Source organism: Pipistrellus kuhlii, unplaced genomic scaffold, assembly GCF_014108245.1.
Source record: "Pipistrellus kuhlii isolate mPipKuh1 unplaced genomic scaffold, mPipKuh1.p scaffold_m20_p_11, whole genome shotgun sequence".
Taxonomy (NCBI): domain Eukaryota; kingdom Metazoa; phylum Chordata; class Mammalia; order Chiroptera; family Vespertilionidae; genus Pipistrellus; species Pipistrellus kuhlii.
This window is the reverse complement of record NW_023425416.1, coordinates 36,813,699-37,967,131: the sequence shown is the minus strand read 5'-3', so window position 1 is coordinate 37,967,131 and position 1,153,433 is coordinate 36,813,699. Positions and strand designations below refer to the sequence as shown.

The 1,153,433-nt window shown below is 39.0% G+C and overlaps 4 protein-coding genes, 1 long non-coding RNA gene and 1 other non-coding gene across 18 annotated transcripts; 3 read left to right on the top strand and 3 right to left on the bottom strand.

The window, feature by feature from the left end:
- The first annotated feature begins 230,187 nt into the window (after window positions 1-230,187).
- LOC118715835 lies at window positions 230,188-230,294 on the top strand. Its single transcript, XR_004986979.1, has one exon. It is a non-coding gene; the product is annotated as a U6 spliceosomal RNA (small nuclear RNA).
- A 124,385-nt stretch (window positions 230,295-354,679) lies between these two features.
- LOC123652061 lies at window positions 354,680-358,823 on the bottom strand. The gene is made up of 2 exons (XR_006741143.1): window positions 356,849-358,823; window positions 354,680-356,766 (listed from the first exon to the last, which is right to left on the bottom strand). It is a non-coding gene; the product is annotated as an uncharacterized LOC123652061 (long non-coding RNA).
- A 6,988-nt stretch (window positions 358,824-365,811) lies between these two features.
- Window positions 365,812-374,810, bottom strand: OXSM (3-oxoacyl-ACP synthase, mitochondrial). 2 transcript variants are annotated; one of them, XM_036431637.1, is made up of 3 exons: window positions 374,706-374,810; window positions 366,849-367,962; window positions 365,812-366,318 (listed from the first exon to the last, which is right to left on the bottom strand). In XM_036431637.1, the coding sequence occupies exons 2-3, from the start codon at window positions 367,829-367,831 to the stop codon at window positions 365,916-365,918; spliced, it is 1,386 nt and encodes a 461-aa protein (XP_036287530.1). In that variant the 5' UTR covers window positions 367,832-367,962; window positions 374,706-374,810; the 3' UTR covers window positions 365,812-365,915. The 2 variants fall into 2 exon arrangements, with proteins under 2 accessions (XP_036287530.1, XP_036287529.1); XM_036431636.2 differs by lacking the exon at window positions 374,706-374,810 and adding an exon at window positions 368,744-369,129.
- NGLY1 (N-glycanase 1) lies at window positions 374,553-417,193 on the top strand. Of its 2 annotated transcripts, XM_036431634.2 has the most exons (12): window positions 374,553-374,726; window positions 384,138-384,252; window positions 387,963-388,205; window positions 391,919-392,084; window positions 396,841-397,063; window positions 397,383-397,504; window positions 398,426-398,571; window positions 402,038-402,148; window positions 403,605-403,769; window positions 406,661-406,849; window positions 415,639-415,816; window positions 416,178-417,193. In XM_036431634.2, exons 1-12 carry the CDS (start codon window positions 374,596-374,598, stop codon window positions 416,351-416,353), a joined length of 1,965 nt encoding a protein of 654 aa, XP_036287527.1. In that variant the 5' UTR covers window positions 374,553-374,595; the 3' UTR covers window positions 416,354-417,193. The 2 variants fall into 2 exon arrangements, with proteins under 2 accessions (XP_036287527.1, XP_036287528.1); XM_036431635.2 differs by lacking the exon at window positions 415,639-415,816 and having other exon boundaries at window positions 416,178-416,243.
- A 33,919-nt stretch (window positions 417,194-451,112) lies between these two features.
- On the top strand, window positions 451,113-507,809 carry TOP2B (DNA topoisomerase II beta). 5 transcript variants are annotated; one of them, XM_036431623.2, is made up of 36 exons: window positions 451,114-451,831; window positions 464,867-465,022; window positions 465,895-465,985; window positions 467,517-467,580; window positions 470,336-470,481; window positions 471,311-471,408; window positions 472,261-472,473; window positions 475,422-475,595; window positions 477,009-477,110; window positions 477,197-477,334; window positions 478,957-479,095; window positions 479,424-479,581; window positions 479,686-479,811; window positions 480,585-480,695; window positions 480,787-480,892; window positions 481,519-481,628; window positions 481,959-482,051; window positions 482,144-482,258; window positions 483,642-483,763; window positions 483,970-484,118; window positions 484,688-484,919; window positions 486,584-486,718; window positions 487,570-487,770; window positions 488,835-489,030; window positions 489,175-489,266; window positions 492,348-492,503; window positions 492,656-492,739; window positions 495,011-495,205; window positions 497,477-497,621; window positions 497,850-498,017; window positions 499,610-499,811; window positions 500,515-500,594; window positions 501,702-501,812; window positions 504,332-504,454; window positions 506,362-506,456; window positions 507,320-507,809. In XM_036431623.2, exons 1-36 carry the CDS (start codon window positions 451,778-451,780, stop codon window positions 507,485-507,487), a joined length of 4,848 nt encoding a protein of 1,615 aa, XP_036287516.1. In that variant the 5' UTR covers window positions 451,114-451,777; the 3' UTR covers window positions 507,488-507,809. The 5 variants fall into 5 exon arrangements, with proteins under 5 accessions (XP_036287517.1, XP_036287518.1, XP_036287520.1 ...); XM_036431622.2 differs by having other exon boundaries at window positions 464,852-465,022; XM_036431624.2 differs by lacking the exon at window positions 504,332-504,454 and having other exon boundaries at window positions 451,113-451,831; window positions 464,852-465,022.
- A 51-nt stretch (window positions 507,810-507,860) lies between these two features.
- RARB (retinoic acid receptor beta) lies at window positions 507,861-1,125,654 on the bottom strand. Of its 7 annotated transcripts, XM_036431628.2 has the most exons (11): window positions 1,125,580-1,125,654; window positions 1,094,007-1,094,085; window positions 932,563-932,614; window positions 842,455-842,902; window positions 614,421-614,569; window positions 576,075-576,216; window positions 523,067-523,227; window positions 516,045-516,221; window positions 512,255-512,459; window positions 511,077-511,235; window positions 507,861-509,361 (listed from the first exon to the last, which is right to left on the bottom strand). In XM_036431628.2, exons 4-11 carry the CDS (start codon window positions 842,630-842,632, stop codon window positions 509,165-509,167), a joined length of 1,368 nt encoding a protein of 455 aa, XP_036287521.1. In that variant the 5' UTR covers window positions 842,633-842,902; window positions 932,563-932,614; window positions 1,094,007-1,094,085; window positions 1,125,580-1,125,654; the 3' UTR covers window positions 507,861-509,164. The 7 variants fall into 7 exon arrangements, with proteins under 7 accessions (XP_036287521.1, XP_036287523.1, XP_045435281.1 ...); XM_036431630.2 differs by lacking the exons at window positions 842,455-842,902; window positions 932,563-932,614; window positions 1,094,007-1,094,085; window positions 1,125,580-1,125,654 and adding an exon at window positions 645,436-645,454; XM_045579325.1 differs by lacking the exons at window positions 842,455-842,902; window positions 932,563-932,614; window positions 1,094,007-1,094,085; window positions 1,125,580-1,125,654 and adding an exon at window positions 645,290-645,375.
- Between the last annotated feature and the right edge of the window lie 27,779 nt (window positions 1,125,655-1,153,433).

Genomic DNA, 1,153,433 nt, shown 5'->3' with positions numbered 1-1,153,433 from the left:
AAAATTTTCAGCAGTTCATACTAAAATCTTAATTCCATTATACAGCCTACAGTCTAATTATAATCTTTGGACTATTTTAATAGCACTAACCTCTGCCACTTCTGCTTCTTCTAGGATTCAGCAAGTGAAGCTGCTCAGTCCCCCCAAATTCACCACACTCATGTGCCTCTTGCTGAGGTACTGTCCAGCATCTTAACCTCATGAAGCCAGTTTCTCCACAGCTTTTAAGTGTTTCCCACTATATCATCCCCAAATTACATTTCCGAATCCTCCAGGAAGACCTCAAGACTATGACCTCCTCATCCCAAATGTTCTATGTACATACTATCCATAAGGCAATAATCAAACTACCATGGTCAATGTGAACTCAAGTCTGATCATTTAATGGCTGGGACCTAGAGTTGGATTTTCAACTCTACCACCAAACCAGATAAGAGGTGCTCAACAAACGTTTAAGGAAGAGAATGGAAAGAGCATTGACTAAGCACTTATTAATATATGTCAGGATCCATGCTTGTTATTTTGGGAGGTGGTAGACAGGTGGGGAAAGCAAGCAGTCTCTGACCTATATCTGACAGAATGATAAAAGTAATATAGTAGTAAAAAAATAATGCATAGTGAAAATTCAGTAAGTCAGAAAGTCCTCTAGGGTAGAACATAGTAAATCATGGATATGAAAGCATACTGAAGTTAATATTAAGGAAATAAGAACTTGGACTCCTAACAGCTTCCAGTCTCAGTGAGTGGAAAGGCCCAAGAGACCTCAGTGTGAAATCCTCCTGGGATATTTGAGGATGACCTTGATGATTAAGCATCTAAGATGTGAAGTAGATCAGAAAATATAGATGTTCTAAATCAGGGGAATCCCAGTAATCACTTTTCGTGATTTGTGGAGATATTGAAAGAAATTCTTAAGTAGATGACTTTATACACAGAATTTAATCATCAGTCCTAGGAAAATTACTCTCTTATTTTGTTTTAAATCAGTGACTTTGACTTTTGGTAGGGAGTGTTGGATGGTGAGGCTGGATAAGTAGCAGAGAAGAAATTATAATGAGACTTGATGACTTTACTATGGAGTTAATATTTTATCATGAAGGGTATTGGGACCAAAAAAAGAATTTTGTACACACTATATCATAGTCACATTTTCAGGCTAGAAGTCTCTGACTGCTGTATGCAAGATGGACGAGAGGTGTACATACAGGGGCACAATGAGAGTATTTAGCATTCTATTACAATACTCCAGGTGAGAAATGTTAGTGTTCTGACTCAATACCATAGGAGGGGTGATGGCAAGTCATGAACCAATAGAGGGAGATGGAGATGAGGCAAATTAAGGCATCTGGCACGATCTAAATACCCACACTATGACAGATTCCAACCATCCCTTCCATGTACTAATGCAGTGGGGTATGACTAGCACTTCAAGATGTTCAGGGCCAACAGAACTCCAGCTTCCCATGGAAGATATCACTGGAATCTAACTAAATCACCATTCTCCTCCCCAATATTTTTTCAACAGAGCCCATATATCACTATAGAGGTTGAAAACTTGCTTTCCCAGAAGCCCTTGCAATGAAGTATGGGCATCAAGTGTGATTCTGATCAATGGAAACAAAGGGAGAAGCTTGCTGCTAGTACATTTTTAGTAAGGGCCTTTTCCCTTTAATAAGAATTTTGAGAGAGAAAAAAACAAAAAACAAAAAACAACAACACACTTCTCTTTTACTAGTCATGTACTTTTCCATTCCTGTGCATGATGCCTAGAACTATGGTGGTCATTTTTTGAGACCATGAGGGAAAAATCCTGAAGACAGTAGCCATCATGTTGAGAAGAGAAAGACTAGAAAGACCCTGGGTGCTTATTGATGTCATAATGAGCCCTGTAACCACTTATCTCTAAACTTTTGTTATGAGAAAATACAACACCTTGTTTTATAAGTTTTTGCTACTCAAAAGGGTGGTCGGTGGACCAACTGTATTAAAATATTCTAGAAGGTGTGAAGACTGCAAAATCTTGGATATTATCCCTAAAATACTGAATCAGAATCTGCTTTTTTTTTTTTTACAAGATTCCCCAGTTCTAATTTAAGCCACTTTTTATTAGGTATTCTGTTACTTGCAGTTGGAAGCATCCTAATTAATATACTTGCTATCTAGAGCCTTTATAAGTGAATTAATTGTACTTTCTTCTGTTACTCTATAATATTCGACCACTTCTCTATCACAGTATTTATTTTGCCATGATTATGTAGTACAGTTGGGAATATCTATGAGAGTCTGACCTATATGACTTCATACATTTCTTGAGTAGGCCTTGTGTCATATTGACCTTTGTATTCCCTTTTCTGCCTCGAATTAAACTATGGGAAAATAAATATTCAAATATCCATGGAACAAAAATAAATAAATAAATAAATAAATAAATAAATAAATAAATAAATAAATAAAGGGAATAATAAGTTCTTTGCAATTCCTCTGGCCAATGAAAATTTAGAACCTCTTATAAATAGCCATATGGATCCTAAGGTATGCTAGTGATATGCCTTAGGCTATAAATGTACTGTTTTCTTATTCCACCACTTTTCCAGGGAGAGCCCTGTTTCACAGAGCTCTTCAGGGTCGAGATGTCCATAAATCCTGGGCTTTTAAAAAATATATATTTTTTATTGATTTCAGAGAGGAAGGGATAGGATGAGAGATAGAAACATCAATGATGAGAGAGAATCACTGATGGGCTGTCTCCTATTGGGGGCTGCAAACCAGGCATATGTCTTGACCAGGAATACAACTGTGACCTCCTGGTTCATAGGTTGACACTCAAGTACTAAGCCACACTGGCCAGGTAATCTTGGGCCTTTTACATGGTGGGCCACATCACTGCCATCTTCCCAAAGCTTAACTGCCTTACTGTTATTAGAATACTGAAAGTCATCTCAAGGTTCTCCTCTTAAAGCCACCAGAGCTAGTCCTCGTGGGATCGCTCTCTCCCTATATATATATATGGTGCTTAATTTAGAGTAATCAATACCACAAATCAATTTACTATTGAGAATCCAGCATTGATCACTGAATATGGCCAGGAAGGAAATCCCTGGCCATCTAGAATTCAGGAAAAAAACAAAAAGGGGCCTGGCTCATTCAGCTGACTCTGCTTTTGTTAAAAGGCATTGGCAGTGGCCAAGCTTAGTGTAGCTAGAATGCTGGGATAAATATAGAAAATTGATTTATCTTTCTCATTTAATAAAAAGCATCCACAGATTTTATAAAGTAGAAACCCCACATATAGGTCATCCAAATAGAGGACACACACCACACACACAATAGCTTTTTGCCATTTTATAACACAAAACACTAATATATAGCAATAAAGTTTGACTTACTATTTTATCCATGATTTTGTAAATAAACCTTCATAACCAACAACAGATTTATGTGCTGGCCTACTTGTTCAATATCTAGCAAACAGCAAGCATTGTAGATGTGGTGAGCATAGTCTAAGATCTAAGATGAAGAGACCTAGACTCTGGTCCCAAGTCTGCTCTGATTAGAGACTAGAGGTGAGAGGTGAGAGGTGAAAGGTGAGCCTATGTCATGTCAACCTCAGTTTATTCAGATAAGAACCATCCTTTTAATTATGCACACCCCTCAATTTCCCATTATTTAGAGTAGGAGTGGGGAACCTTTTTTCTGCTAAGGGATATATATATATATATATATATATATATATATATATATATATATATATAAAACATCATTTGAGGGGCATACAAAACTATCAACTTAAAATATAGCTTGATATATTTGGTCAAAGATTTAATTAACTCACCCCTAATACCTTGTTAGGACCAGATTAAATGATTTCATGGGCCTTATAGGGCCCAAGGGCTGGATGTCCCTCGCTCCTGATTTAGAGGAAATAGTTTCACAAAAATCTTGGGAGATTTTATTATTACAAGGTAATTTAGAAGAGGTTGCTACATTTTTTTTTCTGTTTCAACATTTGTTTGTGGACAGCTCTAATTGGGCAAAGGAGCATATGCAATATAGCAAAATAATCCCCACTAATTCCTGCCATAATTCAATATTGTCAACCAAAAGCTAGACTTTATTGAACCAAATTGCCCAATAAGGCACATAGAAAACCATACACAGACAGCTGTCTCAATTGTCCTTTGCAAACAGGAAAGTTGCAGGAGCTATTTTGGAATCTGGGAATGCCTATTAGCAAAATTTCCCTGCTAGCTATAATTGGTGAGGCATTTTTTCTCTTTCAGAAGGAAAACTCTTTTTATGTTTATATTGGAGAGATATTTTAGAGACTCTATTCATTTGAAATTCAGGGAAAGTTAATTCCTCAATGAAGTGAACTTAGTTAACTAATAATTTAGAGAGTTTTCAACTTGAGTTTACAGATATCCTACTTATATGTATGATAAACATATTGGGGGGGGGGGGGAGGGGGAAGAGCCCTGGGAGGTTTGATGACTTGCCCAAGGACACTCAGAGGCAGAAACAGGACTATAGCCTCACTATCACTATTGCTTAAAGCAGTGATTCTTAACTGGTGACAATTTTACCCCTTCCCTTCCCAGGGACATTGGACAATGTCTTGGTTGTCACACGAGGAGTAAGGTACTATTTGCATATACTGCTGGGATAAAGGCCAGAGGGATACTGCTAAATGAGCTACAATTCACAGAACAGCTCCCCAACAAAACAGTGTCAAGACTAAAAATCTAGGGATAGAAGTAATATCCAAATATGAAGGCTTGGATCACACACACACACACACACACACACACACACACACACACGAAATGCAACAATTACCAGAAAAGGATAAAATAGCTGACTACATTATTTCTAGCATTTGCTTATAAGCAGAAGAACAATAATAGCAAACCTTAGAATTCCCATGAGTCTCTTTTACTCCACTTCTAACAATAGCACATCTAGCCAACACCACTTTCAAACTATATTCCCAAATCAACTGCTTCTTACCACCTCCTCTGACATTTCCTAGCTCTGGCATCATTATCTCTCACCTGGACCACCACAATAGCATTATAAGTGGTGCATCTTCTTCATTCTACACTCATTCAATCTGCTTTGTACTTAGCAGCCACAGTGACCTTAGCAATATAAACCTGACTGTGTCACTTCCTTGTTATAAAGCTTAGTCCTCCAGGGGAACTAATTCTGTATTCCAGTGTGCTCTTGGAAATGAGTAGGACATATGTTTGGCTGTATAATAAATTGGGTGTTACTAGCCTTTGGTAACTGGGGGCAGAGGAAGCCAATTGTCCTGTAATAGGAGGGATTGTGAAGAACTGACTTACTAAAACTGTTCAGCATCTCTGGTAAGATGCAATAGCCTCATTACTCACCCCACTCGTCACCTTGCTCTCTGTGCTCCTGCTAGTGACCTTGACATTCCTTGAACCTGTCAATCATGTTGCAGTCTCAGGGATTTGGCAGTAGTTGCTACCTGCTTAAAAGCTCTTCCCCAAATATCCCTATGCACTGGTCCTGTTACACTATGTCATAATCTTATCTAAATTAGTATCCCTTTCATTAAGGTGAGGTGTTACTCTGCTAAAGGTTTCTTCCTTTCATTTATCAATGTACTAGAGGCCTGGTGCACAAATTCATGCATGGGTGGAGTCCAGTCGGCCTGCCCCAATCTGAGGAAGGGGAGAGGGATGGTTGGGGGGAGGGGCCACAGCCTGCTGGGATCTGGGGGGGGGGGGGAGTGTCACGGGCAGTTGGCTGGCTGCCCCCCCCAGTCAAACTCCCAGTTAAACTAGTAGAGGGGACAATATGCATATTAGCCTTTTTATTATATAGGATGATATAATAACACATTTATCAGTATATTCATGTTCTTATTTATCCCCATTATAATGTAAGCTCAAAGAAGGAAGGGATTTTGTCTGTTTTTCTCATCTTTGTATCTTCAGTGGCTAAAATAACACCTGGCACATGGAAGATATTAAACAAATACACGTGGAATTAATACTTGGACAAGGTTCCCTCTGAAATGTGTGGCCAGAGGAGAGAAAACTCATAAATTTCCTTTTAACTTCATGACTGTGTGTTTAAAAATGCCTACAATTTCCTGGAGAAAAATCCTATATTCACCAAGGACTGCTTAGAAAATTATATTTAAGAAATAGTCTTAATTGTTATTTTAATTACCTGCTGACCAAAATCTGTGTTGGTGGACTGGGTAGTAGAAATAGGTGAAGGTATGTCTCAAGAACTTTAGAAACCATGGAATAAAAAGAACAGAAAATAATCAATAAAGTAAAATAATCTTAAGGGATGCAAAGTTTCATGGACTATTTTGTGCTGACAATCTTAAATGTGTAAATTCAATAAAAAACGATGAAGTAAGGTAAATTTCTCTCCATCAGCTCTGATGGGAACTGGGAATGTGGCAGATCTGCAATTGCCTGGAGGCCTGGTTTTAGGCCAAGGGCACAAACTGCTCCTCTCAGGGAAAAGCTTGAGTTTGGGAAGACAAGCTCCCAGCAGTCTTTGGGTCAGCAGATAGGACTTGGCACCTCTCTGACCACACCTTTCTGAACTCTGATCACCCCTCCTGCATCTCCTTTACCCCTTGGCTAAGGAACTATAGAGATGTACTGGGGTCAAGGAGAACGTTACTGTGGAGGCTTCTCATGGTCCTTTGGATGTGTTGAGCCCATGTGTCTTGGGTGCTTTTCCATAGACCCAGAGCCCCGGTAGGCATTTTTGTGAAAGTGATTGATTGGGGCTACTCTCAGGAAAAGAGAAGTATAGGAAGTCGAACAGAGCAAGGGAAGAAATCAAAGCAAGAAGTCAGTCTTAGTTGAAGTCTAGCTCCAGCCTGATCCCATGGGGAGCTCCGGAATATGAAGTGTACCACGGAGCTGGTCCTCCTTAAGGCAAGAGGAATCAGCCTTTCATATCTGTTTGTTGTAAGTCTGGAGGTTTTGTTGTCAGGATGGAGCCCAAGATCCTGGGGGCAGCTGTGTACCCTCAGCAGCAACGATCACAGAAGCTGGGAGTAGGGTACCCCTATTCTGTAGAGGAGATTTGGATGAAGCATCAACAGTATTTGCTTCATGTCTGCCAGTCCCAAGGAGACATGAATCACAGTCTTAAAAAAAATCAACAAACATACCCAAGATCATGTAGTCTTAGTATCACTGCTTGGCACAGCCTTAGTCAGAGTGGCCTTGGAAATCAAGTCTGGCCTCTAGAGTTTATTCTGAGGGAATTCTGCTAATGTTGGGCAATGTCAACACTGGTATTTGCAACACCAAAAAGAGCATTCCCTTTTCTCCTTGAAATGTTCCACACATTTTTACCAACAACCATTTATAGTCTGAGAGCAGTGGAAGTGGTGAGAAATAGATGTCAAAGTAACTAAAAGATTTAAAAAGGAGTCCATTTTACCAACTATGTTGACTGAAACCATTTCAGCAAGTCCCTTAGAAATCCTATTTGCATACGTTTTCTTGCCGTTTATTTAAATCTCTGAAGCAGGATGATACAACCCAGAGTCCTCATCCTCAGCATTACATCCATTTTGGGACAAAAATTTGGGGTCTATTTACCAGCATCTTGGCCTCTCTACCTACGATACATGTTAGTGGCACCCATGCCCTTCCTCTCCCCCATCCCATTGCCAAAGATCCCATAAAGGGCAAAACTGCCCTTGGTTGATAAAGCAAAAGAAACCCAGGATAATCAGAGTCCTGGCAGGGCCATTGAACAAACAGAAAAGTTATTTCAAGCTTTGGTTTTCTTATAGGTGAAATGCAAATAATATCAACCAGATAGAACTGCTGTGATTTAAACAGAGAACACTGGGGCAGCATAGAAGCCAGCAAATAAGTCTGTGTGTGTGTGTGTGTGTGTGTGTGTGTGTGTGTGTGTGTGTGTGTTCTTTTCTTTCTGGACTAAAAGCCTTCCAAAAGTGGTTTGTCTTCTTATTCTTATGGGTAGAAAAGTGATTAAAAGACCATTTGATACAAATTAGGACATGAAGCCTGGTTTTACTTCATGAACGCAGGTATCACACTGGTGCACAAAGTCACCTAAGCGAGGTGCTCATAGCCTGTTTGGGGGGTTGTTGGATGGCAGTAAAAGAGGAGGTTTTAAAAATTTATAACACAACATCCTTATAAGAGAGAAAAGAAGCCATTCAAGTCTATCTGAACAATAGGACATCTCCCCAGAGTATGGGCCATCATATAAAAAATGTCCAGGTCCTTTAATTAAGAAAAGAAACCAAAAATCCTCTCTGTGGGGATTTATATTAATATGCAAATGAGTCAGACCATTGGCACCATTCCGGGCATCTAACATTTTCCCTGTTTCCCACCCATGTCATCTTTACTGCTCATTGTGTGCTTACTAGTACGTGTTTTCTCTGTTTTCATTAGAAACTAGTTGTACATCAAATGCAGATGAAATAGGTATTTTATAAAATATATAGATATATACTAAATGTTTCTTTAAATTAAGAACTAGACCTGGCTGGTGTGTTCAGCGGTTAGAGAATCAGTCTGCACACTGAAGGGTGTTGGGTTCAATCCCTGGTAAAGGGCACTTACCTGGATTGTGGGTTTGCTCCCCAACCCTGGTCAGGGCAAGAGCAGGAGGCAGCTGGTCAACGTGTCCCTCTCACATTGATATCTCTCCCTTTCTCTCTCTTCCCCGCTTCCTCCCTTCCTTACATGCTCTCTAAAAAAGCAATGGAAAAAAATATCCTCAGGTGAAGATAAACAAAACAAAACAAAACAAAACAAAACAAAAAAACCCAAACTAATGAACACTGACCTATCACTAATACTGGGAAATCCCAATATTAAGTGTTTACATGCCTTTTATTCCAGTTAGTCATGTCCATTTAAGGTATGAAATGTAGTTGACACTTTTTAGATGAAAAACAGGGGTTTACAGAGGTCACAGAGCTAGAAAGCACCAGTGTAGTCTGTTTGATTTGAACTCTCCAGTATACCTGCAAAACTGTACTAGTTAAATATTTCTGTACAATTACCTAAATCTTAGCAGTTTAAAATAACCAGTATTGATGATCTCACCTGTCTGAGGTCCAGGAATCAGGGGGCATCTCAGATGGAAGGTTCCAATTGAAGGAGTCTCTTAAAGTTGCAGTCAAGATGTTTCCTGGGTCTGTGGTCATCCCAGTGCTTTACTGGCTTAGAGATCTAAAGCCACTCACATGCATGTTGGCAGGAAGCTTAAACTCCTCACCTTGTAGGCTGGTCCATAGGGCTGTTCACAATATGAGAGCTGGCTTCCCCAGAGTAAATGAGCTGAGAGGGAGAGAGAGAGAGAACTATATCAAGATACAAGTTCTAGGAGGTGTTTAACTTAATCTCAGAAGTGATAAGTTAGCACAATTGTCATAAAATGCTGTTGGTCATGGAGGTCAGTCCTAATGGAATATGGAGGGCCCTCCAGAAGGGTGTGACTCCCAGAGGCAGGGCCTCCCCTGGGCCATGCTGGAGGTTGCACATTATCACCTGCAGAGTTGAAGTTACCACATGAAAGGGACCCAACAGACCCCTTGGTTTGAGGTCTCCCTACCAGCTAGCTATCTATTGGCATGGAGAATGTAGAGAAAGGCTTATCTAGGCATAGTTTTCTTTTTTTTGCATAAATAATTTATTGCATGTTATTTAAAATAGGTATGGTTTTTCTTGATAGAAGACCAGGAAAAAGGGAAAGAGAGGAGCTATATAAATTAGTTATTTTTGTATTCTTCACAGTGCCTTGGAGACCACTGATAGAGTGTGATATGTTGAGGGTAGAAAACCTTCTCAATATGTGCACACCCATTTTTTTTGTGTGTGTGTGTGTGTGTGTGTGTGTGTGTGTGTGTGTATGTATGTGTGTGTAAGAGAGAGAGAGAGAGAGAGAGAGAGAGAGAGAGAGAGAGAGAGAGAGGGGGGGGGGAGAGAGAGAGAGAGAGAGAGAGAGAGAGAGAGAGAGAGAGAGAGAGTGAGTTTCCAGGTTTCTAGACTCCCTGGGTGCAGATTCATCATCAGGTTTAGTGCTGTTTTTCTCATATCATGGCAGGACATAATCTTGCCCAGGAACTGAGAAAACCTGATGGGGTGAGAAGGGGAGAAATGAACCATAAATGTTAGAATTATTCTACAGCACCAACAAATGATAAACTCCTGCTGTTCCTCTCATAGATCTGTAACCACAATTGCACTTGTCCCTTTTAAAAATAGCAATTGGAGTCAAGAGTATTTCTAAGATAGTAGAGTGCCATCTTCATTTTTAAACATGAATAAGCTCCACAGAAGCCTGTGAGGCTAAAGCATTAGACAAAAGAGACTCAGAGCAGAGAGAGGGGCAGAGGCCGATTTTATCGGGGGTCCCAGAAAAGAGCCGTTTATTCATCCACTCCTTCAACTAGCATTTAGGCAGCCTTTATTATGAGATGGCTCCTAAGCATTGGAGGGCAAATGAAAATGTACAAAATACAGACTCTGCTTTCCAGAAGTGGAATATTACTGATTGATTCCCATAGATTTTACACACAGACACAGCCTCAACCACTTATTCATTCAGTCATCAAATTTTGCTGTGTCAGGCATTGTGCTAGACACTGATGTGGCAAAGATAAATAAAACGTCAGCTTTCCAGAGCCCACAGTCTAGTGAAGGGTCACAAGTCACAAATGAGGTAGATCTAGAATGATAAGAGAGGAAAGAAAGAAAGAAAGAAAGAAAGAAAGAAAGAAAGAAAGAAAGAAAGAAAGAAAGAAAGAATCTAATTCAGTTTGGGGGACAGGATGGGCAGGTGTTAGGAGAAGTGTAAGGGGAAGTGGTACTGCAGCTGAGTATCAAAGGGAAAACTAAATCAATCTTTAGATCCACATCTGTATGACTTTCTATCTGCCTGCCCATTAAGGGGTTGTGGCTTAGAGATATAGTCTTAGCTCTGGTTTGACTCCCAGCTCTGACATTTACTATCTGTTCAATGTCAGGTAAATGCACCTCTTAATGCCTTAGTTTCCTCATGTGTAAAATGAGGATAATAATAGAAATTACTTCCTATGATCGTTATGAGAACTAAATGAGTTAATGTCTTGCAAAGTGGTCTGAAGAATACCTAACTCAAATAAGCCCTAAGAGAGAGAGAGAGAGAGAGAGAGAGAGAGAGAGAGAGAGAGAGAGGGAGAATCTCCCACTGGGAATTAAAACGAGGGCTTATAAAAGAGAAAGCCAAAGTGGAATTTTGAGAGGGGTTCCAAGACATAAGGTAAGGAGTTTATATGGTTGCTGCCCACCAGGAAAGTCAGAGTTTCAAAATTTTGGGTAGGCAGCACTAGAGCCAGGCATCTCAGATTCTTTACAGTATCAGAGGACTTGAGGAAGAAGCTGACAAATCCATGGATATTCTTGGTAATATGACTACAATCTGGAGAAGCAGGAGTGCTTTGGTGTGTCCACAGCAGCTTTATGCTGGGAAAAAGATGGCAAAAAACAAACAAACAAAAAACAAAACAAAACAGAAACTTCTGCTGACTTCAATCTCCATGTCTCATCATTTCTAGCCTTTCTCACTTTCTCTTTTTGGGTGGACCAAAGACTAAATCCACTGGGGAAATGCTGGCTGCAGTAAATGACACCCATCTAAGTAACTGCCCTACAAAACATAGGGTGGGAAATTTTATTGGTAGCTAAAGAAATAAAATTAAATGTTACAGTATTTGGTTAACATGGTGGCGCATGATATATATGTGTAGTTATAAGTCATTTAGCTCCAAACTAGCTTCCTAAGGAAACTATTATTATTATTTCCATTTTAGAATGAGGAAATATTCAGAGCAATTAATAACTTTTCAAATGTAGTATTAGCAATTAGGAGAACTGTTTTTTGTTTTGTTTTGTTTTTTGTTTGTTTGTGTGTGTGTGTGTGTGTGTGTGTGTGTGTGTGTGTGTTTAATTAATGAAGCACTGGTAACCTGTGCTACATCTTTTTAAAAATATATATATTTTATTGATTTTCCACAGAGAGGAAGGAAGAGGGATAGAGAGCTAGATACGTCAATGAGAGAGAAACATCGACCAGCTGCCTCCTGCACACCCCCTACCAAGGATGTGCCCACAACCAATGTACATGCCCTTGACGGGAATCGAACCTGGGACCTTTCAGTCCACAGACAGACGCTCTATTCACTGAGCCAAACTGGTTTAAGTGAGAACTGGGTTTTGATTTTAGATCTGTATGATTCTAAAACAACTGTTTGTAACTTCTGTGATATGTGGCATCAGAAGTAAGGAGTAATGGAGTTCCAGAGAAGGATAGATGATGAAATGATGAAGGTGGCATTTGAGTTGAGAATTAAGGATGAGCAGAGTTTATATGTAGAAAAGATAAAGCACATTATTCTCAACTAAGAAATGCTAAAGGTAATAAGGACCTGAGAGACATGAACTTCCAGCGGGATGGGGAAGAGTGTGGTATGGCTAAAGCATGGGCATGTGGTGAGAGACAAAGCTGAACAGGGCCAGGTTCATGAAGGGTCATTTGTTCCCTCAACCTGATGGGAATGCAAGGCCAATGAGAGAGGGAGGTGGTGGGCAGGGAGAAGGAGGGAGTGCCCAGTGTGGGATGATGCACCACACTCAGGCAATTCTATCTCCCAGCCTTTTCCCCATGGTGGATGCTCAGTTTCTGCATCACTGTCTGAAGACAGTGGCACAGAGCCCAGCTGCTGGGACTCTAGACACTGTGAGTGTCCTAGACGTCTGGACTGGACTTGATGATGGGAAATGAGCAGCAGAAGAGAGACCAGTAAGAACTGAACTTCAGACCGGAACCTGAAGGGTCATGAAGCACAGAGGGTGCCTGGCTATGCAGGAAGAAATCCTTTCTATCTCCTCTAGACAATGATGATGTCCCACAGCGTTGCCAAACCAGCTAGGGCAGCACCCCGTTATTTGAAAGCAGTGAGTATTGAGACTGCATGAGAGATGAAAGTCATTTTAGAATCTGAGGGAAATGTAATCTGCTTCTACAATCATGATCCCTAAGGTGTCCAAGTAACATCCACAGGTCCAGTTACATTTAAATGTGCCTTGAACCAATAGCACAGGTCCAAAAATTCTCCCTCTCCACTGCCACCCTGGCGTGACTAGTTACTATGTTTGTACTTCTGCGGCCTTGAGAAAGTTATTTATGTCTCAGTTTTCTCAGACTGTAGTATTATTGTGAAGAATACTTAAGATACTACATATAAGGAGAGTATTTGGCATATACTATGCACTCAATAAATATTAAGTACTGTTAGAATTGTGATCACTACACCCCATTGCAATCCTATCATTCCTTTACATGGGGGTGGGGGTCTCAGCCCCACTAGACCACATGTCCATGGGAACTTGGTTGGAGGAGGGGGGTCTAATATATAGAACATAAAGAATAAATAAATCCAGAAAGGCCAGCTATCCCACTGGACAGGAGTGGGGAGAGAGCTTGGCAGGAGAAGTCCTTGGAAGAGCAGAAAATGAGGTGAGCTTGGAAGAACACAGAAGTCATTGCCAGGTGAGCAGGAGCAGCCAGAGCACTCACTCTAGGGAGGGGTCCAGTGACTGACAGGAGGGCAGGGCTCCAGCCTAGGTGACAAAGTGACAAGACGCAGTGAGGGCCTAATGAATGAGGCTGGCAAGGGAGGTGGGAACTGGTACTGGAGGCCTTGAGTGGCATGATCTAATAATTGTTTTCCAAACTCCAGTAAGTTTCGCCTTCCCAATTTTTGCCAGATGTGAGTCATGAATTTCCTCTTACCCTCTTAGTTAATATTTTCTTTAAATTGATTTACCTTTTACTGTTATAAATAACCCATAAAACTTTGCCATAAACATAAGCTACGGGTGAGACAAGTAGTAAAGTAAAAGCAAACTGTATCGGTAAACTCTTGCGGATGGTTTTTCCTGCAAAGGCTCTGTCTGTCTCTTGTCTAAAAATGGAAATCCGTAGGTTTTTGAGAGTGTGAAAGCCATCGAGCCCATATGGCAAGCTTTCCATTTAGAAGGATGGAGACGAGCTGGCAAGGGAGTGGGCTTGCCACTGTGGGACCCGATGTAAGGTACGATATCACCAATGACCTCTAAGAGCATCTTCAGAGCTGTCAGTGGCAACACTCCCACAATTAGGGAAACCCTCCTGGGGTGACAGGAACATCTCTGAGGGATTTTAGGCAGGAAATCTATCTGTTTAGAGCATCTTTCTGGCTATATTGTTGGTGTGGATTTATGGAAACTGTGACTGGGAGCTGGGACATCAGGTTAATGAAAACGGCCATACCCAGGTGAGAGGTGATAAATGTCTGACAGAGAAGTGCTGTTGAGCTGGGGAAGAGAGAAGTTACTGATGGAATGTTCAGAAACAGTGGTTGTGCTTGGAGAACCAAAGAAAGAATCTATGATCACTTCCAAGGGGTCACCTTGTGTGAGTGAGGGAAATGATGGTGCCACGGTGAGGCAGAGAATTCTGCAGGTGATGTTCCCACTTCTCTCTCTTGAACTTGTCTGGTCATTTTCTCCCAGGCTCCAGCATCTTTCTGTTGATTTCCAGATGCTCAGACCTCAGGATGACCCCAGTCTGACCTGGGGAAGAGGTCACTTTCCAAACCCATCACCCTGCCTAGGACCATCCACAGGGGGCAGGCTGAAGACCAATCACTCAATATCTCACCATCCCCACTTCTCTTCTACCCTATAGTTAAGAACTGGTTAAAAGGAAACCAAGCACAGGGGGAAAGGTTCTACAAAAAATTCTCCGAGAGGATCCCACAAATCCAGGTGTGGATTAAGGAGCTGACCAGTTTTCAGTTTCCAGTTAAGTGGGTAAGTGGGATAGAGAAACTTAGAGGCTGAGTGCATGTGTTTGCATCTCAGATAATTTATTTCTGCTGGAGGAACACTTTCCTTGGCCCCTGGCTGTCCTGCTTCACTGCTCAGACAGATATGTGTAATTGCTACAGTGGAATTAATGCCCTTTCCTCTGAGGGGATAGAGGTCATCACATCAATTTGGTACATCCTGGAAATGATACTATCTGTCTTATTCTCTTGATCCAAATGAAAACAGCAGCTAGTAGTCACTAGCTAACAAACTAGCTCACACTACGGTATAAATGACTGTGAACACATGAACTATCTAACATTTAGCAACAAATTAATCCAAAGCAATGGCTATCTCATGTGCAAGACCTTCAGATCCTTGGGGCTTTATTTGAAGTGGAAAATAAATCTTTTCCTTCCTGTGAGGCAAACTTAAATTAACAGCCACAGGGCATTAAAATTCCATTGATTTGGCAGGGTGGTCTATAAAAGACACAAGAGTGTATTTTCAGACTTTCAAATCTAGTTGTAGAGTCAACTAAGTTCTGAAATAAACTCCTTCTCCTATTTATAAGGATGATCACATCTATTTCAAAGTGAAAACTCATTTGGTGATGCTTTAAGTGGAAAGCACAGTAAAGGTAGTGAAAAAATGCATAAATGCTCTCTGTGGAAGATCTGAATGTTTCCATTTAACAACTTGATTAGTGAATGGAATAGTGATGTAATATTATATTTCATATGAAAATTCAAACATATTAGTATCTGAATTAATAAATGAAAGGGAAACAAGGGAAAGTGATAAACATTCTAGGAATGAAAGGAAAGTAGTGGTTCTCTTTCTCTTATTTATAAATATGTCAATTTCCTTGAACTGGTCAGCCATTGAATTCGTTCTTGTTGACAAATATCCTACTTGAACCTTTACTACTTATTGACTTGATTTTGAACTTTTCCTACTTGAAAAGATTCAAGAAGATGTTTCAAATTAGGTCTAAAATACACTTTAGTCCTGGATGAGAGGTCAATACGTATTGCAAATTGTGGCCATTTAGAATCCATAAGGTCAATGTTAGCCAACAGGTCTATTTCCTTTAACCTTTGGAAGGAGATTGCTATGAGGGAGAATCAGAATTAATGATATGATCTATAGAACATATTTTTTTACTCTACTGAGCCATTTTTTTTCTAACCCAGTAGTGCCTTCTGTGATATAGTACTTGATTTATTCAGTAAAATTATAGACTCCTTAGATAGAAAGGAACTTAAAATGTACATTTACCCTATGCTGCTACATCTAAAATAATGGTTCCCATCCCTGTATGATCAGAATTCCCTGGGGAGCTTTCTGAAACATGCACATGCCTGAATCCCACTTCTGAGCTACCTGGTGGCCCAGGCATTGATATTTTTGAAAGTCACCTTTCACCTCCCTGGCCCTAATAAACAACTAGAGTTGAGAAGCACTCACTTGGAAATTGAACTCACTTTTCTCTCCTTTTCAGAACTTGCTTCTAAGTGGTCAAATTCAAGCAACACTGGACTCATGTAAAATGAGCCCTAATGCAATGTTTCATTTGCTTTTCTCTTTCAAGGTACAACATGAATTTTCTCTTTCTTCCATCATCAAGAGAAGAGAGTTTGAGCAAGGATGAGATTGGAAGCACGGTTCTTTCCACAACTACCTCTTGGAGAAAATAGCAAGTTTCGCTCTCTTTTTCAAAGTTCCACCAGCAGCATCCAATGAAGCCTTCTGGGGGATGAGCAGAGAGCATGGAGCCAAATAGACCCTGTGTCAACTCAGTGTGGCCTACACTTGGTGCTCTCTGGCTGCCACAGCCTTGGCTTGCACAACAATGCATTTCTGCCTGGGGAGTGGGCCACAGGGATCCCTCACAGCAATAAGCCCAGCGACAGTGTATCAGCTATGATAGTCATAAGAGCCACAGCACAAAGCAAAAGCACATTCATGTAAATTAAAACATATTCTAGTTTTAGGATATTGGTATAATGGGTTCATTTATTGGCGCCTATACCCCCTACTCTCAAAAATAAGGTTTTAGCCTTTAAACTGAACAAGTCAGTGGATAATTGTTGACCTTTTACTATGATTAACATTGTACCCAGGCAATTTAGTGACCAGAGTATAGGAACTAAATCCTGCCTTCAGCATCTATTTTGTGCACCTGAAAAAAAACTGTGAGTTGATAGACCAGTCATCTCTGGGCCTTTGAACACTGACCAAAATAGAAGGAATGAAAAATAATAAAGTTTTACCAAAGTGGGGACATATCAAGAAGAGTCCTGAGAATCCAACAGAGGAAATTACACCCAGTAAAGGGAATCACTAGGGAATTTGGTGGCAAGAAATGCCCTGGAGGTGCTTTGAGGAGCAGTACAAGCAGAGAAGGGGGTGAGCTGCGTGGAATGAGGGAAGCTGTTGGGATAACTCAGGCATATGTGATTGCATGACTTTGTGGCAATGGGACCCCATTTTTGAATGGGAAAATGATAAGAATTCATCTTTGGTTATGGAGAACAAAGAAGAAGGATGGGTCAAATAATATGAATGATACCTAGGGGGAAAATGAGAATACACACTTAGTGAGTGATGTTGGAAAGAAACATAAACATGTGTCTGGAACACTGAGTTTACAACCATTCTAGGACAGACAGCTAAATAAAAATCCCCAGTTAGTCATGGAAGATGAGAGATTGGAGCCAGAATAAAAATGGATCTTGAGTTTTTAGATTTAAAAAATGATCCACAAAGAGGGTAGATGAAATGATGGGAATGATGGATCTTCAACCCTGGCAATCAATGGGGTGACAGATGTTGCAGCCAGATCGCCCTCACATACCAGACTTTGTAAGATTGAGAATGTATGAGGGGAAAAAGCAAGAGCCACACAGAGTCTGGGAAACAGTCTCAAGAGAAGAGGTCAATAGCTAGCTCTCATGTGTGAGAGATATGCTTGTGTAGTACTGTATTTATATGTGTAAATACCTCTGATGTAGTTTTATTTAGATTTTTTTCCAAAGCAACTCCATCTTATACTATCAACTCACAAATCATTCATATAGAATGAAATTCCTTTGGCACATCTCGGAGAGGAGGAGAATTCCCCCCTTCTATTCTTTAGTTCTTGCAGCTGGACTAGTAATAAAATCATAAAATTGACCCAAGACTAGATGAACAGGAGAGACACTAATTTAATATGTAAGCACACAAAAACCATAGTACAATGCTCAGAACACAAAACAAAGCTCAAAGAAATTATCAAATACTTTTTAGGCAAATAAAAATGAATTTATGAGAAATTGACAGGACAAAGAAAGTTAGTGCTTATAGAAAGGAGTCTAAGCCAGCTTTGAGTTTGGGTATAATATCAGAAAGACATTACAAAGTTGGTTTATGCAGGTTTTAGGACTCAGGATAGTTTAACTCTTGTGACAAGGTTGTCTCTCAGCTCTCAGGAGCACAGAGGGCACCTGTCATAGGACAGTCACTTTCTGCATTCAGAGAGGCAGCTCCCACCACTCCTGCTGCTTCTCACATTATTTTATTTCAAATAATCAATAGGCTCTGGGGTGAATCTTGAGGCAGCCTGCCCTGGGATGCACTCACACTGACCAATTAGCTGTAACGGGACATTTTGTCAGATAGGAAAAAAAGTTTCTAAAAAAGGGAAAGACCATTACCTTTTAAAAACATGACCTTTCATTTTTCATATTTTATTCATTGTTTCTTACAGGAAAGGTTGAACTCACTGTTACTTAAGCTGCATATCCAATGATCCATTGAATTCACGGGGAAATTATGAAACTTGATGGTATTAAGGATTTTAGCCATTTTATTTCTGTTAAACTTACTATTTTTTTTCCCAATGTCAATCAATCATATTCCAGACTGTGAAATATAAAACCATGCAGGGGTACTTAGCAGAGAATTAGTATATAATGAGATTCAACAGGAAATTATACAAAATAATCATTATATTTCTCTGAGTCTCTGAATAATATAACTAACTACCTGGGTCAATTTAACTATATACAATGGGCCTGATGTGAACTGACTTGCTCATCTAATAGGTTTTTCTATGAACACTAAAACTAAAAAATATATAAAGCAACATATGAAAGAACTCTCTAAGCATTTAAGCCTGTAGTCATGAATGTTATCACTGTTGTAAATATGATGATCACCATGAAGCTCATCCTTTCTCAGCATTATGGTAGGTAGGCAAAGGAGCATTTAGTGGGCAGATCACCAAGCAACTCCCAGGGATGCAGAATGTGGGTGTGTATGAGATTTCTTTGTTTGAGCATCCTCCAAAAGGAGGCACTAAGGCAAGGGATTTTTTTATGTTATTTATTTGAAAGGGCTATGAGGGGATGTGAAAGGGGGATAGGGAGGAAGGACAGTGAAAAAGGATGCACAAATAAGTACTGTACCACTGTGGGCACTAGGGGCTACTGGGGATCCTTTGAAGGTCTCAGTATAGCACTCCTCAGAATTGTACATTGGAGGGAGGAAGTTCAGGTACTCAGTCACCAATTCCCACCCCATCCAGGAAGGTAACTCCTGAAGCCTTAACTCCCAACACTCCCAGGCTTTGACAGGTAGGAGCTGAAGCAAACCACAATATATCACCCCAAAATATATTTCTTTGACATAAAAAATCACTTTGACTTGAAAGCAGGAAAAGCTCTCTCCATCCCCCCACCTCCTCACCTCGCCTTTTTCTGTCTAAAGGCAGGATATAAATTCTCCTACTGGTGAGGACACCAGAGGGATCTACAAACAAACTTGACTCCATTAGTTTCCTCCCATATATTTACCTTCTCAGTCTGTCACCATTGGAAGCCAAGAACACCTTTCCTTTACTCTGCCATTTCTCTACAAGTTTATTGCTCTTTGTTGAAGATCTTATGTAACACAGATTTCTGAGCTATCTATTTGAGTTATTCATTTTCGAGTACTCCCATATGTTATATTTGTGATACACATGTTAATAAGCTTGTTTGGTGTTCTCTTGTTAATTTGTCCTTTGCTATAGGGACTTCAGTCGAGATTCTAAGAGAGGTAGAGGAAAAAAATTTTCTCCCCTGCAGAGCTAAGCACACTCACTGTGGCTAGAGAGCACCTTCAGACAGAGTTGCAAGAAAACATGTGGATGTACAGGAAAAAAAGTAGGTGGCATACAGGGTGGCCCAGGGTCATAGGGGAGGGGCCCTGAGTATCTGCTTTGTAGCCAGAGATACTTGGTTTTGAATCCAGGGTCTGCTCCCCATAAACAGTCCTACCTCAGCTCTTTACTCAGCTTTCCTGGCTTCATTTCCCCAGCTATAAAAGGACAACAATAGTTACCTTGCAGAATAGTAACTAAATTAATATGTATCCTTTTTATGGTGTATATAATAGCCAATGTTATTAAAAAAAATAAATGTCCTGGGGAAAGCTCATGCTATAGAGTTAAATGAATATAGGAAATCATGTATATTTGTAGTATGAGTTTAATTTTGTAACATAAGGAAAATAAATGGGACAAAATATACTTAAAGATTAAGGGTGGGGGTTATTAAGATTGATTATGGTTAATTCTAGGTGGTGAAATAATAGGTAATTCTATTTTTTATGTATAATTTTATTCATTTTTAAAATTTTCTACAAAGTATGTATTATTCCATCATCAGAAAAAGGCCAATTTGATAGAACCCATTTTTCAGGCTCCCGTGAGGATAAAAGATAATTGTACAAAAAAGGTACTTGATTATAGTGCATCACACAGAATATGTGCTAAATATATGACATTTTAAATATACTACTAATAAATATTACTAAATGTTCACTATGCATCAGACACTGTGCATAACACTTTACATTTATTTTCTTTTTTAATTCTTATAAGGTACTGGCCTTACCACTATCGTAGAGATGATGCTTATTAAAGAAACATTTTGTATGCCTCAAAACCCCTCAGAATGGCTTGGGCACTTTTAAAACAAACCATTCAGAATAATATTCATTCCTTTACATGTTTTAAACGTTGGAGACTGAATATGGTTTTAATAATTGCTACTTCAGATGAACAATGGTTAAGTTTAAATGTCAAAGAGTAGCCCGTAGCCAGAGCAGGATCTGAGAAGACTATGTGGTTATAAGAAATGGACCAGCTGCTCAGCCTGCAAAGTAATATTTCTCTGCATCTCTGAAGCATAGTTATCTTTTCTATCAACAACAACAAAATGCTGGAGACAGCATTTCAGCCTGTAAAGATCCCATGTTCCAAAGATGAGAACAAAGAGGCAGCTTTAGGGGCAGCTCTGTAGCAGGATACATAATCAAAAAACCCACCCAGGACATACCCGTTATGAGCACAGAATGAGAAATAAAAGAAGGAAAATTCCTACTGGACAGACTGGTGTTACTTTACTTTATCTATTTTGCTGGCAGTAAAACCGAGGCCCTTCGCTTTGTCGTTGGTGGTATGCTACGTTCTTTTGAAGCATTTAGGATTTAATTAAAATAGTTTAAACAGCCATAGTCTGTGAAGCTTATAATTCCCCTTCAAACCTTTCTGTTCTCAACTTAGTGAATTTCATTATAAGAGAATCAAAGAGATAGGCTCTGGAAATGGTGGCCAGGAAAATAAATGAGAAGAGGGGTGGTGGGGAGAGAGGTGGAAGTGCCTGCGTTTGTTTGAATAACAGCAAAGCCATTTCTATTTTTCAGCTTAATTCACTTCAGATGACAAAGGGCTGCAGCTGCTGTTTGTCAGAGGTGTGGCCTTTGAAAATACAGAAGGAGTGCTAAGTCCATTTATCCTCCCAGCACCTCTCTGACACCGTTTCTTGGATTGGGAACGAAAGGCAGAGCAGCAGCTTTGCTTATTATGGCTGTTTTGATTTGAGCTGGCAGGAAAGCCGGGGAAGTCTTTGAACATGTGCTCCCTTTAATTGGAAGGAGGGTCCCGTGTGAATGAGCAAAAGACTTCATGTCCCCGAGAGAGAACAGATGCCGATATCTAGGGGACACGGAGACCAGACTCCCACTAGTGGGTTCATAATTGTATTCATCCCTTGTGGTGTCAAGAAAACTTAGAATTAAAATGGCCTGCTGCATTGATTTTAACATCATTCCTAGCTTCATTTTGTGACACTTTTCCTAGATTTTACTTGCATTTCCCCTCACCGTTTTCTAATGTCTATTCTCTTGTATTTTATACATTGTTGTGAGCTACCTGAAGTTGTTTTTGGAAGAGAGAGATGTCAAAAAACATTATAAAAATTTTTTGTAGGCAACAGTAAGGAAGCTACTCAATACTTGGAAGAAAGGTTGTCCCCCAAGAGTGAAAATCAAGGGAGCCCACAGCATAGAGCGGATGCTGTGTAGATGACTGTTTCATCTAAAGAAAGAATGTTTCAGTTGAAAGGAGTAATGGATAGAAAATTGGGCTGAAAGATGCCAATGTGATAGTCCACCGTTGTTGTAGAGAGAGTCCCTAATCCTATCTGGTGGTCACAACAATTCTAGCCATTAGTTAAGGGAACTGTTATTGGAGGAGGTCCATCAGACCTCACTCTAGCCTGGACGAAAAGCTTCACATCATCCACTTCCTTTGGTTCTACATCATTGCCATCCTAGCATTTTCTTATTCCCATCATCCATCCATCCATCCATCCATCCCATCCCATCCATCCCATCCATCCCATCCATCCATCCATGGAATGGTCACCATGTACCAGGAAATGTGCTTGGCACTAGAGATTCACTGTCACAGTCCTCTGGGTGCTCCATCTATAGGCTACTGTTTCTCTAAAAATTCTTGGCTTTGCCTCAGATTTATCAGCTACCATACACATAGAAAATGCAAAGCTGCAGGTTGGAAAAGCTATTTGTATACCTAGCTAAATCCCTGAGCAAACAAGGAAAATGTTAAAATGAAGGCAGACTCTCTAACTAAGAGCACAGAGACACAGCATTTAACCAAAAGCCAGTGAACCTGTCTCAAACTGAGGTCTTGCACTGACCTAATGGTGCTAGCAAAAAAGTAAGTCATTGCCATACCTCTAGTGCCGAATGTTTTCTTGAAAAGACCACTCAGTTTTAACTTTATACATGTTCTCAGAAACAATACATCCCCAGAGGTTGTGAATAATTGTGTACTGTGCTCAACATGCTCTTCACTCAGGGCACGTAATGCCTTTAATTTATATGAAGATGATTATCATAGTCATCAGACCCAAGAGTAATATTCTCAAAACTCAAGAGCATAGTCAGAGCTGAGAATTTGGAGGCTTTGCTATTAATTTCCCCAGACTATGTTGTCCTCCCTGAATTCAGGATTATTAGTGAAGCCATTATAAAACTAACACACACACACACACCTAATCTGTCTAGTGTCCTTCCCCTGACATCCTCACTCCCAGTTTATATACTTCTTTCATTTCTCACTTTGGGGAATGTAATATTAGAATTGAGCTCAAGTATCATGCCACTTTTTTTTTCTTTAAATTACCGGTCTTTCTCTTTATTCTGATTTCTTTTAACTGCATTTTTCTATCCCAATACCCTTTTATTTTAGATGATACTGATGGGTACACACTCATTTATGTAATGTGCATGGTTTTCTGAAAAAGATCAATAAATACCACCTAGTTGACATTTTAACAGTTTTTCTATGCCACTATGCTAATATTTTATGCCATTTTTATATACTCTTAAAGGTATATTTGACATATACTAGCTGAAAACATTTAAAGTAAAATTGACTCTTTAACAACACAGGGGTTAGGGATGCCAAGCCCCATGCAGTAGAAAATCCACATAAAACTTTTGTCTCTCCAAAACTTAATTACTATACAGTTTGATGTTTGACTTATATATACAACTGGAAATAATCACTCTAACAAATATAATGAACATTATCTTCTACATCCAAAAGCTTCCTTTATAATTCTTCCCTTTGCTTCTCTCCACCAACCTATGCCCTATCTGCCAGCAACAACTCATTTACTTTCTAGTACTATAGACGGCATTTTCTACATAAATAGAACCATACACTAAGTACTCTCTTGATCTGGCTTCTTTCACTCATCATAATTCTATAATATCTGGACATGTGTACATGAACTGTGTTTTATCCTTGTTATAGGTAACATTTTCCTGCTTCTTTGCATAGCTAGTAAATTTTTATTAGATACTAGACACTATAAATGATATTCTGCTAATGAATTTGTTGCCTTCCTTCACAGAGTATTATTATTTTATAAAGCATATATTGTGTTTTTTAAAGATTTTTAAAAATGGAATTTTAGAGAGAAAGGAAGGGAAAGAGAGAGAGTGTAACATTAATGGGCTGGCTCCTGCATGCCTCCTACGGGGGATCTAGCCCACAAACTGGTCATGTGCTCTGTCTGGGAATCAAACCAGCAACCTTTTGGCGCATAGGACAATGCCAACCAACTGAGCCACACTGGCCCGGGAGATTTTTTAATTTTTTTAAGCAGGAAGTTAAGTTACTTAGGGAGCAGTCTGAATCTCTAATGCTTGTTTTTAAACTTTGTTATGGAAGCCTCTTCTCTAGAGCTAATTTACCCCTATTACTAAAATGTGATCCTATTGTTGTCTCTACTATGTGTCTCAGGCATTTAATGAGCTCTCACCTCTCTGAACAGCCCTGTGTAAATTCTGGAAATTGTTCAGTTTGCAGTGTCTGGTAAATGTTCTTTTCTAAAAGTTGTTCTTTAATCAATGGCAGAGAGAGGGGTGGATAGAAGAAGGGGGATATATGTAATACTTTCAACAATAAAGATATATTTGGGAGGGAAAAAGTTGTTCTTTATCTAGTAGTTGTTCTGGCCTCATGTGATTTTATCCAACATAAAGACTTGAGGGGACCCAATTTCAGATTTCTGGGGCTCTTTATCTATACAGATCCTTTCTCTCTGGTTCTCTGCTTATGCAAGTTCTATTCATCCCAAACTCCCTGAATTCTGATGTCTGCCTCCAAAACTCTAACGGACTTCTGTGCTCTGCTTGTGTTTCCTCTTCTCCCAAATGCCAGGGCAACAAAGGGTCTCAGCGCCTCTACTTCTCTTCTCATAAGGATCACTTTCTCTTGCTTCCTGTCATCTAATAGAGTCATTTTATTTATTTTTCTATAGTCAATGGGCAGTGCTTATAGTTTGCTAGCTTTGCCATAACATAATAACAGCCTGGGTGGCCTAAAGTTTTAAGTTTGAGGTAAAGGTTTGGCAGGTTGGTTTCTCCCGAGGTCTCACTTCTTGGTTTGTAGGTGACCTTCTTCTCATGTCTTCACATGGTCTTCCCTCTCTGTGTCCATGTCCTAGCTCCAACTTCCCTTCTTATAAGAACACCAGTCATACTGGACCACAGCTTATTCTAATAACTCATTTTAACTGAATTATTTGAAAGAAGCTATCACCAAATGTAGTCATATTCTGAAGTATTGAAAGTTAGGATTGCAGGTATGAAATGGGGGGCGGGTGAAGGGGGGGGGGTCACAATTCACCCATAAGGCAATCTAATAATGGCTACTTTTCATGCCAGATGAATTTTGGAATACTTGCTATTTGCCATTCATTTTATAAGCAGACAACTCATTTAATTATCCCAATATTTCTATCATATAGGTATTATGAATTCTATTTTAAATCTAAGGACGCTAAAGCTCAGAAAGTTAAGTAATTTACCTAAGGTTCTGTAGTGAAAAGCCTGGATTTGAATCTGTGTATTACTCCAAAGCCCTGTTTCTTAACCACTATGCTTTGCTTTTTTTTTTAGGACACGCATGAAAGGCAGGGATAATGTCTCAGAATTATTCTCCTGGAACTGTGGACAGATATTTCTGGAATACCTAGACTTTGAAGCTTGACTGGATACAGAGTTTCATTTCTTAGCAAGCAAGACACAAATTTCCCCATGTCAGAAAACAGAAATACTAGCTACACCCCATCACTCAAATGTCAAACATCTTTCATTTTGTTCCTCTCTCTCACCCAACCTCTTACTTCATCTATGCTTATATAACTTTCCTTATAATAATTTTTAAATAAGAAAAATGTTGGATTTTTATATAAATGACATGTCAAATACCAAATGATCCAGCATAACCTGAATAAGGTCTGTTTTCTATCTAACTTACCAGTTCTATACAGCTAGCTGATAAAGTAACTCATCAATTTGGGGGATAACAATATATTCATCAAACGTAAGAGTTCATTTAGTCATGCAGAGAAGAAATTGGACATTGTTTAATATTCTTCTAAGAGCCCATTTCAGTCAAGGATAACCAATGATCATCATAAATGTATTATGACATAATTGTTTTTTTTTAATTCTAAATACTAGATTAGATTAACACTTGGAAATTGAATAATTAAAACATTAGAAATTGAGTAATTTCAGTTTTAAGTTGTATTTGAAGACAGTAGGAAACTTTGGGGGAAAATAGTTAATATATGAGGCAGAAATAGTAGTATGTAATAAGAATTCCAATGTCAACATGTGAATTTGGGCACTGCAATGTGATTTCTAAGCAGTAAGCTTTCATGTGTATCCATGTGATTGATTGCCAAATGATAATGAGCTCCAAAGGATCCTATTTGGTTGGAGTGTCTCTTATAAACTGGTCCTGATTTTAAATACAAATATTTGTTCCTTATTTTCCTTGCTCAAGTAATTTTTTAACCCGTGACTAGAATGCCAAAATTCTATTTACTGACATTTTATTTTTGGGAAATTTTCATTAACTTTTTCATATAATTTTAAGTTATTTCAAAAAGTTAAAGAAAAAATTACCAAAACATTTTTCAGGCATCAATCTTTGAAAGAACCCTCCATGAAACAAAGCTCTTTGCTCAACTTATTGTATAGACCCACTCATCATATAGCTGTTGAACTTGTTTAGTGCTTGAAAGTACAGACTCTCATGTGGCAATGATGAGAACTGGGTCTTGAGATAAGGACTAAGATGTACTTAGCTGTATTGGGAAGGTAATTCCTGGAAGCAAGGATGGGGAATTGGAAAGAGGGAGAGAAGTTATCAAAGGCAATCAAAGTGTATAAATTATTTGCTTACAGTGTACACTGGGACTCAGTCTTGCCACAGAACCGCTAAGGCATCACATAGAATGTGCCTTAGAATTTTCCTTCTGAATGTAGGTAGCATTTTCTGTCATCTCTCATTCTCTATTCATTGATGGTTGCCTGAAGGAACATTACGGTAAATACCTTTCACTATGGTCTATGACTGGTCACTGGCCATGGGGACTTCCTAGCATTTAGAGAAAGCTCAGAGACAGGAAACCAGAAGCAACCTGGAGGGGGGGTGGCATCCATGTCTCTGCACGGGGCTATCTGCCATGGTCACTTTGAGATCAGTGTGGGATGTGACATGGGACATTTAAAGCATCTTCCACAAATAAGGTGTTTGCTTTATTTTTTAAAAGTAGGATCCCTTTCTAAGGGTGAACTTTTTCCTGATGAGCATGTTTCCTTCCAGTGAGGCACAGAACACCTCTGAGCAGGAGCATTTGTCCAGTCTTCTAAAGACAGATGAGAGTGAAACTCCACACAAAGTGCCATCTGGACCTGGGTTTAATGACCTAAAGATGAGATCTTTAAAGCATTAATCCCAATGCAATGGCAAAGGCACCGATATAAACATGTGTGCAAATTCGGGGCTAAAGAGTCTTTAATGATATTCCTTTTAGAAGAGATCTGCAGGGAGTATATTAAATGTGACCTTGTGAACAGATAAAATAGGTGGCCATTTACAACTTATGTTTTGAGACCTGCCATACCTGGGAGAGAGAGGCTCTACTGGCATTTTTCCCATCCTTAAATCAGGGGTGAATCCATCATAATGACCTTTTAATGGCTTTAGTGACACACAATAAACTACATATGTTTATACTGTACAGTTTAATCAGTTTTGACATGTGAATGCCCTTGGAACCCATCACTAAGAGGAAGAGAGTAAACAGATCCATCACCTCCCAAAATGACCTTATGCCTTTGGGAATTCCTTTCCCATACCATCCTCTCCCCAGGCAACCACTATCACTTTCTAACACTATACATCAGTTTGCATTTGATACAATTGTATAAATAGACTCCTCTAGTAGGTGTTCTTGTTTTGTCTGGCTCATTATACTCAGAATAATTATTCTGAGATTAACTCTGTGGTTAAAAAAAACCACAGAGCTATTATCTGTGGTTTATCCTCTTTTTAGGCCTGAGTATTCCCCATTGTATTGATGGGCTACAATTGGTTTACCCACTCACCTACTGATGGACATTTCAGACTCTGGCAATTACAAATAAACTGCCCTGGACATTCAAGTAGAAGTCTTGGTATGGACATATGATTTTCTTTCTTTTGGGTAAGAGATAAATGGCGGGATCATATGGTATGAGTATATTTAACTTAAGAAACTGTCAGATTGTTTTCCAAAGTGGCCGTGTCCTTTGACATTCTCAGCAGCAGTGTATGAGAGTTCCAGATGTTCCACATCATTGCCAGTGCTTGGGGTGGTCAATGATGTTACTGTGAGTGGGTATGCGTGGTATCTGTGGTTTTAATTTGCAATTCCCTATAGAGTAACGATGTTGAGTATATTTTCATGTGCTTATTTGCTATCTATGTATCATTTTGGTTTTGTTTTATGTCCATTCAAATATTTTGCCTGTTGTTTTATTGTTTATTTTCTCATTATTGAGTTTTTGAGTATTCTTTATGTTTTGTAGATATAAGTCCTTTATAAAAATACCTGATTTGCAAACATTTTCTTCTTAAATGTGGTTTATATTTTCATTCTCTTAATAGTGACTTATGAAAAGCAGTTCAAAGATAATGAAGTTCAACTTTTTTTTTTTCTTTTGTGGGTCTGTACTTTGCCTAACTCCATATCACAAAGAGTTTTTTCTATGTTTTTAGCTAGGATTATTATTTTTAGGTATATGATGAATTTTGAATTAATTTTTATGTTGTGTAAATTATGGATCAATGCTACTTTTTTGCCTATGCATTTTCATTTGCTTAATCACAATGTAATAGTGATAGCAGAATAGGCACTTGCAGTTGTTTGCCAATGAACCTTGGGACTTTGAAAAGTGGAAGGCTGAAGCATCTATCCGCTACAGTCAGGCAGTCTGCCAGATGCCCAATCTCATGAACTTAGATAGGGAAAAAAGTTTCCATATCTTTATTTTCACTTACTTCTAAATGATATATTTAGTATTTCCTTTGTGAATATAGATTAAAAAAAAAAACAACCACAGAGCTATTAGCAGTACTGTAACTGTCACAAATTGAAAACACACATTTTCACATTTTCAAATTATAATTTTTACAGCAGCATGAGATATTGTTATCACTTATCACCCTTTGAAATTCTAATAATTGCCAGACCTTGCTGGATCTTGTTATTTAGTTATTAATAAGGATAAAACATCCTATCATGATTTTTAATATTTTGGTGACTATATTTTAATGTAATTACTAGTTTCTTGGCAATTATATGTAGTTTATCTTATGGGTTGGAATACATTATTTCAAGATGACAACCACTGGTTTCACCAGATGATCACAGGTGTCTGTCTCAAAAAAAGGTAAAAACTCATGTTTAACCACTAGGCTATGCTGCTTCTGGTAGACTTCCTAGTACAAAAATTTCTTGGTTGATGCAGAGATATATTTTTATTTCATTTAGAGGTTGTACAAAAACAATGTGAAATCTAGTAAACGTCTAAGCCCCCAACTCAGAGGCAGATTCCCTCAATGTATCATTTATGTGGTGGGGTCAGTCCTGGTGAGTGTTTATCAGCGTGTGGGTTAATGTTCCTCCATCAGGGTAGGGTTAAAATGGATATTCTGGGCATTTTGAAGCTGGTTCAGAAATAAATACTCTTCAGGAAGAGGATCTCTTAGGCTTAGAATCTAATTAAATGATGCAAAATGTTGGCAAATTAACCTATAATAACATTGTACTGCTAAATAAATCTTCCCATTAAAAGGATTCCTGTGCCTTTTTATAAATTCCCTCCAAAGCAGTTTCAAATTGTTTTATTTTTCCACTTGTTTGTTTTTAAGGAGTAGAAAAGCAGAGAAAAATCTTTAGTAATGACCTCACCTCTTCAAATCGAAGTTTAGATGAATACAAGGTTTGGGTAGAGACCTGACCCAGCAGTTGTATTTGCCCATCAAACTTGAGCTTGTTATGTGATTAGGTAGACAGATCAGCAAAGCCTTGTGGTTAAACTTATTGTTTATTGGTTATATATAATCAGGATAAATAGTAAAAATAGATCAAACTGTATTACTTAGGGGAAGACTTTAAAATAAAAATTTTATAGATAAGAAAATATTTGGGTTTTACTCAGTGTGAAGAGAAAATTGTCAGTTCTTTAACCATAAACAGATGATGACTCAGGATTGTCACTGCCACAAACTGTGTAGGATAATGTTATGGTAGTTATAACCTACTCATAACTTTATATTTCTAAGCTGCCTACAAACAGACTTCTTTGTCACCACTGTTATTCATGCTGGGAGGAGGAAGAGTAGGTAGACAACAGTACACTCCGGGTGATCTAAACCAGTAACAGGCAAAGGGAGATCTCGGGCTGTATTAGTTAGAATATTTTGGCTTACAACTAATAAAGCACAGTATCTAAACTGGTAGAAGACAGCCGAGACCGGTTTGGCTCAGTGGATAGGGCATCGGCCTGCGGACTGAAGGGTCCCAGGTTCGATTCTGGTCAAGGGCATGTACCTTGGTTGCCGGCATATCCCCAGTAGGAGGTGTGCAAGAGGCAGCTGATCGATGACTCTCTCTCATCGATGTTTCTTTATCTCTCTCCCTTCCTCTCTATAAAAAAATCAATAAAATATATTAAAAGAAATAAAAATAAACTGGTAGAAGATGGTTATCTTGTTTGTTTTGCTTCAATATTATCTTCTATAACTAAAAATGATAAAATGGGTTGGAAGCCTCGCCTTAGGTGGCATCCAAACAATGTAAAATAGGACACAGTTCCCTTCTTTTCCGTAAAGGATTCTTCATCAATGATCCTTTCCTCCTGTGGCCATGTAATGACTACAGGCATTAGCAGGCTACAAGCTTCTTTCATGGTCATGTGTTGTTTTCACATTTCTTGACTTTCTCCACAATCATTATTACTATTTTATACCTCTGAAGCTATTCTATACTTTACTTTTTGAAGATCAGAATCGTCTTTAATTCACTACATTTTCAGTTTGCTTAATTATGCTTTCTTAGGGACAAGTTTTCATCAGAGCCTGGCCCTACCTGCAATGGACTCCCCTGTTTGCTTTCTTGCTCACTTTCCCTGTGGCCCGTCACCACGATTAGTTAGTGCTCTAGTCCAGTGCTTCTGAATCCTGTGCCGTAATCACTCAGAGAGCTGGAAAAAATTCCATGGTGCACGGCGCCACTTCAGAGAGTCTCATTCAGGCCGTCTGGATTGGGGTTGGATAATTAGCATTTCTAATAAGCTTCCAGATGTTGATGCTGCGGAACCACAGTCACACTTTTGCACTATTCTCTCCCTGTTGTATTATCCAACTTTCCCCCAACACGTAAGCATGTTCTATTCCATCTGCCAGGAATGTCTGTCCCTAACTTCTTCTTTTGGCAAATTTCTACTCATCTTTTGAGCCAAAATTCAGTGTTATCTCCTCTGTAATGCTTCTTCTCCTGCCAAAACTGGTTTGGCTCAGTGGATAGAGCTTCAGTCTGCAGACTGATAGGTCCCAGGTTCGATTCTGGTCAAGGGCATGTACCTTGGTTGCAGGCACATCCCCAGAAGGGGGTGTGCAAGAGGCAGCTGATCAATGATTCTCTCTCATCAAAGTTTCTAACTCTCTATCCCTCTCTCTTCCTCTCTGTAAAATAATAATAATAATAATAATAATAATAAAATAATAAAATATAGTTTAAAAAAATAAATCTTAAGGTGAAATACTTGATTTAACTTCTAAAAAAAAAAAAAAAGAAGAAGAAGAAGAAGAAGAAGAAGAAGAAGAAGAAGAAGAAGAAGAAGAATCAGTCCTTCCTCATTAGCTTTGTCCCTAGCAGTTACCCCACTGGGTTACAGTTTGCCTTCATGCATCTGTTTTCCCTATTAGATTGAGAGTTCACCAAGATCAGAGACTACTATTGCTTTTCCATGGCTGTGCACATCATTCTCACTAGTAGACTTTAGATACAAAGGCATTTATTCCATATTTGCTCTTGATTAAATTGTCACTCTGATTCTTCCTTTCTTAGGTTAAACTGTAATCACATTACAACTTCATACTATGGGTTTTGTTAATTTTTCCTTTTATAAACATTACATCTACACCAGATGGCAAAGGAATGCTTTAGTTTAAGTCTCTAGGTACATTGGGGATATTAGGTGACTGCTGTACACAACAAAGATCTCGTGGAGCATTAGCACAGTTTAATAATTAAAATCCCCTCTACAACCATTATTGTCCTCAGAGACTCCCAGCAGGCCAGAGTCATTAGCGACAAAACATCATCAACACACTTTCCAAATCAGAAGGATGTAGCCTGTGTGCAATGGACGAAAATTGGACCTGCGAGATTGCTCACCTGGCCTACCTAGGCTTCAAATTGGGACCAATCAGAGCCAGCAAATTAGCAAATTAGCTTGAGGTTCATGGGGAGTTAAAAATCTATCTATCTATCTATTTATCTATCTATCTATCTATCTATCTATCTATCTATCTATCTATCTTCAGGGTAATAAAAGTATATGATTTGCTACTTGCGCTTCCTTAAGCTATTCCATAAAAGAGGTTGGGAAAATCACGATAAAGAAGAAAGATGATTCCCTCAAAAGGTTTCATTTGTCTGGCTGAAATGTCTCACTGAAGCATTAGCATTTCCACACGGAAACAGAGATGGCTTATAGGGAGCTGGGGGATAATCATGTATATTAGTTTTACATAATCGTTTATCCTTTCTTACAAAGGATGAGCCATAATATCCTGTAAGCCTGTGCTTCTGTGAGGACACCTGCCTGAGACTAATGACTTAACATTTACCAGCAAGGATCCATTGAACTGTTTACTGTCACATAATTATTCCCACATCCACGTACTCTTCTAGTCTCTCTGCCTGAGCAACTCTGTCCTACAGAATTGAGAAAGCAGTTTTAGTACCAATGGTTTAGTCAACTTCTAGAGTGATGGGCTAATGGTTTAGCAGAGTCTATGTGCAAAGGACATCAGTCTTAGGGAGACCAATATTTACTTGGAGAGAAAATAAAGAGTTCATTATGAAGGCAAATTGTCCATTAAAGCCTCATAATATTCTTACTTGATTTTGGCAAGTGCAGTGGAATCATGAATATTTATTTTATACTCTAAATTATAATCAAATATGCACTTTTTTTTTTGCTCAAACTGTTGCAAGTTTGGCCTTTAGGAGTACTTTCCATGGGCTCCATTCATGTACTACTATAATTGTTGATTATTTTGTGTTGTTTTATCACTTCCTTGTTTGCTGGGACTACAAGATTCTCCAGTTCTAGAATCAGCCATTTCTCCAAGAAACCTAACTCCTTTTTGGAGAATGATATTTTAAATTAAGATCTGGGTGCTAGGTGTACTTGTTGCAACTGGGGTCTTATTTGTTCATACACATACCTATAAGTATTTCTCTAAGTAGTTGTATGTATCTTTATTAAACTAAACATGAGTTCATGCTGATGCCTCCAATTCTATCCCACTACTACGTGGATCATTTTAGCCTCTTTCTCTTGCCTATCTGTAAACTCATACTCTAATAGTGAGAAATCTGGCTCCTGCCATCTTCCATTAATTTATTTAGTCAGTCAATTCAAGTGTACATGTATAGCAGTTTTGTAAGTTTTTAATCCATACATTCATGGGAAACTTCATCAATTAGAGTGTATTTTTATATGTAGTTCCTTCTGCATTTAGTCTTATAGATTCTACTTGCTTCCCAACTGACTTGGTTGACCATCATCCCCCATCACCTTGTTCAGTGAGGTTGTCTCAGATAGATTATTTTATTAAAAATCTGCACTTTGAATACCCCAACTTCCTAAATTGCTATTTTTCATTTCATACGTTAATATTCATTCTTTGCACCATAAAGTTCTACGAATATTGACAAATACAATGTTACATCTACTATTACAGAATGATAAAAATTAGTTTTACTTCTCTACAACAAATCCATATGCTACACCTATTCAATCCCTTCCCTGCCCAGATTCCCTATAAATCACTGATCTTTTCAGCTTGTAAATAATTTTGCTTTTTCTAGAATGTTGTATAATTAAAATCATACAGTGTGTTGCCTTTTCAGATTGGTTAACTTAGCAATATGATTTTCAAATCATCAGATACAAATATGATTGCTGGGTCATACAATGAGACTGCATTTAGCATTGTAAGAAACTGCCAAGCTATCTTCCAAAATGACTGTAACATCTTGCATTCCCACCAGCAATGAATGAAGAGTCACTATTCTTATACATAGTTTCCAGAACTGGAGTTGTCAGTATTTTTTTTTTTAAATTAGCCATTCTCCTAAATAGGTAGTGATAAATCTCTTGTATTTTAAAAGGTAGATAAATGCTTATGGTTAGATTTTTTAAAAAAAACACGATATTTAAAGGTTCATCTGAATTTCTTTAAATAAGAGGTCTGTTAAGTGTATATTTCCCTGTTTATATAAAGAAATCATTAATTGCTTGATGAAGAAGGGCATAAAAAATTTTTAGTCAAGCTTTGATCCCTGTACCACTATCTTAGTCATCACCTGGAAGCCTGTTAGAAATGCAAAATCTTGGGCCCTCACCCAGCCCTACTAAACTAGCATCTGCAGTATAACAAGACTCCCAATGAATCATGCAGGTTAAATTTAAGAAGCATTGTTCTAGAACTGTAACATTATAGATATACAGAGGTGGAATGGACCTGATCACTTGGCAAATGAGGAAGGACTCTCTCCTAGAGCTCTGTGTGTTGTGTGCATGCAATAGTGTTGCTAATCCTCTTGAGGATTCTTTCATTATTTCTCAAGGAAGGCGATGATTTGCTCAAGAGTACATAATTACATAAAAAGAACAAAATAAGCTACGGCTCATTGCCATTATACGGTAATAAAAAATCAGATCAATATGAAATCATGGTAAGTCACTGAAAAAATTACACTTACATTACATAAACATAATCTACAAATCCCATTAGTTGTGTAAGTGAGGCAAGCCTGTAGTCACTGAATACTCAGAACTGTATGCTGCCACTCACATCACTATGAAGCGCTTGGTTACTATTTGGCCTCCAGGAAAAGCTAAACATAATGATCAGGAATCTTTTATATACCAGTACAGGCATGCAGCTGTGAACTCTTAATCTTGTAATAGAACTTAATCACCAGCCCAATAAAACATAAATAACCCTGGAGCCAGGAATTGATATGAACATCCTAATGTCTGATATATTATTAGTATAAATATCTTCAGAAAGATAATCTGAAAATAATTTCTAAAGGTCTCCATCAATATTTCTAATCAATGGGAAGGAGGATATACTTCTCATGACAGTCTCCTTAGATTGGAATTTTACTACCTTGTGAAATTCACACGTTAGCTCTGAGTTCCTTTTTCCTGCTTCTTCCTTAATGAGAGCAGTTTTAAAAATACCCCACAGGGAAGTGTTGAGATTTCTTTTTAAACTCTTTTGTGTTCGATTTTAGTGAAAAGGAGGCATTCACACACAAAACAATACAAGACATTTTCATTCATCGCACATTTTAGAAAATCCATTTTGAACTCCTTTCTCTTTTGGCAACATCTCCTAAGGTAAATTTATCCTCTGTGCTCTTTGGTCTGAAATAGCTCATCCTTTTTAAACATCTGCCAATATTCAAATTCCTGCTGAGAGAGACCATTTTAGAAGCAGGTAACGGATACTCATCTTCTCTGTGAGGGTCTTACTTAAAATTCATTTATTCTTTTCTTTGGAATCCATGCGTCCTACATGTAGATTCAGGATCCCAGTTCTAACTGGTGTTTCAGAAGAAGTTGTGGGAAGAAGCCACTGCAGATAGGCTTGGGTTTGTAGAACTGAGGTTAGAGAGCACATCTCATAGATAAGCCAGCTGCTAGTTAGTTTTCAAGGAACCACATCAAAATAAGCACTTTAAATCCATGCTTTCAGTATTCTGAATGCTTCTCTTAACAGCTGATTTCCACCTTCATTATGTTGGGTGCTACTGAGAGACCATAAAACAAAAAGCAAAAAACAAAAACAAAAATAAACACCCCAAAATACTAAAAGAGAAAAAAGAAATACTTTATAAAACTTCAAGCTCCATTTGAATTTCTCACTAGATCTTAGTTAGTCAATGTGCTTCAGGGTAGCTACCTAATCACTCCAAGGAAAGGTGTCATATCAGCTGTCTGGTGTTGGTTTGTGTATCTGGAAAACTGAGAAGTCAATACTAGCCTCAGCCAGGTTAACGTCTTTGCCCAGCTCTTAGGAGAGGATTCTCTTTGTTCTGAGCTGTGCCTCAGCCTCTAATCCAGCTCCCTGACAATTACATGCCTCTCTTGATAATCTGCCTGCCTCTCCCTTGAAGGTGCTGCCTTTCTCTCTACTTCTTTCAAGTACTCATGTTCTTTCTTTGAGTCTCATGCCCAAAGTTTGGGTTTCTGTGTCTCCACTTATGTGGTCTGGCAACCATCCTGGCTGAAAAGCTCTCCAGATACTGAGATACTGCTAACTTCTAGACATGCTTAATCAAGTGCTTCACACACTCGTGAGGCACCCCTTGATAAAACCATGGCAATGTTGGCTACATTAATTCGGAGTCTTCTAAATGCAAGAAATATAGATATAACCCAAACTAGCTAATGAAAAAAGTAGGGGTCAGCAGAGTCAAATCATGCAAAGAGTGTGTGTATGGGGGGGTATTCTTGGCTCAGGAAAAATGAGAACAAGATTATCAAATGCCCCTCATGGTTCCCTTTGCCCCTCGACTATTTCTAGTAGCTTAATCATCTCATGCTAATTTTCTCTCTTTAGTAGGACGTGTGTCTGCTGAAAGATTCAGACTTACTATACTTATGGCTAAGCCATTAGGTGGGAAAGAGATATTCTCTTACTATACTCCAATCTGAAAAATGCTAGTGAAGGGTTTTGGTTGGTCTTGCGTAGGTTATATATCTAACCCTTGGATGGTTCTCCATTCCATGGGATAAAACTCTAAGGATAGCATGAATGGGTCATTTGTTCTCCTTTATGGCAGAAGAAGTTAGAACTAGTAGAAGGAAAAGAAGGGATAGTACAGATGTTGCAACTGGGGAAATGGCTTTAAGCAGAGTAGTCATTTGATTTGTGTCTCTCTTGGTGCTCACTTGCTTTCCTAAATGACAACATTTCACATAATGTGCTCTCATTGTATTGCCACTCTGTAATCTTACTTCACTTGAACAAGCACTAATTAAGGCTAACTATTTCAAGTGATTGGGGTGGGAAACTGGGGATGTGAAGATAAATGATTCATGTACCCTACCCTTAAGGAGCTTGCCATCTACGGTGGGTGGGGATCAGCTATTCACTGCTGTATTCTGGAACTCTTCTGAATCTGAACCCAGTAACAAAGCCTTAGACTTTCCATATGCAGTTGAACTCATGTTAACTGGATTTCATTTTTAATAGGGATTTGATTTAGTGCTGCATTGCCTTTTAGCATTAAAGCACTGCCTTATTTAGGAATAGTAAATAGTTTTTATGATACAGGTCAGTTCTAATCAGTGGCTGCTTGGTGAGTTTATGGATTAAGAATTCCAAGTCTGTGTCTGTGCTCGGTGAGAGAGGGCCAGAAACATGATGAATTTAGAGATGTGAAAATCAGATTACCACTGATTTGTCATTCCTGGCCTGATATTTAGTGCTTGGCAATGCTGCTAATTGATATGTTACTGTCTAATTGTCAGTATGCACTTAAAAGAGAAAAGAGCAGGACTTTGGTGGTGGTTATCAATAAATACTCACATAAGTGCCTAATATATAATGCGTTTGTATTCACATATATAATTGTATTTACATAGCTGTAATAACAAAGAACGTTTTCCTCCCCCTCCTTTAATACAGACAGAGGCAACAGATTTAAAACATCATCTGAAATTAGGGAGCACTTTGAATGCACAACATATTAAAAGGAGGGAAATAACCAAATACATAGAAGAGAAACAGCAATTCAGTACTTAATGGAAGAGTTAGGTCAAGTTTAGGGGAAACATCTAACCTTTGATTCAGGGAATCAAACAATCTCTCCACATAGGACTAATTTGTAACATTGTCCAAGGGATTAAACAAATCTGTCTTTTGTATAGGGATGGGGAAATAACATTTGTTTCATGATATCACGTTCCTTCCTCTACAGCTTTATTCTGCCAAGGGCTATTCAGATATTTTATTCGTGGGCCATACAAAATTATCAGCTTAGAAAATTAGCCTGATATATTTCATCAAACATTTAATGAACTCACCCCTAATGCCTTGCCAGGGCCAGACCAAACGAGTTGGCCTGCCTTTTATGGCCCACGTGCCAAGTGTTCCCCACCCCTGCCCTATACTCTACTGTAGATAAATGCAACTGACCACATTATATGTTTTCATCAATATGAATGGGAGCTCTCCCCTTTCAGTCTCAGAAAAATTCTGCTGGGCCAATGATAGACGTGCAGAGCAATCATTAGGCAAACTAAAAAAATTCTGTTTTTTATTAGAAAATAAACCCCCCAAACATTTAAGATATCCACATAATTCTTAGGTATCCTCCACTCTCTGATAATTGCATTATTAAAAACTCTGTTCCTGGCTATTAAACACAGGGATAAAAAGAAAGGCTTGGAAAAAAAAGAGGCCATTTTCTTGGCTATTTATGGCCATCTAAGAGAGGAGAGAAAGATTGGTGAGAAGGTGAGAAGTCAGAAAAGAAAGCTGCTGAGGAAAAAAAAAGAGAAAGAGAGAGAGAGATAAGGAGAAAAATAACTCCTCTCAGTCCCTTCCCAGTTTGCAGACTTCTCGGGCAATATTTTGCATCAAGGAAAAAAATCATCTTGCCTTTACACCAGCAGTCACTTTTCATTGTGATGCAGTTGCCATGGGGATGATGTGCCGAGTGTACCACTTTATCATCTCTCTCTCACATGTTCTATTATGAAGTGAGTACTTGGGACTCTAGACCATAAATATGCATTGACAAAATGTTAATCTGTAAACTAACCTGCCAGCCAACTTCAGAGCAGTAATCGTTTCTCTGGCTGGCAGAATCGCTTTCCCCATTTTTGAAAGCCACATAGGCAGGGAAGTGATGGGACAGGTGCAGGCATCTGCAATCAGAGAAACTATTTCCTTTCCAGTCATTGTGGCCAATTGTGCCAAAGGCAGAAAGTGAATAAAAGGATATAAATTGTGCTTGATAAGAATGAAATTTACGCCAAGACCGGTTTGGCTCAATGGATAGAGCGTCGGCTTGGGGACTGAGGGACCCGGGTTCGATTCCGGTCAAGGGCATGTACCTTGGCTGCGGGCATATCCCCAGTAGGGGGTGTGCAAGAGGCAGCTGATCGATGACTCTCTCTCATCGATGTTTCTAGCTCTCTATCTCTCTCCCTTCCTCTCTGGACAAAATCAATAAAATATATTAAAAAAAAAAATGAAATTTACAATGATCTCCCGTATTTCCAGATTAGATGCACCATTTCTATCTATTTTTTTGAAAATATTTTCTAAAGCCAATCAGATTCTTTTTCAAACCTGAGGAAGAGAACTATCTTAGGTAGATAAATTCCAAAATAATGGCCTGCTCTACGTCTTTAAGAACAGAGCGTGATGTGCCTCAGCAAAGTTCAGCTCAATTGCTGGTGACATGCTTCAGATGTACCGACCCTTTCTGAAGCCACCATGCGACATATGGAATATTTCTTCGGAGCTTCTGTGTGCTTCGTACGCAACTGGGATGGAATTCACCGAAGTCAGAATTGCACAAAGGCAACTGAAAAATAAAAAACTACTTGTCCATATTCTCTGCTCTACCCTGGTTGCAGATCTGTCCCTTCAAGACAATTTATTTTTAGGACACGAACTATAGTTTTGGGCTTAACATATCTTTTTTCAATTTTTTATTAACTTCAACAAAATGATTATATTTAAGGGCATTTAGCAATTGTTTCTATCTATCTAGTTTAATAGACCTATTTTATTATGGTTATGTATTAACATCCTCTTTTAAGAAGTAACTAAGTCCTGTGAATTCTTTTTGAAGAACATCTGGAACAGTATCAGGTAAAAACCAATGTTGATAATTCTTATAAAAGAAAATTTTCTGCAATCTTAGAGTAATTGAGAATAAGTAAAACCAATAATAATGGACTATTAGCCACATAGGCAACTTTTTCATGATAAAATTATGCTATTCCTCAAAGTATTCATTGCTTCTCTCTGTGGAAGGATTACACATCCTTGCCTCTTGGTATCAGCTTGGTCGATAAATTGCTTTGGCCAATGAAGTGCGAGCAGAAGTGATTTGTGCCATTTCCATTTGAAGCCTTAAGAGCCACATGAGCTTCTGCCATGCTCTCTTTTCCCTCTTGCACAAGCTAGCAATATCTCAGAGTTCCTGGGCCTCCAGGCTGGGCTCCAGAATGATGACAATTTATAACAGAGCTTTCACCTTCACCGGAGAGAGATTGTAAAGTGTGGAGATTATCTGATACAACAGCATCATCTAACCTGCATGGATACCCCCTTATTTGGCAAAGGTATTCATTCTCTCAACACCCATCCATTGAATGCTTACAGTATGCCGGACACAGCACTAGGTAATGGAGATGAGGAAGACCCAATTATTGACCCTGAAATGTTCATTGTGTACATTCCATTCAATGTGGCAAGTAAGCAATTTCTGTAAAATAAATTCTACTTTGTTTTCTTTCAAAATACCTAGTAAGGTCCTTCAACAGACAGAATTTAACCTTTGGTATACTGGATTACAGATGGTAATAAATTCTTTCTCACTTCCCCTATCGGAGTGTAGGGCATTATTTCTCCAACCCCTTACGTTGAAATAGAATATGGGGAGAGTGATATTGTATCAGTTCGGGGACTAATCTTTAAGTGGCAGTTTTGCCTCCTGCACTTGGTGGCCCTATCCACCCTTTCCATACTTGCTGGGGTCCCAGCTTTTCAGTCTGTTCTGGCTAGAGGCCCAGTTATATGAATGAAGGAAGGATATTGCATATCAAACCCCAGCATACATCACATAGAAGAAGGATAAGCGATTCCTGCTGTGTTCTGTCCGAATGTCTGCCTCATTCAGAGCATGCAAAATAGTTGTTGTTCAATGCACAGAAGTTATTGGGCAGCTTGTTAGGTCTGATAGATTACCAAGGGATGTAATGATTGCCAGACCCCTTTCTAGGGTATGCTCCGAAACCTTTTTCCTACTGATTTCATTCTCTAATCTCAGGAACTTCACTTGTTTTTAGGATTCCCTGACTCCAGGTATTTTCTGTAGTTTCCAACAACAATCTTTGCAACATTGTCCATTGTTTTGAATATGTAAAATGTCTATTATCCTCAAATATTGCACTTTTCCTGAAGGCATCACTGTCACATTCTAGCATAATACACCCCATTCTAAAGTTGCCTTCAATTTGAACTTAAGGACTTAAGGAAATAGGGCATGGGAAAACTGAAAGGCAATAAGATGAAATTTTGAAGATGGAAAATATAATGAGAAGTCTCTGTTAAGAAATTGCTGTTTGAGACGATTCCATAAATGTAGGTAGTTGGGTGATTGGCATTCCTTTAACCCAGAGGGTCCTAACTTTAGAATGCATCAGAGACAGCTATGGGCCCAACCCCAGTGGTTCTGGGTCAGTTGGCCTGGGTGGGGCCTGAGAGTTTGAATTTCTAAGAAACTCTCAGGTGCTACGTTGCTGTTCCAGAGGCCACACTCTGAGAACCACTGTAGGGATCCTTGGCAGTTGTGTTTCCACATTGTCATCTTACACAGTAATTAATCATTGGACTTTTCCTGGAGTCTTGGTTGGAGCTAGTACATCAGTCAGACAATATCAACTGATGTTAATTGAAACTTGAGAGAAAACCTCTCATTATGGTAATATAACTCTAGAAATTAGTTTACTTCATTAACAGATTGTTAATGTTTAACTTGCTCTTAACACAATGTTGAAGTTCCATAAATATGTTTGATCAATTTTTGCTCAGAATATGAGAGCATCAAATTTATGTCTCTCCTCCCTATAAGACTGCGTAGGAAATGTTTAGGCAACATATATATACTAAGAAATTAGCATTCTATGTTTGATGTAATAATTGGCCAAGTCAAAGCAATAACAAAAGATAGATACAAGGTTTTCCCCCTCAAAGTTATATTGAGTGAGAACCAGTAAGTACTAGACATGATCATGACCTGCCCCTCCCCACAATCAGCAACCAAAATTGAGTTTTATGTCAGCAGTGGCTAGGACCATTTGGGTGATGTTGCATGCAGTTATAAGTAGCCTACTTGGGTTTGTTCTCTGGCCCTCCTGTGGGTTGAAAACAGTGAAAAGAAAATCTGATAGTAATTTATATAAGTCTAAGTAACCAAAAAGGAGACTCATCTTTGAGATCAGAGAGTAGAGGTAATCTTGGAAATAAAGAACAATATTAAAAAATCTTTTGATAGGTAATTACTCAATTAATAAGTGAATAAATCCTTGAATTTCATGGGTGAGGAAAAGTGAAGGGACAAATTAAAAAAGAATTTTCCACTACACTATTTATCCATCATGTCCAATCAAAAGCAGGCTAAGAAAAGGAGTGCTTTCCCCATGTTGAACTACCTCCTTTGTTATGTAGATTCAGAGCTCAATGCCTGGCTGTTTTTCCTTGGGGGATTTTTAAGTTGACATTTATCATCATTGAAGACTAGACAAATGGATACTTGTCAATTCTCAAGAAGATCCTTGGAACAGACAGCCAAATTTTGTCTTCGCTCACATTTTAATCATGACAAGCAATGACACTGAGATGACTCACCAAGTGCTCCCAGGCTGGAGGAGCACCTGGGTAGCACTCTGGAGGCAGCAGCTTACTCTGTGAGGGGAAGGAGAGTCCTTACGAACTGTGCTAAGTGATGGTCACAGGGAGTGACGCAGGTCCTTGGGTCCACTCTTCAGCATAAATACTTGAGAGACACAGTTCAGCCCACAAAAGTATGTATAAATAGAATTGTTCACGTTGAATTTTATGGTAAAAATGGGGAACATGCAATTCTTTATCAAGACTTTCTATTGCTAATTTCTTGAGTTTTATATTAAATTTTATATACAGTAGAATTTTATATTTTATGTTGAAGAGAAAATGTATTTGCACAAATAAGTGATAGAAAAACAAAATCCCTTTTAACCACTCAATGTTGACAATGGTTGACAATATATTGACATAATAAGCTTTGGATAATGATAATGCAAATGCTTTTGGACACTGATGAAAACTTTTTATATCAAATTTCTCGAAATAATGAGGGTTTAAGTACAAACACTGATACAGTAGTCACTTGGTAGCTAGCTTGGACTCTGCTAAATGCATCCACCACACCAAATTGACAGAAGAATCAAAAACAAAGATTCAGGGCTGCTGCCTGGCACTGGGTCCATCAGAAGCCCGCATCTGGGCTCTTCTGCTCATCACCACCACTCCCTCCCCCTTCCCTGGCTCTGGAATGCCCACTGCTTTGCTTAGACACCTAAAAAAGGAACTCATTTGACCATACCATGGATCCCTTGTCCATGGGCAGCAGCATGCTTTGCTGATGGCAGGTCATTTCCTTGATGGCATTCAGCACATAACAGCCAAATAGCATGATCCAGAAGTCACTCATCATGCCCATTGGCTACAGAACTGTGGGGTCTGCCATTAGACACCACTCAGAGGCTGCTCAGAATCTAAGCTGATCAACCTGAAAGCCACAAGTGGCTGCCCCGAGGCTGATGGAAAGAATCCTTCTTCACATACCTAAAACCCAATCTCATCCTGCCTCTGAAGCTCTGCTGTGGAACATGCAAAACAAAAAACAAACAAACAAACAAAACACACACACACACACACACACACACACACACACATACACACACACACACAAAGAAAACCCTAGTTTTTCCCAACTTCATCTTTACCTTGATGTGAAAATCTGTAAGAAGGTTTTCTGTTTTAAATGTAGGCAATAATATGATATGACAACTTAGCTGAGGGATTCAAAGATTAAAGATGAACTACAAATGCATCAATTATTATTATTATTTTACTTTCAGCCCACCATTTCTAAATATACTTTCACCTCACAGCACACCGATGGAAAATGAATGACTGTAATAGTTCTTGGTTTATGCATAAGTGGAAAAGCCTCTGTAGACCTCAATGCATGTAGCAGGGTACTCTGGGAGGTTAGTTCTCCACAGTTCAATTGAAATAGAAAGACATGGGCATGCTTCAATTTGTAATGACATGCCTGCAAGAGATTCTGAGCTGAGCTGTCAGAGCTCACAGGTAAAAGATTTGTGAGCCAAGGCAATACAAGTTGATGTTTACATTTCATATGAAAATTACTAGGCCTTGCTAAGAATTAGGCTAATGTTGTCCTTATTTAGTCCATAAAGAGGCTTCTACTTGCAAATAATAATTTTTGTTCTTTTTTTTCTATTTTTTTCATCCTTGAAAACAAATGACAATTTTATAGTCTTTGAACCTGCCATGTTAACCCTCCCTTGAGTTTCCGTTGGGCACTCTCAAAGGGATATAATACCATTATTATTGGGGAGGTGTAAAAACCTTCTAATCTGGGAGATGTTAAATTCTTGAAAAATCAACTTAAATTCTTAAACACCAAATTTTCTTTCCTCTCAATGAATGACATTACCATCACCTCGACATTTCAGCCAGAAACATAAAAGTGCTTTTTATCTCTCTCCTCATTCTCACCTCTCCCTCTGTCTCACTCTGCATTTAATACTTTTATATCAACTTTGAAATCATTTGTCAAATTAACCCTTTCCTTGGCAACTCCATTGCTACTACCCTATAAATCAAGCCACCACCATATTCCTATAGAAGCTTCCTCTCTGGTCTCCCAGTTTTCATTCTTGTACCCTTCACCCCTCACCCCTTTTCCTATCTGTAGCCAGAGTGATCATGACAAATGCGATAGAATAGTGCAGTAAGTGGCACTGGGTTAATTAGACATCATGGGGGAAAGGTAAATTTGGACCTCCTACTTTACATCCTTTAAAAAGACCAGATATATTTAAGATCTAAATGTGAAGTCAAACAACAAATTCTTGAAACAAAACACAAATGCACATTTTTATAATATGATTGGGATAAGCAAATATTTCTTAAAACACAAAATATTAACTATAAAGAAAAATTAATAAATTAGACTTTTTAAAATTATAAGCTTCTATTCACCAAAAGAATATAAAGAACAAGTCACAGACTGAGCTTAGAGACTTGAGATAATATGAAAAAGACTTGTTTCCAGAATTTATAAAAAGCTCCAACACGTCAATAAGAAACCTAAAAAAATGATCAAAAGATTTCAATGCTAACTTATAAAAAATAATTTCTAAGCAGTCACTAAGCTATAAAAATTCTATTCTCATGTAAAATACAAATACTATTAATAAAAGTGTGGAGAAAAACAAGTAAGAAATGCTATCTCCATCATAAGAATGGAATATTTTTCAAAATTATCCTGATGCAGCTATTCTTTTAAAAGGGATAAAAAACCCAGTCAAGATATGATAAATATTATTTCATCTTTTATTTTAGTTCTATAGGGAGGGTTCAGGAAGTAAGTTCTATCTGGAATCCATAATTTTACCCAAATCACTTTTCAAAGTCTCATTTAATTGTGGGTTGCTATTGTGTTTGTTTTTTTGTTTTTTTGTTTTTAGTTAGGCTAAAAAAAAACCAAACCCAAAAAACCCTTATGATTTATATTAAAAATTAATCAATCCTTGATGACATTAATCATTTTGAACCTTCTTTCCAAAATTTAGCTTGAGATTTGATGCATCACTATAATCACCTTGTAAATGCTCTAAAAATTGTATTTGGAGGACACTTTGTAAAAATTCCCTTAATGCTGGCTTTCTTCACTATTAGAGTCTGATTATTGATAATACATGAACGATGAATGGTAGGACCAGCATTTAAGTGAGTGATGAAGTCTAACTTTTCAATAGCTTTGCATCTTTTATAAGAATGCAAACCAAAGTCTTTGAATGACTCAAACTCAGGAAAGCAATGATTTAACAATCTATTATTCACACAGAATTTATATTCTAGCAAGTATTGTATGCTAAGACAGAATATTTTCATCTTTATTGGAAGCTCCCTTTCCAGGAAGTGAAAATGTAAAAAAATTAAAAGCAACAGTATGTTAAAGGAAGAGTGCTCAAATGGGTCTCTGGCCCCTGGAACTGAAGTTAATTTATTTTATTTAAAATATATTTGTATTGATTTCAGAGAAGAAGAGAGGGTAAAAAGAGATAGAAACATCAATGATGAGAGATAATCATTGATCAGCTGCCTCCTGCACACCCCACAATGTGGATTGAGCCTGCAACCTGGGCACGTACCAGGGAATTGAACTGTGACCTCCTGGTTCAAAGGTAGATACTCAACCACTAAGCCATGCTGTCTGGGTTGGAACTGAAGTTAATTTAAAAACAAAGTGCTTTCTACTTTGGTATCTTTTCCTAAAATTAATACCATATATCTTTTTTATAATGAAACATTGTCAATAATTCTCCGATTTATACTGCTAGCTCTATCTCTGTTTCACTCTTGCCATGAAACCACCCATTTAAGAAATGAACTCTCACAATGCAAAAAGAGAAGGCTAATTTTAATAATAAAGTTCTGTTGGTAAAATAGCTAGAATTAGTAATTGGAACACATGGGAAAGGGATAATATTTATTGAGTGCTCATTAAGTCTAGCAGAACGCAAACATGTTAATCCATTTTAATCATAACAAAGCCACCTAGTAGGTACAGCCATTCTAATTTTACATAGGAAGGGCCAAAAGCACAGGAGGACCAAGTCGCCTGGTGAAGATAATGCAGTCCTTACATTGAAGAGTGAGAAATGGATACAGATGTGTTTCATTTCAGGGCCCTAGCACTTTCCATTCCACCACAGGGCCCTTCAGCATCATATGAGAAGTTTGTCAGAGGAGTCTAGATCTTCCTAACGCTCTCCATCACAGTCAGTAGCTTTCCTGTTTCTTGCCAATTCAATGACGTTCTGAGAACTCACAGAGCAAAAAATTACCTTATTCTATGTCTGTGACACCACCACCAACAACAAAAGATTCTTTAGTTTGACACGAAACTCCCACAAATTCATAAATTATTGTATATCTGTCCTTGTTTCCTGTTAACTTCACCAAGTTTTTCAATTTCTCTCTCTCTCTTTTTTAAATTGGGTAAAAAAATAACAGAATACAACAAAGTCATAAAATATGTGCACACATAAACATAAATTTACTGATTTGCAACCGATAATGAAAATTAGCTGTCATTTATGGGCTTCTATCACTAACCTTTTACCCATTATAAATTTTCTCAAGAGTACCTAGTACTTTTTCTCTTACTAATGGATTAGGGAAGGTTAAATTCGACAAGCGAAATACTAAAACTGTAAGAAAACAATGTGATAGCACAAGATGGAAACTTATGTACTCTTTCAGCATCTTTTTTTGAGTTGATGGTTTTCAGAATTATGTTTTTAAAGCAGCATCAAATTACAGACTGTCTTGTCATGCACACTATCAGTTCTAAAAGGTACAAGGGTGATGCTTAGAATCCATTCTTCGAGTATGCAAGATTAATTTCTGATAAAATTATTTTTAAATCTAAAGTACACAGTAAACTTTGATATCATGTAAATGCAAAAGTAAAAACCTTAAAATTGTTTTCTGTCAAATATTACAGCATTTATACACACAATTGTGTGACACGTATGCCATTTCTCAATAGTACCCATTTAGCAAACAAGCAAAAGGAAAACTCACTTAATGCTAATGTGGCATCATAATGTGGCTTATCCGGAGGAAATGAGGGGAGTCGTGCTTCAGAAGGAACTTTCTGCAAATGGTTTTTCACATGAAATTTCTGCCTTGTAGTCAGTATAATCACTGAAGTCTATCAATGAGCACTGTCATTCATGAAAGGTGAGTAGAAAACTCCATTTTAAAGCACCTTTCAAGCTTCTCCATATAATAAAAATCTGAACTCGGAATCTACTGATTTATGCCTCTTTGGTACGGCCATGCATAAAAATTTCTCACCATCAATTCTGAACCAAAGCTAAGAGCCCAAAATGTTATGTATGATGAAAAATATCTACTGCACCATCAAGTTACTGCTCTTTTCCTCAAATGTCCTTGTCATTCACGTTATAGTTTATCTTTCTTTTTCTCAACAATTGCTCCAAGTAAAAACATCAGCTATGAGAGCTCACAAGAACAAATTCTTGGAACATGAAATATATGAACTAGAAGAACATTAGGTATTACATACCTCTTCATTCCAGTGAGTTAAACTGGATGGCCTTGTTTTTCAAACCTGCATACATAACCAATCTACATTATACAACCAGTAGTACTCTTAACCAGATTACCCAGTACTTAGTTTTCAGCATGACCATATTTCCATTGAATTTTTAGCAATTGCTGTGGGAGAGTCAGATATGGCACATCTTGCCCCAAATCTAGTGCTGATGTTAAACACCTATTGACTGTGGATAATCGTGAGAGAAAACATTCCCATTCAATACTAAAATAAAGTCACGAAGCATTGCTCTTAGAAATGCAATACTCATGTAGAAGAAAATGTTCCATGAAGAAAAACAAACAAAAGCACAAAGATGTGCTAGTAAGAGAGAATAACACAGAATTATGCCTTACTTTCATAAGTTGTCAAGTTCAGGCTCAAGTTAAGACTTAAAAGTGTAAAAGTATTGAAATGTGACACCTTTTTCTTTTCAAAAACATGTGAATTACCCACTTGAACATACATTGCAGGCTGGGCTTTAGAAAAATAACAACCAACAAAAAATACTGACACTGGAAGTTTAGTGATTTAAGCATGAGTATGAAACAGCTCATTATTCATTTGTAGCCATAAGATTAAACTATTTCATTTTCCCCTTATAAAAAATAAGAGCTAAAAGAATTAACTTTATTGGATTTAAAATAAAAGGTTCCAATATTTCCTCAACAATGTGGCCAGTAAATGATTAGATTAAGGGTGAGTGATGATATTGCTGGATGGTTACTAAAAAGGAAAACCCTAACTGCTCTATATATTTCTGTGATTTCTTTAACTCTTTGACAATACTTTTTTTTATCACTGAAATTATTCTACTACAATAGTGTAGCTCTTAGACTGGAATGCACCTCAAGAAATTATCTAACCAAGTTCTCTGCCCTCTGGCAGAGAACACAATTCAAGAAATTGTTATTGAAAGCCTGCCCCTTAGTGTCAAAGGCCTACATCCTGAGGCAGATTCCAAAAACATGGCTCTTGGTCTTCAGAAATTCACATTCTTCTCAAGTAAGAGATTGGAGAACTGAGCCCCAGGAAAGAACTGAGGCCACACAGCACAGTGATCTCTAAGAAACATATTATCTTCAATGTACTCATATTCCCCTCAGAGTTCGAAAATCTTATCCCATTATCAATAATGTAATAAAAACAGACTATGTGCTGTTAAGAGAATAATTTTTCCTTGCTTCATATTTTTAAAAATACTATAACAATCACATCAAAAGGGGGAAAGAGAAAGCCGAAACACACAAATTAGGAGTTGGGATATAACCATAGATGGAGGAAGTTATTAAAACACTACACCAAATTCTCCTTGACAAAAATAATTTTCCAAGAAAATATGAATGATGAGTAGAAAACTGGAATATACTAATATTTAAATGGAAGAAATGTGAAAGGTTCTCAGAAGCTACACACACTCGGGCTCCGCTCCCTGAAAATGGGCCAGGATAATTCTTTCAAACTTTCAAGGGACGGACTCCACTGTAAGTTCCTCCTAAAGAGGCGCCATGTCTTATTACTTATGTGTATGTCTCCAATACCCAGGACAGTACCTGGCACATGATGTCATTAATACAGGTATTTATTATTGGAAGAAAATAGAAATGGCATTTACTATTGAAAATTCACAAAAGGTTTTAAAATAGAATGGAGACTGAAATATTTATTCTACTAAACTGACATAACTAATAGAAAAACCTCAGAGGATTACCAAGCAAGAAAATTGTGGACCTGCAATCTTACTTCTAAATATAAAGTCTAAAAATGTCAATCAAACATTGGCAAATCAATGTCAGGGTCCGTGAAAAGAAAATACTCCATAACAATGCAGATATACTTTGAATGCAAGAGTTGTTCAGTATTTGGAGCTATATTTATACAAATCTGCTTACCATTTGTTTAAAGATTCATGACCATCTCAAGATATATTAATATGTTTTTTATTCCATTTGCATCAGATAAAAAAAAAAGTAAAAAGTAATCAACAGTAATAGAAGTCAGAATAACAGGGTCTTAGTAATCTTAGTAATAGAGTTATTTCTTTAGAGCCAGAAATACCTTGATCTGGGTGGAGGTCATATGAGTGTGTATACACACAAACACACACACACACACACACACATATATATATATAAATATAAACATTTACTGATATATATATATATAAACATTTACATATATATATATGTGTGTGTGTGTGTGTAAATTGTAAATTTAACTTATATAAAAGTTAAATTTTCAAAAAATTAACAAAGTAAAAGCCAATCTTTTCATAAAGAACAAAAAAATCAGGTTAGCACACAGAGCAAATGCTCTTAAAGGGTGTTACATAGTACATTTTTAGGCGATGGGAAGATTATTATATCATCTGAATATACCTAATTACAACTGGTCAGCAGTCATTTATAGAAATTGTTCATAAATATTTAAACACACTGCCTGGAGACATTTCCAAAGAGCTTTTAATACTTTTCAGTTGAGGTACATTGGTGTCATTTTCCAAGATCACGCTCTTGACAATGAAATAATTGAAAAATCCCGTGCTGATTGACTAATTCTAGTTACAAAGAAACGTTGCTTTTTTGCCTTTTGTATTAGTTTATATTTCTTTATTTAAGGCATAGCATATTCGTGCAGCTTAAATGAATCTTCAAACTTTTGAAATTCCTGCCTGACTTCCCAATTTGCCCACCATTTCAATATTGCCAAACTCCCTCCATCCCAGGGCTCTGAGTTCAGCAAATCTGTTGAATAGTTTATCTCTCAGAATGGAGGAGAGTTTCCCAAGGGCAAACCCATAAAAACATCATGCACTTCTTTTTTTCACAATTTTAAGATCCCTTTGAAATTATTTAATTCCATTTTTCTCTGCTGACATATGTTGATTTCAAAGTAGGATTCTGGGTAGCAAAAGCAATGTAAGCACTGTACCATGACATTGCACAAGTATTTAGCACAGTAGCATATGGATGCATCTTGCTTTCAGGCAGTTTACTGTCTAACATTCCCTACATTTCCTTAAGTGGCCTATTCCCCCAGGAACAGGAATACCTCAGACCTGCCAATTAATGATGTTCTAGATTTTTCCAATTCAATACTTTCCTTTCAGTATAAACATTCTTTCACTGAAAATTGAATCCTGTAGCAGGTCATTGATATTTAGCTAGGTTATTCTTGTTAGAGATAATGTTCACTGAGGATCTCATTCTAGTTCTTTCATTGAGGGACTGGTGGCCAAATGGCTCAAGTTACAGAGCACAATGCATATTATAAAGTAGAAAGCAAACCTATCCCTAGTGCTAAGACAGTACTGAAATTACTTAATTAAACATTATGGAACCCAAAGTCCCTCTATCCTGCAATCATTTTCAAATATGCACTCTCCTGCCAATAGCTATATTTTTCCAGGTTGTGGAGACAAAGCAAGTTGGCAAGACAAGGAGAAACCTGTAATTGGCAGCAGCAAAAATCTTGCTGCTGCCAATTTCATGGGCAGGTGCCTGGGATTTGATAAGATGTGAGAGGAAAATTTGTTGCTATGATTCTGAACTTTATAGAAAGCCACTTCCTGCTATTTTTAATGTTCCTAATCCCAAATCTATGCTGGTGAACTTTTTAGGTAGTTTGCTACCTCAATTGGCCTACCACCATACGATAACGCTCTAACTTTGGAAAATAAATATGGTATTTAAACAGGTATAAAGTTCAGACAGCAAATCCGATTCCATAGAAGCAAGTAGTCTAGGTTTTTTGTGTCAATTACATTGAATTTATTTCCTGTTTGTGGAGCTCACAAGAAACTGTTTTATTTGATGTCTCGGCATTAATTCCTCTGAATTTCTTGAACCACCTTTAAAGACATTCAATGTTTAAATCATATCAAAGGTATAATGAATGGTTGGGGCATTTGCCATGGGCATGAGCCAGGGGTTGAAGTGCATACACTAACCCCTTTCAGACAGAGAAGCATTTGTTTACTTTTGCTTTTGGCTTTACAACACGTAATTTCTATTAGTATGACCACAAAGGAAACTTTCACATTTACAAAAAAGGAAAGGCAGTATCATTGTGCATTATTCACTGGCTTAATTTGGAGGTCTGATTCAGAACACTATCTCTGTTCAGTGAGGCTCATCTCCTCTGTAAAACTCACCAAAAGAATGGGCATCTGGCCCTGACCAGTTTGGCCCTCTGGAAAGAGCATCAGGCTGCGGACTGAAAGGTCCTGTGTTCGATTCCGATCAAGGGCATTTACCTTGGTTGCATGTTTGATTCCCAGTGGGGGTCGTGCAGGAGGCAGCAGATCGATGTTTTTCTATCATTGATGTTTCTCTCTATCTCCTCTCTTCCTTTCTGTAAAAAGTCAATAAAAATATTTAAAAAAAGAAAGAGAGAAAAGAAAAGAAAAGAAAAGAAAAGAAAAGAAAAGAAAAGAAAAGAAAAGAAAAGAAAAAAGAAAAGAAAAAAAAGAAAAGAAAAGAAAGGGCATCTGGCTTTCCGGAAGTGAATCCTGCTACTCCCATTTTACCTAATCCATTTTTGGGGGGCATGATTTTATACTTTCTTTCTCATGAGGAAGGGTCATTAATGGAAAGTTATTCAGAAGTGAAAACGCTATTTTCAGGGTACTCTACATGGAATAATCTTTGTTTTTTAAATCAGCCTGATGCAATGGAAATATACAAACCAAGAGATGAGAAAAACTGAGTTCATCTTTCAGGTTCTAATATTGCATATCCTGGGAGCAGATAAATATTCTACCCTGGATTTCTTTTATAAAATAGAAAGAGGTCTATGCTTCCTTCTCATATTGTTAACAATATGAAGGTTCATGTTAAAATGCTGTAGGGTCCTTGGGTGATTATACCCCCTCTCTAAGCTGAACAGCACCACCCCACTTTGTTTCAGCCCAGCAGAGAATCTAGCAAGATGCCCACAAGTGTAAGTGTGTGTGTGTGTGTGTGTGTGTGTGTGTGTGTGTGTGTGCACGCATGCATGCACACACACACACACATGCGTGTATAAGGATACATTACAGGAGCTACTTCTAAGACTTATTTCTAAAACTTTTACAGGGTCTACTTATTGGGAAGCTCACTAAACTCCCAACATATTTGTCCCTAAAGATTCCCTACATCCTTTGGGCTCCTCCATGAAAGAGATTGGCTACAAGAATGAAAGTATTTGGCTCTGTGTATCTTATAATAAAGAATGAGTAGATCTCTTCCCTCCTTGTCTTCTGGATTTTCGTCCTCAATGTGTTATCTGGAGATGAGGTAAAATTACCTTACTATGTACAAGATCTTCTCACTGTTTCTTACAGGTTTGTGCTTATATGTTTTTGTGTTTTTTTTGGCCCCTCAGGAAGTCCCTTTCCTCTACCTTCATCACATACTGCATTTTAGAATTTGTATTGGCTCCTAAACCTATACATTTCCAAGAGACAGATCAAGGCTTCCAGGAAGATTAAAAGCCAATCAAGACACAGACCTGGAGATGTTTTCCAAGGTAGTGAGTGTGTTTGGATTCCTTTGTACTCTAATTCAGGAAAAGAGAAACCATCGTTTCTACACATGGTTTATTTCTACAAATTGGCAGAAGTCCAGTAGTGAGCAATCAATCACAATATATTAACTTGTCATCTCTTGCTGAGCAAAATCCCTAAAACAAGACTCACATGAAGCTTCAGTTATACCTATAATAACCCTCTCCTAGTTGAAACTAATTTTAATGCTTCCACATAACATGCCAGGAAAGGAATTATACGAACAAAGCAGCTTTTAATTAAGAGAAAAAGAACCTATGTTTACTTGGCTGCTTGACGTTCTCTTGTTTTCCGAAATGAAGAACATGGCATAGCAGCATTTAAATGGCTTCTGATTAATCAGTACTTGTTTCAAAGCTACAGAAACGGAAATAAGAGAAACACATATTAACAGAGTGTGAACAATAATAAAAGGAAATAAGTGTCACTGGCTTAAAATGCATATTGTAAGTGATTCTAAATGCATAAAAATGTGGTTAATAAACCCGCGTGGAGGTCCTGGGGCCTGTTTCCTTGAAGTAATTAAACGCTCTCATCATGTTTATGGCTCCTTGAGTCATTTTTAGGCTGCTAAAAACTGGAGGGGGAATGTTCATTGGGGCTTGAGAGACAGCTTGACTACTTGATATCAGTGGACACAGTGGCTGAGTGTGGAAGGCCATTTGCTACAGAAGTTTATCACATTTGGGGGTTTAAGTGGGAAGAAGGTTCAAACAGAAAGCATTACAGTCAATGTTTTCTTCAAATTGCCATGTAATTATAGTCAATAACAGGACAATAACAACGATAATAGTGAAACCTATAGAGCACCCAGAATATGATGGGCACTATTCTAGGCAGTTAATAGGTATTAAATCATTTGAATTTGACACAAAGACATTGGATGGGAAACATTCTTTGTATGCTGACCATTATCACACTCCTCTCTGATCCTCCATGTCAAAGGAGCTCTCTTATCTCTTGGCATTTCATGAACACGACCTGGATTTCTCTGATCTTACCAGACATCTTTATTTCTGTTTACTACGCTCTAGCCTTCTCACTACTAAATAGAAGTTGAATGAGACCAGAGACTGTATTTTACTAATCATTGTATTTTCAGAGTTATCACAGATTCCCCCTTCATAATTTTCAGAATAAGAGATCTGAGTAGCCGGGACCGGTTTGGCTCAATGGATAGAGCGTCGGCTTGGGGACTGAAAGGTCCCGGGTTCGATTCCGGTCAAGGGCATGTACCTTGGTTATGGGCATATCCCCAGTAGGGGGTGTGCAAGAGGCAGCTGATTGATGACTCTCTCTCATCGATGTTTCTAACTCTCTATCTCTCTCCCTTCCTCTCTGTATAAAATCAATAAAATATATATTTTTAAAAAAGAGAGAGATCTGAGTAAATTAAAAAAGACTATGTAGTTTTATTTTTCTCTCAAAGAATATTTCAGGATATTTTTAAAAAATACATTTTTATTGGTTTCAGAGAAAGGAAGGAAGAGGGAGACAGAAATATCTATTGGCTGTCTCCTGCAATCCCCCTATTGGGGATCGAGCCTATAACCGGAGCATGTGCTCTGACCGGGAATCTAACCAGCTGCCTCCTGATGGCATAGGATGATGCTTAACCAACTAAGCCATACTTGCCAGGCCAGGACGTGTTTTAAATACTCGTAGCTTATTTTTTTTTAAAATATATATATATTTTATTGATTTCTTATAGAGAGGAAGGGAGAGGGATAGAGAGATAGAAACATTGATAAGAGAGAAATATCAATCAGCCGCCTCCTGCACAACCCTCACTGGGGATGTGTCCGCCACAAAGGTACATGCCCTTGATGGGAATCAAACCTGGGACCCTTTAGTCCACAGGCCAATGCTCTATCCACTGAGGCAAACTGGTTAGGGCAATAGTCATAGCATCTTGATTTAAAAGTCAAAAAGTCTAGTCATAGAGCAGAATGTAAAATAAAAATCTAGTTATAAAGCAGTATGTGAAATTTGATTCCAATTTGCAAAAATAATATGTATAAAGACAGATTAAAATACATAAAATATGAAAAGTGATTATCTCTGAACAGGAAGGTAATGGGTAATCTTGCCTTTCTATTTGCTAAAACAAAGATGTTATAAGACTATAGTAAATGTTGACTGTTAAAATATTTATTAATTTGAATAAAATCATGGTTTTTGTGCAATTACTTCTGCTGGATATTTAATGGTATGAAGAATAGCGGGGGGAAGAATACAAATGTCCAATAAGTTTTCATAGAAATTTCTAAGTGAGGATTTTATCTGTCCTTTGGGGGAGGTGTGTGTGTGGGGGCATCCCAGATTGCCTGAATAAAAGCTGAGTAAGGTATTATTAGCTTTCCCTATTTTTGTTTTCCACAAAAGTTTAATCCATTATATGTTCCAAAGGCTAAGCTGTGGGAACATGAGAATTCTTTGTCCATCCACATATAGAAACTTGCTTAGAGATACCAGGCTTGGGGCGAACCCCCACGTACCCTGAAGAATACTGTAAAATTGTGGCACTTTGCTTTGAACAATTGTAGTCATGGTCCTTTAAAATCAGGGGGAAAGGAGACATATGTAAAACTTCAGACAATAAAACAAAATTCATATTTGTCAAGTTTCTGATTGATTCAAAGACTTTCCTCCCCTTCAAAGCTATATGGCTGCTAAGAAAAAATTTCTGAGACCTTAGATAAGATTTTCATGGGATTATTTAAGGATCAGCTAATGCCACCAAGTTTACAGCAAGTTTTAAACCTATGGAAATTAGAAGAAATTTCTATCTTGCTGCTATGGCTAAGAAAAACTCATGTTCTTTCTACTTTTGGGTTGCAGTGATGATTCTGTGTTTAGTTACTTCATATAAAGTTTCCACTGGCTATGCAACAGGATATGATGAGCATGGGAGAATCTAATCTAAGAAGCAAAAGCATTCTGCCTTAATACATTTTTATTTTATTTTATGAAACTAGCCAGCTATGGCCTGGATTAAATCACCTTCCACAGGTACTTGGACAATTCTGACTTCATCATTGGACCCTTTGACCTTTCCAATCTACCCACTGTTTTATTTAATACTTATATTATTCACTAAGAGTCTTGCCATTTTACTTATTCTACTTGATCATAAATTGTCAAAACTCTGTCAATGGAATTGCAAAGTAGAAAGTGCTTTAATATTTTTTCTTTTAAAAAATAAAAACTAAAGTTGTAGTATCCAGGGCTTCTTCAAGTAGTCTGTAAATGCTAAAAGAATGAAGACAAATATGTATATAATATTAAAAAAAATTTACTCCAAATTGGGGATTGAGTCTGCAACCTGGGCATGTACCTGGCCAGGAATTAAACTGTGGCTCCTGAATCATAGGTCAATGTTCAAACACTGACCCATGCCCACTGGGCCAGCCTTGAGATTCTTGATGAATATTCTGAGTAATGTCATTTGGCCAGGAGAGTGGACACTCATACGTACCATAGTACTTCATGACATGGAATAGTTTTCTTTCCTAGGACAATAAATTACTCTCACAGCACCTGGGATCTCTGGTGCTTTTAAGGGTCATGTGTTCACCAAAATATATCCTTGGCATCCCACTCCCTCTACTCCTGTGATGACCATCAGCAAAAATAGTGCACATATTCTGAGAATGTAAATGGTACTTGCCTATTTTTTTATTATTATTTTTTGTAGGGCAAAGGGGCCAGAGAGCCTTTGAAGAGCCCACTGAAAGCTGTGGGTCTCAATGTGAATACTCACTCAGACACACAGAGAAAATGTTTTGCACAGACTACCATCTGATATTCACCTAGGGGCCCCTGCAGAACTTAGACTTTTTTACTTTACAATGACATGATTTCTAATACTTACTCAAGGGCCTAAGAAGCAATAAGAAGGGACCACATTCACCAGAAGATCCCTAGTCTGGTTCTGAATGCTGGACTGTGGTATGAACCGATCACTCATGACTTTGCCTACAGAATGCCCTCCTGAGTCAAAAAGCTTCTGAAGACCAGAACAGACAGCTGGCCCAATTATGTTGTTCCAGGAGAGCTGACCACAGGCTTTGCGGATTCACCTGTGTGTAATAAAAAGCCTACCCTGTCCAAGATTATTTATCATTTCCATCACCCAGAGGGAAGCCAGACTTCCTCCTGATGCAAGTGATAAGTGCCTCCTTGAACGGAGCACATCATTCTTCATGAAGCATCGACTTGATCAGTGAGAAAACTGATGTGCTCTCTCTCTGGATCAACACAACCCACGTCCTTGCATTCTCTTTCATTCTTTCTCTAACTCTTAGCACTTAATCAGTATACATCCTGATTATATCCCAAACAGTAAGGGATGACTTCAAATTCGTATGTATTTGCTGATCACTTAGTGATTAAAATAAAATCATTGTAAGCAGGTTGTAGGTTTCCCAGACAATGTAGTATTTTATAATGGAAGCTAAAACAGATCAGGAGGAAAAAAGTACACAAACGTACATAAACACACACATATGCATACACACACACACACATTTGCTGGCGGTCTTTGCTGGTCTTTGGCTTATAGAAACATCTGTACCTTTGGGTGCTTGTCTCTGTGTTCAAATTTCCTCTCTTTATAAGGACACCAGTTATATTAGATTAGAGTCCACCCTACTGATCTCATCTTAATGTAACTAATTACATTTACAATGACACTATTTTAAAGTGAGGTCACATTTTGAGGTACTAGGGATGATAATTTGAATATATGAATTTTGAGAGTGATAATGAATAGACACATATAGGAGAAAGAGAGAGAGAGAGAGAGAGAGAGAGAGAGAGAGAGAGAGAGAGAGAGAGAGAGAGAGAGAGAGAGAGATCCCGATCCCTCATTAAAGTGTAGTTTGTGGTAAAGGAGCTCACCTTCAGTCCTGGGGCTATCTGGGAATGCCCTAAAGCTGTGGGATGAATTTGAGAAGAAGCAACTTTCTTTGATGCCATAGGTTCAAGACAGAAAGAATTATTTACCACCCCACACCCTTTCTCCTCCCATCCCAGGACTCCTGAGTATTTGAGGAGGAGTATCACCTGCACTTGCTCCCGCTCCCCTTTGCAGCTCCCTGAAGCCCTGGATCTATCAGACTGAATTATCTCTTGCCCATGACCAGCCTCAACTCTAAATAGACCCCAACCTTCTAGGCAGTCGAGGAACCCCTCATATGCTATGTTCTACACATCCTAAAAGTGTGGAATCTGCCTAGGAATATGAAATACAGATTCTAGGCTCGTCTTCCCCATGGGAGTAAAAGGTCCTGCAGTAAACAGGAAATATAAGATGTTAGAGTCAAACAGGTATATATTCAAAATCTGACCTCAGTACTTACTAGTTGTGTGACCTTGGACAAGTTATTTAACCTCTCTGAAATATAATGTGTTTGCTTCTGAAAAGGTGTGGAAATACCCCTGCACAAAGCAATTTCAGTATCTAAAAAAGTCATAGAAGTGAAAGTTCACAGGGAATGTCATTAGCACACGTTTAGTATATGTAGGTTTCTCTTCTCATTCCATTGTGATTATGATTCTGAGCTAGATAAATAAATAACTAGTAGGTAATTAAAAAGGCTAATGATCCTTCAGTCCCTGGACCTTCGCAGCTATGCCAAAACATTACTACTTTAATGAGATGTAGGTTAAACCTATAGCATTAGGGATCAATATGTAGCAACCCAGATGGTTTGCATCTAGAAAGTTTTTTTTAAAAAGTATATCTTCTGAACTTTTAAGGCTGGAGGCAACAAACAATTCTATATGCTTACTCACTAAATGTTTCATTTAATTAACATTCTGGAAAATAGGAATCTTGATATATCCTTATCTATATACTAGAGGCCTGGTGCATGAAAATTCATGCACTGGGTGGGAGTTCCTCAGCCTGGCCGGCCCCCACTCACAGTCCAAGAGCCCTCAGGGGCAGGAGGTGACCTGGCACTCTGGGTAAGGTGATGCCCCCATCACACCTCTGCTATTACTACCAACAGTACAAGCTTCAGCTGGGCCTAGTTACTTGAGCCTCAAGTGGCCCTTAGTGGCTGGGCAGCACCATCCAAGGATTGCCTGAGACTTGGGCCTTGACTGGGCAGCCACCATCTGAGGCTTGCCTGCACTTTGGGCCAGCCCTGGGCAGCTGGAGAGCTGAGGGCGGGTCCGGCTGCATTGTGTGCCTGCCACCTCCTGCCCCTGGTGGGGCTGAAATGGCTGGAGACTTCGGTGGGGCTGAGGGAACTGGGTGACACCATCTTGTGGCTATGTGCACCATCTTTGTGATAGATAGAGTGATGGTCAATTTGCATGTTCCCTCTTTATTAGATGGGATAAAAAAGCCTAAGTGACCATTCTGACCAGACAACTGGATGGACTGACCACCAGGGGGTAAACGCTCAACACAAGAGTTGACCCTAGTGGTCAGTGCATTCCCACAGCCAACATCCTGCAACCAGCCAACTTCCCATGGTCCCTCCCCTCCAGTTGGCTGGCCAACTTCTCATGATCCCTCCTTTCCATCGGCCTCAATTGGGGACTGGACGAGACAGCCCCAATTGCTGGCCAGGCTGAGGGACTCCATCCATGCACGAATTCATGGAACGGGCCTTTAGTAATCACTATAATTTAGAGGCAATGCAAGGTTTTAAAGCAGTTTCAGAATTTTAAGAGATAAACTAATATTGATTTCATTATTTGTGTTGACCATATCATATTATGGTCATGAAAATGTCATCCATCTAAGATGTCCCTTATATGATAAGCCATCATCTTCAGTTGACAGTGTTCTCCTGAGACTAGCGTTAAGAGTAACTTATGTAAACACTATAAGAGTATTACTTATGTAGCCATTGTCTTATTTAGAGCCCTCTGCAAGTCCAATTTCTAGATATGTCTAACACCTATCCAGTTGCTATTTTCATTCTGCTGACCTTCAATTGCTTTGTGGTTTGAGGAATTGTTTGGAAACAGATGTACTTTCATTTCACAGAATCTGTTGAAGTGCAAAGAATGTGTCAAACTCATTTCCTTCAAAAATCAACCTGTGTTTCTTCTTTCCTTATGTCCTGGCATATTTCTGCCTGAAAAGTTCAATTATTTGTTTCCTTAAAAAATAGCCCACGAAAGATAGAGCACACACTGCCTGTCCAACCCTTTACAATCTCACACCAGTAAATGTCCAGGAAGCAGCAAATGAAAAGTAGAGATGCTCATTTTCTGACATTCATACATTTTGCTCTCCCAGGAGAGATAGAAAATTGCTTTTCCTCCTGATAGCCATAAAGGTGTTCTTCATGCTCTTCCTAATAATACTCTCTCTATTAGGTCCCCTGTTCCCTCCATGGAGAACTCTCATTTTTAGGGGAAAGAAATACAGATGAATGGCATTACTTGACAGGTGACTGCTTTTGGAATTTGGGTGACATAAATTGCCTTTTGAAGATAAGATCATGGATATATTTTTAACTAATTTGCCTTCCAAAATTGCCCTAAATCTTGAGATCAAAAGAAGCTTTTTTGTATCATTCTCTGTCTAGACTGGATCACAAAAATGTAATAATAAAATTAAAATAGCAACTATGTTAAGAACCGCATGAAGTAAAAAACATCTATTCAAGTTTTGCAAGACATAACTTGTATTGGAATAAAAATTCTATAGTCACCACTACAACCATGTTGGAAAAAGAGGATGTTTTATGACAGTTCTTTATTATATTTCTAACCAAGTATTTAAAGTATTTTCCCAAACAATGATCCATTAGTTGACAATATTTCAGTTTTTCTGTCACAACTCTCCATTACTATTTTATTCTGTTTTAATAAGAAAAATCTTAACTTATTACCCTTCTTACCCTTTTATACAGACATTAATATAATTCCATTTTATCCTTTATTAAAAATAATTTAAGTAACATTTACAATAAGCTTTGAAACTTTTTCACAAGGTTCAGTAAACCTTTGGAATTTAATTCTGTTTATTTTTACATTTCAATGTAGAATCATTAAGTTTTATCTAAATTTAAATGAACTGGAGCAATGATTTATCTCATAGAAAATCCTCAAGTCATAATTAGTGATTAAAGCAAGAAATATTTTCCTTCATTTTAAAATCACTTATTATTTTAAAATTATAAAAATAATATAGTCATATCAAGTTAATTTGGAAAAGAGAACTTTTAGTTAAACCTACAATTATGGTCAATGATATTTATATTCTATTACTCTAAATACATTAAAAGGACAGAAAAAAATAGAGGAGAAATTTCTATAGCACAAGATACTAAATCAACTCTCAAACTCAAGCCACATTTAAAGATTATATCCAATTATAGTAAAATTGGAAGCACAATGAAGCATGATGACAAAACCTGACACTTGACCTTCGAAAAATTATCATGTACTCATTATGTACAAAAACTTCTGACTAATTTGAGCACCACTATAACATATTTAAAAAATTAAGTGGGTTTCTGTTATATTCTCCAGCTGTCATAACTGTTTCTTATTTACCTTTCTTCATCTCCCTTTTTCCATTTTAGAAAGATGATGGAAAAAAATAAAACCCAATGGGAAAGGAAATATTCCAAAGTGGCATTTTAATTGCTTGGGACATTTTAAGTGCTCTATATATTTGGCACCTGAGGGGGGGAAAAAAAAAGAAGTTGGTAATGCCCAAAAGAACATTATCATGGATTGTTTTAGAGGCTTAATTGTAGATTTATGCTTCAGAGGGGTATGATATTCTACAAAACAAACCAAACAATGTTACCTTGACTACCAGAAACTATTGAGTTGAGTTCAAGTAATCTCAATTTCCCTTTTAAATAACTGAAAAGTAAGCAAGTCACAGCTTTGTTTTGGCTTATTGCAGGTAGGATTGAGCTAGCTGCCCCAGAGACATATGCAAATGCAAGTATCGCTCCCAGCAGGTTATTACATATTCCTGTGGTTCCCTAACCCTGACAACCCACCAGCCTATAGCCCTGCCTCCCTCCTGGCACACCTCAGCCTTTTTGTAAGCAGCATGCTTCTAGGTATAAAGTGAGTCAGCAAAAAGGTTATTGTTCTTACCCATTCTAGGTCATAAGCTACTCTCTAAAATTTTAGATTCTTCTTGACCACAGCATCAGGGAAAATGTTCTGTTTTCTTTAATGTTTGAACTTTGTAAGACAATTTGTGCCTAGAAATAAAAAAGTCCAAAAATGGACAAAAACATTTTGGGGGATTTTCCTAAAATTATAGTTAATCTAGGAGCCTTGATTTGCTTTCCTACTATTTAGACTAAAATTTGAGAACTTAAAGATTGCAGGCCAGGTGGCAAAATCTTAGACACTCCTTCCATTAGGCTAGGGTCTATGTCCCTTCCTCCTTGAATCTGACTGCCCTGTGACTCTTGCCACCAGTAGAGTTTAACAAAATTGATGTATGTGACTTCTAAGGTGAGATCGTGCGAAGCAATGAAGCTTGTGCCTTGTTTGCAGGGACATCACCTTTTGGGACCCTGAGCTTCTGTGTCAAACTCCAACTCCCAAGAAGTTGCCACACTGAGAGAAAGCTCGGGTCACATGCATGCACCTGCTCTGGGGTGACCAGGCCAACAGGTGGGCAGTTAGAAGTGATCAAGCAGGCAGGTGATCAATTAGGAGCCAACGGTCCCGGATTGTGAGAGGGATGTCCAACCAGGTTGGACATCCCCGAGGGGTCCCGGATTGGAGAAAGTACATACAGGCTGGGCTGAGAGGACCACCACCCCCATGCACTAATTTTATGCAGTGGGCCTCTAGTACATTATATTAATAATAAAAATAGCCATTTTTCCTAGATAGTAAAATTGTGTGTGGTTAATGTTTTTTATATCCAGTTGTATTTTTTAATCTACCAATGTGCATGTATTACTGTTATACTTTCTTAATGAATTATCTCTTTGCCCAGCTGGTATGGCTCAGTGGTTGGGCATTGACCCATGAACTAAGAACTCAGGGGATGGATTACAGTCAGGCACATGCCAGAGTTGTGGGTTCAATCTCCAATAGGGAGCATGCAGGAAGCAGCCAGTCAATGTTTCTATCCTCTCTATCCCTTCCCCTTCCTCTCTCTCTTAAATCAATAACATTTTTAAAAAGCTCTTTAACTGATTTAAAGTAATATGCCCATAAATATTGTCTCTTGCTCCCCCTGCACCCACTATCATCCAATGTCGTTTTTCTGGCTACAAACTACCACCTGCCAAACCTCATCAATCTACCCAAAGCTGAATGAATTAAATTAGAGCATTATTCTAGATTATGGGGTCATGACCATGTCACATTTTTATGGAAGAGACATCTGAGTGACCCAGACATTACCCTCGCTCAGACTTGTAGACCTTTGATTGTGTGACTCACTGTATGTGCATCTCCTGAGATCTAAATGGAACTTTAGGATGCTAAGACATGTCCAACCTGCTTAGGAAATGCAACCTACCTAGTACCTATGGATAATGCAGTACACTTGGAAACTGTCCCTTCCATGGAATGCCCTGGCACTGAGACTCAGCATTGTCCTATAGTTTTAAGGTACATATAAATCTATTATTTTGCTGTGAAGAAATTTAATTACCAATCAGACCCATTGTTATAACTTAGATTCCAGACTCTGGTCAATGTCAATCTATTCCATTTGGTTTCTTACTCATACATAGTAAGTAAGTTTGGTTGTGATTTACAGAGACCCAGAGATGTTCATTTCCCAAATAATTCCACCATTATCTAATTAACAGTCACTAAAATTCATCCAAAATAATTGATAATTTTATATTAAGGTTTTTTTTGTTATTCTCATTTGTTTTATTGTATTATGTTTTATAATTTTGTTCAAACATTTATTAGAAATGAACTTATTATTTACCCAACACTGTTTTTATTAATTTTTTTTTTTCTGATCAGTTTTTCACTGGGAAAAGGGGATATAGGCAGCATATATGCTTTGGGTAGTTGGAAGTAGCACTGTCAATAAAGCTATTATTAAAAGAGAAGAAAAATAAAATCTCAGGATTAGATATAGAACACAGGAGGCCATCTTTGCCTGCTCAGCAAGTTGCTTCCTGGCTCCAACTTCCAAATCAGGATTCTATCTGTTACTGTTGTGCAGATTACCTTTGGAGCAGAAGGTCTATCTTCTAACATAAAAATGCATAGACTAATTTGAATAAACTAGTGTTTTTATAGTTCCAAATCAAGCATAGGACCAAAGTGCTTGGGCATTATCTGTTGTCGCTGTTGCTGTTTTTCAGTTAAGAACTGCTGCTTGAAAGTGGGAAACTCTTGGCTGCCAATGGAGATTGACAGACCAAGCAAAGAACAGAATGTTTTCATTAGAACATCCTAAGTTAATGTGGCTTCCTAAGCCTGTTCACAACAAACTGTCTAGACAATTAGTCTCTAAGCGAATGCCACTGTAAAAACATAAAAATATAAAATAGTCACTGTCCTGGAGGAGTTAAAGAGTTACAATATGCACATTAAAGTAGTCAATATGCTGATGGATGAGAACTTTAAAATCGGTCAAATTTGCGGATTAGGAATAATCAGAATGTGATCATAAAAAATATCGCATAGTTTCTAATTTTCATAACTCTATCCAATTCAGACATAGCAGGAAGACAGAATTCCACAGTGGCCATCTACTGGGAGGTGGTTCCACGGGATGTTAGGCCCATGGTGGTTGGCTCTGTTTCCTGACAGTACCCAGGATGGAAATACGATAATTTACAGTCCTTCAGTACATGGTATGTTCCTCATGCTTGATTTCAATTCTATTAAATCTACTCATGTGATGGTTATCATTTTATCAGTTTGAATTTTGAAAGTTATTATTGAATTTTGAAAGCTAGAATTTACTTGATATCATAATGACCACAAACCATGCATATTTGCAACATTTTTTTTCTAATTGGAGCATCAAAGATTCAGCAAATTAAGTTAGAAAACATTTCCCCAGGAACTTGTAGTATAAAAATTGAATAACTCTTCTTTAAATGTAAATTTTAACTCATATAATATGCTTACGGAGATGATACACAATTTAGGCAGTCAATTAGAGCAGGGGTTGAGAAATATTTCCTGTAATGAGTCAGACAGGAGATATTTTAGGCTTTGCAGGCAATATGGTCTCTATTGCAAATACTCACCTCTGCTGTGGTAACTCAAAGAGCCATATGCAATTCATAGGCAAGTTAGTGTAGCTGTTTTAATAAAACTTTATTTACCAAAATAAACAGTGGGCTAAATTTGGTGTGTGGACCACAGTTTGCCAACATCTGATTTAAAGAGATATAGCCTTTATTTAGGAACTTAGTACCTATGTTTGACTCCTTGAGTCTAAGTCCTTTCACAGTCACTACTATATTAAGGAAAGAATGCTGTGGAAAGCCAGGCAAATGAGGAATCAGAGCCTAAGATTTTATGTGACCATGAGAAGTCACATATCCTCTATGTGCTTCATTTTTCTATGCATTGCATGACAACTGCTTTCCCTGTTTCCAGGCCTAGTCTAAGGTTCCAATGAGATAAAGTTACAGTTCAAAGTATAAAGTATTAAGTAAGCCGCAGTTAGCATTGATACGTAACACAATGTCTTAGCATAGTGGGTACCAATAACAACTCAGTAGATAATAGTACTTTAAGAGGGACAGGTTCCTATTGATGCTTTATGCTAATTGCTTACAAGGTCTTGGGAATATTCCTCTGTAGTTTGTGTCTTATGACACTTTCCCTACATCAAGCATGTCAAACTCAAAGGCTAACATGGGCCAAATGAATGAGGCATGCAGCCCGTGGGTCGTGGGTTTGACATGCTTGCTTACATGATCTAGAGCAGAAACGAGATATATATTATAACAATTGCCAGTGTCATTTTCTTCTAACTATTCTTTCATTAGGAGAAATTTTTTCTCCACTTGACCAGTTCGCTAAATTTCAACTCCATATCTTTGGAAGCTAAACTTTGGCAATTATAATTTACACAGAAGGTGTAAACTTACCCATTTCTCTTATCATGTTGGCTCACAAGTAGTCATAAGGTACTACTATTCTAGGCTGGGCATTTCAGAACAGTTACAAGGACTGAGTCTTGTCCTTTTTCATAGAATGACCTCTCTATGCTCACTAGTGTCTCACCACAGGATTCCATAGAAAGGCCCTTTCCAATGTCTCACATTTCATTTTTATTTTCCCACCACACAACTTTGTTAGGTAGTTTTTATTACTGATGAACCAAATTTATAGTATTAATGTCTATTAAGTTCAGATCTTAAATAGTTGTCAGTTTTTCCTTAGAAAGGCAAAGCCAAATGCCCTTAGTACTTTTAATGGACATTCTGCTGCTATAATACATAGAGTCCACATTCCTACTACAAATACATCAGTCATCAAATTATTTAGTCTTATATTCTTCTCTCTCACATCAGTGTTTTTCTCTTCTCTTCTCTTCTCTTCTCTTCTCTCTCTCTCTCTCTCTCTCTCTCTCTCTCTCTCTCTCTCTCTCTCCCTCTTTCTCTCTCTCTCTCTTTCTCTCTCAAAATAAATAAATGGAAATGTCCTCAGGTGAGCATTAAAAAAAGGAATAACATTACATCTGAGTTGAAAACAAGAGTTGCTGTTTGGTACAAAAATAATTGATAAAATTTTAACCAGGTTTTACAGAACTCTAAACAAAAAGGGTCTATTTATAAGTATTGTCTAAACCTCTATTCCTCTCCTTAGATGTTCTCCTAACAGACCATTCATGGATTGGAAACCTGCCAGCTGTCCTGAAGTCATGGCAACACTGAGAAAAACACAGGTGCCAGGTGATGACATTTACATTTTACTGGAAACAAGAAGAAAAACAAAGGCAAAAGAGTGGTATGGATGTAAAACTTAAAAAAAGAAGAGAATAACAAAATGCATGGGTAGACTAGAACCAATAAAAATATATTTTATGTACTCGCTAGCCTTTGTTGTAGTCTATTATCAAGTACAATAATGAAAGCAGAGGCAGAGTAGGTGTTTTTAAAGAGAAAAGAAACACAAAAAGTGTAATTTACCTTCATATATCTTTATTCAGTACTCTGACACACTAAGCCAAAATTATAGAGCTGAAAGAATTTTAAACTTTTCAAAGCATTTTCTGAGAATGAAAACAAAGTGGCTCAAATAGAAATAATGAAGGTACATCTCAAAGAGTGATTTAAACTCTGTAAGAATACTGCCTCTCTTTTAGCAATTAGACTAAGGAGAATGAGGATGGGGATTTACTGCAGGCAAAGGAAACAATTTGAAATAGATCTAAAGATAGACCATCTTTTGGAAAAAGGAAACTATTTGTGCACTCAATGGTCATGACTTTGATCTTGACCAAGTTGCGTTTCGGGCAATAAAAAGAAGTTGTGTTCCATTAGTGGATTATGAACTTACACAGTCACCATACTCAATAGCTAATGATGAATGTATATTTAAATACACTTAAAAAAAGGATTACAGACTTCACAAAGATAATGTAGATAGAGGTTATTAAAGGAACTGGAATATTTAAGGCTTAAATAACTTGGAGATTGACAAATACAAATACAATAGCACACAAGCCTGCTCCTAAAGTGTATGTTTCTTGATGCGATTTCAGATGCTGAATGTAACAGTGTGATACTAAGAGAGTGTGACATTTATTAGAGGTTGATGTTCTGATTCTTTTCAAACAGACCACGGTACACTTCAATAGGACACTGGCAATATTGCTTATAGTAGAAACAATAATAAGAGTGGAATAGACGCATTGCATTGGATGATGATACTTATACACAAGATGGGTTTCACTTAGTAAATTCAGAGCACTTGGATGGAATTTGAGTGGCCAGCCAGCCTGTGCACAAAGACATGCCCTTCAAGTTGCCCACTAAAGGGAAGCACTGCCACTGCGAAGCTGGGTCTCCCCACTTAACAAAGATGAAAGAAACCTAAGAGCTGTTTAGATGCCTCTTGGACAGTTATTACCAGACTCTGGCTAACGCACAGGCAGAATCTCAGGACTGGAAAATTTACTGAGGGATAACAAAGATTCCCTCCTCAACCAAAGTCTACTCAAGCTCTTCTGAGGCCTCTTCTTGACCAGGCCTCAACCTTGGCCTACAGAGACTTGAACAAAACACCATCCTCATTTCTAACAGCTCAAGGCCACATGCCTAAGATGATTCTCATCTCCCTTAAAGTACCTGCCTGAGAAAACTCAAGATTACTCCCTCTCCCTCAAAAAAAAAAAAATTAGTTTGTTTCAGACTGCTATCTCCTGGTCTTCGAGAGGATAGAATCCTAACTTTGGTTATTGCCTGCCTGCAGATACAACCGACCTCTAAGCATATATATATGTGATAATATTGATTATTTTTTACTTTGCCCTTTTTCACTTCCATGACTCTACTGAGCTCTGGCTGGGCCCCTTTCCTACTATTTTATTCTCTCTTTAAAGTGCCAATTCACTTCAGAGCAAACAGAGGTCAAGTTCAATTCATGCAGACTCCTTCCTGTTCTGATAGTTGTCCTGAAGCTACAGAAGAAAAGGTATAAGAAGCCAAGATGCTTGATCTACAGCAGTTAGTATCTCCCAATAAAACATTCCTAAGGTAAAGCACCCCTCATATCAGGGAACTGAAGACCACTTGCATACCCTTTAACAAATTGCTTCACACACACACACACACACACACACACACACACACACAGCTTTCTAATATCTTGGAGGAAGATTCATTTATCTCAGCTTGTGGACTTTGTGCCTTTTGGCTCATCCTAACACCAAACTACATTAATGACCAAAAGTGAGAGAAAAGGGTGGGTTCCCAAGGAAGCACTGCATTTTCCCACAGAAAAAGCAGGAGAAGGAGGAGGAAGAAGAGGAGGAAGAGGAGGAGGAAGAGGAGGAGGAGGAGGAGGAGGAGGAGGAAGATGAGGAGGAGGAGGAGGAAGATGAGGAGGAGGAGAAAGAGGAGGAGGAGGAGGAGGAGGAGGAGGAGGAGGAGGAGGAGGAGGAGGAGGAAGAGGAAGAGGAGGAGAACAGATGTAGAACAGAATAGGAGAAGGAGGAGGAAGAGGCAGAGGGAAAGGATGGGGAAGTGGGGGAAGAAGCAGGAGAGGGAAAGGCTAGAAGAAATATCTTTAAGTGAGAAGTGACTTTGAAGTAGCTCTTCAAACACAAAACCAGAGATGATGTGTCCCCTGTTCATTTTGTTCCCTTTCATTCTTATGGCCATGTTTCCATTCGGGAGAACTATTATCACTAGGTGATGATTTAAAGAAAACAGGATCTCAAAGATTCTTAGAACCAGTCTAGCATTTTCTTCAGTAATCGCTTCACTGTCTGACAAGGAAGAAAGAAGACTTTTAAGTAGAAATCATTTGTCCCTTCATCATCCTCCTATTCATAAATTCTCATTATGGAAACCTTGTTAAGAAGAAATCATTACCAAGGCTATTCAATTATATTAGAAAACTGTTCCTATCTTGACACCAGCTCCTTGATGTATCTTGTTCTTTTTTTCAAACAAAGACAGTAAGAAAGGAAAAGCAGACATTCTGATCCTTTCTCTAATGTAAGTGAAGCTAATAATGTTCAGAGATGTAAGTACACATTACCAAAAGTAGATACTATGTTTAACAAGTGATAAAACAGCACTATGGGAGAAAACTTGGAGAAAAGCTATAGTCCTCCACAGACCATTGGAAAATAACACCATATGCAATGGCTTCTTAATTTCAAAAGTAATAATACTTTCCTTACCTAGTGGTAAGGTTTATCTGAAAAAACTGTACATTAATCAACATTTGTAACCCAAATCATAAGTCATTGAAAATGTACTCTATGATTTCAGACATTGTTCTGTGCCACTTCTTAATCAAAGAGCTAATGATCTATATACAATAAATAAAAATTTAAATGCAGTAGGCAAAACTCTCTAGTTATGGGAATATTTTTGTGCTCAGAATCAATTTTGCAAAATGTGACACTCACCTTTATTTGAGCTGAATTGAGCAAGTTCTGAAGGCCTAGGGTCATGGTCAGCAAACTGCAGCTCGAGAGCCACATGTGGCTCTTTGGCTCCTTGAGTGGGGCTCTTCCATAAAATGCCACAAGCAGGTGTACATGTACAGTGTGATTGAAACTTTGTGGCCCATGCGCAGAAGTTGTTTTCGGCTCTCAAAAGAAATTTCAAATGTTGTACTGTTGATATTTGGCTCTATTGACTAATGAGTTTGCCGACCACAGGCCTAGGGCATATGCTACAGCTTGTTTAAAGAGAGGTTTTAGGAATGAGCCACATATTGGGGAAAAAGTAGTTTAAAACTGATCATTAAGAATATGAGCAGAAGCCTGGCTGGCATGACTCAGTGGTTGAACATTGACCTATCAACCCTGGGGGTCATGGTTCCATTCCCTGTCGGGGTACATGCCTGAGTTGCAGGCTTGATCCCCAATGTGAGGCATGCAAAAGGCAGGCAATTGATGACTCTCTCTCCCTCTCCCTTCCTCTCTGAAATCAATAAACATTTTTTTTTCAAAAAATAATATAAGAAGCAATATATAGGAAATAAAATATACATGGTGGAAAACGACCGGAAGACAAAAAAATGTTGCCAAACTTTTTTTTTCTTTTTTTACAGTATGTTCACTTTCTCCCATTTTCAAAGTGTGACTCTTCTGGATAATTCCAGCCATCTGTATAGTCAGTATAAATAGATTAGCAGAAGCTATGGACGTGAACTATGACCCATTGGAAGTGGGGAAGTCCTTAGTTTTAAAACCTGGTTGGGAGTGATGGCAGTACAGGAGGCTTCTGGACAGCAGCACAAGCTGGAAGCCACCAGGATGCAGAGCGTGGAAAAATAACATAAAAGAAGAAAAATGTTGTAAAAGCAAGAAAGGAGAGGGGGTGTATGTGTGACCAAGGCCACGCTGCATCTTATCTCTAAACCACTGCAGGTGGATGACTGTCAACCCTGACCATGGAGAAATTTCAGGAAACTGTTTATTTTTAAAAGAAGGTCTGATAATCATAATCACTTACATTTTCTTTCCAACATGTGTTTTTGTTGGGGAAACTGGTTCAGTTACAAGCAGCATACTGGCAACAGCAGATAGCTTAGCCATCATCTTTCAATTGAAAGTGTTGAGAATGCTATCTAGAGTATATACCAATCTGACCTCAAGTTTTCACCGAATTAAACTGGGTTAACACTAATTGGCTTATCAATATCTGTCATACATACCAATAAAATTGACTCAAGTAAAAAAAGTCATAGGAGTAAGAGTCTGAGGTCCTGCTAGTATTTCTTTCTTGCTGTCTCCCTGAAGCAGCAAAAACCAGCAGCAATAAGCACAGCCACCACAAAACTGCTGGCCATATTGTAGAAATAATACACAATAAAATGTACAAAGCATGTATCACAGAAATGTACTCTTGAAATCCATATAATCCTATTAACCAAGGTCACCCTAATAAATTTAATAATAAAGAAAAATAAATGAATTAAATATAAATAAAAAGTAATAACATGCAACAGTTACTTCTGAATCCTTGAGACACAACACCTTCGTGCTCTAAGATCCAAATCAGAGCTGACTTCCAGGCTCATTGTCATTACCAAGGAGTCTTACAAATGCTGAATATCTGCTATACCAAGAACATCAACCTGAAAAAAAAAAAAAAGCTGCCAGGGGAATGCCTTATGGGTAAATGTCATGCTTACTGTGGATTTCATGGTCATAATTTTAACCACCTTTGCCACAGTTGAAAAGAGCCAGAGCCACGTTGCTACCTAAGAGAGAGACAATTGCTTATGAGTTGGCTGGTGGCCTAGCATGAGTATTCTTTCCCAGGAAATAGTGTACACTTGATACTGGCAAATATAACTGTGGTGTCAGTTATAATTATGGAGTCAATAAACCATGCCCCTTAATATATGTGCAATGTCCACCCATTGAATCTGGGCTGGGCCTGCTGACGGGCTTTAATAAACAGAAGGCAGCTGAGAAGCTCTGGGATTTGGGGTCTAGGGCCTAAAATATCTGGCAGTGAATTCTACAAAACACTCAGCACATTACAGCTCCATCTCAACCCCTGTCTTATGAGACTTGACCAAACTCTAGTCTGGCTTCCAGCAGCCATGTTCCTAGAATGACCTCTACCCCTATTCCTTCAAATGCCAGCCCAAGAACACTCCACATGCCAGGAGAACTTAGTGTCTGTTCCAGCCAAACCTGATAATAGACAGGTCTCTGAACTGCCTCTTGGAAAAATGACTTTGGAAAGCTTGCAATGATAATCCTTTCTCTGCCTTTTGAGATGTAAATTTACTCCCCAGAACTTTTCTTCAGGGGTAAGAGCTGTCTCTATGGAATGCAAACATTCCCGAGAGATAACTGTTACCTCTGCTCCCAGTTCCTGGGGAAAGATAAGGGCCTCCTTTGGCAGAGGCCTTGCTTTAACTTGCACCACTGCCTCCTGTCATAGAGATGCCAGTGTGTTTCTCCTCCAGATAAGTGCCAATTAGCAAACCCAGAGGCCTAGCTGAGTCACATGGACTAATCCCTTTTTACCCATCAGTACCTCTCCCCCAGCACACCCCTCCCTTTACGTAGTGTCTCCTGTCTTTGGATTCAGTGAAGGTGAGTTCAGTTCATGTGGGCCTTTCTTTAATATCGCAATAGTTACTACTGAGTAAATCTATTCTTATCACATTAATAATGTCTGGCTTTGCTTATCTGAGAACAGCTTCTGCTTTTGATCTGGTGGCACTGAGCCTGACATAAGAAGTCCAGATACTCAGCTGCAGAGACGAGGAGAAAAGCCACAGGAAGGGTGAGATCCTGAGACTGCTTAGAGAGAAACACAGACAACAGGGGAACTGAGTCCCTATACATATGACTCCATGTAGGCTGTCCCAGTGAGCCCCAGCCTCATTAGAGATCACGTGTGAGTAAAGAAGCCACCTGACATAATCCCATGCCAATGAACATCAGGGGACACACAGAACCCTATCTGCTGACCCTGTGCAAAGTTCTGACCCACAAATAAAATAGTTGTGGGTTTTAAGTAATAGATAACCAAACAGCAACCAATTGGCTCTTTTCTTGTGCAGTCAGCAAAATCCACAAGTCGATGGAAGCCAAACTTCAGCTGAAACAATAAGTAAAAAGGAGAGAAGAGAAAGGACTTCCAGTAGTAGCAGGGTATATTGATAAAATAAACTGAAGGGGAGGCTAACTCATGAAAAGAATGGAATGCCAGATGCCAGGGAGCTCTGAGCATGCTATCCCTAATCTTCAGCCATGCTTCAGTTCTCTACCACTTTGGACCTGTAGGAAACCCGTCCTGAGATTTCCTGAGTACTCTATTTCCTGCAATCGGCAAAAGCATATCTAATCCACTATTTGAATCCTTTTATGATATCCAAATTTGCAAAGGATAAGTACTGAAATGCCCTTGGCATGTGTCATTCAACAGAAGAAAAGTGAAAATTAAGAGGGAAGGTAAATTCTTAACATTCCTATTTCCATTCTCAAATTCTTTGGGAAACTGTTTTCTCTTTCCTATGAATTTCTGGCATGAATGAATGGCATTTATTTACTACTAACTGGAATATTCTCTTGTCTGGCTGTCCTGTTATTTTTCTCTTTAATTATAACTTGAATTTTTATGCATGTATGTGAGGTTAAAACTGACTCAGGCTGATCAACCTGTAATTTCCTGGAAGGTGGAGAACAAGGCTTAGAAGATTTTCTACAATCAAGAAAAATTTTGCTGAACAGACACAGATATCGAATTTCCAAACTTCTAATCTTCACCGAGGGAGCTACAGAAGCCAAATATAACTTGTGTGTGACTGGCCCAGTTCAAGGGCACCCAAATCTGGTAACTTTGGCTCCAGAAAATCAGACATCAGTCAACGTGACTAAATGCAAATTCTCAAACAGTAAGAAGTTAGCTTTTAAAGCTTTCTCTCAGCCCTAAGGAGACTAGGAACTCGGAGGAAAAAAGGATTGGAAACTAAATCCTTGAGAAACATGGAAATGATTTAAGTCAAAGATGAGAAGCAGGAATGTACCCAGGACACTAGGATTCTTCCTCCAGAACTTGATGAATGAAGCCGTCAAAGCAACCAGGGTTTCCTTTTAACAGTATTCATGAGCCTGGGCCCCACTGAGCATTATCGCTAATATTATTCATGCATCTTTCATCTCTTACAGTGATCTATAGTTGCTGAGTGAAGCTGCATGTTCGTTCCAGGGAGCGGAGGGGTATAACTTAGAAGTGCAGCCTGAATCAGAAGGCACTATTCCCACGCTAGCTTCCTTGCTTCTCTTTCCCACGCCTCTCACCAAACACTATGCACATTCCTTGTTTTGTTTTTTTTTTCTTTTTCCTTCCAAAGCAGATGAGATTATATTAAAGGGTAAAATGATAGCTTCCCACCCATTTCCATCTCATGCATGGCTTGGAGTGAGACAGACCCTTGGTCAGTCACTGGTACATTAGGTGTTTTCATCAGCAAATCCTTAAGGAGAAGGGAGAAGTTATTTCCTGGCATAGGCATGTATTATATGCTTGGACCAGTTCAGTTAGACGGATGCTGCTGATTGTTGAAGTCAGGATGGGGGTAGGGTTTCATGCTATCTATAGAGGAGGTCTCTCTTAGTTGGGCAGATTAATTGCCAGCCACTTAGAAACGCATGCCAGGCCCTGTCAATAATCACACAGCCTTTGCCCAAACCAAGTTGGCTGATTTCCCCTCTGAAGCAGCAACCCTGACCCCATAAAGCTCCCAGGATGCTCCAGGGAATCAACCTTCTCATCTTGCACTTTCCAAGAAATTTTGTGAGAAGTGAGCCAGTTGTCCTGACAGAAGAAATCCATCTGCCAATAATGCCATGAGAGTTAAATAACCTTCATGGATACAGTGTGCACATTTCATATCTGGGCCAATTATTCCTACCCACCTCGCAGTCCTCTATTTAGTCAGCACCAGGCTGGGGAGACAACAGACATCCCTTGGAGCCCAACTTATCTGATAGAACAACATAACCTTTAGGTCTGCTAATCGTGCCAAATATTGAATACTTAAAAGCAAATGTTATTCTAATTAACTGCATTCACAAATGACAGCAGCTTTGCCTTCTAAAGCTGGCTGGGAGACTTTCCCTTAAGACTGAAAGCAGAAGCAGAGCCAAAAAATAACATGTGAGCACAAAGCCAGTTTGCCCTAGATAATAGGAAGCTATCGGCGACCTTCAAAGGTTGGCAGGTGTGGGAGTCTCGTGTAGTTTGCAGAGCACGAGTAGAGCATGTCAACAGGGAATACGCTACCCACACAGCCAACAGCCACCACGAAGCTGGCTGGTTGGTGTCACAGGATAGGGTTCTGAGAAGGTGGGGACAGAGAAATAGCTGAACTAACTCGTCCACTGCAAATGAGCTTCTGTTCTTCCTGAAATGGCTGTCTGGGACTCAGTGTCTTGGTGAATTCCCCATAGGTATGCTATTTATTCTCCCTTTAAATAATAAATGGAGATAAATTGTTTATATGCTTATTGCATAAACAAGATGTTTGTTGCAGATAAATTAGGAAATACTGATGAAAAGAAACATAGTTTAAACCACAAACATACATACACAAATCCTACTACTCCCAAACAATGTTACTATCTTCATATTTATGTTTCCGATTTTTTCTTATGATGTATGACTAATCACTCAGTTTAATATGCTACACCTTTATAATATCTTTTTAGAAAGCAATGTATCACTCTGGCTGGTTTGGCTCAGTGGTCTATGGAGTGAAGGGTCCCAGGTTCAATTCCAGTCAAGGGCACATGTGTGGGTTGTGGGCTCGATCCCCATTAGGGGTGTGCAGGAGGTAGCCAATCAATGATTCTCTCTCATCAATGATGTTTCTCTTTCTCTCCCTCTCCCTTCCTCTCAGAAATCAATAAAAATATATATTTTTAAAAAGCAATGTATCATGTTTCCATACCACTGAATAGGTGTCTGCTGCCCTGGTATATGGGCCTGTATTATTTACAAATAACATAGAAAAATTCCTCATTTGTTTCCCACACTCTGCCTCAATCCATTCCCCATGTTATTCTAATGATGAAATATCATGCCTCTCCCCTTTTCATCCTGCCTTCCGAACACACCAAACCATGCAAAATTCCACAGAATAACCTGCTATTCTTTCTTCTGTAATTTGTTCATAAAAGGACTGGAAATGACTTATAAAGTATACAGAATTTTTAAAAAATGGCAAAAGAGAAAAGAAGAAATGGTAAGCCAAAAGGAAATATTAAATCAGAGGTAAATATATTGTTTGTGGGGGCCCCAAATCTACAAAGGAGATAACCTAATTGGTTATAAGCTTCATCACATCTGTAAGATAAAAACAAATTAGTTGTGCTTGGCTGATATGGCTCAGGGGTTGAGCATCATTGACCCATGAACCACTAGATCATGGTTTGATTCCTGGTCAGGGCACATGCCCCAATTGCAGGGGGTGTGTAGGAGACAGCCTATCAATGATTCTCTATCATCATTGATGTTTCTATCTCCCTTCCTCTCTCTGAAATCAGTAAAAACATATTTTTCAAAATCAGTTGCTGGGTGTGAGACGTGAAAGAGGTATTTTCAAATCCTACTGACCATTCAATATTGAGGTCAAGCTTTCTTTGAAAGGACCAAGTGCTCCCTTCAGCAGCACCTATACTAAAATTGAAGGGACCAAAATGTTGCCCTCCTATACCTGCTTTTTGGAATACAGATTTGAAGCTGTTTATTAAGAAATAAGACTTGGAAAGAACCTTTGACTCTTTCCCGCTTCCTGGCCAAAGCATTCAGATAGAGAAACTTATTTCAAGAAGGATATTTTAGGATGCTTAATTTGAATTAGATATGCTTAATAAATTGGCTTCAGGCCCATGGTCTCTGATTAAGCCTAGCTAGGATTTGCCTGTCTCATATGTTTCTGCTCTTCCTCAACTATTTGTAAATCACCCATTCTCACTTCTGAAATCTAATACCCTCCCCTCTCTTCTCCTTTGTCCAAAAATGTCTTGTACACACAATGTTGTCTGTCTTTGGACTTTTCATGCCTGTGTGAATTCCTCAAGCACACGTATTAAACCTTTGATTTTCTTCTGTTAATTTCAATAGTAGCCCAACCAGAAGAATTTAGAAGGTGGAAGGAAAAGTATTAATTCATTTATTAGTTCCCTAAATCTTGTTGTGGAGTCTTCCCTGATCCCTCCTCTATACCCACACAACAGAGTTAATAATTCACTCTTCCTCTTCACCTAGAAACCTTGGACTACATGGCTTGTTTGCGGTAATTGTGTGTCTTGAGAATTCCTTCCATCACCCTACACTATGATCTTATTAAGGGAATTGGTTCTGTCAAGGTCATCTTTGTACCCCCATCAATATTGGGAGTAGTGGGGGAAAATGCCTTAATGCTTTACAATTGTACTTGATGGATAAAGGATTTGTGCGTTTTAGTATTCCTTTGTAATGCAAATAGGACTAAGTCCAAGACTGGCTTTTTGTGAGCTAATTTTAACAATTTACATTACTTTAGCATTTCCCTGCCAATTTTGAGCTTCAACTGAATTCAGCTTTCTTTAAAACCAGACATGTACATTATAAAAGAAGCTTAGTTGTGAGGTGTGTGGGCAAAGGGGATAAGATAGAAATAGGGATATCCAGTCCTCTTTCCAATACTTTACCTCCTGGTAAGCTGGGCATGGCTGCCATTGGAACTCCTACCCTCTCATGCCCAAGGGTGTCAGACAAGTAGGGCTGGAATCTCAGAATGACCCAACAATTTAATTAGTTAACCACCTTTCAACTAAAGAGATCTTTATTCCTAGCACAGCTCTCAAGCCCCTATGGTTTTGAATACTTAAGAACCTCACTGTAAGGTAGGGATCCTCAGAATTGAACACATATGCAGTGTTACAATGACGGTAACACTGACTGAAAAGCTTTGTCTGTCAGCTGAGCCCATACCTACTCATGCTTTCCCCCCACTATTCCATGTCAAGAATGTAATAGCAGAAAGGAACTTACTTTTCATTGGCTAATTTCTTAGCAGAAGTGGGGGAGATGTGGAAGATATTACCTCCCAGATAGTTGGAGTTCTCCTCCCTTCCCGGGATACATTACACTTCTCCTTCCTTCTTTGCAGGAACTTGGCCCAATCCCAATTAACAGTGGATGGAGAGTGACCATAGGCACATGCTGAGATTATTTCCATATTCCCAGAAAAGGACAAAATCCACATTTGATCCCCAATCCTTGAAGTAAGGATTATTTTGTCAGGAATGGCCAAATGTAAGTAGAAATTAGTGGGTAATATGGGGACATAATCAAAGATCTGAGTAATATGGGGTAATGGTTCACATACATGCTTATTTAATGCACTAGTAGAAAGTCTAAGAAATAGATTCTCAATATTTTCTCTTTTGTCTTATCATATTCCAAAAGTTTACTTTATTTGTTAGCTATATTTGTTAGCATCTGAGTGTTTTTCTTTTTCTCTACACTTTTAAAATAGTCCATGTTTCAAATTTCTCCATACTCTGAAAATAACAGAACAACATATTTTTAAGAAGACACTAAGAGATTTGAAACTTATCAAATTTGTAATACTGAGGGAAAAAAATACCAAATGAAAAAGTATAAAAACAGAATCAAATCATAGTATGCTACTCAGCTAAGCAATACATAGTTACAATTATATAATAACAACTATTGTTTTTATGCTAAAACTAGAGGCCCATGTAACAATGGGTCTTCCTTCCCCTGGCTGCTGGCACCACCTTTGCTCTGGCAGGAGGGCCACCTTTCTACCTTCCCATGTTGCCCAGAGGCCCAGAGCTGCTGAGGTGATGCGGAATGCTTGCCCCCAGCCACTTGGCTACTGTGTATGCAAATTAACCTTCCATCTTTCTTAGGTTAATTTGCATATTCACTCCTGATTGGCTGGTGGGCATTGCAAAGGTACGGTCAATTAGCATGTTACTCTTTTATTAGTGTAAATATGTTAGAATATAATGGAAATTCTCCAGGGAGGAGAAAAGAGTGTAGCTGGAAAATAGCTATGTTGCAGATAAAAAAAAATGAAGCACAGGGAGATTAACTGCTCAAAGTTTTACAGCTAAAAAAAAGTTTAGTCAGACTTCTGCCCTAATCTGCTCTTCTCTGATATTGAACAGACACAGATGACATTGTATACAAATACATGAAAATATTTGTTCTTCCACACATCCCTAGGAAATCTGGAAAGAAGTCAGATTTAAGATTTTGTATAGATGGCTAACAGTTTGAATGCTAAGTTACTAATAAATATTTCTTCTTGGAATATTACTTTCAGTTCTTGTGGATTATTTCAAGAAGAATGGAATAAAGTTATTATTATCAATTATATTAATACTATAATGGTATGGCAGGGATGCTCTGATAAAAGATAACCCTTGTGTTCTTCATCTCTACAACCTCTGCCCTTATCAATTATACTATAATGTGGAAGTATAACATGGAAGTTATTGCAGACATTTTTTATAATTTGTTTTGTTTTAGTTTCTTATTTTAGTTTTTAGTTTTAATTTTTGCCCTAGTAGACTAGTTCTCTTCAGCAATCCTATTTTAGAATTCCTTGGAACACTAGAGACATTTTAAATGAAATTTGATATGATTGCATTTAGAAGAGGAAACCTACACTTGCAAAGACAAGAACTGAAATGAGGGAAATTGCTTGTTTTACAGTGAACAAATTCAGATTATGGTTTGTTGTCCCTAATTATAATTATATTTTCTCACTCTAACTTTCACAGAGATTGACAAATGTATCAAAACCAAGGGCTTAGGTCAATGCACAAACTCGTTACAAAAGGTGAGAATGGAAATAAAGCAACTATTTCATTGGCAGGAAAACAAAATGCCAGCAAGTCCTTGGTAACTGAAACTTATCACTAGCACAAAAAAAGGGCAATTTTATCTTCTTTTTGGTAAAGACATAATTTTAGACACTGAAGATGCTCTGATAAAAGATAACCCTTGTGTTCTTCATCTCTACAACCTCTGCCCTTATCATTTCTTCCTTTCCTGACTTCCTCCACTCCAATAATTTTAAGGGAATTGGGAGGGAAGAAACAAAATAATAAGAACATAAGTAATATTCCCAAACTTTCTCTCCAAACCAATGAAGAAGTAAAGAGAAGATAGAAAAGGATCCAAAACTGGATCAATTTGCTTTAAAAAAAATCGTTCTATATTTTCATTTTCTTTGCTCAGTTTGAATCCTCAACTGTACCTAATCTAATCTCATCAAGATAATCTGCTTGTTCTTTAATTTATTATTACATGATCTACATAGACACAATATCCTTTTGGTCTTTTCTCTTTTGGTTTCCAGAAGCAACTCTAATGGTATGGCAGGGATCATAAATAAACCCATAACTCTAGAGAAAAACCAGATAATGGAAATGAGCAAAGTAGACTTGGAAATAGAAAAAACAACAGTAAAGGTGTGATGGTAAATAGCACTGGATTGTGGAGACTGGCTATAATGTTTGGACAGGTTCAAGCCTTGGACTAATGAGAGGACATAGTCCTCTCATGGTCATGTGCAAGTCCCAGCTTGGAGGGCAGAGCCCTCCCAACACAATTATAGCAAACAGCTATAGTTGTAATCTTGAACCTATTATATGATTCCAAGTGGGACCATGTGCCAGAGTGATGTGGGCTTGATAGAGTTCAGGTGACGTAATTGAGTAGGATAGAAACCCAAGAGAATGTTGTAAACATGTTGACCATGCCCTTACTTTGCCTCCTGGAATCTGACTACAAAATAAAGACATGGCTTGTAGTCTGTGGCGCTGTTGCTAGCTCTCCATCAGAGAGGACATCATCCCACAGAGACCCAGCTTTCATTCTCATCTATCTTTTCTCAGTCCTTCACAGCCCCCACTCAGGTTCCCCTTGGCTATGCTGGCATCACATTTGACCTTTGACCTTGGTGTTCAAGAACTCAGTGGGGAGCGAGGGCACATCATCCAGAGTGACAAGGCCAACCGGGGAGGGCAGTTAGAATAATCAGGCTGGCAGGGGAGCTGTTAGGCTTCGATCAGGCTGGCAAGAGAAGTGGTTAGGGGCAATCAGGCAGGCAGGTGAGCAGTTGGGAGCCAGCAGTCCCAGATTAGAAAGGGTGCAGACTGGACTGAGGGACACACCACCCTGCCACCCTCACCCCTGTATGAATTTTTTGCCCTGGGCCTCTAGTGAGTATATAATTACGCATCTGCACTTAAGTACAAGTATATACAAGTGTGGATACTACTATAATGAAATTTTTTTAAAAAATTAAAAATTATATGTAATAAGTTAAGTCCTTCATTCAACAAACATATTTGAAATCTGGGGAGTGATACACTGGTAAGGACAATTGTTGTCTTTGTTCTAATTTTCTCATCGTTTTCAATCTGCAATGTCAAAAATTTATACTGGAATTGCTACTACTCTCATAAGTATATTCTTCTGCCTTTGAGCTCTCCTTTCTTTCTTGTATGCATGTGCTTCAGGGGTTTCTCCTTGCTTGGAATATGTTCAGTTTGCATGCCTGCTTGATCTGAATTTGTGGGTCATTCCAGGCATCTGTCCCTATCCCTGTTACTCTCACCCCCTGAGAATTCTCTGTTCCTTACTCAAGAGTCTCTAGCATACTATGATGGTGCAAGAGCAATTTTTATTGTGCTTGCATATTTTTTCAGGAATTCTGGTAATTATATTCAAAATTGGGTTCATGCTGAACAATACAAAATTTGCCAGAGACTCTACAGTTTCTGTGTAATTTCATTAACCTCCCACCCCTGAGCCTATAATAATCTATAAAGCTAGAGTCTTATGGCATATTTGTTGTGGGTTTCATACAAACCGATCCTATTCCCTGCCTCTCTGGCAATGACTACATTTGTTAATGTATATATAGCCAGTAAGATCCACCATATTTTCACAGGAAGTCACAGTACTATGAAATGATTTCTTTATCCATGCAGAATATAGGTGAAAATAAAAGGGTATTTTTCTCTCCAAGATTATAGAGAAAAGAAGAAACACTGAGACGTGGTCCATTATAAAGAAAAATCTCTCTCTAGGACCCTTTAAATAAAGATGAAAATATTCCTCAAGTTTGGTGGCTGGCATTTGCTCAGCTCTGCACAGAAAGAAGAAAAATTTTCTTTTATATACATAGATAGCAAGGTTTTTCTTTTCAAAGTGAAGATATACTTAACATTCAAATATATCAGTTATAGAGTATTATGGGACAATACATGTCTAATTTTTCATTCAAGTGAGTAATACAAATTCTCATCTGTCAGGCAAAATTATTTTTATAAATTTTCATTGTTAGCTAAGATGAGTGACAGGGTGTTCTCATAAAATGATAATAAAACTGTATATCATTGTAAGCTTTCTGGAGGATAATTCTGTAATACGTCTCCAGAGCCTTAAACTGTCCATAGCCTTTGACCAATTCATTAAACATTTATATATTTTTACTAAGGAATATTTCAAGGATGATCATAAAGATTTATGTTTAAAGTTGTTTATGAATAATTGAACCAGATATCTAATCATGGGGAAACGATTAAATAAAATATAGTATAACCATGGATGTAAATGTACAACCATTAAGATTTCATATCAGAAAATTGAGTACAGTTAAGACAAATACTTATGAATAATATTAATTGGAAAAATCAGGATGAAAAATGATGTGCAAAATTAAACTAATGCTGTTTGTGAAATCAATCAAGCTATCCAATTTACCAAATAATATAAATACATAACTAAATAATACACTTTTAGGAAAAATAGAAGGAAATATATAAATAACAATTGTCTGTGAATATAGCAATTTTTAAAGAGTATTTTTATCTTTTTCCTTTTTTTTCTAATTCTAAAAATTCTGCTTTAAAAGCTGACTTTTTGAAAAAGCAACCAGGTAAGAATAAAAATGTGATGAAGGAAAAACTGCCACCCAGAGTAGAAGAAAAAATAAACAATGCAAATATATAACAAAATATTTAGAACCAGAATATTTTAAGAGTTCTTCCTAATTTGTAAGAAAATGTCAAATCATTGAAGAGAAAAAAATGGGTAAAAAACTTAAACTGTCCCTCTGCAAAGAGGATGTACAATCAGCCTCTAATTATATAAAGAGGTGTTCTACATCATTGGTAATCAAGAAATACAATCAACAGATTGCTTAACATGAAAAGACAGAGAATGTCAAGTGGTAGCAAATGTGTGGATCAAGTGGAACTTCCTTTTAGTGCTGAGATGAGTGTAAATTGGTACCACCACTTTAGAAAACTGTCAAGTAGAATCTACTAAAGTTGAACATATTTACAACTGTGACATAACATTTTCACTCTTACACATACAACCAACAGAAAGTCATGAGCATGTTCACTAAAAACATGCACCAAAATATTGCCAGCAGCACTACTTACAACAGCCACAAGGCGGCAACAACAACAACAGCAATAATAATACTGAAAACAATCCAAATGCCTATCAAAAACAGACTTGATAATTAAACTGTACTTTAGTCAGACACATAATGCCATATGGCAATGTGGACCAGTCAATCAGTGTTATTGGGTAATGAATAACTCTCACAGATAAAATTTTAAACAAAATTAACCAGGCAAAAGAGGATATATCATAAGATTCTTTTTAAGTAAAAACTTTAAAGCAAAACTGATGTATGGAGTTAGAGTTCAGGAGAGTGGTCACCTTTTGGAAGTTAGGAACCTGAAGGCACATAAAGAGGCTTATGGAATGGCACCAGTTTTCTATTTTCTGATCTGTGATATGTGTGATGGTTGCTTGCTTGTGTTCACTTTGTGAAAGTTATTCAATTATGCACTTAGGAATTACACAAAATTCTAAATGTATGTTGTACCTCAATGAAATTTTAACTAAAATCAATGTGAAAGGCAAAGCCCCTTTGTTATTCATAATCATAGACACTAAGATGAACATTCTAGATGGGGCCTAAGGGGCCTACGAAAGATAGCAAATAAATGAGTAGAGAAATAGAGTACAGGTGAACATGGTGGGCAGAAAGTGCCAACATTGAAAACAGATTCAAATCTTCCTCTTTCCTGGACTTTCTTAACAGACTTAACTTTCAATATAACACGAATTATGAGGGGAATTGTCTGTGTAGTTGTAAATACTATCTATACTCAGTTCAACAGCTCTTTGGACAACCTTCTGCCCAATATTTTATGAGCTGAAGAAAAATGAAAGAATCTCTAGAAACTTCCACGTAGAATAAGAACTATATTTAACTATTTACATAATTCAGGGTAGCAGATGCTAAAAACACTGAGAATAAATGATGTTTGCAAAATATTAAGATGTGTATTTGTATTTTGAGGAAATGTAGTTACAGGAATCTCATAACTTTCAGTCAGTAGAGTGATTTTTCACAAAATATTTTCATCACTAGATAAATTAAGTCACTAAACCTATTTAGTGTTCATATGCCCTATGAACAAAATAACATTTATTAATTTTTTTACAGAAAGAAATTACTGGGGAAATTTTAAAATATATTTTCTTTCCATACATTAGGCATTTGCTTCTCCAAAGCAAACTAATGTTTACAGACATTTTGACAGACTAATGAATAGACGGATTCATTTTTATGGTAGGACAAGTTCTAGTTTCATGATAAAAGAGCAATGCAAGATGATAAAACATTCAAGCAAGACAAATATGTCATAGAGATTCTAATTATGCCATCTGATTGTCAGGAAAAAAAATGGAGAAGGCACCAAATAGGCACCCTGCTAACCAATAGCCTTCAAGCATTCCCTTACAGATTACTTAAGCCTTTTGAATTTTGCTGCCTATTACAGTAATTACTAAACATACATTGTATCTTAGAATTTGACTTCAAAGCAGTAACTTAATTTTGCTTGTATCTTAGAAAATTCCATATTAGAAAAACCTAGGGATTAAGCAAAGAAGACTGACCATTTTGCACTTTGCTACATGGACAACTGGTTAGCTTTTTTGTATATAATATTTATAACTTTAGTAACAAAAATATGCTCCAGAAAAAGTTCACAGGATTTCAGTTTCCTAAAAGTACACAAGGAAAGGAAGACATAGTTCTTTGACTGTTAAGCTAATGTGGAGAAAAACCTCACAACCATTGAATATTAAATATTTGCTTCTCACAATGATCCTCTGAGATCACCATTATTATCCCATTTGACAAACGTTAGAAATGATGCTTTACAAAGCAAACACTATGCAAAATTATACTGTCACCAAATGCCAGATCTTGGAGGAACATTTCTCCCCCATTTTCTGCACAGTTCTCAGGCCATCCTCCTGACTCTGCATTAAATGGATGTCAAACTCACTAGCAAAACAAGGACAGCTTTGAGAACCACTGTAGCAGGATGAAGAGTTTTTATGCCCAAATCAAAGAACAGCAAAGAATTATCTTAAAAACAGTTTTATTTCCTTGCACCATAACCTCAATACAATTATGGTCTCTTTCTTTGTGGACATGTGTTGGGTTTAACACTGAACTGAGGAAAGGGGAAAAGATTCTTAATTGGGAAAACAACATTGTTTTTTTCTTAGTGTTTTTACAAAGCATTGCTCCTGAGAAAAAGCATCCTCACTCGCTTTCTCTCTGTGCTTCTTTAGAAGTGGAGGAGAATGGGAAGTTCATGATCCACATTCATCTAGAAAGTTTTAAAAAATTATTGCTGATAATAATTTTCTTTACCTCTGGCCTTCATTTATGAGTAAAAATATCAAATTGTATGATTAAGAAAAACACAGAGAGAGAAAGACATCCACTGCCTCCTCCTAATTAGTGAACTTCAATGTGTTTTTAACCCAGGATTCCACGTTTTAAAAGATGGTCCTGAGTGAGCTTCAATGATTGATCGTTTACTATAATCTTCTCTGTGCTAATTAATGAAGCACAGAGACCATTACTGCAGTGTCAATACAACTTGATCCAGTAGAGATAAATTTCATTTAACTCATATTCCACTAGTCAGAGCTGATTAGTGATTTAGTAGAGATTGGCATTTTTCAGAAATAATTTCCTAATATCCATAAATATATTCTAGCTTCTAGGCATCTATATCCAAATGCCATTTTTTATTGGTGATGATAACACTACTATATGACTTGTTCACTGAAGAAACCTCTGTACTCCCCTCTATATTTTCCTTCATGGGGAAAAGAAATATATATATATATATATATATATATATATATATATATATATATATATATATATATATATACACACACACACACACACACACACACACACACTGTATTTTCCAGCGTATAAGACGACTTTTGAAACAAAAAAAAGTCAAATGAAAATCGGGGGCAAAAGACCAAAATTGCACAAAAATTACCTGCAGATCTTGACAGCAAAGTAAGTCTTTTCTTTGAAGTGGGGGGTAGTCTTATACAGCGAATATAGGCCTAAACCTATGTTTTAACTGTAAAATTAGGGGGTCATCTTATACACCAGAAAATACCGTGTGTGTCTGTGTGTGTGTGTGCGCGTGTGTGTGTGTGTATGTATGTATATCACTGAATAGTTGTATAAATATATATATATTTTTAAAGATATGAAATATATTTGTGCACTAATCTTAAGTATACAGCTTAATGATGTTTTTCGCAGAAATAACACTTGAGTATCCACCACCACACCAAGATATAGAAGGTTTTCAGAACCTCATGCCTAAGTCAACATACAAGTCAATATCCACAACTCCCACTCTCCACCCAGGTAACCACTGATGCATCACTATCCATTACTTTTGCCCATATGTACTCTCTTGTGTCTGATTTCTCTCACACAGCTTAATGTCTATGAGACTGATCACATCATTTCGTGTATCATTAGTGTGTTTCTTTTTTATTACTATTTTGTATTAAGATATCTCTAATTTTCTGTCCATTCCTATGTTGATAGACACTGGGGTTGTTTCCAGTTGTGGGCTTTTGAGATCATGTTGCTACAAATGTTCCTGTACTTATTACTGGAGCACCTTTAAGGTTCTCCACCTGAAGACACTGGTCAATGACTTGTTCAGAAGACCTTCCATATTTCCTAGTTTTTATCAAGCCTGCAAGTGTTTGTGACATGATGTTTGTTTACATGTATACATAACAAAGATTTGGGGGGGGGGTTTGAAAGGAAAGTGGGATTATCCATGAGACTACCATCAGTATGTCCCATTTAAATGCCTACAACTACTCTAGACTGAGACTGTCTGGAGCAGTTTCATGGTAAAATAATCTGAGCATCATAGGAGATGTCAAAAAATCCAGCCCAGCCCAGTATCTTCAAGCAGGTATGACATTATATTTACAATTAAGAGCCAGAGAGGTTTAGTAACTTTTTCAAAGACACAGTTAATAAGAGACCTTTGCAGTGACCCTAGGCAGGGGTCTTCAAACTTCTCTCATTATGAGAATCACCTGGTGGAGGTGTTAAAACACAGATTCCTGATAGCACTTCTTATAGTTGGGATCCAGGAATCTGTGTTTTAACAACTCCACCAGGTGATTCTCATAATGAGAGAAGTTTGAAGACCCCTGCCCTAGAGTTTAGCAGGATTGGAATTACAAGTCATCTTTGCGTTGTTCAGGTCACTGTGCACTAAGGTGCCTGGCCAAGGGGGTGAGAGTGAGGTGGGAATTAACCACTTATTGCAAATTAAATCCTAATTGGGGAATTCGGGCAGCTCATTTTGCAATGACTGCTATTCACACTGTTGGACATAGTTGGTTACTCCTGGGTGACATTTTGACAGGAGAGCATTATCCAGCTCTTCATAATTGATGGTGGAGGCCGAACCCCTTTCTGGGTAAAGCAACCCAAGGAATTTCCAGATGCAGAAAGAAGCAGCGAACTTCCTTCAGTGTCAGACTTCTCTCTTCCTTTCTACCCAGCACTGTGAGAGCAGGGTTTTCAGGGAAAGAGAGCAGATAAATTAGCTGGTGTCTAAAAGGGCCTGAGACTGATGTGTTTACATAATCAGCCCACTGTAGCACCACCACTTCCAATTAAACCCAATCCCTCCCTCCAGGCACTTTCTGAGGCTGCCTATTACCCTGTGTGAGTTACTTTCCACTCCAGTCTGTCCTTGATCCTCACTGTCACTGGCACAAACAAATTCACGACAGGTGAGGAAGCAGGAACACAGTGTCATTGTACTTCTCCCACCTGCCATGGTGCGGTTGTGGGGGTTGAGAAGGGATTAGGAAGGGTTGTTTTGGGCCTTATTGGGAACAATAATTCAGCTTTTATTACGTTAATCCCTCCTGTCTTCCTGTTGATAGATTCTCATGCCAGATTCTTCAACAGAGACTAGAAATAAGCCAAGTCAGAGAGAAAACAGAAGGACCAGCTGAAATGAACTCAGCTCATCTAAATTCCGTAATTAAGTCACAAGTCTCTCCTTTTAATTTTAACAGAATTAATTCAGCAAGTGTTTTCTGGATACCCAGTAGGTTCCATGGTTACAAAAATAAGCCACAATCGCTGTCACCAAGAAAGCTTCTACTTAGAAGGATAATTGGGACAAAAGCAGCTTTCCTTTCTTTCTTCATTCATTTAATAATAGATACGGAGTTTCTACACTATTCTGAACACTCTAAAGTGCTTAGTTAAGTCAATGGACTTTAATAAGCATAGATGACAGGCATGAGCAGGGAAGAGTTGAGCACAGAAGTGAGGGAAAGTTGTTCAGGGGAGAAGAAAAAGCATGAGCAAAGCACTGACTGTGTATCAGGATGGTCTGCATATGTGGTGTGTGTGTGTTGCATATATTGGAGGCATAATATTAAAAGCACAATGTTTCTAGAGAGGAAATTCTGAGATGGGGATTTGTTGAGTTTGGGTAGATGATTAGTATCAGTTTAGAACTGCCTGCTAAGAAATTTAACTTTATTCTCCGCATTGCTCCCCAAAGCTATGAAACTACATAGAAGGATTTTAAGGATAGATGGATAGATAGATTGATTGATTTGGGAGTTATATATTTAAAAGGAAACTCAGAAGAACTTGAGTTGCAGATTGGACCTAAAGAGTGAAGGAAGTAGTAGAAAGAATCAGGTAAACTCGACTATAGTTATTGATAGCTCATTTGGAGCCAAACCAAGAGCTTCCAATAGTCAACCATGATACAAATTGACCATGGTACCACTAACCCTTCTTCCTCTGGCCTAAAACCATCTCAATTAGAAGCACTGCTTTGGATACAAGAATAGGAGGCTATTGTTAAAATGATTGTATTATTTCTGGGGCAACAGTGAGCTGGCTTTGAAAAGAACCAGTCCTGTAAACATGGCAGTGACTGTAGACAAATATGGATATCCCAGCTGACACAACACCCTTCCCTGCTGCTGACAGTACCAGGAAAATGATACTGATGGAACAACAGAAAAGATTCTCCTCTACCACCCTCTTTTGTAACGTTCTGGTGCAAATTCATCTGATTATTAGGCTTATGTTGCATGTCTGATCACTTCCTAAAAGATTGTGACTAGGATCTCCAATTTTATGTTTCTATAGTGAGAAGTAGGCTCTGGAATCTTCCAATTATAGGAAGGAGAATAAGACACAGTTAGTATAAAAGAAGGAGAGAGAAGAAGATGGGGAGGGAGAGGGAGAAGGAAACAAGAAAAAAAAGAGAAAAAGACAAATGCCCACTGTTGTTCGTTCTTTGTTCTTTCTCTTTCTTTCTTTCTTTCTTTCTTTCTTTCTTTCTTTCTTTCTTTCTTTCTCTCTCTCTCTCTCTCTCTCTCTCTCTCTCTCTCTCTCTCTCTCTCTCTCTCTCTCATCTCTCTCTCTCTCTCTCTCTCTCTCTCTTCTCTCTCTCTCTCTCTCTCTCTCTCTCTCTCTCTCTCTCTCTCTCTCTCTCTCTCTCTCCTCTCCTCTCCTCTCCTCTCCTCTCCTCTCCTCTCCTCTCCTCTCCTTTTCTTTCTTCCTTCCTTCCTTCCTTCCTTCCTTCCTTCCTTCCTTCCTTCCTTCCTTCCTTCCTTCCTCTCTCTCTCTCTCTCTCTCTCTCTCTCTCTCTCTCTCTCTCTCTCTCTCTCTCTCTCTTTCTTTCTTTCTTTCTTTCTTCTCCTTTCTTAAGGTATTACATATGTCCATTGGTTAGGCTTATATGCATGCATACAAATCCTTTGGTTGATCTCTCCTCCTTAACCCCACCCTCCCCTACCTTTCCTCTGAGGTTTGACAATCTGATTGATGCTTCTCCATCTCTGGATCTGTTTTTGTTCATCAATTTATGTTGTTAATTATATTCCACAAATGTGTGAGATCATGTGATATTTATCTTTCTCTAGTCAGATTTCACTTAGCATAATGCTCTCTAGGACTATCCATGCTTTGCAAATGGTAGTAGTTCCTTCCTTTTTATAGAAGCATAGTATTCCATTGTGTAGATGTACCACAGTTTTCAAATCCACTCATCTGATGATGGACACTTAGGCTGTTTCCAAATCTTAGCTATTGTAAATGGTGTAACTATGAACATAGGGGTGTATATATCCTTTTTGATTTGTTATTTCTAGTTTTATGGGATATATTCTTAGAAGTGGGATCACTGGGTCAAATGAGAGTTCCATTTTTAGTTTTTTGAGGAAACTTCATACTGTTCTCCACAGTGGCTGCACCAGTCTGCATTCCCACCAGCAGTGCACGAGGGTTCCTTTTTCTCTGTATCCTTGCCAGTATTTGTCATTTGTTGATTTGCTGATAATAGCCATTCTGATACATTGTCATTTTGATTTGCATCTCACAGATGACTAGTGACTTTGAGCATGTTTTCCCACTGGATTTTTTTATTTTTATTACCAGAAACAATAAATTATTAATCCTCTGGAGACTGGAAGAAGGTAATAAATAACTTTTTACAAAAAGCAAATTATAGATTTTCTAATGCCTACTCAGATAAATATAGAAGCTCACTCAAAAAAGCTAAGAGGACTATTATACCATAATTTTGGAATACTGTGTGTTTTGTTCCTGATACCTGTAGAGTCTGCAAGAGACAGGGGGAAAGGCCATTGCTTACCTGCAGAGTGCGCTCACTGGGAAGCTCTCTGTGTGAGAGGACAAAGGGTGAGCAATGGTAGGTAAGACTGTCAGAGGACCTTGCAGACCCTCCAGTATCCCCTGAAGCCTCCACTCCTGCCATTCAAGACAACATCTTCCTGTCCCTCCACCTCTTCCTTGTAGTACTGCCAGGCACGTTCACTTGTCTAAGTGCTGTTAAAACAGTATGACTACATTTCAGACACACATGATGAATATCCAACAGTCTTCAAAGGAATGTAGATTTTCCTTTCATCTTCATGTTCCAGGAAGACGTTTACAGCCCGATTTTCTATCCTTTTCAAGGGACAGAACCAAGACCCGGAGAACTAAAACCTTGTCCACTGTGACCTACGAGATGAAGGCTTGTCCAAAAGGAATACATCAAAAGACACACCTCCTATATCTGCCTAAGTTCTGAAACAATGCATTGGCTTTATCATCAGAGCTTTCAAGTAGTTGCATCTTGAATTATGCAGCGAGAAAAAAGACCTGACCTTGCAAAAGTCCTTTACTTTTAGCTAAGTTTCTCTCCTCACCTCTCTCCTTGGTTTCTGCTGTACAGATTGTGTCTACCTGTGGCTGGTGATTCAAAGACAGACCTGAACTGTGAAATCACTCATAAAGCGTTGTTAGTGTTTCCTTTCTTCTGATCACTGATGAAGGAGATTTTCCTTCCTATGACAACCAGAAAGGTCCTTTTTATCAATACTTATTCCATTGAGTATGTCCCCTAAAAAGGTGTGGTTGATCCTCAGTTTAGCTGCCCCAAAAGCAGTTGCTGCCTATTATAAGAAAGAAATTAGGAGAGGAATAATGAAGATAATGGATCATCTCAAAATAGCAAAGGACTAATCTACCCGTAAGCTGCAGGAAATAGAGGCGTGTTTCTTCTCCCCTGTAACAAAGAAATCAATATATATTTGGTTTAAACAACAAAGCTACCTGCAATTTTTTTCCAAATGGTTTTTCTTTGAGTTTAAATCAATTCTCTGAAAAAATTAAGAAGAGAAAGAGAGAGAAGTGCCTTATAATACAGATTTGGTTTTACCTCTTGGAAACAATGAGCTATCTAATTAAAAATTTCAATTACTTTTCTTCCAGGTAGGTTTAAGGACCAAATATATTAGAGAGATTATTTAGGATGCTTTTAGTAGCAAGTAATAGAAACTCTATCTCACACTGCTTTAAATGCTAAAAACTTTATCTAACATAAAGAGAAATTCCCAAGGTAGTATGGGCCTCAGAGTTTTTTGATTTAGAAAGCCAAGGACCCAGGGTTTTGTTGATTGGAAAAAAATCTCAACATTAGTATCAACTGAATAAAGGCTTAGTATGAGTTAACATCTGTGTAAGATGTTCAAATTTTATTTCATTTGTTCTTCACAATCAGTTAATAGAATAAAAGAAAATAGTGCTGTGCTGATGCTGGACCCAGGCCTTAACTGGAATACTCAAACTTTTTCTTTCCTGGAATATGCACTCTTAGAATGTTTCTCCTTGGAACTTAAATGCCATGTGAAGGAGAACCAAGGTCCCCAGTCAGCACAACATGGAGGTACCAGTCTAGCCACCAGATGATCCTAACCTTTCTTGTACCCAAGCTGATAGATACCACATGAAGCAAAAGAACCACCTATCTTTCCACAGTATCATGTAATAAATTGTTTTTAACCACTAAGTATGGGGTGATTTGTTTCATAGCAATCAATAACTCAATAGTTACTACAAATAGACTCATTTTATTGATACAAAAACTGAGGCTTGAGAGTTTCATTAATTGAAGACCACATATCAAGGAAATGATAGAGTAAATATCTGAAGGGAATCCTGTTATATTCTAGAGTCTACACTTGAATGCACAACCTCAAACCTTGTCTTAATTATAGTAAGTTATCAGCCCTATCTTTCTGTAGAATTTGAATTTGGGCACCATTTTCTCTTGTAAAGAAAGCTGCTAAGCTTATAGGAATATTACAAAAATCTGTTCTCTTCTATTAATTCTACAATTCCTAAAAGCATTTGACAAATAATGTGAACTAAATGTACTCTGAGAAGCTTCACATAAATTTCATATGAAAAGCCAGAATCCTGGAGAAACTTCTTCTCTCGCTGGAGTTCTTTAATTTCCTACAGCCTCAGGCGGTTAACAGGCAGCCTTTCCATTCCCTGTCCATCCTGCCAGCGGTGCCTTCAACACCTGTGCTTTCAATTACTGCGAGACAGCTTTCAATGTGCACTTAGCATTTCCCAGTTTTTATCATCTAGAAAAAGGCACCAAGTTCCAGGCAGATGGTGCCAAATTCTATTTACCTGATATTTCTTTTTTTATGAAGCTAAAGCAAGATTTGTTCAGCAAATGCAGCCATCAGAATATGACTGGAGGGGAAAAAGCAAAAGCAAATGAGCTGACTCAGCAAAAAATGAAAATTCTATGGATTTTACATTGAAACAAGCCAAGACAGTGATTGAAAGGGACTAATAGGGCCTTCTCCTTGGTGTTGCTCTCTTGCATTCAAACCACGTAAAGTTCCTGGGGCTCGTAGGATACAGTTTACATGAATAAGCAATGGTCTTAATTCTGTGGATGACAGCTAAAGAGTAGGGTGAATGAAAATGTGCTACAGTGTGGGGTACGGGTGGGGAAATCTATATGGTCTCATGTAAACAAGTCACAATTTTTAAGGAAATCAGTCAAAGTTACTATAAGGGCATAGTATGCTCATTTAATATATTATAATTAGGGTATTCCTAGCCCTCTAACTTAAAGATAAGAAAATGAAAAAGTAATAATACCATAATAGAATATATCCATGCAGTGTTTTATGATTTAAAGGCACTGTTATATATGACATTTGATTTGATTTGATCTTTATAATACCTCCAGACTAGGTACTATTCTATGTAAGATCATAAAGTTGAATAAAAAATCAGGAGTCAATTCAAGACTAAAATATCACAGCTTTAGCTGAAATGTTTGATTTCAAGAGCTTTATTTAGAAAAAGAGTTAGTATTTTTTTAAGTTTAATTGATTTTTATGACATACATCTGTTCCAATCTGATATTCTTAATGGTATACAAGTTCTAAAAAAAGAAGGATTAAATATTTATAATTCATACAATGTTTCTTATAGATCAGTAGGGGCCCTGGCAATGCATAGCTTTGTGGATGGAGTCTGAGAAAAATCTCAAGGTCTCAGAAGCCTCTCTATCCAAGCAAAATACAGATGACGAGAGAATGAATTGACTTGGGGTGGTGAGCACACACTAAAATATATAGATGATGTATTGTTGAATTGTACCCCTGAAACCTATAAAATTTTATTAACCAACTCTGGGTCCAATGCATGAAAATTTGTGCAAGAGTAGGCCTTCCTTCCCCCGGCTGCCAGCCCCGGCTTCCCTCCGGCACCCGAGACCCAGGCTGCAGGCACTTGGGACCCGTGCTGGCTTCCCTCCAGCCCTGGCTGCATTAGGAAGGACATCCAGAATGACATCCGGTATACATCTTGTCTAATTAGCATATTACCCTTTTATTATTAGAGATATCATCCCAATAAATTCAATCAAAGATGACTTTAAATGTCCTCCATATAGCCAGTGACAATTAGCCAACAAATTATATTTTCTAATATCTGCCCACTAAGAAAACTCCCCAGCACTTGTTTCAATGGAGTCCAGTGTTACCAAAGAAAGTAAATGTGGTCTTGGGGACAGGGCCAATAGTGCGATCATAGCCATCTCTGACATCTTCACTACAGCCATTGCTCCAGTCCTTGTTAGAGCTTCACTGTTTTAGTTCAGTTCATTCTTTTTCATTCAGGTACAATTTAGATACAATAAAATTCATAGATTCTAAATGTATAGCACTCCATTTATGCATCACGATTTCTTTATCCATTCGCCTGTTGATGGACATTTGGATTGTTTGTATTTTTGTACAGCTTCATTTGTAAGCACCATATTTTTAGTGCTGAGTCTTCTCAGTCCTGAATTTTCTTACTTAAATTTTGATTGTTTAAAATTGGTCCATGAAAGAAATCTGTCAGAAAATGCATACTTCTCTCTTTCTCTTTCTTTTTTTTTTTTTTTAATATATTTTATTGATTTTTTACAGAGAGGAAGGGAGAGAGATAGAGAGCTAGAAACATCAATGAAAGAAACATCGACCAGCTGCCTCTTGCACACCCCCCACCGGGGATGTGCCCGCAACCAAGGTACATGCCCCTGACAGAATTGAACCTGGGACCTTTCAGTCACCAGGCCAAAGCTCTACCACTGAGCCAAACCGGTTTCGGCTTCTCTCTCTCTCTCTCTCTCTCTCTCTCTCTCTCTCTCTCTCTCTCTCTCTCTCCCTCCCTCCCTCCCTCCCTCCCTCCCTCCCTCCCTCTCTCTCTATCTCTCTCACTGTGTGTGTGTGTGTGTGTGTGTGTGTGTGTGTGTGTGTGTAAGAATTCCATGGTAGGTAGAATCCTCACAAGAAATAGATGTACAGCCAGCTCAGACATTGCAGGGCGCTAGCTCTATGCACAGCATTTGGCTGTTAAAATGCTCCTGTAATATACACCAGCGAAATCCTGGCATCGGGTGTGTAAACAGATCAGCGGTTCTGATCATTTAAAATCCTGGTTTCCACTGCCTCTCTCCTTTCTCTAAAGCACTTAGACTCATCACAGTTTGCTAATTAAAAGCAGGGGACTAAAGCATCTCAGCTTTGTGTGTGCAGCTAATTCCACCTTCAGGAATGCAGCAAACGAGTCAGTTAACATGCACTAGCATGCATTTATCTAGCACCTGCTGTGTGCCAAACACTGCACAGTGCTAGCTGCGCTTCCTCCCAGGTCGCGGGGAGGAAGTGGGCTGCTGTGAAGAACACTGGGGTTGGTGTCAGAAAGCTTGAGTCTGAAAGCTTTTTCCTCTTACGGATTTCTGAGTCTTGGGGCAATTCACTTCAACCTGGAACCTCAGTTATTGATTCATATACAGGAGGTCCTAATTTTTCAGGTCACACACTACACTGTAAACAAATATACATAAATAGATAGATATATATTTTCTACCAACCAATGACTTTGGGCTATTCCTCTGAATGGTAGAAATTTAACCTCAATGAGTTTAGGTAAGCAATTAAATAATACTCTGCCAAATAGCAAAGCATTAAAATAACAAAGCATTTGATGTAGCCCAGCCAACAAAGTACAGTGATTGAATGTTGACCTATGCACTTTAGGAGGCTATGGTTCCACTCCCGGTCAGGGCAGGTTGTGGGCTTGATTTTCAGTGGGGGACATGGAGGAGGCAGCTGGTTAACAATTCCCTCTCATCATTGATGTTTCTACCTCTCTCTCACTCTCCCTTCCTCTTTGAAATCAATTAAAAAAATATTTTTAAAAATATTCAATATAACTTCAATTTTCTTTAATATTCTCTTACCTGTCCCTTATTTCTTCCTTAAGTGAGTGAAGGAGGAATTATGCACCCAGTTAAATCATTCCAATTTGCAAAAGTCCAAAAGATTTAACTATTCCTGCACCTCTTTTTGTCATCCCACCAGTCCTTCACATAACAATGGGGGAAAAAGGCAAAACTGCATAACAACTACCTTTGAAAGCTATAGCTTAATCCCAAAGCAATAATTCTAATTATATAGGGTCTTGTTTTATGCAAATTATCTTTAAAAACAAATGCAATTCAATAAATCAAAATGAACTGAAAGCTATTTGGGTCGGCAACTACGTAATTGCGGATTTCTTAAAGAAAATCAAAGACAATTTTTTCATGGAACTAAATAACTTTATTCTGTAATGTATTGCCCATTTTGATCAATGACCTTTTGCCATCTTTCAGGCAGCATCACAATCCCACGTTCAAAAAACTTCTGGTTTTTATTAGCAAAAAACTGAATCAGGTACAATTTGACATCATCATCATTATTGAAATTTTTACCGTTCAAGGAGTTTTGTAAAGATCGAAACAAAAAGTAATCAGATGGTGCAAGGTCAGGACTATATGGTGGATGTGGCAAAACATCCCAACCAAGCTCCATTAATTTTTGCCGAGTGACCAAAGATGTGTGTGGCCTTGCATTGTCATGATGGAATACAACACCTTTCCGATTTGTCAATTCGGGCCACTTTTCTTCAACTGCATTGTTTAATTTCGTTAGTTGTTCAATGTAGACATCAGAATTGATCGTTCGGTTGGGTGGTAAGAGTTCAAAGTAGACAATTCCTTTGTAATCCCACCAAACTGATAACAAAACCTTCTTTTGATGAATATCAGCTTTTGATGTTGTTTGAGTTGGTTCAACTGGCCTGCTCCACGATCTTTTCCGCTTGATATTGTTGTAAACAACCCATTTTTCATCACCAGTTATCAGTCGTTTTAAAAATGGATCATTTTCATTACGTTTCTTTAGCAAATCGCAGCTGCTAATGCGTTGCATTAACTGTGATTCTTTCAGTTCGTGAGGAACCCATGTATCGAGTTTTTGAACATAGCCAAGTTGTTTTAAGTGATTTTCAATGCATGTATGTGATACATGAAGCTTCTCTGTAATCTCACGTGTTGTACTGTGACAGTCCGAATTGATTATTGCTTTGATTAGGGCGTCATCAACTTCAACTGGACGACCAGAGCGTTTTTCATCTTTGAGTGAAAAATCACCAGAACGAAATTTGGCAAACCAATTTTGACACTGTCGTTCTTTTAAGGCACATGTGTCAAACACAAGGCCTGCGGGCCAAATCCGTCCCGCCAGGCCTTGCAATGTGGCCCGCACCGCGCTGTCATCACTGCACTCCACTGCGTTTCCATCACAATGACAGTTTATGACTGTTCAGTAAACCATTCGGACCGCGATTTAGGCTGGATTTTAGATTTTGGCCCCTTCTCTGATTGAGTTCGACACCCCTATTTTAAGGCTTCGTCACCATAAACAGCACATAACTTTTTGAGCTTGCGATGCGTTTTTCCCTTTGCAGAAATAAAAAAGCAAAATATGACGAAAATGTTCCTTTTGATTTTCCATTTTTCAACGAACGCCAAACGAAAACTACAAAACAGATCAAAAAACTTTTTTTACTAATTAACAGCTGAATAGCCAGCTATCAAATAACAAAATGTGTTTTACATTTGTACTACGTCTGCAAACCTAAAAATTCAACTGAAGCCATGTGTGAAACCAGCAATTACTTAGTTGCCAACCCAATATTAGAACTGCTGTAAACAAATGCAGTAAATAACTGTAGCAAAGACACGGAAAGCACAATTTTCATCGTGTGGGGAAAAAAGAGGCCATTGAGGGTAGTAAGATTATCCTCTAAGTATGTGATATACTTTTAATTATTACTCCATACATAGAGATGCCATGTTTTATTTGTTTGCTACTACTCTATACTTAGCCTAGAATTTAAAAAATCATTTACCGAGCAAATACTTTTTAGACATAAAACAAACCAGTTAAATAAAGGGATTACTCAGTCTTGTCATTAAATTGTTCTATATATTTGGATTTGAGTAATATTTTATTATTTTCCAAGATAATCCATTTTTGAAAGACATCCTTTGCTGGGAGGTGGCATATCTCATTTTTTTTAATGTTACCCAAAACTAAGGAAAAATTCATTAGGCCTAATTCCAGAATTGAGCCATGTTTAGAACTTAACTGGCTCTCTGACAACAGAAATGCTTTTTCTTCTCAGGTTTTTTAATGAAAAGGAGAGAGAGAAGGAGAGGAAGAAAGACTATGATGACTATTACAGATAGATAGTCAAAAGAATGGTAATTTGGCTGAAATGAATTTAAAAATGGTGTTTTGGTTTTGTTTTTTATAGGACCAGCTCTAGGAAGAGGGTAGGCAAAATCCTCAGGAAAAAATGACTGACAAAAATCTTAAAGACCAAAATGAATAAAGTTAGGAAAAATCACAAAGAAATTACATACATCCTAAGATATGAGGTCAAGAATAAGAGAAGGCAATGGTCGTCAAAATGTTGAGATTCTGTTTTTTGTTTTTCTTTTTAGCATATGTAAATTATAATATGCTTTATATGCATTACATAATACTTTAGTTTGATATGTTAACTTCATTTTTGAAAAGTTGTAAGGACATGCATGTGGGAGAGAACAGTACCACTTCAGTGTGGTAACAAGTTCTGCACTCTAAGATTATGATCCAGTGTCTTGAGGGTGGTTGCAAGCAATGGGAATGGCATTTTACTCTACACAAGTACAGGTTCACAACAAGTTTCCTAATACAAAGTCAATTAAGACTTTTGATACTTTAAAGGAGTGTATAAAATTTCATAAAGTGGGGGTTTCAGAATGATTTCAGCATGGGCATCATTACTATTGAATATAATAACTATAGCACCACCCAAGATTAAGGGTGAAGGTTAAAATACTCACTTGGATTTAAAAGTTATATATATGCTATCTAAAATAAACTGATGAACCGAGTGGATCCAGAGATATTACAGCATGGAATATAGAGGGTGGGTGAGTGGGAGATAATCAACCAAAGAGCTTGTATGTATATAAACATAACCCATGGACACAGACAATAGCATGCTGAGGCCTGGGGGTAAGGGGGCAAAGGAGCTTGAGGGGGTTAATGGGGAAAAAGGGGAACATATGTAGTACTTTCCACAATAAAAAATTGTCAAAAAAAGGTTTTATGTTATCTGATCATTTAAAAATAGATTATTTTCTCTCATACTTCACACTAGGTGCTATATAATTGGTGAGTAAAGGGAGTTGAGGATAATGAAGGGGAAAAGAAGTTAGGGAAAAAATACAGTTCATCAGGCCATACCCTTGGAAGTTTACCATATACTTTTAGGGATTTCAGATGTGAAAATAGAGCATCCATTTAACAAGAGAAGAAGAGAGAGATGGAGATGAATGGGAATGGGGATAAGGATAGTGATAGGGATGGTGCTGGGGGTAGAGGTGGGAGTGGAGGTGGGGAAGGGGGTGTGGGTAGGGGTGGGGGTGAGGATGGAAGGAGGGAGAGTGAGAGAGAGAAGGAGGAGAAGGAGAGGAAGAAGAAGGGGAAGAATTAAGAAGGAAAAATAAGGTGAAGGAGGAGGAGAAGGAGGAAGAGGAGGAAGAAAGCAGGGGAAGGAGAGGGGAAGAGGAGAAGAGGGAAGCAAATTATATTGCTTGCAAACTGATTTTCCTTTTAAGAGTCTGTACTTTAGTAGCTGTGTACTTTAACCTTAAAGCACATCCCATCATCCTTACTGCTCTTTCATTGGAACCTGTCAAATTCCATAGTGATAAGAATAGAAAAGAAAGTGGAAAAAACAAGGCTTGCCAGATTTGGAGGTACTCCAAGAATCTCTTTTCTTCTTCTTCTTCTTAATAATTTATGGAAATAGAAAGGCAATCTCCACTGTTTACCAAAAAGTTACTTGAATCACCTATTTTATTTTCATAATTATATGTTTCTTAACTTCTTACCACAATGTATGTAATTTCATAAGGACTGGCCGACCAAGAAACTGTAAGGGGGAAAAAGGCAATCCAACTGGTGGCTGAGTGTTCAGGGCCTCCAGAAATTACTTTTGTGTTAACGGGATCACACATCTATTCTAAACTCACAACAGGACTTATTTTTGTTACATGATCTTGAAACAGCAAATGAAGCCCTTTTTATGAGTAGAATTACTTTGCTTCTTTGATCCTATGATCTCTTGTTCCCTCCAGACTGAGTGATCCCCTTCAGCCTCTTTCAGCCTTAATGAGTAAATTAAAGAGTAAATTGAGTGGCTGTCTTATTTGATTTCCTTAGGAATTAGTGTAATGACAGACCGGCTACCTAAATGTGCAAATAGCTTCAAAGGAAAGAGATTTGTTTTGCCAAGGGCTCTCTGTTCTCTGGCTCATTCCTTCCAATAGCTCAGGGCTCTTGAACAATCACACTTTGTGGGTGACTGGTTATAGGCCCAGCTGAAAAGTGTTTGAAAAGAAATCACCTGAGACCCACCAATAACTCCCTTCACTTCAATGTCTATTTTGTATCTGTCTTAGGTCACATTGCATTTCCCCTGGATAGGAAGAAGCTATTTGAAAGGATAGTTTTACTTTCAGGCAACTGCTTTTTCCTTTCTTTCTCCCAATACCTTCCCATCCATAGCAGCTAATATAGTAAAAAAATGTTATTCCTTAGCATGTTAACAACCAGAATCACGCTGGATAATACTAAAAATTGAAAAGCACATGGAAAGGTTTTATACAAAGAAAGGGAGAGAATGTAGTAAAAAAAACCACATAATGGGAAATAAAGCAAAATCTAAGGAACACAAATGTCTCTCTGTGACCTTCACTCCTTCCTTTCAAAAAAATTTTTGTTTCTTTTTGCAAACATATTTTAACTAACATTTAAAAAAATATATTTTTATTGATTTTAGAGAGAAAAAGAGAATGGGGGAAAACATTAATGATGAGAGAAAATCATTGACTGACTGCTTCCTGCACACCCAGGGAACAAGCCCACAACCTAGGCATGTGCCCTGACTGGGAATCAAACCATGACCTCCATGTTCATAGGTCAATGTTCAGTCACTGAGCTACCATGGCCAGGCTTAACTGACATTTATCTCCAGGGATCTTTAAGTCACTGAGAGACACAAAATAAACAATAGTGATTAATAAACATGACTTTCAACTCAAATCTGTATTTTCCACCAGTTCTTTGAAAGCAAAGGCTACTGAAATATCCAGGGGACAATGAAGCTCACTTTATGGGATTGTGTGTCACCAGCACTGCTATCACAGAGGAGAAAATAAAACCGAAATTACACACTGTAGTTTTTAGATGGTGATCTGCACCAAGTTTTCTAAAGACACCTAAAGTAAAAACCCAGGATCTTCTTAGACAATAGTAAGATTACTTCTTTACTCAAAAGTTGGACTAATTTCTATCTCACAAAATTATGAAAACTGTGCCCGGTCAAAAGCTCCATTAAAATAAAAAGAAAAGGTACTATACATAAAACATTCAATGTTGTCCGTAATGGAAACATGTTGGACAGATCACTATATTGCCCAAATAACCACAATTTCAAATTTTAGAGAAAATAATGATAATTGAAGCTGTTATATATCAGTATCTATGGAATATGCTTATATCCTTGTTCCAATAAAAATCCATAGTCTAAGTATTTATATTAATTACTAAGAAACAGTGAGAATAAATTAATATTTAATTAAAACAATTATGAAAAACAAGTAGGTAAAACTAAGGCAAATTAATTGATTTCACAAAACTAAAAATCAGCAATAAGTTAGAAAAAAAAACAGATAATAAATGAATCAAAGACTGGTATTTGGAAAATAAATATTTACATGACTATTAAACTATAAAAGGAAGTACAAGTATAAATAGTGAAAAAAAAGACAACAGGAAAATAACTGCAGATAAAAATAAAGGTGAAAGAATTGTATGATGTTTATTTAATTCTGGCTATATTAATTAAAATCTATAAAAATAATTTTAATATAATTATATTCATTAAAATTTATCTTAGATATTATGGTAAAAAAAAAAAGTGTATTTCAGCTTGGAATTTACTTGAAAGTCACCTAGAATGTTTTTAAAAGATGATGACCCCATTAAACTAAATCAGAACTTATACATTTACCTATGGTGAAGGGGCATATGTTCCCATCAAGATTAGAGAAATCATAATACAACATAAAGTCTACCTCTTTGAAGTAATTGTGGTGCATCACAGGCAGCCTGGCCTCAAAGGTCAGGTCAGAGAAGGAAACCCCAAAATGTAAGCTCACATTGTGCCCTTTGGGGCACATGCTGACTCGTGGAGCAGGAGCAAAAGGGCCAGAACAGAAGCAAATAAATACTGGAACCAGGCAGAAAAATCAGCCTTAGAATTCAGGGCTTGTAAGGCAATTAAAACTAAAATAGTCAAGATCCCAGAGAAAGGTCATGCAGAAAAAAAGGAAAGAAGTGACAACTTACTGGTCTCCTCAAAAGGCATTTACTAAATTCTCAAGTTGTCAGGGCTAAGAGGCTGAAAATTCATGCAGAAAGCTTAAGAAATTCAGAGAAGAATTTTTGAGAATCTCACAGTGCTGGCCAAATGAAAATTGGAATTTGGAAGGCAATTTACCTCTCTCCATCCTCAGAATCCTATGATCCCCATTGAAATCAGGAAACCTCTCTCTATATAAAAGCCTAATATGCAAAGTTATCCCTCTGGAGTTCCACAGACTGGGAGTTTGATTGCTTGCTATGACATGCACTGACCACCAAGGGGAAGCACGGAACAAAGGAAGGCCCCAGCCAACTGGCAGCCAGCAGCCAGCACTTGCTAGAAACACTAGCTATGCACAAATTTCACGCACTGGTTCTCTACTATTTCAATAACAATATAACTCATCTTCATATCTATCAAATGTGGCAGACAAAAGCTCTGATATTTAGTTTTGCAGATTCCTAGGTGGCACCAGTAAAATCCAGAATCTCCTTCAGGCCTTTGAAGAAGATCAGAAGGCAGCAAAGTTAAAAGCTTTGGGACTTACCATGGTGAAAAATGAGATGCCCTAAAAAGCTGGGGGGTGAATACAGCACAGACTTGGGAGCCAGTGCAAGTCAAAGGATGACCCAATCATGAGGACAGAGTTACCAAGCTGGTAACATAAATCTTAAGTTCTGGTATCAGACTTCAGTAGAAAACGCCATCAGGATGAACAGGAGGCAGACGTAACAGAAATATCACCTTTGAGAATCAACTAGCCCTAGGAAACACATTTGAGGATCCTGACCATTCATGGGTCATATAACCTTCGCTTTCCCCATGGCAATAGGCCCAGATGTCACTTTAGAAAGAAGCCAGGATAGAGAGATATGCAAATAGACAGCAACATTTAAAAGGACTATTTAACTAATATGACAGACACAATTTTTTTAATTTAAAAGATTAAAAGTTATTTTTCCCTATGACAAGTAAGCAAGTCTGGGCTTTGGGGCAAGATTAAATTAGTTACAGTAATAATTATTTTAAATTTACATATGTACGGGTAAACTTACCTATAAAATCTGTTAATATGCTACATTTTAACAAGAAATTTTAAAATAAGTAAGAAATGATCCCATTTAGAGTATCATAAAAAATCTATCATGTCTAATTAGCTGTCCATCTAGCCAACCAACCATGTAATTACCTTAGGATTAAACATAACAGTATATGAGCAGAAATTATATAAAAATGTCCTTGATTGAGAATTTGAGAAGTATCTGTTAAAAGATGTCCAAAATTTTTGCATGTAAACAATATAACTATAGTCACCAGACACTTAAAAGTCCACAAAAAATTTCAAAAAGTAATACCATGGAAATCTCATAATCTAATAAATATATTTGCTATCAATTCCAGATCTAGTAAAGGTGCCCTATTTCTCATTGTTCTCTTTCCTATGCCATTAACCAGGCCAGAAATTTCCTGAAGTATATCTAATTAGCTCATTCGGGATGAGTACCTAAAAAGAAAGTTTGTCTCTATCCAACATTCACAGTTCCTAATTTTGCCCTGCAGCTTAAAAATCTAGCGGTAACATAAATTAGACACTATATTTAGAACAACTTGATGAGTTATTGGGTCTGATAATTCCTTTTAGGAAATGAACTCTAATGTGTTACATATTTTAATACCCTCTCTCATTCCAACTCTGCTCTAACCTACTTCAAGATCATAGTCTGACTTTTCTAGGCATACCAAATATAATTTTCATGGTCATATAAGTCATGAATATTGAACTTAATAGTTCATGCTATTGAGAAAGGTGTAGCAATTTGTGTTAATAAAATGTGAAATTTCTGACCAAGTATGGAACATAACTAGTCACAGAGCAACAGTATAAGCTCACTTCCATTGTCATGATGACAATAGGAAGTTGAGAATTAAAAAAAAATGAATGCTCTTAATTGTAATGTAGACTTTAAGATTAAATTCAGCCTCTGTAAGACAGGAATCAGCATTCAGAAGATGAAAGCATTTATTCCTCACTATTCAAAAGCACCAGAAAATAATAAATTCACTCAAAAGACATTTTACTAAAAATCTGCCAAGTAGATAATTGACAGTGTACATCATCTAGGGGAAGATTTAGAAATAGAACCTTAAATGTAGTATATGTTGTTAGATAAATTGATAAATAGATGATAGATAGATAGATGATAGATAATAGATAGATGATAGATAGATAGATAGATAGATAGATAGATAGATAGATGATAGATAGATAGATAGATAGATTGATTGATTCATAGCTAATGCTAGAAAAGTAAGGAGCTTAGAACACCTAATTTTGCCTGGAGGATTCAGGGAAATCTTTACAAATAAATACTTAAGCAGTATTTCAAAGTTCAGCAGGATAAAAGATTAATGGAAATATACCAAGTAGAAAAAAGAGATATGAGCAGGCATCCCAGGAAAAAAGAACAGCAAGTACAAAATCAGGAAGGATGAGGAGAAGGGAGTGCAGGCCATGCCTTTGGAAAGATAGGAGACAAAGTTAGAGAGGCAGGCTGGGCTCGATCTACTGAAATGCTTCCTAAATCATGATAAGAGGTTTGGACGTTTCCTTATAGACCAGTGATTTTCAACTGGTGCACCACACTGGTATACCACAAGAATCATTAAAACATGCAACACCGACTCGTCAGTTGGGGGCACTGACCTCTTTTCCCTTAGATTGTCAAATAAAAAAATGACAATAGCCACACAACAATAGCCATCTGGTGTGAATGAACCAAAATTATACTTTTTTTTTTTGTCAGGCAAAAATATGTATTTTTGGTGGGCCTCAGAATTGTAGCAATTAATTTATGTGTGCCATGAGATGAAAAAAAAGGTTGAAAATGGATGTTATAGACTAGGGGTGTCGAACTCAATCAGAGAAGGGGCCAAAATCTAAAATCCAGCCTAAATTGTGGACCGAATGGTTTACTGAACAGTCATAAACTGTCATTGTGATGGAAACGCAGCGGGGTGCAGTGATGACAGCGCGGTGCGGGCCACATTGCAAGGCCTGGCGGGACGGATTTGGCCCGCAGGCCTTGTGTTTGACACATGTGTTATAGACAATAAGAAGGGCCCTGGAGGTTTTTAACTGAGGAAATAAAGTGATTATATTTGATTCCTTGGAAAAATAATGTTAGAGATAAAATGAAGAATGAAATGATATTATGCCAAGTGAACTAAGCCAGAGAGAGAAAGACAAATACAACGAGATTTCACTTATACTGGTATGTGGAATCCAAAGCAAAATAAATGAACAAAGAAAAATAGAAACAGACTCATAGACACAGAGAACAGACTGATGGTTGACAGAGGGACAGGGGGTTTGGTGGTTGGGGGAAAAAAAGTGACAGGATTAAGAAGTACAAATTGGCAGTTACAAAATTTGGGATGTAAAGTACTGCATAGGGAATATAGTCAATAATATTGTAATAACTATATCCGGTGCCAAGTGGGTACTTGAAATATCAGGGAATCATCTTCTAAATTATATGACTGTCTAACCACTACGCTGTACACTTGAAACTAAAGCAGAATAATATTGTAAGCCAGCTGTTAAAAAAAAGAAGAAAAAAAAAAAGAATGAATGGCATGGGAGGAGAGGAAGGCCTGAAGAGGAGTTAAGGGTTAGAGCCACAGGTACTCAAGAAACCAGGAAGGACTGAAGAAAGACACCAGGAAGGAAGTTCAGAAGCTGTCCAGATGCCATACTGATGACACTGGGTGACTGGCCATGTGGTGTCCGAGGAGAAATTCATTGTGGATAATTCTCAGATCTCTATCTTGGGCAGAAAAGAAAAGACGTAGGCCAGAAATAATGACTTTGGTTTCAGTTGCTGGGAATTTGAAGATGTAATAGAAGTAATGTGCTCAGAGGCATGTTTGGCTCACAGGACATGCTCAGTAAACATTAGGTCCCATAACCGTGCAGGAGAGGGGGAGAGGCACAGGAGGCCGTGTGGAAGGCATGGAGAGGATAAAGGTGGCTCTAGAAAACAGAGTGCCTGCTGATTAGAGGAAAATAGAAACCTGTGAGAATACGCCCACGCTACCTCAGTGAATCACAACCATTTTGTTCTATAAACATGTGCTTTGCTCTTTTCTTGTCACTTCAGGATACTCAGAGACATCTTCCTTTTCACAACAAATTACTCTACTTACATATATATAAACACAACAAAGACACCTCTACTTTCTGGCTTTCTGTAACCTCGTTGCTCCCCAATCCATTCAATTTCATTAAAAAAAAAAATAGAGTACTTTTTCCCCCCCAGATTTTTTATCAAGTCAGGTCTTTTATTTCTCCCTGCTCTCTTTTCACTTTTAAGTTTGGTGAATCAAAGTGGTAACTTAAATTACTTCCTTCAGTTCAAAAAGTAATCAAATTATGAGGGAAGGAGGGAAGGAGGGAAGGAGGGAGGGAGGGAGGGAGGGAGAGGGGGGAAGAGAGAGAGAGAGAGAGAGAGAGAGAGAGAGAGAGAGAGAGAGAGAGAGAGAGAGAGAGAGAGAGATTGTCAACCTAGAGAAGCCCTGGTATTCATTTTCCTGGGAATGAGGGAATGATGATGTGGGGGAAGGGGAATGAGCATAGGGAGTAAGGCCATTTTTCCCCTGAATCTGGCTGTTCCCTAAAGAGAGCTATGTTCATGTTACCAAAATGTGCTCTTATATTCTCTTTATTGGTAAGAACATACCCTGGCCACCAAATTCACTCCATGTAAATAACCGCAGTTCTAATGGTTATCGATTGGGGAATCCCAGCCTTTCACTTAGCTGCCAGCTCCCTCTGGTAAGTTAGAAATAATCAATAGCAAAGTGGAGGCAGTTGCAAAACAGAGTGTCTCCAATGAACTGAGGTGGTGGGGAGGGTGGCCCCTGGATTTGTGGAAGGAATCCCGATTGATGGCAGCTTTTGGAACACAGTATAATTTCCAGAAACTTGTGGAACAGTCTCAGAGAGAATATCTATCCAACATAGACAGAACAGCATCTCAAGAAGTGTGCGGAGTAGCAAAGTGTCCATGAGTAGTAGTCCTTTGTCACGTGGCAGAACAGGCTCCCATGTTCTGGCTTTCTCGGGAAAAAGCTAGTCTTTGAAATGGCATGTCAGTTCAAACGGGCAGACAATGAAGTATAATGGCTGCACCCACACTTTAGAGTAGGGGTGTCGAACTCAATCAGAGAAGGGGCCAAAATCTAAAATCCAGCCTAAATCGCGGGCCGAATGGTTTACTGAACAGTCATAAACTGTCATTGTGATGGAAACGCAGCAGAGTGCAGTGATGACAGCGCGGTGCGGGCCACATTGCAAGGTCTGGCGGGTCGGATTTGGCCCGCGGGCCTTGTGTTTGACACATGTGCAAGTTTAGAGGATCAGACACCCTGAGCTGGACTCTCAGCAATGTGAACCATGGATTGGGGGACCTTGGGCAGGTTGCTCACTATGCCTCAGTTTTGTCCCGAAGACTGCTGGAGAGGTTGCAGTTTCAACAAGGAATTTAGCAATTGCTTATGATGCTTTGGCTTAAAACAGACCACCAATCAATGGTACTGAGTGACAACTACCCTGCAACTCAGCAGCTTATATCAAGGAGCAGTTATTTCTTGTTCATGGGTCTGCAGGTGAGTGTGGTTTGGCTGATCCAAGCTGGACAGTGCTGGGTTGTTTTGCATGAGGCTTCAGGTAAGATGCCCCTTACTCCAGCTAAAGGTCTGGTTCAGATCTGGTTCACATGTCTTTTGTTCTTGGTCCACCGTCACCGCCACCCCTGTTCATGGGAGACTCAGCCCCTGTGGTAACAACTGCCTGCACTTTGCTATTGATTATTTCTAACTTACCAGGGGGAGCTGGCAGCTAGATGAAAAGCTGGGACTCCCCAATCAATAGTCATTAGAACTGCAGTTATTTACATGGAGTAACTTTGGGGCCAGGGTATACCATTAGCAATAAAGAGAAAATAGGAGCTTATTTGGTAACATGCACATGGCTCTCTTTGGGAAGCAGCCAGATTTAGCCAAAACAAATGCATTTGCAAATGTCCTCTTTTTTTTTTTTCCTTTAGGCATCATCACTGCCTCACATATCAGTATTTCCCAGAAAATATAAATGCCAGGACTTCTCTATGAGGGATGGAGAGTTGGGCAGAGTCCGTGTCTCTCTCTCTCTCTCTCTCTCTCTCTCTCTCTCTCTCTCTCTCTCTCTCTCTCTCTCTCTCTCTCATTTTGTTTGTTTTTGAACTGAAAGGAGTAATTTAAGTCGCCAATTTGAGTCACCAAACCTGAAAGTGAAAAAGAAGCAGGGAGAAATAAAAGACCTGACTTGATTTTTAAAATGTGGGGGGAAACTACAGTCCATCTTTTTTAATGAAAGTAGAGCAAAAGGTTAGAGAAAGCCAGAAAATGACAGATTTTTCCCACCCCTCCAGAATCAGAGTAAGAATCAACACGTGGTGATCAGTAGTAGAGCAGTTTGTTGTGAAAAGGAAGATGTCCTTGAGCAAGTGTGGCCCTGCTGAGTATCCTGAAAGGAGAACAGAAGAGAACACGCTTGTATAGAACAAAATGACCGTGATTCATGAGGTAGCATGGGTGTGTTCTCACAAGTTTACACTTTCCCTCTTCCTATTGTCAACAGGCACTCAATTTCCCAGCCCTACCTTTTGGGCTCTTGTGGGGAGCAGGCTTTCCTACGTTTGTTTGGTTAATACATTTTCTGAAATAAAATAAAGTGCCTTTAAGAGAAAGAAGGCCTCTGGTTTCCTGAAAGGTGCTTTTTTAGGTATGAATGGGCTAGCCTTGTACTTCCTATCCCTCCTGCCAACCTGGCCAGTAACCATACCATGGGAATTTAGTGACTTAGCTTAACATAGCATCTTCTAGCTCAGGGGTTGCACAATAGACTCCTCCCCAACCCCTGGGATTTGGATTTAATTGGTTACCAATGGGTCTAGGCATCAGTACTCTTCAAAATTTCCCTCAGTAGAACCGATATGCAGCCCAAATGGAGAATGATTGACTAATAGGGTGAGATATGGAGCCTGAGCTGTGTTTCTGGAAGGAATAAGCTACGAAAACACGATAGGATAATCTATCATCAGACCACATGGAGGCCTGGCCAGTAGACCTGCAGGAGCCTGCCAAATTGGGTTTTCATTACAGTAACAGCAACAATCAAATCTCATTGCTTCACTGTGGCTCACTCAGTAGGGACCAAATAAGATCGGAGGCCCTGGGGCCAGTGACATCTGTAGATGTTGAGGTGTTGAGCAACTGCCTTGATTTCCCTAAAGGCAGATCGGTAGCAGTAACAATGGTGATGTGAATGGATGAAGAGACCCTTTAGGCCAGGAAGTCTTTGTAAAGAATGCACATGGGAATGCCTATTTAATTATGCTGCCTCCAACTTTATAACCTGAGGGATTTTTATTTCCTTTTTAAATAAGCAACCCTGTTAACAAGGTTTTTCCTACCCATGTCAAACTCCTCTGGGCACACTTAGACTCATGCTTTCGGGTTCTGAGTAACCACTCTGCTCATATGATGTTGCTTAGAAATTTATAAAATCTGACATTAAGCTTTGACATAAGGGGGATGATCTACAGAGGAAAGAATCACTAAGAAAATTGATTCGAAGAGAGAAAGATCCTGGTTCAGACCTAGATCTGCTGTTTATGAGCTGAGGGACCTGGGGCCAATTAGTCTCTGCCTCCATTTCTTCATATCCATAAAACTAAGTGCAGATTATTTTTCGTCAGAACTCTAGGTTGAGAAAAGGATGCTAACCTAAGAGAGGTTAGGTGACAGGCAGCTGAAGGAAGAATGAAATGGCACTATGGAAGGACAGGGGAAATAAGCAAGAAAAATGGCATAATCGTGAGGGGCCCTGGGAGCAGAGGATACATAGGGGCAGAGGGGTGCTGTCAGTTTTCTGCTGTGGGAGGAAATTTAGAGAGAGGGAGGGGCATCAAGGGAGAGTTTGCAGAAAGTTGGCTGATGTTGTCAGCACAAAGCTCATTTCCGTCCCTTTTAAGAATGCCTGAGCATCTACATACTTGTCACAGATCCAAATTTGGATTTGAAAGCGTAGTAGAAAGAGGCCTTAAGATATAGGGTTGTTGTGAGGATATAGGGTTGTTGTGAGGATAAATAAGTGGGAATATGTAGGAAAGCATTTGTTTCAGCACATAGGAAGTGTTAGACAAATGGGCAATAACGAATCTAATTATTATTATCAGGACTATTACTATAAATTTTCCTTGTCTTTAAATACAGCAAATATGCATCCATTTATTTAAAAATGTTCATTATAAAAGCCCATGCTACTGCATGACACATCAGGAAATGTAACCTGCAAAATAAAAAAAGCAAGTGAAGAAAGGAGGCAATTTCTAGAGACTTCAGCATCCAACTATATACCATTAACTCAGTTGTTTGGCTACTTCAGGCCAAAGCAAAGGTGGACTAAGTGAAGTTTCAGGATATTAAGAGAATGTAATCCACAGGCGAGGACACACATGTCATAGGTAGAACTCAAAGCCAAATGACAGGGGCAAATCTGTTTGCTGCTTGAGTTTCCAAAACTGTTCATGACAATTAGTTTAGTAAATGGGGGAGAAAAGCTGAAGGGTGAACTGAAATGAGATCAAATAAAAGATCTATATAGTCTTTCAAATCCCAATGCAACAATAAGGACAGAATCCTCACATGCTTAACTGCTTACCCACAATGCTCAAAGGGGGGGAGCTGGTGTTCAAACGTTGGCTTTACTGAAACAAAGTCAGGGGGGAGCTGGTGTTCAAACGTTGGCTTCAAACCTACACTGAGCAAGAACCTCCATCTGGATGGAGGTTTCCAGTTGTGAATCTCTGCTTCAAGCACTCTCTGTAAATCTGCAACCTTTTTTTTTTCTCCTTTTTCTCTTAAAACATCCTAAGGATATGTGTCCATTGAGACTTTGGAGAAGAGGAAGGGGGAGAGAGAGAAAAAAAAAACACATCAATATGATATGCAACTCAACTGGGGATGGAAGCCACAAACTAGCCATGAGGCCCAACTGGAATCAAACCTGAACCATTTTGATGCACAGAATTATGCTTCAACCTACTGAGCCAGGAAAGCCTTTTTTGTCTGAATGAAAGACTATCAGCATTAACTAAAGCTTTAGCTCAAAAGTGAGAAAGAATCATGCCAAACATATAATAGCTTAAAGGAAAGACAATTGTGTACCTAAGATGACGCTTCTTTTTGTAAACATGAATTTTCACTTCCATGAATACTACTGCATGTGTCCTATGGCTGGTAGACTTATGATCTATCTATCTTATCTCCAGCTAATTCCATCAGTAAGAAAGAAAGCAGGAAGCTCAAAATGTGTGCTTCTGTTTATAATTCAAATTTCTTTTTTCATACTGTATTCATGTAGAGACTTTGATTCAGTAAAGCTGTAAGCATTTAAGAAAGCATTGGCCAGGCTAACTACCCTGGGATGAAATATAGGAAATATATACAATCTATTCATGCAGGAACATTCTAATGTATAATCCTTTCATCTCAAAAAGGCTGTAATAAAGACAGAATCCTCACATACTTAACTGTGGGAATAAAAGTGAAGGATCAGCATGTTGGTTAATGTGTTTTTGTTTCCCAAAATAAGATAATTTTAACCACAGTTTGATCCCAACAGTGGAATAGGCATTTTTTTCTTATTCTAATATGGAGACCTTTAAATTATGATTTTCATTTCTCTCTCTCTCTCTCTCTCTCTCTCTCTCTCTCTCTCTCTCTCTCTGAATCTCTCCATATAAAAGGTCTTACAAACTCATGACATTTCATTAAAGAATAACATTTCATGAACTTGGGACAATCCCAGAACAAAATCATTGAAAAAAAAAATATGGACCTGTCATGAAGATAGTGTGGACTATCTCACTTGTGAAGTGATATTTCTTAACTGTACTGACTTCAGTGTTTATTAGCCATTGAGAATGTTTGACAATGTTATAGCTCAATGTTCCATAACCCAGAAAGAATGCTGCCCCCTGTGAAACATTTGACAATCCTAGAAACATTTATGTCACAAACTGGGAGGGAGGATATGGAGGGCCACCGGAATCTATTGAGTAAAGGCCAGGGATGCTGCCAAAATCTGACAGTCACCCACAAAAAAGAATTCTCTGGCTCAAAATGTCAATAGTGTCATTGTTAAGAAAACAACAACAAAACCCTATCCCTATAGTCCTCAGGAATGGCAATAGATGTAATGAGAAATAAGAAACATGATCCAAGAGCTGAAGACAAGGGGTTAAAAAATGGTGTAGCCATGTTGGATTTTGAGGAATGTGGCCAAGGCAGAAAGAAAAAAGGACAGTGAAGAGGAAAAAGTAGTAAAAGATATGCTGATCTACACCCAACATACAACTTATAACCTGGCTTATATTTTTCTTTGAAAGATTTAAAGAATAAAATTTAAATCTGTTAACAGTATTGGGGAATAAAAGGAACATATTCTATTAATGGAACAAAAACATGAGAAATTCTACAAAATAAGAAGCATATGAACTACAATTGACAGAGAAAACTACAATCCCAAGTAGGATAGGATAGCACCTTAAGAAAACTTTTCAAACAGGACAGACCAATATAGGAGGTATAGTGCAGTGGTTTTTAAACTTGGCTGCACATTTAATGTGAGCATCTTTTAAAGGTTCTGGTGCCCAAGCCACACTCCAGATCAATTAAATCGCAATCTCTAGGATGGAAGCAACATTAACATTTTAGAAGACCTCCCCTAATGCTTCCAATGTAAATACAAGTTTGGGAACTCTGGCATAAAAATAACCAAAGGCTAATTAATGACAACTGAACCAGTGCCTCTCAGACATATGACTCACTACAGTGTCACCCTAAATGCAGATTCTAATTCAGTAGCTCTGGGTTGAGCCTGATATTCTGTATTTCTAATTCGCTCCCATGGAATGTCACTGTTACTGGCCCATTAATTGCTCTTAGAAGAACAAGAAATTAAAGAGAAACAGATCATTTTCATCCCCCTGCCCCCATGCCCCTCCAGTTCCCATAAATACAGAATCTGCCTCTAGTATCAATTATCTGTTTAAAAGCACGGAGACCAATTCTCTAAACTAAGTAGAGAATAAACCTGGCAGAGTCTAGGAATAAAAAACTAAGGCCCCAAGGTTACCCCTGCCCTATGCAATAGACAGTGAGAAACAAGAAAGTAAAGGCTGCTAAACCCAGAAGTTGAAGATATTTGGGGCATAATTTTCATCTACAAGAAAGTACAACAAAACAAGGATCTAGGTTACAATGAAAAATATTTTGGCAATGGCCTTAATTACCAATTATAGTGAAATCCTACAACAAAATGTTAAACAGCTACTAAACATTATATATAAAATGGAAGAATAAAGATCTGGAAAGAGGTTCATGATATAGCTTTAGTTTTAAAAATCTAATTGAAGTGATGCAACTGAAAGTGATTTTTATTTTTCTCTTAATAAAAACAAGATAATAGGCTTCCTATGCATATTATGGGGAGGTAGGTCTGCTGCCTTTGATTGACCTTGGTCCTCATACCTTCCAAAAAGAAACAAGATTTCAATAAGCTCTGTGAGCTGAAGTCTACAGCTCAGCAGATTCTGAACCAGATTTTGGCCCCTAAGCCCTAATCAACCTCTCCAATCTTTCATCCAAAAAACCAAAACCAGCCAGCACCCTTCCACAAGGCTCCATGGCCAACAGCACTACAATGGTAATGATACCAGGCACTCCTGGGTGTCTCCGCCCTGAAAACAATCAGGTCTTGACCATGAAGAAATTACAAGACGTAGTAAGAGAAGTGAATCCCAATGAGCAACTGGATGAAGGCGTGCAAGAGATACTGCTGCAACACAATGGATATTAAAGGCATAACTATTCCAGTTGGTAAAAATGATGTTCTGAAGTAGAAGGAGAAATATCCTGCGAACTCCACCACAACCTATACGATTTATTCTATAGAGCTAGAGTCTCTTCCAACTTCCTTCTCACCAAGTAACCTCCTAATTGCTAAACTCTAAACTCACTTTCAGAGGTGGAATGTAGTAAAAGATATTTGAATGCTCCAGTTATTAGAATGTTGTATGCCCATTTGTTAACTAGCACTTTGGCATTTAGTTTCACAAATAAATCTCCTACGAGGTAGGCTATATTGACATATTTCTCAAGGCCTTATAAGTCCTCAATGAATTTAAAGCCTTGGATTTCTAAAAGCTAAACTCTACCACGTACCAACCAAGGGGCACATACACATAACCAAACTGTTCCTATTTCAAAGCAATGATGAATTCTAGACATTAGGGGCCTGGGCCAACAGCCAAGATGAAGAAGAAAGCTGCTCAATGACCAGATATGCTTCAACTGGAAAAAAACAGGACTTTAATGGGGGTAAAGCTGGATTTTAGACCCCCCCCAACTCTATAGTATTGTACATATTGCTAAAACTCTTGCTTGTTAAGTTCACTTCAAAAATAAAATAAATACATTGGCTATATCTATTTTTCAGGGATGGAGTTTGAGAATAAGAAAAATATCACTATTATATGGTACACATAGACAGTTAAAAATCAAGGAGAAAGTATTTTCTGCCAGGGTTTTTTGTTAAGTAAAACTCAGTACATCTCAAAATAGAAAGGTATGTCCTGTTCCCTATGTCTGAAATCTTGCCTTATCTTCCCAACTAATCTATTATATTCAATGGTGCGTGTCATTGTTCTTCAATCTAATAGGCACAGATTCTGAAAGGTGTCGTCTATCCTTCCTTCTCCTTTATACACCAAATCAATTTATTATGAAATCTTATCAATTATTAAAAATAATTCATCTTTATCCTTCCCTTCCTATTTCCTCTAAGGCTTCATCAAGATATACCTGAGCATAGAACATAACTAATAATAGATCACATAACATACAGGTTTTATTTGTTAATGTAAAGTAAATGCTCCAATTTATGATTTTACATTTCTTTGTCTTGTTTTCTCCACTGGAAAATCTATTTGTTTGGGATTGAGACCTGGTCATCATGAATCAGAACACTTAAGTAAGTTCAAATAGAATGTGATTATATTTAGATAATATTTTTTGGACTTACTATTGAATCTACCTTTCTAAATCAAAAGTCATATATCTGCAAAGTATACATATACATATGCACATACATATACATATACATATACATATACATATACATATACATATACAATTTCTTCCTGTTTTCAAACATTGCATTAGTTATCAAGTACTTCAAAATCCTAGAGATGGGTGGACCCACTTGCGAGATAATTCACTGTCACATGGCTGTTGGCAAGAGGCCTCAATTATACTGCTGGCTTCACAGAGTAATTCCCACTTAAGGTGGAAAAGGATTACACAATAATGGGAATAGCAGAAGGCAAGGATTATAGGATTATCGAAGGCCATCTTGGAGGATGGATACAAAAATCAATAACTTTCACGTGTGTGTGTGTGTGTGTGTGTGTGTGTGTGTGTGTGTGTTGTCATCAAACACTTCCGTGGGTCACTGTTTTATCCTACAATTTATAATATACAAATGCATCCTTGGTAACAAGAGTAACTTTTTGATTGGAATTTAGGAAAACATTAACCTAAAACTATGTACATAGAAATATAGCAATAAAAATGGAAAAAATTGCTCACATTAAGATAATTCTAAACATCTGATTTGAATAAAGGTTATAACAATTTTTTTCCCTGGTCTTACATGTTTATTTATTTATATAGCCTCTCATTTTTTCTTATATGGGGAGGGGGAATTAGGGATTTGTAATAATGGGTTCTGGTTTCTATCTGCCATTTGAGTTTGAGACCTTATCGCAGATTCCACTCAAACTTTTTAATAACCTCATCTTTGGCATTCAAAGTGTAGTCCAAAGACCAACAGCAGCAGCATCACCTGGGAGTTTATTAAAATTGCACATTAGTGAACTCACATTAGACCCACTAAATCAGAATCTGTATTTTTAAAAAGATGCTAGGTGAGTTGTATAGAGTGTTTATCTAGAAATTACTTCACAAACTGTGAAAGTTGCTATGTCAAATTTTTCAGCTCTGTAAAGATAAACATCTATCAGCATTCTCTACACAGCAGATGTCTCAGAACACTGTTGATTGAGTGACATCATTATGACCTCCCTGCTGGACAGCCTTCCTCTGTTTTTCCCAGGGAAAAGCAGGACTCCTTGCCAGTTACCTCCATAAAATGTAAATGTGCACATAAACAGAGTAGAATGTGGGAAACATTTTTATACTTTGGTTTTCTTTCTTCCTATATAAGTACAAAGATATTATGTAGGATCATAACGAATTGTCTGGTGAATATCTCCCCACTTTTTAAAAGATGAAATGTGCAGTTCTCATTGAATAATAAAGATTTCCCAACTCCCACAATGAACATAAGCAAATTATCACTTCATTTCTTCAGTACCAGTTGTCTCAAGAGTAAAATATAGGTCATAAGAGCAGCTCATAAAGTTTTTCTTTTAACATTTTTTATATTTACAGTCAGTAAAATGTACAGATTTTAAGTGAACAGCATAATGAATTTTAACAAACATACACACCTGTGTAACCAACACACCATTTAATATACAGAATATGTCCATCACCCACAAAGTTTTCTTGGCCCATTCAGTCAATCCTACTCCTTAGAAAGAATGGATGGAGAGGTTTGTAGATAATATTCATGAAATTAGAGCTGAAGGAAGGATTTCATTTTAGAGATAAAAGAGCTGACATTTACCTAAAGCCTCATAGCTAGTGAGTGGCAAAGCTGAAAACTGACTCAAGGATAGTGAGTCTCACATAGTTCTCTCTTCTGTGAGGTGAGAAATAATTGGAAGACTATACAATATGACTTTCATCACCGTAAATTATTTTTGCCTGTTGTCATATAGATGGAATCATTCTATTGGTGCCCTTTGACTCTGGATTCCTGTATGCAACATAATGATTACGAGACCCCTGCATGTTGTTGCATGTGTGAATAGTTCTCACGTGGTTGTGTTGAAACTTAAATAAAACGTATGTACTAAAAAAAGTAGATTTCCCACAAATACTTTTCAAATAAGAAAGTCAAATGAGGGGATTTGGAGATCCTAAGATTTCCATCTCTCTCCCAGATACTACAGAGTTAGGAGGGAAAACCTCTCCCCCTACCCAACCCCCCATTGGATGACTAATTTCACTGCCTGTACTTAGATTTGCTGATAGTTCTTGAGATTTCTATTGCAAATAAAATGGACTGAGCTCTCCTCCAATCAGAACATGCTAACTGATAATATGACACGTTTTCTTTTGACCTGCGGCAAGCTGTTAGGCATTGACAATGATCAGATCTGATGGGAATTTTCCTGAAAAGCAATAAGTACCTAAAAAAATTCCCTCTATCTGCCCATATTCACTGTGGCAACATGTAATTATAAGAGCCCTAAATTAGAACTCTCTATATACAACAATACAGCTGCACTACTTTGAGACACAAAAATGATGTCTCAGCCACAATAATAATGAAAGCACATTACAAGAGTCTTACCAACACTTTCGCATTGAGATGAGGTTTTGACTGAGGTCACTAAACTGTGATCCAGCAGAAAATAAGGACAAATGGTCTGACCAAGATTCTATGGCCAATGTAAAGCAGGTCACTGAGGCAATTATTTGGCAAATTTAAGACAACATGTGTACTAAAAGTTAACAGCATTGTTCAATGTGAATGGTGCTCTCATGTAGGATAACCATAACTACATGTCACTATAGCAACAATGCTTAAATACCTTTCTCCCACTGGTCTTAATTCAGCTCTTTATGAGAAAATTTATATTCTGATATTTTTCAACATTGAGTAGGCACTTTAAGTTCAGTTCAAAATGATTTTAGGTATGCAAAGATGTAAACCCAGTATCTTTATCATATATACTTTTTAAAACTTCTGGTGGAATTTAAAAAACATCGGCAAAGTGTTATTTTTTACGCAGAGGCTAAGGAAACTCAGGATCAGAAGAAAGTATAGCTTATTCTCCTGGTGTGGAGATGTGTTCTTAATATGGGAACTGTTGACCTAGAAGTTCTTCTAGGCTTAGGTTCCTTTCAAGGGTCCATTCAAAGGGACAGAAGAGTCGAAAGCAATAATATGGGCAACAGGACAAGAAGTCATACAAATGTCCGGTATGCCCAAATACTAAGCTTCAGTAGTATTTAGAGACTTACATACTTGACCAACATTGAATTATTACATCTTGTTATTTAACTAACTAAATGTGAAATAATGATATTATTTTGGTTACACTGGAAAAATGGAAATTTCATTTATATTGCTGATGAGGTTGAAGAACATTCATTCATTCATTATAAAGAACCATTTTGGCATTAGCTATTAGATTAACAACGTGCACCCCTATGACCAACCCATTGTGTGCCTCAATATCTAGCCAGAGAAACCTGTGCACAAGTTTCCAAAAAAGGGTTACATAAGGTTTGTTGCAAGAGACTACTATAACAATGGCTATCAACAAAAGTATATGGTAGCAACCTAAGTGGTATCCAAAAGAAGAATAGTTAAAAAAAATATATGGTATTTCTGTACTCTGGAATGCTAGAAACACTGTTAAAAAAGAATGTTTATATAGATTCACATACAAAGATTTCCAAGACATAACAAAGTATCAAGTTAAGTTGAAGAGTCTATATGCTATTTAATAAAAGAGTAATATGCAAATTGACCATCACTCCAACACATAAGATGGCTGCCCCTATGTGGATACAAGATGGCCACCACAAGACCTTTTACTGTTGTTAACTCTGGAGGAGAAGCATGGCCAGCAGATGATGGTATAAACGTTTTAATCATATGTTATGTATTATTTGATTTTGCTAACAAAAAGACACAAACAACAAAAACTAAAATAACCTGGAGGAGAAATAATTATATAAACCTAATGTGTTACTTTGTACTTTTCTACGTGAAACTTCAGTAGAAACTACTATCTCTCCCTGAAACTGACCTTTATACTTAGTGTGAAGAATACAGTTGCAAAGTTATCATCGTTTTATGGGATGTTGTCTGAGTTTTCCAACTGGAAAGATGCTTTAATATCTTTAAACATAAATATGAAAATTTTTGAAATGTGTTTCACCATAAAAATCCTTGGCATTTGCTAAATGCCTTACTATCAGTTATTGGTTATTTTCTTCCAAGAAAAGATCATTAAAACACTTTGTAAAATGAATAAGACTAACTTTTCTCTGTGATAAAATCTCAGAGATTTTTAACGTTTCCCAGAAAACATAACATTGGCATAAGTTGCCATACAACATTATCTTGTTAAGAATGTTTGTTTCTACTCATTGCTGCCATCACAGCATCTACCTTCTACCTATACTTGGACAGACATGATCTACCTTCCCTCTTGTTTTTTCACACTTAACCTTGCTTAATTCTACTGCAATTCTATGTAGGACCTATTATCACTCCCATTTAAAAATAAGAAACAGAGACCCAGCAGGTTTAATTACTTGCCCCACCCTGGGTTTGTAAACCAAATATCCCAAACAGATCAGTTTTGCCAATTTACATTCCCACCACCAGTTTGAGAGTTTCACTTGTTCTATATCCTTTGCCAAGACTTGTGTATTTGTTTTTGTTTTTAAACTAGGGACCTGTTGCAGGAATATTCCTGCAAGACTTCCAGCGGGCTTCTCTCCCCACCACGGCCACTTTTCCCGCCCCCTCATCTTCCCCCGTCCCCTCATCTCCCCCTGCCCCCACCTTTCCCGCTGTGGCAACATTAGCAACAATCTTTCATTGATTAATTATCTACCACTAAGGATCTAAAAGGTGTCTGAGCCATCTACAAGAAGGCTTGAACTCTGCTCACTGATAGAATTCAGACATTCAAACCTCTGAGAATTTGAAGTGGTCACATGGAAGGCAGACTATAAAAAGGGACAAAGAGACTCTATGATAAAAATTGCTTTCAAATATCTGGCACAATGGGAAAGACTCATGGAGAGCGATGAAGAATACCAGGGGAATATGAATATTTATCTTAATAGAACCACACTTGCAATCATTGGCTTGCAAAGTCTGCTTGCATGAGGTCATATGTCACATATCATCCCTCCTACTCTAGGATAAATTAAGGGAAGAAACTTGAAATAGTGTAAAAAAAGCATAGGATTTGCAGCCAAAGAGATCTGAAGCACAATAACTGATTGGGGGCAAATTTTTAATCTTCTGAATCTCTGCCTCTTATATATACATGGGTTCAATAATAGTTATATGACAGAGTTGCAGTGAGAAGTAAGGTAATGTGTGCAAAGCCATAAGCACAATGCCTGGAAAAGAAGTGAGCAATCAACTGCAGTGCAATTATTTTTCTAGTATTACCTTTATTAAAACATTTTGAAGGTGGAGTCTTAATTCATTTTTTTTCATGTTGGGTTAAGAATAGCTCTAGCTGAAACCGGTTTGGCTCAGTGGTAGAGTGTCGGTCTGCGGATTGAAAGGTCCCAGGTTCGATTCAGGTCAAGGGCATATATTAAGTCTAGTAATACTTAATGTCGTTTTCTAATTTTTTTTAAATCAAATTTATTTAAACAATACAACAAAATTTAATCAACAATATAGTTGCCGTTGTTTTCTACTACTTGTGCCCAACGCTCAGGAAGCATTTTAATCCCTCTGTTGCAAAATTCTTGTGATTTTGATGCAAAAAATTCGGTCAATGCATTTTTGAGGCATTCTTCATTATTAAATTTTTTTCCAAGAAGAAAGTTTTGCAAAGAACGAAACAAATGGTAATCGGAAGGGGCAATATCAGGAGAATATGCAGGTTGAGGGAGAACTCCCCATTCCAACTGGCACAGTTTTTCAGCAGTGATTCTTGCAGTATGCGGTCGTGCGTTATCGTGGTGAAGAATTATGCCCTTCTGATTAATCAGCTCGGGTTCTTTTTCTCTTAAAGCTTGGGCTAACCTTTCCAATTGGGCACTATACACTGCACTTGTAATGGTTTGGTTAGATGGTAAAAGTTCATAATGAAGAATTCCTTTAAAATTCCACCAAACACACAACATCACTTTTTTCGCATGCAAGTCAGGTTTTGGCGTGGGCTGCGGAGCCTCATTTTTGTTCAACCATTGAGGCCGCCTTTTCAAATTAACATACAGCACCCATTTTTCATCTCCAGTAACAATTTGCTCTAAAAACGGCAAACGGTTTTGACGAGAGAGGAGCGAACTGCAAATTGTGACTCTTTGATTACGGTTGTTGTCGGTCAACTCATGAGGAACCCATTTTCCAAGCTTTTGGACTTTGCCAAGTGCACGGAATTGATTGGAAATTGTTTTTTGTGAACAATTTAAAGTTGTTGCAAGCTCTTGTTGGGTAATTTGAGGATTTTACACCAAAAGAGCTTGAAGAGCTTCTTGATCAAAATTGGACACAGGGCCTCGACCACTCTTGTCATCTAACGAAAAATTTCCCTCGCGAAATTTCTCAAACCAACGCTGGCATTTTCTGGCACTAACTGCATCTTGACCAAGAGCACTACAGATGTTTTTTGCAGCCTCACTTGCTTTTCTTCCTATAATAATTGGAACTCGTAAAGCATGCAGTGCCGAATATGCTCTTCATTCGCCATCTTCTTAGCCCTAGTTTTGCAACAAAAACCAAACCAAACACAAACTTTTTCAAGCAAAACTTGTTAATTGCACTTCACACGTTCTGTAGATACCACGTATTTGAAGGTTATGTCAATACAAGTCAACGCCAAGCAAGATTTTAAACTAGGGGTGTCGAACTCAATCAGAGAAGGGGCCAAAATCTAAAATCCAGCCTAAATCGCGGGCCGAATGGTTTACTGAACAGTCATAAACTGTCATTGTGATGGAAACGCAGCGGAGTGCAGTGATGACAGTGCGGTGCGGGCCACATTGCAAGGCCTGGCGGGACGGATTTGGCCCGCGGGCCTTGTGTTTGACACATGTGTTTTAAACGAATGTTTACAAACGACATTAATTATTACTAGACCCGATACATTGGTTACAGCACATCCCCGGTAGGGGGTGTGCAAGAGGCAGCTGGCCGATGTTTCTCTCTCATCGATGTTTCTGGCTCTCTCTCTATCTCTCTCCCTTCCTCTCTGTAAAAAATCAATAAAATATATATATTAAAAAAAGAAGAATAGCTCTAATAACATTGACCACATGGATAGAGGAATAAAGGAATCCACAAGAATCTACATATTAAAAAGTCAAGTAGATCAATTGCACACTTGTATCACAACATGATGAAAATGAGAATCTGGTTTTATGTGTATTTGTGTTTGCTGAAACCCATGTTAACATGTGCTCCAATCATAATTTTTTCCATTCTCTCAGTGAGGCCTCATATGACAGTCTCAAGAAGAAATGAAGTTGAAGGATGATGAAATAATTACTCTGCTCAGAGAATCGATGTGGCTCGCATAACTTTTCTCATCTTCCCTGTGCTTTGAAACCAGTGGTTTTGGCTAAGTGGCACTTGATTCATTTTTGTGCACATTAGTGACCAGCAAATCAGCTTCTACAATTTGCATTTTTCTTGTATTTGAAACCAGTGCTGGGTTCAGAGTAGGCTGAGGATCATTTATAGAAATGCTGTGACTGATCTCGCACTCACTGGTGATGGCCTCGTGTGGACAAGCCTTTGAGACAGAGCAGTAGAAATTAAGCAATTTTGGTAACTTACACAAGAAGTATACTTGGAGTCTGATCATATGATGTCACTGAAACTCTTTGTGTGGCTTTAAACATAGAGCCATTTACAAAAGCAAACAAGTTTTAGGAGAATGAAGAAAAGCAAAATATTGTCATCCCTCAATCTTTCTGATTCACTATAAAAGAGAGAGGGAGGGAGAGAGACCCTAGGTTATGTTAGTCTGGAATAAAAATAATGCCTAAAAAATGTAATCAACATATCTCATAACAATTCTATATTAATATCTTAGATTTAGTGTTAACTAAATAGAAGCAGATAATGGGACCAAAAAGCAAATGTTTTCAAATGTATTTCCTCTCCCTTATTCTCTAGATGCCAAGTAAAATCCTGCCTTGCTAAATGGTGGGTCACTATTGCCCTTGGAGGATTATTTTTGGAATATTTTCATCTCATTATTCATCTTACACCCTTTCTTATAATCCTGTCATTGGAATGTCTGATTCCATTTTTTGTTATATTACATCTAGTTAATTTGGGATCTTTAAAGTATTATGTTGTAGAATACTTGGGAGTCTGGATTGCTGAGAAATTATGACTTCAGAATATTAAAGTTAAGAATCATATAATTCCCACACATAAAACAAAACAAAATCAAAACCTTCTCTATTGTTGTTTTTTATTTTATTTTTTTAAATATATATATTTTATTGATTTTTTTACAGAGAGGGAGAGAGAGGGATAAAGAGCTAGAAACATCGATGAGAGAGAATCATCAATCAGCTGCCTCCTGCACACTCCCCACCGGGGATGTGCCCACAATGAAGGTACATGCCCTTGATGGGAATCGAACCTGGGACCTTTCGGTCCACAGGCCGACACTCTATCCACAGAGCCAAAAGGGCTTCGGCTATAGTTGTTTTTTAATTGAGGATTGTGGGTTGTATGGTAATGGGGTTGTGGGGTCTGGAAGAGATGGGGAATATAGAACTATAAAACATTAGAGAAGATTTGCTTCTTAGAAAAGAGCCTGAGACTTTGCACCACTCATAGACCTGGTGTTGTTGTAGCATTAGGAATTCAATACAATTCCCTAAGATTCTATAAATGAGAAAGTTATTTTTCTCCGAGGACAACAGAGTAAAAGTACCAAGGGCAAGAGTGATCCACCATATGAATTTCAGACCATTTAGCACGGCAAGATTCTGCTTGGGATCTAGAGAATAAGGGAGAGGACATTAATTTGTTCTCATTTTCTATTTCTATTTATATAGTTAACAACTAAATCTAAGATATTAATATAGAATTGTTATTAGATATGTTGGTTACATTATTTATTTCTGTTTATTTTTTTGGGCTCTTTGGGAGAAGAGACTTGGTTTTGTTTTGTTTTTGTTTTTAATCTGAAATTCCCAGATAATTTAATTAGCTCTTGTTGGATTTCATATATAAAAGTCTGTCCTTCCAGAAGCATAGAAAGAGTGGTTTTGAGAAACTTAAAAAACAGCTCTTACCCACTGATAAGGTCATTTTTCCATATCTTATTTTTTAAATATACAATATATTTTTTATTAATTTCAGAGAGGAAGGGAAAGGAAGAGATAGAAATATCAATGATGAGAGACAATCATTGATTGGCTACTTCCTGTACATCCCCTACTGGGGATTGAGCCCACAATCTGGGCATGTGTCCTGACCTGGAATTGAACCATGACCTCCTGGTTCATAGGTCAATGCTGAACCACTGAGCCATGCTGGCCGGGCTCATATTTTATTTTTATATGAAGATATAATATCACGTAATAGAGAGTTGTAAATACTTGGATTCCAAATGACCCAAACTAAAAGAAGAAACCTAATTATACTGAATTAGAAACCCATCATTTTTCTAGAAAGCAAATTATTCAACCTGATTTCAGTTTCCCGGGATACTATAACAACTTTCGAGTCTCTAGAGAAAATATGAGCTGAAAACCAAGGCGATTAAGCCAGACCTAGATGTTTTTATGGCTAAATTTCCAATTCCAAGGGTGAAGTCCAAGAATAGAGACATGTCTGGTGTGTTCTGTTTGATCTTCATCAGTTTGTTTGATGGAGCATAACTTTGACAAGCCTAACAGAGGGATCACCTCTCAGCTAGAAATTGAAGATAATTTATATCAGGGAATGAACTCTGAAAAGGCATTTCATTTTTCTGGACTTTAATTTCAGCTTCTACAATATTAAGCCTCTGAACTCTGTAATTGCTATCATCCTTTCTAGCCCTGATTTTTTGACAACCCTTAAAACTCTTTTTAAGCTCAAATAATTCACCTTTTACTACTGATTCCACAAGAAACCAGTCAATAGCATCATAAATAATGGAACCAAATCAAAATGGTAAGCAATCATGATAATAAATATTGTAAATTGAATTCAGGCTGTTCAGTTTACAAAGAGCTTTCCTGCTTACCATTTCAGTATCATTTCTAGTTTCCTAAGATTTCATTGTTGCCAATAATAGGTCAAGAAAAAATTATTTTATTTAGGAAACTGGGTGTAATCTATGATAATTCACTATATTTGTAGTCCCTTTGAAGGAGTGTATAGAATTGGCTGGCAATGTCAAACTTTGGCATGGAAGTGAGCTTTTTTTTTATACTAATATCTCATTCCTTGCCTCCTGCTCACATGATAATAACACACAGGAGGGCAGGTATTAAAGTTCAATAATATATATTTTTTACAATTATAATTGAATAAACACTCAGCCTTCTCGCTCTTTTCTTGGACTGAGAGGAAGAACCAAATGGTATGATCAGCAGACATTGGGCTCTAGAAACAGACATGTTTCAAATCAACTATTTGCTACCAACATGGCTCACATGGTAACACGGGCCCTCTGTAAAGAACACAATAAACTGCCTTAAAAGCACTGACCAAATGTGTATGAGAATTTGTGTGCATATCAGTGCTTGTATTTATTAAACCCTTGTGATATGTTGGTTTTCTGCCCTCTTTCTAGGAAATCTCATAGATTGTCAACATGTAAAATGCCCCAAATCACTTAGAGGAAGGAACACATAAACCTGAGGCTAAACCCAGGACCAGGACTAATTCACTAACAAGATGATCTTAGGGAAGTTATTTAAGCCTCGGTTCCCTCACTTACATAAAATGGGGGGAGTGACCTTTGGCCTTGCCAAAATAGCTCTCTAAAGCATAACTAGGGGCCATATTTCATCAAAAGAACATAACTAGCACAGTGTCTTAAAAATAGTAGGTGCTCAGTGAATATGAACTAATTCTGTATTTCCTGCCACAGGATCAAAACAATGCAAAAAGAATGCTGGTTTCCCTCAAAACAAAAGCAAAGAGAAATTAAAAACAGAGGTTACCTGTCCATTTCATGTCCTGTAGAATATAAAACCCACATCTCATTTGGGTCTTTACAGAGTACATTGAAGCATATTTTTCTCTGAACATGTCTCCAAAGTGTCAGGGACTGGACACTCTAAATTTTTAAAGAGTGACTATTTTTACATTCTTTCTTTCTTCCTCTCCACATAGTGCTATTCACTTTGTTAAGTAATTTTCTTAATAAATGTCCCTAAATTCCCATGCAACAAAGAAATGACAGTGAGTAGGGAGATTATGTCTGCCCACTGTATTCTTAGCCACAGAATACCCACAGACTTATTAGTGAGAAGGAGACCAGAATGAAAATTAAATGCCCTAATGCACATGTGGGTTTCATGCATTCATTCAATAAATGTTTATTGTGGACCTATTATGTGCTTGGCACTGGAGAAATAATAGAAATAATAGAAAAATTAGATGTGATCCCTATTTTCATGAAGATCACTGCTTAATAGAAAGACTGATATTTTTTAAGTAATCACATGAAAGGATAAACTACGTGTACCAGTTAATATTGCAGATTTCTTTCAATAGATGGAGTTACACATATGTTGATATATGTGCGATTTGATATGGATGCTATTTTGTTGTATTGACAAGCTTCAAAAATTCATGTCAAATATGCTGAAGGTGTTAACATCATATTTTTACACTTAAAATGTCAAATTTCGTGCCAGAAAAAGAGCATTTGTGGGAAGTTTTAATTCATTACTTTATTTTGAAGAAAAAGTTATCACATACTTCAGGAAGCTTATGGTGAATATGCTCCATTCAACATACTTGTAAATGCTGGCTTAAATGCTTTAAAAATGACTATTTCTATGTGAAAGACAAAGAACGTCCAGGTCAACTGAAAAAGTTTAAGACCGAAAATTACAAGCATTATTGGATGTAGATGACTGTCAAACTCAAAAACAACTTGCAGAAAGATTAAATGTTGCTCAGCAAACAATTTCAAGGAAAGTAATTGGTGCCACATCCACCGAACAAAAGACAAATGGAAAACTGAAAAGTCATCAATAAAATATTGCTTAAATGGCATGAAAGTCTTTTTGCATTGAATTGTGACTGGCGATGAAAAATGGTTTATTTTGAGAACCCCAAATGCACAAAATCATGGGTTGATGCAGATCAACCATCAATATCGACTGCAAGGCCAAATGGATCAGAAAGAAGACAATGCTCTGTGTGGGATTAGGAAAGTGTGGTATTAATGAGCTTTCCTAATGGGATTAGGAAAGTGTGGTATTAATGAGCTTCTAAAACCAGGTGAAAACTGATTGCTATCGACAACAAATGATCAATTTGAACCACACTTTGATTGTAAAACCAGCAGAATGGGCCAGAAGATACGGCAAAGTAATTTTGCTTCATGATGACGCACCAGCACAAACTTCAAAATCAGTTAAGATTTTGCCTGGGAAGTATGAACCAACCTACCATATTTACCAGACCTTGTTCCTTCAGATTACCACTTGTTCTGATCAATGGTACATGCACTTTCTGAGCAGCACTTTAAAACATATGAAGAAGTAAAAATCTTGGGTCTCTGAATGGTCTGCCTCAAAACAAAACAAAAAAAGTTCTATTGGGGCAGTAATCACAAATTACCTGAAAGATAGGGAAATGTGTAGCTAGTGATGGACATTACTTTGAATAAAGCACTTTTGATGTTTCTCTTGAAATTATCGTGTTTTCTTTTATTACAAAATCCAAATTGTTAACCAGTACACCTAGTATAAACTAAGACAAATGCAAAGAAATAAATGGAATAAAGTTCTATCAGAGTGTATAATAAAGGGATCTGATCAAGATCAGAAGAGAAGCAAAATGTATTGTCCTGAAAAAGTAACTTGTGCTGAGATCTATTGGGTGGGTAGGAATTATCCAGTCAAGATGGAGAGAAGTGACTGATTATACAAAGGCTATGAGGTAGAAAGCATGCACGGTTTCATAGATCATATTAAAATTTCAGGCCTTGTTTTCAGATTAGGGGTGAAAATTATAATGCTTTGAAGAATGGGAGAAAACTCAGCATTAATACCAAAGTTAATACAAAAAGCCTGGATTGTTGACTAATACTGTAATCTAAGTGAGAAATGATGGTAGCTTTCTTAGAATAGTGGCAATGCACATAAAGAGATTCCTTGGATGTAAAAATCTGCAGTGCATGAAGGAAGATTGGTTGTATTGGGAAATGAAGATCATGGAGGTAGAAAAAGATGTCAATGAGTTTTCTGAGGTAGTCAGCCTAGCCAGTGAATTCTAGACAATAACTAGGTCTGAGGAATGAATGTACAAAAGAGAGAAGGAATGATCAGTGATATCTGGTTCCTAAGAAGGGAAAGAGGAAGAGATGCAAAGTACAGGTGGAGAGACTGGATTTAGACAGGATTAGGGCCCCTTTCTGTGGTGAAAATTAGGACAGAATGAGCACAGGTGTATGCAAGCTTGCAGATGTGACATCTAGAAGACATATTTGCCCTCAAAATGGCTTCAAATTCCTAAGACTATAGGAAGTTGATTTTCCCATTGAGAATTGTGCATAGAAATGAGAAAGGTGACTATTTGACAATAGGTTAAACCTTTAGATACATTCAGGCTGAGTTGGTTAAAAAAACGCTAGGTAGTGTTGAAAGCACATCTGATGTTGATCATGAATTGTCAATGACATCAATCTGCCCTATTCTGTGGCTTCCCCAGTAGCAATTGGTTGCTCTGAATCATGTTCAAACATGGTGCATTGAACCGTTTCTCTTTGTGAGACTTTGCCAGACTGATGCTACATAAAGACAGAGACAAGGGACATTAAAGCGGTAGCAAGGCAATGGTTTACATGATTACCTTTGGTATCCACGCTGATTTTTTTTTCTTTAGTTTTCTCTCACCATATGATCAGGCTTAGCATTTAAGCAATAATGTGAGCAAACCCCCTCCAGCCTACCCCTGTACAGTTTCAATGGGTCGAATAAGTGAATGACTGAGGTTTTACTTTATCTCTGTTGAGATTCCACTACAAGAACTAAACTCGGTTCTTATCAGATTTTTGTAACTCACTTCAATCTCACTTCAATCAGTACCTTTTGTGAACTCTGACACTTCCATGTATGGGCATAAGAGGTGATTTTGATGGGACACACACACACACACACACACATACACACACACACATCTATATAACTCTAAAAACACACTCTTTCTCATCTGCTGTAGCCGATACTTATTCAATAGCTCCCAAGGGGGGGGGAAAGTGCCAATAATTTTACCTGAATTATTTCACCCCCATTTTACAGATGCAGAAATTGAGTTTCAAAATGATTAAGCAATTTGATTAAGAAATACACAATAAGTAAATGTCAGCTCATGACTAGTAACCAGGAGTCCATATCTTGTCTCCATGACTAAACATTTTCAGATAAAATAAAGTCTAATTGGACAAGCTCAGTATATGCTTCTGCTCTCTGATGCAATGTTTGAATGTGCTACGTAGAGTCTTCCTCTTGGATATAGAAGACTACTATTGAAATGATGGCCACTTAATTCAGTGCTCTCCACGGTTTGATTCAAAGACTGCAGTGGGATCATGGGGATTAAAGATGAGATTACCTGGCCTTAAAGCTTCTCTCCAATCCCTGTTCTACAGCCACTTCCTATCAAAATTCAAGTTCAGCAGACTGACGTAGAACCTGGTCACTTGTAGTTTTAATAAGCTTTCACATGTTAAGTTTTCTTCTGCACACTGAAGTTAATATTTTCTTTGCACACCAAAATTTAAAAACCATTGACTTAGCAGGAACCAATTAATTCTTTTCAAACTGACCTGAAAGAGTTCTGCATTTGGGTACATCTACTAGTAAAGATTAATTTATTTTATTTCGAAAACCACCGATCTGAATACATAGAACACAAACCCATTAAAAATTGGCAGGGCAAGGGAGCTCAGAGGTTCCTATTTAAGAAGGATGGTTGAGTGTTTTTATGTGAAATGGCAGAAAAAACAAGTTTTGCCTCTTCATGATTTTATCTATTCACTCCCCTGCCCCCCACCAGCCATTTCTTTAAAAAGGGGAGATTGAACCACCTGCACCTCCTGGGAAACTGCTTCTGCCACTTGATGGAAAGCCCCCCTAGAAGTCAGAGGATGGAAAATGGCCTCTACAAATGATTACAGATTGCTATGATTCCGTTCGGAGGGTAGATGCCAAGAATCGTGACTGAAAGCAACATTCTTAGCCACAGGACATTCCTCCTGCTGTGCTCATGTATATTTCCCAAAGTGTATCATTATGTCTCCAGTGTAGCCACAAATGCAGAACCGGAGACAGATTCTGCTCCCTGGCCATACCTATCTTTCTTACCTGGCCTTTGCCGCATCAAGCTACACTGTTTACTTGAAATTTCTCCAGTTACTTCTTCCTTTTAAAGCATCTATGAAATACTTTGTAAGGGTATGAAAGGATGTATGTTTTCACAGTCTGTGAAACAGATGGTATAGTGAAGCCAGAGGGGCAGGAGGAGACACAAACAAAAGCAACCCAATGGGCTGGCCAGTGTTGCTCAGTGGTTGAGTATCAACCTACAAACCAGGATATCATGGCTAAGTTCCTGGTGAGAGCACATGCCTGGGTTTCAGACTCAATTCCCAATGTGGGATGTGCAGGAGGCAGCTGATCAATGATTCTCTTTCATCATAGATGTTTCTCTCCCCTTCCCTCCCTCTCTGAAATCATTATTAAAAAAAAAAAAAAAAAAAAAAAAAAGCAACCCCACGGGGCCAGCCCTTCTTTTTAAGGTGCCCATGTACAAACCTGGGCTTTACCAGACACTTGGAAAAGCTTTGGCATCATCATCCACCTGTTTTGATGCAGTTGTCCAAAAAGCTTGACCTCCATCTAGAGTAGGGGAGTCGAACTCAATCAGAGAAGGGGCAAAATCTAAAATCCAGCCTAAATCGCGGGCCGAATGGTTTACTGAACAGTCATAAACTGTCATTGTGATGGAAACGCAGCGGAGTGCAGTGATGACAGCGCGGTGCGGGCCACATTGCAAGGCCTGGCGGGACGGATTTGGCCCGCGGGCCTTGTGTTTGACACATGTGATCTAGAGAATAACTTAGGCTTGGTATTTAAGTATCACCCCTAGGGCTTCTTCCCCTCCAAAGGCACACTCTTGGCCCTATATGAAGTGGATCTTCCATCCTAATGATTGGCAGGGTCCAAAGTGCTCAGCAGCAGCACTGACCCATGTAGACCTTGTCATTTACGTTAGGCTTGTGGTCCTAGGGACGTCTGGGTAGGGAGAGGGGAGGAGAAGCAGCTTAATCTTGATCTGACCAGCACTGCTGTGCTCTGTTTATATGCTTTTGTAGCATATTAACTGAGAAAAGTCCTACTTGCCAACTGTCTCATGAGTGAATGTGACATGTTTTGGTACATAAATGGATCCTTTTTCATTTGAGACTTTGCATTTTAATAGAGTTGATTACTCTTCAGAGCCAAAGTGTTCAGATCAGACTTCCCTGCCAATGTATTAAGTTAAATTGAATGCCACAAAAACATATTAATTACTATGGCCAGACACTTAGGGTTATTCTGATTCTCAAAGTACATACTATGTGACTCAGAATCACCTGGAAGGTTTGTTAAAACAGAGGATGCTGGGCTCCAACCCCGTAGTCTGATTGGTTGGTCTGGGATAAGCCCCAGAAATAGCATTTTTTACAAGTTTCTAGTGACTGTCAATGCTACTGGTCTAGGAACCATAGTTTAAGAACTATTGCCATAGATGGATGTTTGAAAGGTTTAGTATAAGACACAAGTATTTTATGTATTGTGCCTAGTATATAATAGGTCTTCAATAAATGGTTGTTGGATGAATAAATAAATGAATAAAATATAGAATGAATGCAGTGTGTGAGAACATGGAACTGGTTACATAGTTTGCCATTTGGAGAAGCATTAAGAGAGAAGGAAGGGCATTGTGTTTGAAAAGTCAAGTAGGATTTGTATAAAGAAATGACTGGCAGGAGGAGTTTCCAGGCTAAGAAAACAACATGGCAAAGGCACAGAGGAGGAAAGGAGACATCAAGGTAGGGAGTGTGGACAATCCAGGTGGGTAGGTATGGTATTACATGTGACCAGGACTGAGCCTTGCCTCTCCAGCAGACACCATTTTGCTACTGGTCCTCCATCCTCCACCTTCCTGGAGAGTATCTACTTCTTTTACTACTTAATTCCTCCTCTTCCCTCACTGTCCTTCCCTCTTTGGGAAATCTGAAGAGCCTTTGGGACTGTGGCAAATGATTTTGGGGCCACTATCACATCCACTCAGCCACTTCTTATTTCTGAGCAGCTATACTAGAGGGTTCCATGCACATGACTGAAACATACATCAACTACGTTATTTAGCTTCTCTATCTGTGTGTTTTTTCTGTCTCAGAGCTTCCTCCAGAGTTCAAAAACTGCATATGTTCATATGAAGGGAAACCAGAGGGCTGGGAAGGTTTTACTCCTGAGAGGCACCATTAAACAGTGGGGGAGAAGATTCAGTGCATGCTTGACCAGCGTCTTTTTCTGTGGAGGTGGGTCGCTCCGAGGAAGTGCTGTAGGATTAAACCCAAATGCTACAGTGATCACCGTGTCAGTAACACACCTGTGATTTATTACTGTTGCTGTGATTGGTTTATCTTTCCCTGATCTTGTACTCCACCTCTACCTCAGCTCGTTTCCTGGGAGAGTCTCCCAAATAGACCATCTGCATCTGTATACTTATCTCAGAAACCCAACTGATATGTGGCCGCCACAGCCAATGCGCAGCACAGTTCCAGCTATGCTTTTCTTGAATGCCTATTTGAGGTGGCAGATGAAATTTCAAGAGCAATGGCCTTCAAACACAATGGACGTACAGACAGCAGAACATGGACTGACCAGTATCCCTTAAGATGGTAATGGCCTTCACAGCACTAAAGATAAAACAGGTGGTTTTCAATTTGAGTGACAAATTTACTTACTTAAAGTTGACCAATGATTTTTGTGACTTTGGTCTTGTAATTTTAAATGAGAGTCACCTTCAGGATAATCCAGAAATCTAAATGGCTATCCCTCAAGGACATCCAAGATGGTGCCAAAGTTGTGATATTAAAATGCATGCTGTTATAGATATAAAATATCTGCATTGCACTTGTGCTGGCAAACTTATTGACCAGATAGACAGAAACACATCTCCTTCCACAGTAAAGCTCAAGCAACAGAGAGTCAACCATGTCCTCAGCTGGAGGAGTTGGAAACAACAAAGGGAAGGCTCTCACAATTTTACCAGGACCCACTCAAAGTACCTGGTTCAAATTGAAAGACAGACTCTGTAAACTCATTTGCTTTTTGCTTTTCACAAAAGCAGATGCATATTTAGCAGCAAGCAAATTCTGTAATTCCTTTTTAGGAGGAGGATAGCACAGGCTCTTAGTGAAGAGAAAAGGAATGGTCACCAGCATGAATATTTCATCATTCACTCCCCAGGCAACAGGAAAACAGCATATACAAATTACACTGATGTGCTGCCAAGAGGAGGCTGCCCAGGGTTTTCAAGGTAGGAGGTTCCACAAAAGCACTTGAAATTCCAGCCACCACATGATATGATTGGGAGACAGTTGGAAACCTCCACAGGCATTTGAGGGTCTAAAATGCAGACTGAATTTCAGGTGTCTAGTTTTTGCTAAAATCAGTGAAGATGCTGGCTGTGGAATGATTATACTCTTTCAGGCAGCATTCTGATCTGAGTCTATGATCTCAGTGAAAGCCTACATTCCTCCCTAGGTTAATACTCTCAGAACATCCCCCTACCTCAAAGGAAATCCATTACTTATTGGTTCATAGGAATAAAGGGCAAGAAATTATAAGTCAAATACTGAAAACTATAATAGAATGAATAGAAAAGGAGGTGTATGGGAAAAGTCACAAAATATCTTCTTTTATTTTAAACTAGAAGCCCAGGGTACAGGATTTGTGCACTGGTGGGGAACGTGGCCTGCAGGGATCGGCCCACTGTGTGAGTGCCTCAGTCAGCCAAGCGGCTGTGGACTCTCCCTCTGAGCAGCTGCTTCTGCTGTGGGAAGTGCCACTCATCCCAGTCACCTGAGTGGCATTCCCACTGTGGAGTGCACTGACCACCAGGAGAAATTCCTGCATTGAGTGTCTGCCCCATGGTGTTCAGTGCATGTCACGGTGACTGGTCTAGTCAGTGAGCATGATAATGACTGATCAACCTATCATTCTGCTCATTCCGCTGTTTGGTTGCTGGGTTTTTATTATATAGGATAGAGAGCTCAGTACTTTCAATACAAATAGTTTAAGCCTCAAGTCCCTTTAAATCTAATATTTGTAGGGAGCTTTCTATTTCATACTATGTTGTCATAGACACAATATAAATTGATTCCAATATCTACCTACTAAAAATGTGCAGGACAGGCATTCAAAGCTATTTTAGGTAAAGGGGAACTGTGTTTCAAGTCCTAAGGCTGATTAGTGATTTGGGGCTCTTGATCTAGGGCTTTCACTGCTATGATGCTTTTTCCAAGCCAATGACAGATGGACCCTTACTTGGATAGTTTCTTTAGCAAGTGGTCCTTGTTCATGGGTAAGAAACAAGTGGTTCTCAGAGAGGGTTCTGTACTCTGTTGTATGTTTATCTGGCCTTGAGGACCAGCTCCTGTTCAGACTGCCTAGATTTGAATTCTGGGTCCTCAATTTGCTAACTGTATGGCTTTCGAAAAGTTTCTGTCACGAAATCATTATTTTTCTATCTATAAAACAGGAATAAATATAATTATTTCCTGGTAAGATGGAAGAATCAAATAAAAATGCAAGTAAGTCATCTTAACAGAGCTTTAAATTGAGTTGGTACCCAGAACAATGAGCTTCTATGATAATGATGAGGAGAAGGCAGAGGAAAAGGATAATAAAGGTGATGTTGATTATTATCATAAAACCCAACAGGGGTCAGCAGCCCAAGGCTAACATTTATGTTGGCAATATATGCCTGTCTCCCAGTTATGTTACCTTTTACATAAACACATTTATTCAAGCTTTATGTGATCCAAGTTTAGCCACATTAGTAGAGTTTAAATTCCAGAGCCATAATATTTAGTTGTAGAATACTACACACAGTGTGATTTCTTTGTTTTTAAGTTTTTAAATGATATTTAAGTATATAAAGAAATATATGTGTGTCAGAATCATTTTTTTCAAACACTGGAAATAATAAACAGAAAACCAAAACAGTAATTATCTCTAGGAGGAATGTAAGGAAGTATCATGAAGAAAAAATATATAGGTAGGTAGATTAAGTGGTTAATGAATTACTTTTGGGTTCAGTGTCAGTCTTGTACATGGTTACCAGGTATACCTGTTAATAATGTAGATTATTTTCAATAGATAGAATTACAAATATGTTGGTATATATGCAATTTAATATGTATGTTATTTTGTTGTATTGACAACAAGCTTCAAAACTTCATATGTCAAATTTGCTGAAGGTGTTAACATCATAGATATTTTTATGCTTAAAATTTGCCCATGTAGGAAGAAACGATTATGTGAATTCTGAGATTCAAAATTCTCATTTCTAAAATTCCAGAGACACTATATTTACTCTTTGGGCATAGCATTTTTTAGCTTAGGTTCTCTTAATTTTAGAGGTTTTATAAGTTAGATCCACCATAAAGCAGCTGCCGAAACAGAAATCTGTGAGTTAATATTTGTCAAGTGCTTAGAAGTATGCCTGACAAATAGTAAATGCTATATATGTGCTTGTTAAATAAATAAATCTCTTAGGAAATTATGACTGCCTTTCCAGCAAACTGCTATTCAACTCTTCAAAATTCTATGATTTATTTGCCCTGAGAACAATTTGCCAAAGGAAAATGAGGACAGCTTCTATCCTGCACTTTGTTGAGCAAGTTAGCAATAGTTTTATGACCCCTTGCATTTTCATGTCCAATATGTCATATCAATGACAAGGTTCCACCTTATAAAGTCCTAATAAATCCAACAAATTAGTTAGAAGAGGTGAAGATAGAGGATGTGGGAAACTATGCTCTTCCCATCCCTGATGCAAACATAGAAGTACATATTCTGAGTTCTTGCTGATGACCATCAGGGACCCAATACTCTGGGAGAGTAAAGCAAAGAGAATTGTAGCATAAGGATTCTAGACCACTTTTTAACTATGCCCAAAGACTGCTCCACAAACCTTATTTGTTAGTTAGTTTGAACTGAAAGCATTTTAGCATTCAAATTTTTAACAATAGGTATGTGCAACTGGCTGAACTGGGGTAATAAATGTCAATGATGATTGCTCTTCTATTCATGACCGGGAATTGGTAATCCTTTTTTTTAAGTTATCTTTATTATTGAAAGTATTATAGATGTCCCCTTTCTCCCCCATTAACTCACTCCACCCCTCTCCAGCCCCTTTTCCAAGCCTTCTTATTTAGATGCTTCTAAAAGTAAATGTCATAAGTAATCAAAGGAATAAGGTATACAAAGCAATATTAACCATGTTTCTAGAGATTTTCTTCATTGCATCATTCAATGATTCTGACTTTCTAAAATGAGAAAAGATAAAATAGTAGATATTCATCAGTAAAATCTTCTAACACCCGTTTTATGTCAGTAAAATCTTTATAATACCTCTCTTTTCTTGCTGAAAGGAAATACATATTTATTACTATCAAAAGAATAGGTTTCTTTGATTTATGTATGCCAGCTAATTTTTTAAAAATATATTTTATTAATATTTTACAGAGAGAAAGGGAGAGAGATAGAGAGCTAGAAACGTCGATGAGTGAGAAACATCGACAAGCTGCCCCTTGCACACCCCCCACAGGGGACATGCCCGCAACCAATGTACATGCCCTTGACTGGAATCGAACCCGAATCCTTCAGTCCGCAGACCCATGCTCTACCACTGAGCCAAACTGGTTTCAGCGCCAGTTAATTATTTTAAAAACTAGAGCCCCTAGTGGCGGCTGGCTGCCAGCCAGGGCCTCCTTCCCTTTCCCCAGCCACAGGTTGCCACTGCCAGCCAGGGCCTTTCTCCCTTCCCTCAGCCGGCCCCACCCCCTGGTTTAACTCCAGACAACTCTCAGTCAAGGGGGCAATTTGCCTACTCCTCTTTCATTATATAGGATTTTATTCCAATACCAGTTTGGTGATATTCCCACATCACAGATATTCTAAACTTAATAGAGCAATATTTTTGCCCCTGCCTCTGTGAAACTGTTCCACTAATGAGGATACACTGAAATTCAAAGAGCTAAATAACTTGCATAAAACCACCATGGAAGTGGCAGAGCTATGATAAAAGTCAAAACTCTAGCCGAAACTGGTTTGGTTCAGTGGTAGAGCATCTGTCTGCAGACTGAAAGGTCCCAGGTTCGATTCTGGTCAAGGGCATGTACCTTGGTTGCGGGCACATCCCCGGAAAGGGGTGTGCAAGAGGCAGCTGGTCGATGTTTCTCTCTCATCAAGGTTTCTAGCTCTCTCTCTCCCTTCCTCTCTATGAAAAATCAATTATATATAGTCAAAACTCTAGTTCCTTTATCCAGTACTTATCTGCGTACACCATGAAAATTGATTAGAACAGCATCGTATCAGTCAGCAATTGCTGTGTAACAAACTATCCCAAAATCCAGTCTTAAAAACAGTAGCTTAAAACCCAAATCTATGGGTTTACTTCACTTGGCTCTCATCCTCCTTGGATCATAGGCTCACCAGAAAATGTTCTGATTGAGATGGCAAAACAGGTCACCCGACTGCACAGGCATATTTAAATCTCTCCCTGGTGTTACAATGTGATAACTTCCCATTGGCCAAGAGAAGTCACATGGCTACATCCAAAGTCAAGGAAAGGGAATGGCAAAGTTACTAGCAAAGGGTAAAACATTAGAACCAATACTTTAATCTACTACAAATGTAAACAGACTGAGACACATTAAGTAAAAATTGTAATTCCTAAAGTAAAATCAACAAGACACAAATGAGGTTTGTTATGAAGAGGAAAGCATTCCTTATAACTGCAATGCCTTAGGTTAGGGGTGTCGAACTCAATCAGAGAAGGGGCCAAAATCTAAAATCCAGCCTAAATCGCGGGCCGAATGGTTTACTGAACAGTCATAAACTGTCATTGTGATGGAAACGCAGCAGAGTGCAGTGATGACAGCGCGGTGCGGGCCACATTGCAAGGCCTGGCGGGACGGATTTGGCCCACGGGCCTTGTGTTTGACACATGTGCCTTAGGTAATGAGCTCAAAGTGAATGCTTCATCTGAATCAAGTTCATTGAGATGAGGATTAATGCTATAAATTTCTCATTAAATATTAAATCACAGCTTTCTCATCTGGATAAATTAGCCTAGATATTACTTATTCAAGGAAACTCCATCCAGGCTCTAATTTGAAAGGTACAGATTTCAGTACAAAGTTGTCTATAAATGAAAAGATTTTTTAAGGACAAGCAAAAGATCCTTTTCTCCAAACTTCAGTCATATTGCAGGTGAATTTCAAGATCACCTTTCAGCTCCATTGAATTTACTTTGGGCCAGAAATAAAATTGTACTTGTTTTGCACATTCTAAAGTGCAACCAATTTCTGATACACTCAGTAGTATTGGTGTTCAGGAAGCAATGCGTTTGTGAAAGCAGGAGTGGCAGGTATGTATGTTAAGGTCATATGAAATACAGAAAGCCACATCTGAATCTGGAAGCAGAAGGAGGAATGGACAGACCAGCAGTAGGGTGGTATCCTGAATGGATCACCACCACAGCAGCAGATTCTAAAAGTGGTACCTGTTGCCACTGATCAATGGAAACTCCCACCAGTAGTCAATATGGAAGGAAAGAATGATCATTTCTTGTCTTCTCGCCATGGATAAGTAGAATATATTGCAAATTATATAGAAAAACTAGAGGCCCGGTGCACGAAATTTGTGGGGGAGAGGAGTAGTGTTCCTCAGTTCAGCCTGCACCCTCTACAATCTAAGACCTCTTCAGGGATGTCTGACCACCAGTTTAGGCCCGATTCCACCAGGCAGTTGGATATCCCTTTCACAATCCAGGACTGCTGCCTCCCAACTGCTCCCTGTCTCTCTCTGATTGCCCCTAACCACTTCTGCCTGCCAACCTGATCATCCCCTAACCACTCCACTGCCCTCCCCTGCTGGCCTGGTCACACCTAACTGCCCTCCCCTGCAGGCCTGGTCCCCCAACTATTGTATTTCACTAGCTGTGAGGATTTTTGCAAATCACATTGATTAACCTATATTAGCCTCAGTTTCCTCATTTGTAAAATGGGAAACTTTAGTAATATCTATTCCTTAGTTTGACTGAGACTACCAAATGGAGATAATGTATGTTGAGCAATTGACATAATGTTTAGCAAATGGCAGAAGTTCATAAATAGCAGCTACATTTATTTTATATGCTTTTATAGGCTTTTACCACACTAGGGTGAATAAAAAATACTTTTTGACAAATTGGTGAATTATCTTTCCTCTTATTCTGCAAGACCTTCCAAGGGCTGTGACAATATGTACCAAACCTTTCAACAGTAAGTAATGATTTTATAAGAATGCACTAAAAAACATTTTAAATATACAAACAATGATTGCAATCTTCATTTGGTAGTCTGTTTGTATTTAGGTCATTGAAAATAAAGATTCCCAAATATCTGATTCAGTTACTTGGGGGGAATCTGTATTTTTTAACTTCTCTTGGTTCTTCTGGGGCTAATACATTTTCTGGATTATTCTGAGGCTAATAGAATACATTCTGAGAAATATAGTGAGAGTATACACCATTCTCTGCTCTAAATGTTTTACTCCATTCTTCGAAAGAACTGGTATCACATTTTAATCCCCCGTTTCATTAGTTCTATCTTATCTTTCAAACTAGACATGGAAACTGTCTTCAGCTGAATTGCACACATCATAATCTTGCCACTTTTGTCATGGTTCCTGGTCCTGTCAGTCCCTGTCCTCTCTTCCTCTGCTCCTCTAAGCTTGTCTAGGATGGAATTGGGATCCATTTCTCTTAAATGTTTCCACTACCACTACCACTTATTTTGAGTTTGTTTCACAGTTTTTTAAAATTTATTCTTAGTTTTTTTCAATTGCAGTTTAATGTCAATATTATTTGGTATTCATTGCAGGTGCACAGAATAGTGATTATACTTTACAAAGTGTCTGTTTCACATTTTTGAAGCAATTTCAACACAAAAATACAGTTCAGTACAAAGCAAAAGACCTCCTAATGCTACACCTCATTGTGCACAATACTTGTCCCTATCTGTAGCCCAACAGGCCCCTTTCAGTTACAACACCCTGTGATGTCATGGATGCTACAGCAGTGATATTACGGATAACATGCAGCAAAAGAGACTTGCTGTGTGTGAACAGTAGTTACGTTCCAACACAAGCAGAACTGCACAAAGGGTGAGGTTTAGGAGCAACACGGTTTCAGATTTCCCATCCGTAAGTAACTACATGACACTGCAATCAGCAATCGAAAGATAGTCATGAAGTTCTGTGTCCTCAACATTTGGACAAAACTCCCATCTCTACTGTGGCTTCTAGGTGAATTAGAGAAAGATGGGCAAATGCCCGGGGTCCCAAGCAGTTTCCTCTATTCCCCTCAAATGGATGGGAGCCAATAGTACTTGCCTTGCAGAGCATTTATCACTGTGACTAAGACTTTACTGAACCTTCTCCTCTCCTTCAGATTGTGGGGGTGAGGGTGGTGAGGTGCCCTTGACGAAACACATCAGAACAAACCCATGCAAATGAATGCACTTCCTCAAAGGGCAGGCATGCCCTTTTTTTTTTTTTAGCAATGCCAGCTCCTCTGAAGTATTCTTTGGGATACACTTCCAAAGCCAATTTATTAACTATATTAAAAATATTTTTATCACTTTATACTGTATTTTTGAAAAAAAATTTTGATTACCCAGCTTAATGAGCTATTTAGGTTTAGCAGGTTTCACCACGAAACACTTTGGGATTTTTCCAAAACCAAATGACTCACAAAGCCTTACAACCATGGGAAACGTTTGCAGACTGTGCCACAAGCTTAGGAGGATATTCTTAAAGGAGAAGTTTCAAAGATGTTTTCACTAGTGACAACATAAATTACTACGACAAGTTTGTAGTTGAACATTTTAAAGGTGTCGATACTCAGAAAGTATAACTTTTGGCTTGTATAGTATGCTTATTTATTATTTTTATTTAGCCATTGTTCACATTATTTACTCATCTCTATCTCACTTTTCTTCAAAAAGGCCACCAAAGGGTTTATAAGGAGACATCAAATACAAGAAATGGCAGAAATTAAAAGTGAAGTGAAAGATCTAAAAAGAAAAACTCATGAGAGATATAAACAAAGAACAGAAATGGGGTTTAAAGTGCACATCGATTGTCGAGTGAACATGTGGCCCACAAGGTGGCCGGCAGCCAATGGAAAAGGGAAAGCCAGGCCAGCTACACAATTCACAATGCCCACAAGAGAGGAAACAAAGGAACTGCTCAGAAAGAATTGTGTAACTTACAGTGCTTCCTTTTCCCAGTAGCCCATAGGCAGGGCCAGTCAACCTCAGAAAATTGTTCTGAATCAATGCTGTCACAGGTGACTAAGAGAATAAGGCTCCAAATTCTGATCCATGTTGAATTACTCTATGGAATATGGCAGTAATACTCACAGTTTTAAAAATGTTGAGGCATGTATATAACAAGACATTTGCCTTTATCAAAGTAAGATTACCTTTATCAACATAAAATAAAAAAAACCTAATATAGAATAATATTAATTCCTCCAAGAAAAAACAGTACTTGCCATTGCTTCCTAAAATTATTTCATTAGGTCATTGTTGGATGGGATGAGAATGTAATATATAATTAAAATTTAAGGAGCCAAAAATATCTACCATAGAATCATTGATTCAGCTCTTCTTTAAGGAATATATTTTGATTTTTTTAGTGGTTACACTACTTACCACATTTCTCTGAAGATATTTATTATATTTACACCTATGTTCAAACAAGCTTGTTTATAGGCCATCTTTTCACTTGCATATAATAATGGAAAATTGAAAGTATTTAAATGTCCTCAACAAGGTCATGGTTAGGATATGGCCCACCCTGAAACACTACATGTGTGTTAAAAAGCATATGATACAGTTAAATTCACCCATGAGAAGATTCTAAAACATATTTGCTTTATTTTTCCTTTTGCTCTATTGATTCTAATTGTTTGTCTTCATCCCTCTTATGATTGATTCTAGTGGCTTTCTCTCACAATGTTACTTCTACTGATCCTGGTAGTGTGTGCATTTTGACTTTGAGATTCTCTATTGGTCTGCCTGTGAATACTGTGCTTGTCATCATTCATTGTGGAGAGAGGAGAATGTGCAATCTGGCAAGGCAGGCAAGTAGCTTGTCTTATCATGCTTGTACTCTCCCCTCCATGTGATGTCAGTAGCTACTGGAGCATTGTCCTTTCTCTCAGGCCCAAGAGACACCATTCATTGCTTCTGCAGGGTGCAGGGGAATACGGGAGGAGAGAACAGTCAGTTATTTCTTCTGTGAACTGCTTGGCACAATTTAGAGATGGGAATATTACAGAGCCTCCTGGCTTCTCTTTGTGTGGCACTAAGCTCCATCATGCTAAAGCTGTCCCACTGCCTCTTCATCTATCTGCCTATCCTGACTTTGAACCTGTCCTGAGACTGTAACTGATATTTTTTGAAGAAAAATGACATTATAGGCTGCAGGTTTCCCATTTCCAGCCAATCTGAACTGTTTCAGGGATTTTTCATAACATATATCCACCTAGAGGATCCCTTCTGGCTTTCCATCACTGCTATAGATTTGTTTTTAAATCATGTGCTTTGTATCATTTCTTGGAGTTTGGAGTGGGAATGGTGTGTGTGCCGAGCTCATTCTTATGATCCAGTCTCTACAGGTACATTGTGGAAACACTGTGTTCAGTCCTGCCCTGAATTCTCTTCCTCCACAAAAATACTGTTGGGACTCCATGGGGATTAGGTGTGCAGAATAGGTTTCATTAAGCAGAATTTATTTCCTTACAATAATGACTTTTCCAATATGTGGACAAACCTTTCTTTCTTTTCATATATTTTCTTTATAGAATGGCACACTTCTGTTCACACAGATCTTAGACACCTTTTATCATTTATCCCTAGGTAGTTTATGCTTCTGATGCTATTGTCAATGGGATCTCTTTTCTCATTAAAATTTCTAAGCGATTCCTGCTGGCATGTTAGGTAAGCTATTGATTTTGATATATTCATTTTGTAACTTACCACCTTGCTCAGCGCTTTTTTTTTCTAATAGCTTTTCAATTGATTCCCCCATGCTTGCCAAGATAGTCAGAGGACAATGTGTGATATGTGTAGCAGTGTTTTCATTTCAATATTAGAAAATAACATGAATCTTCATCAACAGGAAAATAAGGAATAGGTTGAATAAGTTATGATGCATTCTGATGAAAAAGCACACACAGACTTTTAAAATAAACAAATGTGGAAATAAGTCCATAAATAAAAAGGAAAAACAATATAAGATATCATAAATACTCTTATCTAATTTCCTCATTCTTACAAAAACTAAGAATGTGTGTATGTTATTTCTATATTTATGCAGAGAGAAAGAGGGGAAAGAGGGACAGGGGGAGGTGGAGGGAGAGATCAAGATGAGATAGAGATGGATAGATGGATGGATGGATGGATGGATGGATGAATAGATGATAGATGATAGATAGATAAATAGATAAATAGAGAATAGTTTTAACAGTTATACAAACAAAAGCTAAAAATTGATTATGGCTATTTTTTATCCCCTTTTTAAAGAGACTAACAATGATAAAGTACTATTTTGTAATAAAAATTCTTTGCAAATGCACATTATGATGGCTTGTTAACATCCACAGCCACTATTCTGAGAGGCATGTCTATGTAGACCAGAATGGTGTGGCATCTTGGGCTACACAATGTTGGCCTTAGGGTGAGATGAGTTGCTAAGCTAGTCAAGTGGGACTCTTCCATTGGCGTGGAGAAGATAAAAGAGAATGATAAAGGGGGACTCCCAGGAACTATACTAAAAAGAAGAGCTGGATGGAATGTAGGGTGAGGAATCCGTTTATAGATCCTTACCATGAAGTCATATCGAATATAGGATAAGTCTGGCCTTGCTGATTGTCCCAAGGGCATCTCAAACATTTAAACTGCTTGAACTAATAAGTACCAGTGTATATTGTATCAATTATTTATGCCATGTTGACATAACCTGGTGCAAGTCTTTAAACTTTGATGGAAAAAGATCACTAATTCTTAACTCTAGGATATCAGCATCCACAAAAACCCTCTGCTTTTAGAAATGAACCAGATGATATGAATAGACCTAATCTGGATATTAATCTTTATGGCAAAAAGTCTATATATAAATATGAAAAGATCTCAGACAATAGACTACATACCTTAATTACAGCTAAATGTAAATGATCACAAAATGGTAGAATTTCATGATTGGAAAGTGTTTCACCGCTTATTGAGTATTGCTGAAACTAAGTGAAATTAGTATTTTTCCATACTATCATTATATATCAGGCGTCTTCAAACTGTGGCCCGCAGAGGAGTCTGATCCGGCCCGCCAGGTTTTTTGGGCAGTGAGCGCAGCCGAGGTGTTACAGTAGGAATTAGTAGTTCATATAGTCCAGCCCTCCAGCTCTCTGAGGGACCGTGATCTGGCCCCCACTTTAAAAAGTTTGAGGACCCCTGTTATATATGGTCAATTAGAAAAAAATAAAAGCCATTGCCATGGAAGGAAAAAGCACATTTTTTGTCCATCAAAGGGATGTCAACAAGCATGCTATAGGAAAAAGGAGACATTTGTTGAATGCACTGTTCTAGAGGCTTTATGTACAACACTTCACTGCCTCTTTACAACAGACCTCCAAGGTATTTCCATTATCTCTGCCAGTAGTAGGTAAAGAAAAATTGGCATTGAGAAAGAACAGAGCCTGGGGATTTAAAAAAATTTGTCTCGTTATTTGATTCTGCTTCTGCTGCATCTGACATATAGGCATCCCTTTGTGTTTCTTAGCCAGTGAGAAATGAAGACCCATTTGTGTTTACTGTATCACAACCTCTGAACAAAGAATAGTTTGTTGCCTCTCAAGATGGTTTACCATTTGTTGGGTATTTAATTCTTCTTCACAATGTTTTTGGTTTCAAGTAACCAAGTTCTCACTGAAAGGACCTTAAATAATAGGAAGAAAAATATCTTATGAAACATGAAATCCAGAGATACGGCAGGCTCTGGTTTCATTCTCATAATGGACTGAATCTCATGTAAGACCAAAGTTCTTTACTTCTCTTCCCAGATGCCATATCTGCTGTCTTTTGTCTTTTTTGCCCTAGTCTGGCTTCCCTCACAGCTCCAGGATAAGAAAAGTCAATCCACGCATCCACACCCAGTCTTGACAACATTGATACTCATAGTTCTTTTTAAAAAATAAAGGGACTCTCTCAGAAGCCCTCAGCATATTTCCCATTGAGCATAACTTGGTTACATGCTCATCTCTTAACAAGTCACCAGCAAGAAACATGAGATCTCCTTGATTGATTGGGAATACTCACTAGTCAGTCCTCAGTGCTGGGGTTGAGATGAATAAGAAAACTGTGCCACTGGAGAAGGATTAGCACACTATCTCCCATGGGCCAAATCTGGCCCACTCCCAGTTTTTGTACAGCCCATGAACATACAAAATGGCTTCTACAGATGAGCCTTTGCAATCAAAATGATGATGAGGAACACTAACTTTGAATTAAGTGAGATGTTATCCCCCCAACAAAACAACAAATTCCATTCCAATTAGATCTACATTACAAAAATATGTACTCATTATTAATATATTTTAAATCAATTGTATAAAAATTGATTTTCAATTCTATAAAAATTTATGAATATGTATTTTTCCCTTGTTTTATAAATACCTACACAAAATCCTCAATTTTGCCTTTGGGGTTACAAAGCCAAAAGTATTTACCATGTCTCACCTTTTGTAAAGAAAATCTACCAATCTCTGCACTGGAATCATCCAACCCAAAAGCAGCCAGAAAAAATGTCCTTTTGAATATCCTGATTATAAATATAAGGAAACAGCTGAAATTGGTTTGGCTCAGTGGACAGAGCACTGGCCTGCGGACTGAAAGGTCCCAGGTTTGATTCTGATCAAAGGCATGTACCTTGGTTAAGGGCACATCCCCAGTAGGGAGTGTGCAAGAGGGAGCTGATCAATGATTCTCTCTCATCTATGTTTCTAACTCTCTATCCCTCTCCCTTCCTCTCTGTAAAAAAATCAATAAAATATATATTTTAAAAAGATTTAAATAAATAAATAAATAAATAAATAAATAAATAAATAAAAACCAATGTCTCCAGAAGAAGGGCCTGCCTTCCCATTTCCCAGCAGCATTAGGAGTGCCCCTTCCTCCCCCTCACCAGACTCTGAGTTCTGCCATCCTCTTTCCCAAGTCACAGTTCAACGGGTATTTGTTAAGTAACTAAAAAGAAGCGGAATTTCTCAGGGAACATGGAAATCAGACAGCATGCCTAATCTCCACCAAATGTTCCTATCCACTTCTGCGTTTTGGCCCTTCTTAAATGTAATAGAAATCTAATGCTTGGATGAAATTTGAACCTCCCTCTGTCTCTACCAAGTGCTTAAGGATGTTATGCGAGAAGTAGCTATGAAGAGGGAGCATAGTCAGTGAAACATGAACAAAGTGGAAAGCCTAAAAAGAATTCTATGGCTTAATGATGATTCGTTAAAAAGCCCTGGCAAAGCAGACCAGATTGGCAGTAAGCTGGCACCTTAGGGTCCTTAAGAAGCAGCTCAGTAATGCCAATCTGCCTCTACCTGGAGACCCACCATTTCACACAGCTGAACTTTTTACCAGGGGCACGGTGTTTACTTTGGATCTTGATTTTTCATATTTACAAAAAGGTCAGACACGACTGAACAACTTGCCTGGAGATTTTATTTAAATGTGCTGTATTTTTAAAAAGGCTTAAAAAAAAAAAAAAAGCATTCAAAAGGCTTTAAAAAAAAGCATTCAACTTGTGCTTGGAATGAAGGAGCCATTTGATTTGTGTTTCAAAGGTCAGCAGGGACTGGGAAGGGTTGAGAACTGACAGCTACTGGAGCAGTTTTTCCTCTGTGTTCATGAAACCTTATTCAAAAGTGCATTGATTATAAATACCTTCAGAATATCTGCTCTTCTAGTAGTTGTGCTTGGAGAAATTAGAATCCCAAATAAAGTGTCATAATCAGTTAAAGTCCATAGAAATTAAGTATACAATAGACAAAGATACATAGATAGGTAGATGATAGATAGCTAGATAGCTAGATAGCTAGATAGCTAGATAGCTAGATAGCTAGATAGCTAGATAGATAGATAGATAGATAGATGATAGATAGATAAACAGATAGATACATAGATAATAGTATTGCCATGGCTGAAAAACATGATTCTCTGAAAATTGTTTGATGTTGCAGATCAAGTAAAGCTTCAGAGAAAGGATGTTTGACCAGGCACGCTGTGCTTAATTTGCAGAAGAATTTACACTAAGAATGTTCACATTATGGTGGTGGTTGGCTGAGGGTATTTTTATACATATTTCTAACTCATTTATGTCACATGCAACCTGTTGTGGATTATCACCTACAACATGATGCTTGTGAGAACAAAGACATGGCGGTCATGCCTATCGGGACTATTGAAAGAGTATCTTTCCTTCCAATCCATTCAGGTAAGTTCTGCACAAATAAATAAAGCTCTCAGCAGACCACAAAAAATAGTGTTAGTGTTAATTTGGAAGAAAAAAATCCAGGAAAGTTTTGACAGTTTAAGCAATAAAGAAATCCTACCTTAAGAAGGAAAGAAAAGTGCTTCACTGATGTGTCAGAGAGAGAATGAAGAACCTGCAGACACAGGTCTGAGGAGGTGGTGATAAGAGAGGAAAAGCAAGAGGCATCTCATACAGTTGGCATTTTCCACTTTTCTCAGGATACATTTCTTTGTGTACCTTAGGCCCTAACAGCCTTTGTTTGCCAAATAGCACAGTGAAAAGCAAAATATGCATCTATCAAATCAATGGAGAGAACCGAGTCATTTGTTCGTCATGAGAACTAAGTGAGATAATCTGTGGAAACTGCTCACCAAGGTGCCTGAGTTTGATAGAATCTGTACAAAATGTAAGGAGACGGAGAGCAAGTGCAAGTTCACAGAGGTGCTGTCAAGACCTTCCCCACATGGACCTTATCTTCACTCAGAATCAGGAAACGGAAGAGGAAGTTTAGGGGCTCTGTGGTTCTCAAATTTGACTGCATATTGGATTCATCTGAGGAAATTTCTGTTTAAAAAAAATATAGATTCTTGAGCCCTTCCCCACATCTGTTCAATTTGAATCTCTGAGATGGATTCCTGACATTAGTAGGTTTAAAAAAATAGCTTCCATTTATTCTAGTAACAAGCAGGTGTGAAACCTTTTGATTTAATTCACACTCTATCAAATAAATCCCTTCTTCCCCATCCTAGTTCCAACCTCTTTGGGGCATATAAACGTTTTCAGACAGGATTTTCTGTTGTTTGAGAATGCTTTTTCTATGGGGTCCAAAAATCTCATTTTCATACCCCCTATCTTGTTAGTATGGAACAACCCTTCTTAAGCAATAACTTTTCCAAAATCTTAAGGAGGCTATTCATCAAGACTACTGTACTTTTTATTCCTTCTCAAGTTCCCTCAAATATTTCTCCTAGGACATGGTTTCTAAACTAACTCACTATTATCTTCCTTCTCATCTCAACACTAGGTCAATTATACTGCTCCTTAAAAGATCAGAAGAGAGCACAATAGAATTCTCAGTGTGGCCTGATTTGCACAATCGTTTTCATAATCTCCTGCTAAGCAGTCTAATGTTTTATTAGTTGGTTTCTATCTTTTGACAGCTATCTCATATTGCTCAAGTTATGGTTCATTGCAAACACAGATGTTCTTAAGAAACTGCTTCCAAACCAAATCTTCCTTATTATTATATCCAGTTTTAACTTTTGAAGCAAATTAAGAGGCATATATTCACTACTCTTACATTTCCTTTTGGAGATTGTGAAATCATCCTTCTAATTTGTTGATGTAATAAAGTTTTTTATTTTATTTTAACCAATATATGCATATTCCTTCTTCGCTTTGCATCATCTCATTCAGCTGTTGGCTAAAAAAAATAGAGATGAAGGATTAAAGTCTGTGGAACTCCACTAGAAATCTCCACTTGAATGGATATAGATTTGCACAGCCAGCTGCAGGTATGATATTATAGAATGCTTGGCTGCCAATACCAGGAACCTACCTTGAAAGATCTAGAAAACCAAGTCTATAGTTCTTAAAAAACTCTCTCTCAAATCTGACATCTCCCCTATATCACTTGCAAGCCTGACATTTTTTAACCCACCAAAGAAAAAGCTGAACATCTTCTGCCCCAGAGCTTCCCAGATTGTAAGGTTAAGGTGAAAACAGTGAAACCATGAGACAATACTCTGAAGTTCTCGGTGCTTGTAATTCTAACACCCACAGTGATTCTGAGTATGGAAGAAAACCATCAGTTTGCCTTGGGCTATTCCTTGCAAACACTTTCTATGAAATACTGATTTATACCAGAGGTAATCTTTTATCCCTCATGGTTACTAGTATTTCTAGCTACTTTTCTAACAAAGCCATGCCTCCTTCACCCTCCACCCCCAACTAGCACATCCTTGTAATCCAGTCAACTGAACAAAACCCAGAAGGGAGGAATTCTTTCAAATATCGTTTGTGATGGAGAAAAAAAAATCCTACAAAAGGAAGGCAACACTGTTCTTTTGGAAAGAACCTGCTGTGGCAAAAAAAAAAAAACCAACTAAAAATGACAATTTTGTGATCCAAAGGAATGCAAAAGTTAGAGTTCCTACCAACAGAGGACACAGGTGCAAACACTGGGAAGGGAAGGTTGCCAGGTCCTCTAAGCACAAATAGCTTTGTGTCTCACCGTGCTCAGTAAGACAAGCTATGGGCATCTTGCATCTATTTCCCACTAAATATCTTCCTTCTTCTTAGTGGTGCCATGACCCCCATTTTGTAAAAGTTCCAACACAAATTCTTTCCCAGAGATTCTTGGGAAGCTTCCTGTGTCCCTCCCTGCTCCCATCCCAGAGTGTGTTAACACTTGCCAGAGCCACTGGTCTAATGCTTTCCAAACTTTAATGGGCTGAGAATCATTGGGAAAGCTTATTCCGAATGTAGCATCCTGAGACCATCTAGGTCTTTTACCAGCTGACTTTCATTTCTCTATGATGTGTGGGATAGAGCCTAGGAATTTTTTCTTTTTTCTTTTTCTTTTTTTTCAATAATGAACACAAGTGACTTTGATGCCTGATTGAGACACATCATCCCACCATCACAGGATAAAAATGGGAATAGCCCAATACTGGAGCCTGGTCACGTGGACACAGAATTTGTATTATCATGGTATGCAGTACTTCTCTCCCCAGTGTCCAAATCAGCAGGTTCTGATTTTAGGGTCACCAAAGCTTGTATACAGACCATTCCAGAAAAAGAAGAAACCTATAAAATGACTGTGGCTCACCAAAAATATGGGTTCAGCAAAAATATGCTGTTAGACTAGTAAGCTTTAGTTTCTGTACATAATAAGATTTCTTTTTTAAAAAAAATACCATAGGCCATAAATATAAATGCTGTCTCGCCTAATAAACCACGAGATTACAGTATCTGAATATACATGATAACACCTTGCCAACATTCCCCACAAATGCTCTCACCATCTGTGAGCTCAGTGAGGCAGCAGGGCATTTGCAGACTGAGCCAGGAGCTGACCACTACACCAGTGACTGTATTCACAGCAGATGAAGGAGAGTTGCTTGCCACTTCTGCGCAAGCCTCTGTTCTGTCTAGGCAAGACAAATTCTAGGTCTTTTACCAGCTGACTTTCATTTCTCTATAAACCTTGCTTCTAAAAGTCCCAACTCAAACCCACACAAGCAGAATTCCTCTTTTCCAAGGAATATGAGGTCACGATGTCTCTATTTGAACCTGAATTGACATGCTTTTACTCTTATTCTACAAAACAAAGTAAGAGAATACAAGTAAGAAATATTTTATTAATAAATAACATACAGAAACAAAAGGGCACAGGTTATAAGTGCTCAGCTGGAGGGATTTTCACAAGGTTGAACACACCTCTCTACCATCCTCCAGATCAAGACACAAATATCAAAGTGTCCAGAAACCTCCTCCTACATGCAGCCTGTCACTGCACCTCCAAGAGTATGGCATGGTTTTGCTTACTTAATGCCCTTATTAAGTGACATAATAGGATATGGGATTTTTTTTTCTGGTATCTTTCAAAACAATTACTTTTAATGCATGAATGCCCAGCATCTAGTGCCCTCTGTTCTCCCAACATTAAACATCTATAAGGATCCTTAAAAAGTATTCGGAAGCACAAAGCAGTTGATATACCTTCTGAGAACATTCCTTATATTTTAGCAGCAACCTATAGCCTGAAATTGGCAGACACACACCATAGAAACCATTACTGCCTTTCTATCATATAATAAATTCACATCAATGCCTACTGTGTGCTCCCAACTGGGCTGTCAGCTCTGCATTAGTATTATGGGGTAGAAAAGGCATGTCTCACAATCACAAAGCACTCAGAATGTATCTGGAGAGATCAGTGTACACACACACACACACACACACACACACACACACACACAAGAAAGAAAGAAAACTCAAGACGTGTTGTCTATACTGACAGTACTACACTGTGTGGTCTACTAGACAATTAGAGAAAAGAACAATAAGGTGCTACTTGAATTACAGATAATAATTGCTTAAGTTACAGACACTAATTACAAAGTGAGTTATGGAGGAAGTACCCCAATTTATGCTTGTTGCCAAGGGAAGGATTCACAAGGAAGATGACGTTATAGCCTGCTCATTGCAGCCATTGCTGCAAAAGTTGTCTTATTCATGGCATTAGAGTAGGAGCAGGCAGCTCTGCAGGGAGATCAGAAACAGGCAAGCCTAGGGGAGCAAAGAAACAGGTGACCTACAAGTAGGAGCCTATTGACAAAACAACAACCACAACAGAGATGTCAACATTTGAGAGTTAGTAGTGGTTTAGTTCTGAGATTTTTTTTTCCTCAGGGAAATTCAGTACCTTCTTATTCAATTCATTTATTTGAGCCAATGATAGAGGCTCCAAAATTGAATATTATGTTTTGGAAACAGTAGTCACTGCCAAAAAGAGAGTATTCTGCATAGCATGGAAGAGTTACTTTATATTTGGCAAAAGTAAAAAAATAAAATACTAAAAAACAGTATTAATTGGGTTTCAGGAACTCTTCCAGGAATTTATATATGTTAGCTATAATCCTCATCATGTTGTAAAAGACAAATATGTGAAAACTAATACTCTGAGAGCTGTAATACCTTTCTTGGAGTTAAATAACCTGTAAGTGTGATAGCCTAGATGTGAGCCCAGGTCCATATATAAAAATCACCTAGATAGCAAAGGGTGATCCCTTGTAGATGGGTGTGCTGATATGTTGATTACAATGGTCCAGTGTTAGAAGTAATTACATGGTTCTATTCTATGCTATAAATTCTTTATTTTGTATTGCTCTTAACAGTCCCACAAATAGGTGCATTTGATCATGCTATGTAAGCAAAACAAGTCACAGACCACAGATCAGAGGAAATCACCTCGTTTGTCAGTGGGAGGCCACAGAGGAAGGCCAGATCTTCTGATTTCACCATCGGTACTATTTTCAGTGAAAAAAGCACAACTGTAACACTGCTGTGTGGATGTGGAAGATCAACCATAATACGGTCCTTAAGTCGTGGTTGAGACAAAAATCCAAGATAGTTTCACTGATGAAATATCTATATAATACTGTTGCTCAAAATGCCCTTCTTAAAAGAGACCAGGGTGGTAAGACTCAAACAGTCCTAACAATTATTTATTTCATCAAAATGCCAGCCTTGTGCAGCAGCATGGAAATTTCAAATGCCGTTGCCTGCATCTGTCTGAGAATAAGAGAAGCAGAGGAAGGTTAAACATGCAAATGATGCTGCAAAATTTATGTCTGTGGATGCATCTGAATTCCCAGCCCGCAACCCGGGTTAAAGGAAAGCAAGCATGAAAGGCAACTGGCAGGCTGTCCCAGAAAACATACCACCCTTGAGCACCCTGCCTGAAGAATCAGGCAACATGGCTAGATGATTTAAATGCTTAGCTGCTAACCTCAGCCTGAAGGAGCCTTGTGTTGGCAGCCCTGGCTAAGATTCTTGGGCTTATCAAACAAACCAGCACCCCATGTCACTCAAGAGCCTCAGAAAAAGAGCATCTTAGGATAGTTCTGGACCAGACAGCCGGCTCCTCTTCAGAGATTCAGGAACAGTTTCCAAGAACAGATTGGGTGAGATGTCATCAAAGTCAACCTCCAGGAGTCTCACCCACCCTCCTTGTCAGCTGGCTTTATCTACTTGTTTAAAGTCTCCCTGTTGACGAAACTGGTTTGGCTCATTGGCCTGTGGATGAAAGGTCCTGGGTTTGATTCCGATCAAGGGCATGTACCAATAGGGGATGTGCAGGAGGCAGCTGATCGATGTTTCTTTCTCATTGATGTTTCCAACTATCCCTCTTTGTAAAATCAATAAAATATTTAAGTCTCCCTGTTATATTAGGCAATGCCAGGGTTCCACTCCAACTCCCTGGAATATATTTTGAGATGTTTGTGCATACTCTTCATCCCTGTGGTGTGCTTTACATTCCGACAGTCAGCAAGTTTTTCAACTCCTTCAGGCCACTGGAAGGGAGAGCCTGAAGCACCTGAAAATGCATGTGTCCCCTTGAGGAGCCCTTAACCAGTGATTGACAGGTGTCAGCTTAGGGAAGACGCACCTCCTTTGTCCAGGTGCCCAAACAATTCTGTTTGTGCCTAGAATTCCACGGAGATTTTCATTAACCAGTTCTTTCAGCCTTTTTTTAAGCAAGAGGAGTCAAATCCAGTTCAATAAGCCAGCTGAAGACAAGAGAAAATGCCATTCTTCATGGGATACTCCTTCCCTTTGAGAAGCCAACCTACAATAAATTTCACTCCCATCCCTCATCTTCAGTTACAAAAAGCAGAAGTCTCCATACACACCAATGTACAGAAAGAGGTACTAGGGAAGGTACAGGAACTGTGTTCGGTGCCAGCAATGCCTAAGGTATAGACTGGTCTGTCAAAAGGCTCTACTACAGAACAAGTATTTGGAGGGAATTAAAACTTGAAGCTGCAATGATCATTTGTGTGTGTGGGTTTGAAGCATGGAATTAGATGGAAAGGTCAGGACAGTCCTGTTTCTCCTTTAGCAGTGGTTCCTAAAGTGTGGTCACTGAGCCAGCAGCATTAGCCCACCCCAGAACTCCTAAGGTGCAGGCCCAGCAATCTGAATTTTAGCAAGCCCTCCAGGTGATCTCGAAATGTTGAAGTTTGTGAGTAACTATTTAAGGTATAACTCATAAACTCTGCCACCACCAAGTGAGTGGCGGTTGCCATTCCCTAAATACTGGATGCCATAGGGATAACGGTTTAGACTTACTAAGCCATTACAAGATCTGGTAACACATGATATACAAAAGTTTTATCACTATAGCATTAAGGCCTTAAAAAAGGTCAAAATCCCCACCTATGGACACATCACTGCCTCATGTGTGGATAAGGGTCATGTGATCCCAGTCTTTGCCCTTTCCTGAGCGGCGGTTCGCTGGGGTTTGCTCTCCTGTCAACACTTTGTCACACTATGTGGGAAAGTCTTCCCAAGATAACATGTTTCCTATTTAGAACAGAGGCCTCTTCCTCTAGGTCCAGCTTCTGCCCTTGCTTGTTAACTGGCCTCTTAGATGTTGTCAGGAGGTGCGATCAGGGTAATAAGAGCATAACAGGAAGAAATGCAAAGTCATGGGCACAGGCTAGTGGAGAATCTTTGCCAACTTTAGAGACAGGAGTGAGACAGCAGCCACCAGCAAGAAGTTCATTCATTCAGAATACCTGGACTGCACATGCCCTGGTTGGGACCTGCAAAAATTGCAGCAAATCCAAACAGTAGGAACCAATGTCTGTGAAGTTTCAATACGCTCCTACCAAACTAGCATGGGAAGCATACAAGTTGATGTGAAATAAACTGAAATGAGAAAGATAAACAGAAATACCAAGAGTCGAGAGTGATGTCCTCCAAGTGGAAGTGCTGTGAGATCTCAGGTACAGGAGTAGCCTCTCTAGATTTCTTTTTATTCTTCTTTAAAATTAGCAAGTCGACTGGACGACCGCCAATGCCAGCTCCAGCTCTAAAACTCTGTAAATCTCTGGCTACAGTCTGTCCCTTTCCTCTCTTAGCTGTGCTAAGTCCCTGTGGGCTTAATCACCACTTTTTAAATTTCTGGGTACATTTTTCCTGTTGACTTTTCAAAGGGAAAACTTCTAAGGATTAAAGATGTTATTTCGGAGTCTCTACTTTTGAACGGGGTGTGCAGTTGGTGCCTACAAGGAAAGTTATCGGGGTAAGCATATTTGAGAAAAATGCATTTCAGCATTTCAAAAGAAAGAGATTTAATAAACATTAAGACCAAAAAATGGAATTTAATAAATAGTAAGAGGAAAAAGTCTCTCTTCTTCTCTTAATATGTATTATACCCTTTATTATTTTTTCATACCTGGCTCTCTTTTCTCATACTGCTTATTAAACTCTTATTTCATTCTTTGCACCATTCTTTATATGCATAAATAAATCCTCAAACCAACCATATAAGGTAGGTACCATTATTATCTCTACTTTACAGTAAGGAACCTGAAGTTTGTTGTGTTTTTTGTTTTGTTTTGTTTTGTTTTCTTGCTTGAGCCTTCAATAGAAAGGACCCCAGGACTCTTGGAAAAAAACTCATTTCTACTCTGTTTCCTTCTTCACTTTTCCAGAAACAAAGTTTAGAACAAAGGAAATCAATATTCATCTTTCTTTACAGTGATCATTTCTACTAGCTCTCTCTAGCTGCTTGCATTTCCAATATTTGTTGTTTTAATTTTTTTGTGTGTGTGTAGACAGTGAAATACAGATTAAAATGAGAGGCACAGAGGCAAATCTCAGATGAGAACTTAGCAAAAAAATTACGGTGCTGGTGCACCCACTAGGAATAAATATTAAACCCAGAATATGTAAAATTACATCTGTGCTGTAATGAATCTATCTCTTCCCAGTCCCTAGCACACAGATTCCAGTTAATTTTAGTTATCAAGTATGTCAGGATTAATGAGCCTTTAGAAGAGTAATGATCTTACCCAAATAACTAAGTGAATCTCCCTCGCAGGGAATTGTGAGTCCTGTAGCTAAATCATGGTCTTAGGAATCATGAAGTTTCTTTCCTGTTCCATGATTCCTAAGACCACAATTCTTAATGTCTAGATTGAACAGAGTTTAGAATAAAGAACACAATGTGATCTTTACCTAAAACATACAGTAGATTCATTAGTCTTTTTTAGTACTGCAATACTTATTTTAGTAGGCTAATTCAGAAAAATCATTCACTTATATTTTTCAAAGGGAAAGAGTAACAGAAGTGATTTTGACTATTACATGATTAATATTATTTGAACCCTAAGTGAAATTTGTAAGTTAACTCATTAGGAATATTTTTTAAAGCCATGAACTTAATACCTTGAAGAAAAAATGGCTGAAGTGTGTGTATTTCTAAATTAAGTGTACAGCTAACATGGACAAGCAACAGCATTCAGAGCAACTAATTCAAACTGCTGGAAAGATACTAAAATAACTCTACACATTAAAAGATAACATTCTAAGATTAATTAATTTTTTAAAATATATTTTATTGATTTTTTTTTCAGAGAGGAAGGGAGAGAGATAGAGTTAGAAACATCCATGAGAGAAAGTCATCAATCAGCTGCCTCTTGCACGCTGCCTACTGGGGATGTGCGCACAACCAAGGTACATGCCCTTGACCGGAATCGAACCTGGGACCTTTCAGTCCCCAAGCCGACGCTCTATCCATTGAGCCAAACCGGTCTTGGCGGGACATAGATTTAAGAGACACTGTATGAGTGGGAAAAGCTCTGGAATGTCACTCAAGGACATGATATGACAGTATAGCCTCTATATGGAAAGCTGCCAGTCATCATGGTAAAAAGAGTGTGGTGAAAGGGAGCTACGTGGCAACACTCAAATTCCAGAGGAGAGTGTTCATGAATTGAACAGGTAAAGAAGCCCAGACCAGGAGCCAGAGCCTCAGGTGCTTATTATCAGGCTCAAGTCTGAAAGCAACTCCCAGGCACTCTGAGTCTCAGTCTTCTTAAGGGTCAAATGGTAACAATAATCTTAAGTTATAGATTGTTGTAGAAATAAAATAAGTTACAAGAAAGTAATTCTAAAAAAAAATAAATATTATACATATAAAATATTATTAGTAGAAAGATAATCTGATAAATAATTCTGCCCTGGGGTGGCTCAATTGGTTGAAGTATGGTCCTGTGAACCGAAAGGTTGCCAGGTTGCCAATTCAATTCCCAATTAGGTTGCAGATTCATTCCATTACTAGTGGGGGTGTGTACAGGAGAAAAAAGATAGATGTTTCTCTCATATGTTCTTGTTTTCCTTGTCTCACTCTCATTCTGCTCCCTCCTCCCCACTTCCTCTCTATCTCAATCAGTAAAATATATCCTTGTGAGCATATTTTTTTAAAAAAAAGAAAAAAGAATGTCTACTATGATAAGATAGAGCTGGAAAAAATAAAACAAGCAGGAAAATCTGAAAGGACAGACAGCTAAAAAAATTGATGCCTAGTAGGTAGTTTATGGAGGAATTACCTGCTTCAAATTTTTTTCTGAAATAACAAAGATAGACCCATTGGCAAGGCTTGTTTTACTCTCCCAGCGTACCCTATTAGTGAGAGCTTACCAAGCCATCTCCTCAGCACTCCTCTTTTCTAAATAAATCTACCTCCTTAACCCTCTCCTCCTAAGACCCTCTAATGCATTCCAAGAAACAGTGACACCACAAATCATGTTAAACCTTATTCATTTACTTGATAAGGGACAATAATTACACGTACCTTCTAGACTATATATTGTGAAATTCCTAAAATAATTTTGTTTATTTTGCGGGGTGTCAATGTGAAGTCAGAATTTGGAAATTATTTTGCTTTTATTGGGTTAAGTGGACGAGAGAGGTCAATGTGGAATAAAAGTGAAAGCACAGCTGAATACGGGAAGAGCAACTGATGATAATTGGAGAAAATGTCAGTGCCAACTAAAAATTTCCATTAAAACATCTCCCATTACAGTTTGTCATGTGATTGCTATGGCCTAAAGTGCCTGGGTCACTAATTTGAACCTTTTCCATTAATTAAGATTTTCCCCCATTGTGTCAATCAGGGTAAAACCAATTGCTCATAAGTTTTCACATCCACAACATGTCGAAATTAATGACATAATGCTGTTTTTTCAAAGTCTGCTGTGTGCAAAGCAAAACCGAGGTAGCAGATGGATGTTTTCTGGTGCTAAGAGAGCTCTGTATTTGTTATATAATAAGAATTCTGTTGCTTAAAAAATAGCTCACTTTACACTTCATTTACAATTTTTAAGAAAAGACATTCAACCTCTGTTACATACACGAATATTATCTTAGTTGGCATAAATAATAGAAAAATAAGAAAGGAAAAAACCAACACAGGAAAAGTCCACAGTGTTCCATTTTTGTTGGGTAAATTAACCACTTTTATTTTGTTGGAAAAAATTATTTTAAAGCAGAGTTAGTTTCCTAGGACACCAAATAGTGTTCAGGAGACTATGTCACATTTCCAACAGATTTTACTCTTATCTTAAGCAAAACACACTGAAGAAGGTCAAATTGTTTTATTTTGCAAATCAAATGTGTGATTATTTTATCCCAACATTAAACTGTATTCTGTTTCTCTTCCCAGTAGGCCTGGGTCACTATAATTTATTCCTTCCCAGTTTCAACCAGAATTCCTGGTCTTCAAAAAAATTTTTTTTAATTTCCTTTTGTTTTGTCAAACTTTGAAAGCCATTTTAGCCTTGGTTGTAAATACTTCTCTCAATTGGTCAGTCATAAAAAGGACACATTCCCTGGCTGGTGTGGCTCAGTGGCAGAATGTTTCCCACACATCAAAGGGTTGTGGGTTCAATTTCCAGTCAAGGGCAGGTACCTGGGTTGCAGGTTTGACCCCATGCCTCAGTCAGGGAGTATTCAGCAAGCAACAAATCCATATGTCTCTCTCACTTTGATATCTCTTTTTTTCTCTCTTTCCCTCTTTCCTTTCCTCCCTCTCTCCCACTCCAGGGGAGACAGGAAAAAACAAAGCAGGGAAACTTCTGGGATTGGATTTCAGAACATCCTTTGTGGTCGCTTTAGGTCTCTGAGTTTGCAAGGCTGCCATGCAGGCCTCCCCTGAGCCAGTCAGGTTAGCATGTGGCCCCTTTTCATCTGCAAGGGGTAGCATGAAATTCACCAATTCTGTCCCCATGTCTATGCAGTGTTACAGAACCACAGCTCAGTTTCCCAAGTGGACATTAGCAAGAGCCTGATAATGATCAAGAGGGTAATATTGCTCCAAGGAATATTTTATGTCTGGCACATGAGTCCCTGTTGTTGTTCCTCTGTGTATGTATGTACTCTGCAGTCTGCCTTTGGTGTCCTGGTACTTGTTTCTTTGGGTAAAAAGAGATCATTGAAGAAGGCCCTCTTGTACTTTTTTCTTCTGTCATTTCCTCCCCTACTCCTCTACTATCCCCTTCTGTAACTAATCCAACTTTCAAATGGGAACATTGCATTTCCTACATTGTATTCATGTTTCTAGCTCTATAAGACTGGTTTTAAAAAAAGAAAGATTAAATCATCACTTTCACTTATGTGATTTTAAAGTATTTCTTTCCCAAAGGCCCTTAATACAAGGGAAAAAAGTGGGGGGAAAGCTCCTCTCTGTGCTGAAGGGCTCTGCAGGAGAGAATGTAATCAGCTACATTTAGTGCCTTGAGGGAGGGAAAGATCTGGCAGGCATCGCGTACCCCTGACTAGGAGAATCTGGAAAATGAGGTCCATTTACACATATCCTGCTAATTAAAAAGTTAGTGTTGTATTTCACTGTCTCTATAGGACTATTTCTTTTGTTTTTTCCCCCTCTATATTTTGAATATAGGTTCTTGTACTGAATTTTTGTAATTCAATGTTTTAGGAAAAGCAATAGCATAGTTTTAAATATCTCTTAAACATCTCCAACTCCAAAGCTTAATGCCATTTCGCCTTGTGAAGTAAGACTGTAAAAATGTGTAATTCAGGTTTTACAAGGCCTTTTGTCACTAGAGAGACAATATAAGTCAACTCGTTACAATGAAGTGTGTTCTACATTACAACTTTTCATTATCGACACTGACTCCAACTATGACTCATCATTCCTTTGAATTTTAAGATAAGAAAGTAAGGAAGCCAAGGAGAAGAATTTCATAATCAGTATTTGGCAATAGTGAATTGGGCCAGTCTACCAGGGGTGGAGAAAAGACTGAAGACTTTTTTTGCCTTCCTTTACAGGAGATAATAAATTGTCTTTTTGTCTAAGCCAGTTCAAGTATGGGATTCCAATAGTAGGTCAATATATAGTATAGTTATTTATTTTCGCTAATATTAGTTAAAACCAAAAGAATCCAACTCTGAAACACTTAACCAAAAGGAGTTATAGTGGGTCCCTGAGGGATCCCAGGACTGATTAGAGTCTGAGAGATAGAGCTTGGAAACTACAGAACCTTGGAAGCTAGAGAGAGCCATGGTTTAGAAAACCACAGTGTCACAGTGTTATCATCTCAATTAAGTGATTCCTTTCTCATGCTTGTGTTTTTTTACTCAAGATTCAACATCTTATTGGCCATGCTTAGACCACGTTCTATCACTGCAGTGTGCAAAGACCAGGAAGAAATATAAAGTTTGGCTCTTTTCATTTTCATACTAGGAAATGAGCAGCCTCACTCCAAGAAGATGTAAAACAAGCAAACTCCCAAAGGAACTGGGACATTAAGAGAAATCGGGAGAGGATTCTAGGAAAATTACAATGACAGGTGATCTAGTAAGGGAGCAAGGGTTCTGAAGTTAGATTCCACTTACTAGGTGTGTGACCTTGAACAAATTACTTCCTCTCTTAGAATTTCAGTTTTTAAGTGTGTAAAATTATAACAATTATAATGATGGAAATAACAACTTCTTTGTAGACTTCTTCCAAAGCTCATATAAAATAGTGTGTACAGAAAATTTTACCCCAGAGACCACAACAAAGTGACTGTGGACTATCAGCAGCAGCAGCCTGGTTCTCAGCATTTCCAGAAGAGATAGCAGAAATAACTTCTTGTCTAATTATAAGATTGCTCTTTTAAAACTCATGACTTCAATAGCAACATCCTGAAGAATGCTCTGGGCAAAATAATAATAATAGCACAAGTCAGGAACCCTTTAAGAGCTTTACTCCAATATTGGTTTTAAGAAGCCAAAATTCCCTTGTGCTTGGGAATCAGGTATCAACTATCCTCTGGGTATCTCCCTACCTAAGTGAAGGACCTTCTGTATGTTGGCCCTCAAGGAAAGATAGAGGTACTACTAGTAAGCCTGGACAATGTCTTATACCTCAGATTCAATCATTTCAACTCTTAAGAGGGACTCCATATTCTTTGATAGGAGATCCGGAACCCTCAGAGATGTGACAATTTTACTTACACGGTAGTAGCTTCCTCCATTGTTTTCTCCATTGAAGGGCTCTGGGCAGGACTGCTAAGCATTCACTGGCACTGCTCAGTGGCTAGCGGAAATGGGCCACTCAAAAGGCACTGGAACCCACCTTGACTTTCTAATGACTTAGAGGTTCTTTGTTGAAAATCATTATCCATTTGTATACTTAGGTGTTTTTTTAACTCCAAAAAGCATGATAGTTAAAAGCCTAGATTTCAGAGTCAGAGAGACCTGGATTCTGATTTAACTTTATTCTTCTAACTATAAATATACTAGTAAAAGGCTAAGTGACCTTCCGTCCGACCATCCAATTGGCCGGTACATATGACACATGCTGACCACCAGGGGGAAGATGCTCAATGCAGGAACTGCTGAGCTGTGGGGACTTAACAGCAGTGGTTCTCAGGTGACACACCCCAGAACCAGAGAAGAGGGAGACCAATTTCTCATAGAGCCATGCAATTCTATCTTAGGCTATGGGTTATGTTGTTGCTGGGGCACTGTCAGCCACGAATCTGGTTTACTGCTGAGTTGCTGTGACTTGGCAGCGGTGGTTCTTGGGTGATGCACACTGGAATCTGAGAGAAGAGAGCCTGACTTCTCATGGGGCCATGCAATTCCACCTTTGGCTGTGGGTGCATCTGAACGTTATACATTTTCTAATAAAATTTGGGTGGCCATACTTCATTTAACATGTTTTGCTCAATGTCTGTAAAAACATTTAACAAAATCTTCTTCCAAATGTTGAGATAATCTTAGGTTCATTCAAGACCAGTGACAGACCAAGCCTTGTTTGTACACTATGCTTTCTCTCCTCTCTTCTGAAAGATGAGGCAGCAGCATTCATCTTTACTGAGGTGTCTGGTGTGATTAGGTTTAAGGACGGGGATTGCTTTTTATTGTTTTCAGGGTACAGACAGCAGCTGGCTCTTAGTTGAGGTTCTAGCAATAATCAAATCATCAGTCTCAAGGAATTGGTGCTGACATTAACTGATTTAGTAGCAGGGCTTATCTTTTGTGTCTTGAATTGAAAAAAAGCAAGCAAACAAAAAAACACTAAAATTGTGTTGTGATGATTGATTTTTGAAAACCACTACCACCACATCAAAAACCTGTTAGCTGAGTCTTGGGATTCACTATGCTACAAGAAATATGTGACATTCATGACAAACGGTTGATAAACTGAGTCTCTGCCATAACATTTTAGAGATGTGTTTCCTCTGCCTTGAACTCAAATTTAAATATTTATTGATCAAAAGGGAAAACAGCTTAAACATCTTCAAACTCTTCACACTCCTGGGTTCTGGGGTTTATCTTCCAACCTTTGTTGTAAAAACACATCTATAGTTTCTCATGACTTAGTACAGTTGAAAAATTCAAGTGGGAGAATAAAACAGATTCTGAAAATGGAATTAGGAAAATAGTCTTGAGAAGGTTGACTTTACATTCCTAACTTTTTTTAGCTGTCATAGAAGGAGGAAAATTTTGTCTATTCTGTCTTGATTCGTTGGGGGAAGAAACAAGAGAAAAAGGGAGTGCCTTGTATTCCAATTTTTCTTCTCCTTGCCTTTGAATTTATAGTTTCTACTTATTTGCTAGCAATCGCACAGTCATGACCAGTGTGTTTGGGGTGTATCAGAAAGTGGTTTCAGTATCATAGTTAAATAATTTGCTTGACCTCTCATCTACCCTAAGCTTTATCAGGTGAAAAACAAAAAAATAGGCCAGGTGCTCAGCTCTTATTCTGAGAGTAACTGGTAACTCATTTGAAATATATTAAGTGAGGGAGTGACATGATCTATTTTATTTTTGTTGCTTTTTAAATATATTTTTATTGATTTCAGAGAGGAAGAGAGAGATAGAAATGTCAATGAAGAGAATCATTCATAGGCTGCCTCCTGCATGTCCCATGCTGAGTATCAAGCCTTCAATCCAGGCATGTGCCCTTGGCTGGAATCAAACCTGAGACCCTTCAGTCCTCAGGTAAACACTCTATCCACTGAGCCAAACCAGCTAGGGCAGACATGATCTATTTTAGATTTTAAAGATCACTGCTACACAGAAAACTGATTGTGGGAAAATAAGAACAGCCCTAGGGAAACCAGTCAGGAGGCTATTGTTGTAACTGAGACAATAGACAATAGAGGCTATTAATAAAGTGGTAGCTGTGGAAATTAAGAGAAATTAGTGAATTTCAATATGCTTTGGAGGTAGAGGCAAAAGAAACTATTGATATTTAGAATTGGTTTGTTATTTGATAAATTGAATAATAAGGAATTACTCCTAGGTTTTTGGCTGCAGAACACAGGTAGATAGTGATACTTTCCACCAAGTCAGAGGACCAGAGAGATGAAAAGAAATAAACTCATCTGGAGTGTGACTTAATTATGTTACATTTTAAGAGCTTCTTAGTAAATGAAGATATACAATAGGTAGTTGATATATGAATCTAGAACCCAAGAGAAAGGTTAGGCCAGATGTATATACTAGTAATTTTAAAGTTATGAGACATGATGAGGTTGGCTAAAAATAGAGACAGAAAATAAAACTAAAACTACTGTGTGACAGATCAAAAGAAAATAATAAAAGGAGATAAAGACAGAAAACTCAACATGGAGTCCAGAGGAATAGAAAAATTATCAAGTGTATGGTGTCAAATAAACCAAGAGGACCACGTGTCCACATGTGTCAGAAAGGCCGGCATAGACAGCTGTGTCCAAATCCACTAAAAGGTTGAGAAAGATCAGAACAGCAAATGACCACTAGACTTGTCACTATAGAGATCACTCATGACTGTCACCTTCTTTCCTATCAGAAGACTGATAGGAAAAGGTGATCGATGCATTCAAGTTAAGGAGGGTGGGTGGGAAGAAAATAAAACATTGATAATATTTAACTGAATGTAATTTTCTGTGAAAAAGAGCACAAAAAGGGAGAAGTGTGTAGAGGAGGCCCATAGTCTACAGGTGTTTTTGTTACTATTTGAGAGCATGTTTGCATATCTATAGGAAGAATTCCAAAGAGCAGAAAACACTACAGATGAAGGGGATAGGAGGACATAGATGAGGAAGTGACTCAAAGTATGTGAGAAAGAAAGAAATTAGACTTGTGGTTCCCAGAGGCAAAGTGCAAGGGGAGGTAAATTGTATGATGGTGGTCAAAAGGTACAAACTTCAAATTATAAGATAAATAAGTACTAAGGAGATAATGCACAAGATGACTATAGCTAAAACTGCTATATGATATATAATAAAGTGTTGAGAGTGAATCCTGAGTTTTCATCACTAGGGAATTTTCTTTTACATTTTTTCCTTTTTACTGTATCTGTATGAGAAGATGGATGTAAGCTGAACCTATTGTAATAATTTCACAAGATAAATAAATCAAATCATCATGCTGCACATCTTAAACTTATACAGTGATATGTGTCAATGTTTCAATTATTTCTCTTTAAAACCGGGGGGGGGGGGGGGGCGCGGCAGAAGTGGGGGCTGACGTGGGAGAGAATGTGAGAGAGATGGAACCTGGAGCACAGTGGAAGAGTTGCCCTTTGAGAGGATCAGGGATGTTTATTTTCTACAACAGAAAGAAAAGAAATGGCTACAATTCCAGGAAGGTAGAGTACCAACAATGACTCAATCTTTAAAACAGGATACTCTGGGATATTACTGTGGGGTCTCAAAGACTTCAGTGCTGGAGATCAGAGACTTAGCTCTATCTTGAGCAAGACTTGACTTCCATGCCCTATTTCTCATCATTCCTATCCTTCTTCCTTAACAGTTTTCACTCTCTCTTCAGCCCGATCTCATCATTTTTAAAAGTGTAATTCAACACTCCCTTCAAGAAGTTGCTTCAGCCCATGGTAATTTTTCCTTTCTCTGAAGTCCAAATGTCTCATGCAGTGTACATGTGGCACGTTATTACGTACTACGTAGTTCTCTAAGTTTCTTACCTTAGATCTTACTTGCATGATGGGATCAGAGCTCCCTGAGACATTGAACATGTTCTTTTAACATCTGGACTCTTGTTGTGCCTAAATGCTAATGAGGATGCTGTCCTGACTCAGAAACTACCTGATTGCCTATGCATTGTAGCAAAGGTAAATAGAAGGGACCAGGATAGGATTACAGAACAGACTTTCCAGTAAATATCTATTATCACCTCATCATTAACACTAAACTCTAGTTAATTTAGGGTAAATTAAATTATTAGGGGAATTATGGTATAAGCAATAGGATGCCACAATCTTTCCCACCTCCAGCTCATAGAAAATATCTGGCCAGGGTCAGTTGTGCCTGAGAACCCCTGATATGAGAATGTGTGTTCTAAAATCAATAGTAATGGTATTTCCCATGTTTATTGAGGAAATATTATAACACTCATCATTAAAGGGCATGATCATTAACTTAATTTTTATAGTAGGATCTATCCCTATTATTCATCCCATATAATAGGATAAACTAGTACAAACCTGTACACATCTCATAGTTACTACAGTACAATTAAAGAGTTCTGTGACTAATAAAAATAACAACAAACCTGAGTACATGTCATTGTCATTTCCAATGAAAGAAATAGAATTTATTTTCTCAGTACCCCCACCTTTATTATTATTAAATTATGAATGTTCTCTTAATAATTTATATCTTCATGAATTTGGGATGTACTGAAACTACTGCTCATACAGCCTTCCCTGACTCCTATGTTATCTTGAAGCTCTTCTTCATGATGGGCAATTTTCCCATTGGATATAAAGCATGTCAGTTTCTCCTGGATCTATGATGGTGTGAGAGATGATCTGCTCTAGCAATTGATTCTGTTCTCATTTGGTGATGGCTTCTGGCCTCCTTCACTGGTGGGCTTTTCAGTAATAACAGAGTACTCAAGAACAATGAAAGGGGTCAATTCTCATTAGCCAGTTCTAAGTTTGTTATCTGCCCACCCCCCTACACCCAAACAAAAACAACAATGCAAAATAAGCAAAAAAGTAATTTATCAATGAATTAACAGCTGGATACATTTTGTTGATTATCATATAATCATATTGATTATATGTCTGCCAGAGTTCTAATCCCTTGTCCCTTCATTTGCATGTGCTCCTTTCTCTGAAATGTGCTGGTTGGACTCTTCTAGTTGTTTTCACTTAAAGATCAAACTCTCCAAGTGAAGGCTGCCAACCAATATATGCCAGATGCTTTTGGCCCATCCACAGGATGGGTTGGGACAAGAAAATGGTAGGAAGGGCTGGCAAGGGGGCAGAGTGATATGGCAGTCATTTAGAAGTCATTAACTCCAGTATAGAAAAGGCAAAGGTTATCACACAGAACATTTTGCAGAATATAAAGGTAAGAGGGGAAATGCTATTGTTTCTTGTAGTAATCTGTGGTGTTTTACTAGATGATTTTCACCACTGAAGGGTGTTACTTCACATGAAAGAAATACAATGGTGTTTTAAGTCCTGCTAAAGAAGGTTTATTTCATGCTCTTGAAATTACCTTAGTTGAAAATGTCTTCTTGGTTTTTCCTAAGTTAATTTGTACCCCCCTCTTAACTTTCCTCCTACTCCCTAACCACAGTTCTATACAATCCCTCTCGAATCAACTGTGTGTGTGTGGGGGGGGGGGGGGGGGGGAGATCAGTAATTTCTTCTTTGAGGAAATTTACTCTGTGAGAGAAATGATAAAATTTGGTGCCATTTGGAGTTTACAACTAATTATTTTGTTGTCTAAAAACAGATTGGAGCTGTCTGAAGAGTCTATCTAGGAAAGGGGTTTTTCCCTTTCTTTAAATTTCTTTTTAAATATGATTGTGAGAAAGGTTACCTTTAATGCAATTTGGAAGCAGTCATTTCAACAAAGGTGCAGGAGTGCATTTTAAATTGGTCTAGGATCATTGCGTCTTATAGCGGCTCTAATTCCCTGAGAGACACCATTTCCAATTAACCTTGAAAGGCTTGACAAATAGAAAAAAGGACTATTCATTCTTAGAAAAGGAACATTCTTTCTCATGGTGAGAAAAATCTTTTCAGCACTGATTCCCTCTCTGCCCTGGTCCATCTGTCCATGTGGCTTTGGGTCAGGCTTCCTGGGAAACCTCTCCATACCCACTCATGCAGAGGAAATTACCCTCTCTATTGTGCCATTGGTGGGCTGGCTACACACCTGCATGAGCTGCCTTTACCACCTGCAATGCCATTATTACTCTCCTACCACATGTGTTTATTAAATGTCTGATGAATGAAAGACTCTCTTTTCCCTTATTTACTAGCTATGTGATCCTGGATGAGTTAAATAGTCGCCCTATGCCTCAATTTCCTCAGATGTAGATAATAATATAATCCTTGTTGGATTATGGAAAGAATTAAAATGCTTATAAAATAAAAAGAAAAAGAAAAATAAAACCTGGCCAGTGTGGCTCAGAGGGTGAGCATCCACCTATGATCCAGGAGGTAGGTCATAGTTCGATTTCAGGTCACATGCCTGGGTTGTAGGCTCGATCCCCTATTGTAAGCCACTGTATTGTTACTTGAAATGCAAAAAAAAAAAAAAAAAAAAAAAAAAAAAAAAAAAAAAAAAAAAAAAACCTCCTAAATAATGGAATGCCTAACAAATGCCAGGTATTTATTATTATTAATTGTTTCTGCCAGAACTAATGCACTCTGGCCAATCTCTGTTACCACAGGAAGTAGGCTCTTGCTAAACATTATTCCATACTTTTCCTGGTGTTGATTACAAAATAAAATTTCCATAAGCCAAAACTTTTTTTCTATTTAGAAAATAGCAATAAAGGTACTAGGTACCTACTGCCTCCACTCACTTCCTTACAATTTCCCTAAAATCCATGGAAACATAATACAAAGATCAGTCTGGTGTGTAAAATTTCTCAATGTACAATTAATTTTATGAGACATGTTAGAAAATGGAAGCAGGTTATGACCTGTGTCAAGTCCAACTCAGAGAGGTTGACTCTGACTGAGTCAACTCAATCAGCAAACTCTTCATGCTCTTTTCCACTGAGCTTCACCCAAACCCCTCCCCGCATTTACCCTACATCTCAACTTATATCTCATTGTAAGCAGTTTGTAGATCAGCAATAGAGGAGGTTGGGTGGGTTGATGCCTGCCTTCTAGGAGAATGTGTTCAAATTCTCATATTTTTCTTTAGATTTATTGGCATTTCCTATTTCCTATAATACTCCAAAGTGACATACACATAACACAGGTGTGTGCGTGTGTGTGTGTGTGTGTGTGTGTGTGTGTGTGTGCGTGTTGGGTAAAATGGGAATGGTGTCCCCCACTACATACCTACCCCGAAGATCAATCAAATCCTAACAGAAAATAAATGGCATGCTCAGAACTGGACATAAAATAATTTGTGGAAAATTCATAAGAGGCTGTCACAAAGCTGTAGGGTAATAGCTCTGAAAATGCATATCCCAGGTCCAAAGTAGAGTTATTGTGAGAAGAAAGATACTGGGTCAGAGCTTTTGATTTTCTAAAAAGTCTAATGGAGAGTATGAGAAAAAGGGAAAGCAGAATCAAAACCTTTTAACTTTTTCATACATTTGCTTGAATATCAGATCTCCATATTTCATCCCAATTATTAGACCTATCAGTGTTTTAAAGAAATTTGGATTTGTGAGAGAGGTGCTGAGAAAGACACAATTGGAGGGAGAAAAAGTGAAGGATAATGGGAAGCCATCTTCTCTCTCTATGACAGACAGCTGTAGTACCTTTTATTTTATTTTAATTCTCACCTAAGGATATTTTTCAATCAATTTTTTTGAGAGTAGAAGAAAGAGGGAAGACAGAGAGGAATATTGAGGTGAGAGAAACACATGGATTGTTTGCCTCCTGTATGCACCCTGACTAGGACTCGGGACAGAGCCAAACCAGCTAGGGCTGCAGTACCTTTTCCTTTTCTTTTCTTTTTTCTTTTTCTTTTTTGACTGCCTGAAAAAGATGTACCTAATTCTAAGCTGTGGAAACATTTTAAATCACTCTGTCTTAATTTATCATAAGCTGTATTGACTTCCTGTTTACAAAGCAATGCACATCACTTTATAGAAAATCCGCTCCTATGTGTTTGTGAAGAGGGCATTGTTCATGTCTCTCTCCATATATTTATCTACCTATCTATATATATTTTTAGAAACTCCTTAACAACAAAGAAAGACATTTTGTTTTCCCCAGCATATGCCATTGGGTATAAATGTTTTTTAACACTCGAATTGTTCAAATGTATTTTGTATGTTCTTAATGTTAAACTTTTCATAGTAAAATCTTACATTCTTTTCAAAGTAACTGAGATATGACATCTAAGGCCCCTACCCCATTGAACAATTCCAATCTTCCTTCTTTCACCAAATGTCCAAGTTTGTGGCAGACTTTCTTCCAGAACTGTATGTTAATAAACCACTGATTTTATGATCATTCAAAGTCTGTATAAATTTCTTTAGTACACCCTGTATTTACAAAGAGAAATTGCATGAAAATTATGTAGTATTACATAAATGGTGCTCTGCAGTACATATTATTCTGAAACTTTTTCCTAAATAATCTACATTGGAAATATCTTGATGCTACTTTATACAGATTTAATGAATTCATTTTAGTTTTAATATGCATTTGCTACAGTTTACTTATGCCGCTACCTACTGACCAGTATTTAAGTTAATTTGGGGAGTGAACATAAACAATGTTACAATAAATATGTTTCTACATGTCTTCTTGAGTAAAAGTACATTCATTTTTTCCCAAGTACTTCATTGTTATTGGACAATTAGACAGACATGGAATTGCCCATTCATATAAGTGGTTAATAGTCTCTGAAGACGGCTACCACCAATTCCTCACTTCCCTGTAAACTCATGCTGTTTCTCACTTCGCTAGGTAGATACAATTCTCCTTGAAAATGAGCTGGCCTTACTTACTTAATTGACAATAGAATGCACTGGAAATTGTGTTCTTAAACTTCTGATGCCAAGTCATGAGAAACCTTGCCATTTCCACCTGGGAAAGCTGTCATTATCTCAAAAGTGTGCCTACCTTGATACTTCCATGCTGTGAGGAAGCCCAAGCTAACCATTTGGAAATGTCATGAGGGTAGACAGAGATATTTAAACTGAGTCACCATACATGCTATGAGTGAATGGGGAGGGTAAGAAAAGGGAAAGCAGAATCTTCCTTGGGTGTCCAGCCCACTTGAGTCCAGCCCTAACTGCTATCTACTTGCAACTACATGAAAGACTCCAATAAGAACCATCCATATCTGCCCAGTCAACCCAGAGAGCCATTAAAAAATAAAATTAAATTTTAACCACTAAGTTTTGAGTTTTTAAATGTAGCAATATATATATCTGAAACAATAAACTCTGCTAATTTTCATATCAACATTTCCCAATTGAGCTCCAAGAGGACTATACCACTTATCACACTCCTAGCACTAATATATGAAATTTCCTGGTTCCTACTATGCATTTTTTTAATACTAAGAAAACTTAAAGGGCATTTTTTTCTAGATGACCATTTTGTGATGATTCTAAAGCCAAAAAAAAAAAACACCTTTCATAACTTCTTTTGTAATGAAGTGTTGCTATTCTCTTGTACTCAACACACAGAAAGAGAGAGTCAGTAGACTGTCCTTTCTGTGTAAACAAAGAGAGACTTTTTATACCCAGAACTGTAAAAATAGCTCATTGTAGTTGTAATGTCTGGTTACCTAGGAATCAAATTTGCAGACAATGATATTGATAAGCAATGTTTAAAAAATGACTCCGGGTCATTTCCCAGTGGTCAGTCTGAGAATGATCCCAGGTCCACACATGCTGGGAGAAAGCTCATCTTAAAGTAGACATAGCTCTAAATATATACCTCCACTCCATTCATCCTCCAATACAATCAAATACAAGCAAGCCAACCACTGTCAGAAAATGACTATAGAGAATTAGGTCAACGCCCCTCTGGGAGAGTTTCTTCTCAGCCAATCAGAGGGTCAGTCCAATTATTTTCAGTGATTTGGAGGGTGACAGAAAGTGTATTCTCCGATGCTATCACTTAATTGCCATCAGCAAGACAGTCCCAATGCTAAGTCCATAGAATACAGTGTTCAGAGCATGAACAAAGTGTGTATCTTACAGAGATCCTGGCCAAAAAACCCTGCCCTTTCTATGCCACTCTTGCACCTAGAGAAATCCATCACATGGTTGCTGAAGTCTTTTCTATAAAATAGCCCCCAAATGCCTTTATTTTACTACTAGTGTAATACATGTGTATTTTATAAAGTTATACAAGGAAGAATTATGTATTCCTCAAGTATTTCCCTCTTGATTCCCCCTTCCCCAATTACAGTATTTTTTTATAGTAGGTGAATTTTTCTTTCTGACACATACCTATGCATTGCTGCATTGTTATTTCTATGTGTTATGGCATAAACATGGGGTCAAAATACTACATTTCAACCATCATTTTCTACTTAATCATGTGTCATGGACTCTTGCCATAGGTATAAATATTTCCACCTTGTTTGTCCTTTCTAAACAATTGCATGGGTTTCTACTGTTTCATTCCTTTCTGATGGAAATTATAGAGAACTAGAGGCCCGATACACAAAAAACATGCAAGGGGCTTGGCCCTCACAGCTGCGGCTTTATCCAGAAGGTCATCCAGAAGGACATCCAGAAAGTCTTTCGGCTGTCCAGTCTAATTAGCATAGTATGCTTTTATTATTATAGATTACTGGAGAAAAGTAGGCTCTTACCTTTCCATTCCAATATCTCAGCCCAGAATGGAACCAGTAAAAGCTGAAAAGCAAAGTAGGGCAACAAATAGTTTGGAAATGGGAAAAAATATAGACAATGGCACAACAATGGGGTGGGGCATGGACTCTATGTAAATCCTGTGGTTCCTGATTCAGATCAGGGAGAAAAAAGAATGAATGACACTATACAGTGGCAATCTCATGTCAGCAGCAGCATGTTTTAAGTTAGAGCTTGACAACACTGATGTGAACATCTTTTCCCTAAGACTATGGCAGTGTTGTTATTTAAATAAATATGGTGGGACCACATTAAACACAAGAATTATTATAAATTCTCTTGCATTGAGAATCTCTATGCATTGAATTGTTTTCTATAAAGTGGGAACTAAATACAGGCAAATCCTTGCTATGAGGAGACTGCCAGCAAGATATTTATTAGACTTCCCTGACATCACCATTATTTAAAATCCTAATAATAGGCAAATCCACCTCACAGCATTATAAAGTCGTAATAAATGTCTTTACCATTATAAAGTCGTAATAAATGTCTTTAGTGTAGCTGGTATTAACAACAAAACAATGAAATAGCCCATAGATTTGGACTGAAACTCTTTGGAATTTTTGGGTTATCATGAAAGAAACAATAAATTATAACCACCAATTATCTAAGAAGCTTCTTGTGAGTAAATTTGAGACCCATTCATAAATCAGATTGACTACTTCTATAAACCAGAAATAATTTAGTGACTCTGAAAAAAAAACAAACCTGTGTCTTCAAGACAAATAAATTTCAATCAAAAGGAAGCAGAAAAATCATGGAAGCTGCAATATTCCTGACTATGTGTTTCTCACAAAAATAACCATAGCAAAAGCTGACCTCAGGTACTCAGATAGTAACCTCCACTGCCCAAAAGAGATACAAAAACCAAAAAATAAATGAAACTCCGAGTAACCAAAAGAGCTGCCATAAAATCAAAACATTAAATATTCTGCAATTTATTCAGGGGAGATTAAGGTCTTCAAGTAGAATTGTGTGGTTTGGAGCCAATGTTTCAAAGTTTGCTTATCTGGTTTCTCAATTACTAACATATTAGAAATGGCAACTAAGGGAATTAAAAAAGACTGGCTGCTATTGACAGACAAACTGGCATGAGCAAGAAGTAAAAGAAAGAAACAGAGCATGAAGAAGATATACCAATTCTGAATCCTAGCAGTTTGTTCATATTTCTCTTCACCATACTTTGAGTATGAAGGCAGAAATCTACAGAACTTCCCATTAAATATGAAACATATATGCTTGATTGTTAAGTTTTCAGAAAACTTTATTAAGGTTTTACTCTATGTGATGTTTCATGAGGTGTTAACTTTCCATATCTCAGTTATTTGAAATAAGAATGAAGTAACTTTTCACACTGAGAGGTAAATTACTGCTGTCTTCTTTTTTTCAAAGCACTCTATTAGCCTATTGCATAAATTACTTGTTTATATACCATAGTGTCTCTCTTTGTCAAATAAGGACCGTGCCCACTCACTCCATTAATATGTGTTTAGAGACCTGAGTGAATCCATCAACAGCAGACCTTGCTCACAAACATTAACTGATGTGACAAAAAGCTCAGATAAACTAAAATATACGCAATCATGCACTGCTGAACTCTGGGATACATTCTTAGAAAGGCATCATTAGGCAATTTCATCATTGTGCAAACATCATAGAGTGCACTTGCACAAACCTAGATGGTATAGCCTACTATACACCTAAGCTACATGGGATAGCCTATTGTTCCTAAGCTACAACACTGAATAGCATGTTATTGTACTGAAAACTATAGTCAATCATACATTTTGGTACATATAAATAAAAAGGTACAGTAAAATATTTTTAAATACTTTTTTTTAAATGGCTCACCTGTATAGGTACCTGAACAGAGCTGGCAAGACTTGAAGTTGCTCTGGGTGATCAGTGAGTGAGTGGTGAACGAATGTGAATGTCTAGGACATTACGGTCCATGACCAGAGACTTTATGAACACTGTACTCTTAAGCAATACTAAATTTATAAAACAACATGAAGTTGAGTCAAGCACAAGAGAAAATGATGCAATCGGGAGAGAAGGTAAACATGAGCTGTCTGAGGCCACTGCTGGTGTAAGCATGGTGTTATTTACCAATCTCATTTAATTTTTTACTTTACACATTTGATATTATCTATTTACATCTGATGCGTTTTTCATAAACTTACTTATGAAAATAAGTTTGTTTTACGGCAAACTGATTTTCCTAAGTAGAAAAAGTATACTCTCATATAATAATAAAAGATAGGGTATAGTAAAAACATAAACTAATAACAGTTGTTTCTTATCATTATCAAGTATGATGTACTGTACATAACAGGATGTGCTATACTAATAGCAGCACAGTAGGTGTGTTTACACCAGCATCTCCACAAAAACATAAATAATGCATTATACTACAACGTTAAGATGTCTACAATGTCACTAAGCAATAGGAATTCTTGACACCACCGTTATATATGTGGTTCATTGTTGACGGAAAAGTCGTTATGCGGTCATGACTGCACTGCATTTATAGAAGGCTAGATCCTGGAAAGTGGAGGAAAGTGAGGTTTAGAAAGCTTCTAGTTCAAGGGTTTCCATAATGTGTCCCAAAGTGCCCTTAATTCAGAAGAGGTGCTTCAGGAGCCACGTTAGGGAATAAGGGGGGGAAAGCAGATTGAGTGAAGCTTCAGACACCCACACACCCTCTCTAGCCAAGTAGCCCACATTCATGTGTCTGTCATGTCGAATGGTCTTTAGAATTTTATTCTAACAGAGACTTCTACAGACAAAAACAAAAATTTTAAACCCTCTAATTAGAAACTATAATATGCATCAGATGTAAATAGATATCAAATGTCTAAAGTAAAAAAATAAATGAGATTGGTAAATAACACCATGCCTACACATTTAAAACACATGTACTCAGAAAGTCTGCATATTTAATAAGAATACATGCATATTTAAGGGTAATTTAAGGACATCTGAGTGAGTTCTAATTTAAGAGAATTAAATGGAGATGGGGATTGGCAAAAAACAAAACAAAAGGCCAAATGAAATAAAATAAAATTAGAGGGAAAAGGACTCTTGAGTGGATGATAATGACCCAATGCTATGACTTAAGGAGCTCATGTGAGCTCTGAAGCTGAGATCCAAAGAACAGTAACAATAAAATAAATTACTGATCTAGTGAAAACATCCTGATAGCAAAACATCTTTAACTAAACACAGCTTCCGTGTGGTTATGCAGCCACTTCTTGAGTACCTTTAGTGGCAATGACCCTCAAGGGCCAGAGTTGTGACCTGCAACAATTTCAACCTTAGTTTCTCCATATTCCAATGCTTTGCACGTGAGCTCACTGGTAAGAGTTTTGAGGTCTGAAGTAATATTTATGAAAGCATCATTCCCAAGAGAACACTATCTTAGGTTAAAGCAAAATGTATTATTAAGCAAAATGTTGTACTTAAGTTTAAGAAGAAATCAACTCGGTAAACAGATGTGCAAAACCATTTTTTGACTCACAGTTTGCTGATAGCCATTCAGTGGTGATACACATGTGATTTTTGTCAGGGAGACATGGTTATCTTGCGTCTTGAAAACACGTGAACTGTGAATATAAAGCGAAAATTATGCTTAAAGAGCATAAAAACAATGAAAGGTGTACAAAAACTTCCGAAAACTTCAGAACACCAGGGAACATTCTAGGCTTTGTAAGGCAAGGAGAGAGCAAACATAGAAAAGCAGCAAATTATATCAGCCAAAAAAGTTTTACTTACCTATGCCTTAGGTAGAACCATCTGCTTTTTGTAAATATACATGCATGTATTATTTATGATATATATTATTAAATGCTGCCTTGTGCTTTGAGAAACTGTTCTCTAAATAACCAACTTTTCTAACTTTCCAGCGAATTAAATCAAGAGAAATAACAATCCTACCTTAATATTCTGTCTTCTTTAGTTTAATTATCCATTAAAATTTTAGATATAAAATGTTGGAACTGAAAAACACTCATCAATTGTCTTCATTCTCATATATTTTTAAAGATTACCTTGAATAGGAGGTATGAGTAATAAACATAATAAACATGTCATTCTGCCCAGAAAATTTTCTCATTAAGTCCCTATGTATGTAAATAAATCATCATCATTGCTTCTTTTCTTAGCATCTTAGGTGTTTCATATTTCCTATTTTCCTGGACCTGAGTTTACTATTAGATTAGCGAAAAGAAAATATTGATCATTTATATCCCTAATTGAATTTTTATCTTTTACTTGGGAGATTTTTCTCCTTTCTTTTCCAGTCAATTATTTGTTACAAATGAAAGTATAAAATATCCCTATTCATCTCCAACATTTCCTGCTCATGTTCTTGGAGAGTTTGATAACTAAAGAAATTATAACCCAGAGACCACTGTGTTTATACTTTCTTTAAGATGTTTTCTTAGCCCTAACTGGTTTGGCTCAGTGGATAAAGAGTCAGCCTGCAGACTGAAGGGTCCCATGTTCAATTCCAGTCAAGGGCATGTACCTTGGTTGCGGGCACATCCCCAGAAGGAGGTGTGCAGGAGGCAGCTGATCAATGATTCTCTCTCAACAATGTTTCCAACTTTCTATCCCTCTCCCTTCTCTCTGTAAAAAAAAAAAATCAATAAAATATATTTTTAAAAGATATTTTCTTAAATGTAAATATATTTTTAAGCTTTAAGATCAAGATAAAATTGCACATTTCACAGTGCAGAATAGAACCTAATACCTATCAAAGTCTGGGGATTTCAGTTTTCTTAATCAAAGGACTTTTCAGAGCTGAGACACAATCCAAGTTGAATCCATTCAAATATATTGGGGACTAAAGCTAAAAGTTATGGCATTTGCATTGCTTTTGCTGTTCAGTGTATAAATCCATAGCTGTGCCCTCATTCCAGTTACTCATATCTTTTTGCCTAATTTGTGTTTCCTTTCATTAAGCAAATCTTATTTAACACTTGAAATTAGAATATAAGAAGATATTGTATGCATTTTTCTTTCAATAATCCTTTCCATAGACAGCCACAGATTTGACTTTGAGAGGCTGTCGGGCTCTCTCATTCCTGCGATATTTTTGAATATTTCCATTTATTATAAAAGTTAGGCCAGATTTTTTTTAATTATAAATAATGTACTGAGCTGTGCTTATTCATTAAATTTCCAGGTTTTTACCTAATTGTGAAAGAAGTTTATGAGAGAACAGTTTTGAGAATTGGGTAGATTAACAGCAGCCCATAATTGAGCCCATAGGAGAAATATGGATAGTAAAGGTATGTTTAAAAAGATAAGTTTATAAAGCACAAACTAGTTTATTTAGTTACTGCATCCCCAGAATCAAATACAGTGGCCAGCACACAGTAGATGCTAAGTAAGCGCTGAATACGTGTATGGGCTATAAATAGAGTGAATGGCATTCTGTTCAGAAGAGTGAAAGGTGAACATTATTTCTATCCTACCAAAAAGGAGCTTAGTATACCCCAGGATAACAATAACTGGTGGCTAATTAGGTAGAAAATTAGGGGCAAAGACAGAACTAATCAAAGTTTGAGAAGAAAACATACCACTGGGAGAGAGTGTGCTATTGAAGGGGCGGGGAGGAAGGGGAGAAAGAGAGACACGGCAATGCCTTTCTGAATCTTTGAAAGAGTAATGGGTGGAAATGCAAACATTCAGAATCAGGAAAGAATATAGCGCACCAGGAGGACAGGATATTAGCCCAGAGAGAGATAGAGGGTGCACACTGGACAGTGAGAGAGAGAGAGAGAGAGAGAGAGAGAGAGAGAGAGAGAGAGAGAGGGGGGGGGGGGAGAGAGAGAGAGAGAGAGAGTATGTGCACGCACACACTTGCACATTTGTGGAAGGGGGGAAGGCTTGACTGGCATTCTAGAGAGTTCAGCTTGGCTTTAACCGTAAGACCTGAGTGCATTTGTGAGATTTCCAAGCAGGAAATGACAGATGCAGATAAGGTTTAAGCAAGATCAACCTAATTGCTTGAAGTTTTTTTTAAGCAATGGTTGATTAAATTATGAAAAATTATACTGCCACTAAAAATAACAGAAATATATACATTGAAAAGGAAAAATGTTCACGGTATATAAAGTAAAAAAGCAAATGTACAAACAATATGCATGATCCAAAAATAAACATTATAATGTCCACTTTCTGCAACAAAAATCAATGCTGCTTCTATCTAATTAATGTGATTAGATGTAAATATTCTTTTTTTCTTCTACTGTTTATTTTCTGACATTTATACATGAACAAATTACAATTGAAATTAGTTGTTTTTGCAAAATAATAATCTATTATATAAAAGCCCAGCAACCATTACAGCAGAACAACCAAAATGACTGGTCACTATGATGCACACTGACCACCAGGGGGCAGACGCTCAATGCAGGAGCTACTCTTGGTGGTCAGTGCTCTCCCACAGTGGGAGCATCTCTCAGCCAGAAGCCAGGCTCACAACTGGCAAGCTCAGCAGCTGTGGTGGGAACCTCTCCAGCCTCTGAGGCAGCACTAAGGATCAGTGAACATGGAAGGCGGTAAGGAGTGAGCAGGTGGCCTGTTAGGAGCAAGGGATTCCAAATTGTGAGAGGGCACAGACCAGGCTGAGGGATTCCCCCACCTGCACCCTCAAATTTCATGTATTGGGCCTCTAGTCATTATATAAAATTCTAAAGTTGGGTGCTAGGTGAGTAGAAGTCAGAATGAAAGTTAAGTGCTCCATATTAGTTATTATATGTTTTTACTTGTTTTCCATGGAGATGGGTGGTCAGCAGGGGAGAAACTGTGCTGGCTTTGGTAGCAAGCTCAAATCCAAATCTGAGTGACATCTGTATAGATAGATGTTTTTGTTCTAAGAAATAGGAGAGAAAATAAATGGATAATTAAAGATGCCCAAGGTTATAGAAAAAAAAGAAAGAAAAGAAAAGCTGAATGCAGTAGGAAAAAGCATATGCATCTTGAGGGTAGGATGGTGGGAGAGGTCCTGAGAGATACAAGGATTCAAGAAACAATAGACAGTAGAGCCAATACAATAGGGAGATGTATGTGAACTAAGGAAAAGTGTCTAGATTTGAAAAGTCGTCAATCTTTTATAAGATCCAGGGATCTTCAAGAGTATAATTTTTATGAAGCTGGGAAAAGACAGTAATTTCAGGAATTTCAACAAAATTTAGTGGTAAAAATTTAAAAAAATACAATGAAACAGAGTAGAATTTTTACTCAAAAAGTTTGTCATTCACACATCTGTTCATCCAAATCACAAACATAAGAGAGAAAAATAAAAAAACATTAGAAACCCCAAGAGAGTAGGGACAAATGAAGAAAATGGCCCTAGCAAGTATGAAGTGGCATCTGGTATGTATAGTCTTGATACTGCTGAACATCCTATGATACGCAGCACAGCTTCCCAGGGAAAAATAATTACCCCAACTCAAAGTATCAGCAGTAACAAGATTGAGAAACTATTTCAGAATATATATGACCATCTATAATAAAAATTTGGTTTCTAATTTTACTAAAAATTAATTGTGAGGCTGACCTAAAGCTAGTTTGACCTTAACATTAGCTCATAATTTTAATATACTTATTTTTTTCAAAATCTTATTTTGTCTAGAGTGAAGTCTGTGGAGAAAGACAAGCTTCCCAGTAAAGTAGGTATTACTTGAATAAATGCCCCAGGAGTTTGGCTTATACATAAAAAATTGCACACCACTGAAAATTGAGATTTACCAAGGACAAAAGTCATTGCACAAGTCAATAATCCCCTGGGGTAAAAAATGCTCAGCTCTGCATGGTTATTCTATTTTTCCCTGAAGATTCATAATTGTTTGCTATATTGGTGATCCCTATAGAAAAGAAACGAGGGGAGGGAGATTATTGTGTCAAAAGGAGTCAGAGTTCTCTGGCTGACTTGAACAACATTGAGATGAAAGTAGCTGTAAGACAATTTTATAGATGGAGATGAAGGACAGAAGATTACAAAGGATGTGTCATCAGCAATCAAAGTCTAGGTTTGTTAGACTTCAAGCTGCTTTCTTAAAAACTTCTTTCTGTTGTTCTTAATGCCCATTATTATTCTCAGCTTGTCATTATAAATCTCAGCTTGCCAGGGAGAATTTTATTTTTTCTCTCTACATTCTGTCCTCATTTTTAGTTATAAGAAAATACATTGTTTATCCTGATAGAAGTATAACTTTAAATAGCACATTGGGTTTATGGACATTTATATTCACACTGAATATACATGTATGTAAACAAAGAGATGAATTGAATGCCCTGCACTATGTTAGTAGCAACATATCACTCTTTCCTGGTAATAACTTCAGAAGAGATCCTAACATTTATTAAATGTTCTGATTTTGGCTCTATAGACGTGTATTAGAAATTGTAATTATATTTCACTCAGCTTGCTGAATGCTTTCTTAAAATATACACTTTATCTCTAGGTTCATCCTTTATTACATTAGCCATTGGTCGGCAAACTGAGGTTCTCGAGCCACATGCAGCTCTTTGGCCCCTTAAGTTTGGCTCTTCCACAAAATACCACGGCCTGGGCGAGTCTATTTTGAATAAGTGGCATTAGAAGTTTAAGTTTAAAAATCTTAGCTCTCAAAAGAAATTTCAATTGTTGTACTGTTGATATTTAGCTCTGTGAACTGAGTTTGCCATCCACTGGGTTAGACCATGAGTCATACCCGAAATACTTTTACTAAGGTAAACGGTATAAACTGTTTTTATAAGGTCACTAAAACAACCAATTGTTTGAACAATATTATAAGTTGATGAGGATCTGAAGAAATATTTTTAGCCCACTCAGTAGAGAAGAGAGAGAGTGAAAGGTGAACATTATTTCAGAATGAAAACTCAGTGGAAACTTCCCTAATTCTGATTTTAAAGGGGGGTGGGGCAGGAGAACTCATCAGCAGATGTGCAAGGGACTTGGGTGAATGAGTCATTTTTGGATGAAAATGTTAGTATAAAGAAATAATTTGAGTTCTTCAATTTTTTTCATTTTCAAATTTTTAAATCAGTTTATTACTTATAAATTATATAAAGCTGTATTTAGGAATTATATATATATATGATTAAATTTTGTGCATAACTGGACAATATCTTAATGATTGCTTTGAGTTATTTCCAAAAATTGATTTCACCTAAATTATTCAAGCAGCTGTGCAGCAGTCAAAACTCAGAATCTGTCACCATGGTCACTTGGTAGCATTCTTAGTTAAACTTTAATAATCAGACCATGTTAAATTTATTAAAATATAAATTATTAGTACTTGCGGTGGGTTTCACTCACAGATCTAAGTCAGGAATTAAAAATGAATGATGATTTAACTATGAAAATTAACAGTTCTTTTTATTTATATATATATTTTATTGAATTTTTTACAGAGAAGAACGGAGAGCTAGAAACATCGATGAGAGAGAAACATGACCAGCTGCCTCTTGCATACCCCCTACTGGGGATGTGCCCACAACCAATGTACATGCCCTTGACCGGAATCGAACCCGGGACCTTTCAGTCTGCAGACCGACGCTCTATCCACTGAGCCAAACCGGTTTTGGCTTCTTTTTATTTCTTTAGCCACTTTGAAATTACAGTCAAACTCAGTGCCCAGTTTAGATAATCATCCTCCCATAGTGTCTGTTAACATTTACTACTCTGTTTCCTTGAGTTTTCCTAGGCTTTCTTTTAATTACTATACTTAAAAACATAAACTGCCTCATGTACAAAATGAATGAAATAAATACTATGTTCTCTGTTTTTAAGGAAGCAACTGCATTCAGATAGTGATCCATAAGTGATGAATAATTCAGAAACAATCAGTATTCCTATTAATATTAATGCAAATTAGTCATGCAGATTAATAAATCCTACAGGTTCGATATCCAAAAATAATTGGTTACACCTAGAGTAAATTACATTCTGAAAATAAAGGAATATCAGTAGTAATCCAAATTATGACTCAAAGCAATAATATTATAATTCCCTAAGCTCTTAATATTCAGTTCTACAGATAAGCCATAACTAGCATAAACTAGGTAAACTAAAAAACTGAGTGAAAAAAATCAGACAATGGATTTAGATGATTTTTTGCAAATTTATACATGTTTACATGTAGTAGTCAAATCTCACAAATTCAACTACATGTGTGCAGAAGACCTACCTCAACTGCAAAAACACATACGTTATAAAGATATTTAAATAGGTGTACTCAAGTATGTGTAGTAACTGCAAGAACAATGAGCTGCCTTTCAGAAGTCCCAAAGGAGATGCATATTTTTATTTATTTTCTAAGAGATGCATATTTTTAATGAAGACAAAGAAAGACTTGCAATAAGCATAGTCATTATTTGTATGTAAATTGATGCTTCTAAAAGCTGCTTAAAGATGTTAAAAAAACAATTTGTTTTTTTAAGCAGTTTAAACATTCTCCTTACAATCGTGTTTACCTGTTTAATTTGCTGAACAATGTTTTTCTTTAGAGGACAGGGGGGAAAGAAAGATGAAGAGTGTCTGTCTCTGATGCCATCTCTCCTCTGGTGAGATCCTTATGCATAAAGTGAGAGCAGAGGCCATGGTTCAATGTTAATATCATGGTGACTTTCTATGTCCTTAAAGAGCTGAAGCAATTTTTGGTTTGGGCAGGGATATATATTTCATGGTAACGATTGTCTTTCTACACAGCGTTATGTCTTCTCCAGTCATGGGTCCTCTAGTAAAGCTCAGTTAAAAGGTAGAAAATGGAAGACAAAATAAGGTGTGTGTTTTTTCTCCGTGAAAATCACTGATAAACCATCATCTATGACCTTCATCCTGGCACCCCATCAGCTTGTCTCAAATGGATGCTGTGGGAAGCCTGAAGGACTTGAGGTCTATTCCCTACTCCAGAATTTATTCTGAAGGAAACATGAATGAGAGTTTTAAACAGAAAGCCAAGCTAAAACCCCCCCCCCCCCCCCGCTCTATATTTGCTCTAAGATCCCTCATTATTTCCTGCATTCCTATTCCTACCGGGAACCCAGGGCAAACCATCCTTTCTGCTGGCCCCTGTTTGCCCATAAAAATAACCCAGCCTTACATCTTGTTCAGGACACTGATTTACATCCTTTACCCTTCCCTCCACAACTATGTCACATTCCCTTTGATGTAGATCAGGCCTTTCCAAGGTTGTGTGCACTTGAATCACGCAAAGGGCCTTGTGAAAATGCATATTCTGAATCAGAAAAATGGGTTGGGCCTGAGATTCTGCATTTCTAACAAGCTCCCAGGAGAGGCTGCTGGCCCACAGGCCACACTTGACTAGCAATGGAACTGACAATTAGGGGATAAACAGCATGGGAGCCCTTGAAGTTGGTAAGGCAGAGTTAGAATAGCAAAGTTAAAAACAGAGGATGGTTTAATTAAAAGAATTTAGCAGCAGCAGAAACAATAAAGGTTGTTTTAGCACTTTGTATATAGTGCCTATCTTTTTCAATCACCTCTTGAGCAAGTACATGTATTAAAACTCATTACTTTTCAAGTAATACAAAAGAATGCTCAGAGAGGTTAAATAATTTACCCCAAAGGAGTAAGCCAAGGTTGAGATCAGACACAAGGGCTCTGATTTGCAAACAAAGCTCTCACATGCCTTGATATGCTGGCCTCTTAGAACCTGGCATATGGTGAGAGAAAAGTGAATGTTGGCCAAATCATTTATAAGTCAATTAAAAGGTGATGCCAAATTCAAATGTGGTCAAAAATAATAAATTAGATACTAAAAGCTAATCCAAAATCATAGATGATGCGATTTAAGGAAAGAGTGAGGTAAATAGTAAACCAAAAGCCCAAGCAAATGTCCTTGGGTTAACATTCTCTGATAGGGTCCCTTCAGATCTGAGGTGTTAACCCTGAGAATGTATTTGAAATGATCTCCAAGGCTGATTATTCCCACTCCAACATCTGATAAATCCACAATTTCTCACCACTGATGCTTCACCTTATGATACTGCCACTGAGTTTAGTCACAAAGTACTATCAGCACTGAAGTAGCCAGCACTTTTCCCACGATCGTGTCACTTAAAGCAAAGACAGTGGGGTACAAATGGACTTTTCTGTTGGAGTGAAAAATGAGGTCTCCTGACAAACTCTACAACTGCCTTTAAAACCTGTACCAATCATAAGTCTATAAAAATGATTTGGGGGGAGGGATGAATTCCTCACCCTAACTGTGACACAGCATTTGGAGGCCTGAGTGCTTTTCTACATAGTTTGGATAATGCACTTCTCCATGAATTTGGAAAATAAATATAACTCTGAATCATCTAGGGCACTTTCTCTAGCAATTTTAATGTATATACACTTCCCTGATACTTTTTTTAATTGTACAGATGCTATGAATAATTGTCTGGAATCTCAGACAAGTTTTATATTATTTGGAACAATTCGATTATCTTGGAAAGGGTGACTAAGAGTAAAATTCACTGAGAAATTAAAAAAAAAATTTGTAAAGTTTCAACATGAGTGCCACCCCTCAGTACCACTGAATGATCCAGTCAACAGCATTTAACACAGAATAGTCAGTCTAGCCAAGCCCTGCCCACATTCTTGACCCAGAGATCCTAAAATAATTTGGGGAAGTATGTCATATAGTAGTAGTAGTAGTAGTAGTAGTAGTAGTAGTAGTAGTAGAAGTAGTAGCAGTAGTAGTAATAGTACTAGTAGTAGTAACTGGAACACCTTTTAACCACATAGTTGCTACCTAGGATCCAGGGGTTGGGTGGAGGTTGGTAAAGAAGGAGGGGAGTTATAGGGACATCTGTAATAGTGTGAAAATAAAAATTAAGCAAGAAGAAGAAAGAAGGATGAGGAGAAAAAGGAAGAGGAGGAGAAGAGAAGGAGGAAGGAAAAAAAGAGGAGGAAGAGGAGGGAGAGGAGGGAGATGAGGGAAAGGAGGAGAAGAAGGAGAAAGAGGTATACACAAAACAACCTGACTGTGGTATCTGCTCATTATGTGTGTTTCTTTCTCCCCTCTGTTAGAACCTATAATACTATCTACAAGCCATGGCCATAAACGATCCTCACAAAATGGAAGTCTCCACTGTTTACTTATATCTACTGCTTCCTAATAGCTGAATCATTTCTACTTCCTTCTTCCTTTTTTTTTTTTTTTTTTTTTTTAACCCCACTTCGTTTTCTCCATATCTCCGTTAACATCTGGGATGCTGAGAAACTTCCCTTCATCTTTCACTACAAATCAGCTCACACAAACACATTCATTGCCACCGAATGTTGTCAGTACTCTTGGGTCAGTGGGAAAAAAGTAATAGTCAAGAGCTTACATACAGAATGAGGAATCTATTTATCCCCTGACAGTTAGCAAAATTTCATATCAGTTCCTCTCTAACTCATCACAAATTCTAAATATATGGGTGTATATTCCAAAAGTATACATAATTATTCATTGTTTTTCAGTATGTAGTAAAGGACAAATATCACTTTTCATAATGAATGTAATTATAAAATTGTAAGTTTTTGTGTATAATTTCAAGTCCAGGCCTTAAAAGGCATGAACAGTAAACTTCTTAGGGTAGATTTATAAAGATTTTATAAAAACTAGAGGCCTGGTGCATGAAATCCATGCATGGGGGGGGGGGGGGGTGTCCCTCAGCCCAGCCTGCACCCTCTCCAATCTGGGACTCCTTGAGGGATGTCCGACAGTTGGACATCCCTCCCACAATCCAGACTGCTGGCTCCCAATTGCTCACTTATCTGTCTTCCTGATTGCCCCTAACCACTTCTTCCTGCCAGCCTGATTGATGTCTAACTGCTCCCCTGCCAACCTATTTGCCCCAACTTCCCTCTTCTGCCAGCCTAGTCACCTCTAACTGCCTTCCCTTGCAGGCCTATGCCTCCCAACTGCCCTCCCTTACAGGCTTGGCCCCTCTCAACTTCCCTCCTCTGCTGACCATCTTGTGTGCACATGAAGGCAGGATCTTTGACCACATGGGGGCAGCCATCTTGTGAGTGAGTGATGGTCAATTTGCAGATTGCTTTTTTATTAGGTAGGATAGCAGCATCCTCATTTATTTCTATTACATATCATTTTTTTCTTCCTTCCATCTTACCTTCTTTCCTTGTTTTATTCCTTTCTTTCACTCTTCATGCCTATGACAATATGCCTTATTGTCAATGATCTATTTATATTCACTTGTTCTCTGAAGCATATAAAATTGTGATGAAATACAAAATCTGAGCCAACCCAACATAGGCTAACCCCAGACTACTTTTTCTGTTATTTGAATAAATACAGCAAGAAGCAGTTGTGGGAGTAGGTTTCCTGTAACCTGGCTCTTTAGATGTTCTGTAACACAGCAGGAACTCAGAGTGAAATGATGCTGATCGATACAACTGTCCGCGAGGAGAGTGTTGTGATATTTTCTTGCTGTTACCCATGAAACAAGCTTAAATTTATTGATGACTCTTTTTGCTGGAGGCACGAAGCCACATTCAGTTACTTTGAAAAAAACAACAAACAAACAAACACAGAGAAAACTGACTAAGTGATTCTAGATAGCTTGAGCCTTATTCTTCACAAAACAGCATGGGCTCTAAATATCAATCAGATCCACAAATAACTTCACCACAGGGGGTCTTGAGCCCAGAAATGTTCAATGTGATCAAGGCCATTACTTAGCAGTGTCCTCCGTGCCACATGCCATGAACAGCTGTGTAAACATAGACAGTCTCTGCCATCTTTGTGTTTTTCTTCTAAGAAAAGCAAAGATAACCACACTTGTTCCAATGGCTTATTTGCATCTCATTCCTTCAAAGGGTATTGGCAATCCTGTTTAAGCAGACATGCTGTGGCCTCAGACAGACCAAAAATAATTGGAAGCTAATTTACCATGGAAACCTCAATGACATTTGAAATCAAGGCTGAGTGCTTTAGGGAGATAACAGGAGAAATATTCAAATCAGGCAAGTAGGCATATCACCTGTCACAATCATCTTGCTGTCCTCGCGAGCTGCAACTAGCCCCCACTAACACTCCTCATCAGGTCAAGGTCCTGTGCACAAATTTTTTCAAAAATGATTGATGCTTTTTGTTCACTCAGTTCATTTTTATTGCACCTGTATATAGAAAAGAAATGATGAAGTATTAGACAGCAGCTATACTTCTGTTCCCTTTAAACTTCTGTTCATCAGGCTTGGTCTTTGGTCATGCCTTGACCTAGAAGTGGGTTCAAATGCTTGTCCTTTGCTGCTTTTAAATTTTATAATCTCACAGGCTTAGAAGGACCTCAAGAACTAGGCTGGTCCAGATACGAGCTTCTTGCAGCTTAGCTGTTTTGCTTATCCCAAGCTAACAGCATGAAAACAGAGGCAAGTCTTGAATTGCTCAAGGCTTACTGGTGAGTAACAGAATGGAAACCAGATCCAAGGCCTCCTCTTTCCTTTCACTCCGTGGGCATTCTCCATCAGAATCACTCCACATTTGATGTGTTTACTCAGAAACTCACAACCATCTTTTTCATCCAAGTTTGCTTAAGTTCCATATGTCAGCATAGGAGGAAGGAAAAATAAAGCCAATATTCAGTGTTGCATATCATAATTCTTTTCAGTAGCCTTTTTAGAACACTTCTCTCCTTGTTTGTACATTTCTTACCCCATTAAAAACTGAACTAGAAACAGAGGCTCCCCTTTATCAAGTCTGCCTTCCTTCCTCTTGGACCTACTGAAGGAGGTCCAGATGTGAGTTCGTAGGAGATTTTATGTGATATGAGAGCTACTTTTTCATTAAGCAGAAGTGAAGATGATAAATAAGTACGAACTGTTAATATGATAGGGTTTGCTCAATATTGTCAAGTTGTTAATATTGTTAGCCTGCCTGGGTTCAAATCTGGGTCCTCCTGTTTCCTAGCAACTGACAAGTTATTTCATCTCTTTTGTCTTAGTTTCATCATATGTAACATGGGGATAATAGTATGTCTTGTGGGTTTATCGAGAGCAGTGAATGAGAATGCTTAGAAAATCTTGTCAGAGTACTTAGTATGTGCCCAATACTTTTTTTATTATTATTATGAAGTGGGTTCACAGTGCATTTTGTGGGTGGTGACAAATACATGTGAATAGTATGTAGGATTTGAAAACAGAAAACAAGGCTACTCAGTCACCAAATACTAAGAAAAGGCATGTGTTGGGACTGGAAGGGCAGGAGAGTGAATGCAAAAGTAAGACCTGCTCTCCAATGAGCTCGACCAGATACATCATGGGCCTCAGACATCACCCCAGTGTCCCCTGAAGAAAGTATTACACCCAAATGCACATCTTCAAAGGATCAGAGCTAAATCATTTGGGACACAGTCTACTATCGGGAAGTTCTGCCCAGTCATAGACTTTCAAAAAGGGATGTTCAATGCAACATTTGGTTTTATCTCCTATCGAGATTAAACAGAGTGTCTTGGAACTAGCAATAACTTTCTGAAAAGCATTTGAGAATCCATATTTCATGTACTCCCACCCATGAATCCATTCTTCCAAGTGTGACATTGAAAGAGAAGGTAGAGAAGAAGCAATTTCTCCTGGACTTCCCTAATGGGAGAAAGATCAATTTTGCCTTAACATTATAAGTAAAACAAACTTATAAAAGACTATCAGGGAAAATTGCTATGGAATGATGCAATATTATGAGTCACACTTAAGTTCCTTTGCTACTTCCACTAAACCATAAAAAAAGGACATAAAAATAACCCTTAACTTAGCTCCTTATCTAGGCAGCTGAAGGGTACAAGAACTCCCATAAAAGTGGTCTTAGTTTTTGCCCCATTTATAAACAAGTGATTCATTTTTATATTTTTCTCTTCTTATGGAGACACAATGACATTATCAAGCCATGCCTACTGGAATATATGAGTTCAAACATTTATAATATTAAAGCCAGCTAATAGTCACAGCAGAAAAAATGAAAAGACAAATTCTTTATTTGCACTTCTTATATTTTTATTTCTAAAGATAATGTTTAAACATACAAAGCTACCTTTATCACAAGCCTTTTGAATATGAAAAATTATATTCTCCAATATTACACTATAACTCTGTAAACCAAGATGATTAATTATTTCTAAGTGGTAATAATATTGCTGATAATACACTTTAACTTGACAAACATAATTAGTTTGCATCCAGAAATGAATAATACAGCACCACCCTCTAAGGCAAAATTACCTTTATTTTTTTTTCCACAAATCACTAATTTTATTATTCCTTTAAGAGAAGGAGTCTCAATTATTGAAAAGCTCTTGAGCTAAGACTTGGTCTACTTTACTGATGACTCAAAGTTGAATATATTTTCCAGAATTGTAAAGTTGAGAGTTTTAAAGACCAACCCCCTTTATACCTTTGAGTATTCATGATCTGACCTCTGCTTACCTTTCTAGCCTCTTATCTTATATTTGTGCCCCTTTTATTTTCTGCTTTTTTTTCTTTTTCCCCATCCTTCCCTAATAGCTTAGATTCAGCTAAGCTATTAGGGAAGGATGGGGAAGGAGGATTCCTAGAACAAGACGCTTCCTTTTGGTGTGAGGACTGTACACACATCTATTCCCTCTTCTAAATCACTTGCTTTTACCATAAGCCCCTCATTGATGTTGATGAGTCTCCCTTAGCCACTAGACCAGTTGTCCTGGTTTTATACCTTTACATGACTTTATATGTCTCCTTATAGAAATCTTTATTTGTTTAATTATTTTATTATCTATCTCTTCCATTAGTTTGAAATTTTTTCGAGAAAATAGAGCTTGTCTGTTTGGCTAGTATTGTACATGCAGCATCTAACATGGCACTAGACACACATAATAGAAACTCAGTAAATACTTGAATGAATAAATGTTTTTCTTTCTTTTCTTTTTTTTTTAAGTCATCAATAGTCTGGCATTTTCCCAGGAAGTAAACCAATATCACTCTAGCTATACCAGCCTTAGAAAAAAAATTACGGGCTATAAATTAATATCTATTAATCTATTAATATCTGTGAAGTAATATATCACGTACCCCCTACTTTATCTCCTTTGCTAAATGTATCTATTGTTTAATGATGTGAATTTGGTGAGGTCATAGGGTCAGAATTCTAAGTAGCCTATTTCAAGTGGCACATTAATAGAATTAGCTAATCTCTACGTAGTTAACTTCTGTAGTAATGTCAACCATAAGACATAAAATAACACTGAGATGGGGAGAGAAGAATTATGCACTATATTTACTCTGAAGAAACCATAGTGCAAAATCCAACAGAAGGCCTAGAAGGACATATTGTCCCCTGAACAATCTGTTCAACCCTGTGGCTCCTGAAGCCTCTTCCAAAAGTATTAAGAGTTGTCAACCCACAATCCACCATATTTGATAGCCTTGCCTCCTCAAGCAATAGCAGAATTAGGGAAAAAACCTTCATTAAGCTCCCTCCCCCCACTGCCCAGACACACAAAATTTTCTCCTTGTCTTAAAATAGCTGGCAAACTCCTCTGTACCCTTTTCTTCTACCACAAAATAAGACTAACATCCATTAACCTTAAATGAGTATTTCTAAAGTGCAAGAGAGCTGGGAAGTTGCATATACTTGTTATTATAGAAATGTCTAAAATGATTAAGAAGGAATTTCTTTCAGCCCCACAAATCTTTGTAGCTTTCCAACATCATGAAAAAGTTAGCAGAAATAAAATACTCCATGACATTTCTCAACATATAAAAGAGAAGAATATAAATTTCAAAGAAATAAGTAAGTGTCAACAAGAAAAATCTAGAGCAAAAGATTTAAAATGGAACTTCTGAAACTTAACAACAAACCCTTTGTATGCCTTGGTAACAGTAATAATGATATTCAGAATGACTAATAATAGAGTCAATACTTAAAAAAATGTGAATACCAAGCAAGGTGCTCAAGGATCGTGTCACACAATAATGGAGACAAACTTAATCTGGAATAGAATGCTTCTTTTTCAAAAGGAAGACTTATGGTATAATCAATTTCAGGTCTTATCAAGACAATTGTTCTCTCCTCTTTTCAAACTTAGCTTTGTTTGATGTAAACAATGAAAAAAAATAAAGCAGAACTCTATTAAATTTTGTTTTTTTTGTTTGTTTGTTTTGTTTTATTTGCTGAATGTGTTGTCTCCTCCTGGTTAATACATAATTTAGTTCAAAACTTCATAAAGACATAATTTTAAAGGATGCTTTTCCAAATACACATTTTTGGTTCTGTGGATAACTGACTTAAATACTTTGACAACATTCTTGGGAAATTTAATCATGGGTTTAAGATTCTGACCTATAGTACAGATTGAGATAGTAAAGCATGGCTCTCTGCCCATATTTACCTAATAAGACAGTATCATCATCAATCACAGAGAATTCTTTGTTTTCTTACAATAAGTTATGTAAGACTATCCCCATTTTGCATGTGACTAGATTCACAATAAATTTAGTATTCTCAAACCTAGAATATAAGTTGTTCACATTCCTATTTTGTAACTTGAATTAAACTTTCTCCCACCTGGTCATAATCAAGCTCCCCCTAAACATGAGGAGAGACCCTGATTTCCAGGCTAAGAGCTAGCCTATCTTCTTGGCCAAGTATCTTTATACCTATGGAGGACATATTGATGAGCTCACTCATCTATTTGGAGTTCTTGAGAAGAAGAAAAACCTTTAAAAGGTTAAAATAAATTTTACAAATTCTGGAATGTAATGACACAAGATTGTAACTCAAATTGACCAATTAAATGAAGAACAGAAATGGAAAATACGTGGGTAAATATAAAACAGTCTAATAGCATATTTTTCCATTTATCCTTTAATGTCTTTAAAAGATATAAGGTTGTTTAAAGCAATAATTATGACACTGTCTGGTTAGATTAACAACAAATGTAATATATATCTAATAATAAAGCACAAAGAAGAGGAAACTAGAGCTGTATTGGAAGAAATTTTCCATATGTTACTAAAATTCAGTTAGTTATAATCTCTAGGAAAGTAATAAATTAAGATGCATTTTATAATTCCTAGAGAAACCATTGAGAGAATAAAAAAAAAGTTTAAAGAAACTAAAAGCTTTAAAATGATTCACTAAAAATATTTTCTTAACAAAAAAAGAAAGCAGTAAAAGAACAGAGAAATAAAGAAATAGCATTTAATAGTGATTATTTGGAGATTTCAATACCTGAGGTTAAAAACTGATAGGGCTACTTTATTTAAAAAAAAAAAAAAATCAGCAAGGACATAGAAGACTTTAACAACACTATCAACTGACTCAAGTTAATTGACTTATGTAGACTATTCCACTCAGTGAATGTAGTTGTGGGATAGAGGATTATCTGAAAATAGGCAGAAGACATTTTGGGGTCTTGGAAATGTTCTAAAACTGGGTTGTGGTGATGTTTACACAACTATAAACTCACACAAAAAAATGACTTGAATTGCAATAGGGAAAATTTTATGATGTGTAAATTATACCTCAATAAAGTTGTGGTTTTTTAATGACTAATAAATCATGTGGAAAAAAATAATGACTGTTTGAATGAAAATGCCTGATTTCTTCTTTAAACCTCAGTAAAATTGTGGGTTTTTAATGACTCATAAATCATGTGAAAAAAAAATGACTGTTTGGGTGAAAATGCCTGATTTCTTTATAAAGAGCAAATGCAAAGTAAAAGTATAATGAGATACAGTTTTTGCAAGTCAGATTGACCAAGATGAAAAAGTTTGTAACATACCCAATTGTTTGAGCTATGAACAATAAGCATCCTTATTTTTGCTGGAAGAAATATTGATTTGGAACCTCTTCTATGGGAGGCAATTTTATTTTATCTATCAAAATTTAAAATTACATCTTCCTTGGCTCAGTAATTACATTCCTACTCCCACTGATACCAAGTGATGAATTTATGTTATAGTCCCTACATATAAAAGATTGTATACAATCCAAAAGTCCATCAACAGAAGACTAAGATGAATTATGATAAAGCCAATGAGTAGAATCTAATGCATTTGTAAAATTATATAGCTCTGTTTGAACTATTAGGAAAAGATACTCAAGCCAAGTGCTAAAAAGCAAAAGCAAGACAATGTGTATGTTATTTTATTACTTGTGAAGTATGAGTTAATATGGTAAAAGCATTATACATATGCTCTATACTTGCCTTCAGGGAATAGATATGAGTTCCTTAAAAAACAGGTGAGAGATGAAACTTTCTTTTCATTGTCTACTCCTCTGTGCGCTTTAAATTTTTCATCATATACAAAAATTCTAAAACAATAACACTATGGTATATTATCTTTAAAGGGGACTTTGAATAAGTTTAATGGGGATATGGAGAGACAGAGTACTAGGTCCATGCTAAATGGAACAAATTCAAATTATAAATCTAACATATTAAGATATCCATTAATATCTTGGTTTGAAAGTTCTTGCTTGCCACTATAGTAAAACCTACAAATTTGACTTTAAAATACTTTTATTTGGAAGAAATTTCTATTTAATTACCGGGAAAGTTACTTCATTTGAAGGTGATTCTTTGCAAAGTAGAAAATAAAGCATGGCAATGTAAAGTAAGTATGTTGTTTTTTGTTAAGTTGAGGGTTTATTTTCCTATTGTCTATGGTTTTAAAATATCAGTTAATTCAAAATATTATTTGAGAATGCTGGAAATTTAGAGAATAACTATACTAAAATTGAAAAAAATAGTTTTTGACACACTTTGAGAGCAGAAATCATTTTTTTCTGCTCCAATAGAATGAACAGCGTAATTGGAGCCAAAATTCCTCCCTGGATAATCTCACACAGCCACATGTTATGTTCCCTTTCAAACCTCATTACACGTGAGTATTTTTAGGTCTCTAACTGTTTTTGTTACCTTTTGTTTCCTGCCAAAGATTTTTTACTTTAGTATCAGTGCTGTCCCTTCTATCAACTTCATTATGACTCCTTAACACTTGAAAATTTCTGAATAACAACAGAGAATCCAAAGTTGCATGTTCTAAAAAATGTAAAAGGAAAGAAAATGTAAAAATTCACAGAGCAGCCCAGCCGGCATGGCTCAGTGGTTGAGAGTCAACCTATAAACCAGTAGGTTGGGGTTCGATTCCCAGGCAAGGTACATGCCTGGGTTGTGGCCTTAATCCCCAGTGGGGGGCATGCAGGAGACAGCCAGTCAATGATTCTCTCTCATCATTGATGTTTCTATCTCTCCCTCTTCCCTCCTCTCTAAAATCAATAAAAATATAATACAAAAAAATTGACAGAGCAGACAGGAAGAAAAGTTGGTATCACCATCTCTCTAAGTGGTCTTCTCTTCCACAAACACTCCCCACTGCCTCCTAAAGATCTAACACTGACCACTGACTCACAGTCCAAAATGTTTTCTCTTTTACATACAGTCAAGTTAGAATGTTTCACTGTGCCTTTTAGTAAACATAGTCAAGGGTCTATGTGTCAGAGAAAGTCTGCCTAGCAGTCAAGATGGGAAAACAAATAAGTCCCAGCCCTGACCCATCAGGAACTCAGAATCCAGCAGGGAAGATAAACACATCCACACATAATTATGATGAAGCACTATTTGGGCAGTGATAGAAGTGTGTACAAGGTGAAGGGCATTGGAAATAGATGATGATTCTGGAAGGAGACAGGGGGTGGTTGCATAGGAGTGGATTTGTGTGGATAGTTTTTTAAAGATGAGTAGACATTTGTTAGGTGCCCAATGCAGAAAAACATTCCTGGCAGCAAGCAGGGAGCTGGGAACCAGCATGTCATGTCATGTTGAGGAAAATGCCAAGCAGTGATGCACTGATAAAAAATAAACATGAGAGGTGGAGGACACAAGGGCAGGGATGGGAGTCAGAAGGTTAAACCCGCCCCCAAATAGGTCTACCCCCTCCTTCCTCCACATTTACCTATGAGGCTGTGTTAGAGAGCCAGGAGAATTTTACAGTACTTGGGGAATTCAGATGTCATATTTATATGCAGCTTGTAGACTAAATTGATATACAAATGTTCCTTGAAGTGTTGTTTGCAGGGGCAAAAGTGTGGAAACAACCTAAATGTTTACTATTTGGGTCTGATTGACTAAATCATGATAGCTCTGTAAAATGTAATAGTATAAAATTATTTTTTTTTTAAAAAGGCAGTGCTACATGTATTAAAATGGGTCTCACTCCAGGATATACTATGAAATGAAAACAGCAAGGGGCTAATCATGTGTTCACTGCCTTTGTGGGGGATTTTTAAGTTATATATACATTACTTGGTTATGATCTGTTAAGTACCTAATGGTTATCAGTTTTTAAAAGATGCACAGCTCAGACACTGATTCTCTTTCCTCATTGACTTGCTTTCATCTGTGAAAATGAGTAAGATAATACTAACTAGGACAGTGGGAAGACAAGAGACAGCATTTAAAATAAGAATTCATGTTCAATTATAGATTTTCTTACAGAAATTAAAACCTACTTTTGCTCTACTCTATAATACTTTAATTAGAATTCTTTACCAGCACATTTTTCTTTTGATCAACAAATAAAATTTCTTCTGAGAATATGGGTGATAGTCATGGCATTTGGACAAGGGGCAGAGGCGCCCAGCCAGTGTTGCTCAGTGGTTGAGTGTTGATCTATTAACCAGGCAGTCATGGTTCAATTCCTGGTCAGGGCACAGGCCTGGGTTATGAGCTGGATCCCTGATGTGGGGCATGTAGAAGCCAGCCAATCAATAATTCTCTCTTATGTTTCTCTCTCTCTCCCCTCTCTCTCTTCCTCTCTGAAATCAATAAAAAATGTTTTTTAAAATGAGGCAGTGACATGGGGACTGTGAAGCTATAAGATTGTCGGTGAAACATAAAGACTGTCTTCTATGTGTACCTGACATCAGGGCAGAAAGTAGTTCTATTCAACAACAGCCTGATGCCTAAAAAGGACAAAATGGACAGTGTCATGTACTTATAGATGCTACAAGAGGCTATTGTACTGTAGATGTAATTAAATTACAATAATTTCTGTCTAAAGCTATTGCCATTTTGAATTTTAAGATTACAAAACATCCTAATATTTGGTATCTGCACCAAAAAGGTTGAGCCCTCTGTTTAAAACTATCATCTGAGCCCTCAACATTCACACTGTTAGACATTTGACCTATCCTAAATTAATCAAATACATGTAAGTATTCAAGGAAATAAGCCAAATTTAAAGAGAGAATAAAAGAAACTATGTTATGGGCACAAGAGGTGGACATGATCACATAATACAGCTGTAATTTACAACTGTAATGCCCCAAGTTCAAGGTCTAGAGCTCTTTATTCTGCTCTGAAAGAACCAAGAAAATAAACATACTATGTTCATCCCACTGTAATGCATCTCATAAAGCACTTAATAAATCTCATAAATGCTATTAAGAGTTATAACCTGGCAGGCCCCACCCATGAGCCTTTGAGGTTGGAGAGCAAGGCTTTGTAGACACGCAGGGGAGGGGCAATGATTGAGGACTCTGCGTCTGTCTTGATCTGACAGGGCTCTTCTGAGGTTGTCAGTGTGCCAGCTGTAATGGTTTGGCTGTCAGCAGTAAGTTTTGGGTAAAGTTCATTCTATAGAAATCCTAGGTGCTAATGAGCTCATTCTTTTTTCTTAGCTTCTTCCCCCATCCCCAGGTTTCAGGGAACATACACAATATTTCTTGCTTCTACTCCTTTAAATATCAGTGCTTGCCCCCTTTTCCCCCCCAGGTCATCTATACGCCAGTCATTTGTCTATTTGTCTCTTCCTTCCTCCTTCTAATCAATTGCTCATTATAGACCTCAGTTCACCTTCTGAACCAATTTCTGTTTGTCACCTTGGCTTGAAGTTCCAAAGTTCCAATTGGCTGCCTGTCTGAGCTCCAGTTAGGTGAGATTTAACCTAGGCAATGTTAGGGCCTTTGTCTGCATGTCCTCAGGCCACACCCACTTGAGTTTTCCTATACAGGACAATCCTTTTGTACTTGTTCAGCACTGTAGGCCATATAAGGACATTAAAGGCCCTTACATTTTGAGTTTCCATGTGGCTCTTTAATCTTGAAACTGGTCTGATCATCCTCATCATTCACCTCAAACTGCTCAGAAAGGCAAAGTTCAAACACAAAATGGGGTTCTCCATTCTTTGGCTGGGTTCCCTGGAAAGCCATCTTTGAGACAACGTGGCTCTGTTGGATTCAGCAAGGTAACAGTCAAGAAGCCAGAGATTCATTACCATTGTTAAGACTTAACTGCACAAGCAGGATGCGGAACTACCCATATTAAAATGTAATAGGCTGAGGTGTTTTGTATAACATCTAACTTCAAAAGCAACAAGAGCATTGTATTATAAAAGCAAGTGCAAATGTTAATAACCATGATGATAATTTTAAATTATTCTTAAAAGTCCACTATTTTTAGTTGTGCTTTTTAACAGAGGATGGAAGCAGGGTATTTCAGAAAGTCCTTCTTTGAAGGGATTAAAATAAAATAAAATTTAGAACGAGAGATGATCCTTAAGGGACAATTGAAAAATTGGATTCGGAGCAGAGGTCAGATAAATAAAGTATTCCTAGGAGTGAACTGAAATGTGTGTGAATTGCTGGCTAGACAAAGGCCTAGTGCTACCATAGGAGACTGACTCTGAAGCCAGAAAAGGTATGGAGCCCAATCCTACTGCAGTAAGGTGAAAGGGAGCTCACAGGTAACTAACTGGACTTTGAGCTCTATTCAAAAATGCTCCTTCTCAGTAACACAGGAGCATCTACACAGCCCTGTGGTTGACCAGGTGCTGACAAAGAAGAGATGAGAAACAGATGGTCATGCATTTACTGAACAGAAATGGGCAGCCACATTCAGAGTATAAAGCAGGCTTCTCAAACTACCTGAAATGTTGGTGGAAAAGGGTGTGATCGGGAATGAGGGAGTCCTCCCACTTACAAATACCACTCTTCATGCCCAAATTTACTCTCTGCTCAGATGCTTTTCTATTCCACTGGGGCCATGGCTCTACCCAGGGATGGTGCCTTTCCCACCTCACACAAGGAGAATGGCCTGAAAGAGTAGGGTTTCTGTGCTTCCACAAAGACACTACTAGAGTTGCTTTAATCTGCATTGGTTTTCCAGTGCTAGGAGATGCCTCTCCAGAGGATGTGTTTACACTGTGAGTTGTAAAAGTAGATAATCTTATGTTGGGCTATGAGATGGTATTATATACAGCGACAGAAAATGAATGACAATGGTCACATGCAGCAAGATAGATGAATCTCTTAGACATAAAACTGATAGAATATGCCAGATATTTACATAGAGTTAAAAAAAAAAAACAGGTGAAATTAGTTTATGGTAGTAGAGGTCCAGATAATGGTTATTTGGGGAAAGAGGATGTGAGGAAGGTTTTTGGGGCTCTCATTCTTCACCCGAGTAGTGATTAAATTGTGTTCAATTTGTGCACTGATGAGGTTTCAATAAAAATTTGACAACCAAAAAATTTTTAAGTGTGACTAATGTGTCAGCTAGAAAGTGCTGGGATTGGGATTTGAACCAGGTCTGCAGGACCTTCAAATCCTCCGGGAGTGTACAGGGCCTCTGCATCTTGGTGGGCAGTGAGCTCTAGTACTTGTATCACAGCCTAGGGAAATCTCTGGAAGTTCTTAGCCTCTCAAACTCTCCTCACTCCTGTAGGTGCTATTTGTGTCAAGGGGAAAGGAAGGTATCAATTTGGGAGTACAGGTCCCTGTACCTCCTTTCAATTCTCTAAGAAAGATTTCTCTAAGAAAGAGCTGACTTAATTGCTGTCTCTCTCTTTTTTTAGTCCCAACTGATTATTTGAACAATATTTTATCTGCAATAAGGTATTCTATCATCACAAGAAGGGAGAAACTTGCTTCATCTCTCTTACCTGGAGTTATCTCATCATTTATTTTATAAAGTATTCAGTAAATATTAAGTAGACATATGCCACATTCCAGGCACTATTCTATGATAGATACAATGAATGGTGAAGAAGGCCAAAAGACAACTCTTAATGGTGTTTGCATCGATAAAATTAAAATAACTGCACCTCCTTCATTGAGATTAAATTAGATAATGAATGTAGCATGCACAGCACAATGCTTGGGGCATACATAGTACGTGTGAAATACATTTCAGTTATTATCTGTGCCTTCCCTATCTTAGACATCTTCTGTCTATTAGCACTAAATAAAAGGAAAGAAAAAAAAGAGGAAGATATTTTTAATCTGGCAGCATTTCCAGTTCATAAATGATCAAAGCAATAAGACATATCTGGATTCAACTCATAACAAATGATCAGCTGTAAGACCTCTTGTCCTACCTCCCCCAACTCTGCAGAAAAATGCGGAAGGTTGAACCATGTCTCTGATTTCACTGGGCATGGGGCTATTGAATGATGACAAATTAAGAAACGGAAACAGAATGGGGTCATTCTTCTGGCCCCTCCAACGGGAAGTTATCAACACGTTCCTCTGATGTTCTGATTTGCCTTTTAGATCCCAGGCTTCTCTCCTTCATCACCTCAGCTCCCACTGCTTGGACCTTCCTAGCAGCCAGCCTGACCCCTGGGCACCTCTGCTTGATGTTAGAATACAACTGCCAGGCAGAAGCCTGCGGCCCTGCGAACTCTAGGATCATCACGGATGCAATTCAGAAGGGCTTTCCTCGCCTGCCTGAGCTGGGGCTTCCCTCTCCCAGCAGCCGCAGCGGTCGGGTCCCCGGGAGGAAACGTGTCAGCACAGAGGTTCTGCAAGGCTAAAAATACATGACCAGGTTTCCAAAATAGCTGTCATAAAGCATTCCGCGGCAACCTGTTTTGTCCTTGGGAACCACCTAGGAGCAAAACATACACTCCTGTCATTCTTTTCTTGCCTCCTGTTCGCACACAGAAATCAAATCCTTTGAATCGCATTCTTGAGCTCTGAAATACACTGCTAGCATAACAATGTGAAAGGGACACCTTGAGAGGTTATCCACCAGACATTAGCAAGCCATTTTCCAAAATTACACACCACGGATCCTCTATAGACAGGACATCACATTGGTATTCACTTCCCCTACATCTGTAAATGGTCTCCTTTCAACCAGCATCTATTACTCACCCCATCATGGGGCAAAAAAAGACATAATTACAGTCTGCTGCTTCTCCAGAGAAAGGTTCCCAGGAAAGCAAAAATAAAACGAGGAAGCTCAAATTCTTTTAGACCACACAAAATCTGAGGACATGCTCCCCTGCCGTTACAAGTGACACACTCCTGGGCTCAAAATATCTATTTGGGACGACGAATGTTACTACTCATGATCTGGTTCAAAAAGCAACAGAATGAACCCTGTTCAGGATGGCCAACACCCAGAGACTAGACAGACAGGGTCCAGGGGTAGATCTGGGGCTCAGGGAGGTAAGAGGAGGCAAGCAGTTAGAGGACAAGGCCAGTGGAGTCAAATATTCTAAGTTCCCTGACAGCAAGGACTGTGCCCTGGCCGTGCCACCTCCCTGACATTAGTACAATGCTTAGGGCTGGGCCCCTAATATACAGTTGTTGCATGAAAAACAAATGGTGGCAAGTACCAATGCCTGGGAGATGAGTGGATTATAATAGCTAAAGCAAGAGTTTCTCAAGAGGGCAATGTGAATAAAAACATTGTTACTTCTGTTACATTGGACACAATATTCTCTGAATATTATAACACTTCTGACGCCACTGATGTAAAGGAACAGAGTAGAAAATGTAGGGAGATCCTAAAAATTAAGGAGGGATGATGGCAGGTCCAGGCAGGGTAGCTAAGGTTTAGGGACAAGTCCTAGTCTCTAGGAAAAAAATAACTTGAAAAGCATGTCCATCAGTTGCCAGTAACGTAACCCAAAGTGGCTTAAGCAATGAAAGACAATATATTTTAAAAAATACCTGAAGCCCAGAAATATTAGCTTCAGGTAAGGCGGGATGTAGGAGCTCAAACAATGCTATGGAGACTCAGTTTCTCTCTGTTGCTGGACTCTGCTTTCCCACATGATGGCTCCTCCTCATGGAGGCCAAGTTTTCACAGCTCCAGTTCTGCATCCTACCAGCTCAGAAACCAGCCCTGACAGGAAGAGAGCATTTCCTCAATAATTCTAGAGGAGAAAAAAAATATTCTCACAATTCAGTCTCTTCCAAGCAGGTCAAATTCGTGTCCTGTGGGCTGCATGGCTAATTTAACATGTGAGCTTGATATGCTTGCGAGCAACTTGGGTCATGTGTCCATCTCTGACAATAAGAGTTAGGGAGTTAATCAATTGTAGAACACACCAAGTGGTCAGATCTGAGTCACATGTCTACTGCTAATCTGGGAGCAAGGAATAGACCAGTTCCATGCAAAATATATGACTTAACCTTGCAGGGTAGGGGGAGATAGAATGGCCACCTAAAGAAATGTAGGATGATCATGCCAGAAAAAAGAGGCAGTAAGGACAAAAAAAAAAAAGTATATGTATATGTATATGTATATGTATATGTATATGTATGTATATAGGCAGTCCAAACTGGAAAAACTAAGATACTGACACAGAAACCAAATCAAGGGCTCCTGCACCAGCATAAATACGTACATAGACCCCAATGCCGGCCTCAGGGTTCAAGTTGCTCACATGGGATCCTATTATATTTTATAACTATTTCTCTGCGACTTTCTCTCCCAGTTCTGCAAGTACTTATTAAACATGAAGAGGTTTATGCATTCAAATAGCAACATTTAATATTTCCCCCTGCCTAGCTCTGTTTGCATACCTTTGCTTCCAGGCTGCCCTTTCTGGAGGTCCCCCTGGGTCAATTCAGATTTGGAGCAGCTCCTCCAAGCTTGATTACAGACTCTGCTTTCTGTTGCTCACAGACACTGACCTGTGGGTCACAGAGCTCCATCTGCTAACTGCCAACACGGGGCAGAGGGGAGAAAGTGGGGACTTGAAATGCCTTGTTTTGGAGGTGGGGAGGAACACTTCTTCCTGACTTACCTAGTGAGGGATGAGTCCAGAAACAGAAGGATGAGTCCCCTAATAGTGTTTACAAATTGTGGACTCCTTGATGCAACCATGAGGGCTATTTCCCTGTGTCTAAATGCTGGTCCCTTTAACAAATCTTACTGAACATCTCTCTACAGACTAATCTTGTCACCTCAGTCTAAAAGGCATGTGATGTGGGACATGAGAAGACCAGCAACGTGTCCCTTACACACTTGCAGCCATTTAATCTCTTTGTGTGACAACCTGCAGGCGTCCATGTGGAAATGCAGACGTTTAAGGTTATTTACAGAGTAGCAGTTCCCCGAGGACAACTGCTTCTGTATGGTTAAGGCAATGGCTGCCTATAGAGGGACAGGCCTGCTAACAGTCTGGATTAGGGTCTGTTCTGGACACCAGATTCTTGGATCCCCAAAGTCTCGTAAGATCAATCAATATCTGTGATAAGATCTGAAAGAGATTTTTTAAATGTATGTCTTCTTTTTAATTATATTTTCATTAATTTTAAAGAGGAAGGGAGAGGGAGAAAAGAGATAGAAACATCAATGATGAGCAAGAATCATTGATTGGCTTCCTTCTGCTCATGCCACACTGAGGATCAAGCCCGCAACCCAGGTATGTGCCCTAACTGGGAATTGAACCATGACCTCCTGGTTCATAGGTCAATACTCAATCACTGAGCCATGCTGGCCAGGCAAATGTATGTATTCTTAAATGATAAAAATGAGTTATTAATTTACAAATATATGAGCAGTCAGTGGATTCAGATACCAGTCCAGGTTGTTCCTTTAATAGGAAACTGATGACAACTTGGACCTTTTGTGGTGATCACTTTCTGGTTTGGGTTCCTCTTCTGTTTTGCAAGCCTGCAGACCCCCTTCAGCATATGCACTGTGACCTCGTCCTGCTTTGCTCTGCACTAGTCACTGCATGGCGATGCACTGCAAAGAGTCCAGATCTGTGGAGGCTTGAAAACTCATTTTGCATCTTTGGTCTGCCTCTTTCAAGTTTGCAATCTGGAGCTCATTTCACAGCTATTTTCTAGTCACTGCAATGTGGACACACTTATTTCACAGTTTTGTGCTGAGGTTTACCTATGAGGCAACTGATTGATTTAACAAACATATATTGAGCACTTCCTATCGACTCTATGCTAAGAGATGAACACACATGTGTAAACAATCCATTTCCGGAACACAACACAGAATGCGGTGGCTGACATAATAAATGCATGAAAGCATGAAAACAGCACCTCTAATCAGAAACCACACTCAGTGGGCCCTTCATTTCTGCACTGATGCTAATTTGGCCACAGGTAGGTAAATGCAAGAGTGGAGGGAGGTAACCTTAGATGCCATGCTCCAGACAGACTGACCTCACAGGCACAGGACTCCACTTGTGCCCAGAGAACTGGCTAATAATATGAGCTATACGTTTTTTGGGATTCAGCTAGTAAATGAATCAGGAAAAAAATCATCACACAAGGGTCAAAGGATTGATTACATATTTCTTTGTTCATCTAGATCTTAGTTTCAAGGTTGTCACAAATGATTCTTCACATATGAAAGGGATTTATAACTACTGCATTCATGATTCTCTGAAAGACAGGAGATAGGGACTGAGCTGTGAATATAACCTCACTTTGTCCTTTATCAGCCATTACCTTCCTGCTCTTGGATTTCACACCATGACCATCTTTGATATTGTAATGGTTATGCTTATTATTATCCTTGTCGCTTAGTTTATTTTCTTAAGGAATAAGAATTCATCTTTTGCTTTCTTGCCTTGAAATAACAACTCTATCCATGTGTTTAATAAGCACTAAATTAAACTTACGGAAGGATTAAGACAAAAAGCATTTTTTTTGGGGGGGGGGAGAATTACATATTTAAGAATCCTTAGGTAAACTCAGATTATAAGAAACTCTGAGGCTAATCCACATAAAGCTAAATCCTTAAATTAACCACAGCTGAACTTCCAGTAGAATGGCTTTTATAAGCAGTACGAATCTCAGATCACTACAATTAAGAATTCAAAGCTGTTTGTTTAGTGTGTTAGATGAAGCATGCAAGCTTCCGGTTCCTACCAGAAATTGAGAAACAGGTATAACAAGATCTGTCTTTTTTATGTCTAGTTCTGAATGGAAATAAGTGTGACATCACTCTATTCACCTATTATTCACTTTACTTACTTATATTCAACTCCAGTACACTGTATATACCATCCATCCACCTCAAACATTGCTACTCTGTCAACTAAAGTCCAAATGGTGAGTTTTAAACATGTCAGAAAACCATCAAAAATCTTTATTAATAGTCATTAATTTTGTTTGGGTTCCCCCAGAAACAAAATATTTTTTGTTTGGGTCCTCTGAGACAAGGACTCAATTGTAGGAAGTTTATTTAGGACATGAAGGAAATACCACACAGAGAACAGGGAAGCTATGAGGTGAGGGGAAGGCAGTCAATAAAAGCATGATAGTAGCAGCTACCACAAGGGGCAACAGAGTGGAGAAGTTCTGGGAAATGGCATAAAATTCATAACAAAGAATTTTCCCCCCTAAGTGCTGTGGGTTGAATTATGTCCCTCAAAAAGATGCACTGAAGTCCCATTTCCCAGTACCTGAGACTGTGACCTTATTTGGAAATAGGGTCATTGAAGGTATAAATAGTTAAGCAAAGATGTGGTCACCCTGGAGTGGTGTGGGCCCTCAATTCATTATGATTGGTATCATTCTAAGAAGACTATGTGAAAATCTGAAGAAAGGAACACCAAGGATTGATGAAACGAGCAGAATCTAGAAGAGGAAGGAGTGATGCTACTCATAGATGCAGAGGGACCATAACTCTGCTAACATCTGATGTTTAACTTCTAGTCTTCAGAACTATAAAAGAATAAAATTCTAGCCCTGACTGGTTTGGCTCAGCAGATAGAGCACTGGCCTGCAGACTGAAGGATCCCAGGCTCGATTCCAGAAAAGGGCATGTGCCTCAGTTGCAGGTTCGATCCCTAACCCCAGGTCTCTGCATGTGTGGCAGGAGACAAACCAATCCATATATCTCTCTCACATCAATGTTTCTCTCTTTCCTTCTCCCTCTCTCTCTCCCTTCCATTCTCTCTAAAAACCAATGGGAAAAATATCCTCTGGTGAGGATTAACAACAAAATAAAATTCTGCTGTTGCTATGGAAGTCCTAGGAAACACACTAAGTGAAGGATCTGGATTGAGCATTTGTATAATACTCTATGTCATTGGAAGGATCTGGGGTATTTAAATATTATTTGCCCAACCAGTGACTGATGAGAATTAAGTCCACAGTATTTCTTGAATTTCATGTACAGGCAGAAACACCTTTCAAAGTCTCAGAAAAGTCTTCAGGTACAGAGATACAGATATTGGTAGTTGAAAGTCTACCGAGCATACTGAAATGGTCTAAGTTATATGGGCAGTGTCCCACTCCCTCATCATCTGTAAGATGAAGTCCAACTTTCTAGACTGGTGGCAAGAGAAGAGGACAGAAGGACTCGGTGCACTCCTGCTGGTTTGAAGATTGCCTCCAGAAGCAGGGAGTGGCTCCTGACATGCCTTCCTCCAGCAAGGAAACAGATTCTGCCAACAATCAGAATGGGTTTACAACTACATTCTTTCCCCAAGCCTACAGGCAAGTGCCAGCTAGCCAGCACCTTGACTTTGGCCTTTTGAGGCCTATTAATTGGCTGTTGAATTTCAGTGTGGTTTCTAATACACTCTAGATAATTTAAACAGGCCTTTATGCCCTTTGTTTAAAAGTGAAGTGTTTCCCCAGATTAGGCATGCTGTATACATTATCTTTAATCCAACAACAACCTTGAAAAGTGAGTCTAACTTCCATACATACCCCATGGATATAGGCAATAGGGTAGTGAGGATAGGGCTGTGGGTGGGGTTAAGGAGATGGGAGAAGGAAGAAAGAGGGATGGAAGATATATGTAATACTACCAACAATAAATAACTTTTTAAAAAGTGAGACTTGTATAATTATCCCCACTTTACAGATAAGGAAACTGAGTTTTACAGTGATTGAGTAATCCATATGTATTTACCACTAATAGCCCTATTATTTCTACTCCTGCCTTTTAATGACAAAACAACACTCAAATTTTTGCTTTTATAGGAGCATTTCCCAACTTGTGCCAGGTGAAGAAATTCGTGGGAAACCACTGACATGGGCTCAGTTTCTTTCCAACATGGGAAGGCAGTGTCACTGCTATAGGGTTTGGATAGGCATATGCCCAACAGCATCCTGACACCTCTCCAGGAAATCAGTGGGGAGCAGATGCCCTATAGGGGAGCAAGGGTCCCCAACTGTTCACCATATGTCAAGTGGTGACAGGTCAGCATTTGTCTAAGAGGTAAGCACTCTCAGATTGTCACCTGCGAGCATATGGCCATTATGATAGAAGAAAATGCCCACTAACATGTCAGGTGTTAAATGCCAGTTGCCAAAACTATATATTGCTTATGACATCTTGTAATCTCTGGAGGAAGGTGAAGAGGCATCTTTTCCCCTAGGCCCATGGTCAGCAAACTGTGGCTCACGAGCCACATGCAGCTCTTTGGCCCCTTGAGTTTGGCTCTTCCACAAAATATCATGGCCTGGGCACGTCTATTTTGAAGAAGTGGTGTTAGAAGAAGTTTATGTTTAAAAAATTTGGCTCTCAAAAGAAATTTCAATCATTGTACTGTTGATATTTGGCTCTGTTGACTAATGAGTTTGCTGACCACTGCCCTAGGCAACTGGTAGGTCTACTCAGTCACACTCAACAAGCTGCAACAACTATATACAGGCAAAATGCCTAGCCCTATAGAACTGAGATTATCCCATGCTTTTAAAACTATGGCTCCAAATTATAATTAAGGCAATAAAATACTATCTTCCAGACAACTGAATAGAAAAATGGGCAAAGAATTATAACACACACTTCACCAAAACAGATATTGAAGTGCTCGATTTCATTAGACATCAGGGAAATGCAAGTTGAAACTCCAATGAGATTATACTGACAAGTCACTGAAATGGTTAAAATGAAAAAGATCAACCATATCATTTGTTGACAAACATGGGAATTGACTGGAATTTCAAATCCTGTTGCTGGAAAAAGTATAAATTGGTCATTTAAGAAAATCTTGATCAGTATTTACTGGAGTTGAATATATCTTTACACATATGACCTACTGATTCCAAGGTCAGGTATACCCAATAGAAATTTGTGCATATGTTCCCCAAAAGCTTTGTGAAGGAGTGTCCCTATATACATGGGTTTTAATGTGATGCTTGAAAATCAATACTACACATAGGAGACCAAATCCCTAGCTTCCAGGTAGTCGTTACACTGTAACACATTCTCTGTAGTGTGGTATACTGAGTGCTCCAGATTTAAGTTAGGCAGATCAGGATTAGAATCTGGGCTCATTATGCTGATAAGGAGACTAAAATGGCAGTATTCAGGATCAACATGTCACCCTCTGATTAGGATGAAAGAATCTTAGCAGGGATGCCCTTTGTTGTTACAAGACTCAAGTTGCAAGAAATCTCATGAATGAGAATCAGAAACAAGTTTTAAGTATTAGTTACATGGAGGGGGGAGGGTGCACAGAAAAAAGACTTGTAAAAAATGAGAAAAATATATACACAGAAGTAAATAATTATAAGCATTGCGGTTAGTTCCCAATAACTGTTCTAAACCCCAATCCCAACTCCAGTGCAGTATCTGATGGGGCAAATCAGTAACAGAAATTCCAAAGCTTTTCAAAGGTAATTTACCTAGTAAACCAAATAAATAAATAAATAAATAAATAAATAAATAAATAAATATATATGTTTTGTTTTTTTTTAATTTCGGCTTCAGTGAGGTATAGTTGACAAAACTGAAAGGTATTTAAAGTGGTGATTTGATATATGTCACCTCACATATTTCTCTCTCTCTCTCTCTCTCTTCCTATTTTTTTTGGTGAGAACATTTATGCTCCATCCTCTTACCAAATTTCAATTATACAATACAGTACAATCTAGTATAGCCACCATGTTTTACATTTGTCTCATAGCTAAGGGGTGGACACTTTGCCAACCTCTTCCTATTTTCCCAATACCCTAGCCCCTGGAAAACCACTTTTCTACTCTCTTTCTATGAGTTTGATATTTTTTTAAGATTCCATATGGAAGTGATACCATGCAGTATTTATCTTTCTTTGTCTTATTTTCTTAACATCCTCAAATTTCATTGATTTTGTTGTAAATGAAACTATTTTCTTCTTTCTCGTGGCTGAATAACATTCCAGTGTAGGTATACACCACATTTTCTTTATTCATCCTTTGATGGGCACTTAAGTTATTTTCATATCTTTCCTATTGCCTATTTAGTATTTATTTATCTTAGACACAAAGATTTCCTTGGGGGCAGTCTAGTCTGCATAGTACTCAGCAATTTTGCTCATGGAAAACTACACTTTCCCGGCTGCTATCTTGTGACTGTGAAGGGTCAGAAAGTTAACAAACTGTAGAGAAAACACAAAGAAAGAAAGCAGAACCCTGAATAAATCATGCCTGAGACCTGCCTCATTTCTGGACTTTTCGGTAATGTGACCCAATAAATCCCTTCTATTGTTGAAGCCATGTGACTGCCATTTCTTTCACTTACAACCAAAGCTTCTAAGTGACATGGTATCAAATGGACTGAATGCAAAGGGTTAGGGAATTTTCGAGCACCCAGACAGGATTGGATGCATCTGAAAATAATCCAATTTAAAGAGTCCAGAAGACAAAGAAAAAATTCCGTGCTGGAAACTGGAAGATAATTGCTTAATTACAGTTTGGGGACAGCACTTGTAAAGGGGAACATTTCACCCCAATGGGACTGCCAAAAAGAAAATTAATTACTTATTGTTCTCGAATTGGTAAAAGCTGAAATTCCTTATCTAAGGTTCTCTGTGGTAGCTCCATAATATTCTCTCTGTGTGTGTGTGTGTGTGTACACACACACACACACACACACACACACACACACACACACACATATATATATTTTAAGGCAGGGGTTTTTCTAGGAGCCTAGGAGGAAATGAATAAGGATAAGATGAAAAGTTGATAGTTTAATGAAAAACAAAAACAAAACCATGTATTGTATTTCATACACATTCTGGATATGGCAGAATCTCATAATTACAACACTTTCTAAAATTTATCTCTATTGTTGAAAGTATTTTTTAATGTTAATGCCTGAACTTCTAGATAAAATTATACAACACAAATTGCTAAACAGAGCTCTCCACTTCAGCCTTCTTTCTTCCTATTTAGAACCTGGGTGGATCTTTGCCCTTTTTTCTTCCCTCAGCCATAGTTCTCTCTCATATGACACCAATTAGGATCCCACTTGCTTGCACAGATTAAATTATTTGGTGGTAAGAGGACTTTTTGATTTGTGAATTAAAATTACTCAGGTTGCTTTTAATTTGCAATTCAATACTAAATTATTTATTTCCCCTTGCTTGGGTTCCTGAGTTAATGACTGCATAAAGAAAACAGCTCTTAAATTCACACAAATATGCTTGTTCAGAACTCACTAGATATTTAGTGTTTAGGAAAAACCAGATTCTAGAGCAGTGGTTCCCAACCTTTTTTTGGCCATGCCCCACCTAAGCATCTCTAAAATCCTGATGACCCACGCCTCCCCATGACATAGGATTCTTACTATTCAAAAAGTGAACTCCTATTCACATGGAAGACTAAGAGACCATTAATTTGACAAGCTTCCAAAACACATGGCATTCATGAAAGGGAAAAATAAAAGAATAAAAGGACAGTTGAAGTACTGAGGAAGAAATCACTAGGAAATTGTTTTAAAAAATAATAATATGAAGTGAAATTTAAAAATAGCAAATAAAGTTTCAAAATATATCAGAGAGCTGAAATGCATAAATACATCACAATATATTATTTATATACTATATATGAGGCCCCTAGAACTGTAAGAAATGCAAAAAATGCACTGTTAAGAACTCACTCTCGAATTGCCCCTCCTCCCCCAACTTAAAAATCAAACTGTCCCCTTGTGGAGCATGTGCCCCACGTTGGAAATTATAATAGTTCTAGAGTGGATAGTACTGCCATGAAATTGTGATACATGAAAGGTAAAAACACTGAAGGAATTGCTGCATTTCATTAATTCAAAGATGCACATTTTTTCCTCATTATAGATCTCAGAAATTGAGCTGCATCTTACAATCACCTGCTAAGCTACTCTTATGAGATAGCTCTGATTGCTTGCAGAGGTGTGAACCTCAATATAGACCATTAGTATGTCATTGGTACTTCGGCAGGTTCTGTGAATTGTTGGTCCTTCATATGTTGGGTGGCTTAAACAACAGAAGTTTATTTTCTCACAGTTTTGAAGTCTAGAAGTCCAAGATCAAGGTACCAGCACAGATGGTTTCTTCAGACACCTCTCTCATTGGCTTGCAGATGGCCATCTACTCTCTGGGTCCTTACATGGTCTTCTTCTGTACAAGCACCTAAATGTGTCTCTCAATCTCCAAATTTCCTCTTCTTATAAAGCTATGTCGGATTATGGCCCACCCTAATGGCCTTAGTGTATGTTAATCATCCCTTAAAGAGCCTATTTCCAAATATAGTCACATTCTGAGGTACTGAGGGTTTGGTTTTCAACATAAGAGGTTGGGGTAGGAGACACACAATTCAGCCCATAACACTGGCTTTTGTCTGAAAACCTTCAGTAGACCAACTGTAATTAATATAAATGGGAAAAGTCCAGTCAGAAGGCTGAATGGGGCTTTTGATATTCAGAAGGCTGAATGTCTGCATTGTTATTGCCTGCTGCTGACTCAATGGCCTAAGGCAACCCCCAAACTTGGTGATCTCTTTACTGTTTACTAAACATCACCTTTTTCTGTTTGCATTCCTCAAAGGCAATTGTGTATTCTAGTAAATAAAAGGCAGATGGGAATGGAGACTCAATAGAACTTGGTCCCTTGTACCAAGCTCACAACTGGCTTCCCCCATAATTTCCAAATTTGTATTTCTTGTCTTGTGTGTTAATTTTCACGTTAGTCCTTTCTCCAAGTCTTTGAACCCAGGCCACATGGGCAGTGGCCTCAAACAGTAAGACTAAAAAAGAGTGGGCATCAAAGCTTACAGAATGGATGTCTGCAACTGAGGGGGGGAAATCCAAGAGACAATAAATGCTGCTTTGCAACAATAGATGGCATAGAGGGCAATAATCTGGGAAAATTCTAAGGTGTTAAAGCTTTGTGCTGTGGTTATCAGTTTTTCTTTCTTGGGGATACAAAGAGCTATCTTTCAATCAGTGGCATCTATGCAGATGATCGGCCTATTCTTCTCAGCATCTTATACTCACTCTTATACTATCTGATGCCTGAGGTAGATAGAGCATAGGAATCACAGATCCCACACTCCCGATCCATGATTTCCTGGAAGGTTCTGCCAATGGCAACCTGACAGGGAGACTGGGAGCTGGGAAGAGAGGAGAAATAATTTATCTTTACAATAACTATCAGCATTGCTCTAATGACAGAGGACAGTGTAGCTTCAGCCACCAGATTCTTTTGGCAGCTCCAGAACCAGCCATCAAGCAGCCCCCTAAAGTGACCAGCCATGTCCACATCAGCCACTCTGTAGCCCCTCAGAGGGTTAAGCACCAGCCACACAGGGCCAAGCTCTTGGGTTGGTGAACCTATCTTTTTATATTTCCTACTGTGGTAGCCCCTTACTGCAATTGCAATCTCTAGGTAACTTCAGCATCCACTTCTTACACTTTTAGCCATCTACTCCTGCAGAGCCAGTTCCTGTAGTAATTGCCTCCATTAAAAATTCATAGTTAAGTTTCATCTTTCCCTATATTGGCCCTCACTAATGTAATGCCTTACATTAGGTGAAATAAAGTACTATGAAACACTTAAGTACATCTAAATATTCTGTTTATCTTTATGTATAGGGTTTATATAAACGCTGTGCCTCAATTATCCACTTCTTCTATTTGGAGTTTATTTTCTGTCTATTCTCTTCAGTCTACAGTTTCACAATATCAGATTAACTGGCTTTATCGCTTCTGACACCGCATGCACTCACATTGATGTGAAAGGGAATTCAGGTTACCTGAATCATCTAGATTGGAATTTAGTTTAACTGAAGTAACACCCCCTACTTAATCTTTATATGCAGTCTCTCATAATGCCATTTCCATTAAGTGGCCTGTAGCTGGTTTTTCCTTTTTTTTCTTTTTCTTTTTTTTTTTTAATTTATATATCTTCTGAGAAGATTTATATCACCCATTATTTAGTTTTTATCAGTTTCTAGAAGATATGTTAATTTTATTCATTAAACTTGGATAACAAATAATTACTTTAAAATGCAACCATTTTTTTCCTAGTTCAATTAATTCAGTTTCTTATTTTATGATATACCCCAGATTAAAAAGTAAATTGTGCGTAAAACAACACTTCTAATTTTACCACTGTCATCTTAGGTTTATGGTTCTGACTTACAAAGAAAAATAATATTTTGGAATACTGTTATTTATTAGGAATAGTATAACTAGCTTGTATCTTAAGGCAGATTATAAAAAGAAACCATAAAAGAGAAATGACTTTGGAAGTTTCAGAAAAAGAAAATACAAACTTTCAGAGACACTTCAAATTATTTCGTGAAGGTGAAATTTGTTAGAATATGGAAATTTTTAAAAATCTCATCATGCTGCCTCACTTATTTTCTTCCTTGAAATTGGAATACTGCTGCGGCTCAAATAAATTGTCACTCTTTTCAAATATTTCTCTATGAACAAAAAGCTATTTCTTTTCCCATTGTCCTAAACAAGTAATCTTTTCCTTAGTAATCCTTCTCAGAGAAATCTATTTTATTCAATTTCACAGATACCATTCTAATCTAGGCCCTTCGCTCCTGATCTATGAATGAACATAATCATCTCCACACTAGGCTCCCTGCTCCCACTCTCCTCCTGAATCCAGTCCAATACTACGGTGGGCAGTGGTCAAGAGCACAGACTGTCTGGGTTCAAGTCCTGGTTCCAGCTGGGTGATCCACAGGCATGTTACTGCACCCTTCTATTCCTCAGTTTTAAACATTCAAGATAGGACCTGGTGAAACCCTGAGGGATCCTATACCTCAGAGTGTTATTGGGAGATTTAAATGAGTTAATATATAAAAACACTTAGAACAGTACTTGGAACTTGATACATATTCGTGAATATTAAACATTATTATATGTGGTTGTTCCTCTAAGTAACAAACAATCCCCTTAGCTTTACTCTTTTGTGAATACAGTTGAATTCACGTTAATATTAATATTTAAATCCTACAAGTGTAGTTACTTCACCTGTGGGACTCAGAACCCCCAAAAGATCCTCCTCTGTGAAATTTCTACAGCCCTTAATCTTAGACAAGTTTGTAAAATTCATAATTCATAATTTGGCACAATACCTGACATCTATATTGGATTAGCTCTCCAGGGCTGTCATAACAAAGAACGACAAATTAAGTGCCTCAAAACAACAGAAATGGATGCCCTCACAGTTCTAGAAGCTGAGAGTCTAAAATAAGGTGACCAGATCATCCTGCTTTTGGCGGGACAGTCTGATTTTCTAACAATTCTTCCCGAGTACCATGGTGTTTTAAAAAAGTCCCGATTTTTGGAAAGATTGGAAGAATTGTTAGAAATCAGGACTGTCCCGCCAAAAGTGGGATGATCTGGTCACCTTAAAAAATCAAGTTGTCAGCAGGGCCATGTTCCCTCTCAAGGCTCTAGGGAAGAGCCTTTGCTTGCCCCGTCCTATCTGCCAGTAGTCACTGGCAATCTTTAGTGGCAATCCTTAGTGCCCATGGGTCTGCAAGTTACATCACTCCAACTTCTGCCTTCATCACAAGGCCTTCTTCCCATCTTTGTCTCCAAAACTCCCTCTACTTACAAGGACACCAGTCATTGAATTAGGGCCTACATAATCTTAACCTGATTATATCTGCAATAAATTCTTTCAAAATAAGGTCACATTCAAAGGTACCTGGTTAGGACTCCAACATATCTTTTTGGAGAATACAATTTGACTCAAAACATATTTTTTGCTTTAGGCATACAACTTACCAGTGTGATGCTAGTTAATCATCATAAAATGCAGACGCTAAAATTAAATTTACTAAGGGGTCTATCCAAAGTGCAACACACAGGTAATATTTAAAAAATATGAACTCAGGTTTTCTGAATCCCAGACCACTTCTCTTTATACCATTGAAATCTTGAATTCAGTGAGAATACTGAGCTTAGTACTTAAGGAGGGTTAAGTTCTTGAATATTCTACCAAACCCTATACTGCATTTTCAGATTCAATCAAGCATCCAAATGAAGGTCTAGAATAGGGGTGTCGAACTCAATCAGAGAAGGGGCCAAAATCTAAAATCCAGCCTAAATCGCGGGCCAAATGGTTTACTGAACAGTCATAAACTGTCATTGTGATGGAAACGCAGCGGAGTGCAGTGATGACAGCGCGGTTCGGGCCACATTGCAAGGCCTGGCGGGACGGATTTGGCCCGTGGGCCTTGTGTTTGACACATGTGGTCTAGAAGGTCAACGTATCTGGTCTGAGTTAGCTGTGGTTGCATAGCAACCATAACCTCAATAACATACAATAGGAATTTATTGTTCATTCATCTGGAGCCACCTGGGAGTTATCTATGCAGATTTGCCGACTATGGGTAGATCACTCACATGGGTTTAACTGGCTCTTGGCTGATCTAGGTTAGATTCAACTGATTGAGAACATCACTACTCCACAATACCCTTCATCCTTCCCCAGAGACAAGCAAGCTATCCTGGACTTGTTTTCAGGGTGATAGCAGAATTTCAAAAGAGAAGATAAGCCCCAATGTGTAAGCCCCAGCCAAGTCTCTTCTGCTTGCACTGGTGCTAATATCACAGTGACTAAAGCAAGTTCTCAGTTATCAAGGGTCAGGATTGGTCAGTAGCCCACACTGGGAGGGAATCCCAAACAGCATGACCAAGGACATGGATGGAGGAAAAGTGTGAAGAATTGGAGACCTTCAATGCAATTTACTTTGCTACCTTAGGATGTCTGGGGTGAACAGTTTCCTTTTCCCAACAAGCATCACTACCATAGAACCACGAAATACCTGAAGTTCATTGCTTCACCTCTTCACCCAGTAAGTGTTCTTCCTGCAGTCCCTCAATAAATTTTGAGACTTCTTGCAATTCTGTGGCTGGCTTTCACATATGGCTTGAGCATATTCAAAATGAAAGGGTCATCATTTTAGAAATATGGAAGTACTTGTAGAATAGAGAAACACATAAAATTGTTTACTGCAGCAGACAGAATCATTTACATTGAATCGGATTTCTCCCTCCTGCAATTCCAATATTCTTCTTCATATTTCAGCAGAAGGTTAAATTTTTCATTTTGACACTATAATTCAACCTCCTCTTCAATAGCTTTTTATCAAAACAGAGCATATTTTTAAAACCTCAGTAACAGATTCTTTTGTTCTTTACTGACAAAAATATCAGACATTAACTGTACTCCAATGAGTGCATTCATATGCTGTTTTTCTCAGTAAACATTTTTTCTAGATTTCTCTCCTTTGAATTTAGATGCACAATTACATTCATAAGTTCTGTAATATAGTTGGTCTTTAATAAGTGTTTGTCAAATAAATAAATGAATAAGTTGCATAAGCCTAAGCATCCATTAATTCTCAACCTATAGAGGAAAGGTGATGTTGGTCATGAAATTTGTACAAAATTATTTCCACCCCACCTGTAGCAACCTGAAGAAACACATGGTTTAATGATACTAAACTGGACTTTTCATCTCATCTTTATTTGGCTCAATAAAATAATAAGACTTAGCTCTGCTCCCCACCAGTCTCTTCCACTAACACAGTATGGCAAGGAACACATACATGGACCAGAGCTACAGCTAATAAGACTAGTAAAAATATTTAAATTACATTTTTTTAAAAGACTAGTATGACAAGACAAGCAGTCATATTTTCAGAGTACCCTTGACAGTACGGTCTTACTTCTAATACTCATCTAATTATACCCTCCATTAACAAATATTTGTGGCATTTTAATATCTGCCAAGCAGTATACTAGGCACCACATCTAAAATGGTAAGAAAAAATTGTGTTAAAAAAAAAAGGGAAAAGTTAGGAAAAAAGAAGAATGAAAAGCAGTCTTTACCCTCTGTTTTCTTATGTATAAGGTGGGACTCCAAGATTTCCTTGACTCTTGAGTTGTGGAGGGTCCATGAAGCATGTGATGCTTTTAGCATGTGGTAAAATAGACATTCAATAAGATATATTGTAAAATAAATGGAATGATTAGATCAAAGAATGAATGAATGAGCTAAAACCCATTTGACTTACCTGTTTTCATTAGCTAGAAATGCTACTTTGCCTGGATCTCTCATTTTCTGAAACTTCCCTCAATGTCTATTTGTTAGCATGACCTGAGGAGACATCGTTGGTGACTGTAAATATCTGTCTTGTACATTTAATGCTCTTTATCTGAAGGACTGGAGTATGGATCCCACACAAAAGGAAAGCATTATTAAATGAGATCCAATAAGATGTTCATAGGCATAAATAGTACAAACTGGCATGTCTAACCCTTGCTCAGTGACAGAAACACTCTCAAGAAAATCCCAAAGCTAGACCAGCTCTGATCTCACCCATTTGTAATGTTATTTGGTATCTAGAAAGGGCCTTTGAGCATTAGCAGCCTTTTCATAACAACCCATGCAAACCTCTCGGAGTGAGGTAAGTCCCTGTGTTTTATTATGCGCTTGGTCATAAAAATGACTAATTCCAGTCCCAAGAAAGTCTGTTTCTATGGCAGGGTTTGGTCATTCCTAAAGTTTCCTTTGACTTTTTTTAGAAGTAGACAACCTATTCTGAAAGGTCTTACATTTAATTCATGTAATAAAGAAACTGCATCCCATTCATTCATTTTTGTCATATAAAGTGAGCTAGGTTATAATTCCATTCTTCAGGTGGGAGAATTTAGAAATCGTCTCAAGGCGAAATCCTCTTAGAGTCTGCAGCCTCATATCTTAGGTCCCTGAACCATCTGTGTGGATGTGTATAGGTTAAATTTCCAATTTCATAAGTGTTAGGGTTTTGTTTGTTTTTATTTTTGAAGAAAATTGACAACTTTATGTTTCAGCCTGTAGATTAATGTAGAATGTGCTGGCTGAGAGCCTGGGCTTTAGCCTTTGATGACCCGAGTGTACATGTCTGTCTGCCAATTAGTTGTTGTGTGATATTGAGTTAATTCACCTCTTGTGCCTCAGTTCTCTGAACTGTAAAATGGAGATAATAATAGTACCTACTTCACAGGGTTATTGAGGCCATTAATGAATTGATGCCCTTTGGTACCACATAGAGTAAGTATACTAGTTAGTGTTAGTTATCATCATCATCATCATCATATCCCCAGCAGCAGCAGCAGCAGCCTCTTTAGATATAGAAACTTTTACACTCTTGGAAATTGTTTTTAACTCAATAGGCCACTACTGTGATATTTAATAAACTATTGCTTCAATGAACCTTTGTTTAAAAAATTTCCCCCAAAAAACATCTAAATTATAGTTGCAGATTACCCACAGAGAGGATCTACTCGATTATTTATAAACTCCAGAGCAATTCAGAACATTTTTTACACAGCTGTCCCCTCCATCCAGATCTCAGACTGCCAGAAAACAGAGTGTATTTGGAGCAACACAAAACAAAACAAAGATATTTCAACAACTGCCACGATTGCTTAGTGGTATCGTGGAGAAACTAGAAAAACCTTTTGTTTGGTTAAGGCTTTTGGGATCAAAGCTGATCTGTGGCTTTCTGAATTTTTCGATCATAATCCCAGGGCTAATGAAAGCACTGCTCTCTGTGGGGATGCTGCCTTAAGCAAGGATCTACAAGGAGCCGGGAGTTGCAGGGCTCCTGTCTCACCAGGCTCCACCTAAGCTTTGCCCTTTACTAACCGATTTCATTTTTGATAAGCAGGAAAAGGGATGCAAAATCCATGCTTTTTTTGAAAAGCTAAGCCAGCATCTGGGCCAAAGTGTTCTCTTCACATGAGATGATCTCATCGGTTCTTTCCATCGCTTGATATGTAAGGTGCTGTGCGTTTGAAAGGAGGGGCAGGGAGCTGAGCAGACTGAAAGGAGCATGGCTTCGATGGCGGGTCCCCAGAGGAATTATCCAGCATCTCTTGCTCGATGGTCCAGCTCTGCCCTGGGTTCCCTCTTCTTAACCCAGAGTTACCAGCTCTGTCTTCAATTCAGTGAGGGCCCTATGCATCTTTCCAGTCCATTCCTCTTCTTTTCTTAAGTTAAACAATGTACATTTCTGCAAAAACGTCATCTTAAATGTATTCATTGAGTGCTTAGTGTAAGTCTCATACTGGGCCACATGCTTTTAACTGCTCATCTCCACAACCTCGTACTGTTATTATCAAATTATACTTTACAGATGGGAAAACTGAAGCAGAGAGAGATGATGTTACTTTCCTAAAGTCTCACAGCTAGCTGCTGGAAAAGTTGTGATTTGAATTCAAGTAGACTAGCTCTCCTGTGAACTCAATGAACCCCTATGCTGCGCCCCTTTACAGTTTCAGCTGTTGTTAGGCCTAGAGAGCAGGCGATATCACAACAATTGAGATGAGAACAATGTGCCCCCTTTTTCCAAGCAGAACTAAAAAGATGTTATTTCTACCCATGGGCACAGACAATAGTGTGGTGAAGGCCAAAGTGGGGCCTGGCAGAGGTGGGCAAAGGTGGTGAGGGGGCAGGGGATGGGAGACATCTGCAATAAGGTCAATGAAAAAAATTTTAAATTAAAAAAATGTTAAAAACAAGGTAAGTGAAAATGCCCATGTCCACAAACCTAACTCAGGCAGAAATAAAAAGCAGCCAGTTTTGCATGAGCAGAACCATAGAGAGTGTATCAGAAGTCACAAGAAGATCAAAATTCCAATTAGGACAGCAAGAACCAATAGGAATCTACCTCAGCTGCCTCTTAACCTCCACCTCCACTCTCTGCTCACCGTTCCCTCCCAGAGGACACCTCCGGCTTCCTCACAGCTCTCTGCCAGTTTCCTCAATGCTCTTGAGGTCCTGACTCATTTCTACTTTTTTCCATTTCTGAGTCTGTCTCTTCTTAATGAATCTCCAGGCTGCCAGGTTACCTCTGAAGAAGGAATGTGACCTCGGAGGATCTTGGAATGGAATCACCCCAGGGCAGGGCTTGTTAGCAGAGAGAGTAAAAAGCATTCATCGTGATCAGAACCATCATTTTTTGTGTCTCCCATGTGTGGGGCACTGTGCCAAGCTCATTACCATGCCATCTCATTTCGTCCACGCCCTACCCTGTCAGGTAGGCATTATTTCTTCCTGACATTTTAAAAAATGCAGAAGCAAAGAATAAGAGAGATCTAAGTAGCTGACCCAAAGGTGTATCTGCCAGGATTTCTTTGATTGCAGCTTACAGAAACCTACTCTGGCAAAAAGAAGTAGAAAGGGATTTGCTGGTAGTATGTGGATAGCTCCCTGCATTCATAGAAAACCAGAAAACCAGACAAAAACAGGACAACTCCCAGCACCAGGAATTACTCACACATCTTGTCTGATGTTTCTGTTGGGATAAATGGGCTGGACCAGACATTTCTGTCAGACTTTACTCCTTTCTCAAGACTCAAATCCTAGGAGAGTCATGGTCCTGGCTTGGCTAGGAAAGGACAGTAGACCTACATTTGTATTCTTATCAAGAGACATCAAACGGGGGGTGGAAGGGGGATTTCCGCTAACCCAAGGGAACCCATGTGCTGGTAAAGAGGAGGATGGGGAACTAATACAATCTATATTCTTGATATTTCAAAATGGCAGAAACTGAATTTGAACCCAGGTCCTTCTGACAGCAAAGCCAAAGCACTTTTCTGGATGTTTGTGGAGGGGTAAGACGTAGGTTAGGAGAGCTGATAAGAGTTTCTAGGGGTTCAATGTTTTTAACTAAACTAACAAGAACAGAACACAGTGCTGGGCATAGAGGAAGAGCTTGATAAGTTCTTATTGCAAGAGCAAGTCAGAAAGATGCATAAGAAAGCCAGGAAAGCTGGCATTCTGATTCTCATTCTCCTTCCTCCTACCCTGTTTGTCATCCTTAAAGCTTATCTGTCTGAACCATGCATTGCTTGAGAGTCTGAGTGGAATTAAAAACCTGAGCTCTTCTTTTCTTTCTGAAAGCAGAAATCATCAGCATGGCTCCCATGGAACTGAACAGCAAGCAGACTATCTGTTCTACCTGGGTCTAGGTCAGTGGTCGGCAAACTGCAGCTCGCAAGCCACATGTAGCTCTTTGGCCCCTTGAGTGTGGCTCTTCCACAAAATGCCATGGCCTGGGTGAGTCTATTTTGCAGAAGTGGCATTAGAAGAAGTTTAAATTTAAGAAATTTGGCTTTCAAAAGAAATTTCAATCATTGTACTGTTGATCTTTGGCTCTGTTGACTAATGAGTTTGCTGACCACTGGCCTAGACAGACACACCATCTCTGTGTATGAGTGATGGGGAGAAGGAAAACCACATTGTCCACATACTGCCACCCTACTTGCAGAAGCAACCTGGATGACTCTTACAAGGAAGTGCTGTGGACCTGGTATCCTATCCTCTCTCCCCAGTTCAGAACCTCAACCTCCTGCAAGAAGCAGTACAAAAGGTTGTCCTGTTCTGGTGAAACAGAGAGGAAGGGTCATATGATTGGGATCAGAAGGAGAGTGCCATTCTCCTATCAGATTTCTCTGTTGGAGCTGCCTTGGCTCTGAAAATGTAAGAAGGGACTTTTTATTTTCAAAGCACCACTTGTGCTTAATGTAAAAAATAAACGCTGGAGGCGCCATACCTTTTCTATTGACCCCCATTGATCCGGTGACCAGTGGCATTCACAGGGTCGTACATCATTGGAGTTGGAACAATTTAATGTTCATTTAGGTTCAAATGAGACTTCAGCTGTGAGATTAAGAGGCTCCGAAAACCACTAAGTTCATTTTTGTGATTTGCAAGGTCAAGCTCCAGCCGTAATAGCTCCAAGTAGTTCACTGCTGAAGTAATCAAGAAGCTGCTAAGAACAAAGATGAGGGAGATCCCAGAAAACAACAGCCCTTCAAAGAAGCTGAATGCAGTGATGACAGCGCGGTGCGGGCCACATTGCAAGGCCTGGCGGGACGGATTTGGCCCGCGGGCCTTGTGTTTGACACATGTGCTCTAGGAGAAGACATAATTTTTTTAAAGACCAGTCATATTCTTCTAAGAAACTCAACGTGGAACGACCATTCAGACCCTGACATGCTTTTTTGTGTCCCTAGTACGGGGCTTGGGAAAAACAAGCTAGACTTCCTCTCTCTTATGAATTAAAAAGTATATTAAGTGTGCTCACAGGAGAGAAAAAGGGCAATAGTGCTCTACAACCTTGACCTAGAGTTTCCTTCTACCTCAAAGACATCACCAGTTCCACAGTTCTTTTTTTTTTTTTTTTTTTTTTTTTAACAATGAGAACAGAACTACAAGCAGGGAGGATCTATAACTTGGATAATTCAAAGATCATTACTATTTTTTCAGTATTGTATTTAAACCAAGATCACAGCACAAGGGGTATGCGATAGACATAATAATTACGCTCCATTAGGAAAGTCCAATTGGAGAAAACTGGAGAATTTCTCATTGTCTCATAGCTCATGAGATGCTCAACTTCCTACCCTTTTTCACTACATAGTAGAAAGAGACAATATCTCAACTCAAAGTAATTCAAAGCACAACTTTTGGCAGAAATGTCCTCTCTTATGCGCTTATAGTATTATCATTGTTTCTCTGAATGTTTGAAAAGACAGGAATGGCAAGGAGTAGTTTTCATTTGAAAGGAAGCTGGGTTTTTATATGCCTGCCTATAATTACCCTCGGAGCTTAGAAAGCAGTAACTTCTTCCTAAATTTTCTTTGAAGAAGGGAACATAAAATAATTTTGAACAACAATGAAGAAGAAAAAAAAACCAAGCCATACTTAAGAACTGTCTTAACTAATATAACAGTAATTCATTTAATCATTGTGATGGTTAAAATAAAAAACTACTTAGCTACACAAGATCCTGTCATCCATTAATTGAATAGACACTTGGTGAGCATGTACTATGAACCAGACCTCTCCTTCCAGGCACTGAGGATACAATAACAAAGCAGAGTGTCTCTGCCTTCATGAGCTTACACCCAGGAGGGAAAACAGACAACAGACATGTTACCAACCAGTTAATGCCACCTTTTATATCTTGAAAAGAACACTAAAGAAAACAAAACAGATCAATGTAGTAAAGCATATGAATCTCTTATACTTTGATAAAATGAATCTTAATTTTATTTTTCATGTTTTTACCTATTATTATTTCCCTTTCTTGTCATTTGAGTTACTCATTTTGCTTTTCTGGCCTAAATAAACATTCAAAATTGTTGGAAGCTGTCCATTGCCTTCACTAGCAGAAAGAGGTGGACAAGGAGTCCGGAAGGCTGGTTAACTTGGAAGCTCTGGCAAGGGTCAGAGCCATAGGCCCACTGTCTAGTTGAAACAAAAAGAGCTGAAGCAACTTCCACCTTTTAGTCTTATGTAAACCCTTGCAGATAGGCTATCACTGAGCTATTATTGGAATTGCCTGCCTCACTGCTGTTTGTGTATCCCAAACCTGAATAAAAGAGGATGACAAAGGCCTTGGGCTTCTGCCTGGCCCCCAATTTCCAAATTATTATTTCTTGTCTTGTCCCTTTCATTTGCATGTGGCCTCCTCCAGAGCCCAAACCCGAACCCTGAACTCTGAACCTGAACCATGTGGGATGTGGGACACTAGCATACAATGATGTATGTCCGCTTGGATGGACTGTATGAGTATAAATTAATCTCTGAGTACTTTAGTACTTTTTATTGAACTCATGCCTCAGCAAACTAAGGGTTTTAAAGTTAATGAGTTAATGGTGCAGAAGCCTGGTAGCAAACTTTGCTTTCACAAATCACACATACAACAACAAAAAAACACCCATTTTTACTATAATAGTATACCCAAGAAAACAGAAATATGTTTTTAATAATTCTAATAGATGTTGGATATAATGCTTAAAGCATATATACACAGTCACAATGTCATGAATGTGAATAAGCAAAGTAGTGTCAGAGAAATGAGTTACAACCCTAACTAAAGAACTGGAGTTAGCTTTGGGCAAATGAAGTGGGAAGGGTGACTGAAACATGACAGACACCAGTTCTATCCCGTTAGTGGCAGCATTAACTCTTGATTAACAGCTCCTATAAAAAGTATGTTTTATGCTGATACAAACTCCTTAAATTGCATTTATTAATTTAAAAGCAATTCACTAATAGGAACAAAGAGATTCTGGAAAAGGAAAATTCAGCCATAATCCACAAATTTAAATTTTGCTTGAGACTCATTCACTACCAACTCTGACCAGAATTGCCAACAAAATAAGGGAATTTGTACCCAGTTTCCTTTCCTTTGATTTTCACCCTCATGAAAATACTTGTCACTGAAATGGACAGGAAGCCAACAGGAGAAAAGTAGAGAAGCAAAATCTCTGCTTAAACCACTGGTTGACTAAACAACCCCCATATTAGAGTTGATTTTATTGTCACAGGCTTCAGGACTATTATTTTACAGGGAGGTAAAAACCACCACCATCACCAGAAGTCTCATAAAAGTGAAGAGAATGCTTACAATCTTCCTAAAATTCCCATCTCTAAATGTAACGACTTAGTCACATTTCCATAGCATTAATGTTAAGAGAGGGAGAGAGAGAGAATCAAAGCTAAAGCTAAGAAAACCTAGAAAAACAAATCTCACAGCTGAGTAGAAAAGGCTAATTTCTGCAAGAAAGTATCCTAATGGCATTAGCAGCACTCAATTCTTCAACAGAAAGTGATATTCTCCACTATGATAGAAATAGAAAAGAAGGCCTGGTCTTCTCTCTTTTGGGGAAGCTGAATATGAACGTGTAATAAGTGACACTAGGGAATCACTATTGATTTCCTAGATGTTATCATTGCACGACGGTTACCAGATATATTTGTCCTTATTTTAAGAGCTGTGTGCTGCAATGTTAGCGACAAAGTGTCATGATGTCTGACACATTTAAATGACTCAGTGGAAATAAAATACACATCACATAAAGTAGATGTGACAACATGGAAACAAATGAATGAAAGTGGTGGCTTTGTGGGTTGCATTTCTTGTTCTATTCCTTCAGCTTGAAAATTCTCATAGTACTCAAAACTGGAAAACCACAGTACAAAAAAAATAACAACGACACTGTGGCATCCAATGAAGTAAGAAAGACAAATATACAACTAATTATAGAATGCTATAAGATAGAGGAAATACATGCCACAATTTAACTTCAGCTTTTTGGTGGGGTTTTTTGTTTGTTTGTTTGTTTTTTGTGGGTGTTTTTTTTTTGCTTGTTTATTTAAGCATTATCAGGAATGAAGAGGACAGTAATTGCCTCTACCTTTGGGAAAACAGATGATTTCACAAAGGGAGTGTTACATAAATGCTTAAAAATGAAAAGATTTAAACAGGCAGAGAAGGTGAGAAGCACTCGCCTACAGAAGGGCAACATCAGGAAAGGCAGAAAGAGGTTAACAGGTACAATGTGTTTGGGAATGACAGTGAACAGAAATCTAGTGTGAAGTCTAGACAATGTGAAGGTAGAGATGAGCCAGACACTGAGTTGAGGCCAGGCTGTGAAGGGCTTCGAATGACCTAATCACGACTTTGAACTTTACATGCTAGGTGAAAGGAAAAACTTGTGAGGTTTGTTCATTTTACTCCCTGATTTTAGCAGAAGAGTGAGATCATTATTGACATGTTTCCTCCACATTTATGTTTAAAATGTTCCAAGGATAAGTTATCACCTCATCTATATGCAGTTCTACGTGTGATTTTTGCATTCACTCACTCCATTATTGCCACTTCCCAATGAGGTCAGTACTGTTATCACTGATCCCATTTTATAGAAGAGGCAACAGAATCAAAGATCCCAATTGAACTGTGGCAGAGTGAGGATTAAAACCTAGCAGATGGATTCTTTATAAGAGAAAATGGGATATAGAGGTAGAATTCAGTTCTTAAAACGACACTTTGAGAAACTCTTATCCAAGGAATGTTATTGAGGCTAAACTATGTAGACATATAATTTTAATTGTTCACTCTATAGAAGTATAGAAACTATTGTGTTTATTTATAACAATATAAATTATATCATAGAAGTATATATAACATGCGCATAGAGAGAGTTATAAATATCTCATCACTATGGAAGTGGAATATGATTATAATTTCCATCCCAATATCAAAGTGGACAAAAGGAAGCTAAGGCAAAAGGAATAGAATTTGAATCTGATAGTTATGAAAATTTAAATAAAATCACATAAAATTATCCCCTCAGGCATAACTGCTAAATTACCCAGCTTTAGGAATTCCAGGCAATTGAAAATGCCAGCCCCCTCCATCCCGCCTCCCCTCTTTGACAGAGTGAAGCATGCAATTCTCTGCAGATGTGAATCTATACTTATAAACATTTCCTTTGGCCTCAAGAAGACATGGCTATTGATAAAATATTCCTGGTATGATGGACAACAACTCAGTCCAGTCATTGTTTATGGGTTGGTGGTAGGGAGAACCACCCCCTGAGAGAGCAAATCTCAGATTCTCCTTTGGAAGGACTGATTTTTTGAAATATTAATATTTGTGTCTTCCCTTGTATCACTCCCTGTCACTTTTCCAAGTCAACAGGCAGTTGGAAAAAGAGAGATTGTGCAACCCACTTCCTGCCTTCGCTTTTGGTTTCAAAAGTCTAAATTGGTTTAGGAGATACAACAATGTATCCGAAGACCTTGGAACCTTAGTGTGACCCTAGGGAAGGAGGAGTCTCAAGAAGAGGCTGAATTTTCTGCCAGCCCGGAAGATGGCCCTCACTGGCCGAATTGTGCTGATTGAAAGGAAAGAAATGCTTTGGTGCCTCCTTCAAGTTGTGAACTGAGGGTCATACTGTTACAACTATAATCTTTTTGAATGCAAATGTTTTCAAAGCCTCAGAAGAGTCGATGAGAAAAGTAATACCAGAAAGTCTTAATGTCTTCATTTTTTTTTTCTTCCCAATGTACTTGGTCCAAAAAAGAAAAAGAAAAAGAGAGAGAGAGAGAGGGGGGGGGGGGGGGGGGGGGGAGAAAGAGAAAATAGGCAGAAAAACAAACATTAAAGTCAAAACCAACTTAGTAGCAGCTGCCTGTAGATTGCAATTTGCAGAAGACCGGAAAAATACTACAAACTGTTCTATTTTTGCCTAAAATTGCATTATTAACAAATATGCCAGATTCTTCCAAATTTGTGCGTTTCTTTAAACATGTACTAAATATTCTTGAGGACAGTCTAGAAAACATTCTCTCTTCTCTATGACAACTGGGTTGAATCTTCATAAAATAAGAGGCTGGTGTTTAGGGCCCCTGAAACAGGTAAACACAGAACAGAACAAGGAATAAAACTGGGCATGTTAAACACCCATTGAAATCTGATGACTAGTGCTCGCTTCAGCAGCACATAAACTAAAATTGGAATGATACAGAGAAGATTAGCGTGGCCCCTGCGCAAGGATGACAGGCAAATTTGTGAAGCATTCCATATTTTTAAAGATAAAAAATATATATGATGACTATATTGTGATTTTGAATTAAGCCCTCACCAACATTAAATTTATAATATTTCTCAAAAAAACATAATATTAATAAACTTAGTATATATTTAAAAATCATTTTTAATTTCTTACATGAACACAGTCAGGTATGCTTTCTTGGGAAAAACTGCAATTTAAAAAAACTGCAATTTTAGCTGAAACCGGTTTGGCTCAGTGGATAGAGCGTCGGCCTGCGGACAGAAGGGTCCCGGGTTCGATTCCGTTCAAGGGCATGTACCTTAGCTGCGGGCAGATCCCCCGGTAGGGGGTGTGCAAGAGGCAGTGGGTCGATGTTTCTCTCTGATCGATGTTTCTGGTTCTCTGTCCCTCTTCCTTCTTCTCTGTGAAAAATCAATAAAATATATATATTTTTTTAAAAAAACTGCAATTTTAATGACCAACTTCTCGTTTAAACTCAATGATCACTAAAGTCCCTGCCAACACTGATTCTAGTTAAGTGGTTTGGAAAATGTTTGATTACCAATAAGTTGGATGATTGTTAGGTTCAAGGAAAGTGTTGACACCCTAGCCAGTTTGCCTTAGTGGATAGAGCATTGGCCCACAGATTGAAGGGTCCTGGGTTCAATTCCAGGCTAGAACATGTCCCTGGTTGCAGGCTCAATCCCTGGCTCTGGTTAGAATGTGCAGAAGGCAACCAATCAATGTGTCTCTCTCACATTTATGTTTCTCTCTGTCTCTCCCCCTCCCTTCCATTCTCTTTAAAAATCAATGGGAAAATATCTTGGGTGAGAATTAACAAAAAAAGAGTTGACAGCAGAGTGTCCTATTGAAAGGAGAACTAACACCTTTATTATTGTGCCTGAGTCAGGAAAATACTTAAATGCTGTTAAAGGTATCTCCATGTCCTTTCATCGCCTAGTAAATTCTACTAGAGAGCTGGAGTAATGACTCAGCCAGCAGGCCACTTAAAACACAAAGCAAAATAAAATACCATCAATACTAATCTAAGCAAAGCATCAGCCCCCGCTTGCTCAGCCCTTGCCCTCTTTCCCATAACTGTTTGGCCTTAAGCACCCCCAGTCCAGCTCTGGCCTGGCCTCAGAGAGTACGTATGTCTCTACTGCTTCTGTATCTAATAGGCCCCTAGATCCCCCAGACCCTGAGGCAACCATGAAACATATGACCTAAGCATCCTAACTGTCCCTTCATATATGTGCCCTGCCCCCAGCTGGTTTTCTGTCCTCTATCACATTCTCACTCCAGTTCTCTGAAGAAGGGGGCCTGAGTCTTGGGCTTGGAGCAGGCTTGGCATAGCTCCCCAACCATGACCAGATGAAACTTTATGAATTTTGAGGGAAAGGTGAGTAAGTGGAAGGAATGTGTATTGTGTGGCCAGATGGCAGACTGTGGAAAATTGTATTTTATACAAATAGCTGGCTGCAACAATGTTTTGGATTCCAAATGTTCTTCCATTACCTTACTACGGAGAGGGGAAAATGCATTATTCTCCCCTTGAAACTCAGCGAGCCTTTGTCACTGCCTCAATGAATAGAATGCTGTGGAAAGGAAACTGCATAGTCAACTTCAGAGGGTAGGTTTGAAAATGAAACATAGTCCCGCCTGGCTCTCTGTTTTAGGATGCTCACCCTTGGAACATGGCCACTGTGTGGAATGAATGCCAAGACTACATGAGGACAGAATGTGTGTATGCCCAGTCCCCAGCTCCCAGAGTTGAAGATATCCAAATAGCCTGAATCAACCACCGAGCATGTGATTGACAAACAGAACCTTTAGATGGATGACTCTAGCCCCCCCGTTATCAATCACCTCCATTTCTTGAGTTTCCATCTGAAGTCCCGGGTACCGTGAAGTAAAGGCAAACTACCTCTGCTGTTTCCTGGCTGAATTCCCCACCCACAGAATCCCTGAGCATAATCAATGGGGGCTCCATGCCAGTATGATTTGGGATCATTTGCTACACAATAATAGACAATCAGACCATCGATAAGGGATATGTGTGCCCAAGGTGTAACCCTTCTTAAAATTCTAACATCCTTTTGGAAATGTTTTCAAATGAATACCAAGAGCTAAGTTCACGGGTGAAAGCTGCATCAGATGAGCATCCAGATGGATGAGCACATTTCTAAGAGCAGGCTGAATGCTTGGTTCTGAGCCTCTGCTTTCTTAGCACCAGATGTGATGGTCAGAAGAACCACCTCTTTTCTCCCTTTCCCAAAGATGAGAGGGACAATGCCAGGACCACATCCCACTGTCCACCCTCAGAAGTAGCTCTTCACAAATCCAAGCATGGGCTGAAAACTGCTCTCCAAGAACACCAAGAACTTCTTTTCATACCCACAATATTGTGTGTCATGTGACCTCTGCCAGCACTCCCATATGCAAGACAAATTATAAATGGTGCCATTATCCCATTAAAGACCTTTGTCTGCTTGCCAAGCATCCATTCCCCTTCTTGATAACATGACTCCATATTCTCTTTAGAGAATGACCTTGGTGGTGGTTTGAATCCACACCCTTTGTCTTATGATTTTATTATTCCTCCCGCTAGAGGCAAAAAATATTTCCCAGCCTCAAGGGTTTTGGGCTTGGCACTGTGATTTGCTCTGGCAAATGAATGCCAGTGAAAGTAACACTGTGCTGGTCTGAACTGGTTTTAAGAAGCAGCAGGTGTCCACTTAGCTTGTATCTCTATCATCACTATCAGTCACCTAACAACAGAAGACCCTGATACCCTATCTGTGGTACCTAAAAAGAATGCTTGTTTTCACTATTGAGATTCCCAGAAAACCTCTGGTTTCTGGCACCTGGTTATTCTTCCTTCCTTTAATTCAACCAAGCACTCTGTATCCTTTCAATAGATTCCCTTTTTGCTCAGGTTAATCAGAACGCATGTCTATTGCTGGCAATGAAAGTCCAGTTGCTTATATAACGAAAGAAACATGAGTAGGGATGTTTGGAACAAGTCTGTCTATTGAAAGAAATCTATATCTAATCCTCCATAAGCAAAAAAGCCCGCTTCAGAAGGAGGCAGCTCTGGGAAGAAGAAGAAAAAAGAACTGGATGTTAAAAATTCAAGCTTTCTAAAGCATCCTTGGAGATGAGGGTGAGACTATAGAATGTAAAAGGAACAAAATTTGAACTTACCCAAAAGAGCCTTACTGATTGATGTTTATGCAAAAGCCTCTATATTCACAAAATGGGATTTGTATCACAGCTGGTCAATTAAGAAAAAGAAATACTCTGGTCATCAGTTACAAGCTTTAGTCCTGCTTGCCAACCCAAGTAGCTAAATCCCTATCAGTATGCATAGAGTGCACATACATACAAAACACACATATATACATACATACACAGGCAAACACACACATACACACACACACAGTAAAACTTCCTAGCAAATGCTGTCAAGAGAACAAAGTAATCAGAAACACCTGAGATATTTCACGCAATGTGACCTGAGCTCAACACTGTGATTATTCCTGGGGCTGTTATATCTTATGTTATTTTTACACTAGTTTCAACAAGCCCCGTTGTGTTTCCCAAGTGTAATCAATCACCTTTCATTATTTTCAGGTTTCTCTCAGCTGTTACCCTTGGCATTGGGGTAACGGTGTGGAATTTCACAGCCTAAGCCGACACGTGGGCTGGCGTGGCATTTCCATTTCTCAGTCTCGACAGGATGTGGAAAACAGGGCTCACCGGCTGCCTTCAGCCATTCATCCTGCAGGAACAGCATCCTTCATCTGTTGCTTGCATTCCCTTTGCTGCAGAAAGCTTCCCTTTTATGTTTCTGTACTTTATAGGACATGAGATTTTATTGAATTTTAATGTTAATACAAAGCACTGAAGTTTGACCTCATTATTCTCATTTTTCATTTCATGGAAAACAAAGCAAAAGCAGCAGAAAGTAAATTTTTATGAGCTTCACCTTAAAGTACCTTCAGTTCTGGGTTTCAGAATCCTAAAATACATTAAATACCCAAAGCTACCAAGGGGAAAGAATCCCAAATCTAACCCCATAATGGGAAACGCATTTTAATATTGTTTTATAAGACACTGTCCTTAAGCATTTTCTTCCCCACCAGAGAGTATACTATGATATGAAGAGCAAGCCCTATTTTTAATGGTAAAGATAAAATTTGGAAATTTCAAACATGATTTTGTTAGTATAGAAATCCAGAATATATGTGAACCTGAAAAAAATTATAGACTTAGTAAAAATGAGTATGAAATATTTCCCTAAGTTGTAGACTTCCTGTCTAGAAGGGTGGCGCCATTCCTGCACTAAGGGTGCATCACCAAGTACAAAATATTGGTGGAAGGACCATAATTGGGAAGTTTATATACATTTACATTATCTGTGTCCATGTTTGCTCTTCCCCATTACTGGATCCTAATTATTAGAGATATATAATGCAAGGTTACCGCTATCTAGTTCATTTAGAAATGTACCTGCTAAAACATACCTAATGTATGCAAAGCAATCTTCCAATTTCTGGCCAACTTTGAAACTTATAGAGGTCAGCAGAATGCAGTTTCAGTTTTCAAGGAGTTGTATAGTGAAGTGAAAATCAATATAGCAGTCACCCCATTACAGAGCAGTTAAGAACCACAGAGCAAGACAGACAAAGGGCTTTGTGGTGTCAGAGGAAGAAGGGTCCATGCTGAGGGAGAATCAGAGACAGCTTCCCAAGTGCCTGAATTCTGAGCTGCCTGTGGAATCCTGCTGGCTGAATGGGGCCCAAGCATGGGTTTTGTTCAGCTCAGATGATATTTTTTTAAAAATATTTTCTGTAAATGTTTTGCCAACATCAAAAGTTTGGAATATTTATAAATGATTTGAATTCTGTATTTCTTTGCAAAATCAGATCTGAAAATTCTGGGTTCACCTTCCAGTTGGGCAACTACCTAGAATGGAAGACTGGCTCTTTCTCTTTTTTTAAATATATTTTTATTGATTTCAAAGGAAAAGAGAGATAGAAACATCATTGATGAGAGAAATCGTTGATGGGCTGCCTCCTGCACACCCCACTCTGGGGATTGTCCCCGCAACCCAGGCATATACTCTTGGCCTGAATCGAACCAAGGACCCTTCAATCCAAAGGCCAACGCTCTACCCACTGAGCCAAATCAGCTAGGGCCTGGCCGTATCTTTAAACCAACACAGGCCCTCCAGTTGGCTAGAATCCCTGATACTGGCCGGTTTCATTGCTTCTTTTGTCTACCTGCTCCTATATGCAGTTGAGTCTGTATACAGGACAGATAGGATGTCAACACACAGAGCTGGAAAGATCGGAGCAAAGGTGCAGAGGCAGAAATGTGCAGGTTATGCTCAGGAAAATATGAATAATATACTTGAGCTCAAGAATGAGATAAATTTAAAAGTAGACAAATGGTGACTGGGATAAAAGATGGTGGAGTCCACAGATTCCTTCTAATGCAAGGATAAAGCAAACTGACTTAATCTGGTCAAAATGTGAAGTCAATAAAGAATGTTAGATCCCGGGATGGCCCCTATCTATGGAAGCTTTCAGAATAATTAAAACAGATTATCAGACAGAAGTTCAGATAATTATGTGGCAGAGAAATGGGAAGAATGGCACAGACTTGGTGAACCTGGGAACTGCTTAGATAGGGTGATAGGGAAGTACATCACTAACTTGGGTAGGTAGCGAGAAAGAAAAATTGAAAATATCTCTAAGGCTAGAATCTCAAGCTCAAATAGCTTCAGATGGAGACATGCAACAGAAATATGCTAAGTAGCAGGTATAACATTTTAAGGATTGATGGAGAGATTGATGAACTGGGAAATATATGTTAAATATCAATTTAGAAAATCAAACAAAAGTGAGCCCATCAAGCAAAACATGTTCATGTGACAGAATCAGCCAGCTACCTGCCACCAGCCTTGAAACTGGTAAACAAATGAAAAGGCATGTTTTTGCATCGTGCTGATAGAAATGTCTATCAGGCCAGGGTAAACACATGTATGAAGCTCAGGAGAGAGAGAAAGACATTGAGTTTTGGTTTGGGAATTAAAGGATAAACAATAGAATCTTGGGACTGAGGATCATGGCGTTTAGGGGCTCAGCCATGTGCTGGTGATAGTTGAGGCAAGGAAGGAAGTGAGGAAGGAAGTGAGAACCAAGGGTAGAGGGGAGTAGAGGCAGCTCATGGAGGAGCCTCAGGGGACACCTGTTCCCTGGGGATAGGAAAAGAAAAAAAAATGCTGAGAAGCGAATGGAGAAAGAGGCAGCAAAGTGAGATCACAGTGTCATGAAAAAATATAGGAGGGAAATGTTCAAGGAAGTGGAAATAATCTTCAATATGAAATGTCAGTATAAAATACTGCCCCCTTCTCAAAGACTCATTTATTTAAAGTGTCTCTCTCCCCAAAGTGAACATTTCTGCAGCAGCTTTCTACGGTGTCAAGTAAAAAGAATTTCATCTATTCCTAGATCTTTCGTTGCCTTCCCCTTTGCCTCAGGGCAAGTTCTCAGACCTACATTATTGTGAATAAGCAAAATTATGTTTCTAACTGCCAATGTGCCCCCGATGTGAGCAGATGCAGGTGAGACAGTGTGTTCTACCTGATCTCTCAGAATCCTATCTGCTGTCTTGTTGGTGGCATGTGGAACTGCCCAGAGGAACTGCTTGTTCAAGGGCATTACTCACCTCTCCCTGGGAAGCTGGGAAGCAAGTACAATAGTAACAGTAGCAAGATGCCAAAGTAAGCAGAAAAAGCTTCCTTGCGTGCAGAGATAGAGGAGAAATCAGGATAGGTGATAGACTATGTGGACCTCCCTCTCAACGCTATAAATCTAGAATCAAATCTACTTTATTGAGTTCCACCTCATCACTAAAGACAACACTCAACCACTTATCCACACTGGCCCAGTTAGCTAGTTATTAAAAACTAGGGGCCCAGTGCATGAATTCATGTACCTTGAAAGGAATTGTGGGCCACAAGACTGCAGTGGGTACACAGGCGGGTCTCAGCCCATCCTCTGCAATCCGACTCAGCCCCTCCTGCTTCAATCCCTGGTCCCACCTGCTGGCAGCCCTGCTCCTGTCCTCACGGCTCCCATGTGCTGATGACACCTGCCCCATTCATACCCATTGATGGCACAGAGTAATTAGGGCTGGTGCCATACAATTGGGGGCAGCACCAGCAGAAGGTATGCGTGGCATTTGTTGCCCATATCACCCCTCAGGAGCAGGGGAGGTGGAGAAGACCTGAGGGGCAATTGGGGCTGGAAACTGTCATTCACACCTGCTGACAGCACTGAGCGATCAGAGCCAGTACCGGGTACCAACAACAGGTGCGAGTGGCAGCTCCAGTGCTGGCAGTGGGTGCGAGCAGGGCCAGCTCTGGCAGTAGGTGCAAGCACCTGGCCAGACCAGGGCACACAAGAGTAAAGAATGTTCACTAACCACCAGAGGCTTGCCCCAATGACAGCAACCAATGCTCACCATGTTCCACACTCTGCCACCACTGCCAACGCCCACCATGTTCTGCACGTGCTCCCTAGTGGACAGCGCACCTCATAGTGACCAGATGTTTGGTTGGTTGGTTATTCGGTTGTCCCACCATGCAGACTATTTGCATATTAGAGTTTTATAGAAAGAGATAGGAAAGGAGTAAAGGGAAGGACAGACATTATAAGCATGGCCATCTGGGCAGCTCCACTAGGAAGCTGCAGCTTCACACTTCTCAGGGAACTGGTCCATTCTCTGTAGATTACCAGGGGAAGGAACTAGACAAGGGGAAGATGGGCGCATACACAGCAAGGTGATGTGACATTGGGAAGGTGCCTGTCAGTCAAACCTAGGACCAGAGATCATTGCCTAGAGCTGGTAGGGCCACTGCAAGCCCAAGGAAATTTGAGGATACATAATCCCCCAAAGGAGTCCACTCTCTTGCCTCTTAGCTCTGGCCTCTTGTGTCTCTCTTGCATTTGCTCATGTTCCCTCCATACCATGTGGCCCTGCAGACCCCACATGAAATGGGCTGATGAACTGCAGAGGGCAGCACAAACTAAGCTAGCCTGGTGCTGGAATGGATGGTGTCCTAACATGGAATGAAAACTCTGGGCAACAGCTTTGTTCCTAGCTCTGCTGAAGCCACAGCTACACTTCCAAGGCAGGACCGAGGGAAATGGGACCTTGGAAACTCAGGGGTATAATTCCACAGAAATAAAGCTTTCTACAATATCTTTCAAGTCTCAGAAAATTCTTCCTGGGACATCCCATGAGCTCCCCACTGATGACATCTTCATTATAGTCTATCAAAATATTTTCTCTACCTGGAACCCAATAGCCTTTGAGGAGAGTAAGAGACTAAACAACAAAGAGAAATAAATTTGTCTTCTTCAAAGTAAAGAAGAGATGAGTTTCTCAAGTGGGCTCAACTAACTCTTCTGGAGCTGGAGTTGACATTGCACAGTTTTACAGATTTTGTTGGTGGAAATGCGTTTGCTGCTTAGTTTCATTTTGCTATCTTGTTCCACAGTAAGAAAAGTCACACCACTGGAAAAACTATTAGAATCCTGGGGTGTTTGACTGCTTTGATATCCACACAGTGGAGTAGACATGAAATGAAGAATAATTCTGTAAACAGCAAATGTGAAACACTTGCAAAAATTCACAGCTGGAGATGGCACCACCTAGGCCTTGAGAAAAGGGTCTCCCAGCATCCTCCTTCCCAAACAAAGGTAAAGTTTGGTTTTTATCTAAAAAGTATTGCATCTGGGGTTGAGGTCGTAATTGTGGATGGGAACTGGCAATGCAATTAAGAAAACTGCTGTGAAAAAATGCCAAAAGATTTTTATATTCATCTTAATGATTCCAGTTTACTTCAAAGAGGCTTTGAATCATCATGTGGTTTTAAAATGCCAAGTAGGATGGCTTGGCAATTGAGCTGAAAGTAAAAAAGGCTGTACTAAGTCAATAAATGTGTTTGTTATTCAATTCTTTGTAAGGCATCTTTGCCAATATTCCTAACAGGCACACTCGAGAAACCTAATGCAAAAATCACAGAGGTGCAAAAATCATACCAGAAATCAATTAGAGAAATGGGCTTTGGGAAAAGTGAATTGGAGCAGATGAAAAAATTAGATAGACATTCCCAGAAATACTAGAGACAACTACAGATCCCAGCCAAAGAGAGAAGCCAATGGATAAACAACAAATTAAATGAAGTAAAAGAAACATATTCTTAAAATAACATATTTCCTTTTTTATTAAAAAATAAAAACTCTCTAGCATGAGTCTGTTCAAACGTATCTCAAAGTAAGACACTGGCTGAGAGAATGTCACTAATGAACATTCTGGTTTCACAATGACACTCGTCTGTTCCACTGGGTTACAAAGTCTGCAAGGAGAGAAACATACGCTTATGAATGACAAATAGATATTGTGTGAAGAGGAAAACTGCCTTTTCTTATACTTCCCTTTGTAACTGGACAATCGTGTGTCTGGGCTGCCTGTCATTACTTGAGCCAATTACACAGAGACAGGGTTGAATCACATATGAGCGTTTATTCCAATAATGCCTGCAGTATGGGAGAGCAGCAGGTCATCTACAAAAATCTACTCATCCCCTTCCCACTCCCCCCACCACCACCTCCACCTTAAGCCAGATGCTTATATTAGGTAGAAAGACAAAGATTACATAGGGAAATAGGCAAAAGGGATAAGAATGGATATGCAAAATGGGGCGGTTTAGAGGTAATGTGGGCTGGGGCTTTGCAAAGGCCTTGGAGTATGCAGAGAGCTGGGGTTTTTTCCAAAGGGCTGGTACCTTTGGTTTCTGAAACCAAGTTGTTAAACTTTCCATGATAACAGGCAACTCTGGAATGTAGAGGATGGGTCCCATTTGCAGGTAAGCTCCCAGGTCCCAGGTACAACTCCCTAGCCAAGTTGGAATGTGCTTTCTTTAATCAGAGCAAAACAATCAGGGTTAATAGAACACAATTAATATCTAAAATAATGAAAGCATAATATGCAAATCGACCGGACAACCAAACAGCAGAACGATGGTCTGGATGACCTTCTGAGCGATCTTTTGGACAACCATGCTATGACACACACTGGCACCAGGCCAGCCAAGGCAGATGTGATGTGATTGGGGGGCAGGAGGGCCTTCCCTGCCATCACCCCATGATTGATCACCCAGCAGAGGGAGGACCAGGCCACACAGCAGGCCGCCACAGAGGGAGACCCAGGCCAGCCAAGCATTTGTACCCCAGGCCAGTCACCCACAGAGGGAGGTGACTAGTGGCGGGGAAAGAGGGAGCAGCATCACACAGATGGCAAGCAGTGGAAGTCGCAGGGGCAGGCCAGCTGCTGGCCCCCAGAGGAAGGAAAGCCCAGATAGGCTCTGATTACCAGGCAGACCGAGGGACCCTACACCCAAGGGGTCCTGGATTGCTAGAGGACACAGGCCGGGCTAATTTTGTGCACTGGGGCCTCTTGTTTCTTATCATTATTGTTAGCCCCCAATATTCTATTTTTGCCCCTAAGATTCTGATTGAGTATTTCAACCTTAAAATGTAAGATTGGTAGACCTTTCCAAGATATTGCTTGAGCCAGTCAGATTCGGAAGAGGAAGGCTGGCTCAAGCAATATCTGTCTTAATTCTTGTTACTATAGATCCTAATGACTCCCTTCTAAGCCCATTAACAAATGTGCTCATTAACAAAACTGACAAAGCTTGTAAGTTCTCCTACATTATTTTAAATAAAATAACAGTAACAGATGAATAAATTGTCTTGGCTAAAAAATTAAATCATTACATAAATGTCTCAAGTTCTCTTTGATCCTTAGCCCCAAATGTGGCTCCTCCTACCCCTACTTGTTTGTCAGGGGTTTTCTAATCCCTTGTCTCTAGAATGTACACATTAGGACACATATATTGTGTAGTATTTGTGTTTCATAAATGGAATCACATTGCACGTACCTTTCTGAATATTTTCCTTGTTCTGGGATGTTCACTGACCCAGAACTTTCTATGCTAGTACAAAAACCTGCTTCAATTGTTTTGTTCAGCTGCAGAGTATTTTAGTATATACTTTGCCATTCTCTATTGATAGATACATAGGTTTTTAATTATTTCCTTTTGTAAAAACTCTTCAATGAGTATGTTTTCACCTAACTCCTGGGGCACTCCTTAAAAGGTTTTTCAGAGTGCAAATATATGAGAAATGTTTTAAGCTTTTTAAGCCCTGCACTAAAATAGTAAAGAATAAAGAATAGCATAAAATAAAGCTATCAGAATTTTTAAAAATACAAATTTCCCCAAAATAACCAGAAAGCTATAGCCTGTTCGTTTGGAGCAGATTCTTAAAAGCCAAGAAATTCCTGGGTTAGAATCCCACTTTCAGTTTTCTTGTTAGGTGGGTGATAAGTTAGGACAGTCTCTTCCAACTCTGATCCTACACCAGTCTCATAGACATCTGTCATGCACAGAGGGTGCCCTGCCCAATGCTATAATGCCATTTACATGGTTGTCTTTAATACTATTGACATGGATTATCTGGCTTCACACACTCATGACTCCCAATCAGAGGCACTTCCACCTTCTGCCCTGGTCCCACCAGAACGATAAGATTCGGCCAGCCGTCACAGGGAGAAAATCAAATCTGATTCACAGAGGTAGAGAGCTGAGCCAGTGAGAACAAAAAGCAACTCGTGGCCTAAAGGTTATGGGCAGCTGGCTATTTCTGAGATGTGACTTAAGATCTAATTTCAGAATCAAAGATTTAAAAGCTGCCTTTGGATTGCCACTTCTCAAATATAGCCATATATCAACATTTCACTAACTCAGAAATAGTACCACTTATCAGTTTTGATTTTTCTTGCTTCAAATCTTCTATCTTCCCATGATTAAAATTTATGAATTCGACTGAATTATGCCTGTGACTCCACCTAGATTTATTTCCCTCTCTTCTTTCCTCCAAAACACTGCTCTTTTGAAGTAAGTTAAGTCCATGTATTTAGGCTTCTGATTTATATGTGAATTGTATGAACAAGATATAGTTTGGGGAGATTATTTTAATTTTATATAATTAATATTATAAAGTATCATTCCATACCTTGCTCTTTTTATCCAAAGTTTTTTTAGAATTTACCCATTAAATTCAGATTCTTTACCAATTTTATTTGTTTTTTATTGCTATTAAAGTTACTTTATACATTCCAGAAATGTTTACTTTTTCAGATATATATTATCTTCTTAGTCCATACTTGATTTTAAATTGTATATATTATCTCTTGTTATACATACCTTTTAAAGTTTTAATTTAGTTAATTGTATCAATCTTTTTCTTCTAATTTCTGCAATTTAAATTCTGGTGAAATATTATTCCTACCACTGCAGTCATAACAATATTCTCCTTTTTTTACCCCAAAAAGTTTTATTTTTCATATTTAGGAATCTTTTTTCTCATATATTTCATTTCTTGCTAATGATGTGTCATGGCTTCTCTCTCATCATAAAGTTCCCATGTACAGATGGATGTTTTCCTGGCATCTTTAGTCAGTTCCTTTGAGCTATTTCAGTAACACATCACTAATAATATCACATTGTCTTAGTTGCAAAATCTTTTTTAAACCTATAATTTAATATATCAAGATGCATCTCATTTTTTTCTTCAAAGTTATGTAAGTTATTCTTGGCCTTTTACTCCATGCATATGAATGACAAGGACTACTTATCAAGTTCCATACACAAACATATATACATATATGAACACATTTGCACACACACTCACAAAAACCTATTTTAACTTTTACTAAAATTGTTTTGAACTTATAAGCATTGACTCTTTCCATCTAAGAATATGTTATATTTTTTCATGTATTCAGGACTTGTTTATGTTCTTCAATAAATTTTATAATTTTCTCCAAAAAGATTTTGCCCAATGTTGCTAAAAATATTATTAGTTTTCTTTCACGTATGATTAGGGTTATTTTTAAATTGTATTATATTTCAAAATGGTTGTTCCTGGAGTATAGCAAATCTGTTGATTTTAAAATATTGATCTGAATTCAAAAAATTTGTTAAACTTTTTTAAAATTTTTTAAAAATATGTTTTATTGATTTTTTTAAAGAGAAGAAGAGGGAGAGGGATAGAGAGTTAGAAACATCGATCAGCTGCCTCCTGCACACACATACACGCACTCCACCACCACCACCACCACCACCACCAGGAATGTGCCTGCAACCAAGGTACATGCCCTTGACCAGAATCAAACCTGGGAACCTTTTAGTCCACAGGCCAATGCTCTATCCGCTGAGCCAAATCAGTTAGGGCTTGTTAAACATTTTTAACACATTGTCAATACATCCTGCTAGATTTTCTAACTAAACAATTTCATTAACTTTTACATATGGCATTTACTATTTTCTCTCTTCCTTTCTAAACCTTATACTTTCAATTTTTTTTCTTACTCTATTCATTTGGTAGGACTTCCAGAACACCAATAGTAGTAATAATAGAGGCATCTTTAGTCTTAATTATAATATAAGTTATTTTAAATTGCCTGCATTATGGTGTTCTTACATGTTTCAGTTGCTTGATAATCTTTTTTCAAGTAGAAGAAGTATTGTTTAGCTGCCTAGAATTTTTTATCCTGAATATTTATAAATTTTGTCAGGGACTTTAAAGACTTGAATATACATTTTTCTTCTTCAGTGTGTTATTGAGATTTGTAACATTAATGGATTTGCCACAGTAAGCTATCCTGCATTTATGGGATAAAATGTATTTAGTTAGGATATGTCTCATGTACCCCTCAATTTGATTTATTGACTTATTTAAAAAATTTTCATTTCTGAGTAATAGTTTGTCTTTTGTACAGTCTGTTCAATACTGTCAAGTTTATATGAGCTTAAAATGAGTTTGAACATTTCTCTCTGGAACAATTGATATTGAAAGAAGATTATTCTTGATAAAATAAAACCCTCTGTGATTGGTACGTCGGAAGGAGAAGGGATGTAGACTCTGATTCAGTCTCTTTAATGGTTATTGATTAATCCAACTTTATTCCCTGTCAGTCAATCTTGGCAACATCTTTTTCAAAAACTTTATATATTGACTTTCAGTTGTTAAAAATGCTGGAACAAAATGATGAATCTGTACCTAGTTTTTTATATAAGTACTTTTTCTGTAGCTATGCTCTTTTTTATTTCTAAATTTGTTTATGCTTTATATATCAATTGCATGAATATTCCAAATATTCTGTTTTAAGTTTTGTAATTATCTTAATCATTTCTTTAACTGCATCCCACACATTTTAAAATGCAATTATTTTTATTTACTTTAAATATTTGAAATTTTCACTTACTTTTCTAAACATATGATTATTTACAAGTGCTGGTTAGTGCTCAAAAATATGGATTTCTATTATCTTTCTATTATTCATTTCTAATCTTGTTACTTTGTGTTCAGAGAACATTTATGTTTATGATACAGATCCTTAGAGTGTCATTGAGATTCCACTGTAGCCAATTTTTATGAGTGCACTCTGTGTGTTTAAAAAACATATATGTTAGAAATATAACTTATACATATCTATTAGTTTAAGTCTGGTACTACAATAAAATATTCATCACAATTTCTGCCATCATGAATTGTAACTTTTAGAAATGGTTGCATTATATCCTTCCTCTGTGCAACAGATTTTTAAATTTCTCCTTGTAATTAGGTTGACAATTACTTTGTATATTTGGAGTCTATGTTGCATAGTGCATACAAACTCATGAAGGGTATAGCTTCTTCAGTCAATTGTTTGTTATATCTCTATAATTACTAGCATTTGCTGTTAAATTCTACTTCATATGATATAAAAACTGTCAAAGCAGGCTTTTAAAGATAATATTAGCCCAGTATAAAACGTTCAATCCTTTTATTTTCAAATGTTCTGAATTAAATGTTATTTTAAATACTTATAAGATTTTCCATTCATAGGCAAAAGAACAGAGCTGGGATAACTAATCCTATTATCCCTTCATCTAAATTCAATGATTAGCAAGATTCTGCCCATACTTGCCTCTCTATTTCTTTTTGCTGAAGTATTTTATAACAAATCCCACAGGTCATGTCACTTTACCCTTGCTTACTTTCAAGGCATCTCCAAAAACACAAATATTTTCTTATATATCTACCATTATATTTGCACTTACAAAAAATTAATTTCTTGGTACTATCCCTGATTCCAGTTTACATTCCAATTTCCCTATTAACTTTAAAATGCCTTTTCACAATCAGTTTGATCAAATGAGGACCTAAACATATTATACTGTGGTGGTCCTTTTTAATCTAGAGTAATTTCTCTCCCTTGTTTTTCCATCTTTCTCTAAGATCTAAGGTCAGTTTTCCCATGGAATGCTTTACATTGTGTCTGCTACCTATTTATGTCATTTAACTAGTTTCTCTACCTCAGTTATTTCTTACAAATTGGAAATTATTTCTAAGACATAATTGCACTGCAAGTCAACACTTTTGGGCCATATTACTTGATAAATGAGAATTATTTCATTGCTTCATACAAGTGTACTTCTGTGTACTTTACTTCTAGAGGCATATGTCTGCTTGTCCAACTGTAAATTATGTGTTTCTGTCCTACCATCTATTTCTTTTTTGGTTTTTCTAATAGTTAAGAATTTATGCATTCTATTTCTACCCTTTCAGTGACTACTCTTAATTTTTCAATATGCACATCTACATATGTTTTAAATTCATGTTTTTATTCTCTTCCCAAACAAAATAAGAAAATTAAAAAACTGTAACTGAATTCCTGCCTTTTGCCATCTACGCTGTTGCCTAGGAGTCTGAGTCGCCCTTAATTTCAAATGTTTCTCCCAAATCAACATTATTATTTTTAGGGCTAATATTTGTTTAGTTTACGAAAGTCTGTTTCATTCTTGCTTTCTGCATCAGATACCTTCTTCTAGGTTTAATTTTCTACCTAATACAATACAGCCATTGCTAGTTTTTATTATTTTTTGTTTGTGTTTTGAGTTAGGAATGTTCTGTAAATCTTGCCAATCTTTATAGTTTGAAAATATCATTTGAACCTTACTGTTAAATGACAGTCTAATTTGGTTTAGAGTTCTAGCTACACATTCTTCTTTTTTATAACTCAGAATTTATCTCATGTTCTTATAGAATACATTCTTGATGATGAGTAGTTTATTTTCAGTATGATTATTGAGATTTCATAAGTAATTTGTCTTTATGAGAGTTTAAGTTCTGTCTTTGAAGTTTTCCATTATTATTATGATATATCTGTGTGTGAGATTTGGCTTTCTTATTCAAGAATTGTTATGCTACTTTGATATCAAGACTTATTGAATTTTTCTCAATTTTGAGAAGTTCTCTACCATTTTGCCTTTAAATATTGCCTAATATTTTTTTCTTTTCTGTCCTGTGTAGTTATCATACCGAGCTGTCTCAACTTTAATATCTAAAAGCTTCTCCTTCATATTTTTCATTCCTTTGCTCCCAGTGCTATCTTCTGAGTGATTGCCAAGATACATCTTCTAATCCCAGTTTCAGCTCTTTCTAGTCCTCTGTGTAAATATCCATAGAATTTATTTCAGAATGTATATTTTTCATTTCTAACATTTTTTATTTGTCTTTTCCTAAATTTTCTTTCCCCCCCCCCCCCCATAAGAGTATACTTAGCAAATACTCTCCTCTTCATTTTTTGGCAGAGGATTGGGAATTTCTTCTTTATTATTCTATCATTTTTAAGATGTGAGTTTTGTAATTTATCTAATTTGCTGATTCTCATCCTTTTAATTTCCAAACATGAAAATAGAATTTGCTTCCCAAGGGGTCCCCACATGATCTGGGCTGAGGAGTTACCTTGTGTCAGTTCTGTTTGTGTCTACCATTTTCCAAGGGGTTTCCCAATGTCTGATTACTTTATGAGCAAATCTTTCATCTAGGAGTTTCCATGCCACACAGAGAAGGGAAATCGGGACTCCACATCCAGAAGTGGTGAAGATTTCCTCTTCTATTTTCCCACATGCCCAGATGCTGGCCAGCTCCCATCTTACCTCTCTCAAACTGGCCATGGAGTGAAAAATGGTCTAAACTATTTCTTGTGAGGAGCCTTAAAAGATCAACTTAGCAAATACTCTCCTCTTGATATAAGACCAAATGCCTCATGGGACAAGAACTGCATTGAGATTTCAGAAGATAATTATTATTTGGAAGAAACAGCAAAAACACTAATCAGCTTATAGATACCAAAGAAACCTCAACAGCCCAGGAATGTGTGATGGCCAAAATGCAATAAACTGTATGTCTTCCACTGAAAACCATCTAGAAGCTAATCTATAAGAGCTTAACTTGGAGACAGCTTTCCTTCCCCTAATTCAGCAACCAAATGCATTAGTCAGCAAAGGAAAGCCTCCTAAGGTGAAACATCTCATGTTTCGCTTCAAGGATATTAACAAAACATTTCAAGATGATTTTTAAAATAATAAGATGCATCCCTTTGGAAGAAAAGCCGATTAGGGCTTCCAGCAAGTCCATTGCTAAAGTTATTTACTGAAATCTAATATCTTAAAAGCATTTTCCTTCCTAACCTGGAAGGATCTTATAAAGACTTTTCAGGTAAACATCCCTGTTTGGAGCTACAGACAGGCCCTGGCCCACATGAGAGCCAACTCTCCTTTTCAGTGAATAAAAGGAGTCTATCAATATCCAATGGCTGAATCATAAATTTGCCAGGGATAAAGACATAATGTGAAATGAACAATTTGGGCAGTCTCTCGATATTTTGACAATCACTCCTGCTACTAGCTGGGATTTCAGCTCCAGATGTTGTTATTTAATGGTACCATCTGCCTCAAGTGTTGAGGCCTTGCTTATTTTCTGTAACTAGGACAATTTTCCAGATGTTTCCTCCTCCTTAAAAGTTAGCAGGTGGGGGAGATGAATACAACCTGTCACCAAGAAGATTGCTGGCCCAGCACAGCTGCAGCAGCAGAGCCTGACCTTCTAGAACTCAGATGCCTTACTTTCTTCCTTGTCCAGTAAAGGAGGGGCAAGCCTGTCAGTCAAAAGAATGCTATTCTGAGTCACAAGGAGACAGAGTGGGTGCCTCTCAGGGAATTCACATTCTAGTGGGAGAAAGATAGACAAAGAGCAGGTAAACAAATAAAGTGTGTCACAGTAATAAGTGCTAGGAAAAAAATAAAATAGAGCAATGAGACAGGGTAATTAAGGGATGAAGGTGGGTGGCTATTTTAGATATTTTAAATCAAGAAAATCTTGAGAGAGGTGACATCTTAGATGAAATCTGAAAGATAAGTAGTCAAGCTACTTTGAACATTCTAGGATGCTCTTATACTTTTTAAAAATAATGAACTTATATATTTTACAATGTTATTTATTCAATCTGTTACTAAAGTGTTTCTAATTTTAACTACTCTTTTCCAGCATAGTTTTAACATTTGATTGTCAGAGAAATAAATACAACCAAGAAATTAAATAGCACTTATAATCCTACCACTTAAACACAATGATACAATCATGTTAAAGTTCTCCATTTTTCTGCTTCATCCCTCCTTCCAATCTCTATGTCCCCGTTGCTAATCCTCACTGCTGAACCAAAAAGAATCACTGCTAACAATGTGATTGATGACTGGATTACTGACTGGCACTTTATATCCTCATTCTAATATTTCATTCAAGTGTGGTGGTTAATTTGCAAAGCCTTAGAAATTCTCTCGTGGTTCCTTTGCCTGGAGATCATTTTTCCTTGCCAGTGGAAAAGCAGTACAAGTATCCATGGCGCAAACCCCCTCATGTCCCTTTTTTACTGTGTGAGGGTGCTGCAAGCACCAAACAGCAGCTCCACAAACCAGCAATGGTAGCAAAGAGTGAGCTGAGCTATGTGCCCAGCAGCCAGCTGAAGAGTCTACATATATAATTTAATCCTTGCACAATCTATTGTACTCTGTAATGTTGATGAAACTGTTCCCCATTTTAGAAGCAAAGCTCAGAGAGATTGAATACATTCCCCAACATCACATAGTAAGTGGCAAGAAAGGTTTATGTGCAGACCTGGCTGATTCCATCAGCCCCCCTCTAGGTCAAGGGTTGGCAAACTACAGCTCAAAACAGCTTGCCACTTGCTTTTGTACAGCCCATGAGATTAAAAGTAGCTTCTATAACTTTTAAATGGTAGATTTTTTTTTAAGGAACGGTCTTTCATGACACTTAAAATTATTTGAAATTCAAATTTCAGAGTCCATAAAAAAAGTTTTATTGGACCATAGCCACACTCACTCATTTGGTATTTTTGATAGATGTTTTTGGGCTGTAACGGTAGAGTTGAATAGTTGCAACAGAGACCAAATGGCCCATAAAGGCTAAAATATATATTGTCTTCATTTAAGAAGAAGTTCCCAACCTCTCCTGTAGATAACCTAGCAACACCTAGGCAATAAATTAGTAATATACTATATCATTTTGAAGAGAGCTACTATAATCTACACTAATAAAAGAGAAAGATGCAAATTGACTGTACCTTTGCAAAGCCCACCAGCCAATCAGGAGTGGGTATGCAAATTAACCCACCAAAGATGGCGTTCCGCACTGCCCCAGCCACTCTGGGCCTCTGTGCAGCATGGGAAGGCAGAAAGGCAGGTCCAGGCCAGAGCAAACTCGGTACTGGCAGCCAGGGGAAGGAAGACCCATTCTTGCATGAATCTTCATGCATCAAGCCTTTAGTATTATAATAGAGGGCTTGATGTAGAAATCAAGGCTTAGAAGAATGTGGAAGGACCCAGAAGAGCAAAGATCTGGAGGGTACCTTTAGAGAATTAAGGAAACTTCTATTTTACTGAAGCTTGAAGCACCAAGGGCTTAGAGAAGCAGAGCTCATGGGTATTCACTGCTTCAACACCTCAAAAAGGAATCTGGTGGAAAGGTCTGCAAAGCCCCCACATCTGAGAGCAATGTCTCCTAAGAACAATGCCTTCTCCTATACTTTTCCTTTCCAATCTCTTTAAGTTCCTCCCAGCAGTAAACTCTAACCCATACCTATATAGGAAGAGGGACTCTGGAAAACACAGACTCCAGTCATAGAAGGAAGTAGTGATTATGCAGAGCTCAAAACATGATCCAGCAAAAGAATCAACCAGTGCTTGGCAATACCATAGACAATGCTCCCCATTGGTAATTGTACCTGCAAAGAGCCTCCCGTTTTGACTTTGGTGATGGGGATGTAGATTGAGGCACTAGGGCAGTGGTCAGTAAACGGCAGCTCTCAAGCCACATGCAGCTCTTTGGCTCCTTGAGTGTGGCTCTTCCACAAAATACCACCTTACAGTGTGATTGAAACTTCGTGGCCCATGTGCAAAAGTTGGTTTTGGGCTCTCAAAAGAAATTTCAATCATTATACTGTTGATATTTATATAGCTCTGCTGACTATTGAGTTTGCTGACCACTGCACTATGGAACCTAAGAAAGGTAGGATGCAGTCTCGCTCACCCATGCCCTCCAGATGTAGCAAGATCTCTTGCCTGGCCTTCTTCCATACCTCTTATGCACAGGACCTACACTGCTTCTCCTTTGGGATTAAGATCAAGTTTGAAATCTAAACCATATTTTATCATGTTCATCATCATTGCCATTATTGTCACCTCTCGTTTAAAAGCAACTTGCTCAATTTCATAGTATAAGTGGTGAAACCAAAACTTAAGTCTCTGTTCTGTGTAACTCCCAAACCCAGCACACTGAACCACCATGCCATCTGCCAAAGTCAAGTTCTTCACAGACACTGTTATGGGACCCTTCCTTTCACTCTGTTTTTAGGTTGAACAACCTTTGTTTGCTGGTAAATCTGATTATCCACAACCATCTTCCCATTCTCCCTTCCTCAAGTTAGATCCTTGGAAAATTCCATATTCAACTAGGTTTCACTAAACTGTCTTGATCATATCAGCTGCTGGTTTCATCCAAGCTGGAGATGAAGATCAGATATATTGTCCTGTATTTTCAAATGCTGCACAGCATAGCATCAGTCACCTTATCTACTCCACTAGGAGCTCTCAACATACAGCTTGATCCAGAGTGTTGACTATGACAACAAAAAGCAACTTTAACAAGTAATTTCCTCTCTTAACACAATATAGGATAAGAGTTCAAGAATGGGCTCTAGTATAAGGTCACCTATTTTAATCCAGGCTCTCCCATTTACCACCTATCCATGACCTAACCACTGAGCCTCAGTTTCCTCATCTATAAAATAGAAATAGTATACATATCTACTTTATAAAGGGGTATGAAGACTAAATAAATTAAGACATGCAAATAACTCACTGTAATGGGCAGTAATATAACTGTTGTGAGGATTACATAAATTAAGATATGCAAATAACTTACTGCAATGGGCTACTTACTATAAACACACACCGTTGGTTATAATAATGATTACCTTCATAAATCAAAGACATCAGAAAATGCTTGCTTTCCAAATGATGCACAATGCACTTTCTATTGAAGAAAGATAACTGGAACAATTACTTCTGGTATGATGAAAGAATTTCTCATTATAATGATGATAAAAAATAATTAATATTAGCCAGTATGGTGCCTTGTGACTTGGAAATAGCTTTCCCATTAATCATGAGAATGTACAATCATTTCTGTTCATGGACTAAATCTTCAGTTAATAGATTCTGAACTGGGCTGTGTCAGAGCAGCCAGAAGGTATGTGAATTTGTGATGAAGCAGAGAAGGGCTCAGAAAGCTGCTGTTCAATTGCTAATGTGGCAGGACCCCAAGCAGCTGATCTGCATGCTAACTGCCCTGCTGGAAACTAGATGCTGCAGGGCAGACACAAATAGTGTTAGAGACTTTCTCCTTCTTCCTTTTCCCCTTTCTCCTGGCCTCCCTTCTTATCTCCACCAGTCACTCTCCTTGTCATAAAAACAACAACAAAACAACAACAAGACAACACCCTGTCTCCAAAATGAAGTAAGGAATCTGGAAATAGACTTTTATGGAGTCCCACAGCTGGAGAGCAATTGTCAAAATGACCCTTGGGATTCAGGCACATTAAATGGCTTTAAACATGAGAGTGGCATGGCCATATATGGGTTATAAAAAGATCCACCTGGTACTAGCTGGTTTGGCTCAGTAAATATTATAGAATGCAGGCCTGCAGACCAAAAGTCTCCTGGGGGTTCGATTCTGATCAAGGGCATGTATCTCTGTTGCAGGCTCCTCCTAGGCCAGGGCCCTAGTGGGGGCTTGTGCAGGAAGCAACTAATTGATATGCTTCTCTCCCATTGATATTTCTCTCTGTCTTTCCTTCTCTCTCTAAAAATCAATGGGAAAATATCCCCAAGTGAAGATTAAAAAAAAAAAAAAAAAGATCCACTTTGAAACATGGAAAAAAGGGATTAAAGAAAAACTAGCCAGGAAGCCAAAAGTATCCTATCTAATAAAAGAGTGATATGCAAATTAACCACCACTTCAGTACATCCACAAGCCACGCCCATAAGCCAATCAGAAGAGAGTATGCAAATTAACCCAACCAAGATGGCTGTGGCCACAGAGAGAGCAGGAGGGAGGCTTGGGTTTCCCCAGCAATGGAGGAAGCCAAGCTTTCCACACACCCTGGTCAGCCCAGGCCTCCACTTAAGGCTACAAAGTTTCAATTATAGAAGATAAATAAATCCTAACAAAAATGGCTGCTGCCAAAGAGCAAGCAAAAGGCTTGGCTCCACTCCAGGCTACAAAGTTTCAATTGTAGAAGATAAATAAACCCCAGATACCAGAGCCTCTACTTGGGTCCCTGGGATCGTGGCCAGCCTGCAAACCACCACAGACCCCTCGTCCAGGCTGCCCCATGCCCCAAGGGAACCCCCACCCTGATCCAGGAAACCCTTCTAAGCAAACCAGCTGGGCCCTCACCCATGCACCAGGCCTCTATCCTACCTAGTAAAAGAGTATTATGCAGATTGGCCATCACTACAACACACAAGATGGCTGCCCCCATGTGGTCAAAGATCCTGCCCCCATGTGGACACAACATGGCCACCACAAGATAGCCAGCAGGGGAGAGCAGTTGGGAGGTACCAGGCCTGCAAGAGAGGGCAGTTGTGGGCAATCAAGCCTGCAGGAGAGGGCAATTAGGGGTGACCAGGCCAGCAGAGGAGGGAAGTTGGGGGTCAAATAGGATGGCAGTGGAGCAGTTAGACATCAATCAGGCTGGCATGGGAGTGGTTAGGGGATGATCAGGCTCACAGGCAGAAGCAGTTAGGGGCAATCAGGAAGGCAGGCAAGCAAGCAGTTGGGGGCCAGCAATCCTGGGTTGTGAGGGATGTCCAACTGCCCAGTGGGATTGGGTCTAAATGGGCAGTCGGACATCCCTCAAGGGGTCCCAGATTAGAAAGTGTGCAGGCTGGGCTGAGGGAGACACACACACACACACACCATGCACAAATTTTGAGCCTCTAGTCTGTTTCGTGCCTCTAGTCTGTTATAATAATTCAGGGTGACATGTTCAGGGTGGTCTGAACAAAACTCTGTAAATGGAGAGAAATAGATTTGAGAGACAACTCAATTGGCCAAGGATCTGAGGGAAATGGAGGAATTAAGGATGACCCCCAAGTTTCTGCCATGGTTATTGGATCCCCTGGGCCTAGAGATAATTAGTAATTCAAATTATCATTTGATTAAATGGCCTTACACACCAATTCAATAGGTCAATATATTAATGTTGAGACTTTACCCTTCCGACCCTGAAATGAGAGAATTGTTGACAGGGGTATTTAGGAAACAATCACATACTTATATGTGCTGTGCCAGGTACCAGAAAGGATATAGAGATAATAAGACATGTAATACAACATTTGCCAAGCAAAGTTGATACATATTATAATAAAGTAAAAAAACAAAACAAAACAAAAAACAAAAAACAACTGATTATGGAAATATAGGGGAACAGGATATTAATCCTGGTGGCTTCAGGAAAAAAAAAAAAAAGTGGCATTTAAACAGGTCCTTGAAGAATGAGCAGAATTTCAACAGGCATAGATGTGAAGGAGACATTGCAAACTGATAAAATAGTTTGAGTAAAACCTCACAGATATATGAATGTACTTGCCATACACCAGGAGGGCTATTACCTCTCTGAGAGCTTTTAATATTGGACGCATTATCGACATAATAGTAAGTAGAGGAAACTTTAACTGTACATATTTTAAAATGCATCTCACTTTAAGTAGATAAAGGGGAAATATAAATTGCATCATGGGATCAAGGAGAGTCAAATATGACAGGAAGCATATTGTGCAGGGGGAGTGAAAGCAAGAGAGCTACATCCAGCAGCAGGAGTTCACAAAGTGGGGATAATGGTGAAGCATTCAGAAGTTTCTGAGGAAAAAAAAATGATGCTATTCAGAGCTGTATTTCAGTGCAAAACATCAAGAAAAAGAAAATACATAAAAATCAGCAAGGAAGGGAGGAAAATTATCTCTATTTGCAGATTACATGAAATTTTTATATAATAACTCCTAAAGAATCTATAAAAAACTAATAGAATACATGAATTGATCAATGCCACAGCATATATATGTATATACATGTATGTATGTGTGTATACACATATATCCTATCATCAAAATTGGAAAATAGTTTTTCTACAATATCAACAAAAAATGTAATATACTTAGGAATAAACTTAGCAAATTAATATTTATATTCCAGCAGCAAAAATTAGAAAATAATTTTTAACGGTTCTTTCTGTAATACCAACAAAAAACATAATTTAGGAATAAATTTAGTAAGTGACATGTAAGACCTCTACACTAAAACTGGAAAACTTTGCTAAGAAAAATTGAAGAAAACCTAAACACAGTGAATCACATACCATGTTGATAGAATGGAAGTAAATACAGTTAAAATGTCAGTCCCCTTCCTCAAATTAATCTTTGTTTTCAATACAGTCCAAATTATAATGGCAGCAGGATTTTTGTAGAAATTGACAAGCTGACTCTAAAATTTATATGGAATTGAAAATAACTGAGGATATCTAAAATGATTTGAAAAGGAAAACCACATATACTAACTTCTTTTAAGGAGGAAAGTATCTGTATTTGCAATGTGCCACTTAGAGAAGTAGGAATGACCAAATGGCATGAATGCTCACTGGGTAGAGTAGCGGAACTACTACATATGAGATAAGAAGAAACTGGGTGCTTCTGTGTGGATGGACGGCAAAAGAAATGGGCGGAAGGAGTAAGAGGAGGATGGAGTAGGGGTGGGGAGGAGAAAAGTTAATGTGTAATGTTCAATTTGAAGTCATATTGCTGAAATATAAATCTCATTTCTGAATCCCTAAGACCATTCCCAGTCCCAAATCTTCCCTTAAGTCTATGAGGCACAGAAATCACCGTGGGAAAGAAGCTGTTGGGAAAACCAAGGAAAGCACAGACTTATGTCTATGCCCACATGGGAGAGAACAAGGACAGCTCCTGTTGGGCTGGGCACCAGAGACTTACAGAATGAAAGACATGTGGACATTTTCAGGAATCTTGTAAACCACCACAGGATAAGATATTTGAGGTCTGAACCAATCTTTCCAAGTCTGAAGAAGGAAGATCCAGTTGCTATCTGATTGCTGCACACGTGATCCTCCTAGTCAATAGAAGTGAAGGACCCTTTGAGAGCTGCCTAAGCTTGGTGATAACGTTTTGAATCTGGTGTGAATTATTGATATTGGGCTATCTGAAGGTGGAACTATAAAAATATTCATAATAAATATGCTGGCTACTCCACTACCCAAAAGTCTACTGCTTGACTTTTTAACAAATTATGTGAAGGGGAATCAACCTGGTGGGAAGGCATCAATTTATAGAATGAGATTCTAAAAATAAATACAGTTTCAAAGATTTACAGAATAATAGAAGAAAGGGAAAGGCAAAATAGCCCTTCTATTCCTTTGAGTTGAGCACTTCGGTCCCCCATGGTGTCTGTTCCTTTTAAGTACGATTTTTGGACAGCCCTTAGCTACAACTATTTTAAACTGGCATATTTCATGATGGGTGAGGGGCGCCATCCTAATACAGGGCACATGCCTGCTGCAGTTTCCTACCAAAATCTTTGAACTCAAAGAGTTCAGTCAACTGTGGCTTTTCACAAGGGAAAACACGTAAAGGTCATGGATATTAAATTCAGTTGAATAATGGTTAGAAAAGCAAGCATGCTGATCAATCCACTTTAATCAATGTTTCAAACTCTGACAATGTTTAATTATGTGAAAATTTTGCCACAGATCCATATTCCTTCTGATACTATTCTAGAGTTGGAAAAGAGCCAGCATAAGTCAGTATAAAAAAATAAAAAAAAATAAAAACCCCACAGACTTAAACATAGTTATAAGTACTTGAAAAGTTTTGCGCAAAAACGTCCCACTTACAGGCCCATGTGAAATCACTAGGCCCTTAAAAAGTCCTACAATCCCAGGGTAGCGTTTGCCATAAATTCCCCTCCCAGAAAACCTGTCTAAACAACAAAAGAACAAATGACCTTATCACTGGCCTTTAGAAAAGATAAAATTGCAGCCTGGTTTTTCACCACACAATCAGAGGTCTGTGCTCAAGGTCAAGCATTTCCTTCTGCATTTGATGAGTTTGTTGTAATCACAATTGGTACCACAAAAGCAGGTGCCCCCGGAGCCCCATTGTTTGTCAGCCAGAAGGGGGAAAAGGCTGAGTGAAGCTGCTGCTTGTGTGACAGTTTTCCGAGTTTAAATTTAAAGGTTTATTTAGTTTCTCAAGAGGAAGGCCATCGGTAGGAAAAAAAAAGAAAAAAAAGAATACTCCTCCAAAATATTCATGATTCATCACACCTTAGCCAAAGTGGTTTCTCTGTATGCTACACTTGCACTCAAAAGCCTTAACTGGCTCTCTGGAAACATGAGAAATAAAGGGTGTAGTGTGGTAACAGAATGACAGCCAGCGAACACGGGACTTAGAGCAGAAATGGGCTCCCTCCACAGACTCTGTAAAAAAAATTCTGTACCACCTCCTTAACTGTTTTGAGTAAAATATCATGACAAAAAAACCTTAAAATCATAGTAGCATACCATTTACTATTATGTCAGGTACAATTTGGCAGGCTAAAATTTTTTGAGAAGATTTATTAATATCCCACCACCTCCTCCCAATCTTCCAACTCTCCTCCCTGCCATCACTTTTATCTGATTCACCAACTTGAAGTACAATTAGGACAATAGCTTTTGCTTCTTCAAATAATCAATCAAACCCCTATCTCTCTTATTATCAGGAAATGCTAACTCCCTTAAGGCCCCCCAGAAGTACCCTGAATTGTCTTAGTTCCCAAAAGAGATTGGTTCCCCCTCTCCACCCCTTACAATGCCATAAACAGAAAGAAAAAAAATTTACTCAATCAATTTTGACATAAATGGTGGTTCCACGTCCTTGTCAACACTTGCTATTGTCCATCTTTTTTATTATAGCCATCCTAGTGAATGTAAGCAGTATCTCATTTGTTTTTTATTTGTAGTATTTCTCCAATGATGAATGATGTTGAGCATTTCTTCATATACTTAATGGCTACTTGAATATATTTTTAGATTAAATCTTTGCCCAAATTTTAATTGGATTCTTTGACTATTGTTAAACTGTAAAAGTTACTTATATATTCAGAATGTTAATCCTTTCTAGATATTTAATTTACAGATTTTTCCCATTCTGTGGGCTGTTTTTACATTTTCTTAATTGTGTCCTTTAAAGCACACAAAAAAATTTAATTAAGATGAAGTCAAATTAATATATCTTTCTTTAGTTGCACGTGTCCTTGATATCATATCTAAGAAACCATGGATGTAATTCAAGGATGTAAAGATTTATGCCTATGTTTCTTTCACAATTTTTAGTTTTAACTTTTACATTTAAGTCTTTTATCCATTTTGAGCTATTTTTTGTACATAGTGTTATATAATGTCCAACATCATTATGTCACTTGTGAATATTCAATTGTCACAGCACTGTTTATTGAAGAGACTATTCACACACACACACACACACACAAATTGTCTTATCATCATTGCCAAAAATAAATTGACCATAAATGTAAAGGTTTATTTATGAACTTTCAATTCTATTCCAGTGAAATATATGTTTATCTTTATGCCAATGCTACACACTATTTATACTGTAGCTTTATAGTAAGTCTTGAAAGTGGGAATTTGTAAGTGTTCCAACTTTTTTTTTATTTTTATGTCTATTCTTAGTCCCATGTGTTTCCTTATGAATTTCAGGACAGCTTGCCATTTTCGGTGGGGGGGGGGGGGTTGTGGGGGGCAGCCAAGATTTTAAAAGTACTGCACTGAATTCAGAAACCAGTTTGGGGAGTTATTTCTACCTTAACAATATTAAGGCTTACAACCTCCCCACCCCCCAGACCCCCCAAAAATTATGTATTTCCATTTATTTAGGTCTTTTTGACATTTTTATAGCTTTTGATGTATGACTTAGATTTCTAAGTATCTCATTTTTTTATGCTATTTCACGTGAAATTTATTTTCATAATTATATTTTTAGATTGTTCATTGTGATTGTGCAGAAATACAACTTATTTTTATCTATTGATCCTGCAATTTTACTGTGTGTTTTTTTTTTGTGTGTGTGTGTAGATTAATAAGGATTTTCTATATGCAAGATTAAGTCTTCTGTGAATATAGACAGTTTTAATTCTTTTTGATCTGGAGGCCTTTTATTTCATTTTCTTGCCCAACTGCACTGATTAAAGCCTCCAGTGCAATACTGACCACAAGGGGTAAGAGCAGACATCCTTGCCCTATTCCTGATCTTAGGAGAAAAGCTTACAATCTTTCACCATTAAGTATAATGTTAGCTGGGAGTTTTTCATTGATGCTCTTCATCAGACAAAATATCCCCTTTTATTATTATTTAGCTGAGTGCTTTTATCATGAAGGAGTTTTGGATTTTGTTACATAATTTCTCTGAATCAGTTGAGATGATCATGTGAGTTTGATTATCTATTCTGACAATATGGTGTGTTAAATTGACTGATTTTCAAATCTTGAAACAACCTTGCATTCTTGGAAAAATCCACTTGGTTAATGTGTATGATCCTTTTTGTACCTTACTGTATTCAGTTTGCTGGTACTGTGTTGAAGCTGCTTGCTTCTACATTCATAAGAAACACTGGTCTGTGGTTTTATGGTTGTTGTTGTTTGGGGTTTTTTGTTAGTTTTGTGATATCTTTGGTTTTGGTGTAAGAGTTTTACTGACCTCACAGAAATGAATTGGGAAGTGTTTTCTTCTTTTTTTTTTTTTTTAAGTTTGTGAAACACAGGTGTTAATTCTTCTTTAAACATTTGGTAGTATTTACTAGTAACTCTACCATCTGGTGCAGTCCTTTTCTTTGTGGGAGTTTTTTTATTATTATTACTAATTCAATTCCTTTACTTGTTATAGGTCTATATGGATTTTCTGTCTTCTTGAGTCAGTTTTGATAGGTTTGACTTTCTATGAATTTATCTAATTCGCTGGTATACAATTGTTCACAGTATTCATTTAGAGGTCTTCTTATTTCTGAAGATCAATAGTGATGTTGCTTCTTTTACTCCTGACTTTCCTAATTTGAGTCTTCTCTTTTATTTTAATTCATCAGTCTAGCTAAAGTTTTGACAATTGTATTGACACTTTCAAAGAATCAACTTTTGGTTTTGTTGATTTTCTCTATTTTTTTATTACCTATATTATTTATTTGTGTTCTAATATACATTATTTTCTTTTCTTCTGCTTGCTTTAGATTTAGTTTGCTTTTCATTTTCTAGTTTCTTAAAATTAAAGTTTACATTATTGAGTTGAGAACTTTCTTCTTTTTTGTTAATCCTCACCTGAAGATATTTTTTCTATTGATAATTAGAGAAAGTGGAAGGGAGGGGGAGAGACAGAGAGAGAGAGACAGAGAGAGAAACATTGATATGAGACACCTTGATTGTTTGCCTCCTGCATGTGCCTAGACCAGGGCTAGGGATTGAGACTGCAACCTAGATACCTGTCCTTGACAGGAATGGAACTGGGACCCTTCAATCACAGGCCAACACTCTATCCACTGAGCCAAACCAGCTATGGACTTCTTTTGTTAATACAACATTTACAGCTATAAATTTTAGGTGAAAAATGGACATTTTTAAATAATATAATGTGTTACTTCAGTGTGTTCATTTAGTACTAGAGGCCTGATGCACGAATCTGTGCACCAGTGGGGTCCCTCGGCCAGGCCTGCAGGATCGGGCCAAAACCAGCTCTATGACTTCCTCCAAAGGGTCCCAGATTGTGAGAGGGTGAAGGCCAGGCTGAGGGACCCCACAGATGCACGATCAGGGGCAGGGAGGGATTCAGGAGGTTGGCCAGCCTAGGAGGGACCGCAGGAGGGCTCCAGGGCATATCTGGCCCATCTCACTCAGTCCCGATCAGCCAAACCCCAGCCTGGTGGTCAGTGCATGTCATTGGACTAAATGATCAATCAATTGTCTTCCCCCTGTTGGTCAGTGCACATCATAGAGAGCGGTTGAGCGGCCCTAGCATATTATTAGCATAGTATGCTTTGATTGACTGAATGGACAACTGGACACTTAGCATATTTGGCTTTTATTATATAGGATTATTGTATGTGGCCACTGGAGTCTCTACCCAGCTGAGTTTATGGTTATCTCATGATTGAACAAATATTTCCTTAATACCTGGCCTCTGCTGAAGGCCTCTGTGTGTATGCTCAGGCACATCCTAAATGCACAGGCAGGAAATTTACAACTTCATCTTAGCCTTTAAGTCTTGCTTGCACTGAGTCTTCGGATCAGCTGGAGATGACAGCTTGAAACCTGCTTAGGTCTTCCCTGGACATATGTGTGTGACTTCCCATATTTCTATAAATATGTTGAAGCCTTTCAAATCTCTCAATGTATATTGTCACTCCCCAGCTTTTTCTTTTGTTTTTTTGTTCAGCTTATTGTTTGTCCCAACTGTTACTACCACCTCAGGCAACTGCAACTCTTAATTAATTGCCACCGATTGTTCTAAACAAATGCTCCTGGGGAAAATGCTGTGTGCAATGGGCCAGCTATGAGTCAGGTCATGTGAAGACAAGCCTTGTGAATGGGATTTTCTGAAAGATTGCCAAACAGGTCAAATAATGACATTTATATGGGATTTGGGCTCAGAGGAGCTCCCTCTTCACTGTGCTTTTCAGAGTGTTAGGCTACCATTATTCACCAAAAGTGTGAGGCTATTAGTCTCCAAAGCTACCACTGTGCTTATATGAAAAAAGATAGGACTAAAATACAACAAAGCTTGCTATTTTTTCCAAGATTCAAATTTTCATGACTGCATACCCTTCAGATTGTTATAATCACTTGGTTAATTGTCAGAAGTTTGAAAAAGTTGATTTTAGCGTGTTTTCTTTTTTCACTGTTTTCATTGTTTTTGTGGCAAAGAGAATTTTTGAAGGCCCTTATTCCATCATTCCTGCCCACATCACTTCCTCCCATAATTTTAAAATAGCTTCTTAGTGGATTTATTATCTAAAAGTCTATAAGAATCAATAAAAAATAGAAAAATAAAATAAAAATAAAATAAAAGTCTATAAGAATCAAATGGAAAAGGATAAAAGGCTCCATATAAATCAATAAAAGAATATATCTGATCACTGCTGTCCACTCTGTAGAGAAGATGACAATCTGTCATGCTTCACTAAGACAGACAGTAAGTGGACACACAGCCAAGTGACTTCTTCCAGGCTTTCCTGGTTTATCCATTTCTCTCTTTTCACTGCTTGGTTCTTTTTTTTTTTTTATCAATTTTAACTTTTTATCAAATTAAAGCATTCATAAAATTAAATACTCCCCCCCCACACACACACACACACAGATATTCTTCAGAGTGAATCATTTTCAATAATTTATGTTTTGAGTTCTTCAAAGAATTATTTCCACATCTATATATAAAAGCCTAAACGACTGAACAACCAAACGACCAGTCACTATGACGTGCACTGACCACCAGGGGCCAGATGCTCCATGCAGGAGCTGCCCCCTGGTGGTCAGTGCATTCCCACAGCAGGAGCGTTACTCAACTGACCAACTCATCCCTGTGGTTCACCATCCCAGCAGCAGCCACTTACTCCCTCAGTAGTCCTGCAGGTTCAACCTCTGAAGAACAGACCACACACCAACAGGCCAGCAGCACCAGACAATGCTGCCAGCTTCCTGGAAGTCAGCCTCAGGCACCGTGGCTATTTACCCTCCCTAGACATTCCACAAGGAAGAAACAATATAAAAGTCGCCACCAGTTGACTCCCGAGAACCTGCATAAATGTCAGTGGTATGGGTCTGGATCCCGGACCAGCCACGCATCCTATCACCCACTTGGAAGACTGATTATGTCACCCCTTCTCCCCTCAGAGTGGATGCCATACATAGGGCTCACAGCTGGCAAGTGCTGCTGCAGTGGTGCAAGCCTCTCCCGATCAGGACTAACTGGGCACTAGCAGCAGTAAGGCCAAGATGAGCGGGACCGCAGGCAGGAGTGGCAGGCAGCATTGGACTGCCAGTTTGGGCTCAATCCCCACAGGCCATGCCGAGAAATCCCACCCATGCACATATTCATGCACTAGGCCTCTAGTTTTAAACAACAGGCATAAGTCACTAATTCTTTATTATCAAATCTAGACATCATTATTTCCTCACTGCAATGATAGATGGGGATTTATTTGTTCCCAAATCTCAAAACTGTTGATACTTAGTCTTATTTTTAGTTTTTCCATTGATTACTTTTGTAAGCTTAGATCATTAATGCAATAGAGTTCTTTTCCACCAACTAAAGATGGAATCTCTTTAATCTCAGCATTTGTAAGATATGGATCTTAGCAACCTTATCTTTCCTTCACATTTCCTCTTTTTCTCAATGTCAATTAGGATTATTATAACTTTCCATAGTCAAAAGTGATTATATTTATATTCTCTTCTGAAACATTTATATTTGTTGGCACTTAGTTAACATTTGGTTAACTCTAAATGTTGAAAACAAGCAAACAATATTTCCATTATTACAACTCTATAGTTTACAGCATAGCTAAATTGTAAGCTATAGTAAAATTTCCTTCCCTAAGATTGCAATATAATTATCTCTGTGCCACTAAAAAGAGCAATGTTCCTAATGACAAGGTCAAATGAATTTACTGTTCTTCTACCTCCCTTGCTCCCACTAATTGATTAAACTCTGATAGATTCCATTTTACTACTTCCGTAACCATAAATTTCTTTTTTAAAAGTTAATTTTGTCTTTCAAGATTCCAATGGACTTACTTGAACCATAATCCCCATAGTAAGTTCTTAGTAAATATTTATTGAAATTAAATTATTTGAATTACAAGCCTGTTCTCAGTAGCATATGAAATGTTAAAATATTGCTATTTTCCACGGATTTTTGTATGTGATTACTGTCAAAAGAAATGAAAAACTATTCACTATGTCACTTTAGGATAAATTTCAACCCAATTTTTAACAGAAACAAGTTTTGTCAAAATGTTTGTGGGCAACATTGGTATTATTCCACCAGCATGACTTCCAGAAATCACAATGACTCTTCTGTATTTAATATTATCTAGCCAAGGGGAAATAAACATTTCCATGATTGAACTAAAATTGTTTTATCTGTCAGATTCTAAATTAAAGGCATCTGGCTCAATTTAAAGAGTTTACCTAAGGTGATTGGCTCCCAAAGAATGTACACATGATGAAGAATTACAATAATCAAATCCAGAGAAGGAAAAGAAGGACTCATGAGCAAAACATTGACAGTGATTAAAAGTCATGCAATTGAGAGAATAAATAGCTTAATTGTCAAAGGAGTGAATACTTTCTAGCTTCCTTCCAAACTTTATAAAGTCACCTACAACATTTCTCATTCAAATAGGTACCCCTGCCCAACCTCCTGAAGCCTGGACTTTTATTAGGGTCTAGTATACAGAATGAGAGAGCAGCCTTATCTAAGCAGTGCATTCTGCGTCACAGGGAAATAGATGTGGAGAAAATCTAGGACTATATGTGTAAATAGGTGCTGGATCAAAAAAAGACCTAATCTAAAGAACCTGAATCTTATCCTGAATGTTATAGGAACAATGAAGAATCGAAATAGAATAAAAATTTGAAGATGCTACAATAGAATAGTAATCTAGGCATGAATTTATTAGGGCCTGAATGGATGTTTTTTTAAATTGTATTACTGAATCTACTAGACCAGTGGCTGAAAAAACTCATTAGTCAACAGAGCCAAATATCAACAATACGACGATTGAAATTTTTTTTGAGAGCCAAATTTTTTTAACTTAAACTTCTAACACCACTTCAAAATAGACTCGCCCAGGCTGTGGTATTTTGTGGAAGAGCCACATTCAAGGGGCCAAAGAGCCACATGTGGCTTATGAGCCACAGTTTGCAGAACACGGGAATAGACTGTTTAAAGTCAGGGTTTGCAGTTTCATCATCTCTATATATACCTATTCCCAGCCCAAGGCTTTTACATAGTAGAGACTCCATCAATGGAAGAGTAATTGAGTGCGTTAGGCAGCTTCTGAAATGGTTCGCAATGAGCCCTGCCCTCTTGGTCTTCATGCCCTTGTATAATTTCCTCCCCTTGAGCATGGCTGAACCCAGTGACTTCCCTCAAACCAACAGAACACAGCACAGGACATCACTTCTGAGATTATATTACAGAAGACTGTGATTTCCATCTCACTTTTCTCTCTCTCTTGCTGAAATTCACTCTTCCCCTTTTACTTGCTTGCTATAACGTTCTATGGAGAGGCCTACATGGCAAGAAACTGAGAGAAACCTCCAGTCAACAACTCATGAGGAATCAAAGCTTCAGCTTAACAGACCACAGAACTAAATCCTGCCAATGACAACGAGAGCAAGCTTGGGAGTGGATTCTTCCCAAACCAAGATATGACTGCCACCTTGTCAATTACAAGTTCAAGAAGTCTTGCATGATTTCAATCAGATTTCCTTGCAATTATGCAACTGCCGTAAGAAGAAAGTGCTAAACTAGCTCCTTATTTCAAAAGGAAGATGAGAGACAAGTGGAGCTGAGCCAAAAGGTCTAGACTGACTCCCAGACTATCCACCACATCATGAGCTTACTAGATTTTGTGATTATTTGTTGTTGTTACATCATTGTGCCCATAGTTGATTGGTACATGCTGTGGTCAAGAAAGGGGGGTGGGAAACTTCCTACTGAAGAACTAGTCTAATTAAGTAAGCCTTGGGTCTGAACACTACTTCAAATAAAGAAAATGTAAATAGTAATATGAAGTAATTTGACCAATTTTTCTAAATCCTAAAATTTCTAGATCCTGTTATCAGTGACTTGGTAACACCTTCAACAAGTTATGAGAGAATAAGTGGATCCGAGCTTACCACTTACCTTAATGAGTTATAGAAACAAATAAAGCTATTTAAAAGAAAATCTTCTCTAAAATAAAATTAGCTTTCCCGAGGTTTCTATTGGTCTGGTTAGTAAAAAAGCAGTAAGAGAAACACTTTACTTAGTTCTCCTTTTCCTATTATCATGGTTTATACGTTTGATGCTTTTGAGGAACTCATTAGCTCTTTGTAATCACAATTAACTGGGGGTCATGAAAGCATAGAGTGGCTCTCATGTGTTAGCTAAGTTTTTGTTAGTTTTAGTGTATGAGTGAGTGTGTGTGTGTGTGTGTGTGTGTGTGTGTTTCCATTACATTTGTGTACATAGTGAGAAGAATAGGAGCACTTGAAGGGAAATTTAGTCCATGATTTAAAACATATAGTCTAAGAAAATTCATCCTTTAAAAGACTAAAGTATATGGAAACCATAAACTTATATCATGCTTCATTGCCTTCATTTGAAAGAAATTACTATGGCTCGAATGTACAAATGTTTTTACCAGTTTTTATCTATCATGGTTATTTAGGGTTTTTTTTTTAACTGACCTTCTTATTGCATTGCTCAAATTGCCAAATCTCTTTCCTAAGACAGCTGACTTGTCCTATAACAGTTTATACAGTAAACCAGAGCCTTTATGGTCATTAGAGTTTTGGCCAAATGCATGACCCTAAGCTATAAGTTTTTTAGCTTTCTGTAGCACTGATAGAATGTTTTGAAGCTGAGAATATTGAAGTGTTTACCACTCAAAACACATGTCAAATTGAGCCAGTTTTAACAATGATGCAGACATTATGCTCCCTTGAAATAAGAGTCTAGGCTTTAATTGCTGTAATTATTCCTCAGCAGGGGGATGGCATAGATTTCCCAGCTGCACCAGCTGCATGGCATGCTGGGACTAAGAGGAGGGACAAACTGAGGACCTCATGCAGGTTCTGGAATAAACAAAAATGCAGCTTCAAGAAGAAAATGGTCAAAAAAGTCTAAATTTGAACAGAGACATAGCAAAATCAAAGTAGATTTATCACCGAATGTAAGTAGGAATGGAATATGCCCTTTGGGAGTGCAGAATAGAAATCTTATCAATGCCAGTTGCCAGGTTGGGTCTTTCCAAGAGCTCTATTAACATAGGACACAGAAAAGCAAGTGGGAGCCAGACTCCAGCTGTTATAAGATATTATGATGAATTAGCTCATATGTCTCATATAATTTGCACCTTTTAGGATTGACCTTACCATGCTCCTTTTACTCCCCAGAAATAATAATTTCTCAAACTAAGCCAGATAGCAATACACCAATGCTTTGTCTTTACGTATTTAAAGCCATACAAGACCAAAATGAATGTCATAGTTATGTAATCAGACAAAATGGGTCCTTGCCCCCAATTATTGGAGCTGTGAACCATAAAAAGAGAAGACAAAGTTCATTTGTTGGCCCAGCTGTGTGTCACAGCCACTCTCCCCAGGTCCTAGAGATGGTAGGAGCAAAAGGTCAAGGAGTCTCCTAGAAAGGACTCACAGACACCTAAATAAACATACAGGTGATAATCCTTTTTAGTGACCAGAGGAGAAAATGGTAGCCTGAACTGAAGTGTAACCTGTAAGGATGGAGAGACACAGACCAACCTCAGATATCTAGGACAGTGGTCTGCAAACTCGTTAGTCAACAGAGCCAAATATCATCAGTACAATGATTGAAATTTCTTTTGAGAGCCAAATTTTTTAAACTTAGACTTCTAATGCCACTTTTTCAAAATGGACTCATCCAGGCTGTGGTATTTTGTGGAAGAGCCACACTCAAGGGGCCAAAGAGCCACATGTGGCTCGTGAGCAGCAGTTTGCCAACCACAGATCTAAGAGATGGTGTAGGTGACTTTGAGATTACATCATCATAGGGAGAAGAGCACAAAGCGAGGGGCCAGGAGCGGTCACATGTTCAGTGTACTTTTTCCTCTTTCTGCTTTTCAGTAGAGCTGTAAGTCATCAGATGTTTTTGTTACCAAAGAAAGTGACCAGAGGGAAAAAACATCATATAATAAACAGTATGACATACATTTGAATTTTAATTGTTGCTAAAGTGGACCCATTTTTATTTTAGCTTTCATTTTAATTTTACACTAATCTCTTGGGAGTGTTGCAAGATGGAATAACTTGTGACATGTGTCTATCACTGAGATTTTATTTAATGAAGCATTTTATTCTAAACATTATAATGTGGGCGAGGTGAGAAGAAAAATGTTTTCCCAGAGCCATATGGATATGGCTTTGGTTGATTAGCCCTGAAAACTGCCCCCCCCCCCCAAAATTAGAACTAAATAAAAGCCAGAGAGCCAGATGCCGGGTTTAACGGGAGCCACAAAGTAGCATCACTACAGTGACACAAAAGAGCTGAAGTGGCCTGCGAATCGAAGGTTGCACTTGCTGATACAAATGGACATTGTCAGAGATGCAGACACCTGCTTTATTGAGAGTAAACATTTCTAAGGCTTATAATCATGGAATATGGTCTTCCAAAGAGTTCTTAGAGCTTTCAAATGCATAAATTCCAGTTTAAAAACCAGAAGCAGTTATTTTGCTTGGTCTCCATAATTACATTCTCCAGTGGGAATTTCAAATGTCAGTCTGGAAGAAAAGAATGCCAGTTTTCCATGCCCATAACCAAAGCCCCATTAATGTCAAGAACAGGACATAAGAGATGATAGCATGACCGGTGAGAATGCGAAGGGGGAGGATGTGCTGCTCTACGTAGGTACTTGGAAGGAGGTGGAGAGAAGGGCAAGATTCTCTCTGCAAGGAAACCTCATGCACTCCATTTGTCGCCAAAAAATAATGAAGCAGTGCTCTGTGAATTATACCAACCATCAAGAGTGAGTCTCTAGCAGAGCCTGCTGCTTGCTCACTCACTCGCTCATAAAATGAATTGCGATCAAACACTTAACAACTGACATTATAGATGCTGTGTTCCTCTGAGAGATATGAAGACGCAAAGATGGATAAGATTATGTCTACCCTCCTGAACTGAGGTAAGAATGACAGCAGTCTCCATGGAGAGTTGCCAATGGTGCAGGCATTTTGCATATTTTATTTATTCCTCAAAGTAAGCCTAAAATGTAGGCACTGCTATCACTATTAAAATGATAAAGTGGGGTTCAGAAGGGACAAGTGATGTATCCAAGTTCATGCATCTGGAAAACTTGGTCAACCAAAATTTGATTTTCTTCTATTCTGAGCCCAAATCCTTTAATATGGATAAGATGTAATGATCCTTATAATGTTTTCCACATATCCAATATTGTTCTAAACACTTCATGTGTTTGAATTCATTTAATCCCCACAGCAATGTTGCAATGCAGATATTAGCCTTATCTCCATTTAGGGATAGGGAAACTGAGGCACAGAGAGATTCTCCCCCCCTCCCAGAAGCCATATAGTCAATAAACAACAATGCTGGGATTTTAATCCAGGTAGACTGGCTCTAAGAATCCACATTATCCACATCATACCATGCTATACTTTTACTCTCAAAGGAAAATCACAGATTCCAGGCTAGAGGAGGGAGTGGTTTCTTGAAGCTAATGAGTAGAATAGTAGGTGGAAGAAAATATATTAAGTATTTGGGGAAAGATGAAGCTTTTGAACTGGGTTTTGGAAAACAGGTGAACATGTGGAAGGATGAGGTTGAGATGGGAGAAATTCTACCTAAATATATTCCTCTCCACCATCCTTTCTTTATTCTCCATCTTTGGCATTGTTTCCTTCATAGACCTTTCTGGTTAGTAAATGCATATGAACTTCCTTACAAAAAAATAAAAATAAAAATGAAGGAACTAGAAGCTCTTTATCACTGTATGCCCATTGCCAGGCACACAGAAGATGTGCAACCGTCATCTATGAAATGGAGGAAGGAAAAGAAAAAGAATTAACAAAGTTAGGAAATGGGTAAAAAGCTGATAAGTTCTGTAGGCATACAGGAAATCTACCCAAGATTAGTCAAGGAGTGCTTCATGTAATAGGTGGAATTTGAGCCAAGCACAGTTTTTAAATATACTGTAGTACATTGGTTCTAAGATTTACATAGTTTCACATTTTGGAATGTACTTTTTTACAGGGAAGGAGAGGGATAGAAATCTAGAAACATCGATGAAAGAGAAACATTGATCGGCTGCCTCCTGCACAACCCCCACCAGGGATGTGCCTGCAACCAAGATATATGCCCTTGACTGGAATCAAACCTGGGACCTTTCAGTCCACAGGCCAATGCTCTATCCACTGAGCCAAACTGGTTTCGGCTGGAATGTACTTTAAAATCAATGATGTCCTTTAGCTTAACTGGCATAATTTTCTAAAATGTAGTAGACATGCTAATGGTAATAAATTAAAATGACAGGCCATTTTTTAATTGGTAGCATCTTAGCTTCAATGGAATAAAGTACGGATATAGAAAGGACTTTCCTGTTGCCTATAGATGATGCTTGTTAGATGAATGGGGAGGACAAACGAAGACTGCAGAGGTCCTGGGAACCAGGCATATTCTAGACTTGATCCGAGAAACAACAGGAAGCCATCGTGAGTTCCTGAGCAGAGGAGTAACCTCACCAAAATAATGCTTAAGAAAAAAATTATTTTGTAATCTGTGCAAATCTCAAATCATTATGTCTATTATATCTCAATTTTAAAAGGTGACTGCACTCAGCATGAAGAAAAGTGGTTAATCTGGGTACGTATGTGGCAGCAGTGCCCTGTTGAGGACTGAAGACACAAACATGAACCTGAAGGATGGACACAAAAAGCATTGTGAAGGAAGTCTTCTGAGCAAAGGTGTGGAGGCTGGGGAAAGGATGGAACTGAAGCCTCCGCAGGGTGGCTGACGATGAGGACAATGATGCAGAAAGGCAGACTGGATCAGGCTCAGCAGAGCCTTGGGAGCCATGTTGACAAGTGTGGACCTTATTCCAGGAACAAAGGGAAGCACTGAAGACTTCATGAGCAAGCAGACCTATCATAACGAAACATACACTTAAGTAAGATGGTCATTTTGTCTGATTTGCAGAGAGAAGATATGGGAGGCATAAACCCAGCAAAAAACTCATCTGCTATGGGATCTAATTGAGAGAAAAATGAAAGCTTAAATTAGAGAGAGAGTCATAAAGAGAAAGAGAACTAGACAGGTTTCACCACATGATGTAATAGTGAAAGATAAAAATAAAAATAATAACTGTAATAGTAGTTGTTTTAGTGTGCTAGGACTGCTATAACAAAGTATAGCATGTTGTTCACTGTCTCCTAGAAGTCCCCAGTTGAGCGGAGCCCTAGTATCCCAAAGTGATAACCTGCTTGATACCACATCCTTTATTGGATTCCTTTCCTTCCTCATTTCACTTCCCACCTTCCGACTTGTGCTTCCTAAATAAACTTATCTCAGGCCTGCTTTGGGGATAATTCAACCAAAAACACCTCCCAGAATCTTCTTCACTAATTTTCTCTACATGATAAAAATAGACATTTTTTAAAGGAATGGCCTGTATCTCTGAGCTAAATTGCCTCCCTTTCATTGCAATTTGTACTATTTCCCCCCACTGATTCAGTTCTTTGAAGTCATAAATGACCTTGGCACATGCTAATTGCCCTCCCCATAAGGTGCAGACTGTCCACGGGAAGGGCTGGTTCCTCCAGCACGATGTTTATTATCAGAAAGACCCACCCATTCAACAAGAATAAGTCCTCACTGCTCTTCAACTTAATCAAAATCATATCTGTGAAGTACATTCCTCAATCATAAACCCAGCAGACAAAACCAATCTTCCCTGAATGCTTATGTCTGCACCTGCCTACAGCAGCTCATTGATTGCTTGAGTGCCCACATCTGTATTCAGCAGCAGCTGTCCAGGGAGCCATTCTCCACATCCCACAGAGCACCTGTGGTTGGCCTAGTCATTGGAAGATACAATCAGAAGACAGCCTCTCAGGGCATGGGATGACAGATGGGCCAAAGACCTCAGTGTCTGGTTGCTATGGCAGGAGTGGAAGTCCATTTACACTTTTAACCAAAAGCAGCTTTTCTTTACCTGTGAAGGTGGGCCTAGTCGACATCTACATGTGGTAAGAGGGGTGTTTGTTTTTGCTCTTCCTTACTCCTTTTAACCTGTAGCCCTTGACCATTTGGATCCATTTCAATTGTCAAGAAAAAAAATAGAGAAATGGAAAATCCTTGGCTTTTAAGTTCAAAAGTAATGTTCCATCTGTTATAGGAAAATGTCAAGGAATACATGCAAAGATAATTTTTCCCACCTAGTGGAGAGACTGTTCCTGTTCTCAGGCAATGACTTGAGTGCAGGTGGTTTATTTATGAAGTAATTTCAGAAACCACTGTGGATTCCTTCCAGAAGAGAAGGCAGGAAAAGCTGCCAATCAATGGTGTGCTAATGAGCTGGTTACCACTGTGGGCAGCTAGGGCTAAAACTTATTGGGGACCCTCAGAAAACTGTGCAGTCCCCTCAGAACTTTTGCGCCAAGGGACAAGGAGACTGGGGCATTTATCCACCAAATCCCATCACCTGCTGGCCAACAGCTGCCCATGGAGATGAAAATACTGTGTAATTACGGGCTATACTTGCAGAGCCAAGCAAGCCCCCATGATACCAGAGAAATCCCTCAAGCAGAGAAATAAAAAGTGACAGCTGCAGGCACTTTAGGTGGGAAACTGGCAGTTAGGAAGTGTCTACAGCTGCAGCTCAGGTGGGTGAGGAAATGAGAGAACTCAGGGCAGAGCACTGACCGTGCTCTGTGTCAGGTGGGTGAGGGTTTATAAGAAGGCAATACGGAGCAGAGGCAGAGGGGAAGGAAGGCCAAAAGCTGAGTTACCATGTGACTCTTTGAAAGGGGGATCTGCCCCTCTATCTTTGGCTCTCCAGTCCTCAAGTCCAGTGTGGGGGAAATTATTGAACTCTCATTTAAGTTATGAACATTCTCTTCAATAGAAAGGACCTGCATTCAAGTTCCTGGTAGGTTCCTTAAAAGCAAGCAAAGTCCTTGAGTTCCTCCACACCTTGCTCGCTTGAAACAGTAACACTAGAAGAAGAAGAAAATGATACCAGGGAGGATGATATCAGGTAACTAAAAATACAAGAAGGCTAAAAGAAGTGGATAAGAAAAGGTTCAAGGTCATGATGAGAAAAAGCAGAGTTCACAAACTGATAGATCAGTGGGAATAGAACATTTCAGCAGAAGTCAGAATGGAAGGGTAGTGATGATGGAGAAGAACGCAGCTGAGACCATTGCAGAGGATGCTAGCAAAATATCAGATGCCAAAATTTTCCAGATTCCTCCCCTAAAGCCATGGCTCTCCATAAATTCCCTGAAAGCCTAAAGCACATGTGTCAACCACAAGGCCCGCGGGCCAAATCCGTCCCGCCAGGCCTTGCAATGTGGCCCGCACCGCGCTGTCATCACTGCACTCTGCTGCGTTTCCATCACAATGACAGTTTATGACTGTTCTGTAAACCAGTGTTTTTCAACCTTTTTTGGGCAAAGGCACACTTGTTTCATGAAAAAAATCATGAGGCACACCACCATTAGAAAATGTTAAAAATTTAACTCTGTGCCTATATTGACTATATATAAAGTAATTCTCTTGAATAGGAATCAAATAAACACAAAGAAAGTATTTTATAATTACTTTATTATGAAATATTAAGTAAACAAAATAGTGAAAAATTATAAAATTCTTGTCTTGTCTGCACCTACGGCACACCAGGCAACATCTCGAGGCACACTAGTGTGCCGCAGAACAGCGGTTGAAAAACGCTGCAGTAAACCATTCGGCCCGCGATTTAGGCTGGATTTTAGATTTTGGCCCCTTCTGATTGAGTTCGACACCCCTAGCCTAAAGGTTTGTTCGGGGAGGAAGCAGAGAGGGGAAATGTCCAAATTGGCCAAGGTTAAGTAAAAAATGACTATGTGCCTTAGTATGGGTTTCCCTAAAAGGATAGCTTGAAACAGGGATTTGCATGTGGGCATTTATTTGGGAGGTGATTCCAGAGAGCAGAAGTGAGGAACTAGAAGAGTAAAACAGGGAAGGAGGCAAAGCCAAAGTAAGGGAGTGTTGTTAAGGGAGCTATGTGGCAAGAGGAACTCAGTTCCTCTGGGACCTCCTGAGACTCATAGAGAATTGTCCCAAAGGCCGGCCGAGACATTTACCCATTATTTCCCATTCCACAGTGGCCAGGGGATGCCCTCTGGATTAAGGCTCTCCAGAAAAAGCAGAACCAATTGTGTGTGGAATGAAATTATACTAAACTAAGTCACATGACTATGGAGCCTGGCAAATCCTAAGAGCTGCTGAGTGAGCTGGCAGGCTGGAGACCCAGGAGGAGCCAATGTTTTCACTCCATTCTGAAGGGCAGGAAAAGACAATGCACAAAGTTTAGAGACCTTCGGGTCAGAAGAGTTCTGACTCACGTGGGGGAAGGTGGGCCTTTTTATCCTATTCAGGCCTTCAACTGTTTGGATGGGGCCTATCCCCATTGTGGAGGGCCATTTTCTTTGTCCAGTCTATCAATTTAAAGATTAATCTTATCCCAAAAATCCCTCACAGAAATACCCAGAATCATGGCTACTCATTGGGCAACCTGTGGCCTGGACCAGTTGACACATAAAAGTAACCATCACACCCTCAGAAGTGTTCCTTCTCCTGCACTTCCAAGCTACCTGTGCACTACAAGGCACGTGAATGCCTCCAATGTTTGTGAATTTAAAGGAATATCTGGGCAAAAACAAAAAAACACACACAAACAGATTCAGACCATAGACCTCAGATTAGTGGCTGACAGTTTGAGGTAAGTCAAAGCCCGTATGAAACTGTGCACCCAGCCGAGGGCTTAAATCAGAAATGACACAAAGATGTGATTTGGGGCATAAAAGCATCTTATACATAAGGTTTCCCTGAGTTTATTGAGATTTTTATCTTCCTGTCGAAACCGGTTTGGCTCAGTGGATAGAGCGTTGGCCTGCAGACTAGAAGATCCCGGGTTCGATTCTGGTCAAGGGCATGTACTTCGGTTGCGGGCACATCTCCAGGAGGGGGTGTGCAGGAGGCAGCTGATCGATGATTCTCTCTCATCGATGTTTCTAACTCTCTGTCCCTCTCTCTTCCTCTCTGTGAAAAATCAATTAAAAAAATATTTTAAAAAAAGATTTTTATCTTCCGACCATCGACAAAACAGAGATTCATAAAAGAGATTAGATTGAGTTAAAGAAGCATTTAGAAAGCTACACTTTCTGCACACCTGGCTTTGTAGTCTGGAACATTCCCTCCCCTACCCACCTTGCACATATGAAAAATCTAAAGCTAGATCTGCTTAATCAGATCTTGGCAATCAATGGGTTGCTGCCAATTACCTCCTACCCAATGTGCCTGTAATTTATTTTTCCATGTTAATTCATCCATGGAATATGTATTGAGTATATAAACCATTATGACAGCTAGGAGTATAAAAGGTAGAGAAGATGAATTTTCCGTTCTCTCATAGCTTCCTCATTACTTGCCTTCAAAGACATAAGGTTGATTTTGTGAATATTGGCACTTGTAGTAAGACCTCAGCTTTATTTGAGGACACTGTCTCTGGACAGAGATTAGAAGTGGAAACATATTAACCCAAAAGTTGGAAGTTACAGAAGTTCCCTTCAGAGGCAAATTGACCTCAAAAGTCTAGGCATGCCTACATGTAAGTTTAGTTTTTTATTAGTGAAACACTACCTATGAATTTAGGTTATTTAAGTCACGCATTATTAAAGTAAATGTGGTAAAATTACTAAGTTACATTTCAGTTTACGGGGTGTTTGTATAAAATTAAAAATTATATACATAGGTTTAAATTAATCTCATAAACATGTAACTGTAATAGCAAGTAAATCACTATTTTTCCATTTTTGTTTCTCTTCAATTTTTATTACAAAACCTTTTTCAGCTGAAATGTGAGTCTAGAGATTGGGTCCATATAGTTTCTCCCCAGCCTATATAAGCCGCAATCAAAAATGTATGAGCACCACTTAACTTGAGATCACTGCACGTATTCAGAGGGTGTACATTCAGGTGATTAAGGACTCAATCTCCAGAATCAGACACACTTATTTATGAAGCCGCAGATCAGCAACTACTAGTTAGGTGAACTAGTTAGGTGATGTAACCTGTCAGCATCTCCACTTCCTTATCTGAAAAATGCAGCTAATATTACCGTGTTTCCTCGAAAATAAGACATCCTCCGAAAATAAGACCTAGCACATGGAAAGATAAGGCATCCCCTGAAAATAAGACCTAGTGCAACTTTGGGAGAAAAAAGTAATATAACACATTGTCTTATTTTCAGGGAAACAGGGTAGTACTTACCTCACAGAGCTACTGAGACAAGTGACTGAAATAAAGCAAAATAAGCACTTAGCACAGAACCAGGCATGGTACATGGTGTGTGCTCAACAAATAGTTACTACTCAGTTATTATAATTTTAACAAGATAAATACAAGAGAGCCATAGCATTGACAATGAACCACCTCACTCAGAAGAGCTAGTATTCTGTAAGCTACCGAATCCAGGTTATGTCTACAGGGACAACATTCTCCACATATGGGTTTCATGGGTTTTAAATGGGAAGACAAAAAAAGCACAAGTTCATTTCAAGAAATTTTCCCCCAAGTCAAAATTAATTTTGCTTTGGGCTTTGCAAATCCCTCCTTTAATTGTCTAACAATCTCTAATTGAGAAAGGAATGAACCATATATGTAAGTTTACTTCCTCTAGGGGAGAAAAGAAAAAAGAATTTGAAGACACCAAAATCATTCGCTTTTGCGTAATATAAAGACTTAAAAGAGGAAACTAAATCTTCAGAGGTATTACAGGCAATCACTTCACCAGCCGTGATGGCCTTAAGATATATATTAATTTCCTAAACTGAAAGAAAGAAAATTAGATCTCGTTTATTCTACCTTTAATTTTTTTTTCTTATCTCTTAAAGTTAGAATTTTAAATGGGCTACAGAATCAATGAACAGTAGACACATAATGTAGATGGGATTTAAAATTTAATATTTCTTGGTTTCATGAGTACATAAGTTTTAAGAACGAATTTTAGGCTAACGCCTTCCATTTATTCTATTACGATCAATTGATGTTCTCAAAAACAACTTCCAGCTGAGGAGGCAATGGCATCTAGTGCAGGTAAAGGGGGGAGGGGCACGCATTCTTTGCTATCCTTCCTATGAAGAGGTGGAGCCCATGTCCCCTTCCTTTAAAAAGGTGGGCTCAGAGAACATGGCAGAATGTTCTGAGCCCAGGCCCCAAGAGACTGGCTGCTCCCACCTCCTTTTTCTTGGAATACTTCTTCCCCAAAAAGCTGTGGGTTTGACATCTCTCTGAAAATGGCCCTGAACACGAAAAGGAAGGACAGACCAGAGAAAGAGGCAGCCCACTCCAGATGGGCAGGGGGCAGTTAAAACAAACAAAATGACTTACCTGCAAAGCTGGTCTCCAGAGGCCGAGAGCCCAGTCAAGCTCCTCACCTGCTTGCCAGGAGATCAAACGTTTACACAGCGGCCTTAGCTGGGTTCAGCCCTGTATCAAATCCAGAGGGTGTCAACAAGGCCTTACTCCCAAGGCTGCATCCTGGGAAATGGCTCCCAGTGTGGGAACGGTGGGCGGGAGGCAAATTATAAGGAAGGGGGAGGAGTGAGAAGCCTCCAATTGCCCGGATGGAGCTCTGAGGTCAATCAGAGGTCACATTGCCTTGATGAGCTCCACCAACAGAACCCAGGCTCTGAGCAAGAGATCCGGCCCAGCTGCGGAAGCTGGATGGTTGAGCGTGGACTTATGAGGTCATGATTTGATTCAAGTCAGGGCACGTGTGGGCTACATCCCCAGTGTGGTGCATGCAGGAGGCAGCCAATCAATGATTATCTCTGACGTTTCTACCTGTCTCTCCCTCCCCCTTCCTCACTGAAGTCAATAAAAATATAATTTTAAAAAATAAAATAAAGGATCCAGCTCCCTGTGAGATCTTCATGCAATGAAGAAGCTCAAGATAGCCATATGGACAGGCCACCAGAAGAGACAGACACACAACCAATCAGCATTCAGCAACTGCAGCCATCTAGCCCAGGTACCGGATAAGTGAGTGATGCCTCCAGCCTCAGCCACTATCTGCCTGCAATCATGGCAGGATCCTAAGCAAGAATCACCTGTCTGAACCCTTCAACCTCCAGATTCTTGAGCATTTATTATTACACACCAGATAACCTAATTGGTAGAAGGAGTTAATTGCAAACTAAAATGAGCTTTCTTTCCTACTCCTGTTTTACATTCCATATAGAAATGGACCTAGAATGGGGGTTCCAGTTCTACTAGCTTTACTCCATTATTTTCTTTTAAAATAATCACAATATCTACTTTCTTTTTCTTTTTCTTTTTTCTTTTTCTTTTTTCTTTTTCTTTTTTCTTTTTTTTTACTATCGTCCAATTTCTTCATGCAGAAATACCGGTAGCTAAATCTTCCAGAGCAGTTCTACTTATTAGTTATTAAAAGTATTGGTAAAATATGTTTAAATGATATTGTTAGTAAGCAATGGGTCACATCAAGCCCTTTCTAAGTTGTAAACTTTCTGTTTACAAAACTTTCTGTTTATGCAAAATTCTAGAATAGGGGTGTCGAACTCAATCAGAGAAGGGGCCCAAATCTAAAATCCAGCCTAAATCGCGGGCCGAATGGTTTACTGAACAGTCATAAACTGTCATTGTGATGGAAACGCAGCGGAGTGCAGTGATGACAGCGTGGTGCGGGCCACATTGCAAGGCCTGGCGGGACGGATTTGGCCCGCGGGCCTTGTGTTTGACACATGTGTTCTAGAAGATGAAAATGAACATTGTCTAGAAGGCTGACCTGACGATATGCTGGGATGAGGGTTGGACATCAGTGAAATGGTAATCCTTATTTTAAAAAAGGACTTGTGCCTTGGCTGTGTGGCTCAGTTGGTTGGAATATTGTCCCATGCCTCCAAAGGTTGCGGGTTCGATCCCCGGTTCAATCCTCTCTGAAAATATATAAAACCATATCCTCAGATGGGGATTAACAAAAAAAACCGAAGTTTTCTATATTTAACCACAGTTTTTCAGCAGTGATTCATCAAAGAAGATAGACATATTTAAATAGCTTTAATTAGACTTATGGACTTGTATGCAAGCATATAAGCATAACCAATGGGCGCCGACACCTGGGAGGTGATGGCATGAATGTGTGTGTGTGTGTGGGGAGGGGGTTAATGGGAAGGTAAGGACACATATGTAATACCTTAATCCAGTGTTCAGCAAACTCATTAGTCAACAGAGCCAAATATCAACAGTACAACGATTAAAATTTCTTTTGAGAGCCAAATTTTTTAAACTTAAACTTCTTATAACACCACTTCTTCAAAATAGACTCGCTCAGGCTGTGGTATTTTGTGGAAGAGCCACACTCAAGGGGCCAAAGACTGCATGGGGCTCGAGAGCCACAGTTTGCCGACCGCGGCCTTAATCAATAAAGAAAGAAAATAAAAATAAATAAAAATTTTAAAAATGAAGTATTGGAAGAACAACAGCGTCTAAAATCTGTTTTTATTTATTTATTTTTAAAAAATATATTTTATTGATTTTGTACAGAGAGGAAGGGAGAGAGATAGAGAGCTAGAAACATCGATGAGAGAGTCATCGATCAGCTGCCTCTTGCACACCCCCTACCGGGGATATGCCCGCAACCAAGGTACATGCCCTTGACCGGAATCGAACCTAGAACCCCTCAGTCTGAAGGCCGACGCTCTATCCACTGAGCCAAACCGGTCTCGGCTGTTTCTATTTTTGAATGAAGCATTTCAAATTTGTGGTCCACTTTTCTCATTCACTACACACATTAGGAACTTAATCTTTTCTCAAGCAATAGCTCACTTATTCATTCACTCAACAAATTGGGTGCTACTATTTGTCAGGCACCATGTTAGTTCCTAGCAATACTAAGATAAATGAGACAGACTTGGCCACTACCATGGAGTCCATATTCTAACAAAGAAGCAGGCGTTAAACCAGCAGTAAGTTGTTAAGAGCTAAAAAGGAAGAAGTACAAAGAGCTTTGCAATCACACAGGAGCACTATCTGTCTCAGTGTAGGTCTTAGAAGGCTTCTCGTACATCGAGCATGTCAAAACTCAAATAAACAAGGTTTAAGTTTGTGTGTGTCGCAAAAAAACAAATGCTTTAATTTTCATACAAATGTAGGTTTATTTCGATAGAGACATGCTGAACACAAAGGGCTGAATATAAATGAGTAATCGTTAACATGAAATAATAGAACATTTTAATAAAAATTAATATTTTTTCTTGAACATTAATTAACCAAACATTGAATGACTGCACAAATTAATAAGCCTAACACAAATAAACTGATTTTTCTTGTTCTCTGAAAGCAAAATAATTCCTGTTGTGCACACCAAACAAGTCAGTCCAAGACTAATGACCTGGCAATCAGCCGCTACAATATTTGCTGCTAGTATTAGTGGAAAGAAATGGTGCACCTGCACATAAGGGAAATGAATGCAACACAATTATAGTAATCAGTCATTAGCAAGTGTTATAGTTTGTTATTAGTAATTATGTATAACAGGATATTGTAAAAATTAAGTTAGTACTAAATTTTTATTAAAATGTTTCTTCCACGCCATTATATTGGCTGGGCTGCAGAGATATTTGTTGTGGGCCACATGCAGCACGTGTGCCACGAGTTTGACATGCTTGTCTTACATCCTGGAATTTGATCCCAATAAATAGTACTATATTGCCCCAGCTTTTGTACAGTTTAAGGTATAAAGCAATGAAGTGGCACAGGAAGCAAAAAATACCATCTTTTTATTGATAGAAACTGAATTAGAGGACACAACTTAGCATGAAAGCCAAAGAGACCTGAATTAAACATGATTATGCACCCAACCAGCTGGTGCTGGATCAGGTTAAGAAAGGGCAGAGCTGAGCTAGGCATACCCAGTAATTATTTCCAATTTTACCAAACAAGCAAATCACTGTGAACAACAGCTAAAAGGCAGACGGGGGTCAGAAGTTCTGTATCAGTAGAATTTCTTCCACTTGGAAGAAGCCATCCTGAGTGGGTAAGAAACAAGGATTTTATTGACACAAAGGAAAGCCATTACCTTTTCTTCTGACCAGTTTCTTCTTCTCTTGCTGTTCTCTTGAACAACAAAAGAAAAATCACTCTGAAAGTCACCTCCAACTTTCTGATGGTTTCTATTACAGCAAAACCCAATGCACAAATAGTTCAAAATTGAATACATACCCATGGTGTATAAAATGATCTTTTGGCTAATTCATCAATAAGAGTGAGAATGAAATCTGATCAGATTGGACATTTAAAATGCTCTCTATTACTACAGCATGTTTTCCCAAGAGGGAAGCTGAGTGTCTAAGTCATGCCACTTAAAATAAATGCTCACTGAAAAGCTTCCAGCAAGTTTCCTGTTAATTTTTCTCTCTTCTATTTCCTGAAGAATATAAGAATAGTTTTGTTTTTAAAAACTCACAAAAAAATGGTCAATGAAAATTAAGCATGGGTATTTCCAGATACCTCATTTTAAAAAATATTTTTAATTTATTTCAGAGAGGAAAGGAGAGGGAGGGAGAGATATTTACATCAATAATGAGAGAGAATCATTGATCAGCTGCCTCCTGCATGCCCCACACTGGGGATCAAGCCCTTAACCTGGGCACGTGCCCTGACCAAAAATCGATATTTTCACTCCCTGCCCTTACACCAAACTCGGTATTTCATTTTGTCCACCCCCTTCAGATCCATTCTCCATTCTTCCCACCCTGCTCTGTGTCTGGGGGGCTGACCTCTATGGGCTGCATCAGCATGGGCTGACCTCTATGGGCTGCATTGTTGCTCCTGGATCCTGGTTGATTGAGCCAAGGAAAAGATTGGAGGATTGAGGGTGGGAAGAGTGGGAGGTGCGGGGCTTTATTCCCTTGGTTCACATCCTTTTGGTCTGTGGATTGAGAGCCACTGCATTTCTTTTATGAAGGTCCCAGCTCCTGTTTTGCAGCCCTCTCCTATAGTTGTAGCATTGCTCTACCTCCACTGGCTTCCAATGACAGTCCTTCCACTTTATTTTTATTTTATATTTACTTGTAATATCCTCTACCCTGTTCATCAGCAAATCCTGTTAGCTACACCTTCAGAATGAATCCAAAATCTTACCACTCCTCACCATCTCCATCATTACCACTCTTGCCTGATTACTATTTACAGCCTCCTAACTGGTCGTCCCCTCCCCACCCCCGTTCAGTTGAGACTTCCCCTGGCATACTTAGCTATGATAGAGCAATTTCTCTATTCTCCTTACTCAGCTGTATTTCTCAAATAGCACTTATCACCATCTGACATAATCTATATTCGCATATTCTATCATCCCTCAGATTACATGGCAGTAAAGATCTCTGTTTTTGTTCATGGCTATATTCCCAGTGCTTGGAAGAATATGTAATACACAATACATGTTGGTCAAATAGTTGAATAATTATTAAAGTAACCTATAATAATTTCATGATCTAAATTAATTGTATGACTAAAATGGGAGACCCACGTGTTTAGGATAGCATAGCATGTGGGGCCATTATTAAATACTCATTTATTCTATGCCCACCTTAAGCCTTGTAAAATATCAGTCAGTGAACAGTTTTATATTGCTTCTGCAAGCTTAATATTTAATACACTAGAGGCCCAATGCATGGAATTTGTGCACTTGAGTTGGAAAGGAAGAGAAGGTGAGAAGAGGCTACTGGATAGTATAATGACTGCTAGTGGAAATGAAGCAGCAGGTGGAACCAAATTCTAAATCTTTAATTCTAAAACTTTAAGCGTAAAGTTCCAGAATTATAATTACATGAACAGAAATGAGTTGTGGGTGAAGTTTGGCAAAGTTATAGGATCAATTTGGAATGACAGTGAATCAATGGATGAGCCATTGTCCAAGGACTCCCAGCTTGACTTTTCATAGAACAGGAATGCTCAAGGAACTTCTAAAAAATTGTCAAAAAATACTGACTCTTATGTTTTAGCCCGCAGCTACTGTGTCAGAATCTCTAGGAGTGGTGCATATTCAGTATGTGTGTATTTTGTAGATATATACTTGTATGTTTATGCAATATGGGTGTGTGTATGTGTGTGTGTGTGTGTGTGTATTTGTTTGTACCATTATTTCTTAGGTGGTTCTGATACAGCCAGTTTATGGAACATTATTTGTAATCCTTGCTATTGACAGATGAAATATGTAACTGAAAAGAAGATGAGGGTTCATCATTGAAATTTTAATTTTTTAAAGCAATGATGACCTAATTTGGATACCAAAGATTGGCACCTCTGAGGATGGGGAAAAAAATCTGGATGATGTATAGCTTCACAAGAGTAGAGTTAGATTGACATTCAGGAGACCAAAAGAAGGCACAATAAACATTCTGAAGAGAGACTAAAAATAGTTCTTAGGGGGAAAATAATGAACTGTAGCAACTCAGTAAGCAAGAAGGTATTTCTTATGCATATAATAAAATATGGAGTCACTTCTCAGGTATACCCATGCCTCACAGTTGGGTTCCCCCCCCCCCAATTTTTAGTACTTTGAAACTTAGTGATGTAGTGTGGCAGAGTAATTACTAATTTCCTTCTCTAAATATTTTTGAAAAAAGAGAATTGCTGTCTTAAAATAATGAGTACTGAATTGAATGTTGCAGAACAGATGCAGTGCCCAAAAAGACAGGTCTTGCTAATTAACTCAGTACAGTACTCATTAAAGATGAACAACTCTTGAAGCTAAAACATAATTGTGCTCTGGTTTTAAATGTATAATTATTAGGTAAGAGAACGTATTTTTAAAATAAAATAAATTACTAATGCAATGGTTAGTCTGTGGCCTACCTGGGAAAGTATAGCTTTAACTTGAACCATGATCCACCTAATTTTGTATTCAAGTGTTTAACCAACACTCACATGGCATTTACCATATGCCAGGCACACTTCCGAGCTCATTACAAATTTTAACTCATTTACTGTTCTTAGCACACTTTAAGATATAGTATATCATTTATCTCAGATAGGAAACTAAGACACAGTGAAGCTAAGATGGTTGACCAAGGAACACAACTAAAAAAGATTCAAGCCCAAACCATCCAACTCCAGGAGCCATATTAAGGCAGAGCAGTTGCCATAACAATATGAATGTTTTTAATAATTTTGATTAAATTTAGTTTGTAGCTAAAAATAAATAACAGCAGTTAATTTGTGTTATTTCACTGCTTTGGCTAATGAACATATTAAAAGAAAGCTATTTGGAAGATGAGCTGACTGAAATAACCAGAGTTACTCATACATGTGATGTTTAAATGCCCTTTCTTTTGAGATGGGTTCCCCCAGAAGATGCTGAGACAAAGAATCTGAGAGCATGTAGTTTGACTGGAAATTGGTCCCAAGTAGCATTGGGAGAAAAATAAGTATATGCAACAAAAAAGGGAAAGAAGGTAATAAAGGACATTTTTTAGCATGTGACTACTATGGGCAATGGTGGCTCAATCCCACTGGGGAATTCTGGGAAGCAATGTGAAACATGCACCTCAAGGGCATGAGAAAGCTGGAGTATTTAACCACAAATTATGTCATTGGCAAAGAGTATCAGGTGTTCTTAATTGGAAACCATGGGGTCAGCAGTCAAATCAATGCAGAGTGCTCAGAGGTTAAGGCCCTGACATCAGCAGCATCTCTTGCAGGCCGTGATGTACCTCTCACTTAAAAAACGAAATAGTCTCCCATAGTTGTATAAAGTTATATTTTTTCTTGTTAATACTATATCCTACTTGTTTACATCATGCAAACTCAGATATCAAGGCTCTTATGAGAATATATTGGCATAGGCAAGTACACAGTATTCCAGACATTATATTGCAGTGGTGAAATTTTATCAAGAGTGGAGTAATGATAGCAGTAAAGTGAGTTTCTGTTTCAGTTCACAGCTTTACATAGAGGGAAAAAAAATGAGAGTAGTAACATTCTAAACCCAGTTGTATTGAGTGTGTGATCTAGGACACGTGGTTTATCCTCTCGCATCTATTGCATTACATGGGGGAAAGAAATAACATTTGCCTCATGAAGGTGGAAGTAGGTGCCTATTCTTCGTCTTTGAAGTATTTCTTTCTCTGAAAAATCCCCCACCTTATCTGTCCATGGAGAAGCTGTCTACCATGATGGTAGGTCACCCCTGAACAGGGATAGGCAAGTGACCCAAGCAGGAGCAAACAGATGTTTCCTAAGGTCAAAATGGGAACAATTCTGGAAGGAGAATTTTCTCATCCACTCCTTTGCTAAAATGGCAGGATGAAGGTATGAGCAAGCCATCTTAGCAGACTGAATGAGAGAGCAGGTGATTTGAAGAGCATGGTTATTGAAGCTGGGGACAATAGAACAAAGGAAAGACTTAGGGTAGAAGAAGCAACAGGAGTGAGCCTGGGCAGTGCTCTGGTTTGGCTCCCTAGAAACATTATAGGAAAGAAGTGAGCCAAAGCAGGACTGCTGTTAGCTTACTGGGAAATCCAAGAAAAGGGGCCTTGGAGACAGGACTAGGAGGTAAGCCTGGGTCAAGTTGCCACCCCCCACTGCTCCCCTGGCTGCAAGTCTCTTGAGGACCCTTAGAGTTTAGGAGGAAGCACAAGTTCATTCTGGGGAAAGGGCATGGGTGTGCTCTAGAGCAAGCCACAGAGTCTGTTCTGAGGGCTTACTTTTTTCTTTTGCAGCCAGAATCTTAGGGGAGGGTTTCAAGAGAATATTCATCAGCTTTCCAGGTGCCGTTTTAATATGCTGATGCATCACAATGAGCGTATAGAGGAGTTTTTGATTATTCTTTGATCTGTTTTACCGTTTTATTTTTATCTTGGCTATGTCTGGCTCTAATGGGGTTTTCATTATTTGTTCCCCTGACTTCATCTGTCCTTGGTTTTAGCTGGCACAAATGGCATTAATTGGGTCTCTGTCCTCTCTCTCTGACCAGGGTGATTTAAGCTGTGTTCTCAGGTTAGGGAGGAGAGGTATAAACCATTTGCTCTCAAGTGGCCTTGGTTGGGCCAGATAAGGTCTTGTTCCCACGCTGGCTGTAAGTTGTCCAAATTATTCATCCTTGTTTAATTTTCTTGTCTCAGTTTCCCTATTCAACTTGCCCAGGAATTTTCCTAGCTTCTTACTAATCTGCCACAATTTTACCCTGTATATCTAAAACAGTATTCACGAGGAATTTAATAATAAATGAGGTGTCTCCATAGGAAACAGTAGTAATAATCTTTCAATAATTTACTGAGGGGAAAGTAGGTGAGAAGGAAATAAATCTGATTTTAACACTTTAATAATGACTTAAAATAGTAAAAGTATGAGAGAAGCATGAAAAATAGATGTGCTATTATTCAAACGAGTAATATTTTTTGAGAGTGAAAAATCTACATATGGAGGTAAAGGTTTATTGTTCCAGGCTGAGAATTTTTATGTTTACCAAATAACTTCTAAATAGTATGTAGAAATAAGATATGCTAGATATTTTCATGCATACTGTGTAATATTTTATACACCACCAGTTAGTGCTACAGAAATAGGTGCTGATTGAATAATTTATCAGAAAGAAATTATACATTATTTTAGGAACATTAATCTATAATTTCTTCAACCTCATTAAAGTGCTAACTATCTTTGGAATGAATTCAGGATGACACTATGGCAGCAACAGCATGACCAATAATGTAAGGATTGAAGAGAGAACAATAAATCTGTGTTTTGCTCTAAGAAACCCATATGATTTTAGGTAGGTATATGGCCTTGTTAAAATTATTCAAGGCCTCCTCAGCTACATTCTAGTAACTATCAGTTAAGTGGATAATGATCACTGTGATCTGGTTGGGAAAACAAGAGGCATGTATAGGAAATCATAGAAAATCAAGTTATTCAATTGAATGGCAGAAGGAAAATTGGTCAATGTCTTAAATGTTTTATCAAAGGGTAAAATTAAACCAAAGTTTTGAGTGCAAGTAGTTTATTGTAATTCTAAGGAGCACATTAGGTTAATAAGGAGGTAATTCGTGTAAGAACAGAAAAGTGTTATCAGCTTACCATTGTGGGAACTGACTTGCTCCTTCCTGCTTGGAACTCTGGAAAACATTTAAAAAAACAAATGAATGAACAACATGATGTCACTCAATACCCATCCATCTTTGGGTAAGGGAGTGGAAGGTGTTAATTCCAACACATACACACATACACACACACACACACACACACACACACACACACACACACACTTCCAGCCTACCTTGTACATGGGTGAGAAGAAGCCTTGGACAGGAGGATGCCATCAGCAGGAACTAGAGAGGTGCATTGGAGAGGGACACAGGCAGAGCTGACACTGACAGTGAGTAAAGACTTTGGGAGAGCTAGCATTCTGAGTACACAGTACTATTGGTGGATAATATACTGTGGTTTGGTAGAAAAGAATAGAGGTTCCAAGAACATGCAAAGAAAAAGAGTGTGAGCATGCTTAGGAGGGAAATGGGAGAGGATGACAATGAAGATCTTAGGAAATGGTCTTCTCCATGTTGTCTGTTATTTAAGAAGAAAGGTGTTACTTTAATCCTAGGATCTTTGAATTTGCAGGTATTAATCACCTCATTGGACACAGATCTGATAAAAACTCTCACTGGAAAATGAACAGTTCTTAGCTTAGAAAAAAAAAATCAGATGATTTGGGAAGTTAGAGGAAAATCCTAAATAAAATTAATGTGCTAGGAAGAAAAAATAACTTAAGGAAAGGCTAACATTTAAAATTGTTATAATATAGCAAAGGAATGAATAATTCTGGCCTTTAAGTCAAATTCCTACCAAGTACAAGGAATATAAAGCTTAATCCAAGGCTATATTTGCAAGGTGTCTCAGACATTGGTCTTCAGAGGGGTTTGTATATTAAGAATCACCTTTGGCATTTGTTTAAAAACACAGATGCCTGAGCCAAATATCCAGATTTATTTTTAGAATCTCCTGGGGTATTATACAAAGGTATAACCTTTGTACCTGCATTTAAAAGATTCATCAGTAATGCTAATATGCACCTTAGGTCACAAACCACTGGTGGTGAACAGAATGAACAATGAGTCCTGTATTTATGTAAGCAGACTATGGGAAATAGCTGGGGAAAGAGGAGGGTGATGGGAATGCATCTGGCCAGAGATAACCAGAGGGAAAAAGAAAAGAATGTGAGAACACAAAGAGAAAAGAAAACTCCCACCCCACTCCCATGATGCCACAAGGAAGCTTGGCATAAGTTCTGCCAGTTCTGTACAGGAGGCCTGGCTCTATGACTGAATCAGCAGTCAAGTTAGAAATGCCCCATAGAGCCAAGACCGGTTTGGCTCAGTAGATAGAGTGTCAGCCTACAGATTGAAAGGTCCCAGGTTCGATTCCAGTCAAGGGCATGTACCTTGGTTGCAGGCACATCCCCAGTAGGGGGTGTGCAAAAGGCAGCTGATCGGTAATCCTCTCTCATCAATGTTTTTAACTCTCTATCTCTCTCCCTTCCTCTGTAAAAAATCAATAAAATATATATATATATATATATATATATATATATATATATATATATATATATATATATATTTTTTTTTTTTTAAATGCCCATAGAATCCAAGAAAATGGGCCAACTACAGCATAAATATCAACAAAGCAAGTCAGAGAGACTTAGTGGGAAAATTTCCCTTTTTTTTTCCAGCCATCCTAAGTAGAAGAAATATAATCAGAAAGCAACACCTGGTGGTACACAGGATGGAGGAAGATTTAACATCATGTACCAGCCACTGACTGAATGTCAAGTATTGAGAGCTTTGTTAATTAAATTGATTATTATAATTTTTGTACTGGTAATACTCCTAAGAAATACATTTAGAAAAGAGCAGCACTTCATTTAGTGGATTCCAGCTTTAAAGCAAATGCTAAACAAAGAGGATTTATAGAAATCCAAATCCTTTAGGCCAACAACATTGCTGTGCAGTGGCAATGTTTACATGCTCCAAGAATATATATGGTTGTTATATGAAAAAGGGTGGTCTAGGGGCTTTCTCTTATCTCTTAAAAACATCAAAACATAAGAAATATCTTGTGATAAAAGCCTAAATGGTTTTAGTTTAATTGTGCACAATTGTGCACAGGTACTTAGGTATTAAACATCAAAATGAATTAAAAGCTATTATGTGAAGATCTCTATAATTCTCCTCTCTCTGGAATTTTGCAAGTGATTTATAGATTTTTTTCCTACTCATGGTTTTCCAAATAAAAAGTAGAAAAGGGTATCAAATTTTATGCAACTATTTTTTGAGCGTCTACTAAGTGTTAGCACTGTGCTAGGTGTTGAGGGGGTGGGGCATAAAGGTGGCAAACCATTTGACCTTTGTCCTCAATAACTTAATGTTCTAATAAAGAAGATGAGAATAATACATCATACATACTTGCAACAAGTGAAAAATGGGTATGTTGTGTTTCTTACATTCTAAGATATGGCTAATTATGGCTCATATCAATTTCTTAGGAACCAGTGTTTGCCCTTCAATATCTGGTTTACATTAAGGATTTTTCATCTCACACAATGGTTGTGGCCTGGAACTTTACTTACCAATTTACATGAAACCCTGGCTCTTCAGGTAGATTGTAAACTTCCAAGGATAGTACAGATGCTCCTCAACTTATAAAAGTTGAAAATATCAAAAGTCAAAAATGCATTTAATACCTAACCCACCAGACATCATAGGTTGGCCTAGCCTACCTCAACTGTACTCAGAACACTTACATCAGTCTACAATCGGGCAATTATATGGAGTTACAAAACACCCATCTCAAATATGAGTGTTTTGAACAACATGATGGAATGCAAAAAAATACAAAACACAATATTAAAAAATGCTGGCAACACAGTACACTATAGAATATTAGTTGTTTACTCTCATGATCAAGTGGCTGACCAGGAGCTGCAGGTCACTGCCATTGCCCAGCTTCACATGAGGATCACACTGCATAGCACTGGCCCAGGTAAAAATCAAAATTTATCATTTGAAATACATTTTTACTGAATGCCTAACACTTTTATACCATCATAAAGTCAAGAAGTTGTAAGTTGAACCGTCATAAAATGGGGGCCATCTATAAAGTTATTTCATACTAATGGTTTTCAAATTTTGCAGCAACTGAGACTCCCTAGGGAGTATTCAGAATTTAAATTCCCAGAACATACTACAATATTCTGAACATTCCTGCATGTACATGACATATAGAGTCTGAAGAAAGAATGTGGAGGGTTTTCTGCTCCAGAATAAGCAAGGTAAAGGTCCCTGTTCAGAGTATTTAAGCAGCAAGAACTGCCTCCTTAGCAGTGGTCCTCAAAAAACTGTGATTTTGCTCCTTCTGAGACATTTGTTAATCAGCTTAACAACGTTAATCAGCTTAACAATAACCCACAACCTTCTGACCAACTCTGAAACATTTGTTAATCTCTGGAGACATTTTGGGTTGTCACAAATGGGGGTGGAAAGAGGAGCAGGGCCTACTCATGTAGACGGTAAAGTCCAGAGATGCTGGTGAAAATGATAAAGTTCACACGACAGCCCCCTACACACCCCAATAAAGAATTGTCTGGCCCCAAATGTCAATAATGCTAGTGTTGAAAATCTTACACTATAGTTTGACCTATAAACCCAAGAAATGGCCCAAAAGAAATATGGAGATTCAAAGTTATGGAAAAAACAATTACCACTAAAATGAAAGGAGCTATGCTATTGGCAGAGAGCCCAAATGAATAAAAGGGCAGGACTGCACCTGCCTTCATTTCTTTCAGCCCCCACACTCTAACAACACTCTTTCCCATATGTTCCCAGAGGCTCTCCAGATCCTGAAGGGAGTGGTACATAGAAGCCAGATGGCCTTGCCTCACACCTTCTGCTTTGTCCACTCCTTGCTGGACTCTTTGACTCAACACAAATAATCCTAATTACCATTGTGCTTTTCAGCTTGAGGACAGATATTATTTCATGGATAGGGCATTCTTATCACACAAATAAGGGAGGGAGGGAAGGAGGGAAGAAGAATGTTGAAATATCCCCAAGCATTAAATCTTTAGCACTGAGTGCTTCAATTTCATGTCGGGGAGTCTGAACTTGGCCTGAAGGGAAAAGTATCAGAGCGTGCCATCAAAATAACTAGGTCAATTTTCAGCTTCTTCTTGGAAGGCTTTCTGCTCCTTCTCTCCCTTCCCTGCTGGGCCCTCAGCCTGTCCATGCCAGCCGCCTACATTTCAGATAACTGGCTCTCTCAGCCTCCACCTCCAGGTCCAAAGGCCCCTGGGATTGAACAAATTGCCCACCCACTTTGAACCAAAGAATACAGTCCTGCTCCTCCCAGTTGGGCATCTGGAATTAGTGACACCTACCGTGTGCAAGCACTAAACCACCTGGCGAAGAATACAATTTTATGTGATACCTGCTGGCATCCTGGGCTTGGTCCACTGGCTCCATGAGAGCATGCCTTGGATCTAAGAATTGTTATATTTTATGCTGTACCTAGGGACATAGTTTCAGGCTTATGTCAGTGGAAAAAGACCTGATTTATCAGGCTTGTAAAAATAAAAGCAAACAATAAAACCAAAAGTGAGCCCAAAATATCAGGTTTAAGAAACCCAAGAGCCCTAAAAAAATAATAATAATAAAAAGTAAAAAAAAAAAAAAAGAAGCAAACTGATGTCAGGAAAGATTTTTTTCAACTACACCTTCCCAGAAAATGGCATCCAGCTTTTAGATAAGACTGTTATGAGTAAAGACATCTAATAGACATGTTCTCGTAGTTCTTTGACTATTTGTTTGCACATCTCTTTTTTACCTCTAAACACCAACCTGTCCAAGAGATAGAGCTTGTTTTACTCATGTTATAGACTCAAGATGCAGCAGAATGCTCCACACGTAGTCTGTGCTTAGTAAGTTGATTGATTTTTCAAGCTTTTCTTGCACACAATTTCCTAAGTCTACCCTCAAAGTCTCCCATCGGTCTGACCCTATGACCTGTGCAAGTACACACACACCCAGAGCATAAGAGTTGGCTCTTCCCCGACCTGGGAACTTTTTCTTCTATGTCAACTGACTAACACTCAAATGATCAGTTGGCTAGTATTAGAAACCATGTAGGAACTGCGTCCTAATAAATAAAGTTAAAACCCTCGTTCACTTTTAACTATGACTTTTTGAAGACAATATCTATCCTTATTATCTTACTCACTGGCTGGCATTACAAGCTGCTGAATTCAGCTCTTTCTACCATAGTGTCCTATATATAATAGAGGCTTAAAAACACTTGCTAAACAAATCCTGGTTTCACTAAAGGGACAACACACTTCCAATATCAATGAAAGAATTTGTTAATTGTATCTTTGTGTTATATTTACATATCAAACAAGCACATGATGATTCCCACACAAATTCTTCCCGATGAAAAATAAATAAGTAAGGACAAATAAGGGGTAAAATCACATTGAAAATAATATCTCCAACATCAACAACTTCCCCCAAAATGGGTATTTCTGGACTATAGTAAAATAAACATTTACTCCTAGTTGAAGGACTTGGGTATAAATTTCTCACAATAAGAAGAATTCTAACCTGACATATAGTATGTCAGGAAAGACTTCTTGAATCATTGAGATTTTGGGATCTCTTTGTTAGAAGCCAAAGTTTCAAAGGCCTTTAGGATAAGGGAATGGCTGGGAGTCAAACTGAGCCATTGGGAAGAAAGAAAGAAAAAAGTAATAAAGGCTAGATAGAGCAGTGAGTAGAAAGAGAACAAAGGCAAGGTCAGACAGAGGAAGCTAGAGCATCATGAGCAATGTCTACAAAATGGAAAAATTAGGTGAGGTGGCTTCCAATATTCTCTCATCGCACAAACGTGGCCACACTGCTGCTGGCATGTGCTCTATGCTCTTCTACCAAGACACGCATCTCCTTTTGTTTGCTCTGGAAACATCTGCCACAAAGTCAAGCCACGACAGAGTAGACTATGATAGTGACGCAAGGCAATCCTTTTGAAGTAAATCTAAACTTTTCAGAATATGTAAAATTATTATAAATGGCACCTAGGAACCTACACAAAAAGCTTTTAGACCAAATTTTTTAAAGATATATGATTCTGAGGGGGGGGGAAATATAGAAATGATGAAAGCATCCTTTTTCTCAAGGCGGCCCTATCTAACAGGATTTTTATGACTATATGGTGCTAAGTAATAACAAAGGGAAATGGAATCAGCATTTATCGCCTTGTAAGCCATCTCACACAACTACTATCCAAATCATTACTGTCTTCTATTTTGCCCTTACTTATAGGCATATTAGTCTGTAGCAAGTATATCTGGGGGAAAATGTGCTAATAATTTTTCTGGAGGTTTTATAAGAATATTTAATCTTCCTGAGATAAATATTACCTTCCCTAGTTTACTGCTGAAGACATTTCTCAAAGTATATGGCAGTACTAGCATTTGAACTCTGATTCTCATAATCCCAAACTCTCATGTGTAATACTAAGTCAGTAGGTCCCAGGTTTAGAAATTCCACAGGCCAGAAAAATTTCAAAAATATTTTGGAGGTCAACATAAGATTGCCAACTTTTCATTGTTCTAAGTCAGGACACTGAACACACACACAGAACTGTCACCATTATAAACCAGCATTTTAACCCCAAAAAGAGTGAATAAAGCGAGTTTTAGAAATAACTTGCTACATGTCCTTACCTTTGATTACATTGCCTCACATGGGGAAATTTTAATCAGAAGCTGAAAATTTCAGCTCAGCACTGAACTTCTAAGGACTTGGACTTGGGAGCCACTGCAGAAAACCAGGGAGCCTGTTCATGGTATGAGAACAAAGTCCTTCTGCTTAGGAGGCAATAGGATCTACCTTTGAAAACCTAAAGCTATCAGGACCTGCTATTTTTACTTCTAGGCTCCCACATGGGTCAAGATGAATAGGAGAACTTGAGGAAAATGTACTAGTAAATTGTGTGGAGGATAGGAGTATAACTTAAACCAACATGCACGGTTATTTGGGACAACCTTGAGGAACAGATATTACTGTTAGCCAATGTTCTCTATCAATTGTTACTCTGGTGAAAGACTTTTCTATATGGTCATTAAAAATTTCCTAAAGCTAGGGACAAATTAGGAATCTTCCATGACCTGTTTGGAATTAGGTGTTTACATTAAACTGTAACTTTTGCATTAAATTTGCACTAATTGAGGGGGCACATGATTTAGTAGAAAAATTACAGTCAGGGACCCTCCATCTCTCTCTCATCCGCTCACTTCTGCCTTCAATGAACCGCTAAATGTTTCTTGGACTTAATTCCTCATGTGTAAAAGGACTGGACTAGAATATCATTCTCCACAGCATCTGAGCTAATAGCTTATTTATGATGGACTTAATTTTTCTCTTATTACTTTATTTTTTCCTTTCCAATTCCATTAGTATGTTCTTTTTAAAAATGTATATATATTATTTATTTTTTTACAGAGAGGAAAGGAGAGGGATAGAGAGAAACACTGATGAGAGAGAAACATTGATCAGCTGCCTCCTGCACACCTCCTACTGGGGATGTGCCCGCAACCAAGAATTTGTGCCCACAACCAAGGATGTGCCTTTGACCAGAATCGAACCTGGGACCTTTCAGTCCATACGCTGATGCTCTATCCACTGAGCCAAACTGGTTAGGGCTCCATTAGCATGTTCTGAGTACTGCAGAAAAGTTAGAAAAACAAAGTTTGAAGAATAAAATCAAATAATATTTCTATCACCCAGAAATAAGAATGCTAGCATTATTAATATTTTTCCAAGTACCTTTTTACATGGTTGTTAAATTTTGTATATAAAATGTTGTATCTGTTTTCTCTTGATATTAAGATTATTTCACCATTTAATCAAACATTTTCAGAAACATACCTATTAAAATACATGTTTTTATTGATTTTTAAAATTACATATGATTTTTATAGGTGTTTAGAAATTATCAGAAAAACATAAAGAATAACACTTTATATTTCCAAAGGGTTAAGACCTTTTAATAGTTAAATGTAAGTGTTTCAGATATATATTATAAAACTTTTCCATAGGACTTGTTTTACATCATGTAATGGCTGTGCAGTACTTGATCATAGGAAACTACCAAATATATTTATGCAATCCTTACTATTGTTACACGCTTAGGTTTTTATAATCTACTCTGATATTTTAAAATGCTACTATTGCTCTTTTAATAATAATTCTAGTTTTAACAATGTACATTTTAAATTTTCTGATGTAATGCTGCTATTTGGCTATAATAATTATAGTGAATTTAACAGAGCTACTTGTACCAGGCATTGTCCCAAATATTTCAAAGTATTATTTAATTTAATCCTCATGACAATCCTATAAGATCAGTACTATTCCCCCCCCCCCCCCCCCGATTTTACAGACAAGTGAACTAAGGCTTGGAGAGCTCAGTGACTTGCCTTAAGGTTGGTAAATAAGATTGGTAAGTTAGAACCTAGCAGACATCAGAATCCAGGCTATAAATCTAGAGACTGTGCCCTTTCCTCAGCATGGGAAACAGTGGATAATATTAATTTGTTTATGTAAGTCTCACTTCACCTTCTGAACAACCTGAGAAGTAGGTCTTATTATTCCCTTTTAGCTGAATAGTGGAGTTCAATAATGATCCTAAGAAACTGAAGCTAGCAAGTGACAGAAACAGGACAGAATCCCATGATAATGACTCAACACCTATATTTTCTAACCATTTCACAGAAATTTCAGAACACTTCATTTGTTGGTATAACATAACTGATACATTTAATTTATTTTGTTCATGTCTTTTGTTTAATGTTTTTAAGCTTTCTTGTTTCCTTTTCTCTTGTTTATGTGTTTTGCTTTTTTGCTTTTTCATACTCAAGTATATAAAAGGCATACTCCTTTTAAAAATTTTGTTAATAGCTATCTTAAAATTTCTTTTTATGCAAAATTATCCTTGGACCTACAGTCTTCAACTTCTCAGAATCAAGAGCGAAGGGTATCTTTTTAATCTCCTCTTTTATGAAGACCCTCTTTTATTCCTCACCAACTACCTGCTACCTCAGTTCTCAATGTTTATTATAATAATCTGATAATACACTCACATCTATGTTGTTATTATATTTTTTAGTGTGTGGTTAAGTGCATTACTTATAAATAATAAATATATAAAGCATTAAGTTTATTAAAATACATTGTTGTTTTTGCACTAGATATCTTTTTTAAAAACATTTAACACAAGTACTCAGTTGTGTAAAGTATTACAAGAATTATTTATATATGTCTCATTAAGCTAGTTTCAGTTACACAATAGATATCTTTTATATAACATCCTCATCCTGAGTTCTAAGAATAATTTTTGAGCAATTATATTGCAAGGCTAGTTCCAGAGCCATCTGATTTTTATACCCTTGCAGATTTATTTCCTCCCTGCCAGATGTTTATAAGATTGTTTTCCTTGTCATTTAGTTCAGTATTTTTTGTCTGGATAAGTTTGAATATGGATCTCTTTTTAATTATTTTACCAAGATCATAATGTAATCTTCCAGTATGCCTAAACTAGTCTTTAAAATTCATCTATAACATTACATTTATTTCTTTTGTTCAGTATTCCTCTCACGAACACAAAATATCATTTATTGAATCTTCATTCCCTGTCTTCCATTTTATTATCTTCGTTCTTATCATTTTTATCAAATTTTCTTTTTATTTCTACATTCTGGAAAAATGTACCTTCATTGATTTGATTTTCTATAATGCTAAATCATCACTTTTTTGTCTCCAATGTCAACTTTAATTCTACTATTTAATTTTTAATGTACCTGCAATTCTTTTTAATATTAGCCCTCTCTCTTTTCATTTCATCCTCTTGTTTTTTACTCCTTTATAATTTTGGCTGCTATTCCATAGAGGCCAGGGCTCCCTGTATCCTTTTAAGAATGTCTGTTTCTGCCGGGACCGGTTAAGCTCAATGGATAGAGCGTCGGCTTGGGGACTGAAGGGTCCCGGGTTCGATTTCGGTCAAGGGCATGTACCTTGGTTGCGGGCACATCCCCAGTGGGGGGTGTGCAAGGGGCAGCTGATCGATGACTCTCTCTCTCATCGATGTTTCTAACTCTCTATCTCTTTCCCTTCCTCTCTGTACAAAATCAATAAAATATATTAAAAAAAAAAAGAATGTCTGTTTCTTCATAGTTTATTCTAAATCTCACAATAGATCATTTTCAGAGGTGTGATTTTCCTCAAAGACTTCATGACTCTATTCCCTTTCCTTATTCTAGGTCCTTTTCCAATTCCCTCCGTGTTGTTTGTGGGTTTTATTCTCACTCTTCATCGTTGGTGAGGAAATATTGCTTGCCCTTGGCCAAATTCTTTGAAGACAAAAGCAGTTGTCAAATTCCAGTCCAATTGCAAGTTTCTTACTGCTGCTCACCTGGAGCAGTGCTCTCTGTTCTACTGAGGCAATGTTATCTATCTTCCTGGTCCTCTGATTCTCTAAATCAATGAAGGTAAGTTACCATTTATAGAATGCACTGCCACGTCCTTTCTCCTTTCTGTCATCTTTAGCACTTTCTTCCTGGAGACCATGTCTCTGAGCATTGTCTTTGGCCATTCCCAGATACCCTGAACTTCTTTCCTTTAGTTTCTAAGAGTGGCTCCTCCTGACCTTTCAAATAAAGTTGATAAGGGAAGGAGAAGGGAAAGAGTGATCTGGCTGCCTCAAAAATCAGCACCCAGGCAGTAGAGCAATGGTTCTGAATTTTAGCTACCTCAGAATCACCTCTAGGTTAAATTCATATCATCAGAGAGGAATGGTGGTTGGTAGGGACTGGAGGGAAAGGGAAATCATAAAGTCTCAGTTAAGCAAGATGAATAAGCACTAGAGGTCTGCTCTATAGCAGTGTCCCTGTAGTCAATAATAATGTAGTGAACACTTAAAATTTTGTTAAGAGAGTATATCTCCTGTTAAGTGTCCTTATCATAATAAAATAAAATTTAGTAAAAAAAATTTTTTTAAAGGAAGAAAAGGTAGGTTTCTGGGATAGAGATAGGGAAGCAAAACAAATAAAGCAACAAGATTATTTAAAGAAACCAAGGAGCAGGAAAAAAGAAGAAGAACCTAAAGAGGACCAGAAATTTACAAGATTCTTAGTTGACTTTAAAAAGGTGGACAGCAGCCGGGCTGGAGTGGTTCAGTGGTTAAGCATTAACCCATGAACCAAGGTCGCTGGTTCGATTCTTGGTTGGAAGGTGTGGGTTGCAGGCTCAATCCCCATGCAGGAGGCAGCTGATCTCTCATTGATATTTCTATCTCTCCCTTCTTCTTTCACTAAAAATCAATAGAAACATATTTTTTAAATGGAAGAAAAAAAAAAGAAAAGATAGACAGCAGAGTGCCTTTTAGAGGAGCCAGGGAGTGAAGCAAATAGGTTTTAGACTCTGTCAGAACTCCTTCCCCAAAACACACCATTTATCCCATTGAATATCATAGCACACTGGTTCTCAATCTGGAATCAATTAGAATTACCTAGGGTATTTTTAAAAAACATATGCCTGATTTCCAGGACCACAATTTGGCACCAATATTGTTTAGAAATTCCTTAAGTGATTTTAATGTGAAGCCATGGTTTAGAACTAGTGATGAGAAATTTGGGGAAATGCATTCAAATTCAAAGTCAAAGTCTATTTGATTATTCTTCTGTATGTTTAAGTCCCTGATCAGAGAATGGAAAGTTCCTTTGGGAATAAACTGTACCATTGCCTTCCACAATAAAACTTATAGTGTTGGCTTAGGTAGTTAGCTAGAACGTTTCTCCACAGGCCATTTCTCAGGCATTTGGATAGTGGATCCATATCTGTAAAGCAGGGTAGTCACTGCTTACTCTCTGAGTTCACCATCTGAGATCTCATGCCTGCTTATTTATTAAGAACTATGTAGTATGACTTCTGGACAAGTTCTAAATAGAGTAACATTGTCTCTCTTGTTCTACCACATGCTAGAGTGTACATGCAATGGTGAGTAAACAGAGCAACTGACATGTAAATGTTAATTTACAGAAGCAAAAGTCCTTGTTTTCCTCTTCTCGGCACTTACACTTGCATGTCTATAATAATAGCAAAGCTTATGATAATGGATTGGAGAATACATGCTGTACTAATAAGCTATTTTGCTATTTTAAGTTTGAAACAATTGTGGTTGCAGAATACTAGAAGGACTGTCTAAAGGACCCCTAAAATCTCCTAAAGCTATGAAAGAACATACATGTAGATATATAAATCATTTCTTTAAATCAATAAGAAAAAAGAGAAAACTCAATAGAAAAAAAAAATGTGCAAGTGATTCAAACACATACTTCAAAGAAATGGTTATCCAAATAACATAGGAATAGATACTCAACTTCACTAGCCAGTAGTGAAATGAAAAATCAAAACACCATGAGACACCTGCTATACATATCAACAAGAATGATGACAATTAAATATACAAAAAATATCAAATGTTGGCAACTTACTCTCATGCACTGCTAGTGGGGGTGCAAACTGGTACAACTACTTTGCAAAACTGTTAGAAAACTGAACTTACATGCCTTCTATGCTCCAGGAATACAGGCATCCTGTGACACAGCAACATGTAATCTCTCTGACCTAACAATTTTACTCCTAAGAATTTCTCTAACAGAAATTTTTGTCCAGACATGAACAAGAATGTTCATTGCCATACTAGTCATAAGAGCAAAAATCTTGAAGTGATCCAAATATCTGTAAAAAGTAGGATAACTCTAGCTGGTTTGGCTCAGTGGATAGAGTATCTGCTTGCAGACTGGAGGGTCCCAGTTTCTATTCCAGTCAAGGGCACATGCTTGGGGTTGTGGGCTCGATCCCCAGTAGGGGCTTGCAGGAGACAGCGGATCAATAATTCTCTCTCATCATTAATGTTTCTATCTCTATCTCCCTCTTCCTTCCTTTCTGAAATCAATAAAAATATTTTTAAAAAGAGTAGGATGGATGAATATATTATGCATATAATATTGCATAGACCAGGGGTCGGCAAACTCATTAGTCAACAGGGCCAAATATCAACAGCACAACGATTGAAATTTCTTTTGAGAGCCAAATTTTTTAAGCTTAAACTTCTTCTAACACCACTTCTTGAAAATAGACTCGCCCAGGCCATGGTATTTTGTGGAAGAGCCACACTCAAGGTGCCAAAGAGCCACTGTTTGTTGACCACTGGCATAGACATGTGTAAATAAATGGGCATAATTGTGCTCTAATAAATCTTTATTACAAAAACTTGTAGAGGCCCATATTTGATTCATAAGTTTTAGTTTGCTGAGCTCTGATTTAAATGACAAAGCCAAAAGTAAAATGATTTTTATAAAAGAATGATAATAAAATATAGGGTAATCAGACATAATGTAGTTTATATTACAATCTATATTAATAAAAAGCCCCTGGCCATCACACCGGACGCTGTCACGACCAAACAAGCAGTGGCTCTCGAGGTGGGCAGGACAGGGCATAAGCTACTAGCTGCAGAGAGCTAGAGCCAGCTGCAGAGGGCAGGTCAGCTACAAGTGGCAATGGGCGGGGTTGGCCAGCTGAGGCAAGCAGAAGTGAACTACTCACGCCCAATTTCGTGCATGATGGCCACTAGTAAATAATAATCTCTGAGCTTTTGGGGGCTTGTTTTAAATGATCTGAAAATATATCCAGACAATTTAATTCAAACCAACTGAGGACTCACTTGTTGGAAGGTCTTTCTTCCAGCCCTGGACTCATTAAGGATTTGTTTCTCTTTAACCTAAACTCAAGACAACTCCACAAGGATGAGGCACCATATTTCCATTAATCTAATTTTATCACAGCTGTGCCATTCTTGTCAGCAAAACTCCAGGGCTGTCAGCATTTTCATTATAATGCTGGAATCTCAGGAGGTTATAACTCTGCCCAAGATAGCCGGAGCTGAAACTTGGCATGACAGCTTCTACACCAAGAATTTTCTCAAGGATGAACAAGCTGGCTCAACAAAAAAATAAGTTCATATTGAAAGCTAGGTCAAGAATAATCTTTGTAAAGTTCAGAACAAGTTCTGGTGGTGAAGATTCTCCACAACTCAATTTAACAAGCATTTATTGTGTTCCTACCTTAAGCACCCACTGTCATTTTATCTGCCCCACTTTAAGTATTTCCCTGGGGAACTGCAACTCCCTTAATACAAGACTGCCTCTAATGGAGCTGTCAATCAAGGAGATGTGCCCTACCTCCCCTGAGGGAAGTTCACATGACTCAAGTGAGCCAATTAGCTTACTCCACCTTCCTAGGCACAGAATTGATCCAAAGACAGTTTGGGACTGTTTCCTCTTTCAAGATTGTGGGAACAAGAGACTCAATCTTTTTTGTCATTTGTAAAATGGCCAAAGGAACCCTGAGTTTCTGTGTGTGGTGAATTTGAGAGACTGTGGGGTAACCCATTGGTGATATTTACTAGGCAGTTGGATCTAGGATGAAGCTATGGACTTGGGAGTCATCAATGTGCTTCAAAAACCAGTATGAAGCAACTTCTGGGATCCTCCAGTTCTCTGAAGCATAGTTTAAAAGTACTAAGTACACAACTAGAAAGTAAAAGATAAAAATAACAACTATATAGTCCCCCTACTATTTGCTTCATTCTGGGCTAGTTGCAAGGGATGTAAATATGAGTGAGAGTGATGTAGAGTACTGACAAGGGGATACAAACTCTATGCACTTATCCACTGAGGACTCCAATCCCTTAAGATTCAGATAATATGACATACAGTCCCTATACCATGACCCATAGAAGTCTAAAGCCTTCCTGAAATTTTCTGTGGAGTCCCAGAGCCTAACATTCTCTTTCAATATAGCAAACTTCTTCTGATCACAACTGCCAGTCTCATACATTTCTATATCCTGAGCATTGAGCACTGTAAATGTCATTTTATTAACTGAATTATCTTCTGTGATCCCAGTTATTCTAACCTAAAAAAAATACAGCACACACATTTAGCCAACCAATATTTATCAAGAGCCTACTATGGGAAATATATTGGAGATAATGAGGGTGAAAGAAAATATATTTGCAGATCACCAAGGTTTTACTGTTTAGGATGGGAGACAGGATATAAACATGTATTTATAGCCAACTATTCTAACAGAGCTCTATAAAGGTCTTCATAAGACAAAAAAAGAGGAGAGAGAGAGAGAGAGAGAGAGAGAGAGAGAGAGAGAGAGAGAGAGAGAGAGAGAGAGAGAGAGAGAGAGAGAGAGAGAACTGAACTCTGCTTGACAATGTCAGGGAAGTTTTATTCACTGGCACTTAATGAGTTCCCAGTCTGTACTCAGTGTTATGATGGGCAGAGTGAAGGCTACAAAAGAATAATATGTTCTATCCTTGTTCTTGATGAGCATCTCATCCCCATCCATAGCGCAATAACATTCTCTTCAAGGCTGTAGAGAGTGGTGCAGCTCAATGAAAAAGGATATTAATGATGCCAAAGATGAGGTAAGCTTCCTGGGGGAGGAGAAGTCTTCAGGTGGATCTTGAAAGTTTGTTTTGATTTGGATAGGAGTTGAATGTGAAACAACTGGCTTCTCAGACAAAGGAAGGAAGGAAATTGAGTAAGATAGAACAGAAAAAAAAATATAGCCACTGTATTTCTGAAACAGTAAAGAAATTAATCTTTCTGGAGTGAAAAGAATCAATAAGACAATAATGAAGAAGCAAGTGAGAGTGGCTAGCTGGAGTCAGACCTTGTGAGCTGGGCAGATGAGATAAGATTTGATGCATACAAATGTATAAGTACAACAACATACCTCAGGGGAGAATTCTGTAATTGCGAATTGAGATAAACTTTGATGTAATGCATTGGTATTAAGTGAATGTAGCACGTTCTCAGGTGGCAGAGCATCAGAAATTGCTGTTTTTCAGTTACTGGGAGACACAAATAGTACAATGCTGTTCTTCTTTCTCTAATAAAAGCAGGTCATTTGTACATGTTAATATGTATTTTAAATAACTTTGGAAAACATTTTATCTTTCCTCTAAAATATTAAAGATCAGAATCCTAGAATCCTGAAAGGTATATTAGATTCACATTTATTAGTTAACCCCTTATACACTTAAAATCACCCTTTTGAATCCTAAAATCTTCAGGGACCTTCTTTCAATTAGTTGGCACCCCAAGATTTAGAATTTTATATGGCATAGAATCTTTCTTATTTTTAATTCTATATTGTAGTTTTTGAAATATATTGTTCAGACTTTAAAATCAAATGAATTAGCCCAGCTGGTGTTGCTCAGTGGTTTAACATCAACCTACAAAGCAGGAGGTCATGGTTCAATTCCTGGTCAGGGCACATGCAATTCTTGATCTCCAATAGGGAGGATGCAAGAGGCAGCTGATCAATAAATCTCTCATATCATTAATGTTTCTATTTTTATCCCTCTCCCTTTCTCTCTGAAATCAATAAAAATATTTTTAAATCAAATTAATTAAATAAAATCTGATGCAAATGAATTAAATAAAATCTGATGCAACAGTACAAAAAAATAATATATATAAATTAGGAGACCATTGGAGCTTTATGAACCTCTGCATGTTCTTTACTTTTAAGAGTTAGGAAGCATTAGGGTTGCCATGTCATTCTGTATTTAATGGTACAGTTTTGAGACTTTGGGGTCCTGAAGTCAATATGTAAATAAAAATCCATTGGGGATATCCTAAGAATGATATAAATAAAATCTCCCCAACATTATGATTCTTTTTTCTAAGTTCTTTAATTGGATTTTCATGTGGGAATCCATTACAGTTCTCCAGAAATCACCGTATGTCATATTTCCCCTTACTGTTCTCATACAAACAAGCTTGCTAAATCCTTTTTTAAAGAAAATTTGATTGGGTTTCATTTTGTTTCAAAAGTTGTGAAGCTTTTACTCCAAATCTGATCATCTTCTAGGAGGATGCATATTCATTTTTCTGTCCTCTTTAACTTTTACTGCTGGCCATGACAAGTTGACATCTCCAGATATATCCAGTTGGCATCTCCATTACTTTCACATGATCTACAATAATTAAGACTCTAAATGATCTGTTCAAAATTTAGATTTTTTCTTCTTCACAAGCAAAACTTTTCATATAGCCTGGAGCCCAAATAAACAAATCCCTCTGGAATGCTGTTTTTCCTATTAGTCCTATCATTTAAGACAATTCAACTGATATGCCTATAAAAATAAACCAGGTGCCATGAACAAATGAAAGATTTTCATATTGCAAAAGTAATAATGCAAGCAATGAAAAATGGCATATTACAGGGTAAGAGGGATGGGTGAAAAATGAGAAATAATGAGGCCTATGGCAAAATCAATTCTTCTGCCCCAACTTAATGGAACAGCTGCTACTGAGAGCTGGCTTATGGTTTTTGTGCCAGCATGTCCAGAATTTCCAGATTTTCTCATTTTTCCAAAGGTGATGCAATTCAGAGATTTACATAAAATCTCTCAATTTTTATTTTATTTTGCCAACCGTATCAGAGACATAATTGTTGCCGCCCAGTAGCCATTCCAGACATATTTACCTAGCTCCCACTTCCCTTTGCAAAGGCTAACAAAGCAAGATACTCACTTTCTCAGACTCCCTGCTGCAAGGAATGGCCATGTGACCCAGTTCTGGATTTTGAGATATAAAGAAAAGTTTTCTGAAAGATTTTTCTTCCCTGATAAAACAAGAGGAGAATGTGAAGAGAAATCATATTGACTGCTCTGGCTATCACCCAGATTTTTGCCCTTAGTCACAGTCACTTATGTGATATGATGCCAAGAGATGTGGCAGCCATTTTACAACCCTAAGGAACAGGACAAAAGAACCACAGAGATGCCAACCTAGAGCTCTATATCACTCTACTCAGACTTCCGTATTGAGTGAAGAGGGATAACTTAACAGAAATCTACTTCTCACAGTTCTGGAGGTTAGGAGGCCCAAGAACAAGGTGCTAGCAAGGTAGGTTTCATTCTGAGGCCTCTTCCCTTAGCTTGCAGGTGACTATCATCTTGCTGGGTGCCCACACGACCTCTTCTGAATGCACATGCCAGAGAGAGAGAGAATAGCTCTGTGGTATCTCTTTTTATAAGAGCATGAATCCATTAGGAGGGCCCCAACCCCATGACCTCATCTAAGCTTAATTACTCCCAAACATCCCCTGACCAATTACCATCATGTTGGGGTTCAGGACTTCATCATATAAATTTGAGGAAGAGATATTCAGTCCTTAACAAGATCTGACACTCTTGAGCCACTGATAGAACTCTGGAAACATCTACCTCCACTGTTTATGTGCATTTGTTATTTAAGCTACTATTAAATAGTTGGTAAACACAAACGAAAAAATATTCCTATTTGATATTTTCATTTAGTTATCTTTGTTGTTGACAGTATTACAGATGTCCCCTTTTCCAAACCTCCATTGACCCCTTCATCCAACTCCAGCCCCCAACTATTGTCTGCGTCCATGAGTTATATACATTCCTTGGTTAATTTCTTCCCATCCGCCCCTTCACTACTGATATTAAAATTTTCAATTAAACAGGACTTTTTATGTCCACCCTTCTATTATACTTAAGGTCAGCACCATCTGCTTAGAGCTTTTTAGTAATTGTGTAATGGGTGGTAATTATAAGCTGTTAGACTGAGTTCCTTTATGCCAATTCCTTTTGAAGGAGCCATGAGTCACAATGAGCAAAGAATCTTTAATTGCAATGTCCAGTTTAAGGGATGATGCTCTAAATTTGTGGGAGCAAGATGCATCCCTGAAAGAATCAAATGAGAGGCTTAGTGTTTTCCATTAGAAAAATGCTCTTACATGCCTCAACACACTGAGTTCTGAATATAATTCTTTGAGTTTCACAGACCCCCTAAATCATTCCTTGGATGCCCAAGTTAAGACCCAATGACTTCAAGGCTGATTTAGAAAATAATTTATTGAAGTCAGACCTGAAACACTGTGATTGGGGACTGACAGCAGAATCAGAAATAACTGGCTTGGGAATGTAAGATAACAGTCCTCTGTAAAGAAAGGGCCCTTTGGCCATTTGAAATGAACCCCATGCAAGTGCTGCTTGCTCAGTGTCTGGGAGCAACATATCTTCCAGGAGGACCTGTTATCTGTCTTTGGATACAAATACAGCCTCCAAAAGCAAACCTTACATTACTCAACTCTCTCTACCTAGATTATAAGTGTAATATACAGCACAACAAATTCTTGACATATAATGATCACTGGGCAATGTTTCTATATACCTCTATTTGGAAGATAATTTTTTAAATAAAGTTTCAATGTTACCAATTCATCAGAACTAGTTTTTTCTCTGATTCTCTAGGACTAAAATGTGTGCTTTTATGTTGATTTATGTCTTAAGTAAATAGCAAGAATTTTATTCTGCATTGGTACAAGCAAGACTCTGCTCATTGAAGCCAAGGAATCTGATAGGCAAAGTCCCAAACTCATCTTGGCACAGCTGACCTGCCAAACAGTATGCAATTCGGTGATAATTTGAACATTTTCCTTTTTGAAAGTATGTGATTCATAATAGTGCTTTTCTTTATCTAGTTTTTATCTTGAATCTCAAATATCTTTTCAAAGTAAGGAATGTTTTGCAGTCCTATTAAAAACTGGGAAAGCTGGTCACCTTAGATAATATATATTAGTCCTAAAATTTCCGGAAGGAAAAACATAAATGCAGAAATGTCTTCAAATATCTGGATACCACTTCTGCTTGAGTTTACCAAATTTTACTCTTAGTATTTTGAGTTTGGCTAGTGATAAGAAATTGCCTCCTTCAGATAAAGCCAATAAAATCTGCATATTGTCACCCAATGAAAGAAATAGCTTTAGTGAAATGTTTTAGGAGAGCTTTAGTCACAGCGTTCACTTTCTGTGGATTTTACTGAAAAAAGAAATTTCAGGAATGAAATTACTACATTAAACTGGTTTAAGTTATTTTTGCACTTAGTGATAAAGACCTTTCAGTGTCATGCATGGGCCAATGAGCACACGATAAAATGCTGAGTGACCAAGAGCTAAACTATGCATTTTTATCTTTTTTTTTTTAAATATATTTTATTGATTTTGTACAGAGAGGAAGGGAGAGAGATAGAAAGCCAGAAACATCGATGAGAGAGAGTCATCTATCAGCTGCCTCTTGCACACCCCCTACTGGGGATATGCCCGCAACCAAGGTACATGCCCTTGACTGGAATCAAACCCGGGTCCCTTCAGTCCCCAAGCCGACGCTCTATCCATTGAGCCAAACCGATCTTGGCTGCATTTTTATCTTTTACTTATATCTTTCAATCATTTGGAAATTTAAAAAAAAAATTAAAAATTTTCTGAAAAATAATTTAGTAAAGCCATACAACTTAATGTGATATATAAGATATAGCACAGAATGTTTCCAATAAATTTTTCATGAACTGTGGGTATCCAACAGCAGTGCCTTAAGACAAGGCCAATCTTCATCTGATTTGTCCTGTTTTCCCAGCTCTCATAAAACCCCAGAGCACACAGAAGCCCTAAAAAAGAAGAGCGGAAGCCAAGGGCTTGAGACCGCCTCAGTTGGAAGAAGAGGTGATGACATTCTGCAAGCTTTTTACTATGAAAACCAGTAACATCTGTGAATCCTCAGATGTACCTGCCAATGGGTTCAAGTAAAAAATAAATAAATAAATAAATAAATAAATAAATAAATAAGGAATCCACATGGACATTCTGCCCTTTATTCTCATCTCTGCTCTGCTAGTCGTGATTGTCCATGCTTGTCATTGTGTCCCTATAGTCCAGTGGTCGGCATACTGCGGCTCGTGAGCCTCGGTTTGCCGCTCTGTTGACTAATGAGTTTGCCTATTACTGGGATAGGGGCTTAATCACAAGGAACAACAACAGCCTGTAATTATTGGAATGGAGAGTCTAGGTCAGTGGTCGGCAAACTCATTAATCAACAGAGCCAAATATCAACAGTACAATGATTGAAATTACTTTTGAGAGCCAAATTTTTTAAACTTAAACTTCTTCTAATGCCACTTCAAAATAGACTTGCCCAGGCCATGGTATTTTGTGGAAGAGCCACACTCCAGGGGCCAAAGAGCCACATGTGGCTCGAGAGCCGCAGTTTGCCAACCATGGGTCTAAACAATCATTTTAACATAATATGTACTGGCGCGTTTATAAAACCTAAAACTCTTACATGTGGCTACTTAACAAATCGACAAAATATAGTGGTATAAAAAACCCCTTTAGTATGACTCACTAGTCTACAGTCATCTAGATGGTTCTACTGATCTGAGCCAGGCTTGCCTGGTCTTGGCTCAGCTCCTTCACATATCTGAGGCTTAGCCTGGGAAACTGGAATGACTCCGCATAGAATCTCATCCTACATCTGGCTGTCCACACTTGTTCCCATGGTGGCTGGCAGTGCTCCAAGAGAAAGAGTAAAAGCACATAAGGTCTCCTGAGGTCCGGCTCTTAACTCACATCTAGTTACTTGGCTGTATTCTATTTGCCAAGGAAAGTCACAAGCCCAGCCCAGGTTCAGTTTGAAGAAATGGACTTTGCCTCTTTATGGATGAATCTGCAAAGTCTCGCATTGCGAAAGGGAGGCACATAGGGAGAGGTGACGAATATGACTATTTTTGCAGTCTGCCTTGGAATGAGAAGAATTCCTTCCAATCCCAAAGGGTCCTCACAAATCTAAGCACATTACCTAGATAAGGCTAGGCTTTCAGTCTACCTAGATAACTGGCTTTTCCCTCTGAGTTCTATTGCCAGACACTCCTACTCTTATCAAACAATCTTCAGTTCGCACCTAGGAAGGAGAGTTTGGAGGACAGTGTTTGTTGGGAAGTAATTTAGGCAGCCTCTGGCCTGGAATGCACCCACTGAGCTAGAAGATCCAGGAGCTACAAAAATAAAACGCTTGATGGACAAATGAATGCTTGGCTCCTTCTAATGGTGGAGGCTGGAGAGCAGAAGAACTGGCAGAAAAGGTCAGTACAAGAACAAAAGCACCAAAAACTGTTTCCCCAAGTACCGCCCACACCACAGAGGGCTCACAAGATACAGTACTGCTAACTCTCAGAAGGCTCAACGAACGCCCTAGGGCCAAAGGAGGGGGAGAGGGAAGGCTTCTGACAGAAGTAAGCAGAATACCAGTAAAAAAAAAAAAAAAAAAAAAAAAAAAAAACACAACTAAGACAGAGAAATGAGAAAAACAAATCAAAACAAAAAGCCGAGAGGCAAAAGCAATCTGGACAACCCAAAATAAAATGCCCTGAGTTTTATATAACAAAGTTCAAAGATATTAGTCTATCTGGAAAATGAATGACTAGGATGTATACCAATTTCCCTGATGGCATGTCTATAATATATGGATATACAGCAATAAATATGAATAGATCCTTGATGTCTGAAGGGCTTATTTCCAAGCTATGGATTATCTAGTCCTCTTATGTTTTTCTCTATTTCCGTTAGCATATGATACTTTTTCAGGTAAATGGAGATTTACAAAACCATACTAATGGAAGATGATAGGGATGATAAATATTATTGACTGTTGTATAATGAAAACTTTTTATTATATATTAAATGTTAGCATCCTAACAAACCAGAGAGGAAGGTATTATTATAGGCCTTTGACAAATTCAGAACTTGGATCAGAACAGTAAACTAAGTTTCACAAGGTCTCGCATCTTAAATGCACTGAATTGGCATCCACTTCTGCCTAATTTCAAAGGCCAGTCCCTTAACATGGTTCCTGAGAACTCTGTGACCAATTAGAGGTCTTCGTTTGAGTGTTGGGCACCTCAGACAGGCGTGATCAGTTGAGTTGCCAAAATTAACTTATGTCCTGGGTTAATAACAGATCCTAGGTTTAAAACAGTTCTGCTACCTCTTGTTCCAGGACTATCCCTCATAGCACAGTCCAAAGGGGAAAAATCCAATCAGCTCATTTACTTATTCATTCCCATATTGCTTATTGAGCAGCTGCTATGTTCCACGTTGTGTGCAGGGAACACAACCTAAATAATACACATTGTTCTCAGCCCTGATGGAACTTACGGGCGGAGCTGTCACAAGATAAAGGCTGCATTGGGAGGAAGCCTGAAACATAAGGCAAAGGAAATTTGGGGGTTCAATTATTCATATTATTCTTGCTCTTCCTTCTCTCTCATTCCTTTGATGTTTTGCTCTTCCATTTTCAGAGCTTTATAACCACAGCACTTTGTCCAGTAATATTTAATGACCCAAAAAGAACCGATTAAGCTTCTGCTCCCCACATTTGCAACTTTGTTCTATAAATTAAGGTATTGAAGAACACTGAGGACAACAGCTTTGAAGCTTTAGAAATCCTGAGTACATTGACTATCATCTATCCCCTAATCCCTTCAGTATGGTAGTAAAACTTACTGCCAGGAATTTTCTCAACAGGGTGCTTATCTCCTTTTGCAGTAGCTTAAAGTCTGTTTTCCTTTAGCACTATGCTAAAATATCCATGGGAAATTAGGCTAGGGTAGCACCTCCAGAAAGCAAAGTTGAGACAAGGGCGAGGTACAGATGGTTTTATGGAAGGTGATCCCAGAAAGCAGAAGTGAGAGAGTGGGGAAAGCAAGACTGAGAATGAGAAGAAACAATACAATAGCATGTTCGTGTACTGGTTACATCTGTGGACAACTATAGCTCACAGCTGCTAAGGAGCCTGTGCAGAACCATGGGGACTAGACTGGTGTCAGCAGGGGACAGGAAACCTAGGACATGTACTGACTCCCGTCAGCCTTTGCAGCAAGACTACTACCATTGGATATTAACTTCCCCACACCTCCAGGCCATATCTGTGTGTAGCTGATCAGCTGTCTGTGGCCTCAGAAAAAGTCCTCTAAAGCAGCAAAGGAGAGAGATGCCACTCCAACACTTGATGAGGGATGTTGGTAACTCACATGGAGCTGTGCAGGGAATACAACCTAAATAATATTCCCTCAGCGGCACTAAAGCCTGGTGGGCTAACAGGATGTAAGGCAGTGCATCATAAGCATTTGCTGGAAGCAATGTTGCTGTATTGAAAGAGAAATGATTATAGATACTATTAGGCACCTCATAATTTACAAAGTGCTCTTCACATACGTAAGTTTATTTCCTTCTCATAGTAGCCATACTATGAAATTGCAATGTTATCATCATAACATTATCCTCATGAAGTTCTGATAAGAAAAGTTGACCTTGATGAGACTGTCCCATCTTACTGAAAGTTCTAGTCTGCTTCTCCAGGTAGAATTAACTTAATCAGAACATCTCCATTTGAATAATCAATACACCCTACACCTTCTGACTTGGAAATGCTAAACAGAATTTTTAATTTTCAAACTGTTTCAGAACTACAAATGCCAGGCCTAATAATTTATATTTTTCTTATCATCTAATACATAAACCAGAACTGTAAAGTCCAAGAAATAATTAGCAAGTTGCAGTTTATCTTAAAATAGCCCCCAATATAAGTCAGATGGCAATTTCAGCGATGTGAATGTTTAGCATTCATGCCAAAAATCCTCCATAGAAATCTGTTGCTGAAAACATTATGTGGCCACATTCCCATCTGTGGAGATGCTTGTTTTTCTCTGTTTCATGCCAGAATACTTAATCCAGTCATCATAATAAATTGCTGTTTTCTCTGCCCTCTTCATACAATTGTTCGTGTATGTATCTAAAAAAAATCTTCAGATCTTGAGAATAAACTCTAGCAGAGACAGTAATAGAATCACTCCCACCTTCCTCTCTTCTGATCTTTGCTGTTTCAAAAAGTAGACAGCTAACTATATTTTTTATAAAATGCCACTGCACATTTAAAAAAATTTCAAATGGTATTTATTCATATCCCTTATCCTATCTGCAGCCAAGTCTTACTCAGCAAATTTTGTATTTGATAATGCAAACAAACATAATTTCATTTGCTTTTCTACTGACAAATAGATGCACATGCTCATAATATCATTCTATGACACTGTGACACCTATAGTCACTGCAAATAGAGCAGATAAATTAACTAACCTATAGAATTTGAGATTATTGCAAAGAAGAGTAAAATTTCAATTAAGTTGCTGGGGTAAAAAGAAGACAGGTATGGTCTTTAGGCCTGCCTACTTACCATAAAATTAAAATAAAATTATTCCTAGCCGGAACTGACTTGGCTCAGTGGATAGAGTGTCGGCCAGCAGACTGAAGGGTCCAGGTTTGATTCCGGTCAAGGGCATGTACCTTGGTTGCAGGCACATCCCTGGTAGGGGGTGTGCAAGAGGCAGCTGATCAATGTTTCTCTCTCATCGATGTTTCTAATTCTCTATCTCTCTCCCTTCCTCTCTGTAAAAAATCAATAAAATATATTTTAAAAATTATTCCTAGTTCTTCTTAATACAAAATTCTATTGATTACTTTTCCCAACCATCATTATCAAATATGTGATGGTTTAAGATTCCCACCAGAAGAGAAATATAACCATGTCACAATTTTCAATTTCTTGTTTATAATTATTACTTCCTACTGCTCTCCTTTGATGTGTTTTACAAACCACATCAGGGCCAAAGAGCCTCCTACCAACTTCCTCTCAGAGTTTATAGAAGGGTTTACTGTCTCTCTTTTCATCCCTTAATATCAGAAAGGTTCAGTCTACAAAACCAGGATTAAAGGGCCACTTATTAAGAAATATTCATAACCTGGTTCTAGTAAAGTCAACACACCAAGTTTGACAGATATGTACTTGCCTCTAATGTATTTGCTCAACTGCCGAAAGTTATTCCACCAAGCAAACAAGAAAATGACTTATCAAGATGTTCAAAAGACTAACTGGTTTTTATTTTCAACTAATGAGAAAGTTGTTTTTCCTAAAATATGCACAAAAACTTCAAATATCACTTGAAAGAAATAAAAACAGATTTGGAACTTCTGGTCTACCTCAAGTCTTTCTGGAATAAAGAAGCTTCCAATATTGTTGCTAAGCATCCAATTTTTTTTCACAACAAAAGTATGAAACAAAAGTTATTTCTCAATCATTGCAAAACAAGGACTGAAATTACAGCAACGAGTTCACCATCCTGCATTCTTCATGTGATCATAAGATAGTCTTCTCGAAACTACCTATTCCAGTTGGAAATTATATTTTGTACAATCATATTTATAATACTTTCTAAGAAATAAATTTTCTGGCAAGAAAAACAAGTACAGAGTTCCATTAGTAGTCAAAAAATGTCCTTATTGAAAAGCTCTAGGAAGAAGATGGGCAACCATTTCAAGAATTAAAGGTGGTGTTGCAGGTTGAGTTTTCTGAAAGCAGGTACTGAGACAGAGTTTAGCTTGTAAAGTGTTTATGAAGGATTAATATCTGGGAAGAGAAGAAAGAGAGATGAAGCACAAATGCATAGAGGGAGGAACTAAGCTAAGATAAAAGCCCAACAAAGCCTAGGCCAAGTGGGTATGGAGCTCCAGGGCAAGATAGCCCTTCAGAGTTGTGCTGCTTCAAGCAGAAATTGTCAAGCCTTCTCCACTTCACTCAGCACTGGGCCGAGGCCTCCAGGGGAAGGGGGTGACCTGGGTGAATGGAAGGTGGTGGCAGGAGTTGCAATTCTCTGAAGCTGAGGCAGAGCCTGAGGTGCCAAGAGCTGACTATTCTGTAGTGAATCACATTCTTCCTTGAAGGGGGATCAAGGCATATCTCCATGTCTACCATGGGTGGAAAGTGATCTGAGCAGATTTGCTTTATAAGGATTACTCCAAGAGGGAGGGTCTGTTGCAGTAGTGTAGGTGAGAGCTGATAAGTTTTGCTATTCCTTTTTTCCTTCTCCATAGTTTTACTTTTTAGTATTTGAAATTGGAGAACCCTGGGCAGAGGAGCATGCTAGTAGAATGGAGACATGATGTGCCAACTTTGCTTTCAATGTTTTTCTCCTGCACACCCACACAGCTCTTATTAAAATGCACTTGAATCATTTTCTATGGTTCATCTGGCACTGTCACATACACCTTCGCATTTGTTTGATCCTCACATAACTCGATTGTAACAGAAACGAGCCTGATTGCATTAGCTTGCTGCTCCTACCTGCAAAATGCAAGACCCCAGAGCACTGTCCAGTTTGCACTCACTCAGGGTCCCTAAGAGTAGCCTCATGTGTCCTCAGAAACAAACTCCTCCAACTCTCACCTCCCTAACCAGGCACCACTCCCCTTGTTGATGATCACTCCTCTCTTGTCTTTTTTCTCCTTTAAACTCCCAATTTCTATAGAATCAGATTTAAAGCAGGGAAGTGGCCAACTCCATTTTCCTTCTTGTAAGTTCTTTCTTTTGTTTCTCCTCCGTGGTCTCTTTCTAATACTAGAAAGGAAAATTAATGACACTGTAGGAATTGCTTGGACTGGCTAGATCTCTTCTAATATGGAACCACCATGAACCTCTTACCACCAGACAAGAGTGCCCCCAAAGGGGTACCCTCTGCTTGTGAGGTTGTTGTCCCCAGCTACACCTTGCATCTTTGAAAGGGATGGTCCAGGAGACATCACTGGTAGCTACATATAAGTTGACCTTCCCTGAGAAGAAACTAAATGGACCTCCTTTAACTGGTGGTTGTCAGTGGATCTGACATGTTGAGGCCTTAGCAAATTGTTATTGTGTTGAGGCATAATGCCATCATAAAAAGTGACACATTAGTTTCCTAAGAGTTTACACAACATCTTTTCAAATTATTGCCATCTTGTAGAATGTAGAAGAGATGTGTTTTATAAAATGTCAGTAGCATGAACCTCCTAAGAAACCCAAAGGAAGTGATGAAGAGAAGCTAAAAACAAACTTGACAAAAATGCACAGGAGTCCCTCGCTATGGGAGGCTTCACTGGATGGTTTGCTGATTGATGAATCTAATGGATCCCCAGGTAGACCTGACTATCCAAACTATAATCACTACTTTCCCAGCACTCTCACGACCAATCCATTCCCATTCTCATACCTCACTCAGAACTTCTGTTTATTTTAAGGTAAAAAAAAAAAAAGTGTATGTATTAATGGAGTCAACTTAATCATAAATATAGGTTCACAAGGTGCTTTTATGGTATGGTTAGGAAGTGGTTCCATTAGTTTCTGAAAGTACACTGGAAAATATTGCATTTGTATCAGCAGGATTTTGGATATCACTTACTTTTTAAATTGGCAAACTTTTACCTTAGGGATGCAAGAAGAAAAATTTTAAACACATTGTTGTTAACTTGAAAACTATAGAAATTATAGCATTTAATTTCCACTTCTCAAGCAGTTTTCTTTTTAAATTCAGAACAAGGTAAACACATAGATCTATAGTTCACTGTGTCATTGATTGCTAGAATTCAACGAGATCTTTTACTTAATCATAATACAGATGAGCCTGGATGTTTTAAATTCCAACTATGATTATTTTTCATTCAGAAACCTAATATGGAATTAAAACACTTCTGAGAAAAGCTCTCTCTGGATGTGGTATATTTTAACTTTACCATTTTAAAATAGTTGGTTTACCTAGCAAAATATAAGGTGATTTATCTAGGTTACAAAACAGCTAAATTATTGAATGATTTGGGATTTTAAAAAAAAATCCAATGCCTATTAAATTATGGAGGAAGCTAAGTGGAGTGCAATAATTATTAACAGTTCTGTTTCCTCTACCTTCTAACTGGTTTAAGAAAAAAAAATCTATAATTGCTTTTTGTGTATTGTGTTGCAAAAAAAGTTTCATCCCCAGATCATACTGCTTAGCTCTAGGCTAGAGTTAATTGGCAGTGAATGCAGGCATATTATTTGCTGAAAATTAACTCTCATTTAGATGTTTCTCTGACTGTTCCATGACTTTGGAGATTAAAGGAACTTTCAAATAGGCCTTCCAGAATCTTTAATATTCAAGGGGATTATTTAAAAGAGTCTACCTGCTTATATAGTCCAGTGAGAGAAAGTCAGAATTTCACTGTTTGTCTTTGGTGCCACGGGGTTTCATAAACAGAAGGAAGGGGGGAAAAAAGGAAGGAAGGAAGGAAAGAAGGGAGGAAAGGAGGAAGGAAGAGAGGAAGAAAAGAAGGGTCTACAATATTCTGAAGAATCTACTGGACTGTCTTCAAAGTGTTACCTTTATGCTCCAGTGTCCCATTATCACTGGCAAGCACTTAAGCTATAGATGACATGAGCTGAAATACTATCATCAGTTTGTCCCTTTGCCTCACTTGGGGTCATGTCTTCTTTTAGTATTCTATGTAGTTCAAACAGACCTGAGCCAGTTTATCTGCTCAACAATTGTGTGACACTTTGCATGTAAATCACCAATAGTTTCCACTTCTTAAAGAGAAGTAAAGACTTCTTGTTTGCTTTCCCCCATTCTCTCTACCAAGTGGTAGCTGTCAATGGAAGTAAGTCTCAGGCTAGATCTGTCACTCATACAAACATTGGTGAACAAAGTACAACAACAAACAAATGCAAGCAACTATGGTAGTCATATTAAAGTTACCCAAATGTTTTTAACTAATTGATGCCTTCAGATTAGAGAGAATCCTGGAATCTGCAATCTTAATAAGCTCTAGATTTGCTCATCTGAGCTGATCAAGAGGGATCTCCCTTTTTCCTTCTGACAATGAACAATGTTCCAGTTAATGGCTGCTCTATCAGACAGGGTCTCAGAATGGTAACATACAGAGCAGACCCTCAGTGGACATACAGAATAAGTAAGAAATAAACCTTGTTGTTTTAAGCTACTGAGATTCTAGGGGTTATTTGTTACTGCTTTATAGAGCTAAACAATCTTTTTTATTCTTCAGACCAGGCTCCAATAACCTCAGTGAAGCACATTTCCCAGGTTAAGAGGCCCCCTGGGGAAACAATATGTCCTGTAGGCTCAAGATACAGGCTTTTAATCTCCATGACACTGTTTTCATCTTCTGAAGTTCTTTCATGGTTTCTGATCATAGGATCTACCACAAATCAGTGCTTTATGAGACCTGAAAGCAATTCTTGTACTTTTATGAAGCTCTCATTAGTGCCTAAAATAGTGATTCCATTTTTTAAGACTTGATATTTGTTGTTATTGTAGCAGAGATAGAAATCTTATTGTAATCATGTCTCATTAGAGCTAAATTAATATATAAAATTCCAGGTTTACAACAAATAAAATTAGTAGGCAATTTTATGTCTACATAGATAGTTATTTAGATGGCAATTTTCTCTACCATATTTAAGATATGATTCTGGTAAGAAAGCATGCAATTATGTGTGAACATATCAATTATACCAAGCAGTGATGCTGATTTATGTTGATTGTTTCAAAACTATTGTTAATAAGACAGAACCATATCTAATAACTGAGCCTTCTATCAGAACTAAAATATAAATATCAAAATTTTTTCAAGTTTTAGATGAAAAATTAAACTTATTTAATTCAATATTATTATTTCTACATGCATTGCATCATTTGGTCAGGAAGATAATCCTATAGATAAAGGAATCCCATATTATAGTCCAAATCAAGTTATGAATTTATTAAAAATTTTCCATTTTGTGTCCATACTTCCCAAAGCAATTTATAGGTTCAAAGCACTCACCATTAAAATTCCAACAGCATATTTCACTGACCTAGAAAGAACTCTCCAAAAATTCATTTGGAACAATAAAATACCACGAATAGCCACAGCAATCCTGAGAAAGAAGAGTAAAGTAGAAGGGATCTCAATACCAGATTTCAAGCTGTATTACAAAGCCACTGTTCTCAAAACAGCCTGGTATTGGCACAAGAAGAGACATAGATCAATGGAATAGAATAGAGAATCCAGATATCGACCCAAATCACTATGCTCAATTAATATTTGACAAAGGAGGCACGAGCATACAATAGAGTCAAGACAGTTTCTTCAATAAATGGTGTTGGGAAAATTGTACAGATACATGCAAAATAATGAAACTAGATCACCAACTTATACCTTACACAAAAATAAACTCAAATTGGATACAGGACTTAAACATAAGACAGGAAACCATAAAAATATTAGAGACATCCACAAGCTACAAAATATCAGACATATGCCAAAAGAACTTCTTCACTGATACTGCCCCTAGGGCAATGGAAGCCAAAGAGAAAATAAACAAATGGGACTACATCAAAATAAAACGCTTTTATACAGCAAAAGAAACCATCAACAAAACAACAAGAAAGCCCACTGTATGGAAGAACATATTTGCAAATGTTATTACTGATAAAGGGTTAATCTCCAACATCTACAGACAGCTTATACAACTTAATAAAAGGAAAATGAATGACCCAATTAAAAAATGGGCAATGGATCGAAATAGAATCTTCTCAAAAGAAGACAGAAGAAAGGCCAAGAGGCACATGAAAACATGCTCAAAGTCAGTAATTATCTGAGAGATGCAAATCAAAACAACAGTGCGGTACCATCTCACATCTGTTAGAATGGCCAATATCAACAAATCAACAAACGACAAATGTTGGCGAGGTTGCGGAGAAAAAGGAACCCTGCCCTGGTGCACTGCTGGTGGGAATGTAGACTGGTGCAACCACTGTGGAAAACAGTATGGAGCTTCCTAAAAAAAACTGAAAATGGAACTCCCATTTGACCCAGTAATCCCACTCCTAGGAATAAACCCCAAGAAGCTAGAAACACCAATCAGAAAGGATATATGCATCCCTATGTTCATAGCAGCACAATTTACAATAGCTAGGATATGGAAACAGCCTAGGTGTCCATCAGCAGATGATTGAATCCAAAAACTATGGTACATCTACACAATGGAATATTATGCTGCCATAAAAAAGAAGGAATTCTCATCATTTGCAGCAACCTGGATGGAATTGGAGAACATCATGCTGAGTGAAATAAGCCAGTCAATGAAAAAAAAACACCACGTGATCTCACTCATTTATGGATAATAAGGAACATTATAAACTGATGAACCAAAAGATAGATATAGAGACAGTAAAGCAACAAGCAGACTGTCAAATTACAGCAGGGAGGGTAGGGAGATCTGAGGAAGTAAGAGATCAACTGAAGGACTTGTATACATGCATATAAGTACAACCAATGGACACAAAACTCTGGGGAGGATGGGCATATATGGAAGGGGGGATAATGGTACATGTACAGAGATAATAATTTAATTAAAAATTAAAAAATAATAATAAAGTAAATAAATAAATAAATAAAAATAAAAATAAAAGGAAAAAAAATTTTTTCCATTTTGGCTGCAACTGGTTTGGCTCAGTGTATAGAGCGTCAGCCTACAGACTGAGGGACCCAGGGTTCGATTCCGGTCAAGGGCACATCCCCAGTAGGTGGTATGCAGGAGGCAGCTGATCAATCTTTCTCTCTCAGATGTTTCTAACTCTCTATATCTCTCCCTTCCTCTCTGTAAGAAATCAATAAAAAATACATATTAAAAAAAGATGAATAAATTGTTTAAAAATTGCCCATTTTGAACTTGAATAGGTATTTATCCAACAAAGATATATACACAGACAATAAGTACATAAAGAGATGCTCAACATCATTAGACATTAGAGAAATGAAATTAAAACCACAATGAGATACTACTTCATATCCATTTGGAAAAGAAAACGTGTGGTTAAAGAGAATAACAAGCGTGGATAAATGAAACCTTTGTGCATTGCTAGCGGGAATGTACAGGTGCTGAGGAAAACAGTTTGACAGTCCCTCAAAAAGTTAAAGATAGAATTAGCATATGATATGGCATGCCACTTCTAGATGTATACACAAAAGAATTGAAAGCAGAGATTGAAACAGGTATGTCCAACATTGTTCATGGCAGCATTAGTCACAACACACAAAAGGTGGAAAAAATTGTGCCCATCAACAGATGAACAAATAAACAAAATATGGAATATACATACAATAGAATATTTCTCAGCTTTAAACAGGAATAAATTCTGACACATGCTACACTATGGGTGAATTTGAAAACATTATGCTAAGTGCAGTAAGCCAGACACAGAAGAACACATATTGTGTGATTCCACTTATAGGTGTATCTAAGTCAGTTTGGGCTGCTTTAACAAAATAGGATAGACTGGGTGGCTTAAACAACACATATTTTTTTCTCCTAGTTCCAAAAGCTGAGAAGTCTGAGATCATGGTGCCAGGACAATTGGATTCTATCACAGGAGCTCCTGTATTGACTTCAAGAACAGCATGTTCTCCTGGCTGGTGTGGCTCAGAGGTTGAGCATCAACCTATGAACCAGGAGGTCATGGTTCAATTCCCTGTGAGGGCACATGCCTGGGTTGTGGACTCAATCCCCAGTGTGGGGCATGCAGAAGACAGCCATCCAATGATTCTCTCTTATCATTGAACTTTCTATCTCTCTCTCCTCCTCTCTCTCTTTTCCTCTCTGCAATCAATAAAAATATGTATTTAAAAAAAAAAGACAGAAAGTTCTAATAAGGTTCTAGAAAGCTCTACCTGAATTGTGCTGGGTTTTAAAAAAACAACAGTGCTTAGGCCAAGATCACATTTTCTTTGGGTTTCTTTGAGTCACAATTTAGTTCAGCAGCTTAACCAGTTAACTGCCACATGTCCAAAATGGAAACCATCCCCACAGGCCACAATATTTTGAATTTAATTTAAAAAATAAATTTACAATGAATATTATTAAAAAAATATATTACTCACAATTCGGGTATTCTTGAATATTTTCAGCTGAAAATTCTCACAAAAAAATTATTTTATAGTTGGTCAGGGCTACCACTTAGGGAAAACATTATTTTTTTAGACGCCCGTTTCATATTGGGAAGGTCCGCTGCTTGTGTCTACAGATGCTTATGGAGTACAATGGGTTAAATTCTGATGAGAGTAACCAATTACTTGATTACCCTGATCAATCAAAACCGATTTAGGTAACCAATGCTCAACCTCCAAGTTCTCTCACAGTTCTAGCATTTTTCAGTTCTATAATTGTAACTTGCTGAAATATCCAGCTTTTCTGATCTCAAGGCTATTAATTTGAGAACTATGAGTACCTACAGTTTTAAGTTTATGATGATTGTCTATCTCACTGGTTAATAAGACATTAACAATTGTCAATTAAGCTTTAATAATAGTATTAAAATGCAGGCCAGGATAATTCAGGTACTTGGCTATGGCTTGGAAACAGAACTTTTGTTCAACAGAACAAAATCTATTAAAACAATCTTCAAGCATAAATTGACGACAGAACAAAATCCATTAACACAGTCTATATCTGAATCAAAATAGAATAATTTGCATGGACTGATAATAATTAACTTACGCTTGCATAAGGCATTAAAATTTACAACGTGTTTTCACATATCTCTTCATTTAATCCTCACAAATGTGTTGTTTTATGAGCTGTAATCTGAATATTCAAATTTCCCATTATACAATCTAAAACAAAACCATAATGCAAATTGTTGTGGCTCTAAGAGTGAGCTGAGAACTACCTTCCATTTACAAAAGAATCCATCTTACAATTTTTTTTCTTGGAAAAAAAACAAAAAAAAAACAGCAACAATTGCCTGAGCCTTGATGTTTGAACCATTCATCAGCATTACATTATGTGGGTAAGCAAAGTTCAAGCACAAAGTTAAAAAGGAGTAGTAGCTATAAGACTAATCAGCTATTATCACGAAAGACAAACAAAAAACGTTGAAAATCTGCTCTTCCAAATAAGTATGAGCTAACCTTAAACTGTTTTTAGAAGGATTTTAGTTCCTAAATGAGTGTGCTTATTTTGAGGACTGTGTTTTACTAACATATAAAAAATGATAAATATAATATTTTGAAAGAATATTGAAAATATGATACATTCAACATTGAGATAAGTCCAAGGAACAAGTGGAAACATCCAGTAACGAATAGGACATCAGAAGGGGCTGTGGTTCTCTGCATCTGTAAGGAGCCAGAAGATTCTGGGAATTTTGCTCCTAGTTGGAGACTTTTGTATCTTCAGCCTCTGGTTGGGGTCCTATTTCAAACTGGATAAACCTTCCAGGAAAAAAAGCTTCCCAACTGACCTGGTTTTTTCACTGTCCAAAGTTTTCTAGATCTAAGATTTTCTAGGACCAAAAAATGCAAAGCAGACATGCATTGGCCACCTCTGGCCACTGAAAGTCAGATTGTGGGCCACTTCACTCGAGATCAACTCTATTTCCACACTAGCTCACCTAGACTTAGGCTTTCTCCTTTTCCCACTTTCTACCCTCTTCCACTAGCCTAGATTCCCAACATTCTTCAAGTTCAAACCATACATGGCATATCACATCAAGATTCCAGCAAGCCAACACTGTCACTATTCCTTGTCTCTAACTGGAATTCCTGAAGCTTTCTACCACAAATGTACTGTGAACATACTTTCCAGTTTAAGTTAGACAATAGGCCTAGAATGGCACAGAAAGTTTCAGTAGTCAGTGTTGCCTACAGAATAATATAGACACTCTCAATTAAGACATTCAAAGTCATTCCCAGTGGCTCAAACCTACTTCGCTAGTCTTATAGTCCATTATTTTTCTAAATATAATTTATCCTGTCATTTCTCTAAAAACACTTGCATGAAGCTGCCTCTATAGCTTTATTCAAAGCTCTTTCCATTTATGTGGCCTTTAAAAAAAGAAGAAAAAAAAAAAATATATATATATATTATCAATTTTTTTACAGAGAGGAAGGGAAAAGAAGAGGGAGAGGAATAGAGAATTAAAAACACCAGAGAGAGAGAAGCATTGATCAGCTGCCTCCCACCCTACTAGGGATGTACCCACAACCAAGGTACATGCCCCTGACCAGAATCAAACCTGGGGCCCTTCAGTCCACAGGCCAATGATCCATCCACCGAGCCATACTGGCCAGGGATATGTGGCCTTCTTTATTTCCCATTTACTCCTCAGAAATTACAGCCCAATTTTAGGGGCACGTCTCCAATGGTACCCAACAAAAATTATAGTTCTCAATTACAAACACCATCAATGCTGTTTGGAGTGAGCATGGTATATCTTCTATTAAATTCTAAATCATTGAAAGCAAGGCTTATTTATCTTAATGATGTCCCTCACCCACACATACCCACAGTTGCCTAAACCATGATAGATCATCTACAAAAAAATATATATTCTAATTTAATTAAGGAGTTACAATAAGGTCAATAAAACTGTTACCAATAAATTTAGAATGCTTCCAGTTTTCCCAAATCAGAAAAGACATATTCTGTCTAATACATTTTATATTCTATACAATATTCTCTAGCTACACAAAGCAGAGACTTTAAATGATGTTTGTGCAAGGACATTTAATAAGATACCACCAAAAGGAAAATCCATGAGGGGGGAAAAACCAAGTCTCCGATTACCAATGGATTTTAACTATCATTTCATCTGAAGTTTGGAGACCCATGAGGAGTTAGTACAGGTTACAGATTCTGACAGTTTATATAATTATGTTTCATTAGCAAGAGTTATTTTCAATCCATTAAAATACTGACTCAAACCCCTGGGATTTCCCCTACCACCCTTCCTAAAAGTATTTCCTTCAATATCTTAAATGAGTAACAGAAATTGTTGCTGAATCATTGCTGAAGCACACTGAATGACTGAGACTTGAGGCAATATATCTCCTGGATCATGAAAGTACAGGGATATCAAAAATCTAGAGAGAACAGCAGCCTAATAATATAGGATGTTTGGAAACCTGAAGACATTAGAAAGCCTTAAGGCTCAGACACTAATGGTTTATGGCAAAGAATCTTTGTTTTCAACTAAAGGGGAAATTTTAGATTGTAGACATAAATGTATCTCCAACCTGGTAGAAGCAGATACCAAGGGGACCAGGTTAATAACTTAAAATCTGAAGAGAACTTGGAAGGAGTCAGGCTGAGATAAGAAAGCTGAAGATTAAGGTTGCTACCACATTAGAAGCAGTTATCTGTAAGCCAAGAAGTAAAGAAAATGCTACAGAAACTATGCTAGCAGTTGTCAGCCATTATCCAAAGGTCTGGAAGCCAAACTTCACAGACAGAAGTGGTAAGTATCAGAGATCAGAAGCAAGTGAAGCATTGGAAATGTAAAAAGGTCAAAGCAGAGGGAAGAAAGACAACAGGATTTCAATGGTCAAGGTGGATATAATTATAGAATTCTGAATGTCATGTCAGTCAAGACAGTGGCACCAAGTATAAGAATGCAAGAGTTTGATTTGTGAAATAAACAGAACACATATCTGAAATTGATATTCTCTGACATCCTCGATGCACTTTACTTATTATAAATTATTCTGAGTTCACAAGCAATTAAACTAGCTAGAGCCAGGGCCATTCCAGATTCAGGTGAGTTCTGTTGGCAGCAGAAAGAGGGGTAGATGAACTGGGTTTGGCAGATTATATTTTCCAAAGATGGTCAACACAATATCTCCCATCGAATATGCTGTGACCTTATATAATTATGTTCCATTAGCAAGAGTTATTTTCAAGCCATTTCCCATCAAGAAGTGAAGTCTCATTATCCTACCTGGACTTGGCCTCAGTGGCTTGCTTGACCTACAGAAGGTGGCAGAGTGATACTCTGGGACATTTGAAACAGAATCATATGCCTTAGCGCTTCTCCCTGGACCTCTGAACATATGCCTTTGGGCTTCTCCCTCTGCAAACTGCTGCTATGCTTAGGGCTCTCAGTCACATGGAAAGGCCATGGGTAGGCACTCAGGAGGGCAGCCCCAGCAATGTTCTCAGCAGTCAGCATCAACTGCCAGCCGTGTGACATCCCAACTCAACTAAACCTTCAGATAAATGCAGCTGCAGCCTCTGTTGGACTTCAATTGTATGAGAGATCTCAAGCTGAGTCCAGTCAACCCACTAACCTGTGAGAGAGAATAATAAATTGTTGTTTTAAGCCTTATGTTTTGAGGTAGCTTGTTATGTAGCAATAGATAATAAGTACCTGGAGTTACAGGGATGATTTTGAAAATTACTTCTATCTATAGCTATCATATTGGGGCTATGTCAGTTATAATCACCACCGCTAGCAGACTCAGAAATCCATTTAGATCCCCACACTCTTCTTTTTTTTTTTTTTTTAATGTTCAATACAAAGTTCAGTGGGGGAAGAATTTCAAAGTTAAAATGAGATTTGGAGATATCGAAGGAGCTTGATTTGTTGTGTCCCCATAATGCTTATTACTTGTAACAGATTTGGCAAGAACTTGGAACAATTGAAAACATGATTGAGTTATATTAAAAGGCCAGGATGGAGCCCTGGCCAGTGTGTTCAGTGGTTTGGAGCATCATCCCATACACCGAAAGATAGCGCTTCCATTCCTAGTCAGAACACATACCCAGGTTGCAGGTTTGATGCCCCATCAGGGTACTTATGGGGGAAAAATTATAGGGGGGGGGGAGAAAGTCCAGGATGGAGAGTGAGCACTGGTGAAAATTGAGTGATTACTGAACACCTTAAAGCATCCACACTCAGGTTATAATTGGCACTTGCAGGGAGGATTTTTCCAGAAAGATAAATCAAAACTTTCTCAAATTAATACCAGTGATCGTGTTGCATATTATGCTGTTGCATTTCCTCCTGAGATATTTCCTCCTGCCAAGCTACTTCACTTACCTATAATCCTTCACTTGTTCAGCCCTGTTAATGCGGAGACATCATGCAGAACAAAGTAATTCTCAGTTTACAGCCAATTTTTAATTATCCAAAGCTTATGAAATTACAGTTCAATCCAATACAGCTCTGCTTAAATATTGGCTTCATTGATACTTGAGTATATCTGGAAATTCAATCAGCTTAATTATAATTTTGCTAACATCACAACTAGTGTTTTGAAATCTAAATATTGAATCAGAATCACCTGTCTTGAAGGTCTGGGTTAAATGAGAGGAGGGAGAAAAGAAACATTTATAGATTGTCTTTTGTGTGTACTTTGCTTGAAACACATTATCTACTTAATCCCTGCAGAAACTCTATGATGTTTTCTTATCTTTATTCTATGAAAAAAGAAATTGAGGCTGGGAAGATATCTTGGGTTTTGCTCCCTTTCCCTATTTTGCTGCTTAACATTAGAACTGGGAGTGTAGATTTTAGACTCAAACAGGTTGGAATAAATCCTCTGTTTTTCATCATATATTTCTATGAGAATTGATTTTTTTAATGTAGAGTTCATCTCTGTTTTTAGGTAAAGCAGTTTCTCTGTAATTTAGCTTTCTGAAAGGTTATATTTTTCTTAAATGACCTAGTTTCTAATTCATTTAACTCACAACTTCATTTATCTGCTAAACTCCTAGCCTTAGAGGTAAAACATGCAACCATTTAACTCAAAGAGTAGCAGCAGCATGACTAAAACAGAATGGGAAGAGGAAAGAAACAGCAGTCATTTTATTATTTTTTAAAATATACTTTTATTTATTTCAGAGAGGAAGAGATAGAAACATCAATGATGAGCAAGAACCATTGATCCGCTGCCTTCTGCATGCCCTGAGCCCACAACCCAGACATGTGCCCTGACCAGAATCGAACTATGATCTCCTGGATCATAGGTTAATGCTCAACCACTGAGCCATGCTAGCCAGGCAAGAACACAATTTTCTTCTTCTTCTCAAAACTGCAATTCTGTCTGTCAGAGTGTCTTGAATTTTGTTTAGAAAACATGGCTACCCTCTGTGTAAAGGGGAAAAGTGGTCCTAAGAATAAAAGTACTGATTATTTGGGGCCTTTTATGGCACTGACTGAAGTGTACATGCCATCAGTACAGGCAGATATGGGCCTTCAATAGAGATACCAGATCCCTGCCAATTTTGCTTCATATTTCACATGCAACACAGGATGGAGATGTGAATTGTTTGCACTGCAACTTGTAATTTCTACCTATTAAAAACCTGTGTGGTGATGAGTTACCCATTCACTAAGAGACCTTGATTCCAGGCAAATGGTTCTAATTCTCTTTCAGTGGTATGTGGTCTGCCTGGTTGCCGACTGGCAGCTGGAGTGAAACAAAGAATTAAGTTTCATTCTACAGTATGGCAATCTTATGGGAACACTAAGAGGTAAATAAAAAATTAGTCTGCATCTCTCATATAATGAAATCCTAAAAGCATTTGCAGGCATCACGTAAGATGCAACAACAGAAGGCAGTGTTGTAAATCAGAGAGCACACAGACTATGCGGAAGATTAAGTAATGACAATGCACAAATTGACTTCAACAGTCATCCTTGAGGAATACATTTTTACTGTGGCGATATCAATCTCAGCACAGGCAAGCAGGATGGGAAGGAAAAAGAACAGCAAAGATCAAAAGAGAATCTCTAGCAAATAAATTTCTAAAATGTAAGGTAAAGAAACATACTAGCAAACCTATCCTCTTTCAATCTGAATGAAATTTAGGTTAATAGAAATTGCATCCATCTTTAGCTACTAATTAGTTGGCAAGAATTGTTGTCAACCCCCAAAGACAAAATACACACACACACACACACACACACACACACACAGAAGTAAAGATAGCATATTATTTGATGTTAGGAATTAAATGAACATGGGTGGGGGGAGGGAGTAAGATGTTTGAAAAACTGGGAAAAAGCCATTTAGAAAACAATATCTATTGAAGAAAATTATGAAGGACATGTCTAGCTAGATACATGGTAGATTGAGCTGATATGGCCACCTTCTCATCAAAAACTATACAAGTTCCAAACATGAGTGAAAAGGGTTAGCTCTACCTGAAACTCCAGAAGCCTGGAGTGGTATTGGACCCAAATATAGGCTCTGGGGGATGACAAGCCTAAACAAGGTTCAGAATGGGGAGACTGATATTAAACCAGGACCCTTGCAGAGAACCAGAAACTCATCCCAGGCATCCAGTCTATGAAACAGAAACTAGATAGGCTATTCTCATGGAAGGTGAAGCATCAAGGAAACTTGTCTTCTGGGTGTGAAAAAGAAAGCCTCTTGAAAGAAATGTAAAATCCCCAGCTTGCCCTACATGCAAAGATAGAGTTAAGAGGTAATCCTATATAATAATCCTACTTAATAAAAGGGTAATATGCAAATTGTCCCCTTGACCAGGAGTTCAACCCGAGTTCAACCAGGGGGTGGGGCCAGCCCACCAACCGCCCGTGGCCCCTCCGCTGAGCAGGCCCCGCCCCTGATTGTCCCCCTCACCCCGATCAGGGCCGGCCACCAGACCCCACCTGTGCACAAATTCGGGCTTCAGGCTTCTAGTAATTTATGAGACACAATAATAAATTGTTGTTTTAGCCTGTGTTGGGACAGCTTGTTATGTAGCAATAAATAATCAATACCATGAATTACGTTAGAATTCTTTCATGGGGCAGGCATTTCAAGCAAAGAAATTAACATAAGAAAACTGGTCTGCATGAAAGACTTCAGGGACTGACAGAAACAAACAAAGTCACTTTGAAGGGATACTTCCTATACACACTGCACTCAAACACTGGCAACAACAGTTAAAGTTAAGTTCAGAATTTTTAAAAATGCAAATCACATAAGGAAATGAACAAACATGAGTTAGAAAAGGCTATAAACTCAGATGTGACCTAAGGTGCTCATGAATAACAAAGATATGTTTATCCCTTAGGAAATCCCAAGAGTTTTTAAAGCAATGTGCCAGAACCTAGGACAAAGACCGAACAAATTCCTTATTATACAGCATAACTCATCTCTCTGCTTCTCTCTGAGCAGTCCTTTTTAATATTCTCTCTCTGCACATAGGCATTCCTAGCTTCAAGATGCTGGCAGACCACAGCTGTCCCAGCTGCAGAGCTCCAGCTTGATATGACTGTGGAGGAAAGGCTGTTCCCTGATGTAACCACTGTCAGACCCCCATGCTAGATCTAGCTAGACCCAGGGCAGAACAGATTGCTTCACAGAAATACCCTCCCAAATTATGTGATCTACCCCTCCCTCACAACATGCTTTGTGCTGGTTTCTGGAATAGTCTATTACCCTGCCCCAGACAAGCATGATAGAAGGCTTTCCCTTATCTGGGGCACATGACACCCCAGTATCCATATCTCCTGCCCTGTCCTATATAATTCTTAGTGGCAGCCTCTCATTATTTGGCATCTCGCTACAGCTGAAGTACACCTCATTTGTAGGTTTTCTTTAATAAACTCTTAATGTAATGATAGCATTGGTAGCCTTTTTCTCTGGTCTCTTAGCCTGTGAAATATGTAACATGACCATACGGGTTTAACACCCAATTGCAACTATGAACTATCATTTCTGAGTTACCATTTTAAAACTCTGGGAGAAGAAATCCAAAGGCTCCCCAACTGAGTCAAAAGTCCATTTGTTTAAAAGCTGAGATCAGAGGGGAAAATCATGGGATGCTTCAAAAGGGGCCTGATGCTTCTCCAAGAATAGAAGATGGACTTGGCAGTCATCAGACAAGTTCTATGATTAAGAAAAGTGTGCAAAGCGAGGGCCTAGGAAATGTGAACAAAGATCCGCACAAAGAGAACCAAATTTAATTCAAATTTAATTCAAGCTCCATTGCCTCCCTTCCCATACTCTTTTATAAAACAGGTATAGAAATAGTTCCGTTCAACTGGATACTAACAGGATGGGAGGCAAACCCAAGATGGACATGTTCTTTCTTGTGTACAAACAGCTTTATTTGTTTTTAGAAAATCATTGTAAATGGAGAGAGAAATTTGTAGGGAGTGGGAGAAAGATAGATTCCCTTTGGGAGTACTTTCTGGAATCAAAATATAAAGAGCTAATAGAAGACTTCAATAAAGGCTTACCAAATAAAAGATATCTGAGCTACAGGATAATGATAAAGGTCTCTTTAGCTAGATGTGAGGGAAGCTCATTAAAGCTAGATTAAGACAAATGAGAATGTGTCATAATGATGAAGTGATAACTCACAAACTCCAAGTGCAAAAATGCAATCTGGTCTCTAGAAGGGACTGAGACCAGAACCTCAAAGTCCTCCCACTCAGCTTCTCTCTCTCTCTCTCCCTCTCTCTCTCTCTCTCTCTCTCTCTCTCTCTCTCTCTCTCTCTCTCTCTCTCTCTCTCTCATTCCCATTTTGCTGTTTCTCAGGCCACACAACTGTGTGTGCTGGCCAATTCTCTTCCATCTGAAGGGCCAGATCAGAGAAAGCTAAAATCCCTTAGTTCCCTGTACTTTAGCTCCAGGAGACATTATCTGGTTGACCCTAGTGCCATCAGTGATGACCCAGAGGTCAGGGATCATGTAGCACAAACAAGGTGTTGGGCCAATCTGTATGGGTAAAGAGCAGTTAGGGAGACATTTGGTTGTTGAGAAAATGCTCCAGAAAGTGACTCTGATACGACTCCATTTATGTGGACTAGAGAAAAACAATAATGGTATGATAGTTTCAGAATGTAAAACTTTTACAAATTATGTAAAGTGTAAACGCTCAAAAAAAAAAAAAACCCTCATATTTGCAGGTAAACCAAGATCTTTGGAGTATACATATACATTTTAGGAATAAAATGAGAACATATGGTCATCAGTGAGTATAAGGGAAAGATTGGAAATTCAAATTATCTAAATTTGGGGAGGGGAGGGGAGGGGAAGAAAGGGGAGGGGAAAGGAGGGGAGGGAAGGGAAGAGGAGGGGAGAGGAAAGGCAGAAGGAAAGAAAGAGAAAAGGCAGGAAAAGAAAAAAGAAAAAAAAAGCGTAATATGTCATAGGCACCTCATGAGGCAAGTATTATCAAGCTCATTTTTCAGATAAAGAAACTGTGACTAAAGATAATGTAAATTACTAATTAGTAAGTAGAAAAATTGAGATTCCAGTTCAGGTATGTCTACTTGACCCCAAAGTATAGGTTCTCTCCACCACAGTTTTGAAACTTCTTAGAAAAGTCATTAGAGAGCATTAAAATACCTTACTAAGGTATCATGGGGTACAGAATTTTTTAATACTACATAAAAGCCTGAAAATGAAACAATAACCTATTTGAAGCCAGAGTATGATACCAAAAAAGGTAAACGCAAGTTGCCCACTACATTTGTACCCCCAAAAAGCTGTCCTGGGGCCTAAAATTTCCAAGAGGAATACTTTGGTCTCAGATTAAATGAAAATAATCAAACCTAAATACAAAGAAGAAAAAAAATGATATATCACACTATGGAAAAATTAAAAGCTACTTATCAGCAAATAATAAAGTTAAACTAGAAATCTTGTTTGTAATATATATGACAGTTATTATTCCTACAAAGAACTCATAAGAAAAAATTTACAGTAGAAAAAAATTAAATGCCTCAATAAAAAAGGGAAAAGGACAACAAAATAAGTGCCTTTGGTATGAAAATATATGAAAAATGCCCATCCTTATGAGTAACTTGACTGTCTATCCAACTACAAGTCTTCTCTCTCTTTTTTTAATGACCAGGTTTGTGAAATACATTGTGAAGTTTGTTTTCTTAAATATTGCAAGTGAGTGAATAGAATGTTATGCATTTTCTTTACCATAATTGGTCAACAGCATAAAAAAATTCTAACCCAGTATTTGCACTTTTAGAAATGTATTTTGCACTTGCACTTTCAGGAATGTATTTTAAGGCAAAAACATAATAACAAATAATGTGTTTATATTTTTTTTAAAAGTATGTAAAACAACCTAATGTCCAAAAATAGAAATTGCTTAAAAAAAGTTGATCCATCCACATGTTAAAATTCTTTGCAACCACTAGAAAGTATGTTATAACAGAATGGTAATATTCTGAAAAATTAAGTGAAAAGGGAAAATTATGAGACTATCTATAGTCCTCTATATAATTTTACATACACAAATATATACATATATATTATGTACAACATAATATATAACTTTTATCTATAAATTATAAATATATGTATATTTATAATTTATAGATACATTTTAAAATATTCATCAGATATATACCAAAATCTTAATAGTGGCTTTTTTTGGGTAGTAGAGGTAGAGAAGATTTTTACTTTGTTTATTTTGTATATTTTGTTCTCTATTTTTCAGTGTCCATAATAAATTAAGTTGCATTTTCATAATCAGAAAACAATTATTTTTAAATTAAAATGCAATTTCTTCCTTAAGGAAGGCATTCTCTCTATCTTGACCATGTGAAGGATAATTCAAACACAACAAAACACAACAGCACATTTCTAAAAAGAGCAATTTACTTTTGATGATGAGTTTCTATCAAAATAATTAAGGTACTATTCAGAATCTTCAAAAGCAAAAATACAAATAATAACAGCATAATACATACAATAACAAGGATAAAATATAAAATCAAAACAAAAGCCATCTCATCAAAACCAAGGGATTACTGTAGACAATGTCTAGGCTCTCAGTAAAGGCATTTATTTTCTTTAATAACAGTTTTGATTTGGAAATGCTAATGCCAGAATGACTTGATTTTCCTCTTTAATAGTACTTACTGTCATGACCATGTTTGGATAACTCTGAGAGTGCTGGGGGCAGAGGGGTGGGTATCTGCTAAGAAGAGTGTGATTGATGAGAGAGAAACTATATTATTCGCAATAATCAAAAGAAACAAAACAAAATAGACTGTGTGTTTATAATTAACTAGAGGCCCGGTGCACAGAATTCATGCATGGGAGAAAGGGTGTGTCTCTCAACCCAGCCTGCACCCTCTCCAATCCAGGACTGTTGGCTCCCAACTGCCCACCTGCCTGCCTTCCTGATTGCCCCTAACTTTGTAGCCTGGAGTGGATCCAAGCCTTATGCTTGCTCCATGGCAGCAGCCATTTCTGTTAGGATTTATTTATCTTCTATAATTGAAACTTTGTAGCCTTGAGCAGAGGCCAGGGCTGGCCAGAGAGGGCAGGAAGCTTGGCTTCCTCCATTGCTGGGGAAACCCAAGCCTCCTGCTTGCTCCAGCCCCATGGCCACCACCATATTTATTGGGTTAATTTGCATACTCACTTGTGATTGGCTGGTGGGTGTGGCTGGTGGGTGGAGTGGAGGTACCATCTATTTGCATGTTTCTCTTTTTTAGATAGGATAAAAATGTACTTTATTCTCAATTTCCTACAGTCATGGTATAAGCCAAGTTAGGTATAAGCAACTCAGGCCTTCTCTTCCTGCTCTTTTCTCCTTCTCAAATATTTCTCCCACTGCATGCCAAAGTGGACAAAATACACCCTGGAGTCTTGAAGGCATTTACCTCATGAAGAGGCTTTCATTTGTTAAAAGCAAACACTCCTCGAGCTCAATTCAGTTCAGTCTTTGATTACCTGTAGTCATCTGAGAGTAAGAAATGACCAGCAAGAACATCCCAGGTGAGGGAATTGTTTGCCAAGGACATATGGGAAGACATATGGAAAACAAAACAGATGCTGGATATAATCATCAAATTCCAGGGGGCGGGGAAATGATGTACTTTTAAAATCAAGGAAGCATCCCCTTCATCTCAGTCTGTTAAGTTAAGGAATAGGAAGCAAACCACTCAACCCCCAGAGGAGCTGTTTCTTCTTCTAACCACAAGGTGGGGCTCTCTTTAGGATCTCCAAACTGAGATGCCATACTCAGAGCTGAAACAGTGGGGACTTTGCATTAGAAACATTATTATAAACAAGCCATGTTCCTCCAGGCAACTCGGTTTTAAATAGAACTCACTGCTATGCGCCACTCTACTCAAGTATAGAGACTTCTGTCCAAGGAGAACTCTTCATTACTGATGTGACATCGATATGGGCAAAGGCCCTGATCCCTTGGCTCAAATCTGCTCACCATGCTCTTTCTTTCTCATTTCAAAAGCATGTTCACATTATTCCTTTTGCAGTATTCCCACATGAAAATAAACAATAAGCAGTTTCTGCAGTCAGTTGTTTCTCCAGTAAGATCATTTTGACATTTTTTCCTTCTATATCTCATATCCAAAGAAGAGAAACATTTGACACATGGGATGTGGAGCTGTATAAATATATAGCATATTACTATCAAAATCTTCAGTTTCAGAGGAGCTGAGAGATAAATGGCATATTTATAATTATCCCTCCACTATATCAATAAGCTTCAAATTACTATCTGTTCTCAAAGGTAGAAAAAATATAAAGGTATTTTTTATTAAATTTCAGAAGTTGCATATGCAGAAATTCGCTGTCTCGTGGAGTGCTTGATGTAGACTGTGTCTTAAGATTCTATTTATATAAAGGAAGGGTTTTCTGATGGACAAGGGTTACTGGAGAAACTTTGCTGACCACCCTTAGTGGTAAGGTATAAAAAATTTCCTATGTGGGGGGAGCAATGGTAAGATATGTACACATATAATACCTTAATAAAAAAAAAAATTCCTACATGCAGAGGCAAGAGTTTTTTTTTTAATGGTAATCAAGATGCCATTCTGTACTCAGAGACTGGGGAGTGCAGGAGCTATAGTTCTTTTTATTTTGTAGTTTATTGCCTGAATTCACACATTAGATTTCACACAAAAATGCATATTTTCTATTATCTCTTAAAAATATGAAAACTCTGGTGACACATAGCTGGAGTCTGATTGTCACTGCTCCTCCCATCAGCCAGGGCCAGCACTCCGCAGCTTGCTGTTGTGCTTAACACAGTTTCTTTACCACCTCAGGTGGGTTCTTGACCTGTCTGGGCCTGGGAGATATTCATGTTTTGATTCCTGGACTTAAACTTGTCCCAGAGCCAGGAAGATTATAAAAGAAGCAGAAACGCTCATGCTGGCCATGAAGAACCACCAACTATTAAAATGGCACAAGTCACTGAAGAAGTACAGAGCTGGAAAGGGCTTCAAGAATTATTCAGTCGGCCTCATTATTACAGACTAGAGGTCCAGTGCACAAAATAGATGTACTCGGGGGAGAAGGGGGGTCCCCTCATCCCAGCCTGTGCCCTCTGACAGTCTAAAAACCCTCAGGTGATATCCGACTGATAGCTTAGTGGTAATCAGACATCCTTAGCACTGCCACAGAGGCAGGAGAAACTCCCATCACCGCTGCTGCGCTCACCAGTCATGAGCCTAGCTTCTGGCTGAGCGGTGCTCCTCCTGTGCTGAGCGTCTGCCCCCTGGTGGTCAGTGCACATCATAGCGACTGGTCAGTTTGCTATTTGATTGATTTGCATATTAGCCTTTTATTATATAGGATGAGGGAACAAGGGGGAAGTGAGTCAAACACTGAGCAGAATAAAGACTGGATCTTTTGATGCCTGACGTGGGTCTTGTACTTCCCACTGAGTGGCTATCAGAACCTGTATTTGCAGGTTAGCAAACGTCACCATGAAACCCTGTTCAGTGTCACGGCCACTTAATGGCCCCCATGTCTAATGTTTTGAAAACATTTTCAAGCCTAAATATTAAGAAAATTTAGTATTTCTAACTATTTAAGGGCAATTAAGAAAAATCCATGGAATAAAATTCTCAGGAGGCAAGGACAGGATCTGGAGAATTGAAGCTGACCTGGATCAGGGATTGAGAAAATTCTGATAAAAGTCCAGAGAGTAAATATTTTAAGTTTTGTGGGCCATATGGTTACTATGGCAACAAGTCAACACCACTGTTGTGGGAGAAAAGCAGCCATAGACAGCATATAAATAAATATATATACTACTGTGTTCCAATAAATCTTTATTTATGGACATGGAAAGTTGAATTTCATATAATTTTTATGTTATAGAATAATATGCTTCTTTGAATTTTTTTTTTTTTTTGAGCCACTTAAAAATGTGAAGAGCATGCTTAGCTCCCACATCATAGAAAAACAGGCAGAGAGGCAGGATGTGGCTTGTGGGCCAGAGTTTGCCCAATGCTGGCCTAGATCATGAAGATGGATAGCAGAAGTAGCCAAACCTGTTGTCCTGGAATGCAAAACCTCTTCTTCCAGCCAGAAAGGTCTAGTATTTTAACAGTAACAATTGAATAATTGTTTCACAGTTTATTAAGATTCTTCCATTTACTTATATTCTCTTGTTTTATCTTCATAATGATACTATGAAGTACTTTTTTATAATCTGTACTCAAAAAAAATGAACAAATTTGAAAATGCAATATACATTTTTGTACAGATGATAATGACAATAACAGAAGGAAAATCCACCCAAAATATCCACCTCAGGAAAAGAATATTTGACATTTGCTTTCTATTCCTCTGACTTTTTTTCATATGCATGCAAAATTTTACTGAATTGGCATCATAATGTGGATAAAAAGGTATATTTCAGTTTTTTGCATAACAGATCTCTGCATTATACTGTTTTACCAAATAAACCTCCTGGAGAATATTTAAGATTCTGTATGTCATTATTCATTTAATTTTTCCTCATTTATTTGACATGAAGTTACCAATTATTTACCATGACAAATAATACTGTAATGACTGTCCTTATTCACTTTAATTTTATAAGAGAATTTACTTATGGTATTTCCAAAAGTGAAATAACCAGATAAAAAGAATTTTTTTATTTGAGTGTTAATATGAACATTATTTGAGTATTAATATGATTTAAATTTTTCTTTCAAAAAGGTTTTACCAAAGCTACCAGTAATGCATGGATATACCAAAGCTGAGTTTTCATTAGCACAGAGTTTTAAAAAATGGGCCAAAGAGCAACCCAGCTCCGCCAATGGCTCCTGTGCGAACTTGGGAAAATCACTTCTCCTTTAAGTTTCAATGTTCTCAGCCAAAAAAAGCAAATAATCTATGCTTTCTCTAGAGATTAAAAGGAATAATCTATGTAAAGGTGTCCTATAATAAGCAATTTCAAAACACTAGTGAAGATGCCATGATAATAAAAATATTGATAAGAATGATGACAATGAAGATGGTAATGATGATATGCTGAGCTCCAGTTTATTTACAAAGAACAGGGGTTCAGATTTAAATGTCTTGCCCAATGCCACACAATTGGGAAATAGTGCTCTAGATACTATTAGGTCTAGTAATAATTAATGTCGTTTTCTAATACTTTTTTAAATCAAATTTATGTAAACAATACAACAAAATTTAATCAACAATATAGTTGCCATTGTTTTCTACTACTTGTGCCCAATGCTCAGGAAGCATTTTAATCCCTCTGTTGTAAAATTCTTGTGATTTTGATGCAAAAAATTCGGTCAATGCTTTGAGGCATTCTTCATTATTAAATTTTTTTCCAAGAAGAAAGTTTTGCAAAGAACAAAACAAATGGTAATCAGAAGGGGCAATATCAGGAGAATATGCAGGTTGGGGGAGAACTTCCCATTCCAACTGGCGCAGTTTTTCAGCAGTGATTCTTGCAGTATGCGGTCGTGCGTTATCGTGGTGAAGAATTACGCCCTTCCGATTAATCAGCTCGGGTTCTTTTTCTCTTAAAGCTTGGGCTAACCTTTCCAATTGGGCACTATACACTGCACTTGTAATGGTTTGGTTAGATGGTAAAAGTTCATAATGAAGAATTCCTTTAAAATTCCACCAAACACACAACATCACTTTTTTCGCATGCAAGTCAGGTTTTGGCGTGGGCTGCGGAGCCTCATTTTTGTCCAACCATTGAGGCCGCCTTTTCAAATTAACATACAGCACCCATTTTTCATCTCCAGTAACAATTTGCTCTAAAAACGGCAAACGGTTTTGACGAGAGAGGAGCGAACTGCAAATTGTGACTCTTTGATTATGGTTGTTGTCGGTCAACTCATGAGGAACCCATTTTCCAAACTTTTGGACTTTGCCAAGTGCACACAATTGATTGGAAATTGTTTTTTGTGAACAATTTAAAGTTGTCACAAGCTCTTGTTGGGTAATTTGAGGATTTTGCACCAAAAGAGCTTGAAGAGCTTCTTGATCAAAATTGGACACACGGCCTCGACCACTCTTGTCATCTAACAAAAAATTTCCCTCGCGAAATTTCTCAAACCAACGCTGGCATTTTCTGGTGCTAACTGCATCTTGACCAAGAGCACTACAGATGTTTTTTGCAGCCTCACTTGCTTTTCTTCCTATAATAATTGGAACTCGTAAAGCATGCAGTGCCAAATATGCTCTTCATCCGCCATCTTCTTAGCCCTAGTTTTGCAACAAAAACCAAACCAAACACAAACTTTTTCAAGCAAAACTTGTTAATTGCACTTCACATGTTCTGTAGATACCACGTGTTTGAAGGTTATGTCAATACAAGTCAACGCCAAACAAGATTTTAAACGAATGTTTAAAAACGACATTAATTATTACTAGTCCCGATAATTCATGTTTTTCTTGTTTCTCTTTGATGGCACCCAAGGATCTCCTGGGCCTTTGAATACGAAAATGGTTTTGATTTGTTGCTCACTCTCAGGGGCATCTGAGATGTCAGCCAATCTGTTCCTAATGGATCTGAGGGCCATATTGGTTCATCTCTAACCTGCTACACAAACCCAGAGTGGACACTTATTTTCTCCATATATTTTCAAATTAAGCAAGTAACAAATGAGTGTTATGTGACATAATATTGGGCTTCAGGCCCTCATCTTAACCTTGTCACCAAACTTGCCACAATAGCCCTTTCCCTTCTGACAGCATTTCGATTGCTATTTAAAGTAGATGTCAACATGAGTTCATTTATATTCATAATCTTTTATCCACACTCTGATATTTCAAGGTTAATGAAATCATTACTCCTGAAACTGAGACTTAATATCCAAGAAGAATTCACATATGAAAATATGTATTACTTCCTCCTCTTCATTTCCTCTTTTACAAAATCAATATCCTTAAGAGGGGTCAAAACTATAGAGTCAATAGTAATCATGAGAACTTTGATGAAACCTGTCATCTTTGCCTATATTCTCTAATCTTATTCTGAATGTAATGCAAAAGACAGACTCTAAAAACTTTCTTGGCAGCTTTCCTCAGTGCTTAACCACTCCTCCAAGATAGTTTTCTATATGCTTATTCATTGACAGAGTGTGTTTCTATGTGTTGTTACACTTCATAGCAGCTTTGATTTAAAGTATTAAAGGCAAATCTAGTTCTAGGAATGAATGACATGTGTCAAACAGTAAAGATTTTAGACTTTTCAGTCCAAAGGTCTCTGTTGCAACTACTTCTCTGCCATTATAGCACAAAAGCAGCCGTAGATGATATGTAAGTGAGTAGGTGTGGTTGTATTCCAATAAAACTTTGTTTACCAAAGCAGATGGTAGGTCTGCAAACCACAACTGGCTGACCTCTGGACTAGAAGCTAAAATAGCGCCAAGATACTTTTAGGTGTCAGTGGCATTAGCAGTATCATGGTCCTTTGTGGCACTTGATAACACTTCAATGGCACCGGTGATTCTAGGTTCTGGTGTTTTATGGTACTTTGTGGAACCAGCACATGGTGAAGGCTTCTTAGGATGCAGTGCACTTAGGTTTCTAGACCTTGACAGAACTTGAGGTTTTACACTTGGTGCTCCTTGGTTGAGTGCTGGGGGCATTTACATTCCTAGGTCATTGTTTAATGGCATTAAGGGTCACGTGCTAATCAGAAAATCATGGCCCCACACCCATGGTAGACACTCAAAGAATTTTTGTTGAATGAGTAAAGGACCCCTTCTCGGTTCTCCAATGCGTGCTAAAAATTATATCTCTAATATTCACAAATTTCTGTACACCATGCTTTGTATTCAACCAAAACTGGCTACTTAATTTGGAAAAAGTGACACTCTTTGGCCAATAGGTTTGGGTTTTCATTAATTCACACTTGCAGTCACTGTGTCAGCAAATATTAAGAATCTACTAATTATAAAGTATAGAACTTCTAGCTAATCACTGCAAATATTGTATCAAGGCATTATAATTAACCTCTTCCTGAAGTCTGGTATATCTTCCAAAGTACTACAAAGAAATGCCAAAGGAATGGGAAAGCGATTATATACAGATCCTACTGGTTTCATCCTTAAGTAAATAAATATAGGATTGAATTTCTCTTCTGCACCATTCTGAGAATGTGCCACACTGGGTTTAAAAAACTAATTCTACAAGTATAAAATAATGAGAACTATGGTTTGCCTATTGACTTAAGAACATGATTAGAAATAAGTCATTACTTTAAAAGCACAATCATTTTTTCATTTATGTTCAATAAATTTCTTTGTTACAATAAAATAACTTAGCCATGGTGGCAACATTTCTGTCAGAGAAGGAATTTGCAACAGTTCTGAAAAGCCATATAAACTACCAAGCTTTTGGCACCATCATGTGGCCATTCAGATTTATCCACTAAAAACTCAGGATCTACATAGTCCCAAAACCCCACAAAAATCACAAGTAATACTTAAAACTAAAGGGAAATACTTCAAAACAGTGTTTCAATCAAACTTGTTCTTTGCCTGACAGAGGACAAAAAAATTTATTATAACTAAAAATATTATCTGACTTATAAAGTCAGCCTGCCTACTTGAATCCTATTATTATTATTATTATTATCAGAATTTACTGTAGAATTTATTGGCTAACTGTGTCTTTATAATTTTCTGTCTTTCCCCACTGCCAATACCTTCACCCAGGCAGTTATGTCTGACTCTCAGCCCATATTTCTCAGAGTCTCCTAAACCAAATTCCCTGCATATACTATCGATCCCTCCCCCAATTCATTCTCTACTCTGCTATCGATACCATTTGTGTTAACGTAAAACTGATCATGTCATTCCTAAACCCTACCTAAAACCCTTCAATAATGTCCCACTTCTAAGAAAAATGTCCCGATGCTAACATAGCACGCCACCTAGCACTGTCCAGGACGGTAGTCTCCAGTCAGAGGTGACTGTTGAATGTGGCTCGTGCAAATGAAATGTGCTGTTGGTGTAAAATGCACCCCAGACTTTGAAGCCTTCACACATAGAAAAGAGTGTAAATTACCTCAAGAATAATTTTTATGGTCATTACATGTTGAAATGATAACACTTTGGATATAATGAGTTCAACAGAGTGTATTATTAAACTTATTTTCACCTGTTTCTTTTTACTTCTATAATGTGAACATTGAACCTGGATATACAAACAATCAAATGGAGCTTACAATCTCTGGGGATAATATACGAGATAAACAACATACATCAAATAGAGTATGTAAGATAGTGACACATTCAAGGGGAAGAAACAGATATGAAGTAACAGGACAGAGGGACTGGATTTCAGGGAAGCAATATGAGGCGAGGCATGGGAAAGTGATGGAAGACACCCAGAGGAAAATACAGGCGGAGAAAATAGCAGATGTTTAAATTACAGGCAGAGGCAGGAGCAGCCCTTGCTTGTTTAAGAAACAGCGAAGAGGTCAATGTGGCTTCAGCTCTGTGAATGGGGCAGAAGGGGTGAGGTGGAGGTCAGGGAAAGGACAAGAGGCAGATCAGACTCTGACAGCATTCAGTGAGGTCTTGAGCGGAGGGAGACAGGAAACCACCGGAGACGTTAAATACCACATCGATGCTGATTCAGAAACTTTTATCTCCAGCCCCAACTCTTTCCCTGACTCAAACCTGTATATGCAACCACTCCCTATCTTCCCTGGGTTGTCTAAATGTTCTTTCAGACATTACATATTTAAAACTGACTCCTGCCCTGGCCGGTGTGGCTCAGTTGGTTTGGTGACTGGATCAATTCCTGGTCAGGGCACACGCCCAGGTTTCCAGCTAGATGCCTGGTGGGAGGGAGAGGAAAAAAGGGGTGCAGGAGACAGCCAATCCATGTTTCCCTCTCACTTATGATTCTCTCTCTCTCTCTCTCTCTCTCTCTCTCTCTCTCTCTCTCTCTCTCTCTCTCTCTCTCCCTCCCTCCCTCCCTCCCTCCCTCCCTCTCCCTCCCTCCCTCTCCCTCTCCCTCTCCCTCTCCCTCTCCCTCTCCCTCTCCCTCTCTCTCTCCCTCTCTCTCTCCCCCGCTTCCTCATTCTCTAAAAATCAATTTAAAAAATTTTTTTAACTAATTTCTTATATGGCACCCCTTATATGAGAAGCAGGATTTCTTGTTTTACTTAATTACAGCCACATAAACTTATTCAGCACTTAAATAAAAGTAATTTTCAGTAAAAGGCTTCTGATTTCAGCTTCGATGTGTAAAATGACTGAAGTTATCACTTCCACCTTAAGGCAAAAAAAAAAAAAAAAAAAAGTCTGAACAAACTGAAAATCAATTACTTTTCTTGGACCCATTAGAGGACTGAGGTAGCAGGGCTAATAGCACCCTAAAATCTAGAGAGGCAGATGTATTTGTAGACAAAGCCACAGTCTGCCTAGCTGGAGTAGAAGCCACTGGAGTCAAAAACCGATCATGTTGCACATGGTGACTAGAATCAGATCAAGAATTTGACTCCCAGGCACCTGGCAGGTGTCAAATGTTTTTCTAAGTGAGAAATGAAACCCAGGAGCAAAACATTTACAGAAGCCTTGAAACCTAAAGGACAGGTTTGACTACATAGACATGAAGAACTTCTATTCAATAAAAGGAGAAAAAAATGTTAAAAGACAACTAGGAAATTAGAGGAAATTATTAATATTTGCAGAATAGGTAACAAAAGGCCCAATATCCCACAAATCATTTTTAAGACAACCCAGTGTATTAAAGTGTAAGCAGGTATGTTAAAAGAAATATATGTATTATATTGGGGAAAGCCTGGTAGACTAAGACAAAAATTGTTAAGACATGGGTAACATTCAGTATTAACAGGGATATAAAGAAAAAGGCACTACAAAACAGCATCTGTAGGTGTGTATATTTCTTGGAAGTCAATTTGATATTATTTGCCAACATTTTAAATATGTAGTCTTTTTGAGCCAGGAATTACACTTCTAGAACTGTGTTTAGTGGATATATAGAAATAAATTCAATCAGGTTCTATGCAACTGATAAAAGCATTGTTGTAACTCATTTACTCTCCTATAAGAGGCTCTATGATGTGTATCTAAATGACAAAAGCATGATGAATATTGAGAGTCTTATCTGAAAACAAAATATTTAATTTATTTATTCAAGACTTTTTTTAAAGCCCTACAATGGAGTTCTACAGTTTTCTTCCAAATGGTTTTTTACCTTTTTTGTTAAGATTTTTATGGATATTTTACGGGTTTTGATAGGAATAAGAACAAATATATTCTTTCATTATATTTTCTATAAATTTCTAATAGTGTTTTTACATAAGAAATAACAATGTTTCTATATAAGAAATCTTCTGGGGTTTATATATTAATTAATAATTGAACATCTTAATTTTATAGTAGTTTGATAACTGGACCTACCCATCTATTTCTTACTTTCCCTTTTCTAGACTCCAAGAGAAGCTGTTAAATATGACTTCAGTTCAGGGGGATTTTATTGCTACATGCCTGGGGAAAGAGAGGAGGAAACTATAAATTACAGATGTTTGGAAATAAAAAGTTTTTTAAAAGCAAGTAAGTAACTATGTTGTCCCTGAACTAAGGGTGTAAAGTCATTCTTCGTCAAGGAAGTGGTGTTACACATTTTTTAAGGCAAGTAGCTCTTTTTCCAAATGACACTTAGGGCAGAAGCACAAAATCTAAAACTGAGTTTGTCTGATTGATGCTGCATGGCAGTGGCTGGGGGCAGGGGGCCCATAGCATCCTGAGTAAAAGAGAACCCCTCCTTCAAACGCTTGAAAGACTTTCTCAGAAGAACGCACTGAGCACAGTCTGAAAACCCCGGGGCTTCCTGCTCTTCTCCCCTTTCATTCCTGAGAAGTGTGCCCAACATGATCTTCTTACATCGTCCCATACTATTCTCAAAATGTGTATTTCTCTTCTGCCATAAAAAATAAACTTTTTCAATGCATGGGGCCCCAAGACAATTTTTGTACACAAATATGGAACATTTCTCACAGTCCCAAAAGAATGTTCATGATCATCTTTTTTTCTGGAATTGGATTTGGCTTCAAGGAACCAGAAAACAACTAATGCACATGGTGACTCCTCGCTTTAAAAGTTATTTAACCAATTCTTGATGATTCCTACCTGTTGGCCTTAAAAATATAGCACAGTGGTTAAAATGCCATTGTTTCTGCCAATTCTTTATGAAGGCTATAAACTTTAAAAAGGTCATACTCTGGTCTGGCCAGTGTTGCTCAGTTGAGTGTTGACCTATGAACCAGAAAGTCACAGTTCAATTTCAGGTCAGGGCATAAGCCTAGGTTGTAGGCTCAATCCCCAGTGTGGGGCATGCATGAGGCAGCCGATCAATGATTCTCCAATGATTCTCTCATCATTGATATTTCTCTTTCCCTCTCCCTTCTTCTCTGAAATCAATATATATACACACTCACATACACTCACACACACACACACACACACACACACACACACACTAGAGGTCCAGTGCATGGATTTGTGCACCAGTGGGGTCCCTCGGCCTGGCCTGCAGGGATTGGGCCAAAACTGGCTCTCTGACAACCCCCTAGGGGTTCTGGATTGTGAGAGGGTACAGGCCAGGCCAAGGGGCCCCACCAGTACACAATCAGGGCCGGGGAGGGACCATGTGAGAGCTTCAGGGCCTGCCCAGCCCATCTCACCCACTCTCAATTGGCTGGATCCCAGCAGCAAGCTAACCTGCCAGTCAGAGCAACTGCCCTCTGGTGATCAGTGCGCATCATAGCAACTGGTTGAACAGTCGAATAAACGGTCAGATACTTAGCATATTGTGTATGTGTGTGTGTGTGTGTGTGTGTGTGTGTGTATATATATATATATATATATATATATATATATATATATATATATATATATATATATTTAAAGGTCATTCTCTGTGCTAGGGGTGTCGAACTCAATCAGAGAAGGGGCCAAAATCTAAAATCCAGCCTAAATCGCGGGCCGAATGGTTTACTGAACAGTCATAAACTGTCATTGTGATGGAAACGCAGCGGAGTGCAGTGATGACAGCGCGGTGTGGGCCCACAGTTGCTTGACAAGAGAGAGCCTCTGCCCAAGTCAGGAAAATCCTATCAAATCAGAACTGGAAAGGAAACCAGAAACTTTTCAAACAGCCCTAGACCCAGGACAGGGCTCTACAGCAGCCGGGCTTCCACCGGAAACTCTGTGCCTGGTACAAATCATTCTTCCAGCTCAATTTACATAATTGGCTAAACTGAGAGGCCTGCTGTTGGGCAAGCACTCACTCACAAACTTGGTTCTTCTGGTCCTATGTCAGGCAGAGCTGACAGCTGTGCTTTGAAACTCCCCTGATTACCCAGCCTGTCTCTCGGTGTGCTTGCATAAAGTTCCATCTGGTGGTAAAGGGGGTGGATTTCATTGCAAGACCCCATTTGGTAAGTAGATAAGAAAATGCATCAGAAGTTTTCCACATGACGCAGTTGCATCTCCTGACATTATACTTTTTGATGAACTGACAAGGCCTTAGCAAAAGCCTTTCTTTTGAAATGATGTCTTACTGTAGAAGGAGCTGTCACGCTCTGGGCAATCACACTGGCCAGAAGGCTTTCTTGAACATAAGCCCTGGCAGCTGTCAGAAGCTCTATAGAAAGTAAGTGCCGCACAGGGGTTAAATGAGTCTATCTGAAAACTGCTCTGCCGCAATTGGTGCAAAGAGAATAAACACACAGCTGATGAAACGTACAGTTACCCAGGCTCCCATTACTTAATTAGCTTAGCCAATCTAATCGTTTCCTCTTTAACATGCCTGGCTTTCACGTCTCTTTCCTACAAATTTTTGTCCTTCCATCCCCAGGCTTAGGCTGAGCTCTCGTTTTCTGTCTAGGTTCAGGCCTAGCCTTAGAGGCTGCAGGGTGCATCATAGCCAAATGGTGCCTATGGAAGTTGCATTGGTATCCATGTCTCTGTTCTCAGAACTCTCCTGTTGATTCTGAATATACTGCACGTTTGTTTCATGCATCAAGTGTTACTGATGAAAGGTATGACATCAGCCTGATTCTCTTTCCTTTGTAGGCAATCTGTTTTTTGTCACTGGTAGCCCTTAGGACTTTCTTTTTTATCCCTAGAGTTCTGGGGTTTACTACAATGTGTAACATCTGCTGTCTGGTTCATTTTTTTTTACATATGCTATTCCAATTGTTCAGCACCATTCGTTGAAAAGATGATCCTTTCTCTATTGAATTGCCTTTGCTCCATTGTCAAAAATCTGAGGGTCTACTTCTGAGTTCCCTGTTCTACTCATTACTTTCAGGGGTCCTCAAACTTTTTAAAGTGGGGGCCAGATCACGGTCCCTCAGAGAGCTGGAGGGCCAGACTATATGAACTACTAATTCCTACTGTAACACCTCGGCTGCGCTCACTGCCCAAAAAACCTGGCGGGCCGGATCAGACTCCTCTGCGGGCCGCATGTGGCCCGCGGGCCGTAGTTTGAAGACGCCTGCGATGTGTCCTCACTACCAGTTTGCCCTGAAAGAAAGCTTTACCAGTATACACTCCCCAGCAGCATTGTTTTACATTTGCCCTAACTAGTTTGGCTCAGTGGATAGAGCTTCAGCCTGCGGACTGAAGGGTCCCAGGTTCAATTCCAGTCAAGGGCATGTATCTTGGTTTCCGGCACATCCCCAGTAGTGGGTGTGCGGGAGGCAGCTGATCAATGTTTCTCTTTCATCGATATTTCTAGCTCTCTCTTTCTCTCTGTAAAAATCATAAAATATATACTTTTTAAAAACACATTGTTTTACATTTACCTTTTCTCCACTTCCTCATAAATACTGAATGTTATCTGCCCTTTTAAATTTTTTCTACTGAACTTTCCCCTCCTCCCACAAATTTATTTCTGTTGATGAAATGCCTCTTAGCCTTTAATATAACTGGTTGAATTTTTTAATGATTTTTCGGTTCTGTTTACATACTAAAGACCTTGACCTTTTGTTACTGATGTTGCAGATAATTCCCTTCCATTTCCTAGTCATCTTTAATTTTTGTTATACAGGATTTCTTCATTTTTATGTAGTCAAACCTGTCTTTTAAGTTTTGTGGCTTGTGTAAACATTTCACTTCTGGGTTTCATTTCTAACTTAGAAGAAAAAAGTTTTTGACATCTGCCAGGTGCTTAGGAGTCAAATTCTCAATTTAACTCTAACAACCATATAAAACCTGTGGTTTACATATTTTTGTTTGAAAGTTTTGCTTTCTCATGTCAACATTCTAATTTTCTTAATATTATCTGATACCCAGATTAGCTAGCCTATTTAATTCTACCTCAATAAAAGTCTGTGTTTTACAGGACATATATTCCAGCAATGAAAAATAAATGGGTAGAAATAAATGTACATTCCACTCTCGAGTATATATACAAAAGAATTGAAACCAGGTGTTCAAACACAAACTTGTACACAAATGTTCACAGCAGCACTATTCATGAGAGCAAAAGGTGGAAATAACCCAAATGTTCAGGAAATGATGACTGGATAAACAAAGTGTGGCATATCATATAGGGGAATAGTAGTCAATTGTTACTAGGAATGAAATGCTAAACATGCTACAACCTAATGAACCTTGAAAAACTTTATGCTAAGTAAAAGAAGCCAGACACAAAAGTTCACATATTTTTGGCTTTCATTTACATGAAATATTGAGCAGAAACAAACCTATAGAGACAGAAAGTAGATTGGTGTTTGCCAGGAACTGTTGGGAGAGTAATGCAGATTGACCTTTTATAGGAGTATGGGGTTTCCTTATGAGATAATCAAAATGTTTTGGAACTAGATAGAAGCCACAGTTGCACAACATTTGTGAATATATTAAATGCCACTGAATTGTGTACTTTAAATGGCTAAATTCATATTGTGTAAATGTCAACTTTTTTTAAAGTACAAATATGTCAATAAACATTTCTTTCTACGGTGGGGATCTTAATCCCTAACTACAGCAAATGGCTGTGATAGTATTAAGATGCTATGCAGCAAGTGAAAGCATCATATAAATATATCATGATCAAATATATCATAATCATAATTATTTTCCTTTCTGGGACAGATTTTGCCTTCCTTTCAAAGCCTCTCAAGCTGTAGTGTGTCATTTGTAAATCTGTTAGGCCAACAAACAGATTGGTTTTCACCACTGCTCTGCTTGAATTTCAACCTAAAGAAGGTCATGGTTCAAATTCTAGCCCATCTCTGTCCTTGCTCCTATTAGGACGAGGCAGCTGGTGTCCCTGCTGAGTGGGTTACAAACTACATGGATCCAAGAAAGCACAACAGTGAGCCCCTTTCTCAAGGGCAGAATTCACTTCAGTGTTCCCACCAGGAAGTGTTGCTCTTTCATTATTCCAAAACTAACATTTCTGAGCACTAACTACATGCTGGTCACTATTTCAGGTACTTGGGATACATTCACCAGCTAACCACTCAAAGATGCCAGCCCTGTGAAAGTTGCATTCTGTAATGGCAGAGGAAAAAGAAATAATAAACCTACTAAAAAAATGTATTAAAACCTTAGGAAGTAAATTTTATAGAAAATTAGAAGAATTTGATAAAATGCTATATATAATAGGAAAGATAAGAAGCTGGAAGAGTATAAGAAGGTGACTTTTAAAAAAATATATGTATTTTTATTGATTTCAGAGAGTAAGGGAGAGGGAGAGAGAGAGAGAAACATCAATGATGTGAGAGAATCATTGAACGGCTATCTCCTGCACGCTCCCAACTAGGGATTAAGCCCACAACTCTGGCATGTGCCCTACCCAGGAATCAAAGCATGACCGCCTGGTTCATAGGTTTGAGGCCCACCACTGAGCCAAGCTGGCCAGGCAAGAGGGTGATATTTTTATTTATTTATTTATTTATTTATTTATTTACTTATTTATTTATTTATAAGTATATTTTATTGATTTTTCACAGAGAGGAAGGGAGAGGGACAGAGGGCCAGAAACATAGATGAGAGAGATACATCGACCAGCTGCCTCCTGCACAACCCCCAATGGGAATGAGCCCACAACCAAGGTACATGCCCTTGACCGGAGTCGAACCTGGGACCCTTGAGTCCGCAGGCTGACGCTCTGTCCACTGAGCCAAACCGGTTTTGGCAAGAAGGTGACATTTTTAATGGGTGATCCATTTAAGCCCCTTTGGAAGAGCAGCTTGAGAACAAAGATGTTAAGGAAGAAAGAATTAAGCCTCTAAGAATCTAACAGTCATCATGAAAGGGTGCTTCAGGCAGAGCCTAGGCATATGGGTCTAAGTCAGGAGCATGTTAGAACCTCAGCAAGGAGACCAGTGTAGTGGAAAGGAGTGAGTGACAGAAGAGAAGATGAAAAAGAAAGGTAGAGGGGAGAAGAGATTACAGTGTGTCTTTTGGGGCAATTGTAGAGACTTTGATTCCTACAATGAGGGCAATGAGGAGCTATAGCAAGGTTCTGAGCAGAGGCCTTGACTGTGTCCCTCTAGACTTCTCATGGTCTCAGGTGAGCTGAAGGAACCTTCAGTGATTTCTCATGGTCTTGGGTGAGCTGAAGGAACCTTTAGTGACTCAGGCTCAGCTTGCACCTTCATGTGCACATTTCAGAATCTTCTTAACCCACCTCTTACATTAGTCACTGCTGCTGTTGCTAGTTCTATGAAGGCTTTGACCTCCTTTGTGCTGAGGCAAATGAACCACAACTTCTTTAAACTGCACTATATTGCTCTTGATGTTTCTCACTCACATAGGTCTCTCTCTCTCTCTCTCTCTCTCTCTCTCTCTCTCTCTCTCTGAATCGAATTTTTAAAAAGGTTCATCTTACTCCTTTATTACAATTCTGAATGAAAGGCTTGTTATTTATACATGGATACTAATCACTCAAATGAGATTTAGGGATTATCTGTGGATTTCAAGGATAATTGGACTGAATATGCAATGAAATTCAATCTTGCTTAACTTAGGGGAACTAATTATCTCATTTCAAAGTCTAAACTAAGAATGGACAAAAACTTTCTTTTAGCTTAGCATAAATATTAATATGAGCTCATGGGTGCAGAGATAGAAAAATGAAGTCAGATTGTCATGGCTTTAAATTTATATAGAATAATGTTCACTATTGTCAGAAATTAAATTGCCCAGCATTCTAAGGGTTGGTAAGACTGATTAAAATAAAGAAAATTAACAATCTTATAAGCCAACTTTAAAAATAAATTTGGTTTATCAGTTTGGCCATTTTCCCTTGTTCTTAGTAATTTAGCTTTTCCATTTTCTTTCTATAAGTGAACAAGTAATTATCTTCCTTTTTTACCTCTGAAAATATTTTCATCTATATGAAAAATAAATAGCCAAGTTAATTAAAAAGGTCAAGATAGGAATGATGTCTAGAAACAACTAAGGAGATTTTTGTTTATTTGTTTGTTTTGTTATTTTTACTTTTATCTAATTACTAGAAGCCAATGCAATGCAAGAAGATTCATGCTAGAATGGGCCTTCCTTTCCCTGGCTGGCACCACCTTTCCCCTCTGGCCCTGCCCCGGAGCCATCTCTTTCTGCTCCAGCTCTGCCTTCCCACACTGCCCAGAGGCCCTGAGAGACCAGGGGTGGGATGGAATGCCTTGGTCATCACCATGGCGACACTACAAGTGTCCTGGCTGCCCCTATGTATGTAAATTAACCACCATCTTTGTTGGGTTAATTTGCTTATCACTCCTGATTGGCTGGTGGGTGTAGCGGATGTATGGTCAATTTTGTCTACTATTAGGTAAAATAATGGATGTACATTATCACTTAAGCTAAAGTGCATGTATTATCATAAAAAAATCCCAAAAATATGTCAATGTTTTTAAAATTACAAATAAATACATGTACCATTAAAAAATATATAGCTAAATCACAATGTATGAGTTTTCTGTTGCCACATTAACCTGTTAACCGAGCGGGACCTATAAATACGTCAAACATAAACACTATCGGGAATGGGTAGGACATATGAATACATTCTTGAAATATAGGTACCGTATTTTTCGGACCATAAGACGCACTTTTTTTCCCCCAGAAGTGGGGGGAAAAAGTCCCTGCATCTTATGGTCCAAATATAGCCTACACATATACTTTAAAAAAAAGTTTTTTTACTTGCCCGGCTCTGTGTGGTCTCTGTATGCTTGCACGGCTCTAAAATGGTTCTAAATGCTGCTGTTTACTTTACAGGGTTGATTACATGTGTTTATGACTGTGATGTTGGGTTTTAATGCACATAAAATATTTTAGGACACTATTTGTTTCAGAATCTTTTTTTCTTCATTTCCCTTCTCTAAAAACTGGTGCGTCTTATGGTCCGGAGTGTCTTATGGTCCAAAAAATATGGTATGTTGCGCCCTGAGAGGGACGGTATATATTTTTTGGAAGCTTTATTTTTTTTTTAAATATACTTTATTGATTTTCTTACAGAGAGGAAGGGAGAGAGATAGAGAGATAGAAACATCGATGAGAGAGAAACATCGACCAGCTACCTCTTGCACACCCCCTACCGGGGATGTGCCTGCAATGCATGTACATGCTCTTGGCCGGAATCGAACCTGGGACCTTTCAGTCCACAGATCGACGCTGTACCGCTGAGCCAAACTGGCTTTGGCTGTAATCTTTATAATTGTTTGTAAAATTTATAATTTTTTAATTCGATGTTTCCATTTTTTTGTTGGTATTCTTTTCTATTTGTTTGTAATTTTGTATTTTCCTTTGTGCTTTATATATAAATAAACAAAAAAATATATATTTCATTTATTTTAATTAGGTATAAATAAAAATAATAATAATATAAAATTACGTCCACTGGGTGTGACATACTGACACGTCCTAGTGAAAGAGTATGCGCCTGTTGTATGTTGCGTAATTAAAAAGGGAACTCCCCGGTTAACAGGTTAATGCTGGGTAGCAGCAGCTACAAGTTCTCATTGTCACACAAAAAACAAGCATTAATTGTTCACATGTCCATGGGTTGGCTGTGGGGTTCTGCTGATCTTGCTGGCATCATTCAAGTGTCTATGGGTTGGGCAGCTCTGATTTATCAGAGCTGTATTAAATCAGCTTAACTGGGTAGTACCTTTTTTATTTTATTTTTTTAATATGTATTTTATTGATTTTTTTTTAAAGAGATAGAGAGTTAGAAACATCAATCAGCTGCCTCCTACACATCCCCCACTGGGAATATGCCTGCAACCAAGGTACATGCCCTTGACCAGAATTGAACCTGGAGCCTTTCAGTCCACAGGCTGATGCTCTATCCACTGAGCCAAACCAGTTTCGGTGTTCATTTTTAAAAAAATATGTTTGTATTGATTTCTGAGAAAGAAAGGGGGAGGGAAGGAGGGAGGGAGGGAGGGAGGGAGGGAGGGAGGGAGGGAGGGAGAGAGAGAGAGAGAGAGAGAGAGAGAGAGAGAGAGAGAGAGAGAGAGAGAGAGAGAAACATCAATGATGATTGGCTGCCTCCTGCACACCACACACTGCAAATGGTAACTTCCTGACTCATGGATCATCACTCAACCACTGAGCCACATTGTCCAAGCTTACCTGGGCTTTTCTGCTTTCATTGTCCTTCCAGAACAAGCAGGCTAGCTAGAAATTCCATTCCCAGAACAATTATCAGAAGCTCAAATGGAAAAACATTTTTCAAGATTCTACTTGTACATTTCTCACATCCCATTGACTGAAACAAATCATCTTAGCGTGCAGGGGGTGGGACATTACATTCTGCCCACAGTGGGACAGTGCTGAAAAGTTACATGTTACAGAGCACAGAAGAACAATTAGGACTGAGGAGGCCATTGGTAAAATCTACTATATCTAATTCTAACAATTTATTCAAGGAAATATTTTAACATAATAAAAACATAAGAATATTACCCGGCCAGTTCCATTCCCTGTCAGGGCACATGTGGTTAGCTCCTTGAACTAACCTAGAACCACTTGCTTTCAGTATTATATATATATATATATATATATATATATATATATATATATATATATATATATATATTAGTGATTTTTTTACAGAGAGGAAGAGAGAGGGATAGAGAGTTAGAAACATCGATGAGAGAGAATCATCGATCAGCTACCTCTTGCACATCCCCTACTGAAGATGTGCCCGCAATCAAGGTACATGCCCTTGACCAGAATAGAACTGGGACATTTCAATTCATAGGCTGACTCTCTATCCACTGAGCCAAACAGGTTTTTGCTCTTTCAGTCTTCTTTATATGCAAGATTATTAAATATATTTTTTGGTTTAAACCACTATTAGTCAGATAGCCTGTCAAACATAGCCAAAAGCATCCTATTTAATATAGAAGACTTATGTTTAAGTCCCACACTTGCCACTTGTTCTCTATATGACCTGAGAAAAACTTCTTAATATCTCTGCTTCTCCACTCCTCTATCATGACCTTCCTCACAGGGATGGTGTAATGAATGAGGAAACATTGAGAATAAAAAATAGCTATGAAAAGTAATTTAATTACAAGCTGAAGCTAGAGATAGCTTCACATTTTTTATTGTCGTTGACAGATCATGTTCTTAAATCCCAAAATCAACAAGGTAAAAAGCATACATGCTATAAAAACAAATTTAAGACCTGCTGATTACTAAAAGCAATTAAATTACTAGTGTCTCTAAATTATCTTCCTTTCAAAGAGAACTCTCACAGCCTCATTTGACCAGTTCCAAGAATTCATTTTCTCATGCAATGTAATAACAATTTTAAATAATACGAATTTTAGTCTTCTTAAATTTCTTGAAAGTTGGCCAAGAAACATTTTTCTAGAACATTGTTGTAGCAAATCTAGATTAATTATAGGATAAATCCAAAGGCTGTTTCCCTATAACAGGTTTTACCCTAACTTCCTGTGGGTAATGGCTCAGTCACTTACACCGCATATAATTACACTGCATTTACAGCTAAGTGCTTTCTATGCCTTTGCCAAATGAAACCATGCAAATACCATAGAATAGACTTTAAGCAGAACAAATGATTCAGGAAAAGCAAAGGTATTTTACTTTCCAATTGCCTAATCTACAACAGAGGATAATTTGGACTTCTAGGTTGCTCACATTTGTGTGGGTGAACTCTAGCCTATTTAAATTCAAACAAGCAGAGGAAAAGCTCAATTTGCCCCTCAAATAAGAGGCATAGGCTTGACTTTGTTGATCATAGTAGACTATAGTTAACTACTCGTGCCCGCGTAGCCTGCACACTTTTCTCTCCCCTCTCTTCTAGGAACAAACTCTCCCTACCAGTCCCCGGCTTGGGCATATGACCCACACTGAGTCCGTCAAGTGCAACATCCTCCTGACCCAGTAACAAATTGCTTCAGGAATGTGCATGTGATGAACACAGGCAGGCCCAATCAGAATCCTGCTTTAGGCTTACTGTATGAGTGTTTTCAAAAGTCTATTTCCAATATGAGAGAATCAACTGAGCACCGAGAAAGAACAGCTTCTGTGTAACTGGCAGGTTGCCAACCCAAACGATTATGGCAAATATTCACTGTTTAATCTAAGGATGTGATTCAATTCTCCTAAGGAAGAGGTAACTGTTCAGGGTTTCTTCAGCTGGTGTGTGAGTGAACCTACATCTCTTGGTCTCTTCAAATTTCCTTTCACTCATTAAAAAGGTCCTATTGTGTCAAGTACTGTTTTAGATGCTGGAGAGAGAGCAATGAACAATACACAAAACTTGCTGCACTCACATTCTTAAGAGAAAAACATTTATTTTCTCCCCTTAATGAGTCATTTAAAAACAGATTGTTATGCAAGTCAAGTCCTTTTGTGATCAACTCCCTGTCAAGCTCCAGGGCTCAGGAAGAATTCCAAAACAACACATGAAATACTTTAAGGCAGAGGCTTTATAGAGGAGAAACTTACAAGAAAGGGTCAGAAGGCAAAGAAGGTGTGGCTCCTTCATGTTCCTATTGTCCCTACAAAGAGGCTTCCTGGAAGCTGACCAACCCCTTTGTAGCCCCAAAATGCCTGATGCATTTATTCAGTGCATGTACATACCCAAACATCACATCTACACTAATAAAAGAGAAAAATGCAAATTAATCACACCTCTGAGACATCTATAAGCCAATCAGGAGTGTACAGGCAAAATTACCCAACAAAGATGTTGGGTTAATTTGCATACGCAGGTGTGGAGCAGCCAGGTGGGGCAGAATGCTTGCTATGCGGGGGAAGGGAAGGAGGAGGATCAGGGTGGAGGGAGCTACAGGAGGACTTGCAGGCTCCCGGATGGCCAGGAGGGAAACCAGGGGAAGGAAGGCCTATTCTTGCACAAATCTTCGTGCAGCAGGCCTCTAGTAGAATAATAACATCTGTGCCCTCCAGTCAGGGACATGAGGTTGAGTGAATGGAACAATGCAAATACACCCCCACATCTGAAAAACTTTTTCCAAGTAGATAAATAAGTTCATCAGTACACGTAAAAATACTATGAAACATTGCCTTACATCTTTTATACAGATTTCACTTGTGACAAATTCCACATTGCTTTGGTAGTCTAGTTTAAAACCAGTACAAAAGTTCAACTACCACAGTACACCATAAAAAATAAAGTAGTGGCACATGCCCACAAATGTGAAAATGAGTCCATTAGAGTTCAGTGATGAGCAGGAAAATATTGATAACAAAACACTAAACCACAGAAAATTTACAGTGGGATTGTAGATTTAATGGCAAAAAGAGAGCATTCCCCTGATATTTTCATAAATGGCTATTTTCCTGAATCCCCAAAGATCATGCCCTGAAATATGTTTGATAATGTAAAATTTTAAACTGTAAGCCACCACACCTATCTCTTTACATTTCACTTTTTATATTACATTTTAGTGCTGGGAAAACAGGAGAGAAAAAAGTAGATCTTTGATATCAGGCCTCTTACCTTTTTATCTGACTTCAATCCCATTGTCACAGAAATGTACAGTAGTGCCTAATAGCTTTCTCTTAGGTTGATTTTCCCATATAATAGCTGTCATTGTAAAATGATTGTGCCTCCTGGAGACTAAAATTCCAGACAATGGTTACTGACAAATTTTCTCTATCGTTCACTGATTCCTCAAAGAAAATGGATTTTCTATCCAGCTAAAATTAATTACCATTGTTACAGAAATTAGAATGCATCTGACAGCTTGAACACAAAGCCATTGTGTGCTTTGCTTTGCTTTTTATAGTCTCAGTAATCACATTCTCCAAAATCAATTTGTGTTCTATACTCTTTCTAAATAAATAGCCACCCACTATAAATGCTTACTCAGAAAGAGTCACAAAAATCTCAAGAACTGTGAGGATGTGGCTTTGGGGAATATGGAAGGTACCAGGGGATAGTTTATCACCTCTAGCCTGCCCCCAAAATATGCAGGATTGGAAAAGGGATACTATGGTACAAAGCAACCAAGATGAGGAGCTCCAAGGTATTTAAATTAGTACTTCTGCCTAACAAGCCATCCAAAACTTAGTGGCTCAAAACAGATGTATTATTTCTCATACACATATGGGTCAGCCAGGCAGCTTGTTGATCTGAGACCTCTTCGTGTCCTGCAGTGAGCTGGTCACCAGTGTCTTCTTCAGCAGGGACAACTTAGAGGTCTCAACTCATCCCTAAATGGTCTTCTCACCTTTTAGCAAGTTAGCCTGGGCTTATGCTCATGACGGTAAGCAAGGAGAGAAAGCTCCTGGATGACTAGGCTTGAAATTGGCATCCCATAAGGTCCACTACATGCCATGAGCCGAAGCAAGTCACCAGTAAGCCCAGATTCGAGAGGCAGGGAAATGAATGCTAACTTTTTTTTTTATTAAATTATTGTCTGTGTACATATACCATTGCCCCCCTCCCATACATGCCCTTCCTCCCCAGAATTCTACCTCTTGATGAGATCTTCAAAATCACATTGCAAGAGGCTTAACTACAGGGGTAGAATATTACTAGAGTGTTTTAGCCATAAATCTAACATTCATAGGAAATCCCCGGATAGCCTCCTTGGGTATTACATCCTTGGGGATCATGGTCTTGCTAAGACTCTATCTTACTGTGGCCCGATCTTGCCAATATTGTTACACTCTAACAGGCAAGTCAGAGAAGAGATGGGGCAAAGGAAAAGAGGAAGATGCTGCTTGTGTCTGCAGGACTTGATTATCTCTCAACTCCCACAATAATATGCCCAAAACCCTTGCGATGGTCCACCAGTGGGAGGAGGAAGCTGCCCTGCACCTTGACTTTGGGAGAGCCAATGAGCCAGGCCACTTGCAAAGATTTAAAATGTACTTATGCATTAAGCTTATCCTATTGCCCAAAGGTCTTTGCCTTAAGCATACCCGAGGTAAAACACTACCTCCTCAGCATGGAGCTAACCAGCCTAGACAACCCATGGGTGCATGGGCCAACAATAAATGCTTACAGTTGCATGCAACAGAAACAGTGTAATTGCTACACAGCAAACATCGACTGACTTATTGATCAACTAAATTAAAAGAATAGAAGAAGATAAGGAGGAGAATGGGAATTTATTAAAATATATTTTTTATTTATTTCAGAGAGGAAGGGAGAGGGAGAGAGAGATAGAAACATCAATGATGAGAAAGAATCATCAATCAGTTGCCTCCTATACACCCCATATGGGGGAACGAGCCCACAACCCAGGCATGTGGCCTAGACTGGAATCAAACCAGGGACCCTTTATTCCACAGGTTGATGCTCTATCTACTGAGCCAAACCAGCAAGGGCAGAAGAATGGGAATTTTGAAGGCAGGAAGCAAGCAGAGAAGTGACAAAATCACCATCTTTAGACCCGGTTCATTCAACACATGACTTTTCTGAAGAGAAATCATGCAGGGAGTCTATTTCTTTGCTGAGCATTAGAAGCATTGATCTAAGAGCATCTTTTCAACCATGCATGTACATGTTGATGTTTTTGTGTATAAATACATTTATTTAATAGTAGGAGCTGGTCGTGGGCAACCATTAGGATAGAAATTTGCATTATTTTTGTAAGGATAACAGAATACATTGGTGTTTGCTCAATAACTATCCCACATTCCCCCAACTGTGAAATGGAAATTAACATTCTGAGATGCCTCAAAGGGCTTGTTTTCTGGTTCTTTAGTGTCATTGTGGGGTTTTGTTTTTTGGGGTTTTTTTTTTCAAAGAAAAAAATAATTGAAAGTACTTAAGAAGCACAAAGTGATATAAACACTAACTAATAATTACTTGTGATAATTGAAATAGGAATTGCTTTGCTAAGAATCTTGAGTTGGATTATAGCCCATTATTTGTGAAGAACAACTAATGAGAATCTTCATTAAAATTTCTAATTTTCCACTGACTGACTCTTTACCAGATCAAAATTGTTAGTGAACCTCTATCAACCATCGTGAAAAAGAATGGTATTCAGGGAAAACAGCTTCATTTTGTTCTGGGACACAGTTGACCAGGATTGTCAGAAGTCACACATGTGTTGCAGAAAGACATGGTACTTCCAGTTAGAGGGTGGAAAACAACCCTTTTCCCTGGCACATAAAGCTTCACAAAGATACTAGGCGGGGGGCTCCAGTTACTTAGTTAGAAGGCTAACTGATATATCTGTACTACCATCATTCCAAAAGTCTACTTATGCACATATAATAATAGCAATAATAATAGCTCTGGCCTATTGAACAACTACTGTGCACCAGGCACTTTCTATATAAGGTATTTCTAGGACCCAGTGCATGAAGTCTTGCACCTTGAAAGGAACTGTGGGCTGTGAGGCTGTGGTGAGCACAGGGGCGGATCCAGCCCATCCTCTGCTCCTCTGCCTGGCCCCTCCCACCATGGCCCCTAGCCCCCTCTGCTGGCAGTCCCACTCCTGCCACTACCACTCCCACTCACTGAAGGTGCTGGTCCCACTCACACCCGCTGATGGCACTGAGTGATTGGGGTTGGCACCAGCAGCACGTACAAGCAGTGGCTACTGCCCCAATCACCCCTCAGGAGCAGAAGGAGGTGGAGAAGCCTTCAGGGGTGATCAGGGCCAGCAGCCATCCCTCACACCCACTGATGGCACCGAGTGATCAGGACAGGCACCTGCAGTGGGTGTGAGCAGCAGCTCTGGCGCTGGCAGCAGGTGTGATTACCAGGTAGGACCACAGCGCTCAAGAGCAAAGAATTTTCAGTAACCCTGATGACAGGGACCGGCATCCCACCTTGGTCTAGCGCCCCTGCTCACCTATTCCACCATCCCACCACAGACAACACCTGCACACGCCCCCTGGTGGTCAGTGCACATCATAGTGACCAGTTGTTCAGTTGTACTGGTTGTTCCAACATTTGGTCTATTTGCATATTAGTCTTTTATTATATAGGATCTTATCCCCAATATCTATTAGATACAGTGCTTTATACATTTTAGCTGCCAATAAATGTTTAATAAATAAAAACTTATAAGGTAAGTATTGTTAACTTCTTACAGATAAGACTAATGGGACTCAGAGAGTTTAAATAACTTGGGTAGTAGATGAAAAAGCCAGAATTTAAAAGGGTTATTCTGGCTACTGAGTTGAGAACAGGTGTAGAGAAGCAAGTACAAAGGCACAGAGACCTATTAAGAGGTTAGTGTAGTGATGTAGGGAGGAGATGACAGCAACATGGACCAAAGTAGCAGAAATCTGAGATATGGTTAAGTGAGTAGATCCTGGATTTATAAGGTGATTCAAATAAGGAGCAATCCAGGGTTTGCACCAGTGAAGTTCTGCTAATCACCATCTATTTATAGTTGCTGTGATGCCCAATCAATTAGAATAAATTTAAATAATTCCACAATATTGTTCTGTGTATACCTTTCTCCTGTACAAAGTACCACTTCCACTGCTGATTCTTATTCAAAATTAGCAAATTATAATACTCGGCTTATCTGCTAACATTAAACCCAATAGTTGTTATGTGTTACGCATGGAGGTACATACTACCCTTGAAGAGTACATGTTCTTTGAACTTGGATCAAGTCAATTCCCCAGTTTTAACCACCAATTTCTAGGCAACACAAAGGACAGAGGAACACGTTAAATGACACCATAGGTTTGTAGCCAGCAAAATACAGGTGTGGAAAATTGTATGGGACAAATGACTTGTTTCTTTAACAGATAAATTGCAAGAGTTAAAGAAAGGAAAGAGGACTGATTGCTTCAGATTAAAAATAACTTCAGATCTCTAACCGGTTTGGCTCAGTGGATAGAGCATTGATCTGCAGACTAAAAGGTCCCAGGTTTGATTCAGGACAAGGGCATGTACCTTGGTTGCATGCATATCCCCAGTAGGGGGTGTGCAGGAGGCAGCTTATTGATATTTCTAACTCTCTATCCCTCTCCCTTCCTCTCTGTAAAAAAAATCAACAAAACATATTTTTAAAAATAAAAAATAAATAAAAAGAACTTCAGAGCTATACCTGCCAAATGTATTTACCTCATTTATATCCTGTTTTAAATAAATCAATTTTTTAAATGTCTGAGATATTTGGGAAAATTTAAACATCAATTGGATACTTAATATTAACACATTTTTAGGTGTGAAGATTGATTTTGGTATTGTTTTGTTTTTATAAATGTTGTTGTCAATCTTCAGTGGATGATATTTTTTCTTTGATTTTTTTTTAAGAGTGGAAAGGAGGGAGAGAGGGAAAGGAGAGAGCGAGAGAAAAACAGAGAGAGAGAGAAACATCGATGTGAGACACATGATCAGTTGCCTCCCAAATGCAGCCCAACAAACTGGGGCAGGAATTCAGTTATTGGGGGCCTGTGAATTAAACTAAAAACAGATGAAGAAGAAAAAGGACAGATTTCTATTCATGTACATACGTGAGAGTTCACAGAAAAAGATCATCTCAGGTGATTGGGGAGGCTGAGCCACTGGGCCCTATATAACACTTACTATACAAGGCTACTCCATTAACTCAAGGAGACTTAACAGCTACCCAATATGTAGAAACAAACATAGGGAAGCAGCCAAAATGCAGAGATAAAGAAACACATCACAAATGAAAGAAACCGAAGAAAGCAAACTATTGGATATAGAGTTCAACACCACAGTTATAAAATTATTCAAGAATATTCTAGAAACCTCTGAGGAACTTAGTGAGACCTTCAAGAATCTTAGTGAGAATGTAAAAAAAAAAAAAAAAAAAAAAAAAAAAAAAAAAAAAAAAAAAAAAAGAAAAAAAAAGGACCAGTCAAAAATTAAGCACACACTGACTGAAATAAAGAATAATATACAGGGATTCAAAAGTAGACTAGGTGATCCCAAAAATCAAGTCAATGATTTGAAATATGAAGAATCAAAAAACACCCAACAAGAAGAGCTAAAAGAAAAAATCATCGAAAATACGAAGACAGCGTAAGGAGCCTCTGGGACAACTTCAAGTGTACCAACATCCAAATTATGGGGTGCCAGAAGAAGAGAGAAAGCAAGAAATTGAAAACCTATTTGAAGAAATGATGACAGAAAACTTCCCCTACCTGATGAAAGAAATAGATTTACAAGTCCAGGAAGCACACAGAACCTCAAACATGAGGAATTGAAAGAGGACCACACAACGACGACACATCATAACTAAAATGCCAAGGGCAAAAGACAAAGAGAGAATCTGAAAAGAAGCAAGAGAAAAACAGTTAGATACTTACAAGGGAGTGCCCATTCGATTTTCAGCTGATTTCTCAACAGAAACTATGCAGGCCAGATGGGAGTGGCAAGAAATATTCAAAGTGATGAATAGTAAGAACCTACAACCAAGATTACTCTACCTACCCATCAAAGTTATCAATTAGAATTGAAGGTCAGATAAAGAGCTTCAAAGACAAGAAAAAGCTAAAGGAGTTCATCACCACCAAACCAGTATTATAGGAAATGCTGAAGGGTATTCTTTAAAAAGAGGAAGAAGAAGAAAAAGGTAAAGATAAAAAATCATCAACAACAAAGTGACAACAAATAAATATCTATCAATAAACGAATCTAAAAATCAAATGAATTAAAAAAAAAAAAAAAAAGCAACTGATGACCAAAATAAACTGGTTAATGGAATAGAATCAGGGACAAGGAAATGGAACAGACTGACGATTCTCAGAGGAAAGGCAGTGTAGGGGGGTGCAGGAAGAGAATATACAAAAGATCTTATATGCATGTTTGTATTACCTATGGACACAGACAAGAAGGTGAAGAGGGCATGGGATGTGGTGGGAACTGAGTGGAAGGGAGCTATGGGAGGAAAAAAGAGGGGAATCAGTAATAATCACAACAATAAAGATTGGGAAAAAAAATACTATACAAGCTACTTATTATATACCAGATGCTTATGTATTTGGGGAATTATCTGTTCTCTGCTAAGAATGACTTTTCTAGTTAATATGCTGCTCCAGTAATGTCCTATCTCAGGGATTACCTCCTGGATCTTAGCATTCTACCTTATTATTCATTCATCTTTCTGAACTGCAATATGATAACCAAGCTTAGTTATTAAAATAATCTAAATCCTTCTGTATCTGAATGCATTTTTAAATCAACCTTCTCCCTCTTGCTTCAGTCTAAAATACAGTTTTAAAAAAATTCTTGAGGAGAAAAAAGACCCAATGGTCTGTATAAAACATGAGCATTTGAGTCCTGTTAATCTCAAGCATATAATTATAACCAGGCAGGCAGAGATTTGGGTCAGGAGCCGGTATTTTCAACCATCACTGTGTACAAAGGATTTTACATCAGCAGTATTATTGCAATCTTTAAATAGACTTAAAAAAAAATACCACAGACTACAAGGAACCTTGAGAGGTCATTTCACCCCTTCCACCCCCCAGTCCCTGCTGCTGGGAAGGGTTGGGCCTGAGTTAGCCAAGAGAGGCAGCTTTCTAACCTTTCATCTCTTTCATTTCATAAGCTTCTTTGTTAATGTTTCTATGCTTCACACCACTTATTTTAGGGGAAATTTCTAAAGTCTAATGCTTTTACTTTGGCAAAGCTTTTTACCATTTAATAACAGGTTACAAGGATGACACAATAGTAATATTAATAATAGTCATAATACATCAGTAGAGTTATAAAAACAATAAGATCCTAAACTGATCAAGTTTTTCCAGATTTAGCAACCAAGCTCCTAGATAACTTATTAATATGGAAAAGACCACACTCATCTCTTAATAGCCACTCTATACAAAGAATTACACTTAGGGTGTTGATCAACCTTGAGGCTGAAAACCATTTTTTCCATAAGTAATGCTACTGACTTCATTTACATGTGAGAAAACTGAGGCCCGATGAGTGTGACTTAAATTGAGGTCTATTGAGTCCAAATCTCCCATTCTTTCCACCAAATCACTCTGGAAAACAAGGAGATCTTCAGGTGGGTTATTTACCACCAGGCCATCTTGAATAGGGTTTGTCTAGGTGTAATTAACCAGTGACACAAAAAAGGAAATCTTCATATGTTAGTTGCTAAAGTTAGGACAGATCAAAATGGCAATACACATTTCAGATACTTTGAGGTTATAAAATGTTATTAGCCAGTGTAAGGGGAGAGGAGAATAGGTGACTTACATTCTTCTGCACTGCCTTCATTGTTTAAAATGAGCATGTATCATATACCATCTGATGATAAATGAAAAATATACCATCAGTGTTTTTACCTATAAATTAATAGGTCCTTTCTTTAAGATATGATGAATTTTTTAAATTACAAAAAAGTATGAATAGTAAGCCTGGAAAGAGTACATTATTTATATTTAGAGAAGGATCATTTTGATTTTCAAGTTGGGGTTTGGTTATCAGACTTTATACATTATAATATAATATGTCAGTACCTGCATAAACAAAACAAGTTACATCTTTATTCTTTTTCAAACAAAAGGAGGGGTGAAAGGAGATGCATTCCTTTTCCCAACTCAGAAATGAGTCAGCTCTGCTCCTCCCCAGAGGATCTCCCTCGGTAGGGAGCCTCAACCCTTACTCTTGAGTAGCTGGCATGTTTAGGAGGTTAAGAGCCTGCTCTCTGGAATCAGAGGACACTCTTGAGTCTTTGTTTGCCACTGTTTGACTGTGTAACTTAGGACTAGCTTTTTAACGTCATTAAATTTCAAATACCCTATCCATAAAATTGAATACCATTATTACTAAATTACAGTTGTTGTGAGAAATGAAATGATAATAAGAAATGTACTTGCAACAATGCCTGGAATGTAGGTACAATACAAACATTAAGGATTGTTATTATAATTACTATAGGCCCAGTGCACGAAATTCGTGCAAGGGGCTCGGTCCTTGCCTCTCTGGCTACCTCAGCCAGCCCTCACAGCCTTGGCCAGCCCTGGCAGGCTCAGCCTCTTCCAGGTCATTCAGACGGTTGTTCTGCTAATTGGTCTAATTAGCATAGCAGCTCTTTGTTATATAGATATTTATTCCAGTACTGAAATCCAGTTTTCCAATCTTACATGGCAAGATTTCTGGATACCCCACTGACACAGAAAATTAGCTAGCTAAATCTTTTAATGTGCTTCCTTGGAGTTAGAACAGTTTTCAAACTACAGCCTATTGGCCAAATCTGCTCCTCCCCTCCCTGCAAGCAAAACCCTGGCACACCCATTCATTTGCATAGGACCTGGGGCTGCCTTTGCACTACCAGGGCAGAGCTGAGAAGCTGCAACTGAGATTTGAGACATTTATCCACCAACTCTTATCCTTCAGAAGCTGGTTGATCCTCGTCTAGGGAATTTTCACCCTTTCCCATCCCAACACCTCCAGCCAATGGAGATGAATGAGATCTGTTGGCTTTAGAGAAAACCTCAAGGTGGAAAAGTAGAATGTACCACCAGCACTTAGGGTGAAATGTTGGAAGTAAACACAAAAATTTCCTATTATAGCTGCAGGTGGAATAAGGTGGCGTGGCTTATATCACCAAGTTCTGTTCTACTTCCTAAGAACTCTTATATCCATTAATCACTAGGTACCGCCATCAATACAAAAATAAGAAATGCCAAACCAATTTCACTTCCTTCTTTCAGGATTTTAGTGTAGAATATATGAAGGGAGCTACATAGGTAAAGAGTAAATAGATCATTGCTAGCTGACTGCTATATTCAAAGAATGTTGATCAATCATACAAATTTCATTATATATGTACTAGAGGCCCAGTACACAAAATTTGTACATGTGGGAGAGGGGGTTCCTCAGCTTGGCTTGCATGCTCTCCAATCAGGGAGGAATAACCAGTAATCGGACAACCATCTCAAAATCTGGGACCACTGGCTCCTAACCACTCACTTACCTGCCTACCTGATCACCCCACAACTGCCCCCCTGCCAGCCTGCCTGGTCACCCCACTACTAACCCCCTGCAGGCCTGCCTGGTCACCCCCCAATTGCCCGCCTGCTGGCCTGGTCACCCCTCAACTGTCCAGAAGGAAGTCAGGCATCCAGAAGATGTCCAGTCACCTGGTCTAATTAGCATATTACCCTTTTATTAATATAGGTTCCTTTCCTATATATTACATGGAAATGGTGTGTCTGGAGTTGTAGCGTACAGCAACTTACCTAGCATAGAGCAGCTAATGACCAAATGTTTAGGAAAGAGACAAGAGCAAGTGAAATATCATGAAGAGCTGTTTGATCTAAATAAAGTAATAGAAAAACTTAGATCAGTCCTTTGCACATGGGGATTGTTTTGCCTCTCAGGACACATTTGGCAATGTCTAGAGACATCTTTGGTTGGGTAGATTGTAACAGCATCCTACAATGTAAAGGACAACTCCCCTCTCCCCAACAAAGAATTATCCAGCCTCAAATATCAGTATTGGCAAAACTGAAAAACACTGACACAGATATAAAAGTATATATATGCATTTATAGAAACATAGTATTTCTCCACTTCATAAAGTTTGTTTATAACATTAAAAATCAATGTTTAATCACAAATGATTTATCTGTCCTACATGCCAGCAATGCAAAGTGTTGCATTAGTACCACCAAAACCAAAGGAATTGGTGAGTCCAATACGTCTTTTCTCAGTTTTCCATTCCTGTGCCTTCAGTGGAACATAATTGAGATCAAATTCTGGTTCTGTATAATCCAGGTTTAAAGTAGGTGGTAGTTGTCGGTAATAACACGCCAGAGCAGTAAACGCTGCCTCAACCGCCCCTGCAGCGCCCAGCAGATGTCCCGTGGCTCCCTTCGTGGACGAGACGGCGAGGGCATGAGCATGGTCTTTGAAAAGATGCTTGATAGCTTTGTTTTCAGCAGCGTCTCCTAGTGGCGTGGAAGTAGCATGTGCATTGACATAAGATATCTCTTCCGGCTGTACATTTGCATTCTTTACAGCAGCAACCATACATCTAGTAAAATAACACAAGAAATTTATCAGAACTAAGTTTAATTTCAACATGCGGTTCATTATCTATATGGCTTAAATGAAAGAAACACCCAAGTACACTGAATGAAAATAATCCTTTCTGTCTAATAACAGAATGCCATGTTAGATTACCATGTGAGTTAGCAGGCCATCTGCATAGAAATAATGAGTCACCCCCAGTACCTAGGACTGATTCATCACCAAGAGATAAACATATAAGCCTATCAATTATATAATCGCTAACAAAATATATTTCCATTTATCTGAATTACTATTATCCTTTGAGGAAAAAAACAACACACTGATTCCAATTTTTGCAAGGATTTTCAAATACTTTCAAATACTTGAAACATATTAAAGCAAAAAACACTTTGTTTAGTCTAAAAATGAAACAACAGAGATACCATATACTAAGGCCAGACAGTACAATTTCCCCTCACTTAACACTCCAATAAAATGTCTTATTTGAATACATATTTTAAATAAAAAGAAGGAGGGAAAAAAAGTCTTTACCTTAAGGCACCTTCTCCTTCGGAGTCGGGGGCAGTAATGTGACCAGCATCACCTGAGAGTCCATAGCCCAAAATTTCTGCATAGATCCGGGCTCCTCTTTGAACAGCATGCTCATGTTCTTCCAGCACCAGCACAGCTGCACCTTCTCCCATGACAAAACCATCTCTCTTTGGATGAAATGGTCGACATGCCAACTTAGGATCAGGGTTTGTGCTCAGAGCACGGGCTCTGGCAAACCCAGCAAGAGATAAAGGGCTAATGCAGGAATCTGTACCTCCAGCCACCATCACATCAGCATCACCATGGGCTATAAATCTAAAAGAGTCTCCCACAGCATGAGCTCCTGTGGTACAGGCTGTAGATACTGCATGATTAGGGCCCTTGAGTTTATAGCGAATGCTGACCTGGCCTGCTGCCATGTTGACCAGAATCTTAGGGACAAAGAATGGGCTGACTTTATTGTAACCTTTTGTCTGAAACATCAAAGCGGTTTCAGAAACAACTTCCAGAGGAACCATTCCCATGCCAATTGCAACACCCGTAGCCACTTGATCAGCTTCTGACTGAGGATGCCAGCCAGAGTCTTTCAGGGCTAACTCTGCGGCCCCAATGGCCATGATGGTGGGGGAAGACATGGACTTGATATCTGATTTGGAGACAAAGTTTTGTTCATTGAACTGACCTTCATCACAACCTCTTGGCACAAAAGCAGCAACACTGCAAGGGATACTCTTATATTCCTCACCAACCAGTGAAATAATCCCACTCTCTCCTCGGATCAGCCGGTCCCACACCAGTTGAGTTCCAACACCAAGAGGAGTCACTAAACCAATGCCAGTAATGACAACCCGCCTGTGCAATCTGGATGTTGGCACAGTTCCAAAACACCTCCTTTTATTTCTTATTAATCGGTGGCATAATCCTGAATGTAGAAGGTGAGCGTCTGTAATTTTTATGATATTCTGCAAGCAGTTTGAAAACATGGTTGAGATTCAGATGATCAGAAACACATTCCAGTAACAGAGCCAAACAAGCCCAGGAGGTACTATTGTTTTAATAGCTTAAAGGCCAAAGAAACAATATCCACGGTGTTCTTTCAGGTGCTTGGTGTGAGCTGTTAATGAGCACAGGGAAAATAATATTACATCATTTTAACTTTTTAAAAATTGTTAAATATATTTCTTTAAAATTTCAGAGAGGAAGGGAGGAGAGAGAATCATTGATCATCTGCCTCCTGCACGCCCCCTACTGGGGATCCGAGCTCACAACCCAGGCATGTGCCCTTGGCCGGAATGAACCTGGGACCCTGAGACCCTTCAGTCTTCAGGCTGACGCTTTACCCACTGAGACAAGCTGGCCAGGGCTACATCATCTTAATTTATACCTATCACCAGACCACCTGTTTTGAATTAACTTTCTTTTTGGTCTATAAGTATCCCCAGAGATTACAAGGCAAAGAGGTGAAGTGATGATTCATTCAATCCTCCTAAGTAGAATCATACACTGAAAACCATAAAGATACCCTGAGCCTGATATGGGCTGCAGGAAGCATAGTTTTGTTTTGTTTTTAGGATTACCCAGCCTTATTCTAAATAGCATTTCTGGTGTCAGTGGCACCAAACACACTTCAGGGCCTCTTCTTTGAGGTGGGAATAAGTGGACTTTATTGATCTTCAAAACGTGGAGATAGTAAACAGAGTTTCTGGGACCGCGAAGGCTATGGGCGGGGAGTAAAGGGGTGTAGCCAATCCTCCGCACCGCGTCCCAAGCACCGCACACGCCGGAAGAAAGCAGGAGAGGGGAAAAGAAGTAATTAGACTCCCCTCTCACGATCCGATCCCGAACCGATTTGGTGGGGAGCGGGCGAAATAACAGGAGAACCCAGCAGCCAATACCTTCCACTAGTCTTCTGGCGACTCGCGCAGCCGACGTCCTGGGCGACTATGCGCGCGTGCGCACGCGCGTTCACGTAAATCCGCGCACGCGCGTTCACGTAAGCCCGAGCATGCGCGTGAAGATGCAGGCCTTTGTCCGAGTCCGCTCGGTGGGCGTCCTTCCCCCGCGTCACCTCGGCGGAGGTCAGACTGCGTGCGGGAGGCTCCGGGGGAGGGTGCCCTTGCGGGATCTCCTCTCCTGCAAGCTCAGGGATTCGCGGTAAATCTAGAACTCGCCTCTAACGTGATTCTGGCCGTCACAACGGGATTTCCTCTGTTATCTTTGTAATGATAATGCTCACATAATCCCCTGTTGGAGAAGGACCACCACCCTACTCTACTGGGATCCTAGAGAAAAAGGAAATTACTGTAGCCTTAAAAGTATTAATGTGCCTCCCAGAGTTACTTATAATAGGGAAGTAAAACTAACCAAAATGCCCAGTACTAGGAAATGGGTTGTGTATTTTGTAGGTACATCTTAAGTGCTGTGCAGCTATTTAAAATAATTTTATAAATGAATATTAACACGGAAAGATACTAAAACTATGTTAGGAGATACAAGTTACAAAAAAAAAGTGTACCCATTTTTTTCAAGTTTTTTTTTTTTTAAAGATATACAAGGGTGTACAATGATTGTGATACTATTCCCCGTACTTTTATTTTTGTTGAGTCTTTTTTACTATGTTTTCCACAATAAACCATGCAGTTGTGATAATGCAGTTATTTTTACGTTTGGGGAAAAATTGTTGCTCGATGTAGAGCAGTGCTAAAATATCACACCCAATATCTGCCAAAGCAAGCAAACAAACAAACAAAAAACAGAGGCAACAGAAGAATGTATACGTTTATTTCTAAGTGTCTGAAAAATGCAATATCTTTATTTGCTCAGAACTGGCTATGAATCTGTGAATAGAAAATATAATTTGTAAATATTTTAAAAGGGAAGAAATCATCAAAGTAGCATTTAAATAACCATCTCTATTGCTCACATGCTTTCACAAACCTCTTTAGATAAAGGATTGACTATATAATCTGCATCTGAACCTCCCAACAATCTTGTGGTTTTTTTTGTTTTTTTTTTCCTGGGCTGTTTCTTTTTATAATCCTCACCTAAGGATATGGTTTTATTGGTTTTAGTGAGAAATATCGATTGATTGCCCCACATATGTGCCCAAACCAGGGATTGAACCCAAAACCTAGGTATATGCCCTGGCCTGGAATCAAACCCGAAACCATTTAGTGAATGGGACCATGTTCCAACTAACTGAGTCACCCAGCCAGGGTTGGGCAATGTCTCTCAAAGTGATTGCTTCCAACTAGAGAATTGTTCACTGAAACCCAGGATGGCCTTAAGTCATACTTGATCCAGTGCCCCTTCAGTCACTTACTAGTCACTTTATTCAATGACAACACAGTTACTTTAAGAGTAGTTATAAAATAACTTAAAACTTGATGATAATAAGTACCCACACTTCCTCTCTTTTCATTATAGTATATTTTAAAGTCATTGTGAAAAGACCTTCAATATTTTCTTTAAAGCCAAAGTTATATGAAACAGTTTTAATATGCTTTTATTTATTTTTATAATATCACAAAATCATCTTGGATAAAAAGTGACAAATCAATTAATATCATTGGGGGGAGGAAGTAAAACATACACACACACACACATACACACAAAGTAAAACCACAAAATGTCATTTCATTTTTAATTCTACCTCTGATCTCCTTTCCTTTCGTTTGAATAAGGGTGGAAAATTTATTATATTCCTCACTATATAACACCAAGGTGTTTTCTTGCATCAAAATCTTCAAAAGTGCTCCACTTACCATGGTCTCCAGGTTCAGATTTCTTAGATTTACTTAAACATTTTGTAATCTTAATTCAAACTGTCTTCCAGATATAGGTCCCATTATCTATTAAATAAGATTTCCATCCAGCAAAACTGATCTCACTATCCTTGGGTTTACTTTAACTTTTCTTTTCTCATCTTCGTACTTTGTTCTTACTTTCGAGAAGTTGATAGTCAAGAGGGAGACAGCCATAGAAGCATGTGTGTAAACGACTGAAACAGGTGCTATCATAGAAGAATGGAATTATTATAATAACACAAAGGGGACAGGTGCATCAATGCTACCTCCCAAGTTCAGGAAAGGCTTCAAAAAAGTCATCCTTGAGCTGCATCTTGAAAACGAGTAAATGTTTGACTAGTAAATTGTGTGGGAAACAGCATCCTGATAGGTGGAGTAGAACCAAGGCATGGAGACATGGTTATCTGCCACAAACTACTAGTAGTTCAATTTGGCCAATACGGGATTTGGGATATGGGCCAAAACAACAGTATAGCAAAGGAGAAGTAAATGAGGGGCCAATCAAAACGTCTCAGGTGTCTTGCTGAAAATTCTGGATTACAGCCTGAAAGTCAGAGATGACAGACTGGCAGTTCGGGGCTAATTTGTACTGCACTCAGTTATTGAATCTAAATTTCTCTAGGAAAGATGCCATGAACTTACTCCCTTCACCAGGGTCTCTGTTACTCTTTTTTGTCTTGAACAAAGCCACTTCGTACATGCCAATTCTTCAAATGCTTCAACTCTTCTCTTGCTGATGGTCTTTATTGAGTTCAGCATTTTCTTTTTTATGACAAAACCAATCATGGGGGGAAAGTAATGGTGTGGGTTTTGGGGTGTTTTCTTTCTTTTTTGTCTATTCCATTTAAGAATAGTGCCACCATGTGTCAATTCTAAAGATGGTGCTTTAAAGCTAGAATCCAGGGGAAAATTCATTATTTCTGAGGAAAAGAAAACCAAGTAAAAGAATGGAAGATCAAAGCTGAATTAATATTAGAACATCCTTTAGTTGTTTGAAGCAATGGTGGGTATAAAGAGATTAAGGGTAGCTTCAAATTTTCGATTTTAGTTCTGAAGGAAACTAAAAATATCAAGGTATTTTCCACTTGACTTAAGTGGAAGAAGCAGACAGGGAAAAAGAATGAGTCCAAGAACTTTGTAATAAATTACCTTAATACCTTTCTAAATGGTGGTGTCCAAGAGAGACTGTAATTACTCAAGAATTTTAACAGAAGTGTTGGTAAAGAGTAATTTGAAGGATTCAAATTTGAGGCGATTTAAAATAAACAATAAATTACATAATTACCCTTGAAATGATCATTTTTATGATTTTGTAGACTGTATGTTATTATCACTGTATTAAGTCCATGGCATTGTTTTTCACACTGCGGTTGCATGTTCCCCACAAAAGTACTGCACAGCCATGATGGCATTCTGTCCCTCATATACAACACACATACACACAGACACACACACACCCCACTCCTTCAATTCCAGAGCACACCACTTTGGTGTTTTGTATATACTGGGTTTCCTCCTAAGATTTTTTTTTTTAAAGTGTCTTCCTTTAAAAAAAAATCATAAATATTATATAGTACTTAATAACCTTATGCAATTATTATACAACTTCTCTTAAGAAAAATTAAGAGGAATATAATTTGTGGTAGAAACAGCTAGTTATAACCCAGTCCCTCAAACTTCCATCTTTATTATTGAGTGCTGGGCAGTACCTGTCCCAGACAGGGACTACATTTCCCAGCCTGCCCTCCTTTTATCTAGATGGAGCTTCATTTTTGCCAACAACAGGCTAGACAAAAGCTGTGTGTCATTTCTGAGCCCATGTAGTTAAGCAGGTAGACCTTTTTTCTGCCCCCCTATTAACTAAATGCAGAAGTCTCTGCATTAGCAAACAACAGGTCAAATCCGGCAAGCTACCTGTTTGTATAAAATAGAGTTTCATTGGAAACAGCCAAGCCCATACATTTTAAAGCAATGTCTATGGGAACTACAACTGCAAAGATAGAGTGACATAGTTGAAACAGAGACTATGGCCACAAAGTCTTAAACATTGACTATCTGGCCCTTTACAAAAAAATATTTGTTGACCTCCAATTTATGGGATGGAAAGAGCCTGGGTCCCTGAAACATTATATGGAAGAAAGCTGCTTTCCCACCCCATCACCAGACTAATGACATGTGTATTATTAAACAGTTATGTGAGCAAAACATTTCTCTTGTGTTAAATCACTGAAAATTTTAGTTATAGCAGCTAGCAAGATACTACTAGTTAAACACACTATTTTTGGAAACTGGTCCAAACCACATATTAAAAACTTCTTACAAATATCTGGCAGGTGAAGGGTTAATTGAAGTAGATGGCATAACCTGGGCCTTGCTCATAGATACTGGAAGAAATTTTGAAATTTTAAAAGCAAACAAAAGATAAGCATTAAAAACATTTAAAGAAGTTACTTAGGCAAGTAGCTGCTCTTAAAAACCTAAGGTCAAGACAAATATTTGTTGAGGTTAGGAGAGGAATTTCTGCAAAGAAGGAAAAACATTTTTAAGAACATGAGCAAGGCAGAGAGAGAATGGATTATAGAGGTTAGGATTCATCTTCTGAAAGAACTAATGGCTACAGATCACATGACCAACCTGCAAAACGAAGTCATAAAATAATACCTTTCCTATGTGGGATGTGTATTTTTATTGTCTTTCCTCTCCCCATTTCTATTCTATTGTGTGTTTTTTTGCTGGTCAAAGCAGCGGTAAATTGAGCCTACAAAAACACTATATTGCGACCTGAGGTCTGAAAAGCACTTGTTTAAAAAGCCATCATATTATTTGCGCTTAGGGACTTAGGTAAGACATTTCAATCATTGATCTAATTCTAGAAATAACTGCTATACCAGAAAGAGTTTTAAAGCTACTGGGTTGCTTTTGAATGTTTGTTCCCCTGGTGTCTCACCGCAGCTGTCCAGGAAGGCAGGGCAATCTTTGAGAAGGAAGCTGTAAGACTGTTTTATTGGGGGGACTGCGGTGGTTGGAGGTACAGGGCGTTCCCCCACTTCCCGGTTGGATCGATTTAAGTTGAGCACCACCTGGCACGCGGTCAGTCCTCCCAAGCCCCGGTCCCTCACCCTTCGGCACTGACTGACCAGCAAGCACCCTTGTTGTGATTTAGCACCCTTTCTGGGCCACAGTCAGGCCCCTGCCCTCCTGGTCAAAACCCGGGGCCCCTGGGAACATCCCCCACCCCACCAAGCCAAGCACCCCGCCCCTTGAGACTCGGAGCCCCAAACCCGTCCCTCCCATCCCAAGATCCCCTGGTCTCCCTCCCAGCCAAGCCCCGTCCGCTGCCCCTCCCGACCAAGACCCGCCCCTCTTGGCGGAACCCCCAGTCTCTACCGAACAGCCCCCCGCTTTGCCCACCGATCCACCACCCTCCGACCAGGCCTCGGCCCCCCCCCCCCCCCCCCCCCCCGCACAGGTCAGGCCCAGGCACCTCTCCCAACCGAGACTCGCCCTTCCCATCAGGCCCTCCCCCTCCCCCTTCAGGAGATCCCTCCTCCCCTCTCATCAGGCCCTTCCCCTCCCCTTCCCTTCCAGGCGGACCCCCCCTCTCCCTGCCCTTTCCATCGGCCCTTCCCCTTCCCCTCCAGGCACCCCCCCTCCTCTTATCAGGCCCTCCTCCCCCTTCCCTCCAGGGGACCCCCCCTCTCCCCACCCCTCCCATCAGGCTCTCGCCCTCCCCCTCCGGATCCAGGGGAGTCCTCCGCCCCTTCCATCAGGCCCCGCGCCCCCAGCTCCCGCCAGCAGCCCCCCTCGCAGCCGCAGGGGGCCGGGGCGGCCGCGCTCCTCGGCGCCTGCTCAGTGCGGGGTCGGCGCGTGCTCAGTGCGGGGTCGGCGCGTGCTCAGTGCGGCCGCGGCGCGCAGGGGGCGGTGACGCCGGGCGCTCAAGCATGGCGGCGGCGGCGCTCGGCAGCTCCGCGGCCTCCGCGTCCCCGGCGGTGGCCGAGCTCTGCCAGAACCCCCCGGAGACCTTCCTGGAGGCCTCCAAACTGCTGCTCACCTACGCGGACAACATCCTCAGGTGTGGCCACAGCGGCGGGGCCTCATAGGGGCGGCGGGGGCGGGAGGGGCGCGGCGCCCGCTGGGCCTGGGGGTGGGGGCGCCCATCCCGGAGGACGGGAGGCCCAGGGGCGGGGGTCTGGCTCCGGGTCCGGGGCGCAGCCCGAGGGGCAGGGCCGTGGAGATCCGGCCAGGCCCCACCCCCGCCCGGGGAGGGGAAGTTTCTTTGCACTTGGAACTTGGCATGAAGTCAGGGTGCTCGGGGTGAGCTGGAGGTCCCGCGGGCAGGAAGGGCGAGGGAGTGGGGAAGGGGGACCCCCAGACACCTGCCTCGGACCTGATGTGTTTCACATGACAGGACAGAAAGCTAACATTCCACTGCCTGCATTCCCACCCAGCCGGATTCCTTCCATTTCCAGATGCTTATCACATGCTAGTCGCTGGCAAAACGTTTTCCTCCTAACATTTTGTGATTCTATTAAGCGCACAATACTGAATTAGTGGGGCTTTTAAAACCCTTCTAGGTGTGTGTGGGGTTTTTTTTGTGTGTGTGTGTGTGTGTCTGTTTTTTTCTTGCCCACTTTTGTTGAGTGAACCATCATTCGCCTCGTTATTTTAAAGTTTCCATTTTCATGTTAGCATCTGGGTTCCACTTTCACAATGACTCTTTCAATACCAGTTTGCGAAGACCATCACCCCCGGATAAGAGTTAACTTGTTTCATTCTCCTCTGTGAGTAAAAAGCATAGCTCCAGGTCTCCAAAGGAGTCTTGCAGATTGGGGGAACAGGGAGGCAAGTTTGATTACTCATTTGGCATCATTAGCTCTTGGATCAGATGCTGTGTCCTCAGCAGGGACCTGGTGTGCAGGGGAGGGAGAGGGCACTGGCTTAGAGGAGTGCCAGGTACCAGGGGCCTCCGGGTGTTGCCTCATTTATCAGGTCAGGATTGGTTAGCTAGGTTCTCAGTGCCCCCCTCGGCCCCTGGAGCACCTGATCTTCTAAGTCACATGTGTCAAACACAAGGCCCGCGGGCCAAATCCGTCCCGCCAGGCCTTGCAATGTGGCCCGCACCGCGCTGTCATCACTGCACTCCGCTGCGTTTCCATCACAATGACAGTTTATGACTGTTCAGTAAACCATTCGGCCCGCGATTTAGGCTGGATTTTAGATTTTGGCCCCTTCTCTGATTGAGTTCGACACCCCTATTCTAAGTGGTGGGTATCTTGGCATGAAGTCTAAAACAAAATCCCTGTTCATTTCAGGTTTATAGAGGTCCTGTGCCATAAGCTACAAGTGCAGCGTTTTAACCCGTGGCAGTTAACAATAGTGGTCCTATCGGTAACACTAATGACTCAAAAGTAAAAGAAAGGAAAAACATAGTGAGCCCTTACTATGTGCCAGATGGGACATGGGCTGCAGCCTGTGCACCGTGCACAGCTACACAATAGCGACCTATGTGGGGACCACCTTCCCCCTCCTCTGTAACCCCTTTCTCAACTCATCTTCACCCCAAGGGGCCTAACAGCTCTTCAGAGCGCCAGGATGCCAGTGGACTCGGCATGAATGAACTCATAGGTGGACTTCTCCAGAGCCCCATCAGCTGGGACCTCCCCTGTGGGAAGCCACCAAACTATTTAAACGCCTCTATTCAGAAAAGGGGAGTGGCCCTGTGATGAGGATTTACTTCCGCTTTCAATGCTATGAAACCCCAAAATTCTAAGGTTAAGGTAGTTTTGAGGAGGGAAATCCTTTGCATGCAAATGTCTTGGCATCATAATCATCATTATGAATGTTTACCAGACTCACAGAAGACACTGGCAATGCTGTCAGTTCATGTTACGACCTTTCACTGGCTTGTGTTTCTGACCTTAAAAAGTGTCTATCTGAAAAGGGAATTAGGAGTTTGGAACTAGTATAACAGGTGATGGCATGAAAAACTACCCATTTTCGTTGGTCTTAAGTAATAGTATGAGTGTCTGCCCTCATATTCTTAGAATTTAAACTATTTCAGGTATGGGTGTGGCGGGGTGGGAACTATTCTTTATCTTTCAAGTCCAGTGACCTGCTAACCTCTTTATTTTTATTTATTTATTTATTTGTTTTACATATGGTTTTATTGATTTCGGAGAGGAAAGAAGAGGGAAAGACAGAAACTTCAATGATGAGAATGATTCCCCAACTGCCTCCTGCAGCCCCCTTACTGGGGTCTGAGCCCTACAACCCAGGAATGTGACCTGACCAAGACCCCAATCATGACCTCCTGGTCCAAAGGTCAATGCTCAGCCACTGAGCCACACCAGCCAAGCTGTATGCAAATTATTTCCTGCTAACCTCTTTAGAAAGCTTTGGATGTATTCTGTATTTCTAGCCACACTACCTTACAGATTTGCTCATCTCACTTATTTGAGGGTTGAGAACACCAAGGTTTTCTGTTCTTGTTGCTGTTGGGGAAAGGAAACCTATTAACGTGAGGGGTAAGGCATTGTGTAAGCATTGTCTTGATATCCCTTGCTCCTACCCCAGGGTCTGATACAGTATTTTATATTTTTAGAATGAGAGCTGAAATGAAAATTTCATTAGGAGAATTTTTTTGTTTTGTTTTGTTTTGACGATACTTGTCACTATACACAAGTGAAAATAATATTTTTGGTTAAGTTTTAAATTTCTGTTTTGGATGGTGTTTTTCCTATTTCCCAGCTGAGTCATAAAGCTAATGAAATTGCAGAATAGAATCATGCTAATTTGCAAGCACACTAGGCCATGGATTTGAACCTTTTACCTTTTTTCACTTCACTAACTTATAGATAAAGATGATCTGTGTTCAGTGATACCTACTTTTTAAAAAACCATTATAGTTTCACGGGCATTCCACATGGTTTTCTAAGATAATTTGTTGTTTTTAAAAATTTAGATTTTCCACTAATTTTCTTATCAAACTTTACATAGTTATTGCTTAGGAAAGCACCTATATGATTGGGAAACAAGAATGGGAAGTGGTTTTTTTTTTTTCTTTCAAATAAAATAAATACATTTGGGAGAAAGACAAGTTATGGAAAATAGCCACAGCCTAAAATCTAGAGGAAAAATTTCTATGACAATGCTTCTCACTTACATGTTTATGTGAGGAGACAGCAGAGGGACCTAACACAGAACAGTTTTGAGAACAGAATTTTGATAAGAGATAAGATGAGTCCAATTGATGGAGCAGCAGAGAACTTGTATTTGGCATGATAAACAAGACAAAGTGATTAGTTTCTAAACTGAAAGAGGAGCATATGAAGGAGTTTTGACAAAGCTATTGCAGTAATCAAAAGGGTAAACGTGGATTGAATGCAGAGAGAAGTTTTATAAGCAAGGATGGCCAATTTTGGATGATTGCATGAACTGGCAATGGGAGGAGACATCAAAATAACCTCAGATTTGTAATTTAGGTTACTCTCAACACCTTGAGAGAAGGTAGTTAAATGAGGATTGGAAAGTTTGTTGGCATCTTATGTGGTAGAAAATATGTAAGGTTTGTGATCAGGCTGTTTAAGTGATCTACAAAGCAACTTCTGTGATTAGTAATGACTAAGTTTCTATTTATGTGAACCCTTCCTGGTATTTTGCATTTCAAAGAGGAAGAGGGCTGGTAAATGACCAGATATATTTAATTCTCAGTGTTTCTGAAATCGAGAAAAACAGCCAAAGCCGGTTTGGCTCAGTGGTAGAGCTTCGGTCTATGGACTGAAAGGTCCCAGGTTCGATTCTGGTCAAGGGCATGTACCTTGGTTGCGGGCATATCCCCAGTAGGGAGTGTGCAAGAGGCAGCTGGTCGATGTTTCTCTCTCATCGACATTTCTAGATCTCTATCTCTCTTCCTTCCTCTCTGTAAAAAATCAATAAAATATATTAAAAAATAAAAAAGAAATAGAGAAAAACATTTTTTCTCTTTTTCTTAGTTATGCTTACTTCAGTGTGAAGCCTATTGTTAACATTTCTTAAAATCTTAAAATATAGTAGACTAATGGTTCAGTACACGAATTCATGCACATTGAAAGGAAATGAATTAGAAGAAGAAAAAAAAGACATTTTAATATTGCTATTCGCCCTTTCTCTATAATAGAAGTATCAACCAAATTAATGATTGATAATGACAGATGGAAACACGCAAGCGGTTGGTGCCAGCAAGATCTTTATATGTACTGGGCATGCATGAGTAAACTTAGCCTTTTATATATATAGAATAAACTTGCTTAATTAGACCTGCTTTCTGACTTAGCTAAGCTATTTCCAGCCTAGTGAAACACCCTAACTTATCTTTTAGGTAATTGTGAGCAACATAGCAGTAAATATCAACACAAAGCAGATTATTATTGTAGATCATACAGGGAGAACAAAGGGTAAAATATTTAACTGCAGCAGTGTTTGACTATATTCTGCGCAGTAAGAAAACCTGAAGTCATTTCTAAGGTCCACCATTTCTACTTTTCAGTCGGGTCACGTTTCTAAGCTTTCTAAATCTGTTTTCTGGCTAATGAAAATAGGATTCCACCGAGTCTTCTATCTCCCTACTGCAGGACTTATGTGAGGATCAAATGAGATGAGGCATGGGAAAATGCTTCACAGACATTTGGTTAAAGTGTGAAATGTTTCCACTTGGCTATAAAGCAAGTTGTGTTCCTGGACTGAAGAAACTCCAAGAAGGCTAGTTGCTAGGGAGAGAAAGCCAGATGTTGCTACATGACATCATTATCCAGACTGTTGGACACTTAGCATATTAGCCTTTTATATGTGAGGAGAAAAGCATGACTTCCCTGCTATTGCAATAGTAAAAACAAAGACCCTTTCCCCCCATAAATTAAACAATTTGGTAGATATTGGGGGTGAGACAACTTGGAAAACATCAAAATATGTTCAAAGTTGTGGTTGAGTGAGGTACCAGAAATTTTGCTCCCTTTCAGGACCCAATTCATTTACCGTCGTCATCCTATAACACCCACCCCTAAAAAAAACTCGTAAAGATGCAAAATAGTTGATAACGAGCAAAATAAATATTACAACTTGCAGAGATAGTCAGTGGTCAACAGAGATTTAAAAAAAAAAGAAGAAAGAAATCTGAGAAAAGTCTCCAGAGGAAATTAAGTTAATGGAAGAAGATCAAACAAAAATAAAGACGATTCTTAGGGATACTTTAGACTAGGGGTGTCGAACTCAATCAGAGAAGGGGCCAAAATCTAAAATCCAGCCTAAATTGCGGGCCGAATGGTTTACTGAACAGTCATAAACTGTCATTGTGATGGAAACGCAGCGGAGTGCAGTGATGACAGCGCGGTGCGGGCTACATTGCAAGGCCTGGCGGGACGAATTTGGCCCGCGGGCCTTGTGTTTGACACATGTGCTTTAGACACTACAGGATTAGGAGACTAGTAATGAGGTCAAGAATAGTAGACAAGCCCTAGCTGGTTTGGCTCAGTGGATAGAGTGTCAGCCTGCAGACTGAAAGGTCCTGGGTTCAATTCTGGTGAAGGGTTCATGCCTGGGTTGCTGGCTTGATCCCCAGTATGGGGCACGCCGGAGGCAGCTGATCAGTGATTCTCTCTCATCACTGATGTTTCTGTCTCTCTCTCCTTCTCCCTTCCTCTCTGAACTCAATAATATTAATATATAGTTCAAGGGGGGAAATTGAATTTGATGGATATGAGGTCTGGTGATGTCCATATAACCAAGTTCTCTCAGCCTTTGAGTGCTTCCGGGGACTTTTGGCATTAGTCTAGGCTCAAAACCATGGTTGGTCTGCTCAACATTTAAAAAGAGGAAGATGTGATTTGGGTAGCTGGACATTATACTGTAATTTTTTTGTTGTTGTTTGCAATTTGCTTTTAGTGGGAAAAACAGATAAATGATATGATAAGTCTATCCATGTTATACATATAGAAAATTGCTCACTGGAAACTAAAGAGGAAAAATCTAAACTATACAAAGCCTGTAGCTGAGAAGCTTTATATCAACAGTTAGTTTGAAACATGTATAAAAATAAGCTATATCAGAACAGTGGTGAAAGTGGAAAGAAAAAATATTGGGTCGGCAGCTAAGTAATTGCGGGTTTCACACATATATGGCTTCAGTTGAATTTTTAGGTTTGCAGACGTAGTACAAATGTAAAACACATTTTGTTATTTGATAGTTGGCTATTCAGCTGTTAATCAGTAAAAAAAGTTTTTTGATCTGTTTTGTAGTTTTTGTTTGGCGTTCGTTGAAAAATGGAAAATCAAAAGGAACATTTTTGTCATATTTTGCTTTTTTATTTCCACAAAGGGAAAAACGTATCCCAAGCTCATAAAAAGTTATGTGCTGTTTATGGTGACGAAGCCTTAAAAGAACGGCAGTGTCAAAATTGGTTTGCCAAATTTCGTTCTGGTGATTTTTCACTCAAAGATGAAAAACGCTCTCGTCCTCCAGTTGAAGTTGATGACGCCCTAATCAAAGCAATAATCAATTCGGACTGTCACAGTACAACACGTGAGATTGCAGAGAAGCTTCATGTATCACATACATGCATTGAAAATCACTTAAAACAACTTGGCTATGTTCAAAAACTCGATACATGGGTTCCTCACGAACTGAAAGAATCACAGTTAACGCAACGCATTAGCAGCTGCGATTTGCTAAAGAAACGTAATGAAAATGATCCATTTTTAAAACGACTGATAACTGGCGATGAAAAATGGGTTGTTTACAACAATATCAAGCGGAAAAGATTGTGGAGCAGGCCAGGTGAACCAACTCAAACAACATCAAAAGCTGATATTCATCAAAAGAAGGTTTTGTTATCAGTTTGGTGGGATTACAAAGGAATTGTCTACTTTGAACTCTTACCACCCAACCGAACGATCAATTCTGATGTCTACATTGAACAACTAATGAAATTAAACAATGCAGTTGAAGAAAAGCGGCCCGAATTGACAAATCGAAAAGGTGTTGTATTCCATCATGACAATGCAAGGCCACACACATCTTTGGTCACTCGGCAAAAATTAATGGAGCTTGGTTGGGATGTTTTGACACATCCACCATATAGTCCTGACCTTGCACCATCTGATTACTTTTTGTTTCAATCTTTACAAAACTCCTTGAATGGTAAAAATTTCAATAATGATGATGATGTCAAATCGTACCTGATTCAGTTTTTTGCTAATAAAAACCAGTCGTTTTTTGAACGTGGGATTATGATGCTGCCTGAAAGATGGCAAAAGGTCATTGATCAAAATGGGCAATACATTAAAGAATAAAGTTATTTAGTTCCATAAAAAAATTGTCTTTGATTTTCTTTAAAAAATCCGCAATTACTTAGCTGCCGACCCAATAGAAAATGAAGCCCAGTGAAGGACATTGATCATGAGAAATCTGGAAGCTATTGAGAAAAGGTAGACTGAAATAGCTCAAGCAGTTTTGCAGCAGTAGAATATATCATCCTGGAGGTATTGATGTGTTTATTACATCCTGTTGAAAGTGTTGAAAATCATGGAAGGATGTATAATTCATCTGTAACTAGCTTTGATAATGGAGGGTTATTTTTCAGTTTAGTGTTTTTTGTTTACATGGTAAGAAAGAGAGGCACACTTGTGATATAGTGTAGCATAGAAGCCAAGGATGCTAAACCCGTGCTGTGCCCAAAACAACCTCTCAACATAAAGGCCTCAAATGTCAGTAATGCCTAGATTAAGAAACCTTTTACTAAAACACAGAATGAAAGAATAGAATAGAATAGAATAGAATAGAATAGAATAGAATATAGCTTTTTCTTTGAGGTTCTCAACTATGATTCTCAGGTGAACGGTAGTGAATAACCATTACTGTTTTTTGAATTTCCAACCTTGTGAAGCTAACATTTTTATAAAATACAATGAAAATTTCATGGCAACATCAAATTGTTACAAAAATTGCAGAATATTCTCAATTATTTTACTTCTACTGAATGGGTTGCAAAGCGTTTGTAGGTGTGCACCAATCTGTGTGGACATTTTGAGAATTGTAGAGATTTTGCCTGTGAATATTCTGTAATTTGTGTAATTTTTGAAATTAAGGAAAAGAGGTTTAAAAACGATTCATAAAATATTTACAATAATTGGGCAGTGTGGAATTGCTTGATGCAAAAGGAACATGAAATTTATCAAGACTTCCACAATTAAAAATTCTTTTGGAGGGTGTTTTTATATCATAATATTCAGAAAGCATGCTTAGGGCAAAGACAGTAAATCAGTTGCTAGCATCCCCCCTCACCACCAGTTTCATACCCCCTCTGCAGAAGGCCTCAAAACTTTTTCCTAGGGATCTCTGACATAGCACCACAATCCTTAATATAATCCTAATGGAAGCCACCACCATTTATAAAGAGTTGGTATCAGATGTAAAACCTACTTATCCTAAATTATGTTCTAAAGATATTTAGAGTATAATAGTGTGATTACCTTAATTTTGTATTTTTTTTAATAATCTTTCTGATTTATCAAGTTTCTTAACAAACTCAAAGCTTTTCATATGCCAGTCTGATCACATGTATACTATTCAAAGTCTTAATCATGGTCAAAGAAATTCATATCTTCATTTTACCACCATATTTGCTGTGACAAAAATAAATCTTAAGCGGAAGCAGAACTTACAGTAAATACAGCCAGTCATTGTTTAGGAAAGAAAGAAAATCAGGTAACTAAAAGTATACCTAGGTTCATGTTTGTCAGAAGTAAAGTCTTTGGGGAACTGTGATCCATTTTATAGCTTCTTAGTTTCTTTTACTCATTTATTTCATAAATGTTTATTAAGCACCATCTATGCGTCATACCCCATTCTTTTTTTAAAATATATATTTTTATTTATTTCAGAAAGGAAGGGAGACGGGGAGGGAGAAAGAAACATCAATGATGGGAGAGAATCTGGCTGCCTCCTGCATGCCCCCTAATGGGGATGGAGCCCGCAACCCAGGCATATGCCCTGACAAGATTGAACCATGACCTCCTGGTTCATGGACCATTACACTCCTTTCTTAATGATTGAGATTCATCAAAACAAAATAGGCAGAGCCTTCTGCTGTCTCTCTGGAGCTAGCTGACAAGGATTTTTTTCCTAGCAACCTAAAAACTCATAAAGTTTTCTAGCTTTAATAGCACAGGATTAAAATATCACATGGATTTCCTATGGCAGCATTAATATTTTCAGCTGTGAAATTAAACAGTGAGGTTGTTGAAATGTATGGTGAGGAAAGAATCACAAAATCAGGCACTTGTCCAGACTGTGCTCCCCGTTTCTTTTAAAGTTGGGATTTAGCCTACCTTGAAGGAATATAGCTAATATAAAATGTGAAAAGGAATGCAAAAAAAAAAAAAAAAAAGAAAAGTATTAACTATTACATATAGCATGTAATCAGACTTTTTTTTTTTTTTTTTTTTTTAATCAGAAACCCTAATGATGAAAAATATAGATCTATCCGGATTGGAAATGCAACTTTTTCTACTAGACTCTTGCCCGTCAGAGGAGCCGTTGAATGTTTATTTGAAATGGGCTTTGAGGAGGTAAGTCTGTTCAAGGATTTCTTCTCCTTAGTTCATGTATGAAGCATGAATTATTGTGTTGATGGATAATGATCTAAGTTAGATTAATATTTTTAAAATTGATCATTGGGGAAATCTGTGGGACTAGTTATTTTTTCACCTATTAGACAATTAAAAGTCACAATAAGTATATTGTAAAATCACAGTAAAATGTAACAAATCTCCCACAGGGAAAAGTCTCAATCTGAATTGTGAGGTCAGACGTGCAGCTCAAGGAAAGACCAAATTCTAGCTAGCTCACTTTTGTCTTTTAGCAAAAAACCTGTGATTTGTGAGCACATATGAATACAAATAGGGTATAACCACCTGACTCAATAAGAAGTGAAAGATTAAAACAGCTCTAACCGGTTTAGCTCAGTGGATAGAGCGTCGGCCTTCAGACTGAAAAGTTCCAGGTTCAATTCCGATCAAAGGCATGTACCTTGGTTTTGGGCACATCCCCAGTAGGAGGTGTGCAGGAAGCAGCTGATGAATGTGTTTCTCTCATCGATGTTTTAACTCTATCCTTCTCCCTTCCTCTTGTAAAAAAATAATAAAATATACTTTAAAAAAGAAAAGATTAAAACAGAAAAGCTGAGTTTAGTTGCCAAACATAAGTTTTGTAACAGGAGAAAATCTGTTTTTTTTGTTTGTTTTTAGGTCGAGAGAAATGTATGATGTTTCTGTCTTCTATCATTTGTGGCATAGTTTAATTTTATGACACAGTGAAAGTAGTAATCAAGATTGTGAATTTTCTTTATGTGTATATGCTCAACTATTTATAGTTTGTGGAATACTGAAAAAAGTTGAACCAGGTTATGGAGACTCAGTTGTCAGTAGCAGTCAGAATTGACCAGGCTGAAAAATTGTTAAGGTGCTAAGTTGCTATAAGATATACTTTCCTTTCTGCCTCACTGCTTGCCTCCCCAGATTCTATTTCAGACCTTAGGGATGTATTGGTGAACTAGGTAGATCTACATCTTTTCTTACATGAATCTTGCATTCTAGTAGGTTAGATGGATAGTAGACATGAGAAGTTAGAGGGGACATTTTGGGTTGTCTTGGTGACTGAAAGATATTACCAGCATTTAGTGGGCAGGGATCAGGTTTGTTTAACATCTGACAACAAGAATTATCTCAGTGAAAATGCATTGAGAAACAAGTTTGTTAAATACTAGAATTCTCATTGATACCTTAAAATATTATTGGACCTAGGACATTAGCCTATAATTTTTTCCTTTAATGAAAATATAGTGCTGTTGATTAAACTTGCTTGGTTCAGACACTAATCATGTTCTGTTGGAATTGCTCCTAAAAAGAATGAAGGGAAGGGAGACTAGGCATGAGCAGCATCTCTGTCTTATCAGGGTCAGTCTTCTCAGGGGCTCTCTGACCTGTGGACTGAGACCTAGTCCCAGATACTTGCCCTGCTATTTTCCATTGTTGTCCATGGTGTCAGCTATTTCTCTCAGTGCTCCTTCACTGACAACAGTAGGAGATCTGAAGCCTCCATGTTTGGATTTAAGCCAGACGTCTGGTTTCTCTTCCCAAACTTCATCAGAGATGTGAAGTAGTTCCTTCTAATGTTGGAAAAATTGTGTTCCAATTTGTGATATTCATCATGTAGATATTCATTACAACTGTAGAAATATTCTCTATTTGCTCATCCCTTCCAACTGTACAAATGTGGTTTTTTGTCTCTGTTCAGTCTACGTTAGAGTCTGTAATAGCCTAATGATAAAAATCATGCAGTTTGAATTCTTGTTCTGACAGTTCTGTAGCATCAGGCAGGAATTTAACTTCTCTAAGCCTTCATATCCTATATAATAAGAAAGGAATATGCTAATTATCCATTAAGCTGTGAGGCATAACTGACCACATAATGACCGGATCATGGATCTGCAAGAGGGTGGGGCAGCGAACTACAAATGGGCGGCAGAGAACTACAACCAGGGCAGCAAGCAAGTGGGAGGTGGAGAGCCACAAGAGTGGGCAGGGCAGCGAGCTATTGGGGGGGAGAAACAGGAGGGTGGGGCAGTAGGCAGAGAGCTAGAAGAAGGTGGCAGTGACCTACTGGCACACGGATTTGTGTGCAGGGATACTAGTTTTCATATAAAAGTGGAGATTAACCTAATGCCTATTTCAGGGTCTATCAGGCTAGTTGTGAGAATTACTTTAACATGTGTAAAATGCTTAGCACAAGGCTAGAACACATTCTATATAATAAAAGCCTAATATGCTAAGTGTCCTGTTGTCCATTCAACCAGTTAAAGCGTAATATGCTAATGATATGCCAAAGCTGCTCAACTGCTCACTATAGTATGCACTGCCCACTAGGGGGCAGTCAGTCGACCAGTGAACCAGTTGCTATGACATGCACTGGCCACCAGGAGCAGACACTCTGATTGATAGGTTAACTTGCTGCTGGGGTCTGACCAATTGGGACTGAGTGAGATGGGCTCAACATACCCTGGAGCCCTCTTGCTGGCCTCCCCAGCTGGCCAACCTCCCATGTCCGTCCTAGCCCCAATCATGCCCTCTCATAATCCGGGACCCCTCGGGCCACGCCAGGCCGAGGACCTCTAGGAAACACAATAAGTGGAAATAGTCTTTTTACAGCTATTATGAGCAATGTATGGAGCTTGCTGGCCTCTTTCAGTTTTTCTTAATTGATTTTCATGTCATTGAGTAATGTTTTGGTCAGTTAATTCCTCCAGGTCTGCCATCACCAGGAAAATAAGGTTATTCTCAATTGTGGAGTTAATTTAAATGCTTACAGTTTTCAAGTCCATCTATTGCACTTTGTAACAACTGTTTTATCTCATTTGCAATTGGTAGAATTGTTGTTGTAACACTGCTTGCTGCTTCTCTACACCTTGAAAATTGAATCTATTTTCATTTCATCTTCTTGTTTTGTAATTTGCTATTTTACATTGTGAGCTTTGTTATAATGTTTATTATATCTCAAGCATTCTGCTAATATTACGGATATTTATTAAATGAATCACTACATAAATAATTGGATTTTTATTTTTTAATATTTTGTTTTATTTGGACCAGACATATGCTCTTAGTAGGCTAGTGTATATCAACTTTTATTTTTCTAATCCTTTGGACGAGTATTATTGTTAACAATCCATGATTTTGAATTGACCATTAGGGTGTACTTTGTGTTATTTTGGTGGCATTAATGAAGTCTATATACAGACTTCTAATCATGTAGCTATTCTCTAAAGACTTGGTTTTAGAAGATTAAAAAGTTATGTTAACTTCTTGTCTATCTTATGTGACCAGTGATCATTTGGTATGGCTGTATCTCTAGTATCATTATTCATGGGGAATGTCATAGAGAACAGTAATTATCATATGCTATTGCAGGGAAGATAGGAATATGCATATGTGCAACTCTTATGAGGCTTTCTGACTTAGTATTCCTAAAAGATAAACACTTTCCTAAAGGTTCTTTGAACTAATAAAATAGGCTTAGCATTATATGCTAACAAGAAGACAAATTTCCTTGTTTATGTTAGGCATTACTTTTGTATATTTAAAAAGTGCCATATAATAAGAAAACAATGATTATTAAAATACGATATTTTCTATAGTATTGGCTTCATTTATCCATATATGTATAAGAATGACTATTAGTATTAAGCAAAGATTAAAATTTTTCCTAATTTTATAAATTCCAGGGAGAAACACATCTCATCTTTCCTAAAAAAGCTTCAGTGGAACAGCTGCAAAAAATACGTGACCTGATTGCCACAGAGAGAAGTAGCAGATTGGATGAAGCATATAAGAGCCACATGGGATTATCTCAGCAACCTGCAGCCAGTATCCAGCTTCCTGCAGCACAGTCTTCAGATCCTAATGGGTTAACTCAGAATGTAGGGGACAGTGCAGGGCAGCCATCAAATCCACCATTTGCTCCAATGGTAATGTTAGAATTAAACTTTTCCTAACTGTTGTTTATAAAGTTGAAACAGCAAAAGCTCTGAAATATTTTATGACTTATTCCTGAGTTTGTGTCTCAGCTCTTCTAATACATCCAAATTTTCCCAGCTCTAAAATATTCTCAAATTTGTAACAAAAGTGTGGAAAATGGATGTCTGTTATTTATTCTTTTAAATCTTAACTTGTGTTTTACTGCTTCTTAGGGTAAGTTTTGTTTATTAATATAAATGTACCTGTACAGAAATGCCTTGGTACTTAAATCAATTACACAAATTAGCATATAACCTAAAACAAAGTAATGAACTTATTAGACGGTGGTATGGCTGTCAAATATTTCCTCTACTGCATTATACTTCTGATCTAAAATTTACCTGCTGCCATTCACCATAGAAATTATTAATTCCAGCAACCTAACCATTATCATTGTCTCAGTTCAATAAAAAAAAAAAAATTCAGCTTTTTTAGTTTTAAGGTAAATAATGCATTAATTTACTGGTAGTGGTACCAGCAAATTAGTGATGTTTAGTTATTAGCATATACAGATATACAGTTCTGAAGAACTGAAATCAAACTACTGTTGTTTTATTTAATAGGAAATTGTCCTGTTTACAAAAGTCCCTTTGATATAGGTCCTTAAGTATTTTCACTATAGTAGCTTATCAATAGCCAATTTATACTCATATTCTCTTATTTTAATTTTTTGAAAATATATTTTTATTGATTTCAGAGAGGAAAGGAGAGGGAAAGAGAGTCATTGACCAGCTGCCTCCTGCACACCCCCTACTGGGGATCGAGCCTTCAACTTAGGCATGTGCCCTTTGACTGGAACCAAACCCAGGACCCTTCAGTCCTCAGACCAACACTCTATCCACTTAGCCAAACCAGCCAGGCTCAAAGCTTGTTTTTAAAAAATAAAGAATAAAAGTGGTAGAAACTGGAGGAAGAGACCATTACAGTTCTATTTTATAATTCTTGTTGAGTGGTTATATCATGTGATTTGACAAAATACACACTTTTTTTTTCTTCGAGGTTCACTCTTGTGCCTCAGTTGACTTATATTAACCTTTAAGTTTTTAAAATATTTTCTACTCATTAACATCACAGCTAATTTTTAAAAATATATATATTTTATTGATTTTATACAGAGAGGAAGAGAGAGGGATAGAGAGAAACATCGATGAGAGAGAATCATCTATCAGCTGCCTCTTGCACACCCCCTACGGGGGAAGTGCCCGCAACCAAGGTACATGCCCTTGACTGGAATCAAACCCAGGACCTTTCAGTCCCCAAGCTGACACTCTATCCACTGAGCCAAACCGGTTTCAGTACAGCTAATTTTTTAAATAATAATAACTGTAGCTGGTGTTTCTGAACACTTCTAGGAAGCTATTAGTTGATAGTATTGGATAAACTAGTACTGATGCTAAGTGACTGTAGGCATCAGATAAGATAGCATATGTGAAAAGATAGCTTTGTGAACTATAAAGGATTTTAAAGGTTTGACCGGGAATTAAACCTGTGACCCTTCAGTGCATGGTCCAGTGCTCTAACCACTGGGCAACACCAGGCAGGGCTCCAGTGGACCATTTTGTCCAGCTCCCTTGGTGCGCTTAGGCTGCTTTGGGGTACCACTTACACCAGTAAGTCTCTTACAACTTGTTTTCCTTATTAACACTACTATCGAACCTCTTATTAAGATAACAATCTTCATGCTGCAAAATTTAAGGGATTTATTCACTTTATTTTTATCTGACCATACATAGTTTTTAGCTCAATTAATCATTTTCTGGTTTTCTTTCCTTCTGTAACCAGTTCAACTATTGACACCATTGCTCATATTAGAAAATCTGTGGATCATGCCTATGTGTTTTTCTACTTTTCTAACTCCTCTGGCCCCACAGTTCAGTCACCAAGATTTGTTGATTCTACTTCCTAAGTTCTTTTTATATTCATTCACTTTTCTACCACTACTATAACCACCTTAGTTTAAGCCACCAGTTCTCTCAAGAATTCTGCATTTGTCCCCCATTGGGTCTTTCATACCTGCTTTTTCTACACTACCGCTAGATTGATAATCTGATAATACAAATTTGATCATTTTATTATCTTGCTTAAGTCTCTTTCATAATATTCCATTACAACAGGACGAGGTATGAAAGATCCAGCTACTTACCAACGAGACTTTATTTTCAGCCTTTTCTCTACGATTTTCTTTTCTCTGATTCTTCACTTTATACTGAGCATAATCCCAATTCACATGCTCTACCTACCTACACGCTGTTCTTTGATAAGAATGGTCTTTTCCTTTCTCTGTTTATGAGCTGCTACTCATTATTCATATTTTACCGCAAATGTCATATTCAGGGAATTGTAGGGTCAGAATCCTGTTGAAAAGTCTCACTATCCTTATTCTTTGCTTTATAACTCTTACCATATCTATGAATAAATTGTCTAACTTACCATTATATCCCCAGTACCTAGCAAATAATAAAAGGTCGTTAAATATTTGAATAAATGAAAATCGTTTTTGTCAGTGTTTTTGTATCCATAGGCTACTTAATCTGAGAGGCTAATGTCCTTGTCTATTATGGACTCCATTATTTTTTTATTGATTTCAGAAAGGAAGGTAGAGGGAGAGAGAAAAACATTAGTTATGAGAGAGAATCATGGATCAGCTGCTTCCTGTAGGCCCCACAATGGGCATTAAGCCCGCAACCCGGTATCAAACTAATGTCTCAGTCCTGATTGAATATCGAACCATGACCTCCTAGTTCATAGATCAATCCTAGTTGGTTTGGCTCCGAAGTATTTGGCAATTGTTTTTATTTCTTTAAATTAATCTGTCTTTACCTTTTAATGCACTTCCTATAATTAATAACATATTTGAACTTATTTCTGACATTTTATATTTTCTATGTTCTTTTTTGGCTCTTTAAACCTTTTTTAATATCTTTTTCCTATTTTTGTTTTGTTTAAGTGGGTTCTGCCAAAAGTAATTGTTCTTAGGTTGGACACACCTCTTTCCTTTTAGGAATCTAAGCATCCGCCGGCACTGTTCAGAGGCACATTCTTTGTTGACAAGAAGTGATGGGGTGAGAGGGGCAAAATGTCTAAATGTTCCTCCTGCAGGGCCTCTGCAGCCTCCCTAATGCTTGCTCCAAGGTCTCTTCCTGCTCTGTGCATTCTGTAGCTCCTCTGCCTTTGGGATTATTTTGAGAACTTTTTTTAGTTTTTGTAACCATTCTCTCTAGAGGACATATTACTGTGGTTTCTTCCTTTGCTATTAATAGTAATTCATTTGTATCTGCCTTTCCTCTTTAAAAGTACTTATCCTTTGCTAATGCTGAATAAAGTTTTAAAAAATTATATTACTTACAGGAATTTGATGTGGAAAGGGCTGTTACTTGCATTGAACAGAGTATTGTCATGGTCCAAGCTTGTGGTCAAGAATTCATCACACCCCTGTTTCAGTATATCCTCAGTAATATAATATACTAAGAGGGAAAAATATATGTCTTAGATTATGACACAGATATGGCTATTTCCTATTAATTTTGTAAAGGTTTTGAATATAATTACTTCAGTAAATTAATGTGTTCCTCTTTATGAAATATAACTAGTGTTTTTTATGTTATTTTTATAGAATATGGAGAAAAACTAATTTCTGGTGTGTGTGTATGTGTTTTTTTATTAGGTTACTGCTGACTCAATCATTCTGAAAGTTCTTCAGGCTAACCTGCAGCATGTGCTGGTCTATGAAAATCTTGCTCTCCAGCAGAAAGCATTGGCTTGTATTCCTGTCCAACAACTGAAAAAAAGAGCTCAAGAAAAGTTATCTAGAGCTAAAAAATTGGATAAAGGTAGTGGCTTTACATCACCATTCATTGCTAAAAAAGCATCATCTATACTTATAATAGGGTAATATGCAAATTGGTCGGGATACCACCACATAACAGCTGAACAGCAGGAGGGCAGGGCAGCAAGCTACCTGCAGCAGAGAGCTGCAGAGGGGCGGGGCAGTGGGCGGAGAGCTACCTGAGGGTGGGACACAAGCTAAGTGAGGTGGAGAGCTACAAGCAACACTGAGTGGGTTGAGGCAAGTGGTAGAGAGCTACTGGCATATGCATTTGTGCTCAGGGCCACTAGTTGCTAAATAAACAAACACTAAATGGTGTCTTTTGCTGTATACATCATAAATATCTAATCTATTCCTATGTGGGTTTTTAAAGAATACAATAACAGCATAACTTTATTGCATATAACTAATGAACACATCTGTTAATATTTGGGGGGGGGGAGAAACCCACAAATTTTTACCACTACTGGAGTGGCTCAGTGGTTGAGTGTCAACCTTTGAACCACGGGGTCATGGTTCAATTCCCAGTCAGGGCACATGCCTAGGTTGTGAGCTTGATCACCAGTGAGGGGCATGTAGGAGATAGCCAATTGATGATTATCTCTCATCATTGATGTTTCTATTTCTTTCTCTCCCACTCCTTCTCTGAAATAAATAAAAAATATATTTAAAACAAAACAAAAAACACTTTTTTACGCAAAAATGTATTTGCAGTTTAATCATAATCATTGTTATGTGAATTTTTTTTTATGTTTAGTAAGACTTAAGTCCATGGAATATATGATGGCATTAAAAAAAATCTTAATGTGAATCTAATAGAAACTGTATTCACAATTAATTCATATGATTAGACCATTGATTCACTTTGGTTTGAAGAGAGATTATTTACTAATTAAAAATGTAGATTTTGAAGCCAACTGCCTGGGTATAATTTTAGCTCTGCCACTTACTGTGCATTTCTGAGCAAATAATTTAATTTCTATGCCTCAATTTCTTTATTTGAAATAGGAATGATAATTTTCAAAAATAAATGATATTACTTGTAAAAGACTCTGAATAATTCCTGCCACATTCATCTACCAATAACTATATGTCATTATTATCATTAATGGTCTTAGGGTTTTAGTTGTTAAACTATTCCAACTTCAACATTTTTCTATGAATTTCTGTGTAATTGTTTCTTTTCTGACTGTTGTAGGAAATCTAAGAGAGATGATGGCAGTGCTGTATTTCTAAAAGTTTATTTTTAATCTAACATTTATGAATACCTTTTTGATTAGAAAACTTTAATATTATACAGGAAAAGCTAAATTCTCCTTGCCAATCAGTCCTACTCCTTTTCTATAGGTACCTAACTTGTTATTTCATGATGTGTTCCTTTTCATATCTTTTTCTGGGTATTTACACTCATTTACAGTTATCTGTAAAAATAAATATATTTAAGTTGTGTGGGTTTACATAAAGTTTATCTCATATATCTATAGCTCTTTAATGTGTTAAATTTACTATCATGTCTTAGAAACCTTTTTAACTTTCCTTGGTGTTGTGTAGTATGCATATACTATTATTTGTACCATTTCCAAGGTACTTGAGATGTTTTTTTAACATCTATCTATTCTAAATGCTGCAGCAGTGAAGCATGCTTCCTAGTATACATGCATGCATGTGTGATATGTTTGTTATCATAGATCCTGCCAAACAAATGAAATTATTGAACTTCTTTTATGAACTTTTTAAAAATTTTTGATAGGTTTGTTGGTATTATTACTTATTTGTATTATTACTTATTTGTAGAAGTTTCTTATGTATTTTGAGTACTTATTTTTTCTTTGTTAGTTTTGTTACTTCCCCCCTTCCCCAGTGTTCTTTGTTTAATTTCACTTAGTATATATTTTGATGTACACTATAAGAAAATTGTTATTTTTCATTATTTTATAATTTTTGTCTTGGTTAAGGCCCTAAACATATTCATGAACAAAAGTCATAAACATTCTCTTGTAACTTCTATTACTTTTATGGCATTTTTTTTCTCTCTCTCTCTGTGAATATACATAATATTATACTATAACTATATATTTAAGAATAAATGAAGTACAGTAAGAATCTGCTATTTTGATAGCTACCTGTCCCAATATTGTTTATTGAACAGTCCTTCCTCTTAGAACTACTTTGAAAGACTAACTCTATTAAATATGATTTATTGCACTATAATCTCAGACATTTCTCATAGCAATATTTTTTTTTTCTGAATATTTCCTTGGGCAAGGAAAACAAAAGAAAATATGAACAAATAGGACTACATCAAAGTAAAACATTTTTGCACAGCAAAGGAAACCATCAACAAAATGAAAAGACGACCCAGTAAATGGGAGACCATATTTGCCAATGATAATGGATTGATATCCAAAATTTATAAAGAACTTAAAAATTCAACATCAAAAAAACAAACAATCCAATTTAAAAAATTGGGCATAGGACCTGAATAAACACTTCTGTAAAGAGGACATACAGATGACCAACAAGCATTTGAAAGATGCTCAACGTCACTAATCACCAGAGAAATGCAAATAAAAACCACAGTGAGGTATTACCTCACACCTGTCAATGGCTATCATCAATAAAGCAACAAACAAGTGTTGGCAAGGATTGGAGAAAAGGGAACTGTTCTGTTGGTGGAATGCAGATTGCACAAGCATTGTGGAAAGCAGTACGGAGTTACCTCAAAAAATTAAAAATGGAACTGCCTTATGACTCAGTGGTTTCACTTCTGGAAATATGTACCAAAAAAAACTCTAAGCACTAATTAGAAAGAATATGTGCAACCTTATGTTCGTTACAGCCTTGTTTACAATAGCCAAGATTTGGAAACAGCCCATGTGCTTATCATTGCATGAATGGATAAAAAAGCTGTGGTGCACTTACACAAGGGAATACTACTCAGCTTTAAAAAAGTAGGAAAGCTTACCCTTTGAGACAGCATGGATATACCAAAGAGCATTATGCTAAGTCAGTGGTTGGCAAACTCAGTCAACAACCAAATATTAACAGTAGAGATTGAAATTTCTTTTGAGAGCCCAAATTTTTTTAAACTTAAACTTCTTCTAATGCCACTTCTTCAAAATAGACTCGCCCAGGCCGTGGTATTTTGTGGAAGAGCCACACTCCAGGGGCCAAGAAGCCGCATGTGGCTCGCAAACCGTGGTTTGCCGACCACTGTGCTAAGTGAAATAAGCCAGTCAGAGAGAGACAGGTACTATATGATTTCACTCATATGTGGAATCTAATGAACAAAATGATATGAAGCAAAATATAGACAAAACCATAGAAAGAGCGGGCTGACACCTGTCAGTGGAGTGGGGGACTGGGAGTGGAAGGATTGAGAAAAAAATTTAAAAACTCATGGACACAGAAAACTGTGGGGATTGCTGGGGCAGAGGTGGCATGGAGGGAGGTGGAGGAGGGGGTAAATGGTGATGGAAGGAGACTTGACTTGGGTGGTGTAGTGTACATCTGGACAATATAGTGTACAGATGATGTGTTGTGGAATTGTACACCTGAAACTTGTAAAATTTTCTTAGCCAGTGTCACCCCAATAAATTAAATAAAAAATGAAAACAAAAATCTGTCTTTCAGGTCTCTTGCTTTATTGATTTGTTATCTATTCTTTCCCAATATCACAATATTTTAATCATTAGAATTCTGTATTTGTTTTGATATGAGGTAGGCAAGTTTATCTCATGGTTCTTATTCAAAGTTATGTTTGCTATTTTGTGCATTTTTAAATTTTGACATGAACTTTGCAGTAATCTGAAAATATTTCATATTTTATAATTTTATTTGGATTACATTACAGATTATTTTGTGGAGAACTTGAGTTTTCTAACAGGAAAAATAATATGTTTCTGGCCTTTTTATATTCTATGTAGTTTCTTAACTTTGAAATATATCAAATAAACATAAGAATAGAGTATAATATAGCAAACACCCATGGCCAGCATCAAACTTTATTAGACCTTAATGTTATGCTATACATTTCCTTTATCATTTTTTAAATAATAAAACATTAAATAGAGGAGAGCTCCCTGTATAGGTCTCCTAGATTTTCCCCCTTTCTGCTTTCCTTCATTCCAGAGATACCATAGCCTTAAATATGGCCAAGAAAGGTATTTTTATTTGATAAAGGGGATATATTATTATGTGCCATGCTTACTTGCTAGGGTCATTATATACAGTGTAGACATGCTCATGTTTTTGTTTTAAAGAGAGTATCCATGGATGGATTATGTTGTAAGTTGAAACCCTGATAGAAAAGCCAATAGGTTGGTTTTTAAGTGTCTGGAATTTTGTGATTTCTGTGATTTTATGATTGTTTCAGATTTCCTTGTATAACTGATGATAACTTTAATACAGTAATTTTAAAGTGTTTTTCCAAATCAGACTTTTTTCTTACTTCCCATATGTTTCAGGTTCAATTCCAAACTGACCATAGTTCCCTGAGAGATTGTTGTGTTCAGCTCACATATTAATGCATAATGTCTGCCTACTGTTCTAAATGTGCAGTGTACTGTTACCATATTTCAGCCTCATTCACAATCTACTGATGTTCTTTACAAACCTTTTAGATAATCTTATATTTGTGCAAACCTTTTAGATCATCTTATATTTTCATATATTTCAGCTCTTATCTGAGAATAAAATATGTGGATATTTTTAGTTTTTGTCAGCTTTAGCTCTTACTTGGTTCTGTTTTAATTTCTTAGGTACTAATTTCAGTGAAGAGGATTTTCTTTTGCTGGAGCTTCTACACTGGTTTAAGGAAGAATTTTTTCAGTGGGTGAATGACATTTCGTGCAGCAAATGTGGTGGCAAGACGAAGTCTAGAGGTGAAGGATTATTTCCCACTGAAGATGAGTTGAAGTGGGGTGCAAACAGAGTGGAAGATCATTATTGTGAGGTGTGCCAGTTCAGCAATCGGTTCCCAAGGTGGGTATCCATTGGACAGGCAAGTCTTAATGGAATGGGTAGAAGAGAATTTTTATTTTTTCATCTTCATTTTAATTATTAGGACAAGGAACAACAAGGTATGATTGGCAGGCTAAGCCCACATCCTATTTTTGTAAACAAAGATTTTTTTGGAACACACCCATGCTGATTCTTACACTTCCTCCTATATTCTAGGCTCTCTGATCATTACGAATTTAAAATTAGGAATGTTACTGTTTAGCACAGAGATAATATAAATTCTTTAAAATTCTTAGTTTTGATACTGAATCAAAGCTTTTTTTGTTGGTATTTAAAACAGGTATAATAACCCTGAGAAACTTTTGGAAACGAAATGTGGACGGTGTGGCGAGTGGGCCAATTGTTTTACACTGTGCTGCCGAGCCTTAGGGTTTGAAGCTCGCTACATTTGGGATTACACAGGTACAGAACCGATATGAACAGAGAGTAGTAGGGCTTTGCAGAATTAAGGATTTTACAGTCTGGGCTTGTCATGTTCTGTCTTGTACTTTCTGGCCTTCTGAGTCTGAGCTTCCATTTGCCTTTTGTAAAATAATAATACCAACCTCACGGATTTTTTTAGGGGATCACAAAGTTTTTGTGGTGCCCCTAGTATTTTGCATAGTACTCTGCACTATAAACATTCTTTTATTAATAATTTATCATGCCATTTTTAGTAATGGTGTTTCTATACGGATACATGTGTAATAATATGCTATAGAAATCTTTGCTTTTGTAGAGATTAGTTTAAAACTTCAGTAATCTTAAACCTTAATATACAAAAAATAAAAGCTATGTGAAATTTATTTTGTTCTTATTTAGAAATGACATATGTCATCTACATGTCAAAAAGTTGTTTTCCTTTTTCTCAGTGTTTAACTTGTGTTTCATTTTTATCATTTTCTTACAATGTAGAACATCAATAATCATAAACCCTCTTTAGTCTTCCTTTTGGTTCTGGGTCTTAAAAATTGAGATAGACTGCATTTTCAAAAGTGACATTAACTTTTTCACATTAGCAAACTGATCCCTGTTTTCGATGCTATTGTTCAATATGTTCACCCTTTTTAAAGTTACAGCTCACATTATTTTTAATTAAGCTTGAAACTGACTGCATTAAAGGAGGTATTCCACAAACATTTTTAAGGATTTCAAAGGGACAGAGAAAACAAGTGTACTAGAGTCTTGTGTGCCACAAAATGTTTAGTCTTAACTAAGGTTTAGAATGTTACACTTAACTTGATTGTGTGGTTCTAATCTTAGGAGTTTGTATATAGTTACTGGAAGTCATTCTGGGTTTGTAAACTTTTTTTCTTTTTGTTGCTCTCTGCTGTACCTGAGCAGACCACGTCTGGACAGAAGTCTATTCTCCCTCCCAGCAGCGGTGGCTGCACTGTGACTCCTGTGAAGATGCCTGTGACAAACCGCTCCTCTATGAAGTAGGGTGGGGCAAGAAACTCTCCTATGTCCTAGCATTTTCTAAAGATGAGGTAGGCATAAGAGAAAATGTTTTATTCCTAAGAATAAAATATAGTTTTGACAAATTTTGAAAGTGTAATTGACAAACAAAATGTGGCATATATTTAAAGTATACAAGTTAATTTTGTCATTTATATACACTTATGAAATTACCTTTACAAAGCCAAGATAGTGAACATATCCACTATCCTGGGAAGTTTCCACATGTCCCTTTGTTATCCTACTTGTCCCTATATGATCAGGGTAACCACAGATCTACAGTTTTATGTAAATGGAATCATATAGTGTACAGATGGTCCTACTTATGACTGTCGATGGTTTTTCAGCTTTATGATGGTGTAAAAAGCAAAAGCAATTCAAATTCCCTAGACACTGTATATCAAATTCTAAATTTTGATCTTTTTCCTGGGCTAGTGATATGCTCTCATGTACCATATTCTCATGAAGCTGGGCAGCGGCAGTGATCTGCAACTCCCAGTACATCATTCAATCACAGGGTAAATAACCAATCACAGGGTAAATAACTCTGTGGTGTGCTGCTATTAAGAGCATTTTCAACTTATGATATTCTCAACTTATGATGGATTTATTCGGATGTAATCCATCTTAAGTCAGGGAGCATCTATATCCTCTTTTTGTGGGGTGAGGATGGTAGAGTTTAGTTTCTTTTACTCTATATAATTACTTTGAGATTCATCTATGTGTATCAATGGTTATTTTTATTGCTGAAGTATTCCTTTGGATGTACCATAGTTTATTCATTCATCTGTTGATGGACATTATTTATATTTTAGTTTAATAAAATTTGTGGTTTGTTTTGTTTTGTTTTGTTTTGTTTTTTTATACTGTTGACACTAGTATAGATGCCCCTTGTTTTCTCTACTGTACCTCTACCTAGCTTTCATCCCATGGCCATCACCACACTTGTCTGTGTTTGTGGATCATGCATATATATTCTTTGGCTTTTCACCTTCTTTTATCTAATTCCCTGCCCCCCTTCCCTCTGAGATCTGTCAGTCTTTTCCATGTATCCATACAGTACTAAGCATCTTTTTATATGTTTACTAGAGGTCTGTTGCACAAAATTCATGCACTCGTGGGGGAAGGTCTCTCAACCCAATCTGCACCTTCTCAGCGTAGTCCAGAAGCCCTCAGGGGATGTCCAACTGACAGCTTAGGCCCCCTCCCCTAAGCCAGCAGTCAGACATCCTTTGCATTGCCATGGAGGAGGGAGAGGCTCCTGCTACCGCCACTGCACTCGCCAGCTGTGAGCTTGACTTCTGGCTGAGCGGCACTTATGCTATGGGAGTGTACTGACCACCAGAGGGCAGTTTCTGCGTTGTGTGGGATCAGGCCAAAATTGGTTCTCTGACATTCTCCGAGGGGTCACAGATTGCAAGAGGGTACAGGCCAGGCTGAGAGAACCCACTGGTGCACAGTCAGGACTGGAGAGGGACATGGGAGGTTAGCCAGCCTGGGAGGGACCACAGGAGAACTCTAGGGGGTGTCCAGCCTTTCTCCCTCAGTCCTGACCAGCTGGACCCCAGCAGCAAGCTAACCTACTGGTCAGTGTCTGCCCCCTGGTGGTCAGTGCACATCATAGCAACTGGTCGACCAGGTCAGTTGCCTGTCCCCTGGGGGCCAGTGTACATCATAGTGAGCAGCTGAGCAGCCTTAGCATATCATTAGCATATTCTTCTTTGATTGATTGAACAGATGCCTGCAAGGTTGGACACTTAGCATATTAGGCTTTTATTGTATTATATGGTATTTGCCATCCACATGTCCACTTTGCCCACTTTTTTATTATTTTTTTTTTTTTGTCATTGAGTTTGAGAGTTCCTTATACGTTCTGAATGCAAGTCTCTTATTAGATGCTAGAGGACCAGTGCATGAATTCATGCATGGGTGGGGTCTGGTCGGCTGCCCTGATCAAGGCCTATCGGCTGGGCCTGCTGGGGGGAGGGGCCACAGGCAGTTGGCTGGCTGGCCCTACACCCTGGTCGAATTCCTGGTTGAACTCCTGGTTGAGGGGAATAATTTGCATATTGGCCTATTATTATATAGGATATGCTTTGCAAAAAAAATTTCTCCTTATCTGAAGCTTATCTTTTCATTTTTTGAAAAGAATAAATTGATGAAGTACATTTTATCAATTTGTTCTTTCATGGATTATGCTTTTTGATAGTGTATCTAAGAAGACTTTGCCTAACACAAGACACAATGATTTTCTCCTTTGTTTTCTTTTAGAAGTTTATACTTCAAGTTTTACACTTAGGTGTGTAATCTATTTTGAGTTAATTGTGTATACACTCCGGGGTGTGGATTGAAATTCATTGTTTTGCATATGGATAAGGAACTTTCTAGCACCTTTTGTTGGAAAGATTATCTTTTCTCCATTGAATTGTTTTTGCAAAAATCAGTCCTATAATATACATTTCATACAGTAAAAATGGAAAAAGTTTTTTATATGTTGTATTTTGGAAATCAGTTTTAAAAAAACCTAAATGTTCTGAAAACTTCTTGTCAATAATCTTTCTTGGAAGTGTGCTCGAACAAAATGAATAAACAGCACATTCTCTGTTTTTGTTCCACAGATTTTTGAACTTGAAAAAGAATAGCATTTAAAATTTTATTATGATTCTTTTTTTTAAAATATATTTTATTGATTTTGTACAGAGAGGAAGGGAGAGAGATAGAGAGTTAGAAACATCGATGAGAGAGAGTCATCAATCAGCTGCCTCTTGCACACCCCCTACTGGGGATATGCCCGCAACCAAGGTACATGCCCTTGACTGGAATCGAACCTGGGACCTTTCTGTCCCCAAGCCGACGCTCTATCCATTGAGCCAAATTGGTTTAGACTTATTATGATTCTTAATTACATTCTAGCCCTAACCGGTTTGGCCCAGGGGATAGAGCATCGGCCTGTGGACTGAAGGGTGCCAGGTTCGATTCTGATCAGAGGCATGTACCTTGATGGTGGGCACATCGCCAGTAGGGGGTGTGCAGGAGGCAGTTGATCGATGTTCCTCTTTCATTGTTTTTTCTTTGTTTTGTTTTGTTTTAAATATATTTTATTTTTTCACAGAGAGGAAGAGAGAGGGATAGAGAGTTAGAAACGTCGATGAGAGAGAATCATCGACCAGCTGCCTCTTGCACACCCTCTACTGGGGATGTGCCCGCAACCAAGGTACATGCCCTTGACTGGAATCGAACCCGGGACCTTTCAGTCCACAGACCGACACTCTACCACTGAGCCAAACCGGTGCCAGCAAGATGTTCCTCTTTCATTGATGTTTCTGATTCTCTATCCCTCTCCCTTTCTCTCTGTAAAAAAAAAAAAAAAAAAAAATTTTAAAGAAAGTAGTAAGGAGCTTTCAAGTTTAAAAAAAATTTTAAAAAAACAAATTACATTCTAGGTATTTAAGGTTGATGGTTGTAATCTTGTTATATATTTGTATTCTGTAATTTAAGGTGGTTGATGTCACTTGGCGATATTCTTGTAAACACGAAGAGGTAATCTCCAGAAGAACTCAGATTAAAGAAGAATTACTTCGAGAAACTATTAATGGACTTAATAAACAGGTAGTTAATGGGCATTTGTCATTTTTGAGAGGATATTTGAAAATTATAATATAATCAAGAGCTGGTTTTTAAAGTTGTAGCATTATTTTGTAAGCAACAATATTTTAATGTTAAATGTCTTTTAATTCAAATTTCTGATGACTTATTTTAAATATTGTACTTTTTTACATTAAATTGTTATGTCTCAAAGAACAGTGAAACAAAATTTCAGTATATATAATATTTGGCAAAAGTATGTTGTTTTATTTATCCAAGTAATTGTGTCTTGAATGTAATTACATACACACACTTGTTCATGTATGGAAATTTCTAAAACAAGTCACAGAAAATTGTTAACAATGACTGGTTCCGAGAAGACCTGGTGGTTCAAGAAGGGAGCTTAAGTTTTTACTTTATACCCTTTTTGTAGTTTTGAGATGTTTTTAACTTATATATTTGTATGATTTTTTAATTTTTTTGCGCTTTTGGAAGGAAATTAGAATAGGAGTGGATCATCTTAATGCAGTCATGATTGACATTTAAGTGAGCTTTTCAATCTCTGTAGAATTTCACCTTTAGTATGCAGTCCTTCAGGAATGCCAAGTTGAAAACCTGTAGTATTTACTAGATCCCTTCACCTTGGAAGGCTCTGAACTCCAATTATTTACTTATCAGCACTTTGTTTCTGCTAAAAAATCTTTATTTTTCAGTGCTTTAGCCTTCTTTTTATGCTTGGTTTGTTGGCCCCTCCTTCTCGTTTTTAGTTAATAATTAGCAAATTCCTAGAAGGGAAAAGTAACAGTATTTTTAAATTTTTTTTATTGATTTCAAAGGAAAGGAGAGGGAGAGAGAGATAGAAACATCAATGATGAGAGAGAATCATTGATTGGCTACTTTCGCCTCATCCCTCACTGGGGATTGAGCCCGAAACCCAGGCATGTGCCCTGACCGAGAATTGAACCCTCACCTCTTGGGTCATAGGTCGATGCTCAACCACTGAGTCACACTGGCTAGGCAAGTGGCGCAGTATTGGTTCCCCTCAATTTACTTCTCTTGAGATCTTAACATTTCCAGTCTGGCTACTTTGGTAGTTTTCTCTTACATTCAAACAGGTTTTGTATGTGTCTGTGTGTATGTGTTCACCCTTTTCTAACTTTTCTCAGTGGGACAGTTGATCTGATTCAAGTAATTTACTGTGGCCAAAATCAAAGATTGCTATCTTCATTTTAAATCTAGGATATTAAAGGTCATGCATCACTGGATGTGGATATAAAAAGATCTTTTTAACCACGTTTTTAAAAATTACTTTGAATATTCTAATGTCCATTTTATTTTCCAAATAATTACACATATGAAAATAAAGTTTGTTACTTTGTTTATGATTGCCTTAAAATACATGTCTTAAGTATATTCTTGCTTACAGTTGGACTTGCACATTTTTCTAATCTTAATGATTTTTAAAAAACATGTATTGCAGAGGCAAATGTCTTTGTCAGAAAACAGAAGAAAAGAACTTCTCCAGAGGATAATTGTGGAGCTTGTGGAATTTATTTCTCCCAAGACCCCTAAACCTGGAGAACTTGGTGGAAGAATATCTGGGTCAGTGGCTTGGAGAGTAGCCCGAGGTGAAATGGGTCTAGAGGTATTTAATTCATTATAGCATAATCATCTCATTTTCCTGTTGCTTATACTGTGCTCTTTATTTACTGAAAAAATATATTGGCCATGACCTTTCAATTTTCAGCTTAATTATTAAAAACTATAAAACCAATGATTGATTGTCATAGTCTAGTCACATACAGGAGAGTTAGCAAAACATTTTAAAATAGGATTTTTTATAAATTTTGAGTATAGTATAACTTTTACTGAAGTATATATAGAAAAACGCACAAATTATAAGTGTACAGCTGAACAGTTTTTTACAAATTGAGCATCCATGTTATCATCAACCAGAATAAGAAATAGACTTGCATACATCCAGTATTGGCTAGAAATTATTGCTGCTGGTGTAATTACTGTTATATTGTCAGACTTATTTTAAGATGTCTCTTGATTAATCTCCCAAAATTAAATAACGAACAATGGAAATAAAATGTCTATAATTAGAGGCTAGGTGAAAGCTCTGTAATAAACATGAAGAAAGTACAATAGCCTGTCCCTTTCCCTTAGGGAGTTTAAAGTTGACTCACTATAAAATATTTTATTTTATTTACTTTTTAATAAATATATTCGTATAAAGTAGTATTCAAAATGAAGGTCTAAGGCCGTGGTGGGCAAACTGCAGCTCAAAAGCCACATGCGGCTCTTTGGCCCCTTGAATGCGGCTCTTCTACAAAATTCCACGGCCTGGACAAGTCTATTTTGAAGAAGTGGCATTAGAAGAAGTTTAAGTTTAAAAAATTTGGCTCTCAAAAGAAATTTCAATCATTGTACTGTTAATATTTGCCTCTGTTGACTAATGAGTTTGCCGACCATTACAAGGTGATAATGTATTGAAAAGAGCTTGAAAGGAAAATAACCCATCATGGTATCAATATCAACAGTTCTAAACTAATTAAAGTTTTATATCTACTTTTCCTAAATTTGCAACTCATTTCTCCAATAAAGAAATATGTCTAAAAGGAGTGAATTATCCTTAGTAGCTTTGTTTGCTTGTTAATTTATCCAGAATCTTTAGCAGGCAGTTGGAAGTGTTGGTTCAGTCAGAAAATTACAAGATCTAAATTCAACAAATCATTCAAATCACTGCTGATGCAATGCAAGTTATAAGTATAAATGTAAATGAAGCCAGTTTAAAAGAGCTAATTTAATTCACAGCTGTTCTCAATTTAAAACATTGATATTATTTAAGTCTTTTTTTTTTTCTTTTTATGGATGGGTGTGCTTCCTCTTGTATGACATATAAGTTGATTAAACTTTAAAAATATGAATTGGGTCATATGCTCAGATTGTTTCCCATTTTTAAATTTAAAAAAAATTTTTTTTCTCTTATTACTGAAGACCATATTAGAGCCATGGATTTAAAATGTCATTTTCCTCTTTAGAAATAGATGTTTATTTTAAAAGAAAATTGAAAAATGTCAGTCCTAAAATTTATGGAACTATACCTCAAAATGAGTTGGTGATATCCTGTGATTTCTGGAAAGAATAGTTTCATCTTAATCTTAGATTTCGTGAAATATTAATGTCATTCTTACTCCAGATTGTTCAGTTGCATACATGGTATGTTCAGTAACATACATTTTTCTTTTCCCTTTTGCGGTTAGTTATCTTTGTAAAATATAGATACTGCTACTTTAAGTTTTACTTCCATTTGGCTATGTTGATTCTGAAATATCTTTGCTGTTACATGCTTGTTTTGAAGTAAATACACTAACTTATAATACCAATATCTAAAAAGAATAAACTGCTTTTATTTTACTTTTTTTACAGTAATAAGTCATAGGTTCTACTATGGAATTATCTTCTTATTTATACATCCAGTGTTACTGTTTTGTAATTCTTACAGTGATTACAAATACACATATGTAATTATTTTTTTCTTTCCTTCTCTAAGATACATATTTTTAGAGATTTTCTGCATTCAAAGTTTTTATATTGTTTAATACCTAATATCCAATGCTGAACAGAAAAAAGCATTGTCTACTCTCCTGAATGATTAGTAAATATTGTATCAAGACATTAACACAGACTAGAACAGTGGTCTGCATTGATTGTTTCAGAATCTTCAGACCCTCTCCTATCTTAGGGTTACCAGGAAAGGACACTCTGATGAAATGGTTTTAGGTTTAGGCTTAAAGGATGAGAGAGAATCAAAGATATGGGAAGTAGTAAGAACAGCATTCCAAACAGTGGAAACAGCATGTGTCAAGGCACTGGGGCAGAAACGGATTGGATCTTTTTGAGGAACTAAAGGAAAAGTAATATGGTGAGAGCATAGAGACAAAGGGCAGAGTGACATGAGATCTGGTTGGAGAAGTAGGCAGGGGACAGATCATGCAGGGTCCTATAACCCTTGGTAAAGGTTTAGTGTTTCAGTACAGTGGAAATCAGTGGAGTGAGTTAAGCAAGGAAATACAATAACATCACAATTTCCAGCTTTAAAAAAATCACTTTCATTACTTTGTGAAGCTTGAACAGAAGAAATAAAACTTGAAAGCTGGGAGTTAATTTCAAGAGACAGTTATACTAGTTCAGTTAGAAAACGAGTATGGTGGAAATGAAGAAAAATAAATGAATTTAGGTGAACTTACAAAATCACAAAAATATAAGCCAGAGCTATTATACTTCTCGTTTTCTGTCCTGTAGCAGTTGTGCTATATCAACATTATACTGATCATGTTTAACCTATAAGATATTTTCTGAATTTCTAATGGCACCAGTCTTTCATTTTCATGTTGAAGGAATCTCTTAACACTATACATAGCGATCTTCTCCCTCTTTCCCTTCCTGTCTCTCTCACTCCCCATATAAATATATACAATCTATAGTCTTTCATTACCTTGAAAAACTAATTCTGTTTTCCTTTTTAAGAAAAAGGAAGCCATGTTGTTCATCCCCTCTGAAAATGAGAAGATTTCTAAACAGCTTCACCTTTGTTATAATATTGTCAAAGATCATTATGTTCGAGTTTCAAATAATAATCAAATCACTTCTGGATGGGAAAATGGTGTATGGAAAATGGAATCCATATTCAGAAAAGTTGAAACAGACTGGAACATGGTAACTTAATGCAGGAAATTGTTTAAAACCTTTGTTGTTGTTTAAACATATGATTGGTTTCATTTTTCAGTTGTGCATGATGCGAAAACTGATATGTCAAAATTACTTTTAGTATTCCTTAAACCTGTAAAAGAAAATTGTATTCCCAACATTTAATCAAGAGATCATAGAGATTTGTGGATTTATAACAAGTAATTTCATTAGAGGTTGAATTTAATGCTTTCACTGGGAAAAATAATCAAGTGTATAACCAATCCATGTGACTAATCTTTGCATAAATATACAAGGTATTGTTATTTAACTTATTCACAAGTATGTATTGGTAGCCTACTAAGGTGGACTATAATGAAATATAGCATGTAGTTCAAAGTCCCAAGAGCTAACTATTTAAAACATTTTCATTGCATAACAATATGAATGGTTGAGAAGTAATATTAGTTATTTTTACTCTGTCTTAAAGAATAAAGAAATGGATTGCTAGGACTATAGCAGTTCCCATATGCCAACTTGTATATTGTTGTCCCATTATCTAACATAGATGAGGTCCCTGTAAGAAGAGGCTTTGTTTTTAGTCTGCCCTACCCCTTAGACAAGCACCAAAAATAAACTCAGTTATTCAAATGACCTCATTAGATCTAACCATGTTACTGATATATTTTCATAGGAGTTAATGAACTTAATAGAGAGTCTTTAAAGTTAACTTGACAAATGTTGGAATGGAAAGGGAATTGTTCACTTGTAAGACCTTGGATAGATTAAAGAGTAACAGCATCTACTATATGCTTATTATTATTCTAGGCCAGTGGTCAGCAAACTCATTAGTAACAGAGCCAAATATCAACAGTACAACGATTGAAATTTCTTTTGAGAGCCAAATTTTTTAAACTTAAACTTCTTCTAACGCCACTTCTTCAAAATAGACTTGCCCAGGCCGTGGTATTTTGTGGAAGAGCCGCATTCAAGGGCCAAAGAGCAGCATGTGGCTTTCGAGCCGCAGTTTGCCGACCACGGTTCTAGGCAGTAATCAGAGTATAGAAGGCATGTAGAGATGAGGCCCTGGCTTTTTTTTCTAATCATAAGTTTATATTTTAAAACTTATCTTGGTGATTTTTTTGTATTAAACAAAGAATAGCTTATAGCATTATTAAAATTATAGATTTAGGAACTTCCTTTTTTAGTCAAAGAAAGGCATATAAAATGAAATATAAAATTTAAAATTTCAAGATATGAATCTGTATTTGAATATGAACCTATAATCAATTATATAATTGATGAGAGCACTGAACAACTTCTTAGAGACTATCCTTAGCCAAAAATATTTTCTGAACAGAAAGCAGGATAGAACAGATATGTTTTTATTCAAGAACTAAACTAGTCTAGCATGCCATTCTTCCTAACCAGCAGTGTGAATGGAGAAAGTAATGGGAGAGGAAACAATGCTGTGTTGCGGAAGATGTGACGTGCTGAGAAACTGTCTGTTGTGTGGCATATTTCTTCTTTAGTTACTCCTTGGTTCATCAGCAAACATTTGCTGAGTGCTGTGTTGTGCTAGGCATTGTTGTCAGCTACACGGAAAAAAAGATGGGAGGTACAGTGTCTTCTCTCACAGTCTAACGGGAAACCGAAGCATTAACAGCCATCTTAACCACGATGAAGAGTGCTATAATAAGGATATCAACACATTGCCATGGAGACACTGAGGGAGTAATTAGCTCTGGCTGTGGGAATTGGGCAAAGCTCCACAGAGCAGGCAGCATTTGAGCTGGACGCTGAAGGATGAGTAGGTGTTTGTAAGGCAAGGGAAGAGCATGTGGTTAGAGAGGCTGTATTGTATAAAAAGATTTAAGTCATGTAAATGAGATGCAAATACCATTACATGAAAAACAGGCTCCTACTCAAGTAAAGTTTATGCCTTGATATGCCTTTAAGAAGGGCATCTTTTTAGAAGTTGAATGAGTCAGTTCTCAGTGACAGTATTTAGTGCCCAATGAAGAAAAATATTAGAATCTTAACTATATTGTAGAGACTAATAACTCAGAAGTGATATATTTCCACTAAAACTTGAATTTCCTTCTAAATTAGCACTTTTAGTTCGGTACTAGCAAGTCCCCAGTTAGGGATTCTCTAGCTCCACTAATTAGAAGAATTCTATTTCTTTTGTTTTTTTAATTTTATATGCCAATTATAGTTGACATTCAATATTATTTTATACTAGAGGCCAGGTGCACAAATCCGTGCATGGGTGGGGTCCCTTGGCCTGGTAGGCAATCAAGGCCCATCAGGGTCAGCCGCCTGGGGGAGGGACCACGGGAGATTGGCCAGCTGCAGAAGGTTGGCCTTGCGAGTCCACTGACCACCAGTATCACTAATCCTACTAATCTAAACAGTTGGCCCATATATCTTTCTCCTGCACTAGTCTATGCTCCCCCTTGACACTTGCCTCTTAATATTATATCCCAAGTGCTAAGTGCAATGTCTGACAATGTGCCTGTTTGCTGAATGATTAAATGAATTAATTCTTAACATAATGCCATACATCAAAAAGTGCTCTAGCAACAAAGAGTGAAAAATTGCTCGAAAATGCAAGGTATCTGCCCTAACTGGTTTGGCTCAGTGAATAGAGTGTCGGCCTGTAGATTGAAGGGTCCTAGGTTCGATTCTGGTCAAGATCATGTACCTTGGTTGTGGGCACATCCCTGGTGTGAGGTGTGCAGGAGGCAGCTGATTTGTTTCTCTCTCATCGATGTTTCTAACTCTCTATACCTCTCCCTTCCTCTCTGTAAAAAAATTAATAAAAAATATATTCTAAAAAAAATGCAAAGTATCAAAGAATAGCCAAGGGACACAGTCTGAATGAAGACAGGGTTTTTTGTGGTGGTCTCTACAGCCCTAAGGTGATATAAAATGTATTCCATATACACTCATTCTTTCTTACATTCACCAAACTTTTCTATAAACATTTTTTTATATATAAGATACTATGATAAATATATGAATACTAAGAGTAGTACAAAAGTAAGTAAAATAAGACAAGGCCTCTGCCCAAGTAATATTTATAATCTAGTAGGCGAGAGACATAATCTCTTCTCTCACATATTTGTTGAAAAAATTCATGAAGAGGTACACAGTGTAGTAAGTCAATAAAGGGAGAAATGAATCCAAATAGGTGGGACTGGAGGGAGTAAGGCTTAAACAAAGTTCTAAGGACAATAATAAGTTAATCTAACAGAAAGGAAAGGTAAGAAAGTTCTGTGGAGAAGGCAGAGGGCAGGGCAACTACAAGCAGAGAGCAGCTGGGCAGCACAGTACATGGCAAGGCCAGAGAGAAAGACACTTGAGCTATTTCTTGTCCTGAGAGCATTTAGTAATGATCAGGGTTTTTAAAAAGTATTTATGGCAACCACACAGAGAACATTTTTAAAAATATACATATTTTATTGATTTTTTACAGAGAGGAAGGGAGAGGGATAGAGAGTTAGAAACATCGATGAGAGAGAAACATTGATTCGGCTGCCTCCTACACACTCTCTACTGAGGATGTGCCTGCAACCAAGGTACATGCCCTTGACTGGAATCAAACCTGGGACCTTCATTCCACAGACCCAAGCTCTGTCCACTGAGCCAAATGATTAGGGCAAGAACATTTTTGAAGTGACCAAGGCAGATGCAGGAAGACTAGTTTGGGAATCTATTAATATCACTTGCCTCCTAAAAAGTGTCCCTGACTTAGCTTTTTATATTCCTTTCAAATTCACACATCACTGAAAAACGTGCTTGCTAAGTAGTACAATGCAGTAAGTCCCTGTGCTCATGGAAGGCTATCTCTTTAAGAGAATAATAAATCTGTCCCTGTGCTCATGGAAGGCTAACTCTTTAAGAGAATAATAAATCTGTTCTAAATATACAAAAGCAGGCTGCATGTGATCTGTCTAGATTCCAGGATGGAGATTACGAAGGAAAGGTGTGGTAAGGAATAGGCTTGAGAAATAGTCAAAGGGAAGGTACTATACAAATTGATAGTTTCAAAATAGTCACAGGGATGTAAAGTACAGCCTAGGAAATATAGTCAATAACATTGTATTAACTAAGTATGGTTTCAGGTGGGTAATAAATTTTTTGGGACGGTCACTTTGTAAATTACACAAATATCTGATCACTATGCTGTACACCTGAAACCCAGTCTATATATATATGCCTAAGTGACCATTACAACCGGTCGACTGAATGACCACCCAACTGGTCGATATGATGCTCACTGACCACCAGGAGGCAGACATTCAAAGCAAAAGCTGCCCCCTGGTGGTCAGTGCGCTCCCACGGCCAACATCCTGCAGCCAACCTTCCACAGTCCCTCCCTCAACTGACTGGCTCCAGGGCCGAAAGAGAGTTTCTGGTGTAAGGACAGGATGTGGAAGGGGCGGGTGTTTGGGGACATGAGAAAGAGCATGTGCAAAAGCACTGAGGAGAGTCGCTCTAGTCCACATGTGTCAAACACAAGGCCCTCGGACCAAATCCGTCCCGCCAGGCCTTGCAATGTGGCCCGCACCGGGCTGTCATCACTGCACTCCGCTGCGTTTCCATCACAATGACAGTTTATGACTGTTCAGTAAACCATTCGGCCCGCAATTTAGGCTGGATTTTAGATTTTGGCCCCTTCTCTGATTGAGTTCGACACCCCTACTCTAGTCGGTTTGGCTCTGGATAGTGTCAGCCTGCAGACTGAAGGGTCCCAGGTTTGATTCTGGCTAGGGGCACATGCCTGGAATGTGGGCTCGATCCCCATGAGGGAATGTGCAGGAAGCAGCCTACCAATGATTCTCATCATTGATGTTTCTCTCTCTCTCTTTCTCCCTTCCTCTCTGAAATCAATAAAGAACTATATATATATTTTTTAAAGCACTGAGGAGAGAAACACCTGATATCTAGGGAAGAATAAGTAGTAGGGAATATGGAACAGAACAGTGAGAACTAAGAATAGAGAGGTAAACAGTTGTCAGGGCCCAGGGACTTTGATTACCTTGCTATGATGCAATAAGAATCCATGACAGTTCAGGCAAGGAAAGGATGTGATCACACTAGTGATCCAGAGGAAATTCCAGAGGCTCCAAATGGAAAAAATCAGAAGCATAGTATAGAGAGATGACAGTGGAGACTGGTCGTGACTCATGTTTGATTTCTGGGATGAAATGGAGTAACCCAATATAAGGCTCATGAACAATACCAATTTACCAGCATTAAACTAAAATCTCTTGAAATACAATTTCTCTGCAGGATATCTGCTGAACAGTGAGCTTAATTAGAGTTAATCCTAGCAGCCTAAGCAGAAGAATGACTTTAAGAGCACACTCGAGAACTACTTCAAATAGTGTAGTACAAACCAATCCTCCAGGAATCCATAGTAACCAGTAGACCAGCCTGGCATGTAGTAATTCAAAAATCTCTAAGGGAAGATCTTCTGTAGAATGTGAACTACCTAAAAAAGCTGACATGCAAATTGCTTTCAGTCTTGAAATTAGTGGTTACAGACACAACCCAAAGAGCAAAGTTTCATTTGTGATGTGCCTGCATGTCCTTACAGATGCCAAAGAGCGGCTAGGGTGGGTCACTTTGGGGTTCTAGATAGATTTCAGTCTATAGGGGGAAACTCCATGAGGTCTGTAATAACACTGCTGCTAAAATAAGGATAGCAGCACTCACCTCTTAGTAGTTCCATAAGTTGCACAAACAAGCATATAGAACTATACATAATAAAGACACCTATGAATTTAAAAAGAAAACAGGCAAAAAGTATCTAAAATAACTTCAAGAAGTTAGGAACACCCAGCAGTTACTATATATATATATTTATACACACATATATATATACACACACACATATATACACACACGTGTGTGTGTGTGTGTGTGTGTGTGTGTGTGTGTATGCTTTGCGGGGGGGGACTTGGAGGGTCTCAACCAAAAAAAAATGAATATTTGAAAGTATATTGTTCTAAATAAATTTAAATTATTCATTCTGTTGGTATTAACACATAGGACCATATTTGGAAGTTTATGTAAATCCTATTGTTTTGGTGCATTTCAAATTACCAAACTAAGTATACATATTCTTGATAACTTCCTAGCACCTCTAAAAATGCTGAGTTAAAATAAATTGGCTAAAATGCTCCAGACAGACTGTATTATGTGAAAAAGATAATACAATTTTCAGTATAAATAGGGTCTGTTTTATCTGCATATACTGGTTTTTTTAGCCTGAGACCTTTTATTTGCTCGCAATGTGTTTGACTGTTTAAGCATTTAAGAATTCAATGATGATCCATTTTATCCTTTAACTGTTTAGAATTAGACTCTTAAAAGATGATGCCCTCAGGGTTAAAAAATGTAGGTCTTAGAACAGGCAGCCCTCTCACATATGTTCAACAACTATAAACCTCCTGTGACAGTTAAAACCACAATTCTGTTTCAGAGCCACATGGTATAATGAAGACAGTTCTTGGGATAAGCTAGAAATTTGAAATTAGGCTGACTTCAGCCTGTCATATTTTATACCCACACTTTAAAGGGGACATTTAAAACTACTGAGCCCTGAAAATCTATTACATGGAAGTATTTACCAAGATATGAATTTGAATGTATTTCTGTATTAATACTTTCCCCCAGTTCTTTAGTTCTTTACAACCCCCTTTCTTGTAACCCTGTTGTTTGGCTTATCTTTTCCAGATAATGTCATTACAGCAATTTCTTTGAAGGAGTAATTAAGCTATGGAGAGCCAGTAGTTTAGAAGAGGTGAAATTAATGACTCCCAGGAAGCATGGGTGCAATCCTGAGCCCCGGGTTCTCCTTACAAATAGCTGTGAGAGGGGCATGCTGTAGGAACACGTGAGCATTAGAGGATGTTACAGTGAGGTGGCCCTGTACCTCAGTGAAGCAGTTGACAATTACATACATCTAGGTTTGCCATCCAGAACAATTGTTGATTATACACATACTACAGGCCTGGTGCACCAAATTCGTGCATAGGTACGGTCCCTAGGCCTGGCCTGTGATCAGAGCCATCTTCCCTGGCTGCCTGCAACTGGCCACAACACCTCCCTCTCACCCTGGTTCCCTGTTCACCATCAGATGATAGGAGCCTGCCAATTGTGGGGAGAGAAACCAAGAGGTTGGCCATTCCTACCTGCTTGCTGGCCCTGCCTTCCACCACAGGTCGCCCTCTGTGTGTGGGGCAACTGGCAGGGTGGGGGCCTTGGCCTGACACCACACTGCCACCCATCCCTGGTTTCCCGTTTCCCATCAGACAATCCGAGCCTGCGGCTGGGGGAAGGGAATTGAGAGGTTGGCCTGCAGCTGCCTGTGGTGGTCAGTGTGAATCATAGCAACTGGTCATTCTGTCGATTTGCATATTACTCTTTCATTATATAGGATAGTCTGAGGAGTTCAAATCATTTTCCTTGAGGGAGAGGGGTGACTATTTAGTTGTTTTGTAATCTCCAGCTCATTGATTTAAAAAACTTTAAAATTAAATTAACTGATATATTTAATTTGGAAGAAAAGTACCCATAAGTTGTCAAATTGAATAGAATATCAATAGAATGCTAGCAGTGATTTTTCACTTGACGACTAAAGACATGGAGTAGGATTTTCATGCAGATGTGTTTTATATGGTACTTTCAACTACTGGCCCCTGAGAAGTAGATTTGACATTTTTACAAGAATATGTTTGTGTTTATAATTTTTTATTGCTTAAATACTATTTCTGAAATCCTTTAAATTCAGAACCTGTGTCCCCAGAGAGCTATGATTTGGTTAAGTTAGGTCATACAAGTATACCAAAAATAGAATAGTTACATTTTGAGTAAGAGAATATTGGTAGTTCAAGGTGAGATAAAATTTGGGAAGACTCTGAAAGCTAAGAGTTTGGATTTAATCCAAGAGCTGGGTGCTGCCATGAAAATGAGTTGTAAAGTCATGACTAGTGGTAAATGCAGTATAAATGGAGAAGGTTTCCCCCACCCCTACCCCATATTCATTTTTTAAAAAATGCATAGATCATTTTGGGGCCTCTTTAGTCATAATGATTAAAGAGTTAGATCCTTGGTTTGAGCCTGGGTGAATGCAATTATCTGTTAAAGACCTTGGCTGTGGAAGTCAGGTTTTATGTCATCATTTTGAAGAGTTAGATGAAACTGTAACAGGAGATAAGCTGCAAGCAGCCACTAATCTTGCATGTCTTAACTAGTATAGATTTAAAGTGGTAAGGGGCATTGATGGTGAAGGAATGGGGAGCGTACTATTTAGGAGGCAAGGATGGGTATTACCTTTTGTTAAAACATTACTTAGTAGTGGCTGAGGTATTTTTATTTATTTATAAGATATGGCCCATCTCACTTAGGAAAGCTTATCTGAAAATCCAGGCTTTGAAAAGAAGACAATTTAAGAAATAATTGCATTTAAAATGATTCTTCATTTTCAGCATAAATTTATATACATCATAAAATTTATTTTAAATAGCTGAACTTAATAATTTAAAAAAGTATATATGAGTTACCAAAATTTGATTAGCATGCAGCCTTTTAGGGCTATACTTGTTGGGCTACTTGTATTCAAATAATATGTTTCAAAGATACTATAGGAAAAACTGCTAATAAAACTTTTTAAATGTTAGTAGTAAAAGTGTTTTCAGTGGGAAAAATTAGGTTTTTTTAATAACCATTTGTACATACAAGACTTTGTATGTAAAAAGTTGTCATTTTTTCTGACAATTCCTTTTCCCCCTCTTACTTTGTAGGTATATTTAGCTCGAAAGGAAGGATCATCTCATGCTCAAATTTCCTGGAAGTTTGAGTGTGGGTCAGTTGGCCTAAAACTAGATAGTATTACCGTTAGAACAAGTAGTCAAACCTTTCAGACTGGAACAATACAGTGGAAACTGCGATCTGATACAGCACAAGTAGAACTGTCTGGCGGTAAGCATTTGACCAGCGAATTAATCATGAAGTGTGTATTTAACACTCTAGTAATTGTACTTACTTGAGATGTAGTTTTGAGTTTTTTATACCCAAGAGTTATTCATACTATTGTAGAAAAAAAATTTAATTAAGACATATAACCTCATTCTAATAGAAAGGCTTGTTTTATTTATTTATTTATTTTGAAATGGAAGAATAATAACCATTTGTTTCAAAGGACACATTTCCTCCATAAAGAATAGTATGTCTTTATTTTTTAAGGATTGATTTTTACCTACTTATAAGTGTATACAATGCATCCCAAAACTCTTCTTAATGTTATTTAAGTTTCCAAAGTGTTATTTTTTTCCTCCAACAGATAAAATTCTTCGCTCCTATCATGATTTTTCTGGTGCCACAGAAGTTATTTTGGAAGCAGAATTAAGCAGAGGAGATGGTGATGTTGCTTGGCAACATACTCAACTATTTAGACAAAGCTTAAAGGACCAAGAAGAAAATTGTTTGGAGATAATTATAAAATTCAGTGACCTTTGAGAACCTGAATATTATAGAAAAGCTGGCAATAATCAAGGACTTACCATGTTTTAGATTAGTCTGCTGGATCAGTGCATGCTTAGTGGGCAATTTACTCTGCTAGCATATTTCTTTGCTGGTTATCCATCATGTAACCCTCATGGAAATATATCTTTGTACTATGGGCCATAATTAAACCTTGAATTAAAAGCTCCCTTCCATATGTGACTGTAATTTGGAGTAAAGTCTCATTGCCCCAATATGAGATTTTAATCTAAAAAGTATAAGCATAGTTTAAAAGTAAAATGAAGGTATTCATGATTAAACGCTGTTCATGATTATGATAAAAGTTTATGCTAGTAATAGTAACATGGTATTTTATGATCAGCTATTAATTTCTTCATAAGTTAATTGAATCAGGTTTCCGAAGATTTTTTAATTTTTAATAACTGTGAAAGTGTAGTATCTCATAAGTTATAATGCATGAAAATTTTTATGATTGTAAATATGTAGGCATTTAAGAAATAAATTGAATTATTTTGCTTTATATCTTTTTAGTGGTTAACTTTGCCTAAATAAAAATCTTTAATAAGTACGCGAACCATTGAAAACTGCTTGAATAGACAAGAGTTATGAAAACATTGACTGCATAAATTTATATACATTATAAATCCACAATATGTAGACTCATCAGAAAATGTTTTACTTTTGATTTTTCTTTTGACTATTTTTATCTACCTCATTTAATAAACTATCTTGACTTTGAAACAATGTAACTGAATTATACAGTATTTATATGCTATATCAAGTTGTTTGTAAGTGTTCCATATGACCTCTCCAATTAAATTTAGTGTACATTTATTAGCATGTGTGTGCAAAAGCATTGTGATTGCATTTTGAAGGAGACAGTGTAAAAAAGCCCCTGTCCTCTAAATGCCTTTGTGATGTTCTGCAAAGTTCTCAACTTTTCATACCAGAAAAGAGCATCCTCAGAGATTCTCATCCTGTGCAATTCAGTAAGCTTGTAGATGCATTATAAAATACATATTATCATTCTGGAACAGAGGTTTTCTATTTCCTCTTTAATTGTAGTCAAACTCAGTTGAAGATCACTTTCTTGATAAGTTTCATTTCAAGAAAAGTAGTTTGTGCATCTAGAGTTATTAATGTGGTTTAATATTAGAAAGTTTTCAGGAATTCTTGGACTCCTGAGTTAATCATAGCATTGTATGGTGGCCAAATACATGAAATTGGAGATTTGATTCTTATCTGTCTTAAGGTGTCTTGTATTAGCACATGAGTATGTTGATGATCAGGTGAATAAACCCACTTAACCCCTTCAGAGAACCAGGAAGATCAACGAGCAGTTTTATTAATCTATACATATAAAAGCCTAAGTGGCTGGCCAACCAGCTGACCGGTAGCTATGACATGCACTGACCACCAGGGGAAAGACACTCAGTGCAGGAGCGGAAACCATAGGCATGGAAACGTGGAACAGATTAATGAATCTCAGAGGGGAGGGAGGAGGCTGGGAAGAGATTAATTAAAGATCTTACATGCATTCTATAGGCTTAGTACACAGATTCATGCACCAGTGGGGTCCCTCTACCTGGCCTCTGCCCTCTCGCAATCTGGGTTCCTTTGGAGGATGTTGGAGAGCAGGTCATGCCGAGAGACCCATAAGTGCACAAATACATGCACTGGGCTTCTAGTATAATAAAAAAATGTGGGAATTCAACTGATTATACTTCCATCTGTGAAAAGGATACATCCTTATTGTGGCTTTAAGCAGGAAAAAGATGTGCTATACGTTATAGAGTTGAACTGAGTTTCAACTCCAATTCATGTTATTACATATTTTATTATACAGAAAAGATTGGAAATAGTACAGAAGGTATGGAACAAAACAGTTCTCAATAATGTGTCAAGCTAAGGGACAGTAGTCTGGTCAGGCAACAGTAACTTAGCAAAGAAGGACCTTGGTGCCAACATACTCAATAAACAGGCACTAATACAAGGGTTCACTTTTTAAAACAATCATTCAGTCTGTTGTGACTAAAGAGTAGATGTGAAGCACTGAGGAAATAACTGCACCACGTTCCTGAAACGTGATTGATTAGCCTTCTGCTGCCATTGCTCATTTTTTTTTTTAAAAGAATTTATGCCTTGGATTCAGGTCCGATCCCGTCATGATGAATTTTACAGAGTCTGTTTTTTGTTACAGTGGTGTGTGTGTGTGTGTGTGTGTTTTAAATAAGTCCTATGCTGGAAATCACATTCTCAAGGGACAATATCTGATGCTTTGATCAGTTTACAAGGAGAGAAAGTGCCCTGGATTAAAGGAGGGCAAGGAAACCCCTTGCCATGGACTTTTGGGATAGGAAGGGTTATTGGAGATCATTTCACCCAGGCTCCTCACTCTTCACTGCGAAAACTCAAACCCAAAGAAGTTTCATGACCAAGTCCGTCCACACAATTCAATGGATTCGTGACATAGACAAGATTCACTTATACATCTCAGCTTTCCCTTCTGCTAAGCTTCAGGGTTATAGAATGATGGTCCTATTGTATGGGTGGTTGTTTTAATAGGTGTTTGTATAGGTGGTTGTTTTAAAGCCTCTACTATTATTGACCTGTCTCATTCTCCTTTTCATGACCATAGGCCTTTTGATAGGTACATTCTGTTTGAGGAGGCATTGAAATTGATATTAAAACCAATGATTTTTCTAGCTATAGTTAAACTGTTGTGGAAAACACTGTAATTTGACAATAGATATGTATGCTTTGTATTTGTGTAATATATTTTTAAATATTTTTTTTATTGTTGATATTATTATAGCTATCTCCCCTATGGATCTTCTTTCAGTCCCATTACCCCTTTTTTTATCTTCCCCAGGGACAAATATAGTCAGGAATTTAGAGTTTATTTTATTTTTTATATTTTGAACTTTTACTATATACATACATTTAATAAGTGATATTGACTTGTATAGTTTTAAATATACCCAACTAGTATTATAAATAGTACATAATGTTCTACAATTTGCTTTTTTAGTCATTTTCTAATCTTATGTCAATATAGACTTACCTATCTTAACTCCTGCATAGATTTCATCATTGAACAGTACCATAATTTTTCCCCCCTTACCAACCTGATGGCTCTCTGCTTTTTCTCAGTGTTTATTACAAGCAGGTATTATTACTTTTACAATCAATGTTGTCTGTATTCTCCAGTGAGTAAAGGCAGATTCTCTAGGATATATTCCTAGAAATAGAATTGCTGAGTCGGGCTATGTCCTTTTCAAAGGTATTGCCAATTGTTCTCCAAGAGGTTTAATGCCAACTTATAGTGTTATTTGGCAGCTCACTCAAATTTCTACTTCTCTATATCCTGGCCTAAACAAAATCTATTGAACCTTTATATTTGTTGCCATTATGATCTGAGTTAAATAGTATTGTGTTGCTTTACTTTGTATTTTCCTGATTACTGATGTGCTTGAGTATCCTTTCACATTTGTTAATCATTTGGGATATCTATTGTGTGATTGTCCATTCCAGTATTTTGCCCTCTTTTCTATTGGGTTCTTTTTCCTTTCTCACTGATCTTTATGTCTTCATATATTTGGAAGAGCAATTTGCTTCATATATTTCTCTGCATATATGATCTACTTGGTAATATCTTGATGATCCTTTCTTTGTCACACAGAAATAACACAAAACAGCAAAAAGCCATCTCCCATGCAAGGTCTACTGAGGAAAATAACATTTGACTTATAATCCCTAAAGCCAGTCTTTGTGGGAAGAAAAGGGACAAAGCTGTATCTGGTGCCAATAAAGAGCAGTGTGTTCCCTTCCTGGTGTTCTGGAAGTATAACTGAATGAAATTCCACGTGTGATGGCAGCATGATTATAATTTGGAGATGTTTCAGCTTAGAGAGAAATAAGTGCTTGAAAATGAAGGCATTCTCAGGCTGAATTCTTTGGTGGAAAGAAATACTGTCATCTGAAATGTTATGTCATCCCTTGCAGATGTAAAAAGACTGCAAAAAAGGCAAAGAGAGCCTTTGATCTTCACTTAATAAATATGGAACCATCAAAGCGCTGGTACTTCTTGTAAACTTAAATTTGAAACAGATTACACGCTCAGGGAGAAAGATGGCAGGAGAACTTTGTAAAATGAATCACGGAAGTAGTCGCATTTCAAAAAAAAACACTCATGCTTGAAAAACATGAGAGCTATCATTTCCGTTGGATTCAACTCATCTGACAAATGAATGTAAGCACTGAATGGTCGGGCCCTCAAGTCATGCATCATGGTCACAAAGGGAAAATATGATATTTTTATTAATAAAATACGATTAGCCTGAAAATGCCATATGGCAGAGGAGTTACCCAAAAGATAGAGTGCAGTTTTTCCTTCTCCAGATGTCTACCCTGGGCTGTCAAAGGTTCCTGTCCCAAGGGTGCTTCACCTCCTGCTCTCCCTCCACGTCTCTGTACAATCATTCGTAACAGTCCCTTGATATGTGCAGGAGCAGCAAGAATGCCTGCTCACAGGCCAAAACTGGTTTGGCTCAGTGGAAAGAGCATTGGCCTATGGACTGAAGGGTCCCAGGATTGATTCTGGTCAAGGGCATATACCTTGGTTGCGGGCACATCCCCAGTGGCGGGTGTGTAGGAGGGGGCTGATCGATGTTTCTAATTCTCTATCTCTCCCTTCCTCTCTGTAAAAAATCAATATTTTTTTTAAAAATGCCTGCTCACAAATATGCATGCTTATTAACTAATTACTACTTCGAAAGCATTTTTCAGTGGGAGAATGGAAATATCCTACATTTGATTTCTCAAACTCTACACTCCACATCATAAATCATGATTTTTGGGGAGGAAACTTTTCATTTTGCTTTGTGAGCGCATGTTAATTATTTTTCTTAGTTTGAATGTCGTGTTGTGTCTAAGCCCCATTTTTGGTAAATGTGTTCATTTTGATTTCACTCACTGCAGAAGGAATTGCATGCAGATGAAATTATACTTCTCTTTATGAAATAATTCCCACTTGCAAACATAGTAGACTAAAGAGAAACAGGAAGAAGAAATGTCAAGCTATGTATTTAATATTACTGCTATTTCCCTTTAAATGGTGATTCCTCAGCACACAGAATCTTTCAGGCATTGTTCCCTGGAGGACTGTATTAGACCATCTTAGGGCTCCGCTAGAATGCAGATTCCTGGACCCCTGGCAGATCTTTAAGTCAAAATTCTTAGGTTGAGGCTAGAGAACTTAGTTTATTAACAGTTCCCTGATTCTTAAATGGGCAAACAGTTGTGAACTGTTTTAACCTGATGCTCTCATTTTTATGAGGAGGAAATTGAAGGTCAGAGGGGAGAAAACATTGGCTAAAATTCACACAAGTTAGCGATTCCTTACCCAGTGCCTAGTATTTGGAAGCCTCTACTATTGTTAACCTATCTCATTCTCCTTTTTCACCAAGTTTTGACTAACATGGGTTCTTTGGTTCTAACCCTTCCATCATTATGCCCTAGCTGCTTTTTCTTTAATTCAATGCAAAAGGACAATCTAGAATTTTCTTTCTGGTTTTCTTCTTTCAACTTCTAGAGCAGACCAAAGTTACTCCCAGAGGAAGAAGGTGGAAAGGGAGAGAGAGAAAAAATAAGGTGAACTGAGCCCATCTCTGCATTGTATTTCACTTTGAACCCACTGCAATTTTTTTTTTTTTTTTTTTTTTTTTTTTTTGCCTGAAAACACAAGATGGCATTTTAATGGCTTCCCATTCAAGCCAGGAACTATGTCCTGCTCTTTTTGTTGCCTCTCACATACCTAGCATAGCACCCAGAAAGAATATAGTAAGAGGCAACAAAGGATAAAGGGATAAACTGCAGAATAAAAGGAACCCATAGTGGGTTCACTGCCTCTTCAGGGAACTACTATTCTTTGGAGTTATATTTTGCAGTTTTGCCCCAGGATACATTTTAAAAATTTTGTACCATGGATTCTTATATAAACTTGTGAAATGTCATTGAAGATCTGCTTCTCAACTCTTCTTTATCTTTACCATTAGGTAGCAATCCTATGTAATAAAAGCCTAATATGCTAAGTGTCTGACCATCCATTCAACCAATCAAAGCATAATATGCTAATGATAGACTAAGGCAGCTCAACTGCTTGCTATGATGTGCATTGACCACCAAGGGGCAGTTACTCTGGTAGGTTAGCTTGCTGCTGGGGTCTGGCCAATAGGGGCTGAGTGAGATGGGCCAGACATGCTCTGGAGCCTTCCTGCAGTCCCTCTCTGGCTGGCCAACATCCCACGTCCTTCCCCAGCCCTGATCATGCAGTAGTGGGGTCCCTCAACCTTGCCTACACTCTCTCGCAATCTGGGACTCCTCAGAGGATGTCGGACAGCTGGTTTCAGCCCGGTCCCACAGGCCAGGGGAGGGACCCCACTGGTGCACAAATTCATGCACCAGGCCTCTAGTCTCAGATAAATGGATATCTTTTCATTCTTCCTTAGTCACAGATACTTGCTCTCTCAACCCACATTCTGGTTTCTTTTCTGACTGTATCTATCAGCATAATCCAAATTGACTTTCCTTTACCTTAATTATTGCGTTAAATAAGTCCTTATATTTAAAATAATCATCTCTAAAGCAAACCTATGGTTGAAATAATCATTGGGACACTTGGACAGCTAGTAGCACATACCACATCTTTCATAAAACTATTTTGTCATGGCCAATTATTACTTATCTGTCAGTTTTCCTTTTCTGAAGCTCCACGTTGAGTTTTCTTTCTAATTTTGTAACCATTATTTTGACATTGTTTCTGTAAATGCTGACCTGACCAATATGTAGCTTATAGATAAAGAGCATGTTTGTATAAGAATCCTAAGAACTAACTTCAGAAGATACACTGGCCTTCAGCCATCCCAGCTCTAGGAGAATTGCTGACCTTCAACAGTAAAAACAGGATGACACACACCAAACCATCTTTTGATCAGTTCCAAGGTCCTTATTGAAATGGACTGCGCCTGCATGCAGAGAACTTTTCAATGCCCTTCCCTTAGTCTCTTCATTCTGCTTTCCCTCTCCCTCCTCATAGAAACTTCTGCCTGCACTGAAATGTGGAGATGGGCTTTGCAACAGAGACCCCTGTCTTCTCAGGTGGTCAACACTTGAATAAACCCCTTTTCTTTTCCACCAGTTCCTGTCTTGCCGGCTTTCATCATGGTAGGCAGCCAAACCTGGATTTTGGTTACAGTTTCACTATTTCTCTAATAGAACTGAATGTATCTCATAGTTTCCCTGATCTATACAGACATCGATGACTCCCATAGTTGGATCTTGTGCTGACATTTCAGACATGCCTGAGTTCCGTGTCCGTAGCCATGTGAGGTCAGGTTCCATGCAATTATTCCCTTGCCATTCTCAAACGCAGCCCAGTCTCTAGAATGGCAACCTTCTTGCTAACAAATCAATCTCTTGCTGAGTTTTTAGTGTTTTGACTAGTTTTGTTGTTTTGATTTGGTTTTTGCCAAGTTTTTTAGAGGGTAAATGATAAGAAAAAGCAGCTCTTAGCAAATATTTTTTTTAAAAAAATCAAAGTACCCATAACATGTCCTGAGATAATATAGATTCATTCCAGTTTCTGATACTTTGCTTAGTCACATTTTAATGATGTCACCAATTCATTAAGACCGTTATCGAGATACTTGATTCCTTCCTTCCTCCTCTGTCATTGCTGGATACTTCTTAGATGCTAAGTACTATAGTGGGAAGTGGGGAACCAGCCCAGCCTATGAAGAGCTATTTAACTAACTACTCAGCATAGGACTAATATTTTTTTGGGAGTAAATATTTAAGCAAAGGTTTTAATAAGACATTTTTTGTTTAATATAAATAAAATCAGCCAGATTTTGTGGTCCATATAGAATTAGTACTGAGATATTCTTTAAATTTGAATCTCAAATTTATTAACTAGTCTAAATATATAGAACATCAAAGATATCATTACTCATCCTTTTTTCCTTCTACTTATATGCTAAAAAAACAAAAAACAAAACACAATCTCAGTGCTTATTCCCATGCAAAATAAAGATTAAGTGACTATCATAAGAATTGGGAAGGACTTCTGACATGTGTGGCAAATGTGTTTGGCATTGCAGGATAACAGTATTTTAAAGAGGACATGAGATTAAAATAGAACCTGGTGGCTGAGCACAGGCCCATGGCCCTGGAGCTGCATGAGTCTAGTTACAAGAAAGCAGAGATGAGGAGATTCCAAATCCTAGAATTCAGAGATAAATATTAACCTGAATACAATGGCCTCTGTGGGCTGTTTCAAAGATAATGGTAGATGGTGACTAACTCAGTATTAAGTAAAACAGGTGTAGCTCCCAACCCCCTGACAAGTTGCCAACATAGGTAAAGTTTGAACCTGTTGACTGGTAAGATGCAGACAATATTTATTGTATAAGAAAGTAAGGTTTCACCCTAGCCAGTTTAGCTCAGTGGATGGAGCTTCAGCCTGCAAACTGAAAAGTCCCAGATTCTATTCCATTCAAGGGCACATGCCCAGGTTGTGGGCTCGATCCCCAGTGCGGGACTTGCAGGAGGCAGCCAATCCATGATTCTCTCTCATCATGGATGTTTCTCTCCCTCTTCCTTCCTCTTTGAAATCAATAAAATATATATATATATATATTTTTTAAGTAAGGTTTCAAATATACAGTTAAACCTCAGCTTTCTGCAGTAGATGTTATACCTATTGTTAATAGAAGGTAAATGTGTAAGAGTATAACTATAATCAATTGCTTCTTTCAAAACTAATCACTACATAGATTACGGGTATCATTGTGAAGAAATTACACGCACTTTGGATTCTGATAGTTAATTAATTGACCCAACAACCATTAAATTATTGTAGCTATTGTCATCTTAAAGGGAAGGTATATCCAACCAAAAATCTAACTCCTCATCTCCAAGTGACTCCCTTTTCTATCTTTTCTATTTCTATCTATATTGCCATCTTATGTCATGAAACATATTAGTCAAGTCCTTGCTGATTATTCCTTTAGAATATTTATATCTTCCACCTAATCCCACATGATCCAAGCCTTCACCCTTCCTCACTGGTTTCTCTGCCTCTGGTAGCTTGGTTTGTACCAAAAACCAAGCTTATTTTCTAAAATATTCTAGAAATCACTGCTAACCTGATACATGATCTTTCTAAAATATTTATTTCCCCAGATCAATTGCCAGTTCTAACTTGTCCTTGATTCCCTACAAGCTTACTTCTTTGAACATAGGTTTAAAAAAAATGTTGAATGCTTGATGAACTAATTCATGAACTATCTTCCAAAATGTGAAGTTTTGCTTTTGTTTTAGCTTAAACATGTGAGCCACCAAAGTTGAACTTGTAAGTGTGGCACTATAATTCTTTCAGGTTATTTTCACTTACAATTATTAAATGCATGGTGGCATTGGAAAATGATTGTTGACAGTGGAATCAACTAAAGAGATTACATCTTTAAATATACTTCTATCTTGTGAAATAATTTGGAGTCACAATCTAGCTTGTGCTTCATTAAAACTTAAATCATTCACAATGCGTGTCTTTAAGGTGAAGAAACTGATTTCCATAATCCTCACTTGCAAAACAGCCTCATTATTTTCTACCTCCTTGGGTATGCTCAACCCTTCTCCCCATTCTTTTATATTTAGACCCAGCCAACCTGTCAATCATCTGTCTGTGAGCTGCTTGTGAGCAAGACCATCCCTAAACAAGACTGTAACGTTAGGGTTTTCGGCTACCACATTATGTTTGTAAATCAATTGAATACATTGAGCTTGTGGAGTTTGTTTAATCATCACATATTGAAGAAAAGTTTTACATAAAACATTAAATGCTTGCAAGGCTTAAGATCTTTAGATTAATTGCGTAGAGCAGCTCAAAATGACACATGAATAAACAAAATGCACCAATTGAACAAAGCCTGGGAGTTATTTGAAACAGTTCTGAAGCTGATTCTAATGTATTCTCTCTCCTCCACAATCCTAACTGATAACCATTGCAAGTCTTTACTACACTTAGGTTTTCAGAACCCTAGATATTCACTGACAGGAACGTTTTCTTTTTCTCTCGGCTTAATTTCTCTAAGTAAGTGTATAACCTCTGCTCTGTGACTGCAAATGAGGGAAATAAAGTAGATTAGCCAGATCTAATATTGGATGATTCGGAACCATTAACTCCTGAATAATTGACTAGAAAAATGTATGTCTTTGGTTCATAGTCATAGCTCTTCTAGCTCTTCTATTTGAACACTCTAAACTTTCTAATTGTAGTTGCCCATGTTCCAAGCAGACTGGGGAGAAATGTGGGAAATTCGCTTATGTTTCAAAGTTATTTAAAACATCAACAGCTCTCTTAAGCTGCGGTAGACTCTTCTTGCCAATAAGCTAAGTTTAACATCTCTCTCAATGTGCCGGCACGATGTTGCTGCTGCAAATTGTTATGGTGTCAGTTGGAACTTTAAAGAGTAGTTATATGTTCAAAGGACTTCAAGCCAAGTGCTACTACATGTCTCTCGACAACCTTGCCTCCAGCCAGTGTGATAATACTACAAGTTACTCCTTCAGCACAAGACAACAGCTGTAGCAGAATCTGAAAACACCTGACAGTGACCTCTGAACTAGTCACTTCCTGCTGAAGTGGAAATCAGCAGGAACATATGATGTGAATCATGAAAGGTGCAGGGACGTCCTTCCTATCTTTCAGTGGGGATTACCTTGAATATCTTTTAAGAATTATTTTTACAGGGGAGCATTACCTTTATCAGAGGCCTTTTCTAGTTTACTTTAGTATTATCAAAGCTGTTTTGTTATGTGAATTAATTAGAAAATGCCAAAAGAATGTGTATTGATTTGATTCTGTTTGTACTAAAAACCAAACTCATTAAGGCAATAATTTGAGGCATGTTTTGCAGACAGATTTTTGGAAGAGTTATATATTATCAGTTTTTTCTTTTCTGTTTTTAGTAAATTATAGTTCTCCTATTCATAAACTCGGGCTCTAGTTTACAAAGGCTGTGTTCTTTGAAAAAAAAAAAAAAAATATATATATATATATATATATATTTTTTTTTTTTTTTTTTTAACAGAGAGGAAGGGAGAGAAGTAGAATTAGAAACATTGATCAGCTGCCTTCTGCACACCCCCTACTGGGGATGTGTCCCCAACAAAAGTACATGCTCTTGACCGGAATCAAACCTGGGACCTTTTAGTCCGCAGGCTGACGCTCTATCCACTGAGCCTAACCGGTTTCAGTTAGGCTGTGTTCTATAGTCAGTTTCAAAGTATATTAGTTGACAGAGTGGAAAGACTAAGGGCTACTAAGTAAGCCAGACCTGTTCAAATCTTGGTTCTGTTGTTTTTTAATTGGATGAGATCCCTTAGCTTTTCAGGACCTCTTTTCACCTGTGTGGAAAAGGAATAATATCTTCCTTACTGAGTTGCTAGATAGCTTAAAGAGAATCTATTATATATAAAATGCAAAGCATAGGGTTTGGGACATAGGTAAGTATTTAATAATAACCACAATAGATTAGACATAGATGTCGATACAGTTGTCAGAACTTAGAAATGACACCATTCATACAGGTGCATGGAAATGAGTTTTTGTGGGGCAGCCTGGAAATCCCATCTTATTTAAACACAAGGTGAAGACGATTAATAAACAAAACAAACACTTTTCCATTTGTAAGGGCACTAATCCCCATCAGGAGGGCTCCGCCCTCATGATTAAGGACCTCCCGAAGGCTCCACCTCCTAAAACCACCACAGCCTGCATTAGCTTTTCAATATATGGATTTGGTGGGGAGGGGAGAGTTGGAGAAACGGAGGGGGATGCAGACCTACAGCAACCCCTACCAGTGCACATGTGTTCTGGAAGGTCTCAGAACTAGAGAGACCTCTTATTACACGGAAGCAGAGTGGTGGTGGAAAATTCCAGAAAGTCTGGAATTTTGGTTATTAACGACATACTAGTTGACCACTGACAAAACTATAGGTCGGGTACCTCTCAAAGCACCAGGAGTCAATGTACCTTATTTTCCTAAAATTCAGCAACATTCTATGATGATCATTCTCTTTTAAAAAAGTTTTTGAGAGGTGTTTTAAAAGTTAAACAAACACCCAAACATGAAAGACATTGCATTTTAGTTCTGAGGAGCTCCAGCACAAGGCTGAAATACATACAGGCAAATGTCTAGGGTCGACGGTTTAGTTTTTTAAGAGCAGGAAGCATGGTTTTACTCCCCCTCCCCCACCTTTTGCATTGTTCCCCCTCCTTTTGCATTAATAACAGAGTCTATGACTAAATAAATTGGGGTTTGGAGGTTTTCAGGATTCAGATCATGAGTTGGTTTTATTACTTTTCTCCAAAGCATAATATATGGCTGGGTTTCTTTCCCCAAATCCAAACAGCTAATAGGTTTGTAGAACTGCTCTCTCCTCCCCAAAAAGGAGATTCTAATTAACTCAAGCACTCCGATTCAACCGCTGAGCAATTTAAAGATGGGGGATGGTGCTACATTTGGTCTTAGTTTCTGCTAACGTCCTTTGTTAGCCTCATAAAAACTCCTATGGATATGAATCTTAATAGATTTCAGTTCTGTTCTATTTTCACATTCCTGCTTGTCCTGAGGGAGCAGTATAGTTTGGTTATTGTTGGTCTGGCATGCAGCTGGAAGAAGAATGCGGAGTTTATGGGAGTAGGGGGCCTCTCTGCTTGTTGTTGCTGCCAGAAATGTGTGTCTTGCAACTCCTAGGTTTGTGCAAGACCTGGTATGAAAGGAGCCATGCACTCTGATGGGTATATGTGAGCCGGTTTAGGTTGGAAATAACTTGTGGGTAACTTAGTCAATGGGGAGATGGAAAGATTACCCATATTCTGGAATATTTTCTCCTCCCTGCTCTCCTCTCACTCTTTTTAAATGACTTTCCATTCTTAGAGTTACTTGCTTGGGTTAAGACGCTGTGTTCTGAGGAGTCCTCTTAACATGTCATCTGAGATAGCAGAGGCTAGAACCTTGACACAGTTGAGCATGGAATGGGCCCATTTTGAGCGGAATGTTAAGTAATTGGTTCAAGGTCAGCTAGTAAGTGTTACGGCTACAACTATTCTTGGACTTCTTTCTTTTCTCTGTGTCTCTCAACCTGCCTATAGTTTTGCTTTTTTCCCCACCAGACTCTGGTTGAATTATTTCAGCTTCTGTCTCACACACTCTACCAACCCCCCTCTCTCCTCCAGTCTGCTTCTCCCGGAAGTTCTGGGATTTGTCAGGCTGCTGGTGAAACGCATTGCCTTACAGCCTCTTCCCACTTTGTGTGTTCTTCCTGGGCCAGTGTACCTACCTTCACTGCTTCACCTAGTAAACCTGTGCTGGCATGTTGCAGATGTTTATCTACATCTCAGCTTCTATCCTGAGACCCATCTCCTCCCAGTAGAGACAGGTACTTAACATCCAGATAGACCCTAGGGGGAGCATACAATGGAGTAAAGACAGTCTCTTCAATAAATGGTGTTGGGGAAATTGGACAGGTACATGCAAAAAAAAAAATTAATAAATGAAACTAGACCCCCAATGTACATCCTATACAGGAATAAACTCAACATGGATAAAAGACTTAAATGTAAGTTGTGAAATCGTAAAAATCCTAGAAGAAAACATAGACTGAAAAATCTCAGACATCTCACATAGCACTGCGTTTGCAGATAAATCTCTGAGGGCAAGGGAAACAAAGGAAAAAATAAACAAATGGGACGAGACCCAACTAAAAGAAGCCATCAACAAAATTAAAAGGGAACCCACTGTAGGGGAGAACATATCTGCCAATGACCCATCTGATAAGGGGTTCATATCCAAAATACACAAAGAACTCATACAATTCAACACCAGGAAGACAAACAATCCAATTAAAAAGTGGGCAAAGGATCTGAATAGATACTTCTCCAAAGAGGACATATAGATGGCCAATAGACATGAAAAAATGCTCAACATTACTAATTATCAAAGAGATGCAAATTAAAACTTCAGTGAGGGGCAGAGCTCTTAGTGGTTTCCCGGATCTATCTCTTTGTGTTTGGGAGGAACAGACCCAGGGACACCCCGTCTTCCAGCCTCCGACCGCCTTCCAACCTCTTTTCCAGTCACCACCTTCAGAACCACCTCAGCCAGCCTTAGCCTCCAAGACCAGCCAACACCATTTCTTTTACCTTCACTCCTTATTGCCAAACAACCACGAGCTCTCAAATTCATCAGAATTATTCCACCAAGATGGAGGCTGCCGTCAACCTGCACCTGCGGGTCTCGCACACCTACCTCTCTCTGGGCTTCTATCTTGACCTCAGTGACGTGGCTCTGGAGGGTGTGGGCTGCTTCTTCCTTGAGTCGGCCGAGAAGAAGTGCAAGGGCACTAAGCATCTCTGAGAGATGCAAAACCAGCATGGTAGTCGAGTTCTCTTCCAGGATATGCTGAGACCTTCCCAGGGTCCGTTTTGCCCACGCAGCCACTTAACTTCCTGTTGCAGCACTTTCTGGATGAGAAGGTGAAGCTCATCAAGAAGATGGGCAACACCTGGCTCACCTCCGCAGGCTGGCCGGCCCCCAGGCTGGGCTGGGCGAGTATCCCTTCAAAAGGCTCACCCTCAAGCACCACTAGAAGCCTTTGGAGCCCAGAAGCCTTTGAGGGCCCCTCTGCATTCTCCTGATGTCTGGTTTCTGCCTGAGCTTCTCCCTGAAATCCTAGGCCTATAACACCCTGGAGCCCTCTCCCTTGCATTGGGCCAAATGGAAACAATAAGCTTTTTGCAGCAAAAACAAAACAAAATAAAACAATAAAACGTCAATGAGGTATCTTCAATAAGGTATCGCCTCACACCTGTCACATCAATCAATCAACCGTCAACAAGTACTGGTGAGGATGTGGAGAAAAGGGAACCCTGGTACTCTGTTGGTGGGAATGCAGACTGGTGCAGCCATTATGGAAAATAGTATGGAGTTTCCTGAATAAATTAAATATGGACCTGCCATTTGACTCAGAAATCTCAATTCTGGGGATATATCCTAAGAATACCAGTCAGAAAGAATATATGCACCCCTATGTTCATAGCAGCATTATTTACAACTTGAGGCCAGTTGCTTAGGCTTTTATATATATACAAGTATATAGATAGCTAAGATGTGGAAACCTGAGTGCCCATCAGTAGATGAGTGGATAGAAAAGCTGTAATACAATTACCCAATGGAATACTATGCAGCTGTAAAAAAAAGAAAAACTCTTAGCCTTTACAACAGCATGGATGGACCTTGAGATTATTAAGCTAAATGAAATAAGCCAGTCAGAGAAAGATAAGTATCACATGATGTCCCTCATATATGGAATCTAATGGACAAAATAAGCTAACAAATAAATAGGTCTATCTAAAGACATAGAAGCATGGAACAGACTGACAGATCTCAGGGGAAGGAAAGGGAGGTGGAGGGAACAGGAAGAGATTAGTCAAAGAACATATATGCATAACTCATAGACACAGACAATAATGTGGTGAGGGTCTGGGGGGGGGCAGGGGCAGGGAGGAAGGGAAAAGGGGAGAGGGAGGAGGGACACCAGTAATAGTGTCAACAATAATGACTAAATAAACAAATAAACAAGCCAATTCTGGGAGGTGCGGGAAAGCCAAGAAAATCAAGAGCCAGGAACCTGAGTCCTTTGCCTCTTCTTCTCATCCGAAACTAATTAGAGTCTAGTGCATTGAGAATTAGGTTGACATTGTCTCATGCTTTCATCAGTACCATTATGATCTAAGTCACTGTGCACAGAAGTTCAAAGTTTCAGGACGGGACATGTCCACTCATTTATTAGGTATCATTAATGATGCCAGATTTGGGCCCGGGATAAGGAGAGGTATTTAGACAGATAATGCCTGGGTGTGCTGCGTTATTTATATGCATTGGGGTATGTTAAACATTTCTTGAATAACCAGTCTCCCGAGGATGTGCACACTCCTGGACAACATTGCCCTCCCATCGTGGGAGTCATTTGTGAACAACATTACACCGCTCACCCTCACCCTCCCATTGTGGGAGTCATTTGTGTGTAGAACATTACTTTTGGAAAAAGAGGCCACAGAGAAAAAGCATCCATTTCCTTTGGATTGATATAAAATAAATGCCACATGGCATGGGGAAAATGCATGTGCTTTAGCCAGCAAAGAACTCTAAGATCTGGTGTGAGTCAGCCTTGCCTGAAGGGCTGAGCTAGATGAGAAAGTTGTGAGCGGTGGGGCAGGCTCCGTGTTGGGACTTGACTACCACAACTTCATAGACTCACACACTTGTCCGAGCGCAATTCCAACGGCCTCCTAGCATGCCTCGATCTTGCCTCTGCAATGAACATGTCTTGCCATCGCTTCTAAAAAAGAACACCACGGTGACTTGGTTTTCACTTCCTCACCAGAGACTGCCAGGAAGTAAAGGTGCACCTGCTGAGGTTTGGCTTTTGGGGCAAGGATATGTTGAAGTGGAAAAAGCCAGGAGCCAGGAGCCAGTTGCCGTTCCTGTGAGCGATGTGATCTGAGCCAGGTCACTCCACTTTGGTTTCCTCTTCTGTTGAACGATGACTTCAGTGCTTTATGGTATAATCCTCTCAGGGCTCAAACAGAGCATTCAGGAACTCACTGCTGTGCGATAAATATGTTTTCCCGATACAGAAAGACCGGCTTTCTTACTTTTTAAATCCTCAGTTATTTTGACTCTAAGCTAATACCTGCATTTTCCTAAAAAACAAAACAAAACAGCCTGAACCAGTTTGGCTCAGTGGATGGAGCGTTGGCCTTCAGACACAAGGGTCCCAGGTTCGATTCTGGTCAAGGGCATGTACATTGGTTGCGGGCTCATCCCCAGTGGGGGGTGTGCAGGAGGCAGCTGATTGATGTCTCTCTCATCAATGTTTCTAACTCTCTATCCCTCTCTTTTCCTCTCTGTAAAAAAAATCAATAAAATATATTTAAAAACAAAACAAAAACAAACTATAATAACAGTTGTTAGATTTGAAGTACTTTTATTACTTGTTGGATTTGGAAAATTAGTGTTAAAACTCTGGTTATGGCAGTAAGGCTGTGAGCAATTAGCCACCAGGACCCCTGTGCAGACTCTGATATATTTTAAACTGGGGTATTTTATTGGGGTGGGGGTGGCAATGGGAACTGAAAGAGGATGGTGGGAGGGACTCTCACTGAGACGGAGAATGGCCTTTTATAGGGAAGAGCAGGCTGGGGCGGGTGGAGTCTTGGCGGATATGAATCAGGTTGGAACATGTTACTCTCCTCCTTTAACTTCTAGGGGCTCCCCCTTCACTAAGTACAGAGCTGCACTCCTTTCCACAGCCTCCTGGACCCTGTTACCACCTGGTCTCTGCTGCTTCTCCGCCCTCGACTCCCACCTCCCTCCCTCTCCTCCTGTGGCTCCAGCCTGGCCATTCCTGGGACGGACACACCAACACTCTGCTGCCTCCAGGCATTTGTACTTAGTCCCTCATCCTGGAGTTCTCCCCCTCTTCTTCCCCATCCCCCCGCCCCCCTCAGTGGGCATCTTGGAACGTTTCCTCTGTGGATAAGGGGAGACTGCTATGTCAAGTTTGAAATCACAGCTCTGGGGACTGGGGTGACTTGCTGTCTGGGACAATCTGCCTAGGGCAGTGGTCGGCAAGAGGCTCACTAGCCACACGTGGTTCTTTGGCTCCTTGAATGTGGCTCTTCCACAAAATACCACGTGCAGGCACGCACGTACAGAGCGATTGGAACTTCGTGGCCCATGCGCAGAAGTCGGTTTTAGGCCTGGGCGAGTCTATTTTGAAGAAGTAGTTCTAACCACACTCAAGGGGCCAAAGAGCCACATGTGGCTCGCGAGCTGCAGTTTGCTAATCAATGACCTAGGGAGTGCAGAGATGGCCGAAGCAGCTGTGACTGGAGGCCGTGATTCCTGTCGCTGCACCAGTGTTTTGCGTTGATGCCTTCCAATTTTCCTGTGCATGGAAATCACTAGAAATCTTGTAAAAGTGCAGATTCTGATGCAGCGGACCTGGGGCGGGGCTGAGCTCTTGCACTTCCCACCAGCTCCCAGTTGCTGCTGGGGCTGCGGCTCTTTGAGCAGACAGGTGGTTCTGCATACAATAGCCCTGGGGTCAGAGAGAAGCGGGTGGAAAGTGGGAGCCAGGACTGAGCGCTGCCAGGTGGCTTCACTAGAAGGAACACGGGGACAGGGAAGGTGAGGAGGTTAAAAGGGGCGATGAAGCAAGGAGGGAGCTGTTGGCCTGGTGAGGGTGGAGAAGGACTTGAAGACCAAAGCGGCATCTGATGGCGTGGAAGTAAAGAAGGTAGGTCTGAGTTATCAGACATGCTTGGCAAGACATCCAAAACAACTGGTGCAGTTTCCAGAGGCCGAGACAGAAATGCAGCTACAATTATACCTAAAACACTGAAGGAAAGATACTGCCCACAATCGGTTTATAGTACTTTCTAAACACACAAAAGTTAAGCTGAGTGCATTAGAATTCCTATCCTCTCTCATTTTAATTTTAAATCCCCCCTCTGCCCCCCCTGCTATCTTTGCTCTGGATTTTAAATTTCAACTGGGCAGAGATTTTACTTTGAGATTAGCATTTATACAGTCCTACATTGCACAGGGGGCTTGGCTGATTAATATATTCAGGCACTTTTCTTCTGGGCACGGATATGGACTTAAATGATCCGTGAATCTAATAATTCTCTATCAGGGAAACCTCTGACCATCATCTTTCTCAGTACAATAGGGTAATTCTATTATTTCAAAGTTTATTTTTCTTTCGAATAAGGCATCACCCACTTTCTTAGAAACACCATTCTGATCAGTAAAAGACTGAACTAATGTGGCAAGCCCACAGTCTTAGGTGTTACACTGTCCAATTCTACTGTTTTTATAATAAGAATCTTTTGTATTTGAATAAATCATTATTAGCAATCATTAGGGCAAGGTATTATGTTGCATGACAGGAATACAAAGAGGAATGGGCATGTAGGGTCCCTTCTCTATGCTCAATTTAGAGACCAAGATACATATGTGTAGAAGTCATACAAACATCACCAGGCAGTATGGTCATTAAGGACTGGAATGAATGAAATAGAGTTCACACTAAAGGCACCTTGAAAGGAAAAGTAAATGCAGGTAATTAAAAGCAGAAAGTAGTTACCAGGCAGGAGGGTGAGGCTTAGTTGGTGTCTTTCTGGGCACCAAGAGGTTGCCAGTTGGATTCCTGGTCAGGGCACATGCCTGAGTTTTGGACTTGATCCCTAGTAGAAGGTGTGCAGGAAGCAGCCAATCAGTGTTTCTATCTCTCTTTCTCTCCTTCTCCCTTCTTCTCTCTCTTAAAAATAAATGAAAACATATTTTAAAATAAAGTAGTTACCAGATATTTTGGCCTTAGGATTAATTTGAAGGCAGACTTTCCAATTACTATTAGTCCTACCTCAGCCTTGAGTGCTATTGTTTTTTTTCCAAAACCTGAAATCAATAATATTAGCAGTTGTTAGTTACCAACCACACTACAAGTGAACAATTTAATCGCTGCTTCAGAATCATTTCTCATAAGCTATTCAGACATACAAAAAGGCATAAAGAATAATAAAACTAATACAAAATAATGATTCTTTCATAAGCAGTCTTCAGCCTCAGTAAATGTTTGTTAAATGAATAAATGATTCTCATTTATTATTAAATGCCTTGTCTCTCCATATTTATAGTACCCGTGGGACCAAGGACAATGTTTTAAATTTGTCTTCCTCTCCATGGTGCCTAAATAATGATGGTTATGTGATTGGCGATTTGATAGATACTTGGCCTAGTCTCCCTATGTTTCTAGCTATCTTTAAACTTTAACCCTAACCCATAGGTGTCTTTACCCTAACCACGTGGTCGGCAAACTTCTGCTCGAGAGCCACATTCGGCTCTTTGGCCCCTTGAGTGTAGCTCTTCCATAAAATACCATGGCCTGGGCAAGTCTATTTTGAAGAAGTGGTGTTAGAAGAAGTTTAAGTTTAAAAATTTTGGCTCTCAAAAGAAATTTCAATCGTTGTTCTGTTGATATTTGGCTTTGTTGACTAATGAGTTTGTCGATCACTGCCCTAACCCAATACATAGCCTCATTGAAATTATTTTAATTGCGACACATTGATGAAAGCACAGCTCTGCAGCACTAAATTGAGAGAGGCAGAAAATCATTTAAACTATAGCTTTTACTTAACCTTATTACAACCATAACTCATTTTATTTCACTTCCCTTTATTGTGCTTCACAGATGTTGTGTTTTTTACAAATGGAAGGCAACGACTCTTCATCAACAAAAGAATTTCAACTCACTCTATTGTGGCGGTCTGGGGCCGAACCCACAGTATCTTCAAGGTATGGCTGTACATCCTAACATTCTTTATTACACATTCTATTTTTCATGTCTGGGTTAAAAATAGAGACTTGTGGTAAAGCCTAATTTCCAATTAAACTGAGAATTAGTCCAAAACTGATATAGCAAAAATGGTTTAGCATAGATTTTTTTCTTATAAAAACTGAGCTTCAATTTTAAGTCCTTCTGTGACTACCGGAAATTTCACAAAATCTCAGAAATTATTTCTACGGCAACATGTGCATTTATTTTCTGTTTCTTCCTCTGGTTTACAGGTTCAATGTGGAGTTAAAGGAACACTTGCATTGGAATTGTTTGGGGTGCTTGTAGATTGCTGACCCTTGCGCCTCAGGTCTTGTATACCAACCAGGGAAGTGGGAGTGGCAGTTTGGCACCCATATTTTTCAGCTCTCCAGAAGCTTCTTAACCCCGTGGGGTGCTCCAGGCATGCTCCTGCTCCCGTTCTGTGTGGATTGTGTGCGCCCTCCGGTTGTAGTTGAGCCTTGGCTGTTGTTTGGAAAATCAATGGGAGATGATTGACTCTCCGGCTGATTGGTGGGAAGGACAGGATGTAAGTACAAGGGAGGAGCTGCTGTTCATAGGCCCGACCCCACAGTGTCTGCCCCTGGGGTGGTGCTCTGGTGTGGTCTGGAGGAAATGGACATATTCCTAGAAAAATACAAACTTCCAAAACTCAATCAGGAAGAATCTAAAAATCTCAATAGACCAGTGACTTGGGAAGAAATTGAAACAGTCATCAAAAAGCTTCCAGCAAACAAAAGCCCAGGGCCAGATGGCTTCACAGGAGAGTTTTACCAAACATTCAAGGAAGAACTAAAACCTATCCTCCTCAGACTATTCCAAAAAATCCAAGAGGAAGGAACACTTTCAAACTCCTTCTATGAAGCCAGCATCACTCTAATACCAAAACCAGATAAAGACAACTCAATGAAAGAGAATGACAGGCCAATATCCCTCATGAACATAGATGCCAAAATCCTCAGCATGAGCTACAAATCTATCCACAGTTGCCTGCTACTTGTGTTTTAGACTCTTCTTAAAGAAGCTAAGTTTGAATAATTGTTACTGCTGTTGTCTTATCTCTGGTTCTCTTGTTTCACTTTCCCTCTCACATTATTTTTATATTTCTGTTCCTATTTTTCTGTCTTCCAGTGATCCCTTCCATATCCTAGCCCTGCTCCCAACTCTGCACTTCCCTAAAAGGTCTTTTCTCTCCTTCATTCCCTCATGATCTATCGGCTAGTCCGGAAACGGAGTAGACAGATGAAAAATGTCAGTAGAATTTAGGCCCAACAATAAAGCACAACAATGTGGCTGCTAGCTTTGTTGTTACAATCTCCAAGAGGTTTTTTTTGTACTATAGATAACAACTCTCCAAAGATATTCATTGACTTGAAAATAGAATTATAGCAAGTTCCTGGAGGCGATGGCATTGATTTTTTTTTTTTTTTTACTCTCGATTTTCTTACAATTTAAGTTTATTGGTAAACAATGTTGTGCCTTGTTTTAAGCTGATGATTAAAATGTAACATAAAAATCAGTCAAGGGGTAAAATGGGGAGTTTCAGAGATGAAAGCATATCCGTACAATAAGTGTTCATCCGGCCCATGTGGAGGTCTTTAGGGAATAGGGAAAATCTAGACGGCTCTTCCTCTGAAGTGAAATGAATGATTAGCTCACTCGGGGCCCGAACCGCCCTCAGCACTGAGGTATTTCTTTTGTGGGGACTCCGGGCTCAGCTCTCTCCAGTGCAAAGGGAAGTTGAATGATGAAATTCATTTCCCAGAAGCATGACTTTTCCCCACCATGACCTTTGATGAGGACACTCTAATAAAAGAGCAAGATACCAAAATAGTTTTGGGATTTTTATTTATTTATTTTTTTTATTACAGCAAAAGTCATTTCTGACATTACCAAAACCATCCACAAAATGCATCTAGCCACATGTCTCTCTCTCCTAATTTTAAGCTGGAATATTGGATTGTTGAGTCTTACTGGTAAACAATAGGGCTCTCACTCAGTGCTGCTGACGGAAGCCTGGCTGCGTTCATTCTTTCAAAAGCCAACAGTATGGGCAAAATATGAAACGTTTGGTATCAAGCGACAGCAAAGAAGGCTCCCTGAATCTGTGAAGGGGAGAAGGCAACTCATTCCTCGTGTCCTCAAATTATGACTCTTCCATTTGAATGATAGGAAGAGTTTTTTAAAAAAATAAATCATAGAACTATTTAGCTAGAAGGGAGTATGGAATCTAAATTCCTTATATTTTAAGATGAAGTAGTAACTAGAGACCCAGAGAAATTATACTTTGAAACGAACGTTTTTATAAAGAAAAGCTGTAGAATGGAGGCCGGGGAGTGAAAAACAGCTGTGAGAAAAACATTGGAGGTTAGCTCCTGCAGACAGTTGAACAAACAAGAAATATAATGTGAAAAAGTGAAGGTGGAGGATGGTGCAGTATATACATTTCCTGAGAGAAATTCATGACCAAGGTAATGGCAAAACACTCCTCGATTTTACCACTTTTTATTAGCACGTGGCCAAAATCAGGTGAGGCAATCATTGTGTGGCTGTTAGAGACTCTCTGGGATGGGTCAGCTCAGCTATTATGGAGATTACTTCCCCGCCAGTAATATAAGAAAGCAGTGAATTTATGGATGATGTGTTCAGGGAGACAGATTTTTAAATGACAGCCTATAAATGGTGGTTGCCTGGGCTGAATATTAGAATCACTGGGAATTTTTTGTTCTTAGAACTCTATTAGCAATCACTCTTTATTCATCCTATTATTCCTCATCAGCATATTCATCAGAAGGAATAGTCTCATTTTACAGGTCTGAGAATTAAAGAACAAAATAGAAGCAGAGACTCAATGGTAACATATCCTATGTTAAGCTTCCCAGGCCTCAGCTCATTGTTTAACCAGAGGTCCCATAATCCCCAATAAATTTAAGGCTAATACTGTAAAGGAGCTATTACTTGTTAGTAAGAGGGAGGCAATAATAACCCTGACTGTCTTTATTTCATTTCCTAGTAGTGAAATAATTTATTGTAATGAGCAAGTGAGTTTAATGTCGAAGACTTGGTCTCTGATTTCCTTTTCTGTGAGAATGAGATAATAGTAATAGGAGAGCAAATAAAATAGGAAACTCCAAATGTAATCATGACGCTTCACTGCTTAAAAATCCTTCATTGGTTTTTCCACGGGCTTTTAAGGACCAAAGATAAAAGTTCCTGCCGAAACTGGTTTGGCTCAGTGGATAGAGCGTCGGCCTGTGGACTGAAGGGCCCCAGGTTCGATTCCAGTCAAGGGCATGTACCTTGGTTGTGGGCACATCCCCAGTGAGGGGTGTGCAAGAGGCAGCTGATCGATGGCTCTCTATCCCTCTCTCTGTAAAAAACCAATAAAATATATTTTAAAAAATAAATAAAAGTTCCTAATGTGACCCAATATGCCTTGCTTGACCACAGTTGTCTTTTCTCACTTCCCATGATCCATCCTGCCTGGGTGTTTCATGCAATTATTGCTAGTCTTGAAAGTTAATTCATATTCCACCTCAGAGCTCAAGGAAAGCTTTCCCCTAAGACCTTACCTCATTTTGTTTTATCCCGACTAATCACAGTTACTTAAATGACTAGTTATTTAATGTTTTTCACAAACTTTCCTAGAGGCATGTTCTGTGCCTCTAGTTTATACCTGTATCTGTTGCACCTGGTGTACCATCTGCGTATACTAAGTGCTTAAATATTTGTGGGACAAAATAACAGCTGATTTAAATACTTGGTACAGAGTTGAGTAATCAGTTTTGATAGCTAAGTTCATTTTGAATTTGCTTCACTTTCCCTCTGTTGCTTGATTTGCCTGATCATCAATTGTTCGGGTTATAAGATGCGTGCCCAGCACTGGGGAAGAAATCTGGAGTATGGAGGACTGGTAGTGTGCTACACTGTAAGCAACAGGAGCTTGATACATATCTGTAATCTTTACTAATGACGATAGCAAAGCTGCTTGGCCCATAAAGGTCTAGAACCCTGACCATGGACCTATTACTAATGTAAACTAGGCTAGCTCTCAGGGCACTTCATCATAGCTAAATCCATTAGCTGTGGTGATACTACATCAGCTATCTGTTTTAGAAATTCATAAAATTTTGTTTAAATGTTTATCGTCAACGACGTGTTCTGCTACAGACATCTTTAGAAAGCTAAACATTTCACTCCTGGTTCTGTCAGAAGAAGCTGAAGGATGTTTGTCAGAGCTAAGACAGCTTTAATCATATTTATTAATTTTACCCTCAACCCGTAGTGATGTTCACTGTTCTGACTGTCTCCCTTGGAGTGGTCTCTAAAACAACTTGCTAGGTAGTAAAATTAGAGAATTAGAAAGGAGATTAAGATGTCAGACTCTGGAGGTAAAAACACTGGGTTCACACCTCACTTTTGCTACCTATAGCAATGGGCCTGTAGGCAGATCAACCATTTTGACCTCAGCTTTCTCTTCTAGAAAATGCAGTTTAAAATTAATAACACCACGTGGTTCAGTGAATCCCTTTTGCATTACTGAAAAGAACAACATAAATATCTTTCTCTAGTAGGGTTCTTGATTGTGGTGGGAGGGAAGGATTTTGTCTTTCTAGGAACAAAATGTCTGGACACATATTTGTCACAGTAGGAGTGGGTAGGTGAGTGGGTGGGGAGAGGTGGTAGGCAAATGGTTTCTCGTCGAGAGGGCCAGGAATGCTGCTAAACATCCCACAATGCACAGGACAGGTCCTTAAACAATTACCCAGCCCAAAAAGTCAATAGTGTTTCTGGTTGAGTGCCTATTTACTGGTAGAGTAGCATATAGTTAAACCATCGCTGCAATCATTAAATGAATGAGATGTATCTATGGACAGACCCAGAAAGATTTCCAGGAGATAGAGTTAAAGTAAAGCAACTCAGAGTGACCTCTCGTGTGTGTTGTGTGTGTGTGTGTGTGTGTGTGTGTGTGTGTGTGTTCCCACATACATATAAAAGGTCTAGAAGAACAAATACCAACTTGTTAATCAGGGACATTTATGGGAAAAAGACATGTTAAAGACTGTTTGCATTTCTTACTAGACACACTTTTTATTGGGTTTTTACAACCCGAAGGTAGTATTACATTTAAAGTTTAGAAAACTTCTGCTAATAAATTCTTAACTCACAGAGTTCTTATGAGTATTAAAGTAAACAATGCAAGCAAGGTGTTAGCACAGTGCCAATATGTAGTAAATGATGCTAAAAAAAAAAAAGTTATAGCTATTGCTTGTTATTAGGAAAATTTCATGTTTTTTCTTCTTGAAAGTTGAGGAAGTTAGTTCGGGAAATGAAGGTATGCAGGTAAATGGAGTAATTAAAAGTTTTCATTAATGATTTTGCAGAGGTTCAGCATGACAGCATTCTTTTTTTTTAATCACTTAAGTTTCATGTTGTGCTTTTCATGTACTTTCATCCTCATTTCTGTCAAGTGCTACTAACACAAAATTTTTAAAAGTAAGCTTTTAAATTGAAACATAATATTCATGTGGAAAAGTGTAAAAATTCAAAAGGAGAGAGCTGGATGAAGTTTCAAAACAAATATAACTGTGTATTCACCACCTAGTTCAAAAAAATAGAAATTATCAGCACCCAGAATCTTCTTCCTAACCACATCCTAACTCCTAGCTTCATACACTAGTTCTGCCTATTTCTAAATTGTACATAAAGGGAATCATGCAGATATTCTTTTCTGTTGGACTTTTCATCTTAACATTATATTTGTGAAATTCATACATGCTGGGTGTAACAGAACATTCATTTTTTGTTGCTGAACAGTGTTCCACTCTTTGCATATACAGTACATTCTATCACTGATGGGCCTTTGGGTTGTCTGTGGCCAGGCTATGACAATAGTGCTGCCATGTGCATGCTAGTGCATAGTCCTTGATACATGACACTTTGTTTTCTGTATTGTATTCTGATTTTGATGAGGTGTGATAACTCTTGAAGTAGTAAATTATTCATTCATCTCAACATCTTGTTTGAGACCCTGAGTGTAGGAGATAAATATATGAGTGACCATGTCTCTTTTATGACAGCTTGTATTCTAACAGAAGGGGGTGATACATTTCTCCAACTGAGAAATATACATTGTCACGTCTTAATCATTCAAATCCATAGTTTACATTACAATTCACTCTTTTAAAAAATATATATATTTTTATTATTGATTTCAGAGAGGAAGGGAGAGAGAAACATCAATGATGAGAGAGAATCATTGATCAGCTGCCTCCTGCATGCCCCACACCAGGGATTGAACCCATAACCTTGGCATGTGCCCTGACCGGGAATCAAACCATGATTTCCTGGTTCATGGGTCCCTGCTCAACCACTGAGCTACACCGGCGGGCTATTGTTTCCTTTAAAAAAAAATATCTGTTTTTGCATATTTACTAAAAGAATAGAAAGATGTTCACCAAATTGTTAATAGTGAATTACCTGAGTGGTGAAATTGTGGGTCATTTTGTTCTTTGCATTATATTTATGTATACTTTCTAAACTTGTAAAATAAGCCTGCTGTAATAACAGAAATAATACAAAAAGTAACAGTATCTCTCAAAGTCTTTACATTAAATTATAAAGACATTAATAGATATTTCTGAAAATAGTTTATAAAATATCACAAATTTGACTTGTTTATTGAAGGATTGCTCAAAGACTTCAAAATGCTAATGTGTTTTATGAACCTTTTATGCATGGGCACTATGCAATAGTTTACATGGCTTCTCAAATTTATAATTTCCAAAATACCCATCTATACCTCAAGAAATTAGTATATTAAGAGACATCATCTGCAAAATGATGAGATGAGAGATGCCAAAATGTAAGACATAAAAATAAATCACAAAAAGGCAAATAATCCTTATAATATTGTAGTTATCTATGAACAAGTCCTACGGAAGTGAAAACTTTTTGTGCTGCTTTAAGTATCTTCTGTGAATTTTTAGTTCCCCAAAATGTGACTCCAAAAGCCCAGTCCTATGATACTTCGGTGTTTTTCCTCTTACATTTGAAAGTTGGCTGAGAGTCTTCTATCATTACAGCACTGCTGGTTTAGGGTGTAAGGCTTATAAGCATTTGGTTAGAGAGATGTCACAGGACCCACAGGATTTTCTTGGTGGGGTTTTATTGAAGATCCTTTGTCCCCTAAAAACAACCTCTTTTTTTCATTTATTTATTTACTTATATATTTTTATGGCTTTTTTTTTTTTTTTACAGAGAGGAAGGGAGAGAGATAGAGAGTTAGAAACATCGATGAGAGAGAGTCATCAATCAGCTGCCTCTTGCACACCCCCTCCTGGGGACTTGCCTGCAACCAAGGTACATGCCCTTGACCGGAATTGAACCCAGGACCCTTCAGTCGCAGGCCGACGCTCTATCCACTGAGCCAAACCAGTTTCGGCAACCTCTTTCTTAATGAGGTCAGACAAAGCAGATTCAGTTTGGCTTCAAAGAGAACTTCTTGTTAGTCATACAAATCGTGGATGCATGTCATCATAGTTCAACAATAAAATTTAACCACCAAAGGTTTTTGCTGAGGCCCAGAATCATTCACCATATTTCCAAGTTCCTAGCACATTGCCAAATATGCTATATTGCCAAGTATGTTAGCCAGCTTGTCAGGGTGACAAATGCATGAGGTTTGGAGTAAGAGAAACTTAGGTTTGAATTTCAATTCCACCAAGCACTGAGATTGCGACTTTTGGAGTTTTCATTCCTTCACTGTGAAACAGGAATGATAATCTCTCACGTAGGGTTTTTGACAGTTAATTAAGCTAATAGGTATGAAAGTGCCTGCCTGGTAACTGTCACAAACAGGTAGCAGGGTTCTCAGTAAATGAGGATTTTCTCCTTTATGCAGTAAAGAGTAAGCATTGGGAAGGCTACAGCTGATCTACTTCCATCACAGAATGTGTTTACTTTCTCCACTCAAGTTTCACAGGCTTGGATGCATTCCTTATCTCAGCCTATACTTCCCTCCATTCTTTCTCTTGGTACCACAATCTCTCTTCTTTCCATCCTTATAACTTCTTGCTTTTCAGTCCTAAAGAGAAAGAGTGCTTCAGTCAATTCTTGAAAATCTGTAAACTGATAAAGAATAAGGTACTTGCTGAAACCGGTTTGGCTCAGTGGATAGAGCATTGGCCTGCGGACTGAAAGGTCCCAGGTTAGATTCCAGTCAAGGGCATGTACCTTGGTTGTGGGCACATCCCCAATAGGGGGTGTGCAGGAGGCAGCTGATTGATGTTTCTCTCTCATTGATGTTTCTAACTCTCTATCCCTCTCTCTTCCTCTCTATAAAAAATCAATAAAATATTAAAAAAAGGAAAAGAAAAGAATAAGGTACTTGCTGCTCTCTGGTATTCAACCAAGAACACTTGGAAAAACAAAGTGTCAGTACCATCATGGGTGGTGGGTGAGATGTTTCACTGTGAGGAACTTCTTGATATGCCTCAAATTCATCCCATGAGCAATTAGTTATTGAACTCCTACATGGCAGGTGCTTTCTAGGATCAGTTAACACTATATGATGCACCACTTACTGAACAGTCTGATAATTTTTTAAAATATATTTTATTGATTTCTTACAGAAAGAAAGGGAGGGGGATAAAGAGTTAGAAACTTCGATAGGAGATAAACATCTATCAGCTGCCTCCTGTACTCCCTCCACCAGGGATGTGCCTGCAACCAAGGTACATGCCCTTGACCGGAATTGAACCTGGAATCCTTTAGTTTGCAGATCGATGCTCTACCCACATGAGCCAAACCAGTCAGGATTGAACAGGCTTTTACTTTTCTCAAACACCATTTAAAGTGGAGCTAATGTTCCTTGAAGAGTTAGCATTCTTGGACCTGCTTCTGGATCTTTTCAGATAGCTCTTTCAAAGAAAAGGAGAAAGATTATAGACAAAGATCTTGGCTAGTATTATGTAAGATACCTGGGCTAATCTGGGAATAATTATTCCGAAAATAGGAACAGTTGCATTTTTGTTGCTGTTAGTTGACAACAGTAGAAGATGGTATCTTTTCAAAGTTCTATTTTTTAATTATCAGCTTAGATAACTTGCAGGTACCTTTTTGGTTCTGTTCCAGAAACTGCTCTGATCTGAAGGCTTTACATCTTAGATGATTCTTTTAGTAAATATTTTCACACTTCCTTGGCTTCCTCTAGCCCTATTAAAATTTCTAATATGCTGCAGAATGAAAATAACTTGGCAACTCTATCTTTAGAGTTCTCAGCTCTTCTGAAACGAAACAGTTTAGTTAGGAGAGTAACCACTATCTTATTTCTTCAGATCTGAGTCTTATAAACCTACTGAGTAACTGAATCAGATCTGGACAACTGGAAACTTCAAATACCATTTAGCAATCCACATGCTAGAACCTACTGGTGAAGGTTAGGTGAATGATGGCATCTAATGTCCCCCAAAGTTGGGTTTTCTTTTAACAAAATGCTTCTTCAAAAGAATAATATTTGGCCCTTCCAAAGGTCAAGAATAGCCTTTTAAACTAAGGCATATGCTAATTATATTCTCCAGAAAGTGTAATTCAGTATAGGTAAAAGCCCTCACAGAGAGCATCCTAGCCCTCTGTCTACCATGTGAGGATACAGTAAGAAGTAGGCAGTCTGCAACCTAAAAGAGGGCCCTCACCAGACCTCAGACACGCTGGCACCCTGATGTCAGATGGTGGCCTCTAGAATCATGAGAAATAAATTTCTGTTGTTTATTTTTTAAAAAGAGCCCTGAGCTATTGGTGATCTATATAATCTAAAATAAGTGAAATATCCCTTCTATTGGGACAAGTCATTAGAGACATTACCGGAGGCTCATCATAGCTTACCTGGCCATAGCCAATCAAAACAAACTTCTCTAAAACAAAAAAGGTAAAACAAAACATCCCATCCTATCTAATAAAAGAATAATATGCAAATTGACCATCACTCCAATACACAAGATGGTTGCCCCCATGTGGTCAAAGATCCTGCCTCTATGTGGACATAAGATGGCTGCCACAAGATGGCCAGCAGAGGATGGCAGTTAGGACGCACCAGGTCTGCAAGGGAGGGCAGTTAGGGGCAATCAAGTCTGCACGGGAGGGCAGTTGGAGGGGACCAAGGCCTGCAGGGGAGAGTAGTTAGGAGCAAGCAGGCTGGCAGGGGAGCAGTTGGGCATCAATCAGGCTGGAAGGGGAGTGGTTAGGGGGTGATCAGGCTGGAAGGTAGAAGCCATTAGGGGCAATCAGGAAGGCAGGCAGGCATGCAGTTGGGAGCCAGCAGTCCTGTATTGTGAGAGGGATGACTGACTGCCCATTTAGGCCCAATACTATGACCCACAGGTTGAGAACCACTGCTGAAGAGCCCAAAACCATCGGAAAAACAGATATTTACATTAAAATTCATTAACAGTAGCAAAATTAGTTATGAAATAGCAACAAAAATAATTTTATGGTTGGGGGTCACCACAACATGAGGAACTGTATTAAAGGGTCGAGGCATTAGAAAGGTTGAGAACCACTGATTTAGATCCTTTGCCCATTTTTTGATTGGATCATTTATCACTTCCTTTTGTTAAATTGTATGAGTTCTCTGTAAATTTTGGAGATTAATCTGAAATAACATTGGCAAATATGTTCTCCCATGCCATAGGTTTTCTTGTTGTTTTGTTGGTTTCTTTTGCTGTGCAGAAGGTTTTTGTTTTGATATAGTCCCATTTGTTCATTTTTTCCTTAGTCTCCATTGCCCTAGGAGCTGTGTCTATAAAGATATTACTATGACATATGTCTGCTATTTTGCTGCTTATGGAGTCTTGTAGGATTTTTATGATTTCCCATCTTACATTCAAGTCCTTTAGCCATTTTGAGTTTGTTTTTGTGTATGGTATAAGTTGGTGATCTAGTTTCTTTTTTTTTTCTTTTTTTTTTTTCCTTTTTTTTTTTTTTGCTTGTATCTGTCCAAATTTCCCAGCACTATTTATTAAAGAGACTGTTTTGACTCCATTGTATGCTCTTGCCTCCTCTGTCAAATATGAATTGAGCATAATGGCTTGGGTCTATTTCTGGGTTCTCTGTTTTGTCCCCTTGGTCTACACAGGCATTGAATTTTATATTCAAGTGGTATTTTATTTTTAAATGCTCACTAAAGTAAAGATTAGTTCCCTAGGCCCCAAGTGATTCTCAGTGTTGGAACAAAACCATTACTTGACTGAAAACTCTATTGAAACTTTGCTAGGTACCTAGAAGTACAGTTTTGAGATACACTTGTTAGATAATTTCCTTTTATTGATTAAATTACCTACTTTGTATAAAGTACAATGATAGGAGTGACTCACCAGATAAACTATTTATTAAATAGCAAATGAATAAATATAAATTTGCTTTTTGGCTTAAAAGATTGGCTCAAAACTATGTAAGTCAAGGTGTGAAGTTAAGGCAGAAACCTAATTTTATCACTTTTTAAAATTCCTAGATCTGAGTACTCAACACATAGTAGCACAATAAGTAGTTTGTGTTTATTTTAATTTTTTATTGTTAAAATAAGGAAAAGTAAAATCTAAAAAATAAAAATTCTAAAGTACAATAGTTAGGATAAGTTCCCATGAAAGCTACTCAAAAAGCTTAATTAAATTAAGGCCTTTATTTTTACAGTTCATAGAATTGATTTTGAGTTTTGCAATCTTCATTTTGGCTGGTGTTGGTGTGGGGTGAAAATTATCTTTAAATATAGTATACACCTATGAATATAGTATTCCAAACAAGACAAACCGGATATAGAAGCTTTTTAATGTGGCAATTATTGCTATAATTACTGTGTAAATGAAAATTATTTGACAAAACCTCAGAAGGGAAAGTTGTGCTTAAGACGAGTACAACCAATTTTATCATATACTAGTGTATGTTCAGTTTGCTGCATACAGTTGAAAACACTAGCATTTCTTCAGAAACAGATACTCTTTTTGGTGGGAATATAATATTTATAGGGGTGATCAAAACTAGGTTCACAGTTGTAATACAAATAATTAATGCCATATTTACTAGTAACACAAGAATAAACTCTGTGTTTCAGGTATTCACAACTGTAAACTCTCTTTTGCCCACCCCTGTATTAGTTACAAAGAAAAATAATAAGAAACCTGGGAAATTTCACCTTAAGAGTTAGTTTTGATCTAGATTCCTTCTTCCCTTTGGCACACATCTCTACTTTAAACTGGTGATCTGTATACACATATAGTCAACAACTTTTATTTGGGACTCTTTAAGTCAATATTTTAATAAGAATAAAACTAGGTACATTTTACTAGCAAGTCTTCTATTTAGAAAGCGAATATGCTCAATGCCTCACCTATGAGGCAAGTGAAAAGATAACCCTGATTTTCATTAATTAACCTTTTGACTTTGAATATTTTTTATTCATTTCAAAACCTGAGGCTGAAGAGCTTAGAAAAACAAAGTTTATAAAAATGAGACAGCTATATATTTTATAGCTTAGCTTTCACTGAAGGCATATATATTAAAAAACTCACAGCCTTTAAAATTACATACCCCTTCTCAAACTTATAAAATATGTGTACTTTGAAGATCTAAAGTCACAGTACGTATAAGAGCAAAAATCCTCCTTTTAACAAGGCTCAAACAGAGGCTCAGGGAAGTTAAATAACAGGCGCAGATATTTAGCTGGTCAGGTTCAGAGCCCTGGTGTGTCTTGATTTACAAGCTTGCACCTCAAGTTCAAGGCAAAGAAAGGTCTCACTGTTCTGAACCAAAGTTCCAAATATGCCAAAATTACATGGCCACTAGAGAGCTAATTAGGAAAAACGGTGTTTAAATTATTCCCATGTTTTAGAGTTCCCCACTCGTCTGGACTCAGAAGGCAGTTGAAAGATGTGACCCCGAGACATTTTTGTTTTCCCTTGAGAGGAAACACACAGTTGGAAGAGAAATTTGCAGAAACACCTTTTCACAAAGCAGCAGCATGATTTTCATCATTTTTTTTTTTTAAAGCTCTCTTGTCACAACTAGTTGGTGGCTCTTCATGCCCTCAAGGTCTCATTTTGGTGACCGTTCCATCCAACAGGTCAGATTAAAAATCATTTGCAACCAGGGGCTGCAATCAGAAACCGATGCTGCTTTTATTTTGAACCCATCGCAGAGCCTGGCACAGGGTGACAGAGTGTGCGCCCAATAAATACTTGCTGAAGGGAATTGCAAGGAGGAGCAAGATGAGGCAAAAAGCCACCTTCCATCTGCCAAAGACTTTGGCGCGGCGGCATGGGCGATTTTGGTTCTTAGAAAGCTTTCGTGTGAATGAAAGGAAACCTTCGTGTGCATTTAAAATTCCCCCGAAAGGAATTTTAACATAGCAGTGACCCTGCCTCCTAGGAGGCGGCGGCAGGCACAGTGTGCACAGAGGAGAACCAAGTGACAGTGACATTTCCGCATTGTTTCAGAGTAGAGAGAAAGGTCAACAAAGGGTAAAAGCAGAACCCCTCAACGCCACCTGCATTTTTCCCCTGGCACGTTCTCTGTGTGTCTTTTTTTTTTTTTTTTTTAATCTTGGAAGTTCTTTAAAAAAAGCAGTTTTCTTGAAACGACCCTATCCCTTTTGGGGATGATGGCGAGGAAGGAGATGGGAGGAGAAGGTCTGAGCAAAGCCTCTAGGCAGCAGCGTTCCCTTGGGGCCTTGGGGAGACTGGGGTCACAAGGCCGGGCCTCCCGGTACCAGGGATCTACAACGTCTCGCTTGTGGTTTTACAACTGCTCTTTACAAATACTTTCCCTTTGGGACAGCCCGGGCTTCTTCCTGCCCCCTCCCCATCCCCCCCACCTCCAGTGGCCCGAAGCAAAGACATGCATGCCCCTGGCTGCACAGCTCAGAGGAGGATTACAATCGACCCGACCCGGGGGGAATTCGACCCTTTCCCTTGGCCGCCCTCAAATGACCCTTTGACAGCAGCCCCCGATCGCCCTTCAAATGGAAAACCTACACACATACCCACACACACAGACACAAACAAAAAAACCCCAAGTCTTCCCTTCGGTTGCTACCCGCAATGACGTTTCCCCCTCGGGTCCCGCCCCTCGGGGGGCTTGGAATTTTTGGATTGGCCGAGAGGCCGGGCCGCGCGGCCCCGATTGGGCGGCGGGGCGCTGATTGACAGCGGGGGCACCCGCCGCGCCCTCCCTCCCCGGTGTGCAAGTCTGTGTGTGCGCGCGCGGTGTTATGCCGGACAAGAGGGAGGCGACCGCGGCGGCGGCGGCTGTGTTTATTGTCCCTCTTGGCGGCGTGTGGATGTGAAGACTTGGGGGGCTGCAGCGCGGGGCCAGGAAGCCGGCCTTGGAGGCAGCAGCTCCGGCGGTGACTCCGGCGCCCGACCGAGCAGCAGCCGGCCTTCGCGGAGCGGGAGGAAGGACAAGGCGCCTCAGCGTCCCCGCCACGTCCGTCCGGACGCCCCGAGCTCCCGGCCTGCACCGCCGCCGGCACCGGCACCGCGAGACCTCGCACCCCGCCTGCGGAGGCGCCCGCGGGAGGACGCGGAGGTGCCGCTGCCCCTCAGCCACCGCCGCCGCCGCCGGTTCCTCCCGCTTCCTCCTCTGCCTTTCTCCTCAGCGGCGCTAGGCCCGGGCCAGGCGGACGCCGCGCCTCGAGTTTGAGGGCGGCGGGCGGCGCGGCCTCCTCGCCGGGCTCGGCCGGGCGTGCTCCCAGGTCTGGGCGATGGGGCGCTGGGGGCGCCGCCGCTAGGAGCCGGGCGAGCGGAGCGGTCGGTGCGGGGCAGCGGGGCCGGGCGGCCCGCGGGGAGGCGGGAGCAGCGGCGGCGGCGGGGTCCGGGGCCTGCGAGCGGAGGACCCGCCATGGCCAAGGCGGGCGGCGCGGGAGCCGGCGGCAACGGGGCGCTGACCTGGGTGGTGAGTGAGTGGCGGGCGCTGGGGCGGGAGGGAGGGAAGGAGGGGGGCGGCCCCGGCATTGTCCCCGGCCCGCAGGGGGCAGGATTCCGCCGGGCGGGCGCCCGGGGAGGGGAGCGGAGGGGCGGGGGCCTGGGAGAGGGAAATCCGGTCCTCGGAACGCGCCCCGGCTTCTTCCCTCCGAACCCTCAGCTCCCCGCCCCCTTTCTTTCTTCTCTTTCCCTCCCGGAGGCTCTGGGCTTGCGGGAGCGTCCTGTGCACTTGAAACTTTGGGGGACAACCCTGGAACGGGACGCGGGGCCCCGCTTCATCCTTTTCCCCACTTCCCTATACTCTGATCTTGGGATTGAGGTCATGGATATGCTGGTGTGTCTGTGTGGGTCAGCACTTTCCTCCGAATGCGGCTGCAGAAAATCCAGAAGAACGTGTGTGTGTGTGTGTGTGTGTGTGTGTGTGTGTGTGTGTGTGAATGCAACCATTTCGGATGCTTTGAACATCCCAAGAAGAATGGACTTGGCGGGGAATCCGTCCACAGCCATTTGCACTTTAAATGCCGAGGCTGATGCGGTGGAAAGCGCCTCGGGATGGCCGTCTGGCTGCAGGGACTGTGCCGCCGGCCGTCCTCCATCTGTCAGGGCGGGACTGTGCAGAGAGGCGCTCACCTGCCTCAGCCTCGCAGGGGGACCCCGGCGGGGACTGAATGGAGAGGGTTGGGGGAGGAAGACCCCAAGCGATTTGTCCAGGAGTTAGAAAAGGATTTCGGCGCTTGCTCGGTTCCTGCCGCGAAGTCCTAGCGGAGGGAAGACCCAGAGCTGCAATTCCCACGGCGGATCGATAACTCACTGCGGGCGGCGTTTCACTTGCTCAGCAGCGAGTTCACAGCGGGGTCATTTCCTACACGGAATGGTCCAGCTCAGCCCACTGACTAGGTCCCCAGGAGAACAAGAAAAAAGCGTTACAACCCCCGCCCCCCCCCCGGGACTTTTCAGGGACCCTGCCTTTTTTTCAAAGCACTTGTAAGGCAACTTTCATACTGGCCTTTTTATTAGTTAATTCTTCTTTATTTTTCTCTTTGCTTGAGTGAGGTTTAGGTGAGTTGAGTGGCTGTATTGACAAGTACTCCCTGTACAAAGCATGCTGCTGTTTGCAGGGAAACGTGTTTTTTTGTTTGTTTGTTTGTTTGTTAATATTTTATTGATTTTTATTTTATTTTATTTTATTTTTACAGAGAGGAAGGGAAAGGGAGAGAGAGTCAGAAACATGGATGAGAGAGAAAAACATCGATCAGCTGCCCCCTACTTATCTCCCCACTGGGGATATGCCTGCAACCAAGGTACAAACTCTGGACCGGAATCGAACCTGGGACCCTTGAGTCTACAGGCCGATGCTCTATCCACTGAGCCAAACCGATCAGGGCAGCGAAACGTTTTAATCATTGGTGTTTGTGTGCCAAGGTGCTTTGCAAAATAAGTTGTCGGGCCCTTATTGTTGAATCCCTCCGAAATTTGTAAATCAGTAGTGTAATATGAATAGACTAGAGGCCAGAGACATAAAATGTCATCTGATATAAGATAATGGCCCATGTGGACACTGGGGGGAGGGGGAAGAGGGAATGTATAAACCACCCAAAAAAATGTTTTTTTAAATTGATGGCCTTCACTCCTGTAACTAAAATCAAACAACTAAAAATGGCCCTAGTTTGTCAGATGGTTCTCATTCACGATTTGGAAGTGTTGAGACCTGATCAGTGTTTTCTCTGCGACCTCTGAGAAATGGTAAACATGTTGCTCCAAGATTGGATTTGTTGGCTTTCACATTTGACTAATATTTTAATTTATTGCTATTTAGCTTTGAAGGTATTTAAATAACCACCTTTTCTTTCAAACTCAGTAAGAAGCTTTCCTTTGTATAATATTGGACTCATTCAATATCAGAAAAGTTCATTTGAAACTAAAATTTATTTTTAAAAGATTTTTTTCATTATAAAACAACTAGAGGCCTGGTGCATGAATTTGTGTACTAATGGGATCCCTCCGTCTGGCCTGTGGGATCTGGTGGGAATTGGCTTTCCAACATCCGCTGAGGGGTCCTGCATTGTGAGAGGGCAAAGGTCAGGCCAAGGGCCCCCACCGGTGCACCATCAGGGCAGGGGAGGGATGCGGGAGGTTGGCCAGCCGGAGAGGGACCACAGGAGGGCTCCATGGCTTGCCTGGCCTGTCTCCTTCGACAGGATCAGCCTGACCTCAACAGCAAGCTAACCTACCAGTCTGAGTGTCTGCCCCCTGGTGGTCAGTGCACATCATAGCAACTGGTAGACTGTCCCCTGATGGTCAGTGCATGCTATAGCGAGTGATTGAGTGGCCTTAGCATATCATTAGTTTTGATTGGTTGAAAGGGTGATTGGATATTTAGCATATTAGCCTTTTATTATGTAGAATTAATATAGTAAAATAAGGAAAAGAAAAATAAGTCTTTTATTTATAGATTATATCCTTTTTGTTGAATTTATTTATTAAAAAGATAATTATCCCATATGTCTACTTTAAGATTTGATGCATGCTTTAGATTTAAGTCAGATTATATTATACCTTTATGTCTATACCATTAAGATAGACTTGTTTAATTTTGTGGGAAATGATAGCGTGAGGTGCTTAGGAGCAGGGACATTGAGGTCAGATTGATGTAGATTCAGATCTTGTCTCCAACGCATAGTCAGTGTGACTTTGCACCAGGAACTTAATCTTTCTAAGCTTCTTTTCTCATCTGTAAAATTGAGATAACATATGTAGCACAGTGCTGGGTGTAATAAATGTTTGTTTTTATTGGTGAAGTTCAAGAAATGCACAATCAGAATGATAGTTATCTTTCATAAAATATCTTTACTCCAGAATGAAACCAAATAGTTTCTTTGCAAGAGTTCAGGGGTTTGATGCAGTGGTCATCTGCTTCTGAAGGAGGATAATTTGCTTTGTTGAAACTAGTGTTATGTTACCACCTGCTTGTGGGTAATAATAGGAAGAAGTAAAATGGAATTAGTCCCTGACATCAGTATTTTGGGGATGGGTGGGTAATGCCATGTGTTCCTGGTATTGACTTCCGTTAAGAGGCATGTCGATATGTAGTGTTAACATTGTCACTGCATGGCCGGGACCGGTTTGGCTCAATGGATAGAGCGTCGGCTTGGGGACTGAAGGGTCCCGGGTTCGATTCCGGTCAAGGGCATGTACCTTGGTTGCGGGCACATCCCCAGTAGGGGGTGTGCAAGAGGCAGCTGATCGATGACTCTCTCTCATCGATGTTTCTAACTCTCTATCTCTCTCCCTTCCTCTCTGTACAAAAATCAATAAAATATATTTAAAAAAAAACAAAAAAACAAAAAAACATTGTCACTGCATGAAAGTTTATGTTACAATATCTGAAACCACAAAGCAAAGTGGCTTAAGATTGAGATAAACTTCTTAATAATGTTATTTGCTTTGTGTTAAATTTGCCAATATCTAAAATTTAAAATATTGAAAATATACAACAAAACTATTTTGAATTAAAATAGCTATGAAGATTTTGAAACAGCAGTTTCTTTTTTTTTTTTTTTTAATTTACTTTTATTGTTTGAAAGTATTACAGGTGTCCTCTCTTCCTCTCCCACTGACACAAGCAGAGTTTTTTAAATTCAATTTTAGCCGAAACCGGTTTGGCTCAGTGGTAGAGCGTCGGTCTGTGGACTGAAAGGTCCTGGGTTCGATTCCGGTCAGGGGCATGTACGTTGGTTGCAGGCACATCCCTGGTGGGGGGTGTGCAAGAGGCAGCTGGTCGATGTTTCTCTCTCATCGACATTTCTAGCTCTCTATCCCTCTCCCTTGCTCTCTGTAAAAAAATCAATAAAATATATTTTTTAAAAATTAAATTCAATTTTAGTTTGTAAAGTTTTAATTAGGAGACCCTAAAGTCTATTTCATGCCAGTCTTTTATTTATTTTTATTTTTTAAATTACTTTATTGATTAAGGTATCACATATTTGTCCTCATCCCTCCCATTCCCATCCCAAACCCCTCCCCATCATGCCAGTCTTTTATCATCTTTAAGTGCTTGTAAAAAATAGTTGTGGAAATATTAGAATATAATTAATCACTATGTGAATATTGATCTTTCTTCCCCTCTCCCCTCCAGTAATACTCAAATTTGGTAGGTTAAAAATATTGTAAAAGAAAATATTAAGCAATCGTGTGGTGAAGTCCTGGGAGGGATGGGTACAGGATGGAGCGGTCAATGGGGAAAAACAAAACAAAACAAACCAAAAAAACAAAAAAAACTACAACAAAAATAAAAAACAAAGGAAATATCTGTAATACTTTCAACAATAAAGGTAAATTTTTAAAAATAAATAAGAAAATAGTAAGCATTATAAAAAAGCAATTATTAGTTCAAGGTTACCCACCTTTTCCCTTCTCATTATTTTGAAACCTAGAATTATATCAACTGTTGGTAAATATTTCAGTGTTCATTTCTAAAAGTATATCTTTTTTTAAAAAAATACTAAACCACAGTTAACACTGTAGCATTTTTGAAGTAAAATTTAATGAAATATAAAACAATTTTTTTAATTGTATTTCTTATTCAAGATTTGTTTTAAAGAACATTGCTTTAGCCTAAGCTGGTTTGCCTCAGTGGGTAGAGCGCGGCCTGCAGACTGATGGTCCCGGGTTCCTTTCCAATCAAGGGCACATGCTTGGGTTGTGAGTACAATCACAGTAGGTGGCATGCAGGAGGCAGCCAATTATTCCCTCTCATCATTGTTGTTTTTCTCTCTCTTTCCCTTCCTCTCTGAAATCAATAATATATATATTATATTATTTTATTTTAAAGAACATTGCTTTAGTGGCTCATTATCACAAGTTTAATCTGCTAAAATAGATTTTCAAAGCCAATTCTTTTATAAATATGTGCCCTTCAAAATGAAATATATTTCAGATAGTTCTCATAGTTAGATTTATCTTGCATGTCATGTTTATTTTGGTCATTTTGCCTTTTCATGTTACCTTATATCAGGAATGCCTCTCCTTTTTATCAGTCTAAATATTAATTACTCTTTAAGGCCACTTGAGAGTTTTACCAATCTTTTATCCTCCAATTTATACTCATCTTTTTCTCTTACTCTTATGGATCATAAAATGTAAATGTCTTTTTTATGGAGCTTTCATGTGTGATACTTTTGTCTTAACAATCCTATATAATAAAAGCCTAATATGCAAATTGACTGAACAGCATAATGACTAGTCCTTGCACCTGTCCCTCCCAGGACTTCACCACAGGATTGCTTAATATTTTCATCACCGGTCCCTATGATGCGCACTGACCACGAGGGGGCAGATGCCCAATGCAGGAGCTGCCCCAGACTGCAGGCCCCAGGCCATCCTAGGTGGATGCCAGTGGGAGCCCCTAGATCACCCCGCCGGTTGCCCTGTGGAGGGAGGAAACCAGCGGCAGGGATGGGGTGATCGGGAGGCAGGGCCGGCCGGTGAGTGGGCAACACTGCCTCATGCTACTGCCAATGCTGGTCGCCTCCCCTGGCAGTGGGATGATTGGGGGCGGGGCCAGCGAGCAGGCAGCGCCAGGCTGGCCAAGGCAGGCGCCAGCAGGGGTCCCCTGATCTCCCTCCTGCTCATCCCACAGATAGACCCTGATCACCAGCCAGGCCTAGGGACCCTATCCATGCATGAATTTCGTGCACTGGGCCTCTAGTTAGATTATAAACTGAAGTCAGAGACCATGTATTTTACTAGTTTATATCCATGTAGTGTTTAGTAGCAAAGAGCTGAATCCAACCTCAGTTATTGTTACAAATTGGAAAATTAATATGCTTAACTTTCTGAAAATTCTTCTGTCATTATAAGAACAAGTGGTCAAGTAGCAGTATTTTTTAGATACGTTCTCAAATAATATAATACCATTATTTAGTAACATTTTTTATAAACTGCTAGCTTTTCTGAATAGAAGTGAGTGTGTTTACCTGTATGGTTTCCAATCTGTTCAATACTTGGGTGGTAGCAGCAGTTGCACTTTTCTAAGTATTTTTTTTTTAATAAGCCAATTTTTAAAATACAAATATGACCCAGTTTTTAAAAAATATATTTTTATTGATTTTAGAGAGGAAGGAAGAGAGAGATAGAAACATCAAGGAGAGAGAATCATGGATTGGCTGCCTCCTGCATGCCCCACACTGGGTATTGAGCCTGCAACCAAGGCATGTACCCTGACCTGGAATTGAACTGTGACCCCCTGGTTCATAGGTCAGCACTCAATCACTGAGCCATGCAGGCCTATTAAGGTGATTTTTATTTAAAGAAAAGGTATAATTCTATTTTCAGAGAAGGAAACAGGCCTAGAGATTAGGTAACAAACTATTAGGGTGTGGCTAAGGCAAAAGTGGGATTTAAACCAGGTTAATGTTCTTAACCAGTATTTACTCTGCCCCTTCCATATGAAAACATTAAGAACAAAACAAGTCATCTTTTATACCCTGATGTGATAGGATAAACAAAGCCTTCTGGGATATATCTATAACTTTTTTCTACTAACGTTTTTCTTTCACACAAAAAGTTAGGAAGTACATTTCCCTTACAGGGTATATAACTTCTGTATAGCATAATACTCTTTTAAGAGTATGGGCTATGAAATCACACTATCTGGTTTCATAATTCAGCTTCAAGTACTAGCTTTGTTAGTTTTGGGAAAACATATAAGTTCTTCAGATCTTAGTTTCCTCATCTATAAAAAGAGCATCATACTAAGTGTTGACTTTATGGAGCTCTTATAAGAAAAATTTGAGGATGAATTGAAATTATTCATATAATTCCCATAATGCTTGGCACATAGTAAGCTCCCCAGTGGGTTTTTCTCTTTTTTAAATCCAGAGATAAGTTTTTTCATTTATTTTATCTCAGAGAAAGTGTATTTTTTAATATTAAGCAATAATCACTACAATAACTCTAGGCATATTTCATGTACATAACAGCATCAAGGTTCTTGTTTAACATCCAGCACCACAGATACTGTGTTTCCCCCGAAAATAAGACCTAGTGCATGGAAAGATAAGACATCCCCTGAAAATAAGACCTAGCACAACTTTGGGAGAAAAAATTAATATAAGACACTGTCTTATTTTCGGGGAAACAGGGTAGTTACAGGTTTTTGTTTTTCTTTTTAAATAATGGGAACTTTTAAAATCTACTCTCAGCAACTTTCAGGTATACAATGAAGTATTATTAACTATAGTTGCCATACTATACATTATACTTCCAGGAGTTATTTTGACCACCTTTACTCTCCTTCCCTCCACTCCTACCTCTGGCAACCACTAATCTGTGCTCAGTATTTATGTTTGCTTTTTATTTGTTTTGTTTTAGATTCTTCATAATTGAAATCATATCTGCCTTTCTCAGACTTATCTCACTTAACCTAATGACTTCCCAAGTTTATTAATATTGTCACAAATGGGAAGATTTCATTTTTTATGGCTGAATAATATTTAAGTGTGTGTATGCCACATATTCTTTATACATTCATCCATTGATAAACACTTTAGGTTGCTTCTATATCTTGGCTATTGTAACTAATGCTGTAGTGAACATAGGGGTGCATATATCTTTTTTGTGTCAGTGTTTTCATTTTTTTTCAGATAAAATACCCAGAAGTGAAATTGCTGGATCATATGATAGTTGTATTTTTAATTTTTAGGAGTCACTCTATACTGTTTTTTATAGTGGCTATACCAACTTACATTTCCACCAGCAGTGCATAAGAATTCCATTTTCTCCACATCTTTGCCAACAATTTATATTTCATATGTTTTTGGTAATAGCTTTTTAACAGCTGTGAGATAATATTATGGACTTGATTTGCATTTCTCTGAAGCTTAGTGATACTGAGCACATTTTCATGTACCTGTTGGCCATCTGTATGTCTTTGGAAAATAACTACTCAGATTCTCTGCCCATTTTTAAAATCAGATTGCTTAGGGGTTTTTTTGTTTTGTTTTGTTTTGTTTACTTGTATGTGGGTTTTTTTGTTTTTGTTCTTTGTTTTTGCTATTGAGTTGTATTGGGTCTTTATATGTTTTAGATATTAGTCCCTTATTAGGTATATGATTTGCAAATATTTTTCCCATTTAGTAGGTTGCCTTTCATTTTGTTAATGGTTTCCTTTGCTGTGTAGGAAGAAACTTTTTAGCTCAATGTATTCCCATTTGTTTGTTTTTGCTTTTGTTGCCTTTGCTTTTGGTCTGAGATCCTAAAAATCATCACCAATACTGATCTCAGAGAGCCTACCATCTGTGTTCTAGGAATTTTATGGTTTCAGGTCTTACATTCAAAGTATTTATTCCATTTTGAGTTGATTTTTGTTTGATTGCTGTTGGAATTTTAATAGGGATTGCATTGAATCTGTAGTTTGCTTTGGGTAGTATGGGCATTATAACAACATTACCGTATTTTTCGGACCATAAGACGCACTTTTTTCCCCCCAGAAGTGGGGGGAAAAAGTCCCTGCGTCTTATGGTCCAAATATAGCCTACACATATACTTTTAAAAAAAAGTTTTTTTACTTGCCCGGCTCTGTGTGGTCTCTGTGTGCTTGCCCGGCTCTAAAATGGTTCTAAATGCTGCTGTTTACTTTACAGGGTTGATTACATGTGTTTATGACTGTGATGTTGGGTTTTAATGCACATAAAATATTTTAGGACACTATTTGTTTTAGAATCTTTTTTTCTTCATTTCCCTTCTCTAAAAACTGGTGCGTCTTATGGTCCGGAGCGTCTTATGGTCCGAAAAATACGGTAATTCTTCCAATCCATGAGCACAGAATATCTTCCCATTAATTTGTGTCTTCAGTTTTCTTTATTTTTTATTATTATTATTTTTTATCAGTGTCTCAATTTTTAGTGCACAGGTCTTCACCTCCTTGGATAAATTTATTCCTAGGTAGTTTATTCTTTTTTGATGTAGTTGTAAATTGGGTTGTTTTCTTACTTTTTTTCTGATAGTTTGTTATCAGTGTATAGAAACACAACAGAGTTTAGTATATTGTTTTTTGTATCCTGCAACTTAACTGAATTAGTTCTAATAGTTTTTTTTATTAGTTCTAATAGTTTTTTGGTGAAGTCTTTAGGGATATATATATATCATATATATATAGCAAATTGTGATAAGCTTTACTTTGTCCTTTCAGATTGGGATGCCTTTTACAGAAAATGTATTTTTATTTTATTTTATGTTCACAGAATTTAGCATTTCTTATGATCTCAAGTATCCCTCATCTTCCACATTTCTCCTTGTCCCTGTCTTTGTAAGGATTTCTGGAAGAGCATAGATGGAAGACAAATAGATAGTTTTTGTCTTCATTAACGCTGAATAGATAACATGACCCTTGCTGTTGTTATGTAGGTGATATGGCTAAAACAGACATTAAGCATGGAGCTTTGAGGGAGAAAAGGAAAGAAGATGATACAAAAAGGTAGTGGAAGTCTTCAGGAGCCTATAGAACAGGGGAGCAGAACCTTTTTTTTTTTTTTTTTTTTGCCAAGGGCCATTTGGATATTTAAACATAATTTGCTTAATATAATTCACTTAATATAAATGTATGTTGCTATGAAAAAGCTCCAAGATTTATTGAATTTCTAGTCCCACCTGCAGTTGCCCTGGAAGGGCCAGACCAAACGATGTCAGGGGCCTTTTAGTACCCCTGGGCTAAGATACAAGAGACTTGTTGCTAAAGCTTTTGCTGGTCCCACTCCTGTGTTCTTGGGGATGGTGAGATTTCTGTTCCGATTATGAGAATGAGCGACTCAGTTTCTTTTTAGCACCGACTGGCAGGCCATCTGCATCTCCTTTCACCTCTTTGGCAGCAATTTATCTCCTTAGAAAAATAGGAACTGTGGGTGATTGCCCCAAATTGCTATATTTTGGGTGACAACTCTGTGCAAGAAAAATCTTTTTTCAAAAATGATCTTGGTATATATTCATTCTAAAATAAGAAGTTAGTTTTATTGGAATGTTTTTTTCTGGTGGCTGAGAAGTATTTCTAAAAAAGGTTGATTTGGGTATATATGAAACCTATATTCTTTTACTAGGAGTTAGTAGTATTGCAAAAGTTCTATAAAATAGATTAATATTTTAAAAAAGATTTAATGTATTATTTTGATGCTTCTGTTATAATTTAAAAGTCCCTGATAGCTGCAACCGGTTTGGCTCAGTGGATAGAGCGTCAGCCTGCGGACTGAAAGGTCCCGGGTTCGATTCCGGTCAGGGGCACCTACCTTGGTTGTGGGCACAACCCCAGTTGGGGGTATGCAAGAGGCAGCTGGTTGATGTTTCTCTCTCATCGATGTTTCTAACTCTCTATCCCTCTCAATTCTTCTCTGTGTAAAATCAATAAAATATATTAAAAAAACAAACAAACAAAAAAAACCCAAACAAGTCCCTGATAATGTATTTGTTTGCAGCCAGTTTTTTTAAACTTTAGAAAAAGTCAATTATGGTATCGTCATAAGTGTAAATCACAAAGAGTAGAATTAAAACAACTATTTTAACTCTCTAAAGGATATTGATCCTATATTAAGATTGCTTAATATTTGGTTGTCTTTAATTTACCTGGGAATGAAAATGTGACCCTAATTTCTTAGATTTCAGTGTAATTGGTGCTGGTATTGTTTATTACTATAAACAGTTTGGTAATTTAACCACCCAACAAGTAAAATAAATTATAAATAAACTTAAATAATGTTATCTTTGATGAAAGATTATTTGTAATGCTCTTGGTAATTGATTATTTTAAAAGACATATTGGTAATTTTTAGTCAAGGTGGAATACTTAAGTGTAATTATGATAGTACAATACATCATTACTATGAATGCATCAAAAAAAGAAAAGGTTAAATTATTTTGAATCTAAAAATCCTTTTCAATATTTAAAGCGAGTATAATTCTTTTAGTTTACAGTATCAAATATATTACTCTCCTTTATCATCTGTGGGATTGACCATGCTTTTTATAAACATGTACATAAGAGTTTGCTGGTCTCTTTTTGTTCAGATTAATTTCTTGATATCCCCCCCCCCCCTCCCTGGAATATTATCAGTAACAGTGTTAAAATTGAAAAGCTACTCAGGAGGGTGACCTTTCCTTTTTCTTTTTTTAAAGATAAAGATAGTAATAATTACATCTGGTGGTGAACATATTTTTTCTCATTTAATTTCTCTGATTTTAGGCTGATATTTGTATTCATATATGTTCTAGGGATGGGACCTCCCACTGAATGGGGAGGGAGAGGGAAATTGCCCTCTCTTGCTTTATCCTCAGACTTTGATTTTTAATGGCCAGCCCACTTACTTAGGAGGCACTTTGCTAATAAACAGGAGCGGAAAGAAACCATTATTCTAGGTTTCTGTAAGAAAAACATATAGATTTCTCAGGAGAAAACCTTTTTTTATTGCTCATAAGCCAGTGAGCATTGCAAACTACCATTTGTTGAGAGTGTGAAAGTAAGACAAATTTGACGGCACTGTTAATTTCTGCTTTCTACTCTGTCAAGGCTGCCAATCTTGGGTTTCATTTACTTTTTGCCTAGATTTTAATTCTAGTTGGAAAGTTGGGACAGCAGAAGTAATAAGAAGGTATAAATAGTGCCATGGGAAAAAAGAAACCTTCAGTTTTATTTTAGTTTAATTACGTTTTTACATAGATAGGTCAATAAGATTTAAAATATGTCTATGTGTATTCATTGTAGAAAATGAGAAAATGTGTATCAGAAGATGAAAATGGCCTATACTTCTATTTCTCACAGATAATTTTTATTTATATTCTGTGGATATATTGTATTTTATATATTTTCCTATGCATGTACATAATGTAATTTTTTTCCTGATGAATATGGATTCATTTTAATATACATTTTTGTAACTTTGTCCACTAAACAGTATCGTTTTAATAGACTATAATTTAAAAATACTTGTCATATAATTTTTAACAAAAATTTTATAGCAATAGAAGCTTATAATTAACAGATATTTTTTGGTATGGATAACTAAAAATATTTACTCAATTAAATATCGAGGGTAAAGATTTATATGAAGTTCAAGAAATTATTTAACATCTTGTTTTCTGATGCTGTTAGGGAGATAAGGAAATTTATAGACGTAGGGAATTTGAGTTTGGGGTCCTTGTCTCCTATAATGATTAGAATTAGGCTCACCAAACTTTGCCTTCTTGGAACCAAAGAAAAACTGGAATCATAGGGTGCCTTAGTAATTGAAATTACTAAGCACCTATCATTGAAATTTAAGGAATATGGCATGACCTACAAAAGTGAGGAATTTTAACATTTTGTAAACCATGTGTAGTATTTATTCTCAGCTATATCAGTGTATACTAAATACATAGGTTACTATTTTATGTAAGTTTCTTTTGCCCACTCTTTACCATAATCTTCAGTAGGCTAATGGCAAGGAACTTAATTTGAAAGTTTTTGGGACCTTTGGCAGCTAGCCAGGTTCAGTCATTGTAAATTTGTAACCTGATCAAAATTCATATTTCTTGGGTAGTTTTGAGAACTACAAAAATTATGTTGATTAACTTACAGAATTAGGAGATATTTATATTTCTGGATTGAATGTATGCAGACTGTCCTAGCTATTCTGGTGAATATGTATACCTACTTTTTGGGCTCAGTCAAAACTGCAGTTTCATATTATCCTATATAATAAAGAGCTAATATGCTAATTAGGCTGAACAGCAAAACGACCTTCTGGTCGACCTTCTGGACGAAGCCCCTTGCACAAATTTCGTGCTTCAGGCCTCTAGTTATAAAAAGAACTAGACTGTCAGCAAATACGCTGTACTCTTAGGACTTAAAAATCAGTGAGCATGGAAAGATAGGTTTTCTTTTCAACAGCAAAATTATGTCATGTGTCCATATACATTTTAGTTTACCCCTTGGTAGGTTATTTAAATTTGATTTTTTGGTTAATTTTAGACTCTTTTTGATCAGAACAATGCTGCAAAAAAAGAAGAGTCAGAAACTGCAAACAGAAATGATTCTTCAAAGAAGTTGTCTGTTGAGAGAGTGTATCAGAAAAAGACACAACTTGAACACATTCTCCTTCGTCCTGATACATACATTGGGTCAGTGGAACCGTTGACACAGGTAATTATTTTTAAATTTTATTGGAATTAGGAGATGTGTATTTATATCTACTCTAATAAAATGTTTATGATTATATACTTTCTTGTTTCTGTGCCATAAGCAAAATAAGGAGAGGGATTTAAGAGAGGTAGAAATGTCCTCATTTCTGGCTAGAGATTAAAAAAGAAAACTAGGAGATAAAAACTATCAGAGGTAGAAGTATAGAGTAAAATGGTACTATATGAACTTTAAAGAAATGTTTAAGTTCACGCATGCTGCAGTTTACAGATACTTTAAGTTCAAGAATTTATACATGCACACTAATGACTTAATGCTTACTATGGACTTGGTTTACACATTATCTTGTTTGATTTGAACAATTTTGGGAAGGAGGTACTGTTATATCTATTTTATAGATGAGGACACTGAAGGGTAAATAAAGTACCTTTCTCAGATCTACAACTAGTAAAAGCTAGGATTCAAAGCTGGATCTCTTTGATATCAAAGTCATGCTGTGTTCAAATTATTTTACTATGGGCTCCTTTTACAATAGAAAAATATATAGCTTGAAGTAAAAGTGTAAATATATTTTCATTTTCTTTCTATTTTATTTAAATACTATTTATAATAATTTGTGGTGCCTAATATTAAAGTTAAATTTTATGGATAAGATACATATACTACAAAATGAATAATTTTTCAATGTTGAGATTTTTAAATTGATTGTAAATAGAGTGACATTATAACTGAAGTATATGTTATTTTGTTGTTTTTGATATTTACTTTGAAGGTCTACCTTTTACAATATAAATGACAAATGTGGGTTTATGCTATAAAATTGATGGTAAACACTTTTTTACTTCATAAGTCCTTCTGAATTTTTCTCAACACAGTTAATGTGGGTGTATGATGAAGATGTAGGAATGAATTGCAGAGAAGTTACCTTTGTGCCAGGTTTATACAAGATCTTTGATGAAATCTTGGGTGAGTTCATGCTTAAGATTTGGTGCAGCTGTTTTTACTAATGTCATTATAATGTCCCTATATAAGGACAGACATATAGTATAAATTTTAAAGGCAAATCTTTTTTTATGCTGAATATAAATATTCTTCAGAAAATTTAAATAACTTGCTGTAATATCTGCTTATCGTATCTTTTGTGTTTTAATTGTTCATTTATAAAATAGATGTGTTATATTTAATTAGTAATGCCAAAGTTGGTCTGTGGTTCTGTATCTGTAATAATCTGGGAGTTGCTTAAATCCCAGTCATCTGGGGGCATATTAAAAATAGAGATTATGAGGTTGAGGTGAAAAGTTTTTCACCAACAAATGCAGTATTTCTGTTGGGCAGTAAAGTTTAACAACCTTTGTTCTGAATTATCTCTTTTCTTTCCAAATCACGTCATTAATTAAATCACAGTGAAGTGCGTAGTCTAATTGACTCCTGGGGATGCTTGTACTTGGGATATGTTTTTAGGCAAGGACTTTGTAGAGACCGTGCTTTGCCTCCTTATCAGTGCCACTTGAAATTTCCTAGACAGCAGAGTTGCCTGGGTCTGAGCTTCTTCCAGAGGGTCTTTGGGAAAAGGATAGGAGAGTAAAACTGGTTACTTAGTAAGTTTTGTTTCTTTTACTATTGCCTCCCAATTCCTACACCCAGTTTTACTTTTAGGTATTTATTGGGAACACTAGAGGCCTGATGCACGAAGATTTGTGCAAGAATGGGCCTTCCTTCCCCTGGCTGCCGGCACCACTTTTGCTTCAGCCAGAACTGCCTTTCTGCCTTCCCATGAATGCCTGCATTGTCACCATGGTGACAGTGCAAGTTTCCCACCCACCCCTGGTCTCTGGTGCCTGTGTATGCAAATTAACCTGCCATCTTTGTTGGGTTAATTTGCATCCACACAGTCAATTTGCATATCACTATTTTATTAGTGTGGATATTCCTTCTATAATTGAAGTCTAATTTGACAGCCAGCTTGTGTTCAAATTTACTGAAGCAGTGGTTAATGTATAGAAGTATATTATTACTAATTACAGTGCATAGGATTTAGAGATTTCTGAGGATGCTAAAGAGTTTGCCCTTGTAATCAGAAAACAACTGATTAATTTTAGCTCAATCTGTCTATAAAATCACTAGTTTATTGAAGATTAAGAGAAAGCAGTTATTTGTTACCAATATAAAATATAATTAAATCCAATTTTATGCTGTTAGATCTGGAGTAGGGGATTGTAAATTGCAGATGTTTGCCCTTATTTAATTTGTTTTTATATATTACAAAATTGTCCCCCTTGTTTTATGATAGAAGACATGACAGTAATTTTGGTATGCTATAAATTTAACAATATTGTTTAGAAAATAAGGTTTTGTATTAGATATTATCAGTAATTATTTTAATTAAATATTGCCATATGTAAATGTTTATATTAAGTTCTGATGCACATGCAGTTGTGTCCATGTATTTATTTGTATACTGTATATTTCATTACTCATTGAATATTTAATTTTGTAGTTAATGCAGCTGACAATAAACAGAGGGATAAGAACATGACCTGTATTAAAGTTTCTATTGATCCGTAAGTATATTTCAAGTTTAATTTTTTATGCTAAGTTGTTTTATTCAGATAGTCCCCAACTTACTATGTATTAATGTTCCTCAAGGAATAATGTATGCAATTAGTATTCCTTAGTTTCCCTATTGCTTGAGACCTTGCTAATTTTTCTTTTTCTTTTTAGCTAGAATGTTTTACTCTTATAGTTTCTTCTCTCATTTATGATTTTTTTCTCCCAAAGCACTTTCTTATGTGAGCTCTTGGAGACCATTTTTCATCTTCCTTGATGCTGTGGTTGCTGTTTCAGCTGCTGGAATAATTACTCTTTTCTTAACTTTGCTTTGGGACTCAATGCTTGGGCTATTGCCAGTATTATTCCAGTTATAGTATAAATTAAATTTACTTTTTATGACCTGCATTTGGATTTTTTTTATTATTATTTATAATATCATTTGTAAATTAGGAACTGCTGGTATTATAAAATATATGCCAGTTGTTCAGCTAATTAGATCTCACCATGGTGGTATTGTTTCTGAGGACTGAGGGAGAGTGAAAATAAAATTTTTTGAGATTCTATATTTTTAAAAAATCCTCACGAGAGCGTATATGTTTTTTAAATTTTAGAGAGAGGAGGAGGAAGAGAAAGAGAAACATTGCGGTGAGAAACAGAAATTGGTTGCTTTCCTTTTTCTTTTTTTAATGTGTTTATTGATTTCAGAGAGAAGGGGAGAGGAAGAGAGAAATAGAAACATCAATGATGAGAGAGAATCACTTCTCAGCTGCCTTCTGCACGCCCCCTTGGGGATTGAGCCCGAAACCTGGACATGTGCCCTGACTGGGTATTAAACCCAGGACCCTTCAGTCTGTAGGCTGATACTTTAGTCACTGAGCCATACCAGCCAGGGTTTGGTTGCTTTTCATAAGTACCCTGACTGGGGATCAAACTACAACCCAGTTATGTGCCTTCACCGGGAATCAAATTGGCAATCTTTTGGTGCATGTGATGGTGCTCTAACCAACTAAATGAGTGACTCTGTCAGGCTTTTTAAAAAATTTATTTTCTCTGCTCTTAATTAAAATATACACTGAATGGCCAGATTATGATGATCTCTGAATGTATAATAACCTTGCCACTCAGAGTGTATCCTATATAGTAAAAGGCTAATATGCAAATTGTCCCCTCGACCAGGAGTTCGACCAGCAGGCAGGCTGGCAACTGCCCATGTCCCCTCCCCTGGCCAGGCTGGCCGGATCTCATCTATGCATGAATTCATGCACCGGGCCTCTAAAACACACACACACACACACACACACACACACACACACACACACTGAGTGGCCAGATTATTGTGCGTTCAGAGATCATAATAATCTGGCCACTTAGATATATATATATACACATATTTAAAGTTAATGGTAGACAAGCATTTTGGGAACATTTCTGATCCTTATATTTCATTATTTTTATTTCATTTTGTGAATTTTAATTCTTTTGTGAATTTTATTCTACAAAGGCATTCCTTATTTATTACAACATTAATCTTATTATTAAAATGAATTTTACTTAAGAGATAATTTTTGATTTAATTAAATTTCTAATTTAAGAAGTCATTTTAAAGCAGAACTGGAATTGGGAAATAAACTGTTACTCTGTTTATTCCACTGACACAGTTTTCTCTGCTGTCCTTTTTTGACATCCTTTCACTTCTATTCTTTTTTAACTTTTTTGTATAGAAGATTTTAATTTTTCTTTGTGCATGTGTATACATGAATTCTTTGTAAAGGAGAGGTGACTTTTGGTAGTTAAAGGTTAAATGTAGAGAATATACAGCACAGTTTAGCTCTTATTCCTTTCTTATAGTACTCAGTGATATGGACATACAATTTAAGTAAATAGCCATGGTTTTAAAAGGCATAGAAATACAAAAGGAATAGCAAGAGATGTTTGGAATTTAGACAGGTCTTTTAGAAAGCTAGAGAATTTGAAGCAACTTCATACATGAGTTCCTTAAAAGTTATTAAATAATATAACATAATGGTTAGTATTGTGACAACTTATTTGCTGGCATCTATCTAATTAAAAGCAAATATGGAAAGCACATGAACCAGAGTTCTACCTATTCCTCTAGCTTAAGTATTCTTTTTTATTTAGAGTTGAAACTCTTAAAAACTGTTGCTTTTAAAAAAAACAACAACACACATACTAACTTTTTATTGTAAGGGCTTTACTGCTTTTATTATTTTCTGGGAAGTTGAGAAGAGCTTCTTTTCCTGAGAAATTTTGCACTTTTACTTGCATATCTTAGTGATCCTAATTAAAGTTATAACTTCAGGGATACAAATGTGTGTCCTCAGTAAGTATTTTCTGGAAAGATGAGTGAGTGTCCTTCAATTAGTAATGACTGATGTTTTGCTCATAATCAGATTTATTCTGTATTACTTTTTTTTTTCCTTTTTTTTTTTTTGTTAGTCTCATTTGAGGATATTTTTCCATTGATTTTTACAGAGAGGGGAAATGAAGGGGAGAGATAGAGAGAAATTCGATGTGAGAGAGAGACATCAATCAGTTGCCTTCTGGGGCCTTGACCAGGGCCTGGGATCTATCCTGCAACAGAGGTATGTGCCCTTGATTGCAATCGAACCTGGGACTCTTCAGTCTATGGCCGATGCCCTATCCACTGAGCCAAACTGGCTAGGGCTATTCAGTATTACTTTACTTTTGATGGAAATAAATGTCTTTAAACTACTTAAGCCCTAAACTCTGCTTGTTTATTTACAGTGAATCTAACATTATAAGCATTTGGAATAATGGGAAAGGCATTCCAGTAGTAGAACATAAAGTAGAGAAGGTTTATGTGCCTGCATTAATTTTTGGACAGCTTTTAACATCCAGTAACTATGACGATGATGAGAAAAAAGTAACAGGTAAAGAAAGTCTAAATGGTTGGTTAGATCATTTATTAAAAAATATTGCTTTCAACATAAAACTCTTATTATTTCTATACAAAATATTACAGAAGAGGAAACCTGTGTAATTTTATTGTGAGAAAAATTCTTTTCAGAATTAATATCTATGAAAAACTATCCTGTATAAGTACAGTCTTGATTATACCTTACAGATATTTTAAAAGCTTGATTTATGTACATTGATTTATGTTAGAACTCCTGGAACTCTAACCAGGATGACAGATTGAGTTTTGAATTACTGATGAAAGTAAAATGTGTGATTCCTATATATTTGAGCTTGGTATTTCATAAACACTATGTCTTTTGATATCAGTTAAATTATTTTTAAACTGTTGTCTTTAAGGAAGTTAAGATTGAAAATCTAGACTCTGTCAATAGAGTTTGCTTTGATCAACCAAATGTTGTCTTATTATGTTAACCAAGTAGGTAGATAGTGTTTTCTTTTGTGTTTTTAAAAACCAAAGATAAAAATTTGTAATAGAGAAGTGACTTCGATAGAAAGTTTAAATTTCATACTTGTATATTTACTGGATTATAGGAGATACCAAGCTTAATTTAAACAAGAATGATGAAGATAATGAATGTAAAAAATATATATTTTAATTATATATACGCTAAATTTTACTTGTAATTTTCTTCAAATGAAAAAGTTTGTATTCTGAAATATTCAGTTGATGATAGTTAAGGTAGTGCAGTAATTAAAACTTACTACAACAGACCTGTTGTATGGTAGGTAAGTTAAAGTTCTTCAACATCATTTTCTTTAACCTTTCAATTGTTCTTACAGGTGGTCGAAATGGTTATGGTGCAAAACTTTGTAATATTTTCAGTACAAAGTTTACAGTAGAAACTGCTTGCAAAGAATATAAACATAGTTTTAAACAGGTATGATAAATATGTATCTAATTGCTTTTTAAAAATAATCATGCTCTGTTGGTTTGCCAAGATAATACCTTAGCTAAATTGCAATCTCTCTCTCAGTGTTAAGCATGTCATCATAATATAAAAAACTTTAGAATGTCAGGGGGATTTTAGATAAGCCTGTCTTTCTCCTATTCCCTTAAAATAAAATGCTTTAACAGACTTTTCTTTGAACCTCATTAATAGCTTTAGTGAAAATACTCTGAACCTCAAAGATAATTGAAATGTATCCACTTTGGATGTTTGAAAACTCCCTCATCTATAATAATAAAAGCATAATATGCTAATTAAACTGGATTTCCTTCCGGATGAAGCTGGGGCTGAGAGGGAAGCCCGGGTCCTGGGTGCCGGAGGGAAGCTGGTGCAGGCAGCGGGGAAAGGAAAGCCTACTCTTGCACGGATTTTGTGCATTGGGCCTCTAATTGATTCATGAAATTCATATTTTAAAACTTTATTTTATTTTACTCTTGTATGCCTTGAAAATAGAGTGAAATTTTACATAAGGTGAAATAATTTTCTCAGTGAAGCATAATACCTACTTATTTTTGTAAAATTCTATATAATCATGATGGAAACTTAGGATATTTTGTTAACAATGTATCATGTTGTACAATTTATTTTCTAATTTTCAACATGAGATTGTTGAAATAATATTTAAAAATTTTTAATATTTAATACCAGGCTCAAGGATTTGTTAGGTTTGTTGTTTGGCTGAAAAATGTATATAGTTGTGGAAAATGTATTTCATGAGCTGTCTTTATGTATTATAAAATATAGAAGCATTATAGAAATATCTGAATATATTTTCTTTTAAAGACATGGATGAATAATATGATGAAGACTTCTGAAGCCAAAATTAAACATTTTGATGGTGAAGATTACACATGCATAACATTCCAACCAGATCTGTCCAAATTTAAGATGGAAAAACTTGACAAGGATATTGTGGCCCTCATGACCAGAAGAGCTTATGATTTGGCTGGTTCATGCAAAGGGGTCAAGGTCATGTTTAATGGAAAGAAATTGCCTGTAAGTATCTTCTAAAATAGTTAATGCTTTGCTATTTTGTAGGCATTGTTAGATGTTTTAAAATCTAATATCATGACCTTTTTCTTTTAATGTATATTTCAGTGATTCAGTTTAAAGTGATTATTGATATATTTGGATTAAAACATCTTGCTAGCCGTTTTCTAGTCATTGTATTTTTTCTTTGTTTCTTATTTCCTTTTACTCAACTTTCACTGGTTTTAATTGAGCATTTTTTAATGATTCCATTTTATCACCACTGTTTAGTTACTCCTCTTTTTAAAACTTTTTTAGTGTTTGCCCTAGGTTTTATAATTTCATTTGTAAATACTTTGAATCTACCCTCAAATAATTGATCACTTAATGTGTAGTGAAAGGACTTTATAACAGTCTATCTTCAGAATCTTCCATTACTTGTGTCATTATCATCATGCATTTTATTTTTACACATGCTATAAACACCAGAAGCAGAATGACAATGAGGCAGAAGAAAAATTTTAGGAAATAATTGCAGAAATTTTTCATAGTGGCATTGTTGTTAATGCTTTAAGCATTCAGTTATCTCTTAGAGAAATTAAAAATATAATACTTACATTCACTCCATTTCCAATGCTCTTAATTTCTTGATGTAGATTTAAGTTTCTTATTTTAATCACATTCCTTTTGTCTGGAGATCTTCCTTTAACATTTTTGTAGGGCATTTTTGCTGGTAATAAATTCTCTCAGTTTGTTTGTCTGAGAGTCTTTGTTTCCCTTCACTTTCAAAGACAATAGAAATTTCACTGGATACAGAATTTTGGGTTGACATTTCTTTTTCTTTCAATACTTAAAGATGTCACTGTTGTCTTCTTGCTTGCATGGTTTCTGATGAGAAGTCTGCTGTAGTTCATATCCTTCTTCCTCTGTTGGTAAGGTGTTTCATTTTCCTCTGGCTGCCTTGAAGATTTTCTCTTTGTTTTCTTTGAGTATGATATGCTTAGGTGTGTTTATGGGTTTTTGTGTGTGTGTATGTGTTTGCACTTATTCCGTTTGGTGTTTATTGTCTGTTACTGATTTTGGAAAATTTTGGCCATTATTTCTTCCAATATTTCTTTTGTGCTGTTTTTTTCTTTTTCTTTTGTTATTTCATTTATGCAAATGTTATACTATTTGGTATTGTTCTAAGCTCTTGGATGTTTTGCTATGCTTTCTTCATTCTTTTTCTTTGTGTTCCAGTTTGTTTAAGTTATATTGCCTATTTTTTTTTTTTTAGATGAAATGGTATTTTAGTTATTTTTTGCCCTACTTTTAATTTTAATGATTTTTTGCCTTTATCGTGTCAAGTTTATGACGAGCCTGCTGAAGGCATTCTTTATGTCTTCTGTTTTTGATTCCTGGCTTTTCCATTTGATACTTTCTTACAGTATCCATCTTTCTGCTAAAGTTGCATGTTGCCTACCTTCTCCATTAGAGCTTTTAACGTATGAATCCATAGTTATTTTAAATGCTCTATCAGGTATTCTGTGATATAATCTGAGTTTGATTCTGGTGATTGCTTTATCTTTTCAGACTATTTTTTTCTTGCCTTTTGTCATGCCTTGTAAGTTTTTGCAGAAAAACAGCTATGTTGTATAGTGTAGTAGATATGGAGTAAATAAGTTTTATATGAGGATTTATGTTAATTTATACAGGAAGTGGGATGTGTTCGCAGTTTGTTGTTGTAGTTACTGGTGTTGAGATTTGTTGCTATGAGCAACAGAGACTTCAAATTCTTCCTTGTTCTTGTCTTTTCTATTTGATTTGGGCCTTCCCTTTGAGCTGCCCCTCAAAGAGGCTATGTCTCTTGTAGCTCTTCCAGCCGAAATCCACTATTATTATTAGAGGCCTGTTAGCAGGGTAGTAGGTTATGTCTGATAAAGTTTCAGACTTTGAAGTACACAATGGGCTTGTGTTTAGTCTTTACAAATATTTCTATTCCTCTTCTAGAGGCAGAGATTTTTCCTTTGCCCTCTGTTCTTTTCCCTAGTTGCAGAAGGTATCTGCCAGTATTCTCATTCAGTACTCTTGAGACTTCCTGCCCTGCAGAATGCCTTTAAAAAATACTTAAATGATTTAGGGGTGGGATGGAGCAAGGCAGGGTAGAATGACTTCATTCCAGCTACAGTGATACTTGCCAAAGCTCTCTAGCAATATCCTTCCCCTGGCAAATTAAGGTTTTTATTGGTAAGGGAAATGGTCTGGGTGGAATTCCCAGTGGCTCCTGCTTTCCTCTCCTAGCTAGCACCATTGGGGGAACTTTCTTTTTAGATTCTCTCTTCCCTGTGAGAATTTGTGGGGGTTCCTGGAGGAAAAGCCTGCAAAAGAATAGGAACCCCTTGTAACTATAGCCCTCAGGAGATTCACACATACATACTAGTCCACACTTGTCCTATAGCAATTTGTCAAAATTTCTTGTTTAATGTTCCTGGCTTATATGACATTAGGCGGCATCTGCCCCAGTTCTTAGGTTCTATATCTATAGACTCCTGACTCTCTCCAAGCTCAGGATGGCTAGATGGTCTGTGATCTCAATTTTTTGAGGGTTCATAAAATACCAATTTGTTTGACCAACTCTTTATAAGGGTGGAAGCTTATTTTTTTCTTTTTTCCAGCCCTCTTCCATGTCTGAACTCTAAGTGGAAGTCTACTTTGCTGTTTTAAAAAACTTAAACTTTTGAAAGATTTTATAATAATTTACCAGTTCAGCTATCTACTCATAACCTTTCTTTATCAAGTACCTACATAGGGCATCAACTGCTTTTTTAGAGGGTAGAGATTAAGGAATAGAATAGGGGAAAGTCATGAAAGTTTGGATCTGCCAAATAAACTGTTGTGAATTAAGGGAAATGAAAGTTTGAGAGTACCTGATGACATTCACCTAGCTGAGCTGCCAATATTAGATTGTTTATTGTTATTGTTTTTCAAATTAATAGGTAAATGGATTTCGCAGTTATGTAGATCTTTATGTGAAAGACAAATTGGATGAAACTGGAGTGGCCTTGAAAGTTATTCATGAACTTGCAAATGAAAGATGGGATGTTTGTCTTACATTGAGTGAAAAAGGATTCCAGCAAATAAGCTTTGTAAATAGCATTGCAACAACAAAAGTAAGTATGTTAATTATCTTTTATTTCTAAGTAAGTAGTAGATCAATGCTTCATTAAAAACAACAAGATCAACAACAACAACAACAGCAAAAAACCACCCCGAATCTGCTTTGGTGAAATAAAAATTGACTTACGAAAATGTAAGTTTATTTTCTGCAAAATCGCTGCCTTATAATTTAACATCCATTGAGAAATAAGTTTATACTATTAATGTTTAAAGTTGACTACATTTATATTTTATGAAATTTACAATGATAAATCCTTATTCTGTGTTCTGAGTTTAAAATATAGGAGAAAGACAAATAGATGAATATGTTTAGGATGGTTATTCTATGGAGTGTAAACGCTCTTTAGTTTTTTGTTTTTTTTTTAACTTCAGAAATCAATGAAATTCTTCCCCTTTAAAAGCATTTATCCATGGCCATAATAAAATATTATTATGCAATATAAGTAAGCCTGTATCCCTAGAATAATCTAAAGCACTATTTTATCACTTTGTTACTCTTCTTCAAGTTTTAACATTTTTAATATTCAATTTTTTTAATAATCTAGTATCACTTTCTCTAGTCAACAGAAATCCTGCATCCATTATGATTGCATTTTATTGCATGTAATAGAAACCTAATGTAAACATGTAAAAGTTTTATTTTTCCTCTCATATCTAAGAACGAGGGGTAGGCAGTCTTAGTTCAGTACTGTGCCTCTATAGTGTCATTAGGTACCTGTGCTCTCCCTAGCTTTCTTTCCTGCCACCTTTAGCATATGGCCTTTATTCTCATGCCTTTTAAGCTGACTGCTACACTTCTATGCATTTCTAAGTTTTAGTGAGAGAGAATTGGGTTGGGAAAATGCATATACCTACTAAATTTCTTCCTTTTTATTAGAGATACAATAGTTTTTCTGGAAGCCCCATCCAGTAGACCTCTCCTAACATCTTTGGCTAGAACCGTGTCATGTGGGTACTTCTAGCTGCAAGGGAGTCCAGATTGGAGAATCTTTGTAATTGGGCATGTTGCCAGTTAAAAACAAATTTGGATTTGTCAATAAAGTAAAAGGGGAGAATGGATATTCCATGAACAACTGGTAATGCTTGCCACAGCCCCTAAGTTTAACTATTGTGTCATTTATCACCCCCATGCCAGTATTCATTCTCACTTCCATGTCAGTTTTTTATTTTTTTTATTTTTGCTTTGTATAAAATAGGCTAATTGATTCTATGGCCAAAGAGATCTTATTTTTTAAATCCCAACTCTGCTATTCTGATACTCATATTACTCCTCTAGAAAAATGGTTTAGTAATACTGACTTCACAAAGTTGTTATAAAGATTAAACTCTCATTTTAGGAAAAAATGAATACATATGTATTTTGCTACCTTACTATAGAAGATTTTGTATTTTTATTTTCTTTTTAGGGTGGACGGCATGTGGATTATGTAGTAGATCAAGTTGTTGGTAAACTGATTGAAGTAGTCAAGAAAAAGAACAAAGCTGGTGTATCAGTGAAACCATTTCAAGTAAGTGATGCTGTAGTATTCTCTTGAATTATTAAATAGTACCAGATCTGATGTTGACTTTTTTTTTTTGGATTTTTTTTCAACAGGTAAAAAACCACATATGGGTTTTTATTAATTGCCTTATCGAGAACCCAACTTTTGATTCTCAAACTAAGGAAAACATGACTTTGCAACCCAAAAGTTTTGGATCCAAATGCCAACTATCAGAAAAATTTTTCAAAGCAGTGAGTAAAACTTTATTATTTTTCAGTGTGTTTTTTTGAAAGTTAAGTGGTTTTCTTTATTCTAATTGTGATTAGTTTCTTAAATTAAGTAGGTATAGGCATATTTATACTATAAACTAATCCACTTAATTCTGCAAACTTCAAAGGGTAAACTTTATTTTGTTAAACAATTGATTATTTTGCCAAGAATTAAATAGGTAATTTTGTAACTAATTGTATTTATAGCTTTGTTTTGGTCATTATGAAGCTAGATATTGCCCCAACAGGTGTTCAGGTCCTGTTAGGACTTTTGATTTCAACCTTTTTATTCAACTTTATGTTTAGATATTTGCCATTGTGTAGTTTTTTTTTGTTGTTGTTTTTTAATTATGGTAACACATGTATAATAGAATTTTTTATATTCTACATATTTTAAAATTTTACTTTATTTTGCACATAATTATTTAGGCTGCTTTAACCTTTCTGATACAAGGTGAGAATATAAATAAGTAATGAATCTTAGATTTATAACCAAGATTTGCAACTGCTAATAGCTTCTTATAATCTTTTGATTATATGTAAGATTTGCCTCAGTTCCCTTATTCAAAAACATATTAATGAACATATATAAAGGACTGCACTAAAAATGTAAAGATGAATAAATGCTAGCCCCTCTTTGGAAATTCATAATTTGGTGTAGGAATAAGTGTGATAGTGGTAACATACTTGTCAAATTCCATTATCAGAATTTTAAAGGTAGGGTCTCACAAATAAAAACAAATTTAGGTTGTAGCTTAAAGCCTATGAAAATAGCACTTTTAATTCTGTTCAGCATCGACCCAGAATACAAATGACCTTATGTTAATGTTTTCCCAAATTTACGCTCTCATAAGAGTTCTCATTATGAACTGATTTGATTTTAGATTTTCTACTTTTTCATTTTTGGAAGATTAAGTTTAAATTTGGCAATATACTTCACCTCTTTTATATTTCAAACATTCCAAAAAACTCTTCTGTACTCCTAAAATTAAACTATCAGGGTGATGAAAAATAAATAACTCCACTTGGAGCTTCTTCACTTAATTTTCTTTTTGGTAAACATGTGGTCACATGTTGATTAACTGCTGAGTGACACACTACTAACAATGTTGAAATGCTCATTATCAAACTTTTTAAAGAATAAGAACTATTCATAGGTTCTTGAATTTATCCTGATGTTTTCTTCATGTTAGTATTTTTTTATTTGTCATAGTGAATTCAAGATTCACATTTTTGTATTGACAGATATCAGAAATGTCAGTGAATAGAATTTACAAGCTGGTAAATTCCAAGGGGAATCAGCTTAACTGTGTTAATTTTAGCAAAATTAACTTGTGAGAAAAGCTACATATATTTCTCATGGAGTTTATTAGACTATAATTTTTTCATATCTGGTAAAATCTTTTCTTCATGTTTTTATATTTCAATATAGTAACTATCAGAGTTTTACTGCAATTAGAATAAAATTTACTAGTGAATATTATTGTCATAATTGTTATTGTTTTGCCCTATACCTGCATAGGTAACAAGTATTACGTTCATTTTAGGTAAGTGTATGAACTTCTGGCTTGTTTGTATATCATTCATTATTCTTTCATTTTTAGGCCTCTAATTGTGGTATTGTAGAAAGTATCCTGAACTGGGTGAAATTTAAGGCTCAGACTCAGCTGAACAAGAAGTGTTCATCAGTAAAATATAGTAAAATCAAAGGTATTCCTAAACTGGATGATGCAAACGATGCTGGTAAGAATTAGACTTTTTAAAAAATATTTAAGTTTTTACTTAAACAGTTATAGAATTTTTTCATTTTCCACATACAGTTAGACAATAGGATTTTATGTTCAGAGTATAATTTCACTTTATTAAAATTGCTACATGCACCACATATTACTAATTTTCAGGGGATAGGAATTCAGTAAAGTCTACAATATTTTAATTATTCTAAACATAACATAAGATGATTGTTACAGTCTTTCACTATCATCATGCTATTATTAATTTTTCTGGCTTAATTTTTCTCATTGGTAAAGATGAGGAATGTGGAGTATATGTCTTTCTAAATATCTCTCAGGTGGCAAACATTCCCTGGAGTGCACACTGATACTAACAGAAGGAGACTCAGCGAAATCACTGGCTGTGTCTGGACTAGGTGTGATTGGACGAGACAGATATGGAGTCTTTCCACTCAGGGGAAAAATTCTTAACGTACGAGAAGCTTCTCATAAACAGGTATATGTTTGCATATACTTACAAACACATATATGACATTTTCATACTTAACTAAAATTGTTGAATTTTTAAATGTAAAATATTTTCAACCCCTTTCTGTATAGATCATGGAAAATGCGGAAATAAACAATATTATTAAAATAGTTGGTCTACAATACAAGAAAAGTTATGATGATGCAGAATCTCTGAAAACTTTACGCTATGGAAAGATTATGATTATGACTGATCAGGTTAGTTTAAAATTTGCTATATATTTAAAACTCCAATTTTTTTCAGATTGTCCTTTCAATATTTGTTTTATGAGACTTGCTCAAGATAGTACAAGTGAAAGTGATTGTACATCAACTGGGAAGAAAACATTGTTTAATGTCACTGTTTGTATGAAGCACATTTTACATTGTCTAATTTATGGGAAACCATTTTTTTTAGTTATTATAAAAATGTTGTAAAATATAATAAATGTGAGAAGAGTAGAACACACTGTAGTATTTAGGGATTGAAGCATACTTGTTAAGTAGGAAGGAAATAAAATAAAGGTTAATCACTAGGATAATGGTTAATATTTTTATTAACCATTATCCTAGTGATGCCTAATTTTTGATGCACAAACACTAGGATGATTGATAGTAAAATGGCAGTAGTTGGGGAAGAACTAGAAAATTGAAAAAGTATGAAATTTATATGCATCCACCTGCTTTTCTCTTAATATCCTCTAATGAAAAGGATTTGTAGAGAAAAATCTTTAACTAAAAAAGCTGCTTATAGTGTTAAGTAGTTATTATGTCAAAAGAAGACATGTTCTCCATGGACATTGCCTAGTTAAGTTGCATTATAACCATGTTGATTGTATTTCCATTCTTAAGTCAGTCTTGTAGTGAAATCTGGTTAAACTATTTCAATAGAATTTTGCCTCTTTGCTACATTCAGACATTTTAAACTTTGATAATATAAGTAATTATATTTCATAAAACTATTATAGCTTCCTTTACTAATATTTATTTAGGATCAAGATGGTTCTCACATAAAAGGCCTGCTTATTAATTTCATCCACCACAATTGGCCATCACTTCTGAAGCACGGTTTTCTTGAAGAGTTCATTACTCCAATTGTAAAGGTACTATTTACAGTAATATGTTTTTATACTGTTAGCTTAAAGGGTAGCAGAAAAACTAATTTATTATTATTTTTTTTTTTATTAATTTAAGGCAAGCAAAAATAAGCAAGAACTTTCCTTCTACAGTATTCCTGAATTTGATGAGTGGAAAAAACACATAGAAAACCAGAAAGCCTGGAAAATAAAATACTACAAAGGTTTGTATTTTAAAATATTTAAATAAAAAAAAAATAACTAGTGATATAAATATATATTACTAAAGTATTACAAAATATTTTGAAAGTTTGTCTTCTTTAGACTTTAAAAATACCTGTTGCTGATTTTTAAATAATTATTATGGAAAATTTTATAAAGTATAAAGTACATTTAACATCTACTCTCAGCAGTTTTCAAGTATACAGTATAGCACTATACTATATAATAAAAGGCTAATATGCAGACTGTCCTCCTGGGAGTTTGGGAATTTGACCGCTTGCTATGATGTATGCTGACCATCGGGGTGGCGCGGACCGAAGGAAGGCCCGGTCAGTCCTGATTGCCTGCCAGGCTTAGGGACCCTTCCCATGTATAAATTTCATGCACCACGCCTTTAGTTAATAATAGGCACCATGATGTTCATTAGGTCCCCAGAACTTAACATCTTATAACTGCAAGTTTGTATTCTTTGATAGACATTTCACTTTTCCCCACTTCCCAAGCCTCTGGCAACCACCATCTCTTCCCTCTTTGAATTCAACTTTTTTTGGTTTGCACATTTAAGTGATATTATGCAGTATTTGTCTTTGTCTCTCTTATTTTCATTTTCATTTTTTAAATTGTGCAGGGTTGGGTACCAGTACAGCTAAAGAAGCAAAGGAATATTTTGCTGATATGGAAAGGCATCGTATCTTGTTTAGATATGCTGGGCCTGAGGATGATGCTGCCATTACATTGGTAATAAAGCAAATTTTAAAAAGTCTGCTCTCATATCTATTCCACTACCTCCTATACCTTTCTTCCCAGTCTGGATTTTCTACAATAAGTCTCTTGAATTCTAATGCCCAAACTTGTCAATTTTAGTGTTTCTCTTGCACCCATGCCCCTGATTATGCTCTGTTTTCAGAGTTCTTTCATTGAAAAAGCCATGTTCAAGTATATTTTTTATTAAAAGCATATTGGAAAAACCAAATTTCTCAGAAATTAATGTTTTTTTTCCTTTATAACTTTTAATTTTATAATGAAATTATTTTGTAACATGTGAAATAATTTCCTGGAATCTTTCAGGCATTCAGTAAAAAGAAGATTGATGACAGAAAAGAATGGTTAACAAATTTTATGGAAGATCGGAGACAGCGTAGGTTACATGGATTACCAGAGGTTAGTCATATAGAGTGGTGATCTGGGGGAAGAAAGAGACTAAAACTGATATAGTTATAATGATAATATTGCTATATAACTTTTTTCCTTAGCAATTTTTATATGGCACAGCAACAAAGCATTTGACATATAATGATTTCATCAACAAGGAATTGATTCTTTTCTCAAACTCAGACAATGAAAGGTCTATACCATCTCTTGTTGATGGTAAGTAGCTGTCATTTCAATTTTTTTTCTCATTTTTATATATCATTGAGTATAGCTTACTTTCATATGCTTTAAGTCATCCCAATAATAAATCTTAAAATCTATAAATTGTTTTAGAAGTATTTTCATAGGACTGAAATATTTTATATTTCTTAATTTGAATCTTTTAAAATCCCTTTTGAATTTTTCAGGAAAATTAACTTAGAGCAAATTTTAAAAGCCCTTGACCCAAGTTGATTGCAGGCTTCCTAAAATAAATAGTAAAATGGGATTTTGATAAGTTCTAAAATATTTATCAAAGACTGAATTTTAAAAACCCTTTAGAGTTCAAAACTTTAACTTATTTTACTTAATAAAAGTTTATAAAATACCTTGTGATCAGAGCACATTTTGGTCTTCTATCTAGCACTTTAAATTTTTCATTTTATGACTTTTAGCAAATTCATTTATCTTTGTGTTCCTTGGTTTTTCAGCTAATAGCAGATGATTGTATCCATTCATCAAGTTTTAGCTTTAAGTTATATCCCTTCTATGAAGTCTTCCTTAACAATTTTAGTGTAAATTAGTCTCAGATACCTAAACTTTGTTAGTAATTGTGTGCCTATTATTTTATTTGTGTTACTTTTGCCTTCTCAATTAGATTATAAAATTCTGAAGGAAAGGGGCCATGTTTATCATCCTCTTGTTTCAACAATGCTTTGGGCCCACGATGATGATGATGCTAGCTAGCATATACTGAAAATTTATTACTGTGCTCATTGGTCTAGAACAAGAAGAATGATAAGGAAGCAGAGTGCTTTGCTTGCATTATCTCAATGTAATCCTTATGATCACCCTATTAGGAAGGTAATTATTTCTAATACACTGATGAGGACACTGAGCTTACTGGTTTAGTAATTTGTGCAAATGCACATGATAAATGGCCTAGTTAAGAAGAGTATCCAGATTAGTAAGATTCTAAGCCCTACATTCTTAACTACCACATACATCTCTCATTTGTAAGGGCTATCCTGATTTGGGATACTTGAATAATAGATTCAGACTTATTGATGGTTTTCTGCTCTTTTAATTACAACTGCCATTTTGGACATGTGAGTGTTTGGCATTTTCTATGAAAGAAGCTTGGTGATATTGAGCAGTTTAAGACCAAAAGATGGTCTTTCAATTGATACCTCATTTTTGGAATATATTGAAATATTAAAACATGTTAGTTTATACTCACTTTGTTATAGAATCTCAGTTATTTTCAGTCAGTAATTTTTCAAAAACAAACTATCTTTCCTTTTCTTTCTTGAATATTAGGACATTTTTGTCACTAAAAGAAATATTACATCTATATTTTTGGTAATATTTTTAAAAGAGAATTATTCTTTTTTAAAATAGGCTTTAAACCAGGCCAACGAAAAGTTTTATTTACCTGTTTCAAAAGGAATGACAAACGTGAAGTAAAAGTTGCCCAGTTGGCTGGATCTGTTGCTGAGATGTCTGCTTATCATCATGGAGAAGTAAGAATTAAGTTTGGAACTATGCTTACAGATTGAGAACTATGCTTATAGATGTGAAGAGTGACAAGCATAATGAAATATTTTTTTCTTTTATAAGGTCTTTGAAAATGTAAAAGAATTGAGTGTGGATTTTAATAAAATTAGGGAATGCCTACAGATAATCAAAGATTAGAATATTAATATTATATTCTGTTTCTATTCTATAGCAAGCATTGATGATGACTATTGTGAATTTGGCTCAGAACTTTGTGGGAAGTAACAACATTAACTTGCTTCAGCCTATTGGTCAGTTTGGAACTCGGCTACATGGTGGCAAAGATGCTGCAAGCCCTCGCTACATTTTCACAATGTTAAGGTAACAGTTTGCTGATGTAATGGTATCAAGTTCTATTTAAAGTTTATTGGAACTAACTAAATGGTTAATAGAATTGTAATTATGGAGAAGTATCATTGGGGATTCTGTTGAGGATAAATATTTTAAATTATTTGATAGTCAATAGAATGAAGTTTGTTGATATAAATTTTTATGAATTATTGGTGAAACCAGTCCTAATGAATGTAAGGATTTTTCAGACCCAATTTAACTTTTTAGGCTGAAGATGGGTTTTTGTGATTTAGACAGAGTAAGAGGAAATACTTAAAAAGTTATTTATCAATATTAAGAATTTAGGTAAGTATGAAAGTAAAATTGGGTTATCTTATTCTGGCTTTATGAGATTAAGAAATATGTTTGGTAATATATTTCTCAGAGAAATATATTTGGTAATAAGGCTAGGTCAGTTTTACTATGAAGCACATGTAATCAAAATTTTAAAAATGCATTCTTTTAAAAATATTTTATGAAATGTAGTTTTTAATTATGCATAAAATTTTATTTCCAAAAACCATGACATTTTTTTCCATATATCTTTTCCCTTTTATTAGCTCTTTAGCAAGACGGCTTTTCCCTATTGTAGATGACAACCTGCTTAAATTCCTTTATGATGACAATCAACGGGTAGAGCCTGAGTGGTATATTCCTATAATCCCTATGGTTTTAATAAATGGTGCTGAGGGCATTGGTACTGGATGGGCTTGTAAATTACCCAACTACGATGCGAGGGAAATTGTAAACAATGTTAGAAGAATGCTTGATGGCTTGGATCCTCATCCCATGGTAATTATTTAGAATTTGTTGCTTATATTGTTTATTTAAAAAACAACAAAGTGTAAACTGTAAAGTACTGTCATTTTAAAATAATGGAACCATTTTTATTTTAGAACATATTATAGACAATAACTACTTTATTAGTATTCAATTTGATATGTACTTATTGTAAAAGATACAAACTTTGGGAAAAGCCTGGTCCTAGAGATAAGATAAGGTTTCTGGGGAAACACTATTGAAATATATAAATATTCATTATTCCAGGTTTTCATATCTAAAGTATATAGAGAATAATGTTTTTATGACAAAGTTATGTAACATGTTTCCAAACTACATGTTTCCAAACTACTGACCCATGCTTAATAACACCTGATACTTTTTAATTTTGCCCTTTTCTTATACCATTCACTGTGTTTAGTTCTTCCCCACAATGCCACTCAAGAGAAACTTCTCAAGAAAATGTCTATCACTTTTCCACATGATTTAAAATCATCTGGAAATTTTCTATTTTTTTTTTTTTTTTTTACAAAATGGTAGTGCTCATTGTAGAAAATATAAATCATCAAAGAGGAAAATGTACTTAATAAATCCACCATGTAGAAACAAACTTAATATTTTAATGTATTTCTTGCCAAGTTTTATTTCATTTTTATATTTTAAAACAAAATTAGAGTATGTATATGATTTACTCATGTCTACTCAAAATGTTTTCCCCCTTAAATACTTTATATTACCAAAAATATTTATAACAGAAGCCATCAAACTATTTTATGATTATAGTGTTTATTTTCATCCTTTCAGATACATTTTAAAGTATTTTAGTCTATTTATTTGACCAGTGCTTCTTGTGTATCTAATATATCTATTTATTTACCAATCTGTTTTTATCTATACACCAACTTATCTGTCTTTGAGACAGCGTGCTAAGTATTGAGAGAAAAAATTATGATCTCTGTCTTCAAAAAGATCTGTTATCAAGACAAGACATTGAGGCATGAAGTTTGCAGGGACAGAAGATAGTTGCTCAGTGTGCCAGAAGAAATGTCCTGTGCTGCATGCCCAACTTCTTAGTGATATAACAAATATCAGTTTTAAAAAGGGAGAGAGAGCACTTGTAATTAGGCTGAGAAAGATGAGTAACATATAAAATAAATGAATGGGGTGTGTGGAGCTGAAATGTGTTAGGGCTGCTGGAAAGAATGAGTGAAAGTAAATATTCAAATATTCAAGCAAAATATGGAAGAAGAGTAGTTGTCTGGAAGGCAAATCATTGGAGAAAAGGTATAGTGCTAGATTGGGTCAAGACTGTGGAAGGCTTTCAAATTAATGTCCAAGCAGTTGGAAATGAAAGGGTTATTAATCTAGGAGAAAAGGAGGTGTGAAGACAATAAGCTGGAGGATAAAAAGTACTATTCGAGGAAGACTAAGAAAGATGATTTTAAGTTTTGCAACTCAAGGATAGATTATTTTAACAGAAGCTGTGAATTCAAGACTGAGTGATTTTTTATGTTTTATTTTTTAATTTGAAGAGGGACTTTGGAGGATGAGGAATTGAGTTTCAGTCATGCTCATCTATCAGTAGCAGTAGACCACAGACTTAGAGGCATTTAAATGAGGTATTGGCACATAGGACAGAAGTCAGAGCTTTAAGTTATTTTTATGTTTTTCTGCAGCTTCCAAACTACAAAAACTTTAAAGGAACCATCCAAGAACTTGGTCAGAACCAATACGCAGTCAGTGGTGAAATTTTTGTGGTGGATAGAAACACAGTAGAGATTACAGAGCTTCCAGTTAGGACTTGGACACAGGTTAGTATAAGTATGTGAGCTGCCTGTGAAGAGGGATTGCATTAAATAGTTCTTTCTTGTAAGATATGCATGATTCATCTTTGTTTGCCCTAAGTCTGTATAGTGTTTTAAAATTCCTGTATACATTTTGACCTCTTCTATTGAACTTGTGCTTTGAAAATTTAAATGTAGTTTAAAAGTTTTTTTTAACTTAGCTTAAGTTATACAACATTTAAATATTTTTTAAAATATATTTTTATGGATTTCAGAGAGGAAGGGAGAGGGAGAAAGAGAGAGAAACATCAATGATGAGAGAGTCATTGATTGGCTGCCTCCTGCATACCCCACAATGGGGATCAAGCCTGCAACTCAGGCATATGCCCTGACCCGGGAATTGAACTGCGACCTCCTGGTTCATAGGTCCAAGCTCAACCACTAGGAAAGCCAGGCTTAAGCTACCTTTTAAAGAGACCATTTGTCTCTCTTGAAATGCGTAGAAGAGTACGTAAGAAATAGTTGTGAACCCTTATAAATATAGCCAATAAATTCATGTCAATATCAATTAGTATAAATCTAAAGGTATGCATGTCATCTCTTGTCAGTTCTAGTTGATGATATTGTCTTTATACCCTCAGCATTTTCCTTGCCCTGTGGGGTATTAGCAGATCAGAACCATTACCTTGCATATCTTCTTTCACTATTGATATTCCCATATACTATCTTCTATAGTGACTGGGCATTAGATGACAGTGATGGAGGTTCCCCCCCTCCACCCCCGACAAGAACTGAGAACTTTTTAAAAATTGCATGTCTTGGGGTTTGAGAACATGAGTATGTCAAGAAATCATTACTTATTGTTAAATCTTTTATAGGTATACAAAGAACAGGTTTTAGAACCTATGCTAAATGGAACAGATAAAACACCAGCATTAATTTCTGATTATAAAGAATATCATACTGATACAACTGTGAAATTTGTGGTGAAAATGACTGAAGAGAAACTAGCACAAGCAGAAGCTGCTGGACTGCACAAAGTTTTTAAACTCCAAACTACTCTTACTTGTAATTCCATGGTAACTATTATGATGTACTATTAATTTAAATTTTCTTACATGCTATACATTGCATTTTTGTAATTGGTTTCATCATGTGAGTGCTATAGTTAACTCTGAATACAGTTCCCTCCTCTCCCCCATACATTTGCTGAACATTTATTTCTTTTTCTCTGTTATCTACTATTAATCCCAACTGTGCATTTGTGCATTTGGGCTTGAACATTCAGGATGCACATACTGACTAAAAGTTAGTTATGGGAATGATTGTTGCAGGCTTTTCCTCTGCCTTTTGCCTGTCTCCATTAGCATTTTAATTATGAAGTTTTTATCTCCTCATAACTCCAATCTGCCCTATTAAACTTGTGTATTTGTGTTTTTATATAGTTGTAGAGAAAGATAGGAAGTTAATATGTATGATTACCCTTGTTCCATCTCCATCCATTCCAATTAGCTTTTAGATTTAAAGAAGAGTAAAAGAAAAAATCCAGCAATTGTACAGTGTTTGAGAAAGAGTACCATAAAAAATGTCAAGAAAAGCTGACAGAAAAAAGAAGAAAAAGGATAGAGAAGAAATAAAATTTCAAAAAAAAAATTGAGGAAGTTTGGGTAAATTATATCACAATTATAAAAACAAAGAGAGAGGCAAATGCACATCCATTGAGTATATAGGAGAGAGAAGTTTAGATTTAAACATTTTAAATTTAGACATAGAATATGTTTATTTTTAGTTGGAAAAAAATTAACAAATTTAAACTTAGAGATAGAATATGTTTACTTTTAATTGGAAAAATGTTTTTCTTAGGTGGGTTTATAGACACATTAAGTAAGACCTTTTTTAAAGAACCTATCTTTCAAAATTATTTCTATTTAAAATATTTTCACAGTTTTGAGAATTGAGTTCACCCGTTTCTTAGAGTCACTAAAGGAATATTTACAGAAATGTACTTAATAGTTTTGGCTTTTAGGGGTGGTGTGTGTTTAAATAAGTGTTTTATGATTTTAAATACTGTAGATGTCACATAAGTTAAAAATACCAATACAGATTTATGTAATCCTCAAAAACTTTGTGCTTTGCTTATTAGGTACTCTTTGATCATATGGGATGTCTGAAGAAATATGAAACTGTGCAAGACATTTTGAAAGAATTCTTTGATTTACGATTAAGTTATTATGGTTTACGTAAGGAGTGGCTTGTAGGGATGTTGGGAGCAGAATCTACAAAGCTTAACAATCAAGCTCGTTTCATTTTAGAGAAGATACAAGGGAAAATTACTATAGGTAAGACACAACTTTTAAAAATTTGAACATTAGTTAAAATGGAAAAATTCTTTGTTAAATAGAAGACATTTTTATCAGTAGAATATAAACAAATACAAATTGAATCTCTTTTCTTGATCCTAACTTTATTTTTCCCTCACATAGAGAATAGGTCAAAGAAAGATTTGATTCAAATGTTAGTCCAGAGAGGTTATGAATCTGACCCAGTGAAAGCCTGGAAAGAAGCACAAGAAAAGGTAATCATTTGCAGAACAAGACATTCAGAGAAGCTTTTAAAAGCAACTTCCAAAACAAACAAAAAACCCAACCCTTAACATTTAAATTTAGTACTGCTTAAGGTGTTAAGTTGTCTGTTTGGAGACTGAAGTCTTCTGTTTATCCACAGAACAGATACAGTACAGGAATTTGCAGTGCACACCCACCACAAAGCACTTTGCCAGTGTGACTCAACCAGGGCCTGGAGAAATGACTCCAGGTGTGAGAAGGTAGCTCAGTCTCCTTGGCCTTTTTTCTGAGCCTGCCATTAAAGGGTGTCAGTTATGGTGGTGGTTTTTGTGAGCTGCATGCATATTATCTGGGAAATATACTGATAGCACATAAATAAGTTTGCACTGGTCATTCTCTGGTCACAGCATCGCTATCCAGTCACCATTCACTTGATCTGGTTTCAATTTTTTCTGGGAAGGGTAGAGACAAAATGTTCGATATTATAGTATTTATCGAGCACCATCTGTATTCTGTCCTGTGCTTAGATCTTTGGCTAGAGATTTAAACCCTGGAACTTGAGATTAAAAGTCTGATGTTTTAATTAAATTGTCCATTTCAGATCTTAAAGTACTAATATTAGTTCATTGAATGGAATATTGAACTTTGAGATTCCCCTCAAGAATTAGTTTCTTGCTGTCTTGCATAATTAAAGGAATATTTTAGAAAGGCAATACAGCATTGTTGTTGAGAACACAAATGTACAAAAGGAAGAAAATTGGAAATGATTAATTTTTTATACTTATGTAGACTATTGTGTACATATGATACTGATGTTAGCGTCTTTACAACACAGTTATGATTATGTGACATAACTGGAACTGAAACTAAACTTCCCTATACTTATGAGTTCTCAACCATAATGCTTTTTAGATTTTTTATCAAACTGTCTTGAAATGCTGCTTTCATTTTCACTATTACAGCTTTTTTCAATTTTGAAAAGATAATAGAATGCTATATATTAGAATGAGAAAATTTTATGTTATATATTTTGCAAATCATCATATTAAGATAATAGGCTTATTCATAATTTGAGGAAAGAGGGATAGGTTAAGATGGGGAGCATTCATAATTAAGAAAACCCAACAAGCATTTTGCTTTCCTTTCAGTGTGTTTTTACTGCATTCGTAACCCCCAAATTATAGTTTATATACTAATTTGTCCTTCTATGTCACTGTTAGTTTGTGTCATAAAAAAAAAATCAACTAGTGAGCTAATGAATTTAATGCTTAGTTTTTAAAGATATGTTAGAGTTTGAAAATGCCATTCTATTGGCAATAGACTTCATAGATAAAACCTAATACTAGGTTTTAATAATTCATCGCCACCATAAGAATTTGCTCAGCATCTTGGTCATGGGTTCATTTTGTGGGTTCCATTTGTGGGTTCAGGTTACAAAAGGACAGGCTTGTAAAAGTGCTATGTAGAATTTGGATGAGAGAGAATTATAAAACAGATAATTAGAAGATTATAGTAATTTTTTTTCAAAATCATAGTACAATTTGGTCATTGAAACTTGAAAAGTTTATTTATATTTTAATTTCTGAAAGTATCCTTAGTCACATTCATGTTAACAATGATAGATAAACATATTTTAGAGTGCTTGCTAACAATACTCCAGTGTCATCAAAACCTAGAGCAAATATACTATGTAAAGTATGGGTCTAAACAGGATTTTATGACACTCTGGTAGTATTTTTTAGTAGTGTAACCTAAATATTCCATAGCAGCACACTGTTTCATGATGAATTTTTTTAAAACTTATCACAAATTATCTAGGTACCCATTAATGATCTATCAGCTGAACAACAGTATTCCTTATTTGGCTGCTATTGTTTAATTTTACGTTTTGTTTATTTAATGCGGCATCTTGCTTTGCAATTTTTTTTACTTTTATACTTTTGTTTTTAAAGTATATTTACTTAAACTTGACTTTGTTTATATGTATTATTTTACTGAACATTTTAAATTAAATTGTAAAACTTTTTTCTCTATTGGTTACCAAAAGTGAACTTTTTGTTTAATGGAGTGTCATGGTTAATTCAGCCATTTTTATCTTTTTACTTTTAAAATATATCTTGTTGATTTTTTACAGAGAGGAAGGGAGAGGGATAGAGAGTTAGAAACATCAATGAGAGAGACATCCATTAGCTGGCTCCTGCACACCCCGCACTGGGGATGCGCCCCCAAATCAGGCACATGCTTTTGACTAGAATCGACTCGGGACCCTTCAGTCCGCAGGTCAACGCCCATCCACTGAGCCAAACCAGTTAAGGCAACTCATTCATTTTTAATTATCTGAGTGCCTTAAACAATTTAGATATAGTTTTATGTAATGGCTGTTATTAAGAAGATTTAAAGATAATGTCATCCATAATTTCTATTAAATTCATTGGATTTTGAAATTTGGTATTAACATGAGGATTTTTTTTTTATTGCAATCCTTTCTTGTGAGGAAGACCTTATGAGTCAAACTTTAGGATAGCCCTCATAATTCAGACTCTCACTCAACAGCTCTTAAATTCTTAAGTGAATTTTCTTAAGCCTTCCATGACTAGTCTTGCTTTAGAAAATTTTTTATAAAGAATTCATCCTTAGAGGGTTGACTGTACCTTAGCATATTTAGTATAATTGTAAAACATTTTTCACAAGTGATATTTATTTTGGGTTTCAAATTGTTCATTCACTGATATAAAAATCTGATAAGATGCAGTGATAAAACTTTAGTTCCACTCTATTAATTTTGTGTCTTTTCATGTTCTGAATTATAGTGCATGGGCAATACAGTTAATTTTTTATCATATTCCTGGATGAATAGGGACTGAATATACCACTTCTTTTGAAGATTTTACTATATATTTTTAGAACATTCAAGCTTTTTATAGGGAATATATTTTTGGTAATTGTGCAGATAATCTAAAATAACTCCACTAACTGAAGATGTAGCACTAAGAATATAGCATTAATGGAATTTTTAAATCCATATTCAATAAAATTCAACAATGATTTGATGCTATACAGGACTTTAATACAAAGTTTATTATTTTTTACAGGCAACAGAAGAGGAAGAAACACAAAACCAGCATGATGATAGTTCCTCTGATTCAGGAACTCCTTCAGGCCCTGATTTTAATTATATTTTAAATATGTCTCTGTGGTGTCTTACTAAAGAAAAAGTTGAAGAACTGATTAAACAGAGAGATTCAAAAGTATGAATTTTTGTGGGTTAAATAATTTGAAACTATTTCAGTGCTATCCATCTTTGTTTTTCTTTTTAAAAAAAGATATATTTTGGTTTACCGTTTATACATTTTTTTCTATTATCAGATATTTAAAATCATACTACTTCTTTTTATCATAGGGGCGAGAGGTCAATGATCTTAAAAGAAAATCTCCTTCAGATCTTTGGAAAGAAGATTTAGCAGCATTTGTTGAAGAACTGGATGTAGGTTAAGTCTCTATAATAATAAAAGTATGATAATATTCTAATTAGACCGGATATCCTTCTAGATGTCCTTCCTTCCTAAAAAAGCCAGGGTGATGGGCAGGGGCCGAGGCAGTGGCGGTGGTGGGTGGGGGTCAGGGCCAAGGCCCTTGCACAAATTTTGTGCATCGGGCCCCTAGTTAAGATATATTTAGGAAAGTAATATTCATGAAACCAGAATGAAAATTCTTTTTAATTATTTCAATTTCCTTTAACTCTGTGAGGTTAATGTGTGTATAAGCTGGATTAGAATTAGGCTTCTATGAAGTTACAAAGAAAAGTTATGTCTGGTATGAATGAATATATAAAGCTGAAACTTAGAATACATTAAATCCTAATACTTTCTATCAGTTAAAAATTTTATAAACTGACTTCAAATTAGCTTGATTCAGTTTAATGTTTTTCCTCCAAAGAGCAGTTATCATGTATATTTGATAGGATATAGATACTTTGATTTTCAGAAAAATAGAATGATGGTCTCTTTGAGCTTATTAACAGAAAAAAAATTAATAGTTTTTGTTGTAACTCATTTTTCTCTAGGTAGAATTCTAATTTAAAAAATAAAAATATAGAGAAAGATGTAAAATTGGTCAAATGATGATTTTTAAGCAATTAACTCAACATTTTAGAATCAAATTTATGTAGCAATATGATCATCTGATTTTGAGTAGCACAAGGTAATTACTATTATTATTCATGTGAGATATATATATATACACACACACACACACATATATACATATATACACATACATATATATATATTTATTTTTTTAGCTGTTTCATTCATTTATTGTCTATATACTCTAGTTTTATTTTCATGGCCTAAATCAAAATCAGAACTGTTAAGGATGAGTGTGGTATGTTTGTTGCCTACTAAAATTTCTGGAATATTTTAGTTGTTCATGGGTTCTCTTAATAATCTTTCAAATGCCACAAGTATGTTTTAATTTATGCTTTTCTATTGTTAATGAATTAAGCTTTTAAAAATTTGAGACCCTTTATACCTACTGACATATATTTAAAAATTAAATAGAAAACTCCATTAAATATGAAATAAACATATATATACACACAAAGGGAAAGTATTATTCCTAATTAATATTAATAAATTTTAATAATTGCTTTAAATTTGATCAATGACTATTAACATGAGACACAGAAAATTTTTTGTGGTTATGCCTATAAATGTCCTTATTATTGAAAAGGCAACACTCAAAACAATCCCAGTGAATAATACTGCTCTTTCACTTTTAATTTATCACCTTATTTTATTATTTGATAGTTAGCAAAGTAGGTCCAAACAATGAATTTATTTTGGATATGGTTTTGTTACATTGAAAATATTTAGACTTCTTTTCATGTTGATCAGTGTCATTTAAGATCTAATGATAAAAATAATTGAATCTCTATTCTATGTTGGCACTGTAATCCTCAGAATGACTCCCACTACCAAAACAAATGAGAGAGGTTATTTATTATTAACCTGTTATATAGATGAAGATCCTGAAGCTTTGAGAGGTTAAGTAACTGGCTTAGAGAAGGATTATATCATTATGCTTAAGAACAATTACTTATCCTCTCAGTGTCCCAGTTTCCTTATCCATAAAATGGGGGTCCACATGATTTTTAAGGTCTAGCACATAGTAGATGTTTTATGAGTTATTTACCAAGGATTTATAGATAATATGTGGAAGAGCTAAGATTGAAATTGAGGTCTGTCTGATTTCTGTTAAGCTATCATGTTACAAGGATTTCTTAACTCTTCAAAAGATTAAGATGGTCCTTTTAATTTTCATACTTTCTGACTTTGTTTATGAACAGGTTTTTTTGTTGTTGTTGTTATGGCTAAAGCAATAGTAAATAATAACTTCATATTTAATATAACTGCCTTTTTGAATGATTTGCTAGAATTCTGATGATACCACATCATCAGAAGTCTTGATTTCATAATACAACATAGGGTCATAGAATTGGAGGAGATCATGTAGATCATTTATTTACTACCCTCTTGTACTACAAAAAGAAGCTAGATAGTCTTGGGACTACAACCCAGGTCTTCTACTTAGAATTATTATTTTTCCCATTACTTTATCTTAGGTCACTTGAAAGGAAAGCTTTATTTCTACTGAGTGAATAAAAAGTTTTAATTTTTTATGCACTAGGTATTATCTTTCCTAATGTTATGTATGTACCTGTTCTCACTCTGCCTCCTTTATAATTCTATTTCAGAAAGTGGAAGCGCAAGAACGAGAAGATTTAATGGCTGGAATGGCCGGAAAAGCAATAAAAGGTAAAGTTGGCAAACCTAAGGTGAAGAAACTTCAACTGGAAGAGACAATGCCCTCACCTTATGGCAGGAGGATAGTTCCCGAAATTACTGCTATGAAGGCAGATGCTAGCAAAAAGTTACTGAAGAAGAAAAAGGTATGACATATCTCTTGTTTTAGCTCATTGGTAGAATCCACCTTCATAATGATGTATATATGTATTTTAATTCGCTATTTGCTTAAATAATGCTTTTCTTGTTTCTAATATATTCACTTGTGATGGGAAATGATTTGTTCTATGAGAGCAGTTGACACAAAGAAGGAAAACATTAGTCAAGGAATCACACATGTAAAGAGGTACCTACTTGATTTCATTTTTTAAAGTGAGAGATAGAAATAATCTACTCAGCAGCATTCTAAATGAAAATCATGGAATAACAAAAAATACATATTAAATTTAAAACAAACTTTATTACTATATCATGACCAATTAAGGAAGTTTTACAGTGGAAAAGGATTTGTTTGGCTATTAAAATAAGCTGTCATGTTTTACTATTTATTTGTTTTTACTATTAGTTAAAAAATCATCAAGTACATCTTATATCATTGGCACTGATTGGTACTATTGAGGATTTAAAAGTAGGAGACTTACACCCTCCAACATATGGACAAGAATTAGCTAGAAGAAGGAAACATTGAGAATATTGCTCAGAGTGGAGGAAAAAGGAGGGCATGATGTTCTGAAAGAGGAATGCTAATTTTTCTGGCCATATTGATTTTAGAACTCAGGTGATAGATGATAGATAGATAAATAGATGTGCCTGACATTGTCATTAGAGCTTGTAAAATGAGCCTAAGCTGGACTAAGAGATTGGTATGTTTTCTGTACAGAGCTAAGATTCGAAGTTTAGAAGCACTGTGATATCAGAGAGATCACTAGCTTCTCTTGTTCTAATAAACTGCGGTCTCTACTGCTTCCCTCTTAACCTGGCTCCCCATCACACACAGGTTAATGTAAACATGCACTTGCTTTCTCCTTAGGGAAATCTCTCCTCTCCTCTTTAGTTGGTGTTTGTCAGGTTTAGTTCTCGGCACAGTTCTCTTCACCTTACATAGTTCTCTTGAGTAACATAATCTATGCCCAGAGCTTTTCCCACTCATACAGTGTCTCTTAAATCTATGTCCCTAAGCTTCTTAGGAGTGCCAAGCTCCTATAGCTATTTGAATGCCCAAAGCCTCTCAAATTCAGCATTTCTGAAACTGGACTTACCCTGATTTCAAAACCTCCTTTCCACCTCTGTACTTCCTCTCAGTTACTGGCACTATCAGCCATCACTAACATAAGCTAAAAGCTTGGGAATTTTCACGTATAATCTGTAACTAAATCATAATGACTTCTTATGAAGAAATTCTGAAATCTATCTCCTCATTCGGTTCCCATTAGCACTATCTTAGGATTTGATGTTTTCTCTGATGAGATAATTTAAAGGGGGTCCCCTTCACTAGTATTCCTATGTGTAGTCATCTAATCAGGACTTCTTTTTCCACTTCGTTCCTGTGGCAGGAGGATTTTGTAATCTTACTGCTAGAGCAATATTTCTTAAAGTAAGTCTGATTATTATACAAATGCTTAAAAGTTTTCAGTGACTCCCACTAAATACACAGACTCCTGTACACAGCGATTTAGCCCCTGCATGCCTCCCTGTGTTTCTGTGACTAACTTTTCTCTTACCTTGCCTTGAATCCAGACTATTAGTGATTTTCTAAATAATGTGGTGATTTATGCCTCTGTATCTTTTGCCAGGATGCTCTTTATTCTTTCCTTCTCACCTGGCAAACATGATTACTTCACAACCCAATCAGAAAGGCCCCTCACAGAGTCTTCCCTCACCTTGCCCTAGGCAAAGTTGCTCACTCCTCCCTATGGGTCACTGTTATATCTCCTTGTATATTTATTTGTATTGTAATGACTGTGTCCTCTGTCTCTCAATAACCTTAGAGTCAGAGGACCTTGTCTTATAATGCCTAGCAGTGCATGATTTATGTTGCTTATTTTCTCTCTGAAGATGTTTTTCTAGTACAAAAGGGACCAGAACTATAGCAACTTACTTTGCAGGTAACTTTTGGTGTACTTAGCTATTGGTTTTAATGTCTCATTGATAATCAAAAGTGGCCTTTTTTTTTTTTTTTTTAATGATTGCTTTTAAGTAGATGTCATATCATGATGTGTACCAGAAGATTAGAGTGGTAAGCAGTACTATAAAGTAAAATATGGTCTGATCAAAGTTATCTGTTAAGACCTCAATGAATTACATTTTATTTTATTTTTTTACTCACCTAATATGAAGAAGCAATATATTGGCTGGAAATGTATCTCTAAAGTATAAAAATCATGGTTTGATTTTTTTTTTTTTTTTTGAATGTATAGGGTGATCTTGATACCACAGCAGTAAAAGTGGAATGTGATGAAGAATTCAGTGGAACACCAGTAGAAGGCACAGGAGAAGAAGCACTGATCCAGGCAGTGCCTATAAATAAAGGTCCCAAACCCAAAAGGGAGAAAAAGGAGCCTGGTGAGGATTTTTCAAGAATTTCTTTGTGTGAAAAAAATCTGTATATATAAAGTATTACTAGATTCTTTTGGTTGTGCTTTTTCCCCCCTCAATAGTTTAAGTAATATCTCCAATGTTCATCAACATTTGTTATTTTATAATGAACTTTTCATCGTAACAGTTTTATTTTTGCTAATGACATTTATATAAGTGTTGATACATGTATCATTGTTGTTCTTTTGGTTTTAGGTACCAGGGTGAGAAAAAGAAAAGCATCTACATCACCTGGCAAACCTAGTGCAAAGAAAGTGAAGAAACGGAATCCTTGGTCAGATGATGAATCCAAGTCGGAAAGTGACTTGGAAGAAACAGAACCTGTGGTTATTCCAAGAGATTCTTTGCTTAGGAGAGCAGCTGGTATTGTGATACATTTTATATTCATTTTACTGTATATTATAGTTTGACCAAGTTAGTGTTACTCATATAAGTTGGTATTGTTAGTGTTACTAATATAACTAAAGAGCTAAACGATTAGTTTTTCAGAAGTTATAGTTCTTCAGAAGTTATAGTTCAAGAAGACAGAAGTTTCCTTACAGAATGACCTTTTCTAGCAAAATTGGACATAAAACAAATTTCCCTAAAATGAATCATGTTTTCTTTTATTGTTTCTATTAAATTTATTGGGGTGACATTGGTTAGTAAGATCATATGGGTTTCAAGTATACATTTCTATGATACATGATCTGTATATTACATTGTGTGCCCACCATCCAAAGTCAAATTGTTTTCTTGCTGATGTTTATTATATTTTATCAATAGTTTGAGGATTCTGGTTAAAAGAAAAAAAGTATTTTGGTAGTATCCCAAGAGTGTTGGATCAATAGTAGTACTTCATAGTTTTGTTTCTAATTATCTGTTCCTTATATCTATAAGTGAGTCTGACTCCAGTCACTTGGCATAATTTAGATAATTGCAGTCATAGTTAGGCTGCAGGTTTTCATTTTTTTATATATTGCCGTTAGGCATATGATTTGATCATATCTGAATATTCATTAACTTGAAGTTTTAAAATAATTTAAAACTGATACATATCCTATTTTATAGATTCTTCTCAAAATTTAAGTTCTACCTAATTTATATAAAATAATAAACAGTATTATGGTTGTTTTACCTTTGGGAGATACTTTTTAAATTATAACTCAGGCCTTACATTTTTTTGTTTTCTAATCACAAAGTGATTGAATTTCTTTTCCTAATGTGTATAAGTAGTACAATGTAAGTGGATTTTTACAATGTGCAACTTAAGTTCCGTGAAAATTAGTTTATTCAAATTATGATTTTTCCATATATCTGGAATAAAGTGTAAACTTCTATAGTATCCAAATGATTTAAAAATTTTATTTCATAGCATATGCTAGAAATTATAATAAAACTTACTTGTAGTATACCAATGGGCCTTTTCCCATAGCAGATACCTTTTTTAATACATTGTATTATCTTGCTAATATATTGAGATCTTACCTCTTTCTTATTCATCTGAAAAATTATCTCTGTTATTTTGTAATAAAACTACCATGAATAGAAGATAGAGGAGTTTTGTGAAAAAGGTTAAGAGAAAGATTTGTACTTTTTAAAGACCTGTAAACATTGCTTTGTAATTAATTGCAGAAATGGGAAATCTTATATTCATAGTCACTTTTACATTGACTATAATAACTACTTTCTGCTTTTTAAGTAATATCAGTATTATTCTAAAAATCTCATCAGTTTATGCTCTTCTAATATATGCAGCATTATTAGCCCATAGCCTCCTGAGAATTACAAGATAGATATTAACACTATCAAAACTGAGGCAAAATTATTGGCTTTTATTCTCTAAATGCTTATCTCTTTTTTTCTCTTGAGTGTTTTGAGAGATAATTGGAATATTTTTAAAGTGTGTTACTCATAATATTTTATATGGATAAAGTTGGATTTGATTATAACATTAACTTTCACTTTTCTCCTAGCTGAGAGGCCTAAGTACACATTTGATTTCTCAGAAGAGGAGGAGGATGATGCTGATGATGACGATGACAATAATGACTTAGAAGAATTAAAAGTTAAAGCATCTCCCATAACAAATGACGAGGAAGATGAATTTGTACCTTCAGATGGCCTAGATAAAGATGAATATACATTTTCACCAGCCAAATCAAAAGCTACTCCCGAGTAAGTGATGAAGCAACTGCTACTCAATTGTATGGGACAGCTTGATTAGGTGTCCATCAAAGATCTTACAGTAAGCTTGGGCTAAAAAAATGTTATTCTAGGGAAGGTGTTCTTCATGAAGCAGTAAATTTGGTTAACATTGCAGCTGTTGACGTAACTTGCTACCGTTTTAGAACATAGGTTGGCAAAATTTGTTCCATAAAGGGCTCAATAATAAATCTTACAGGCTTTGCAGACCATATGGTGCCTCTACTATTCAGTCTTGCTGTTGTAGGAAGAAAACAGCCATAAACAATATGTAAAAGAACAAGTGTGCTGTGTTCCAGTAAAACTCTATTTACAAAAATTGGCAGCAGACCTGTGGGACATAGTAATTAATAAATCTTTAGAGATGGGAAGTTTAGTTTTCTTTCCTAATTTTGGCCTTGATTTTTCTTTCTTCTGATGGGTCTGAACACTAACATGACTAGCATGTAGGATGTGAAGTGTATGAGCTATTTAAGATTTTTTAAAGAAGTATTTTACCATGTGCATTCTAGGATAAAAAATAGGATTATTGCCTAGCTACTCTTGTGAATTTTAGAAACAAATGACAGAACAAATTTGTTCTATGATTATAATCTTGCAGTATATACAATATATAATTTATCAAGGTTGAAACCAGATATTTAAATTATATTGTGGTGTTTAATTTTTCTAACAGAAAATCTTCACATGACAAAAAACCTCAGGATTTTGGAAATCTTTTCTCATTTCCTTCATACTCTCAAAAGTCAGAAGATGGTATGTTCATTTAGTCTTTTCACTACGGTAGTTACTTATATTATTGCTGTGATTTAGTGGGGAAGAAAAAGAAACAGTAGATAACTCATTAGGTCATAATTTAATTTCAGGATGTTAATATGACTAGATATCTTAACATTTTTTTAAACATTTTTCTCAATGTAATAAGGTTTATTTACTTTTCCTGAGGCGATTCCCAACTCTTTGGTCAAAGTAGGCATTATGGAAGCACTAGGTAGACAGACAGATGCTAACCAGTGTGAGTGAAATCTTATTTTCATGGCAACATGAATGTATACATGATAGTTTTTTAAAAAGTTACAAGGGTAGCAATGTACAGATTTGTTTTACTAAACCCTAGAAGCAAATTTAATCAGAGTGTTTATTTTTTATGCCCCGTATTTTTGTGTATGGAATTTTTAAGGTCAAAACAATCTGGTTAGACTGAACTGTCTTGAATTTTTTAATACACATAAATCTTGTATATGTTCTAAACATATAGATAGATTTGTACTTTTTTGTTGTTGTTAATATATCACCAGAGGATATATTTTTGCATTGACTTTGAGAGAGAGTAGAAAGGAGAGAGACACGCATCAATTGGTGGCCTCCGAAACATGCCCAGGTTTGGGATTGAACCTGTAATCCAGGAACATGTCCTTGACCCGATTTGAACCCGCAGTCCTTTGGCGCATGGGCCAGTGTTCTAATCACGGAGCAACACTGGTCAGGGCTGGATAGATATACTTACTCTCTTAGATTTGATCATTATTACTTTAATTCTTGAAATGGTTAATAGCATTTAAAATAAATCATCAGTATTTTTTTTTTTTTTTTTGAATTGGTCAGTTAACTTTTAAATGATTAGCCTTTGGGACTATTAAAAAATTCATTATGCATTTCTCTACTATTTTAAAACAGTTAACATTTTTGAAATATGCCATATTTTTTATTTTCAGCTGTTTATATTTTGTGGTTATAAGATCACAGAATAGAAACTTGTAAGATCAATTACCTAGTTAAAGAGAAATCACCAATAAAAAGAATCAAAGTTAATTATTAAGTGGTCTTTACAGAATCTCTACTGAAAAAAGCTTTAATTTTTAGATTCAGCTAAATTTGACAGTAATGAAGAAGATTCTGCTTCTGTTTTTTCACCCTCATTTGGTCTGAAACAAATAGATAAAGTTCCAAGTAAAACAGCAGCTGCTAAAAAGGGTATGTATGTACTTATATTTGATCTTTGTAAGCATTGCATAACCATGTAGTTGATGTTAAAGGAAATTTAATATAAATTGAAACTAGTTGCACTTCACTAGGCTACAGTTGTCAAGTAAAATGTGTATAAGGAAAATCCCTCTTGTTTTCTAACCATATGAGGGAATTAGCACTGATTTTAAGACTGTAATTATAATAAAATAATCCCATGCATTGATATTAAAGATAGTATAGATAGTCAAGAAGATTAAAATTTTATTTTGCTAGTAGCCTGTGTTATCTATGCAGGTCATGCCTTAACTCCTCAATGTGGAATGATTGGTCAGTTCGGTTGGGATCCTCTTTTTTTTTTTTTTTTTGAGTCATAGAATGTCTTTGTTTTCCATAGCCTTAAGCACATGTGTCAAACACAAGGCCCGCGGGCCAAATCCGTCCCGCCAGGCCTTGCAATGTGGCCCGCACCGCGCTGTCATCACTGCACTCCGCTGCGTTTCCATCACAATGACAGTTTATGACTGTTCAGTAAACCATTCGGCCCGCGATTTAGGCTGGATTTTAGATTTTGGCCCCTTCTCTGATTGAGTTCGACACCCCTAGCCTTAAGATTGCCTATGAAACACTAAGTTGATTCATGAATCTGTTGCTAGTACTAAGGTACATACCTTTGTATTTTTAAAAAAGGTATTAGTGCTTTGTGTTTAAAAGATTGCTACTTCCACAGCAAGTGAACAAACTGTATGGACTGTCACTTCACGATCTTAAAAAATGCACAATAGACAACACTAATGGAGAAACACATGTATTAGATGTAACAGAACAACAACAAAAGTCCCTGCTTATTCTGAATGCACTAGTGAGAAATTGGGTGCCCTTCCCTTACTACTTCAGTGCATATGAGGCATGTCTATATTTCTTTGCCTCAGTACTTTCTATTGCTATGCTGGAATATTAACATTTCCCCATGCAGCCACCTCTGAGATTGAGGAAAGCTGGTCTGCAGTTTCTTACTGCTCTTGACCCTCTGGGATTTTTGTTTTGTTTTGTTTTTTACATTGGCTGCAAGAGATTCTTCTTGAGATTAAGACGACAGGATTGAATTAATTTACCCATTACTGGCTGCCCTCTCTTCATTGTCTCATTTTTGTATTCCTTTTCCTTTACCTTTCAAATAAATACTTGTCTTTGTTTTGTGATCAGGTGGGGTCTACTTCTGAGGGACTCAAGTCCAGACAGGCTCTATAATTTCCCTTTCAGTTTTTTATCTTCATATTAGCATTTTATAACCACCCTGATAACTTGGGAGCCATGTCAGTTCTTTCAACATATCAACCTGTTTCCTTCATCAACCTATTCACCCTTATTTAAAGAGTTAAAGTTTAGCATTAACTACAAAGGTGTGGCGTATCACACTTGTCCTATTTGGTTGTTTTACCTGTAGTTGAACTAGCCTTGTCAGTTGAATGGGAGATTCAGGGACCCCAGCAAGCCCTCAACCTTCCTTCAGAAATATAATTTCCACAACAGACCATTTCAAGGAGAGCATGCTTCATGTCCCTTTGGGGGGGGTGGGGGGGGGAGATACATACATTATTATAAAAGTTAAAGTTGTAGCTCCAGTGAGTTTACAGCAAAAGACTGCTCACAGTATTCAGATGTCTGACAGTATTTGCCCAGTAGAGATGAAAGTGCCAATTAATACTTGCAAGTCTGGAAACTTCTGAAGAAAAGAGGTAGTCCTTAGAACATCCTGCTAATCCAAGCCTGTATTTCTACTAGCAGCTGCAGTGGCTCTTGTGGTGTGTTTCAGCATGAGGCCTCAAAGGGGGAAAAGTCACAAAATCTGTGTCTGCCACTGCCATAAGAGTGTTAGCTCTTATTGTTCTAATGAGGGGCTTAGCATCTCAAATTAGAACTGGGAATATATTTCCCATAAAAACAGGTTTTGTTTTTTTAATAGAAATGTCTGTGGTTAATTTAATTTATATTAAATAAATCACCAAATGACTAGTGGTAATTTTCACATTGCCTATAAATGAAGCTGGAAAAAAAAATTCATTTGGGGTTATTGTCTACTTTTCTAGAACTTTCACATTTCTTTCCATGTAAAAGTGCCAAGTCTAAATTCCAACTTAATGGGAGTGAATCGGTTGCTAGTCCTATAATATACTTTAAAAATTAGAACTTAATATATGGTTATACTTGGGTTATAATTAATATGTCAGATAGTTTTTTGTCTTGACTATACTGTATTTTTTTACTGCTTTTTAAAAGTCATTGCTTAATTCATTTTAATGGCCCTTATTTAAAACATCTCACTTGAATTATCAAAAGGCAAATTATGCATCATAATTAAATAAAAAGCATTTTATCATCTATGAGAAATTGGAGAGAAACCATTTTATTACTAAGGCAACTCAACTTTATATAAGCTGTAAGAAATTCCATTGTTTTAGGACTCACTTCAGCTTGATTTGTTGGTAAGTAAATATTGATCTAAGCAATGGAAATTTGCTTAATAGGAAAACCATCTTCAGATATAATGCCTAAGCCCAAGAGAACTCCCAAACAGAAGAAAGTAGAGACTATAAACTCTGATTCGGATTCAGAATTTGGCATTCCAAAGAAGACTACAACACCAAAAGGTGAGATTATTTCCATGTAACCCTCAAACATGCCATGTGGAAAACATTTAGTCTCCTCTACTCATTGAAATTAGAAAGACTGGGTGAACTTATTTTATTTTAAATTGCTTTACTCCTCAATAAGTGACTTTTCTAAGAATCAGTGCTGAGTTAATCCAAAGAGATGACTTTCTGTAAGGGTAGCTGTTCAACCTTTGATCCAGCTGACTGTTTATTTCTAAAAGTGGCAGTTATGATAAGGATACAGACCTACAGGGAAGCAAGAGAGAATAACAGGGTGGAAAAGAAACATTGTGATTGGGGAGGTCAATACTTAAGGTGTGCATGGTTTGAAACCTTTATAAATACACTAACGACTCGGTGCACGGATTCGTGCACATTGAAAGGAAATTAGAAGGTGGCCGGCGTGACGTGCCAGACACACGTTGGAGCCAACCTCCTGAGGTCCCTCCCTGGCTGTCAGTGCCATGACTCAAAAGGAGTCAGCAGAGTAAGTGGGATCCTTCTAGCAGGTGTGGTCCCTCGGCCTGGCCTGAAGGGGATCGGGCCAAAACCTGCTCTCCAACATCCCCCGAGGGGTCCCGGAGTGCGAGAGGGCACTCTGCAGAGTTGTCGTACAAGGTGTGGAACACAAATGCAAGTGTGCAGGAAACCAGATTCGGGTCCCACAGTGCCTCCAACGACATAACCCACAGCCAAAGTGGAATCACAGTTTCTCCTCTCATTTTGCTGTGCATTACCCGAGAACCACCACTGCCAAGTAACGGCAGCTCTGCATTGAACGTCTTCCCCCTGGTGGTCAGTGCGTGTCATAGCGGTCAGTTGTTCCATACTTCAGATTTGCATATTAGCCTTTTATTATACAGGATGTGCCATTTCATTGATTAATTTGATCAAATATGATATCCTAAGTTTATCTAGGCTGTCTTTTCTTACTAGTAAATCTAATTCATCATAGCTGTTAAAGAAATTTTAAAAACTTAGAATTGTAGTTTAGTTCTATTTTCTTTTATTCACTGGAATCACTAGACTGGAGAACATTTAAACATTACCTTTTCCTCCTCCAATGATGAGAATAATAAATTAGGTAGATGAAAGAAAATAGGCTGCATGTGGTAGGTAATTATAGGTCTGAGAAGGGATAAAAATTTGATAGATTATTTCCTGGTAAACACCTAGGGTTTTACTCTAAGATTGTGCTACTTAAAGTGGGATCTATAATTGGTTGTTACTAATGTACAGTAAGTAAAATTTAGAGTAAGGATTTATGTTATAAGGTTATGTTGTTGCTGGGGCACTGTAGGACCCAAATTTGGTTTAACAAATTAAATCCTTTAACATAAATTATACTGTATTACATTTTATTTTATTGATTCTTTTTTACAGAGAGGAAGAGAGAGGGATAGAGAATTAGAAACATCGATGATAGAGAAACATAGATTAGCTGCCTCTTGCACACCCCCTACTGGAGATGTGCCCGAAACCAAGGTACATGCCCTTGACCGGAATTGAACCCGGGACCTTTCAGTCCACAGACCGACGCTCTACCGCTGAGCCAAACCAGTTTTGGCCTGTATTACATTTTTAAAAAATATTGGTCTATGGCAAATTAGAAACTAAATTATTTTTCATCACATACAATTTAAAAAGCACTTTTTAAAGAGATTTTCTTTTCAGGTGCAAATATTTTCTTTTATGTATTGAAACTTTTCTTGAGGACCTTCCAATTAGTTTAAATATATTTGTGAAATACTCTTTAGTCTTGTCGACTCCAGAACTGAAATGATGCTGACGAATTGTTTCTACATCACTCATGTTAAGAGATCAGAGGATGCCAAGAAAGTAATGTTTTTATCCTTGTATATTGTACTTAACCTTGGGTGAAAAACCTTTTGTATAATTTTAAGGTAAAGGCCGAGGGGCAAGGAAAAGGAAAACGTCTGGCTCTGAAAATGAAGGTGATTATAACCCTGGCAGGAAAACAGCCAGACCATCAAGCAAGGTAACCGGGAGCATCTGTGTAATGCTGGTTTTGTTTAAGATGATCTACAATGGGCTTAATTTGACTATTAGTATAATGTCTTAGAATAATTTTAAATCTAGCATATTTATCCTTAGGGGACTTGTATATGGGTAAAGGATTATCCAAGTCTAGATATAATCAGGACTGTTTTTCTTGGGTCAAGTGTGGTATAAATTATATACTATCTGTCTAATATATTACTGTTTTCAGACCAAATAAAGGCTATTTCTTTATTTGATCAAGGCTAATTTAATCTTTAACTTAAATTTTCCTCACCCTTCTTCAGAAGTACACTATCTCTATCATGTAAATGAAAAGCATCAGATGTCCCCTTCTTTTTCTCTGTCCATTAAAATTTTAAAATATAAACATAGGTGATTTTATGTTGCTTTCATACTGACCTCTTCCATTCAGTTTTCTTCACCTCTGGTCCATCTCAGTGACTCTTCTCTGCCTTTTTATAAACATAGTGTGCAGTACATACTGTGCGTAAGTCTTGTTTTCCTCTCATGAATTCATAGGTACTTACAAATTAGACAATCTGAATTTTTACTAATCTGGTCATTGTGCATATTTGCTGAGTGATATATAAACTCTGAAAGAAATAAGTAATTGTGATAAGTAATATAAGATTACCAAGGTGGCAAATTATTATACTTAATCCTTTTTTTTCCTTCATGAAAATGATTAGTTAACTGGTCTTATCCTTAAGTTAACATTACAGTTCTAATCTTAAAAGCACCATTATTTATAATTCTCAAATGTAAGTGAGTGTGAGTTCTTTTTAACAGTTGTCTTTTTTTCTTCTTCTTAACTCTGGGGTTTTGATTCTATTGTTTTAGAAACCGAAGAAAACATCTTTTGATCAGGATTCAGATGTGGACATCTTCCCATCAGACTTCGCTTCTGAACCACCTTCTCTGCCACGGACTGGTCGAGCGAGGAAAGAAGTGAAATATTTTGCAGAGTCTGATGAAGAAGATGATGTTGATTTTGCAATGTTTAATTAAGTGCCCAAAGAGCACAGAAACATTTTTCAACAGATAACTTGTGTTGTCTTTTTGTCTTCTCTGTCTCAGACTTTTGTACATCTGGCTTATTTTAATGTGATGATGTAATTGATGGTTTTTTATTGTGGTAGGCCTTTTAACATTTTGTTCTTACACATACGATTTTATGCTCTTTTTTACTCATTGAAATGTCATGTATTGTCTGATTGGCTTGTAGTATTGTTATAGACTGCCGTGCATTAGCACAGATTTTAACTGTCATGATTGCAGACTACAGACCTGCTTTTTGAAATGAAATTTAAACATTAAAAATGGAACAGCTTTCTCTGTCTCTTTACTGAAAATGAAAGTGTAGTGAAAGCTCCCACACACCTTTAAAATAAATATATTTTATTCTTTGCCAGGAGACTCCATGGAAAAAGGTAAACAGTATATGAACATAGAAAGCATTGTTAAACAATCTCAATGTACAAACAGAGCCAGTGAAAATACATCACAGACTTGCTAAAATATAAAAACAAAACAAAACACCCACTAGTGCTTAAATGAAAACTAAGAAACTGACACTTGTATCTGTTAACCACTCTACCACAGCTTCCACTCTGCTTCATAGTGATTGAACAAGGTCAAAGGATGCTTACTCTCTGCCCATGCCACGGGAGTTAGTTTGAGCCCCTGGGCATCAAGAAGTCTGGAAAAAAACCCAGTATCAGGCATGAGCCAGGAAGGACACTAGTTACATGGTACAGGTGGTAGACCAGCCTGTTAATTATACCAAGACATTTCCCTAATGGCTTGTGAATAGGTAAACAAAAACGTATTAACACTGAAAAGTGTTTCTGCCTTGGAGGCTATCATTACTGTAAAAATGTATCTCTTTTTAAAAATCGTGTAGTTGTCATTAAACAAGTAATAAACCACTTTTAATTTAAAGTGACATTAACGATTGAACAATGACATCTGATTAACTGAACTGGCAGTTACACTGATACAGAATTCTCTTCTGCTAGGTACAGTGAATTGTATATTTTTACTGGGCAACATGAAATCAAGAGATGCACTTTGAAGCATCAGAAAGAGCAAAGACAAGCTTCCATACTAACTAAATTAGAATATCTTTAGCCTTGTCATACTGTACAATAATCCCACTTCCTTACCTTGATGTCTTGATTTTTCTGTGAAGGCAAGACAGTTACCTTTTGAACCTTTCTTAGCTGGACATGTACAGTAGTCTGTTCCATAACCTCGGTGTCTTGGCTATTTTGAGTATGCAAGACAAAAGGAAAGCACCAAACATACAGTATAGAAAGAACAGCCATATTTCTGTATGTACAAAGTCTTTAGAAACTTAACCAGGGCTTACTCATTTTGATGGGGTCTTTGCCATGCAAACTTGAGTGTTCAAAGAAGAAAATAGAAGCTTTAAACTGGTTTCTGGTTGCATGAAATGGCTGATGTTTAGAATTTAAAAAGTTCGTATTTCTAGGTAAGTTAGACAGGAGTATAGTATATATGGATACATACGAAAACATCTTGGTCCTTCTTGAATTTTAATATATTTTCAGTCCAAAAACTAAGCAGCAGTAAAAAGGTTTTTTTTTTCTTTCTTTTTCTTCTTGCATTTTAAATCCCGGAACTGAAGGTACTGGGGAATGTTTGAAGTAGCTGGGAAGTGTCTTATTGCACCAGTGGTGACTGACTGACACCACTGTTTTCCACTGAGCTGGGTGAGATGCTGGGACTGTGCTCTGCTGTGTTCCCACTTGAACTTGGGGTCAAGGGTTCATGTCCTTCAGAATTCTCCAGCATTTCCTGAATGAGAGGTGGCATTGATCCAGGAATTTCCATTTTCAAGGTAATTACACGTTCTGCACCTTTTAAAAAGAGATAATAGGAGTCTGGTAGAGATAAGGAGTGAAGCTGAATAACGGGATCAACCTTCATCTACTTGAAGAAGGCTGAACAGGGTGCTACCACGGCCTCCCCGAACCTGTGCCGATTTCACATTAAAATGTGTTTATCTGTAGATGTGTTGGCACGTTTAAATGTGATAATTCCATGCCTCAGTCCATTTCAGGAAACAATATTGGTATGTATGTGCTTAACATAATTTACAACGAGAAGTTCCTGATAACAGAAACAGTATATATTTTGAAAATGAGACAGTTGGAAGGACATCAGTAACCAAAAGATGAAGTGATTTGAGTGATAAAAGTGGGGTAAGCATCAATTTGAGGCAGCACTGCACTGTTAATGCAGCTATTATTTAAATTTAAATTAGTTAAATGCGACGACGAGAACAGTGCACAGTTGCATTAGCCACATTTCAAATGCTTGAGAGCCACGTGGCTAGTGGCTACTCCATTGCACAATGCGGAGTACAGGATATTTCCACAATCACAGTAAATTCTATTAGCACTGGCTTAGCTAGATACAGGATATGACCATATTAAGTTCAACAGCCTCACTGTTTAAAAATTAAAGACATAATTACAAGGTCAAGCACTGTTTGCATCTATCCTTAATCCCAGGCTGGGGGTGAGCCCAAGGTGTCCTTAAAGAAACCTTAGAAGGAGATCATGGATTGAGACTTTATCAAGCAGGTTTCACTGTGCTTCGAAGCACTTCCCCGAGCTTGAGTTTGTCCTTGGTTCACCAAGGCCTTCAGGGATAGAGTATGCTAATGGAAAGGAGAATGACAGCATTTGGTACTAGGGACGGCTACTGAGCTTCCTCTACCTAGAAAAAACCTATGGTAACACTCAACTGTTGTAGGCCTCTGGGCACAAGCTTCCATACTAAATATAATTGCTCGAATTGCTACATGAACTGAAAATCACTAGGCCAAGAGTACACCTCTCAGGAAGGCAGCAATGAGTAAATCCGGAGTAAACCTGCCCATTCACAAGAGAGCAATGGCTACACTGAGAAACTTCACCACCAACAACCACAATCGAAAGTACTATTCATTTTTCTTGAGGTTTGGATGTTCAGGTAAAACGAGTCAAGTTTACATACACCAGAGCATGTGTAGAAAGCTGGAATGAAATATATAAAACCTAGAAAACTAAAAAGCTTGTCATAGCGTCCATTCTCCTTTCCTAAAATCCTCGCCGGAGGATATATTCTACTGACCAGAGAGAGGAGGAGGGATTGAGACAGAGAAACATCAGTCAGTTACCTCCCATACGCACCTCCGCTGGGGATTAAACACACAACCTAGATATATGCCCTGATCGGAATCAAACCAGCAACCCTTCAGTACATCAGACGACGCTCCAACCAACTGAGCCACACCGGCCATGGCTAGTATACCCATTCTCTTGAAAACAGTTTTTCTAATCCTTAGTCACCTGAATTGTAAAGCTCTCATCATCTAAGATTGAGGAATGTCAAATTTCAGATTTTTTTGTTTTGTAAGGGTGGGCACGATTTCATTTCTTTTGATTTCAATGAGAAGTACATGCTAAGATAAAACCAACAAGAAGGCAGCTGCTGTCAGACATCCCGAATTAAAATACGAGGTTTAGGAAAGCAATACAACCTGCTCAGGACCGCAAGCTCCAGGCCACATGGACAGCGGACCTACCTTTAGCGCTGATGCTGCGGAGATCTGTGATTTTCATTAAGATCTTTGGGAACATGTGAGGCTTGTTGGGTCGTCTCTTTCTTATATAAATTTTGAGGGCTTCCAGCAATGGTTCTTGTAGCTTATCTACTTTTGTTGGTTCTTCAAGGTCCTGGCGGTCTAGACACAAGAAACAAAGTGTTGCACCATTAGGAGCAGGACAGAAAAGGGTGTCGCACTTTCCAGGTTAGAGGATTCTTCCTTATTCCGACTCCATTATGATTTTATTAATTTGATGGCTCAGTCACATAGGCGACCTCAAAGATATACACAACTGCTTTGGGCAGTGATACTTGAAAATGATTGTCCCCCTTGTTGGAGGGAGGCACCTTTTGGCGGCTGGTTGCTTTTGTCCCAGGGAGAGAACTACTTCTCATGACCAGGAGGTGTCACTGCTGAACTGAATTAAAGCAAACCTTGAGCAGGATGGTTATGGAGGCAAGGTAAGCCGATCCCTAATTAGAGCCATTACTTTTTAGCCACTGTGACTCGGCCTCCTGCGAGCTGATAGGGGTCACTACAAAGCAGGAACCTTTATTTTATCCCAGTCCTCTAAGGGCTGGTAGGGGTCAATCCGATGACGTGTATTCCGGGCCACTAAGTTAGCACACAGCACATGCAAGTCCTGGGAACATCATCAAAATGTCCCTAGGCCAGTGGTCGGCAAACTGCGGCTCGACAGCCACATGCGGCTCTTTGGCCCCTTGAGTTTTCAGCAAAGGCCAGCTTAGGAGAACCCTAATTAATAACAATGTACCTACCTATATAGTTTAAGCTTAAAAAAATTGGCTCTCAAAAGAAATTCCAATCGTTGTACTGTTGATAATTGGCACTGTTGACTAATGAGTTTGCCGACCACTGCCCTAGGCAGTTCATTTTGTAGTATGATGCTACCTTTTAAACAATACCCGTGGCAATTGGGGAAATAGCATTATGATATGTCAAAGCCGAAGGATCCCAAACTTAATTTATAACAATAATGGAAAAATGCAACAAACCCCAAGCATGCATGCCTGGCTTTATTCGCATGCCTTCTTCTTAAGTAAAATATCTCCAAAGTGGAGATGAAGTTTCCCCCATAAATGACAAGTGCAAGTTGTTCCTGGAATCCCCTGAGGGTTTGCTAGGTAGTCGGTTACCTCCACAGATTAAGCAGATGGCACTGAGAAGGCCTGTTTCTGTGTCATCCATTTCCAAAGGCAGGAGCTGGTTGGCAAAGGTGAACACAAGGTCCGTCAGAGGACCAAATCCAGCATTGTGCATCTGAGTTCGATTTAGGGTAAGGCCATCTGAAAAAGTCATGGTGTCTTGTTCCGGGGTATACCTGGTGCAAATTCTGAGAATCTGGAAGAAAAAACAAATAGATTGGATGGATCTTCAAAACCAGTCTGTCCTCACAGCATCAATCAGCTCTGGGCGGGAGGTAGCATGAGGATTTCTAAGGTGCTCCCACATCCCAGGAGGCTCGGCCCCCTTTTCTGTTGTTGAGTGTCTCCTCAAACTCTTTCATTTAAAGACGCTAGCTTCACAGGCTGAAGTTATTTTAGAGAATAACAACTAAGACATAAGAAATCTCTGTCTAAAAGTAATCTATTGGAGTCAAATAAACATTTACCAAGGACCCACTTATGTCCTAGGCACTATGCCAGATGCTAGGGATAAAAAAATGAATGAGATTCTTTTTTAAAAAGAACTGACAGCCTACAAAAAAAAGGGGGGGGGGAGAGTGTCAATATCTAATGCATTAAATACCTAGTGTATATCAAGTATTACACATGCCCTACATTAAATCTTGCAAACGCGTTGGTGAAATGGATATTATTTATATATTACAGACGAGAGACTGAAGCTCAGAAGTGTTAAGCCATTTGCCCAGTGTCACACAGTTGACATGTGGCTGCATCGGATTCAAGCCCAGGCTAAGCTCCCTCTTGCACTGCCTCTGACGCCCTGTCCCACAGACAACCATGACTCAGGTGCAGGGGCGGCCTGGCAGGGAGCTGGGAGCTCAGAAGGGAAGCTCGGACATAGCCAGGATGAACCCAGAGCAGAGGCAGCGTTGCAAGAAAGCCAAGATGTAGGGGCAGAATTTCCATCGTCAGGAAGCCTGGCTCACCCTGCCACCATCTCCCAATCCTACCCGACGAATGGCCCTGCTGGTCACCCTGGGTCAGTGATCAGCAAACTGCAGCTCGCGAGCCACATGAGGCTCTTTCGCCTTTTGAATGTGGCTCTTCCACAAAATACCATGGATGGCCTGAGCGAGTCTATTTTGAAGAAGTGGCATTAGAAGTTCAAGTTTAAAAATGTGGCTCTCAAAAGAAGTTTCAATCGTTGCACTGTTGACATTGGCTCTGCTGACTAATGAGTTTGCCCACCACTGCCCTAGGGCACCTGCTGCCAAGGAGTCACCTGCTCCCTGCATGGCGCCACCAGAAAGCCCTCCTTCTGTAGACTGACAATCCCAGCTCGCCCCCTGCCCCGTGGATGGCAACTGCTGGGCAAAGTCAGGTGCTCAGTATCTATGGGCTCAAAACCTCAAACACCAGTCCGGCTTGGAATCAAATGGGAACTAAGTGAGTCTTTGCACTTTAGCACGCTGCCAAGATGGGACTGCGTGAGCTCTGTCCCTGCAAGCATGAAAGGAACCGGGGCTTGTCAGGAAGGAATGGGAGGCCAGGATTTAGACATCTGTGACCTGTCAGTGGCTCCCTTAGGCATCCGAGTCCGAACTGCAGGGCACACACACTGCCGCCCTACCATCCTCCTCAGGAGGGTTTTCCTCCTGAAAAGCTGCAAAGCATTTGGATTCTGGTGAAGCCTTTAAATCATGCCCAGTTGCTTCTCTCCCTAGAAAGTCCAAACCAAAGCCAAGTGCAAATGGGCCGCCCAGAGCGGAAGGTGCATGGCCTGAGATTGGAGAATGTCAACGTCTTTGCCAGCGGCCTCCGCCCCAGCCCTGCCCTCACCGGGCCCCCTGGGCAGCAGAGGTTGCCTAGGGAGGGAATGTGTTCCCTGAGGGACCTGCCACCCGCCCACTGGTCCTGGGAAGGACATTGGTGGCTCAGGATCTGGGCCCATGGTTCCTGCTTCCAGACCAGCATACCAGGAGCCGTTATTTTAAAATGTGAAGGGGATTAGGTGGGAATAAATAGAATGGCCTATTTTATTGAACCAACTTAGATCCAAAATATTTTGGTTTCCACGCATAATCAATATAAAAACAATTAAAGAGGCATTTTACATGTGTATACAAGAAGTCTTTGAAATCAAACGTGTATTTTTATTATTCCAGCAAGCACTTCCGATGCTCAGCAGCCACAGGTGGCTCGTGGCTCCCGTATTGGAGAGCGCACAGGTCGTGTGTGTGTGTGTGTGTGTGTGTGTGTGTGAGCTCAGTACAGCCCATGAAGACAATCTGGGCTAACCCAATACCGATACTCACAGCAGCTAATTTAAAGGAGTACTTTTCCTGTGCCAGGTACTAAGTGCTTCACATGCATTAACCCAACCAGCTGTCCCAGCCGCCTTATTACCATTATACCCATTTCACTGAAGTTATAACTGAGGCTTAGTTTACATTGCTTTCTGAAATTCACAGCTCCAAATGACAGATCTGGGCCTGGAGCCCGGGAGTCTGGCTCTGAGCCCACCCTCTGAACCACTGACCAACTGCCTCGGGGACTTCTGGTGACGGTGACCTCTCCGGTAACTGCCCCACCCTGCACCCCAGCGGAGAAGGCTAGGACTCAGACCCAGACCCTCCTCCCGACGGCCCAGTGGCCAGAGGCGATGCCGAAGCCTGGACCAAGCTATGGGGCTCCAGCCCAGAGCTCGCTCCTTGCCAGGCTGAGGGAGGGGGAGTACAGTCACAGGCCCGGGGACCCCAGGACCACAAATCAGGTTGGCAGGCAGGCAGGCAGGCGGTCACATTTGCGTCACGGGAAGCAAGGTGCGGCTGGGACTGGCGTGGGAATGTTTTCCTGGCGGGAGTGAGGGCAGCAGGTGGCAGGTCCCAGGGAAGCCCCGCGACCCACAGGGCAAGACCCCACCCTGGAGGCCTCTACACACGCAGTCCTTGGACGGCAGCTGTGGCCTGAAATTCCAGTTTGGATCTTCAGCTCATTTGCCCACGCACCCATCCACCCATTCACAAATATCCAGCGAATGCCTCATTTGGGCCTGGGATTCTGCCACGCGACCAACCCTGGGGTGGCCCTGCCCTCGCTGAGCTAACGGTCCAATGCAGACACCACCAAGAAACACGGTTCTAGCTACCGTGGAACTGAAGCGCAACCGAGAGCGTGTTCCCAGCACAGCACCAGCCCGCAGGCAGGCGACCATCAGGACAGACCACGCACAGTGCAACGCTTTGGTGGCTGAGAAGGGGTGGCACTAGGTTCCGGCTAGTGGTACCACCTCGACTTTCCCTTCCAGGAGCTGAGAAGCACCTCAGCCCCTGTATGTCTGTCCTTCTGGTCTGTGTCTCCCTCTATCCACACATCAACGGCGTAGATGAGAAGATGCTTCCCAACAGCTCAGCCAGTTGACATTCTCACGCCATGAGTGCTCTTTGAAGCTGTGCACTCTCAGGATCTTGGCATTAACTACCTTTGCTATAAATCTGTGGGAGCTCCTGTCTGGGGCCAAATTAGCATTTCTTCTGCCTTGTGTCATATGACGGGGAAGTCTCTGCCCTTCTCAGGGCTTATGCCAGTTTTGTTGATGCTTTCAGAATCCCTGACTGGGGACCTACTGCATGTCCCATTATGTTCATAACCTTATTTAAGCCCATTTAAGGGACTTGGTGCCAAAGAGGTGGCAGGAAGAGAGATCAGGGAACCAGAGCCTCCGGAGGTCTTCAAAGCATCTCAGTCTCCGATTCCGCCCGCCCCCAGCCCCTTGCTAAGGGGTCAGAAGGGCACCTACCAGGATGTCCAGGCAGGCGGCCTTCAGCAGGGTGATCTGGTCTGCGATGGTCAAGCTGGTGAAGCCTGGCAGGCGTTTAGCAAACTCCACGATCTTGATAATGCACTTGGTGGCCAGTTCACTGAACTTGTCCCACAGGCCCAGGTCCAGTCGGACTCGGTGGTCAGCACTGGAATTCTAAGAGGGAGAGAAGACACCACAGTTGCTGGGGAGACCCATAAGAGGCAGGAAACTCAGCACATTTTCTGATAATGTGCCTGCATGTTAGTCTTAATCAGGGAGCGTCCTGGTGGTTTGGCCGAATTTTCAGCTTGGATTTGCCTTTTAAAAATGTTCAAAATCTTATTCCTTACCACCTGATCACCAAATGATAGGTGAGGGGGATTTCTCTTTGTGCAACTATCCTATATAATAAAAGTCTAATTTGCTAAGTGTCTGGTCGTCCAGTCGGTCGTTCAACCAATCAAAGTGAATATGCTAAGGCCACTCAACTGATTGATATGATGTGAACTGACCACTAGGGGGCAGAAAGTCAACCAGTCACTATGATGGGCATGGACCACTAGGGGGCAGATGCTCTAACTAACGGGAAGGTTTGCTTGCTGCTGGGGTCTGGCCGATCAAGACTAAGCAAGAAAGGCCAGACATGCCCTCGAGCCCTCCCAAGGTCCCTCCTGGCTGGCCAACCTCCCGCATCCCTCCCCAGCCTCAATTGTGCACCGGCGAGGTTCCTTGGCCTGGCCTGCATCCTCTCGCAATCCAGGACCCCTCTGAGGATGTCTGAGAGTGTGTTCCGTTTCAATCCTGCAGGCCAGGCTAGGGGTCCCTACTGTTGCACAAATTCGTGCACTGGGCCTTTAGATCCAATAATAAATGCCAGAATAATGGAATAAGGAGTCACCATGCTAGAACTCTGATGAATGACTGGCTCTAGGCACTGACCATCAGTAGTTGCTATTATCTTAAAAAGAGGCAGCCTGCCAATTGGGTGTCTTGATGGAAACACAGACCACCGCCTCTGAAACGTCAACCCAGAATCACAGTGAGCATCTAGCTCTAATTACAGGAAAACCAGGAGACAGAGGAGCGTGTTGAACTACATCACTCGGGATGCGACTGTCAACACCCAAGAGGCGAGAGATCCCATAAGCCCAAAGGACTGCTTTCTTCAACAGATACATTGCCAGGGGAATAAAGAAATGGAAAGGGAGCCAAAACTGGTTTGGCTCAGTGGTAGAGCGTCGGTCTGTGGACTGAAAGGTCCCAGGTTTGATTCCACTCAAGGGCATGTACATTGGTTGCGGGCATACCCCAGTAGGGAGTGTGCAAGAGGCAGCTGGTCGATGTTTCTCTCTCATCAACGTTTCTAGCTCTCTATCCCTCTCTCCTCCTCTCTATAAAAAAAAAAAAAAATCAATAAGATATATTAAAAAAAAGAAAAGAAATGGAAAGGGAAACCTATAGATTAACAATAGCTCCACCCAGAGGCTCATTAACTGATGAATGAATAAGCTGTGACACACCAAGCCATAGAGGGCTATTCAGCAATGATGACAAAGGAAGCTTATATCTGACTGCATACGTCTGCCAAACTCATAAGACTACACCTTTAAAAAAGATAAAATTTGCATTGTTCATTTGACTTGACTTTTTTTATTTTTTTATTTTTTAAATATATTTTATTGATTTTATACAGAGAGGAAGGGAGAGAGATAGAGAGTTAGAAACATCGATGAGAGAGTCATCGATCAGCTGCCTCTTGCACACCCCCTACCGGGGATATGCCCGCAACCAAGGTACATGCCTTTGACCGGAATCAAACCCGGGACCCTTCAGTCCCCAAGCCGACGCTCTATCCATTGAGCCAAACCGGTCCCAGCTGACTTGACTTTTTTTAAATTTATTTTTTTTAAATATATTTTTTATTGATTTTTTTTTATGAAATGTCAACCTCAAAGTCAAGTCAAGCTGAAACAGGTTTGGCTCAGTGGACAGAGCATCGGTCTGCGGACTGAAAGTTCCCAGGTTGGATTCTGGTCAAGGGCATGTACCTTGGTTGCGGGCACATTCCCGGTAGAGGGTGTGCAGGAGGCAGCTGATGGATGTTTCTCTCTCATTGAGGTTTCTAACTTTCTATCCCTCTCGCTCTCTGTAAAAAAATCAATAAAAAATATATTTTAAAAAAATAAAATTTTAAAAAGTCAAATGAACAATGCAAATTTTATCTCTCCGTTGCCTCTGAAGGTGGATCTGAGCTACCCAAGGAAAGGAAAGGCTCCAGGCCTGAGTGGGGCCTGACAGATATCAGTTAAGGGTACCATGCACCCCCCACCCACGCCCTCAGTTCCTCCCCCTCAGTGGAAATCAGTTCACGGAGCCAGTAAAACCAGCTCCTGCCTTGAATGCTGGTGAGCAAAGCCAGAAAGAAAGGGTGGCAGCATCAGGAATGCCATCCGTGCCCTGCGAAGCCGGTGGTGGCCAGCGCTGCCTTCTGCGCTGCTCTTTGCGGGGAGCAGGCGTGCTCCCTCCAGATTTATGGTCCTCCCTCCTCAAGGGCCCTGGCGGAATGCAGTGCACTCGGGGGAACGTAAGATCAAGATGTGCGCCATTCGGGCTGTAATTAAATTTAATAGGCAGTTTACCCGGTTGGGAGGGAGGCACGATGGAGGGGGGAGAAAGGGGCGGAGGGGCAGGCCTACTGGCGGGGGAATCATCCTGCCAGGGAGCATCCATCCGGAAAGAAAGACGTTGGCCCGGCCGGCCAGTGTGAACGCCATCAGCGTCGGAGGAGGTTACTCCATCACGCCCGGGCCGAGAGGGAGCGGCCCGTGGCGCCTGCTATTAGAAATAATGCACGGCCGTCTCCGCGGCATGTAAATCTCGCTCACCATTATGCAAACTGAAGGGAAGAGGCAGTTAATAAAACACAAAATAACCCGGTGTTTTATGGGACTGCGCGCTGGATTCATGGGCGCGAGGCTGGGAACGGCTTATATATTATCTCCCAGCTGCGGGCCAGGGACAGCGGCCTGGGTGACTGGGGATGGAGGTGGCTGGGGGTGGGGAGTGGGGTGGCTCGGAGACTCGAAGGACGGGTGGGTTTTCTGCAGCTTTTCTGAAACCCGGGTGGGAGGTAGGGGTGGGGAGTGGACAGGGAGAAATGGGGTGGAGAGGCAAAGCAGAAGGGGGCGAGGCAGGCCTCCCCCAAACTCCCCACAACACCCTTGGCTGCCTTGGACCTGGAGGGAACCCCCTCTCCAGGCAGTAGCCCCAGCCTCCTTCCCAGAATGCTGTGCAGCAGCGGCCCAGAGGGAGGGCTCACCCTGGGGGCCCCTGCAGCAGCAGCAGCAACTCCCAACTCCGCTCTGAAATCCCCTCAAAGGGCCGTTTTGTCAGCAGCAGCCGAGTCCCTTTCTGCAGGCTGGTCCGTCGCTGTTTTTCCAACCGGCCTTGCTTTCAGGACAAGACCCAAAAATGCAGGTGGGTGGGAGGCATCACCAGTATCTTCAAAATCCCATGTGGCAGCTCCCAGGGTGTAATCAGAGCTGCTACTTGCTCTTGTAGGCTAAAGAGGAACCTGCACTTCTTCAAAAGGAAGAGGCCTTAGTTAAGGTTCCCTGGGAATGCTGGGCACCCGCTGAGGCAGCCCCCTTCCCCTGGGCCTGCAGTCTTGGTGCCCTTGCACATTCTGACCCTACCCTCAGCCTGTTCTCTCTCTCCCCGCAAGGTTCCGTCACCCACATTCCATTTCTCTCTGTCTGGGTTTCTCATGGAACAGCCCCTTGGTTGGGCTTACCGCAGCCAGGCGCTCCCTTTCCTTCCCACCACGCCCTCCTGAGTCATCCCTAGTCCTAGCCCTAGCCCTAGCCCTAGCCCTGACCCTGACCCTGACCCTAACCTCCCCCTCCCCTCCTCCCTGGGAGGCCGATCAACCTCCGATCTCCGTGTGTCCGATTCTGATTCTCAGCTGATCACAGTGTTAGTTGCTAAAACAAAAGCCAAGGCCACTCGTGGCTGGGACATCTCACAACATCCTTCTTTTCCAAACGCTCACCTCCTGAAAATCTTTAGGAGCGTAACGGTTCTGCTGGTGCCTATTGTTTCCAAGTAGACCTGTGGTCGGCAAACTCATTCGTCAACAGAGCCAACTATCAACAGTACAGCGATTGAAATTTCTTTTGAGAGCCGAAAACCAACTTCTGCGCATGGGCCACGAAATTTCAATCGCACTGCATGTGGTATTTTGTGGAAGAGCCACACTCAAGGGGCCAAAGAGCCGCATGTGGCTCGCGAGCGGCAGTTTGCAGACCACTGGAGCAGGTTAAGGCTCCTTATGTCTCCAGAGCTCACCCTCACAGCCCTGCGGAGGGCAGCTGATGTCCCATGAAGCTCTGCAAGGCAAGGAAGGGCCCTGCACGCAGGAGCAGACGCAGCTGAGCTAACAGCCACCCACCCCTTTATTTTCCCAGTAACCCAGGAGATAGGTACTATTTAAACCCCACTAAACAGAAAGGGAAGCTGAGGCTCCATGAGGCTCCATGGTCATGAAACTCCTAAGTAGCACAGGCAAGACTCGAACCTGGGCCTCAGCAGCCCCAAAGCCTAAATGAGGTCATGGCTAGGGTTTGTCCTAAGGAAGCAGAGTTACGTGTCCCCAGAGCCGGGAGGTTTCCTCTGGTTCACACCCTCGTTCCATTTTGGAGAGCTCCATACAGGAGCCACACCCCCGCTCCCCACCTTTCCACATGGAACCCCCTCCCATCCCTTGTGCTTGGAGGGGCCACTGGTTAGAAATCTTCCCAAGGACTCTAGCTCTGAAGCACCCTCTGCCAAGGGCCTGGGCACACAAGGTGGAGGGCATGTGTCCCTGCCTCCCCTCCCCAAGGGCCTGCCCAAATTAGGGAAGAAGAAGGAAGTGCCCTCTCCAACATGTGTAGGTGGGCGGCCAGCTGCCTCTTCAGTTCCTCTCTGCCTACGTGTTCCCAAGGCATCCGGCAGAGATGCCAGGCTGGCGAAGGTGGCAGGGAGTGTCCTGGCCGTGGAAGCCACCGCCCATCTAAAAAAAGCTCTCGCTAAAGAATAAAAATAAAAATGCTCGCTCGAAACTTGCCGAGAATGTGTTATGGCTGCTGTTATGTATTTTTACCCCCAGCCACTTCCAGAAAGGATTTGGAACGGCTTATGATAAAAACAGGGCTCGGTCTGTGTGCAGAGCGCAGATGAACCCACGGGACATCCGGGGGAGGGACTGTCTCCGGCAGCCTCGCTCCTGTCAACGGGCCACATGCACCAGAGGGAGGCTGGCCACCCGGGGCCGTGGGTCCGGCCTCTGAAGATGGAACTGGGTGCTGCCCCTTTCCCTGCTGGGCACCAGGCGCAGAAAGCCCCTGCCACGTGCTTAGAACAGTGGGCCCAGCAGGGGACGGACATGTTAAAATCATTCAGAGGAGCAAGAAAAACAAAAAGCAAAAACAATTTAACTAAATCAATAACCAAAAATATGATATAAAGAAGCAGCCAAGAAATGCAGAGACATGGAGAATGGGAGAAAATCTTTCATGGTCAGGGACCTAGAGGGGCAGAGAGTAGGAGCAGTGATTGACAGGAAGAAAAAAAAAGACAGAGTAGGAGAAACAGATGACCCATCACCCTCACCCCCGAAACACCATGTGACCAAAAGGTGCAGGGGTGAATGGGAAGGGGCTCTGGATGCCCCCACCCCCCACCTTAAGGCAGAAGCAGACCCCCAAGAATCACTTCACACCCCCTGCATTCACTGTTCTTTTCTCTACCTGGCAACACCGTTTCATCTCGTGTCCTGGCCTTTCATTCTGTTCTTTTCCTAGCACACCAGTCACCAAACCAGCAAGTGCTGATATATATGCATTTAAAAAATATATATTTTTATTGATTTCAGAGAGGAAGGGAGAAGGAGATAGAAACATCCATGGTGAGAGAGAATGATCAATTGGCTATCTCCTGCACGCCCCCTACCGGGGATGGGGCCCACAACATGGGCATGCGCCCTTGACTGGAATCAAACTTGGTACCCTTCAGTCCTCAGGCTGATGCTCTATCCACTGAGCCAAACCGGCTAGGGCTATACTTGCATTTTTAAAAAAAGTATGTTTACTAGCACCTAGGCAAACAACATAAGCCACTTAAAGAGGCCAGAATAGTATTCTAGTTATATTCATTCATTCAACAAATATTCATTGAGTGCCACACACTAGGAATATACATCAAGGAACATATTATGTACGATATACGCTTTAAAAATTCCAAGTACCTCATGACGTCTCTACCAGCTCATTCCAGACCAGAGAACATATGCCTGCCTCCGACCTTTGCTCCCATTTCCTCTCCCTCCCTCTTCTCTCTATTTCGAGCCTCAGGGAGAGCCCTTCCCAGCAGAACACCACCTCCCTATCTGGGGAAGGGCCACTCCTATTTTATGCTTTTCCAGGCCTTGGTTTACGGGTGATACACACACCAGACCCTGGCCCAGGGGAGGCCCCAATAATCTTGGGGGATCTTACACGTGGATCGGAGTTTTTAAAAGACTGATCCCTTGTCCCCCCCGGGCTCCGTACATGTGTCCGCTATGACCCATGGTCTCCTTCACCAGACCCGAGTCCCTGCCAGCAGCAAGCTTACCTTCCTGCTCACGTGGCCAGTGCCTCCTGCACGGCCTGGCGCACAGGAAGTGCTCAATTCCAGTTTCTTGGGGGGGGGGGGATGCGTGCCCGTGTGACTGACCGGAGGAAACGCCTGCCTCACAGAGAGCGTCCAAGGGCGACTCCAGGAAGGAGGTGGATGCCCCTGTGCAGCCCCAGGGCCAACAGGCACGTCCTGGGCAGAGTTTTGCTGGGGGGTGAGGGGGGTCCCTTCCAGGGCCAGGGCAGAGCCTGTGCGTGTGTGCATGCGTGTGTATGTGTGTGTGCCCGCGTGTGTGTGCCCGCGTGTGTGTACATACATGTCTGTGTCCATCCTGCAGCAGCCCGGGGCGGGGAGCGCCTTACCGTGGTGTACTTGCCCAGCTGGCAGAGCGAGGGGAAAGTTTCCTGGTGCGCTTTTCGGATCTTCTCTGTGAGATCGTCCAGCTCTGCCGTCATTTCATAGCTCTCCGTGCATTCCTGCTTCGTCGGCTCCTTCTTCTTCTTGTTCCTGTCATTCCTGACAGCTGGAAACGAGAGAGAGAGACAAGGCACGTCAGGGGCACTGGCGGCGGGCCCCGCACTGCCTGAGCTGGGAGGGCCCGGGTTCCTTGGACACTGGGAACAGGAACAGCGGGAAAAGGTGCTGCAAACATATCTCCCGAGGAGAGAGGCTGGGGGCTGGGAGGCTGCAGAGCAGGAGCTTGTCCTTCTGAGTGAGCACATGCCGTCCTGGAGGAGGGCGTGGGCTCGCCCGGGGGGCCGAGAGGCTAACTGTGTGGAGAGAACTGGCTTCGTGGCCCGGGCCTCACAGAGAGCACGCTCCCCAAGTCCAGGGTGAGGGCCCAGAGGCATCACAAAGGAACCTGCCTGCCTGGGAGACCTGCCCTCAAACAACACGGCGGGGGAGAGGGAGGAGGGAGACATCATACTCTGCGATTCCAAACTAAGCTTTCTGGTTTGACACTTTGCTTTTCAGTTTTCTGAGTTCACTACCTGGCACTTTTGGAAAAATTCCTCTTACAGGTAATGGGATTATGGTTTTTGTCCCTTCATGCTTTTCTGCTCCCTAAATTTTCTTTATCAATCGTATGTCTCATCATTTATCAGGTTATTTAAACAACAATAATTTTGAACTCTCAGCCTGGACAACCATTCATTCATTATTCATTCACTCACTCACTTATTCACCCACAGCCACTGCACAGCTTGTCTGGCCCCTGGCCCTCAGCAGGTGTGTCTTGGGCCCCACACGCCCCACCCAGCTCAGCACCGAGCAGAGCCGCCCCCAGGACCCTGGGGCAGTGGAAGCCAGAGCCTCCTCTGTTTCTATAAGATGCTCAGAATAAGCAGATTTCATAGCCAGAAAGCAGACCAGTGGTCGTCCAGGGCTGGGGTGGCGGGTGGATGGGGAGTGACAGCCAGAGGGTATGGGGTTTCTTTTTGGGAGGCGATGAAATATTCTAGAGTTGGAACGTCCTAGCAGCTGTACAACCTCGTGGATATACTACAGGTCATGGAATGCATGTCACACTGTGTGAATTATACCTTCAAACAAGAACAACCCATGCCCTAACCGGTTTGGTTCAGTGGATAGAGCATCAGCCTGTGGACTCAAGGGTCCCAGGTTCGATTCCGGTCAAGGGCATGTACCTTGGACGTAGGCACGTCCCCAGTAGGAAGTGTGCAGGAGGCAGCTGATCGATGTTTCTCTCCCATCGTTGTTTCTAAGTCTCTATCACTCCCCCTTCCTCTCTGTAAAGAATCAATAAAATATATTTTAAAAACAAAACAAACAAAAAAAGAACAATCCAGAGCCCCGAGGGAGGTCCCAAGTCACTGGACACCAGGAACTGCTCTGAACCAGAAGCCAAGATGGCACTCATGAGCACCTAACACAGCGGTCACAGTAATGCCCTGACTGGCTACTCAGCAAGGGCCGGAGGTTGCCTTAAGCAACGAGGAATTCCAGCCCATTGCACTCCCCAGCGAGCCAGGTGAGGAGCACATTGCTGTCCCATTTCTACACTCTAGGAGCCTGAGGCCCAAGATCCTCCTGTTTGCAAGCAATCAAGTCAGGATTTCAGTGGAATGTACAGAAAGCAGAGAGGAACCCACACACCCCAAATTACCCACCACCCAACCCCCAGGTAGGACTGGGCCTGCGTCTGCATTCCTGAGCATTCTGTTTCCCATGGCCCCCTGGACAGCTCAGATAAGCAAGCCCAGCTTGGGAAGTGTTACCTAGGAGGCAGGGTGGCACTCTGAGTGGCCATCCCTGAGCTTGAAGGTGAAGGGTGAGGTCAGGGGACCTCAGTGAGCTGCAGCAGGTCGCCCCGTGGGGGCACTGGGTTGGGCGGTGCAGTAACAATGCCCACCATTTGCAGAATAATAGCTGCAAAGCCAAAGCTCCAACTTCTGTGATTTGGGGCCTAAATGTGAACTCTTAGCCGCTGCCCAGTCAATGGCCAGGGGACCCGTGTGTTCTAGCCTCCTGCTCCCTTCCAGACTACGCCTGCTCTCTCGAAACTGAATGCCTCGCCACGTCCCCCCTGTCCCCATGGCCAAAGGACTCCCAGACTCTTGGAAACTGCAACGGCAAAGTGCAGGGACACCTCTGGTGATCGCTCCCCAATTAGGCAAAGGTTCCTCAGTTCATGGACAAGTGTTCTGGGCACGTGGCCTCAGCAGCTGCTTTGCTCCATGGCTGCAGACGGCTGTGGAATGCAGACATGGTATCTGGGCCAGGCGCGGGGACGGCTGCCAAGAGCCGCAGAGTCAGGCGATGGTGCACTGCCTGCACCACCACGCGGGATGCGGGCCTGAGCACGGCGCTCTGTCCAGCTCCCGGATTCCTGGTCAGCAGGTGCTGGGACCAGGCGGAAGCTCCCACCTCCTGCGGAGGGCACCCATGCAAGGCAGGGGTGACAGAGGCGATGTGGAGGGCAAGGGATCTGGTACGCCACCAGCTCCTCTGCTTTCCATCTCAGAGGAGTCCAGGCCTCTCTCTCCTAGGACGGCAGCACTCTCCCAGACATCCACGGGGTGGGAAGGAGTGAGGCTGCGGTCATACAGGAAGAGGTGGCTGAGGCCCTTCCACGTGGATACGGGTGGAGCTGAACACAGAGGGGTTCATGCTGTGCGTGGCAATGATGCTTATAAAGAAGCCACCTGATAACCCCAATGAGCAGGAGGACTCATTTTTCCTTCACTGGTTTGTCTATTCATTCATTCATTCATTCATTCATTCATTCATTCAACAAATATGTTTTGAGCCTCTACTAGGTGCCACCTGCAGTGGGGATAAAATTGTGAGCCACACACATGGCTACTCCTGCCACGGAGCTCACTTATGGTGGGAGGCAGACATTAATCATATAGTAATGGTGATGGTAATAATAATAATAAGCATAATATTGGCATCACTATTGTTATATGACTGTGACTCATATTGGAGTATTATTATAATACCGAAAATGTTCACTACAACTATCATGGCAGCTATGGGGCACTTGATCAACCCTGTATCCATATTAGGTTGGGAAGTATCATTATTGTACCCATTTAGCAGATGAGAAAACTGAGGCACAGAAGGGTAAGTCCCCTGCCCAAGGCCATGCATCCTGAAAGTGATAAAGCCGGGATTTGAACTCAAAAAACCTGGCTCCATGGCCTTCACTCTTTTTTAAAAAATATACTCAATATATTTTACTGATTTTTTTTTACAGACAGGAAGAACGAGGAATAGAGAGTTAGAAACATCGATGGGAGAGAAACATGGATCAGCTGCCTCCTGCACACCTCCTATTGGGAATGTGCCCGCAACCAAGTTACATGCCCTAGATCAGAATCGAACCTGGGACCTGTCAGTCTGCAGACCGATGCTCTTTCCACTGAGCCAAACCGGTTAGGGTATGGCCTTCATTCTTAACCACTGAGCTCTGCCAGGTGTGTCACACACATACATGATTCCACAGCATGGCAAATGCTATGAAGCATGCTGCAGGAGCACTGTGTGTGTATGACAGGTATGTGTGTGTGTGTGTGTGTGTGTGTGTGTGTGTGTGTGTGAGAGTCTGTGTAGGGGCAGAGGGAGGGTCCGGGTTCAGGGAGCCGATGCTGGGGCACAAGGAGGGTGAACTGACAGGAAGGATGGAGTGGTGGCTGGGAGCCTGGGCTGTGAAACTGATGCCCACCCAAGGGCTGCCTGTGATGTTGGGTGGCTGCTCTTCTCTCACTCCGATGGCAACTGGCTGGCACGTGCATCAGTATCCCCGTGACAAGTCCGGGGTCTGACACACTGCTTTCAGGTGCAGTGTGTCCCAGGGAAGGTCTGGGAGGCAGAGGAGGGGCACACACTGTCCCCATCACAAGGTGGGCGGGCTGTTACTGTCCCACACTCCTCGTCTGTGGGCACCTGACTGTGTTTTACTAGTATCTGTGTCCCAGGATTTAAAACAGCGCCAGACCAAACTCATTGTGAGCCCCAACAATGGGGCTCACAATGAGTTTGGTGAAGGACAAGGTGAGCAGGTGACTAATGTGGGATTCTGTCAGCTGCCGGGGCCTCTGGGGGGCGACAGAGAGCTCCCCCATCCTTTCTCTCTCAGACAGGAGAGGACTCATCATGCCCTCTGGACCTGCTCTCCAGCCACAGTAGGAGCTGGGAGGCTGATAAAGCAGGTGGGGCATCCACAGGGTCTTGCGTGTGATTTACACCCTTGGAAGAAGCTGGCCCATGTCGGCAAAGCGCTTCTTGGACGAAAGGTGCTCCATAAAACATCAAGTATTCTCCTCGCGAGGGCTAAGAGCCACAAATCAGACTGGGTGGCATAAAGGGAACGTATTTATGATCCACTATCATATTGCAAATGAAATGAGCGTAATAAAAATGTCACTTATACAAATACCTCTGATGTACAGATCTCGACCTGGGAACACGAAAACAGACACCCCAGCACTTTTACTCCAATGTCTCATCATGGAAATAAATGCAGCCACGTTCCTTTTAATGTGCGCACTTGTGCGTGTACCTGGAATATTGATTTCCGTGCACACACTAAAAACGCAAGGCAGGAAACATGCAAAAGTTGTGGATTTCAGTTAGATTCAGGAAGAGACAAAAATAACACTTTACTAAAAATTTCTTCCTGGCAATAAAAAAAAAAAAAAAAAAAAAAAAAAAAGAGCAAAATACAATCGACAGTGCTTTTGTCCATAAAGTTTTCTAGCGAAGGAAGCATAATGCTCTGTTTATTCCTGCTTGAATATCAAACTCTGGGATCTGTTTGTCTTGTCTCTTCGCCTCCTGGCTAACTGCAGGAATCACGAGGCATAGCTGGGGATGAGAGCTATCTGGCCGCCATGTGTGGGAGAGGGCCTGTCATTAATATACAGACACGCTTAAAAGAAAAACACAAAAATATCTTCATCTGAGTTTAAAAATAATTTTCTAAATGAGCTACCCATGGATTTGAAGCCAGGTGGACCTATGATGGACAGAGACCTACTTTCCCATAATTTTAGGATTTGGGGGGTAGGTCCTCAAGCACTTAACGTAGCCGTTCCCATGGTAAAGTTAGGCAGAGTCGGGTGAGTTAACAGTCCAAGATCAGCATCTCCTTAAAGGTAGAGGCCGTTGTCTCCCCTAATGCAGAACCTGCCATGAAAACACTAGTAGAAATCTGAGCAAATACACAGAGAAAGGAGGCTGATAAAGGAGGTTGCGGCTATATTTTTTCTGCCACTTTGGGAACAGGCTGAGGGTAGGGTGGCCTGAGTGCCTGTTCAATGAATACAGTGCTGTGATTGGACTTGATTTGAGGGCTTGTGAAAGGCAGGCTAACACAGCATCCTCAGAGGACTGCTCCCCGCCGGCAGTGTGGCCACACGCAGGCAAGGACCTCTGAAGGCCGCGCGATGGCCCACACAGGTGCCGAGTGTGAGGGGTGGCCTCGCATCCTCCGTGCCAGTGGCCGCTCGGGGTGCATAGCTAGAATTCTTACAGCGTATTAAATATGCAAGTCTTGGAGGAAATAGTCTGGATATGGCATTCTGAGAATTTAACAAGGATCTACCAGCCCAGCTCAGCTTTTAAGTTACTCAAAGCACTTATAGAAAATGCCTGAAATATTAGAATGTGCAAGTGCCACATAATTCTTCCTAGTGGAAGTAGTATATTATGCTAATAAGACTTTCAAAAACAATTTTCCTAATTTAAAACATTTATTGATGAGAAGAGAGAGAGAGAGAGAGAGAGAGAGAGAGAGAGAGAGAGAGAAAGAGAGAGAGAGGTTGTTTTACTTATATATGCATTCATTGGTTGCTTCTTGCATGTGCCCTGATAGGAAATTGAATCACAACCTTGGCATATTGGGACAATGCTCTAACTCACTGAGCTAACTAGCCAGGAACTCAAAACAATTTTCAACACACTTTCCTCTTACTGATTGCTTTTAGGAGTCAAGATTTTACCTCCTCTCAAGTGGACAGTGTTCCCCTGGTCCTATAATTCCAAGAACATTTTTCCTCAGCTGTCTGGGCTGGTGTGGGCAGCCCTGCTGTGGTTGTGTTTGTTTTTGGGCAGACCCAGTGTGGTGGTATCCTTGCAAGAGAAGAGATTTGGAGTTAAGAGGCTCTGCTATAAGTGACAAATCCTTTTCTTTGGATAAGAGTCTTATATAAACTATCAGGAATACCCTAAGTTCAACTCCAGAGATGAAGGAAAATAAAACACTCCTGAGACTGGCCAGGAGTAGCTGAGAAACGGCACAGTGTCTCTGAGATGCCTTGTTCATAATCGGCAGGATTACTCGCCACATACCCTCTGAAAGCCGTGAGCCATCAATGCTGGCTTTTTCTAAATCCTGTCCTCAGGGGGTGGATGTGTCCTTGGCTTTGTGTTTGTGGCACAGCTATCCAACATGATGAGGGCTGTGATGGAAGTCTTTACTGACGGCATAAAACAAAATTCCAGCAACGAAAGTGAGAGACACTGAGGCTGGCCTTCTGCTTTACTCAGGAGTAGACCCACACATCTTCTGCATGATCACTGTGGTTTGTTTATAAAAGCTCTCAGTTTAGGAAAGGAGAGTTCAATAACCCCTTCTGTAAGCCATGTTCAAGGGCAGGAAATTCTGTGTTATATCAAGCTGAAGTTCTCACTGCCGAAGCTCAACCTGCCCTCAAGTATCTGAAAGACTGCATGATGGGTCCATTTAACTTCTCTGTAAAAGCACAGGCAGTGTCATATTCAGGAATCGATAGTCTTAAAATGAGAACACACATATCTAGTAGAGTGATTTTCAACCGGTGTGCCACAGAATTTTTGAAAACCTGCAATACCTGACTATTCAGTCAGGGGCACTGACCTCTTTCGCTTAGATTGTCAGATAAAACAATGACAACAGCAAACACAACACTAGCACATCTGGTGTGAATGAATCAAAGTTATACCTATTTTTTTTTTTTTTGTCAGATAAGCAAAAAATACATTTTTTTTTGGTGTGCCATTAGATAAAGATTGGAAATCACTGGGCTAGGGTAAAAGAATCAAGCAGCGATGCAGGCACATCCCTCTATATTTCTTTCATGAAGTAGGCATGGGTAGCCTTTTATAAATAGTATCTGGTTGGGGTTGAGGTGTGTGTGTGTGTGTGTGTGTGTGTGTGTGTGTGTGTGTTGTGTGTGTGTGTGGGGGATGGGGATGACAAAACAAACCTCTCAGCAGCAGACTGCTCCAGATAAACCTATATCCTACTCTGTGCAATATCCATTCTTCATGGCAAGTTATGGGTTTTCAACTACTTAACAATAATCTCTATCATGATGAATTCTAATGTCCAACTTGTTCCATGCCTCCTTTCCTCTATCCCCAATTAATTTTCAGAAAATGAACTGCAGTTCTCCTTGACATTCTTCTATTTTTCCTCTTAACATTAAAAAAAAAAAAAAAAAAGATATGAGGTACTGCTCTTAGCTTGGAGAAATTTCTGAGAAGCAACCTATGTGATTCCTCATCGGGAGGACACCCCTTAAACGGGAAAGACAGAAGGGGAGTTCCAGAAGTGGGGACTGTGCTTGCATGGTGGCCCTAATCCTCTTGGTCAACTGTAAAGATGGCCCCCATTCTCTTGGTCTTCCTACATGCAGTTTTCTGCATTGTGACTCCTCCGATCAATAGGTGGACACTCTTCCACCCTCCTTCTACCTGCATGGCCTATGGGCCACTTTTACAGCTAGAATGCAATGGTAGTAATGCTGCACCATTTCCAAGCTTAGAACTCAAGAGATATTGTGCTCTTCTGCTCATCCCCCTTGGGACTTTGCCACTGTGTGAACAAGCCTGAGCTAGCCTACTGCAGAAAGAGAGACAATGTGGAGGACAGCCCAGTTAGCCCAGCTAAGACCATTTTCACCCAATCTAAAGCTACCCTCTTCCTGAACCTGGGAGAACAGTCAGGCAAGATCAGCAGAGTTGCCAACCCAATCTGTAGCTAATCACAGCCACATGAAATAGCCCCATCAACCCAGCTGGTCCATGGTTTTTCTAAACAATAAAAAATGCATATTGTTTTAAAACACTGAACTTTGGGATGACTTGTTAAATAGTAGGTTTACACAACAGTTGACTGTGCCTACATACTCTTTTACCTCATGGCTTATTTGAATCAATGGTTGCCTTTTTTTCAGTGATTAAGACAAGAAAGAAAACAATGGGCCATTTCTTCAACTGAAGGTTCAAGATCCTGCTCACATCTGTTACAAGACAGATTATGGACTTGTACCCCTTAGATCTTAAAGAACACGAAAGGTACAGTGGACATGTAGGAAGAGCACTGGGGTAAAATCCCAAAGGTCTGCATTTTAGTCCATTATTTATTGCCGTGGAAACTCAGGAGAGGCTCTTAATGTCCCTGAACTTCAATGTCCTTACTGATAAATGGGGATATTACTTTTCTCCCCTATCATACAAAGATTCTTATATACATTTAGATAAATACATAATCGCAACATAGTGTAATATGTACTAAGACAGTGGAAGTTCTACACCAATTTGTTTATTCACCAAACATTTAGTGAGTCCTATAGCTACTAAAGACATTGACATGCTGATGGATAATTAAGAAACAAGAATGGTATGAAAAAGATTCACATTCCTGCTATCTACATAAATACAGATCATACAGTGAACGAGATACCAGAAAGGAAATGTTCATTCACTAATTTAAGCAACAGGAAGAAAAGAATCTAAGGAGTATGTTACGAGATAGTACTTAGACCTACAGACAAGGGAGCTGAGAGTCCAGTCTGTGGGAATGACAGGAGAAAGGAATCTTGAGCTGAATGCCCTATAGGACTGTGCTAGGTCTCATTCATTTAAGCGCCCTCAGTGCATAGTACAGTATTTTTTCCATAACGGATGTTCAACAAATACCTCTTAAATGAATGGTGCTTGGAGGTCTGAAAACATCTTGGTTCAAGAGAACATTATGTGCAAAGGCCTAAGGATCAGAAGCAATATAACCATACGAGGGAAGTTAGCTTTACAATGACCTTTAAATGACTACCCTTTGGGGAGGCAGAAAGAGGTGGAAAGAACATTCTGGATGGAAGGTATGAGGAAATGCTTTCAGGAATTACTGCATCAAGTACGGTGGCTGGTGTGCCCAGAAAAAAGACATGGGGTTGTGGGGAGAAAATATTAGATTGGTATAATGAGAAGAGAAAGAAAAAGGAATATTAGGGAGGCACTGCTGTGAAAAGTCTACTGGGCTGAAACCGGTTTGGCTCAGTGGATAGAGCGTCAGCCTGTGGACTGAAAGGTCCCGGGTTCTATTCCGGTTAAGGGCATGTACCTGGGTTGTGGGCACATCACCAGTAAGAGGTGTGCAAGAGGCAGCTGATCGATGATTCTCTCTCATCGATGTTTCTAACTCTCTATCCCTCTCCTTTCCTCTCTGTAAAAATCAATAAAAAAAAAATATATATATATTTTTTAAAAAAAAGTCTATTGGACTTGATAATGTATATGAGGAATGGAAAAAAAAAAAAGAATCGGAGGTAGCAATATTATTTTAACACTGGTACTGGGACTGATGAGATCACAATAGAGAAGAAAATTAGGAAGCTGGTGGGAAATAGGGAAACCGGTTTGGGGCAGAAAAATGAGCTTGGCTTAAGAGGAAGAGAGTCAGAAACTCAGGCAGCAATTTCAGAGATTGTTAGGGCGATGGCACCATGGATTTGGTGAGAAAACAGGTCTGAGTTAGATTATTTAAAAGTCAAAATCATAGAGATGACTGTTGAAGTCATGAGAGACAGTGAACAGCCTAAGATGAGAAAGAGGAAAGAATAAAAGAGGATCAGAAGCCGATCCTTTAGAGTTGCCAGTGGTTGGTGGAGAAAAGAAGAGAATATAGCGATGGAAGCAGATGAATGGTGGGCAGAAACGCTGGAATGATATCGATAAAAATAAAAATCAGAGAAACCAATAAAAATAGAATTTTAAAGAGCAGCAGCAACCTGGCCGAGAGTCCCATGTAGCTAACAAGTCAGAAAGAGGGGTCAGAGTTCATCAGTTTTGGCCATGGAGAACATGGTGAGTTTCACAAGAACATTAATAGCAGAGTAATGAGAATGAAAGCTATGCTAGGGGCTGGGAGGGTTAAGAGGAGGCCAAAGAAAGCCATTCAAAAGTCAACCTAGGAACTAAACTCGAGTCCAGGCCCTTGGAAACTCGTTTTTCTGTAATGAAACCTGTAAGAGGTCAGTGAGACCTCCCATGTTCACAAACACAAAAGGCTGGCTGAGTTTCCCGGGGCATCTGACCTCGTTCATGTGGAGAGGCTCACTGGAAGGTCAACAGGGGCGGTGAGAGCTTGGAAGATGCGCTGGCTCTGGAATTGGCTAACCAAAGACTGAAAGATGGGAGGAGCCTCTTTGCAGGCAGAAGACAGAGCGAGACTGAGGTCATGCACACAAGCCACAGGGCAGCTTTGAGCCTCTCCAAAGAGCAGGGCCAGGGCTCCCAATTCGGAGTTGATGCTGAACCACAGCTCTTGTGATCTTGTGAACCTTGCCAAGGAGACAGGTTTTAGACTCATGTGGGGAGGCAGTGGCAGTGACATGATCAGAGCTGCCTTCCAGAAGGGTCACTCTGCTCATGGTGAAGCAATGGCTGGAGGGGCGGAGAGATCACTGAGGTGGTTGCTGGAAGTCCCAAGTAAGAAGAGAGGGATGTCTGAGCCAGGGAGGGATTGTGGGGAAGGGACAGGGGTGCCCGGAAGTGGGGAGGGTCAAGGGTGAGAAGATGTTTTCTGGCTTGGACAATGTAGGAGGGAATGTAGGAGGAGAAGAATGAATGAAATCTCATGTCCTATGTGGTGTCCAAGTGATGGTGTCTAGTGTGTGGTATGCGGTTGGCTATCAGGGTTGGCTATCAGGGTCTCAGGCTCAGGAGAGTGACTGGCTGGAGACTCAGGGAAAATCCACTTGTGATGGGAAAGGGACCCATGGAGAGTGATGGTAAACCCCTTAGTGCCTCTGGCTTTTGTTTTTTCCAGCTCTTGTCTTCTAGATTTTGACTTAATGAGAAGTAGACTCAGCAGTTTGGAATTCGACATTTATTTATTCATTCTGCTGATAATTACTGAGCTGTAATTATCAGCTCTGTGTGTCAGGCATTGGGCCGCAGCAGGAAACTAAATAAAAAAGCCCCTGCTTTCATGGAAATAGTATTGTTGGTGTGTGTGTGTGTGTGTGTGTGTGTGTATGTGTGTGTATGTGTGTGTGCAATACCACCCAGAAGGAAAACTTCTTTCAAGTGTAGACTACAAACCCCCCCGCCCCAAAATGCCTTACTCAAATTCATGGGGTGAATTAATATCATTGCTGGTCTACCTTGAATATTAGAAACTGTCTATGAGAAAATATTGACCACTCTTTGCCCTTGGCTTTGAGATGCAAAGATGTGAGAAACTCAGACCATTACAGAAATTCATACTTGATCTTTTGCTCATGGATCAGAAGAAACAATACTGTTAAATGTCTTTCCTACCCCCCGCCCCCCCAAATTACAGATTCAATGCAAACCCACTCAAAATGCCAATGACATTTTCACATAAATAGCACAAATAATCCTCAAATGTGTATGGCACCACAAAAGACTCCGGACAGCCAAAGCAATCTGGAGAAAGAAGAACAAAGATTAAACTATAGTCATCAAAACATCAGAGAACTGTCACGGAAAACAGACACATAGAGCAATGGAACAGAACAGAGAGACCCGAAAACAAATCCAGGCAAAAATGCTCAATTAACTTACAACAAAAGAGCCAAGAACATACAATGGGGAAAGGACAGTCTCTTCAGTAAAAGTGTTAAAAAACAACAACAAAACAAAGACGACACTTGACAGCCGCATGCCAGAGAATGAAACTGGACCACTCTCCTACACTGCAAACAAAAATCAATGTGAAGTGGATTCAAGACTTGAATTTAAGACCCGAAACCATAAAACCACCAGAAGTACACATGGATGGTCAATCCGAATCTCTCACTGACCCAGACCAGGGCTCAGTGTGTGACCCCCGGCCTCTCTCACTTCTCCCTCAGCCATAAGTATGATTTGGTGTTAATGTCACCATCGTGGCCAAGCCCAGCCCTTCAGGGAAGGGAAGGCCTTCTTCTCAGTGCTGTTCAACCTATATTATCTCATTGCATCCCCACAGCAACCCTAAGTGGAAGGCGGGGCGATTCCTCCCTCATTTGCACTTGAGAAAACTGAGGCGAAGGGACCTTGAATGTCACTAAGCCAGTCACTGAATGGGCCAGAACTGGAAGCCAGTTCTAACCCCAACAGATATACTTCTCATAAAACGATTCTTACCAAGGAGGGGGATAAAGGCATATATGTAATACCTTAATCAATAAAGAAAAAAATAGTTCTTACAGCGACATGCTTTCTTAAAAGATCGCTGTTTATAAGAAGAAGGCAGTGAGGGCTGTAAGTAAGGAATTCTCCTCCTTGGCCTTGGCTGCCCCCAATGCTGTGGAGGGGTCACTCTCAGGCCACACGTGTGACTGCAAGGAAACAGCAGAAACACGCCCAAGCCTCCCGCCAGGCTCAGCATGCGAAGTGTTGGCCAGCGCTGCAGCCAACTTAGCTCTCCCCCGAGTGAACTTATCAGTTTCTCAATATAAATAGATCATCCCAAATTGCCCTCGCCAATGAAGGATTGCTAAAATCCCATTTAGTTCGCAAAAAGGACCCTTTCTGGCCTACGGAACTTTGATTCTCAGGTATTTATTTCTCCGGAGAGTCATCCGGGAGAGAAATAAAGCCATCTTCACCGCTCTCTGCGGAGCTCCCAGCCACACGCTTGGACTCTGACATGAACGGAGAAGCGAGTTTCTATTCCCGGGAACGCCTCGGCCAAGGAGTCAAAAACACCCAGAAGTTCAAGAACTAACTAACACACGGCGTTCCTGCCAGACCTGCACAGCTCACTTCCCTCTGCCCTTCCTTTTCCCTTCCTCTCACACCCACACCCACACCCAGACATGCTTTTCTCTCCTTTAATCAAAAAGACATCTGTGAGCCCTGGCTGGTTTGGCTCAGTGGATGGAGGGTTGGCCTGCGCACTGAAGGGTCCCGGGTTCAATTCTGGTCAAGGGCACATGCCTGGGTTGTGAGCTTGATCCCCAGTAGGGGGGGTGCAGGAGGCAGCTGATCAACCCTTCTCTCTATTCACTGATGTTTCTATCCCTCTCTCCCCTCTCCCTTCCTCTCTGAAATCAATAAAATATATTAAAAAGAAAATAAAAGACATCTGCGAATGCCTCCTCAGGGAGAGGCAGCCTCAGGACTCTGGAGGACAGGAGGTGGTTGAGAACCCCAACCTCACCAAGACCTCCTATGTATTAGCAATCCTGCCCTGGGGGTGTACGTTCAGATAGCGTTGGAGATCCAGTGGGAAATGGCAGTTTTTGAGGCTGGCTTATTACAGTTTTAAAACTGTGGTATGGCTGCACGATGGAATACTACACAGCTATCATAAAGGAAATAATTCTTATCATTTGCAACAGTATAGATGAACCTGGAGAGCATTATGCTGAGCGAAATAAGCCAGCCAGAGAAAGATAAACATCACATGATCTCATGCATCTGTGGAAATGTAATGAACAACATAAACTGATGAACAAAAATAGATCAGAGACATAGAAGCATTGAACAGACTGTCCAACCTCAGAGGGAAGGCAGGGGAGGGTGGGCCGGTGGGAAGAGATCAACCAATGAACTTGTATGCGTGTATGCATAACCCATGGACACACACAATAGGGGGCTGAAGGCCAGGGGTAAGGGGCAGGGATGGGCTGGGAGAAGTCCATGGGGGAAAAGGGGATATATGTAATAATTTGAACAATAAAGACTTAATAAAATACTACTAAGAAAAAAATATATAAAAATAAGGTGTTCAGAACTAAAAACAATAATGCTTCAAGGTTGCTCTAAGCAGCCACGGATAGGGAGAGTTAGGATGGTATTTTGTGATCTGTTTAATCAAGGATTGTTTTTAAAATATTTTATTGATTTTTTACAGAGAGGAAGAGAGAGGGATAGTTAGAAACATTGATGAGAGAGAAACATCGATCAGCTGCCTCTTGCACACCCCCTACTGGGGAATTGAACCCGTCCACAGGCCGGCACTCTATGCACTGAGCCAGACCGGTTTCGGCATAGCCATGGGTCTTAAGAGGGAGGACACGTTACTACGCCGAGTTGGTTCAGAGCCAGCCTGTGCTCTCAGATCGTCAGCGCTGGTCTTCCCCAGCCTGTCCTTCCACGCCTCACCTGCCTGACTCTGAATCAGGACCAGTAGCCATCTCTGTTCACTGGCATCTTATTGGTATTGGCCCATCATTAGCTTTTGTTAAGGCCTTCGGGAAGCTTCTGATCTGATGTCTCATTCCACCAGGGTCATATCTGGGGCCAATCGTAGGAGAGGCCTTTTGAGTCTCTAAAAGCCCTGAGTCTTGAAAGCTCTTCATCGGCTTTCACTCTGCTTGCTGCCCCTGGATGCCCCCATCAAAGTGCATAACAGGGCCGCCTCTGGAGTGCTACTGCTTGTTGGGGGACCCCGTTTCCATACCATTTCACACGCCAGATAGTCCAACTCAGCGGCGAGCCATTACAGAGGAACTCATCATTGCTAACCTGGCTTTCGACATGACTGGAACTGGTCAGCAGCCACAAATATAAAAAGCACCAGTCACTTCCCAAGGTGAGTCAGGCCCCTTAAAATAAAAAAAACCACCAAAGTAAGCACAGGCAGGTAAGCATTTGGCTCTAAATTTAGCCAAACCTCCTCAAAATTAGATATCCCGTGGCTTACCCTGAAACATCCGTAATGTCAGCTGTTGCTACAATGGGTATTGGAAAAAATATGTAGAACTAAAATATAGTATTTCTCCGGGGGATGTATATCAAAAATGGGGAACAAGCAGCAATTACTAGAGAAACTCAATACATAACCTGTCACTTTTCTCCAGGTGCACCAATATAATCTATTAAAGGGTTCAAATCCTGCTGATTCCTCCCAATAATTTTTTTGGGGGGGAAGGAGTGGAAGGTCAAGTCTGGCCAAGTCCTATTCAGATCACCAGCAGAAAAAAAAACAACAACAAACCACTCTATAAGATGCAGTCAAAGGCTTAGAATGTACTTCACATTTCAAGGAATGGACTTATCTAAGACTTTCCCTTGGCAGTGCCTTAAAAATCAAGGGAATCCGAATGTTGGCCGTCCTGTATTATTCATTACATAATTGCTGTGTTTTATTAGAAATATGATCTATTATAACCTTGAATAGAGTACATTAAATGACATTGAAAATTAGATTATTCTGATTATTAGAGAAGTGAGAAATGTGCTAAACATTTGTAAGACTGATAATCAATCAGGGTATCCATTTGAGTGTAATAAAAATCAATCTGGAGCCAGTGGGTTTAAATCTAATTTTTTAAGCATGACATTTTCCTCAGAGTTTCTTTCTAAAATGTCACCATCTTCTACAACGGTGATTGATTCTGTCTCTAGGGAGAAGCACTCAATCCAATTACTTCATCCACTGCACACAAACCATAGTCCACTTAAAAAAAAAAAAGCCAAATGAATCACAGCAATAACAATATATTTTATGGGGGGGGGGTGTACAAATTTATGTCACTCAAGGTAGAAAATCACTCATCTTCCTCCCCCCAGCTCAAATAGGTAAAATATGCTACTTAGATCAGAATGTGGCTCCTGACTTTCTTGCAACAGAAATGAGGGATTTTCATATTGGGTTTTCATTTCACATGAGAAAAAAGAGACATTGGCTTATGTAGAAACATCATTCCCCTCACCATCTTGACAGAGAAAGAAAAAAACAGTACAATGACTGTTAATTTACCCTTCCTATCATCTATCTTATCATATATCTACCTCCTAAACCTTCTCTCCTCCCTCCCTCCTACCCTTCCTTTCTTTCCATCTACCCATTTATCCATCCATCCATCCATCCATCCATCCATCCATCCCTACACCCATCAATAATCAATTACTGAATATCAATGGAGATCCAGAGACTGGCCAGCTTGGAGTTCTTTTTTCTCTTGAGTATATTTGAATGCCTACAAGGTCAGAAGAATGGCTAATGAAATTATAACTAAGAAAACTTACTGAACTCATCCTATATGTATAGGGCTCACTAGGTTGGCACAAACAGGAACTATTGTCCACTAGTTCAGCTAGGTCCCTTAGATCGGTGCGTGAGAATGTTTCCTTTATGAATGTTGGTATTTTCCTGGCAATGGTAGAAGAACATTTCCCATGACCAAGAACTTGACATTCATTATTCATTACACCCTCAATGGTAGGAGGATACCTCTGTGTCCTGGGCCTCGGGTTCCTATGTGCAGGTGCTTCAGTAGAGTGACGCTCTTGATCTTCCTCCCCACCTCGCTTTCTCATTTCCCCAGGGGAAGGGGGTCTTGTCTTGGTGAGACAAGGAAAGGTACTTCATGTTCTGGGTCCAAATTTTCCCAGGCCTTCTCCACATCTGCCTGCCTGCAGGAAAGGGCATAAGGCTTGACTGGCCATGATGTGGAAGCTCCCAGAAGCAGGCTCTGCTGTGGGAGGAGGTGCTCAGGTGGCAACACGGCCTGTGACAAGGTGGGCAAACTTATACAATTTGGGGGTGAAGTTTAGGAAGCCCATGGTGGCCACACAGATAAGCTGCATCTTCCGATAGGCACATGACTATGCAAATTAATTTACACCCATATTTTTTTGCCAATATATATAATACTGCAATGAACATCTTTGAATTATCATTGCAGGCATTGTTAATTTCATTAAAATAGCTTCCAGGAAGGGATTGTACAGGCTTTCGAAATAGAGGGCCAAATTAAGCTGGGGTCTGTCTGCCATAGGCTTGGTTCCTGCTTTTCCTTGCAGATCATGGGATACATTCCCTGGATGGGGGTTCCTTCTGTACTTCCAGTCTCACTTACCTTTGTGGGGCGCAGGCAAATTCCACTCCTGTCAGAATGGCCCACCTGCTACCCCTGTTAGCAAGGCTATTACAACGTCTTTCCAGTCAATCCACTATCCCAAGGAACATTGCTATCGTCCATCTCACTTAGGTCAGTGCTGCTGGCTTAATAGCTCCCCATTGGGCCACAGATGGCCAATGATCGGATATAGCAACGTAATCCGATTACGGGGCAACGGTGACCCTTTCCGGCCAACCTCAGCCTCGCTTTGCAAACAGCCACCGCCCAGAGGGAGTGGATTTGCCAGGCTGCCTCTCCATCTAGAGCGATTGAGACACTCAGAGGGCCCATCCTGAAGCAGAGGGTTTTAATCAGTTTCATGGCCCGAGCAGACCCACTGACCTTTGTCCTTTTTGAAAGATGGGTGTCAAGAGAGCATAGAAACTGGGGGGACTTGGAGTAAGATTTCTTTCCGGCAACTCAGAGTTCAGAAAAAATTAACAGCCAGATTCCTACTCACATTGAGCTTCATCTTCTAAGAGCTAACGCATGCGCATGTTCAGATCCCAAAACACTGTGAGCATTTGATGAAGCACACAAACTATGCATTCATGTGTGTGTGTGTGTGTGTGTGTGTATATATCTTTCAACCCTGGCATGACTGACATCTGGGGTCAGACCATTCTTTGTCATGGGGGTCTGTTCATGCATCCTGTGTACAGTAGGCTGTTTAGCATCATTCCTGGCCTTTACTCACCAGAAGCCACCCCAGCTTAATAACCAAATATGTCTCCAGGCCTTGCCAATGTGTCTGGGGGATAAAATCACCTGCAGTTGGGATCCACTGGTGTCCGTGAATGTTACCATCTTGAATGAATGAATAAGAGCACAGCTTAGGAATCAGACCTGTCACAGCACTGACTCTGTGAGCCATCACTTAGCTGTCCCAGCATCTGAGACTCACCTACAAGCAGGGACAATAGTACAGAACCCACAGAGGCATGGGGATGAGGCAGGAGAACAGATGGGGAGAGCCCTTAGGAAGCGCTGCAGACATGGCTGGGCCAGGGTGTTACCCGGGAGCTCCTTTGAGGATGTGCTCAGGGGAATGCCTGTCACCCACAGACACAGGCACAGCAAAGGGATGCTGGCTTTTTCAGAGGTGGCTGCACTGATAGCTGCAAAGTTTCATTACATCCAGTTTTGTAATTTGGCCAAATGGCACCTCTCTTGAGCCATTCTTAGATGAATCAAGACCCAACTGAACTGGACAGTGTTTCTTTCTTTTTTTCTTTCTTTTTTTTCTTTTCTTTTTTTAATATTTTATTTATTTTTAAACAGAGGAAGGGAGAGGGCGAGGGAGTTAGAAACATCGATCAGCTGCGTCCTGCACACCTCCCACTGGGGATGTGCCTGCAACCAAGGTACATGCCCTTGACCAGAATCGAACCGGGGACCCTTCAGTCCATAGGCTGAGGCTCTATTCACTGAGCCAAACTGGCCAGGCTGAACATCGTTTCTTGATCCCACAGTAGAAATAAGAGACTTTTGATGGCAGCTGGGAGTGGACACTAGGCAGATTGGAATGATGTTCTTAGTTCTCTTTCTCCTTCTTACAATTACCCTCATTTCCTTTGGGGAAGTACCTAGACTCATTCATCCACCCCCATACCTATATACCAGGCAAGCACTCCTCTTGGCATCAGGGAGACAGAAGTGGACAAAGAGGCAAAGGTCTGTGCCCTCGTGGATGTTTCTAGTTGAAGTAAGGGTCGGACAGGAAGACAGAAAGAGAATGGTCGGGGAGACGAGGAGAGAATTATGGGGAGTCACTGTCACCGAGGATAAGAGAAGATACCGTCACGAATGGTGGTCATGAGAACCAAAGGCAGCGAGAGGCTGAGGGGAGTGAGGCCCCTAAAGAGGCTAGGTCAATGGATTTGGTAACACAGAGCCAAGGTCAGCAAACTGATCTTTGGAAAGGACCAGACGGTCAATATTTCAGCCTCTGTGGGCCATCCAGTCTCCGTCACAACCACTCAGGTGTGTGGTCCTATTGGGAAAGCAGCCACGGGCAATCAGGATAAACAAATGGGCATGGCTGTGTTTCAACCAAACTGTTTACACAAACAGGTCACCCACCGGACTTGGCCTGTGGGCTGTGGGCTGGTGACCTCTGCATTGGGTCATTAGCAGAGTTGGGGAAAGCGTTCCCCACTCCTCTCTTCCCCAGCGTGGTTAGGGCAGAGGCCCAATGCAAGGAGCTAGGGAACGAATGGGTCATGGGAAAATCGGGCAGCCACCGAGGGGGAGGGCTCCACTATGTCCTGAACTTGAGCCAACAAACGAGGAGGGGCGAGTTCTTTCTTCTCCCTTTAATCTCTCCTATCATTACTTTTCTTAATCACAAGAGTCCTGCATGCTTATTAGAACATGTGAAATGATGTGAATGGTCTCTTTCCCACTCCTTCTCCAACCCTGACCCCCTGAGGCAAACCACTTCGCAATGAGTGGTGTGGTCCTAGGACACGGTGGCTGCGCCCTCAGAGGCTGGGATGCAAGGTATAATCAGATGTGCATGCTGCATGTTATGGAAACAGAGGCCACGGAGGTCACAGCGCTGAGACCTCCCTGATCAGCAATTCTTAACAGGAAGGGGGGTGAGGGAGGCAGCCAAAACCAATGGAATGTCCACCTTGCGGGCGTGCTGATCAACTCCTATTTGGGAGAGTTAGCCGCTAGTTGGGATTTCATTAATTGGCTCACCAACCCCTGAGGTGTGGACCAAAGAGCAGGCCCACACAGACACGGAGGCTCCAGAGGAAATGAACCAGATAGATGAGAGGAACTGAACTGTTTCCCATCCACTGGGCATTATTGCTTTTTTAAATGAATTATAGGATTATAATTCTGAAGCAGATATTACTGAATTTCATTGGTTAGCTGGGTGGATGCTTAGCTGGATGGTGTGGGTGAAGGATGGAATACATCAATTCATAAATGAGTGGATCAATAAATAGAGTGAATTGCTAAATGAAGATGTTTATATGAAAGAGATAGCATTTTTATCTTATTGTGAGACGGCAACATGATGTGGCTGCAAAACGGGTAGCACCATCTTAGGTTGCATTATAAGAAATACAGTGTGTGGACTGAGGGAGGTGATCACTTTCCTATATTCCGAACTCTATCCTTTGTAACACCAGGTTCATTTCTGGGGGTCTCTCTCAGGTTAGGATGGACATTGATGAAAGAGAATGTAGAGTGTGGCTAGGAGGGTGAAACGGGGGATGGAGTACCAAAGTCACTTGAAAACTTGAGATATTTGGCTTGGGGTGGAGGAAGAAGATTGAAGAAGGGCACATGCCTATGACTAAATATTTGGACTTAAGAAGGTAGATCTAGAGCCAATAGGTAGGAGTTAGAGAGGAAGGGGTGGGCATGACATAAGGAAGGACAAACTGTCTCTACTGTCCCCAAACAGAATTCTGTCTCCAGAGTTACATCCCTCCCATGGTACAGGATGTCTGCTGGACAAATCAATGCCATTGGCTGCATGAACCTCAAGGGCCTCTTCCAAACCTTGAGTTTCTAAGCTTTTAACTTCTTAGGGAAACAGAGAATTAGCCAGTTTGTTGGGGTCTAAATCACGGTTGCCAATCGGTGGTCCATGAGGTCCAAAAGGTGGTCTGTGAGGTCCAAAAGGTTGGTGACCACTGGTCTAAATGATTCTATGAACTGGGACAGTGGTCGGCAAACTCATTAGTCAACAGAGCCAAATATCAACAGGACAATGATTGAAATTTCTTTTCAGAGTCAAATATTTTAACACCACTTCTTCAAAATAGACTTGCCCAGGCCATGGTATTTTGTGGAAGAGCCACACTCAAGGGGCCAAAGAGCTGCATGTGGCTCGAGAGCTGCAGTTTGCCAACCACGGAACTAGGAGAACACAAATGTTATCTGTTTGTAGATCATTCAAGGTCAATTGTACGGAGAGACCTCCTTTAAAAAGCCCAGGTAAGCTGGTCAGTGTGGCTAGTGGTTGAGCACTGACCTACACACCAGGAGGTCGCTGGTTCTATTCCTGTCCAGGCACAAGCTGAGGTTGTGAGCTCAATCCCCAGAGGGGGCCATGCAGGAGGTAGCTGATGGATGTTAATGTTTCCCTCTTTATCTCCCTCTCCTTCCCTCTCTCTCTCTAAAAACATATTTTTTAAAAGCCCAGGTAAGAATACTTGCCATGAGCTTGCTTTAGCATTCTGTGGTTAGCAGGAGTGGACAGTGGCCCACACATGTGACAGGCTAGCCCCTATTATTTCTCTGCGCCCAGGTTTATCTACCTGTAAAATGGGGCTTCAGATGCAACCCCCATATCCCACAAACCATCGCAGCCTCCAGTGAGACGATGGATGCTGTAACAAGAGTTTTTCTCAACCATCTGTGGGGAAGGACCAGGATTTTTCCCCCCTCCTTTTTGCCCATTTCTAACCCATAGTAGACAAATACTTTACAAAACACAATAAGGATGAATTGCTAGAAAGATGAAATACTACTTGGCTGTTAGGGCAGTCACAAATTGCTGTGAGTTTCTAAATGTCTCCTCTCAGCTTCTGTACCTATGTCATCGGGTCTGGTAATAGTTTAGGGACCATTCTGGTCTACAGACCCCACCTGGAGTTGCTCACGTCTAAAATCTTGAAAAGTATTATTATACATCAGCATTACTATAATGTGAAGACATTTTTAAAAAAATCACAATTGTAAGACATCTAAAACCCAAATGAAAAGATGATAACTCAAAAGAATATTTAGCCACTCAAAAGACCCCTTTCTCTCTTGATGGCCACTGTGGCCACACCATACTTACCGGGTCCCATGACAGGAATCAGAAGGCAAGTCCCTAATTAGGAAATGGGCCCCAGCCTCTCGTCCTGTCAGAGGCCCGGCCATCTCTCCAGGACCCTGAGGTACTGGCCTTGGCAATTTCACCTAAAGTCCTTTCACAATCGAAAAGTCTGAACTGATTTAGAGTCTGACAAAACTGTTAAAAAGACAGACACTTGTTACCGGGAAGCAGTCTTTCTAAAAAAGAAAAGAAGGGTTTTCCTTGTTGATTTTAAATCTAAGTGATGACTTGAAGGCCTCTGCAAACTTCCGAAGGAAAGAACCTGGACACAGGGGACTCTGTTTCCATAAAGCACGGAGGCAGCAGTTTGCGCAGAGCTAACTCAATAAAATCACACTTTCTACATGGATAAACTGACCCAGATTTTCGGACTCCCATGCAGAGACAGAACAGGCGGGCTGAGAGCTTGGGAGCTGTCTGTGAGGACAGCAAAGGTAGGGAGATCAGGGTTGGGGCCAGGTCCCCGGATGGAGATCAGCAAGATTCTTCGTTCTGATTCTAGGGAAAACCTCCATCCTTGGTTTTGGGAACTCCAGAGGTCTGTCCCTGGCTCTCTCGGGGTCCCGAGTCAAATGACATCACCATTCCAGGCCAGACCAGCAGAAGAGACGCCCCTGCTAACACAGTTCAGAAATGGACATGCATTCCTCTCATGCCAGAGGAATTTTCACAACATGGCAATGTGGGGTTAGGCATTAAGTGCCACAGCCAAACAACAGCCCTTCCCTCGGCAGCATGGGCATTACAGTACCTGCCATGCTAAGTAATGAATTGTGAAAATTGCACCCGTCAGTGCACAGACCTGGGAATAGAGGCTATAATCAATAAACCAGGCATGCACACACACACACACACACACACACACACACACACGCGCACACACACACGGTTCCAGCCCACACTGAGCCTATTCAAACACAACCCGCCCTGACCTGCGGGGTGAGGCAACCTCAGGGAGAGCTCGATGCACAGTTGCAATAATTTACAAGCACAAGCGCTCCCATTACTCAATTAGCCTGGCGCGAGTTGAAAGCATCCAACGGCCCTTTCCAGATGCTTCTTGTTTTCAGCCACTTTTCCTGCACGCAGGCCTCTCCGACCGCCTCCTTTCTTCCCCACGAGGCCAAACCACATGCTCAGCTCCCCGGGTCCCCGTGGGTTTGGGGTCTCTTCGTGGCTCCGCGCCAAGCCACCGCCTCCAGCCTGCAAGGGCCGCCGGCCCTCCTCCCCCAGCAACCTGCTGTGATGTGGGTGCTCCCCGGGGAAGGCCTGGGCCGGCTTTTCTCAGGATTCTTGGAATCCGGACTCTTACTCAATTTCTCTGAACTGGCTCTGCCATCTTGTTTGGCAAAAAGAGAGGTGGTTTTATTTATTTTTTTTTCTTTCTCCGTCCAAGATTTCACTGGAAAACTCCCCAACTTTCTTTTTTTCCCGAGGCTCCTAGAGTTCTTGTTTCGTGATTTCGCTGCTGCCTTTCCCAGTAACTCTCCACCACTCACCTCCCAAACCTCGCCCCCAGGCCTCCACCCCCCATGACATCCTGAGATATGCTTTCTTCCAGAAAAAAAAACCACGCTGCGATTGCTCAGAAGAGCTACACATTTTATTTGGTACTGCAGTTTATGTTATGTTATTTTTAAATATATTTTGATTTTTTTACAGAGAGGAAGGGAGAGAAAGGAATAGAGAGTTAGAAACATTGATGAGAGAGAAACATCAATCAGCTGCCTTTTGCACACCCCCTACTGGGGATGTGCCCACAACCAAGGTACATGCCCTTGACCGGAATCGAACCTGGGACCTCTCAGTCCTCAGACTGATGCTCTATCCACTGAGCCAAACCGGCTAGGGCTTAAACTTGTTTGTATACATCAGTGCAGTGGCAGGTTGGCAAAAAAAAAAAAAAAAAAAAAAAAAAAAAAAAAAAAAAAAAAAGTTTTTTTGGGGGTGGGAAGTGGGTAGGGGGCTTAGCAACCCATCATCACCTTCAGTAGTCCCCTCACCTTGGCTGACATCTGTGAATGGCGTCCTCTGTGCCCACCACTCCTGCTAGCACTTCTCCATATTAATTCATTTCATACTCACAGCAACCAAATGAGGTAGAATTCTTATCCTCTTCCATTGTAGGGCTAAGGACCCTGAGGCATGGAGGGGCTAGTTACACAAGGTCACAGCCAGGAGGCAGTGGAGCCAGGTTTTAAGCTAAGGCGTGCTCCTAAACAGCAGATAACATAGCCCTGTCTGACATCACCCCGAGCAAGTGATCACGGACCCCCACCAAGAGGTTTCCAATTCAGAACTCATCAACATTCATTGATAGAGAAACAAAGAAGAGAAACGTGTTCTGTCGTTACTGATCCAAAGCCCCGAGAAATTAAGTCACCAACAGAACACTGAGCTGGCCCAGCCAACGGCAGAATTACACCAGAACCTGGGTCCTTGCTCTCTCTCTTCCACTGGGACACTCAAACCCGATTACTACTTTCACTTCCCTTGCTTCACGTTGTTAACACGATAAATCCAACCTGGTCTTATTTTGTTTCTCCCGCAGCCACATCGATATTTTGACCCTTTCAGCACCACTGCGGGCTGCAGACAGAATATGGTTTGGGCTTCAGAGTAACACAGCTGGGCCCTCCTGATGGGGAGGTATGGGGGGGGGGGGGACTAAGTGGGTAGCCCTGACCCCAATCCAACAGCTGAGGCAGGAACTGCTCAAGTTTTCACTGTACCTGCTGGGCTGAGTTCCTCTGTTTTTTTTTGTTGTTGTTGTTTTTTTTTTTTTTTTGTGTGTGTGTGTGTGTGTGTGTGTGTGTGTGTGTGTGTGTGTTTTAAGATAGATTCTTAGGTGCTAGTAATCCCAAAGGTCCCTGTTCATAAATCAAAATGCAAATTTGAAACAAGGTTAGATGTGTTTACAGTCATGCACTGCCCAAGGATGTTTTGGTCAATGGTGAATTGCATAGATGATGATGATCCTATCCTATCCTATATAATAAAAGTCTAATATGCTAAGTGTCCAACCATTTGTTCAACCATTTGACCAGTTACTATGACGTGCACTAACCACCAGGGGCAGATGCTCTGACCAGAAGGTTAACTTGCTGCTGGGGTCTGGCTAATCGGGACTGGGCGAGATGGCTGGACATGCCCTGGAGGCCTCCCACGGTCCCTTTCAGGCCCTGATCATGCACCAGTGAGGTCCCTCGGCCTGACCTCCATCCTTATGCAATCCGGGACCCCTCAGGGGATGTTGGAGACCGGTTTAGGCCCAATCCCCAAGGCCAGGCTGAGGGATCCCACCAGTGCACAGATTTGTGCACCAGACAGCTGGTAAGATTATAATGGAGTTGAAAAATTCCTAGTAACATAGTAGCAACACATTCCTCACATGGTTGTGGTGATGCTGATGTCAACAAACCTACTGCACTGCCAGTCATATAAAAGTCTAGCACATACAATATGTACAGTATATAAATCATAAAAATGACTATTAATGGCTTATGTGTTTACTATACTGTAATATATATCATTATTTTAGAGTGTACTCTTTCCACTTAATAAAGGAAAAAGTTTGCTCTAACACAGTATTCCGTGTGACCCTGGTAGTAGCCTCCTACATCTTGCGTTTACCTCATCTCCTGATTGCATCATTTTCTCTTGTGCTTGATTGAATCTCGTGTTGTTTTGTACAGTAACATGCTGTACAGACGTGTGGCCCAGGAGCCCTAGGCTATACCATGTAGCCTAGGTATGTTCTAGGCTATCCCACCTAGGTTTATGTAAGTGCACTCTGTGATGTTCACACAATGACAGAATCGCCTACTGCATTTCTCAGAATGTATTCCTGTTGTTAAGTAACACGATTATATTTATAACTTTTCTCTGAAAAGCAATATGGCCTCTGACAAAAAAAGGCTGTATCCAAACAGGTGTGCCCAGCAAACACTGTGCCACAGGGGCCCCGAACACTGGCTGTGTGCTTACACCCAGATACTTAATGGAAAGGGGAGTGGGGAAAGCACACGTGATATTCCCGTTGGCTTTATGAAGCAGGGGCCCTTCTCTACTTTTTTTCTTTGGTATAAAATCAAGTGTAGAAACCCCAAGTACACTCAGATTCAGAGAAGGTAATTGAATACCCATCCTATATAATAAAAGGCTAATATGCAAATTGACCAGATGGTAGAATGACTGCTTGCTATGATACCCTGACCACCAAAGGGTAGACATTCAATGAAGAAGCTACCCCTGGTGGTCAGTGTGCTCCCACAGGGGGAGCACCGCTCAGCCAGAAGCTCTGAGCCAGACATCCCCCGAAGGCTCCTGGACTGTAAGAGGGAACAGGATCAGCCCCTCCACCCCCAAGTGCATGACTTTTGTGCATCAGGCCTCTAGTTAACAAAAATAATAAAAATGATAATAATAATAATAATACAGAATGATAATAGTAATAAAAATAACTGGCATTTATTGAATTGAATATTTACCAAGTATCAGGTACACAGAACCTAAACACTGCATATAAGTTCCCATCTAACCTTCTCTACCATTGAGGTAGGTACCATTATTACTCTAAAATTACAAATGTTCTTGGTTATTTGTTCAAGGGTTTATGGCCAGGAAATGGTGAGGATGGGTTTTCAACTCAATGGATGACTCCCAAGTCTATAATTTCAGATTTTCCATTTATTGGTTATGAAAGAATAAATCGAACCCATAAAACGATAAGAAGTTAGAGCTGAGTTAACGAAACATCGTCTGGGGGTTTCTTTGAAGGGCACACAGAAAAGCATTTAAGTTGGGACACATGGAGAGGATGAGGAAGGAATCGACTTGGCTTCTCTAAAGGAACTCTGAAAAAGCCCAGAAGAGATTCAGCAGGAGTCAATGTCATTACCACGCGGGAGAAAACCAGGGTTTAATATAAGATTAATTCAGAAGCGTTGGTGTTATAAAGTGAGACATTTGATTTTGCCCAGGAGTTCATTTTTCTTTAAATCATGCTCTCAATTATATAACTTAATAACGTTTTATTACAGACAGTCCCTGCTTTACCTTAAACTTTATAGCCGGTTTTCTCCATTCATTTAGAACTGTGTATTTAAAGTCCTATGGGTTATTTTTTGCTCCTGCTATCAGATCACTTTACAATTTCTGCCAATAATTGAGCAGATCAAAGCAGCAAAGTAGAAACTTAAATATATCATTTGCAAAGTACATACGCACTTTATTTGCTGGCATATAAAATGCAATCTACTCTCTCCTTTCCCACCAATAAAACATTTCCAAACTTATGCTGCATTTCATGAGCTTGTACTGCCCATGGAAACCAAAAGCCCAAGATGTAAAATTATAAACAATTCTACCCTCTTGTGAAATAACAAACCACAAGCTGGCGATTCTTCAGATATTAAGTGTGACCTATTGTCTAATGTTTTAGCATCACGCCCGTAATGCTTTAGATTTACTTACTTTAGTACTATTATAGCCTTTCTATATTCTATTATTGCCTGACACCAATATATTTATTTTATCTCTGGGATTTCTTATTCAAGATTAGGAAAACATCACCATATATCCAGAACTTGTTACATCTTGTTGTATAGAGCATATTATGTTTCCATAAACACAATAATATTCCCCCTATAAAACCACATTATAACCCTTTTCAATAATTTTTGTTAGTATATACACTGACATGGCCTTTACAATGAATCCATTGTGTTTTTAAGTGGAGGAGGTCTCTGTAGTATTTTTTGCAAGTGTTATTCTTTCATAAAGAACAGAGTGCGGAATCTCAGAGGGAAGGCGGGGGAGGGTAGGTGGGTGGGAGGTAATCAACTGAAGACTTTGTATGCATATATGCATCACCCATGGACACTGATAATAGGTGCTGAAGGCCTGCCTGGGGCGAGAGAGGGCAGGGAGGGGGGGCAGCAGGAGTTAATGGGGGCAAAAGGGGACATATGTAATATTTTTAATAATAAAGAATTAAAAAAAAAAAAGGATTCTCTTTTGAATCCTCAATACTTTTCAACTCAGCCCTAGCTGCTTATAATAGGACATCTGGCATGACCTCGACACTGCCTGCCACCTGGTGGCAGCACACTAAAATTGCAAGCATAGGAACTCAGGCTCAGGAGTGACAGACGTGGAGGGGCTAGCCTCTACAATGAACTTTAAGCGTCTGGAGAGCAATGCCTCTCTTTCCAAATTACTTAATTGCAATCACTGGGAGGAATCCCCTCCTCTTGTGGCCCAGTGCCTGGACTCCTCTCCACGAAGAATGAAGTTAAATTCTCACTTAGAGGCAGTTAGAGGAAGCCTCTTCAAGGCTCCAGCCATTTGGACCAGGTTCCTAATTATCTGAGAGCTGGATCTTCAGCTCTCCTACCTGGATCTCCGCCAGAGAGCATTTGCTAACCAAATCAGCTGGTCGAGCACATTCACGTAATATATGGCAGGTTTCAAACCTAATATTGCTCTTGGGAGGCAAGGGCTTCAGAAAGAAAATAAATTGCCTCCAGAGAAACTGCCTAAATTCTCCAAGTACTGTTTCCTCTCTCACTTTGGGGAAAACAGTATCATAAATAGGAGAGGTTTCCTCTAAAATAAAAAATGCTATTTGTTTTCTAACAGCTCCTCTCGTGTCCCCCGGCCCGCCCCCCCCCCCCCCCGCCCTACCGTTAACATCTGATCTTACATTTAAGCAGGAAGAAAAGGCAGTCACATGATTTAAAAAGCATGTGTTTATGACTTGCCGTGTTTAAGCACTGCTGAATAAATGTATATTGAAGACATATTTCAAGTAAGAAGCCATAATAAGGGGTTTGGAGATATTCAATATTACTCTACTAATTCATAGCACACCGTAATTATGGAATATGTAGACTTTATACACATAAATTATAATCCGAGACTCGGTGAAAAGCCTTTGGAGCTCCAACACCCCACAACATTACGCTCTTCAGGCAAATTGACACAAAGTAGAATAAATTATGTCAAAAAGCTATACGGGACCATTATTTCAGCCTTAAACATTTCATTAAAACTAAACAGCTCGAAATCTCCCCTTCCCGACTCCTCCCTCCCCAGCTTGTGCTGAAATGAAGTCCAAGGATTCTGAACGATGGAGCTTTTCACATTTTGGGGCTGGAAAGATTATTTTTACCCACAAAACAAAATCCAGATTTCTGAGCTTGTCCCTTCAGCAAAGACCCCGAGGGAAATTAAATGAGTTCTTCTTTGCTTCCCTCAAATTCCTACCTGGCAGGAAGATTCCTGACACACAATTTTTATAACTTGTAGACCAAGAAAGTGTTTTTTTAAATCTCTTTCCACCACCCCTTTAAGTATATCTTCTTTTTTAAATATTTTTTTGTTGATTTCAGAGAGGATGGAGAGGAAGAGAGAGAAACATCAATAATGAGTATCATTGACTGGCTGCCTCCTGCTCGCCCCCTGCTGGGGATTGAGACAACACCTGGAATAGAACCATGACCAGCTGGTTCATAGGTTGGCATTCAACCATGGAACCACACAAGCTGCGCTGTATCTTTCCTTTTTCTCAGATAAAATCTATCAACATAGAAAAGAGAAAAGTGAGAGCCCCTGGCTGAAGGAGGGTTTGGCTAGGCACTTTCCTGCAAGGAACTTGGGGTCTTCTCTACAGAATCCTCCAGAAAACAAGTTGGAAAGATCCTGAACTATTCTTAAAGAACCCCACTTAGTTACCCAGCACCATAATCCTATTTCAACGATTTTAAATCTTTTTCATCGCATGGCACACAAACAACTTACTAAGATTCTGCTGCACACCAAAAATATTTTTTTGCTGATCAGATATAAAAAAAAAAGGTATAATTTTGATTCATTCACACCTGACAGCTATTGCTGTATTGGAATTTCACGGTAGAAAGCGAGCCCTCCCCCATTCCTTCTCTGGATAAAACTAAGGGAAACATCTGGGTGGGTTACCTCAGCTCAACAAAGAAAAGGACTGGCTCCAGACATGGTGTGTGGCAGGTGCTGGAATTGCTCTTGACCCACAGCCCTAGCTCAGTGCCTCTAAAATGCTGTAGGGGGTGAAATAAGCCAGTCCATGAAGGAAAAATACATGTTCTCACTCATTTGTGGAAAATAAAGAACATTATAAACTGTTGAACAAAAAGATACAGACTGTCAGATTACAGCAGGAGGTTAGGGAGAGGTGGGGGAGATAATGTATATAAGTATTGTATAACCAATGGACACAAAACTCTGGGAGGTTAGAGAATATATGGGAGTGGGAGGTAATGGTAAAATATGTACACATATAATACCGTAATAAAAACAAAATGGGGAAAAATAAAATGCTGTAGGGTGTGTGTGTCAGGGGTGTCTCAGGCCCATGGTGTATGGAGCTGTCTGGCCTCCAGAGGGCGCACCTGAGACTCTGCTCACACTCCTGCCTCAGCCCTCCCACAGTCCCACAAGGCTAAAGCTAATTAATGCTGGAAACCCAGCACGCTGTCCTTCAGGGGTTTAATTGAGCATTTCAAAACTGTGTGGCCAACTTCCTTGGCCTTCATGTTGGCCAGGCTCTTTCTCCACGACCTCGATGCTTGGCTTCAAGTCTGCCTTCCTTCCTCAAAGTCCACTAGCCTCTTCTCTTTCCTTTCTGCTGGTGCCAGCTCCCCAGACATTACCCATTAGTCAAACATCGCTGTTTGGCAAGCATATCCCGCAGGAGGGCTCTGGCTCAGCTCCCCTCCTCCGCAGGCCTCCCGCCTGGCTTTGTGAGGGGCCCAGTGGCGGGGTGGCAGGAGCAATCGCTAGGCTCATTATGCTTTGAATAGGAGAGACTGAGGTACAGAAACAAACAGTGACAGATCTGGGGGGCAAGGCTTTTCTTCTGTGGTTTGCAGAGTAAACTGTTTGTTTGCTTTTTCCCAAGTTCTATAGAAGCAAAGGTAATTACTGCAGTTAATTTTTATCCACTCAAGGAGAAATAATCACATGTAGGTTTGTTAGAGAGGAGTGCCAAGAACACCCAGTTACCCTAAGAAAATAGAAAATAAAAAATCCCTCCTTGCCTTGAGACTTAGGGTAAAATAATTGTCCTTTGTTCCACTCTTACTGTGGGCTTGGAAGGATCTGGACTAAATGCCTCCTATATATACAAGCGAATCCTCTCTCCGCATACTCCTGAGGCCGGTTTAGCCCCATCCTGCACTTACAGGAACTCCAGTTCCCAGACAGCTTGGGGTTGGTAAAAACTGAACCCACAGCGAAGCAACCTCAAGGCCCAGTCCTCTTAACTTCTTTGCTAAAGGGAATTGGCCTACTGGAAACATATGATTACCTTTTCACTACCGCTTCTAGTGCCTCTCCATCGAAGGTCTCCTGGCTAAGTCTCCCTCTAGAGTAGGGGTGTCGAACTCAATCAGAGAAGGGGCCAAAATCTAAAATCCAGCCTAAATCGCGGGCCGAATGGTTTACTGAACAGTCATAAACTGTCATTGTGATGGAAACGCAGCGGAGTGCAGTGATGACAGCGCGGTGCGGGCCACATTGCAAGGCCTGGCGGGACGGATTTGGCCCGCGGGCCTTGTGTTTGACACATGTGCTCTAGAGGAAACTGAGTCATCAAGGGCCCACTGCTAGATTGACATCAGCAAGCAGATCGCCAGGAACACCTGGGGCCTTTGCCTCACTGAGGAATGATGCTAGAACAGTGAGTGTTTAGGCCGGAGGTGCAACCTTTTGCTCACTTGGTTACACGGAAGACCAGAATTTGGAGGGCTGGCTCCTTAGAGCAGACTTCGAAGGTTCCAGTTTGGGTCAGGGAGGGAGTCATTCCTGCCACTGACCTACTGTGATCTCAAGCAAGTGCTCTGCCTTCTCCGGCCTCAGGTTCCTCATCTATACAAGGGGCTGGCGTCAATCTCATTTGACAGTCCTAAGGATTAAAGGACGGAGTCCATGACACACAGCCACCACATGCCTGGCCAAGTGCAAGGCTCCACAGAAGCTGGTTCTCCACACACCATGCTCTTAGGAGCACACACACGCACAACCAACCAGTTGTATACATAACCACAAATAAGGTTCTCTCTCAAGATCATTGGTGAATAATATACCTCCACTAGCAGAACTCTACCACTAAAATCATGAGTCATGGGAATCTAGGGACCCATTTGAGGAAGGAGAAGCTCTCTTAGGCACTAACATCCTATTTAAAGTCATATCACTAAATTCTCATGAAAGGTTGAGATTGGTCTGCCAGAATTGTACTGAAGGCCAATGAACTAACAGGCAGCCACCAATCCATCCATCCATCCATCCATCCATCCATCCATTAGTCTTTCTACCTACCCAGTGCCTTTTGTGTGATATAACATTGGTTCTATCTCCAAATTTATTTGTCAGTAAAGACAATGAAGGCAAATTTTCCTACTTCAAGGAGCTTGCTGTTGAGGACAGGAGCTGGGCAATTTGGTGTCACATCAATGCCCACCTTGAAAGTCCTCTTATCTGCACCTGGCCCCTCTCCACTCCTTCCACACCAGCTCCCTCTGCCCCTTCTGTGCTCTGCCTCTCACCTGGAGATGTCACCAGCCTCTAATTTTATCTTGTTTTTGGCCTTTAAGTGAATATTGATTGTTTTACCCCAAAATGGACAGGCCATCCCCACATCCTAGCAGTTTTATTTCCATGATAGAAAGATTTTTGAGTGCTTTTCCCCTATCCATTTAACACCACACGTATGTGGACTCTTTGAAGAGCTTTGCCAGTTCACTTTGTGAGGTTAAAACAGAAAATTTTCCACATGAAGTATAATTTCTGATTGTATCCCCAGAGCCATCAAAGCAAACCTTTTCAAAATGGAGGGAGAACAATAGCTTCTTTTGAAGGTGGTCTGTTCATCGGAGGTTTTAATTCTTACCTTTATGAGATGAAAAAAGACTTGCACTAAGTTACCTAGGAGACTCATCTTTATTCCAATCAAGATGGAGAAAATGGTGGTCACAGGGAGGCTGCGGATCGCTTTTCAAATCTCACCCCAATTTCTACTGGGGAAAAGTCCTGATTAAATTAGCCTTTGATCTTTTCTTGTAGCCAACACCTTAACTAAAGAGACCTTAAAAGGACTAATGCACTTCACCTTTTTTTTTGGTGGTGGTTCGATCTGATATTTCAAGGAGTTGCTTTAAAATGAACGTTTATGCTGGGTGCCGTGGTAACAGAAGTAGGTCACCCTGATTTGGTTGCGCGTCTCTCTGACTCCATCAGAACTGGCAGGTGAGTGCCCAGGCTCCCGTTCCTAGGAAAGTGAGTGTTTGCATCAGCCACCCGTGGTGGAGAGGACGAGGCAGCGTTCCATTTAGCTCGGACTGCAAAATGCTTCTTGGGGAACCTTAAGAGTTCCCTTCACTTTTCGAATAAATTCCCTCCTCGCTGCAAGGAGCCACCTGTACTGAATTGAGGACACGGCAGCGAAACCCCACAGAAAATTAAATGCACCAGCCTTAGGCATTGCCCATAGGGTGTAATGCTATACCTTTTTAAGAAACAGTTTTCTAACTGTATTTTCTATGGGAATGGCAATGAGATCCCCCCCGCCCCCTCCCGCCCCTCCTCACTTCTATTGCTAAAAATGGCCCATTTTAAGAATGATGCCACGGTACTAATAGGTCCTGTGCAAGAGAAAAGGAGTTTGTAAGAATCACTGCCTAAGTTTTATGGTTGTGCTTCCACCGTTTTAATTCGGAAGGTGTGAATAAGGGCTGATTCTTTTTTTAAATATATTTTTTGTTGATTTCAGAGGGGAAGGGGGAGAGAGAGATAGAAATATTTTTTAAAAAATATTTTTAGTTGATTTTTTACAAAGAGGAAAGGAGAGAGAGAGTTAGAAACATCGATAAAAGAGAAACATCGATCAGCTGCCTCCTGTACAGCCCATAGTGGGGATGTGCCCGCAACCCAGGTACATGCCCTTGACCGGAATCGAAGCTGGTATCTTTCAGTCCGCAGGTCTACTCTCTATCCACTGAGCCAAACCAGTTTCAGTGAGAGATAGAAATATTAATGAAGAGAGAGAATCATTGATCAGCTGCCTTCTATACATCCCCTACTTGGGGATCAAGTCCGCAACCTGAGCAGGTGAGTTGACAGGAATCGAACCATGGTTGATGCTTAACCACTGAGCCATGCCAGCCGGGAAGGGCTGTCTCTTTATTCAAATATGAAAGTGATAAGTAGGCTATCTCTCTATCACATTCAAGAAAGCATTTGTTGAGCTTTTTTTTTTTTTGAGGGAATGACATAAAGCACATGGGGCAAACATGGTCCCCAATTTCTAGATGCTTCTAACTTGTAGTTTATTCAGCTCGGCTGGTGAAAATGCACTCACAAGAGCAAGATGCTATGGTAATACGTGCACTCCCCTCGGAATCAGGACACCCAGTTCTATTTCTGGCACAACCACCTCTAGCCAGCGACATTAGCCAAGCCATTTTAGTTCTCAATCTTATATTCCTAGGTCTTTAAATAGGATTGAAAAATAGAATCTCTCTTGCTTGCTTCACATGATGCTTGCCAACATCCAACTACTTCAAGGTGACTGCTCATGTTATAAAAGGATCATTCACTTCATAAAAACTTACCCCACACATCCTTTACACAGGGATTGCTCCACATGCACCCTAAACCTGGAAAAACAACACTCCCCATTTTCAAGGAGTGGAATTATCCTGCAAGGAGCCAGAAATGAAGCAACAACAAGGGCAGAGAGCCATCCTGCTGGGCAGACATCTCTGAGCTTCTCAGAGGTGAAGACAGAATGCTTCTGATTACCTTGGCAGAACTTACTGGAAACCAGCGATATTCTCAGTGTACTCAGGCACATGTTTATTTTGATACTACTATGTATCAGGCACTTGGTTTTTCAGCAAAGTTGTCACCCATCAAAACATTTCTTTGTGTTAAACATGAGATCTGGTGACCATGAGAACCTTCTAGATGATACCGTCATCTGTTGTAGAACAGAAAGTGGATTCTGATCGTGTGTTCATTTGCCCTTTACCCAAGGCCTATGGGGCCACGCCGTGGTCAGTACCTTGGAGACCAACCAGCCTGCATCTCCTGCTCTCTGTACAGAGCCCTGAACCAAGAATCTAGGGCCACAACCCATGATACCCGAACACATCCCAGCGTCCATTACAGACACGGACGAGGAGGGCAGGCCAGGGGCTCCTCAGGACTGGAGATGCCGGCCAGGGAGGCTCTGAGAAGACCCGCAGGCCTCTCACTTCCCAGCGCTGGGCTTCCAGACCAGAGCTGACTCCAGGACAGGCCTTCCTCGTGTTCTCTATGCTGCTTCCACAGACCTTCCCAAAGTGTCCCCAGACTTTCCTTCTTCCTCCCTCTTCCCCGGGTGCTGACCAAATGGAGCCAACACTTAATTTCTTCCGGAGTCCCCCAAAGTGATCGAACCTGCCACCTTTCCCTGGAGAACGTCCACTTTCATGGGACTGTAAAGAGACGCTTCCTGCTAAGGGGAGAACACTTACACTTGAAGTTAAGGATGGGAAGCCAGCAGTGAGTGGGCTTTGCTTGGGACTAAGGCTGGGGGTGGGGGGGTGTATAGGTTACCCACCCCTAGATATGCCCGGCTCCCCGTGCCTACTGAGGGGCTGTTTACACCCATTCTCTTAGTTTCTCCTTTCCAACTACAATCTAGGGATATAGGAAATATACATCTTATGATTTTTAAAATCTATACATTCATGCTAGATCCCCAGAAATTGAAGAGCGTGAAGTTACAACCGCACTTCTCTTATTCCGCCAAGCATACAGCTCCTCCTCCTGACCACTTCCGCTTGGAGTATTTTATATCTTTTCTCGGGCAAGGTAATTAACCTCTTTGTGTCTCAGGCACTTCAGCTCTAAAACGGTGACACTCTTTTATAGCAGGCCATGACGGGGGTGCTCAGAGCGTCCCCGCATAAAAAAGTGACACGTGAAGCAGCAGCAGAGAGAAAAGTCAATCCCGGTACATCATTATGTTAGAAAACTTTACGAGGAGCAGAGCCCAGTGCGAATTAGGTTTCAGTGCGATTGTGACCCGGAAGCAAACGTGATTGTCCATGAAGAGATCTCACCCGCTCTAATGACAGGGACGTTGCAGTCTGTTGTTTCGGATTGTGCGATGTCTGGGAGGACTCCTACCAATCACTGCCTCAATGCTTGTCTTTCAGATGTGCGGTGCCCAGAGAGGTTAAGGGACTCGCACATGGTCTCCCAGCCAGCCTCTAGATCTCACACCTTGGGGATTCTGAGTGGAGTGCTTTTTATCGATAACAGGCTGCCGTTATATCAAACTACAGAGGACATATTCATGCCTACTGCACAGATCTCTTCTCCATTTTTCAATGAATTACAGTCCAGCAGAACCACAGCCCCAGTGGATCTTTCTCTCCCTCTCCCTCCTCCCATTCTCTCTCTCTCTCTCTCTCTCTCTCTCTGAACTGTCACAGAAATCACTGAGAAGGCTCTTCCTGCAGCAACAAAGTGTCCATGTAGATTTGCCCTTGAAGCAGGTACCTCTGTGATGAGATTGGATGTGTTGCGATGTTTGGAGCACCCCAGTTCTATACAATTTGATTCTAGGAGGAAATTCTCAGAAAGATGGTTGCATCTTTTAGATGAGCAAAGTTTGAAAACTAAGTAGGTCGGGAAGTTCTGCTTGGCCAAGAACATGCACAGAGTACATTTCTCCACGGAGACGGGCTCTGCGCTGTGCAGATGGGAAGTAGGTTTCAGGGGAAAATCAATGCCCTGTCCTCTGTCTGATGTGTGCCTGTGTGTGTGTGGTGGTGGTGGTGGTGGGGGGGGTTAGAGGGGAAGAGAAAGATCTACTGGGACAGAGTTTCTTCTGCAGCCTTGGATCAACAAAATTAACCACAATTCTGTCCTCTGTTTCTCAAGCATTGTCATCTGTCAAAGGATTTTCACTTTTTCAAACTTCTGTCCTCACAAACATCCTTAGATGTGGAAGGGATAGAAATGTGTATCTTCATATTACAAGTTATAAAACTTGTAAGTGCCTTAGAGTCCATTTTTTTAAATGGGCCTCAACACCATTCTAGCCCATTGAAATGTATTTGTTTTAATTTCCTCTTTAGTAGTTTATCACAGGCACCAGTGAAGAATAATGTGTGTATTAAGAGTTGATGTCAATGTTAAAGCATTTCTCTAGATGTAACTTACGGGGTTTAATATAACAGGACTATTTACACAAAAAAATGTCATCCTGAGACTCTACCCATTCTAACTATGTGCTGCTGCTTACAAGTCTCTCTTCTTCTAAACAGTTTTCACAGCCAAATTCTAGCCAAGAAAATCAAGCTTATTTATTTACAGTCTCTACTTATTTTGCCCACAAAAGAGCTATTGGTTAGATGTTTAATTTCTCATCTCTGTGTTTGTTTTAAAAAGTTACATAGCTTGCAATGCCAGAGTGGCTCAGTTCGTTGGGCACCTAAGGGTTCGATTCTCAGTGAGGACACATGCCCTGGTGGTGGTGGAGGAGGGGGCAAGGAGAAAGCCAATGTTTTTCTCTCACATCAATGTTTCTCTCCCTCTCCCTCTCTCTCTAAAAACCAATTTTAAAATAATCTTATACAATAAAAAGCTAATATGCAAACAGACCAAACGGCAGAACAACTGGTCACTATGACATGCACTGACCACCAAGGGCCAGACGCTCAATGCAGTAGCTGCCCCCTGGTGGTCAGTGTGCCAGAAGCCGGGCTCATGGCTGGCGAGTGCAACGGTGGTGGCGGGAGCCTCTCCTGCCTCCCTGGCAACACTAAGAATGTCCGACTGCTGCCTTAGGCCTGCTCCCCTTGGGAGCCATCAGTTGGACATCCCCTGAGGGCTCTTGGACTGTAAGAGGGTGCAGCCAGGGCTGAGTGACCCCGCCCCCCCCCCAAGTGCATGAATTTGGTGCACTGCATCTCTAGTCTAAAAATAAAATAAAAGTTACATTGTTTTCTGATTAGCTGCATTTCTACCCAGAACAAAATCCCTTCATTTTCCTGCACCTAACATGAAAGGATTTGGGGGGGGGGGGGTGCTGGGAGATGATTTGTTTGTGAGCTTTCAGTCCAAAGTTGAATTACAGTTAGTCCCTACGAATTATCAAGACATGACTGCAAGGCACATAATCACTGAATAGGTCATATGAACTGGACAGAAATGAAGGTACAGTTACATACTGCACATATGTTTGACATTGAACCAAATGCTCATAACCAGTGTTTGAATTAAAATGGAAAATTTACAGAGAGTGAATGGCTTATGGCAGGGGATAGCAAACTCCTTCTGTAAAGAGTCAGATAAAAAGTATTTTCATTTTTGCGGGCTATGGGGTCTCTGTCACAACTACTCAACTCTGCTGTTATAGCAGGGAAGCAGCTGTAGATGATATGTAAATGAATGTTCGTGGCTGTGTTCCAATAAAATTTTATTGATAAAAACAGGCGGCCGGCCAGGTTTGGCTCACAGACTTAAGTTTGCTGACCCCTGGTCTATGGTCTATTAAATTGAGGTTAACATGGATGTCATCCCCAGACATCAAGATGTCTAAATGTATAGGAATGGATTTGTTTCTCCCCTGGGTAACAGGCAAATGCAAAACAGTAGTGGCTTCTATTTCCTCCATCATTTCTATCTAAAGCATTGTCAATACCCAATGTTACTTAGCCTAAACAGAGAAACAGAAGTTTAACCTCGCTCAATCTAAGGGAGAACCTATCTTTTTTAAAAAATAACTTTTCTTCTTTTATTTATCATACAACTAACAGCTGTGCACTGAAGTGAAATAATAAAATAAAAATACAGATAAGCTCAAAAAATATATCAAGACATTTTGAGCTACATTGTCCAAACTTTGTGGTTTTTAAAAAATAAATATGAGATCAAACTGCGCATAGTTTTGTTTTATATTTTCTAATTTAACAATAGATCCAGTTTTCGTTCATTTTTTTAAAAATGCAGTATTATCAGTCATCAGGAAAATGCAAACTAAAACCATAATGAAATAACACTTCATCCCTAGTGGAATGTCTAAAACTAAAAGGACTGAAATATTGATGTTTGACAAGGAAGTGGAGCAACCAAAATTCTCACACACTGCTGATGGAGTGTGAAATGGTAGGTAATCCACTTTGGAAAACTGGCCATTTTTTATAAAATTAAGCACATGTATCCTTATGGCCCAGTAATTCCAATTTTGAGTATATACCCAAGAGAAGTAAGTATCTATGTCCCTTCTGGAAAACTGGCCATTAAAAAAAAAATTTGAATTAAACACATGTGTCTTTATAACCCAGTAATTCTACTCTTGAGTATATATCTAAGATAAATGTCTATGTCCCACACAAAACATGTACAAGGATATTCATGGCAGCTTTATTCACAATAGCCCCAAACAGGAAACAACCCAAACATCCATTCAGGTGAGACTTGCATATCTATAAATGGAATAGCAGTAAGCAAAAGAAGAAGCAAACAACCAGTCAACCATGCACCAATATCTGGTGATAAAGTCCATCAGCAAAACTAATCTCTGGTGATGAACATCAGCACAACTGCAACTCGCCCAAACCAAGATCTAAAATATTCCAACCCCAGCAGGTTTCCATAGTCTCCTTCTAACATCTTGACTTGAAAGGTGGTTAGAAGGATGCACACATTTATCAAAACTTATAAAACAGTGCATTTAAAATCTGTACTTTTAAGAGATATAAATTATACCTTAAAAAGATAAGTGTTCTAAAATACAGTTGCTTTTTGCCTTAAAGAGAAAAAAAAAAATCAAACCAAAATGGAAGACAGTATTTGAAGGAGCATGGTGTTAACTAAAAATCTGAAATGGAATGAGGTGAGCCAACCCTTGTTTTGATATGACAGCCTTTATTTAGGTCTCTTCAATGTCACGTTCAGAGGATTTCTTTTGGGGTCTAGGGTCATAATGATCACCATGGTTTTCCATGCCCTTTTTACCCCAATTTGGAAAACAGATGAGATTTACTAGCAACTGCCTGGAGGAGTATCCTAAAGAAGAGCATCCAAAATGTCAAGGACATCCTAAATAACATCTCCCAGTTCTCACTTATAAGGACTCCTGGGAGACATTCATCCCCGACATCTGGAAACATCTGTGATCCTCCTGAACAACTGTGATGCTGGTTTTATCTTGTGGACACAGAATTCTGCCTTGGACATCACTCTCCCAGGGGCACCAGGACCAAATAGAAGCCCTTGTGTTGCACGCTCGGTGCTCAGGTTGGACGCCAAGCTATTTCATTTTCCTATATTTCTTTAAATCAATTAGGCTCCCACTTTAAAAAAATTCTTTTTGTTTTTTATTTCTTATTTTAAGTTTGCCGACCATTGATCTAGCTCATCGGATGACTGACCAAAACTTTGTTGCCCAGTTTTAAAGAGAGAAGGATGAGAGAAAGAACGGTGATAGTTACTGTTTTGTGAGGGCAGAGGGAGAGGACATGGGTTTAAGTGCTCACACCACTCCAAGCAGAGCAAATTCCTGACCGTACTCCATGCATGGATTTATTGAGCTATGTAGGCAGCCACCCTCCGGAGAATTGCTGTCACTGGGAGAAGGTACTTAAAGGGCCATGTTCATTGCCCCGGAACACAGGGAACTGCGGCAGATTCCGGCTTGCTATTTTCACGGGGACATTTGTTTCCAAACAAAGGGCTCTCTGCTAGCTCTTTTAGGAGCACTTGCATATTTATTCAGCCAACTCTCTGTGCTGGGGATTGTCTTTGGGCACTGAGGTTTTATCAGTGTCTATTTCAAGCAGCATGAAATAATAGCTCAAGATGAACACATAGGATATCTCCATCCTAGGATGTGAGATGCTTCCTTTTCTTACTTGGCTGATATTTGGTTTCTCTCTCTCTCCTGCTCTGAAATTGCCACCTGTCTTACAATTTTCAGGGTGCCTCTGTTTCATTGCTGCTGCTTGCTTGTTAGCGATACATGAAATGATAGTGCGCCTAACAAATCCATGGTTTGATGAACTGTGGTGTTAGGTGTGCACAGCTTTGAGAGAAAGCAGATCTTGTCTGTTAGGACCTATTGGCAAGCTCCCTCTGGTCACGTCCACCATGCAACAAACAAGGTCAAGACGTCATGTCATCCAAGGGGTAATATGCTAATATTCATATGGTGCAAATTAGGAAGGAGGCAAGGTGGGAAAGACAAAAACAGACTCATTCTACCAAGGGGACATAATTCAAGTCTCTAACTCTTGGAAGGATCAAATGGAAGTTCCTAATTTTGAAATTCTATTCCTCAAATATTCTGTTTCCAATTCATTCTAGAAGTTCCTATGAAGTACAAGGTATTAGACTTCAGTTGAGGAACCAAATGAGACTGTGCCTGCCCTTAACATGCTCACAACCAGTGCAGAGAACACTTGTATATGTCCTCCCTCTCTTTCCTTCTCTCTCCCCTTTTCTCTTACGTATTTATATACCTACCTACCTCCTGAACTCAAAAAACAAGTTTGACTTTCAAAGTCACCCAAGTTAGTGGCAACAGAGGTGCCACTACCATGTCACACTGTAGAGAGGTGAGAGTCATTCACACCTGCTCCCTGATGTTAGAGAAGTGTGCTTGTGTGTTTAGGAGGGATATGGGGATGCGTGTCACGGGTAGAGAGAACAGCATGCACACCCTGAGGGCCCACAATGCAACGGGCATGCCAAATGCTAGTTGGTGGCTGGTCTATAGGGCATTTTGGAGTGCTGACAGGGTCCTGGGTAGGCTGGGGCATCCCCTGACCACAACTGAGGAACCGAGACACTGAGGGGGCTGAGACCCCCCCCCCCGAATTCTACCCTATTCCTGTTAAGATACAAGAACACATGATCAACTAACATATAAAAACAGATTTATTTTTTTTTCAAATTTCCATTCTTCCAGTACTACCTTCACCATTTTCAGACTCACAGGCCATGATGCTCTTATGGTTTCTGTCTAAATTGATTTTTTTTTCCTTAAATGAAATTTAAAGGATTTCATATGACTACTATAAAAAATTGTTATTACTATCCATAAAGAGGAGGGTAAAAACTAACAGGGTTTTCATGTTGATTGCCTGTTTTTGTAAATAAAGTTTTATTGGAACACAGCTTATTCCTTCATGAAGCTTTCATGATGCAATAGCAGATATAATCAACTAGCTACAGCAAACACTGAATTGCCAGTAATGCCTAGAATACACACTGCCCGGGCCCTGAAGAAACAGCTTGCGCCATCTCTGAGATAAATACAGTTCAGTGTTGACTAGGTGTGGTTGCCTGTTCTCTCTCCATAGAAAAGGGGGATTAGCAAAGATTCAAGAGCCATTAAATTAAGGCGGCTCTGGCATCAAACTGAGATTTTCTCACTGGTAATAAAAAGGCCGAGGACTGAAAAGGGAATGACTTTATTGCTACATGATTTGATATCAGTCCGTGTTAAAATCCAATACTCCCTAAGATTATGTTCCATATCACCGTATGCCGAGTTTGCACCTGGGGAAACACCGCCTTCAACTAGTACATATATCAAATCAAATCATGTATATAAATGATAGAAGATGTGATTTGGGAGCAAGGATGGGTGAAGATACTGAGACGTTTTTAGCACCAAAAGCACACGAGAACTCACTTTGTCAATACTGGAGACTGGAGTTAGCAGGACCCAGAGGTTTAAGCCAGTGACTTCATGCAGGTCTCCTGGCCTGGATCTCAGCTACTGAGGATCATGATACTGTGCCTGTGCTACCTGCCACATCGGATGACCTGCGGTCTTGGCAGACAGAGATGTTGGTAAGACACTTGGTGACCATCAACCATCCTATCATCGCCAATGTCATTCCCAGCCTTCCTCCCAAATGGGTGACAAAGGAGGATGCTGGGAAGGAGGGAGGCTCTGTCTTTTGGCGATTTGGTGAGGGCTTAGCACTGCCCGAGAAACCCCGCTGGCCTCACCTTGAGCTAGCAGATGCAGGAAGGGGGCCAGGCGTCCTATCTAACTCCCCAGTTTGGTTTTCCCTGTGGCATTGGGTTCCGTGATACCAGGATCCTGTCCCACTCTCTGATTACATACGTTTCTGCATCTCCGGGCAAAAGAACCATCTGCCTCCCAGTTTCCAGGGGGCGAGGAAGGTGACTACTTATTTGGAAAGGATGCCTTCAAGCTTTATTTTTATTTTTTCTTATTTTTAAATATATTTTATTGATTTTTTACAGAAAGGAAGAGAGAGGGATAGAGAGTTAGAAACATCTATGAGAGAGAATCATTGATCAGCTGCCTCTTGTACACTCCCCACTGGGGATGTGCCCGCAACCAAGGTACATACATGCCCTTAGCTGGAATCGAACCTGGGACCTTTCAGTCTGCAGACCGAAGCTCTATCCACTGAGCCAAACTGGTTTCGGCAAGCTTTATTTTTAATGCTGTGACTTAATATCGGGGCTGTACACCTACCTACCTCGTGGCGTTATAAACCATTCAGAACAAATAGAGCCTCCATATGTCACATGTCTCCTGCAAGGGGACTGAGGCTGACATAAAAAATAAACAACTAAAAAAAACCCCCAAACCAACAACAACAAAAACGTAGCTGTAGCAGCAGCAATGAGAGCAGAGGACAGAGCCTGTGTCCCCACTAGAGGAGGAACCTGAGAGAACACCTATCATTTATTTAGCACCTACTGTGTGCCAAGCCTGGTGCTAAATGCATCATCCTCCTGAAACCCAATGCACAGCACAATCCCGCAAGGTTTCCACGATAAGCTTCATGTTGTAGGTGAGCTCGCTCCACCTGCAGCAAAATGACCCATCTTGCCTGAGGGGAGATAGCGAGTGGGTAGGGCTGGATTTGAACCCAGCTCAGGCGAACCCCAAAGCCCTCTGTTCCCCCCCTCCACTCCACCCCATTGTGTAATGGAAACCTCTCCCTTTTCTAAGGTGAGAATGTGCTGAGCATCCCGTTTCGGGGACACAGGCGGCAGGGAGAAATGTGTTAGTAAAGCTGAAGGAATTTTAATACTTCCTTTGCAGGCTGGGTGTTAATGGCCTTCCAGTCCCACAGTGGCGGTGACCTCACTGGGCCGCCAGTGCCCAAATGGAGTGTGTGTGTGTGTGTGTGTGTGTGTGTGTGTGTGTGTGTTTTCTAATCTCCTGGGCAGAGGCAGGAAAACATTCAAGGAGCAGCAGATTTTTAGTTCCAAGCTCCAATGGCATTTTAAAAAATAAAAATATAAAGTTTCCAGCCTTTCACTGACTTGGGGGGGGCCCTTTGGGGAAAGGAGAAGGCGGTGGGGGGTAGGGGGAGAGGGTTCAAGCCACCTCTCTGGTGAGCAGAAGGCAATGATCACAGTGAATCTTGGAAATGCAGTCACAGGCTGGGAGGTAACCAGGGAACAAATGAAGAAATAAACTAAAATTAGAAAGACATTAAGTGCCCTGATGATGATTTTTATGTAATTTCCCAAGTACACAGGGCACCCTACAATATGAATTTCCTCATTATTAAGCCAGTAAGATCCAGCCGGAGAACCGACGCGCACATCAATGTAATTTGTGCGCCCAACGAAAGTGATTTTAACCGAGGTTAAGTGCCTTTAATCCAGAAGGTTTGTTTTAATGTAAGTTTAACATGGACGGGGAAGCGAGAGAAGCACGGAACAACAGAAACCTCCCGTGGACGCATCTCAGCATCCGCACTGAGCACATCCATCCCATGCGATCGACCCGTGGGGACGTTCCCGTTGAAAGTATAAATCGGAATTTAGAGACTTCATAAAAAGTGGTTTTTAAGCTCCATACGCCCCAAATGAGAAGGTGTCAATGAGTGCTCAGGGACTCTTAAATTCAGAGATGATTCAATTGCTCTATTCTGCAGATACATGTATGGAATTGTCACGGTGAAAAAAAGGCTGGGAAATAAATGCCACATAGCATCCTCGCACAGAACCGAAGACAGGCTCTGCCCACCTCTCAAAGGCACGGGCCACACACCACACCTGTAAGTTCAGAGAGCTGACTGCATGGCTGGGGGTTTTCAGAAAGAAAACAAATCGACTGGGGGTGGCAGCCATAACACCTTGCCTAGCGTCTCTGTTACAGACATGGTGGGGGGCACCCCACTGGAAGGGCAGAGGACCATGGGAACTGGTCACACGTTGGAAGCAGGCCGGGTCCACGACTTCCCCACAGCACACAAGTCTTGAGTCTGGCCTAATTCTTATCTTCCATTTGTTCTGTTCGCCTCCCGACCCCAAAGTCTGTCCCATCCCTGGATCCTCTCCTTTTGTCAATGAGCCACTGGAAGCCAAGGTTTAACAAAAGTGGGTGAGCCCCAAACCCCGCCATTTGTCCACTGCCAACTGCCCATGTGTAAAAAAAAAAAAAAACACACACCATTGATTTCAGAGAGGAAGGGAGAAGGAGAGACAGAAACATCAATGATGACAGAATCACGAATCGGCTGCCTTCTACGGGCCCCACACTGGGGATGGAGCCCACAACCCAGCCATGTGCCCTGACCGGGAATTGAACCGTGACCTCCTGGTTCTTAGGTCAACACTCAATCACGGAGCCACTCGGGCCAGGCACCTGCCCACCTTCACTGGGTTTTTGCCATGCACAGTTATGCAAGAAGCCTGCCCCCTGCAACCGTTTTCAACAGCAAACACACAGGAGGATCTAATGTCTTCTCGGGGAGGGAACTGGCAAGAGGCGACAGACTGTAGAAACACTGTTGTCTAAACAGGATTAAAAGCATCGATTCTCACTTCACGCCTGGGCTTTTAGTCAAACCTGATGTTCCTCTTCTCCTGGTAAAAAACACAAACCCAGAGAAGCTGAATTACTTGTTCTGGACCCGGATCAAAGCAGCGATGGCTGAGGGCTGAACAGACGCACACCCAGACTTGTTCTGTGTCTGTGACAGCTTTTCAGAAAGTAAAGCCAGGGAGATGCTGGATTTGGATGTCTTTTCAAACGGCCGCAGTTAACCACCTGACCCATCTCACATCCCTGAGCAAAGCATGGCGCTCACTGGGACGACAGCATGAGGAAGACTTGGGGCTTGCCTTTTAGGGGCTTATCATCAAGCCAGGGAGCCTCCCCGGGGTGTGAAGAATCACATTGTGATCAAGTTTGCAGCTCATGGAGGTGTGTTCACTGCACTCCAGGGACATGGGGAAGAATGCATAACCCTGCCTAGAGTGTGGGTCCAATGGAGGCTTCAAAGAGGAAGTGACATTTCAGCAGGCTCCTGGGGTGAGCTGAAGGAGGAGGAGGAGGAGGAGGCCCAATGCCAGGGAATAGCCTCAGCAAAAACATGGGCCTGGATCACGTGTCACTGCCTGCAAGACAGCATTGAGCTTGACCTCACCCAAACCACCTGGGGCGGGAGTAGGGGAGCCACAGTAAAGGCATGAGGCCTGTGAGTCAGCATGGTCCTGGGAGGTTGGGGGGGGGTGCTTGGAACTGGGGTGTCTATTGGTAGGAGATGAGAGGATGGGAGTGGGAGCTGGAGATGAGGTCACAGAGCAGCCATAAGTGGCATCCCTGGCCATTAAGTGCAAAAGTAGGCAAACGATAGCCTTCGGGCTAAAACCAGGCCTTCACCTGCTTTTATAAATAAAGTTTTATTAGAATACAACCACACCACTTTGTTATATATTTCCTGTGTCTGCTTTTGTGCTACATCAGCGTTGAGTGGTTGAGAGAGATCATAGGGCCCACAAAGCCAAACATATTTCCTATGAGGCTCTTTTTATTTTATTTCATTTTATTTTATTTTTTAAAATATATTTTATTGATTTTTTACAGAGAGGAAGAGAGAGGGATAGAGAGTTAGAAACATCAATGAGAGAGAATCATTGATCAGCTGCCTCTTGCACTGGGGATGTGCTCGCAGCCAAAGTACATGCCCTTGACCAGAATCGAACCTGGGACCTTTCAGTCTGCAGGCTGACGCTCTATCCACTGAGCCAAACCTGTTTCAGCTATGATGCCCTTTTAAAAAAAAACAAACAAAAAACCACACTTGCTGATCCCTGGCTTAAAGGCATTTCTGTAACTGACTCAAGTGCCTCTTCCGGACTTAGGACACTCCTACAGCCCCTAAGTGTGTGTCCTAAACCTTCCCCCTTTCCCCCATCAAGGGCAATGAGCAGTATATCTGCATCATAAGCTTGTCCAGACACCTCGTTCACAATCTCAAATTCTGTCATTCATCTATTGTTTCTTTTTTATTTCTCGTCTTTATTTCAGGGCTGAGCCTCAGACTCGCCTGTGCTGACATCGGTCTAAGCCTCCCACCCCGCCAGCAGAAGCTCATCACTCACCGTTGAGTCATTCTGCTTCCTTTGCCTCCTTCCCAAGTTCTTCATAAATTTTGGTACCACTTTTAGAATGCTGCTGAAAATCGATTTTTTTTTCTTCACTTGCTGTTACCGCTTTCAAGTTCCATGCTCTGACAAATAGCTGTTCCTCTGGAAAAAGGCTTCCCTAGCCTTTACAAACCCGTTGGAAAATATAAGGTATACAAACCAGCACTCACAGAAGAATTAAAAAATATTCATGCTATTCTGATGGGCCATACTTTTACTAATAAATCCCCCCTATACATTTAAAACCAAGCTTGATCTATAAAAGTTGGATTTACACATAATTCTCCAGGGGAAATATCTCTAAGACAGAGCAAGGAGTGCGATTACTGTCCTATTATCCCCTTGAATAAAGTAGCATTGCAAAGACAACTCAGAATTTTAAAAGCGAATTTTTATAGCATGCGGTGTATATTACTACCTAGGTCCAAATCCCCTTACTGTGTTACCTGGAGTAAATTAATTAACCTTTCTGTGCCTCAGCCTCCTCATCTGAGGAGAAAAGAGGAGGAAGGAAGAGAAGGATTTTAGCTAACCTATCTCATGGGTTGTGGTGAAGATCAAATGGGATAAAGTATTTAAAGAGGTTAAGCCAGTGCCTGGCATGTAGGAAAGACCTTATGTTAGCGATTACTATAATATGATTCTTAGGTTTCTTTCTTTTGGCCCCCCTTCCTTCCTTCCCTTCCCTTTTTCTCTCCCACTGCCTCCAGTGTCTACACCAATAAAAGAGAAAGATGCAAATTAATCATACCTCTGCAACACCCACCAGCCAATCAGGAGTATGCAAATTGACACATCAAAGCTGGTGGGTTAATTTGCATATTCAGGCACCAAGTGGCTGGAAGCAGGAAGCTTGAATCATCACTGTGGTGATGACGCCGGCATTCCTCATTGCCCCAGCTGTTCCAGGCCTCAGGGCAGCATGGGAAGATAGAAAGGTGGCTCTGGGCTGGAACAAAGGTGGTGCCAGAAGACAGGGAAAGGAAGGCCCATTCTTACATGAATTTTCATGCATCAGGCCTCTAGTAAAGAATAAGGATATACTGGGAACAACACAGTGTGATCATCCTGGTTTGCCTCCTGGCTCTCTGACTTCCCATCCAGGAACACTTCCTCCCTCACTCCTGGCCTATGTGGTTTGGGTGAGGTCAAACTCAATCCTGTCTCCCAGGGACTGGCACATGATCCAGGCCTAATCTATCACAGTAGTCTGCCCTTCTCCCCAAGCAATGTGCTCCTGGAGGGGCACATGACCTAAGTTAGGCCAATCGCAATTGGTCCCTGGGCATAGGTGGAGTCTCTCTCTAGTTGTTGGATAGATTACAGGCCTGGAGCTGTTGGTAGCTCCTATCTTTATTGGCCCTGGGGAAAATCTCCCCAGAAATGAAACCAACATAGCAAAATCCAGCTGTGACAGATGAAGAGGAACCATGCATGAAAAGAACAAGAGCCCTTGGATCCAGCTGTGTTACTCTGGACTGTTCAGTTACATGTGTGGATATAAAAAATATATATTTTTTTTATTGATTTTTTTACAGAGAGGAAGGGAGAGAGATAGAGAGTTAGAAGCATCAATAAGAGAGAAACACTGATCAACTGCCTCCTGCACACTCCTAGGGATGTACCTGCAACCAAGGTACATGCCCTTGACCAGAATCAAACCTGGGACCCTTGAGTCCACAGGCCCCATGGCTCTATCCACTGAGCCAAACAGGTTAGAGCTACATGTGTGGATTTTTATTTTTATTTTTTTAGCTTATGCCAGTTTGAGCTGGGTATTCCATTACTTGCATCCAAAGAGTTCTGACACATAAGAACAAAGTGGCCTGGCCTATGGCTAGAATTGAATGCAAATCTTGCTAATCTTGGTATTGCAAAGAAAGCTTGGCGAGGAGAGTTGGCGGGCATGAATGGCAATCTTGGTCTGTCCTTAGCCAGGTGGGGATTGCCGTGTCATCTTTCTGGGTCCTAGTGTACTTGTATGTCAAATGAGAGAGGTGAGTGAAAATCAATCTCTGAGATCCCTTTTCAGTTCTAACATACCCCAGAGTCTCTATTATTCCTGGGTTTCTTTCAGTTACGTATATTGTGGTATAAATGGTTACCCATTCTCATATTGTCCTGCTTCCTTCAGTTTCAACTAAAAAAACAACAACATTCTATTAGCACCTCCGTACCTATATTCCAAGGGTTTATTTCTTTCCCTTCCATTTCTTTCTACAGAAAATATATTTATGTTTGTGTACTTGGACATGATGACCCCATTTTCTTCCCATTTCTACATTTTTAAATCTAATTAAGGTTATACACTCCTTGAGGGTTGAAACTAGAGTTTTCCTGTGGGTGTAAACATTATTTATTTTTTAATTGCTAACCAAGTTGCCAGCTTTTACAGAGCTGCAGGATATGGGTTTTAAGTAATGTAAGCAGGAAATGGGTCTCCGGCCCACACAAAATAAATGCAAAAGTGCTGATTTTCCTTGACTCCACATCTGGCTTACTCATTTATAATTCCAGCCTGCCCTGAAATTCTCCCACAGACCGACAATGCAACATCCGTGTCTACAGAATGTCAGACCCAAAAATGGAGCATTAGGTGATCATCCTGTGAGCCCCACTCGCACCTATAAATAATCTGGCTATTTCAGATAATAGCATACTCTCTCTTCAATGATAGGATATGGGATCCGAGCTAAGTGAATATTAGCTTCCTATCTTCACATTCACCGATGTTAAGTAATTCAATAAGCTCTAAAGTTTGGAGGGAGCAAAAGGACCTGGCTGAATGTGGTCAACTAACCCGTCATCAAGAGACAGAGCTGTCCAGAGGAAAAAGACTCTCCCAAACCGGATGATACATACAGGAAGCTCTCCTGTCTGATGACCCATTCTTGTTCATCAGGACCCTACGTATAAACAAGTCTCCTACCTCAATTGCCTTAATGGCTACTTCTTGGCAATTAGGACAAAATAATCTGGAGGCAGAGGTTTTCAGGGTTGGTGAGTTCAGCAATTCAGTGATGCCATTCAGGGCGTGACTTCTGTCTATCTTTCTACTCTTCCACCCACAGTGCCTGCTTTGTCCTAGAGTGGCCTTCCCCAGGGGGTGGAGGACAGCTCCCTGTGGCTCCTTGTTTCCTTATTCATGTGCATCGGAAGAGATGGCCCTTGTTCTGCCCCAATAGTCTAAGCATGAGTCTTTGTTTTTGTAATTTTGATAAAATTTCAAATTTGCCGAAAAGTTGCAAGGAAAGTACAAAGAATTCCTGTATATCCTTCTTCCAGATTTACAGTTCTCAATATTTCATCACATTTTCTTTCTCTCTTTTTTTCTTGCTAAACACACACACACACACACACACACACACACACACACACACACACACTCCTTGAACCATGGACAGTTAGTTACAGACACTGAGAACAAGAGCATTCTCTTGCCAAAGCCAGTTTGGCTCAGTGGTAGAGCGTTGGTCTGTGGACTGAAAGGTCCCAGGTTCGATTCCGGTAAATGGCATGTACATTGGTTGCGGGCACATCCCCGGTAGGGGGTGTGCAAGAGGCAGCTGGTCGATGTTTCTCTCTCATCGATGTTTCTAGCTCTCTTTCTCTCCCTTCCTCTCTGTAAAAAATCAATAATATATATATATATGTATATATATATGTATATATATGTATGTATATATATAGAGCATTCTCTTATATAACCACAGTCCAATGATCAAAGTCATGAAACTTAAAATTGATACAATGCTATATTCTAATTTATAGTCCACATTCAAATTTCACTAATTGGCATAAAAATGTCCTCTAGAGCTATTTCACTTCTGATCCCTGATTCAATCTGGATTGTGCATTGCATTTAGTTGTCACGTCTCTATTGGTTTGGGACAGTTCTTCAGACTTGCATAATCCTGGCATTTTTTAAAGGGGTCTGGCTATTTTTTGTAATTGAGCCTATTTGCTGTCTTATTATTGAGATTTTATAAGCTCTACTTTCAAGTCCTTTATCAGATATTTATAAAGATTTTCTCCTACTTTGTTGGGCTTATCTTTTCATGAATTTCACACTGTCCTCTGAGAGTGGACATTTTTAATTTCGATGGAATCTAATTCATCATTTATTTCTTGCATGGATCATGAGCATGAATCTCAAATTCATTCTCATTGGATGGGACGAGGTCACATGTTCACACCATGAACCAGCGACTGGCTGGGACACAGAAAGTATAAATAGGCTTGAGTCAACCAAGATAGTCCCAGCCTTGAAGTTTTCCCTGAAGTGTAGAAATGTAAGATGTAGGAAAGTGAATTCAATAAACCCTAGGTATAGTTAGGATGCTGGGCAGGGTACCAAGAAACATCCCCAAGAGCCTGTCAGAGCCATGCTGCCTGGGACTTTCCCTCTCCAGCCAGCCTCCTCCTCCATGGCTGCATTGCCATGTTCCAAAACCCAAGAACCTGCAACGTTAAGTCTTCAAACACCACTGTGGGACTGTGGTGAAGATGCCTGGCATTTTGTCCCACACTCTTAGGGGGCAGTGACCATGTCTCAGGCATCTCCAGAGTCCCCTCACAGCACCTAGCCCAAACTCATTCAGTTCTGCCTTCGCCAAATCCCCAAGTGATGGGATGAATAAAACAACAGCAATCGCATTTAGTGCCTCACCGGCACACTTCCCAACATCTTCCTTAGGCCTGCCTAAACCACGCCCTTTGCTGTCAATTTCTTATTCCCTACATTTTGAAAGCACCAAAGAGAGAGTGAAGATATTTTGTACTCTGGCTATATCAAAGCACATCTATTACAAACCCCTATTATCTGATGTTTACGGACCACTAATTTTTAATCTACTAAAATGTTCTTTTTTGCATTTATAAAGTATATAATTGTTTGGAAGAGAGGGTGTCTGGGAGGAAAAAAAATCAGATTTTTCCTAAATCAAGTTTGGAAAAATGCCAACGTGCCAAATGTCTCCCTTTCTTCCACATCAAAAGTTTTATGCTTTCTTCCCTCTAAAAAAATTAGGGCAAATGATCACTGCTGTCAATACTCATGTCTCTTGTCTCCCTTCATTCTCACCAATACAAGCCAAACTGTATTCCATTGTCCAGATGGGACAATGGAGTCTCTGAGTGGTTATGTGGTATGTCCAAGATACTAGTGGCTCTGAAATGCATATGAGTAACTGCTCTGGACTACAAATCTGCCATCCACGACACCCACCTCCTATCTTTTTACCAACTGCCGCTCGAGTTTTATCTGAAAAAATCCCCACAGTTATTCTATTTTCATGCCATCTCTGTTTACACCTGCCCTTGGCAATACATCATTAGTGTCACATCTGAATTCCACATGCTGACATCCCCCCACAACTGGATTTTGGAAGTGGGGCAATTTATATTTATAGATAAGGCAAAGAGGGAAAAAATTTTTGAGACTCCACTTACATTCTTTGGACATTCCCACTTCAAAGCACTTCTGGAGTCGACAGTACTGGCATCGATTCCTGGTGACTTTATTAATAACACAGTTCTTATCTCGGTGACAAGTGTAAATCATGTTCTTCTGAATACTTCTGCGGAAAAACCCCTGCAAGCAAGCAAGCGAGAGAAAACCAAATCAAACCACGGAGCTTTGCGAGAAATCAAAGCCAACCTTATCGATGCATTGATGGCTCATTCTGAGTAATGAAGTGATGGCAGCAGAAACATTAACTCAGTTAAGCCTTAAAGTCCTTGTGAAATATTAATAATCAGTTCTCTCTCTCTCTCCCTCTCTCTCTCTCTCTCTCTCTCTCTCTCTCTCTCTCTGCAAACCAGAGAGCCCTTTTTAATCAAAACTAGAGCTGATTGTTATTATCTTGCTAAGGGAAGTTAATACCAAGCTGATTCATTTGGAAAACATAATGTAGAGTTGGATTCTCTCCAAATAGGCTAACTTCATAAGTGGTTCCCTCATCGGCCAATGATTTCAGAGAAGTCCACTCTCAAGAAACCCAATGTCAGAGCCACCACATTTACTGGTTCTCTCATTAACGAGTTAAATAAGTCTTCAATGTGTGCTTACTGAATATTTGGATTAATTACCATTTTTTAACTCTTGGAAAATTATATTTTGACAACAAAAGCGGTTTATCCTACTTTTATGAAACACTGATAGAATAAAGCAGGCTGTTGGCTCCATGAACCCTGAGGCCTGGCCTTCTGTGTCCTCCCGTTTCTCTCACACAGCTTTGCAGACAACGGGTAATCTAGTGATGCTTATTAAACACATAGATGAATGAGCAGGGAGTGAAGGGTAGACCGTCTGCCCTCTCTCTCCTCTATTGCCCAACAAAACCCTCTGTGTCGCCATGAGCATTAAAAACCGGGAGTTTCACTCTTTCAATTGTGATGTGACTTTTACCTACATCAGAAACAATTGTCTTGAAGGTAAGAAACACACCATCGAAACGTGATGAACAGCAAATAAGTCCCGCCATCTGAGTTCAACTTTCCCTGAAGTACATTAACACTCCAGGAGCCAGAACTAAAAACGTTCAAAGCTAAACCACATTAGTGAAGAACGCGCATGTAACACATTGTTTAGGATATTTACACGGGCACCCTAGGATTTTAATGTCTAAATAAACATGCTTTTACTGGCAAGCTTCAACTGTAAACGGCTGGAAATCTTATTTAAAGTTGCTGCTCCTGTCACATCCAAGACACATACATTTCCCAAGAAAACACAGGTTATTTTTATGCCCCTGGAGCTACAAATATGCTGAGGATCTAAAATAACAGGTTGCAAAGACTTTGAAACCCTCACAGAATCTGTGCAGAGCGGTCATCTCCAAACATACCTTTTCCTGCAAAAAATATCCACAGGACACTTTTGGCTGCCAAATGCACACACTCACTTTACAAAAATTTCACTGTCCTCCTGCCCAAACCCACTGACACAAGAGAAGACCCAGTCTTTTCCATATCTGTGAAGCAAGTGAGCTATGGACAAAGCTAAACTCCACTTACTAAAAACTGAATGTTCTGCTCAGCTGGTATGGCTCAGTGGTTGAGCATTGACCTATGAACCAGGAGGTCCTGGGTTCAATTTCTGGTCAAGACACATGCCCGAGTTGTGGGCTTGATCCCCAGTGTGGGGCATGTAAGAGGTAGCAGATCATAATTCTCTCTCTTCATTGATGTTTCTCTCTCTCTCTCTGCCTTTCCCTTCCTCTATGAAATCAATAAAAATATATTTTTAAAAACACACACAAAAAAGCTAAATGTTCAGTTCAGCACATGCTTAGGGAGTGATCATGGAGGAGAGAGAGACAACCCCATGAAGCTCAGATGAAAGGATGACAGACGAAGACAGGATTAAGGAACTTTATATGTCACTAATTATTCAGTCAGTGTGGCCCAGTAACAATGATGGCAGAAACTAAATAGGACTTCTTAGTTTTCCAAATCAGATTTCTGGCTGGATTTCAGGAGAAGGCCTAAGTTTCAGTAAATCATTTCCACCACGTTAGGATGCTTGCTGATGAAACTGTATGCTGTGAGGTATTTTTATGCACGCTTCGGGTAAACAGAAATGCCCTCTGAGGCCAAAAAGTGGTTTCCGGTATATGAATTCTCCTTCTCCCTCACAGACACTATGAACTGTTACACAAAACTGGGTTTTTCTCAGACCTCTGCTTTGAAGACCTACTGTGTACGTGTGTTTGCACACATGTGTGTACACATATGCATGTGCATGGCGGTGGGGGTGGGGGTATAGCCCCCTGCCATCTAAGTTTAATTTGATATATTTTTAGGTTGTCTATATATTTAACATTATTTAAAATAGAAATTTTAAAACTCTAGTTTAATTAGAAAACCAGTGCCCAACTGTCACTATTAGAAGACACTCATAAATAAAAAGGAAGTCAAGCCAAACAATAATCAGATGTTATTTCACTCTCAGTGGACACTGGATCTGCCTCACTCCTTGCTGAAAAGGGAGCGGGGCAAGTTGTTAGAGACAGATCGGCACTGACCCGACACTTCCTCTTGGAAGAATTCAGAGAAAATGAACAAGTGTTTCACTATGTAATTCCATGTGATTTAAAGCCATGAATCCATTCCACTTAAAACTGGAAAGCACAGGAAAGAAGGGCCAGTGGTCCAGGTTGGCAGAGATGCGAATGATGGGGATGGAGAGATAGAGAGGCAGAGAGCTGGGATGAAGGGAGGGAGGGAGAGGGGGGCGGGGGAGAAAGGCAGGCACAGAGTCTAAGACACAGCTAGAAGACTGGATTGATCTTTGGACTGGGTAAGATCATGAAGACCACACAAGACATTTACTGGAGAAGCATTTACAATTCCATGCAGGAGAAAGCTAGGATAGGAATTGTATTCCGCCAGGTCGTGAATCCCCGATTTCATCATGCTATTATTTTACACATAAGAAAGTAGATAGCGAGCTCTGGGTATCAGTACAAACACCTGAAACCCTGAGCCTGCCCTCAGCTCTGGCCATAAACGCAGCCCAAGAATCCTTCATCTCTGACGTGACATCGCAATCTGCTGACTCATGCTGAATGATCACATTGCTTGTGAGAATTCCCGCTGTGGTGTTTTGAATGGAAAGTTGCCTTTAGTGTCAGGACCATTGATATCAGGTTTTACATGTGCAGGATGAGTCACGATCAACTGAATAAATAAAAACTATTTTATTTTTTCTTAAAAAAAAAAAAAAGGCAACTTGGCACTATATTAGTCATAAGAAAGCAATGGATCAGGATAAATTCACACACACAAAAAAAAATAGTGTGGGAAGCACATCTGTTTGCCTTTGGCTTTTGCAGAGTTAATTCCTATTCCATGCAAAGTTCAAAAGGGTAATTTCTTCTTCCAGAGCGAAAGAGGAGAAAGAAAGTAGGGAAATCGTTGTTTCGTCTTGGTCATTAAAAGAAAAAGATGTCAATCCTGTCTTAATAAAAAAGTAACCAGGTGGCCACGGGGCTGGAGCGCAGTGAGGTGCGACCCCAGGCCTGCACCGAGCTGCGTGCGATCCCCATTTCCAGCCAGAAGCGAAGATGCTGCCAGAGGGAGGTGAGTATGGAATTATCCCATCACGGCCACTTTGGGAAGCACGGTTTTCAGACCAGGAAACACGTTGCCTTAAACAAACAAAAAACACCCTCCGGAGTGAGTGGAAGTCTATGCGTGACAATGTCTGCAAAGTTATTAATAGCAAGATTTGGGAGGGAGAAAGAGAAAAAGTAAAGACCTTTTCACCCCATCGAAAGACAATGGGTGAGAGGGAGGGAGAAAGTAGAAAAACAGCTTACTATTCTGATGACAAACCTAGAGCTTCCTCCTGAACCGGGAAGGTTGGCATGAATGTGCCACGAGGGATGCTGAGCGGTCCAGTGAGGGAGGGGGCCACAGTCCGAGCGACCAAAAGGAAAACGAGGTAAGATTCAGACCCCAAACAAGAAAGTTGAGTTCTCCCATGGGATAGAGGCTTAGGGTTGTTCTTCCTTTTTTTTTTTTTTTTTTTTTTTAAACAAAAACAAAACAAAACAAAACATCAAAACCCCCACCCGGACAAGGTCCCACTGTTAAGAATTTAATAAAGATGAATGAGTGGCAATAGTAAAGATTGAGGGCTCTGTTGTGTAACAGCCGTGGCTTCTATAAGGCCCTTCATTCTACAGCGCCTGTTGCCTGCTAACCTGGAAAATGTCTCTTCCGTCCTTTCACTCTGAACCTGACCCTGTGGTTTATGCCCAACGATGTCCTTTCCTTTTCCCGGGACCTGAAGTTTCCTCGGCACGCTCCCTCTTGCCTAAGTTAGAAAAGCAAGCCTTTGTTTTGGGAGATGCCTAGACAGATGACTCTAAAAAAGGCCATGGCTACGGGTTTAGCAAAAACATCTCTCCGTGGGAACTGAGCTCTCCGGAAGAGTGGGATCACGGCATTTTCCTGGACTTTGGCAGGTGAACCCCTGAGAGCTCAACCCCTGCGAGACCCAGAGGCTAGTGCTCTCAGTCCTCTTAATCCCCAATTAATTAAAACTCCCTGGGAATAGCAATGAAGAGGCAGCCTGTGGGCTTAACTGAGAACCTGAACTCGCAACAGGAGAGATCAAGGTCTAAACTGCCAGAGGTTAGTTGTCCCAGGAAGGGCAGTGAGCCAATGCTTTGTGGTAATAATGCTCTTTAGAGGAACACGATCCAGGGAAGAAATGAAATGAGGGAATATAAACTGAAAACCAACAGTAAAACCAATTCATCAACTCGATAAAATATCTTTTAATTTAGGTTAAAAATGTCTTTAATGTTTCCAAAACATGACATAGTTTACAATAATAATGTATTACAGTGACCGGTTATCATATAGTTCTGATTATTATAACCCCTAATTGGGAGGCAGCTAAATTCATCAGGTTATTTATGGCCAGTAATCGCAAAACACAATTTTGGGATAGAGAGTTTCCTGAGGCAAGAAAACACTGTCAGTAAACAGATTACTAAGGAGGACCTCATGCATGATTTATTGCTCTGCTATGGCTGTCTTGAAATTTCAAAACTTTAGAATAAGAGACAAGCATTTTCATTTTGCATTGATTCTTGCAAATGAAGAAGCCACTCCTGGCTTTAGAATACCATCTGTAGCAAAGGTTTCCATCCTTTGATCCTTTGTGAGAATGTGAAGTCTTGGATAGTCTCGGGTTGACCTTCACGCTAGTGTTAAGACTGTAGATCAGAAAGAATCAAGCAAGCCTATAATAATCACACTGTCCCCTGGAAGCTTCTGAGCAATTCCATGATCCCAACAAGAGCCAGAAATTAAAAAACAACAACACTCTGAATATTTTTTTAAGGTCTTCTACTGGACTTTATTTCCCACATGCATAAGGGACTTCGGAGGGGACTGGAAGGAACAGGGAGAATACAAAGAACTTGTTCAGAATTGGACAACATCCCCTCCCTCATAGCCTATGTATATTTAGGTGCAATTTCTATAAGAGGCCCAGACACTCATTCATAGACCTTGTAGCTGCCCCTGACACCCACTTGGGAGCCATCTAAATAAAGAGTGAATTACAAATAAGGTGAAGAATAGGAGATTGAGAAGTTAACCTGCTATCCAAAGAATTTCTGTACAGCAGGTTAAATGTTATAAATACAATTTCTTGGGGACCATGTCCCTTGTTCTCAAGAATTAAGAGTTGTGATGTGGCAGAAAAGAAAAACTTAAGACAAGAAAAAACGAACATGGATGATTTCACTGGGCTGCAACCTAGCTTTCTTTAATTCTGGCCTTGAGAATCTACTCTAAACCAACTGAAGACATCTGTTTTCTAGATTACTTGGGCCAGTTATTTTGTGCCCTTCCACGGTGAAACCCATAGTTACCGATTTATTATCAGGATTACTCTAAATATAACAGGGCAAGAAGCCAATGCATTTTAAGTTTTTTAATTCTCAATTATTTTACTGAGAAAATGCACCAAAATAGCTCCTAAGCTACAGCCCAGAAGTTACCAGACCCCAGCTGCTTTGCACATTAATTTACTAAATCTCATCTGGACCCAAATGAAAGATCCCCATCTGTACTGAAGAGGGGAAATAAAAGGTAAGCAGAAGGAAACGGAGCCAAAACGTGCTCAAATATATTTCAACTCTGCAGAAGAGCATGACTTTGAAAATCTCTTTTAGAAGTTTGGTATGCAACATTGTGCCATCAACAAAGCCAGGACTTAGCTCTGTCATAACTGCGGGTGGATGACAATGTGCATCACCATGGCAACCTCATATCACATCACTCAAAGAACACTAATGATTATGATGCGTTTGCATTTGTTTTATGATGGCAAAACGGACCTACATTTGAAAAGAAAGATAAGCTTATCCACAATTTGTTGTACTTTTTCCAAGTTAATGTAATGATCAGTGCCATTTTGGGATCTTCTCACTGGAGTTTTTCTCATTTTAAAAATAATAATAATAATAATTATATATATATATATATATATATATATATATATATATATTTATTTATTTATTTATTTTTTTTTACCTTTTACAGAGAGGAAAGTAGAGGGATCGAAGAGTTAGAAACATCGATGAGAGAGAAACATTGATTTGGCTGTCTCTTACACACTCCTTACTGGGGTTTTGCCTGCAACCAAGGTACATGCCCCTGACCAGAATCGAATCTGGGACCCTTGAGTCCACAAGCCGATGCTCTATCCACTGATCCAAACCAGCCAGGGCTTCTCACCTAGAGTGTTCTCCCGCTCCTCTGTGCCTTTACACACACTGTTCCCCATAACTCAGAAATCCTTCTCCTGCCTCATCCTTTGGTTCACACCAACTCATGCTCCAAGATACAGGCCCCAAGAGTAGACAGGCACCTGTGAATTCTGCCCTGCCATCCTTGTATTCCTTGGAACACTCATTCTACAACACTGCAATGATGGATTTTTGTGTCTCATTTTTCCTCAGAACATGAGGAGTCCTTTGCAGGCAGGGGTGTAGCTTACTCATCTTTGTGATGGAACATGAGCAATCTTTAAAATTAAAAAAGAACACATCACAAGTTTTTTTGTTTTCTTTTAAAATATCACATGGAGATTCTGGGTAGAAGCCAAGGGAGGTCATCATAGAAACCCAAATTCAGTAAATATTGCCACCAGCAAAATTCCTTGACTTTAAGGAAAAGGAAAAAGGAAGTTATATTTTCAAAAGTAAAATTCCAGTATCATAATTTCAGACAGAAACACTAACTTCATGATTTATCCCAGCCTCCCTCCTTTCCGATTCCAAATTAATGAGACATAGGCTCAAATTTCACCCACAGCTCCTCTTTCTTGATCTTCAAAATTCAAGTTGCCATATTATGTCAGCTCAGTGCCAAAACTGGAAGTTAAATAGGTCCTCGAAGCAAAGGTAAAGCTCTCTTAAACAACATGAACTTGTTTGCAATTAGCACATTATAGCTTCCAACTAGGTGCCACGTGTATACAAATACACTTCCAGCAGCTACTGCTGCTCTGAGCAACTAAACTTTTCTACTTTCTGTGCCTATTTTATTTTATTTTTTTATTTTTAAAATATATTTTATTGATTTTTTTTACAGAGATGAAGAGAGAGGGATAGAGAGTTAGAAACATCGATGAGAGAGATTCATCGACCAGCTGCCTCTTGCACACCCCCTACCGGGGATGTGCCTGCAAACCAAGGTACATGCCCTTGACTGGAATCGAACCTGGGACCTTTCAGTCCGCAGGCCGACGCTCTATCCATTGAGCCAAACCGGTTTCGGTCTGTACCTATTTTACAAGAGAAAAGCTGGCAGGATACACACCATCCATTTCTCAAGTGTTCCTTCTCTGCTTTTTCATTTCATACCTGACTTTCAGGATGGCAGCCTTTTGATCCCACCGGAGAGAAGGTGGGGGAAATGGTCCCAGCAATAAGAGGCACCTGCCAATTAGTCAGACTGTACTTCAGTTTTCAATGAAAGGCGGCCTAATGGATGGACGGGGACCTATTTTATTTTCCCTGACAGAGCCTTTATTTTTAAACTCAGCTTCATTTCCCAAAATTGTGGGGTTTCGACAGAAGAAACATCTATCTTGAGTGAAAAGCTGTACGCTCTTCTTGTATTTCCTGTATCAAAATGACATTTTTCTCCTTGGTGGCTACTTCCCGAAGCTTCCTGCTGCCCAGGCGGGGCTTGTTAATGGATGGGGGTGCCCTGGTGTTACACTTGGCGGCAGAAGATGGGGTATCTGATCCGGTCCCCCTCTCTAGGCCAGGAAGCCTCATCTGGGCGCTCTGAGGATGCTTTATTCTATTCTTTTTCTCTTTTCAAATAGTCATTCCACGAAACTTCATTTGCCCTTTTAATTTGCTCCAGAAGGGCCAAGAGGATGACTTAGGTGGGCGTGTGTATTTTGAACTCATCGAAAAGCACTCCGGTCTCTCTCCAGCATCTGCCTGGTGCCTGGACCTGGGGAATTATCTTCCTGAGATCAAACAGCACTGGAAATTTCCTTGGATGTGGCTGGCCTTCTTCCTCGGAACACACACGTTTTCAGGATTGCTATTCTTACCAGGAGTTTTCTCCGATGAATAATTAAAAGATGTTCGCAGGCAGGTGTAGGGATGAGAACTGGGGCCCCACAAGTCCTCATGGAGCTCCATTTCACCATCAAAGGACTGACTGGCGTGGCATCAACAGCGTAGCAGTTTTGTTTCTGTGGGGCAGCCCTGTGCCTAGACTAGTGATCAGCAAACTCATTAGTCAACAGAGCCAAATACCAACAGGACAAAGACTGAAATTTCTTTGGAGAGCCATATTTTTTAAACTTAAACTTCTTCTAACACCACTTCTTCAATATAGACTCGCCCACGCCATGGTATTTTGTGGAAGAGCCACACTCCAGGGGCCAAAGAGCCGCATGTGGCTCGTGAGCCGAAGTTTGCTGACCATGGGCCTAGACTTTGGGGGTTTGTGGGGAGCAATTTCCTTTACTGCTCACAGGAGCTGGGTAAATCCTTCAGGACTGGATCAGCCTCCTCCTCCTCTCCCCCTCCCTAGGACTAGAAACTAAGTTGTGAATCACATCGCTGGGGTATCCTGAGGTTTAATGCATCTGTAGGGGAGAGGTATTATATAATGCATCCCACAGTCATTCCTGTTTGCTTTTAACACCCCCTGAGGTTGACTTGCTTCAGACCAAAGGCGGCTGCAAGAGACACATCAGGACAGAGCGCCACACCTAGCGAGCATTAGGGCAGCCCGTGAAAACCCCGGGCCCTGACACCAAAGTGATGCTCTCTTCCTGCCAAGAAAACGGAAAGGGCTTTTAGGAGCCCCTCAGAAGGAGGCTCGGAATTAATTTGTAATTTCAAGTTCCCACATGGCTTTTAGGGGCTTTGCTGATCCAGAGACTTTCAGAGTATCATCTCCTTTAATTTTTAATTTTTACCCACGCGCTGTGCTCCCAAAATACACTGATCTGAATCCTGGCCCCTCATCTTATCTTAATGGGGGAGGGATAGAGTATCCCGCCCGCCACTCCGCATTAGGTGTCCTCATTTACAGATTGGAAAAAAAAAAAAAAAAAAGTGCCGGCCATAAATTATTTAAAATCTATTGTATCAGTGTGTGTTCTGTAAGCATTCACTACCGGCAACGCAGACAGATTATTTTTCACTTTTAATTGTGTTGATACCTTATCTGCTTTGTTGAAAGTGGAGAGTGGTATGTGAAACCACCTCTTGCGCTGGGGAGCTGAGAAGTGATGGGGTCTATTATTTAAAGCCGAAGGAACCCATTTAGTGGACATCCCTTTAACACACTCCGAAAGACAGGGGGAACCTGCGGATGCTATTTATACTGATAATGTGTCTATTACCGTGTCTAACATGAAGGAGGGTCACGCAGAGCCGGTTCCTTAGAGAAGCTCTTAGCGGAGGGACCCGGTGACAGCAGAGACTCTGCGTCACTCTCCAGGCACAAAGGCGGCCACTGGGTGGGGGAGAAGGAGGGTCATCCTCCTTTGTCTACCCTCCAATCTCAGATGAGCCTAAGAGTAGAGAACGGATGGGATCCTCCCCAGGTGCGCTTGAACACTCTGTCCTGAAGGAAAGGAAATACCCAGAACAACGAAAACAGAGAAAATTACTAATCTCTGATTGTGATAAAATTGCACATAGGGTACAAGGTCAAAATGAGCCCTAATCGCTCCCCTCCCTTTCGACCTCTGAAGACCAGAAGACCATCCTCAAGTAATGTCCATAGGTATGGGATATGTCCGTATGGTGCCGAAAGTATCTCACCATTATCTGAATTTTTAAAAAAATTATATTTTTATTGATTTCAGAGAGGGAGGGAGAGAGAGAGAGAAGCATCAATGATGAGAGAGAATCATGGATTGGCTGCGTCTTGCACTCCCCCTATAGGGGATCAAGCCAGCAACCTGGGCATGTGCCCTTGACCAGAATTGAATGGGACCCTTCAGTCCTCAGGCTGATGCTCTATCCACTGAGCCAAACCAGCCAGGGCACCAGTATCTGAATTGAAAACATCCCTTCCAAACCCAGAAACTTGGGAATTCACTTCGGTTCATTGACAGATGAGTGGTAGAGTCTATACAGACAGTGACTGTATAGCTTTTTCTGATGTAGGCTTTTTATTAAGTTGAAGATGTGTCATAACTCTTTTGTAACCTCAGCACCAAGTCCAGTGCCTGGCCTGGCTTTCTGTAAACACTGGCTCATGGGAATGGGTGGAGGGCTGCAGGGGGAGTGACTCAGTGTGCCTGAGTTCCTCAGCCGGGTGGTAGGATGGCCAAAGGAAAAAGCATCCAAGTGCAAGTCCAAAGGGCCACGAGATGGTTTCACTCTCTGCCTGAAACTGGCCTTGGGACCCCAGGCAAATAGTTAGACTCCTCTTGCAATTTGCACTTCACACATTTTTAAAAAATATATATTTTATTGATTTTTTACAGAGAGAAAGAGAGTTAGAAACGTTGATGAGAGAATCATCAATCAGCTGTCTCTTGCACACCCCCTACTGGGAATGTGCCCGCAACCAAGGTGCATGCCCTTGACCAGAATCGAACCGGGGACCTTTCAGTCGGCAGGCTGAGGCTCTATCCACTGAGCCAAACCGGTTTTAGCTGCACTTTACACATTTAAATTGATCTCTACACACCTTCTAGGGCTGACATTTGAGATTTCCATCCCTCCAACAAGGAAACATACATTCGCATGCCCCCAGGATGAGCCTCAGTAAATGCAAAGAGAGGAAGGGAGCCCACATACGGGTCCTTCTCGCACCAAGTCAAAATCCAGCGGACAGGCTACTCCCGGCAAAGTAACCAAGTCACTCCTGGGACACACACAAAAACAACCAGCCGCTTCCCATGGGACATGCGTGAGTTTCGTTTCCACACTGTCAGATATCATTTGTGGCAACCCACTTCAGTAAGAGCCAAAAGTTAGTCCCCATGCTGTTCTTACTCTCCAAACCTCAGCACCCCAATCCAGTGGGAGCTGCAAAGTGAACTCCTGACCTTCCCAGCAATTATCCCCGGAATCTAGACAGCCCCATCATCACCTCCAGCCCGCGTGGGAGAGAAGAGCAGCCAGGAATGCTCTGCCTCTGCTCCCGAAGGGGACCGGGGTGAGGGCGAGGCTCCTGCCTTCCTTCCCATCTGGTTTCTCCAATAAAAAAGGAAAAAAAAAATAAAATGGAAATGAAAAGTCTACAATTAAAAAAAAAATTACATTGAAACTTCCTTTTGCTAATGTCTGTAAGATGATTTCTGGCCTGGCAGGAGATTCCAGATGGGCTGTGTAATGAATATAATTTAATACGAAAAACCAGAGTTCAAAGAAACGCATTTTTCCAAGTCAGGAGGTAGTGGGGTTGTCTCACACTGCTTAATGTAAAACACCGGCACAAGTTATGGCATTACTTTTCTTGTTGCCCACTGGCCTGTCAACCCAATAGCACTGTGGCCAGACCAGAAGCCATCAACATCAGAAGCTGTCACTCTCCCCAAGGGGGCGGGCTCTCGTGTGCGCTCACCCGAAGGGCCAGAGACCACTAACCAGGCTATGTGTGCGGCTCCCGGGCCTCAGGATTTATAACACCAATTAAGGCCATAAGGAGTGCCCCACGTTGACCTCCCAGGAGCAAGAATTAATTAAGCACAGTATTTCTTAGTAAGGAATGACATTTTTTTTTCCAGGCGAGTTCTAGAAAGGTAGCCAGCCGTGCTTTCCCGACAGGACGGTGCTTCCGCGGACAACTCTTAATTGTCAACACCAATGGAGCGTTCCAGGAACGTGGCCTAGTTTATGTTTTTAATTTGATAATAAAAGAAAACAATCTTTACTTTTATCCTTATGTTGGGGGCAAAGAGAATGTGTTGGGTACACTGTGTGTCTGAGAGGCACAAAGTTACTCACATCACTCACGTAATATCACTTCTTTTCATTATCTACATTGCCACAAAGGAGGAAGCGAAAATGAAGAGTTGTGTTTTGAAGCTATTTGTTCCCCCAAAGTTCTTATGATTCTATACAGTTTGTAATAAAGTTTTTTTGTTTGTGTTCGTGTGTGTGTGTGTGTGTGTTTGTTTTGTTTTGTTTTTAAGGTTGACGTGTGGCTCACTGGTTGAGCATTGACCCAGGAACCAAGAGGTCATCAGTTCGATTCCCGGTCAGGACATACGCCCGGGTTGCAGGCTTAATCTCCAGTAGGGGGCATGCAGGAGGCTGATGATTCTCATCATTGATCTTTCTCTCTCTCTTTCCCTTCCTCTCTGAAATCAATAAAAGTATATTTTAAAAAATAAATCAAAAGGCTAAGACTTCCGTTTTGTAAACTACCTTTTAGGGCAGTGGTCAGCAAACTCATTAGTCAACAGAGCCAAATTTCAACAGTTACAAAGATTGAAATTTCTTTGGAGAGCCAGATTTTTAAATTTAAACTTCTTCTAACACCACTTCTTCAAAATAGACTCGCCCAGGCTGTGGTATTTTGTGGAATAGCCACACTCAAGGGGCCAAAGAGCCACATGTGGCTCGAGAGCCACAGTTTGCTGGCCACAGCCTTAGGACATCTAATCCAGGGCGTGGCTGGCTCCTCCCATAAAGGGCCAGATATAAACCTTTGAGGCACTGGACCTCATCATCTCTGCCATGGGGAAAACAGCCCAGGACAATTTCTTAAGGAATGGACCTGCCGGGTTCTGAAAGCTTTAGTCATTAACACTGAATGTGACTTTAGCTCATTTCCATCTGGCATACACATATCCTAAGGTTTTCCTTTCAAGCGTTTAAGATGTGAAAAATATTCTTAGCTTTCGGCTGTATAAAAACAGGTGGCAGGCCTGCTTTAGCCTGAGCGCTGTAGTTTGGCAACCTGTGGCCTAAATTATGTGTGTGTTTTTAAGTTATCAGTGAGTTCTGAGAAAACAGGATATCTGTCCATCTCTTTCTCTTTCTCTCACACACACACACAGATGGTTACACACAAATACACCTTCGTTACCAACATCATGGTCCCTGACACAGTTGCTGCAGCAGAGAGAAAATGTGGCTTCAAGCGTGTCTCTTTAGTGCTCTGAACCAGAACGTGAAGCGATCTCAGCCTGGAAGAAGCGTAGTGAGGGAGGTGGGAGAAAGAGACCTCCTTCCTCCCACACTGGCTCATGAAGAAAATTCCCCTTCTCATTAGAGATCGTGTCCTCTCTTCCTTGAAGGCGTGAAGGCAGCCAGCTCTGACCTGGGAATCCCTGCAGCCTACTTGCCAATTAATGTACTTAACTCTAAAGAGCAGGGGCTTTTTACTGTAGCTCATCCATCACTCGCGGCACGTTTTGGTAGAAAATATTAGGATTTCCAAATAACTTTATAGCTCTGTAAATTGCCAACATACCATCTGCAATTGAGTTAACATTTATAACCAAACCGAAATAATAAATAAAGCAAATTACGCTGCAAATATTCGCGAGTGCCCAATGTGCACTTGAGAACGATAATTAGCGTTTTATAATCACGCTTCATTTTCTTTATCCGACTCCCTGTCACATTAATGATAAAATATTTTAAACTGTGCACTATCAGCAAATGGCAGAACAATCTCTACATTAGCCATTAACTAACACAGAGAATGAAAACAGTGTGTGCTGCTGACATTACACACCCTCCAGAGAAGTTTTACTCCTAATCCCATTCTCCAGTCTCCCTAGCTCTTATCTCTGTTTTTTTTTTTTTTTTCTTTTTCTTTTTCCATCCCCCCTCTGTCCCCTGGGGGAAAAAATAAACAAAACAAAACAAACGAAAAAACCCACAGGGCCCAGGATGCCCATTTGCTTTATTTACACCATCGGAACCTGGAGCTCTGGAAGAGCTAAGGGTACACATTCTCTCACCAGCAGAAGAAGAGAGAAATGTGATGTAAAATGGATTAGGCTCCTCTGGTCTACAAAACTGAAAGGGTCTAGAGGTCAAGAAGCTTAAGTCACTCAAATGGAGGAACTCTAGTGCTCAAACAATCCCTTCCGAAGCTCCCTCTCTCATTATGGTCTGACATCCTGGCTGTGGTTTGTGCAATCTTTGCCTAGAGCCAAACAAAAATTAACTTGACTCAATAAATCAGTAAAGAATACACACACAGACAGACACACACACACACACACACACACACACACACACACACACACACGCAGGCAGGCACACACATTTTTTTCAACCGGACTTTGCACCAATTAGCAAAATTTCCCCAAAGTTTCCCAGTGTCTTCCTCCAAAACCACGTCTTTAAAACAATTGCATCCAGATGCTTTGTTGATTCTTTTCTGCCCTGGGATTCTCCCCCATTTGCACTTGACATTTCCATTTTCTCACTGGGTTCCTTGGCTCTGTAATTCCCACAGCTCTTTGGCCCAAACTGAGACGTGTTGTGTGTGGAAAAGTAACGTCAGGTTCTGAAGACCCAGTAAGAAAACATAATGTCAATCCCTCAATAGTTTGATATCACCTAATTGTTGAGATGATAACATTTTGGATATTGAGTTAGATGACATACATTATTGAAATTAATGTCAGGTGTTTTTTTTTAATGTGGCTACTAGATAATTTTAAGTTACATGTTTAAGTCACATTTGTGGCTAGCATGATATTTTTACTGGACAGTGCTGGGCTAGTAGGTCCTAAATGGAATGATGGCCGAAATTTTTGAGTACATGTTCTGTTATTGATCAAAATAATGGCCTCTAAAAGGACAAGCCAAGTAAAGATGTTGATGAAATAAATCCTTCATGAGTCCCATCAGGCACCTCCAGGCATTTCAAAGAGCAGAAAGCCTGGTCTCAGCCTGCACATGGCATAATCGTATTTTTATTGCGATAAAGGTTCAATGAACCAGATGTTTACTTGGAGATAAAGGGAAAGGAGAAATGATTCTATGAGCTGCCGTGTCCTCAGCCTCTTCACTCAGCCAGCTCCTGTTTTCAGGGCTCAAAAACCTTGTTGTAGAGGCAGTCTGGTGGTTATGGGCTTGGCTCCTGCTGCTGGACAGCCTGGGTTCAAATCTCACCGCTGCCCGTTATTCACTGTGTGACAAGTGGACATCTCCCTTACCCTCTCTGTGCCTTGTTTCTTCGTCTTTAAAATGGAGAAAGAATCATTTCTGTCTCATGAGGTTGCTCTGAAGATTAAAGAAGCTAACACATTAAGACCTTAACAAATGTCAATACTCAAAACTATTAGCTATTATTATTGCTGATCTCCCTTGAAAGGTAGACAGCTTGCACAATGCAAATGGAAGTGATAAAAAGTGCGAGTGAGGATGAAACAAAAAGGAAGGCAAGGCCAGGAAAGCAAGCAAGCCAGGATGTAGGAGGAGAGAAGAGGGAACAGTCTGGGAGGTAACAGGTACAGGAAGGTGAAGGTGAAAAGACACATTGCCCAATGGGCACTTCCCAAGCACAGGCTTATTCACTGACCACAGCTCACAGGCTGTACATGCCTATGAGAGAGAACTATCTGTTCATTTTAACAGTTCGTGCATGTTCATTTCTGGCTGAAAGGAAACTGCATGCTACGGATTTCTGCGCTAGCGCTTTCTCTTCTGCTGCTAAAATTTTTCATAATATTTTTAATCACAGGGAAGAAATTCAGAAAACTTCATTCTCTCTGCTCATCCATGATATCTCCTTAGCATCTACAGCAGAAGCTGCAAACTGCTAATCTGCAAACTGGACGGAGCCAAAAAGACATGTTTATTTTGGCTCAGGCTGTGGTGGCCGGCACAGTCTCTTAAAAACATTTAAATACGCTGCCAACATTTAAAAAGTAGGAGATTTCAATTGCAGAAGAGATTGGCTTAATGTTTCTGCCTAATATTTTCTTGATTAATCATCGGATGGTCAGAGTGACTTCCAGTAGTGAAATGTTGGGAGAAGACCTTGAAAAAAGCAGATAATCCTCAAGTCACAGAGAGAATCACTTTTAAGTAATGGAAACCTGGCAGGCCTAGTCTGGGTCTATGCTCATTTCCCATAGGGCAGTGGCTCTCAAAATGTGGTCCCCAGATCAGAACCTCTTTTCTGGGAGCTAATTAGAAATGCAAATTCTCAAGCTCTACACTAGAACTCCTGATATGAAACTCCAGAGTTGGGACACAGAAATTCATAGTTTAACAAGTCATCCCGGTAAGTGTGGCCCATGCTACCGCTTGAACCTTGAACTCCAGCCATACACAGCAGCAATCAATGAGGATATAGCTGCTATCTTTGTCCCACTCCCCACCACTCGCTATTGTGCCAAATTACTCTGCATCATTCTTGCCTTCCTGAGAAGGAACCAAATTCTCAACTCCAAAGGAAAGGGAAAGAAGGGAAGGGAAGGGGAGGGGAGGGGAGGGGAGGGGAGGGGAGGGAAAAGAGAAGGGAAGGGAAGGGAAGGGAAGGGAAGGGAAGGGAAGGGAAGGGAAGGGAAGGGAAAAGGGAAGGGAAAAGGGAAGGGAAAAGGGAAGGGAAGGGGAGGAAAAAGGGAAGGGGAAAGGAAAGGGAAAGGAAAAGGGAAGGGAAAAGGGAAGGGAAGGGAAGGGAAGGGAAGGGAAGGGAAGGGAAAAGGGAAGGGAAAAGGGAAGGGAAAAGGGAAGGGAAGGGGAGAAAAAGGGAAGGGAAAGGAAGGAAAGGAAAAGGAAGGGAAAGGGAAGGGAAGGAAGGGAAGGGAAGGACGGAAGGGAAGGACAGGAGGGTGAGGGAAGGGCACAAACGAAGGGAGGGAAGAGAACACAGATAGATACGGGCCAGGGACCGGAACAGGGAACGGGCACGTGGAAGGAAGAGACAAAGATAGGAAGGGAAGGGAAGGAAAACGGTTCAAGGGAAAGGTCAGGAAAAAAGGGAACGGGCCGGGAAGCGGATGAGGGAATTGACAGGGAACGGAAGGGAAGGGAAGGGAAGGGAAGGGAAGGGAACAAAAAAAGCACCTCATAAATATAATTTCTCAATGAGACTACTTTTTGCAGAAAATTATCAGGTATTCTTTAAACCTGAAACTAAATTAAATGGAATGACAAGTGGTGACTTTTACCTTCCAAATGATATGAAACATAACCAAAATGCATCCTTGCCATACTTTCAAGAAGTAATGAATCAAAAATAAAAATAACGTTAGTAATTATTTGAAATTAATTATTTCAAATAATATTTTCTTGATTAATCATCAAGAAAGTGACCTGACAGGTGGAGAATCACAATGATAAAGGAAAAGAGAAACCGAAGTAAGCTGAGCCCACTGATGTGGCCCAGGGCCTACGCCTCTCCTGGACAAATGGAGAAGTAACGGCACCTTCCTCACAGAGCTGCAGCGAGGATGAACTGAGTTAAGGTCTGTGTCTGCCACACAGTATGTGCTAAATCAGTGCTTTTCTCACTAAAGCAACACTGGGTATACATTAGAGTGTTTCTCAAAATAATTTGAATGCTCAGATGAGTTATTCTCCTCAAAAGCAAAACTAGGTTTCAATGGCTTGTCCACGAAGTAGGGGAGCCAGGATTTGAACCTAGGCTGCCCAGCTCCTACACCACTGCAAGATCCCATCTCACCAAGGCTGAGCCTGCTGTGAAGTATAGAGATCTCTCTTTTCCAAAGAAATGCAGCCACCCTTCTGTGACCCTCAGATAATGTTCAGCTTGTGGGTCATTCTAGTTCTTTCCCATCTGCGCCACAAGGAATGCATGAACAAGGGAAGGGAGAAGAAGTCAAATTGGTCTATTTCACTCCATGTGGCTGTTATTCAAAACTTCCCATCAGGGAGGGGTTAGTCAGAATATCCAATGGGGTGAATACGACCTGTGGATTCTGAGATCAGTGAGAATCCAACCTCCTGTATAGTAAGTAAGAGTCAAGGTGGTAATCCAATGAAATGTGTGAGACCAGCAAGAGAGCTGAAGAATGTCAAGCCCTCGCAACTTTGCCTCACCAAGTGACAAGTAAAAGCCACCCAACACACTTCCGTTATTCTACGGATCGCCTTACAATACAAAAAACTCAACACTCGAGAAAGTCACTGCCGCAAGTATTTATAAAGAGAAAATTCAGCACGTTTTACTTGGTTTTGTGTTTAAATTTTAAATAGGAACAGATTAATACATAGCTGGGTGAAAAGGTGAAGGGATTAAGCAAAAATAAATCCAGACAATAAAATCCTCCAAAGGGTAGGAGGATAGGAGAAGATACACAGGGGATCAATGATGATGAAGGAGACTTGGGTGGTAAATACAGATGATGTATTACAGAATTGTATACCTGAACCTATCTAAAAAATTTAATTAATTAACCAATTCATTAACAGCTTGTGGGGTTTTTATATTATTTGAAATGGAAAAAATATATAGTCTGAGAACAACATGGATTGTACAGCAAGGATAAAATTTTTCTTTTATTATTGAGCTTAGAGAAGGGAAAGAGAAGGTGGAGGGAGAGAAAGAGAGAAACATCGACGTGAAAGAGAAACATTGACTGGTTATCTCCCGCACACACCCCAACCAGAGATTGAACCCACAACCTGGGTACATGCCCTGGTCAGGAATTAAATCTGCCACCTCTGGGTGTATGGGACAAGCCACACTAGCCAGGGCACAAGGTTGAGATTTTAAAAGCAGCCATCTAAAATACAATGAAACATCTCTCATTTCCTAATAATACAGTATACCACAGTAAAACCAATGAACATACCAAGATAGGTTCACAGAGTAATTTTTAAGTAAACACCCTGCATATTTTCTCACTGCCCTTCCCTTGACAGGCAGTACTTTATATAAAAATTCATGTCCAAGTTCAAAGAGGAAAAAAAGCAGACAGACAGACAGACAGCATTTTTTAAACAGCCCAGCCTTGGAAGTATGTACAGAATTTATGCATGTTTTAAGCGCTCCTTCTCCTTTGCCAGGGGTTATAATTAAGGGCCCAGAGACAACTTCCAAACTGAGGCCAAAGAGAATTTCGGTCAAAGTCAACGGGAGTTCAGCACTCTGACCGTGCCCAAGAATAGCTTGCCCAAAAAGGAATTAATGGCTATCTTGGATGGGAGCTCAGGGGAGCATCTCAGATTAGAACCCACATTTCATAAAACTAAAAATTCTCTCAGTGGCCTTGGATCAATAAGATAATAACCATGTGATCTGCTACAAGCCTGGGGAAGGCAGGGGGCCTGAACATGAGGCTAGCTCCCTGGCAGTCTGGTTCACTGGGGCCTTCTGGTTTACTTTCTCCGCTCTTTTGTCAGAGACGTTATGAACACACCAAGTGTATTTCATTTTGTAAGTTACCTGTGGGCCAAGAACCCACTCAGAGCAGCTTAAGGCTGGATGGTAGGCTAATGCTCCCCCATCATTTGACTCAGTGAGCGCATGCCCCAAAGCCGGGCAAGACTGGTGGTGGGGGGCCATGGTTCCCTCTGCCCCTCTCGGTTCCCACTTCTTTTTCAAAGCGAACCACGAGTCTTCTATTGCATAAAGATACATATTTCTTTCCTACTGTAGTAAAATTTATAGGAACAAGCCACTTACTTCATCTGGCAGAAGAAAGACCCTCTGGGGCAAAAAGATCCCAGTTTGCAGCAGACTGAATTTTCCAAAGATTGCCACCACAACTTCTCCCACTTACACTCTTCGAAAGCTAGTCTGGCTCTATCCCAGTGAGAAAAGGGTCTACGTCCCTTCCCCTTGAATCTAGGTGGCTTTGTGGCTGCTTTAACCAATAGAATTTGACAGAAGGGGCGCTATGGGACTGCCAAGAAATAAAAGGCCATGTGGTTTCCACCTTGTCTTCCACTACCTTAGCTTTTGGACCTCGGGACCACCATGTAGTAACTTTGTACTCTGAGACTGCCATTGTGTGAGGAAGCCCAAGTGGCATTGTGAAGCTACACGTAGGTGCTCTGATCAATAGGCAATATCAACTACCAGGTGCAAAACTTGAGACACCTCCAAAGGATTGCACCTCCCAAACATCAAGACACTGTTAGATGTTGAGTATTCTTAGCTGAGGCCCCAGATAGAATGGAGCACAGACCAGCCACCCCACACTGTGCCCTGTTTAAATTTCTGACTTACAGAATCTGTGAGAAAAAAAAGAGGTTTTTTATGTCCCTAGGATTCACAATGGTTTGTTAAAATGGTAACTGGAACACGCCGTTTGGATGATCAAGGGCCATTTTAACTCTAGATAATTTTTATCTCATATACTTACATTAGAAATTAAACGAAGGAAGAAGGGATTTCCCTCTCTGTGTCCTAATACATAATAGAGTTGTTATAAAAAGCAAAATGATATTATATTCATGAACTCTCAGTAAACTGCAGTTTACCCTGTACTTGTTAGTAATTATAGGATTTATCATTTCGTGATGAAAGGCATCTGTTATTTCACTGGTGTATATGACAAATGGGGAAAGACCAATATTTGAAATTCAAAACCAGTTCAGCTTGAGGCTAAGAAGTGACCTTAATAATTGATAAGAGAAGTCACCCTTGGCAGACACTAGCAGGCCATCTCATCAGGTAGCAAAACCAACCCAAATGTTGTTCTTGTGTCATCTATTCCACACCCAGTAGCAGAGTGGCAACAGGTGGCAGGGAAGAGACAGAAGACAGATCGGAGTGTACGGGGTGTTCACTCCGAGTGCTCAGAGGAGAACTCCCCTCCTAAAAATAAAAATGGAATGACCTATGATGCCTACTGAAATGGTCATTCTTCACGTCTCTCCTGTTTAAGACACTCTCAGCCAACATTGTTCTAACCGTGTTCTCTACCTGCTCCTTCGCCTCTGCCCTGTGATCTCTTGAACCTAACACAATTATTGAGCACACATGTGCTCTAATCCTGTTTGGCTTTTCCCTATCTCTTCCACATACTATCTATTATCGCTTCCTTCAACAAACATTCATGGAGTGCCCACATCATGCCACGGTTTGTTATAGGTGGGAAAAACACAGAATAAGACTTACAGAGCTCCTATTCTCAGGCTACATATATACTAGTGGAAGGGAGAGAAAAACGGTGAATACATAAACAACTAATCAAATAATTTCAAATAGTAGTTAAGTGCTACAAAGGAAGTTCCACTATGGGGATTCAGACAAGTCAGGAGAGCTGCCAGCACTTTTATTTCCATGAGAACTCAACAGGCCACTTTGGAGAAGTGGTGATGACTCAGAAGAGGACAGCTCTAGGCCTAGGTCTGGGCCTTCCAGATAAAGAGGGGGCGAGAAGCTGCACTGTAACTTCTTGGGGATTTCCCTAGAGGGGTAGGGAAGATTATTAACCCTTTGTACTCCGCTGTCCCCTCTCAGGGGACATCGGAATTCTAGCATATCACTCGGATGTCCCCTCTCAGGGGGGACATTGCAGTTTATTAGTGATTACGGGGAATTGAGTTAATTCAACGCACGTTTCTGCCGCAAAGTAGCGTCGAGTAGCTGGTAGCCAATGTCCAGAATGGTTCGGAGTGCAAAGGGTTAAAAAATAAAATTAGAGAGATGTTATGATCAAATTCAGTTCAGAGAGAGGAAATGTGGGGTGTAACATAATATTTTTTCCTGTATCTCTCCTGAGAACTGTGCTTAAGGAACTTGTAAGACAAAATGTGGCAAGAAGAATGGTGTAACAAATAGGAGGTACAGACCAATAAGGATGTTTTTCCCCAAAGGGTTTTATTGTACATAAACCAACAGAGCTTGTTCCTGATGGGGAGAGAATCCTCCTGCCACAGCACATGAATGCAACCAATACAACCGCATTGCTAATCACACTTATATGAAAGAAAAAAAAGAAAAAGAAAAAAAAAAGAAATAAACTTGCAGTGATTCTTGGGACAGAGAGGGTTAAACACAGAGACGTTTACCAATGTTGTCCATTTTCCTTCTAGACCCATGCTGTGGTTGAATTTTTCACTTCAGTACATAACTGCCTTTCTCTACTGAATATGAAAATTGTTCCAGCGAATGAGTTGTGTGTGGGAGTGACAGAAGCTCCAGCAAAGAGAGGGCCTTCGTGACAGGAGTAGAGAGGTGGCTTCAGAACCAAAGATTGACCCGCTCCATCCTGACTGTGCCCCAGAAGGCTTGAGGAAAAACAGCAAGGACTAAAAAGATATCGTTTCCAAAAATGATCTAAATCGTTTTTTTCTATCCAACTTAAGTTGTTTGATATGTCCTTGTAGGAATTTCATCTTTTTAAAAAATGTTATTAAAATGCTAAATACTAAAATACTTAAGCATATCTTCATTTTCCACCAGAAAACTGCCCAGCAACCTTGACCTAATTCAGGCAAAGAATAGTTCCCTGGGGTCACTGTTGCCACCTCTCGTACAATGCTCTTGCTGCTATTAGTGTCCATAGCAGAGAACAGCAATGCTACTTCTGATGCTCAGAGCTCATAAAAGATAATTTGGACGAAACAGAATCAAATCATAAAGAAATATCTGATCTAGACTCACTAATTCAAAATACTCTTAGATTTCTCATATTACCAATCCTGTGAACTCTTCTCATAGCAAATACCTCAGGGATAACATCACAGGGATAACAAAAGAAATGGCTTCATGAGTTTGGGTTTAAAACCAAGTATATCTGCCCTAACCAGTTTGGTTCCGTGGATAGAGCGCCTGCGACCTGAAGGGTCCCAGGTTCGATTTCGGTCAAGGGCATGTACCTTGGTTGTGGGCACATCCCCAGTGGGGAGTGTGCAGGAGGCAGCTGATCGATGTTTCTCTCTCATGGATGTTTCTAACTCTCTATCCCTTTCCCTTCCTCTCTGTAAAAAAAATTAATAAAATATATATTTTTAAACCAAGATATTAGGTGGTGATAATTAGACACATTTAGGCTTTGTTATGTAATTCATAATTTTGTGCAGATGCTATCTGCCACAAATATTTACACAATTAAATTCATTAACTATATATCTATGTGTGCCTGGGACTTAAATTTCTGATCAACAGGCAAGGCTTAGCATCAAGTAATCATTTAATTAGAGGATTATTTCCCACCAAACTCAAAGCAGGAAATAATTTAAGACCAAAATATAATATTGGATGAAGAATTTTACATTTAGTTCCATTTTGGAGAAACAAGCAGAATTAGCAGACCCAATCTCTGATGCCCTCTCACAAAATTTCTGGCATTGGACTGGTAACTTTCAGACTTCTATCACAACTCATCACAACAAATATACTGAAAGCTATTCAAGCAGGTTAGCATAATATTTTGTTGTTGTTAGCGTAATGTTTTTGATGGAATCATAAACATGGTATATTATGCATTCAAATGGAAAAGATGCCATCAAAAGATATTATAGAGTACCGGGCCTATAAATTCACTAATTTAGGGTACAATGATGAAGGAGCATCTTATGCAGCATGACTCTGGAAACTGATAAATATATTTAAAAAATATGCCTCCCCAACAAATTTTACTATCCTGTAACTAATTCTTTTTGTTAATAAGAAGTAATATAGCCCGGACTGGTTTGGCTCAGTGGATAGAGTGTCGGTCTGCAGACTAAAGGGTCCCAGATTCGGTTCCGGTCAAGGGCATGTATAATACTTTGGTTGCAGGCACATCCCCAGTAGCAGGTGTGCAGGAGGCAGCTGATCCATGTTTCTCTTTCATCAATGTTTCTAACTTTCTATCCCTCTCTTTTCCTCTCTGTAAATATATATATATATATATATATATATATATATATATATATACACACACACACATATATATATATATACATACATATATATATATATATATATATATATATATATATATATATTTTTTTTTTTTTTTAAGGAATAATATAAAGGCTGTCATCAGCTTTCAAAAGTCTTTCTGGGCTAATAGTATGGCCATACGCCTAAAGTCCCCAGATATATCACAGCCCTTCTACAATTTGAGGTCAACCTATAGAAATAAGATCCAAACTAAAATTCTCCTTTCCCTGAGGATCAGTCAGGTGACCCCTGCTGGGCTCCACTTACAAGGATAATTTTCCAGGCTTGGCGGACTTTCCAGCAGCATGAATGGTGGTGTTGTACACTCAACATGCGGCTATTTTCAGATGCTAAAGCACAGAGGAGAACCAACACTTGCTGGATACTTCTAGTTCCTCCAAATCTGGTTAACCACGAAAATCCTTTCTAAAACCAAAGCCTCCTCTTCCTCGCTGACCTACCTTCGCATTTCCTGCTGCTCCTAAGAACCTAAGAACTACATCTGACATGCTCCAGCCCAGAGCTGCAGCTCATGTAAAGGACTGTGAGTGAGTGAGTGAGTGTGTGTGTGTGTGTGTGTGTGTGTGTGTGTGTGTGTGGTTTTTCAGGCCCAGAAAAAGCCTCCTTAGAAGCCCATCGAAGAGGGTCACAGACGATTTTGCTTTTTCTCATTGGAATATTTACTTTGCAAATCCAGCAAACTCTGTTCTAAGTGAAGCATTACATGAAATCCCGGGAGGGAGGCGGGGGCCCTTGTTACAACCCCAAAGCTGCCTCCCGAACCCTGGAGAACAAGCGACTGAGTTACGTTTACTGTGTAGGCTTCTCACATTTTGACACCAGTGACTAGGAAGCAGACAAGCCGCCTGGACTGTCCTGACAAGTTGGATGACAAACTTTATCAAAACAGCCCTACCTTGTACACTTAAGCAGCCTGGACTTTGCCGCTTTGAAACCGAACAAAACCAGCACAAACAAAAATGCCCCAGGCGACAGCGCCGGCGCAGAGCTGGTGCCAGCAATCTGGGCAGGACATTGCTAGCAAAGGAATGCCATCTTTTCAATAAGGAACAAGGAACAAGGCTCTAATGGGGCAGGGCTGCCAGAACCCCAGCTTTTCCCCATCACCCAGACAATGCCAGCATTGTGCAGGCGGGAGATGCACACAGGTTTTTATTCCCCTCTCCAGACTTTTTTTCCTTCTCGGGATGAGTTCTAAGGTCCCCAGAAACAAAAATGTTCCCCATTCCGGCACTGCTCATCCGTAGGACACATCTAGCTGACTTTCTGAAGCGGAAAAACACTGAGCGACATCAAAAAGACACAGCTCTCCGAAACCGGTTTGGCTCAGTGGATAGAGCGTCAGCTTGTGGACTGAAGGGTCCGGTTCGATTCCGGTCAAGGGCATGTACCTTGGTTGCGGGCACATCCCAGTAGGGGGTGTGCAAGAGGCAGCTGATCGATGAATCTCTCTCATTGATGTTTCTAACTCTCTATCCCTCTCTCTTTCTCTCTGTAAAAAATCAATAAAATATATTAAAAAAAAAAAAAAAAAAAAAAAAAAGACACAGCTCATAAAAGGAACAAGGGAGATTCCAACCCCAGAGAAACTGTCCTGGTAAGAGGAGCCTGAGCACAAGGAAATACCTAGAAAGAGGTGTGGTTTGCGTGACAGGAGCCTTGTGCTAGCCTGATCTTTGTACACCAGAGCAGACGCTTTTGATACAACATGGAGACAGAAAAGGACTCCCTCTGGCTTGCTGCAGAATGAACCCCAATCTCTTTCCAAAGCTGAACTGGCTTTGTGGTCTTAAGAGGCACATGCCAGTCTCCAACTGTTTGCTTGCCGAAGGGATTCTGGGGTCATCTGGCTCCAGGCGGTGTTTGCCTTGTGAGAGGTCACTGGAATCGAACCCCTTAAAGGTCACCTTCTACTGGGGAAGGCCTTCCCAGTCTCTCCAAACAGCAAGCAGAATGATATGAGGAATACGGAGCTGTTTAAGAATCACAGGCTTCGAGAAGACAGTTTGAAAAGATTCAGGAGAAATGAAGTGCAGACAGGCATCCACGTTAGTGTGCACGATAGCCATTTCAGTAACAGAATCAGATCACATGTCAAGGCCACGGAGGCTCAATGATAGTCCCCTAAACTCTATTTCAGTTTCCTCATCTGGGAAGTGGACTGGGAAAAAGACGGATTCCTCCCACTTCTGTAGTTCTCCTGAGGATCAAATACAAAACCTAAGGCAAAAGCTGCTAGCTCTTCACCGAATTCACTGTTTCTTTCTATAATACCCTGTTTCCCCGAAAATAAGACAATGTCTTATATTAATTTTTTCTCCCAAAGTTGCGCTAGGTCTTATTTTCAGGGGATATCTTATCTTTCCATACACTAGGTCTTATTTTCGGAGGATGTCTTATTTTCGGGGAAACACGGTAACAGGTCTGAGCCCGGGCACGTGGCTAGATGACACCTCTGGCAGGTGGGTTTGGTCCTGTGAGCAGCTGTTGCCAATGACGCCTGCACTCCAGGCCCTGAGTTCTAAGGGGCAGGCAGCTGCCTCCTCCAGGGGCTCCTTCCCATTAGAGACCATGCCAAGGCCCCAGTGGACACCATGCTGCCACCCTGAAGGAGCCTGCCTCCCGTTAACACTGTGTGGCTTACCAACCAGGTCTACACACCTCAATCCATTGTATGAGACAAAGAAATTCTGTACGAAATACCGCATTTTGGAGGTTTCTCCTTTGCACATTTAATTTAAATCCGTATGTGAAAGTGCTCTGGAAACACTAAGAGGCAATAGAAATGTAAGATATTTTTATTGTTTCTATGGTTTCATACAGGTACCCAGATGGGAAGGGAGGCGACCATACAGTGTGGGAAGACCTGAAAAAAAGAAATACAGGGGCTGATAAAACAGGAAGATCTTCCCAGGCCATTTCACTTCCTTTGTCTGCTTTCCAAGAGTTCACCCAGGAAAAGGAAATAGAGAAATGAAAGCTCTCTATCCATCTTCTCTAGGAGAAGGTTTAGAAAGAGAGAAGGCTGAAACACTCATTTCCCAAAAGTAACTAATCATTACCTATGGGGTGTAAATTTTATTTATACAAAAATGATTCTCAGTCCTAATTTATCTCCCTCTCAGGAAACCTCAAAAGTATACTTCTATTTCTCTGATGAAAATACATTTTTGGTTTTAGTTTGGTATAATTTTAATTACATGGCCATAATTCATTTTTAGATGAGGGCTGGTCCCTAGGAATTTTGTAAAAGCAATTTATTTTACTCTTCACTTGCTTTAAATAAAAAAAAGAAAAACTGTTGACTTCCATTGATATTGTTTAAAAATTGACTAAAATTTCATGAAATGGACTTGAGATCTCAATTGACAGGTTAACTATGAATATTGGAAATTATTCCCTTCTGTACAAAAGTAAAACACTTACAAAAAATTTTTATAGTACTTTAGTTTGTTTGATTAAACAAAAAGAGCCAGTGAAAGTGCTCTTCATATTTTAAAACAATACAGCGTTTATATAAACATTTATAAACTTTTAATTATTAAAAGATTTATGAGCCACTTAAAACCCCCAATTTAAATGAACTATTATCACCCTGCCAAGCCAAAAAAAAAAAACACAGGGTTGCAGCAAATTCAGAATCCACTCTCCACTTCCTGTTTATTTATGTACCAGAAGAAAAAAAAAAATATTTTCCTGTCTTTTCGACCCAAATGATTTCTCAATTTAGAACATTTGTCCAGAAGAAGAAGAAGAAGAAAAAAAGTTTTCTTCTCCTGCAGGAACTATTACTAGGAAAAACCAGATTGCCATATCAGCTGTTTCAATGTGACCAGCTCTGGAGGTAAATCCTAGATGTTGAGATTTTTATTTCCTTTAAATGACTAAGATCCCACAGCATTCTTGAGTATATCATTCCACTTGCTAATCCTTAGTTTGCTTAAAGACAACCTCAAAGAGGACAAGTCTTTTGCAGTGAAGGGTAAATTCTGAGGTAGAAGACAGAAATTGCAAAAAAGGAGCTTGACTTTGACCACCAAAGGCTTATCTGGTATAGAATATTTCCCAAAAGTGTACATGAACATATCATCACAAACCCTATATAATGAGGTGCAAATCATTATACTAATCCTAGATAATAAAAGCATAATAAGCAAATTGACTGAATGGGTGAACAGTGGCACCACCATCCAGAGGACCATCTGGTACCACACTATGACACCCATTGATGCCAGGCCAGCCAAGGCGTGTGCGATGCGATTGGTCGGGGGCCTGGCCATCGCCCATGATTGCCCTATAAAGTGAGGCCCAGGCCACTGGCCAGTGGGGTAACCAATGGGAGGGGGGGTCCCACGATCACCCCAAAGAGGGAGGCCCAGGACACTGAACAGCGGGCTGTAGTGAGTGGGTGGGTGGGGCCTCCCTTTGAGAGGGAATCCCCGGGTCCCAGGTGCCAGCAGAAGAGAGAAGCTGATGCCAGCAGCCAGGAGAAGGAAGGCTTACTCTTGCAAGAATTTCGTGCATCAGGCCTCTAGTAGAATGTAAAAACTTATACTACTGTGTGCATTACCACATATCTGCTTTATTATGTGTCACTGGTTACTATATGAATTACTATATATTTAGATCTAATTTCTGACAAAAAAAAACATCAATACACTGCGGTCCTACTATGTGTAGAGCTCTGTGCTAGGCATGGATAATAAATCTGTGGTGAAAGACAAGCCCCAGCCCTCCTGGAGTGTATAGTATGACAGAAGAGGCGAACATCAAACAAATGAGTCCATAAATAATAAGTTAGTTACAGTTTAGAGCTACAAAGGAGAACAAGAGAAAATGCCTGGCTGATCTAGTTTGCTTGCACAGGGATATGCAAAACTCACATTAACAGAGTTTCCATTTTTCCACAAAACTTTTTTTAGAAAATTTTTAATTGATTTTTTTTCCCTGAGAGGGAGGGATCCAGAGAAAAACATTGATATGAGAGCAAAACATCAATCAGCCGCCTCCTGCAAACCCTTTAGTGGGGATTCAACCCACAACTAGGGCATGTGTCCTGACTGGGGGTCAAACCACCAACCTTTCAGATGACACCCAACAAACTGAGAGCCACACCAGCCAGGGTATTTTTCACAAACATTTTTCATAGGCTTATTTCAAGTTCCCTGGTTTTCATAGTCATCTACGTTTGCCTGGAACACTCTTCTTCCCTTCCTCATTGAAAACTGCTCACACCTCTATAAAATCATCTCTTCTAGAAACCCTTCCCTAAATGTGTCACAGGGATGGGAGGCTCCTCCTCTGAGCCCATCAAGCTCCCCAACTGCAAGAATCACAGCACATAGCACATAGCACAAAAATCCTTGCCCCTTCATTCATCCCTACATTCAATAAATATTTACTATGTGCCTACAATGTGCTTTCTAGAAACACTGGGAATCAACATTAGGAACAAAATACATAAAAACTTTCCATTTCCTGCATGTACAATTTAATTCTGAGTTCATTCTGATTTTGTTTTTGTAGAATAGGGATTAAACTACAGATCTCCTATTTACCTCAGAGTGACATTGTGGAGACTAAGGAATAGGTCCATGAAAGGCCTTTAAATATGTTCTGAGCTCAAGACATTGTTACCTAAGGTGTGTTTCCCCCCTATTTCTTGTATAAGTTAAGGCAGTGGTCGGCAAACTCATTAGTCAACAGAGCCAAATGTCTACAGTACAACGATTGAAATTTCTTTTGAGAGCCAAATTTTTTAGACTTAAACTTCTTCTAACACCACTTCTTCAAAATAGACTCGCCCAGGCTGTGGTATTTTGTGAAAGAGCCACACTCAAGGGGCCAAAGAGCTGCATGGGGCTCTCGAGCCACAGTTTGCCGACCACGGAGTTAAGGCAATCACAAATTAATATGCAACACAAAAGTTTGCCCCTGTATTTGCTTCACAAGAAGCTGCTCTCTGAGTGGGATTAGGAGGCTATGAGACTTGGCCTCGAGGACACACCAAAGCAGTCTACTCAGATTTGACCCTGGGTCACAGCTCAGAAAGTTTTGTCCTTAAATTTAGAAGTTGAAAATCTAAGCAATAAAATATCCACACACCTTTAAAAAAAAAACACCTTTAATTCCTATCTATTCCTAGAACCTGTCTCTGGAAGATGTTTAATAAATGTCTGGTGAATGAGAGAATAAATAAATTCTCATCGTGGGTGGATTTTTAATAAGGAGAATAGGTCTATAAGGGGACCTACTCCTCTGGTTCAGGTACTATAGCAATGATCTTGATGCCAGGCTTCAGCATTCAGTTTTAGCTACGACACGGGCAGACGCTGTCCTGTTTCTGTGATTGCCTTTCGTATGTGATATTGTTCTTGGGGCCCCGATATGGCAGCAAGCCTCTAACTAGAAGCAACCAGCGGGGCGGGCAAAGCCAACAGTGTTCTCCGAGCAGAGCATAATGTTCATGTTTATCCAGGCCAATTAAAAACAGAAAAAGCAATGTCGTTTGAAATGGCCTTGGTCAAATAAAATCACTGAGCACATTTAATAGTCTTTACTCAAAACTCTAAAATTAAGCATAGACATCCATCTTCTTGATTACAAAACTTTCGGTGCCTGACCACACTGCTCGCTAGCTGCCAGAAAAAAAACACACACACACAAAAAAAACAAAAAAACCAGCCCAGCAGCCCAACTCTACCATGGAGCAGAGGGCTCCCTTCTTCAGAGGCAAGGAAAACAAAGGCAGATGAGAAACTGGACAAAATTAGCCCCGAGGGGCCGCGGGGTCTAGTGGAGTTGAATCTCTTAAAGGCTGCTTTAAATAGAAGGCTACCAATGTGACCTTGAGCAAGCATTTCCTCTGCGCCCTAGCGGAGAAGGCACGCCATCGTGGCTGCACCCGGCCTCACCCCAGGGGCCTGCATGTGGGCTGGACAGGGGCTCCCAAATGCTGGCTTGTGGATGGGAAGTTTCCACCCATCAGTGGCAAAGCAGAGAGAACAGGGACAAAGCACCAGTTGGGAGCGTGCCCATGGGTGGGTCCCCTCTGCGAACTGTCCCTTCTTAGGAAAAAGACCAACTTGTGAGCTCTTCCTTGTAAAAATGTCATTTCTTTTATAATGTTAAAAAAAAAAAAATAGGGTTGTTTTTCTTTTAAGTATGCCCCCACTAGTTTTTGTTTGTATTTTGTTGCCCCATGAAACCCCCAATCTAGACCACAACATGCCTTTCCTGCTTACCTTCTGTCTCAAAGTGGCTGAAGCAATGGGGTAGGATTTCACCAAAAGGCATAAGATTACAATCCTAGCCCAAAGGCAGGCTGTGTGACCTTGGCCAAGTTCCTTAACTTCTCTGAAACTTGGTTTCCTCCTCTGTAAAATGGGGATTATAAAGTGTACCCCCTTGCAGGGCTGTTGTAAGAATTCAATTAAGTATGGGTATAAAATGCTCAAGTGCCTGGGTTAGAGTAGTTAGCCGACAAGGGCCATTTTTCCTTCCCCCCAGACTTGCAAACACCAGGGACTCCCCTGCCATAAGAGCCATCTCTAACAAGAAATCAGTTCACTGTTTTAGTGTTCCTCTTTGGCAAAGCACTGGATTCAACCTGGTGGATTTGCTTTCATTTTGCAGATTTGCTGAGGCCCAGACAAGGCAATGGATACAGCCCTCAGTCGGAGAAATGCCCCCAGGATCCAGTGTTCAGTTTCTGACCTAAAATACTTTTCCTTATTCCTCACACAGATGATTCCTTCTCAGTCAGGAGACCTCACCTGACCCTCTGTCAAACCAGATCCTCTTCAAGTATTCTTTACCTTACCATTCTGTTCATTTCTCTCCAGCTTTGCATTGTTTATCACTCACCTGCTTGTACAAGACAGTAAGTTCCGAGAGAAACTTGTCTATCATGTTTACTGTTGTATCTGCTGCACCTTGTATAGGCCCTGAGACTTAGTAGGTGTTTAATGAATATATGCTGAAGTGATGACGGAATGGTGAATATATTAATACTAGTATTTGTCCAAAGAGATTTACGTACCCATAAAACCGGGGAATAAGAGAAGACCCCATATAATCAAATGCTAGCTCTGGTATTCTCACCTTATTGCAAAATGACTCTGGCACTTTTTTCCTCTTAAGAAATGCAACTGTATCTCCACCCATTGGATCTGGACTTGACCAGGTAACTGGTTTGATCAATGGGACATTAGCAAAGGTGATGCAACCAGGGGTTTGCACATTGGTGATGTTTTGTCTTACGGATGGGAATCCATCCACCACCATGTGAACAAGTCTAGGCTAGGCTAATGGATGAGGAACAACAACATGGGAGGAGGATACAGTCATCCTGCCAAAGCCACGGTCATGTGAGTGAGGCCATCCTAGGCCTCCTGGCCCAAGCCAAGTCAGCTCAGGCAAAAAGATCTACACAGAATTATAGTAAATAATAAATGTCTTTTGTTTTAAGCCAACAAGCATTAGGGTTACTTGTTAAGCAGGAAGAGCTAACTGGCACGGCAGCTCATAGAATACATTCCCCAAACCGATCAAAAGTAAGATGCCAGGTGCTTTGGAAAGCAGCTCACTTATAAGAAAACTAGAGGCTTGGTGCACAAATTTGTGCACCGGTGGGGTCCCTCAGCCTGCAGGGATTGGGCCAAAGCCAGCTCTCTGACATCCCCCAAGGGGTCTTGGATTGCAAGAAGGTGGTTCTCGAGTGATGCACCCAGGAATCGGGCTTCCTCCTCTATGGTTCTAGGTGCATCACCCAAGAACTACAGTTGCCTAGTCACTGCAGCTTGGCAGCTCCTGCATTGAGTGTCTGCCCCCTGGTGGTCAATGTGCATCATAGCTACTGGTGAGACGTTCAATGGTGGGATGGTTGCTTAGGCTTTTATGTATATAAATTAGTAATTTATCTGATCTTGGGAGATAAGGAAGTGGGAGCTGAGTGAGAACAAAGGGGTGGAGGAATACCAGACAGGGAGAGTGGTTTAAAGCTCCCTCCGTGAAGCCCTGGGCAAATGGACAACCCTTCTTAAGCAAGTTGGGGGCGGTAAGGGCAGCATCCCCAGGCCTGCAGTCTACTGGGACCAGCTGGCCTGCCACCTTTGGCCCAGGTGCTTTGCACTCTCAGTTCTGAGTTTTAGAAACTGTAAGAAATGACGTATCATCATATACTTGAGCAGATGCCAGGAAACTAGGCCCAAGAGCCAAATGTGACCCACTGCTTGTTTTTTGTAAACAAAATTTTATTGGAACATAGCCATGCCCATTCCTTAACATATTGTCTATGGCTGCTTTCACGCTGCAGAGCAGAGTTGTTGCAACAGAAAGCCTATGGCCTTTAGAGCCTAAACTGTTGACTATCAGGCTCTTTACAGAAACAATTCACCAACCCCTTTACTAGGGTAATCAGGGGAGGTTCCATGGAGTGGTTGGGTTTAAGCTGAGACTTAAAGGAAAGAGTGTTCCTTTTGGTATAAAGAAATGGGAATTTCTGAAAGAACATTACAAGAACAAGTACTAAGATTGTAAGCTGATGTTACATCACCACGTGCAAAAGTCATTATATACGTTAATGCTAATACAAATAATATCTAAGCACATATCCCACTTGATATGTGCCAGGTATTATTCTTCTTCTATGTGCTTCATAGTCATTCATGTTATCTTCATGGCATTATTATCTTCATTTTTCCAAACAAGAAGAGAGACACCAAATTAAAAATGCTTCCCCAAAGTCACATAGCCAGCACGTGGCTGGCCAGGATTCAGACCCTGGCATTCTCACTCAGGCTCCCGTCTCTTTGAAAGGTATAAAAATGAAAACGTAAAATATGACCAAGGCCTAAGTTGTGCATAGATTCTAGCTGTGAGCAATGAAACAGCGTCTTACATGAAAATCAGCTTTATTACTATATACTACACTCCCTGTTCATTTTATGTAGTCTTTGTCCTCTGCAAAAAAAAACTGTCATTGCTGAGCTGGAAATCCCCCTACACGGGGCATCTCTATGGTGCATCCGGTGGTTATGTTGCCAGGGTGATGCTGTGTCAACAAAGTAGCCACTGGCCATTCCCATGGACCAGAACCTGCTCATTAAACCTGAGGCTGAGACTGCCACCTGCTTCCTAGAAAGAATGTTCTCTTCCCCAAACAATAATTGATAAGCTCGTCGTGGTAACGAAAGGCAGAAGCCACTTCTTTAAGATGGCCGTTACTTCTTAAAATAATCAGCTGGGTTCTGTTGGGAGTCCTACATTAGAGCAGAGATCAAAGGATAGGCCGGCTCTTACAGGTCTGCCAGGGCCCCAGGTGCTGGTCAAAGTGGTACCAAGCCTGGGATCCATTATGAACAACCAAATTAAAGATAGGCAGAATTCCAGATAGAAGTTGTCTCTTGACTCATTACCTTATTATCACAAGGGAGACATTCCTAACAGACAGTTTCCAATAAGATTAGCCTTTACAGATTAACATAGCTTAAATTTACATCCCTTTTCTAGAGGGCATTTTGATAATTTTTTTGTATCAAAAGCCTTAACATTGTAGAAAGCCAATGACCTAGAAATGCTACTTGTACTAACTTACCTCAAGGAAATGACCAGATACATACTTTGAGTCTATACATTAAAGCATTAGGTTATAACAGAAAACCACCGGAAACACCCTAATTGCACAATAGGTGATTAAATAAATTATGGTATAACCATAAACCACTACATTTATAGTATAACCATAAGATCTATACAGCTTGCCCTAGCCAGTTTGGTTCAGTGGATAAAGTATCGGCCTGCGGACCAAAGGGTCCCAGGTTTGATTCTGGTCATGGGTTGCAGGCTGACCACCCCCTCCCCAGTAAGGGGTGTGCAGGAGGCAGATGATCAATGATTCTCTCTCATCGTTAATGTTTCTATCTCTCTCTCTCCCTCTCCCTTCCTCTCTGAAACCAATTAAAAAATAATAACTATACAGTTTAAATTGTGGTCATGAAAGATTATTAAAAACCAGGTTAAAACCAGTGTGCAAGGTAAAATTCTATTTTTTTGTAAGAAACAAAAATAGCAACATCAAATACACATAGAAAAACAGGATTAGTAGGGAATTTCTCCCAGGGTGGAACTATGGCTGTTTTTGTTTTGTACTTTTTATACAATAAACTCTGCTCTGCATTGGTAATTTAAAAAAATGATAATCATTCTTTTCCTTTGGTTATTACATTATAGTTTCGCATTCTCCTGTTTGTCAGTTCTGTGAATTTTGTCACTGCCTTTTCCCAGCAAGCAAAAAATGCTGACTGACCAGGCTTTTCCACAGGGAAAAGGCAGTCCATGTTTTCAGAGACCCACCCCCAAGGCAAAAATCCTCAAATTTGACAAGTAACTGGCGAGCTCATCTGACCTCACTGGGCTATTGCTCTGTTAAAAAGACTTATCAGAATATGACTTGGAACAGCTTAATCAAGTGTATCCAAGTTGTTTGTGCTGATATGGGTTATGTTTTCATTGGGGGTTTTCCTAAAAAGAGTCAGAATCCTAAATTAAAACAAGAGATTCAGGGAATTAGCTAATGGCTGATTAAAACAGTTTGTATTATACCATGAAGATTGTGGGCCAGCTTGATCTGTACGGCCTGGAATCTGGCATGATGAGAAGAGTCATGCTGGGTAATTTCTTTCCTAGGCCATAATGGGATCAGGTAAACTGAGTTCACCCTCCATAAGATTTCTGGACATGAGATGAATTAAATGTTTTTGAAATTAAGGAGTGCCTTTTCATTTAACTTTCAAGTGAATAGTAGAAGAGTGTTATTTTGTTGTCTTGTTAATCCTAATCCAAGGATATTTTTTCCAATGATTTTTAGAGATAGTAGAAGGGAGCAGGAGAGACACACAGAGAGAAACATTGATGTGAGAGAGACTCATTGATTGTTTGCCTCCCACATAAGTTCTGATCAGGACCGAGGATCGAGCCTACAACTGAAGTACTACACACCCTTGACTGGAATCAAACCAGGGACCCTTTGGTCCATGAGCTGATGCTCTGTCTACTGGGAAAAAACCTGCTAGGGCTAGAAGATTTTAATATTGCACAACCAATTATTTATATATTGGACAAAGTGAACTGGTATTCTGAAGCCTTTCCAAACCTCAGGACAAATTTAAATTCAGTTAGAGGTTATCAAATAATAAAGCAATAATTAAATACACAAATATCCATCTGCCAACTGGTTGCTGTGTTAACTTTCCTGACCCCTCTATCTGAGACTACTGAAGGAAAGAGGATTCCTTAAACCCAACCAATTCCATAGCCAGAGATATATACCTAAGTCTTTAATGAATTTTCCCTAACTGGCCTTACCCTATAAAATAATATTTATTCAAACGATTTGAAAAAAGGGGAAATACACCTAGTTTCATTGAGAGGCTGAGTGACATTTATGTGTTTGTTCAACCCCCTCTCTATGACAGGTTGTGTGTGAGATGCTGGGCAATAGAGTGAGGCCTATCCACGGTGTATAATAGGCCATTAGACATGCAGTGTGGTAGAGTGAATGTAAAAATAACCCGTTTTCCGCCTCCTGTATTCCTGCCTCTTATAATATGACTTTGCAGCTCCTCTAATTGAGAAGTTAAGTTTATGTTCCAACCTCTGGAGTATGGACTGGCCTGATGACTTGCTTGGGCCCAGGGGACATGTCCGTAGTGACTGTGAGCCACTCCTGAGCCTAGGCTTGTGTGCTCCTGTTCTCTCTCCTGGAATCCTGCCTTCGTGAATGGCCAGGGCCAGCCCAATGGGAATGAGATGCCACATGGAGGAGAGCTGAGCTGAGCGGAGGGTCCCCAGCCCGCTTGCCAATCTGCAGCTGGCCAGAGATACACCATTGATAGACAAAGTACCTAGAGGAGCCTGGCCTAACGTGCTGACCCAGAGAATTGTAGGCTAAATAAAAAGTTATTGTTTTAAGCCACTTGGTTTGAGGATGGTTTGTTACACAATAGTGCCTGACCAATACACACAGGAACAACAAGTGCTAGCTCTGACAAACCAAATACAAGGTGCCATAAAGCACTTGATGGGAGCACCTGTGAGATTACTGCAACCTGTTTACCATTACCAATGACTCCTGCAATGTAGGTATATAAACCACGGACCTGAACACCCATCAGAGAGAACACAAAGAGGCTGTCTATCTAGGGAAGGGCTTCCTCAAGACAGCCATAGTTCCTTTGAAAAACTGTCTACGGATGAGTTGGATTGGCCTGTGAAGTCATTCTTTGTTTCTTTTCTTTCTCTCTCTCTCTCTCAAAAAAAAAAAAAAAAAAAAAAAAAAAAAAAAAAAAAAAAAGCTCTTTCACTCAATTAAGCCTGTTGGAATCGATAACAATTGTCTAGCTTGATTCAAAGCAGCCATATCCTCCCTGACACATGTTCAGCCTCCACCACTCTGGAGAGGCTGGGATTTTAAATCCAGTCCCCCTGAATTTATGACACACACACAGTAGCAAGTCCCTACAGGCTGAAAATCAAACTGTAATTCAAAGGCCATGGGGCTGAGGAAACAGCCAGGAGATAAATCCCAATTTCAACCTCGGATTCTCTGCAAGTTGATTCAGTGGCCTGTCAGTCATATTTAAAAATAAAATAAAACTACAGAGACACCCGGCGGCACGTTTTAAAGAGAACCAGGAGCATGCTTTCTAGAACTCCTTCAAAAGGCTCTTGTTACCTGAAAGGGGCTGGTATGTGTTATGGTAAGGGCCCGAGAACACGGGGGCCCCATCCGTCACCTGCAGAAGTTTCTGAATTTTTAACGAATGAGATAGAAGGAATGAGACGGTGAAAGGCCACTGAGGCCACCGTGCTGATGGAAGGTGATGGTACAGAGGTCAAAGCAGCCCGTTTCTGGAGCTGGGAGGTCACGGCCACGGAGCATGTAAAGAATGACAGCATGCTGGGCACAGGGCCCTGGGAACTCACCTTGCAGCCCTCGCACGCGCTGACCCCATAGTGGTACCCCGATGACTTGTCCTGGCAGACGAAGCAGGGCTTGTACACGCGAGGGGGAGGAAGCGGAGACGGCGGGCTCGGGACGAGCTCCTCAGAGCTGGTGCTCTGGGTTTCAATCGCTGCAATGGAGATGGGGAGGCGGGAGAAAGAGAGAAAATGGATGTCAGTTCATTTGTGTTTTGCCAGTGAATTCACGGGACCTCTGCCCCAAATGCAGCACCAACACCCGCAAAGACAGGCCCACACTGGGACACTGACATTGATGGGGTGCTCAACAGTTTGCAAAGTAACCCCATGTGTCTCTGTCTCCCATTGCAAGAGAGACAATTTTATCACCATTTCACCCTAAAGAGAAACAGTCAGAGGTGTGCAGTGACGTGTCCAAGATCAACAGGGCAGTGGTAGAGCCAAAACAGAGTCAGATTGTGTACTGCAAACCCCAGGCTCTCTCTACCCTTACCTTTCCCCTAGCTTCTCATTGAGATAGAGTCTCAGAAATAACTTGTTTGAGTCTGTTGTTCATTTAACCAAAAGCAAGTTTCCTGTGGATAAATGAAGAAAATGCCCCAAGTTGCCATTCTTCAAGCACATGGGGAGGGCCTCTGGCATGCATCCATAACCGATCTTCATTAATAATTATATTGGCAAGCCCTGCGCTACTCAAAGAGGGTTCCCTGATGCATCAGCATGACTTTAGAACTTAGTAGAAAAAACAGCATCAGGCCCCAGCTCAAATCTATGGAATCAGAATTTGCATTTTAACAAAATTCCAGAAGAGTGAATGTACAGCTAGTGTTTAAGGACCCCAGGTTTGCACTAATAATGGCACAGAGTCATGCTGATCTTTAGTCTAGATTTAAAAAGATGGAATTCCCCCATTTCATTGTTTAACCACTCAAATTCCATGGGAAATAGGAATTCGTAGAACTTAAGTATTCTATTATACCTACTTTACATATTTTATGTACAAATAAAGCCCAGCCCTATTCCTATCATAGGCAAAAATGCTGATAAAGTCTGATGGATATAGGAAAAGTAATAAAGTGATCAATAAATGTTCTAGAATCTTCTAATCTCTGAATTACTTGACAACAGAAGATTTCTCAGTTGTTTCACTGTCCCTAGTCTCCTACAGTAGATATTCTGCTGACTGAAGTGTCCTATAGTCAAACTTTCAGCAAGTTGAGTCAACTCATCCACTAGACACACTTAATTAAACCTCATCTCGCAATCCTGCTATCACACCAGGCTATGAATTCACCTCAACTATTGCAATAACCTCTTCACTATCTACTTCTCTATGCCGGAGTCCATTCTTCAAACAAGCAGTAAGATAACTCTTCAAAAAATTAAAATCAATCCCTTTCACTTACCTTCCCTAAAGCTCTTTGATAATCACAAATTAAATCAAAGCCCAACTCCTTGCTATGTCCTATGAAGCTCTCCATGATATGGCCATTAGCAATATCAATGATTCTCCTAACTCAGTGGTCGGCAAACTCATTAATCAACAGAGCCAAATATCAACAGTACGATTGAAATTTCTTTTGAGAGCCAAATTTTTTAAACTTAAACTTCTTCTAATGCCACTTCTTCAAAATAGACTCGCCCAGGCCATGGTATTTTGTGGAAGTGCTACACTCAAGGGGCCAAAGAGCTGCATGTGGCTCACAAGCCGCAGTTTGCTGACCACAATCCTAACTTACAAACCTCTAAACATTTGGCTTCTATTCCATCTCTTGAATAGGACAAGCTCTTATTCCAACTTAAGGCAAATTAATATTTGCTTCATGAAAATTTTTAAACTTTCACGCCTCTGGTTCATTCCCACCTCTTAGATCTTAAAGCAAAGTTTTAAGATCTCAGAGAAGACGTCTCTGAATAAAATGCCCTACCCCATTCCTCCAAGCCATTATTTATTTTAATTTCTATAAAACTCTCTAACTTTACAAAGTTTGTGTGCATATTCATATTATAATTCTGCCACACACTCCAGGATGGGTTTAATGAGGCCAAAGCACTTATCTACATTGTTTACAACTGTGTTCCAGGCCTAAAGGAGGTCCTGACACATAACAGGTAAATAATCGACAAGTATTCCTTGAATTAATAATTCCTTTTCTTTACAAACACTAAGTGCCCCTTTAAGTCATGAAATTATAAAATTGGAAATCAAATAGCTTTCCTATGCTCATTTGCTTACTTAAAAAAATAAGTATCCCTTTAGAATAGAATCAATTGTTATTTTCGAATTTTTATCATTCAAAAGAATCTTGGAATGAATTCATTATATTAGCACGGGTCTAGTAGATAACCCTATGAGAGTCTTCATTAGTTAGACCAGAGGTATCTGGAATGAAAAAAAGCCCCTATTCTGCACAGCTTGGCACAATTATATCAAATGTTCTACAGATGGGTTGGCATAGGAGATGTCCCGAAAGCTTATCAGATCACTTATTAGGCTGTAAAGCCAAAAACATTCCTCATACTTATCAGCTTCACCGAAAGCAAATAAGTAATAATGACATCAAGAAGAAAACAGTACTTGTTAAAAGTACAAAATAATATATCACTTTGTTCAAATAAACAAAAAAACTAACAACAGCAACAACAACAAAAAACCACACACACACACATACAAGTTCATATACAAGTTTTTCACCCAGAGAGAAACCCTGTTATCTTGGCATACCCCTTCCAGGCCATTTTTCTATACATGCAAATGTTTTGGGTTTGTTTACTAAAATGGAAATGTACTATAGATTCCATTTGGGACTTAGTCTGCTTAACTTTTTCTGTCAGAAGTTTATTTTCTTGTCAAAAAATATTTCCCCCCAAAACATTCCATTAGGATAAATATCTTTGTAACTAATCTCAGCACATCTCTATTTCCTTAGGACAAATTCTCAGAAGTGGAATTATTCACTCAAAAGTGGTGGTTACTTAACAATTATTTTGTTGGTTTTCAATGCATGTTGATGAATTGACTTCTAGAAAGGCTGTGTCAATTAACACTCCTGAAATCAATAACTGAATCTTCCCCGGATGCTCCCCAATGCTTCTGGATGGGTTCTACTTGTGTGCCTCCACTTCTGTCCAAGTGCTTCCCCAATGCCCACAGAGCCACGTGGCCACCACTATGACCCATCCTGTACTGTGTTCTCTGCGGAAGCAGTGTGTTTGTGGTAGAGGGGGGCGGGGGAGGTGTTTCAATGTCCTACTCACTCATGTAGAACAGCTAATCTAGCTCGACTAGGGAAGTTGTAAATAGAATTGTTAGGGCTAGATTCAGCTGTCAGAGCTATGCCCTGAATTTCAAAAGTGGGTGGTAATTTCCATAAATATGCCACTTCAAATACATGTACTCAAGGGAGCCCAGCATCTTACCCTCGCAAAGATAGGACACAGAACTGCGGGCCACTTAACACCCAAGAAACTTGAGACACATACCCAGAAAAGGGAGGCCGCAAAAAAATCCCAAAACATTTCACTAAAGTTGGAAAAAGACTTTTTCTAAGGATGAGCGCCATGTATAATAAATGAATGAATCTAGAAGGCTTTTCCTGAATAGCTGCCAGGAATGGAAATGTGCTATTGTAAGCCATCAATTGTGAAGGCTCTGGACTTTTAGGAAGGCTGTGGTGATTTCACCTGCACCACAATGAATTTTCCCATATCTGCACAATAGATGTTCACCTCCTCGATGGTTTCTTTTTGCTGAGTGACTATAACATGCCAAGCATTGTGTTACATGCCATGGACAGTGCGTGGTATAATCCCTTAGCCTTGACAGGTTTGGTCTAATAGAGAGTAAATGAACGATTAAAATATAACAGTAGTTCCCAGCCTTGACTATATATTAGAATTACCAGGGGAGTTTTCAACCATCCTAAGGCACAGATTTTTTTTTTTTTTTTAAACAAAATAGTCCCAGGTAAATCCAAATTGCAGCAGTTTGGGAACTACTGGAATTATAATAACAAAGACAGTTTCAAGGTTAGTCAGCCCAGGAGAAATCAAGGGAGGGTTCCCAGAGGAGATGACCAGGCTGTGATTTGACAGATAAATTGTTTCTTTCTATTGTGGGTTGAATTTGAATTGTATAAATGCTATGAATGAATCCCACACACACACCTCAACAGAAAAGGCATATGTATGACAAGAAATAATCATGTTCAGAATGTTCCACTTGTAGTAAAGAATTAAATATTTGTGCCTTCAGATACTCAAATATCACCCTCAAAATTGGTAATCTGTAGCTCTTTATTTCCTTCTTGTGGCCTATAACACTGAGAATAATGAGAGAGAGAGAGAGAGAGAGAGAGAGAGAGAAGGAAGGAAGGAAGGAAGGAAGGAAGGAAGGAAGGACGGAAGGAAGGAAGGAAGGAAGGAAGGAACGAGAAGAAGAAGAAGAAGAAGAAGGAGGAGACGAGGAGAGGAGGGAGGAGGAGGCGGAGGATTCTGAGTCAGGGAGAGGATTAGGAGAGGAGATACAGGAGAATACAGGAGCCTAAGACATACGAACGAAGACAGGACACTGCCTACACACATCCCCAACCCCCCCCAGTACCCTCCCAGATCACAAACGGACGCGCAAGGCCGCGATCTCCTCAGAACATCTTCCTCTGACCGTCGGCATACTCCCCTCCCAACAGCGCGACAGCGGGCGTGCGTGTTCACCACCTTGTTTAATCAGACTGCTAAAGCTAATCTTAAACTCTCCATGGCAAATTTTAGAATTATATATTACAGCCAGGATATGGCATCTATATAAAAGTAGATTCCTACAAGTGCTGGTAAGGATGTAGAGAAAAGGGAACCCTAGTACACTGCTGGTAGGAATGCAGGCTGGTGTAGCCATTATGAAAAACAACATGGAGTTTCCTCAAAAAATTAAATATGGATCTTCCATTTGACCCAGTGATCCCACTTCTAGGAATATATCCTAAGAAACCCAAAGCACCAATCAGAAAGAATGTATGCACCCCTATGTTCATAGCAGCACAATTTACAATAGCTAAGATCTGGAAACAGCTCAAGTGCCTGGATAAACAGTTGTAGTACATTTATACCATGGAATACTATGCAGCAGTGAAAAAGAAGAATCTCTTATCCTTTGAGACAGCATGGAGGGACCTGGAGAGTATCATGCTAAGTGAAATAAGTCAGTCAGAGTAAGACAAGTGTCACATGATCTCACTCATATGTGGAATCTAAGTAACAAAATAAACTGATGAATGGAGTAGATCCAGAGACATGGAAGCATGGAACAGAGTGGGGAATCTCAGAGAGAAGACAGGGGAGGTTGGGTGGGTGGGTGGGTGGGGTAGAAGGTAATCAAAGACCTTGTATGCATAGATGCGAAATCCATGGACAGAGACAATAGTGTGCTGAAGGCCTGAGGTGGGGGCTGGGGCAGGAGGAGGATAGAGGGGATTAAGAGGGGAATAATTAAAAATAAAAAAATAAAAGCAGATTCCTACTTTAATGCAACCTCTGGCCTTTTGATAATGTAACAAAAATACTTTGGAAAAGTTCATTAATGCTCCTCTTCCTGTCCCCCCCACCCCAACTCCCACCCCCACCCCTAAGACAGTGGGAAACAAGGGGGGAAGACAGCCTAATGGCTCCCCTTTCACTAGTCACTCTGGTATTTAAGGTAGCTTCAGAGTGCCTGGCCATTGATCTGCTCACTGTCATCCTGCTTAAATCAATAATCTATTAGTCCCTTTAAATTAGAGTTACATTCATCAAATGCCCTTGAGAGGCCTCAAACATTTTGTTCCTTATTCCAGGCAAGCACCATCAGTTTACGGAATGATAAAATTTTTGCTGGAAAACTCTGCAGGCTCAGCAGACAGTGTGCCCTGTAACAGCTCATTCAGCGATCTCGGGCAGGCCCAAAACGCAGTTTTTAGACTTCTCAAGGGGAGGGGGAGAAAGAGGCTTTGTGTCATGCAACCAGACAACTGCACGCCAGCCGTCCTGATGTGATTTCAGTTTGGGGAAGCAGCCTTTGAAGGAATGATTCGGGTCTGCCTTTGGCCTCCTGCTTGTTATTTATTTCCTTGCCCCCCTCATTGTCTTAGTGCTCTTTGGCGATTGCATCCCAGACATGCAACAGCAGCCCCCGACGGGGCATCTCAGCGGCTCACCAGATGGGCTGGCTTGCTTCGTCAGGGAATGGCCAAGACAGAGAACTTCTGCTTGGCTCCGGGGTCCCCCCCTGCCCAGAGCACAGTCAGCACCAGAGGTGCTGAGGGCGCTTCTTGGGGCTGTGAAAGGAGACAGTAAGCTGCCCAGACCTGCGTGGGCAGACACGAGCTCCCGGCCCTGGTTTCAAACAGCTCCATCCCTGCCACACAGAGATGGCTACCACTGAGGAAAACAAAGCTAGGATCACTTCCCCCGTGTAAAAACTCATTCCAGGTCTCGCTTGCCTCTGATTCAGAGGTGGGGAACATCTGGCCTGCAGGCCATCTAAGACCTTCAAAATCATTGGGTCTGGCCTACCAAGGCATTAGGGGTGAGGTAATCAAATGTTTGACCACATAGAGCAGGCTAATTTTTAGGTTGATAATCTGGTATGGGCCACGGATGATGTTATAAACATCCAAATGGCCCTTAGCAGAAAAAGGGTTCCCACATTAGTGCTTCTCAAAATGTGGTCCATCCAGACCAGCAACCAGCAACAGAATCCTGGGGACGGTGGGGTGGGCAGGCATTTGCTTACATTAGTTATTTTCATTCTACCTATGGTAAAGGACCATTTCTTATCCTTCTACCCTAAATCCATCAAGGATTCATCACATTTTTTCCCTAGGGGAAAAAAATATATGTAAATACAACGGATCTTTAGAAAAAAAGGAATTATGAAAAAGATGACCACAACACAATCTCCAACTTAGGAAACACATGCGAAGACAGCCTACTTCTCTGTCCAACTGCCGTACAAGTTTCTAAACTCTTGCTCTCGGCGTCTCCACCTGTGGTGGGCCGGCCAGGGGCAGGTTAGGGGAGGACAGGGCCACGGATGGCATTGTGCGGAGCACTGCTCCGAAGGACTTCGAACTCAGAGGGTGTTTGCAGGCAAAACAAAAACAAAGCAGAACCTCCACCGACTGAAACGGTGCCACGTGGAAGGCCAGCTCTCCCAGGGACCCGGCTTTCTTACACACCGCCTCCATTCCGGGGGTTCCTTCATACCCAAAATTCAAAAGAAAAAAAAGAAAAAGAAATGTACTGCCGTTGTCTGTTAAGAGGACTTGGCACTTACAAACTCCACTCACCTGAGAAAACAGCCTACGGGTCCTTGTTGTTACAACACACCTGAGTGTCATTTAAACACACAGAAAAGCCTCCGACAATAGCTCCCTTCACGATTCCTAACATGCCTGGCATTTTTTCTAAAGGTGAGATTAAGGAGCAGATAGCATTTTTGAGAGAGAGCTCAGTATACAGTCCGCCCCCCACCCCCCAGCCCCCACCCTTCCTTTGTGAGAACTAATTTACTGCCGGCTAAACCACGCTGACAGATTTCAGGATTTAGCTGCTCGCTTTATGAAAACACTGCCTTTTTGCTAGAACCTTCCACACGAAGACAGTATTTGAATGCACTCTCTGGGCAGCTGAGCCTTAAAAGAAAAAAAGAAAAAAAAGAAAAAAGGAAAAAAAAAAGTTGTAAAGCAAAAGGCATTTCCTGCAAGACCCCCAGGGAATGTGAGCCCAGCGCTCCAGACCCGATGGGAGGGAGGCATTTCAGCTAATTAAGAGGGGCCGGCAAAGTGTTGCATTTGGTCAAAACATTTCAGTTGGGCTTCATTTTTGTTGGCACCAAAGAGAGCCGGTCTGGATATTTTCCCCTCCTTCTTCTGTGGACTCACGGCAGGACTGCAGGGCCCAGGGCTCACATACATTAGGGGGAAAGTCAAAGGAAACGCCAAAGTTCAACCAAAGTACAAGTAATTAGAACCAGATTCTCCCGGGCGCGCATGCGTGTGTGTGTGTGTATGTGTGTGTGTGTATGTGTGTACGCGCTTTATTAAAATATAATTTACAGGCCTCCAAACCTTAGCGTGGGGGCCAAAGAACTCCACGTACTGTCGCTCATTTAATTTTCCTGTCGCCTCTTGGTGAGGGAGGGGGAGGGCGATCTGCTTTTAATCATCTTTTCAGGGGAAGCGATTTGGTTCCACACACACGCATGGGTTTGGGGTTTTGCAAACCTGCGAATCGCATTCTGAAATTAGGTAATTGCCGAGCAAGGAAAACTCTCCGCTGGAAGACGGCCTTGCCGCACACCGCGGCTGGCTTTGTTATTATTAAGCGGCTCCAAGATCAGTGCAGGGCTTGGGGCAGGCGAGGGGAAGGAGGGGGTGTTGGGAGAAGGAAAACATCACTGTGGGGCTTTGGCAGGCCTGACTCAGTAACCTGCCCATGACCCTGAGGCGTGTGTGTTTGCCCGGGTCACCGGGGACCCTGGCGGAGGGAGGGAGGGCTGGAGCGGGGCTCGGAGGATCCCTGCTATCCTGACCACAGGCAACAGGTGCGGGGCCCAACGCAGGGCCTGGGGGGGGGGAGAGACTCAGGTTTTCGGCTCCTTAGAGAAAGCCTTCTTTGGCAAAACACAGCCCAGGGGGATTGGGCAAAAGCAGGTTTTCAGCTTCACCCAGAAATGCCTGTCCATCACAGTAGGCATCGAACGAAAACCCTCAATGGATTCCTAGGAACACGAGCAACCTGGGGACAGACACCCTGACTCGTGGAAAGGTCTCGTGACTATCCTCACTCCCCCCTCTCCCCCATCCCAAGCATTGTGCTGAGTCAATCTGGCCTGGGAACCCGGCCGGCTTCCCTCCGCACAGGTCCTTACGAAACGCCCCACCTTGTTAAGTGCTTAATATATTAAGATCTTGGAGCTGGGCGTGTGTTTATGCTCACCAGAAACCAGAAGCCTGCGTTCTCTCCCACGGAATGTTGGCAGGGGCTCGGAGTTGGCAGGGGGTTCAAAGTTGCACCGGAAGAGCCTGAACTAATAGGATCTGCTATTGACCGAGCCCTCCCCGTGTGCCTGAGGCTGTGCTCGGGGCTTCATAGGCCTTCACTCACTTACTCCTCCCAAAAGCACGGGGAGGGGAGGGACCCGGAGCTCTGCCCCTTAGAATTAGGAAATTTAAAAAGATAGCACCCCTCTCGGCCTTTACTGAAGAGATTTAAATGGCTTCCTATACAATATACAAATCTTTAAAAAATAATAATATATATATATATTATTAATTGCTTTTTTACAGAGAGGAAGGGAGAGGGATAGTTAGAAACATCGATGAGAGAGAAACATCGACCAGCTGCCTCCTGCACACCTCCTACTGGGGATGTGCCCACAGCCAAGGTACATGCCCTTGATCGGGAATCGAACCCGGGACCTTCCAGTCGGCAGGCTGATGCTCTATCCACTGAGCCAAACCGGTTAGGGCCAATATACAATTCTTAGTTCACAAAACCCCACATTTTCACTCCTCGTTTTCCATCTCCCTCATTTATTTGCTCTGCTAGGAACATCCATGGGTATGATCTTATTTACCCAAATTTGTGAACTGGAGAATCGCGTCCCTTCCTTTCTTTTAATTCGTGGTTATAATTGTCCAGACACTGGCTGGAGCCCAGGCATGGCTGTTGTGAACAAGCTAGTTTGGGCCTTTAAAAGCGAGCGAGGGCGGATCAGTACCCACTAATCACTGTCCTGTAGCTACACCTGCCCGGGCTCCCGGCCAGCGGCAGGAATTATTTCTGGGACTGACTTTTACCATGGGAAGCGCTGTCATATTTTCATAAGGGACCGTGACACATTCAGCACCTACATTTCATTTTTATAATGTGCTCTCTCGCTTCGAGGGATAGAGCCGAAAATTATCTCATAGGTTGTGTTGGGTGACGTTTTTAACGTACGAGGCTCTCTATCACCATTTTCTAGGGCACACTCAGATAGCTCTGACAGGCTTCAAATAAATTCTCCCTTAAAATCACTTAACAGGCAGCCCCGTCTAAGTACTTATTAATGATCCGCACGGAGAGGCATCGGGCGTGGAGCTGTAGTAACTGAACAAATGCCGGCACGGGCCTCGGGAGCCGTGTGTGCACGGAGCTAATTGCACCGCGGGATTGAGGTCCCCCTGAAGAGCTTATCTCAACACCAAACGGCCCGGCTCCGTATTCCATTTCTAATCAGGGTTCCCATCATTCCTAAAGAAGCAATTATTGCACTAATAAACGACGTTCTGTTACCTGTTCACATTTCCTGTGCCCAAAGTAGATGAAAATAGGAGCATTAAAATGCGTAAGGCCTCAGATACACATTTCTTGGCCTCATGTTCTCCCCCCCCCCCCCCCCCCACCCACGTTGGTGGCAGCCCCGCAGAAAAGCAATGGGGAGAGGCTCTCTGGGACACTGAGGGAGAGGACAGGGAAATGATGCTTTGTCACATGGGAATCCTCACCACTCTTCTGCAGTCTGAGAAAGTTCAAGTGAAACTGCACCAGAACGTAGCCAAACCCCTCTTAACAAAACAACGCTCTGCTCACTCGGTTATGTTTGCCGCAGAGGGTCCTTTCGGTGTTGTGTTGTTGTGTAGGTATACACTCATATCAGTGGCTTCAAAATAACTCTGAAGCCAATTTAATCCCCATGGTGTGGATTCCGTTGGTTCCAAAAAAGAACGAAAACACCATGGACCTGCAGAAACTGGTGTGCGGCGGGGCAGTGATGGCAAGGGCACGGGTTTTGCTGCCAGAGGAACTGAATTCGAATCCCTCCTCTGTTACTTTTCTTCACAGCTCTGAGCCCCATCGGGAGGCCTGTGTGATGAAGCCCCAGTGTCTCCTTCCTGAAAATGCAGACACTCCTAACATTCCTGTTGGTGAGCTGGTGACAGGCAGGCATTATTTGCACTCACCCAGCACACACACAGTAAGTGCTTAATAAGTGATAGACAGCCCTGACTCCCCCCCATGCCCTTCCCCCACCTGCCGACACATTTCCCGTGTACTTTCTTAATATAGGGTAGCTGTTCTTTCTTTTCTTTTTTCTTTTTTTAAAATATATTTTATTGATTTTCCACAGAGAAGAAGGAAGAGAGATAGAGAGCTAGAAACGTCGGTGAGAGAGAAACATCGACCAGCTGCCTCCTGCACACCCCCCACTGGGGATGTGCCCGCAACCAATGTACATGCCCTTGACCGGAATCAAACCCGGGACCTTTCAGTCCGCAGACCAACGCTCTATCCACTGAGCCAAACGGTTTCGGCATCTTCTATTTTTTTTTTTTTTAATATATTTTTATTGATTTCAGAAAGGAAGGGAGAGGGAGAGATAGAAACATCAATAATGAGAAAGAATCATTGATCAGCTGCCTCCTGCCCACCCCATACTGGGAATAGAGCCCGCACCCTGGGCATATGTCTTGACTGGGAATCGAACTGTGACCTCCTGGTTCATAGGCTGATGCTCAACCACTGAGCCACACCAGCCAGCTGGGCTAGGGTGGCCGTTCTCAACCAACACAGATTCTGCCCCCCAAGAGACATGATGCAGTATCTGGGGAAAGTTTGGCTGCCATAATTGGGGGCCTCCACTGGCTTTTAGTGGGTACAGGCCAGGGATGTTCTAAATATCCCACAAGGCACAGGAGAAATCCCTCCATCCCCAACAACAACAACAACGACAATGAATTATCAGGCCCAGATGACACGTAGTGCTGAGGTTGAAAAGCCCAGGTATAGGGTAAGGATGCTTCTTGTGGGCAGACTTGAGGCAAAGGAGTGGAACAACAAGTGAAATAATTTTCTGTAGCACCGGGGAAGTGGAAACTGCACAGAAACGCCCTCGCCGATTGGCTCAGTTGGTTGGAGGGTCGTCCCATGCACCCAGTGTTTCCAGGTTCCATTCTCAGTCATGGCACATACCTCTGTTGCACGTTCAATCCCTTGTCTGGGATTGATGTTTCTCTCTAACATTAATGTTTCTATTTCACATGATGTTTCTCCCTGTTTCTCTCTCTCCCTGTTTCTCACCCCCCCTCACCCCCCTCAAATCAATGAACATATCCTAGGGTGAGGATAAAAAAAAAAGACAGGATGCCTACACTCAGCTCCTAACTCTGTCTCTAAGCAGTCACTTCTCCTATCCGAGCCTCAGCTTCCTAATCTGAGAAGCAAAGATGGCAAGTCTGCATACCACACTGCAAGGTCGACACTTTGTAAACTACAAAACTATAAAACCCCATAAAAAATGATAGATAACACTTCATTATTAGTGTATTTGAAAGGCAGGTATCCTAACCTGACTAATATTATTACCTTAGAAGATGACAGAAATATCTTTGGAGTCTAGTCTAATAATAACTCAGAGTATTAATAGCTAACATTCTGGAGCGTGCACCATAGGCTAGCCACCACCACCACTCTGCTCTGAGCATTTTGCACGTATTCATTCATTTGATTCCCATAATCATCCTATGAGACAGCTCCTCTTAGTAGTTCTTTTTTACAAGGAAGAACTGGAGACACAAGGCAGTTAGGCAACTTACTGAAGGCCACACAGAGCAGAGAACTGAAGGCAAATGGTCTTGGGTTCCAGAGAATGGATATGACCAGGTGTTGGGAGAAGACAATGACATCCTCTCTTTGACTACACTAGAGGTCCGATGCACAAAAATCGTGCACTTGGCGACGGGGTCCCTCAGCCCGGCCTGCACCCTCTCACAGGCTGGGAGCCCTTAGGGGAAGTCTGACCGACGGCTTAGGCCTGATCCACATCAATTGGATGTCCTCAGTGCTGCCCCAGAGGTGGGAGAGGCTCCGGCCACCACTGCTGCACTCGCCAGCTGTGAGCCTGGCTTCTGGCTTCCTTGTGGGAGTGCACTGACCACTAGGAGGCAGCTCCTGTGTTGAGCTTCTGCTCCCTGGTGGTCAGTGCACATCATAGCAACCGGTCATTTGGCTGTTCAGTTGATTTGCATATTTTATCATATAGGATAGAACTTTTCTGGCAAGAGGTTGGCAAAATCTCTGGCAGCAAATTTGAGACTATACCAACTAAGTCAAAGGCACACAGTTACCCCAAGATAAAGACCAAAAGTTAACCTGGAAAACTAAAAATGAAGCTAAGGGGACAGAAATAAAGCCTTTTTTTCTTTCCTTCTTTTTTCTTTCCAGTCATAGCAATAAAATAGGAAAGTCCCCCAGAAGCCAACACAAGAATTAGAAGTCTCTCTCTCCCCCCTCTCACATCTTCCCTGCTAAGAAACCAGCCCCCAGCAGGCAGAATGGCAGCAGCTAAGACCAAGGTTCCAAGGCCTTTGGCAGTGGTCCAAGGGCGTGTGACTACACCCTGTGAGGAGCAGCAACTCAGGCCAAATGTGGTCAGCAGTACTGCCGGCTGCTCCGGGCTCTGCTAGGGGGTGGGGGGCTCTGGACCAAGCCCCCTCCCTCCCTGCCCCTAAGCATATGTGGCACGAAAACGAAACTAGCATGGAGAATTGTTGCTGCCTGAAGATTTGGAATCCCCGAAAGAGGAGCTGACTCACTCTCTTCCCTGAGGTCCAGGGTGTGTAGGAGGAGTGACTACAGCAGAAAGGTAGTAAATAAATATGCCTTCCAAACCTTCTAGTTGACTAATAGGAAGATTCTGTTAGTGCTACAGTTAGGCAGAACAGATCAGTTCCAAAGCATACACTTGGGGATATTTTTAAAGATTCTTAAGTTTCTATATGGAATTGTTCAGATTAGAGAAACACTATAATATTGATTTTTTTTTTCTTTCCGAACAGTGGTTTTTCAATATTTCTTGATGTGAGAAGGTGAGAATTTCAAAGTGCTTTATTTTTAGTTCTGATGAAAGAAATCGCTAAGGAAAGCTTGGAAATATCAAAGAAATGTTCACCAATCTCCCAGCTATGAGCAGGCCGAAAGGCTTAAGTCTTTTGGGATATTCGTTCCTCCAGGGTACTTTCCTTCTTTCTGCAAATTGAGGCATGTAGTTGGAAGTGTGAACTCTGGAGCCAGCCTGCCTGGGTTCAATCTTGACTCTTCTACTTACTATCGATAGCTGTGTGACTTTGGGCAAGTTACTTAACCTCTCTGAACCTCAATTTCCCCTTCCATAAAATGATAGCATATCCCTCCTTAGATCATTGTAAGCATTAAACAGTAATGCGCTGTCAAGCACTTGACACATGCCTGTCACATAGCAGTATCAGACAGTTATCATCTTTACTGTATCAAGGGTCATTATTGTGTTGATGAATCTCAATGTACTCACCTTCCCGCCTTTCTCCTACCCATCAATCTCCTATCTTGATTTCCTAACCTTCACTTCCATTTCCCTATCAAAATAGTAGTCCCTCCTGTGCATGCTAATATGAATAAAACAAGTCCTCTTTGCCTCATTACACTCTCAACTGTCTCTTCCCAGCCTCTCAGGCAGTCATGTAAAGTATGGCAACGACCACCTCTTGGTTTTCGCAATCCATCCCCACCCCACAGGCCTAGAAGCCTCGGAAGCAGCTTCTTTAAACAACTCCTTACCACAGAAATCTGTCATGGGAGAGCCTTCCATAGTTGCTGTCAGCCCCAAGTGGCAGACCTTTGGATGGACTGAATGGAAGGCTGGGCAGCACGGGGCAGTCACTGCCACCTGACAACATCCAGCTGCTGGCAAATATTTATCGAGCACCTGGCAGGTCCGGAGACTGCGCTACATGCTGGGTTAGAGGGACGTTAGAAGACACTGTTCTTGGCCCACGCCAATGGACAACTAAAAATACCAGATGGTAAAATCGGCCCCAACCTGGAGGAAGGTCCTGACGGGTGCCCAGGGCTGCCATGACCTGGCATGTTACTTGCACTCACAGAGGCTTTAACTGCCTCGCCTATAAACACCCGGTGCTTAACAGAGTGTGTGGGATGTAGCGTGAGCACAATAAATGTGGCTTGAAAAAAATGAAGGAGTGAAAAGAATGAAATCTGCGTAGGAATCCTTCTATGCGGTATCAAAGGAATGGTGACAGTTTCAGCCAATTCAGCGGCATCTGCCAACAGCACATGCTATATGGTGGTGGGTGACTTGCGGTGTGTGTTTTCACTCACGTTACCCTGCTTGCTCTCTCGCGATAAAGGTGTGAAGAAGAGCTATCATGATCAGTTTTTAAATCTCTGTCATCACAGGAGGAAACCGAAGCTTAGAGTAGGTAAATGACTTGGCCAAGGTCACACAGTTAGGAAATGGCTTGATCTGAAACTGGTTTCCTGAATCCACACACAAGATTATGATGAACAAAAAACAAAGCACCCATTTATAGTCTCAGCTGTCCTATTCATTTTTTAATGTTTTAAGTCAAGGTTGGCAAACTTTTCCAGTAAAAGGCCAGAGAGTAGGTACGTTAGGCTTTGTAAGCCCTATAGTTGGTCTCTGTCACAACCACTGACTCAGGTCTGCCATTGTCAGAGAAAAGTGATTATAGATAAGATGCAAATGAACAAGGGTGGCATGTTTGAGTTATTTATAAAAACTGGCTACAGGGCTAGATTTGGCTTCGTTTTCGGACCCCTGCTTTAAGATAAAGGATTTGATTATTTATTGATTGATTTAAAGAGAGAAAGGAATGAGAAACATTTACTTGTTATCCCACCCATATATACATTCATTGGTTGATTCTTTTTGTGCTCTGACTGGGGATTGAACCTGAAACCTGGAGTATCTGGATGACACTCCTACCCACTGAGCTACTCAGCCAGGGATAAGACATTAAAACGTTTTCTTCATATAGTAACTGCACATGTTCCTATAAAATCCATGCTTTTCTTTGCTTCCAGAGTGACGGCAGAGTATGATAGCCATATGACAGAGACGTGGGAAATATTTTAAGGATGTTAACGCTAGAGTGTACATAATATTTATGTACACCATAAATGTGTGAGATCTGCACCTTCCCTTCAAAACTAGCCTCATGCATGCATTTTTATTAGTTAGGGAGGTCAATATGTCTATCACAGGTTCATTTTAAAATTCCTTCCTACATATTCTGTCTGCTGAGATTATTTATCACACCTTGTTCCCTGGCCTAGAGCCAGGCAGAATATGGGGGTTTTAATACCTTTAATCCATTACATGGATTTTTTTAGAGCTCCATAAGACAAAATAAAATGCGCTCTCATGGTCATACATGCAATAAACCTGATATGCCACTTAATATTTCACCTCCCATTCTATATTTCAGCTGTGATGGTTTCCAGCTTTCCACGTGCAAAAAATGACATTATTTCAGCCATCTTTTTGCTCCAACCTTTGTTGTTGTTTGGTTAGAGAATGCCTGGGAACTCATAAACAATAAATCTCACTGTGGCTTTGAGGGCTGATTATGATGGCTCCCCAACATTCTGAAGACATACTGACATATGCCACCCAGTCAGCAATCTGAATTGGTCATGCTTATTTTTTATTAGGCCACGCTACCTTGTTCTGAGTGCATTATTAGTGTGATAGCCGGTCTCTGAAGACGGCCTGCTCAATGAACCACACGTCTAGGGCTCGATGAACCAAACGTCATTTACCTTTGAATCTGAGCTGCTACTGCGACTCCCTTTTGATCAATACAATGCAGAGAGGGTAATGGTGTGTTACACATGAGGCTAGATCCTGAGGAACCTCACAGCTGCCATCTGAGATTCTTTGCAATGCTTATTCTGGGGGGAGCCATGGAAAGAGCCCAGGGACTGCCATGCTGTGAGGAAGCCCACACCACAAGAGGAGGCCTTTATGGAGACAGAGCTGCTCAGGCAGCCTTCAGCTGTCCCATCGGTCTCAGCTGAGGAACTACACCCATGAAAGGAGAAGCCATGCTGAACATCAAGCCTACTCAGGCTCTCAGAGGAGCCCCTCCCAGCCCCCCAGCACTAGCTCACTGCAGCCATTTGAAAGACCCCAAATGAGACGGAACTGCTAAGTACTTGGCTGGTCTGCTGTGTAGCCATAGATAACTGGAGCTAATGCTACAGTTAATGGAAGCTTATTTACTGCAGAGCCACAAAGACCCTGTGGCCACAGCCCACCTCAGCTCTTCCAGAATCTAGTAGATAATAATTTGGTGTCATATGCACTGCCCAAGCTTTACGTGCATTCCTGCAGCTACAAGAGCAATGGAATAATTCCATCTTAAAAAAAAAAAAAAATTAAGACATTCTGGATTTTTAAAAAAAAGTATCATTGCCTGGCTATGAATTCAAAGACTAATGATTAGGATATCATGGAATCCGGCTCTTAAAAATTAAAATATCAACTGTAATCCAAATGGTCTCCTTTTCTCAAATTGCTTATAAAACTCATTCGTATCCACCTGAGCCCACATGTGAGCACCACCTGCCCATCCCCGGCACACGCCCTCTTTTATTTTGAGATGCAGCTGTCTGCGTTTGGGGCTGTTGTTCTTTATGAGCTCCTCCAGGGTACAGATTGGATTAGCCTCCCCGCACACTGGACATTGCAATTCAAAATAACAGCAAAAGACCTGCAGGTAATGAGCCATAATGCTCACTTGATACCCACTAAGGAGGGTTTAGATCGCTTGCTCTCTGCTACCTTTCGGGAAACATCTGTTTCATATGAGCCCGTTAAAAGTGCATACATCTGTAAATAATAAGCCTGTGTGTGCACATAATTTAATGAATCAGGACATAAAAAGGAATTGAACAGTAGGGGCAAAGCAATTAGAGTAACTGCCCATTTTGTTAAAAAAATGTATTGTTTCCAGCTTTCACTTGGAAGGCCTTCTATTCTTCGGTGGGTTCTGAGACTCCCAGCCTTCCTCATCCCCTCTCCCCACAAAGAAGAGAGGAGCAGACTTTGCATAGTTGGCCAAGGGAAGGAAACCCACATTATGCAAAGCTGGGTGGGGAACTTCCAGCTCGCTTTCTCCTCCTCCAGAGGTCTGCAGTGGGTACCCGAACGCCTCCAGGCCTGGGACCGCTCCTCTATAAAGTGGAGAAAGCACAGCGCTTCCTCTCAGGCTGCTGGGAGGTTTAGATGACGTAAGCCATTCTGCACACTTGGCAGGAATTAAAAATTTAATGTTAGGTATGATGAGGACGGTGATCATTCATGAGAAAAGCTATCACGCTTTGCAATCATCTGGGGGGGAAAAACACAAAATAAAGTTCCTTTGGCCCCAGTCTGTGTGGCTCAGTTGGTTGGGCATCGTCCTGTGCATGGAAGGGTTGCTTGTTAGATACCTGGGCAGGGAGCAGGCCCAGGTTATAGGCTCAATCCCCAGCAGGGGGCATGCGGGAGGCAGCCAATGCATGCTCCATCTCCGATGGATGTTTTTCTCTCTCCCTCTTCCTTCCTCTCTTTCTGAAAAATCAGTGAAAAAAACATATATTTTTAAAGTTCCTCTCGACATGGTCCCATTTCTATTTGCTTGCTTCACACTATTTCTAGGGATGTGGAGAAAAAAGAGGTAGGTGGGGAGGAGGAACGGCAATGTCTTGGTTAATGGGACGTACCGTTAGGAAATCTATACCAAGGCCATCAGAGTAAGTGCCAGAAGCTCAGGGAAATACCCCATTTCTTCTGTTTTCAGGCCTGTTTTCCAGCTGGTACATTTACACGGGCCTGTCATAACAGCCAACTCGAGCCTCCCAAGTTTGGACAGCCCCTCGAGTTTGCTTCAGGTTCAAGTAATCCAGAAATACAAGGATAAATAAAAGCAGGCGCCACTTGTGATGTTCTGAATGTCAAGTTTGTTGTCACTGAACTCCTCTCAGCATCTTCCTTGAGCACCTACTATGTGCCAGGCACTGGGTGACAGAGCAAATCTAAGTCTCCCACAAGTGCCTTCTCCTGCTAATACATATGTGCTTTGCTTAAGGTGAACAATCGTCCCGCTTTTGGCGGGACTGTCCCGCCAAAAGCGGGACTTCTGGCCACCTTAAGAGAAGGCACTTGTGGGAGACAAGAGCCTGGGACTTCCTTGAACACACAGGGAGGCTTCCATAGAGTACAGCTTGCTTTGTCCGCCTTCATGTCGTTTACGTTGAAAGTAGCTGAAAAATGTTGGAAGACACTCTGTCCATTTGAAAAACCAAATGCAAGACTAGACATGTGGATGCTGCCTTGGTATGATTGCTACAAAGAATATAATGAAGTCCAGCCCCCGGGGATTCTGTGAGAATACTGGTTTAGCTCTGCAGAAGTGCGAGCAAAATAAGTGCTAAGTGTGTGCCAGGCCCCAGGAAAAACAGTCCCACCCAGAAGGAAAGCAAGTTATACAATGACTGAAATCACTGCCCCGCAGTTTTCTGTTTACATTCTCCTGCAGTCTATTTGCCAGCTACATAAAGAGATCATTAGAGCAATAGGGAAGAAGAATAAAGGCTAATGAAAGAGGGAAGTAAAGAGAAGAATAAAGGCTAATGAAAGAGGGAAGTAAAGAGCAAATATTTAATAAATATTAATAGCTGGCGTACATGGAGCTGCATTGTTCCGTACAGTAGCCGCTAGCCACACGTGGCTCCTGAAAGCTAAGAAAATTAAAAAGGAAATAAAATGAAAGATGTAGTTTCTCCAATGGATGGATATATTAGCCACATCTCAAGTACTCAGTCACCCACAGGTGGCAACTACCGTACTGGCCAACACAGAATTACAGATCATTTCCATCACTGTAGAAAGTTCGATTGGACGGTGCTGAGATCTAGCATAGATCTCTCTCTCTCTCTCTCTCTTTTTTTTAATATATTTTATTGATTTTTTTATTATTTTTTTTTTTTACAGAGAAGAAGGACAAGGGATAGAGAGTTAGAAACATCAATGAGAGAGAATCATCGATCAGCTGCCTCTTGCACACCCCCTACAGGGGATGTGCCTGCAACCACGGTATATGCCCTTGACCGGAATCGAACCTGGGACCTTTCAGTCCACAGGCTGATGCTCTATCCACTGAGCCAAACCAGTTTCGGTTAGATAGATCTTTTGCTTGAACCTGTCCGTGACTAAGCCATCGGTAACGGAGTACTGACCAGGTAGGTACAAGTACGAGTACTCTACTAGCCTGGGAAAAGCAGAAGCAAAGGACACACTATCTAAACTCAAAGACCTCCCAGGGTTAGTAAGGCAACCCAACAATAAAATAAGGCAACACACACACACACACACACACACACACACACTCCATCCCCATCATTTCCTCTCTTTTCTGCATTGCCCCCAAACCAAAACATTCGATGGTCCTTTCTTGGTATTACTAGGACATAAAAACTGGTTCAGGGAGTCTTCACTCAGCTGACAGAGGACAGAGGCAACCAGCAGAAGCTGATGACACCTCTGTGAATCACTGAACGTGGAGGGTGGAGGCACCTTCCTGGGACTTAACCCAGCTCCACAACTGTGCGCCGTCACGTCGTCACTCACCTTTTTGAGCCTCAGCTTCTTCTTCTGTAGAATGAGGATAATCATACTTTCCTATCAGGCTTGTTTGTGAAGATTAACTGGTGACAATGTATGTGCAATCACTAGAGTAGAATGCTGTTAAATATTTAACCAGACCAAAAAAAACCCCAAGCTAACAAAAATCCCACAGAAGTCCTTCCATCTAATCTCTCTTGTCAGAAGAGAGTCATTTCTTTGTTACGGGGCATAGATGTGATGATTGTTATTATGGATTAAAGATGGCAGCACATTCTTCCTCCCCCACCCATGGAGAGATAGATTCATTAGATCTGGCCCAGCCCTGTGGCTGCTTAGAAACAAAATATGTTGAAAGGGACTCCATGCCAGCTCTGGATCCTGCCTTTCAGAGGACTGGGAGCTTCTGCTTCTTCCCTCTGGGAGTGCTCCCTCTCAGACTGCGGGTGCCATGCGGAGAGCAGCAAGGCCTATGCAGCTACTGCACAGCCCCCAGTGGAGCTGTCTACCCACAACATCACTGCCAGCCCTGGGGGTGGCCTGACAACATCACTGCCAGCCCTGGGGGCGGCCTTCTGGTTAGCCCTTGTTAACCCTGGATGACGCAGCCTTCAGCTGACATCACGTGGAACAGAAGAACTGCCTAGCTGAGCCCAGTCCATCCCCTGGATCCTGAGACAATGAAGTGTCAGGCCACTAAGCCTTGAGGAAGTGTGTTACTCAGCAACATGCCCCAGGAACAATCATAAATACGTACTTGGCTGTTTTACCACCTCATCTAATCAGGCCCCACCTCACAAGAACATTACTTAACAAACACTCTACAGACACTTAAGGGAATCTTCAAGAAGCATGCTCAGAAGGTGTGCACTTATTCTGTTGCTCAGCATCCATGTAAAACGCTGCTCTATAAACTACACTTAGAAATATCTGGGACGCCTACACACGGGAAACCGCGAAGCCTGCTCCCTGGGACAAAAATGTGTCACCCACTCGATCCCTCACCTTATGCACCAGCTGTGGTTCGCAGTGGTTTTTAATTCTCATCAAAGTGAAACTCAGGTCCAATGTTCTGAGGCGATTCCAGTGTTTGTGTCAGAAGGGGGGCTGCATCACAGGGACTTGCATGCCCAAGGGTGTCCCGTACATCGTGAGGCCGGAGAGAGCAGCGACAGCGTCAGACCCGTCCTGGTGTCCCCCCCAGAACATGCCAGGGAGCCTGGGGCCTGGCAGGCGCCCAAGAGCCCTTGGTTGAATGGAGCGCTAGGAGATCCAATCCATCAGTGAGCAATAAAAACGCGCTGCGCCCCTGACAGCATCCTTGGGCCATGTGCATTGTGACAACGTCGAAGGTGACAACGCTCGCTTGTAAAAGTCAATCTACTTGTACTGAATCTGGGGGCCGCGCACTGAATCAGGACCGCAGAGCTATCCTCCCTGTGACAAACGGGAAGGACTGTCGCCTATGTTATGAGCCACAGAGAGAGGCACCATGTCACCGAGGAAAAGGGATACCGACCACAAAGAAGACCGTTCACTATTCACCAAGACTCATAAGCGACAGGTGTCACGGAATCAGAGCAGAAGGTCTGCTCGGTGACGTCCGCACGTGTGTTTTCGGGACAAGCACGGAACCCTCGTTTACATCATCTCTCATCTTTCCACCAATCCTGCAAGGTAGATATTATGATTCCCACGACCTAGCTGTAGACATTGACTATTTCCATGATCTCAGACCATCAGGCAGTGAGGGGGCTACAGGTGGGGAGATGCAGGGGAGGGTGATGTATGTGAGAGGGTCTACAGGGGAGAAGCAGTAAAACTCCCAGAGAGAGACAACTTTTCACAGGGCAAGAGGATCATTGGCCGGGAGACAGGTGGCAGGGTAGCCTCTGTAAGGTATGTGCCACTTCTGCCCACGGGAAGCCCAACGTGGGTTTCCGGAAAGTCTCGCCCAATGAGCAGAGAGATGCCTTTTCGTCAGCATCCTCCACCTTCCTCCTCGAAGCCAAAAGCTGGTCTTCCTATCTCGACTTCCTATTGTTTCCTCTGATAAGCAGGGCCCCAGTGAACAATTAAAGCTCTCAATAAATAATCTCCAAGCACATTCATTTGATTGACTGTTATTTGATACAGCCGTTAGTTTCAATGGGGCAGTTAATATTGATCACATAAAGTACTCCGCACAAACATGAAAGTGTTCCAGAACTCCATGGATTATTACCCTTTATCTGCCAGTCATCTGGGTTACGTGTAATGGTCACGGAATTTAAAATCAATAATAACAATTAGTGTTCTGTACACCGAAAGGGATGAATCATGGGAAATGGGTTTTCATATAAAATCAAAGGGAAAGCGGGCCTGGGCCTGGAGACCGACTCTCGGCATTTCCAGGAGGCATTTGGCTAAGTGCTTTCAGGCAAGTCTCCCTACCAAGAGCAGCCAGAGAGAAAGAAAGGGACTTGGACTTGGGAGGAGATGTGGCCATAAAAATGCATGTGAAACCCTCCTGAAAGATGAGGCGAGAAAGAGAAAAGTGATCAAAATAAGTGCAAACAAACGTAGTGAAATGAATGGCCTGGCCGTTTACTTCCTCTGAGATGTGGTTCCAGTACCTTTCTCAGCTTCCAATTCATGGTGATTTTTTTTTTTTTTTGTAATAAAAAAGGGCAACAACGGTATTTTAGCCCCTCGACCCCACCACGGTAATGTCGGCATAATTAACACGCAAAGCAACAGAGAAATGTTTCATCATTAAACTGTAACCAGCGCACCATGTGAAATCATCCCTCCCCAAGACTTGTTTTTCATCAATTATTTGTTATTTATCTGATGTAAATAGAAGGAGGACTAATTAAAATGTATGCCTTTTTATACAGCTTCTTGTCATTAAAGCCAATGAAAGCATTCGGAGGCCCATAATGAAATAATTATGTTTGCCTTTAAGAATTCTCTTCAATAACACATGGCAGTGCGGAGTTAAATTAAAACATCAGGAACTGAATTTCGCTTTGCCTCCATTTCCATTTTAGTTAATTATACCCCCAAGCTTTCCAATAGACCAGGCCCTAAAAAATCTTTTGAAGCTGAAATGACCTTCAGATCATCAGCCTTTTTTATAATTATGGACTTGGATGACCAGACAAAGGTACTGGAGCCCTGAAAGTTTCAATATTTGTGAGAAGAGGGATTTATTCTATGCCGTCTTTCATTTGCTCTGCAAATTGGACAAAAACTGTAATAAATGTGATCACTATCTCTTCCCCAGTTAATGGATGCACTGTTCTTATCTACCACAGTATTTTGAATTCAGCTATGTGTTTGTTTGTGTTTTTTTATTATCAGTAAGTAACTGATAAAAATAACAACAACAACAACAAACATTCACTCAATCTGAATCTAATTAGGAGACTAACTACTATTCAATACTAAAACTAAAAAAAGAGCTATCTTTTAAGAAAGGAGTCAATTGAAAAAAAAATAATAGGACACTTTCATTTGAATTTCTTCTCCAAACTTCCAATGGGATATACTTGCAAAAAAAAATAATAAAATAAAAAATCTGAGTTTGAGAGAAAAGGAAGAAGGAAAGAGGGGAGGGTTATGTGCTCGGTGGTTTCTGGGCTGGTGGCTAATGCACTGGCTGGAACAATGCTGTCATATGATGCGGATGGGGGTGGGGACCCGGTACTTAGAAAAGTAAATAGGAGTCCCGGGGATTAACTCTCTGACAATGTGAATTCCCTCCCATTTTGCTCTGTAGGGAGACTTGGCATGAGTCATGGGGGATACGATTTGGTGACTAGCTGGATAGGCTGTCACGAGGCACCAGAGGGAAACGGCTGACAGCCAGCAAGCAAATACCTATGATATGACAACTGCCATTATAATCTTAAATCTGTTTGAATTAAAATCACTCCTTGCCCGCCCCCGCCCCCACCCCTCCAAGTTCTTCTATGTTCTGTTTGGAGCAATCTCCGTTTTGGGAAGGAGGGACCCTGTCACCACGATCACCCCTGTGAAAATGAGCTTTCCTCTCCCCATCAGAGCTGGTTCACGCCGGCAGCCTCTGAGGGAGGCCTGGTGGCCTCTGGGACCCCGGTGCCCTGACCAGAGGAAATGCTTGGCCAGGCTCAGCCACGTCCCTGACGTCAGTCCCTGTTATCCTCGCCTTATCATGCTGCGGACCAAGGGTCTTATCTTGCTGAATGGCCCCCTTTTCAGCTCCCCACACCCTGCAAGGCCAGAGAAAAATCAAGTCAGCAGTTCCGCTGCCTGTTTGAACTCCCATCTAAGAAGCTCTGAAAGCTCAGGATAAATAACATAACTGCAGACTCACCCTCCACTGCTTCCCAGGAACAGAGCTTTTGCAACTTGAAAAACAAATTCATTTGAAAGCATTTAGGGGGACGGGATGGGACAGGAATCCTGCTTCTTGACGACGAAGTAAAGAAGCTGGTTAGGAAGCAGACAATTCAGGGCAGCATAGTGACGGATGAGGTTGTGTTATTAGACCTTACAGACGGGGCAGGTTATCTCATCTCCGATTTAACAAGAGGTACTTAGGCCGGGACACTTACAGACAGGCTCCTGATAAATTTGAAACCCGAGTTACCTCTGCGCTCCTCTCTCCATCACCCCCAATCCCAACTTTTTAAGGCGAAGCTGGAGAAGAACGGATACAGATGGTTCATAGTAATGCAATTGAATAATTCTACCCCTTCCCTGACTACACACACACACACACACACACACACACACACACACACGCACACATGCACGCGCACACACATGCACACACACGCACACACACGCACACACGCACACACGTGCTGGAGTCAGAACCACCATCGCAATACTTAAATGCATTTTGCAAGGGATGCCTTCTGTTCGCACAAAAAGAATTGCCACGAAAGGAATGCAGGTTCCCAAGAACGACCCAGAAGCACAAGAAGACCTTCAGTAATAACGGAAAAATGAAGCTGTGCACACCCTGGTTACACTGACCATCGAATCCAAACAAAGACTCTCTGTGCCCCTCCTGGGTTCAAGGGGCAGCCTAGGAAACGTCCCAATATCGAAATAGCTGGCATATTTCAATGATTTACGTGGGAACTCTGGCCGTCTATTGGAAGGCGGGTTATTCTAGAGCATCGGAGATATATGATTGCCATAACTGCCCTATAATTTGAAAGGCAAGATTCCACATTAATATCTCCTGGAAAGGTGTTTTAGCCAAGACTTTTTTCTGATTAACCTTCATCAAAACTCCCATTTCCGAAATGGCCCATTTAATTGATAGTTAACTGGATTTATATTAGAACATTTAAAGTATAAAAGTGTCATTTGAGGATAAATTTATTGGCGGTTACATGCAACTCCAACTCTATGGAAGATTCTTTATAAGAGGTTCTAAAGGGAACACTGCCCGTATTATTTTTAATAAGTCCCGTGCGACTCAAAAATAAGTTTTCTCTTTTGCATCTTGGTTTTACATCTCTATCTGCCTCCTAGAGAGCTCCTTCCCAGGAAACATTTCTAGTGTTTAAAAAATGAGTTTGCTTTTAAAGATGATAAGTTCCTTGAGAGCAGAATTTATCATCTTCATCATGTTATTTCCCCTCTGAAAGCCTTTATTGATGCTGGTGGAACAGATAAAGAATAAAACGGTAAGGTTTCTCTTTTCAGCCAACTCAGGGGCTTACTATGCTGAAAGGAAATTATAAACATCTGATATCCAGAACTTTCTTTGACTTTTATGCTGTGAAGGAAAGTTCATGACAATAGTGACTGGTTATATATGGACCAAGCCAGGCTTTCAGAAACGAGAAGAAAACTTCTGAATCAGGTCAGCTAACCTATCAGAAATTGCCATTCTGATCATTTATCTACTAAGGGGGGTGAGGGGGAGGGAAGAGGCCCATTCCAATGCAAAGACTCTGCATTTGAGCTGGAAAATCAAATGCCCACTAGAGCTTCTAAACCAGTTCCATAGGCCAGGCTGAAGCAGACAGATGCCTACCACTCCTACTGTTTTGTTTTACTTTTGGAATCTACGCTTTTCTGGTGATGAAATGTAAACTTGTGCACTTTTTTCTCCTAAGTTGCCCATCAATAGCTCCCTACCCAAAGCACCCAGCAATCGGATACAGGCAACACTTATTTTAGTAAATCTCTATTTTTTCCTTCAGGGAAGAAAAGTCTGTGAATCTTCCACTTGTTTTCAACCGACCCTGTCCTGCACCCTCTGAGGTTTAAAGCAAAAATCCCCTTTCTTCTCTTCTTTCTAGTGGTATTGGTTACCACCGTCATGTGGCTGAGAAGCAGAAAATTATGTCCTCCTTTAGAAAAACAATTGAGCCTTTTCACCGAAATATTTATTCAAAACCCCAATCAATTCATACAGTGGCTGTCAGTCTTTATTTAGTTTCTCTTTCAGAGGGTATCTTTGATTTTGCCACTTTGACCCCAATTTATATCTCAGTAGGAGAGGATTTAGATACTGTTTAATACTTAAAATCCAGGTCCCAGCTCTCTGAGAATGGCACTTTTTTCGTTCCTTCATCACACATAACCACAGCTATTTTTAAAAAAACAACAACCACAGATTATTCCTTCTCATTAATGGGCAAAAGACCATTTCAAAAAGAATTTCCCCCCCTATTTTCCTTTGATGTGTTGAGTAGGGAAAAGATGGGGAAGGGGGCCAAGAACTTGTCACACTCATTTCACTGAAAGCAACTATATTTAGACCGAAGATATTAGGATTTGTCCTATGCCCAATGAGCAATGAATGCCGAAAACATCTGGAGCAGCCTAAAAGCCCAAGATAATCCAAGAGGCATCTGAACAGAAACTTCGAGACCCCCATCCCTTCCAGGGGCAGTCTCACCCTCGCATTATTTATGCCACATTCCCTTAGTAGCCCACTAATCCTGACTTCGCATTTTTATAACCAGCAATTTATAGGCCCTCCTCCAACAGCAGCTGGCTGACATATCATTTTTCTGCCTCGAAAATTAAAAATTAAGAAAAAGCAAAACAATAGTCTAACACCTTTTGAGAAAAGCTTCTGCTGTATTTTGTATTCAAAGGGTTTACTCTAAGTACTACACACAACACACACACACACACACACACACACACACACTGTTAAAAAACAAAACAAAACCCAGTAGGATATCAAAACAGAAAGGGGTTTTGGGTGGAATTTAGTACTATTTCCCCCCCCCCCCCCCATCTTTGCCCACTGTTTCCTCTGCTTTAAGAGCACAAACAGATCTGCTTCTCGTCAAAACAGTCATTAAGTAAAATGGAAAAGGTTGTGGCTTTTATGTTTTACGTATACAAACCTAGCCCTAATATGCTTTTATTTCAAAAGCCCTAGCTAGCCAGTTATGCCCCTCTGAACCAAACACCCCTCCTGGCAGACATGTGTTAGAATTTTTATTTATGCTTAAAAACCGAGTCCCTTGAACAGCTAGCCGCACTGACCAGTCTGAACGAGGTTTATGGGAGAGAAAGCAGCCTGAATGGTGCACAAGCAATATTTACATTTTATTCACTTAAACCCCAAGTTAGGGTGTGGGATTCCAACCCTTGTGAAACTGACCACGGAAAGCTCTAATTGCCCTGCTTTGCAAAAATAAGACGCTGGAATTTCTGAAATCCCTTTGTCCAATGCCTTTATTTACTTTTCCTAATGCAAGCTTCTTTGATTAGCTGAGCTCTGCTGTTATCAACACTTCTTGCTTATCGACTGGCCCGAGGCGAATGACACATTTACCACTCCTCTTCCCAGATAAGAAAAATCCCTTGTTTAACTTGTTTGAGAACAAACAAAGCTTTTCCCCCTACTCCTACAACTTAATGGGCCTGTTTGGAGGGTTAATGACAAAAGGGAGAATGCCTGCTTGTAAAAGCTCTATTAGGTCTAATAGCTTTATGCCAGGGTCTTCAGCATTCCCCCCCCTCCCCTTCTTAAAAATAAAAATGTTCCATTGGAACTTTCTCCTGCAAGAAGTTTGAGAGCGCCCCCCCGCCCCCCCCCCCCCCAGTTCCCTGAGACCCCAGGTGGGATGGTTCACCCCAGTTTTTTAATTGCTGGAGAGGACAGGTCTAAAGAAAATTGGAAAATTACTTTGTAACGCTAAGTTTCTCTGCCTTCTCTGGAAAGAAACTAGGAAGCAGGAAAGAAAAGGCATTTGGGGAACAGCTGACGATGAAGTCGCCTTCTGAAAATGATATTGCTTTTGCCCTGGTGAAGGCTCGACAAAATATTCAGCCAGACAAGCCAGACTGTTGGCATCAAACGGTTATTGATTTTTTTCCAGCGGCAAACCTGTTGATTTCCTGGCCCAAGAAGCGAGTCTTTCTCCCTTAAGAAAAGTTTCCGAGAGGGCAATTTCAATCTTGTCCCTGTCCCCTCTTCCTTCTTCTCCCCTCTCTTTAGATAAGCCACCCTGTTCTTAGGAAAACTCCATTTCTCCCAGTTAAACCTTGACCCCTTTGAAAACAAAGATTTAAAATGTCATTTTCAGGCTAATGCTCCAATGAATTGTCAAATAAAGTACTAAAAACATGGTGATAGATAGCTCGGCCATTTATCTAAATCACTGTCAGGGCTCAGATGCATCCTGCAGGCTCCCACCACAGCCACCGAAGGTGGGATTTTTCCTGGGACTTCTGGCCATTTCTCAAGCCAGCAGCCAGGCTACTGTTGACCAGATGCGTGCCTCGGCACCGTGTCAGCATCAGATAACCAAATAGTCAATATATATATATATATATTTTTTTTTAAAGAAAAAGCTGGGCTACCTCGCTTATATTTCCTCCCCTATAACCCATGTCCAGGTTCCTGCCTGAATCGCAAGATATGGGAAATAATGGATGGCTTAGCCCAAGGGGTGTTCACTGCCAGTAGTTTTCTAGCAAAACAGCAACTTCTTAGAGCAACAAAGTGGCTCGGAAAGGTGGCAGCAGGGTCAATGCTAAGAAATATTGCCTTCCCTTCGCAAGGAAAACATTGGGGGCTGCCGCTTGAATGGGTGGCTTATGAACTTCAGGAGCAGCGAGCCGTCTTAATCAGGCTAAGTTCCTTGCAAGGGAGATGTCATATTTTAATTACTTTGGACTGTGGAGACACATGGGGAGGGGGGGGGGATATACACAAGCCATAGCTAATCCCAAGAACAGCAAAGTTCAATTCCCCTCTGCATACATCTCAGTAAAAAAACAAAACAAAACTGCACAATGTGTCAAACCGCCTTACTTGAAGAATGTTTCAAAGTCCTGTGGTCGCCCTCTCCTTACCCCCTCACCCCCCCTCCATGCAGATTTAAAAATAACAAAACTGTTTTTCAAGAGGCTGCAAAGGTTGGTAAGGAGAGGAGCAGGGGGGGTCGGGAGGGGATGTTTGGGAAGAAAACATCTTACAGGAAAATCTCAGCAGAGGGGATCAATATGCACACGCCAGCATATCACACCCTTCCAGCCTTAAATCATTAAACCCTTTGTCTTGCTACCAGGGCTAGTTTGTTTCCAATGTCTTTATTGCATGCAAGAGAGACAATTCATTCTCTCTCTCTCTCTTTTTCTTTTTTCTTTCTTTCTTTCTTTCTTTTTTTTTTTTTGCTTGGTAGAAGAAGGGAAAAAAATAAACCTACATTGAGCAGTGTGCCGGTGTTGCCATTCGGTTTGGGTCAGTCCACTGAAGCATGCTTTGAGAGCTTTCTCCTGGAGCATGCAGGAAGACGGGCTCGCCGTGTAGAAATCCAGGATTTGCCCGGGACTCACTGACAGAACATCCATACAGTCAAACATGATCTCCCCTGCACCACCGCAATGTCTGCAAAAGTGCTTATTCCTCTAGGTGTGGAGGCAAATGGCATCGAAAAGTCCACCCAACTCCATCAAACTCTGCCCCTTTTTTGGCACGCAGGCTGTTGGTTCTCTTTCCCAGCCCCGAATCATGAATTATGACAGACAAGCCAGCTAAAAGCCTGTAATTGATCCAAATGATCATTTACCATTTTCCAGGCTCGCTCGGCCAATCCAGCCCGGGGCCGGGGTGGAGGGGGGTTCCCAGTAAAGATCCCAAGTTCTCCTTCGGAGCCAAGGCGTGCAGAAAGCCTCCCGAATGCAGAATGCGGTCCGGATCCTACCCCGACGGTGCCCAGGCCAGCCCTGCCCGGCTCGCTCGCGTCCTCCGCATCCCAGTCCTCAAACGGCGCGCACGGGGGAATTCTGGTTCCCCCCCTCTGGCAAAGAATAGACCCTCCTGCCTCCGAACAGCTCACTTCCTACTACTTCTGTCACACGGAATGAAAGATTGAATTGCCTAATATATGCGAGTGAACTTTCGGTGAACCCTTCCCGGGCTGCTAACCTTCAAATGACCCAACGAGTCTGACATCACCAACTCCCAGGATTCTCACAGAGCTCAGACACTCCCAGCAGCCCTGCACACGCAGACAGCCCAGAGACAGGCAGCGAGCGAGCATGCAAGCCGGCTCTTTCTTCCCCATTTCTCACCTTAAAAAACAATGCAAGAAAGTGCTTTTAAAACGAGCCCGGGGAGGAGCCCGGGCGCCGCTCCGGGCTCCCGCTGAGCGCCAACTTCTCTCCCCCCCCCCCCTTTTCGCCTTTTTTCTTTGCAGCCGCTGAGCTCGCAAGCGCCCCGTTCCCGCCTCACCTCCTTCTCGCCTCCCGCCCACCCTCTGGCCCCCCAGCCCAGCCCGTGCATTCCTCCGTGCGCCTCTCTGTCGGTGAAGTTCCTTGTAACTTATGTGTTTTTCCACTCCCCGAAAAAGCGCAGGCAAGCCCCAAGCTGCAGAAGAGGGAACGGCTACCCCTCGGGGAAGCCTGGAGAGGAGAAACTTTCCATTTCATAATGTTTTTCTCCTTGTCGCCTCTTGCAAGCCCTGGCATTGCGTTTGCTCTGGAGTAAAAGAGCTGGCTTTCTGGATTCAGTTACTTTTCAGCGTAGCGAGTAGTCAAGACTTAGTTACTCCTGTCCCAAACACACACACACACACACACACACACACACACACACACACACAGTCAGGGATGTAGGGGACTTCAGGTCCTGCCCTGAGCAAAAATATAGAGTGCCCAAGAGCATGGATGTGGGAGTAAAACTGAACCAGATGCCCAAGTCCAACCCAGTTTCATCACTTACCAGCTGTGCGATCTGGGACATGAATTTAAACACCGGGCCTCAGTTTTCTCATCTGTAAAATGGGAATATGCTACTACCCACCTCAGTGGGTTGCTGTGAGGACAAAAAGAAACAGTGCTTGGAGGACACTTAGGACATATCCTGGAAGAAATATTAGCTGTGATTCTTCCTCTTATTTTTATTTTTTTAAAAATATATATTTATTTACTATTTTAGAGGGAGAAAGGAAAAACGATGATTTGTTGTTCCACTTATGTATGCATTCAGTGGCCGCTTCTTGTATATGCCCTGAACGGGGGTGGATCCTGCAACCTTGGTGTATCTGGACAACGCTCCAACCTACTGAGCCACCCGACCAGGGCCTCTCTTATTCAATATTTTCCAACCAGGGAAAGAAAAGCCCAGAGGAGCTCAGACCTGCCTAAGGTAATATAGCTTAGAGTCATGACTAAAACCCAGTTCCCCGGAATCCCTGTCTAATGCAGTAATTACTGTGCTGTTCCACAGCCTTGTACCCCGATAGCATATTTCAGCGGCCTCTCTCATCACACAATCACCCCCCGCCCCCCGCCAAAAAAAAAAAAAAAATTAAACGCATATTTGAAAACTGGTTAAGTGAGAGGGTTTTGTATTTGCAAGGGCCAATTTTCACCAACATGAGCTCCTCCCCAATCTGGCTATTTATTTAGAACCGTTTTAAGAGAAAAAGAATGATTTCTGTAACCTCCGCCACTGACCCTACCGAGAGAAGGGAGAAGCTTTTTAAACAAGTCTGAAAACATGGAGAGGGACAGGTGTGATATTTACAAATAAACTGGCTGACAGGGAGCTTTGACGGACAGCCAACCCACCCTGCAGCCATTCTGCAAAACTTGCTCAAAGGGTGCACCTGTACTTCAAAGGAAGGAAAGTCTGGGAGGAATGAAGACACCCTACCTCTTCCCCTGCCTCTCCCATATTTACTCATGATTATCCCGCAAAGCAGGGTGGGCGAGGGGACAGCCTGCCTGCCCCTTGCAGCGGGGGACGCTGCTCCCCTTTCTGTGTGCAGTGCTGGAATGTGCATTGGCATCCATGCTTTCATAAAGCCTGTCAGGGGGCACCCCCTCCCCCACAATACCGTCTAGCGGAGTTGCTAAGTGGCACTTGTGGTATAACATGGAAAGTATGCATCGCACACACTTCCCAAGTCCAAGGTCCTTTTATGAAGGCACATTAAAACAATTTTCAGCCCAGCAAGCTCAGATCTTGCTATTGAAAAGTCCAGGGTGATAAAGGCGCGAGATTTTGCTGAATCTATGTACTTAGTTCCTCTCTCTCTCTCTCTCTCTCTCTCTATTTCTCTCTCGTTTTATATCATTCTCATGTTGTGACAGAGCTGTATTATAAGAAACCCTTTCACTACCAAGAAAACACACATTTTGAGCAAGGAGCACGGAGGACTTGACAAAACATTTAACACCCTGTTGTTAAGATAGTTGTAAAGAATCACAAAGCACCGTTATTATGGGGCGATTTCTATGGGGTCCTTGAGACTTATGGCTCCAGATGTTTAAGGAAGGCCCTCAGAGTTCCTTGGAAACTGGGCTCCTTTTAGACCAGCTCCTGGACGTGGGGGAACAGTTTTTTGAGGGAGAGAGGAGGGCGCATCTCTATTTAAAGGACAGCAAGAAGGAACTAAGGGGGTGAGATCGGGCAGCACTGCCAGGTGTGTGTACAGGTATCTGCTCCTAGGAGAGGTCCCTGCACTTCCCCCCTCAACATCCTGTCGAAGGCTAGGGGGCACCAGTCCTGGCGGAAATGAAGATGGGTTAGTGTCCCCTGAATCCTGATCATCCCCACTTCTTAAGCTAGAAGATCTGTCTCATCTCGAGAGGGTATACCTGCTCCCAAATTTCTTCCCTCAATACCATGTCATAACACAAAGACAATAACAAAGTATGCTCAGAGCAGGGGCTGGGAGATTTGGTTGTTCTCTCTCTCTCTCTCTCTCTCTCTCTCTCTCTCTCTCTTTTGCACAAGAATATTTAAAATTTATAATTGCCTTAAAGTCGTCTTAAGTGTAGAGAAATACACTTGGGCCTTGAAATGAGCGATCAGCGTTTAAATCCTGGTGAACAGACTACTATGGGTGTCTTCTACTGCCACCGTCTTTAGTCGGTTAATCTTTTCTCATCATGAATTAATTATGCTGAACACAATTATGAGAACTATTATTTAACCCAAGTATTCATTTATAAAGCAGCCCCACAATTTAGCCGCATGTTCCTTTATCATTTCTTCATCAATAAATCTAATTCTTACCCTTCTTGGAAACTTGATTCCTACTCCAAATTCTCAACTTAAGTAAAGTCAAGGAAAGACACACAAATAAACCACAATTCTTTAAATACATACCCGCGTACTAAAAAGATGAATGGCTAGGTAGAAGACAAATGGCCTCGTTAATTTCTTGATAACGAAGTTTAAATTATTGATACCTCTTTTAAACATTAATCAGTTAGACAAAACCTCTCCCAGATATCCTCCTGGTACAGCATAAAATAAGATCTGGATATATGTCACTTCCTGTACAGTAAGCCCTCACTCTTGTTGTCAAAATTTCTTTCTAAGTTAAACAATGTTTAACAAAACCAGTTTTCCCATTGGCTAAGTGATAGGAATAAGAGTTATGTTCCTGAGACATTTCATCAACATCACAACGAAATCACACGAACAAAATGACGTTATTGCATTTCCTTTGTGTTTGACCCACGATACAAAGAAACCCTGACAAACACACACTTCCAACCCCACACAGAAAAGCAAAAGTTTGAGGCCGAAAGCCATTGTGCTTCAGAGTAACCGTGTATTTGTCAGGGTGACACAGCACATTTGAAACCCATAATCATAAAACAAAAATTTATAGCCAGGGTTCAGGGTCTACATCTGTTTCCCTGGTTCTCGCACAGCAATTACCCACTGGACAATCCAGAGAGAAATACCATGAATCACGCTTCGCAAACATGTTGGGACTGGAGAGTTTTGCAAAGAAAATGCAGGCATCTCGATGCGACAGCCTTGCAGCCAGCCGTGTGCAAAGCCGGTGGAGGGCTTTGTGTGTGATGTCTACATGAAGCGGTTCTTGCAGGCGCAGGCACATCCACCCGGGGCACAAGTCATGCAAAGTGCAGGCGTACAGGGGAGGGGGGAGCAGAGGGAGGTGGCCGCGGATTGTTTGAAAAAAGACACACCTGTCTCTTTCATGTGTGTGTTTTTTTAAGTATTTATTTATTTTTTTGCTGCTAATCTCCTATAAACCTCTCTCGCCACAATGCTGCCAGGAGAACAAATGGTGAGCACTGAGTGATGTGTTTCGCAGGGGAGCCAAGGCAGAGAGAGATGTGTTGCCCGCACAAGCCAGGCGCTGAGGTGGTTCCCAGGCCCCACACCGCCAGGCAGAGCGGCTGGGAGGAGTTCTGGCCCTCATCGCCCTCGGACACTGCTACAGGCCCTTCCATCGGAACACCTGCTAATGCACCGGGACTGTTGATGTCCATGGATCTCATACCAGAAGCACCAAACGTGGCCTTGCAAGGTGGCTGGCTGTGTGCGTCACTGCAGACGAGGTCCTCTTAGGACCCCAAGAAGCATCTATTTTTCCTCAAACTCTTCTCTCCACCTCGAGTGTTGGCCACTGTGTCCTTCCTTCCCTGGGCTTCTTTCTCTCCAGCTTCCTGCTTTGTCCAATTTCCTCCCGGCTACTTAAAAAACACCATGCCCCCAGGACCCTGGTCTGCAAACTGGGGCTCGCAAGCCACATGTGGCTCTTTGGCCCCTGGAGTGTGGTTCTGCCACAAAATACCACGGCCTGGGAGAATCTATGTTGAAGAAGTGGCATTAGAGGAAGTTTGAGTTTAAAAAATGTGGCTCTCAAATTTCAATTGTTGTACTGTTGATACTTGGCTCTGTTGACTAATGAGTTTGCCCACCACTGCCCCAGGACAAGGGGCACACTTCTCTCTTTACACAGTTCTGAGTTATTTTCTTTAGCACCTCTGGCTTTTGCTGTGTGTGACTCATGAAGACGTCTATTAAAGACCAACAGTTCCTGTCGATCCAACTCGAGACTTAAATATATTCCCTCCTGAGGGCCTAGGTACTGAGTAATAAGCTCCCAACTATTTCTCAGCTGATGGCCACTGCTGGGGGCACCATCTCAATGATCAATTTGGGGGAGACTTATCTTTGACTATTTCCTCTTATTTACTTTCCCCTCTTTTAATTTAGATTTTTTTTTTGGAAGGAATCCTATATAATAAAAGGCTAATATGCAAATTGTCCCCTTGGGAGTTCAACTGACTGGGAGTTTGACAGTTGCTATGATGTGCGCTGACTACCAGGAGGCGGCACTGAATAAATGAAGACCCCAGTCAGCAGCTGGAAGGCCCTCATCGGCTCTGATTGCCAGCCAGGCCTAGGGACCCTAACTTGTGCATGAATTTCGTGCACTGGGCCTCTAGTACCTTTCATAAAAACTCAGAGAGTTTAGTCTGAAAGATATAAAGTGAGGAGATATATATATCCTCTATGTTACTCACTCATCAAATGTTGAGTACCTTCTATGTGCCAGCACTGTCATAAGTTCTGGGCATATATCCGTATATCTTCTGGGGGATATTCTTTGATGCTTTTAACACAAACATAATAAAATAATACATGTTATTCTGCAAATGTTTTAATTTATCAATATCTCCTAAACACCTTTTCATAACAAACAGAACTTTCTCATTTAAGGAATGAGTACATAAATATCTATTTTATAAGCTAAATAGTGCCTCTTTACATTAATGTGCTCCAACTCATTTAATCAGTGTCCAGCTACTGGATGTTTAGGTTGTTTCCAGTTTTCGAATGTTCTAAGAAGTCCTGTGGATATGTGTACTAAAACATCCGCTGGATAAAATTCTAGGAGTAGTATTGCCAAGTCAAAGATGATGTGCATTTTAAAATCTGATAGCTACATAAAATTGTTGTGCCAATATATATTCCCCTTTTGTTCTAAAACATGGGTCAATAACCATTCTGTATATACTGCCACAGGAAATGTTAGCCTTTGTAGGTGATAGAGTTTCTGCTATAATTGCTCAGCTCTGCAAGTTGTAGGATAAAGTAGCCATAGACCATGAATGAATGGGCATGGATGTGTTCAAGAAAACCTAATGAGAATTAGCGGTGAACTGGAGCGGAAGTTTGTCCACCTCTATTCTAAACCAACATTTTACCAAATTCTACATTGCTTTGTTTCTATCCCTATGAAACCTACCCCTATACACTGGGTTTTGCTTACACTTTAATTTTCCTTCTCCTTTAAAATCTTCACCCAGCTTTCACTTGTGTACCACATGAGTATAATATGGCTCTTTTATTATATCCTTTCTTCCAGAATCATCTCTCCTCCTGTTTTGGCTCATAATTTCCCAATTTCTTACTTCACTCTCTTTACTTCCTCCTGTAAGAAGGGGTGTGAGATTACATTTCTGCCTTCACACAAATCCCCTGTACTTCCTTTTGCCCACCAAATCTTCCTTTACCGGTGAAGTCCATTATGTCCATCAACACTCTTCTCCCCTCCATATACGATGGCAGTATTTGAGAGATGGAAACTTGAACAATGATTCCTGCGAATAAATGCCAATGGCACCACCATGCTACATTCTGTCTGAATTGTTTTTATGTCTCATCTCAGTACATCTTCCAGTGAGCTAAGATTAGATGTGCCCGCCCCGTTGGCAGAGAGCTTAGAAGAACAGCGAGACTTGTTCAAGGATGAAAAGAAGCACAAAGGATTCTAAGAGTGCTTTGCAATTATTTCATGTTAATATTATTAATAAAAAGTAATGTCTATACCTGAGATGCCTAACTTAATTCCTAGTTCAACCCTTCATCTTTTGTATGAACAGAGGCTATAAGTTGGCTCTTAAACTGCTGTTTAAATTAATTAAAATTCAATATAATTAAAAACTTAGTTTCTCAGTCACACTAGCTGCATTTCAAGTGCTTGAAGCCCACGTATGGCTGCCATGTTAACAGCACAGATACAGGACATTTCATCCTAGCAGGAAGTTGTGTTAGATCAGGGTACTCTCAAAGGTCAGCTTAGTGATGAGAGAGGCAGTAAGGTGAGACCATGGAGCCTGGACATCAACTGACTGTGTTTGAATCCCAGCCTCCCCTCTACTAGTGTGAACCTCGCCAAGTAATTTCACCTCTTAATTCTCTCACCAGCAAAATGGAAATAGTAATGGTACCTATGTTAAAAGTCCATAGAAAAGATTAAATGAGGTAACACAAGTTAAAAGTATGTAGGTCATTTCCTGAGAAAGAAGTGATTTTAAAATGTTAGTGGAATGTCTGCAAGGAGAAAATGAAGTCAGGAACACATATCTCAACTACTCCTCAAAAGCTAGTGCCACCAGGTACAGGGACTCTCCTGGGAGGGCAGTCATTTTCCACTAGGATGCACCTTTCAGGCTATGGGATCTGGATACATGCAATTAGGGCAAGGTCCCTAAGAGATTTCGCTGTACGTGCCTGGTTATATGCCACTGCATTAAAACGTGCATGTGTGCATGCGTGCTTTTGTGTGTGTGTGTGTGTGTGTGTGTGTGTGTGTGTGTGTGTGTAGATGAAGGAGGATGGTTTTTTATTTCACAGAGCCGACACTGAGTCATAATGGCAATGAACAATTTGACAAGCCCTACCCTGCTGCTCCTATGGTATTTCTGTAAAAGTGGTATTTAGTCTCAGGAACATAAGACCAATTTTGGCTAATAAAATGGCAAAGGTATTGTACAAAATGGAAGACTTATGTTATCTTATCCATGTCTACTTTATCTTATCTTTTTTTCCATCCATCCATTCATCCATCCATCAAATCTACCTACAAATTCATCTACCTGTTATCCATCCCATTCACCCTCCATCCATTTACTTATCTACCGTCTTGTTATCCACCCACTCACTTGTCCACCTACCCATTTACTCATCTGTCTATCCATATATCCATGCTCTGGACCCATCTTCTACCTATGATCTACCCACCAATAGTGATAGAGAGAGCATGGCCTTTTGGGAGGCAATCTGTGGAGTATGGACAGGCACAAAAGTAAAGCTTTTCAGATTATGCACCTGTCTTTCTCTAGAATCCTTGAATAGGGTTTCCTGGTGAGAGGTATTAGCAGAAATAAGGTCAAAGTCACTGACCACTGGAGATTTCAGTTAAACAAGTTTGATAATTAGGTTGTGGCCAGGGCACCCCTCAGATCTAACACTGATCTCCAAGAGCATCCCAGGACTTGAAATGCTAATGAAGCTGAGTTCTATTAGCAACACAAAAGTTTCTGACTCTGAGAGAAAGCTGAAGGCCCTAAAAGAATTTCCATCAGATTCTACTAGCAAAAGGGATGTAAAATTCACAAATATCAATACATCAGAGGAGCCATTGGAGAGGGAATGGAGTTTAAATTCACCCTGGTGTCTGACAGAGAAAAAGGCAGATAAAAGAGACCAATGGGACTGAATGGGAAAGTGTGAAGGTAACAAAAAGCCAGATAGAAATCTCTGTGAAATTTCTATTGGGACACACACACACACACACACACACAATATAAATACAACAAATATTTTTGCTGAAAAATATCATTTTCTCTCTCCTTTTAAACAGCAGGGTATAAAAGCCACCCTCTCAATATCTACCTGAATCAAGGGCTTTGACAACTTCTGTTTGAGAGGGTACCAGGGTGGCTTGCAAAATGAATTTTGGCATTTTGTCATTGTTTGCTTTTTTGTTTTGAGTTAGAGGTGGTTCCAAAGAGAGTAGTAAAAGTTTTTCAGAAGCAACAGTTCCAAAATTTAAGGGAACATATAAGCATGGGAGGGCAAGAAAGTGAAATAATAGAACTATGAAACATCTCCCTCTCTAAGTCAAATGCAATGATAAAATACAATATCACTGAAATCATTCCCAAAGCACTGCAATTCCAGGGCTCCCCATCCAGAACTACAGAAGAAAATTTCCAGGGTTGGTGAAAGTAATCTGCATGTTAATCAAGATCCTTGGGTACTTTGCACACTAAAGGGTCAGACCCTCCACTTGGTGAATGCCAAGACACAGTCCTAGAGGAATCGGTGTTAAGAAAAATGAGTTGCGCCCTAGCAGGCTTGGCTCAGGAGATAGAGTGTTGACCTGTAGACTGAAAGGTCCTGGGTTCAATTCTGCTCAAGGGCACATGCCTGGGTTGCAGGCTGGATCTGCAGTAGGGGGTGTGCAGGAGGCAGCTGATCAGTGACTCTCTTTCATCCTTGATGTTTCTACCTCTCTCTCCTCTCTTCCTATCTGAAGGCAATAAAATTATTTAAAAAAATAAAATAAGAAAAATGTTGACCTTAATATTCCTCAGGCAAATGCCCAACCCCCATGAGGTCTACAGGTTAAAGACCTGCTCAGTTTCCCTAGTTGGGCGAAGGCCTCCTCCCCTTTCTTTTGGGAGGACTGGTCAGTGGCAGAGAACACAGCTGATATCTACTCCCCCGCCCCCATGTTTTAGATTCAAAGAAAAATGACATAGCTCTTCTGTGTGGTGTAGACAGAATGTGTCAAAACTCTGAAGAAGCCCTCACTTCCAACTCTGAATGTTACCAGGAGCTTCCTAGGACAGGCTGCCATCCAGGCTTCTGCTGGTTCTAGCCGTGTGGGCTGCCCTTGAAGAGGGAGGCTGCCCTCAAAGCTCTATTTTTGTCGTACATGTAATTTGTGGCCAATCTGGAGGGGAAAGGGCAGGCTGGTGTACCAACACTGAGTTGGGAGGCCAGAGGTCTATCTGCACACTAACAGCTTGTGAGAACTTGTCTGGTCTGATCAGTAACATGAGGAGGCTGTTGTGACTCATGGTGGCAAATACATGGCTGGGGTGCCTCATCGGAGCCCACGCCAGAATTCCTAATGTGCACCTTCTAAAAGATCTGGGTAAGGCTGCCCAGCAACAGATGAGCCCAGAAGTTGGCAGATTCCAAGGCCAAAACCAGCCCACCACCTGTTGTTGTAAAACAGCTTTATCGGAGAAGAGCACCTGCTATTATTTATTTGTTTACGTATTGTCCATGACTGCTTTCAACTGACAGACTTAAGTGATGGAAACAGAAATGCTATGTCCCACAAAGCTGAAAATATCTTTGATCTGGATCTTTCTTAAAAAAAAAAAAAAAGGGCTGACTTTTTACTTGGTAGGCATTCACTACCAATCTGTTTGAATTGCCTTTGAAGATGAAATTGACCAGCTATCCTCAAACTGGATAATATGGACGGTTTCTTCAAGATCTAAACTTCTCAGTTTTTTCAAGATATGTCAAATACATTCCTTCACCATCTTTGAGATTCCTTTTACTCTCCATAGAATACTCTTCTTAGATAGTAACGTGAATTATTAAATCTGTTTCTTTATGAATAGATTGCCTTAATTGAGACACTAATGGTCCTATTTAAAACAGGACTCTAGGTCATGATCATTACTGTTTCTTGGTCCTACGGTTTAAGATTTATAGTCATTATTACTACCTGGCACACATTTATTTTTTATTGTATGTCTTTGATAATAGAAAGTTATCCCCTTGAGGGCAGCCAGTTTCACTGTGATGGTCCCAATAAAAAACAGTACATGACACAGAGTAATCCTTCAATAAATATTTGTTAAATAAATAGCATTCTTGCAAGACAGTGATTAATAGAGCCATGTACAACTCGGTAGAAATTTAAAATTGGCAGAAATTACAATGAACTGTTTCAAGTCAATTAGAATGGCCTCACCGTAAGTAAAATAAAATTAGGACTAATTATTAAAAGACGTCATTGAAAAAATGAAATGTATGGCATAAGCTTTCTACTTTTAGTTCAGTGATGAGGAAGTCATACAGACCAAGAGAAAGGGCAGTCATTTCAAAAAATAGCATTGGGACAACTGGATACCCATTGCAGCAAACAAACAAACAAATGATTCACAACTCACACCATATAGAGAAATTAACTCAACATGGATCATGGGCCTAAGATTAAAACAAAAAGCTGTCAATTTTTTAGAAGTGAAATAGGAGACAATCTCATGACCTTGGGTTGGGCACAGGTTTCTTAGATGTGACACCAAAGTATGACACATAATAAAACAAATGAATGATGTAGATTTCATCACAATTAAAATGCATTTCATTAAAAAAAAAAACCTGCTAAAAGAACGAGAACACAAACAACACACTAAGGAAAGAAGTATATGTTTGAAAAGAAATTTCTATCTACAATACATAAAGAAATTTCAAAATTTAATAATAATAACTCAAGCATCCTACCTTCACCTCTAGTGGGCAAATTATTTGACCAGAAATGCCACCAAAGACAAAATACAATGTCAAACAAACATATGAAAAGATGTTCAACATCAATAGTTATTAGGGAAAGGTGAATTAAAACCACAGGAAGATCCGGCTACACACCTACTGGAATCACTATGATTAAAAAGGCCACCATACCAAGTGTCTCTGTGGATGTGGAAGAACTGAAACTCTGACACACTACTACTACTAGTCTAAAGCCATTCAAACATTTTCAGCAAATTTGGGAAATTTCTTAAAAAGTTAAACATGCACCTACCAAATGACCCAGCCTTCCCACTCCTAGTTATTTACTCAAGAAAAATTAAAGTATGTATTTAGTGAATGACATGAATGCTCACAGCAAATTTATTTGTAATAGCCCAAACCTGGAAACAATCCAACTATCCATCAACAGGAGGATTGATAAACATAGAATGGACAACTCTTGGCAATACAAAGAAATGAACTAATATGTGCTATGACTGAGATGAATCTCCTAATAATTATGTTGAGTGAAAGAAGACAGACACAAAATATTATTTAAAGTATGGTTCCATTTACATAAGGAAATTCTAGGCGACTTAATATATCATAGCAGTTAGCTAATCAGTGGTTGCCTGAAGATGGTGACTTGAGATGGACAGGTAGACAAGATTACAAAAGGACATGGAGAAACATCTGGGGAAGGTGGTGGGTATGTTCATGATTACTATTTTTCATTGAGATACAGTTGACATATAATGTTATATTAGTTTCAGGTGTACAACATAAGGACTCAATTTATATAGATATTGTAAAATAATCACTACAATGTCTAGTTAATACCCATCACCACATATAGTTACAAGCGTTTTTTTCTCATGTTTAGAACTTTTAAGATTTATTCTCTTAACAACATTCAAATATAACACAATTTAAATTCTCAGAACTTATTTATTTTATGATTGGAAATTTGCATCTTTTGATGATCTTCACCCATTTCTCTCACCACCCCTATGCTTCCACCTCTGTCTCTAGTAACCATCAGTCAATCTGTTCTCTGTATCTATGTGTGTGTCTGTGTACGTGTGTGTGCGCGAGTGTTTAGATTCCACCTATAAATGATATATTGGTCTTCCCACTGACTTGTTTTACTTATCATAATGTTCACAAGGTCTATCTATGTTATCACAAATGGCAAGATTTCCTTCCTTTTTATGGCTGAATAATATTTCAGTGTATGTGTATATATACCGCATCTTCTTTATTCATTCATCTATTAATGGACATCTAGATTGCTTCCATGTCTTGACTATTGTATGGTGCAATGAATACGGGGATGCAGATATTTTTTCAAATTAGTGTTTTTCTTTTCTTTGGATAAATACCCAGAAGTGGAATCGCTGGATCACATAGTCGTTCTAATTTTAGTTATTTGAGGAACCTCCATACTGTTTTTTATAGTGACTGTACCAAGTTACAATCTCACCAGTATTCAAGGGTTCTCTTTTTTTATATTCCTATCTTGTTTATATTAGCCATCCTATCAGGTGTATGGCTTTTATTTTTATTTATCTGAAGATTAGTGATGTTGAGCACCCGTTGGTTATCTATATGCTTTCTTTGAGAAAAAAAAAAAAATGTCTGTTAACATCTTCTGCCCATTTTTTAAAATTGTTTATTTTTTTTGCTATTGACTTGCATGTGTTCTTTATACATTTTGTATATTAACTTCATATCAGATATATCATTTGAAAATATTTTCTCCTATTTGGTAGGTTGCTTTTTCATTTTGTTGATGATGTGTTTTTTTTTTTTTTTGTTATATATGTTCATTATTTTGGTTACAGTAATGGTTACATAGGTGAATACATTTGTCAAAACTTATCAAATTTTACACTTTAAAAATTACAGTTTAATATATTATATGTCAATCATATCTCAATAAAGCTGCCCCAGACAAAATTTAACAAAATATTTACTAATAACAGCCAGTACAGCAAAGACACTAATCCTTGAGGATAAATGCTGGCCATGCCAATGTACTACAACTAGGTAAATACTAGCCAGGCTTGTTTGCAAAAGTGCTCGACTTCATTGGTTTTCTGGGAAACAAAGTTAAGACCACAATGCAGTAGCACACAGCACAGGGCCAAAATGAAAACAAACAAGCAGTGATACCAAGGATATGCAAATATGTGGAGCAATCTGAATTTTTATTCACTGCCAGTTGGAATTGAAATTTGTACAAATTCTTGGAAAACCCTTTGTCAATATCTACTGAAACCTGACATACCTCAAAATCCAGGTCATGGTAATTCCATTCCTGTATATATATGCCTAATAGAAATGCATACATATGTTCACATAAAAATCATGTGCAAAAAACTGGTCATAGCAGCACTAATCATAATAGCTCCAAACAGAAATCTACTCAAATATCCATTAATCATAGAATGAATAAATGATATGTTCATCCATTAAAATACTATCCAACGAGAACAAATGTACATTCAATAGCATGGATAAATGCCACAAACATAATGTTGAGTGAAAAAAGCCAGGTGCACACAAAAAAGTATAACTCTATGATTCTATTTATAAAGAGTTCAAACATAGGGTCTAATTAATTTATGCTGCTGGAAGTGAGCATCCCTGTCACCCTTGGGTCAGGATTAGTGACTAGAAAAAGGATAAAAGAACTCTTGATTTTCTGTTTCTTGATCTGGGTGCTGATTAAATGAGTATGTTCAGTTATAAAACAAATTTCCAAACTGTGTAGATATAATTTGTGCACTTCTTTATATGTATATTTCAATAAAATTGTTTACTAAAAATTAAAGAATAGATGAGTCTGACGACTTACTGATTTTTTAAAACTCCTCTCAATTGGTCCTTGAATTGAAAACGTTTGAGAACAACTACTCTGGTCAACAACCTTGAGAGGGTGAGGAGCTCTTAGCATAAGCAGGTCAATCACTTGGGGGGAGGGGGTGGAGAAGTTTAGAAGTCACTACAGAACTAGCTTTGAATATTTAACTCTAAAGTACAAAGAGCCCTTTGATGAAACCTCATGTCAGCCTTTATATAACCTGGGTTCCTTGGTTAATAGCAACATCTAATGAAGAAACACCAAAGCCTCAATATATCAAGATATAATTTTTATCTTTTGAATAAGTTTCTAAGACATTAAATGCAGGAGAAAGAAGAAAATGAGGGGCAGAAGACCACAGAAAAATAAAATATGCCTTTTCCTCTAGGTAATTGTTTGCTATCAATTCCCAACACAAAGCACCTTAACCACAATGTATTAAAAGAAGCCAAGAGTGATTAAATAATTTGGAGTCCTTTTGAGGGATAGTCCCTGGCTCTATTCGATAGAATGCCCCATAATGACTGTTCCTCAAGATGACAGACGATTTTTAAATAGGATTGGTGTTTCCACTTTTTGGGTATTTCCACAATTTTTAAACAGGATTGGTGTTTGCTATTTCTGCCCTCTTCCTCACCATGTTGCTCAGTTCCTAGGCTCCTGTTGGCACCAACCTGCTGGAAAGAAGCCTTTCTGGCACCATCCCTTTCCCTAAAGCTCCCTGCTGTCTCTCCCAGTTATCTCTGCATCCTTTGGACTTTCTGAGAGTTTGGGTAGTTTGGGGCCTCCTCTCTGGATTCCCAGGCATCCTTTCAGTCAAGAAATTCTCCTCTTTGATACCAACCCATCAAGACAAAGAGGGCACATAAAGGCCAGGCCCTCAAGGGCAAGTCTTTGGCCTTGATTGAGAGTAGCAGTACTATTCTTAGGCTGCTTCGGGAGATATTTTTGGTTGCCTCTTTGACTGGGGAACTACTGGTATGTAGTGGGTGGTGCTAGAGATGTCAGTTGTTCTGTAGAATGAGGAATAGCCACAAGACTTTAGAATGTAGATAATACTAACCTGAGTCTAGAAGCAAATTCCTTCTTTAAAAATATATAAATATTTTTAAATCCTCACCCGAGGACGTGCTTGGAGAGGAAGGAAGGGATGGAGAGGGAGGAGGAAGCATTGATTCGATCAAACCCCAAACCTTTCAGTGCATAGGATTATGGTCCAAGCAATTGAACTATTCTGGCCTGGCACAAATTCCTTCTTATATATCTATACATAAACACTTTTTGCATGGTTTTAATATATACTTGTTCTTTCAAGGTGTATTTTGTATTAAAAAGAATTTTACCAAGAGTTGTTTATCATTCCAGAAACAAAACAAAACAAAAAAACCATATTGATTCACCCAAATCTTACCTCTGTCAGTCAATATTGTACTGGTTCTAAAAGCTATGAGCATTTGGCTACCTTATATTGTCTTTCCATGTAGTCATGTCCAAACAGTTACATATTAAAATATAAATTAATCTATTATTACTAACTTTCTTTTCATGTTTCTTTATATTATTATTAAAATGTTATGTGGTTGTTTTTTTTTTTTTTTTTTTTTAGAAGTTTGTAGTAGGTAGGTTATATTATTGATAAATTTCTTTCCAGAATTATACTGGATGTTTTGTAAAGTATTTTAAATATTTGTAAGTATATAATGGAGATACTAGGTATCAAAGGGCTGGGATCCACTGATTTAGAAAAATAGCTCAAATTCCTCTGAAAAACTTACAAAAGCTTTTGTAAGATCTTGACTTTTTATGCCAAATATAGGCTGACCTTTGCCCAATGGTGTGCTGGTTAATATTTAACAACTGGCTCTCTGTGGGGGAGAAGCTCTAATTTGTACAGCATATCAATTTCCATGGTGTAAATACTTTGATTATGGCCAATTTTAAGAATCATTTAACACTGAACATAGAATTGGGTACATATTTCAAATATTTGTTCCTGTGAGTTTTTTTTCAGGTAAGGGGACAATGAGGACCCATTAGTTATCAAATTTCTGCCTAGACACCACTCCAATTTTTCCCCAACACGACTTTGGAATAAATTGAGTTTGCCCAAACAGTACTCAGGGGACCATGAAACAAATTAAGCAAAGAATAATAAAGAAAACAAACCAACAAGTCACAGCCTTATACAGGTAACACATGCCGTTAGGCTCAGAGAGTTCACTGATCCAAGATTCAAAGGCAATGCAGACAAGCATGAAGTAAATAGTTCTTTAAAGAGTCAGCTGATATCAGTTGAAATTCCAGGATAAAAAGAACTGCCTTGTTCAGATGGGAACTAGAGGACATGGTGATATGTTCTTAGCATTTATTCTGCTGCCACATGGAGAGAAAACACAGGAGACAGATGTGTGAAACTGTTTAGATTTGAGAAACTATTTAAGGACAGCGCCACTTAATTAGCCAGGTAATGAGAATTCATGAGTGGCAGACCAGGCACTGTTGGTTGTATCTTAGCTTGTGAATGTGCGCTAAGTCAAAGGAAGAGCAATCCATCTTGAGTGGCACGGTAACTCGGTTGTTTCGTTACCAGTCATTTTTAGGACCGAGGGATCAGCACAGTGTGTTTTGGCCAGAGTACAAAATCTCACCACGAGAGAATGATGAATGGACCCCGGGCTAAGAGAATGGATGAAAACAAGAACTGGATTGTTGTAAATGGTGCTCAACTGTGAAAAAGTGACCAAGATCTATAGGAATGAGAAACTGTCTGATGTAAATACGTGTCTGATTTAGATTCTGTCCAGGATCAAAATTAGAAATATTTCCATTCTTTTCTAACTCCCTGCTAGAAGAATTCCTGGCATGGAAAAGTAAGACCGCTTTGTGTAAACGGCATGAACGTACTTACTGTTCTTATGGGGACTTAAGTAACATTTCTGGAGAGTGAACATAGGGGAATTGCTCAGCTGGCTTGGACACGCATGCCACGTTTGATTGGCTACTTTAAGTTCTGCATATTCTTAAAGGGAACCCCACCAAAAAGTTCTTTGTAATTAAAAAAAAGCAACATTTTGTACAGTTTACACTATTGCATACCTCTTTAGTGCTTTCAGATCTTGAGAAATTTCAAGCATAGTTGCACTTTAGAGATTCTAATAGCCCAAAAGATTCTGGGATTTTGAATTCTCTACAAATCCCAAAAATTCAAGTTGATTCCAGAAGGTTCTTATAAGTCATGGCACTATGGAGGTAACACAATTTTGAGTGAGATTCTGAGTTTATGATAAATGTGCTCCAGACAAGCACATTTTACAGTGACGGTCAACCAGGGAAATGTGCAAGCCCAGCAGATACTGGCATATGGCATGTGATCGGAGGAGGGGGAAGAAGGTTTGCATAACCTTCCCTAGCAGATGCTCAATGACAAAAGCAAAGTCCGTTGTGTGGTCTCTTGGGAAAACAACAAGAAAACAAATGTGGAAAAAAAAAATTGTTGTGTCAGTAGAAAATATTCATGGACTACACCTTTTCCTCTGGTAACAAGGAACAGAGAAGACTCATAGCCATAGGCTTTGGCCACGGTGGCCAAAGGTCATAGGTCATCAGACAGAATCACAAAGAACCTGCCGCACTGGCACACTCATTCTTGGGCATTTCATAGCATCGCAATTTTTCTTGTTCTGTTTTATAAGCCCTGGTGGCATTTACCATGGAGCCAGGCACGTCCTCCTGGAAGAAAGAACTCTGGTGGCACTGGAGACTCTACATGAACCATGCCTGCAGACAGAGACCTGCAGCCTTCGGTGTGCAGAGGGCAAGTGACAGGATGCGAATGGGACAGGTGTGTGTGTGTGTGTGTGTGTGTGTGTGTGTGTGTGTGTGTACAGATAATAAGAGATGGGCTTTAAAGAATGGAACTAAGATAGGCATATAGAGGGGGAGTTCACAGTCAGCAGGTGAAATGGTGTGCTCAAAGGTGCCAAGTTGCCGAAACTGGTTTGGCTCAGTGGATAGAGCCTCGGCCTGTGGACTGAAAGGTCCCAAGTTCGATTCTGGTCAAGGGCATGTATCTTGGTTGTGGGCACAACCCCAGTAGGGGTGTGCAAGAGGCAGCTGATCAATGATTCTCTCTCATCAATGTTTCTAACTCTCTATCCCTCTCTCTTCCTCTCTGTAAAAAATCAATAAAATATATATTAAAAAAAAAAGGTGCCAAGTTGAGTCAGGGATGATGATGATTGTATGTTTAACTGAGAACATACCATATTCAAGCAGGCACCTTGTACAGACCATGAATTAATCTCTTTAGGAACATTCAAGATAAGTATCACTATTCTTATATTAATAGTATTGATAAGGAAACTGAAATTCAGTTAACAGGTCTCAAATGATGAGTAATTTGGAATTTGAATCCGTGTCTGTTTTACTTGAAGGATTGTTCTCTTGGCTACCATACTACCTGGTCAATCCACATGTTCAGTTGCAGTGAGACCTGTAGCAGATTTTAGAAATTAGGATCTGTTGACAAAAGCCTCAAATATTGGACTACAGGCAGTGAGGATCCACTGGAGGATTTGAAAGAGCACATGATGTAGCTAGTAAGAAAATATCCTGAAAAGACTGTGGTAGAAGCAGTCATTTAGGTAACTGTCAAGAAATGTGGGTGATAGAAACAGAACAAAAGATGGTGTCTACAGGACTTGAAAGACCACTCTACAATGAAGGCAGAGAGGGAAATAAAGGTAACTTAGAGGCACCAAGACAGAGGGTTGGTGGGGGTGGTGAGCTGCCTTCAAGAAGCCTTGGGATGAATGAGGAGCTCAGGTTTTATCACTCTGAGTTGAGGCAATGCAAACTATTTGTGCAGGATGGTCTGGTAGCTGTGGCGTCTGTCACCCTGCTCATTGTTGTGGCTGATCTGGTTGCAAAGCAGATGATTCTATCTTGTTTCATTCCTATTTTGGGCTGAATTGTATCCTCCTAAAATTCATATGTTTGAGTCTCAACCCCCAGTGCCTCAGAATGAAACCATAATAGGAGAGAAGGTCTTTGAGTTAAAATGAGGTTGTTAAGGTGAGGCTTTATTCAATATGACCAATGTCCCCATAAGAAAAAGAGACACCAGGGGTGCTCATGCACAAAGGGATGTGAAGAGGCAACAAGATTGCAGCCGACTGCAAGTCAAGGACAGATGCTTCAGAAGAATCCAGCCTTGCTGGCACATTGATTTTGAACTTCCAGTCTCAAAACTGTGAGATAAGAAATTTATGTTGCCATCCAGTCTGTGGTCTTTGGTTATGGCAGCCCTAGCAAAGCAATACATCCCTTTGGAAGGTGTTCCCCCCCCCCCATCAATGCCCTGCACTTCCACCAAGAGCTGGCTCCTATACCCCTTCTGCCCTGAAACCTCCCATGACCAACTCAACAGAAGTGCTTTCTCATCTCTCAGAATTTCTAGAGCAGCACTATCCATCAGCACTTCCTGCAATGATGGAAAAACATCTGAGCTTTGTAATGCTGTAGTCATTTGCCACACATGGATACTGAGGATTTGAAATGTAGCAAGTGTGACTGAGGAAGAGGATTTTAAATCTTCACTAATTTAATTGGCCACATTTTGCTAGTGGCTAACATATTTGGCATCCTAGATCTAGAGTGTTTACTATATCCTTTATTTCTTCACCCCACAATGTCTTGGATAATGGATATTTCTGCACATGTCTCAGTTTTCCAGCCACACAGTATGTCAGGTGAGAGCACGGATTCTCTATTTAGTAAGTTTGTATTTCCACAACTCCAACCTCAGTGCCTGATATATGGCCATGCTTATCACCTGTTTGTAAGTATATTATTATTGTCGTTTTTGTCTTAGATCACTGAAATAGATTACTTGTCAATCTTGTGGTGCAAAGAAACACTTTCCATGACTTTCACAAGTTCCACCAGATGCCAGGTCTCTGGGGAGCAAGGGATGGTTAAAATACAGACTGGGCCTCTAAGGGTAAAGGCCTTGTGGAGTAAGCAGAGAAATAAAGCTAAGCTCATCTCTCATATCTGCAAATGTCCTTTAGCCAGACTTACAGTTTGTCTTAGGGGATTTAGGATTACACTCATTATATTTTTTCCTCTGGTTCTATAGAATCAATTTTCTTTTCCATGGATTGAAAAATATAATAATAAATGCTGACTGGGCATGAGGCCTATTAAGATTCTTGACAAAATGTAGTAAGCAAATTATGTTCTTCAAGAAGCAATCAACTACTGGAAGGTAGGTGTCAAAGAGGAGTGAGGGGTGATCTTCCAGGATAGAAAGTTTAAAAAACTTCACTTGTTTTATGTGATTGTGACTAGCATTAATGTATCAACCATGAGGGTCTTTCTCTTTATGGGCAATCTTTGAACTACAGAGCCATGCCTAATTCATTGCCATCCCCCCCTCCCCATCCTATATTTATCCCCCACTATGGGATCTTGCCAATAATAAGTGCTCAAAAAGGACCACTAGATAATGAAAGGGAGAGAATATTGATAAATATTTCTGCTTACCTTCTCTACCCTGGGCCAATTCTCTGTTCTCTAGAATTATGTCCCTTATAAAAATGAAAGATAGTAAGTCAGCCATATTGTCTTCTTTTGCTCTAGTAAGCAGTATCTCTTTGGGGAAAACACACACACACACACACATACACACACATACACACACACACACACACAAACAGTGGTTCCAAGGAGTTAAAGGGGGATCAGCATTAACAAGTCAACTTTCTACCAAAGAGCATGTTACTGTTGGCTACACAACACTCCAGGCCAGCTAAGCTAACCCTGCTGGTATGTGAAATGGAGTGCAGCCAACACCTTGTGAATATGGAAGGAAATCATGAAGACTTTGCCAAGACTACTCATCAGTGAGAAGAGTCCTCTGGAAAAAATGAAGTAACAAAGATTGCTGAAATGTGTGAAACAACCTGAGAATCCATTGACATTTTGACAAATCTCACTCCTCCCTGCTTTCCTCAAATAAGAATCAAGCAGTGAAAGCTTGAACGATTTTTCAAGTAGAGTTTTCATAGTCAAGATTGAACTCTTCCTTGCCTTATCAGCAGCCTCTGAAAGGCTCCAGGTGGATCCTGGCCAGGGAAAAAATAAAGAAATCTTGAATTAGCCACTTAAAAGTTATTAAGAAAGCTTTGCTCTTTAACTATAAGATTCTGGGGGGAAATTTTAGTTATTTTTAATTTGATTTTATAATATGGAATTTACAGCTTGTGAAACTTGGCATCTTAAAAAAAAGATGATAGCTGATTTCTTAAAAGAAAAATAAATTGAAATAAAAGTGTTAAATACCAGCACTCAAATGTCAAAAAAGACAAGATTTTGAGGGAAAATATCAGAAATGATCAGAAAAGCTAAAAAAATTTATTAGGATGGCAGTATAATTTGGGACACAGCCTCTTATTATGTCAGAGCAAATAAAAAAACAAAACAAACAAACAAACAAAAAACACACACACAACAACAACTCACAAAATCACAGTGCTAAATTTTGTATTTTTGTTTTGATTCTAAAGTTAAGGCAGGGTAACTTGATTCTAACCTGATCTTCCTAGATTTACTCAGGGTTAAAGGCAAAGTTGAGGTCAAATTTAACCCTAGTATCTCATTCTCCAGCCAAAATCACATGAACCATGAACTCAATGAAGCTTCACATGGTTTTCTTCCTAAACCATGAACAAATCAATAGTGTTGGATGAAAGTGGCTCTGAGTAATTGGGTTTTATGTAGCTTGGGGCTTCAAATTATATTCTTTAACCTGTTGTGATGTCTTCCATCAATTTTGGAAAATTCATGACCTTTTTCTCCTTAAAATTTCCTCTGTCCTATTCTCTCTCTTTTTTCCTTCTGGGAATCCAAATATATATAAACTTTTCAATATGTCTCTTATGTCTATATCTTCTGTATTTTCCATCTATTTAGCTCTACTTAGTGCTTCACTCTGAATACATTTTTCCCAACCTATCTTACAGGTCTTGTATCCTCTCTCTCTCTCTCTCTCTCTCTCTCTCTCTCTCTCTCTCTCTCTCTCTCTCTCTTTAAATATATTTTATTGATTTTTTACAGAGAGGAAGGGAGAGAGATCGAGAGCTAGAAACGTCGACCAGCTGCCTCCTGCACACCCCCTATTGGGGATGTGCCCGCAACCAACATATATGCCCTTGACCGGAATCGAACCTGGGACCCTTCAGTCTGCAGACCGACACTCTATCCACTGAGCCAAACCGGTTTCGGTTTATCCTCTCTTTTGCTGTGCCCAATCAGCAATTAAAATGATTTATTGAGATCTTCATTCCAGTAAATATCTATCTATCTATCTATCTATCTATCTATCTATCTATCATCTATCATCTATCTATCTATCATCTATCTATCTATCTATCTATCTATCATCTATCTATCTATCTATCTATCTATCTATCTATCTATCTATCTATCTTTTAATTCCAGAACTTCTATTTGTTTTCTGGTAATAGAAAGTCTACTTTGCTGGTGAAAGTCTTCATCTTACCATGTATTTCTTGAATATATTGATCACATTTATTTTAAATATAAGTACAATATCTGGATCTCCTATGGGTCTGTTTCTATTAGCTATTTCTTCTTGGTCCTGTTTCATAGTATTTGGTAAGTTTTGGTAGAATGAGGGATACTGAGTATGAAAAATCTTAGAAGCTCTGGATGATGCCCTATTTAGAGAGGATTTACCTTCTGTTCGGTAAAAAGAAAATCTAGAAATCTAGAAATCTAGAAATCTAGAGTAGGGGAAGCTTATCTAAAGGCGCAGTTGCCCAGAGAGAAAGTTTTACCTTCCTTAAGCCTGGCCTACTTTGGGTTCATCTCCTTCTAGGGTGTTGCCTTTTAGGGGTCCTATGAGGAGCCTGGGATGTTATATGTCTTTCCAGTACCATGAAACTCGAAAAACCTGCTCTGCTTTTTAGCAGATTTTCTTCTGCTTGGCTTTTTAACCTCTTGCCTTATCCAACTATGAATGAAAAAATTACTGATTGGGAAAGAGTCTGGGGCCTTCCTTTCTTAGTGGGATTGGCCCCTCAAGTCCTGGATGCCTTGGCAGAGGATGGCATCAGAAAGATTTTTGTTTTAATTTTCTCTGGCCTTTCTAGTTGCTCTTCTTGGGATCATTGGTCTGCTACCAGCTACTTCATCAGAGTCGGAAGTACGAGTGTTGAATAACTGTGGTTTTTACAAAAGCAAAATCCCAGAGGCAGAAAACTATAAAAAAAACTAATGAGGAAAATTCATTTTCATGCACGGGTACTGGGGTTTTAAAATGAATAAGAAAATCTTTACCCTGGGGCACTCACACCCTATCAGGCTTCTTCTAAGGTGCACCTAATTCCATTCCATTCTGAGTCTCCTCTTTGCTCATTTTGAACATTTAGTTCAAGAACCCCCAATAAACCTTTGCTCAGAGATTCAGGCAAACATTGAGATCTTCTTTCTCTGACACTTTGTGCTACTTATTATTAGCACCTCAGAGAACATGTCACAGCGTGTGAGCTGTTTAACACACTGTTCCCTACTCCCTCACCCACCGGATTGTGAGTTTTCTTAAAGGCAGAAACTACATTTGATACTTATGCTGGAACCTCCAAATCCACCCAATATAGACTTTCTGGGTTCTTTTCTTTTCTTTTCTTTTCTTTTCTTTTCTTTTCTTTTCTTTTCTTTTCTTTTCTTTTTTCTTTTTTCATCATGATCACTCCTAAGGCAAACTCCCATGCTTTTAGTATCTTCTGTGCAGTCAAGAATGGGGAGAAGGAAGTGGCACTCTTTATGGGGTCCTATCCATGGAACGGGGAGAGTTGCAGGGACCGTATCTCTAAGCATCAGCTCTTCTTGCCTATGTATCGATAGAATAGTAAGTGATTGGCCTTCCTTTTTCCAGATGAGAGAAAGAATGGGTAGTATTTATTTTGTGCTTCTAGGATGCCTGGCAGTTTCCTAAGCATGTTATATACTATGTTATTAAATCTTTAGGGCAATCCCAAGAGATGGGTTTTATTAACATCCCCATTTTGCAAATAAAGAAACAGAGACATAATGTGGCAAATTACAAGACCCAATGAAAAGGCTCACTTCTCTGGGAACAGCAGCCGAGACCCCAAGGCGTTCTTCAGAGATCCCTCCTCCTAACTCAAGGCATTCCTGGTGATGGGCCGTAGCTCGGAGTGGATAGCTGATGGGAGACTTGCTGATTACATAGATTCTCTGCCTGAGAGACAATCCTTGGATTTCCTTCTGGTTCCATCCAACATGCTTTCCTTTCATTTTTATTTTGCTTCACTCTGCCAATCAGGACTGAGTTCAGTCACAGCAGCTACAATGGCCCGGTAAGCTAGGGGGCCTATGTTTTCCACAGAACGAGAATTCTGAAGGCAGGCAGCCGGGTCTCACACAATGGCTCCCTAAACGCCCTGAAGGATCCAAGCTCTTCCCGCCTTTCTACTCCATTAGTTAGATATGTAACTTTCATCATCATGCTTGCAAGCTGGGTGCTACCTCTTCAGCGTTCTGTCCGTATTTCAGGTAAGAAGAGAAAGGATCAAAGGGGGGTAAGATAAAAAGGAAAGCCAGCCATTCTGTTCCCATTTAAATAGCTTTCCCTGAAGCCTCATTATGGGACTTACCATCGAGTTGGCCAGAACTATGCCACAAAGGAGTCCAGCGATGGAATATTTTAAATGGGTAGATTCTAAGAAAATAAACACCATTTTAATAAGGAGGAAAAGACAATGGCAACCCAAAGTGTTTGCCATAGTTCTTAGAGTATTAATTGAAGTTAAGGGAGACAAGTTCATCAAACATAGGTGGCCTCGTAGACCCTATTTCTCAGTGAGCATCACAGCAATACATGGAGCTAGAATAAGAAGCCCACCCTCCTAGGCCATGTATATGCATGTGCCCATCTGCAAATGTTCTCATGACGTAAAGCCATGACGTTGTAGGAAGAAGCGCCCCGATTTAGCAGCAGAAAAGCAGGGGTCACATTTTGCTCTTGCCACAGGTAACGTGAGTTCTTGGGCAAGATGCTCACTTCACATTCCTTATCAGTAAGATGGGCATAAATGCATGCATCCTACCCATTCGCAGAACTGGGAGGATCAACATAATGAATAGGGAAAGCTTTGAAATCTACAGATCTTGGCATTTTTATTTCTTATGACACATTTAAAAATTAAAAATGAAGAAGTACAAATGGAACCCAGTTGGTTATTTAAAAATCCTTTTTATAAGTCCATCTAAAACACGTATATGAATTCATACCATTTTAACCTTTTGTATATAAAACATATATGCATGTAGATAATGTTAATAAAATTTCATGATTCTTTTGGAATGGAATGCAGCAGAATTTACAACGTTCCATTTTAATACTTCAGTTCCTGGAACCCACCTGGTTGCTAATTTACTTCTTTAGCTCATCCCCAATAAGGTGGGGGGGGGAAAGGGCTGGAAATTATCAGTGTATCTCAACATTAAAACTGTCATCTCTCTCATTGGAAATATGGCAACTGTGCTGTGTTTTCCAAGATATATGCCAGCAATATTTCAAAATATGATTAACAGTGCCAATACCTTGTAAAGTTGGCACATCTTTTCTCGTTTTGTCTTAGTGATGTCGTCTATCTTTGTGAAAGCTGATATATTAAATAGCTTTTTAAAAGCCTTCTTGTGGCCTTTTTCTCCCCTCGGTACAGTAGTGTAACTTTTATCGATAATAATGGGAGTTATGTTGGAGCATGCGGGGTGGTTATGTGGCTCCTGTAGTTAATGGTGATGGAGCAGCCTGGAAGCCACGGCCTGGAGTTCAGGAGCCTGTCTCAATTACTCAAACCCTCAGAGGGGAATGAAAGGTGCCTGACCGCACTCCTTTGAGCCAGCTCCCCAGTCTTGGAGCTTTGCTGCCTTTTTTATTTTGATAGAAGCTAGTACATACGTGGCCACATGAATGATGTGAGATGGAATGGTAATAAATTTCATGTAAAATTGTATGATTGCCAAAATCTAAAATTAGGGAAACGTTCACCCAAAAGATTTACCTTGGCACCAGCCTGAATTTCCTTAAAAGCGTATATGAAATGTGATAATTTTCAGTTAAAATCTGGATGTATCGGCTCTTGAGACTTATACAAGGAAATGTATTTTTTTTTTCCTAATTAAAGGAGCCCACTCAAAAAAAAAAATCACACAGTTTTTTGAGATGGGAAAAAACTGTGGTAATGGGACTACTTTTAGATTAGGAAATGGAGACCTTACTCTGGTTCCATGAACTACCTAGAGTCATACAGTTAGTTCTAATCCCTGACCATGGATATATATAGAAAACATCATAATAATGTAGAACTTGCCGCTGAACAAATATATATGTGCATACTTGGGACAGAATGGAAACTCAATAAATACTTTTTAAATAAATCCAGTATTAGGATATTTAAATGTGAAGGACAGAGCTAACCTATATAACATTTTTATCAAGTGACTCAGGTTTTATTGAAAGTACTAGGAAAAGTCAAACTAATATAATAGTCCTATAGGGCTTAGCGGAATGCCCCGAACATAATAAGAGCTGAATAAACATTTGCTGACTGAAGGAAGAGTGTTAAAAGTTTATGGTACACATGATAAAATACCCCAAAAGAGTAATTTTTAAAGCTATATTACTTTTTCACTTGATGATGACATTTATTATGGTGAAGCTCAAACTTGATAAATATGACAGGATATACATTTGCTTATGCTATTTGAAGTAGATTTCCACCACATATTTAAAAACCTGTGCTATTTTTTGAAGAGGGAAAAGGAATGTGTCTACTAATATTCACACAGGCACACCCGGCCCTTTAAATCCCACAGGTTGTCTTTTACCCAATAAATAACTCTGGGTCCTGGCCAAGCCTTCAAACTCATTTCTCACCAGCCTCACTTTACCTCCTGAGTCACAACCGACTCACATTTCTTAGCGCTCCTTCCTATCGGTGCAGGCAACTTTCCTCTTTTTTTTTTTTTGTAAAATTTTTTAAATAATTTTTTACTCTTTTATTAAGGTATTATATTGGTTGCTTTTTCTACCTTTCCTCTTGCATTACTACCTCTTCAGTCCTCTTCCCATCTAGTTTGCATTCCTTCAAGTCTCAAATATTTATCACCTTCTCTTGCAGGCCTTTTCCAGCCCTCTCATGCTCTTCTCTCTGTGCCCACTCAAAAAAATCACACATGGTTTTTGTTTTGTTTTTGTTTTTTTGTGCGTGTGATTTAGCCACTATTATTTCTATATTCAATTTTCTTTTCCATTGGATTGTGATTTATGAGAGGGCAGATATCCATATAGTCGATTTACTTCAGTGTCCATAGCAAGTAAGCCCTTCTGAAAACCGAGTGACAGAGTGGATGGACAGTGAATATTTGTAAGATGAAAGAATGAAAAACGCCCTGCAGTCCCATAGACCAGATGCCCAGACCTCTGCCCTGTGGCCCTCCCCTCTACAGACCATGTGAGTTAGCTTCCTACGTGGTGCAGAGTGCCAGCTAGAATGCATGGCCACATTTCCCCCTCATGGTGACTCAATGGAGCTGATTCTCTTATGGGCACCTTTTTATTGAAGAGCAAATAGACTTAAGAGATGTTTAATGATTTTCTCAAAGTTAATCAGCTATGCAGAATGGCGTGCCGTGGAAAAACTAGACCCACGAAACAAACAAAGAAACAAAAAAACAAAAAATGGACCTTCTCTGGTAAAAGCCACAGCAGTAACAAAAGCAATTCAAACCCAGGATGTCCACAAAGAGGCTACACAATAAAAAATCCTAGCTTCTGCCAAAACCGGTTTGGCTCAGTAGATAGAGCGTTGGCCTGAGGACTCAAGGGTCCAAGGTTCAATTCCGGTGAAGGGCACGCACCTTGGTTTCAGGCACATCCCCAGTAGGGGGTGTACAAGAGGCAGCTGATTGATGATTTTCTCTCATTGATGTTTCTAACTCTCTATCCCTCTCTCTTCCTCTCTGTAAAAAAAATCAATAAATATATTAAAAAATTCTAGCTTCTTACCATGTAAAACAAGAAGGGCAAGGCAGCCGGAGAAGGGGCAAGATGCCCAGTCAACGCTAATACCTAGAATTTGATCAGAAAGCTCTCCACTTTAAGAATGTTTGCTGCCTCCGCCAAGAAGCCCCTCCAGATTTCCTCCATGTGGAAATTCATCCATTAGCTAATGTGAATTGGGCAGGCTGCACTCTGAGCTCAGAGGGTTCCGTGCATTCTGCGAAACTGCTTTTTACCCTCTCTCCTTTCCTTTCTCTTGCAACCAGCCATAGGTTTCTGTCGCCCAGTTTATTCAGAGGGCTCATGCGTTTTGATTCAATGAAACAGCTCAGGGGCATTTACTACCACTAAATCAAAAACCCCTCTCTCTTCTGACATCTTCAAAGAAAAAGCTGGTAATATCCAAAACGGTTTGTAGAATCTTTTTTTTTCTTTTTTCTTTCTTCTTCTAATGCTAGATAGTCACATGGCAAAGGAAATAGGAAAAAATTCTTTCCCACCTATGCCATGTGCTGTGGGTATTTACAACGCCATCATTGTTTATGCCGAGTTCCATTCATTTTTGTCAGCAGGCTTCCTTTGTACAGTTTAACTACTTTCTCAGGCTACACTCTCTGTGAATTGTCACAATGGTTAATGGGACATTCTGTATCAAATCCTATTTAATTTTAAGGCATTTCTGTCTGCTAATTTATTACCGACGGCAAATTTCATTTTGCCAGGGCAAAAATCAATTTGTTTGTTTCATGTTGAAAATAGTTTTTCAAATAAATTCTGATGGTACACTTATCAAGCCCTCTTATCTTTCATTAAACTAATGCTTTCAAGCATAATTAAGAAGGGACTGGAAACTAAGTATATTGTAATTCTCTGATATTAAAGAAGACATATCAAAATAAATTTGCAATCGTATCATTACATCAATCTCTACTGCGGCCGCAATAGTATTATGACCATAATTAATTAGCTAAGGCACAAATTACTAATAAATCTTTAGAAATTAAATGCCTAATTTTTCAAAACCAAGTCTTCATAAATTGATTATTTAGAATTTAGAGGCTTTTTAATTAGGAAGAAATTTATGCAATGCTGTATGTAATAATTAGGAATCAGCTCTTCTGCAATATTTTTGACCATCAGCAAAAAATTAAATCTTGGGGAAGAGAGTCTGGGTTAATTATATTATTTCACTGTCAAAAATCAACATATAGGTAAAATTTAGAGGTTAATGTGGCCTCTCCATTTCTTTAACTCCCACCTAGCCATATGCTCTCAGTGCTGGAATCATTAACCGAATCCAAAAATCAATGAGAGGGGGTGAAAAAAATCTCCCCAGTGATTTATGCCTCTAGGAAAGTTTTTATTTTATCCAACAGTTTCAGCAAACCTCATCAATCCAGGTTAAACATTTAACACTCTTACACACACACACACACACACACACACCCCCGTCCCCAGGGATAAAGCAGAGATATTTCTGAGTCTAGCCATCATTTGGGGCGAGTGATTATTTTGACAGAAGACACAAAAGCTGCTTTGTCAGGAGGGTGGGAACATCATTTGGGGTCGAACAAAGGCATGGCTGAAGTGCGACCTCATTATGTGTGTGGTCAAAAGCCCCAAAGAGATGGGGGAAGAGGACCTGATGGTGAGCCACTTTACACCCACGGAGGCCTGCTGGGTGTGGATTTCAAAGCCAAGGCCCTCCTGTGTCCTGAAGCCTGGCTGGGAGGTACCCCGGGCCATATCTTGTTCCTGTTTACACGTGAGGCCTACAGGGAAACGCTAATGCGATACCGCAGATTTCAATAAAAACCAGAATGATTGCCGACACAATCCAGAAACCAATTTTTTTCCCCTCTCCTTTTTTTCTTCTTGTTTCACCTCTGCCTCACTTCAGTTCTCTGGACACAATCCAGCCAGTATGTTTTGCCTCCACAGGTGCTAGAGGGATAAGGCCAGCTTGGGTGAAACTCCATATTGCTCTGTCTTCCTTTTGAATCCATCTTCCTCAATGAGGAATCCAATCCTGAGTTCGCCCAACGCCGGTATCCCCTTGTCTGCCCAAGGGAACAGAATTAGCCTTTCCTGTGAGCTCCAAAAGGTGGTAAGCCACTGTTTGTTCTTTTTGGGTTTCCGTAGTGCATCACCAAAGCCATTTTTTTTTTTGTCCAACTGAAGGTCTTCTGGAGAAACTATTCAAGCTCCGGAGCCCAGGACTCAAGAGGGACCATCGCTAACAGATGCATTTGTACTCGGGCAGAATCGGTCTGTAATTGTTGCTCGTAGGAGAGAGGAAGGGAGACGGTAGCACCCCGTTCCCCGTTGCTGGCAGATAACAAACTGGAGATGAAGCCACATGGATGGGGGAGGGGGGTCCAGAAATTGCTTACGCCCACAGAATGAAATTTCAGGCTCTGACAGCTGCGAGGTAAGTAAAGGGGGATAATTTTATTCTGGGTAAATGCAACATTGAGCATCTTGAACAATGGGAAGGAGTTGGTGGCCCCAGGGTGGTGACACCCAGGTTGTACATATTCAGAAGCACCTCCTAGGAGGAGAAATATGGAACAACGGGCCAAACATCATCCCCTTGCCGAAGCATGAAGAGTCCTCAGGATCTTAATTGGAAGGCATAGCTCCCCTCAGAGGGAGCTTTGAGAAAGTGGCTTCGAGTTCCCTATTTTCAATGCAACTGACAAACACCATAAGCACATGAACTCAGAGGAAGCCCTATTTGCCTGCCTAAGGCTCGCCAGAATCCAGGAGACCTACATCACATGCCTGGATGCTTTTAACAGCCTCACAGCGGGTATCCTGACTTCAATCTCCACTGTGCAGCCGGAAAGAAGCCATCTACAGGGCTATTACTCCCTGGCCTAGTCCTTCAAGGCGCCAACCTGCCATCAGGAGAAGTCCCACTTTAGCTTGACATGCAAGGCCCCCCCACACTGGTCGCTTGTTAACCTTTCCAAAACCATTTCTCACCATGAAATCCTTCAGGCATTCAGAGCTTGTTCCTTCTTTCTCTCCTCCCTGGTCAACTCCTACTCATCCTTCAGGTGCCAGCTTAATTGCTCATTTTCCCCAGAAGTCCCTCTGACTCCCTAAGTTGGGTCAGGTGCCCTTATCTCTGTGCTCTGATGCCCCCTCTTTGTGCCCCTAGGATAACTCTGTCAAGACTGTATTGCTTATTCATATTTTTGTCCCTGAATTTTTTTTCTAGATTTAAGAAATATATATATATATATTTATTGTCGATAGTATTAAAGATATCTCCCATTTTTGTCCCTTCCCCTCTCCCAGCTCCTACAGGCAGTCCTCCCCCCGCCCCTGAAGGTCTCCACTACTCTATTGCCTATGCTCATGGGTTATGCATACAACTATATAATAAGGCTGCAATGGACAGAAATGAAACTCGAATCAGCAGAAGCTACGAGGGCATTTATTTGGCTGGGCTAGCTCACAAAACCAAAGGAAATGCTAAATGATCAAGCTACAGAGAAGTAGAAATTAGGGTCCTGCCCAGATTTCCAGAATCTGCATCAGGGCCTTGAAGACTGGTCTTGGTGTGCCAACTGTTTCTGCTCCCTGCCTCTGTTTGTCTGTCACCCCTCTCCATTGTCAACAACACAACATGTGGGCTTTTATCAGAAGGATGGAATCATGTCTACTGGTGGGTCTAAGCTCACATTTTTCTTGGTTCTAATATGAAAGGTCTTAGGAAAAATTCTGATTGTTTCTTTTTTGAGTCTCATACTTGCCCTCGACCCGTGGTCGGCAAACTCCACATGCGGCTCTTTGGCCCCTTGAGCGTGGCTCTTCGACAAAATACCACGGCCTGGGCGAGTCTATTTTGAAGAAGTGGTGTTAGAAGAACCTTAAGTTAAAAAAATTTGGCTCTCAAAAGAAATTTCAATTGTTGTACTGTTGATATTTGGCTCTGTTGACTAATGAGTTTGCTAACCACTGCCCTAGACCGAAAACTATGACTCTTAGTTAGGGAGTATGTAAGAAGATGACAATCCTATTCGGAACACATTTCAAGCTCTTGGCTAGAGGGAAGGGCATGGAGGAGAACAGGGCAAGGGTGTGGTCAGCATAGGATCACCTATTGTTGCAAAACCAAAAACCACAAAATTCAACAACCAGGAAATCCCATGCAAAAGTACTATATGCTTTTATTTTTCATGCAGCTGACAATATAGACCAGGTTGGATATTGGCCAATATAGACTGGGGGACTCTGCTTTAAGCTGTAGGCCTGGCTGAGCGAGGCTCCTTGTGGTGGCTTAGATTCAGGCCTATTCCATTAATGTGCCTCATTCTGGTGCTCAGGATAAAGGGTAAGTTTTAAGGCAGTAACAGGGGTACAAGGGAGGAAGTGAAAGCCCACAATGGATCTCAAGGACTGGTTTCAGAAATGGCACACCGCCTTCTATACGGTTCTATTGGCTAAAGCAACTCACACTGCTGAGCACCAAGTCAAGGGCTGGGGAAAGGTACTGTCCCCTCAGTGGGAAGGATTGCAAAGTCACAAGGCAAGAGGAGGTGAAGGTTGGGGGGACAAGGATTTCAAATACAGGAACAATTGTTCAAAGGAAGGGTGAATTCACTTCTGGAAGAAGGAATGGGTCCAAACAGACAGAAATGATGATGCCCATTACATTCTCCCTGTTTATGCCCTAGCTTTTGTGCAGGCAGGAAATGTGGTAGATAGGCCCTATGTAACATAGTGCTTGGCACATAGAAACAGTCAACAAGTATATGTTGATTTAATATAAGTAATTTGGGCACTACAGAGAGGGCTGACACTCAAACCATTTCTTCTAAAATCTCAAAATCAAGTCGAGCAGACTGAATTTCATGTAAATAACTGGTACAAAAAGGATAGAAATACCAGTAATCAATTCCAGTATGTAATAATTACAAGAGTTTCACCAAAAGGTTGGTGATGCTTGGGAAGCTCAACAAGGGTAAGCCACATATGTAGTTTACCTGTTGGAATGGCTAAATGGCACTTCCCCCAAACCTGAATAGGATTGTTCACTGCCAGACAGCTTAGGGCATTTTATTGCCTCCTGTTGGCCATACACCTGAACAGCTGTAGACTACTCCCCAAACTGACAATGCTTTTGTACCCTTTGGAACCTTACCCTTTGAAGTGTATATCTCCCATTTTGCCTTAGGACCAATTGTGTTAAATAAATAGCACCGGGGTTCTTAGATAAGGAGGAGTCTTTAGCTCCTTTAGCTGAAGATCCTCTGACCCCCAGTGCCTTTGAAAATTATCTTTCGTCTTGGATTCTTTCTTGAATCTACACATCAGCAACTTTCTCCAGAATGCTGAACCCTTTGTAATCCCCAGCATAGAAATGTGTTCTCTGTCAGTCCAGGCAACAGGCTATGGGCATGATGTGGAGGGAGAGATGAATTCCAACCAGGTAATCTTAGGAGGTGTCTTTGGAATAGGAGGGATTTAAGCATAACTTTAAAGGAAAGGAAGCAACTTTGAGTGTGTGCTTCATGCTGAGGGCTGCCACCTCCTTCCCCTACTGCTCACCTCAGAGGGAGGCAACCTTCTTAGGCTTTCCCATACGAGGTTTATTAAGTTGAGTGCCCAGAGTTATCCAGCTGGACTGTGACAGGGCCTGATTTGGACACAGGTTAACTCCTTTTCCGCCTTTTCCTTGGGTCTTTTTTAGCAACAGACAGTACAGATGCTCCTTAAATGTGAATTGAATAAATGAGCAAATGTATGGAGCCCTCTTCTCTGTCTTCAAAACTTTGGCAGGTGGAGAAAGTCAGGAAAAGGCACTCAAGACAAAGGGAAGAGTCTGAGTCTGCAGTAAGAAGAGAGGGTGCATCTTAGAAATGCCCTATAGATGTGTGTGACTAGAGTGTGTTCCTCCAAAACCTATACAGATTTTGAATGATTATAAACTCAGTGTTTATTTACATATAGTTCACTTAAAAAATTAAAAGAATCTATAGAATAATAATAATAATAATAACAACAATAATAATAAATGCCTGTTTTCAAATGGATGACTGTTCTGGTCCAGGCACTGCTGATAACGAGAATGGAACTGCAAACATCAAGAAGCATTTCATTCGGTATTTGTGTGCCCTCCATTCATCAACAGTTGCTGGTTTTGTACCATAAACTCTATCTTTTATGCATCCCCATAAAAAAGTCTAGTGGATACATTCTCTTTGTTCTAAGCTTAGTCTGGTTTCAGTGATTATTTCAAATCAGTTAAGCCTGCAAAGGAGTGAAACTTAAGTGAGTTTTCAGCTGTTAAAGTGTGTATACATTTTTTTGGGGACACCCTGTATATGGAGTGCATGGCAAACCACAAGGCTATGGTGGTAAATAGGGGACCAGCCAGGAGGGAACGGTGCGAATTTTATTCTGCCCGCAGGTATCCATTAGGGCCCCGGTACTACTCAATATATGACCCCAAAGATAAAAGTTTATGATGCATTAAGACAGAACAGATTGTAAATGCTGTGTAGCATGTAATAATTTGGAACTGGTACACCTCGCAATTTTTTACTATCAGCTCGCTAATTAGAAAAATAATTTACTTCTCCTCCCCTTTAAGCTTTCTGAATGGAGAATTGGCTGGCTGGTCTTCTGCCCTTAAAAACATACAGAAGGTAGGACTCTCTGAAATGCCTCTTTTTTTTTTTAATATATTTTATTGATTTTTCACAGAGAAGAAGACAGAGGGATAGAGAGATAGAAACATCAATGAGAGAGAATCATCTATCAGCTGCCTCCTGTACATTCTCCACCGGGGATGTGCCCGTAACCAAGGTACATGCCCCTGACTGGAATCGAACCTGGGACCTTTCAGTCCGCAAGCCGAAGCTCTATCCACTGAGCCAAACCAGCTTCAGTTGAAATGCCTCTTTTTTGGAGGGTACATAGACAGCTGAAAAAGCCATAGCTCACTGCTGCTGAATATGCCACACATCAGCCCCCTCCTGTTCTTGCACGTTCCCAGCAGAGAAAAGAACAGCCTCAGGTAGAATTTCAGAGAAAGGGGCCCATTCTTGTGTGTGGATGGGGCTCCAATGTTTTAAAGGAGACAAAGCTGAGGAACTGGACCCAGCCCCAATTTCTTACCTTCTGTCACCCAGCAACTATGCACGACCATCACCATCAATGCCTTTTCACTTTTATTTATTTATTTTTAAAATATATTTCTATTGATTTCAGAGAAGAAGGGAGTAAGATATGGAAACATCAATGATGAGAGAGAATCATTGATTGGCTGCCTCCTGCATGCCTCCTACTGGGGATGGAGCCCGAAACCTGGGCATGTGCCCTGATCGGAATCCAATGGTGATTTCCTGGTTCATAGGTCAATGCTTAACCACTGGCCAGGCAATGCCTTTTCACTTTTAAAGGCTGGAGTCAAGAGTCCAGTGTATAAAAAACAAAACAAAAAACAAAAATACCCCCAAGGTTTAAAATTATTAGGTTTCAAAATTTATTATTAAAAATATAAAAGTTTATTAATTAAAAAAAAACAAAAAAACAAGGAAATTAAAAAAACTGATGAACAATATTAACTGTTGAATATAATAGAATCAGAGATAAGGGAGGGGAGTGGACTGACAATACTAGGGGAAAAGGGGAGTGGTGGATGCTGGAAGAGACTGAACATAAACTGTGCACCTATGGATGAGGACAATGGGGGGTGGGGAAAGGGCAGAGGGTGGGGTGGGAACCTGGTGGAGGGGGGAAGAAATGAGGAACCTTTGTAATAATATGGACAATAAAGATTGATTTGAAAAAAAAAAAAGAGTCCAGTGTATAATTCTTAATACAAGGCCTCCACCCAATCAGAGGACAAGTCTGTCCTTGTCAGTCTGTGCACTGACACTTACTTCATCCTGATAAGCTTGCTCTGAGACAGAGATAGATAGATAGATAAAGAGAGAGAACCAGACAATTTAAAAGTGCCATGCAGTACTGGGGGTCCTTTTGGGGGTACAGGGACCCCAGGTCATTCTAATAGATGAACCAGATACTTGAGAGAAAGTCGATTTTTTGTTTGTTTGTTTTGAGAGGTTGAGGGGACAGTCGTCAAATTATGTTTTTGTTTTTCTCTTCTTCCAAGTAAAAGCCATCCTAACACCCAACTAAAAATGACCTTATAGACCTGTGTGGTCTATTTAAATTAACGTAAAATAGTGGCTACCATATTGGATTGCACAGATACAGAACATTTTCATGGCAACAAAATTCTATTGGATGGCATGGCTGGATACTAACAGTGGCCATTCTCTATAGCATTGCCACACCCCTATTTCTATCAAATCTAAGTCTGGGAAAATTATTGGAGGATGGTGGAGACTATCAATATGTTGACTGCCAAATCTAAGGTAAGGTCATGACCTTTTCATGTCTCAGAATCAAAAAGGGCCTCCCTCTTGAGCAGCCATGCTCTTTTCATGCCAGATACCTACAGGCAATTCCATGCTGTGGGCTCCAGACAGGAGCCATGAGGCGGTGGGGAAATGCCTTGGGCTGGGATTCAGAGGTCATGGGCTCTCATCTCAGTTCTACGACTGGTTTCCTGACTTTTGTCCTTACTACCTAACCAAGCAGAGGCATTTGTATTTGCATAGTGACCGCATCAGTAGCCTGCATTCAGGAATTACCGCTCTGAGATTGTAATGTGGACATAGAGCTTTCTAGCCTATCTGTTCTCTGTTTCTTCTATGAGGACTTCTGCGAAGTCTTCTTATGGGTGAAGGTTCTGGCTTTTGAGCTAATGGCTCTTTGGGAATGTCTCTAGCAGCAGGTGTTAGCTTTGTTTTCTTAACAATAGAGGTACAGGTGACCCTCCCCCACATTCCACAGGTAGTTTCACAGGTTCTAGTGGGTCACTTGGTGCTTGTAGAAACATAGGCAATGCCACACAGGTGGGACTACCCAGTCCATGTCCCTGAAAGAGGAACTTCTCTAAGTACAAAGGAGTTTCCTAAGAAGACTAGAGTGATTTTTCCTAAATAGTATCAACTCCAAAAAAATCCCAAACATACCCCAAAGTGGACAACTTAGAAACATTAAACAGAGGTCTTCCTACATTCATTGCCACGTGACCTGATTATTTTGAGAGTATAAGGCACTATTGTTTAAGTCTTTGTCTGGACTATCTAGTCTTACTTATTCATTTTAAGAATGAAGGTCATCTCTTTGTTTGATCTGTCTTTACCTACCATATCCTTTCAGACTGCCATTCTTTGGACCTAAAGAACAGATAATTCACTACCTTGGGAAGAGATGACGATAATGTTCCTCAGTTAGAATATTGCAACCTCACACCCATAGCTTGCTCACTTCTCAAGTTGCTCCAAAGAGCATGACCATGGACCATACAAAGGCTCATCATACTGCTGGGAGGTGATTGGGGAGAGGTGAGGGTAGTAGGGGAGATGTGAGTATGGCTATATTCTGTATTCTGGACACACCTTCAGAGTAGAAAGGATATCTACTATCGGGCATGGTCCTCAAACTTCAGCATCATCCGAATCCCTTGAAAAGCTTGTTAAAACTTGAATTGCCTGGCTCTATTCTTGAAGTTTCTGTTCAGTCTGTGGGTCAGGGGTAGGGCTTGAGAGTTTGTATTTCTAACAGGTTCCTTGATGCTGCTGCCGCTGGCCCAAGGACTAACCAGGGGTCCTCAAACTTTTTAAAGTGGGGGCCAGATCACGGTCCCTCAGAGAACTGGAGGGCCTGACTATATGAACTACTAATTCCTACTGTAACACCTCGGCTGCGCTCACTGCCCAAAAAACCTGGCAGGCCGGATCAGGCTTCTCTGCGGGCCGCATGTGGCCCGCGGGCCATAGTTTGAAGACGCCTGGTTGAGAATCACTACTTTCAAGCCTTCTCAAACTTCATCCCAGGTGGTCATAGGCAAAAGGAAATGTATTTCCTAAAATGTATATTTTCTTATGTTCGATACCAACTTGAGTAACAGACAAATGATAATAGTTAACCTTATATAGATTTATAGTGTTACAGGAGGCATAGTTCTAAGCACTTAAATGTATTGACTCATTTAATTTAAGAAAGGTATTATATCATCATCTCTATTTGGCAAAGGTGGCTTGGAGAAGTAACTTTCCTAAGGTGAACAGCTAAAGTGAGAAGTGGAATCGGGGTTTGGACAAAGGAAATCTGGCACTGCCTCTCCCTCCCACCCCCTTGCTTTCCCAACTCTGTCCTCTTCCCTGCATAAATGATAACATTCCTTTAAGAGAGCACTCCTTTGGAGCCTCCCTTAAATCCAGTGCCAACAGCCCCAAGACTGTAGGATGGTAATCTTGGTCAAGTTTATTTTTAATACCCAGGAACGACCACAGAGCACAGCTTCTCATTTGCCTACACCCTGACATGTTGGGAGTATCTATAATCACTGAATTATTTTACAAGGGATGTAGAATCACTTGACAAATAGAAAAACGGAAACCTGAGTGAAGGAAGGGAAATAATAAACAGGAAAGAGAAAATAATAAAGCAATAGGAAGAAGGGTAAAAATAACCAGATGGAAAGGTCGAGAGAGATAAAACGTGGGAAATAAGGACTCCATAGGAAGGGGGGAAAAATCCAGAAAACTAAACATGCACGATAGAAAAGTTAAACTCTGGGTCGATGTCACACTGAGAAAATAGAAATAGAAAATCTCCGAGTAAAACCAGGCAAGAAGAGGCAGTACAGGAAACAGGAGGAGAGGAGAAACAGGGGGAGGGAGACAAACGAGCCATTAATTGGATGTTGACCTGCAGTTGTTATAATTGGGCACTGAAACTTTATCAACATTCTTTCTCATCATTAGACTATTTTGCAAGCGTTTAAAATCCAGGAAATGCCATTTCATTCCGTCCCAGCTCTTGCCACTCCAGTCCTGGATGCTTGTTTATTTATTTATTTTTTATTTTTTGAGCTCAAGAAGTTTCACTAAAGGTTGGCATGCAGGATAAATCTTTGAGAGGGAAGGGGGAAATAATTCAACGGGAAGGAAGGATTCATTATGACAAGAGCCAGGTCAGGGAAATGGCCACAGAACTGCATTCCTGAAAGCAAAGGCCTGCAGAAAACTAAACCTGCAGCAAGGCTGTTCGCTCTGCCCTGGGATCGAATTGGGGTCGCCTCAGAGGCCAGTCACAGAGCCTGAGACTCTGAGCGTTCTGTTTTAGATTAAGAGCTGGGTTCATGCAAGGGGTACAGCGTGGGGAATGCATGGATGATGTCAGCTCTGATCTGAGGGCCTGCATCCTGCGTGGGGCACCGGATCACTCCGGAACTTTCCTGGAAATGAACTGCCCCATCCAGTGGGGCAAAGAACGTTGGGTGGGCAGGAGAGCGGCATGTCCCTTCTGTTCTACTTCCTTCCCATTACCTGTCAGGTCCTTTTCTTTACATTTCTCTTTGGATGTAATAGGAAACGGTTGAATTTTACAATGGAATGTTTGCAGAATTTATCATCTTTCCCCCAGAACTAGTTCCTATCCAGTTCAAGGTTAATTTTCTGGCCACGTAGCTGACAAAGTCTCTTTTCCTGCAAAGTCTTTTAGCATCTTCCCTCTAGGGTTCCATCGCCCTCTGCCCTCAGTCCCCACAATCCAAGAGAATAGTTATCTGTGAGGCTATAGGATTATATTTCATTGAATCCAAGACATAACTGAGTATAAGAAAGAGGCATCATTATTTCATGTGCCATCAAGAAAATAAAAAGTCTGCTTATCCAACCATGATAGGCCAGAGGTCATCAGGTATATTTCAATTTCAGAAATGTTACAACATTAAATAAACATAGAGGATCTCCTCTACCGGACTGTAGGCTCTTTGCAGACATTGACTGTGCCTTAGTCTCTTATCTCTTAAGCCCCCTCCAAGGCAGAAAATAGCTCTGCCTTGTGTATTCCCCAAGCTATCTTGCTAACAACTTTCAATTAAGAGACACAGAGAAACAGAGCAAGAATTTGTACATGCGTGTTTGACCATGCATTTTTTGTATATTACAGTATTCTCTTAAATTTTTCCAGGTCATTGAGGAGCTGGGCAGGTACTGATTTCGTCCCTGTTTGACAGCTAACCAGCCTGAGGCTCAGAGATGTGATCGGATGTATCTACCATCACATCAGCAGTAAATGCTGAAACGAAGATCGGAAGCCAGGTCTGGGTAGCCTTTTTCTATGCCTTCTATGTTCATGAAATAGCAGAAAGTGGAATATGTAGGCTCCTCACTCCCAGTCCCAGCTGCTGAGAAAAACCTTGAATTTGGGTGAAAAAAAAGAGAGGAAGCTTTTGTGTCCCTGCTCCTCTGGCCTCGGCTCCCTTATTTTATCTCTGTGGCAGCTACCTGTCAATGTGTGGTACTTGGAGCTGATGGCAGGGAGTTTGTACACACCGAGACTATCTAAACAGACCATTAAGTGGTAGTAAAGTAACACATGTGAACGACAGGTCAATAAATTCCCAAGAACTTATGTTGCCTGCAAGGAGTCGGCTGTTGCTGAGTGTTTTGGTGTTTGCATAAAATCAATTTTACAAGCAGTCCTAAATAATTAGGGAAGACACCATCACACAGAGAATACTTTACAATCATTACCAATCATGGTAATAGCTTCAGCATTCATCTCATTGGTCTTTTTGTTTGATATTATGTGGTCTTTCTCTTTCCAAACCGGCTATCTTTCCGGATAGCTTCTTTATGAGGTGCTAAAATGCTACCTTATGAGGCACCAAGACACACATTTTTACCAGTATTTTACAGACCAAAGACCCTGAAGTTATTTATTAGCAGAGTGTTCACGAAACTCAACCTTACAAGTATTATCCTTTCATTCTCTAATCTCAAGTGCTTAAAACATTTGGGGAAGAGAGAATTCACAGGAAGACGGTACATAGCATACATACTACATACAAAAGTCGGGGGGGAAAATAAAACTAGTTTTGTTGGATTTAAGATAAAAGCAGAGAACATTTAGACTAAGGTATGCTTCTCTCTTAACCACCCAGCCTTCTGGGTGCTGCTTCACTATCCTTTGTTAATGTAAAAAAAAAAAAAAAATTTAGACAAGCAAAGAATTTTTGTGAATTTATTTGAGCCAAACTGTCGACATATGCCAGGAAGCAGAACCTCAATGAATTGAGATAATGCTCCAGAGAATGGTGGGTTACATTTGTATTTATACATTGCAATCATAGGAGGAATATAGGTGAGTTATATGACATTCACTGGTGATAGATTAAGGAGGTGGGATAAAGCTAAGGGAGGAAAGAACCCCTGTGATTGGATAAAAAGTAAAATGATGGACACATACTCAGGCGGGTGCAGGAACAAGTAACATGATAATGAAGGAATTTGTGGTATCTGTCTCTGTCCTGGCGCCCACCACATTTGGTTGTGCCCCAGGGGCTCCAGAAAAAGGGAAGTTACAAGTTACCCAGACATTGCAAGGGCATGTTATCATAGATGCAAAAAGACAGATAGGCTCAGTTAAGGTAAAGGTTGGACCTTGTCAGGGACGATACTGGCCTAGGGTGTAACTGCCCCCCATAACTGTGTTTAGTTAAAGTTTCATTTCAGACCATCCTTTGTGGTGACTTTAGGTCTCTGAGTTTGCAAGACTGCCATGCAGGCCTCTCCTGAGCTTGTCAGGTCAGCATGTGGCCCCTTTCATCCACACCTTCATGAAGTTTAAATAAAATGGATCTTTTAATGACATTGGGTAACCACTCATGATGTATTGCAGGGGCACAGGATGAAGCCAAAGGTACCACTGTGGACAAAATGTCCTTAAGGGACTTGTATGCCACCGATGCACATACTGGAGTCCGCATGTCACTTCCACTGCTCACTCAGGTAGAAGGCAGTCGCTCTGGTGATGACCGAGGTGCTGTGAACCCATTCACCACAGAGCGTCCCGGGTCCCATATGTTCCCTCAAGTGCCTCCATAAACGTATCCTCTGTGAGACATCTGCCACGTGCCCTTGTGCACACATGCCGGAGTCTTGTGCTAATGCAATGTGGTGATTCTGCAACTTCAAATAACGTTCATTTTAATTGTCATTGTTAAGATCAAATGCTTTGCAGCTGTCTCTCTTTTGCCGAGGAAAAAAAAAACAACGTTGATGGCTGACATGATGAACTCTCACATTCTATTTTCTCATCTCAATTGCCACACTTCATTGCCTTGTGTGTACTATGTGAATTTTAAAAAGTGTGACTAGAAAGAAGTGGTGGGCAGCAATGTGAAAAAAATAGGACTCTCAGATTAAAAAAAAAAAAAGTGGGTTCTGGTTATCGCTAGGCTAAAGATGAGCCACAGGACCTGGCAGCTTGGCCAAACCATCTTGGGCCTCATTTCCCCCATTTGGAAAATGGGTATGCTGGATGAAGTGACTCAAAGATTTTTGCCCCTTCTAAAATTTGGATTCTAATTTAAAAATTTAAAAAAATATATATTTTATTGATTTTTGTACAGAGAGGAAGGGAGAGAGATAAAGAGTCAGAAACATTGATGAGAGAGAAACATCTATCAGCTGCCTCCTGCACACCTCCTATTGGAGATGTGCTCGAAACTAAGGTATATGCCCAGTCCCCAGGCCGACACTCTATCCACTGAGCCAAACTGGTTTCAGCTAAAAAAATAATTTTAGCATATATTTTTACTCCCAGGCTGTAAATTTTTGTTTCTCCAGTTTCTTCTAGGATATATATATATTTTTTCTGTGCAACCTCCGCCGCTGGCTTAGGAACAATCTGCTCTATATCAGTAGGAACACCTCAGTGTGGCAGGGAGAGTTCATGTGGGGGTTTAATCTACCCATGAGCTCTGTAAGTTCTTTGCTGCATCTTGGGAGTTTTGTTCACTTGGATATACACAATGACCAGAGAATCCATATCTAAACCCTTAAGTTCAGCATTATTCTCTGCAGCAAAAAGTCAGTACTCATTTTGGGACACCGACCCTGTGGTCCAGCCCCACTGTTTGGCCTGGGTGCACCTACAAGCTCCACATTGTAACAATGGAATGGCACCCATTGCTTCTGTAAGGTGACATCCTTCAGATGCTTGGTGGCATTCAGATATGCATACCCTTAATGGCCTGGCCAGTTTCATGAGTGTTCTGGAAGTGAACACAAAGGTTTGAACCTCTTGATTTGTATGGTTTTGTGAGGGTTTTCTGGGTCAAGTAATAGCAAACCATTTTCAGAGGTCACCTCAGGCTAGTTATAAGAAAAGCCGGGTTCTAAATTTTAACCATATGCCTCTCCTGGTAACTCTAACTTGTATGAATTTTCTTATCTAGGGAACATGACTCAGTTGGAAATTATGTCTCCTCCCTTTTCCTTTACTCTAAAATCCCAGTTAAACCTTCTATATAAACCAGCACAGAGAGTTCCAGTTATCACTAATCACTTATTTTAAAAAAAACTACATACTTTTAAGAGATGACTTAATTAACTCTGCCTGTTCATTTTTATCTGTGTATGAAGTCCTATTTCCTACTCCCGTACTTTATATAAATTGTTATTTTATTTTTACTTAAAGAAATATTTGACCTACCGTACCCAATGCCATGCTTAACATGTAAGAATGTTTCTGTTCTGTTATGACCTCCACATGTCCCTGTCTGATCAGTTTCCTCCCCCCTCTACCCTGTAGAGGACAAAAGCAATAAGAGCTCCAAACTCTGTTTTGTTCAGTCCCCTTTGCAATATGGTTGCTATTTGACGAGAAAAGCAAAGAAAGGACAATTAGACAAAGTCCAGGAATACCTGTTCTTTCAGGGCTGATAAGCTCAATGGCGTGGGGCATGTCTGAGCGGAATCTGTCATTAGCACAATGTACTATTTGTCCAAACATTTGTAGGTCACATTATTTCTCTACAAGCCAGTGAGAGCAAGAGCAAAACCAAGACAGGTTATTAATCACTTACTGAGTATTTCTCAAGCAACACCAAAAAAAAAAAAAAAAAAAAAAAAGAGCTAACATAATGGATTGAAAGATTACACAGAAGAAAAACAAGACATTTTTCTTTATTGCGAAATGAGCCCACCCAGGTCCCACCAAGTCCAGGTTTTATACATGGTGTACCGGGTAGGCTCTGGGGGCCACGCGGGGTTGGAAATGGGACCAGTGCCTAATGAAGGACACCCTGGTGGTGTTCTCATTTCCTCCAGAAGGAAACAGAAGTTCAAGTTTGCACGTCTTCAATATTTGTGTTGGAATTGCTTCCACCAGGGGTGTGGGAAACCCAAGTGAATGCACGGAGCTGAACAATCCTTGGGACAGCCCGATACCAATCAGAAACAGGTAGACTTGGCCTGAAAGATTCAAGTGTCCATTCATGCCAGATGGGAAGAAGTGGTGTCTTTTCCTGCTGCCCACAGCTGTCCAGGGGAGAGGGGATTACGCAGGTAGCTTGCGTTTCTACACATCTGTCAGCAAACCCTGTTTCCAAGTTAAAAATCCACTACTCAGGAACAGCATGTGTATTGTGAACCCGCCCAGAAGGACTTCTGTTTTAGATCAAAGCGTGGATTACAAGGTGGCTTAAACACACATCTGTATCTGGGGCCATGGGACTAGAATTACTGACCGAGAGAAATCTTTCTTTTTCTTTCACTGTTCTCTACACTAACAAAGGATAACATTTTGACACTAATTTAATTGTGTCTTATTGGACTGCATGCATCCCACACACATTAATGGAGTCCCTATGATGTATTATACACGGGGCACTTTTCTGGGGTGGTTGATAATGGACATACAGGGAGGTTGTATTGTGGTGAGTAGAGATATGGTAAGATGTCCAACGCCAAGTGAGAAAAATACTATTTTATGGGGTGGTGTCCACACAATAATAATGGCTTGCCTGAGGTTTTCTTAATAAACAATGCAGAGTATTAGACCTGCAATAAAATAATACTCTCAGAGCTAACATTTACAGGGTAGCCCCTATGAGTCAGCCATGGTTTTAAGAGCTTTACATGGATTAACTCATTTACTCCTCATTAATCCTGAAGAGGAAGATGTAATTTTATTCCCATCTCATAGATGAGGAAATTGAACCACAGGGAGTTTTAATAATGCCCCTCAAGGACACATAGCTAGTAAATGGTGGGTGGAAACTTGGATCCTGGAAGTCTGGCCTTGGAGTCCATTCTTTTCATCATTCTCACTCAAACAAAAAATTGTGCAACAAAATGCTTGTAGCTTTTCACAAATAGAACAGCAATTTTGATGATGGTACATGGGCCCCAGCATGCATCTATATGTTTATGTATAGTCAGAAGGGATTGTATAGAGTTTCTCATCTGACAGGTGGTGTTCATTTATAAACTAATGGATCACAAAAAGGATCCAAGTTTGCTTGAAACAAATGTATTCATTCTTTAAACAATTTGTAATAGTCCCCTTTAGTCCTTTATGCCTCAAAAGTGTAAAATAGTACTTATTCAGTTCTAATTATTAGTCATAAAAGCCAAAGGACTCCTCCAAAACTTATCACGTTTTCTGACTTAACTGTCACCATATTATTGCAGAGTTCCTTAGTAAGGCGATAACCATTGGTATTAAAACAACAACAGCATTTACTACAGGAAACATAACAGTTGAGGATTGGAGGTCATGATGTTGACTCCAATACCCACAGTTCTCTAGACATGACAGTGTTTCCCAAACTTTTGACATATGTGTACCCCTTCTATAATTTTCGTAATGCTGAGTACCCCTTGTACTCAAGAGAATGTAGAATTAGGCGCAGCTAAGCACGGTGCAGTGCACATCCCCACCAAACTCTGGTGCAACGCATACCCCCACCAAACTCTTCCGGTACCCCTGGGGTACATGTACCACACTTTGGGGAACACTGAAATAGATCATCATTTATGCTCCAGTGGCACAGTGATAGAAATATTAATACATCATTGCCATGGAGAGTGTGCTGGCTTGCCTACTGTGTATAGGCTCCTATTTTATTGTCTTGTTTGAAGCTAATGATTTTTCTGAGATGAGATATGCTTATTGAGGATAATTTTCCAGGCTTTATTTTATTCCTTTATAGTTTTGGTGCCTACCACCTTGGAATAATGATTTTTCATTATTGACAATCTGGTTTAGTTTTCTCTGCTTTAAGTTTTCAGTAAAGGCTATTCTCAGCTTGGAAGATAATCAGTGCTTCCTGCAATAAATAAATACAACAGGTTTTAGAAAAGATACTTAGGGAAAAAGGAAAAACAAAGTACCCTTAAGAGACTTCCATGTGAAGATTTTCTAGATGTGGCCATATAGTTCTTTCACAGGCAAAGTCCAGATTAGAATTGCTTAGTGTAGCTACATTTTTTATAAAATCATTAACACTTGAAGAGAGACACCTTGTTCACTCTGAAGAGCAGAACATACATATTAGGCTGAACTCATTCATACCAGAGTGAGCCTGTGGGGGAAATCTTCTGTTTTCTCTTCTAGATCTACACTGCACCCTTCTTCTCCTAAAGAAGCTAACATTTACTCTGGCTTCTGGTTGATTGGCATCTCCAGACAGTCATCAGGAGACAGTCAACCTGTTTCCTGCTGGAAACTTACCTGATGCAAAGTACTGTCCTGGGATAATGGCTCCTGAGACTTGCTCATCCATTCTCAATCCTTGGATCCCATTCCTGTTTCCCACGATTTCTTTGTGCACAGTGTAAGCATAGTGTGTGAATGTATCTTCATGTCCAACTTTGCTGTCTAGATGCTGGCCCTACCCCTGACTTTCACATTCATCTATGTCCACTCAAAGCCTTGCTCATTCACCATGCTCATGCCTCTGCTTGGGCTTTTCAAGGTTTAGTATAATTTCAATTTGAACCTGACTTTGTTTGAAATATTAAATCATTCCTGAGTTCTTAATGCAATCATAAACCTCCTTCACTTTCTTTTCTTTCTTTTTTTTTTTAAGTTAATACACAATTATATCCTCACCATGTACTTTATCCAGCCAGGTATTATTCTAGCTTGTCATCTGTGAGCTATTATGATTTCTGGTTCACTCCTTTTCTGTCTATTTGTTTTCTATCACCTGAGGTGGGCATCAAACCAGAACAAAGAAAAAATGGCTTCTCCAGTTTGGCATAGTTTGAGTCACTAAAAGGGTATCAGCACTGATTCACAAAGTTAGAAAGAATTGTGAGAATTTAGATGGTCTATTCCCTGCCATGGTAGTAGAAAGGTGTTTACAGACCCCTTTCAATTACCAGAAAAGAAAAATACCTGAAAATGCAGAGCATATGAATATGAAGCAATTAGTTCTTTAGGCTTTAGAACATTGGGCATCTTGTCTACAGACTAGACTTAATAGAAAAAATTATTAGAGTAGAAGAAATATTCAGGATGCCCCAACACTGCTAAGGTTTTTCATTCTGACTTTTGGGAAATGCTTACCATTCTTGTCTTTCTAACTCAACAACAGCAACATCTAAAAAGCGTAAGGCCTTTCATGGGGCCTTAGAAGACCTTTCATTGTTTTTCCGAACCATCCTTATTCACTGGACCCTCTCTTTTGATTTCTTATTTTGGCTTCTCTAACTGTTCTTGAAGTGAGGTAGACAGACCCCAAGCTCAGTCCTAGAATCTGATCTCTACTCGATACCTATACTTTCTCCCTGTCTTCTTCTTCCTTCTTCTTCCCCTCTCCCTCACTCCCTGGAATCTCATCTTGACCATGGCTTTAAAAATCATCTACATGCCAAAGGCTCCAAATTATTCTGTTGTTAGACCTTTCTCCTGAACTCTAGACATGCAGATCTTATAGCCTACTTGCCTTCCTTTCTCCCTTAGATAGCTAATAGATGTTGCAAACAAACATGTAAGTTTTAGAAATCTGAACATTGACTTTCCTTCCTGTACTGTGCCCTCCACTCAGTCTTGGTCCTCTACCATTCTTCCTCATGTCAGTAAGATTCCACTATTCACCCCATTGCTCAGGCCACATATTTTTGATTCTTCTCTTTCTCTTATACCCACACTTCTAATCCACCAGGAAATGTACCTCCAACACATATCCAAATTTACTTCTTTCTTTCTCTCTTTGCCATTATAAACCACTATCTTATCTTGCTGGGTCACAGTACAGCCTCATAATTGGCCTGTTGGCTTCTGCTATCACCTCCCCTAATATTGCTCCTCATGGTAGTCAGAGAGTGCTTTATCAATGGTTCGCATCTGGAGGTGATTTTGTCCCCCAAGGGAGGGACATTTAGCAAGGTCTGGAAATATTTTTGGTCATCATAACTTGGGAAAGTGGATTTACTGGCATTTACTGGATAGAAGCCAGGGCTGCTACTAAACCTCTTACTTTGTGCAGGAAAGCCCCCCAAACAAAAATTGTCTGACCAAAAATGTCAGTAGTATGGAGGCTGAGGGACCATATTTAAATGGTAATAAGATCATGTCATGTTTCTCTTTTAAATCCACCAATGGCTTCAGCTTGTATTTAAGATCCATATGTTTTACTTTCATCACAAAGATACTAAATGATGTGATCTCTCATCACATACTCCTTTTTCCTCCTTTCTCACTGTCCCTCAAACTGACTAAGCTTGTTCCTCAAGTTACTGACAGCAGCTGTGAGCCTGAAATGTCCATCACCCAGACTTTTCCAGGGCTCAGTGTCACGTGCCACCTCCTTCACCAGGCCTTCCCTGACCGTCCAATCTCATACTATCATATTTTATTTTCACTTTGCATTTATTACTCTGCCATTTTTTTCTGATTTGCATGTTTATTGAATGTTAACTCATGAGAGCTGAGAACATTCTCACCCTTTATCTACAAAGCTACAGTAAATGCTCTATACATATTTATTGAATGAATTAATTTTATGTTTGTACAGTAAAGCTTTACTGGCTTCATGTGTTTTTGAGCAGCCTAATAAGGAACACCTACCTACATGCAAGAATAATTTTTGCTCCAGGACCAACATTTGTTCAAAGACATTTAATGAGAAACTCCCACAGGACAAGTACTCTCTTACCTCTAAATATTTACCATCTTTCCTGAACTGGTTTGTTTGCAAATTCATTCATTTGTTTGCTATTTCAATAAGCAGCATGTTAGAAACCATGGAAGGTACTTTGCTCTTAACAATGACCAGAAAACATCTCTAGCCCTTGAGAAACACTCAGGCTTGACTTGCCTCTACTACCTTCCAAGAAACAAATCTGACAATATTACTTCTTTGCTTATGATTTGCCCCATCATCACTGTAATGGATTGAATAGTGTCCCTGTGCCAGCTCCCTCCCTTCACCTCAATAGGATTTGTCCTGATCCTAATCCCAAGAACCTACGAATGTGACCTTATTTGGAAAAAAGGGTCTTTATAGATGTAATTAAGTTAATGATCTCTAGATAAAATCATCCTGGATTATCTGGGTGGGTCCTAAATCCAATGACTTAGCAGTTTTATAAGACACACAGACAGAAGAGAAGAGGCCAAGTGAAGGAGGAGGCAGAGAATGGGATTATGGAGGAAGTAGCCAAGAAATGCCTGGTGCCATCCAAAACTAGAAGAAGCAAGGAAGGACTGTCCCCTAGGATCCCTGGAGAAAGCATGGCCCTACCGGGTTTCAAATTTCTGGACTTCAGAAATGTGAGAGAGGAAATTGCTATTGTGTTAAGCCACCAAGTTTCTGGTAAACTCCTTTGTAGCCACAGGAAGCTAACATAAGTGCCTACACACTTCACATCTAGTTCCCAAGCATGTCACTCAGTGCGCGCTCTCCTGGCTCTGGCTTCTACCTGTTTTTCCAGTCTCATCTCCAGGCTCCGTCACTGCTGTCCACATGCCACACCCTTTCCTAGGCTCACCCTCCATGAGGCTTGAAGCAGATGGAATTACTTATGTTCACTCTTCTTTTCTGTTTATTAAGCTGGTCTTTTTGCTTGCCTGGCTTGTCCACCCCTTATGATTCTAGTTAAGCCAGAACACTCTTTCTCATATTTTAAGGCCCAGTTTATATTTTTCTGGTTCCTCACTTTTTCTTAAGCACCTTACTACCCTATTGTACCAATTACTCCTCTATGGAGTCTCCATAGCTTGGAATACCCACCTTCAATATAATGTTAATCTTTATGCTACTGTATTTTTAAAGTGAACATTTATTAGTTTTAATTACAAAGTATTCCAGAATACAATTTTTATATAAAAAAGAAGATTCTAGAAAAAAACAAAAGTATTCCTTTAACTACCCCTTCCCTAAACCAGTTCTCCCCAGTGGTATAGTTTGTATTTTTCCAAATCTATTTTTATCTTTGTATATAAATATTAGAAAATGTATAGTATTATTTGGTGTGGGTTTTTAAATATATGTCATATGTATGCATGCCTGCATGTGTATGTGTATTTTGTTCTGCTACCTTTTCACTCAGTTTCCCTACTAAAAATGAACATTTATCCTATTTTCAATATATTTTTTTCATATATAACTAGAGGCCCGATGCATGAAATTTATGCTAGAGTAGGACTTCCTTCCCCTGGCTGCCAGCACAGGCTTCCCTCTGGCACCCTGGACCCAGGCTTCCCTCGCAGCCCTGGCTTTGTCTGAAAGGTCATCCAGAAGGACACCCAGTCTAATTAGCATATTGTGCTTTTATTATTATAAATGGGGAAGCAAACATCTTTGAACTTGCTTGCTTATAGGCCAATGGGATGGCATTTATTTCTTTTTATGGGAGGGGGATGGCATTTCTTGTAGTAAATACAAAGCAGAATCACTGGAATGAGCACACATTTTACATGTTAGCAAACATTGCCAAATCTTTCATTATGAGACTGGAATGAGAGGACCCCTTTATAGTTTTTAAATGAGATAACCACAGAATTTAAGTGCCAGCGTATTCTAGTATCCCTAGAAGAGTGCCTGACACTCAATAGGCATTCAACAACCACCTGTAGGGTGGATGACAATTTCTCTATTTTAGTGAAAGGTGAGCTTCTTCTAAGAGAAAAAGTAATTCAGGGACTCATTTCTTCCCACATTCCTGATGCCAACAAGTGTCTCATCCAAAATAAGTGCTCAGAACTATTACTTGTGAAGTCAATGTAAACATACTCTCTGGTCTACCACTCTGTACCCTGTGTTTCAGTTCTCTGAGGTATTTTGGGTGCTGATCATAGAAACCAGGGAAAAAAATAAAAAGGAGCAAATGGATCCTGCTGGCTAGCACCACATAAAATTCAGCAGAATTTATTGAAATATAATGAACACACCATGAAATCTGCTTGCAATTAGAAAGGAAGAATGAATTCATCCATCAAGGGCATGTCTGTATGTCAGCAGATCCATGAACACCTTGTGATGATATAGGTTTTCAATGAAAACACAGACAAGTACTCACAAGCAGATTGCCACCTCTTGTATTTCTGCAGATATGTTTTTGGTCTTTAGCTATAGGAAAGAGTGTGTGAATATTTAAATAAGGTCTGACAATGAGCATCTTTGAACTTGTCTGCTGTATACATCTGAATTATAGCATATAGAAGTGATAAATACTATTTTTCCCAAATAAGGTGCTATAGCTATTTACTAACTTTGTTGCCAATTGTACTGTTTAAAGAATTCTTTAGTTTCTCTAAAAAATTCACAGCAAAAATTCTCAATGATCTGATCTACAAGTTCTCAGATCTTCACATTTCATGGAATGATGAAAAGAGCAAACTAATAAACAAATGTGGGGGATGCAAGAGCAGCCAACTTCTCAATTTGCCAAAGAAGGGCATTCTAAAGGAAAACAACTATCACTTACTGCCATCACCATTTCATAAAAGGAAATATTTTTATGCCCTCCATCACCCCAAGAGCTCAGAAGGGCATTCTCAGAATAAAGAGAAGTCTTTTAGTCTGAAGGAATTTAAGTTTATAAAAACTTTAGGCTTACAAAGAGATTTCTTTATATTTTCTATTTCCCAGAGGAGCTCCATAAACCTGCTCTCCCACAAGCCCTAGTGCAAGAGCTGTGTTGAGAAACCCCTTTCCAACATGGCTGCTTCAATACTCCCCTGATTCTTCTGGAATTCTCCTGTGAAATCCAATATAGTCATGGTTTGGTTAGGCTAGGGGCCGATGCAATTCAACCAGCATTTACAGTGGCCCTACTGTGTGCTCAGCCCTGAGGTGGGTACTTTGCCAAAGGCTAAAAAGCAGAAATGCTAGCTCATAAGTTGAGACGTGCTCATTCTTGTGCTCACTTTTGCCATTTCAGGCGGAGGAGTTCTTGGCAAACACCAGAACGTGGAAAGAAGATTCTGATGACAAAGTGTGACTGATGCCATTATGCCGGGTGTCAAAGGAGACGCAAATGCTTGGAACTGTCTGCCAAAGGGATGCTCCATGGAAAAAGAGAAGATGTTCTATGCCAATGCTGAGACTAATTTTCAAGTAAATGTTAATAAGCATGTCGTCTTTTGCTTTTCCTGGTGGTTGGTCCAACCATTTTAGAGCTCTAGTTTCACACGTTCAGGTTGAGAGGAAGGAAATGGTGGAGGATGGGGTGGGTAGACTTTTGTCTTGTGTAAAGAGGATACCAGAGAGTCTGCCTACTTAAAGAGGGAGCCTCTCCTTGCCCTCTCTCCATTCACATTTCTTTAGGACCGTGGTCGACAAACTGCAGTTTGCGAGCCACATGTGGCTCTTTGGCCCCTTGAGTGTGGCTCTTCCACAAAATACCACAGCCTGGGCGAGTCTATTTTGAAGAAGTGGCGTTAGAAAAAATTTGGCTCTCAAAAGAAATTTCAATCATTGTACTGTTGACATTTGGCTCTGTTGGCTAATGAGTTTGCCGACCACTGCTTAAGGACATTAAGGACATCTGTCTGTTGTATAGTCTGGAGGATCTGCTGCAGAAAGGACTAAAAATAGCTAACTATGGGCCTATCAGTGTGCTCCCCAAACTAGGAATAACCTGCTTACCTCATCAGGTAAAGTGAGGCCCATGAACCACTCCAAATGTGAGGATAACATTTGGGAAAAGCTCTCACTCAAGACCCATTTTTTCTGTCCCACAGAGAGCTCATTTCTACCCACAGAGACCCAACATGTGCAGAAGATATAACAACTCTTATTGTAGATGAATAGGAACAAGTTCCGCTCACAAAGGTAAACTTTGGACAAGAGTAGTTGACAGTTGTTTGGGAACCATGAATTAGAAGTAATTTGACTGTGCCTGTAAGTTACTGGTATGTATTTTTTAATTGTCCAACTCATGTTCCTCCACTCCCCCTCCCCCAAATCCATCCCCTGCTGATTTTCAGAGATCTGGTGCCTTAAATTTTCTAGGAATCTTAGTGTTGTGCACATAGATGTTACAGCCTCTCAAAACAGGGGTTGTTTCCATTAATCTGATTATTTGTTTCACACAGTTAGGTCTTAATTGCATTTTTTGTGTAGGCTGTGAATACATGGTGAATCTAGTTGAGTCTCACATGCACAGGGAAAAAGTCTGTAGAACGCAATCTGTCCTATACGCTACACAACGATGCTTATATTTGTAAGAGTGCGGTTGTTAAAACAAATAAACAAAGAGCCGCACTGTTCTTTGACTCCCTTCCCATAAAGAGGTGGGTCTTTGTTCCTCTCCTTGAGTGGAAGGCACAGTGCGATTACTTCAGTAGAGCAGAAGTATTGCCGTGTGATTTCCAAGGTTTGGTCATAAAAAGCTATGCTGTTTCCACCTTGTTCATTAGAACAGTCGCAATGTGCCCACCATGTAAATGTGATTACCCCGAGGCCTCCATGCTGTGAGGAAGCACAAATCACATGGAAAGTCAGACACTTTAGTCCACAATCCCAGCCTTTGAGCCCCGGAGCCCTGGCCGTCACACATGTAACTGAGTAATCCTCCACGTGATTTCAATCTCTAGCCTGCATGTCACTCCTGCTCTGCAGGTATTTTCAGCGGAGACTAGATATTGTAGAGCAGAGATATGCCATCCCCGTTGTAGTCTGTTCAAATTCTTAGCTCGGAATATGTGAGCAGAATAAAAGTGGTAGCTTTATGCCACTAGGTTTTGAAGTGGTTTGTTACACAGCAATTGAAACAGGAACATAGAACATATTTTCAATTTGGGGGATAGAAAACACAGATGGTTTATTTACCATCTTTAAGGTACAGAGGCCATTCTGGGAGAGGAACTAAGGGCCCAGATGGCCTCATTTTATGTATTCCCCCATTCAAAGGGGTTTTTAGGGCCTTTGAGGGATGGGACGATTCTTTCAGATATCCCCCAAATAACCATCAAAACATAGCATAAGATGGACAATATCAAATTAAAAACTTAGTTTTCATTGAATCAAATGGCAGCAATAATAATCAGTTACTAGTAGAATGATGCAGCTGAGACATGCTCTCAGAAGCGTGATGGAAGAAGTTGATGAGCTAGAATAGCTTCAATAGGGGCATGGGTGCATTTGAATTGTCATAGCGATGAAGTGCTTATCTATACCTTTCCCAGGAAGAGGGAGCTTGTCTTTTAGGAAATTCTATTAATTTCTGAAATTGAAGACAGAAATAAATTGTGTAAAGTTTCACATTGAATTGGAGGTGACTCAGAGTTAGCAGCTCCTCATAGCAGCTCTATCACCTTCTATGATAAACACAAACAACCCTTACCCTGGCACTCGAGGCCCTATATAATATAGCCCAAAGTTGCCTTCTATTACTCTCCTTTATTACACTTTCAAGCCAAATGATTCCTGCTGAGCCTCTACCACAACCGACACATTCCCTCCACTGAGCCTTTGTCTATGCTGTTCTTTCTGCCTAGGACACAGCTCCTTAATCTTGGATGAGTGTCAGGGTGTATGTGAGCCTCCCAGAAGTGCGTGCAAAATTTTGTATAAATTTGCATATGTATATTATTCTGGGAAGGAGGCACATAGGATTCACTTACAAAGGGGGCTGTGATTCAAGTTTTTTTTTTTTTTTTTAAATGCTCAGTATCTCTCTGTCTTTTTTTTTCTCTCCTTCTTTTCTTAAAATAACTCTAATTACTGCATGAGTCAACCTCTTCGTTTATCAACAAATGTTTATTGAGTGCCTGCTACGTGCCAGGCACTGTTCCACGCACTTGAGATACAGCATGAATAAAACAAATAAGGATATTACCCTTTTGGAACTGATATGCTGGCAGAAGAATGTAGATAATAAAACAGATACGAAACAACACAAATATAAATTACAGAGTGAGCTAAAAGATGCATTCTGCGGAAAAAATAGAGCCTATAAGGCGAATCAGAGGTTGGGGGTGAGAGAAATTCCATTTCAAATAGAATGGTTAGGACAGGCCCTATTAAGAACATGACATTTGAACAGAGAGTTAAAGATGGTAAAAAGGTGATCCATATGAATGTCCAAGAGAAGAGCATTTCAGATCACAGGAAAAGCCAGTGCAAAGGCCCTGAGATGAGAGTCTGTCTGGTGTAAGAGGACCAGCAAGAAGGCCAATATGGCTGAAGCAAAGTCAGAGAAGGAGAGAGCTGTGGGAGATGAGGCTGAGAGGCATTGCTGATCATGTAGGGCTTTGAGAAAAATGGAGAGCACCGGAGAATTCAGAAAAATAAATGATGCAATCTGACCTGGGTTGTGTTGGGGGGGAAAAAAAAAGCTATAAGGGCTGGAAAGGATGGAGGCAAAAAGAAGTCAGTAGGTTACTTTAATAATAATCTAGGTGAGAAACAAGGAAGGCTTGGCCCAGGATGACAGGAGTGGAGAAGTTGTCAGAGTCTGGATAGAGTGTACTAAGGAAGAGTCAATAGGATTTCCTCAGAGATCAGATGTGGCCTGAGAGAGAAAGAAAGGAGACAAGGATGATGCCAAGGTTTGCAGTCTGAACAATTAGAAGGATGTTTGCCATCAATCAAGATAGGAAGACCGTAAGGGAGGAGGTTTCGGAGCAAGGTTGGGAATTCAGCTTTGGATGTGCTGAGTTAGGTATCCCAGTGGAGATGTCTAGTTGGCAGCTTGATGAGTCAGAAGTTCCAGGCAAAGGTTCAGCTGGGGATAAACATTTGGGATTCATCAATTCTTGATATTAAGGAGACTAATATATCCCCTCTATGATCCTCTAAAACAGTTTGTTGTACTTTCCCAGTGAACATTTTATCATTTTTCTTTGTATTATAGTTTTCTAAATATTTTTCTCATTCTTCTTATTGGGCAATGAAGACCTCAGATTGTGTCCTGCCCAACTCTGTATCCCTTGTTTTGCCTCCAAAAATATTGGGGTAAGCTCCTACTCATTAGACTTTCAGATATTAATTGTCAAAATTTGTAGGTAGATTGAAAGTAGTAATTTTGATTTCTTTTCTTCTTATTCATCAATTGTTCCCATAAAATCCAGGCTCTGTCCTCATTTTCTATTTAATGTGAATGACTAACAAGTCAATTTTCTCTTTAAATTAGACTACTTTTAAAGCACTAAGAATATTTATTATAAATAAAACAGAAAAAAATGCCAAAAGGCGAAAAGTAAATGTAAAAAATAAATTCTCCTCTTATGGTTTCCCTGAAAATTAGCTTTTGTAATCTGCTCACACTTAGCTGGGTGTAATTAGTTCTGTGGGTCTCAAATTTCTCATCTGAAAGATAAGAGACTGGACTAGAAGAGTCTAAACTTCTACAAACACTTCTTTTGAAAAATGTAGATGGCTCTGTTAGATCACTAACATTGCTGGAGACACATCATTTATTCTGCTTAAAATTACATGTGAGCAGAATAAATAACAGTAAGAAATAGATCTTGCAATCAGTAATCTTTACAACAGCTCTTTGCTACTAACTTGAAAATAAGAAATATTCTTTTAAATAAAAGGGAGTTTCCAAGAATGATACTGAGCATTTTCTTTGGAAGAATTAAAAGGAGTCAGTTTGAGTTTCTGTTTACTACTTTTAAAAAAATTAATAATAGCTAAGTCTATTGAACATCCATCTCATAAAAAAAAATGAGACCCAATCACAAGGCAAACAAAATTATTCTCTGTGTTCTGTCCTAAGTGCATTTCATGAGACTCTAGGCTACAATTTGCATGACTAAACAGAATCTTGTGATTCTTACATTCAAACTATTTACCCTAATTATGAGGTTTTGAAAAGTACTGTGTTCACAATTCTTGCTTTATTTTTTGTTCAAGTCTGCTAAAAGAGGGTTATATTTAATCAGGAACATCACAGTGACTTACAAATGGCTCTTCTCAAAACCAATTTGCCTGTAGAATGATGATAATTAAAATAAAATGGTCAGATCAGGTTCAGCGGTCAGGAGTAGAAGTCAACCACAGGTGGGGAGAGAAGGACAAAACTAACCAACCAACCAACCCTTCCCCACCCCACCCCACTCCCAATGGCTAAAGAAACTCCTGTCAAGAAAAGACTAAGTGGCTTTGATTGAAGTGCCTCATTGTGTGACAAAGGGGTTAAAATACAAGGATTCCATCAGATTATCTCAGATCTGAAAGCTCTTGGAGTAAGGGGAGGCCAGCCAAGGAAAACCTTGCCCTCAGTAGAGATGGATGGAAAAGATTAAAACACAAAACAAAAAACCCAAAAGACAGAACACTGTCTCTACCACCAGCAGGCCCAATGGTGGTAATAAGCTTCTCAGGCTTGTTCCTGGGTGAATGTATCCATACAAACTCCCACATTATCTTCTACAATCCAATTTATTTAAAAAGCACATATATTGCACTTTGTGCATGTCAAACAGTACTCTAAGAGCTTAGCAAATATTTAATTTTCCTGTAAACACCATGAGGTAAGCCGTATTAGTATTTCATTCTCCAGATGAGGACTGTAAACACAGAGAGGTCCCATAACTTGCCCAAAGTTGCATAACTCGTAAGTGGCAGAGCTGGGATTCAAACCCAGACATTCTGGATCCAGAGTGCGTGCTCACAGTGACTAACTAGCCCATGCTGGAGGAGACAGATAAAAGACATTGCAAATGAATTTATGTGATTCCAAAGATCTATTTTCCCACTTCATGAAATTCTGGGTGAGTGTCTTTTGTCCTTCAACAGTTGAGTAGCAACTAAGCTGGTTTTCTTCTTAAGGATTAGCACTTCCAGTTCCCAAAGTGTGTAAAACTCTATTACCAATACATCTAATGCAACAAAGGCAATTAAAAAAAAATAACTGGGGCATTCTGTTATTGCATAGTTTTGTTTACATTGAGTGGCTGAAAAAGTCATATGAGTTCAGCTTCCAGTTCTACAACACGGGATGAGGACTAATGAATGATCTGGCTTGCTTATATCATGGAAGATTTTCCATGGCTTATGATATCTCCATTTCTCCATTGTACAAAATACCATAAAATGAAATAAACTAGTAGCTTATACTTCTGGGTCTAAGAGGATGTTGACACAAGTTTTAGAAATGAGAACAGACCACCCCCCAAGAGGAAATTTCAGAGAGAGAGAGAGAGAGAGAGAGAGAGAGAGAGAGAGAGAGAGAGAGAGAGAAACATAACATCAGGGCACACAGGATCTTAACCTGATTTAGCATCCTTTAAAACCACAGTCTCCTCAAGGATTTTCCTGATTACTGTCTTCAGAAGCATGAAAAAGTTACATGGGATTTTCCTGATTATTGAATGTAAAAGCATGAGAAAATTCCACGAGTCACCCGATAGACTTGTCTGATTTGAAGTCTACCACCAGGCAGTTTTGAGGGCTACATTTTTATGACTGCTACAGAGCAGCCGTGGGAAAAGGAAAATATGTTACTTATAAGAGCTAACATTCTGCAAGTGGACCAGAATCCCTCAATCAATCATTCTCCACATTTTCTTTTTGGTGGTGGGAGTGGGGAGGGTCAGGGATCCCTTTGAGGATCTGAGGAAACCTGGGGAGCATGAATGTACTCCCTAGAAAAATACCATGTTTCCCCAAAAATAAGACATCCTCCGAAAATAAGACCTAGCGCATGGAAAGATAAGACATCCCCTGAAAATAAGACCTAGCGCAACTTTGGGAGAAAAAATTAATATAAGACACTGTCTTATTTTCGGAGAAACAGGGTAGTATAGAACTACTTGAAGGCTGGACTTACTGTTACAACTGGGTCAAAGACCATTGTGCCTATATCAAGCAATTTTCTGGTCTCATAATCATCAGGCCAAAAAGAAAAATTTATGGGCAAGACGTATGAAAATACCCAGCTACAGTCAGTCATCTCCAATGATAAGAGTTATGAGAGAGGCAAAGAATAATCTGAATTTTGGTTTAAACTTATTTTTTCACAAATATTACTGAATCTATTGTACTTTGGATAAGACAAAATAATCTCAGCAGTGGTTTCCCCCCAGATAATATTAATCTCACAGTTAAGTTTAATGAGTTAAAAGAGAATCAGTTTCCAGTGAAAACTAACTGAAATAAGATAAAACAGGGAGACAATAAGACCTTCACAGGAATCCCCATTGATATTTCCAGTCACAGGAAGCAAGCTGAGCTGGCCAAGGGTAAAATGTCTTCATTCAATCACCCATTCATGACTTCATCATAAATTACTTTACGCAACTTTCCTCTGAGAATCTACTATGTGGTAGATTCTCTGATGTGGTGATACTCAATTCAACAGATCTTATCCAGGGGTAACAATAACATACTGTGGAGATTCAGAGCCAGGTTTCCTAACTGCTGATGCCAACTGCATCATCACTGATCAGTGGAAGAGAAGCATGAGCTAAAGTGTGAATTCCACGCTCTCATGTGTCTGAACATTAAAGTAAAGCTGTGTGTTGATGATGATGATGTTGAAGGACCTTCCCTTTATTCCTGTAATCTAAGTGCCTCATATGACTTGGTACAGAGTAAGCACTTGCTGAGTAGCTGAAAGCTCTTACTTCTCACTTGGTTGGTCAATGACTCCATAGTAGCAGGGTCATCATGGTCGTATTTTCACACAGATGAGAAAAACTCAGTCTTAAAGAAGGTAAGTGAATGCCCAAAGGTATCACCATAAACTGCATATCCACACTTAGAATTCAGGACTTTTCAGCTCCCCGTCCAGTGTTCTTTCCACGATACACACAGGCCAACAGGGAAGTGGGTAGTAATGAGTGAATTTGTACATCCCCCTAAAATGGATGCCGTAAATCATGGGAGATGCGGGCTGTAAAGTTGGACTTGATCCTGTGCAGTAATTTTGTGCTGCTGACGTGAAATGGACCAGTTTTGACAGAAATGAGCAATAATCTAATTAGTGACTGAAATGCAAGCAGTCAGAAGGAGAGAAAGAAAAAGACAAGAAAGAAAAACATGATGTTCCTTAAAAATTGGGACAAGTGAAAGCTGCAAAAACCAGGCAGGACCAATATAAAACACAGACTTGCTTGCCAAAGGTAAAAAAAACAACAACAAGAACTTTTAATCTAGCTTCTGGGACACTTCTGTTATCAGAGGCTTCAAGGCTATTGCCAAACTCAAGAGGATCTGGGACTGTTTTCTTACCCTAGTTTTTTATTTTATTTTTTAATTTTTATTTATTTATTTTTTTAATAGATGTTTTTATTGATTTCAGAGAGGAAAGGAGAAGGAGAGACAGATAGAAACATTAATGATGAGAGAGAATTATTCACTGATCGGTTGCCTCCTACATGCTCCTCACTCGGAATCAAGCCCCCAACCTGGGCATGTGCCCTGACTGGGAATCCAAGTGTGACCTCTTGGTTCATAGGTCAATGTTCAACCACTGAGCCATGCCAGCTGGGCTTCTTGTCCTAGTTTTGAAGACCAGGGGCATGTTCTTTTCTGATGTGAACAGGGTTCATGCGCACATCAGAAAAGATGGGGACCTCGAAGGACAGAGAGGGAAAGAAAGGAAAGTAAGATGATTCCAAAGGGAACAAACAGAAGGACATTCATATTCTATCTTGTCGAGGTCCTGCCATGCCCTTGGCCTGGCCTTGGTTTGCTTTCAGGAGCTCAACCGAACTATTTCAATGCAGGAACTCAAACTTGTGTCTGGGCTAGGTGGAGTGGAGTGGTGTTTGCAAACTCCACGGGCCATGAAAGATCTCTTCTTCGGATTTAAAACTCACATTGTATTCTGGAAACTCAAAGCCTAGCATTTGAAATGCCTCAGAAAACTCTGACTTGCAGCTATAGCATAGTTAGACGGTGGTTAAGGTCATCACAATCAGAAACAACACTCACGTTAGTGCCTCTGACCCAGTGGATAGCGTCGTCTTTCTCTAGTAACACAAGCAGAGCTGGGAATGGGGGTGCGGTGGGGGTGAAATATGGGAAAACGCAAAGATGTGGAGGAAAATAACCAGGATACAATCCAAGAGAAACATTGACAATGCTTTTTTCAAAGCAATTACTTAACCTTGTTTTCAAACACACACAGATGCCTTCTGGGCTGGTAAGATGGTTGAAAACCACAGCACCGAGGCTGCTTAGCTCTGAGCCAGGATGAATGGGTTTCAGATAAAGAAAACCCTTAAAAGATAATAAATAGACTGGGCATTCAAATGAGGGGCCTCCCAAGTGACAGATATGGGTGACTTGTAACCAAATCAGATGCTAGCACATACAATTCATTAAGGAAATCAGATCTGTTTTCCTGAGATCGATAAACAATCAAAAGAACAAATCCACTGGATTTGAGCTCCAACAAGGATTCAACCCCAAATACCCAATTCCAAGGGGATGCTATAGAAAAGAAGCATGGGGAAAAAAACAACAACACCGGTAGGAAGCAAAAAAAGAGAAAGAAAGGAAGGAAGAAAGCAAGCAGCCCCTCTCCTTATTACCCAGTGAAAGGCAGAACTGAAAAACTATCTGGTTAAGCCTCTTTTGCGGAATGAATAGCTGAGGCTCACTAACCAGTTTGAGCAAGAACGAGGCTCTCCAAAGGTTTCCTTGGAACTCACATCACACTGCACCAGAGGCTGCTCCTTAAGACGGAACCATTAGATAAAGCCAGGTTCATGTTTCCCTCACCTCTGTATTTGGATACAGGAGCACCAAGCTTAATTGGCCAAATAAAGGAGCTGCCGGCTGCACAGAAAAACCCTCTCAACCCATGATGGATGCCCACTGACACCTCTGAACAATGACGCCATGGGAACCGGCAGAAGGTGCACACCACACACAACAAGGGGGCGTGCAGCCCCAGCCGGATGGAGAAGACACAGACTCCAGCCATCGCCCTGCATCGGAACAACTTCCTCTGGAGTTTTCCTGCCTGCCTCGTAGGCATATTCTCAGACATGACATTTTGACATTCGTTTATTCAATAGATATTTTTTTTTTGCAGAGACTTCTAAGTGCCAGGCTCTGCTGTTGGGGCTGGGCATGCAGCAGAGAGCAAAAGGTACTGAGGACCTTCCCCCTGGAGATTTACGTTGGATCAGCATTTGCATTGAGGGGAGACAGACAATAACCAAGTAAACAACTACTTAGTCAAGTGGTAGGCGGGAGTGAGTGCTAGGAAGGAAAAAACAAGGCAGCAAGATACTGCAGAGTTTGCCGGCAGAGAAAGGTTCCAGGTGGAGGTTACACGGAGATGCCTGAACGGCAGATACAGATCCTTGCACTCAGAGAATGCTCAGATGTCCACCCTGAGAGTGACGCTCTGCCCTGTGTGAGCTGAAGTGCCTGACAGTGGTGTGGAAGGCAAAGCTGCAGGGGGGAGAAGATGCTGACACTTTGCTGGCCCCAATGACCCACCCTTCCTAGTGTTCACGTTCTGTATAGACTGTCCTTTCAAGTTTGGGCTGACCCCTTAACTACTACTACTGCTTCTTCTTCTTCTTCTTCTTCTTCTTCTTCTTCTTCTTCTTCTTCTTCTTCTTCTTCTTCTTTTTAAGTATATTTTTATTGATTTTTTTTTTTAACAGAGAGGAAGCGAGAGGGATAGAGAGTTAGAAACATCAATGAGAGAGAATCATCCTTCAGCTGCCTCTTGCACAACCCCCAACTGGGGATGTGTCCAAAATCAAGGTACGTGCCCTTGACCGGAATCGAACCTGGGACCTTTCAGTCCGCAGGCTGACTCTCTATCCACTGAGCCAAACTGGTTTCAGCCTTCTTAACTTCTTTTAACCAAAAGAATGTGATGGAAGCAAAGTTGTGCCAGATCCAGGCTCAGCTGCTAAGAAGGCCTGCTCTTGCACACGGTGCCTTAGAAGTCCTTCTACCCTGAGACCAACCTGCAGTGAGAAGACCAATATAGCCACGTGGTGAGACTGCCAGGGGAAAACCCAGGCACTTGCCCACTGCCCAGTACCAACTCCTCCATGGCAGTGAGGGAATTGATCTTGGAAGTGTGCTGTCTTGCCCCCCTCGAGCACCTTAGTTGACCCCACGTGCAGCAGAGACAAGCTGTTCTAGCAAGACTGCACAAACTGCAGAAACATGAGTAAAAGAAATAAAATGGTGGTTGGATTGAGTCATTCAATTTGGGGGCAGTTTGTTATTAGGAAGCCAAAGCAATGACACTTTTAAAAAATCCTCACCAGAGGTTTTTTCCCCATTAATCCATTGATATTTAGAGAGAATGGAAGGGAGGGATGGGGGAGAGAGAGAGAGAAATATTCTCCTGAGAGAGAGAGAGACATCAATTGGTTGCATCTCGTACATGCCCCTACAGGGCCTGGGGAACCTGCAACCTTGACCAGGAATTGAAGCTGTGAACCTTCAGTCCAAGGGCCAACGCTCTAACACTCAGCAATGACTTCTAATTTCTAAACATAATAACTTCTAATGCACGATTTTCACTTGGAAAAGGAACGTTTTCTGGTTTTGATTTTCTTTTGGTTTTGTTGTCTATGCGTTTGATTTAAAAATACCTTATTTGAGGACACGAATTGCTGGAACTCAAATAGGGGAAAAATATGTTCTAACTTAAGGTTTAGAAACAGGAATGTCTGCTATTAGGAAGACAAGAATACGTTTCTGCTGACCTATTCCTCTCACGCGGGCCAAACTCACGTCCTGCCATAATTCTGTAGGTAGGAAGCTGAACTGGAATTGACCTCAGTTAGCATTTCCCAACTCAAGGGACAGCACCCCGCCCTGGAATTTCTGACAACACTATCAACCTCACACAGCAGCCACTTTCTGGCCATCCTCAGAAAGTGCTGGCAAGTAAGTCTTGTCTAAACAGGGGACAAATCTGCCTGGCTTTATGCAAAGGAAAAGGAAAAGCAAGGCAATTAATTCACCCTGGGGAAACATGCTGAGGTTATGAATTCGCCAGGTAGTGCAAACTGTCAGCTGTGTTCCCAGAGAGGATGCACCATCCTTCCCTTGTCCTCCGAGCTCTTTCCGCCACCCCTGAGGGTGGGGGAGTGGGGAGGGCAATGGGTGATGTGGAGTGGGTGATAGGGAAATTTGGGACAAAAATGGATAATGTAAACCATGATATAGTGTGAACATCACTTCTTGATGGCATTGATCTTAATTATTATACATCTGTGTCATATGCATCAAAGATCCAGGAGAGGATCTAGCCCCAGGGGTCTTCAAGATGATCGTCTGAGTGGTTCTCAAACTGTGGTCCTGCAATCAGCATCAGCATCACCTGAGAACTTGTCAAAAATGCAAATTCTTGGGTTCTAACAAGATGGACTGAATCAGAAACTCTGGGAGCAGGGCCCAGCAATCTATATTCTAACCAGCCCCTCTAGTTAATGTTGATGCACACTCAAGTTTGGGAACCACTAAGTATTGAATTCCAGGAAGAATAATTAGAATATTTATTTAATTTTTATTATTATTATTTTTTTAATTTTAAAAACAAATTCACCCTTTTTATTTTATTGTTTGCTAATCTTCACCTGAGGATATTTTTCCATTGACTTTTTTTTTTTTTTTGAGAGAATGGAATGAATGGGGAGAGACAGAGAGAGAAACATCGATGTGAGAGAGACACATAGATTGGTTGTCTCCTGCATGCACCCCAACCAGGGCCAGGGATTGAGCATGCAACTGAGGTGCATGCCCTTGACTGGAATCAAACCTTGGGCCCTTCAGTCCACAGGCTGACACCCTATCCACTGAGCCAAACCAGTAGGGATATATATTTATTTTTAATTTGAAAAGGAAAAACATTAAGTTTTACTAACATTGAAATGAAATTGACTTTCCTGTTCTCACTTGATTCTTAAGTCTTGTGTCTTATGTGATGTCAAGTTTCCCCAACCCAAAGGATTTGAGATTATTATCCATACTTGTTCATTCATTATTATCTTCTTTTAAAACATTACTCTTTACTTATGCCCACTGGTGTATTTACATATTGTAGTACCTAGTTTTAAGTTCATTTACCCGTTTCAAATGGCCAAGTCCTACAAAGAAAGTGCCAAGCTAAAGCAAATAATGGGCAGAATTAACTTTTACAATCTGCTCACACTTTTATAAGACATGACATTGTCCACCCTATAAATATTACTGAAAATAATATTTTAGTGAGTGCCAAAATACACTTTTATTCAATATAATAAAATTTAAAATATTTAAGATACTATTTATTTCACCTTGTAACATCCCTTTACATATTTATTTTATATGGTTTGATAATGTAAAATGTATTAGCATAGGAGTACATTTGCATATATCCTGCACATATCTTGGGAACTCATTCTCAAGTACTTTTTATTGATAGGATATACTGATATACTCCATTGTGCTCTTTTAAATTAAATTTCTTGGTACAAGTGTACAGATAGATACAATAAATTCTCAAGACTGTACATCCATGTACATTTTTTATATAAGACAAGTGAATGATATCAAACAAAATAATCAGAAACAATTTGGAAATGGGTACATTTTGGTATATAAATATAAATTATGTAAGAGAGTTAAAATCGACAGAATCAATGCCATAAAATTAGCAGATATTGCTACACAGAAACAATCATGCCTAGGATTTAGGATAGTTTATATACAAGAAGAGATTTACAGTAGCTTTAATCTATTTTAAATCAGTATTCAATCAACCCCATTTGACAGATGAGGAAACTGAGCTCAAAGAAATTACATAAATCTCTCAAAAATCAAAGGGAAATGGACCTTGAGGGCCTTATGCTAGGTGAAATAAGTCAGACAAAGACAAATACTATATAATTTCACTTACAATTTATTCTGAAAACCCCCCACAAAACTCAGATACAGAGAAGAGATTGGTAGTTACTGGAATTGGGGGATAGGATTGGAGGGCTGAGGAAAGGTGGTTAAAAGATAGAAACTTTTAGTTATAAAATAAATAAGTCCTAAAGATATAATGTACAGCATGATGTCTATAGTTAATACTATATTATAAGTTGGTAAGAAAGTAGAACTTAAAAGTTTTCATCACAAGAAAAAACACTTGTAGCTATGTGTGTTAACCAGACTTCTTGTGCTGATCATTTCAAAATATATACAGATATTGAATCAATAATTTGTATACCTGAAACTAACATAATGTTATATGTTAACTAGAAGCCTGATGCACGAAATTCATGCAAGGAGCTCGGCCTTTGCAGCCCTGGCTGCTGCCACCCTCTGCAGAGCGATAGATCATGGAAGTCCCCCGGCCACACACACATTGATTGCCCCGCAGAGGGTCGCAGCAGCACTGGCTTCATCTGGAAGGCTGTCTAGAAGTTCATCCAGACGGTCATTCCGCTGTTTGGGCAATTTGCATATTACACTTTTATTATTATAGATTATATCTTAATTCAAAAATAATCTAAGGGAAAGATTTAAATGGTAGGACATCTGTTGGATCCCAAAGCCTGTTGCTGTCAGGTGACTGACTTCGTAAATGTGGCCTTTTTGCCCATGAGGCCCACGGAGATCATGACAGAAGATGCAGGTTGGCCATACAAGATTAGAACGAGGTTGGAGACTTGTGCTAACCAGAGAGTTTGAAGGAATTCTGGGAAAACAGGGCAAGTAGTGAATCTACAAAGAATACAGACACATTGACAGTAAAGCCAGAGAAGGTAGACATTTCCTGAGAAGAGTCTCCCCTAGCTGGTTGATAGGATTCACCATGTCTTGCAGGCAATGAATGGACATGTATGAATGACTGCAGCTGTCATTGTATTAACTTTTTCACAACGTAACACAGATTTCTTTCTTCATAAAATACAAATCCTGAAAATTGGCATGGGTTTAAATAGCTTTCAGGCCTTTTGCTGATTTTACAAAATGTCTAAACACGCCTGAAGTTTCAGTTACTATCACATTTCCCCACTGCTTCTGGACTGCTGACTTGTCACTGTGTTTGGAAAAATAAATGAGAACAAAGTGAACTTTATTAAAAAAAAAAAAGTAATAATCAGTAAAAGAGGAAAGAAATGTCACTTAAAAATTTGAATGTACCTAAAGACAATATTCTTTGTTACCTATCATTGTTTTTTTGTTAGAACGTTGTCAAGGGTCATTTTCAGCTGAGTGGCAGTGACTTTGTTTGGATGGGATACTCCATTGATCAGGATGGCTAACTGTGTCTCTTCACAGGCTCCAGGTCACTGGCCAAGTGGGCCACGAGGAGCAGAAGCCTCACCCATTTTTCACTTACATGATTGAGCTTGCATATCACATTTCATCATTTCAGAACTCTCTTGCCCATGCTTTAAACTACCTTGGACCCTGGCAATTTCCTCATATCCAGCTTCCATGACCTTGGCTCTGGATATATCGAATTATCTAATTTCTTAGGCTCTGCATTAACACAGCTTAGTCCTGTGGAAAAACTCATACTGGCTTCATGGCACCAGTTTTATCATCTGGGATGTTTTCCTGGTTGACCTGCTTCTTCATTCTCAACAAGCATAATATTGGACCTTCTTCCCTATCCTCAAATCTATATTTCCAATGCTTTCTCTTCACAGGACTCATTCAGAGGTTTTAAACTATTTGGAAGATTACTAATAAACAATGTTCTTGCTAATTCAACTTGAACTGCATGAGGGTGGAGCTGGCATCATAGTTTTCTTTTTTGGGTCTAGCACAGGGTAGATGCTCCAATATGCATTTGAATAATTCTGTTGGCTGAGAGAGGAGTGGCTGATTTAGAACTTTGACCTTTGGGCCAAGCCCCTCTCCCAAATGCCAGTGAGCCTTGTAGGGGCCCTCAAACATTTTTGTCTAAATAGCTGTGTCAAAACATCCTGTGTTGCTGCAATCAGTCACTTCAAGTTTCCTGATTAATTGTCGAGGGACAACTAAAGCACATTCTGCAGTGGCTGCAGAGCTTGTAAGTGGTATCCCAGGTTAGCCATGGAATCAAGTTTCTAAGGGCAAAATTGCCTGGGACTGGTGAGCTTCTCTGAGACATGCAGGAAATGGGAAGGAGAAATAAAAAGCACTAAATTCAATAAAGATGCTAATTCATTTCACCATTAATTTTTAATCATTTGGCTATCTAATTAATCAGTCAATTAGTTTTGTTTGGATTGTGGCTCCTTCCTGAAAGCATTTAGAGCTGATGGCCATAAAATACATAAATATAATCACCCTAAAAGTTATAAAAAGTAAGTCAGAAGAAATGTTGGCTCTCTCCACTCTCTGTCTCAAGAAAATCCAGGCAACAAGGTTCAAGGATGTTACCCTTGGGAATGTTCTAGCATGACACAGAATAAATAAATTACAAAAGGAATTTAGAGACAGGGACAGATTAAAAATAAATAGAAAAGGTATGGAAGTTTTATCTGAATAAGGACCTGGCTGGGAGACTACAAGAAAGGGACCTTAGCTGTCCTTGCTTTGGTCATCAGAAACCAAATAGTCCACAACTAACCCACTGAGCACAGATTCATGAGCAAACCCAACTGAGATCAGTCAACCCCAGCCCAGATCTGAAGAACCATTCACCTGAGCCCACCCCAAAACACAGACTTTAAAATCATGAACTTATTAAATAGTGGCTGATTTTAGCTACAAGTTTTGGAGATGTTCCATAAACAGCACAAGCTAACTCATATAGTTCATGTCACATAATTACCTTTTGAGAAACAAATACTTAATTGCTTCAGTCTGCAGCTTCAGCCCATGGAAAAATCTTTTTAAGTTTTTCCTGAGTCCATTTAGATTTAGTCCTTTTATGAATTTCATGTCGCTTAATCCGATTCTGCTATGGACATCATATATGGCCATTAGATGTAATATCCATAGGGGAACAATAAAGTGCTATGAATTCCTGCTTGGCAATCTCGGTTGCTTCTTTTTGAAACAAAACTAAAAATACTCCAGAAGTTAAATTGGATTCCTACGGCACTGGACAAGCACTTTGGTTAGTTCTGTTTGTTTAGTTTTTTATCAAAAAACTAAAATTTAACCTTCACACCATGGTTAAATTTATATTTTTCTTGAACTGAAATAGCTCCTGGGGTATTAATACCACTGAGTTTGAGTTGGGAACTTTTTGGAAGCTTAAGTCAGGGGCTAACCTAGCAAATCAACACCCGCATTTATTTTTTACACGGTGGCAAGTCAAACAATCCAAACTTCAGCATATCTTCTCTTCCATGCTAAGATGGTCTATATTTGTAAACCAAGCAAACACGCATAAAGGGGGAGGAGGGGAGAAAATGCTTAAGAACACAAATGTCTACTTTAACTTACAAATACAAACATGCCAAATACTTTTCAGAGAGCATGCATGAGAAGGACAAACAAGTTCAGCTTAAGCCTTAAAAGCCTTCTACTCTCTCTGGCTCCCACATGTATATAAAAGGTTTAAATGTACAAGAAAAACGTGTTGGGATTAGGATTTGATTCCAAAAAGCTTTTATAGCCATATAGAATGACCGGGAGTTACACCAGCTTCAAAAGACACACCAAACAAAAACTGATTTTTATCAAATAGCATTAATACTTTATGGAGCGAAGCTGTTTTCACAAAGTATTTACATAATGAGGAGCTTGCCTCACTGTGTAAATGTTTATGGCTCTAGGGTTCTCATCTTAGAGCTTTCAAATTCAATCAAAAGGAAAAATCATGTGTTTGTTTATTTGAACTTTAAACTTTGTCACCAGATATCGAAGGCAATACTTTTGACACACAAATTCTAGGCTGAGTCTTGACTCAGTTTACCTCTCTGACACACTGATCATTCCACCTTCCACCCTAGCGTGCGGCAGATGCATTTTCATAAGTTATTTCAATTTGTTAATTGGTCCAACTACTGGCAAGTCTTTCTGACATAAACATTACCCAGAAATTAATTGTTCTTGATTTGTTCATGTGAAAACGTGCCCAAGGTTTTCCCAAGGATCTTAGAAAAAAAAAATGAATAAACACAACTGTTTTCAAAAAGTACCATTTCTTTACACATCTGTTATTTGGCTCTTCTTAACATACTTAACTCAAAAGTTCTCCACCAACGTGCACTTCTAACTCATTTCAATTACAGTTTTGTGAAAGAAGGCATAGGGGCTTAATTACCCCCTTACCCCTGGAGCAATTGGGTTAGAGAAGTGACTCAGTCATTAGTGGAAGTTTCTGGAACACATCACCAGGCTCTTCATTCTTAGCTTAAAACTTCTGCCAAAACACTTTCTTTGGGCTCCACACTGAGCCACACATTCTGAGGCTGTCATAGCGGGCATGAAACTCCAACTTTCCTCTCATAACGCCTGAGTCTTTCTGTCAGCTTAACTTTTCCATTTTATGAATGACCTTCTTCTATCCTTTGAGTCCTTCCTGTGTGCCCCTTTGTTTCCGCAGGACAAACCTGCTGATGCAAAACAGCAGCTCCTAAACGCTACCCAAGTGTGCAAATGACTGGGTAATCATTACTCCATGATTTTTTTTGGATCTTGTAACCCTATTTGAGTTACACAGTTAAACAGGGTTTTGAAGAGCAACAAACCATATTCTTAAAAAGGTATAACATACACTTAACATATCAAAGGTAGTAACTGCTTAACTCAGTTTTTCCTAAAGACTTCATTCATTCATTTTAAGAAACCAGATCCTGAGGAGTATAATTTGGGGGAATTAAAAAATTCTTGCCTGGCCAGCATGGCTCAGTGGTTGAGCATCTACCTATGAATCAGGAGGTCCTGGTTCGATTCCTGGTCAAGGGCACATGCCCAGGTTTCAGGCTTGATTCCCTGTGGGGGGCATGCAGGAGGCAGCCAATCAATGATTCTCTCTCATCATTGATGTTTCTATCTCTCTCTCCCTCTCCTTTCCTCTGAAATCAATAAAAATATTTTTTAAAATTATTTTCTTGAATAAAGTTTTTTTTTCCCCTTAAGGATTTTCCCTATTTCAGAGTTCCATGTTCTTTTTTTTTTTTTTTTTTTAACATAGGAACTATATATTGAAATGAAGAAAAAAATAAAAGAGATGAGGGGAAGGAGTGAAATTTATCTCCTTCTCCAGACTTGAACGATGTCCCTTCACAATTATGCTCTTAAAAGACTAAAGGGAGAAAACCATCAAGTGCTCAATTGGGAAAATCCTGACTGAGAATGTGCTATAGACCTGGCACTCTGCTGGGACCAGGGACACTGACAAGAAGACATGGCCCTCGTCTTCCCAGATGCTCACAGTCTAATGAGAGAGCCACAAAGGAGGGGCAGTACTCTGGAGTCTGCATCCACCAAATCGTAGAGCAGCTGCCTCATACGAAGGTCTTTCTCTCCCTGCAGAATCTTGACATCTGCATCTGAAATTCTCATTTTTAACACCCACTCAAAAAAAAGGGGGCCTGCAAAATGTAAATGGGCAGTTATCCAGGTACACTTTGTATCCCAAGTATTTGACTTTTTTCTACTTACACCACAAGCTCTGGCCTCTCTCTTGGTTGTACTCACAATGGACGCTGTTCTTTCCCATTTCAATGTTAGAAACTCTACTGCCTCGAATGATTTTCTTTTCTTTGTACTTTAGATGAGATTTAAGCCCAGGCCAAGATGCCACCTCCATTTCTGCCCTTGCATTGTTAAAAAGACCAGGTAGAGCTCTGGCCAGTTTGCTCAGTGGTTACGAGCATCAGCCCTAGGATAGAAAGGTCATGGGTTCAATTGCCAGTCAAGGGAATGTAGCTTGGTTGCAGGTTCCCCAGTGCTAGTAGGAGTGCATGCAGGAGGCAACCAATCGATGTTGCCTCTCTCTAAAAATCAATGGGAAAAATATCCTTGTGAGAGGATTAGGAAAAATAAAAAAACCATAGAGGAAGCTTAGTTGCCAAGACAGAAGAATGTATCACCAGATAGGACTGTGTTCAGTTACAAATAAGAGAAAACCTGACTGTAGAGGCTTAAACAAAATGGGCTACTTTTCTTACTGAACCACCAACCCAGGTGTAGGCATTTTGCTGATGTTTTTTCAACCAGGAGAAAGAAGGTTGGTGCCAGTTTTAACTCTTTCTTTCACAAGGAAAACAAAGATCTTTTCAGAACCCTTGTCTTAGCAGATCTTGTTTTTATCCTAGTGACCAGAGTGTGTCACATGGCTGTGAGGGAGAGAGAGGAAAGAAAATGAACCTGAAGAGGTATTGTGGGAGCCAATAAGTCTTTGCCGCAAGGTCAATACTGAAATTCCAGATTTTTTTTTTTTGTCGTCGTTAATATCCAAGCTCTTTTACTGGTAGACTGCTAAAATGCTGAAATCGTGCAATAAGTCTATAAATTAAAAGTGTATACTCAAAGGAGTTTGAATATTAGTTTTACGTTCCCTTCACACCATGGTTAAATTTATAATTTTCTTGAACTGAAACAGAGGAGAGATCCAAGTCCATCTGACACACTTTAGATGATGGCTGAAACTACAGCTCTGCTTAACAACCTGAGTATCTATTTTGCTTAGTGTATGATATTAGTCATTTGTTGATTCATCCATTCATTGAGGTTCTACTATGTGTCAGGCATTATAATAGGTGCTAGAATACAGTGGTGAATGAAATATAATTTCTTTTTATATGAGCCTTTGTTTTTAATGGAAGAAACAAATATTATGTATTTAATTATAACTGTGATAAATACCATGAAGGGAAAGTATAAAGTGAGATAAGGATTTACAGGAAGCTAGTATAGTTTGAGATATGTCAGGGAATCCTTCTGTAAGGTACACTGAAACCAGGGTTTCTAAGCCCTCATGCCACTGACACTTTGGGTTGAATAATTCTTTGTTGTGATGGGTTGCCCTTTGAATTGTAGGGTGTTCAGCAGCCTCTCTGGCCTCTACCACTAGATGCCAAGATCTCTTCCCTTCCAGTTGTGAGAACCCAAAATAGCTCCAGACATTGACAAATATTCCCTGGAGGCAAAGCTGTCCTCAGTTTAGAATCGGTGATTTAAACAAAGGCTTGAAGGATGAATAGGAGATTCTATTACACCAGGAGGGAGACGCTCAACAATTCAGAGTTCCTCTTTCACCCAAACCTGTTCCTTTGGTAAAATGTTGAAACCCTCTTGATTTCTTCAAAGAGCTTTAAAAATCACTTCTTCAAAAAGTGTTTGTGGAATGACTGGGAAATAGGTGCTAAATTCTCTGTGGTTCAGATCCCGAATAAATAGTAATTCCTATGACCTTTTCTTCTATGAGTGGTTTCACAAACTACAAGGGTGTGCATGAAGTCTGGAGACATAATGCTAATTTACCTTTTCACAGGTTGAAAATGTCCTTGATGAGATGATGCAGATTGGCCTATGTTTCTGGACTTCATGGACACCCTGCATACTTACTCCTTTTCCTTTGACCACTCTGCAGACAGGCCTCCGAGGTCCTGATTCATGTCAGGCACAGTCCTAGATACTACAGTATAAATATAAGTAAGGAAAGACCTATAGTCTCTATCAATGTATTAGTATTCTCTTGTTTCATTCAGGTGCAATGCTGATTGAGTTGCAGAGACAAACATTTAGTGTTCTATCAGGTTTTTGTTTTTTTTTGCAATCCACATGTCCTTTTGAATGAAAACATATTGAGAGGTAAGGGGATGGCTATTTAGCTCATGATTCAGCACTGATGACAATATAAGGAGAATACCAGTAGATTTGATTGATGATAATTCTGATATTAATGACAGTGATTCTGCAACTCAGTCAGACAATCTGCGACTGAAGTGGCAACTCCACTAGGCTTGATTTTTTTCATAATTATTTGCTGAATCAATTGAGAATTGGTTTTCATTGGCTTCAGGCTATGTGGATACCTTTTCCAATGTGAGACTCCTCCTAAAATTCCTTGCTAGGCTTTTGACCTACTTCCTTCTTCTCCCTTCTCTCTGAGACAGACCTTCCCCCAAAAGCTCTCCTATTCATGGCCTGCCTAGCTAAGTCAACTGCCAAGGACAGGAGAGCTGAAGGGAGGCAAAATAATTCTTTCCTACCCAGTGGAGATATTTAAAGTGAAAAAAATTTAAAAAGTACTCTTTTGCTTTCTAATTAATGTTTTCTTTTGATCAGAACCACACAGGGATTCACAAGTCCAAGCTGTTCATAAACTAAAATCAGTGGCATAAAGACTGACAAGAATATACATTTCTATTTCCTTTTTCTACAAAAAGGATCTTGATGGTGGTGGCTCATCACTTGGGTACTAAAGAATAAACTTGACATTTTAAAGAAAACAGGGCTCAGCGTGGAGAGATAGTTACAATTGGGACTCAAGCAATTGGGAGATTGAACTTTAACCCAATGGAGGTGAAAGCAACTCACCAGGGAAGCTCCCCAAGAGAAAGAAAATCACTAGGATGGTGCAATGAGGTAAAAGCAGAATACAATAGAGCCCCCTTTCCAGCCATTAGCCATGCAGTATCTCTTGGAGTCAACCTCAGCACCAACACACCTCACTCTTTCTCTGAGGAAGAAAAATACCAGCAGGACTCTCTGCCCTTGGATGTCAGTGACCTTTGTCCCCTGTGTTCTCCCTTACTGTACATGCTCCTTCCCAATGGTTAGTAATTTTCTAATTCAGATGTCCATGCAGGAATCTTGGATAGGTTGAAAGGGCCCTTTCAACCTATCATTCCTGCACATCTTAAGCTCCTGGTCCTCTCTGAAGTGGGGCTCTGATTGAGATGTTTCTGAGAAATTGTGTAAATCACAACCCAGAAACTGTGGCCAGAGTTCTGCAAGATTCAAGCAGTGTTCCGTAGAATCTGCTGAGGACAAAGTTCTTTTCCAGAAAATGCGCAGGCTGCCAAGCATTGCAATATATATTATTAGTTGGACCCAGTTCTCAGACCTTCTCTGAAGCACAAAGTGATGGCGCCTGGGAATGTAATACATTGGACTCATATATCCCAGCCGCAGAGGCAATTCAGGACCGGAGGAGGAGATCCCACGGCACTTGTGGGTGTACGTGTTGAAAGCAGAATGTCCTTTCTTTAGAAATGCTCTCAAATTTGGCAGTGGGTCTGAGGTTTATTTGGGTAGGGCAAAGCCACGGAAATAGATCTTGGAGGACGCCTCTTTTAGAATGTTTCAAAAACAGTTAAACAAAACAGTTCAATATTTTCAGATGATGTGTGTTCCACCTCTGTTAAGATACCTCAGATTTGCCATGAAGGAAGAGACATAAAACTTTCAAATGAAAGTCTTAATGCCATTACAGCCTCGGGTAGGGTGATACCCAAAATGTTTATTATATGGAAGGTAATGAGTCCTGCTACTCAGAATAGATCTCAGCTATTCTCTCACAGACCTGTTCCAGAAGGCTCATTGTTGTGCCAGGCAACAACCTTTTAGTGGTGAGGGATTCTTTGGGGAAAACCCAGATGACTCTGTGGGAGGGGGCTCAGGATGGGTAATATTTACCATGTGGACACAAGTACTTCAGTATTTTCATAACCAAGTATAGCTACATTGGTGCAAGCTGCTGAACATCAGCCTTAGTTTCCTGGATGAAATTAAATGAATATATGAATGCCTTTTCCTTTTATGTATTACTAGAAGCCCAGTGCACAGATTCATGCACCAGTGGGGTCCCTTGTCCTGGCCTGCAGCTCTTGCCATCCAGGATCCCTTGGGGGATGTCAGAGAGCTGGTTTTGGCCCAATCCCTGCAGGTCAGTCTAAGGGACCCCACACGCACCAATGGGGTCCTTCAGTCTGGCCAGTGGGAATCAGGATAAATTGGCCCCATGCACAAATCCATGCACCAGGCCTCTAGTATGCATATAAGATCTTTGGTTAATCTCTTCCCATCCTCCCTCCTCTCTCCTTCCCTCTGAGATTCATCAGTCTGTTCCATGTTTTCATGACTGTGTATTGAGCATCTTCCCCTGGTGGTCAGTGCACATCATAACTGCTGGTCAAATGGTTGGACACTTAGCATATTAGCCATATATGCTGAGGAATCTGCTGAGGACAAAGTATATATATTAGGTTGTCCAGAGATATATAGAAAATCATAGAAGCTTCTAAGGATCAGTTCAGCTTGTTAAAACTTTTCCTAAGAACTTTCCTATGTACGAGAGGTTGTGAAGAACCAAGCAGGCCAGCAGTTGCCTTTTGGCCCTATGTCAAAGTAACTGGAGAGGATAAATGAGTCCAGCCAGAGCTATCAATAATTGACAGTGGGTAATTCAGTACATATATTCCCCAGCCGCCTTTCTGCAAAGGTGGCAAAAAGAATGTCTTTCTGTTTCTCTTCACCCATTCCATTTAGACACTAGCCCACCCTCAAATAGTGTCACACATTCCAATCATGAGAAAACAAACGGTGTAACAATAGCCAGGGTCCTTCAGACCAGAGCATTCCTTTGATAAACAGCCGCAGTGCTATCTCTGGATCTCCCAGGGGATGGCTGCTGCAAAGTGGCTGAAATTCTAAATTGGGTGGGTTTGGAACTTTGGGATTATATCATCTATGTGACCAAAATGTAGCACCTGAGCCCAAGAAAACATCTTTGTTTTGATACTTTGTTGTGTGTGTATGTGTGTGTGTGTGTTAGGGTGCTCAATAATGGTGATTTCATTCTAAATCCTATAACCCAATGAAAGATACAGTGTTAATTATTTGTAGAATGAACTTTTACCATTTTTAAAATCTAATTTTCTTGAGCTTTCAACTATTCTCTGTAGATAAACTCAATTCAATTAATTAATTCAACAAATATTTATTGGATATCCACTGCATTATCTGCCCTTTTAATCTCTGGGGATGTAGGAGGGAAGAAGGCAAACAATAAATCTATACTCATGGAAGTTGCTTTCCAGGGGGCAAAACAGGTAAAGAATAAGCAAATAAATATTTATCTTATAAGTTCAGGTAATAATAAATAGTCTGAAGAAAAATTAAACCAGGTAAGGGATGAGTGGAAATATCTTGGCTAGGGATGGTCAGCGAAGCCCTTTGTAAGGAGTAGACCTCTGAACAAGGAACTGAATAACTTGAGGGAGAGAGACCTGTAACTATTTGCTGGGAAAGCATTCCAGGCAGAGAGGACAATAAAAGCAAGAGCCGTGAGGTAGGGATGAGCCTGATGTATTCCAGTCACATGGAGAAATCCAGCATCTGGAGTGGACTGAACGAGGTATAAGTGTAGGACAGAAGGTTATGTGTTGCTCTTGCTATTGCTCCTCAAGTTCCCACCTTCTGTCAGGTTGTGGGAACTTTTCATATAAATGTCATTAAGTTCTCCCTGAAGAACGAAATGCTTCATAAACTACAATGGTGAAGACTAGGATACTGAATTGGAAAATTATATTCCTAATTTTGTTGGTACATAGAATGATTTCCCATATGGTTCTATAGTGAACATGTTTTATTTTTTCCTGTGAGGGAAGAGAGGTGAGGATGGTGGTGCTAGTGGTTGACAAATTAAGACTTAGAATTAATTAAAAAATAGGACAAAATGTGTACTTCTAACTCCTGTGTCTTCTGATTTACTTAATAGCCCCAATTCTCTCTCTTTTCACACACTCTCACTGAACAGACTGGGATCGAATAAAGTTTCACCAACAGAATGTAGTTTCTGTGAGGACAAGGGTTTGTTGGTCACTGTATCCATGGTGATTTGAAAATAGTTTTTGGATGCATGTCCACACTCTGCCCAGCTTCATCTCCGTCCCTGTCATTTCCGTTTCCTCCCTCAAGCCTCCCAGACCAGGACACAGCTCCGAGAGGAAGACCGTGGGACACAGTGGGTCTTGCCAGCGAGCAGTTCTACGGTGCCAATCACACCTTCTCATCCTGAACATATTGTGCTACAGACTATTTCTTGGAAAAACCCTAATCCTCTTGGTACCGCTCAGCCACATTAACCTTTAGGTAATGGGCACTAAACTTAGGAACAGTTCAGTGGAGTTCCGAGTAATCAGAGAGGTGGCCACCTTCGCGCAAATAGTTCCTGTCATTGTTGAGAGTTTGTTCCAAGGAGCCTAAGTGGTGGGCAGAGAGAAACACCCCACGCCCTCCTTCTCCAAAGCTGTGGGATGTGGAAGCACTTCAGATCAGAAGAGAGTGGGCAGGCATTTGGGCCACAGAGAAGTCAACCTCTGGTTCTTGCCTGCAGGAGGTTTAAAATCTACTGAGAAAATAGGACTCATAAGATGCTATGAAACTAAATGCTAAATGAAGAAAATTAATTCCATTGCCAAAGTGCATTGAATTCTAAACGTGTCTAACATGACATTAGAAAATAAGTACTCAGGAGATTAAAAATGGCAATAAAGGGGATGTTGCATGGACCTGCTTCCAGGAACAAATGGAAATTATAGCTAAAATTCAGAAAAAATTCCTGAATAATCAACTTAAAACTCACAGGAGAGAATCCTGATACCTGAGGACTGAAAGTGGAGACTGCATAGAGACTGATTTATTTTGTATATTAAAAATAAATAAATAAAACATACAAAGAGAAAAGATTTTATCTATGCTGATTCCTTAAACTCTAATTCAATTATTCTAACTCCTGAATGTATAAAAAAGACAAAGAAAAATAAGTACTCACGGATTCATGGAATTAAATTTAATTGTGTTATTTATCTAGAGGTATTACTGCTTATTTTTAAATCATATAGATTTTTATCATGATGAAATAATTGCCTTTCTAAATAAAAACACAAAGAAAAGGAGTAAGGAAGGAAATAAAAACTATTCATAATCTTTGAACCCAGAATGACCTCTCTTAACATTTTGGCTTATTTCCTCCCAGTTGTGTGTTATTTTTTCTTCTTACAGAGATAAGATCAGATGGAATACATAATTTTACTTCCTATTTTCCTCCTAAGATCATGGCATGTTTCACGTGTTTTTAAAACCTTAGTTTATTGGCTTAAAAAAAATAATCAAATACAAGATTTAATAATTAGTCTTTGAAAGTTTACCTAGTTTTGGATGCTTCCCACAGTCTCCTTTGCTCCCCTTTGATCTGTTCCCCGGTCATATAGGTGACAAAATACCAAGAGGAGAATTCAGCAGAGAACACAGAGGCAGGGTCCTCAGAGGCAGATGCTTAGTGTATGCTTGTCTGCCCTTGCAGACATGTGAATTCTAGCTATTTGGCTGGGGTCTCTGTCCTCCAGCAGGGCTCCGCTCAGGAAGTCAACTCTCAGTGGCCTTTCAGTTGACAGCCAAGAGGTGGGGTGACTGCTGTTAGCGGGGACGCGGGGGCAGAAACCTTCAGGGGCGACGGCACTGATGAAACCAGCGGAGCCAAGAGAAGGTAATGAAGTGACAAACCTGGCCTGACATGCAAAATGCAGGAGACAGAAGCCAAGCAGATACACACCAACGTGCTGGCTCAGGAAGTCTGTCCAACAGTGGATTGCTTTTGCAAAGCTTTTCCGTTCATAATCAGAGCCCTGTAACTAACAATTATTTTGATCAGGGAATTGCTGCTGTTTTTTTTTAAAACCCTTGAGCTCTGCTTCCTAAGCATTGTGGGTGGCTTTCTAGCATTGCACTTAACATTTTATGATATGTGTAATGAATTAAAATATAGTGATAATGACTGCTTTTTGAGCATTCAGTATGGGTTATGAATGGAAGCACTCCCTGGATATGCAGCCATTCATTTTAATCCTCCCAACAGACCTGTACAATATGCTTGTTCATTCCCCTTCCCATATCACAGATGAGAAAACAGAGGCACAGAGAGGTTAGCCACAGTTAGCTGGATCCCATGCTTCTCACTACTCCAGTCTTTCTCCTTCCCTAAGTAACCCCCAAAAGGAACATGGTATGTCTTATCATCATATCCTTCACACTCACACTGATTTGGAAAAGGAAAGTGATCAACAAATCGTGTAGGTTTGAGTTGAATCAAGGCATGTTAGATAGCCTTCTTCTTGTGTCCTTTCTTTGCCAAAATAATACATATACACAGTTAAAAAAAACAGTGACAAAAGACTCCACCCCCTTTCGGTTGGATACTTAGTATATTAGCCATATATATATATAATTCTTTTGAGAGTTTCAGGATATCCTCATTTAGCCTACCCATTAAATATTTTCATTTCTATATAAGTATGCTAATTGTGGCTTTACAGGGTGTCTCCAGGTTTCCAGAGAGAGTCCAGGGGGTGACAACAGGAGTTTCAGATCTGCTTAAGGAGATGTTAAAGGGTGATGAAACTAGTTACCTAGAAACAAGGTAACTAGTTTATGGGGGGGGGGGGGGGGGAAAGAGGGAAGGTTAAACTTGTAAGATTGAAATCAGGAAATTTTTTATTTTTTAAATACCATAGTCTATCAACCACATTATTTTTGATATTTTCTTCCTGCCTAGAAAGAAATCTGAGCCATTTCCAGGTATTAAAAATAGTCTGAATTAGACAATTGCCTCAGTAGACAACTGGGGGACATCATGCCTGTCTAGAGGTCCTTTCCAGAAGACTCAATTTCTGCTCCTTTCTATAGTTACCACCTGGAACCTTTGTTCAACACCAGTGAGATGCAGCATACTCTCACGGTATCCTTTCTCCTTGCTCTGCTGTTGGGGAAATTAGGTACCCACTACTCTGTTCCACCCCAAACCTCCTGGAAATTTTAGGGAGATATATGAAAATATCTTGGAGTGTTTCTCTATAAGTTAGTTTCCTTATCCCAGAAGGAAATGAGCAATAAGAACACATTGGTAAGTCACTCTAAAGAAATTCTCACTACTGGCATTTGTCCACAAATCTCACCTTCTCTCATACATAGTTAAGGTGGGTGATGATAAGGGATGCAAAACTATCTCAGATTCTCGTATGTGGACTCATAAGAGAATATGAGGTAGTGATCTGGAATCTGTTGCTCTTGGATTTAGCTCAAACTGAGACCACAAGAAAATTTGAATTTAACATCTTGTTTCACTTAAGCATTCTTCTTTCCAATGGCCCTGTATTCTTTCAGTTTCTTGCTCTTTATTAACATACGATATCTTCAAAATTATCTGAGACTACAAACTATTAATTTTTATTGTTTTCTTTCATTGCCTTTATTATATCTCTGTTTCTTTTAGGTTCCTCTTTTGTTTGTTTACTTTTGCTGTCCATTTTACATTTGAAGCCTTCCTTAAATGCTTGGGGATTCTTGATTGTCTCCTGTCATTTATTAAGAGTGAGGTACTAGCATCTGAGTGGTGTTTTGGAATGAAGATAAACTTGTGGTTAAGTTTATCCCATTTAACTGGAAGGTCTCATGGACTTTGGGATCATAAGTTCACTTTAATTTTTCAATTTTATCACCGCATTAATCCATTTAGGGTTATAGTTTGCATTTTTTTTTTCAATTCTTCCTCTTGGTGTGGGAATAAGAGGTCCAACAAAAAAAAATGTGACCCTTAATTATCTAGGACAGCGCAGGGATTCTTAAGAGTTTCCAAACCAGAACTTTCCAAGTTATGGGCAAAATATTTTCTACCCAAATGAAGGAAATACAATGTATTAGCCCAAGTTATTGCACCCACTTCCCTATTCCATTCGTACTGTCATAGTTCTTATTTTGGTGGAATTGGAGTAAAAGTTGGGTATCTAAATTGAATAGATTATTATTAAAGATTATGGTCACACACAGATTACTTCTGTTGAGGATGAATGCTAGGGCACAAATGGACGAATTCATCTTTTGGGTAAACATGCCACATTTTCAGAATGATACTGTGGTAGATTGTTTTGGAAAATGGCCACAGCAATCCCCATCCTATCTCATGTGTCTTTTCTGCAGTATGGCTATGCCGTCCCCCACACCAAGAGTCTATTTCCCCTCCCCTTGAATCTGGGCTGGCCCTTTAACTTGCTTTGACCAATAGAATGTGGCAAAAGTGATACCTTGAGACTCCCAGGGCCAGGTTGTCAGAGATCCTGTGGCTTCTGTGTTTGCCCTACGCCTCCAAGTAGCTAAAGCCCTATTGGAGAGAGGTCACATGGAAGAGTGGGAGGCACCCCCATTCACTGATAGGACCCCAGCCCCAACATGTACATAAGGCCTCCTCGATCCTCCAACCTCAGTAATGCTCAGATGTCACCTGAAACAATGACAAGCTGTACTTGCTGAGTCCTGTCTGAATTTCTGACCCACAGAATCATAAGCAATAAAATAGTTCAGGTTTTAAGTATTATTTTGGGGGCCATCACACAGCAATGGATAACTGTGACCAACTCACTTTAAAGAGAACCATTTGGAGCAGAGATTCATGGCTCACACAGCATTTGGGGTGTCTGTACTTATGTGAACTTTTCACAAGATGGAGTCCACAGCTCTCATCTGTTTCCTGTAGGAGTCTTAGCTCTAGGAAGGCCATAAACATTGATTTATAGGTCATTCAAAGTTAAATACAACATCAATGCAGGTTTTAGTTTTTGTTTATAAAAATAATAACATGCTTTTACTATTATAAAAATGAGATTATAAAATTAAAGACTGTCATCTCCAAAGCATGGTAAAAGTCTATGTGTATATCCTCCGAGTCCATAAATATTAAGAATCTTTTGGGAGAAATTAAAATGGCGTATGTGAACCTATATATATGTGTGTGTGTTTCTAGGTGTATATATATATTCACATATAAATGATTTGCTTTGCTCAGTATGAAAACCAGACTTTTGAACTATGATTTTCTCTTCCAACATTTATTAAATAGAATATCTTTTCATCACTCATTTGAATGGCCATCTAATACACTGATTTTCCATATTTATTGGGGTTACCTCTAGACTCAATGTTGCCCTACTCATCTTGCTACTCCTATACCAGTAACTCTGTTTTGATTGATATTACTTATCAGGCAGTTTATTAGATGGAAAGGAGGTCCTTTCTTGTCTCTTTTTACAAACTTTTTCCTCTTTAACCCGTGGTCTGCAAACCACGGCTCAGGAGCCACATGCAGCTCTTGAGCTACATGTGGCTCTTCCACAAAATACCACGTGCGGGCACGGTTGTACAGTGCAATTGAAGGAGTACCCTAATTAAGCTAATAACAATGTACCTACATACATAGTTTAAGTTTAAAAAATTTGGCTCTCAAAAGAAATTTCAATTGCTGTATTGTTGATATTTGGTTCTGTTGATTAATGAGTTTGCCGACCACTGCCCTTTAACTATTAACATCTTTTTAATTTTCCCAGATGAAGTTAAGAATCATTACATCAATTGTGTATCTACCTGCAACTACTTGTGTCCACAAATTCTCCCACCACCTTTTATAGAATGGAAGGCATCACACTGAACTCCTCAATCATTCTGGGGAGAAGTTACCTTCTAACGGTGAACCCTCTTACCCAAGAACAAGATCTAGTTGCATTTATCCAAGAACCACAATGACTTATGACACAATTTCCAATTTTTCTTTTGACCTCTGTTAAATTTATCTCCAGATATTTTAACTTTTTTGGAAAAAAAAGTTTACAATACAAATATTCAATTACCCCTGGCTTGGAAGAAGTACCCTGTTTCCCCGAAAATAAGACAGTGTCATATTAATTTTTTCTCCCAAAGTTGTGCTAGGTCTTATTTTCAAGGGGTGTCTTTTTAAAAAAAATATATATTTTATTGATTTTATACAGAGAGGAAGGGAGAGAGATAGAGAGCTAGAAACATAAATGAGAGAGAGTCATCGATCAGTTGCCTCTTGCACACCCTCTACTGGGGATATGCCCGCAACCAAGGTATATGCCCTTGACTAAAATCGAACCCGGGGCCCTTTAGTCCCCAAGCCGACGCTCTATCCATTGAGCCAAACCGGTCCCGGCTCAAGGGATGTCTTATCTTTCCATGCGCTAGGTCTTATTTTCAGAGGATGTCTTATTTTCGGGGAAACATGGGTAGATACTTTACTGTTTTATTCAAGTGAACACCCATGGTTTTCCCCCATATGTTTCAAAGGCATTTCAGTCAAGTCCCCAAAGTCTAAATGTGTCACACATAACTTGCAGTGAGTCATCTGTCCCATTTAGCTCAGAGATAATTGCATTTGACAACCTCGATGGTTTCCAAACTTGTCCCAGGCTTACTGTGCCCAGTACTAAAAGTTCTGCTTGTTAAATTGAGGCAGATCTGCACACAGACACTGTAATGCTTAGAATATTACAGATATTCTAAAGAGAAGCCCAAAGATCCTCTAATGGGCTTATAGAGCTCACAATTAAAAGGAGAATATAAAGGAAAAACACACTTTTAAATATCAATGTTGTGTGGACACCTCAAAACTTCCCAGGTACAAGCGCCTCTGTTATGTAAATCAAAGTGTTTTAAAGGGATTAGGTGATGTACTTCAAGGCTTTAACTGGAATCTTTATGCTTCAAGACTTAAAAAATAAAAGAAATAGTTTGATGAACTAACTGGGAAAGAAGCCAAATAATCCCTCTGGTGTAAATATGTATGTAAAGATTTCAGAAGAAGGCCCTTTAGTACTTTTTTGAGAGACATGATAACATCAGTAATTCTACCCATGCTCCCACATAAATGAAAACCTGAATTCTAAATATTACTTCTAATGCTAAAGTACGACATAAGAACTTAGAAGCAATAAAGTAGATATTTGACATGATGAATAATTTACAACTCAAAGATATGGGGGGTGGCACAGTGCAAGGAAATAGCAGAAGGGAAAGTATGTAGGAAACAGTGGGTAAGTGGGTTGGTCTATTGGTATGAAGCCAGAGCAAAAGGCCCCTCAATGGCCAGTCTTTAGATTGTGTGTTTTGGCACTAGTGAGCTTCTTTTCTGGAATCCTAATAGATCAGTTCCCAGAGGATCAGACAGAAATTCAAACTGAAGCTGATATGGGACATAATGCAGAGAAAACAAGGTTGTATGGGTAGTGGTAAGATCTTATGAGCCATTTTCATTTACTACAATATTTTGAGAAAAAATAGGGGAGGTATGAGGGAAAAAGAAAATGCCTTAATCATTACAAAAATATCTTGGCAATCTCTGATGACTGCATAGATGAGTGTGTATGTGTGTGTGTGTGTGTGTGTGTGTGTGTGTGTGCGTGTGTGTGTGTGTGTGTGTGTGTGTGTGTAAAGGAACCCTAAAGTTTAGGAACTAGGGGTTAGCAGGTTCCAGAGCTTGGGGGACAAAGATTCAGAGGTACCTCAGGACAATTTGCCTTGGTCTTTTCTAGATTGATGTATCAAGAGATCCAAAAGCAACATACACATTAGCAAAAAGATAGTCCTTATCACTTTCTTTTTCAGTTGCTGATTACAGAGAAAATAGCCACACTATTCCGAAATAGGCTGATATGCAACAAGCCTTTGACCTCCCCAATTAAGTTAGGTTATCAAGATATCTCTAGTTACTTTCTGCATTGAATAGTTCCAAGCTATGTTACCTTTTCAAAACAATAATTTTAAAAATGGCCTGAGTGTGTATCCTGAATAAATAAATGTCTGAAATCCACACAGTGTAGAATCCACTGTCAACATTATTTTTCTGTTCTGGAATGTAAAACTCCACAAACACAGTGCTCACTTCATCCTCAGATTACATTCTCATCATGACCCTTGCCTTTTCAGGCGGCGCGGAGCTCTGTGATTGAGGAGAAGGAACTCCAAACTGCCCTGTGTGTGTGGCATCACTTTGAACTGAGTTCTTAGGCCTGTGGGGAGAAGACCCTCAATCCCTGGCTTGCATAGTACTTGGCCATTCCTCAATCATGGTTGGTCAGAGGAGCTTGTCTGGGCTGAGGGATGGATAATGGGTGTAAGTGATGAGGTGGAAGGTCTAGGTAATGAGTTTATGAGAATCCTACCCATAATGCAGCAGTTGGGTTCAAAATATTCTAGTTCTTTTGCCCATCGGAACAATATGGTTGTTCCGCAGGAGGAAAACTAGTATTCCTTCCCATGAATGAGATTAATACTATTTAAAAAATTCCATGATTTATTAACTAGGTGGGAATTGCCTATGTCACCAAACTATATCCCTGAAGGATCATGGGGCTGTGAGGGTAGGAACATAGGATCCCATGGATGAAAGGGTCTGAAAACATTTATGTAAATTTCACTATTCCTCATATTTCTTCCTCCCCCCACCCTTTTAGAAGATAAAACAGTACTGGTACCATTATTTTAACCTGTTAAAGGGGAGTTCCCTTTTTAATTACGCAACGTACAACGGGCGCATACTCTTTCACTAGGACGTGTCAGTACGTCACGCCCAGTGGACGTAATTTTATGTTATTATTATTTTTATTTATACTTAATTAAAATAAATTAAATATATATTTTTTTGTTTATTTATATATAAAGCACAAAAGAAAATACAAAATTACAAATAGAAAAGAATACCAACAAAAAAATGGAAATATCGAATTAAAACATTATAAATTTTACAAACAATTATAAAGATTACAAAAAATATATTTTTTTATTTCTATACACAATAAAAATATAAAAAGTTAACAATTACAGAACAATAAACAAAAGCACACAAATAAAATAGAAATATTGAGTTTAAAAAATTGAAATATAGATGTAAAAATTCAAAACTCAACTCCCGTGTGATATATTTTAAAACAGTTGTTGATACATAGTGCTACCTTACAATCCGGACACCAGTAAGTAGATTCTTTCCTAACACCTTTTTTGTAGCAAACTTGGCATTTCCTGGATTTAGTTTTTCCTATATCGCTTTTCATTTGTTCTGGAAAATGCCTTTCAAGTAAGTGTGATGGTTTAGATGTAAAGCTGCTTGTTGATGTCTTTGGGTGGGTTTTCACTATGTTGTTATCTACCAATTTCTCTACACACTCTATCAAAAAGTATAATCGATCCAAATGACCTTTATCTTTTTGTATATAATATATGCATTGAAGCAGCACATATCAATTAATCGTAGAAAAGTTTTTTTATAAAATTTTTTTACCCTATTACGGGTAGCCGTGTAGGCCACCATAACTCCATCTCCCAAATCTATGCCACCCATATTCTTGTTATAATCCAGGACAACATTTGGTTTTTCTTGCCTTCTTCCTCTCTTTTCAATCATTGTCTTTTCGTCATTATGAATAGAACTGAGCATCAATACATCTTTTTTATCCTTCCATTTTAAAACCATAAGTTTGTCTTTGATTCTTACATATGTTCATTTTTCTGTAATTTTTTTGTTTTTATTTCACTGGGGATTCCAACTCTGTTTATCCTCATTGTTCCAACAATGTCTGTATTGTTTTGACACAAGAGTTCAGCCAAATGAATTGACGTATAGAAATTATCTAAGTAAATCCTATACCCTTTATTCAGTAAGTCATGTGTTAACTCCAAAACAATTCTTGTTGATTGTTTTTCTTGTGGGTAGTTCGAACCATAATTTGTGTCCTTGCCTGTGTATAAAATTATATTTTGTACGTATCCAGATTGGCTTTCACTCAAGATAAACAACTTCATTCCAAATCTAGCTCTTTTTGTAGATATATATTGTTTCCAAGATAAATTCCCTTTCCATAATAAAAGAGATTCATCTACGCATATTTCTCATTCACATACATAAAAATTTTAAACTTTTCTGACAAATTATTGATGATTGGATCAGTTTTATATGTTTTTTTATTATATAAAGGTTGGAGATATAAAAAATATAAGTAAATAATATATAATACGAAAATAGGTAGGTAAGTGTAAGTACGTACCCGTCACTGCTCACCCAGAACACGTCCACCGCTCTCAATAGTGAAATTATACTGATTCCCTCCGTGTCTTAAATTCATGTCGAGACATGTATGGATGACTAATACCTTTGTTGTTCGGAAATATATGTCCCGCCCATTTCAGGGCGCAACATATATTTCAAGGACATATTCATACGTCCTACCCATACCCAATATTGTTTATGTTTGACGTATTTATACGTCCCGCTCGGTTAACAGGTTAAACCTATCATCTGTCATAAAAGAATGTCCTTTCATCTCCCAGGCCTAAGAACACAAATGTAATGGCCCAATATATTGGTGTATAATTCAAACAATCTTAATATTATAGTTAATAAGAATAGGGAAATCAGGTCTTCTTAAATCTACCTTATCATTCAGTAATAGAGCACAAATATGGAGTTTAGGGTAAAGATGTAGGATGAGTTACCATAAATGCTGGGCACTGAAAGAGTTAAAATAAAAGGTTGGTAAGTGGACACAGAGAGAAAAGGACATTAAGGACATTGCCTAAGGACAATGCTGAAAATAATCAAAACCCTCCTGAAATTCCCTCTGTCTTACAGGTCATGAGAGATAATAATTTTAAAATATGAGGGCCACCTACGATTTTGCTAAGAACTGTTATAGTTGCCATATGGTTGGGTGGACATCATCCTTTCGGGAAAACCAAATAACTGCATTCCCCACCCCCTCCCTAAAGGGTCTCTTCTTTAATAAGGACTTGAGCAGATCCCTGTCATTGTTCTAGATAACAGATTGCCTATACATACATTTTCAAGTGTAATGACACTCTTGCTTATTAAAGACCTCTCAGCTGAAGGGGCAGAATATTATGAACTGGCCGAGCCATTCATTTTCTTGAATATGTTATTCAGTATTTTATGCTAAACCAGCAATACACCATCCATTTTAGTACAATGATCCTTATGTTCAATAAAATTGAAGTGTCGCATCATAAATCATTATAGTTATTTATTTTACATTAGACACATTAGCCACTATATTCCATAATCTATTACAATAAGGTGGATTTAAATGTACCCCAAGGAACTGCAATAATAACTGGAGAACCAAATATAGCAATTTATGGATAAAATATGCTTAACCTAAAACTGCACTAGCTATCATGATGGCTGTGAACTCTGAGTGGAATTTAGTGCTGATGGTGACTGAACTTAGCTATACATAGCAAGAGGAGGAAATGGCAGACTTTCCACCAATTTTCTCTTCATTAGTTTAAAAATGTATAAGATTAAAAATTATACAATTAATCAGTGAGACAAACAAAACTCACTGGGGGAAGGCAGGCTCAAATAAAACTTTTTTTCTGAGTAACATATGTTCAAGATCTTTAGTTGACGACTCAACAGGATGTCTATTGTTTCTAACAATAGTGGTGTCCTGGAAACTTCATCAAATTAGACTGAAGCCACTAATTCCGAAATTGTGAAAATTCAGACAGAGTCCAGGTGGTATGAAGAAAAGGGTTTGCACATCTAATTAGTAGTGTAAATGAAATGCCAGAAGAAGATTTCTATACTAGAGAATTGTCTAAAAGCATCCATACATTTGTAGGAGGCATTTTTCACTTGTAATTGAGATGATCTTACTAACTGATGAAAAGAGTTTCCTAATGATCTCTTCTAGATAAAATTTTACTGGTCTACCCCATTTTTCTATAGACATATAAAAGCAATAAAATTGTGTTCTATACTTCCAATTCTCAACCAGTTCTCCCTAATTTCATATATATCCACTTAGTCATAAATAGTGAAGCCCTTTTTTGTTGTTGTTTATCCTCAACCAAGGATATATTTCCATTGATTTTTAGAGAGAGTGGAAGTGAGGGAGTAGACACACAGAGATAAACATTGATTAGTTGGGATTGAGCTCACAATGGAGGTACAAATCCTTGACTGGAATCAAACCTAGGGCCCTTCACTCTGAAGGCCAAAGCTTTATCCAATGAGTCAAATTGGCTAGGGCCATTGTTGGCAAACTGCGGCTAGAGAGCCACATGCAGTTCTTTAGCCCCTTGAGTGTGGCTCTTCCACAAAATACCACAGCCTGGGTGAGTCTATTTTGAAGAAGTGGCATTAGAAGAAGTTTAAGTTTAAAAAATTTGGCTCTCAAAAGAAATTTCAATTGTTGTACTGTTGATATTTGGCTCTGTTGACTAATGAGTTTGCAGACCACTGGGCTAGGGCAATAGTGAGGTCTTGTTTGTAATTTAGGCAAATGATTACTATCCATGCTACTGACACTCTTGGGCACCTCTCTTGGCAATTTCAAGTCCAGTGATCATAAAAATGAGCCTGGCTTTATTATATTATCTGATATGAACTACTTGCTGTTTAGGATTATTTAAAAAATGTATTCATTGCTGCATTCAAAATGAGATAGCATGACCCAGAACTGCCAAGGTCAGTTCTTCCACAGGAAGTTAGAGACTAGATTAAATTTCCCCCTTAAATGTCACTCACCTATCCTTCCACCCACCCTCCTACATTGTCCCCTCCCTCTCTCCCTTCCTTCCTGTCATCCAACATCTAATAATCAACCAGTGACCCAGCTAATAAATATCCAACATTTATTTAATGCCTTCTCTGTGCCAGACACAAAGTAGGCACTAAGGATACACTGAAGAACAAGACAGAGCAGCTCCCTTTGTAACAAGCTACTGGGAAGGGCCATGACTGTACAAGCTCATTTAACCTTCCTGAACATGGTGGGTAGGTTCTGTGACTTTAAGCAAAATGACATATTACAAAACCAGTTTTATGACAGGCCAACTGACATAAACAAGGGTTAGGTTTCCACTGCATCTCATCAAACAGAATGGAGCCATTCCATGACCCGCTGTACCTTCAGCCATTATATTATTTTTAACCTATGCAAAAGTGTGTTTTCTCACACCATTTGTAATGATCAAAAATGTATGGTCAGTTATGAGCATTCCCTCAGTCAACAATTACAGAATTGTAAGTTCACTCGTATCGTAAAATTCTGAGAGGAAAAGAAAGAACCTTGTTTGACTGACTGACCTGATGCGAATGGTTTATTCTCTTTGCTCCTCATTTATTCATCTGCACAATGAGGGGGCTAACCAGGGAGTTCCTAGGGTCCCTTTTCAAATTATAGAAATGTCTAATTTTTGTTGTCCCTTTGATGAAAATGTCTCAACTCCAAAAAAAAAAAAAGGACAGAAAAGAAGTACAGAATTTCATCATTGTCATATTTGTTAGTATTTAGCAATACAATTTGTACTGTTTTGTCTTTTCTTTTTATCATTTACTACTAATATCCAATTTGTTGTTTTCTGATCCATTTGCAGTCTAGGCTATGCTTTTAAAAATTATCATCTGATTACAGTGCTAACACCAGATTCATTGTCACTATATTAATCCTCTTTCAGCATCAGCACCATCCTGGGTTTTCTCTTTTCCTAATATATTTGAATTATGTATTATTTCCTCCAGGCATGCTTTTCCAAATAAAATAAAATTTCATTTTCTGTTCCAGTTCTAATCCACTAGAGTCCTTGGCTTAAAATATTTATAAATGACACTTTGTATCATTTTTTATAATTTGGCCCTATTACATGTATTATATCTGGTGCTTTCATGGGTTCTGAATTGTGCTCACCCACAATTAAGGCATTCTTCTAATACAATATGTCACCCATTGTGTGATTGTCAATTATGGAGAAAAATGACACTCCCTATCTCTCAATAAATAGATAGGATAAAAATTATATAAATACATATGCAAAGGACATATGACATAACTAGAGGCCCACTGGATGACATTAATGCACTCTTGGGGAGTGGGGTCCCTCAGCCTGGCCTGCACCCTTTTGTAATCTGGACTCCTTGGGGGATGTCTGACTAGGGGTTAAGCTATTAATCGGACATCCTTAGCATTGCCACCACCACTGTGCTCACCAGCTGTGAGCCCAGCTTCTGGCTGAGCTGTGCTCTCCCTATGGAAATGCACTGACCACCAAAGGGAAGCTCCTGCATTGAGTGTCTGCCCCCTGGTGGTCCGTGCACATCATAGTGACCGGTTGTTCCACTGTTCGGTTGATTTGCATATTACCCTTTTATTATATAGGATGACCCTCAGATTAACCTGTGGGCTCAAACTTGGTGCTACATATAAAATGTTTACTGAAGGCATTAGGCATCTCTCTATACAAAATCTTTAGGCCAAAGTTGAATATACATAAACATTCCTGAGCATATTATTTTAAGTAGAAATAGAGTACAGATCAGGGACCAGTTAGGAAAGCAAATCCATTCTAGTTGAGCCAGTGGAATGAATTTAATACAGCAACTAGTCACAAAGGTTTTGTAAGAGCTAAATGCTGAATGGGATGGTGAGAGAGATTAACATAGGCATGAAGCCACTACCTGTCCTGAGGCTGGCGGGATGAAAGGAAGAGATGGTGCTTAAAAGGCCTTCCCATCTCTTGCCAGTGGCTCCTTTAGATTAAGAGGGAAGTTAGTGAGGCCCAGACCTAAGGGACTCTCCCTATGTAGACCCCTTATAGAAGGCCTTGGAAGGAAATTATATGCTATTTTAACTCATGGTTAGGACTGCTGTCTATTTGTACTCTGGCATCCCTATCATCGGACCTTTTCTCAAGTTAGGTGGCAAAAGAGTGGCTTGAGCACATTTAGGAGTTGAATAAGGTGGTTGATTTTAGTTGGTGTAGGATCTATCTATGCGGATCACCTTTATTTCTGTGTAAGTTAAGTCTGATTGTGGTTGTTGTAAGGATTGAGGGTTTCTCGTACCACAGAAGTAAGTAAGTAAGTATGTAGAGGCTGGAGATGCTGGACAGCCTACAAATGTCAGACTGTCCCACACTCCTAAAGAATTTCCCTACAGCCTGTATGAAAGAAAATGTCCTATCAGACATTCAGATGAGTGAAAGGGTTTTTCAGGGTGTCAGAGTAGCCTGGAGTAAAACATGTATGTGCACTGTGCCTGATCTTCACCTCAAATGTTTCAGCTCCAGGACACCACTGACAAACCAAGGTGGCAGCATAAGGAACTTAAACTGCCTTCAAAATCTCCTTGTTCTTGTTTGAAAGGAACTTGATAGAGGTTTTCCCACAATAGACAGTGGCCCTAAAAATTTATATAACCACATCAATAATGAATTGATAGTATTACAGATATTAACAACAAAATATATTTAAAACAAAAAACAAAACAAAAAATGAATTGAGAATAAAAACTTTGCTAAGTTAATGACAAAAACTTATTCCTATCAGCATACTGAAAGGTATTTCTGCTTTTTTTCTATATAAATTTATTGTCATAGGGAGAAACAAATGAAGAGTATCAAGGTAAATATTCCAGGAAAAAAATATTATGAGAGACATATCTCATTAGTTAATAAAAATATTCTCAATTTTCCGACTTTGTATTTTTTATTTGTTTTTTTTCCTCATTGTAAGTACATTTTTTAAAATTTGTAATTTGCTGTGATTTTTTCTCTCATTAAACACATAATCCTGTGTTTATAATTTTGAACTATTTTTGTATAAGAGAATCCCCAAACTGCATACATTTCAGGCCCTATGAATCTGCTCTTGGGAAATGCAGTTCAGAGCAGTTGCCTTGTGTGACACAATGTAGAACAGGGAAAGGATGGGAATGAATCTGAGAACCAATGGGCAGAAGGCAAGCACTCCAGCATCTTAAGGAGCTCACAGTTTCTTTGTGAGGGTAGAGAAAAGACTTGGAAGTTACACAATCAGAGATAATGACTGACATCACACCAGGACATGAAGGAAGCCCAGCTGCTTCCTACATTGGGCAACCCCTCCCCCCCAGCTCAAAATGCTGATGGTGGTTTTTTAATGGCACTACTGACACAAATGCCATAGCTATCCTCAGAGATGAGGCACAGTGTGGCTATTGCAAGATGAACCACGCCCATGTGTATTCGTTTGAGTCACTAGATGTCACATCTGAGTCTAGTTCATCTCCATTTGATTGGAGGAGCCAGAGTCACTCATTCATACCCTTAATGCTAGGGAGGCTTGGAAACCACATGGGTTTCCTTATCCTAAGATGGAAACTTACAAAGAAAACAATAAAGTTGAAAGAAAAAAAGATTCCAAATATCCACTATAAAGGGGATATAAAAAGAAAAGCTTAAAGAGTGAAAATAATCTGCTCATGTTCACATGACTAGAAATGGATAGAAATGGGACTCTGCCTCCAGACCTGGGGACACAAATTCAAATGCCTGCAGAATCCAATGAGTGATGAAGATGAGTAGGAAAAAAACAACTAATCTTTGGTCTCCAGGACTGGGTTAATAATGGACTAGGTTAATAATAGAGAGTGGTAGCGATTGTAGCAAACTAGAGAGCTCACGTTTACAGGAAGGGAGAGCTGTTCATCATGAGAAAGACATGTTGATTTTTTAAAAAAGAGAACAACAACAAAAAAATCTTCATTTTACTATGAAATGCCCTTATTTTAACATGTTGTTAAAAAATTGTAAAAACTTTATAAATATTGTTTGGGCCATAATTATGCAAGCTCATTTGCTACTAGATTATGACATCAGGCTTCTATTTGCAATTTTTGCTTCAGAATGAGTCTTTGCCCACTCAATTACATTGCCACATTGACTCTGTTAACTAGATGGCATTTTATACACCCACTGTTAAATCCCAGGTTATGCTTTGCCTCTATACTTGGCCAGACCAGAGTTAGAAGGAACTGATTTTAGTTACCTTTTAGCCACATTATCTTGAGTGAGTCCTTCAACTTCTCATAATATTAGTTTCTCATCTGTAAAATGAAGATCCCCCTCCCCCCCCAAAAAAAATCCTCCACTTTTCCTACCTCCCAGGAAGTCAAATAAAATCTGAATGTTTTGAAACCCATCATGATCTTCAGAAAAGTCAGTCTGTTATTTTAATGATAACCTTAATGTTCCAAAAGCTAATTAGCCAAAATTCCCTTTTCCATTTATAGAAAATGCCACATTAATTTTTCTTCTGTTTCTGAGTCTACCCCCATCCTCCTTGGCATTTCAAATATGATTGCCTTGAATTCACCAAGTTCATTAACTACTTCCCCTTACACTGCAGGAAACAACATCTGTCCCAATGTACACCTTGAACACAGCATTTATTTTTTCACATAACTCCTTAATTTGTTTCTCCTTATCCTTCCTTCTTTTTTTTTTTTTTTAAACCAAGTACAACTGTAATGAGGTTTGTTTTCACTCGAATTTGTCTTTGGAGACTGGAAACTCACTAGCTTGAGCGAGGAGATGGAATTACTGAGGAGGTCAACTGGGAGCCAGGGCGAGGGCAGCTTGAGTGTGTGTATCCATATTCCCACTGTCATTCCTCGCGTTTTTTGAGAGTTTGTGTCATGAACCTGAACTATCTATGTTCCATGTGTGCCCTGGGGAAAGCCATTCTCGTTGAAAGGCAAAATAAACCCATCACTTATGTGAAGAATAAAACCCATTTGGCAATGGTATTCCTTTTCACGTTTTCCTTCTCTAAATGTTTGGTTGCAGCATACGCCTCACCCCCAGGTTCCCAGTGGAAGCCCTTGATTGATCCATTTATATTGACATGGCAATATCTGCCACCAACACAAGCAGTGCCCAGGGAGGTAGATCTATAATTTGATACTGTAGCTACTGTTAATTAAATAAAAACTGTAAACAAAGAGAGATTCTGTGATAAAAGGAAAAGACCCATATTGGCAAAGCTTCTTTTTTTCAGCTATGGAGGTCTTCTTGATTGCAAAGGAAACGAATATACCCGTCATTACACACCAAGATAGTGTGGCTGGCTGGTATTTTATCTTTCAAAATCCATGTCAGTGGACTCTTCCAATAACCGTCCACATAGGGCTGGTCAGAATCTGATCCTCACTCCCACTGTCTGTCTGGTCTTGGCAGGTGCAATACCATTCTGTTTTCACAATCACCACATTCACCCTCTCTTTGTCTTCCCAGACATTGTTCTCCCATTTGACATGCCCCTCCTTGAATCCCTTCTCCTATCTAGAATCTAAAATCCTTCCAAGCCGGGCACAAGTTGAATGCCCTTTGTGAAAAGTTCCTTAATCATCCTCATCCCCACTACACCTCCCTTTCCCTGACTCCGACCCACAGTGTCACACCTTATGTCATGTCCTGGTACCTAACTGCTCATTTCATCTGTCAAATTGAACTTTAGGTTTAGGGCCATTGGGTATACTTCTACTCTAATCTCCAGAGTGCATAGTCCAAGGCAGAGCTTGGCACAGAATAGTAGCTCAGTTAAAAAAAAAAAAAGTTATGTACAAATTCTGACCTTGGGGGTTTCACCATAAGGGGCAACTGCTTACATATCCAGGCTTCCAGGGCCTGAGAACTTCGAAGGAAAAACATCCTAGCAGACACAGGTGCTCATGGATGTAACATTTCCTCGGAAAGTGGTGAGCACACTGCTTCTGAAAGCATTCAAATAGAGGCTGGATTCCATTGGTATAAATGATATAGAGTGGGCTTAAGTATGACTGGAAAGGGGTAAAGGGACTAATGGCTCAGGCAGGGAGAGTGGTCAGCCCAAAGTTATACAGAGGGTAAAAGGCAAAACTTGCACTTAACCTCTGGCACTTCTACTCCCAGCCAGGATCCTCTCTGATGTACTCCCTGATAATCACACACCTGCAGAATCTCAGACTGAACATGTTGCATTCTGTCTGCCACATTATTTTTGGAGGAGCCCAGGTCTAATGTGGCCTTTACATTAAATGAGCAAACTGTCTATTGTTACAAGGGTAGAGACTGTTGTGTTGTTCACTGTGATAGCCCAAGTGCTTTATATATAGTAGGTACCAAACGGTGAGCTGCCCAATGCTGAATGAATGAGTGCCTGGAAAATGTGATTAGCAGTCAGATATGCTAGGCTATGCTGCAAAAATAATCCCTAATTCTCAACCACTTGTAAAACCAAAGGGTTATTTCTCACTCAGGTTCTATGTACGTCTTGACTTAGGAGACTCTGTTTCATGCTACCTTATTCTTTATATATATATATATATATATATATATATATATATATATATATATTATTGATTTTTTTACAGAGAGGAAGGGAGAAGGATAGAGAGCTAGAAACATCAATGAGAGAGAAACATCAACCAGCTGCCTCCTGCACCCCTCCCCCCCCCTCCCCCGAAGATGTGTCCGCAATCAAGGTACATGCCCTTGACCAAAATCAAACCTGGGACCCTTCAGTCTGCAGGCCGACACTTTATCCACTGAGCCAAACAGGTTTGGCTATGCTATCTTATTCTTATTCTGAGACTGAGATTGATAAAACAGCCACCATCTTCAATGCTGCTGGTTACAATGAGAGAGAGAGAGAGAGAGAGAGAGAGAGAGAGAGAGAGAGAGAGAGAGAGAGAGAGAGAGAGAGAGATGTCTTCCTGAAGGCTTTTGAACTAATATTTAAATGCTTGGCCATGCATCACTTCCAAATTCACAATTCATTGGCCAGATTTCATCACATGACCCACCCAACCATAGGGATCCAGTAAGGGTAGTCTACTATGTTGCAACATCAGTGAACAACCTTTGTGACTGCCATTACTTATCTTTGCTTTTAGTTTCTTTTCTTCAATTTAAAGCAGGTTGGAGAAGAGTAGAGTCTAAAAGAAGCCACCCTTTACATGGATAGATAAAGGGAGCATGAATTAGAGACATTTGTCTTAGTCTTTCCCAGTGAAGAAGCAATTCTCAGATGTCAAGGAATCAGGCTTCATTGTAAAAGGATACAGTTCAGGCAGGTAAGGCTGGGGGTAGAAAAAGGACAAAGATAGAAACAACAGCAAGATGACTTTCTACATGTCAGTTGATGTTATGGACTGAAGGTTTGTGTCCCCATCAAATTCATAGAGTGAAGCCCAATGTGATGGTAACTGGAGGTAGGGCTTAGGGTTTAAATCAGGCCACCAAGGAGGGACCCTCATTATGCAATTAGTGCTCTTGTAAGAAGAGGAAGACAGAGGGATTCTTTCTCTCTTCATGTGTACACATCAAGAAAAGGCCACGAAAGGACACAGTGAGAAGGCAGCTACCTACAAACCAGGAAGTGGGCTCTTACCAGGAACCAAATCTGCCAGCACCTTGATCTTAGAATTCCCAGCCTTCAGAACTATGAAAAAAATGTCTGTTGCCCAAGCTAGCCAGTCTATGATATATATATATATATATATATTTATAGCATTCTGAGCTGACCAAAACAGTTGATGTCATGTGTAGTCTGAATCAACAGTAAGATGGGGTCTCCACAAAGGCAAACTAAAGTGTAGTTGACAGTAACAGAAATATAACTGCTAGAAAGATGGAGGTTATGATTCTACCTAGCTCCACATTGGGAGAACCACAGCTGGAATATTGCATTAGTGCCTGGTGATAGATTTAATACATCCAGAGGAATGTGACTGGGATGGTAAAGGACTCACTACTCTACCATGAAAGGAAAAGAAGAAGCAAAATGGAGTGCCTATCAGAGAAGAAAACACTCAGTGAGAAAAATAACAACAGTTTTTCATAACTGAATAATTACTGTGTTGAAGAGGGCTCATACCTGTATTTATATCTGCAAAGCAGAGGAATGTAACCAATGAAAAGAATCTACAAGGAGATAGATTTTTACTTGATACAAAGAAGAATTCTTAAAAGAACTATCAAAATACAGAATGGCATATTTGGGGATTTGATAAGTTTTCTCAAAATTGATTTAAACTGGAAATGTTATTGAGGATAATCAAACATCAGTCAATTGGGAAATAGAACTAAGTGATTCCTAAAACTCCACCTCATTCAAGAATCTATGGTTTGGAGACACCAATCAGAAAGAATATATGCTCCCCTATGTTCATAGCAGCATTATTTAAAATAGCTAAGATCTGGATCTAGCCCAAGTGCCCATGAGTAAATGAATGGATTAAAAAAACGGTGGTACATTTATACAATTGAATACTATGCAGGTGTAAAAAAGAAAAGTTTATTACCCTTTGAGACAGCATGGAGGGACCTGGAGAATATCATGCTAAGCGAAATAAGCCAGTCAAAGAAAGACAAGTACCTCATTAGATCACTTACATTTGGAATCTAATGAACAAAATAAACTAATGAACAAAAAATATCCAGAGACACTGAAGGAAAAGGTGGGATGGGAAGTAATTAGCCAATGAATTTATATGAATATATGCATAGTGCATGGACACAGAAAATAGTGCAGTAAGGTCTAGGGAGTGGACGGGAGTAGGGTGAAAGGGCATAACAGGGGGCATTTGTAATACTTTTGACAATAAAGATAAATTAAAAAACTAAATTCATGATTTAAGCTTCTCTTACACTCACTGCTCAGGACACAGCTCTGAAAAGCAGCAGCATCTACTTGGGGCCACCATCACGTAGGAGGAGATTTTGAAGGAACACAATACTCTGGCATGGACTGGCAAACTTTTTTTGCCAAGAGCCAGGCAGTCAATACTTTAGACTTTGCTGGTCATACAGTCTCTATCACAATTAGTCAATTCTGCTGTTATATTTATTATAAAAACAGTCATAGACATTATGTAAACAAAAGGATGCGGTTGTGTTCCAATAAAGCTTTATTTACAAAAGTAGGTGTCATGGTTTGGTTCATGAATCGTAGTTTTCTAACCTCTGCTGGGGATGCAGAGAAGGAGTCTAGCTAGAGAAGCTTCTTATCCGAGACATCTACAGTCACTGAGTGCCTCATCCTCCTTCTAGAAATAAAGACACTGAAGCCAAAATGTCAGGGGATCTACTCCTTTCTGTCCAAAGCCAAGGAAACTAAATAGCCTCTGGCTTAGCAAGAGGTAGAGAGAGCTCCAAAGAAAGCACAGATATTTGTGATAATGGCTTGAAAACACAAGAGAATATAGTTAAAGAAAATGGGTTTTTAGGAAAGAGATTTTTGCTTGGCTTTCAAACCTGGCTCAGGGCACATTGTAAGAAAACAAAAACCATAGGGGCACTCATATGTTGGCCCAGGGACTTTAGAGATTGGCAATAATATGTAATAAAGTCAGGACTAGGCCAGGCACATACGTACCTATATTACAGTTCCTCACTAACTTGGAAGAACTAATGGGTACCATCAATGGTTTCTGGATGCAGTGGAACCAGATGTAGGTCTCTAAGCCCAGTGGAATGTGAAGGAATGTGCCTTAGCATGGTGAGCTTACACAAGCCAACCTCAACAGGCCAGGACAACCAAAGTGTGCACATCCATGCCTCTCACCAAGGATGAAGCCAAGACAAGTGGACAATTAAAACAGATGAATGGCTTTGACTTAAATGAAGGAAAATGTTCAAGCTAGCATGGTTAGCTCATCATCAGGCCTTATTCTAATGGCATGCAAATTGTAGAAATGGGTAGACATTCCTTCCAACTATGTTTTCATTACAAATTCAGCTTTTTTTCTCTTCCTTCAGAATAATAGTAAATGACATGCGAACTTCATATGAACTATAGGTCATGAAAGGATTCAGTATTGGCATTTTTAATCTAAAAAGTCTGGTGCCAGAAAATCAATATGTTTCAGTTGCCGCATTCGAATGCAATTTTCCTCACGTAACAGGGTTTCTTTCTTTCCTTCTTTCTTTACCTTCGAAGTCTTTCTTTCTTTCTTTGTTTTTTTTCAAGAATGAATAATTCCTGGTTTTTCTATGAAACAAGCCGCTGTATTATAAGGTAATGACATCAATAACGCATTACATGTAAACAGAAAATGAACAAAAAATCATTCAAGGCCCTTTTGAAACTGGAGCGCTTTTCATCAGCACTATTACAGGTTCCATTCACATTATCGGATTGAACCATCCTGCATAACCGAGGTGCTGACAAGTCCTGATTACCCAATAACTCCTGGATCCCTTTCAGGCAGGTTCACGGAGAGGACAGGAATACCGGGCCTTCCTGGGGGGCAGCCAGACTGCCGTGGAGACCCAATCAATGAAACCCAATGCTTTCTCACTCCCCTTCATCAGAAAGGGGGTGCTGGACCTCTTGGTGTGTGATTGGCTTGTTCTTCCCATGCTCTGAATTGTTTCATATAACAACTGTTTACAGTAGAGTTGAGCAGGGGCCAAGATAAGTCCTCAAAAGTATTCTTTCCAGCCGAAACCGGTTTGGCTCAATGGATAGAGTGTCAGTCTGTGGACTGAAAGGTCCCAGGTTCGATTCCAGTCAAGGGCATGTATATTGGTTGCAAGCACATCCCCAGTAGGGGGTGTGCAGGAAGCAGCTGGTCGATGAATCTCTCTCATCAATGTTTCTAGTGCTCTATGCCTCTCCCTTCCTTTCTGTAAAAAAAAAAAAATCAATAAAATATATTTTTTAAAAAATCTTCCTCCCAAATATTTACAAGGCTCCAGTTGGACCCCCTAAGTGTCACTTAAGTTCAGAGTCAACAGAAAGAGGTGGGACACTCAGGACACAGAGGGTACCAGGCAGGTCAAGTCACTTTTCCAACAACCGATCATTTACTTGCTTTTTGCTCCTCACACTTGAGTGGCACTACCACCAGGATCTCCGAAGGCCACTTGGAGATAGCAGACTCTTTCTTGGGGAATTCTAGTTGAAGCCCACACTCTTTCTGACACGCAAATGGGACTTTTTCCTCCTCACTAGGGAGAGTGTGATGGACACTGTCACTCAGGACACTGTCGCTCAAGAAAAGCCTGATGTTTGCAGGATGGTCCTCCCTAAAGCAGAAAGTTGGGGCTGGAAGGATCACCTTTCCTTTTTTCTAGATAAATCTTCAACCCTCATCCAGGAACTGCAGCCCACTGCTTGTGGTGCAGCTCTGAGCCGCAGCCAAGCCAATCTAAAACAGCCTTTAAACAAGCAAACTGTGGTCTTGCCTGTTGGGTGGTATATCACCATATATTTGACGTAATCTTCAGCTTGGGAGAGATCATATTTTTAAAACAAATTTCTTGGCTTCCAGCTTGGCTCTGGGACATTGCTGTCTGAGCAACTTGGGCTTCCCTAATTAATTCTGGCTCCAGTCTTTTTATTTTATTTTTCCTTCCTTAAAACCTTGCCTCCAATAGCTAAAGTCACACACGGATACATTTGCACACATAAAACAACAAATAGATTGCTGGGTTCCTTATTGGAAATCTCTGAAATGAAAATGAGGGTTTAACAGTATGGCTTTGAAGCACAGTTTAGTGTATTCCATGCCTAGAGGCAGGGTGGGACGGGGGTCAAGCTTGTGGACTACGTTTCAATCCTAGTTCACCCTTTACTGGCTGTGTACTTTGTGAAAGTCTCCTAACCTCTTTTTGCCTCAATTTCCAATCATGTAAAACATGCAAAAGGCTTAGAACAATGCCTCATATGGAGTAGACACTCATTAAATGCCAGCTATTATTACTAATGTGGATTACTAGTAATTATTAGTAATTGTTACTAATGTGAATAGTAAAACTGTGAGAAAGTCTGACTTGCTAGGGTGTCTTGGCAGAACTTGGTGGATTTGGATATTTCATCCTAAGGGTGATGACAGCCATTGGAGAGCTCTAAATAGGGAGGGTCACATGATTGGAATTACAATCTAAAGGATTTCTTTAGCTGATAATGTGGAGCCAGTCTTTAAGGGCAAGAGTGGAAGGGGGATTATTACAATAACTCAGGTAGGATCAAATGGAGCCTTGGACTTACTTGTGAAGGTGGGAATCAGTGGTTAGATTCTGGATGACTCTCAAGATGGAGTCCATAGACTTGTGGCAGGATTAGACATTGGGAAGGATAGAGCCAAAGACTCTTCCAAGGGTAGACAGACCAAATGAAATTGATCGAGGTCAATGGAAAAGTCCCAAGAGTGAAGACGAAAGGCAAGCTGAATGATGAAGAAACAGACCACTGGTATTAAGGAGATAATACCATAGCACTGTGGGTTCTGATGGATGGAGCATCGAGGTGGGTATGTTTGAGATTATGGGCAAGAGGCGGGGATGTAAAGGACATTCACACCAGAAGGAAAAGCTTGAACAAAGGTGTGGAATAATGGAATAAACATTTAATGTCAAGCAAAGAGGAGACGAGCAGACCTGAATCGAGCAGCTTCTCTAAGAAGCAATAAAGATCAGGCTAAATGAGTAGGGTTTTAAAAGGCCTTGACTATCTGCCAGATTTACTCCTGCCCAGTAATAGGCTGGGCATTTGGACACTGGCTTCTAGACTCAGCCATGATCTGTACATTAGATAAGAGGCCACCTTATTCTGCAAACCTCTGGATAGTTGTCAATATACTGCCAGAGATATGCTACAAAAACAGTCAGATATTAACATTGATATTAGGTCATTCAAAATTTAAACGTGAGTCATTTACATGAACGGTACTTTCACATTTGGACAGTGGAACACATCTTCTGCATTTTACTAACTAAATTCAACAAAATGTGTGCTTGGTTATATTATATTTTATTTTGCTCATGTATCATTTACTGTATGCATTGCATTTCTGGGTGCATTAAGCACCTACACTTACACTAACCATTCAAAGCTACAGATGCAAAGTCATTTATACTCCAGTTCATGGGCAATTTAAAGGATTTTTCAAGAGCAATTTTTTTTTCTATTCTCTTTTTTTTTTTTTTTTTTTTTTTGCTTTGGATATTGGAATGTAAATCTTGAATAATGTCAATTTGAAGCATTAGTTCATAGTCTTGGTTGCACATTGGAATCACCTGGGGAATTTTATAAAAGAGTGTCCATACAGGTTCTGATTTAATTGATGTGGGATGAGGCCCATTCAAAAGAAGATTGTTAAAGTCTCTTGGGGTGCTCTAGCTAGTATGGTTCAGTAGTTAGAGTGCCACCACACAGATTGAAGGATTAAGGGTTCAATTCTGGTCAAAGGCATGTACCTAGGTTGTAGGCTCGATCCCTGGACATGGGTCAGGGTGTGCGTAGGAGACAACCAATAGATGTATCTCTTTAACACAGATGTTTCTCTCTCTGTCTCTCCCCCTCCCTTTCACCCTCTCTAAAAACATCAGTGGAATATATCTTAGGGTGAGGATTAATAACAACAAAAATCTCTTGACATGAGTCTACTGTGCTGTCAAGTTTAAGAATGAGTCATGTTTATTTTGCTTTAAGGATATTTCATTTTTAAGATCCTTGAAATGGTGTGCATGGACCTCTACTACTGAGGTCAAATGAGTACTGTCTTCTCCCACATCTCCATATGCCTACGGTAGAGGTGAGATGGGCCTGGGAGGAACTAGCATGCATTATTTTTCTGGAACTTGGGAACTGTTCTGTGGGTTTTTTTTTGTTTTGTTTTGTTTTGTTTGTTTTTTTCATACCAGGTACCACTTAGTCTCAGGATTGTACTGGCTATGACTTGGCAGTATTCTCAAGCCTAGTTAAATCAGCGGGCCACCCACAGTCCTACTGCATCCTTGAACCCTGGACTCTGTAATCTGCAATTTAGAGAAAAAAAAAACAACAAGACCAAACAAAGTAAAATAAAATGCAAACATTCTGCCAGGCTGGTGGTGGCTCTACGGGGTTCAAAAGTAGCCCTATTGAAATTCCGCCAGTGATTGCGGTAAGTTGTTATTGTATCGGAGTTTCACAGAGAAGGAAACCTGAGCATCCCGAACAGCCCATGTTATCGAGGGAAGAGAGATGATGAACACCAACCGCCATGCAGAAAAGAAATAACTTTACTTGATGAGGTCTCAACCTTGTGGTGGGTGCCTGCCCACGTCTGCCCAGCTCAAGATCACGAGGGATTAGAGGGAAAAGCTAAATGAAAGATGGGACGGGGGTCTTCATGCTGGCATCCATTCAGCTTCAGCCTTTTATTTTACTTACTCTTTGGACTAGCTCACAACTCTTAACTGAGGCTCACTTTGCTATTGTTGTCAAATATTATGTTCTAGCTTAACTGCAGTGCTCACCGAACAGAAAGTCCTATGACCAAGTTTGTCAACAGGGGTTCGTGAATGAAAGCATTCGAATCGGATTAAAGGGGCTCGGCAAAGTTGTGGGGATATAATCAGTGTCGGTTTTCTTTGCTTCTCAGGTCACAGTCTCTGGGCTCCGGTTTTCTCATCTGCAAATGGAGGTAATGATACCTCGCAAAGTCCTGCTAGGCTTCGGGGCTGGAACTGCTGTGCGTGCCATGTGGCTGCTCATGGAGAGGGCCAGGGAGCCTCCTGGGAAAGCAATCAGGGAGTACATTTAGATTCAGATGGCCATCAAGGGTTAGAGTCATTCATTCTAAGGAGAGCACAGAGCCTGCCATTCAGATGGTCATCTATTATAGACCAGCCCCCTTCACACCTGGGAAATGAGGATGTAAAGAAAAATACTGAAAAAGCAATTTCTCTTTCCTCCTCTCCTCTCCTCTCCTCTCCTCTCCTCTCCTCTCCTCTCCTCTCCTCTCCTCTCCTCTCCTCTCCTCTCCTCTCCTCTCCCCTCCCCTCCCCTCCCTCCTTCTCTCTCTCTCTCTCTCTCTCTCTCTCTCTCTCTCTCTCTCTCTCTCTCTCTCTCTCTCTCTCAGAAGAGGAATTATTCTCACAGGACCTAGTCTGGTCTCCATCAGCCCGCTTCAATGAGAACTCATTTTTCTTCTCGTCGTTTAGTTGAGGTAGAATTCACATAACATAAACTTCACCCTTTTAACGTGTACAATTCAGTGCTTGTAAGTATATTCACTAAGGTGAGCGACCATACCACTGTCTAATTCCAGAACAATTTTCATCTGCATGGAGATCACACAGTGGAGAAACAGCCACCAGCAGCCTCTGAAACAGCGAAGGCACCAGCCACTGCCATCATTTAAGAAACCAAGCAGAAAAGAAGGAAAATGGCCCACACGGGGGAAGCTGGCTGGCATATATTAGACACCCACAGGAGATGTCAGGAAATTGTCTTGTGCTAGAGATTGGGACTCTCAGAAAAGTTCAGCGTTAAAGGGGAGGACTAGAATCCTGTAAAGAAATTCCATCAACCTTGGCCTGTGTGGCTCAGTTGGTTGAGTGTTGTCCCATGCACCAAAAGGTTGCCAATTTGATCCCAGGTCGGGTGTTTGTGGGAGGCAATGGATTGATGTTTCTCTCTCACATCAATGTTTCTTTCTCTCTCTCCTTTCCTTTCTCCTTCAAATCAATAAAACTATATTAAAGCCCTAACTGGTTTGGCTCAGTGGATAGAGTCTCAGCCTTTGGACTGAAGAGTCCCAAGTTCCATTCTAGTCAAGAACATATGCCTAGGTTGTGGGCCTGATCCCTAATGTGGGGCACGCAGGAGACAGCCAACCAATGATTCTCTCTCATCATTGATGTTTCTATCTCTCTCACTCTCCTTCCTCTATGAAATCAATAAAAATTTATTTTTTAAAAAATATTAAAAAAAAAACCCCAAAACATTCTGCCTTACCAGCCTGGTTCAGTGGTTGAGCATCAACCTCTGAACCAGGAGGACACAGTTTGATTCCCAGTCAGGGCATATGCCCAGATTGTGGGTTCTATCCCCAGTGTGGGGCATACAGGAGGCAGCTGATCAATAATTCTCATCATTGGTGTTTCTATTTCTCTGTCTCTCTCCTTTCCTCTCTAAATCGATACCAATATATGTTTTTAAAAATAGAAATTTCATCAGACAAATATTGGCAGGTGTTGCCTGGGGGAACCTGAGGATTAAATGGGACAGTGTACATAAAAATTGCCTAACGCAGAGTCACTTATGTAAAAGGCCCCTTACATTCCCTGAATATGTATCTACAAAGGGAAAGGAATGCTATCCTGCTCCTCCTGCTAAGGACATGGAATCAGGCTGGGCCACCAGAGGGATATACTGTCACCCTTCATAGGCAGGGATCCATATAGTCCTGTCTTTCCTGCACAACCATTATAGCCCCTCCTTTTTAAGCCTTTTTGACCCCCTCCATTCTCAGAGGACTGACCACCTGCTGGGTACCCTGCAAGATTTCTTTTCTTTTTCTTTCTTTTCTTAATATATATTTTTATTGATATTTCACAGAGAGGAGGAAGGGAGAGAGATAGAGAGCCAGAAACATCGATGAGAGAGAAACATCGACCAGCTGCCTCTTGCACACCCCCTACCGGGGATGTGCCCGTAACCAACGTACATGCCCTTTACTGGAATCGAACCTGGGCCCTTTCAGTCCATAGACCAACGCTCTACCACTGAGCCACACTGGCTTTGGCCCTGCAGGATTTCTTGTACTGTGGGACCTTGTCCCCTTGGCCTCCTGCATTGACTCGGGAGCACATCAGACCTGGACAGTCATATTCTTTCTTCAGCAATTTGGAATGAATGGCTCAGAGACTAGGTCATCTTTACTAATGGTCTATATAGGAGTCCATGTGGGCTGAGGAACCCTGAAGAGACTGTGTTTTGCACCAGAGAATATTGTACGTGCTGCGAAAAAAACAGCATTTCCGGCACATGTTTGCCAAAGCACAATCTAGAAGTTGGGCCCCATTTTGCAGCATCTTAATAATTTTTCCACATCGAGAAGCATGGGTTTGTGCTGAACAAATTGTAATATAAAGATATTTTGTAGAAAACAGTGTCATTTTTTGTCATATAAGAGAGCGTTTATCAGACACAATGCAGCAGACATAATGGAAGCACAGGCTAAATGTAGAGCAGTGATTCTCAAGTGATTTCCTGTGATGTCTTCTCTCCAACCATATCTTACTAAGGCATAAACTATGAAACCATAAAGACTGCTGAAATGAACAGTTTGGTGTTGAAATAGAATCAAATGAACTAAAAATCAATTTGATATATATGTAATTATATGCGTAGCTGTAATTATCCTGAATGGCAATTAGACTTAAAGGCAAACTGTCCAGGTGGACTCACAATTATGATGACTTTTCCACGGTCAGCTGGAGAGAGGTAGAGGGCAAATGGTTCTCAAAAAGGAGAGACAGAGGAATTAATATTTCCTAGTCTTTAACTACCTTTATCAAAATCTCTTAGTTTATTTTTGTGTGCCCAAGACCCTTTAATAAGCTGATGAGAACTCTGAAGCCCCTTTCAAAATAAAGTTTCATGAGATAAAATACATAGGATTACAAAGAATACCAGTTTTATGAAAAGACAGTTAAAATACTTTTTCAATGTGTAATATGTTCTGCTTTATTGTCTCACTGGATAATATATTACTGGTAGCTTTTAACCATCAGCATAACTTTGTGATGAGCATGAATAATATTTTCAGATACTGCAACCACTTAACTGATATAAAAAGTCATAAATAATGCTAATATTATTGTGTTTGGTTGCTTCCATTTGTAATACTAAATTTCAGTTAAGAGTAATTGATAATGAAGATACAACTTACTTTTTTTTCTATCAAAGCTGACTGATCTTCCAAATTTATGTTAAGAAGCCTGTTCTGAAGGGAGAGGCCAAAAGCAATTAACCACCATTCTCTGGTTCATTCTCACTAATTGTTATTTATCATAAAAAGAACAGATGTACTAATAATAATTGTTTTCATATTACCTAAAACTGAACCAATACACTCACATATTTTTTTAGAACAAGTCACCTTAATGCCATCTGCCAGAAAACTGTTTTAATAACTACACCAGTCCTTGATATCTATGCTGTTAAGAGTGTCCTCTTAGATGTGCCCCGAACATCAATGCAATCAGTGCAAGGCCCTGCCCAGCTGCAACAATAGTGACTTGTTTAGATTCTCCAGTTTTCTTCTGACCTATGGAATCTGAACAGAGTCCTCTTGTCTGAGTAATCCCCTAACATTTCTTAGACAATCTGGGGGGAGTTGAAGAGGACTCTAACCCTCGGAATGAGGTTGTATAAGCATTTATTGGAAAGCCTTTGGAATTCTATAGTTTTTATTCCCAAACCCTCCCAGGGAAGATGGGAAGTTTTGCTCCTCCTTAGAACCAGCAGCCCCCCTGTACCCAGACTCCTGGTGCACCTGAACCCAACCAAGCCAGGTGATGAAACTGGGGACATCCAAACGTTGGTGTCCCACCTGGGGCTGGAAATCAGAGACCAGCCTGAACTCACCACTATGCCAGTCATGTTCCTGAGACACAGACACATAATGAGTTGTTGAGTTAAAGGGACATGGGAACAGCCCACGCTGGTTTTTATCGCTGTATCTAAGCCCGATTTTTAAGCCTATACTAGATGAAAAGATCTGGTAGCAACTCTTAATAAAATTATATGAGTGTTTACATAGTCAAAACGGTCCTTTTGTAAGCTGCACAAATAAAGACTATGTTCCCCCCCTCTCCTTCTGAACCTCTGCTTTGAAGAAAGAACACACGCTTAGCTGTCCTTTGTCCTATCATACAAAAGAAAAGCTCCTTTCTGCGGAATATCTGAATCATCCCCTGGCAGTTGCTCAAGGTAAACAGAGTAAATTAAAAATTAATGTTTCTCATATGTACATACACACACATAAGAGAATGCTTGCCTCACCAGGCATTCAAAGGAGTTGCGTCCATCCGTCATGACAAAAAGCCACTAAAAAAGTGGAAATGTGAGGATGACATCAAAAAATTATGAAAACAATCTCCTGGATAAAGATAAATGTTCCTTCAGTGATTCGTCTTGTCTAATTAATCCCATGCGTGAGACTAGACAGAAGGATGAGGGGGAAATATTGGATTGACTCTTGCTTTTAATAGAGAAGAAAACAAAAGGAAAATATAATCCTTCATAGTTCTGATATCGGAAAGGAGAAAACACACACACACACACACACACACACACACACACACACACCACAAAGATCTGCTTTTTCCTGCATGATTATCTTCTTGTGAATTAGGTTTCTGATAAAAGCTGTTTCAGATTACAAGAAAACAAACCAATCCTGATTCTTATGAGTTCATATTATATTACAACTTGGTAAAGAAGGCAGGAAAGCCTTTGGCCGATCTAAATCCAAAGTAAAATTAAAAGTAAACTGTAAGTTTGGAAAAGGAAATGTAGTTTCTGGAGCCTCAGTTTTTTTCAACTGTAATGTCAGGGAAAGGGCGGAGGGGTGGGGTGGGGGGGATTGCATGTTTAAATGAGTTGATTATAAGTTCCTTTCTTTCTTCAGTGATCTATGTTGTAGTTCTTGGTCTGATTATTCTGCAGGTGGAATTCTGGACCTTACTTCCCCTTCATTGTCCTAAGCCCATGGTTGGCAAACTGCGGCTCTTTGGCCCCTTGAGTGTGGCTCATCCACAAAATACCATGGCCTGGGTGAGTATATTTTGAAGAAATGGAGTTAGAAGAAGTTTAAGTCTAAAAAGTTTGGCTCTTAAAAGAAATTTCAATCATTGTACTGTTGATATTTGGCTCTGTTGACTAATGAGTTTGCCGTCTACTGTCCTAAGCCATTTTTAACTAATTGAGAATATGAAGAAAGCAATGAATGCTCTGTTCAGAAAGATGTACACTTACATAGATTCAGACCATTTTGTATCCCATCACAGAGGAGTGTGGATATCCTAAGGTCAGTGTCTGTAGAACTCTTACAAATCCACAGAAGTCAGCTGAAGGGCCTGTGTCTTTATCTATTTAACTTTTCTCTAGTTCACAGATATGTGGGAAATGAGAGCTCTATACAAAACTCAAAGTCTCCAGGAACCAACTTGGTCCATGAGTCTCAAAAACCTCCCATGATATTGGAAGAAACGTCTCCTTGCTTCTCTAAAATGTCTTCTCCAGAAGGACTGGGAAGTAAAGCACTGCTGGGGTGACATACTAATCAGATGTCTGCTTCACTTAAATGTATTACAGATTCAGGCAAGGAAGCAAGAGGAATAGGACTTCCAAATTATAACCAGCAATAATGACACAGACCAGTTCATGGGTCCCTGAGAACCATTGAATTAAACAGGAAAACCATTTGGATAGGGAATAATAAGAACCTCCCAGGTTGAATGAGTGCTTTCTTCCCCAGTGATAAAGATCATTCTCATCCTACTCATCCTCTAATAATTTACCAGACCTTTACCACCACATAATTAAAATAAGTGAACTAAGAATTTTGAAGTTTACTGCCTGCCAGATACTCTGGTATAACACTTTCCTATACAAACTCATTTTAACTTCACATCAGTGTCACCAGATAGATACAATGCATCAACATTTTATAGGTGATGCAACAGACACAGGGACATAATCTGCCTGAAGTCCTCAAGCTACAAAAAGGTAAATTTACCCTCCTAGTCCAATCACCTGGCTATCTCAATGCTCCTTTAAGCAGTAGCTTCCAGAAAAATTCTGATTCTCAGCTTCTTTGAGACACAGAGTCTTTTTGGAATACTCCATGCTGTCAACCTCTTCAGATTTTTCTACTGTGAATGAGAGAATATAGTTGTTTTTTTCTTTTGGAAAAATTTAATGATATGTTCGTCTTCTGATCCTTTACTAAATGTCTTCTTTCCAGGTTTTCCTCTCTTGGTGTCTGACTATCCCTAGAGGTTGTTATATTATGTTGGATTTTGCATCCTTGAATGTATTTTTCTTGGACAATCCACTCCACTGGACCCTAGGTCCCTGCTACAGAAATCCATGGACATTAACCTAGTTAGTTAACAAGACAACCTTTTGAGAAACACCTTTAGTGTGTGAGATGAAGCTCCCCCTTTTCTGAATCCTCCACATAATCGCGTTGTCTTCCCTGTTACTTCTCAATTTTCCTGTGGCTGCTGGTGGTGACAGTGTTGAAGGGTCATGGAGCTTGTTCTCAACACGTCCCTTCCTGTTTGGTGTCTGCTTCACACTTAGGCTGGTATCTGATTCCTAGAATTCTTGTACCTTAGTCAAATTTGAGGCAAAAACAATCCCATTTCATCATTCTATCTCAGCACTTAAAGCAGGACACTGACATGTCCAAACTTCAGGTGGAACCTGAACAAATGTTGAGTTAATACTTAGGACTCAACTCTCACCATGAGGCACATTTAAAAAATGCAAAATGCATGAGTTTGGTACTATTCTTCTTCTCTCTCTCTCTCTCTCTCTCTCTCTCTCTCTTTTTTTTTTTTTAGTAATGTAGCCTTTTTATTTATTTATTTATTTAACAAATTCTTTTTAAAAATATAATATATTATTTCATTGATTTTTTTACAGAGAGGAAGGGAGAGAGATAGAGAGCTAGAAACGTTAACGAGAGAGAAACATTGACCAGCTGCCTCTTGCACACCCCCTACCGTGGATGTGCCTGCAACCAAGGTACATGCCCTTGACTAGAATCGAACCCGGGACCTTTCAAGGTACATGCCCTTGACTAGAATTGAACTAGACCGACGCTCTACCACTGAGCCAAACCGGTTTTGGCAAGTTTGGGACTACTCTTAATCCCACATTACAGACAAGGAAGCTGAGGAACAGAGAAGTTAAATTGCTCAACATCACACAGTGTAAAAAGCCAAGATTTGAACCCAAATGCTTAATTAGGCAATCTTGTTCTTAACCAGTACACCATGTTGCTTCTCTAGCATAAGAGAGTTACATGGTAAATGGTAACATATAAGTCTATCACTTAGGGTTAAATATGGTCCTTTTGGGAAAATGAACAGATTAAAACTATCTTTACAGAAAACACATGGAAATAGTTTTTAGTACCCCATGAGGCTAGGGTAGAGGACTGATCAAAGGTTAACCAGCCACTGTTATCTACTTGTATGTCGTGGAATCCTGTGATAAGGAGCTGAAAAGGAAAGGCAGGGAATGGATCTGAGAGCAAATCAGCAATGCTTGGGATTTTTCCTTTGACTTATCCAGGAGCAGGAGGCAGAGAGACTGGGGGGAAAAAATAAGACATTGTCAAATGGTTTCCAAGAAATTCCCACTAATAGGGGACAGAAGTGACAAGAAACCAGGGCATCACTTCCTCCTCCTTCTGCCTTATGTGGTTTCCCTTATGTAACTGGATCTCCTCTGGGATTCTAGCACCCACCATCTGCCCAGCTCTTAGGCTCTGGTACCCTGTTTCCCTGAAAATAAGACAGTGTCTTATATTAATTTTTGCTCCCAAAGATGCGCTAGTTCTTATTTTTCCATGAAGAAGAATACGGTACACATTTATTGTTAAATGAAAATAAAGGAAATTTATTACCTGTATACGGTACGGTAGTATGGTAGTTGTCAACACAAACCAGACAAACTGTGAATCCTACAGTATCAAGAATTTTCTAATTTATTCAATGAGAATCATGTCATCATCTTCTGGAACATCATCATAACAATCCAATTCCTGAATTTCCTGGTGAATTTCTTATGACTCCATTTCTTTCAGAATCAGTGGACCAAATCTCTCATGTTTAGCCTAGGGGGCCTTATTTTCAGGGGGATGCCTTATATTTCACTCAGAAGGAAACCTGTAAGTAGGTCTTATTTTCGGAGGATGTTTTATTTCTGGGGAAACACGGTAGCATCAGCTCTTCCTACTATCCCTTCAGCCTCAGGGGTGGGAGCAGCTTCCGGTTGAAGCTAACATCTGGGTTTTCCCAACATCCAAAGTTCTTTTCTCAGCTCTTCCATCAACCAATTTCCAATATTAAATTCCTTCTGTTAGAAAAAGCTGAAATGGTGTTTATTTTTCCTTTCTAAATGTCGACTGATGGACAGCTGGGATGAATTCAAGGCCAGTACTTGTCTAAGGCCACATAGTAAGTACTGAAGTTCCTGGGGTTCAAATGGTTTTTCTTTAAGAGCTAAACCTTTCCAGTTAGAACAGGCTGCTAGTCAGTGAGTACCCAATGTTTAAAACTTAATTCTTAACGAAAAAATAACCACAATATATTTTCTTTAAAAAAAAAATCTTAGTCTTCTTCAGTTTTTAAATTCTTTTGATCTTTTCTGCAAGTTCTGATTTGTTCACAACATTCTTATAGATGTGGGGTCCTTTCCTGGGAAACAGGCTGCATTTTCCTTGGGGACTCCTTTAGTGAACGTCTCTTCTTCCTTCCTCTGAAGTCATTGTCTGCTTGATACTTGGGCTGAAGCTGAGGAGGCTTATTGAAAGGAACAAAGCCCTTCAAACAAAAGGGTAGGGTGAGGGTGACTGGGTCCTGAGGAGCTACTCCTGGCGACCACGTGCAAAATTGGGCCCCAGTGTTCTCTACTTAAATTGTAAAAATGCGAGGAGATGGTGGCCCTGTGAAAGCAAGGGTAGGTGGGGAGAACCGGTTCTTCATTTGGGTGGCAGAGAACAGACAGGAGGCAGGAAATATGGACACACACACGAACACACGGAGCCAGCACTCCTGAGCCTGAAGTATTTCCATCACATAGGATTGTTGGAAGGGATGGAGATACCAAGACATGAGGGTTTTAGGCAAACTGGATGAGTTATTGCCATAGACACAGCTGATTCCTATCTCTGGGTTTTTTGTGTTTTTTTTTTAATGAGTAACCCCAGCCTTGGAAAATTACTTTGTGTTTTTGTCCAGTGTTTTGAAAAATGTCACCCGGACTTGGACAATGTTGTGCTGTGTGTTGCAATGTCATGTGCATTCTTCCTGTAGGGAACAATATTAACAATACAACAGCATCAACTATAACAAAAACCTTAACAATATTATTCATAGGAACTGACCATCCTAAGTTGAGGGCTTCTGATGGGCCAGGCTACGTGGTCTATTATAACACAATGAATTCTCTTAGCAGCGCTCTTAGGTAGATTCTATTAAAACTTTATCTTACAAATGAGGAATCTGAGCACAGGGAGGTGAAGTCACCTTCTGGAAGTGACTGAATCAATAAGTGTCAGAGCTGGGATTTGAATGTTGACAATTCAGTGCCTTTGCCCACAGTTTTGACTGGTGCCCCATACGTCGGAACATGGATACAGGCATGTGGTGGAAAATTACGTGCAAAGTGAGTGACCTGGTAGTGTGGCCACACAGTCAGGCAGTAAGTCACTAGCACACCCTTTAGGTTCCACATGGCCTTGGCCACAGAAAACAAAACCCAATCTCCTTTACTGAGGATTGTTTTCTGCTCTTGAGGGGATCTCTAACACATTACTTATTGCTTACATTTTGGGGGGACTCTTTCACAGACCCCAAAAGTCTCTCCAGGCTAGGGCTAAGAAGGCCAAAGCCATTTCTGAGTGATCCGCCCTGAACAGCACGAGACAACTTTCTCTGATAACGCAGGCTACGACGAAAATAGAGGGCATGCTCACACATGTACACTTTGAAACCAGGCCTCTTCCCCTTGCCAGTGGGGACAGCTGACCATATCAAAGGGAAGGGAGCTCCCGAAGAGTCTGATTTCTGAGGGCTGATTTCTGAGGATTTAAGAGCGCTAAAGAGGGAGGTATTAATATAAATCTTTCCTAGCCCAACTGTGTCTGAGATATGAAGCTACACAGAGCAAGGCAAGCTCCCTCTTGTTTTAGAAGGACTTTTTCATCTCATCATCTGCTTTAGAAAAAAACTACAAAGGTTTGTGTCTGTAGGCTTTCTCCCCCTCTCCTCCCTCTGCCTCAGAAAAGATAGGGCCCAGCCTCTGGCTCCCCCCTCCCCCCCTCCCCCCTACCCCCCTTGAGAGAAAGCACACCACTTACTTAGCGCTGTGACCCTGCTCACATGAAAGGAAGCCCTCAGTGTATGTCCCACTCTGTTTATTCTCTAGGACATGGGGAGGACTGGCCCCGCAGAGGGCATTTCTTGGATCCATTCCCCAAATTACATTGTGGTGGGATGGGGGTGTGGGGTGTGAGGGGGCCTACACACCATCTGATGGCCCTTCTCTTGCTTCCTAAGAGGAGTGAGGAGCATCCCTTGTCTTTCTGTCAATTAGCTCAATTCTCCTCTTGGGGACCAGAGAGCCAACCTCCCTCAGCAGCAATCCCTGCAACAGACTAGCAAAGGGCAGGGAGGCCGAGGAACAATTCATCTCTGGATTGGCAAAACAATGGGAGGAAGGCTTCCCCCCACTTCTCACATATTAAAAACAAAGTCCTATGAAATCGGTAAAAATTTTATTGAGGAGAGGTTCTATCGAACCCCAGAAAATATAGTGGTTGGGGGGAGGGAGGGAGTTAAAGTCCCAAGTTAAAGATTAATATTCCAAGTTCTGAACAAAAGGATGCTCTTTTGTGGCTCTGTGCTTATGCCTCTGAATGTAAACATTGTTCTGAGAGCCATTTTTTCTTTGCCAGATCTTTAAAGGGTAATAAATTAGCCCGTGGACAGCCATACAAGCTGCTACTAGATGTGAATGTGAATGTGTCTGAAGAAAAGGCTGACTTTCAATCAAAGTCTATTGAAAGAATGGTTGGATTTTCTAAAGAAGCATGTTGTGCCTATTAACCAACTTACAAAAGGGGCCATTTCCTTGATTTATGTTTGGTTGCTATAGAGATCCCGCAGCCCAGACTGGCAGGTGAAGCTCTCCTCTAACAATCTCAGAGGTTTTTCTTAGTTATCCTCAGAGGCCAAAATGCAAAAGGTGGTGTGCAAACAAGCTGTGTGTGTGTTAAAAAAAAAAAAATCAAACATCTGGCTCAAGCATTTTCACACATCTCTCTTAAATGATGACTTATTATATCCAAGACTAAGGGCAAGCAGTTTTTTTTTTACAGTCCTTACAAACAAGAGTACAAAGAAAAATTAATTGTTCAATTTGGGACCATTAATGACTGGTTTTGGCAAAGTGCAGCCTTTTGCTTAAATAATTTTACAGACTACAGAGCGTTTGAAATCAAAGTGATCTTCGAGCATGGGGCCATGCCTCCATGACCCGAGGGGAGAGATGTATGTGTCCATATTTTTTGTTGAGTGGATGGGTTATAATCCTGGCATGTTAGCGCTGGAGGGATCTTAAAGACAATTTTGCCCAGACCCTCTATTTTTCAGAAGTTAAAAATGAGATCTTACAGAAAAGGAGGGAATGTGCCCAAGGTGACACAGGTGATCTGTGGTTTATCAGAATCTCTCCCTTTAACATTTGCCACATCCCCCTCCCTACCTCTTGAGCAAGCCATACAGAATTCCAGGGTCAGAGGTGAAGAGAGGGCTTAGACATTGATGATGGGGTAATTTTACATATAATTCTCAAAGAAAACATTACCACCAGGTCAAACACAAACCAAAGCTGATGCTCTGGGGGAGAGGGGGCAGGGGGAAGGTAAAGGGAAGAAGCAGAGGAGTGAGCAGAAAGCTGAGTGCATTCTTCACTGTCAAAGGCCCTTAGAAAGGGAACAATGTCCTAGAAAGAGGTCAAGAAAGCCAGAGGCGGGTTATCAACCAATAAAGCACAGTCTCTTCAAGGAGGTGAAATGCGTGAGTAGGGTCACTCCTGACTCCTGAACCTTGTTACCATGCACCCTGTCGGAGCTTCCTAGAGTCAGGGGTGCTCCTTCCAAAGCCTCTTGAATGTGTTGTGGGAGTCCCTTACCACACAGTGTGTATCCATTTGCCTGGGCTGCCAAAACAAAACACCATTGATGGGATGGCTTAAATAGAGTCGGGCAGCTAGAAGTCAGAGATCAAGTATTGGTAGGATTAGTTCTTCAAAGACCTCTCCCTTCTTTGAGTGTCTTCACATGGCCTGTTCTGTGTATGTATGTCTTAATCTCTTCTCACCAGGATACCAGTTACAATGGATCAGGACCCATTCTAATGATTTTATTTAACCTTAATTATCTCTTTATACAGTCACTTTCTCAGGTCCTGGGGGATAGGAATTCAATAGATGAGTTCTAGGGAAATACAAGTCAGTCCATAACACATAGTTATGAGAGATTTCTATTGAAATAGGGCAACACTACATCAGCCCAAAGAAGAAAAAGTTCTCCAGAAGGCTTTTCTAAATCTCCAACTCCAAGCTCCAAAGGGGAGTTTCCACAGCTCCTACCAGTACCTGCCAGAGCCTTTTCCCAATTTCCAGTAAAGCCAGGATTTCTTCACACTTTGAGTTGTGGTGACATCCATTCAGCCACTAGGAATTCCTGGTAGCCTCATTCCCCACAAGGTCTTGGAGTCTTTTGGCTAAGAACTGTTTGCTAGTGGCTGAAAAATGAACCTTTTGGTTTAATTCCAAAAATAATTTATGGCTTATTCCATTTCTCTCTAGTACTTCCAAGAAACTGAAGGGAATGGCCCAGACAGAAAAAAAAAATCTTTTCCCTTCCTCCCACTCTTTTATTATGCTATAAACATTTGTTAATAGAGCAATTATCTTTTGAGTTGTAAAGGCTAAGTAAGTATGAGGAAGAAAGGGGTGAAGGGAAAGTGCAATTCTTCAAGCTTAATGAAGTCAAGTGAAATTATCTCAAGTGGTTGGGAGTTATGGAGAGCAGAATCTTTTTTTTTTTTTTTGTTTTTTTTTTTTTTTTTTTTTTTTTTTGTCAAAGTTTAGTAAATGATCACATGCCATTCTGTTGATCTAAACCTCCCTACAGTTAAGTTTTTGTCAGACTTTATACACAACACACAATAAAGATATCTGTGGACAAGCCTGGGTCTTTGGAAAAGTAACTTGTGCTTGAGAGATGGTTGGTAGTAATGGGGAATATGGATACTCTGTCTATTTGATAGCATGTGGTCCATAGAGCTATTTTCATGGTGCATTGGCTAAGTGTCCACTATCAAGCTCAGTGTTTTACACACGTTTCTCTTGTCAACCTCACAGCATCCTTAAGAGATATGTCTGATTTATCATTTTGGCAAAGGAGGAAATAGGGTCAGACACACTAGGGGACCTGCTCAGGGCACCACAGCATATGGGAGACAGAGCTGATATTTGAATTCAACTTCCTTTGGTTCAATCTGAGCTCTAACCTTCCACGTTGCACATCTGAAAAAGGCTTCTTGGCTGCTCCAGGTGATGGGGTGCACCTTGACACCATAAAGCCTTGCCTCAATGGTGCAACTGTATAAGTGACTTAACATCATCTTTGGCTCAAGGGATTATTATGCCAAAATTGAAGGCCCCCAAATACAGGTGAAAGAATAAGGGTGAAGAATAATGGAGGGTTCTGGTCCTTGAATTATTGGAAAATGGCTAATGGATGGGAACTTGCACATAAAGGAGGGTTATGGAAAAGGGGACAGGTGGGGGAAATATCATTGTGTCCAGTTTCTTCAGGGTGAGTTAAAAACAGAAATTTCATTCATTAAGAGATGAGGAATAAAGGAAGAGAGGAGGATGGTTCCAAAGAATGATGCATTCTCTTGGAAGATGGCAGCTCTGGGATGATTTTGCTTGGCTCTTCTTTTTCATTGTTTCTATTGTAAAGAGTTCTGCTGGTGATCAAGAATGGAAGCATTTCCAGTGGAGAAACACAGTCTGTGGCCAGGTAATCATTCACCAAATGGATACCACCTGGGGTAGAGTCCCTCATACATGCAAATTGGCCCGGATCCTGTCCTGTGCTCATGGGTTAGTTGAATGAACACACAGCTGGTATTTGATTTCAAGGGGCAGCAAAAACACTAAGACTCTTCTGCACCAAAGATTTGGACCAAAGAAAATAGCACATTGTCTGTATTCTCTCTGCCTCAATTAGCTCCAAGTCTTGCAATGACTCCCACAACCAGCCTGGCATGATTAAGAGGGGAAGAAGTGATCAACTGCTTTACAGTCTGCTTTTGAAGTCAGTTCCAAAATATCTCTTACATAATTTATTTTGTGGCTCCGTGTTTATTTATTCTTTGTATTCCAGGGCATCTTAGCCATTTCCCTCCTTCCTCTCCAAGCCTGGACTACAGCACAAATGAAATTGATTGCTAAATGCAGTATTGCCTGTAAACCATGGTGGACAATTTCCTGTAAATGCTTTATAGTATTTGCAGTTTAAATTTCTTTGACAATGTGTTGCCATTGTGGCCACTTGCTCTTCATAGTAAATGTAATATTTTTAACTGTATGAATGCACAAAATGTTCAATTTTTATTAAGCATACATTTTATTTTAAAAAAGTTAATGGTGAAAAATTTCTTTCCTCTCCCTGCTTTGTGAATGTCTCCATTTGTAACCCTACATGCACATCTGCTTTTATCAGACTCTAATGAGTATGGCTAACAATGAATGGAAGACAAATGTTTCTATCACAAGCTACAATTATTTCTCAAGATGTCTATTTGCATCCTTCCTGGATTTGATTTTTCAAATAAGCGAAATAACAAAAAATATGAACTACATAAGATATTATATTTACAAAGAATATTTTGCAATTTACAAAAGGTTTTGCCATGCATTTCATCAGTTGACAAAGGGGAAGTTCTTTAAAATTTTTCAAATCATACAGGAGGGGTTGGAATTTTCGAGGTGATTCTTAATGCTGGGGAAGTGTGCTGGCCCAATACTAAGGAGGCTGAGGGTGTCTATCTGTGTGTGGACCAGGATGGATGGAAGCATTTACTATCCACACTTCCTCCTTCTGCCCTGCTAATGACCTCAGTTCTGGCCGGCGGGACCAACATCCCTTAGAATGAGAGGTTATTTAGCTTTGATATGAGTGCAGCCTTGGGACTCTCTGTAGGGAAATTGCTTATTCCAAAAATTTAGCTTCTTTCTTTTTCTTATAAGTAGAAACATAGGAGGGGAAAATGTGGCTTGAAATAAAGAGTACATGGGAAAAACAACGCCAAGTCAGAAATGGAGAAAGAGTGGTATAATCATTGTCTGTAGACAGAAGAGAACACCAGAATCTATACAAGAGCACCAGGGATGGTTAACTTTGTTCAGGCTAAAGGGAATTTCATCAATGCATCCCCCCCCTACAAGATGCAAAACCTGCATCACTGATAGGATTTGAATTAATTTATGTGGTATACAAACACAAATGACAAAACTGAATCACACTGACAAACACATTGCTTTTTGAATTGCATCTAGTTATAGTCCAGAGAACATTTTTACAGTTGCAATGAATCTTGACCATATTTCTAGTCTCATAAGTGATAGGGATATTTTCATTTATGGCCATGATATATAAAGTTTCTGGTAAAATAAATATATTTATGGACCAACATAGGTGTATTTAAAGAGAAGTATTAAAAGAGAATTAGCACAGGTGCCACTTACTGTAGGGGACTAACCTCTTTGAGTCTTGGTTTGCTCCTCTGTGAAATATAAAAATATTAACCTTGTAGTGCTATTGTGAACATGAGAAAGGACGCTGTCAGTTATTAGGTATTATTAAAATGTTCAAATGGCCAGCTACACATGGGCAAAGGTTAAGCCAATTTGGGGGAACAAAAAGAAATTGGAGAGAAAAATAATTAAGGGCTTCTGGTCAAGATGGTGGTGTAGGTAAATGCAGTATTCCTACACTCCCACAACCACATCAGAATTAAAACTAAACACCAGAATAACCATCATTCATAACCACCTGAAGTCTATGTGAACTGAAGTCCTATCACTAAGGATATAAAGAAAAAGCCACATCGAGACTGGTAGGAGGGGCAGAGACACAGAATGGGCTGGTCCCACACCCACATGCTGCAGATAAAAATTGGGAGAGATATGTCAGCTGTAGAGGTACTCACCCCAGGAGGGAGGAGTTCTAGCCCTGCACCAGGCCCCTCAACCTAGGATTCCAGTGACAGGAAGAGAAGTCCCCCCAACTTCTGGCTGTAAAACTCAGTGGGAACACACCTGCTTCTTTCCCATCCTCTTCTTCCCTCCAAGCATATTACCTTTGCCTTCCCATCTCCTAAGCTTAAAGGGCCCTTCTTTTACTTTCTGAGCCTACACAGCCCAGCTGGCTCACTTCTATTACTTCTGTAACTTTTAAAATAAACTTTCTCTTATAATTTGAAAATGAAAGAAAACAAACAAACAAAACAAAATAAAAACACACCACAGCGGGGATTATGGCCAAGTCAAATGAAGGGCTGCTGAAATCCCAGGCATTGTTCTTAAAGGGCCTGCACATGGGCTTACTTGGACTTATGCACTCTGAGCTCCAGTGCTGTGGCAGGAGCTGGAAGGCACCAAGGACATATGGGGAGAAGCTGAATTGTATGGCATCAGGGTAAGAGCTGAAAGGGTAGTTTTCTCCTAGACAGAAGTGCTGGCAGAGGCCACTGTTTCTTTTCTGGTCCTTTCCCCAACAGAGCCAGCAGGCTGTGTCATCTCTGAGTCTCCATCAACCTGGCTATCACTGTTTACCCAGTCCTTATGATTCCCTGAGACCTTGTCCCACCCAACATGAGGTCCCACTCAAGCTATTTTCCAGTGGCTTTTCCATATAAACAGCTTGTCTTGGTTCCTGCTTCAGACTTCCCTAAAATCTTTCAAACAAGCAGGATCTATCCTTAGAGTGCCACACCTCTCGCTAGGTGGTTCCAGGCCCAGCACTAGCAGCAGCCAGCTTGGTTCACAGAGTAGCCTCTTCTGGGTACCTCTAAACCCAGCACAAGTAGCAGCCATCTGCAGATTGCTTTGCAGCTCATGCCAGATGGCCCAGACAGAACACAGACAATGGCTGACCTTGGCCAGGCCTGTACCTCCTGGGAGGCCCAGGAGCTAGCACACTTGGTAGACAGCTTCAGATCACATTGAAGCACCACCCAACCACCCCCACAAGCAAAAACACTTATGGGGCAGACTCAGTGGGCACCAGAGTCCCCCTGAAGTAAGTTCTACTTTAAGAGGTGGGCTCCTACAAAGCTGGTCCTCCATAGTGGTTGCAGTCAGTCCTTGAGGCTAAATGGCCTAGAGGTAAATCTCTTGCACTAACACACCAACAGCAATGAAGGTTCAGCTACAACAAACAGGAGGGTGTACCTGGAGTGCCTAGTTCAGGTGAATGGGGAGGCTGTGCCACTGGGCCCTATAGGACACCCTACTACTTAAGGCCATTCCACCAAGCCCAGGCGACAGAGGTTCTCCCTAACATATAGAAACAAACTCGAAGGCTATTCATATACTTTGTAAAATTCATCACAGGTTTTAATTATGTATTCACTGTGATCATTGAGGCAATGCTACTCCCACCTGTAAAACTATAAGCTCCATAAAGGTTCCATATTACCTGGAGATGCACAGGTGAATCAATGAGTAAATAAGTGAATAAACATTATGAACAAATATTGGGGCACTTATCTCATAGAGTTACTCTCATGACACTTGGTAAATGTAACTACTATTCAAACATGAGTCAATATTTTGATTTATTAATTCTGAATATTAATATTCCTGAATGCACATCCAAATGGTTTTACTAAGTATCTTGAGACCCTCTTCTAGTTTTCATCTTATAGGAATTTATGAAGCACTGAGTACCCACATATTAGAATGCTGCCTCCCTCATTATATTTACTATTGCTGAATAAAGAGTTTCTCATAGCTTAGTGGCTTAACATTTATGATCTCTTCATGTCTTTTAATCAGCAATCTGGGCATGGCTTAGCTAGGGGTTCTTACTGGCTGCAACAAAGGTGTTTTTTGGGTTGTAGTCATCTTAAGGCCTGATCAGGAAAGGATCAACTTTCAAGTTCATGTGTATCTTTGCAGGATTCAGTTCTTCAGGAGTTTTAGACTGAGAGCCTTAGTTGCACAATGGATACTGGCTGAAGTCTAATTGCCACGTGTACCTTTCATCAAAGCAAACATAATAATAAAGGGAGAAGGAAATGAGAGAGACAGAGAGAGAGAGAGAGAGAGAGAAGCATCAGCAGGACAGAAGTCAGTCTTTTATGACCTAATCTTGGAAATAACCCCATCACTTTTGCCATAGCTCTTTATTAGAAAGTCAGTAGGTCCACTTTGCACACAAAAAGGTGGGGATTACTGGGAGTCATTTTAGAAGGCTGCATGCTCCACTCGTACAAATGTCCAGGGTGGAATTTCTTAGAGACTCTACCCCTAATCCTGTTTCATTGGGCCTTAAGCCAGTGCCATCCACAAGAGGGCCCTTCAGAAATGCTTGGAATTCTCTTAATAATGGAATAATCCTGCTCAGCACAGCAGCCCCACAGCAGAGGACCTTATTGATTCACAGCTAAAATTTCTGTTTCTTCACAAGGTGTGTCAGAGAGAGAAACAGTCAGTTTGACCCAGCAAGGTCACTCTCTCTCCATTTCCATTAAATAAATATTCACAGACTCTGGGAGACATCTCAGAGGTGTCAGGTATTATGCGTTAATTTCAGCAATTATGTGGCCTCCTGTCAGACTGATGTGACACCGAGGCTGAGGTACAGAGGAACCGAAGCGTTGCTACTTGGGGTCAGGCCCAAAATAGAGAGGGAGGTCATTGAATGTTCTTTGACCTGAGAAGACTGGGTGTAACAGCAAGGAAGCTGCCATGGAAAAGATCACGCTCCCAGTTGCTATGCTCAAGGTTCAGATTGGTTTCCACTAGCCCAGCTTTGCTTTCTGGTCTGGTCCACATTGGCAAAGGTTAGGGGTCACTGGCATAATTCTAGCAGAGGGCAAAGCTTTTCTGGGGATACATACTCTTGATTGTGGCCTTATTATGCTCTGAGAAGCCAAAAGAGATGATGTAGAGTGAAACACAGTGAATGCAAAGACCGGAGGGTCAGCCTGACTCAGTGAATGACTTGTTGCGAGACTTGACTTGGGCAACGTTATGAAATCCTGAGCCTCAGCTTGCCCATCCAAAAGGGGGGGGGGGGGTCAGTAGCCCTCCTTCACATGCCCATAAGGTCCTATGCAAATGGTGGGATTGACTTCTTCAGACCTCAATGTACCTCATTCTCTTTCTACAAGTTGAAAACATAAATACTGTGTTTGTTAGCTTGTCTTCCTTGAGGTTCGGAAGGGGAAGTGGAGCAGAAGCCATTGTCCTGTGGCCATCAAGATCGATGAGGAAGGCCCTAAACACATGAGTGGCTGCAGCGGCAAGCTGTCCTAGTGGTGCACTGGCAGGACATGGGCACAGCTTCCTGATGCTGTGACTTTGAATCCATTATTCTAGTGGCAGCATCCTGGCTTCCTCTCTACCAGCTCTTCCAGATGCTATAAACAACTAATTCTTTCCACAAATATTTATCTAACACCATCTATACTCCAAGCATGGATTTGGGCCCTTGGGCTCATCGCTAAATAAGAGACACAGAACCTGTCTGTAGAACTTGCATTCTACTATGTATGGAGGAATAAACATATTTCATAAATATTTTGTATTTTAAAAATTAAGTGTTGTGAAAAACAAAACAACAAAATGGCATAAGAGGAATCCTAAGTACTGAAAGTGAAAGTGAGAAATTTTAAAGAAGGCAGCTGGGGTAACCCTTGCTGAAAAGGAGACATTTGAGGAAAGGTTTGAAGGAAGCGGGGAGTTGGCCATCGTCTCTGAGGGAAGAACATTCCAAACAAAGGGAACAGTCAGGGAGTGTGACTGGGGAATTGAAGGAACATTCGTCCAATGCGGTTGAAGCAGGACAAGGCAAGAGAGGAAGGAGAAGCTGAGTCAGTCAGGTTTTAAAAATCCAAATCTGAGAAAGAATTCCCTATGTCAAATACCTTTCTGCTGGAAACACCTAGAAGGATCTATCCTCTACTAACTGCCATTGACACACACCTTTTGCACAATTTTGTCCTAGCCTTTATCAAATTGCATTGAAATTATGCTTTTGTGTTTGCACCCACTCCAAACACGGTGTCTCATTTTTCTCTGTACTCCAAATGGCTAGCCCAGGCCTTACAGAACAGAAACATGACATATAATTATTAACACAACACAAGTATTGTTATATCCGAACCACTATCTCTTCCAAAGAGAAGACTCTTCTATGGGAAGATGTAGCCTCCAATATGGTGGGGCATATGTGTGTGTGTGTGTGTGTGTGTGTGTGTGTGTGTGTTGGGGTGGATAAAGATCTTCTTCACTGAAGTGATACATTTAGTATTCTAATGAAGTAATTATAAAAGTAAGTAATTATTGAAATAACCACATCAACTCCCAGTCATTAAAATCCTCCTAAACAGAGCTGGCATGATGGCTTAGGCTATTAGAAACCTTGGCAATCACCCAACGCCTACAATAGCTTCTAATTAATTGATCTCACCTCTAATCTGCTATTGTTAGCCCAGTGCCGATCATTTGTTTGGCCTACAGATCCTATTGCCCCTTCCTTTTGATTGTATTTGTTACTGTACCCTCTCTATCTCTTTCAATTAAGCACAGGTTAAGTGGTTCACCCGCAAGAGAATAGGAGATAATGGCACCAATCAAAGTAATCTCTTTAATTTGCTAAATGGATTACAGGGAAACCCCAGCCAAAGTGAAGTCATAGCTAGTGGCCTTCACTTGAACTATACACAAAGAGTATCTAATTATTAACCCACCATAAGCCAAGCTTCATTGCGGAGTAAATGTCTATACAGTTAGGCAGGTATAAGCACTTTTCAATAGCAGAGATGGCTCTCCGTGACTAAATTGTTTTCCTGGTAATATGTCCCCCCCTGGCTCCTTTCCCAAATTTCTCGCTTCCCTTAACTTTCAAGTGCAACACACATCCTCATATACCAATCCAAGTACTGCCCAACATGCCAGTCAAGAGAGTGGATTTATAATCTCTTTAAGGACATGCTCTAGCTAAAATTCATTTTTCTTATTTATACTATAAATGCAAATGCAGGTCCATAGGCAGGATGCCTCTAGCTTTTGCTGACTCTGAAAAAAATACATATTTAAGAGTAAACAAGTTTGTCCTTAAGCGGGTAAGTGATCGTCCTTCTCTCTGTGACCCTGCTTTTTTCTCTCCCTTTAACACAGATCTGATGCTGAGACCCAGAGTGGGGTGGGGTTCAGAGAGAAGCTGCACCACTAAGATTCTGGCTTTGTACATGTCCTTGGTTTGTCAGGAAAGAAAGCAAGGAGCAAAGAATGTTAAAGTGAGTCATTTTTCAGTTAAGAACAATGGGAAACAGCAAAATAAATTCGTAAACTTTTCAAAGATTGAGGTACCTGCACCCTAATCTGAATAACTCAATAAATACAGATGCCATGGCTATGTCTCCAAGTCTTCTGATTTGCTGGGATTACTGCTATTTCCTCCCAATATCCACATAAAATGATTTGACCCCCAATCTCCCGTGCTCTGCAGTAAATCTAGTGACCTTTCCAACATTTGAAGTATTTCTGAGGAGGCTTACATCCAGGTTATTTCCATTTGGCATTCTTATCTTGACTCATCTCTTAACCCCCACTTCCTGTCTTGCCCTCAGGGATACCTGATCTTCTTATCTTCCCTCTTCAACTCAAAGACTGGCCTAATCTCTCTTCCTTTATTTTTTAACATATCATTGACCCAGAATGTGTAATATAATTTCCTGGAGTTTGGGGCAAAATCATCCAGAGGGGGGTTATAACACAAAATGTCCTAGGAAATGCTGGTTTTGTTTTTCCTTAGGACTTTCCCAGGTTCAGTGCTTACCCCAGCATTTCCATGACCACTCTTTGAAATTAGAGGGACACATCTTCTGACACATTCTCTTTTCTATAGCTAATGAATAGTCTAGAACCATGGTCAGCAAACTGCAGCTCATGAGACACATGTGGCTCTTTGGCCCCTTGAGTGTGGCTCTTCCACAAAAATACCACGGGCCTGGGTGAGTCTATTTTGAAGAAGTGGTGTTAGAAGAAGTTTAAGTCTAAAAAATTTGGCTCTCAAAAGAAATTTCAATCGTTGTACTGTTGAAATTTGGCTTTGCTGACTAATGAGTTTGCTGACCACTGGTCTAGGACACTAAGACCAGTTCTCTAGTTACTGTGAGAGGAAAAATGAGATGTGGAATGAGCCTCATAAAATTTCTTCTATTTTATTTCACTTCATTTGGTTTTCTATATTCCCATTTCATGATTACCTATTTATCAAGTTTTAGTGATACACATGTATTTTAAGGCTTTTACATCCGTTATCTCATTTAATCCTTATACCATCCCCAGGAACTCAATTTCTTATTATAAACCTTAGTTTACAGGAGAGGAAACCGAGTGACCTCTTGATGTCTGGTTTCAAATGAGACGCTCTCTATGACTTTCACATTGCTGTTCATTTTATGATCATCTCAATCAATTGAAAAAAACACATTAGGAACCCCTGATGTTCCCATCACTGAGCTGATTCCCTGAAGATTCACCCATGATCAAAGTGTGTCTAGTTACTGTCCTCATGGGCTTCTAGACTAGAGAGCATAACAACATTGAACATGTGTGATCCTGAAGGTATTATCACAGAGGGCAGAGCACAGAGTCCTCCTATGGCTGACAGTGCAAAGAGGCAGCTTCAGAATGTGTTAGGCAATGAGTAGGTGATGAAAATCCAGAACCGGATGACGTGGGACTCTGAGATCTACTAGTAAAGGGAGCTGCATGGAGAGCCCATGAGTATGATGTGGTTTCCACTGTGATTGAGAAGCGAACAGGGTCGATGAGAGCACAATGGAGAAGCATTTGAGAGCATGGGGTCAAGAGACACTTTAGGACTAATTTTTTTTTTTTTTTTAAAGACAACATTTCAAAGCTTCTGAGTAAAAGTTGATTAGCTAATTAACCGTAGATATACATGCGGTTGATTTTGTAATGCCTTTTCCTCCCTTCCTTGCCCTGCCACAGCCTCCGTGGGTCCAGAACTTTCCCCACCCAGGGCTGTCGGTCTTGGTCATTGACTTGGCCAATGGACTGTGTGTAGCAGTGACAATGGGCCAGTTACAAGCCTAGTCTTCAGATGCCTTAACTGTTTCCTGTCACCACTCTTGTACTTCTGCCATCCTTGTGGGGAGAATATGTAAGGAGGCAATTGCTGATCCCAGAATAAGGAGATAGGAGGAGAGAAGCTGAACCCAACTTGCAGCCTGGGCTCAGCCCTTACTGTCACCAAGCCCTGCAGGGCCCTGTGGGACCCAGCTGACTACAGACAACAAAGATGCCTGCTGTATAAAGCCCTGAGATTTGGGGCTATTTGTTTCACATCCTTATTATAGCAAATACACACAGATGTGCCTCATGTCCCATTTCCAGACAGCTGGGCTCTGTTCGTATGAGTTTCATCACTGTCCCAGCAGCCCCCGTATGCCCTGGTCACCCTATATAAAGGAGTCTCTCTCCATCCCCCCACCTCAGTCAGTCTTTGTGTTTTCTCTGATTTATTTTTCCTCATCCTCCAGAACAGAGTTTTCAACTGGTGTGCCTCAAAAATTTTTTTAAACATGCAATACCTGACTATTTGCCCAGGGGCACTGACATCTTTTCCCTTAGATTGTTAAATTTAAAAAATGACAACAGTCAACATAATAATAGCCATCTGGTGTGAATGAATAAAAATGTACATTTTTTTACAGATTGGCAAAAATATATATATATTTTGTTGTGCTGTCAAATTTTAGTAATTAGTTTATGTGTACCATGAGATGAAAAAGGTTGAAAATAGCTGCTATAGAAAAACATTTTGCATATGATGTATTTATGTACTTTCTATTTCCTCATCAACCCTCCATTCCACCCAGAATTGCTCAGCTAATATATACTTTGCTGTGTAATTGAGTGACTCAGACTAGAGTGGTTCCTAGCCATGGCTGCACAGTGGAATCACTTGAGGGAGTTAAACTAAACCCCAATCTAGAGCCTGGGTCCCAGTAACATTCTGATCAAACTGATTTGTAGAGAGGCCTGGCCTTTGGAATTTAAAAACACATCCCGGATGATTCTCATTTATAGTAGCTAAGGTTGAGAACCATGGAATAATGGGTGTGTTGGAGCTGAGGTCAGCGATGTTTTCCTGAAGGCAATGTCTGGATCTGAGTCTTACAATGAGCTCAGATAGCTTGATCTCCAGTGTGGGGCAGCTTATCAATGATTCTCTCTCATCATTGATGTTTCTTAATCCAGCGCCTTCGACCGCTCGGCCACGCTACCCAGAATCTCATCATTGATGTTTCTATCTCTCTCTCCCTCTCCCTTCCTCTCTGAAATCAATAAAAATATATTTTAAAAAATACATAGGTAGCTCAGAGTATACTAGTATGTTTACTGGGCAGCTCTGGGCTACAGGACTTTTCCATGTCAGTGAGACAACAGGAACAAAGACCAGAGTAAGAACCATCACAAGGTGGGGCTTGGCTGGGGCACACAGGGCAAGCAGTGCAGGTGGGGCAGGCCAGGAGCACTGACAGAGAGCAGGCTACTGCCACCTGAACACCGTGCTTAAGGAGGCAGCTGTTTCTTAAGGGTCCTTGGAAAGGATCTTTCTAAAAGCAGGAGGACAGCCCTTTGGGCAGAGATTCAGTGGTGGACTATAAGAGGAGATTGGAAGATACTGAGGAAATGAACTATTTGCAATAGTGGAGTCAAGTGCCAGCTAGTAACTGCTCTCCTATTTGAAGGCACTTACAGGTTGATTCATGGGCAATTTGAAACCATAAGCAGTTATGGTGATGAAACATACAGACCAAATGATATCTCATCCTTTATCTTTGCCAGTGAGCACACTTGCCCCTCTGCCTGCTGTCACACACACTGTCACCTTCAAAGGCGTTATCTCATCACTGTCTCTGACGGGCCGAGCTGGGAGATGTCACTTCTAACAGCATCATGAGATATGGGCCCATTCTAAGAAGTAGGAGGCTGCTTCTAAGAAAGCCAGCCTGCTTTGGTAAGAGGCAAGTGGGAAGAAACGCAAGGCATAACCAGATTAGAATGTCACGTAAATAGAACTTCCACCTCAGTGCCCATTACGTGATGGTTTTAAAGGCCAGTTGTAAAATCTTCTGGAGAAGGAAATGACATGATTGTACAAATGAGCAGCTGGAAAGACATGGGATATAAAAAGAAACATCAGCTGATTGTGCACAATAACCGAGGTCAGTTAGAGCCCTCTGTTAGATATGCAAACATCCGTGATGATACTACACAAAGTGCAACATGTGGATCCACACAGAAGACACTAAATATTCAGCTGGAATCTAAACACAGTGGATGAAGCTACTTAATAGTGGTCAGCTCCTTCCCCCCACTACACTGAGACAGCTGGGATATTTGGGTAAATGCAGGGCGCTACTTGAGGCTTGCATAGCATCATCTTATGGTGGAAAGAAAATGCATACAAACTAGTTAGATATCAAAAGAGAAAATATTTCTTCCCGTAATTCAGTATGAATAGTTTTATTTGATTAGGTTAAGTAGAAACTGGTATTCCATAGACCCATAGGGTTTAGATATTAGTTAAGATCAGCCCTCTAGCCCTGATGGATTTGGCTCAGTGGATAGAGCATAGGGCTTCGAACTAAAAGGTCCCAGGTTCGATTCCGGTCAAGGGAATGTACCTTGGTTGTGGGCACATCCCTGGTAGAAGTTGTGCAAGAAGCAGCTGATCAATGTTTCTCTCTTATCATGTTTCTAACTGTCTTTCCCTCTCCCTTTCTCTATGTAAAAAAAAAAAATCAATAAAATATATATTTTAAAAAATGCCTTTGTTAGACAGATACTAGTGAGTTGCAAAGTCACCTTACTGGGGTGCACATAGTAGGAGATCATGGTACATCTCCCAGCCTACCAGCTGATGCCAGCTTTGTTCTCAGTTGGTATGACAGTATTTTTTCCACCCTGCCCCAAGTCGCCAATATGATTCAAACCTAAGTTAAACAAGCTTTTAAAGAAAGCATAGACCTGTCCACAGAACTTTTCACTGTGATGAAATGTTCTAAATCTGCACTGTCTAATACAATTGCCACCAGCCACATTGCTACTAAGTAATGTTGCAAGTATAATTAAGAAGTTGAATTTTAACTCATTTTATTTTAATTATATTCAAATTTAAATAGCTACATAATGTTAGTGACCTCTGTGGACAATGAAAAGAAGGTCTTAGAATTGTGTAAAGTGATATAGAATTAGTAGATGACAAGAATAAGTATTTTAATTTTAAATTATGTGGTTTCCTATTCAATCCACACATGACATTAGCTTGCTCAGTAGGACTTGACATTAAAACAACAACAACAAAAACAAACAACCAAACAAAAACCTTAACAGACACAGGGAATATTAGTTTTTAGAAAGTCATTTGTGTATTTGGTTTTCCTTTGTAAACAAGATTATTGTAAACATGAGTTGAGTGAGAAAACTCCTGACTTGGAATATTAAAGTCTATAATGAGATTCAGTTTTAGGAATAATAAGGATCTCATAGCAACTGCCTTGTTCTTAGATGTTTAAGAGTCATATTGCAGTAATGATGGAGCTAATCTTTCCGTGGAAACTCTTCCAAAAGCAAGTTCTTTGAATGCCAATATTAACTTATTCTCCCAGAAGCACAGAAAGCACCAAATTCTCCTAAGGCAGAGGCCCTTGGCCAAGGAGCATGACTAAACTTTTCTGATCATTTCTTTCAGTCAAAGAAACAGTCTTTAAAGCCCTGCATTAGCCCTGAGAATCTTGGGATGTTGGTATGCTTATCCTATATGACATTCCAACAGTTAGTTATTTTGGGTCAGCACTTTATTTTTCACATAAAAAACTGTGTCACGTTGATGGAAATGCATACCAGCTGCCATTTCTATCTTGGAATTTTACCTCATTTTTATATTCTTGACAGTGTTTCTTGATTGACACTAATACACATCGAGGACTCATAAATGTAAGCCATATTCCATCATTCTTGGTGGTTGTGACAGTAACTGATCTGCCTCACTTTGCTATTGTAGAATCCAATGTTATAAGAGACCCTTTGAGGGACTTTGCCAAAAAGGGCTAAGCATTATTTGTATTTACCTGAAAGGCAGAATAAGTGATTCACTTCTGGAAGGAAAGAAGGTCTGTTCAAGGGATGGTATGCTGTAGAAGCCAGAGCATGGCTGGGTGGGTGCCAGATGGCTGGGGCTGAAGTCCTGACACCAAACTTACCAATAATATAACCCTGGGAACCTAGTCTTTCTGAGATCCATTGTTTCTTATCTACACAAAGTACCTCAACAGGTGATGAGAATACAAAGTGATGTATGTTTTCATGTTTTATAAACTGAAGATTTTATCCAGGTGTGAATGACCAGTATGGGATAATACAGCCAGCCCATTCCTCTCCCAGTAAGTCCTGTATATCACCTTTGTTTTTTAGGTTTATAGTGGACTTGAGCCAGTATGTACACATTCCATTTACTCCAAACATGACATTCTTAAAATTTTTTTTGTGGGGTAAAATATATATAGAACATACAATTTAATATTTAACTTTTTCAAGCATAGTCTGCAATAGCATTAAGTACATTCACGTTGTTGTGCACCATCGCCCACTATCCAAGTCCAGAACTTCCTCATCTTTTCAAACTGAAATTCTGCACCCACTAAAGAAAAAGTCTCCATTCCCATCTACCTCTAGCCTCTGGCAGCTACCATTCTACTTTCTGTCTCTATGAACTTGACTATTTTGGATAATTCATTATAAATAGAATCATATAAGTATTTGTCCTTTTGTGTCTGGCTAATTTCACTTAGTATATAGTTGACATTTGAACAACATGGAATTGATGGTTTATGGGTTAACTTACATATTTTCCCATAAATATCTACAGTACTATAAATTTCTTTTTTACCTTATGATTTTTCTAGCTAGCTTACTTTATTGTAAAAATACAGTATGTGATACATGTAACATAAAAATATGTGTTAATAGTTGTTTATTATCAGTAAGGCTTCCAGTCAATAGTAGGCTTTAAGTAGGTAATTTTCAGGGGAGTCAAAAGTTATACAGCATGGGAAACACCCGAGGAGGGAGTGGGAATGGGTGGAGAGGGCCAATGGGGGAAAAAGTGGGACATCTGTAATACTTTTTTAAAAATATATATTTTATTGATTTTTTATAGAGAGGAAGGGAGAGGGATACAAAGTTAGAAACATCGATGAGATAGAAACATCGATCAGCTGCCTCTTGCACACCCCCCACTGGGGATGTGCCCGCAACCAAGGAACATGCCCTTGACCAGAATCGAACCTGGGACCTTTCAGTCTGCAGGCCGATGCTCTATCCACTGAGCCAAACCGGTTTTGGCGACATCTGCAATACTTTCAACAATAAAAATAAATTTTAATAAAAGTTATATGTAGATTTTCAATTGTGGTATGTGTGTGTGTGTGTGTGGGGGAACTGGAGTCTCCATTTGCATTCTATATTGTCTTCAAGTTTCCATGTTATAGCATGTATCAGAATTTCATTCTTTTTTAAGGTTAAATAATACTGATCTATATGAATATATCATATTTTGTTTATCCATTCATTTGTCAATGGACATTTTGGGTTGTTTCTACCTTTTGCTATTGGGATTAGTGTTACTATGAATGTGTGTGTGTATAAATATCTTTTTGAGTCTCCGATTTCAAATCTTTTGGCTTATATTCAGAAATGGAATTGCTGGATTGTTTGGTAATTCTCTTTTTAATTTTGTGAGTAATTGCCACAGTTTTCCACAGTGGCTGCAATATTTTATATTCCTACCAGTGATATATAATACAAAGATCCAGATTTCTCCACATCCTCATACACACTTAGTTTCTGTTTCTAATTTAAATAATCATCTTAATGTGCATGAAGTGATATCTCATTTTTGTTTTGGCTCGCATTTTCCTAATGATGAGTGATGTTGAAAAACTTTGCATATGCTTGTTGCTATTTGTATTTCTTCTTTGAAGAAAAACTTCATCCAAATGCTTTGTTTTTGTTTTTTTAAAATATTTTTATTGACTTTTTACAGAGAGGAAGAGAGAGAAATAGAGAGTTAGAAACATCAATGAGAAAGAATCATTGATCAGCAGCCTCTTGCACGCCCCCTACCAGGGATGTGCCCGCAACCAAGCTACATGCCCTTGACCAGAATTGAACCTGGTACCTTCCAGTCCACAGGCCGACGCTCTATCCACTGAGCCAAACTGGTCTTGGCTCCTTTGATTATTTTAAACGTGACTTTCTTCATGCCCCTGAGAGTATACATATTTTGTTAAAAATATTTTTTAAGATCTAGCTGCAAAATCATAATGTTCTTAGTAGTAACTGTTAAATGATTAGTTATTATTATATTTAAATAAACTTTAATTATTAGTTGTTTTATTTAAAATGATTGAATACTATCCATGTTCTAGCAGTGTACTAAGTCTTACACATGTATTGACTTATTGGATCTTCACACTTGCTCTTTGAACCAAGTTTTGTTAGTATTCCTATTTCATAGTTAACAAACAGGCTTTAAAAAGCTAAGCAACTTGTCCAAGGCCCATGAAACTATTAAGTGGATTTGAACTCAGCCAGTCAGACTCCAAAGTCCTTGTTCCCAACCACCACACATTTCTATGATGGATGCTGCTCAATGATCCACTGACGAACCTTATGGGACATGCATGTTAGAGGAACAATAAATAATAGGTTATTGCTCATGATCTCTCATTTCAGAATACTTAAGGAGATTCATGGACTCATTTCTATGACTATTCTATGTTCCTCTGAAGCGATCCAGCAATAAGGCTATCACTTGCTATTATTTAATAGCCCAAAGATGAGATATATTTTGGAACATACCTGAAAAGTTATAGTCCTCAATACCATTTTGTTTTGGTTTGATAGTTTATTTGAGGGAAATAAAGGCACGTCATAATTATGTTTCGTATTGAGCATTCTTATATACTGGAAGAGACTATTTAAACCTCATCCACTTGTTCCACTGATCTTTATTGAGTGATTCATGTGCTACATACTACTCCAGGTTCCAGGTATGCAAACAGATGAAAAGCCTTACTCTAATGGGTGGTGAAGGGGGATATGACAGGCACTGAACACATGATTGTGTAAATAATTTCAATATCAAGTAAATGTGGAAGTAGAAAGGAGAATAAAAAGGGAGGAGAAGAGAGAGTTTCTAAGGTGCCAGGAGGAACTGACAGGGCTCTCAGGGAAGTCTTCTATGATGAGATGATGTTTGAGAGAGAACAGAACAAAATGAGAGAATGAACAATGGGTCAAAGGCATCACAGACAACGTGAACGACTAGTGCAAAGGCTCCGAGGCAAGAGTCTCCCTAGGAGTTTTGTGTGACAGCAAGGAAGCCAGAGTGAGAAAACACAGAGAACAGAGAGAAAAGGGGACTGAAATATGTTTATCCTGCTGTTCCTTGAGTTCTCTGTGGCAGTGGTCAGCAAACCAGGGCTCTTGAGACACATGCGGTTCTTTGGCCCCTTGAGTTTTTAGCAAAGGAGTACACTAATGAAGTTAATAACAATGTACCTACCTATATAGTTTAAGTTTAAAAAATGTGGCTCTTAAGAGAAATTTCAATTGTTGAACTGTTGATATTTGACTCTGTTGACTAATTAATTTGTCGATCACTGTTCTATGGTAACAATGATATTTATCAAAAGTCACTGACCAGGAGGGGGTCAGTATTGACATAAACCATATTTAAGATATGGGGAAATAACATGGGATACATAAATTTTCCTTTGTAGACTAGAACCTGGACTATGTTTTTATTTTCTGGGCAACAATGAATCGTAAATATTATGCATTAAAAGGAATTATCCATGGGGTGGGGGAAGGCACTTCTTATTCTGGATTAAAGATACTGTGTGTTCACCTGTATGTGCAAACAACCAAACGGAGGTTAAGATTTATTTCTTCTACATAAAATGATGGGCCTTCAAAAAACCCCAATGATGGTCACTAAATACTCTCCAATTGAGAAGGAAAAAAAATCTATAGGTGAGATTTGTTTAAAAGATTAAAAGAAGAGGATTTATGTGTGAGAATTTGTCTGTGAGTTCAATTATAATTATTTTTATTGCAAATTTTGTTTAGCAAGTTTTACCATTCAATTTTATGTTCCAAGAAATTAGACATTGGAACCACAGATAATTTAAAAAAGATACATACCTCTTGTAGCATTTGACAAAAACTTTAAAAATTATCAAAATTAAGAAAATATATTAGCTCCATCAGTATGTGTATACATACATTTGCCAACTTTCCATAATGGATTTCCATAGTTAATTCTGAATATCTCAATCTATAAACACTGGAAAATAAGGGTACTTTCTTCTATGCCATTATTACATATAATGGTCTGATTTTTACTTTATACTTAACCAAATACTGGAGTAACCGCAAATTATAGCCCTTCGGCTCAAATAAAATGAACTCCCACCTAGATAACTCCCAAATTTGAGCAACTTAAATGACTGTGTTTCAGAATAATACCCAAGCATTAAAAATCTCTTTGCAAAAAGAGCCTGTAAAATATTTGCTATAGAATAAAAATACCCTCAGTCAAGTGTGGGAAAGGAAGGGTTTTACAGGATTCTAGTGTCTAATCACCACTGGTGAGCATGGAATTTTGTTCTTACAAACAAGAGGATACTGAACAAGAGATAACAAAATGAAGACTGATCAAAAAGGTAGGTGGAAGACAGTTAGAAAAAACAGTTTAAACGAGAGAGAGAGAGAGAGAGAGAGAGAGAGAGAGAGAGAGAGAGAGAGAGAGAGAGAAGAGACTAAAAATAAAAAAATAAAGAGGATGAAATAATCTGGAAAGAGAATTTGTAGCAGTGGCATGAGGTGAAGACTCACTAAAGGCCACGGTGGGACCGATGGCAGTGATTTGATCTCTAAAGAGAGAACAATTATAAAGACTGTATTGCCAACATTTCCCCTCAATGCATACTATATTATAGCTGCTCAAAATTAATATTATATAAATAAAGTCTGAGGAAAATGCAGGTGCTAAATCAATACTGAATGGCAGTCAAACCTGTCAACCTGTCCTCCATCTTGAAGTGGGAGCATAGGAGAATGCCAGCTCCCACTCTAATTACATGCTTTTTGTAATGTTTCAAGTTTATAAAAATTCATCAACACCTTAATTTTCTATTTTATGAGAGACATTTCCATTGGATTGCACTAAAATAAAATAAAGCAATATGCAAACTGGGTTCCAAAGTAATTAAAGGGAAGTAAAATAAAATGAAGCAATATGTAATTTTGGCTCCAAAGTAATTAAGAGGAAGCTAATTGTTAATAAGCTGTTCAATTAGTTCTCTCAGACTTTTGAAAGATGCCAGCAACAAAAAACTGGGAGAGCCCTGGCTGGTGTGGCTCAGTTGGGTAGGTGTCATCCTATGGAAAAGAGGTTGCTGGTTCAATTCCAGGTCAGTTTTCTGGTCAGTTTCCCAGTCAGGACACATGTCCTGGTTGGGGACACATTTCCTGCTGGAGGTCATGCAGGTGCAGCCCATCAATGTGTCTCTCTTGCATCAATGTTTCTCTCTCCATTAATCAGTAAGACAAACAAAAAAATGGGAGAAAAGCTGAGTTTACATGGCACCCTTCAGCTTTTTGTAAGAAGTCTTAGCCTTTCTCCCAAATTAGAGAACAAAATAGTGGCTCCTGCCCACCATATCTAGAGTGAATCAGAAAACAGTGTCCTTTCTCCTCAGGGATCTCCAAGACTCAGAGTCCCATTTCCCCAGATTACAAATCGACCAGGTTACCATTTAGCAAGAGCTTTGAATTCAGTGAAAACAGTATTAGCTTTATAAACAAAGTTGTTTGCACCAAAGAGAATCAATGTCTTAAGGAATACCCAAACGAACAAATCCACCTTACTAGTTTTCCCTGCCAGTAATTGAAGGGCTGAAAAAGTGAGGAAGTCGCCTGAAAACTTATGAATTCTGTGGCCATCACGCCAAACAACCTCCTAATATCCCTCGCCTTTGATGGCTTCTATTACATTCTAGAGCTCTTAGAGAAATAAGCTTGTCAGTACAAAATGCCTCACAGGCCTCTCCCCCTTCAGAACTGCTGAGAAGACATAGAATTTGTTGACTGAGAGGAGGCGATCAGTGTGTCCCCAGGAGACAGCATCAAAGGCAGATGCTATAAGCAACCACGGATTTAATGTGCTTCTTCCCTCCGCCTTCCCTCCCCCGCATGCTGGCCTTCCCCTGGGACTGACTCTCATTAAACTGACAAAATGATCATGTGTGGACTCATGGTTAGGCCCAAGGATTTCCCAAAGACCAAGGTGGCTTTGAAAGATAATACACAGCTCATTTTTACACTGGAGGCCCATAGCCTACATGTCTTAGAAGTTAGCTGGCTGAAAAATGCCAAATGGAGCCAGCTAATTCAGTCAGTTCTTTTCCTAAACCCATGAGGCTAAAGGCTATTGAGTTTCAGGAGAAATAAACAAAATTTCAAATAGACTACAGTGACCTCCCTTCATGTAGACCGGTCACAGAAGGGATTGTTTGGGTTGGCAGAATAAAGTGGTTAAAGTGGTTAACTCAGAGTTACTGTATACTAACCAGGAAAGACACTTAATCTTTTGTGCCTCAGTTTCCACATTTGGAAAATGGGCAATAGTAATTGTACCTATACCAGAATATTGTTATAAAAACTAAATGAATTAATACATGAAAAGCACTCAGGACAATGTCTTACATAATGAGATGATGAATGTTAGCTATAATAACAAGAGTGATGCAACTTATTAATATCATATGTTGGTTCACCAATTTTCATAGAAGTGGGATTATTAACATTAATAACTGTAATTACTGAACTCAGGTTAATCCCTCTTCTGTGCTGGTCCATAAAAAGATTTTAGCTTATGTCTAGGTATTTACATTACTACATTATTTCAAAAATATTTACTGAAAGTCTATATTTGCTCTTAATACAGGAATTAAAAAATGAATAAGACCATAAGAAGGTCAAAGTCAAGTCATGGAGATAGACAAATACACAAGTGCTGAAAAAATATATAAATGTATCAAATCAACAAATATATCAAATTACCTTAAACTTGTGCAACATTATATGACAACTAGAGTTCTGATGAACGAAAATTATACAGGGGGCTTGCCTCTCGCAGCCTGGCTTCGTCCAGAAGGTCATCTGGAAAGACATCTGGTCTAATTAGCATTTTATGCTTTTATTATTATAGATTACATCTTAATAAAAAAATACAGAAACAGATACTCTGACAATATTTATTATGTGGAATGATATAGGTAAGCATAAAGATTGATGGGAACATGGAAAAGACACCATAATAGGCAGAACAACAGCTTGCCCAAAGATGTCCATGTCCTAACCCTCAGAGACTATGAATATGTTACATATGTGTCAAAGAGGAATTAAGGATGCTAAACAGTTGATCTTGAAATAAGAAAATTATCCTGGGTGGGTGGGTCCAGCGTAAACAGAAGGTGCTTAAAAATGGGAGAGGGAGGAAGAAGAATGAGTCAAAGTGAAGCAATGTGAGAAGCACTTAATCACCATCACTGGAACTGAAGCTAGAGGAAGGGGGCCATGTGCCAAGGAATGCAGGTGGCTTTCAGAACCTGAAAAAAGCAGATAGGGATCCCAGTTAAAGCATAATGAAAGGGAAAGGCCCTGCAGATACTCTGATTTTAGTCCTGCGAGACCCATATTAGACTTTACACCAACAAGACTGCAAGATAATAGATGTGTGTTGTTTTAAAAGACTACACACATGGTAACTTTTACAGCAGACAAAGAAAACTAATGCAGATATAGAGTCTGACTTGTAAGTGGTAAGGAGAGAAGTGACGGGATGAGAAAAGTTTCTGGGAGGGGTCAGGGCTAAGCATTAGAAGATGAACACAAATCATGTATTGCAAGGGCACTCTGGGCAGAGGTTCCAGTGTGAATAAAGATTAAGATGTGAGAGTTTTACTGATTCACTGGACGAAGTTTGAGAGGTGGGATGTTTGAGAATGAGACTGGATCCATTTGCAGGGGTCCAGTCATTGGGAGCTTCCCACAATTAGCAGTGCAGCCTTTAACCTGTGAAAAGGGAACCTCAGGAGGCTTTAATCCATCCAAGGAATAACAAGGTGATCTTTGTGTTTTGGAAAGATTACTAGGGTAGCAAGGTGTAGGATGAGTTTGAAGAGGGCAGGCTAAGAGAAAGAAGACCACATAAGAAGTCCAAGTGAGAGGTAGCAGAGTCTGGAATAAGGCAGTGGGAGTCAGAAGAGAAAGGAAGTACCATCTTGGGAAATATTGGCCAGCATTGATAATGGCTTGGATGTGAGACATAAGGCTGAAGATGAAATCCAGAACAACTTCTTCGTTTCCAGCTTAGGTGACTGGGGAGATGAAAGTGAGATCCAGAATGGAAAAGGAGGAAGAGCTGATTTAGGAGATGATACATTTCTTTTTGGATGATTTAGAATGACCAGATGGAGACACACAGCTGACAGCCAAATAGGTACATCTGGAATCCATGGGAGTCCAGGCTGATGAGATGGATTTGTCATCTCAAATGAGGAGTTGCATCCACATATGAGAGATAATTTGAACAGTAACATCACTCCAGAATGAGAAGAACAGCAAGCTGAAGGCAGAACCCTGGGTGACAGTACCATGAAAGAGGTGTTGCAAAAAGAGAGAGAGAGAGAGAGAGAGAGAGAGAGAGAGAGAGAGAGAGAGAGAGAGAGAGAGAGAGAGAGAGAGAGAGAGATGGAAGTGATTAAGGAGAAATGTGCAGAAAACATCCTGGAAAACTAACAAGTGTGGTGTCCCAGGAGCCAAGGAAATAGTTTGAAGAAAAAGAAGGAGACATTAGGTCAAATGTAGCAGGGTTCAGAAAAATAATAATGAGATCATCATGGCGACAGTAGGCATGATCATCATCATCCTATAATTATAATCACAATAGCAATTGGCACTTCTTGATCATTCATTTTAAGACAATTACTGTGATGTATTTAACACTTCCTATCAGAAACTATTCTAAGTGCTTTATGAGTTTTAACTCTAATTCCTATAATAATCCTATGAGTTAGATACTATTAGTAACCCCATTTTTTTTTCAGATAAAGAAATAGAAACACAGAGAAGTTGAATGACTTGCTCCAAGTTACCCAGTTAGTAAGCAACAGAAACAAGACTCTCCAGAGGGCACTTTCTTCACCTTAATCTCCACTGATCACAACCCATCTCATTTACCTTTTACCATACATAAGTCAAAGAGTAGGTGGGTTCCACCATCCTAATGAAACACAGAATGTAACCAAGGATTAGCAACATTAGCCAACCTGTCCAAAGTCAGCCAGCTGCAGACAAAGGCCTGAGCAGATGAGATCAGGGTGAATGAACCAGCCTGCATAGTAAAACTAATCAATACCAGTGTTACCAAAAGGAGGGAGTTCTAGATGACATTTCTCACAAGACACAGGCCTCTCTCTCCTGTTTATGACACAAGATCCCTCTGTCCTCTTATCTGGCAGACAAGGACTGAGTTGGGTTGGAATGGGTGTCTGTTTTCACAACATGATTCCATTCTGGCTTGTTATTACTTCTTAGGTATTGTTATTAGCTCTGGCTCCTGATGGACAGCCTGGTGGGTCTCTGTCTCCTTTAGGATTATGGGAGATTTTGTCCTGCCGGTTGGAGGCTTCTTAATTTTTTTTTTTATCCTATCAAGGAATGTGAACAAATCCCAATTAAGTGAACTTTTGGGTCATTTGGCTCATTTATAAACAGTAGGCCAATATCAGGAGACTTATTCAGATTTAATCAGAACATGGAGGCTCCCAAAACCCCTATTTATGTATTTCTGATTCTACACAAAATACTGCAGCTTTCTTCTCTGCAAACAAAGCCTTGCAAAGCCTTGGTGTTCTTGCATTTGCTGCCTTCCAACCTGACTTAAAAGGATGCAAATGGGGTGCCCTGTTCCAGGGAACTCTGAGTGCTGGGTATTAGAGGCTGATCTCAGAACAGAGTCAGTACAAACAACAAACAAAACTGATACTCAGCTGGGCTTTGTGCCCAAGAAAACCAGCCACACACGAACTCACACCACGGGGGAAGGAGAAAGGAGAAAAAAAGTTCCAAAAACAAAATGAGGAGAGAAAAAGGCAGGCTGAGAGGCTGGCTCCACACTGACTGGTCCCCACATGAATGTGGGAGACAAAGCATAAGATAAGCTTCCATCCACTTGCCCAGGTAATGGGCTCCAATCTCTTGAGTTATTTGGAAAGTAGCATCAGAGGCAAAGAGCTCCGACTCTATGGAGAAAGGAGATGGCTTTGATTCATGTGAAAAATACAATAGGTGTTGTTTTAAAAATGCTTTAATAGCCGAAACCGGTTTGGCTCAGTGGATAGAGCATCGGCTTGGGGACTGAAAGGTCCCGGGTTCAATTCAGGTTAAGGGCATGTACGTTGGTTGTGGGCATATCCCCAGTAAGGGGTGTGCAAGAAGCAGCTGATTGATGATTCTCTCTCATCAATGTTTCTAACTCTCTATCCTTTTCTCTTCCTCTCTGTAAAAAATAAATAAAATATATATTTTTTAAAAATAAAAAAATAAAAATGCTTTAATATCTATATTTTTATAGGTAGAAATCATCCCAATTGAAGCATTTATTTGGAACTGTGTGGATTAATTAAGATAATGATAGCTGCTATAAAAGGTAAACCAGAAATCTCAGTGGCTCAACACAACGGAAGATTATTTTTTTGCTCATGTAAAGACTACCAATTGGAAGCGAGCAGGTGGTACACTGCTCTGCTGCAAGCAGTCATTCAGGGAACACGGATAAAGATAGTTCTCTCATCTATAACATGTAACTTCTGAGGCTGCCCAGGACATGGGCAGAAAAAATGAGAGAAAGAGTGAAGGATTATATAGGGGATTTTTATTCACCAGGTCAACAAGTGATATAGGATACTTTTGCCTGCATATCACTGCTAGGTCGAACTTGATCACACGGCCATACCTAAACACAGGGTGTGTTGGGAGATGTAGTCTCCAGCAGGTCAACCACTTTACAGCAAAAACTCCATATGTGGAAAGGGAACACTAATCATTGGTGAAAATAAGATGCCCATTCCCCATTGGATTTGCTATTTTTTTTTTTTTACCATATATCTTTATTATGTTGGTTTGAAAGACAAATAGAGGGAGAGAGAGGAAGTAAGATAATCAAATTAACACATTTGTTCTGTTTAATTGTTTCTTGAGAGGAGGGAAATTGCATTTTGGGTGAGACAGTTATTGGTTGTTGGACTGGTATCATACTATAGTAGGGTCACACCCTCGATCCCTGCCCACTAATGCCAGAGCACTCCCAGACACCAGGACAACCCAAAATGCCATACATTAGTCCTGTATGGGTTGAAAACGATAGTCACAGGGTTGGCCCTGCCATGGCTGAAAACCATAGTCACAGTTTCAAGATACTGGCTAATTCTTAACTCTGACTGGATCAGGTTATCTGGATGATCTCATAAAGCAAACGTCCCAATGGCTTCCATCTGATTGACGTTCCCCTAAGAAGTCATGAATTCTGCCTGCTTGACCATATCACCTGTGACCCTATTTCAGTGTACCTGACAATACTCTAAACATCACAAAAGAGTAATGTTCATCCAAACAGTCACATTAGCTACTTAGTGTAATGAGGTTACCATTTTTGAAAATGTTTTTGGAAATTTCCTTTGTGATATTCTTCAGAGATAGTGCTACATAGAAACATGTATTATTGTACTTGAGGGAACCGCAGAAGTTCCTTAGTTCAATATCCTATCTAATGCTCAATCACTTCTATCACCTTTATTTGTTCAACAGCATCTGTCCTGAGACACTGCCTTGAAGCTGAGGACAATGAAATGTTGAGTATCAGTTACTGACTTCAAAATTCAACAAGGAATACTGCTATATAGATGGATATTTATGGTATGAGTAGGTACATGCCATTGATAAGGCAGGAAGGGACTGCTATGGAGTACAAATAAGAGAGGGACTAAATGAGCTTCATGTGTAGACATTGAGTTGTGCTTTGATGGAAAAAGTTGAATTTTCCAGATTGAAAAACAAAGGTGGTAGAAGGGGTATCATAGGAATGGGCTTGAAAGACTCTAGGTATTATAAGGGTTTGGGGGATGCGAGAGGGGGGGTCTAAAATGAAAGAATAAGGAACCTGGAAAAGATAGAAGGGGAGCAAGATGGATGAATAGAAGTTGAATGGAAAGGGAAGGTCTGGGAGAAGTCCTATGAAACAGAGCCCTAGAGGGAGTGGAGGCAGCAAGCACACTGTTGGACTTGAAAGGACTGAAACACAGGGCCTTCAGTTTAAACCTCTCTAATGATACAGACCTCCTGACGAAAGCAACTTTATATCTGCACAATTTTAGATGCTGTACAGGCCTTCTCAATATTCAGCCAAATCGACCTCACATTAGTTCCTACTCTTTTACCCTGATTCTATGCTCCTAGAAATGTAGATTGAGCATAACTACGTTCCCACAGATCAGCTCTCCAAGAATAGGAAGATAGTTGTGATGTCTCCAAGAGTATCTTCTCTTTTCTAGGCTAAACATGCTCTCCATGTGTTCCATTTCTCTTTCTCTCTCTCTCTCTCTCTCTCTCTCTCTCTCTCTCTCTCTCTCTCTCTCTCTCTCTCTCTCCTCTCTCGATTTTTTTAATCCCCTATTCTTTCTTATCACAGTCGTCTGTGCTGGACGTATTCCAGTCGGGCAACAGTTCCTTTAAAACGTGGTACCCAGATGGAACACACTATTCCAAGTGTGGCTCACCAGCACAATCTTTGATCTGCATTCGAGCAGCAAATGAAGTTACCAAGCAGACATACCACATTACTAGTCATGCTGAACTTCCTGTCAATCATCATGAGTGATACTGGTAAGTTCATTCCTTATTCCACTTAGGGGCAGATGGTTTTTGAATGTGAGAGTGTAACTTTATATTGATCCATTTACATTTCCCTGGGTAAAAGTTTTGGTCCATTTTTTCCAGGCTATCAAGAGCTTTTAGAATAGTACTTTGAGTTTTATGATGTCTTGGACAAGCATGACAAAGTCAGTGTCCCCTTCTAAGGACTTGATATTGAGACAAGGCTAAAACAGAACTGCAGAAAGTGTCATCCAAGACCTCTCAAGCATAGGTTGTTTGTGCCACCTTTTATCTTTATCCTTGGACAGTCTTATTTTCCCCCATATTTTAATGTCTTTTATTTTCATATCTGGGTTCATAAGGAAACTCCATAAATAGCCAATTTAGTTTCTTGAGTTTTTTTTTCATCTCGTCATTCCACTGACTACATAGTTAGAATTTCATTTCCTGACACCATGCTGTCTTTTGAGTCATTGTTCATAAATTTCTATTAAAGTTTGCTCAAATATTTAAAAATTCTGAAGTCAAGGTTATATATCTGATTATTAGCCATTCTTAACAGTTAACACAGTGGGGGCGTGGGGTTGTATAAATTTCAAAAATATGTGGACATCCTTGGAAGGACCTACCTCTTTGATAAATTCCTGTTTAATTCCATTAATTCCTCCTGAATGATTAAACAAGTTTTTCTCATTGTTGCTCTTTCATTTTGGGATATTATGTTAACAGGGTGGCATAATACAAGGACATAGGCTTTCTAGAGTGAGACAATGATATGAGAAAAGACAGTTAAGTACAGATAGCTGCATATTCTATGGATTCTTCATGATATATTTGGGTCGGCAACTAAGTAATTGCGGATTTTTTAAAGAAAATCAAAGACAATTTTTTTATGGAACTAAATAACTTTATTCTGTAATGTATTGCCCATTTTGATCAATGACCTTTTGCCATCTTTCAGGCAGCATCATAATCCCACTTTCAAAAAACTTCTGGTTTTTATTAGCAAAAAACTGAATCAGGTACGATTTGACATCATCATCATTATTGAAATTTTTACCATTCAAGGAGTTTTGTAAAGATCAAAACAAAAAGTAATCAGATGGTGCAAGGTCAGGACTATATGGTGGATGTGGCAAAACATCCCAACCAAGCTCCATTAATTTTTGCCGAGTGACCAAAGATGTGTGTGGCCTTGCATTGTCATGATGGAATACAACACCTTTTCGATTTGTCAATTCGGGCCGCTTTTCTTCAACTGCATTGTTTAATTTCGTTAGTTGTTCAATGTAGACATCAGAATTGATCGTTCGGTTGGGTGGTAAGAGTTCAAAGTAGACAATTCCTTTGTAATCCCACCAAACTGATAACAAAACCTTCTTTTGATGAATATCAGCTTTTGATGTTGTTTGAGTTGGTTCACCTGGCCTGCTCCACGATCTTTTCCGCTTGATATTGTTGTAAACAACCCATTTTTCATCGCCAGTTATCAGTCGTTTTAAAAATGGTTCATTTTCATTACGTTTCTTTAGCAAATCGCAGCTGCTAATGCGTTGCGTTAACTGTGATTCTTTCAGTTCATGAGGAACCCATGTATCGAGTTTTTGAACATAGCCAAGTTGTTTTAAGTGATTTTCAATGCATGTATGTGATACATGAAGCTTCTCTGAAATCTCACGTGTTGTACTGTGACAGTCCAAATTGATTATTGCTTTGATTAGGGTGTCATCAACTTCAACTGGACGACCAGAGCGTTTTTCATCTTTGAGTGAAAAATCACCAGAACGAAATTTGGTAAACCAATTTTGACACTGCCGTTCTTTTAAGGCTTCGTCACCATAAACAGCACATAACTTTTTATGAGCTTGCGATGCGTTTTTCCCTTTGAGGAAATAAAAAAGCAAAATATGACGAAAATGTTCCTTTTGATTTTCCATTTTTCAACGAACGCCAAACGAAAACTACAAAACAGATCAAAAAACTTTTTTTACTGATTAACAGCTGAATAGCCAACTATCAAAAAACAAAATGTGTTTTACATTTGTACTATGTCTGCAAACCTAAAAATTCAACTGAAGCCATATATGTGTGAAACCCGCAATTACTTATTTGCCGACCCAAATATTTAGTTTGTAACTGTTAAGTACAATAGATTGGCATTTTCTTAATGGCAGGAAGGAACCACCTCTTTTCTATAGATTATTGGTTCTTTTGCTTCTATCACAGTGGAGAGGCAAGCACATAATAGGGGGTCAGTGAATATTTTTGAATAGCTAACCTCAACTACAACAATAAAGTTTAATGTTTAGATACACACATACTATTACTAACTGTTTGAAGCAATTAAGGTCCAATGTGTAAGACTATTTCTCACAGAAATATATATATATATATATATATATATATATATATATATATACACACACACACACACACACACACACATACACACACACGGAGACTGTTACATGATGGATCAAGAGATAGTCACAAATAAATCAGAGTTTAGAAGGAAAAAATTCACTTTTAATTAATCTCTGTTGTACACCTGAAACTAATATGTTAACTATGTTAACTGCATTAACACACACACACACACACACACACACACACACACACACACACACACACACACCTGTCTAAATCCACAGTGGCTTTTACTGCTAACTAGAGTTATAAAAGTTATCCCTTATTTTTTTTTTTTTTCAAAACTATACATTTAAAGGACCAGGCTTTGGTTGTTTTTGGACTTCATCAGTTCAGCTAATAAATGAAACTAATATGTTGTAAAATCTCTCTACAATCAGAATCTAAAATTATCTGTTTTTTCACTGATATTATTAGCCATGTAATAGACCAATATGGCACTTATTCATCAGAATAAAATATTAGCTCTTATTTTTTCACTTATAAGGTGCATAATGATTAAGAATTCTTGTTGCCAAGGGTGAAATGCTGCTTCCAGCTCTAAGCTCAATTGTTTTGTGAATTTGTAATTGCACCTTTCTGAGGGATGGGAAAGGCAGAGGAGGAAATTCACAAAAGTGACACAAAGCAGATAATAACAGAGTCCTATGAAGAATTTATAATGGTGCTCAACACGTGAGGGTAAGAAGTTGTTTTTTTATCGCAAAGAATGATCTGTGATCACCACCTCTAGCAAGAGAATTGTAGATATAAGGGCCCATTTTGTGTTCTAACAACAAATTAAATATTAGAGTCCTGATCTCCTGAGAAAATTCACATTTGCCAGTGAAGGTGGGGGTAAGGTGTTTTATTTTTTTTGTTAATCTTCATCTGATAATATTTTTTCTAGTGATTTTTTAGAGAGAGTGAAAGAGAGGGGGAGAAACAATGATGTGAGAGAGACACATTGATTAGTTGCCTCCTGCTCACACCCTACCAGGTCTGGGGATCAAGCCTATAACTGGGGTGTATTCCTATGACTGGACTTGAACCTAGGGCCCTTCAGTCTGCAGGCTTATGCTCTACCCTCTGAGTAAAACCAGCCAGTGCAGGGGTAAGATTTTTTTAGAGGACTCACCAGGCATTCACTTTATTTTCATTCTTGGTGACAGTAATGGGCAGGTGTTAACCTAAAGCTAAATTCAAATTTAAACCAGTCAGCAAAGTTGACCTCTTAACTAATATTGAGGGCAACCCTAAGATTAGACTGACAGAGAACTAGAAATCTGATATCGGTTGTGAATATACCAGGTATCAGGCATAGTGCTGGATGGTCCTTAAAAACCACATATCAATGAATTAAGTAATGATTAATATACCCAACCTATAGGCAAGATAACCAAACATCGTTAGAAACATGTAAGTTGCCCAGTGTTACAAAGTTATTGGCAGAGCCTAGGATTTCTCTGAATACCATCACACTACCGTATTCTTGTATTCATTCTACCGTATTCTTGTATTCATTCTCCCTCATCTCACCAAGAAGTTCCAAGTACTTTGGTGAGGTGACTCCTTACCACCCAAATTGTCCAGCACCCTTTCCATCTCCTACACACACACACACACACACACACACACACACACACACACATATATATATATATATATATATATATATATATATATATATATATAGTATATATATATGGCCATGTCTTTGTATTAAATATTTTAGGAATGCGCTCAATGCCTTCTTTTTAGGTAAAAAATTTAAGGAAAGCTATCAGAGAAGAAAAAAACCAATTGGCTGTCCAAGGAGGTGCTCAATAATGGCATTGTCTCAGTGTGACATCCATCAGTATCTTAGCTTTTCAGAGATGATCAGACTATCGGTCATGAACTTGCAAAATACTGATGACTAACACAGATACTCATTTACTAAATTAAGAAGCCACTTATGTCCAGAGTTGTCAATCTTGTTCTCCACAGAATTGTTTCTCAGTAAAGGGAACTGGAGAAATAAAAAAAGAGAGGAAATATTTCTAAAGCCTATCATCTGGGCTGTAGAAAGGCCTGATGAACTATCTCCATTCCAAAATAAATGCATTTCTCTCCTTTTTGTGTTTGTGTGATCTGTACCAGCTACATACATCTTTCTACTTTACATAATTTATGCTCAGGAAACACTGACAAATTACATTTCTTCCCCCCACCCCCGAGTCATTAGATGTCTCATAATATCATGCCAACCAACTAACAGGTAGACATTTTATTTGTCATTTCACCGTATCTTCTTTAGAATTCACTATCTTAAAATAAACATGTTTACAACTCTTTTCTTAAGCTGTTTGGTCTTTATTAAGTTCATTCATTATAAAATGGATGGTGTGACAACTGGATATCCACATACAAAAGAAATTAGTTTGAACCTCTACCTCACACCATATCCAAAAATTAACTGAAAGTGGATCAGAGAACCAAATGTAAGAAATATTGTTAGAAGGAAGCAAAAGCATAAATTTTTGTGACCCTGGATTAGGCAATGATTTCTAAGATATGACACCAAAAGCAAAAAAGGAAAAAAAATAGATAAATTGGACTTCACTAAAATTAAAAACTTAGTGCTTCAAATGAAACCACCAAAAAAGTCAAAAGAAAACTCAAGTAATGGAAAGAAGTATTTGAAAAAAATCATATAACTGATAAGTGATTTTTATTCAGGATATATGAAAACATCTTACAGCACAATTAAAAATGGATAAAGAATTTTAATAGACATTTCTCCAAAAACGATATGCAAATAGCCAAAATAAGCACATGGAAAGATGCTCAGCAATGTAAAAGTTTAAAGCAAATGAAAACCACAAGAAGATACCATGGCATGCCTGCTATGATGGCTACAATCTCAGACAGACAAGCATAAGTGCTGGCGGGAAGGTGGAGAAAATGGAACCCTCATACACTGCCAGTGGGAATGCTAAATTGTACAGCTGCTTTGAAATAGTTTCTCCTTCAGACAATGAACATCGAGCTATAATACTATATACTATAATACTATAATACTATAGGACCCATGAACAATTCTTACGCCTAGGCATACATCCAGGAGAACTGAAAATATATGTCCACACAAAAACTCATATATAAATATTTATAGCAGCATTATTCACAGTAAGTAGAACAGCCCAAATATCCATTAACTAAAGGAAGGATAAACAAAACATTGTATCTATACAATGGATAGTATTTGGCTATGAGAAGGTATGAAGTATTGATATATGCTATAACACATTGAATACATTTATTATAAGTAAAAGAAGTCATTCACAAAAGATCACATATTGTATGAGTCCCTTTAACATATTGTTAAAAGTCCAGAATAGGCAAACCCATAGAGACAGAAAGTAAAATAGTAGTTGCTAGGATTAAGGGGAGGTGGAATAAAGAGTGAGTGCTATGCGGCTTCTTTTGGGGGTGTTCCGAAATTAGATAACGGTGATGGTTACATAATTTTGTGAATCTACTAAAACTCACTATACTCCTTACTTTAAACTGGTGAGCTTTATGATATGTGAATTATGCCTCAATAAAGTGTTTTGGTTTTTTTTTGTTTTTTTTAAAGAGTATATTTGAGTTCTTGGAGGAAAGCTTATACATTATCATATTTTTGGAGTTTTCTTTCTAAAAAAAGATTTCTAGCTTATATAAAACAAATAACTGTGTAGGGTATACATTTCTACCTCTATGTAAGATACAGTAAAATGCCATACAGTATTGGAATGTTTGAGTGGAAAGAGGAAAATAAATGACAATAGGGAAAAGAAGCAGAATATTTATTAAAATAATATTCTGGTGGCTTCAAGATAATTTAGTAATGCTGTTTTGGGAAGCCATCCTGAGAAATTGCATAATAAATGGCACTAACTAATTATGAGATCATTTTAGTTCTTTTGTAACAAAATTCTCTAAATGGAATGCCCACAATATACTGAATATTGTTGTATATAGAATTCTCCTGTTGTGAGGTATTAATGGAAGAAAGCTTTTAACTGTTAAAGGAAAACTTTTCAGATACAAAGAGAATTTTAGTAAATGGAAAGATGGCAATTATGATCATAGCATAAGATATTTGCTTTTAAGCAAGACCAAAAGTATAGAAAAAAATCAAATGTGGAAAGGGCACAGTCTAATTAGTTTGGTACTGGAAACTTATTAACCTGAATTTAGAGTTACATAAAGGAATAGAATAATAGCACAGATAAATATCAGAAAAAGGTTATTTTCATAATCTCAGAGATAGTAAGTAAAAATCATAATATTAAAATATATTAACCATAAGCATTGATGTGAGATCTTCCAGATGAATAGCATCATCTAAATTTAAAAAAAAAAATGATGCTAGTACTCTTCATAAAAACTATTATATGAGGAAGAATTCTGCTCTATTTTTCTAATTCTCTCTACCAAATACTAAATTTCATATAAAATGGTAGGTGTTTGAAACAACAGAAGAGTATTAATGTAAACTTCAGCATTTATTTTCTCTATGACATATGCTTATATTAACATTATAGTGTGAAGCACCAGCTAATGTGCTTTTAAAAAATATATATTTTATTGATTTTACACAGAGAGGAATTGAGAGGGATAGAGAGTGAGAAACATCAATTAGAGAGAAACATCAACCAGATGCCTCTTGCACACCCCTCACTGGGGATGTGCCAGCAACCCAGGTACGTGCCCTTGACCAGAATTGAACCTGGAGCCTTTCGGTCCGCAGGCCGACGCTTTATCCACTGAGCCAAACTGGTTTCGGCATCTTTCATATTTCTTAAAGTGTATAGTGAGGGGGAAAAAGAATACTCCTTCCTTTCCTCTTCCTTCTTCTCTACATTCCTTCCTTTCTTCCTCCCTATCTTCCACCCTCCCTCCCTCTTTCCTTCTCTTCCTTCCTTTCTTTGTTCCTACACTCCATCCACCTATCCACCACATCTAATGCTTTTATTTACTGTTTAGTTCTAATAATCAATATTGTTTTTGGGCACAATTAATATTTGTTGAATGAATGTAGAAGGGCATATAACTATATTTATAAGGGCATCTATATATATATTGAGATAACCACATCAGAACTTTGAATATGTCTGTGTAATATAAAAACAAAACAAAATAAAACAAAACAAAAAGGGTATCTAAAAAGGCCAAAGAAGATAGAATTTATATCTAGACATTTTTGATTTTTTATAACTCCAGAGTTGATTTTAAAGTAGAAAACAGAGGTGAAGAAAGTTTCTGGGATCTGAATGAGTATTAGAGTACCTTTTGACATTGTTTATTTACAGATACAAGTACTGTGAGGAAAATTTTGAGATTTATATTTATATTTTAATGTACAAGTAAAAGAGTAGATAATAGTCAAAGAAGGACTTTTGAAGCAAAACATGACTACCCCAGGTGTATATCTGCTTGTGTGTTTCTTCATTCTGTCCTATGAACTTGTAACCTCACTCAAGGGCTGTAATAAGTAATAGAAGAGTGGTTAACCACATGAAACAGCCGATTTGCTTATTACATCTATGGAATGTTTTGTCTGTGATTTAAGTGAGTAAAAAGCATGATGACTATTACAGACACAGAGGAAACAGGCAGTTGAACTTCAATCAGAATGAAGAGTGAACACCTCCCATCTTTGTTGAGATTCTGAAAATAAACCCAATCTCACTTTGGTGAGAAGAAAGATGTTAATGCAACTCAAATATCTCTCAACCTTTGAATCAATTGTCATTCGAAGTCCAACTTCCAGAAGAATTTTTTTCTCACCTTCTGAGTTGAATATTACTTATAATATTTGATGGCAAAAATGTACAGTACTGACCAAGATAGAGTAAGTCTGCAAGAAATTATCCCTCTGCATAATACAACCAAAGAGTTCAAACAGAATACAAAAGGCAACTTGCTGAGGACTCTGGAAAGTAAATATTCAATTGTAGGCAGATGGTGAGAAAAGTAAAAACTTGAAGCTCTTCTGTTTTCTGAGAAGTGCAGGCATTTTCTTGCTGCTCGGTTTACTGATGAACAGTCTTTTAGTTAAACTTTCCAGAAGTACTGAATTAGTCCTTTCAAATGTCTCTTGGGAAAAACCCTTTAAATGTAACATCAAAGTGTAAATTTATTCTTGGACACTGGATATTAAATGTTTGTTTACTTGTTTGTTTAAGGAGGAGGGAGTTTTTCTGGAAGTTGAGAGCCAATAAAATGAACTTATAAGACAACTTGTGTATTTTGATAAGATTTTCTTATTTTTGTAAGATTGTAATACAGGGATTTTAGGAATTTCATGGTTCTTATTCAATACATTAATGATCTAGTGTTGTGTAACATAAAGCAAAAATAGAAATGAACCTTATAGAAGACCAACTAGATCTGTGCTGTCTAATATGGTTGTCCTATTCAGTTATAAATTTAAATGAAATAAATGATTCAGCTTCTCCTTACCTTACCCACATTTCATGTACTCCATAGCTACATATGGCGAGTGGTTACCATATTGGATAGCACTGCAATAGTATAGTATAGAGACAAAGATTGGGGTTTCCGTTCTATAATTCTGGGCTAACCTCAGCTTTCTGTAAATGGAAGGAGGAATGCTTCCTTTAAGGGAAGATTAAACCAAAATGCCTATCAGGGTGTCTGACACAAAATAAATACTAAGTACATATTAACTACAATGATAATTATTGTTAGAAATTGACTACTGGGCAAATATAATTCAAGTGGGCAATTTCACTCTTCTTTGAAATAATCTAGTCCAGGTTTAAGTCAATTTATGTTGCCGAATAAGGCATTATTTTGTTTTCTTTGTTAGTTCACCTTCCTGAGATTTTGGGGGTTAGTGGGGAAGAGGAAAATGTCCCCTTTTTATTTATAATCCATGAAGTGGGGAGGGACAGCTTGACCACTATCTCACTTCATTTTCTGTGTACATCTGTTCCCAGTGTGTGAAAAGGAATGGTATATCTTGGCTTTTGGGGAAAAATAGCTATACTGTCCATAGTAATTACAAAATCACTCTTCTCTAAGTAATTATTAAGAAATTAACCATCTAGAATAGAATATGTTTGTACGTAAAAGAGAAGAGCAGTAGGAATGCAGAAGAGAAAAGGGGTACCTTATGAAAGAATAGCAGGGATTCCTAGGCTGCAACTTCAGGATAAGCATCTTTTATTCATTACTTCTTTTTCGTCCCTTGGTGTCAGTGGGCACCATCATTCATAATATATTGACTGACAACCCTTCCCCACTCCAGAAATATGGTTTGCAATACAAGTCTTTGATGGTCTGAAAGACTAGCATACACTTCGCAATAGAGTATACTTAAAGAAAGGATGAGCTTCAGTTGGGGTGACCTGTTACACACTGCTCATCCATTACATCCCTTGTCACAACTGTTTACTTTTTCACACTGTGCTGGAACCATTAAGAAGATACACTAAGGTAGGATTGGCTACATGCTGTTCTCCTTTTGACCTGCAGGAGAATTAATCTTAAATGCTCAATTTAATGCTTTCTAACAATGACTGTTGGGGGGTGGGGTAGGGGGAGTCAGTTGCCTTGTTTTTAAAAAAGGCACCTATTTAAAATGCAAAACTAAATTTTACTCACATATATGTCTATTATTTTGTCTTTAATAGGGAAATAGTAGAAAAAAATAACTATATATCCCTTTCCCATTACACAATATAGACAGTGATTACTGTGGGAGAATGCTTATTTACATGTTAAGGTGAACAAATATCAGTAAAAGATACCAATTTGTAAGGGTCATTGCAAATGATAACAATTGATGGAGAATCATGATTGTTTAGCAGTAATTTGAGAGAGGACTTTAAAATTCATGCATGTGGTTGCCATTACACTGTCTCCCATTAAAAACAATTAAAAAGGTACATAAAGAGTAATCAATAAATTTCAATGGAGTGGAAATAAAGAAAACTAAAGGGAAATAGTCCTCTATACTTTTAAAAAATTGAAAGAAACATGAAATCTTTGATAGGAGATGAAAGAAGAGATGAGATAATTGAAAGGATGTAAAGCAATCTGGCCATGCTTAGGAAAGAAATGAAAGAAAGCAATAAAACAATTATTAAAGAAGAGAAAACCACATCAGAACAGCTGGAAGGAGAATGGATTCTGCTAAAAATAGAGGCAATGACAGAGAGGATAACTTAAGGAAATAGCATAAATGCAAAGGAAAAAAAATCATTAAATGCTATTTATATCAGCAATGGTAGACATAGAATAAAGTACCCTTAAAAGAGAATTGGTAAATGAGTTACCAACCAACCAACCAACCAAACAACAACAAAAACTCTCAAAGCCAAAACAGAAGAAAAACTTCTGGCAAAGAAGGAAGTTCTGTATCTGTAGCTCCAAATGATAATGACGTTTTTATATATATAAAAAAAAGTAGTCACAGAATAATTAGTAACATTTATATTTTGAGCTTTTAAACTGCAAGAATAGAGAAAGAAATCTCAGGGTATGGAGACAAAAAAGATTAATCAGCTACAAGATATAAAAATCAGGCTGGCCTTAGATGTCCTCATAGCCTCACTAACTCCAAGGAGACACAGAAGCAAAGGTTATTAAAAGAAAAACAAAACTAATACACCCTGTGCAGAATTCAGTCACTTTTAAATGGGAGAAAGTGTAAGTGAGCCACTTCCGTCACCATCCATAGCCAGATGTCAAAGATTACTTTCTAAAGGTAGCTCTATATATCAGCATGGAGTGTACTTGAATTATGATAAACGAATTAAAATAGTCACAGAAATGTATGTGTAGTATGATTCTAACTGTGAACTTTGAGGGGGTAGGACTGGTAAAAAGAAAAAACACACCTTTTAATTAAAACTTATGAACAGTATGAAATTTCTGCAGTGCTTTTATAATTGACTAGAGGCTCGATGCACAAAATTCGTGCAAAGGACTCTGAGGGCTGAGGCAGTAGCCCCTGCTGTTACCCCGGCCCTCGCAGCAGCAGCCCTGGAAGGATGTCTGGTCTAATTAGCATATAACACTTTTATTATTATAGATATCAAAATAAATTACCCTTTGGATGGATAAATATTGCATATTCCACCCTGAGTCACAATGTCAAGCTGATGACAAGTTGAGTGAGATTTTATTGCATAACTTTTTCCACTGAAAACATTTCCTTTGTTTGTACTCAAGGTAAAAAACTCAGTCTTCTGTTTCTTTATTTTCTAAACATGGTTTCAAGCAGAACTGTTTACCTGATCAAACCTATCAAATGACCATTTTTTACACGTGCTTTCCCAGGATTGTGACTCTCTTTAAGCAAAATTTTTAGAGTGTCCATCAGCTTATGGAATTTAAAAACACCCTAAAGTTTGAAATGAATTGGGCTCATTAAGGAAAGCAAAGCATCTAATCAAATCAAAGAACAATAATTATGCTAAGTTTAAATGCTGTGGGCTAGCGTATAATCGTCTTTTACAGTGACATGTTGAGTCATGAGAAACATCACAGAGTTAAGTCTTCCTGGGATGCCATGTGGATAATGTAAGTCCTCCTCAAGTCCCTGCCTTCAGCCTTTCTGAACCTGTCACATCTTGATCAATTTCTAGGGAGTCTCCTTGTGTTTGACTCACAGAGCTGGCTGATCAGGAGGGACAAGGAGGCTGGGAGAATCTGCCAGAAAAGCGAAGAGAGACATTATTTTTGATTGACTACCCACTGGCAATTCATACAGCAGCCAGTGTGCTCGAAGACAAGCAGAATGTAAAATCAAATTCATGTTCCTCAGCAGATATACTTGTTCCCCTGTCATATATGTAGGAAAGATAATATTAAAACATAAGAATTGGCAGGTTTGTGGGTTTTATTTGGAGAAAACAAGAAAAGCCGTATAGAGAGCCCCATAAAATGCTGGAGAAATTCATCATAAAGCTGATTTTAAGTTTCCTTTCAAAAGAGATGGGGGTCATAATACTTGTTTCCTAAGAGAAATAGCGCAATGGGGCTATTTGGGAGCAAAATGAAATTATCCTGCTATTTTAAAGTAATTGTAATCTAGCTCCATTGTTTGTTTAAGAAAGATGGTTGTAATACCTACTAAAATAAACTTCAATAATGTCCTGCCTGGATGGCTCAGTTGGTTGAGTGTCATTTAGATGCACCAGGGTTTCAGGTTTGATCCTTGGTCAGGGCGCACACAAGAATCAACCAATTAATGTATAAATAAGTGGAATAAGAAAATTCATGTCTGTTGGTATCTCTAAAAAAATCAATAAAAAAAAACTTTGATAGTGTAATAGAAGTGTGTAATTCTATAGAGTGACCATGAAGTTTAATTGAGGATATTTATAACTCTATGGACTTATCTAAATGAACAAGGAAAACAGAACATCAAAAAATCTAAAGGCAAATAATTTAAAAGAGTGGGCTTCCTCCTTTCCTTATCCATCATAGAAAACTGAATGCTCATGTGGGCAGTTTGTCTAAAAAGGCTACAGTTTCCTTGATCAATTATGGTTATCCATGAACATTTAAAATATCAGAGACTCAAAAATTACTTTATTACATAGATAAAATTACTTTATCTATTTTCTGGCTTTAAGGGCAATAAATACATCCTTATTTGGAAGAAGACCAAATAACTTTCAACACATAAGTCTGTAATGGGTGCTAGGATGTTTAAATCTATATATTTTTTAAAGTCCAATAAAATATATCACACTACTGAAGCAAATTAAAATAACCTATTGATCAAAAGTGACTATTGTCAATATTAGTGTGGTTATATCTATCCAAGTGTGTGTGTGTGTGTGTGTGTGTGTGTGTGTGTGTATCCATTTTATATCATCTATATCTAGTTGTCATATAGCCTGTAAAATTCTTTCTTATTTGTAATTGAACAACCTATATACTAAAGAGGTAATATGCAATTGACCATCACTCCAACACACAATATGGCTGCCCCCATGTGGTCACAAGATGGCTGGCAGGAGAGGGTAGTTGTGGGAAATCAGGCCAGCAGGGGTGGGAAGTTGGGAAAGAACAGGCCTACAACAGAGGGCAGTTGGGGACAATCAGGCCTACAGGGGAGAACAGATAAGGGTGACTGAGCCTGCAGGGGAGGGCAGTTGGGGGTGACCGGGCATGCAGGGAAGGACAGTTATGGGTGACCAGGCTGGCAGGAGAGGACAGTTAGGGGCAATTGGGCCAGCAGGGGAGCAGTTAGGCATCAATCAGGCTGGCAGGAGAGTGGTTAGGGGGTGATCAGGATGGCAGGCAGGCAAGCGGTTTGGAGCCAACAGTCCTGGATTGTGAGAGGGATGTCCAACTGCCGGTTTAGGCCTAATCTCACATAAGACATCCCTTGAGGGGTCCCAGATTGGAGAGGTTGCAGGATGAGTTGAGGTACACCCCACACACAGCTGTACACTAATTTCCTACACTGGGCCTTTAGTTATAGCATAAAGTTCTAGGTAAAGTTCCATGATTTAAAAAAGCCAAATCATGACAGACTATTCTATCAATATATCATTTTGAGAGACTTCAACATTTTAATGTTATATTAATTATTAGAAATTTAGGAATTCCAGAAAGTATGGGATCTTAAATCATGCTGAGTCCCATCTGCTTGGTATTGAAATCAGACCAAATATGATGTATATCTCCCTTTGAAAACATTTATATATTTCTAAAATGAATCCAAGGAGGAGACACTTTGCTTATTGCCCTTTGCATAGAGTTACTTTGCATCCTCAGGAATCATCTTTATGACGTTAAGCTAATAAAATGCTTTTCTTCATACAACACCCAGCTGCCTTCTCTTAAAGTCTTTCTTAATTCCTTTCCCACACTGAACTCTTGTTTTTCCCTTTGTGCTATCAGAGAACATTACTTCTTCCTGTATTATAAATTAAATGCACTCAAGCACTTAGCATTTAATAAATAATTTTTGAATTGATGCATGGATAGAACAAGCCAGAGTTTATCTAGTGGCAACAGAACACAAAAGCAATGATTTGGGTATCATTTTACTGGATTTGTAAAACCAACACAATTCAGGTATATCTTTTTTTAAATGATATATTTTTATTGATTTCAGAGAAGAAGGAAGAAGAAGAGAGAGAGAGAGAGAAATATCAATGATGAGAAAGACTCATTGATTGGCTGCCTCCTGCATGCACCCCATTGGGAATCAAGCCCACAACTCGGTCATGTGCCCTGACCCAGAATTGAACCATGACCTCCTTGTTCATAGGTAGACACTCAACCACTGAGCCATATTAGCTGGACTGAATATGTTTTAAATTAAATATATCCTCAATATTAAAGAATAAGAGTAAGCCATAATTATAAAGAATACTATTGATCTTACCATTGTAAGGAAAGCCCATTACATTTTTTGTTTCACTAGATATGGATCCAAACTATTAGAAAGTAAGACTATTAGAAAGTAAGTTTTCAAAGAAAAATGGTTTTAATTCTTTCAATTTATTGTCCCTTTTTTATTTTGCTGCCAGGATTCTCAGAGATAAATATAATACCAGATATATTATCCTTAATCTTTTTTTCTAGTAGCAAATATATTTTTGTGATATAACTAACATATCACACTGTGTAAGTATAAGGTGTACACATATTGATTCGATAAGAGTTATATTGCATTATGATTGCCATTAATGTTAGCTAACATCGCTATTGGGTCACATTATTCTTTCTTCTAATAGTGGGAACAATTAAGATATTGTTTATTATGCAAATTAAAACCCACAAGTGTTGGTGAGAATGTGGAGAAAAGGGAACCTTAGTACACTGTGGTGGGAATGGAGACTGGTTCAGCCACTGTGGAAAACCATATGTTTTCCTCAAAAAATTTAACCCAGGGATCCCAATTCTTGAAACACTAATTTGAAAGAATGTATGCAACACTGTGTTCATTGCATTGTTACTTCCAATAGCTAATATCTGGAAATAACCCAAGAGCCCATCAACAGATGAGTGGATAAAAAGGCTCTGATACATTTACACAATGGAAAACTATTTGACTGAAGAAAGAAAGAGAGAGAGAGAGAGAGAGAGAGAGAGAGAGAGAGAGAGAGAGAGAGAGAGAGAGAGAGAGAGAGAGAGAGAGAAATTGAGATTACTTTTTGGGACATTATAGATAGACCTGTAGATTATTATGGTAAGTGAAATAAGCCAGTTAGAGAAAGATAAATATCATATAATATCACTTATATGTGGAATCTAATGAACAAAATAAACTGATGAACAAAATTGAAACAGAGGCATGGATATATGGAACAAATCGACAGCTGTCAGAGGGCATGGGAGTTGAGAGGTTGGATGAAAGCAGGTAAAGAGTTTAAGTCTATATATATCACATAGACACAGACAACAGTACGGTGATGGGTCGGAAGACGTGGAAGAGGGCTAAGGGGGGATAAATGGAGATGGAAAGAGACTTTGCTTGGAGAATGGGTCCATGATGCAGCGTGTAGATGATGTTTTGTTGAGTTGTACACTTAAAACCTATATGATTTTGATTTTGTAAACCAATATCCCCTAATAAATTCAATTAAAAATCATCATTTGAAAAAAGATACAGTCTCTTAGTAAGTTTAATGTTTATAATACAGTTTTATTGTTTGCAATCCCTTTACTATGTATTAGATCTTCAGGACTTAATTATCTTCCAGTGGCAAGGCCTTGATTTTTAGTATCGATATCATTATTTATCCCCTTCCTTATTTTTATTGGAGTAGCATCATTGTATGAGTCTTTTTTTTTTTTTTTTTTAAATCTTATCTACTTTAGAATCATGTAGGGAAGGAATCAGAATGAATTCCAGAGGTGCTTCAATGGTGTCAGCTATGAAACTAAATACTCTCAAAGTGTAACTCGGGAAACACCCAAGTGACTCAATCTGACACCCAAAAGAATGAAAGGTGGATAAAAGAATCCTGGGATTGCTCAGAATAGAAAAATTAGAAGAGTGTGGAGATAGATGGGCATTGATCTGAAGAGCTTAAAAAATAGCTAAACTTCACAGGGTAAGAAGGGTGGGGAAAATCCATTATACAGAGCTACTTGGGCCTTAGGTTGTATCGTCCTGCATCGGCCCCTGGAGGCTTTCTCTACTGGATCGCCCGGCCTCTGGAATAACACCTTATTAGTGAGATTTGCCCTGTTGATGAATTACACTAATGCATCATTAGAATGACAGGCCACACTGGTGATGTATTGCCAAGTAACTTAATGAGAGCAATAGCTCATTCCGATTACACTCCCATGAAAGGAGGGCTCTGTCTTCAGAAGAACTCATCTACAAGCCGATTCTGCTTAATTACAGGATACAACATACGCTAATAGTAATGTCAAGATGTTCTTTGGCACCAAGTTTTTGGCACTGATAAAAATATAATTTATTGCTCTACTCCACACACTTGGAAACATTCACACAGGACGCACAGCCTCAAGATGAGAAACAAGATATTCTGGAATCTACGTGGTTTTCAGGCTGGAAAAATAAACATATTTCTACTGTGGATCTCTAAATAGGGATTTAGAGAAAGGCATAGGTTTAAGTGCTTGTGTCAATCAAGTTGTTGTGGAAGCTGCATTTGTTTCAAAAGAGAGGGGAGACGGGGGAGAAGAAATACAGTGACTTCCCTTTAAGGCTGGCAGAAACTGTTTATTACACAAATGATATCTTCACAAAGATAGTTTTCAAATAGATTAGACATAAAAATAAACCCACCAACGACTTAGAATTGTGAGGAATTTTGATAATACCAGTATCAGCCAAAGAAAGCAATAAAAACATAATACTATGAGGAAAAGGAGGATTATTTATTAAACTATTAATGAAAAACATTACCATTTATTTCATGTTTACTTTGGGTCAGGCAAGGTAGTAGACATTTTTAATGCACTACTATTAATCCTTCCAGCAACATCACGAAGTTTACATTATTATCTCCATTGTACAGATAAGGAGACTGAGGCTCTGGTTGGTACTGTACTTTTATTTTTTTAATTTATTTTTTTATAAGATTTAAAAAAATATATATTTTATTGATTTTTTACAGAGAGAAGGAGAGAGGGATAGAGAGCTAGAAACTTGGATGAGAGAGAAACATCAACCAGCTGCCTCCTGCACCCCCCCACCGGGGATGTGCCCACAACCAATGTACATGCTCTTGACCGGAATCTAATCCGGGACCTTTCAGTCTGCAGACCGATGCTCTTCCACTGAGCCAAACCAGTTTCGGCAGGTACTGTACTTTTAATAGAGCAACTCAAAAGTAGCATTTGGTGGTCCCATTATCACTTCACTCCAAAAGTTTCATAATAGGTGGAGAAACTAAGGATCAGATATACCAAGTGATCTTTTTAGATCACCCAGTAAATGCAGAAGCATGGAAAAAACTTCCTATCTATGAGGCTGTAAACCAGTGGTTCTCAACCTTTTCTAGTGGTGCAACCCTTTAATACGGTTCCTCATGTGGTGGTGACCCCCAACCATACAATTATTTTTGTTGCTATTTCATAACTGCAATCTTGCTACTGTTAATGAATCGTAATGTAAATATCTGTGTTTTCCGATACAGCAGTGGTTCTCAACCTGTGGGTCATGACATTAGAAAGATTGAGAACTGCAAGCAGGGTCGCCTAAGACCATCGGAAAACACAGATGTTTACATTATGATTCATTAACAGTAGCGAGATTACAGTTATGAAGTATCAACGAAAATAATTTTATGGTTGGGGGTCACCACAACATGAGGAACCATATAAAGGATCATGGCATTAAGAAGATTGAGAACCACTGTGTAAACCAAAATCTCAATGAAAGATGGGTCTATAAGATAAACCTTTCTCCTCAACTTAAACCTAAGTATATATTTGAATTTGGTAATAATATTTAAAAAATTTCTTAATGTCCACACAAAGTTCAGATGTTACTAAAGGAATCCAAAAAAAAAAAAAATTAAAGAGCTATGAACATAATTCATGGCTCAGGTCACTTGTGGAGTATACACATGCAGACATGCCAGGCATATGTGTGCCCCTCATGTGATATAAAGATCTTATGCAAACAGATGACCTTGATTCTTCTAAGGTGATTTCCCACTCATTTAAAGTGTGGACACATCAGTAGAAAGGTGGCCTTTATTTAACAACATTCTAAAGTAGATTTTAACAAGACTAATTTACAAACTATTATATTATTCAGTTTCATGAGCAAAGCAAAGGTGCTATTTCAAGGAAGATAGAGTAAAGGGACAAAAAGGGTTTTCTCAATTAGACTGGGCAGACTATGCAAAATGCATTTCCCCTATTGTCTCAACTGTTAGGAAGCTTAGGGGATTTTATGTTTCATGTCAGTAGTTCTAATTTCTCTTGCCTTCATTATCTGGTTGATACTCATGCATCTTTGTTTGATTGGTTCTATTATATATGTGTCTTATATCATAAGATACTTCAAAAAAGTTGGAAGTGGAGCATAAATTACAACTAAAAAAAGAGCAGATCTGCAAAGTTGTCTGTCTGCATGTGTGTGAAGTACAAAAACAAAGCCTGACATTATTGATTGCTTTACACTTCTGTAAGTGGTATTTATTCATCTCACTTGACCTTCATAAGTGACCCCTTTAGATAGTCAAAACCATGAATGGCCATTTCCTTTCAATGCATGGCTGTTGAATATCACATAAGGAATTAGTGGTTATATTTACCCTCTGCCATTGGCTCTTCTAGCCTGCCCCTGTGCCTTACCCCAGGCTTTTACTACTGTATTGTCTGTGTCCATGGGTTATGCATATATACATACAAGTTCTTTGGTTGATCTCTTCCTACTCTCTCACCCACCTCCGCAGAACCTGGGTCTTGTAACTTCAAGATCAGTTAGTTCTCTTTCTCATATATAGTGATTTCTCCCAAAGAAGCACAATATTAATTAAAAGATTTTTGATAACTGTTAAAGATTGGTTCATATGCAGAAAATTATTGTCCTGTTTTTTTTAAACAGAAGAAAACTGTTTATTAGTTGGTGTCTGCTGAATCATGCAGTTAGGGAAATACAGCTGTCAGAGTGACTGGTTGAGCTAGAGTTATGGTGAAGGAATCCACAGATAGTTCAATTACATATCATATTTAATCAATGGTTGTGTATGAGGGTTTTATGAAACATGTTAAAGAGTGGATTTTTTTAATGTAGGATGATACAGATGCCTTTTTGAGATAATTCTAGATTCCTATTCAATGATTGTCTATAGAAAAAAATGAATTCAAATCAATACATTTTTTTTCATGATGGTCAAAATTATAGATTAAACAATAGCTAAATGATATTGAAAGATGAAAACAGGCAATGCTAACTCTAGTATTTGGGGATGTACATTTGGATGATCAAACTATGAAAACAAAACCCAAAAAGCTGATTACTATACAGTCTTGATAGTGGTTCCTCTTGGGGGATGGGTGGGAGGATTGTCTTTGGGAGGAGACAGTAAGAGGCTCTTGGGGTACTTAGCAAAGTCTAGGTCCTTCCATGGTGGTGGTTATAGGGTATCTACCTTTAATAACTAAGCTCCACATCTGTGTTACTTGAATAATATATAACTGTGTGTGTGTGTGTGTGTGTGTGTGTGAGTGAGTGTGTGTGTGTAAGTGTGTGTGTGTGTGTGTGTGATTGCTCCTCTCTGACTTGTTTCACTCACATCTTTTCAAGTGGTAGTTGAGGGATCTGAGTTCTACAAGAATTAGGTCACGTCCTAGAGTATAAAATCCACACCTGGGAAGAATTACTTTTAAAAACCTGGCTTATTTAAAATGAAAACTCTAAGGCTCTGTCTTCTTTATAATCGTCAGTTCTTTATAAATGCATTACAGAGCAGCCCAGGGAATCATGCTGATTCTGCTGACTTGGAGACCCAGCGGCCTCTTATTTTTCCACCTTTATGTACCACTGGCCTCACTTCACTCCAGGTTTCCTTTCTAAAGCCTGAAGGCCAGCAGTACTCCGATGGGCCAGTCACAGGAGAGGCTGGCTTCAAACCACCCCATAAACCAAACGCTCCTTAGTAGCCTTCAACATGCCCTGTCTCTCCCCTGCTCACGGACCAGGTGTCCAATTACTTTAATAAATTATGTTCTCCATTTGTCTCGTCATTAAAGTGCCATATGGAGAACGGTTCGCCGTTTGTCAAACCCTTCCATGTAGATGCTTTCATTTCATTTTCATGCTTTCTTTAAAAAATTACATTCATGATTTAGATTTAATTGCTCAGTCTACAAAGGCATTTCATCTCGATCTGCGGTTCTCAGCCCTGGCTTGGAGAATCACCTGGGAAGCGTTTCAAATTCATGGCTGCTGGGCTTCGTCCTCAACCAAATGAAACAGAAACTTGGGGCCTGGAGTCTGGGGGCCCCCCAGACTCTCTGTGCAGCTGCATTGACAACCACTAGCTGGGATCTTTACAAGTGTGGGTGAAATCAATCAGCCCCATTTGATAGGTGTTTATTTCTTCCCATATTTCCCACTTTGTATTCACTGGACCTATGTTCCAACCACCATTCTCTCTTGCCCTGGTCATTCCAACTGTAGCTATGTGTGGTTTGCATCCGCCCTCAGAAAGGGCCCCTGTTGCCAAAACTGGTTTGGCTCAGTGGATATAGCATCAGCCTGCGGACTAAAAGGTCCCAGGATCGATTCCGGTCAAGGGCACGTACCTTGGTTGCAAGCACATCCCCAGTAGGAGATGTGCAGGAGGCAGCTGATCAGTGTTTCTCTCTCATTGATGTTTCTAGCTTTCTATCCCTCTACCTTCCTTTCTATTAAAAAATCAATAAAATATATTTTAAAAAAAAAGAAAAAGAAAGAAAAGAAAAAAGAAAGGGCCCCTGAAAATCCTCCCCCAGTTAAGAGTGTGATAATGGGAACGAAATTGTTGAAGGTCAGGGCTCTGTTCCTTCCTAAGGACATGACCTTGGGAAGATAGCTAAGCCTCTCTTAGCCTCTGCTTTAGCATATGTAAAATGGGAGCAATAATGCTACCCTTTCAGGATTTCTGTGGAGATAAAAAATGATAGTCGGAGGAAAGTGGTCCCTAATCAGAGCACAGAACATGGGAACTTTGAAACTAATAATTCATTTGGGAAGCCTGTAACTTATACTGGACCCACTCATGCTCTGAAATTCTTTCAGGTGCATTTCCTGACACCTTTCAAAAAGTGCTCAGGATGCATCCAGTGGTCACATGAATTCAATGTGAAAATACATGACTTACATACAAATATTTATATCATCTATACATATATAAAAGCTTACATGACTGTTTGACCAGTTGCTATGATGTGCACTGACCACCAGGGGGCAGACACTCAACACAGGAACTACCCCCTGGTGATCAGTGCTCTCGCACATTGGAAACATAGCTCAGCTGACCAACAGGCTCCACATGCCCTAGGTTCATAGCTGGCAAGGGCAGCAAAAGGGGCAGAGCCTCTCATGAGGACATTCCCCCTATGCGCACCTCCCCCATCAGGACTAGAACTGGGTCCAGGATCAGGACCAGCATCAGGACTGGGCACGAGTCCGAGACCGTGGCTGCTTCTTGGTCATGGTTATGCCAATATGGCCCTAGGACGGGCACATGGCAACCATAGTGGAGTGTCCATGAGCCTACTGAGCAGTGGTGACAGGCTTAGCAGGACCGGAATGAGCGGGGACACTGTGGCGCACAGCCCAGGCTTGAGCTCCTTTCTGGCTGCCTGTCACTTTGTTCACTACTACATCTCTTGGGGGGTGTTGGATTGCCAGTTTCAGCTGATCCCCTCCAGGCCACGCCAAAGGACCCCCACCTGTGCACGAATCCGTGCACAAGACCTCTAGTATATTTATATTTAAATTCATGTCTATTTATATATTATTTTAAATGGAAAAAAAAGCCACTGAACTCCATTAGCTCAGATATAGTCTCCCTGCATGTGGTTGAAATATATAAAAACTGGAACTCCTCAAAGTTAGCAGGTGTTCTCCATTAGCAAGGGTCCTTACTCATGGGAAATGCTCCCAGACAGCCCATTGGCTCATCTCACTCCAATCCCTCCACGGTGCTTCTCTTACCTGACAAAAGCTCTCCTTTTGAAGTCAACACAGGTTCTTTCAGTACAAGAGGGAAAAATACTCAAAGCCAAGGATGAGGCCCCATGAACAGCTTCCTCCTACAAGCCATGCCCGTGCATTCAGGCCCAAGTTCCAAAATTTTGAACTTCTATGTTGGGAGAACTCACATATTACATTTGACCTCAAAACTTCCATATATCAAAATCCTCAATCCTGACTATAAAATATGATAGAAATGTTGCAACATCAAAGGGACTTATAAAATGTTGTATATGCATATTTTTGATGGGTTGGCCTCTCTGGATTGTTAAACAGTCACATTTTTACTGGTACTTCTATGTGCTCTGAGAAGCCAACAGTCTAGGAGTATATCATAGAATTCATTAGTTTATTTGCCAAAAGAGAGTCAGGCATAGTGGGCAAGGAAGGGTTGCAAAAATGACTTTTTAAGAAGAGAAGTTTATCAATGTAAGGGTGGAGACTTTAAAAATGATGGCTACCTTTCAAAGGCATCCTCCCTTGCCATTTTAAACAGCAGTGATTGACCAGGGCTTGACATTTTTGGTAGGTCAAGGTCAACATAGCTAAAATCAATTATTGCCACTCTGCCATGGTATAGCAATGCTCTTATGCTAAACTGACTCTGCTTTAAGCACTCTTGAATGCTACTCCAGTTCTCATCACCATTGCCATCTGCATGCCTGCCTTTAACAGGACTGATTTCTAATCTGTTGTTTAAAAACTGCTGTGTGCTTCAGAAAACTGATAGAAACTATTAAAGCTGAGCATATTCATACCCTGTGACTCAGCAGTTACACTTGCAGGTATATAGTCAGTGATCATGTGCATATATGGTAACCAAAAGACATATACTACAAGCTCATGGAAGCCATATTGGCAAAAGTCCAAAAAGTCCCACGCTAATAGAATAGATAAGTAAAATGCTATGTATTCTTGCAATGAAATACCAATCAGAAATGAAAAAGAACAAACAATAGCCACAAGCAACAATATGGATAATCTCTCAATCATAATACTGAGTCAATGAAAAAGAGCCCAGACTGTGTGACTGCAGTACACAGAGTGCAAGAAAAGCCACATGAATCTATCCTGCTTCGACCAGGACAGCGAGACTCTTGGGGGTCGTGATGGAAGAGGAAAGGGGCTTCCGAATGCTGAGAATCTGGTGTTTGACCTGGTTCATTGAACGTTTATGCATAATATGTATATTTTTTTATATGTGTGTTATGCTTCCCTAAAAAGTTAAAAATAAAGAACACTAATGAGCAAGAACACGTCTATTTACATTAAGACTGTGTGCACTCTGAGGAAAGCTTGGGAGGTTTGTTTATGAGCCAAAAACCAAATCTTTAGTTGTCATGATGCTCAGGGACATCCCTTGCTTCCTTTCTGTGCCCTAGTTTGGGTTCCCAAGTAAGTAATCTTTGATAATTAAGATTTCACTATACATGGCTTTACCAAGAGTTTCCTCAGTTGAACTGCCTTGTTCTTTCAGTCCAGGCAGATATGGACTTCAAGCTAGTAATCAGAGGTTTCTAAATAATTTTCCTTTCACTTTCACAAACATGTGGCAGATAAAATAATTGGCACAAGCATAGAAAAATCACCAGGCTAAGATGTAAGTTAATAAGTGATACGAAGGATTTAGTAACAGTGATCTGGATGACACACTGTCTCATTTAACAACATACTCTATTCCTTTAGAAATGAAATCAGAATCTTGAAGAGATATCCAAACTCCTATATTCATTTCAACGTTATTCACAATTGACAGGATATTGACACAATCTGAATGTCCGTAGATGGGTGAATGATGCATAAAAGCAATATACATGTATATAATTATTACACATAATATGATATATGACTGCATGAAGAAGTTTAATTTCATCTTACCTCATATGATTACAGGTTCTCATCACATCTATTTAAGCTTAGGAATGAGCTTCAAAATATCTTCAACACCCACCCAAGCAATGACTATGCACCTAAGAAAGCACTCATGCTTCCAAACAGAGACATTAAGTGAAGTAACAGTAAGCCAGAAACAACAAAGAGTGAGCCAATAGCTTTCTGTGGTCCCCAGTGATCTTTGCATAAATAACCGGATTCCACCACCTGTGCACGGAGCTCCTGCTGACTGATGAAGGGGTCCAGTGGTTGGGACACAGAAATGTGAAGCCGAGGACAGACTAAGCTGGTTTGTGGACTCACATACATTTGTGGTCACTTGTCACAATGACACTGAGAAGAGGTGGTGTGTCCTCAGCCTTCTGTTTCCTCTTAACGTAAAGCCCCTGTCTCAACACAGGGAGCCATGATTCATGTTAGTTTCCAAGCGTTAGACTGAACCCAGGGTACTTCATGCTTCCGCATGCTCCATGGGCCACTTTATTAAGTGAATAGTTCCTTGATAAGAGAAAAGACTTTTTCATGAACTCCAAGGGAAACGAAATAGTTAGCAGCTTCCTAGGAGGACAACTGGCCCTGTGTCCAGGTCACCTTCCCTGGATGGTTAAGAGAAGGCACAAGTTCAGCAGCTTTGGAATTGGCAGCCAAATCTGAGGGACTCGGGGTGACCCTACTGCATTGTTTAAGAAAGGAAATACATTTCTTCTGTGACACAAATGAGGGGAAGGAGACAAACATTTCATGTCAGAGGGCTGGCTCAAAAGCATTGTGCAGTAGGATATTTTGTGTCATTTGTGAGAAAAAAGAAGAGTAAAACAAATTTCAAAATAGTAGGGAATAATGTTATATTTTTAAGACAGAAAGGTGCTGTGCAGGCAGCAAAGGAACCATGGATAAAATGAAAAGCCAACCTAAGAAATGGGAGGTAATATTCGCAAATATCCCAAAATATAAAGAACTCATACAATTTAAAAGATTGATTTAAAAAATGGGCAGATGACCTGAATAGACATTTCTCCAAAGAGGACACACAGATGGCCTACAGGCTTATGTAAAGATGTTCAACATTACTAATCATCAGGGAAATCATATCAAAACCACAGATATCATCTCATATCGATCAAAACGGCTATAATCAAAAGCACAAGAGACAACAGGTGTTGGCAATGATGTGAAGACAAGAGAACCCTTATGCATTCTTGGTAGGAATGTAAATTGGTACAGCCATTTTGAAAACCATTATGGGGAATCCTAAAAATAAAAATAAAAGTGAACCATTCAATTCAGCAATTCCACCTCTGGATATTTATCCAAGTGAAACAAAATCACAAAAAGATATCTGAACCCTCATGTTCACTGAAGCATTATTTAAAATAGGTAGGACATGGAAACAATCTAAGTGTCTATCAATGGATGAATGAATAAAGAAAATGAGCTATCTATCTGTTATAGATATAGATAGATATATATTTATATATATATAATGGAATATTATTCAGCCATATATTGTAAAAGGAAATCCTGCCATTTGCAACAAAATGAATGAAGCTTGAGGGCATTACACTAAGTGAAATAAATAAAATACAGACACATGCTGTATGATCTCATTTATCTAAACACATACACATACACAAACTAAAGTCATGGAAACAAATTGGCAGTTGGTAGAAGCATGGAGTGGGGAATGGATAAAATTGGTTAGGGCAGTCAAAGGTATAACTTCTAGTTATAAGATAAATAATCCCTGGTGGTGTATGGCATGGTAGCTTTTTTTAAAAAAGGACAGAATAGTGCCAATGTTTAGGGTGAGACTTTATCCTACATTTATGGGGCCTACTAAGGTGGGCCTTATTTGCATGTTTAAATATTTAAAAAAATGTAAAGTAACAGCACATGACTTGCCTGAAATGCCAGCAGTAGAAATCCTATTGAACTATTGGAGGAAAGCTGAGCAATCTATTATTTAACTGTCAATACCCAGATGAGCCTTTTGATGAATCAACAGCTTCAAATGGAATTTATTCTGATAACCTAATTTAAAATTTCAGACTATTAGAACAGGAGCTCCATCCTATTCTATAATTAACTTCCTCTGATAGGAACAGGGATCCTTGGAAACTTAGGATTTCAAAACAATAAAATATTCTATCCCTCTGAAGAGTATGGATTGCATTCATGCACTCATTTGATAAGTATTTACTGAGCACCTTGATGCTATTCTAAGTGCTTGAAGTACCTCAGAAAATAAAATGGGCAAATGTCCTTACTTCTTTGGAGTTTTCATTCTATTAGAGAAAGAAAAAAAATAAGTAGATGAGTTGGTGCAGAAAGGTTTTAGTAGTACAGAGAAAATGAAGTAAAAGGGATTTTAATTTATTTTTGTTTTGTAATTTTATTAGTTATTCCTACTTGTCAAAAAGGAACAATTGCTTTTCCTATGTGTTTGATATGTGCTTTGCTTAGTGTGATGTGGGATATGTAAGAAGAACACAGAACTAGAAAAGAGGAAAGAAAAAATATGAGTGCATGTCCCAACTCAGCGGTGGTTCCTTGGGCAAAGCACATGACCTTTCTCAATCTCATGCTCCTCATCGTGAGAATAAGGGCATGGAACTTAATAACGTATTTTACAGGCCCTTCCTTTTCTTAACCTTTTGATTCTGTGACTCTAAGAATTACTTTAATCAGTGAGAGTTAAACAACCATGAAAAGAAAGGCGTTGGAGGCAAAGTCCCTTCTTTTCATGACATTCATTGAACTCACCCTCCCATGATTGAGTTGCTATGAGAACAAGAACTGTCCTATGCCACATGCCTGGGATGGACCCCTACAAAGGTACTAAAAGTTGATTTTAACGTCCAGGGTAGCTAGATGCCAGTCTAGGTAATTGAAAATGTGGGTGAGGAAAAGTAGAGCTAGGATATGGGGCATCTCTTGGAAGTTATCAGGTGTGACTGGGGCTCCATAGCACACAAGCACTGTGGCAGTACTCACCTTATTTTTTTTTCCCCCAGTAAGAACTGAGCAAGTTCTAGGGTACCTTCAAGCCACAGAATGAATCCCACATAATTTTTGTGTGTCTCATTGTGCTGCCATGCTGCATCCAAACACTATTAACTTGGTGATCTACTCTAAATGGTTCCTCAAGCACACTTGAAGCTAGAATGAAAGTTGGCCATGGGGGGATCACCTGAAGGATTTCTTAACTTCAGGCTCAAAATAAAAACATACTCAGGAGACCTCAGCTGGCACTCTACCCCCAGGCAAGTGACCTCATTATTCCCTGACAACCAGCAAAATTTCCACAGTAAAGCATCAGCGATTTACACATTTTTACCTGAAAGTTAAAATGTGACCTGAATGACTTAACGAGTAAAAACTTGAGTGAGCAATAGAGATTTCCTTTTCAGAATTAGACATTTCATGTGGGCAAGTCTTAAAATAACAACTTAGCAAAGAAAGGATACTGGCAATCTAAATTCCAGAGGTAGGTCTTATACTGCACGGGCAAACAGAACCAAAGATGGGGATCATCCCAGAGGACTATATCCAGTGCTGGTAAGCTGAAGCTGGGTAAACATTTAGTTATATTAGCTTCCATAGTACATAGACATTTGGGCAATTACATACACTGGAAAAGGCACCTGAGGGTAGGTGTCCTTTTTCAAAAACATATTTTTATTGATTTCAGAGAGGAAGGGAGGGAGAGAGAAAGAGGGGTAGAAACATCAATGATGAGAGAATCATTGACCGGCTGCCTCCTGTAAGCTGCCTACTGGGGATCAAGTCTGCAACTGGGGCATGTGCCCTGACTGGGAATCAAACTGTGACCTCCTGGGTCATAGACTGTCACTCAACCACTGAGCCATACTCAGCCAGGCAGGGTAGGCACCTTTGAGTGGATTATTCATTTTACAGGGACATTTCTGATGATTAAAAGGCTAGGTGGCCATGAATTAGTAACTGATATAGCAGATGCCCTCACTGGGGGAGACAGGCCCATGTGGATACTGATCCTTTCACAGCATCCCCACTGCCAGTACCTGTATCTCCTTGTGGGAGGCTCTCTCTGCTGCTGTGGATTAGTAGCAGGATGTACTGGGCTCTGAGCATCTTTCCCTGGAATCTCAGTCAGTGGCATGGTGGATAAATAACCAACTTGGGTTAACTGCTTAACTCTAGAGTTGGGGTAGCTCAAAGATACACATGCTGCCACATGGTAATTTGCATGATTATCATTCTTCACTGGCTTCCTTCTCTTACTGTTTTAACTCCCCACAACTCTCATTTCCTTGCCCCTCCTAATAAAACTACTTGTACTTATATCTTTGTCTCAGAGTCTGTTTTTAAGGGAACCCAGACTAAGAAACTGGCAGAGGCACCTGTAATGCTTAGGTTTTTCTGGCCTGTAATAGCTCCCCTTGAGAGAGATAATAACAGTAAGATATAAGAATTTCCTGCTCAAAAGTCAGACACTATGGAGAAAATTTCATCTACATAGATAAGAGATTTTGAAAATTTAATAAAGATCATATTACTGGTACACCCAGTAACCTACTTTGCAGATAGGTGCTGACCATGATAAACAACTTTTTAAGGACTTGAAGAAAACAGGAGAACAAAGCAAATACAATGACAAACTCTTCAACAACCTTGTCTGCATTCATTCATTAAATGTATATTTGATTTAAATAGAGTCACAAACACTGGTTCTAGGAAATTAACAGATTGTATATACTTCAGATATGTTTAGTTTGGGTTATTTTATGGAAGTTGTTAACATTTTGATATATCACTGCAAATGTTTTAGCAAAACATGGTTTTTCCTTTAAATACGCAATTAGATTCATAAAAAGTTTACATGTTATTTTAATTGAACTTAATATCTTTTTTTATCCTTGTAATGAAGCTATAATTGCACAATAAGTCAACAGTAAAATACAACCCATTGAACTGAAATTCACTATCAAGTTCAATTTTGAAAGTGCCTTTGTTCCATTAAGAGCATTTTAAACTCACTGAACTTTATAAGGTGCTAAGAAAATGCTTGAGAGCTCAGTAAAGATGGAAAGAGTAATAGGAGTGAAATTTGGTAAATTTATCTGGATTAAATTCAGAAAATGAATATGATACCATATAACTGAGCAAATGCTACCAGTACGTTTTTTTTAAAAAATGTCCGAATCATATTAAGGAATGCTACTGTAGCATGATACTACTACAACCTACCAACCAAATTCAATGATGTTAAACATCCATTTCCTTAGCCATGAATAACTCTAAGAAAGCTTTTTATCAATTACAGCATCAGAAGTTGAGTATATAAAACACTGCATATTTTTAAGGGTTCTGATTTTAAGAATAAGACTTGTGCCGAGACCGGTTTGGCTCAATAGATAGAGCGTCGGCCTGTGGACTGAAGGGTCCCGAGTTCGATTCCGGTCAAGGGCATGTACCTTGGTTGCGGGCATATCCCCAGTAGGGGGTGTGTAAGAGGCAGCTGATCGATGACTCTCTCTCATCAATGTTTCTAACTATCTCTTTCCCTTCCTCTCTGTATAAAATCAATAAAATATATATTAAAAAAAGAATGAGACTTGTATTGATGAGGAATTAGTAGGCTCTCAAGAAATAAATATCTGCTGGTGAAACCATTTGAAAAAGAACTTCTATCAAGACCAATAGGGAGAATAGGCAATGGTTTGTGTGCTGTAATGTTAGTGGTATCACAAAGACCTTTTGTATCAAGAAATACCTTTTGTCTTTCGAATACTGACTGAGGTCAAACATGCACTTTTAAAGTCACACCCTAATATTTTCAGTTAAAATTTGTGTTTCCATTAAAACAAAATATCCATGAGTGGTGTATGATAATAAGCCATATTAGTCATTTGTCCTTTAGTGTAAATTTGTATACTTTCCCACCACACTCCTTTGAGCATGCCTTAAAGAGAAGTCAGCCCTGACGGGTTTGGCTCAGTGGATAGAGCGTCCGCCTGTGGTCTGAAGGGTCCTGGGTTTGATTCCAGTCAAAGGCATGTACTTTGGTTGCGGGCACATCCCCAGTGGGGCGTGTACAGGAGGCAGCTGATTGATATTTCTCTCTCATTGATGTTTCTAACTCTCTATCCTTCTCCCTTCCTTTCAGTAAAAAAAAATGAATAAAATATATTTTAAAAAAGAGAGAGAGAAGGAGTCAGGAGAAGAAGAGAGCATCACTGAGCATCAAGAGGTTCAGACTAAAACAACTCCCGTAACTATGAGGTATCGTGGTTCTCAGACGTCAATAAAATCCTACAGTCTTATCTGAATATAACAATGTGTCCATGTAAATTGAATAGCAAAAAAATAATAATAATCATTTTACTAACTAGTTAATCATATAAGTAATTTTAAATATATATATACACATATATATATATTTCAAAACGGAGTAAGACTATATGAAAATAAGTCACATAAACATATAAAATGTTCACAGTGCACATGTATATATAGTCTCCTCCATTTCCCTTCTTCCTTTCCCATCTGATCATTTTCTTTCTTACTCTAAAAAGCAATAATCTATATATAAAACTGAAGGAAAATTAGAAAGGAAATTGTTAAAATGTTTCCCTATAAAACATATCACAGCAGCTGCTACCAAGAGAATATATTCCAAAGTTGCATGAATAGATAAGGGAAATAAACACTAAAATGATGAACAATGAAATTTAATCATTTCTACTCTTTTTTATGACAAATTTATTGCCTAGAATAAAATGCTGACAAGCAATTACAATTGAGTTAATTGAAACATATAAAACAATAAAAAGCACAATCAAATTGCAGTTTGATGGAACAGAGAAGTGATTCCTGAACTTTTTTAGGGTCTTAATGCTTTAATGTTCCTATATTTTTACTCTCATGCAAACAGATTTGTTTTTTGCTTGAAAGTTAATTTTTGAAAGACTTCTTTCTACATTGGAAAAATCCTTGAGGTATCCAACTACAGTGGAGGCTGGATTCGATTCCATGGGAATTTACTCTTTTTTAGATTAGGCAGAATATAAAATCAAGAGTTTGGGAGAAGTTGGGATAAATGGAAAAGGAAGACACACAACTAAGCCCAAATAGTCAAGATAAAAAAGGTCAGGGATTGATGGGAGGAGTGATGCAATGCTTTTGCATTGCTTGGAATGTTAGCTACTTCTTGAAGGCCCCAGCCCTGTCACTCAGTTTCCTTTTGCTTATTTATTCAGCTACAAGGTGAATGAGGTTTTACATATTGCCTTTTCCATTTACATGACCTGAAATAATATTAAGATCTTCTTTCTTTCTTCCCTTCTAAAATCTTCACCTGAGAATATTTTTCCATTTATTTTTTAGAGAGAGTGGGAAGGAGGGGAAGAGACAAAGAGATAAACACATTGATGTGAGAGAGACACATCAATTGGTTGCCTCGGCATGCACCCCGACAGGGATGGAACCTGCAACTGAGGTACATGTCCTTGACCAGAATCAAACCTGGGGCCTTTCAGTCCATGGGCCGATGCTGTATCCACTGAGCCAAACTGGCTAGGGCAAGAGAAAATCTTTCTTGAATGTAAGTTTCATGAGGGACTGACTCTTTGTTTTGTTCTCAGATGTATGTATATTCAAAGTGCCTAAAAGGCAGCTAGGCACACAGTAGGTATCTATGTATAATGGACCAGACTTCAAATCAATCAACTATTCCCATAGACACTTGGGTTCCTCAATGTGGGATACTGGCATTTTGAGCAGAACAATTTCTTTCTTTCTTTCTTCCTTCCTCCATTCTTTCCTCCATTCCTTCCTTCCTTCCTTCCTTCCTTCCTTCCTTCCTTCCTTCCTTCCTTCCTTCCTTCCTTCCTTCCTTCCTTCCTTCCTTTCTTGATCTGATACAATATAGATCTTGAATATCCTTGGCTGGCATCATTAGATGCCAGCATCAACCTTCAGTTGTAAAAGGCAAATAAAAAATTTCCTACATATTTCCAAATGCTTTCTGGGGGACAGTTCCACCTCCCAGTTGAGAACCATTGAAGAAAAAAAAAATAGATGGGTAAAGAGAATTACTAAATGCTAAATTACTATGTTGAATAATAGGTCTTTATAAAAAGGTTTTCATTCCTATTACATTGTATTAAAAGTTCAGCTTTAATTCTCTATTATTTTATTGAGTAGATGTATCTTAATTTCAATCATTTTTCTTTCATTAATCAAGGAGAATATTTACATTGTGTCAGACTTTTGAAGCCAACATTGATTTTGACCCAACTCTGCATATAAATGATATATTCACTGAACAGACTGAAATATGAAGGTCCAATTACTTCCTATGACAAGTAAATTTTCAGTAATAATTATATCTTTTAATCTACCTATAAATATAGATTTCTCATGGATTAATCCTCCTCTCTACCTTAAAAAACGGCCAGAATTGACATTACTTGTCAGGATTAAAAAGAACAAATCACTTTATTCTTGAAAATTTATCCAAAGTAAAATTTATTTTTTATTTTTTTAAGTTAAATTATTATCTGTGTACATATCTACCATTTCCCCCACACACACTTCCATACATACCCTCCCTCCCCAGAGTTTTGTGTCCATTGGTTGTACTTTTATGCATGTATACAAGTCTTTCAGTTGATCTATTATCTCCCTCAGATCTCCCTCCCCTCCCTGCTATAATTTGACAGTCTGCTTGTTGCTTTACTGTCTCAATATCTATCTTTTGGTTCATCAGTTTATAATGTTCTTTATTATCCATAAATGAGTGAGATCATGTGGTGTTTCTCTTTCATTGACTGGCTTATTTCACTCAGCATGATGTTCTCCAATTTCATCCAGGTTGCTGCAAATGATGAGAATTCCTTCTTTTCATAAAACAAAATTTTAAAAAATCAGAAAATTGGTTGAAAAAATAGAATTGGATGAGGGCAAGAAAATGAGACATGTGATGGAAGGTAAGTGTGAAAAATTGCTCATAAGTCCTGAATTTAAAGCAGACAACAAAGGTGACTCTACACCTTCTAGAAAATAATGAAAAGAGGGAGAAGTAATCATCTAATGGGTCACCATGGTCATAAGATTTTTTAAAAAAGTCTTTTGTTCACCTGAAGCATGATGAATTGTGCTACAGAAATCAGAAAAGATCTGTGGGATATAGCAAGCTATATCCTCAACAACATCCAGCAGACCAACGAGCAACAGCATGCATTGGAAATAGGAAGAGAAGCAGAAACCATGAGTAAAAATTGTCTTTGCTTCATGACTACAATGATATAAAATTGTGTATGCCTATGAGCCAAGACCAAAATGAAAATAAGGGAAATACAGTTTAATTTTCTAGGGTAATATTTTAGATAAATTACATTCTAATGACTCAGTATTGGGGCATTTATGAGCTATTTCTATTCAATAAATGCATGTGTTGAAATAAACTGCAGGCTATAGTATCTAATAATAAACAGAAAATAATCTAAGCTGTACTAATATCTATCTTTATTGTGTCATTCCTGAAAATGTAGTTAATTCCACAAAATGACTGACCAATAGTCTTGAAACAATTACATTGATTTGTACCAATTAAAATCTTTTAAAAGGGTAGCAGACACACTGGTTGAGCATGGGTCTATGAGCCAGGAGGTCTCAGTTCGATTTCAGATCAGAATACATGTCTAAATGGTAGGCTCAGTCTCCAGTAGGGGGTGTATGGGAGGTAGCCGATCAATGATTCTCAGTAGTCATTGATGTTTCTAACTCTCCCTCTTCCTTTCTCTCTGAAAGCAATTAAAAAAAACATATTTAAAAAAAAGATAGAAAATCTGGAGATTGATTAGCTTATGAGAGACTCCAAAAGGCTACAGAATTTCACACTATTTAAATTAGGGGTGTTGAACTCAATCAGAGAAGGGGCCAAAATCTAAAATCCAGCCTAAATCGCGGGCTGAATGGTTTACTGAACAGTCATAAACTGTCATTGTGATGGAAACGCCGCTGAGTGCAGTAATGACAGCGCGGTGCGGGCCATATTGCAAGGCCTGGCGGGACGGATTTGGCCCGCGGGCCTCGTGTTTGACACATGTGATTTAAATCTATAAGTTATTTAACTATCAGACATTATTGAGTTGCACTTAAAGCATCAACAAGGTTTCCAATTCCTATTCTGGTATTTACAAAGTCTTTGGGTATTAATATTATCTTTATGTTCTATAAGACCCAAATATAAATAATTATGTAAATATTAAATTTTGAAAAAGGTTTGTCATTTTGCACTTGTGCAATGCTGTTTAAATAAGCCCTCCCAGAATAACTGCTGTGACTCTGTAGCATGTCAACACTCAGTCTCTTCCCCTAAGAGACTCCACATCCCTGCCCCCATCCCTTTCTTTTCTCATGTCCCCACCCCCTTTTCTTGCCTGCTTAACATTAAAGAAAAACCTACACATCAGCAAATTCATAGGATTCCTTGTCTATGTAATCAGACACAACGTGAAACATTTTTCCCATAAGTACTTACTTTGTCATTAAAGCACACTACTGGCCTTGTTACACTGGCTTGTGGAGATTTTAATCTCCACTGAGAGACAAATAGAATTCCTGGTTTGGGAAGGTACCATTTCAAGTCCTTGCACACGTGGTATAAACCAAGTTAAAGTCTTCCCCAACGAGCATTACTTCATTACTACTTAGCTCAGTGACTGTAACACAATCCAGCAAACTGGTTTAAAAGCTCAGTAGGACCTTTCCACTTACTCCCCTGTGCACTTTGGAACAAAAATTCATAGTCTTTCATTTTTGGATTTTTTTTTCTTTCATTCAAAAAAAATTAGTGTGAATCTCCCTGGTGAAAGGCTTCAACCTAACTGAAGTCATACATAATGTGGGCCTCACCCTCAGCTAGATGACCATTTCATGAGTTTAAACCACTGACCACACTAAAAGGTGAAATAAGCAAAATTATTTATTAGAGATATAGAACTGCCGTGGTGAGGGTCCAGAGGAAGTAAAAATGGATTCTGAGGTGGGCTTTTATCCAGAAGGGGAGAATATTATCCCACAGGCAACGTCCGAGTTATTTATGAAAGGTTGGCACCAGCATCGTGAGTGACAGTCTGCTATATGAAAAATATGGTTATCTGGGGCTCTTCAAAACATGCCCCTCTACCCCTTTCATTAGACTAAAATATCCTCTTAACACATAAGAAAAACACAGAGGTTGTGCTAGGGACTTGAATACACGTGAACAACCTTCCAGTAACTTTGCGTGCACAGAATTCTATTTGTCTTCCTCATGTGGATAGAGAATAGGAAGAAGATGGGCGCAGCCCCCAACATAAATCCATGCAAAGCAATGAGGTGCCTGTAGGGAATTAGTGGACATTGACTCGATTTATCACAAGTTTCTGAACATTTTTTTGATGGCACATCTGGCAACATCATAAAAACTCCAGGTCCCAAGTTGATTGGACAGGAATTACTTTTGTAAATCAGTTATGACTGCTACTGACATGAGCTCATTCTGAGCAGCAGTGGGCAGAAGTAGACAAGGACAAAGAGAAAATAAAACACACAAAACATCTGGGGGTGGGAAGAAGGTCCTTTTTCTTTTTGAGATGCCTTTTGGGAAAGGCTACCATTTATCATCTGAAACTGGAAAATTACCCTCATTAATAGATGGAAATTAATTAAGCATACCTCAAGAAATCACCTGACAGTCTCTTTTTCATTTGCCTGTTAAAGAAAAGCCTTCTTTAGTGGAGCAGTTAAAGTTTTCCATGAAAAAAAAAAAAGTGGCACATTGTGACCTCAGAGAGAACTTGCCAGTTAAGCATATCCTGCTGTGCTCTGTAATGCAAGGTTCATAAGATTAGAAAATACTTCATATTTCCCCCAAAGAAAAAACACACACACACATATTGTCACACATATCGCTCCTGTTATGATCACATAAAAGATGGCATAATCCTTTGGAAACATAAGCCATCTCCTCCCATTAGTGTTTTCGTTGAATGTGTGTGTCTGAGGGATGGGGTTGAGAGAGGCGAGGGGGCCTGAGAATACATTCATTGACTATTTTTTCCAGTGTCCAAAGAAATAATCTGATTGAGAAAAATGCACCCTTGAATCTATTTGCTTCTGCTAAGGTAGTTTTCCTTCCATGAGAAAGTCTTAGTTCCAGATATTATTATTTTCCATTTCCATTTCACCTTCAAGTTCTTCATATTCTTCCTCTTCCTCACCTCCTTGCTTCCCTCTAATAAACTGACCCATGCAAAGGGATACATTGGGTCTAAGTGAGGCTCTACACAAAGTCCCTCGGAAGCATCCTTTCATTCAATCCTCACGTCAGACCTACTTCAGGCAGATAAAATTTGGGGATAGCAGTGCCAAGAGGAAAGGTGAGATAGTTTGTCTAATGGGCACCCAACTTAGTAACAATGCAGGTGTTTCTCTATGTCTTTAAAAAATTCCATTAAAAAACTATAAGAACTTATAAATGAATTCAGTAAAGTAGCAGAATACAAAATAAATATCCAGAAATCAGTTGCATTGTTATACACCAACAATGAACTATCAGGAAGGGAAACTAAGAAAAGAATACCATTTACAATTGCATAAAAAACAAACACCTTGTGAATAAATTTAACCAAGGATCTAAAAGACCTGTACTCAGAAAATATAAGACACTGGAGATACAAATAAGTGGAAGCCTACATCATGTTTAAAGATAGGAAGAATTAACATAATTAAAATGTCCATATATACAAAGCAATTTATGGATTCAATACAATTTCTGTCAAAATATTAATGGTGTATTTCACAGAAATACTAGAACAAATATTGCAAAAATTTATATGGAACCCAAAAGATATTGAATAGCCACAGCAATCTTGAGAAAGAAGAACAAAGTGGGAGGAATCATGCTACCTAATATAAAATGATACCACAAAGTGACAGTAATCAGAACAGCATGCTACTGGCATAAAAACAGACAAATAGATCAATGGAACAGAATAGAGAGCCCAGAAATAAACCCACACCTTTACAGTAAATTAATATATGACAAAGAAAGCAAGAACATACAATGGGGTAAAGCCAATCTATTCAATATATGGTGTTGGAAAAATTGAATAAATAGGTACAAAGAAAAAAATCCAGACTTTTTTCTTACATCATACACAAGAATAAATTAAAAATGGATTATAGACTCAAATGTAATGTTCAAAACATAAAAGACCTAGAAGAAAATATGAGCAGTTAAATCTTAGACATTTCTCATAGCAATATTTTTTCTGATATATATCCTCAGGCAAGGAAAACAAAAGAAAAAATAAATAAATGGGACTACATCAAACTAAAAAGGTTTTGCACAGAAAAGAAATCCATTGAAAAAAAAACCTCACTGACTGGGAGAACATATTCATCAACAACACATTTGATAAGGGGTTAATAATGAAAATTTATAAAGAACGTCTACAGCTCAACACCAAATAGTAAACAATCCAATTAAAAAATTGGCAAAGGACCTAAATAGCCACTTCTCCAAAAAGGCCAATAGACACAGAAAGATGTTCAAAGTCATTAATCATCAGATAAATGTAAATTAGAGTCACAATGAGATATCACCATACACCTGTCAGAGTTTCTACCATTAATAGATCAACAAACAAGTGATATGGAGAAAAGAGAATTGTGGTGTACTATGGTTTGGTGCAATGCAGATTGGTGCAGCCATGTAGAAAAACAGTATGGAGTTTTCTCAAAAAATTCAAAATGGAGCTGCCTTAGAACCTAGCAATTCCACGTTTGGGAATATATAAAAAGAAATACAAAACACTAGTTTGAAAAAAAATATGCAGCCCAATGTTCTTTGCAGCATTATTTATAATAGCCAAGATTTAAAGCAGTCCAAGTGCCCATCAGTAGAGAAATGGATATAAAAGCTGTGGTACATTTACACAATGGAAAACTATTCGCTCATAAAAGAGAAGGAAATCTTACCTTTGAGACAACATGGATGAATCTGGAGAGTATTATGCTAAGTGAAATAATCCAGTCAAAGAAAGACAAATGCCATATGATTTCACTTATACATGGAATATAATGAACAAAATAAACAAACAAAATAGAAACATGCTCATAACTATAGGGGACAGACTGACAGCTGTAGAGGGGAGGGGGGAAAAGGGTGAAGGGATAAAGAAAAAAAAATAACAAAAAACCCAAAACTCACACAGACAACAGTATGGTGATAACCAAAGGGAAAGGGGTAGGGGAGTGGGGGTAGGTAGAAGAGGATAAAGCGGGGATAAATGGTGATGAAAGGAGAGGACTTTGGGTGGTGAAAACACAATACAACATACAGATGATATAGAATTGTATACTTGAAACCTATATAATTTTATTAACCAATGTCACCCCAACAAATTCAACGAAAATATGCACCCCTATGCTCATAGCGGTGCTATTTACAATTGTTATGACCTGGAAACAGCCCTAGTGCCCATCAGTAGATGAGTGGATAAAAAAAGCTGTGGTACATTTACACAATGAATTACTATGCAGCTATAAACAAAAAATAAAAAGAAGGAAGTCTTACTGTAGGAGACAACATGGAGGGATCTGGAGGATATTATGCTAAGCAAAATAAGCTAGTCAGAGAAAGACCATGATCTCACATTACATGGAATCTAATGAACAAAAGAAACAGATGAACAAAATAGATCCAGAGTCGTGGAAGCATGAAACAGAGTAACTAATCTCAGAGGGAAGAAGGATTCTGGGAGCCGAAAGAGATTAACCAAAGAATTTATATACAAAACCCTGGACACAGACAATAGTGCAGTGAAGGCCTGGGGGGAGGTGGGAGCAGAGTGGAGAGGTCAGTGGGGTATAAAAAGGGGACATCTGTAATACTTTCAACCATAAAGATGAAGTTTCAAAACTAAAAATAAAAAAATAAGCATGCTGCTCAACATTTTCCATGGCCTGGTGACTGTTGGAGTTGATTCAACATTGTTTTGTATGGAAAATCCCTCTTTCTAGGGGTGGAGTAGGCCTTCGGGTCCTCCGGTCCTTGTGAAGGGAATAAGCTCAACTTCATCGCTTCTCAATGTTCACAAAAATGTTTGGCTGAGGAAAATGGTTTTATGATGTGCCTACAGGCTATGAAGGCCATTTATTTATCTTGACATTCTAATGTTTGTTTTTGGATTAAGTTCAGATTGTGAGAGAGCTATGTACCTATAGACATTGTTTGGGACCCCCAGAGGGACCTGCTTTCACCGACTGAGCTTTAGAGTGATTAATTGGGCCCACATAGAGGGGTGTTATTAAAAACACAAACATACGTAAACAGAGTTGGATTTACAATGTCATTAGGATGTGCTTATCTGGGTGGCTGAGTGACTTCATTTTATGAACCTATCAACTATGTAACTAGTGAATGGTCTTCTTGGAGTAGGCTTTTTTTTTTTTTTTTTTTTTTTTTTTAGGTCATCTGAGCAACATTTATTATCTATCTCATAGGAAGTATTTTCATGCACCTGCCTCAAATTGGTTTCAATCAATTTTCCCTATTCTTACTTTCTCTATTCCCAAATGTACTCCTTTATGATTTTAAAAAGTTTCACATGTAATTTTTAAAAGTTGTTGTAAGACTTTATTCCCAAATAAAATAGGATGTATGTTAAGTTAATTTTAAAAATACCTCATATATTTGTTGTAGGAATACACAAGATAATGGATATACTTTCTCATGTAGGTGGTGATTGTGATTTTTATAGGCAGTAATGTTAGTAACAACTATAATCGATCTAGAGTTTATTTAAGCAGAAGAGGACGTGGACATAGATGGATTACATGGGTACCATATGGTACAATCTTCGAAGAAGCTGATAGAATAACTTTCTCATTCCAAAATGATCCCCTTGGAAATTCTACCACTGCAGTCAGCATCTTAACTTAAAACTTACCATTTCAAAATGCAAATATCTCTCTGAAGGGTTAATTTCTTGGAAATGAAATCAGACATGAATACCTTTAATGTGTTACTTAGCCCTTGGAAGGCAAGAATTCTGATTTAGGTAAGATATTTGTTTTAATTGAATACAGTGAATTAACTCACTAAAAATCTCCCTTCTTTCATTTTAATTAATTCCACAAGTTATTTAAGGCATTCATTCATATAGTGAATGAATACTCAACATTTAGTGAGTACCTACTATGTGCCAGCCACTAAGCAGTGAGGATATCACAGTGAGCAAGATAGTCATGATCACTGAATAAAGATAAAGAAAACATCATGGATAATGCCACAACCTAGAATTAAATATTATTACTATACTCCCCAAACTTTGTCTTAAACCCAAATAAATACCCCAAACACACACACACACACACACACACACACACACACACACACATCTGTTATAAAACAAATATATATATATATATATATATATATATATATATATATATATATATATATATATATATTACAAAATAATAAGCCTGGATGGTGTGGCTCAGTGATTGAGTGTCGACTCATGAACCAGGAGGTCACAGTTCGATTCCTGGTCAGGGCACTTGCCTGGGTGGAAGGCTTGATTTACAGTGTGGGGTGTGCAAGAGGCAGCCAATCAGTGATTCTCTCTCATCATTGATGTTTTACTTTCTTTTTCCCTCTCTCTTCTTCTCTGAAATCAATAAAAATATATTTTACAAAAGAATAATAAGTAATCTTAATACTTAAAACTACATACTATTACTTCTATAACTTGTTTTTCCTGTTGACATTTTCATGTCAATATATTCACTTCTCCATAAATATTTTAAACAACTGCTTATTATTTTCATTCACTCTATATTTTATTAAATCATATTTCATTAGGCAGGAAGTTTGTCTCCAGTTTTGTTTTTAATTATAAACAAGTCTATTCTAATATGTGTGTTTTCCAAGCACACTAAAACATTTACTTCTTTGAATAAATTCATGGAGCAAAAATGCAAAGCCATCATTACAAGTATTTTAAGGCCTTTGTCATTTACTGGAAAATTATTCAATAAAAAGAACATATAAATTTTCATTCTCACCATCAGGGCTGTATATGAGTATTTATTTTTCCATAGCCTGAAAAACAATGGCAACCTCTTTTAAAAAATGGGTCTTCTCAAGAGCAAGAAGTAAAATCTCAATATGTGTTTCATTTTAAAATTTGAATTTGTACAATTACTTACTTTTAAGGCTGAAATGTTTCCTTGGACATTTGTCTTTTATTTTTTAATATGGGTATTTTCTGTTCCAGGCTATTGTTATTTTTTCTCTATTTTTCCTTTCTCCTCTCTGTTTCTATAATAACACATGAAGGATTACCTACAGGAAATCAGGGCAGGGGTCAGGATGGTGAAAGGGTCACTTCATTTCTGAGAGATTCCCATCAGATCTCAAGAAAATCCCTGTTTTATAAAATATTCCATCAACCGAGTCTAACAAAAAGGTTTACTAAAAATGCTGGAGGGTAGCTTTCCTTTTAACCACACGATGTTCACCAAAGTGCTATTTACTTGTGTGAAATGTCATTATTATTATTTTTTCTTTAGGTGTTTTTTTGTGTGTGTGTGGATTGGCCAACTTTATAGCCATTAAGCAGATAACATTAGAGTAGCTTAGGTATTAATAGAAGCAAAACTACCTTTTTAGAGAAATGTACCTTATTATAAACATCACTGAATTGACACCAAGGATTAGAGATGGTCTCTTCAGACAAAGTGACCTACAGAGCCTGCAGGTCCTCGGAGAAAAGGCTGGTTCAGTCTTTATCCAAGTTCCCTGGCCCTGAGGGAGCTCCTTTGCCAAAGAAAACCTCAACCTCACATGTAGTTCTTGGATGTGAAATCCTGGTGACAAATACACACTCAGTCAGCAGCCATGGATACCCAGGAAAGAGAGTCCTTTCCAATACCCTAATCCCAAACCAACCCCTGGGGAATTCTGGAGTTTAAAGGAAAGTCTTGGCAGAGGAGAAACTGTGAAGTGAAAACTTCCACATGCCTGGTATAGACACTTCAGAAATAGGGAAAGGTACATATGTGTGCAGAACAACCTGTATGTTTGGGAGGCAATCATTAGAATGAACAGTTGACAGAATGACAATCTTGTCACCACTAAGATTTTTGCTTTATGAGTGGATGGGTTCTGACTGCAAAGCACACATAAGAATAATACTGACTGCTATCATTTACTAAGTCTTTGCTGTTATAGCATTGTTACAAGTAGTTCACATCTATCAGTTGATGACAATTTCCTCACAACCCTTTTGAGGTGCTATTGTTATCCTTATTTTGTTGGGAAGGAGGCTGGAGAACATTAAGAAGTTAAAAAAAAACACACACAACTTGTTTAAGGACATAGATTGGGGTCTGGAAATAGCAATCTCTCTTGCTCCATTTCTAAACTCCTACCTCCTGCAGCATCCCACCCTCTTCTCCCTTTAAGTAATCCCAATTAACACCATTTTTGTTTGACAAGATGAACCTTTCCTAATCAGTTCTTCTGTCTCTGACTGTAAGCTCCCCGAGGTTAGGGCAGCACCCTGTATAGCACCAAATTTCAGGATTCACCACCAAGTCATGGTTCAATGACTTATTGCTGTCACTCGTGTCAACAGGGCTTGTTTCCAAAACACCCTAAAACTTTTGTTTAAACATCTGCAAAGCTTCTGGGCATTTGGTAAAGTAGCTCAGTACTAAATTAACAATTGATATTCTTATTGGAAAGTGGTCATTTTCATTAGTGCAATAGCTTTTTTTTTTTTTTTTTTTTTTTTTTTTTTTAGGTTTTGGCAACTGGGAATCAAGCTTACAACCCAGGCATGTGCCCTGACCATGACCTCCTGATTCATGGATCCACACTCAACTATTGAGCAACACCAACCAGGCCCCATCATTTACTTCCTAAGCACTTAACTTGACACTATTAGTTATTTTCCACTGATTCAGTCATGTATTCATTCATATATTCATTCATTCATTCATTCATTCATTCCAGTAATCTTTAACATTTTGGAATCCATGCTTCTTTTAGTAACATATTTTATAGCACCTGCTTTACTATTTCAAAATAAAAGTTATAGATAATAGGGCCCACCTACACATATAATTTCAAAGTGGTTAATTTAATTCCCATACCACAACATTGAGGAAGAATTTTTAAAAGTAAATTGTGATTAAAATAATAGTTATTTCAATGTGTAAAGGCAAAGCCATAAAAGAGTGTAAGATGCTTGGCTCTATATGCAGAATTATAGGAATGTTTTAGCTACAAATACAGATTGAAAAAAACGTATGATATTGGTAACTCAAATATCAAGAACAGCAGTCCTCAGTGATGTAATTTTCTGAAATGGTGGATGATTGTTAGAAATGTAAAAAAAAAAAAGGTCAGGCTATACTTGATTTACATAGCAATTATAGTCCTAAAATAATTCAGGTTATAATAAAAGCATGCAATATTTTACATTTCAATATAGAATGAAGTTATGGTTTATTTTTTAGTTAATCATAATTTATTGCTGGGGAGCTTTTAACATAAAAGTCTGGTGAGACATTGAGAAGTCACAAGCACATGAGACCGTTTTTTATTATTTGCAACTATTGTGCATAGAGCAGGGCATTCAGCCTCCTCACTCTTGCCCACTAAATGCCCAGAGGGCTCCCTCACTGTGACATCCAAAAGCCCTTCCACAAATTTCCAAAATCCCTGACCAGTGAGAACCACTGAGTCAGTCATTCCACATACCTTCAGTGAGTTTCCGACATATGTCTGACATCAGGTTAACAGAGGAACAGAGGAGGAAAGTTATGAAAACAACGAAAGACAGCAGAATAGAATATGCATCATAAATCAAAGCATGTACAGTGAGTGTGTGGGTGGGAGGGGATGTCATAAGCTTTACCAAATCAAGGCCTTACAGGGCAACGAACAATCGGGTTTTTAGATCTAAATGGTTTTAGGTAATTATGACTTCACATCCTTGAAGACAGATACAGTGTTTTAAAAGTATTTTTATTTCCTTATATCCACAGCCAACATAGATTTGTTAAAAACAAACAAACAAACAAACACTGGCTTTATGCAAAGCAGGAAGAGTTCAAACCCAGCTTCAATGTTTTTATCTAAGCAACCTTATAAAAGTTGGTTATGTAGGTCATTGTTTCTCTATTTCTCTTTTCCAGCTGGCAGAAAGAGGTAATACCTGTAGCTAACTAAGTAAATGGTGACTACTTTTAATACTTATACTCATGGCAAAGTTAAAACACACACACACACACACACACACACACACACACACACACACACACCACAATAGAGTTGTTGGGACCACCTAGCCATTGGTTGACCTGATGGTCTCAAGTTCTTAGAGGTGTTCTGGAGTTCAAAGGATAGAATTAACTTGTCTCTCTGTCTTTTTCTTGTCTTCAGTCTGTTTCTCTCTCTTTCCCTCCCTCTTTGCATCCTTCTCCCTCTTCTCTCTCCTTCTTCTCTCTTTCTAGTTTAAATTATCAAGAATCATTCAAATACCAGAGGGAGTCAAAATAGAAAAACAAAAAGAATAAGAAGCAATTATCACTTTAAAGACCCAGCATAAATATCTACTAGTAGAGGTTCTGTGGGGCTGCATGATGTAGATTCTGAAGATGGCCCAGAGCGTGGCACCTGGTGGTGATTCCATCTGTCCTCATGTCCATCTACCCATACAGAAGTTAATCTCCCATCACTCAAATTCATGTCAATGGGTTTTTCTTCATTAGGGGAAAAATAGACTGTATGAAATATATAGAAGCTGCAGATTGATGAATTCATCAAGACAGAATTTTGGAACACATTGAGGTTCTCATATATCATAGCCAACTGTTATGGTAATTCCAATTTCTACAGGTTCAATTTTCATAGAGTCAAAAATGTTTTCTTTTAAATGTCTCGGCTTAGTTTCATTATCTAAAAAGTCAATTTTTTTTGTATATTCTTCCAAACATGCTCTCCCTAGGAATAATCATTGGTAGGATAACTTAAGAGATAAATCCATTCCTGTTTTTATGATATGCTCTGTGGACTGAAAGCCTATTTGTCTTTAAGAATACACTTCCAGAGTTGAGATTCTCCTTTGGGCATTGAAGTTAATTTGATAAAATTGAACAATAATCCTTTTGTTTCTAATTCATGTTCACATACTTTTGATCCCTTGGGGGTAAAGTTCAACAAACAAAATGAGCCCAACTCCTCATTAGAACTATTTAGAGAATTACACACTGTACTCAACCAGAGAGTCTGGGGAAATTGTAGAGAGATTAGGAAGACACAAAAATTCTTTTATCTTGGGGGAAGAGAGGTACTGTACACAAATAATCAATACCTTTAACAAATGAACTCATATAATAGACATGTAGCTATAGGCCTATGCAAGACTATTAGAACTGTTCAATCATACCAAATATGTAATCTCTATTTTTTAAACATTCAGGTAAAAGCATTTACCTTCCTCCCTTAGATTCAGAACTTCAAAATATCCGATGACTGAAGGCAGATGCAATAGGCCAAATAATTATAATTGGTTTATTCAAATTCCTAACAAATTTATTTTACCTTATTATTATTTGGTTTAAAAATAAGAAACATAGATATATATTACCTATGCATTTATGTGCGTGTATACATATATATGTAAACACATACATGTTATACATGTACATACATACATATATGTACATGTATGCTTTATTTGGTATTCACTAAATACCAATAATATACTAAGACATCTTAAAATGAGATGTGACCCCTGTCCAGTGGGGTCATTGTATATGTTTAAGGACAAATATAAATCACAGTAGAAAGAAGACAAAACTACAGAGCAAGGGTGATGGATAATAAGAATTGAGTTGGTTTTAGTTATCAACAATCTGCATGTATTTAAAACAAGATCAACATATCAGGGACAATTGTCCTTAACATATAGTAAAGAAGTCCAATCAGGCAGCCTACACTGCTTTAGACAAGTTGGGTAACAAGACTCCTCTTAGTTTAAGACAAGATATAGAAATAAAACTTATTTTATGTCCTGTTTTTGGTAATTCTGAGACTCACAGTCTGACTCTCCAGAAGGTTGGGCCTTTTTAAAGCATATACCCCATTTTGTGATTTTGACAGGAGAGTACTTTTTGGTCATTAAAAAACCAGGGGAAGAACTTTCATTTTAAGATACTAAAGTTAAACTGAGATCATTTTAGGAGTGGCTCTAAAGCCAAAACTTTTTAACAATATTTTCCAGCTTACAACCTATAAGAAGCACATGTGTGGCAATAAAACAGAATAGGCAGCAATGAAAGGTACATAAAGAGAGACAGACGGACAGTTGTCCAACTTTCACAGAGCTCAGGCAGACGAAATGTTAAGTGTTCCTTGGCATAGCATATCAGCTTCTTGTTGGAAATCACCCTTGCCTGAAGGTGACCAGCTCTCTGCTCACAGGACAGAGATAAACAGATGCATCTAAAGTGACTCCTTGACTATGGGGTCCACCCTCATCTCCCCATTTTAATGAAAAATGATAGCTGATTCTACAGTAGTCGGTGAAAATAACATTAACTAGCTGTGTAAGCTCTTTACTTTCCGTAAGCCTCATGTTTTCATCTATAAAATGGGACTGCTGCTCATGGCCTCAGATCAAAATTGGGAGACTATTATTCAAAATTAAGAATGGCAAACATTACGTGCTTAGTGGATGATCCAAGAAGTGCTTGATACATGGCAGTGTTTATTACTTATTTAAACTCCCTCTTTTCTTATATGTTTCCTGATTTCTAAGCTTACAAAGATTCTATGATACATGAGTTAAGTCAGAATGCAAAGACAAGAATGTGCACACATAGAAGATGCCTTAAATTCATCTCTCTCCTGGAAGCATAAACCATTTGTTCCCTAGGAGAGGTTTTGGAGAACACAGTTCCTGAAAAGTGGCCACATCTTTCCCTCTGAACTGTGAATGGTGACAAATGGCCAAACCAATAGCAAGAATTTCATGCTGCAAAACAGCAGGCACCAAACAAGGAGATATGGGCTGTTTGCCTGCACATGGCTTGGAGACCAGGAAAAAAAATCTGACTATACATCACCTGCTGGAATTGAAAGGGCCTTGGAGACGATCTTATTTCATCCTTTTATAGTACAATTTTTCTTAATCATTTATATTCTCCTTCATCCTTAAAATACTTGAATATGATAATTAAAGACGACTATCCTTCAAATAAAAATAGTTTATAGTTGATGGGAGAGAAACTGAGACAAGCTAAATAGCCATATATTTATATATGTGGGAAGGGGGACATCTGCATTATAGGAAAAGAGTGCTTCAACATGCTGATTTCATGTTCTAATCTAGGAGGACAAGTGACCAGAGAATTGGAAGTGAATGGACAGAAGTATAGGGAGTGGGTGTAACATGAGTAGCCACAATAGAAATTGCTCACTTCTCTTTAAGGAGGAAGGTTCTTGAGCCTCTATAATACAGGATGCTAAAAGAACCCCATTACAGGGCAGGAGAATCTAGATGTGTACAGATTATGAAAGAAACACCATTAAATCCCATAGTTCAATGACAGGACCTTCTTTATGGAGTCATTCTCCAAAATGTTTGTTCCCTTTGCATTCTAGCTTACAACCTATACATGCTTTTCCACCCAAGCATGTGTTTTGTTAGTTATTGTGACTTTATAGAATTTGGCTACCTCCCTAATTAACCTCAAGACATGAATAAAACTCTTAAGTTTATTTTTAGCCAAGAAAGCATCTGTGTGCAACTTTTAAGACCTTGTTCCCTGCTCTTCAAAACCACAAGCTGTAACAAAGACAGCTCCCTATTCAAGGGCCAACTAACTGACTGCATAGTATCATAATAGTGGCTTCTTTCAATAATTTCAATCTGAGTGGTTTTCATGTGCTTTGTCTGTAGCAAAAGCTAATAAAACAATGCATTAGCCAGGGTTTGAAATAAGCCAACGTTAAAGTTTCCAGCCTGAGCTTTCTGTACCTTGTTCTCTGTCGGCCCCTTCTCCAGGCACCTTCAAGGTGCGTTACTCAGCACTCGAAGGCTCTCAGAAAAAAAAAATGTCATCCATTATATACCCCTCCTTTTTTTGAATTATAAACCCTCTCCTTCTAAAGGTTGGATCATATGAAATTACCAAGGTTTGATCAATTTTGATCTAGAAGAAGCAATTGCCTTATGGTTTAACCTGGTAGGGATAGCATTGTGTGTTTTATTAGTAATTAGAGGCCCAGTGCATGAAATCCCTGCACTGGTAGGGTGCCTAGCAGCTGCTGGCTGCCAGCCAGGTACTCCCTCCCTTCTCCCAGCTAACCCTGCCCCCTGGTTGAACTCCATAAGGGACAACTTGCATACTATGCTTTTATTATATAGGATTATGAAATGAAAAGAGCAGCTTGCAATTAGAGATACGGGAGCCCTAGATACAGTCCAACTCATCCAGAGTACAGGCTGAGCCACTGAGACTCTGATTGGGGGGAAAAATTAGAAGAGCTAACATCACCAGTTTGAGACAGAGCCTGATTAGATATAGATTATTAGACTCCTATTTCAATGTTCTTACCTTCATAACAGGGATCAGCAAACTTTTTCTGGAAAGAGCAAGACAGTCAAGATTTTAGGTTTTGTGGGTTCTATGATCTCTAACATTATAGCACGAAATCAGCCACAGACAATATGTAAACAAATGACTGTGGCTGTGTTCCAATAAAACTTTATTAACAAAAGCATGCTGGAATGGATTTGGCTTTGTGTAGTTTGCCAAGCACTATTCTATAGAATTCTTTGACCTTAGAATAACTGCGAAGAGATGGATGACGGATTTACTTATAGAGAACCTGTTAAAGTGTTCAAAGATGCTAACCCAGCATAATGATCTCACCCACCATTAACTATGCTCTGCATTTTTCTTAAAATCAGTAACAAAAGGATCTTAAAGTTGCTGGGATTTGTTGTGAGCACCTAGGGCTGCAGCTACCTTAGAGTTTGCTATCTGTAAGATTAGATATCCCAGAATGGGAATAATACTTATGTCTTGTTTAACTCTTGGCTACATGTACAAAATACACTTCTGATCTTAGGAAAGAAATGCATTAGACATGATGTCCATCAGGCTGGCTGAGTTATAGCATTAGATAGAGGTACTTGGGTGAAATTTTAATAATAATTTACTCAGACCCCCATTATGTGTTAGCTGAAAGCAACTTCACTATATCATTTGCATTGGGTGGACACTATTTTGAATACAGGAATTATTTCCATCTCTCCTGATAGCAAAGAATCTACTTTGGCTACAGCTACTCACAGTTTGAACTTGAGAAGCATGGGAGAATGTTATTAATCATTTAAAAAAATCACATGCTCTGGTCAGAAATTCAGAAAAGAAAAATTATAGTCAAGTCATTCCAAGAAGTGTGTGTGTGTGTGTGTGTGTGTGTGTGTGTGTGTGTATCAGGCATGATAATACTGTGATTACCATTGACATCTTTGCAGTGAAAATATGTCCACCCATCTGCTCATCTGTCCATCATGCATCCAGACATGCAGACATCCAAACATCTATTCCCTATTATTGTACCAGGAGCTAAGGGATCCTGATTAGATGAAATATTCCCCTACTCTCAGTGAGCAAAAAAATGTAGTGGGAGAGAGAAGAGAAAGTACGAAGATCACAACAAAAAAAGAAAATAAGGCAGTATTTCAAAATAAAAATGTCTAAGTACGAAGCAAATATTTGGAGGAATTCTTTAAAAAGCAGCAAAATGCAAACTAATCACCAGGACGAGCTCTGAAGTTCTCCTGTTGAGCTGTGAACCGGGAAGAATCTGGAGTATGTGCCGTGATACCTGGGGCGGCACGTGGAATCAATATGCCGTTTTACCTCCAGATGTCAAACCAGGGAACCCAAGACTACGAGGTGGGATTGTTCACTGGCTATCATAGTTTGTCCTTAAACAGGCAAACTTTTCTTTTTAAATCATACGACATACGTGCTTTCTATGAATAAGTCATATCAGTTTGAAGAATTCTAACTCTACTTTTGTCCTATCGTACTTTATATCCCACATTTTAGAGAAGATCGGAAGAAATAGCTTAGTAGAATCAAATGGTCAAGGGCATTTAAAAAGCTTATGTGATATGAATTGGTAGCAAAGGTCCCTGGGAAATTGAGAACAATTATGCATGTTACCATTACTTGGGAAATGAGTAAGATAGTCAAAGGGAACTTTACGACCAAAATTGTTGTGCAATCCAGGATTATCATTAATGATTTTTATGGCACCAACTACTAATTCACTGTTCACATCATTAAGTGTCTAATTTCTTTAGGTATATTGGCCGCATATGCTGATTATCTTTTATAAACTCTAATAAAATATCAGTCTACACATTTCATAAAATCTAGCAAAATATCAGTGTGGTTTTGAAAGACCCAAATTCTAAAATTCACCATTTGTCTGTTCCATATTTCTGCCAATAGCACTAAAGGTACAATTCTACACCAAGGGAAACCAACATCCAGTGGGATAAAAACTCACTCCGGATAGGAACCATCCTGTTTTCTCAGGCCCATTAAGCCAATCCACAGAGAGATAAGAGAGGAAATTCCAGTGGTACTTACTTGCAGGTGATGGGGTGCTGCATCCGCTTGGAGGAGGGTGCCCATGAAGGCCATGAAGAGGAGGCAGGGAAAGTCCTCCGATGACCGGCGGAAAGAGTAATGGGTAGGGTGTGGCTGGATAGTGAGTCATGTGTCCATTTACGGCCGGAACGGGACATGCGTGGCTACTGGTGGTCATGTTTCAGGCCTCACAAAAAGGAAGGTGTTCTGGGGTGGGAACACATCACTCTGGGTCTTGAACCAACGTTGGATTGGTGAATTCAGGGCAACACTTGAGTCTGAGCTGTGTTCTGGGCCAAAGGCAAGACAGTTCAGCAGCTGACCTTGTGTCTTCCCAGCATGGTTTATCCACCTCTCATGTTGTTATGCTGATGATGGATATTTTTTCTTTTTCTTTCAGTTGGAGGCTGGGAAAGGTTATCACTCTAAAAGTCCAGAGATGCTAATCCTGTAAGAAAAAAAATATATGTATGTATATATTTCACAAGTCAAAAATAGTCTCCTCTTTTTTAAAAATATATTTTTATTGATTTTTTACAGAGAGGAAGGGAGAGAGAGAGAAAGAGCTAGAAACATCGATGAGAGAGAAACATCGACCAACTGCCTCTTGCACACCCCCTACCGGGGATGTGCCCGCAACCAATGTACATGTTCTTGACTGGAATCGAACCTGGGACCCTTCAGTCTGCAGACCGACACTCTACCACTGAGCCAAACCGTTTTTGGCAATAGTCTCCTCTTAATGAAAACTATCTAATATTAACTTGTCTTTTAACCCCGTTATTCCCCATTTAATTTTCTTTAATTAATATAGAATGAAACTTATAATTTCAAAATAACTCTGATATTAAATATCAGTCTCCACCCACCATCATTTCTATAGTGCTCACCCTGCTTAATTTTTCTCCATGGCACTTAACATGGTCCGTTACACAGTGGGAGGGTTTGTTTTTGTTTGTCCCCCATATCAGAATGTACTCACCAGGAGGGCAAAGTTTTCCCGTTTTGTTAACAGCTCTAGTTTAAGCTACTATAAGAGTACCAGACAGGGAGATGCTCAATAAATATTGGTTGAATAAATGAATGAATAAATGATTTTTTTGCTTCTTTCATAAACAATTTGATTAATGTTATCCTAACCTTTATGCTACCAAGATTTTACATATCTCATAGGAAGAACTTTGGCTTTTAATGCAGCCATCGGGAATGATATACCCAACAAAATAAATAGAACTGTGGGAGAAAATTAGAATCTAATAAAAGGTAAGTAAGATTTAGTCATCAAAGATCAGACGTATATTTTATATCAACCCTTATTGTCAACAGTGTACACTTTTATAAGAGTACCACCTACCCATCCATCCCTCCAGCAATTTATTCTTAAGACCATCATCCATTTGTCCACTCATTCAATCATCAGCCCATCAAATACTAACTTGCAATTATGTGCTAGGTGCTGATGTAGGTACTAGAGACAAACTGAGTGGGGCAACACTAATGTGGCTTCTGCTCTCATGGAATTTCTAGTTTTAACAGCTACCAATTGAGGTCATATTATTGAGTATAACAAAGCTGTCCTAGCCTCTACAAAGGGCATTTTCAGGATGTTCAGCACTGAGAATTCCTCAAAACAGGGAATGGAAGAAGACTGAAATAGACTTGAGGGTGAGCTGGTTGTGAGCATCAGAGATTCACTTTGGCCTTGATGACCAATACTCAGTAAAAGTCAAAATTCTGGAGCTCACTGAATACCAAGCCCTGGGTGTAAGCCCACGTTACACAGAGCAGGAACAGCATCTCAAGATCAGCATAAAGGCCAATTGGTAAGAGCCTGATTCCAGAGCCAGACAGCCTAGGTTCAAAACATGGCTCCACCCCTTTGACAATCACCTCTCAATATGTTTGTGTGTGTGTGTGTGTGTGTGTGTGTGTGTGTGTGTGTGTGTGAATAATATAATTTACTTCAGAGGAGTGTTTGTAAGGATTAAATGAGGTAATATCAAGAAAAGATCAGTATCCGATGCAGAACAAAGACTAGGTAGTGAACAGTTGGCACTACGTGTATTGTCCCACCGGATGACATGCTTCTGGAACAAGTTTGCTAGAATGGACAAGAGGCTTTGGGGTTAGGGCAGGGGAGAGAACACATCACAAAAGTCCTCAGAAAAGAGCATTAGGACCAAAACATTTGTCATGGAAGTGAAGAAGAAGAGGTGAGATTGAGGTAAATTTAAGAACAAAGACTCATGAGAGCTTACCAATTCCTCAGTTTGTGCAGTTAGCGTTTGGTTATTACTAACCCTAAAATGCTCCAATACATCACAACTTCCATTAATCTGTTTGCCGTGTGGCAGGCACTTCACTTATGAGCTGTGTAGATCTGAGAATACTCTCATAAGGCAGGCATTATAATCTCCATTTTTCAGAGGAAAAAAAACTAAGTCTTAGCGAATTTAAATGACTCATCCCGAACGTCACAGAGTCAGCCTGAGGCTTAACCAGAATATGCACCTAGATCTGGCTGGTTGCACTATTTATACTGAGCGTTGTCCTGGTTGCGTCCCACAGAGGAAAAAGTCCATGAGCAATTGTGATGGGAGCGGCTGTCCTCACTTCGATGACATTCCCGGCAGGGCCTCGCATCCCTGGCCTATTAATATTACAAATGAGCATCCTCAACAGCCAGACCATATGGTCCCAGGCTCCCTGCATCCCCACGAAAACCTTACAGAGGAGACCACATCCCTGGCTGGCTTAGGTAACACACAAAAGGGATGTCCCACCCCAAATATCAAGGTCCTTTTCCAACTTTCAAACCATGACTAGTTTCGAGAATGGAAAGAAAGCAAATGGACTATGAGAGGGGAATGTTTCCATTGCTTTCTCTCCTAAAAATCACGCACCATCGAACATATTTAGCACTTGCATTTTGCCGTTTGCAGCAAATTAATTAGAAAATAAACAATACCATTTAGTGTTCGCTGCACTTCCACTCAATTTGATTTTTAAATCACACACACAAAGCCCCACATTGTTATCAGTGGTCTTTTCTATTTCCATTAGACAAACCGCCTCATTAACTGGGGGACCTGACATTTCAGCAAACCCACCCCCTTAGGGCACAATTCTGAGATTTTTAAAAAGCTGTTTGTTTGTTTGTTTTCACCAACTGGGGACTATTTCTACCCTCAATATCCTTTATTTCTCTTTGCTTTCAAACACTTCAGATTTTTGGCATCCTGCCTTGTCTGGTTAAAAGGTCTGCTATCATGCCTAGGATCTTAAAAAAAAGAAAAAAAAGAAAAAAAAAGACTGATACTGATAATAGGCAAACGGGAAAAAAAAATCAATGTGTCGGGAAAATCCTGTTATGTTGGTGGAAAACTGTCTGAACGGTCACTGGGTCTGTGTTCACATATGTGACTGATTAAGGCTATTCCTGGAAGCAGAGTTTTCTTTGTTCACTGGTATTAGCAGCGGTTTCTCCCCGCCCCCCCCCCCCCATGTCTGATTTGAGTTTGGGCTCATTCAGGGTTCTTTTCTTCACCCCCTGAGGCAAAGAAAACAGGAGCTGGGGTGCAGGAGGGGAAGGAAGTGGGGACTGGGTCAGGAGGTCTTGGATCTACCACCATCCTTCCCTGGGTGTCAGTTTCTTCATCTGTGAGAGGGGTCAAGAGAAGAGGAGTAGGTTTTAAATCAAGTATCTTCAACTGTGTTGTTCAGAGCACAGGTGTCTTATAAGAAGATAGTACATTTTTAAAAATGCTGAAAACGTATTTTAGAGCAGGAAACAGAAAAGATTTTTAAGTAACTGTTTGCATAGTTGGTGTTGTTATAAGTCAGGAATCTGCCTTTGATAAACGGTGGAATGACATGACGGAGAGTGATAGATCTGCCCACCAATTGCTTGGATGAAATGTGTCACTGCACGTTAACAGCGATGCTTGTATCTGTGAGATCATATTATAGATAAAACACAGTATATTTTCTTCAGTGCAATTTGTTAAGTTTCTTGTTCCAGTACAAGGTTTAAAAACTTACATGTTAATCATCTCATGTCACATTTAATTCACTGGAGGTTGTTTTTAGCTTGAATTTTCATGCAAGCTTCCAAGCTTATACTTCTAAATATTTATTTTATAAGTATGATACTCACATATGATTTTTCAAAAAGGCCAAACAGTTCCTTTAGACCTCTGTTCTCCAAACAGAGGCCCTGGTCCATCATCTGGACACTTGAAATGTCCAGATTCTTCAAACCCCACCCAAGATCTACAGAATCAGAAATCCTAGGTGAGTCCAGAAGTCTGTTCTAGCAAGTCTCCAGATGGGTCTGATTCAGCTAAAAGTACAGAACCTCTGCTCTAGGCACAAGATTGGCAAATTTCTTCTTCAAAGAAAGTCAATATTTTAGATGGCAGGCCATACAGTCTCTGTCACAACCACTCCACTCTGCTTTTGCACCAACTTCTTAGGGCAGAAGAGCAACAACCCAAGCCAATCCATGAATGTGTAGGCATGGCTGTGTTCCAATAAAACATTATTTACAGAACAGGCAGCCTGCCAAATTTCGCCCATGGATGACAGCTTCCTGACCCGACTTTAGATTCATAAAGAAAAACAATAATTTACTTTCCTCATCCTGAAGCTCTCCTCTCTTCGAGAAATGACTCCAAAATATTTTAGCTGCTGTTTCCCCCCCCCTGTTATTTATATTTATAGGTCATATACTTAAACAAGTTTTTTCCCCCATAATTTTGTAACCAACTACCTGTTGTTTTTTACTGTAAATGTGATTTAGCTCTTTTAAGCTATCGTCCACACAAATAGAACTCTTCCTCCTGTCTTACTCCCAACACAATTTCATCACAACTTGAAAAAAAATCACTCAATCATCTATATTATTATGCTTACATAACTATGACTAGGTAAATATTGTTACAGCTGAGCCACATGATGCACTGTATTTACAGTTCTTTTCTGATAAAACTTTTGGGTTTTCCTGGAGTTAATAATTGCTTTGTTTATACAATTTAATTGTTTTTGTATCTATGAATAATTCTTTCCCAACTGTCTGAAAATTTTGCCAGACCTGTCATATGATATATGAGTTCTACAATTGGGGACATTCCTCCCACCTCAGGGCTGACTGGCTGCTTTCCTAGTCTCATGCATAGCTGTCAGAGTAGAACTTTCTATTACTGTTTTTCTGTGTGTTTTTTTTAAACTCTTTTGTAGATCTCATGTGTTCCATTTTTTTTGGTTTATTTCTTCATTTTGGTGGCTTTTCTCCTTATTTTTCTGAGAAATAGTGCATGGGAGGAATGGTGCATGTTTTGAGATTCTTCATATACTAAAATATCTTTTAGGTTACACCTCACGTCTGTTGGATAGTCTGGCTGGATTAAAACTGTGGTTTGGAAATAGCCTTTGAAATTAAAATGTTAAAGTACATTGCACCACTTTGCAAGGTTTCTACATCGCTCTGGAAATTCCTAATACTATTATGATTTCAGATCCTTTGTGTCTGACACTTTTTTTCTCTAAGCCTTTGTCATCTTCTCTTTATCCCCTATGGATCTTTTCCTACATGACAACTGGGAGAGATCTTCAATTTAGTAACTTATGTTCTTCTGTTAAGAAAATTTTGTGGGGTTTTTTCTTAATATTATTTGATAATATCTTCTTTAATCTCTCCTTTTAGAAATCTTATTAGATAGACCTTCTACATGAATTTTCTAATTTTATTACATATTTTTTCATCTTCTACTTCTTCGCCCATATATTCTGTAATATATTCCCTGCATTTAACTACCAATTACTCTATTGAATTGTATTTAAAATTTTTATACATAAAATTACATATATATATGTAATTTATATATATATGTAATTTATATATATATAAATATATATATATTTATATATATATGTAATTTATATATATATATATATATATATATATATATATATATATATATATATATAGTTCCATTTATTGATGCATTAATTGGATGCTTCTTATATGTGTGCTAACTGGGGAGTAACCCGCAACTGTGGTGTACTGGAATGACACTCCAATCAATTGAGCTACCTGTCCAGGATCTGACTCTATTGAATTTTATACTTATGCTACCATGTTTTTAGTATACAAGTTTTTATTATTTTTCCCATTTATTTATAATTCTGCTTTTTGTAATAAATGCCTTATCTTTTCTGAATACCATTGAGGATATTAATAATAGTGTTTATTTTAATGTCTTATTCTGCTCTCTATATCAACTTTGTTCCTTTTCACTTCTTTCTGTTGTTTTATTTTCTTTAGTCCTATATGCATTTCTCAAGTTTATTATCTGCATAATGCTAGCTCTACTTATATCTAAACTGAAAAACTTATGGCAAGCACTATTTCCATGGGCAAAGCTTGTCTAAGGGTGCATTTCCTGAAAAAAGTGATCTAACTTGGACATTTCTTTGTGGGAGTCTCATAATGAGAGTTTTAGGATTTTTTTTATTTAGAGGTTGAAAGGTAAAAAATGCCACCCCAAAATATGCTGCTGTGGTAGATTAATTATTTTGAGACGGAGGCACTTGAAAAAAACAAACAAACAAACAAGAAAAGCAGACTTTCTCTGAACTCTCCTAATACGCCTAAAGACAGATCCTCCAAAAAGGGGATAAATCTCCTCCCCAGCAGTTTCGTCAATCAGCAAAGACTCACTAGTCAACATCATACACGGAGGAACTTTGTCACACACTGTCACTCCTCCCATCCATGCTGGCATGGGCCCACTTATTTTTCCTAAAACCATTTACTCCCTCCTAAGCAACTCTATATCCCCTCCCCCTTTCCTATTAAGAAGGGCTTTAATCCTGAATTTTAAACCACGTCTGGAATGACTCATTTATCTTTCTCTGGTTATCATCAATGTAAACATGAGGTGTACATGTTAATAAACGTTTCTTGTTCTTCTCCTGTTAATCTGTCTTTTATTACAGGGGTTTCAGTCAAGAACTCAGAATGGGAGGGGAAGGATTATTTTCCCTCCCCCACAGGTTCCTTGGTAACTTCATTGAGAAATCCTCTAACATGCCGCCCAGGATGGGGAGGAAAGAAAAAAGCTTCCTGAAAATACTTCTGGTATTTGAAAGGAAGAATTAAGCCTGGGGCTGCCAGTGGGCTTACTATTAAATGTGTAGTTTTTCACTTCTTCCTCCTCATCTAGTACCATCTCCCCACTCCACATGGATACTGAGTGTCCAGAGCACAGTAAGCTCTCTAGTTCAGTATCTTCAAAGAATAGACTCACCTTTCCTACCAGGTTGCAGTAACTACCAGTAGGTAATAGGTGGAGAAGCAGACCATTTTTCCCTATCTCAGTCATTACTTCCTGCTCTCAGAATATCTGGTGCCTCTATACTTTGGGACTGTCTCAAACCCGCAGCTTGTCTTCTTCTTTAGGCACTTAGCAACCAGCTTTCTGCACTTTGCTAATTTATTCATGACTACTGCCCATTTACTTCCCATCTTCAAAAAATGCTGCCATTTCCTGTCTATAATTAGCATTCTCATGTTCTTGTTCATTTGAATGGTTTCTTCTTTTTTCCATCTCCTTCTTACCATTTTAGTAAGTATTTGGGAGGGGATAAGGAAAAGTGCATGTTGTTCATCCATTATATTTCACTAGAAAGTCACTGAATTTTTTAAAGAAGTAACCTGTGGTCAAATAAGTTTGGAATACCTAGACTGAATGATCCCTTAATGCTGTTCAGTTCTAAATTAATTCTTCCTATGAAAAGGGAGTTAAAGACTAATCTAAGGGTTCACTCAAGATCCCGGCTGAGATCAGGTTCATTTAGCACGTCTAAATTGTTATCAGTATATGGAAAAAGAAAGACAGTACAACACTGATGCCAATCTGAAACTAAACGAGAAAGGTGAGATTTGACCTGCCTTTATGAACATGCCATGGGTCTTGTCAAACACCATCTATTAATAAGCAAATAAAGATGGAATTTGATCTGTCTTAGCCATGCACCTGCAGGCATATTGGATAATTAGAAATGCCACTGAATGCATTGATGATTTCATATGTGCTTTCTTGAAGACTCCAAATTGGAGAGAGGACACTTATTAGCATCTGTTTTGAGACATAGGAACCCAACACTTCAACAAGGCAATTAATGTTAATTTTACTGTGCTGGCTTCAATTGCAGCCCAAGCAACAAAACAGACAAGATTGTTGGGAGAGAACACTGCATCCATTTCCTCCCCCTAAAATCCAATGACACCATAAAAAACAGGCAGAAGCAAACAAAGGATAGATTTTTAGATGTCTTGTGATGCAGCACAGACAACTCTCCTGGGTTTCTTTAGCTGATTTAGAATTTGTTGCAGAGAAATCTTTGCTTCAACAGACAGTACATGCATTGTCCTCTTTTCCTAGTTTATTTTAGCTCAGATGTCCCCATTTATTTAAGGCATTGGTTCCAGGTAATGCCACTTAAAATTTCTCAAATGCATTCAGCCAAATACCTGTTTTCAGCAAAAATTCCGAACTCAGCACAAATCCTGTCAGTTGCTTTCACTGCTATTCTTGATAGAAAAGAAACATGGCTGTAAGGAAGTCAGTTTTGCATGCCGGGTAGTTTTGCAGCCTTTCTTATAGCCACCATCTTCATCATGAATGTTACTGATAAAATTATGTTCAACTTAAACCTAGGGAAACCACATTGAGTAACTTAAATTTGAACAAAAAAAGAGATATTTCTTATCTCCTATTAATTTAATTTGGGAATGAAAGAGACAGAACAGAGTCATTTAGAGGAAATAACACAGTCCAAGGAATTCCTTTGACTGCCAAATGAGCAGAGAGTGAAATCTGAATCACTCCTCGGCATCAGGAGGAGGTCATTTGGCACATTAAAGTCCTATTTTTAAAAGCATATACAAAATGTCCCTGTATTCCTTTTTAGGCCATTTTTATAAGATTACATCTGCTAAAGACACCAAAGTGAAAATATGACTTTCAGAAAATAACCAGCAGGAATATACACACATTGGAATGTACAAGAAAGTCTAAGATTTAACTTCAAAACTTATGGGAGTAGTGATATAAATATGGGTTCTTAGGGTATCAACATTCAGCCCAAGGTTGCTAAGTATGCTAGCATGACACCTCCTGAAGAGTCAGCCTTACCTAGAGTTTTTCCAAAACATAATGTATAGATTGTGTGTTGGAGCTGAGAGGGCAGGCCTGGCTGAGGGACCTCTCCCCTCCAGTGCATGAGTTTTCATGCATCAGGCCTTTAGCTGCCTTATAAGTCAAAAGGGACTTCACAGATGTGATGACATGAACTTAAGAATCTTGAAATGGGGAGATTATCCAGGTAGCCCAATATCAGAACAGAGATCCTTGTAAAAGGGAGGCAAAGGGAGATTTGATTATAGAAGAGGAGAAGATGATATGACGATGGAAGAAGGACTGGGAGTAGTACGCTTTAATGGGAGAGGAAGGGACCAACAGCCAAAGTATATAGTCAGCCTTAGAAGTTGGAAAAGGCTAGGAAACAGATTCTCTCTCCAGATTCATAAGGAACCCATCTTGCTGAAACCTTGTCTTTAGCTCAGAGCAGCTTATTTTGGGCTTCTGACTTCCAGAACTATAAGATAATGTATTTATGTGGTTTTTTAAACAACTGAGTTTGCTGTCATTTGTTATAGAAGCAACAGGAAACTAATACACCAGCCCACTCAGAGGCTTGAAGGATCTAATAAAAAACATGAACCACAAGCACTAACTTATTATTTATCCTGGAGCCAAGAGACAATTTTGCCAAAATAGAATTTTACCCCTTGAGGGAAAAACCCACTGTGTGGTAATGGCCAGGGAGAGAAACTTAAAGATGCTTACCACTGCCTATTAAAATTTCCTACAACAATGAAGCACAGATGCAGCCCCATGGTGTCAGGTGTAGAGATGTGGGTATAAAAGGAAGCCAGGGATCAGAGTCATGTCAAGAGGAAAGAGTGTGGTACCTTTGCTGGGAATGTACAACCATTCCTGAATGAGTGTTTGAAATGTTTATTTGACAATTTTGCCTTTCTGCTATGTCATGCGAAAATTGTGCAAGGTCATTTATCTGCAGCTTCAGAGCTTCCTTGAAAATTGCCAGAGTCTGGGCCTATCTGATAGGCTGTTTAGCCTGAAGTAGATGTGATGGAGGCAGTTAAGAATAAAAATGAGATGGTTTGTGCATGCATGCTTGTAAAAAGAGTCTGAAACAAAAAATAGCAAATTTCATGGTTTTGGTGTATTCTTTTTTTTTACTGACAGATTTCCTTCACTGTCTTAATTACCATATCTACAGTTTTCAAGAGACTTGAGAATAGAAGAATGAAAAGTAGCAACCTCTTTCCAACAAATAAGGACTTGTCTGAAATACCTTCTCTTATTCTGTTGGGAGAAAAAAATAATAATGCTAGAAGTAAAATGAAACACAACCTCACTTGAACATTAAGCTTGGTACCCTTCATTAGGGAACAGGTTATTTCCTTTTTGTTATCCCACTGCTTTCTTCTCCCTTGGAAGTTTTGCAATATGGCCTCAGGTTACATTACAAGAGCTGCTCTCTGTCTCTCTCTATTTGCCAGAAAGACCCCTAAAAGATGTGACAGATCAAAGATGACAGATCTTGAACCCACTTTGTCTATCTCTTCTAAATTGAAACACATATGTGATGTCAATAAAATTTAAAACAAATATAAGAATCTACTAGAATGTATTTCCAAGGACTACTTTTACTTGAAAACAGTGATACTAAGTGGCTCACAACATATTCAGATTATGCTGCAATTACTGAAGACATTTATGGAGCACCTTTTTGGAATAGAACATCACTAGAGGTAATGTGGCAGAGATATTGCTATGTTCTCCCCAAATCCCATTTCCTTTTCCTTCTAGTCACACTGCCAGACAATATTTCCCAATGTCCCCTGCAATTAGGTAGGGGCATGACTGAGCCCTGGCCAGTGGCATGTGGATGGACATGATGTGTGTCACCTCTGGGCCTGATTCCCCAAACCTCCTGTGGAATTCTTCATGTTCTCGCTTTTCCTCAATTGCTGGCCAGATGTCCACAGTCTAATATAGATCTCTGTTAACCTAGAAGACAGCAAAGCCACTACATAGAAGGAGCCTAGATCCCTGAATGGCTGTATGGAACAGAATATTGACCTGCATTGGAATGTGACATTAGCAAGAAATAAATGGGTATTGAATAAAGTAATTGAGATTTGTTATATATTAATATCATATATAATGTAGTATATTATAGCCAGCCTGACTAACAAAGCCATTGATCATATAAAATAATTATTAACTCAAGACTATATTTATGGTTCCATTTTTCATTCCCAAATCTCCCCTGCCCCTATTGATTGGACCTCCATCTGAAATTACATTTTCAAAGCAAATCTATACCAAGCATGAAGAGTGGCCACCTTCCTAAATAAACTAATGTTTGCTACAAAGGCAACTGAATAGAAGAATTCCAAAGAAACGTTGAGCATTGGTAGCTCCACTGAAATAGATCTGTGGCTTCCCCAAGGGTCATTTTTGAAGCAAATAGAACTCATTTAAATACATAACACAGTTTATCAGAGATTATGACATAGGAAGAATTCAAGCCATTGATAATAACAATATTTAAAAACAATTACCACTTTAATAATCACAGCATTCTAATATTGTGGCATAGTTTAATTTTATGTATGGTATAAAGTGATGATGTGATCACCAGGTCACATATTGGTAGCCTAATAGGAGAAAGGACGTTCATAAGAAAATACAGCGGTGGTATCTTGACCGTTTGGCTGATAATGCATGAGCTATAATGTTTCATATTTGTATGTGTTCAGGCAGGACATTATATTTAAAGTATTTAACTTGTGTAAATATCGTATTATGGGCTAAAATGCCATATATCAACTGTTGCATTCTTTCAGAGTCAAGAGACCCAGATTCTGGAAAAGCTATTAATTCAGAGTATGTCAGATGATAGGCATTCTGGATAAATAATAAGGCATTCTGCATTAGTTCTGGCTGTTGGTAGAAAAACTGGTAGGCACATTGCTTTGTGAATTCATACCTTGCAAATAAGGAGCTGGCTCTTATTTTTGGAAATAAGTAAAGGATAAAAATCTTAAGTTTAATGAGTCTTATTTTCCTGATTTGTAAAATGGGATTATATAAAAACAGTACTTTGCTCATCAGTTTGTGATAGAGATCAAATGAGTTAAAGTATGCAAATACTTAGAACTAAGCCTGGAACCTAGAAAACAGTAGTTATTGGTACTATTGTTGAGTCCATAAAAATGCCTGATAACCTTAAGCAAGTTTGATTGATGTTTAAGCCAGTTCACACTAGTGGGTGCCCTGATACATAACAAAAAAAATGCTTTCCCCATTTTCATATTTTGCAAATATCTATTGTCTCCTATATTACTTACCCACCTTTTTATATCAGATGTTTAAATACACACAAAGACATCATATATTCTTTTTTAAAAGCCAAAATTCTTGACTTAAAAATCAATTTAGGAAATTTCTTAAGGAAATGACAAATGTATGAAAATGGTCATTATTTTCTACTAACTGTGATTTTTCAAGCACTTACCACACTCTCTGGCCACACTGGCTCCAGGGTTTTTGCCCGCCAGCTAGCCAGGAGTTTAACTAGAAGGCCTGCCACATTCCTAACTATTGTGTCACCCCAGCAATCTGCAAGAGACAGCACCTCTTTTACCTCTGCTCTTGTTAAGACTCATCCTCTCTCTCTCTACTGCTTAAACTGTATTTTCAGGAGGAAAAAAAAATCAGCCTAAAAATTCCTCTTGGCCAAAAATACAGCCTTCGGTATTTATGCTAAGAGGGACTCGAAAAATCTGGCCGAGGCATTTTTAAAAATCTATTGTAGGGAGGAAAGCATCTCATTTTGATACTGTGCATTATTTTATAACTGTTTAGCTCTCTTTGTCAACACTTAAAAATCAAAATAAAATAAAAATAAATGAAAACTCCAAACACCACCTTTTGGTTTTTAAATGGTGCAAGAATCTGTGCAATTGGCATCACTTGAAATGGAGGGAAATTAACAGGGAGAAAGCTCTCACTGGTGATGTGAATGAATGGCCACATTGCCATGACATTTTACTGCAGCCACTCAAACAGATGGGATTCCAGGGCTAACTGGCCTCAGTTGAGATGAATGAGATTCCACAACTATTAGCACGCTGGCATAGAAATGGGTCAGATTCGGTTGCAGAGGCATTCTTACAGACACAAAGAAGATGACAAAGCTATCCTGTCCCCGGTGCCCATCAATGCAGACCCATTCGTTATCGAACCCCATTCATTCCAGAGAAAGCTACATTCACTATCAGATGACACCCTTCAGGCTCCTCCACATGGAAATCTCGAGGACCTGATCAGCTATTAACTACACTGGATGCTGATGTGGCTGTTTTGGAGACAGAAGACCAAACAGCACTCTCACAAGTGGTGGTTACCAGTCAAAAAAGCACCGGGCAAAAGTCAAACATGCAGAGAAAGAGCAGACTCAGGGACAAGCAAATGCACTAAGGCCTCCTGTGTTGGCAAAGGTCATCCAGGACATTAAAATTCAATGAAGGGGGTTTTAAGTTAAAGAAAACAGGCAAGCACCAGGGAACCTATCATGTAAAAAGGCTGGGGACCGATGCCCCCTTTTCTATAGAAAGGAGCCAGCATGGGGTCTGCTTTGCAGATGGACTGGGAGAGCACACAGGCTGCAGCTCACATCTGGCGCACAGGTGTATGGCCTGCATCCCTAAGCCAGCCATCAAAAGTCATGTTGCAAAAAGCCCTATTGCTATTTTGGGTGGAAAGCAAGAGGAATTATAGCCGAGAGATCATAATGCTTTTCAGAAAAAAAAAATGTATGGGTGCCTGCCAAAACATTCTTTCTCTAGCAGATTATATATTTTTAATCCACCTACTTAATTAACTAGCTCCTTCGTGGATCAAATGATATTACTGAGTGAGAGTAATATTGCCACTGGAGTGGCCATTTAATTCTGGCAACTCTAAAGCAAATTATTTCATAAATGGGTAGTTTATTCAATTCCGTGCAGTTCCAATTCAATTCTGAGCCCCTTCTATGACCAAAACACTGAGCAAGACCCATGGGGGAGCAGAGAGGAGGAGGAACAATCCCTGCCCACGGTTTAAGAAGGAAATGGTGGCTGTTCACAAATTATAGCAACCGGATATAAATAAAGTGTATGTGTGCTGGGGGGTATGGTAGGAGAAGACAGAACTGTTCAAAGAAAGGAGGGATTCTGTGTAGGAAAGCAAAAAAGACTTGATGGAGCAGAGAGTGTGGAAGATGAATTGAAATGTTCAAAAAGGAATTCTCCAAATAGAGATAAGGGATCACAGATATATTTGGGGGCTAGCATTAGTCCAAGTTAGATGGAATATATATATATATATATATATATATATATATATATATATATATATATATATATATAATGTTATGTTGGGGTGCATAATTAGAGATATCTTGTTTTTCCTTCTTCTGGAAAATTTTGACTATATATATATATATATATATAGAGAGAGAGAGAGAGAGAGAGAGAGAGAGAGAGAATGAAGTGATATCAATCTAAACTAGATATATTTGGGGGCTAGCATTAGTCCAAGTTAGATGGAATATATATATATATATGTATATGTATATGTATATATATATATATATATATATATATATATAGAGAGAGAGAGAGAGAGAGAGAGAGAGAGAGAGAGAGAGAGAGAGAGAGAGAGAGAGAGAGAGAGAGAGAGAATGAAGTGATATCAATCTAACTAGAAGATAAGAGGGGAATAGATGTGAGAATCATATAATGAATTTAACAGGTGATTGAATGACTTGGGCAAGTTTCCTGAACATTTGATCTATACTGGATGCTGGGATACAAAAACAAAAGGCTCACTCATGTCAGTTCCCCCTCCTAAGAGCCTAGTATCTCAGAGCCTAATGGGGGAAAAGACAACCCCCATCAGGCTTAGGGTTGCTCCATGCTCTCATGGACTTTTATGCCCAATATTATGGAAGCACAGAGGATGGGTACCTATGCCAATCCAGGGCTGGTGGGGGAACTGTGACAACTGAACTTGAAGGGACTTCTACATGAACTAGAGGGAATGCAAGGTATGGGCCAAGGAATAGTGTGAGAGGAGACCAGCAAGGAAGGAACTAGATGGAGGAGGACGTGGGATGCATTATGAAGAGTGTACTGTTTTCCTGAAGGTAAGAGCCAGTGAGTCATTCACGAGTTACAAGCAGGAGAAGGGAGTTATCAGATTTACATTTTACAAAGGCCGCTTTTGCCAATGTGTGGCAAAGGCAAGAGGCTAGAAAACCAGACCAGAGATGATTGCATTGGTCCTGCCAAGAGGGCCCGCAACTTTGGTCCATGGTCATGATCAACCAAAAGGATATTGATGAGGTGTTAGGGATAGAGTTAGACATGGATTGGACTCAGGGCATCAAAGGAAAATACAGAATCAAGGCTTACTCCAGAATTGTGGACTCAGAACCGAAGCAAAGGATGGTGCCTTTCACAGAGACAGAACCCAGAGAAGCAGCAACAGGTTTCATGAGGAGCGCGGTTTTGGATGAGTGAATGTGAAGTGCCTGTGGAGCATACTAGCAGAGACATTCATTAGCACAAATGGATGTTAAAACAAGTCAAAATTTTCCAGAAGAAGGAAAAACAAGATATCTCTAATTATGCACCCCAACATAACAGGCTCCTTAAAAAATCAGCATGATTACAGAACAGAGTAATTTAGAATGAATATAATAACAGTGAAAAGCAGATAAAGTCTCAAATGTAAAAAGCTGCCACATAGATTCTCTGAATTCTTTTATACATCTCTTTAGAGAAAACAGTTTTCAGAAGGCTCAGCAAATGTCAACAGTGTCTGAACTCTAACTTGCCCAGCTCTTTGATTTAATAAGCACGTAGAGAGTAGCTGTTATGTGCGAAGCAGCATACTGGGTAAATTGAGGAATATCAAAACAGACTGGCTTTGTCCCTGCCAGTAAGATGTCATCCATGCGGCTGATAGGACAAGAATGCACATGACCATAACGCACAATGAAGCCTTGGGCAGGACCAATGAGCAAAGTGCTTTGGGAGTTTAGAGCTAGGTGGGGGCAGGCCAAGTCAAAGTAAATAACAGGTGACAATAGTAAGCTGGTTCTTATTCACTTATGGTGTTTTTGCATCATGGATTCATATATATATATATATATATATATATATATATATATATATAATTTCAGCGAGGAAGGGGAAGGGAGAGAGAGACAGAAACAGCAATGGTGAGAATCATTGTTCCCTGACCGGGAATCGAAATGTGACCTCCTGGTTTATAGGTCAGTGTTCAACCACTGAACCATGCCATCTGGGCTGCATAATGGATTTTTTGCATTAATTTTTATTTTTTAAAAAACTGAGCTAAAATATTAGCTTAATTGCTGCGTGGTTTTGTTTGTTTGTTTGTTTGTTTGGTGCCATTGTGTATTGTATACCTGAGGTAAGCCCTCTGCAGGCCCCATCTCAGGAAAACTAAGTTGTAATTCAGATGAGACAGAAAAGCAACCAGTGATTATAAAAGCCCCCAAATGACTTTCCCCTCCTAATATCATTCCTCTCATGAACAGAGCTGCCTCCTCAACACAGTTTAACCAATAGCTGCAATTAGAGTTTTCTTTTGGGCAAATAATCTTCTACATTGAATAAGCAAGAGAAATATTATTAATTAGCTCAGATTTTACATGTTCTTTCTTCTAAGGGTAATTTCCAATTTAACTTATGTATTTTGATTTTCATTAAGACTATTTTTTCCCTCTAACCCTCAACAGGTCTATGCCTTTCAGAATCCAACACAAATAAGTTGAGCAGGCAAAGGAGTTTGCTGACTCCTCCACTGGGGACAGAAATTCCTTCCAGCAGATGCTCTGCTGTATCCTCAGTGCACAAACCTGTGCCCAGACCACAGTGGTATATAACTTGCCTGAGTGTTGAAAATAGAAGGTTCTTTTTTGTTTTGGTAATCCTCACGCAAGGATATTTCTCCATTAATTTTTTTTTTTAAGAGAGAGTGGAAGGGAGGGGGAAAGACAGAAGAGAGAAACACATTGATGTGAGAGAGACACATCGATTGGTTGCCTCCCACATGCCTCTGACCAACACCGAGGATCGTGCCAGCAATGAAGGTATGGTGGGCTTGACCAGAATTGAAGCTAGAACCCTTCAGTTTGCAGGCTGATAGTCTATCCACTAACCCAAACTGACTAGGGTGAAAATAGAAGACTCTTAACAACTATAGTAGCCGCCATTGATAAAAACAAGTTAGAAGACATTGTTCAATTATAGCTCTCTATTGTTATTACTGTTTTATATCATTCCAATGCACACAATAATTCAAGGCATGACTTCCCAATTCTAACTTCATCAAATCGTCACTTTCTGATTGGTCCGTTGCTAACAGCAAAAAATTGACAAAATTTGAGTCAAAGTACTTCATAGCAATAACTCAATGAAGAAATTATCTCTGCATGTTCCTAGTAGGGAGTAAAATTGTGAGCCGCATGTTGGCAGACCGATCGTTTATTTGTGGTATTTTGATGACCAAGCTAATTTGGAAACTTCTCATAAAGAGGCTGAGAATGGTGTGCACCACAGAAAACACTCCACTGTGCTGTGTGTGTGTATAATTGCTGTCCACATTTCCTGGTGAGGGATAATTCAGGACGCTGCTTCTGAAAACACATGAGCATTGTAATGAGTGGCACCCGTCAGGAGATTCCAAGCTCTTCTGTACTTTTCCCCTGAGGAATTTCACTTCTCATCTCCCCCTAAGCATTTCTCATGGTTCCACTCAAAATACAGTGCCGAGGCTGCTCCGATCCACTAGTGCAGCCCACGTGCTTGTAGCAGCTTAGCATGTGCTCGGGACCTGTCATCCAGCTCATGGCCCCACTGACCTTACTTTGTTTATGAATTCTGATGAGCACATGGGTCAAAGCGTAACTATTGTAAGTAGCATTTTAAATGATTTTAATGTATTTCCATAAAAAGTTAGCTGCGAAGACTTAACATTTCTGGACTCCTGGATATAGAAACTATGTAGAATCATTTAATATTACAAGTAGTTTTAATGTACCAGGCTGGTCGTTATTACTGTATGTGTATATCTATATATCTATTATATATATCTAGATATCTAGATATATAATTTTCTAATCTATATAGTTTTCACGGAATAATGTATTTCCTTTCCTTCCCAAATATAGTATTTAAATCTATTTAATAGATTGTAATTTACTTCTCACTTTTAGTTCCATATACTAGTAAGTAAAGGAAGTCAATAATTATTTTCCCTTTGGTTGTTTCAAAATAAGGTTCCTTTGGACCTAAGAAGAACAAAAGGTGCCAATGATGAATCTACTCTATAGTATCATATTCCGTACCAATAACATGTTAGCCAGGGTTACTATAGAAAAGGGTTAGGTCTTCAGCTAAGTGATCCTAAAATAAAAAGACAAGTGGAAAGCACAGCAATTTGAAATCACAAGGAAAGCCAAGTCTATAGATATTCCCATGTCTAGAGAGTATTTAAACTACTTCACTTTAGAAACTCCAGCAAGGGATGTGATTTCTGGTGTTCTGGCTTATAGAATCGCTTGGGAATGAATAATTCATAGACTTTTTACCAAGTGTCAAGTGTAAATCAGTCAAATATAGCAACATGATATTCATGCTGAATTTCTAAGTACTTAAAACATTTAGCTGGAAACTTTCTTTTCAAGACAGCGGGAGGAAGAATGTCATTTTCCCCCTGCTCACATTGCCCAGGCATTTTTGCATTAAGTACTCCTTAAAAAAAGAAAGTAAGTAAAAACTATACAAAGGGACTTAATTAAACAATGAACCAGTTAGGTGACAGAAGTGAAGAAAAGAGCAACAAAAACTTTCTCCGTATTTTTTTCTTTATTAACATACTGATGCTCACTAAACAGAAAAAGCTGTCTAATAACAAACATTCTTTTGAGACATGTTCTGGGAGCAAAAGGACATCCACTTATTGTTCCGCCCTTCCGATTGGTCCATATATGGCAATAAAGGTACAATAGACGGAAATAGGAAACAGACGGGCACATCTGTAGTATCTTATTAGCAGCTAATGGATATCTGAGAAGAACACACATAGAATGCCGAATCGTCTGGACCAATCTCCGAAGCAATTACTCTTAATTAGTGGGTTCTGTTTATAGATTCAACTTGGTGTACCCTTATGCATCAAAGAGATGAAAGCAGCTGGAGAAGGAGAAATGAGGCTCTTAAAGGAAAAGTACTACAAGATGTTGGAGGATTTCTTTTTGGCAAAGTGATCCTTAATGTCCTTCCCTTTTCCGGCCTGACAGGGGCTTTCTCCATGGTGAAAGGTTTAAGAAAAGGTAGGAAAAAATGTCCAAAGCTGGCTAGGGAGGGAAAGGTATTCTATGTAAAGGAAGTCAGTACAAACAAAGTAATTGTGCAAAACACTCCCTCAAACTGTAATGCTGAGCATTTTCAGGAGGTGCCATCCTCCCCACTCCAACCAAACACAGAGCTTCGGTTCAGAGACGCAGCACCTGCATATGCAACTGCCAAACTAGAAGCCCCGGGGCAAAATGGGAGGCAGACCAGCTGTACCTCCATAAAAGACAACAGGCTGAATGCTTTATCTGGGCCAATCCATTCAGAAGAGGCCTGAGAATATACACAGAGCCTCTGAGCCAACTGCCCGCTGTCTGTAAGTGGAACATATCTAGGTCAGATCATCCCCAACCCCAAACCGACCACGCATCTGCCTTAAAGAAACGAGAAAGGAAGTTCCTTTTGAGTAGTTACCTCTTCCCATGTAAACAGCTGCCTTAGGGGCTTCACCAAGGCCCTGCCTCTTGTATTAGTGACGCCTAAGCTACTAGAAGAAGTGATTCTTTAAGAACTTCTTTTTTTAAAAAAAATATTTTATTGGTTTTTTACAGAGAAGAAGAGAGAGAGATAGAGAGTTAGAAACATCAATGAGAGAGAATCATTGATCAGCTGCCTCTTGCACACCCCTACTGGGGATGTGCCCACAACCAAGGTACATGCCCTTGACCAGAATCAAACCTGGGACCTTTCAGTCTGCAGCCGACGCTCTATCCACTGAGCCAAACTGGCTAAGCCCTTATTATTTTTATAACACACTGTCCTACTTGCTTGAAAGTCAGAGGATTTCTTCCCTGGTCTCCCATAATCCTGGTCAAAAAGGTCATTTTGAACACATAGCCAGTGCACTAATGTAAAACCTGCGACCATCCTCTCAAAGGGCTTTGCTCCGAGTGGATGTAAGAAAGATGGGCTGGATTTCTCAGGAGGGTGAAGGAGAAAAGTTCTTACATGTCTGGAGTTTTTCATAAGTCAGGATGTGATTTCTTTGTACCTGTCTTTCTGAATGTCTATCAGTCTATACTTGATCCCCTTCCTACCTAAAGCATCTGATCCAGGAGAAACCCAAGAGCTGGCCATTTTCATGGTCCGAGGGGCCAGAGAACAGGCCGAGAAGTACCAGCTCCAGCTTGGGCTGTAGGAGTTCGGGCTAGGAGGCAGCTTCTACAAACACAGGCTGTTCCTTCCCAGAGAGGTCCCTGCTTCCTGAAACCAGCTCCAGGTGGGCACCTCTGCTTGTCATTTGAACCAACCTCTTTGTTTGGGCTTTTTAGGTCTAAGATTCTGATGCTCATGAATACAGTCAAGGTTTTAAAGTTTCATTACCTTTATAAACAGCATTCGTGTGCTGACCTATTTAATATCCATATTATTATGATCTTTGAATGAATAATTTGGCCACTCAGAGTGTGTGTGTGTGTGTGTGTGTGTGTGTGTGTGTGTGTGTGTGTGTATTAGAGGCCCAGTGCATGACTTCGTGTATGGGTGGGGTCCGGCCAGCCTGGCCATGGGAGAGGACATAGGCAGGAGGCCGGCCTGCCTGCTGGTTGAACTCCTGGTTGAGGGGACATTTCCCTTTTATTATATAGACTATACATTGAGTGGCCAGATTATCATCTGTGGATGTAGGAGGTAAGTGGGAGACATAAACAAGTTAAATACTAGATGGTGACCATCTTTTATCTTTTAGAGTTTGTGTTGCAGCCCCAGCATGAAACAGGGGCCATGGATGTGTCACCAGTTGGCCTGTTTTCCCAGGAAGCTTTCATGGTGTGTGTGTGAGCATCAACCCACTTAGTAGATAATGAAAATAGTTCAGAGGAGTAATTTTTCCACAATCACATTTTCTGGTAAAATTGTGGCCAGCATATGTGCTTTTTATTATATGCTATACATTACTTTATAGGTTGTGCATTTATACACATTTATACACATGCAAAGGATTGTAGATGCCAAACTGCACATGAATTGTCCTCTTTATGAGAGATTTGATTTTCTAGAGTAATTTTGACAATACTCAATTGTCAACAGAGACATTTTTCAAGAATTTTATAATTGATTCTTGTGGAAGTTTCACCATAATGTCACTACATATATTAATATTTCCTAAATCATCCTGTCTGTGCCTTCCCTTGCCTTCCTCCTCGCTCCCAAATGCATACAGGTAGTAATTAATTTCTCTTCCCTGCTCAAGAGTGTTATTTCTGGATGAAGTTCAAAGAGAGGTAATGGGATAGCCATGTCACTAGATGGCTTCAGCTCACCTCCATAGCATTTTGAAATAAAAGGAATTCTTTACTTCTATCTTGTATCCTTGTACTCCTCAAAGGCTATAAAGATAGACCAGGCATACAGAGAGATGTTTAAAGTGAGCTAAGATGATGAAGAAAATTAAATGGAAAAGGAAGCAGCTCACAGCCCCTCTCTTTCAGAGGCTAAACTGTTCAAGGGTAGACACCCAAGTGGTGGCTTTTAAAAGGAAAAGGAAATATTGGGCCACTACTTACTGGCATTTTTACACATAATCATTCGGTCCAAACCTTTCAGTAATGCAAAGAGTCAATGAATTATTATTCATACTTCACACATGAGGAAACTGAGACAAAGAGAAAGTAGATAACATGCTCATGTTCACAAAGGTAGAATGTTTTAAACAGGGTCTGAACTTGGATTTTCCATTGTGTCAGCTGCTTCCTATAAAGAGCAGCCAGAATTATTGCTTAGTAATCAGTGATCATCTCATTAAATATTGTAGGAACGGCTATCGGAAGTCAAACTAAAAAAAGACCCAGTCCAGGGAGCCATCAAAACCTTAGGAAGAGCCTCTCTAACGGATCCAACCTCACTAATTCAATAAGATCTACTGACTCAGTGATTTTGTAACAATCAACGTTGTCACTTGTAAGAGCGTTTAAACATTGTTTTTGTAAAGCTGTTGCTCTATTATTTGACCATGGCATTTTCTTTTAAAATTTCTGCACACAATTAATGAAAGCAGTCCTGCCTCTGGCCAATGGATAGGACAATTTTTTGCTTTTAAAACCTGTCATCAAAGGGCCTTCCTGGCTGGCTCATTCAGAAGGCTTACATCAACATATCAGGATATGAATGTCTCTTACCCATGGCACCCTCTGTAATAAAGATGTAGCTTACACACCCCAGTTAGGAATTCTTTTAGCTGAATTCCTGAGTGGTTTAAGCATAAAAGTGTTGGAGAATGTCACATATAGAGTGGTCTGGAGACATGGCAAATCAGAAAAGGAGTATAGTTCAAAGAAATGATCAATGGCCCTGGGTCCCCTCATCTTCTTTCTACTGTCTCAGCATGTTGGCTTTCTGCCTCAGGGTAGCAGATGTTCTCTACAGGCAATGCAGGGAGAGTGGGAAGCTGTAAAAGTGTGTGGGGTACCTTTTACCAGGACAAGCAAGCTTTCTCCAGAGGACTCTGCAAACTTCTGCTTAATTCTCAATGGCCAGAACTATGTCACATGACCAGCCCATGCTGCAGGGGGAGCTGGGAAAGTGTAGTTTTCTAACCTCTGTAGTGGAAGTCAGGGTGGAAGGAGAGGGTTGATGTGGCTGTTGGCAATGGGCAGCATCAGCCTCACAGATGTACCAAAGGATTTTTGTTTCAGACTGTTAACATCACAACATTATTTTGTAGCATCAGATTTCAACGTACATATCACTCTCTTTTTTTGTACTGTATAATAATTTTCAAAGCCTGATATGATTCTCACCTATACTCCTTTTTATTATTTTTTTTCAAACTTTAATGAGAGGCAAGAGATAATGAGATTGCATACTAACAGTTATTGCTAATGGCTTCTTTTGCCACTCATAGCCTTCCCAGGTTGTCTTCAGACAAGTTTACCTTTACTATCAATTATAAACCAATGTCAGGCCTTATATTACCATTGATCCTCCATACCTGACAGAAAAAAAGGAAAACCTTTTTGGCCCAAAACTATCCCCCAACTTGGTACAATAACCGTTTTTCTGGGACTCTTATCTCAGAAATAAGACATATCACTTCAACTTAATCACCCAGAAAAATACATTATCACACATTGGCCATACTCTCTAGACTAGAACAAACCTCAGCACCCCTACTCTGGAAGTTTCTCCTTTGCCTCATATATGGCTTCCCTAGAAATGTGGCCATAGCTCATTAGAACTATGGGCTGCCTTGGCCTGGTTCTCTCAGTCTAGAGGTTAAAAAGAATCTACAGGACAAGAAATATTTATTGGCGAGAGTAAGGAAGAGAAAACAAGTGCCCCAAAATTGCCTCACAATAAGAATCAGTGAGTGCCTGTTAAAAACACAGATTCCTGGGCCCAAAGATAGAATTGATTCAGAATATGCAGGCAGAAGTCTGGACATCTGTTTTCTTTTCTTAACAAGGGTCCCAATAAACTTTATCATCAGTGACTCTAAATCCTCAATGCTCATTAGAATTATCTAGAGAATTTGTATAAAACACTAATGATTAGAGCCTTACCATTTACCAAAATATCAGAGCATACAGCCCAGCATTAGTATTTTTTAAAACATCTCTGGCAGTTCTACTGTGTGACTGTGACACAGGCAGAGACTCTGGCATAGAAGCCCATATGTAAGCATGACAGCTTAGAGAAAGAGTTGAGCAGCCGAAAGAATTTGGGATCCCAACTATGTCCAATCTTGTGTTCTGCCTGTTTTATAAATAAAGCTTTATTGGAACACAGCCATGCCCATTTCTTTACATATTTTCTATACCTGATCTCTGCTCTACCATAGAGCTGAACAGCTGCAATGACATATATGGCCCACAAATCCAAAAATATTTATTAGCTCGCTCCTTACATAAAAGCTTACCTACCCTAGAACTCACTAAACATCTGGACTGAGAGTAGTTTTTAGACTGTTAACAAATTACAATAATAATAATAAGCTCTGGCCGAAGCCGGTTTGGCTCAATGGTAGAGCGTCAGTCTGCGGACTGAAAGGTCCCGGGTTCGATTCCGGTCAAGGGCATGTACATTGGTTGCAGGCACATCCCCGGTAGGGGGTGTGCAAGAGGCAGCTGGTCGATGTTTCTCTCTCATCGACGTTTCTAGCTCTCTATCTCTCTCCCTTCCTCTCTGTAAAAAATCAATAAAATATATTAATAATAATAATAATAATAATAAGCAGCTCTGGTTATAAAGAAGACAGTTCTGAGTGTTCTGCATCTATTAACTCTTTTTTAAAATATTCTTTTTAAATTGATTTTAGACAGAGAGAGGAAAGGAGAAGGAGAGAGAGAGAGAAACATTGATGTGAGGGAGAAACATTGATCGGCTGCCTCCTGTATATCCTCTACTGGGGATCAAGCTTGCAACCTGGGCATGTGCCCTGACTAGGAATCGAACTGGTGACTCGTCTGTGCATGGGATAATATTCAACCAACTTAGCAACACTGTCCAGGGCTCTATTAACTTTGATTCTCTTTTTACTAACAAGAAAACCTTGAGAGTTTGAGAAACTCATCTAAAGTCACAAAGCTAGCAGGAGACAAGATCAGGACTTGAGTGCAGGCTGCTTAACTCCAGAGCTCAGAATGTCCCTTTTTAGTTTAATTAGTATGTCTCTCAGTCATGATTTCTTTGACAAGGTGCAAGAAGAGCAATGGTAAGTCAAGAAGACAGATGTCTGAACTATCTAAGCCAGAACTTGTCTTTCTCTCATGCTTAGTGTCCACTGGAGCAGTCAGACTGAAAAGGATTCATTCTTTTATCAAGCTTAAAAAATGGTGAGTGCTGAACTGTACATTTTCTTTTTCTTTTTAAAATTTACAATGTTCAATATGAGCAACGCTGTGAGCTGTAGTTCTAAGAATCATTCACGGCTCCCAGACATAATGGCATTATGATCACTTCCTTGGCTGCATTAAGCCTCACACCCTTAATTTGTTCCATGATATATTCAATATGTTCCTCATTTTCCACAGGGTCAGCAGGATAGACAGTTTGCTGGTAAAGATTAGACGTTATTCTGGGATCCTCGTGGGCTGTGGCTGTTTGTCAGGGGAACAGCAAAGCAGTGGGAAGAGGATAGCGTACGGCCATTAAATGCGGAGGAGCAAAGACCATGTGGTGGCTGGTAAGACAAAAATAGCAATTTTATTGTCGCTAGTTTGCTTTACAGGAAGCCAATAAAGCAACCCAACATATAAATTATATACTGAGATAATCTAGCCACAAAAGGGCCTTGGGGGTAGCTTCTGGATCATCCAACACTAATAGCAGAACTCCCACCACCATCTTAGGTGCAAGGACAAAAGCCACACAACATCTAATTATTTTGTGTTCCAAAATTGGATATCCCTAGATTAGACACACTATAAGCCAAAGTGCTAACCAGACAAAGTAAATGAAGGGTGAGCAGAGTCCTGAGTCCTGTGATCCCACCAAAATCCCTCCGTTGGTTTGATTTATTATTGATTGACTTATATAGCCTTGAGAGGCCTGACCACATGCTTATATTGATTGGGAACCACATTCTAGATTTACTGGCTACCAATGCTTACAAGATATTTAATATACAACGCCAGGCTGTTGGTAAGGCTGACAATGGTGTTACTTATCAATGGAAAAACTGAACCAGGTCTACCTAATGATTACATTAGTTGAGATAAGCCTGTTAAGCATCTGGCTCCATGCCAGGAACTCAGTTATTATCTGAAGGGTCAATTTAGTCATTGGAACTTGCTATAATATATTACAATGCACCCCCTCCATTTTTAAATGTGTAATGCAGATTTGATGTGAATTCTTTAACCAGAGAACTCTGGTGTCTATTCATTGTTGACCAACCACCTTCTCTTCCCCTTACCTCTCTACACTTTGGAAACTGCTTTACTTATCGTACCCATCCCTAGTCCCATTCTAAAACCTCTTCCTAATGCTTTTCTCTCTCAAGATTCTAGCAAAGGATTCTTGGTCTCTTTTGACCCAAAGGTTGGTAACCACTCCCCTACATTCCAAGGGAGAAGCCATCATTAATCTGAATGGTTTCCAAGTGAGGTCACATGTGTAGATAATAACCAAGGACCTGAGACTTTAGTGCTGATGTTATAATCTAGCAGGGGTCCTCAAACTTTTTAAAGTGGGGGCCAGATCACGGTCCCTCAGAGAGCTGGAGGGCCAGACTATATGAACTACTAATTCCTACTGTAACACCTCGGCTGCGCTCACTGCCCAAAAAACCTGGCGGGCCGGATCAGACTCCTCTGCGGGCCGCATGTGGCCCGCGGGCTGTAGTTTGAAGACCCCTGCTAGAGTATCCAGCTTTGACAGTAATGGAGGCTGGAGAGAAAGGGAAGGTGATTCCCTAAGTCTTGATTCTGGGACCCTTGGCTGATGTAAAGTTATAAATATTTTCCACAGAATGTAGCTAGTGTGATTTCCCCCATTTAGAGCTGAAGGAAAAGGAAATGAACAGTTCTAGGTTGACTGCTGTGCTTTAGGCACTATGCTCCCTCCTCCCCCTTTAGTATCAGGCTGTGTGCCAGATATATATATATATTATCTCCATTCTCTCAAAAGCCCCTTTAACAGATCATAAAATTGAAGCCCCAAAGAAGGTGTTAAAATCATATCATTCCAAGGGTCAGGGCAGCATCTCAAGCCAGGAAGTCTAATTCCAATGTGGGCAAACTCATCCCCTGAGTTACACTGCTGGTATACAGACACCTAGTGCTAAACATGGGACAGTTCTGCCTACCTGGTTTGGCTCAGTGGATACAGTGTCGGACTGTGGACCAAAGGCTTCTGGGTTCAATTCCTGTCAAGCGCACGTACCTCAGTTGCAGGCTCCTCCCCTGGCCTGGACTCTGGTGGGGGCACATGCAGGAGGCAACCAATCAATGTGTTTCTCTCACATCGATGTTTCTCTCTGTCTTTCCCTCCCTCTTCTACTCTCTCTAAAAAAAAAAAAAAAAATCAATATCCTTGGGTGAGGGTTAAAAAATAATAATAATAAAATAAAGGTGGGACAGTTTGGGGTTGCTCAGATTATAATGGAGGGAAGGGAAAAGACCTAAAGAGCCTAACAAGGCATTCTGTGGGCATCCCTGGGTTAAGGAAACAGGCCAAAGAGCACAGTGCCCTGATTAGGATACCCAGGTGACCCAACTCTCACCTGAGCTGGTGTGACACACACCTTTGGGAGCCTCCCCATCCAGCAGCCTCATTATGGATTGTATCAGGTGGCAATGACCTTCACCTAGGTACTAGGCCAAACTAAATTACACAGCTTGGCAAAATTGTGTGCTAGAAGGAATTAGAAATGTTGAAGAAAAATCTCCTTGGGATTTACGTAGGAAATACAAAATTTTTAAGTGCCTCAGCAATGCCCCTTTCCTCATCATCCCTCACTGTCAGAGAAGCTTAGTAGCTGCCTCTTTCAATTTGCTTCAACGTGTTAGCAGCTGCTAGCTAAATTATAACCTCTAACAGACTGCTAGGTGAGTTGGGAGAGCACGTGTAAGTACAGATTCCACAATGGCACAGTGAGCAAAGAATTCTCTGGCCGGAGACTACTTAGCAAGTATTAGTGGTTACTCCAGGCTGACTTCTGCTCAGAATAAATGCCCCCCAGCTAAAAGCTCAACTTCTCTGCCTGCCCCAGCATTGAATTGCTCTTTACCAGAACAATCTAGAAGACTCATATCACTGATTTGACATTAAAAAAAAAAAGTCATGTGTATTTCATGTAGATATTATTATCTCTGAGGTTGGTTGGATCCATTCATGCTGCAAAGGCCTAAGCAAGGTGATAGTCTGGATTTGTTTACTAAGCAGCTACAGTTCCTCTGTGACTACAGTTCCTCATCTGGACTGCAGGTCATGAGATAAAGTGCACACCAGCCAGCTATGGAATGCAGCCTGTTTGCTGACTGAGGTTCCTGTAGGCTCTCTCTGAGGCCCGGATTCCCTCTTAAGAAGGCAGAAACACCATCTGCCTGTTCACCCAAAGTTACCTTTCCTTAAAATGCTAATGCTGATGGTAAATGGCTATGTAACTCAGACACGCCATTGATGGACCTATTAAAAAAAAATTAGTAGCAGTGATTTATTGCATTGGAAGAGGATTCTACTGGTAGTAAGAGAAAGGAGGGCATAGAGATTGTAGCTTTGCCTCAGAGTTTTATTGTGAGGGATAAATGAGCTGTTATTGGGCCTGTCCTATAGGGCAGGACTTCTCAAACTCCAATGTGCATTCCAGCCACTTGGGAATCTTGTGAAAATGCCGATTCTGATTCTGATCCTGTCTGGGGCAGAAAGAGAATATTGGGGACTTGTTATAAGTATAAGAAATATTAATCACGCTCCGTTAACCGTGATTGTTTTGTTCTGAGGAAAGAGAGCACATTCTAATCTGGCTGGGAGTTACACATAGGACCTGAAGCTCACCTGGAAATTCTGCCCATCCTCCCCATCTGGGAGCTGCCTATTGTCATGAAAAGATTAACAACCTTGTTGCAGAAACCAGGGGTGCCAGCCCTTTGCCAACTCCCAACCAGCACTGTCTGTAAACTGTAACTATTATACTATTATATCCATTTTTCATACTCATTCTGATTTATTTTGCCTACTCCCTCATCTTAGTCCTTCTACCCAATATAAGAAGCTGGTTTATTGTGAAAGGGGGAGTGGAGAGCAGATTTCTGTGGATGCCTGCTGCTCTCCCATCCTGCCAGCATTTTTGGAATAAATGCTCATATATGATTCGACCCTGTCTCTGCTGAAGTAGGGACAGGCAGCCCAGACCCATTGGTCGTGCAGTTTCAATCCAGGAGTTCTGGGGCCAATTTGCATTTCAAACAAACTGCCTCCCAGATGAGGCCAATGCTGCTGGTCTTCAGATTACACTTGGAGTGGCAAGGCTAAGAGAATTCTGTATGTGGACCTCCATCAGAACTGTTAATACTTCCAGTGCCCAATCTTACAACCCAAAAATATACATACCCCACTCACCTGGCTAACATGTCACTATGCTACCTGCAGAAAGTGAGGGAGGCATTTCGTTTATTATAAGGGTAACCTTATTTTATAAAAGTATGAATTTATCGATCTGACTTATACTATACCTCTTAGGAAAGAGCTGACTTTAGGATTCCTAGACGTAGAAAGCTCCCCTACGATGAAAATACTTATTTTTATAAGTTCTACTTGGAATACAAAAGTATAGGAAATCATTCATGTTTAAACTGGTAAACATTTAAATCGAGATATGGAGGGGAAAAGTTACACCACAAGATTGAAATGATAGCCCTTTGACTCTGAGTGGCTAAATGTGTCCTAAGGCTTTTAGCTACTCCCAGACAATGGGAAGCAGATTTCAATGGATAAGAGTCTCTGAAATCACCAGATCTTTCTACCTGGGAGTGGCCACCTGGGAAGTAAATGAATGGGTCCTAACAAATAGGTGGGGTGCCTCTTCAAAACCAACAGGCTAAAAACAAACCCAAAGATCCTAAAATCGATTCTATGCATACCATCATTACACGTCTAGGATATTAAATTCAGAATGTGTATTTGTCAGTGTCAACAGTAATCCAGGGAAAAGCAAATATCTTTGAGAACCTTTATCAGTTTCTTGCCTGATGCTATAGACTTCAGTCCACAGTGTTTTTGAACTAAAGAACCACAGGTTATATGATAAAAGAAACTAATGTTGTTTTGAATATAGAACTCTTATTAATTAGTAATTCTAATACTTATTTTCTCAAGGTTGAAACTAATAGGGTGTTGTTGTTTGTTTTTGTTTTTTTGCTCATTTATATGGCCTGAGTTAAAACTAGTGTAGTGATTTTTGTAGTAACATTACCTATGTTGACAGTTCCTCCAAATAATTGATAACTATAGTGACATAAAATAATCTTGAACAACCACCTTGATTTCCTTTTCTTAGAAACGAATATTGTTTTGAAGTGTCCCCTCATGTTCAAATCTATCAAGAATGAGGACTCACATTGTTAATTAGGACCTGGGCTGGAAGCTTAAACAGAAAGAATAAGATAAATACAAGTTAAATATTTGTCTGTTTCACATTGTAGTGTACCTCTTGGTACAGGAGAAGGAACAAACCAGAAGGAACTGGATTAATGGTCCTATTTAAATCAATGTTTAACCAAGAAACTGGAAGAATTTTCTTAAATAACAACAATACCATCCCACTAACAATGAGGGTGCTGCCTTTTACAGGATGTGTTGTAGCTTGGGACAAGGTATAAATAGGTAACTTGTAGCAATTTTTTTTTTCATGAATATGTTTGCTTTCATCTATGCACAACTGTAATCTGAGCATCCCCCAACAGTCTCCAATCACCTCCTGACTCTGGGCCATGCCAGATGTTGGGGAACAGCTTGAGAGAAAAGCTTGTAGCTCCCTGAAGACTGGAATTCTCTGTAACCCTAAAGTACATCATCTGAAGTCAAAACAAAGCCTTCTAGACCTGTTCTGCTAGTCTTTTATCTTTTCAGTTGCCTGACCAGGCCCCCCCATAAATGAGATCTCAAGTTTGATCTCCATGAAAAGGATGTTTTGAGTACCTTTACTCTTGTGTAGACAATGGCGATTTCAGAGAGCTCTAGTCTTTCAAAAGCAACAGCTTTTTAAAAACTCAACTAACCTTTGCCTTTCAGTCTTACAAAATGGTTCTGCCACTCAGTCATGGCTGAGTGCTGAGAAGATAGGGATAATTGGGATTAGAAGGAAGGATTCTTTGGCCAAATTCTTTAAAAAATATCAGTGGGAACTTAACATGACTATATGGTTTCTTATTACACGGTCATTGAAATGGCAATAAACAGCAGCTAAGAGGCACTCACAGGTCTAGTAAATCTTACTATAAGGTATTAATTTCTGCTGGAAATATAGAATCACAGTTACATTCAACATGAATGTATTTATTATAATTCATAAAGCTCTTCAAACTTGAACATCCACATGGAAAATAAAATTTTCTACTGAAAACTTTTTTTTTGTTTCTTCATATCTGACCTAACTGATTTTACAGGGTTGTCTATAAATCACTGTAAAATATTAATAAACAAAACCAAAACACACTGTATACATGACCTAATATTCGTGAATTCCAACATTATTACACTTTAAAGGTAAGGAGGAGACAGAAATCACATTCTTTACTCATTTCATTACTGAAACAAAAAACATGTCTTATAATATCAAGCAATAGCTTATGCAAGAAATAAGAAATTATAAGCACTCCCTGAATTTTAGGTTCTTCAAGCTTGTTTTCTTTGGCTTTGGAAGCCCATTCTTTTAAATACTACAGTTATGGTGAAACATCTTTTAAAAAGGTAAAAATATTCAGTGTTTGAAGAAAATAATAGAGCTTTTAGCCTACATTAAAAATCCTGAGACTAATGTACCTTCCTCTGAAAGCAATATTTGAGCACCTCAGTGATTACAGTTTGAAAATCTGTCAGCTGCTCCTTGCTTAACACTTTTTTTTCTTTTCCAACAATTTAGTAAGTGCAATGAAGTCGCTGGCTCTTTTGTGCTCTCAGCAAATTAGCTTGGTATTCAATGCCATTAGCAATCTCAGCCCAACCTCGCTTGCTGAATATATAGCACTCTTTTTCCCAATTGAACTATCCAATAACCCCCACCCTCTAATGCTTTCCACAGCATTACCTGAACCCAACCTTCAAGCCAGTGATGGTTCTTCCATGGCACTCACTCTTCATCCTCCAATTCTATCCAACCTTCAGTATTGAAATCCAGTATTACAACATCTATTAAACCAGCGTTTTTCAACCAGTGTTCCTGTGCCGCGAGATGTTGCCTGGTGTGCCATAGGTGCAGACAAGACAAGAATTTTATAATTTTTCACTATTTTGTTTACTTAATATTTCATAATAAAGTAATTATAAAATACTTGCTTTGTGTTTATTTGATTCCTATTCAAGAGAATTACTTTATATATAGTCAATATAGGCACAGAGTTAAATTTTTTAACATTTTCTAATGGTGGTGTGCCTCGTGATTTTTTTCATGAAACAAGTGTGCCTTTGCCCAAAAAAGGTTGAAAAACACTGTATTAAACCATCTTCTCTTCCTATTTCAGCACACTGCCCATTAGTGGTCCTGTTCATTGGAAACAGGAGGCACATACTATATTCAGCTTTGTGCTGCTGCTTTCATGGTGGTCTTCTATGGCCCTTTAATTATCCAGGCCTTATATCTTAAAGCAATAATCTAATAATCTAGATATTCAGCTATTTATGAAACAAATTGATCCAACAGGCTATATGAGTTATATTTACCAAAACACAAAATAGATATTCTACTTACGGTTAAAAGCAAAGGGAAGTTTTCACAGTAAGCCATAAACCCATTCAAACAGGGACTACCTATGGATTTTTATACAATCATTCTTAATTTTAAATCTAAGATTTTTTTCTTTCTTCTTTTTTAAATAAAACCAAAAATAAAGAAACTAGCTTATCCACAGGTGTCTGTGGCTTAGTTTTTGCTAAGTATTGATCATGCAGTTCCAAATGCCAAGACTTTCCTTCAATATTTTTTATAAAACAGTTACAATTTTATACTTTGCTGCTTTCACAACGGGAATTATTCCAATACAACATATGGTTTTTCTTGTTGAACTAGTTTTAACATTATGAACATTGTCCATGATACTGGGACAACTTCTGACATTAGCCCTAAATTAAGTTCTTCCCCTTGGAAAATGGCCCCAGATTAATATGTCCTTATGGTTCTACTGTCTGCCTTTTCTATTTTATTTTCTATAATATGTGCTTCATACACTGCCTGTCTCAAAAAAAAATAACTTAATTCCTGTCTCAAAAAAATAACTCAAATAAAAAATAACTTATTTACTATAATATGTGCTTCATACACTGCCTGTCTCAAAAAAAAAAACAAACAAAAAAAAACTTAATACACTACTTGCTTTTAAAAGCAAGTAGTGTATTAAGTCATGGTTTTTCCTACCATTTGGCTTTATTTTCTCACTGAAACCAATGTGTTTCTGGCTTTCCTGGCTGTCTTACTTTATGCCCAATTGTTTAGGTGAGAATCCCAGTGTGGGTCAATCTATCCTTGAAGTGTTGAGTACAATACTCTGACAACAAGAATCATTTGTAGCATTGGCGAATGTTTGTCATTCTAACCTTACCTCTGTTTTTCAGCTAGTGAATTACGTTTACATTTACTAACATTTAGATGTCTGGACAACAGAGGTTGTTTCTACAATTATCAAGAGAAGATAAATGATATGAATAAGAATGTTGAGAATGTTGAATATGGTAGTCACTAGCCAAATGCATCTATTTAAATTAAAATCAATTAAGTCTTAAAAATCAGTTACTCCATTGCATTTGCTATCTTTTGAATGCTCAATAGCTACATATAGCTTGTGGCTACTATTTCAGATGATGCAAAAAACATTTGTCCTTTCATAGAAAGTTTTGCTATACAGTGATGCTGTAGAGGACTAGAAAAAAGTCTCTAGGCATATTAAACATAGACTATCAAAAGGAAAGAGATGATGGGCTCCAAAGATGCCTCTCCCAAATTCTTACTACCTTATTTTTAGGCAACATCAAGTTTAATCTTCATACAGTATTGCTATTGTTAAAGTTCACAAAGTGAAAATCCTTGTGGGGGAAGTGTCTATGTATAACCAAGAAAGTTTCACATGTGATGCTCTTTGTATAGTTCAGACTCAGGGAGAGGCAATGATAGTCATGGTTGAATCCATCCTTAATTACACTCTGATTCTTTTTTAAGTATATACTTGAATTGATTTCAGAAAGGAAGGCAGGCGGGGGAGGGTGGAGTGGGAAGGAGAAACATCAATGATGAGAGAGAATCATTGATTGGCTCTCTTCTGCATGCTCCACGTTGGGGGTTGAGCCCACACCCTGGTAATATGCCCTGACTGGGAATTGAACTGTGACCTCCTTGTTCATAGGTCAATGCTCAACCACTGAGCCATATTGGCTGTGATACACTCCGATTCTTCTATGATTTATCTGATGTCTGGAAACAACCATAAATCCAGTTTTAAAAAAATCACTCAATTCTAATCCAATTTGGATCTTATAGTTTTCCCCTCCTCCCCCCTCTCCATCCCCCCCAAAATAGACTACGGTATTTTGTTATTGGATAAATGCAGAATAAGTTTTCAGGGCAATAAAATATTTTAGTTGACAGTAAGTATGCACATATATTATCACATTATCATATTAGCTAATACTTTTGATTACTATGAGCCAGCACTTGATATCTATTAGCTCATTTAATTCTTACAACAAATTTGTTAGGAGGGTACCTGGATTAGCCTTGAAGAATAGAGGAAAAGAAAAGATAAGTAACCCAGGTGACAGTTAATAATAAGCAGCAGTACCAGACTAAAAACTAGGCAGGCTAACTCTAGCATGTACATCTTCACGATTTGAATCTACTATGGTCTAAATTTTTAAATTGTAGACCATCTAAAAGATTTTATAATACAGAGCTCCATAATTCTACTAAGTATCACTTAATATTGCTCCTTTGGCTCAGAAAACAGTTCAGATATTTCCAGATCTCTCGATTTTCATTCCAAGCAAGAATTTCACTAGCTTAATGATTTGTAAAGTATTGGAAACCAAAGAAGTTTGGTTAACAAAATATTAGGCAACTGGTTTACCCCTCTATTTTTTTCAAGTGGACGAAAATACAAAGACTAAAAAGTAGGACTAACAGAATTGCTGCAAGAAAAAAAAAGAAAGAAATTATCTTTTAAATAATGGCAAAGTGGCTCTTTCAAAACCAAAACCAAAAAGAGTATTCCCCAGGAAACCTCAGTTTTTGTTTTTGTTCAACCAGGACTGTAATATTTAATTAACTTCACAGCTGGATCAACATATTGATGACATTTTATACTCATTTTTCTTAAATGTTTCCATGAAAATGATCTTTCTGCTGTTGCTTCCCGATCCTTCTCCAGTTTATACACTTTTTAAGTTTTCATTAGAACTGAACAACTCTTCTATTTGGAAATGTGTGTGTGTGTGTGTGTACTTCTTTGCCAAAACTCTGTCATATCTTTATGATGCCTCCCTTTGAATCCTTAAAAGGCTGCTGTGTAGAAAAATAAGAACCATGTGGATTCTGTGTAGTTACAGAAGACAAAATCCTAAAATATGGGTATACCTTGAAAAAGAAAAGGCTAACTTCTGGATGACTTAAGAGACATGATACATACTTGCAATTTATGCTCAGCTCTACCGTAAACCAAAGGACAGTAAACCACATGCCATTGATTCTAAACCACATAATTGTTCCCTTTTAATATTTCTGCTGACTATTCCTGTCTTAGAGTGTTGCTGTGATGTGGCTGTCACTGACGACATGTGGATCTCCAACCTTGCATAGTGGGTACCAGAAATTAGCAAAAAATTCTGACAAAAATAGTGAAGCACTGTGGACTATGAATGGCCAATGTTCTTTATTACATAAAGTGTGTCATCAAACACTTATCTTAGAGACAATTGGTGATTCTGAGTTAAAAAATGATTGAGAAGAATCAGTCTCTAAATGTCCAGAAGTTTAGAAACATCACAACCAATATATTCCACTTAACCATATATAAAAGGAAAAAAAAAAGTATGAGTGATAGAATATAAGAACCTATGTCTAAATGTAGTCTAAAATAACTATTTCAATAAACTAAAAAAAATTCTAAATTATATCGCCACAGTTTAACTCTCAGTAATTTTTCTTTCTTAGTGGTACATAAAATAATGGCGTGCCTTGTAGGAACACCATCTTAGATTTAACAAAAAACTATTACATAGTAGCTCAGAACAGCAGTCAGTTGAACCTGGGATAATTCGTTGACCACCACCTTCTTCACCTCCTTCACCTCCTTCACTACCTTCACCACCTCCACTGTCTCCTACTTCTCCTCCTCTTCTTCTTCCTCCTCCTTTTCCTTCTCCTTCTCCTCCTCCTCCTCCTCCTTCTTCATCATCTTGAGCCCTCTGATGAATTACTTTACATCCCAAATTTTTAATTTCATTATCTTTTAAATGAGGACCTGAAAGTCCCTATCCTAGTATGCTGAGGAGGATTAAATGTACTAATGCAGGGACAGCACCTTAGCACAATGCCTAGCACATAATTAGGACTCTATAAATGCTAACTCATATTAACACACATGGCTTTACATATGTGTTAATATGAGCAAGTTACAATATTCTTGGATGTTGGGTTTTCTTCTCAAGTTGTGTCTAAAATTCCCTATGTGATCTCATAGGACTGTTGTGACATTTAAACATAATAATATTTATGAAAGCACAAAATGGTAAACTGGTCTAACAGAAATGCTGTTATAATTTGTAATTATAGCAATAACCAATGGTATCAAAAACAAAGATCCTGTCTCCCATGGTTAAGAGCCACTTGGTACAGAAAGGACTTACTGCCTGGATTTAAGCAGAGATTGAAAGAATGAAGAGATGGAAACCTTTTCTGGAGAGTAGAAGAGGAGCAACTGAGATTAGATCATCTCTAAGGTTCCTTCCACTTGTAAGATTTCTTAAAAATCTAGTATCAATAAGGTTGATTGTGTTGAGATAGTGTAATGCATCAAGATGGAGAAATGTGTCAAGCTGAGGAATGTGTGGCTGGCAAGTACTTGACTCTTGATGGATCCTCAGCTCTAGATCCCTGCATTTTATTTTCTTGGCTTCAACCACTACTCTTCTTCAACCTCACTACCTTTTGCACGCTTAATCTCATTTTCTACCCTCTCTCCTGTGAGCCCACGATCTCCTCTGACTTTTTCTATCACAAATGTATCGAGGGCTGGGTAATGGTGAGAAACTTCTCAGCTCAGTATTTTGTTTCCCTCAATTTGGGGCAGGGGTGGGGAGTGAGAAGGGGAAGAAATGTTGATCTTGGCATTGATTCTCAAATTAAAATTGTAAAAGCGTTTTGGGCCTTGTCTTCTCTCCCACTGGCTAGTCTGGCAAATGGTTCTACCCTTTATTCCCCCCACCCCTTAAAAATTTCCTATGGTAAACAGGATCCATCGTAGACTTTTGATTCCTGAAATCTAAAACCTTTACAAATATATTTTTCTTAGCAGATGAGAAACTGAAAAATTATAGCATGCCAGACGGGTTTAAACAATTCATCTGGTATGTTGAAGCTAATTAGACATGCAACATAAACACCGCCATGAAAAAAAGTATAGAAAAGGCATTTCACAAACAATATGACTATAAAATCCCACATCTGATAAAAAATGTTTAAAAAGAAACAAGGCTGTGCCAAGATTATTTTCCAAAGCCCTTTATTTTTAGTGCAATATCTGCAGAAGGAGCCAAGTCACTGAAGTACTTGATGTTTAAGAGTAAAGGACTCAGGCTAAACACAAAATGATTACGAGCTCAGGGAAAGGCATGGACCTTCACTAGCTTTTCTTGTCCTTGGCTTTAAGCTTATGAATTTAGTTCAAAACTTGGCTTAGGTTGTACACACCTCACCTTGCATTGCTTTGGGGATTAATTTCTGTGCATGTCCTAAGATCGCACTGACTTTCCATTCAGGCTTGCTTTCATGAAGACAAAGAGGTTGTCTTCACAGAAATAAAGAGAGAGCTTTGGAAGAATTCATGATAAAGATTTCCAAGTCTGTTGGGACACATGGCTATGTTATATGAGATGAAAGCACAGATGAACAATTTGTTCGCTCAAACTTTCCAGATCATGCATTTTCTATATGCAAAGATGGAAAGATGGGACTGCGGGAAATAGGACAAGCGAGACAGAACTCTGGCCTCTTACAATTACTGCAGGAAAGCCAGGATATTTATAAGATGAACTATAAAAGTTGACAATGTTCATTGCTGATTTTAAGCAGGAAAAGTGCCCCTCCCTTTTTCCCCACTATACTTAGTAGGCAATGTAATCCCAGGGCAGCAGGAATGAGAGAGAAAAAATGCAGTGAGGCAGGAAAGAAAAAAAGAATAAATACAAAGTGGGCTATTACTAATCTGGCCACAATTTTATTTAAAAAAAAATAGCGAAACATGCTCAGTCTTGCTGGCAAAGTTGTGCAGAAACACAGCATCTTAGACCAATGCTTTAGCCCTTAATTGTCAAAGTCAGTCACAGAAGATGTTATTCACCTGACCACACATCCTATCTAATAAAGAGAGAATATGCTAATTGACCATCACAACATCACAAAGATGGCGGTGCCCATGGCCAATAAGGAGGAAATATGCTAATTGACTGCCACACCCACAAAGATGGTGGCGCCCACAACCACAAGATGGGGGCACTCAGTGCCCTTAATCCCTCTAGGCTGCAGGTGCATGGCAAGACCTCTGGAGTCCCCCAGTCCCTTCAGCCTCCTAGTGCCCAGGGCCACCCTGAGGTGCAGGCAAGCCTTGGATGACAGCTGCCCAGCTGCCCAGGGCTGGCCAGAGGCATAGGCAAGCCTCTGATGTTGGTTCCCAACCACCCAGGGTTGGCTCCAGGCACAGGCAAGCCTCAGAAAGTGCTTCCCAGCCAGCCAGGGGGAGCCTGAGGTGCAGGCAAGCCTCAGATGTCTATTTCTCAGCCATCCAGGGTTGGCCTGAGGCACAGGCAAGCCTTGGATGGTGACTGCCCAGTCACCAGGACCGCCTGAGGTTCAGGTAACCAGGGCCAGCTGAGGCTTGCACTGCCAGCAGTGGAAGCAACAGAGGTGTGATGGGGCATCACCTTCCCCTGATTGCCAGATTGCTTCCCATCCCTGAAGGCTCCCACACTGTGAGAGGGAGAAGGCCAGGCTGAGGAACTCCCCCTAACTCCAATGCATGGATTTTCGTGCACTGGGCCTCTAGTTTTAAAATAAGCGTTCAGCTAAGAACGTCAGGGGGAGGCTCCATATTGTGGGTGGTATTTTAGCTGGTGAGTTCTACTAGGGGAGGGCGAGGGAGATTCCAAGACAGTAAAAGTACTCAGCAATGACTGGTGCTAGGGAAGGCTCAGCTGTTTTGTTATTCTACCTGGAAAAGAACAAAATAGACTAGACAGCTAGAGGCCTGTGATGTATCTTTGTCCTATGCGATGGTCACATCTTGGGTGGAAAGAACATTTACCTATAGTTTCCCATAAAGGGCAAGTAAAGTCTCAACAAGGCCTTTAACACACGGTTTTTCTGCAGATCTTTCAAGCTGGGTTTACAAATTCACAAATGTGATAAAGAGGAGTGTAGAGGGTTCAGTGACAAAAAGGTCATCTGAAGGAGAAATTCTGAAATAAAATCATGTAAAAATCGTTTTTAATAGCCAGGAAATATTGCCAAACAATTTTAATCACTTTCTTTCTCTATTATGCTGTGCCAAGAGAGAAGGAAATTAACACCAAAAATGATCATTATATCATTTAGGGAGATAGCAAATCCAACCAGATGTAAAAGCATCCTTTCAAACATCCTCTAATTTTTTTTCTTTAATTAATCTTCCTAAGATTTAAAATTGTTATAGTAGTCATTAATTCAGTCATTTAACAAGTATTTATTAAATACTAACTATATGCTAAGAATTAATAATTAAATGTTTTCTAACCTACATCTACACAAATTGGAAGGTTAAAGTGAGAGTAAGTTTAAATGCAAACACCAGAAGTATTAAATCTACTACATCTTAGTATGGAGGTTAGTTATCTTAATATAAACAGAACCTACATAATCTGAGTTTAAATGAGCCTGTTATACATTTATACTCCAGACTCTGTTTTAAACAAATGGAAGCTCAGAAAACCTGAAACCATTTCTCTACAAAGAGACACACTCAACCGAAGCTTTAAAATATCTATGGAAAATGATAAAAGGTAAGTCCATCTTTGTATGAAATCACAAAAATAGAAATCAAGCTTCTAATACTTACACACAATAAAACGTTTGATCAAAACTGTAGATTGGTCCTGACTGGTTTGGTTCAGTGGATAGAGCATTGGCCTGTGGACTGAAGAGTCCCGGGTTCCATTCCGGTAAGGGCATGTTCCCTGGTTGTGGACGCATCCCCAGTAGGGGGTGTGGGGGAGGCAGCTGATTGATATTTCTAACTCTCTATCCCCCTCCCTTCCTCTCTGTAAAAAAAAAAATATATCAATAAAAATATATATATTTTTAAATGTGGAATGATTGGTATCACCCCTTTTCACTAAACTTATCTGCTCTTTTAATAGTTTATCCCCTACAACCAGCAAAATAGTATGAAAAACATCTAGTGCAACACTAAAAGGAGAAAACAAATATTTACCAAAACACCAAATTCTAATTCGCTGGACTTATATGATGGGTTGAAAACTAAGATTTTTAAAACATATTGCCTCTTCCTTGTTAGAACCTATGATGAATCTTCTCACACTATCCTCCCTGTCCTTTAATTTCTGTTTTATATTCCATCATTTTACCTACCTCAGCTAATTATGTCATTCTCTAGTTTGTGAACTAATTTTCCTTTCACCAGGCTCTAATCTGCTGATTACTTTATTTGTTAACTTTTCATTTTTAATTATTGTAATTTTTAATTTGATTTTTTTCTAAATCTCTTAAAATTGTCTCAGGTCCCTTATTCTTTGCTCATTGATTGGCTGAGAACTCTCCCAGCATAGTTAGTTGCTTTTAATGAGAGGACTTCTGTTTGTCTGGTTTACCAGGAACTGCCTCTCTGTCCAATTCCATTGCTACCATTTATGTTGCATTCTGTGTATATCTCTGAATTGCTGCTCCTCAAAACCATTTACATAAATTTCAAAAGCCCAAACAGCATGGCTCAGTATTTGAGCATCGACCTATGAACCAGGAGATTATGATTCGATTCCCGTTCAGGGCACATTCACAGGTTGTTGGCTTGATCCTCAGTTTGGATCATCAATGATGTTTCTCTTCCTCTCTGCAATCAGTAATAAAAATATATTTTAAAAGATAAAGAGATTGCAAAATAAAGGCTGCCTCCTAGAACTGCATAGTTCCCAGTATCCCAGAAATATATGCCTAGTTACTTTACATAAATAGCTTTAAAACAACACCACAACAGATTCTTATTTTCATGTTACAGGTGAGAATAAAAGGCTCAGAAGTTCTCAGAGTCAGGTGACTAAGAAGTAAGGAGCCAAGATTTGAATGCTGATTTGACAGACTCCCAAGAGCACATTCTTTGCACCATCTGACATGGAATTAATTACTCTGAGGTGTGTCATTCTTGCTCTCTGTGTCTTGGGTTGTCAACAGGTGAGAACACTCCATTCCAGAGGCCAAGGGCAGAGGTTAAAAACAAAATTGATTCAGAGCACGTCATTCTGTCCCATGATCACAGACTATGCTGGCCCTAGTTGGCCATTTACCAATTCTGTTCTCTGTATCCTCACACAGCAGGTCCAGAGCTGTCAGCAGAAATGCATTATTCACAATGGAGAAACTTTATTGGGAGTGTCATTCCATGTAAATTTCCCCAAATGGTGTTTTTTTTCAACTCATTTGAGTTTGTAGAAATAAAAGTTAATGATCTTACTGAAATGCAACACATTAATGAACTATTCTTTATATGAAAACATTTTTAAACCTATAAACTATATATAATAATTCCTGCCTCTCTTTTCTAGACTAAGAGAGAATGCTAATTTCTAATAGTACTCGGTTTCAAACTGAAAAGTCAGGGATATTTTGATCTAGGTATTAAAATTGTCTTCTTTCCTTCTCCCCTTCCTTCATTCACTGTCAATACCACCCCATCTCTTACTAAATGCCATGTCCTCAAGGAGTTTATATTCTAGTTGGATGATGGGAGCCAAAAAAAATAATCAAGTAAACAGAAATACAAAAAGATACTTTCAGGCAGTGCTAAGGGCTAAAAATGAAATAAAGCAGACAGATGAAATACCGAGAAATGGGCACAGTGACTTGAAAAGGGCCTGGAGGGGCTGCCACTCAGAGGAAGTGACCTGAAGAATCAGAAAGCACCAGGAAAAGCCTTTCAGACAGGAAGAAGGGCCAGGCCAAAGCTCAGAGGTAGGAAAGAGGTTGGTATGTTGTGTTCAGCGAATAGAGGGAAGGCTGTGCTCTGGAGTGAGGCTCAGTGGGGAGAGGGCACAGGACAAGGTGAGGGCAGTTTGCAGGGTCAGATCAGGTAGAGCTTTTATGTCATGGTCACGGGCTTGGGTTTTATTCTGAGTACAGGGGAAGCTGTTGGAGGATTTTAAGCAGGGAGTTTGATTTATACTATTCAAAGATCACCTACCGGCTGTAGGGCAAGAGTGGAAGCAGGGAGATGAATTTGGGCACTGGTGGCCCAGTGCATGAAAATCGTACACATTAAAAGGGAATTAATTAGAGAAAATATTTTAATATTGCTATTTGCCCTTTCTCTATAATAGCAGTGTCAGAGATGAAAGAAAATTAGTAAAATGCATATGATAATCTCCCTCCTGTCAGAGATAATCTCCCTCCTGGGAAGCACTGCAGGACCCAGAGTCAGTCCCCGCCTACCCACATGCCACCTCAAAATCACAGGAGACCCAGACCTGGTTGGCCACACCCCTGTCAAGCCCACAGGGCAAGGGGGGGCATGGCCTCAGGTCACCTGGCTTGGCCTCAGGTCCCACTGCCCGGTGCGAGGGCGCAAGGGTGTGAGGGTGCGATGACCTTTGCATATTAGCTCTTTGTTATATAGGATTTTTTAAAAAGCCAAATCTATAATATTGCTTCAAGTCTTCTTATCATATTTCTTTCTCTTTCTGATGGACTCACTTTCCTGTCCTTTTAACAATTTTACACAAGAGAATGAGAATCTGCACAATCTGGTTAGAAGACTTCAGGCTCTTGTGGTCAAAAATAGCGCTCTCTGGTAATATTTTAAAGAAAACATTGCTTTCTTCAATTATAAATAGAGGTCATAGCAATTTCTGCACAGGCCTCTAAATGTTTTATGATGTATTTAATGAAACAAAGGCAAAGAAGCTAACACTTCAATATATCACACACATAAGAGCTGCAAAAATATTATAATAAAAATCTATGTACTCAACTACATTTTCAACAGGCAGTGAATCTACTGAGATTGGGACCATTTATATGTAGCTCACTACTTACTTAAGTTCAGGAGGACCTCAGTGAGAAGCACACTGCCCTCAAATCTGGGTTTCCTTCTTAGAGAAGTCACTAAAACCTGTATGCAGAAGCCATTCATCTAAAAATGAAATCAAGATGTTTTCCAGAGCTGTGCTGCTGATACCTCTGTATTTGCTTGCACCAGAGTTATTAATCAAAGTTTGAAGACAATCAAAGTTCAATTCAAGTCAACAAGTATTTATTGAACACCTATAACACTTGGGCTTTTTTTTGAATTATGTGCATATAGAGCTACTAAAAGTTGCTGATTGAGAAGTTTTCACATTGACAATTTCAAAGACAAAAGAAATGAACTTCCCTTAAAACTTAGAATGCTCACAATTATGGAGATTTAATCCCACTTTTCATGTGTTAAATGCATCGTGTCGTCTCTTGCCCTTGTTGTTAATATCTGAACCTAGCAACACTGCTTAAATGTCCCCTCCTCAGAGAGATCTTTCCTGCCCACCCAAGTGAACATCAATTTTTGTTCTTGCTCATCTCTCATATAACCTAGTGCTTCCCTTTCAGGGCACTTAATAAAGGCTTTAATTTTAGTTCATGTGCCTTTATTTGTTTCCATTCCTCCTTCCCTTAGACTACTTCTAAGGGAACCGGGGCTGGGCTGGTTTGCTCTCCAATCAATACAGGCAACCCAGTGTGGTACTCATTCAGGGAACTAATAAATATTTCATAAATGGATACACAAAAGTGTTCAACTCTCCAAATCTCATTTCTGCTTCATTGATGACCTCCTTCTCATTTCAGATGCCCTGATTAAGACTCATCTTTAAGTTTCTAACTCGTTTACTTATTCACTTAACAATGCTATGTGTGTCTGGGTAAAGTATATTTGTCTAGAAGAGAATAAATATTTTTTAGGCTTCTGAAAACCTACATCTCCGCTTTCCTAGTCATTTAACAATCATAGAATATTAGAAGCTGTAATGGCTTTAATTTTTTATTTTCTCATTTCAAACTATATGAAACTCAGAAGAAAACTACATCATCACCAGAGATTTTTATCAGTGACTAATAGCTAAATAATGAAGTTAACTTGCAAACAATTAGTACTAAAATTCCCATGAAAATCACTTACCTTTTACTAAATTAGCCACAAGAGTGGTACAATTCAAAGAAAAAAGCAAAATGACTGATCTATTTAGAAAATACATAAGGAACTTAGAAGTGACCAATTGAATGGGTTCTAGTTTGGACTACAGGACAGCTATAGCTAGTCTGACAACAATAGGAGGCTAATAAAACTGGTGGCCTGCAAATAAGGAACATCAATCAAATGGGAAGAGAAAGCAAATACCTCAATCTAAACTTGTCTCCAGGTCAAAACCTCAAAGCAGCATTTTAGTAGATATGTTTCACAGGTTCAGAGGGAACACAGAGAAGTTGGGGAAATATTTAGAAAAATTTCTAAAATTATCAATTTTGCTTCAAAGAGGAAAAAAATTCTAGCAATTCATTTGCGATATTTATTGAGCATTGTCTCTGCCCAAGACAATCCTAAGAACTTTTAACATCAAATATTTTAATTCTCTTAAGACACTCATGGAGTATAAACTATCATATATCTTATATATCTATGACACAAACAAGTAATTTGCCAATTCAAATGGAGGAACATGGATTTGAACCCAGGAAATAGGATTTCAAAGCATATTGCCCCTGACTGCTGAGCCCCACTGCTCCAATTTCACTCTTAGTAGATGACAGTACAGCAGAAGCAAGCCTCTTATCCAAACAAGTTCAAACCCAAGGTATTGCTAGCAATCTACTAATTCAGCATTTACACTGAAATCTAACTATAATAATACTGCATTCCAGAACTATCCATATTCTTGTTTAGTATTGAAAAAGATAGTACAGATTTATTAATATTTAGGCTTAAAGAATCTGGGATATTGATAAAACTTTAATGGAAACTTGAAAAATTTTCACTGGATATTTTTTCAGCCTACCCTGGAAATGGGATTGCTTAATACTTAATGTTCTCTGTATACTCTATTTATTGAGAATTTTTTAAATGACCGAAGTGGGCATTTAGTTACAGCTGCTTTTAAATTTTTCTGAGATAATGATTAATGTTGTACCTTAAAACAGGGAGTTCTGGGACCTTCATTTCCCATCTGTCTGTGTTATAATGGATCAAGATGACTTTCTGGGGAGGATATTGGGCTTCCTGGGACTACTCCTAGAGCTCAATCCCAAGCAAAACCACTTCTATTAAGGCATATCTCATAGTTAAATACCTCAAATTCCACTGGAGGGTATTAACTCTACTCCTAGATTGGCTGGAAAAGCACGTGGCTTAGCCCTTCCAGGCAAACACAGGCAGCTGTCATTCGTAAATTTCTCCAAGAATATAGCCTTAAACTCGTTATTGATCCAGCAATATCTTTTCAAAATCTGGTGGAGAGGAGATGTACTTATGGAGGATTCCCACAAAGCTACATCTATTCCTCAGAAACAGTGAAGAAATTAAATTCTTCCCAGTTTCGACATCCAATAAAACACACAGAATGTACTTATACCCAACAGACACAAGGTAAGGAAAAGATACTCCACGCTCCATCTGGGGATTGATGGCAGACCATCAGAAAGTGACAATCTGGACTCCGTAAGGTGGAACCTGATGGAAACACTCCTTCTTTCACAGGATTGATTTTCAGTTAATTTTGCCATAGCAGATGCACTGGTCCATAGTGAGGAGAGAGCTGATGAAGGTTATCACTGTGTTTCCAATGAGGATGTCATTCGAGGCATTATCCAGTGTCTTTCTTAGAAAGACTTATTGAAGAAATTTCATTTTGGTCTCGGGATCAGGCAGGATGGGACTTCTGCAAGTAACTGGCTTCATTTCACTTATGAACACTATGAATCATGCTCGCCTCCTCTTGTGGGCTGCTGAAATGCTTGGTGTCAAATGTGTGGCCCTTCTCTGCAAAGGAGGTCAGACTTCAGGGATGTGTTGGTTCTATTCCCAACTGCCACAACCTTTAATCATCCCTTTCCTTCATCTATTGTGTTGTACTGGTCAGGTTTTAGTCATACATTTAAGTACGAGCTTCTGAATCAAGAAGGGCAAGGATAAGCCAGTTCTTTTGGGTGTGTGTGTTTTGTTTTCCCAGTTCTGGTTCCACTAATGATCCAGTTACTATCACAAACACCCTGAAAATCATTCTCGACTCTTCCTTCTCCCTTGTGCTCATAGTTCATTCTGATGCAAATCCATCCACTTATAACTCCACTGCCACTATCTTAGTCCAAGCCAATAGCCATCTCTCATCTGGGCCATTGCAGTAACTTAGTGCGCTTACATCCTCCTACCTAAGCTTCCCACAGGAAAGAATTCTCTGAGCTTCCGCTAGGCTGGAAACCCTACAGCAGCTCCCCTTTGGCATTAAGTTCCAAACTCCCTAAAAAGACCTGTGAAGTTCCTGGAAAATCTGGAATGAGCAGTTTTTGATCTGACCCATGCAACATCCTTTTCTTCTTCAAAAGTACAGTGCTCTCTCTCCCTCTTTTGAACATTTGCACATGTGTTCCCTTTGCCTGGAACAGTTCTGTTCCATACTGGCTCACTTTTACCTATTTTCCAATTCAAATATTTCCTTTGGGGAGAGGCAGGTTTTCTGGCACCTTAGATTTGGTTACACACTTCTGTTACATGCCTCCAGGAACAGTTATCATTTGGGAAGTGAAGACTATTGTATTTTTTATTTATTTTATTTATTTATTTTAAAATATATTTTTATTGATTTTTTACAGATAGGACGAGAGAGAATCATTGATCAGCTGCCTCTTACACACCCCCTACTGGGAATGTGCCCACAACCAAGGTACATGCCCTTGCCTGGAATTGAACCTGGGGCCTTTCAGTCCGCAGACCGATGATGCTCTATCCACTGAGCCAAACTGGTTTCGGCAAAACTATTGTATTTAATTGAAGGTGCTGACTGGTTAGTCTGTTTTCTCTGCTGCCCTCTAGCAAAGGGATACAATTTTGTTCACTGCTCTCAAGGCAGTGCCTGGAACATTATGGGCACATAGTAAAAACACTGGTTCAATGATTGATAGAATAAGATAAATCAGCATTAAAGCACCAGAAATTAGGAAAGCAACATACAAAATTCCTGGCTAAGTATAAGTAAAAGTAACTTTAATGGACTCATAAATGTAATGAAACAACCTGCAAAGTTGTTCTTACTTATTTTTATGTAAAAAAAAAAAAAAAAAAAAAAAAAAGTTTTGCTTACTCCTTTTTTTAATCTTTCAATATTTTTACCTTAAAATAGAGGAGAATTCACACAAGCCTATCATTCCTAGGTTAATTTCTTATTCAACTGCCATCACCACCCAGATTATGGCAGAGATCTTCAGAAATCTTCCCACTTATCCAGGGATACTCTGTTATTTAGATTTAAAGGCAGGTTTGACTGCCTGTGTGAGAGGGAAAACAAAGAAGATAATCACCAAGTGATTTAGAGATTTCATTTACATGCCAAAGTCACTGGGAGCCTCATTTTCCCTGTGTACAGCCAGTGCTATGCAACCTACTTATGGCACCAATGGCACCAATTGTCCCTACCTTTTCATTCAAATAAATTATGCTGTTACCTTTTCTGCATATACTACAAGGAAAGACAGTATCACAAACTTTTATTCTTGGGTTGAATGTATGTACGTAGACTTAGGATGGACCAATAGGTACTTGGCTTCTCTTCCTTTGAGTCATCCTTGACTCTTGCTCATTCATAAATTCTAATGAGATGCTTCCTATTTGATACATGAGAATTATGTAGGTTATGAGTTCCACAAAATTAAGACAAAATTATTATGCTTACTTCTGCTAAAATAAACATTTTAATAATGCCTATGAAGCATTTCCAAACTAGTTAAAACTCTCAGTTACGTGTGATGAAATGAGGACTCCCGGGTTGCTGTATATTTTGATTTATCAGATAGATTCAGCTGCATCTCATACACTGTGTTCTGTGAGATTTTTCTATGGTGACTTCTTTTATGTGCAACCAAGAGACTCTGAACTAGTAAAGCAGGTAAACTCAGTCCACAGATAACAAACACATGGGTAATCTGAGGTACCAGTGAAACAGACAAAGTAAAGAGAATCATGTCTTAAAATTATCTCCGTGATAGAGAAACAGGACACTTCGTGAACAGAAATAAAAATGATTTAAAAAAATAAAACACTGAAGAATACTAAGCGCAATTAGAAATGCTGGCTTCTCCAGCATATAGGTTGACACAATTCAGTAATCATCTTTTATGCATACACATGCATACACACTAACCAAAGTATTATCTGCCTTTTCTAACTACTGAATTTTGTAGACTTTAAATGTTAAGTTTAAGATTATAAAATTCAGTAGTTAGAATGGGCAGATAATACTTTGGCAAGTGTGTGTATAACCCATGGACCCAGGCAATAGTGTGATGAAGGCCTGGGAAAGGGGTGGGGGCAGGCGAGAAGGAGTCAATGGGGGGAAATGGGTTAACTCTGTTTTACTTCCAACAATAAAGATAAAAATAAATACAATGCCATCAACATTAAAACACACTTTTTAATGTTCTAAAACAACAACAATAAAAAATGCGACCAATTAAATGATGATAGAGGCTTTCTTACCACTTATTTTTTATTTCATACTTCTTAAAATAGCTCTTTTAGATTTAGATAGACAAATTTATAGCAAATTATTCTTTTGCAAAGAAAGGAAAAGCTGAAATAATATATTGGTTAAGGTACTGGTAAAACATCTTTATACCAAGAGTCCAACCCTTTCAAATCACTTTGATAGTTAATCTCTGATAACTATGCATGTCCTAAAAGGTTACTTCATTATTCTTTTAGCTGCCAACCAACTTTTGGCAAGTTTTCATGTTAGAGCTTTCTTGATCTTAGCAGAAAGTTTCAACAGTACATGGTCAGACAATAAGCTAATCTTCCTTCCTCAAATGGTCCTTAAATAGCTGTCTTAAGTGTCAAGAAGCTATGGTTGTCTAGTCATGCAACTAGAAATAACAACCATGATCATGCATGCAAAAATGGCAATTATGTCACGGCTGCTGCCAACACTTGTGAGATGCCGTAAAGTGAAAGCTATATCCTGCTTTTAGAGATACTAGAATGTGCCTGTGTTAGGGGAAAGTATGTCTTTGAAGCTAGGAAATACAGTGTTAGAGACTCACCCCAAAATACAAAGTGAAATCCCTGTAGGATGGGCTTGATCATTTTTACCTCTGGGAAAATAAATATTTTTTACTCAAGTACACTTTTAGAGCATTCCAAAACCAGTTAAATCTCTTAGCTACTTGCATGTAGAATAGCCTACTGGTAGAAAATCAACACAAAACAATGACTATTCCAACTGACTGGTTTGTGCACATAGATTTTCTTCAGTAAAAGGAATTTCACTGCAAGCTCTCCTGATCCAGAGGAGGCAGAAGTTTCATGAAGGGTCAAATTTCCATTTCTTCCAGCTACGTAGAGATGGAGTAGATAGAATAGAACAGAACAGAAGCACAACTGGCTTAAATATATCATTGCCCTACCTCACCCCTATCCGTCCTTACAAATAAGTTTATGCAAGTTATATTCAATTGAAATACTCAAGAAACAAACTGGTTAAGTAGGTGTGTAGGTTAATAAAATATTCTGTATATACCATCTTGGAATCTTTCAAAGCTTTTCACAAGCTCCTTCAAACATAAAATCTAGAAATGATAACAATAAATTCTCTAGGGGAATGGGATAGACCTTGCTATACTGAAAGGTACACATACTCTTGGCCTATGCCTTCCTGGGGAGAAACAGTGCTGCCAACACAACCAAACTTCCCATTCAGTGTCCTTTCTTCCGGCCTTGGTAGCCACTGCTTGTTGCTGGGAAACTTTTTGGCTGGTGTTCAACTTATCACTCTTTAATTCAGCATTCCTCCCTAAGTTCATTGTCTACATTCCAGCTGGGTGACAAGGCTGTGAAACTGGGTGACAAGACTGGGTCAGTCCTGGGAGAGATTAGCAGGATTTGACTACTAGTAAGCTAATGCAAAGGAAATTAAGTGGCAGCTCAATTACTAGCAGGAAGTTGCATAAAAATGAATAATAATGCAAGTTATTTCCTTTCTACCAAATAAAGCAATTAACTTTGTCTTAGTTCTTGTATTTGGAAGATAACTTTATTCTTCAAAGAAGGAAACAAGCCCAAAAATATTGACACTGTACATTTATTGCTAAATTAACTTCTCCGGTTATCAAAATAAATGGAATATGAAAATGTAGACTTTTAGGAAACTTACAGTGATGCTGAAATATACCCATTGCTAATTTAATTTCTTATCCACCTCTTCCAAGAGAAACTGGGAACAAAATGAGCACAAATCCGAGAAGAAATCATGAAGAGAATGCAGAACATAAGCTAACTGCTAATTGTTACAACTGGTATCAGACCATGCTGGTTCAGATAATACAAATATAAAGGGGAAAAAGTAAGGCAATTCTGAGTGAGAAAAAGAAACAAGAAGAAAGAGATCAGAACAAAACTAACCCAAGTGACAGATCACCTTATAATGTGCTGTGTTTTAAAATAAATGACAAGTCAGCACAAAGACTGGCTTTCAGTGATGCCGAATATCTATCAAGAACACCATAAAAATAGATATTTACTAGGTAAAAAGAAAAATACCCTAGTATTCAGAAAAAAATTGAGGATGAATCTAAGAAAGTATAGGAAAGCCTTTACAATCCTTATAAATTTTATACCATCAGGCTGACATGTCTCTGCATAAAAATAGTATATTCAAAATCAATTTCCTATATACTAGGGTTAGAAAAATGCCTTAGCTTTTATAAAAATTGCTATTTTAATTCACCTTAATATAGTTAAGAAAACTAATATGTAATGCAAGAAATGCCTCTTTTTAATTTTTACATCAAATATTATTTTATTTTATTATATTTTTCAGTCCTCACCGGAGGATATTTTTTTTATTGATATCTAGAAAGAGTGGAAGGGAGGGAGGAAAGAAAGAAAGAGAGAGAGAGAGAGAGAGAAAGAGAGAGAGAGAGAGAGAGAGAGAGGAAGATACGTGCCCTTGACTGGAAATCAAACCCATGAACCCTTTCCTCCATGGGCTAAAGCTCTAACCACTAATCAAAAACTGTCCACAGCTTGCATCAAATTTTAAATGAATATTTAAGTTATAGGATTTTGAGAAATTTTGTTAATTCTGTAGTATAATAGTTTAAGTAAAAAGTGGATTCTGCCTTCTTCTTCTTTTAAGTTTTTAAAAATGTGGATTATGTTTTAAAATAGAAAGGTTAGCTCTTGCTAATATTAGGAAACCATAAATATTAAAATGCTTCTAGGCCAATATGTCTCTTACATCAAGGCTTCTCAGATTCTGTAGCGTATCCAAACCACCTGGAGATCATGTAAATGCAGAGTCTGATTCAGTAGGTCTAGAATGAGGCCTGAGGCTGACCTGGTTTGTCTCAGTGGATAGAGCGTCTTACTGTGGACTGAAGGATCCTGGGTTCAATTCTGGTCAAGGGCACATGACTGGGTTGCAGGCTCATTGCCCCGTAGAGGGCATACAGGAGACAGCCAACCAATGATTCTCTATCAACATTGATGTTTCTATCTCTCTTTTCCTTTCCCTTCTTCTCTGAAATCAATAAAAATATATTTAAAAAGTAAATAAATCGAGGCCTGAGAATCTGCATTTTAACAAGCTCTAAGGTGATACCGAGGCTGTGTTCTGTGGACCATGACTTGAGTAGCAAGGCTCACCATGTGGCCTCTAGTATTGGTGGGGTCTTTCACTAGTGATATGTGGACCAAAAGGATGATCAACTTCCAGCTCAGAATCATGTCTGTTCTCAATTAGAATTTTTTGTTTAAGGTCACCTATGTCCAAATAACTTTGAATTTCTATAAGAGCCTGCTCTCTCTTTTATTTAAAAACATTATCATAATCAGAACACTGAATAGCTGCCTAACACCTGTGGAATGGCAGGTTAGATTATACACAGAAATACAGACTCGTGCCCTCTGTTTATGTTTATAATCCAACACAAAACACTGGTGTGGCATGTAGGTGACCTTCCAAAGAACAATAGCTATACCATAGAATGCATGTTTTCAAATTATAGCTAAATAAAAGGTTTATTTTGTTTTCATAGTTAAAGATAAAATTTGGAGGAAGTTGAGATGATTTGGGTTAGAAAATCAATTGTAATATATATTATAAAGCTGTTAGTTTTCTTTGGGACAATTCCTATGAGAGGGCATGACATCTCGGAAATGATGGAAAAAGCAATAGATTAGCTGCAGATGAGAGAACGTGTTAAAGTCACAAGAAATAAAGCAGCAGTTGTCAACAGAATTCTTGGTGGTTAAAACAGATACTGATAGTGATCAGGGAAATGCAAAGCAAAACCACAATGAGATCACCTCACACCTGTTTGGATGGCTATTATAAAAAAGGACAATAAAGAGAAGATAACAAGCATTGCCAAGGATATGGCAAAAAGGGAACCTTTGAGCCCTAGATCATCTGGCTCAGTGGATAGTCTGAAGGGTCCCAGTTTGATTCCAGTCAAGGGAACATACTCAATTGCAGGCTTGATCCCTGGCCCTGGTAGGTGTACGTGCAGGAGACAACCAATCAATGTGTCTCTTTCTCACATGGATGTTTCTCTCCCTTTGTTTCTCCTCATTCCTTCTACTCTCTCTAATATAAAAAAAAAATCAATGGAAAAATATTCTCATGTGAGGGTTAACAAAAACAAAACAAAAAGGGAAGCCCTGTATGCTGTCGGTGGGAATGTAAATTGGTATAGGCATTATGGAAAGCAATATGGAGGATCCTCAAAAACCTAAAAATACAACTTCCATATGATCCACAATCCTGCTTCTGGGTATACATTCAAAGGAAATGAAATCAGCACCTGGAACAGGTATCTGTGCTCCATCTTCAAAGGTGTTATTCACAACAGCTAAAATGTAGAAATAGCCTGTCTGTTGCCAGATAGATGGCTAAATAAGGTGATATATACAATTCACACACAATGGAATATTATTCAGCCTTAAAAAAGGAAACCCTGCCATTTACAACAACCTGGATGTAGCTTTAGAACACTGTGCTAAGTGAAATAAACAGACACAGAAAGAAAAAAAAAATTGCATGATATCACTTACAAGTGGAATAAAAAAAAAATCAAATATAGGGAGGCAGAGAGTGGTATGGTGGTTACCTTGGACAAAAAGTTGAGGGACATGGAGAGAAGTTGGTCAAAGAGTACAAAGTTATAGTTATGTAGAATGAATAAGTCTAGAGATCTAATGTACAGTATGATGATTACAGTTAATAATCTAATTGAATATTGAAAATTTGATAAGAACAGATTTCAGGTACTCTCAACACACACAACTATGCCAAGAAATGCCACTAGTTAGCTTGACTGTGGTAATCATTTCACTATGTATATGTATATCACATCATCATGTTGTACACCTTAAACCTACACAACTGTTATTTTTAAAAATGCCATAGAACTTAAAAGGGAGTATATTAAATATAGCTTGATTCTCAAATATAAGTCAGGCGCTTCCTAAAATTATACCCCTCACTTTTCCTCCAAAAGCTTTGTAAAAAATATATCTCTCAGTAAATGAAATCAAAACAGTATCAGGATTGATTACTTGCATCTGAAAAAACAACCTGGATTTGGGATGAATTCTAGACGCCCTTGCAGTCACAGCCATACAAGTGTTTCGCTGGTCTGAGAATAATCCTGCCAAGCTTTAGAAAGCCGAGAGGCTGGAAGGAGGGCCAAGATGTGAGGGATATCTCCCCAGTCCCACCGTTCCCCTTTCTGTCAAAGGCATAAAAATGTACATGATATCTCCACAGTTGTAAAAATACACTCTACTGATGTCAAAGTAAACTTGGGTTGGGAGCTGTATGTGTCTTCCACATAATGCAGCTCATTGTTTCCCTGAGAACGAAGGATGAGAGATGTTGATACCTGGGGCAATGCTGAGGTTATTCCTCTGGAGTGGGGTGATTAAGAACAGATTCTGACGCCTAATGCTTGATCAGCTTAAACTGTGACAATACACAAAATCTACCTCCTTCCTGAGATTTTTGAAATGGAATATCTTTTTAAAAAGGGAAAAGCCAACAATTATTTCACTTCCAGAATAAGATATGATTACAGAGTCCGGAGGCTGCAGCTTTGTGACTAAACTAAGCCGATTTATGGCAATATCTTTCTGCTTGAGGATGTCAACTGGCATTTCACCCTCTCATTGTAAGAAGTTGTAATATTTAAGACGAAGTTTGCTCTACATGAAGCAATTGGTACTTTAAAAACATTTCTAACAGGTGGTGTTAGTATAGAGGAAAAGTATTGAATGAAAATATCTGAATTCGAACCCTTAGCTCTTCCATTTAATAAATAAGTGGTTACAAGCAGCACAGAGGTGGAGTTTCCTCATTTGTCAAGTTCCTCAAAGAGGTAAAGAAGGATTAAATAAGATACATGAATGCCCTTTGAAAACAATGGAATGCTGTTAGTTTGACCGTATTTGAGGTAACAACAGTAACAGCAACCATAAAAATAATCACAAAATAAGATATGTTCCTATATTTAAAAAAAAAAAAAAGAAACTGGATCAGAAACTGATATCAATCCATCAAAATCCATTCTCTCACCCTGGTTGGTGTGGCTCAGTTGGTTGGGCATCAGTAAAGATTGCTGGTTGGATTCCCTTCAGGACACGTGCCTGGGTTGCAGGCTCCATTGATCCCTGGTAGAGGGCATGCAGGAGGTAGCCTATTGAAGCCACATTAATGTGCTGGTTCTCCGTCTCATTTCCTCTCCCTTCCCCTCTCTCTAAAATTCAATAAAAAATATATTTTTAAAAAGTTTAAAAATCAATAAAAGGAGAAAACTAGAAAACAAAGAGGAAGACTTATGTTAATAAGATCACTGATAGCAGCAAGACTGGCAGTTGACAGCTTGGAGACAAAGCAATATATGGACCATGTAAGAAAAAAAATGCATTCTGGGACCATTTGGTGCAGGGCCTTAGTTCCGTCCACCCTTAAAGCCTTTGAGGGGATGGCAGGATCATTTCTCCTTTCAATAGTTAATGTCTGTAATGATGACTTAAGTTATCAAAAAGTTAAGTCATGTTCCCTAAGCTCTGTGTAAGAAAGCTCAAAAGTGCTGCAATATGCCTATGAATATTTTCCAGCTGACATGGTCAACATTAAAAAAAAAAATCCTGCTGCCTCAGGGATATGCTTTAGTTAACTGGAAAATGTGCTTACATGAAACAGCAGATCTCTACATGGTGGTGCATCCCTGTGCATTTGTTTATCTAAGAAACCATACTTTGAAAAATCATGACTATGAATCCTATAGGAGACTCCAGTGGCGGTTAGATGTGATAATGCAGACTCTCAGAAGCAGTCTTCATTGTTTAATGTATTCCCATTTACTGGAACAAACCACCTCTTCTGATGTGAGTCACAAGAGCTCGTCCTCACAAGCTGTTGCCTAGCCCACACTCTGGGTGGGAGTTAACTTTCCACTGTTGTCATTCTGGGGCACATGGTGGAAACTGTGGAACTCATCCTTCCTGCTGGGGTCAGTAACCGCCATGCTAACATTACTATGTAATCCACCTGGGGGTTGCATTTGAGATTACATTTGATTTCCATTCTTGAGAAATGTGTGCTTTACCCTTTTGCTTATGTTAAAAGTAAAATGTGTAGAAAAGAAGATATCATCTGTTCATGACACTGTCTTTAGTAAGTGGGTATGATCTGCTTTGTAATAGCTACGCCCTATCACCCAATGTGAATTTGTGGTTTAGACCAGTCAGCCTACGGAAAAGAGAGACTGATGAGTAAAAACCCAAGGAATGGGGAACAATGCCGACTGCAAGGCAGGCAACAGGAGCCTCTACCCGCTACATAGCAGGGGAATTTCAGGAAAGAGCAAATGTGGTGATCATATTTTCCAATCCCTTCTTCCCAATGCACCAAGGCCTCTAAAGAGCCAATTCCATTATTCACAAGAAAAAGGCCAAGGGAAGAACTAAGACTATTATTTTGGAAGAAGCAGTATAGTCTTAGTTGGCAAAAAATATGACCGATGCTCTTTATGGCATCACAAATCTTTTTCTGTGAGTGTTGTTTTTTGCACATGTATACACTAAACAGCTGTCACTTCTTTTTATACCTGTTATGAATTTTTAAAAAGTGCTATCAAAGCAATTGTTTTACTGTCTTTTTACTGTCTTTCCCTTTTTCTTTCCCCCCTTTTACAGTAGGTCTCAGAGCAGCCTGGGTGCGCATCCTAAAGCTCATTAGGTAGGAGAGGAATAACGTCTCGCCCCGTGCGGATTCTCTGCGGGGACTCAGGATATTTGTATGTGGTATAAACTGCGGGGAGCCAAATAAAAATTCTCTAACACTGAAAATTGTAGTTATGAAAATATGTTACCTTTAGGGTAAGCATGCTTGAATTCAAAGAACTATTTCTTCATCATTAAGAATTTGAAAAACATTTTAACTTTGTATGACACTATACATGCTTCTGGAAAAGTTCACCAATTCTAAGTGCGCAGCTAAATGAGTTTTGACCAAACACTCATATGACCGCCATTCACATTAAAAAAAATAGAAGATGGCCCCGCTGGCATTGCTCAGTAGTTGAGTGTCAACTCCCACAGGGGAGTGCCACTCAGCCAGAAGCTGGGCTCATGGCTGGTGAGTGCAGAGGTAGTGGCGGGAGCCTCTTCTGCATCCACAGCAGTGCTAAGGAGCAGCCAGTAGATGGCTGGTTAGTAGTGAGGGTCCTGGACTGTGAAAGGGTGCAGGCCAGGCTGAGGAACCCTGTTTCCTCCCCCCCCTTCACGAATTTCATGCACCGGGCCTCTAGTACTATTATAGTATAATATTCCACTGTTGTAGACATACTCACATTTATGTATCTATTCTAATACTGATAGACCTTTGGGTACTTCCTAGTACTAGGAAGAGTATTAGTATAAACTTTTTATATGTGTGTTTTGGTGAACATATGCTAGTGTTATGTTAGGTTTATTCTTGGGCATAGAATCAACAGATCATAAGATATGTGCATATTCAGATTTAGTTGATACCTACTGTTTTCCAAAGTGATTGTACCAGTTTATACTCCCACCGGCAATGTATGAGAGTTCTGGTAGCTAAATAGCTTCACTGAAACTTGGTATTACATGTATTTTTCATTTTAGCCACTCAGGTGTGTGATATAATGACACTATGATTTTAATACAAATGTCCTTGTTGACTAATGATGCTATCCAGAATAAGACTTTTTGATTTATTTTCATATAAAAGTACATTTTATAGAATCATGAGACAGTAAAGGATCTCCAAGACGATACACTTCAGGGATGGCAAGTGTTTGATACCTGTGCCCCCATGAACCCCTGCACCATCCCTGCCTGTACCTTCAGGATATACAGCTAATTGATCACTGAGCCCGAATCAGATTCCTCCCCAATACATTACAGTAATTTCCGAACAAAATCAAGAGAGAAATCACTCTGATCAGATGAAGCTTATCAAAAGTAGAAAGAGAGGAAGAATGGAAAAGGCTAGACTGGTCTGAGTTTAAATATCAGATCTGCCATTTACCATGGATGCAAAAGGAGTTCCCAGTTTATGACCTTGACTTTGTTAAGTACATGCGACTTGCTTTATGATAGCAATGTTCAATTCACTGTACTGAGTAACACTGACAAGCTACTTCATCTCTGGGAAGCATTATTGCAAGGATTAACTAAAAATATTGTATTGTTTTTTAGTTCTACTCTCCTTTCTCTTGCTCAAGGACAGCTTTCTTTCTCCTGGGGACAAGTCTTTCATGATTGCTGTGAATCTGCCTCTTCTTAAGAGCCTACTGAAGATGACAAGAGATTAGGCAATCAATAAAATAAGTCATCAATAAAATAAGTTATTTTTTTTATATAAACGTTTTTAAAATAGCAAGGGAAATTTAAAGAGTGAGCGAGAAATCCAAAATTTGACCTAACTTAACTTTAACTCAGTTAACTGCCATAGCACTGTGTCTCTGCAGGTCTGGTTTTCCTGGTACCTCAAAGTGATACTGACTTTCCGGATCCAGCAGGACTTGGAGGGAAGAGCTCCAACCTCAGGGACAATAAAGTTTGGTTTGAAAAAAAAAATGCTCAAGAAAAGCATTTTAAGTAAAAGTCATTCTTGATGCTCAGCCCTAAATTTCATGTTTTATATACTTAGAAATAATAAAGTTCTTAACTCTAGTTAATTTTTGTTAGTTCTTGTATATTATTCTATTGTTCTTAACAAAAACTTAAAAAAAAAAAAGAGAGAGAGAGAGAGAAGAAGGTATTTCCCAGTGTTTGTCTAAAGCAAGACACTTACTTTTGAGTTATTTAACTCATCACCTATAAGCATGAAAAAGGAGTCAGGAGGATTCAATGATGAAATTACAAGAAAGCAGGGAAATTTCCCCGACACTGACAATGTTGCACGTCACTTCTGATGTTTTCTGATAGTATTCATGAACGCATCCTCTCCTTAGCAAATCTCTTCAAACTGTTTCACGACCAACAATGAGATTAACCATTGCCCAATGGTGGAAAAGTGCTCTTGCCCAAAGAAAATGATAAAAACAAGGGGAAACAGACTCTCTTAGCAACTCTTTTGAGCTACCTTTGCATGGTTCCAATATCCTCAACCTCGGTGCTATCCACTCATCCTAGAAGGGCCTCCCTCCGTTAGGCCACAGCTAGTTCTTAATCAAAATCCCAAAGCAAGTCTCTTTACACAAGTTCCCAACATGTTCACGGCAATTCTGAAATCCAAATAGCTCTGAATATCAAAATTTCCCTTTTATAAGTCACTTGGAGGCAAGACCTTATCAAAAACTTACTTCATGGCAAAAACCTTTCCTGAGCTGATGGAAGCATACTTATCTTTACTTAGCCAACTGTGTGGGGTCATCTATATATTTTGCTACAGAAGTATCAGTGTGCTTGCTTAGGGGCCACTGGTCCAGACTGCATGGGCATTGGCACTAACTCATGGCATCTATTTCATATTATCTTTCAAAGTGTGAATAATTTTAAACCTTGAAGTGACTCAGGCTCCAAGAGTATTGAATAAAGAAATGCAGACTTGTACCAGGCTCACAACAGATCTTGCTCTCAAACTCTATGTCTTGGTTTACCCTTAATCTGAATTATTTTAAAGAAATGCAAATAATAACAAAGAGACATGGGTTTTCACCTAATAGTGCAGAAAAGGTAGAAGAAGACATGGGAAACAGAGACTCTCATATACTATTGGTGGGAATATATATTGGGGCAAACTTTTTAAGAAGCTTTTTTTTTTTTAAGAATTTAAAATCATATGTACTTTGACTCAGTAACCCTATGCTAACTACCACATGGAAAGAGTCAAAAGAGCATGCCAAGAATAACCATATTGAATATAATAGAAAAACATAAAATAAAAATCAAGGGTTATCATAAATTTTGGTATAACTGCACAAAATCATACAATGAAGCCTAAAAGAAATGGAAAGGAGCTGGACCCTTATGTAATGATATGGAAAGGTCTCCAAGATAAATTTCTAAGTAAAACAAGTGATTTGCAGAACAATATGTATAATATGTAAAACACATGTTGAAAAATGGTCCAACTAAAAATAATAATTTACTAAATGATAGGGAAATATTTTGCATAGATTATAAAGCATCTTAGAATTGACTAATATCAAACAGCTGGATTTTTAAAATTTGTGCAATAAATTTAGATAAAATTTCCCCCAATTTCTTCCATAAACTCTCACATGGTATCCAGCTTTGCTTAAATATTCCCCTTCCCTGTTCCCACTCCTCAAATAAATTTTGTCTTAAAAATTATATGCCATCAATGCCTCCCCCACCCCAACATGCTGGACTCTTAATTCTTTCACCAACCATTGTCAAAAAAGTAATAATCCTAACCCAAACATTAATGAATGAAGTCCAGTGGGGAATTACTTGGAAATTATAACAAAAAACAGCCAAATTGAATGAACATGCAACAAAGGGCATTATGGAAATTGGTTAATATACTGATTTACTTAAAATTTTAATGTTGAAAAAATAATTACAGTGTCAGGGAAATGATGCCAATTAGGTAGCCCAGTAAGGGGAAGGAGGCAGAGGAGAAGTCGTTTTGCCATCCATAACCCAGGCCTTCCTTTCTCAGGCAGCCAGCACCTGCTTTCTGCCATAAACATGGAACTATTTGGAAGATGGAGATTTCAACCACATTGAGATTCTCAGGAGAAAACAAAAGGTGCCAGTTAAGAAGAAAGACATCACCATTAACTTCAAAGCACAGGAAGGAAGGACCGTAAATGACTAAAGTGAAGTCAGATGACAATAATATTGCTTTTATTTTTCTCCAGGGGCTGATTTCTTCCTTTTCCTTTCCTATTTTTTTTTGCTTTTTGATGGTGCGGTACTCTGACCACCCCCAGAAAGATTCCAAAATCCTCCCTCAGTTTTTTAGCCCTGCAGTTGGCAACCTACACTACCAGGAAATCCATCTTTAATATGAATCTGAATGCCTTGAACTGTCCTTTGAGTTTAAATATATTTCCCCTGAGCTCTGGCCTCAGTAAAAATAGCAGACAGCTGGTCACCATGTTCCACACCATAAACATGTTGGGAAGAAGTATGGCCAAGGGGGTTGGCTTGCATCAGAATTACTTGGAAAGCTTGTTCAAACACAGATTTCTGGACTCCACCCCCAGGGTTTCTGATATGTAGGTCTGGTATGGAATCCAAAAAAGTTGCATTTCTAATAAGTTCTCTTAGGTACTGATGCTGCTATTCCAGAGACCCTACAAGAACCACTGATCTCAATCCATCCCAAACCTGCTAGCTCAAAGGTGATGGGCAGTGATCCCCAAACTCTGTGGCATATCAGAATCACTTGAAGATCTTTGAAAATTCCAAAGCATTTTATAACAAGGAAATCAGAATATCTATGCAGGCATATGCTTTTATTTCCAAGCCAAGAATCAGTACTTTTCAAAGATCCTCAGGCAGCTGCAATACACAGCAGAGTTTGGGAACCATTGAACCTTGGGATGAGGCCTAGAGATGAAGGGAAAGAGCATTAGACCAGAGGCCCTAAGGAAGAAGAACAGCTCTTATTAATTGTGACCTTGGGACAATCATTTTATTTCCCTGGTCTCTTTTTTCTCATCCATCAAAGATGACTATCCCCTTCCCTTTCTCTCAAGAATCAATAGCAAAGAAAATATATAAAACAAGTAAGCTGTTTTTGAAAATTGATAAGTGGCTTAGAGATGTAGCACATGCCTAGGGAGGCAGTGTTGCCAAGAGTAAGATGCAAAGGCTTAGGTATCAGAAAACCTGGGTCTGCACCCTGATTCGGACTAGCTGTGGCCTAAGCAAGTTAATTTAATTGCTAATTTAGGTAACAGTTAGTATTGAGGTTTCCTCCCTTTTAAAAAGCGAATGGTGTTTGTTGTCTTATACATGGGGTCCTTTAAAGGCAATTTTGCTGTCTGCCCAAGTCATTGTGGGTGTTCAAGAGATGACTGTTATGGCATATTTGATGAATGATACTACTAGTACACATGCCATCATTCTTTGATATGGAGAAGGCATCCCCTTGAGAAATATTTCAAAGAGAGGTTAGTGAAATTAACAGTGGAAAGTCTAGAAAACAACATTAGGTAGACCTCCTGCAAGAGACAATAGACAATTGTGGGGAGTGAAGATGCAACTCGGTTTAAGAAACTCAGTGGCTGGGTCTTCAAACAGCAGGGTCCTAAGAATGACAGTAGTATCATTCTTTCCTCCAGTGGCTGGACAATACCCACATATAAGCTGGCCTATTCCTTGGACACTGCCATGTATTTACTGGTGGTTAGTCCGTATTTGGGAGTACCTTCAGATTTTCTATCTGATCATTTGTTTTGTGTTTTAACCTCTTTTTGAAAATATTTCTCAAGGGATGCCTTCTTCATATCAAGGAATGATGACATGTGTGCTACTAGTATCATTCATAGATCAACTGCGAGGCTATAACTAATCAACGAGCAATGCCTGGTATATTACCCATTTCCCTGGCCCAGGAATTGTGGGCTCCCTCAAACACTCTATGTGACCTTTGTGCTTCATTACCTTTGAACAGGCACATTCCCCCCTCATCAGCTTGAAAACTCTCATCTTTTAAGACCCAGATGAACGAGGTCACTCACTTCTGTGATGGTTCCTTGACTTACACATGCAAAGCTACTACCTCCCTTTGGTGCCACTGCCATCTTGGAACAAAGTTTTTTCTATCTCACTCCAATGCAATTAATGGTTTGTATGCCTATCTCTCAAACAAGCTAGAGGGTATCATAAAGATCAGGGGCCATCTCATGATCATTTAGCATAGCATGTGACTCATGTAATAGGTGATCAATATTAGCTAAATGTCTCCCTCCTCAGTTTCTCCTTTGTTATTTGTGCACATATAGCCTGTAACTTCATAGAGGGTGTCCTATCGCCTTGTTACCCATAGACCAGGAATCCTGATATCACCTGGGTCCTGAGAAATAGCATTCCTTCCTTCACCAATAAAAATTAAAGTAGAAACCAACCAAAATCTATTTCAGATACTTGTATAAAAGGAGAAAAATCTGAGCTTTCCGTAGTGCTAAATCACCGAACTAAAACTGAAACAAATAAAACCTAATCTTCCAGTGGAGAAAGTAGCAAAAAACATTATGTAGAATAACATGTTTACTATGAGCAAGGGAATTCTAATTTACCACCTGCTTAGAGCAAGGGATGACCATGACAGGAGACTAATCCAAAGTCAATACCATTGTTAGGCACACATGTGCTGGAAGTGAGGACCAAATGCCATTTAATTGAACACATCAATTGGAATATTGTAATTTAAAACCCCTTTTCTCCCACTTCTCTGCGATGCTATAAAGAACGTCATGTAGCTGTTCTGAGCTGCAGGCACAGTCTTCTCTTCCTACCTCCTAACTTAGCATTAGAGATTGAACAAGGGCACAAGGAAAAACGACCTGTGCTTCACACATCTTCCCTCAACACCTAGAACTTGGGTTCAGGTGACACTGTGATTTGGGATTCCATTCAGTGGAAGAACATCCCTACAACCAATAGCAATTGCATAGCACAACAACACACTTCTCAGAGACATTATTTTATTGCACATAAGGTATTCATAAAACTTCTGCAAAATTGTCAATGTTGTCGTACATTCTTTTCTGGGGGGGAAAATAAGGAGCAAGAATGTAATATGAGTCAAGGTTACAATTTCCAGGGAACAGCCTGGCTTCAGTAGTGGCATGGGGCTGGGGTCAAAGTTGACAGAGATGGCAATCCTTCTCACACACCAGGAAAGGTGGCCTTAGAAACAACAGCAAGCATGAAAGTCAGAGGCAACTCCTCTTGACTTCCATGTTCCCTAAATTCTGGAGGAATGTCTGCCTACAAATCAGCAGAATAGAGGCACTTGATTCAGAAACAGAGCCTCCTTTTTTTCCCTTTCTTTCTTTTTAAAGAACTTGGGCAAACAAATGAACAAAGAGTCCTAACTGCAACTAAGAGGAAAAAAAGGCATCTGAAGTATTTGCTTTGCTATCTCAAAAAAGCTCAAACACCACAAGAGTTTGCAACCTTTTTGGTTGGTTACTTTTTCCCTTCTCTTAACAGATGGGAGGAAGATTCTGTGAACTTTTCTAAGCAACTGACAGGACCGCCTCCTCTTTCCTAAGTGCCTCGTCAGCAGATTCCTGGAGCCTGGGCTGTAAAAGCACTTGTTTCTCCCTTTCCCCCCAATCGCGAAAAGATGCCTCTTAAGCTCGAGTGAGGCAGAGCATAGCCATTCAATTACTCAAATACTAGAACTTTATAAAAGAACACTGTGCCACAATTGGTTTCTTAATTGGAGTGAAACGGCGTGCCCAAACACATCCCCAGATCCTGAGGATAAATCTCCACACAGCATCTTCTGGTTCAGCCATGTCGCAGGCTGCATTTTTATCAATGTTGAGGTAGCTCGCAGAATACTCAGACCACACCAACGTGATCACAGCATCACACAGGGAAAAATAAACCCCCCATTAAACCTTTTTTTACACGGCCATTGATAGTAGCAACAACAGATTTTATTGTTTGCCTTTTTTACTATATACAGATGTTCGGATTTCAATTTCCAGGATGGTTTTCAACGGATCCAACTGTTTTAATGTGACAAATGCACTTTTCGCGCCCACTCCGCAAATATTCCAGTCATACTTAGCTGCGTGCATTTATGTCTATGGCCGCTCAGAGGATAAGGGAGGGGTGGGGCGGGGGGACCTAACCAAACCAAAACCAAGCGAGGAGATAATTGGGAAGTCTATAAAATTTGCATCCAGCCCAGGCGAAACAGATGGTGGGTGTTGTCAAAGGCATAAGGCAATGAACTGTCCAGTGTGAGCTCTCTCCTGGAAAAGCAAGGCAAGTCACAGAGTCTGCACGCTTCTCCTCTTCGTCAAGCGCTCGCCTGTGCTTAGGAGGAGGGCAGGAGCTTGAGAATTCATTTTCCTAAAGAAATCACAAAAATCCCCGGGACAGGCTGAGTTCAGCTTCCAGCCTTTGCCATCCAGGAGACAAGGCACCCTCACACCTCAGAAAGCAGTCCGGGTAGCACAGTGCTCACATTCGATTCTCTTCTCTCTATATCTTGCAATAAATAAATAAATAAATAAATAAATAAATAAATAATCCTTTCACTCGCTTGTGCGGATCTCTTTATTGTAGTTGACATGGGCTTGCCCAGGGGACCGACTTGTTTTTCCATAAAGATCCTTAAATAGGCACTCCCGATGAAACATTTAATCCAGGCCTTGGGATCAAATGGCTGCTACTGCCAGGGACACCGAGAGAAAAATCTATTCCCCAATTAAATAATTGCACGCCAAGCTAGCACGGCTCGTTATGTCATTTAACCTAGTTCGGTTTTCCTGGAGCACGGCCAATGGGCTTCATATTTTACTTTAATAATACGTATGTAATACTTTGGAGATCATGGATTATTTTAAACATTTCTTGAAGGAAACCATCTCTTCCCCCTCATGTGAAAAATGGAGTGTGAGCTTGAACAAGCGATGCTGGTGATGATACACCGCACAGCAATTATTCATTTCAGCACATATTGGCTGTTTCTGAAATTTTTCTCTGCTCACCATGAAAAATGTTCCACATCATAGCAAGGGCGGCGGGGCGGGTGGGGGGGGGTATTTTTGTCTCCTTAGTACCATGAATATTTTATTTTTGCCTAATATGAACTGTTTATACAGGGAGTGAAAGTAGATTTATGGGTTCTATATTAAAGGGCTATATCCCAATTGTCTAATAAAAAATCTTGTCCCCTAAGGCAAAAACATCCACATTTAGATGACAGCGTCAGACAATGGGTAGGTGGTTCAAAGGAGAACTTCCAGAATGATGTTTTGTTCTAAAGCTTCAACTTTTTTTTTTTTTTTTTTTTTAAGCTTCAACTTCTTAAGAGCACAGGGGATTATGAGTCAAGTGATGGGATTTCTTTTTTTAAAAGAGAGGAAGTTACACACTGAACATAGGTACTGCAATAGTTCTTAAGTAGAACAAGTGTGCAAAATAAGTTAAATACTGGTGTGTGTTTTATTTTATTTTATTTTTTAATACTGGTATAGAAATGCAAAGCTGTTAGAACTAAGAACAAATAGCAGAAGGATGAAGAGGCTTAAAAATATCCTACACATGTTAGAATCTTTTCTCTAATCCTTATTTTTCCCAACAAAGAACTAAAACCCACTCAAGTGCATGCTTCTTATCGCTCGCTATAAGGCTGATTCTGAATGAGGTTCTCTTTGATGACATGCAAAGGTGCCAAGTTCTTTCTGATGAGAAGTGAGATCGGTTTGTCTCTCACCCTTTCAAGGAAATGGATTTTTAATTCTTCAACGCTGTTCCTTGTCCCCGTTATTTTGTGCTTTCATTCAGATTAACTATGGATTTTAATTACTGCTTTCTGTCATCTGGTTAATGAATATTCTTCTGATGGTCACATCAGCAGGCCTGCATTGAAGTTCCAGCCCACTTAGGTCAATGCTAAGGGACTGTTCTCCAAGGTCTATTGATTCTTGTGTCATTAAGTGGGCACGCTGAGTGCTAATGTACCAACATCTGGGGACTGTCCTTCTCCTCATTTCAAAAGAGTCTGATCTAACAAGGAATACAATCTGTGAAAAATACTCCTTCCATTCTGATGTTAACATCATTCACATGGGAACTATTTATCAGTTCAAACTCCTTTAAAGAGGAGGAAATGAATTCAAAGTGTTCTTGGCTCACGATTGCTGAATCTCACTGAGATAAAACAATGCAAAATAAAACAAATACCTTTAACTAATGCCTACATCAGTATGTGAATTTAAAAAAAAAAATGACTACAGCATGCTTGCCTCAGACCACTTTAGTACCACTTCAATGGTAAGAGATGTTTACTTAGCGAATAGAGTTAACTGATATTAAGCAGCATTTCAACATAATTTGAGATATTTTTGTGGGATATGATCCAGTCCCCACCAGTGCTTAAACTCCCTTTGATTTTTCTTTGTGACTTCCTTTATTTATCCCTGCTGGATCAACACTCTCAATCACTAAAATACTTTGTGTAAATAAACCACCTAAAACCTCCTCTATTTAGTGATATATTACTCCGATTTGGCATTATAATTTATTTACAGATATAACATTTAATTTTTTTTTCTGATTAGGCTATTGAAATATCACAAAACAGCTTTAGCTGGCAGGGTAATTTTTATGGAGGAAACCCAAAATAAACCAAAGATAAATTATAAATTCTGATATATTCACAATGAATATGACAGAAAAAAAAATTGGCTCCCTCTAGTCTTTTCCAACCCTTGAGAAGAATCTCTAATTACTTTCAGAACCTTCCCATCAATCTTTGCACCTTGAAGAAATGCACAGCTGAGAATTTCACTGGCTGTTTTTGAACAAGTAGCACCTAACAGGGGGCTGAAGGAGCAGAGAGCAAGGCCTTAAATTCAGCAAATCCTAGAATGACAGGTATCACAAGCTACATTGTGATGAAGCTGCCAAGAAGAAAAAAAAAGATGTGGGCTAATTAAAAAGAGCTTTCAACTGCTTCCCAGTCAGTGACGGAGCCACTTGTCAGGGACTCTCAACAGCTTTTCAGTATTAATAATTTGAAGTACTAATGTCAAATTTTGCTTTTGGGGGAGCAAATACATCTGGCTCACCAAATAGCTCAACTCTTTATTTATTATTATTTTTTTAAATAAATGCCTCACAACGAATACATTTGCTTTAATGTCTATTCTTTTGATAAGCCATCTTGAGGTGGTCTGACTTTTGCTTTCTTTACTTTCACAAACACGCTCCTCACCATGATTAATGGCCTCCCATTGGGTATATGGGAAATTTCCCAGCCCGGTTCCCTTGAGAATGCTCCACTACATGGATTTCTAGGCAAAGCTAGATTAAAAGAGGAGGAGCATGAGCTATAGTCCTCCTACCCCACAGCCATCAATTATATACAGTTATAAATCAAAGTTTTCAGCTGAAACAAAGACCAGTGTGGCAAGCAAACAAGGGCGTTCATGGCAAATTGTTTTGAAGCCGAATAAAACTCCTGACAGAAAACAATGGAGTCGGCAAAGCCACCTTCAATCTCTCTCTAAAGTTGAGCTGATTTATGAAGAATTAGACATGGTGTATCAAGTCACTGGAGGATTGATTGAGAAAACAGCAAAGAGAAATGTGAATAACCTAGTATAAAACCAAATGAAGCTCTTCCCTGATCACCAAAAGTTTAGCCAAATAATGTTTTTATTCATATGAATTTGAACCCTCATTTTAGATCCCTCCTGTGAAATCTCTAATTATCAAACGCTCTGCCCCTCCCGCCCTACTGAGTTTTGGTTTCTCTGCTAGCAAATTTCAAACTCCCTGTGAACCATGGTATCAGGCTCATACCTTTCTTTCTATTTTGATCCTACACTTTGCAGAATTTAATTTCACTTGTCTCAGATACTGTTCACATGCCCTTTATTAAACTTTATATTATAAGAAGAAACAGGAAAATATTGACTTTTGTAAAAACAACTAGAAATACCATCAGAAGGCAAATCAAGCGCAGAAAGCATGAAATTAAATAAATGATGCTATCGTTTTCTGAGGCTTTTTTATCCCGAAGCTCCAACATTTTTCAAGAGATTTCTCTCTTAGAGCCAGAAATTGCTCACACCTGTAAAACATGTATGTACTTAGGTGAGAGAATAAAAAATATTCTAATAACAATGGCCATTACCATTACAATTTTTATTGAGCATTTTATGTGTGTTATTTATTTATCATAACAAAACTATGAAGTTTTACTTTCATCTTCTCCATTTTATGGTAGAGTAACCTGATTTACAAAGAGGCTAACTTGCCTGGAGTTGCATGATTTAGAAATTATGCAAGACATAGTGGATCTTGTCTTTGAGCCAGAAGTATGATTTCTTGAGTGCATGATCTTTTTTAAAAAGATACATTTTTATTTATTTCAGAAAAGGAAAGGGAAAGGGAGAGAGGGATAGAAATATCAATGATGAAAGAGAATTATTGATTAACTGCCTCCTGAATGCCCCCTACTGGGAATTGAGCCCACAACCAGGGCATGTGTCCTGATGGTGAATTGAACCGTAACTTCCTGGTTCATGAGTTGATGCTCAACCACCGTGCCACACTGGCCAGGCTTGAGTATATGATCTTAATCTCTACAACTAACCTCATGTTTGGATATAATTTTTCCAAAAATCTTCCTTAAATCACTCAAAAGTGATTCAAAATCTTCATAAGTTAAACAAATTTCCTAAGGAAAGATATCCTCATGTGCCGCACTTTATCTTCTTACCTTAGCAACTTGTGAGAATAAAATCAATTGATATAGTATATGAACATGGAAGGGAAATCTTTTAAGGTATATAAGATATCTGTAGTTATCTTGCCCATTATTCCTTCCTTTGCCTTAATAAAAACTGTATTTTTAATTTTATTTATTTTTGTGTGTGTGTTTAAATCTGGAAAGCCCATTCCATGATCTTCTGGTAGGAACTGGACCAGTACTAGGCATATTATTCAGGCCTAAACAGAATTAATCACTCACAAGCCAAAGTGTAATATGAGTGGATATGATGTAGGCATCTTCTGGGTCCAGACCATTAAGAGTGACCCTCAGTTATATTCTTTTCTCTTCTGCCAAAAGAACTGGATAGGTCAACCTGCATTGACCATGCTGACTTATTAATGTTGTAGGATATGGAAAAGTCACAGGATGGAAGGAGCCTGCATCCTTGAATCACTACATGGAAGAGAGATACCTCCAACCTAAACAGCTACAAGAAATAAACTTTCATCAGGTTAAAGCTTTGTATAGTTCCGTCTATTTTTTACAGCTGTTTAGCCTACCCTAGTTAGTACAATTACAATGGAATAAAATTGAAATATATTTTAAGTTTATATTATTTCATTAGTCAGAATTAAGATCATGAAAATAAATCTAGGACAAATATGAATAATTATGAAGGGGTTGGTCAGGAACAATCAAGATAGGAAAAAGACAACAAAGCCAATAATTTCTAATTTCATTATTGAAAGGAAGCAGGCCTTTATCAAGACTAAGAAATTAAATGTTTTAAATTGGAAGTGTTTATCTTCAGTTTTGTACTCTGGAAATAAAAATAAAAAGCAGACATAAATTAAATAGTTAAGGATGTAAAAAAAAAATAAAAAAAAAATAAATAAATGGCAGGGGCCAGGTCAGAAGCTGGTAAAAAGAAAATGTATAGGAAAGAAGAAGGGAAGAAAAGAAGAGAAATGTGAGAGTGACTAAATAAAATTAAACCAATAATATCAACAAATATAGTTCTTACTAAAATCTAGAAACTCTTTTGTAAATAATTTATTTGGATTTTTCCCATCAATGATAATAGATAAAAACAGATACATTATGTAAAAAGCAGAAAGGCTGAAAACAAGCTAAATTTATTTAACTTTAAATTTCTTGATACGATGCCTAATGATCCTGTTGTTTTTTTGTTGTTATTGTTAAATTTTTGTCATTTCCCACATTTCTTAAAGAAATTCTGCTATATTTTCATACTTCAAATAGACGACACTGTTACTTACTAAAGGATAAATCCCAATTGATGTAGTAATCCAGTATTTTTTAACTTCAAGTGGCACAACTATAGTCATTGCCTTTGTTATTCTGCTTTTGAAATAATTTATGCTTTATGCCATCTTCAAAATAATGGAACCTCTTAATCTGTAGGTTCCATTGAAAGAGCTGCAAACTATAATTTTGTAATGAAAGGACAATACCCAAATTATTTCTTATTTGTCATGGTTCTTACATAAAAATGTATAGCAGCATTTAGTGAAGTGGTGGCAAAAATGCGGATATTTAGGAAATTCAATTAATCAATGGGGACAAATATAAATTTACAAAAGCTCTTTCAAAAAGGTACTCAAAACAAATTGACTTAAAAATCCAATAAAAATTTCAGATGAAGATAAATATACACATTAAAAATAAAAATAATCTAAAGAATGTGAAACAAATGTTCAAAACTCCAAACAGATGAAATGCAAAAAAGGGAAAAGTACAAGAGCAATACAATTAAAGTCAGAGAAATAATAGAAAATATACCCTCTTTCATTTTCTGATGAATCCTAAAAGAATAGCTTACTCAGCTCATTTTAAGTAGTATTTCAAAAGCCCCTCCACAAATCCCAGTAATTTATCTAGCCATAAAAAATATCTGAGAATAGCCGAAACCGGTTTGGCTCAGTGGTAGAGCGTAGGTCTGCAGACTGAAAGGTCCCGGGTTCGATTCTGGTCAAGGGCACGTACATTGGTTGCGGGCACATCCCCAGTAGGGGGTGTGCAAGAGGCACCTGGTCGATGTTTTTCTCTCATCGATGTTTCTAGCTCTCTATCTTTCTAGCTCTCTCTCTCTCTCCCTTCCTCCTTTCTGTAAAATATCAATAAAATATATTAAAAAAAATATCTGAGAATAGTTCTATAAAGAAAGATTAGTTATTTAATCATTAGTCAAATACTATCCTCATCCAAAGAGTAAAACTCACTGAGATCTAGCAGAGAATACCTACTTGTAATGGAGAAATATATGAAGATTTCAAAGGTCACACAGTACTTTGAAATTTTTCAATTTTGTTCAAAGTGGGTAGATATCCTTGAATAACAAGATCATCCAGGGGAAACTTTATAAAGGCCATACTTTAGAAGAATGGCAACTTTAGCCTATAATATGAGCTACTTCAGATTTATCCCAACAGAGCCCGAAATCAAACTTTTTCGTCCAGCTACTTAATGGCTTACTAGAAAGTCCAGCTACTTAATAACCTACTAGAACACAACCCAGTCATCTTTAAAGGGTGATAATATAACCCAGATTCCCAATAACACAACATTTACCATGTCTAGTACACATTCAGAAATTACTAGACAATACAAGAAGCAGGGAAATAACCATGAGAAATAAAAGAAAATGTAGAATACAGACATGACACAGATGTTAGAATTAGCAAGTAATAATTTAAAAGGTTATCATAAAGAATTTCAATAATTTAAATAAAATGCGGACTTAATGAGTGAACAAATAACAAACCCCAAGGAACAAATACAAGCTATAAAAGAACCAAATAGAAATTCCGGAATAGAAATACAGTGTCTGAAAGGAAAAACTCACTGGATGAGATCAATAGCAGATTAAAGAATTGCAAAACAAACAAATAAATACCAGTAGACTTGAAGAAAGATAAATAGAAACTGTCTAAAAGTGAAGCATAGAGAAAATTAAAAGAAAAAAAAAATAGAGCCTTAGCACTCTATGGGACAACATAAAATGATATATCAGACATGTAACTGAAATCTCCAAAAGAGAGAAGAGACAGATTTGGGCAGTAGAAACATATTTGAACAAATTAGGTAATAATATTCCAAATTATTATTTCAAAACACTTTTTTAACTATCAAGATATGATAAGCTAAATAAAACAAAAAATACTATAAGCAAAAGAAAACTTTAAGCACATATTAAATACTGAAAACAAAGGTAAAGAGAAAAAAAACAGCCACAGCCCTAACCGGTTTGGCTCAGTGGATAGAGCATTGGCCTGTGGAATCAAAGTCCTAGGTTTGATTCTGGTCAAGGGCATGTACCTTGGTTGTGGGCACATACTAAGTAGGGTGTATGCAGGAGGCAGATGATGGATGTTTCTAACTCTTTATCCCTCTCCCTTCCTCTCTGTAAAAAAATCAAATATATATATATATATATATATATATATACACATATATATTTTTTTTAAGCAGCCACAGAGGAAAAGATATTACATGGCGAGGAACAATAGTGAGAATAATAGCTCTGTGTATCAGAAATAATGCAAGCCAGAAGATAATGGAACAACATCTCTAAAGTACTGAAATTAAAAAAAAAGAGAGAAAAACAAAACTAGACAACTTACAAGCTTGAATTCTATATACAATAAAAAATATTCTTCAAAACAAAGGTGTGATACCAAGGCACCTTAAGATTAATAAAAGTTTCAGTACTTGGAAGCTGGGGATGGGCATTATAATAAATGTCACAGGAAACTTCTGAGCTGACTATGCCCCCTGGGCTCAGTGAAGAGGAAGCAGACAGAAATGCCCATCTTTCAGTCTTCCCATAAAATAGGTATGGTCACCTTGAAAGCTGCTGCCTGATGATTCAGTTTCCAATCAGCTTGCATCTAGTTGCTTACTGAGACCTTCCTTTTTGGGACACTGACAAGTCAATTCCTGGGAGCCATAAGGACATAGAAGACTGCCTAAATAATCAAAAAGCCTTAAGAGATATCCAAGATTGAGAGCAGGGTTGAACTATAAGTTTCATCTCTTATGTGAGACCACTCCTTCCAAACTGAGAGAAGAGGCAATTTTATCGGTTGTGTGAAAACCAACACAGACTTTCAAGGAAAATGAAGAAACATAGGCATGTTTCAAACCAAAGAATTAAAAAAAAAAAAAAAAAAAAAAAAAAAAACCCTCAGGGGAAAAAAACAACAACTTTAGTGAAATGGAGATGAGCGACTTACCTGACAAAGAGCTGAAAATAACAGTAATAAAGATACCACAGTCAAAAGAACATGCCTGCATAAAGTGAGAATTTTTACAAAGAGATAGAAAACATAAGAAAGTACAAAACAGGTATCACAGACCTGAACCATATGATAACTGTACAAAAATATTCAATAGAGGGATTCAACAGCTAACTATGTGAAGCAAAAGAATGAACCAGCCAATTTGAAGAGTGACAAAAAGAGTAGCAAAACAGCACAACAAAAAAGGAAAAACAGAAAGGATGGAGCTAGCATAAGAGACTTATAGAACAACAAGAAGACCAGCTTAAAATAGACTATAGTATATCTGAGATGTGTTATGCAAGCTTCATGGAAAACACAAAGCAAACACCTATGGCAGACATAAAAAAGATAAAGAAAAAAAAAAAGGAATTTAACTATACCACTAAAGAAAGTCATCAAATTACAAAGGAAGAGCTCAAGAGAAAAAGAACGAAATTATTAAATAAACGCCCCCCCCCCCAAAAAAAAACCCCACACAATACCACAATTAACAAAATGACATTGAATACTTGCTGTTAATAATTACATGTAAATGGAGTAACTTCTCCAAAAGACAGAGTGGCTGGATGTATAAAAATCAAGACTTAACTATATACTATCTATAGGTGATTCACTTCAGCTTTAAGAGCACACAGAGACTGAAAATGAAGGGATGGAAATGATATTTCATGCAAATGGCTATAAAAAAAAAACCTGAAGTAGCTATACTTATTTAGACAAAATAGACTTTAAGAAAAGACTGTAATATGAAACAAAGAAGATCACTACATGTAAAGATAAAGGGGACAATCCAATAAGAGCATATTACATTTGTAAATATTTATGTACTCTACATACAAGTACCTAAATATATAAAGCAAATATTAATAGAAATAAAAAGAAAAGTAGATAGCCATACAATAATAGTAGGGAACTTTAATATCCCACTTTCAAAGATGGATAGATCATTTAGACATAAAATCAATAATGAAACATTGGACTTAAGTGACACATTAGTTCCGATGAGCTTAACAGACATTTACAGGACATTTCATCCAAAAGCAACAAAATTCACATTCTTCTCCAGCATACATATAACACTCCCCAGGATAGATTATATGTTAGGCCACAAGACAAGTCTTAATAAAATCAAGAAAATTGAAATCATATATTTTGACCACAATAGTATAAAACTAGAAATTAACACTGCCAGTGAACCTCAGAGGTTGAGCCACAACCTATGAGCCAAGAGATTAAGGTTCAAATCCCATCCAGGGCATAGCCTAGGTTGTGGGTTCCAATCCCAACAGGGGGCATGTAGAAGGAAGTTGATCAATGATTCTCTCTCACCATTGGTGTTTCTATCTCTCTCTTCCTCTCTGAAATCAATAAAATATATTTTCAAAAACAGAAATTAGAAATAAATTATGAGGTAAATTGAAAAAAAACCCCACAAATATATGTATATTAAACTGAATGATCAAAAAGAAATAAACATAAAAATAAAAAAATATCTCGACATAAATGAAAATGGAAACACAACATACCAAAATTTATGGGACCCAGCAAAGCAGGTCTAGAAGGGCAGTTCACATCAATAATGCCTGAATTAAGAATAAAAGTAGTACAAAAATGAAATAACAAAAATTGAGACTAAGAAATAAATAAAACGAAGATTAAAAACAAAAATAAATAAAATGAAAACTAATATAGCAATAGAAAAGCTTAACAGAACTGAGAGCTGGTTTACTGAAAAGATAAAAAAAAATAAAACAAACCTTTAGATAAACTCACCAAGAAAAAAGAGAAAGGACTTAAATAAAATTAGAAACGAAAGAGGAAATGTTATAACTGATAGCCGTAGAAATATAAAAAGCATGAGACTGAGGGAGAATTGTGTGTCAACAAATTAGACATCTTAGGAGAAACAAATAATGCCTAGTACCATACAACCATCATGAAGAAATATAAAATCTGAACAGACCAAATTCTGGTGAGAAGAGGGACTCAGATAGGGTGCCTGTTGGAGGCAACCAATTGATGTCTCTTTCTCATATTGATGTTTCTCTCTGTGTGTCTCCCACCTCCCTTTTCCTTTTTCTAAAAATCAATGGAAAGATATTCTCAGGTGATAATTAACAAACAGCAGCAGCAACAACAAAAAGGGAATGTATCAAGAAAACTTTTCAAGCTTACTTGAGCATAGAGTCCTTTATGCACTAAAAATCTCAGCAATGAGTCGCTTCATGGAAAACACATTTGGGGCATTTGAGGACAGAGTATTTGGTGTGCACTTGAGGCCTCAAAGAAATAAAACTAAGAGTGTGCAATTCAGGTCTAAAAAAGACACAGAACTCTAGTAATTGGCATTATAAATATAAGGCATATGCAATTCTCCCAAATTTAACAAATAAATGCTTCTGTAGATACTACTGAGTGTTCAATTTATGAGCTTGTTAACTTAATGGCGGGCTTAAATCCTTGAATAGAGTATTGATTTATCTTAACAAAGTTTGTTGAGAATACAAAGCAATAAACTATCTCTGAATTAATTTTTAAAAATTGACTTTGATGATCAGATGCTGACTGTGGGTTTTCCAGCACACTCTTTTAGACATCTGAGGGCACAACCCAATACATAACTTGTTGGTCTATAAACCAAATTAAGAGAGGTAATTTACCAATTTGTTGATTGTTCATGGTCATTAGTCAGTGGATAGAGCTGCATTCATTATTATTTTGCATGCTAGCTCCCAAGTTTCTCTCCTGCCAAGTAATTCCAAAACAGTGAGCTGATAAAATACAGTATCAGGGGATTATACAACAAATATAATACCATTGTGATTTGATTTTCTAGTTACTTTAATTTGAGGTCAATTCTCTCACTAAATCATCTCCACCCTTTCTTCCCACCCTCTATACAGATAAGGAAAGGGCCATTAGCAATTATAAGAGTTCCAGTAAAGATATTTCCCTCCACAATATAATGTAGTAATGGCCGAGAGAAATTGGGGCAAGCATTTTTCCTATCTGTTTTAGTAAGTACACATCCAAGCAGGAACATGCAGGTTATATGCTCAGGCCTGCTCCAGGCTCAGCATCCATCTTTCTGCTGATTTACCACTTCCAAACTGACAGCTAAATTACTGCACAGAAAAGGTTTCTATGGGCTGTAACCATAATGCTGCCACGGAAACTAGTTTGTTGGCTACAGGATAAACAGAGATTGAAGGACTGTTTTCATTAACGGAGAAAGATGGGGTGTAGGAAAGGAGAGCAGGATCTTCATGGGAGAACAAACAAGCCTAGCAAACTGGAGGACAAAACCCGAGTCAACACGCTCTAATTGAGTTGTAGTTTTCTGCTCAAGTGGCAGGCCCTTGCTGACTCCTTGGAAGAACCCCACACCTGCATCTTGGCCCTATGTGATACTTTTTTCCATGCTTGATGGTTAAGAACAGAGGAGGTTTTGACCTATAAATGGAGTTGCTATGAGAGCAATGGAGAGAGGGAGTCAACAGTGTTTCCAAACAGAATGGACATTATATGTTCAGGAAAATGAACCTTGTTTGCTGAAGCATGATCAGACTATAGGACTAAAACTAAGAATGAGGGATGTGGGAGGAATCAAGCCCATATTTAGTAAACTGGCTGGCAGATATATACAAATCACTGCACTCCATGTATATGGGAATGGGATCCTAGACTCAAGGATCCTATAGATTAAATTAGGCAGAGGGAAGACAGGTTCAAATATATGCTAGATTATAAGAGCCAGGTTGGCAATTATCAGATTTACCTTGGTGTCTACTTCATTTCCAATTGTCAGCAGTTCTTTAGACATAATAGGTCTTTTATATACATGTGCTGAATAAATTATTGAATTAAATTTTTTAAATGAGAAAGTAGGAACCATTAGAAAATTACAGATATGAAAGGTGGGTTTCAAAGGCTAAAGAATTTCAGATGGAAAGGTCAAATATGGCTTTAGAGAGATATGGCATGTGATTTGAGCTTTAATATTTATAAATAGAAGCCCGGTGCATGAAAACTCATGCACTGGAGGGGGTAGGATCCCTCAACCCAGCCTGCCCCCTCTCACAGTCTGGGAGCCCTCAGGGGCAGGAGGCGACTGGTGATCAGGGGAAGGCAATGCCCCATCACACCTCTGCTGCTGCCACTGCTAGCAATGCAAGCCTCAGCTGGCCTTGGTTAACTGAGCCTCAGGTGGCCCTGGAGGTTGGACAGCCAACATCCAAGGCTTGCCTGCACCTCGAGCTGGCCTAGGTGGGTGGGCAGCCATCATCTGAGACCTGTCTGTGCCTCAAACCACCCATGAGAAGCTGGGGGCTGAGGGGACTAGGGGACACCAAAGACAGGCATGCAGAGCCACCATGTTTGACTTGGGGCAGGTCCTGCTGCCCCAGCGGGGCTGAGGGGACTGGGTGCCACCATCTTGTGGCTGTGGGCATTGCCATATTTGAGGGTGTGGCAATCAATTAACATATTCCCTCCTTATTGGCTATAGGTGCTACCATATTTGTGAGGGTGAGATGGTCAATTAGCATATTCCCTCCTTGTTAGACAGGATATTTGGAGATTCCAAATGACACTGAGGAAGAACAAAACAGAATGACAGAGATGTGGAGAATTTCTAGAGATAAACAGAAAATAACAGTGGTATTCTTAATTCTCAGGAGCAATTGTCCAGGTTGAAATGAACACATTCCTATTATTGTGATTTTCAGCATCTGATGAGGAAGCAAATGTTGTTTGTAGTTACTTATGTAACTATAAGCCAAGTCAGGTAAGTAGTGGTGGATCAAGCTATTCTTTTGAAAAGAAAACACCATTCTTTGTTTGCTGTTAGCAGTTTTCCATTCTGATAAATTATGAACTAAAATGTACATTTTCATTTGTCCCCTGGCTTTAGGTTAGAACTGGAATTAGCTATACCAGTAACTTAATTCCAGACTCTATTCAGTACCTGACATGTTGTCTGGCACATAGTAGGTGGGTGAGAAATTATCTGTTGCATGAATTTTAGAAGTCAAGTTTTTGTCATATACTGAGAAATAAATTGTTCTATAGAAAAGGCTTCCCTTGTCATCTCTGGTCTCTCAATTTAAAACTCAAAAATACAAACACTTCATGAGTTATAAGAAAGTATAATTCACAACGTAGCTGATTGGGGGGGAAAATCACAATTGTTTCCCACTTCTACTTCATACATTAAAATCCTGGGCTCTAAGTTGTTAAGGTCACTTACAAGCATTCTTATCAAGTGACTGATGTTTTATAATAAGACACCCATGTGAAAACAGAGAGACATAAAGAATGCCACATTATGATCAAGGCAGAGACTGCAGTTATGTGGCAGCAGGCTGAGGTTGCCAGCAAATAGACAGAATAGGAAGAGTTCAAGAAAGGATTGGCCTTTCTACGTCTCAGCATGGTCCTACTGACATCTAAATTTTAGACTTCTAGCCTCCAGAACTGTCAGATGGTACAGTTCTGTTGTTTTAAGCCACCCAAGTGGTAAAACTTGGTTCCAGCAGCCCTAGCAAACTATAGTCACACTCTGCCTCACTGAGTCATTACCAGGAGTTGAGTGACACGGGCTTTCTTAATGGAGGTCACATCACAAAATGTTCTATTGATTTTGTGACTCAATATTTATGTATGAAATATCTGCCCCTAAAGGGTCAAAACAGACTCAGTTGTTCCTGCAAAATTATGCCTTATCACTTATCTAACTTTCCCATCTTACATTTTTTTCCCAAATATTTCAGATGTTCTTGACATCAGCCAGATAAAATATTAACAATATATACCTAATAAAAATATTATTACAATTATAATAGTATATACATTACATAATATATATACACATATATACATATATGTATACACACACACACACACACACGAAGCCTTGGGGATAGACCTAGGGTGTCACAAAAAGTCCCACTAGATTTAGCATGTCCTCACAATTTTATATCCAGGCAGATAGGGAGTGAGCCACGGGGGAATTTGAGGCAGACAGGCAGATTTCAGAAGCATGATCACTCTGGGAAGTTTCCAGAGTTCTGTTGGTGCCCTACGAACTCTATTCAATACAACATCATTCCTTGCTTGGATGGAAAGATACAGCCGATAAATTTGGTACAACATATACCAGTTAATTCAACAAAATGTCAAACTGTCTGGGAAAGCCCTTAGAAAAGGTTTACTTTCTGTGTCACCAGGGAAAAGAGTGATAGAAAAGAAAGCTCATGAAAATGAGATTTTCTCTAACTTCTGCCTACACTGGATAAATCAATGGGATTTTTCAAGACCCCTCAATATCAACGAGTTTATCTCATAAGCAGGCAAGTCTTTATGGATTCCAAAAAATCTCTCTCCAGTCTTCTTTCTTTTCTCTCCCCCTGCCCCCCCTCAGGGCCAATTACTTCTCTTTTCTTTTTCTACAATTTCTTTCCTTCTTCCTTGCCCTTCTAAGTATTCATTTCTTTGCAAAGCCATAGGAGGAAAGATTTGTCTGACAACAGTTATCTCCTATCTCTTAGCTTCTAAAAGCCATGATGAGTGTGGAAGTCTTCACTTTTTTTTTTTTTTTTTAACAGAAGATTTAGTCTCCCTGCCCTGAACTGGGTTTAGGGTAATTGTGTATCTGCTTGAGGGCTGAATGCAATCTCTAGCCTTTTTCATAAACTTTATGGCCCTGGTGCCCCTTTAAAAGTCTCATGTGGCTGATTGATAGGCTCATTTCTGATACTAACCATAAAGGATTGGCCATCCTGAAGATAAGCCGCTCCTCCCCTGAGCATCACAGGAGGTGAAGGCGCTCCATCACTATAGATGAGGCCTCCATTATGGATGGCGTTTCCTGCCTCAATCAGATCCATCCTTCAGCAGCCCAGCCAGCGCTCGGTGCTAAGGGACTGCACCACAGGACATATAAACTCAGTCGCGTCCTTTTAGTTCATGGGTATCTAAGGATTCAAACACCATCCTGGATACAACAATGAAAGCAGTAGCTAATTCCCCACTTCCCATCTCCTGTGAATTTACTCTTGATGTCATTCATCAAAGGAGAAGTTGGTAGGCTCATAGAATTTTCTTCCTTCAGTCAGCTGAGTTTTTGTGTTTCATCTTAAGTATTTCTCAAATGTTACCTCTTTAATATGTGTTCTTAGTTCTCATTGTGAATCTATTTTTTTCCTCCTCAAGCTATCTTTTAAATATCTCTTTGCAGGACAAGAGTGGTGACTAGTGATTTTTTTGTACTTCTGCAACTTACATGTTTTGGTTCAAAATGGTGCTTGAATTCTTAGGAAGATGCAGAGATGGAGGAGAGAGAAGGAGAGGGAAGAAGTAGAGTTAAGAGGGAAAAATTAGGTAGAGAAGGCTGGGACACACACTCACACAGAAGAAGAGAGGGGCGGGAAGAAGGAGGCGTTTTACATATGTTAAACTTTAATTAATTGAAAATTTAATTTCATGAAGGAGAGTTCATTTGTCCCTAGCCAAAAACTGTAACATAGAGAGATGTTGCAGAAGAATTGAAAACACATCAAATGCAGAAAGTCAAGAAGGAAGGAATCAAAGACCAGAAGGTAATGGCAGAGGAAGTATAAGAGGCATAGGTTCATGACAGATTTATTCATCATTCAAATATTTATTAAGCACTTTTTAGAGAATAGGTATGGTACTATGACTAGGGTTATCAGAGTTAAAGCATAGTCAATACACACAAGGAACACACATTTTAAATAATGGAAACATCAGAGCTGCACATCAAATAATTACATTAAATGTTAAAATGAGATACAAAGCATTTAAAAATATTGCTAAAACCTCTGAATCCACTCCTGTCTATTCCTTCTTACCTATATCATGTCCTAAAAGAGCTCTCATCAGTGTCACCAATAACATCTGTGGTGATGAACCCAATAAGTATTTTTCAGACATTATTATCAACAAATAGCATTTGACCCAATGAGCAACTTCCTCCAACTTGCAGCATTCTCTTTTTGTGCTTACTACATACCATATACTCTGATTATCCAACAAACTTTCTAGTGGCTTCTTTCAAGCTCTTATGCAAGCTAATCTCCTTTTGCCAACCACTAAATGTTATGATTTCTCCAAGATTCTGTCCTGTGCTTACTTCTCTTTTCCATATTCTCTTACGGGCAATTCCATTCAACCTCTGGCTTCAACTACCTATAATAAACCAAGAAGATTTATATTTTGTTCTGCAGGTAGACTTCTTCCTGTACAACCCATGTGGAGTGCCTGCCGCTCCCAGGTACCATTCATGGTCAACCACACCCTTGCTTGGATGCTTACTCAGTGAGTACGTGTCTGTCTATACCTGTCAGTAAGGACCTGTACATTATTCATCTGTGTGTCTTTAGTTTAACATAACTATGGGTTCACCATTTGCTCAGCTGTTGACTGAAATTGGGGCAGGGCTTGTGGGCAGCATGTACAGCAGCATCCCATATACAGGGGTGCTGGTCACTCTGTAGGGAAAGGTGAATACAAACAGTTGGTCAAAGATACTAATAGAACTACTTATCACATGTAATTACGCCCTGAAGCAGTTACACATAATCTCTTTCTTAAAAAAAATAAATTTTTATTGATTTCAGAGAAAGAAGGGAGAGGGAGAGAGAGATAGGAACATCAACGATAAGAGCAAAAGATTGATCAGCTGCCTCCTGCATGCCCCACACTGGGGATCAAGCCTATAACCCAGGTATGTGCCCTGACAGTGAACTGAACCATGACCTCCTGGTTCATAGGTTGACACTCAACCACTGAACCACACTGGCTGGGCTCAGATGATAATCTCCTAATATGAGAGGTTTAAATAAAATTTAAACAAAAAGAAGTACACATGGGATTTAACAGACAATTCTTTTTTTTTCTGTTTTCCTGTATTATCAGAATTTTCTACACTGGATATATGCTACTTTAATAACTGAGAATTTTTTTTAAAAAAGTGTTTTTTTGAGGTCTGTTTTGTGTGTTTTTTTTTAATAGGGCAAGAGGGAGGAAGGTATGTGTATGAACACATGAACACACACACACACACACATACACACACATTTTAGTGAAATTAAAAGGGAATATAAACTACTAGCAGGAATTCTAGGAGTTGGAATTTCAGGAGTTAGAACACATCTCTCTTCAATAAACAGTATTGCTCAAATTCTTCAATAAACAGATGCCCAAATTACTTGTTTCTAAGTGACTTTTAGGGAAAAATAGAACAAAGAGAAATTATTTCCTCAAATGGCTTGTCACTCCTGATTTTCAAGAATGAGCATTGAGAAGTATTTGGAGATAATAAATGTGATAGTAACATATGCCCTTCTGAATTATAACTCATACTATAAGCCTTACTGATGAGTGCTAGGCTCTGACATCCTAGGCAACCAATTCAAGCCATTAAAGTAACCCCTTATGAAAATGAAAATTGAATATTACATTGGAGAAATTGAAAGCATATTTTATCAAAGGCAATTTGTCTATTATCTGACAGCCTTGGAAAACAACAGGGAAATTACGTCTCTCACATTAAAATTAAAAGGCAGCAGCTTCTTTGGATACACAGTAATATGGCTACTATGGGGTCATTCAGGAAAAAAACAAACAAAAAAAAACAAACCCTGCTTATTCCATATGCAGGCACTGTATGATTTCCCGACCATTGTATTCTGTTGGGAATGAGTATAGGGCACATTTCTGCACTAGTTAATGGATCACAGAGGAAAACAGTACCAAATTCTTCCTTTCAGGGTAAAAGAGTGATTCTACAGAACAATCTCCAGGGCCATCAAATTGTTAAAATCATGGTAACCTTGATTTGTTCCTTTTTTAGAAATGAAGTACCCAATGCCTCTCATCCATTAAGTAGCCCAGTGATTTATTTTTCATATGTTTGGCTGGGTTATGTAAGGCATTAAGGTCTTAGATTCTCAGATATGGTACCTAATACCTACACAATTTGATAACTACAAATTTACTTAAGAGATCTTTGTGATAAGGAAGGTAGCCATGGATTCTGGTCATGCTCATGTCTATATCTTGGTCATAGTTGGTACTTTATTATGAGTACTAGAGGCCCGGTGCACAAATTTGTGCACTGGTGGGGTCTGGCTGGACTGCCCCATTTGGGGCCGATTGAGCCAGGCTGGCCAGGGGGAGGGGCTGCAGGTGGTTGGTGGTCTGGCCCCACCTCTGATCAGGGGAGGTGATCAGGAGTGGGGCCAGCCAAGGGGAGAGGCCTTAGGTGGTTGTCAGGCCTGCCCTGCCCTCAGGTCAAACCCTGGTTGAACTCCTGGTTCGGGTCGAGGGGACAATTTGCATATTACCCTTTAATTATATAAGATAGCAACAGAAAACTTCACTAGAAGATATGGCACATCTAGTGAAAATATTTCTATAATGTTGAGTCAGTATAACACTATCAATACTATTTAACCTATTGTTACTTGTATACTTCAGAGATTGGCTGCTTATTTTATACATTAGTTTAACATCATTCTTTAAATATAAAAATACATTTATTTCTTTTTATATTGACTATCTAGAAGAAAAGCATAATTATTAAGCCAATAACTAATTCTTTAATGCCAAGATTTCAGAGTTAAAGTTTTACTAAAGCACTATTTGACATAGAAAGGAATTATATGCAAACCAGATGAATTTTAGATTCTTTAAGAGGGACTTTAATAACTAAAATAATAATTTAAAGAGATTTCACAGAAATGTAGGCTTGAACTCTAGAAATGGGAAAAAGGGAAAAGTGCTTAGAAGATTAGTTAAAATCAAGTGCACCTCACCAATTTATGCTTTCTTCCGTTCTTCCACTAAATGAACCTCATTGATCATGACATTTTATCACTATCTGTGCAGCTAACGGCCTCATTGGGTAAAATATTCATTTCTGAGGCCTGGGAAGGCTGACCCACATGAATGTGGTCTGAAGTTCAGTTTGTGGACCTGGGAATGTTAAGAGTTAGAGAGATTGCAGAGCTCGGTCACTTTCTATGTATGTGGCCTGAGAACCTGTTTCCTAAAATATAATTTGGAAAAACACTTTCTCCTAGTATAAGAAATATTAATAGGTAAAGGTACTAGTGCCTTAGGTTCATTTTACCCAGTAGCACTAGGTAAAGTTGTCTTTTTTCATGGACACTACTTGCTCCCCCTCTTGGAAAAATTATCTACATGAGCCATAAACTCCCATACTAATCAGCATGACCTAATTTTAGTAGGGAGATGTTTCAGTGAGTGAGCACAAAGCAGGAGTACCCTGCACTTTTTCTGATAACCTACAACTATATGTAAAAATAAAATAACCCTAAAAATAATGCCATTTTCGATTGCTGATGTCACGGACATTGGCAAGAATATTGAAGCTGTACATCAAAAAGATATTTTGGAGATAAATCAGCATAGGATAAAATAGAGCTCGCGAGCTCTTGCAAAATGGAGAGATCTCCTTTGTATCTAAGGATATTTATGAGACTGTTTCAACAGAAATGGAGAAAAAAATGAAAATCCATTGCCATCATATTACTATTTTGTTGAAATGGCAATCTTATAATGAAATCTAAAATTTCAGCTCTCATATCCTAAAGTGGGCTCTTGCTTGCTTGAATCTTGGTTATCATTATATCACTAAAGCAATCATTGAAATTAGGTTTGGCATTTTACAAAAAGGCAGGATAGGTCGGCTCCCCACCCCCCTGTCTTTTCCTAATCCCTTCTCTCTACTCTTTGTCTGTCCCTGACAACAAAAGTACAAGAACACTCAACTGCAACCAAAAATGGGGAGATTGTAACTTGGCATTTGGTGATCACAGTATTGACTAATGAGTCTCCCTTAATCACAGATGAATAAATTCTGGTTCAGCTGAGCTAAACCACACCTCCTGGGATTTCCTGTTAGTGGTGTGGTGTAAAAGGACTTACCGGTGCTTCTCTTATCTTAAAACTGGGTCTGTTCAAAGCCCCAACCATCTATGGTCTATGTTACCTCATTTGTCAAACAAATGTCTTGAACCATAAGGTCTACAGGTCCCTGAAGTGCCAAAATTGTATGGCTGCTATAGTCTGTAAGTTCTTCTTAAATTTCAGTTATTCACATTCCACCAGCATGAATTTTGCCTAACTAGACAAACAAATTTCATTCTTATTATTTTTATTTAGGTCAGCACATTTTGTATGTGTTGTACTTGAATAAATGTGTTTCTATTGGGCAAGTAATAATGCTCTAAAAGTGATAAATCAGCTTCACTTAACTCAAATAAACAATAAATTATAAAAATAAAAAGGATGAAAATAAACAGTGTGAATGAGCCCTGTTAGATGGGGTGGCCTAAGGACAGTGCTGTCTCAGGCTGGTCTCTTAAAAATAAACAATGGGAAACCATCAAATAACCTGTTACCAAGATAATTCAAAGTTGTAAGGGGAATAAATGAATTTCCTCACTACACTATATAATTTAATATTATTTAAATCATCACTCGTACCACCATTGGTGTAGATCCTATTTGCTAGGAAAACTTGCATAACTACTAAAAGGGTATGTTACATTTTCAGACTCAACTCCAGACTACTAAAGTAATGGTAATCTTTATTACTCCCTGTCTCTAAGAAGCCATCTCAGAAATTGCCCTAATTTACACTGCTCTTGTTTTGTTGTCTAAAAATCCAAAGGAAAGTTCCATGGACTCTATGAATTGCATGTCCCAAAGGATCCTTATTTCTAGTGTTGAAAATATGTATTTTAAGAATCTTTATTGAGATACTGGAGGCCCAATGCATGGAATTTGTGCAAGAATAGGCCTTCCTTCCCCCAGCTGCTGGCACCGGCTTCCCTCCAGCCACCAGCAGGCACCTGAGGCCTGGGCTTCCCTTGCAGTCCTGGCTTCATCTGGAAGGATGTCCGGTCTAATTAGCATATTGTGCTTTTATTATTATAGATAATTCATACACCATAAAATTCATCTATTTAAAGTGTATAATTCAATGGTTGTAGTATATTCAGAGTTGTACAAGCATCAGCATGACCTAATTTTAGAAATTTTTATCTCCCCAAAAGAAATCCCAATAGCAATAACTCTTTATCTTGTCTTTCCCAGCCCACCTTAGGCAATCAATAATCTGTTTATTATCTCTGTAGGTACATATCTTAAACATTTTATATTAGTGAAATAACTTATGTCCTTTGGGAATAGCTACTTGCATTTAACATAGTGTTTATAAGATTTAGCCAGGTTGTAGTGCATATTGGTACATTATTTATTTTTATTAAGTAATATTTCATTACATGGCTATACCACATTTTATTTATCTCTTCATCAGTTGGTAAAAATCTGGGTTGTTTCCACACTTTGGATATTATGAGTAATATAACTTCTGTGCAGACGTCTATTTTCATTTTTCTTGTGTATATACTTAGGAATATAATTTCTGGAAAATATGCACTTTTGATGAATACTTTATTTTGAGTTTATATAACAAAATAATTTTGTAGTCAGATAGCACAAGAATAAAATATTCCTTGTCTACTATTTTTATTGTTCTACTTTCACTTTTCTGTTTTTTCCATGTTTAGATACTAATTATATATTTCAAAATCAAATAATAAGTAAAAAGTACCTATAATTAGAATGCATTAAAATAATAGAGGATAAAATAGATAACCTACCCACTCTTCCAATTCTAAATCCAGAGACAAGTATCTATATTCATAAAAGGCTATATGCAAAGTGTCCCCTCGGGAGTTTGACCAGGAGACAGGGAGTTCAAATGCTCACTATGACATGCACTGACCACCAGGGGGCAGCGTGGAATGAGGGAAGGCTTTGGCCAGCAGCTGGCAGCCAGGGAATGAAGGTTCTGGCTGGCAACCAGAAGGCTGCAATCAGCCCTGATCACTGGCCAAGCCTATGGACCCTACCAGTGCATGAATTTCATGCACTGGGCCTCTAGTTTTTGTTGTTGTTGTTGTTTTTTAATTACAGTGTTATTTTTTAACAAAAACATATAACTTGCATTTCTCAATCACCGTTGGCATATTGTCATATCATCTGACATAGATTTATTGGATTTTAATAAAACATATAGATTTTCTTATAATGAATTCCTATGAATTATTTAACCAGTTCTCTATTTTATTTCTTCCGTCACAAACAAAGCACAATGAACATCTTAAACATATAGCTTATGAATTTTAATAACCTCATAGAATATTTTCTGAGAAGTTAGGTAATTGGGTCAAACAGTGCTTATAATTGGAATTTTAGTAAAAATTGGTCAATTTTATTCCAAGAAAAGTTATTTCATTTATATCCCCGCCTATAATGAAGAGTACATATGTCCCTATGGCCTCACCATTGTTTGATGTTATCCATTCTAAATCACAGAATCCATTTTTAACCTGTATTTAAGTATTTAGTACACTTGAACAATTTTTAAGTTTTATTTACTAGTCATTGATTCTTCTTATAAAAATACCATTTGCCTATTTCTCCACTGAATTATTTACTCTGTTCTTATGGATGTGTCCATATGTATATGTTCCTTATTTGCTGGAACAAAAAAGCTTTAATTTTGTCTTTTTCCATAAAAACATTTTTATGTTGTCTCTTTTTCTTCTTTACTACTTCTTAACTGTACCATTATTTTGCTATTATGTTGAAATGCTATTTCTATCCAATATTAAATCCATATACATAGATATCTTTCTAGAGCCTATTCTGTTTCACTGATCTCTGTATTCCTAAACTAGTGCCAAGATGTTTTAGTTACTTAAGCTTTATTAAATATGCACTGCTTATCAGATTCGACAAGGATTTCATTTTCAAAAAAATCTTGCCCATATTCATATTCATATTTTGTTCATTCCACAAATGAACAAAACAACATGAATCACTTTTTAAACTAACGTGTATGCCATAATCATTATTAGCAACATTTAATTAGTATGAAATGCTTTGATTTCTGGAATATAAAATTAAATGAATCAATATATTGGTGTTAAACTTTAACAGTAAGTTAATTAAATTATATCACTTTCCATTTAAATTTGGATGAAAAGCTAGCTAATAATTAAGGAAAGCCACTAAGCAAAACCAAACAGAAAGAAGATGTGTTCAAATATTAAAACTGAATATATAACCACACCAAGTAGAATAGAAAATAAATTTATCAAGTCATTAATAAATACATTAAATTCCAAATAAATTAGAAAAAGCAAAACAGTTATTTGGAACTGCTATAGGAATTCTGTTTTAAGACAACCAATTGAACTTACCCAATAGGTTCACTTGAAGGTTAAATTAAAATATGATTATAATATGAGAAATTTATAGTTAAGTAGCATTACATTAATTCCTTATTTTGTCCTAATACACTTTAAAATGTTTTTGCTACTCTTTGTACATACTTATATTCCCAATAAAAAGTATAATGAATATTGGAGGAAATGATGGGTAAATGAAATTTTACTTTCACTATAATTGGATTTCCGATCTCAAAAAATTTCCCATCTTCTTAAATCACTATGAATTAAACTATAGTGTTTTCTTTATTGCAAAAGTTCCATACCAAGCATGTTAATCTTTTCTCAGAAAATCTCAGGACTATTTTGGTAAAGTCATGTCTACTCAATCTTTGCAAACAATATGAAAAAGTGCCTTTTAAGGGAATCTACATGATATATAATAAATTTGTCTTGTTGAGGTAACAATAAATTTGATCAAATTTTTCTTGCTCAAGTGCTTCATCTGTGCGAGTACAAAAATTCTGCATTTGTCCCCAAAGCTATCATGGAAACTTAAACCCAGCTCTTTTCTATCTCCGTTCAGGATATTCATTATGTTAATTTTTCAAATTTGTTTATTTCTTTTTTCTTTACTCACCACATACGGATCCTTGGATAAATCACTTCATCTCTGCAGTACTCTCTTTTACCTGTAAATTAGGAGCTGAGTTTTAGACAATCTTCCAAATTCATTTTAATTCTACATTCTGTTACTGTATTTAATACAGCCACTAAATTTTCTTAGTATTATTTAATTTGCTAATTAACTGTCATAGGGGTAAATGTTTGTTAGGTGACTTACAAATTAAAATTTTCCATTTATCATTTCTATTGGAATGCAGTCTTCATAGACAACCTATTTTTCTCATTGGTGCACTACAATCTCTTTCAAAAGAATAATCTCAGAAATTCTAACATACTATCAATTTTCATAATTTAATTTAAAAATAAATTGCTCATCAGAAATTTTCAGCAAACTGATTCATGGGACAAACACTCCTGATCTTGATTCCAAGTTTGTTTTCACTACACAGGACATTTTTGTTGTAGTTGTTGTTCCCATTCTATTACTTATGTTCTTAGTTGTAACTTGTTGACTTGCTTTTGTAAAGAGCATCCCCTTCAATTTTGTCTTCAGAATGCTCATGTTCTAAAAGTTCCCATTTACTCTACATTTTATTTTGTTCCTAGTTTTACTTTAAAAGAAATTGCAAATCTTAAAACATTATTATATGTAAATTCAAATTTCACATAAAATAAAAAAAATAGAATAGGTATTGTTGTCATTTGGTGACTATTGAAATGACAAAAGTTAAAAATGAAAAAAATAACCTAATAAAAGTGATATATGGAGAGAGGGGACATGATTCTAGCTAGTGAAAGTATTTAATATGGGGTGTGTTTTTTTGTTTGTTAGTTTTTGTTTTTCATAGATACTCCTTCTATATTCAAAACCTCAGGAGTTAAACCAAGCAATTCTACTTTTAGGAGTGTTCCCTAAGGAAATAATTAAAAATAAGAAAAAGGATAGACATCCCACTCTTTATATAAGTGAAAAACTGTAAACAACTGAAATGTACTCAAATGGTGGATTGGTAAAGACATAACTGTAATTATATACAGCCATTAAAATTATAATGTAAAATAATGTAAAATGTCCTGGGAGAAATGTTCATTCTAAAAAGTAGAAAATGGTTATATAATAATGTGTGGAATAAGATTTTATTACTTGTAAAAATGCATATGTAGCCGAGACTGGTTTGGCTCAATGGATAGAGCGTCGGCTTGGGGTCTGAAGGGCCCAGGTTCGATTCCAGTCAAGGGCATGTACCTTGGTTGCGGGCATATCCCCAGTAGGGGGTGTGCAAGAGGCAGCTGATCGATGACTCTCTCTCATCGATGTTTCTAACTCTCTATCTCTCTCCCTTCCTCTCTGTACAAAATCAATAAAATATATTTTTAAAAAATGCATATGTATATTTATATATAAGTCAGAAAGTGGGCAATGTTTGCCAGAATGTTAATACTGGTTACCTCTTGGTAAAAAAAAAAAAAAAAAAAAAAAAAAAAAAAAAAAAAAAAAAAAAAAAAAAAAATTATAGATGGATTTTTTGGTAATTTTCATGTTTTCTGCATTGATCACATATTATATTATCATGAGAACTATTTAGGAGCAGTAAATTATACTTCTAAAAATAACTTAAGTGTCTAGAATAACAAATATAGTTCTAAAATAAATTTAGTCACTTATCACTTCACACCCTCTCATTCTCTGTCTTAGGACACTAGGTCTTTAATTTCCAAGCATTTTTTAAAACAACTTGTAATAATTGTATTTATTAACTTCTTATTTGGATTTGCTCACCCACTCAACTTGTACACTCCATGAGAACAGGAATTTTACCTTTGTGCTTCACTTAGCATAGATACATTAAATAGTTCAATAGACTAGATGAAAGAAAAAACTAGTGAAGTCTTATAACATTTTAAAATCAAAAGTCATTAGACCAGTAAGTTTGTTCCTGTAAGCTATAAGACCCAAGGTTGGCATAAAATTCCCTGAACCTAACCACTTGGAGTTTACACAGACTACCCAACACAAAAGCCAAGTGTACTATATCAACATCCAGTATGCTTATAAAAAACAAGACAATCTTGATGATTTAGGGAAAGTTAATCTTCTTTACCTGCATTGTCCATTATTTAATTTTATGCCTTTAAGAGATTACCTCTGATAAATCAGCCATAATCAAAATTTTGAACTCCAAATGTAATTAAACAAATGGTACCCCAGTGTCCTTTAGGTGAATGTTAATGGGTAGGAAGTTCATGCTGTAAAGACATTTTTTACCACCTGAGCAAAGTGGAAGTGCATAATTAAACACTGGTTTGAATGGTGTCAAAGAGGAATAGTTTAACTCAGAAAAAAACACACATGTAACTATAATGCTAATTGTTCAGAAGTGTATCTTTGTATCACTGATAAAGACAGGCTTCCAAAGCAAATTAATAGTGTAAGAAAAACATTAAAAAATAAAGACAAAACAACTTTTTATAAATCATTCTTATCTAAGCAATCATTCAATTTCTCTAAGAGCCCTTTTAAAACAACTTAAATGATCACGCTTCATAGTAAAAATATTGCCTATAGTTAAGATATTGTTCATAGTAAAAAATATTCTATTTCTTTTAAAAATATGTTTTATTGATTTTTTACAGAGGGAGAGAGAGAGGGAGAGAGAGTTAGAAACATCAGTGAGAGAGAATCATTGATCAGCTGCCTCTTGCACACCCCCTACTGGGGATGTGCCCGCAACCAAGGTACATGCCCTTGACCAGAATCGAACCCGGGACCTTTCAGTCTGCAGGCCAATGCTCTATCCATTGAGCAAACCGGTCTCAGCTGTTTCTTTTTAAATTATTGATAGTTTAGCTTTCTCCATCATTTTGGATAGTCTTCCTCTAGTGAGTCTGAGTAAACAAAAGGTCATCATCTTCTTAAAATATAAAAGCAAGCACAAATATAATTCCAAGGTCAAGAAACTGAAACAAAAGAAGTCCTTATTTTTTACTTTGAAGCTGCTTTCATCCCATAGGATCTAGAAATGAGTAAGCCCTTCCGATGCCAAGTCTTCAAAGCAAAAAGTGAAGTGGAAAGTTACTCAACTACCTGGCAAATTCAGTCAGTGTAGCAAGCCAACCTAGATTAATTGAAGTTTTATTGTAAGTACTTATTTTTGCTTATAATTTTTCAAAGAGATTAAGTATTTAAAATTTAGTCTTTAGGTAAGTATTTTTGTTTTAAATCTTAAGAAATGAAAAATAAGTGGGATATCAAAACCCAACTCCCATTCTCCAACATAATTTGAAAAGTTGTGGAGATAACCATAAGTTCCTTAACAATGGAACATCTTAAGTCAGAGTCAGCACACAAGAGTGCTTATTGCAAAAGGTTGCTAAAATGTCTATTCCCTGCTGGTTTATAACTGCCAATAGGACCTAGTTTGCACATTGAATGCAAAAGCATGGAATTTCCAGCAGAAAGATTTATAATGTTTCAATGTAGTCCAGGGACCTTTCGTAGTTAGTCCAAAGGTTAGAAACTAGAATTTCAATTATCTGCCTGATCATAGATGGTGAATCACTGTGAAAACCCCAACAATGTCATGGCACCTGGGATTAATAAAAAGGAGTGCCACTATAAAATATAACTTTGTAAAGACCTAACAATGAAGGCTCATACACTCATAGTATGGTTTACTTCAAGGCTTGTGGATTAGTGCGACATTCAATCAATTGACATGGACATTAGTTGGGTATTGGTCATTAAAGAGATTTCCCCCCCTCTAATGATTCTAAGGAGGGGCAAAGGAAGGATTGCATTGAGACAACGTTTTATTTCATATGTAAAGACAGACAACGTTATGTTTTATTGAATACTTAAGGGAATTATTTCCTCCCAAAATCCTGATGGCAAACTCTCATTCAAAATAAGGGTTTAATTTATCTTCCCTGGGATACATATATGTAATAAAGAAATCATCAGGTATATGCTATATATTACAATGGAACCTACTACTATACTACAAGCACCTATTTCTCTGAGGCAGAGTCCCAACCATTAAACAGATGGCGGGACTCTAGAGAATTTAACATTATTCTCCCTTTCTATATTCTGGAAAGTTTTCAATCAATGCCCAAACCATATTTATGTTAATATGAAGGTCATTTATTTTAGACATTCAATGTTGTAAAAAGGTCAGTCAAATTGTGCACTCAAACATATTTTTGAGCCAGTACTCTTTCAGATGGATGTATCTCTGGCTCTTCAGAGACCCCCTCTTCCCTACTGCCTTATGCCCAGTGGCTTGGAAGCTTTCTCACAATGACATTATCTACTGTGCCTCTCCTACTTTGTTTTCCTAACTTAATAGAGTGCCTAGCATGTGTCACCAGCCTGGGATCACAAGGAAATTGACTTCTTGGCCTCTCTGAAAGCTCTCCATGCATGTCCAGATCTGAATGGAGACTGCCAAGAATTAGGCATATTTCTCAGAATGATGAGAGTAAATTTTTTGCTATCACCATGATCTGGTAAGATTAAACTATCTGTCCACATCTGATGATAATCACGGATTATCTGATATGGCTGATGTGGCAGATGCTGCCAGGACACTGTCCACATCTCCTCAGACCCCTTTCCCATCTTCCCACACATTAACACCCAATGTGCTTTCTCTCTGAATAGTCAAACTCTGATTCTTGGTGAGTGAAGTATCAGATCTCAGAAGAATAAATATACCAGCTCCTTCGCTCCTGATTGCAATGCTCCGGGCATGTCCTATACTAATTCCAGAGCTCCACAGTATGAGAGGGCCTATGTTACTCTCCAGGATACCTGATATTGTCCCTTTACTAGCCTCCTTTTCTTTCCACTCTCACCCTCCCAAATATTCCTAATTCTTTCTTCCAATACTCATCATAAGCTCTACATTGGTTCCCTTCTTAAAGACAGCTAGCTCATTTCCCAAAATGGAAAGAAATAAGTATAATGGGTGACCAATCCTTCTACAGACCTTGTAACGTTTTCATAAAACAAAGTGATGTAAGTTGGGACTTGAATGGGTTACAAGATATGTAACATCTCTCAGTACATAAATCAGTTACACCAGGATGCTTGAGGTTGAGGGCACACTCATCCATCAAATGCATGCATGGTACCTGGCAACAGGTGCTCACATTTTCAATGTCAAATTTTCAATAAAATGCAAAAGTTCCTGTTGCTGTCAATGAACTATGAGACACATTACACTCTGGGCTTTTAAAATATGTTACCAAATGAAAGAATTAATTTACAAGCTAAAAGCCCAAACCTCCACATGGTTGTGAATTTCATATTTGGAATTATATTTCTGAACCCTTGGTTTTTAATTTACTACTCTTGAGAATCCCCTTCTGGCCAAAGCAGAATGAATAAATGCTAATGATGTAGAGGACCCTGGTTCACAGACTGGTGTTATGATTTTCTAATACATGAAGTATTTAAAGACTGATGAGACAGTACATTATATCTGCATGGTAATTTAGTTCAGAAGTTCACAATTATTTTATTTCCAATATTAATTGCTTTTGTGTCTCAATAAATGACTCTGTAGGAAGTGGAATTCAATTTCATTCATTTTCAATAATCGAGATTGCTTTGAACTAGCTCAATAACTCTCAGCTCCTCTTGGCCTCGGATGTATTGCTCGTGGTAGAACATAAATAATCTCAGTTTTCTCTTCAGATTCTTAAGCAGAGTTGGCCTTTGGCAAACTGGCTAAGTAGACACAGTTTGCTCTCCATGCTCCCAGCCCTTTTGTCACAGCCTCTTCAACATCCACAGTCCCTCTGCTTTGCATGCTATCACTTCCTCTGTCTCCTTCTCCTCCCAGGGACAAATGAAAGGAGAAACTTATTCACATACCTGAGATTTCTAACCTCCTTGCCTTTGCTCATCTTTGTATCCTCTGCTTGAAGTAGCTTCCTGTCTATGTTTTCAAATACACCAAGAAGTGAGCCCAGGGTTCAGGTCAAAGATCACCATCTCTACAGAGACTCTGCCTAGGTAGAAGAGCACACAGCTGCTCCCTGGATGCCTGTGTGTCTCTCCCATGCTCCTTCATCTCTCCATGCTGATTTAGATAAAAGTATTCACATGCCTTTCTCCCCTACTAGAGAATCAGCTCCTCAAGGTCATGACTGACAAGCCATTCATTCATGTATTTCATATAGTGCTTAGCTGTGTTCCTTGTAAAATAAAAGTTTGCATGAATAAATAAACCATTGGATCAATTAATGAATGAAATTAGGTTAAGAGAGGTTTGTTTAGGTTTTAATCACATGATGTTGCTTTAGTTCCTCCAATACAAGTTTCACCTACTCACCTCAGAGTCTGTGTCAATCCATAGATTCTAGCACTGAACAAGTTCTGGTACTGTATTCGAGTGCCCTCCCAATGCCCACCCCCCCTTTCCCTCATTCTACCCATTCCCCTTGCCTGTGAACTCCACAAAGACAATGACAATGATGTGTGGCAGGCCCAGAGCAGAGCTTGAGCCATTTCTGTGGAGTGAACGGGATCATGGCACTCTGTGATTTCAGCGGTTTTCCTTCCCAAAGTTTATGTTTCCAAAGAGGATTACAGGCAGGGGGCTCCATGGACCACTGTGTCAGAGGCCACGTTGTTAGGCCAGTGAGGGAGAGAGACAGTAGCAGTGCCCACAAACTCTAATCTAGCCCCAGTGTCCTACTGGATTTAGGGACTCCACAGAAGCTTTGAAAGTTTTTAGCTAACGTCCAAAGTGAAGTGATTTCCAAACTCACCTATCAGCACTCCATCAACATTTATGGAACACATGGACTGTATTTATTGGCACTGGATTTCTTTTCATCTGTTGGCAAGTCATGTTCAAGACCATTGTGAGCGTTTCCCCCGCATAGATCACAGGTTCCTGGAGGAAAGGAGATCTGACTTTTCTGAAGCTGGCTTCCAGCTGGAATGGCAGCAAATGCTCTGCATCTGGATCTTGGGGACTGCTGCCAAGGACCCAGCTCAATTCAGAAGCATTTGCTGTGGAACCGATAAGCAAAGGAAGCTCCATGTAGGTTAGAAACAAGGTAAATATAAACACAGCCCAATCCTTACCCCCAGAAAGCTTGGAATCTTTTTAGGGGGAAAGGCAGATAAGTAACTATCTTTAAAACAAGGAGAGTTGTAATAGTTTTTCTTAAGAATGAGACGCTCCATATAGTGTAAAGGGATTGAGTTCAATTTTATAACATTATATGTTCAAAGAGTTGGGAAGAGTTTGGATAGGTGTCTGATCTCTTTCCCTGTAACCAATGGAATGTCCAGGAACCAGGCCCAAAAACGTGTTATCTGCCCTGGTCCTTATGTTCCCAATTGTGTGTGTGTGTGTGGTAGGAGTCTATCTGTAATGTTTACCCAATAAATAAGTCACCATTATGTTCTGTCATGAGCCACACTCCCATGTGGCCCAGGGGTGGTGTTGTTTACTAAATTAGATGTGCCTTCATTTGCCTAAAAACTAGAGTCTCTCCTTTCAACCTATTTCAGTTCTTTTTGCCTTTCCTTATTAGGAATACTTCCCAATTTTAATTACTTTTGATGTTCTGCTCTGAACTCAGTCTAATCAAGTAGGAATGCCTCTAAACTATGTACAGTGAACAAACTAATGAGTGCAGGCATTCTAAAGAAAGGACAATCTCATTGTTTATGCCTAGTCTTTTCCCCTCAGCAACGCCAAGTCCTAAAATCTCTTCTCGTTTTCTAAAACAAAATAGACTGTTTCACATCTTATCTGTGGCCCTACCCTTACTACTCCTGGCTTTTTTTTTCTTGTTATGCCCAAGAAGCCACTGATTTCTATGGTTTTCTACAGGAGAGCATGGAACTACCTTTGGTGTGAGAGGAAGATACGTTAGGGAAAAGGCATAATTGTTACTTTGCAATCATCTTCCCTATTTTTCCCTGAAGAAGCTTTCTGCTAACCTTCAGGAAAAGACTTGCAATTATAATCTAACCTTACACTTATCTCTGTTATTGTATGGTTGTCCATCCAAAAGAGTTCAGCTATTTCCTACTAGATTTTAGATCTGTAAAGCTCTTCTCTAGGATTGCCACAAAACAGGGGAGAGCATCCAGTTAAATTTGAATTCCAGATAAATAGCAAGTAACTGGGTATAAATGTGTCTCAATGATTGCATGGGGATATTCTTATACTAAAAAAAGATCTGTATCTGAAATCTAAAATTTACCTTGATGTTTTATTTGTTAAATCTGGCAGCTGTACTTCTTTGTATCTCAAAATTATAACAGAATTTGGGACGCAGTTTCATATGATGATCAAGAGTGGAGGTTCTGGAATCATACATAAAATAGTTTGCATCCTGTGTGTTTGTCCATAGTTGGATTATAATTAGAACTCCTTAAAAATATTCTGGCACTCCTCTCCTGAGGATAGAAGGTACAAATTCACATTCTCTGTCTAGTGTAAGTTAGGTGGGGCCAATTAGCTTTGGCCAATGAAATGGGTACGGAAGCCTCTTTTTCCTCCCTCAATGATCATGGAGGCATACTCTATGGTTGAGTTTCCATTCATTTGGATCCCGTGTATCTACAATCAGCAGGGTATCTTACAGTGGGCAGGTAGCATGAATGACAAATACATTTGGGGGACTAAATTAGCAAAATTTATAGAATAACCTAATATTTGTGGGAAAGGAGAATGAATCTGAAATCACAAGACCTTAATTTTCTACTGATTTACTTTGTGATGTCTGGCAAAATGCTCCAAATAGGAAAATGGCACTGATAATTATTTGTCAACCTAAGATTCACTACAGTGAGCATTGACCACCCAATGTGATAATAATGCAAAGATTACAGAAAAAAGTATGACACATCACCTCATCAATGACAAAAGTGAAAGAAAAATGCAAAAGAGCTATAATACCCACTTGGGACTTCCCACCTGCTTCATGTGGTTCTAAGCACTTTACAAATATTAACTCATTTAATTCTTACAACAACCTATTGGGATAAGTGCTGTTACTATTCTCATTGTATTGTGAGGAGATAGGCACAAGGAAATGAAGTATCTTACCTCAGTTAAGTGATAGTCTCTATTATAAAGGTTTGGCAATGGTATCAGAGCTACTAAAAGGAATAGATGATGTTGAGATAAGGAGCAATAACCACAATATAAAGCAACACCACTTTTTTCATTGATGTGGTTTTAGTTTGGGGGTTGGGGGTCACTTGAGTTAAAAAGGGGGCTTAGTGATTTACTGACTTCTTATTTTTATTACAGGTCTCTCTCTCTCTCTCTCTGTCTCTCTCTCTCTCTGTCTCTCTCTCTCTCTGTCTCTCTCTCTCTCTCTCTCTCTCTCTCTCTCTCAACCCTGATATTTTTTCTAAAATTAAATCCACATTTCCAATAGTATCTTGGATATTTTCCAATGGTTTCCTATGGAACTCAAATTTATTATATTCACAAACAACTCATTTCCTCTCTAGTTTCTGCTTCTAATAACTTCTCCATTTCTGTTAATGGAACCATCACTAATGTAGTTATCCAAATTTGAATGACTGGCCTTTGAGTACTTCTGTTACCTCTTCCAACTGTTCTAGAGTATGTGTGTGTTTTAAAATTTTTTTCCCAATTACAGCTAACATAAAATATTATATTAGTTTCAGGTGTACAGCATAGTAATTAGACATTTTTAAAAATATGTTTTTATTGATTTCACAGAGAGAGAAAGGGATAGAAACATCAATGATGAGAGAGAATCATTTATCAGCTGCCTACTACACACCCCTACTGGGGATTGAGCCTGCAACCTGGGCATATGCCCTGACTGGGAATCAAACTGTGATCCCCTGGTTCATAGGTTGATGGTCAAACACTGAGCCACACTATCTGGGCAGTGATTAGGCTTTTATATAACTTAAGAAGCAGTCACTTTGATAAATCTAGTACCCATCTGATACCATATACAGTTATTACAATATTATTGACTATATTGTCTGTGCTGTACTTTACACCTGTTACTGTTTTTGTATTTGGCAATTAGTAGAGTATATTTTTCTATCTCTTTCCTCACATTTGCCTCATTTTTCCACACCAACTCTCAGTAAGCTGCTTTATATTTTCCTTTATCTTATTTCTACTCTTGCTATCACGGCATCCTACCTTCTCATCCTACCTCTATAACCATTCTGTTCTAATATATTTTACCTATAGCTGCCTGATTGTTCTTCCAAAGGGTAGCTCTACCATAGTATCATACTCTCAAGATTTATGAGTTGAGTTTTGCAAATAACTTTATCCTTTCTTGCTTCTCACATTTCTATGCACTTAAGTTTCAAAGAGGCTGGACTCTACTTTGGTTGTTAGGCATGAATCACCTTTAGATAATTCTTTGAAAGTATTTGCAAGTTTCCTTTTAACCCCCAGGCTAAGACCTGTCTTTTTACTGTAAACACTCCTTCTCTCCCACTTTTACAAATAGAATGTTCATAAGGACAATGACACCTTTCTATTCCTCCTCGATGCATGCACTTTATCTGTGTTACTTACTATCTCTGACAAGTAGTTTAAACTCTGCTCTGCTTCAACACCTGCTTTTCCTCTGAGATGAAACATTTCATTTAAAATTCCCCTCCTTCTTTTTCAGTGGCCCCACATGCAAAACCCTATCCTACTTTTGTTAAACATAGCATATCAAAGATGCCCCTTTATCTCTAGCTCCTCACCCAAGCAAAACCCCTCAAGGTTAAAAGGAATGGGAGAGGAGACAACAGCAGATGACAGGAGTCAACAAAATTTTAGTAGTCTGAAAGCATATGGAAATTTTAGCAGACCAGACAGAATTAAAACATTAAATTGTGAGTTGTGTCATCAAGAACCAAGCCAAATTGTATGCTGGAAGGAAGTGTAATCACAGTATATGGCACATTCAACTATAAGTGATATTTGCACAATCATATGGGTAATATTGAATATTGATTAAGTTAAGATTGTGATTGAACTATGTTGGAAAAATGGGTGTGGAAAGTCAGCACATGAATATAATTTGAAAGAAAATCTTTGTCTTCTATTATTGGATGCCAGTAAATGATTTCTACAATTGAACAATAAAACAGGTTTGAATAAATACATTAGAACAGAATAAAAGAAAACTGCTGAAAACTTGAAGAGGATTACCTCAACGGAGCAGGAGTAACTGCTGGAAAATGGTAGAGCATGGAATTGCTCTAAGTCGTGTAGAACCACTTCCCTTCTCGAACTGAATGTATGTGAAAGTTCTCAAAAAACAAAACCACTTTACTCAAGTGTGGCGGGACCTAATTTAATATTTCTGAAACCACAAATCTTTTGAGAAGTCAAGAATCATTTTAAAAGTACTAGTTTATGGGCCTCATCTTCAGGGTTAAACCTCGTATTAAAATATTAATCATTTAATGTGGCTTTTGTTGTGAAGGTCATGAAATACATGCCATGTGCTCAAAGAAGGTTAACCCTGTGGCAGTTGACATGCCACCTGCTAGACCCCATCCATAGTCTCAGGCTCGGAATGGGAAGTGGGGCAGAGCTTTCTAAGCTTGATCTTCCGGTCATGCCAACACACCACCTAAGTGTTGTCTCATGAAACTGTGAGTCTAGAAAATTGTCATACTTGCTTATTCAGTCTTTAAAATATGGAGCAAATGCTTCTTTTTTCTAGGAAGTTTTCCCTCTCCCAATAGTAAATGATGTCCTTTTCCTATTCACTTGATTATAGTACTCATGATACCACTCAACAAATTAGGGTCTTTTTTTTTGGTTGGGGGGGGGGAACTGTACCTAACTTATTTTCTATTCAGTGTCAAAAATATTTATCCAATAAGTAAATGGATTTAGGAAATTATGCAGCTCCTATCAAATACCTGAAACGTTCATTAATTTCACAAGAAATTATTTGTAGTCCACCATTGGTTGGTTTTTAAAAGTACAACCAAAGTGAAGATGTTCAGCTAAAATGATATTCTTCAATTCTTAACACTACATAAAAAGCATGTTACACAGACAAATGCATAAACAGAGCCAAAATATTCATAGTAACCACTACCACCTTTATGAATCTCTTAGCCTGTCCCAGAAAGTCTCTTAACTTTTCCATGGCAAGCATCTCATAAAAAAGAAGGGGCATGGTGGAAATTAGAAAGGACAAGTTGCCAGTCCAAATTGTCCATATTTCACCAAATTCAATGCTGAAATTCTTAAAACTCTAAAGCATTATTTGGTGGACCTTTGACAATTCTGAGTTAAATCACGTGAATGTTAGAGTCTATGGTAGAAGACACATTTGTCTAGAGTTGGCAGAGAGGCATGTATCTTGATGAGCCTTTGCCTGCTCTTCCAAACCTATTACCTTTCTCCCAGTTTCTGGTATCTCCGTTCTTCCAAGACACTCATAAAGAGTCCTCCTGCTTATATGAAGTGACTTCAACCTGGCTTCACCCACCAAGAATTCTCTAAGTCAGATGAAAACTATGCCTGGTTGTATTCCTATACCAGAAACAATTATATCTAAGCTAAAGAGAAAAAAAATGGTCTAAGCCCAGACAGCATGGCTCAGTGGTTGAACATCAACCTATGATCCAGGAGATCAGAGTTCGATTCCTAGTCGGGGCACATGCCCTGGTTGCAGGCTCAATACCCAGAAGGCATGCAGGAGGCAGCCAATCAATGATTCTCTCTCAGCATTGACATTTCTATCTCTCTCTTTCTCTCCAAAATCAATAAAATAGTATTTAAAAGAAAGAAATGGCCTTAGTTCATTTCTCTAAAGATGTATCTTTTTTCCCTGAAATGAAAAAAAGCATGGCTGGATAAAACACATCTATCAGTTAGAGTAAAGAAATATAAGATAAAGAGACTTTGGCCATTTAATCTGCCAGTTTTCTGCCACAAAGATTGATCAACATATACAGAATGTCTCAGAAACACAGACACAAGTATAAGCACTTTCTAAGAACTTGAGTGAATATGTTTAAGCAGAACTTGTACAATGAAATCAGGCATTTAATATAATAATGCATCCCCTCAAAATATCAACATTTTGCTTTTACTAACATGTATTAACCTGAGAAAGTTGTATGCATTCAAGTACGATATTATATATTGGGTGAGGGGAGGTGGAGCTAGTTTCTACTCAGTATTCTGCAAGGTTTAGCTCTTCAGATCAACAATGTGGGATATCCAGACCGATGATTTACATGGCCCAAATCAGCAAGTTAACTATTTTTTAATCTTGTGTTTTTCACTGTGTAGACAATATGTATACAAAGTGAAGAGATGAAATGGATAATGATCCTACTGATTTATACAAGCAGAACAACCAGCATAATTCAGTCCAGAAATGCGGGTAGGTGTCATTGTGCAGTAGGGGAGAGCAGGTGTTGAACCTTAAAAAGACTTGGTTCAAATCCTTTGAACCTCTCAGTTTACTTAGTGGCAGAAATAGTACAAACACAGCAAGAGCCACTATCTGGAGCTATGGAAAGAGAGAAACTAGCATAGACTTAATAATAGCAGTGATTACTCCAAAATATACACAACTCTTCTCTATATTTTACCCATTTACACACCGACTCAGGTTACTATGGAACACCACGTTCCTTACTGTTTGCTACAGCGTCTTAGGTAGTATGCATGGAGGCTAGTTGAATCTTTTAAGAGCTCCTTTTTCTGCTTCCACCAGGTTCTTTTGTATAAACATTTTTTAAAAACAAATCTCCCCTCCCAGCCTTTCCTCTATGGATTGCGCCCCTGACCTAATTACATAAGTATCTGATGGGCTGGAACACTTCCAAAGGGGCCTCTTAGGAAAAACAATCTGAAGGGTTTTCTTCCCCTTCTTTTGTAATTACATAATTACTCAGCTGACTAATATGAGTCACCGTGTGCCATTCTAATCTCCCAGGCACAAAATAGTTTTATTATTTTCCTTGGAACTACCTAATTACCCAATGGATAGCAATAACTCCTGGGCTCTTTGCAGTAAGTAATCTGTAAAGCTCAAGGCTGAAATTCCCCCCAGAAGTCTTTGAAAATAGAAGAGGACTTAGAATAACGTTATCTTTCACCACATGGTACACTGGAGTTCTTGGTGACATGGGTGGTGCAATTATACATCACGAATAAATTTGGGAAAAATTTGTAAGACTCTGGGTATGAAATAAGTTAATGAGGCAGATTCTCCCTGCTGAGTCTTAAGACATGAGTGTTCTTGAGGCAGAACAGCAGTGGTTGAGTGCACATCTCATCTGTTAAAAAAAAAGTAGCAAGAATTTCCAGTGTATGTGTATTTACTTATAAAATATATACATCTGCTACGGTTGGCCAATATAGTAACTATTAGCAAAGCATAGTATATATTGACAAAATCTAAATTCTAATAGAAATAATAATATTTTTCATATTCCAATAGAAGTCTAGTGTACCCTGTTTTGGACAATGTTGTCTTCCAGAATACCAAAGTTTCCAATATGTTCTAAATTGGTTTATGATTGACCTGTAGTTGCTTAGTGTGTATTCACTCAGGGAATAGATTAGGACACTGCCTATTTTGAGTCTTTAACAAAACAAAAACAAAAACAAAACAAAAAAAAAGATTTATTAATTTTTAGAGAGAAAGGAGAGGGATAGAAACATCACCAATTGGCTGCCACTTGCATGCCTACTGGGAATTGAGCCTGCAACTCAAGCATGTGCCCTGAAAGAGAATCTAACCAGCAACCTTTTTGGTGCATGGGCTGATACGCAACCAACTGGGCCACACCAGCCAGGGCCTATTTTGAGTATTTTCTTCCTTTTATAAATGGATGTGCAAGAAAATCACACACGCCTGTGGATACATCAGTCTACCCAAGGATATTTTCTAAGAAATTCTCAGAAATCAACAGACACAACAATCTTCTCTCCATGACATTCCAGACTTTTTCTTTAACTTCCCAAGTGGTCCCAATAATAATGTGCCTAGATTCTAAAGGGTTGGGCAGACTACATAATTTACAAAGCTAACATGTTGTCCTATGCCCAGAGCACGATGGATTCCTAATAAAAAGAAATGCATATTTAGCTAAGCTACTGAATAGCTAGGTCTAATTTATGTTTAATCTGATCATTTTGCAATGTGTAACAAAATACTAAGTCATGTTCATAAACTCAACTGTATTTAGAAGTATTCTATATAGTTCATATTCATTAAGGCATTCTTAGATAAAGCCTACTTTAAATTTTATTTTAGAACTAATAGAAGTATTGAACCTAAAGAACTTCTGAAGCTTCATTAGGGCAGCTGAACCAGTAATATGCTTATAATTTACTGAAGTAATTATTGATTCAAGTCTGTGACAATGAATTTTATATTCCAAAGAATCACAGCTCACATAAAAAAAAAGTTCATTGGTGTGATATAAAATTTATTCTGAAACAAAGTTCAATCAAGTCTGATTCTTCTGGTACATAAGCCAAATCATATAATGTAGTAGACGCAGCAAGACTGAAGTTGTTTTGACCGTGGACACAAGCAGAGACCACCAAACAATGAACACACAGCAACAGAACACTGCTCTGGAGGTAGGCAGCTCTGGCTCTGAAAATGTAGAAGAGAGCCAACAGGTTATCCATTAACTTAAACTTCTCAGATACCAATAGTTACTGCACTTTCTCTCTTGGAAGGGCCTCCTGATCAACATTCTCCTACTCCATCTTGGACTCACAATCTTTCTCAACTCTGTGAACCAGGGGAGAGAAGAAAAAGAGAGGAAAGCCAGAAAGCTTACTGACACATTTATACATGTACAGCACCTCATTCCGTCTTCCCACCTTGGAAGTGTAAGACTCTCTCTTCTCCATCCAATAGCTGGGCAAGTTGCTTTTGCAAGAAGCACTCTACCTGTGCTTGTCTCAACTTCTAGACCAGGGATGACCTAGAAATAGACTTGGCATCTTTCTTCCTCTCGTCTCAAACCCTGTTTGGAACACCGAACAATACTTTATAGATTTTTGAACTTTGTCTTTCAGAAGTCATTGGTTATAGTCCATTCCTCCAAATAGAACCAAAATGCTAGAAGAATTTTGATGATCAAGTTGATGACCCTCCTGGAAATTATAAACTGTCACATGCAAAAAGGGAATTCACTGAGAATAATGGAGATGAATAAAAAGAAATAGGACTGCTGTGTGGATGAAAGAACGATTCTAAGTTTCCAGGACTGTTTTAGATAGTTGGTTGACTGTTGCTTCCTCCAGATTCCATTGTGACTAGAAAGTTTAATATAGCTGTAGAATATTTTAGTAACATTAGAAAGACACTTACTTTAATTACTATTCATTCATTTGGCAAAAGGTTGATTACCTACTCTTTTCCAGACACTGCTTATAGGGAACAAGAGAGACACAATTTATTCACTTCCACAATATATTTCGAGGATATGCCAGGCACGTGCTGACCACAAACCAAGGGCACTAGCAAACAAACAGTGACATACAAATTCTAGGTTCTGATTACTATTTTATGGCCTCAGAAGGGAGAACTTAGGAGTCATTTGAAGCCTAAGAATCTACAAAAATGTCTTCTTTCCATCTTTCTAAAATATATTAATAAAATGTCCATATTACTTTGTGAAACACTGGGCACTGAGGATACAACAGTGGGGAGACCTAGGTGTGGTTCCTGCTTGACCCTTAGACAAGTTGGCACAAGCCCAATTTCTCATCTTTTTCCCAATTGGGGAAGAAGATATTGATGTGAGGATCACACAAACATCTAAAATTTTAACTCTCTTTTGTCCTTGGCATATCTTCCCCTCCAAATTTACTGAAGTCTGATTAATCAAAATATTGCCTATATTTACATGATATAATGTGATTCTTTCAAGGTGCATAAAGTGAAGATTGACTATACATATATATTATGAAATGATTAATATAATTAACTTCATTACCTCACAGTTACCTTTTTCAAATGGTGAGAACATTTAAAATCTACTTTCTTAGAAAATGTCATAGTATACAATACAGTTTTTAAACTTTTTTCGACAACACAGTATTATTCAGTATAATCACCATGCTATATGTTAGATCCCCAAAACTTGCTCATTGAACCATTTGAACATTTCCCCATTGCCCTGCCTCCTAGCCTCTGGCAACCACTGTTTTACTCTCTGGTTCTATGAGTTTGACTTCTTTATATTCCACATATAAGTGAGATCATAACTGTCACTCATCCTTGAAGGTGAGGCAGAGAGGGTTGTGAGGCATTATACAGAAGGACTGGGATCAAAGAAAAGGGAAGAGTTTATTAAGAACTGATTGAAAGGGGGCTGTTGTTTCACATTCTTCCCTGAACTCATTTACCTTCTGTTGATTCATTTTCATTAACTTTGGAGGATTTCACTGGACTGAAATCTTAATTAAAACAAAAAAAATGGAGAGCCTACGAGGTCTGCAGAGCATCAGCTGCCCAGCCGGGATGGTGTGTGCTCCAACTCCTTACACAGGCACATGGTTTCTATTAGAACATTGAGTACTTCTGAACAGCATCAACCACACGTTTCCTCAGCGAGCCACAAAATAGTGCTATTAATTCTCACCAATACTCATGAAATGATTGCCTTTTATTGCATGTGTCTAACTTCCTATCATGAGCTTGAGGTTTCCTACACCTTCTGACCCATGGGCGAACCTCTTTGCATCTTTGGGAGCATGCTGAGTGGCCAGAAAAACATGCAAGGCTGCCTGCCTGCCTTTCATCACAACGCCAAATGTGCTACTCAGATAGAAATCATCTTCAGGTCATAGATTGTGTTTGTTTTTAATATATTTTATTGATTTTTTTTTTTTTTTTTTTTTTTTTTTTTTTTTTTTTTTTTTTTTTTTTTTTTTACAGAGAGGAAGGGAGAGGAATAGAGAGTTAGAAACATCGATGAGAGAGAAACATCAACCAGCTGCCTCCTGCACATCCCCTACTGGGGATGTGCCCACAACCAAGATACATGCCCTTGACCAGAATCCAACCTGCTACCCTTCAGTCCACAGGCCAACACTCTATTCACCGAGCCAAACTGGTTTTGGCGTATTTTTGCTTTTTTAAGGAAAAATATGTAACATCTAATTTTCCTTCCCTCTCCCTGGACTCATTTGTAGGAATAAGCTTTCTTTCTGGAGAAAGATATTCTTTTGAATCCAGTAATACAACGCTCCAAATTTTTCTTTTCCTTCTGTCCTTCCTTCTTTCCTCCCTCCCTTCCACTCTCCCTCCCTCTCTCCTTCCCTCCCTCAGTCCCTTCCTTTCCTTCTTTTCTTCCTTATTTCCTTTCTCCTTTCTTTCCTCCCTCCCTCCCATCCCCCTTCTCTCCCCCCTTCCTCCTTCCCTCCTTCCAAATCTCCATCTTTTCTTCTTTCTTTCCTTTCTCCTTCCTTCTTTCTCCTTATTTCTGACTCACTTCCAAGTGCTGTTGAAACCATTTTTTAAAAAATATAGTTTAAAAAAACATTACCTTTAACATCTACTGTGACCATTTTCAGGTTATAAGCCTCTGAAGTGTGCTTAGACTATTGCTGGGCATATTTATTACCATTAATAAATGAGTCGCTGGTGTAAGAATGCAAATTTTATGTGGCCCATGTATAAATGGGCCTGTTAAGAATGACCAGATACACATTTTATGTGACTGCTAAATAACTATGTTATACAAGTATAGCTTGTGAGTTCAACATTAAAGAGAGAAATTGATTAGGGTAAACTTAGAAGGAGTATTTGTCAAAACATGATTTTGGTGAGTTAAGGCCATAAAAAAAGCAAAAATGAAAATGATTGGGCTAAAGAAAGAAATGTAGAAGCTTAAGCTTACCACAAGAACCTCTTACCCCATTTCCTCTGATGGCCACTCCCCTACCATCATGTTGTTACCTTATGAAGGCACATCCAATTGATAAAACTGCTTTTATGTTTCAATGGTTTCATCTGTGAAGATAGGTACTTGATGGCAGACATCTGAAGCTGGTGATGTACAAGCGACACAACCATATAGCTCACATGCTGGGCAGATGTGGGCATTTAACAACTAATCATAGTGTGGATTATCTATATACTAGAGCACATGTGTCAAACACAAGGCCCTCGGGCCAAATCCGTCCCGCCAGGCCTTGCAATGTGGCCCGCACCGTGCTGTCATCACTGCACTCCGCTGCGTTTCCATCACAATGACAGTTTATGACTGTTCAGTAAACCATTCGGCCCGCGATTTAGGCTGGATTTTAGATTTTGGCCCCTTCTCTGATTGAGTTCGACACCCCTATACTAGAGGCAAAATTCCTGCATGGGTAAGGCCCCTAGACCTGACTGGCAATCAAGGCCAATCTTTGGGGCAACCTATGGGGTGATTGCCCTGCCCCCTGCTCACACCCACCTTGGCTGACCTAGGGCCTGCCAAGCAGCTCCTGCGTTGAGCATCTACCCCTGGTGGTCAGTGCTCATCATAGTGACTGGTCATTCTGCCTTTAGTCGATTTGCATATTAGGCTTTTATTATATAGGATATTAAAGCCTAAGGGACTGAACGACAGGTCACTATATGTGCACTGACCACTAGGGGGCAGACGATCAATGCAGGAGCTTCCCCATAGTGGTCAGTGTGCTTCCACAGCCAACCTCCCATATCTGGTTAACCTCCCTCACTCCTGCAGTTCTTCCTTCCCTCCTCTTCCTCCCCCCCACCTCCCAACCCCCTGCCTGGCCAGCAGCCCAATCTGCCCGATCACCAGCCAGGCCTAGGGATCCCACCCATGCACAAATTCATGCACTGGGGCCTCTAGTATTGTTATAATTGCTTTAAGCATTATTTGGTGTCTGTCAAGTGACAGGCGCCATGGTGTCTGTCAGAGTTCTTCAAAGTGACATTTCTATATAAAGATGTCTCATCTAATCAGAAGTCTGGTTGTTAAGTTGATGTCATTTGTCTAGGCTGAGCATGAAGTAGCCCAATCAAATAATAAGGGCTCAGATCAACTGGCCATAGGGAGAGTCAAGAGCAGACAAGACACTAAGGCATTCTGCAAAGCAAAGGGCTATGGAACTTAGTCTTGGTCTGAACACAGCTTCAGTACCTAATCTACATTCTCAATGCCTCCACTAAATATCATAGAATCATTTCTCTTTAATTAGTAGATCTGTTGGCAAATGACTAGGGCCTGGAAGGGTTTACAAAGCTTTACAAAGCTTTAACAATATAATATATCACCGCCAAAGCTTTAACAATATATTATATCACTGCCAAAGCTTTAAAATAAAATAAAATTTTACATAAGCAACTACATATCCAATCCTTTTTCTTTAAAAAAAAAAAAAAAAAAAAAAAAAAAAAAAAGGAAGGTCTGGCAAGATTCTCATATTAGCATCCATAGGCAGGTACAGAGTGGCATTCAGCTTCCTTTTAATATGGGGGTATGCCACCCACTTTACCATAGCTTCTTCCACTCCTGATGTTATTATACCTTGGGGATGGCTTTAGTGAGTGAAGCTTCATTCACTGACTTTACATGCTCCGCTTTTAGAGGCAGCTGCTTTGTAAATGTCAAGCTTTCATTGCATCATTAATTCAGACAGTCCGGGCTTTTCAGTACTTTGCCTTCCTCTGTTCTGTGGATGCTCTATTATCATCTCTATTCTCCTGAACACCTTTACTCATTAATGCCTGCATTTTCTGCTACAGTTTCAGCTGGACCCTTAGCTATTTATACATTTATTATTTCATAACTAATGGGCAAATAGATGAGTAAGGCACAGTCTGTGTCCTCAAGAATTCCGTAATCTAAAAGAGAAAACTAGAGTGGAGGAGAGTGGCAGAGATTTAGAGACTTCTTAGTTGGAGACCATAAATTCTGATCGACATTTTGTGGGAGGACAAGTGTAAAGACCTTTTATTTTGTCATGACCTCCCTCTCTTATCTATGTTTCCTGTCTTTTTCTCCCCTCTTTAAAGATGCGAGGCAAGTTATTTGGGCTAGGAGGTAAAGAATAAAATATATATTTGAGAGCCAAATCCAAAAACTTGGCTCTACAAACTTTTCAAATGCAAGCTCTTAACAATAATGTCGTTATACTTGAAATATTTAAATGCTACAAGATAATTTTTGAAAAAGTACTTAAGGAGAAAATGTATCAGCAGAAAAATAAGGTCATCATTACATGTTTACAGGTGGGAAACTTAGAACACAGTAGGTGACATTTCTCAAACCTTGGAGATAATTAGTACTCTACAGAACTCAATCTCAGATTTTAGGCAAGCACATTTTATAGTAAAATTTTAATTCTTTCACAAACTCAAAATACATTTTTTTTTTAGTTTCTTCTCTATGCCAGGCACTGTTCTGAGTGCTGATGATACACCATGAACTAAAGAGCCAAACATTCCTGCCCTCAAAAAGCTCACATTTCAACCCAACCCAAGCTTCTAGGACATTAGACAAACCCCAGACCCATAGCCCAGTTACCACTTGGGACTATCATAACTATCTTGTGAGACCGTGGCCAGGAAAAAAATTCTTTGTAACATTAAAGTGTTGTTACAAAGTCCAAAATGTCAATGACTGATCCAGCACATTTGGCCAGTCACAGTGTAAAAGACATGATAGTAATAGACTCTATCTTCCTAAGAACCACAAAGTATTTCCATTGGCTTCACCTTAACCCAATGTGATGCAAATCAGTTGGAAAAAAAATGGTGCCTCCACTGACTATATTTAAATAAAGACTATGCAGAGACCTGAATATCATGTCTCAATTCCATCACCACAGAAACATCCAAACTGAATCATTTGCTCCCTAAAGAGCTCCACCTTTTTCCCCCCATTTCATTTTGTCTCTGTTGACAGCATTTTTTTTCAGTGCTTCCACAACACTTCAGACCGGAAAGTAAAAATGAGCTCGCTCCTCACATTACCATAAATGCCCCTGGCGTGGCCTTCAGGGTTTACCCTCAGGACATGGGAGAATGTCATCATTATGTTCACTTTCTCCAGTTAACATCTATTTCTCTATTAAGAGCCAAGTAAAACCCTCCTGTGAGCAGTTGCATCTCTCCTTTCTATTCCAATCTACAAGACTATGTTGTCTTCCATCCAGCAAAAATGATGTATAATGAGCTCACCCAGCAGCAGCATCTGATTTTCCGCAAAAAAAAGTTTGCAGCGATTCTCCAGTTTCCCTGCATCTCTCCAGACACATCCCTATGTCTATCCTTGACACATCTTCAGACTGGGGAACTTTGACAAGACTCAGGAAGCCAACATCACCTATGCAAATTAACTATAATAAAGGAAGCAAATAATAACAATCTCTTAGCCTTCACATCGCAGCTCTCATTCCCAAATGGTTTATTATGTTTTCATAACTTTCAATAATGCCCCAAACAATGATAGCGACCTAATCCAAGGTGTGCTCAGTTAGTTCATGTCCATGTCCACCAAGAATGCGAGCGTCAAGATCACATCTGCCTCCTCACCCCTCTGTCCCCATCCCCTGATATAATTCTTGCCACATTGAAGGCGCTTAGGAAGTATTTGTTGAATTAAGACAATCAGGAAATTGGGAAATGCATCATTTGAACTATAAACTCCTTTTGATCCAGTTGACACAGAACAACATATTTTTTTCATCAGCAGAATAAAAAGGCTTTCCTGATCTGCCTCACCACTGCCTTATTTAATTCATGGCCCATTTTCCACTGAGGTTTGGTCTCAGCTCTCACCATTTCCTGCTACTACACAGGACTCAACATTCTTAGCCTCTTGCCTCTCCCCTGCCTTACCCTGCTTTGTCTCGTATCAATACAGAGCGTGTGAAATGTGATATGTGGCCACATTAGCCCAGCTCAGTTTTGATGTATTTTGGTCAAAGCCTGTACAGACAAGTGGAAAGAGAATTGAAACAGAAGCTGAGAAAACAGTGTCAGAAATTATGTCAACAAATAACTCCAGCGTTTACCTTCCTCCTAGTTCTAAACCTTTTAAGCAAAGTAGCTCCTCTTTTGTCTGTAGGTCAAAGCCTGAACCTGAATTGGGAGAGGTGGGGGGGGCAGGGAGGAGGGAGGAAGGCAAAGCAAATCCCTAATAGAACATTTTTCATCCTATGGTCTCAGAGATTAGATTTCTTTCTATTTTTACTTAAAACAACAGAGGTTTATACCTCCTTGTCTTTCCAAATCATACCCAGAGGTGGGCAATAAGGCTCCAGTTGGTAGTTAATAAATCTCCTGTAATGTATCAATCACTCTTCATGCTTTTTTTCTATTGTTCTTAAAACATAAGGACTGTCTCATTATGTTAAGGAAAAAAGGACAAGTTTCCACACTTAAATGCCAACCAAGGAAAGAAATCCCTGGGAAGCTAATAATGAAACAAAGGTGGTTTTCTTCAGCAGAACTGTGTGCGCTAAATTGCACTTTTATGTGATTTTTAGGGCAATTTGCCACTTTCTTGGCACCACTTCATCACTTTCCTTCAGCAACAGAGAGAGAAAGAAGGGCCACAATGACCTATATATCATCGCTCTAACAATGCATGGGGGTTGGACTCTCCAAGCCTATGAGTCTGATTTAATAATGGATATTTCCTTTTCTTACCTAAGGTAGAGAAATTTGGGGGTACATTCTCATTGTTTCCCCAAGGCTTTTACTGCTTCTCCAAGTCTGTCCAACTGAAAGTTTTTATCTTTAAAGTTTAGAGCAGCAGTGTTATATGTAATGACTTATATGTTACACACACCTTCATTGTTACGTAGATGCCTCGACTTCTCAGGAGACGTCAAACTCATAAAACATATGTCAGATTCCCTCATCAAAAAGTGGAGAAACTGAGGCCGAGAGAAGTAAAATGGACTTGCTTGCACCTGTGCAGATCAACAGTGCTAACAGATTAAAGGGCCATAAGGGAGATTATGCATTAAGGGGAGGACAGTTAATAGCTGAGTGACATTGAAGAAGGTTATTACCAATTGGAGCCTCTTTTTTTCTCATGTCTAAATGGGAAAATACCTATGTTGTTGGGTTGTTCTTTCCCATATTTTGGGGTATGAAAATGGCAACTATCCCCTTGCCTGGCATGTTATTCATTTTCTCTCCCTTGACTTGCTTTCCCAGTTAAGTACTATTTAAAAAATATGTATATAATTTATTGATTTGAGTGAGGAAGGGAGAGGGAGAGGGAGAAGGAAAGGGAGAGGAAGAGGGAGAGGAAGAGGGAGAGGGAGAGGGAGAGAGAAACATCAATGATGAGAGAGAATCAATCATTGATCGCCTGCCTCCTGCATGCTCCCTATTGGGGATTAAGCCAGCAACCTGGGCATGTGCCCTTGACCGGGAAACGAACTGGGACTCCTGGTTCATAGATCATTGCTGAACCACACTGGCCATGGCAACTACTACCTTTTCTGTCTTGTGTCAAATTTTATATCTTTCCAGGAAGCCTTCCCTGATCTTCTAACTCAGTTCCTCAGGCATTCTCATTGTTTAAACAACAGAGGTTTATACCTCCTTGTTTATACCTCCAGGACACCCCGTATTTCTCCACTGTACTTTAATCACAAAGGCGATGAAATCATATGTGGGGCATGCGTGTAATGTCTTTCACGCATTAACCTAAGCTCCATGAGGGTGGCAAGCCCATCTTCATCTCTGCCCCTTCTCGTGTGCTCTCTCTTGGGCCGAGCCCATAGTAGGTGCTCCAGAAGTATGTGCTGAATGAATAGTACAGTAGGCACTTATTCAAGAAATAGAAGTCAGTGCTCGTGTTTCTGCTCAGCCTTTCTGGTCGTGGAGCCAAGTGACACATGTTTAGCTCTTCGACCTCTCCTTGGTCACTTTCCACCTCTCTTTAGAAATGACTTTGTTCAGGGTTTCTCTGCAGTGATACCAGCTTCCCGGGGCCTGCCGGTTTCTCTCTCCTTTCAGTGTGAACAAAACAACTGCGGAAAAGTCACTTCTGTGTTTAGCTCTTTTGGCAAAACAAAGCTCCCTCTTCCTTTCTCCCCCCACCCTGCATTTGCCCTGAATTTGACTTCACCACAGTCTACATTAAGAACAGCAGCTAAACCTTCTTTGAAACTTTATTCACCATGGCCAACAGGAAAAAAAAAAAAAAAAAAAAAAAAGAAAGAAAGAAAGAAAAGAGCTGGTGAAATTCCTTTAAAATGCGCTTTAATCTAGCTGGAATGCCATAAATTGCTTCCAGATGTGCACGATACAAAAGTCAATCAAAGCTATTTATACTGACACTCTACAGTCCAAACAATCCGAAGCCAAATGCCATGTCTCCGCTTCAACGGAGCTATAAATGTCAGTTTTGTTGAATTTGGAGAGGTGTTGAAGAGTTCATGCAAGTTGGGGATCTTGACTCTTTTAGAGCCAGCAATAATTTTGAGAGGGGGGGAAATAAAAACCACGACACTCACCAACTTTTGTAAAGTCCTATTTTCACTGAGCATACCTGACACCTAGCATGTGACCTTGCGAGGTTTGAGGACAAGACACAGTTTTATGAGACAGAAAAACGCAGCGCTTGGATAAAACGCCAAAGAAACCCAAAGAATCTGGCCAGATCCCCCAAACACAAACACACACACTTGGGAATCAGTTGACTGCGTGACGTCTCGCGATGACTTTTTGACACCTTAGTACTCCCCATGCTCTCTGGAGCAGCCCTCCACACAGACAGGCGTGCTGCTGGCCCACACTCAAGCACTGGTGCGAGCACAGAGTCTCCAGTCCAGGAGGCAGGCTGGCACAGCTCGTCACTTAGAGACATCTGCTATCTCTCCCCACTGAAATGTATTCTCTAGGCTTGTGTTTCCGCCCTATCCAGATCACATTCCCAGTGCCTTGCACACAGTAGGCCCCTCATAAATAATCATGAAAGTGCATAGTTAAAGGAAAAGGTGAAGGGGGATGGGTGGGTGGGAAGAGATCAAAAAAGCACTTGTATGAGCATAACACAGAGGATAGGATGGTGAGGGGCTGGGGATGGGGGAGGACTAGAAGAGGCCAGTGGGGGGGGAGGGAGGGAAGCATATTAACATTTTCAACAGCAAATATTTAAAAAAAATAGATAAAGGAAAAGATGACCTATGGGTCTAGTTGTTTCTTTCCAGGGAAGTAGGTAAATTCAGAATAGAAACCCCAGATATGTTCACAATAAAATGGAGACAGCATAGGCTCTGGGGCTATAGACACGTGCTTCACATTCTACCTTGTGGACGGGCGCATGATTCGGTACGTGTTTCATAATGTGTGTGAATCTCGGTTCCCTCACGGTCCAGGGAACTCACAACGTCTATCTGGTGGAACGAGGCCGTTTTTGTTCATAGCAGCCTTCGGTGCTCGCTCCTTTCCTTTGGTTCCCATGGGGGCATGTCAAGTGTTTGAAAGGGAGCCAGAAACAATTCAAATTTGGAACCAGAAATAATCAAGAATTTTAAAGTAAACACCAGTCGATTTTCATCCACAGATTGGCGTCGCACTCAGGTTGAACTCTGTGAATGTGCCAATATTTGCAAACAGCTTTTTCGCATGGTTACACCAACTATGAGGATCACGGGAAGGACCATGCTCCGCCACCCACTGTCCTCTGCGGCAGTTCACCATTCAGTTACTGAATGTACAAGTGCCTTGGCTGGTGTTACAGAGGCCTCACAGGCTTTAGGTATAGACCAGAGGTCAACCAACTACAGCCCTAGAGGCCAAGTCCAGCCACTGCCCGCTTTGCTAAATAACATTGTATTGGAACACAGTCACACCCATTCCCTTAGGTATTATCCATGGCTACTTTTACTCTATCATGGTGGAGCTGAGTGGCTACAACAGAAACTGGAGAACCAGCAAAGCAAAATTAAATTATATATTAATTATTTGGTCCTTTTGAGAAAAGTCTGCTGACGGTTTATCCTAGGATCTTGAGTTAGATTCTATTTTTCTGTACTAGCTGCTGTGTCATTTCCTTTGATTAAACTCAGGGGAGGTCTCTAAGTCCCTTAATCTCAGATTTTTTATCCAGAAGATGGACGTAATAGCTACCTTGTAAGGCTGAGAGAATGAGATAAAAAATTTGGTGTTAAAGTACTTTGCACAGTGCCTTGCATGTGGTAAAGGTTAAATAAATTGTGGTAGCATTATTACTATCAACTGTCAATATTTCTTTACATAATATCAGACAGACATATTGGGTCACATGAGGGATGATAAATGGCAAAGGACATGCAGCCTGTGTGCCAAGTGACAATTCAAAGTGGTGGGGGCTCTGACAAGCAGGAGGGTGGTTGGTCTAAAGGGGGCAGCCCCACTGGGTTTCCCAGAGACACTGGATATTTGGATACTTATGCAATAGCTCCACTTTTAAATGCTGGTAACATGCAGGAGGAAACCAATTGACCTGTTGCTCTCACATCAATATTTCTCTCAGTCTTTCTCTCTCTCTTGCACTCTCTAAAAACCGATGAAAAAATATCCTCGGGTGAGGATTTTAACTGTATTTCTTTTATCCAGTCAATATTTAGTGAGGATTTTTTAAAAATAGCAATTAAAAAAAATAAAAACAAAAACACAAATTTTATCAGTAGCAAAAACCTAGGTGAATCCCTGGCAATCCTAAAACATTTACTATTAATCTGAGTAAATGAGTTGAAGAATGACTTAAGCTGGGATAGGATATTTTCAATTCAGCCTCAGAGGCTTCTTTGCATAACTGGTTGCAAAAATACTGTATTTATGGCAAAAGTTAAGGTGTTCTTTGATTGACAATTGAGATGTTTTCTTTTGGAAACAATGCAACTGCAATATAACTTTGCACTTTCTGAAATTTTGTGAGCAGATCTTTAAGATAAATTCTCAGAAGTGGAGTTGCTGGAACAAAGGGTGGGTCCATTTGTAATTCCAGTACCTGGTATTCCACCTCCTCCCACCCCACTCTGCTAAAACACCCTCCATCTATGTTCTATCAACCAAGACTTCCGCCAGCAGTGTATAAAAGTGCCTGTTGCCCAATATCCTGACCAAAGCTCTGGAATTTTTCTATCTCTGCCAATCTGATGAGAGCATAGCAATGGTGTTTAAAGTGAGCATTGTCCAAAACCGGTTTGGCTCAGTGGTTAGAGCATTGGCCTATGGACTGAAAGGTCTCAGGTTCGATTCTGGTCAAGGGCATTTACTTTGGTTGCAGGCACATCCCCATTAGGGGGTATGCAAGAGGCAACTGATCAATGATTCTCTCTCATGGCTGTTTCTAACTCTCTATCCTTCACTCTTCCTCTCTGGAAAAAAAAAAAAAGATATATTAAAAAAATAAATAAATAAAGTGAGCATTGCTTTTGAATACTCAGTCGTGCCTGGACTTCTCACCCCTACTTCACTTCAGATCCACATAATCAATCCATAAACCAGTCTCATCCTGGGATGGGATTAACTTTATAAACCAACAAGGGATACTTAGCATTTATGTAGCACTTCAACTAATGACTGGAACTGGCTCTGAGAGAGAGAGAGAGAAAAAAAAAAGTGTCGCTGCTAATTATCATAGCCCATAGGGACATTAGCTTTTACTGTCTTTGTTTTACCAGCTCTTATTAGGGAAGTGGAAGGTGTGAAAAGGCAGGCTCCATTATGGAGACTATGGGTTAATTAAGATAAATAGGACAGTTCACTGATTTTGGATATGTCTTTTACAATGCAGTCTCAATGGTAGCTATTGTCGCCAACACCAGCTCCTGTTAGTAACAGAGAAAAACAATTAGGAAGTTTGTGAATTATGGGCCCATTAATGGCTTTGGGGGGGAAAGAAGATAATTTTGGTTTAATTGACACTCTACCCTGATTACCAGGTTAGTAGATGGTGTGGATGTTTAGGGGAAAACTCCTTCTAATGGCTTTCATCAGGACAAAATCTCCCAGGAATAGTACATTATTAACTATGACAATAGAAATGTTCAAAAAAGTCAAATGTATTCATTTTCTTACTGTATATGTTTCCTGATGTGGATTCCTTTCAGGCCAGCCTTGGGCTTCTATAGGTTGTTTTGTTCTGCTTTAGGATTTATATTCATCTCTAAAACTGGAATAAGAGCTTGAAATAAGTATATAAAAACATGGGGTTAGCCAGGACCAGTTTGGCTCAGTGGATAGAGAGTCGGCTTGCTGACTGAAAGGTCCGGGTTCGATTCCGCGCAAGGGCATGTATCTTGGTTGCGGGCACATCCCCAGTAGGGGGTGTGCAAGAGACAGCTGATAGATGATTCTCTCTCATTGATGTTTCTAATTCTCTATCCCTCTCTCTTCCTCTCTGTGAAAAATCAATAAAATATATATATATATATATATATATATATATATATATATATATATATATATATATATATATCCGAAACCGGTTTGGCTCAGTGGTAGTGTAGGTCTGCGAACTGAAAGGTCCTAGGTTTGATTCCGGTCAAGGGCATGTACCTGAGTTGCGGGCACATCCCCAGTAGGGGGTGTGCAAGAGGCAGCTGGTCGATGTTTCTCTCTCATCTATGTTTCTGGCTCTCTATATCTCTCCCTTCCTCTCTGTAAAAAATCAATAAAATATATTTTTAAAAATATGTATATATATATATATATTTTTTTAATCAGTAAAATATATTTTAAAAAAACAAAACAAAAAAACACATGGGGTTATTTACAACTGCCCTTTTTGTTAATTCTTACTTCATATGATGGTAAGGTAAAAAATTGATGTCTTCAGCTGTGCTCAATTAAAGGAAGTATATATGAGTAGAGTTCTCTTCTGACTCACTACCCCAAGTGCTTGCTACTTAGTGAAGGTCGGTATGTGATTGTCCATCAAGTAAGAGAAAGCAGGTTCACAGAGTATGGGAACACCAGTATAGCCTATTTAACTTCTACTGCATTCTCTTTTCCATAGTATACTCTTCCCAACTCCCCACCCTTCTCTTCAAATTCCCTACTCTAGACATCTGCAAAATGTCTTTATTATCAAGGTGGTTGGAGGAGGGACGCTTATAACCTACCTTTTTATGAAAATAACCAAACTTCTCCCTTGGGAATCTGCAGGAAAAGCTTATAGAGGAGGAAGAAATCAACGAACCCTGCTCAGGGCATGCCCCATTGCTCCTGTTTCCTAAGTGCTTCACAGCGTGAGAGCTGACCTGTGTGTGTTAAGTAGCATTGCGCTTTTCTAGTGGTTCTCAACATGAGGTGGGGGCAGGAGTAATTCTGTCCCCCCCTCCCCAGGGGACATCAGGCAATGTCTGGGCATGATTTTTGTCCCAACTTAGTGGGAGAGCGTGCCATGAGCACTTGGTGAGTAAAGGCCAGGGTCTCTGCTGCTAAAAATCCTATAATACACAGGACAACCGTGAACAACAGAAATGATCATGCCCTTGTGTTGAAAGTGCTGACTCAAGAAACCTTATCACTATATCCCATCTAAAGAAAGGATTAATATTCCTGTGAAAGAAGGTGACTGGGAAGAAGCCTCCAGAATATCTTAGAATAAGGATATTCAGAAATTGATTTTCTGATGCATATCCGGTTGAAAGGAGAAAAAGGTATTTTTGTTCACTTGTTTCAAAGTTAAGCATCCTCTATTTTAGTATCTAAAATGCATTGAAAAACTAGAAAAATACCACAGAGCCCTAGCTCTTAAAGAACTTTCATTTAGGGTTATAGGAACCAGACAGACACGTTTAATAAGTGCAAAAGAGCTCCAGAACATGACAAATAAAAACCAGCTCTCAGCAGGGCCCGACATTCTCCATAGCTTTTCCAGAAAGCTGCAGAATGCTTTCAAAGTTCTGTGACCAAACACGTTTCCTACTGCAAAAACATGGAACTGTTCTAGGACCAATTTATTTATTTTGAAAGTTTCAAGGAGGGGACATAATATAATACAAATTATAAACTTATTAACTTATACCTCAAGACTGTTTTCTTCACTCAAAACTTGGTGAAACATCTTTGACTTTGTTGGGATTAAAAGCCAATAGATATCAAGTTTTTAACCAAAACCCAATTTGTGAAAGAATAGGGAATTAAATGTTGTTATGTTCAATACTCTTTCTATGATTATAAATTTCATAGCCAAATCCCCAGCCCAGCTAAATGATAATAAAGAAAGGCAGAAGAAATTGCTATAGGGTGATGACTTTAAAAAAAATAATAATACAAAGTAATCATCAGCTAACATTGCTGGCTCTACCACGGCGAGGGGTCGGTACAAAATTCAAGTTGAACAATGCAGTATTTTTCCTCTCCCTGATCTTCCTCAATCTCACACAGGCTCCAGCAGAAGATAATAATTATCTCCAGTAACATAATAATAGAAAAGGTATTGACCAGCAATGCAATCTACTTGATCACTCCGCACGAGTCCATTCTTAGCACTGAAAGCTCAATTTGATGGCATGAGATATCTGCCTCTCAAAGGAATACAGCGCTTTCCAACTGCAATATAAGTGAAGGATGTGATTCGTCTCTCCTGACACCGTATTCCACGAGTCCCCAAATTCAGTAGCTCTGCCTCATACATCATCAGGCAGATATTTTCACTCTGGTATGATTTCTTGGACCTAGTGTTCCATGGCAGCTAAATGCAACTAAAGGATTTCTGCCTTCTACTGTGTCCCATGTTAATTTCCTCTTCCCATTTGGATGAAATAGTAGCATGACCCTTATTGCCCATTCCTGAGATGAAAAGCAGCACCGCTGTGCCACACGTGACTTATTCACTGGTTTATGGACCCTGATCTCTCAAAGGATTATCTTTAATACGCAAGGTCTCCTGGAGTGCTAAATGGTGCTTCAGGGTGTCGGGGAAGCGGTTGAGAAATGGGTCGGAATCACATGGAGAAAAGGCAACTCCCCACTGGCCGCACATTTGAAAGAGCTAAGAAGGCTCATCAGTGAAGACCAAGGAAAAGGCTCCCATGGGCCATTGGTCCATAAATGGAACTTGGAAATACTTTCCTCTTGGAATTTATCTCCAGGTCACTAGTGTTGAAGCAGTTATGCAAATCAGGGTTGGGCCAGTCTCAAGACCGATTCACTTAATTTATTTCTTATCCTTGGAGTTTTATTTATGTATTGATGTCTTATTTACTTATTTATTGGCTAGCCAGGGGCTTCTGCTTATTAGGAAGAGGAAACATATCAGTCATGTGATTCCTTGGTTCTTCAACACTGACCTATAGTTTTATGAGAATCGGCAGGATACTGGTGGGGAAAGTCCTGGGCAACAGAAGGATTTTGCTTGTGATATTGCTTTCAGATTGTGAGGGGGTCTTCCCCGGAACACCTCTCTGACCTGTAAAATGTCCTCTTTGTAAGTACAGAACCTGCCCATGCCCAAGCCAACTTCATCCAATTTAAAAAGGTCCTAAAGTTAAAGTTAGATGACTCTGCAGGGAAGTGAGGATTGTGCAAGGAGACCTGTCCGAGGATGTGCCCTTCTGTCCTTTACTTTGGAGAATGGGAAGTAACCCTGAGCCTAGGAAGGTGATGAGAGCATGGCTGCCCTCTTCTGTGCCTGTGGAGTAGGATTGGGAGAGCAAGCCCTGGGGTTTGGTGACCTGAATTCCTATCCTCCTCTTACCCAACAAGCTAGGTGATTTGGGCAAGAACAGCCTCTCTGAGCCTCAGTTTCCCACTCTCCAAAATGCATCACAGAGGACTAGAGCTGGAAGAGATCAGGAGGAAGGGCAGGGTGGAGAGAGTGGGGGATGGTATGGTCATTAGGAAGAGAACAGCCAAACCTTTTATTTCCACATAAATGAGACAGATTTCTCCTGAACTAGGTTTCCTCTCTTCCAACGCTTTATCTCAATATACCTGAAACCACAGTCATTCTTTCTCATTGCTCCTCCTTCCTCTTCTCCATCTGCTCTTTCTCCAAAATGGATGTATTTTTGCCCAGCTAATATTTTGTTTTACACAACTCCAACATTACTTTTTGGGAGCTACCCAAATCCATTACTTTTTATTATGCTTTCGCCATAACTCTTTCTCTTGCTGAACCCCAGAATCCCAAAATTCTTAATGGACCCAGTCCAGGAATTTGCTGTGTTCTTCATAAGTCCCCAGGTGATGCTGATACTACTATTTCAGGGACTGCACTTCAAGAACCACTGGCCTAAAGGGATGAAAAATGTGATGAACAAATGAGAGAAAGCCTGACTCCCTGTAGTTTTCTATAGAATGACCCATCAATTAGCCTGCATCAGTCACTCTGAGGGATTATGAAAACACAAATGCCGCACAGGGTTGGTTCCCTTTTCCCCCCATCCTCACTGACACTTGGTTGTTGATTTATTGATGATAACCATTCTGACATGCAATGTGATATCTCACTGTGGTTTTAATTTGCATCTCTCTGATGATTAGGGACATTGAGCATCTTTTTATATATCTTTTGACCTATCTGTATGTCCTCTTTGGAGAAGTGTGTGTGTGTGTGTGTGTGTGTGTGTGTGTGTGTGTGTTGAGTGGGACATTTACACAACGGAATACTACTCAGTGATAAAAATAAAAAGAAGGAAATCTTATCATTTGTGCCAGCATGAATGACCTGAAGAGTATTATGTTAAGTGAAATAAGACAGTCAGAGAAAGACAATACCATGTGATTTTACTTATGTGGAACCTAATGAAAAAAATAAACTAACAAACTAGAAACTGACTCAGAGATACAGAAAAAAGGGTGACATCTGTCAGAGAAGAGGGAATTGAAAGCTAGGTGAAAAAGTAAACAGATTTAGCAAAGCAAGCAAGCAAGCAAGCAAACAAGAAAGGAGAGAGGGAGGGAGGGAGGGAGGGAGGAAGGAAGGACAAATGCTGAGCTCCATTCTCAGATTCTCCTTACCAGGTCTAAAGGGGGGTGGGGGGGGGTCTAGGGAATCTGCATTTCTAACAAGTTGCCAGGTGATACCACTGCCAGTGGCCCAGGGACCACATTTTGAAAAGAACCAGGGTTGAGAATCATGTCACAAAATAAAATAGGTGGGATGATCAACATATTGTAAGTTGATTATTTTCATTTCTAGCCAAAATGTAGTTACTTACAAAACCATTTTTTGAAAGGTTATAAAGGAATATTTGGAAAAGAATAAAAAATCTATGAGCTGCCAAAACCAGTTTGGCTCAGTGGTAGAGCGTCGGTCTGCGGACTGAAAGGTCCCGGGTTCGATTCCGGTCAAGGGCATGTATGTTGGTTGCAGGCACATCCCCAGTGGGGGGTGTGCAAGAGGCAGCTGGTCGATGTTTCTCTCTCATTGATGTTTCTAGCTCTCTATCTCTCTCCCTTCCTCTCTGTAAAAAATCAATAAAATATATTTTTTTAAAAAATCTATGAGCCAATAAAGACTTCTGTGTTTTTTCAGGGAGGGTCTTAAGTGCAGGAAACTCTCATTTTTTCTCTTAAGAGAGCCTTTTTAAGATAATAGCCAGGAGGCTCCCTACCATGATACAGTCAAAACATGAAGCATACACTTGAGCTTAACTACTGAACTGAAAGTAGAATTCCTCTGGGGTCGCCTGCGTTTCTGATATAGTTCATACATATACCTATTCTTCTAAGCCAGAGGCACATGTAAATGGGTTGCTTCCGAGGCTCATAAGGAAGAAAAAAAAACCTGTTTTGAAAAAAATATATCTTTTTTGATAAAAATCATGCAAACTATTAGAGATAACAGAATTGTATTTTTTCCATTGAACATATCTTCTTGGGTGACTGTAAAATATGTAAGGAACAGGCATACATCTGACCTTTACATTGTGGGTTGTTTTTTTAAATGAACTTATAGAGACAGAAATAAAAAGGACTTGGCAATTATATAATAAGTGATGGGATCCCAGAATTTCAGAGCTGAGAAGCTCCTGTGAAAGTATGCAGAGGGTGATGCATTTTGGAGAGTGGGGAACTGAGGCTCAGAGAGGCTGTTCTTGCCCAAATCACCAAATTCTTATGCTCCTCTTCCTCAAGAAAAGGATAGGAATTCAGGTCACCTGACCCTAGGGCTTGCTCTTCCCATCCTGCTCCACTAATTCACCACACCATCTAAAACTAGCTCTCCTTGCCAAACTATTTCTCGTCTCATTCATTCATCTTGACTTGCTCCTGTTGATTTCTGTTCATATCTGTCCATCCACATGTCCAATAGATTCTCTCCTGATAATTTCACAGGAAGATGTCCTACTTTTCCATTACTAATGATAGAATTCTACCTATATGACTCAGTGGTGTGCTGGAGCTGGTTTGTAGTGGCTCTTGAGCATCCATTGTTAAGTTTTCAGCAATTTTACTAGCTGATGGTTAAACCAATATAGCCATTAGAAAAGACTGAATTATATAAACTTACAAAATCAAGTGATATTAATAGCAAATAAAGAATAAATCTCATCTCCTAATTATTATATCACATTTTACTATAATCTGTGCTTTTGAATGGGGATGGTGGAATTGGTGTGAAACAGCATGCTACTACACATATTCCCAAGTCTGTGGTTAGGGATAACATGTTGATAATATGAAATCAACCATGGAGGGAGTACTTACACCATAGAAATTGGCAAATGCTACAGAACTGTTTGGTCACAATTTACCAGCACTCCACTTGTGATGGGCTAGATTGTGCTCTGTTCCCCACTCTCCAAATTCACATGTTGAAGCCCCATTTCCCAGGTGTGGCTATGTGGTGAGATGGTCTTTACCAAGGTAATTAAGGAAAAGAAGAAATCGTGTTGGTGGGCTTTGATGCAATCTGACTGATGCCTTTAGAAGAGGAGGAAATTTGGACACATTAAGGATATCAAGGTTATATAAACACAGAAAGTGGTCATGTGAGGACACAATGAAAAGCTAAAGAGAGAGGACGCAAAGAGACCATATTTGCCAACACTTTGACCTTGGAACTGTAGCTTCCAAAATTGGAAGAAAATCAAATTCTTTTGTTTAAGCCACCCAGTCTTAGTTCTAAGAGTCCTGGCAAGCTAATGCAGTATTTTTTTTGGACCTGCTCACACAGAGGTCCTTAACCTGAAATCTGACTTCTATGTTTTAGAACTCTCATCTCCACAACTCACAACTTTATGCAAAAGTAAAGGTATATAAGCAGATCCATTCTTAATGTTTTGGAATGACAAACTATAGGCTGAATCATAAGAAATTGCTGATACCTGACTCCTTTTTTTTTTTTTTTTTTTTTTTTTTTTTTTTTTGCTATAAAATGGCAATGTCTTCTGGTTCAATTTAATAGAATTTGACTACATGGCTTGGATCCTCCTTTAGATTTCTTATTCTTAAAAAGGCTTCAGCAAACTGAAGATTATGGATGACAGTCACATGAGCCACAAATATTGTTTGTTTCACAACATGTTTATTTGCAATTTTAATTAGCCCCAGCATTTAAAAATCAAGTAAGTGTTCTAGGACTTTGAGATTCTGGGTTCCCTTGAATCATGGAAGATCAGGCAACACAATGCCCATACTGATCCTGGCAACTCATCCATCAAAATGGGGCCCACTCTCCAGATTACCCCTGTCCCTTACGCAGGCCATGTTGCTCACATGTAATTTCTGCCTGGCCTTAGGCATATCTGTGTTGGTAACTGTGAAACCTATTGTTCTTCCTTTAGCTTTCCTCTATCTTGCCTGTCTCACATCTCATCAATCAGTTGAATATATACACAATTAGGTAATGAATCACCCAGGGTCAGGAGTGCAAGCCCAGAAAGGGAGGTTATCTAGGACTTAGCACAACCCTATAGGGTTAAGTTCAACACGATATAAATTGTACTTCATATTTGCAGACAAGTCAAAAGAAGAACGGCTCTGAGACCCAGAACTAACTGGACTCGGTTAGTAATGAAATAATTTGCTCGCAACTCCCATAAACATCTGAATACAATTAAATGACACTTAAAGATCATTTTGGAAGTGCTGTGTAGATAAAAATGTCATAATTACTATATTTCAGGAGGACAACATCAAAGGAGGAACATCAAGTCTTTACTCATATGACTGCTTAGATCTTTTATTGGCAGATAGGGTTTTCTCTAACCAATTTCTCTCTTCTTCTTCTTTTTTTTTTTAGTTTGAGAATTTCATTTAATTTCTTATCTTGTTATAGCTGAAATCACTGTCTAATGGCTTTCTAGCCTGTTAGGTTATTTCTCCTAATATTTAGGAGCTATTTTAGATTGTCTTACTGATGAGAAAATTTTCTTAGGCCCCTTTCTTATCTGCAAAGATGACAAATTGAAATTGATCTCAAAGGCACAATTTGTTGCTTAATTAATGTTTATGACAGTCTTTATAGTTACTCTCAAATGTTATTACTTTTTATCATGTCAGAATTAAAAAGTACAACACCATATATCTCCACAGTCTGAAAGTTAGGGCAACACATACTCAAATATTTCCAAAGTATCCTCTGACTGTTTTATTGACTAATAGTAAAAAATAATATCAATCAAATTATTGCATTTTGGCTGTACTACTACTCACACAATCATTTCAAAAACTAAAGAGATAGAACTATCTTAGTTTTCTTAGGGCTGCAAAGAAAAATTCATTAAAAAATAACTTTTTCTGCATGTCTTAATCATCTTAATTTTCTAATTTGAGAGTACGGGATTAGGCTATTATGGAGGGCTCATTGGAGAGCTTATTATCATAGCTGATTTACTAATAAAGTCTCAGACATTAGAGCTTGATAGTCCTTAAGGATTATCTCAGACCAATTCCTTTATTTCAAGGCATATAAACCAATGTCTGGAGAGAGGAAATGAATTGTTCAACAACACAGAGTTAATGCTAAATTTCAGTTCATATCAGTCCATTATAATCCCACCCACACACACACACACACACTCACACATATCCTTCATTCTCAAAACATCTACATCTAGAGAGATTTCTGAACATTAATTTTTAATTTACTCTAAATTAATTTCAAGATCATTGTTGACATGTTAATGACTATTTAAATAGCTGTTCTAATCTACTGAGGTTTCACCAGGTAAGCTCACTAAAAAAACTTCCACCCTATTCTTTCATTGTTGTATTGTTCATAAACCTCAGTGCACCACATTTATATATTTTATACACTCATGACAAATCACAAAAAGAAAAATTCATCTCAAGTCCCTAATAATAGTGACCCAGATAATATTTCCAAAGTACCCTCTGATAGTTTTAATGACTAATAGTCAATAAATAATATCAATTAAATCATTGCATTTTGGCTGTGTCTACTAATCACACAATCATTTCAAAAACTAAAGAGAGAGAACTATCTTGATTTTCTCAGGGCTGCAAAGAAAAATCTATAAGAAATCTTATGGAAGAACTGAAACTCTTGCACACTGCTATTCAAAAATACAAATGATAAAGCCACTTTGGAAAACCACTTTGGCAGTACCTACTAGTTGTAAATATATACACATCTTGATGCGGCAATTACATTCTTGTCAAATCCATGTAACCACCACAAACTCAGACTCTGGTTTGATTGGCCTGCAAGAAAGATACATTTCTTTCTTTTTTTTCCTTTTTTTTAAATAAGTTTTTATTGTTCATATTTTAGTTGTATTTTATTGAAATTGTTGTGTGCGGCTGCGGCTAGGTGTTTACCTGGGCGCAGCCATCTTGGATCCCCCGGATACATTTCTTTCATCATAAAGCCATGCCACCTGCATTTCCTTTATGTTGAAGCCAACCTCGGTTGCATCAGAATGTCCAATGAGTACTCATAAACACATAGGGTACTCTTCCTTTCAACATGTAATCAATATAAAGGCAGAGCTAGCTTTCATCTCAACTTTAGTAAATGAATAAAAGACTACAGAGCGCATCATTTTTAACTGTGTTAGCCAATTAGTAAATCTCTCATTCAAGTGTTTGGAAATTATAAAATAGATATTTTGGTTAACCAAACCAAAGCAATGCTAAGGTTGTGACCAGACTTGTCTTACATTACTGCGAAGGATAGTTAGCCCTCCACCCCCCGTTTTGAGGAATAGGTTACATGTTCCAAAGGGTCCTCTGAGAGATAGGTACCCTCGATTTTCGCCTGCTGCCAGTCTATGCTCTCCCCCAATGAGCCCGGAATTGGGGTTCAGTTCAGTTGGAAGTGGAGTTGGAAGTGGCGTTCAGAACAGACTGGACCCCCAGTCTCCTTCCTGCCAGGGCAATCCCGCGCACAGCCGACCGTCCCTTCTCTGTGCACAATGTGCGCGTCTCTGGGACCTCCTTTTGCTGCTTCTCCGGGGTTCTGCCTTACAGCCCAGCTCCCTATGGATGAGCCTGGGTCCCCAGGGTCTGGCCTAGAACTGGGGTTCAGAGCAGTCAGAACGGGCCCAGCACAGTCGGAGCGTTTATCTCCTTCCCGCTAGGGAAAGCCAGCCAGGCATTCGGCCTCCCTCCTCTCCGGCTCCGTCCTCTCCGCGAGCCACGTGTCTCTGTACCTTGGGCTTTTACAGCTCCTCCGCACTCCCTTCTGGTTTTCTTCTTGCTTCTCGTTGTAGAATTTCCAGTCAGTCGACTTTCCTGTAGTTCTGGGTAATGTCCATTTTATATTTTAGTTGTATTTTATTGAAATTGTTGTGTGCGGCTGCGGCTAGGTGTTTACCTGGGCGCAGCCATCTTGGATCCCCCGGATACATTTCTTTCATCATAAAGCCATGCCACCTGCATTTCCTTTATGTTGAAGCCAACCTCGGTTGCATCAGAATGTCCAATGAGTACTCATAAACACATAGGGTACTCTTCCTTTCAACATGTAATCAATATAAAGGCAGAGCTAGCTTTCATCTCAACTTTAGTAAATGAATAAAAGACTACAGAGCGCATCATTTTTAACTGTGTTAGCCAATTAGTAAATCTCTCATTCAAGTGTTTGGAAATTATAAAATAGATATTTTGGTTAACCAAACCAAAGCAATGCTAAGGTTGTGACCAGACTTGTCTTACATTACTGCGAAGGATAGTTAGCCCTCCACCCCCCGTTTTGAGGAATAGGTTACATGTTCCAAAGGGTCCTCAGGTTGCAGCAACACCAGGTTCTAAGATTAGGCCCACTATAGACTTCCAGACCCACACAAGCCATGCAGCCACAGAAAGAAGCCTTTTCTCAAGACCTGGAGCTCTGTGTTTGGGCTACTGTAGGAGCCCCCTCTCCAGATCCATCTCCTTACTTTTCCACCCACCTGCCCCTTCTCATTTGCATTTTATGAAGCAGTTAGAGTGATCAGAACAAATCTGATGGGCTTTTCTCCTCTGCTTAGACTTATGGTGATTTTCTGTCACCCTGAGTATAAAGATGAACCTCCACAATTCTGGCCTATCAGCCTACTGCTTACATTATCTACCCTCATCTCATCTGATTGTCTCCACCTTCTGCTCCAACCACACCTGCTCACTTCACCAGCTCTTGCTCACTGGGCAGCCTCCTGCCACCAGATCCTTGCTCAGAGCTGTTCACTTTCCATGGAATGCTTTGTTTCCCTCTTTTCCAGGTAACTGCAGTTCATCACTGCAAACTTTAGCTCAATTTTCAGTCACTCAGGACCTGCCTTCCCTATGTGGAAATACAACTAAAACTATAATGTAATGCCACTATGGAATGATTAAAATGAAGATGACTGGCAATACCAAAGGCTAGGAAGAATGTGGAAGAACTGAAACTCTTGCACATTGCCATTAGAGGATGCAAATGATACAGCCACTTTGGAAAACTACTTTGGCAATACCTATTAGTGATAAATATATACAAACCTTGATCTAATAACTACATTCTTGTCAATTGCATATAACCACCAAAATATTTACTGATTTTCACTAAAAATATAAAATAACATGTTCATAGGAACACTATTTAAGCAAAAATAAGAAATTACTCATTGCCTATGCATACCAGAAGAAATAAATTGAAGTGTACCCATAGAACAGAATACTATACAATTTATATACAATTACAATATATAAAGGAATTTTACAAAGGTAATGTTGAGCAAAAAATAGAAGCAATGTGATTTTCATTTTTTTAAAATATATTTTTTATTAATTTTAGAGAGGAAGGGAGAGAGAGATAGAGACATAAATGATGAGAAAGAATCATTGATCAGTTGCCTCTTGCATGCCCCATCTCCGGAATTGAGCCCCAACCTAGGAATGTTCCCTGACAGGGAATCAAATTGTGACCTCCTGGTTTATAGGTCGATGTTCAATCACTGAACCACACCAGTTAGGCGCAATGTGATTTTTAAATATATAAAGTTTCCAAATAGAAGAAATATTCCATGGCTTCAGACATCAGAATATTAGACAGGATTGAGGTAAGTGGTAACAAAGGCAGGCTTCTGAGATGCTTGTCATGTTCTGTTTCTTTATAAAAAGCCATCAAGCTGAACATGTATGATTTGTTTACTTCGCAATGAGTAAATTCCACTTTGATAAACATTTCCAAAGACTGTATTTAGGTTCTGGAGATAACAAATACGTATTCTTTGTAGCACCCTTCCCTCTGATTTTTACCTTGATCTGTGTCATTATTTGATCAATGCCTCTGATGCCCTTCAAGAGACTTGACTAAGGCTCCAACAGGTCATTATTCTCCAGCACCTACCTCTTTTTTTTTTACCAAACATTTGATAAATTAAAAAAGAATAAATGCAGGAGTACACATTTTCATTGCAACCCAGCTTCAGCACTCCAAAGTGTAAAACTGGGGAGCCAAAGACCCATGTACCAGAAATCATCTTTTTTTTTTTTTAAATATATTTTATTGATTTCTTACAGAGAGGAAAGGAGAGGGATAGAGAGCTAGAAACATCGATGAGAGAGAAACATCGACCAGCCGGCTCTAGCACACCCCCCACCGGGGATGTGCTCGCAACTGATGCACATGCCCTTGACCGGAATCAAACCTGGGACCTTTCAGTCCGCAGACCGATGCTCTACCACTGAGCCAAACCGGTTTCGGCCCAGAAATCATCTTGTAAGAGCAGCACACATTTGGCTGAGGGAAGGGGAGGCCTATGTCTCTCTGGCACTCGGTCCAGTAGTTGGAACATTATAGGTCTTCATTTAAAAAATATCTATATATTATTGATTTTTTACAGAGAGGAAGGGAGAGGGACAGAGAATTAGAACATCAATGAGAGAGAAACATCGATCAGCTGCCTCTTGCACACCCCCTAATGAGGATGTGGCTGCAACCAGGGTACATGCCCTTGACCAGAATCGAACCTGAGACCTCTCAGTCCGAAGGCCAACGCTCTACCCAGTGACCAAACCAGTTTCAGCTGGTTTTCATTTTTTGTGTGTGCTTCTTTTGTTGAATGAATGGAAGACTGAATGCACATTAAATTGGATTAAGAACCTTTCCAGTATACAATACCCTCAAGTGAACAAAAACACCAAGATAAACAATCCATTGTACTTCTCCCATCTTGGTGGGGAGAAATGCACATACTTAAGCATATACGTCCATTCCTAAAGTCTTAAGACCACAACCCTGCCAGACTCGATTTCTACTGCTCATCACATCTTGGGCCCAGATCCAGTTAACATCTGGTTGTTCTGGTGAGTTTACAGTTTGTATATTAGGTTCCTAACTTACAAGAAAGCAGCTTAGGGCACTTTGGGTCTAGCTGAATGAATAAGTAATAAATGATGGCTTCCTAATGAAAAGGCTATAAATAAGTCAATCTTCTACTTTCCCAGTGAGGCAACAGCAGAAAAGAATTCTGGACTGTTTTAAACATAGACTCATTTAGGGATTAAGTTATTAAATAGAGATTTAGGATATTTCTTACTTTAGTGTGTACAATTCTATGACACTAGTAATAGACTACTTTCAGAAATAACACTACCCACCATTTCAAACAATATTATTGGAATGCCAAATGCATTAGTTTTTAAATGTCTTTGCCATTGAAAGAACCATGCTTTAATCATCTAAGAGTTTCCAGAGTCACTTTTATTTCCATTTGAGATCTGACTTTTTGAGCCCATGTAAAATGAGGCTACTGGAAAACTTAAGTCAAGCCTTAAGCACTCATTTGTAAAACCTTAGGATTCATTACTTATTTATTCATCCTGCAAGTGTTTGTAATGACAATACAGGCACTTGCTCTGTTGCTTTTGAAAGTGATCTTTAAAGGTTGTTTAGCCAGTGAAACCCAACACCATGCTAAATTTGTCTCTTTTTGTGATTCTTCTGACATGACCCCTACAGGTATTCCAAACCAGGATATATTAGGCTAATGTGTTTTCTCCAAACAGGATTATTGGTTGTTCAATATAAAATCCCTGTGAGGCCATCCCATACATGAGATGCTTTATAAAAATTTGAGTATAAATCTGTACCTTTTATTTTGGGGAATTATTCTGGGTAAAATCCCTTCTGTATTGAGTCATGTATAAAAGGTTACATGCTCCGTGGGGCTTGGAGGAAGTCACTGGAGACAGGTAAAAAAACAAACAAACATGATCTGCCAAAACCAGTTTGGCTTAGTGGATAGAGCATCAGCCTGCGGACTGAAGGGTCCTGGGTTCGATTCCGGTCAAGGGCATGTACCTTGGTTGTGGGCACATCCCCAGGCGTGTGTGTGTGTATGTGTGTGTGTGCAAGAGGCAGCTGATCAATGTTTCTCTCTCATCAATGTTTCTAACTTTCTATTCCTCTCCCTTCCTCTCTGTAAAAAATCAATAAAATATATTTTAAAAACAACAACAACAACAACAACACAAAAACATGATCTGTTCCCCAGGGTTCAGAGTGTGAGAGTTGGGCTAAAAGATGGGTGGAAAGCTTCTCCGGGCAGCTTTCTTAGAATTTACAGTGACCCAGAGTCTCTTTCATGTCCAAGTCCTAATCCTAAGTACTGCCCTGCTGTCTAAGAAGCAAGGTTCCCCATGGAAGACTTCACAACTTAGAGCCACCTGAAGCTCAAACCATTGAGTATGGGTCAGCCTGAGCTGGATACCACTGCATTCCAAAATACTGTCATTCTCCTTGAGTACCAGGCTGGGCAACAATGTAAGGAACAAGGGAATAATCATGCTATGCCTCAGCCTCCCCCATCCTCCCCCTGAAGCAAAAGAGAATGGAAATAAATGCCCCACCTGTCTCTCTTTTGAGCTAGTTACAAGGTTTGGCACAGATAAAAAGCTCCGATATTCACCTTATATACTAATGCAAATTAAGCTTTCTGAAACTTGAGTTACAAAGAATTTTTTTTTAGGAGGTTATAAACCTATGAAGAAAAAGTAAGGGAATCTGGCATTGCTGGCACCCTCCTATGTACAAAACAGGTTTCACTTGGCAATCCTCACCCAGCCCCATCCACAATCTCATGGTTTATTGCCCTCTGTGCTGTCCTTCCTATGCTATTTCATACTCTCTGTTTTCTTTCCTTTTCTTGGGTTTCTCTAACAATCATTCTGGCTTTTTTGCCTTATTTTTATTTCTTGAGTTTCTATTACACTCAAATATAGTTCTAAATTTGAGTCAACATTTTTGGGGCATTTTCAAAAATAACAATCATTCAACAGTACTAGGCATAAAATTCTCTCTGCCCGGTACAGCTCAGTGGCTGCTACAGTGAAATGTTCAAATGAGGTATGACATGGGAACTCCACGGCTATATTGAAAAGGTGATTTCCCATGAGTCCTCTCTCCGCTGAAGCCATTTAACTTGAAAACTGGCTCAGGATTTGAGCAAGTTCTGTTTTTCCTTCTATTCATGGTTTACACAGGCTGTACTTTTATGCCAATCATAAATGGTAACATATTTAATCTGAAGCCTTTAGCTTTGTTAAATGGGGTTGTAGCATCCAATCTTGAGCTAGGATGGCAAGGGGAAACAAGACTAAATGACTGAAATGAATTTTAAAAATGTGTGTTCCCAGTGCTAGTGCCTGTAAAAGTTTCCTGAAAGATCACTCACCAAGAAAACTTGCTAATTTAGGACAATTTAATAGAACTAGAGCTCAAGGGATAAAAGAAATTCTTGAGTTTTACATTATTAGCAAATGTCAGCTGGGCAGAATAGGTGCCTACCTAAGGTGAGTGACTCACAGACTTATTAGAGCCAGACTGCTCAGATTTTCTGACTGCACACACAATGGCTTTTCTAACAACACAGAACAGCACAATCTTAACTTATTAAATGAATGCGACTTGCTCATCTGTCAAAGGTTTTAAGATATAGGAGTCAATGTCTTTTAACAATTGCCTATCATTAGTGACAGCCTTCAAAGAGAGGAACAGTTGTGATAAAGGAGATATCCTTCAATTATTAAGACTTTGAGGCACATTGTCAAGACACTAAAATTCTTGACACTCTTCTAAGTTAATCTTTCTAAACTGACTTGTCTTTCTTCCCATCTACTGCCACTTTTGATTCCAGCCTATGATAACTAGTGCAGCAACTAGAATTCCAGTTATTGAGAGACCAGATTGAGAATTATTATTACATTTTGTATTTTTTATAACAATGCATTTACCTACATATGATAGCCTTCAGTTGCAGGAAATATGATTTGACTGTATTTGTTATGCTCTGTGCTCAATATGTTTGTTCTACTGCAACCATCTGTGCTTGTTGTAATTACGCCATCCAGCCAGTTAAACATTGAAAAACAGGCCTTCTAAAACTTCAAATCTACCTATATGGTAAGGGTTGAGATGATTCTTTCTGATCTCCTATTTATAAAAAGGAAGTGATTGGCTCTGACTCAGAGGCACTAAGTTTAGTCTACTTATTCAAAGTGCCTTTTATCTGCCTTAAAAGATAAAGTACTATACTTGACACAGTATTAATAAGCTGTCTTCCTATTTTTTTCTTATCTCCTGTCATATAGATATTCATCTTTAAATGCAAAGGTATCTGATCAATCAAATAGCTAAAGTCAAGATAGTTATTAGGTGCGCTGCTTTCTTAGAAGATTAGAGGGAAAATGCTCCAGATGAGCCAATGCTCTAGGGGAAACTTGAACTTCAGTTTCCTCTTATATTTTAAATAATGTTGATGGTAGAGTCATTAAAATGGCAGAATTTTTCTTGCCTTTCCCCCCCCCCCTTTTTTTTTTGTATGATGAAAGCCTTGCTTAAATTTTGAGAAGACATAACCTGGGTTATGTGGTGTCTATGTGGAAACAAAGACTTTTTATTAATAGCCAGAAGGGGAATTAGTCATAATTCAGTTTAATTCTCACTTTAAAGATTTGGGAACATAGGGCAAAAAAGAGAATCAAATGGTAAATGACAGGGTCACCATCCCAACATAGATATACCATATTTTCCGGCGTATACGACGACCCCCTAATTTTACAGTTAAAACATGGGTTTAGGCCTATATTTGCTGTATAAGACTACCCCCCACTTCCGAGGCAACACCAGTTCTTTTTTTAATTAAATTTTTAATGAACGACATTTTTTGAACATACCATAATATACCGCACATTGATACCGTACATCATTTCAAAAGTCGTCTTATACGCCGGAAAAGGTAGCAAAGTGTATATTCCAATGGTGGTGGCAACAATCTCTCTTATCCCTTGAGCTCTTCTGTCATGGGACTCTACCACTCCCCAGCAAGACTTGGAGTCTAACTCTCCTTTTTTTAAACCTGAGCTGGCTTTAGTGACTCACTTGCAACCAGTAAAATGCAGTGAGAATGATATTGTGTGGCTTCTAAGGCTACATCAGAGAATCTTTTTAACGTTTGCCTTGTTCTTTTCAGAACCCAGAGATATTAGGGTATCTAATTAGGCGATGTAAATAAAATGCTAGTGAAGGGTTAGCCATTATCAATATTTACTACTCAAGTTGACCAAGTCAATTGGAGTGAAATAGAATAGTCCTAACACAGGAAATTTAGGATTCAAACAATGTCAAAAAAGGAGGAGGAATAGAGAAAGGGAGGGAGAGAAGAAATATGAGGAAGAGGAGAGAGGAGAAGGGAGGAGGAAATAAGGGGGAGGGACAAAAAGGGGAAGGGAAAGAGAAAGGATGAGGAGGTGATTAGGGGGAAGAGTCAGACAAGATTAGGACACAAGAACTCATATGAATCAAATTAGACATTACTTATGAGAAATTAGAGATGGTAACTTACTGAAGAAATTTGCTGTGGAAACTGAATACAAGGTGAAAATAATCCATAACCCAATGTTGATAAAATAAATAAATAAATAAATAAATAAATAATCTCATATAGTACTATTAAATAGTTCACATTTAACCAAAAGTTTCTAGTAATATAAAAATGGTCCCTAATCATGACCTTTTTATATAGCATTCACCTTTATTCCAACCTTCCCAATTCTTTAGACAACCTGTGGAATTTCCCTTCTCTTAAGATGACATAGAAGCAGCAGAAAGGCTTCCCTAAATCCAAAAAGAACAAAGAAGTAGCAGAGAGCAATTATATCTTAAAGAGACTTCAGCACAGGGGAGGTAATTGATTTAGTACTGACCAACATAGACCAACGGCTGATGTCCAAATGGAATGATGGACATTACAAAGGATACCAGAATGGGCAAATTAGGTTGGAACCCCATTCCTGATTCATGGGCACTATGTCCTTGAGGCCTGACAAATTCTGGGGGGGGGAAAAAAAAGATTGACTGTATTGACCATGATTAAATTTCTGCTATCTTAGTGGAATGGGCCTGGCCGAAGGCGGGTGGGTATCACAATAGAAATTAAGTAAAATCCTCCCAAAATAAAGTCATGTTTCTGATACATTTAAGTGACTGCTCCCACTACACTAACTTTCTTTGGAGCCCAGCCTTATAGAAAACATTATTCTTATTATTGATGTTCTAATCACAGAGTATTTCATGACATGTGATTGAAAATAGCATCCATGATTGTTCCAAACTTACAGTTCTCAACCTGAGATGATTCCCCTCTCCTCCTTTGCTCCCACAGAAATTGGTCAATGCCCAGTGACATTATTAGTTGTCACAACTGGTGGAGGAGGGTGCTACTGGCATTTATTGGGTAGAAGGTCAGAGGTGTTGTCCAACCTCCCACAATCCACAGGGCAGTCTCCCGTAACAAGGATTATCCAGTCTAAAATATCATTACCATTGAGGCTGAGAAAGACTATTCTAACAATCAACGCCCCACATTAGCTTCCCTTGGGCATGAGTTGGTATAATAGAGGCTTAAGTGCACAAATAAAAGTATCTTAATCCCAGATTCCTGCTTCATTTCTTCCATATTCAAGTCTGAAAACACAGTGTGTGCCCTACATATCACACAATACTACCACTTAAAAAATTATTAAAAACTACAGGTAGGCCAAAACCAATTTGGCTCAGTGGATAGAGCGTCAGCCTGTGGACTGAAAGGTCCCAGGTTCAATTCCGATCAAGGGCAGGTACAGTGGTTATGGGCACACCCCCAGTAGGGGGTGTGCAGGAGGCAGCTGATCAATGTTTCTATCTCTCTATCCCTCTCTCTTCCTCTCTGTAAATAAAAAAAAAAAAAAATCAATAATATACATTAAAAAAAAAAAAAAACTACAGGTAGGTGACTCCTGTGTCACCTAGACTGAATTTGCCCTTGCTAAACTCCAATCTCTCCTCACTTATTCATTCAACCAACAACTAGTATGCACCTATTTTCCTCTTTAAAAAAAAAAAAAAAAAAAAAAAAAAGATCTTATGGGAAGATCTTTGAAGAAATGGATACATTCCAATTTTCTTCTATTAATAGGTTTAGAGAAAAATCTGAAATAACAATCCATTAGGGTCACTTAAGCTGTGGTAGGAGGGAAAAAATGATTTGGCTAGATTAAATTATGGTAGTCAAAATGACTGGAACTGGTCAAAATTTATAATCTGTACACTCTGCTGTATGTTCTCATTCTATGTGCTGGTCTATGACTTCTTGAAATGGCTTCCAGTTTATATTCATGTGCATTTAGTTTTAAAGTACTAAATCTATTTCATCTATGACCAGAAAGAAAAAATATCACCCGCTTAGAGCATATAGGGAAATAAAGGGCTTTTAGCAATTTTAGACTACATTAAGAGGGAGGCTATGGGAACCAGCCTCGTTTTGTTGGCAATGTCTAAACATTACAGTAGAGGAATTCTTCACATCAGTTTTGAATTTACAACTGATTCTATGAAGACATTTCCCATGATGCCTGTTTCAGGGGGAAAAAATATCTTACATGTAAATGAGAGAGGGTGTCAACCAGCCCTTCCACTGTGAAGATGAAAAGATGCAGTTTATTTCACAGTTGTTTTAACAAGTTGTAAAGATAATATGGTTTCCCATGAAAGATTCCATTTCTGGAAAGTACAAAGTATTTCTCACACCTCCCCATGAAACACACTGTCATAAGAAATTCAGAATGAGCTAAAAAAGAAACCCATGAGTGTTAAATTATTTGTATTTATGCATGTTTCATACCCTCTTGTGCTTTTTTATTTAATGTAAGTTACTGTGGTCAGTATTAATGGGTATGTTTGAGGTGAAGTCACTTTACCATATGCATTTTTTCTTTTGCTACAGAATTTTGAGTTTTCAGCACGCTATTTGCTTATAGTCACACTCTCAAAGTCAGAGTTTTCAAGACAATAGAAAACAAAATGTGAGTAGATCCTGACTCTAAGCATTTCAAATTTGTTTGTGCATAAACAAGGCTCTTTCCCCAAATGTGTCACACTCATAGAGAAATACAAAAAGAAAATAGAGATGATCTTATCTTTTAGAAGCTCCATAAAGACAAATAGGAAGAGTAACAGAGACAAGTTAAAGAAATATAAACAAAGTAGGGGTGAGGGTGAGGATTTTGTCTGAATAATTATTCCTATGATAATATCCAACTTAAAAAATAAAACAAATCTAATAGTATCCAATGTCATTCAAAATCAATTAGACTCAAATTAAGACCTGAAACCATAAGATTCCTAGGGGGGGAAAAATGCAGTAAGCTCCTTGCCATTTTTTGTTTGTTTTTGTGGAGTTTTTTTTTTTTTTTGTTTTTTTTTTTTTTTTTTTTTTTTTTTTTTTTTTTTTTGTGGGTTTTTTTTTTTTTTCTCAACAAAAGCAAAAGTAAAGAAGTCAGGCTATCTAAAACTAGAGATTCTGCATAGCAAAGAAAACAATAAAATGAAAAAGCAATCTACTGAATTTAAGAAAATCTTTGTAAATCATACATCTGATTATCCAAAATAAAATAAAGAACTCATACAACTCAATAGCAAGAAAAAAACAAACTTCATTTTTAAAATGGCATAGGACCTAAATAGGCTTTTTCCCAAAGATGACAACGTTCAATCAACTGAGCCACACCAGGCAGGGCTACACCAATTATTTTATGTGTCTGGTCAGTCAGATCTCAACCTGAGGAAGACATGAAGGAAATTCTTAAACAAATAATAGCAGCTATTATTGTTATTTGGGAATCCTAACTATGTACCAGATACATTACAAATAATCTCTTATTTGATCTATGGAATCAACTTTATTATTTTTCTCATTTTTTAAGTGTACTCATCATATTGTTTATGTACAAAAAAGCCTAAAATAATCAATTTTTTCCATTTTATGACCACATACTTTGTGTATCACTATTTGTGTAGATTAACTTTCTACTAGATATAAGATAAAGTGTCTCATTTTCCCTCCGAACCTGAAGAAAAAGAACTCTAAATCACCTCAAACACTTCGAAGCTCACTCATTAGGAAGTCAAAATATGCCAGCTTTCAGAAGCAATGATATAGGACATTTTCCTATTCAGGCCTTTTATGTGTAATAAGACAGTTCAAATTGAAATCAGTATATCATTCAAGTTTCTAATGTGGAGATGTGAGCAGCTAATAGTCCCAGGCAAGGAGAAGTCCTCTGTTTCTGGGTATTTCTAAACCTGGCTAATTATCTGAATTCATGTGGAGCTTGTTAAAAATACTCATACTGTTGCCCTATGCAAGACCTTCTGAATCAAAACATCTGGGTGTGAGACCAAGGAATCGTTTTTAAACACTTCCCAGGTGACTCATCTTGTCAGATTTGAGAACCACTTTCTTGGCAATTAGAAACAAACCACTTTAAAAATCAAAGTGGATTTCCTACATTTAGATAATGTTTTAGAATGTTAATAACAGCCAGGAAGATCAAACATATGCAGCAAGACACTTTTGAAGTGCCTTCGATTTCCGTTTCAATGTGTAGCTCTTTCAATTTAGTCCAGAAACAAACATGGAGACACGCAGACATTTACTCTGTCCAAGTTGGAAATGAAATGAAGCTTAATTATTATTTTCCCCACTGAAATTACCTTGGTATGTGGTGTTGGAACTGTGTCACTGCTTCTCAGTGTGGGATTCCCAGTCCAACTTGGGTGATGTCATTTAACATTGTAGCCTCCTGCTTTCTTTACTTGGAATGAATGACTTTCTCTTTCCCTAAAATGATGCTTATTTTCACCAGCTACTGGATCAAGCATTGATGCTCTGACCAATTTCATGCCATAGTGATTATTTTCAGCACTTGAATTCATTCTGTTGCTTATATTTGTCTTAGATAGACTTGAATCCTAGGTCTGAGCCTGGTCTTCTCTATAGATTATGAAGTCCACCAAGGACACACCAGTTTTTTTTTGACATTGTTTGTAGGCTAGAGCTTGTTGTGTAAGTGGTCAAATGGGTGAGGGGAAGAATAACCTGACTCTTAATGCTCAATTGGAGTTTTCAGCAAGCTCCTAACATTTCATTGGTCAATTTAAGACCAAGTAAAGAAACTTGTGCACTTGACCTTTTTTAAAAAAATTCTCATCTGAGGACATGCTTAGAGAAAAAATGGAGAAAAAGAAGGAGAGGGGAAGAGAAACAACCATGTGAGAGAGAAACATTGATTAGTTGCCTTCTGTACACTCCCTGACTGGGGGATCAAATCCACAACCCAATTATGAACCCTGGCAGTGAATCAAATTGGCAGGCAAACTTAAGGTACACGGGACAATACTCAGCCAAGTGAGTCATTGTGGCCAGGCATGCTTGATTTCTTTGAGCCTCAGATTCCTTACCTAGAAAACAGGGAAAGATAAGGAAGGACAAAGTAATACCTAAGGTTCTTTCTAGTCTTATATTAACAGAATGTAGCTAAAGTTGGAAGGAGAAATCGCCCAATGTTTGGCTTTACTTTTGAAAGTTTTTAAATTCACACAAATGAAAATAAATGCCAATGATTATATATATATATATATATATATGTGTGTGTGTGTGTGTGTGTGTGTGTGTGTGTGTGTGTGTATATATATATATATATATATATATCCCACTCCCTCACTTCCTTCACGATTTGTTCAAATGTTATCTTCCCAATGAGATGTTCTCTGACCATCTCTCTGCAGCTTTCCCCCTGCCTTCTTTATTTTTCCCTATAACGTCATCACCATCTGATACTACACGATTTACCTCTTCATTCTGCTTCATGCTTCTTTCTCTTCAGTACAGATATGGAGTATGTTGGAATAATGCAGTAAAACCCATCAGATGTGATCTTTAAGGTTTTCTTCATGCTTTTGTCATTTGGCTCTCAGTATTGGAACCCTATCTTACAGGAGAAAGAAAGGGGTAAGTAACCCTAAGAAAGCCTTTACCTGAAATAAGCCTATAAAAAGCAATCTGCAAGAAGGTCATGATCTAGCCCTTTGGGCTGGCAGAAAGTAAGAGGGGCTACTAGAATCAGACAGCCTGGCTTTTATAAAATAAGAAACAGCTTTGACGTCAGTGCTGCCCCTGAACTGAACTGCTTCAAGGTTCAACTTGGGTTCAGTTAAATTATCCCTTCCTTCCTGCTTCTCTCCCTTCCACTGCTTCCCCTAACCCCGACACAGCAGTCATTCCACTCTGACCTTTACCAGACAGAGTAAGGCAAACAAGCATATTTTCCATCCCCCCTCTCAGCCTTCTGGAACAAGGCTTATTCTAACCCACAATCCCCCAAAAATGGCAAGAGAGACCTCCTGAAGAAAGGTCAGCTGTGGTGGGGTTGGGGTGGGCATCCCTTGGAGACTCGAGCTGTGGAATGCCTAACAGTTCAAGGGCGTTCAGCAGTGAACCCACAGAAAGTGTGAAGGCAATCAAGAGACTCCCATTGGTAAAGGGATGACCTGACCTGAAGCTAGAGATTTTAAAACAATTCTCTGAATTTAGAGCTGTTTACTAGTGCCACAATATTTGAATGTTTATGCTGATAACAATTACCCAGTTTTATTTGTGAGGACATAAGATGAGAAGTCATATGTGTCCTCATTCCTCCACTATCCCCACAACCCCACCACTCATGCCCTCACCACCCCCTGCTGCACATATTGGGTATAGGGTAAGAGAAGAGAAACTGAAAGTCATGATTATTTGAAATAGGATTGTGGATATGGTAAAGTTTTGGGACATTTTCACTGTGAAAAAAAAGAGAAATATATATAATTGTCTTAAAAGAGAAAACTGCTCCATTAACTCAGTCACAAAATTATGGCCCCAAGGGGACACATATCTTCTATCAATCTTCCTAGCCCTCATCCATATACCCATGGTCTTTTTCTTAAAGTCATAAAATTTGAGAGAGATTATTTTGTAGTTTGCCAGATACACCCAGAGTTAAGTTAGTTGCTCAAGGATACCAGACTGTGACAAAACTTGCATCTGGTTTCCCTATTGCCAGAAACTTTTTAACAGGTTGCACTGCTTTCTTGGGCAAATAGATTTCATTTCATTGCTTTTAACTCTGAAGCAAATTCAAGATTACTGGAACTATCATATCTTGAGAAAACCAATGAAGGGCTACTACTTGCTATAATTAGGATTTGACTTTAATGTTATCTTTTTTGAGTATAATGAAAACCTGGAATTGGTAAGTAAGAATTCAAAAAACATATAAGGAAGAGGGCATTATTCACTTGACCAGACTACCTTTGGCTACATTGGGAGCAGGCATATCAAATGCTTAGAAGGTCAGGCTGGTAATAAATGTATGATTACACAGGATTAAAGAGATAAAAAGGTCAGCTTCTGGAAATAGTGCCCTTACAGCAAACCACAATTTTTTTTTAAACTTCTTTTAAGATCTCCAAAAGCTGGATATAATAGTCATTAGAGAAGCTGTTCCAAGGCATTAGAGAAGCACTAAGGTATCCAGGAATTGAGGGACCAAGGAGGAACCCCACTGTGGCAAGCCCACTATTCTACATTTTTTTCCTACTCAAGGTGTTCAAACGCTTACGCAGTGCCCTGAGGAGCTTAAAAGATGAGAAGTCATATGTGTCCTCATTCCTCCACTATCCCCACAACCCCACCACTCATGCCCTCACCACCCCCTGCTGCACATATGTAATACCTGAATCAATAAAGAAATTTTTTAAAAAAGAGATGAAAAGTCAGAAACACAACCTGAGAGTATTCACCATTCTCACAAGATCAAGTCCAAGTTCAGAGCTGCGAAGACAGTTAGGACTTGCAAGGCCAAGCTCCTGAAGTATAGTAGGCAAAACAAACTTACGGTGACACAACTCGGAGTAGTAGTGATTTATAGTTAGAAGGAATGGGTAGGGTCAGGAGGACACAAGGTAGGCTCTACACAAAAGTAACAAAATTTGCCAAAATCGGTTTGGCTCAATGGATAGAGTGTTGGTCCCAGGTTCGATTCTGGTCAAGGGCATTTACATAGGTTGCAGGCACATCCCTGGTAGCATATGAGCAGGAGGCAACTGGTCGGGGTTTCTCTCTCATTGATGTTTCTAGCACTCTATCCCTCTCCCTTCCTCTCTGTAAAAAAATCAATTAAAAAATATTTTTTTAAAGTAACAAAATTATAGGGGATGACAGGAATTGTTGCAAACTGCTAAAGTGTGTGTGGCCCAACCAAAGGCATTCAAATTAACACTTCTTAAAAACTCTTTATCCAAACAAAAAATTTTTTTAAAATATTTTTTTATTTATTTCAGAGAGGAAAGGAGAGGGAAAGAGAGAGAAATATCAATGATGAGAGAGAATCACTGATTGGCTGCCTTTTGCATGCCTCCAACTGAGGATCGGGCCTGCAATCTGAGAATGTGCCCTTGACTGGAATTGGACCTGGGACCCTTCCGTCTACAGTCCGAAACTCTATCCGCTGAGCCAAACCAACTAGGGCTAAACAAAACATTTTTATTAATCATGCTTCAACCTGTGGGTTGAGGTATCTGAATATGATGTTTCAAGATTTAACTAAAATAAGAGTATAGAGCATTTTATATGCCGAAAGCTGTTTGATGGCCTTCTACATATTTTATCATTTTAACAAACTCAAGAAAAACTTGTGAGTTACACATAGGATGGTCAGCATAGTATAATTACCCAGGTTCAATAATGTGTCCAAGGTACCACCTAGGTATGTGCGTGGGCAAAGAATCAAACTATAACTATCTGACACCAAGTTCAGATCACTCTCTACCACAAAGATACAACACATTACAAAGCATCCCAGAGCTTCAAGTATTAGATCCAAAAACAAAAATAAAGCACCTCTGAGTCCTAAACCAAAGAGAAAATGTGACTTTTGAGAATTACATATTTTGTGCAGTGGGCACTTGAAGTTTACTAAACTAATAGCAATTATTGAAACTTTAAAAAAATTTTCTCCTCCCCCCTCCTACTTTTTTCCTAACAAATGCATGAACTACTTTCAAAAAAAAAAAAAATACCAATGTCATTTTAGTTCCCAGAATCGAGTCCCACATTTAAAAGGGCATCCTTTATTAATTAGTTATCCCTCATGACTTACTCTGACTTGGGTAAGATCAAAGGGCAAATGCAGCAATTTCCTTTGCTTTCCTATTTGGAATCATCAGATGACTCAGGCCCCATGCCTTTCACTTTATTGCTGGTTTCTACAGCACCATTGCCTATATAGTATATTTTTTGAGCTTGGCAGATGCTAGAAGTTTAAAGCATAAATCAAATTCTGGGTTGAAAGTCACTGTTATTTTCAGGATTCCTTGAAATATTCATACTCATTCTTATTCTGAAGACATGAAAAATAAAAAACAGACAAACACTATGGATTATTACTAAATATTACATTGGAGGACATTGAACCACTGACCTTCCCCTTCCACATCAGGAGTTCTAGTACATAAAATCATTTGGTTTTGTTGGAAAAAAGTGTCACTATTGAGTGAATTTGTAAGTCAAACAAGTGCTCCCAACAGCAAAACTCAAAACAGAACCCCAAGGTGTAATTACTGCCTGTTGAGTAAGAATGGTCTCAAAAAGAGGAACACAGGAATGAAAATCCCTGTTCAAAACCTATTATTTTTTTAAATATATATGTTTATTGATTTCAGAGAGGCAGGGAGAGAAAGAGAGAGAAAGAGAGAGAGAGAGAGAGAGAGAGAGAGAGAGAGAGAGAGAGAGAGAGAGAGAGAGAGAGAAACATCAATGATGAGAAAAAAAGCCCCACACTGGGGGGATCAAGCCCACAACTCAAGCATATGCCCTGACAGGGAATCAAACTGTGACCTTCTAGTCATAGGTCACGTCATGTCAGCTGGGCCTATTATTATTTTTCTTTTACCCCATTGCCTAAGATTAATTTGTAACAAGCCTTCATTAAACTAGAAGTAACTAAACACTAAATCTTTTTTATGATTATTTCTGTCTCATCATTTTTTAAAAGACTTTTTGGAACAGTTTTGGATTCACAGAAAATTTGAGAAAAACATACAACCATTTCCCATACACCTCCATCCCCTATCTTCATAGCCTTCCACATTATCAGCATTCTGCATGAGAGGGTTACATTGGTTATAGCTGATGAACCAACATTGAGATGTTATAACCACACAGAGTCCACAGTTTACCTCAGGGTTCACTCTTGGTGTTGCACATTCTATGCATTTGGATAAATATATAATTATATGTACTCATCATTATAATATCATATAGAGTATTTTCAGTGATTTAAAAATTCTGCATGCTCCTCCTACTCACTCCTGCCTCATCCCCAGCAACCACTGATGCTTTTACTGTCTCCATAGTTTTGTCTTTTCCAGAGATGACATATAGTTTGTACATATACAGCACTTTTAGATTGGCTTCTTAGTACTATGCATTTAAGGTTTCTTCCTATTTTATCATGTTTGATAGCTCACTTTTTAAAGTGAGACTACTTTTCCAATGCTTGAATGTGCTAAAATTTATTTATCCATTCACCTACTGAAAGACATTTTGGTTGCTTCCAACTTTTGGAAATTATAAATAATGCTGCTATAAACATATATGCTCAGGTTTTCGAATGGACATAAGTTTTCAACTCCTTTGGGCAGATAATAGGGAGCACAATTGCTGGATTATGGGGTAATAACATATTTAGTTTTATAAAACACTGCCAAACTCTTCCAATGTGGCTGTATCATTTTGCATTCCCAAGATTTTGCAATCAACGAGAGTACCTGTTGCTCCACGTTCTTGCCAGCATTTGGTGTTGTCAGTGTTCGGGATCTGGCCATTCTGGTAGTGATATCTCACTACTGTTTTTATTTGCATTTCCTGATGACATAGAATGTATAACATTTTTTTTTCATATGCTTATTTGCCACAGTATATCTTCTTTGGTAAGATGCGTGCTAAGATCTTTAGCCACTTTTTAAATTGATTTGTTTAATCTCTTATTGTTGAATTGTAAGTGTTCTCTGTATATTTTGAATAACAGTACTTTATCAGGTATGACTTTTGCAAATATTTTCTCCCAGTTTGTGGCTTGTCTTCTGATTCTCTTGACATTGCCTTTCATGGAGCAGACATTTTTAATCTCAGTCACATCCAGGTTAATAGAATAAATTACATTTACCAGTTAAAAAAAACAGAAATAAAATATATTTTTTAAGCTAGGGATAATTTGATTTTTAAAAATCAGGCTTGTAAGTTAAGGGAGTACTTAAGATTTCCATGGGGGTGGAGGGGAGATATCCTGAAACCAGATAAAAGAAACCACAAAAAAAAGAGGATTTTTCTCTTTAAATAAGAAATGAGCAAAAATAACAGTGCTTCATAATTAACTGAATACATAAAGGTATCTGGATAACACTCATGTTATAATTGCACCTGCTCTTTCTCCCCTACCCCACCCCTGAATTTGTAAGACCTATGAAATACATGTATTACTTTGTGTTGAGATTAGATGGGGCTAGTCTAAAATTTATATCCTAGAAATAAGTAAAACACCAGCACCTTAAAATTTTGAAACTACCAGAATCCCTAAATCATTGCACCCCTGTGAAAGTAGAAATTTTGTAGTTGACATCTGTTGTTTTGACTTCTCAGCATCCTGTCTCTCTTTTGGAAATATAACACCTCTTTTTTTTCTTTCCCTGTGTAAATTGTCTGTCTGTCATTCCAGTGTTTGAAGTCTGATCTCCATTGCCACTAAACTGGTTGGGTGACCTTTTACCCTAGTTACAGATCTCAGGAGTGAGTTCAAGATTCAAGTAGAGCTAGTCAAAATATTTTCTTGGATTAATGTGGCTGTTGGGGGGGGGGGGGTGGGCTTAACTCCCTGTCTCCCCCTCTCATTTTCCTTGCATCAAAGGCTACAAATAAGTAATTCTGGAACTGTCTAGGGCCATCTTTGCTTCATGTGAAGAGAATATCCCTGAAACTAAAATTCACACAAGAGAGTTAAGAGATGGAGTGAGAAAGAGGCATACCTATCGCAATGACTAAAGTCCAATCTCCCTCTTAGTGAGATTGACTAAAGGAGCTAATAGAGTCCTCTGCGCTTAAGCAAGCCTAAGTTGCACGCTAATGAATTCAACCAGAAGAGTCCTGGGCACTAGCAACCTCACTTTGCCACTTTCTTGTTGGTCATTAGTTTGCACACTACAGTCCAAGAAATACCATTTCCTTCTTCTCTGCCTGTGTCTGACAATTTGATGTCATGAACTACTGACTTTAAGCATGTACAAAATTACCCATATGTAGGCCTTGATTCCTTAACTGGTATGCCTCATAGCCCAATGTCCATTGGGCATGGGCTATAAGCAACAAGAAGTCACTGCTGTTGCAAAGGTCATGTGAGACATTCTCCCAAATTTATTAGCAGAATCTAATGCCTCATGGGAATAAATAACTTCTATGCAAATGTGTAGGACAGAAAAGGCTTTTGGAGACATTTATGCATGTGACATAAGGTAAGTTTTTATGACATGACTGACAGTACGCTACAGGTTACACAACAATGCAAGATAACACCTCTAATTTTACGTGATGGGATGAACATTTGGCAAACAAATAAGGACTTATATCTCTAATATATTACATAATTCTGAATAATATTACAGCCTGTTTATGTATCCTGGGACAGTTAGAGCTCTGGTTATGAACATGTTGTTTAATATCTTTAATCCAGCTTTTGTCACTTGTAGGGTAAGAATAATACTAGTGAACTCTACAATATAATAAAATCAGATGGGTGGAAGCTCCCAGCAGGCTACCAGCATGCAGTAGGTGTGTATAAATATTACTTTTCAAGAATATAGCACTTCAAGTTTTTAGAAATGTTATGACAATATGTAAAAGAATCTGGATTTTTTTCAAAAAGTACTAAAACTTTCAAGTTTAAGCAGACATGTATATACTAGTTGAGTTTCTAGCAAGTGTAAATAAAATCCCCTAGAACAGTGGTCAGCAAATGCATTAGTCAACAGAGTCAAATATTAATAGTACAATGATCGAAATTTCCTTTGAGAGCTGAAAACTGACTTCTGCGCATGGACACGAAGTTTCAATCGCACTGTGCGTGCATGCCCGCACATGGTATTTTGTGGAAGAGCCACACTCAAGGGGCCAAAGAGCTGCATGTGGCTCGCGAGCCACAGTTTGCTAACCATTGCCCTAGAAGACAGAATGAAAGAACCTACATAAAGCTAGAGTGATCCTCTCCAGAAGACTGTAGAAACATAAGGGATATGAAATATATATACTTCTTAGGACAGAAGGTGAGGATCAGACATGTGGCCTAAGACCAATTAAAGCCTTGGCCTTCCAATGGTTCTCCTGAACACACACACAAAAGAATATTATAAAATCACCATTTTTAAATGTAGCAAGAAAGTTACTTCTCTTCAGGGGTCTCAGTAATAAAAAATGGAAAAAAACTACTGTGAAATATACAAATACCATAATTGTGCCACAAGCATAATGGGCTTAAACTCAGTGGTATAAATCCCACGTTAACAAAATTGATTGAAGAACTTTTCTATAACTAACATTCCTAGGGCCCAGAGCACAGAGAGGGCAACAAAGAAAAAAACAAAACTCACAAATCAAAAGGAAATGAATCCCCATGAGAAAAAGTTGACAGAGAGCAACCAGAGGGCAAATTACTACTCAGTGAGCTAAAAATATTCTGTGAGCATCTGAAGTATGTTCATGGTGTTTGAAAGGCTAAAAAGGGAGATAAAAAAAATTTCTCTTTTTTAAATCAAATTTATTGGTGTGACATTGGTTAGTAAAATTATATTGGCTTCAGGTATACAACTCTAAAATACATTATTTGCGTACTGCACTGTGTGTCCACCACCCCAAGTCAAGTCTCTTCTATCACTATTTAGCCATTCATACCTTCTTCCTCCTCCCTCCAACCCCTTCTCTCTGGCAATCACCATACTGCTATCTGTGTCCATGGATCAAGTTAACTAAGGAAAAAGAATATGCCAGTTTGAAAAGAAAGTAAAACCTCTAAAAATAAAAGGCACCTGAACCCCAGATGGCAAGGCTCAATGGTTTAGCGTAGACCGTAGACCTATGAACCAGAAGGTAACAGTTTGATTTCTAGTCAGGGCATATGTCCAAGTTGTGGGCGTGGTCCCCACTGTGGGGTGTGCAAGAGACTACTGATCAAAATTCTATCTCATCATTAATCTTTCTATCTCTCTCCCTCTCCCCTTCCTCTGAAAACAAAAGAATATTTAGGTAATTACACTGATGTTAGACAAAATACACTATGAAGTTAAAAGTGTTAATGATAAAAAAACATATAATGATAAAATAAACCATTTACTAATAAGCTAAAATAATTTAGAGCTTATTTGCATTTAACATAACATGAGAATAAGAAAATTATAAAAACTCAAAAAGTTAGATGTAATGCATACTTGTAGAACACCATTCAATACTTAAAAAAATCTACATTTCACATGTGTGTTCATAGAATGTATTAAAATTCCCCCTAATCCCCACTTATCGAGTGTATAGCCTAATAGTTTTATCATTCATTTCAATTAAATTAAAAATACAATGTCAATGGAATAACAAAAAAAGAAAAATTCACATATTTAGCATTCTTAAAATATAGTTTTATAAACCAAACAATGCATCATACTAGAAATTTCACATGAGAATGAAAATACTACAAGTAATAATTCACAGGCTATTCAAAGTCAAATCTGCAGCTTTAAGTGTATATAATATATAGAAATAGAAATAAGAAATGAGAAATACCAAAAAGTCAATGAGATTGTTTTTCAAACAAGTGAAAATTAAATTAAAAAATAATCAACAGTGAAAATGCACAAGAGATCTCTCTGGGGGCCACTAATGCCATTCATGAGGACTCCGCCCTCCTCACCTCCGAATACAATCACATTGGGGGTTAGGATTTCCACATATGAATTTGGGGAGAACACAAATACTTAGTCTGTAACAATATGATTGTATATTTAGAAACTCAATAAAATAAGCAGATAGACTATTAGAAAGAAGATAATTCAGCAAGGCTGCTGGTACAAGACCAACATACAATTATATTCCTATACTGTAAGATCCGGCAATTAGAAAAAAAAAAGATTTAAGTAACCCTTTTGACAATAGCAATAGACTATGAAGTGTTCAGCAATCAGCCTAACAAAAATGCCCAAGTCATGTAGGAAGCAAATTTTAAAACACCGATGAATCACCCCCTCCCCTGAAAAAAAACAACACATACACACACACAAAACACACACACACACACACACACACACACACACACAACAACAACAACAACAACAACACCTCAAATAAATGGAAAGCTATACTATGTTTCTGATGAATCCAGATGAAAATATTCAATATTTAAAGATGTAGATTTTTCTTAAATTAGTCTATACTGCAATGTTGTTCCTAACTAAAATCATATCAGGGATTTCTTGGATGTCTGTCAAATTAATTTGAAAGTCATAAAGAAGAATAAAAGGTAAAAACAAATATGAAAACTTTAAAGAAGAGTAAAAATGAGATTAGACTAAAGATGTTAGTATCAGAGCAATAATCAGGGTGGTACTGATACAAAGCTAGCATGAAATGAAATCAAACTGAATACAAAAACAAAAACAAAACAAAACAAAACAAAAAACCACAGAAAAGACCTCTGTATTTAAACTTGGCATATGAGAGAAATTTAAAAAGATAGCAAATCAGATCCCATTCTGACATTAAAAATTCCAGATAGATTAAAGAACAAACTTTATAATTATAAATGTATAAGTACATTTATGATGTTGGATTAAGATTTCTAAAACTAAAGAAAAAATTCAACAGTAGTAAAATGAAGAACTTAAATATGACAATGAGCAACCTAAAATTTGATAATAAAATTGTGGACTGGATAACTATATTTGTTTGCCTATAATTCATAAAGAATATTCAAAACAACAATATAATGCATAAATAGAAAAAGAGTAATTGATGTATTTCATAGATGAGATAATGTGAATGACTAATAAATACATGGAACAATGTTCAACCTCAGTGATAATCAGAAAAAGATATATTAGACATCAAGGAGATATTTCAAATCCATCAGCAGGTAAACACTGACATACCTTGCAGTATCAATAATTGAGGATGTGGAAAAGTGGGGGCTCTAATATATTCCTGGTGGGAGTAAATGGGTACTCCAGCGCTGAAAAGCAGCTTAATGGAGTAGTTGAGTGCCTCCCTATGACAACAATTCCCGCTTCTAACCATTTCCCTGAGAAGTGTTCTCGAACACTAGGCTCTTCAGCTGGTACACCTAATTGCAGCGGTGACAATTTCTATGGCTGCATCCACGCCTGTAATTCAGTTTCCCATGAGGAGGGGCGAGCACTTCTCCTGTAGAGTTTCATGAGAAGCTTGACTATCACTGCAGTCACATGTGTCCAGGAGATAAAGACAAAAAAGCACACAACAAAATCACATCAAAAGAAGGGAACAATATAAATGGCCATCCGTGGGCGAATGGAAAAACTGCAATATAATCTCATAACAGATCACTATTGCATAGCAGATAAACTAATGAATTAAATCTGCATCTACCAAAAATTTGATGTTATCTAGCCACAATACCAAGTTGTATAAAATAAAGTTGTAAAAGGAAAGAACGTGACAGTATTAAGATAAAATGTCCAAACAGATGAAACCCGAACTACATTTTTAAAAAATATTTTTTTTATTGATTTCAGAGAGAAAGGCAGTGGAAGAGAGTGGTAGTAACATCAATGATGAGAGAGAATCATTGATAGGCTGTCTCCTGCACGCCCCACAACCAGGGATGGAGCCTGCAATCTGGGCAAGTGCCCTGTCTGGGAATCAAACCATGATTTCCAGGTTCATAGGTTGACACTCAACCATTGAACCACACCAGCTGGCCCAAACTACATATTGCTTAAGGAAACAAGTATAAGTTACCAAAGTACAAACACAGGAGCATGTGTGCTAGAAGTATACTCTCCAACTTCAGGGTGTGATTATCTCCCCACAGAGCATAGGAACGAAATGGGATGGGACAAATCTTCCGACTACACATGGAATGTTTAAATTTATTGTTTTAAGATAAACCAAAGAACTTATGTTCTTACTAGTAGCCCTGTGCACGAATCCGTGCGCCAGTAGGTTGCTGCCGCCCTCCGGTAGCTCTCAGCCCAATGCTCGGCCCCTCATAGCTTGCTGCCCTGCCCCCTCCTGCAGCTCTCCACCTCCTGCTTGCTTGCTGCCCTACTCAGTCCTGTACTTCTCTGCTGCCCACTAGTTGTTCAGGGCCCCACCCTCCTGCAGATCTGTGATCTGGTCATTAAGCCAGCGAGGTTGGTTGTTATGCCTCAAGGCATAACTGTTAATTAGAATATTCCTCTTATAAAGGATATGCTTAGCCCATGGATACAGGCGATATGGTAGTGAAGACCAGGGGGGGGGAGGGGGAAGGAAAAGGGAGATATCTGTAATACTATCGATAAAAAAATACATTTAAAAAATTAAATAAATAAAATAAGGTGCAAAAAAAGTTTATTAGGTCTGACAGAAAGGAGCATGATGTTAAAGTCTTGATGTTTTCTGGTGTATTTAAAATATTTATAATTTAGAAGACATGGTACACACATACTTTCTACCCTGAATGGAAGAGAAAGATCCATTTCAAGGCCTCTATTTCACACCTACTCACACTGCCTAAGCTCAAAGAATGGCTGACTTTTAATTCACTCCATATGGTAAAAAAGTAGAATTGTACTAACTAATGATGATGTTAAAATACAGCATCATGCAGATGATACCTGGTAATGGAACATGTTTAAAATGCCTTCCTTAAGGGTTTTGTACAGAATAACTACATTTAGTATCTCAACCAAGCTCATTCCAAAGTAAAGATAATTTGTTTAGTTCTCTAATATTTGCTGGAAAAATGGAGCAAGATTTTTTTTAGCATTAATGTTAAAAGGAGAGAAAGGATATGTATGTGTGTGTGTGTGTGTATATATATATATATATATATATATATATATATATATATATATATTTAAATTATATACATAGTTTGAACTATAAATATATATTTTAAACTTTATTGTTCAAATGTCCTTTTTTCTTCCCATTGACCCCCTCCAGCCCACTAAGGGTTAATTTTTGCTGTTATATTTTGGTTTTGTTTGCATATGGGTGTACATGTGGGTGCACAGGCATGTATGTGTGAGAGTTCTGTGTATGTGAGGTGGAGGCAGGAGGGCACAGACTGGGGACCTGAAGTGAGCTGTGTGGCTACAATGCAAATCTACTCCCTTATTTTCAACTTGCCCATTTAAAAGTATGTGGAGTTAAATTTTGAAATGCTTTTCTATTTTCCATCAAGATTTAGACCTACATAATCTCTACATATTTATTTTTCCCCCTCCAAAACCTGGCCTTTCACTGTACAGTACATTCCCTCAGGAGGGCTGTGTCTCTTGTCTTAAAAATAGAACATATTTCTTATGTTGCCCCGAGGCAAGTTAATAGCCTAACAGTTTTGTATCAGAGGAATCCTCTCCTCCTCTTTCTCACCCCCTCGCCCTGTGTATTTAAGATGAAGATTCCATCGGCCCCTCTGGGGTCACCATTTTTCACACGGCATCATTCTTCCTGCTTAAGGCCTTTCGTCTTTGCTGGTCTCCCTATCGCAGCCACTGAAGGACTTTCCGGTTAGACTTCCATCTGGTTGACCCTTGTGTGTGTTAGTGGTTAGGAGTCTTTATCTTGAAATATTTTAATAAAAAATGGTGAGGGGGGCCAATGGAACAGATGATGGTCTTGAGATATAGGTTGGGGCACAATAGAAATAGCAGATTGCTAGTGCTTTCTTTTCCTTAGTGTGCTCTGCTGCATTTTGTGCTGTGAAAATATAGATATATAGGTATATAGATATAGGTACATAAATATAGGGATATAGATATATGTGTGTATATATATGTATACATATAGGTATATAGATATAGGTATAGATATGGTATATAGGTATAGGTATAGGTATAGATATGCATATACTATATATATACACACATGATGTATACCTATATCTATATACCTATATATATATTAATACATCTATATCTATATACCTATGTGTGTATATATATGAATATATATATATGCATATCTATATCTCTCTCTCTGTCTCTCTATCTCTTTATCTATCTATCTATCTATCTATCTATCTATCTATCTATCTATCTATATTCCACTCACTGACCAAAGATTTAGTCAAGTAACTTCCCAAAGACGAAGAGCAGATACAGCACTAAAAGCTGGGCTGTTAAATTGGAATTTTCTTAGGGGAGAGATTGCCTTTTCGAACCTGGATTTTTTTCGGAGTATCAGATTTCTAAAAATGGAAACATGACCCAAGTTGAATGTTCTGAATGTTCCTCCGTCATGGGGTTTAGACAGGCTCCTTTTGGGTTCTTCCGGGCGTCAGGAAGGCCCGGGGAGAGGTGGAACTGCCCAGGTCTGCGCTTCCCTGCCGCCCAGTCGGCGAAGGGCAGTTCACCGCTCAGGAGCACAGCGGGTCTGGCCTGGGCATCGCCGGGCTGATTCCCTCCGAAGGTACAGCGCTGCCCGCGTCTCCGAAATAACATCTGTTATTTGAGCCATAAAACACACATGCTGCAATCTCCCAGAAATTAACTACAAATTGTTTTTATTCTCCTGTTTAATGATCTTTATGAATCAATTAGAACAAAAAATAGCATTAGGCAAGCAGAATCCAGAGAAGACAAATTAAATTTCAGCAACACAACATTAACTACTATTAATATTTCTTTAACTAAAACCACACAAAATAAAAACACACACAAAAAAAACAACAACATTTGGACATTAATCCCCAAGCCATCAACAAACAGCCAGAACTGATTTTGGGAAAGTAAAACTCTGGCAAAAATTAACCATAGAATGGTCTGTTTCTTAAAAAAATACATACTCCTAAAATAATTTTCATGCTCTGGATCTTGGGTCTTCACCTGCCTGATGAAGATTTTCTCTTTTGAAGGAAGTAGAAGAGATAGAAATCGGGCATATGGTTAGTAATATTGAATGATCACCCATGCACCCAATACATTTAGCATCTCTGCCACACTGTAACTATTGATCAGGATGGAACACCGTGCGTGCCCCTTTACAGTTCTGTCTCATTCACCTCTGTATTTCCAGGCTCTATGCAGGGCAGGAACACACGACAGACATTTGATAAATACCCTCCTCGTCCATGAGCACCACCGCCTGGCGTTCATAATCAAACAATTGATAGCTGAGCACTTGCACCCAGCTCGTCACCATTCTAGGTGATCTTACCCCTGGTTCTCAGAATTACATTCAAATATCCCAAGGCCGGCGGAGGAAAGCATGCTCATATTGAATCCCATCAATATTTGATGGTATATTTAATACGGACACAGATGAGCGCGAGGTCTCCGTTCCCGGTTTATTATCTTTCCCCGCCGCCGTCTGCCCTGTGTCCTGTCGGAGTCCGCGGCTGTGACTGCGGCCAGGATGCTGCCTGCCATGCGTGGAGGATGCCGGCTGCCAGCGTGGCAGCAGGCACTGGCCTCAGCGCCGTGACATATCTATTTAATTATCGCAGCTGCTGTAGCCACGGTGTGGAGTGCAAAAAGGTGGCATTGCCCTGGAAAAGGCATGGCTCGTAAAACGGGGGTTGGGTGGCAGGGAGAATGAAATTTCTGGAAACAAAAGACCCACATCTCCCCTTTCTCCAAGAGCCAACTACGAACTCTTTACATGCTCATCAAGCCAAAGAGCGCTTGCCATGTATTTTGTATTTCTTGAATCATGATCCTGGTTTCCATGTGCATCACAAGGAAAAAACGTGTAAGGTAAAATTGCTTTGTGTAAAATTACCCATTAACCAAGCTATTGTGTACCAAAGGTGTGTTTCTGTTGTTTGTTTACCCCCTTCAGGTGTAGCGAAGAAGTCACATAAGCCGTCTCCTTATTTTAACCCAAATATAATATTGTGCAGTGGGGGAAATAGTCTCATCAAAAATAACCACAAGCAAAATAGCACGGCAGTGATGGAAGCAGCAAAAGTCCAATTGTTATTTCTAAGGTTCTAAGATGTTCATATGCAATCTCAATGCCCCATTAAATTTCATGGTGAGGAAGGAATATTCTGATGATCTATTCCAACACGCTATGTGGGTAGCTACTAAGTTAGAATAAAAAACAAGTAAAAGGCTAGGATTTGAAAAACATATTAGCTTATACTGTTTGGAAAGAATGGTTACTATTTCAATATTGCTAGTGTGGAAATAGTAACCATTCTTTTGAGAAAGAATCAAATATTTAAAACATTTGTAGAATCAATGAGTGAGATTATTGCATTGTTTTCTAAAAGTCAAACTCCCCACTTCGCAGGTAAGAAAACTGAGCTTTAGAAGGGAGAAACTATTTGCCCAGGGACACTCAGAGGTTAACAGTAGAGATAAAATCAGGAGCAGGCTGTAAGTGATTGCTTTTTTAATTTACTAGGTATACCGTTAATAATGAGGATTTTTTCCAATAGATGCAGTCACACATATGTTGATATATATCTACACACACGCATATATATGTAAATGTACATATGCATATATATGTGTACATATATATGCAATTTGATATGGATGCTATTTTGTTGTATTGACAACTAGCTTCAGAACATCATATGTCAAATATGCTGAAGGTGTTAACATCATGGATATTTTTATACTCAAAAATGTTGAATTTCATGCCAAAAAAAAAAGAGCATTTGAGGAAAGTTTTAACTCATTACTTTATTTTGAAGAAAAGTGCTGCTGAAAGTTATCATGTACTTCAGGAAGCTTATGGTGAACATGCTCCATCTTGACATACTTGTGAACGCTGGTTTAAATGCTGGAAAAGTGATTATTTCAATGTGAAAGACAAAGAATGTTCAGGTCAACTGAAAAAGTTTGAAGACCAACAGTTACAAGTATTATTGGATGAAGATGCATGACAAATGCAAAACAAAACAAAACAAAAGACTTGCAGAAAGATTAAACATTGGTCAGCAAACAATTACCAATCATTTATAAGCAATGGGAAAGAAAATGAGTGCCACATCAACTGAACAAAAGACAAATGGAAAACCGAAAAGTCATAAGTAAAATGTTGCTTCAAAGGCACAAAAGAAAGTCTTTTTTGCATCAGATTGTGTCTGGTGAAGTGGGTTTATTTTGAGAATCCCAAATGCACAAAATCATGGGTTGATCCAGGTCAACCAACAACATCCACTGCAATGGTGGGATCAGGAAGGTGTTGTGTATTATGAGTTTCTAAAACCAGGTGAAATCATTCATACTGATTGCTACCAACCACAAATAATCAATTTGAACCATGCTTTGTTTGTAAAAACCACAAGAATGGGCCAGAAGACACAGCAAATTAATTTTGCTTCATGATGACACACCATCACACACTTCAAAAACAGTTAAAGACACGTTAAAAGATCCTGCCTGGGAAGTATTAACCCACCCACCATATTCATCCGACCTTGCTCCTTCGATTACTACTTGTTCTGATCATGGCACATGCACTTTCTAAGCAACACTTCAAAACATACGAAGAAGTGGAAAATTGGGTCTCTGAATGATTTGCCTCAAAACAAGAAAAGTTTTATTTTGGAAGGTATCCACAAATTACCTGAAAGATAAGGGAAATGTGTAGCTAGCTATGGACTTAACTTTGAATAAAAATATTTTGATGTTTCTCTTGAAATTATCATGTTTTCTTTTATTACAAAATCCACTTTATTAACCTGTAAATGGTCAATCTGCATTTTTAACCGGTATCCGCATTAACTGGTTGTTTTGTGTGTGTGTGTTGTTTTTTAATTTCTTCATTGATTACAGTGTTATATATGTTTGTCCTTATTCCCCCATTACCATCCCCATCCCCCTCTCGGACCCTCTCCCCTTGTCTGTGTCCATTGATTAGGCTTATGTGCATATATACAAGTCTTTCTAACAAGTCTTTATCTGATCATTTTATGATCAAAGCATGGTTAAAATTGAATGTTCTTTGTCTTTTACATCAAAATCATCACTTTTAATGCATTTTAACCAACAATTAAGTAGCTTAATTGTTGGTTAAAGTATCACAAGTATCTTAAGATGGAGCATGTTCACCATAAGCTTCCTGAAGTATATGATAACTTTCAGCAGCACTTTTCTTCAAAATAAAGTAATGAATTAAAACTTCCCACAAATGCTTTTTTGGGGGGCATGAAATTAAACATTTTTAAGTGTAAAAATTATCTATGGTGTTAACATTTTCAGAAAATTTGACATATGACATTTTGAAGCTTGTTACCAATAAAACAAAATAGCATATATATCAAATCACATGAATATAAACATATGTGTAACTCCATCTAGAAAAAAAATCTGTATTATTAATTGGTACACCTAGTATATTTTACTGAGCTAAACATGTTATGTGATTTTTAAAACATGCCCCTTCCCATGCATATATTTTCCTTTCTCCTATTCTTCCCTTCTAATAATTCCAGAACCTATACAATGCTTCTCACCTATATGTACTAAATAGGTAAATAAGTAAAGGAGTAAATGATGATAAATATATTTCTATAGTGCATGTAATTTTTTATGTTTGCTCCCATGTTGTTATTACTTTATATTTATTAACATTTCCACCTGTTCTTTGCTAATTAAGTTATTCTTACACTGTAGTGAATACCTTCATTTGTATGGCTTATTTCTTCCCTTTTGCTCAACTTAGCTTAAATTTTCAGAAAGAATTACCAAATCAATAGTAATGCACATTATAATGACTCTGGATTATACAGCCAAATTGCTTTCCCAAATGACTTTATTAATCCATAATGATACTAACAGAGTAGTGGCCAGAATGGCTCCATCACAGTCTAAAGTAGAATTAGTGAGAATAATGAAAAATGAAACTAAATGGAAATTAATCAGATATTGCCTGTTTTGCACTTGGCTTATTTTATTGTACTGTCATTACTACATGTCTTTTTATATATATTGTACTTTACCTGATTTGAATATTTAATGTTCTTTAGTATGTTATTTTAAGACTTAGGTGAAGATCCTTCCCCTCCCCATATTTTATAAGCTAATCACTTTCATCCACACAGTATGATTTAGCTATGGCTGAAGTCATGGAGAAGAGGAGAGGTAGGACAGATTGAAGATACTCCCCCATTTTTAACATTTATAAAATATCCTGAACTGTAATTTATAGAAAATATAAACATAAATTAAAAGTCAAGTTTCACCCTAGCCGGTTTGGCTGAATGGAATGAACATCAGCCTGAGGATCAAAGGGTCCTGGGTTTGATTCCAGCCAAAGGCACCTCCCTGGCATGCAGGCTCCTCCCTGGCCTGGGCCCTGGTCAGGGTTCATGTAGGGGCAACCAATCAAGTTTCTCTCACATCGATGTTTCTCTGCCTTCCCTTGTCTCTTTCATTCTTCCTAAAAATCAATGGGAAAATATCCCCAGGTGAAGATTTTAAAAATTAAAATTAAAAGTAATAGTCTCTAACAGTAGGATAGAGAATAAATAAAAAATAAATGATAATGATATAAAACATATTTTTGTGTGCAAGTGCTCAGGTACAATTCCAATAGAAGACGTAACGAGGTTGGCAGATTTGTAGTCCTATATGCAAGTGCATGAGGGATGTGATAACTACAAATGCTGAGTAGTACATGCATATTTCACTGGCATCTAAAGTACTAGGAATGGCATAGAATTAGTGATATATGCAAATTTACAAACAAAACAAAGTAAGATCCTTTTTTCATTTCTTTGGTTGTTAGATTCTTGGAAAATTCAGGATATATATTTAATAAACGTATGTTTATGTGTAAGAAGAAATTATTACATAGGGTCAGATTATTTTATAGAGGCTTCTTATCTATACCAATTTCTCAAAGGACATTCAAATGTCATGCAGACACAAGATGTAGGCATTGTTGGATGGGAGTCTAATGCTAAGGGGTGTTCCTCAAGGGTCCATAGAGTCCTACAATCATGATGATACCCAACCACAAAACACCCCAATTTGCATGCTGTAATATTATTAAGAGCCTCTGACAGAGGGGAACTTGGAGCTGTCCATAAAAAGGAATGCGTGCGCGCGCGCACGCGCGCGCACACACACACACACACACACACACACACACACACACTGAAAAACACCAACAATTGCAGAGAATTATTGAAAGAGGAATAAAAGGGAGGAAAGTCTGGACATTTGTACTCTGATGTCTCTTGCATTCTTTTTGACCCAGAGGAGAAAGTATTACGTAAACAGAAAAGAAAGCCAAGGATGGAGAGAACCAGCAGCCCCGGGACTCTGAAAGGTGATGACCTCCTGGGACCACTCCCATCCCAACCCCACTTGGAGAAGGACTGCATCAAAGCTGACTGAGGAGCTCAGGGTGTGCAGGCAGAAGGAGAGGCCGAGGTTAGTTTTCCTAAACCAACTCCTCTGTGCTTTGGAGGGGAGCCTGAAACTTTCACACACTCAGAGGGGCTGTAGAAATTAGCCAAGATTCTGGGATAGAGATCAGGCTGGAAGGACTGACAACAAGGAGGACAAAGTTGGCCCTATGCGGAGAGCTGCAAGGTGGTCCATCTGGGTCAGGGTCACAGGCGACCTCAGGGAGACTGTAGAACTCCAAAAGCAGAGGTGCAGCCAAGTCAGCAAAAGAGAACAGCTGGGCCCTGATACTAATAATAACTGCCCTTTCCTGAGCAACTAACATTAAGGGTATGGAACTTGAGTTATCAACCTATGAAAGCCAAGTTTTAGCTTTAATAATTCAACTGATATTCATCAGATTTTAACTCCCAAACATTGTTATTCACTAAATGAAAAGTCAAATACATCCTCGATTCATTTCATGAATTCATTTAAATCCATGTGGTTAATTAGCATTAAGTAAGATTTAAAAGTCACACTAGCCACATGGTAAGTGGCCATTCAATGGCCATATGTGAATTATGGCTCCTCTACTGGGCAGGTGAGCCCTAGTAGCTAAACAAACATTACAGGACATTTCCATCATTGCAAGAAATTCTCTAAGTGCTGAGTAGAGTATAAACACAGCTTTTAGCCATCTCTGAAGGCCTCTTTAAAGTTTTCCTCCCTTTCAAAATATTGTTGGTGGAGAGAGAATGTTCCTTTTAGTGGAACCGTGGCTGAGTAAAAGCGTTACATTTGACATTTGCTGACACCCACTTGCAATCTCTGTCAGGTTTCTATATTAAGACTTGCATTTGTTTATGCATATATGGGTTAACTTGCCTCCATCGGGAGCCTAATAACTCCATACTCAGGTTTATTGGGAGGGAACCCCATTATTTTACAGGGATGACTGAAGTGATGGTGAATGAAATAAGGAGTTTCTCTTCCCCTCTCCTTCAGAGGCCTGTGCTGAGCCAGGTCGGGTCATTCCATCATATATTGTGATGGCTATAAGGCTGGGACCAAGGAGAAGTGAGGAACAGTGAGTGAAACAGCTACTGTGCTGAACTCTGACTCTCCATGTGGGTTTCTTTTCAAAGGCAACACTTCTAAGCTTTCCTATTTATTCATGATATTGAAAAGACCTCCATGCTTGACAGGAGATCACCTAATTTTTTGATCCTCTGGATATATTGTAGAAAGTTTAGAATGTAAAATAATGTATTTGTGCATCAAAGAGCCAAAGCATACCAAGCCCAAGTTATGCTATTTTTAAAAGTTCATTAGAGTCGAGAGAATAGTATTTTTAATTTAAATTTTGCCACTTAAAAGAGTCAGCTGCAATTATCTAGTAGATGCACTGACAAGATATTACACAATATTAGAGGCATAAGAAATTAATAGAATCTGTGTATTTCTGATTTAAAACGCTAATGTTATTCTAAATCTATTATTAGAGTTATCAATGTGGTCCAGAAACTAAGGGTGATTTGACCCCAAATATTATTTATGTCCAAGATGTGGCTTCTCACATTTATTTTCAAATAAGGGCAAGCTAAACTCCAAACAACAAGCCCAAGGGAAAAATAAATAGTAAAAGATTAAATAACTAAACTCCTAATTTCAGTGTCCTCATCCGCTGAATAAGAATAATAATGATCCCCACTTCAGAGATTTGTTGTGAAAAATAAATAACATAATGCATGAGGACAACTGGCCTGGTACCCAGCACAGCATCAGCCTTCAATTCACAGTGATATCATTTATATGATCTCATCTGTTAGGTTCTAAGTGCTGCTTCTTTGCAATAGAAGTCTCTTGCAATGGGTACAGCCTGATAATTGAGTACAGCAGAACACTAGAACAATGACCCTGACAGTGCCCAAGGTGAGGAACTGACAGCGCTCAAAGTGAGCAACGGAAAGTGGCCAGCCCTGAGCTGTATCATAGCATTGAGGGTCACGTCACTGCAATGGAACAGAAATGCCCTTGGTGTCAGGTATGAGCTCAGGCCCCAGCTTAGACTGATGAGTTTTATGAAAATAGACAGATTGCTCAGATGTTCTGAACCTCGGTTTCCTTGTGTATCAATTGGTTTTATGAATGCTAAGCTCACAGGATTTAAATATATATATATATATATATATATATATATATATATATATATATATATATATATTTTATTTATTGATTGATTTTTACAGAGAGGAAGGGAGAGAAACATAAATGAGAAGAAAATACCGATCAGCTGCCTCCTGCACACCCCCAACTGGGGATATGTCCGCAAGCAAGGTACATGCCCTTGACAGGAATCGAACCTGGGACCCTTCAGTCCACAGGCCGATGTTCTAACCACTGAGCTAAACTGTGGTCGGCAAACTGTGCCTCAAGAATCATGGCCTGGGCGGGTCTATTTTGAAGAAGTGGCGTTAGAAGTTTAAGTTTAAAAAATTTGGCTCTCAAAAGAAATTTCAATTATTGTACCTTATTGATATTTGGCTCTTTTGACTAATGAATTTGCTGACCACTGGGTTAGGGCAAGTGCATATTTTAAGGAGAACCAATCAGAATTCTCAAGAGAGCAACCAGCAGTTAGCTATAAAGACAATTATCATGCATGTCTGTCAGCTGCCTCGCTAGAGAAAGCAATTTGGACATTCAGTGGAAAGTTTTTGAGTTGACACTAAAGTCACAGTTTTCCTATTCTGATTTAGAAATAGAAATAGGTAGGTGCAATAGTGGTCTTGATTGAACAGTCTGAAACACAAGTTGATGCACTAGAATGGCTCCATGACAAAGGAAAATACATACAGCATTATACACAATATTTTTCCAACTCAAAGAACTATGTTGTATGTCCTCTCTCCTTTGAATACTAAAATGGCATGCCTTTTAGTATTTTTTAGGTGTTAGAATAGATACTGGCAAAGGGGGTGTGCATAGGTGTGCTTAAATGACAACCACAATTTAATTAAAAAATTGGCTTGATCCAAAGCTTCTTTTAAAGTATAAATTTACAGGTCTGTGATATTCAGTTAACTACCCCATGATCAATATTCATTCCCAAATGCAAAAGATACACTGAGATGAACTCCCAAATGGAATAATCATAAAGAAAATGGTAATATCCTGGCTGGTTTGGCTCAGTGGATAGAGTGTTGGCCTGTGGACTGAAGGGTCCTGGGTTCAATTCCTGTCAAGGGCATGTACCTTGGTTGCAGGCACATCTCCACTTGGGGGTATGCAGGAGACAGCTGATTGGTGTTTCTCTCTCATCGATGTTTCTAAACTCTCTCTCACTCTCCCTTCCTCTCTGTATAAAAAAAAAAAAATCAATAAAATATATACTTATTTTAAAAGAAACCAGAATCATCTTCTTGAAAATTTTAAAAGTTTATGAATGACACCAGGAAGAAAGCAGGAACATTGATGGTGGTTTCAATTCCTATCACCAAAAGCAATTATACCTCTAGTTATAAATTTCTTAGTGACGTTCTTTTCTTTCTGTTGACTGCCTAAAATATTTAGAATTCCTTCTAGGTCAAGGGTGGGTTACCCATGGCCACAGGTAAAATCTAGCTCACCGTTGTTTTGATAAAGTTTTATTGGAACAAGGAGACACCCAGTTACTTATTTTCTGTGGCTGCTTTTGCTACAAAAGCAGATTTGCACCACACACCTATAGAATATTTACTACAAACATTTTGCAGAAAATGTTTGCTGACTCTTGTGGTGGGTAATAGTTTTATTATTTTCGTTTAAGTGAGGTCATGGTATATAATGTCCTGTGCAATAAAAGATTTACTGAACGCTTTGGACATTGTGTAGAAGACGGAGCTCTTTGGCTGCATATAAGGTTTGGCGGGGAAGGAAATGCATAGCTAACACTATATTTAACAATGAAACCGTAATCCTCTAAATGGACACGCCACTCTCGGAGGAAACATCTTCTCCACATCTCCTATTATCCAAAGCTCTGAAGCAGAACTCCGTGCCTCATCACAGTCACTGGGAGTTACACAGAGGGCTGAGGGAGGAAGCAGTAATTGAAATTCAACCCACTTTCTAGCTCTCTTTTCTTAAAACAAAATTAGTTGGAAATGTGATGTATTGAGACAGACATAATGAGTATCTCTGCTCTGGGATGGGGAGATGAAATGGCACATAAATAACTGAGAGCCAGGGAAAACTTAGGCACAATTATGCCAAGATTGAGTCTCACGTCTGGAAGACAGGCACGTTATGGAAAAACAATGGCTGGGGGTAAACAGATAGATTTGTGGCTTTTGTATGACCAAAATCTCACTTCTTTGGAAAAATGTTGTAACTGACATTATTACTACTATTTAACAATAATACCAACAGCAGAACTGCTGCTCCATGTTGCCCCTCACAGGTAACATTTAGAGAGTGCTTTACTATGTAGTGGGCACTATGCCAACAGCTCTATGGGAAAAGCACTTCTGTGGTATGCTTTTTACAGATAAGAAAATGGGGAATGAGAGGGAAATAAACATGCATAAAAAGGTAGCAAATATTTTTAGATTTCTATTAATATTTACATATATAGATTTATCCAACTTCAGAAGGCATCATTTACACATTTTTTAAAATTATCTAGAATGAATAGTGTATCAGAATTATAAAGCAGTTTTCCCCCTTCCTGAGTGCATCAGGTAATTAATTGACTATAGGAAGCATTGTTAAAAAAAAAAAAAAAAAAAAAAAAAAAAAAAAAAAAGATAGTCAAATATGTTTATTTTCAAAAATATATTTTAATTGATTTCAGAGAGGAAGAGAGAGGGAGAGAAACAACAACGATGAGAGAGAATCATCCATTGCCTACCTCCTGCATGCCCCAACTGGGGATCAAGCCCTTGTGCCCTGGTTCATGGGTCGGCACTCAAACCACTGAACCATGCTGGCTGAACAAAATATATTTAAGTTTAACCAGAAACTTGCTTAGCACAATACAAGGTAATTCAGATGCAATAAAAGTGCATTGACATGAATATAAAAGAATACTTATGCTAGCTCATCAGTGTAATGGTCCTTCATTAGTTCTTGCCCCCTGCATAAATGTCCCTCCACCCATCTGATCAGTCACTACAAAGCACACTGACCACCAGGGAGCAGACTCTTAACACAGGAACTGCCAAGCCAGCAATTCTCAGGTGACATACTCCAAAACCAGAGAGGAGGGAGCCAGATTCTTTCCGGGCCATGTGATTCCGCCTTTGGCCATGGGTTATGTTGTCTCGGGTCACTGTGGCCCCGTTTTACTGCACACTTGCATTTGCATTCCACACCTTGTACTACAGCAACTTTGCAGAGTGCCCTCTCACACTCCGGGACCCCACAGGGGATGTCAGAGAGCCGGTTACGCCCCAACCCCCTCAAGCCAGGCTGAGGGACCCCACCTGCTGGAGGGACCCTGCTTACTCCGCAGTTGCCCTTTGAGCCATGGCACCGACCTAGATGGAGCTTCCAGGGAGGGACTGAGGGAGGTTGGCTGTAGCATGCTTCTAGCCCACCTTGCCCCGACCCATCCAGCTGGCCACCTCTAATCCATTTCCTTTCAATGTGCACGAATCCATGCATCAGGTCACTAGAGTTTCAATAATTGTGAGGCAGAACTTAAAACACTGTCTTGCTGCTCTTAGAGCCCCATGAACACCATGTGAACCCAGGCAAGCCTGCAGGAGAATGAAAGATAAGTAACTTAGCCAATAGCTAACCAACCAATAGATATATGAGTGAGGCCATGGGGACTAGCCAGCTCCCAGCTGACCTGTCAGTTAACCATAGAAGCCAGAGGCAGCCCAGCTAAAATCAAGCAAGCCTAACCGAGCCCAAGAGAACAGATAGCAGAATCAGGAGCTAAATAAATGGCTGTGATTTTAAGCCATTAAGTTCTAAGGTGGTTTATAACATGGCAAAGTTAACTGATTCTCTAGCCCCCAAAGGAAAGAATATTATTTTTGTCCTGGGAAACATGACAAATATAGTCTTAGCAAAAGAATGAAGATCTTTTACCTAGTCATTATAGGAAACATTGCTTCAGAGGAACCCTTTTAAACTGATTTATGTGGTAGGTATACAGAGACAACTAGTCAAATTGGACAACGTGGCAGATGGTATTGGATTTATGCATATTTATGGAGCACATGTTTAATTGCCTACTTTGCTGTCCATCTTATGCCCCTTGAATACATGGTTATTTATAATAATTGTGATATTTTAACTGGCTGGCACTCCAAACACAGCTTTTTCCTTTGGATACACTAGTTTAAAAACAAAAAAAAAGACCAACCAACCAAACAAACAAAAAAGCTACCAAATCTCCAAAGGGCTATTATAATTGTTTTACTGTTTCATTAGAAAACATCCTGTCTGTTATGTTCGCTTCCTGAGGAAACTCTAATGATAATAGTGTTTGTTGCTACTGCTTAATCCCCCCTCAGGGTGTCTGCCTTTTACAGTTACAATTACAATTGGAAAGTCATTCAACCGCATGTTCACATCAATTTACCCATTAATTTATTTGACCTGTTAATCCATTAGTTATTCTCCCGGTAATCCATTAAACTGCTTAAAATAATATTTGTAGTCTCTAGTGTGGGATGCCTCTGGGTCAAAGATGATGAACCCAAATTATGAATGACGAAGCTCTTTTATTCATTTTGGAAACTTTTGATAGTGCCATAAAGCAAACTGTGAATGCCTTCTTAATTACATGACTGCAGAGGAGCTCATAAAGGCCAGGGATAGGGTCATAACTCATTCCGGGGCTCTGCTATCGTTCAACCAGTTCATTCTGCATCCGGGAAGATTGGCTGAAAGACACGTGTGTGGGGGAGAGATTGGTGTTAGCATAGATAACGTGGGAAGAGATTAGATTCTGTCCTGAAGAGATGATCATGTAAATTGATGAGACAAATTTACAAAGCAACTCCTTACAAATCAAAGAGAGAGAAAGAACCCAAATGTTACTCTAACAACTTGCTAAGGGTAGCATCGAGGTTGGAAAAAACCCAGGAAGTACTGAGAGATGATCTGGCTTTTACTACAAGGTCATAAACCCACACCATGCAGGTTTGAGACACATACTTTAAAGGACTGACTCTGGACAAAGGGTAGGAAAGCCAATGCGAGAGGACTTTGGACCCTGTCAAAGGTGACAGTCACTACATAGTTCTTCTGGCCACTGCTATGGAGATTCCTGGTCAATTGCCAGGTCTTCTGATTTTTCAAGCTAAGATGAAAATCTGCAACTGTATGTGCAATCAGTTACTTCTAAAGTATGTGCAACTCTATTTAAAAAAAAAAAACAAAACACTACACAAAGCAAAAGAACCACATCAATGGATTTACTTTAGAATCTAGTCAGCTGGTTTGTGACTTTCATGACAGAAAGCATCCTGGGATGAGCAAAGTATGGAAGAATGAAAATGAATTCAGGGAAGAGTGTGGGGACAGGGTGTTATTAATTAACATGTGTAAAGACCATCTGAACTTTATTAGGTTTATCTATAGGCTATTTTAAGCATTTATAATAAAAAAGTAAAAGCGGAGTCTGAATTGTGTTGTTGTTGTTCTTTAAAGTGAGCTAGGCATCCTGTTAGCCGTCCCTGGTCTGTCAAACATCTGCCCAATATCCTCACTGCTCTGCTTCTTGTTAGTGACTTCAGAGAGCGGAGAGACGAGTGTAAACCAAGGTCAGACACAGATAATGCCAAAGTGACCCTTGACATTCATGTACTTAATCAGACCAAGGAGTGTGCTAAGAAAAACACAGTGAGGTGTGGAAACCATAAAATATCACTAAGGAAATGAAAGAGCCAGTTTGGTTAGAAATGCAAGCCACCTGCTGATATTGCACGAGTGATAGAGCCTAACAGGAATGGAAATCCCCATGTCTTAAAGCAACAATCACCTCCTTCTTTCGTTTTCTAAAACTGTTTCTCCTACACATTTAGGTCCTACTCTCCCCCAATTCCTCACCTCAGTCATCTTCAGTCTGATCCTGGCTGACCTAACACAGTCTGTCTCTCTCTTTCCTTCTGACTTCTCCAAATTCAACCACACATGGATGTCCACCCTTTGCTTTGGAATGCCTGCACAATTAAGGATTAAAAATGTCAGAGGCCAGTGCTAAAAAAAAATAATTTAAAGATTATCTAAAATAACAAAGAAAGTATTCAAAGATAAATGAATACTTTCCGCTATATTTTTAAACTTTTGAACAAATTTTCCAACTCACCTACTGCAATGAAGCTAATCAGGCTTAAGTGTCTTTCAATATTAAGCTGCATATTTATTCTAATACAAAATGAAGACAAAATAAATACAAAAAAGGCAATACTAATACCACATTACCTTTCTTCAGTGCTTTTAACTACAAATTCCTTCACAATTACCTCCCTTAAATCTTTGAAAGATTAGAAGGTGGTATTATTTGGAAAGGGGGATGAAGGAAGAGGTAACTGGGACTTAGCTATAGTGACAATTTCAATAAAAGTGACAGGACCAGATAACTGTCTTAGTAACAAAGAGGATTTATTGAAGTTTGACTATTTAGCAGGCATCTTTCTAAGCATTTTACATTTTACATGTATTACTTCAATTAACCCTTACAACCCAGTGAGGCAGGTACTATTAACTTTCCTTATTTCTCAAAGGGCACAGAGAAATAAAGTAACTTGACCAAAGCCATCCAGTGACCTTTGAGATTATGCTGAGATTCAAATTAGCCAGGGCACCCAGGTTCATGACCAAAAAATATTTCTCTTCAAAATGCAAACTGCGGTTTCCTGATTCAAATAGACGATTTTTAAAATTCTGCTCCAAATGTTTCACTCCTGAACCTGACAAAGTTGACTACCTTTTCCCACACATGGAGAGACAATATGTCATTAGCTTTCCCCAAAGGACTCCGACAAAAGTTCGCCTGGATTCAAATATTTTGATTTTGTTGTCATTGTTGTTGTCCTTTGGCATGACCATTCTACTCCAGGATTTGGAATTTCTGTATCTATTTTTATCCTCTCCTTGGCACTCAAAATAGAAAAAGAACCTGACAAAAATACAGTCAATACAAAAAAGTGGGGGAAATGGGGAGACGCACACGTTTATGTCATGAGATCTTATACCCTGACTGGAGATGAGTGAATGTGTCTGTGAGCCAAAATGAAAAAGAAAAGAAAATGAAAGGGCAATTCATTGTATAAGACCTAGTTTCTGCAAATCCATACTTTAGTTTCAGTTCTGTCTTTAGAAGCAAAGCAATTCACCTTCATGTTACCTTCAGTTGTCAACATTTCATGTCACTAGGACAGCTCATAAGTGAAACCAGTACACATGAGAATGTGATGGCAACTAAGGAGCCTGCACAAAGCACCTGCCATTAGAAATGTGCCTCAAAGGAGGACCCTAAGGGAGGGCATAACCTTGAGAGGAGTTCGATGATGGTGTGCAGGATGCCTGGCAGAGAGGTTGCTAAGGGGGTCCCTTCTATGTATCTCTATGTTTGCACTGAAGAATTCATTGGGTCAATGATGACGAACCCAAATTATTTTTTAAAAATATATTTTATTGATTTTTCACAGAGAGGAAGGGAGAGAGATAGTTAAAAACATTGATGAGAGAGAAACATCGATCAGCTGCCTCCCGCACACCCGCTACTGGGGATGTGCCGTAACCAAGGTACATGCTCTTGAATCGAATCCTGGACCTTTCAGTCCCCAGGCTGATGCTCTATCTACTGAGCCAAACCGGTTTTGGATGAACCCAAATTATTATAATGACGAAGCTATTTTAACTTCAGCTTCACCATCTTTGGGCACGAACTCACAGCAAAGGCATCCAGGCATCAACATACTCACCCGAATCTCCTCCCCTTTATCTATCTATTCAGAATAACCATGCACCAGCCCTTAACAATCTTGAGTTGTGTTTTCAAAATCTGAAGTTTTCTGAATGTTAAAAATAATTAAATGTAAAACTGGGAGCAGAAAGCAGTGGACTGAAAAAGTTCTCTTTGGCATCCACGTACTGAAAAGAAGATTCAAGGACAGTTTCAGGAGGCAAATACTGACAGTATTCCAAAGCTAATGCTCCATGTGAGGTATGCATTAAAAAGAGGATATTTCTCTTAACGAGGGTTGGCAATGAACAGTTTCTCTTGAATCTATTGATTTGTAAATGCTTGTAAGATATCACTCACTCTAGATATAGCTTTTATGTAATCAAATTAAGCCAAAAAAATTATTACATTGCTAACCTAACTTTTTACAAAAGAAGCCTCATTGTACCCTATACAATATATGCAGAAAAAAATTCAGTGTTTTGTAGTTTAGTAAAAACTCAACTTTAAAGGACTTTGGTGATATATATATATATCAGGAGAAAAGGAAAACAAAGCAAAAAGAGAAACAATATTAAAATATTAAGGAGTGCTCTGAGTCCCTTTTGTTGTGTGCAGGCATCATTTGTCAGGTATGGAAGCCCTCTGCTGGTCAAGATTGTATATAAGGCAATTCCCTGGAATTCTAGAAAAGACATTTTAAAGAGAAAGTAGAGATTCCCCCTCCCCCATTCCTATCCCACCCCAAATTATAGTTAGACTTGTCCCTGAAATTACTTTTCAAGATTAATTAAATACTGATTGAAGCTAAATAAGTTGTTTCCTGAAGAGAACAGAGTCCTTTCTTCTAGTTTCCTAGTTTAGTTCTCTACTGGGGCCCTTCCATGACCGAGAGCATGAGCCCTGAATGGGGCACTGCCAGAGACCCTCTGCCCATGCTGATCGGTCCCTCTCCTCTCACTGCTTAGGAAATGGTTCTCCTCTGTTTGCCTTGAATTCTCCAAGGCCACTATGCTTTTTTTTCAGGATTTGGAGGGTTCAGTTCTAAAAGTTATTCTGCTTCCTGAATTTGGTTCATTAAGCAAATAATAGTCATAATGTAATGGAAAATAATCTCATTCTCAGAGGAGGCTGAAGTAAGGCAAATGCAAGCACGAGAAGGCAAACTAGATCAAGAAGCCAGGAGCGTGACAACGAGGAGGGGAAGCCATTAGACACTAATGCTTCAGATGCAGCACAGCTGACCAAGGACAAAAATAGATGAGTTACCTGTGGCTGGCCCCTGAGAGAGCCTCTTTAATTAATCCACTGGCATTTATTTGACCATATTCCTTTGCTTGATATTGAAAAGGAACTTGCCCAGAACTTACTCCATTTCAAATAGCCAAGGGGCCAAGGAGAGATCTACTATCCCTGTGGAACAAGATAAATTTCCTTTATTTAAAAAGAAACACTCCAGCTGGTGTGGCTCAGTGGCTGAGCCTTAACTGTTGTCTAGGGTGAGTAATGAAAGACTGGGCCTGGCTGATCTGGGTCAGTGGTTGAGCATCGATCTATGAACCAGGTCATGGTTCGATTTTGGTCAGGGCACATGCCCGGGTTGTGGGCTCGATCCTTAGAATGGGGCCAGTAAGATGATTCTCTCTCATTATTGATGTTTCTATTTCTCTCTCCTTCTCCCTTCCTTTCTGAAGTCAATAAAATTATATTTAAAAAATTATATATGTATATATGCGTATATACACAAATACACACATATATATACATTCACACACACACACACACACATATATATATATAAATATATATATATATATTATAGAAACAACAACAACACACATTTATAGTATCTAGAGATGTTCACAAGGTGTTAAAATACATAGTTCATTAGTAGGCACAAATCACCTATGTAGAATAGACAAGAATAAATGGTCAAGATTGAAGAGCGCTATAGCCAGACTGAAGGGATTACATTATATTGATAATTGAGTGACCTCAGCAATTTACTTAACCTTTCCGTACCACAATTCCTCATCTGTAAACGGGGATGATAACAGCATCGACTTTATAAAGTAGCTCTGATATGATGAGTTAATACATATAGAGCTTAGAAGAGTGCCTGCCACATGATTAGCATGTACTACCTAAGGCAATGGTTTTTAACTAGAGATGATTTTGTCCCCAGGTAATATTCAGCAATGTTTAGAGGCTTTTATTTTATTTTATTGTCATGACTGGGGTTGCTACTGGTAGAGAGAGATCAGGAATGTTCCTAAATATCTTAAAAATGTATGGGATAGTCTCCAACAATAATATTTTGCAAATATTTTGCCCAAATTGTCAACATTGCCAAAGTTGGAAACCCTGATCTAAGGATATACTTTTAAAGACATTCTAAACAAAATATTTAATAGTTTGTTATAGGTCTCTCTCTCTCTCTCTCTCTCTCTCTCTCTCTCTCTCTCTCTCTCTCTCTCTCTCATTCACTCAATCTCTCTCATACACATATACATACACACACACACACACACACACACACACACACACCCCTTTTGGAAAGCAAAATGCTTTGTTCTTGTAGGCATTAAGTACAGGGTGTTCTCAACCCTAGATAATGCAATCCAGTGTTGTCAGATGCTTTGCTGGTGGCCAAATGGCCTCTTGGAGTCCCTGTTTCCTGACTATCCAAGTCATCCCCTGGTTGGAGTTAGTCCTTCATTTCCCACCCTCTCAGACACCCTGATCATCTTCAGAACTTCTTGCCCCATATTTTTCTCACAGTGCGGTGACCTTCGATGAGCTAATCTCTCCAAATGACCTGTGAGGTCTCAGATGATTCCTCTCACAGAAATCATGAGTTATCTTTATTAGTAGCAGACTGATCAAAAAAATTAATTTCCCTTTTACAAATTCTCTCAGTTACAGCGAATGGCCAATTGTAATGTGATTTATCAATTTCATCATCAATTAATACCCGCAAAGTTGAGCAATGAAGCCATTATTCTGTTAAGACTTCAATGGGAATGTGAATATGTTATTTCCAGTTATTCATTACACAATATTTGTTTCTGGTCTGGAAAAAAGAGGGGAAATTAGAGCTCTTGTATAACTACTCTAGCAGGGCACTTTACATAGTAGATGCTAAATAAATATTGATTTTTTATTGAATATCAGACCCTAGGTCCTAATTTATCATTAATATGTACAATAACAAAATAGCTTACACAGATAGCACGTTGCAGTTTTTAGAAACACTTTCTCATTTCTCTCTCATTTTATAGTTTTAACACGACAGATTCCAGTGACTAACTTTAACAAATAAGGAAACAGCTCTAAGAATTTAATCCCTACCCTTCCTCCCTCCCCCGATCCCATCCCCACCACTAGTCACTGTCAAGATTCTATAAACTGCTCTCTTCCCATCTTGCATTGTTCCCAATCCCACCACATATATTTTATGTTTATGACAAGTGACACTGTGTGTATAATCACATTTTCTTCCAAGTTTTATTCAAAAAAGAGACAGAGGGTCAGATTGGTAAGAGTTTTATACTGTTAGCCCCAATTATGTTACTCCTAAATGGAAAAAGAAATCCAATAGCCTCATTCTCAACTGAAGTTGCAATTTTCTACTTTTTTATACAATCTATGGTTTTAGCTACACTGTCAGAAATTAAATTATTTTATCCACAGCAATTTATTTTGGGTTTGTTTTAATCAGGAGCAATAGGTTGCATATTTAGATTTAGCATACCCGTGAGGTTGCCACAATTTCCCATATTGTCTTTTGCCAACACCCTGTCTACCCCATCTGACTTGTTCTGCTCCCAGAGCCCAAGTATACATATAAAAAGCAAGTGGGTTCACATGCACAAAAATTAACAGGATGTCTAGTCAATTGAAAAGAAAGAAAGGAACTCGTAATAGATTGGAAGAAAACCTTTTCAGTGAGATAACTGGGGCGGGGTGGGGGTAGGGGGTGGGGACATTTATAAAAGCCATTGTGATGTGCAACATTGTGATGTGCATTGTACTACTGATACATTCCTAGAATTTATCAATTTCATAAGATGCATCTAAAAACATTTTAAATGCAATCTTATGATATTCAAAGATGCGTGCACTAAAAGCTCCAATTTAACTATTAGACAAGTTCCTTCCTCTCACACCCCTCTCAAAATAGTAGGCTATAATGCCATTATAACTATTAGGAGGTATTAGAGTTTAGAAGCATTAGAGAGAAAAACAGTGGATGATAAATTAGAGGAAACAGTGTCTAAATGATCAGCACCATCCTTTTGTTTGCTATGATATATTGATCATTGTTTGTACCTTTTTTTTTTCTTTCTTTCTTTCTTTTTTAAAGACTAGCCACTGTCATGAGGTCTATGGATAGATTGGGACCCAAAACCTTAAATCTAGGGATTAAGTGCCAGATCTTGAAGATGTCTCCTAACTTCTCTGAGCATCCATTTTTTTTCAACTGTAAAAGTAAAGATAATAATGCTGACTTTATAGGGTTCTGGAGGGATGAAATAAAATTAATATAAATAAAGGACTTGGAACATGGTAGGTGAATTCTCTTCTCTGCCTTGTTCCTCTTGTTCCTTGCCTCTAACATCCCTTTTACTAATCAGAACAAAAGAAGGAACTCACTGTCAAATTCTGTTTCATTTTTGTTTTGTTTTTCTAAACCCAGCCACCTTTTTTACTTAAAATACTCCTAGAAAAATTTCAAGTACAAATCCTAAGAGAGTGACTATATGGTCATCCATGGCCAAAATATTCAAGGTCAAAAGACTTTACCCAACCAGGCATCAAGAAACATCTCATTAGCTCTGACCTGTTTGGCTCAGTGGATAGAGTGTCAGCCTGCAGACTGAAGGGTCCCAAGTTTGATTTCATCAAGGGCATGTACCTTGGTTGCGGGCACATCCCCAGTAGGAGGTGTGTAGGAGGCAGCTGATTAATATTTCTCTCTCATCAATGTTTCTAAGTCTCTATCCCTCTCTCTTCCTCTCTGTAAAAAATCAATATTAAAAAAAAGAAGCATCTTATTAGCAAATCTAATTTTTATGAACTCCAGGTGTCTATAAATTGTCATGGACACGTGCTTGGTGTGTTTGCTGCTCACAGAGGGGCAGTCTCAATGATGTTTACCCCTCATGGTGCTATGCATCTAGCCCTGTCTGTGGTCATTCTAGAAGAAATCACAGGGAAACTTTCCAACCCAGGAAATGAAGGAAAAAAAGAAAAAAAAAGAAAAAGAAATCCCAAAGAAAGCTGCATGCATCTCTAAAAATCAGGGTGTGAGACAATTTTAATAGCTCTTTGTTTATTGTTTAATTAAATTGCCTTTATGGTCGCTTTGGCAGACATCTAAGAACCAAATGACTAATTAAGAACAGAAAGAGCAGCTTTCTCCTTGCCTTTATTAGAGGGCATATAAGGAGAATGAGTTTTGAATAAACTATTAATTCTCAAATGGACTGCGTGCTTCCTGATGGCTGAGGATACCTTCAGACTGGCTGGAGAAGGCACAAATGCTCCTCACATACTGTGGTGTTTTTAACATGTCCAACAGCTCCTACCCTTCACCATGAACACCAAAGCTTAAAAATCCGACTCTCTAAAGCTATTGAGTTAGAGCTCCCTGAATCCCATGGGTGGTGTCCTGAAGCTGGCTTGCCCTGGCTCATGGCAGCTGAACGTTAAGTTCTCAGGGATATTGGTCAGCAGGCTGTTAACATTAAGTGAAAGCTCTAATAAAAAATTGTGTGATCTAAACCTACAATCAAATTATAATAACACAAAGGTAATTATTTTTCAAAACTCACTTCCTAAACTTTTGTTACACTGCACGATTATCTTGGGCTTATCTACATCTGTTTTATCTATACAGTGTGGACATATATGATGGAATAAAGACTCCTTGTGATTATGCTGGAGGTACTTTTTTTTTTCCCCCCACCTACCCATTCTTTTCCAAAGGTCTCTACTCTGCCCTCATCATGGGTTACGTAGGCAGCCACACTTTGTCTATCTGTGATTGGATCTTCCCACAGACAGCTGACTGGACTTCTGATAGGCACCTGACCCAAGAGGAGCCAATCCAGCGCCTGAATACTGCCCTGAGTGATACTAATGATACAGCATAAGAGACTACCAGAGCTGCCTTTGGTCCAGAACTGTCCTCCTACTCCCTGAGCCTGCAGTGCACAGTAGCTCTTATTCTGGATCCCATCAATCCCCACCTTCCCCTCATATATTCTTATGATTAAATGCCCTTCATTTGAGATACCTTAAGTGCCCTTTATTTGAGATACCTTAAGTGGCTTTCCTTTTCATATAATCGGATGAAAACTGAAGCACTGACTACAAAACTTTTGGTAAAAAAAAAACAGACCTAATAAAATAATTGGTAGTACATTTTAAAATTATATATTAAATTCTAGAATGAATCAAGTAGGGGCTTCTTTTGATAGATTTTTCTTTCTGCAAGGCATGGAAGGAGAAAAAATTACTTGTATCCAAAGTCCTGAGAACTCTAAGCAATTAATTAACCTGGTCAGAAAATAATTTTATCTTATATTGATTTGACTAAGGAATTAGTATTATTTTTATAATTAAAAGTCAAATTTCTATTTCAGGAGCTAAGATCAACTTATCTAATAAATAGTGAATATGCTAATTAACCTTCATGCTGTAACAAAGATGGAGGCTCCCATAGCAATAAGGAGGGAATATGCTAATTGATTGACACTCCCTCAAAGATGGTGGTGCCCACAGCCACAAGATGGTGGTACCCAGTACCCTCAGCCCCACTGCAGCAGCAGGCATGCAGCAAGGCTGGGCCTGCCCTCAGGTGGGCCTGGCTGCTCCATGCACCTGCCTCAGAGTCCCCCAGTTCCCTCAGCCCCCCAGCTGCCCAGGTCTGGCCCAAGGCACAGGCAAGCTTTGGACGGTGGCTGCCCAACTGCCCAGGGTCGCCGGAGGCTCAGGTAACCAGGGCTAGCCACAGCTTGCACTGCCAGCAGTGGCAGCAGCAAAAGTGTGATGGGTTGTTGCCTCCTGCCCCTGATGGCTTCCAGACTGTGAGAGGGAAGAGATCGGGCTGAGGGACCCCCCCTCCTCCACTTTATGAATTTTCATGCACCAGGCCTCTAGTTATGTATAATATTCTCATTCATTAAATGGCTAAACTGATTAACACTTTCTGAACATGTACTATGTGCCAAACCCTGTCCTAGACACTAAATACAGAGGAATAGATAATTCTGCCCTTTGGATCATTTCCCTTCTGATGGATGATAAAACATGTATTTAGACCACCATATTTCTTAATAATTTTGACTGTATTGACAGATATATGAAAGCACAGAGAGGCAAGCAATGTGATATGAAAGGGACATGGACTGGGGGTCATCAGAGGAACAGGTCATAAATAAGGTGATACTTAGGCTGAGTCTTAGACAAAGAATAGTTTTTGGCCTGTGACTGGAGGTCATGCCTACCTGATGAAGATGTCATGGGATGATAGGGAAAATAGTTTGGGGTGAAAGGAGCAGGAATCCACAAAAGTGGGGAACTCTAATGAAGCAGCTAGGGGTGAGATCATGAAACGCATTCTTTGACAGTCACAGAGATCTAACATATATTGGGGAGTGTTAAAAGGAAACAATGAAGGATTTGTGTGAGATCATTCTTATGCTGGTGGTATAGAAGATCATTGGTATACAAATTTCTCTGTCAATGTCATCAGGTAAGAGAAGTGGATCAGAGAAAGAAATATGAAGTAGAAATTATGAAGAAGCCACAGATGTATTTAGAAAACAAAATAGGCAGTATTTGGTGACATATGAAATATACAATGTATAAGAGAAAAGTAAGTTTCATATGATTCCCACATTTCTGCCTTTGGTAACTGAGTCAAAGATGTTCAAATGGAATGTATTACCCGTATTTTCCGGCGTATAAGACGACCCCCTAATTTTGCAGTTAAAACATAGGTTTAGGCCTATATTCGCTGTAGAAGACTACCTCCCCCCCACACACACACTTCAAAGAAAAGATTTACTTTACCATCAAGATCTGCAGGTAATTTTTGTGCAATTTTGGTCTTTTGCCCCCGATTTTCAGTTGACTTTTTTTCATTTCAAAAGTCGTCTTATACGCCGGAAAATATGGTAATGGTTTCAGAAAGTATTTATTGGTAGGAGGAGATGAAGGGACAGGGAGGAACAGGGAGAGGAGCTTAATTGTTTCAGTCATAATTCATTTTGGTTTTCTAAAAGAATAACTATTAGGCAAATCAATCACATATGGGGAAAATGTTGATTATTAATAATATTTCTGATAAAAATATTTCATCTCACAAGCAGGGTTGAGGTTGAATTATTCAATTTGTCTTTGGAAATCAACACATTAGATATACATGCATTAGCTCATCCATACCAAAGGCTTTACATTAATTTCATTTGGTTCATGCAATGGATGAATGAGTTGGGCTAACTCCGTAAATTGATGTGGAAATTTCTACACACAAAAAAATGGAGAGTTAACATACACACACAAAGAAAAAGAAAAAAGAAAACAAAAACAAAAAAACAAACAAAAAAAACCACCACCAGCACCACTAGAAAAACAAAAATAAAAACAATTCTTAGGAGGATATAAACTCCTGATAAATATATGAGAAGAATATGGCTTAGTTTACAGTTAGAATACTAGAGCTATGGTTTTTAATCTATGTATCTAAAATGAGGCTGAATTTAAATAAATTTATGGAAAATTCTAATAGCTTTGTTTGAAACCTCCAAATAATCGAGATAAGAGATTAGCTTTAAGTCTCATAGTATGTGGATAACAATTTTGTTTTTTCAAATTCTGTGAGTTATCATAGCTTTACTCAGCAACAATCTTTTTCTTTCTTCTTCTTCACAATTATGGTTGTGCTCTCAGGACCTTTTCCTTTGCCATGGAGTCATGATCACAATAGATGCTAAAGCAAACTGGGAGGACATATCCTGTGTTCTTTCCAATTCCACGCACTGACAGCTCTGATAGGCCTATTTTCAGTCAGATGTTCCAGTTAGTCTCCACAATGATATTTATAAAATAAATTTTTGCTAAATCTTGAAAAAGAACTGATTTTAGACTTTTTAAAAATGTATTTTTATTGCTTAAAGTATTACAGATGTCAGTCACTCTTTTGTCCTCCATTGCACCCCCACCCCATTATTTTCAGTGTCCATGGGTTATGTATAATATATATGCATATTAGTACTTTGGTTAATCTCTTCTCATCCCTCTCCCCTTTCCCTTTAAGATTTGTTGATCTGTTCCATGTGTCTGGATTTATTTTGTTGATTAGATTCCACATATAAATGAGATCATATGATACTTATCTTTCTCTGACTGGCTTATTTTGCTTAGCATAATAGTCTCCAAGTCCCTCCATAATGCCTCAAAGGATAAGATTTCCTTATTTTTTATAGTTGCATAATATTTCATTATAAAAAATGTACCTTAGCAGTTTTTTAAGGAAGAAGAAGTTGTATTTTTCTTTGAGTCCATTAGTCCCTTTCAAGAACTCACAGTACCTGAGAACAGCAAGCCAACACTCTCCAAGCTGCTCCAATCTACTTATAAAACAGTGTGGCCCTCTGTGTTGGGTTCTGCAGTGTCCTGTCCAGATCCCACTTCAGAAGGGCAGCATGCATTGACCCTGCTGCCTGCAATGTTGGCTGCTGTCCTTTTCAGCAATTTCTCTCAGCAGAAGAGAGACACCTTGTTCAATGTCACTCTTCCTCTATAGGGGCAGTAGCATCTAATGGTGGATTGGTATGGAGTATACAGATCCACCCTCTTTGCCTCAATTCTGGATAATTCTAAAGGATTATCCCAACTCATAACTCATCAAGGGATGGCTGAGAACCTTATGTACTGTTGTAACTGTACTGAATTTCTCCTTCCACCTGATCCAGTTTTCCTCATTCTCTCACTGGTATAGATCCTGAGTGAACTTTCCAATAACATTCTTGCCTGTCAATATGCAGCTGACAGTCTGCTGTTTCCTGGGGAACCTGACTAAATCCATTTCTTCTTGTTGTTAATCCTCAACTGAGGCTATTTTTCCATTGATTTTTACAGAATGGAAGGAGGGGAAGACACACAGAGAGAAACATTAATGTGAAAGAGGCACAATGATTGGTTGCCTTACGTATACATCCCAATCCTGGGCCAGGGATCAATCCTGAAATCAAGGTACATGTACTTGACAGGAATTGAACTCATGATCTTTCAGTCTGCGGGCTGACACTCTAGCCAGTGAACAACATCTTCTAGAGCTAAATCCATTTATTTAACCTTTATATGACCTATGACCATGATCAGTCACTGCAATGTTTACAAGATTCAATACATCAGACTTCATCAGAAATTGAGACCAAGTTACAGATACGTCCATGCATGGAGCATCAGTTAATCATTTGTGACCAATAGTCACCCTATCTGTATGTTACCTTCCCCGGGTGGTTGGGTCTACAATGACAGGAAGCAAAGGGTTTGGGACCAGATTTCAGATTTTGGTTTCAGAGCTAGATGGAATTAGTTTGCCTTTTAATAACCATCAAAATGTAGAAAACTAGCTTCAGACACCAGTATTAACTATTCCTACCATGAGGCTGGTTAAAAAGATAGTTGTCACAAATCCAAAACAATAGTTACTATTTGTGGAGTGCATTCTACAATTAACCCTATAAATTTTTCTCATTTGATCATGACAACTTACAATGAAAACATTGTTATCTGCATTTAACAAATGATAAAACCAAGATAGATTTTTTCTAACTATTATTTTCATTATCTTCCCTCTCTCATCCTCCTGGGAATAAACATAGTATCTCTTTTCTTAAAAATATTTCCTTTCTGCCTAGCCAGTGTCGTTCAGTGGTTGAGCATCTTCAACCTATGAACCAAGAGGTCATGCTTCCTGGTCAGGGCACATGACTGGATTGCAAACCCATTCCCAGTCGGGGCCATGCAGAAGGCAGCAATCAGTGATTTTCTCTCATCGATGTTTCTCTCTATTCCTGAACTTTCTCTAAAAAAAAAAAAAAAAAAAAAAAAAAAAATCAATTAAAAAAAATATATATTTCCTTTCTTGCCTGGCTAATGTGGCTCAGATGGTTGGGTGTTGTCCTGTGCACTGAAAGGTTGCTCATTTGATTCCCATTCAGGGCATATGCCTGGGTTTTAGGCTTGATCCCCAGCAGGGGACAAGCAGGAGAGAGCTGATTGATGTTTCACTCTCACATTTATGTTTCTTTCTTCTCTCCCTCTCCCTTCCTTTCTCTTTGAAAAACCAACTTTAAAATTTTTTAAATCTTTCTCCACTTTCCCCAACTTGGAGAAGGACCCCCAATCCCACTGCCTTAGCACCAGTGATGATTAGCAGTCTGTTTTCTCACCTTTCTGTTATGTGTTACACGGAGGAGTAAAAAGTCACTTGATCACATGTCAGAATCCCCAGGTTCTAGGTTCTTAGAATTATTAGTTATAAAACATTGAGTAAATCACAAGTTCTCTGTACCCTCATTGTTTTTTTTAATCTGTAAAATGAAGGAGTTAGATTTATTCTGTTTTTCTAAAGCTTCCCCAAGGAGCACACCTTGACTTCTGATTTCTTTGTGATTGCCCACGGCTCCAAGCACAATTCAGGACTCAGTTGCTATTTAATGGCCCATAAAATGGGGTCTGCTTTTTCAGGCTGTCAGAGGTTACACTGCGGAGAAAATAATAGGACTGAGTTCACATTCTTACCTATTTATTCTACAAAGTCCTTTCGAGGATTCAGACCAGTGGGCACAAGCCAAATTTCAAGATGGCTTTGCAAGGCCCTATAGCTCACTATCATTTAATAAAATGTACAGCTCTATCTGCGGCAATTGCCCAGTGTCATTTTAAGAAGTGGACTCACAAGGAGTTAGAACATTTGGAATCAGAAAAATATACAGAGGTAACCATAAAAAAAGGAGGGGCAAAAAACAGGCAGGGAAATTGGGGGAACACAGAAATGGGAGCAAGAGGGTGAAGGCAGATCAGAAAATCGGGATAAAGAAACAAATAAGCAAAAAGCAATGAACTAGAAAAAGGGGGGAAACTGGACTGATTACAAAAAATAAAAATAAAAAAGGACAAAATAAGAACAAGTGAAGCCCTTATTTATTGTAAAATAAAGAAACCTTAGTGGTCAGCTGTCTACCCTCTTGCCCCCTCACACAAGGAGTACATTCAACCCTCTGGAGAAAAGTTAATCTCCTAGACAAGAAGTCAAGTAGGAATTGAATGGGCGTAACACTTCATAAATGTGATAATAAGAAAAAAGCTTTGGAAGAGAAGGGGAATGCATATAGAGTGGGAGTACAGCAAAGAGAGTTCTATTTTTGATTTTGACAGAAGAATTGTTTTTGAGGGAGAAAAAAATCTATAATTTCCTAGGCACAAAGGCCTCTTCTGACACATGAAATCATTTATCTACTATCTATTCAGCATCTATCTATCATCCAGCTATCTATCATCCAGTTATCTCTATGGCAACGATCCCATTGCATGGAGGTGTTTTGACACTCAGAACCAAGCTTCTAGTTCATGGGATCTGTCACCTGAGGTGAACACAATGTGAAGAAAGTGTCTCTGGGTCCTTTCTTAAATGCACTGGTGCTTCAAAGGTGGTGTTTCCAGGAGACTGCACTGCTTAGCCATGGAAAGGGAGGCCCTGGCCCTTTAAAGCAATTTTAACCAAGATGTTTCCATTTATTTTAGAAAACAAACCAGGTATAGATTGCTTTTTCAGGCTTTTGCTTTCTAATTTTCTCTTCTCCCACCCTTGCCTCCCATCTACTTTTGAATATGCATTTCTTTCCCCCACCGTGCCGCTGGCAAACTTCCAAGGATTTTTATCAAATGTTCTAGGGAGTGAATTACTCATTTTAGGTTATTTAAATGAAAGCGATGCATAATACCACTTCACATTCAAATTTCATGAAACCCTGCCCATGAACTTCTTTATCTTCATGTCTTCGTGCATCTACATGCCCCCAAACCCCAGTTCACTCTATGAGCCTCTTCGTGGAAGGGGCTGTAATTAAATGGGGTTCATTTGACACTAAATAATCAAAAGATTCTGGTGTGTGTGTGTGTGTGTGTGTGTGTGTGTGTGTGTGTGTGTTTTCCCCACAATGAGTAGTTTCAATGGGATATACTATATATCCTTTCGTAATTAATGTTCATTGTGAGCTGCATTATATCCCTAAATTACAGAGTTTCTGATGCAAAAAAAAAATTAGTTTTACTGTGGAACTTTGCTATTTTTAACATAATTCAATGAATTGCATAAAGAATTTAGAGAAATCGAGGACTGGGTTTAATGTCTTTGTAACGTATCCATCAGATAGGATGAGGAAGAGGGAAAGAGGAGATAATGGGAGAGAGAACAGTTTCCAAAAGCAGGTACACGAAACAGTCTTTGGTATTAATTGCTTTAAAATAAATGTTGTCCTGTCCAGTTTGGCTCAGTGGATAAAGCATTGGCCTGCGGACTGAAGGGTCCCAAGTTCAATTCAGGTCAAGGGCATGTGCCTTGGTTGCAGGTACATCCCCCGTGGGGGGTGTACAGGAGGCAGCTGATCGATGTTTCTCTCTCATAGATGTTTCTAACTCTCTATCCCTCTCTCTTCCTTTCTGTAAAAAATCAATTAAGTATATTTAAAAAAATAAAATATTAAAAATAAAATAAATGTTTCTTTAGCATTTACTGTGCCAGGCACTGTGCTACAGGCAGAGAGGCTGTGGGTAGGGCATGCCCATACAATTTCCCCCTTATTGGACTTAGAGAGGGTGAGGTGGTAGTTAGGACTGGGTAGTGGTAGAGAACAGATTGCATTTTATTACTTTATTATTATGGTTATTAATATTTTTATTCATTTCAGAGAGAATGAGAGATGAAAACAACAATGATGAGAATCATTGATCAGCTGCCTCCTGCACGCCCCACACTGGGGATTAAACCTAAACCCAGGCATGTGCCCTTGACTATCCTAACCCTATCACAACATCTGTCACCTTAGAAGTCACTGTACTTTCTCCAGAAGGAATAACTAACCATGCATCTCTACTAGCTGTGTCCTGTTCTTCATCTGCCTGTCCTTCAGGTCTCTGATTCATCTCTTCCTGCCATTTGGGCTTGGTGGCCCTCCTACACACATGCATTGCATTTCAAACACTCAGAACACTGTATTGGCATTGTTGGAACCCAACAGTAAAGGGTAGTTTTCAAACGAGTGTATCTCAGAATCATCTAGAGCAGTGGTCGCCAAACTCATTAGTCAACAGAGCCAACTATCAACAGCACAATGATTCAAATTTTTTTTGAGAGCCGAAAACCAACTTCTGCATGTGGGCCATGAAGTTTCAATTGCACTATATGTGTGCAGCTGCATGTGGCACTTTGTGGAAGAGCCACACTCAAGGGGACAAAGAGTCCATGTGGCTTGTGAGCTGCAGTTTGCTGATCACTGATCTAGAGAACTTGTTAAAACAGATTCTTGTTAAGACAGATTCTTGGGCCCCATCCCCATCATTTCTGATCCATCATGGGGCTGGGGGGCAGCTGAAACTATGTGCATGTCTAACACCCAGGTGATGCTGATGTTGGAACATCTCTGAAAACCACTGCTCTCCACAATGCTTTCTTTGTATTAATTGCTCAAGCACTCCTTTACCTAATATAATCCCTTTTCTTTTGTTTCCTTTTGCCTAATCCCCTACTTTTTTCAAATTTTATTTCTTTTTCTGCTTCTTCCTCTTCTGCCTATGCCTCAGATCTTCCTTCGCCTGAGCTAACCCTGCCAGGCTTTGTTTAGCTCTGTTCGTAGGAAACAGGACAACAATGGTTCCCATCTCTGGCTCTACCTCTCAAGCATCAGATGTAGCTGCACCCTCTGCCAGGCAAACCAATCTGTAATGTTTCCAAAGCACTTCATGGACCAAAATAAACTAGCATATTTGAGCAAAGGCGTGTTCTGGATATATTAAAGTATAAAAACTGGCGTGAAATCAGGTCTCGTGTAAACAGGAGATTATTATTACTTAGAATCATATAATGTGCCCATCATATGGATCTCTAGGGCATTCACAAACCCATTTTTACATAATTATGGGAAGAGCACGTATTTTATATGAGATGGTGAAATTAAATACAAAATAGGGCATTTGGAAATGGCTGTAATGTTTTAAATGAAGAAATGAAACTGTTTTGAGACATATGTAGGGGAGAAAATTTATAGACAGCTGTTTTTAAGAGGCTCTATTAATTCCAAAGGAAACACAGGATGAAAATGAAGTACTCAAAGAATAAAATAAGAGGCCTCCCATAAAAATCAGTCTATGTGATTCAAATGGTTAGGCTTGCCTTCTAACAATGAGGATTTTACAGGGGATGCTCACCCGCATTAGCATCTCAATGGCACAATATTTTTGTTACACACTGTTGCAATTGCTACAATCTGCCCCTTCACTCTTCGCTCTGATATTGGGTGCAGTCCAAAGGTAGAAAAATATGGCTGGCTGGTGAATCTTGTATCATTTTCTCACACCTGTGCCAACCTAGGCTAATATTTCCTACCCAGTTGCTGGCTATGGGTGGGAAAATTAAAGGCGCAAATCAAATGCATCCTATGTCCATTCAGAAAACGTCCCATTTAAAAAACTAGCGTTAGAAAATGAAGAGGACTTGACTTGATCCCAGAGGCTCCAGTTTAATGTCCTGCACAGAGGAAAATCCCCTAGATGCTTACAATCAAAGGCTGAAATACAATAAATACACTTTAGATCAAACCAAAAGATTCAAGAGTGTATATTCTCATTTCAAAATGTAATACTGATATTTTGTTTTCCATGTTTAATATAAGGTCTTCATAGAGAGAGGGAAAAAAGAGTGAAATCATTTTACAAATTCCAAATTGCCATAATGTTCTTTTGACCAGTTGCCTTTCATCCAATTTGATCTTCGATTTCACTATTCACCCTTTTCTAACAAGGTGAATCAGGGGTCCATCTATTTGTACAATTTTCCCATGGGAGAAGAGAATTATATGTTGTACATCTCCTATAGGAGGTGCTTGGGGTGACGGTATCTGCTGTGATCAGGGAAAGGGTGTCATCTGTGACACTTTCTCCTTCATTGGCACCATCTACAACATAGGTTTGGTAGCATCATGGCTGTCCCCTCCCAGGGAGCTAACCCTCTGCCCCCTGAGGTCACCAGCAGGGAACAGCGTCCCTCCCCCATCTACAGTGGGAGTTATTCTGTGGCTTTGACATTGGAAAACTATGGTTCTAAGAAATAAGAAGGATGTGCAGTGAGGTTTCCTCAGTTGGTAGGCAGCTGATGAAATGGGTCCAGGGGTAACCAGGCCTGGGGAAGGTCCCAATCTGGGTATATCTCTTGACTTTGCTCTAGTAGTAAGAGATGTTGTTTTTCACCACGAACAGCTAGGGGAGGCAAGTATAGGAGCTATATGGATGGGACATTCCGTATCACTGAATCACAGCATGAAAGCATTTCTTCCTCTTAAATTTTCTTTCAGCCTTAGTAAATTGAAAAAGAAGCCCTAGGGGTTTTCTAGCCTAAAATAAAGGGACCAAGTGGAAAGGATGGGCATAAACATTTTTTTCTGCTCTATTCATCCACACCTTGCATGGACAAGTTTCCATATCTTGCAAATGGAGAATGCAATGTCACCCAGATAGACAAGGAGGAGCTAGAGTTTTAACCCAGAATTTTGGCCACTTTTGCATTTCCTCTGCCTGGACTTTCCAACACTGTGGGCAGAGGAAGTTGCTTCTATCACTGGTGCTACTCCAGTGGGCACAGCCAGACTCAGACCCATGGGTTGCCAGTGCTTCCTTCTCAAAAGCCCTTTCAAGCATCTTCAGTAACCTGGAACACTGCCTTCTGCTAGCTGGCCTGAGAGAGGTGTCTGGAGTCATAGTATGAAAGAGACACATGGGTTTTAGTTAGACTATGGTAAAGCATCACAGGTGGGCACTTGTCATTCTAGATGGGGCTAAGAGTAGGCTAAGGGGCCTTACCTGTGTCACTTATATAGCCACTTTTTGAAAAAAAATAATATGTAACCTTATTGGTTTGGTTTATTGGGGCAATAATACCAACCATGCTACTCTAACCCTACTAGATTAGATGGAGAATATTTGGCACAAGCCACTGTCACCGAAGGTTATCTGTATCTGTGAATCTTCTTTGCTGCCATGAAAATACCATAAATAGAGATGTGCATGTGTCCATGTAGTAGAGGAGATGTCAGCTTATGGCCTGAGGCTCTCATTAGTCCAACTTCATGACTGACACATGTTCCATTTCTCAAAATGAAACAAAACTCTTCCTCAAACATAAAATGTTCCACATTCAATCAGGTGAATTAGCCTTCCAACACTCCAATACATTCACAAAATGTGTATCTGTTACCCAAATTAGCACTATTGGATTTGCAAACAGACAAATGGTATCTTAAGCAAGAAATTATATAGGTGCATATATGACTTTCCCTGGTATATTAATATTTTTAGTTAATAACAGTAGGTGAACACATGACCTTCTAGTACAGAAAGCTGTGGAAGAATGTACTATACAATTCACTTGTGTCCTCCTCTTGGCTCAATGTGGCCACATCCCTTGTCTTGGAAAGGCTAATCATTTGGTTCTGTCCATCTAACCTGAGCTCTATCACTTGGTGGTAACCCTACCATTAAGTCAATTTCACTTTTTTTAAATGTAAACTCCATACATATAAACACTTCCTTATGAGGAATTAAGCATGTTTTGATTTGTTTTCATTATAGCACTGGTTGTTTATAATTAGGCTTATTCACACTGAGATAACAAAATTGCATCTCTTTTGAGTGGACTATTCTGCCACTACTAATGTGTCATTTTTCAGAACTCCAGATTTTTCCAAGAATTGCATACATTGTATTATAGCAAAAAACATCTGCATTCGAGTTAGCTGGGTAACCTTCTTTTGCAACCAATTCTGCAAAGAAAGCATAATACTCCTCACTAGGTGCTGACTCTTCCAAACTGTCCCCCTCCCCCTTAGTCTCTAAGAGCAATAGATTTGGTTATGTAATTATAACTCAGAACTGGCTGAGTTTTAGTAAAAATAACACTCAACTCTGGAAAAAATACTGTCCACTAACTATACAACCACTTGAATTACAATCATACTTAAGTAATATATTATGGGGGTTCTCAGGATAGCTTGAGACATTAGAGAGCTTGTGAGTTCCAAAAAGAACAATGGCAGATAAACTTCCAAGGATAAATTAATGTTGATTTGAAAGCAGAATATTAACTACTGTGAACTGGTCTCATTGCTCACCACCCCCAAAGCCCCATGGATGCTTCATGGAAAGAAGTAGTGCTGCAAGGAATTGCATAAGGTGTCAAGGAGAAAAGAAATACGTCTTTGTTCCAGTGTGTGGTCTGGTGGCTGGAAGCCAGCATATAAAGATATTGCAAACACCAAGTACACTGAGGTTATTCCCCTTTAATTCTTAGCAAAGGAGGGTCACCAAGATTCTGGAAATATACTGGTTCAAAGAAGCCATCTTTCTTTGGAACAATAATTGAATTGAATAAATAAGGAGTTGAATAAATAAGACTTAGAGAAAGAACTGCGTGGGAGAGAAAAGAGGCTTCATGGGTTTTTGCTTGTATTGAGACCTAAAATAGCTTAACTTCAGGAAATGTTAGTCAACATTCCCCTCCAACTTCCACTGCACCACTTTGTTTCATGGATATTATCAGGTGTGTATGTGTGCATGTGTATATGTGTGTATATGTGCATGGTGCATGCATATACACACACACACACACACCTGTTATCCTGATCTAGTTTCAATTCAATCTCTGAGTAACATATGATGCCCAAAGGCTGACGTAGGCACTCTCACCTCAAAGAGTACACAGATCCCTTTGAAAGAAGCAAGAAAATTATGGTTTTCTTCCCATTCTTGAAAGATTCAGTTTGTTACATAAATGGCACAGATATGAAATGGTTGACCCCTTATGCCAGCACTTACTCTACAGCCACAAAACCAAGAGAGGTCAAAGAAAACCAAACACCTAAGATTCTGAGAGAAATGACATTAGCCACATATCTTCAACACAATGGATGACAGGAGATGATTGAAACTCTGTCACTGTTTCCCATGTGACTGGCCTGACTAAAATGTGGCCCAATTCCTGTGGGGCTGTCACAACACCATTACTTTGTGCTCCATGGAAATTAATTTCTTCCCACTTCAGCACTCTATTTAAGCTCCTCCAAAGCCCATCATGTTCCTGAATCTTCATTGGCACAAACACATTATCTCCATAGTTAGTCTGCTTCTGTTCCTCGCTGAATAATGGCCTACAATTACAGTAATACTAGTTGGCACTAACGTGATAGTAAACACTATTACAATATGGTCATCCAGATGATCAAAATTACACTCAGATTCATTCTACTTAGATTACAAATTCAATAAAATCAAACAGAATACAGAACAGCTCACCCAAAGAAACTCACCGGCCCTCAAAAATACACCCAGAGACCCAAATTTGAAAACAATTAACTTAGCACAGAGTATGTAAAATACAGAATTTATATCCTAAAGGTCTGAGCAACAGGGTCAGACATTCCTCGGTTCAAAATCCATCTCTATGACTTTCATTGTGTGGTTTTAAGCAAGCTGTTTAATGTCCCATAGCTTCAGTCTCCACATTTGCAAAATGATAAGTGCAGCATCTTTGAAGAACATGTCAGTATGGATTAAATGAAACAATGATAGTCAAACATTTGCAATAAAGTTAAGTCCTCCATAAATATCTATTTCTATGATTTCAGAAATGTTCATTCAGCAAACATTTGTTTTGTGTCAAGCACTAAGCTTTGTGGTGGGAACCCAGAAATAAAGGCAGAGTTTTCATCTTCCAGGGGTCAGGATGTGGAAAACATGAGACGGTGGAATATGTGTGAGAGGAGATGCTCAAAAAATGTTTATTGATTGGAGATTGGTTACCAATAGACTGGTTGTTGTTGTTTTTGCCACTTTTAAACAATTCAATCCAATCTCAGGAAGTCTTAGGAGGAAAACAAGGATGTAAGGTAGGTTCACAATAGTCTCTGAAACAGGCAATCATCTACATGTCCAAGACTTCATCATGTCCTGGTAGTTCTATCTTCACACAATATAGGGACCTAAACCTCTCCTAACTATGTCAATCAATGTACATATCATGGCACCATCTTCCTTCATTGTTATACTCATAAACTGTTAGATAGTCACAATATTGTTATTCTCTTATGCTTTGAATCAGAACCATTTTTTCTCTATGCTCATTTTCATTTTGAGAATTAAAAGTCAAGAATGTTTGACATTGAAATAAAATATCCTTCTGAAATCTCCAGCCTTGATGCCATAATGACCATGGCAATTGATCCCAATGGATGTTCAGTTTTCAAACTCACAGCCAGACTGCTAATTCTAATCTCTTATATTCTGTCACTCCACTGTGCTTATTCAGAAAATGGATCCATCTGTAGGTGCAAAATGCAATTTTCAGGAAAATGGCATCTTAAAATATTCTGACACAATGTTCCATCAGCAGTCCTTATATTTAGACAAATAAAGACAATGAAGAGCCATGCAGACCTGTTAACATCTGCTCAAAACCTGCGCCCTCATTTCCTTGCCTCTGCTAGCACTAACTCAAGCTAGAATTCATTTAGATAATTCCTTAAGCTTCGAATGCTTAGCATGTCACATTTCCACCAAGTCTCATTTATATAATTAGTGCTAACATATGGCCCACAATCAACATTGGAGATTTGGAATCATTTTTAGCATGCCGTTAGACCTAAAGGGGTATAGATTCAATATGGAGGAAAGAGAATTAGGCATGCAAATTCCATTTGTGATAACAAGAGCGTAGCAATGGAAATTTACCCCCAAAAGGTTTGGCTGCTAATCACATAGCAAGCAGAAAGAATTACATTCTTAATAACCTTCACCAAGTGCAATAAACGGAAATAGAAGTTTGTTTTATGGGAGGCTTTTGGTTACTATTTCTCCCAGTGAACTCAGAAGTATTTTAAACTAGTGCTAACCACTAAGATTACCTCAACAAAATTCTCCCTCCTTGCGTGGTCTGGCTTAGGTGTCCAAGTCCAGAAACCCTCTTGGCATCATTCACTAAGCTCAGAGTCAACACTGTAGAATCCACACGGACCATTCTTTGCCTGAATTGTATTAGGTGCTTCCTAACTCATCTTTTATTGAACTCTTGGTCCATATGTTAGCCTTTCCAAAAGTTAGGAACCCAAATCTAAGCCTAACGTCCTTAAACTTTTCTCAATTTAAAAAACAAACAAAAACTTAATACAGCTGAAACTGGTTTGGCTCAGTGGATAGAGCGTCAGTCTGTGGACTGAAAGGTTCCAGGTTCGATTCCAGTCAAGGGCATGTACCTTGGTTGCAGGCACATCCCCAGGAAGTGTGAAGGAAGCAGCTGATCAATGTCTCTTTCTCATCAATGTTTCTAACTATCTATTCCTCTCCCTTCCTCTCTGTAAAAAATCAATAAAATATATTTTTTTAAAAACACAATACAGGTGGAGGATACAAGAAACAAAAGTAATTGCTAAAACCAAGTTCCAGAAGCTTCACAAATCAAAAAATGAACCCATAGGCTAATGGAAAAAGAAATCCCTTAACCCAACATAGCTCTTTTTCCCCTCACAAGTCAATACCATGAATGCTCTTGGTAATAATACTTGATCTGCACTATGTGACAGGCCATGTAAGCAGATTTAACAAATATAATAGCACTTGATCCTTACAAAACCTCAAAAGTTGAGATTATCTTGATTTTTCAAATGAATAAACTAAGGTCCCATGGTCTACTATCCCTGGGGTAGTCATGGCAGAGAACTCTAAAGACTATGCTTTTAACTGTTAAGCTATTCTGCTCCCAAGTTCTTAATTCTCTATAAGTGTATTGTTTACTTCTCTAATTTCAGCCTCCCATGGTTAATTCACCAAGAAGTCTTATTGGCTCTTAACACCAATATCACTCAAATCTGTCTGTTCGTCCCAAATTATCGCACTAGATTAGGGCCTTACTATCTCAGATATAACTTAGAGAAAATAAACCCTAAAGTCTATTTTAAATGCAAGATTTGGAATATCTATAATTATTGCTTTTTGGGTGCATCTTTCTGGTCCCAACAATTATAAACATAGTTCCAGGAAAGACTGCTTTATTTTTATTACTCAGCACTGAGTGCAGTAATGGCATCTAAAAGGTGTGAAAATAGATGAGTGTCTGGATGAATCAGGAATCATAAAACCCGAGTTTAATCCCAATCTCATTTTTCCCCACAACATGACTGTGAGACCTTGAGCAGATCACTTATCTCTCCTGAACTTAAATAAAAACATCTGTAAAAAGAGGAGCTCAGACCAAAAAAACAATCTAAGAAAGCTTCTATTGTCAACATGGCCAAATCATTCCTGTGTTAGGGAACTCTTCCCTTTGGAGAAAAAAATTAAATCTTTCAGTTTGGGTTCCTGATTAGTCACACTTTTTTCTCATGGTAAAGTGTGATGAGACACAAAGAGAACCACAAATCTGAAACTTGGAATCACCCCTAGGGTTTGGGCCTCCCAACCATATGAACTGGGCAAGACACTTTATGTAAATATCAGTCTCCTTTGCTTTAAAAGAAGGGATTGGAATATTGATATAAGATTATCAAATGCTGGCTCAGGAGTGAAGAGTCCAAAAGTTGACAGGAAAAATGAAAGGACAACATAGTGAATTTCAAGAAGCCATGATTATTTGGTTTAAAGGCCTTTCACTTTTTATATGATTGTTTATTTCCTATTTTCACATTAAAATATCCTTTCTTTGAAGAAAGAATTATTTCTTTTAAAACATGCTTTGATATAAGAAAAAAATGGCAATCGAAAGTTAGTCCAATATCTCCAAGGATATTCAGGAAGGATCCATTCTATCTTTGGTCAACCCTATATGTATTCTTCACCTATGACTGATATTTCTTTGCAGGCTATATTAATACAGAAATGGACACACACACACACACACACACACACACACACACATGCGCACACACACCTTTTACTCATCCTCATTCTAAAATATTGACAATAATGTCCCCCTATAATAATTATAATAGAAGGGTAATTTCCATTAAAGCATATATATATATAACCCAACAACTGGAAGGGTGGAACTACCAATCACTGTAACACACACTGAGCAGGCAGGCAGGCAAGCAGTTATGAGTGGGCTGGCAGGCAGGCGAGTGGTTAGAAATGGGATTGTGAGAGTGATGTCTGACTACCTGTAGGGATTAGACCTAAACCAGCAATCAGACATCCCCTGAGGATTCCCAGATTGCGAGAGGGTGCAGGCCAGGCTGAGGGAAACCCTCCCATCAAATGCACAAATTTTGTGCACTGGGCCTCTAGTGGGATTATAAACAAGTTAAAATTTAATGCTACCTGGAGGTGCTCTTACAGTACCTTGAGCAACTCAGTTTTAGATAATTCCTCACTAACCTTCTTCTCTCTCAGTGTCCTAATCCTCACTTTCTCCCTAAATTTATATGAAGAAACTGACTCTTTCAAGTAGACGATGCCAGTAAGGATAAAAAGCAGACCCCAAACCCTGAGCCTTGTAACTCCAGAGTCCGTGCTTTCCCCACATCCCATCACTGTCCCCTGGCAGAGTGAAATCCTAAGCGCATGTCTTTCCCCCAGCATGTAGTAAGTTCCAGTGGCTGGCTGTGCTGAGAGCACAACATGGACAGGAACTCAGCTGGGTCCAGCTGAAGGAGAGTGCCCTGTGGGATACTGCCACAGAGCTGCACGCCAAGGCACAGAGTGAAGGAATTATATCGAGAGGAAACCTGGGTTGTTGCCTAGCCAAGTAGTTCACCTGAATAATTATTTTGAAAACTACAGTGGTAGGAAGTCCTTTCTCTCCCCTTATCCTACTGTAAAAAGTCAGAGAAAATGGAATTAATTTAGATCTTTAAACAAAAGACATAGTTCCTCCTTTTTCATATTGAATCTCCTTTCCACACTGTCAACATCATAGATCTGTATCTTAGTCCTGAGACTTTTCTGAGCCAGAGAAGAAATTCCCACCCACTGAGCTGCTCCCATTATTTCCATGGCTGAATAGAAGGGACTATTTGGTATGAAATTGTCAAATGAAACTCCCTTTGTACTATGAAAAGATGAAATGCTGCGCCACACCTTTGATTGCAGACACAGACCACCGCCACCATTTAAAGGAGACGTGTAGAGATTACTGCCAACAGTGACATTTCTTTTCTACTGAAGTCAACAGTGAACAGTTTCAGAGCTCACTTTCACACTACACAGCCATCCCCAGAGCTCATTTACATAATAAAGCTAAAATGTGCATAAATGAGTGCGAATTGTTTTGATGACAATTGTAAAATGTATTTAAAGCAAGTGACATTTGCTTATAAGGAAAAAGCATGGCATGGGCTATTATCTGTGTGTACAGACTGTATTGTGTAAATTATTCCTCAGTGTATATGCGCTTGTATCAGTATCATTCTCAAAACACACTTGGTCATGTATGATTGCATAAAGGCATTTGAGTAGTATGTGTTGTAATGTGCTAACAAATTAACTTCCATGGTTAAATGGATGGAAGCTCAGAGGACTTCATGTTCTTAGTTTTGCAAAGAACAGGCTCCTCAACTGTGATGGTTTTCACAGAGGATTTTAGATTTTACAATGCTAAATGTTACATCACCAGAATAGTGCATCTGAATCCCAAAAGTGCTGCATATGGGCTTTAAAATGAGAAACAATGGTGTTGACTTGACCATGATGAAACTCTTTTGGATTAGAATGGGAAGAATTTGCCTTTTTCCTGACCCAATTAATATTATCTGTGGCCAAAGAAGAGACCGGGGCATGCCTACCATGAAACAATTACTTTTTGAAGTGACATCCTTAAATTATACAAAAAGATGAATCTTACATTCTTTTACAGACAATAGTTAAGAGAGATTCATTTTTACTTCTCATGACAGCTTCCACCAAGCAGCCTAGCACTGAACACTTACCCAGGCTCCTCCTAGATATTTAACCCAGGATGGCCTTTTCCTTTGGAATTTTGGCAAAGTACACCCTCCACACTCTGCAGCATTTAATTAACTGGAGAGCATTCTCAAGTACACTTAATTATAGGTCAGTATTCTGACTATATAAATCATGGAAAAGGAAAGGAAATGACACAAAAGCCCTAGACTAATATAATTTATAGCTATCTGAACTAACACAAGGGGGGAAAAAAATGGTACTGTGCTATAATTAAAGATTAGGTTAGTGCCAAAAATCATAATTTTCTCCCTGGCTTTAAAAGCAAATGTCATGTTAATGACAGTTAACTTTTGATTATGCAGGCATGATTATATATAGTTTGTGGATTATCTATGCCCTCATTTTCTTTCCTTCTTCCTCGTGCTGCTTTACTGCTAATTAATCCCTCTATCAGAAGTCTGATTAGGGAAAGGAAGAGAAGTAGAAAATCAAATTAGTCATTTTGGGCTGATTGTTAGCTGCCTTGGTTAAGGCTCTTGGTTAAGCTGGTGTGAAAAATGCCTTTCTGAATTTTAATCCTCTATATTACTCCATGACTGCAACTAAGATTATATGAAGTTGGGTATCCTGATAATGTATAAAATTATGTTACAGATTATACTCTTAGATCTTTTAATTGTGTGATCTGGTCCCAACACCTAAAAGTCAGAAAACTTCTTTAATCAACGTATTAATTTCTAAAACAAGTGGAATCTCAGGAGAAATTCTGTACACCAACCACACACCTCAAAATGCTGCTGCTATCTGCCAACATTGGCATCTATGCCCTATTCTACACACATATAGGGTGATACCACTTATATTATGCACACTAATTTAGAGGACTGCCTCTAGAATATAATTTGGGGACCATAAAGGATATTTTAAGGCACATTTTGGCTCTTCAGCACCTACACTGTTTCCAAAGGGTTAAGTTCTAAAAGATATCCAGGTTCCCTCTAATTAATTTTCCAATTTATATAGTCTCCTAAAATATCATGAAACAAATTCATCTACTTCATGCCAATTCATTGGTCATGAAATAATCAAGGAAAGATTTTTTTAAAATGAGTGGAAACAGTGAACAATCAGACAGAGGCCCCTTCTGATAGGCCTGTAATAAAAAGAAGCCAACAGACGACCATGTTGTTGCAATTCGGTTCTGATTATGCCACATTAGAGTCATCATGTAAGAAAGTAAAAACAAACAATCCAATTTTTGAATCTAAACAAGATTCCCTTATCCTGCCAGGCCTGCTTGAAAACATTCCACCCATTTGCCAATGAAAAGTCATCTTACCCTAACATATGGCAGCGTATTCTATGTCCTGAGGATTATAAAAATCAGCATAAACCCCATTTTCGAATATCTGCCTACAGAATGAGGGGTGTGAATGTTTCAGAACACCAACAGATTTTAAAAATTAATTTTACTTCTGTGAAATCAGAACAGAATACAAATATGAGCAAGGGTTGACGTGATTAAAAAAGAAAGAAAAAAAGAATACCAAGAGAGAGAAAGTAATAGTTTTTTATAGAATGGGTTACCAGGTTTTCCTATACTGCCATGGCTTTTTATTTATTTAATTTTTATTTTTTTTTTAAAGGCATGGCTATTTTTGTTTACTGGCTTTGGAGGTCGTGTACCTATCACACACTAGAGAGGGAAAGAAATGAAGTACTGTTCTTTCTTTTTTTCTTACCTATTGGAGCTCAGTGGGATGTATGCATAGAGAATGACATAATTCCTTTGTTCTATACCTAAATGTAACAAAGCCATTTGACTCCTGTTTAAAACCTGCAACAGAGTATGAAAGTGCCTTATGGATTAAATTAGCCAGCTACAGCCCATTACTCAGCTTTATGAGGAAAATGACAAAACATTAATAAACAGCTGCCTTTCAAAAATACCCACCTCTGGAAAACATAAGCTAATGCAATCATAGTCCAAAAGGAATGTAAACCAATATTATAATACCACATGATATGGTTCGTTAAACACTGCACGTCTTTAGGGTGCTTTTCGAAATTGCAAAATATTTCTGTCATCTCCCCACTGTAATTTGGTCCTCCAAAATACCATTAGCTTTTAAATGTACCAATTTGCTGTTTGCTGCTTGATAAATCTTATTCGTCATTCAAAGGCCCTGCAATCATTTATGGTTTATGACAGCTCCCTCAAAAACTTTTTCCAGTGCAGCAAATGTATCAATAAAAACAACTTGGAAGTGAAATAGTATTTGGTCCTAACCACATAAAAACACAGCCAAGCATTATTTTTTGGACATTAAAAGTAATATATTTCTGACAGGGAAATAATATTCACATTTTGATGAGAAAAGCAACTAAAACACTAAAACTAAGCAGAGCTGTAGCAGAGGAGGTATGAAATTATTAGCTTCATGCACCAGGACTATCAAAAAACAACAGTTTCTACCAATAGAGACTTTGAGCTTATTTACAGACAATTTATAGACAAAGGCCAAATTTGATTTAGCAAAAATAAGAAATTCATCGTGTATAGTATCATTTAAGCAGATGTGTAAGTAAGAAAGACAAAGGCAATTTCAATCTCCAAAGTCATTCAAACAATGCATTCAAAAGAGCTGTCCTTACCAGAAAGATCTGCCAGACTACCTCTGGGTTACATGAACTCAGACTGAGGATGTACCGCTAACTTTTCCACCATCAGCCAGAATGGTAGGCAAACAGTTAGGAGACTATGCAACCATCAGCGCTTGGCATTTGATTTTTCACTCTAGAGAGAGCCACAATGGAGTGGCTTTGCTTTTCCCTCCCCAGGCTGGCTAGGACCCAGGACACTGTCGAATTTCACAAGTCATGATGAACACAAAAACTCAGACAATACCTTTTGGCAAAATAACAATTGAAATCGCTCCATTATTTATCATTATGCTCTTCAAAGGGAACTTCACTGAGAAGCTGGGAAGTCAGCTTAACAAAGCCAAACAAAAAGGCCCTATTCTTAAAGGTTCCAGAGACACTAAGGAAAGTTTCTATTCTCTCATTAGAATGTATGCAGTTTATTATGTTATTGGAGAGTAAGGTACACAAGCAAGTGTACATATTTTTACATGGACTTGAGTTTAAAAGGTCGATATATTTTGTTTCTTAGTTATTTGTCTGATACTTTCTTACTACATTACAACTTATCACACACTACAACAAAAGGTAAAAGGTATGTGAAAAAGTGATTATAAAAGCCTATTCATTTATATTGTTTTATTTCCTACATAAATTGTTTTAAAATTGTTACAGTGGCCATTTTATAAAGAATGATGTTTCTGGCCATCTAGGGCATTTGTTTCCCTGAGTGGTCTAGTCATTTTTGCAATTGATGAGCTTGGCTGTAGATGCACATGCTAATTGCAGGGTCCCAATCCATGCTAACCCTCAGACCACACTGCCTCTCCTGGCTGGGAGAGGTCACACTCTGAGCAGGTGAAACCCTGCTCAGTGTGAAGACTGTGAAAGACAAGAGTTTCTAAAGAGTCTAACAAAGCCAACAAGTAGGAAATCTCCATTTTACTTGAACTGGCTCCTTGCAAAATTCCATATCAGTGTTCAAAAGTTACATTTAGGACAATTTGTGAAATAGGCTTAGAAAAAGTAATATAAAAAATTAAACTATTATTTTCTAATAGATTAATGTTTTAAACATTTTCATGAAGATCTGTAAAGAAATGTATAGTGAAATACTATTTTTAATGGCCTTTTGATTCAAATCAAAAGTTAGTAATTCTTTTTCAGGATCGAGAAGATGCAGAACACTATGTGAAAGCAATGTTTTTGCAGTATTTTTATATTTTTACCATTGCTTTTCTTTTTTGATAGATTCATTTATAAGGAAATAAACTTAAATTCAAATACACATCTCCCTTCTCCCTAGGAAATTAGCCCCTTCATGAATTCTGTCAGTGGTACTTTTCTCAACTTAATTATGATTAAATACCACTGGATGTTTCTTGCTTAATTAATAAATAATATTTTTTTGGCCACATATAATAGCTAAACTTTTATTAACAGTCTCTCTGAATGATTTGTTGAATACAATACTATTTATCCTCATTTTTAAATTACTAAAAATATCAAATTATACAAATATGACAGAGTAAGCCCATGACAAATATGTAGAAGACTTAGAGGTGACCAAAAAATTATAATATTCCATATATTGATATATCTGTATATATGTGCAAATGTGTTCATATGTACAATATATACTTAAATAACTTAGGTAACAGTAAATATATACATAATGAGTTATTTAGAGTTGCTATTGAATGTAAATTTAGTGTAATTAAAGTGATAAAACATAACATAAATATATAAATATACTAGAGGCCCTGTGCACAAAATTCATGCATGGGAGTGTGTGTCCCTTAGCCCAGCCTGCACCCTCTCTAATCTGGGATCCCTCTCATAATCCAGGACTGCGGGCTTCCAACTGCTCACCTGCCTGCCTTTCTGATTGCCTCTAACTGCTTCTGCCTGCCAGCCTGATCACCCCCTAACCACTCACCAGCCAGCTTGATTGATGCCTAACTGCTCCCTGCCAGCCTGATTGCCCATAACTTCCCTCCCCTGCAGGCTTGGTCACCCTTAACTGCCCTTCGCTGCAAGCCTGAGTTCCCCCCAACTGCTTTCCCCAGCAGGCCTGGGTTCCCCCATAACCCCAACTGCTCTCCCCGGCAGGCCTGGGTCCCCCACAACTGCCCTTCCCTACAGGCCCGGTTGCCCACAACTTCCCTCCCCTGCTGGCCATATATATATATATATATATATATATATATATATATATATATATATATATATATGTGTGTGTGTGTGTGTGTGTGTGTGTGTGTGTGTGTGTGTGTGTGTGTCCTTAATGATTCCAGCAGGTACTACACAAATGAGAATTGTTGCAACTATCAGTGCCAGATATTTCTATGCCCTTCATTCTGGTGCTGGGGTTTTAAATGCGGGAGAGAGGTCGAGTTCAATTTTAGATTTATGACTTTGAGATATTGCTGGGAGTTACTGCCTTCCTTCCTTTTTCTCTGTATGTCAATCAAGGAAGGGACTTCAGTCACCCAGGGTTGAAGGCTCCTCACTTCTTTCTCATCAGAGAATAGGCACTTGGAAAGATTAAAAAAAAAAAAAAAAAAAGAAAAGAAACACTTTCCTTCTTTCAAGCAGACTCCAAAATTTAGGAATTTGTTTATCGTGGAAATCAAAGGAGTCCAAAGATACAGTTTGGCATTCAGCTGAGATTGTCCCAATTGTTCTACTAAATACAGTTCTATGGAACAAGATGTAACTTTAGAAATGTAAGGTTAAAATCATAAGTCTACAAACTGATTGCATGGTCAGTATTCTCTAAATAACTAATAGGAAATCTGAATCAGACTGGACACTTTCTGGCCTTGTGACAGTGAATAAGTACTCAATTTATTCTATGAAAGCTTAGTGATCCCCTACTATTTACAAGCATCACTGTTCTGTCACTAGTCTGCACTGCCCACGCCCAGGGGCCCCATTCATGGCCTAGACATAAGAATGCCATAGATAGATGTATGTTAAGATGCCTGCAATCACCTGTGTGAAATCTACAGAAGCTCCTCAGTGAACACTGTGAGTCTGACCCATTACCAGACACAATGCTAGACTCTAGGTCACATATACAAATTAGACAACTCTCTGCAACCTTCATAAAACTGGTGGCATTTAATCTGGTTGACAGTTCTGTAGAACTGGGGTTGGACAAAGGGATATCAAGATCATTGAGGTTTAAGTATAAAATCAAACAGCCTACTCAAGGCCATTGAGATGTTTTATGATATGTGTATGGCTAGCCATAGGATAATGAAGAGAAATAAGGTGGAAAATAAACATGGTCAAATTAAGAAAAGTCTTAAATGATATCCCAAGAAGTGTGAGCTTATCTGGTTGAAAGATGGGACAATTTTCTGGCAGGAGAAAGAAATAATTGCGTATTAATCATAAAAATATATGAATGAGGAATGGATCAGTAGCTCTCCACAAATTATTTTCAATTTAATTATTTTCAAGTAGTTAAAAGCATAGATTGTGGAGCCAGACTGCCTAGGTTTGAATCCCAGCTCCACTATTTACAAGTTGCATGATCTTGAGCAACTTAACTTTTATGGTGTTTAAGTTTCCTTGCCTTTATGGGGATGCATATCTCCCAAGGTTGCTGTAAGGATGAAGTACCGTATTTTCCGGTGTATAAGACGACCCCCTAATTTTACAGTTAAAACATAGGTTTAGGCCTATATTCGCTGTATAAGACTACCCCCCACTTTCGAGGCAACACCAGTTCTTTTTTTAATAGACCGCCTCTCTGACTCTGGCCAATCTGAGCAGGCTTTTTACTAGAACACAGTGTAGTCTTATACGCTGGAAAATATGGTAGTTAATATTTGAAGAGCATTTAGAACACTGTCTGGCAACATAGTAGGCTCTATGCAAGTGAGTGGTAGACAAACAAGCATTAATATTTAAACTCCTATAAAGTACCAGGCATTGGCAATCCTATATAATAAAAACCCAGATACCAAAATGGCGGAATGACCAGAATGACCAGAGACCAGAACAACCCCGGCCATTTGTCCTCTCCAGCACCACCACCCCAGCAGGAACCCCACCCCAATCCATGGCTCCCATTAGGGCAGGCCAGCCGACCCCCAGCCATGCACCAGATCCCTATCCTATATAATAAAAGGGCAATATGCAAATTGACCCCAATGGTGGAACAACCAGAATGACCATTCAACCAGTCATTATGAGGCACACTGACCACCTCTTGGTCTCTTTCCCCAACCAGCAGGCTCCAATTGTCTGAGGGCGATCAGGTGAGTAGTGGCAGGGGGTGGGGCCAACTGCAGGGAAGATGGCCCTGATTACAGGCCAGGCCTAGGGACCATACCCATGTACAAATTTTGTGCATCAGGCCACTAGTGTAAGAATAAAAAGGACAAGAAAGGAACCACCTGCTCTAATGGAATTTACATCAAAGCAATATTCAAGGACCTATTTAAAAAAAAAAAAAGCTCTTGGTTTTCTTTTAATGATTGTGAATTAAAATTACTTTGGTTGGGGGATTTTGTTGAGAATTTAAGACCATAAGTATAACCATATTCTTCAATTCCAACAGGACTCATAGATACAAAGTTAATGGTGGTAAAGCTTTCACACCTGGATACATCCCACCTCTTACTCATTTCCCTTTCATTCAGAATAATAAAAGGGCAAGACCCTAGACACATGTGTCAAACACAAGGCCCTCGGGCCAAATCTGTCCTGCCAGGCCTTGCAATGTGGCCTGCACCGCGCTGTCATCACTGCACTCCGCTGCGTTTCCATCACAATGACAGTTTATGACTGTTCAGTAAACCATTCGGCCCACGATTTAGGCTGGATTTTAGATTTTGGCCCCTTCTCTGATTGAATTCGACACCCCTACCCTAACACATGGCCCTCTAAGTAGAGTTCTCTGCACTCTACATAAACTCAGATAGCTGTTGTGTTATAATTTTACTTCATATTCCCTCTTGTCATTAATTCTATTTTAATAGATCTGTTTGTTTTCAGTGTGTTAGAATGTTCTTTGACAGTATGACCTTTAAAAACAAAAACAAAAAACAACAACACCTCATCCTTGTTATTTTCCACCCAAATTAAAACATTCTATATCAAGATAGATTGCAGAATGCTATCAATAGCCCTTCTTAAGGCTATCTAGAATTATAACTATTTGAGCTATCATATTGTGTGCCAGATTATCATTAGCAATAAGAAATATTGACTTAAGAATAGCCTATTAAAATAGGTAGAATGACATATATGTTGTTTTCATAATTAAGCATCTTTCATAATTACTTCTTCACGATTATCACTTTTCATATTTATTAAGAAAATGTTTCATAAGAAACCAATCTAAAGAAGTGCTGGTTCATGTGGTGACATTGCCCAGGTGTTCTAGGTAGGCCATATTGACAACCCATGGAATCACATATAGTCTGAAATTTCAGTTCCCTTTCGAAGTGCTAAGAAGCAAATCTAAGGAATGGCATAAAAAGGACAGCCAAGGAGGATAAGAGTTTAGCAATAGAGTATAGCTAGCTATTAAATATGAGCCATAAATTACTATGGTTTTTTTTTAACCCTACATTTTTGGACTCTACCATGGTGTTTACAATTATGTAAGAAGAATAAGGGACTATTTGTTTAATGAATGAATAATGACCCATGTTTTGTTGACTTTTTTGCCTAAAGTCATATTTTCAACAGCAGAATAAAAGTGCTCTTCTATGCTCTTTTGTAAGTGATAGTTCCAAACCATCATATTATAAACTACAGCTCAGGACATATTTCCCCCTAAAATGCATTTTTATTGAAGAGCATCAGTCATGTTTCTGCTTACTCTCAGAGCACAGTTGGATCTTCCTATAATTTATCCATAAGAATAGCTGGTATAATGTGCAAACGCAGAGATTTCACTATGCACTCTAACTTCCAAATCATTTATTAAAATATTAAGTAAAGCTCAAACCTGAGTTCATCGCTTAGAGAATCCTATGAGTAATTTTTTGTCCTCACTCTGTTTTCCCTTAAAATATTTGAAAATGCTTTCTATTTACACATATGTTTGGCAATTAAATGAAATCTTATTTTCAAAGAATATTGTAAATTTGGCAAGATAATAATTGAAAGAATATTCATATTGCTTTTATATCTTGTTTTTTCAAAAGTCCCTTTTCTAAACAAAATAGGCATTTCAATGTACACAATAAAGACCAAGAGAAAACCGGATCAATATACTAACAGTGATCATTTCTGGGTGGTGAGAGTCTTTTTTCTATTTCAAGGTTTATTGTTATCTGAGTGCATAGCTGATTTCTAAAACCAACAGAGTTTATAGGAATTACTAGTACAAAAATAAGCATGGTTTGTCATATCAAATTATTTAGAATCACTGCATGTGGTCTATGAAACCAAAGAGAGAATCTCTAAAGAAGAAAAATATTTCTATAATTGGAGAAATTCTTAGTAAGAACTCAGTCTGAGAATGTGAATTAACCACAGGTATCTATCTGTGGAGTTACAGATGGACCTTTCTTGGTTTCTAAAAGACCTTGAAAAGCATAAACAGACAGCGAGGTGACACTTTTTTTCTTAAGAATCTTAACTTTGAAAAAACAAAATCACAAGAATTTTTAGAGGTTGAATCTAAATAAAAAATGGTTAAGACTATAGAAAAAAAAGGAAACAATTGAAAGTTTGTTAAACAAAAATTGAAAGTTAAAAAACAAATTAAGTACAAAATATTTCAAGAATTAAAAAATATATGTTGTCCTCAGGTCTTTCTGTCTTTGTATTTAATGATTCACTGAAAGTTAAAATGTAGTTACTTACCAGATGGGTTATGCTTTAGTACCAATATGGATCGTACCTTTGGCATGTCAAAGATGGACCATACTTTTGCAACAAAAAGCATTTGATCTTTTCATTCCTGTCCACTAAGACCAGGAATAATGTAAGGAGTAAATTAACCCTTTCATTTATGACAGTGTACATAATGGAAATATTGACAATTGACACTGATTTGTTTTTGTCCACTGATTTCCATAGCATAGACCCTCTTGAACTTCAAAATTCCACCATTAGCTGAGTTTTGTTTTTGCAAATTGTTTTTTGATTCTCATTAAAGATGAATTTTGACTTAAAGTGCTCTGTTCAAAATCATTTATAACCCTTGGATCTTACTTTTCCCATTTGACCCCCACAATTAAGCAATAAACTTGTACAAAGTTGGTGAAGATCTGGTGTAGTAATGTACCTACATTATAGAAAGCAAAGTTGGACCTTTAGATGTGCCTGTCACTTTTGCTGCAGAACACAGTACATCTTATCTTATTCTCTGTAGGCTGGCATTAGTGTGTATTAAAACCATGCAAAATTTCTAGCACTTATTCATTCCAATTCATATGAATACACGTCAAAATCAACCTAATGAACTTTCTTAAAAAATGTTTATATATTCTTATTGATTTCAGAGACAAAGGGAGAGGAAGAGAGAGAAACATCAATGATGAGAGAGAATCATTGCTTAGCTGCCTCCTGCCACACGATCTACTGGGAATCAAGCCTGAAATCTGGCCATGTGCCCTGACCAGGAATTTGAACTGTGATCTACTGATTCATCCGTTGACACTCAATCACTGAGCAACACTGACAGGGCCTAATATACTTTTAAGAAATAAACTTTAACAAGATTAGAGTACTGAGGTGGGGTAGGAAGAGATTGGTGAGCCTATATCATGATGGACAGGTTATTTATGGGTAATAGTATTTCTTAGTTTGTGTTCATGAAGTAAATGAGTTTTGGCCACAGATACTATCAAAGTGGCAGATTCCTTTGCATGTTTCCCTGCTCTGGCCATACATCTTCAATTCTTATCAGAACTACTATAGGCACTCAAGTGTTTAAAACCAGATAAATAAGCAGATGTTACATAGAGCCTTCAACCCAATACATCCCTAACCAAAGACAAAGATCATGGTCAATGCTTCCCATGGCCATGAAGAAGCCAAGCAGGCTACAGGATTACCTCATATAAAATATAAAAACAGGTCTACTGTATGCATTTTATTACTATCCTTTTAGGGTTAATGGAGTATATACAGGGTTTGGCAAAAGTAGGTTTACAGTTGTGTGTACGTAAAACAAAGACTTTATTGTATCATTATTTATTAACTAGAAGCCCGGTGTACCAATGCATGCACAGGTGGGGTCCCTTGGCCTGGCCAGCAATCAGGCCATAGGGGCATGGGGGGAACCGGCCTGCTGGGGAGGAGGGCCAGCAGGAGGTTGGCTATAGGACTGTATTGACCACCAGGGGGCAGCTCCTGCATTGAGTGGCTGCCCTTTGGTGGTCAATGTCATCTCAACTTGTCATTTAGCCACTTAGGCATATATAATATTTTTCAAATGAACACTTACTTTTGCTCCCCTCCATACTTACTCAGGGACTTAAATGAGGAACTAAGAACAAGTGGTTCCAACATAAATATTAGTATAGATGACATCTATATATATAAAAGCCTAAGAGACCATTACAACTGGTTGACTTAATAACAGGTCGACTGGTCGCTATGATGCACACTGACCATGCAAGAGCTGCCTTCCAAGTGGTCAGTGTGCTCCCACAGCCAACTAACCTCCTGCAGTTTCTTTCCATTGGGACTGGGCGAGATGGCCCCTATCGGACCAGATCACTGGCCCAACTGAGGGACCCCACCCATGCACAAATTTGTAGATATATAGTAGATATATAAATACAAATATACTAATTTTTAATACACTAAATATAAAGTAAATAAATTTAATAATTAAGCTTCTTCGTGGAAATTTTTAGTTTTCATTAATTTTCTATACAGATCCAAGAACCTAGTAAAATATCATAGATGTGGGATTAAGTATTTGATTTGCTATTATAACAACAAAAATGATTCTGTAGGAAAAGGGTACTATGAAAATGAGGGTGGTTAGGGAAACAACATTACTATGGATTAATCTGCCCTGTTACAGTAGTAATGGAAACAACTGGAGTTCACTCTTCTCATCTTTAGAGTCTTGTGTGTACTCTGCAAATTAATAAAATGAACCTTCCATGGCTCTTGTTTAGAAATTCAGCTGAATTATGGCAAGAAAACATTAAGACTGGCCTTTTCACTTGATTTCTTAAGCCAAGCACATTTGGTTTGAGAATAGGGTAGTGATGGGAGTATCATATTAAGCCCCATTTGGGTAATTTATTCTGATCTAAAGATACAACTATTTGAACAGTATAATTTGTTCTTACAGAAGCCTAGAAAAAGCACCCAGGGGCTTTGATTTTCAAGAGCATGCTATACATCTACTCTGCTTGCCCCGTTGTCTTATCCATTCTGATATACTTAAAGCCAAAACTCCTCATTCTTACCACAAAAATAGCTCTTAATCTTCCTCTCTTTCCCTGGCAACCCCACGGTCTCAATCAGGCCCAAACACTTTGAAGCCATCACTGCTAACTCATCCTTCTCATAGCTGTATCGTAAGTCACCATGTCCTGGTGACTTGCCCACATTTCCAGCAATACTTTAGCACAGTTCACAGATAATTGCTCCATTTCTCAATTCAGATATATTTGTGAGTCAGTATTATCTCTCTCAGTTGAACTTGTACTTGAAGGCAAGGGCTCTGTCATTTACATTCAAAGCACCACAGAATATAGCAAGTCACAGAGAACCAATTAGTTGCTATGAGACAATGCTTTGGGTCCCACCACTGCAGGGTTGGGAAACCTCCGAAATTATTGGGTCTGGCCCTGTCAGGCATTAGGAATGAGTTAATTAAATGGTTGACCAAATACAGCAGGCTAATTTTTTTTCGTTGATAATTTTGTATGGCCTGCGAATTATAACATAATACAGAATATCCAAATGGCCCTGGGCAGAAAAAAAGGTTCCCCACCCCTGACTTAGGTTAACTTATACTCCAAAAATTGTCTTCAATGTCATATACTCTTCACTGTAATCTGACTTGATGTGACAATTATCCTTCTCTCCACCTAATTTCTAATACTCTAATGTCTCATGCTTTTGCCTCATTCTTTTCACTCAAAGTCTCAAAATTATAGGGATCCCACAGTACATAAAAATTCCAACATATATCTTTTTATTGATAACTTGCTGCATTCCCAAAAGAGTGAGGGGCTTTCAAACTATATACCCTGCTGAGATTTCCTTTTAAAGGAGTTATCTAAAACAAGTATGGCAAAATATTAATCTATCATCCTCTACAGGTAGTGAATCTGGCATGTTTCCTGTGTTTTCATACAGTTACCAGTATTTTATAATTTAAAAAAAATTAGAAATGATTGAGAATGATATGATTCTTGCATTTGTAAATATTTGAATGCTTTGGGTAAGTTAGAGTCTAAGATTGTAGGGATGTAATTTTTATTTCACTAATTAATGGATATCAGAGAGCTGAGAAAAGAAAGGTGAAAATGACAAGAGTAGACCTTTGGTACTCATCTGTGGCTAGAGGACTTTAGGTCAGGGAAACAGGGGGCGGTGGTGGTGTTCAGGCCAGGAACTGGTGATAAAGGGTTGCATTGCCTGTAGATAATTTAAATAATTTTTAAAATACTAAATAAAAGCCTGTCTGCATTTTATGATCTCCCATCTGTCAGCAAGTCTGAATCATTTCAGTGATAAAATACTCCTTGCCACTGGGCCAAACGCTGCCACTGTCTGTCCCCTCTCCTCAGTACATCAATCATCTGTGCAATTAAATGCCATGATTTTTTAAAGGCTTGGAAAGCCATATCTGAGTTGCAGAAATCGAAGAGTAATGTTCACCATCATCAGCATTTTGCATGTGTCAAGCACTGTCCTAAGTAGTTCACATCTATTAAGTCCTTAATTTGCACCTCAGGGTAAGGATATTATTCTGTAGAAAAGTAAGTAAAGACACTGCTAGAGTTTGATTTTGGACCCAGGCCTTGTTAAATCAAGTCCTACAGGGCACAATGCTATGCTCCTTACAAAATACAGAAATGGGACTGAAAGACTGATGTATTCCAATGCAATAGTACATTATCCTAAACATATGGTTATTATGTGGCTTTATATACTGACTGAGCAGAAATGCTCAGAGCTTTGCTGTCCAATGTAGTAGCAACGAGTCACATGCACCACAAGTTAAAATTAATTTAAACTCAAAATTCATTTCCTGAACCATGCTGGTCACATTTCTAATGTTCAGTGGCCATATATGGCCAGTAGCCACTGGGAAGTGCATATACTGTATACAATATTTCCATTATCACAGAAAGTTCTATGGTTTCCTCAACTATGGTTCTTTGGATGGACCACAGAAAATAGAAAATCATATGGATGGATGTTTTTACAATTTTCTCAAAGGTAGTGCATGGCTATTACCATAGATGCAAAGTGTGCCCTCTTTCTAGAACCTCCTATTGAGAAGGGATGATTCTAAACTCTTACAGAAATCAAATGCTTATGACACGGATAGTATGGTTACTGGAGTACAGAAGTTGGAGTACAGACCTGGCTGTGTCACCAGATTTTGTACTTGAATAAGCCATATAATCTCAACAGGCCTCATTTATTATGTGAAATGTGCGACTTGACCTGTGGGTTTCTAAGATCTTATTCTATTGAAATTTTTAAAAATCTACAACCAAAGAAAACCCCCTACTTACCTATTCCCACTCCAAGATGGCTGTTAGGACTTTTAAGAAAGATTAAACAGCCCTAGTCGGTTTGGCTCAGTTGATAGAGCATCAGCCTGTGGACTGAAAAGTCCAGAGTTCGAGTTGGGTCAAGGGTACATGCCCAGGATACTGGCTCAATCCCCAAGGGGGTGGGGGAGGAGAGAAGGACGTGCAGGAAGCAGACAATCAATGATTCTCCTATTGATGTTTCTATCTCTCCCTCCCCTTTCCTTTCTGATTAAAAAAAGAGAGAAAGATTAAACATTTACCACAATCTAGGAATAAGAATTTCTAGATATTCTCATCTTCTGTCAGTCTTTCAGCTTCATAAGCTCTTAAACTTAGGTCTGTTTATTCCCACATTATTTTTTGAAGCCATCCCAATAATTCCACATAATTTGGTCAACTATCTTCTGAATTAGTCTTCTTTAAGTCAATTCTTACACCTTGCCCTAGCCAAAGGGCTTCTGAAGTGAGTGCTCAGTGTGCTATGTTTTAATCTTGATACTTGTGCCCAATATCCCAAAAAGCAAATTGTCAGAGTTGAGTCTTTGCTTCTACATGCTGCAGATTCAAAATAGAAAGAAAGAAGAAAGGAAAATGGAATGCCTATATAAGGTTTTAAAATAATGATTCTATAATTATTGGTAGATCTCAATGGATTTAGTACATCACTAATTATACTGCATTACTGTCAAATGAATTCTTTTATCATGATTAGTGTTATTATGCCAAATCCCAAATTAATTCACAATGAGTAAGTATCTTAAAGTCTCAGCAATGCTTTAAAAGGAGGAAGAAAAAAAAGGTGACAAATTAAGCTAGGCCATCATAGTGAAATAAGGAGAGGTTTGCTATCTTAGCACTTCAAAATATATTGCTAGAATTAACCTATATATTTATGAAGCATCCTTCTGATCTTAGTTCAGTTTTTCAGTGGATTTCCTATCTGGGAAGATAATGGTGCTAAATGAATAGCTCAAATACTCAGTCTCCTGACTTTTTACCCTGTCTGAATATTTCTATTGTTTGTGTATCTTTTGTTGTAACCTGTCACAAGTCATCATTTTGGAAGTTGGCAGGATATAAATAAAAAAAATCCAAGAACAAAGAAAAATATAGTTTCTCTGTCAGTTACATTTTCTTTAATTTATAATTATGCAACCATTTCTCCAAGCATTTATTCTTCTCCTGTTGTCTCAGGATTTCATTTTCTCCATGTTGACCATGGAGACCCTAAGGGTTTATACCCTGAAACACCCTTCACCCCTCTTCCTTTCAGGAGGTGATTTTCAGCAGAGCTGGAAGCAGCCAGCTGGAGCAATGAGCATGTAGCCTTTCCACTTTCAAATACAGGGCTCTGTGTTTCAGACTCCAGTTTGGTCCACTTCCTATTCATCTTTTCTTTGTACCATCCTGGAGGCAGCTTAATGCAATGGTTGAGAGAGCAGATTTAGAGGTAGACCCCATTGAACAAAAATGTTTAACTGCTATCAAACTCGATTTCCTCATCTGTGAAATGGGGACAGTGAGTCTCTCCTATAAACAACTACAGCAAGCATGTCAAACTCACAACCCACGGGCCACATGTGGCCCACACGAATATTTTTGCAAGCCCAGCCAATATAACAGTATGGAAGAAACATTTCAATAAAACTTTCATAACTTGATTTTTACAATATATTGGTATACATTATCATTAATAACGAACTACAACATTCGCTAATGACTGATTACTATAACTGTGTTGCATTTCATTTCCCTTATGTGCTTTACACATAGGTGCACCATTTCTCCCCACTAATACTAGCAGCAAATATTTTAGCAGCCGATGGCCACACCATTAGTCTTGGACTGACTTGTTTGGTATGTGCAACAGGAAATATTTCACTTTTGGAGATCAAGAAAAAATGGTTTATTTGCATCACTTTTATTAATTTGTGCAGTTAATCAGTGTCTGGTATGTTAATATTCAAGAAAAAATAACTTTTATTAAAATGTTCTATTATTGCTGAAACCAGTTTGGCTCAGTGGATAGAGCATCAGCCTTTGAACTGAAAGGCCTCAGGTTCGATTCCGGTCAGGGACATGTACCTTGGTTGCGGGCACATCCCCAGTGGGGGGGGGGGCGTGCAGGAGGCAGCTGGCCGATGTTTCTCTCTCATCGATGTTTCTAACTCTTTCTCTCTCTCTCTCCCTTCCTCTCTGTAAAAAATTTAATAAAATACATTTTTAAATGTCCTATTATTTTATGTTAACAATTACTCATTTATTTCAGCCCTTTGCATTCAGCATGTCTCTATCAAAATAAACCTATGTTTCTATGAAAATTGAAGCTTTTGTGTTTTTTTGTGGCCCACAAACTAGTCAACTTAAACCTTGTTTATTTGGCCTATGTTAGCCTTTGAGTTGGACATGGTTAACTTATGGCATAGGCTTGACGTGAGAGAACTGAATGATTTAATAATGCTTGGCATAGTACCCAGAAAAGTATATGTCCTCAATATAAGTTGGCTTTCATTATTAACTGTTCCAGCAGATATAGGATACAATTAACAGCAAAACAAGACATTGCCAACATCATCACCATCATCCCCCTAATATAGAGTCCTATGTGCCAAGCATTGTGCTAAACACTTAGCAAACTATTTCATTAACCATATGCATCTTCATTTCACAGGCTTACAAAGATATGGATGGCAGAACCAGGATTTGAACCAAGGTTGTTTCACTCTAGAGACTATGTTCTTAATATTTGATACAAACATTCTTTTTTTTAAAATACATTTTATTGATTTTTTTTTTTTTTGCAGAGAGGAAGGGAGAGAGATAGTTAGAAACATCGATCAGCTGCCTCCTGCACACACACACCCCCCCCCCATTGGGGATGTGACTGCAACCAAGGTACATGCCCTTGACCAGAATCGAACCTGGGACCCTTGGGCTCCCCGGCCAATTCTCTATCCACTGAGCCAAACCAGTTTCAGCCAAACATTCTTTTATAAAACATTTTCCAGTAACAAAGAAGATGGTGGTGTTCTCATTTTTACATGAGGAAATAGCATCTTAGAGAAATTCACTTGCCTTAGCTCATAGGATCATAGCATGCAGAACTAGAGATTTGACTACAGTTCCTAGACCAGGGGATACATACCATCGGACAGGACTCTCCGCTGAGATCTAAGAGGAAAGAAGCAATGTAGGGCAGGGAACAAAAGGCTGTATTGAATTTAAAGTCTCCAAGTCAGCAAATGCATGAATCAATATCAGAATCAGGGCATCTGAAACGTATCATTTTTTTTAGAATTGTGGCATCATCTAAGAATTGCAGCATTGGGTCACTAACAGCTGAGTTATTCTATACAAATTAATTCTGTTCCTGCTATATTTACTTCTTGGACTGAGTTCAGAATATTCAGTAAGTTTCAGCATCAGGAAAAGGCAAAAAGTTGGCTAACACAAAAATCCAACTTGAACAGTGCACTCCTAAATTCTTTTTAAAACTATCTGTGGTGGTGGATCTTAGATCAGATTGTCAGAATGTGAGGATAAATTGGGGAGACAGTGGTTGACACCCTTGAAGACAAGAGAATTAGTGTAGATCTCTGGGGAGGAATGACACAATCTGCACTAGACTATGTGAGAGGGGAAGGCAGAGGGGATGAGTGACCCCAGGGGTTGGAAAACCTACAGGGACCTTCTCAATAATTGTCTGCTGGGATAAGGAAGACAAAGCAGCAAAGGCTGAGCTGAAGAGCCAGGTAGGAAACTCATTGGCAAACATGAGCACTTGGTCAGCCGGACCAGCGGTGGCAGTATTAATGCAAGGTCACAGGAATGCTTCATTTTTATCCAACCAAAGACAAAATGTGCTCCAGAGTCCAGGGCTAAACTTACGTGATGTTGAAAGAAAAGAAGGAAGGTGGTATAGACTTCCAGTAACTCCTAGCTTCAGGGAGCAGAGGGATGCAGAGCTTATTACACTGGGGAAGTCAGCAGTAATTGTCACTAGCTCTAGAATTAGCTCTAGAATAAAAATATGTAGCACAGCGCCCACTCCCCCCCACCCAGCCCCACATAAAATACACAAAGTCACAAATTGATAGTCTCATTGAGCTATATTAGCTTTGGCTATATTAACAAATTGCTAGGACTACTCAGTGTTTAAAAAAAATTAGGAATTAACTTCCAGCATTTACTAACTGGGTGACTTTATATAGAAACCTGGATTTACCATTTCTTTAAAAAAAAAAAATGGAGCAATCTAGCAACACTAACATCACTGAACTGGAGCTGAGTAGTAACTGCTCCCTACAGAACAGGCAGTTGCCACCTTGACCCATTTTCACCTGCTGGGGTTTTGTAGGCATCTGACCTAAAGGCATAGCTGTAAGAGTGGGAATGAGAAGCCACAGGAAGGGCAGCAATGCTATAAAAGCTTAAGAGAGCCAATAATTGGAATGAAGGGGACTTTGCTTTGCTGCTTACACCCTTTCACTTAAGCAGGACTATCTCAATGCTTCCTGGGGACATGTGATAAATGCAGCACCCAGTTAAACAACAATTTCCAACAGTGAGCAAGACTAATGGTGACGGATAAAAAGTTGAGCCACAGGAGAGAGCTGATTCTCTGGAGGAGTTTATGACCCACTGAACTCAAGACAGGTTGTGGTGTAACCAGATATAAAACAACACTATACAGTGGACAGAAAATGGAATGGGGCATCTGGAAGAAGAGTTCCTGGCCAGTGCAGCTGCCAACTAGTGTTGTGACCTTGCCCAAGGTCATATTACCCTTTCCCTAGTTCTTTATTTGGAAAATGAAGAAATTGAAATAGATCATTTTAACCCCTACTCCCCCCATTTTAACTTAATTGTATAAGGTCATGGAAACTAACAGCTGAAGCTGAAACTCTTAAGAGGGACCTGGAAAATCAGAGGTGACAGTGGGTATGGGAAAGATGACCATTTTTGATACAGTATTTATATCAAATACTGTATCAAAAAACATGTGTTGATTCCATGTTTTCCAATTTTAAATCTGTGATTATCCCTCTTGAGTTGGTTGTAAGACTATTGTTATATTATGTACTAGTATTTAGGAAATATTTGCTCCACAAGTGAATAGGATTCATAGGATTTAAGGATATTGACCTTAATTTGGGGTGTGAATGGACTGTTTAAGGACCTCAACATATTTGTTATTTATATGTAAATGGTGCTGCTAATTGCAAATTAAAAGTCCCAGCAGGACCTCTTCATGAACACACTTGGTTAACAGCTAGTTGACATTGTTAGTGTTCTTGAAAAGTAATAAAACTGCTTTTTATTTTCAAATAATCTTAAATTCAGTCTCTTAAGTTTGTAGGCCTGGCATTCATTCTCCCAATTTCTGTGAATAGAAATTTAACCCTTACCCTCTCCCCAGCCTCATACACCCCCAACTACACCCAACAAAGTTGAGTAAACACCCTGTTATTTTTCTCACCTTAGTACTCTCTCAACCAATGTCAACCAAAACTTACATTCCAAAAAATAAGTCTATGAGTGCCCAACAAAGTTATCACAAAATGAGCCTATTAAAACCCCAAGCATTTGACTTTGTAGACAAAGACCTCAGACCTCCATTTAGCTATTTTGGATTTTTATACACAGTTGTATCAAGGCTGATCACAGAGTTAAGCAGCACCACAGGAAGCTGTAAATGAGGAGGAATAGGAAGCTGCTAGAGAGAGCACTAAAAAGTCTGGTGAGAAGAAATTAAAGGCACCCTGGCCAAGAGGGAGAAAGAATAAGATTAGAAAGATAAACTATAAAAGTACAACATCATTAGCTCTTTCAGGAAGATTCACAAAACCCCACACCAAATCTTGGGGACAAATTATTATTTAAGATTAAGATCTTTGAACCAAAAAGAAACAATTCCCCTAAATCATCATTATGATAGTAATAAGAATTAACTTTTAATAAGTTCTCAATGTGCTCAAGTACTGTGTATCCAATTCATATTTTTTTAGTATTAACGTGGGGTAGATACTATTGTTATTCCTGTTTTATAGTTAGGGTTGTGATCCATTTTTAATTCATTTTTTGTGGATGGTATGGGCCGAAAGTCTAAAGAAATTTGTTTCCACTAAAGTATCAGAGTTTATAAATAATTTCATTTTCCTCTACTCATAAGACTATGAAATTTTTTCAATACAGAAAAGCTAAAAAAAAAAAATTGTACAGTGAACAAGTATAGATCACTTAGATTCTATGTGATAATATTTGATGCATTCACTTTATCACACACCTATCCACATATCCACCCATCTATTAGTTCATCTTTTCGATGCATTTCAAAGTAAATTTAAATATATCTTACTAGAATTCAAAATAGTTTTCAATTCTATTGTATTTAAGATAAAATTTACATAAAATAAAATGCACAAATTTTACCTGTACATTTGAAAAACATAGTTTTTCTCACATTTTGGAAAAAAAAAAATCACACACTGAGCCCAAATCTTATCAATACATAAAAGATTTATTTCCCCCACATTTTTCTCATGACCTTTTCCAGGCATTTTCCCTCCCAACTCAACCAACCACTGCTCTGATGTTTTTAACCTTAATTAATTCTGCCTCTTCTTTAACTTCATGCAAATGGAATTTATATAGTATGTACTCTTGTTATGAACTCTTGCATCATGCTTCTCTCACTCAAACTATGACTGACATTTATACATCTTCTGCTGCTGAACAGTATATCATTGTATGGATGTACTTTGTTTCTGCATTCTCCTGGTGATAGACATGGGGCCTGTTTCTGTTGGAGTCAAAGAACCCTCCTACTTGCCTCTTGGGAAGTTTTTTTGGACAGGAAACAGAAACGAGACTGGTGGGTCATAAAACAAATGTGTATTTAATATGATAAGAAAGTGTAAGACTTTCCCCCTCAATGGTTTTATCATTTTACACGCCCATCAGCAACACAGGAAACTTCCAATTGTACATCATCGCCACCAACATACGTTCTGGGAGACACCATTTTCCTGGAGTGTATATTTCTCACAATGTGGGTGCCACAGAGGGTAACAAAATGATGCTACAATATGTCTAGAAGGAGTGGGTAATTAGACAAATCCAGGCATCCATTTTACAAACAGGAGACCAAGCCTTTCTTGGGTGTTGTAAGGGATATTAAGATTCAACATAACAAGCCCTGGAATGAACCGTCACTGATCAAGAGACAGAGATTATATCAGTCCTACCACCTATTGCCTTTCTGTGGGAGCTTCTGTACATTAGGGGTAGAAGAGAAACAAGGTTGATGGGTCCCTACGATTCTTTCCATTTTTCTCTTCACCCATGACTGAAGTGGAGGTGAATGCTGTCCTCCCCTCCGAATCACAAAGAGGGCTCTCCTGTTCACTGTATCTACTGCTTTCTGTGAACTATTTTTTCTTTAGCCCACATATAAAAACAGGCATCTCTGCTTGTGTTCTCCTTGTATAGCAGTCAACTAACATTGGCAGGCTGGTTTTCTATTAATTCTCCATGTCCACTAAAATCAGCAACCTCCTCAAAGCCTCTGAATGCCTTCTATTTCTTAAGTGCTATAAGGCTCTGCTCTGCCTTGCCTGCACTCTGACTTCAGGTTCTGCATGGCCTCTCCAATGAGGTCCTGGGACTTCCCTTGCCAGCTTTCTAATCAACACTTCATTTCTCTGCTTCGGCAATCCCATCCCTTCTACTGGATGATATCTCTACAGGTCCCTCAGTTTAATGCCTTCCCTCCTCACCTGTTTGTGCAGACACAGGTTAACTGATTACATTTCCAGAAGAAAACTGTTTGGTGAGCTAGCCTTGGCTGAGACTCATCGTATCTCCCATGTCAGTTGGAGCAGGTCCAAAGTCACATAGTACCCAGACAATGCTGCATGGTAAACACATAACACCTGAAAACGCTTTCCCATTCTGAGGGGCTTAAGAAGCTCCCTCCAGAAACAAAATCGGGGCATTTACTCTCCAGTCCTGATTTCCCAGCAATTTAGGAGCGTGTACTGCCCTGACCTTTACGACAGCCGTAAGCCACATTGGCTAGAGGGGCATGGAAATGCAGGTCCTCCAAACACAGATGTGTGGTAAGCTTAAAATGAATATTAGATTTTAAAGACAGCTCCCAAAAGGTAAAATACAGCAATCCTTTTGTAATATCGATCACACGTTAAACTATTTTTTGTACATACTAGGGTAAATAACATTTTAAAAATAAATGTCACCTGTGTCTTGATTCTTCTCAATGTGACTACTAGAAAAATTTAAATCACGTATTTGCTTGTGTCACATTTCTGTTGGACAGCACAGGCCTAGAGTATTTTAAAGAAATCTTTTGTTCCATGCCTCTAGGTCTCTGGATCTATTTTTCTCATCAGTTCATTAGATTCCACATAAGGGTGAGATCTTGTAGAATCTCAGAAGGAAGAAGAGGTGGGTAAGTGGGTGGGAGAGATCAACCAAAGAACTTGTATGCATATATATGCGTAACTCATGGACACAGACAACAGTGTAGTGAAGGCCTGGGGCGGGGTGGGGGGGGGGGGGGGGCAGGTAGTGGAGAGCTAGAAGGGGTCAATGGGGAGAAAGAGAGGAACATATGTAATACCTGCAATAAATCTTAAAAGAAATTTTTCTTTCAAAATGGTTTATCCTATTTACTTCAATGTTAGCACGTCTTATCGAAAACCAATGGAATAACTGCTTCAGAAATGCCTCTTATAGATTTTTTTCCCTCTTCACCAAGTGCAGAGTTTTAAACGGCCTCCTCTGTCTTCCAAACCAGGTTTTTAAAGCCAAGCAATATGGATCTCCATAGTGCTACACTTGGTAGCTAGGTCTTCCATGCAAAGCCAAGGTATTAGGTCCTCAATAAACAGGACAATAAATCTAACGTGTCATAGAAATAATGGCAGTAAAGTAGAAGTGTAACATGAATGTGGTTAGGACAGACTATAGTATTGCTGTTAGTACTAAGATTACTACATCACCCTGGCCACTTATACTTTAAATGGAATTGGCATAAGGCCTTCTATGTGCCAAATTCAGGGAGTTTACTTGCGTCTTCCCATGAGCAGATGGAGGCCCATGTGAGAAAGCGTGATACCCATCCTGCCCTGCCTCCAATAATTCAGCAGCATCTTCCATCTTCAAAAGCTCTGAGGCTTCAGTGAATGGCAATATTCTAGAAATCCAACACCCTGCTCATCACTGAGATGTCACAAGAAAGCTCTGGAAAGTGTTATTGCTCAAGAAACCTACCTGAACCTGACTGGGTCCATCTTATGCCACTAAGGAATGTTAGATTATTTAAATATTTTCTGCCTCAGATCATGCTGTAATATGTTGGGGCATATGGAAGGTGGAGTGATACAGGATCTGGTATTTCAGACCCCTTCTCTTTCTGACATTGTGCACCTAGTATGAACTACACAGAGTTCCATATGTGGTTGGTGCTGTCTGTTGAGCATGTCCATCTGTCTTTCTGTGGCTGTAGCTACCTTCCCCATCTGGTTGACTTGTGCATATCTCCATTGTGTAAAGCAGACAAGCTAGCATTACAAGAGCTTTACAAAGCTGGCTTATTCTATTTCTAAGACATAGTGCGTAAACTCAGGATGTTAGTGGGTAATGTTATAGTACTATTTTCAACCTTGCTGTTCTAGAAATAACAGCATAAATTCTTACTGAAAGTATATTTTCCTCTCTGCCCTTGAATGAAGCATGTGCTTAATTGTATTTCTCGATTCGCTACTATTGATTATCTCTGACTTAACAAAATAAAGAAACCATCACTTCATATATTTGCTGTGTCCCTATAGAGTTATCTGTTAATTGAAGTAAATACCAATGGGAAAACCCTCTGTTAAGCAAATAGTATATTATATACTGTCACTATACATATTCATGGGTCAAGCTTTCTTTAAAAATGACATACCTGGATACAATAATTGTCCTGACTATCCGCCAATCTCTTGCTGGAGTTGAGAAATAAGTGGCTTCTTCTATTAAAATACTCCCAGTGATAGAGCTCATTGCCCTGTGACCTGGTTCTATTTTCATCAATTTCCATAATTAAAAGATTCTCTATGTTAAGCTGAATTGTACCTTCCTATAATTGTTTCATCCTCCCCACAGGGCCACCCATAGTAAGACTAATTCATCTTATACTTGGCAGATATAATATATAAAGACACCAAATATTATCTACCACTTATTGAGATTTTATTGTGTATTGGGTACATATTAAATATGTTATGTGTATAATTTACTCTTCATAACAATACACAGAAGTTGGTACATTAATCTTCATTTACAGAAAAACAAATGGAGGTACGGAGAGGTTTCCCAACCCACCCAGGACAACAGATAATAAACTGAAGAAGTGGGTTTTGAACTCTTGGCACAAGTGCCAACACTTGATCTCTTACACAGCCATGTCTCCTCCCTGCCCCTTCTCTTCATCTATTAGAATATTTATGCTCAGGTTGCAACATGAAAAAGGCACTCAAGCAATATCTGATTAATATGCACATGCATAAATGTTACTCAGAATGGTTCTGAGGTGCCACGTTCAGGCATTTTAGCTTCTGGATGTCATCATCTAGGTCTGGAGATGTGAATTTCTTTAAAGCCACCATATGCTCTCTGTTCCCACTTTAATATTTGAGTCTTAATATTTGAGTCTTCTTATATCAGTGGGGTCTAAGCCTCTTAGGAGACTACCAGAGGATCTTTAACAATCGAATAAAAGCTATGAATCCTTTTCCCAAGAAAACATACACCCAAGATACACATTTTAACACTCAATTTGATAACATACATAGATCCTCGGATACCAAGCATGGAGGAAGCATAGGATGAAAGTTTATTTAAATTTTTACACTGTTATGGTGATACTATTTTAAGGCAAAAATAGAAATAAAATGTAGATTACTCTTTGACAGTAGGTAACATTTATGCTTGACTTTAATTCATAGGACTATTTCCCCTCAATTTTTCTCCAAATACGTGTCAGAGATTGGTTATTTATAGAGTTTTCTTTAGGACATGTCAGTTCAGTCAAGGGTTATTTGTAAAAGTCCTTACCACCCATGTTTTGTGTTATCTTGATTAAAAAGCTCCTCTCTACATTTTGTACAAGTTCTTTTCTTTTACAATCAAACTGAACAACCCTGTCAATGTCACTTTCTGAGAAGTCTGCTTGTTCATTGCTTAAGAATTCCAATTATCTTCCACTGAATGTGGCAGCTGTGAACAAAGCGAAATAGATTTGCTCCGAGAGAAAATATGGTTTTATCCTAGAGATACTTTTAATTATTAAGCAGTCCAACTTAATTCATCATTAGGGCCCATAATGAAACGCAATAAGGCAATTTCGAAGGAACGAAGCAGAGGTGCTATAAAATACAATCTAAAGTCATAACATTTATCACAGCTTGCCATAGAGAAAGTTATTCTGCTAGAAGCAATAGTTTTACACATAAAGCTTGAGTTGTTAAAGAACTTATGTCAACCCTGTGGCAGAAACTGGCTAGCTGCTCACAAAAGCTAGCTGCTCTCCCTTCTGGGCACACAGACTCCTCTCCCCTTCACTCTCCATGCTCTTTTTGTTGTTGGTAATCCTCATCCTAGGATATTTTTTTCATTGATTAGCTTAGAGAGAATGGAAGGGAGGGCAAAAGACAAAGAAACATTGACGATAGAGAGATACATCCACTGGTTGGTTCCTGAACATACCCTGACCAGGGCTGAAGATCAAGCCTGCAACTGAGGTATGTGAACTTGACCAGAATGGAACTTTTGCAGGCCAACGCTCCACCCACTGAGCCAACCAGCTAGGGCTCTGTGGTCTTTTTGCCTCTGGGTAGCAGTAATGGAAATTACTTCCAGGATAGACTATAACTTGGAACACTGAAAACTGTTAAGATTAACAAATAGGAGGAAATTATAGCAGAATGTAATAAGGGCAAAATAAATATTTGTTGAATGGGTAAATGGAAAAAGACAAGAAGTAGAGAGTAAAGTATACAATTGGTAGCGTATATTCTGATTTGGGTTCAAGTCTATAACTTATTGGCATTTAACCTTTTAGAGACTTGATTTCTTCTTCTATAAACAGGCCATCATGATAATAACTCTTCCTATGAAGAGCAAAAAAGAATATTTTGAAAAAGTCTTCAATATTTCTAATGTTATTATATAAATGATAATTGTATTATTAACAGCATGCTTTTCTGCTAAAGTCCTCAGCAAATGAACACTTCATGGAAAAATTAGGATTCAGCTAGATAATGATAGCTGAACTACCTAATGATTCCACATTGACAGTTGAAAGATCTGGGAAGGTAGAGTTTGTGTTAAGACATGAAAGCTGGGAGCAAATTAAATTTCTATTCTACTCAAATAAAAGTGAGTCAACTAGCTATGTTAATGTTGATATTTATAGGACCACAAGAGAAGGATGAGTTAATCTGTTAAAGAGCAGGCCAATGCATTTTCTGTTTTATTTTTTCCCCTAGAATTCCCATACAAAGTGAATTAACCTTCACATCAGCAAAATGTGAAGAACTGGTTACTACTCAAGAATTATGGACTTACAGAGTTAAGAAGGCGTTATGTTTATCTAGTCAACTTTCCCATCCTCCCACTAAGGTCCTTGATTTGACCTCATTTCTGCTCAACAAGAAAGCATTCCCAAACCAGAGCAGCTGAACAGTGTTCATTATATTGAACTGAGCTGCATACAAGAATTAATCTTATCAACAAGAAGATCCAAATTGTTAAGGTTCTAGCATCATTGATTTGCCTTGGCTAAAACTGTGTGTATATTGGCTATCAATATACAGAGTATATGGTGACTACAATCTCTTCTAGTATAGATTCTACTGCTATATATTTTAAAGAAAAAAAGATGTTTGCAAAAAAAAGTAACACTAAATTCTATAACTACTGTATGTTACATTTTATTTAAAAAAAAAAAAACTTAAGGGAGACAACTTTTTAAAGAAAATTTCAAAGAACAAATGCCTTTAAATAATTTTCATGATAAAAATCCAAGTATACCTCCAGGAGACCAAATGCCTAGACCAGAATCAGTTCTATTTTCTGCAAGTTGTCCATCATCTGACGATTTAAGACTATGCTGAAATACTTAGGTAGGATGCTTAGCACCTATGACTTACGTAGAGTCCTAGAAAAGAAATCCCACCCAATTCCCAAGCTTTTCTGGGAGTTTGATAAAGAAATGAGACTTCCCTCTCCTGTGGTTCCCATAAACCATGGTCAGGTTTAGAATGGCAGAAAGAGCATTTCCAATAATTTTTTAATCGCTGGTTTTCCCACTGCCCATAAAATGAGGTTCAAACTCTGTTTCATAAGTTTCAAAGCCCCCTTTTTTCTATTCTGCTTCATCACGTGCAACTATTTTCTTCCAATTCTACCCACTAAACTTTCACTTCTTTGAACATGACATGCTTCTTCTGGCTTCCAAGACTTTTCCCATACTTTTACCACAGTCACCCACTCTCCACCTGGCTATTTTTATACTCAGGTATCCATTCTGCCTTCTCTGCCTAGATTAGATCCCCATTATATAGGCTAGCTCAATAAGTCAGCCTGGGGTTTTTACCTTCTATATCCCAGAACTTGGCTCAGTGCTTTGAGCATTCTAAACTGAAGGAAAAAAAGTCACCAGAGAATTCACTGTCTAGTCTAGACAGGAAAACCAGCAATTCAAATACCAAGCCTTAAGTGCTTTGGGTGAAATATGGCTGGTGAAGTAGTCAAAATTGCATTTGTTACAGGAAACTTGACAGTATAAACAGATATTAATCAAATTCATGCAAGAAGTGTCAAAAGAGGCATCATTAGCTGGTGCAACTCCTAGTGATGCTTTCAAGGATCCAAGTTCTAGGAATGCCCACACTTACCATATGTTAAGGGATTATTCCTCAGTCTTGTTGCTTCACTCAAGATGATAGCTGCTTCTTCGGATTTTAAGTGGGATAAAGAATGAAGGTGCAAAGGAAAAATGTGTGCCTGTTCCATTTTTTTGTTATTACAAAAGGGAAAGCTGTCTAAAGTTCCACCCCAGTAGTGTCTCCTGATGTCGTACTGGCCAGAACTACGTCACTTGACCATCCCCAGAGAGCGAGAGCAGGAGGTTGAGGATAGGCGTGAGTTGGCTCATCAATGCTGAGTATCATCAACACTATCACTGGAGCAGAAAGATGAGCAGAGTCAGATACACAAAATAAGCAAAAAGATTTTCACGTTGTGCTCAGATGTTGAACTTAGCCTTAAGACAATGAAGGGGGGGGGAAGAGATATAATTGGAATATTCTAGAAAACTCATTTTCACCACCATTCTAATCACATCTGAAACTACCTAATCAGGAACTACCTAGGGCCCAGTGTTATGAAGACATTTTTTTTTTCACTCTACCATCTGCGAAATGAATAAGTCTCTAATCATTCTCTGTTAGCACCACAGAGGCTTTGATTAATTCCTTTCTATGGAGCAAAGGGAAATCTAACTTAAGAAAATAAACTAAACTGAAGCCATGGAAGAACAAGCCATGACCATAACAGCCTTTGCAAGCCATGCACCTGGAGCAGAGAACCTGATCTACACCAGACACCTGCACTCACTGTGGCAGCCACGAGAATGCAACTCGCAGACCTACAACTACAGGGACTACTCCTGTCCCAGGGCCTCTGCTGTGTGCTGAGCTTGCCTCTCAGACTGGACTGAGGTCTCAAGCTTTCCCAGCCTCCCTCCCTTTCTCCTTGCTTAGGGGTCAGACTTGTATGCTTGCAGTCTCTGGCCCTCCTGGTCTTCCCTGGCTCCCTCCCCGGTGTCTTTCACAGGAATTCCCCCTAATATCCTAGCACACTTAATCCCATCTTGGCATCTGCTTCTCAGAGGACTCAGAGTAACACACATGGCACATCATTTCATCCTCAAAACAGTCAGATGAAGTCAAAGCTATCTTTCCCACTTTAGAGATGAGTTAGGTTCAAAACACTTGTTCAACAATTAGCCCTGTATAATTAATTAGTAAGGGCTAGTCCAACTCTATTTTTAGAATTAATCGTTTTCTTTCCCTCCATTTTAAGGAGAAAGACATTCCACTAGACAGATGTGGAAACCGAAGCCAACCTTTTAATCAAACTCTGAAAATGACCTGGGAAAAAGTATTTCGGATTCCCTCGGAAATGTGTCTTAAACTTTCAGGAATTGTGATTTTGGTACCTAAATAGACATCAGAACATGACTTACTAAAAATATTTTATATTATAGTGGCAAAACATTTGTTTGTTTTTCCAATTAAGTGCAAAGCTTCTTTTAAAACTTATGGAAATATATTTAAGTTCCTCTATGTTATCACACACAAAGTATTGCAGTTTCTCAAAGTATGCTCCCTTTGCTGGCCCTAACCTGAAAATGTGCCAGAAACATGAAATATTACACTTGAGTATCCAGGTTCTAAGGATGGAGATTTAACATAGAATTTTCTCAACTTAAGAGCTGCCTTGTTGCCCTGGCTGGTGTGGCTCAGTTGTTTGGGTGTTGTCTATACACAAGAAGGTTGCCGGTTTGATTCCTGGTCTGGGCACATGCCTGGAGTTGTGGGCTCTATCCCTGGTAAGGGGCATGCAGGAGGCACATGATCAATATTCTGCTCTCCAGTGTTTTTCTTTCTCCCTCTCCCTTCTTCTCTCTGAGAGAAATCAATAAAAATATGTATTTTTAAGAAGAGCTGCATAGCCCTAACTGGTTTGGCTCAGTGGATAGACCATTGGCCTGAGGACTGAAGGGTCCCAGGTTCCATTTGGATCAAGGGCATGTACCTTGATTGTGGGCACATCCCCAGTAGAGGGTGTGCAAGAGACAGCCAATCGATGTTTCTCTCTCATCGATGTTTCTAACCCTCTGTCCCTCTCCCTTACTCTCTGTGGGGGGAAAAAAAATCAATAAAATATAAAAGAAAAAAAGTAAAAAGAGCTGCATTAAATTATTGTTAATATTTTAATATGTTGACAGGTGTTTTTTTATATCATTGGTAATTTTCCTGGTTTCTTAATCAATGCCACTTTAAAAAAATCACGTTAGGTCTATTTTTCCCCTTTATTATTTGATTTTAGAACAAACATATGTTGGTTGAGAAAAGGATAGGAAGAATTTGGAATCTTTTATTCTATCTGGTTTCAGGCTCAGTCACCAGGCAGGTCACTCAGCACATCCCCGGGCCTTCCTGGCCCTTTCTGTACAAGCATGGGGACATCACCTGCCAGAGTGTCCGAGGGATTCAGAATGAAGACAAAGCATGCATGTCATATCACTTCAGTGCTCCTAGAGACACATCATTTACACAAACACTGAGCATTTACTGCACATAAAATTTTGCCTTAATGTAATATATTTTTATGGTTATGGTCTTATCCTACTTCTTAGTTCAATGAATCAATTTAATTTTATTTCCTGTGGTCAAAAGGCTGTCCTACTGTGAAAAATAATGTCTTTTGGATTAAATTATTATTATTTATTAAATTTTAAAAAGTATAAAAAGTCTTATAGCTATTAGACATGAGAAGTGTATTAGAAATTGATTTTAGTGATATGGAGATTTCAATAACTTTGGAAGAATCTTGAAATTATTTGATAAGACTTATCAAATGACTTTAATTATGTTACTTGCTCTTTAGCTTATAGGTACCTTTTTATCTCAATATACTTTGAAATACTTAGAAAAATTAAAATATTTTCCATTTTAAAACAACTTTACCAATATAAAGAAAAATACTTTGATCTAATGAGTTTTGTAATTTTTCTAAAACCTTTAAACCGCAAATACAGTATATGTAATTCATATAAAATAGGTATTGTATAGCCAGACTAGCAAAGTCAGTCCTAGTCAAACCAACAACCAAATTAGACTTATATTTACCATAAAAGGCAGGACTTCAGCTTTTACTTGAAATAGATGTGTCAACAAACATTCCTGTGATCACCATATCATTCTCGATTTCAGAGAAACAGACAGAATGGAGCATTCTTTGAGACTAAAGCTAAAAGGGAAAGTCACCCTGCCCAGTGGCTCAGTTAGTTGGTGTCAACCTATACACTAAAAGCTGGTAGGTTTATTCCAGGTCAGCGTACAAACCTTGATTGAGGATTTGATCCCTAATCAGGGTACGGACAAGAAGCAACTGATCGATATTTCTATCTCACATTGATGTTTCTCTCTCTCTCTCTCTCTCTCTCTCTCTCTCTCTCTCTCTCTTTCTCTCTCATCAATAAACTAGGGTAAGGATTGAAAAAAAGGGTGGGGGTCCTTAAATAGTCTTATCATATTCACTTGACTCTACAGTATATTTAAATTTAGAAATCACCCAATATAAACCAAGTTACCCATTTCTAATAACTCAGGATTGCCCTCAGTAGAATATGTCTAAATCTCAAGGCCCTATCAACCAGCTCTGGCAAGATTAGGGAGGGGAAGAGGTGTTTCTTTTGTCAAGTGAATGAAGAAATTGTTTTAACAGCAGGTGGATGTGAGGCTCTGAAAGTGAGTCCCTGGAACTTTGTATGCTTTCTCTCCTACTCCTTTTCTTGCTTCTTAAAAACCTAATGAAGATAAGGAGGTGAGCTTTGGAAGCAGGTCTCTTAAAGCACAAGTCTGTGGTCCAATTCTTGATCTGCTCTTTCCAAGCTGGGGAGACTTGGACAAGTCACTTCACCTTCCTCTATCTCAGTGAAATAGATAATAGCATTATCCTTGTAAGATGGTGAGGGGGTTAGATGAAGACATATGTATAGACCTTTAGAGCTCCTGGTATGGTAAATGTTCAATAAATGTCAGTGTACATAAAGGCCTACTAATTGTATTATATAATTGAATAGAGCTTCCAAAGAAGTGAGAACTCAAGGAGGAGTTATTGCTTCACCTGCCAATCAGAAAAGGCTACCAGAAGGAAGCTGAACTGGGCATCACAAGAAGGTTTAGATAAAAGAGAGAAGAGCTAATAACACACATGCTGGACCCTCTGTCACTAGTCTGTGGGACCTATTCACTCTCATAAGATATGACTATAGTTGATATTTTATATGTTGTTAAGATTTGGTCATTATAGGCTTTGGTGACATTTTGCCTACTTTTTATTTTTAAAATCCCCATAAGGTTTACAGTTTGTTCTGATCCTTTTCCTTCTTTCAAATAGGGGCACCATGATAATACCCATTGTTCCCCTCTTTTTTTAAATGTTATTATTTATTTATTTATTTATTTCATTGGTTTGTATCCAACCTTAATAGTCCTCGGCTCAATTGGAACATCTCATCACACACTGTCAGTTGTAATTCTTGGCTTCTAGGAAGGGACACAGCTTTGAAATTGTCCTGAGGCTGACAAGTCCAGTCACAATTCAATCTCCTTCTTTCCTTTTACATGTCATCTGCCATCAGTTCACACCAAGTTTTTTTTTTTTTTATCAAGTCCTGTACTTAACTAGAATATCTAACAGACACAATTTAATTCTACTAGTAGTAGAGGGAATGAATCAAAAGATAAAACTTGAACGTATTTTAGGTCTTGGGCTATTGATATTGTTTTCAAATATTGGATCAATGAACCTTGAATGTATGCATTCCTAATTATGTAAATGAGTTACTATTCAAAAACCCAAGTTTTATTTATTGTTTCAGATCCCTTTCTGTTACAAGCATCAAACTTTTCCCTATAATTTTTTTATCCCATCACTTTCATGGTATTGCTGCTTAAACGGAGTGTGTTTCTTGGCTCAAATTAGACATGCTTAGCAACATTCTTAAGAATGAAGATTGTTGTTAAATACAGTGACATCAGCCCCCTCTCATCCCATCTTTAGAGAAATTGGCAAACAACTCTATTGTGCCAGTTTTCAAACAACATTTTTTAAGACCGGCTTTGGCAAATTAGATAATTATTAAGCAAAAACAATCTGGTGCCCAACATGATGCATTAACAGTTGCTAATGTTATTGAACTGAACGACAAGAGAGGCACTTTGTTCTTACTTACTTGGCAGACGATTACTCTCCGCTCCGGCAATACTTCATGTGCATACTTCCAAGGAAGACTCATGAATGCAAAGGTTCATTAAGGGAATGAGAGAATCGATTGTAAAATGGAAAAGGCTGGGTGAAGTCATATTTCAAAGAGATGAATATGGTACACTCCATTATGTTGTAATCAGCCTCTCTCTTTCATTCCACAAACTGTAATAGTTTATCCGAATTTTGGAGAAGAAAAAAAAGGAAAAACAATCCCTGCAGCCTGCTGACCACCTTCCTCCTCAAGCCAGGGAAGGAGTCACACATGCTGCAGGCATTTTCCATTTACCACAGTCCTTGGAGTCCACCAAGCCAATGTTCCTGACCATTTTTCTCCTTAATAAGAAAAACATTCAAATGCTACTATTATTGCTGCCCTGGCAAACCACACTTAATAGATGGGACTTGCCCTGTACATGACACTTACAACATCAATCAAGACTGAATTTTATTTCAATTTATTATGGTTGCTGTCCAAATGAAAAAATGCTTATATCGTAAAAGTGTCTTACGATATAAATGTGCCAATGATGTAATCACAGATTTCAAGGAAAAAAAATCCTGATTTGGGTTAAACATTTACCCAACCTGCCTCCTAAATTTTTCATTGAAGTTAAACATAACAAAATAATGGGACCATTAAGAGGTGATACTGGTACAAAGCTGAAGTCATATGTTAAATATTTTATATCTTTATGAGGGAGCTTTATTATATTTTCCTTCTTTAAGAAGGGAGTGGATATTTCCAAATGATCTGGGATAAATGACTTTAATTTTACTTTCATTGAATGCTCATCTACAATTTTTTTTACTCCCTTTGAAATGACCATTTATCAGGGGAGCAACACTACCCAGCTTATTAGTCTGGAATTCATCCTTGGCCCCAGCTGTTGGTTGGCAGAAGGTCCTCTGGGTCCTTCTCAGTCCCCACTGGGCTTTTGTCCCCAGTGAGAGGCAGAAGCAGATGTCAAGAGATGCTTTCCACTGATGGGAAAAAAAAAAAAAAGACAAGAAAAAAATAAAACCTTCCACCTCTCACTTAATTGATTGGTGACTGAATTTTTCTCCAAAGAGCCCAGCGGGTTTCTCAAGAAGCTGGAAGGTCACCTGGCTGGTGTGGCTCAGTGGTTGAGTGTTGAACTGTGAACCAAGAGATCGTTGGTTCCATACCTGGTCAGGGCATATGCCCGGAGTTGTGGGCTCAATCCCCAGTAAGGAGCACGCAGCAAGAAGCCCATTGATGTGTTCCTCATTGATGTTTCTATCTATCCCTCTCTCTTTTTCTCTCTCTTTCTCTAAGTCAATAAAAACATTTTAAGCCGAAACCTGTTTGGCTCAGTGGATAGAGCGTCGGCCTGCGGACTGAAAGGTTCCAGGTTCGATTCCGGTCAAGGGCATGTACCTGGGTTTCAGGCACATCCCCAGTAGGGGGTGTGCAAGAGGCAGCTGATTGATGACTCTCTCTCTCATAGATGTTTCTAACTCTGTATCTCTCTCCCTTCCTCTCTGTGAAAAATCAATAAAATATATATTTTTTTAAAAATTTTAAAGAAGAAGCTGAAGGCCTGGAGAATAAATAATTGTCTATTCTAGGCTGTCAAATCTCCTCTCTTTCAGTGGTTCTCAAACCTGAGAATTTCTCAGACTTACCTGGACAATGTGTTACTCCTTGTGACAGAGTTAGGACTTCATAGTCATGGGACCTTTGCCATTGCTCTGCTGCCATCTTGAAATTTTTAATAATTTTTTAACTGAAGCTTGACATTTTGTGAACATGACACATTAACTAGATAGTCCTGACAGAAGGTCAAGGGTAGAGTAGGAGAATTTGCATTTCTAACAAGATCTTAGATGATGCTGATACTGTCAGTCTGGGGACTACACTTTGAGAACTATGAGCTAGAAGTCAGAATGTTAAACACTTGATTTCTAAGCCACCTCAAGCAAGAGGTGGCCATGAAACAATCTTGGAAAACAAATTGTGAATAGAATTTTCCTGAGAGGGGCCTCCCTTCCTTAGTCTGCACAACCCTTGCCCTGCTCATCTGCCTAGAATGCAGTTGTGGTGCCTGGTGCTACAGCAGCTATCTTGCAACAATGAGGACAAACATAAAATGCTGACACACTGGAGCTAACAATAGTCACCACAGTATGTGCTTCTATTTCAAGAAAAGGAGAGTTGATCAGAAAAATAAATCTATATACTGAAGTTATTATATACAATTGAAAATATTCACCCAAACCCCTTACCAAAATATTGCTAACATTTAGGTATTGTGCCTTGCAATAATACTGTTTGCTCTATACATAGGGTTATTTTCAGACATTGTTGTGAAAAAACAATGTAATCACACTACATACAAAATGTTGTATCTAGATGTAATCACAAACATAGTAAATGCCCAAACTGTTGTCTAGCTGTACTTATTCTCATGATAGCAATGCTATATAACTGTCCATGCTTCACAGTCTGCATGGCTATTTCACAAGCATTAGCTCACTTGCTGGCAACAATCCTATGAGTTGGGCATGGGAGGGAGCAATGACCCAATCCAGGAATAAGTCACCAGAGTTACAGAAATGTCCGAGGGTGCCCAGCTCACTAACAGAGCAGGAACTCAAATGATGGTATTAGCTCCTCACCCCATGCCTTTGTACTCCAAAGCAGAAAATAATCTATTTTCAAGATCATAGAACATCAAATAAACTATGAGGTCTAAAGTCTTTACTTCCTCTATTTTTCCAACATAGGAAGTTGAACATTCTCAAAGTCCTTTTTTATAATCCCTTACTTCTAAGAGATGGCTCTAGAAAAATAAAAATATTCTATTATCAGTAAGTTTTAGAAGATTAAATTCTACAAATTTCTTCTTGAAGATTCACAATGCAAATTATAAGTCCTGTAATTTTGTGTTGTTTTGCTAATCCTCATCTGAGAATATTTTTTTCCCATTGATTTTTAGAGAGAGTGGAAGGGAGGAGAAGAGCAGAGGGAGAGAAACATCGATGTGAGAGAGAGACACAGATTGGTTGGCTCCTGCACACACCCTGGCTGGGGCCAGGGATTAAGCCTGCAACCCAGGTTATGTGCCCTTGACCTGAATAGAACCCAAGATCCTTCAGTACATATGCTGACAGTCTATCCACTAAGCCAAACTGGCTAAGGCAAAGTCCTATAGTTTTGTTGTTGTTTTTTAAAGTTTAGTTAAAAACCAAAATTTGCCAAAGTTATTTGACCAAACAACAACTTCAAATAAAAATCTCATCAACATCTCTCAGAACATTGTGCTCTATAGAGATAAAAGCCCCTTCTGATTTTAAGACTTTAAGTACAGACAATAGACCCCCTTATTCAGATTTGCATTTGGCAATTTCAGTTACCCACAGTCAATCCCAGTCCAAAAATATTAAACAGAAAATTGCGGAAATAAACAATTTGTAAATTTAAAATCGCATGCCATTCTGAGTAGTGTGATGAAATCTTGCATTGTCCAGTTACATCTCATTTGGGACATGAATCAGACTTTTGTTTAGCATCTCCATCCTGTATACACCCCCTGCTCATTAGTCACTTAGTGGCTGTCTTGGTTATCAGATCTACTGTCGTGGTATCACAGTGCCTGTGTTCATGTCACCCTTTATGCTTAGTAATGATTCCAAAGTACAAGAGTAGTGATGCTGGCCATTGGGATGTGCCAAAGAGAAGGTGTAAAGTGCTTCCTTTTAGTGAGAAGATGTGCATGTACAGGAAAAACACAATATATATATATATATATAGGGTTTGGTACTATCTGTGGTTTCAGGGATCCACTGGGGATCTTGGAATATACCCCCCTTGAATAAGGAGGTGGGGAACACTACTATAAAAAAAAAAAAATGGAAGACCAAGAAAAAGAATGATCATGCTATCATGTATTAATCTTGTACTCAATATTTAACCTAACTATATTACTTTATCATTTATAGTTTTAAAATATATTTTACGCTTTCAATATACTTTTATAGTATAGAGTTATTGCATTGCAACAATTAATAAACTTGGTTACTTCAAAGTAATTAAAGTTTTGTTGAAATGGAAGTGTGCTATTAAATTCAGGATCAATCTTTCCCTGCACCACAGCACAATTCAAAAAGCTGAAATACCTTTTGAAAAACGCCTGATCAAGAACTACACATTAACTACCCAAAAACGTCTGATCAAGACCTGCCAAAAATCAACAGCAAAACTCGAGTTGCAGAAATCACCCCTCGGTGTTTCATTCCCTATATTTCTCTCACTATTTGGTTTTTCAACGAAGTTCGCTTTGGTCACATTTAATTGAGTTAAGCAGCTATGCCTAAGGTTAGAAATTATGAAATGATGGATATGGACAACTAGCCAAAATGGCAATGCCCAGCTTTATGGAGGAGGAGAGACAGGGCAAGATGCAGGCTTTACCCATTGATTTAATTAGCAGCTGTCTAATTTAGACATAAGTGTCAGAGACAGACATCAGGGATGCCAAATAAGACAGTCTCTGACTTCCAGCCATTCCCTAAGCGCTGCACTTACAGGCAATGGCTTCCCATTCAGACCAATTGAGACGTGTCATTTTCCTGGAAGCCACGCCAGTGATTGGATGTGAAGGGTTAACTTCTGGGAAAGTTCGATGTGGACATCACTTTTCTAGGTCAGTTTTCATAAGTGCTCAAATTTTAGGATGAGGCATATCTAAAGCAGGGTTTATATTTCCGCTATTGCAGTAAGTACTGTCCCATTTTAAGCTCATCAGTCATTCAAGCAAGACCCTCTAGAGACCATTGTAGCAAGCTTTAGAGATGAGCAAGAGGAAGTGTGTGCCTCTTTGTATTGTCAAGAAATAAGCATTATAAAATGTACATTTTTGAAAAATATATATCTATATTAATAAAAGGGTAATATGCTAGTTAGACCAGGAGACCTTCCAGGAAATCTTCCAGAGAAAGCCATGGTGGTGGGGCCAAGGAAGAAGCAGTTAGGGGTGATGAGGCCGGGTGGGAAGGACAGTTGGGGGTGATCAGTCCAGTGGGGGAAGGCAGTTGGGGATGAACAGGCCAACAGGGGTTAGCAGGCCAGGAGGTGGCAGTTGGGGGCTAGCAGGCCAGTCAGGTGGGGGTGAGCAGGGGGGAGTAGTTGGGGGCTATCAGGCTGGCAGGGGAGGGCAGTTGGGGGCAAGCATCAGGTAGCTAGGCAAGTGAACAGTTAGGAGCCAGCGATCCTGGATTGCAAGAGGGATGTTTAACTGACAGTTTAGGCTAGATCCCACAGAATCGAGGGGTCCCAGATTCCCAGATTGAAGAGGATGTAGGGTGGGCTGAGGGACACACACCCCATGCACAAATTTCATGCACCAGGCCACTTGCGTGTGCTTGTGTGAATTTTATATATATATATAATTGATTTCAGAGAGGAAAGGGAAGAGAGAGATAGAAACATCAATGACAAGAGAATCATTGATCAGTTGCCTCCTGCATGCCCCACTGGGGACTGAGCCCACAGTCTGGGCACATGCCCTGACCAGGAATCAAATCATGACTTCCTGGTTTATAGATCAATGTTCAACTATTGAGCCATACCAGCCATGTCACAAAATGTACTATTTTAACAATTAAGTGTATAGTTCAGTGACATTAAGCACATTCACAACATTATACAACCATCACCACTACCTATTTCCAGAATGTTATCTTAAACTCTGTACTCATTAACAGGTCCCCATTCTCCCCTCCCCACAACCCCTAGTAAGAACTATTTTATTTTGTCTTTATGAATTTGACTATCCTAAGTACCTCATAAAACTGGAAACATGCAATATTTGTCCTTTAGTGTCGGGCTTATCTGACTTAGCATAATGTCCTCTAGGTTCATCCATGTTGCAGCATGTACCAGAATTGCATTCCTACTTAAGGCTGAATAATATTCCATCATATATATATTTCTCCATGGTGCTGCCTAAGAAACACAAGTCCAATTACCCAGGAAGTATAATCAACATGAAAGTGGATCTTGAGTTTCCTGAAATACCCCATCAGTAACTGTGAGAGACTAGTCTAAGGAACGTCAATACCAGGCATGGTCAGGAACTTGACAAGTTAGACAAACGTGTCAAACTCATGGCCCACGAACTGAATACCTCATTTATTTGGCCCATGTTAGTCTTTGAGTTTGACATGCTTGAGTTACAAGATCATACAAAATGAGGCTCAGTGCCAACGGGGAAGAGAGAAGAGTTACCTGGATTCTTATTTAACTGTTATTGACAGCACCAGCAAGCCCAAGGTCAAAGACAAGTGCTTTTAGATGGTAGAAAATAAAAAACTTCTAGGAAAACAATGAAAAGAGAACACCCATGGTAAGACATTTGGCAGCAAACCATAGTCACATCTAGGTTGGCCTTATTCTCTCTCTTTTTACCTGGTAATGTAAACTTGTTATACATGTAATTACTGGGTGTACTACCAATCACATTATAATAATGAGTGTGCTACACAGACGTTAAGATTTCCTTTCATGGCAATCCAAGAAACTCTTTTGACTTAAGGTGTTTTGTGTGTTTTTTAACGTCCTTACTCTTAGCCTGAAGGTAATTTCTTTGAATGGGCTGCCAAAAATTTTCAACAACTCTTTTAATAACAGGAAACTTTGCTTATTTCCAGAACCCTTTCATATCTTAGACCTCATATTTTAAAAAAAGAAATCTCTAAAAAGTAAGAATGTGTGTCCTTACTGAAGATACCTTTAAAAAAATGTATGTTTATGTTTGAGAATGTGTGTGTGTGTGTGTGTATGTATACTATGTTAGAATGTAACTATAGGGTGTCCCAAAACCATGTATACCTACAGCTGATAGCTTAATTAATGTTTCCTTCTTTTTAGCCAAACTCAGCTTTGAACAAAGGAAATTCATCCTAAAATGCTACTGGAAGTTGGAAAACACAGTTCAAGTACAAACACTGCCTTTATAATAATTCACAGTGTTTACTAGTATACACCCTGTGTCCCCCCAAAATGTACACACTTTAACAGCTGATAACTCACTTCACTTTCACTCCTTTGCAGATTTAACTGATTTGAAATAATGTATGAAGCAGACTAAGCTTTAAATAAAGAAAATTTATCCACTAGACATTTTTTATGAGGATACATAAAAGATAAAAGTTTACGATACAAAACCGGCAACAGTCAACAAATTAAAGGCACACAAATATGGAATGAAATGATTCTGGATGTTTGCAATTCAATTGCTTTGCATTATCAGCCGGGGCTGGACCAGAACAGTCATCAGTTTGAGAACAGGCATTGACAAAAAAAAAATTATTTTTGTAGATTTTCTTAAATTGTGAAAATGAACTGTGTTAATAAACACTGCCTTTGTATACATTTTTTGGATAACCTATATATGCATTTGGAGAGAAAAGGAAGGGAGACACTACCCAAACACTAACAGTAGAAATTGAAAATTTAAAAAAGATTCTAAGTAAATGTTTGCTACAAAGTTTTTAGGAGCACCAAAGTAGCCAACAACCTGTACATGTAGTTTTAGCAATATACTAATATCTTTGGAAATACTACCCTGTTTCCCCAAAAATAAGACAGTGTCTTATATTAATTTTTGCTCCCAAAGATGCGTTAGGTCTTATTTTCAAGGGATGTCTTATTTTTCCATGAAGAAGAATACGGTACACATTTATTGTTAAATGAAAATAAAGGAAATGTATTACCTGTATACGGTACGGTAGTATGGTAGCTGTTAACACAAACCAGACAAACTGTGAATCCTACAGTATCAAAAATTTACTCATTTATTCAATGACAATCATGTCATCATCTTCTGGAACATCATTATAACAATCCAATTCCTGAATTTCCTGGTGAATTCTTGTGACTCCATTTCTTTCAGAATCAGCGGGCCAAATCTCTCATGTTTAGCCTAGGGGGCCCTTATTTTCGGGGGGATGCCTTATATTTCACTCAGAAGGAAACCTGTAAGTAGGTCTTATTTTCAGAGGGTCTTATTTTCGGGGAAACACGGTAATATCATGCTTTGCTCTAGTTATTTCCTGAGCTAATTTTTACCCCTTTGACAAATACAAGGCAATAAATAATGTAAACATCCCAGTAACTGTAGGTCGCAAAGACAAGATTTTCTTTGTTGCTTTGAGTCACCAATGAAAAGCCCATATTTGAATGATTAAAGCTGTCTATCTTACTAGTGAAATTTAACTGGCCCAGGATGAATTAGTCAAGGAAAGCAAACTACTAACATAGGTGATAAGGATGGTTTGTGGTGATAGCACTCACATCCGGAAGTAAAAACACAGGAAAACAGACCCCACTTCTGTGGGTTTTGATGAACCCACACATTTTGTGGCCTGGATTATTTGCAATGAGTCTTACATAGCTCAGCACATTGCTATCACTTCCTGCCTTCGGCCGATTGTCCCGTTTTCTATTTTCAAAATTCTCAATAATTCTATTATCCAATTAGAGAAGGAAATTCACAATATTATCAAGAGGAAATTAGACTGACAGTTGCTGCTTTCCAGTTAAATGAGATCCAGGACTCTCAGATGTAAAGTGAGGTGAATTTGCTAAAAATGAAGGAAGTTGAAGCACAGGCCCCGGGCAAAATTTCTCTACACACTCTTGCTACAGTGTCTAAGGAGTGGGTTAAACAAGAATATAGGTACCATTCCACCCTCTCACTACCATTAGCCCTCTGATCCAACTACCATTACTGCTCATGTGTTCTCATAAAACATGCTTTATACCCACCAATTGATAGCCATTTTATTTCCACCATCAATATTTACTAAGGGAATACTTACTGAGCACTTGCTATATGCCAGAGATATCACAATTCTCAAAGCACTGTTAGAGTTAGATTAAATCATTATTCTCATTTTACATATTAATTAATAAATTAAAACGAGGGCTAAGTATCAGATTGTCAATATTTCAATCCAGCTTTGACTGATCATTGGGCCTTCACTTTTAGCTGCTCTGTATGATTGTCAAGTTCAAAACCCAGCATCACTATGATTATCTGCTTAAGGTACTGCACTTTTCCAGCCTCAATTCTCACAGGGTTCTGGTGAAATGTTTATTTAGCATGCACCAAGTACTATCCAAGTATTTACTATTGCTTGTGTTATTATGGTTGTTATGCTAAAATAAAAAATTTCCTATCTTATGTAGAACTGGCCATCTTTCAGGTCTCAGGATATATGAAAAGGGTTATATCTGACTACTCCAGTATTTCCTTGCAACAAAGGTGGATTTCTTATCGCCACAGTGAAGAATGATGGTAATTTAGTCACTGAGTGAGTGTCATGTAATCACAACAGTATCCCCATGTATGCAATGGGCACTCAGACCATGCTAATGGATCAGCTAATCACACAGAATTTATGGGCCAAGATCCAGGTGAAATCTTTTGGGGGTACACTGCCTCCATCCCCTCTGCCCTGGCCTTTCCTCCGAGGCCGTCAACTTCATCCTTTTGCATGCCAATAGTGCTAATGCCAAGGTCACACCACCCATGGCAAAACTAAAGCTTTCGAGGGTTGCTGCAAGTCAATGATGTCCTCCTCCCAAAGTGGCCATGAACAAGGATACACCCACACACAAAAAATGATTAAAAAAAAGACAAAATGTATATAAGCTTTATGGGGTCCTAATGTATAGGCAACCAGAATATGGAGCATCGTTTTCAGAAGTAGCAGCTGTGCAAGATGTCAGATGATTGTGGAAGTTGGCCTGCCTATCATATTCTTTCCTTATAATAAGTGGCAATCTCTTGTTCAGTTGCTGCTATGTATCTTAGTAAAGCATTTACCAGCCATTTAATAAATATTACATATAGCCGAACGGGTTTGGCTCAGGGTTTGGCTCAGTGGATAGAGCGTCCGCCTGCGGACTGAAAGGTCCCGGGTTCAATTCCGGTCAAGGGCAGGTACCTTGGTTGCAGGCACATCCCCAGTAGGGGGTGTGCAAGAGGCAACTGATCGATGTTTCTCATTGATGTTTCTAACTCTCTATCCCTCTCTCTCTTCCTTTCTGTAAAAAAATCAATAAAATATATATTTTTAAAAAATATTACACATAAGCATAACCATGACATTCTCTCATAAATAGTTCTAAGCTTCAAAGGAGGCGCAATTGCTAATCCTAAGGCTAAAGAGCAAGGGAACTTCATGACATTGAGCTTCCCCATGAACTCTCATGCGGTACTAGTAGCTCAGAGTTCATACACTACAGAAATATGCTATAAGAAATGGTCCTTGGCCAAAATTTACCTACTAATTTATTACAGGTATAAATCTTACATTGTGAGAATAGCCTGAGAAAAACATTTTCCATTGTATTAGAAGTACCCTTCTGTCTCCTTTCTGGCCCCTAGAAAGTTTTCACCATCCATCATTTTTTCTCATGCACACCAGTTAACACAAGACATCTGACTTTAGATCCTCTTGCAATCCCTCTACACACTGGCTGTTTTGTAATTGATGGTCCTTACTGATGAAACCTGAATTAGAACACACCAATTTTCATGCCTCCATGGCATTAATTCAAAGCAGCAGGTATCAGAGAAGTAGAAAACTATGCTGCTTGCGGAGGGAATATTTTTCAAACTATGACTACTACAATACTTCTATCAAATGTGAATCTCAACTATGAATCACAGTAACTACAAAATCAGCCAGTTGTATTCGAAATTCCCAAAGAGAGAATATTTAAAAACTAGTTGGCTGCCTAAGCTTGAGCCTTCTTTATTCACAGCTAAAAGTTCCCGTATCCCTCAAGAAGTTTTCACCTGGCATAATTTAAATTCTGTAACCATCCTGCTTTCTTCTTCTGAATGCACAGTGCGGTCTTTGTGTGGTTTTGAGAAAAGATGGCCGATCCTGGTTCCCTATATTCTGTAAATAGGTTGTTTAACATTTGTCAGCCAGTCATGTCTCATTGTGTGTTCACCTTATATTTTCTTTCTCGTGAGGGATAGCTTCTATTTCTGACTATTTTTCAGAGACCATTTGGATCTGTTCTTCAAAAGGAGGTTTCTCCTAAGAGTTGATTAGCTAGCCAACATAACATCCCATTCCAGGGTTTTTAACCATTTGATAAGTTAAGACATTAAATAACTTCACAAAAAGGTTTTATAATATAAATCTAGAAACAGAACTGTGGGTGGTGGGCAAGCAATACACAAATAATGTATCATAGAATTGTACACTTAACACCTACATAATCATATTAACCAATGTCACCCCAATCAATTTAATTTTTAAAAATTCAAAAGCAAAATATAGAAGTAAAATGCAATAAACTAAGACACAGAATTCACTTATTATTGAAATGTGAGAAAACAGCATTAAAAACAGAAAAACCAGGCCCAAATCTACCATGATTATGTCACCGCAATTTAATTTGTAGAGAACACCCTTGGACAAAAATTGTGGTCTGGCCAAAACCGGTTTGGCTCAGTGGATAGAGCGTCTGCCTGTGGACTGAAAGGTCCCAGGTTCGATTCCAGACAAGGGCATGAACATTGGTTGCAGGCACAACCCCGGTAGGGGGTGTGCAGGAGGCAGCTGGTTGATATCTCTCTCTCATAGATGTTTCTAGCCCTCTATCTCTCCCTTCCTCTCAATAAAAAATCAATAAAATATATATTTTTAAAAAATTGTGGTCTGTAACTTAGAGAAGTTTGGGATGCTCCTTTGAAAGTTGAACCCTCAGTATTTCAACTCTGTCCCATGTATGGCTTTTTAAAAAAATGTGCTTTTCTTCAAACTAGTCCTTCATAAAATGCACAATCAATAGAGCCCCTAATGGTTTTCATATTTCAGTCTAATAGATAACATGGCATTGCCCTTCCAACCTCTTTTGCTGCAGAATCACAGTTTCACAGACATATTTTCCTTTCAGCCAGACTTCATATGTGGTAGTCACAGGACACTGGCATTAACATTTAATAGAGTTTGTGAGCATAAAGCACTTTTATGGATACCTGCTAGAGAGCTTTATTTTCCTTTGAAAGTTTTATTAGAGCTGTTACATTTTTCTGCAGTGTTTTATGTGACTTGCTGTAAATGATGATTGTATTGCATTAAACAAAACAAAATCATTGGCGTCAGGCAACTAAAACACTATGTGACCAGATGCTCGTCACCTAGTTAGAAGAAGGGAGAAACAAATCTAACATTACACAGAAGTCTCTGGTTTTGCTGGTGAGGATAATGAAAATTAAAAAGCCACATAGGGTCTAAAATGAGAAATTTGATATGATGATACAGATACAAATGAATTATGAAAATACTAGCAACTTACACAAAAATTATTGATTTTCCCCCTTTGATTACTATTTCAGTGATGAGAGTATATTAGGTACTTGTTTGCTTGCAATGTGTTTTATTAATGCTCTATATCTGACACCCAATTTGGAAATCAATGCTTATTTCATCATTTTTCTCTGAGGGGTTCTATTATTTACAATTGATTTAACAGGAATGAAAGGCTTACCATTAACAAGACCCAGCTGCTGACACTTCGCAGATGAATTATTGAACTTCAAAACCTGAATTAACTTAACCATCGTCAAGACTGATGGTTTGATGATTTTTTGCGCCATGTCTAATGTATTTATAATTAGAATGTCAAAGCAACTGTTTTCCTGCTTTGCCCTCTTTCTTGATTCTTTCACTTCATGGGATTTTAAAGCTTGTTTGCTTCATAGACCACTCTTTTTCTGAGTTTAAAAGTAATGACTCGAGTAGCAAGTAGATATCCAAGTCTGGTGTTTGAGAGAGGGGAGAGCAGGAGATATAAATTTGGAGATGTAGGCATAAAAACCTAGAAATCACCAAGAAGTTAAATGTTGTTAAAAGAGAAAAGTACAACCGCCGAGTCCTGGGACATGCAAACATTTAGAGTCCACAGAGAAGAAGAACAGAAAGGAACCTGAGATGGAGCAAGGAGAAAACCCAGAAGAGAGGTGGTGATGAGTGAAAGTCAGTAAAGCAAAACAGAAATCAGTAACATAATAAAAATTCATATAAATTAGGATAGGGTTGTCCAAATTCACAAGTTCTCTTAAAAATTGTACTAGAGCCCTGGCCTTATGGCTTAGTTGGTTGAGTGTCATCCCATGCACTGAAAGGACACCTATTCAAGTCCTGGTCAGGACACATGCCCAGATTGTGGGTTTGATCCCAGTGGGATGCATGCAGGGGGGCAGCAGACCAATGGTTCTCTCTTATCCATGTTTCTCTCTCATATCCATCTTCTTTCTCCAAAAAATAAAAGTAAATGAAAACAGGTTTTTAAAAAATTGTACTATAGGTCTTAATCAGTATAATAACATGCCCACATCTTCTCTCCTCCACCTATTCCAGCATATACATACAGGGCAAAATGGTTGAAAGAAGAACCAGAGATATTATCTCGAAAAGAGCTACAAACATTTTAAATAATTATATGAGTTTCTAAAATTTTCTGGATATAAAAATCAATTATATTTATATACTATGAATAAACATAAAATGTGATTTCTAAAAAGCAGTTATTAAAAATACTAAAAATAATGTATCTATTATAAGCCAAGCAGAATTTAGGTCACTTCCATGTAGAAGAATATAAACATTCCTGAAACATACTAAGAAGTCAAATAAATGAGAATAATACCATAGTCGTTAATTACAATATATCTGTATCCACCCCGGCAAAGCTAGTTCAATCAAAATCCATACATTGTTGTTGTTGTTTTTTTGTTGTTGTTGTTTTAATATATTTTATTGATTTTTTTACAGGGAGAAAGAGAAGAATAGAGAGTTAGAAACATAGATGAGAAAGAATCATCGATCAGCTGCCTCTTGCACATCCCCCACTGGAGATGTGCCCGCAACCAACGCACATGCCCTTGACCGGAATCGAACCTGGGACCTTTCAGTACATAAGCCGACGCACTATTCACTGAGCTAAACCGGTTTGGGCCATAAATTGTTTTTCATGGAACTTGACAAGTTGCATCTGAAAAATAATTAGGAAATACAAAGTAAAATAGAAACCAAAACATTCTCAAAGAAGTACAAAATAGGAGCCAGAAATCAACACTTAGTGTAAAGAAGAATTAAACATAAGAGTATTGACACAGAGTAAACTTATAAATAAGACAGAACTAGGAGCTCAGAAAGACACATACACAGAAATGTAATATATAACAGAAAAGATACTTATTATTGAGATAAGGGTAGATGACAAAATAAATAGTGTTGGGGCAAGTTGTTTCCATATTCGGGGGAAATAATAGGTCCCTATTTCACACCAGTTACAGAAAGCCAATGATGTGAAAGAAAAAACTAAGATGTTTATAAGAGATTAAAAGAGTACTTTTAGTTCCTTGAGATAGTTTATAAAAGACAATGAGAATGCATTAAAATTAATAAGAACTTCTAGAATGGAACAAAAATATCACGGATGTTTCATTAAAGATAAAACACATGTTCATTGAACATGAAAATAAGCACAACCTTATTGATAAATTAGGTAAATGCCGGCTGAAATCATGAGTTATTTTATTACACCAAGCAAGTGTGGGAAAATAAAGAACTTTAGTGGTACAAAATGATGTTAAATATATAAAACCACAAGAATACTTATACACAATATATTATTCCAAAATAATACAAGTGACCGAATCATAAACAAGGTAATAATTAACATTAAACTCAAGAGTGCTAAGGTTACATTCAGAAAATAAAAATAAAAGGGTACAGGGGGATCTCAAAGGAAATGATGACATTCTGTTTCTTAAAATAGTTATGGAATTTGGAAATTTTGTTTTATTAATGTATTTTACTATTTAATTATTTTATTAAATTTGTCTCATATTGTTTAATTACTTTATTGTTTTATTGTTTGATTACTTTATTGCTGATTATTTTATTTGTTATAATTCATTATTTTTCATTAAATTTGTCTATTTTTTCTATTTTTTACTTAATTCATGATTTTATTATCTTTTATATATTCTTTCATTATTGTAATTGCCCTAGAAAATACACTATAAAAATTTAATCTACAAAGCAGAATGAAAATCTTAAAACTCTTCATTATTTCAAAGCAATTAAAGAACAAATGACTCCTATGAAGCAAGATTACAAAGAAGGGATGCAAGATTTTAAAGGAATCAGAAAGACATGAAAATTTAGCTAGCCTAGCTCAAAAAAGAATGGCAGTGTAAAACAAAACTATTACAGAAATGAAATCATACTAAATCAACCAGACAAGCATGGTAAAAAACGGTCAGTAACTTGAAAAACAGAGCAAAATGAAATTAAGATGTTCAAAGGGAGAAAAAGATTACTGATGCCTAAGTCAGATCAAGGTTATACCAGAAAACCATACATTATATCCTTAATAAAATGGGATGCTGAAAAAAATATTCAAATAATTTTTTTCTGAAATAAAATGAGGCCTGAGCCAACAAATGAAAAGGGTATAATGGATGTTTGCCAGGGAGGGGGATTAGTGGAAAAATACAGAATACATAAGCAACACTTGAGCATATCTTTGTGAAGTCACCAGATTTAAAGGAAAAGGGAAAAAAAATAGGTGGGCAACCAATGAGATGAGTAAAAAGACAAATTTATTCCGGGTTGAAATTTAATACTGCAATGATGACAATTCTGCCTGAACCATAATTATAACTCAAAGTTGATTCCAATTTCCAAATGAGAAAAAACAATAAGACAGGTGTGAACAACCAGAAGAGTGCTGAAAACAACAAAAAGAGGAAGGAAAGGGGCTAATTACTAAAGCTTATTATAAAGTTTTAATAATTAATGGGTCAACATATGCACTTATGGAACCAAATAGAGTAACCAGACGTAGACACAAATGACAAAGTATTTCACAGCAATAGGTCAAAAAATGACTTACCAAAAGAGGTTTTTAAAAATTAGAAGATGTTATACTGGTACTGTAAAATGAATTTCATTATGTTTACTCTGCTAATGTAAATCTGTATATCTTATCTGAAAAGTATACTGTCCATATAAATGAAGTTCCCTTTTTGACTTAGTGATCTGGAGTTTCCATTTCTAGGAAGCCATCTTAAAGGATCAGTGTGAACAAAAATATATATATTACCCTTATAAGCAAATAGACAAAATGGCAGAACAACCGAACATTGCTATGACATGTGCTGACCATCAGGAGGCGTATGTGGAACATGACAGGTGTCGGCCACAGTGGGATGGGAGATCAGATGTGTGTGGGCACCAGACCAAGGTGGGGCACCTGTTGCTGTCATCAGGGTGAGCTTCTGGTGGTTACTGAAAATTATTTGCTCCAGTGCATTGCAGTCCCACCTGGTGCTCACACCTGCTGTTGGCTTTACTTGCACTTGCTGCCAGCAGCAGAGCCACCACTCGCACCTGCTACTGGTATCCAGTACTGGCCCCACTCAGCGCCCTCTGTGGGTGTGAACAGCAGCTGCCTGCCCCGATCACCCCTCAGGGCTTCTCCACCTCCCCCTGCTCCTGAGATGCAATCAGGGACAGCAGCTGCTGCTCTCACCAACTGCTGGTGATGGCCCCACTCGCACCCACTGCTGGCCCCAGCCCAAATGGTTCTGGGCCATTAGTGGGTGCGAGAGGGAACAGCGGCAGCAGGGCTGCCAGCAGACAGGAAGCTGGGGTGCTGCAGCAGGGGGGGGGCTGAAATCTGCCCCTGTGCCCACTGCAGTCTCAGGGCCCATGGTTTATTTCAAAATGCACAAATTTGTGCACTGAGCCCCTAGTATGATTATATTTGTTGTTTACTTATGCAATACAACACAACTAGACATAGTATGTGTACAGTTTAGAAAGCTGAAATGCTTTGTGAGTGATTCATCTTCTTTATCCTTTTTCTATAATGGAGAGAGAAGTTGATAAAATGCTCCTACTTTTCTAAGTATGAAAAATATAAAATCCAGGAGCAGAGACAGAATGAAGAGAGTAGGAGGGAAAAGGGAGAATTTGAAGGGTTGAGGTCCCTGAGGAACTGGGAAAAGGGTGGTGCCAAGAGCCTAGGGTATGGGACTAACCCTAAGCATGCGGAGGCACACCCCTTTCCCACATGCCAGCAGAAAGAGGGGAGATGGAAGTTTCAGGATGAGCAAGAAGTTCAGCTTAACTTTTGGTAACTTCATATATTAAGGACTAAGGCTATCAAATAAGATTAGAAAGGTTTCGTGTTGAGGACATGAGAAAAGTGGAGAAAATTATAAAGCAGCAGTTCTTTAAAAAAATGAAGTCAACCTTTTCACTAATTCAGAGTATAGCCCCCACCCCCTCCCACCAATTAGTGGGAACTGATGGTGTTCTCTAATTATACTGGATTTATGAACAGGCTAGACATGCATGAGATTTTATTCCCTATTCTGTGTTTTGGCATTCGCTTCTTGATGCTCTCTTTCACCTAACCCAAGTTACGCTGACATGATCTTTGACTTCCCAGGGAGAAGTGTTCATTTTAACTGGCAGGCAAATGATATTACCCTCGGAAGGCCCATCATGCTAAATGACCATTAAACCATTACACTTAAGAGCTGCCTTTCAAGATAGAGATTTCCAAGTGCTTCACGCAGTATCAGTGTTCAACTCTCAGCATTTTATAGACAGGGAAATGTCACCACCAATCTCACATGAACTCCTCTGGTTATAAAAAAAAAAAAAAAAACAAAAAAAACCATCTGTGGCTGGTTAGCTCCCTTGGTTGTTTCATCCATGAAGTTAAATGACCAAAATCTTGAGTGGAACCCTTGTAAAGCTCGGTGAGGAAGGTTCTCTTTACAAGTCATTCATTTGCAGCCCCAGTTGAATGAGTTGTCTCTCAAAAGGGGCCCCTAATTCAGACAGAGTGTGGCTGCCATCACTCCATCAATCAGCCTCCTCTCCGCACATTCACCAGGCTCTTCTCCTTTCTAGCTACCCTGCCTTTATATCTCTCCCCGAGTCCTTCCTTCCACTGTAATTATTCTGTTCCCACCTACTCCCTCTGCACTTCAAAATGTGCCTCAATTTCACAGCAGTCCAATATTTTTCTCCAGTAACTCTAGTCTTCATGAGTGTCTATGTAGATCAATGACTACCTTTTGTATCAAATATTCTACAATTTAGTGCACAATTATATTTGGTTTGAGAGTTAAGTTGCTCAAGAGCATGTAACAAAGGTATAGCACAATATAATGCAAAAGAAGCTCTGCTTTCTATTTCAAGTTCAGTACTTCCGACCCAGGTAATTTTGGACAATGTATCTGATCTCTTTGGACAGTCATTTCATTATGAGAAAGATGAAAAGCCATACAGCTGTAATTTTCTGCCTTATACTTTTTAATCACTTCAGTCTTTAGTATCACTCAATAAATACTTGATGACTAATGGAGTCCTATTAATAGAGAATACAAATCCATAATGAGAGTGAAAAAAAAAAAAATCATGTGCACAAAACCCCCATGCTATGGGCAATGTAAGCTACCAGAAACAGTTCTTATTTTCCTTTCTCTTATATTCAGTCATATTTTTAATGGAATTTTTACAGAGGGGAAGAGAGAGGGATAGATAGCTAGAAACATCAATGAGAGAGAAACATCCATCAGCTGCCTCCTGCACACCCCCTACTGGGGATGTGCCCGCAACCAATGTACATGCACTTGACTAAAATCGAACCTAGGACCTTTCAGTCCGCAGGCTGATGCTCTATCCACTGAACCAAACCGGTTTCAGCCTCAGCCATATTTTTGAAATTGTGAAGGAGTGCTAATTTGACATGTTCGTTTACATTTTTAAATGTTCAGTTGACAACCATTTCAAGCCACAACTTCTTATACTTGGACTTGCCTACACAGATGTATACCTATATTCAAATCATCCAAGTGTTTGAAATAAAACCTTTTAATCACAGAAAAGCAATATATAAAATATGAAAAACCCTTTTGCTATATGACCTGCTCAACAACAGCCGTCAAGCCTCCAACTCCCTCAAGTCCTGCTAACTACCGTGTTTCCCCGAAAATAAGACATCCTCCGAAAATAAAACCTAGGGCATGGAAAGATAAGAGATCCCCTGAAAATAAGACCTAGCACAACTTTGGGAGAAAAAACTAATATAAGACTGTCTTATTTTCTGGGAAACAGGGTAGTTAAAGAGCTGAAAACAGGCTAAGAGGTCCCGGAAGCAGGTGAAAGGCCACTGGCTGGAAAGGCAGAATGGTCAAGATGCAAGATTTGTGTTCTAAGATCTCAAAGCATCAACACCCCAAATGCCCCCATATTTGACACTCCTTCCTTCTCCCATAATGCATAGGTAAAGATAGGTTCTCTGAGCTTTTGAGGTGTCAACTCTCTTGACTTGGGCCCGGTTCTCTTTGGGAAACCATTACTGTAGCATTAGGTCTCTGGAATGTTAAGGCAAACAAGTTAAGCAGAGATCCGCAGAACCACTTGCCTAGTTTTACTGATCTAATGCAGATGTTAGCAAGCTACAGCCTGCAGGACAAATCCAGCACTTTGAAAAAAGTTCCCAGTCTTCAGCTGGGGGAAAAACAAATTCATGACACCTGAAAGCGTAGCCTTCAGATTTCGTGTCCATAAATAAAGCATTAGTGGACACACCATACTCGCTCCATTATGTATTGTCAAGGGCCGCTTTACTTCTACAATGGCAGAATTGAATAATTGTGACAGAAACTGTATGGCCTACAATATTTACTTTCTGGTCCTTTACAGGAAAGTTTGCACACATCTGATCTAAACTCCCAAATCCGCCACTCCCAACACAGCATATAAAGCACATGTTTTAGACTTTAATATCTTTGCATATTTCACCCTAAGAAACCTTCATGATTTAGCAAAGCACACTGATGTTAGCTGAATGTAGAATTTTGTAGGACATGCTGAACCAGAAAGATTTAGAATTCTAAATCCCACTTAGAATTGCCAGAATAAAGTGGCTTGCGACCAACATCCTCTCAGGTGAGAGAGCTGCCTTAGAGCATTGTTTAACCTCCAGGTGAATACAATAACAGCACTGCCTGAGGTCATTCTAATGCAAATTCATTAAAACTGTACAAGATGAAGTAAGGACTGAACTTTTCTTACACCGTGAGTCTTTAAGACAAAATTCCACCACCCGGCATCCATCCTCACTTTATCCGTAGCAACTCACATTCCACCCCAATCAGAGGCAAAGTGCCCAACCCACAGAACCCCAGTGTTTCAGGAGATACTAAAATACATATAAAACAGGGCAGCAACACCAATTCTTTTCTCTGAGCTCTTCCTGGGCAAGAAACTATTGCCATGGGTTAAGACAACTAGAATATTCATACATATTCCCAAACCCAGGTAAGGCCAATTACAAAGAGAAACGCTCAACATAACTACTGATAAGAGTATGAGAAGCTAAACAAGAATAAATCTGAACTTACCTCCTGTCTGTAGGTCCTGAGAACAAGTCTCTAGATGAGAAGTTTGGGTGTCAGTCTCTTTACAGTGATAGTCAGGACCCTGCAAGAGAAATGGCCCGCATTTACCAGTCTTAAATAGCACAATGCAGAAAAATAAAATTAAAAAAAAATTTTTTTTAAAAGAATTTCCCTGTCCTCGCAATACCTTCTTTCCATGATGTGACATGTTTATTCTTCTCACTAGGAAGAACCACTAGGCTCTTTTGCTAAATCTTGAACAAACCTGGAACATCTCCACTGAAGTTCCGATCGCCCCAAAGGAAGGAAACCAAGTGAGGGGCGGAAGCTTCTTAGTGCTGAGCTTTATATTCACAGGGCTCAGGTGCAAGCTCTGGCACTTTATTATGCAAAAGAACTCACAAAGGGGGATGGCCATTTAATCATCCTGGTGCGTCTACCACCGCACTGATCTTTGACTCCATAGCAAATTGAAAGCAGATTCAAGTTCTGCTAAAATCCAGATCCATGAAGATGGCAAGAAAAAAAAAGGAGACAGATTGTGACCTTCTTGGTTTCTTCATTTTTTACATTAAGTCCTAGGGTCTCCTGAAAAATCCCTCTCATTGTATTGCCTCAGCCATCTTAAGGAAATATGTCAAGGGCTTTAATCCTAGCTTTCCTCAAAAACTAAATTCTTGCTCTAACTGGTTTGGCTCAATGGATAGAGCGTCACCCTGCAGCCTGAAGGGTCCCAGGTTCAATTCTGGTCAAGGGCATGTACATAGGTTGTGGGCACGTACCCAGTAGGGAGTGCACAGGAAGCAGCTGATCGATGTTTCTCTTTCATCAATGTTTCTAACTCTCTATCCTTTTCCCTTCCTCTCTGTAAAAAATCAATAAAATATATTTTTTAAAAACTAAATTCTTACCTTCTAAATGGACTTTTGCTTAAAGAATATAATCCTGTTTTCTTAATTTCTGGCAGGGAAGCTAAATAAGAGTCTCTTAAATTGGGTTTTAATGATCACAAGAGTATATTCCTGAATTGATTGCATTAGATCGATTAGTCGGCAAACTCATTAGTCAACAGAGCCAAGTATCCACAGTACAACGATTGAAATTTCTTCTGAGAGCCAAATTTTTTAAACTTAAACTTCTTCTAATGCCACTACTTCAAAATAGACTTGCCCAGACCCTGGTATTTTGTGGAAGAGCCACATTCAAGGGGCTAAAGAGCCGCAGGTGGCTCCAAAGCTGCAGTTTGCCGACCACTGCATTAGACCAAAGAGAAGCAAGTAGTGTTCCCAGATTTGACAAATAAAAATACAGAACTGAATTTGAAATTCAGATAAACAACAAACATCTATTTAGCATAATTATGTCCAAAATAAATAGTATACATATACTAAAAATGTATTGGTTAGTTATCTGACATTCCAATTTATCTGAGCATCCTGTATTATTTCTGACAATCCCAAGAGCAACTTTAATTCAAAATGCTTCTTGGCGGATAAGTAGTGGGGGGAGGAGGGGAGTTTGGTGAGTATATGGTGCCTAATCCTGGAAGGTCAAAGTTCTTTAAAACTTTGAAACAAACCAATATCCCTTTAATCCTGATTTCTGAAATCTGTATGTAGAAGTGAGGTGTGCTATCTAAATATTGCATGGGCCTCCACTGTGAGGTAAAATGCTAGACCAGCTATGATACAAAATGAACTGCAACATCCAATATTTTTTTAAAGATATTTTATTGATTTTTTACAGAGAGGCAGAGAGTGGGATAGAGAGTTAGAAACATCCATGAGAGAGAAACATTGATCAGTTGCCTCCTGCACACCCCCTACTGGGTATGGGCCCGCAACCAAGGTACATGCCCTTGATCGGAGTCAAACCTGGGACCTTTCAGTCTGCAGGCCGACGCTCTATCCACTGAACCAAACCGATTTTGGCAACATCCAATATTTTAACTTCCTTAAATTGCCTTTGTGTGTGTATGTATATATATATATATATATATATATATATATATATATATATATATATATATTACTGATCAGTGTAACTAATTTATAATACCTAGACTATAGAAGAGAACAAAGCTGTTTGGGTGCTTTCGATTCAACTCGTGGCCATCTTCATGAACTATCAGGGATAGCTCAGCAATTAATAATGAAAAGTCATTTTCTCTACAGTTTTGGTGAATTTTCTCTAACAAATAAATCAATTTAAAGCTCATCTTGACACTCTCCCACCCCATTATTTCAATGTGGAAAACAAAGGGATTTATCCAATTGCTTTCTCAAGATTCAAACTCCTTAAGTGTTGCCTTAGACTCTGTCTGACCTCTTGAATTCACAGGTGGGAGATTAAGGTAGAAAAAACTAGCAGTTCAAATCATTGCAGTTTTAAGTCTTGGTAAAATTTAATCGTTGAGGTTCCTGGTGGCAAATTAAGGTTGAGCAAAGTAATTAAAGAGTAAAACATGTTGAGAAGTAGTTTATTTTTAATAACTGAAAATGGCCCAACACCAAACATTTAGGAGGAAAGAAACTACTGAATTTCAAGGTTATCATATCGATATTAAGTTATCAAAGCATAATGCCGCAGACAAGTAACTCATTGGGGAGATATGAATTGAGTGCAATGCAAAAATGGACAAAAACATAACTAATTGGGTACAAGGAATCTTTTGCTTTGATGGCTTGAACCAACCTCAGGGACATTATGGCACACATAATACCTTATGAACCTTAGAGTTACTTTCATTACACAATGAATCAGAGTGGAGTATTTCTATTTCTTAATATTATTGATTGGCTTGAGCAAACCAAAAAGGAATTAGTTCCCTCTGACTGCTCTTCTGAATGTTCAACTCGGAGAGCCTAATGACAGAGTTAAGAACCCCTCAGTATAATTCCCTGAGCAGGCCATGATAGGTCTAAAACTTGGCCTCTCCTTGAGAAGGCCTTGAACCCTCATGTGTTAATTTTCATACCGGGGGAATTCCATTTCTATGACATTTCAAAAATAAATGGAGACCAGCATACAAATATATGAGCAGAATGAAGATTCTCAAAATAGTGTTTGTATTCAAGGATTACTTTGGGAAACGTGTTATAAATCCAGATTAACAGTCTCTTATCACAGAATCTCTGATATGGTAGGTCTAAATTTTTCTGGGTTGTGTTTATAATGCATATAATATGTATTAGTCATATACTATGAGCAACGTAATATGCTAAGCATTGACAGTTCAAAAATATATACTATTCCCTCTCAAAAGTTTACCATCACTCAAGCACTTTATTTCTGAGGGATAGGCATTAATCTGCTTTACATAGGAGAAAGTGAGGTCCAAAAAGGCCACAGAATATACTCAAAGACACATAGACAGTACCAACAGAAGCCAAGTTCAAAAGCAGGTAAGTACATTCATTCACTCATTCATTTATTCATTATTGTTCTCACCTCTTTTCCAACTATTTTACTCCTAAACTCCTACACTTTGTCACCCTGACTTACTTGTTGTCCTTTGAACCTACTAGATACATACCTGCCCAGGACCTTTGCCTTTTCTCTTCTCTATGTCTAAACATTCTTTGTTATCTCTTGACTCTCTCCTTCAGTCTTTGATCAGGTACCACCTCCTCAGTGAGACCTTCCATGACCATAGTATTAAAAACAAACTACCGTACTCGCCTCTACCCAGAACACACTAACCTCCTTCTGCCTTCCCTATTCTTCTAAAGTGGAAGTTTAATGGATAAAGTGAAGACGCGCCATCTTACAAATCTTACGTGTAGCACTCTAATCACTCTGAGTGATGTACTAGGTGTACCGGTTAATCATGTGGATTTTGTAATCAAAGAAAACATGATAATTTCAAGAGAAACATCAAAAGTGCTTTATTCAAAATAATGTTCATTGATAGCTACACATTTCTCCATCTTTCAGGTAATTTGTGGATACCATCCCAACAGAACTTTGCTTGTTTTGAGGCAGACCGTTCAGAGACTCAATTTTCCACTTCTTACATTTTGAAGTGCTGCTCAGAAAGTGCGTGTGCCATTGATTGGGACAAGTGGTAATCTGAAGGAGCAAGATCTGGTGAATACAGCAGGTGGGTTAATACTTCTCAGGCAAGATCTTTTAACATGTCTTTAACTGGTCGTTTTACAATCAAAGCGTGGTTCAAATTGACCTGGACGATCTTTGTCTTTTACATGACTTTTAAAGTGTTTAAACCAGTGTTCACAAGTATCTTGAGATGGAGCATGTTCACCATAAGCTTCCTGAAGTATATGATAACTTTCAGCAGCACAGTTCTTCAAAATAAAGTAATGAATTAAAACTTCCTGCAAATTCTCTCTCTCTTTTTTTTGGCACAGAATTCGACATTTTTAAGCATAAAAACATCTATGATGTTAACACCTTCAGAAAATTTGACATATAAAGTTTTGAAGCTTGTTGTCAATACAACAATATAGCATACATATCAAATCGCATATACACTGAGTGGCCAGATTATTATTATAATCTCTGAACGCATAATAATCTAGCCACTTTATATTTATATTTATATTTTTTATATTTATATTATTATTTTTTTAGAGGCCCAATGCATGAGTTTGTGCATGGGTGGGGTCTGGTCATCCTGGCCAGCAGGAGGGAACATGAGTGGTTGGCCAGCCTGTCTGCTGGTCGAACTCCTGGTTGAGGGGATAATTTGCATATTAGCCTTTAATTAAATAGGATATATGCTGAGTGGCCATATTATTATGCGTTCAGAGATCATAATAATCTGGCCACTCAGTGTATGTCAACATATGTGTAACTCCATCTATTGAAAAAATCTGCATTATTAACCAGTACACCTAGTATGTGTATGTCTACATTAAATAGTTTCTTGCCTGTCTCTATTGCTAGGATGGTGGCTCTCGAATTTTGGCATTTTCAGAATCACCAGGACGACTTGTTAAAACACACTTTCCATATCCCCTTCTCCTTTCCCCTCCCCAGAGATTTGATTAAAATAATGCTAACAGCACTGATCAGCAGACCATTTAGAAAAGCCTTGCCCTACTAGGGCATACATTCTCACATTCTCACCTGGGAAGATTCTCCCCTTCCCCACTATATCCCCTCACCTTCAGGGAACAGTTCACAACAGCTGAAGACATTTTTTACTGTCAGAACTGGGCTTAGGAAGCTACTTGGCATCTCCATGAGTAGAGGCCATGGATGCTACTAAAGATCCTACATTGCATAGGACAACCCCACACAGCAAAGAATTATCACCCCAAATGTCAATAGGGATGGGGTTGAAAAACTCTGCCCTAGAAGAATGCTTCTCAAACACCCTCAGGCAGCAACTAGAGGACTTGTTCAAATTTGTACTATCAGACTGCACCCCCAAAGTTTCTGCTTTGTTAGGTTGGTCCGCTGTGGACCACTGTGGAGCCTGAAAATTTACATGTTTACTAAGTACTCAAGGAAAAGAGATACTGTTAGTCCAGGGCCCCCACTTGGAGAACCATGAAGTAGAACAAATGCTCCATAAAGCAGGGATCTTTGTCTATTTTATTCACTCCTTCCCCAGCAACAGAGCATGGTATCCTATAGTCACTCAAGTTGCTAATTTTTAGTAACAAATCCCCCTCTCTGTCCTCCACAAGGTGATTCAGACACCAATAATCCTTGAATGATACACTGAGAAAGAGTTGTTTTTGTTTGTTGTTTGGACAGCAACTTTGAGATCCCTTCTATTCTTGTTGACTCCTATGTTCATTTATTGCCAATCAAAGAAATCTGATGAGAGTTCAGGGATAAGCCCAGATGCACCTATTTGCCTGGGGGAGGGGGTGACAAAGCTCAGATTACATCTCCACAGAAAGATCTTTACAATGGAAACAAACTGTTAAATGCAAGTCTCTGCATTTTGTATTCATTTATGATGGAACAAAATGGTCCTACAATCACCTGCCAAACAATTCCCATTTTCAAAAAGTAAGGCCAGAGAATTCACACACACACACACACACACACACACACACACACACACACACTTAGTTCCTAAATATGATGCTTGAGTGAGGTTCCTTGCATTTTTAACTCAGTGGAACTCTGAGGTGTGTCTTTGTGAATGTACTTGTGCTTCCATAACCACATCTATGACAGTCCTATGATAGTATCTTCCAGGTGCTGCCAATTACCTCTCCTTACATCATTTTCTGGGGGGATATTAAATTCAGTTCCTTTTATCCTGTGCCCAAGGCCAACAATGAAGCAGTTGATCTCCATAATTCAAACATGTCTGATATCTTAGATTCAATTGCCCAGTTTAAGACAGGCATTTAATGAAGAACTGGCGAATGAGAAGCTTAATGGCTAAAGTGAAGACACTCCATCGTACAAATCTCTTTTTACTCACGTGGAATCATCAGCCACGGTTATTGATTTGCATTTACTGACTGGACTTTCTATTGTTTTCAGATGTTGTATTCCCAGCCGATGCCTGCAGGCTATTAGTTTTCAGGCTGTCCTGAAAATCCCAAGCCTTCCCTATTGAAGGAGGAACTCTGAAACATTCACAAGAGCCAAGAGAATCCAATACATTTCAGAAAGTGCAAAAGCATTTCACCAGTTGTCTTCATTTCACAACAATGAGAATCTTAAAGAGAAATAATTAAAATCTTAAAAATGAACATGATTCACTCTTTACAAAAACAACCAGCATTACTGTTATAATTTACTATATGTATATGTATATGTATATGTATATAATTTACATGGAATTCACCTATTTAAGTCTATATTTTAATGATGTTTCACATACTTGCACAGTTCTTCAACGATCGCCATTATCTATCATCTTAAAGTGAAACCTCAAGCACATTTATAGTTAACAGCTACTATCCCCAATCAACACTCATTTCCTCTCTGTCTCTAAAGATTTCCCTTTTATGGAAATTCCATATAAATGTAATAATAAAACATGTAGTCTTTTTGGCTGGCTCCTTTCACTTAGCATATTGTTTTGAGGTTGTTTCATCCATGCTATTGCATTCACAAGCACTTTTTTCCTTTTTTATTGCAAAATAGTATTCATTGTAGAGGTATATTATAATCTGTTTATCCATTCACCAGTTCATGGACACTTGCCTTGTTTTGACTATTATGAATAATGCTGCTACAAACATTTGTGTACAAGCCTTTATGTGAACATATTTTCATTTCCCTTGGGTAGATTCCTAGAAGTAGAGTTTCTGGGTCATATGGTAAGTCTATGTGTAACATTTTAAGGAAATGCTGAACTGTCTTCCAAAGTGGCTGCTACCTATTACAATTCTGCCAGCAGCCTATGAGGGTTCCAGTTTCTCCACATCCTCTCCAGCACTTATTATTCCCTATCTTTTTTTACTATAGCCATACCTGGTTCATTCTAAATGTTGAGATAAGAATGATTTCAAATTTGTACCACAAATATAAAAATACATCTTACACATATTGAGGGCCTACTCTGTGTAATGTTCTTTAAATATGTTTAATATATTCCTGTTGACCCATCATGAACATAGTGAGATATCATCCATGGTTTACAAATAAAGATATGAGGCTCAAAAAGGTTAAACATTTGCCCTTGAAATCCCAGCAAGCAGATGGCAGGATCGGAATTCCATGCCAGATGTGCATGATACAAAACTTAAATATAAGAGTTATTCATGTAGAAGTGAAGACATATTTGAAACATAAGCATGAGCTTCCTCTTATTAATCATGACCAAGACACTTCTGTTAATGTCATCAAAAGAGGAACTAACAAAGAGTGAATTCATCTGTTTCAAAACACTACAGATTTTATTTTTTAAAGAAACTATACTGGAAAAAAAAAAAAAAAAAGCTAGGGAGTTTAAGAAGTTTTAGAGAATAATTTCACCTTGAAATTTTTTCTTCAAATGACAAAGCCCACAGTTGTAGTTTTGATTGAAGATTTAACTAGCAAGATATTTATGACAATCAAAACTCAAATGAAACATACTTCATAGCCATGAAATTGCTGAATGGTTTTTATTAACTGTACTTCGTCATTTGCTACTATCTAAAGATGTGAATTCTGACAACTGCTGTTCATGTTTGAGTGCTCAAAACACATTTATTGCCGGTTTCTGGCATCCCGTCTGTGATCGAAGAGTATTGATGTTTCATCTGGCTCATATTCCATTACAAATAGGCTGTTGGCAGAATGGCAGTGGCTAAGTCAGTGGATGCAACTACTCCATCTCAAAATTAGTACCTCACTCTTCTCTGGCCATACCTCTTGTTCTACCCATTCTCTTACTGCCAATCACGACCCCAACTCTATCTGATCTGTTCATTGTCATTCAAAAGTACACCCTCCCTCAAAGTCATATTCTTTTCTGATTGGAGATTTTCTAAACACTGACTAAAAATGCTCAGCATTTCAGAACAGGTACCTTATTTCCATTGGATTCAATATTTACCTAGTTGATCCAGATCGTTTGCTAATGAATACCTGTTCCCCTGTTTTATTTCAGACTACTTGGTGATGTAGATTGTTGCTACTTAAGTGTAGTCTACAGACAGACAAAATCAGTATCCTTTGAGAGCCTGTTAGAAATACAGAATTTCTCACCTCATCCCCATCATAATCTGTATTTTAACAATCTGTCCAGATGATTCTTAACTTTAGCTACATCCTTCACTTCAACTGGCATGGATTTCTAGGCCTAACCCCAGACCCAGAACCTCACATTATGCAGCTGAAAATCTGCCCTTACCAGGAATAACAGCAAGGAACATTTATCATTCAGAAAGCACTTCCTTCTCTCTTCATAGGTTTCTTCTCTCTGCCTCCAAACCTACTAAAGCTAGTCTCTTAAACAACAAAAATCTCTTGACCTTATTACCCCAGTGAGGAAGAGTGCACTATTGTTCACATTTATCTGCTTCCTCTCCCAGTAGAAGTATTAAACAGACCCATCCTGTTGAACCCAGATTTGCTTATATGGCTTACTCTGTCCAATGAAATATAAGCAGAGGTGGTAAGGATCATTTTTAAGTAGAAGTTTTAAGAGTCAGTTGATGCTTTGCCTTTCTCTCTTTCTACTATCATAAGACTGGCATTGACCCAGATAGAGGAGGCCCTGTCAGCTTGAGTCCAGAGAGAAGACAACACCGGGCAGAACCTAAGGTGACTTAGGGAGGGAAAGTGTATTTGCTGTTGAAAGCCATAGAGATTTGAAGTCAGTTTGTTACAGCATATTTTAGCAAAAGCTGATATTCCTTGAGTCACTATCATTTATCCCTTTTTCAATAAAAACAAACAAACAAACCAAAACAGGAAAAACATACCTAGAGAACAGAGTCTTACTTAAAGGTGCCCTTACACTTGAAATCTCTACTGAACTGCCCCCTTCTCTTCTGCCAATTCTACCAATATTTTTAAAAAATATATGTTTTATTGATTTTTTCACAGAGAGGAAGAGAGAGGGATAGATAGCTAGAAACCTCGATGAGAGAGAATCATTGACCAGCTGCCTCCTGCACACCCCCTACTGATGATGTGCCCACAACCAATGTACATGCCCTTGACCGAAATCGAACCCGGGACCTTTCAGTCCGCAGGCCAACACTCTGTCCACTGAGCCAAACCGGGTTTTGGTTTTACCAATATTTTAAAATTTTTACTTCTTCTGATTTCCAGATACATCCCAGTCTATTTTTATTTAATTACAGCAGAGATCAGCAAATTTCTTCTGTAAATGTGTCCAGATAGTAAACATTTGGGGTTTTGCAGGCCAGATGGTCTCTCACAACTACTCAGCTCTATCGTGGTAGCATAAAATTACTCTCAGAAACTTCATAAACAAATGGGTGTGGCTGTGTTCCAGTAAAACTTTCCTGGTCCAAGGTTCAAAACTTACAGTTTATTCTTAACTTGTCCCACACTCGAACCCCCTCCAAACTAAGCCAGGGATTAAGGACTCACAAAAACCACAGAAATTTCATCTGAAGGGGTAATAGAAATTTTCCACACTATAATTTTACAGATAAAGGAATTATTAAACAAACAACTTAAAAAGTCACATCAAGAAAATAATGTTGTGAAGGCCTGGAGTAGGGAAGAGGCTGGGTGGGAAGGGGCAAAATGGGCCCTAACCAGTTTGGCTCAGTTGACAGAGTGTCACCCTTTGGGCAGAAGGGTCCTGGGTTTGATTCCAGTCAAGGGCAAATGCCTGTATTGTGGGCTCGATCCCCAGTAGGAGGTGTGTAGGAGGTAGCCAATCAATGATTCTCTCTCATAATTGATATTTCTATATCTCTCTCCCTTTCCCATCCTCTCTGAAATCAATAAAAATATGTTTTAAAAAAAAAGAGAGAGAAAGGGGCAAAATGGGAGGAAATAGGGGAAATCTGTGATGCTGGCAATAATAATATCAATAAAAGCAGAAGTCTAGTTAATGTTATGCATACCCTGAGTCTTTAATTTACTTTGAAATGCATCAAAAAATATGGATGGTGGCTATTCACTATAAAATTCTTTTAACCTTTCTGTATATTTGAAATATTTCATAATAAAATATTGGGCGGAGGGTAACATATACCCACGCTAAAGAATGTATGTCTGAGACATAAGCAATTGATTTGTGAAATATAATCCCACTTGATAAATGCATCATGAAAATTTATTTAACAGCATTTGAAAAACTGATCTAAGTAAGGCCTTGAGACACCAGCTCAAATACTTTCATGTTCATTCAGTAAATACTTTTGAGTCATTACTATGTGTTAGGTACTGGGGCACCTTGGTAAAAAAGATAGATATGGAACTGATAGTCTAAAGGAAGACAAAAACCAAACCAAACAAAACAAAAAAACAGCAATCCTCAGTGGTTTTGAAATTTTCTAACAAATATTCTCTATTTAGACACTTAATGTTTACCATTTTGTATTTCAGCATCCTTCATTGTGGAGATTGTAAAGCACCTTGAAACACAGGGATTCACACACTGGCCTCAGTGTTACATATATTGTATCCAACAAAAGCCTGCTGCCATGTTGGTTCATACCATGAGAGCTCTGAGTACTACTGTAGGAGAAGGTGTGGCCCAGGTGATGTACCTTCAGGTATAAAAGACACATCTCTAACAACATGCTTCCAGCTGTCATTCAACAGCTAAAGGCAAATGCGTTTATTATTCTGAGAGTGGAGTCAATGAATTTTTGCCCTTTCATAGCCTAAAGAAAGTCAGCTAGCAAGAGTATGGTTATACTAGATTTATTGTGGTGATCACATGCTAAAGTATATAAATGTTGAATCACTACCGTTTGAAGTGTCTCTACAGACAATAACTACCATGAATAATGAGAATTAACTATCCATCAAAACAACTTTACACATCATCAGAAAGTCCTATGACCAGCAGCTTCTTGAGAACATTACTAAACTCTACCACAGACACAAAATTCTTACTTTATCTATGAACAGATAGGCATGTAGCCAGAAAGACCAATTTGAGGGGATTTAAGCAGAATGAAGTGGGTGTCACAAGGCAACAAGCTCAAGGCATGTCTATCCAAAATAGACAGTGAGGAAAACTGACATAATCAACATCAAATAAATTATTTATTGTGCTCTGGGTGGTCATAAGGCATAGACTGATATAACTAGATATAAATACAATTTATGATGCTCTTTAAGGTCACACTAAAGTCAGATTTTTTAAAGTAACTCTCTAGGACATTCTGAAGTAAGAGACAATCAATCATGAAAACAGATGGGATATAGAATGTGCTGCTGTGTTGCAATTAGTACAGGGGATATGAATAAAGCAAACTCATTATGCTGAAAAGCAGAAACACTGCAAACAGCAGAACACCCTGTGGTCCACCACAGCTGTAAACTGAAGGACACACGCACCACTTGTGAGGCAGAGACAAGACCAAAAGTAACAGAAACACCATCCCAGGTCATTTGCAGAAGCTCAGCTCCAACAAGAAAAAGCATTAAGGAACACTCAAGCACAATCTGAGAAATCAAGAGGTTTGAGAATGTTCTAGTTATGGGTCAACAGCAGTCACCTCTCCTTGTAAAGAACAATTTTTAAAAAGAGATTTTTATTGTTGTTGTTTGTTTAGTTGGTTTTTTTTCTTTATTGATTAAGGTATTCCATATGTGTCCATATCACCCATTGCTCCTCCCACCCCCAACTCATGACCTCACCCCCTTAGTGTCTGTGCCCATTGGTTAGGCTTATATGCATGCATACAAGTTCTTTTGTTGATCTCTCTTTGAGTGTCATGGGTTAAAGATCTATAGACCAGAAGGGCAGATTTATTGATACTATATATTTGAAAGTAAGTCCACAATCCTGGAGCCTTGGAGATAACCCTAAAATTATCTCTGAATTGGGAAGGCAGGGGAAGATGGGTGAAAAGAAATCAACCAATGAACTTATATGTATATTTGCATAACCCCTGAATTTAGACAATGGGGTGGTGATGGCCTGGGGACAGGAGTGGGCTGGAAGAGGTTAATTGGGGGGAAAGGAAGACTTATGTAATACTCTTGTAAAAAGACAATAGTATTTTTTAAAAAGACAAAAATAAATAAAATAATAAAATTCTCTCTGAATTTGTCAGGGCTGAGCAGCCTGTTTGCAGTATAAGTGGTTATGGGGAATCCAATGTGTTTGCACACTGGCCAATTTTGTTTTCCAAGGGTGACATGTTGCCTTGCTATCCACAGACCAGTAGCAGGATGTCAACGGGGCTCGTTGGAAATTCAGCTTCCACTTACACACACTGAATGAATCCTAGCTTGCGTTTTAAGGAGATGTCCAGGTGATTCCCCCTAGAAAGCTGTATCAGCTCTTGGCCACACTTAGGGAGACCCACCGTCCGGAACCTGGTGTACGCACTGTAAGTCTGTGCTGTGGGAAAACTCTGAGTCTCAGGCAACCTGGACAGTTAGCCACCCTATCGATCCCAATACCTCAACCAAAGGGCGTTCTCAATGGGAAGACCTGAGACACAGCCACATAGGGATCACTGCACCCTGAAACAGTTTCCCAGACATTATTTCGGAGGCGCATTTGGAAAGAGGGATAAGGGTAGAAGAATTCATGTCACAAGCCGAGACCTTGAAGAACAATCTTTCTCCACACCTAATCCTTTTACTCCAGGTCATAACTGCCCAAGGAATCTTGAAACTGAGATCAGGAGGCGTGCTTCAGGAGCCCAGATCATTTTGTAGGATTGGTGACATCATCACCTGACCTTTCAAAACCAGGGTCAGCTGCTCCAGTGCCCTGGATCTTAAACTTTAGCTGTGTCAGAATCACCTTGGAGGGCTTATAAACACAGACTGCTGGGTCTCACCCTTAAAAAGATTAGGGACCGGTGAGGAGATATGAAGTTGAAGACTAACATTTTGAATTCCTAATATTTCCCCACACGATGCTGATGCTGACTAGCTAGGATCACACTTAGTGAGCTACTTCCTCTTGTAAAGGCTCCCAGCTTCTCCATTCTGGAAGAAACCGCTCCCTTCATTCCAGTGGGTGGCAAACGCATTAGTCCACAGAGCCAAATATCAACAGGACAACGACTGAAATTTCTTTTGAGAGCTACATTTCTTAAACTTAAACTTCTTCTAACGCCACTTCTTCAACATAGACTCGCCCAGGCCATGGTATTTTGTGGAAGAGCCGCACTCAAGGGGCCAAAGAACCACTCCTTTATTCCATGCCCTGTCCTCCAAGAAACCAAACCTCACCAATGAAACAATGTAGTATTTTGCTTCTGAGAGGGTGAGTCCCAACTAGCAGCACACAAATCACAGGGGAGCTTGTTAGAAATGCAGAATCTTATACCGGCTGGATCAGGATCCATGTTTTGCCTAAAGCCCCTGGTGACTTTTTCGCCCAGTGAAGTCTGAGGAGCACTGCATGTAGAGACTGTTAGAGGTTGTTAAACCTGCATCCTGTGTATAAAGACAACTGCTTAATCTCCCCCGAGCCTGTAATGCATCCTCTACTCCCACTTTTATTTATATATTTCATATCATTTTAACCACAAAAGACAAAGAAAATTCATTTGCTCCCAAGCTATGCAGATTCATTGGCCCAATGGATGAAACACCTTCCCTTCACCAGCAAGGACAGAAAGCTGTGTCTTTGATAGTGAAGAGCATTTGCACTGGCTCAAGGGACATATGTCTTATCTCCATGAGAAGCAGCCACTCTGGACTCCTCAACAGTTCCCTTAAGACCCCTGGACACAGCCAGCACCTGCAGCCAGACCTCAGAATCCTAGCTTTGCAAGAGTCCCTGCAGCCTCTGAATGAGGGTGCTTATGTTGGGCCTGGCTCCTAAGAAAGTTTCATTCCTACCTGAGCATCTTACTAAAAAGCAACGTATTCCCTTCTGCAAATACGCAATGCTGCCGGCGCATGTTCTATCTCCCCTTTAGTTTTGCCGGTAACATAAGGCTGGATACACTGTGACTTCTTCTTTGCATTCCCTGAACCAGATACCAATTCTCCTGCAAAACAAACAAATAAATAATAGCTAACATCTATGAAGCACAAGCTACATTCCAGGGAGTGGCTTTAACACTTAACATCCATTATTTTATTTACTCCCCACAACCACCAAGGAGGTAGCGGTGATGATGAGTTCTGTTTCACAGACCAGGGAAATGGGCCACAGAGTGGTTTCTTGACTTGCTCAAAGTCACCCAACAGGCCGATTCCAGAGCCAGCATACAAATAAGAAAGACGTTAAGCCATCATTCTCGTCTTATCTTTTCTCTTCATAAAATTATAGCTTTTCAAAAACATTGTAATAATGGAAAGGGTGCTGTGTGCAGGAAGGATCCTGTTGCACTGGAGAGAATGTGTCTTTGAACTGGTGAGCCCCTCCGCTTCCTCCCGGGGTCGGCGGGATAATGAAAAGCTCTCTGCCTCTCAGCGAGGTTTTGTATAAGTCTGTGCTTGTATGTGTAAACCGTAAGAGCACAGGATGAAGACAATGATCAAAGGGAGGATAATCACCCAAAATAATTCATTAATTCTCACAACATCCTTCTAAAATACAGGAAATTGAGTTTGGATTAATTGTTGGCAACCGTCAAAATGCGGCTTGCCAAGACTCTATTCTTGCTCTTCAGGTGGGTGGAGGGGGGCTTTTTGCTGCAGAAATGTGACTCTCAGGAGGGGGAGGTCATGTCAAACTTCTCAGGGGAGTCGCAGGAGAAAGAAGCAAAAGGAACAGGGCAGCTTTTTATTTATTATTATTGTTGCAGAAATGATGAATGGATGATCACCAAACTGGGCACCCAGCTAGATTTCATTTTCCAGCCACCTTTGCAGGTAAGCATGGCTATGTGAATCCATTTTAGATTAACTGTGAACTGAGCAGAAGTCCTGCATTCCTCCCCAAGGTCTACCCCACAAATACCTCCCATTTATGACCCTGTCTCTCTTGCCACATCTGCCAACTGGATGCAAATCCCTAGGGAAACTAGGAAACTACACAAAAAAAGACCAAGGGCTTATGTCAGGCTGGGTCTCTGAATGACTGTATGGACCTACTGCTTCTCCTCAGTCCAGATATGTCATAATTATACTCTTATCTACATCTTAAATAAGATCAAATTTTATTAAGCTGCTAAGAAGTGGGGATTTGTCTGTTACTACAGCTGGTGTTAGACAAAGGACTATACTGACCAACATCTCCTTTACCCCAAAATCTGTTATATGCTAAATATGTCACTCAGATTGCTCCATATTCCCATGAAAAAAAAAAAAATTACATCTAGGTTAGAAAGAAAAAAAATCCTCAAAGGATTGGGGGCCATTTTACTCTTTTATTTGTGCTAATCGGATTCTTCCCCTCCTAACTCTTATCTGGAATTGGCATGTTGGGTAAATAAGAGTCTGGATCCCTGTATAGGAGGCGGGGGGGAAATTGCAGTAAAAGTAGAGAAGTTTGCTGAAGAGGAAGACAAAGAAATTGGTCATTCTGAGTTCATCAGATTTCCAAGGTTAAAACAATCATTCTAGTAAGATGAGATGGATCAAAAGAAGTCTCCTAATGACATTTTTGCCAAGACTGGTCATGGAAGGAAGGAGAAAGAAGTGTGTTAGAGGGCTAACTCACTGGGGAGGCAGATTCCAGATCCCAAGGGTTCTGGGACCTTGGTATGAACTTCACTGAAATACACTCTAATACAGGTGTCTAACATGTGATCTAAATGTATTTATCACAATGTTATAGGTCAGAGAAATCCCATATTTGAATTGTTTAAGGTCATTTCCCAAACCTTCATGAACCTAGTTTCCTGTTTCTACCAGTGCCCAAAACAGTGAGCTCTCTCTCCATTTCATTTTCCCTTGGGTAATATGAGCTCTCAGGATTCCCCCCGTCTACTGCAAACACCCTATGCCAGCCTATGAACCAGCAACTTAGAAATTTGAAACCCTGAAACCCATAGAGAAATTTGGAAACCTTGCCCAGTTAATCACAGAGGTGGGGAAATATAACCCTGACGCAATGCCCTTGTACCTACTCCTTTGTCCCTTACAAGCAAGAAAGACATCACCAAGAGAACACTGCTCCCAAAGCTTTGTGGCATCAGCCTTGCCAGGGAGGGTAAAGGAGGAAGAAAGGCAGCTCCCTGTCCTTTGTCCTGGCTGCACACATTTGACAAGCATTCAGAACCTCAGCAGATCTCCTGGCAAGAGCAGTGGTGAGCCAAACGCTGCTCCCCATTGGGCATGGGTAATGCCTCCTGGCAAAGACCTCAAGCACATCCATCTCTCTCCAGGCCCTTCTAGGGCTGCTGGGCATCTGCAGAGCAGATGGGAGAGTCTGCTTGTCTGACTGTTGGCTGTTTTATTTCACTCAATAAACATTTATTGAGCCTCTACTTGTGCCAGGCCTTAGACTGAGGGACGTTCCATTGGTATGTGTGGAAGTGCACATGCGTTTATTGGCCCCAAGGTCCAGATGCTGAGAGAACACCCTGGGCATGTCTATCCCTGCAGACATCCCACCAAAACAAGTGAATGGTGAAAAGAACTGAATAAGCAATAGCACAGTGGATAGAATTTGTCAGGAAAAAAAAATGGAGTGGTCCATTTCAACGCCTCTCAAACTTTGCTGTGCACACCATCACCTAGAGACCTTGTTAAAAAGCGGGTTATGACACAGCGGGTCCAGGGTTGTACCAATATTCTGCATATCTAACAAGCTCCTTGGTGATGCTGATGCTGCTGTCTGAGGACCACATTCAGAGCAGTCAAAGGCTTACCTAATTTTCACACTGCTCTGATACGTTATTTTGCTGTTGTGTGGGCAGGTAGAAGGTAGGTCTTTGATTCAAATAGACATGTGCTCATGAAGGAAATAAGTGTATAGAACTCCCTTTATAATGAGGCTGAAACATTCCAGGTATTTTGCCTATTTAAATTCAACAAATTATCACAAGTAGGTGCAACTATATCTCTTATAGGTGAGGGGGGGGAAATGAAGAACAATGAAGTTACTTGTCTATGGTCCCACAATTAGTAAGCAGTAAACATTTGAAATTAAGACTCTGATTTTTCAAATCCATGTGTTAGGCACTCCCCAAAGCTGTGCTCTTATCCATGTCCTCTTATCTATTTCTACCTGAAAGTAGATTGCTATATTGCTAAATAGTGCCACATAGATTTAGAAATGAGAGTTGCCTCTGTGTGGGCCTTGAAACCTAATAAAGTCTAATATGTGATTCTTTGCTTAGCAGTATTCCTTAATTAATCCAATTTTTAAAAACATAGCTATTATTAAAACCTCTAGGTAGATTTAAAAAAAAAAAAAAAACAACTACCAAATTAGCTGATTTTCTCCTTCTGGCAATGACTGGACAGCAACAAACAGGTATTAGTATGTGGAAGGTGATGGATTTTTGCCACATCCCAGCAAAGCAATAATAAGAGGCCAAGGGTGAAATTCCTCCTACCGCAAGAAGAAATACTGTGTGGAGTGTTTACCAGGAGGCCTTTGGCACAACCCAGCTCAGCAGTCCCTGGAGAATGCACATCTGAGGATCGCCATGGCAGCTCAGCCAAGTATTCAAAATATATTGGGTTTCATGCTTAAAGAATTATGTTTATCGTTTCCTCTAATCAATTTTACTTCACAAAATAAAGAGTGATCTATCACTCTTAAGTTCTGGGAAGAAAGGAGTGTCAGAAACCTTACCAAATAAAGTATGTGTTAAAGAAAATGGGTATAGGGTGGGATCTTAACTGAAGAGAGGATGTATGGCCCCTCTTAACTGACGAGAGGAAACCGTGACCTCGAAAAAGCACCCATGATTTCTCAAGGGAACTATTACTTAATAAAATCTCCACAATAACAATGAATAACGACCTGCCAAAGAATATAAATAGAACAGGATTTAATATATATCCCATAGTCGTGAGATTATTGGCTGAGGGAGTCTGGTGCTAATAAGATAACTCCCTCAAACCCCAAATCAAAATAATATTCATATTTCTCACTCTTCTAAAGAGAGAAGATAATCCTCGATAATTTACAGCTCAATTGGAATTTATTTTTCTATAAGGAAAATAAAGAACTCAAAATGATAAAATAATTTCATTTTGAAGTAGCTTTTAATATGCTGATCTAACTATAGCTCTGAATTTATAATCGGATAGTTTCTATGTGTTATATATAAATATAATGAATCTCTTATAAGGACAAAAAATGAAAATAACCTGAATTATTCCTTATCATCTGCTTATTTCCATAACTGTAGCCAATCTTGGGCAGTCTCAATCTTTCCCCTCCTTACTTCATTCTATTATGGTCACAAATGTTGCTCAATAGAAAATCAAACTAACAAAAATGAAGACTTCTTAATGCATCATTAGGCCTCTGGAGCACAAAAATAGACAACATCAATTAAAAACAAAGATCCAGAAAGATATTTTCTGTTAAGAAAATTTATTAAATTATTACAACTAAAATAATGGGCAGTTTTCAATAAGTTCTTTCATGTATAAATTTAATTACTAGCTCCATGCTGTACTATAAAAGACGACAGAGATAAAAGTCACAAAATATATTCATTACTAAATACAATTAAGGTGATAATTTCTAAAATTTGTGTATTTTATACTTTCTCAACCTATTTCTCATTCATTATTATTAATAGAGAAAACTGCTGTTTTTAATTATGAAATATTTTTGCTAGTAATTTCATTAATATTAAATAACCTTATTAGTTTTTATTTATTTTTATATTAGAGGTACTTTCAAAGCAAGGCATTAGGATTAGAATCATAATTTATTTGCCTTCTGTTGGCCTAATTTTTCTCTTCATCTAAAATGTGAGATGGACACAATAATATTCAATTTTGATGTAAAGGGTTATTATACAGTTGCTTTAATTTTTTTTATTCTTTGAAATCTAGTTCTTAGAGAACTTACCAAAATACTATGTGGTATTTCACAGTTACTAAAACGGCAACAACACACCTTCTGGACTATCCTAGGTTAATTAAGGACTTCTTGATTCACTACAGCATTTGCAGAAGGTTACAGTGACACTCGCTCATCTAAACAGGGGTTCTGAGCAATTACCAACACGTGGCCTTGTGCTGTGACTAAAGAAAAGGGCTGGCACATGCTTTCTTTATATATGATCTACATTGGTGTTACCACGGGGGCTGGGGAAGGCAGATCGCTCCTTTTCCAATTGTATTTTGAAATCTTATAGAAGCGATACTTTTAGAAATGTGATTGAAGGTGGAAATTTTGGGGAACATCCATGGAATTGTTCAATTGAGTATACAGTAACTGAACTTCCAGAAAGCAAATGGGGAGACATTTGGTTTGTGTGGTTGATTGCTTTTGTCTTTTGGGACATCTCCTGGATGCTGATCTCAAGCTAAAATATATTGTAATGATTACTCATGTAGGATGTCTTCCTGGATTCTCTCCCAAAACTTCTGCCCCATTGATCTCCACCACACTTTCCAAGAAATTGAATCAAGGTGTGTATCACAATGTATGATGGTGTTTATGGTCCTGGCTAGAACAAGAATTCCAATAGGTTAGGGACTGTGTCATGGGTTTGTGTTTGTATTTAGTTTTTGTCCCCTGCTCCTTGTATCACTGAAAGAGGATAGATGCTCCATAAACATTTATTAAAAGATTTAATAGTAGCTATGCTGAGTGTCATCTTCACATTTTTTCTTTGCTCTTATTCATGGCAAACCAAAAAAATAGCCCAGTAGGAGAAGTAGCAAGTACTAACAATTTAGATTCCAAATCTATGCAAAGCATTTATATACATTGCCTCAAACAATCACTTCAAGATCATTGTGAGTTAGAAAACTTGCTTTTCTATTTTTTTCCAAAGGGAATGTAAAGCTCAGAGAATTCAGGTGTCAGTCCCATAGTCACGTGGCTTATCTGGAGTGTTGTAAAAGCAGCACTATATTTGGGTCCTGAGGCACCAAGTCTAAAAGTTTTGCCTCATCTAATAAGGGACAGATAAACATGGTCCTATCTAGTCAGTTATACATTCTGTCATTTTTTAAATCCATAGCCTGAGAACTGATTATAGGATTCTAGATCTGAGCAACCAACATTTTATCAATTTCCATGAGAACAGATGGCAATTGATAAAATGTTGGGTGCCCAGATCTAGAATCCTATAATCATAACTCAAGAGCCTTAAATGCATCAGTCCAGCCGAAACCAGTTTGGCTCAGTGGTAGAGCATCGGTCTGCGGACTGAAAGGTCCCGGGTACGATTCTGGTCAGGGGCATGTACATTGGTTGCAGGCACATCCCCGGGAGGGGGTGTGCAAGAGGCAGCTGGTCGATGTTTATCTCTCATCGAAGTTTCTAGCTCTCTAGCTCTCTCCCTTCCTCTCTGTAAAAAAATCAATAAAATATATTAAAAAAATAAATGCATCAGTCCATTTAATCCTCATAATTACCTGAGTTAGATGTGCATTATTCCATTTTGCAGGTGAGAAGGTGGAGTCTTAGAGAAGTGAAATAATCTTCCCAAGGATCACATGTCTAGTGAGTGGTAGAGCCCTATTTTAAGGTCCTATTAGTTTGACTCACAGAGCCAGCCATTATAGCATCAGATGCCCTGCTCCTACTCAGTAAGAGACATTTATAAAACCCTTAAGAATCTCAGATTCAATTTGTACAATAAACTTTTTTAGTCTTTTCTTGCTGTTTTATACTTTGTAAAATATTATATTGGTTTTTGTTTTTTGTTTTTTAAAGAACAGTCTCCCTATCTCTAAAGATAAATGTAATGTTGTGCGAATAGGATCCGTGCTTGAATTATCCAAACTATTCCTTCAGACTTTTTCTAATTCAGTGGATGACTCATCACACTCTACCCTGACATCTTTCACTTGTGTAAACATGAAGAGTCTAAACCAATATAATGATATTCTACACTCTTGTGTGAGGCTCAAGACTTGGGAAACAGAATTATAGCATCAATTACCTTCCTTATCTGTTTGTTCTTTATTTTTTACTATGAGTAAAAAAAGTTAAAAGACTACTAAAGGCACTGTTACATCTGGAAGCTAGAGCCCAAAACTTCCTAGTCTTACTCTATTTGAGTACTTTAATATCTTGGTAAATACCAGTTCCTGAATTATTTTCCATCATATTGAATACTTTTTTATTCAAACATACACTTTACTCAGTATGAGTAAAACCATAAGTTGCTTACTGGCAGCCCACATGTCCAATTTAGTCCCCACATACATTTGGGTATTCCTATTATTTTCAATTTTGATTTTGTTGGCATAAAAAGAAAACCTGGAGATTTCCCACAGATGTCCAGATTCCAGCAAAAATCTAGATTTCTATGTCACCATTTCAAGTCAGATATTTGCCATTACTGGACTGAAACTGCTCCCCAGTAAAGCAAGTAGCTGGAACTAAAGTAGAGCTGCCTCCTTAAGGGTCTCAATCCACACTACTATTGTCACACATCCAGGCTGCCTCCCTTCTTGACTCCTCCCAACTGAAGGCATTTCAATATTGCACCCCAGGACTGAAAGTCCCTTTGGTGACTTAAGCTTGCTTTTTAAAAGCCATGCCTTACAAAATTAAATATTTGAGTTTTGTTTTCATACCGTAAATTTCTTTAATCTGCAGTGGCTCTGTTACAGAATCTACTAGAGCAACAGCATTTTCCACTTCACCAAAAGTTTGTTTGCCAAGCAATCTAGTTGACAGGTGATATAGTCTGTCTCAGTTGGCAATCATATTTCACAGAGGGAGATCTCATAGGCTCTGTGATAGGCAAAATTTTGGCCCCTCTGCCATCACTCCTGTGAACACTACCTTACTTGGCAAATGGGACTTTGCAGATCTAATTAAGATTACTAATCAGTTGGCCTTAAAACAGGAAGATTGCCCTGAATTATCAGGCAGGGAACTATCTAATCACAGAGGCCCTTACAAAGCAAAGAACTTCCTCTGGCTAGAGATTGAAGAGATGTGGGGAAAGGGAAGCCAGGTATATTTGAAGCTTGATGAGAACTGAACTCATCATTGCTGTTTTTGATGATGTAGGTGTCCATGAGCCAAGAAATGTCTCTAGAAATTGAGACCAATCCTCAAGGACATCGTGAAAGAAATGGGGACCTCAGTCCTACAACCACGTGAAACTGAATTCTGCCAACAACTTGGATGAGCTTGAAAGCAAATTATGTTCTAGAATCTCTAGATAAAAGCGCAAGCTGGATAAGACCTTGATTTATATAGCCTTGTGAAACTCTATACACAGTACTCAAACAAGCCTGGAATAATAGAAACTATTATTAGATAGTACATTTGTGGAGAGTTTAAACCACTACATTTGTGCTAACTTGTTAAGGCAGTGATGAAGTACCAATGCAGGTGCCACGGTCACTAGTTACCCCAGAGGGTGGCATCAGAAAGACTGAATGCTTCATCCACAGCAATCATTATTTCTTTGCTGGTGAGACTTTGTCATTAATCACTTTTGTTTCTAAGTCAATCGTATTGATTTTGGGCTGTTTTTGTTTTCTATCACTGCCATAACAAATTAACACAAAACATAAAATACAAAAAAAAATTGGAACTGAGAAAATTAAGTAATGTAAAAATTGCATGAAAACTGAATCTCTTCAATTTAAAATTTTCACAGTGATCTCTTGTAAATGTAACATTGAATGTATTGATGTGTGGGGCAAGAAAAAGAAAACTTTCTACACTAAATTTGACTTTATTAAATGATTTATGCTATTGTATCAGTGGAACACATGCTACAGCTTTAAAATTAAATGCAGAGCATATTCACACAAGCCATCAATTAGGGACATACTTTTGTCAAACTCTGGTTTTCAAATGATATTTTAATAGGAAGCCTTACTTTACTATGCAAAAATCTTAAGCAAAACAAAAAACACATCACTCAATACAAGACTGTTTAAACTATATGCATCTCTGAGATCAGTACCATTTTTCATCAAAAGAGAAATAAGGTCAGATGACCACATAATTCAGTGTTTAATACTAGTAGGGTATGGAATCTTCAATGAAACCTATCCTGCTCCCAATTCTATGCTGAAGTTTTCTTTATAGGGTATGCTGTTACCTGAAATTATAATTTTGTCTACTTTATTGTAATATATATCTCCTAATAGGTCATGAGCCACATGAGGACAGTGATTTTTCACTTCTTGTTAACTGTTAGACATCCAGCCTTTAGATTTGTGCCTGGTATATAGTAAAGCTTCAATAAACACTTGTTAAGTAAATACATAAATTTAAAAACTCAAAGTCAGCAACGAGCAGTTCAGATACACTGCTTTTATTTTATAATATGTTTTTAATTGATTTCAGAGAGAAGAAGAGAGAGGGAGAGAAAGAGATAGAAACATCAATGATGAGAAGAATCATTGATCAGCTGCCATCTGAATATCCCCTACTGGGGATGGAGCCTGCAACCCAGCCATGTGCCCTAATTGTAACCCTACTGTGACTTCCTGGTTCATGGGTTGATGCTCAACCACTGAGCTATACCAGCTGGGCTGATATATTGCTTTCATTGTATTCATTTACTCACCAAATTGTTCCTATGCCTTCTGTTTCTAAGCTTAATTTCTCCAGTATCTTCATTAAAACCAAGTATTCCCCTTCTTTATTTATTCAATAAACACTATTGAGCACCTTGAATATTTCCTCATTCACTCACTATTGTTCATTCATTCACTTATTCATTCATTCATTCATTCATTCAACAGATGAGGTGAGTAAATAGGATTAGAGGAGTAACAGGTTAGTAAATCATGAAGAGCCTCATAGGTCACTGTAAGATCTTAGGCTTTTGTAAGAGTGAGAGGTCAGAAGTCATTGGGAGACTTTGACACAACAAGTGTTATGATATGATTAACATTTGAATAAGACCAGCCTTGCTAGTGAATCAGCAATGGAAACAAGGTTATAGTCAGGAAGCTGTTGGAGAGCTCATGTTTTTTTACTGCACCTTCTCTCATGTAATTCAACCTAGAAATGAATTTTATTAGAACACAGAATTAATTTTAAAAGCTGTGGTAAGACACTCAGTATTCATTATAAACTGTCCTCTCTTTTATATTCAGTACCTCTCCATGCATAGAATTATAGGCATTAACACTGCAAAAAATAATAATAACAGAGCCCACCTGATTGCAATTGCCTCAGTTTATGGAATAGGAGGTTCAGTTTTGCTCATTCTTGGTCAAGGCTCATTTTACTTGCACCATGCTATCTTATGTATCCTCTGTTCACAACCAATGTCTATTCCATTCACTATCACACAAAAATAATCTCTATATACCATGTTTGTCCCAAAATTAAAAAGTTCATTGCCTTGAAAGAGAAAGAAGGGCATTTCCCAGAAGCTGCTTAAGTCTCTTTCAAAGCCTGTGGTGCTGAGTCATCTCAAGAGAGATTGACTATACTAAGTTGGCTTTATCATACTTTCCTATGAAGGATCTAACCTTAAGATTTACTTGACTGTCCTCCATACAAGGTAAGCCCACAGGGCCAATGAATGCCATTCTCCACACCACTCGTTTCTTGGAAGTACATCCTATTCAAGCAGATACTATGGGTTCAGTGTATCCTTGGAGTTCACTATAAATATGAATGTACTCATAGTTATAGAACCTGGGTGATACTGAGAAAGTACCTCTGTTATAGCATAGAGCACAGCAGCTAAGAAAATTTGAGTTGCCACTCCCACACTTTTAGTTCTGCAAACTTTATTGAAGTAATTTGACCTTGTTTAGTCTATTTATAGTATAGTATCTCTATAACATGTGTCAAGCATTTAGCACAGAGCCTGGCGCATAGCAAGCACTCAATAAATATTAGTGTTGTTTAAATCCTTATTCTAGTTATCATCACTGTAAAGATGGGCATGCATCTTAAAAAGGGTACCAAAGTGTAGGAAACAGGCATGCTACCTTTATATCATCTGGTGATAAAGACAACTTATTGGAAAGGGGTAATTCAAGAATACTATAGTGTGAACACACAAAGTAATTCTGCCAATCCCTTTCTTCCACCTCTTATATATTTACTTCTTGACATAGGGAAAACTGAGGCAAGAATTTTCAGGTGCTTAGGGTAAGTCTGACGTGATGGGTGCAAAGAGCACCAAGTACAAAAGGCAGGGGCAAAGTGGTAGATTAAATCCTCTAATAGTGATAACACTAAGGGCAGAAGCCCAAGTAGATCTTTCTATTTTATTAGTTTTTACTTCTATAAGGATGATAAAGAAAGGCAGTAAAAAAGAAGAGGGTTGGGAGAAGGGGAGAAAAAAAGGAAAGGGATAAGAGAATGTTAAGAAGTAAAAAGGGAGAATTAAAGAAGAAAGAGGAGGAGGAGGAGGAGAAAGAGGAGGAGGAGGAGGAAGAGGGAGAGGGAGAGGAAGAGGAGGAAGAAGAAACCAAATAGTAGAAGAGAAGGAAGAGAGAGAAATAAAAAGAGAAAGTCTAAGTCCATAGCCCAATGTAATCCCAAGGTAAAAGCCAGGATCAGCATCCTAAAACTAACACAAAATATAAAGTACATTTACAATTGAACCAATTTTTCTTATATTACTGAGCCTTTTTTGTGAATGAAATTTCCTCTATCTTTAAAGAACTGAAGCTTTGACTTTTCATGATCTTTAAAGGCCAATGACATCACTGAGAAATTACTTGAGCCTTGTTTTCATGGTTACACATACGTCACTGCTACCCTATAAAATCTTATAATTCAGAAATGAAGTGAATATAAAGTTAAATGTACTCAAGGATGTCTATTTTGCTAAAAATACCAGCCTCCTAGCAAAAGAGGGGAGGACTGAAATAAGGAGAAATTTTTAATTTGACACTGATGATACTTATAACAATTATTTTGCTTTTATTTGCTACTATTTGTCAAAATATCTGTACACCAACATTTAATATTCTCGATACTATCAATTATATTTCAAATAAGCTTATTGGTTAAATGTACTCTATTGAATAAAAGAAAAGAATTAGACCATTCAAGATTATGATTAAATATTTTAGTGAGATAACTTCATTTGACTTCCTTTTCCTAAAATTAAATGCAGATATAGTATTTGAAATTCAGCAAAAACTTGACAACCTGAAATTCCATAATCTGCTATTTTGGTGTGGAAGCCAACCAAGCATATTTCCTCACCCATAATTGAATTCCTCTATACAACCTCTTAGTATTAAATTAGTAGGAAATCTCACAAGGTGGTTGCCCTTTATTGATGTTCAATTTTGCAAGTTAGTTTAGCTTTAAATAGTGATACTAAATAATAACAGGTAAGAGGTGATAATTGGCTTGAACTGTGGGTGGGTGGGTGGGGTTACAATGAAAATGAACAAAGGAAGATAGATATAAGCAGGGATAATAGTAAAACATACTTATCAGCTGGTATGGTCAAATCACTGGCCAATAAGAATAGATGCAGGTATAAACCACTGACACTGATAGGCCTACCTGTATATATCAGCTAAACCACTCACACAGAACACATAGTACATGATGAATAATTAAGAAATGTGTCCGTGATAAAGTTTTTGGATTTCATGATTGGGTATATGGTGATGCCATTCCCAAAATGAGGAAGACTGAATAAAGAATAAATTTAGTGTGTTGGTGATAGGGGTAATATAGGCTTTAATTTCTTTTCTTTTTTTGTAATTTCCTTATTGATTAAGGTATTACATATGCATCCTTATCCCTTCATTGCCCTAGACTTTAATTTCTAACATAAAGAGTTGTAGATGCTTGTAAAGTATTCAAATGAAGAGGTAGACAAGCGAATAAATTTTTCTGAAGCTCAGAGGCCAGGTATGAACTAAAGACATAAATTGAATCAGCATATAGATAGGATTAAAAACCATGAGAATGAAAATGTACTTAAAGAGAGAGGTAGGAAGAGGATATATGAAGAAGAGGACCCAGGATGAAACCTCAAAGTTGGAAAGATCTCCAACCTTTAATCAGAGATAGAGTAATGAAGATGAAGCCACGTCAGAAATAATAAAGCAATGTGAAAAAACTGAAAATGTGTAGTGTCACAGAAGCCACCACAGTTACTTTGCCAAAAGAAGATCACTTATAAAGAAAAGGAACCTGTGAACTATTTCAAATGTTCCAAGAAACTGAGTTAGAATGCCGCTCACTTGATCTTATCAAGTAATAGTTATGTCTGAAGTTTTCTCCTTAAGTGGTAAGCCAGAAGCCACATTGGATAAGATGGATAGAAAAGAAGAGAGGATGAGGAGATAACATATAGAGAGACAAGACTCAAGAAATTCGACAATGACATGCAGCAGAGAAATGAAGTAAAAGGTGTTGAAAAGTATGGGATCTAGAGTTTATTTTGAATATGGAGGAATTAAAATGTAATGTAATCTTTATAACTCTATGATCTGGGAATGTTGGTTTCCCCCATTTACCAGTTGAGAAAACTGAGGCTCAGAGAGGTTAAAAAAATGTGATCCAAGCCTCCCAGCTAAGAAAAGGCAGAGATAAAGTTTGAACCCGGGTTATCTCCTTCCAAAGCCCTAAGATGCACTGCCACTTATTACATTTTATCACATTTATTTATCCACATAAATCTCCCTCACTTTTTAAATACAAGGATTGAAGCTAACTCATCCTTGAATCCCCAGCACCTAGTGCAATATCTGGTCATTAATAATGGGCACTTCATAACTATGTTTCAGAAATAAATAAATTAACCAAAAGTCAGATTCTTGCCTTTCAAACAAAGAAAAACTACAGAACTTCTCTATAGGACAATAGTATTAAGAACATTAAAAATACAGAAAAATTGGACAGCCTTTGAAATATTTGGAATATTGTGAAAACTTAGAGAAGTAGTTTCATTAAGGCTGAATATAATACTTAAACCTGTATTCAAAATGCAATTTCTTCACACCATTGCATTTCCCAAGTTTGTAACCAGCCAAATAGTCAGAAAGAACTTGCTCTAATCTTACAGAATCACCAGTTGCTACAATCATGAACAACTCACTTGTGACTATTTTTGCCTCTGCACTTAAAAAAATACATACAAGGTCCTTAAATCCCACATGGAATCCATTCTCAGGTAATACTGATTTCATTGTGCTGTTCCACATAAGGCCAGTGTATTTGTAAGGATTGGAAAAGGTGCATTCAATCATTGTGATATTTTGTGTGGCTGGCAAGATAAATGGGTTCTTAAAGCATTCGTGTGATTGACTGATTCCTCCCAACCACTACACATTCTACTCAGCTGTTTTGCGGGCATATTACTTCATATCTTTTAATACAGATATTAATCATCCTGTTAATCATATGAATAAAGAACTTTTAGAAAAGTTCCTAAGGTGAAAATTACGCACAATATATTTAAAATGTGTGAACTGACGTTAGTCTTAAAATGTTAATAACTTAAGTATCTGCTGAAAGAATTTTGTTTTGTGCTTTCTCCAATAAACATTTTCCATTTCAGTATCAGCAACTTTACACTTTGAAAGTTTGACTAGAAAAAAAAAGAGTTTTTTGATTAACAAAATAGAGTATATTGGATTGCTTTTGTTTAGTTTGGTTAAGATTAGGTAGAGAAAAGACATTTAGGATCTGCCCGTTGACTATTTACCTGTATGTTGTTAAAAACTACTTGAACCAAATTAAATAAAATAAGCATGCCTAGGTTGGCTGAATTTGTGTTCTGATTATTTCCAGATGGCTTCTCATACTACAAAGTTTTTAAAAAATATTTTTCATGCTTAATGTAAGGATTACCTGCCTACCAATTTCCTCCTAGTATATCTATAAGCATCAAGTATTTTTTTTCCTAAAGGGGAAATACTATACAATTTAGCTATTCATTTATGCAAATGATAGTAAACAGAATTATAAAGACAGATAATAAACAGCAAATGAGGTTATTTTGTTTCACGCTTTATGTTGTCAGAGTTCTGAGCATGGTTTAGTGTTTTCTATTCATGACTTTATATTACCAAATTACTCCCTGATGGTGTCTCAGATGTGCTTTTGTCTGCAAATGAGAAGGAATAAAATACCAGGACATTAACGTTAAATTACAATCGTTAATGGCGTAAATACGAAAATAATTACTGCATCATACCATCAATTGTTATGTGTTCATTACTGAAGTTCTTGTAAAGCCTTCATTTTCTTGTTACAATTATTTTTTCCCTTTATTTTTGCCTGGCTATTTTATAGCCCTGACAGTACTTTAGCAACATTCAGCAGTTACACAAGCCATTTAATCCTGCTCAAAGCTTCATTTAAACTTCATTTTAGCTGCATTTTATTTGTGTAGATATGCCTTTTACTTCTTTCTGTCAGTCAGAAGGTACTTCCGGAGTAGGTACTGGGAAGATGTGTCAAGGGAGATTATCTAAAACCAGCCATAAACTTCAGTGAAGGTTTCAGACCTACTTTACCATCGCTCACTGAAATACCTTCTTATCCATCCAACTCACTGCGCCCCTTCCTCTACAATTGTAGCTTCAGAGACCGCCCCAAACAGCATCTTTTGCAAATTCAACTTATAATTTCTCAGGCAAAATGCTTTAAAATTTCTGCTCTCTTCTTCCAACCGTCTGGTTACTATTCATCCACTGGCTTCACCTGTCTTTCTCCTGCTCCTACTCATCCCTCTTTCCCAGTGTTTTCTCCCTACACACACACACACACACACACACACACACACACACACATACACACACACACACACCAGGCGCCTGGCCTTCAGAGGGTCAACCAAGTGCACCCTTTTGTCTGCTCCCCTCTGAGACCATCACTTTCCTCCTTGCCCGCCAGCCCAGGCAGGCAGTGGCAGGAAAACGCACCCCGCTGTCTCCAGCTGGGAGGGGGCAGGGTGTAATCTCCGCGGGCCATCCAGCATCCCTAGCTGCTGTACACACACACACACACTCATGCACACATTAATCTCCTGTCACCTGTTCACTTTCAAAGCCAGCTGTAGTGCTGGGGAAAACTTATCCCTCCTCCACCTCCACCTCCACTCCCCATCTCCAGGAGTCTGGTCCACGAGGCATCCAATGCATAGCTTTTCCAAAATATCTGAAGGGGAGGGGGGCGTGCACACGGGATACTGCAATGACATACTGTGTTCCTCGTACCTCTTCCTTCCTTTCTGTTCTCACCATCTCCTCTGCAAACCACACACAGCCTTTTCATGCCAACGCGCGCGCACAAGGAGCACCCATCTCTGCTGACAGCCCGGGCTGGGAGCCTCTCAGCCCTCAAGGTTCTGTCCCTGTCCTGGTCCCTCTGCCGGGCGCCAAGCCCTAAGCACTGACTCCAACTGCTGCCCCGCGCAGCTCAGCGCTGCGGGCTCCCTAACCCCAGCCCAGGCTCCAAACTTTTTCTCATCGTTTCTTTGGCCCCAAATCACGCGCATCCCGGTCTGACCACCCTAGTCCAGATCCCAGACCACACATGGGAATGGGGCGAGGACCGCTGTCCCCACCGTGGGCTCCCGCCAGGGCTTCAGGTGTCCAGCCCCAGGGCACACAGGACTGCCCTGGACCTGGCAAGGATGCAAAGGGAGCCTGGGCGGATCCGGCTGGCAGGTGCAACTTGGCAGCGCCTCCCGAGTTCACGCCCTCGGGGACCGCGGGGTTGGCCTGATGAGAACAAAGCTGGAGTCCGGGGAGACTGTCAGGCTGGAGGCGCTAAGACAATAGCAATAAAGGGAACTTGCAGGAGGACCGCTGCGCAAAGTTGTCTCGGAGTCCGATGGTCCTGGGATGGCAGCAGGCTCCTCCTGCTTGCAGACCCCAAACCCCCCTGGCCCTGGGCCCCGCCGCGATACACGCAAAAACCCTGGCTCGGCTGCCCTTCTCCGGATGCTATGCAAATACCCGAGCGCCCACACACAGCTCAGGGCTCCAGGGGACACTCTGGGACTTGGACAGCAGCTGCCAGGCAGGGAGACCTGCCGGCGCGCTCTCCTGCCTTTACCTTTCGGCGGGCTGCCTGCCTGGGAGTCCGCGGCGCGCCGCCCGCTGGCTGTGCCCTCCGCCCCTGCCTCCTCCGCCGCCAGGAGCAGACAGCAGGAGCCGGCTCTCCGAGCCCCGCCCCCAGGCGCCAGGCCCCGCCCCCGGGCGCCAGGCCCCGCCCCTCCGCGCTGGCTTGCAACCGCAGGGAACCGTGCTGGCCCAGGGGGGTTTCCACGCGTGCAGTGGCGATGAGGCGGCTGCAGCTGCTCCCGCTGCAACCACCCTGTCTTCGGCACGGCTGCTGAAGCATCCCACAGACCACAACGCCCCGAATTGTCAAGGGAAACTCTGCACAGCAGAGAGTTGTAAATGCTCTCTGGAACAGGGCAAATGTGGTCCATGCACCTGCAGCACCAGCATCGCCCAGAACTTGAATTGCATTTAATGCACATTTCTGAGTTCCACCCCAGACCAACTGAATCAGAACATATGGGCTGAGGCCAATCATTGAGTATTTTAACAAGCTCCTGGGGTGATACACTGAAGTTAAAGAAGCACTACTCTTTTGCTCAAGAATGAAGGGGCTGGTCAGATGCAAATCTCAAACCCAGGAGCCCACCAGGGCCAAGGATTTAACTTGGCAGCGTTTGCAAAACCAGGGAGTACGTTGTCTGCACCCGGGGTGTCATTCATCTTCCTTTATTGACTGCGAAGTCTTTAGAGATAAACAGAGGGGGTACCGCATTTACTTCTGATCTGACAGCTCTAATGAGCTCAAGGAAGAATTATGTAAACATTATTAAGTGTAATAAACACGTGTCGGCGGCACCAGGCAATCTTCTCTGGAGTTGGCAAAAGCCGGCAAGAGCCAACGTTTTATTCATAATGTCTTTTTAACTTTATGTTGCCTGTGTAATAGGCCTTTGGCTTTGCTGTTGCCCAGACGGAAAATCATTACCCCGGTAATGGATGAGCCAGTTCAAAAGGAGAGCCACTGAGATGCTGAGCACTTTCATTCATAAATGCTATGTATCAGGGACAGGAATCCATCTCCTGCCAATGTGGCCATCTTAATTATCCAACTCCTGTCCAGGCTTCTTGTTTCAACTTCCTAAGTCACAACATGGCTTAAACTAAAAGACCAAACAAATGTTAGCCATTTAGTCTCTTTACCATGTTGTCTGTAGCGAGCTGCCCCTCCTTATTTTCTACTCTACTTTCTACAGCTTCAGGTCTTATAAACTAAATACTGGAGGACCTGATGATAGTTTGTCAGGGGGAGAACACCAGAGGGCTCTTTGGCTTCCACTGCCAGCTCCAGGAACTGAGGCTGGCTTTGAACCCTTCATGTTGGTAGATTTGGAATCACAGGGACAATGGTGGCAGAGCTCCATTCTTACCCAACTCCCTGTCAAGGATGGGTTTCTTAGATTAGGCCCTAAGCAAGGACTTATTAAGGAATCCTGCCCTGGTCAGTTTGGCTCAGTGGATAGAGCGTTGGCCTGTGGACTCAAGTGTCCCGGGTTTGATTCTGGTCAAGGGGTCAATCCCCAGTGTGGATTGAGGCAGCCAAGCAATGATTCTCTCTCATCGTTGATGTTTCTCTCTCTCCCTCTCCCTTCTTCTCTGAAATAAATATTTTTTTTAAAGAAATCCTGCAAGTGATTAAGAAAGTGCTCCCAGGAGAAACCACAAAGGGAAATGATGAGAATAGGGAAGAAGAGAAAGCCACACACAGAAGTCTGAAAGTCCCGCAGCATGTAGGGTTAGTCCTGATTCTGTGGGCAAGCTCAGGAGTTTAAGTTAAACCTCTGAGTCTAAATGGCCCCAAAATGAATTAATTCATATTCCTTTTCTGGAGAGTATTTTTCCGGACAGTTAACAACCTGCTAGGGGAAAAACTTCTTGGTGCTTCAGTAGGCTACAGTGGCTTGAGGGCTGTTTCTAAAAGTCAAGGTTGCCAGCTCTTAAAACAATGGAATCAGAAACTTGGGGGAGGTGAGATCTCACACAAAAATAGTAAAAAAAAAAAAAAAAAAAAAAAAGGCTTTGAGGTTATCTGGGTTGAGCACTGACTTAGTTTCTCCATATCTGAGTTTCCCATTTGGAACAATAGGCATGAGCTGAGTGTCTAAAAGCCCACCCAGGAGAGGTTAACACTGGGAAAGGAAGGCTTAGCAAGAATCCACTATGGAATGTTCTATGGGGTCAGGTGGTGGGGGCACCGAGGGGCCTAGGTAAGCCAATCTGTAGGCCAAATTGGCAGTGTCCTCATAAGTTTGTGGCCTCTGGGGGTCAGCATTTGATGCCTGACAAGAAAATGTGAAATGATCAGCCCATCTTAGCTAGAGAGGGAGGTTATGACAACCCACATAGGGCAACTAAATACAGAATTAAGAATTCTTCTCCCCACTTTCTGCTCTCCCAGCTCCTAAAGCCAGAGGTAAAAGGGAATTATACTGTGAATATAGAAGAAAAAAGGTATCCCCCAAACCAAACACTGGTTCTCCTGGAATCCTAGGTGATGCTTTGATAAAAGAAAGAAGTTATGCCCCCTACCAACTAAACTAAGGCTCCTTATACTTAAGACTGGCTTATGATCAGGGAAAGAGCTCTGAATTGGAGATAAAACTGGAAATTTAAACTTGATGAACTTTTAATACATATGAGTAATTGAAACTGAGCCATAAGTTAAGAAATCTGTCCTGTTGAATGGTCTACTATCAGGTAAGGAAGAGAGATTTCACATATGCATTTGCAACCGGTGGCTTGAAAGTAATACATGATGTCCTCCCCCAAAAAAAACATTCACACATTAAATGATTATAAAGTCAGTGATTATGAATGTAGAGTTCATGTTCAAAATTTAGAAGAATCTACAGAAATGAATTTTTTTGTGTGTGTGTGTGTCAATGCCTGTTTTTAAACCGATGATCATTCTGGTTCAGGCACTGCAGATGTTACAAAGCAATGAAATCACAAACATCAAGAACCATTTTGTTTGGTATTTGTGCACCCTCAATTCATCGACTGTTGCTGGTTTTGTATACTAAACTTTATTTTTTATGGACCCCAATTAGAAAAAGTTCTAGTGGCACTTTAGGATATATTTTCTTTGTTCAAAGTTTGTCTGGTTCCACCCATTATTTCAAATCAGTTAAAACCAGAAAAGGAGTGAAAATTGAGTTATCACCTGTTAAAGTGTATATACATTCTGGGGGGAATGCTCTATATAATAGTTTCATGTTTACACTTCAGTTCATGCAGTAATCTGTAAGCATTGGAACTGCTTACTTCTCCGACTGCCTCCTGTGACATGTGCTCAAGTAACCACCTCTACCGTAGCTGAGGCTCCACACCGATGTTTACTGGGATGGCTGTGGTCAGGCAAGACTTGTCCACTGCTTGAGGACACATCCTTGCCTGACTGTCATATGTCCTAAAATGTTGGAGGTAGTAGCAAGGCAAGGCAAAGAGGAAAAGCTATAATATAATTACATGTGGTTAAACACCATGTCTAAGTCTAATTGTTTTAATTTCTTTTAAGGTAAACCATCTGCTTAGAAATATGCCTAGGATGACTTCCTCTCCTTCGTTTTCATTAGTAGTTTCCATTAAAATATCTAGATAAATACTACATTTTTATGTTGGTGAGGATGTGTGGCTCTAGTTATATACCCATGGGTTCCACACTTGGGGAAATTGTTATGGCCACTCATTGGAAACTGGGGTTGATGATAATTTGTAGCTGTAAGGATGCAGATGTCAGGTTGATTTTCACCGGTATTTGAAATGCTCTGCATTGTTCCAGCTAGAGATGCCAGCTCAGGTTTTCTCTCTGAAGCTCCCCATTCTGCCCTCTAGTCCAATTCTATTCCCAGACCTTACTGGCTTCGTTTCCCACTTGGCCCATGACTGTAAGATAAGATACACAGTACATCCTGTGCTGAAACAGAGTGTGATAAATATGATTCATTAAACAGTGTACACCAATATCAGGTCAGGCTAAAAAATATATAGCATAATGAATAGTCTACAGTTTGAGATTCAAGAAAGTGCAGTCATCCCATGTTGGGTTTTCAGTGGCATCATCAATCACGTAAGTAAAAGTGGAGTGGTTTGTGGTATTACTAGAATACTATAAAGATAGGCTATTTTCCACTTGCCTCTCACTCCTGTACTAACTCTCATCTGCTTTACTTAATAATGAAAAAAATCAACCTACTACCTATGAGTATCCAGCAATTACCATTTCCCCCTATTGGTACAACCCCTTAGGGTGTCAATTAGTGCATATTACTTTCCAAGAATAATTTAATAGGTTACCAAAGTTTAATCAATGATCACAGTCTTAGACTTTGATATCTCAGGAGGAGATGAGTTTCTAATCTCCCCCAAAATAGAATAGTTTCGGGGGAAAGCAAGAGATCTAACTCACACTGCCCAGTTGAAAAAAATTATTTTCTGATATTTCAAATTGTTTCTTGAAGGATTAGTTTTCAGGGAAGTAATAATAGTTATGGGGAAAATGTGTGTCTATAGGGAAAAATAAGTATTATGAAGGATGAACCATGTCTCTAATACAGTTGATTCACAGAAAAATGTGTGTGCATAAATTTACTTGTTGAATTTAGCTGATTGGACAGTTGTTTTGAAAGATGAACTTTGAGCTACCTGCCATATAAATTAACTCACATTTTTATATGCAGATTAACAACACAAAACTCAGTCCACAAAATATTTACCCAAATGCCTACTATGTTCAATGCAATATGCTAAATGCATGAAGGAGTTCAGAAATAAGTTATTTCCTCAGAAATTTCAAGCATATTTTCCTTATTGAAAAATCGCACTGAAACAAAAAAAATGACGGAAAGAAAAAGAAATCCAAAAGGAAAATAATTCTTATTTTCCTAATAACAATCCCTTACTTCAATTTTTAATTCATACCTATGTACATAGATTGTAATCCCAACATTGTGATCCATCATATACTCATGAATCATGTCACAGACTAGGCATTTTTCTTTGGCACAGATTCCATCATCTACTTTTTTTGCCCAAAGGACATGCTTATCCTAAAATTAATATTCAAATGCAAGGGACCCAGAATAGCCAATACAATATTAAATAAGAAGAACAAGTTAAGGGAGGTCCCACTTTCCTATTTCAAACTTACTACAAAGCTATAATAATCAAGCCTATGCAACACTGGCATAGGATAGACATATAAGTTAATAGCTGAGAAAATAGAGTCCAGAAAAAAACCTGTACATTTTTGTTTAATTGATTTTTCACAAGATTGCCAAGACCATCTCACAGAAAAAGAATAAGTTTTTCAACAATTGGATATCCATATTCAAAAGAATGAATTTGAACCCCTACCATATACCATATACAAAAATTAACTCAAAATGGACAAAAGATTTTAATGTAAGAGCTAAAACTATAAAACTTTAGAAGTATACACATTAGTAAATACCTTTTACTTTGAATTTGTCAATGGTTTTCTATATATGACACTAAAAGCACAGGGTAGCCAAAGAAATAAATCAATAACTTGAACTTCATCAGAACAGAATACTTTTGACAATCAAAGGACATTGTCAAAAGTTAAAAAAAAATACAGCCCATAGAATGGAAGAAAATCTTTGCAAATCATGTATTTGATATGGTCTTGCATCTAGAAGATATAAATAACACAACTCAACAGGAAAAAAATGGACAAATAATAAAATTTAAAAATTGTCAAAATTTTTTAGTAGACTTTTTCCCAAATAAAATATGCAGATGGTAAGCACAAAAATGATGGACAATAACATGCTGGTGAGGAAGTAGAGAAATTGGAACTCTCATATATTGCTGGTGGGGATTCAGCATGAAATGGAATAATGTACTGATACATACTATAATGTGGATGAACTTTCAAAACATTATAAGTTAAAGAAAGAAGACACAAAGAGCTCATATTTCGTAGATCCATTTATATGAAAGGCCCAGAATAGGCAAATCCATAGGACATACAGTGAATTTGTGGTTTTTAGGGATTGGCGGTAGTGGGGAATAAATTTCAGTGGGGAATGAATGACAACTGATTGTTAATAGGTATGGGTTTTCTTTTCTCTTTTCTTTTCTTTCTTTTTTTTTTTTTTTACTTAGACTTTATATCTTAGAGAAGTTTTAGGTTCACAGATAATTTCAGCAAAAGGTACAGAGATTTCCTATATACCCTTTGCCCCACAGATAGGCAAAGCCTCTACTACTATCAAAATTCCCCACCAGAGTGTTAATATTCTTTAAAATTGTATACCGTCCAGATGGACTCAACCCCTTACTCCTTCAAGGCTACATCCTTGAAACAGCTCCTACTGTGGGCATACATTCCAAGGACAGGGGAGGGGTTGAGGAGCCTTTGGATGCCTGAGACCACTTCACAAGACAACCTGAGGGTCATGTCTTCTCAATTACCCTCTCCAACAATGGTATATACCTCGATATGATGTAATGAGAGTGGCATTTTGCCTCTGTGATCTTCCTCCCCAAAACTCATAGCCCCAATGTAATCATGAAATAAATCAAACTTCAATTGAGGGGGCATAATACAAAATACCTAGCCAACACTCCTTAAGACTGTCAAAGGTATATAAAACAAGAAAAGTCTGAGTAACCATCACAGCCAAGAGGAACCAAAGAGAATGACAACAATATGTAATTGATATGTTGGATGACATCCTGGGACAGAAAAAGAACATTAGGTAAAAACTAAGGAAATCTGAGTAAATTATGGACTTCAGCTAACAATGGATCTATAATGGATCAATATTGGATCATTAATTTTAGCAAATATACTATACTAATATAAGATGTTAGTAATAGGGGGAAATGGGTACTGTATCCATGGGAACTCTCTGTACTATCTTTATAATTTTTTGTAAATCTAAACTGTTCTTAAAAATAAAGTTTATTTAAAAAAACTAACAATTATTAAAATAACTAATATCTATGGAATCACTCATTGTTCCTGTATAGTACTGAGTCTAAACTTTAAGTTTCACTGCTCAGTGCTATTTTGAACACAATTCTTTCCTATTCTTGAGTTTTTCTATTTGATTTACCCCTTCATAACTAGAAAACAAGGCACATCCTTTTCTGGCATTTTTTTCAACAAAATTCTTGGGGTGGTCACATCTATTGGTCTATGGATGCCTGACAGTCTTTTCTGTTGTTGTCCCTTGCTCTACTAGTAGACAATACCATAAGCAGGAACAGATATGACTAGAAACAAATGATATTTGCCCTAGAAATTCTATAAAGGTTTCTCTTTCTTTTCTAACATTTCAATTCTTATTTAATCTGATTAGTTTTCTCTTGGGTAGTATGACATTTACCTGCTGGTAATTTAATTTTTAAAATTAAAACAGTACATTGGAAAATGCTTGGATATGGATCATTTTCAATAATGCTGATTAATACTTTTAAGAGTGCTTTGATCAGGCTTATGATTTTCTGGGAAATTTTCTATATTTTTAGACTTATAGCAGACAATATTTGCACTTCTTCTTTCTATCTACCAGAACCTCAATTTTATTATCTTCACTCCTTCCCTCAACTTTGTTTCAGAGGCAGTAAGAGGGTAAAATATAATTGGTTTAAGTCAACCATGGTGGCCCCTTTCCTGAACTGGGGGCATGAGCCTGGGCTGCAATTTCAGTCACTGAGTCAAGATGAAAAGTGTATGTGTGTGTGTGTGTGTGTGTGTGTGGTGTGTCCTGGGATGGTGGGTAAAGGTAGCACATGAGAAAAGGTTTTCCTAACTGATAAAAGAAAAAAAGATACAATATTAATTCTGCCTTTCTAACAATAGTCACCATCCTACAATAGCCAGGGAATATAAAATGAAAAATGCAGTGAAAACATGAAAAAAATCTTGACAATGCTGTTTGGTCCCTAAATTAACCTAACCTGAAGCCGATTCTATTTCCAAACTTCGTTTTAAAAGATAACACAAGTTATTGTTTCAATTATCTTGAATTATTTTATGCTACTGGCAGATAAAAGCATTGAAATATATTTTAATGCTCTTTTATCTCTTCTTTTTTTCTCTGTTCTTAATCATTTATATAATCTGGATATATTTAAAGAACTTTTTATGAAAGATAACATATTTTCAGAATATGATACAAAATATAAATGTGGAATAAAATGAATTATTATAAAGAAAACACTACTGTACACACCACTTTGTTCAAAAAATGAAATGTAGCTATTCGATAGTTCCCCCAAAGCCTTAGCATTCACCCTCCAATTACAGTCCTTCCCTTGGCATCAATCACACCCTAATTTCTACAATACTCACTTGTTTTTGTTTTACTTTTCCAGTTATGCATGCATCCTTAAACAATACAGCTTAATTTAATTCTCTTATATTTTGTATGATTGTAAATTCATATGTACTAATGGCCTGGTGCACGAAATTCATACACAGGAGGGGGTGTCCCTCAGCCAGCCTGTACACTCTCCAATCCGGTATCCCTCAGGGGATGTCCAACAGGTATCAAGCCTAAACCGGAAGTCGGACATCCCTCTCGCAATTTGGGACCACTGGTTCCTAACCATTCACCTGCCTGCCTGCCAGGTCACTCCTAACCACTCTGCCTGCCGGCCTGCTCACCCCCAGCTTCTTCCCCACCGCAAGCCTGATCACCCCAACTTCCCCCCCCCAACCTGGCCTGATTGCCCCTAACCACCTCAGCCATGGCCCCAGAAGGACATCCAGAAGGTCTCCTAGAAGGTCTTCCAGTCTAATTAGCATACTACCCTTTTATTAGTATAGATTATTTTAAGACTGATTTCTTTCACTTATGTTTGTGAGCCTTACCATGCCATGTTGAGTACAGTTTACTATTTCTGATGCTTTGTAGTACAATATTCCAACATATGAATCTATCACAATTTTCTTATCCATATGCTGTAAATAGATAATGAATTGTTTCTAGGTTTTGCCTATTGTAAATGATACTGCTAGGACTGTTGCCTGTATATGTATCCTGATGCTAACACCCACTTTTCTGAGGGTATGTACTTTCAGTGGATGTACAAGATGCATTTAGTCAAATTTACCAAACAAAATTCCCATTTTCCAAAGTGATTATGCTCCCCAATTAAGAGCATACAAGTCTTCCGTTGTTCAGGTTTTTGCCAACATTTGGTATTATCAAATCTCAAAACTCTTTACCAGTCTCTTGGGCAGAAAATATTATTTCATTGTGATTTTGCTTTTTATTTTCTTGGCTATCAAGGAGGAAATTTAAAACATTGCCTTTTTCATACACTAATGTATTTCCTTGTTTACTAAATGCCTATCCTAGACTTTTCTGTGTTCCAGTGAGCCATTTATCAAAAAGAATTCTGATTAAAAACTTTAACATTGACAGCATAGTGCCTTTAAAAGAACTTGGCATTGTTAAAATGAATATAACTCATTGTTCCCAATGCACTTAAAAATCATTTCACTTGGACTTCGAACCTCTTTTAACATTTCACCGCCAAATCAAGACAACAGTTAATTGTAAATGCTAGAAGAAAATTAATACACTTAAGTTCATTAGTGCGTCTATATCTGGAAGATGAATTGTACAAAGCTCTTAGCTACAATCTATAAAACATATTGTAAATACTTCTGAAACTCCTTTGGGTGGTGTGTTGACTTAAATTTTATAGCTAAAATATCTGATATATCACAGTCTGTCTTTTATGTATAGGTTTAAAATTTTAGTAGATTGTTACTATATTATAGAAATGCAGAAAGATTAATAGCAAAATCACTTATCGAGTTTACTTCCAATGAGTAAAGGTTCTGGTGAAAACTGGTTTGGGAAGTTGAACCCTGTCCTTAAGAAACAAAGATATCTAGACCTGGCCAGTTTGGCTCAGTGAATAGAGCATCAGCCTGCAGACTGAAGGGTCCCAGACTCAATTCCAGTCAGGGGCACATGCCCAGGTTGTGGGCTCAATCCCCAGTTGGGGGAGTGCAGGGGGCAGCCAATCAATGATTCTCTTTCATCATTTATGCTTCTATCTCTCCCTCCCTTTCCCTTCTTCTCTGAAATCAGTAAACATATTTTTTTAAAATATATTTTTATTGATTTTGTACAGAGAGGAAGGGAGAGAGATAGAGAATTAGAAACATCGATGAGAGAGAGTCATCAATCAGCTGCCTCTTGCACACTCCCTACTGGGGATATGCCCGCAACCAAGGTACATGCCCTTGACCGGAATCGAACCCGGGCCCTTCAGTCCCCAAGCCGACGCTCTATCCATTGAGCCAAACCGGTCTCGGCTATATTTTTAAAAAACAAACAAAGATATCTACCTGAAGTAGGCATAATTTGTGGACTCCATAATTTATAGATGTGATTTGTTGAAATATCAAAATAATTGAATTCTTTTTCTCTATTGAAAGCTATAAATATTTTAAAATATAATGCCTAATATAGCACATATATGTAAATATATAGGGTTCTTATGACATAATTATATCTTTGTATGTGTATAAATACAAAATATTGATATTAATTAAATTGTGAAGCAACTTGTAAGTTAATCTATTTTTACTCAAATAGATTTAATCCATGTTATTAAAAATTCTGAAGGAGTTCTCTATTTTGATCATGTATATGGTATATGTATATAATGCTAGGAGTTTTTAGGTATTTTATTTCTTTGGAAGGTTATTTGAAGCATCCTAATAAGCTATCCGTGTTTACTTATTGACATGTAAATGCTGGCATTTAGTAGGAAATCTTATGATCAGTTGGAGGATTGAACTATATGAGTTTTAGTACTTTTTTTTTAACACTCTAATGTCATGTTTTGAATGAGCCAAATTTTATATAGTAAACATTTATTGAGTGAAAAAGAAAAAAAAAGACAATCATGAAATTTTATAGCAAACTGGTCGAAAATGTTCATTTGAACCTGAAATAAAGCAAGTTCATCTGTTGACCATGACAAAGTAACTGGTACCAGACATGCCCTCTTGAAAAAAATAACTTTAAAATTAGAAAATATATGAAATCATTATTTTCCTAAAATTAACAAAAGGCTGAACAAGATGGTCATCCTTGGAAGAACATACATAGTAGAGATGAGCCTCATAGTGAGTCCTTCACCTTAGCTTCCCAATGACAGGGAAGTGGAGCTGATGGTCTCATTGGTTTGAAGAGAAAGAGATTGGTGATCCAAGATGCTGAGATATCTGCAATTTATAGGATATGTTGCCTTAGAAAAGAAGCTATGCTGATGGGGGCCCAGGAAGAATGTGTGGGATTAAGTGTTGGCCCAGGGCTGGGCTGCAGAGGGAGACTTAGCAAGGCCTCCCAAAGATTGTTGTTTTTTAGGGTTGAGAACTAAATAGTAACACTAGAGTGCATACAGTTCTGGAATTAACTGGAAGTCCCAGCCAAAGTGAAGAGTCTTCATTCATCACTCAGTTGAGACTTCAGAGAAATTATGTCCTGAGCATAAGAACCATGCTATAGTATAAACACGACCTAGGATGAAGTTAAATGCTAAGTATAAATACAATTCTAATCAAGAATCCTCAAGTTACATTATGGCTATAATGGCAAAGCTCGGTGAATACACTAACAACCTCGGCATTACACTTTAAGGGTGACTTTTTATGGTATTTGAATTAGAGCTTAATAAAGTTTTTTTTTTTAAGAAGAAAAGAATAAATATAAGCCTGACAAGAAGAAAAATATACATCAATAATTTATCTGCCAGCCACAAAAAAAGAAAAATCAACATTAAGGCACAATATAATTCAGATTCCTTATAATTTATAATCAATAATATCAAGCATATAGCAAAAGTTACTAAAGGTAAGAAAACAGGGGGGAAAATGAGAACCACATTTAAAAGAAAAAGCAGCCTATAAAAATCAATACCAAATATCCAGATGTTGAACATAGCTAAGAGGGATTTTAAAACAGCTTTTAAAAGTATTTTAAAGATCAATATAATCTTGACTAGAAGCCCTGTGTATGAAATTTGTGTAAGGGGGAGTGTGTCCCTCAGCCCAGCCTGCAACCTCTCCAATCTGGGACCCCTCAAGGGATGTCTGACTGCCTGTTTAGGTCCAATCTTACCAGGATCGGGCCTAATCAGGCATTCGGACTTCTGTCTTACAATCCAGGACTGCTGGCTCCCAACTACTCACCTGCCTGCCTTCCTGATTGCCCCTAAACACTTCTTCCTGCCAGCCTGATCACCCCTAACCACTCCCCTGCCAGCCTGATTGCCCCTAACTGTCCTCCTCTGCAGGCCTGGTCTCCCCCAACTGCTCACCCTTGCAAGCCTGGGTCCCCCACAACTTCCCTTTCCTACAGGCTTGGTCGCCCCCAACTTCCATCCTCTGCCAGCCTGGTCACCCCTAACTGCCCTCCCCTGAAGGCTTGATTGCCCCCTACTGACCTCTCTTGCAGGCCTTGTCCCTCCCAACTGCTCTCCCTTGCTGGCCTGATCGCCCACTGCCCTCCCTTGCAGACCTGGTCCCTCCCAACTGTCCTCCCCTGCTGGCCATCTTGTGGTGGTCATCTTGTGTCCACATGGGTGCAGCCATCTTTGACCACATAGGGGCAGTCATCTTGTGTGTTGGAGTGATGGTCAATTTGTATATTACTATTTTATTAGATAGAATAGAAGCCTGGTGCACACTTTCCTGTGCTTGATATAAAAGCACGTCTCACACTGCTCTTTTTAAAAATGTAAACAAAATCATCCAAATTTAAAATAGTGGGAATGAATGTTCATTATATGTTAATTATTTTTGTCCTTGAACTTTCCATCAATTTGTAGAACTAGATGGGGGGAAAATCACCACAGACTCATGAGGGCAATGTGCTAAGTTCAGGATATTCAAAGTTTGTCTGAAATAATCACTTGTGTGGATAAATCAACCTAAGTGTTCAACAATTATACATGTGATTAATTATAAAACATTTAATTTCATTTTATAAGCTTAAGCTTATATTCTTTATAGCTAATGATTACAGAATTCTTTATAAATGATATATGATAAAGAATGGCTAAAACTTTAGAATACTCATCAAGAGACATATATATTGCCCAGCCTGTGTGATTCAGTGGTTTTTGACCTATAAACCAGGAGTTGATGGTTTGTTTAGATTCTGGGCACATGCCTGATTTGCCAGCTTGATCCTCAGTAGGGGGTGTGCAGGAGGCAGGAGCCAGCTGATCAATGATTCTCTCATCATTTATGTTTGTATCTCTCTCTCTCCTTCTTCTCTGAAATCAATTAAAAATATTTTTAAAAAGAAACATATGCATCAATGATAAATCACATTTGACTTGTTCAATATCCAGGGACAAGGAGCAATATTTTAGCTGAGTACATGTAAAATGTGTAGGTACATGAAACTCTGATTTTAAAAAATAACTGAAATCCATAGGATACCACTATTTTGAATTCAAGTTTCTCAGATTAAAAAATTATTTTCCTTATTTTGGTTTTAATTCACAATTTCTACTGTCTTCAAGTTTAGTTATTTAATAGCCAGCAATTCAAACTGACTTCATCAGAACGAAGTTCGGTAAGAGGCTTATAGAAGTACAGGGAAGACTGAAGGAGATTGAAGAAGTGGAAAAAAGCAAAGAAACTTTAGAAAGGTAGCATGAGTTGATCCAATTTTGTTAGTTATTTATTACTGTTTAACAGATTACCTCCAAATAGCATAACTCAAAATGAACAAAAACATCATTGTAGTTCACATTTTCAATGGCTAATAATTTGGGAGCACCATGGCCAATTATTTCTGGCTCAGGGTTTCTCATGATGTTGCCATAGAGGTGTTAATGACATCTACAGACATCTGGAGGCTAACTAGGACTACAGGATTTACTTCCAAGGTGGTTCACTCACATGACTATTAAGACTAGCAGAAGCCTCAGTTATTCTAATTGTGGGATTCTTCTAGGTCTTCTTGAGTGTCCTCACATCATGGTGGATAAAGGAGAGAGAGAGAGAACATGAACCAAGTGAAAGCTGTAACCGTTTCATCACCTCGCTTTCAGAGTTACATTTTACATCCAGTTATACATTATATTAATTAGAAGCAAGTCACTGAGTACAGTCGAAATTCAAGGAAAAAGGAGTGAGATTCCACCTTTGAAAGGAAGGAATGTCAAGGAATTCAGACACATTGAAAGCACCATAGAAGTCATGTCAGGGCTGCCACTGAAATGATATGCCCCAACTATTTTATTCAGGTTTTATGTCACTTTGGTAAAAATTAAAAGTGAAGAGAAGGTCATGCTGTCACATGTTTTGTTCATGGATCTACTCTTTGGTGAAAGAGTGGTGACACAGCTTGGATTACATTTCAACTAAAACTGCACATAATAGAATTTTGTAATTCCCTAAAGTGGATTAAGGGTTTTATTATTTTTATTTGTGAAATAACAGGTATTTGGATAAATAGTAAAAGTCCATAATATATGGCAAGAACAAATTTTAAAAATACTCATATAAAAGGAAAGTTAAATGTATCATATATTTGTATGCCAAATATAGTTCCATACCATGTTGCATATTCTGTGGCTGGCACAGCACTAACAACAGGGTTTACTTGATTTAAGATTTCCTGTATTGCTTTTCAATCCAATAGTTCAGGCACCATTAGATTTTTCCATCTTACACAACTATGGATTTCCATTCTTCTTCAATTCTTTCTCTGAGCATACACTGTAACTGTTCATTAAATTGCTTCTTCCAACTGTATTTCAATTAGTGTTAACATTTTTCTGAAACAAACTCTTGAAAAGAATTTACTACCAATAAAACAGTTCTTACTGTAGAGATGAATAAGATCTTCTTAAAAATTTGTCTGAACTGACACTGTTAACCCTACAGGGGTATAAGAATTTTTTATAACATTCCTTACCTTGGTATATATAAAACCTGGAATCATTTCCACCCGTTTCTCTCCTCTTCTCTTCTCTCCTCTCTTTCTGCTCTTCTTTCTTCTGTTAGAAGGAATCCATCAGCATGATATAAGGACCCTCAGCCAACCCAGAAGAGAACTACATGGAGATTTTTGTGTATCTTGCTGGAGCACAGTGAACAATTGGGCAACACAAAGCATGCAGCATATAGTTAATCAATAATTCAACAATAAAAATAAAAGTAGCCATGGTTTAACCCTCCAAGGATCTGTCAGTAACAAAAGCAATTAAAGTAAAGAAATAACTTTCTATTTCTTTAAGTGATTTTTGAAAGATGAATATAAAGGTTAAATATTATAGTTAATATTTCATCTTGTAGTCCCATATATTTTCTTGAAATCTTAGGAAGAAGTTGAAGTATAAGAAGAGAAAGAAGGGATATTTCCTATTTATACATGAACAAATGAAGCAGGATATCTACTAACATACTTTCAAAAGGGGATACATTGAGAATTGTAAAGAATCGGGGTTGAGGAGGGCACTAATGTGAAATCTATATGGTTTAAAACTTCCAAGTAAACTTATAAATAAGAAATACTAATAATATCTCCCTCTTAAAATATAGAAACGAGACACTGAGTTAAGTAATGTGTGAGCAGTGTCAATGACAATCTTTTTCCACTGAATCTAGACAACAATTATTCCAACAACAAATAAGACAATAGAACCTATTTGAATATGTATTTTTATATCAGTTTGGCTCATCATTTTAGTAGGAAATGAAAGAAATTCAAGCTAAGGTTACATCTTCTCTGTTCTGAAAGAATAGGGTAGAGTCCCAGAAGATAACATTTTCACACATAGAGAACTCAAGTACCTAAATAACATCATACTAGTAGTTGCTTCTCTACTGGATTCAAATGGTCATAATGTACTTTCCATTTTTCTAATACAGCGTTTTTCTAACCATGCTCCTTGGAGACCCTATGTTCCTCAAAGTTCTTCAAGAATGGGTGAAGGCTTTTGGGTCTGGGCCCTTCTACCACATCTTGTACTATCCCAAAAAAGAACAACCCAATTGAATCTTTTCCAATCACAATTTACAAGTAAAATGCCTCATGAAGACAATATTTCAGAGCTGAGAACACATTTGAAGACCACTAATCTATGGCAATAGCAAAAAACAAACAATAAACAAAATAAACCATTGACTGTTATAATTCACTAAGTGAAGGAAAGCAATTCTAGACTTAGCCTCTTTGGCAAATTCTGCTTCTGAGAAAGTCAGGCATTTCTCCATCACCAGTTCCCAAAAGGCACTCACTGTTACCCTGTGCATTCCTCCTGTGGTAATATATTCTGAGATAAAGTGAGATTTCTGTAAATTAAATAGATGAAGTGCTTTTTTATCTCTTTGTCTTTGGCCTCACTTACACTTGTCAAAGCCTTCCACTGGCTCTCTCAATCCAGGCATCACTCTGAGCTTCCACCAAGTCCTACTGTCCTTCTCTCCTCTTTATTCAAAACTTACCTGTTCTAGAATCCATTTCCTCAATTCTATGTGACTCATTAGTTAATCTGATAACCAATTTGGCCCAGAGTAATAATGGCTTAATAAATGACCAATTATTCATCTAATCATTTGCACCATCACTTACTAACCCACTTGATAAACATAAGGCTTTGTATTCTCAGAAAATTTTTAATAATTATTGTTGGTCATTGAAGAGACATATTCAGTCAGGGAAACAATTATTGATTATTGATACCCTATAAAGATTTGCTACTGCCCCAAATAAATCTATGAGAGTCTGTGTCATTACAATCTTTTGGTGTGTGTGTGTGTGTGTGTGTGTGTTGGTGTTGGGAAGTAGGAGTATTTCTGGGAGAAATAAAGTTTTTCTTTGACACCACTATTTGTGTGATTTTGAACATGTTGATTCAAATGCCTGGTCTCAGTTTTCTTATCTGTAAAATTAGTAAGTTATAGCCAATTAACTTTATGCCTATATATAATAATCTTTATTCAGTATTTGGAGTATCATTCTGAACAGGAAAATTTTTTTGCTGTCTCTTTCCATAATATAATCATCACTGTTACAAAATGATCTTCACCAACTAAAATAACTTATAAGAAATAACATAAAAACTCAGGTTATTTCTTGGTTCAATTAGAAATATTAACTCATTACATCCTTCTAAATGTCAAAATGCTTGACTCAAACTAGTACTCTGTTAATTATTTCACTTAAAGACTATCTTATTTCAATATTTTCATAATCATATAGCCAACTTAATGAAAATAGGATCTTTATTCTCCCCAAAATTCTATTATGAACACTTTCAAGTGTGCAGAAGATAAAATAATAATATATTGATCACGTATAAGGGAATTTTTCTAGATTTTATAACTAACATATTACTATATCACATTACTATTCATCCATATATTTACCTATTAATTCAGAAGATATGGATTTCAATAAACAGTATTACAAATGTGATTGAATTAACAAATGGGATAATACATTAATAGATAAAGAAAATGGGATATATATGATATTACATTCATATAATTGAATATATATGCATATATATTATTGAAAAATTCATAGATTATTTTTGACATTATATATCCAAATAATGGGAAATAGAGTATTGTTTTGCTCATTGTATTTTGTTTTTTATTTAACTTATCAAAAAATTGATTATGTAATTTCTACATGTCTAAGGATATATTTTTGTGAGTCCTGAAATAGAGGGAAGAATGTTTTCAAATAACACTTTCTATAAACAATTCTATTTATTTAAGACATATTTGTTGAATACTCCTTTGTGCCAAAACATTAAGACAGACATTGCTCTTATCCACCAGAAACATATTGTCCTGTTAAGTAATAAAGCAAAGCAATGTGTGTCATTTAAAATTATTACACATTTTTTTTTTGTTGGGAACTTGTAGTGTACAGTGTGGTGCACAGCCCATTATCCCTTCAGAAAAACTAGCAGTCAACAAAATGGAAATATTGGAATAAGAGAAAATATTTGCAAACCATCTAGTAAAAAGTTGATATCCAAAATATATAATAAACTCATACAACTCATTAGCAAGAAAATAAGCAATCCAATTTAAACATGAGAAGAGGGCTTGAATAGACATTTTCCAAAGACAACTTAAAAATAACTAACAGGTACCTGAAAAGATGCTCAATGTCACTAAATATCAAGGAAATGCAAATCAAAACTATAATGAGATATCAACTCACACCTGTTAGAATGGCCATACCAAAAAAGACAAGAAATAACAAGTGTTAGTGAGAATGTGGAAAAAAAGCAACTCTGCGCACTGTTGGTGGGAATGTAAATTGGTACGACCACTGTGGAAAAACAGTATGGCAGCTCCTCAAAGAATTAAAACTAGAACTACCATGTGTGCCAGCAATCCCACTTCTGGGTATACATCTGAACAAAATGAAAATACTATATTGAAGAGATTACCTTCACCTCCATGCTCACTGAAACTTTAGTCACAAAAGCTAAGATATTGAAACCTAAATGTCCATCAATGAATGAATCAATAAAGAAAATGGGATATAATACAGGGAGAAAAAAGAAAATGGGATATATATAATAATGGAATATTATTCAGCCAGAAAAAAGAAAAGAAAATCCTGCCACTTGTGATATGGATGGGCCTTGAGAGCTTTATGCTGAGATAGTTAGACAGAGAAAGAGAAATAGAGTATTTTCTTACTTATATGTGAACTCTAAAAAGGCCAAATTCATATAAATAGAGAATAGAAATGTGTTTGTCAGCGGTTGGGGGATGGAAGACATGGGAATATACTGGTCAAAGGTTACAAACTTCCTATTTTAAGTTAAATTCTGGGGACCTAACACATGGCATGGTGACTACAGTGAACAAAACTGTACTACATACTTGAAACTTTCTAAGAGCATAGATCTTAAATGTTATCACCATGAAAAGGTAATTATATTACAGTGTTATTGTGTTAATCATTTTATAATATATAGGTGTATCAAATCACCAATATATACCTTAAATTTATATATGTTATATGTCAATGATACCTCAGTAATGCTGGATTTTAAAAAAATTACAGCATTAACCTAAAAATGGGTATCTTAGTCATCTCATGCTTATCACCCTCCAGGTATATTCCTGTGTTAACTTTTCATTACACTTGTCTAACTGGAGATGACTTCAAAATCAAAGGCATGAAGAGTGATGGTTGCTTTGCCTTGTGCTGATTTCACAGTTTGACCTGTGAAATGTGGAAATGTGAAAAATGTTGCAGATGGAAGCAACTGAGAACAATCCTAGCTAGCCTTTTTGTAAAGGAAAGCTCTTTTGCCATTTAGTGACAGTTCAATGGTTTAAATATGAATGCAAGTAAGCAGTAGAGAGAAGGAACAGAGAAAAAAACAGGGAGGGAAATGAAGGTAAAGCTAAACGATAATTAAGACAATGTCTGACTTAAGTATCTTACAACTCTGGGCTCCAGAGTAAAGTATGCAAGTAGCTTTGGGGCAGTCAGAATACAGTAAATAATATTAGCAATAAAATGTACATGACAATTTTACCAGACAAGATTTCCATAGAATAACAGGCAATCCTTTGAATTATAATGTTCCGTATTTAATGATGTACCTTAGCATTCAGGTAAAATCAATATTCATTTATTCCCTTCAAAGAATGTTCAAAGAGCAATTCCTAGAATTACTTACTATATGTGGTAGGTAAAATAAGGCAAAGGAGACTAGCTATTATAGAGCTTTTACAGTGCTCTCATCATGGTACTATAGCTACCCTATTATTTCATTTTGTCATCATGAAATGATAAGATCAAACAAATCTTTGTTATCAGGAACTTTCAAAATATTTGGTAATGGGAGGATAGGACACATATGTAATAACTTAATCAATAAAGAAATTAAAAAATAAAATAAATCAAATCAAAAACAAATCGCTGGTCCCGTTCAAAACAAACAACACACACACACACACACACACACACACACACACACACAATATTTGGGGATTGGAACTGAAAGGCTAAAAAAAATCAGCAATAGATAATGCATATAAAGTACTTTTAATTATTAGATATTTACATTATTTCTCTGTTTTAATTCATTCAATCTTCAAAATCACTTTATGGGTGGGTAACTATTATGGCATCCTAAATCAAGCAAGGTGAAGTAACCTATCACATATCACACAGCTGGAAATTGTGGCAGGATCCAGAGGATATATTATTTACCCATGATTCTTTACTGCCCTTTTTATTTTCAGGAATAAACATACCATCAGTGGAGGAGCTATGACCATAGGGGAACAAGTGACTGTTGCCTTTGCAATAGCAAAAGTAGCCACAGAAATATTTACCGAGCACTTGGAATGCATCAAGTCTTATGTGAAGCACTTACATGATTTTTGTCATTTTACAGAGCCCAAGACTTTTTTTTTTAATTAAGGGAATGAGCGTACCTGACAAGAAGTGCCTTAAGGCAACATAGCTGAAGAAACTAACATGGTCTAACGTCAAGGTGGGAGGTAGAGAATAGTCTTTATAGCAAAGGTAGATTTTATCCTCAATTCAAAGGAGTATACGGAGAAGGCAGATTAAGATTCATTCAGCACTGAATGCCAGACTCTTTAATATGCATGATCTCATTCAGCATTACCAATCATTACTATTTCCATCTTATAGATGAAGAATTTGAGGTCCAGCCAAGTTAGGTAACTTGCCTAAGGTCCAATGGCTGGGGCGGTAGTCAAGACCAGGCCTGATCTATTTGACTTCAAGTTTCCATTAATCTATTGCTTGTAAGATTTGTGTTAAGAGAATATTATGTTAAGTGAAATAACCCAGTCAGAGAAAGACAAATATCACATGATCTCACTCATATGTGGAATCCAATAAACAAACTAAATTGATGAACAAAATAGATCCAGAGACAAAGAAGCTTGGAACAGACTAAAATTTCAGAGGGAAGGTTGGGGTGGGTGGGTGGGAAGAGATCAACTAAAGAACTTGTTTGCATATATACATAACCCATGGACACAGACAATAGTGTGGTGAAGGCCTGGGGCAGAGGTACGGGTGTAGGATAGAGGAATGGGGTAATAAAAAGGGGATATCTGTAGTACTCTCTAGCTTAATATTAAGTCACATGACAGCATTTTGAGATTAAATAACAATAAAGATAAATTATAAATAAAAGCAACAGAGAAGTCTGGATGGGGCTTAGGGATAGAAATGGGCATGATATGACCAGATGAGAGTACATGAGACAGCTGATCAAAGCAAAGCATGAATGTGGGTCTTACAAAGTAGAGTACATGTAGAAAGCTAAACTGAGGCAATTTGTGGCTGGCAAGGCTTTAGAGTTTAAATATTCTATTCTAGACCTTACAGAGTCTCTGAAATCTTGAGCATGTGTATAACATGGTATAAGAAAGCAAATAGGAAGCAGAGAAATACATATGTTTAACAATTCCTAATGAAAACATTAAGCTAGGCCATTCAACATTGTTTCTTTATATGTATACAAATATTCTGCCATTTCCAGACACCATGTACTTATTTTAGTTTCTTCTCAAAGTAGAGAAACAATATAAAGTCCATTTCTCAGTCACATTCAGGCTTTTGGGAATAACAGCATCATTTTCTTCCTTTCCATATTACCAGGTCTTAAACAGGGCAGCCACTTCTAAGAGCCTTTAATTGCATCAGAATCCTTAAAACTTTTTTTAAAATATGCCTTTAATTATCATTGTGTGTGTGTATCTCTGTGTGTGGTGTGTTTATGAGACTTTTTTATGCCAAGAAGGTTAGGAAGTTATGCTTCATCTCTCCTTTCAAATTTTAGCATTTGTCTCCGAATCCCTGAACCTAATTATTAAAACCTATTACTGATCACTCTGGAAATATGTAAAGGTAAAGGCTCTCAGTAACACCTTGTTTAACACATCCACACAGAATGAGGGCAGACTGCAATGTGGTGGCCGGTCTCTGAGAATGCCAAGTGTTCACTCACCACATGCGAGTTAGTACAGGACACATGCAGAGACGTAAAGAATAAAATCTTCCATTCAGCACTGTGGTGATACCTTTTGGCAAGAAAGGGCAGGAGCAAACCAGGCAAGATGGGTGGTGAGAAAAAGGCAGGATGCTCAGCTCGTTTCTTGGCCTGAACAAATCCAACAGCTGCCAAGAAGGTGAGGCTACAACCACCAATTCATTTACTCCCAAAACATGCTGGCATCTTAGCCTATGTTTTTAAAGTAGGAAACCTCTTTTTTCCTGTTGTTGATCAACATTGCTTTTTCTAATAACTTGCATATATCTCTTCGGGCAGGAAATATAGACATGACTCTGTTTCCCATGATATCAAGTTGCATGGTTATATTTTGAGATTTTTTTTTTATTTTTTTATTTTATTTTTTTTACAAAAAATACTAATGAATTGGCCAATCCATTAGTACTTTTGTACTAATTTGAAGTATATATGTTAATCCACTAGAGCCCTTGTGTGGAATCCCATCCACAAGGGTACAAAGGGTATTGAAACTCTACATGTGTAAAGTGACTACATTTAAGAAGCAGTGGCTTCTCTTCTCTGTACAGAGGTACTGCTATTAAAACATGGTGGGCATCTAGGAGATGATGAGTGCTTGAAATTATAGGTTATTGAGTGGCATTGATGTACTATATTGCCATAGGCATACCTGTTAAATAATTCATGAATGGCCTCGGGTACAAAGAAAATTGAATGTCCACCCCTTCCCACCCCATGTTCACCTCCAAAAACATTTTCCCCAATTTTTCCTCAGCTTGAAATCTTTAGTGGAAGATAATTGAAATAAAAGATATATGAGCAGTTGGTTCATTTTGTCTCCAGTGCTTCCTAACCTATGGACACATATAAAGAAGGATGCAGTTATTATACACTATCCTGATACTCATGAGAGAATAGGGACCTGAGAAAACTTCATCACAAAGCCTACCAATGACTGATTTAAATAAAATACCATATCACCTGTGACTTCATCCTGGATTATACCCATTAAGTCAGTTGTACTGAATGAGATACTAAGGGAAATAAATCCATGGAAGAACAGTTTGGATTGGTGAGACTAGAACGGATATTTGAGGTAAGTTAATATTGTCCACCAATGAGTAGTAACTTTAAGCTATCACTCTTATCCCTAAATATCGCTGATGCTCTATTAAAAGCCTTACTTCTGAGTCTCTTTGAACCATTTCCAGTAATTGCCACTGCCCTTCTCAAGATCTCCCACATATCAATCTTGTTTTTGTTTTTTTTGTTTTTTGTTTTGGCTTGGAATACAGACAAAGACACCGTATTTCCTCATTGTATTTTGTTCACTACTATTGTACAATGGAGTAGTGACACAGCCCAGCACCTGTTCACCTGTGTCTTCTCCTGAGACTCCTCATTACACACAAGCTAGCTAGTCTTATCCATTTTGTTCTAGATCCATGAAAGAACTGAAGAAAGAGTGAAGCAGTGGAGAGAGAATGAGTAGAGGGGTAAATACATCAGAGTAATCATGTGATTATAATTCTATAAGGATGGTGAGAGGGTCTTGTATTTCTTCACTCGCCTAAAAAATTGCAAACATCATAAGCATTTATTATGCAGAATTTAATGTAGGTGAACATTTTCTAACTTGGTAGTACTTAAAATTACCTACTGAATAATCCTCTTAGCACACCTAGGAGGCATCCCAGTGACATTGAAATGACAGAACACACACTTTCCAACTTACTGCAGTTATCTCATACATCCTGAGCCTATCTTTTAGCCCACAATGCTAAATAGAACCTTTGCTTCATTATTATTTGTTTCTTCCATAGATGTGTATGGAGTGCCTACCTGTCAGAAGTCAACCACTGCTCTAGACACAGCAGAGCCATAAACAGACCAATCCCTGACCTATGGGACTTTCACTGTTTGCATATAAGTGACTCAGGTAACTCCCAATTGGCAGCTTTTTAAAGGGTCAACTTATTTAAATTTGTCTACTTTGGACAAAATGGGATTCATTGATCTCTGGGTATAGAAGAAGCCATGAAGCCGTAATGTACATGGCTTCCTCTAACCATGATCACAAATTCTGGAGCTTTCCACACAGTGCTGCTGAAGCTGGTGACTTGGACCAACCAACACCATTAACCTTGCTTAAGTGGGCAACATATCAGAACCCCCAGAGAAAAGCAAAGTGCTGAAGAATGACAACTGTGTCTATACTCATGATGTTTAGGAGAGAACCAATGCATTCATATACCTTAAGCACTAGAACAGTGGTCAGCAAACTCGTCAACAGAGCCAAATATCAATAATACAACGATTGAAATTTCTTTTGAGAGCCAAATTTTTTAAACTTAAACTATATAGGTAGGTACATTGTTATTAGCTTAATTAGGGTACATGGTATTTTGTGGAAGAGCCACACTCAAGGGGCCAAAGAGCCGTGTGTGGCTCGTGAACCACAGTTTGCTGACCACTGCACTAGACCATAAATTCATGATCAACTTGCTGCTGAGCTGATGACCTGGTTCTCTGAAAACCCAATATGCAACCTAATCTTGAAGTACTGTGTTCAAAGTGACTATAAGACCACAAGGAACAGCCAAGTGTGTATTTCTTTGTTTCTACTAAAGGTTATTTAATTTTGTCTCTTCCTTACAACCTTGCAAAGATGATCAATGATCCAGTAAGTACATAATAAACATACCAACTATATTGTACAAGTTAAATGAAAATTGCTCCACAAGCCAGCCTTTCTTCATGCTACATGTCTTATATGCACCCTATTCTTCAGAAGTAACCAGATTAAAGAGAACCACATTTAACCACAATACCATTTTAAAAGAATAATATTTTCCTACATATTGTTTAATTTGTGTGAGTCATAAAATAGCTCAAGACAATTAGTTCATAAAATACAGTATAGTGGCTCTTCAAGTTACTCCAGGTAACTTTGTCATTATTTTTGTCGTGTTTATTTTTTAAAATAGGAAAACATAAATAAAAATAATAGAGTTATCTTACTAAAACCAAATGTCACCCTATTCATTTGATGCCCAATCATGGCATACACACACACACAACAACAACAAAAAACAAGGAGATGAGAGGCAAGATGAATCAGATATCTACAGTGCAGTGCATTCACCTTTTCCATTTGTCTGATCATGTCAGCTCACTTCATCCAAAAACATTGCTATTAAATCGTAAAAGAGGAATATCTGTCAATAGAACCTCTAAACAAATTTAATCAACTGAGAACAAGAGTGACTAATAAACTCCACAAGAATTAAGAAGCTGTTCAAGAAGCAGAATAAATGCTGATGTATTGCTTGAAAATATGTCTCTGGTTTCCTTGAAAAAGCTATTCATATCATGCTCTTTAGATGTCTGGGTTTTGGCAGCAGCTTCTGGGAACCGAGTGAAGGTAATCACACAAGTAGAATGCATGAATGCCACTACTGATGGTGGAGGGGCAGGCAGGGCTTGGGGACTGGCATTACATGTAGAGCAGACAAAAGAAGAAGAAACAGAAGAGAAACCATCTGTTTCCCAACCATAGGGAATGAAAAGTGCAAGTAGAGTGGGAGTTAGGGTGGGTAAAGGGAATAGCTTGTGTATTCCATTGTAACCACAGAAAATTAGCTTCCTGCTATTCTAGACATCATGTCTATGTGAGACTTTGGGATTTATAAGAGACTTTGAAGTAGTTTATTGTTGAGATCAGACCATCAGATTGATAACAGAGACAATGTGATCACTGACAAAAATTCAGCAAAATGAAGAAAAAAATCTGGCAAAGTGGACCAGTCTGCGGGATTAAGGAAGAATTTACAAGAGATGATTCCAGTGTAAGACTATGGCACCCACCCCACCATCTCTATCACCACTTCCAGAAAGTATGGGTATGCTCTGGGCAGGAGAGAGGTGTGATATAGAGCAACCTTTCTCAAACTCTAGGTAACCTAAAAACCAATGGGCTCTTGTTAAAATACAGATGTTTAATTCCATAGTCAGGGATGAGTAAGGACAATAGGACTGAGATTCAGCATTTCGTACCTCATAGGTGACGCTGCTGCCGCTGCTGCTGCTATACAGACTTGCTACTTCAGGTACCAAGGGATTTCTGGGTCTCTTAGGATAACAGTTCTACCCTATGAAACAGCTGTTCATAAAAAGCAGAAGGGACATTTCTTGATCTGGCAGAGAGAGGACCAATATTGATCACCAATGCAGAAGACAGCTGCACTCTACACTGCAGCTGGTGTAGCTCATGGAGGATCTATAGGAGGCAGAAAGGTTAATTGCTCAAGAACTAGTATGACACTGACTTATTAATAAGTTATAATCCTGGATGCATCTCCCTAGCTATTGATATATAACCATAGGTAAGCTGCTCAGCACCTCTGAAACTGTTTCCTCGTCTATAAAAAGTGGGCACCAACCATACCCACTTTCAATGGGTGTTGTGAGGATGAAATGAGAAAATGTAGCTATAGTCTGGCATTTACTTGGAGCACCAGAACTGTAGATGTTGGCTATTTCCTTTTTGACTCTCAGCTCTATTCCCCAAACTTCCTTCCTCCAAGCAGCATCCTCCAGATTCCCTTGTCAGCTAGTTTCTGATTAGCCTCTGCTAATTGGGAGATACTGGTGGAAAAATAAAAAAGCAGGAGAAAAGATAAGCCGTTGTCCCTTCCTTTGCATCTGTCACTGAAAGTGGCAGCAGCAGAATGCCAAGAAACTCAGAAACATGGGCTCATTGACCGTGATTGCAGCAGCTGCAGCCGCAGTGACAACGGCCCGGCGCTGGAGGTGACTGCCAGGTGCTGCATGTGTGGCATGGTTATGGCAGATGCAGCAGCTGAAATAAACAACCACGGGCTCCAGAAGTCTCAGCAACAATTCCAACAGCATCAGCAAGACCGGGCTCCAGGGCTCCTGCGGAGTCAGCGGGAGTGCAGGCTTTTGGCTTCCTGCGGAGCAGCAGGGGTGGTGGTTCTGATAACAGCTGTGATACTAATAGCACTCCAGCACCCTCGTAGCACGGCCCTTGTGGGTTCCATGAAACACCATTTCTCCTTTGTCCTTGCAGCTCTGGGAATGTACTAGTCCACATAGGAGTGCCTCTCATCCTTTCCCTTCTGGAATCCCTGGTTCTTCCAATGCTTTTTATAAACAATTCCTTTTGTTAAATTCCCTCTGTTTGAAATAACTACAGTATTTTCACCTTGCTGACTAGGCTGACAGTTACAATTATTATTATTATTATTATTATTATTATCATTATTATTATTATTATTGACCACTTCTTGGGCCTGAGAGTAAATTGAACAAGGGAAAAGCAATGGCTACTAAATCTTCCTTCATAGCAGGTGTGCACCTGAAACCACACTTTTCTTCCACCCCCCCCCCATAACCCTCCCCTAATAAGAACATACTATATTTAGATATATTAATTCTAGGACTTCTGGTTATAATGGCAGAATTTTTAATTAAAAATATAATATCAAATTATATAAAAAATAAAAGAAAGATTGGTAAATAGGGCTGAAGAACTGTTTCAGAAAAGTTTATCAAAGAATAATAAATTTTTTGAAATAAAGAAAATTTGAGAACTAGTCATAAATGTAATGAGAGTTAATAATGAGAGTTTCAGGGAAAGAGAACAAGAAAAGAAAGGGACAGAAATTATAAAGAAATAATAAAAGAAACATTGTAGATATGAAGGACAGGAGTGTCCACTATGTAAGAGTTTCTTGAGGTCCCAGGTCAATGAATGAAGAAACAATCATATAAACAACACCAAGGCACAATATCATTAAA

Bases quoted from the DNA above. Each gene is read 5' to 3' on its own strand.
- OXSM (XM_036431637.1), bottom strand. From the start codon at position 367,831: ATGTTTTCAAACTGCTTGCAGAATATCATAAAAATTACAGACGCTCAC. The intron at 366,319-366,848 runs GTAAAGACTTTT...TTATTTTACTAG, and splicing joins GAAGGAGAAGGTGCCTTAAG to ATGTATGGTTGCTGCTGTAA.
- NGLY1 (XM_036431634.2), top strand. From the start codon at position 374,596: ATGGCGGCGGCGGCGCTCGGCAGCTCCGCGGCCTCCGCGTCCCCGGCG. The intron at 397,064-397,382 runs GTGGGTATCCAT...TATTTAAAACAG, and splicing joins TTCAGCAATCGGTTCCCAAG to GTATAATAACCCTGAGAAAC. The intron at 398,572-402,037 runs GTAGGCATAAGA...CTGTAATTTAAG, and splicing joins TAGCATTTTCTAAAGATGAG to GTGGTTGATGTCACTTGGCG.
- TOP2B (XM_036431622.2), top strand. From the start codon at position 451,778: ATGGCCAAGGCGGGCGGCGCGGGAGCCGGCGGCAACGGGGCGCTGACC. The intron at 451,832-464,851 runs GTGAGTGAGTGG...GGTTAATTTTAG, and splicing joins ACGGGGCGCTGACCTGGGTG to ACTCTTTTTGATCAGAACAA. The intron at 477,111-477,196 runs GTAAGTGATGCT...TTTTTTCAACAG, and splicing joins TATCAGTGAAACCATTTCAA to GTAAAAAACCACATATGGGT.
- RARB (XM_036431628.2), bottom strand. From the start codon at position 842,632: ATGACCACCAGTAGCCACGCATGTCCCGTTCCGGCCGTAAATGGACAC. The intron at 516,222-523,066 runs GTAAGGCGCTCC...TCTCCCTCTTAG, and splicing joins AGCTGGGCAAGTACACCACG to AATTCCAGTGCTGACCACCG. The intron at 511,236-512,254 runs GTAACCGACTAC...TCTTGTGTCTAG, and splicing joins CATCTGCTTAATCTGTGGAG to ACCGCCAGGACCTTGAAGAA.